This window comes from Grus americana, chromosome 12 (genome assembly GCF_028858705.1).
Source record: "Grus americana isolate bGruAme1 chromosome 12, bGruAme1.mat, whole genome shotgun sequence".
Lineage (NCBI taxonomy): Eukaryota > Metazoa > Chordata > Aves > Gruiformes > Gruidae > Grus > Grus americana.
Window position 1 is genome coordinate 17,825,530 of NC_072863.1, and position 1,153,433 is coordinate 18,978,962.

The window sequence follows — 1,153,433 nt, forward strand, 5'->3', positions numbered from 1 at the left end:
ATTTTTGTTTCTTATGTAATAGCTCATCTCCAAAAGGATTTAGAGCAGATTTCCCTAGAGTGACAAAGCCAGTTTCAAAAATCTGGGAAACAAAATCTGACTGGGAAAACTGCTTTTCCCCTCTGTACCAACTAAACAGATAAAAATATGGCTGTGGCTTATTTAATACAGGCCATCAAGGTCACCACCTCACCTTGCAACAAATCCAGCATTACAAACTCTGTTTTTCCAATTCTCAAAAGCAAATCCTTTTAAAAAATAAAAGGAATGGTAAAGAATTGCGGGATTGGTGTGTTGTTTTTTTTTTTTAAATAGAAAAGAGGAAATGTAATTGCAGAGGGGGTTCCTATTCCGCTGCCCTCAAAGAAAAGGAAGTGGCATGAGCATGAATCTCCTGCCTGGAAGAATGAATCAGCCATCTGGCAGCTTGAGTTTATTCTCATTTTCTCTACTGGTGAACCTCTGGCCATTAATTCAGACATAGAACTGGTACCTACCCTCCCCTTGCTGAGTTTCTTAATGGGGTGACTGATCAAGAGCTCTCTTCAGATCAAACATAGTAAAAGTCCCTGTTGTAAAGTCGTTGTTAAATCATCTCTGAATTGGGCTCAATACCAGAAATGGTGGACTTTGAAGCTCTTAAAGTGTAGCCTGTATGAGAAAGAAGTCCTGTAGAATACTTTCTCCTACGGTTTTCCTCAGAACTTCTTGTCTATCAGATATAAATCCTGTCTAGAAAGGTCAGAATTTAAAAGATCTCTATTTCCTTATCAGGCTTGGATAACACTTTTTTTCTTTTCCATTTTTTCATTGTATTGGAAAGGATGATAGAGAGCTAAAACTGTATAGAAACTTTAGGATGTTCTTTGATTTCTTCACAAAGTCTGAAGAGATGGTAGGAGCCCATTCTGGAATTGTTAGCTTAGAAAGAAGTGGTGTGCTAGCAGAGAAACTGCTTTTTGTCTCATCCTCCCTGTTGTACCAACTGGAAGGCTCAGTCCCAGAAGCATGATCAATTAATGGGGAAAATGCAGAAGTCAGGCTCTTCAGAGAGCCAGTTCTGTCCCCCAGGAAGCCAACAAATACAATGGTTAAAAACTTGTTCCACTTTTCTGCCCCCTAGATTCCTACCCACCATTTGAGAGATTATTGCATTTAGATGCATGCTATATAAACTGGTTTACGGTGGTTATTTGCATGATCCGAGCGTGGTGCTGTGATAGGAATCCTCCCAGGGCATAGTGGGCTTACGAAATTCCCATTTTCTTGTCACTGGAGCAGAGCAGAAACATTCCCGGCCTCTATAGGAGCTCTCTGCACCTTCAGTTGTGCTGAGGTAGTTGTACTCTAAACGGCCTCTGAGAAATGATCTGCTTTGGGGAAAAAAAAAATGAAACCAGTCCCTTAGAAAACAAATGCCCCCACCCCCCCCCTTCTCTGATGAGGCAACAGTTTTGCTTAGACAGCAACCAGGGGAACAGCTGAATGGAACAACTGGGAGGGAGGAAATGGACTGGGGAGTGCAAAATCCTCCTAGGCCAGCTCTGCGACCAAGGGTTTGTAATATGCCACTGCACCTGGAGTCTGGTCTCCAGAGTGTTTCCATGTTTCGTCCTTCCAAGTTTAACAGAGCAAATTCTGTCACGTAAGTCAGGACACCCAGAGGTGTTACGAATCTGCGCTTCCAAGGTCTGAGTCAGCACTGGGAACAGGCTGAACTCTGCCGTGGTATTGTCGGCACTTGCACACTCATTCCTTCAGAAACACACCCTAAAAGCTACGTCACGTTTTCTTCTGTTAAACACATTTACCTAAAAAATCTCAGCTATGAGGTCAAGTGTGGGCTACAGTGTTTTCGGAACAGACCAAATATCTGACGCACATGCTCATACATGGATTTTATGCACAGCTGACTCTGAAGCTGCCTTAGTGTTGAGCTTCTGCCAGCTCTCGCAGCAGACTGCTATAATCTTACAAAGTTTTGGGTTTGAGCTGTAATACGAGTAGCCCTATTGTATCTCAAGCAGACGATACGTTACTGGAATTCACGCACAGGCAAAATGTTAGTTTTGGAAACGTGTAATTTGTTTTCATGGAAAAGTTGTCTATCTGGCAGCTGTCAGAAATTGACTTTGTATGGGGAAGGCACAAATGGATCCAGCTCCTTTCCATCTATTTCTACGTGTAATTTAACAACCATATATATCACGGGCGAGTTTAAAACTTACTTGAGGTTTGGTGTGTTGTTTTGTGAATTTTTTAACGATTATCTTTTATTCACAACTCTTCTACAATTTCTAGACAGAAATTAAGAGTTTCATATTAAAGATCAGCATCTGTAGCTGTAACTGAAACCTTGAACATAGATTTATGACGAGGCATTCTTAGTGTTCCCTAAAAGGGAATCTTTCTTCTAATTTTCCTATTTTTTCCCCAACCTTGACAGGAGGTGCAAATACATTCTGAAACATGAATTGAAGCAATAGAATATAATTATTTTTGTAAGTCTGTCTCATGTACCAACTGACATATCTAGAATTGCTAGGTGACGTCAACTCATATTATTCTAGGGGGTTTTTTTTATTTTAAACACTCCTTATCTGATCACAATTTCCATCGTGTCATTTGCTCTGCAACGTCTCATCCTAGTTTTGAAAAGACTGGAACTGATGGATACTCTTAAGTGTCCTGCCTCTGTTAGGCAGGTAAGCAGAGTCAGCTTAGTGCCTGCTTCGTTATGCTAACCCTCTACCCAAAAGTAGATAAACACAAGATGATGATTACAGACTAATTACCAGGACAAAATTATTCTTGTGCTGACTAACTATAAGCTTATGTGCAACTATTCAGCATGAGTAATGTGCTTAGTGTTACACAATACAGAAAAAAAAAAGTAGAAGGAACTACCGAATTGTGTTTAGAAAAATAAGCAGCACAAATTTTGTATCTGATAACTTTAAGTATTCTATGCTGCTTATATGGGATCATTTCAGGTTTGTATCAATCTTCATGGAGGGAGAAAAAAGGAATTGCACTCAGAGCTGACGAGCAAACGCTCATATAAACTGGGAATGCACTTAATGATGGGCAGCAGCAGCAAACGTTTCAGAATGCTCCTCCTAACCACAAGAAATATTGTCAGCGGCAGCAAACATTGCTTCTGCTTGTATCGCCACACAAGCTTGCAGTTCTCAAGATAAGGCACCCTGCATCCATGTGGGCAACTGCAAATTTATCTTCAAAACCACAGGCTCCCTCGCACACGACTTTGCTTCCTGAATGCCAAATGAATGAAGATAGGACAGATCAGCTGGGGTTGGCTCTGAAAAGCCAGCGGTGGCTTGGCACTGGCGAGGACCCGGGCCAGGGCAGCCTCCCGGCGTAACCCTCCCGTCCCTGGCTCCTCGCCTTCAAGCACCTGCAGTCAATGGCAGCAGTTAGCGAGGAAAAACTGCAAGTTGGATTATTTCTACAAAGACTGAACTTGGCCTGTGCTGAACAATTATTTTCTAATTTCTTCTGCGTTGCAACGGGAAAGGCCATCAGGCCCCGCGTTCGCGAGTGCCTGTGCGAGGCCGGGCGCGTCCCTCCGGCTCCGCAGGCCGCAGCTCTCCTTTTTAGGCCGTCCTCGTGTTTCGGTTACCCGATCCTGCCCTGAGAATGAAGCCAGCAGCTGGGGGCCTCCTCCGCCGGCCGCGCACGGAAGAGGCCGAGGCCGGGCCCGCACCGCCCGGGAGACCGCCGGGCGCCGCCGCCTCGGCCCGTCGGGCCCCGTCCTGCCCCGCTCCCCCTCAGGCGTTCCCGCTCCCGCCGCCTCAGCCGGGCCCCGCGTGCAGCCTCCGCCGCCGAACCCCCCGCGCTCGCGAGCCGGCGGGGGCGGGGGGAAAGCGGCCGGGCGGCCCGCGCATGCGCGGCACCTTGTTTACCCCGCTCGGCGCGGCCCCGCCGCGGGCGGCCGGCAGGTGTCGCCCCACGCCCAGGAGAGCCGGCCTCGCTCGGTGGCCGCCAGGTGGCGCCTGCGCCCTCCATTCGCTCGCGAGCCGCCGAGCAGCGAACACCCCAAACAATCCCCAGCGCCGCCGCCAAATTAAATAACCTGCCCGCGCCCCGCGCCCTCCCCAAACTCCCCCTCCGCGGCCAAGTCTCCGGGCCGGGCCGGGCTGGTCGCGCAACCGGCAGCCGGGCCGGGGATATAGGAGCGGAGCTACGAGCCTGGGCCTCCTCGCTGCCTACGCCGACACTGGGCAAGGTAAGTTAGAAAATGGCGGCGAAGCTTCTGGAAGTTTGGAGGGGGGACTCGGGATCGCGGTGCGTGGCTGCGGAGAGAGGCCCGGACGGGGCCCGCGGTCTCCGGGCCTGCGGGGACGGCGCGGGGCGCTAGGCCGGCTGGCCACAGGGACTCCGCGCAGCCAAGATGGAGGACGGCGGGGCCGAGCCGCGAAAACACTCCAGCCCCCCGCTTCCCCACCCCCCCTTCCCAGCGCGCCTCGGCGGGGAGGGGGGACGCGAGCGGGAGCGCGAGTGAGAGAGCGAGAGGGCGCCGAAAGCGGCCCCCGCTGCCCGCCCAGAGCCCCGTTCCTCCTCCCCAGAGCCGGCCGCGGGCAGGCTGGGCCCAGCGCTCGGCGAGCTAAAATGGAGAACCACCTTCTCCTCCTCCTCCTCCCCCCTTCTCCCGAGCTGAGCAGGGGCTGCTGGCAAGATGGAGGACTCGGGCATTGTGTGTGTGTGGGGTGTGTGTGTGGGCAAGCCGGGCCGGGCCGCTCGGAGGGTGGGGAGGGAGGGGAAGGGGGGTCGGAGCCGCTGCGGACGGAGCGGGCCGCCCTCGGGGGGGGGGGGGGGAAGAGCGCTGGGCCGCGCGGCGCGCAGGAGAAAATGGTGGGGCGGCTGCCGGTGCCCCGGGGTGGAGTGTCGGAGGAGGCCGGGGAGAGGGGACTCCCACCCCTGACAGCGCTCCCCCTCCTTCCCGCCGCCCAGCACCTGAGCTCTTCCTGCTAGCCCGCTCCCGGCGGCTTCCTCGCGGAGGAAAGTGCCGAGGGATCGGGGTTTCTCTCCTCCGTCTACTCTTCCCCGCCTCGGCCGAGCTGGGGCAACTCCGGCCGCCTCATCCCGAGTGACGGGGCTGGAGGGCTGGCGAGAGCGAGTTCCGTCGGCCCAAGTGAGGACGTGGGGACTGACCTGCTCCTTTGCCCCTCGCCTCCCTTCGCTGCCTCCCCCGAAAGAGCTGGCGACCCCCGCCCGCGCCCCCCCTTCCCCCCGCGTCCAGGTCGGGGAAGGCCTTTGTGGGGCGAGTTTTCCCCTCCGAGTGACTTTGGGGGAGCTCTTCGGCGGCTGCCCGCTAAGAGGAAGAGTTGTGGCAGTTTCCGTTCGGCTTTCTTTTATTTTTTTTTTTTTTCTGTAAAGAAAGGGCGCTTGCCAACTTGTGCCGGGGACGCCCGATGCCGGGAGCCGCGTGTTGCAGGAACCCCGCTGGGCGCTCGCCGGCCCTTGTGGGGGAGGGGGGGAGGAGGAGGAGGAGGAAGAAGAATGCTTCTTACTGGGGGGTTTTGGCGCCACTTTTGTTTTAGATAGTGCTCCTCTGCCCCCTCCTCCTCGGCACGCACTGAACTGAGCTGAACCCTGCCCAGGTAGGAAGCGAGAGCTTTCCTGGTGTTTCTCTTTTCTGGGCGCTTATTTTCTCTACACGGATTAAAAAAAAAAATACAGTTGTTGCCGTGGTGAGGGACTTGGAGGGACAGGGGAGTGAGGAGTGAGCGGCGGCGGAGAGCGGCAGCGGATGGCTGGGCGGCCCTGTTTTTCGGATGTTCCTCTCTCCCTGCCCGATCGCATCCCCGGTGCCTGGGTGTGCTGGCACCGCTGGCCCCTCCGCCGAACTGCCTCCATGCCTCCCTCGATCGCGGGTAGCGTTGTATAATCCCTCCGTCCCGTGGAAATCGGGGGTCGGCCGACCTCAATGTATTTCTTTTTCCCTCATCCCCGAGAGCGCTCGGCTCCCTTTTTCGCTGCTTTTTTTTTATTGGACTGCCCTGGCTTGGCTATTGCTGTCGTCTTCCCACGGGATGCGGCGTTCGGAGTTAACACAAAGTTTCAATAACCGGCGAGTCCTGCGCTGTAGTTACTGTGGGTGGGTTTTTTGGGGGTGGTTTTTTTTGTTGTTTTTAATTAGTTTTCGGCAGCTTGGGTAACACTGCTGCCCCCCCTGGGTAAGCGCTCTCTTCCCGTGTGCTCCCCCGGAGCCACACCCTGGCGTGTCCGGTCTCATTAGGCGCCTTATCCGGCGGTGTGACCCCGCGTTTTCCCTCGCCTCCCCCGGGAGCAGCAGCAGTGCCCGGAGGTAACCCGGGGCGGCCGAGGTTGCGCTGCGCCCCGCTGCCGTCTCCCTCGGTGGGGCGAGGAGGGGCCATGTCAGCGCGGCGGTTCGTGCCGGGGGCGGGGAGTCGGGTTACCGAAGTGCGTCACACGCGGCCCCGCCGGGGCCTGCTCCGGGCCGCCGCCGCCTCGCCCGCCTGCCCTCCGCCCGCCTGCCCATTGGCCAGCGCCCGGGCGGGAGGCGGCGGCTTCCTCCCGCGCCCCGCGGCGGGCAGCCCCCGGCCGGACACCTCCGCCGGGCCCCGGCCGCCGCGCTCTCGGCGGATTGCGTTTACCTTCGGAGGAGCGGAGGGGCTTTCTTGGCCGGCGCTGCCCGAGGTGTGTTGGGAGCGCAGCTGTTGGAGAAAGCTGGCGCAGCGCAAAGGTCACCTCGTGGAAATAGCTTCCACGTCTTCTCAGTGCTGTTGGTTTTTGTCGAAATGGAAGGGGAGGAAAACGCCTTTTGGATCACTTCCCTCGAAGCCGTTGTACGAGTGTTGTTATGCTGTCTGGGAGTTTTGTTCAGTCCTGTTCTAAATGACCAGAAACTAGAGTTCCTAGCATTTCCTAGAGTAAGACGTTCTCCAAGCATAGGTCTCACTGTTGACTCTTAGCAATTCACTCTCGATTTGTGATTGATAACTTCTTGTTTATAATGCTTGGCCATTTGAAACAACTTTTTTCCTTTTTCATATTTTCCTTTCCCTAAATAGAGTATTTATTCACATATTTACTATTATTCCTTGAATGTTTATCTGGTATTGAACTGTCCAGGACTTACAGAATACCCATGTGCAGGCTGGTTGGTTATGCGCAGGTAAATAAATACCGCAAGTGATTGTGCAATTGACGGACGTTAATCTCTGGCTTCTTGGTATTGCTTGCTCATTATCCCCAACTCTTAATTTTGCGGGTAAATCTTGCTGGTGATCAGTCGCAGAATGCCACAGACCTTGTATGAGGCTCTTTGCTGGGTAACACTTTCTTTTGCCTTATAACCATGATAACAGTTTCATTACAAAATGAAACAAGGTGTGAGAAAGCCGCCATGCTGTTAGCATAAACCTTCGTCTTTTTGCTGCTTTCAGCACTGGAGGTCAATGGGGTGGAATTTCCATACCATTCTGATTAATTAAACAAAGACTAAGAAAGCTTCAAAGCTATACAAAGGAGAAAAATATGAATTATTTCCCATCTCTAACAGATAGATCTTGCTCCGTAACCAATGGGGCTCATGCGGGCCCTTCTCAGCAAAACCTGTTACGTTTTATGGTGTCATCTACAGGTGGGTTTTATGCAACCTGTGAGAGAAATCTGTGAATTTCTGTTGCTATTGTTTGTATTACGTTAACTGTGGTAAAAATAACGTTGGATGTTTTATAAGCGTAAATTCGGAACTGGAGGATGGGAGAGAGTCTAATTTTCCTGTGAAACTTCATAGTGCTCAGGTATTTCCCAAGTTACGTACTTGGGCCAGAGTTATATTTTTGGAGCTTTTTCATCCATTTATGGTTTGAGGTAAATAATACTGAGCAAAGTCAATAAGCAATGTAAGGGTTTGTTAAACTTGTAATTAAGAAGACTAGTTAAAATTTATGTACAGATCTCTTCTTAGACATACAGTCTTGATGCTTTGTAATTGAAAGCTGAAATTATTAGTTTGAGTAAGCTGGTTAAAATTAATAATCCTGTGATACTTTAATGTATTTAAAAAAAATAGGTTCTGTGAAATGACAAAAGATTGGTAGGTTCATAGCTTGTTAAAATATTTGGTTTAAAAATGTATTGTGCTACTTGATGAACGTTCCATTTTTAAAATAGGACTATTCAATTAGCTGGCTGGTAGTCTAACTCAAATTCCATAAGTATATCACATTCCAGCTTTACATGTTAAAGTCTTTAAAGGCATAAATGTGCAGAATGAAATAATTTCCACTTGGAAGATGTGGAAATAGAATTGTCAGTTAAATGGTCTCTTTACTTTTGTTTCAGTATAACTTATCAATAGCAACTGAATTATTTTTAAAAACAGTAATGTAGACAGCTTCTCTTGAATATTACATCCTACTACAGTCTCCTGTAGAAAATAGCTGCAGGGAACAAACCAGTTGAAAGTGCGTGCTCTTGTTGGTGGGAGCGACACATCAGAGCATTATGAACTTTTTTTAATTAGATTGCTCTTTGTCACTTATGGTTCAAATTTAGAACGATTTGAGAGTCCTCATTTGTCATTTTCATTTGTGGTGTTACTGTCTCGGTTGTTTTGCTGCAGGCAAATACTATAGGAGACATTTCTGGAACTTCTGTGCCAGCATAAGCAGGTTGTATGTTTTACGGAAACATTAAATGCTTTGGTTGCTTATTTTCACCAAATGAATCCCCAAAAGTAAGCAAATAGTTCTGCTGGTTACTTCTTGGTTTTGTTACTGGAATGATGTGTTTTGTCAAATGAGATGAGGTTTTGAACTGAGCGTGGTCTCTGCTTACAGTGTGACTATTTTTTCTCCCATTAGTTTGAAAACTTAGGAGAATGTTGTAGGTGTGAATTTCCAAAATGGTACTGTTGGGTTTTTTGTTTGTGTGATTTGGTTTTTTGTTGGGTTTTTTTTTTTTTGGGGGGGGGGTGAGGAATTAAGAAAACGTACTGGAAAAGCAGTGTGTTGTAGATTGTGTCTCTGTCAGCTAGATGCTAGAATTTCCAAGAGCTTCATCTGCTTGAGTAATTGTCTTTAATGGAAAGAAGTGATTGATAGCAGCCATCAACATATCAGTTTAATATTCTTAAATAAGCTCTGCTCACTTTCTCAGTATTACTTAAACCATTCACATTCTGAAAACTTCAGCTTCCCTATATGAAGATCATTGACAAAGAAGAGGAGAGAATGCAGTGATAACGCAGTCCTTGGGAAACTGGGGTGAGCAGGGAATTGCAGTTTTAGATTGGAAAATAGGAAGCTTATACACAACAAATCTATGAAGACATGGAAAGAACTGTTTTCCGTATGCATCACGAAAACTTAAATGGTGACATATAGGTGTTGGTTTAGATTCAATGCCATCCAATGTTTTCGATCACCTCCACTTTTAAAGTCAGAGGGTAAGTAAAAATGGGATTTCTTCATGTTCCCATAGCTCTTCTGACACTGGCCCTGGCGGTTTGATGTGCTCTGGTCCTCTTCCTGCCTCCTGACCTGTCCTGGTGGCTACAGGCAGATTAAACCTCCTGGTTAAGGTATCAGAGTCCTTCCTGCCAGGAAGAAGTTCACAGTGTGCCGAGTTACTCGCTACAGTCTGCTCAGGTTTGGGCTCCTCCTGGAGCAAGATCTGGATCTGCCGAGTCGGTCGCAGTTTCCGTGGCCTCGGGTCGCTGCTGTTGCACCGGCCGACCCTGCACCCCAGAGGGCGCTGCGGAGGTCTGGGAGGGGTCTTCGTGGGACAGCCATGCCTGGGGGCAGTCGGGGGGGGGGGGTAGCAAGGCTTGGAGTTTTGCTTTGTCTTTGCGGTATTATATCAACGTAACTGAAGCTCTTGCGCTAGCATTTGGTTTTTTCTAACACACTGCTTTCTGGAGTCAACCAGTTAAAGTCTTCCACCATTCTGTGAACAGATTTCATTCTATGAAGTTCAGTGACTTCAGTTGGCTTTTTATATTAGAAAAAAAAATCTGCTTTCAAAAGTTGTGTATCTTTGTAGTTTAAAGGTAAGCCTTGAAATCTGATGTGACTTTTAACAAGATCAGATATTTACTTATGAGGGATACAGTGAAAACTTATGTTTTGAGAGTTGGAGATGAAAAATGTACTTTTAATCATATGTTGGTTTTAATTAGAAATTATTTTAAGTTTTCTCATCTTGCAGTTCATAAGAATCTGGTGAAATTGGATTTTTTTTTGTTTTTTTTGAGTAAATACAAAGTAAGGGAGACTTCTGAAGGTGGCCCTCATTTAGATCACCAGAGACAAATGTAGGGCTAATGTTTACTTGTTCAAATTGGGAAGCTTGAGGGGCTGTTCTCTGACTGTCTTCTATCTTGAGGAAGATGTTTCACTGTTCAGGTATCAACACAAAAACTGTGCTCTCTTTTCTTGATCCTCTCTGTTTGATGGCAGGGATCACTAAGACTAGACCAGAGTCCTGTATTTGATGGGTTATGCCATTGTGATATTTCACAGTATACTCTATCCCTTTTCAGTATCTCTATCTCCAAGTGTTGCACTATTAAGAAAAGCTCAGATCTGTGAGATCTTGAGAAGAAGGGAAAGCGAGATGTTTCTTTTCTTTCATCTCACAAACACTTTCCCTCAACTGGTCAGATCTGAAGAGCAATCTGGCACCCAATTTTAGAGAAAAGGATGTTGGAAAATTTGATCCCCCAAGATACCCCCTCGGATTTCATGCGACAGCTCTTTCCTAGCCTTTACTGGCTACAGAATTGTGTGAAGGAGCACAGGCATAGTCTGGTTTTAAACTTCTTTATCCCACTTTGAATCAGAAATGAAGGGCGTATAGGACTGCATTTGTATGCAGTTATCTCCTGTCTTATTGTGACTTCAGAAGGAAATTAAGTTAGCTGCTATGTAACTGCTTTATCCAGGTACACATTTTATGTCCAGGTATGTACTTTATTGTTGTATCTTCATTTTTTTGATTGTGTAATTAGCTATATCCTCCCTCTCCGGAGGGCTTATTTTTTAAAAAGACTGTAATCAGAACAGTGAGTAAATGTTAGAAGATTGGCATATATTTGAGGGTAGATTGTGATCTGCGATTGAGACTTTAATCACAATACCCACCCAAACCCAAGTATCCAGAGATGAGAGTGTGCATTGGTGGTTTGGGGGCTGAATGGGTTTTTTTGGGTGGGGGGTTTTTTTTGGTAGATGAATGTTTTATTATGGCTCTGAATCTGATGGCTTATTAGTCCTGCCCTTTTACAACCTTTTATGCATTTTACTTTTCTATGCTTTTACTTCAGTAAAGGTTAATAATTGGATTAGGGCAAGGGAGTATGTGTGGCACTAGAAGTCAGTAGAATATTTTCTACAGCAGTTTTTTGTTAGTGCTTCTGTGTGGCTGCTAGAGAGGAAAGTTTATTTGCATGTGTTCCCATTGTTTTAGGGTTGATGGGGCAAGCCAGTGACTTTTGCTTATATTTTGGAAAAAAGTCTCAAATGATACATGTTGCCATTTAACACCTATGTCTGCAGTGGTCTAGATTAATAAGAAGTAGTGTAGCTGGAGTCCAAATTTCAGAGTTTTCTATTAGCAAAATCATGAAAATAAATCAAATATATTGACACTTCAGAAAGTACAAAACATTTCTGGAACTACTGACCACTTAAAAAAGAAACAATAAATCTCAGGAATTCGTGTCTTGTTGAGTTGGGATTGCATTCCAAGATTGACTTTGAGTTGCTGCCAAGGTTTGGTGAAACGCTGCTCAACTTCTGGCCAGTGAGTTAGCTTAGGGTGATCTGCAGGACAACTCACCTTACCTGCAGGATTCCCCTGAGTCTCTCCCTCCCCCAGTAGTACCCCACTGACAGGCATCATTTAGTGTACACACTTGTCAATTTGATGCTTTCTGGGAAGATGTGGTGATGTAGTACGTGTAGTCACATAGCAAAGATGACTTTAAGCAGTTATTTTTCTATTACTTAATACATGTGATTTGCCTAGAAGGAGATGAATATTTTTGATTTGGAGGTAATGTTGCAGTTCTTGGTTATGGCTGAATTGCATTTTTTTACTTAACATAGGATTTCAGCCTAAGTTTTTGAAATAATATCTTCCTCGCAGTATCTCATCTGGGAAAACAAGATTGACTTTTACTTTGCAAACAAAAATAAGCTGTTCAGGATAAGGGTTTTCTGTCTTTTGTGCAATTACCTGTTATTCCCTTAGGTAAAACTTCCAGTTCATCCCTTAAGAAGGATCAACTCTGGAAATTTGGACCATATCAAGTCTTATTAAACAGATAATATGCAAGTAATATAATTGGTTGATTTTATTTGTCAGAGTGTGATCTTCCATCAGGGAGTATTCAGTATGAGGAGAGTTTGTATGGAATAGGGATGTGAATACTGCAGATCTGTATTTTTTATATGTTACTTATATTCAATTGCCCATAGTAAGATAATAAATTGATAACCGAAGTTACAAAAAAACCCCCAATGTAAGTAGTAAATGCCAGGAACACAGTTTTGTAATTCATGTAGGGTGCATTTGAGGTGTCTAGTTTTTAATTTGAAGGTGATTTTATGACATGAGTCCTGGAATAAGATATTTTTTATAGTTATGGACATAGTGGCCAACTAATTTAATTTGAGTAATCAGGCGGTACATCCTGACCATAAGCAATATTTTTCATTTCACTTCTGATCTTCTTGGAAACAGAAAACTGATTAATTATGCTTTTTCCAAGGGAGAAAACAGGAAATTTGATAGAGACTTTTTTTTCAAAACAAAAGTGACCATTGGCTACTTATGGCCGTGCTATGCTTGTGGCAGACAAATAGGAAGTAGAATTGATACGGACTATTGTATCCTGATTTAGGGTAAAGAACACGCTTTACATATAGTTGAAAAGGAAAGACTGTGATAGTCATAATTTAAGATTAATAACATAAGTATTTTTAAAATTTTGTTATTTTGTACTATTTTGGGATGGGAACTATATTCTTACAGGCAAGTTCCAGTTTGGTGTGCTACCATATACTGTTTTATTTTTATCGTTGCTTTATGTACCTGTTTGAAAACTATATTCAAAATATTTTCTTTTAATTCCACATAAAAGAAAGCTTTGCATTGTGGATGGTCAGTTGTTTCCTGGAAGTGATAACCACAATGAAAAAATTGTGTTCTAGGTCATGGAATCATACAGGAGGGAAAGGCTCTCTGGAGGTGTAGTCCAACCTCCTGCTTAAAGTTTGTCCAGTTAAGTTTTTATTATCTCAGAGGATGGAGTTTCCACAATCTCTCCGGCAACCTACTATGCTAGTCTTATTGGAAGGTATTTTTTTATTTCAGATCTAAAGTCATCTTAAAATCCTATGAAGATTCATGCCCTTCCACCCCCCCAGTATATGTTTGGAAAGTATTCCTTGGTGATGGAGGCTTGGGAAGCTAATGACCTGGTTTAGAACTGATTGTGTTTTTTATTAGGAATTATTGAAAAAGAGAGAGGTGAATGGCTACAGAATGACTTTTTGGTGCCTAATTTCCTCTTCTCTCTAGTTGCATTTACTATCTTTATTTTTCTCCTGCTGTCCGCACTCAAGCTTCACTATCTATGACAAGGTCTTGCAAACAAAACTTCCTTTCCTAAGAATTACCTGTTCACTTAAGTGTCATTCATACACTGATCAAAACGATTCTTCTTGCAGTTTTTGTATTTAAGCAGTGATATTTTTATTCCTTCTCATAAGTATTATTTCTAGAAATCTACAGTTCATTTGAAACTATGGTAACCAGAAAGGAAAGCTGCACAAGTATGTCTTGCATCTGTACTATAGATCTGTCGTTAGTTGCCTAATAAACGATTGGTCAAAAAAAAAAAGGTGAAACTGGCCTTTGCCTATGGATTTACCAGAGAGATGGTTTATTAAAGCAAATATTTCAATGATGATAGAAAAATGGGTGTGGGATTTTTTTCCGCATCTGCTGCTGGATTACATTTGTCTTCAATGTTTCATGTTTAAGCTGGTCTTGTTTTATTAAGTGGGCTTCCATTCGACTTACTTTGATAAGCTGTATTTTCAAATCTGACACTTTTATATTGGTATTTATTTTTTAAAATGTTTATGAATTAAAAAGTATTGCTGATGTAGCAGTGTGTTTATGCTATATTACTACTCTACTGTGAAATAGAACAGATTTTGTAAACTGCAAGACCTGTTGCTTGACAGTTGAAAAATAATCAGAAAAATCAGCCTTAAGGCGTTTTATTTCTTTTGCTGCATTACGTTGTCTTTCTGGTTATACTGCTCAATTTCTATTCAGCAATGCAATGGTTTTATGAAAGTTAATAAAGTTGTGTACTTGGAGAGTATATTTGTGCCTCGAAGCAGTAGTTGCTGCTAAGCACAAATTTTCAAAGGTGGCAAGACACAGGTTGTATACATCAGTATGATATAAAAATGTCAAAAACATTTTTAGAAACTTTCAGTTCAACAACACTGTGGATAGAAGAAAATACAGTCAATCATCCTCTTCATATACAGTAGGTCACGCATTAAGTTTCTTCATATTCACCCCTAAAAGCAGAAACAATATGTGTAAAATTGAATTCTTGAATTTTTTCCTTTTTGTGCGGGGGGGTAGGGGGGGATAAACTATGTGAAGTGTACCTTGCATTCAGAACTGGTTAGGGAAGTTTTGTTTACCGAAAGGATTTATGTGTTCTTGCATAATCCTACAAATGGATTTAGTCTTCCTCTATCCCAATGAAGAGAAGCATGGAAAAATTCTAACAGTTCTTTTGGATGCAAGATTGAGTCTATGTTCTTGGTAGCTTGGGGATTTAACAAACTTACTGAAGTTTTTGAGTTCCTTTACAGTAAGGACTATTCGACAGTATATCAAATCCTAGAAGATGAAATAGGATTACCAGGATGAAGGAAAGTATACCAAAGAAGATGGGGAACATAGGAAAGTGTAAGAATATGTTGATGCTTACTAGAACAGTTTCAAAAGTATGTTCTGTGTCCAGTTGCATCACCTTCACTTTTTTGTTTCTGTTACAGAGTATGTTGGCATTGAGTTACTAGCTACATAAGGTATAAAATAATGGCTTTTATGTTAAATCTTAATCTTGGAATACATTGTCCTGTGAGATGTGGAAGGTGCAAATGTTTGTCTTAAATGTTTGATGAAGTTAGGAATTGAAAAATTAATCATTAAAGCCTTTTGCGGGGGGGATCTGGAGGACAGAAATCAAGCTGGCAATCCACTGAAAATGGAAAGCTGTTTTTTTTTTTTTTTTTTAACTACAGGCATAGTTGGTGGAGAGACTAGTTACTGAACTGATGTGAAAGAACAGAATTGGGCAGTTACGTAACTGGAAGCAATTTTTGAACATAAAATTCCACATGCAGAGTTTCCTCCCTCTTTCATAGTCTTCTTCCTTCCATACTTCTTCCCTTCAAGCTACGGCAGGTGTGCTTTCACCATGGAAGCAGGCCAGTTCAATGGCTAGCTGCTGCTAATAGAGCGGTCCTGTCTCTGTCCCGACCACGTCTTTCTGTTCTGTGTTTTCTGCCCATCTGAACCCCATAGATGAAATGGTTTAAGGAGCTAAACTGTGAAGAGGGGTAGTTTTCTGTGGATTAAATCTCTGTGGAGTCAAATGGGTGCTGCTTCTGCAGGGAAAAGGACACAGGAGCTTTTGGCCAGTGAGAATATAGAATCGAGGGGGACTATCCCTTTCAGTAGTTGAAGTGTTGTATCAGTTGCCAGATCCAACTGTAGCGTGAATGTTTTCCGTAGCTTAGGACCAGGAAAATAAAACTTGACTTCTGCTGTCATGTGCTACTTTTCTACCTGATCTTACTCTTAAAAACCATTTGGGCGATATGCCAGTTCCAAAAGTAATCCTCTAATCTTTGTAGCGATCTCCATTTTATCTTTTTTTTCTGAAATGTTACATAGTCTGTCATAGATCAATTAGAGCTCTGCAAGGAAATTCAGGAGTGCTGTTGATTTGCATTAATTTTTGCAGGTAGGAAGAAAGATCATGTACTTTTTTCTTTGGTTTCAGTCTGAGCACTGGTTAGAAGTTGTGCAGGTGTTACTTGGAATGTGATGGACAGGGTAAGAGGAGACTTAGGAATGGTTATAGAAGGGTTTCCTCCTCTCAAGATTTTCTTCCAGCCTTAGCATGGTTAATTAGATGCTGTTGTCAAAACCCTGCTAGACCTCCTCCTTCAGTTGGATGCTTACCAGCCTGTTGTGGTTAGATCTTATTATGAGCCTTTGCACTCTTGAGTTTTCCGTGGTTTATGGAAGCTGCAGTGCCAGTTCTATACGTGAGATCTCTGTACAGCCTCTTTATGGAATCTAGACCATCCTATGCAATGATCTTAAGTCCCATCCCTCCCAACTAATCTTCCTCTTAGCTTCTGAGGTTTTTGGGGCATGCTGAGGCTACAGGTCTCATCTCTGGGAGTACCTGATAATTAAACCAGACACACCCTTTTTTAATCTCATAAAATATTAATAGTGTCCTTCAGAGATACTGAAAATTAACCAAATGATGCCTGAATACATTGCCTGCCTCTCCTCTCTACCTCAATGTAGGCTCAGTTCAGAGCATTTTGTTTTCTTTCACTCTTGGAAGAAGACTTGCACAGTGTTTTTAGAATGTGGAATCCTCTGATTTTTTTCAACTCGCTAAGAAGATGCTGGCTTTTTTATTTAGGTGTTCGGGAAGAGCTTTACTGTTGTTATTGATGAGAAACTATTGCATAGCGATTCATTGCTTAATTCCTCACCATTTCAGAATTTAGATCTGGGGAAACTGGTCTGCTCTAGGCAGAAGCTATGATTTGTTGAAAATAAGCTTCTGTGTGAATAATCAAACTGACAGCTACACTGTAGGCTGTGATTCTGCTTTTTGACTTTGTAGTCTGGTCAGAAATACTAGACAACGGGAAAGCCACATGTACAAAATTTTTGGTGTTTTGTAGATCATTTTAGGCTTCAGCGAAGATTATAGAGATTCCGGCTGTTCAGTATCCATTTGTATAAGCCATGTTGGAACAGGAGTTACTTTGTTGGTGTTGAATTTGTAGAAGGCAGTGAGCATGGCTGGTGGGCATTGGTTCTCCCAGTTTTGCAGGTGCTCCTTAGAAGGACTGTTGTGAATATAGCTCCAATTGCCTGAGCGCTCTCAGTTTCTCCTTACTGCTGTTGAAATGTTTCTGTGGGACTTCCCTGCTTGGAGGCATGCCAAAATGACTGTGTGGGAAGACTTAATACTTGCTACTTACATAGCATTTTGTATGTTCAAAGTCTTCTGCAAATATTAACTAATCTCTGTTTAACATTTGAGCCCAATTTCTGTCAGTATAAATCAGTAACAGCCAGTTATGACCCCTACTTTTTTTGATGTTAAAAGAACCAAATGATGTAACTACACTAGTTAAGAATAATCTTTATCATCTTATTAACACACCATTTTTGTCACTCTACCCTTCTGGCTAGTGTGATGTAGAAAAAAGTTATGAATAGAGTATAGTACTACTCCTCAGGAGGTCTGTGCATTCGAGGATGCTGACTGTTGGAAAGAATGGCATTTCGTTCATTTTGTGTGTGGTATTTCAAGCTTTTCTGTGCTAGTTTTTGTTTCTGCTATATTAAGGTTTATTTCTTTCCAGTCTGGGGAGTCATAGCATATTCATAACAAGTAATGCTGTCAGAATAATGTTCATTCTGAGCTTGCTTCTTAAGAACTGTCATTCCTCTTAAAACCTAGTCTGAAGTTGAAAATTATTTTAATTACTTATTCTATACCTGTACTAAAAAGTTATTAAGGTTTTCCCTGTGTTCTGGCATTACAAATGGTAGTTTTCAGTTAACTGATATTTTTTAAATACAACTGGTTATGACAAATTCATTAAGCTGTTAATGTTTTGATTACAGTAAGGTTCTCACAACGCCAAACCAGCTATGTACATTTTTACTAGGATCCCATACTCTACTCTGAAAATTACTGTTATGTTGGGTTTTGTTTATGCTGTTGATCAGCTGTAAAGTGTGTTGTATGGAGGTATTTTGCTGCAGCAGTGTCTGAAAAATCAGCATATGTATTTAAAACAAACAGATTTATAATTCATAAAAATGCTCCTTTTGAGTGGCAGTTTTTACAGAAAGTTACGCATTTGTATGTTTTAGCTTGTATTACCCATATTTTTTACTGCTTGTTTGTCTTTTGTAGAGATTGTAAAATAATCTTTTCTTCAGGTAGTTTACAACTGTAATATGCATGAATTTATAAATGTGTGTCTTTGCAAATTGGATTGGATATGTTTTCATGTTAAGCATCCTTTTAAAGACAGACTTCAGCAGTTCTGACTTAATCTTCAACATTTTGTCATTCCAACTTTTCCTTAGGGAATTAAACAGGAAAAATTGCAAGAGGTCTATACAGTAAACTGCATGCTGGAAACAGTGTGGAGTAATAGGAAGAAATACTGAGATCAGGACCATCTTAGTATAGGTGGGGACTGTGCTAAAACAGCTCTCATTTTCCACACCAGGACTGGCCTGGATACTTTTCTGTGGCATTTTGTTGCATCTTGGAGACACAGAAGACTAAGGAAAATGAAGTGGTGGATAGGGCATATTGGTCTTAAACTTTTAGCAGAGAGATGAAAGAGAAATTTCCTAAATTAATGTAAAAAAAAAAATCGGTCTGACAGTAATGTATAGTCTCTGGGAATATATAGTTTGCAGTTTTGAGACCAAAATTCTATTAGTCTGTAAGCAAGTTTGAGTTGTAACTTGTAACACGTTAAAAGCTGACCATAAATTTTGTGGAGTAAAAGCCTATATTAGAAGGTTTAATCTTCTACTTTTTGTCTTTGACCAAAGAGCTTACCAATTTTAAATTGGTTGTTACGTATTAATTTGCTGTTGAGTTTTAGTTAATGAAGGGGTTTTTGTTTGTTGTAAAGTTCAGTAGCTTTAGAAATTAAATGACTCTGGGACTTTTGACCTTCACCAAGTGTCTAAAATGTAGCTAGCTTTTTAAGAAAAATAGTGTTGTACAAAAATTAATAGCCTGCATGAGTATCCCATATGCAGGCCTAGTACTATTGTAAGAATTCTTCTGATCTCAGTTAAAATGGAATAAAACTATTTCTATTTGATTATCATCTGACAAAGTATTAGTCAAAACAACTCTGGTATGAATGCAGTAAAAAAAAAAATTTCTTTTTGTTTGTTTTCTGGCCATAGCATGGTTTTTAGAAGCTACACAGATCAATGACAAAAATCATTAGAAATAGAACTAGTTCTCATTATGTACTCTTACAGTATTAAACTGTTCAGTGCTGAGTGCTGTCTGTGAATAAAGCTAGTCCTGGCGTTATATAGAGTAATGGCAGGTTTTAATAATGTCTGATATGTTGAAGAAACATTGTAATAGTAATGGATTATAGAACCTAAATGAGACCACTCTTGGCTGTACTTGGTAAAATGAACTAGTGATTCTTTGTTCAGCAGGGATGTAATGTCTTTCTATTTCTGTCACATCTCTGCTGCTTTCATTGCCATTTTAGATAGGATTTAGGCAAAGGTGATCAACTATTGGCTTGTCAGATTGTTTATTCACACAGCACAAAACATTGAGTTATGATTTTTTTTAATTGTTGGAAAAGCAGCACGTTGGGCCCACGCTTTTATGTTTCATAGCTGGCTAGATAACCCTTGGTACTGGCATTTGGGTGCTGTACTAAGTATGCATCACACTGCTGTAGCTGGAGAGGATAAGCTAGATTTGGAGTAGTGTATGGCAACTTTTACAGCAGTTGTAGCCTACGAAAACAACATGGACATCTCTAACCCCCCCCCCCCCCCCCCCGACATAATTTGACAGTCGATCATGTCTGCTGTAGTGTGGCACTGATTTTGAAAAGAGCTATTTCCTTGCACCAGCCACAGGACTTCTCCTGTAGAGCCAGCTCAACTTACTAAGCTGTTGGAAAGCTAATTCATTCAAAGAGAAATTAATAGATTGTTGTTCAACAAAGGGTCTGACAAGTGCCCTTGATGATGAGTTATGACCAGAAGTAAATGCAGGGAGAAGGGGTCAGTGGGACCGTTCCTTTCACCAGTAGCAACCCATCTATTTTATTGTATTATCAAACTACTATGGTTATTGTTTGTAGTTTCATTCATTCTTTAGCAAAGAGGAGGATAGATATAGTTAATGCAGTCTTTTCAAATTGGTATAAAATGTGCTCTCAGTTGATAATTGAAAGGAATACTGGAAAAAATTTTGAAATTACTGTTACTGGGCCAAGTTGTTGCCATTGAACAGCTTCCTTTTCTAAAGGTAAATGACAATTTGAGAAGGCATATAAAAGGCCAAGATTGTGAAATAGTGGAGTAAGTGGAACTAGTGGAAGCATTTAAGTTTTAAAAATGGATTTTGTATAATGTATGTGTAATGCATTTTATATTCTAAGTTTTTGATAATAACAGTGTAAAACCTTTAACTGCTGGAGAGCATGATGATTTTAAATATATACTTAATTTTTAGGATTTGGTAGTTTCTGCACAAAAGACTTAATGACATTTAGAGTTGAAGGGTATGTGTTGCAGGTTGTACGTTGGGACTTGTGTATCACAATACAGTAGAACATAGTCTAGAGTATTAGAAATCTGGGGTATCTGTGTTCTCAGACTGCTAAAATTTTACCATATTGTTACTTCTATTCAAGGGGTTTTCCAGAGCCACCACTCTGGGAATAGATGATACTCCAAATAAAATGGAGGAAGATTCTGCATTTTATTCAGGGAGCATGTCGATGATGGAATTAATCAGTTAGGCATGTCAAACAGTATAAGCTGCATATTGCTGTAAAAATACTGCTATTTTGGGCATCATACAAAAGCTTAACTATTGCAGTTGTCACATTCAGAAATGATATAGCAAATCAGAACAGTTAATATCCTGTTATGATAATAAGCAAAAAATGTTATTGGCATGCAAAAAAAGTTACTTGAAAAATATATTTCCCCAGTGTTGTTACTAGATCCTCAAATCTTGAGAAAGCAATGCTAGGGAATGTCTTTGTATGGATATACATGGAATGAGATCAAAGGGAGAGGGAAGTAAGTTTATTTTGAGATAAATATAAAATTCCAAGAAATGAAATTGTCAAAAATGGTAAGAAAATACTTGTTTAGAATATTTTAATGGCACAGTATAATGGTACATCAGCATTGAAAGAAATGCAAACTTCAGGCATTAAGGAGTGTCTTTAAGGAAAATGCAGTAGAAGGTATTTGGTAATGTGATTGAAAGCACTATTTTGCATTACTCTTGGGTATATACTACAGTATTTTGGTTTGTTATAGTCTGTATTGGTTTTACTGGACAAATAATGTGTTTATCTTTTACTCTTGGAGATACTTTGTCCTGCAATGTAAGTAAGGGTTGGTTTTCCTTTTTAAATACCATTGTATTTTAACTTTAATGCTTTAGAGTAACAATGACATTTGAAGCTACGTGCTCTGTGCTGCCTTCTGCATCTTTTCTCCCCCTTGTTCCTTTTTCTCCATTCCTGGCTCCCCCCACCCCCCTGTTTAGGTGTTCTTCTAAAGAAAGCACTGAATTCAACCAGTCCTTGATAAAGTAAGGGCTTTTGTTGTCTGTAATACTGGTTTTAGTATTGCTTTTAGTTGCGTTTTTATAATTTACAGAAAAATCGTATTTTGCTGCCTATCCTTTGTGAAAAAGGCCTGGCAGCACTTTTAAGTGTCAGTGAATCAAAAACGCCACAGCTACATGTTAGGAAGGTGCTAACTTATTCTGCCTGTTTGTAAAATCAGCATATAATTCTCAAACAGGTTTAATGATAAATCACCTATATTCTGTCCAGGACAGATCTGGCATTATGTGTTCATGCAAAATTATCAGAAATGTAGTTGTCAGTCTAATATATGTCAAGTTTTCATGACTAGGTGACATGGTACTACTTTGTCCAAGTATTAACAATTGTAGTACCGCTGTCGAAGGACTCTTGCAGTGTGCTTCCACGTGTCCTGTTGGCACAGAAGGCAGATGTTTATGCGGAAAACTGGAAGATGGTGTGATTTAAGTATCACGCTGCAGTTTTTGACTGTCCTGTAAATTGGATCTTTCTGTGCTTAGACTCTTCCTCTGGTGACTTAATTTTGGAATAAGATGGTTATTCTGAAAATGCCACACAGTTACTAAGAATAGACTGGGTTATTCTTCCTCTGAGCGTTGTTCCTTGTGAACTGTGTGCGATGACAGTATAGCTGAGTATACCTGTTGGTGTGCGTTATCTACCTGTATTACTTTATAGGGTGCAAAATGAAATTCATAAATTATATTATTGTTGAAGTTTCTAATAGCTGTGATTATTACTAGAATACTAAATTTCTCTTCATTGAGAGCCTAGTTAAAATAAAGGCACAAGATATTGCAGAAAAGTCAGTACTACTAGTTTTGCTTAATAAAGGCTAAATGATATGGTAGCTAAGTACTGTCCATTTCATCATGGCTGAATATCAATAATCTTACTCTAATGTGGTAGCAGTTACATTGCTGAAGTAATTCTTTATCCACGCCATTTTAATTTGTTTCCTCCTTCTTCATTCCTGCCCCCACATATTTAGATTTATGAATAGCATCTGTCTTTTAACACTATTAACTCTTCTGTCTTTTGGAATTCTCTGAAAGACATGGTAGTGCTGCCCTATTTAATTGCATTTAAAAAAATAATCTTTTTCTTGCATTGGTGTTTACTAATTCTTCTTGCGAGGCAAATGGTCTTCAGCATAGTGAGTAGAAACAGGGGAATTGTCAATAATGGAGATGTAGGCTAATGGGTCCTGACAAGGCAGAGGAAACTCCATCAGGACCTTTTACAAAAACCCTGCTAAACTGCAGAAAGCCGGGGGGGGACACTGGTTTTTAGGGATACATTTATACCTAGGGAAGTAGACTTGATCACTTAGTACCAGTTAGGGCAAAAGGCTGGAAAGGGAGAAGTAAAATGTTTTCCGTGTTTTTGTGTCACTCACTCTTGTTTGGTTAGATGTGCAGTTTCCGAAGTCGTGTGTGTTGGGAATTTTTGTTGGTGTTTGGTCTGTCCCTGTGTCTGTCCCCCGTCCGTCATTCTCTCCCCCCCGCCCCCGAAAATACATTGTTAGGCTTCTAGCTAAGTTGATTTTTGGGCCTTCACATTTCTACAGGTAGGGAAATCTATAGGTCATAAATTCAAGTTCATAAAGCAGTTCTTGGACTAAAATTTAATTTTTGTCTTGTATGTATTGATGGAGAGGATAAAAACCAAGCATTTTTTCACTATCTCAGGAAAGGTTTCCACATTAGACCAGTCAACTTTAATTGAAATGATTAATTACTTCAGAGCGAGAAGTTCAGTATTGCACTCTTGAATAACAGAAAATTTTCTTAGAAATATTTCACATAATCCTCCTTTTTTCTCTCTCTCTCTTTTTAAGGCATACCGCTTCACATCTAGCTTGGACATGCAATAATGTGTGCTACATAAACTGTACTGTGAAACCCCAAGCTTATAAAAGTGGTTGTTGAAGGCCACAGATAAATTGGAGAGCAGGTGTGTTGCTGAGTTCTTGAGGGAAGTAGGGTTTGTTAGGGTTAAGTTAGATGAGCACTGTAGCTCCTGCACTAGGGCAAAGCTAGCAGAGGAATTTTAAAAGAATGTGTGAGTGTCGATGATGTTGCTATTTGGTTTATGTAGTTTTAGTGAGGGAAGCTTAAAACTGGGATGTGCCATAATGTTTCAGTTGTTCTTTAAGACTAGCCAAAACCGCCGTGGTAGGTTGACTGTAGTGGATGGTCATCCAGTTCTTTATACTTTGGCCAACCATATTTAACTGTTTGCATTTCTGCGTACAATATACCTAGGTTAAAGGTCTATTTTAAAACTCTTATCCCTCTAAGAAATCTTCTAATTTCTTGTCTGTAGCATTTGTTCTGGCATTTTTCTGGAAACTACACTAGTGTCCAATAGTGGGGGGCAGGGGGGGAAGTATGTATTTGGGTTCTTAATGTTTTTTCACATGACTAAAGCATGTGAGATTCAAGTAGGTAGTCTCTTGAAAAATGTTTTGGATTCCACAGTATTCTTAGTAACTTAGCAGCTTAAATTGAAAAAAGTAATTTTTCTTATGTTAAACCACTGGTTGAGAACACTGTGGCTTTTTCAAGGAACAATAGAAAGCTTGCCTTGTTTGAAGGGTAACTGTTGGGTTAATAGCCTGTTTTAAGGAGTAAGTTTGGTATAGTTAAGTGGTTGTCTTTTTGTAGTAAATAGTGGTTACATATTTGCAAATATTTGTGGTGGGCAGCCTTTTTAATATATACACATTCCGCAAATGGATTTCACCGAACATCATCGTTTTGCTTATAGTGTTAGAACCCTGACAGAGCTTTTCTTACTAACCATTGATAAATCAGCTGATGAGTTACTGCCTAGATTTGTACTTTGGCTGCCTGTACTCTTTGTGCTTGTAGGATTTGAAGTTCATTAGAGAAGAATTGCAGAGGCCTTCCAGAAGTTCCAGGCAGTCGTCGCAGGTTAAAGTGAAGATTTTAAAAAAATTTGCAAAAATGCGTAGCTCGTGATTTTCCTTTTGATCAGTAAAGGATCATCAGGAATGTAGGGAGCCTGTGCTACAGGGGTGGATAGATTGTTAGAGATGCAAGTGTGAGTGCTGTCTGTATGTTAATACTCTAGTTTAAAGAACTAGATGTCATCTGTTAGCGTGCATTGTTCTTTTTCTTTCTCCCCACATACAAAAATATAGGCAGCACCGGAGCAGACACAGCAGAAATGTTGTCTGCTATAAAATGGCTGGGGGAAGACCAGGAAGATTAATACTTCTTTATTCCAGCTCTGCAGTTTTCTTTTGGGCTTTGGGTTGTGAGTGTTCACTATTCTTTGTGGTTTCAAGCTGTTCTATTGGAAAACAGGTAACCTGCATCCCATATAAAAAAATAATTCTCATGTATAGGAGTTTGTTAAAGGTTTGTTTTAAAGTACTGGAAATTAATATATTTTCATTCCTTCTTAAAATACTGCTCTTCATGAGTGATTTTATGTCTGTATTTAAAAATACTCAAATACCAATATTTCCTGTGAAAGAAGGGTGTTTTGCTAATTGTGGCTTAATGTGTTTTTAATAGTAAGTTCTCTTCACTCATGAAAAGCTGCACATGCATCCCTTCTTTCATGTGATTGAGGGGACTAGAATTAGTGGTACTGCTGGTTTGACTTTTGTTGGCTTTTAACTGCGAAGGTTAACGCAAGTCATATGGTCTTTCACTTGTTTTCCTCTCTCACTAGCAGTGTGGGGTGATTGTTACCTGCCTGTGCATGGCTAGATATGCGTTATTGATGCTGCTTTAATCAACCATAAGCAGTTTCTAGAGAACATTTTGAAGACATATTGTTTCCTTGGGGATTTATTGCATTTGCAACATCACACCTCTATTCCTGCTGCTTACAGAATATGATTATCAGCCATTAGTACTGAATATTTAAACATGGTCACTACGTAGTGTTTCCCTTCTCATTTGTGATTTCTATCCTGCTCATTATTAAGGGTCTCTCTAGTGTGTTTAGTTTTTGTTGACTTCTTTCATGTGCTGGTTTTTTTTCCTGTACTCATCATTCCAGTGTAAGTTCCGTCTAGCTGTTAGTCTTGCTGACAGAAACATTGATAGATTTTTACAAAATGAATTTTTCTACAAAATGTTTTTTTCTTCATTTTCCTAGGGAAGATAAAAGTTCCTACCTTTTTTCTAGTGATCAGTCAGTTTCTTTAAAAAAGATACTTAAGATAGGTGCTTTATATTGTTGTTCCCCCTGCTTTAATCTTGTATGTGTGCTCCAGAAAACTGAAAAATCACATCCAGAATTCTTGGGTTTTGCCTTCATGTTGCCAAGATGAGAACTGTTAACAAGTACATATTGCACATTAGAGGTTGTGTGATATATGAGAACATCAAATGGTATTTCAGCCCTGATGGTTTCAATCTTTTTTCTATTTGTTTGGTTTTTGTTTGTTATTTACAGCATACACCCATGTTGTCATACTTTGTTTACATTCTTCTACTGTGATAAATAATAATAAATAATATTTTAGTCTATTATTTTAATGTGAATTTTGGGAATGCTATCAAAGCTGAAGTTTGTTCTTTTTGTTTCAGGATAGGGAATCCTCATAGTGCGTGAACCTTGATGTGTTAATTGGTGAGATATTTGGTTTAAATAGGCAGCCAGGGCACTACTTTGTCTTCTCTCCAGTGAGAAATACTATCTTCCATTTTGGACAAGAATATTGTTTTGGTAAAGGGGAGCTATTTAATGGCATCATGTTATCCTAGTGCTTGAGGGATGTAAATATCACAATCCAGCAAATACTTGGAGATTTCATGAGCTGGAAATTGCTGCTTGTGTTGCTCCAAGGAGTCACCTCATATGTAAAGTGAATTGCTTGATGAGTATTTCATTTTCTTCAGGGTTTTTAGAGGAAGTGAAAGTATTTTGGTATCTGCTTCTAGAACTAGTGCTGGACAATTGTCTTTTTCTCTGCAAAATGATCTTTTCCCTTCTATTTAAACTTAAGGAAATTGATTCTTGGGGAAGTCAGATGAAGATATGTTTATTGTTAAAATTTTCAATTTATGCTATACAGTTTTTCACCTGTTGGAGTCAAAACGACTTTCATTTTCTCCCTAGTGTGTTTTGGGGGGTTTGAGGGGACCAACTGTGATTGCAATTCTAAAATGTGTATAGTCAGTTGGGCTGTAATACAGAATCAAATATAGAAATACTGTAATGTAAAGAATGATTAAACCTTCATTGCTGTAGAATGCTACTTGTAGTCTGTAATCATCATACAGTTAATAATGTCATTATATGGTCTGATAGAGAATAGCATACAATTATTTTGCTTGGGAAGAAGAGATTAGTATTTGTATATGCTACAGAGAAACCTGATGATATTCTGTTCGGCCTGGACTGGTAAGGTGCCCTTTGTGGATTGGCTTTTTTGTAGTCAGTGTAAAATCCCAGGACTGTTTGCTTAACTGGGTCCTAGGTGTTAGGAGTTTTATGCATTTATTTGTGAGAAAGCTATGTGAACATCAATTTTGATGGAGTACTTTCTGTTTCTCTGTATCACTACTACGAGGGTGAAGAGGCTTCTTTAGAGCTTGTCACTGGTAATATGCATTTACTGTGTGTAAATTCAGTGCTAAGACTTGATATCTAGTTTTTAACGCTTACTATGCTTCCTTATTTTTATTAATACACATGGATCTTAATTGGAGTTAATTCCCTGGGAGACCTGTGCAGAGTTCTGTAAATTGAGTGATATCTCAGGTTCTTGTTAAAGCTCTTTAATTTCCTAGATGGTGTTTGTGTTTTGTCATTTTATTTTGTTGTTAAACAGCTGTGACTGCCATTCTTGTGCTTCAGTCCTTCAAATGCTCTGGCTATGTTCTTAGACCTTCCCTTACCATGGGAGTTAAGTTCACAAGTAGCTAATTACTGCTTGTTCCGTGGTCCGTCATCACTCTTCTCTGACCTTTTTAAAGTTTCTATGTTGCTGTCTGGCTCCTTCTGTGCTGCTCTACTGTTCTTACCTTTATTCCTTCCCTGCAGCTAAGACTTGTAGAGGAGGAATTTTACTAGTTTGTGGCCTAGCAAGTATATCTTGCTATGATCATCTACAAGAGGTTCTTACATTCCCTTCTGTTTTTTTTTTTTTTTCCTTTTCTTTCTTCTGCCTTGTTTTCTTAGTGGGCTGTGTATTGTACCAGATTCTGTGGTTCTAGAGTAGTTTTTACGCTTAGCATATAAAGGCTTAAGTTAATTCACATAATAATAAAATTTATGTTCTGCAATTAATTTTTTGGCAGGCATCTGTTTCACAGTAATGAATTGGTGGTAGTTCCTAAAATGTCTGTTGACTGTCTAGAGAATTGTAGGAAAGCTGGCATTTTAAAATGTTTCTCATAACTGAAAGAAGTGGGCAGCTTTATATTAACCCATCTTTTCTCAGAAAAACTTCTCAAACTTCCGACTGAACTCTCTATACATTAAAAAATAAAGAATGGTGGATTGTTTTTCTTTTGACCTCTGAATTTAAAGGGTAATTGCTTTCCTTTAATCTCAAAAACACCCTGAAATTAAAAATAATATGCTAAAGATAGAGTAGTTGTGTTTCTTTAAAAACAAAACAAAAACAACAAAAACCCCAAACCAAAACAAAAACAACCAAACAAAAAGCTCGACTTGCGTGGTGTTATCTATTATCACTATTGTCTCTTCATTTCTTAACAGCAGTTGAAAACTGTGGCTCTGATTGCAGGTTCATTTTAGGTTGCTTGCAAGACTAAATTCATAGCACTTAATGATCTAGGATTTTCATACCCTAGGGCAAGATTATAGGAAGTGGAGGTCAAGCTGAACAACCGCCAGACCTAATTTACACTTGGATAAAAATGTTCTTGTCTAACAATTAGATTGAATGTTATTACCTCTTTCCCTAACTTTTGCTAATACTTGGTTTATATTGTTTCAAGACCAAGGCAGTCTGGTGCCAAGAAAGCATCCTCTGAATAGCATATTAGTCTCACTTTTTGAGTTTATGAAATTGCGTGGGATCAGGTATCCATATTAATGGTCCCTAGCATACTTGCTGTGGAGGGGACAGGACACATTCCAAATAGAATGTTTTCTTAATGTGTAAACTCTTCTTAATATGATGTCCACATGAAAGCAGCAGTCAATGATGCTGAAACAGGGAGGAGGGGAAAAAAAAATCTGGGAAAGATGTAACCCATTTGATTATTTACATTTGGGTCTTACAAGACAGATAAGTGCATGTCAATAGGATTATGGTAGTTACTTCTTCAGATCATGTTTTGCCACTTATGTAATAGATCGTGACCAAAATAGTGAGACGTTTTTCATATAGGTTAGGTGAGGAATTAAACCTTGCTCTGAAACACTAAAACTGATTACACTTAGTTGTATGTGGGCAAACAAAAGTAAAGGAAAGATGGTAAATATATTTCAGCCAAAACATTGTGTTATTGTAACTGAACATTACATGTAGCTATTTTGTCAGGTGATGTTAACTTCCAGTGGCATGCCTGTATAGGAATTTCAGTTAAATTCTTGAAAATTTTGACTGCAAACCTATTTGAAACAGGATATTGTACTTGTAATCCTGATTAGCGGTACAACAGCATGAGAATTCTATACTGCTGATTTATTCTAAGAGCAATTCTAAACATTAGGTGGCTTTTTGAGTAAGTAGAACACAAAGTTGGCAGTTTGCATTAGTAATGTAAAGAGATTAATATAGCATAGCTTATTGCTGATCCAGTGTTCTTATGAAATCAGTGCCTGGGGCATTAAAATCATGAGTTGAAAAAATTTGCTACTTGATGATACTTAAGTATGCTAGGGTTTGGTGTTGGTGGGTTGGGGTTGTTTTTTTGTATAAAGGTATTTTAAATGTGTGTGAATCCTAATCCAATTTTCAGTCTCTTCCCTTTTCCGATAATGAATAGCCAGCCTTGTGATAACAAACTGTATGTCATTGAAATTTTTTTAAATTTTTTTTTAAAGTAGACTGTAGTTTCAGGAGCTGTGAACTTGCTGTAAGTAGTAAATGATTTTGCAGAATCTCACCAGATGAGAAACTCCTTATTTGCCATTAGATGTTATGATTTGATGTTAGAATCCTGAGTGGTGATTACAAGCTCTTGGTAAAAATAATTTCTGAGAATAAAATCTGTTAGCCATAAGTAAGAGCAGAGTCTGCTGAGTTCAACACAGGAGTAATAAATAATTGTGTAATTGATGGCTAACTAATTAAGTCGAAGAACCACTGCTCTTTAATAAGTAGCTAAGAGAACTGAGTAACTTAATATGGGGAATTCAAGTAGATTTAATTTTGTATTTCAGAAATTTAAATATGTGGTTTAGAGAAACTTACTTCAGCATTGCATCATTGTACAATGTAAAATGGAGTAGAAAGATTAAAGCAATCTGAAAGAGGTATTGCCCATTTTAAATGCCTCTTCTATCCAACTGTTTAATATCGTTGGAATTATTATTTACTGAGAAAAATCAGAGAAACTAAAGTAGGATTGAAAAAGCCCTGCACATGTAACAGTGTGTTGTGTTCTCAACTGCTGAGTTACCCATTTCTGATTTGAGTGTGGGGAGATGGGGGATACGTATTTGGTACAAAACAGAGGAAGAGAAACCTGTGCTAAGAGTAGGAATGCAGTTAATTATGAAACCACAACTATTGTTGGGGAAGATGTGGTGACAGAGCACTTGCAATCTAGCAATTCTTGTTTTAATAATTAGAGGTAATATCAAACTGATAAGTCAAATATGATCATCAACTGAAAACCACAAGAAGATGGTACAGTTCAGATAATAAATTTAAAGCTGAAATTATAGTGAGTGACTGAAGCACTTTGGTATGCCATTGTTGGACAACTGTAGGTTTTGATAGTTGTCCTCTGGACATGACTTGTGCCATGGCAGAAGTCAAGTTTTCGATCCCTTTGGAGGTTACCACCCATGTAGCGAAAGTCAGCAAAATGGGATTTGTCTGCTCTTTAGTCCTCCCTATGTGCTGTTCAGAATATTAGCTTTACTTGTGAGTGAAGATGAACTGTCATTAATAGAGCTGACTGTAAACCAGAGCATGTGAAATGTGAAAATGTGTTTGTTGGGGGGGGGGGGGGGGCAGGGGGGGTGTGTGTGTTTGGGTTGTTGTTGTTTTTCAGTGGAATGAAAATATTTGATCTACTTAGGTTCCCCCCTGCCCCCGGGTAGCAGCCTGTTAAAAGTCCTAGGAAAGGGTTGTTCAGCAGTAAATCTATCTGAATTGGCCATGCAAAATCACAAATATTAAACTGCTGTACGAATTCAAATATACCTGCTGTAAGTAGTCAATATTGCAATGAAATGTTATTTTACATTTTATACGTACGTACCAACTAACCTTTAGCAGAGAAAAATGGTCTTTAGTAAGCCTTGTATTAAAGGAGGTTGTAAACTATGACGACTAAAAGGAGATTCTTTTTGCATTTTAAGATATGGTAAAAACAGTAGCTTGAATTCTTCACTTATGCCCGAGATGGCATTTTTGTCTCAGCTGTAAGGAAGAAAAAGAAAAAAACCCAGCCTTTAGCATGTGAGACTTGTTTCATCTGCAGGATGTGAGGGTATTGGTAAGGGACTGGTACTATGGAGTCCTAGAAATCTGCTGCGAGTTCCATGCGATTCCAAGAGTATGGGGCATTCTCTGAATGCGGTTGACTGATGCTATAGGGTACACACACCCCGTTCCAGAAAGCCTCTCTTGGAGTGGGGGAAGGGGGTGGAATCATTGCACATGTAGCTTGTTTAAGAGACATCTGGCACTACTGCTCTCTCTTTTTTTTTTCTTTTTTTTTTTTTCTTTTAAAAAGAAAATACCGGAAAAAGAGGATGAAAGTAACTACCTTATCTCAACAGCTTCTACTGTGTTGCTGAGCTAATAAGTGTGATAGTTGTAGTCTTAAAAATTTTCTATGTATTGAATGTTGCTCAAATGATGACACTTGAATAATGCAACCAGTAAATTTACAACAAAATATAAATTTAGCTGTGGGCTATAACTGCCTTCTGAAGGAGGAGGGAGCTACTAGCTTTATTTACATGATGAATTTACTCAAGAAGAAACATGTAAGCTTATAGCTTTTTGATATTTTTTTCTTTTTAGATTAAATGAAGAAACTTAAGGTTTAATTTTGGTTGATTTAACAGGCTGTGCATATCATATTTTTAGGTCTGTGCAGAATGGATGCTCCTGTGTCCCTACGGTGCCTAATGCACTGTATTTGAGAGACTTAGGAAGATAATTTCAAAAGGACCAGTCTCACTAAACTTTGCTTCAGAATACTTTATACACATGAAGAGTTTCTCAGTATTTGTCAGCTTACTTCAGTAAAATGAGTTCGCTCTCTAAAAAAAACCAACTCGTTTTGATACTTTTTCTTCATGTTAGCTTTCATAAAACAGGCATAGTATGTTATAGCTCTCCCAGTTGGCGTAATTTGTTACCTGCCACAAGTAAGCAATTACAGAGTTGAAAGAAGTTATTGATTGTAATAATGCCAATATTTTTGCAGTGTTCTTAGGACATATATACAAGTGGCCACACTGTTTTCCTCTGGATGTTTAATGAATGTCAGTAGCTAACTCTAGGTCTCCATACATGAGGCTTCAGCAGCACCAGTCGTCTCTCCCACAAAATTCTTTTAAGAGGGCTCTGTTTTAGGATGAATAAAGAAAAAGAAAGAGGACGATTTTTAGACTTGGTGATGACAATATGTATATTTTTCATCTGGTAACGACTTCATTAATAGGTTATTAGCATTCTGCATTGTGGATATATTCAGTTCTCTAAATTGTGTGGGGGAAAGCCATGCACATCACAACTGCTGTTTCATAAAAATTAGTATTCAGTGCTGCAAATCTCTGAACAAACCAATTGGGATTTTAGCCCAAATGTTATGAGGGGAAACAAGAACAAAATGTTGGGTATTAAAAATCTTTTAAGTTACGACTGAGGATGTATGGAGCACAGATGTTCTGAGGTTGGCAGAATTGCAGAGATAACTTTTTAATGAAAAATAACAAGGTTTTTATCTTTATTTCTTCTATTTTAGAGGTGAAGCCAACTTTTGCACACGAGTAGTTGCTTGAATTTTATTTTATAAGGATGATTATTTAGATTGATTGTTGAAAGAGCCATAATCCACTTACGAGAGGCTTAGGTTTTAGCTGTCATAGTGCTTGGTTTGGATGTGGCACAATATTTATTCCTTTTTTCTTAAATATTCCTTTTCCTTTCTGATGGCATAGATTTTCATTTGAGCCAGGGAGGGATGGATGACTGCTCTTGATTGTTTACACAAACACCAAGGTAATGGCAGTTTTTGGAGCTTCGCTATAGATAGAGTTTTATACTGCTGTTGAGACTGATAATGACAGTAGCCATCCGACTGCGAGGGTGATGGGAGCACATTGCATTGGGTGCAGAGCAGCTGCATTCCTGCAGGTGGCCCGTGGGGAATCTGAGACAGCGATGCCCTTTCTGTAGTCCAGACCTGTTAGAAAAAATGCTGGGCTGGGGTGGGGGAAGAAAGCAGGATGGAATGGGGCATGGGGCATCGTTCTTACACACCAACTACCCCTATCCACTGCCCCTTTTATTTTTTTTTTTCTTTTTAAATAAATTCTAAAGATCCAGTTAAGACTAATGCAGTTTGACTTGTGCTCATACTCTCTTCTGTTTGTATCTCTTCTGGACTTAGTCTCTTTAGTTATTGTCTGGAAGGAGTTCAACCATTTCTAGGTAGTGTGAAGCTTCAGCTAATAAACTCTGGTGGATCTCAGCTGACCAAACACAGAACCAAGTTGGTTCTCTTCCTCTTATCTTAGAAGGCTTGAGACACAGTGCAGAGGAATACAGTGGGCTCTTCAAAGTGCGCTATGACCTGGGCTGATAGGAGCTGACTCCTGGGAGATGTGCTTGAGAGATTTTACTTTCCACTCTTCAGTAGTTTTATTTTGATGGGGTTTTCCCTTATTTCAGTCACCTAATAATGACTGTATCTTATAGTAGCAGCTGATGCTATTGTATGTACTGTCTAGTCCCCCCTCCAGAATTTATAATAAATGCAGTTGTTCTTAGAAATGCCCAAGCAAAATTTTGGGCACAAAGCCCTAGTGACCTGGACTCTTCAAAGAGGGAAATCTATATGGTAGAAGAGGAAGCTGAGGCTCCTATAAAGCGAGGCAACTTGCAAGCTCACATTGATCAGTGGAAGAACAAAAAATAGAACTTGCCAGATGGGCTACCTTGTCGGTTGGAAAACTCTACCTCTGCTGTGCATACTGAAGTAATTCATAGCTGCTAGCTGCACATCAGAACAATGCTAATTCTGTTCTAGGCTTTTACCGTGTAGCTGGTTACCTGCTTGCTGCGGACAGTGTGTGTGCATCTTCATCTCTAGCTTTTACAAGAGCCAAAATTTTGAGGGGATGTGCAAAGGACTGTTTTTAAAAATTCAGTGTGCAAAGGGGCGCGTTGATCTATTCTGTAGTTTAGTTTGGAAATTTAGGGCATTTAGGTAGCTGGGAGGTGTGCTTGCCTGCTTGCCTTGTATCATAAATAAACTAGTACTCCTCTTTTGGCTTGTTTAAGTAGGCATATGTGGCGCTGCTTGCTTTTTTTTTTCTTTTTTTTTGGTTGTCATCCGACTTGGCTTTTATTCTTCCTGAGAGCCTCATTTTCCACGCAGTCAGACTGCAACATCTGGAAGCCATCTCTTCTTTGGCAGGGAAAGATGTGACAGACACAATGAGGTGTAACTTCTACTTCTGTTATCTTACCTTCTACCTTTTTTAAAAAGACATCTAAACCGAAACCATTTTAAAGACGTATGGGAATTTCAGGTGTGTTTTGCAAAGCTCAGGAATACTGTTGGACAGAATAATGAAAGCATAATATAGTCATTTTTTCTTTAATAAGGATAGTAGTTGCATTTATTGTACAGTTGATTAATTTTTCAGTATTTTGTAATGCTTATATCAGTTGGTTTAAACCCTCATTTTATTGGACAGTGTAAATTAGTAAATACCAATATAAAAACCTCGTATGATTAAAACCATAGCAGTATATTTATATTTCAAAATAGTATTTATCTTACTGCATTAAAGATATTGATGTTATTAATGGTACTTTAATGAGTAATCCTATGACTGTGAAGCACTGTAGCAAGCTCTTTTCCTTCCATAATAGTTCCGCATATTTATTTAATAAAAACAGCACAGGTCCAAAAAACCACTTTTAACGAGAGGGGGACTATTTGATGGTGAAATTGAGGTTGGCAGAGTTATGAGGATAGTACAGAGGTCCTTGTATGTTACTCACTTTTCAAGTCTCTAAACTTGCCGTAAAACTTCACTTTAGGTTTTAGCCTGATTTTTTTTATATGCCTTTTAAATCTTTTTTTTTCTCCCCTAAAAGCCAGTTTAAGCTTTTGCTTTCACAGCATTAAACTGTGAAAACAAATTTTACTTTCTGTTTACTGATGTGTGCATTACCTCTGGGGACCTGTGTTTTCCATGTGCTTGACTGTTTCCTGGCTGGTCTCCTCAGGCTCCAGCAGTCACCATCAGCTCTTAGCTGGGCTTTTCTGAAGGCTGGGAAGAAGCAAGTGGTTGTGTAGGTATATGCGCAGTCTGCTATATAATCAAAGTGTAGGAAAGGCATGTGAAAAAGGAATAAGGAGAATGCTTTGAGGAGGAGACAGCTAAGACTGGGCAGGTGCCTGATGAATTTACAGATGGAACATGCTGTCTCCCTGCGACATGTGGGTCACAGATTAGGGCCACCTCTCCCCATGGCAGGTAGCCAGGTGCCTGAGCAGGAGCCCAGCCGGGCATCTGGGCCTCCCTGCCTGCTTTGCCCTGCTGGAGCCACAGATCAGCAGACTGTTGCTGTGGCCGCTGCCAAGGGAAGGGTAGGAGTATTAGCAGTAGCTATGGAAGGACTCTAGTTTGGCACTTCTCTTTGCTCTATCTGGTCCTGCCTTGCAGCAGAGCTCTGTCCATGCTGGTGATGCACTGACATGGGCAAAACTCTTCCTTGGCTTTGTTGTAAAGGGGTGGAGTTCAGCTGCCTGGGATACTGCATCTGGTGACTTGTGTGGCTGCAGGAGCAGTTGATTTAGTTGGCTGGTCCACTGGAGAGCTCATCATAGGGGGAGGAAGTGCTTTGTTTTCATAATTTGCTTGCTGCTGGTTCATTTGAGTGCTAGAAGGGAGCAGAAACTTTTCTGTGTGTTTGGGGAGTGGGAAGGAAGACTACTTTCAGCAGGAGCCCACAGTGTCAGAAAAGCATGTTCTGAGATGGCTGTTTCCCACTTAATCAGCAGACTTGTTGCATGAACTAAAGAGCAAATATTATAAAAACTGGATAAAGAGCAGGCCAGGGAAGAAAAATGGTAGTGTGATGGCATAATATCAACAGCTACCATAACACTGCTTTTTAATTTATTTTTTTTTTTTTAAAGTTGAGAGAGAGAGAGACGGACAGAAGTGGTGTGAAGGGGGTGTAAGAGAGCTGGAAGTTTAGAAAAAAATAAATTGTGAAGAAAGAGACTGAAAAGATAAGACCTGTATAAATTAGGTCATTTAGGTTCTTTGTTGGAGTGTTAACTGTTCAGCAGCTTTGGCACTGTGGACTGTTATTGTGTGTACACACCATGTCTCTGTTGGTAAGCATGGAAGAATGTAGATTGATGATGTCTAGTTCAGGCCTTCTTGTAGAGGAATTACAAGACTCATTTGTTAAGCAAACAGCACAAAAATAACCACACATCTAAAGGTATTAATTGCATTATTGTTCAGTTTAGTCTTGATTATGCTATCATAATATGATCAAAACTGCTGATACAGTTATAACTAAATCATGTTAAAGTACAGTGCTTACAATACAGAATGCTACTTGAAGAATGTTTTCTGTATTTAAATTACAGAATTGCTTTAAAGCTTGTTGGCAGCTGAAATACTAGGTTGTATAATATTAGTAGAAATAACACACACTTTCAGGCCTGTAGGGAATGTCACACAGTTGCTCAAAATCTCGCTTAAAAATCCACTTAGAAACATGAATGCAAAAGTAATATGAAGCATACTTATTTTGGGGGAAAAAACCCCAAACCACCAAACATTATTTTATAAAACAAAAGTTTAGACACATTCTAGTTTCTCAGAAAAGGAGTGAGGGGCGTAATGTAGTTGATAACAGCTTTCTCTTCTACAGTAGTTAAGGGAAAATATTGGACATCCTTCTGATCCTTTATTTAAATTTTATCTGACTAGCATTTTAACTGTTGCTGCTGCATAATTGGTTCTGAAGCATCAGCATCTCTCATTCATGGATAGATAAATAATTCAGGGATGAACTTTAGCTGCACACTTCAGCATCACAATTTTACAGGTTGTAATTTTCTGAATTGAGAAAGTGAGGGCCTTGATTTTTACAGGTGATTAACTGAATTGCCGGGAAAAATCAATACATCTCTGAACAGCCATCTCACGTTTCCAAAATCTTTGTCTTGCCCACATAACCATTTTTAAACTTTGCATCTCTGCCTTCCCAGGAAAATAACTGCTTTACTGCTTTGCCTTATAAAACTTCCAGATAATAGACACCAAGCAACAACAAAAAAAGGTGCATATGTGGGGAACCCACCCCAAACCAAAACCTGCCTTGCTGTGAGCTTGTTAAGTAATGCCCGAGTTACTGCATTTACACAAGTGTATGAAACACAAGCTTCTGGGACAGATCTTGTGATTCTTCAGAGTTTGTGTGTGTGTGTGTGTGTGTGTATATACACACACGCATATTCTTTTAACAAAGGCTGCTCACTGAATTACATTAATGTTTGTTTAGCCTATTTGTGCATGTAATAGAAATTGTGAGGGGACAGGTAACACTTAGCAGCTGCTGATCGTGTATGTTATTGTGTGAGTTGTGCTGGTGAATTTTGTCAACTTTTGCCAGATCTCAACACTTGGCCAGTGTATTTAAGGTAATCACAGCCATACCTAATTAATTATTCATGTATTAGGGAAAAATAACCTTTTAAAACTTATTTCCAGTGAAGACACATTTGAGTTCTTTATAGTGTTTTCATGCTTAGCTCTTTTATCAGTCAAATTATTTTAAATAGAAACTCCTTTTACATTTAGAGTTGGCAATATTATGTATGATTAGTGTTCCTGGACTACTTCTGTTGTTCCAGTGTTCTTTTTAGTTCATTAATGTTTTGTTAGCAAAATTTGAGGTGACAAGGTGCAATAAAAGATACATTATTTCTGCCATTAAAATGTATTTTGAAATTCTTCTGCTTGCTTTTGAAAACTAAACACTGAGACTAGTCATGCTACAGCAGCTGTATGCATTTCTACCTTTGGAAGAGTTACTGAATCAAATGTGTATATGCATTTATTTCAGAAAAGATGCAGGAATCTTCTGGTGTTTTTACATAATGTAAATATAAATCTAAAGGAAATGTGCTACAATATTGTTGCAGTTTTAGCAATCTATTATAAACTTTATTGCACAGAAATAACTAGGTCAACCTCTGGATGACCTGTCTTTTGGAGTTTCTTCAGTTAGCTTTAGGCTAGAGCTCCACCTTGTGATCTTTCAGCAGGATACAGTTTCTTTTTATAGTTAATAATTTAATTATGATTTCACAAAGTTGAGTGACTTTGGAAAGTTTTCACAGACTTGAGAGATTTCTGTATCTGCTTGGGAAAATTAAAGTTGGAATTCTGTGAATGTGCCAAGAAACTGAAGAAGAGCTGGTTTTATGATTCAGTTTAGATTTAACTTATTAAAATAATCTGCTTATTAGAGCACATTTAGTAGGTAACGTAGACTTTCACTGTTGGGAATGGTGTCTGCAAGTATTTCACTTTCCTCTCTTCAGACTGCGCTCTGGTGGACTTGATATATTTTAAAAGTTCTGATAGGATGCTTGTATGGACCGTTTTCCTTTCTCATTGACTTCCCAAGCTGGGTGCTTTGAATGAGTCATCAAGTATATGCATGAAGAAGGCATGGCTGGCAGTAGTCCTGAATTTCCAGAAGGCGTTTACTGAGATCAAGGATAATGGGGGATGACCAATGCCAATCTCTTCCCATACCAAAACAAGGGAACATAAAACTGGGAAGTGATAAATTCAAAGGAAGGAAAATGCCTCTTGGCAGTATGGAGTTTGGCTGTGGGAGTTTTTGTGTGCAATACCATCGCTACTGAATTTGGTTTGGAAAGTAATTGGAAATATTAATGGGAAGATATTGATAAGTTGTTATAAAATATAGGGACAGTCTCTCTGGCTGAAAAAATGCCTGAGTTATTTCTGGATGCTGGGAAGGTATTCGGGGGAAACACCACGAATAAGAACAAAGCTGATGTGTTCTTCCTTGGGCAGCTTCTGTTGGCCACTGCCAGAGAGGGCGTGCTGGGCTGGGCTGACCCTGCTGCTTGAGAGTCAAAAGTCCATGTCATGTTCTGGATGTATGTAAATCTTTTAAACTTATCCTTAACTGGGACAAATGCAGGGGGTTTTTTGGTCATTGCTGGAGTTTGAGCTTGACGCCAGAGATCCCTTACAGTCTTACCTTGTATATTCTTGCAAGGCATTCATTTGTAGCTACTGTTTTCCGTAATACCAGTATATGGTTGCACTCATGAGGGCCAAGTTTCTTTTTCCTTCAAGAAAAACAATTCTTGAAACGTAAGTCTTAATAGCTTAACGCTTCAGCATCTAGCAAGAACTTGATATTTCTTTCCCAGTTTATGAGGCGATTCTGACCAAACGATGCCATGTTTTCTTTCATGTTTTGTTGTTTGTGCTAAGATGAACATTTCTTACAAGAAGTTCAAGTTGTTATAAACAGTAACCAGGTAGTTTTGTCAAGTGATTTGACTTGTTTGATATAGATAATATATACTTTAATAATTTACCCATCCTTTTTTGTAGTTTTGTTTCCATTTCTTTCTTTAAAATATTTCTGTGATTGTAAGAAACTTTATGGAGAACTTTTTGCAAAATTGGATAGGACAATAGATTTGCTTTTCCTAAAGGGAGCTAGAAATGTGTTATTTCTGTGACTAAGTGGTTAACTTGCTTTGTTTCTCAGTACTTTCAAATTTTATGGAATAGGTGATTTCAGTATTGTAAATAGGTAGTATTAATGAGCCATAGTACAAAATTTGCATGTCAGTATCCTGATTGTCACTTTCACAGATGTGTTGCTTCTCAACATTGAAAAATGTAAACTGGAAAAAGTCAAATAACACGTTGATAGACAGGTTGAACTTGAAACTGAGCAGTGTGGTTTTTGATGTTTGCATCTTTGTGTTGTACTGGGACTGAATCACAAACATGCCCCAGAAAGGACTTGTGTGGTTGGATCTCTTTATTTTTCTTTCTTTTTTTTTCTTTTCTCCCCCCCCTACCCTTTTTTTACCTCTGAGCAGGTGCTAGCCTGATGACCAAGGCACTGGAGTGTTCTGTGGTATTTTTCCAAGTTCAAGTGGCTCACAGGAATCAGAGCAAATCTTTGTATGATTGATATATAGATATATATATGAAAACGGAGTTTTTCTTCCCTTGCTCATGGCTACGCAATCTTGTGTTTCCCATGCATTGGCTCCTGATACCTGCTGTTGAACCAGTTTAACTTGATAATCCAGGGAAAAAAATTCCTGAGGTATATTTTGACCATTTTATTGGGGAATTGAATCAGGTGATGCTGAATGGCAGATCCTACAAAGATAAATGGCTGGGGGGGGGATGTTCCCCTACCTGTGAATGATTGTTTGCTAAAGAGTGTATAAATGGAGCCAGAGAGAATGAAATGCACTGGTCCTGTGCCCATGTGGTTTTAGGGAAGGGAGGAATGGGATGACAAAGGTTGTTGCCATTCTGCAGCAGCAGTCTTTTTTAAGCTTTTTATCTTCTCCTGTGTTCTGGATGGAACATGCTTTAGTAGTTGCAGCCTGTCTTGAGATTCACCAGCATATCTCGAACCTCCTCTCTTTTTACCTCTATTTCTTTCCATTCTGGTTCTCTGCTTTCATGTCATTGTGTGAAATGTGAAGAAAGAGAACATAATAAGTTCAGGGTTTATGGTTTCTCTCAGCTCTCTAAATTCTGGAAGCTACAGTGGCCCCTAGCATTCAGAATAGGCACTTGCAGGAAAAAAAAATTGCATGGCCTCTATCTACATGCTCAATTGAAATGCAGTCTCTGAGGCATAGCTACCAGACATTAAGCAACATGTGCTTAGCATGCCAAAATTAAATCTTTCCCTCAAATACCTAATCACTCCAGCAAGCTGTAGAGTCAGCAGACTTTGACTCTGAAGGTTTTTCTCCTTGCTATTGTATCTTTAAAATATCTGAACATCATGCTTTCTTGATTTAACCATATAAAAGTTAGCCTGGGGCAGACAATTGACATAGAAAACTTTAGCCTGCATGGTTACATCTCACATTTGAAGTATCTAGTGAGGTTTTTTTCCCCTTAAACATAGGACAATTAGATAAATAACAAAATTTGTGAATAGGTGGCAATATTATAATTAAGTTGAAAAGCAAGTATTTCACAATCTTACATTTTCTTGATAAAACAGTATACTGTTTCTGATGTTCTTCTGTATAACATGTAGATAGTATTATCTTCCTTTATATCCTTAGAGTCTTGTCAAATGCTTTCAATGTTAAAACTGTTGTAAGCCTGGTTTATCAACTCTTAAAGTCAGGGAGTTGTGAAACAGCTGGCTAGGTTATAAGAACTTCTTATAAGAGCTTATCTTTGTGGAAAATGTCATGAAAGTTTACAAATTAGAGATACAAAGTTGGTACACATAATGTCCTTAAACATATGCATACTGTGCTTTAAATTTAACATCAAATCTGGTTTTGGTTTGGTTAACCAGAAATATCCTAGTGCTGGTAAGTCTGGGCTCTACAGTACGTGGTGTCAGTTCAAACTTCAATCTAATATGGATTTGGAAATAAAAGCTATTACTTGCAAAGTGTTAATGAAAACCATTCCAGTTTGCTCATCCTATTCAGAAAATGTTTTTTGCCAAATGTTTTTGCTGGGCTTTTTTTTTTTTTTTTTTGGTGCGGGGTTTTTTTTTGGGGGGGGGGGTGTTTTTGTTCGTTTGGTTTCGTGGTTTTTTTTACGGTGATGCTTTTAAGATTTGTGGAGGTACTTTGTAGTAAGATCATGGGAGGAGTCAAAAATATAAAATTTTTAAACAGGAAAAAGCTTGGTTGGAAACAGAGGGTGGTGTGATCTAAATTTTCTCTGTGTCCAACTTTTTTACCCCTTCATATGTGGAAAAATTTTCACTGTATTTATTTATTTTATTATAGAAGTTGTCCACTACAAAGGAAGAAAGAAAAGTAAGCTTGTACTTCAGACTGGTTTTTGAATATCTTTCTAATACAGTGGTGTTCCAGAAGATGATAAAGAAATGATAGCAGCTCCAGAAATACCAACTGATTTTACTCTCCTTCAGTAAGTGTTTTAAGAATTTGCAGTTTCATTTTTAAATGTACTGGCTTTTTTTTCGTGTTAATACATATGGTTGGTTTTCTTTTGGAAACAAGGGAACAAAATGAGGGAATAAGGTTCTAGATTTTTTTCCTTTTGAGATGTTGATAATGCATTTTCTGTATTCTTTCTTGAGTATTCAGCAGTAATTGAAATAAGTATTTTAGAAGTGCTTAATTGTTTTAAATCAATTTTCAAATTTTGCTAGTAGGATGCCATTGTGACAGACACTTTTTTTCCTAATGTGATGTAATTCTCAGGATTTTCTTTCAAAACGAACTGTTTGAATAAGAAACTCTTTGATTAGGAATACGAAAAAAAGATTCCTTCATTAAAATCTCTCTATAGAGAGAGAGGAAGTACTTGTGGTATTTGCCCTTAAGCGGGGCAGGTCACCTAATATATAAAATACCTAATGCCAAATGCTTCCCTCAGGTATCAGTTCCTTGGTGTTTTTGACATCATTTTATTAGCTTGTCAGTCTTCCGATGATTTTTAAGAAATAGACATTTGAATTTCCAAGATTTAAAATCACATACAGATTACGTTTTGGACAGAGAAATAAAGTGATTATTTTAAGCAGACCAAAAGAATCCAGTTTGTCACCTTTTAATTGTCAAAAAATTGGCACAAATACACTTGAACAAACTGTTGAATCGGATTGAATTGGTACAAAATCTAAAAAGATAGTGATGCAGTTTTATATCAGTGAGTTTGGTTGTTTGGGGTTTTATCCTTTTCATGAGAAATAAAGATAAATTGGAAGATGGCTTAATATGAAATACTGTTTTTTACAGCTGTTCATAATTTTTTTTTTATTCTGTACAGTTCATTGCAGTGAAATGTTTGGAATTTGTGTTCTATTCTTTCATGTGAAATAAGAACACCTAGGAGGTTTTGGAGAAGAAATATTTCTCACCTTTTTCTCTCTTTCTTCCCCCCACTCAAGGTTGGAGACTTTTTCAGTCCATATCAGAGCACGTAGTTGACAAAACCAGAAATAGCAAAATATATGTTAAAAGGCAGAAAGGTCCTTCCAGACACTTGCAATAGTGAGACACCTTAAGGTTCTGGATTGTTTTAGAATGTTACAAATAAATACATAGGAATGGGTCTCCCATGTCCAGCAGTCATCTTTATGATTGCATTGTTAATTGAGTCAGGAGGCATGTATCAGAAATTCGTGATAGCAGCTGGAATTCATTGTACTGCCTGTATGTGTTAAAACCAGATCTAGTAGCATCATTTCAGTTGTATTCTACAGGAAATGTAGAAATAGAGAAGACAAAAGCTAAGCATTCTTTATTAATAATTCATGTGATTTCGTGCACCATCTAGTCCCCATCCATGTTGGCAATAAAGGATTTGTATGCCAATGCAGCATATTTTAATGATGTAGGAAATTAAACAAATGAGAAAGTTTGTATATTGTTTAACATCTTTTTTCTCCTATAAGCCTAAACAGAACTACAGGCTATCTTTTTGATGGAGAAACCTCATCTAAAGTTTTTTTCTCTACCTTTCAACATAAGTGTGTACCTCTTAACTACTTAAATTAGTTTCTAATAGCACGAAGAGATCTGCTGAGACACTTTGATTATGAGGGAAGGTGATGGTTTCTTTTTTTGTTCTGGGGGTTTTTTTCCCCCCTCTCTCTTTATTTTGTTTTGTTTAAGTATTTGTGGCACATATTTATAGTGCTCTTTGGTTTGTCAGGTGCTAAAAGCAAGGTTCCCAACCTGTTGCTGTTTTCTACCCATCTTCACATCTTTTAACCTTGCTGTATGGCTTTCTTTGCAGATAAATTGTTTGGAGGAGGCAGGGTAGGTATGAGTGTGAGGATATGTTCCGATCTGTTCCTTGACAGTAGACTTAAACAAAAGAAAAAAAGCTGTTTCACTGTTAGAGTTGACTTACTGGACTGAAAACATAATGTGACTTTATGTAGTATATTTAAGAATGTTTCTGATGAAATGTGTAAATGATTTATCTTTTTATCTTTGCAGGGAGTCTGAAACACACTTCTCTTCCGATACAGACTTTGAGGATATTGAAGGAAAAAACCAAAAACAAGGCAAAGGAAAGGTATGTTCAGCTTATAGGGATACTGAAATGCTTCTGCTGTTACGAAGTGAAGAGTTCAGCACTTGCTTTGAAGCTGAGTGAGCTATGAATATTTTCTGAAAATGCGAGTGTTCTGTGAAGGGAGTTTGTATCTGCATTGAGATGGTTCATCTTGAGTATTTGCATGGTATTTCCTTAGTGCTGTGAAGGCATAAGGGAGGTGGGGGAGAAAAAGATTAGCTTTGATTTGATTAGTCTCTCTGCATGTGTTCCATCCTGTACTTAAATTTGGTGCTAATACAGTCTTTTTTGGTTGGTGTTAGTAATTCTGACTCTCTCTTTTAATTTGAAAAGTGAACAGAAACCAATAATTCAATTAAAAGGTGGTTTGTGGGTTAGTTTGTGGGGTTTTTATTTTATTTTTATCCCCCCCCACACACACACACTACCTGAGTGGGGAGGTCTAAACCCAGGTAACAGCCCTTCTCTCCCCTCAGTGGTGTCTTCCCCACTGGGGTAGGTCCTGCCCTCTCCCTTTGCACCCACCACATGTGGCTCCTTCACTGCCATGGTGCAGGCAGGCTGCTGTCACCCCTTGCTGGGCACCCCATGTACCTGTGCTGGTACAGAGCGCCCAGCTATTAAGAGGTTGTGATAAATAGCTTTATACAACAGTCATTTAATTTCTGGGGTTTTTTTCCTCTTTCTTTTTCCTGGAAGTCATACTTGATTTGGGGAATCAAATACAAAGTCACTTGTCTGCTTTTCCTCACTCCCACTTGCCAACGTGTGCTCAAATTAAAACCCAAAAGGTTAATGAATTGCAGAAGAGACTTTATGTGATGTGTTAAGGGAATAGCCATAGCTGTCTTAAATAAAATCCATATAATATGTTTTAGTTTATACATGAGAAAAATCTTTGTGTCATACATTGTCACTAATTGTGTTTTTAGTTGCTAGAAGATTTTAAATGAGGAAAGCAGGAAATGGAACCTGTAGAATTCCCATTAGTCTTGTATCAGTCAGGATCAGCTATTATTCTTAACTTTGGATTTTAAATCTGGTTCCTGAAAATAAAAAGCCTTGTGTATAGTTGTCATGGTATGAATAGTAATTTTTTTTTTAAATTACTACATAATACCCAGTTGAAACTTATTGTGTGTGCATGTGTGTGATTGCAGACCTGTAAAAAAGGAAAAAAAGGAACAGCAGAAAAGGGGAAAAGTGGAAACGGAGGAGGGAAACCTGGTGGTCCAAATCGGATGAATGGACATCACCAACAGAATGGTGTGGAAAACATGATGCTGTTTGAGGTAGTTAAAATGGGCAAGAGTGCTATGCAGGTAAGACGTGAGATATACACCTGTGACTTGGATGAATATACAATTTAAATATAACAGTATTTTCCTGTGCATAGGATTTTATAAAATTATGTCTAAAGTATATTTTTTTCTTCAATTTGTAGTTTTTAGTTCCAGATTAAGATTAAAAAGTGGGTTTGCATTGTTAAGGTTTGAATTTTAACAAACTAATGTTTCAATTTCTAAATGTCAGGTATGGGTAATCGCACATACAATGAAGAAATTCAAACTGTGATTCAAAGTAAATTTCAGTATCCTGAATGTGGAAAGGCTATTTTAGATTACATGACTTTTAAGTCCTTTTTGTGTGGCTGTAACGAAATGCAAATGTGGTTTATGCCTATAATTGTCGTAAAATTTTTAACAAGAAATCTGTGGTTTGTAGGTGCTTAGATTATCTGAAAAGAAATAATTGCTTCTCTTCTTTCACCCTAAATAAAATCACTAGCTACAACTTCACTACTACTCTTTAAATTTCCCCTAAGTTAACTTGTCTAATGTATATTGCAACACTCAAATTGGTTGGAATTTAGGTCAGGAAATTTTAACTTGTTAGAAGTCTCTGCATTAGGGCACTGTTTTTACTGCATTTACTAATAGGACTGAAGTCAGTCTATTAAGAAATTTAGCACCTTTTTTTTTTTTTTTTTTTTTTTTACTGAATTAAATTCAGTTAAATTAGTAAAGTGTTTGCATGATTGTGAATCTTCCAGTGGAGAGAGGGTTAACTGTAAGCCTGTCAGCCATGAAGCCTTCCTGCTGACTCACTCATGTGACTTCTCAGCAGCCTCACAGAAAGACTATCTTTGGGATTGAAAATCTAGAGTTTACGGCTCTTGTGATACGCGTGCAGGAAGCTGGGTCTATATGCAGTCCTCTCAAGATTTGCAGGCTCCTCCATTAGAGCCGAGAATCTTAAAGCCTGAGTTTCTCGGCAGAAATTTAGTTCAGACTTCTAAAAAAGAACAGATTATTTTGATGTATTTGCACAGAGAAATTCTGATAATTCTGGCATTTGCTTTGTTCCTCTGTATTTCAAAGCGGGGGGAAAAACCGATACTTTTCTAACTGTTGCTCTGTGTGCTACCTTTTCAGCCAATTATCAGTGGTTGTATCTTCATGACATTTTAACTGTTTAATGTGATATACAGTTAAAATCTTTTGATTTCCAAGAGCAAAATGGACCTTTGCCAGGCCTGATTACTCTGTTGAATTGGGGAATTGATACCTGGGTGATAGAGTGACTTTTAGTCAATATTTTTTGTCTAAATTAACAAAAAAAATCTGAAATAGTAAAATCTACTTTAGCACTCAGTGTAAAAAGTTTTCTCTGTGGTCCTCAGCACTTGCTTACCTGAAAAGATTTTGATTTTAATTTAATTTTATTTTAAATTCTGTTCCATATCTTCTTCTGAGTTAGTGTCTATTCTCTGGTGAAAACAAGGTAGTTCATCCACTGAGATAACATGTTTTGAGAAGCTACTGTTTTGCTGGAGGGTCTTTAAAATAAATTCTGAAAACAAGGCTGCCTAACTGAAATATTTGTCCTATTCCTAGCATTTTCCTGTTCTTGCACAGTGACCTTCTTTATAAGCCTAACTTAAGATGTTTCCTGGATTATTTTCCCCCCCTTCCCCACAGATCAATCAAATCAGTACTAGTTTGTAGGTTCTGCTCCTACTGGGAAGAATATGACAGTTTCAGTGAGGTTTTGATTCTTTTTGTCTTGCTGACAAAAGTTGTGCATTGCACTATAAACAATCTTAAATTTAGGGAAGAGGGATTTAGCTGTGTGTCTGTTCAGAATTTTTTCTGCATGGCAGTGTTTTATTTGTCCTCGCACCATTATTGCCTGTGAGAGTAAACACCGAGAATAACACAGACAGGAAGCATTGGGGAGGGATGCTGCTGAGTGCAGTTGTCTTTTGGAAGTTTTGAACTATTCAATCATCTCTCTTTATTAAGAATCACTCTAGATTTTAGGGCAGGGTATCAACATATTTAAAAAAAAAAACAAAACTCAAAACTGTGAGCTTGGTACTAAAGTGAGTCTCTTGCACCTGTGTTAAATTAATTGTATGATGTATGTTTTTGTGACTTCTGCAGTAGACAGTTTGTAGTATACACATGGATGGTTTAAACAATTGCATGTGAATTGTTTTTTCAAAACCATTATCACAGATTTCCTATTAATTTGCTTCCTTTTAAGGTTTTTTAGTAAAATGCTCTTGTTCCTATTTGGTTTAGTTAATACAGAGTAATTAATACCCGTGCAGTGTAGGGTAGTGCTTCTGTAAAATATACCAATCATTTTCGCATTCTTCCTCAAAAAAAGTTACTGTAGGACTATATGATATTCCTGTGCTTTACGTTTAGGTGTCAGTTCCGTACTTGTATATGTTTATAGAATAAAATGAGTTATTTTCTTGAAAACTGGTATTAGGCAGTAAAGGATCATTCAAACATTTTGTTCCATACTGTTCGAAAAAACACAGAGTTCAGGTTGTTTATGGAAGAACCAAGAATCACTTACTGGAAAGCAGTTAAATAACACTGACTGTCTTGCAATTTATGAAAACTAAAATATGCCTTTATATTTGTTTCTTTTTAGTCTGTGGTGGATGACTGGATTGAGTCATACAAACATGACAGAGATATAGCACTTCTTGATCTCATTAACTTCTTTATACAGTGTTCAGGCTGCAAAGGTAAGATACCAAAATGTTTACTCATCCATTTAAGTAGTATTATAATATGAGTTTCATTCTTTGCATATGCTGTAGGACTGCTCCATCCCTGCGGCTAGTCTACATTATTAGGTTCTCGTAGTGAAGGTGGGAGCAGGAGGTTTAGAAATATACTGTATGTAAAAAATGTAGATTAATCTTCTTGCATTCACACCAGAGAGAATGCAGTACTGGTACTTAACACTTACTTCATCTTCCACTGCTCCTGCTATTACATCAGAGAACCATCTCTATCTTTTAAAATTGATAGTTTAGCTTGTTCAGTCTTGGAATTCTAGTTTGGATTTATCTACTTCTTATCATTGTGCGTTTTAACATTGATTCATAGCCTTTGTAGAGATGCTTGATTTAAAAGATACTATGGACAGCTTCATGGTACCCTGTCTACAGTAAGATTGTGTTTCTGTATTTTATTTTCTTCTTTATTTCCTGGTTTTTCTTTCCTCATTTCCACATCCTCCATTCTTTTTTACCCTCACCTCCATTTGAAGAGGAGAAGGTAACTCAGCCTGCAGCATCACTGTGCTTGATAGAGTAGGACTGGATGTAATTTGTTCTGCTCAAGCATTTCTCTGTCCTGATAAACTTTTAATGTGCATAAATCTCCAGAGAGCTAACAGCATTCCTCAGAGGTTATCCATGCTTTCAAGAGCAGTGACCTTTTGATTATTGTTACCAGATAAAACTACAGAATATTTTAATGCTTTCTGGGATGATACCTGTCATGAATTTTGCAGCATAGTTGCAGTAAACTTTAGGACATCTATTTGTTTTTTATATCACCCTTTACACTCTAACGGTTTGAGGCTAAGACAAATAGAAATTGTGTGAAACTACTGTGTTTATTACAGTGCAGAAGATAATAAGTAGCACTAGAAGTGTTCAAAATTGTCTTACACCATTTAGAATCTTGAGTCCTGAAAGGTCACTTCAGATTAGTGTAGTCTCTCGGCTGATGAAGAGGTCTGGCACAAGTATCTCTGACTTCTGAATACGAGTGAATGAGTAAATTCTAAATATGTGTGTACACGCACAAAAGCACACTTTTAAAAAAGAATAATACTAAAATATGTATACATATAAAAGTATTGGTTCCAAGCACTTGTTATGCATGAATGCTAAAATAAAAAATATGTAACTTCTTAAATAATATATGTATAATCTGTAGGTCAGCTGAAAATTGATCATTTTTACATTGTAGCGTGAGCCGTGTTATCTGCCATCTACCTCTCTCACATGAAAAGTACTAATAATCTAACCTCTAAATTGTAGGAGTTGTTACAGCAGAGATGTTCCGACATATGCAGAATTCTGAAATAATCCGAAAAATGACTGAAGAATTTGATGAGGTAATTTAATGAAGTGCTGATAATATATTGATATTGTTTATTTTACCTGCTCTAATCTTACTGGATCACGTTGCTACAGGTTTCTTTCAAGGGTAAGGTCAGCTGTAAAAATGACAGTACTTTTGTGAATGAAAATCTTGATTTCCCTTATTTCACTGAACTTGTAAGGGTAGGAAGTAAAGCTCTGCATGTATATGAGTTGTTTTATTAATGATTTAAGAAATCAATATCCACTTTCAGTTTTTGAATAGTGGGAACTCCTACTACTGTGGGGCTGTGTGGGATGCCTCCTCGTTCCTGCTCTGTGTGTAAGGCCTTTAAGTCTTCTTTAAGTAACATTTAGAAGGCTTGCTAAATTTATTTTTATGCATTTGTTAATCTACAAATTGTGGGGATTTAATTTTGATTATTCTCCAGTCGAAGACTTTAATGCTTTGCCTTTCATGGGAATTATAGCTTTTTCTCCTTTAAATTATCATTTACTTTCTGTTCCACTGAGTGTTGGGGTAAATGAGATGGGCTGGTTTTTTGGGTGAGGTTTTTTTTGGTTGGTTTATTTTTTTAGTGGTATTTCTTTCACTGTGTTCCAAAGAATGTAAAGGTAGCTTTAAAATCTCCTCCCAACATTGTGTCTAATATGGGAATAATCCCATCCCCCCCCCCCCCCCCCCCCCCATTAAAAATCCATTGGTAACTTTAACAGAGGGGAAAATGTAACATGGTTTTGTTTAAAAGGATCTTAGTATTCCTTAGAACTATCTCAATTCATAAATAGTTTTAATTACTATAAGGCAATGTTGTATGACATTTATAAAGCTTCAGCTGGGACTGTTCAGGTTATTTTATTATCACTATGTTATGCTCACTCTTTCTTGTAACAGAATTCTAATGATTGACTCTCAGATTTCTAATCCCTTTCACGGATGCTGTCTTCATTTTCAACCTGTAATGTTGTTTAGCCTCTTAAAGAAGCTGATGACAGAAGCACTGATACAAACGATTGTCGTTTTTTTTTGTAAAAGGTTCCCAAATCAGCAGAGGAACACACATTTGTTATATTCAAGGTGTTACAGTAGGTCATTGTATGGCTTCGGGAGTTTTCAGACTGATATGTAAGCATCTCCCGTAACCTTTATTACGGTCCTGAACTGAGCGTTCTTGTCAGCTAACTGTTCATGTGATGGTTCTTTTGTTCTAGTGCAACCTGAAGCAGATTTGTAAAGGGGTATGAATATTTTTTTGGGGGGGAGGGGATTAAGACAGAAAGAAGAAATTAGTAGTTATTTCAGCATATCTGGTTATGTGCAGGTTTTATGGTAGGATGTGTAGAATGTTGTCTCTGCATATACCAAGCCGGAGCTGCAAAGTAGATGTATATTTGTGGAATCACGTTCTTCTGATGTATCATTTTTTCTAGCGTCAGAGATTTTGGCTTTAAAGTTGTACCTATCTCTTTTTAATCTTCATTTAATAAAATAACTTTTAAGACGTTTCAAAGAGTTTCTTGTTTCTGTTTTTGTTTAATAGGATAGTGGAGATTATCCGCTAACTATGGCTGGTCCCCAGTGGAAGAAGTTCAAATCCAGTTTTTGTGAGTTCATTGGAGTACTCGTCCGACAATGTCAATATAGCATCATATATGATGAATATATGATGGATACTGTCATTTCACTGCTTACGGGGCTGTCAGACTCACAAGTCAGAGCATTTCGGCACACTAGCACACTGGCAGGTCAGTGAATTATATTTATCTATGTATTGCTTCCATTTTATGTTTTGTGTTGCACAGAAAGAATTGTTCCAGTCAAACTTTGTGAACTTCAACATGCAACTTGTTTCATTGTGGGTTTTTTTTTCATCTAATGCACCTGGTTGCATCTTGTCTTTATTGGTTTTTCATTACTGAAAAACACAGCATTATTTTAAGGCATTCTTTACCAGCTGTCTTAAGTACTTTAGTTTTTGTTAGCTTTAAGTCTAGTAGAAAAAGTAAGTAGAAGGAAACTTTTCAGTTGATTCTGCAAGTTTGTCTTTGGTTATAATAAGGGTGTAAGTGTCTTTTTAAACCTCAAATGCAGTTTGACTTAATGCTTATGCTCTGCATTAAGTCAAATAGGACTTGTATTTTAGATTGGTTGCAATTTTTATTACAAATTTAAATTGTGTGGGATATTGAGGCCATGGCACATTGTAATTGAAAGTTGTATTTCCATTCATTGCATTAGAAATAATTTTAAAGAATGTTTCAGCAGTGAAACAGTCATTAAATTTCTGTATGTATGTAATTGCTCTTTTTACATGTTTTTTTCAAATCTGTTAACTCATAAGGAATTTCTTGTAGTTTAAGTATGGTGTTTTAAATAAATATGTCATTATATGGATAAAGGATAAGCTTCTTGGATAAGGGAGTTCTAAACCTGCATTGATTAATGAAGAAGGGTCTCAGATGGCATTGTGCAGCAGTGCACTTATGTAAGGCTTATTACGGCAATTTTAGTCTAAACAAGGTGAATTTAGACTGTACGTTGAACTGAGTTTTTGCCACACTGGAAATAGTTCTTGTTAGCTTCACTGGAACTTCCTGATTTACAGCTAGCTTCAGTTCTGACTCTGATCAGGTGTTCTATTTCATCGATCATTTATCTTGAATATATACTAGCACACTGTGCATTGGCTGTCGCTGTGAGACTCCCACTAGCCAAGGCATTTATTATTGAGAGAGGACCAAACCCTTTTATTTCTAAAGAATACACTGATTATGCTGTAGCATCAGTTTGACTGTTGTACCATATGACCAATACAAATTTTAGTCTTTAAAAACAAGTTTTTACTACTTCTTTGAGTTGTGCCTGCATAAAAAGTTGCAGAAGTTGCCCTGTTGCATGTTAATTTGTCACGGAAAATAACTTCTATCAGTAGTCTGTTTGCATTTGTTCACATCAGTAGTTGATTCTGTTGATTTTGTGTAATTACTTGTGCATTTCATATGAGATTACAGTTTGTGTTCTTGAAGATTGTGTTTTATATGGGATGGAGACAGCCAACAAAATCCTTGTATCCATATTTACTGTTATTTGGAGTAATTTTGGCTTCTATGATTAGCTCAGACTTGTTCTTTTCATCTTGATATCCTTGGAGATCACAGTGTGTGATGATATTTTGATGTATCTGCGTGTCTTTATGCCTTACTCATCAACTTTATGAAGCGTGTATCACTAGCGTAATGTTCTGTGTATGCTCTGCCAACGCAAGCCCTTTCATGCCTTGTTAGAAGAGTTCGTAAGAAAAGCGAGCGTACTATTGACCACCTCCTGGTTTGTGGAACGGGTGTATCTTTCTGCACCCTTTTTAAAAGGGTCGATTCAGAAATAAAAGCACACAAAAATAACCCCACGCAAATGTATTTTACCTTTTGGTCAGTTCTCTGGCTTCTAATTGGCTAATGTCCTTTCTCTGCTTTGGCAAATAAAGGAATATTTAAAGAAAACTGCCCCTCATGAAAATTAAATTGAGGAGAAAAGAATGGTGCAATATGGTGGTGTTGATTGTCTAAGACATTTCCTTTGGAAGAAAGAAACTTCTTGTGTGTTTGAGGTTGAATGATGTGGTAATATCAGTCTACTAACTGATTCCAATAGTGGAATCCTTTTAATATTTCCTGGGCTGTGTTTGTAAATCTTACATTCCACCTTCATTTTTTGGAGGAAGCATATCGTATATCTCAATTCAACAACAATTCTTACAGTATTATAAAAATGACAGAAAGATAAGAACAAAATGTCAGTGTTTTATCTGTTGTGTTGATAAGTAATGATGAAGCACTTACTCAAACTTCAGGACTTTAGCAGTGTTTTACTATCAAGAAATTTACTGTGAATATGTTTTCATAAATACAGAAAGGAGTGACAGGAGGAGGTGTCAAGATCGTTGTTTATAATTTTTCTTAGATCAGGTAACCTTTTAAATAATAATTATTCTTCTCACTTTTGTGTAGCCATGAAGCTGATGACTGCTTTAGTAAATGTGGCATTAAATCTTAGTATTAACATGGACAATACACAACGGCAGTATGAAGCAGAACGAAATAAAATAATTGGGAAACGAGCTAATGATCGGCTGGAACTCTTACTACAGAAAAGAAAGGAGGTTAGTGCAACTGCCTGTAGCTGGTGTCCATCGGATGAATGTTGATAAATCATAGAATCGTAGACTGGTCTTCAAGTTGTTCATGTTTAATGTTTGAAAAAAGTAATTACTTTGAAAGGTGCTTCTTACCATGCGATTTTCTATAAAAAAGATAAATGTAGACTCGTAAAAAAAAAAAAAAATCAGATAGTGCTGTCTTAGTAAAGTTAGCAAGAAAGACTGCAATCAGTAATAGATAATTTTTTTGTTGTATTTCTCGACTAGTTTCCTAAACTGAGCTCAAGCATGTAACAAAAGTTACCATACGTTGACTGTTTTTGACTTCTAGAGAAGAATCTTGGGGCAAAATATTGCTCTGATGATGTCAGTACCCATCTCAGCAGAAAGTGTGTTTAAAGGCTTTGGATAAGGTTTTTTCTTCTACAGAAAACACTATCAAAATTGAAAACGCAATCTACTTGTATTTTCTTTCTTTTTGTGTAAAAGAGACTTGCTGATGCATTGCTGACAGTGCTGCATTATTGAAAGCCCTAATTCATTCAGGTTTAAGTTGGGGAACTGGTGTTTTGGGGTGGTTTTGTTTTGAACATTAGCAATAACCTTCTCATGATCAGAGGAAACATCTCAACTTTGCTCTTTGAATTTTCTGCTGTTATCTGTTAACGTTTTTACTTTATTGACAATTCAGATGAACAAACAACTTTTTGTCTTCTGTTCATCTCACAAAGATCTTGCAGTTGGAGACTGATCCCTTAAATGCCTATTAAATGTAGTTGTGCTAGATGTGTGTGCAGGACCAGTACTATTAGAAGAAAGACATAGAAAGACAGAAAAGGCAGCAATGTGAGAATCAAGACTATTCCCAATCTCAGTTGCTGTTATGTATATTGGCTTTTAGGATTTCTTACGAGCTTTTCTAGTTTTCGTTTTGATTTTCTGTTTTTCTTGTACTAAAGTAAGCTTCAAAGTAACATGCAGTTGTGGGTCTGATTTCAGGTTTTGTTTCATTTATAACTCAGCCTTATCCAGTACTAAAATTCACTTTGATTATTTTTGCATGTCTTTTATTATTTTGATTTTTTTTCCCTCTTCCTACTTCAGAGACTGCTGTGGGCAACTGTTGGATTTAGGCCCAGAACATGTTAAATATTTTGCTTTGTTAGTCCTTTTCTCCTGCTGCCTACCCTTTCTATTCTTATTGTATTTCCTTACAGTTTTTCCTTTCTTCCATAAATTCCTAAATCTTGCGATGCTATGGAAATTGTTCATTCTTGGTGTTTGCCTAATCTTCTGCAGGAGAGGTCCTTTATCTCTTGTATCCATTCCCCTGTGCACACCCCCTAGCTCCCCCCCCCCCCCCCCCCATCTGGGTAATATCTCTGGTGGTTTCTTTGTGGGGATTTTTGGGTGGTTTGGGGGAGTGGGGTTTTTTTATTTGACTTGTGGTTTGTTTCGTTTGTTTCTTTTAAATCTGGTCCACCAAAATAGCAACTTCCTCAGTCCTTGACTATTCTCAATAACATTGTCTCATTTTGTTCTACCTTTATAGTTCAAACTGCAAAAAGAATATGCTTGTCTGCTGATAATAGTTATTTTCAAATCTTTTAACCAACTTTCTTGCACTTTCAAAGGAAATAGAATTTTCTGTTTTAAAACATTACATGTATCACTTTTCAGCTCACATGTTTTGTGTTTCTGTTTTTACTCTGAGGCTAGATTTGTCTCCTACATTATTTTTCATCTCTGTATTCTTAGTTTTTTTTCTGCAATACCTTACTCAGTTTCTGCATTTTTTCTTTCTAATGGATGAGGAGCAAAGAGGTATTTAAAACAGACTATATGCTGCTCATGTAGCTGTTTGCAAAGTTCTTCATCGGTATCTTGTCTGTTTGGATTATAAATCCTTCAGCATACAGAAAAGACACTGTGTAATGCAGTTCACGTGATTTGGGTATATAATATGTGTCCATAAAACCATAGAAAGTGTGTTAAAAATTGGGCTGAACATTGGGCTTAAAAAGCTACTAGAAAATTAAATCAAGTTTTCTTATAAATAACCTAAGGAGCTTGCAGAAATCTAAGATGTCTTGTTACAGTTAAAGGTCAGTTTTCCAGTGGTCAGAATTACTAAAATTTGTATGCTGTGGTGGATGCAATTCCTTAAATAATAGCATATTGTACTGTGAAACAGATTTGTGAATATTTGAGGAAAGGATTTAATGGTCACACTAGCAAATGTTAATTTAGTTTGTCTAGCATCAGCACCATCTGATCTGACTGTAAAAGTGCTGCTCACTGTTTATGTACTCTGTTCGTTCTTTCAGCTTCAGGAGAATCAGGATGAAATAGAAAACATGATGAATGCAATATTTAAAGGTGTTTTTGTGCATAGATACCGGTAAGTTTCTCTTCATAAGTAATTTGTAGCGCCATTAATTTATTTTGGAAGCTGGCGACAAGTTATTTCTAATTACTCATCTGTTTGATCACATTGCCCCACTTCTCTCCACAGAGATGCAATTGCTGAAATAAGAGCTATCTGTATTGAAGAGATTGGAATATGGATGAAGATGTACAGTGATGCCTTTCTCAATGACAGCTACTTAAAATACGTAGGGTGGACTATGCATGATAAGGTAAGCTGCATTGAGGAAAAGGAACGCAGTCATGAAGTGTAACTCCGCACTTCTGGCTGTTGATCTTGCCAGACTAGGTTCTGATCTCTTAACTATTTTAATCAGTCACTGTTACTCTTTTCACTCAGAAACAGTGGTGTTTCAATGTACACGTATATATAAAAGACTTGAATCTTTTGAATGGTTTTAAAGAGTATATATAGATTTTTAAGGAACTGTTACTTGTAAGGAAATGCCTTTTTATATTTATTGCTGATACAGACTTCGACTTTATAATACTTAACTAAAATTAATGCATTTCACGTGGAATAATCCAGTCGTACAGCCTAACACTTTCTCTGTTTTGCCCAGTTAAGAAACTTCTTAGCATTCTCAGCTAGCTCTAAAAACCATGGCAAAAGTTCCCTTTTGTGCTGATGAGTGCCTTGAGCTGTTACTTACAGCTCGAGATTATTCTCTGCTTGGAGTGGTCAACAGAGTTTACAAATACTCCTTGATTCATTGAGTCAGCACGTTGTCTGAGCTCTGGCATTGGAGACCTCAAGCTACTGAACTTGAAGTGAAACAAATGAGGGATGCTCACTCATGCTGTGCTGTTCATCGGTTTGGTGTCAAAAACCAATAACCTCTGGCAGGGGGGTGACAAGCAACTGCATGAAGTTGGTTGTCCTAGACTTTTGTAAAGTATTTCTGTATCTGTACCTGACATGTTCTCTGCTAAAGTCAATCTTGTTCTTCAGGAGGAATATTTCTCTCTGTGTCTACTTGGTAATTCTGATCTAACAAGAGATGGTCCTTAATGATGTTGCCAGTTTTAATTTAAATTAAAAGAAACACATTGAATTCTACTTAAAAATATCTTCAGCATTTAGAGTACATCTTTAAAGAATGAAGCAAGTGTATTTTGACTTAGATACTAACTGCAGTGAGACACTGGTTTGTTTTTTTTTCCCCATCTCCTTCGTTGGTATGTTACAAACAAGGACATATTCTTATGTCATTAACATGATTATTGATAGTATACCTTGACAATATTTAATCTTTGTCTTTGAATTAATTCAGACTGCAAAAGAAACTTGCCTTGTATGATGATCACATCTGTATCCTATACTTGACTTTTAATCCAGTTCTTAATTTTATTTTAGCAAGGAGAAGTAAGACTCAAATGCCTAACTGCTTTGCAAGGGCTTTACTATAATAAAGAGCTTAATTCCAAATTGGAACTCTTCACCAGTCGGTTCAAGGTTAGTGTAACTTCGTATTTTTAAGTAGATAACGAATTTTTTTTAAAGTTGTATTACACTTCTTTCCTCTTTGAAAATACTTTCTTTTGTGTTCTTAGGATAGAATTGTGTCTATGACTCTGGACAAAGAATATGATGTTGCAGTCCAAGCAATAAAATTACTCACTCTTGTTTTACAGTAAGTACATGTATATCTCCTTATCTGACCTACAAGAAATATTAAAACTTAAAAGTAGTTCTCATAGCTATGGGCAAGGATAGCAGCTTGACAGAATTCAGATAATCCAAAGTCTAGAGAAATATCTATGCATTTTACACTCGAACAAATTGGAATTTCAAAAGTAACCCTGCTAGAATAGTGCTGTTACTTATCTACCCACAGTTAAGTGTGTGTAAAGGCTAAAAACTTAGAATTCAGCCTCCCTAATTTGAAGCTATCATGGAATATTTGAACTGAAAAAATATAGGATGTATTGAACATTACACAGTAGTTGAACTTTTGAGCATAACCTTCTACCAAACATGCATACTTTATCAGTAATTTTTGTTTAGGAAGACTTTGGAACAAGCCAACTTGTTTTGGGTTTTAGGATGACAGGAGAAGATTTAGATTCTCTTTCATTTCCATCTCCCTCATTAGGAGGGACTAATACTCTCTTAACTCAGTTGTTTTGTTTGTGTTTTTTCTTTCCTTCTTCCCATCCCCACCCCTAGGAGTAGTGAAGAAGTTCTGACAGCAGAAGACTGTGAAAATGTCTACCATCTGGTTTATTCAGCTCATCGGCCAGTAGCAGTTGCTGCAGGGGAATTTCTCTATAAAAAGTAAGATGGAGAAATTATAGTTAACTACTTGTTCCTGTAGATTTTAGTGTGTGCATTAATACTGTGATGCTCATTAGTTTTTGTCAGGAAAGGGAAAAACTGAATAATGAAGTGGCCTTAAGAAATAACTTACAGAAAAAGAAACACTACTGTAGTTTTTGAAATGTTGTAGTTTTTCTGAATGGGAAATAGTAATTTTGAAGGCAGCACTTTAACAGCTTGTACCTACAAGGGACTATTATGAAAACATTCCTGTGTCTTCTCCTTTCCCATCCTTCCTGTGTTCTGTGAAACATCTTAAAATGCTCATGCAGTTTGGTACCTAAAACTTGTGCTTGCATCATAACAAGTATCTTCCCATTTGTAGTTCCTTCCTCTCCCGTTGGCTCATATGATCATTTCATAAAATATTTTTTGTTTAGGAAAAAAAATAATATTCAATATGTATCAGGTCTGTAGGGAAACAAAATAGAGTTTCCATCTAATACTTTTCACACCACCTTCTAGTATTTATTTGCTGCTTAAAGTCTCACGTGGGGAGGTTCAGAAGATGTAGTTAGCTAAAGAGGAGCATGGGACCTCAAGCACCTGCAATTATCCCTGATGTTTATAAAGCATTTTGTTACAATTGTGCGTTCTACTGGAAACAGTCAGTGAAATGTCAACTCAGCGTATATGAAATTGTTCAAAAGATACTTGTCCCAAATTACTTCCTTTTAAAATGGGGAGCCAAGCAGCAGGTCTTAAGTGTGTGTCTGTAAAAAAACAATACCTTGATATGAATTGACTGTGGCAAGGGTAATAAGAAACTCATCCTGAGATAATTTTTATTTTAGGCTTTTCAGTCGCAGAGATCCTGAAGACGATGGAATACTTAAAAGGAGGGGAAGACAAAGTCCAAATGCTAATCTTGTGAAGACATTAGTGTTTTTCTTTTTGGAGAGTGAAGTAAGTTGAGTTTCAGGGATATCCTTGTTTATGTGGTGTGTGGTTTTTTAAGTATTTTTTTTATTTAATGTTGGTTTTATTTTCCCCACTCATTGGTTAATAACCATGAATCTGTCCTGGTTTTCCTATTATTTGAGCAACCTGGGAGACAAGACTGTTTTGTGTGGTTGTGTTTATTTGAAGCATCTGTGCAGTACACGGTGTTGAGACAGGCTGTGAGCTCTACTCTTCCATCATTCTTCATGCTAATATATAGATGGAAAGAAAATGTGATTTAGGAGATTTATAAGGGACACACCCTGCCCCCCCCCCCCCCCCAAAAAAAAAAAACCCCAAAAAACCCCAAAAACCCCCCCCCCATCCCTCAAGTTCTGACAGGTCTCGTAGCACTAGTCTTTGTAGCAGTTGGTCTGGATTCATCTTTTTCGGTTAATTGGGGAAGAGAGGCTTCTGAACCAGAGAGCTTGCAAAATTTTCTGGGTTTTTTGCCACAGACAGGAGCCAAGCAAGAAAAATACCCTATGTTATAGCAAGTTCTGTAATGAACTTTATTGCTGATAAAAAAAAAATACTTAATCTGTTCTCATTTTAGTTGCATGAACATGCTGCTTATCTTGTGGACAGTATGTGGGACTGTGCAACAGACCTCTTGAAGGACTGGGAATGTATGAACAGTCTTCTGTTGGAGGAGCCTCTCAATGGAGAAGAACGTAAGATTTTCATAGATCTGTCTTTATATTGGTTGCTATGCAGTTTCTGTTAGTCTTGATTTATAAGTAAATGTTTATGAGTCCCTATATATTCTCTATTTTTACATGACTATAATAAATCACTAATACTAATTATAAAACGTGAGGAAGAGTAGAAAGAGATCACTTCTGGTGAGGCAGAGAGCAGTGGTGGAAAGAAAAGAGGAAATAAGCATGCAATGTCTAGTTGCCCTGTTGTTCCACAGGTTCAGGCTGCACTTCTGGCATTAGAGAAACTGAGTTGCTTGTGAAACTGGTTCATTTATTGAGTGTTAAAACTACCCTATGGAAAAATACCACCATTTCTTTAATGACAGTGAAACGGAACAAACCCCCTGGCATGATTCTTTAATTCATAGGTGCTAATAAATGGATCTCTGAAAAATGAACTAAAATGATTATAAAACTTAGTATTTGTTTCATCCTGTCCTGTGACTCATCCAGTGGTATTCCCTCAATTTTAAATATTTTCTTGTCTTGTTTTATAAGGTGCCACCTCCACCCCTGGAAATGAGCTATTGGCTTAATTGTCTTTATTTTTTTCTTAAACAACAACAAAAAAACACCCACCCAATATATTTTGATCCTGAGATACTAATACTTGTGGAAAATGAAAAATCAAGCTGAGTATTAACATCTGTTTCTTAAATTTCAGCTTTAACGGATAGACAGGAAAGCGCACTGATTGAAATAATGCTTTGTACAATTCGGCAAGCAGCTGAATGTCATCCTCCTGTGGGAAGAGGAACAGGGAAAAGGGTAGGAAGCAAAAACCTACTTGTCTAGAGATGTGGGAATGGCTCTGTGGGTTCAGTGTGAGAAGAAGGAAAAGGTTGTAGGCTGTTGCTGCTGAAGGGACTGAATTCAGAAATTCAGCTTCGGTCTCCACAGCCTCCAGTATCTGACTGTCCTGGACTTTGTTCTGGACTTTGGCACATGCTTAATACTGTTTGGACTACCACATTTGTTTTTACTATTAAAGGTAATACAAAATTGATTTTGAAAGAAGTATTGCTTGGAAAGGAGAACAAAAATAAATGTTTGGGAAAGCTAAAACTACTTGCAATTTGAAAGAGCAAAATGAGGGAAGGGAATATACTTGATGGGCTCTTTGGAAGGAGACAGTCCACCAACTGGCTTGTCTCTGATAATATAAGTTTAGGCAGCACTTTCTTAGTGCAGCATTAAGCAGGGAAGGCAACTGCTTTCAAGACTGATGCAGCTTTTGGTAAGAAACCTGTTAGGTACAGATTGAAAACTTGTATGAAGATCAGATTGACATAGGAATGAGTAAATACTAAATATCATAACCAAGCTGAAAGGTTTACTGTTCTTTCATTGTCATGGTATTTTGTTGCAGGGAAGGTAAACCTTTTGTTGTAGGTTGTCACTTCTGTTTTCAAGATAATCTCAACTGTATTAGGTGTAACTTTGAATTGTGTTTTTTGAATGCTGATTTTTTTTTTAATTGGCCTCTCTTTTTTTAACATTGATATTTTATTGTGATAGTAGAAGGTCTCTGTACCTAATCGTCATTTCATTAATGATAGTGAAACTTTACACCAGAACTTTTAGTTGTAAAATCCTCACAATACCAATATTTTAGGTGCTGACAGCAAAGGAAAAGAAAACCCAGTTGGATGACAGAACAAAAATTACTGAACTTTTCGCAGTGGCACTTCCTCAGTTGCTAGCAAAGGTAGGTTTGATTCCCTTTCTTGCTGATGGGCTGTTGGTGAAATGTTAACAAGTATAGTTTCTGTAATTAACTATACAGCTTGCGCAAGTCTTCATTTTTCCTTGTTAGTCTTTATTAATAATTGATCTATAACAAATTGTGTTGTCCAAGACTTTTTCATTTAAACTTTTTTTTTTCTTGTCAATTCTACAGTATTCTGTAGATGCAGAAAAAGTCACCAACTTATTGCAGTTGCCACAGTACTTTGATTTGGAAATTTATACAACAGGGCGATTAGAAAAGGTAAGTAACATTTAGTAACACTTAACACAAAAGGAAAAACCTCAGAATTTCGACTTAGCCACTGGAATTTGTCACCATTGTAGGTGCAGTTTTTTGTGTAAGCGAGGCTTTATTTATTGTAACCCTTAATGAGAATGAGATTGGAACTTCAGAGCTGTGACTGGCTGCTGTTGTTAGAAATACCAAAAGTTTGAGTTTTCTAAGGCCTGTCTGGCAAATTTTAACAGATAATCTTGCCAGTTAGATTAACTTTATGCGAGAGCATTTATTGCTGGGTTATGGTCGTGTTTGAGGTGTGCTGCCTGAGAGAGAAAGCTTGTAGAAATAGCTGGGTATGTTTTCTTTTTCTGATCACTGAAACTAATAAATCACCATCATTGCATGAAAAAGGGGAAAACTATCAGATCACAAATGATGTAGTTACTGCTCTCATCTTATCTGCTATGACGATGAAGTTGGTCTAAGCTGTTCTCAACTTGCGTTATTTTGCTGTATTGTGAAGCAAGTAGCTGGAAATCTTTAGGGTCAAAAAAGTAATAAAATGTTCAGTTGACAGTGTAGCCGGGCAGTGATAGAGCAGCAGTGAGCAACTCAGGTTGAGAGGAGGCATATAGGAACAACTGAAGTTGGTTTCAGTGCTGACGCTTCAGTGTTACGAAATTATAATTGAAGATTTACAGCTTTTAAGACCATGTAGAAATGTTTGTGTAAGTGGGAGATAAATGCTTTTGTGTTGTTCAGTTGTCATTGCAAATTCTAGTGTTAGATAACACCGTACTGACAATTGCAAATTTTTAATGACTTTTTAAAATGCATTGAATCTTTAGCCTTTGATAAGTTCCTACTTAATTTTTGCTAAATAGATTTTTAATTTACTTGGAAGCATCACAGCTTTCTAGAAGTGTGTTGAGTTCTGTATCATAGTTACAAAAGTAATAAATCTAATTTATCTTTTAAAATTCCTTAAGGTTTATTAAAAATACATACACACGCGCATGTGTGGGGGTGTGTGTATGTATATGAATACATTTTTTTCCCATGTCTCTTCTTTCTTGTAGCATTTGGATGCCTTACTGCGACAAATCCGGGATATTGTGGAGAAGCACACAGATATAGATGTTTTGGAAGCCTGTTCAAAAACATACCACGCTCTCTGTAATGAAGAATTCACAATCTTTAACAGGGTTGACATTGCAAGAAGTCAGTTAATAGATGAATTGGCAGACAAGTTTAATCGACTTCTTGAAGACTTCCTGCAAGAGGTATTTTAATGTGCAAGATCAAGTTTTCCTGCCCCTGTAAATGCTCCCAGTATGTCTTTCTGCCTTCCTATACAAGTCAGTGAGTTAGGGATGGGAACTCACCTCTGACTTTCAAAACTGTTCAGTCAAGCACCGTAATACACCACTATCATTGCTGTGATTATGTGAACTCAGGCTGTTCTTTTATATTAGGACAGTGAGTCTTTAATTTTAATCTCCTTTTGACAAGTGTCTTTTGGGAATTTGAGATAAGTTTCAGATAAACTATGAAATTCTGTAAACTTTTCACCTTTAGGCTTTGAAGCTCATGTTTTTGAGAGATGTAGCATTGTAATTCCATTAGGATTCTCCTCAGATGTACTAGTGTTGCTAGTCTTGCCTGTGATTGCACGTTGCTGTTGATAAATATCAAAGTCTCTAGAAAACACTCCCCCTCCCTTCCTGAATGCAAGCAGATGCAGTTAATAGCTTAAACATCACTTTGTTCCCACACAGTGCTAATCTGAAGAGTGAGGATTTTCTGATACAGTATTTAACTTCACTATGTGGGATCTCTGACATTCAGACAAAATTTGTTTCTCCTCCTCCTCGCCTGTGTTAAGGAGCATGGGAAGTGTCTTTTTGATGACTTCATTCACCACACTTCTCAGATGCAGACTTATTTTATCAAGCTTTGCTCTCGTCCCTCTTTCTTATTGGCCTGAACTAGGACTCTGCTCTAGAAACCCTACACATATGTGGACTGTGTAAGAAATGTGCCTAATAGTCCATTTATTTCTCCCTTTATGAGAAAAAGAATGAGAGGTAAATCAAGGCAATGAAATAAATGTCAGACAGTTGAAGGAAAACAGCAAATAACTCCGGTAGAAGTGTTGAAATCCATAGTACTTTGATAAGGTTGTGCAACTCCAGAACAGTAAAACGCATTGGACTTAGAGGATCTCTGATACACTGAGGAGTTTCTGTGACCTTAAGTAGTTTATCCTGTGTACTTAACTAGATACTTTTTGGACCATTCCCTTTTTACTCCTTTTCTTTCTCCAAATGCAAGTTTGTCAGAACTTGTGGGAAAATTAGAACAAAACACTTCCCTTACCTCTCTAAGACTTTTTTTCTGTGATTAAAGTTAAGATTGAGATACTGACCTGTGGCCCATCTAGTCCAGTATCTATTGTCTGACAGTGGCCTCTGCTGGATTCTTCAGAGAAAATTGAAGCACCTACATAATACATTGTATTCCACTATCCTAGACTTCCTTTTTTCTTTTTTTTTTCCCCTTCTCCCTGCCCCTCTCCCCCATTTCTCCTCCTGCTGCTAATGATTTCTAAACATGAACTACTACCTTCTCTCAAACTCTAACTCTTCTAAAAACAAATGTCATTGATAAATAATTTAAATGCAGTTCTCTCTCTGGTTGTTGTTGGTTGGGTTGGGGAGGCGGTGTTTTGAGTCTCAGTGGTTGGGTTGGGTTGTTTTATCTTAAGTTCCCTGGTTTGCTTAGCATACGTTGCTTGGGATATCTGACTATATGATTATTAAATAGGGGGAGGAACCTGATGAAGATGATGCATATCAAGTCCTGTCAACACTGAAGAGAATCACTGCTTTTCACAAGTAAGTGCACTTCTGCAGACATCTGTCAGGGTTTGTGGTGGTGGAGGGTTGTATTTGTTTGTTTTTAATTTGATACCTCTTTAATGCAACTTGGAGGGGTTTTTTTTAGTGTGAATGATTGAGTCTCATGCAGAACATGACGCATTTTGAATATATGAAGAAATACATACAAAAAGTCTTCTGGGTTGTTTGGGGGTTTTTTGTTGGGGGTTTTTGTTTGGTTGGTTTTTTGTTTTGTTTTTTTCTTTGGGTTTTTTTTGGTGTTGTTGGGGGGTGTTTTTTGTTGGGGTTTGTGAGGGGTTTTGTTTGTTTGTTTATTTAGACCAGTTAAGCTTTTAGTGGTTGTTAGCATCAAATTGCAGAAATGGTGTTAGTTAAATTACATCTTCGCTTCATTTCTAATACTTCAGTGCTCATGACCTATCAAGATGGGACTTGTTTGGCTGCAACTACAAGTTATTGAAAACTGGCATTGAAAATGGAGACATGCCAGAACAGGTCTGTAGTTAAAATGTGTTCTTCAGGTACACCAATAAGTAGCTTTTGTTGCTGTCTTTTATTGGCCTTTGTCATCTAATGTGTTTTTCCCTTTTGATTTCAGATTGTTATTCATGCACTGCAGTGTACTCATTATGTAATCCTTTGGCAGCTAGCAAAAATTACTGAAAGCAGTTCCACAAAGGTATGCCTTGTTCCAGTTGTATTAGTAAATAAACATTTGTACATACCTGCAGTGTCATCAAGTGGGAACTGTGATGGAATTAATTAAGATTTTTTTTTTTATACTGGTACCTGCCTAAATCTGCATTTCTAATAAGTTCTTCAGCATTCATAGTTTTAGTAGTGGAATGCTTCACTTATAAACCTAGTATTTTTCTAAACTGTTATTTTTATTTCAATGTCAATATTGTGTTTAATTTGACAGAATTTTAAAGTAATTGTAGTAAATAAATGCAATACCTATTAGCCTAGCACGGTAACCGTGCTAAGGAGAGGTAGAATGCCAATTACAAAACACAGTATAGTCACAGTCAGTCTCACTACTCTCAAGTAGTTGGTTTGAATTTGTTTGCAATCCGTGAAGTATCAGTGACAAGTCAGTGAGATAGAAGAATTTGCACACTACCATAGTATTCTTACTTTGCTCTTTATCAGTCTTTTAAATGTGTTGTTAAATAAAGGCATGAAAAGATTAAGTTAAATTTCAAACTTTCTCAGGGAATAATAAGAGGGCCTGTTCTGGTTCTATGTATAGTAATCTTGAAGGGCAAAGCTCTGTCAAATGTCATCTTTCTAATTTCACTTCCAGAAAAATCTTGGAGGAAGGATTAAGGTTTCTTGTATCCACTGGACAGCATTACTTAAAGAGGGTGATTAGGTGGTTTGCTGTGCGAACTGCCTAATGAAAGATGGTTTTTGAAAGACTAGACAGTATAGACTGGGGTTCGTAAGTGCTGAAACATTTTGATCAGTTCTTTAACTTAAAAAAAAAAAAAGTTTTAATCTGACATACTTTTTCTGGAAGCCTTCTACAGTCCTGCAAGAAGGGTACTGTGCTCTTTCACCAGAAATTCATGCTGGAGTTGCACTTTGTTATTGGAGTTACTGATAATACATCTTTTATTTAGGTCAGAGGTGAAATAAGTAAATTCTTAGGTTTTTTTAAACACTTTGATTGCCGTACTTGTAATTAATTTAGGAAAAAGAAATTGTAGGTTTCTGTCATAATTTACTAGGGAGAAAACAAAGAGAACTCATGGCATCAATAATCAATAAATTTAATTTTTAATTAATAATCCATTATTACAATAAACTTAATGTTAGGATGTATACATTTTTTCTTTTTTCTTTATTTTAGGGTGTGGTAGTATGAGCTTCTGGTAGATACAGGAGTGAAGAAGCATGCTATGTAACTTGTACTAGTGGCTTTTAGAATACCTTTGTGAGATCATGGTGGTTTGTTTGGGGTTTTGTTTTGTTTTTCTTTTTTTCTATCACGTTGAGACTTCATTAGTCCAATTAATAGTTTTGGCCTTACTGATTCCGTAACTACAGTCGAAGATCTGTTAAATAATTGTGACCTTCTTCAACACTGGCTGTGTAGCTAGTTTACCATCTAGGTTTTAACGGTTTTTAGCATTTCCAAACCAAAAAACATCAGATATGAAGTAGACACATAGATTGTTGAGAACCACTTATGTGAGTGAAGGATTTGGAGGCTTTGTTAGCTTATTCTTTAAAGGGTAAACAGCAGTCTTGAGTTTTTTGTAGTAGCGATTAAAGCTTTATCACAAGCATCATGGCAGAAGCTGAGCTAAATACTGGTAAGTTAGGCTAGAAATGAAGATTAACTTCGCTATTTTGCAGTAAAATATAATTCGTAATACTTTCAAGAGGAATGAAAAAACCTTATTTGAAAAGTGGTTCTTTATTGAGACTTATTTTCTGCTCCTGTATAATAAAATTCAGTAAATTAAAGCTTTCATAGGTTTAACTTCTGAACCACAACTACTTTATTATATTTAACTGCTTGACTGCTGCCAAATATTCCAGTTATGTACAGCAGTTCCATTGTTTTCTGTTGAATGCCAATGGAACATAACAGCAAAGAAGTTAAAGCACAGAACCACAAGAGACAAATGTACTGTGCCTAAAGATTTTTTTGTTGTTGTTGTTCTGTGACAAAATTAATGCCTAACTGCGTGCTGTTTGTGAACAAGCTGACTAAGTATGGGAGTTAGCTTCATAATACAGGCTGCTAAAATAAAAGACTACATAAAAAGCTCAATTTTTATTAAAATTTAAACAAATAATTCTGTATAAAGGAAATATTCCCATGTGTAATTCTCTTAACATCAGTATAGTAATCTGAATAGTAAATGTTGAGAGAAAAGGTTTTATGCAGTGAAGGTGTTCTAAAATCATATTATACTTAAACTCATAGTCAAGACGTAGCTGTTGCTTTTCTGATTCCTGTTGAGATCAAATGATGTGTTGTACCAATGTCTTACCTGCTTTCTTGAAGGGAAAGACTTGTTTTGGCTTAGATTGCATGGATAGTTTTTCAACTTACCTCAGGGGTATTTCTTCTTTGTCTGCACTGATACTGGTTACACAGTTGGTCTTTTGTAATATGACTTCCCCAGTTCTACATGGGCTAGAATCCTCACATGATTGAGTAACACTAACTGTGCTGCACGTGCGGATGGTATTTGTACCAATTTGATACTTCTATTTGCTCAGTAATCTACTTTTCTGGAAGTTATTGCAACACTTTAAAAGCTATGCTTTCTTCAGTGGAAGAGAGGACGAAAACCCTAACTCTCATCTGACGCTTTTTTTTAACTCACTGCTTGGGGATAAATTAAATAAAATAATACCACGTAGCCGTGTCTGTTTTAATTACAAAACACTACCTAAAATCTTTCCTCTAGGTTGAAAATACAGTTATTTTAAAGGGAAAAAGCTTTATGCTCTTGTTTGGGGTTTTGGTTTGTTTGTTTGTTTGTTTGGGATTTTTTTTTGGGGGGGTGGTGTTGGTGGGGGTCTTTTTAGGTTTGGTTTTGGGGGGTTTTGTGTTACTTTAATAACAACTTCATTATTTTCATCCCAACTTGCTTTTTTTTTTTTTTTGCGGTACACAGGATGACAAAATTGAGGAAACTGCTACTTGCTATTTTTATTTGTTAATAGTGATTTTTAAATAACGCAGTGGACTTGAATGTTATAACCACATACGAGGTCTGTGGTGGATAGCTCTGCAAATATGTACACTAAATGTGACTAAAATTTAAAAAGCAAAACTTAAACGAAATCCTTCTCTTTAAAGGAGGATCTCCTACGTCTGAAGAAGCAGATGAGAGTGTTCTGTCAAATCTGCCAACACTACCTGACCAATGTAAACACTGCTGTTAAGGAACAGGTTAGTGACTGTTATTTATCCTTGTAGTCTTCTAATGTTGTACTTTCGAAATTGTTGAAAAGTTCCTCTTGCTAATATTTTTAGCGCTTATGTGGGAATGTGGTGTGTCTTGGCTGCTTAGGCTGTGACTGCCCTTTGAGTGTGAATACACACTGTACTTGTGTGCTTGCCCTCCTTTAGGTGATTCAGAATTACGAATTCAGAATCAGTTTAGACCTGATTTTTTCCTACTAATTTTAGGCAACATAAACTTTTACTCAAAGGAAGGTTTGTTTGTTTCTTTGAACAACAACTGGACAGGCACACTTTAGAAGCCTTCCGGTTTGTAAGTTAGATGGGAGAGTTCCATTATTCTAGCTTACCAAGCTCCAGCGGAGCCGATTGTGGTTTCATAGGCTCAGAGCTAGAAGAGCTAGCGGCAGCTTTTTAAAAGAAAAAAGTTATTTTTTTAGTTCTGTCTTTGAAAGCTTTTGCATTCCCACGTTTATAATATGATACATATGTGCCCATCCGCTCAAGACCTGTAAATACAACTTTCCTCCTCTTGCTGTAAACCTGTGAGGGCATACAGGGGCAACTTCTCTCTCTGTTCCCTGCACCATGATGCTGCATACTGAATATGTTCTTCAGAGACCCAGGATTCTGGGCATCTCTGAATCTGGAGAAAAAGAATGGGTACTTACCATGAGAGTGTGTGTGTTTATATATGCACACATATGCACTGTAACCTAGGGGATTTTACTGTTGGGAAGTGGTATTTCTTTTTAGTGGTCACCCTTAGGTACACTTGCACACTGGTGAATTGTTAACAATATTGTTTAGAGATATTTGGAGGCCATTCTAGCAAGTGGTTGAAAGCCTCTACAATGATGTACTGCTCAGGAAAGATGTGAGCAGTTTTCATTTTATCAGTTTTATAGTCAGTCCCTCATATAGTTGTCCTAAAATAGGTAGTTATTTAGTCCATGCGAGTAGTTCCTGACATTTCAGACAGGAGATAAAAGTCCTGGCTTTGTTGAAGAAAAATGCAGGCATGAAGGTCTTGGGGGTTGTTATTTTTTTTCTTCTGTTTCAAAAAGAATTGAGACATCATCTTAGGAAATATGTGTCTTGAGTTCTGAGGGTAACAGGGTCAAAGGAAAAGGTTAAACTGTAGAGGCTGAGTTTCTTCCAGTCTGTGGTCAAATAGTTCTTTAGCCAGAATACTCACAGGAGTTTCAGGTTCCAGCGAATAGCACAAGTTACTAATAGCAGGATTAATTCTAAGCAAATGCCTTCAACAACCTTTAGAATGCTAACATGAAAAAAATAAAGTATCTCACTATGGGAGAAGGACCAAACTATCTTCTGGGTATACTTTTTAATTAAACAAATAGAAAGCCAGCAGTCTTTTTGCTGCTAAAGGTAATAACCTGGTTGAACTTGAAGTTGAAAATCTGTCCCACTGAGTCGCACAACTGCAGCTTTTGAAACTCTCGCTATAACAAGAATATTCCTGGAACTGAATAGGCATTTTCTTTGTCAGAGAGCGATCTAGTGTCACAATCACAAGGTGTAGGGTGTGAAAATGCGAGTAACAAAAATTACTGAAGCTCTGACCAGGTCTCTCTAAAAGGCTCTATAACTCTCAGACTCAGGTGAATGCTCAAGCAACTAGAAGTGCCTCAGTTACCTAGAGTACAATAGCCCTGGTTCTGCTTTCCTTCTCTAATCTCGTGGAAGGTTACAAGGGACTTAGGTATTTTTGTGACCAGGAAATTAGTAATATTTGCTTTGAGGAGTTAAAGAAAGATCTGTTCATTAAAATCGAAGTACTTAAGAGATTAGAGTCAAAGAGAGGAGCAGTGCTAAGCAGTGCGTTGCCATGGTCTGTTAGTTTGAAGAATGTCAGTCTAGGTACCAATGCATTTGAACTTTCCAGGGAAGTGGAGTACCGACATTTAAATCTGATGTTAGATGTACACGTCAGCAAAATGAAGAGGTGGTTGCTTTTTTGGAAGCAAGACATACTTGAGGATTTAAAGGGATTGAATGACCTCAGCTGTTAGATATTTTACAATTGTGATCAAAACAATTAAAAAAAAAGAAAAAAAGAGACTGTATGACAGTTGGTGTCCACAAAGTTCTCTAGTCACCTAATGTGGTATCCATCAGGCAGAATTTGGGAGTTTCAGGCTCCTCATGTTGTAATCTCACAATGTTTGGCCTGTGTAGTTGTTTAGGACTGAAGTGGTCTGCGTACACCATTGGCCTCTAAGTGTATTGTTAAGTGGAAATACATTATTCTCAATAAAATCCAATTTCCAAGCAAGTATTTACTCGGGTTTCTCTTTCATAGGCTTTCACAATTCTCTGTGATGTGTTGATGATCTTCAGTCATCAGATTATGACAGGAGGGCGTGACATGTTGGAGCCACTTGTTTACACTCCCGATTCTTCATTGCAGTCTGAACTACTTAGTTTTATTTTAGATCATGTCTTCATTGATCAGGATGATGATAATAACAGTGCAGGTTTGTACAAAACTTGTTTCCTTTGTATTATTTGCCTTCTAATTAATGTATTTGCCTATGCGCTTTTTTTTTTCCCTGGCATTGAGAGGTGTGCATGGGCACAGAGGTAAGTTTGACTTTTAAATGTCAGTAGCCATTAAAGCTTTTTATGTTTTGGGGACATGTAGGGTAATAGTGGTAAAGGTTTGGATTAATAGGCATAAATACCTATGTTTCTGTATCAGGAAGAGAGACTTGGTGGTGGGCAATGAAGTGCACTGCCATCAGAATTGAGACTTGATATTCTGAATCCTGATCGTTAGCCCGCATCACTTATACATGCCTAAATGTGAAGTATTTAAACCCGACAGTTTTCATGATCTGAATTCTTTCTAGATGGACAGCAGGATGATGAAGCTAGCAAAATTGAAGCATTGCACAAAAGAAGAAATCTACTTGCAGCTTTCTGTAAACTCATTGTATATACTGTGGTGGAAATGAATACAGCTGCAGACATTTTCAAGCAATACATGAAGGTAAATTTGAAGCCTAGTAGTGATACTTCATAAAACTACGAGAATACAGTAGCTGTGGATTTTTTTAATTATTATTAATTTCTTACCTTACCTAACTGATTCAAAATATGAAGAATTCAAAACTCTGGAGTTGGTAGTTTGTAGGCCTTTAAAAGTTCTTTTTCCATAAGAAGGGAAAAATGACTGATATTAGTTCCATAGTTCTAGTGTGTGGGTAGCAGGGAGGGAGGAAGGAGACCTGATAATTATTTTAATGTTGTTTTTAGTAGCTTTATTTTCTTATCCTGATGGTATATTTTTAATTGAGTTATTAGTTTAGCAGGCCTTCTGAGAGTCATCTCATGAAGATCAACTCCATGATGTCTAGCTTCATCAAATAATTTCATCTTAAACTTTGTAGAAGGGATGGGTGGGGGGTGGGGAATAAATGTTTTTGTGAGTTTCACCCACCTCCTGCATGCAGGCCCCCCTGATAATGTCATCTTTATATCTGTTTCTATCTTATTTAAATATAAAAAACTCTTCTTGGCTCCTGGGATTCACAGCTGCACAGTAATACGAGTTCTCATTTTGTGAACATGATAAGCTTTACTCCTTGGTGATTACCTTAAAAAAATTTAAAATTTGGGCAGCCTGCTTTTGTCTGAGTGCCCTACATGTATTTTGAATTTCTACATAACTAATTGGGTCTTTATTGAACCTGAAATACTTGAAGAACTGAACAGGCAGCTGTCTTCATTGGAAAAGTTACAACTATGAAGCTATAAGTGCTTTCTTTTAGCAGAGAAAATAGAAAACTCCCCACCAGAGTTATAGGAGTTACTAAAAAGATTAGATTCTAATCTTGTATCTTGAAGGGGTGAACACGTGTCATTAACAAATGTGTCATGACCTTGAAGATAAATAGGTCGTTCTGCCTCTATACCGATGACAAGAATGAAAAGAAGTGGATATACTCTTCCTGATTTGACTTTTTTATCATTTTGCAGATGTCTTAGGATATCATTTTGATGATGTAATCATGAACATGTTAGGTTTTTTTCCTTTTGAATGTGTTCAAATTTTTTTTTTAAATAGCAATTCTTAGATGATGTTTTCTGAAGAATTCAGTAATTTCAATGTTTTAAACTAAAATTGAAAGTTAACCTTTTTTATTTTTTCCTAGTATTACAATGACTATGGTGATATTATTAAAGAAACGATGAGTAAAACAAGACAGATAGACAAAATCCAGTGTGCTAAAACGCTTATTCTTAGCTTGCAGCAGGTAAGAATTATTTACAATATTTCTGTGCATATAGAAATATTCTGTACTGTAGATCACCTCTGGTTGTTTAATAGCTAGTCTGAGGTATTAATGAAGAAATCCTTATGGAAGGTAGGGATAAATAGGTCTAAAATGAAACAAGTTTTCTGCAACTCCTTGAAAAACTGCCACAAGTCTTTCTGTACTTATCAAATATTGTGCAACAAAGTGTGAGAGGCCGATAAATAGAGAGTTGAATGTAACTCCGTGATACCTTCTTAACTTTAGTCAAACAATCGTTTGAGCCACATATTCAGAAACGTGTTGTGAAACTGTGAAACCCTGCCTGTGTGGTGGGGTTTTGTGGTTTTGATTGGGGAGGGGTTTTTTCATTTGCTTTGGGTTTTTTGTTGTTGTTTTTTAAAAAACTATTCTGAGAAGTAATGGGAAGTTTTAGTAATTCAGTATTTCTTAATGTTTGGTAGGGGCTTCACCCATCTTTGAAACTAAAACATGATTTAATGCTCTCTTCAGTAAATGAGCTTGTTTGTGTGGAGACCTGATGAATTCAGTCGAGGTCAGAGTCGGATTCATCTGCTCACATGAACCATCTGCATGAATCTTATTTACAGGATCAGAACAATAAAGCCATATCTCTGCAAACCACTGTAATCCAACATAGATCTCTGCTATTGTTGAAAGGAAAAATGCACCCCAATTTGTCCTCTTGCTCCCCACATCTCTTGGTTTTGCTGGGGTTTTTTTTGGTGGTGGGGGTGTTTTTGGTTTTGGTTTGGGGTTTTTGTTTTGTTTTGGGTTTTTTTTTTGTTTTTGTTTTGTTTTTTTTTGTTTTGTTTTGTTTTTGGTTTTTGACTAGAGGTCATAGAGCCACATAGTTGATATAGGTCCAGGTATTGATCCTGGTCAGAACTAACCAGAGAGAGTCCTTAATGAAGCCCCTAAGCTGGTTTATCTGTACGGATTTTGCCGATACAAGGGAGGATGAGGCCTTTCCTTTTGATAGCAGCTTGACTTTAAGGAGCTGATGGAACTGCAACATAAAATATACAACTAAATGCTCCTGTGGTTTTTGCTGACATTTCACTAGAGTTCACAAATTTTTGTGATATTGGGTAAATGCTATCCTCCTTAGTCTCTTCTATCTCATGAATAACCAGCCCCTTGTATTTTAAAGGGCGGACAGAGGAAGCGAATGTAGTAAGTACAATTACACATGTAATAGGGAGGCAGTTACATAATCGTAATATGGCAATAAGAATAGTAATGTGAGAGGACCCAGGTATTATAAAACAAATGAACAATAAAACCCCATGTGTAAAGTTAAACATGTAACCATCATTTTTTCCAGGAAAACTTCTTAAAATGAAACCAGTCAAGAAATACTAGAAGTGATAGTGGATAAAGGGAATAACTAGGTTGCAGTGAGCTACACCAGTATAAAAGTACACAGCTATGGGCCAAAATGTATCTATAAATGAAAAGCTAATGTTCATAGCCCTAATAAGCCTGGTTTTGGTTTATTCTGTGTTATATGAGAGTGTGAAGGGTGAGCATGTTAGACACAATTAGAAAAGAATAGAAAAATTGACTGTTTAAGAGAATTACAGTCAAATTCAGTAGGATGAAAAAAAGATAGATCAAAGAAAAAAATAATTCTAAAGTTCAGAGTGTTCAGTGTTGCCAACTATTGATGAATAGTTAAAAGGTTGATTCTCAGTGGCAAATTTCCTGGTGTCTTTAGCAACTTCCCTGAAGGCATTTTTCCATTTTAGAATTTCTTCATTATACTCGTATTTTGAAAAGATACAAAAAAATGAAGTAGAAAGTAGTAGTTTGACAAACTGTAATGGTAAAGACCAGGTGAGAACTTACCCCATTTATTTCTTCTCTGTTAGTGTACGTATCAGGGAATCCTACAACATTTTAATATTCTCCACTCTAGAACACCTCATTTAAGGAAGTGCTGAAACCTGTCATCCAACATACTTAGTTTGACATGTACTTGGACAGCGTACATGTCAAGGATTAACCCTGAAGTGCAGAATCTTCAAGAGTAGCCTTGACTTGACTTTCCTAAACCTCCATGTTTGTCTTTTGGGGTTGTCAAATTAAGAAAAAAAGTTGTAAAACATATTTTTACTGAAACTTAGCTCTGTGTCGATTGCTCCAAAGTTTGGCATAATCTTTTAATACATGAAAATCTCCCTTTTTTGTTTCATACAGCTTTTCAATGAAATGATTCAAGAAAATGGTTATAATTTTGACAGATCATCACCAACATTCAGTGGCATAAAGGAACTTGCTCGACGTTTTGCTTTAACGTTTGGACTGGATCAGTTGAAAACAAGAGAAGCTATTGCTATGTTACACAAGTAATTGTGTGCTTTGTATTACTTCCCTTTCTATAAACACTTCTTGAGTAACGTTAAAAATATCTTTTCAGTCTTCCAAAATCAGCTTGTTAATACAAAACATATCAGTGCTAGAGACGATATAGCCCATTTATAAATGAGATGACTGTAGTTTTGTCCCCGAATTAAACCCGAATGTTAAATAATGTTGATGTTCTTCAGCATCATTGTATAAGCCTGTAAATGATAGCAGTGTTGATGCTATCATGAAAAAGTATTTTTACTGTCTTACCCGTAACAGTAAGAAGTGATCCACTTCACTGTCAGTGGTGGTCATGTTGGCCTCCTGCAGAAAACTTGAAGTGCCAAGTAGAAACATCGTGACAGAAAGTGCGTCCAGATTCAAATTATGAATAGTGTTCACTTTTTTGCCAAAATTAGTACTTTCTTGACGTAGAGGAAAGGTGTTCAGTTTTGATAGCTCCCAGTGCTTGCAACTTTTTCTTTAGTTTGTGCTTTATGTGACTGAGTTTCTAACTTTTTCTTAGGGATGGCATAGAATTTGCTTTTAAGGAGCCTAATCCACAAGGTGAGAGCCACCCACCATTAAATTTGGCATTTCTTGATATTCTGAGTGAGTTCTCCTCCAAACTTCTCAGACAAGACAAAAGAACAGTGTAAGTATTTCCTTAATATTCTTAATGTTTATAATGATAACCATAGAAGACATGCACTTGAATAAATACGCATTTGTGTGTATTACATTCACCTAAAGTGGAATCTTTGGCACATCGAGATAATTTTACACTAATGCAGTCAAGTATAATCGCAAAGGATAAATTGTATTTATCCTTGTTCTCATTTTATGGTGGATGAACAGAAATCACATTCAGGCCTTCTTGTTAACTAGATGAGGAACATTGACTGTTAATATCAGTAGTTAGTTATCTTGACATGTTAACATCTTGTTACGGATATTTGCATCTTTGTAATTATTTTTTCCATTTAAAGGTATGTTTACTTGGAGAAGTTTATGACCTTTCAGATGTCCCTACGAAGAGAAGATGTGTGGCTTCCTCTCATGTCCTACAGAAACTCTTTATTAGCTGGTGGGGATGATGATACTATGTCAGTGATTAGTGGAATTAGTAGTCGAGGATCTACAGTAAGAAATAAGAAGACAAAACCAGCAACAGGGAAACGGAAAGTACCCGAAGGTAGATCTTTTCTCATCTTAAAATTTATTAGAGAAGATATTTGTATAAATTGCACGCGTTGATCCCTATTTGTTAACTCGAGTGAATTTGTATGCTTTATTGTATTTTTTTTTTTCAAAACAGGATAACTTCTGTGCATGTGTATGTCTTAGTGGGAGAACTATTCATTTGAAGAGTCTGAATAACATAACACTGATTCACAGAAGGAAATAAAGGCATTATGCTGCGTTTAAGTCACAGAATACAAAAGTATTTTAAATGCTGTAGCCAGTGGTTCTAAATCCAGGACTTGTAGGGGACATGTAAGACTTTGTGGCAAAAAGTAAAGAAATTGATTCTCAGTAAGCAGAAAGTACATGCATGTAAGTCATGTCTAAACATCTGATTTTAGACTAGTTTGAAAAAAATTACTGATGTCCTTTGATTCCTTCCAGCTGAAGAAAGCAGCAGTAGTGACAGCATGTGGCTGAACAGAGAGCAGACAATGCACACACCGGTCATGATGCAGACACCTCAGCTTACTTCCACAATAATGAGAGAGCCCAAGAGATTGCGACCTGAAGAAAGTTATATGGGTGTCTATCCTATGCAGCCTGAACACCACCAAGCTCCACTCGATTACAAGTACGTAGATGAGTAGGTCTGCTTTGTGTTAGTGTTCATACACAAAACCATGTTTAAAATAGAATAATGGTCTTTTTAAGCACGCAAGTAACGTGGATGTTGGCTCAAAGGCAACAGGAAGAAGCCGCGCGACAACAACAGGAGAGGGCAGCGATGAACTACGTCAAGCTGAGAACCAACTTGCAGCATGCTATGTGAGTGAGAGTGAAATGTTCCTTCGGTGGTTTGGGCTGGGGGAGGGTTTATTAAATGCAGTGTTACTCCTCTGTCTTTTAAGAGGGATACGTGTTCTGGTTCTTGAGTAGTGTTTTTCTGTGTCTTAAACTTTTAAGTTGCCTTAGAAGAGAAATGGTAAAAGTGCATGGTGATGCATTTAACACAATATATGTTTGATTTCTAGCTTATTTTTGAACTTAAATTCGTAGTGAGCTTTGTAAAAAGGGAACTGGTTGTTGAACTGAGTGCTATCTGTGGCAGATAAATACAATCAGTACAACATGTGAAACATCATCTTTATGTATTCCTAACTGCAGAATCATTTTTAGAAATAGAACATTAAAAATGGGTGTTAAAATAGGTGTTCAATGTGTGAAGCAGAAAGTTTGAGCTCAGTTTAATTCTACTATTTCTTTCTCCTTTGACTTCTGAGCTGTAAGTTTAGAGTTCAGCTGCTTTTTTATGTTAAAAAACTTATTCCTTTTAAAGAAACTGCTGTCTTCAGCATGTCTGTGATTGATACAGATTCTGTCTGACCTAAACTGACACCATAGTTGAGAGGAATCCTGTAGTGCCAGTTTTTGTAGAACTTCCCAACCCAAACACAGAAAAACTTTGTGAAGTCCTCCATATTGTGAACGAAGATGAAGACAGTCTAATGTTTCTTGAATGAATGTTGTCCTTCAGAGGTCATACATTCTTATTGTAGTGTCATTTACTTCATTGTGAGTCATTGTATGTGCATTTTGACATGCACGCTAACGAAATTATATTCCAGAGCTAGTTCAGCTGAGGAGGGCAAGACTAGTTTTAGAAGTTATCTGCTTTAATGAACACTGTGTGGTTCTACAGAAGAAAAGTACAAGTTGTAAACTAAAACCATGGACATGCGTATTGCAGAGCTCTACATCTTTCCCCGACTTGTTTTTAATTCTTTAATACTAGTACTTCATGTAACATAGTTTCAGTGTTGTTTTTTTTAGTATAGTGACACCAATTAGTATAATTAGAATGACTCCTTACTTTTCTCGTAAGATCTGATGTTGCATGTAGACATTGTGAGGAAAGAGGATGAAGAACTGTGTGGAAGTGTCTGAAAACGAATTTATGCATCCCACTGCATTGCAAAGACGTTCTTCCTTGCCATAAGGCAGGAACAATTTTTCTTTAGGTGGCAAAACTTAACGTTATTTCTCACTTGAGTATAAATACTTGCATTGAAACCTCTGAATTAGGTGGGGTTTTGATCTGCTTATCAATTCCCACAGCCTCTCAGAATACCCATTTAGAGATGTACCACAAAGTTCCCTAAGTTGATCTTTGTAAGTTGTTCTCCCTCACTCTCTTGCCTGGTATTTAGCCAGCCAGAAGACACTTTCTTTAAAAGTAGTTATGCATTTATTTAATGACTTAAAATCTTTTTTATCTAATGGAATTCTCATTTGTTGGCAGTTCCTTACTGAACATAAGCTTTTTAAATATGCAGATAAAACTTAACTTTATTTAGTGCTTAGCAGTATGCTTTTTCTTTTCATTTCAGTCGACGTGGCACAAGTCTAATGGAAGATGATGAAGAGCCAATTGTTGAAGATGTGATGATGTCATCAGAAGGGCGGATTGAAGATCTCAATGAAGGCATGGATTTTGACACCATGGACATAGACCTAGTAAGAAATTTGCTTGTCTTTTTAGTGGATTTTGGATTTGTATTTCTGCTTTTAAAGTAGAATATTTGAATCAAATTTTCCTTTTGGTGCAATAGAAAAATCATTCTGGTTGATTTCTGCATTCTTAAGTGGCTGTGCCACTGTCTGTGTGCAAGTGCCGTCTATTCAAACTGCCATGCAAAAAGCAAGAACACTTCCTGTAATAATAATGTGAGATGAACGTTCATCTCTTGTAAATTCTGACCCCTTGAGAGTTCAGCTTCATTTATTACAGTTTTCAAACTTTTTCTTTTCTGAAATTACTATTAACATGTTTGCTTGCTTGCTTTCCAAAGCCACCATCAAAGAACAGGAGAGAAAGAACAGAACTAAAACCAGATTTCTTTGACCCCGCTTCAATCATGGATGAATCGGTAGGTTAACTTACATAAGAGGAAAATAATGTAAAATCTGTCTTGAGGTTACAATACTCTCTTTAAATTTTAAATGGAAAGAATGCAATTTTTAGGTTGTTTTCATTAGCTTATTTTGGCAGACTGATAAAGTCAGTGGAATACTTTATGCTGTAATTCAGCTTCATCAATTCTAAGGTAGTCAATGTTCTTTGCAATTTTATAGGATTTTTGTTCTTAATACTTTATATGTAGCTATGTAAAAATCAAAAGCCTTTGAATCTGAGAAGAAAACACATCTGGTATGGAAATGACCCTTGCAGAGGTTGGTAACACTGAGCTTTAAAAAAAATTAAAAAATAAAATTGTGCATACGCAATATTAAAGGCAAGTTTCCTGCCGTGATGAGCTTAGTTGAATGACTCTGATGTCATTACCAGTTGTCAGCATTGGATGGTTTGCGGTTTTTGGGTTTTGTTTTGGTTTTTTTTTTAATGGCATATTTACTTTTGTGCGTAAGTAAGATAATGGCGAAAATAGAGATAATACAGATATTTATCTATAGAGATGAGAGGTATTTTTTCTTTCCATATAAAGTTTTAGGTCCAAAACATCCGAAGTCTGTAGTTTCTGCTTGCAGTTGCCCTTTTTTCCGACTTGATAAATCTGCAGTCTCTATTCTCTTTAAAAATCTGCATGAGGGATTCCTTCTATCTTGAACCACTTGTAATGTATGCAGCCATTTTTGACCTTGTGTAGCTGGTACAAAATTACACTGGAAATAACAAGCTGCAGCAAGCCAGCAGAGGACAGTGCAACAAGGCTTCCTGGGAATCTTGGACAGCTTGGTGGAATTTGGAAGACGGTTATGTATTTTTTTACAGGATTGTTGCAGCGTGAACCTGTTCTTGTTATGGGAGAAAGAAATCTTAAATGCTGTTTTAAATGCAAATCCATATCTTTTGTACCAGTAGGCCTTTGCTTTAGTAGTAATGAACCAGATTAGGTTGTGCATCTAGCTGTTGTGTTTTCTGTTCTTGAAATAACACCAAGAAAGTATATCACTTGTTTTCTGATGTTCTGTTTTAAAATAGTTCTTCCCCTCCTCATCTTGATTTTTGATTGATCTGTGAAATATCAGTCATTTCTTATTCTGACAATGCTGAAAATTTGGTCTTCTACAGGTGCATTTCATTGATTTCAGAAACCTTTCAGCTTTCCCATTTCTGAAACTAATTAAGAATAGTTTTAATAGGTTTACCGTTAGCTAGGGTTTTTTTTTCCTATTACTTTATTTCTCGTTCATCATCCCACGTGAGCCCAGGATTTGCTAGGCACTGCTTAGCTGCAGTGTGGGAGTATCACCGCATGATGGCAGGCGGTTACAGTGGCATTGCTCTGCAAGCTGTTGGAGCCAGCAGAACAAGCTGTAAGCTGTTCCTCTGCAAGAAGGGAGCAGTGGGGCACCGAAATGAGTTGGTACGGTCAAGGGGGCACCATCTAGCAAACCTTCCCCCAGGCAGGATGCAGCCAGGGTGGTGATCCTGGAGGCAGGACTGCAGAAAAACAGCTGCGTGGCAGAAGATGGCTGCTCTTTAGCATAAACCTTACCGAAATGGATTTCACTGCCTGAATGGGGAAAGCTCTGCTAATAGTTTAGGAGAAGACACGAATCTGTATTAAATCAGAGCTGAAATTATCGATCAGTATTTTAAATGGAACCCCCCCCCAATTTCATAAATGCAAAAACCCTCTGAATAAAGTTAATTTGCTTTATTCATATAATTTATTTGAGGCCCATTATTCTTGAAGTCATTGCACTTGTTTTTAATAGACCTAGACATAATAATGCTGTTTAATTTATTCAGATGCACATGGTTTAAGATCAAAATTTTAGTTGTCATCTCATTTTTTGATGTGTCCAGTTATTGCTGGCACCAGAAGCAGCTGTGTTTAGTGTGCGATATTGTATGATGCATCTATAGTGAATTTAATACCAAGAACAGTAAAAATTGGTTTGTAAACAGATAAATGTGAACAGCAGTGTTAAGGTTCAGGAAAATTAAGTCTGTCATGGCTCTCTCTGATTTTATAAAGTCCTGTAAAAGCTAGGACAGCCACAAGATCTGGATCTTCTGGGGTTTTTTTTTTTTTTTGGCATATCAGTGGTGATACTTCCATTGGCATAGAAAACTGTATGACTTGGTCCCACATGGGAAGTGGAAACTGATTCTTCGTTTCAGGAAAGCTTTTTCTTCACTTAATCACACAGTCTCCTGAAGGACAGTATTTTGATTTTACCTGATTATTGTTTGATTTTTTTTTTTCCCCCCACTGTGTTCCTGACAGAGTTGATACATTTAATAGGAGATATTAAGTTTGTGTCCTGGCTAACTGCTGCGAGATGAGCTGTTGTTTTTATGAACACAGACACACTAGCAGCCAGGTTATGGAGTGTTTTGTCCCAGGCTTAGTTGCTGGAAACTACACACTTGATTTCAAGTTAAGGCTTATAGAATGCCATTATCAAAGAAGTCTAAGTTAGGCAACTAACTAAAAGTTATTTTATAATTATTACCTAAAATAATTAAAGCACAGTCTTGATCACATTCCTACTGGATCTAGTTAACTTCAAGTGTGGGAAAAATACTTTCTAATGAATGAGGTATCCTTTTCATATTATTACATAAATCAGAAGTGTGGTAAAGCTGGTTTGGAAGAAAAATAAACTCATAATGCCTTAACATATCTTGAAGTGTCTTAATCTTAAATCATATACTAATTGCTTTGTTTTTGTTAAATGTGTAGTAGACTACAAATTGACACCATTTCTAACTTTTTTTTTAGGTTCTTGGGGTGTCAATGTTTTAATACCAGAGCAGCAAATAAATCAGTGGTGAAGTCATTTTCTAAGTGGAAGAGGAAGTTTTTCAATACAAAATTGTGGTAGATACAGTGAAATTCTGAACAGATTTTTCTCTAAGGAGAATGACATGCTTTCAAGATCAAGTGCATTGAAGGGGCAGTTTTGTTTGCCTGAAAAAAAAGAAATGTAAAGGACAAGTAAACAATTTGAGGATAAGCTACACTTTTTGTTGGGGAAAAAATCAATATTTTATTTATGTGCTATCAGTTTATTTCTGGATCATAAATAGTATTCCCTCCGAGTTTTGATCTAACAGTCTGAGAGGTGTTTGGTACAGATTTGAGCCCCTCTCTATACACTTGCTGGCTATACTAAATAATCATGAGCTCTGCTGGATTGCTGTTTACATCCATGAACTGAAATACTAGTTGGATTGGTTTTCTTACAGTGATAGAACCAGAAGAGTGTCAGTATTTTAAACTAAATGCAATCTTCAGCGACAGAAGGTTTGTATCAATCGTGGAAAAAAAAAAATACATAAAGCAGAATTTTAACAGCTTTTTTAATCTAAAACACACATTTTTATTCCAAAAGCTTCATGCTAGCCTTCTCAGAAAGGTCCATAAACTATGAACTACCAGAAAGTAACAGATCTCAGTCATGCTTGCCCATTACCAACCCTGAAAGTTTGCTTGTCCTTTAAGAAAAATGTAATGTTGTGAAATTCCTTCCAGTAGTGCCACTGTATTTTGTCTCCAAATAAAATAAGCTTATTGTAGTATGTTTGCAGAAAAATTCTAAACAAAAATTATACAGCTTATTAGAGTGTGGGAATAGGGATCTAAATTTTAAATAAAATTATATATATATATAAATTGGTGCTGATTTTATAATTGCGCAGTTTGTTTAGTTTTTTCTTACTTTTAAATTCCAACTTAAAATTATGAGGTTTCAGAAATATATTGAAAGTTTAACAATGTTTAAAAATAGAAGAGCATGAGAATTCATGCTTTAAAAATGATTTTTAAATTTGTATTTTATATTGTTTTATCTATCTGTCTTTGCAAGCAGTCTTCAGGTTAAAGATACTTCTAACAGGTTACAGTACATTTCCTCTGTATGTAAATTAGATTGGATAATAGAAATTCATAAACAACCCATAATATTCTTTGAAAGCTAAGCTTTAAACTTCATTTTGTGTCCATTCACAAATAAATTAAATTTGGTCTAAAACAGAAAGTGGATCTATGCCATTTTGACATTGACTCATTTTGCAAGGCTTAGGCAGCTAGACATCATTTTAAAGGAAATATTAACTTATATTACATATGTATATTTTTTGTCAGTTGTCTCTCAGTTCTCGAGGTATATTATTTTAATCATTCCATGCCTTAATATGCTTGCAATACAAGAATCTCCCCAGATGGGTGAATACAAAAAGGCTTCCTGTTTTTAGACTCAGAAATCAAACATTCGGCTGTGGTAGCCAAAAACCATAGATTATCTAAAGGATCATGATAAAATATAATTATTTTACTAAGTCATGGGGTAACAACAAACTCAAAACTAGATCTGCCTAACTCATTTTACATAAATAAATACTCTCATGTCTAAAAGTACTGCCTATATTGTTTTTCACACCACTGCATTTAATAGAACTGCTGAGAGGACTGTATATATGATTTTAAACTTAAGTTGATTTTTTCTTACTCTTGAAGGAGTGTTTCTTTGTGAAAGCAGTTCTTACAGCTTTGTTTTCAACCAGCTAAAAATGTTTTATATATTTACCTTAACCTGTTGTCCTCCACATTCTATTGTCCTAATTGTACTGTTTTCTGATTTGTATTTATGTCTTGAGACAGTAACTTTTTGAATAAAAATAAACCTACAGTATGTTGTATGTTTGATCTTTTTAAATCGGGGTTAGGGGAGGACAGTGAAGGAAGGGGTATGAGTAATGCAAATGTTATGTTTATAGAAATCGAAATCTTTTTCCATGTCTTTTAAGTGTTTGTCTCAGAGTTGGGATAATGTATGGAAAACTGCACTGTTTTATATTTGTAATAAATTGTACAAGTTTTTAAAATGTGAATAAAGCACTAATTGGGTAATAATTTAAAGTAGAAAAGTTAATGCAATCATGATTGTTTTAAATATGCTTTAATTTGAGATAAACTTGTTAAAAGAATTAGTGTAAATACAGAGTGAGCTTTTCAAGAGGTTAGTACCTGCAAATAAAATTTTTAAAATTTGTATAGAACTTTTACATGCCAAGAAATCAATGGTTAATTATTTTTGTGTTACGTTTTTAAAAGGTGTATCACTAGCCTTTCTGTTGGTTTCTTTTTCCTGTTAACTTTTATCTGGCGTTATTCAGAATGCTTTTGATTCAGAGGCTGGAGAGATTGTATACAGTCCGCTTGAAATACCACTAAAAGTATATGCTACTTTCCTTTTCTTATACTTATTATACACCTGACGATAAACATTCTGAGCATAATTTGCAAGACAGCAAGGAAACGAGGGGAAAACCCTAATGATCTCTTCCCTTCTCCTCAACTACTGAGCAGCTCCGGCTGGGTCTTGAAAACTCCTTTCTGTTGCAAGGCTTTTGAAAGGAGTCTTTAAAATCTTAGAGATAATATTTCTAATCCTTGTAATGTCACTTTGGATGTTGGGGTTTTTTGGGTTTTGTTTTGGATTTTTTAAATTATTATTAAAAATGTTCATTCCTGTCTCTTAAATCCTGCTGTAAGTTCAATAGTATCTTGTGGAAAATGGCTTTAGTAGGTTGGAAGTTTATAACACAAGGAAAATATCTTCACTATACAATGTCAAGTCTGTTCTAGTTATACCATTTTGGTACAGAAGCCTGTAAATGAAAGAAATCCGAGCTTTGAAGAGATATGCGATAGAAGTGTAGAAAACAAGAAACAGTTCAAGGAAAGTAAAGCCTGTCCTCTAGTTTACCAAAGAGGCCACAGAGAAAGATATTGATGTAGAATGAAATTCAAAGGAGTAGTCTTCACAGATTCTGTAAAGTATTTCTTGATATTAAACAACCAAAGACAATATGTAAGAAGTTAGTGATTGCTGTTTGTTTGTTCCTTTGGATGGTGTGGTGCCAATTCCTGTAGCCTGTTAGAGCCAGTAAATAAATCCCCAGCTTCTCTAATCTCAGTATAACTAAACAATTGCCTCTTTAAAATGTACTCCCCCTCTGTTTTCCTGATAGTTTACACATACACTTGTCCTAGCATGGGATTTCAGGATACTGATACTGTTAACTTTATCTTCCTACCCATAAAAAGTCTACTGAGTTTTTTGAGATGCTTTGATTCACAGTAGTGTTTTGCTGCTTTTCAACCTATAGCTACCTTACTTTTTTTTTTTAATAGCCTGATGAATGTCACGGGCTTGTTCATTCTTTGAAGCATTTGTCAAAATGGTCAATTTGTGCTTCAGAATTCATTTGATAAAACACAAATTGGTTCTTTAAAAATATACTCATTCCTGCTTTAATTTTCTTTCATCAATTTATGATACTGAAATGTAGCATACACCATTCCCTCTTTTTCATAATCTGACACAATCTCTAGTACTGAGATTGTTTAATTTCTGATATTTATTGGCATCCAGAAGGGATCATATCTTTGATGGAGGTGGGTGATGACACGTACTTGGAAAACAAGGTAATATAGGATGATACTGTTCTATAATAATTCTGTTAAAAAAGTAGCAACTCGATGTCAGTTGTGCCTATCATTTTCCTCAGCTGTCTCTCTCATTACATGAAATACATTTCATGTATTTCTTTCATTAAATCTTAATTTTCATATAAAAGTTTTTAACAGTTAAACTTCGAGTCATTATAGTTTCTTTGTAAATGAGTGCCTTCCAACTAGAGATTCAGTTTCTTTTTTTTGAGTGTGTGTGTGTGTTTTGTAGTTACTGCCGGATTTACAGATGTAAATCACAGTGGTAAGAAGCTATAACCGTGCCCGAAAGAAATGATCCAAAGCATGCTGAAGTGGTTGGATGGCTGTTTGGCAGAACCCTGTGTGAAAACTTCCCTGTTCTTCTCAAGAATACGTGCAGTTCTTTGTAATGTAATCATGCTTCTCAAAACTGATTGTGTAATTTCTACTAAGCTTTTTGAAGCTTTTTTTGATTACAAAAGAAGAGGAAAGCCCATCATATTTTGCCTCTATTAACTATTTTTGTTGAAGAGAAAAGCTGTGGTTACTGGTTTTAAAAGTGAAATTAGTGTTCAGCTGATAACAGCTTGAATTCGGCACTTTCAAATCAGGAAGGGGATGTGAAGTTGGTAGGTAGTTCATGAAGGCAGTCAAGTAATACAACAAGGTTTTGGAGAACTTGATTAATTAGTTTGAAGACAGTTTCTTGTGTGTCGAGGTGGGTAATGACAGGTCAGATCAATGCGAATGGCAGCAGTTGGTTTCAGATTTGGCAGGCTATGGACATACCTGGAATGATAAGTGACTGATGTCCCATTTATTTCCATTCTTTGAGTGCCTTTGAGAGAGCTTTTTTTTTCTGGATACTAACATTGTTATGATTAATTTGTCAGAATTTTAGGAGGGATGGTGTCCTTTGCTTATTCAGCCCTTCTCTAGACTGCTCACTCCCTACATTTGACCTTCACTTAAACTTTTCCCCATGTACCTTTCTCTCGAAATTGCCTGTAACACCCGTCAAGAGGTGGCGTAAGACAGCGGTTCCTCGGGAATCGGTAGGAACGCCATGCCATGGCTACTGCAGTTAATTGTTGGTTTGGGCTGGCTCGGGGCTACGGTATGTACAATGGGGCTTCGTCTCCACCTCCTGATCTTGCCCTGCTCAGCCCGAGTATTTATCTGATGGAGTGCTTCAGCCTTTGAGTACTATGTTGGCAGCTCCACGTGAAACCTCCTATTTACCACACCGTATGGCCGTTCCGGGAAGCCATGCAATTTGCTGTTCCTTTTTAAATAGCAGTTAAACCACAGTTCTTGAGTGACGTACGGGCTGATCTCTTACAATTTTAACGCACTCTTTTCACAGGTTTATATTCTGTTTTCTTCTTTTTAGACTGCTGAACTCCACCAAAAGCAAAAAAGCAAACCACATCCACTTGTTTTTCATATCATGCACAAAAGCACTTAAAGATGTGGCATATCTTATATTTAGCCCGTTCTTTGTATTTTTCTTCTTAAAATACTGAGCTGTCTTTTACACAACTGTTCTTACATATCAACTGACAAAACCTGTCTTTTCATTATTTCTGTTGCTGGCTCTATAATCTTTTGCATCTTGAAGAGCAGATTTTTTTAGGGCGGTTTTAAACTGAAGTCTTCCATTACAGCCAGGAATTGAAGCGCTCTGTGAAACCTCATGCGGATTAGGGAAGTGGCTTTGTCAGAAAACGCTATCTTGTCAGTTCTTTCCTTTTGAGGTACCAATGTTGTTATGGTTTAAGGGCATATTGTGTAAATGCTTGCAACTAGAGAAGCCTACAGATTTGGACTACCAGTAGTATTCCTTGTTTAGGAACTGTTTTGGTTTTTTTTCCTTATATCAATAGCTTGTACTTGGTGAAAGCAGCTTGTTTGAAGTGCCATGAAGCTAAAAGGAACAGATGTTCTATTTAAAGTTGCTTTCATTACAAATTCTCTTTTTAAAAAAAAATTAACCTTGCAACACTTCATCTTCCACTTCAGAACAACTTTTAACTTGCGCAGTTCTCTAGCTCACCTGGGTTGGATTTGTAGATCTGACAGAAGTGGTGCCCTGTAGAGCAGAGACTGCCAGGGATGTGATTTCAGCTCTTTGCCTTCCCTTCCTTTTTCTGGGATTTGTGTGGAGTAAACCAAAGGGAATAACTTGTTTACATTTGTTGTGGCACGCTACTGATTTGTCACAGATTGCGACAGATCCACAGATTTTGTGGATTTAGACAGTTGAGAAGCATCGTCTCTTCACATGCTGCTCCTTTAGTTAACAGTATTAGATTTAGGTCACTTGATCCACTATTAAAGTTCAAAAGAGATGTCTTTCAGGCTTTTCTTAAATCCCTACCCACAAGGGAAGTCAGATTTCTTTTAATTTGATTTGCTCTTCATGTCCTACTCACCAGAAATGAATGACGTGTGGAGTGGTCCATAGAACCAAACCATCCCGCTCAGTGATGTGTAATCAAAACCGGGGTAACTTGGCAGGATGGGTCTTTGGGCGGATAATGCCTCCGGTTCTACAAAACAAACGGATACACGGACAAATCGCAGCACCGAGATCTAGTTTACACCGGCGTAACCTGGATCTGAACAAGACGCTCTGACCAGACACGCTGGGGCCTGGCTGACAGCTTGGCCACAACGTGGTTTCCTCAGACCCTGCCATCTGCATGGTGTCAGACATCTGTGGTGCCCATCTCCTCTCTGAAGGGATAATTAATTATTATTTCTTCGATAGCTTGCCACCAAGCTGCAGCGGCCTTGCCAGTCTGTAAGCCCAGGTCAGCCACCTTTTGCCTCCACCAAAAAGAACACCGAAAACGCTACCTTTGCTGTCCATTTTACATGGATCAGTGATGGCAGCGTGAGCTGGGCAGATGCAGTCAGGTCTCACCTGCCTGGGGAGCGAGAGAACGTTTTTCTGATAAAAAATGAGCTACAGACAAATAAACCAGCTTGGTTTGGGGCCAGTGCTTTCAGAGCGTTGCCTTCTAGGAGGGAAGAGATTTGATGTGTCAGCACGAGGTATGCCTCTCAGCCCCGGAGGACTGGCTGGGGGAGAGGAGCGGGGACGCTTACACTCCTGCCGTTTTACCTGAGCCATCTTTTTCAAAAAAAACTCGGATTAGAAGTAGTCCTAACTCATTCCTAGTTAGGTTTTGAGGAAGTCCTGAAATGAGGACTGAAAGCGTCACTGCTTTTATTCTCCACTTTTGGCATGAATTTAGAAGGTCCTTCTCACTCCTCTCTGTAGTAACTGCTGAGGAGAGAACACGAGTCTGTTACTGTCTCCATCCTCGGGCGCTGCCGTAGGTAACGGGAAGTGGGCAGAAGTTTGTGTCCTGCGGCATCGAAATGGCAGGCAGGCAGATGCCAAGATGCCCTCTTGCACCTGCGTACCTTGAACAGGATGATTATTTTCTGAATTTAAGAACAGGGATTCTTTCTCGTAATGATAAGACTTTTTCAGTAGAATTCGAAGGTACGAAGGAGGGTGCGTGTTACAGGAACTTGGGCTGAATGATTTGGGGAGCTGAGCCTTGTCTTTCAAGGCAGATGAGTATCATTAAGTGAAGTGATGTTCATGGTAGAGCTGATTACAAGCAATTCTGCTGCCAAAGGACGGTGCTAGCAATTACGCAAAGTAAAGCTCAAGTTAGTAATACCATGCAGCCCAAATCAGTACAATGTTTTTGAAGTGATGCCTTGTAGCTTTTGCAAAAGTCAAAGTATTAACTCTGTTTTCATTCTAGTACTGTAGCATTTAGGGGTGAGACTTCCCTGATGATGTATGAGAATCGGATCTGGATACATCATTTGTGGTAACTTACTCATTGAATTTTGCCTCTTTTTGATTTGTTCAAGTCCTGAGTGGTTTTTTTCAGTTACTTCTATTTCTGGTGCTACTATCTCTGGCTGAGATTCAGGTAGGGTTTTTTCGACCACCTCTCTGAAATACAGGGAGCTTTTCTAGGTATCTTTGGTCCCTATTGTGTCTCTTCTATCTCCTGTTTGGAAAACCAAGGCTTTTTAACGCTGTTTCAGTATAGTTCTTGACACCCAATACATTACTGAGTGAAGTTAACCTTCACGTTAGCAGACAACTTGAGACTGTTCTTTAAGACAGCCCCTAGTCTCCGACCAGATTGAGGAAAAGTTGCAAGTATTTGTTTACGACATCCAAAATGTTGTTAAAGCAACAATAAGTTTGCTACAGCATCCAACCTGCTTATAATTTTAATTGGAGAATCATAGAAATATTAATTGGAAAAGATCTGTAGAGTCAACAAGCCAGTTGAAGTCGGTCGAAATGTAGCAGCTTTTTCATAGCTGAGCCTTCGTCGCTGAAGGATGGCAGTAACCCGGTGCGGTGCTGCGCTGCTCGCAGGTTTCGTGTACGTCCCAGCTGAGCACCCTAAGCCACAGCTCTTTGCCCGTCTGTACTGCTTGCCCCAACCTGGAGGAGCCCGGCCCCAGGGTGGGGGTAGCCGAGCTGCTGGGGGCTGCCCAGCCCGGGTCCCTTGTCCCCTCCGAGCAGTCGTGTGCCCTTTGCCGTGACCCGCTCGTAGCCTCCGCTGGGCTTTCCCAATTCCCAGTGCTCCTCGAGCTGGGGGCCAGCAGTCAGCGCGCTCCTCCAGGCACGACCTCGCCGGGGCAGAGGACCGTAACACCTCGATCTGCCGGCCAGGCAGGCTGCCGTGACGGAGTGGAATATCGTCTTTAATCTCCTTAAGCCAGGATCAAGCAATTCTCATATTCAGCTGTCTCAGCAGGCATTTCCAGAATTACGAGGCAAATATATTTTACTGTACATCATATTAATATATCACTACTTGAGGGAGTATTTAATATTCCGTGTGTGCCTGTTTGGTCACTCGATCTGTGAGCAGGGGTTTCCTCTATCGGGACGAGAGGTGCTGGTCTGGGGAGGTGCGGTGCCCCCCCGGCCCCGCAGCCTGTGCTCCATCTGCCCTGCTTTCTGTCCCGTCAGGCTAGCGAGTACGGGAAGGCTTTGTGTGAAAATGGTCATTTTTTTCTTCCAGATATTTCCAGTTCATTCTGATACTAGTGTGTAAACTCCAAGTATAAGCGCCTTAGGATAGCAGAGTGTAAAAGGTGCGTGGCACGTCCCCTTCGGCAGGGCCCGCGCGTCTGCACGTGCACAGCCTGGATGTCTCTGGGCTAGAATTGATCTGACCCCCGCCGACGTGAATGTCGCTGCCGTGCCTGCTTCACAGCTGTCTGCAGCCTGGGATAAGGTCCCTGTTCCTCCTCCTCCCTCCCACCCCCGGTCACTTTGTACCTGCAGATCTTCACAAACTGTAAATCTCTAAAAGAACATACAAATAAGCAGATCTGTTCTTGTTGCTTTACAGTAACAACAACAAAAAAAAATTAAAAATCCATTTTTCAGAGGAAAGAAGGTTATGCTAAGCCACCTCGGGGTGAAGACAAAATTGGTTAACGAGACTCTTCATAGAGAAGAAAAATAGTGATGGAGAAAATCACCTTCTTAAAGGATACTTCGGGGTTTATATTCTAAGAGCAGGGCTGAGGCTTCTCCACCGTGTTTTGCAGACTGTGTGCGTGGACTTCACCTTTCCCCTGCGTCGCTTGAGCCCTGGGAGTTGTGGGAGGGTGGCGTGAAGGGGGGTGTGGGGGTGTCTGACCGATCCCGGAGCGCTGCGCTCGGTGCGAAGTGCTCGGTGATGCTCTTCCCTCCCGGCACAGCTCTGCGGCGCGCTCCAGCAGCCTTCGCCTCTGCGAGAGGTTTTCAGGAGGTGTTAATGAATGCAATGGCAAGTACTTTTGGAGCTAAAAGGAATTAATTGCTAGATTAAAATGGGCCGATTTCTCTGTCTTAGGAAAATATTAATCTGCTAGGAAAATATTAAATTACAGAAATAAAGGAGCTGGCAGAGTAGAAAGGTAAAACGGGAGATGTTTACGTGGGTTTAGTGGCTGAGAAATTTGAGAACAGATTGTTCTTTTCAGTACTGTCAGGGTGTGATTTACAGATGTTCTGGTTTAGATGTGTAATGGAAAATAACGTTTGAAGTGCTGGAGCATTGCTGTGGTGAACACTGCTGTACTTCCCACTGGAGAAAAGGTCAGGTAAGTGATGTTCGGCTCCTGGGGAGAGGACTTCATCGTTCTCTTGTTTGGCCCAAAATTTGAGGAACAGAATACTTTCTGTTCAGGCTTAAGTGCACCATAAACATAGCTAAATTTATTCTAGGACCCAAAATAGCCCAGAAGTGTAAGTGGTGGTGCATTATGCTGTGCAGATACTCTTTATCTGCTCTTATAGATCTTCCAGTAGCCTGACAGGCGCCTGTGCTTCCCCAGCGTAAAGTGATCCACTCCAGCAGCGTGGTCATCTTGCTGGTTTTCAAGAGATACGTGGCCACCAGAAAGGCCCTCCACAAGGGACTCGGACCGCAGTATGAATTCCACGCTCTCACCATAATGCCTCCTGGGGAAGTATCTGGGCTTGTTTCAGGTCCTTACAACACACGTTACTAAGGGTCAGTGGGGTTTGAATGCTGTCTAAGCTGGTTATTCCATTTCCATCACAGGGACCACTCTCTCTTCCCCATTTCTTCTGTAGGACCCTCCTCAAGAAAATATTTGGGTAAAACAGGTCCTCACCACCATGAAGCGGTGTCTAGCTGGGGCTTGGGGAAGAGATTCTTTCTGAATTCGGGGGGGGGGGAAAATGTGCATCAACCGCTGTTGGACTGTGTTTTCTCTACCAATGTGTTTTACTGTGTCCTCTCAGTGGCACTCAAGCTAGAAAGAAAAATAAATTCAAAGGTCTGAGTGTGGTCAGCAGGAATTTGGGATGGAAGATCCACAGAAGCCAGATGTCCAACTTCCCATGTTTTCCCCAAATCTCGCTTAGGTCTCTCAACTGAATGGATGTGTCATGTCTGTGAAGTCTTTAAGCCTGGAAAATACTGATTTTTTTGGTTTTTTTTAATTTTTTTTCCCCTTTTGTGGTTGCCTGACAGCAGTAGGGTAGAAGCCTTGCAGTGTGGTGCCGGGGGGGGCACCTGCCCTCGCCCCCACAGCGGCATCTCGAAGCAGTAGGCACTGTGAAGCGGACACCAGTAAAGCATAAAAGCAGTAACGTGAGAAAACACATGGCTACTGCAGTCTTAGATGATGACATAAGATATACAGGTATATCATTTCATTAACAGCAGTTAACGTAATCAGTTCTTTTCAGCCTTGGGTATGAAATCAGCAGCCTGTCCCAGTGCTGTCCTTGACTTTTTTGCTGCTTTACTTCAGCCTTTCTTCTCCTAAAATTGTTATAGTTTCTTAATTCATTAGACATTGGCACAATGAATTGTCAAATACGTTCTTGGTGTAGTGAAAGATCAAAAAAAACCTCCACAATTTTTATTTAAAACTTGAACGGTTTTAGACTGGAATCTCGTTGACTTCGCATTCAGCTCCTGAGCTGGTGTCAGGACCTAGGTGGTGCTGGCTCCTGCACCAATTAGGATTAATCAGCGTCATTTAAAAAGGAATTTAGGATCTATCAAATTTGATACGCTTTCCACTAAATAACAAATGTTCTGTCTCCACCCTCTCTCAGTGGTAGTCGAAGTCTCCTTGGTGCTGTCGATGGATTTGTTTTAAGCCCAGCTAAAACTCGGCAGGCTCTTCCAATCAGTGAGGCGTCGTTACAGCGATAAAAAGAAATGTTAGAGGAAGTGAGAGCAAAACTCTCCTCTTTTTTGAGGAATGATCATAAAACCTTGGATGAATCTGTTTTCTTTGCCTCCATTTTACACTTCATGTAACTGGCTCCGTACGCCTGATGTTTCACAGCATCTCTTCAGCAGCGGTGTGGCCGTGGGAGCTGAGCTGGTGGCCCAGCATCCGTGTGCTCCCCGGGGCCGGTGCCGAGGAGGGAGGGTCTGGGCTGGGGAACCACAGAGGAGGGAGAGCAGCTTACTGGAGATGGGCCAGGAGCGGCTGGTGAGCCGTGGCAGCACGGGGATGGGTGTCCTCTTCATCAGCGGGGGACACCGAGGCCCGGGAGAGCCTTACTGTGCCCAAGAGAGGCCAGCTCTGCTGATGGGTCCTCGCTCTGAGGGTGGTTGGAGGGTTTCCAAACTGCTCTTACTGCCCTGCTCGACAGGGTGTGTGAGATGGTGGTAGTGCTCCAGGAAGGGCTTGTGATGGAAGCTTTCTGTAGAGATGAGTTCTCACCACCACATTACATCAAATTCAGAGATGGAGAGACTTCTGCTTATCTTGTTTTAAGAGATGGTGTGTGTTATGCAGGGCAGTTTCTCACAGCAGGACATTAAAGGTTCTGCAGCACTCTGGGTGCAGCAGAGACGGAGGTGCTGGAGGGTTCAAACTTCTGAGAATGGTTTTATGGGCTGTCTAGCTGGGACCACAGGTCTGGTGCTGCCCCATCTTACACCAGGCAGAGCATTTCTGCATGGGAACTGTGGATGTGGACATCTAGAGACACACAGGGAGAGGGTTGGGTACTTGCTCAGCAGATGATGTCAGCTGCTTGATGTGCTCCAAAGTGGAATTTTAGCAAAAAATGGGATCCTCTGTCACTGCAACTGCTTGACAGAAGGTTGAGCTGCGGGGACCGCTGAGCGGGTGTCTGACTTACAGACGTCTTCTCCGGTGCCAGAATGGTGTCTAAGCCGTTGGACAAATTTGCTGGAATCGTTATAGTATCTTGCAGTATTGGTGAAGTCTGTGATTCTCTGCAAGGCTGATGGAAGCCACATGCAGCCTCCCACCTAAATTGTCATTTCCTAATCATCTCTTTTGGTGTATCACAAAAGACCACCTTCTACAACTTTTAAAATTTACATGCAAATTCAACTCAACCTTCCTCTTTCTCAAGTGCTGCATGCGTACATCTGAATAACGCCGCGTCTCACAGCTGGGCAGAACACAGATGTTCTGAATTTGGGGTTTATTTCACAACCTCTGGGTGCATCCGTACAAAAGCAGTGGCACGCGATGGTGTACTGAGTGCCCTTCCTGGACAGGAGGGGATGGTACAGCCCCCTGCTAGTGGCTTCCAACTTCTGGGAGCCCACCTAGCCTGGAGGCAGTGATGTGCCAGAGCTGCACGACCTCGGGGCAGATGGACAAGAAATGGGGTGGGAAAAGAGGGACAGTAGCAGATGATCCACCTACCAATTGGCTTTGTTAATTTAGGAGCCTTTGCACTCCTTTTTGCTGTTTTTCTGCAACACGGTGGAGATCTGTGTTTGACTTGCATCCATCAGTGAAGGTGGGGAGCAGTAGAGGTTGTACAGGGCATCCCCCTAAAAGCCAACGTGATGCAAAGCATGAGATCGTGGGGGGAGCTGTGGGCTGGGCTGTGTGGTCACAGTATCGTGTTTGGGGGGACAGACCTGGAAGTGGAGGAGAGGAGGGATGGGAACCAGAGGGACAGAATGAGATACAGGTTAGAAAAAAACAAAAAACCAAAACCCAAGAGAGGGGGGAAAAACGGGAAATTTTTTAACACCAGTCAAGCTGGTTATCCGGCAATTAGGTGGACTTGCACATGTCCCAGGAAAAGAAACTGTGAAGGAAAATGAACCTGCCAGCAAGTGGAGAGAGATGTGATTGAGGAGGAAGCTGCTGGTGCTGCTCTATGAAATCTGGGCTTTGAAGGAAACTGCAGTGTCGGGTGGAAAATCTGAAGTCACTAAAATGGAAAGGAAGAGGAAGTCAGAGCTACGCAGAAGGCAAAAAGCTCTGCAGAAATCTGATCGTTGATGCTGTGGCAGCGAGAGCCCTGCTCAGGTAGGTGAAGGCAGGAAAGGCAGCTCCTGCCTGCACAAGAATGGGCCCTTTTGCCTGGGAAAGCTTCCCCTGGCAGCGGGGCTGTAATGCTCCTCACGGCTGGGCTCTCGCAGCTTTTTGAAGCTCTTCCATCACGAAACCTCACGTGTGTCAGGTGAATGAGAGGGGCCCTGTCTTGCTACTTGTAGGTCTTGGTCCAAACCCCAGCAGGCGAGAGAAAAGCTTGTCCGACGAACGTGCCAGGCTCTGCTCCAGGCTCATGGCTCCCAAACGCTGCGTGATTGCATAGATGAACCTTCGGCCCTTCCCTGAGCACGAAACATGTTTGCTGGCATTGCAGGGTGTGTGGGCATGGCCCCACGGCCCCTCCCACGGGCGAGTGTGGCTGGTCTGAGCCTCCCCGCCGCGTGGAGCCGTCCCTGGGCGCAGCCCGGCCAAGGGCAGTGATGGCGGGTGGCCCCGAGCCCACCACCAGACGACTGTGGGCGAGCAGCTGAGACCAGAGCTCACGGGTCTCCAGTGCGCAGGGCTGGCTTGCAGCAGGAGTGGCTTGTGGCCCTCTTGAAGTGTCTCTTGGCTCCTGCTCGTCCTCTTTGCTCTTCCATGCAGACACAGGCGGCCTCCACCTCTGCAAAACCCTGAAACCTGTAACGAGCTCTACAAACCGCCAAGAGCTGGGGAGGCCATATCTGTGCGGGATTGGCAGGTTTTATTGATCTGCTTAAAATGCAAGTGCATATGGGAATATAGGAACCCCGGGAGGGTGATGGTAGGAGCTGCGATGTTTCCTCGCAAGCAGCACAGGCCATAGATTAGCACAGATCAAATGCTAAATTTTGGCTGTCTGATTTCACGACATCAGATAAGGAATCCATCTTATGTCTAAATGAATGGTTTTATCCTTCTGGATTAGGTATAATACGTCACGTAATGTAATACCCGCTGTTTCACAGCGAGGTTAATCAGACCTTTCCTTGGTGCTGCAGGGCACGGAGCGGGAGCTCGGAGGTTTGTTCTGCAGGATACGGGCGCCTCAGCCCCCTCCTCATCTCTGTGCTGGCAGTGGGGAAAGGACTTGGCTCCACTGTGCTGATGGTGCTGCTGCTTCCTCCAGGTGCAAGGAAAAAAAGAAAAGAACCCCCCTTTTTTTTAAGAAGTGAGACAATTTAAAAATTGATCTAGTGAAACACCTCCTGCCCAGCAGTTAGGTCTCTGTTGGGGACAAGAATAGTATTTTCTCTCGCTGGCAGCATCCCACGGGCTGTGCTGTCCTCCTGTTTCCAGTAGCTCTCCGCTTCCAACCCACCCCGCGGGATGGGTCGGGATAAAGGATTTAGGTCTGGCCTGAGAAATGGGCTGCAGGGTGGTGGGAGAAAGGCTTCAAGTGGGAAAGGCTGCTGTCCCCAGGCACGATGTTTGGTGGGGACGGGCAGATCAGTCCCCACCATGTATCTCCTGACACTCATACTCTGCCAGGCTGGGCTCCGTCCTGTGGGTGTCTGTCTGTCCATCCCACGTGGGTCACTGCAGACATCTGCCCTGCTTTCGGTTCCCCAGAGCCGGGATGTGAATGCTCCCACCATCTCAGTGCAGGGTGCTGCCTACTGGCAAGGAAACCCCCAGTCCTTTGGGTCTGTGAGAAAAGTCTGTGGAAAGGTTTGATGGCCTTTCCTGACAGTTCCGGGAGGGGGAGGAAAAAAGAGTGTGAATTTTTTGGGGAAAAAAGTTTCCTTCTTGCTATGGGATTCTGCAGCCTTTCAGGCACCTTCGTAAACGTTTATTCTGGTGAACTGCTCATGGCGCGTCTCTGCGATCAAACTGAAGTGGTTTGGGCTGGGTCACTAATAAAAATTAGATATTTGCATTTCTGTTTCAAACTGTGTTCAAAGCACCAGGCATGAGAGATGGCACTTGATGAGTGATTACTGCATTTCATTGCTTGGCACGTGACTCACGTCCGTCTGGTGCTTTTATGCCAGATCTCCAGAACAACCCAGAACTCGCCTGGGGATGGGTTTTTAAAAGTGCATCATCTAATTCAAGTACAAAGCAGATGAACGGTCTTATAAATGTGATCAGTCATTCCTGTGCTTAAGTCAAAGCACTGTCTCTTTGAAAATCCAAATATCTGTTCATCTTCAATCAGAGCTGCTAGTTCCTGTTTTTTTCCCAATTTATTTATTTTTAATATCTAGCTGCTAGTATGGCTGTGCTCCACCCTTAAATGCCAGGGGAGAAAAGGCGTGCAACCTTGCTGGTGAGAACATCTTGGGAAAGCAATGTGATTTGTGTTTGTGTGCGAGCAGTGACAAAATTGAAGTGTAAATAAGAGTTCAGGCTGTATAAATCTGATGCTGCACTCAGTGCTGCTCGGTGGTAAATCCGTGTGTCCCGGAGGGAGGAGGCAGCAGGAGGATGTCTCAACTCTGGCTCACTGCAGAGTGGGAGCCGGCGGGCGATGGAGGAAGCAGCAAACGTGGGGACCTCTTGGGTGAGAGCTTCGCCTCTTTGCAGTTGTGGTGTCCACACTGCACCAAGGCTGAGCCTGTGGGGAGCCCGCTGCCAGTGCGCCTCAGGGTGTGCTGCCCTTGAGTGAGTTTGGACGGAGGAGGACGGAGCACAAACCCTGCTGCCTGCTCCCCTGCTGTGCCCTGCCTCGTGCTCTGGCACTTGGAGAGGGGTGTTTTGGCATGTTGGGGATCAGCACGCAGAGCCCATGTAGGGCCTGAGAGCAACAAGCCCAAAGCAAAGGCAGCAGCAGTGCTGGGATGGTCCTGTTGTCCCCCAAAATGGGCTTCGTTTCTTTGCTGGCACTGGGAAAGCTGCTAAAATTGCCCCAAGGAGGCCTGGAGAGGAAATAGGCCTAAAGCTCACTTCAGCTGACGGTGTGTGGCTGTGCCACAGGCCACATGCCGGGCGAATGGGCTCGCTGGGTGGAAGGGAGGGCTCCTGCCCTGGCTGCCCCAGCTCCCTCAGCGGCTGTACGTGGGGAGAAGCAGCTCCTAATCCGGGAGCGGACTTTCTAGGGAAGCTGAGGGGCCGGCTCTAAAAAGGAGAAGATGGTTGCTGGGAAGAGGTATGGCCTCAGCACTGCTGAGGGCTGTTTCCAGAGAAAAAGTGTCTTTATAGAACGGCCCAGAAATAGTGGTGTGATGTGTCTGCGGTGCTGCAAGCCCCTTGTTCCCTGCCAAGACATTTGGGGTGGCTGGGCCATTTAAAATATTTTGGGCCCAGTGCAGCATCAGCTGTGCCATCCTTCCCCGAACTGTTTGCTTTCTGAAGGTGTTTGCAAGCACTGAAGTTTATTATTAGCATCTTTAACTTATTTCTGTTTGGAGTGTAAGCATGATGGAGAGAAAAAACAAGTTCAACTCTTAATTTCTCCGTTTATTCCCCTCCCCAAGCCTGACCTTCTCCCTTCAAGGAGCTGCAGGAGGAAGGCAGGTCCCCGCACCCAGACCTTCCCTGGTCTGCAGCCGAGAAGCAAGCTGCTGCTTTCTGTTCAATCCTGCCTGCCCTTGTGCCCTGCACCCTTCCCTTGCCATGTTCTTGTGGCCCCAAGGCCCACAGCTTCTGCTGGGCTTGGTTTTTTCAAAAGAAACAAATAAAAATAGTGCTGGGGCTGCTGACGCTCAGCACCTCCGGCCAGGGAGACCCTGCGGACCCCACGGCTTCCCGTGCTGCTCCCCCGACCCAAAGCGCACAGGGAGTTTGAGGAGGCTGACAGAAAGCCTGGAAACCCTGCCTGGGGCTTTGAAATTGTTCAGCGATTTTATTTAATTTACGTTTTTTTCAGATTTCCATCCTGTTAGGAACTTAGCAGGGTGCCTGTTCCCCAGTCCATTGCTCATGGGGTGCTTGGCAACCCCTCTGCCCAACCTCCCAAAGGTGGAAACGTCCCTCCTCTGCGTGATCCTGAGGAGCCAGAGCTGCATCAGCTGGCTCCAGGAGGGGCAGGAATCACATTTTTCCATATGTCACAAAGCAGTTCTTACCCCGCCACAATCTGACCGAGGACACAGCCAGGGATATGGCCCTTGCACCTCTTGGGGAAGTCCCACGTGCGTTTGGGTGGGCTGCGAGCCTTTGGAAAGGTTGGGCTTGCCTGCGCTCCGTGTCAGGGCTCGAAGCTTTTGGCCCTGCTGAGAAATTAAAGGTGGTGGTGACAGGAACATCCTTTTGGGGGAAATGTTGAGGGTTTTATTATTTAAATAATGAGTTTTGTTTGCTGTAGCGTTGCATTGATTCGTCCTGCACTGGCATTGCTCCGCTTAGGAGCAGGACGCGTCCCCACGGGGCTACTTGCGAGATGGGATCTATACTGTGTGCAGTTGGGGACTAACTTACCTGTGAAATCGGCTGCCCAAAGGCCAGCTGGCTTTGCCACTATGTTTTCTGGCTCTGTGTTCTTTCCTGATATAAAAAAATCCAAACAAACCCTATCCACCCTTTCCAGCAGTGGCTAGTGCAAATTTAATTTGAAATATATAATTTGAGGACTGGGGGAGCAGCAGTAAGACCAGAGCTTAGGAGCTTTTGGAAGCTATTAAATAACTGCGCTTAATGATTAAAAATTAAGTCTGTCTCCTTCCCGCAGGGGAGGGTTGGACCTTTCCTTCCCCCCGGAGCACTGCTGGGGCTTCTGGGCAGGTGGAGGAGAGTGCCAGTCCCAGCAGCTGCGAAGAGCCGGTGACATGAAGTGGAAATTGGGGTTTCCTCAATAAAGGCAGGGGGGTCAGCTTCACCTTCCTGCAGGAAAGGGGGGATTGCACTGACAGTGGGGAAAGACCACCAAATCCCCACTGTCGGATCCAGGTGGAACCGAGCTGCGGTGTTTTCCCATGAGACAGGCAAGCAGGACCAGGGCCAGCTGTTGCCTGTGGCTGACTGCGCCTTTGCTCACCCCGTGGGAAACCCCAGTGACTTGCTCGTGTGAGCTTGGATTTTAGAGGTAGATACCGATATAAACTGTTAGCGTGAAGCAGCACCCAGAGGCACGGCTTAAGACAGGTTGTTTCCACTGTTTAAACCAAACTACTGAACTACTGCAAAGGTTATAAACCTTCTAACTGGGGGTTTGCATGAGAAGGTGGGGTAGTCATGTGCTGTTCTATTTATTTGTTGATGGTTCGTGTATGGAATGGGAGTCCTTACATTGTGCATGCTCCTCTGATGCTTCAAAAGCCTCCGGGTTGTTCCCAGTGTCTCCTCGACCGTTTGGCTTTGTGGTGCAGGGGTGATGTCCCAGGCAGGGGCGTGTGGTGCCAGCGCTGGCGGCCGTGACCCCCCTTGTCCCTCAAATGTCCCCACCACAGGGTTAGTCATGGCCAAGGCTTTATTTTATCCAGCTGCAGCAGGGCTGCTGTGCTTGTGCTGCTGTCTGGGAGGTAGAAATACAGACATGGGTGTTAGTGTGTCCCAGTTCCTTTCTCCCACTTTTAGGCCTGGGTCAATCAAGGCCACTGGGCCAGGGCTGAGTTTCCCGCTGGACTCGAGGCTGAGCCGGGGCTCCATTGTAAAGCCTGTGTTCCCTCATCTCCTCTTTAATATTTATGTCCAGACTGCAGAGGTTGGAAATACTTCCAATCAATAAAATAGTTCAACAAAACCAATCAATAAAACATTATAAAAAGCGGTGCAAGATAGAGGAGAGATCCATTGGCTGTAAAGCACCACTGCTGCGTACAGCCTCCAGACAAGGAGCGCGAATTGCTGGTGGTTTCCAAAATCTGCCTGCTCCCGCGCGGTGAGGACCAGGAGTGTTTAACATTTCTAGCTGCTGGGATGGGGTGTGTAGGCTGTAATGGCATCAGCGGGGCATCTGGGCTCTCCTCTAAGAACCAAAACCATTGGCGAAACCTCTTGGTTGTGAGCACAGGAGGATGGCAGAGCCTGCGCGGAGGCTCCTGGTCTCCAAAGCATCCCTGTGTGCCCTGGCACCCTCCTGCCTGTGTGGCAGCGCAGAGCTTGCTGGTGGTGGTCTGAGGGTCTGGTCAGAGGGTTGGTGCTGCTTGGACGTGAGGGATTGGTGCCGGGGTGGTAGCAGGGAGCATGGTCCCAAGGGGTGGGTGCGTGCGTCTCTGGTGCAGCTGGGCTGCTGTTCCTGGGGAGGGGGAGCAAGGCCAGCCTGATGCCCCATCGAGCACCGAGAGCTGCAGATAACCCAGGTCATGTCTCATGGCAAAAGCACAAAACCATTCCTTGGGGTCTGGCTATCCTTTCCGTCCATTTAATCTGGAGAAAGTGGCAAATGAAAACTTGAAGTCCCAAAGCAGGGAACAGCAGAGCGCTTCTGCAGAGCCCGTGTCATTACTGCAGCCACCCACATTAGTTTCCCTTGGCTTTAATTAAAGCCCAGGAAATGTAAACTGTGACGGTTCTGCAAAGAGGAAGTGATACCACAGATCACTTCCTCAGCAAAGGCAATTATTACTTGTTTGTATTTTTTGTTTTAGTCTGCAGCCATAGGTGCGTAACCCATGGGTGCTGCCCCTGCACCCTGCTCACCAGACACCCTCACCTCTGGGCGAAGGCGGGTGCGAGGTGCATTGTGCTAAGGAACAGGTGGTGTGCTCTCACCCAACGTTTAAACCTCGTGATGCTATCTGCTCTTGGAGGATGGAGAGAATTTAATTCAGCAACTCAAGGCCTGGCGCCACGCAAGCCAGGTCGAGAGCTGTGTGCGAGGTGGTGGAGGGAGGGAGCCGGGCTGCTGAGGATGTGGATTTGCAGACCCTGGACTGGCAAGTGAACAGGTAAAACAAAAAACCAAGCAACTACTGCACTGTATATGAGATGTGCTGGGTGCACCACGGTGAGCAACAGCTCGATTGTAGAGCTCAGTCAAGTTCCATGTGAGTTGTTCATCTCAGTAATTACTGACTTTGGAGCATAACTTCAACATGTCTCCTCATTGCTTCCACCCCTTTTGCTGCAACTGATTTACCCAAGGACCAAATTTTGTCTAGAAAACCAGCTGGACCTTGTGAAAGACTCGGGACAGCGAGAACTGTTCCCTTGGGGGGAAGGCAGGGCAGGGAGGTGCTGGCCCCATCCCTCGCTGCCCTGCTCCCACAGAGCTGGGTATATTTGTCTTCCTTTATTCCCTTCGATAGGACAAATAAAAGTCCACCCTGGTTCCTCCCCCTCCCGAGGGTCTGTGCAGCATTTTGCGCGACCCTGGGAAAGGCGGAGTGGTGCAGGGACTGGGGTTGCTTGGCCCTCTGGCTCGTGGTGCTGTGAACGGCTCCCTCGCTCCTGGTCGTAGGCCAGAGAAATCTTAGTTTCATTAAAGCTGGTGCACTACTTGCAGGGAGTTTCTTTTTTTGAGGAGTTTTTCTTTTCCAAAATAAAAATAAAGAAAGAAGAAGAGGCAGTGACCCTCACCATCATTACACACAAAACGGTATTTCAGAAAGACAGGGCAGGGGGTGGGACACACAAACACACACCAAAACTGGCACCATTTAATTTGTCGTGCTGCTCCGTTAGCTCCTGGCGCCTGTGGGGACCCCCCCCAAGCGCAGCATCTCCTGGGGGTCTTGTGGTGGGGTGCCCAGGGTGCATCGTGTCGGGTGCCCGGTGCCACTCAGACGCCAGCGAGGAGCCTGGAGAAGGCTGGGCTGGAGCCAGCCTTGCCCTGGGAATCGCTGAAGTCTCCAGGCAGTGGGAGTGTTGCCTCGCTCAGGGTTCCCACTGGATTAAAGCTCCCGGTGTTAGATATATGTATTTATATTACTGTCGCAGAGCTAACGGCGCTCGGCTCTACGGGAGCGTTGTAAATATGAGCCTTTCCCTGTCACCTCCACTCGTCTTGATTTTAGAGCACTCGGTGGTACCCCGGGTATTTAGCAGTACTCCGGCTCTGACTAATGGTTACAGATGCACATAAGATAGAAAGATTAGCAGCTCAGCTGTCTGATTAATATGTAAATGTACCCAGTTATGTGTGAGTGCTCTTAATGAAGTAACTCACACTTCTGCCTCCATATATCAAAGGTGATTGATGGAAAAAGCACTTTAGGTGCCTGTTGGAAAGTTGTTTTTGTCTATGTCTTTCCTTTAAAAAAAACGGTAGACCTAGGGCTGAGATTTCCTAAGGGAGAAAAAACAACCCAGTCTGAGTTTAATCTAAACTAATCCAAATTGTTGGCCACGCTCCTGCAGTATCTGTAAATTCTCAGATAGGAATAATCCATCAGGATCTTGTATAACAATCCACACGGTATCTTAAATAAACCTCCTCTTTGGCTGTAGCTTGCAGCTGACACCTACTGTAAATTATTTGATGATACTTTATATGAAGGGCTGAAATGAACGTTGTGGTGAAGGCAGGAGGCCCCAGCCCAGTGGAAGATGTTCCCTCGCTGTTGCTCCCACCCTGGCAGCATCGCGGCGCAGCCCTGCTCCCCAGCCTGCCAGTCGGGCGAGCGGTGCCTTGCGCTGGGCTGTGCGGGCAGCTGTGCAGCTCGAGAAAATCAAATAAAAATCCCGAGGCAGCGATGGATTTGTGCAATACAAAGGGCTTCCCAGCTGGGGAAGAAACGCTGCCCGAGAGCTCAGACCTGCAGCGTGGGGTGGCGACGTGTCAAGCCCTCGGCGTGTTCCCTGTCCCCTGTCCGACCGCCTGCGTGCCGCCGGCGGGCAAAGCCAGCAGCCCCATGACGTGCCTTTCCCTGGTGGGGAGGACAGCCCTGGAAACACCCCCGGAGAACACCACCGTGAGTCACATCAGGCTTTCATCCTGCCCCTAAAAACCGCTGCCTATGTTTCAAGATCACACTCTGCAAAATAAAGACCATTATACTGAAACTGGTTGCAGGGGGAAGTTTTGCAGTGGTAGTAAAATTTGGCACGATGCTGCAAGCTAAGCACTGCATAATGTCTGCTCCCCGGGACGGGAGCTGTAAAGCACTCAATTGCTGCAAGATCTCATGCAGATAAAATGCACTCCGGCGCGTGGCTGTCAAAGAGGTTTAAAATATTCAAATCCTGTTATAGCTCTCCTTTACTTCATCCTTCTTGCTCCCGCAGGAATTTCGGGGGCTCAGAGCACACATTGTTTTCACCTTCTCTCCAGGCTGCGGGGACTTGGACCCTGTTCCCTGCCTGGAAAAGCCGGGCTGGGTGGGAGCCCAGTTCAGTAACCCCGGCCCAACAGCTCTCCCAAGAACGTGTCTCACGTTGCTGTCTCCTTGTCGTGGTGTTTTGTAGCTTGCTGAGGCTAAAATTGCTGTGTCCAAAATTTTCCATGCCTCTAGCCAGGGTCTTTTGGTGTTGGTTTTAAACAGTCAGACCTTTTCTAGGAGTGAGGGTTGGAGCAGTGTGAAGTTCCCTTATTAAAATTATTTGCTGATGTTGTCTCTGTAAGCAGAAACGGTCGGTTCATGAGGGAAGGGGGAGTGACAAGGCAGAAGGGCGGCCGGTCTCCATGCTGCCAGCAATGCAAACCACTGCCACGTGCCCACCGTACTCAGGGCTGGTTTCAGCTCTGGGGAGGAGGATCTGGGACGCAGGTCCCCTTGGCTGGCTCGCAGGAGAGCCCCGCGGCGGGTCCGAGGGCAGCAGGGTGACCTGGGGCTGCAGCCTGGGGCAGCTCGGTGCTGGCGGGTGCTGGAGCCCAGCCACCATTGGGACATTTTTCCAGAAATAAGCACCATTGCTGGCGCTGAATTTTTTTTCTACCATCATCTTTACTGGCAATCATTCTCACAATTTTTTCCCCTAAATGCAGCAACCTGGATGCACGCTCTGGCATTTTAAATGTTTCTTTTTATTTTCTTCCAGTTGCTCTGATGCAGGAGAATCAGCTCCTTGTAAGCTCTGCAATAGATAACGGTTTATTGTATTCTGGATGACAAATTGGTTTAAGATAATTATTAGGCTGATGTTTAAAGCTTTCAATGCAAATCAATGCAATTAAACATGAAATAATACTTCATAATTCATACAGAGGAAGATCTTTGTCTGCAGCTAATGTTTCAGAAGAAAATGTTATATGGGGATCATTCAGTCCGTGTTACACCAGTGTCCAGCTAATGGGTGCTGAACTGGGACTGTAACCGCTGTTTCTCTCTCTTGATGTCTCATGGGTTTTCCTGGTCATTCTCTTTTGCTCACTGTTTCTGTAGTAAAACACAGCTATCCCTGCAGAGCCTCTCTCAGGAATCCCATCCTCCCTAGGACATGCTTGGCACATTAGGTGTGTGCTAATGCCCCCGCTGCGGAAGGAGAGGTGTCCCTGGCCAGCCCGGAGGAGGGAAAGCTGGTGGCACAGCCACCACATGAGAGGGTCCCCAGCACTGACCCAAAATGCTCATGGGCTGAGAGACCTTTCTCCTGTTTCTCCATGACAGCAGAAAATCGATGATCTCACCATCTTGTTCCAGACTTCCATCATCATCCTGCTGTAAGCTCCTGTGCTGCCTTCTCTTCCCACCTTTCCATGAAAGGCAGGTAGGAGAGCAAACCAATGGTTTTGTTCCCTGTGAGCTGGCCTTTCTTCAGCTGGAAGCTATTTAAGGGTTCACAAAGTGCAAAATAGTCAAAAAAAACTTGATCTCCCAGACAGATTGGGTAAAAACACCGTGAAGGATACAACTCTCCTTTGAAAGACTGAGGAGACGAGACCGGTCCATCACCCCCTTGTACAATGAGCCAGTGTTTGTAACAGATGTGAGACACCCAGAGTTGATTATATATTCCTGCCCAAGATGATTTGGTTTCACAACTCCCATCTTTGGAGATGTCCCTTGCAGTCAGGCTCTGGGCTCCCCTGGACACGAGCACTTCTCCTGCTCCTATCGAAGCCACCGCAGTCAGCAGCAGGAGGAGGTTCAGGGGGTTGGGAGGGGACAATGGTGGCTGGTGGGCTCAGGCTGTCCTGGAAGAGTGGCAGTCTGGGTTCTGACTTTTAAGTCAAAATTATTTCTAGATTTTTACTCAATGACTATTTGGTGGTTTTGAAACAGAAATATTCTCAGTGTAGATTGAACTTTAGCATGTTCAGAAAAGTTGGTCACTCCTTTATTAAATATTATTGTAGCTCACAGACCTTATATATATTTCTATACATACATATATATATATAAATATGGATGTAGTATATTCACTTTGTTGTCATGTAACAGGTTACTCATGTATTAATAATTACTAACAGCACAGATCTTAGATCCTTCTGTGTGGAGAGTGTCCAAAATTTCTGCAGTTTGATCCTGTCTTAAGGCTTCAAATACTTTGATCCTACGTTACAAAAACAGGCTTAAAGTTGTTCAAGACACATCTAATATTTCAAAGCCAGGTTTCTTAATTTGACACTGCTTTAAAACTTGGCTGCTCAGCAGAGCCAGCCTCTGTGTCCCTGGCTAAGGGCCGGCATTGTAGGTGCGCATCGCAAAGTCCTAAAGCAACTTCACGTTGAATTCATCTTCGCTCCGTCATTTGCATTCAGCCCTTTACAGCCATATCTGGATCTTTTATGGCAGATTTTTTTTTTCTTTTCCAATTCTAAACCAATTTAAAGCCTTTTAATGGCAGTAAGTGTACACCTGATCTGCCATTTTCAAGCTGCAATTTATGTTGTCTCGCAGCAGCATTAATTCCAGCACCCGAGGCGGGAGAAGGGCTTAGCGCCATCAGACTGATGAGCGGGAATGGATCTCTGCTATTTAATTAGGAGCAGCAGCTGCTTCCCACAGAGCCGCTCGCACATTGCCCGGAGGCAGCCCGAGCGCCAGCCGCCCTGCAAGGCTCGGGCCAGCCCCAGCCCCCGCCTCGCACCCACCCACAGTGGGTGAAAATCCCTCCGCGTGGGGAGGGTGGCCCTGGCCAAGGCTCCTCTGGTGCCTCGCTAGGCACGAATTTGTCAGAACCATCTCCGGGCACAAACCCCTTGATTTTTGAACTGAGGTTTAGCTTGAGCACGGTCTTGTTCTGGGGACCCTGAAGATGACATATAGCCGTGAGTTGGGAAAAACCCCACCCCATATTTTCCTTCCTGCATTGCTGGTTTTCATGCTACGAATTGCTCCGGGTTTGGGGGAGACTTTTTGGCAGTCCTGGTGAGTCCTGCTTGCTCCAAACCACCTGGGACAGCAAAGTTGTCACAGTAGGAGGGACGTTGGCTGACTGTAAACTCCATATTTTTCAAAACCAGTGAAAAATTGTCAGGGAAGAATGGATACTGGCAATGGTCTTTGATCTATTTTTCAAGGGCAGAAATGAAACCCTATGTCGCGTGATACGGACATAAACCATCAGGAAACTTGTACCCGTCAGAAGAGGTATGGCACAGGATATTTTCCTTTTCCACTCTCTTCGTCCCTGGCCTTGTACGTGGGACAAATGCTTCTCATCAGCTTCTGGGAGACGCCAGGGGAAGGGAAAAAAAAAAAGATGAGGAAAAAGGCAGATAAAACTGGAAGCAGCAGGACGTGATGGATATATTTGCATATCATTTTGCATTTGTGAGAACAATCATAGCCCACTTATAGAAGGATGACATCAAGGTCTACCCTGTCAGCAAATCACTTTTAAGACCCTTCTTTTTTTTTTTTTTTCCAAACTAAGTTCTCTGCAGTTATTTTCCTTTATAATCTAGACCCATCCAATATATTTACTGGTATTTATGGACTGAAATTTGGCATAGCTTTGTTTTATCTGTCATGCCAAAAGCCAGACAAATAAACATTGCTTTATTAAATGGGGTTGGAAACTGCAGGGTTAAGGGATAACAATGAGAAATGTGCCTGAACCAGGGATGCAGGCAGTGGTCAGACACCGGCAGCTTCGCGGGGTGGGTCCAGTCTTTAATCATCCGGCTTAACCACACAGATTGCCAGCGAGCCCCCGCCGCTGGGAGAAACCAGTCCCTGACCCCTTCTCTTGAAACATTTCCTTGTCTGACTGTGGCTCCAAAACTCTTCTATATTCAAGAAAATGAGTTTTCCTTTCATGTGGGAAGCAAAATGATACAAGCAGAGCTCAGTAATTTTCAGAATATATTGGGAAGAAAAGACGTTTATTTGGTCAGGTACCAGCTAAACTCTGCAGCAAACCCATTGATAATGCAGAAAAGGCACTCGATGCATGCAGAAACATTCAATAAATGCATCATGTTTGGGGAAAACAAGTTTCACCTGCGGTCATACCGCGGGATGGAGAGTCCCATGCTGCGGCACAGAACGGGCTACCGCTGCAGGCTCTGGCACTGGCCGGTCCAGGGGACTGGGGACCAGTACTGGCCCCGCAGCTCTCTGAACTGGTTGTACTGATTTTCAGTGGCGCTTGGGTCGTCACGGTTGGGTGGCAATGAAAGCAAGCTGCTGCTGCGGCAGGATTTGAAAACCAGCTGGGGACAGCCCAGCTTGACACCAGTCCTAGACAAACACGTAACAGTGCGTGCAAGGGTATGACTAATGAAGGATGGAGAGTTGTTCCATCACTGTAGGGTTACAGAAAAGAATTTGATATCTTTTTAATGAGATTGCAAATTAGACTGCTAAAGGTAATAATGTTGTTGTAATTTACAGAGATATTTGATTCTTCAAAGCTATTGATTAAGGAATTAGAATTATATAAAATTAATACAGTACGTACTGAGTGGATTTCAAGCCAGTGGATTTACAAGCCTCGCAACGTAGCTGCAAACAGGGGAGCAAGCGAGCTTTGTGTCCGCCCAGCTCTGGTGGGGCTCAGGTCTTGCTCTTTCATGATTTAACATGTTTGTCAGTGGTTTTGGGGAGGAAACGGCACATTCATAGATGACATTAAACCAGAAGAAAGGTGAGGAACGAGGTAGTAAGTCAATGAGGCTGAGCATTTGGGCTTTGTAGGTTGGCAGAAATAGTGTTTTTTAAGAAGGTCAAACATCAAGCCCTGCGTCCTGGACAACAGGAGCCAGGCTGTGTTTGCAGGGCAGGGATTTCTGCCCAGACATGCAGCGAGCCTGGGAACGACTGAGAGATTACGGTGAATTAAAGCTCCTCGTCCAGCACTGTAGCCTAAAGGTATAGGAATAATTTTGGTGGGATAAAGAGGGTAAGTGCAGCACTGGGAAGGAGATGCTGCTCTTTCTGTGTTGGATGACATGTGAATATTTCTGAAATATGTCCACTTCTGGTCTCTTAGGAAAAGCGCTGCTGCTGCGGGAGGCCCTGGGAGGAGGTGGGAGAGCATCGTGCGCTGCAGTTTCTGCCTGGCAGAGAGGGAAGGAGCCGTGCCGCTGCTGCCGTGCCGGGCTGGTCACCGGGCTGGCTGAGCAGCACGCGAGGTGCTCGGCACAGCCGACGTCACGGGCCTGACCGTGACGGGGCTCCTTGTGGTGAAACCCCGGTGCCTTCCAGAGGCGTACGGAAACGCAGCTTTGGTAAATGCTGTCAGAGGCAGGGGAAGATCCTGTCGCAGACAGCTGAAGGTGGGCAGAGGCAGGGCAAAGAGCGGTGCCTCGGTGAGCGCAGGCACTGCACAGCACCGGCGGGGCGATTCGGTGCCGGAGGGCTCAGTGGAGGAGTGACCCGGCTGGGGTGTGTTACAGGAGCTGATTACAGGGCTCCTTTCTGACTTTATAATCTATGAACTATTCTGCATGTTTCAAAAAATCCCCGGTGCTGGTGGATTAAGTGTGTGACAGCTCAGCCCAGATGAGCTTTCCCTCTCTAAGGCCCCGCGCTGGAGCGAGCTGCTCGCTCCCATGTCCTCGCTGTGGCTTTGTGTGCTCTGGACACAGCGGCAAGAGCAGAGGCAGGGGAAAGCGGAGGGATCGAGGCGATACATTTTGTATTTCCCGTTTGCCGCTGCCTTTTGCTCCTCTGTAGTTGCTTGGTGAGAGCCAGCTGCAGCTTTCAAGCATTAGAAATATTTAAAAATCATGGCTTTTGCTCAGGGGAAAGGTGACATAGGAAAAAACTGCCACGTTCCCTGAGAGATCAATAACACCCTGCAGGAAGCTAAATCGTCCTTTATTAATCTGATGAATTAGCCTGATACAGGGAGGAAGAGATCAACAGCATGGAAAATAAATGCATGCCCTGAAGCAAAGCTTGTCAGCTATGGAAATAGAAGTGTCTTTCCTTTTATCCATAACAAATAATCTTGAAAGTTAGGCTACGAGACCAAAGTGACTTCTGAGGTTTATCAGTGCTGTGTGGATAGAGAAACTCGCTTCTCTCTTTGAAAAGCAATTACACAATCACGCAGAGACAAGCAGTTTCCCCGCTGTGCTGCTGGATTAGAAAGCTTGAATATCTTCCTCCTTATACTTTAAGAGGGCCTGATTCAGCAAAGTACTTATGTACATGTTTCAGCATCGGAGTCATTCAAGGGAGCTCAGCTTTAGCCTTGCAGAATCAGGATCCTGGAAAAATGTGAAATGAAATGGCATCAGATTTCCATCTTGTATTGAAGAGGGCAAAAATGAGTTTTCATAATAAAGAACAAAAAGCACCTCTGAGCAGCTACACTGGAGAGGCAGCCCCAGCCCTGGGTTTTTCCCCTGCCTCCATGGGAACAAGCTGCACCCCACCAAGAATTGGTGTGGTTTTCTCTCTGAAGATGGCACGATTAAGCCATTCCTTATAAAATGTGGTCAGCTTTTTGAAAGTCTCTACACAACCTTCAGTTGTATTGATTTGACCAAATCAGGGCTGGCTATTTTGGGATTTTCAAAGGAAAACATTCTGTTTGCCAGTTTGGAGAGAGTCCTGCTGTGATTCGTGCCCCGGTTTTCTTTTTTCTTTCAGGAGCATGGTGCAGCATCGCCCAACCGTGCTCTGCCTGGGCTGGAGCAGCCCAAACCCAGCAGCTCTGCAGCAAAGAGCTGGGGCAGGTTCTTGTTGCTGATGGAGAGTTTTGCTTCCTGCAGCTGCACCGGCTCTGCAGCGCTTGCAGGAGCTTTTGCACACCTGCTAATTTCCTTGTAAAATAAGCATGAACTCTCATGCCATGAGCCAGGACAACTGAGATGTCAACTCTCACATCATTTAGTGTTTCCGTACAAATAAGAATTTCAGTTTTTATTTAAAAAGTTGAAGTTTCTGGCTTGAACTGTCAGAAAATGCTTGAAAGAACCTGTAAGTCAGATTGAGGATTTGAGGGCGTGTCAGAATTTGAAAATGGTTGGACATGTTAACCTGCGTTGATAGGTATGGCTTTAAAACTGCCATTGGGGGGGATTTTTGAAGGCATGCTAAAATCACTCTGGAAGATCTTCAGATGGAGAGAAGTGCATGGATCCACGTGTATTTTCCTAAGAGAGTTAAGGGTCACGTTTTCCCCACTGAACTCCAGAGCTTGGGTCAGACTGAAATATTGGGGTCTATAATTCAACCTTTCCAACTTACTTTTATTTTTTATTTGACAGAAGATACAAATGCACACCTAGTGCCTTACAGTCACTGGGGCTGTGCAAGCCACAAGGCATTACTGCATAGAAAGAGGGGAATTCTGCAGGTGCAAAACCCAATTCAAATGATGAACTACCTCCAGTGTCAACGCTTTGCTCGTTTCCCATCCCTATGGGCAAATATGATTTTTTTTGAACCTTTAATCTACAGCACTGAATAAAGTTATGTAAATCTGGCGCAATGAGGAAGGCTTTTAAACTGTGATAGGAATATCACGGTCCTCTCCCATTCTGTGAAATTGCTTTACAGCCAGGCCATAATCGCAATGACAGACATGCTTGATTGAGTTTTGTCTCTCTGTTAATCTATGGAGTCATTTGCAGGTGGAAATGAAGAGCTGTGTGTATCGGTGAAACTGGGGATGCACTGAAAAATTATCCCTTTAATACTGAGCGTGGAGATTCCCCTGTGTTATTATAGGAGCGCGTTTTAGGATTAGAGTCTTTGGAAGCTTCTCATTATAACTGTGATTTATTTTTTAGTGGCTTTTTCCCCATAAAGTAATATTAGAGATTAAGGAGCATATATTTCAGGTGATAGTGAAAAACTGAAGATTAAGGCGAAGTACTGAGAATGTGAGTGCATGAGAGATGGTAAAGATGACTCATTTCTCTAATGCACGGGGTGAAAGCTTAACTGAAAGGGTGAACAGATGAGAGGCAGAGCACAAGTGGTGCTTTATTGTCAGATCCTGAAAAATGTCATTTCAGACTCTAAGGGGAATTCTGCCTGGGCTCTCCCATTATGAGTGCAATTTGTTGTACGTGAAAGAAACCAATGACTAGGGGACGGGTGGCCTTTCACAGTGGGACGAGGAGGAGAGCAACACTTTCCAGGTAGGGTCTGACTCTCAATAGCATGTACCAAGGGAGCCAGGAAGGCTGACTGTGTCCTTTGCTGGTGAGGATGAGCCAAGGAGCGATATGACAAAGTGGGGAAAGGTTATCTTGAGTCTACAGTAGTGGAAGGGCTTGGTGGGACTCACCAGGTCCTGGAGCGGTGTGTGAGGTTAACTCCAGCCCTTGCAGCACTGGAAGGGTGTTTCTCCCCTCGGTTTTGCACTACGGGATGTCTGCACACTGCTGCAGGAGCCTTGTGCGGCCGCAGTCATCCTGTGCGGCCCTGGAGGGTTCTCGTTGCCTCTGTGAAATGGAGATAACAGCCCTTCTTATCTACAAGGCTCCTCTCAGATATCAAGATGATTAAGCACATGCATTTGTAAAATGTGCCCCAGCACCTATTATTGATGACAACGATGACTGGCAGCAATGAGTCAAAGTGAAAAATCAAAATACAAGGTGAGACGGTGGTGAGATAGTGACTCCACAGTCATCAAGCTGTCTGCAGTGTTCTTGCTGTCATGGCTGCTTCCCGCCCTCCCAGAAGGAGGGATCCTGCCAACAACCAGGCAGCCCCGGTTGCAGATGGGGCAAGGAGGTTGTGGGTGCTCCTTGTCTAACTGTGACCATATGAGTTGGTGTGTCCCCCCACCACGGTGAGTACGGAGCAGTGCCAGAAGCAGATGTTGGGAGGTCGAGGTGGGGAGGGATCACTGGAGGTGGCTCTGCCGTCCTCAGGAGGACCTGGTCTGATTTCCCCCCTCACTTTGAGAAAAAAGTGGAAGAGAAGACTAAGTGAAACAAAGAACACCTTGACATATTGACTCATTTTTATGCCCAAAGTCTGTGTCCTCAGGCTTCCCACTAGGTCCCCTCATCTGCACCCAATTACATGCCCAGTGAGATGGTGATGAATGGAAGATCTGATCCTATTTCCCTGAAAATCAATGGCAAGCTTTCCTTGGTGCAGGACCAAGCTTCTGTGAGGAAAATGCTTCTTGTGAACTAGCAAAGTTGGTGGGAGGGAAAAAAAAAAGTCATCAAAAATTTTTTGCGGTGATCAGCTTTTAAGTTTAGCCATCCAGAGACTTTTGATCCAATCTAACTGGAAAATTGTAACCTTTGCTGAAGAGCACGATCCTGTTCAGTGGGAGGTGGCAGGGTGCTCCGGATCTCGTGGGCTTCAACCCAGAAGGAGGTTTGTTTTTAGGTCTCATGTTGACTAAGTTCTCCTCTCTCATTTAGAGGAAGTAGGGTTACTATGAGGGAGGATATTCAGATGATCGTTGCCTTGGGCCCTTCAGAAAAATTGCCACATTTTACATTAAGGGCAACCTTCCTCACATAGTACATCGCTGCAATTAATTGTCTTGACACATGATTAGTACCTGGGGGCAAGGACGGATCGTTCTGTTGATTGGGCAGGGATGCGTTATTAATTGTATAAACTGGCTCATAGTCAAAGGACACAAACCAGTGGCCGCAGTTATTGTCACTGTGGAACTGATATTTGAAAGAGCGCAGGAGATTTGTGGCGGGGCGATGCTCCTTTGCCATCACAATATTATTAAGATTCTCTCGCTGCAAACTTGTAAGAAATTAGTCTTTGAACCTGATCCCCCCTGCAACACCAGGTCACTCGGTATTTCTGGTACTGTGCCGCACCCTCCCATTTGCTCCTGTTTATTTTCCCTCTTTGCACAGACATGGCATCTGGCAGACTGAAAAGCGCAGGTAGCTTCTTCCTGGCTAGCAGGGAGCAGTTAGGAGTTTTGTACTTAAAAAATGAACTGGCTGACCTTCACTCATCCTGAAGTGACGTGATGTCCCACTTAGAGATTTATTTCCATTTTCTGCCAAGAAGTCATTTTGAAAGGAAGTAAGTTCATGAAGGATGTTACAAGATTAGTGGAGCAGAAGTAAAAAAACCCCAAAAATAATAATAACGATCGTATCGTGTCATTTATTCTTTCCGCATCCCATGTAGTTGAAGCAATTTTATAGCTATTGTTACACTGTGCAGGATCTCTTCTTAGTATTAATTACCAGACAATATAATACATCCTTCACTGAAATGAATCCTAAAGTATTTCACTGCTGATTACAGGCTGTACATACCAATGCGGATGCTTTGGAGAGCACACCCGGGCATACAGGAGGCGGCCACAGGCGGGGAGGGACGATGGCACCTCGGAGGGGATCACAGCACCCATGGGGTCCTGGATTTGTACAGGGGAAGCTGCCACGTGGAGGCCAAAGAAAAGTCCAAAGTCCCAGGGTGGGAGGAATATGTCAGTTGAGATACATCATGAAGATGGGGCCAAATATTAAGGTTTTCTTCAGGCGGATGCTATTAGTTGTGCCGCGCAGCACCTGCAGCATCTCTGCCAAGCAGGAGGCATTTCCACGCACTGCGTTTTATTAATGTTCATTCTCTTTTTGTTGCCAGGCTGTGCAGGCTCTGATGGGAGCAGTTGACGCTTGCACGCTTTCAATTACCTCTTGTGTGAGCAGCTCTCACGCTCATTTCTAAACCCATCTGCCATCTCTTCAGTTGGTGGTGGTGGCAGTTCTCTGGCAGTGCCCATGGTGGGGAGGACACTCCTGCCCTCGCCGCCGGGCATGCGGCCTTGGGATGCCCATCCTGCCCGCAGCGCTGTGCCGGGATGGCTCGCCCAGCCGCCTAATGAACTGGCTGGCTGCGTGCAGCTTCACGCCGTGCTGCCAAAATTTCTCATCTTGACAGCATCACCCTCCACTCTCATTACATTAGAACCAGAACTTGTACATACCAACTTTTTAGAGTGACACCTAAAGGGAAATACACGTTAAGTTACACGCCGTTATTAAGTGCCTCAGGCTCCAGCAATCTTTTTTCCTGCCAGCATTGATTCATTAAGCAGCATATGGAAGTATAATAGTGGCTGGTATTAGGTTATATCCCCTTGCTAACCAGACTCTAATTTTTCTTCTTCATTTTTGTTTCCAGTGTTTTGCATTCTTGTAATGAAGAACAAACTGTACAGGAGAAAAAGCACCTGCTGAATTTTAGCTTTTGGGGTCATGCATTTCTACGAGGCCTGTGTGTTTCACTGATAGTGAAATTCAGAAAGAAAGTCTCCTCGATCTAAAAATTATCTTGATTTATTTGGGATGTCAAATTAAGAATAAACTTCTCAAGTTTAAGCACATTCGAGAGTAGTAGGCCATTGTATCTCATAATGTACAACTTACGTAGAAGACTAGGCAGGAAAAATAGGAAGATAAGCCATAAAACGGCCAAAAAAAGGCATCATAAGAAATATAGAACAATATACGCCCTCCCCACTGGAGAAAAAAAACTGTTTCAAATGACGAGAGCAACCCAGTTTTGGTTTAGCTGAAAGCAAGGCTCGGTGCATTCAGAGATGGTCCTGTGTCATCTTCTGCAGAACGCGCTAAAGGTTGCGGCATTCTGGTTTTCACAGGGCCTAAGTTCTGCCCCCCACATCGTGTGGACATGCAACGCTTTGTTTTTTCAGTTGATCATCTTTGCACTTGTGTCAAACCTCATATCAACAGAATTAAAAATAAACTAACGTAAACCACACCATGTACAAAGCAAGGTGTGGGAGCTGCTTCTGGGGTCCACTCAAAGCACACCATGGGGAATGGACAGGCAGTCACAGTGCACAGCCAAAACGCTGCCTGACCCTGTAGTCGGGTGGGTTTTTACGTCTTGCTGAATTGTGTTTTCAGTCAGTTGCACCGAATTCCCCTGGTTTCTGCTCTCTGTTACATCTGTAGTGATGTGCAGGGGGAGAAGAATCCAAAAAGCTCACCCTACCAGGAGCCCCACCGTGTCTCCCCCCCCCGTACAGCTCCCATGGCATGAACGCTATCACTAAAGCCTTTTTTTTCTTAAAGCCAGGGCTTGGGAAGCTCTGCACAGGTGGCATGTTGCTGGACTCCGTTTGCGGGTTATTGCTCCGGTTGCTGAAGGTGCTGCAGGCAGGTGGTGTTGCCCCGGGGTTCTTGGTGCCCCACGCAAAGGGCAGCTGGCTGGCAGCGATGGCCCCTCCGCTTGCGGGCTTGCAGGAGGGCTGCCTGCACACAACCATCCTTGTGCCCTGTGCAGGTGGGTGCCAAAGGGATCGGAGCTGCAGGACAGCCCTGGTGCCTCAGCCACCGGTGGTGGGGTAGGGGGCTCAAAGGCGCAGGACTCGGTGGGGAGGGAGGGCAGAAACGGTGGAGGGAAAGATGAGGAAGATGTTTCCCTGCACACATTGACTGTGATCTTTCTCTTGGCAGAAGACTTGTTTCTACAGCCATTGCAAACAACTACTTCCTTTAGCTGAAGCCCCACGTCAGGCCCTGCGGTGCCTCTCGATGCAACAGTGAGCAGCTGGGCTTGCACAGCTCGCAGCAGAGCCTCATGAGTGAAACCCAGCAGCCCCAGTGCTGCCACCGGTGTGGGGGAACCTGAGCTGGCTGCGGATTCACCCCATAACACTTCTTTCTCTGTCCTGTCAGAAATGAGCCCCTTGCTCTGCTTCTACTCACATCCTGAATTTTAAACCATCCCCAAGTACTAATGACTTCAGAGCCGCTCCTGAAAAAAACCCCCTGAGAAGATTAAAACTGCAATAACAGTGATATACTCATCTGTAATAAAAGTCAAGTGCCCTGTTAACCAAATACTTCATTTCTTAATTCAATTTAAACCCTGCTATGACAAATTTGCTCTTTTGAAGCGGACAAAAAATATTTTCAACTGATGATGCATATTTTAAATTCATTTTTAAATGATCATCTTAAGATACACTAATGACAAAGAAAAGACGTGTGTGGGTGCTTGGGGCAAGACTAGGGCAGACGCATTCTTCAATGCGAATTTATTACTGTTTTCACCTATTATGTTATCACCCGTCATGTATTTTATTATTGTTAATAGTTAATTTGCATATTAATATTTATGATTGCTCTGGCCCTCAGAAGGATTCCAGGGCTCTGGAGATCAAAGGGAGGGCTGACAAACTCCTTGCGCTTCAGCTGCAACTCGAAGGCACTCAGCCCGCGGCGGCAGAGCGCCTTGCTGCGTGATCGCGTCGCTCCGCGTAGGCAGAGGTGAGCTTTGTGTGTGAATTTAAAACACCACTGAAATTAAAAGGGAAAGACAGCCGTGAGGACTGGCGGGTTTCCCTGCGTCAGAATTTCCTGTAGTGTCGCTGGTGCTCTGGGTTCGGATGACCTCTTCTTTTATTAATTTTTGTGGTAGGCAGTAATTTGTAATAATTTTCTAGGTAAAACAAAGGTTGAACTTTTGAAGCAAATGTACACGACATGACCTTTATATCTCTTAGTCACTGTCAGGCTTCGCTGAGTGCTCTGCACCTTGACATTCAGTAAAGCAATAAAGAAATGAAATGTACTAATGTAACCTTTATAAAAATAGTTAAAATGATAGTTTAATTTTTAATCTCCCACTATGGTGTTCAAATAAGCTCAATAAACTTTGGCAGTAAATTACATTCAGAAGGAACTCAATTTAAATAACATTACAGTTATGATAGTCAGAAAATTATGTCCTGAACTACTGCTTCAAGAAAAAAACCCGAACCAAACAACACGTTTAGGGTGGGGGTCTTTACCTTTCCAATTTTTGGATAATAATTGGGCCACTATTCAATTTTTGGTAGTTGATCTGGAAGCTTAGGTCCTTTCTTCTCGCATAGCCTGCCCAGGCAATCAAGAGGATGTTGTAGATGAACATCTCTCAGCAGCCAGAGTAGATGAGTCTTATGTATTTGAGCCACAGCATTGTGTTTAATTTCATCTATATAAAAGACCTGCACAAAAAAAGGACTAAAAGACTATTTGAGAGGAAGATGAAGAAATGAAACAAAAGAATGGATTAAGCAAGATTATAAAGTTGTTGGATAGCTGAAATAATTTCTTGGTCTTTATATAAAATGACATGGTTTGCTGGGTGACCATTACAGATCAGGCTGTAAAATCAGGCTGAGCTTGTGACTCTGGAGTACCTGTTGCAAACTGAAAATGCCATGGGCTCACATCTACAAATGCATGCTGGAAATGAGTGCTGTGCGATGACTGAATCCTGTATATGAGATACAAGTTACCTAGAAGTGTACATACGAGACTATGCGTTGCATCTTACATGGAGGGATCTTAAACTATTTCACAAACACCTATTTCTCAGGATTGTTTTACCCAAAGTGCCTTCCTTCTGTAGTTCATGGTGATACAGAAGTCTTCATCCATTGACTTGGATGCCATTTTGATCTCTAACTGGACAAAACATACTCAGGAAGGTGAGGGACATGTGCCCAGCATCGCCTTGGTTGGTTGTTTTAATCCATGAGAGGTATCAATGTTCTACTTGTTCTTTTGCAAAATTAAATCCTTCTCCCACAGAGCCAGCCTTTAATTGCCTGTAGTTCTTAGACAGAGCTTGGCCAGGGACCATAAAAGTACTTTGATAAATAGGTAGGACTAGAGAGAACAACGGTGCCTCAGCTCTGCTCACCCTCTCCCGCATCTGTGCCTGCTCAGCCCGACTGTGGTATATCACGGTGGAAGGGGACACATTGTCTGTTGTGGGGGAAGTGCCGGGGAAGCTAAATACAGTGAGAAAATACAGTAATGCCACCGTCTCAGCTAGACCAGGAGCTATTACTGGAGGACTGACTTTGTTTCTTACAGCTGTCTGGAGGTTTCTGTTTCTTTGAAGCTGAGGACAGCACAGTGAAGGTGTGGGAGGTAATGTTCAGTGAGGGGAAGAGAGACAGAGGAAAAGCAGAGTTTGTACTAACAGGGAAAATGAGCTGAAGGGAAGGAAACAAATCTTACCTCTGGGCGGTAAAAAGGTGGATGCACATTATATACTAGTGGGTGCTATTTTCTGGAGAAATGGTGATATCTACTAGCAGGTGGTCTGGATTGCAGTGCTAAAGGCTCATTACGTTGTTCCCAATGCTGCTTAGGTAATTTCACATTTTCTCTATAAAAAAATAATCTTCTGAATGAATTTTACTGTATAATTTTCAGTGAATGTAATTTAAAAAGGCTTCAGTAAAACAACTCTTTGCCCCTTGAAGGAAACTGAAAAGAGGTCAAAAATTAGTGATCTTGTTTCATGTTATTAGATTTCCCCCAATCAAGGCAGCAGTGAAAATACCGCATTAATAGAGCACCAACGGTGTAGAACAAATGGATTATAATACTTTTTGTTTATGGTGGTACTATAAATACTTTGTCTCTACGTACCTTTGCCACTGGAAGTGAAGAATGACATTTAAAGACATGTAAAGAAAGCACATAATCTTATCTCCGTAAAAGTTACTTTCACCTTCTTGTGACGAATTAGGAACATATGGACTTTTTTAAAGCATCAGTCTTGAAGATTAAGGCAGATGAGTGTGTTACAGACTCAGAATTGGAAGGTGTTTCACGCCTACCATTATATTGTTATTACCTTAGTCAAAATGGGGACATCTATACACTCTTACAAAAGAAAGGCATCACTCGTTCAAGAGGGCACAACTGATAAGAAAGGAGTGGGCTAAAAATGTGATATTCCATGAAATTATCTGACCTCAGATGCCTGGAAGTTAAAAGGAACATTTCCACTGGCTTGTAATCTGGCCGTGGCTCAGGCAAGGGAGAAGCACAATTTTGTTGGTTTTCTTTTCTTTTTTTGGTGACTGTCCCCTTATTCTGTTACATGAAACAAGCTATCTAGAATTATCTCATTTCTTGTGCTTTTATTTGCTTTTCCTTTTTTTGCTCAGCAGTTTCTCAATTGTTTTTCAGTTAAAGTATATACATGCTATCATAAAGAAGTTAGGCTTACATATCTGAGATTTTTGTAAAAACTGAGGAAATTTTGGAAAAGTTACGAAAAAAAATGATGCCCTAAAATCTGCCAGAATTATTCTACTGGTGAAAATATTGCAGGAAGAACAGTAAGGAAGGAGTTTCAACAACACAAAAAGGCAAGTATTTTATGAAATATTTATGCAAAAACTAATGCAGTGAAAATAAAATCAGAACTGTATTTTGCTTTAAAATTTACACTGCAATATCTTGGTGGGGTAAAGCCCCTCATATTTGATGAAGAGCTCTCTAAGGTAGGAAAAAAATTTAGGCAGGAGATTTCTGCCTGTTTTAGCTGTCAAGCAAGAGCAGGAAATTGAAGTCAAACACCTACATTCAACAGTGAAGGAATAATGTGCCTGCTACGGTCCGATTGGCAAAGGGCTGGAACCGTTCCCTCACCGGGCCCCAGTGTGGTCCCTGCCTGCCCCGTCGCCACTGCATTGCTCCTGCCCGGCGGGCTGGGGTCTCTCCGGAGGGCTGGGGTCTTGCTGGTGGGCTGGGGTCTCTCCGGAGGGCTGGGGTCTCGCTGGAGGGCTGGGGTCTCGCCGGTGGGCTGGGGTCTTGCCGGTGAGCAGGTTGCTGCAACCTGGTGCCTGAAAATGTTTTTGAGTGCATTCCTCTGTAAGCAAAGCCCTAATGTGGTTTTTGGACAGCCCTGAGCGTGCTTATGAATAGTTCATAGTAAAAGCTTCCACAGAGAATATAAAAAGCAATTAAATCTTAATGGCCTGATGTTTACATTTTTTGAACTACAGGTTGGAAAGCCTGAGTGCAAATTGTTCAGACACAGCTAACATTTTTGCTGTGAGGGGATTTGTGATAAGCATTAGGCAAAAAATATATCTAACCAATCCAGTCTCATTTTTTCAAACACATTTTCCTTGTACCGATAGAAATGAGGGTGTTCAGTTATATTTTAGAGGACAGTTCCCTCAGAAAAAGGTACCTGTGGGTATGAGGTCCCAGGGAGAGGGGAGCCTAATCTCACACCATCAGAGTGCTTAGACACCATCCCCATGGGAGCCACAGTGACCACACACAAATAAAACAAGACTCAAGCGTGAAGTACTTTATAGCTGGTTTTCAGAAGCCAGTCCCACAGACACAGCAGCCTCATGGGGGGCTCTTTACCCTGGGTTGGGACTTGGGACCCACCTGGTGCAGATCGGCTAGCCACCTTTCGTGGGTATGTTATGCCAAGTCAAGCAGCAAGTTTCATCTCCGAATAAAACTTGCCCTTTGACACTGGGGAGGATAACTTCTTTGGCACCTTAAGCTTTTTCCTGCTCCCCACTGGCCATTGTCACCTCAACTTGGGTGTAATCCACAGGCCAGGAGACCCATCAAGGCAGGCAAAGGCAAAGGCTTTCCTTTCAGCCTTGCAGACTTTGTGTCTTGGTGCCTGAGGCATTTTTATTTATCTTAACACAGAGTAGCAAGCCAGCACATGCAGTCTTCCTCATCTTGTCCTTCTGGCTCACCTTGACCCTGACATGGAGGGTTCAGCCATGCTTGAGGCACGGCTTCCCAACCAATGGGGCTGCCAAAGCATGCCAGCCACGGGGACATGGTTCTCTGCAGGCACTTGCGTGAGAGTGCTGGCTCTCAGAGGGTACCCATCTGGTATGGATTGAAAGCAGTGACTTAGAGTTATGTGGATCCTCTGCATCGCCCGGCCTTCATCTGCTTAGCTTCTAACCTTTGAAAAACCCACATCTGCCTTAGGGAACGGCCTTAAATGCACAGAGCCGTGACAGTGATATGAGTAGTAAGAGCCTCTCTTGGCATGTAAATGTTGTTGTCTTGGCCAGCTCAATTTCATTTGCTCTTTTCTCTCACTGTATTTGATTTAGTCTGCAATCAATAGTGAAATGAAAAGGATTAGTCCACCCACAGACTTTCACTGTGCTGCTTGGAGATGCCAGATCTGCAGGGCTCTGCTAATCTGTGCTACGCGCCGTGCAGCGCAGGAAGGGTCTAACCAGAAGCCGAATGCTGGGTAGTCCTTGCCTAAAGATTGCTGTTCTCCAAAAACACACGCTTCCTGTTGTCTGCCGAGAGACGTTTCACCTGCTCTCACTCTCGCTACAAGCAGGAGAGCTCTGCTATTGTTTTCAGTCAGAACAGGATTAAAACTACTTATCATCTTACTATCTGTTCAGCGTATGATCTGATGGTACAGCCTGGCATCGAGACCAATACAAGTTTTCTTTCTTGGGCTGAACCAAAGTAACTCTATTGCAGTCTTTTGTCAGTGGGAAAAGATAAAGCTTAATGAGGGCATTTTTCAGATTCTGTCAGAAAAAAGAAAAAGAAATCTAATGCACACAAGTATTTTAAAATATATAGGCACCACATATATGTATACACACACCCCTTCAGTTCTATTTTTTTTTAAGGACAGAAATGTAATTTTTTTGTGTCTGAAATCTGTGATGTAGGCCAGAAAAGCAATCTGTGCCCAAAATACGAAGGCAAAACTTTCAAAGAACAGTTAGTATAACCGGCATACGTTCTTTTTTCCTTATCGAGATCGTGCCTGTTTTGCTGACAGCCTTGCTTGTGAAATGAGCGTGCAGTGAAGTCCACTCCCAGTGTGCTCCCTGTACAGAATGCTCAGAGTGGACGCGCGTGCGTGTATTTCTCTGTACTGAGACTAACGTAACATCACCAAAATAGAGTTTGAACAATTTATGAAATATAAAATCTCTCCTCAGTGCAATGAGAGAATACATGCAAGGCTGTACTGAACTATTTGCTCTAAAATTTAGTTTAAACCTGGTTAATAAACCACCTAAAACCTATTTTTTTTTTTTTTTTAATCTATCTGTATATTTTCCCTTTATGCTGTTATAGGTGAACTTCCGATTAGAATCTCAAAATACTAGAAACTTAAGCTGGAAACAGGAGTGTGCATACAGCACATTTTTATTTTGCCGTGAGCGATGTTTGGTTTCGGGTGAAGCAGTTCGCGCATTAGCAAAAACTGATAGTATAGGATGATGAGATGAGTGCAAGTCAAAAGAAACCTGGATTATAGAATAAACTGGTCCCATTGGGATCAAATGGTACATGCTGAATTCTGTATTTACGAAACTTGAGCACAGCGTAGTGTGCCTCACCCTACAGCGTTGTCCTGGGAAGGAGAGACTTTGTTATAGACCAGCGGTTTGTAACAGGGCAGCGGAGATCCCCGCGCTCCTTGTGCGCATCGTCGGCACCATGAGGAGTGGCTGGGCGCTACTGAAATAGATACCAGGTAAAATAAAACTATGCAGACAAGAAGGACTGGAGAAAACAGTTTACCCTGTGATTTTTCAGAGTTCAGTGAAGCCTATTAGAAAAAAACAAAACAAAATATTTGAGAGGTGACTTGGCTCCAGAGAATAAACACTTACACAGGGAAAAAATAATGGGTACCAAAGGGCTTTTTAACTTAACTCTGAAAAGTATAATGAGATCCAGCGGATGGGATCTGGAGCCAGACAATTTCAAATTGGAAACATGACCTACATTTTTAATAGTGAGTGTGATTAGCCATTGGAACAAAGTACCCACAAAGTAGTGGATTCTCTCCTCCTGATGGCTTCGAATCAAGACTAGATGCCTTTCTGGGAGATAAGCTTTAGTCAAAAATAGTTATGCTTTAGTCAAACACATGTTACAGGGCTCAATATAGAGGTAATTGGGGAAATGTAATGGCCTGTGATATCCAGGAGGTCAGGCCAGATGGTATAATGATCCCTTCTGGCCTCAAACTCAATGAATCTCAGAATGAATATAAATGCTATCATCTGGATGTGCATTTGAAATAATTGCAGGCAGAGATTAGACACGCAATTGCATATGGTTCAGAATTGATAAACTTTCCTCCCCTCCAGAACAAAGGCCCTTATTTATGCCTAATTACATGGTGCTGTTGTAATTCAGATAAATATCCATTAGGAACTCGGATGGGATGTCAGCAAATCAATTTTAACTACTGTGCATGTGTTGTGGCGAAATCTAGTTTCTAAAGCTTATATTCAACTCCAGAGTTGCTCGCACAGGACTATATCCAGGAAGAGCTCCAGCATGGACATTTACTCCATCCTGAGAGTTCCATCATAGATTTAGCCCTGTCGACCTGGAAGTTGATTCAGTTAAATCATAAAGACGTGGAGGTCCTGGTCCCCAAAGCAGCTGCGTGCCTAATGCTTATGTCTACCCGAGCATTGCCGAATTTTACAGGAAAGGGTTGTTGAAAGAGTAATAGCAGAAAATAAAAAGGTGCAAGTGTCTATGAGTAGTTTTGCTTATGCTGACATTATCGCAAATGACATCTCTGCTTGGTAATGCACGTGCACCTGCAAAATTGCCAGCTGTTGCAATGCTTCTGGAGAAAGAAGTACGAAATATTAACCGGTAAAAGAAACCGCATTAAAACACAGATAGCTTTTAATATGAATTTTAACATATTGTGTAGCTTTCAATTTTAGTGTTATCTCACTCGCAAAGCATTCAAAATAACTGCACAGGTAAGCAGAGAGACCACATAGAGGAAATAATATTGTTGAAGTTCAGTGAAATGTCGTCATTTATGGTATGTGTGTATTAACCTGTGCTCAGAAGAAAAATATTGATGAGTATAGAGTTTCATTCATAAAGGTCCGTAACCTTTTGTGTTCTCAGTCCTCCCCCTAGAATTGACTCCGATTGATGGCATCAAACACCCAATTTCCAGGTGATGAGAAAGTTTCTTTTTTCAGGTTCTGAGCGCTGTACGGAAATCCTGACAGTAGCTGAAGTGCCACTTGAGAACTTAATATTCGGAGGTAAGGAGATTTTCCTGGGCTATATGTTTAATTTGAAGGGGGCAAAAGCCTGGATCCACAACCGTCCTCACAACTTCCCAAACATTCGAGCAGTTCTGTGACGGCCCAGGCTTACAGGTTGGCCTTTCTCAAAGCGAATGAGGTCTGAATGATATACGTATCCTGGAGTATAAAGCTGGAATCCGCACCTGCACCCAAACTTTATTTATTACACCCATCTTCCAACATACATAGAATGTCATGACTAACACAGAGGCTGCAGAAATGCATGCTAGCCTGTGAACTTGAAGCCAAAATTTCACTGGATTCTCCTTCTGTATTGGTGCTCAGAACCTTATAGCTAACTACAAATTTGCTAATTGTAGCCTGCTTTTTCCCACCTCTCTCATTTCAGCTCAAACAGGAAACATGATGATGGTGACTCTGCAGACACTGTGTAGAATAACCAACGTTTTTCTGAATCTCAGCATTACTTTCTTATGTGAATAGCAAGTTTCCGTCTGCAGATACTATTCTATAGAGTTGCTCTGAATATTTTGTTAGATTACACTAAAAATGAAAGTGACACAAAATAATGAAAATCATATTTAAAGTTAGCTGTGTTTTAATGTGGCATTTTGCCAGTTAAATATGTTTTTAAAAACAATGCAATAGGTGCTGATTTTGAAGCTGCTTTTTCAGTACTTCCACAGAGATGGCATTTACAATAATACTGCTGTATCAGCAAAACTACCAATACAGGTATTTTATTTTTTATCTTGCTTTATAGCCCTTTATACAAGGCCTTCCTATAGCAGTTCTGCAGTAGCATTAATTTCAGAAAGGTCCTGAAGGTCATTCTTATTTTCAGTCAAATAACAATATCCAGGAATTTTAATGATGCTCTTGCATTAGCGTTATAATATTCAGAATTGTTATAAAATTCAACAATGTATGAAAATGTCATTGCTAGGGATGAATGAAGCAGCTCATCCGAAAATGAAAATCAGCCCAAATTGTTGCAGGTGTTCAAAAAACTTTAAGTAATTTCATTTTGTCTCCCCTACCTCCACTTCTCAGGTACTTCTACAAGTTCCGGTGCCTGAAATATCATCATAATTGATTTTTCTAGACAAAGGAAGTGCTTAGAGCTAATTATCTAAACTTAAGTACAGCATTTGGTACAGTGCCATGTGGGAAATTATGAGCTAAAATGGGAGATTAGTACAGAAATTTAAAAGTGAATAAGAAAGTAAGTAGTAGGAGGAGAAGATCAGTACTGAGGGAAGGTAGTAGAGCTTCCCAAGCATCAGTCTTGGGCCTGATATTATTTAACATCTTTTATTAATGATGATGGCATAAAAAATAAGTGTGTGCTAATGGAATTTACCAATGGCATAAGGGAGGGAGGTACTGTCACTGCAGAGACAAATAAAACTCTCATTTAGGAAGAATTGAGTGACCTTGAGGACCAGGATAGGATAAATTGGATGAAATCCAGAAGGATTTGAGTGCAAGTTCATGCATCTGAGTCTTGTTAACCAGGTTTCTATTATACCTGCGTGCTCATAGTTAAGAAAAGAATAAGGAGGGGAAAGACACAGAGCATGCAAAGTAAGGTATTTTCACCAGGGTAATGAAACGCCGGTAACCGTGTATGAGGCACGTGTTAGAAATCAGCCAGGGTAGTGCCCGCTGTTCAGAAATGATTCACTTCACTTTCGGGAAGCTACCGAAAAAGACGATTAGAGTGACCACGGGAAGGGAGAGCCTTAAGTGTGAGAGGAGTTTGGCAAAATGAAGGCTGAGGGAGGCCGCTATAAATACCACATGGGCATAAGCTCCGGGAAGAGAAAACATCTATTTAAACTAAAGGACAACATTGGCACAAGAACAAATGAGTATAAATTGGTCATGAATATATTTAGGATGGAAATTCGAAGCAGGTTTCCAAACAACAGAATAGCGATGTTCTGCAATTGCTTTCCAATGAGAACAGTGGAAACAACAACAACAACAAAAAGCCCCAAGTTACTTTTAAGATGGCGTATAATGAGTTTCTGAAAGGAATTATATGATGTGTTTGGCTAAGATAGCAGGGAGCTAGACTTGATGACCCAAGAGGTCTATGCAGGCCTATCTTTCTAAGCTTGTTTTTCAGGCCAAATATTTCAGAGCACTTTTAAGTGCTTCCTTTCCTTCATGTATTTTTTAGATAAATTTTTTATAGTGACCTGCAGGGAATGCTAGCTGGACTGATTCAGGGAAGGCACAAAACTGTGGTGTCCAGAATATGTTGAATACCCTGAAAGCAAGCGAAGTGTCCAGCATCCTACAGGGCAAGGCTTGGGGTGTTTAAAGAAATCACCATTTTCAGTGGAAGGCAATAGGGGCTGAATCCAGACGGGAGCAGTGTGGTTCTCTGTTGTTTCTCCTACTCTCCCTAGCCTGCTGCTCTATTTTGCAATTTGCCTTCTCAGCCCCACTGTGCATATGCAGCAGCATGAAATAGGATGGCAAACACCATCTTCGATGCATAAGATTCAACAGATAAAAAAACAGAGCAGTCGGTGTCAGTCTGACTGGGTGCCGACGGTGCAAAGGTGCAGTGAAGATGGCTTGTTTGGGACAAGGGAGGATTTCTCCAGCCTCGGTGGTGTGGTGCAGAGCTGTGCTGGTGGTGTCACGGTTTCTCTCTTCTTAGCCCAGGAAGCACCTATGTCCTTTGGTTTATCCTGCCGGTCCCTCAATGCTTGCGTAGTGTCCCTTGTTCCAAAATCCAGCATTTCCATTACTTCTTAAAAGCTGCGTGTCCCCAAGTCCATGTGGCCATTAAGGGATTTGTATGGAAACCCGGGCTTTGGGGTTCAGAACCTGGAGTTTTATGGGTTCCTTACCCACAAAAGCAAAAATGGGTGTTTACAGCTCTTTTACGTTAATTGATATTGCTTCATCAAAGTGCTGGGAGTATGCAGGCTGGCCTGTAATGTGGTAAGTCTCAGATTAAGAAAGCATCTCATAGTCAGAAGTTTTATGATTTGCTACCTATGCTGTAGTTGAAATCTGATGAATGGGGCAATGAGATCTGCAGAACTGGATGATTCTGGTTGTTTTTCCTCTCCAGCTAACTACACACATACTTTTTCTGAAATCAACTATTAATATTGCGAATAGGTTAAGAAATGGGAAAGTTAGATGAAATCCCCAACAGTACAGGTAGTTTGGAAAAGGAGAAGAAACAGGCAGCAGCTTTACGAGGGAACAGTGCTTTGCTTACGCCTTGTCGCCATCCACATTAATCACATTTGCAGTAGGCAGCAGCTCTACCTCTTTGTGCAAATACTTTGAACAACTGGTTTAAAAACCGGAGCAGGATAGCGGACTCCCCAGGTTTGCATGGTAACGAACACCCATGTAACAAGATAGAAAAGCCATAAACACGGCGGTGGAAGTTTTCAGTCCCTCTTCAGCTGAGGTTTTCTGCAGCTTTCTCAGCCCCCCAGGTCCCAGGCAGGGAGGCAGCTGCTCGCCGGGGTCTCCCTGCATGGCAGGAGGCTGATGGTGCATCCGAAAGATGCAGCTGTGCCTTCAGAGACTTTGGTGCAGTGCCCCACGTGTGAGCTACCCTGTGACTCCTTTGTCAGAAATGCCCATCCCTCAAAAGGAAAAGCCAAAGCTGGTTCGAAAAAAATAGTTTCAAGGAAAGACTGTGTTAAAGGTCAGAATGGAAAGGTACGCACTGTGAAACAATCAAGACAAAACATTTTGATTGATTAAAACTTAAAAAGAGCAGCCCTTATTTCCAGTGTTTTTTAATTTAATTTTTGTTCCTGAAATGTGTGTATCTAGAGAGCTATTTTTTCACCCAACCTTAACTTCAACTGGGACACTGTGTTCTGTGCACACCTGGGCGAGATGATTTCATTCTGCCCTGTCCTGCTGGCAAACTCAATTTAAAATGAATCGATCATCAGCAGGACCTGTAGTTATCGCTATATTTTATGAGTTATTACTCAGACACCCAGATGTGGGAACGTGGCTCATCAGGGGAGCGCAGCGGCCTCACGCCAGGGATGAATTCAGCCCTGAGCTCACTGCAGGCCAAAGGGGCTGGCCCGGTGGCCATGGCCACCTCGTTGCTTGCCGTGCGGTGTCGCTCAGCACCAGGAAACACGCTCGGTTTTTCCATGGGTGGAAATATCTGTGGAGATATAAAAGCACATTTTCAACTTGTTTGCAAACAGACCCGTTGCAAGCACGTGCTTATGGGAGCTTTCAACTGACAGGCGTGCTGAGGAAATGTCTGTGACCACAGCAGGTGAGAGAAATGGCTTTTTCAGACATGTCTCTGGATTTTGGCTGCCTGCTCGCACATCACATGGAGGCGGCAGCTGCACTGATGGTGTCAGGAAGGATGTGAGAGGCCTCCTTGCCTGTGCTGAGGCCGTTGCCTGCCTCCAAGGAGAAATAATGAGCATCTCTGACATTATCAGTCATTAAACACCACCAAAGCCTATGAAAACAGGCACATCATGAGGTACACCAGCCGGGGCCACCAGACCAGTCGCCATGGAGCAGGGGCCGTGTTCGGCACCCGTTGCCTGAAGCCAGTGGCCTGGTGGGGTGAGGCCAGCGAGGCCAGCTTGCTCCCCCCAGTTTCTCCTCCCTTTGGGGTTTTAAAAATAAGAGGTTAAAAAAAGAATCCCTGCTTTGCAGAGGGCCTTTGGGGCCCTTCTTTGTCCCCCCTTGGGTTAATGCCAGAGGACGCAAGTGCCTGGTGGCGGCCGCTGACAGTGGTGCCACAGTCCTGATGCTGTCATGCACTTCATCATGTCACGTCCCTGCTGAGCGAGGAGCCACCTGGGCAATGGTGGGCTGTGAAATGACACCTCTATGCACAAGCTGTGATGCCGTGAGGATGTTACAGCCTGTGAAAAAGGAAAACAAAAAGGGGCAAAGGAAAAAAAAAACACAAAAAAGCTTTGCTCGTTCCTCACTCTTCCCTCAGCGCTGTCTCACCCTTTGCAGAGGCTTCAGAGGTGTGAACACATCCTGTTTACATCTGCCACCGAGACGGAGATGCTGAGGGGATCACACGGCTGAGGAGCAGCCAGAGGCATTGCCGTGCACAGGGAGAGCTGCCCGCAGCGGGAGACGGCCCCAGCATGGACGCGCTGCCCATCTACCACGGGGGCATCACCCGTGAGGCTGGGGAGAAGCTGCTGCTGGCGACGGGCACCGATGGCAGCTACCTGCTGCGGGACAGCGAGAGCATCCCGGGAGTCTACTGCCTCTGTGTGCTGTGAGTGCGGCCGGCTCCGTGCAGCTGCCATCGCCTCTCCGGGGTGCGGGACAGCCGACGGCAGCAAGGCTGGGAACGGGGTGCCGGGAAGGGCTGGTCAGGTGGTAGCTGATTTCCAACCTTCACATCCACTGTGTGGGGTGTTCCCATGTAACAGTGACAAAACGTGTCCTAATGTTACCATTTGCAGAGGTGTGTGAGACTTTGGGCTCCTTCACCTTGACTTAAGGCAGAGGGATATGCAGAGGGTGTGGGGTCCTTTGCAGGGTGAAGAGAGGCAGGTTTTGCCTTGCTGAGCCCACACACTCTACGGACATAAAACAAAAAGAGAAAGCAGGCCTGGAGCATGTAGGAAGGACAAGCGAGGGGCCATGGGGAAGAGCCAGGTGACTTGGCTTGGGATGGCGTGTGCTGGCTCTTTGTGCTGGACAATCCTCTTGCTTTCTGCCTGCTGTCTTCTGCTTCTGTAATGTGCTCATGGGTGTGCTTAGCAACATCCCCAGCGTTCCCGGTCATCAGGAAGGGTAGCTTGGATCGCTGTCATCCAGAATGTGCCTTTGCTGCGGGATGCTCTCGGTCAGGCTGTGTGTCCCACAAGCCATTGTCCTTGGAGTAAATTACCTGTAAAGTACATGAAATACTGATGGCTAACGAACTAAAGTGGTAATGCTTCATCAAATAGGGTGAAAGGGGAAAGATTTGATGGGATGGTCTGTGAGAGAGAGGGTAGAGAGGTTTCCCTGAGGCAGCTGGGGGACTTTGTAGTCATAGGACCTTGTTTTAATGAGGCAATTTAATTACCCTACTTTTGGCAAAAGCAGAAGTCTCAGAAGTCCTGAGAGAAAACGCTGTACATGAAGTACCATTGCACCGAAAGAACAAAGATGTGTCTACCAAGGCTACACAGACACTTGCACCTTACTTCAGTAGGAGAAGGAATACAAGAGAAAACCTTTTTAGGGCCAGTAAGATATTAGCTAACAGAGGGCGGTTAGGTATCTGAGAAAAAAGCAGAAGAGGAAGAGGAGTCCTAAGTCAAGTTTTCCCCAAATGTCTTGAATACATTTCCAACAATATGTAATTAAGCCCTGGGTGAGCATTATTATACCCCTGTTGTAGACCAGTAAATGGAGGCATGCAAGAAGGTCATAGGCAATCCAGAAATACACGACCTTCTTTTCAGGGAAGATCTTTGTGGCAGAAGATGTGTTCTTTCTTCCCTCATGAAATCGGAAGGTGAACCAAGACAGGCGCTACTGCTGACAAATACTTAACAGCTAGCTGAAAAATGGGAAATTAGAAGCATCTTGAGTTAAAAGAAAATGGAATAGACATAGCAAGAGGTAAGGAGTGCTATGATTCCTGTGATGGGAATAGGCAATAAAAGCAGAATCTTTTTTAAATAACCATCAGAGGAAATGGTGATATATTTCCTTTACACTCAGAAGTCATTCAGTGCAGGCAAAACACTCAGGCATTAGAGAAAGGGTCGGGCAGAATGTTACAATGCTGTATGTAACAAGGTCTTTCATTTGCACGCAATCCGTTGGGATTGTTTGCTATATTAGAGGTAATTTACATCCTTTGGAAAAAAATTCATTAATAAAATAAAATATATAAAATGAATATAGGAAGAACTGCTAACTGTGAAGCTCTGCAATCTTTGGAGGAAAAGAAAAGAGACTTCAGTAAGAAACAGAACCCTACCTAATTTTTTCTGGAAATTATGGGCCACCCATGTCTTCATGTTATGTGGCGTTCAAACATATATATGATAAGCAAACTGATAAAAGTAAAAAATATGCAGGCTTCATGTAGAATATAGATCCTCAATAATTTTTTTATAAGGGAAATTTTCAATAGCATCTTAGATAAATCCCGATAAAAAATTAAATGAAAAATGTTATGATGAGTATGATCTGATATAGACAGAAAGATGGCTGAAAACCACTAGAGCTAAGCCTTGGTTCCAATACTTCTTAATATTTCAATTCAGAGCATTATGTAAGAAATAGCAGATACGGTAAACAACATATCACACAATAACTTTGGAGACAGTTATCATAAAGATATCAGGAAATAGTCTCACACTGAAGGTAGCAATGACAGTTAAAAGAAATGTGTGCCATAAACTAGAGAAGTGCTTTAACAGGCAAAAGTTTACCAAAGCAGAGCACTTTAGTGGAGAGATTGGAGGAGTAAGTAGGGAAGGCGAGAGAGATATAGGTATGTATTCCATGGAGGATGCTAAGCCTGGCTTTGACAAAATAAACCAATGGACCCAAACCCCCAAATTCCAGTCTGAACATCATGCACAGACACAAACCTGGTGACGAGCACATATGTGCATGAGAGCTTTGGTAAAAAAACTAAGAGGGAAACATGCAGTTGCTGTATTCACTGTTTAAGAAAAAAGAAAATAAAGGAAAGAGTAATTGCTTCTCTGCTTTTTTATACTTCCTTATAAATAAATAATGAAAATTATTAGGAACAAAAGTTATTCAGAAATTTACATTTCAGTTCAGAATCCATGCTGAAGGTCACTCTAGGGATACCTAGATATCTCAAGAATAGGCAAAACATGTATTTACTGGAATTACTGAAGTGATCTTTGAAACATGAGAAACAAAGCCGGCCAGCCATTAGATATATCGCAATAAGTATCAGAGCTAAACAAAAAAATTCACATCTTTCCAATGAAATAAAACTGTTTCATACTCCAGCGATGTTTCTATTGCTCTTAGAAAAGAAAAAGAGAAAAATAGCCCAGCTTTCCAAAATCAAAAGATATTCAGTCTGTCTTCTTTCCCCTCTCCCTGCACTTCCCTGGGGGAGTAAACCAAAACAAACCTAAAACCCCCCAGTTCCCCAGACCCAAACCGCCTTAGGGTTCTTTTTTGTTTTTACCATCTGGGAAGAAGGGAGTTGTCAAAATTAAAAGGCACAATCCTGATGAAGAGAAAAGAAATATTTATCAAAGAAGTCATTAAACAAATATCTGGATGACAATGCTGTGATCAGCTTGAACTCATGTAGGTGGCTGCTCTCCACCTCCAGCTCCAGGTACAGTAATTGGTGAAGTCCTGCAATTGCCACTGCAGTACTTAGGCTCCAGCAACGCCTCCTCTTCCCAAGAAACTGCATAAGTTTGTAATGTCACCCCTCACCCCACTCGGGCACCCCCAAAAAGCCCTGACATACTCGGTCAGTCTTTGAGCTTCCTAAGGCACGTACGAAGGGCAGCAGTGTTCACGGTCAGGCTCATTCGCCTTTTGCTTTTCCAATTAAAAAGTGGAGCCCTGACCTTTAAAAAGGAGAAGAGTCAAAGACTTCATGAATCCCTTGTGACTGACACTGATTTTACAGGGCAAGCATAAAAGAGACAGGTAGTAGCATAAAACTTGACCTACAGAGACGGGTAACTGCAGCAGGCAGGCCCCTGTTGTTGGAGCGTTTGGCTAGAAAACTCTGCTTTCTCTCCTCTTCGTTTCTCCTGAAGTATTGCTTTATCGTCTTCGAATGCTGCTTTCCGCTGTCCGAAATCATGATGTGCACATGGCATGCCTGCAAGCCTTCAAAGGAGAATGTTTTTTGGTGTGGCTGTGACAAAGCATGAAGGATCTACAGCGTGAATATTTTAAGACCACAATTAAACTATGCATGGAAGAGTAGCAAGGTTTTGATTTGCAGCAGTGTCCCCTGAGGCTCTTGCAAACAGAGGTGCTGCCTGCAGATTTTGGCAAAGTTTTTTAATACCAGATGCTCCCGAGATCTTCATTGTATGAATACCATTATTAAATTGACAATATATACTTCAAAGATGTCGTTCATCATGTTTTGAATGTGTCAACAGAGGAGCACAATCTTTTCCGGGAAATTTTTTCGGGTTGCATTGAAAAGCCAGAAGGTTTTTGCTGTTCCTGAAAACTGGGCTAGAAGAAACGCATATGCTTTATAAAATGTACACGTTTTACCTGTAAACATGTCAGACACTATGTGCAGCATGCCAGGTTTTAGTATCAAACCCTGATTGTTCCAGGGAGCTTTCTTTACTGGTTTGGTTTCCTCTTTGCTCAATACCCCATCTGACATTTTTAGCACCCTCAGAAATCCTCTGTGCACACCGCTCCTAATGAAGTCAATGGAGGACCCAGGACACAATAACGGTGGCTAGTCTGAGAAGCAGCCTCTTAAACCGTGCCTGAAAAATGCATAAATAAAGTGCCTGAGAGTGCCAAAAGCACCGCTTTCCTTTACAGATAAATGAGCACACATGCAGAAACAAGCAGCTCATGCCTGAATTGGCAAAGATAAAGCATTAGTAGTTTGGAACTTAAAATTCATATACTTGGAAATACTTGGAATGTTAGTAGTTGTTTCAGACCTTTAAGTAAGCTAAACATGACATACTTGTCAAACTGTATGTTCAGATTATTTGTTTGAAACCAGCCATTCATGTACCGTGCTGCATTCAATTTGTGGAGAATAATCAAAAGCTGGAATAGAAAGCTGTTTAGAGCTCTTGAAGCAACAGTAATGGCAACAGGGATAGGCTGCAGACCTATCAGATTTTACGTGTGCTGTTTTTTTCTGTCACCATAACCACAGTGCACAAGTTCAGACAACGTGCCGAAACTTTCTGATGCGGCAGATGTATCAGCTGTACAGCGTGAAGGTGTAATACAGAATCACGAGCCAGCTTAACTTAGCATTTCTTTTGTTTCCCATGTAATATTTTTGATAGAAATGGCAGAATAATTGCATTTATTATAACACCGCATAATAATCATCATCATTTAAAATGTGATTTGGAACAAAAGCTTCCCTCTGAGGAGGAGCCTCTCAATTCAAGGTTGCTGTTGTAAATATCAAACTGTTTTCAGCTTTGAAAAAAATCTTCTACAGCACAATGGTAAATTCTACTGAGGTGAGTATTTCAGCTCTGTGCTAATCAGAGTGAGCTTCATCTTTGCTGAGAATAACTTGGCTAATGGCCTTCAGATATCCCAATGGCTTTTCTTGGAAAGATATTAGAAAGGTAGACAGCCTGAACGGTGGGTAACCGCTACGCTAACCAATCTGTAAATGACAGAATGGGTACGACCGTTAGATTACAGAACCTAGATTAGCTCTACCCTGGTTTTGCAGGCTTGAGTTTTGAGGATTTAGTGGAAGCAGTGATTTCAGGTTCAGGGATTTTATGGTCAGACTGTGCCTACCTTGCTCTAAGAGAAACAGGAAATGTGACAATGAGCTACGCTGAATCACTCCCAAACAAACCGAGAAATGTTTCATAGAAATATGAAACACCAACATTTGCAGGGCTATTGACAGTGTATTATCTATTGCAGTTCTTGTGAGTTTGGCCTAAAGTGAAAGAAATTTCACTAGATGACCTTGTTTCATGAGATTTTGCCTTTGTGAGGTGCTGTTCTGGAGGACATGGTAACTCATGCAGCTTGGTTACTGGCCCACCATAAAGTAATTTTCTTCTATTTATCATCCGAGATTTGAATCAATTGCAATTTTATTTCCAAATTTGAAGAAATTCCTCTTTGAGGCATTGCTTTTGGCTGGCATCATCTTGTACTAGACCGACAAAAACCCTGCTCAAAAAGAATGCACGCTTGCTCCTTAGGTAAATCTGCAGCATTTCTACTGATGGTTAGGAGCGTTCAAGTGGTGAAGATGCTGACAATCTTACACAGAAATCTGTGCATAAATTGAGAGGCATATCACGAGATGTGACTTGCTCTTTCAGGCTTCTGTAAATTGCAGAAGAGAAAATCAAGATAAGGCATCTGCTTTATAATGCCATAGCATTATGGTAAGCTAATAGTAGTCACAGATTCAGTATCGCGGGTAAAGTTTTTGCCACAAAAAGTGTTGGTAGGGGAATCAGTGACAGAAGTGTAAACTCAAGTGGGTGTCTACAGAGTGCTACTGTGACTTAAGCTACAGCAACTCTGTTGGGCTTTTCAGATGTTGTAAACACTGATTTAAACTATTTTATTCCCTCTTGCTGATACAGAGCTCATATCTTGCCCATCATCTCAATGTGAATGCTATTTCTTCAGCTTGGGTTAGCTGATGGGTGGTAATTGCTAAGTTGCTGTACCTTGATTGTATGTCTGAGACCTAAATAAGGCAGGAACCAGGCTGCTTGTCAACCAGAAAATGCAAATTCCATGACAGAGTGAGGAGCTATAAGCTTAAATAGGATTTTCTCCTACATTAAATAACAAGACTTTTTGACCTTTCCGTGATTAATAAACCAAGCATAAATATAACAATTCAAAAGGAAAAAGAAAGAAAAAGGTAGAATTTTAAGTGGGCGGCTGGATTGACTGTTTGATCCTTTTGGCAGCTGTCGCCTCGGTTGCATGGGGGAGGCCATGCAGCTCGGGGGTATCCTGGGCAGTGGAGACCTTGATGAGGACACATGTGGGACGTGCAGGCTGACAGGCACTGCCGTGAATTCCCCTGATCTCATGAGTTTTGGCTCTGTGGTAACCATCTCCCACCTCTGCAGCCACTGTGGTGCCCATCAAACCGCCAATCCAAAAGTACTGAGGCCCCCATGAGCTCTCCCGTAGTACTCATCTCCATAGTATTAAGTGGTTTCTAAGCATTATCTCAGTTTGTGAGATGAAGAGTTTGTTAACTGCATTTCACACAAGAGAGAGCGTGACACAGGAGGCTTGGGTCTGCAGTACCCTTTAGCTCTGGGTTCTCAATGTGAAGGGCACAGGAATGGATTTTGAGACCATCCAGTGTTATTCTGTACAGCCTGCTGACTCTGCTTGCGTTGCTGAGGGCTGTTTCCTTGTTTCACACATCTTCTGGTTTCAAACCACCGATCTTCTATTCCTGGCCTTTTCACCCCTCCAGCATTTTGTGCTGCTCCAAGTTCAACCCCTCTCATGCTTCACCTCTGTATATTCCCTTCCTTATTCGTTTAGTCTTACTCTTTCCCAGGGGTTCAGTTTTCATTGACATTTCCTTGCCCATCGTACCTAGACATGGGTCCCCTTTTCTTTCCTTCCACATCCACCCCACCCAATCCTAATCTTCCTTTCCAAGATGCCCAATCTAAATTACCTTCTGTTTTTTTCCTCCCTCTAATCCAGGGCAGGGAACATAAATACATCGCTCATGGCTTGAGATCGTGGACACTGCTTAGCTGAGTGCCCATGCTACAGCCAGCCCAGGTGTGGTGCAGCTACAACTGCTAAGAACCTTTAGAGAGCACCTCTCTTGCAGCCCAGACAACCATCACTGCTTTCTCTCAGAGACTGCAAGAGATATACTGTTCTTCAATCGATTTTATGTCTTACTCTAAAAAATGGGCAAAACCCCAGCAATTGGAAGATTGTTTTTTTAACGCAGGAAAAGCATTGTTTTTCCTAACATGTCTCCTTTCCTGGCACTTCCGCATTCTCCATCCCTAAATAAGGTTGAGGCAAACAGCCAAGAAACAAAATTTCAGTCTGAAAGGCTGAAATGTGGCAAAGTTGTAAGAAACTGAGTATGGGCAGTATATAACGCTCAGGACCACTGTTTATAGGCCACACCACTGGCTGGTTCTTAAGTGATATCGTAAAGTAAAATTCCAAGGTAAGGTCAGGATGCAAATATACCGGGTAAGAAGAGCTGATTGGTAGAGTGCAAAGACATCAGAAGAGAAAGTTATGTAAAGAGGAAGAAATTGATGTCATTTATTGCTGACATGGCTTTCTGCCTCTCTGTCTTTCTATTTTTGTTCCATTTTGGACCCAGAAATAAATACAAATTAGTTTAATAAAATTTCCCAACTGAGATACAAACATTTGGAAATTATTTTAAAATATACCATGCAGTTGAAATGTCATGGTTAATTTTAATCTGCAGCATGCGGCTAATATCCTCTGGCTATTTCAACGGTGCAGAAGATTGTAATTATTCACCTGTTAAAGTAAATGCGGTTTTAACAAGTCTGATCACAGTTGAAAAGGAGGAGTGGAGAGGACAGGTAGACAGATGCTGTCTCAGTATGTCATCTGTGAATGATGCCTTTGTGGCTCTTTGGGAGGAATTATCTAGCTATAAAGAAAAAAGTCTATAATATAAAGTGGACTGGTTCCTGTAATAGCAACTTTTTCTAGATTTTCCTTTGACAAAGTTTTCCCAGTGATGGCATTGCAACAAAGACAGTGCTAGTGCAGTTCCCAGCTGGTATAACACATCCTTTGTTATGGAGATGAAAAATGAAGTGAGATGACATAAAAATATCATCAGTGATGACCAAACCACTCTTTCATAAATGCTACCCAATATTGTCCTTAAAGCAATGGCTGTTTTCTGCTGCTTCTCATCAGCATTTTGACATTTTTTGCCTTTGATCAAAAATTTATAGGGCCTCCTTGATCAAGCTGTTAATTCACGATTGCTCCCATCCCTTGAGCTTCACTGGCATGAAAGAGGAGCTTTGCAATTGTGAGTGAGGCTTGTGGCTGTCCTCGGGCCAGATGAAGGGATGGGGGAGCCCTTCGTTGGGTCTTTGCCTGGGTGTCAAGAGCTGGTTCTCCTCCAAGATATGCCAGTGTCACTGTAAGAGTGCTCTCCGAAATCCTTCTCTCAGCAACGTGTCAATCTGCTTGATTTTGTCCAGCAGAGAGAGGAGGTCAAGTCACCAAGAGGCAGACTTGACCTCCATCTCACCAGGTAGAGGCTTCTGTACAAGCTGTGTAAAAGAGCCCAAGTGACATGCCCAGGCCACATGGTGTTTGGTTTTTGGCTTTAGCTGTGTCGCCACACCACATATAGGAACATTGTGTCACACTAGGAGCTTTTTTCTGCCATGAATTGAGTAAAATGTAAAGAACTGAGCTGTCACCGCATGGTGGCTGGGGAATATCTCATCTCCTGGGACCTAAGCTCCAGTAAATGCACTTTTCCACCTGCTTTTGCCTGGTGTTATGTATTTTGGTCTTTGGAAGGTAATGTTCTATACAATCTCAATTTCAATTTTTGTATTTAAATTTTGTTTTAAGAAAAACATGTTGATCTTTCTTCAGTCTACACTGCTCTCAGTTAATGTTGAGTAGTTTAAATCATGAAAACCTTTCTCAAGGGAGGCTGTGCCCATGTAGCTGTAAAGAGAACTTGGCTCATCAAAATCATGTCACTTGCACATGGAAGGTAAAAAGCACTTTGAAGTGGTAATGAAGTAAGTTCCTGCTGCTTAACAGAAAGTTTTGATAAGATCATATTCGTTGGGAGAGTACTTATCAGAAGAGCTGTAATTCATTTTGTGGAAACAAAGATCCCAATGGAAAGTAGCTAGATGGAAAGATCTAGCTGTTCACCTTCTTAACAAAATGCGTCCTCCTTCCTTTGTGCATTTCCTTTAAAGAAGCAGATGTTGTGGTCCTGGGCCATTTCCCAACTATGTAGTGGCTTTCTGATGGCTTCAGAGCCAAGAACAGATGACAACGTTGTGTTTTTCAGCTTAAGCACAGTGAACCCCTTCAGGCTTTTCAGTCTTTCCTCCTCTGGGAAAGAAATGTACACTTGCCAGGTGAGTGGAGAGCTCTCACTTGTCCCTCACAAGGCTCTGATAGTAATGTCATGCTCCTCCCATTCTCCACACTGTGCTCAAAGCACCCATGTTCCCAAATTCTTGTTCCTTTTTCTGTATCTCATGGGTTTTTAATCTGAGCTATCCTTTGTGCTTTCTCTGGGCTCGATTGAAATATTATACAGTGGAATTTTTTGAAAAATGCAGGATAGGTGTCTATCTTATACCTCACCCTGCTTTGGCCCTGAATATTACTTCATCTGACCTCTATTTTTCAATTTGTCTGGCTTAGTAAACCCTTTTGGCAGAGTGCTGAAAGCCATCAGACATTTCAGAGTCAGGGTATCACCCCAGCCCCTCAACTACTTCAAGTCATGTGACCTCTTAGGTAGAGAAAATGATGAAAGAAAAACCAGATGGCTGCTTTCCAGACAACTGAGCCTTTTGTGGAAAAATCAGATTTTAAAGAGACTGAAGCAGTCGGAATGCTCTGGGACAACCAAGGACAAGCATGGGTAATATGCACAGTTTGTTATTAAAAACAGGAGGCAAGAGAGTGAGTTTTAGATTTTTATATACTCATTTAGTTGGCTTCGAGGCTTGAAAAAAAATCATGGTGGAGGTGGTCAGATACCCACTTCAAAGAGAGGGGACAAAATGCCAGGACGTCTCCGGTGTTTCTCAGTACATTATGGCCTGTAAAATCCTAGTTTTGGTATATTGGGTGATGTGCTACATATGTAGGTGCAGGAAAGCCCCTCATGATTTCTAAATAGAAAAGATTCATGTGAACATCAGCTGCTCATGAAAAGCTGACAGTACAGGCACAGCTCCCAGAGGTTTTAAGAAAGGACGTGATAGTCTGAGATGGTCTAAGGGCCCTAATGAGAGACATTGGATTCACTGAACATGAATGTATCTAGTGGCTTAGAGGCATGTGCTTTCAAACAACCAGGCTTGAGCTGTGGCCTCAAACACCAATGACCAGGGTGCCATGGCATGGACAGGAGAACAGTGTTGCCCTTCCACGTCCTTCCCTCCTCCTGCAGACACAGCAGGTTGCTCACACCTCTTCCCAAGGGGCCTTATGGGCCCGTCCAAATCCTTGATGGACTGCAGCAGCCGAGCTTGCTGGGGAAGAATTGGGGTAGCGGTGGCTGTTTTCCTCCTTAGGTTTCGATGAAGTGAGCACAGCCGGACACTTTTCATGTCTATCTGGTGACAGGTGGAAAGTCATGTCTCTGGGGAAGATGCTCCCTTGGTTAACACGAAGAGGTGGATGAAGCTGTGGTGGGACCGCGGGGCTGCGCCAGGCATATTCCCGTACACGGGGAGGAGGGCAGTGCCTCAGCTGCTGCACAGGGAATGTGTCCCTGCAGCTGCTCCGACGGGAGGGAACGGCTTTGTGTCTTCCGCCTCCGAATTTAATCACGGTGGGAGTCGAGTGGTGGGGGGATAGCTCACAAATCACGACAGGCATTTTTGCTCCCACTTCATGGGGTTATAGCAGTGTGACAACTGCTAACAACTTCCTGCTCAGGTAAATTATATCAGACACTGCTTTGCAGAGGTTGCTGTAATGACTTTTTAACAAGAATTTATCCAGGAGCCATGGCATGGAGCGTAAGTAATTGCAATCATACGGTATCTGTGTCATTGATGGTTTCTGCTATTTTGTAGTAACTACTATAATACCATGTATAATTGAAGGAAATACAGTATTTTTCTGCTTTCTTAAGTATAAGAATTGATGCTGAAATAGGGAATGGCCCCTAAAATCCTGCTGTGTATTCATGTAAGTCTATGTAATACGAAATACAATCTTTCTTATCTGATACCATCTAAATTAATGTTGCACCCATGAAATTACTATCAATTGTCTCTGCTTCTGAGTTACATTTTTGGATATTGGTATAATAATCCACCATGTAAATCATTCGCTGTTTTGGGTTTGTACGAGAAGCAAGACTGACTGGACACGAGTATGTCTTGTGTTATTAGTGTATGACTCTCTAGTCTCAAAAGACTCAGATTTAAAAAGAAGGAAGATTCCACGCTCTTATATAAAAGTCTGCTTTATCAGTATTTGAGAATTAGGAACATATGGGCAAGGCAAAGAGTAATTTACCTGGCTTTCGTGGGTCTAGCTTTCCAAATAAATTACACTCATGCTATTGCTTCTGGGAACATCTGCATTTAAATCAATCACAAAACAGTAATGTTATCTGCTAATAATACACCTTCTATTTTTCCAGGGAAAGTATGTCTGGTGTGTGTCAGTAAAAGGCGGTCACTGAAAAAAAAAAAAACAAAAACGCTGAGGCAGGAATGAAAGCAATGTCACTTAACCTAAAATAACGGAATATTGCTAAACTAGATCTGAGTCAGGGCAATCCCTCTCGTCCCGGAAGAACCCAGTAGGTTGAACACTGCTTCTGACCTGCATCTCACGTTTGTTATCTACCTAGAGCCTCTGTGGGAGAATTTATTATTAAGGAAAGGTTAGCAGATGAACTAACTCCCACATAACAGGTGTACCTCTTGTGAAACCCAACAGTAGAAACGAGTAATAAATACCTGTTGATTTTTATTTTATTTTTTTTCACAGGCATAAGGGATATGTTTATACCTACAGAGTGTCCAAGACAGAAACTGGGTCCTGGTCTGCTGAGGTGTGTACTTCTCTGTTCTCTTCTGAAAATTTCTACATCCTGTTTGATGCTCGCATTGATTTAATGAAATACATTCAAATTATTCATGTTTCTGCATAGTCTGATTTTCATCGAAGGTAATCGATCTTGAGTGTGCCCATCACTAAGATGTCTTGGTGCCACTTCTGACAGTCTTGAACTCATAAATTAATTCCCTGTTTCATTTCAGCTGTTGCATAATGCAATAGTGCATTATTTTGCATCATTTTAAATGGCAAAAATATTGTGTTTTTATAATTTGACAAGCACAATCAGTTCCCTTCTATCTCATGTATCGTTAATGTCAGAATATTTAAGGAAATTATTTTCAATCTACAGTGTTTTAAAGTTAATTCCTCTCCAGATTAATTGGTGCAAAACACATATATAGGTTAGCCAAAACTTGATACAAGATATGTTTTCACCCATCTGATAAGAAATGGATAATTCAAGTGTAGTATAGCATCATTTGCAATACACACAATTATTTAGGTTGATAGAATTGGGATGCTAACCTGTATTTCTTTTATGAAGGTCTTGTTCTTTAGCTGGATAATCAGCTTTTTGTTTGCACATTAGTGAACACTGATTACAAACATGAAATAATTTCTAGACAGGCATAATTCCTTGGTCATTATTATAATAGACGTGGCTGCAGTGCTCCGGAAGACAAGACTGATTCCTGGGGTTACTCAGAAGCAGATTGGGGAGTAAAAAATTATCCATGTCACCCTTGGGAATAGTACCCAGGAAGAATTTGCTCATTCGTTCCTGTAAGGCATCGGGAGCACCCTGGAGCTTGGCACTGCCCAAACAGGAGGGTTTTTGGGACGGGACGGGGTTTTGTAGTGCGCCCGGCGTGCCAGGGCAAGCCCTGTGTCTCAGGAAGGATGCTGGGACCCCCAGGGACCCCCACCTGCAGAGGATAATTCCCTGAGTGAGGCTGCAGCCTGCTTTGGCCCCGGGTAACGGCAGTGTCTGCAGTGAGGTTTTTTTTTTTTTTTTCTGGTGTTGTAGAGACCTCTTACAACTCCTCCCCTGTGACCTCCACTGGCTTCCTACACGTATGGATCTTGGGCTTTCCCTTGCTGTAGTTTAGGCAAACCTGATCTGTGTTTCACAGCGTAAGTGTCCTGAAGGCCCAGGACTCTCAAGACATCTTCTGCAGGGAAAGGTGCTAGCTAAAGACCCATGATGCCAACTCCTTCTTTAAGCAAATGGAAACCTTTAAGTAAATGTTGCTAAGACCACGCTGGTCTCAGCTGTTAGACACAGCAGCCTAAATCCAACTTGTCCCCACAAAATGTGCCTCCAAGGCCAAAACAGGCTCCAGCTGCAGTGGTGCTTTCCTGTCTCTGCTTCCTTCCCTGTGGCTGGTTAGTCTCTGGGTCGCACCCATCTTTCAGGGACTAAGCAGGGAAATTAAAACAGCATGGTAAAATCCCAGGCAGCGTGAAGCCTCCAGCTGGTGCCAGCGAGGCAGGATTTAGCCCATGTCTGCTGGGTGGGAGCAGCGTCCCTCAGGTGGGACTATGCCGGCAGGACCGAGGCTTGTCCTCCCATGACTTTGGTGGGGAGGAGTTATTACGAAAATGCCCTGAAGGATTTAACAGAAACATTGGATTTTTTTATTAAAAGCTGACACAGTTTCATTTCACAGTGTTTGAAAAGATGCTAACCTAAAAAGAAAGAAACACTCCCACTTTTAATAAATAGGTGAGATTTTGCCGCTGCCTTTGTGCAAGAGAGAGAGGAATACTTAATGATCACATAAGCCAGTATTGAATGCTCGGAAAAAGGCGTGCAAAGAGGCTGTGTCCACGCCTGAATTTAGTGGTGTAAGGACTTCCCCTCCCCACCAAGTGCCAGGTAGCTCTCTAGATTGTCTTACTGGTATTTCCAGGCTGGAAGTATATTACCGATAAACCCCAGGCTGGAGGTTAAATCACTGGCTGCAATAAATCAAGGTCAGAAATATCGAAAGATCACTTGGGAATTTGCCTAGTAAGCATGGCAGGCTCTGGGTTTCTCTTGTAGTGATTAAGAAATCCTTCCTCTTCTAGGCGAATATCACCATACTGCCGGAAGCCGCTCTTAGTGCAGGGAGCCTGCGATGCTCCAGGGGAAGGAGGAGAGCAGTACGATTCATTGAATTATTTTAAGTTTGCACATCAGGAGGTCCAAGTGAAGGGCTGGGTCCTTCCTCTGGGGGGAGTGTGTGTGTGCGTGCATTTCTGAGGACAAGGCTTCTGTGCCAGCGCCCAGCACCCAGCATCGCCTCTCACCTCTCACCCTTTGGCTTCACAGACAGCGCCCGGGGTCCACCGGAGGCTCTTTCGGAAAGTGCAGAACCTCATTTCCGCCTTCCAGAAACCTGACCAAGGCATCATAACGCCCCTGCAGCACCCGGTCATCAACCGTGCAAAACCCAAATACCCCCCAAGGTACCCATGGGGCAGAGGGAGCCTCTACTGCAGTGGAGCAGAGTCCTCCACAGTGGTAGGGATGGAGGTCTTAGACTTATTTGCATTGTTGACCTGAAATAGCCAGCAGGGTGGCATTGCCAAAACTATGCCCTAGCTTTGCTACCGTGTGATCAGAATGCCAGCATTGAGGTGCTCCTTAAGGATAGGGCCTGTCAATGCGATGAGAAAATGGATTTTGAATACTTATTCCTGAGTGCTACACTGGTGGTGGCTGCCTGCCCTCCCCAGCGCCCTCGCTCTTGTAGGTACGAGCATTCTGATCCATCCATTTTCTTGCAGTGGCCATCCTTTCATATCTTTGTGATTATTTTTCTTAGGGAGAAATGAAAGCCATGACTTCCACCTGCAGCCATCATGAAGACGTTTCCCCAAGTGTGACATAACCATATCTTCCAGTGTCTTCTCTAGTCCATGCTCGAGAACAGAATGATTTATATGATAGTTAATACAACTCCATGAGTTTTCTTGTAACATTTGCAGAAATGTGTATTTCATAAAATTTCTAGCTCAAAATTTAAAAGTGTTAAGTTTCAGAATGTTTTGAATTTTTTTCTTTTTATTTTCTAAAAGAGGATAAAAAAATCAACTACTAAATAGTGTAATGCCTTTTTTATCTTCTTGTACTTTCAAGTACAAAATATTTTTCACTTCAAGATTAGTTCCTAATTAATAATTAGTTACTAATTTTACATTACTTAACTTTGAACTCTGCTTTACTTTGTTCTGGTTGACATTTATGAAGAACTAGGCAAGTCCCCTTTTATAGCCTGAAGAAAATTGCTTACATTAAAGTGTCGTTGCCTTGGGTGGGCTGTATGTCTGTCATTCATACAGTTCCTAAAGATATTCCAGAAGTGGCACCATGAGGCTCCCCACTAAGTGATTTCCTATCACACCAGGCGCTTGGCTCTGTAACTCAGCAGAACTGGCCACCACTGCCTGGATGTACAAAATTTGCAGTTTGCACAAATGATCAAAAGCTTCAGCACTGCACTGAGTAACTGAGCACAACCAGTGAAGTGGAGAACATCGGTCTTTGCTTTCAGATTTTTCTCTGTTCTTGAAACAAACCACCCCTGTGTACAATTTTAAAAATTAAATTATTTTTTTTTTGCATGACAGTTTCTCTGCTTTTCTTTACCTATCCGTGTGTGTTCCCCTGCTGCCGTTGGGCTCCTGGAGGAGAGGTTTGAACCTACAGGACTCATCAGCTGTGCAGGGCTAGGATGCGGCTACCCGAGAACCCAGGGTACATGCCTTTTACCCACAGGGTTTAACAAGCATGATGACACTGGCCTGCCTGACCTGGCAGACAGTGGGAAACACTTCTGAGCAGACCAGATGTCCTACAGACCTCTCGTTTAAGAGATACTGTGTCTGCACTGCAGTCGAAGGATGGTAGACATGGTCCAGGCTCCCTCTGTGTGGGTTTCTGCCAGGCAGGCTTGGTGAGCCCCCCGTGAGCTTTGGGAGGGTCCCCAGCCAGGGCCCAGCCTTGCTTGTGGGTGCTCGGTCTGTGAGGGGGCGCATCTGGTCTGGCTGGTAGGCCTGGGCCACCGATAGTCACCCTTCAACCCGCTCAGATGGTCCTGACTATCCAAAAACGGTGATTCTCCCACGCTCCCTTCCAAAGCACAAGACTAACAGTGATTGCAAATGGACTACAAAAAATACATATATTTAAAACCCCAACTTTTAAACGTTGTATAGTCACCTCTGGGTTGCTCTGGTTAAATGTTTCATGCCTATACTTCCGACCTCTTCTGCACAGCTTGGAGGGCTGGAATGGTTTCCTACGAGCTTTTCCCAGAAAGCCCAGGCTACAGGGTCAGGAGAACAAACCTGACCAAATTTGGCCAGACATGGCCATCCACGGCTCGGTGGCACGGTGAGAGGCACTGCAGCCGCCTGGGGCTGCCGAGGCACCCGCTGCCTCCCTGCGAGAGCCCCCAGCACGTGTTTGTGTCTGCATATAGGATATGTACATGGGGAAGCCTCCTTCACCACTGTGTTAAAAATCCTTCCACCCATAATCTACTTCATTGTTGGTATCATGGATCCTGCCTTGTTTTCACCTCACTAAAAGCAAGCTGGATGCGAACAGTGACAGAGCAAAATGGGCTGCAGGTGCAGGACTCAGCAAGGCTAGGATGCTCCAAGCAGCACTTGATAAGGCTGATAAGGCTGGAAGTTTTAGTTTTTGGTTTTTGTCCTGTAAGTGGGTCTGTGTGTGTGAAGGTGACTGTGTGCGTCAGAAAGTGGAAGGAATAAAACTTTTTCTGTGATGGAATAAATAAACAATGACTAAATGCAATAAATAAACATTACATAAATGCAATAAATAAACAACCCCATCGTCACAGGGACCCACGGGAATACTGTTGCAAAGGTGTGACACGACAATTTCAGTTCATTACTCAGTTTCTATCCAAATGAAGGCCAAATTTCATTTGCAGTGAAATGTCCTGCCCCCCTGCCCCCCGTCACATCATATTTTACACTGTGTGTGTGTGTGTGTGTGTGTGTTGCTCTGCGCCTCCTTGTTACCTGTGCTCGTCGGTTGAAACAAGGGTCTTAACAGAGGAGTGCCATGCAGTGGCCGATCCACCATGATTTACTCTTTAATAAAATATTTAAAAGCTGTTTGCTTAATCGTTCCATAATTCAGCAAACGCCAGCCACGGAGGCACTGACCTGCCCACCGCCAGCATGGAGTGCAAGGTCCGCAGCCCCGGCTGCTTCGCTGTCGCTTGTGCCCGTTGAACCTTTCCCTCCTCCTCTGAGCCTTACAGGTTTCCCGGCTTGCTGCATGTCCGCAGCGGCTGGTCCCTGGCCGTTCCTCTCCGGCTTTGTGCTCCTGCAAACCATCCTTCCCCAAAGCCAACCCACCTGCCGGGTGCCGGCCGAGCGGGCGTGTGCCCCCCGGCTTCCCAGGACAGCCCTTTGGCTTCCTAAGGGCTGGGTCTAAACTCCTGGTTTACCTGGTCCCTCCTGGAAGCGGGAAAGGATCTGCCTGGAAACAGTCCCTGGCAGATGATTGCACCGTGGTGGGGATAAATGTAGCGGGAAGCACTTTGCCCAAGGGCTGTTTCCTTTGTTCTATTGACTTCAAGCAAAGGCTGAGGCTGTCGGTGCCGCATGTGCAAACCCTGTGGCACAAGAGCAGCAGCCGCACGGCCGCTCTGCGGTGCAGCGAGCTGAGGCTAACTGGTTTGACTATGGATGACTCCAGCAGTGCATTGTTCTTGTAAAAAATACATAAAATAGGCCTGAACAGGCCATTTTTGTTTCAAGCTGAGAATGTCATTTCAGTTTCTGATGCAAATTACTAGGACAGAGACTTGTTTGTGGTGTTTCTTTTGGGTACCCGAGGGTCTGGGATTGCCATGGGCTTAAACAAGGTGGAAGCAGAGAGAGAAGCTCATGGCACCTGTGGGACAAGGAGTTGATGTTTGGTTACGGGAACAGTAATATGGAAATTGTATAGATTTCATGCACTGACTCATGTCTGAAGAGCTACAGATCCTTTTAGATCCTGCTCCCCGGCAAAGGCAATCTCGCTCCTCTGCAGCAGCTAATCCTGCCGCAGCTCTGGGTCTGTCTCGGCTCAGCCCTCCCCTCCTCCCCGGCTACGGCCGTGACAGCCCTCCTGCAGCACGAAATCAATACTGGCTCCCAGGTGGGTTTTCTTCCCTTTCCTGCTAGAGCAGCCCTTTGGCCTCGCCTCCTTCTTCCCCATCCAACGCAGCTCTTCCAGCCTCCGCCCTGACGCCGGGTTATTGCCCGGCCCAGCTGCTCCGATCTGTTTTTCACCACGTACCCTCTCCTTTAGCCTTAAACACTACTTCTGCCCCTCTGGTTCACTGTCTCCTCCTACCCGCTGCATGTGCTGGGCTTTTTATTTTCCCTCACGCGCACTTTTGTTCACACACAGTTGTTCATCATCATTTATTTGATGCAGCCCCACAGAACCCACAGGTACTTATTTTGCTCCTCGTCCCCGACCACCACGGTCGCCTTCACCCACTCGGTTCTTGGGAGCGCAAAGGCATTTAGCAGAATTTTTTTTTTTTCTCTCTCCCATTTGTTCTGATGAAACGCAGTAACTTGTGCGCAGAAACCGCCTGTGATTTCACCTGCAGTGAACCCTGCAGTTATATGCATGAGCTTTGGTGAATCAGAAGTAAAATTAAATCTTGCTAGCAACCCGCTGCCCCCCAGCTTTGGAATCGACCAATATTGTCTGAAGCCCTTATTCAGCTGTATGGAATCACCTTTTACTGACATGCCCAGAATATCCCAAATGCAAATGGTGTAAACAAAGACAACGTCCCACGCCACCAGTTTGCACCTTTATTTTTTAAAAATGAAATAGTCAAAGTACTTTCTTTTTCAAATATCGACACATAATATATTAACTTTTAATATTTACAGCGCGTTGCTGGGATGTTCTTGTAGAAAATGCATGCTTCTGGTCTGAAACCCAGAGCAAAATGCATCAGACCATTTAACTGCAGCCATATAACATAAACCTGTACAGTATCCAGTCACTATTCAGCACAGGAGTTAGAGCAGGAATAAAAAAATTGGGATCTATTGTTTCCTAGCAACGAGGCTGAGGCCATTATAACACAATTTCTGTTAAGATCAGAACCTCTAACCGGTGTTAGACAGAAACTGAAGATCTTGGCATACATTGTAAACATTTTTACTGTTGATGAGAAAGCTAAAAAGGAACGTTACTTTGACATATATCGTATGCTATGCTTCTCTTTCTCGTTTATTGACACTTCTGCCTGAAGAGTATGAAGATTTTAATGTTTTATCATGGTTCATACAAGTAAAATACTGTCAAGGACACGATCTGATATACTAACATTTATTAAAAGGCTAAAGTCCACCACGAGATCTAAGGAAAAACTGGAAATTCTCAAACACATTTCCTTAGACAAATAATGGCAGGTGACAAATGCCCGGACAAATCCACAGCGAGTCCGACTCCACCGTCCCCAGTTTCTGCCGAGAAGCGATTCCTCTGACAGTCAGGGCGCTTTCCACCTGGTAATGGTTTGTATCAAGGATGGGTTTAATTAACAGTCAGCATCTGACAGGGAAAAAAAACCCCCTCATGGCTGTCGGTGGCAGCCTGATCCCAGCGAGCGTCACCGCGTTGGACCGGCCGCGCTACGGCGAACGCCCCCGAGCAAGCTAACGCCCTGCCGGGCATCTGTCGATCTCTTTTTGCTCCGGCTACACCAGGAGCTCCTCCACCTACGCCGCGCTCGCCTTCCGAGCTGCGCCTTGGCTTCCCGCAGCGCCCATCGCCGCTGCTCACCTTGCAAAAGCTGCTGCTCTGTCACCCCGGCCCCGGGGCGCCGGCGGAGCGGGGGGGGGCACGGCGGGCAGGGGAGCGGGGGGCTCGGCGGGCAGGGGTGCGGGGGGGCTGGGACGCCAGAGCTTCGGGAGCGCTCACGGCCAAAAAGAGAGGCCGTGTCTACCTAGCTAGTGTACAACCGAGGGCCTCAAAGAGCTCAGACCAAACAGCTAGGATGTGTATACCGAGATGCACGTTGACCAGCTCATATATATTTATTTGGCTATGTTCTACATAGATATCTATATATATATATTTATACCCTTGAAATGTTCTAGATTTGCTAAATAAATATGAACGCAAAGGAAACATTACTTGTACACACTATTTGTTTGGCTGTCATAAAAAATATAGCATGTATTTTTCATGGTAGGTACTTTGCTATAGGATAGTGTGCAATAGTGGTTTTTATTATTTTATTTTATTTTATTTTATTTTATTTTATTTTATTTTATTTTATTTTATTTTATTTTATTTTTTCCCACTTTCAGAACTTTGTATGCAGTGCAGAATGCTAGCATCAAATTATCTGATCTAAACAACAGTAAAAATTTCCAAGCCATTATTTTTCTTTTTCTCATTTGGGTCTCTAGGCTATAGTGCAAAATTAAAAAAAAAACCCAAAACCCAAAACAGAAAGGAAAACTACAAAAAAAACCCACTGAGAAATTGGTCTAACTACTAGGGAAAAAAAAAAAAATGGAGACTGAAATATTCCCTGCCTCCATCTGAGGTTCTTCATGAACGAGATGGTCCAAAGCTATTTGTTTGCTTAGTTCTCACGAATCACTGCTGGCTGGCCCATGTGTACCTACGACTTCAGTCTCCAGTGCTCCTTCGGTAATAACTCATTTCTTTAGCACTGTCATCTCAACATGACATTTTATATTTAGTTTCCTTAATTTCTGAAACTGTTACGATGAAGGCATTTTTTTTTTTTTTGTTTTGTAACCGGGACATGTAATGTCATGTGATTCTTTATACATCCATATCCTCCTAAGAACTATCGCTCAAAAATGTACCTAGGACTGCGCCCAGGAACTGGGAAAATGCCAAATCTACTTTCAGCGACAAACTTGTAACACATTTCACTCTCTGACCTTTTGGCATAATATGAGAACAACAGTAATCAAGGCAGTATTAAAAAACACAGCTGTAGGTAATACAAAGTGCATTTCCTGCATATAATACAAATATAACGTTAAGAAACTAAAGGCACAAGCTAACTAAATATGTATTACATACTAGAAATGCACAGTTCAAGGTAACTCTAATAGCTTCAAATATTTGTTTATAATGGATATTTAAAGCAGTTTGAAAATGATACCTCATTAGTGAATTGCAAAAAAGTATAATTGCTTAAAATATAAGTAAAATAGACTCTAATATTGACATCTTGGATCAGTGATAAAATACATCATCACGTTTATGAATGCACTCTCTATATACAATTCATAAATTATTCTTCCATTGACTAAAAGCATATTAGAGGCTCAAGGATTTGAAGGTCCGTTTTTAGGCTGGTGTGGAGGTATTCAAATTCTCCGTGATTGTATGGAAAATTCCAGAAATCGGAGCTGTCAAACCTGGATGTTGTCAGCTCCCAATTCCGTACGTTAGTTAACGATGAGCCCGATTCAAAATGTGTATTGTGCAGATTTTGGTCCACAGTTCCCCCTAACTGCGGGGCGGGGGGGGTAGAGGGTGGTTTTAGGGGCCAGGCTCTCACTCAGCCTGATCCTGCACCCCCAAAGCTGCGCTGGCTCCCGGGGGGAGCGGAAGGGGTCTGGAAAGAGACGCAAATGGTGCGAGGCTGAGACCCGAGTCCAAAGCCCTGGGGGGGTTCGGGTCTCAGGTGCCAGGTCAGGCTCATCTCTAACTTTGGTACAGTCTGCTCCACTTGCCCAAAAACAAGGGAAAAAAAGAAAACTGGAACGAAAGGAAGAAAGACAAAGAAAGCACTTTGTTGGCTTCAGTAAATATGAGCAGAAGTTGTTTCAATATATTTACTATGTCTGTTTTGAAAGAAATGTGCAATAACATCACCGTTACGGATACACAGGCTCTATAACAAGACTTCTAGCTCCCTCTGAAAGTCAGTAAAGGAAATCTGCTTACCCGTCCCCCCTCCCCGTGTGCCCTCCCCACCTCCCGATAATCAGGTCTTTTAAAAATGACAAGCTGAAAGAAGGATCACCTACTCTGCTATGAAATAACTGTGCCAGCAGCGCATGATACCTTGGGAAATAAAAATTTCTGCCCATGCAATATAATGCTTTTCTATGTGCTCTAGATATTGAGCTGAAAAGTGAAGAGTCATCCCCAAAATGTTCTACGTTTATCAACATATTTACTATCCACACTCAGGTTCATCAACTCCCAACTAACCGATCTTCTTCAGACTCGAAAAGAAATGAGTAATACAACGGGATTATTAATCTGAGATGAAAAGAACGCGATGCCTAAACCCAACAACACTGCAATTTCCGCATGATCTGTGAAAAGACGAGTCCTGACCCAATGGCTACAGACAGGACTGATCCTGCACGGCTCGTTGTTACCTCACGGTGTGGGCCCCCCCCTGCCCCGGCTGGGTGATGAGGGTTGTCCCAAAAGCACTGAGTTAAAGCCCAGTCCGGAGCACACGGATCTCAGAGGAGAGGCTCCTGCTGACTACGGCGCTCGCGAAGCCCGTCCCTGGCCACCCCTGGCGCCTGGGCACCCAGCAGTGCGGTGCCACCCTGCACCCCCCCTGCCAGGGAGATCTGTGGGTGCTGCCGGACTCCGGCATAACCCAGTGCCGAGGGAAACCTTGGGAGAGAGGCCCCCAGGTCAAAAGGAGACGCAACGTGGCGTTCATCACTGGCTGAGAGGTGGCTACGGCCGAGCAAAGCTAAAGGCCATACGGGACAGCCCGTTACGTGCCGCATCCAATACAAGTCGCGTTTCCCGGGTTAGAAAATCCCTTAGATCATAGCTGTGAGGAATGACGCGTGCGGGGTCGGTGAGCAACTACAAAGTTTCCATACACAGTCTGGTTTCTGAATGCAACCCCTTGAACTTATGGGATCTCACTGGGATTAGAACCGCCCAGTGAATACAGGTTGCAGAATCAGGCTCTGTAACCTTTTTAAATAACTGGTGAATTATTAAATAAACAACAACAAAAAAGTTGTGTTTCTTTAGAAGAAGGCAGAGCACGCTGCGCTCTCCCCTACCCCGCAGGGACGTGTGGCGTCACCCCGGGCACCTCGCGCACGGGTCGCGCTGCTCAGCTGTCAGGACTCTGCTTCTGAAATTTTTGAATACTGCCACACAAGAACTAAAAATCGTCATTGTTGTCTCTCGAAGAGTTAAACGAACAATATTAAAATACCATCTTCTGTCACATTTAAAGGCAGTTGGATATGTTTTCTCCTCTATATTTATATATACAGAGTTCTGATCTAGAAAAACCAATACAATAAACCATTTTATGTTTAAAAACAGGCAGTCTTTGGTGACGCAAAGGCAGAGATTTTCTTTGTTACCTTCTGCCTATTTCACTCTGTCTCATAAAGTGAATATTGTTGGCACTGTCAGAAAGTTCGAGATACTGCTCCACAGATAAAACAAAATATCCATCGTAGCCTTGTACCCTCCCAGTGCTTAGAAGCTGCTGTTTCTCTCCATCTGTCCATGCCCTAATACCTTCTTCCCCTTCCTGCAGCCGTCTCTGCTCCTTAGTCCAGGCTTGAGCCACGGCTCTCTGCCTGGCTATCTCTAAGACATGGTTCTTTTCTTCTTCCACCGTTGTTCCATACCGGACGTTAAAGCACAGCGCGCCGTGCTGGAGCTGGATGTCAGCAAAGCGTCTAGTCCTCCCGTTGATCACAGAAGTCATCTGTGACACTGTGACGTTGACGCCATTCTCCAAGATGCGCCGTCCTCCGGTGTTGCCGATTAGGGCCAAATCTTCTTCCAAAGACCCCAGCTTGATGAAGTAATGTGTGTCTCGGCCCTCTATGGTGAAATGCAGGTTCTCCAGATAATGAGCGTTGTTGAGGATGGCAGCAATGCGCCGGCTGTCCTCGTTAGCCACGCCTATAATGTCAGCTGTCACTATACCATCCTTTATAGCGAATTTGATGCCTTTTCCAAATACCGAAGGAATGGCTGCAAATCTCGGTTGCTTCACCCCCTCGTAGCACTTGCCATCACTGTACCTGGGTGTCATGGGAAGTTGATCCAAGGATATAAAGTTTCGGAGTTGCTTTTGTAGCTCACACTGAATACCAAGGATAGTCTGGAAAAGAAAATACCAATAGTTTGCAGGCGAGGCATCTTGCTGTTCATTATAGTGTCTCACAGACCCTACTAATCTCTTAATTGCTTTAGAATGGCTCTTCAATTTGGAAAAAATGGTGCACATCTACAGAGCCTGGGTATACGCACAGGCTTTCGAATCGCCTAAGGTACTGCTTCCTGTCTCTTGGACTCTTTAATTTCTAGAAAACAAATGGAAGATGTGTTTATCACAAATGCTATTTTTGTATTTATTCTTCCTTTTCTTTTCTTCCTCTCCCCTTGAATTGTTACTCTAATGGCTGGAAACCTGAACTCGAAGCTGTGCTCTTCCACACGACTCTATGCTTAGTCTCTGTGCATTTAACTATGTCTTCTGTAACATAGCAGTAACAGTTTTTATGGCCCATTCTTTAAGCAAAGCAGGCTGTGAAGGTCTCAAGACACTAGAACAACAGGAACCAGGCAAGTACATCAGATCTGTAGATCTTGCTCCCTCATTGAGGCTAAAAAAAAAAAATCTCACTCCAACCATCTATTTGTCTTTTAACACTATATCTATCACTACACCTTTTCTGTGCCTTTGTAATAGCTTCTTTAATAGCTCAGTGCCAATTTTACATGGACACACTCCTACATCTGGAATGAGCTCTGACCGTCCAGCCCTCTGCATTTTGTGCAGTCATTTGTGCACGGGAAAAGAAGTGTGTTGAACTCTGTGAACGTGAACTCACACCACTTTATACTTCCTTTTCCTGACTGCATTAGAGGAAAGGCATCTTTTCTCTCTCATCTTTGCAAAATCGTATTTCTTTGTTAACGGATGCTCATGTGGTCAAATGCAAAACATGAACGCCTGCTCAGAATATCGGTAGTTGGTCCTGTTGCAGTTACATTGATTGCTGGACCCTGATAGCTGCCGCATGGCTCTGCTGAAAACAAGCCCTGGAGCAAGGTTGAGTTTTACAGACTCCCCCCTACAAACCCATGGTACCATTTCTGTTTTCCTGCAATAATTATGCAGAGGTACAGACTTGTAAAGCTGTTTATACCCTCAGTGATTTTGCATCTCTTGTGGCTTCTTTGCTAGCAAGGATGAAAATCTGTTAATTTTTTAATTCCACAAATTTTTTTGCAGTTTTTTTTCCAATTTTCACACAAACGCTTTTACCCTTTTGCCTATCCTGCCCCTCAAATTTGGGCAGTTTCTCTGTAAACAGCTGTAATGTTCCTTCACTCTTGCTAAAAGCTTCTCCTTAAAACTCTCCTCCACTTAGACGATTTGCCTTGCCTATTATGCTGAAAGATACAGTCACACTGTTTCCTTGGTCTCCAATATTTTCTAATAAAATTCCTTAATTTAGTATTTGAAGCAGCTGAACGGAGGTTTTGCTAACCTTTCCAGGATCCCACTCTTGGGTTTTTGTTTGAAGCTGTAGAAGTTCGTATGTTGTCTCCAAAGCTTCTATCTCTGGTTTTGGGAATCCAGGTAGTACGTTGTGCAACTGGAAACCAAACAGCTCTAGCCAACTTCCAATGTCTACGAAACAAGAAAAGGATGCTGGCAATAAGGCACATCATAAATCCTAGAAAAAGTGAGGGTAAGTCTGCAGAAATCCCAGCTATGCAGAAATAACGATTTCACATCAATATCTGCTTTCAGTACTGGTTACAGCATTTGTTGTAGCAAACAAATTATTTGATTACAAAGCATAGCTATACTCAAATCAATAGTGCACCTTCTATCTATTTATAACGGCAAAAATTCAAATTAAGCTGCCTCCATTCTTCCTCTAATTTTAGCACTTAGAAAAGCAGCAGAAACAACTATTAATTATATTCTTGGTTACCATAAAGGCTATAGAAAACAGATCAAGCTCAGTAAGATGCTACCTGTTAAAGAAATTAATATATGTAAGATTAGAGCCAAATAGTATCTTTGGATGTATGCAAAAGATTTCTGGAGTCTTGAATCCATACCAGAATTTGATAAAAAGTTGTATTTTCATGAGAAATGTGTTACTTTTACCTGTTGTATACTTTGCAACATCTTGGATTCTGCCAACTGGGTAATTATTTTCAAATGAGTAGAGATTAAATGGTTGCGGGACAGCATTCAGGTGTTTCCATATATGATGATTTGGTGTCGTCCACCGACCAGCAATGACATCGTAGTCCCGCTGACCCAGATGAACTAATTTAGTAAGAGAATCATAGAGCCCTCCATGAAAACCAATGATAACCTGGAAATCTGGATTAGTGTCGTGGTAGATCTCTCCGTATGGGGTGTACAAAATCTCTTTTATGACTTGGCCCCGACTGCTAAACACAGCTAGAGGTGTTCCAGTGTTATCACAAGCAACATAATATTCTTCTCCACTGCTTAATTCCATTGCGATGAGATGACCTTGAAGATCGTAATACAGGGATGTTATTTCTGAGCTAGTATGATTGTACAAGTGAGTAACTCTTATTGGGTTGGAGAGATCAGCATAGAAGAACTGTAAGTGTTGTCCTAGGCTTGATTTGCTTGCAACTCGTCTTCCAAGACCATCATAACAGTATTGCACAGTCCAGCCAGACACTTTGTTGTATGCTTTGTTCAGCAGACCGTTAGAGTTGTACTCAAAGATCTCATTGCCTCTTTGCCTGAGAAAACCATCTTCATCCATTTTATATTGAATTTCTCCAAGTCTGGTAATGCGATCTCTCAGATCGTATCTCAGAGGAGTAAGGCGCGCGCTGTTTCCATGGCTCAGCAAGTTGATGTTGCCATTAAGGTCATAGCTGTAGCGCCACTGGGTTTTATCATTCACAGACACAGTTTGAAGTTGGCCATCAGCATCATATTCATAAAAATATCTTGTTATATTGGCATCTACACCTACGCGTATATCACAGATCACCATACGACCCATATTATCATATTGGATGGTCATCCAGTAAGCGATAGACTTGAGAATTTCATATTGTACTTCAATCACCTGACCATTGGCACTAAAAATTTTGGTATGTTTCATCACAGTGGTGGTTATAACTTGGTTTAAATCATAATTAATTACACTGAATTTTCCAAATTGTTCAGTTCTGCCAGAAACATCGACGTAACGGTACAGATCTATGGGAAGAGGCGTCTCGTTTATCATGGCTTGCATGCTCGTGACACGGAAGTTGTTATAGCTGTAGTCAAATCTGGCATTTACAAGCCCTTCTTCACTAAACCTGAAGATTTGGCGACCAATCAGCGGACCTGTCCAAAACAAATAGGGGCAAGAGGAAAAGCAAGAAGAATAATGAATTATGTCAGCAGTATCCTTACCCTACAGATCTAGTACAGGCAGGCGATGAACTCAAATATACCCTCAAGCCTTATTGCTACTTGACTGTCTCAGAAAATACCATTAACTAAGAATATGTTAGATTATTCTCTCACAAACTGTTATTAATGCGTGCTCTACAAAATATTTTTATTTTATTAGCATTTGCTTAAACAAATGCTATTTTATTCATAATTATGATTTCTATTTACTTACAAGATAATTCTAAACTAAATTTATTTTACATGGTGATTTCCTTCCTCATATAAACAGCCCCTTTGAATTTATGTTATATTATGGTATAAACAGGGAAACTTGAAAATGCAAACAATAAAACAACTTGATTTAGTATTTAGCAAATATCCACACAGTGGAATAAAAACAATCAAACATTAGAAGAGCTAGTCCATACCAAGCAATAAAAAGAAAACTGTATTTCAAATGGGACAGCTATATATGCCTATGGACACAGACATAGAGATATACACGCATATTTTTCTATTGAAACATAAAATATAAGAACTTGTAGACATAAAAATAATGGAATTTCATGCCAAGTAAGTGCAGGATCAAGGCCCAAAACTTCAGCACAAGTTTTTTACACAAACCTGTTTGTCTGTATCTGATGGTACAGATGAACCCATCGTGCATTAAATGTATTGTTTTAATAACCCCAGAAGATTCCTCGTAGGTGAACGTGACTTGAGTAGTATCATAAAGAATCTCGGAAAGTCGGGACTGTTTGGTGTATTTGTAAAGGACCCTGCGTCCCGTCCCAGGATATAACGTTTGCAGAAGGCGTCCGTCTCTGGCGACGTCCTGTATGAAAGCCGCGTTGCTGTCCGGAGGGGTATAGATGTTGCGGTAGTACCCAACGGACAGCATGGTCTGCAAGGCATGGCGCACCATGCTCGGCATGGTGACTGAGAGCAGGTAGTCGGACTGGTCATACTCAAAGATGTAGCGGCGCTGGCTGTGCAACAGGAGCATCACGGACTGCAATCAAACAGGAATGGTAGTGTAAGTGGCTGATCAAGCAAATAAATAATCATCTAGCAAGTGCCTGAAGGTTAAGGAAATGCTGAAATAACCATCCACGCTTGTAGTTTGCTCTTACTGTCTGTACGATTCCAAGTGAAGCTTTCAGCTCCAGGAGAGCTGGCCAGCAAGGTGGTACAAAACAAGAGGAGATTAATAATAAGTCTAGAGGTAAGGATCTCCAAACTGGAAGGCAGATGTGGCTCTCAGTAGCATTTCAGCCTCATGCTGACTTGCTATGTCGCTTTGAAATATTTAGGTCATCCTCCCAGGAAGCAAAACCAGAGGGAACCTCTTCCTCACACACAGGCAGAGCATCTGCACCAGCAGATGTTTCTAGGGAAGGTGGACAGGGGAAACTTTCAAAGGTGTGTACAAGGTGCTTAGCTTTTATTGGCGCTCTGCATATCTCCGGCACAGACCTACCCCTTTTTCTGTACGTCTTCTATTAAATGCACATTGCCCCAGAGGTCACAGTATCTCTGTGCTTACAGATGGATGAAAATAGCCTGCAGGTGCTTTGGTGTTCTTCTATCTCTGTTTCTTAATGTTTACAAAGAATGTAATTTCTGCACAGGTACTCGATATTTGCCCTGTGTTGGTTAATTGTGCCTGGTCAATGAAATCTGGTTGGTTTGCTTGGCAGATGAATGCGCAAGCATGGCAGACGTTTTTCTGTGCAAATTTAAAGTTTGGCTTCTATAAACCTTTTCACCAGTCATGTGCAAAGTCACAGTGTCACAGAGTAGAAGCCCAACAGTCACTGTTGAAACAAGCATAGTGAAAAAAGAGTGAAAATACACAGGAGAAGTTTGTAGCCTTCCACCAGCTCCAGTACGTGGCTTGCCTGGACCAGAGCACTGCACGTCCTGGCCACTCTGCCTGAGCTGAGACAGAGCGCTGCCCCTGCACGGTCCTGAGCTCGCAGCCCATACCCACCAGGCACGTAAGCAAATTTGTCAGGCTGCTGCGTGATTGAGACATCGCGCAAAACAAAGTCTTATGAATAATGGTCTGACTGCTTTTTCACAGAGCATTCAGGAATGAAATCTGAAAAAAAAAAAAGGCTCTTTTTCCCTCTAAGCTCAAAAATCTTCTCTGGGAAGAAAACACCGAGAGCTCAGCCCTGCAATGTGTTAAGTAACATTGGCCGTGAGCCACTTTGCTCTGAGAAATAACCCAAGCGCTTCTTCGAAGGACCAAAGATAGGCTAAGCCTCGGCCACCCCCTCTGCACCCCCTGCCCCCCCAAGATGTGTTTCTTCCTGCCCTCGGTGACAGACATCTGTCACCCGCACACAAGCCAGAGAGCACCAACATATGCTGCTCGCAAGTTATCCTCTGCCAACCGGTGACAACAGACCTTTACACCGAGCTTTTTCCGATCGCTTTATTGCCGGTCTGCCAAGCATTTTGAACACGCACAGTGTTTATTTTGTTTTCACCTTCAGTCAAGAGTCCCCAATCTGCAGTAAACCACTGGCTGAACTCTCCCAGCTCCCAGGCCTGTTTTTAAGCTGTCTGCCATTGACAGAGTATGAATAACAAGATCAGAAACATCTCTAATATAACTTTAGTGCCCCTGTGTGCCATTTTTACAGCACTTTGTGGCTTTTCCACTTTTGTCCAGGATAGTAAAAGGATAGACAGTACAAGGGTTGGAGACTCAGTATCCTCTCTAGCCTATTAGAAGATACCATAAAGAGAAAAAAAAAAATTAATTCCCAATTCATCCTAATAATATTACAATAGATTTTTCAACTCTTTCCACAAATTGGCTTCTAATTGTCTTAAAGGATTTCAGAGGGTAGCTCATAAAAACATCCAAAAAGCTGTCACTTTATAAAAGCAACCAGAGCCTGGTCAACCATGTAATGATTGATGCCGCGTGGTATATTGAGACAACCAGCCAGGGGCAATTACTTGGAGCTCCAGTGGGACTACACAGAAATGCCGAGCGTCACCACTAGATGTCATTTCTGTCCAACATACACGCGCAGCCGCTCATCTGTTTTGTCTGGTGGTAAACGGCAGGATTTTGGAAGCAAGCAAGCTCGGAGTATTCAGGAGATTTTGTAACATCGTTAACTAATCGAGCAAAGTGACCACAAGAGGAACCGAATCTCATAAGTAAAAAAAAATATTTACAGTGCTACTGTCATAGTGCTTTTTAAAACCTAAATTATTTGGGCTGATTTTGGCAGGGGGAGAGATTTTTGAAGATGAACAATTAACTCATCAAGTGATAAAAAAATGAAGAATTAAATAACTATGAATTGGAAGCGAATGATATAATTGATTTTTGATAAAAGGAATCATTGGGTCTTACGAGGTTTCAGACAACCTTTAGCAATCATTACACAGTTAACACAATGAGTTACTGCCTTTAATGGAGCCACAAAACGATATCTCAGTGTCTAATTTTGACAGTGAATTAGTCTTTCTTTGGCACAAGGAACAAACAGTGATGAAAGTACATTAAATAGCCGGAAGACTATGTCCATAGTGTGTATGACTTTCAATAATTTTAATGACAAGTTGCAGCGTAACCCAGCTGCTGCTACCCGAACCAGTAATCTTTTGCCATTTGCTTCTACAAGATCAGGATTTGGCCACTTGTGCAGAATTCTGGAATAACTTTTTTAAATATGACTTTATTTATAAGCTCATCATAAACTAAGAAGAGACAAAGTGGTTTGGAAAGATAAGCAGCATACATCTTTCCAAAAATACAGTCCATTAGGGCCAAAGAAAAAATAGAAGATTCCTCCAAAAGGCACGTTGCCCAAATATTTGAAAGCTGTACTAAACGTCTGTTTACTTGCAATTTGCAGAAGAGCACACAGACAAAAGAAGCCCTGACAAATTTATCTGAACCAAACTTCTGAAGCTGCTAGGGTTTGCCAATCTTGTTAACATGTGCAAGAACCACACTGCGTGCAGACAAGGGAGGAATCGCATTTTTATGCATTCTCCAGTCTAAATCGTTTTTCTCTCTGGGTTAGGTTTAAGTTTTTTGAGGATCAGGCTTAAATACATTCAAAATAAGTACAGCAAAGTTTATCTTAAAAGTACACATTTGGAACTTTTAAATATATAAATAACTTCAAAGTGATTGGATTTCCTGCGTGTAATACCCCCTATCAGTTTTACCTCACCTGCCCCCTCCCAGCCTTTCTCTGTGGTTCAGAGAAAATGTTCTGCAAACCCATGGTATATTGGATAGTCCAAGACGTTGCTATTTTTAAAAAAAAAAAAAAAAAAGTTTCAAAGGACACTGACTACAATTTCACACCGAGTTTTGAAAGCTTTAAAAATACAGATTGGCTTTTTGGTTTTGAGAGACAACATGATCCCAAATGAGATGCTTCTACAGATAAATGAGATGCTGCTCTTCCTTAGTCTGTACACCACCTATTCCCCCATCTTGTGACCATTATCTAGGGACATAAATGAAAATTACAATACTCTGGCGATTTAGACACCAAGTCACTATAAAAGCAGAGCAGTAACTCATTCCATATGACTATTTCCCCCCCCAAATAGCTCTCATAAATACTGAAGTCATCTTTCTCCTCACAGGATCAGTCTCTTTTTTACAGCACAGCACTGAGTAGGTGCAAGCTGGTACTCACTGCCTCACAGTTTTGCCTTAAAAAAGCTGCGTTTGTGGGGAGGAAACAGTTCCTTTTCAGTGACTGTTATATTTTTGACCATGTTATACAGGGTGGCAACATGTTTTTCAGCAGCGAGTGTCCTTTCTTCACTTGAACTTGGACTGAGACCAAGACGACATTTCTACTTAGCAGTTAAATGAATCTGAGGTGCTCATAACTTTCTTCAGAACTAAACCATGGCAGGTTTGAACTGGTGACATGTAGGCCTAAGCATGTCCAGAGACGTTTTTATGCATTTTCTGTTTAAAAAGTCTTAAATACTCTTGCAAGAGACAGCATTATAGCCCAGTTCACAACATAATATCTATATCGAAACAAATATTTTTGCCTTGGTACAACAATCCACTTTTTAAATGATTTACCTTTTCTAAATATGTGTAACTCCATATTTTACCATCTGCCCATGTTCTGGAAATTATGTTCCCACTTGGATCATACTCCATTTTCTCAGTCCAGGTTCCTCTTTGGATATAGGTGACTAATCCAGAATGCGAGTAAGTGATATTGACCTCATTGTACTTGCTGATGGGCGACCATAAAATTGGACGTCCTGTCTGGTCATACATAATCCGAAGAGTGAATTTTCGATGATCATCATAAATCTTTCCGGTTCTGGTTACATGATCGAAATCAATGGAAAGCAGGTTTCTGTTGTGGGCCTAAACACAAAGATACAGGAAGGTAAGAAAACGACGCATCTGAATCACACACAACACGGCCGTTTCTGTGGCAGCTCTAATCAAAATGTGCAATGGCTTAACATTATGATGGAGAATTTAGGCCTTATTAAAGACAAGAAAATAGAAAAATACTCGTATGAGAAACAGGAGGACCAAGAAACAAAATGCTGCTTCCATGCAGTGTTGTTATACTTTGCATTAGAGGATGCTTCCTATTTCCATGTGCTCAACCCTCACCTTTTCCTAAGTTTTTCTTCTTTCATCCCTCTGTGGATCGACTTTTCGATTCCAGCCAAAGGTGTGCAATTAAGCCCACAAATTAACAAAGACACCCTATCATCTCACATTCTCTCTCTGAAGCTCAGTGAACGCTGACAGTCAGCTGCTGCGCTGGGACAGCCCACGCCAGGTCGCACGCTGATGCCGCAAAGGCAAGAGCTGTGCTCGCAGCTCCCGGGTGCCCTGCTCACCACCGTCCTCGTACCTCTTCATAAAACCACCCCGCTCCCAGAGCTCGTGAAAGCCAGCGGGAGCGGTGCCTGGTGCCAGCCATACTCCTTGTTGCAGCTCCCTCACCACGTCTGGGACCTGCAGCATTTGTTAAACTCACCGTGTCCGACAGACTAAGGGAGTGACGTGCTGCGATCTGCCAACGTTTATGGGCCAACGGGAAAACGCTGAGGGACAGCCCAACTCTCAGTTTGAAATCAAGTTCAAAGCTGAGCCAGATGCATGAAGACAAAATGTATTTATCCAGCGCTTTCATCAGCTGCCTCCTTACATCATTCAGTCACTGGGCAATCACTATTAAACTCCGTTTAAACCCGAGAGATAATTTAGGGAACCATAAGACATTGTTCATTGACTTGTCTTTTTCAGATCAATGCTCAATGCGCTCGTATTAATCTGCTGCATTTTATCTAATCACTTGCAGTAGTCTGTCCCAATTAATAAATTCCTTACAGCAGAGACGATGTCGGTGCAGGTGTTAGCCCAGTGCACAGCACAGCGCTTGCTCCTCCCCGAGACCTGGAGGCACGGCCGCGAAGTAAATGGTTAAGAATACCTGTTTGATAATTCAAGCTGGGATCATATGGTGGTAGTGATTAGAAAGAACGTTTTTTTCTTTCCCTTTTCTTTTTTTAGATACAAATTAATTTGAAAATCTAGAAGAAGCAGGTGTTCTTTCTTCAACTACCATTCCTGGGGTTTTATATACACACATGTCTAACTTTAATAGTGTTCATTTACAATAGCTGTAAAATACCTATATACCCCTGTAGACTGCTGTAACTATTACAATTTATGCTCTAATGATAGTTAAGGAGCCCGAGTAAAATGTGATGCTTGGTTCAACTATATTTGCTTGTATACAGTCTGATGGATTAAGTTTATTGCAATATATTTCTTTGCAAACTTCTTGCAATTTCTGAAAACAAACCCTCTTGGTGGTAAAATAACTGAAAAGGAAGGAGGGGATGTACCCTGGCTCATATTCATTTACTATCTATGTACATATTTAATATTCTTATTGCTATTATTATTATATTGTAGAATGCAGTTAGGAGAACGGGAAGTCTCAAATACAAATTGCTTGCAATCTAAATTTCAGGAACGATACAACAAATAAGAATGAAAACCAAACAGAGGCAGAATTAGCGGCAAAGTGGATAGCGGCAGCATTTGAAAGCTCACAGAGCTAAAATAAGGTTGGGTGTATGCCATTATTTCCCTTATAGTCCCCACTTTATGTCTCATTTGTTTACTTTCTTAGATTAGATTAAAGTTAAATTTAACAGCCGTCTCAAGGCAAGACAGGATGATACATGAGTAGCAGGCCTCATTTCAACGGTGTCACTGAAAAGCTGATTTCACATCCCGGGGAAACTCGTTTCTGAAAGCAACGTCAGGTCAGAATTTCAGCTGATGAAAAGAGGGAGAAAAATTCAGCTAAGTTCAATAATAATGTTAGCAGTGCATAAAAAGATATATTTATTATATATTTTTAAAGTTGTTGACTCTACTTCCATTAGTTTTATAGCTAGAAATTTTGCAGTGTAAATAATTGCATAAATGTGCACTTCTCTTGACTTTCATTCTCAAACCTGAACTGTCTACCACATGTAAATCAGATGAGATGATTGTATTATTTCCTTGTCTACGTTTTGATTTGAGTCAACGTAAACTGATACACACTGGCAGAGGATTTGGTCCTATCAGTAGAACTTGCTGTAAGACTGGTAAATCAAGGGAGATCATTTGCTAAATGCAATAAGAAACATAGCTGTCAAAGCCTGCATCTGCAGGACTTTTGAATTGAGGCCAGTGAGATACTTCCTTTTTTGTTTTTAACAAAAAAAAAAAAAAGAAAAGGCAAAAAATAAGTAAGACTGTCCAAGCATTCAATTTTCAATTTCATAGATATTCAGTTATAAAACCTGGACTGCATCCAATGCCAAGTTCCTGTAAGTTATGCAAAAGACAGGAGGGAACAGAGCTGCATTCCAATCAGTATATTACTATGCATCATGCTCATTGGTTTTAACAACAGCCTTTGCTTCATTTTTAGAAGTCAATTAAAATAGCAGTTCAATTGATAAAAAAGAAGTCTTGCTAGATGAAGATTGATGCTAAAATGCCTGATTGTACATAGATTTATTATTAATATAAAATGCATACATGCCTACAGACTGTTTTATATACTTTCAGGAAGCACCAGGGCAGGCAGTCCTGCACTTAAGGGAAACCTGTGATTAATTCGTTTCCCACATTGATTTAGATACTGAGATAAAGCTAGATGTCTGTTCTAACATTTCAGTTAACTTCCTTGCTTCTGCTCTATTTCTAGAGCAGGGAACTTGCACCGTGCAAAATTTGCACTTTTTAAAACAGACCCTTTACAGCATTATTCAGAACGTGCTACCCATGGCCTCCTTCCAAAATCAGAAATAACACTAATAGAGTGACATGCTTTCAAGATGGTTGCAAATTGCAATTAAGTATTAAAAATGTTAGGACCAGGCAAAGAAGGAAAAGCTTTCTTCTTCTCAACTAGGTCATCCTTTACCTCATCCCCAGTTACCTGCCTTCTAATTTATACCTCTTAACACTCAAAGCCGTTTGTTTCAATGATGGTATCAGGCCTGATCGCTAAGTAATATCTTTAAATCTCATTTCTATGCTTTTTTTTTTTTTCTTCTCAGAAAACTCTCCCATTGTGCTGGTTTTTTCTCTTTAACTGAGGGCTCCTGCAAGTCTGTTCATTTCCATTGAGAACCGGTCCAATCCCCAGAGCTTTTCTTTACATATATTTTCAAAGTTCAGCATAGTTCTTTCTGCCCTACATTGCAAGCTTTCTAACACGCTTCCTATTATGCCAGTCATGGCATATTAAGTGTTTAAAAACTTTCTTTTTAAAATATGAAGAAGTTTGAAACTAGAAGTTTTCAGAAGGTCTCACCAGAACCTTATTCAGCGTAAGGGCTTCTAATGATGCTACTTTTTTTTTTCCCCAGCAGTACTCAAGGATCTGTCAACAGTAAGCCCTAAATCCCTTTAATTATTTGGTGTACTGCTTCCACCACACTATCTGATGGCATTTTTGCTCCTGCTGTCCTGCATATTTCCTTTAATCACCAAAGAAAGATAGCTGTCTCTGGGTAAATTCTGCTGCTCCTTTGCCGTCCTCGCCAGCTGTGCTGTTCCAGCTCCTTCCACCTCCACTGACTCCCCACTCCATCAGCATCCCACGCAAACTTCTCAGTGCTACAGCTGAACTCCAGGACCCATATATTTCACCCATCCTCCAAAGTCCTTCTTATTGGCAGTGACAGCCTCGAAAGCCCATTTGTCCCTTTCTCTTGTGTCTATTCACACGGTGTATCCTATGCGCAGAATATTTCTCCTCCTTTCCACTACCAAATCCCCGTGAAATGTGCTATCCCACCAGGTTTCCTCCAGCCTTGCCCCGACAGCCCTCAGACAGATGGTCCTAGAGCTCAGTACATTCAAGGGAGGGGAAAACATTGTAGAACAGGTAGCTGACTTGTCCTTCTAAGTAGGCAGGGACAATCCATAAGCCCCCTCGATCTTGGGTAGGTACAAAAACACACAATTTACAGAAATAGCAACGCAATGGTCAGCTGTTGTGATGCTAGTGGATACTTTGGGAAGGACAGAGAATATATGACAGCAGCACATCGAAATCATTCTTACACTTCACCTTCCATCCTCTCACTGGATGAAGGCGAAGGAGGGGAAGGAGGAGTACACGAGTGGTTCTATACACCAACAGACTGGTCCAGAGGCGGGTCAATCAGTCGAGCTCTGGATAGCTTCAGCGTTGCAGTATTTCAATGAACATTTTCTGCCTCCAGCCAGAATCCATTTAATCCTGACCAATTTGTGAATTTCCTCCCTTTCCTTTCCTCCCAGGCAATATTAAGGATCGTGCAGAAGCAAGTGAAAACGAGTTAAAAGAACCTGCAATCAATTTCAACAACAGAAAATATAAACTGCATAATAGGAAAACTGTGCAGGACGAAGTACTTCTATTAACTATAACTGTCATGAACAACTTGGCCCTGGCAATGTAAGCAGAATAGATGACTGACTACATCCTTTCCATTTCAGGTTTTATTACGAAAGATGCTTAAAGAAAAATGTGCCACACAGTTATTTAAGCACAAAATAACGTGAGCCATGGAGGCCATAGTTTGGATCCTGCCACCTTAACACAAGTTGGTGACTGTGCTAAGTTCAGCTGCCTCCCCAGACAGGGCTATGAGGACTCACACTATGCTGGAAAGGAGGCAGCCAGAAAATGGGCAAGAAAGACTAAACGAAGCTTTTCCCCACTTGCGAGAACCTAATCAAGTAACTGTGACTGTGAAATCTGAAAGATGTCCTTTCAAACAGGTGTTTCACGTGCAGTTGCCAGTCTCGCCAGATCATCCAAGTCTTGCATTTTTGATTGATCAAAGCAGTTGAAAATCAAACAGATGATACACTTTTAAAAAACATACAGTATCTCATAACCAAAAGACAATCCAGAGATTTTAATAACCATCGCTATATTTTCAGACCTAACAGATGTACCTTCAGAGATAATGCCTATCCAGAAGTTAACAACGCCATATTTTTAAGGCAAAAATTCCCAGTTGTACTACCGGTACAGGCATTTTAAGGGGTATTCATGTGAAAAACAGAACAGAATTTGTAAAAAACCTGTTCTGCAAGGTAGCAGTCTCTTTGAGCCTTAGTGGTACCTAATTAAATGCTGAATGTTGACCATCTGTCATTGTAATCTGTGAGTTCTCCTAACAGATAAAAATAAACCATGGATGCAATGTTAAAGTAATTCTTTATTAGAGCCACAGTGTAACCCAGCCAGAGGGAGCGAGGGGGTTTGAGAGCATAGAGGGCAGAATACAGAGCCGTTCTGGATACGCAGGGAGGCTCTGCATCACTCTGGATTGCAGGAGACGCGCTGGCCGGGACACCCAAGGTGTGCCCTGCGAGACCCTCTGCCCCAGGCAGAGGCTGGCACTGCTATTTCCCCCAGAAAAAAAGAGAATCGGTAGATCTGAGAGAGGCAGAATATGGCTCCAACTCTGCTGCTGTGCCAGAGTAACTACGCATTGTCCTTTGCTCACAGCTTCTTCCAAAGCCGTAATTAAGTTCTTAGTTGAAAAAGAAGAGGAAGGAAAAAAAAGTAATTATGACTTGAGGTCAAGTCTCACAACCAAAATCAAACAGAGATCAAACATCCCTGTGACTGTCGGAGGAGTCTGATTTTGAAATTCATAGCTGGGGCCCACCATTGATACAAACTTTCCATTGCTCTTCTTACAAAGTAGAACATTTCAACATCATTTTCGTTCAATGGCTTTCAAAGGGAACACTGCACTTTACACAAGAGGAAGCCTTACCCTTAGCCTTCTCTCAAACGTGGAGATATTGCCTTTGGTCTGCTCCCTCCTTTGCCTCCACTCAATGAGATTTGAGTTATGCTCTCCAGGAAGGGAGATATTGCACTTCCCCAAAGTGGGGCTGACAACCCCTGCTAGAATGTGTGGCTCCGTGTTAAGCGTGATTTCCATTCCACTGGCAAAGGTGACTCTCAGGGACCCATCTGGGCTGACCCGGTAGATATTCTGCGTGTTATCTGTCAGAAAACAACAACCAAAAACAGAACAGAGAAAAGTTCAGATCTCCAGCTTTACGAGGCAAATGTTAGGTGCAACGGGGCTTTCTTTGTCCCTGGGTTACGGACAGCTGAACGTACACCAACCGCAGTGTGATTTTGCAACCTGTAACCTCCAGGCCTTCCCATGTCTAAAAAGCTTTTCATTACATTTGGGCTGATGATTTCCATTGCGAAGATTTCCTGCAGCAGGAATAAAGAGTTTTTGCTTTTGTCTTGAAAGTAAGTAAACCCGTAGGGTGGGTTTTGACCACCTGATGATTTTAGCACATTGGGATCTGTTAACAGGATAGCGTGCTGCTTGAACGACTGCAATGAGTACCTGAGGTCAAACACGAAAGCTGTTTTCAAAATGTCTCGGATGATGGCCAGTCTCCCTTCGTCCCATTTCCCTGTACCATCACACAAACCTCCTCCTCTTCCCCATTAGCAGCAGGACCCTGCCCCTGGTAGAGGCACGGTCAGCCACGAGCCTGAAGCCTGGTGCAGGAGACCCACTGGGAAGGGGTTGTTGGCTGAAAAATGAATGGGTCAGCAACCGTGGCGCAGCGAGCAGCTCCAGAGGCTCAGGACTGTGCCGCAGCGGGCTGTTGAGGGCAGGTGGGATGACCACAGCTTCCTCCCCCTCCCCAAAACTGCCAGAAGCACACGGTGGGTGCAGAGCAGGTCTCCACTGAAAGGATGCGAAGGCATATGGCCACTGCCCGCTCTCTTCCTCTTGCCCGGGCACTGTAATTCCTCCACCGTGGCAGAGCTGTGCCGCATCGCCTTGCACTTGGCCAGGCTGGGGATACGGACATGGGAGGTGACTGTGGCTCAGCTGATGGGGGCAACTCCATCACGAGCCGGAGTGTTCAGAGCTAAGAGACAAAGCCAACGTCTCACCCTTAAAGTGCAATTGAATTCACACCAGCTAGGGACTATGAAAAACATCCTTTTTTTTAAGATGGTCAACACGGAAGTAACTAACTGGTGCAGCTCTTGAGATGTGAATATGTGGAAAATAGTTGGGCATGTCAGAAAGTGAAAGTAATAGGCCTTACATTAAAAGGACTTTGTGACTCTGATGTAAGGATACCATGTCTGATTGGTTGTTCACAGGGTGCTTTGTGATAGTTTCACAGAGATATGGAAATATGCAAATTATATGAAATCATAAATATGATAGGTATAACAATAACTATTGCCATTGGTTTCTGGCACTGCCCACAGTGCACTAGCACTTTCCTGAGACAGAATTTGATAACATACCAACTTTAAGGAGTTTCAGAGTTAAGCACAGACATACAATCAGGCAGTCAGATGATGATGATGCAGAGAGCAGATGGGGTCACTTGGACAAAGCCTAACAGGCAATACAACAATATAATTATTTCCACTTATTCAGTGCTGTGTCTGCAATGCAATAGTGAAGAGGAATGAGTAAGTATCTTGTGAGGTGAGTTGTTCCCATTTTTTTTTTATAGATCAAAAGATGAGAGGAAGAAAAGCTCTGTGATTTGCTCAGAGTTACAAAGCTTTTCTATAGCAGACCTGGAAGGAAATCAGAGAGCTATTTCCCAGCACCTGCTCTCTCAGCCTGAACAATCCACTGACAATGAAAAAATCAACAAGGAGAAAAAAAACCCAGATCAATTAAACCATATAAACCCAGAACTTTGGTGATGAATCTGCAAAATCTGGAGGAGGACACTGGGGCGCTTCCATTATGCAGAGAGTAAATTCTTCTTGAGAGATATGATATTGCCAGGGAAATACCGTGGAGTCTACAGGGGTTGAGTCAGAATCTCACCCCCAAGGCAGTCACCAGTGGAGGTGGGCCATGCCTTCCTCCTTCCTACAAGCGCTGTCACCAGGACACAGCACTACCAGCAACAATTCACAGCATTGGCCAAACAAAGTATTTCAGTGCTAAAACGTCAGGGGAGCGTATCATTCTCCTGGGCAGTACTTCTCAGAATAACAAAGCTCAGTGTATTATAGGTCAGTCTAAGTCCTCCAGATACTGAAGCAGAAAGTAGCACGTAAAGCCTGGACACATGAGAGATTTCAATAACTAGAATCTATGCATGAGACTCTTCCAGGAGGAAAAGAATTCACTTGTGGTTTGTTTCTAACTGGTACCCCAGGAGAATTGTAAGTAGCATCTAGCTATTTGTACTGAAGCAATGAAGAAACAAATGAACTAATTCTAATGTCTTTTTTTTGGCAAACAGTTAAGAATGCAATAATGCCTAGGGTTTGAAATGTAATAAGGGAAGAAATAACATAAATGCTTTAATTACCTTGTTTTAAAGTATATATTGTAGAGGTAGCTGAGAAGTTTGTGGCTGTGATCACATTCTCTCTGTTTGAAGTATCAAGTTCCACTCGTGTCAGTTTTTCAACATCGCTGTGGAAACTGCTGACTTCCCCGGTCGGGAAGGTCGCGTTGGTCAGATGGCCATCGGAGTCATACCTGCAAGACATGACGTTACAGAGCCATGAAAATACATCACTGTTGTCTTGTAGATACTCCTAAAAAAAAAAAAAAAAAGGGAAAAAAGCAGGAAGCATTGTCAACAGTGTGCAATAAGTAAAAAGGTAAGAATTGGTCCATTTATTCACTCCAAATGCATTCAATTCTCTAATCCGAATTCCTGCTTAGCCTCTTTTTCAGTGGTGCTGGATAAAATACAGCTGGGAATAGCATGAGATGCTACCTGTATCACTGAGCTTCTGGCAGAGGTTTCAGCGCTGTGCAGGGACGGTCGGGGTCTGACCCGCAGGGATGTGATAGAGAAGGGCGGCCGCTGGAGGTCACTCGGCGCTCAGGCAACCAACTCACCCCCAAAAAGGCGTTTTTCTTACCCGTAAGTTTAAATAAAACCCATTCTTCGATTCTGCGCCACTCAAAAACTGCCTTTTGTTGCTGATGTGTGAAGTGCACGATACGAATGGTGAATTTAAAAAGGGGACCTAAAGCGTAACAATAGCGATAAAATTAGATTGAAATCTGCAGCGATTAAGTTGCCTACATGGTTTTTACTCTTGTGTTACGTTTCCCATGGGCCTACTCAAATCAGCAGGAACTTCTCATCACAAGTAACGGCACCAGAATCTAGAGCACCACATTTTAGTTCACCCAAATTTCATCAGTGCTAAAGAAATTCTTTTTGCTTAAGGTACTTTATGTGAATTGGGCCATGTTATGAAAAAGTCAATAATTAATTCAAAAGCTCTGAAGCAGTGTTTCTAATGGGTCTTTTCAGTTCTACAGATGTATTTGTTCTTTCTGATGGTTCACATGGAAAACAACGCACAACATTGCTCGGTGCTTGATACTGTTTCATATTAATGCCTTCCATCTTATAAACCTTATTGATACTAACATGTTTTTATTCATCTAAGACACCTCACTGATACTGCAGATGTATTTGCATGAGTGAAAACAACTCATGTTCATAAAACAGAAGCCTATTTGTGCAGGTAGGAAAGTATAATTAAGTTTCTATGTTTTATTAACTGTCTCCCCTCATTCACAAAATGTATCCTCAGCTGGTATATCAACCGGTAAAGCTCCGCTGCCTTCAATGGAGCTCTTCCAATTCACATCAGCGGACAATCTGGCTATGTCCTTCACTTTAATCTGTTGGCATCATTTCCTTACGAACTTTATTTCCCCCTAATTAGTCAGACAAAATCTATATGTCATAAGAAGTGCTGGTGAAAAAAAAAAAATCAGGAATTTTTCTCTTCTCCCCAGTATAAAAAAGAAAAATAGAGCAGCTGTTCTTTTCAAATGAAACACTGGAGAATGAACTAGTGACCATCTTGTGTTTTTTGACAAATAAATGAATCAAATGTTAAATGCAATGTAATCTCTCTCTCTCTTTCACCTCCTGCTGCCCTCACATACATCACACAACTTATTTACATTCCACCCTCATGCTGGTTCTGTGCAAATTGACTGGGTGCCACACCCAGCGATTAAAACTGACTCAGATCACTACTTTTCATCATTAGAAAAATCCATGGACATTGGGCAGTTATATATTTCATTTACTGCTTGATCGAACAGATATGACAGCTTGCTAGGTTATTTGGATTTTCTACTGTACCACAGAAAAATCCCCAAATCATGCAATTTTATGGCGTAAATGCAGCCAGTTTATTGGAATGTACTTGTGTGCAAGACTCAGGATTCACCTCTGGTGAGGATCCAGTTTTGCTCCTGACAGTGCTGATGATCAGACACAAAACTCCCTGTGTAGCTGAAAATGGGTTAAACCGTTACCGGATGGCTGGCCAGATACAGTATTGAATTATAATGAGACTAGAGCACATGCCAATGGACTCTTACTCATGTAGATGGTCCTACTAACTTCAAGGAGAACATGCAGATTAGCGTCTTGGTAACGACTGCACAGCATGACCATCTAAAGGGTTGTTTTAATTCCAGATTGCTCCAAGAAACCCAACCCTCCGAGGAGGGCTTCTGCCACCTTCCACATGATGAACAGGAGCACACTGGGACTCAATTCCTGCAGAGCAATGTCCTACCCATACTAATAGGGGCAGAATCACGACATATTTCTTAATGTTAATTTGGGGCCCAGTTATGCTGCTGTTAATCATGTTGGTGACCATTTAATCATGCAAATAATTGCACTGATTTCAGTACTTACATGAGGAAGTGCTCACCAGTATTTGAAATGCACACTTGGGGATATAGCTTCGCAATCCGTTCGCATTTCTATGTCTAGCACAGTTAAGAGTCATATCATTTCGAAGGGAAAGCGGTCTAATTAATTTTTTCAGAGAGCGCTGTTTCTTGCAGGTGTTTTCTTGTCCTTGATTTAATAGAGGCCCAGTGCTTCCCCTCCCCTTTTACAGCTTTAATGATACAATATTAAAAAAAATCTAGATGACTGAAAATTGTACATTAGCTATAATTTTATGCAAGAGCTCTTTCAGTGCTTCCATTCCATCAGATCAGAGTAGATGGATGACAAGTACTTTTGTAGGTGGTTTTCTACCTCTTAATAATTTCCCTCTGTGAGTGAATCTGACATATAGGTAGATGTTCTGAACGGTTCATTATCTTTGCTCATATTCCCAAGTATTGTGTTGTTAAACAAACTCATCCCTATTTCAGCTTGACAGTGCCATGGGTTGAACTTGTGGATGCAAATGCAAATCTAGCTTAAACAGAGAAGATGATTCCAAGCAATTTGAAAGTTGCTCATAAAATAATTCTCTTAGCTCCAATACTATGTTCATATAGGACTCAGAGGCATTTCACATATAAGTAACCTCTCAAAAAAAAATCTAATTTTCAAACTGAAATCGGGTGTCAGTTCAGAATGCGACCTGCCTGGAAAATAATGTCTGGGTAAAGGATGACTAAGGACCATCACGCCCCATGGTCTATTCATGGCAGAAGGTGAGCAGCACCTCCTGAAAGCACATCTACTCAGCACTGCGCTGATTACAGCCAACTGCTCCTCTGACTGCTGCGGATTGGGTGACATCCTGTGCATCTGCCATTCAGGAATTTGAAAAATATTGGACAGAACATAAATATTAATGACGCGGCTTCACTGTTGAATTCTGCTGTTGTTTTTGTCATGCTAACAACTGTAATTCTGTTAGATTCTACTGACTGATCTAGACTGGCAGAAGTGCACGGCGGACAACTCGAAGCATCAGTGAGGATGGTGTTACCTAGCCTGCAGTTAAAGCTGTGAAAGCATGACGAACTGTTTAATTTAGCCAAATTTCTTTGTGTTAATCATATACATCATATGAATCGTTCCAAGGCACAAGTAGCTCTTTGTGAAGAAATCGGTATTACGTACAATGGGAGGCACTTGCAAGCAGGTGAAGTCCTTTAAAAGATCTTACTCTGCTTGAGCCATACTTTAACCAACAACTTGCCAGAAGACAACCGGCACAAGCAATAATTGTGTGAAATGGTTTACACTCAATGTCAATGGGACAGAGCAAGAATACTGAGATTGAGAAGTACATGACTAAAAATAATCATCTGCTCTAACATGCTCTAACAATCAAGGCCCTGCAACAATGCACGGTGTTGAGCATTTTAAGAGGTAATAGGCATGACTTGGAGCTACCGTAAAAGCTTTCTGAATGTATCATTGGTCCATGGTCTGGATTGATGCCACCCTCAAGTAGGGATTTAAGCGGATCACTCTCCGTGTTGAAATTATTACAAAGAAGCATATATTTTAAGTCAGTTCTGCTTGTAACAGGTAACACTCAGATCAGTGTTTAAACAGAACCAGGACAACAGTGTGCTTTGTCTTGTTGCAAGATAATTTAAATTTATATCAATACATGCCTGATAAGGACAACTGAACCAGGAAGGTCCTGTATGGTTTTGTTTTCCAATATATTGTAAAAAATGGCCCTCTCCAATGGTTTATACTTATGTCCACCCTATCAATTTAGTCTTTGGCAGAATAATAGAGGGCAGGATGAAAACACATCCCCTTGAATAAAAAAATCCCACGCACTAGGCAGCAGTTTTCTCTGCTTTTATCCTACTTCCATTTTAAGAAAATATAATTCTCAAAACCTGTAATGATGGTGACTCAACTACCTCTCCAGGTGACTTATGCAGTAACTTAATACTCCTCAATGTGTTTTCTGTTCATATCTCAGCCGAAAGGCTTTTCATTTTAGTTTTTGACCTGAACTCCTATGCTGCACAGAAAGCAGGCTTTATTATCCTCCTTGGAGACTCTGAACTAATACTGCAATGTTAACATGATTTCCATCCATCACTTGTCACATCCTCAAACAGGGATTATGACAATTAATTATAAATACTGAGAAATCCTGATAAATCACACCTCTTTATAAATCAAAAATGAACTTTCTCTTGGGTTGTCCTCTCTCTGGGACCAGACTGGGATGTTCTGACTGCATCTTTAACTGTCTTGTCTTGCTCTTTAGAAGTCCCGTCAAAAGTCTGCTGAACGTCTTGCTTACGAGGTCATTTCTACTCCCCTTATATATAGCCTTTTGCTATTACATAGCCTTTTGCTACTACATATCCTCTTCCTCTCCTGACAGAGACAAGTCCAATCTTGTCTTTGAATATTCCTTCCACCGAGATTCTCAATTTCCTTTGCAACACTCCCCTCCCTGATGAGTACGCTAATTTTCCCCTTTTTGCCTTCCTCAGGAATTTTGCAAATTCCTGATTCATATCACAACTTGCCTCTACTTCTTTAGTTACAAAAAATTCCACAGTCACATTTTCATTTAGAGAAACAGATTCACAATAATGAAGTGCAAAGGAAGTATAATTTCAGGCAGTTTCTGCTACCCTTAATGGGCACTGCATACAGAGCTTGTACATATGACAGGCCTTGGCGCTTACGAAATGGTAGTGTTTCATTGTAAAACCTTGTGCAACAGCACTGCTTGGCCTTTCTCATGCAGCGTTAGTAGCAGAGTGTCTTTTGACATTACTAGAAATGTCAATATTCATTCAAAATACAGTTCCTTACATCAGGCATTTAATGTCATGGACTTACTCATACACAGTTGTCCATCCATTCTCATCGCTTTTGGTTGCTAAAAGCCCCGTGTTTCCAGGATATGTCATCAGAGCCAGGTTGTAGCCTTGGGCATAAACTCTTTTCAGAACCCCATTGCTGCTTATGGTCAGCCAGTAGACCTGGCCCCCCGGCACCACGACCCACAGGGGCAGCCCACTCGTGTCTCTGCGGATGTGAACCGAATTCCCGTTGCTGCTGGTGATGGTGCCTATATCCCCTTCCCCGCTGTAGGTGAAATTGTAAATGTAGTCCCTCGTTATGAGGTTCAGCGTGTGGAGGTGGGTGCCGTTGATGGTGAACTGATACAGTTCTTGGTCCGCTGGCGACGCAATCTCATACATGTTCGTGTCACTGAGGTGAGCCTTGTTTCGGCTGACCGCACGGATACGAACGTTGCCAAGGTCTGCTACGTACAGCGTGTCATCAGGAGAGACTGCTAGAGAAGAAGGTGCTTTCAGCTTTGCATCTTTGGCATATCCACCATCACCTGGAGGAGAAATGGTAATTTTAGTAATTCGTAACATCCATATTTAAGCTGATCCCCATAGCCTGACACACTGCTGCTCCTCAGTATTACTTACAGGTCAATAAAACAGTTTCTTTTTCCAACTAATTAAATCCATATTATCTAAGGTTGGTGCAATTCTAAATCAGTCTCAGTGAAGACAAACAAGAATATAAATTATCTAATTTACACCATTTTTGCTCAGGCCAAACCCCTGCTTCTCAGGAAGGCATTAATGGCCAAATTGTGAAAGAAAAAATACCCATGACACCTGAAGTTTCACTCCCCACTATTTGTCTGTTGGCATGTAGTTAAAGTAGAATTCTGTTATAAAAGCCAGTAATTCAGCTAAAATGACACTGAAGCAAAGATTAGTTTATACTTATTAAAAACTCACCACTACAGGAAACAAAACAAGAGTAATAGCAAAAATGGGCCTTGAGAAACCACCCCTTCCGGCATCACTCGATAGTTCACTTGATTTGTGTATTTTAAGGTTCGAAGAGGCTATTTGCATTATCATGGGCTGTATATGCATATCAAAATGACTTTACATGATCAGGATTTTCTGTAACTAGCAGGAAAGCAGATTAAACCTCACTCTTAGAGAAAAACACATTACTGTTTGCATTGCTCCCCTTCTCCTGACTGAGACATAAAATCTGGTGGAGATTTTGAGCGTACCCAATGCTTCCTTGGAGATGGACAAATTAGCTGGTCTTCTGACCTTGCCTTTCACCAACCCAGCACTGGCACAATCGTTAGATTTCCCACAGTTTACACTTCCTCAGCACTGAGGGCAGTTTCCCTCGGTAGGAACCCTGAACAGGATCCTTTTCAGCACCGGTCTGCCATAGCTGTAACGGAAGCTGGCAGCACTCGGCAACGCGCACGGAGCTTTGATTATCATTACAACGCCGGGTCAGCAACCCACCTTCTCTGGTAGACCATCTGCATTTTTTTTTTCCTCCATTCTTGACATACTTAATGTTTTCTTGTCAGTAATTAACTTTTTACTTGAAATGGGAGGCTTAAGAATTATGATGACATTATGGAGCTGAACACAGTGGTTCTTAGAGATGACAACATACTGCACACCTCTGTATATGGGACTGCTGTCCTTTGCCCCCTTATGAAATATGTTTTTATAAAAAAAAAAAAAAGCACCACAATTTGTTTTGGTGCATGCAGGGCAGAGGAGCTGTGCTGCTGAGAACATCCAGTGGTGCAAGAAGACCACCAAGACACACCAAGAAGAAGAAATTCTGAACATTATGTGCTTGCATCATTTTGCTGATTGTGCAGCGTGACACGAGTGATGAGAAGGCATAAGCTAGTGTTTTTCACTGGATGTGAAACACCTTGGTACTCTACTTGGTAAGACGGGCTGCCTGATCCAGTAACATTTAGGTGCGATCTGCACTGGGGCTGGTACCATCTTCAACACGGGCAAAGACAGCTGACACGGAAAGGCAAACTTGGAGCTAATTTTCAACGGTGTGTAATCTCTATATCAAAAGAGGAAAAGCTAAGACCACCCTGAGGTACCACCCTGAGGTCCTCCAGTGCCAACTGGAAGACTCACATCTCTACATCCAATGGATTAAATCCACAAAGAGCTGCTGATAAGGTTCTCGGCTTTCCAAGGAATCATTGCTCATCTCTCCTTCCCCTTGTCACTTTGCTCATCTGCAGCTGTGCCGGGGGATCTCAACAGATAAGAGACAGGAAATAACTAGCAGCGCCTTACCTGAAAAACAGTCACAATTAGGATCAATCTTGCAGTCACAATCGGATGGGGCTCCAGCGATTATAGAGATCTCACCGTTGGTTGTGACCTGTTGTATACGGTTGATCTTTCTTTCGTCTGTCTCTGCAATGTAGAGTATCCCGCTGTGAGATACTGCGATCGCCCTGGCCGACTCCAGGGTCGAATGGATGGCCACCTTGCTGACGATGAAGTGGTCGATGCCTGGCACCTGGCAGTGAATGGGACGCCCTGCAATGATTCGCACACGCCTGTTCTCAGAGATCTGCAGGACAATGTTGTTGTCCAGGACATAGAGTGAATTGTCTAGAGGGTTCACTGTGAGGTCTGTTGGCCACTCTAACCGTACCTGGAAAAAAAATAAATAAAGGGGAAGGTAGAGACCAAGAAAGAAGAATGATTAAGACAGTAAGGCAATTTCATTCAACCATCTCTGATCACCATGCCATCAAGGCACCCAGCACTACTTCTCTAGTATGAACCTTTAATTGGGTTCAGCAGAAGAAGTTTCAACAAACATACTCTTTTCTGAGGTCCAGCTCCGGTGTGGAACAAAATTTAATTTGAAAAGTAATTTAGCACCCTCTGAGAGGGATTTGCACAAGTCCATTAAGGTGGGAACTTTATTACACCTATGCAGCCATGCAAATAAAAACACACACTTCATGTCATGCAACATCAGCCAGAAAATTTTCCAGGTCTGAATGTTATTGTTTCAAGGTTGCAGTCAACACTGGCAGAGTGGAAAACAGTTAGAGGTTGTCAATGTCCTAACACTTTAATTGACTGTTAGTACAAAAGGAAAATGACATACTAGAAGAGTATGACACATTTCCACAATTTATTTACTAAGCAAGAAATGTTAATAAGACTTATATGCCATAAGAAATATAAGCTCGTTAATTCTTTGTAACATAATAATACACCAATATATCACACTTCATGTGATACGACAGCCAAGCCATAATTACTTATAATGATTTTGCTTTGTGAATTCAGTATTTCAGTCATGGATTGAGTAAATTCTTCATATTTAAGGTTAGCTTTTTGCCCTTTTCCATGCAGGTGAGAGTCCCACCCAAGCAAAGTTTCCCAACCACGCTGGAGGAAATGCTAGAAGAATGACCTCACTCATCCGATACCTGGTGCATCAGGATCTGGAGGAATTAAACATGCTCCCAATTAAAGGTGGGGCAGCCTGTCAACCTGAAAGACAACCAGTATGTTGGCTGCTGATTGTAGCACGTACTGGCCAAGGCTTCAAATTCCTCCTGTTGAGAAAGCTCAACGGGCACTGCAGGATCACTGATCTGGGAAATACCACCACAGCGGACTGGTCCCTCTCCCCAGCTAATGGCCAGTGGAGGATTTGGACTGCAGCTTGTCTATGGAAAGGTCAGAGAACAACTGAGCCACCAAGATTGCAAGACAGCCTATTTTCGTCTGTCTCAGCACACTTTGCTTGTTATCCTTCATGAAGAGATGGCTGCTTTTATCTGAGTGGAATTTTTCTGGACTAAATATTTCAATCATCAGAAAAGAATAAATACCAGGCTAAAATGTAACGGTTTTATACGCTTTACACGTCACAGAAGCTTCTATTATTTAATTTACTGATTTTTGTTGCTGTTTTTTCTCATTTTTCTACTGTGCTAATTAAAAGATCTATGAATTTAGAGACTGCAGATGCTAATACAATGCTCGGCGCTGAGGAATAACATATGGTGGAGTGTGTGGCCATCGCGGGCCACCTGCTCGCCTGGGGTCAGCTCAGGAACCAGGCTGGAGGCCAAGTCTCTCCCTGTCTCAAGCATCAGTATTTCCTGAATAATCTCATTTCCAGAAGTACATTGCCTGTTTGATAATTGATGTTTTAATAAAGGGAGGGCATTGCGGCTACCGTGTCTCGTCCTGCGTGGTTACGTGGTGCACCACACAATTATGAAGGCTCACGGAGTAATCGAATTCCTCCTTGTGCCCAGTCCATTTTACTAGACAGCATAATAACTGGCATTATGACTAATGCTGTTGGGTTCAAGATCTCTTCTGAACCAGGTGGGAGAGCCCTTCCAAATGATGATAAATGCGGTGAAACAGTTGGGAACAGATTTCTCGTATAAAGGTGCTGATTTCTGCGCGTGTGTGAGACTGCCCGGGTTCTGCTCGCTGTGCTAGGGCTGGCGTACACACTGCTCTTAGCTCAGGCTTCAGCTGAGAGTTCACTGGGACACCAAATAAAACTCTTTAGTTAGCATAAAAATCTCTACAAGGCCATCTTCAGGAAATCTGGAAAAAACCCCGTATTTGCAATGTACCGTTAATGCAGAACATTTGATTGCTCGATCAAAGTAAGTGGATTATTTTTAATGGGAAACAGACCCCTTCAACTTTAACAGCCTCCTTCACATGTCGCTCTGCTGTAAAAATAATCTCTGATTATCCGTAACTAGATTATTAGTGATAAAAACTTTGGGCTGAAACTATCTATTTTTGCCATAATGACTCTGCATAGCATTTGCCATGTTTTAATAGCTGGTTCTCTTTTGTGGACCAGCCACGCTGCCTTTTCCCAGCGAATAATTTGAATTCTTCTCACTGTGCGCGTATGCCTGCTGTCTCGCAGATAAACAGGGACCGGTTTGGGCCAAAAGAACTTTTTCTCTGGTTGATTTGAGGCTGATTTGGTTTATTGAAATAGAATAAACTTTTATGCAACTGTCCATTTCACCTGCAGCAATGTGCCTAAAGCTTAGTCTTAACAGCTGTTAACTGCAAGCACGTTTGCTTTCATACTGATTACATCTGTAAATCTAGTTGCATTATGGTAAAAATAAGTAAAATTTTAGTTGGGAACATCTAAAGCAATTTTGGTCACTACACCAGAACCATTGCCTGGCTCTCTGCTCTGCGAAGCTCACAGAAGGCATGGCTACAGCTTCTCCTTCCTGGGTTTAAAGCGCTCATGGAAGTATTCCTGGTTTAATCCCAGGTGAAATATTAAAGCTAGCATGTACCTGTCTGGAGACTGCAGCATAAAAACCAGCTGCTGCTCGCTGCAAGCTTATGCTAGTGCAACTGGAGGGGAAAAGAAGGTGAAATAGGCCAATAAAAATCAAACATACACACAAACACAAACCCCTGAGCATTCCTAATCTGAAGAAGAATTTCACAGATTTAGAAAAAAAATCTGCACTGTTCGTGTCAGGATGAGGCTTCGAGGCATCTTAAACTGGTGTGAACTGGGGCCGCTGCAGCCCCATCCCAGCCCTTCCCGCCGTGCAGCCCCCAGCAGCAAGGCCAGTGTTTCTGTGCTGCTGCACGGAGCAGGTTCAGGACAGCTGGCTAAAAACTAATCACCTAAATCAGCTTAAAATGAAGTGTAACTGCACCCTCAGGTTCACTGTTACCTTGAAAAGTCATCAGTTGTTTCTTTTCTTTTAAAGCGAGCTGCCCTCTGGCAGGTTTCTGTGACCGAACCATCAGTTGTGCTTCATTCAGAGCCAACAAACATATTCCAGAGAAGCACGGCAATTCTCATCAGATATGACTGTGCCTATTAAAAAGTTTTTTTTTCCAGACAAAGCCTCAGTAAGGATTAGAATATTAAATCATTTAATTTACTTTTTAATTTGAAGCAGTACTTCGCAAGCCCCTGTAAAAAGTCCTCTCCCATTTATGTATATTTTTCTTAGAACTCAGAATTGGGCTAACTGCAAGCGGTTTTTCTCATATTTGATGGGTTCTTTTTTTGAGCAGTATACAGAAATGGCATTGCCTATTATCCCATTATAAACAAACAGACAAGGTTTGTTCAGTAGCAGTCAGGACCTCGCATTCTTCACAGATTGAAATTTTCAGGTGACAATTCTGGTTTAGTTCACTGAAGACTGAGTAGATGCAATGCAAATCACTGCCGAAACAAGTGAACCCTTGAGCAATGAGACCTTTTGCATATAAGTATTAACGTGTCAACTTTTCTGGGAATTCAGCATTTAACTGTCAAGATAAAGGCTCCAGCTATATCTAATAATCAATCTCTGCTTTGAGAAGTGCAAAATTAACACCTACTGGTCTGGCTTTCCAATACATTTTTTCATGTCAACTGTTCTGGAAAATACAAAGTGCACTCAGGTGGCTTCAGCTGAAATGAATTTTCACTGGGAGATCTACATGTAGATAGTTAAATAGCTCTCAGACCCTTTTTTGTTTGTTTCTTTCTTGCAAAATATGCATGTGCTTGTATAACTATCTACCTACCTACCTACCTGGTTTTGAAATATTTAAATATTTTTCCCACAGCAAAGCTTTGCAACTAAATAAATAACGTCTTTTGCAAAGCAGCACCGACAGGAGAGCCCACACTCCTATACTTCTTAAACATACACGCCCGCACACGTACACACGTTTAAGTGTTAGTTTGTGAAGAATACTGTTTCACTTTTGGTTTTGACCATATGGCCAAAACTTTCTGCACATTTTGCATGACATTTTACGGCTGTGGCATTTTTGGTACTATTTTAAACAAATCAGATCAACTCTACCGTTCATATCAAAGTGAGAAAAGTAAAGAGGGAAAAATTTATCCTTGTCTGCAGATGCAGGTTTCAAGAGCTTAACTGTTTGGTTGCGGGGGTGAATTTCACTGGGATAAGTTTCATTTATCATGGATTAAAAGAAGCTGCATAAATCCCTAAAAAGGCTTCACCATTGCTTTGATTCCTTGCCATGCATTCCTTGTATATTTTGATTCAATTTCACGTAGCAGCATGAAATTCATGCCAAAATTTTTCCGATAGTCCTGACTGATGGATTACTTCCTATCTGCACTGCTCAGCTTCAAGCACCTCTGTTTATGCTACCTTTGCCTTTATCCAGCTCTACCGTACGTGTTTGCAGACCTGATTATAACATCCTCCATATTTCTCTTTGGCTGCTAACTTCCTTTTTTTCATTTCCTCTTATTTACACTCACCGCAGCTGTCGTTTCCAGGCCAAACCCTTTTACTCAAGACAACGTCCTTCTAAATACCATTTTTCTCTCTTCCCACCCAAACCCTTCTTTCTCCTTCCCTCTGTGAGAGAAATCGCTCCGAGGAAGGACTCGCCCGGGCGGCCCATCAGGAGTGAGCGTGTAGGTCACCAGCCTGAAGGAGACCAGTTCTGCTTCCCCGAACTTTTTACAGGATGTCTCACTACATGTATCTCTATTTTCTCACCGTTGACACCCACGGATAGTTTTTCATCATTTGCTGTCAGTTTGCTCTCACTTCTGGGCTCTCTCTTTTGTTGACACTGACACTGTCAGCTCCTCGCAGCAGCTTAGCTTCTCTCTTAATGGCACACAGAGACACAATTCAGCTCCTGCGGTCTGACACCGGGGAACCCTTCCCCGCAGTGGGATTACAGCCGCCTCCCACGCTGGAGGAGCCTTTGTTTCTCATGCTCCTTATCCTGCATATTATAAAATTCAGAACGATACAGCTCAGCTGTAGCAGTCCACGCTCTAAACTTTACAAACGTTGCTCTCTCTGCACTCGTCGTTCCCCAGTGAAAAACCCAAATAAATGAGTTTTGCAGCCTAATGACCGCTGTTTTTCTGCCCTGGGGTGGGAAAGCAGCTGTGGCACATTTACAGATGCAGCTCAGAGGTCTGAGGCCACCAGTTCTCCAGCATCACGGCTCAGGTAGTCTGCTCGCCAACCTGCCTTTGCCGTCAATTATTTCCAGCGGATGAGGGACCCAGCGCAGGAACGTGAAGGCAAGGCACCACTCCAATGGTTTTCACTGCTTCGCTTCGCTTCACTTGCCACAAGATTTGCTATGTTCTCGCTTTCCAGCTCTCTTCTTGTTTCATAATTTCTTTTTTATGATTTTTTTTCTGCTTCGCAACTTCAAAGGCTGCATATGAGGAACATTGGGTCTACTAAATCGATAGGAAAAGTTGATTTCTATAGGGAGAGGTTTCACATCGTCTTTATTTAATAATAGAGGGAATAATATCCAGAATCACATAAGCCCGTTGACTATGAAAATCAATGGGACTTAGATTCCTAAGCCATTTAAGTCTGTTTAAACATGGTACCCACAGTTTATACAGGCTATGAAAGAAATACTTTGTTAAATGCCCAGAAGGAATTTACAAAGTATTTTGAGCAGGCTGGTACCTCTGAGAGGAGGAATCTTAGACTCTTCAATTAAAATATCTCAAAATAGACTACGAATTTGAATCTAAGCCAAACGCGTCTCCAGCGCTGGCATGGGAATAGATGTCCTCCAAACATACCACTGCAGTTAATTTGCACGGCCAGGAGGAGGGAGTGGGACCAGGTGGAGATCCAGCTAACAACAGGGCTGCTGCCATTTTGCCTCAATTCCTAACTTGTGCTTCTAGGTCCCGCGCTTGTCAGACGAGGTGGCACAAAAGTAAGGTTGCATAAATCTTAATAAATCTCTCATTAGTTTTGGCCTCATCTTTCCATTTTGGGCTCAGAAGTTCTGGATGCAGAAAGCCAGTGTGCTGCCAATGCAGAAAAGGTGGGAGGAAGATCTTGAAAAGCTTTAATTGAGACGGTAATTAAAAGCTACTTGAGAGCAGTGAGAGGTTGGAGCTAGTACGTTATGGTGTCTTTTGCTTCCAGTAACTACTGAGGTTCATAAAAGCATCTGGCCTGAAAACTGAGTGGAAGAGAGGATACATAGAAATGAAATTTCCAAAACTGAAGAAAGCCAAAGCCCTGCCTTGAGCAACACCAGCCACTGTGAATATATCACCCAAATACTCCGACTCTGCCCTCAATCCTGAGTCAATCTCAAAATTAAAATTTAAATTAAATTCTGGAAATTTAAAACTTCCTACGGATTTGTGCCCAGGAGACTGTCTCTCCAGGATCGTGACCTCTGACAACAGCACTGCTGCTCAGGGCAGCGCTCCTTCCTTGGGCCCCAGGGCTGGGCAGGAAGCGAGACCAGGAGAAGCGAAGGACGAGGAGCCGCTGCCAGAGGTTGCCAGTCGGGTGCGCGGGAGCCACAACTCCCTCCTCTGCCGGATCAGGGCTGCAAAACACATTCCTGCAAGGATCAGAACAAATGCTAACTCCACAGCTTTCACAGGAAAATGCAAATTCACTTCTGTGATTTAAGCTTTCCCTTAAGAGTTACACCGTTAAACTCAGAAACACAACTTCTGCAAGTGAGAGAAAGAAGGATGGGAAAATAGATACTCTGCAATTCGTGTTTATGGCAGGGCATCTTCTCTGGCAAATTCCTACGACTATACACAATTCAATAACCATAGCTTTTTTTAACCCATTGTAAGAGTGTAATTCTTTACTAAACTGTGGCAGAGAGTTAAAGCAAAACAACTATAGAAAAGTTTGATTTTTATCTTTCAATGATACATTTTTTTTCTCCTGGATATAAAAAAAAATTCTAGGCAGAAAAAGCAACAGAAGTAATTTGAGTCTTTTTACAGAAATGAGCACTAAGATTGTTATCACGACATGATTTTCTGCAACTAATTTTTCACAAGTATTTACACAATAGTTATTTCAACTGAGCAAAATGAATGTAATCTAACTAGCTGTCATGCTGCACTGAAAGCAAACACATACTGCTCTTAGACTTCCAACAGCTAATAAAAAAAAAAATTAGGCATCTTGCATTTTGCAGAACAAATGCGACAACTGCATTCCATGCAGCAATCCTTCTACTTGAACATTTGCATTGATCGGATACTTGCAAGAAAACTCTTTGGAGAGTGTTTGATTCTAGTCTGAGACTGTAAGCAGGCACTCTGCTTTAAATTTCTGTCAGCTAAGGGCATTGGTTACCGCTGCGATACATACTTGGATATGCATTATCAGACTGTGCCAGAAAAGCTTACAGGGATAAAGTTTAGGACTAATGTTTTTTCAAGCAAAATTCACTCAACTAAATAATGTATCTCAAGCCCGGGATGGATACAACCTGGATGTAAGAGGAGAGGCACTGGGTTTTCTTGCCTTCCAAAAAGGCTCTAAACAGAGATTTTAAAACATTTTCAATAGCTGAGCTTGCGATCTAGAAAGGCACAGAAAGGCTCCAGATGTAGAAGGGCTCAGGAAAGCTCTGCAAAGCCTCTTGCAAAACAACGACAACAAAAAAGGGGTGGGGGATGGGGATGTGTAGGAGGCCCTAGAAGGGGCCCCTGGAACGTTCTGTATTCAGAAAGGGCCCGTAATGGTGCTGGATCTAGAACAGCCTGCCGAGCTAGACAGGGCTGCAGAAGGGCTCTGGAGAAGTGCTAGGTAGGCTTTGAGAAAAAGCTCTAAAAGGCTTCCAAAGCACCCCAGGAAAAAGATCTAGTCAGTCTCTAGCCATGCTCCAGAAGCTATGCATGTCTTAGCATCCATAAAAGACCCCAAACCACACCACTCTCTACATCTAGAAAGGCCCCAGATCTACAAAGGCACCAGATGTCTTCAGAAAGGCTCTCAACATCTATAGCAAAGTCCCAAATCTCGGGACATTAGGCTCTCAGCAATTTCTAGATCTAGAAGGCAACAGGAATCTCTAGACTGTGCTAGATCTAGAAATGTCCTTTTAAAACACCTTCTTTCTTTATTCCTTCAAAGTAAATCCAAAAAGACTGAAGCAAATAGCATAAATTATAAATCCTTCTGGATGGGAACATACAAAAATCATTTCACAATGAAATTAGTTCCTTATGACTAGGATACTTATACCAAGTTTCAACTATTTGACCTCTCCCGATTCCCCAAATTTTTGGCATAACTTTCATAAGCCACCCAATGCATTTATTATGCTTCATGGTAGTAACAGCAAAAAACAGGTTGGGTATTTTTTTTTGGTCAGTATTGATATGGACACAGAAATATAACTCTGAACTGGCAAGAAAAATAGAAGAAAAAAGAAATACATATGGATGGAGGACCTAAAGGGTTTTACATCATATCATGACTTTCCCCAGTTCTCACCAGAGACAGCTACATGCTGTTCAGTTTCCCATTTTTGCTTTGAGCAGTTGATTGAATGGCTATTGAGTGATGTTCAGACATTTATGATTTTCCTTCAATGTGACCTACATTGCTAAACTTCATAAATTTATTCTCCAAGGCAGTGTATCATTTTGCATGCCATACCCATCCCAAAGGAATCTATCAGCAGGAGATGAGGCCCAGTTTGTAAAAGCTGAACGTCCTTCAGACATTTTTAGCTAATTTGTTTGTAAATGTGAGTGTTATTGTCGGAGTAACATACTGCATAAAATGGCACTCTCTATCATTCTGTTTGCGTCTCTCTGTGGCCTAAACTTCATAAAGCACAGCTATAACCGTAACCTCTGCATGGCACGCTACAAATGGAAACAACCAATTTCTGTCTTGACATTTGCATTTTTTTTCCCCCTCCACTGACACAGTGTCTTTTCATCATTTTTTTTTTCCTTAGCTGAAACAAGGGTAGAAAAGATGCTGAAGCAAACACAGCGTCAGGAAGAGGGGAAATCAGGCATTCTCAGCTGTCATTGCCCAGGCTGCAGCTCCTGCCACGTTACCATCTGTGGTTGTCACAGCCTACTTTCCTTTGACTTCAGCAGCTCGTAAGCGTAACTCAGGGCAAACTTAGTCCTAATAATAATACTGGAGATATCACTAATATCTCCAAAGCAACACCTCCTGGTACTAAAACCTCTTCAGTCTTTGTTTATAACCTACTTTGAGACTTGAGACATACCCATGCAGCAAGGGAACACCACCCTCTAGAGTTCCCTCACATTGACACGCTTCAAAGTCCTGCCCTTTCTAAGCTGTTATTATTACAGTGTTGTTTTGGCAGGATCTGCAGACTTTCAGGTTCCCCTTAGCACTTGGAGCAATTTGTAGGCCAGAAGTATCACTGTGCTGGCTTTTCTGACCGCCCTTCTGCAATTCTTTCATAAAACCATACCCACGCTTTCTTTTACAGCTTTGAAATGCAGCAGTTTGCAGCTATGTAAAATTTCAACGACCTGACAATAGAATTAAATGCCTACATCATTTCTTCCACTTACACTGGTTTTAGGCCTTTATTTCTGTAAGCTTTCTCCTGATCTGTGCTGTTGTGAAGACAGACCAGGAGTCCAAAGACCAGTCCTCACTCGTCTAAGACGCAGGACAATCTTCCTTTGACCTAGTCAATGCAACAATTCCTATCCCAGCAGTGTGCGACATGCCTGCGGGAAGGACACCACCATCTCTGGTGGCTGCTGGCCTCAAACTTGCCCTGTACTCGAACTCCAGACTTGTGCCCGCACATTTGGTCTCCCTCCTCCTTATGCTGTGCAACATGCCCAAATTAGACTACCCGGAGCAATATGAAAGGCTTGGAATAGAGGCAGTAATGACAGCTCCACCTAACGCTCAAGTATTATTGTTATTCACGTTATAACACACAAGACCTGTTGCATCTGTGGGAGGTTCATGTAGGAGTTGCCTCCATCAAAGCAGTTATTTCTTAAATCACAGGCAGGCCTTGTTATTAGCGGATATGGATGAACAACTGGATTAAAAGAAAAGGAGAGGCATTGTCTGCTTGGCCTGTCTCTGCCTGCTCCCACCAACGTCTACATTCCCTTCTTGGGGCTTGGACTCCAGGACGTCAAGAACCAGCTTTCACTATCCAATTACTTATGGTAGCTCTGCAGTATACGCAGAAACCACATACACATGTAGGTATATAGACATAGTATTATATGCATATATAAGTATATATTATGTGTGTATATATTCTTCACGCATACATTTTGTCCACTCTCTCTCCTCAACAGATGAAAGAAGTCAGATGTAGTCACTGATACATCTCAACCCGTTGGAGACTCCCACCACCCGGCAAAGCTGCACTAAGGATTTCCAGCAGCGTAATTCAGCACCGCAGACACAAGGCCTCTGCCACAAATAACTTATCGGCTCGGCTCCGTCGTACTGAAACCATATTTAAATGAGAGAGGTATCAAAGGCTACTTGTGCATAAAGAATAAAAAGTGAAGCAACCAGATAAGTTGGTTGCTTGGGAAAGACTGAGAGTCATGAGCAGAGGTCTGTCGGGTCTCCTTCACTCCACCAGCAAGTGTCTAACGCTCCCTGCCTCAACAATCAAAGACAAGGACGCAATCGCTGCAAGAGTTGATTAAAATGTACATAGTCTTTTACTCAGTAGTAATGCATTATTTATGGTGGATAACTGAAATAAATTGCTGTTTTGCAGGTGACCAATGCAAAAAGAGCACTTGGGCTTTAAGGAAGAAATTACAGTGTGACTTCATCACATGCTATCTTGCTTCTATGACTAATATTTCAAATTCAGTGATAGAATAATTTGATTAGAATATAAATTAGCTGTGATGAAACCATCCTGCTTTCTGTTTGATATTCTAAAAAAATCACATTATACACCTACAAGTTTGATTCATGAGCTCTCACAGACTTTTTTCCACCTGAGGTTCTAAATCTGATGAGCCTCTTTTCTGTCAGTTCCTGTGAAAGAAAGGCTGCTTAACCTCTCCTCTAACCCTGGGAAAAGATTACTGTATCTTCTACCCAAAGATCCTTTTTTAAAAAGGCCTTCAGCTTGCTTTTGCTTCAAAGCATGGATACTAGCAACTGCTTGTTCCTGCATATGCTATTATGGCCGGAATTATTTTGTGTAGGCTTATGGTTTCCAAAGACCACCGCTTAATTAATTGAGGGGAGGTTCATTTTTGAAAAGGTTTGACAAAGCTCTCGGTAAAGGCTCTGTCCGCCACCTGTTTTGGTCTGTTTTTCAGAAGCGCGCACATTCTTTTAGGCTGCAGTTGCTCCTCGCCACACGCTCGCCACTCGCTACCCTTTCAATTAAGCTGGGAACAGCACTCGGCGAGAAGCCCCCGTGCCGCTGAAGTCAGGGGCAAAGCAGTCGCTGGTTTTGCTGGGGCCACGACTTCCATTCTAGTTAGCTTCTCCGGTACTCCGGCAAAGCCAGAGAAGAAAGAACGTGAAATTAAGCGGCAGAGTAAAAAGAATCAAAGAATAAGACAACTTTATGCTGGAAAAAAAAAAAAACAAAACAGCTTTTCTGGGCTCCTTCGTGCAGCAAAAATTAGAAAAAAATAATAATAAAGGTCTTTTCTAAAAAGAAAAAAAGATCTGAAAGTCATCTGTAAGGGAAGACCACAAATAAAAATTAAAGGGCCTATAAATCGTCATTTCTGCTTTGTGTGCTTTTTGTTCAACAATTTCATGAATACACATAAAACACGTTTCTGCAAAGCACTGAAAAACGCAGTTTGGAGATTTGGAATATTTATGAAACATTAATTACACATAACTGGAACAGCGTATCAAAAGCCTCACACAGGCAGAGGACTAAAAGTAAATCAAGAGCAGGGGCAGTTTTGCAATACTTTGCTACAACGAAAACAAAGTTGGTGCTTTTCGATGGCATGCAGCTCTCCAACGCAACTGGAATATTATGCATCTAGCGGTAAAAAAAGCCAATGCGAAGTGTCTGCCTCTGACCTGCAATACTAATTAATTAATTGGCTCCATCTAATCTTGCAGTTGCTTTGTGATATCCTACTCTCAACCTGGCTTAAAAGCACTTCAGCCTAGAATCAATTTGGGTTTTGTGCTGGCAGCTCGCCCCCCCTTTATCTCACCCGTTCATCAGCTCATATGTTTGCCTTTCACATTTTCCTTTCCTGCCTCCAAACATACCCAGTGAAAGTTCTGCTCAGGCTGTGCTTGCTCCGACGAGCAGCCCCTCATCGCTGCTTTCAAGTGAGGTCACCACGTCCTGGGAGCTTTTTGTTCTGCTCAGAAGGTTTCCACAACGCCACTGAAGCATATTGTGCCGGTGCTGGTGGGGAGCGCCTGCAGCGCTTGCGACTGTGTTTTTTGAGATATATGCTACCTTTTCAACTAATTCTGCTCATCTTCGCTCCTGCTTCGCAGCACTCTGTCTCTCACTTCACTATTTCAAGTAGGTCATCAACAGCTTTACTTACGGCTCTCTCGCCTCTCCTCCATCGTTCAAAGCAGGCTGTCCGGGACACGGCACTCTTGCCACGCGTGGGTCTCCTTTAAAACCTGTTCTAGAAATCTGCCTTTTAATTTGCCCTATACAAGCAAATTGCCTACGTAAGTAACGCTGTCACATTTTTATAAGGGAGCAAAATGTTTTGCAGCGTCACTGAAGTTTATGTGAAGCAACACAATATAGATGGTTCCCTCACGTGGAGAACTGCTGAACAAAGGCTGATGAAGTGCAAATGTCAAGAAGAAGTCTTCAAACCAGACCTTTCATTTTGGAACACAGCAGTGACAGTTATTAACACCATCCATCAGGCCAGAGCTATTGCTTTGGCACAGACTCGTGCCCTGTGGGACTAACATCAGCGCGAGAACAAGGCCATGGTTACAGGTGACGAGAAAGCTCTTGGGATTCATTTTCTGTTGCCTTGCAAATGTTCGGTGCCTATATTCGCAGGGACTGTGCTTGAGATTGGTTTAAACAGTTCCCAAATACTGACTGCTACCACTCGCACAGATATAAATGACTTGAGGTTCAGAGTGGTGGAAATTCAGCCCACATATTTCTCATGGGAGGAAAGATACGGGATGAAATTGCAAGATGGTAGAAATATCTGCTAATTCTCTCCTCAGCTTTCACCACGGCAATGGAGGCAGAAGAGAAGCGAAGCTTATCACTCAAGCTGAGCTGAAGTGTTTTTGCTTTCACACAAAACCTCCCACAACGTCAATATAACTTCTATGAACACTGGATCTAATGAAGTCTGGTTTCCTAAGGACTTCCGTCTCATGGCTGACTGACTTGGAAGTTTAATAAGATCCAAGCACCAAATGAAGCTTTTCCTGTGAATGGAGTGTTTATTAGATCCCAAGTGGAATCTCTGGAGTTTAATAAAAGAAAGTTCATGCTGCAATATTTCCTTTTGAAAGGGCACTTTAGGTCTCTCTCCTCCAACTGGATAAATATTTTTATGGAGCGTGTAGGAATTTAATTGCTGCGAAGGCTGGTGTTCCTCTACAAATTTGTTTGAAATTGGCCCAAGATTTTGATTTACTGTGAGGAAAAGAATACTGACAGACAGACAGACATACCTACACAATGTGCTCTCATTTGCTACCAATTACCAGGCTAAAAAATTTCTGTATACCCTAGGGATGCTGCAAACACTACGAAAGTGTGCACATTTGAGAAAAAGAGCAACCTAGAGATGTCTCTGATCTAGACCAGGATCAAGCCCAAATTCTTCAGGCAGTGAAACAGAATGACAATCGCCTCTCTTTTTCTTCTTTCACCCTCCATCCCCGTCTCCTGCCTTAGCACTCCTGTTGCGGCTTGTGGCCAGGAGGCCCTGCCACAGGTCCTGCTGCGGGTTGGTCCCCCCAGCCAGCCCATCGCTGGTGCGAGTTTGGAGAGAAGTTAGCAGTGCAGTGATTTGAGAAGTCAGGAGGAGTATTTCAGACCAAAGCTCATGTCCCTGATTCAGAGTACCTACAACAGTCTTCCTAACCAAAGGTTATGGGGAAGGTAGGAGATGTAGCAGGTAATTCTGTTCTCTTCAGCTGGGCTTCAAGTTGACAGAAGAAGATATTCAGTAGACTGTACGGCTGGGAGATCAGTTAGCGCAATCCAAGGCGTCTCCAAGTATGAGGTTGTCGTGGTTTTACCCCAGCCGGCAGCTAAGCACCACGCAGCCGCTCACTCGTTCCCCCCCGCATCGGGATGGGGGACAGAATTGGAAAAGTTAAAGTGAGAAAACTCGTGGGTTGAGATAAAGACATTTTAATAGGTAAAGCAAAAGCTGCGCTCACAAGCAAAGCAAAGCAAGGAATTCATTCACCACTTCCCATGGGCAGGCAGGTGTTCAGCCATCTCCAGGAAAGCAGGGATCCATCACGCGTAACGGTTACTTGGGAAGACAAACGCCATCGCTCCGAATGCCGCCGCCCCCCCCTCCTCTCTTCCCCCAAGCTCCTTATAAACTGAGCATGACGTCATATGGTATGGAATATCCCTTTGGTCAGTTTGGGTCACCTGTCCTGTCTGTGTCTCCTCCCAACTTCTTGTGCACCCCCAGCCATCCCGCTGGCAGGGCAGTGCGAGAAGCAGAAAAGGCCTTGGCCCTGTGTAAACACTGCTCAACAATAAGTCCATAGAACAAAAACATCTCTATGTTATCAACACTGTCTCCAGCACAAATCCAAAACATATCCCCACACTAGCTACTATGAAGAAAATCAACCCTCTCAGCTAAAACCAGGACAGAGGTTCAACATGGGTTTATAATTCATTTAATTAACCTACAACAAAACAGCTTCCAAAGAAGAAATGAAGACTGGGAGCCAGCCCTGGAAGAAGCCAAGGACCAAGCAGCAAGGGCACTCATCTAAAATGTCCAGCACTGAGATTCTGGGTGCTGTAGATTAGTGAAGTCAATACAAATCACAGAACAAATGAAGACCAACACCACCTTTTGATATTCTTGAAAAATGTTTTGCCTTTAAAATTTAGCTCTTGTTCATGTTCTAGTGTTCAGGGTTTCAGAGGCAGCAGTTTCAAAAATTATGACCAGCTCTATCAGAATGAAAGATACTGGAATAACTGAATTTAATGTAGGTGTCTGCTAAAATCCTGGCACCAGTGGTGAGTGTTGAGTATATACACACATATGTTAATAAACCTACCTCTGAGGAGCCATTTTCTTTAGATTTGCTCCTCATTGACTAATTGAAAAACACTAAAATCATCTGTGCTGAGAAGAAAAGTCATCCAAGCTTTGTACATGCTGAAATAGTACCGAGAACACCGGCATGCCACATAAACACCTCAACCAAATGTCCTTTTCCTTCTCAATTCAGATTAACATCCTTACAGTGAAGTATGGGATCGAAGTAATTAGTCAGAGCTTGGTGGTTTATTTGCCACAACATATCATCTTTTCAACCCCAGCTGTCCTTCCCTCCCCCTGTTATGAATGCAGAATACTATGCTTAAGAATGAGAAGGTGGTGAATAACAAACACAGAATGATTAATAAGAAGTGTTTCCATCAAAACTGATATTGGAATAAATGATTAAACCCTTTCATAATCAACTCATTCATTAAAGTGAATGCCTTAAAGTGAAAGCTTGTAATTTATGGCAGTTTTCGCAATGGGCAGTTATCCTACGTGTTTACTTCAAGAGTACATTTTTGTACTCTGGTAAATCAAGAAATATTGATTTTTGAGCAAGCTGTTGATTTTATTGTCAGAACAAATTTAGCTTTGAGAATTGATTTTATTAACCTATTTCATAAGTCCCTCTAAACACACAATTTGTGAGCAACCCACATTCTCTTGATGTAAATGCCATTTGTAATTTAGCCAAAAAACAATTTAAGAGGAGATGGGCCAAATTCATTTTTCATTTACGTTTATGCCATTCTGGAATAAACTCGGCAGTCTTGCAAGGATATACAGTTGTTTCTGACTAAGTGAAAATATAATTCCCTTATTTTCGTTGATATAATTTCAGATTAACATGCTTGACTTCAAGGGGATGTGATTATGTCATACAGTTTTCTGGTTATCAGCAACAATTATGGAAGAAGACTATCAAACAAATTTGATACAGTTACTTTTCAGAACGTGCATTCTCGGCATTTATTTCGTGTCTGTTTTACTGCGTATGTGAAAAACCATAAAAGTAGGGATTTTGTGAAAAATTTCAGTAAGTAGATTCACTTAAACCCCCACAAACCAAATCCTCTAAACAAGAAATGCTTCTAAAAGCTGTATGTACATCTATCTGTACTGCAGGCTGTCAACAGTGTGACTTCACCTATCAGTGACAGAAAATGATACAGCAAGTATTATTAGACTTAGAAAATGAGACTGGTCACTGTTTAGGGACACTTTGATACGTTTAATTATTTAATAATAATAATTAAAAAATCATTTATTATGTTGTTTAGAATATTTACTGGCATGCATTCACAATTTATCTGAAGATTATCTCAATCTATGTGGTAAGAACATATCTTGATTTCCCAGAATGCTGAAATATTTGCAAAATTTTGAGAAATGTGCAGCAATAGTTTCCTGTAGGTGCTGCAGCATGGAAGCACCTGGATTGTTCATGGGGGAAAAAAAAAAAAAAAAGTTTATTTCTCCTTCTATGAAAAGAAGTCCCTACTCCAGCTGAATGCTGACGTCCAGAGAGCAATATCAAGAAGAATTTGCTCTGTGACATGCTTTTTCTTAGCTATGATTTTGCAGAAGCCCTTTCTCCATGGCATTGGAACTACATTGTAGAGTAAGGTAAACTAAACCTGTTTCTGGCAAGTAGCCAACCCACCAAACCCCAGGATTTTAGGGCTATTTAAATCTACTTACAAATTTGGTATATTTGATTTCAGCCCCAAAAGTTTACTTTTTAAATTTCATTTTAATATAAGAAATAATAATAATAATTATTAAAAATATTTCTGCATTTTCCAGACCTCCTGCGGCAACTTATTTTACTAAGGTGTATTTGCATTTTTTGAAAAGGAATTGAAAACCATCAAAACCTCGCCATTTCAGATCTAGTGAGACATTTTGTTACCGAGCAAAACGAGCAAAAATTTGAACACAAATACACGGCCGCACATTCTATGGCCAGTAAAGCAATTATTCGTACAGCCTGAGATGCCGAGCACAAGGCGAAGGCAGGGAGCAGACGCTGCACCTGGCACCGTTCCCCGCACCTCAGAGATCTCCAATCTGGTTATTGCTGCCCCAAGCAGTTCTTACATGTATCCAAGAAGCAAGCAAATGTGCTCCAGGCAGCTTTAAGTTCCATGAAGCATCGCTCCTGCCAGCTGGTATGTAGCAACGGAGCGGAGAGTCAGTGCCTCCAGCTGGGGAGCACCGCTTGCCGTGGTGGGTTCCTGCTCATCACCTGCAGCACGGGCTGCCCTGACAGAAGAGGTGCCAGAGCAGAAGCCAAGGTGCCCAGAAGCCGTACGATCTTAAGACAATTATTAGGCTAGTTTAAGCTTGGGTTTAGCGCGACTAAGCCAGCTGATCCTGTTCTGCTTTACACGGAATAATTACGTGTCTACTGGACCAGAGAGAAGCCAAAGGGCTGTCTATCCCAGAACTGGGCACAGGGAAGCTGAGGTTCCCCTCCCCACATTTGCCAATACTGAGGGTGCAGTGACACGTGAAGTGGAACACGGACACATTTTTCTGTTTTGACACTAGTAATAAAATCCCCAAGTGCTTCCGTGACAGCAGCATTAGATTCCATAGTTGTCCCTGTGAAATTTGGTAAGAGCTACCCAAAACACTGACTTCACATTCTTCATGTATGTGAATACAAGATCATAGCCACCTGCTATTACTCAAAGTCTACTTAGAAATGAGGGACAAGCTCTTACTGTTGTTACACAGTGTATTTTAACAGTGATTTTCCAGTTGTGAAGGACTCAGAAAAGGGCAGGGAGAAAATGAAATGCAAAATTAACTGGATCCTGCTTATTAGCTTACACAGTCCATAATGTAACTTTAGCATGTTACTTGAATGCCTCAAGAATTTTTCAAGTCAAGAATACCATTTATGTTTCTTCATGTTTAACTATATATCTTTTTTTAGCACAAACCGGAGATGTGATAAGTGTCTTTTAGTCCAATTTCTTTTACACTGCACTTCAAATAAGAACTGAAAAGCACTTTGAGAAATGCACTGAAATGCAGTAGCTTCACTACAGTACCGCTGTTGTGTAATTACTTACTGTAATGCTCCTCCATGATTTAGAACAGTCTTAGATGTAAACAGAATATATATTTTTTCCATTTAGTAGTTCAAGTAAATCAATCTGAATGCTGGACTAAAGGAAAACACTCTAAACTTCTGATAAATTCCTTAGAAGATATCTTTCTAAAGGATTATGTATTCTTTATATAAGACCCTCTACACATTCATACACTACGTTCTGGAAAAAAAAAAATCAAGTGTATAGTTTTGCATTTATATGGTACACCTTAAAATAATCATGTGAGTGGAAGATCCACTCCATCCTGTGCAGACCAGAATTATCTGAGCCATCCAGCATATTCTGATACATAATCCTTGTACAAGAAACTAAGTTATCTGTCTCCACAACGTGTAGAAAAGTGACAACACATGAAAACCAGGTGTCTACCTGAGTGATGTCCATTCCAGAGTCACAGCTCAATGGCTGGGTTGATGTGAGGCCGTTCGAACCTATTATTGTTGTGATCACACCGTTCTCATCAATTTTCCGAATCATGGTACCGTCAACGAAGTAAATAAATCCGTGCTTATCCACAGTGATACCTGGATGAAGGGAAAGGGTAAAAAAGAGTGTTAGTACTGACGTTATCTAGATTAAAAAGTATGAGCTTAAAATGTTTCATCTCCTCTTAGACTCTGCAAATCTGCTGATTAAAAGAAAGTATGACTTTTTTTTCCCCCTACCCATTACTTGAGGCTTATACAAACTGTATATGGAAAGATCATACCCATATATCAGACTTTCTTTGACTTACAGAGAAAGAGGGAAGATACCAGGAAGAAACAGAACAAACCAGCAGAGGCTTTGCTGGTAATGTAATTCTATACACATAGAATTCTATATACGTAGAACTAGGCTCTTGAGTAACTTTGCTTCATGTCCATCACAAAGTGGGACAAGACTAGCTTTTCTAAAAAACTTATCTTACAGTTGATTTTACTTCATTTTCACTTTCTTAACTCTCATGCAGAGGCAAGTTTTTTTTTATTACTGTACTGTCCGAATTATCAGAGTGTCTGAGCAAGGAAGAAGCACCCATAGAAAGTGAGAGAGACTTTTGTCGTGACATGGGCTATACGTATACTCAGCAGGCAGAAGGAACACCCGCGCTGCAGAACGTATTGCAGCACAGTGATGCCCAAGACGATGGTCAGGTACTGGAACCAGCCTCATGACAACGGTGGCCTTCAGGAGGAGCTAGAGGAGCTCTCGCACCACAGGAGAGATGGACCCTGAGACCAATGTGAGGGCTATGCAAAGGAGAGGTCACGGTCTTCTGTATTTCAGTGGGGAAACTGAGGAACGGAGGGCTTGCTGTCTCCCACCAGCAGTGTGTGGTACAGCCGTGTCACCACTCATGCCCAGCCCTGGTCTGTCCCAGTCGAACACTTTCTCCCCAGTTCTTCCTGCATTCAGTTTGTTAGACTTTTCTATATTGCACAAACAGTAAAAGTAAGATCTCTTTTTTCCCTGAAATGTTGAAAATATAGCTAGAAAAGCACTTCTATTCATGTTAGATTTGTGAAATCCTTTCTACCAAAACTGCTCGATTTCTTGCTTTAAACTACTTCATAATTTCCCATTTAAAGTTGCATAACTTTGCAATTATAGCAGCTGCTGCGCACAGCCAAGCTATTTTAATAACGAATTTATGTTCTACTAGACAGAAATGAAAGGCAGAGGACTTGAACAGATGGTTTGGACAGTGGCTTATATGGCTCTTGATTTTTGTCCCTTGCATTTAGCACAACCGAAGGCTGTAGGTACTCTGAGTTTACAAAACACTTGTCTGCACGCCAGTTTAGGATCTTGCACAGCAATTCCACACGCCACTAAAAAAGAAAAAAAAAAAAAAAGCCCAAACTGAATTGCCTCACCTCCCAGCCCCATTTCCTCGTACTTAATTTAATTTCTGTAAATATATAGGAGCAGTTGTAGCTGGGGGCAAGGGAGAGAAAGCAGGACCGGGCGGCCCTGATGGGGCACATGCATCTCCCACGGGGCTGTGAGAAGGGGGGACGCTCTCCCCCGGCCCCTAGGTAAATCTGTACCTGGCAGCTGGAAACGTCTGGGGACTGAGTTTGAGTTACGTACACATTTGAGCGTAACACGTTTTCTCGGAGTGTTAACCCCCAGCGGCAGGGTCCCGAGAAGAACTGCCCATGACCACTTCTTTTCTGACAGAAAGCAGGAATAATGCCCACACCAGGTTTCCGATCGTGGCCAGGAGGTTAGCGAGGGCTCGACTCTCCCCTCTGCTGGAGCAGGCTGACTGCTGCTGCTGGAGGGTCTCCACCCCTTGCTCCAGCCAAGAGGGAGGTGGCGAAGGCCTCGCGGGGGAGAGGCTTTTGGGTACACCCTGCCATCGTGTCCCCCACACCCAGTTCCCATCCAGAGGTGCCTCTTTGCTGCAGGTGACGTTTAGGCACCTTGCAAAGGTCTGAGGGACCCATCACAAAAAAAATCCGAAGGTCTCAGCAGTTAACTTTGGTGTCTAGCGCTCCTACCATGTCCAGCCAAATTCTAAAAGTGTCCAATGCTGGGGAATCCACCACTTCCCTGGGGAGATTATTCCAATCGCTGATTGCTCTCCTTGTGAAAAAATTTCCTCTTGTGTGCAGTCGGAATCTCCCCAGGAGTAACTTGTACCCATTAACCCTCATCTTTTCCACGTGACTCCTTGTAAAAAGGGAGTCTCCATCTTCTTTGTAGCCACCCCTTAAATACTGGAACACGGTGATGAGATCTCCCCTAAGCCTTCTTTTCTCAAGGCTGAACAAACCCAGTTCTTTCAGCCTTTCCTCATACAACAGGCTTCTCAGTCCTTTGGGTCATCCTGGTGGCCCTTCTCTGGACCCTCTCCAGCCTGGCCACATCTTTTTTTGTATGGTGGGGACCAAAACCGAACACCGTATTCCAGGTGTGGCATTGTGGAGCAATATTAGATGGGATTTAATTTGCTTTCCAGTGTGGCTCAAATGAGAAACGTGGTGTGGGTGGGAAGGACAGCACGCGAGCTGTGTCTTAGGCTGCCTTTGCAGAGGGGGGTGCTGCGCGGTGAGCAAGGAGCTATGCTCCTCACCTGGATCGGATCCACGCCACAGATAACACAAGGCCAGGATCTATCACTAGGGCAAGCGCATCTTCTGTTTTACGCAATTTCCCTGTGAACAGATGGCTGTGTTGGCCGCGAACCATCCATTATATAAAAATCAAAAATTATGCTGTAATGAACTAAAGCTCCTCAGCTGTGTTGCTGAATGGATTTCAAACACTGACTGTATAAGAAAACCAAGGATCCTTTAATGTTAACAGTGTCCATTTTTCCCTCCACCCATTGCAGAAAGGCAATCTATCTGCAAGGGAAGGACATGTGCCAGTGCGATGGCATAAACAAGCCCATGTCTTCAGTAGTTGTACTAAAGAGAATAAATTCCTGGTACTTCCTAACAAGCCATTTTCTTCAAGCACCAGTGTATCTACGTTCAACAATGAACTACTGCTTCCAGTGCTTACACCTGTATACTAAACCAACATGACTTTACCCATTTGAAAAAATTACTTATGCAGTTGAGTCTCATTGACAAATACCCTAAATAAGGCATCCATTGGAAAACAAAATATCGATTTGTGGCTAAACTGTCCCAATTTATTCATTATTAGTTGGATTCATTAATGCTCCTGTCACATCTTGCCTGATGCTTCACATAATCTGTACTCCAAGAGCTTATTTTTAATCCTTTTCTGACGTACAGCGTAATGCAGAATCAAATCACACGCAGCACTTCAATTGTGCTTTAATCACCGAGGAACTTGGAGAGGAAACATGCACACGCTGACTGTAAGCAATCACATGGAGTGCAAGTAGGAACACTGCTCGCTCCGTGAGTGAGTAAAAAAAGTCAGGTTTAAGTATCTTTTCTTTGCACAGAGAATGAGATGTAGTTTGTAGTAGGCTCTCTGTCTGATTCTGCTTTTTCAAGGAACCGCAGCACCAAACTGTACGTTCAGCTAACGCTGGTTTTGGGCACAAATGTGACCTATTGTGCAAGTGACAGACTTGCCTTGCTTGGATATGAGATTCCTCATTAAACACTGATGTCTGAGTAAGGACAAAATAAACTTGTGCAAGGATTTAGTCTTGTTCCTTGACTCAGGGCTGAGCACAGTCTGTTTTTCTGAGTAACACGCTCGTACTGAAGGACTGGTTTTAGTCATGTTTAGTCATTGGGACTGTCTTACGTAGGACTAGATTTTGTACCCAAATGTAAAGCAGTAGCTCTTACGAACATCCATCTCCAGCAGATTTACGTGCAGACATCTTGGAACAATATTTATAACACTTAGAAGTGTTTTAATCAGTACCATTTAAATTCTGTTAACTAACATTAAAGATGAACTGCTGCTAGTGCAATCACACAGGGCTCCTAAGTATCATCACTGGAAAGACTCTGCTGAAAAAGTTTTGCTCTTTATAACTGAATCTGCACAAAATAGTAGACGGGCTGAGTACAAGCACGATAAACACAGAAGGCTGACTCTAACCTCTCCTGTCGTACGTGCTCAGGAGTGATTCTGGTTAAAGGGTGATTTCCCGTGACCGATCTGCCTTAGTGCACATACGTACATGGTTACAAACACAAATAACACTTTGAAAGCCGACTGATCTCTTCTGCGTGTAGTTCTCATAGGCGTAAATTCAAAACACATTTGCTTATTACACATAGGATCTTTCAGTCTAGAAATTTTGGCATTTCAATGTTAATGGAGCTGAGCTTACAGTGCTAAAAATATGGCTTCAAAGTAATGCAGTAAATTCCCCATTAAGATATTTTCTTTTCCCACACATCATAGCTCGCGCTTGCTTTCTAAGAGACTCTTTTGGGAACAAATCCTTTCTGAACACATGCAGAAAGAGCAGCTAGAGCTAGATGTAGCCCACTTCTGGAAATTCTGCTTTACACTTTTTGCTCAGCTAAAAACTTTGCACTTGAGAACTTCTAATTAAACTTCTGAAGAATCTGTAAAAGAACATCTGAAACTACTGGTGCGAACTGATGAAAGAGAACGCCACCTTCTGCCGAAGAAAAACTGTATTTAGAAGGAACTTGTGATTCTCATAAAACTTTTAATAAGAAGAATTGAATCAAATTGGTTAATTACCATTTTATGGTTGGTAAAAGGGCAAATTACATGCCATCCATTTCTAAACTTCGAAATGTCTCCGGTGCTTTTAATTAAAGCTGCCATCTAGAAACTACTAAAGCAATTTTATGCAATTAGTTATTTATAGGTTACCATAATACACTACTCAAAATATGATTCAAGTGATTTCCAGTCTGTTGCTTTGTGATCTTTGTCATCTTTACTTCATTACTGTCTCAGCACTAGCAGCAAAATATTCAGCAGTTCTTTGTCAGCTGGATCACGACTTCAGCGCTTGCACTCGAGTGGTGTTCTCTTTAGGTGGATGACAGCGGAGTTGGAGCAAACGGCATTTTTAACGAGTGACTGTGAATGAAAATGTCCTGCTTCCAGTCTGAGACGTGATGACTGGGGTCATACTTACTGCTGACAACAGTTAGCACAAAAGGGAGTAACTTATGCATTCAGATGAAGGTTGCAGGAAATTTAGGAAAGCTTGATGTCCAAAAAGATTACTTTAAATGTTCTACAAGATTCCCAGACTTCTGAAATTATAGGTAGCTGAGACTACTGAAGAGAAAAATAAGGAATAAATTTTGCTGAATCACAAATGGCATGAGATGATTTTTTTGCTTGTTCTATGATGCATACATGACAATGAATTGAAGCTGCAAAGCAGCTTGGTTTGTTTACTTCTTACTTTATATATCGCTAATGAAACATTGCGCTCCATTCTGGTTTTCTTTGTGAATTGTATGGAAGGGTTGAAAAGGTCCTAGGAATTTACAGAATAGCAAAGATTCCTGAATAAACAGTACTGATCATTACCTATGACAAGGGGGTCTTGTTTTCACACAAGGCTACATGAGGAATTTGGTCTGCGTCCTGCTGAAGGTAACAGGAATCTTTCAGCCGAGCAGGAGCAGGCCCTCCGTGGGTTACTGTCATTTGACAAATGTACAGGTTTAACCTGAGCAGTTGTTCTTACAGCTTTATTTACTTTAGAAAGTATTGCTGCAGATGGTGAGCAACAAGACTGATTATTTCAGGATGTAAGCTACTGGGGCGAATGCATTTTCAAAACCGTGATTATTTGGGGGTAGTATTTCCTTAGTAAAGTAATTTCAAGCAAAATGAATAAAACTACACTGCAGAACTGATTTTTAATTTAAGCTTTCATTTGTGTCGCTAGCTCACGGCCATAGGTCTGAGTGAAAAAGGTGCTTTGCTCTAGCTGTGCATCAGGTATTCTTATGCACGGGATTTAGAACTTCAACCTTCTACATTTCCCTGGTGCTTACTTTGAGGTCACTGCATCTGCGGTGAGGTCACTGCACCGCGTTCAAGTACTCTGTACTTGGTGCGCAGTTTTTAATTTCTCGAGGCACTAACTGTACCCATAGCTTGCGCAGACAGCGTGCGCATCTGTCTTCTAGTTCTAGAGTCTGGTCTGGACCCAGGAGTCCAAAAAGCAGACACTGCAGGACCGCAGATGCTTCAGTCTTTGGATTTAGTGCTTGGGCTCCCAAATGCGGTAAATCACTTCCGACACTTAGGGTTCAGTCACTGGAGGGACTTTGTTTTCACAGAAGTTACTTAGTTTGCGTTTCCACCACAGCTGTCCTGTGCGACTGCTCTGAGGCTGTCACAAATACGAGGTAATTGAAATCAGATGTTCATCTAAGACACTTTTCGTAGTATATTGACCGGGAGACACTGTAGCTCAGCAAAAACCGTGGTAACTTGATTGTCTCAGCCTCTCGCTGCCTCTGTCAATTAAGCTTGGAAAGTCAAATCCATTTACATGTCCAAAGCCCACGGATTTCAGAAGGGCAGGGTAGGGAAGTGTTCAATGCCTTTGAGCCAGGCATTGGCTCTGCAGTGCTACGTAGAAAAATTCCCAGGTATTTCTATTAATTTTAGTACTTCTTACTGCTGCTCCAATACTCAGTGACTAATCTAGTTAAAATCAGGACGCGATCCCTTAATGCCTTATTATAAATAGTAATTCAGATTGTTTAAATGATAGTGTTGGGGACTAGTTGTGCCATCAATACTTTTAATCAAAAAAAAAATCCCCAAACCCACCAAATAGAATTTCCCACCCCAAAATTAAAATCTGTTACTTGGTAAAGTTCAAGCGATTGGAATTCAGTCAATGATTAATATCTTGTGTAGTTACTTCTTCATTTTCAATATCTTCCTGTGTAATAAATGTGTTCAGCTTGTCACAGATCTTATTTTATGTCCCCACCTTGTATCATTTCACATTCTGCTTAAGTACTTGGTCATCTATTACATGACTCATTAGTCTGAGATCTCTACAGAATTAGAGAAAGTTGCAGTAAAAATAATATATTGAAGTTCAAATTTCAACTACATCACCCATGCATGTTTAAAAGCATCTTTCAAAGTCAGCTCAATATACAATAGGGCAAGATTAATGTTCGCTAAGCCCCATCTCTAGTCCTTCACGGAGAAGTGGAAACGGACTGAACAAAGCTACACGCGGTTGTTACCTGCAGAATAAAAGTTGCGCAAAGCAAATCAAATCATAATTGATTAGTGGGACTTCATGATGTTTTCCTGTCTGGCATTTAGTTCCTGGTCACTAGGCAAAGGCAGACTTGCCACATAAAGATAATGAGAAATAAAAGTTGATGAAAGCCTTAAATCATTAAATAATAATCTAGGACGCTCCCAAAACCTACCCGCATGCCCACTGAGCCAGAAAAATTGTTGAGTTCAAAAAAGTTAAAACAGCATTTGAGGCAACTTTCATTCAGAAAAATAAATAAGAAGGAGTATTTGAATTTCCACTTATTTGCATGCTTCTGAGGATGCTACCAAACAGGATTAAGTTTCACAAGTGTTATGCAGTAGGTATTTCTTATCAATTTTGCAAATGGATAAACTGAGTCATATAGATAAGCCCTTATTCAGAGTCACAAGCAGCCGGTTGCAAAAATGAGAAGCCAACTTTTGAGCTGTCACTAACCAAGGTCGGGCGGCCACTAAATGGAGTTCTTTCTCGGCTATTACCTTTCTACCAAGTAAGAGGTAAATTTATTTTTCATTTATAACAGGGAAAAAAAGGAATACTCAGGACAAAAATAAGGTGGCAAATGGAAAAAAAAAAAAAGAGCTAAAAGTTTTTCTGTATCAGCTTAAAAAATAAATGTTAATCTTGTCTGGTTATTGAGTAATGCAAATGATTCTATTTAATAATCTCTTGGCAATTACTTTGTCTTTATCTGCATTATCAGGGACCTATTTTTGCACTGTAGAAATCTCAGAGGTGAGAAATTAGAAGCACTTAATTTCTGTTTGTGATCAAATATTATATAATATTGTGTTCCTTTGTGTTCAAGTATTTTGAAACGTGGATAAGATGTTGGTGAGTCTGTGGACTCACCAAAACTTTTGTCAGTGTTTCCTGCCTCCTAGAGAAAATATTTTTATGTGTAATGTTTGAACGTTATTTCAGTAGAAATGTGACATCTTCTGACTTGACCATTATTCCAATAACAAGCAAAATAAGTGATCCAAAAGAATCTCTAAAACTGTATTTAAGTATGTGAGACACTTAGGTTTCCGAAATAATGGGTCTACGGGCATCAGGCGAGGACTTCCGACTGCTTTCCCAGGTTATTCAACCTCTTGCAGTTTAGAGGAAAAGGAGGACAGGCACTTCTAAGGCCGTTATGATGATACACAGCTAATTGTTCAGACTGTGCTGGTGACTACAGCATGATGCTGCATTTTGCTCGGCCCTGTACAAAAGGGGCACGTGGCAGTCCAGAGTTCCTTGAGATTAAAATCCAAAACCATAACAAATCTGACAATTTCAAACTGATGTAATTTAGAGTAGGTGCATAAATCAAAAGCGGCTGAGAGCCATTACCTGAATTTGCCAATATAGGAGCCATTGTCTACTAACAATTAATTTTTCAGTATTTGCTGGCTTCCCCAGAACTCATGCATTGTACTTTTATTCCTCTTAATTTCTTCATGGCTAGAACCTTCTGTTAAGGAAGCCAGCTATGCATGGGGTTTTTTAAAGTAAACAGAATAATACAAATTTTCACCAACATACTTCCCCAACAAGAAAATAGGATGGAACAACTAATTGTATTGTAATTAGATATAATCAATTGTAATCAGCAATAAAACATCGATCATTTTCCTGCTAAAGGATCTGTAAACCTTTGTTTTCTACTATTTTTAGAATTGATTCATTACATTAATTAGCTGCCTGAAGATTAACATTTAGTTGTACTTACCTCACACTTACCTTCTATCATTAAAGACACGTTAAAGTCACTCTATAATTACAATGTGTCTCTTGCTAAGCCTTAGAACAGGATTATTTGCTTGTCTTAGAGACATTTCTGCCTGGATATACATTCTAATTTGCTATTGATATACAACCTTCCTTTATTAGCTCGCGAAAAATAACCAAACCCCTTCCTTAGAGGCAGTCATTAGGAGGGAGCGGTGTGCTATGGGGGGAGCGTGCTAAAAGCCCACTCAGGGCTCTGCCACGGGAGCTGCTGAGTGCCCTTTGTTCCAGGGATTGCGGTGGGAGTTGAGGGTGATCGGCTGCTTTAGAGCACCAAATCCAGAGACTTTATCCCAGTTCTAACGCACGCTGCAAGGGGATTAATTGTGGCGCTGGTGGGGATTCAAGGTTTTGCACGCATTTTGCCTTGTGACAATGCAGGATGTGTTCCGACGGGAAAGCTGCAGCAAAACGCTTATTTCCCGTGCAGCAGGTGAGATGCTCGCAGTTTGCAAAGTGCATTTAATGAGGACAGACAGACCAGAGGTCCAAATAGACTTGATTTTGCTGGCTGTCTGATCTGAACAGCCCTGACTTAATGTGTATGAGTAAGCTCCATTAACATTACAAGAATCACCTGAATGCGTAAAATATAAAACCCCCATGACTTTGCAACCATATTATTAGCTTAAAAGTTAAATATAATTAAATGCTGCCACCTTGCAATAGAAAGGTAATAAAAGAGGAGCGTTGCCACACAAGGAGACAGTATTTCCGAGGATGCTAGCTGGAGCCTGCTGCTCATGCTACTCCTTCGTAAAGGACTGGTTGCATTAAAAACAGGAGTGAGCTTTATGAAATGATTTGACTTCCTTATAGTTGGTTGAATCATCACCTCAGACCCATTTTTGTACATCCAGTTGCATCTGAGTTTCCAACTAATGGAAGGAAAAGAGAGATGACCAACACCACGTACTTCAGGTACACTCTTTTCTTACCTCTTGGACTGTTGAGAGATGCCTCGGATGCTTTTCCACCATCTCCACAGTGACTCTGGTCAAATGGAAGGCACTGATCACCTGTTCCTGCCACCACATCCGCATTTTTGGCCAGATCCTTTGTTTCAGTGAGAGATTTTGCTTTGTAGACTTTTCTGGTGTTGGTATCTGACAAGTAAAGGGATTCTGACACTGGATCGACGGCTAAGTAATATTTATGTGCGGGGCTTGTACTAAAACAGAAGAGAAGAGCATCAAAGTTAAATTGTTTTTCTTTTTAATCTCTGTTCATGGTAGCGTAGCACTTCTGAAGACATCTGTTCGATGACTGGGAGATGAGAGGCATAAGTGAGACCAGCTTTAACGTAGCTCACGCAAGCACCGCTGCTGAGAAGGAAGGAATTGGTACTAGCTGTGGAGCCCGACCAGGTAGCGAGTTTATGCAGAGAGTGGTACTGGTGGAGTTAGGCTGTCCATTAGTACCAAGCCACCCAGTATAAAGCTAACTGGAGTGACTTCAGCTTAGTTATAATTATTACTATCAAAAGCAAGGTCCTTTTTCTATACCGGCTAAGTCCTAGTACTCTTGGCATTGTCTATGACTTGCAGCAAAGTGAATCACAGACCGTTCTGCATGGGCAGAAATACCCACTCTTGGTTATTTTTATCTATTTCTAAACCTTAGGAAATATGAAGGTGTGAAATATGGTGCCTTAATTCATGCTGACTGCATTGTCAGGAGCAAGGCAGAAGGCCAAGTTCTGTCAGCGCAACTAGGCATGAATTAATGCACCATAATTCATGCACTGAAGTGCCTTATTGAGATTATAAAATGTTATTTAAAAAATATTTACATATGTTAATTAAATGGTGAGGATCATAAATTCTAATCGGAGAACTGGGCTGTATCTTATTAACCAGCAAGACTTTTTGTTTCTTTTTGACTGGAAAGTTAATTTCCAGTTTGAGGAACTTGTCTAAGCACGTGGCACACCATGCCAGTGTCCTGAGCCTGGTGAGACTGCAGTGTAGTCCTGATTATAAAATAAAATCAAGATCCAGACAGGTGTAGATCCTTGAAATCACACAGTCGGTAACTGAGATGGTGGGAGACAGGCACAGGCAGAGTGTTTTGGTGCTCAGGCAGTATTTTTATCACTGCCATGTTTCTCCTGGGGGAGGAGGAGATTTCTGACAAGTTGGCTGGGCAAGACATTGACCTGTCCACATCCCCTGTAACTCTACACGGGACTTCCTGGTCTGCTCTGCAGATTAAAGAGACTGTCAAATTTCTGGATTTTTTCTTTTTTTGAGAGATATTTTATCCTAGAATCATAGACTGGTTTGGGTTGGAAGGGACCTCAGAGATCATCTAGTTCCAACCCCCCTGCCATGGGCAGGGACACCTCCCACTAGACCGGTTGCCCAGGTTGTTTTATTAACATTGCTACAATTAACGAACACTTCAGATTGCTGCAACCAAGTTAGGAAACGAGTTACTCCTCTGTTCGTGGTGGGTTTGACAACGCTTGGCATACAGCTCCTTCTGCAGGGTTTTCACGCCACAGCAAACCAGGAAAGGAGGAATCTAGATAAAATAGAACTGAAGAACTGGCAGAAGCTCCAGGACAGATACGTAATGTCTGAGATGTTACTGACTTATTTTACTGATTCGATTTCAGATTGATGGAGCCTCTTTAAATTTGAAGTTTTCGCTTGGCTGAGGCAGATATTAAGCTTTATTAATAATTATAAGCTTTATTAGTTATCTGTTAGACAGTTCTACCTTACTGAGCTATGTTGCATAACAATGTAAAAATTACTTACCAATATCTTTTATTTTAGCAATCTACTGAGTACTCTATATATTACTAAGAAACTTCTAACAGATGATCAGCTGAAGTCTTATCTCCATAAGTGATAAGGTTAATGCTGTACCATAATAAATGTGGTAGAGCTTGGGCTTATTTCTCTCAGTTCTCGTTCTCCATCCAAAAAGGGACAGAAACTATTCAGTGTCTTTGAGGGCTGGGCCACAAGCTAGACTAGCTTAAAGCTGACCTTAGTCATAAGCATCTGTAAAACACAGAAGGGGGAAATATAAGGAAAGAGATTTTCCCACAGCTGGGGAACAGATGTGAAACCCAGTCCAAGGAAACACAGGGAATGAGAGGACAGTGATGCGATGGAACATGAGTAAGAGGATAAGCTAAAAGCAATTAATGCCGAATTATGCATCACCAGTGTTACAAAATTTTGTTTGTTGAAAACATTAAGAATCATTTGTGCTCTCTGGAGTGAGCACAGAACAGACTGGCCAGCCAAAAGATGACTTTTTAATAAAATACTTCTGTGGAAAAAGTTGCAAGGAGACTTCTGGATGTTAAATAAACATATTGTTCATCATGCAGAAACTGCAGAGAGCCAGGGGTCATTACATGCTCTCCTTGTAGACGCATTTTCTGTCATCCTTGTCATTACATTTAATAGACCGGCTGTTAGAAAACTCTTGATGTTTACGCTTAAAGCCTTGCATACTAAAATGTTTAAATTAAAAAAGTATAAGTAAAAAATGGAACCAAATCACACACTTGCTATCTTTGCAGAAGTTTGCAATCAGATCTAAACCTGAGTTTATTTAAATTAGCTTATTAAAAACTGTATCAAGTAGACTAGGATTTAGAATGAATCATCCACAACAAGTTATTACTAACCTGTAGTCAAATTTTTCCCTGTTTTCCAGTTATTAAACAGCTTTGTTATTTCTTATTAAAATCTTCATGACAAGAAAAACAAATGGGATAAGTTGCTTTAAAACAGTCAAAAATAAGATCAGTGGCCTCTGTTTACTGCTCACCAAACTCTGTCCCTTTTTACACCGTATTTTCTTTGTCCTGGTAAAAAGAACCCCTTTCCCTGCTCTTCTGGAGACTAAAAGTCCTTGAGGAACTGGATTTTGAAGCCTTTTCCTGCTTGGACTGTCATGAGTCTCTGACACCTTTTAGTTGTTGCTTCCACATGTTTCTTTGAGCATTCTGGAAATTTCCACCGTGACTGTGGCCTTTACGGCGTCGAGAGAACGGCATGCAGTGGGGCTGCTGAGTTCTCCCCCATAACCTCAAAGCCTACATTAACTTCAGGAGATTTCCTCCAATTTTCCACACATTTCACTTGGACAGAATACTGGCGGAGGCAATGATTACTGTAATTATTACGGCTGGGTACTTGAGTATTGTCACAACGTGATTTAATTAAGGTTTAAGTTCATCTCAAGAAACTAATACTAGTGAGCAGGTATTAAAACAAAATTCTACTTTACAAAAGAAACCCCTGAATTTAAAACCTGATTCATGTTCTGAATGCATTAGAGTAAATATGGTCCATTTGTTTCCTTTCTTGAGTTTACAAAGATACTGGTCAGTTTGGGACGCAGGCAAATGGAAATAATCTCCAGTTAAAAACCAGAACCTTGCACTTACCAACTAGGAATTATTCTTTCTTTTTGCGTTTTCATTGTAAAATATGTGAGATGTGACATCTCTGGAAGTAGGCTGGGAAATAATCTATAGTATTCACTAGCATTTTTGTGGCTAAAGCGAGTAATTTCGACCAGTACTCATCCTGCAAACACACGTTTGGTCCACACCCCGCTTCCTACCATGCCATGAAGTTACCAGCTTCGGTCGTACCAGCGCTGGCTTATTTACCTCACTGAAGTACTGAAATGCCAAGAAGTTGGTTTCTAAGGATACGGAGTGCCTTGCTATCTCTTGTTAGCCTGCGACGTCACTTCTGCAGCTGGATTGCATAACCAGCTCCCTCGCCGTCTGCCGCAGAAGCCTAACGCGCAACGTTCGCTCTTTGAAAGAAAGCCCTACATCGCAATGCCGAAACGCGAACCGGAAAGGGGGGCAGCCACTTGCTTTTGCTTTAGCTGGAGAAGCAAGGGCTGAGCTGTGACGGTGTCCTCAGTTGTGGGGTCTGCCGTGCGCCCTCGGTAACCGGCAGAATTTAAAGTTTGTGGTATCCTAGAACTGCTAAAGCACCATCCTCTTGTGTGACTCTGAAGCCTTTTTAACTATTTCTTTGTTGCTAGAGCTCCAGTTTTCTTGTCTGGCTGTATCTATGATCATTCAAAGACCATGTGAAATGCATACGACAGCTATGAAATGCATTCCCAGCGTTCGGGTTTAAATGTCTCCATCTCGGCTCGGTGATCAGCCAACTGATTTTTAGAGGGAGACTTCATTCCTTCTAAGGGAACAAATCAAACCTACTTTACTATAAACAAAGGTGAATTTGATTAACCTTTGTTCTTATTAAATTCAGAGTGTTTCTCTATATCCAGACTTCTAAAAGGACTTTTGTAAGACTCGAACACGGTTCACGTGCTACTGTTAGTTGTTTTACTTACCTGTGCCTTGTGTCTCTATTCCTAGTAAGACAGAGCCGTTCAGGTGTTAAAAAAAAAAAAAAGAAAAAAAAGAAAAAAAAGACAAGAAAAGTTAGTCCTCAACAGAACTGTATTCTTTGCTGTATTCCCAATAACAAAACCTTGTTTATCCTGTTACTCAGTATTATTTCTCTCTCTCAGACTGCTTCCTTTCCACCGCCTGCACGTTGTGAAGTCAATTCCGAACGATCAGCACACGGCATCACGAGCAATGCTAGCTCGTTGGAGATTCATGGCGGTTAAGTAAGAGAAATTTAATGTACCAGTGCCCAAAACCTTTCTTGCTTTCCCCTCTGGCCCTGAAAGGGATTGGGAGCTGGAGTTGTAATTACAGGGGAGTCGTTAATGGTGGCACAGGCCCAGCCTGCGACACGTCAGTCTGCAATGCCAGGTTTGCTCTCGTCTGCTTAAAGTCAGTCGTATCCTCCATTACAGATGAGGAACAATTTAATTATATTAATTTTAAACATGCTAAGTCCATCTTCAGCCATAATGCTGTGACCTGGTGTGATACTGCACATATTTGCTATTGAATTATGGGATTTTCTTCAAAAACACACTTCATGGAATATTTTAACTTTTTGAGAAAACGTATCAAAAAATCTCACAGGAAGAAAAATTAGCTCTATTAATTCTGCACTTTGCAGAAATTCATTATGCAAAACCTGTTCTAAAGGCCCCTTCAGATGCCCTTTTTAACTGATGACTTTAAAATAAGCGTAAGTTTTTCCGATGGGTTTGTTCGACAGTCGATGAGACGTATGCTCATAGCGTCTGCTTCTTCAAGTCACAAGCCAGGCTAATGAACACTAGCAGAGAAAGCTAATTATTTTTTTTTTACCTTAATTCTAATATACCAATTGAGTTTCCAGAGGGAAAGATCCGTCTGACAAAATTGAAGTCCCCAATATAGACGCTACCATCAGGCCCAGAAGCAAGAGCGACCGGGGCGAAGAGTTTGCTGTTGAGCGCGAGACCGTTGCAGTTGGAGCAGGAGACGCTTCGCTGGTGACCGTTGCCCATCACGGTTGAGATGACCGGTGGCTGCTGGGAAATGAACATGTTTTCACCGTTTCCTTTGTGTACAATTCCTAAGGGGAGGGGGAGAAGAAAACAGAGACAAAAAAGCGCAAATGTATAGCATTTAAACTATTCTGCAGCTCTGGATTATGCGATCGTCTAGAAAATCACATTACCAGAGCAGCAACAAACACCAGATCTTTAAAGGCTGTCACAGGGTTCCACTAATCTCTTCCAACGTTGTTCAGTCCCAAGCTTCACCATCACCATTTTGTCGATTAGTGGTTAGTGGCTATTTTAAAAGCCAACATCATGAGGAGAACTCATGGTTGGTTAATGCTCTAACAAATTGACTGTTAATTGCAGTGCTATCTGATTTCTTGGGGATTACTACTTTAATATTCATTTTATTCATAAATTTTTATTAGGTAGCAGAGGAATTTCTTAGGCAGTTTGAATATTTAATTAAAGGAGATTAGTAGCAGGACTACTATGCATTTTTCACAAAAGAGCACTGAGTGGCAGTACAAAATCAATATTCCAATTTAAATGTGAGTCCTTCATGGTATATAAAAATGGTGCCAAGCGCAGCAAAGCCAAGTTAAGAGTCAAGGAGTAATTCTGAGGCACAAGTGAATTTCTTACCAGCAAGAGTATATTAAGTTCTGCCATAAAGTATAAAACAACTTTCCAGTGTGTCGGTATTGTAGCACTGCTCTGCAGCATACGGTGTTGAAGGTCTTCCCAATTACTAGGCTGGTGATACCAGAACCAGTACAAACGTGTATTTTATCAAGCGGATAGCTGTAGTGTTTATTTTAAATAGCAATGTGGAAATATAATTAAGGAGTACCTTTAAAATGGCATGTTACTGTAAAATTTTGGTGATTTCTGAACGGAAGAGAGGCATTCTTCTAGATCACAGTGCAAAATCTCTTATTTCCCTTGGAAAGCCCAGTACTTCATCAGAAAAGTGACACAATTAAAGGAATAAACACAAGGGAATATACTTTCTGGAGGACTCTTACACTGGGAAATGAGCATTTTCTAGATATTGCAGGAAGTACATGTTGAGACACATCCGAGTTTTCCCAAAGTACGGCAAATGCATTTATGTACTGTCTCTACCAACTTCTGTTAAATTATTTTTTTGTGGCTTTCAGGTAAATCTGAAGCTAAAATTCTCCTTGGAAATTACTGAGTCTTGCCATAGCTATTTTAAAGGGAATTATATTTTTAAAAATTGATTTCTGAACAACAGAGGACAGAGTACATATATTTGTTTGAACGTTGGCTTAAAAAAAAAAAAAAGCATCCTGGAAATACGCCAGTAAAATTAATCACAATATCCTCCCTTATGCACCGGATAAAAATACTACTAAATGAAGATGCTGCCCTTTGTCTGAAATTAACAATGTAAAGGTAATCTTTCAACTGCCTCATACAAATGCCAGTAAATAATTAGGGCTCTGGAGAATACGTTTTGCTGTCAATAAATGTAAGCATGCGCTTAATTTCAGGCTTTTGAGCCGCTGCTTTAATTTTAGCCGGTGCTGTGTTGCACTGGGGCTGAAATTACCGTAAAGCATAAAGTCCCTGTAAAATTACTCCTCTTTCCCCCAGATAAATAAAAATGGAATCAATACACTTGCCCATCAGAAAAAAAAAATCTAATTCAAAGAATACTCTGAAAAATCGGTTAATAGCACATTCACTTGTACTCATGAGATATAGGTGTCTTTAAAAGGATTCTGCACAGGAACTAGTATTTATGGTATGGGTTCTCTTCTTGATTATGAAAAATGCCCCAAAGATCTTCGAAACTGACCAAAACCTTTGTGTTAGAAAACGTTAAAATCTAATCATGTCACGAATTAGAAGTAATCAAACCTCTACACTGGAGGGGGGGAAGGTGGGAAAGGAGCGGTTTAGTATAGCTGAGCACAGGAGGTGATCCTTTGGCAACCTAACGGTCGTACTGATGCAAAACCGTATACGTTTGAGTTTCCTGTGACAGCTGCTTTGGCGCAGTGTATGTTATTTCACATCTATGCTGCTGGAATCGGACATCTTTTTTTTCTTTTCTTTTTTTTTCTTTTTGAAGATACACCTGGCAATAGAATCCAGTTTTTCCTTGCAATGGTTTCTGCACGTCCACACTTGAACCTCCACAGCTTAGACTGTGCTACGAAGCGCAATTCTGTAAAATTGCATCTATTCATTTTCACAACTTTTCTAGTGCACTTAGTTTATTTTGTAACACCTCTAAACTGACCAGCCTTTACGTGGAGGGAGGTAAGCATATCCACCCCGTCTCTGAGTAGGAACGGTGTGCACGGCAGCAGACCTGCTGGAACACAAGGCTTAGCGGCTGAAGTTAGACATAAACTCTTCAGGACTAGTTCACTAACCAAGCAAAGCGCTTCTCGCTTTAGTTTGAAAACAAAATTATAATTTGCAATCGAGAATTTTTAGAAAGACATTTGTGTTACATTGCAATGCTATTTCTGTAGTTAATCCAGTGACAGTGTTTCAAAAACAGATGCAAGCTTCATGCCTCTAAAAAGAGTAGCTCTTCATACATACAGAGGGAATTCTTTAATTAAAAGTGAAAAATCTCAATACAGTCATACTCGAGAAGGGTACTCATGCTTTTCATTTCACTCACGGTGGTGCGGAGATAAGTCTGAAATGTACAATTCTAAGTTTGAATCACATTCTTGTCCTTATTTAAAGTACATTTTATATATTTGCAATGGACGAGCAGTTCACTAGTTTCTAGATAAAACCAGAGGCACGCTCGTTATTTTTATCCTTTTGGTTAACACAGCTCATTATTTGGTTTTGTTGCTTTAATACGAGCCTACAGGCAGCTCTATTAGGTGTGCATTAGCTATGGTAGAGTCATTGTTTTTCTGCTCCTAACCGCTTTTCTCGTTCCTACACATGAGCCAGGCGTGCATGCTCAGAGCCCAGTATAACCAGGAGGAACATCCGAGACGTCCCTGAGCTCTGGCTGGGCTTTGTCACCCTCGCTGGAGATGCTCCCACGTGCAAACCGTAAACAGAAGAGACGCACTGATTTCAAGTCAGACACGCTTACGCCCTGCCCTCCCCAGATTGCGTCTCTAAGCAATGGAGACGGATATTTAGCAGCTTCCCCCCGACTTCAGCCTTCACGATGCCCAGCACAGCGGGAGCGTGCGAGGAAGAGGAGCAGGTAGAAGCAGCTGCACGTTCCCCATCCCTGTTAGTGGGTTGGGGTAGTGGGGACAGCCTGGATGACTTCAGAGGAGGTGGCGTGTGGCTGACAGGTCGGTGCTCTCCGGTGGACTCAGCCACACAGCTGAGACGGGGCCAGGAACCAGTTTGTCACCATATACCCCGTGCTCAGGAAAGCAATGATTTAGTCCCGCTCAGATTATAATTGTATACTTTACAAAATCTCCGAACACGTTAGTGCCTATGGGGTGAATTACAGCGGTAACCACTGCAGTTAGCAGATAGTCATACAAATTGGAGTTACTGCCAGCAATTTAGTCTTGAAATTAAACTGTGCAAGTGGTAAATTGGCACTAAGGAGGAGACTGTGGGGCTCACAGTTGGGGGCTGAGCTGACTGAGGTCAGCTTTCTCTTTGTGTTAAATGTCAATAGCTGGCATTTAAAAGAGACAATCTATACAAACCAATAAGACAGGGTATGAAAGAACCGCTGTTTAAAATGTCAAACTATTTTAAATCAAAACAGAGATCCAGATAATTTACAAACTAAATCTGACCTTTTGTATTTGGAATATTTATACTGTAGCTGCGCATTCAGCAACAGAACTTGTAAAAACCTGACAGCCATACATCTGTGCATGAATCTTCATTACACGGAAGTTTGCAGATGGAAATAGATTTTAGTGGACAGACTCTCAGCTGGAGCAAATTGAGAGGACTTTACTGAATCCAATACTCTGCTGATTTATAAGTCCTGATATCTGACCCCAAGTTTCTCTTCCCCTGGACAGTGAGATATCTGTTTATTGGCAAAACCGTATTTTTCTAGTTACCATAATTTATCTACAAGTATTGTTTTAATAATTTAATCCCACTAAATCCTGATTATAGATGTTAAGGCAGGAAAAGAAAAACCTCCAGGAATAAAACAAAAGCAATGAGAAAACACATTCAAGTCTCAATGCTTGAAGAATCTCTGTGCCTGAATCGGGGGTCTAGAGACTTCGCTGAGAACGTAACACCCTCTCAACAGACATGAAAGGTGGCACTTCGATACCAACCGCCTGAGAACGAACCTAAATTAGCATGCCCTTTTTCCATCCAAATGACCAAAACGTGTTAGTGACGTTAGTGTTTAACACCTGGGAGCCACAACATTAAAAATATCCTTTCAGATGGCATTTACAGTTCAGTTCTCAATAAATGAGGGTGCACATTCAAGCAAAGAGGATTACACATTAGGAAGTGTAATGCTTAAAATCTGAACAATTAATTCCTTTAAAATTTGTATTCTTCTTCTGCATGGGCAGTTAATAAAAGAAGGACTTACCACTTTGTGGATTTAATACATGGTGTTTGTTTATAGACCAGCCTCCCAGATTTGAAGCATCCATTTCAAAGCCTTGAAGGATTACTGTTCTCTTCTCCCACAGAATGAAATCAGGACATGTTTCATATTCATATCCCACCGACACTGCAAACAAATAATTAAAGATCTATCAGTCTACCTTTTCCTCTGTGAACTACTAGGTAATTTTTCATTCCAGGTTTTGATATTCATCTGTCAAGTAATGATGCTACTAATTTTCCTCTGCCTGATTGCTATTGTGGAATGGTATTTTTTTAAAAAAGGGTTTTAAGAGATTAGTATGTTATTACAGCTATAGTTACTACTGTTTCAAAGCAGAAAGTTTTCTGTTGTATCGGTTATGGATTTCTTAAGAGTATAAATCTCCTCCACTGACTCCTGACTTGATTGTTTATTGCATTTCTGCTAATTACCTGAATAGCAGCTTATATAGAAAAAACCCCCATGTTAAAAGAAAATTGGTTTTAATTTGTTTGCTAATTGTAAAAACTGTAGTTAGGCAGAAATGAATTGCCAAGCTGAAAATTTCTAGAATTAAACATTTATCTTAACAGGCTTGCACTTTGCATGGCTCCCCTCTACGGCTGGCCACAAAATATCTGCTGAGAATCTTGAATTTCCCTAAGGATGGTGGGTTTTGGGGATGCTCAAACTGACCAAAAAACCCCTTTCCTTTAGTACTCCAGTAAAACAAAAACCTCTTCAAAATTTAATTTTGGTATCTCTAATATACTCACTTCTTTTTTTAAAAAAAGTTATTTATCTCCTCTAGTTAACCTTTTTAGATTTTATTGCAAGTCATTCATAAAAGAAGAATGTTATTTTGACACCAAATCCCAAAATTTGATCTAGGAAATATTGAGCTAGTTCAGCCTATCCAAAATAAAATTGTCTCTAAAAATTTTTTAATACACAAAATAAAAAAAAGTATTTTAAAACCCACAGTTTTCTGACATTTTCAGTATTTTCTTCGCACTGTTTCTATGTAGCAGCTTTAGGTACATTTTACTTGAACCATAAATAGTTTTAATACCATCTAAATTCCATTTCTGGATGCAATCAAAATATTTTGACCAGCTATAGCAAGGAGCATTTGTGTTTGTAAGATAAATGTTTTACGGCAAACTGAAAGCTGTTCCTTACAGCAACTTTGCTTAGAGCTGCTTCATCATTTTAGCAGAAAGAACCTGTTTTTGCAGCTCAACTCGGACTTTAAAAATCACAAAAATCACATCTCCTTAAGTACTGTAAATATTCTATGTTTCAAACATTATAGCTTCGGTCTGAGGGTCCAGCAGCCACTCTGTCCAATTTTTCTGTTGGAGGAGCTCTTATGTCTAACATCAGCAACGTTTCTGGGTAAGTCCCTGGGCTGAGTGCCCGACGGTGGGCATGGAGCTTCTTCCAGAACAGCCATGTCCCGTGCTGCGATGAGCCATCAAGGTTCAGTAACCGAACACGCTACTTTCTAGGTGTTAATGCAGAGAGAAGATAAAGGGCAGATTTTTCCTATGAAGCAACCTCAACACTTGCCACCTACACATTAGCATCGTTACTCCATTCGTGCACTTAACACGTTCAATCCTGGGTCAGACGCGCATACTCGAAAGGAGTAAAGACCTCTCAGTCACTCAGCCTTGCTCAGCGAACCGTTACAGACCCACAGGACAGGCCATCAGCCGCTGTAAGGTACCGTGCTGATATCTGGGTCAAGGGACCTATAACAATTTACGCCATCTCAGAACCTGTGCCGATGGATCCTCAGTGGCACATTTACCAGGACTGCAGCTAACACTGTAAAGCATCTGCTATTCCCCGCCTCTAGCTGATGTTTCTGAGCTGCCAAATACCCTCCAGAGGTTATCATCCCCTTTCTTGAAAGTTCACTGTTCCCTGCTCGCAGTTATTGCGCATAGCTGCCTTTTGGTCCCTTCTCATCAGAGCGAGACACATGGACATACGCTCACTTCGCCTGTGTCTGCAACCATTTTTCTATGTATACTCACACATATTCATGAAAGAAGTCTATGCTCCAAAAAGGGGTATCTGTGTAATCTTACAGCAGGGTCTCCTGAAACATCTAACTGGAGGTACTGATGCACCACCCATGAAAATTTCCTATCAGTTGTTTTGCATGCAAAGTAATCAAGGTGAAGCATAACAATTGTAATGTCAACCAAGCGACTGCAGCGTCACTTGAAAAAATAAGCATTTTGTTAGTGGCAGGTTCTGCAAAACGTCATTTTGGAAGTGAAACAATAATCTCAGTCGGCTTACCCTCATTTGGTCAAATGAATTTATAGCCCTCTTTTGAGGTGACTGAGATTTCACTGCATGAAGGAGAACTGTAGTGGCTGTTTTGTGGACACTAACAGCCAGCAAGTACAGCTCTCTGCAGTCTCAAAATGGATTTCAAAAGATTTACTGAAATCATCTGTACCAAAAATCTATTCTTTTCATACAACTATTTAGAAGAATGAACAGTAATCTGTTAGCAGTGCCAGCATAGCACAGTTTAAGGGCCGTTGCCAAAATACAGGTAAGAAATATAAGACACGATTAAACAGGACAGTAACCTCTACTTCAACCTCTCCTGACAAACCTGTACTTATCAGCATCTTGCTGCTTTGAACAACGAATATAATGAACTCCACCAAAGTGACGAGTAATAAATAGAGAAGACCTCAGACGATTCTGCTTGAGAGCGGGTTTATATTCCCAGCCAGAAGGGTTAGTCCTTGCACACCACTTCATGCTGCTCTGTGGGATGCGAGTGCTTGCAGGAATAAGATCGAGCATGTACGGAGAATACAGGAGCATCTATGGAGGTTTCTACTGAAATCCTTCCTCTTCCTCAGTTACATTACAAGGGGACATAGACTTTACCACCAAGGTTTTGGGTGTCAATGTCCACGTGATGGTTTTTTATTCTGAACAAAGAACGTTACTCTCTCATCTCAGCTGTTTCTCTGAGAAGAGAAAATGGCCTCTTGTTAGGGACTTGGGGACAAAACACCAGCAAACATTTCTGCAACAAATTTAAACAGAACCACTTGTGTGTGGAAATATGCTCAGAAAGTCTTCTTTTCTGTAACTGGTTATGTGATCGTTGCTGTCAATAACCCTGAAGAAAAATAAAGATGTTTATAGTATTTATAAAACCAAAGACAGATGGTTATATTCCTGAATTCCAGGACTTCGACCTGCTGCAATTTAATTTAATTAAAATGAAAACTGAACAGAATGCATTATTAAAGATTGGTAATGTACTGGCAGTGGAAATTATTTTGACAAAAATTCATATAATGGATGCATATAAAAGTCCCTGAGTACTACAGTGTGTCAGATTAAATAAAGCTTTATTGGAATCTAACAAAGCACGCTAACAATGCACTTAAAATATAAAGATTTTTGCTTCTATTTTGCAAGAAGCATAATTAAACTAAACTTTAAATAAAAGAAAAAAAATTAAGCACCAATTAAATAATTTAAAAGTTGTTATCCAGCACTATTGCATAAGCTTTATTCATATTTAAACATATTACGCTCATCTACTTTTAATTTAGGAATCTGTAACTACCGTATCATTTCGTAAGACGTTATGTATTTGATTTAAGTTGGTTTAAAGTCCAGACATGTACTGGACCTCATGATCATCAGAAGACTCTCAAATGATGCAGAGGGAGCAGGCATACGTGGCTGTTCCCTCTCAAACACGTCAGCGGCACCGTGCAGTGGCAGACTCTGAATACGGGGCACGTGTAGCCGTGCCGAGGAAAGCCCCGAGTGACACCCGTGACCCGTCTGGTCTTGCGTGATCACCCACGGCAGCGCTGAAAGGTGCACTGGAACGAAAAGTTGTCCACCCTTCTGCAGATGTGAGCCAGATGTGGTAGATCAGATGCAGATATGATGACGCAGCAATTCAGGACACCTCGTGCTAAGGGTGGAGTTTTGATTGCTTGAGGCCAATGTAATGTGTGAGCTACGGCTGGAACGAGAAGACCTGCGTTTCTGCACTAGCATTCAGAGCAGATCAGGAAACTAATGAAGCTGATAATTTATCACTTATTTTCTGGTTGCTTCAGTTTTCAGCTGAATTTGTTCCTGATCTGGCTCATTTCATGATCAAACGAATGTGAGTGGTGGCCCAGTGGTAAGGAGAGAACGTGGGAACGTCCCTTCTGGCAGCAGCCCGCAGTGGTACCTGTTGAAGTAGACTGTGGGACCACAGTCCCAGAGTAGGCTCCTTGTTTTCTGATATATTCCTATGTGCACTGTGCAATGTCAATCATACTCCATATTTTGGTCTCATGACCCTCTGTGGACACCAGTGGCTATGCCTGCATCATTCCCTAAGTAGAAATTACTAGGAAAGTGCTAGAATCCTCCTTTCTCCCATCACCTCTCCATGCAGCTGCCTCATGGACTGCCTGGCTGGGAGTGCATGATAACAGCGTCATGCACTACATGCTCTGGGAGCTGCAGGGCTTGCGTAGCCTGGATGGCACCTTTTGGCTTTGCACGGGCCAATTTGCCATCCAGAGGGACCTTGACAGGCTGGAGAGGTGGGCCTGTGCAAACTGCATGAAGTTCAACAAGGCCAAGTGCAAGGTCCTGCACGTGGGTTGGTGCAATCCCAAGCACGACTATAGGCTGGGCAGGGAATGGATTGAAAGCAGCCCCGAGGAGAAGGACTTGGGGGTATTGATTGATGAGAAGCTCAACATGAGCCGGCAGTGTGCGCTTGCAGCCCAGAAAGCCAACCGTGTCCTGGGCTGCATCAAAAGAGGTGTGACCAGCAGGTCGAGGGAGGTGATCCTGCCCCTCTACTCCGCTCTTGTGAGACCCCACCTGCAGTACTGCATCCAGCTCTGGGGGTCCCAGTACAGGAGAGACATTGAGCCGTTGGAGTGAGTCCAGAGGAGGGACATGAAGCTGATCAGAGGGATGGAGCACCTCTCCTATGAGGACAGGCTGAGAGAGTTGGGATTGTTCAGCCTGGAGAAAAGAAGACTCTGGGGAGACCTAATGTGGCCTTCCAGTACCTGAAGGGGCCTACAGGAAAGATGGAGAGGGGCTGTTTATCAGGGAGTGTAGTGACAGGACAAGGGGTAATGGGTTTAAGCTGAAGGAGGGTCGATTTAGATTAGATGTTAGAAAGAAATTCTTTACTGTTAGAGTGGTGAGGCACTGGCACAGGTTGCCCAGAGAGGTTGTGGAGGCCCCATCCCTGGAAGTGCTCAAGGCCAGGTTGGATGGGGCTTTGGGCAATGTGGTCTAGTGGAGGGTGTCCCTGCCCGCAGCAGGGGGGTTGGAACTAGATGATCTTTGAGTTTCCTTCCAACCCAAACCAGTCTATGATTCTATGAATTTGCCCCTCAGAACAGAACGAGGCACGTTCCTTGCGAGGGTGGATGGCTCCACGCAGCCCTTGCTATTCTTGTTTTATAGCCTGCTGCAATTGCCCTGGCTTAAAAAGCAAAGCAAAACTGCTAAGGAAGTGAATAGGGCTTACTCACAATCCTATGCTTTGCTGGTAAGGTAAATAATCTTAATGGAAAGTATCTATAAGATTAGTCCATCAAGGAACATAACCCCAAATTCAATTAATAAAATAGCAAGCCTTTTAAAAACCAAATCATGAAATTAATGAAAAAAAAGTCTGGCTAAATAAAATGTATATGCACAGACAGCACTTCTGTAGCAATTCTCAGAATAGCTGCTTGTTTCGCTTGGTAAAGAAAGCCTATAAAACATGATGATTTTTGTATAAACATCTTTAAACAACAAATCAAGAAGTTTTAACTGTTGAGGGCGTGAAATGCAGTAAGAAAGGATGTCTAAAAGTTAGAATTTTGTAAACCCTAAGTGGAAATGACATTTTAAATGTCACAGCCAAAAAATGACAGAAACAATGACACACCAAAGGTCATATTCAAAGTAACATTCAAAAACAAAGACAGCTGAATATAATGCCGTTAATACATAACCATTCTCCGAGGGAAAAGGGGATTTTCAAATTGGTTAAATTAGAAAGATGACATTGGAAGAACAAGAAAATAAATGTTCTTAGGAAATCATACGAGTCACTTTAGCTAAAGAGGCATTTGATTTAAAAGAATGTAAGTGCAGCAACAAAATTTATAAGCCGTATTTTCCTGGCTTGATGTGCGTGAGTGCTTCTGCTTACATCAAGGTGATTCTACATACCCATAGCCTCGGCCAGACCAGAAACCTTCTGTCCATATATATCTGTCTTGTTCCAGGCAAACGTGTATACCAAATTGGCTGCAGCAGGAAACCATTTCTGAAGCAGACGTCCTTCAACAGCAACTATCAGATGGACTTTTGTCATTCCAGAAGGAATGGCTGTGTGTGTCAAAATAATGCGCAGCAAAGTTTTATAGCCTGGCGTTCGACTGCTGAGATAACTCAGCTTCACAAAACTTGAAGGAATTGGGATTTCCTCTTGGACCACCTTGGAAAAAAACATATCATTATATCTATAGCCAAGAAAAACGCAAAACTATATTAACAACAGCAGGTGCTTATTTTACTTTTCACAATCATGATGTGAACACAATACCATTTAAAACACCGATGGTCCTCTGTTTCTCTCAGCAACGCGGTAGCCAGGCATATTACAACATGTCCAACACCAGAAACTGCTCGATCAACTTACTGGATGGCGGTCTGTCTGTTTTGATAAAGAGCCTCGTCTTCCAGTGCTTTACTCTTATCTATCGAGGAGCAGATACTATCTCTGTGGACATATTTGTACACATGAGCTCTATAGCTTTACCTTGGCTTTATTATTAGGTTTACTCAATGAGTGTTCTTAACCAGATTACAATTAAACCCTTTTTTTAAATACGCACACACGTTATGCATTACATTATGATTTGAAGATACGATCCTGCTTTGGAGGTGGTAACTCTAACTTGGGGAGAGCTAAGAAAGAAAACAAACCTGCCTGCTAAACCATCTTCTGTGCAGAAGCGCTTGTGGTAAGGCTAAGCTCCAGCGAGAAGGGGCACGGCACGCGAAGGCACAGCGTAAGAAACCTAACAAGCTAACCGAGGACGCGCGGCAGTGAAGATGAAACAGCCTGGGTGTCAGAGTCATCTCGCTACCAGGTACGTCCCTAGGGTGTGCAACAGAGCTCAAACCCCACGGCGCTGCTGTCAGTGCCGCTGTCTGGATCGCTTGGATTAAAGCTGGCTCGGACGTGCCCGCTGCGGGGTAGCATCAACTCCCGGCTGCAATGAAGAGAAGCCCTCGGCAACTAGCAAAGACTGCAAAACTGTGAAGACTGCGGGCTTGGGAGGGAAGAAAAGAAACTTGGCCTTGACCTTTTGAATGATGTGGGCCTTGGAGCTACAAAAAGCGATTTAGCTCTTGTGATCTCCCGAGAGAAAGGAGCTCTTCTGGGACAGGCTGTGAGGAAGAGCACGATGGGAAGAGAGCAGCTTGCTGGAGGACGCCACCGCCGCCACTCAAAAGCTGCTGAAAACTACACTGTGCTTAATAAGGTTAATGATTTTAGCGTATTTCTGTAACACGCCAAACTGTCACAACGTTAAATTCATCAAGCTTGGGAAAATACAAACTGTTTTGTTTATGTTCCCCAGTGTTTCAATTTTTCTTGTTTAACAAGAGATAACTCCACTTTCAAAACAATTTTATTTACACGTTGCAACAGCATCACTGTCACAGGATTGTTGCAGTACAGCTGGAGGCCTGCCAGCGCTTGTCGTTCCGACATATGAAATGTAGTGTTGCCAGGGAAATCCTGCTCCCTTTATTGCTCCTGATTTGCAGTGTTCCCCTTCTTTCCTGCTGACATCCCAGCTGCCCCCTCTGTCACACTCCTGACATCTCTTCTCATTTTTTAATAGAAAAGCAGGAAGAAATATTCATGCATTAATACATGCTAATGTATCTCCTTCTCCTATTATTCTGGGTTACTTTTTGTTCATTTCCCAGTACCGAACAATGAAACTTAACACAAAAAAAGGACTGGGGGCAGTTTCTCTCTGAGTCGACGGCATCTTTGGGTACCACGCTGTTTAAAGAAGACCCAGGAACACCTCACGTGGAGTAATGCGACCCAGTTTTTTCTTACTAGTGTACATCAGTTATTCTTAATTTATGTTCATTAGTTTCACTCAGTGCATTCTGTGAAGCAACACTATGGTCATCAACTGGCTGAAACATGGTAATTTTTTAATAGTTATGGAGACGTTTAGACATAATTGAGTTCAAACCGAGGTCGCTTACATGTAGAATAAAGGCTCTTAATCAGTAGCAACATTTTTATGAGAAAAAGAGAAAAGGCTGAAAATATTCATGTCTAAAGGTAGTCTCCAAAATCTCTTCCAGACTTGCTCAGTGAAATGTAAAGAGAACCCAAAGGATGCCTTATCGCTTGAACTCTAACTGCTCAAACAACATACTAAAAATGATGGAGGTTAACACGTTCTGAAACCTGTGTAGTTGTACTTTTTTGGGTGTTTGACTCATATAATCTCTTTTAAGTGCCAAATAAAAGAACAGTTAAATACAAGTTTAATTAGAAATTGCTTCTAAAGACTTAAGGGAGTGTCAAGATAAAAGACATTTAATAAAAACAATCCTTAAGTTCATATTAAAATTGCTCTACCTTGGAAAGAAAGTAATAAACCCCAAGAAGCTAAAATATAGCTGGAGATGCCATTGTAAAGAACTAGAAGATGCGAATGGATGAAAGATCCCTAGGAGTCTTCAAAGCATCTTGGGTCGTGTCTCACATTGATGTATGGGGAAGTTGTACTTTTTATCTGTAACCTAGGAATGGTTTTGTGCATCGCTATAAATAAATCAGGATTTACTAACAAATCATGTTAGGACTCCCCACTTTCTTCTACGTGGAGGTAAGAAATAAAGCACCTTAAAATATTAACAAAAAATAAAGAAAGAAAAAAAAAGAGAAAAGCATCTTGTGAAACAGTCCTACAGAGATATGCATTTGTGTCATTCTGACAAGTGAATAACATCACAGCGGTTAATTGCTCACTATTTGGTATCATCTTCCAAAATGGTCTAGAACTTGTTCTGCAACTGAACAAATTGTTAATTTGGAAGTGTTTTCATTACCTGTAGCTCTGGAATAACAGTTCCTCTTTCGGGACAGGACCCTCCGAATGCTGTCAAGGGTGAAGGGAGTACAATCGGATTTGGGCTGATAAAGCTACTGATGTCACAAGATGGTGCATCCGACTCTGTTCTTTGCATTACAACTTTGTCTACAATGATAAATCTATTCCATGGCAACCAAAGTGTCCTTTTTTCAGATATGAAAGGAGATCTGTCAAAAACTAGAGTGACAGAGATGCCTCCAACAGCCACAAGGTCAAAACTGGAAGAGAGAAAGCAAAATGCTTTGTTTCTTTTTGTTTTATCATTGTATTGCCACAACTTACAATGCATCACAAACAAAAAACTTTATGTTGCTCATTACAGTCCGTAATTTACTATGTGAAATCATTCAAGTATACCATCCTGGCATCACCTTGGTATTCACAAAGAAGCTTTACCTCTCTGTGCTTTCGCCCTGTACGCGTCAACAGCAAGGTACAGCACTTCAGTGTTACTTGGCCTGTCTCCGCTCTACTTATCAACTAGCAGTGAGACCAACGAGTCATCTCTAGCAAGAGCGTGGACCCAGTTACTTGGGTTTATATGAAGAGAAATTCCTAGCCCAGACAAAGGACGCTACTCATGATCTCTGCAGGTACAGCATGCAGAATAAGAAGTCTGAAAGCCTGTTAGGCCTTTTCCCTTTTTCTAAAAGTAGCAGGAGGAAAAGGTTGAGTACCCTGAACAGGAGACCCCTCTGTGCAGGATATGAAATTTTTGGGAAAGGTGCCGATTAATTGCAGTGAGAACTGCATCAGCTCTTGTACATAAGGCAGGTGATCCTCTGGGAGTGATTGTGAAGAACCTTTGGCATATCTGGGCTGCAAAACAGTGGGACATAGAAGGCACGATACACGGAGTCTCAATTTTCTGAGTTTCTGACATCCATAGTCAGGCAACATAAGGTAATATGTAAATAGATACTTCACCCTCTGTATTATTGAATGCATCTATTATGGAGGCTTTTGATGGTAACAAACTGTGATAAGAAGTCAGACTTAATTATGCATATCTCATCACATTTCCCAAATGACACCGATTACATTCACAGCGAAATACAGGTAGCATATTTTAATGCAACAACTTTATCCAGGCTAGTGTAAAGAGGAAATCATAATTACTAACTTTCAGCAGTGCGATTTGAAAGTCAATAAACTAAGGTAAAATAAATATGCATGCTCCTTACTTTTATAAATTGACAAAGCCAAACAAAAAAAAAATAAATTGTGGAAACAGTGACAAATTACACTCTTTGCCCGTTGGAAGATAGCTTCTGATTTCTTGTCATTCACAACACAGCCAAGGAAGATGAAGTTTTAAACTGCCCTTAGCAGTTTAATTCAAGTTCAGGAGCAAATCATGACACTATTGCAAATGGATGGCCAATCCTGGAGTGCAATATAGAATATATAGGATCTTCATCTCTCTTTGAGACCTGAACTCAGCCCTACAAGGAAGCCAGCATTGTTCAGGACTGGTTGCGGAACAGAAATTTAACCATTTTGGCTCTGGAAAGTCTGTCCTCACTTTTACTTGTGTGGCTCAGGTAATCAACTAAAGGAGTTAACTTCATTGACACCTCAATAAACTACTTCGAATATTCACAGTTAACAACAGGAGGAAAAAAAAAAAAGGGGAAGACAAGGAATTCTCTGCAAAACCTGACTAGTGAAAGCATTCAAATGTCAAGAAGGTGCTGTTACAGCAGTACTGTCACATTTTTACTCCAGGTGTTTGAATGCCACTGTAGTCTTGCTGCTGTCGAGATTTGTTTCTTCTTCTCTTTCTTCTTCGGTCCCTTCACCACAGAGAGCTCTAACTAAATGTGCTCCCAGAGCAGAGGGCCAGATGCCATCCTCAATCCACACTATGAACAGTGATGTCTGTGAAAACTTTGTACATGAATAGAAGGTGGTATGTGGCCCTAACTATGCAAATCTAAACGAGCGAAAGACCATACACGAACGTCTGACCTTCCATCTTGTCGACTGATGGTGTATCCATACTCATTGTGGTGCAGAAAACTGACGTTCACTCCAACCAAAGGCGTTCCATCTATTGCTACCACCTGGCCTCGAATGACACATGCCCGTCTGTAACAAAAGAGTAGAAGGCAACACGTTAGACACATCAGGAGAGTGAGAAGGGCATTGATTTCAGAAACTGTGCTATACTGTGTTCTGTCCCAGACAGACAGAACTACTCTGATATCATTGTGACTGTTGATTTTGAATGGAAATTCAAACAAGTCCAAAAGATCGATTTGAAAAAACATTATCTCATGAAGATGACACACAGACTCTCCCATGAATCGCCGGTGCATCAAGAATATATTTCCATTTCCGGCTATATTTCAGAATACCATTTGTTCTGCCATTGAATAGCACTGCAAAGGTTTCACTGATAGCGTGATTTAGCTTGCTGCAGCTCCGGGGGTGATGATTTGTGAAAGGGGAGAATGAGACCTCATTCTCTTCTGCTAAGAATAGGGCATTGCTGACTATTAGAAAAAAGCTGAACTAATGCGATAAGGCAGCAGTGAGACACATGGTCTTCACTGAACTTCAGAAAGTTATATAGGTAAATTCAGAGAGCGCCTAATCAAGTGTAACATACATTTTTCTCAATCCCCCATCACATGTTATGCCCTTTTAAATTCCCTCTGGGATGTGTTGGACATGCACCCACTTTCCAGTGTAAAAATCCTCCCATTCCCTTAAAGAGGAATATGGCAGCACAGCAGAACACATCAAAGTCAATGGACAGGAAAGTGAACTCATTACTAAGCGGGTCTAATCAGAGGCTAACAGGATCACCAAATCATAGAAAATGAGAGCTGAAAGGAAATACAAGACTTTATCTTGTCCATTCCTTTGCCTCAGGTAAGATCAACTATACCTACATTACTCCAGACAGATGCTTGTCTAACTCTATAACCTCACCAAGTAACCCGTTCCAATGCTTCTGTATGAGTGCTGTACTCATGGCAAGTCTTTCCTACTGTTTAATTTGAACCTCCACCGCTGCCCTTTCTGACCGTGGCATTCACCCTAGCCACAGAAAGGGTGAAGAAATTACTCTCTTTTTCTTAGCCTTTTACATATTTGAAAACTGAAATGTAAAGGAGACAAGTCTCATCAAGGATGAGGACTAAGATGTAAAATACCCTCGTTGTGCAGATTAGGACCTAGTGGGACTTTCTAAGGGCTTACACAGCTACATTCCACTGAAACACCTTTCAGTATTTTGCCCCGTGTAGCATACCTCCACTGGCTGAACGGATCCAAGTCTTGGGATCTAATGATTCAATTGCACATATTTCCTGGAACTGGGGTTTCACATAACAAAGTGAACAGTGTATGCAGAAGTCTTTTGATAGCATTAAAACATTTGGGGTCAAAACCAATAGAATACTTATAAAGGTAACTGGCATTAATTACTCAATATGAACAATAAGCATAAATTTAGACATTGTTACGCTTCTCTCTCAATTTGAAAAATTCATGTTAGACCTCAACAGACACATCCTATCTTTGCACGGTGAATATGTAATCTAGATGAAAAACTTAATAGCTCTTCAGATTAAAGTTACTTAGGAGTTTATATATGAATTTAAAAAATATCCCTTGAAAGATCAATTGATCATGATCCAATGAAATCATACACACAAATTGGAGACCATAAATTTCTGAAAATTCTGACTTGTTTCATAAGATCCCATTCTCCAAAGCCACTTGACATGACACTAATTTATCACTATGATATCATCAAACCCGGCTGACTATGACCTGAGAAAATGCAACTGGTAAAAATTAACCCCTTTGCGAGCATGCCATTCACCACGGTTGCTACTGTGAACTCCATGCTCCCAGGACATAGAAAGATGCTGATTTTCAGCAAAGATGCTGATCAATCCCAGAGGAGTGGGAAAGGCTGCGTTACTGCCAATATGCAAACCAGAGCTCTGATTTACCACCTTTTCATCTTCTACATTGACTAAATTGGTTGTGCCTCTATTTGTGGGCAAAACCTGCTGATCCACTGAAGGCAATCAAGCTCTTGTGTGTCTCAACAGACTCACAAGACTCACTCAACAGAAGAGCCAGGTTCAATTTCTCTTTGATTTGTGAGAGCAGAAAATACCGGTTTCTATTGTTTTCTCATATTTCTAACATCAACAGACCTGCCTTTCCTTTTCTAATCCCTTTATTAGTGCACTCCGTATATTTACAACACACACTGGGGTGAGACAGAGACCCCTAAGAGTCATCATTATTCAGTACATTATTCTCGTGCTCCTGTTTGTTCATTCCACACAGACCTGTCTTCTGACTCTACTCTGTCCTCATATTTTATCAAGAACACAGATTTGTGTGATAACAACTCATCAAAGTCTTCATTATTTCATATATAGTCTTTCTTTTCTCTACTCATTCACTTTACTTCTCATTATTCATAAATAATATTAAGAGACTTATCTTTCAACTTTCTTGCTCCTTTTTTATTCGTCATATTTTACAAGCCACGCTCATCTACAGTATGCGATAAAGACTCATAAACGTCATTATTCTACATTTATCTGTATTGAACTGTCTTTGCAATCTTTTTGATTTTAAATGTTCTAAGCCTGCCTGCGTGTCGCTACATTTGTCCTCATTATTTACTGTCTTTTTATTACCTACTCTAAGTTGAAGAGTCTTCTACTCTCTGGCCTCTTCTTGAATTACCAGCACCTACGTCTGACTAAGCGTTTGATCAGAATTAGTTTCAATTTTTGTGTTTACTGCAGGTATGAAAACATTTTTCAGTTACTTTATGACCAGCACTAATCTCAAAGGCTCTGGGAGGTACCAACCAACCACCCCCCCGTTTGCAGCAGGTTCTCCCTCCTTTCCCAATGCCCTGGCAGCTCACAGAGAGGAGCACCGTGCCCGGAGGCATGCTGGCATGCAGGTTCCCTGCAGCTTTGCTGCTTGCATAAGACCTCACTGAATTCCTTTCCTTACCAGAGCTTTTAGAGATGTTCCCTGGAGTGATGTCACTTCATACTCAACTGCCACTGCACGCTTCCCTGCTCCAACATTCACCCTCTTTCCAGATGAGCTGTGGACCTTGCTACCACTCACTGCTTTTCTTAATTTTAACAGAGAAACCTCTAAAGATCATTATGACTCCTCAATGTGCTGTACGTCTCTCTTCTATTCTCAGCCTCCAAGATTTATTCTACACGCTTGTGACCGGCCTGCTTTTCTTTCTCACGGGCGATAATAACTCATACTACCTGTCCAATAGTCACCTACTCGCAACGATTGCATAATCTTGGACTAAGGCTGTCCAAGTTGTTTTAACTTGAAAGTAAGTGCAAAAATGTCTTTTCTAATTTGGAGGAGCTGGGAGGGAACACGTCCCTGATAAGCCGTCTTAGTGTTTTCAAATGCATTAAAAATGTTTCTTGTCCCCTGGCAAGCTGTACTAAATCTGCAACTCCAGAGGGAGCAGTTGGCTTTTTGAGAGAAAGCAGAGATTCCCACGGGTTGCAGGTGGCCTAGAAGAAGTAGGATTTCTCTGTCAGTGCTTCATGGGTCATTCCACATGTAACCGAGGATCTTGGCTCTGTGGGGCTCAGCTCTCTGCCGTCAGGCACTTTGTTTGACACCTCTAATTTCAAATAGAAATAGAAGTTTAAAATTCTAGATGCATTCTTTCACTACTTGTAAAGCATTTTATTATTCCACCACCATTCTGCCTTGCTCCACTACTACTACTTAGCTGCTATTTTTTTGCTTTTGTTTTGTGTGCTAAGTAGCCAATATTCTCTGACCACCTCAGGCTGAGACATTAGGTTCAGATGTGGAACTCTGTCAAGCAACTCGTGAATTTCTAAGTGTCACATTACCAGAAGATGTCATTTACTGTATTATATTTCTGATTAAAATTTTCAATCAGAGAAATTAAGCTAAAGGCGAGTAAGGTACATTCATTTCTTCCTGCTGACAATGTTGCTGTAAGCAGCCTTTGAAGGGTAATTAATTCAGTACCATACACTGGACCCTTTTTGTAGGCAATTTGCAGTGAGTCAAATAGCTTGCCAGCAGCATGCATTAAAAATACTCGGCAAAGAAACAAGCTAAAAACCTTCCTGAGAAGAGAAGTTGATAAAAACATTATAATCTGCTACACCCTGCTACATGCAGTAGGTCAAAGCCATTCCTGATATAAGCAAGTACATTTCCATTTATTCAGAATGTGTCTGATCTGCCTTTCATCATGTCACAGTTTAAGATGGGAGTTTGGAAAAACCTGGTACAAATGACACAGCTTTGACATAATAAAAAGTAAAATGTGGTTTGAAAACTTTTAACTCCTCGATGTTAATCTTGGTGTAGTATTTAGCCATGGCTCAACACAACACCCTGACTAATATTTAAAAATTAGATCGAAGCTAAAGTCTAAGATGCAAATGCAAAAGGATAGGTGTCCTAGCAGTTGTCAGAACAACTAATTTTAGTATTTCAGATGATGTTGAAAATGCCAGGATGTGGCAGAGACCAAACACTTTCAGTCTGAAGGACAGAGATAATCTTCACCACTTTTTGATAGCTTTCCCAAATCTATTCAGCATCACTCTGGCTTTATCTACAGTGAGATTCATGCAAACATCACCCATATTGGAGTTCCACTGACCTATGGTATGGTACTAGACTGCATAATGTCATTTGAATCAGAAGACTGAAAACACTGGATAGATGTTTCTTCCTTAATCCTCCTAATGGTCTCAGAGACTTCTTGCAAAGGAGAAAAAAAACCAAACCAAAACAACACAACAGATAGGGCTTTGCAAAATTTGAACACCAGTGGGAATGGATGCCAGTGCTCTGAATTAAATGAATGACACTATTCAATACAGTTCTTCCAACATTTCTTGTTGAACCACCAATGCTATAAAATAAGTGGCACTGCAGGCAGCCATGAGTTAATGTCGTCTGCCTGGACACAACCTTTTCAGCAACAGCCAAAAGGAGATTAAAAACCCCCAAGCATTCTTTGGTCTGTACCAGATAGGCAGGATCACAGATTTCTGATTTTTTTTTTTTTTAACTGTAGTAACAGTTGTCTTTCTATATTTTTTTTCAGCAATCTTAATTCCCAGGAGAAGAACAGACAGTAGATGACAGTCAGATTGACAATGTCAGAGGAAGATTTCTGAGCAGAGGCAGCACAGCTAAGCCATTGCCTCCTTCTGAGACTCTGCTTATCTGTCATCCTTGAGGAAAATTCTGGCAGTTTTTAATAATATTTGACTTATGGATGAGCAATTTTTCAACAGCCTGGAAGACTTGAGGATCAAGCAAAGTGTGGACCGATGAACTCCTCGGGGTGCCCGGCACATCGCAGATTACTGTTGACAAAACCCAGAAGACACGGCACAGCGCAAGTCTCCGGGCACTGCCCTGATTCCAAAGATACCCACAGCCTCATCTGAATCCCAATGATCTTCTCACCAAACCAACTAGTAATTTCTTTACAGTGGGAGGAAACGATATCTGGGGGATGAACAACGCACCGGTGCAAGTACAAGTCGTGTTCCTTAGTGGTATAAAGTATGAAACCATGGTGAGGGTGGGCTGCTCGTCGTTCTTCAGAGGCATGGCAGATATCAGGGTAAAGAAACGAAATACTCAGAAAAAGCTTTAAAATCCAAGTTAAATCCCATCAATAATAGCTTTAAAAGATCAGTTCCTTATATCTATAAAAGCACGTTGAGGGGATTACGTGCAATCTGGCTGCTAACATTTGCAGTGTCACAGAACACTGTACAGGCGACTCGAGTGCTCACCTCCTCTCTGAAAACCACCTCACTGCGAGGCATTTTGATGAGGAAAATCTTTCACTGGTGACTTTTGGTTTAAACTGCGTACAACCCGCCAAGGACCTCGCACCAGGTGTGATGGCATTGCTCCTTCAGCGAGAGACCTGCCGTTGGCAGGCGGGTGCTTTTCATGGAGTTCATTTTCATGCCGTGTTGTTCTACATATTTATAACATCCTGCTCCATTATTAATAGTGATTAAATGTTTAGGTATTTCAGATCAATAAAGACTATGTTTACATATTTACTTTATTAAAAATTAATAAGCTACAAAGTGAAAGTGCACTGAATTTGTGCTCAGCTATAGAATGGGGTTGAGGCTGTAACCTAAGTGCTGTGTACTGTACTATGAAAATAAAAGAATTCTTATGCCCTTATTACTGGAACATGGTTTATCTAATGCATAGGCCTAGTTGACAGGGTAATAGTTAGGTGACGTGGATGATTTGTGGATCTCTTTGTCAGCATGTAAGTTATAGCTTCCCAGGTGAACTACAGCATAAAAACTTACGTGCCTCTATATTTCAAATGTTCAAGAAAATACGTGTTACCAGGTTTTCTGAGTGCCCCTCTCCTAATGCACAGTCTTTTCCTGTTAAAGGGCAAGCCAATCTCACAAACGCTCAGAGGTGACACTACTGTTTGCATGACAGCTTGAGAGTAACCCACAGCACAATATGGTAAACCCCACACTGGTCCATCAACATGCGGTAAATCAAAAAAGTTTCTTAATTGGGTAGCTGGATTATATGTGACACGTTAAATTTATTACACTGTAAATACGAATCAAATTGTATTGGGCGGAAGGGTGACTGAATACAACGCACATGAATCCAACTCGTCCTACTGCTTCCTGCCATTATATGTATCTACAGCATAAAGGGCTGAACTTCCCCCCGCTTATTTTGTACGTACGAGATAGCTGACCTTCCACAACAAAGTCTTGTTTAATAAGAGTAGTAGAGCTTGTTGCTGTGATGCTTCTATGAACTAGATAGGTAGTAACGATAATCTGATAAATGAGATCCTCAGCTGTTGGGACTTAAACGTTTGCTATCCTTTTAAGTACTTTTTTGATCACCAGCGAAGAATTCTCAGCTACCAAGGTATCACTGGTTTTTCCTGGTTAAATAATTTCATTGCAGTTCTCAATATTCAGTAGAGTCGTCTAAAAGAAAACTCACCTGCTCTCAAATGAGACATCTCCTGGGATGACATGAGTGCTTTCCTTCCCAATAAGGAATCTGATTCGATCATAAAAGAGCCTTGGAGGATGCTGAGAGAAAGGCGGTTGGCTGTGCTGAATGAGGTCAAGGGGATCAGGCGAACCCTGGCAGAGAGGACTTGCGTAACAATTGCTTTGCTGACAACAGTCAGGGTCTACGCAGTCTGTCAAGCCATCTGAAATGGAGAGAATGGAAAGTTCAGGAAACTGAGTGATTCTGAGAATAAAGCACTGTGGTATTTAATCAATCGGAAGGCATGCTGATTACGACACATTCAAATTCAATAAAGCATTAACGTACATGCTTAGTCCAGGAGGGGTATTTCTCTCTAGTCATTAACACTGTATCACCTCATAAAATCCCCATGTGACAATGAGGAAACAGAACCTGAAAACTAAGTGAATATGGAAGACTGGGACTGTCTTCACTGCAGAACAGGCAGAAGAAGAGAATCACTACACCACACTCATTAGTCCAACGGGTGCATGATCCACACTGTGCAACCGATACCTCTAACAGTCCTTTGTTGTCAGTCCTGTCTGTTCACACCTGTGAAGAATATACACTTGCTAACCAGTCTGCAGTAATAAAGTCTGAAATGTTATCTAACTCTCATAACCATCTGTCATGGTTTAACCCCAGTGGGTAACTAAGCACCACGCAGCTGCTCGCTCCCCTAACCCTGAAGGGGATGGGGAGGAGAATGAAAAAGAAAAACAGTTCATGAGTTGAGATAAAGACAGTTTAATAGGATAACAAAGGAAGATAACAACAACCACACAAACAATGCACAAATGCAATTGCTCACTGCATGCAGGAAAAAACCCAACTCAATGCCGAGTCTGTTTCCGAGCAGCGACCCCACCTCCTGACTAGCCTCCCCCGTTATATACGGAGCATGATGTATGGTAGGGAATATCCCTTTGGGCCAGCTGTCCTGGCTGTGCTCTTCCACCTTCTTGTGCCCCTGGCAGGGTGTGAGAAGCTGAAAAGTCCTTGACTTAGTGTAGACACTACAACTACCTAGCAACAACTAAGAACATCAGTGTTATCAACATTATCCTCATACCAAATCCAAAACACAGCACTATGCCGGCTACCAGACAGAAAACGAACTCTGTCTCAGCCAAAACCAGGACAGCATCCTCACTACAGTAGTAAAAAAAGCTACTTGTTACAGTTGTCTGACTTCTATTTTTAAGCCCTACAACAGTTTTCTTAGTGCTTTAGGATGTTTACGGTTCATTTATTGGTTGCAACACTAGAATGGTCCAAAAAGGGCAGAATCATGACTATGCTTGTTTCGTAGTTGGTGGTACAGAAAAACACACCTTGATGCAGGCTCTGTCCCAGTGACCTGACAGATACAGTCTTCTCCATGGATGTTTGCACCAGGAAAGCAAATTTGGAAAGTGAAAATAAACCTATTCCTCCTCCCTCCATTTTCAAGTATGAAAAAATAGGAGAAATGATTTTTCCGCCAAAATCTACATTTCTTCATGCACAAACTTGCAACAACATTTGTGGGTGCAATTCCTTTATTTACATGTCCAAAGCTTATGATGACAAGTGAAGCACTGAAATGCATCTAAATTAAGCACCTAAATAAAACTTAAAATTGGCCTATTGGCATTTAATTGTTTCTATCAGCAGCTTAGATGTCCAAATTGCCTAAATTACATACTCAACCAGAAACAGATTTAATAAGGTATGGTAAAATGTCCAACTCTCTTCTTAAACATCCATTTTATGACGTAGCAGTTGCCAGCTTGCTTGGATTGACAAGCAGACTAATGCATATAAAGCAAGAATAAGGCATTGTATCCTTCAACAAAGACATCTCTTTGTATTTTTAACAAGGTCGGTCTGAATAAATGTGGAGTGATCATATCACTGTATGGATTTCCCTTGTGTGAAAATCGGAATGCTATAGGATCAGCATACTGTCAGATATTTTCACTTCATACTTTGACTTTCCACGCTCTGTTCGGATCAAGGCTTTGGCGCCTATAAAACCCCGTACCTCCTCAGGGCAAACTGCGTTATCGGGGAAGCTGCTGTAGTTTTGTCATTGACTTTAACGGGTGCGAGAGACCAACCCTCAGCCAATTCTGCTCTCTTCTCAATAGAGCACATCGCACTGTGTGAATGCTCAGTAAATAACAGCATAAAATGTTCAACTTCGAAAAGAAAGCAAAAGTCCTTCTACAGAACAAACAAGTATAATGCAATGGGCTTTCCTGGAATCTGAAAATCCTTGCCTGACCTTGAGCAAGGTAATTGCTTGGCTAAGCAAAAAATACTGACGAATCTATCCTACTGCAGCTGGGAAATCAGATAGATCAGGCTAGTTTTTGTGATAATGAGCCAAGGGCAGCTGTAGATAGCCAGCAACAATAACCTAAGACCCTCGGATCCAGCAAAGCTGGCATAGCTGCAGGTCACTGCATGCGTTAAGTTCTTTCCACATTCTCCCAGTCCTGGAGACAACAGGCATTTGCCAGCGGTGGGAAACGCTGAGTTTATTGACTTTGAGTGTAGCAGTCACTTTATATTCAGGAAAACCTAGAAAGCTATTGAAATCCACTAGGAAATCAGTAAGCTGAAACAATAAGGGGCCTCCAGTCCAAACAAAACCGCATCGGAGATGGACGGAGGAGTTCACGATACGAACCACAGGGGTTTTCCTTGTGTTCTGATGAAAAAACAAAAGTGCTTTTTGGGTTGAAACCTGAAGAGCAGGCTTCGAACTGCAAGGAAAAAAATATCTCCTCTTATGGCTTCCTCCTTTTTGTCCAAAGAGTGAAACTCTCTATATTCTTAATAAGTGAACTGAGAAGCATCAAATCACTAGTAGATTCTCCAAGAGCGCAAATATTTAAAAATTCTACTAGACTTGAAAAGGTGATAAAGAAATTGAAATCCCTTGCTTTTTGCGGTGAAGATCCCTGCAGAGGGCTCTGATGTGGTTAGGTATAGCCATTCAGGGCTGGTCTCTGCCGGTGGACCGGTTATGGCAGGGACAAGTCTTGTTCAAGGAGTCAAGATACTTTCTGGAAGGTACTAATTTCTGCAAGCTGACTGCTGTCTACCTGGGAAACTTGACAAACATTGGTCTGGCAGAACAAGTACTAATCAGAAAAAAGGCACACTTATTTCAGAATAACAGTATCCATGGGGAAGCTATTTTGGAGTAATTTATTCCACAGTAGCTATTCTGATTAATTTTTTCCTTGTCAACAAGCCATTAGATGTGGGAACTGAGCTGACCTGATTCTCTCATTTATGTAAGAAATAAAAGTGAAAAGTCACAGAAATATGAGAATATGAAGATTTGCTTAGAAAAGAATTAGCTATAAAAATAACAATTAAATACTTTGCTCTCTCTATTAGAGTCCTCGTTCTTCTCTGCTTCAGTCAACAGCTTACATGCCTGGCAACAAACACTCTACATTCATGCTGTACACAAAAAGAAACCGAGCAAAGGGAAAGCAGTTTTCCACCTTCCAGTCAGATTCAATTTTCATCTTTTCTTTGCAGTTTACTTGTCAGCAAAGTGACTCTTATAAACTCTTCCAGGTACTGCTAATGGAGTTATTTTGGGCTGAATTACTTGCACCTGGTTTCATTTGCTTCACCAGGTTCTCGGGGCTACAAAAGGGTGCGTTTCCCATTAGTAGGGGCTGAAGTCCCAGGAGTATATCTGAATAACCCATGGTGAGAATGCTATTTGTCCCAACAGCACCATGAACGTATGAAGCACTGGATACGCCAGGAACAGCTTACGACCTTGTGAGCAAAGGCTACGAAGTCACCAGAGGAAGAAATTTCTAACCAAAATATAAACGTTAATCCAAAGTAGGAGCCTTCTAGGTTACGTATTATTATTCATGACTTCTCTCTCTCTCCTGCTGCATTTATTTTTTTGCATTTTTAAAAATATCTTTTTATTGACTAGGTTACAATTTATTTCAATCTCCCTTCTCAACCATGCAGAATGAAACAGAAAATGCGTGCTAGGCTTGGAGAAGATGCTCCAGGGCAGCGAGGCAGGAGGTGCAGCAGCACCAGCTCCTCTACGGACTCTTGATACAACATATTTGGCTCAGGCAACTGGGTGTATGTATTTAAGAATTATTAACAAGAATTGTCTGAATAATGCAACTTCTAGCTTTTTTCCAAACAATCAAACAAAATTTAGAAAAGGAATCAAATCGGATAAAACTAAAAAAAAAAAAAAAATTTTTTTTTCACACTTTGTGCGAAGTAAAAGAATAAAACACCTATTTCAGGGCAAATAGGGAGCTCTCAAGCCAAAATAAAATCTTTTTTCTACTTTAGGCTCATTTAAGACCTGGTTTTTAACTTAGATCATTTAAAAGAAAAAAAGAAAAAAAACCCCAAATCTAAAACCCCAAAAGAAACTACTGTAATTCAGCATGATGTCCATTAAAATGAACCAGGTAAAACAAACTGGTACAGAATCACAAGTTACATATGGAGGCAGTTTATGATAATGGAAATCATATTAGTAAGTGCATGTGAGGATAACATTTTCAACAAGCCAATCCTATTTGAAATGAGATTTTTAATCCAGGGGAATAACCCAGAAAGACAAACAAATCTTGTTTATGAACTACAGCATCGAACTCATTCACTTGAAAATGCTACGACTACATTAGTCAATTCTCAACCCATGGCCACTTTTTTAGTTAAGTTTTCGTATCAGGAACCAACTATTAAGAAACTCGCCACGTTAAGAAAACAGCAGGGTTTCTCTTAAATCTCAGGAGACAACAGTCAGGAGTATGAACAAACTACCACAAACAGCAAAATCTGTACTTCATACAGCAGGGGAGCCTGAATACCGAAATTTTTACTGTCAATTACCACCCAGTGCATCACAGCATAGCTACACACTAAAACGTATTACAGAGGTATGAATGATTTTGGTTTGCTATTAGCATTTTTTTTTAATTTATTTTATAGAAAAGCAGTCAGGCACCTTCAAGGTACACTACAGGTCACATAATAATAAAGTGATTCAGATTTTGATGAGTCTGAGATTATGGTTACGCATCTTCCAGCTACCTGGTTTTGTATGCAAGGGATAATGATGGACTGAGATTTTTGTTTTAGGAAGTAAATTAGAGAATTAAAAAATTTTTAATATTACTGCTAGAATCGAATTCACAAAAGACCAACTTGAGGATAAAAGGCACTTCACAGCACTCTTAAATAATTTAAACAACCTCAAAGAAAAGGCAGGGCATGCGAAAACAAGTTGCTCCGTTTTCAGTCTCTGCATTGCCGTAGCTCACAGAGTTAGGACAAGATTTTCCCATTTCCTTGCGAGGGAAGGGATACATTCAGGAAGCTTTCTATAAGGAATGATATTAATATTTATTGTGTCAAGAGCTTGTGTCAATGGAATCACATCATGTTTTCCATCAAATAAAACATATTTTCTTGCTATACATTTGTATATATATATATGTCTTATTTAATATAATGGAAAGAATGCCACAAATGTGATGAAATTAACTTCTCAGCTATGCTTCCACTGCAGTCCTGGAAGGCTCAGTTTGTGCTAGGTACAGCTCGTTCTCTAATGTACGCATTATGCAGCAATCTCTCTTCTACAGGGATGATCACCTTCAGCAGCCAGGCAAACTGGCAATGGAGCTACGGACCCACCTCTCCGTTGGTTACTTGCCAGCAATATACCTCTCTACCTACCACATTTAGGCAACAGTGATTGTATTTCATATGTTTTGTATTTGAGCTTTCCATACGCTGCATAATATCTAAATTAAATCCTCAATAAAATAAAATAACAGTTGGAAAAGGGCAGCTATAAGCTAACAGCAAGAACACGGAACAAGTCACGTGTTTTGGACCTGATACGGACAGCCCTATGCCATCTACTTTTGAAACCCTGGCTTTTCTAGTCTTCTCATCTACCCTTGAGTTACTTGCAATTCATGACTACAAATACGGGAATATCACAATAACTCATGTTGCTGAAAACGGAAGCACAGAACGAAGCGGTTCTAATTTGGGCAGCGGTGGCTTCCCCAGCTCACCAGTGCAGCATGCAATAACTTTCACAGCGGCTTCTTTTCTATTAAACCACTGAGACACTTTATTAACTGGCTATGAAAATGAATAATTCAATCAGATGCTACCTCCCATGTTCCTGGGTTAGTTACTTTAATAAACCATCCACTATCATTAGGTTCTGGCAAGCAAAACAGAAATAATTAGCAATAATACTTAAAATTGCTATTCTGCTTTAAAGTTCATTAAAAGAAGAGAAGTGTTCTCAGTCCTTTGAGCTTTTGTCACACATGGAGAAGACACTACTGATGTTAACTACAATAGGTTTGAAGTTTTATGGTTAACGCCAAACCCAGAATACTACGGGAAATGGTGCACAAGCTTATATGGCTCATACATAGAGGTGTATGCAGGCATACTCACTAACACACATACTAATAAATGCACTTGCTCAGTCACGTGAAAATCAAGCCCATCTCTAAGCAATATATTAAGTAACACCAATGACCTTCATTTTCACTGCTGCAGAGCAACCCAGAGGTGTGCGTAAGAGCTCTCTCGCTCCCTCGGCGCTGATCCCAGCGAGCGCGAGCCAGCGATGGAGCTACGGGGACTCTATGTCCAGAACGTTTTCACAGAAAGTAAAAAACGGGCTCTGCGTTTCACCTTGCAGGAAGCAGATTTTGTTCTCTGAACTCTTTATGCAGGACAACCTAAAAAACCTCAACATCATGACTCTCAACACTTGAAGGGTTTGAGCTTTTCAGTACACCCGCGTGATCAATTGTTCAATGCTATTGTCCTTCGTGGAAAAAAATATAATCCACAGGAGTCTTCAACTTACATTTGCTTGCTTTCTTTTACAGATTTCAAATAAGCATTAAACAATGCCTGTGCCAACTTGTTTCGCCACAGGCTCAGTTAAGTCCAATTAGGGTTCCCAGGAATCTGAGAAAACTGAATCAAAGAGCGACTTCAGAAGAGACTGAGCAGCAGTAACCTTCAGGAGACTCCAATGCTTATTTGTATGCATTAATCCAAACCGCTTCTCAAATTTTCGCCGTAACACATAGCGCGCAGCAGACAGCGAGGATGTTAACGTGGAACGTCGGCGTTTGTATAAGGACATTGGAAACCCCCCAGCGTGCCTGTGGAAAGGCTCCGGAGTGTTTTATCCAGTGCGTACCAGTGGTGTTTGGCCTTCCACACACAAGAGAATGCAAATATGTCAGGGTATGATTTTCAGAAACTGTAAGTATCCCTGGGGAGCCCTCGCTGCTCAGCAACAATGAAAACCATTCCCATCAGTATTATTTATATTGTGTAATAATAGCGTATTACTTATATATGGACTCAATATCTCTGTGATGGATAGGTTATTAAAATGCCAATGGATGGGTCAGAAATACATCAATATTTTAGCAGCACCGGTTATCAACCCAAGGCTATGCTGAGTCATATATTTTCTTGTGCATGGAAAAGCTTAGAAAAAGCTACAATAACTGTCTGAAGTGACTGAAGGGATATTTGGAAGAGAATTCAAAGCATGTAGTAAATAGTATTTTCCTTAAAAACAGTCAAGATTGAGTCACGAAAGGAAAAGCAAGCAATGAAAAGAGATCCAGGCAAATTTAAAAGAGAGATCCGTATCAAAGACATTAATGGGAATGACAGGCTGCAACTTTCAGCCTAAGACAAAGACCTGCGTGTGCAGCAGCAATGTAAATATACGCCAGAATAGCGGGTAAATTGTGGCTTGGCAGGGTGGAGGGGCAACCTGTGAGCTGGTGCTGAGCACCCCGTGTGCCCCAGCGCTGCGACAGCGTGCTCTGCCTCCTCACGCTTGGGCCGCGGGCGCTTGCCTGCGCAGAACTCAGCAGAGCTTTCAAGCAATCTCCTGGAGCTAGTGAAGCTTCCAAACGAGTCTAAAGTAATGGCAGGGCGAGAGAAAACGACTCGCTCGGACGAGCTGAATGGTCATCTTATACACTGCAAATGAAATCACGTCCATCATGACAATGAAAGAAGCAGAATAAGAAATGGGGAATAACGCGACGCTGGGGGAAGTGATGGCGAGGGAAAGGTCCCACTGCAAAGGACATCTGCTTGACTTCTTGGCATTATTTAATGGACATCACGCTGCTAACAGACTGCAGATGCGTTCCACGAGAGCGAGTGCAAACCATGCCGTTGTGCATCTGTTATAATGCTAAGACCTTTTCAATGATATTTGTAGTGATATTTGAACAGGTAAACATGCCCTTAAGTCTGCAAGTAGGAAAAAGCTAACAGAGAGTTATGAGATGGAATGGGAAGGCAGTTATGGTACAGTGAGGGTACAAGTACAGCGTACACTGATGGGGCTCTAAAAGAAATAGTATTCTCCCTGCTCAGGGAAATATTTCCGCACGTGTTTAACCTTACCGCCGCGGATAACTGCGCTGATGGGGAACTCAGTGCTTCAGCGTCTGCAGAACTGGGATGCCCGTGAACATGCTTGTGCCTTACCGATACGCTAATATGCCAGTCCTAAAAAAATGAATTCAAGACTTTCTCTCTCCCAAAGCTTTTGTGCTGTTACTACAGACCAAAAAATAACATTAACACTTCCTCATGCCAAATAAATGACATTATTTGATCCCTACAGTTGGAACTAATAAAATACTTCATTTTCTAACACTTTTTTCCTACCATGTATTTAAATGTATTTTTATATAGTACAGTTTTTCAGTCTCTGAAAGTATTGTATAATAAATCAACTGGAAACTATCCAAAATTATCACTCTGCCGAACTCCTGAAATTTGTTTGAAATACTAATTGTTCAGCTTTACTACAGCTTCGTCCTTTGACTGTGACTTCCTCCTAACGAACCTGAATCAGAAAACACCTCCTAGGGACTGAGCTACAAATACTTGATTTAAACGCACCTGGACTGAATAAGACCTTTGCTAGGTGAGAATACCATGATTTGGAATATACAACGGCACTAAATTAGGTCTAGAGCACGATCTCCCAGGCTGTGTGTGTCTCTGAAAGTGATCACATCCTAACGGCTTAGGAAGTTACTACCTGCCAGCTGAGTTTCTGTAACTCAACTGAGTGCATGCTCTTAACTCACCACAACTGCAGGCAAAAATGTTAATGGCTTCCACCTTTACGAACCTAATCCAGTTACGTAGCTTGATGGATGGTAACTCGTTACGCCACCGTAATATTCTCATAGTCTGAGGCACAACCTCCCAGCAAACGGGACTTAACGGGTAATGTCACGCCTCCTTCCTAATTTCTGTTTTTACTGTTGTGTACGTACACAAACCCTGAAACACTAGGAATCAGCTTCTGATTTCGTATTAATGTAACACTGGTATAACTCAAACGACTTTAAAGGGAATTTTCTTAATTTATGCTTCTGCCAAATCAGGTCCTATGAACTTCACATATAAAGAGAAGTGGTTTTAATATGTAGTTAAAATTTTCTTTTCTTATATAAAATTGATTGTGAAGGAAACTTAATTACATTTAGCCCATCTGTAGTAGCCAGATTAATTAAATATTTCTCTCTGCACTTATCTCTAATTGTAATGTCAACAGAGCTGTCCTAGCCCATGTTATGTTGCCATTAAAAAGGAAAAAGAAAATTACTTTTAAAACCTGCAGTGAAATGATGTTAAGTGTCTGCCTTAAACTGACAAATTCAAGGAGATTTAGAGTTAAAACTGCCAACTCTTTCAATAACTCACCGTTATTGCAGAATATAAAGCACCCAAAATCACAGTACAGGGCAGTTTCTACAGAGCCAGTTCACAGAGTGTATCAGAAAACGCTTTCCATACATTACAGGCTAAACAGGGCTTTTGTGGACAGATTTAAGCATGCAGGCGAGTGAGTCAGTGGCTCGGACAGCAGGGGAGAGCACCGGACAGATGGGAACGCGCGCGGGGGGCAGCGATGCCAGCTGTGGGACCTTGTGTGAAAGGGATACGCACCAGCGTGGAAGAGCAGAGGGAGTGGGCAGAGAGACGGTTGTCAGAGGGCTTGGAAATAAGGTGGAAAAGGAAGGATAAGAGAGGAATAAGGCGATTTTGAAAGGGGTTCAGAAACGGGGACGCCTTTGCCAAAAGACAGCGTGGTCTCAGAGCCCACAGGACACAAAATCAGAAGGTCTCAAAATATATCTGTAAATGAGGAATCATCACTGAGTCAGAATGTTTCTACTGAGGTCCCACAGTGACCTCAGCTCTTGGCCCTAAATCAAGCTTAATTTATCAATGACCTAGAAGCAAACAGACAATATTAATACGAAGGCTTGACACTACGGTGGGGTGGGAGATCTCACCCAAGGCACTGAGATGGTTTGCAAGTGTGACACAATAAGATAATATATGTTTCGATACGTCTCGGCGTACAATCTAAGGAAAATAATGTAACTGTGCTTGGGGCAGAGGTACTGACGGTCTGAACGAGAAAGCTGCGCAGCTCCGAGCATGGGGCCAAGCACGCCGTAAAGGATGGAGGTAAGTAAAGGAGAGGAAAGCAATGGTCCTTCTTGACTGTCCAGTAAATGAGTATTCCTAAAATAGATCGGAAAAATAATTAACTCTGAGAAGAACCAGTGAGGAATGTTGTGGCTTTTTCTGCCACTGGTAAGTCTGAAATAGAGTCTGGGTGGTTTGTCCTGAAAAAAATGCACTAGCTCATGTGTTAGAGTGAAGTACTGGAAAGGAGGCAGAGACTAACTTATGAAAAAACTGTGTTTTTCCCAGCAAACCTAAAACTTACACAGCCTTAGAATCAAGACTACAGAGGTCTGAGGTAGGGAGCATCTCATGCCAAATGCCCTGGTTCAACTGGTGGAAAAGAACGAATGATTATTTCAGCACAGGGCTCTGTTTCTGGCACTTTCAAAAATGACTTCTGCATACTTTCCACACTAGCTTACTCACCAGCCGCTCAAATGTAGGTCTGGATAATCGCAAGAACTGGGCTGTGTCTCAGTGGAAACATTAAGAAAGAGATTAATGCTAAAAAAGCATCTCTCAATGTATGCTCTATGCCTGCAAATATATTCATTTAATGTTAACGTAAGACTAAACTCTGGATGCATTTTGACAGGCACAGAGGGTTTTTCATTTGGGTATCCATTGGCTCTTTTTTCTGAAACAGATGACAGAGTTATCTTGAACATGAGGTAGAGTGGAAAGGAGATAGAAGAAACTACTTGTTACACCTTTTTTTTTTTTTTTTGGATGATAGGTATGGCACATACATAATTTGTGCCTTGAATAACATCTGGCACAATGATCTGTTCCCTCACAGATGAAGTCGGTGGAACAACTGTCTTGAGCAACCAGACAAACGTTGGCATTCTGTGATAAAAAGGAAAACATACACCCAAACTACAGATTCAAATGACAATCAAGGATCTGACAAATAAACACAGAGACATGAATTATGTATCATACCTCCATCATTGTCCAGGTTATCTCCACACACCATTTCCATGACAACGTTACAGCCCGAGCCACTCCAGCCCACTTGACAAACACAGTGCCATCCATTCTGATCAAGAGTGCACCTCCCATTTCCATAACAGAGACCTGGGCAGCCATCTAGAAAAGAAAATGTAAGAAAGAAGCCTTCATGGAGGAGTTTCCTTCTCTTCCTTTACAGTTGTAATTATTCTTTAACATTCTTCATACAGTTTTGTACTTGCCACCTTCGATGACCACAGCTCCCTTGCAAGCAATTTATATTTTTGGACAAATATGGAAAAAAAAAAATCACCATCCTGATTCCTCCCTTTGCTTGCTCAAAAGTCATTTCTCAGTGAGGAATGAGGATTTTTTAGTGTATAACATTTTGTGCACAGGAAAAAAGTGAGTAAACTTATAAGAATATATTTAACAGTCTGCCGTGTCCATCTCTCTCTCTCTCCTTATTGAAAAACAAGTTGTAGATCCCAAAGGAAGGTATATACATAATCAGCATTTATATCAAAGATATACATGGAAAACACTGTTTAAATGACAACTGGCATTTGTGGACATAATCCTACACATTGCAGGGAGTGGAGGTGACCTTTTTATTCTGTTCATGAATACTCAGCTGACTGAGAAAAAGCCAATTTGATTTATGCTACAATACAACTCTTTCCACAGAAGACAAACGAGGGAGCGTTTCCTTCCAATGTCCAGTTCCACTTCCTTCACATTATAGCCGACTCAAATATGACAAGCACTTGCCCTTTAGTAGCTCCGATTCTAGATCAAAATTGGAACGACGACTGTAGCATCCCCTGGATTATATACTTGTGAGCTCTGAATCAATAGTAATTTGGACATTCTCAGCTAGATCTCTTGCCTATAAGAGCAACAGAGGAATTGTCTCTTGGATGCGTACACTCACGTCCATCTGCTTGCATAGTTTAGTGCCAGCTTAGACATTTGTCAAATCCTCACCATATCACACATGGAGCCAAAGGACAATGGATAAAGCTCAGCAATAAGCTTAACGGCGCAAGTGGCATCCCTTCTAAGAGGGTTCCTTTCTTTTTGCCAGCACGGACACACAGCAGCTGAAAGCCCTTCTGTACTTGATCGTGAACATCAACACTTACGTGTTATCAGAAAGAAATTCTTTTTGAGGAAGAAAGAGGAGGCCTCAGTCTGCGTATGTGTTTGGCAGCCCCAAGAGACAGATGCTCCAAAAGGGCTTTGGAGGAGCCGACCAGAGAGTCAGAGACTCTGTCCGACTGGTCTGTCAGGCTGTGACTTACAGCCCAGCACGCAGCACATCTCCCGGCAACTCTGCACTGGCCACATCATCTCGCTCCTTCTCACCCTCAGCACGGTTTATCAATCACATCTGCAAGCAAGGAGACTGGGGAGTCTGACCCTCCTGCTCGGAAGGGCTGGTGATGGGCGGCACCGTTTCCTCATGCTGGAATTCTGGAAGTTGCTGCTCTAAAATAGCATGAGGTTGGCAACCACCAGATATACTATAAAAGCCAATTATTTTGGGGGAGTTGGGGGGAAAGGGCAGGATGTGAGAGCTGTTCTGGGTTAACGGGGATGTTTTTCCACTTCACTGTCCTGCTGAGTTAATTCATTTCTTGTGTATGATTATGTTTTGCTGCTGCGTGTGGTTATCCTCTAAGACTATAAATGTAATCAAATGAATGCCTGCATGTTTTTATTATGGTCTAATTCTGAAGAAATAAAATAATAATACAAAATAAACACCCATGCCTTTCTGGAACATTGGTTAGTTTGATATTTCAGCTAGCAGCATTTTTGGCAAGGGGCAACGTGCACCATTGCTCCTCACAGTGTGGCGAGGACCGAGGGACCGCTGCCGAACTCGGGGCAGGTACTTGTGCCGACATGACGGAGCAGGACCCGCGGCAAGGCATGGAACGCAAATGACAGCACCAGACACAAAACAACACAAAATTTAACTCTTGTATCAAATGATTCGAAGAGAACTACATCACATCTAGCCTAGACAGCTTTTAAAAAGCTATACGTCTCTGCCCAAAGAAACTTACTTCAAGCACAAATGACAAAAAATATGACAATTTGTGTTCTCATGGAAGGCAGGATCAACACAAAGTTTTGCGAGCAAGTCCTCAGCTCTGTCATTACTTTGGAACGGTAAGCGAGAGCAAAAATCTGATCTGCCTACCATAGCACATCAGATAGCCACATGAAATATGCTTACATTGCTCCAACTTCGCAAATGAGTTGAGCACATTATTTGTTAAAAATTCCATTTTTTTTCCCTGTAAGTTTCTCTCTCTGTGTATATATATCTCCATAAACAAATGTTTTATTTCTTCTGGCAACTTAGCAGTACAGAAGCTCAGACAAAACAGGTAACACAAAACATTCCCAATACTTTTCTATCTTTTCATTATTCTTTCACAATGCTGATACGGAAAACTTACCTTGAACAGCATCTAAGTAGTGAGCTTAAAAAAGAAAAGAACAAAACTGAGATGGATTGAACTTCTGTACCCAAATGAAAAAAAAAATACAGACACCATTTGCTGATGGCTATTCTAACCTGTTGGTTGGATATAAAGTGTCTCCCTCTCGCCGCAGTCAGATCAAAACGCATTGCGGATGTGATTGTTCTCCATTTGATGACAAGCATGCAGAGGCCAGCTCGGGCCATACCTGGCAGTACCGACAATGTGAAGAGCTCTATTTATCTTTTTCATTCTTTCTGGCCTTTTCTGGATTTGCTCTACACAGTCTTTAGAAAATTAGGCCGTTCCTCATTCGCAAACCTAATTCTTGATTTAGCAAATCTGATTTAGTACATTCTAGAGCCAGTGAATGAATTATCTTAAAATGAGCAAGATAAAGGTAAAACATTCCACTTTTTTCAAGAAGCAAGCATGATGCTGCTTACACCTCTGAAAATTAGATACCCTGCTATTATAAACAATTAAAATGTTTATGAATAATCTTGCTTTGGGATATTTTAGGGAGAAACACTATTAGACTTTGCAAAAGCCTGTTGTATTTCATTAAAAATATAACTATTACATTTGTATAGTAGAGCAATGACTTCTAAAAAGATCTGAAAGCATTACCTTATTAAGAATATTGTTAGAAGCCAGTTATAGAAAAAACACCTCTAGTAATAAGCAAAATATGTAAATCCTCAGACATGAAGGCAAGAGATTTAATGCAAGAATTACTTAAGCTGAATAATAGCTTTGTCCCCTCACATCTTCTATTTCTTAAACATTTTTTTCTTCCTGACTCAAAGTCCACATATGAACACCACCCAAAGATATGTTAGGACTGAGATATCTTTGTTTTGTGTGTTTTTAAAAAAACCCAATTCATCAATGTTATTTCCTCTGACCAGAAAGCTGCACTGAGTTGCTATTCTGTGGGACAAGCAGGGTGTGCCATCAGTGCAGAGGCACCTTTTTAAACCCGGCCGGATTCTGGGTCTCTGTTTTTCCAAAATGACTTGAATCAGACTGATGGCTATGGCAGATCTGTGTATAACTGGTTCAGACTTTATGTATTTTCTTTCTAGAGGTACAAAACGCCCTTACCAATGGTGCAGTGGTCCCCTTCCCATCCAGGGCTGCACTCACACTTCCCGTCCTTGCACTGGCCGTGTTCAGCGCAGTGAGAGTGGCAGGTACGTTCTTCACAGGTCGGTCCCACCCAGCCTTCTTCACACTGGCATATCCCTCTTGAACAGACACCGTGGCTGCCACAGTCCAGGGTACACAGCTCTGCACAGGATTACAAAAATACATAATGTGAAACAGCAGATTCATACTGCGAATAGACTTTGCACCGAGACGAAATTTAATCACTTCTGTACTAATATCACTCATCAATTGGATGGAATATGGGATTTCCTCACCCAGTACAGACCTCACACAATCTGGCTGCCTCCTTCTTTAGCAGTTACTTGCAAGATCATTTATTTGTTTGGGGTGGGGACTGCCACAATGACGGCTTTGCATATGGGAGGGCAACGGGTCTAAACCAGACAACAATGACACAACACGTCCGTATCTATTGACTGACTTCAGCTGAGACCTTTAATAACAGCGTGCCGTATCCCTTCCTAGGTCCCACTGGCTCAGTTCTGAAATCTATTATAAACTCAAATATTGCACGTGAGCTGAATTAAAGGATGAAGTGACACATTAAATACATACAAGCAAAAGTCTTTGAGATATTCAGAAATTGTAGTGATGGCAAAATGGCCTTCACTTACAGTAAGAAGAGCCACCAAAAAGATAACAGTGATAAAGAAGAGCAAGCACCCCACTCTGATGGCAGTATACAATATTACACGACTTGCCAGCCACGCAGATCTGCCTAGTTCTAAAATGGCTTTCAAGGATTAAAAGTTCTTTTTTTTCCTTCCTGACTCTCATGACTCAACTGCTAAGAAACCAGAAAAGCTGTTTCGGGAAGACAGGAGCACCTCCTTCACTGCACTCACAACAATTTCTCTACCTGGGCATTGTAGAATGCCACTTATCATGAAGCAGAATGAAAGTCCTGAATTGTTTCAATACATCACAATACGCCAATTGCAATTCCACTTCCACTTAGACTAAAGTTGTTCTGTGAAAAGAATGGCTTCATTATAAAAGGGTTCTATGTAGTTTGAATTTATTTAGAATAATTAGTGTCAAGAGACAGAATTTGCTTGTTATTCTGCAATTAACCCGCCACAGAAATGTTTCCTCCTTCTTCCTCTCGGAAAGCAGCTGATAGCGCTACAAGTGTAAGCCAAATAATCGTGTCTGCTCTGATTTCAAATGTCAGTGTTACATATTTAGTTGTGGCAAGATTTTTCCCTTGACAGATTTTAAACAATGATCATTTATATCTTGGAACCATTGTATATAAACATTCTTAAAAGCATTTGTAGTGACAAATGCTGTCACTGTATATACCAAGCAAAGTTTTTAAAGTTTAAATTGAAATCTCATCAACTCCAATCATTTTAACAGGCGGAAAAAAGCAGCGTAGAAACGGAACCGCGCAGTGACATCGCAGATCTGCTGGGCTCTGTCTCGAGTTAGTGTCTAGCCCTTATTTTCGTTAATAGCTGGGGTGATGGCACAGAGTGCAATCAAAAGAATCCCTGAGTGACAAACTGGAAAAGCATGGTCAAACTGCAAATCACCTTCAGAAGCAGAAGGCATGGTAAAGAACCTAAAATAAAATTCAGTAAAGGCAACTGTGAAGTACTGTCCTGAGGAAGTCAAAATCAGCTACGTAAAAAATAATTAATTTTACTATTCAGTCAGGGACTTGTGTTATACTGGAGTACAAAATAAACATATTTATCTGATGATATTCCTTGAAAAGAGTGTATAAGACAAGGAAAGAGACTGCTCTGCTATATTCCAATGAAAAACTGTGCTGAGCCTGGGGCATTATCCCTTAGAAAGACTTGATTGCTGCCTGCTGATCATTTATTAGTCTAATGCTTCATTCCTTGGACTGCCTGCCTACAGGTACTGGGAAGGATTTCTTCCTCCTTGCTGCAGAATTTGGCTTCTCTGTTTTGGTTTGTTCCTTGTTTGTTCCTTGGAAACCTGGGAGACTGCTCAGAGGACTACAGGGGGGACTGGCTCTCTTATTTCATGGGTACTGAAGTTGCCCAAATACTTGCTCCTATGATCAGGACGTGAACCGATCCCACCAGATCTGGGATCTCAAAGGAATCACCCCCAGGCCAGACCTGCAGAGGACCACCGGTATTATTTTAACCTACCTTTATAGCTTGGGGCACGGGCTAACTCCTGAGAACTAAACCTAACAAATCACCTGGTACTTCAAGGACTTAGGCTGCTAGAGGGATGCCTTTGATCTCTCCTGATCTCCCTCTAGTTCATTATAATTATTGCTTTTGGTATTTTACTGTAAGTGGCAAAGATTGTTAAGAGGATTTTTTAGAAATATTCTGTAGCATACACTATGCTGGGGTAAATGGAGTAGATGGGTTTTTTGACCCTTCTGGACTGAGTCTCTACTACACAGTTTTTTGCAGTTGTGGGACTGGCTTAGTTCAACTGATGCCAAAACTTCAGGGAATATTGTAGGCATCACTATACAGAAGTGGCAATGTAGGCTGGAACGGCTGAAGTGGGGAAACAAAGTGGTAGACAGAGCTTCCTATCGTGCCAGCAGCTCTTGTAGCTCCCACCACTTCTCTATCTGTAAATAAAGCAAAGAACCAGCTGTGGAAAACCTTGACCACATTGCATGCATGTCTGTCTCACCTCTGTCTGTCGACCCAGCAGAGTCTAATCACGACACACTCATCTTCCAAACAAACAAAAGAACTGGCACTGTGGAGCTGAAGGCAATGGAGGCATATCCCTGCCACAGGGACACAGATCCTGTTTTACACCCCAAAATTAAATGGATCTTGGGTTAGTTGTCCTGCATCCTGTTATTCAGTTTCCACACCTCATTTCTGCCAGCAAGTCAGGGCACAGTAACCACAGACCAGTAACTGGGTAAAAAGTGCTACCAAAAAATGGGGTGCCAAACCTGTTGCAGCAAAGGAATTCCTTCTTGTAATGCATTTTTTCCCCCAAATATTTAATCTAAATCTTCCACGCAAATAAAAACCACTTCTGTAAGCACCAGATGTAACAAAACCTGGTTTTTAGTTTGGACCAGACACTTTCCTCAGTATACCCTAGTTGTCCTGCTGCTCAGCCCACTCATACTTTATGGTCACTGAGGCCAATCTTGAGACATACATTTGTTTTGGTGATTTAATATAAGGCTTCAGAAATGCTGTTTACTGTGATAATGTACTCTACTGCCATGCAAATCCAAGATTCTCCCCAAACTTCTCCTGCAAAGCAAGGAAAATCAAGCCTAACGTCATCCTATTAATGCTGTGGTAGTACCTACAGCTTTAATCCACGGTTAATTCAAACAACTAATATTAAAAAAGGCATTATCAGTTCAGATTGTCCTGTTTTTAAATGCAAACCAATTCCTTAGCTCCTCCTGTAGATAAACAAGTACAGAAATACCAGCATAGCAAGGAGCCATATCAGCATTTGTGTTGGTGTCGAGAGATGGGGTTTGCACAGCAGACCAGAGAAAACGAGATACTTGTGTGAGTGGACGGTGACCGAATGCAATGGGAAACAATACAATAACTTGAAATAGGTAAATAGCTTCAAACAAAGCCGATGTGGTAAAAATTTAGACAGCGCTGAGTCGGACAGTGAGTCAGACATCATGCAACTGTTCCGCTCAATGGAGCATCTGCCTCCTGCCATAGCCGTGGGTCCTTCAGGACTCCAAGCACCCCAAAATGCAGTGGGTACAGCACAGCGGGGCAAGGGCTTTGAGCTGGGGGTAGGTGCAGCAGTTGAGACAACCAAAGATGTCTCCTCTGATTGAAACAGCTATTTCACTCCTTCTCCTCTCCATCCATCTCCTGGCTCTGTCTGGAGCTTATCTGAAACCTTGGTGAGCTGATTCAGATCATGAAACTGGCAGATAATGATGCACTTTATTTTCCTGGGTTGATACCTGACAGTTTGCTGAGCTAAATCAGCCCACTGAGGGATGAAAGAAGCAACATGGGCAGGGCAAGGGAGGAGATGCAGATCACAGTCTGGACGGGGACCATCCTGCCGAGGAGCCACAACCTGTGCCATCAGACAAGACTGCAAAGGACAAAAGCAAGGGGGAGGTGACTTATTTAGGGGAAGAAGGGAGGCAGGTGACAAGAGGTTATAGTTTGGGTTGGAAAAGTCTGCTCAGGGGTACTCTATCACAAGCCTTTAGTTATGCCGTTACATTAATTGCCAATCAGTCTCACAACGTACAGTGCAACACACACAACTTGTCAAGTCCCTCAGCTGTGTTGGTGTTCAGGCGTGTAGGCTTACGTAAAAGCCATCTCCTCTCTCCCACTCCTCTTTGTCACTGTTTAGTGGGATACACGCCTGCCCAGCTTGCCTGCCAGAGCTCCAGGCAGATCTTGTGGAGCGTGGTGGGTTGAGGGCTGGTCTACAGCTAACAGACCAGATCCTCAGTAGGCGTGAATTTTCATGGCTCCCACAAAACCAACCGAGTCACCCTAACTCACAGTCATTCGTGGCCCTGTTTCAGTTTTTTGTGCCTGTACGCTTTGCAATCCAAACAAGGTTCTTGAAGTGCAGGGCTGGAAAGTTAATTTCCTTATTTAAAAAAAAAACAAACCCAAACAACTCAGCTGTGCAGACTCGCTGCAAGCAACGTGCTGGCAAATTGCTGGGAGCTGGCCTCAACCAACCCCTGCAGTTCCTTACAGACTTTCATGAAATACAGTCTTTATCAAATCTAAAATGCAGAGCCCTTAGACTTAAAGCAATTAATGAATAAGAGACTTAAAAAATGTTCAACTCAGTCTAGAATTTTTACTGACATGTCCTTAATTCTGCATGCTCATTAATTTTCTTGGAAGAAGGCAAATGTGAGCTGCGAAGCATTATTTGTACATAGTCTTGAGAAGGAGACAAATATGTTGATCATTCCTGAGCTAATCAAAAAAGCATTAAAAATTCACTCCACACTCTTCATTTTAATTACCTAAGTCAACAATGAGTTCTTTCAAATGTGTTTTATAGTAAGTTTCTACTTATGTGATATGAAAAGGGAAAGTAAAGCTAAATATTTTATAATTTGTAGTGATAAGGGAAGATTTTAATGTTAATTCAACATGCTTCAGAAATAACTCTTAGAAAATCATGCTAAGAATACAAAACTATATGTAAACAGAAGCGGTCAAATACTTACTATGAAAACAATTTCATTTTACTTTCCTTCGCATTCAGTGGTGAGTCTTGTTCTACAGACAGTCTCAACCTTAAGTATCATATTCATAATATTGCTATCCATTTTTTAATAAGTGGTTTTCCATAAAGATTAGAAATTAATCTATCCTGACTTTCACCCAATAAGCTTAACTGCTGGAGGCAGCAAAAAAATCACCTATCTAGGCCTAATAAAGAAAGTTTTTTCAATTTAAATATACATTGCATTTAATAAGCTTGCATGATAATTTCAACAATGTTCCTGAGCTTTTTAAATTACCTTCCTGCTGTGTCCTGGAGACAACTCTGTTCTAGCTTTCATTTTCAGCAACTGACTTTATTAATATCATTTTTTAAACCACAAAACTTCAAAAATTTAAAGTTTTAGGAGTTTCAGAAGGACTTGAGCTATTTTTTTTTCCCCCAGTAAAACCTAATGGAAATTTGTCCCCACTGGAGAAGGCTACCTGAGAGAGTGCACTGTAGAGATTTAATGTAGATACCAAGTTTTACATACCTGTACTAGAAGAGATGTTATTTTTATGGTGCAGCTTATACTATTTCTCTGATTTAAATAAACTCCTTTGGCAATCTGGATGTTATAACTGCATCTAATCTAGGCTTCTCCCACAGTGTCACAGTATGTCAGTTAGGTGTGCAATTTTTTACATTCTTAGCCAACCACAGCTATACCAACAATCCCTGAAGCTAGGAATAGTTTTTCTGCAAAGGCAACACAGAAGTATTACATGGGCTATGCCGGTATTCGGTGGCGCCTGATCTTCAAGCCTGAGTTGGAAATCAAAGGGACTTGGACGTGTCTGCAAAACATTAATTTTGAAGTCTCTGGGTGTCAGCTGCGAGGTTTTGTGAGCATGTTTCTTCTGGCAAACAGAAATCAGGTTCCTGCGTGGAAAAGGCAGCAAAGGTGCACTCCCCAGCGATTACTGCTACACCTTCTCCCTATCCTTAACACCACCAAGGAACACTCGATGGGAAGATGCCATAGAACTTTATGTGAAATTTGGTACAGTCAAAAACAAATCAATATGATAGATCATTACCAAATGACTGACAACTGTTTGGCACCAAAAAAAAAAAAAGGCAAAAAAGTGCCTCTGCTGTCAGAATACTAAAATAACACACAGTTCTGACACCTATCTGTGGCATCGCCCAGTTTACCTATTTTAATGTAGATTTATAGAAAATAGAGCTGCAGAGGACTTCACATGATCATCTGTTCTTCCAAATTAAATCATCCCTGGCATCCCTTAAAAGCTCCCAGCAACAGAGAACCTACAACAGGACTAGGTAATCTGTACCACCACCAGACTATATTCACAAGCAAATACTCTCTCAATCTAAATTTCTCTTGCCGCAATACTTCTTGTCTTTCTCTCCATGCATTGCATGTTTACATCTGACACTGAAATACATTAAAGGTCATCTCACAATATCACAACAATTTGTGAGTTTTTATATCTGTGTGAATAAATTCAATGCTTTAATGTTAATTACATGAACACTGCAAAACTATTGCATTGAATTTGTTCTCAAACGTATCTCCAAAATCATTCCCACAGTCATTTCCAACGATCCTGCTCTTGCACAAAGTGGGACGTGGTGGCCCATCCCAACAAAAGGCACAAAGAGTGAGATTCATCTCCCCCAACTTGAGACATTTGTGTCTGAAACAGTTTTCTATTACAGTCTGTTATCAGACTAGAATGTTTAAGTTTATTCAGCTATTGATAGTTATACTTTCTGACACTGTCATGAAGCAAGAGACTGTGGCAAGCATACAAAGCTATGTTAAGCAGAAGAGGAATGATTTTGGAAAAAGTATCAAGGAGAAAACAGGTCCTGCTCCAAATCGTATTTGTCCTCATTTCTGGCTCTGAACGATGTTAGAGAGGCTCATAAGATATTACAACTACTTACAGTTTTCCATGTGTTACACAAACATGTGGACCTTCCTTAAACTCCTTAAATGTCATTCTTTTCTTGAATCTTCTTGATGTCTTCTATTACTCAGACTCGCGTTAAGTACCCCCTTTCCCTCACGATTACATGACTGATACCGTTTCCTATTTTCTCTTCAGTAGATCTATTGGGTTTGCTATGCAATAAATTAGTGATTCCAGTAAATAAGCTTTTGGGTGGTTTCATTGGCAACTGAAAAATAGCACAGCTGAAATCACTCTAATTGAGTAAAGGTTCGATCCTGGCACTCCTCTTCACGTTATGAACTGCATTATCCCAGGAGGTGTTCTACCAGGAGGTACTTTGGGAGGTCGGGTCTTCCTCAGAGAGACAAGAGTTGCAGAAAAGTACGATTGAATAGTCAATGTCTTCAGAACAAAATGGGGCAATCTAAACTTCACACAGCCCTGAGTATTATTTGGGATAATTCAGAGACTATTTGGGATAATTCACACACAACTACTGCACAATGATCAACTATTCTACCAAAGTCAAAGCTCCAGAACTTCTCCATTCTCCAAGCATTGTTTCATTTTAAACCTTTCTACGGTACGTTTTATGCAGAAAACCTTTCTGACTTGTTGCCTCACAGATTCCTAACTACCTTTCTTATCTTCTTACCACAGGCCACAACACATGGAATAAAACCACTGGAACTAAACTGCCATATCCTCACTGCTTGTTACTCAGAATGTTTCACCATCAATCTAGTGACGGTTTTAATTGCTTTCTGGAAATAATCCTACCATCATCTCATTGAACTTATTTCTGATGTATTAAGTAGTCTATAAATAGCTCTTTTGACTTCTAGTCGGAATGCTGCCATTAACACTATTGTGTATCTCAAAATGTATGAATGTAATTGCATTTTTAAAAAAGCCCTGTAAGATAGCTTCTGATAATGCTACACCTAATTGAAAGTAGCTTTTCCAAACTGGGAGCCTCAATTTGCTTGAAAATTTATTTGTGTAGAAAAGTAATCAGTGGACAGACAGAAAGGTCCAAAGGGCAAATACAGCAGAAGCGAGGGGAAACGACAGAGAAACTTTTTCCCCTTCTTGGATCTTTTATCACACTTTTCTTTCCAGCTTTATTTTTCATCTGATGAAGAATATTTTCTTCCTGATCCAAATCCAATTTGTATATATAAAAAAACCCTCACCCTTTATCGATTTTGCTGTGGTTCAAAATGGTATTTTTACAGTGCAAAAATTTAATCAATACAGCCTGATGAATCTGGACTAGTAATGGTAAACATACTAACAGATATTTCATTTCAGGCAGGCAAAGCTCTGAAAATTGATACCACTGAAAAGGATTACTCATTTGCCATTGGGTATATCTCTGTTTACCCAGCCATAGCAGTGGCGTAAAGCAGAATACAATTATGCCGTGCTTGCCACGAAAGAGACTTCAGCTGCAGAACCTGTCCCGTTCTTAGAGATGATACGGGTTGGCAGGTCGGACAAGGCCTTTGTGGGAAACGTTTAAAATAAATGAGCAGAAGCGTAACCTAATAGCAAGGAAGATCAGACTGACACAAGGGTGAGGAGAACCACGCAGTATTCTGACCAGCACGTTTTTTAAATACCGTGTTTCCCAAGTAAACGTTGAGTTTCCTTGTCAAATTTGGTCTTGTTGTATAATTTGTCTCCACTGTTTGATTTCCAGTTGTACATGTTGTAAAGCAGTTAGATTACAGTCGTCACTGGAGATTCATACTTGGACTAACGAGCTCTGAAATCCTTCTCAATACACTGAGAACCACAAAAGGAAATGCCGTGCAACGTCTACCTTGTTCGATATTTTATTTGATCAGGAGACTAGTAAGAAAGCAGTCCAGAACGATCTACCGTGAGCAGTAATGAGCGAGATGAAAGCTATGAAAGCCATGCCTTTGTGTTCACACACAGAGGGGAAAATGCAATCCACGGTTCCTCAGGCTGAAAAGCCAGTTGTGTAGGAAAAATGGGAAACCTGTTGAGTAAGTGACAGACCACGAGAATCGGGAAAGGCATGAGGCCTATGACTACGGTGAGGAACACGGAGAGCAAACAAATGACGTCGTAGGGAAAAAGGAAACAGACAAAGAGGTGGCTCGGTAGGTATGTTTAATAAAGTTGTCTCACAGGTACGGCCTGATATAATCACAGAATCAAAAGAAAACAAAAATTTTGAGATACCTATTTTCAGCAAATGTTCACCAGATTGCCTGAGTGGATCAGGATATGTCTTTATATAAGCGCTAAATCTTTCATGATACACAGAAGTGCTATTGTTAATACTGACTACGGCTCTGCTCAGAGCATAAAGTTTTCCGCAATTTTTTAATTAGCAAATTTGATTAGTAATATTCAGTAAAGAAGAAATGATTTATTTAAGCACTGTTTGCAAAGAGTAGGCACCCTCTGTAATTCGCTGGCTTACAGGATGACCTTTGAATATGGGTCCACTCACAAAAATTGCTCCAGTAAGTGCTTACCTCACCCAGGTCGTGTGCTCTGTACCTGCTGACTTCGGTAATGAAGATATATTTCACTTATCATATCTCTGAAGGGCTCAAAATGCTGGAAAGGTGAGCACTGGAACTACTTCTCAACATATTACGGGAGCATCTATTCCAATTCACCTGCGTAAAAGCAATGGCAGCCCCAAAACGGCAGAGGTGCCATTGCTGCCCAAATCAGACACAGAGTTGGCACTCAGAAGGAAAGGGGATAGTGACTTGCAGAATCTACCTCAAAATGCTAGGACCAGATGCTTTTAAAAGGACGTACTTTCATTTTTAGAAAATTTTTTTCAAGGAAGAGCCAGACTACCTGGACAGACAGACACAGTGGATCGACTAAAATAAGCCTTAGGAACTCTGTGTTCCCAACAAACAATTTGTATCACAGTAACGACTAATATGAGAAATTAAAGGTCATTGCCATCTTAAGTAACATCTCAGTTTTACAATCAAAAGGAAAATCAGCTGAAGAGGCTGGCCTTGCTTCCTCTCTTTTTAGCAGAAAAAAGCAGTTTCTTGGACAAACTCAACAGCCAGGCGTGAGAAGTTCTTTCGCAAAAGCAAGAAGTGCAGCCTCAATTAGCAAAGTCATACAGCGCTCAGTGACTGCCTATGAACACTGCCTACACGGACGAGGAGCAAACATCTCCATGTTCGTTGCTGCGTTTGTGAAGACAAGTACAGAGAGAGATGAAGCGGCTCCCGGTAAATAAACCATAACTTCCTCCGTGTCAGCAGCACATACAGAAATAGCAACACACATCTGGCAGCTGCTGTTCTGCCTTGTTGCTGCTAAAGCAAAGATGCAGCTCATGACTTGCATTTTTCCTGCACCAGGGAGAAGCAGCACCGTGGGTACACGACCCTGGCTTTTAAGCGAGCGCTGCTATCACACTCCTCCGTGTCCCCGGTACAACTGCAACAGTGCTTCGTTGATTTTAAGAAGTGAACGAGTGTCCTTTATTATTTTACTTGCTCTCTTCCTTCTAAGCTGCCTACATTTTTTCCACTAACTCATCACTTCTCCCCGGTCCCTCCTCGCCCATGCGAACGCTGCTTTGCTGAGGCAGTTCTGTTATCCCCAGGACATGCTGCCCAGTCGCGTACTGCTCAAAGATACCCTGCTACTTCTCGCTCCGCAGAGCCGACAGAGGCACCGCCAGGCTGGCCACCCTTCTTCCAGGCTTTTTTTGTAATGAGCCGCATGCGTGACCACAGTAGGAGCTGAAAATAAAAACGTGCCATGTGAACAATCAGCTTTCTGCGGTCCATCAGAAAACAATTTTGGATCACGAGGTGCTAGGTACTATTTTAATAGTCTGTTTATAAAATAGCCAAGGCTTCCTAAACTGAAGAGCGACATGCCCGAATGTACGCTGCAGCTACAATACGCAAGGAGTTTTTGCTCTATCACCATTGAAATGTTCTTGCATAATTACTATAAATTTAATTTTATTTAAAAGGTATTACTTGAGCCTAAACACTTAAGCAAAAGTACATAAAGAGGACAGAGACCAGGAATTCCTTAGATGTCTGCGCATATTACCCTTGCAACAATCTACACAATCAAAAAGCTTAAAAATGCAATATGTAGGAGAAAAGAAAGTTCCCATGATTTTGACTGTTATCAATAGCAATTTCCTATTTTCGGAGGTAAGTTAAACTTCATAGCCTCTGCTGCATAAGCATATTGAAACGATAGCTATTTTTGTGGAACTCTTACCATGACAATAAAAAAATATTATAAATATCTGCTTTTCAGGGACCGAGGCAACACATTTTGCATAACAGATGTTCTGAAATTCACTGAAGGACAAAACCCCTAGTTGTTCCAGTGCTTTTTTGTACTCTTGCTCTAACAAGTCCCATTTGTGCTTTTCTAGCTGTGAGGAAGGGAACCTCCAACCCCTCTTTAAATGCTGGTGGTACGGATACCTGGTCAACCCTTCATCACCAGACTTGGCTTAGCAAATTAAAAGTTGAAGGTTTTGTATGTCGCTGTTGTCCATCTAGGCTGTTTTTTTCCCTCCGTTGCAGCATCCACAACACCAGCAGAACATTCCTACAACTTCTCTACTTCAGAGACCTCTTTTATAAAGGGTTCTCATGGAGTATGAGCCTTTTGTATTCAGGATGTCTGTCTTGATATTTTTTTGGACAAAGAGTATTCACAAAAGTCCTGTAACTATATCCTGCCAGTTGTTCTACTATGGTTCTTAATCACTAATAGATTGACTACCATGTAGGTGATAAGGTTGAGATGCAAAAAGGGATTTTAAATGTCTAAATCCAAAATTTCGACTCTTAAACCCTTTGCTCAGCTTAACCAATTTCGAGGTGCTTGAACCACTTTGGCTACTAAAACCCCACTTCTTTGCCAGGTTTTGCTACTAGGTAATTACCCAACTGAGGTCATACAGCTTTACGTTAAGCTCTCTCGTTTCACAATCTGCATGATCTTATAAAAGCATTGCCTAAGGATCCTCATGAGCATTGCTCTCAAAACAGATCCACTGGAGCTGGCCCAGCACAAAACTCATTGAGGTGGAGAGTTCCTGGACACAACGGGCTCCCCACGGAGACGCGATGCCACGCATACAGAGAGGAAGGTCTCCGTTAGCACCTAGCAGGTAGGATAAACAGGACCATATCGCTGTCACCAGAGCAATTCGGGTATCTTGCTTCTGGATAGGGGAAGAGCTACTGGGATAGAAGCATCTAAAATTGGGTCTGTGGATTCCACCCAGTGGAATAAGTAATACTTTTTTGCGGAGTAGACCAGGATTTACAAAAACTGACTTAAGTAAATTATGCTTACATTTGAATGAGGGATATTTCCAATAATTGCTGAATGAGGTGCAGACAGCAATAGATTAAGAATATTAATTTTCAGGAAGAAAAAGGGAAGGAAAGAGCCATTATTTTTGGCACATCTGCAAAATAAGCAGCAATCAGTTGAAAAACATCCCAAGTTTCCTCATTGTATATCTCATACCCTTGACTTACCCTATTTCTTAAATCAATACATGACTACATCAGGTATTTCTGGTTCCCTCTGGACTGATTTCAACATGCAGGAGAATTAATTTTTATTGGAGTGCTTCTTCACTGCCTTAAATTTCTCATGTTTTAAATTCTCCAGCAACACATATTAAGCGTTCCAATCTTTAACTACTAAGTTTTTAATAGAAATCTTGCTCACCAGGTATCTTTTTGCAAACTCTTGCAACTCTACAGGAGATACAAATCAAACTAGTCACACATCGTTTTTTTCTTTTCAATGAAATATACAGTAGTAAGAAGAGTCTTTCTACAATGTCAGACAATGTACAGCAGGGGAAACTTCAATCATCCTTTTAATTAGCAGAACAGTAATAGTCAAAGCTCCTCACAAATTAAAGAAAGAGGACAGTTAGATGAAATTAAGTCAGTCCATCATTTCTTCAGAACAAAACAATGAAGGATGGTTATAGTGTAATTAAAAAGTTCTTGAGATTTGTCTAAAATGGGGAGCAGGGTAGAAGTACCGACATGGAACAGAACAGTCTATAGAAAATGCATGACAGATTACATCACGTATTGAGGAAATTTCAAGGCTATTTTCACTGCTGTGAGTTGTTTGTAGTGAATATCCTTGTCCTTGGCAAATCAGAATGACTGACACCCATAATTTGCAATTTCCTAAACCTGAAGAGTTTTCTGATTGCGATGAAATGGTTTTACCTAATTATTTTTTCAAGTTGCAGTTTTTGATGTTTAATTTTGAAACCAATTTGAGAAGTCTTGAACTATATTAATATACTGTATTACGCCTTCATTTCTTTTTGAAGCACTTTAAAAAATGCATACTTCTAATGATTTTTAAATTACTCTGCTCTGCACATATCAATTTACAACAATTACAACATTTTGCATTTTTCAAAGCACTTCAGTTTTAAAGAGGTTTTATGCTTCGCAAGATACTGAAGGAAGAGGCTGCTGATCCATTTTTACACTTTGTAAAATTACCACCAATCTTGCTAGAGAGAGCTTAACCAAAAATAGATATGCTAAATATATACCATCTCCATATAATCATTTTAGGATGAATGTTTTTGTGACTAAGAACTGCCAGTATTCTTTTCCCAATCATAATTAGGTTGCTTCAGTGGTATAAATGCATTCAGCGGAATTATGACAAATGTCCTGGAGTAAGGAGGACGGAAACTGGCCTACTTTGGCTGAACAGAGTCTAGAGAAACGAATACAGGACAGGATGTCAGAGGCATCAGCTCTGTCACAGATTTCATTACTTTTCAGTCTGTAATATTTCAGGCATAGTGCTGCAATTAATTAGCGACTTGGGGCTGGGTTCTCACCTGAAACACGCTGGGATTGCACTGGTGGCATCACTGCAGTTACGCTAATTTATGCTAGCTAAGGCTCTGCCCCACTGAACAACTCTGTCATCCATTTTCTCTTGATTTCACTCCCTTAATCTCACGGCTTCATGTTAAAGGTGTCAATCTGAGAACAGAAGACCATTTTTTTTGTTCAGTATGTTGATGCCGCACCTTCAATTAGCCAGAGCTTCCCTTCTACCTGACACGAGCAGTCAGGATTCACAAGTTTGATTTTGTCTTTCTGAAAAGTACTGCCTATATGCCTCAAAGGGAGATGACTCATTAACATCAAGGGATTTTGGATGACAGCCTATAAATAAAGCAACAAAGATTCACAGACAGTAAGTAGAAAGTTGACTACACTGAAGTCCTGGTGACATTAAAATAGTGTACTGTCAGTCTACCATCCTACTGTATCATTTTGTCATGTATGCAGTAAATCACCCCTATGCTGCACAGGTCAACTAAGGCGTATGTTGAAAGTCTGAATAACAATGGATTTTCACACACAATCATAACTGGATTCAGTATGGTGCAAAGATGCTGAGACTCTGAAATATTCCAGGATGGCCTCTTCCAGCACAGGCACTTTCCACGAGAAATATTTTATAATCAGTCTCAGTTGGAACAAAGTATGAAATTCCTATTCTCTATTCACATCTTTTAGGAGGGGAGGGGAGACTAAACGAGAAACGGAACCCAATCTGTTGTGCATCTCTCTTGGGCACATCCACCGTCAGATGGCTACATCAGTAATGGCCAAATGTCTTTGGGCATTTTTGTGTGACTTGCCAAAGAATGACCAAACTAGGGAAAAAACTAAACTAAATGAACAAAGTGATAAACAAGATACTGAGGAATTAATTAAAACACAGAATACTCACATTTATATCATGAGTATTATCATGCAGTTTTAATTTTCAGTTCTTTATATCAGAGAAGCATTTGTTTTTCCACAAAGTAATGATTAGAGAGATAAAATGACCTCCTTCTTTGACAGCATGAGCTAAAGCCATTACAATGTTTGAAGATGACCTCTTTGCTACATGGTAGGTGTGACTGTTGGAGTCAATGTCTTGGATAATGTGGAACTGTAACAGTGCTGTTGCTGTTTCTTTTTGTCTTGGAAACACTTTGGGAATCAAAATGGTGGAAAGACAGCTCTCCTCGGAGATGTCTGTGGACCTCTGCCTGAGATCAACTTAGCTTGGCCCTAACAGCTGTGCCTCCCTTACTTTTAGGCAAAAGAGAACACAACTCTCCTCATTCCTCATACAGTCCAAAGTAAAGACTGCAGAAAGTGGGATGGATGACTGTTCAAGGACAGCTGATGAAAACAATTTAAAGAAATAAAGTTACTGTAGAAGACGACATTGGGTCTCTGTGTATATTTCAATGTAGATGACACCACAGGTAAAGGCAGCAAGCAATGTCCGCTCAGGCCAGCAGGAATGAGAGATTCAATTACATTACTTGAATAATGACTGCAGCACTGATCCTTGCAACTGGAATTCTAACAGCTATGTCCAAGGTACAGCATTTGGAAGAACTCAGCTGGAATAACTCTACGCTGCTTCTCTACAAATTTCTGACGTTGGTGTAATTTTGAAGCAGTGAAAGCCATAGCTTGTTTTTGACCTTCAGTGTTCAAGCCAGTTGGCAAATTGGCAAACAGGCTAATCGATCTCCCTGACGGTAAATACACGTCAGTGCATAATCATATAGAACAATTAAAGCACTTTGATCTTGTCCATGTAATAAACCAAATCTTAGGTACAGATAGTAAGTGATTTTTTTTCCTCCTGATGTCACATATGGCTGTAGAAAGGATACCTATCAATGTTGTTACGATTGGTGTAGCTAAAGATCTGTCAGGATTTTCAGAGTGAAATGCGGTGGGTGTTGCCTAAAGAAGGCAAAAGAATCAGAAGCATATTATCTTTCTGTTTGAACGTTAGCTGATAGGAAGAGCTTTTTACAAATAGGCGCATAAGTAGCAAGGCAAAGCCTGAATGAAAACCATGTCATCTTTGGGATAGGCAAATTGAAATCTGAGCTAAGAAAAGACGACGGCTTTTCATGGATGTTCAATATTGTAGGGTAGAAAGAGGCCAAATATGTCTGTTACAGATATCCAGCTAAGAATATTGAAAGGACGGATCTTAACAGAGCTCAATAAAAAGCCAACATAGGCAGTGTCCTACAAGTAGTGCAGGATTAGCAATACTAAATATCTGAACACCTTTCAAGCCATACTGAGCTGGTCTTATTGAGAACCACTTCAAACACGATGAAGAGATATCCTGACAGCTGTTTTGGAGTGACATTTTGGAGGATTTTCTGGACCTCAAGGGATGGCAACTGGCCACCAAGAACTTTTGATCTAGAAGGAGTATCTGGAGGTAGTGCGGTGGGATTGGTTTTTGGCAGTCCACAGGTCAGAGCAGAGACTATGCTGCACATCTGTGTTAAGTTGACTAGCCAAAACTGACTTGGACAGCGTGGAACTGTAACAGTGTTGTGGCTCTGTTTCTTTTGGTCTTGGAAATACTTTGGGAATCAAAGCACCGCAAAGAAAGTGAGCAGGTCTATGCTACACTGGAGAAGGAACTGAACCTCAGGCCTCTGATGTTAACAATAAGATCTTGAGGTACTTCAGAATTACCACTCTTTTGGCTAGAAGCTAGTGTAATGGCCACATCAGGAGAGGAAGTCAATGATTTTGGCAGCAAGCATCTGCTCTCCCCAGCTCATAGCTGTTAACAGGATGCTTTGCAGCAATGCTACAAAGGTGCCTGATTGCCAATTAATCCTCATACATAAAAGATGCTCAAGCTGATAGGTCATGCAGGACAGTTTAACTAGAGCAGTAAGTCAGATGGACTCTGGACTGGTTATACAGTAGTTAATTCAGTGCCACACAACTTCTCTCCACAGCCATAGTGTAAGAAACATCTCTAACACTGGAGTTATTTTTTGGATAGAAGAGCAATCCTCAGCTCTGATCACGAACTAGGGCTGCCCTAGTTATACCAGCCTTTGTAGTAGAGATGTTGTCTGTTGAATTATTCTATTCTATTGAATAAATTAATGCCTTAAGAACATATATAAGGCCTAAAGAAAAAGGGAGAGCTCTTCAGAAAAAGCATTACAAAAGTTCAATGGACAATGTGAGACATTCAGCTGTTGACCCAAAAAAGGGGACAATGCCAGAATTCATATCCCTGCATGGAAGCCTCCAAGATGGACTCTGCAATATTTAGGTGGATCACAGCTATGGACTCTCCATTTTGACAGTCCCTTCAGAAACCATGCCCCATGCGCGGGAAGACTAGAAATAAATCCAATTCACTCCATTACTCTGTGCTTTTGTGCATGTGCTCCCTCAAGTATTTATATATAACTACATACACATTTCACCTTTTTTAAACTAGCCACTTCTTAGCAACCAATTAATTCAATCATGTCATAGTTCAGCGTTTGTTGTATCCAAACACTCTCAACATGCAATTTTATGTAGAATCTGAGCTGAACAGTCTGGTAGATTAGAAAAAGACATTGTCTTTAGTACAGCAACTGTGCAGAAGAGCAAGTATATCCAAGAGCAAGTAACTGCTTGAATGATCAGATCATACATCCTTAGCAAAATGTCATTTCTTTAAGTGTGAAAAACGAAACCTGTTTCATAAGAAACACAGGAAAGATGAGTTAGTTAACATGTACATTTCTTTTGTCTTTCTTTGACCTTTGGATATTTAAACTTGGAATTTCAGTGTTCCCTCAATGTAATTTTTTTATGAAGCAATAGGAAAAGAAAAACGCATACTTTATGTGGTGAGTCAGACTTCCCAAAAGGCCTACCCAAACCCCAAGAAATACATAACTTTTTTCCTTGCATTATTCTTCTTGTGGAGGTGAAGATAGAGATAGGGAGAGAGAGAGAGAAAGAAAGAGGGAGTGGTAGAGGGAGAGAGGTGTGTGTATGTAGCCTTACAAGAAGCAAATGAATTTAAAATATTGGCTCTTTTTATAAACATTAAGGACAAAGAATGTAATGGATTTGACAAAGAATCTGACAGTCTCTCACTTCACAGAAAGAAACACAATTGTAAGACTTTTCACCTACTCAAACTGGGAGTAGAAGGTGTACTTTTTAGCAGAGAGGGTCACGCATAATTGAAACAGTTTACCTAAGAACACGGTAGACTATCCTTCACTTTCAGTCTTTGTGAGAAGGTTGAATTTCTAAAAACTAAACAGAAATTATGAGTGTCAAGCAGAAACTGCAGGATGATTTTTTTTTTTTGGTACATGTCCTGCAGAAAATCAAACAGCATGAATACCACAGTCTTTTCTAGCCTCAAAAATCTGTGAATGATTCCGGATCTCAGGCTGGGGCTCCAAACATTGGCAATCCTTCAGGATACGCATGGGTCACACAGTCACCTTTCATCTCTGTTCCTCCACGTCCACACTGATTTCTGTCTTTCCCCAGTCTGCCAATTGTAAAATGGTATTTCTTATTGTTTGAAGAGTTAGAGATGGGCATGTAGGGGAGGTATCATAGAGATGGCTCATCCCTCTTCAGGTGGGCCACAGTGTATCTATCTGGGATAACGCACTCAAAAACATTCTGGCACCTTTGTTATTTCTCCTTTTTAAATTACAGCAAAATATATTAATTCCTATTTAGAAAAAACATAAAACTTAATAATTTATCCTTTTATTTTGAAAGTATTTGGAATTTGCTGGGGCATGCACAAATCATCAGGACAGGAGTCTATATTCTTCAAGGTGATACAGAAAGGCAAATTTTCAGAGTACCGACAATGACGTGGTACAGACATGGCGGGGAAAGCGCAAGGGTTTGAGGCAGGCTGCGAGACCGCTCGTCTACCAGTTACAAAGCTTTCCTTGTTGTCTGATTCCAGACGAGCAGCCTGTGGTTTACCCTTTTCATCCTCTTCATTGTACAGAACCTCATGATTTTTTCCATTTGCACATGACAGCTCGTTTATTCTGACCTTGTTGACTTACTCATCTGATGTTTTCCTTCCTCACTAAACCCAGCTTTACTTCCAGCGTGCACGGCAATCACTGATCCTACGAAGAAAGTCTCAAGCTCAAATGAACATCTATACTTCAGTCTAACACTCACTGCATTGCCACAACAATCCTGAATCTAGTTTGACACCTGTGAAGACACATTTGAAAGAAGAATTCTAAGTATCTAGCTATACGGAGGGATACCTGTTGGTGGTTGTAAAAGCATTCTTTGATAACTCAGAGGACAGTAGGGATGAAGAGAGGTATTTTCCCTACTGGTTGATGGAGGTAAGGAAAAAAGTTACTTTTCTTCTAAAAATTAATCAAACCAGCTTTGGAGGTGAGGCAAACATGAAAACGATGTTCCTAGCACACAAGATAAAAGCCTCTTCACTGCAGTTATTTATTAGCTCTTTGTTCCCTTACTTAGTATCTAATTGCCCCACGCAGCTGACACAACAGACCTATTGGAGATTAACATCTCTTTTTGAGCTACAATAGCATTGTATTAGGACAGAATTAGTTTGCATATTTTGTGAGTAAAAAAATTAGTACATAGCTAGCATCTTTCCTGATTATTTGCTTCATTAATGGAAGTATTACGATATTACTAACCTTCAGGGAATATTTTTAACACACAATAAAACACATGATAAAAGTGCAAGCAACCAGGCTTTTGCTGAAAGCCAATAAAAAGTCAATTCTTATCAAAGCAGGTACCATATCCGACAGTGTTGGACTGAAATTATATGCATTAGCTTTGGAGTATAGAATGAACGCAGGGTCTTCGTAACAAACACTGAAAATCATTAGCAGGTCAGTATTTTGTTGCTTAAAAAATTATCAGGGAATGGGATTTCATAAGCCCCAACTTGAAGATCATAATAACCGTACACTTTAAAGGTCCGAATGGAAATTTATACTGTTCCAAGTGTTCTTTTGAATGATGATTTCTAAGAAAAATTGGTGACTTGGATGACTGGTTGTATTCCACAGTATTCAGCAAATCTGTCACTTGGATCTATTCTGTACTGGGATGCACTACTTATCATCTGAGATTCTGGTTTTGTGAGCTTTATAGGGGAAAAAAATAGTAGCACGTACATTGGTAATGACATGCTCCATTACGGAGTAAAATGTCCAGAGTGCATTTATTTCAAGAAAATGAAACGTAAATGTACAAAGCACATAGGAAATCCATTTCAAGTCTTAATCAAATTCAGTGGGATCAAACCTTGATGGTCCTCTAAGAAAGAAAAGAGTTTTTATCCCAGCATGAGAGAATGGATGGTCATTTTTGTTTAAAGATTTTTTGACAGAGCCTTCTTCCTCATCAGTCACTGCATTTAGACCTTTTTTTTTTTTTTTATATCCTCCTGCTCTCTCTCAAAGTTGTGGATTCTCTCATTGCACGAGCCTGATAAGTGCTCAACATCTCATGAGAGAGTCATGCTTAACTCCAGTCCATGCCGGGAGGCACTTCCACCCTTGCAGGACGACTGTTCTCGCTGGCACGCCATCAGGCAGTCAACATTCTTGTCACAGAGAAAAAGCCTTTCTGTCCTTGTCACCAGAAAGCCAGGTGCTGACAGGCCCATTAAGTGCCATGCCACGGCACCCCAGGTTCATCCCTATCTTGTTTTTTTTGAAATTCATACTAGCACAGTAATAGCAACCACTTTCTCTCACGAGTCAAACAGAAAGCATGAGCATTATTGAAAAAATAAAATCTCCAGCGTACCTGTGGAACAGTCTGAACCCGTCCACTGCGGTTCACAGCTGCAGAGTCCCGTGTCCAGGAGGAAAGTCCCGTGCCCCGAGCACTGCTCCTGGCACACGGGAAGCGACGTCTCACAGTTCACGCCGCCCCAGCCCGTGGAGCAGTGACACTCCCCTTGAACGCACACACCGTGGCCAGAGCACATCGGATCCAAGCAGTCCTCTGGAAAGCAGGGAATATACAACTTAGAGCATAAAACTTGCACCTTTACGATGGTTTCCTTGTGCAATACGACATCAGGGATCCAGAGTAATCGGGTGATTTTTGTGCAAATACCCAAACTGAAACGATGTTAACAAACACAAGGAAAAAAACCCAGTCTATGCTAACATCTGTGCAAAAGTAGAAGCCAAAAACAAGAAAAAAAGCAAGCATGTAGAGTGTTAGAGATCATATGATTCTGCTTGTCAAGGACATTGTCTTGTTTTTAAAATGCAGATTCCCAACACAAATCTATCAGCCCGAGTGAGTGAAGTTTGTGCTTCGGTAGCAGTGCTGGGAAAGAACTGGAACAATTAATAATTACTTCTACAGTTGTGCACTGTGTTTCCATTTGGGTATTTGTGCACTGTGTTTTATTTACACCAGGGAAAAGAAAGACTTATTCTTTCATCTTCTTGTGGTAAGCTATCTCTACAGCTGAAAATTTGATATTAAAAAAATGGCCATCCACTAACCTCGAGTAGTGAATCTCTGACTGAATGCTTGCTGTAAAAAAATCTCATACTCTCATAAAAAGTATGTGCTGGGCAATTGCAGATAATGAACAGATTCACCAAAGTCATAACGTACTGATGAACAATTTGCAAACAGACAAAGAGCTAAATTTGTTCTCAATTTGGATTAAACTATTCCTAGTGAAAAATTCAGGAGCTCTGTAGAAGAATTTAAATCAGCTGGTTAGTCCTGTATAATCAGCATATTCCTCGATGAAGCCCCAGCATTTCTTTAACAAGCCAGCTCTGAAGCAGAACACAGCCCGCCTTCTCTGGAGGCTGCAGGAAGGCTGCACGTGTGGGCTCCGAGCACGCGAAACAATTAGCCGCAAGCCTGTTCATGTTGGATCACGCTTCAGGACTGATGTTATAGAGGCACTTTGAAAGTTCTTGTATGTATTTTTTCAATCGTCGGCACAAGTACTGTTTTTAATAATTAAATTGTAAACGTAAACGGTATTCCGTGCTACACAAATGAAGAGGTGCTCTGTGCTTCAGTAAAGGAAGACTAAATACTTCAGACGTAGAGATTAACGGCCTCCAGTTTATAGGCCCTTTTGACCTAAGAATAAAGAAGTGATGCTTTATCTATTGAGCTGCTGTGCCATCAATTCAACACATTATTTCAAGTTTTATTTTGTATCTTTTTCAGCCTTCCAGGCTTGTGCACAGCACAATGTAATTCTGGAAGAGAGGAAGCAGGACAACGCATATCTTGCTAAGCATAGGACAAAAATACTTGGCAATTTTCTCTCATCCTGAGACAGCTCTTTATTTTGCTGATCTTTTAAAATTAATTGACTCCATAAACAGTTTAAAAAGCATCACTTGCTTTAGTAATGATAACGTGATGGGACAAATCCAAAGGACTCCCATAGCAATGAATACATGTAGCTGCCGGTGTTCCCTGGATAGCACAGCTCCTAGTATGTCCACTACGTTAACAATGCTGCTATAATACTAAACTCATATTTACATACAATAATGTAATCTGAATTCCTGACAGAATTACTTCCACTGCTGTACAAATTATGTTGTACAGTACGGTGAACTGAACAGTCATGCCGTGCACGCACTGTTACAATAAAATCCCACTGTACTTGGTTGCACAGGTTTGTTTCATCAATCCTGTTTCTAGATAATTCCACCTTTTTTAAAAAATTGAAATATGTCTCTCACTTTAAAAATCCAATGTTTTCACACTCTTAGTTTCAACAGCTGGCCGAATACATTTATCTCAATTACTTTTTTCAACCATTTTGCAGGATCATGTTATGGCAAGAAACAAAGCACTGGGAAGAGCAGTCAGCCTCTCACCGGCTTGTTCGGCATCACGGCCTCAGTGAGTAAATCTGCGTATTACTTGCTTTTTCCCATTTGGGTTTTCTTGTTTTTGTCCGTTTCTGAAACTACCAACAACTGAGCATGTCAGAAGCATTCTCTTGATCCTCCCTTTAAGAACCGTACCAGGTATGTCAAATCCATCAAATCCATCCTGGACATTTTTCTGACTAGAGAATTCAAGCCACATAAAAAGCCTCCTCTGTGTGCTACTCAAAAGAATTACCTAAAATCTATATAGCAGGAAGCACAAAGTATGCTGTCACTAGCTTCGGGCTGAGGGGACTAGTGAAAAATCATCAAACCAGGGCAAGCATGAAGAAGAGTTCTGCTCTCCGAGGCTACGCACAGGGGAAGAAAGGCAGAGCTGATGAGCTAGCTCAGAAATGCTAACAGGCAAACAACAACTGCTTCTTTCCATAGATGAGGGCAGAGACACGGCCGTACAACAACCGGCAGAAGCACAATTACTTGGTCTCAGCATTTCCCGCTTTTTATTAGCCAAGCCTTAAAGGATGCCAGTTTAGTACCCTGAACACAGGCTTACAGTAAAAATGACATATGACAACAGAATTACACAATATGGTCTGGTAAACAGGGACTGTTTGCTGCTCTTTTGGCTTTATATAGTCGGTACGTTCTTCGCAGAAAAATCTAAGATGTAACAGAGTGAAGAAAGGGAAAAGCTGATTATGCTCTGCTGATTACTTTGGAGAACCACCACATCATATTTTGCTTAAATGATTTTCTGACTCTCTTACCCACAGCTTTTGGCCAAGTAAAAAAGTCTGCACGGGCTCTCTGACAGCTGAGGGTGTGCCGAGGGACCGAGGTTACTGGCAGCAGGGAGGACTGGGGACGCCAGCCACCCTTCCTGAAAAATCTGTCTGGACCCCGAGAGAAGAAAAGTGGAGACAAACAAAGATGGTCTCACAACTTTCAGACACACAAAAAAAGGAATCCTTGCTTGCTGGGATGTTTTACAGGAACCTTTTGGAGGATTGACGATACACTGCTTGCTGAAAGGCAAAACCTCCACCCGGTTCTGTTGTTGCTACTGAGATTCAATGGAGGGAGGGAAGTGAAATCATCCGAGAACTAGAGTCCTCCTGGACTGAAAGAGAAACTGAGTATTTCAGAGGACCACCCACGCTACAATTATTAGATAGTCTTATTAGACAACGTTAAACAATTTTAATCTTTTAGAACAAAAATGTGAATCTTGGAAATTATGTGATCAGCTTCCACTGACTGGCACTGAGACCTGAACGCCTTCACCTTTGGTAACCTTCTCAACATTACTTTCTACGAGACAGCAAAGGTGCTTCCGAGCAAAACAGTACTGCTTCACAGTAAGCTCCTCACATCCACGTGAGTTCTTCACTACCTTAAAACAGGTTTGCAGATTAAAGACAAAAATCAAATCCCCTAACTACAGAAAGGGAAACTTCACAAACCTTCCTCGCAAATCTCTCCTTTGTACCCAGGGACACAGATGCAGACGCCCATGATACAAGTGCCATGGCCAAAGCAGGTTGGATCAATACACTGTTCTTCTGGAACGTCACACTCTGGTCCTTTCCACCCATTTCGACACACACAGTGACCTTTCTCATATTCTCCATTTCCGCTGCACAGCACTGGACAGGAATCTGAAGAAGGCAGATTGACCTTTTTAATGTGTTTACATACTTACACAGATTAACATCTCTTGCATTTATCGTTCTGTAAAATTGCTTTTCCACTCCAGCCTCCCGATCCTCCAGTTGATTCAAGGGTTGTGACAGACTGAAATCTTTGAACTAGGTAGTGCAACAGTAATACAATGCCCTCTTCTCCTCAGTCTGCTTCACTAGTACACCTTAATTTTGACCTGAAATGGGATATCTTAGAAGATAAAAATAATTCCCTCCCCTTGATTGGCCTCTGCAGAAAATATGCACAGTGACGCCTGCTTATGATTTTCAGTAAGATTAATATTTCTTCCCTGTGAACTGAAGCAAGATCCTGCCCTCCTCTTCTTTGTTCTAAGCAGATTTAACATTACGGAAGTTTTAGCCATTGCTGATCTGCATGTAAACCAGCGATGTGGAAGCTTAATTTTACAATCCAGTATCAATTTGTGAGCCAATCAAGCTCTTAAAAAATAAAGCCAATCCTAAATTTGAGGAAACATTGGAAAAACATGAGAACTTCCAGACATCATATGCAGTAGACGATGGATAATACCGACAGAAATATCCGAAACAGAAATAAGCTCACGTACAATCTTTTTAGCATGTGTTTTGCCCTAAATGCTGGGAAACAGTCTCTAAGCTGCTTCAGGTTTCTTTTCTACACTCTGTTCAAGTTAAGACCACAGAAACGTTTGACCGACTCATGCAATGTTCTCCAAAGTGAAACCGTTTGCCACTAACAGAAAACATTCTGCTAAGCTAACACACTTGTTAAAAACTGTATTTTATAATCACGCAAAGAGGGATGGAGGAATCTGTAACTCTCAAAGAGGGAGAGAGAAGTGGTTGATGCATCTGAGCTCAAATACCGCGCAAAGAAACTTTCTACGCGTGTGCTCCTGTTGTATCTGCCATCTGGCTGGAAAAAGGAATTTAATCTCCTTTAATCACTTTGAATCTTTGCAAGCCCAGCAGACAGACACCGTAATCACGAGCCCTGCCATGCACTGTGGGTCAGTTAATATGAGATTACCTTTTGCACAATCAGGACCGAGGAATCCTGGGAAACAGTGGCAGTGCCCCGAGATACATTCTCCATTCCCATTGCAATTAGTAGAGCAGTCATCCAGGATTTCTGTTTATTCAGAGAGTTGTGCACAAAGAAAAAAACCAAACTGGTTGAATTTGAAATGAATGGCATCTTCACCACACTGCAGGACACATCTCAACATACAAATAGGTGCAGAAGCAGTAAAAGGCCCATTTTCATTCATAGGGAGCATAAAACAAAATTCCTGTTCAAGCAGCTTACAAATATTAGATTTTGTCTTGACAGCTTCGAGATAACAAGTGCATCATTTATATTACACCAAAAAGCTTTTAAAGTAAGTGTTCATGTAAAATTTACCACCATTAAAAGCACTGCAAGAACCAGAGTATTTGCTGAAAAATGTCCACCTTAAACTCTTTTGTTGCTAAAGTAATTTGTTTGAAACCTGTTTATAGAGTAAATTGCCTTCTATGGTGTTCATTTGAACCATGTGAATTGAACTCCTTGGAGGAGGGTAGGATTTCTACTTCTACACAATCAGATGGAGAAAAAAAAAAAAACGTTTTTTGTACGGTGATGAAACTCAATGCAATAAAAGACTATGAACTAGATTTCAAGGGAAAAAACCCCACCTTCAATTCTGATCTTAAACTTGCCCATGTTTCATCACACAGCTTTGGACAGTAAACCACTTAACCTCCCACATCTGGGGACAGGCTCACATCTGTACACGGATTAGCTGTTTTTAATTTACACATGTATTTCCTACAGGAATTCAGTGGATTCACAGATTTATATGGATTTTACGTAAAGAATACGAAGCAAATCCAAGGCTAAGATGCTCCCGTGCGGAGTAGGTGACTGCGAGGGCAGCACTAAGACTGAGGGTCGGCAGCCCGCGCAGGTCCTGTGCAGGATGGGAGAGGGGCTACAGAACAGTGGGAACCGCGACTGTTGTACGGGCACGCGTGCTGCCAGACGTGGGTAGGTACCTCTGGCTATAGGAAGATGGGAAACATGATTGCTTTCCCACAAAATAATAACTGTAGGGGAAAAAAGAAGAAACCCCAGATCTTTTTGAAGCTGTCCACGGCAAGTGAGCTGGGAGGAAAAACTTCTCCCATGAAAGAGCATACCATTGGAATATTTAATCTAAGCAAATCTGATATACTTTTTAGCTCAAATGTAACTTGTCAAAAGATGGATTATAAGCACATCCTACAACTAATATGAATAAATGAAATGAGTTTATTTTGATCTTATTTACGGACATTGGGACAGATAAGGGTTGGTTTCTCTTGAAAGTTCCTACTGTTATTTAAAAACATTCCTTTTTGGCTATCAGTTTATACCAAAGAATAGGTATTTGATACGTATCCATTGATCAGATATCCACAACCTGTACATGGATGTCTCTTTCAAAGTCAAAAAACCAGCTCACTTTCAGAAGTAAGGTTTTTCACAGATATGCTGATTGTGATTAATTTTTACGTATTACTGATCATTATGAACTCTTCTCCTGCTCTATGGGTACATTTGCCTGCCTTCTCAGTTTTCCAGAATCACACGGTAAATGATCCCTACATTGATCTGAAATGAAGAATTAACAGTTTGAAAAGTTACTCCCCATCAATGCAACGTCCAGTTTGGGCTGGCCTTTATTCAGCCCATGAAAGCACTTGAGGCATGCCAGATTTTGCATGCAAATTACCCCCCTCAAGGGAAACTCTGATCAGAGCTTTAGCTAAAGTGTCAGCGAAATCAATTTTGTACATAACTAACATTGAGCAACTTGAAACACTACCTAACGGACGCTCACGAGGAGGGCATGACTGTGTGGAAACCCCCAAAGAAACAACCAAGAACCATTATGCAAAGAAAAGTATAAGAAGATAGACAGGTTATGAAAAACGCAATAGCTAGCACTATTTTCTACTGCATCAGCAATAGGTTCTTGTAGCATGAACCCTCTTTTTCCCCTAAAATGTCTTCTCGAAGCCATTTCTGAGATGAAGTATAAGGATTCCTGCCTGCACTGTGGCTCTCACTGCTCCCCTCTGAAAGACCCAGTCTGTTCTGATCATTGGCCAGCGCAGGGATGGACAACTTCTTTGTCACCAAATGTAACAAGAACCAAAGAAGTGCAGCATTCCATTCCATTTCTTTTTTTTTTTTTTTTTTTTGAGACGGTATGCTACTTAACGATGAAATATTGGTTAAACCCTCCTGTATAAACACTGCTGTCTTACACTAGAAATAAACAAGGGGGCAGGTATTTGGATTCTGATCTGGACTGGAGTTTGGCCAGGTTTTATGCTCTTCACAGAGCATCTGAGAAGATGCTTCAGAAATTGCTTGAATATTGTTTTCTCATATGGCATTGAATAATGGCATTTTTTCTTGCTTGTAAAAGATTCACTTTTCCAAACAGAGCAAATATGAACTTTTAAACAAAACCTAGTCATTACAATTCTATCTCAATTTCTCATGGGTTTTCCTGCAAGTCCTTCAACATCTTGGTATGTGAATCATACTGTCCTGCTCTGCAAGGTGTTTACCATCAAATAAAAATAGCATCCAATTGTTCTAAAGAGCAGATGGCATGTCCATTACTAGTAAAGACATCTTGCTAAACATATGGTAGAACAGGTTAACTAAAGGGCATAGTGGATAAAGTCTTGCAGCAAACCAAGACTGTCATAAATACAACACTTTACCTAAATTTAAATTCCAAAGAAACCCTATGTGTGAGCACTGCTCACTAACAACACCTACAGTTGCAAACATTTGTCCACCTATATGTATTAAAAAAGCAGCAGGGATTTGATATACCACCAGGACAATGTCTCCTATATTTGCCTTCTGTGTTCCAAACAAAATGGTACATTTGAATAATTGTATAAAACAACAGCATCCATCCATCAAACAACAATCACAACCAAATCCACAAAAGCTGCCTTTTAGATTTTCTAACTGACCAAAATACTGGAAATAAAAACTTAAAGCCTGGATAATTTTTGTAGGATTTATGGTTCCCATGTAAATAGAGAGGGCAGACATAATCTCTTATACTTTGAGCAAGACAACACCAGAAATTACTCAAGCATTTAAACTATTGTATAAAAATCTTCACACACACACACGAAAACTTCACACTTAATTAATTTGATAACATCCATCTTTCATACACAACTGTTGCTAGTTGTCTAATATTGGCATAAACATGAAGTTTCTCCACTGCAGTTAATTAAATTAAGCTGAAATAAAACATATTTAAGAGAACACTTAAGCTGGAATCAAGGTCAATAATTTCTTTTCAAATACAGCTTTCCATTGTAATAATCAGAGTAACAATTTTATTGCCATTGTTCTTACCGATCGCTGTAGTTAGTACAAACACTTGCTCCACCTTCTTTCCATCATTGTAGAATGCCATATGCCACGCTCCTTGATCCATATACTCGATGAAACCTGTCTCTTGCAGTGAAGTTAAGATCAGGTTCCTGGGAGCTTGCTGAGGCTCCTCTGGGTTTTTTGGTTCCTGTTTAATTAACTGTTTTCCATCCATCAGTTTTACAAAATCAAACTGAAATAATAATGAGCAAAGATTAACCACCTAGCAAATTTTCATGAATCTACTCTGCACGTCTCATTCGAACAAGAATAAACAGTTGAAATCTTAGGAGGACTTGCCTGATTGACTAAGTATTCACCAACGTGGACAGCAGTTGCATAACCTAGTCCATTTAGCTTCAGGTTCCACATAAAAAGCGTTACGGTAGGTCAGAAACCTGGCATCAGAACCTGCTGTTTGCTATGGCAGGGTAAATTCAGACTTGCTGCACTAAACACAACAGATTTACTTCAAAAATTACTTCTCTTTAATGGGAATGATTCCAAAATTCCCAAGCTGTAGTGCCTGCATTATGCAGAGATTCATCTCAAATGCCAAGAACAGATTAAAGAAGCTATTGTTTTATAGCAGATTTTTAAATGTTTGTCCCTTAATATCAATATCATAAATCAAAACCTAAATACACTTTTTATTTATATTTAATGTTATTAAAGCAAATAAGTATCTATTTTTTACATGGAAGCTCTTAATACCTAACCAAGATGATGCTGACAACCTTAAAACCAGTTAACCTCAAAGCATCACAGATGTAAACCTTTCTATGTATCCCTGTTCAAAAAATGTATGTATTTCTCTAGGCTTTTCTAGGCATTCTGATTTTCAGTTCAACTTTAGCTCAATTGAAGACCCAGCTTCAATTACAGTCAGTGACAGCCAAAAGCCCTTATTTCTAAGACTAAAACTCTAGTAAATAATTTTTGATGTTAGACTAGATCATCTCCAGAGCTCCCTTCTAAACAATCTTTCCATGATTCCATATATAAGTTTATCGCACTCTATGGAGTGTGATCCTGCTACAAGAAAGCTGAAAAAATCTCTTATCCATAGAAATGACAGCTTCGTATGCCAAATAGATTAAGCCTAAAAAAAAAAAAAAAAAAGTTGAATGTGACCAGCAATGTTGCATATTCTTACTGCTTAGCTAGATTTTTCTCCTGCAAAATCCCTAGGAGTAAACACTCAAAAATAATCTTCATATTAGAAACCAGAAACAGCTTTTTTTTTCTTCTTCTTCTTTCTATTAACTCTTTATCCTATGTAACCTGTTTGTTTTCATGACGTCATAAAAAGATTAATGCATTTTTAAATGATCTGGTACTTCATCCCACTGACCCCGCAAAGAAGATGCTGGAGCTACCCAGCGGCCCAGCCGCCCGGACGGTCACGCCGGGGTGGTCACGACTGCTGACCTTTCTGCTACGACACTGTCCCTTCCTCTGAGGGACCGTGCGGTGAGGTCATAGCTAGACCTCGGCAAAAGAAAGGGAGAAACAGGCTGCTTTTTGTGGTGACAGCCAGTCCCTTCCTCCCTCCCTGCTTTGAAAGTGCATCGTGAGCGTTCGCATCCACTGCGGTTTGAAAACAGAAGCACGACAGAATCAGTATTATTGCTAATTACCTGAGTGTGAGTAGGTGGAATGTTTCTTCTGCCGTAAATTCCCAGCAGAGAATCCTTCGCCAGCGAAATGTTAAATTTCAGGTACATGGGGTGATGTATAGTAATCTGAAAGCGCCAGAATAAACCAGGGGGGATCGTCTGCATAACCTGTGCTCCGATCTCAACTTCTCCTGTGTCTATGGCCCGTCCCTTCTGAAGCACTAATTTTCCAGAAACAAACAAAACAATCAGTTGTGTACTCATGGTGGGTGAAGATAATAGGTCACGAGGTATAAACGTGCCTTAGATATATCGAAATACATTGAAAACAACCTCTAAATGGAGGGCATTTCACTGAAACCACTGCATTTTTATATTCAACTAGTTGAAAAATACAAATAAACTTGCATGCAATATTCACAACAGCAGGCGTCACAGAGCATTTTTGCCCTGGAAATCTTGGAACACTTCACTGAATATAAAAAGGTAGAAGTGGTGCTGCGTAAACCACGGTCTTCACCTATCAGCTATGCAAACAAAACTCATTCAACTGAGAATGCACAGAGAGAAGGCAGTGGGAGAGCTTCCTCGGGCGCGTATTTCAGACTACTGCCGAACGGGCAGCCACACAGACACCAGCAAGGACAGAAAATCCATCAAACCTGGTAGGTTGGAGCCCATGTCCAAAGCCTAGATTTCTATTAATCACAAACATAATGGTTTTATTATGGTAGTGATAATCTAGTCCTGGAGAAATAAAGAACATCTGGTTTGGCTTGGACTTTCTACGTGAAAGCGTAACAGGGGCATGAGGATAGGGACAGGGAATCTAAAGAGAAAACTGGCATAATTTTGTAATGCCTAACAATAAATTTGCAGACATCTACAGTATGTAACTTCACACGTGGGTATGAGAGAGCTGAAACAGAAAGGGAAATGGAATGCGTAAAGAAGTCATTGCCAAACTAAATTGGAGCTGGCGTGCTTTGCTGGCTTGTATCACCATCTTTGTGTATTTGAATGCCTGTCTGTGATCAGCACCCTGACATGCTGCAAATCACAGACCCAACCCTGCCAACATCTGAACTCATTCCGTTGGAAGTCTTGCAAAACTCTAACTCACTTTTCCATACTTTTTTCTCGACTAGGAAAAAAAAGCAGGATAGTATGCTGCATGGGAGCAAGAGCCAAGAGAAGAGGGATGAATTCAGCAGCCATATCCGTTTATGCTTCATTTCATTCCGGTATCACAGCGAAGGATAAAGAGGAGCACAGCGACCGGAGCCTCACCATTCACGATAATGCATATAAATATCTAATGCAACCTAACGCTCATGAAATTTTATAAATTGCCATTGGAAATGAAAACAGCAGTAGCAAAGCTAAGGCCAGCTTTTTCCTGAACGTATTAATAACAAAGATCCTCAGTGGGATCTTACATAGGTTTTAACTAGCGTAGGAAGTACTTAGCGTTCTTAATGAATACAGACCTAATTTACAGGGCAGGAGCAAGTCTCAGGGTACTGGATCTTCCAGCTTTACGGCTGCTTTGTGTCACCAAACCTACAGCAAGAACTAGGAGCTGACTTTTAACACCTTATCACATGAGAGCATCTATTTTTAGAGCACAGAACTTGTAGTCTAATACTCTAAAAATATACCTGTTACTTAGTTCATGAGTTAAAATATTTCCAAATTGCTGCTTTAACAATGTTCAAGGTGAAACGACTTCTGTCCAATTTGCTTCATGGAAAAAAATCTTGAATGTTGAGTTTTGAAAAGAGAATTAAACTTCCTGTGTCGGGCAATGAAAGTGGATCCCTTCCCACCCCATATGAGATCCTACTTGGCTGACGTAAATCTAAAAACGTTTTCCCCTATTTCCAGTACTCCAGAGATATTAAATCTTAATGATTCTTTGCAAGCAATTACCCTGGGTTAAGTAAAACACTAAGGAACTTTTTGGTGATATTGACACATGGTAATTAATGTGATTCAATTACAAGACGGTAGAGCGCTAAGTAAGAAGTCAAGGATACGGTATCATTTTTGAAGTTAATGGCATTATTGGTCGGTGTTCAAGGTCCTTTAAAATACAGTAACTGCTTCTTAGTTTGTCGAAGTGAGAAGGCCTGTTTCTTTGTTGAAAATAAAAAGCATTACGTCTTTAGTCAGGGAGTATTTTCACTAATTGATGTTATCAAATTATGCTGAATACCACGTTAGTGTCGCTAGGCTCAGGACAGCATAGCTCTGAGTTTTTCCACGTTTGGCTGAAAATGCCTTAGCTTTAGTAACTATTTTATGTAATTCTTAAAAAAAACCAGATGCACTTAGATTTACTTTTATCTCATTGCACAGGAAAGAAGTGCATGCTGCTGTTTGCAATGGTAACATGAAAATATGTATTTTATCTACCACCTAATGAAAGTGTGCAGTTGCAGCATCTCTACCTTTCAAAGTATTTTTTCAGCAACCACACAGCATGAAAAGGCCACCGTAAGAGCCATGTCTGAAGTGCACGTTTGCATAGTCACTCAGCCACTGTGCTTTCTTTATAGAAAAAGAATTTAGCTCTGTTTCTATGCTTAATTGAACTAAGCGGGTATTTGGCTGTACAAAAAAGGCATCTGAAAATACAGTATTCACAGACCATCCTCATATACTTCCTTGCTCTTACTTGAAAGTGCCCGAAATAAGCTTTTAAAATTACAGTGCTGCAATACAAGTTCTGCTCTTGTTCTAAACCCACCTTCCTCATAACATTTTTCTTACGACAAAGTATCATTTAATTATCTATATTCAATTCCTCGTACAGCTCCCAATTTTGCCAGCTGGTATTAATTCTTCCCTATTCTTTCTAAGCACACTTTCCTTGCAAGTCTAAACCAGAATATAGATTCCTCATCACAGGTTTCCTTTTGGCTTCAAGAAAGTAAAACTCTGAACAGCGTGGTGCCAATTATCTTCACAAGAAAGTACCCATACGCTGATTATTACTGATCCGGAAACAATCAATCTCCTTGCACTCCCCTGGTAAATACCAGCATCAATAGGATGTCTGAGTTTTTAATCACATTACTACATATTAAAATGTTAACTCATAGCCGTGGGTCAGTGTGTTATAAAATGACTTCTTAAAGAAATCTGACTTGCTGGTTTGTAAACTTGATTTTCATTAAAAGATTAGTTAAAATATATGCTTTCAAAGTCTGGAAAAGCATTCTGTGCTGCTGCCGCCGCATTGAGTTGGGAAAACGGGAGGTCACAATATCTGACAGTAGTTATTTATCCCTGTGAAATCACATCAGAGGCTTCAAGTTTACAGGCAACGTATCAACTTTCTCTGGTATCCCGCTGTAGTGAAGGAGTGTAGTTTCCAAATCCTCCTTCCCAGCACATCTACAGGGAGAATTTGGTATGAGTGCTGGGAATGAAATTGCTGATATGTATTAAAAGTGATGGAGAGAAATAAAACCAGCAGAAATTAGCCGCAGCCAGACTGTGCATGTACTAATGCCTAGTACGAAGCCAACATAATTTTTCTTGTGTTTTCCCAAGTGTATACTCCTTGTTATCATACACCTTGGATTAGAGGTTAGCCCCAAAAGGTGACAGTGGGACAACAGTCTAGCTATAGTCAAGACTGACCTCTGAAAGGTCAGCTTATCTGCTGGATAAGCCCTCAGTGACGTGGCTTTGCTACCGCAGCCCCCCATGCTTTAGTGCTGCGGGGGAATTGGGTAGCTACACAAGACGTTGGGATTGCCTGGGGCAAGGCAGGGGGTTTGGTTTTCTACCTACTACATTGAGTCTCTATTGACTCACATAGTCTTCTCTCAGTTCTCAAGCATCTGATTTTTAAGATTTTTGATGCGTTTGATGTTTTTCTTGTTTTTCTGCACATCCTCCTTTGGAAGCCAAATGCCTTGGAAGAGCTTTTATTAAATCTGTAATGTATTGACAAAATGATTTAATGCAGTTGAGAAGAACTATTTGAGCTATTTTCCATGATGCACCATGACAAAAATACAAAAGTGTATAAAACATTTACTGCAATTCACTACCAATCCATTCTAAGGGACAAAATAATGGATAACAACATCATCGCCTCCTTACATATATTTCTATCGCTCATTTATCTAATATGATCTTTATCCAGTTGTGCCACGTTGATTTGTAAGACTATTGATGTGAGATGTAATCTTGCTTCTGGAGGGACTGGTACAACAATGTCCCACCTTGTCTCATATTTACAGTCATAGATCTTAGCTAGCATGCACAAAATCAGATCGCTGCTCTGCTCTGAAATTTGAAAGCTCTGGAAATCTCCTATCATCGTAGAGGTCTCAGTACAATTTTACCTTCCTCCTAACAAATGGTAAGACCAGGGTTCGTCTTCTGCTCCCATTCACTTTTCTCTGATCTAATTGGATTTATCCACTTTTCCTGAGTATCATAAAAAGAAACGGGAGGGCCATCTGCTTCTTACAGTCAGAAAGCATCACCATGGTGGTCAGTGGGAAGCATGGGCCAGAGTTTCTAACTAATATCGGAGTTGCCGATCTAACAACATTAAATGACAGGACTTGAGAGAAAGGAATTGCGCATCTCGGAGACAGTCCTGCTCCCCGTTTCACAGCCTTGCTGCACAGTCTACTCCTTTCCTATGCCAGCTCCGGCACTTCTCCGCCCCTTCACAAGAGCTGGTTCAGCCACTCACGTGGCAAAAGACTATTCGTATTTTTTAAATGAAGGCATTTTCCGCTGCCATAGCGAACTGACGGGTCTTGGTCGTGCAGGAGGCAGTCGCTGTGGTGGGCACAGGGAGAGAGCGGGGGCAGAGCCGGGCTGTCCTCCGGCAGCAGGGAGCTGCCAGACTGGCTCAGGTGTTTTGGGAAACCTCAGCAGGTTCCTGTGAGCTGATTCACCGTGACTGGCTAAGCCAGGATGTGACAGGACGCTGTATTTTAGCGTATTCCTTCACGAACGGGATGCCTTTAAAAGCATTAAGATTTCCACCCCTCTGCGTATTCCGACCTGTCAGTACGAAGGGTCTCCCGTTGCCTAAGACCGACTTTGGTCTGCGAGACAGGCACAGCACCAAGCCCTTTGCACGCGCGGGAACAAGGAGAACACAGTCTCACCTCCCCTGGCGTAAGACAGAAGCCAAATGCTCTAATCTCTCTTCTCTCACAAAGGAAGGGCGATTATCTTGCTATTGAACATTACCTTCCTAATGGCTTGGGTCGGCTGCTAATTTCAGTGAGAGTTCTGCTAAAGCAAACGATCTGGTTACGGGCTTTTCATATCTCTCTCAAAATTATACTAGAGAAGATGGAACCTGAACTCAAAATACTGTCAAACTGTAGCAAATACAGAATCTGAACTGTAATAATTTTTAAATATTCATAACCCATCCCTCTTCTCATTCACACATACCTTTTTTTTCTGTTTTATCAGAAACTTTTCCTCCAATTGGCGGGTAAGTAGTATCCATGGATTCTGTTCCTTTATTTCCTTTGCTAACTCCATTTTCATAGAGCTGCCCTTCAACAGGCTGTAGTTGCCAGGTTAAACCAAACAAGTGTACTGCTGCAAAAAAATGAAGACCAATTAATCGATGTCTAAGCTACAGCACCTTCAGTCAGACTAAGAAAGAACGCTATGACCCAGTTTCTGCAAAGTCAAGTATTACTTCGTTCTGTTAGTAATAAATCGGAATTTCAAGGGGTCTAATGAGCAATTCACTACTTTACCTTAAAACTCAATGTTTAATTAGTTTCCACACTTTCTTTTGGAGCTCAGCCAGGTCAGGGTGATGAATTTCTACAGCAATTAATGGAAATACTAGCAATTAAAAGGATAACAGTTGAATGAATTTAATATTGTGTGGCAGATTCTAAAGCTCTATCAATGCTGTCCCTCAGCCTTCAACTGTCAAAGAGCTCGGAGTTTGCTGATTAAAGCACTGACACCGAGTAAAGTGGTGTTCTACCTGCAACTGTGCCCACTGCATTCCCAAATCTTTTCACTTAGGTTAAACACCAGCAAAAACACAGACTCCATAGACTTACTCTAAAATTACACTGCAGATAAAAAACTGGCTCTAGATCTAAAATATATGCAATTATTCTGTCATATATATATTAACAGAAATATAGTTGTTATTTATATATGCAGGGAATCTACTAAATTAATCCTTTTATGAAGTTATAAACTATCCTTTTAACCATACATGGGGGCTGCGTACTCTACTCTGCCTACACAGCCATTCACTTTTTCTGCTTTCCTTTCTGTTATTTCTGATCTCGGGCATCAAAGGATGGGAGGAGAAAGACAGCAACAGAGGATCTTATTTTAAGCAGAATATGATAGTACTGCAGTCATTCTGGACAATCACCCAGGTTCTACTGAGGAGGGCAAATTCCTCCAAGGAAGAAGTTGCCTTAGCATTGAAGTAACGCAGCGGGGAGGACTGATGACCCACTAAAATAAGGATTGAGGATACCTCCCACAGAGGAGCTGTAATTGTCACATAGAGAGCAAAACCCGAGTAGCAGGCTCTTTAGCCATATGCAGCAATTTGCAATGAGTAGGATCTGCCCACAGTGGGAGCCTAAAAGGCAATATATTTGCTCATCCTGAATTCTGTAGGAACCTCAGAGACTCTCAGAAGAAGGAAGTGTGATCTACAATGGGTCTTGCATTTAGAAAATACATTGTTTTCTTTTGTACTTGCACATACTTTAAGGAAAAAATCTCAATACAAACAAGAAACCTAGAGTCTATCATCCATTTTCTATGTGTTTACTCACAAGCCTCCCTTGCATGCTGAAAAGTTAAATTATAAAGCAAAACCCCATACCTTCAATGGGTTCCTGGCAAGGACATGCCAAAACTACCACAGGAATGCAAAGGTGCCAACCTACAATCATTAACTCCAGATCTGTGCGCTCCTGGATCACCCAGCCACAGATACATGATCCAAACCAAGCAAATGAAAGCATTTCCATCGAATTAGTGAGGTGACAGTATTTGTGACACATTTGTAATTTTTATATTGGCTTCAGGAGAAGAGCGCCAAATTTACTGAATTCTCAAACCACTGCTTTGCCAACAGCTCTGGGCTCTGGAGACACACCACTGGACAGGAAATTCCCACTCCCCAGAAGAGATACTAGAAGCTTACTCCAGTGTTAGTGGTGAGATCTCAAGCCACAGACTTGCCTGGCTTGCTTCATATTCTGTGGACTCGAAATCATCAAGGGACCATGCTAATACTTTGAAAAGGGTCTTGCAATCAGATCACACAGACCTAAGCTCTGATCTCCGAGCTTATTAACGCAAGACAGATTACTTCTGCATACAGAAGGTACAACAACAATCACCATGCTTTGACATCTCCAGAGCAGGTGCCTCTTGCTCCTGGCTTGAGCTTCTGGACATTATTATGATTTAAAGAGTTAACAGCAACAAAAAGGAACAAAGTTCAATGGGATTGATAACTAATGAATGTACATTTCATTTATATTAATGTAAATAATTATATCAGCACTCGAAACAGATCAACACTAGATGCGAAACAGAACTGCGCACATCAATAAGCTTTTAGCGGTTACAGAATCATGAATATACTCTAGTTGGTTTCTTACACTATTTCCATTGCTGCTATTATTCATTTCCTAAGACAGCATTTGCATGTGCTGCAGAGGGAATGTCACAAAGCAAAGACTCAATATGTAATGCAGCTTTTTCCTTACTATATGTCTTTTCCAGATTACACACACTACGCATGTTGTCATCCACTCGCACCAATTTGAATCGTTTGCTTGCTTTGTCTTCCTTCAGGCTAGGCAAGTGCTGCTGTTTTTCCAGTTTGTGCCAAAGCTTGGCAAGCTAGCAGAACTGTTTGGATGTGTGTTTGACAGTCAGTTTTCTCCCAGAGAAACACCAACTGCATTGTAGAGATGATGGTCTCTGCCAGCCTTAGACTTCTAGTCCGTGGGAGATGACATGGGATACTGGTAGACCAGCTTCGCGTTAAACAACGTGCAAGACCGAGTGTTTGAACAACTAATTGCTAAGAAAATAAGGTCTACTTGAATTAAACTGAATGACTTCTATCACTGCGGAAACCCGGTCATCTTGCAAATCTTAAAATCAATACAATTTTCATTACGTTAGCTATAGCTCTTGAGACATTACCTTCAGATCCAGGTATCACTCTAGTAATAACCAGACCACATACAGCAGTAAAGGCATTAATTCTTAGAGATACCTTTTTCAGAAGTTAACTACAGGGAATAATAAATGTTTGTTCAGCAGACACAGCCTTACCTCACCTCTTCGTTTTCTGCGATACTTTTCTTTTACCTAGGATATACATAATTCCTACAAAGCCTGTGCTTCCTACAACATCTGTACATCATGTTTTAAATATACAAATATTTCACCAAATAAGATTAAATAAAACTTTGAAATCTCTCGCTCTCAAATCTCTTTAGAAATAAGTAGGCACGTACTGAATATCAATAAAAATCTCAAAAGAACTTCTCTTTTGAGTCATTCTCTCTTTGATTTTACTAGTGGATTTCTGGCTTTTGCTTTTCCCCTTTTACACAAAGGGGCACAGAAAATGCTGTGGAATTCAACGGTGGGCCACAACGTCATTTCCCACAGCATAAATCCATTTGTAAGATTCTCAGCTGCATTTCCCATGTGTAGAGCCTGGGTGTAAGATCTCCACAGACCAAGTAGAAGATGACATTGTCGCTCTGTCCAACTTAGGACCGGGTTGGGTAAAAACCAATTCACTTTCTGATGATGGTCTCTGCCCTTTCCTCAAAGTTCAGCCTTCCGGACTGATGTTTACACAAAAAGACCTCGACTGCAGCACTTTTGAGGGCTGGCTGCTGACTAACAGCACCAAACCCCACCATTATGACTAAAGATGCATCATTGGATGCATCTCAAGTTCCCACAGAATGCAAAAAAACAGCCTTTGAGGTTTGATGACTACACTGGTATCAAAGAAAAAGCAAAAGCTACTTTGGCTCAGCCTACCTGGCGTTCCAGAAGAATCCTGCACTCAGCCAGTCTGTATTTTGCAGCACCTAAACCACCTCAGCTACTGGCAGGGTGCGTAAGGTCAGTGGTGAACTGTTACAGTTTCAAGCAAAAACCAAGGACTGCCAGGCAAGTGGAGATTAAACAGCTTGCTAGCAGCCTCGGTATGCTTCACAATTGCAAAATTCATACTTTAAGTTAGGAGGCACCCCCTCGCCTTGGCCTAACTGAACCTCTAGTCTAAAAAGGGAGTGCCAGTATTCTCCCGGCTGGTAGCAACCGTGCTCCTTTACCTGGCGTTCTTGGACATCCAACTTGATTTCTCGGTTTCTTCGGTTCTTCCATCCTACTGCAAAGCTTATCTGAAAAGCTATTCTTTCTTGGCTTGCTTGAACCTCCAGTCTATTCCCCCCTCTATCATTACATTATTACTTTGCTCTGTTATTTATAAGGTGCATTCTGCCAGGAGCAGAGTTGTACATTGCGTTCACTGAGGTGATCTGGAGACAGGAAAATATATCTGAAGGCAAAATTTGACCCTCTTTACATAATGTTTGTAGATGGAGCTTATAGGATGGATGCCACCATACCTATATTTCATTTATCTTTTATTAGATAGCCATGTTTAATTCAAAGTTTCAGATACATTTGTAATGCAAAAGTGGACATACACTTTTTTTTTTTTTTTTTTTACAAGATGCATTACGGCTGTTTTTGCAAATGCTAAATTTGGAGAAGTCTGTAGTCAGTGGAGCTACAGAGACTGGAGGATACCACAGGATTATGGTGGAACTAAGCTTCTTCCTCAGTCACCCTGCCCTGGCCAGGCTGCACAGTGGAGCTGCTCAGGGTAACTTCAAATGACCTCTCTCTTGAATACAGAACATCCTACTCATAGTAAAGAGCTTCTCTTGGCTAATTTATTATGCTTCTTAGGTAAAAAATAATTATTAGGTATAAACCAGATCTCCTGCAGACAAAGATAAATTAAATCTTCTACCCTTCCCATAAATTTCCGTCGCAGAACAAAGAGTTGAAAAGCCAGGGTGACTTTGTGCTGCCTAAGGGATTTACTCTACCCACAGGCAGGTTTTTTGGTTGCTTCACATTACTGGTGTAAGTGAAACCAGTTCGGAACCAAAATCTGGGTCTTTACCTCTGAAGTAAATGGCCAGATTGCTCACTTTGTTCAACATTTACATAAAACAAACCGATACTTCCCGATGAATTAACTCAGTCACCGCAATTTTGCGGCATACTCAAGTAAATAGCCACAAATATATATGCATTTTTTTCAGAACTCGCTTTGTAAACTGGATTAACCCGCCATCTGCTATGAAGCCAATGATCTAATTTAATTTATTCTTATCTACCTTCTGTGTAAGCACAGCTTGTCAACTCCTGTGCTACACGTTTGGCAGAATATGAATAAGAGGCTTGGCTCCAGCGCAAAACAGACTCTCAGTAGCGAGGAGATGTCAAAAAAGTCCTGTGCAATAAGTACTTATCAACCCGCAAGACAACTTCAGAGGACAAAAATCTTGCAAATGTAAAGTCTCTCCAAATTGCTGACCTCCACTGAAGGCTTTTGTTTAGCTTTCTCTGCTGTTTCCAGTTATTTTACAAAATCTCAGTAGATCATCCCCCTGAAGCCTAGGCTTTAGAAGAGCTGTAGTAGAACGTGTATCAGCAGCTGACTGTTCTTTCGGCACCTGCTCTGACCAAGTGCCAGAAAAGTATTTATTTTCTACAACTGCTAGCAGGTTCTGCTTATAAAACTGGATTTCACTGTGGCACGAAGCCATGGGTGCACCAGTGCCTCAGTTCCAGTTGGGCACTGTAAAGGTGAAGCAATGCGAAAATACCTGAATACAAACGAGAGTCGGAAGAGTCTGATCCTGACCTACAGAAGGGGTGCTGCTCTTCTGTAAGTTCATTTTGTAAATAATTCTGCTCTCATCAAATTTGAAAATTTGAGACTGTTAATATTTGATTCAGTCTTAAGAATATATTTTTTAAAATCCATGTTGAAGAGAGATGTTATTTTGGACCATATATGGCCTTTCATGAAATAAGGATTTTTCCATATATTTGTTATAGCCATCTTAACTCTCAAGCATTCTCCTCTTTCTCAAGCAGTCTTCTCTTTACACCTAACATATTTTCATACCTGAGAACACAAGTATCCCCTCCTCGCCTGCAATCCTCCTACTGGGACGTATAACAACTACTCTGGTTTCATTTTTCATTACTAAGTCATACATTAGACTTAGGAACAAACAAAACCTAATCTTAGACAACAGTACAATGGTGTCAGGCTTTCTCCTCAGTGTACTTAAAGATTTGTGACAATATCCACTCCATCAGGAGGACCCAGGCTCAGAGGGAACAGAGACCACAGTTTCCAGCTGTGAAATCCCGAGGTACCCGTCTCGGCGAGAGCTATCCCGCTACGGAGCTCAACCACATTTCAGAGGTGCACACCCGCATCACGGCTTTTACATACACCTGAAACATTTAGCATTGTTTACTATACCGTGATGTTCTTCAGTGTAAAATCAGCATATTTTCCCCTTGAGCCTTCTCTGCATAATTTCTAGTTCTCAGAGCTAAGGATTTCTATTTTCCCTACTGTTTTATATTGTATAAAGCTATGCAAGCAATATTATAAATCTATGCACTGAGATACGCACATCCTTAAAATTTGGCCTGGCCTTTCCCAATGTTGAAACCATCACTCCTCTACCTTGGACGCAGTGTGAGAAACGACAGGTCACAATGGCAGACAGCAGAGAGGTTTTAATTTCCTCACCCTCTGTACGAATATAATTTAAGACTCAACACCCATCCCCAGTGCATACTCATAAATAGTGATAATATCATGAAGGATAGGAACAACTTCATATTCATACTTGAGAATGCATTTGTATATAAAATAGTCATTTTGTAGTCAGGGATGGTTAAATCTAAGAACACGGGATGCAATTTTCAGAGGCACTGAACATTTGCATCTCCTGCTGAAATCAATAGGAACCGTAGGAGTTCAGCACCTTTGATCAATAGGACCAGTGATTTGCAAGTCCAAATCAGCTGCTGATAAAATGGTAAGGTATCATGGAAGAAAAATCTGACTCACCAATGGGCTAAAAATAACTGACTAGATGAGCAGCCACATCAAACACTGTATTGTACTTAAAGAAAATGGCGTGGTGCTGAAAAATTACAGAAAAATATTATATTTCTTATTCTATTTCTTGTATTTGCCTTGTTTTCTCTTAAATTTTTGGTCAAATTTCTTCTTTAATTGCTGATGGCTTCTCAGGTTTTTATTACAATGAGATTAAAAAAAGAGAATATTTACTATACCATCCCAGAATGGTAGCCTATTTTATACTCTTCTAGCAACACAGACAAATAGCTGAACAGAAAGACCCAACTGCCTGCATTGAATCAAACAGATACGTTCTTGTCTTTCATGTGATAATTTGGAATCTATGTTATAGCCTTTGGACATCAGTATGTACACAGTGTCTGCTAGTCCTCGTCTTGTTTACCAGATAAAATCAACTATTTACACAGTATTAGAGAATTTTCAGTTTTCTTTTCCAAACTGTCCTTTTGCAAGGTGCCACTTCTGTAAATATCTGAGCCTGGACTCGTGACATGGATCTAGCTCCGACCTTTCAAACACCTCATGCCACAGAAATATACATCAACACATAACCAAGGATTTATCTGCTTCTGTTTTACAACCAAAAATAGAAAAAACATTAAGGCAACTGGATTTCAAAAATTTTCCCCCAAGATTTTTTTTTTTTTTTTAAATTCGAGCATTCATTGGCATAAATCATTAAAACAGCTCATATGTCCTCCAGACACAGAGACTGCTAGCAGGCAGATTTTGCCCATGTCACGTTGCTGTCTGAAGAGCAAATAACTCGTTTTCCCTCGTCAGCCTTTCGCTCCACCAGCAATTTCGCTCTGCTGACTTCCCACAGCCGTGGCCAGGCGCTCAGGAACCGCCGGTGAAGCTGCTGCAGCCCCTACGCTCCGATGACGTGCACCAACATCACCTCCCTGGTGGGTGTCCCAATTGCTCACCCGCCTCACTGTCCTCTTTGTGGGCAAATCCAAGCAATTGTGCCCCAGATTGCCACGAATGCGTTACAGTTCTCAACTGTTCTGAAAGTGCAGAAGAAAAATAAAAGTATACGTGCCTTTATTCAAAAGAAAATAATTCAACACATTTACAGTGTGGAGACCAAATATCCACTTTACAAAATGAGGTTTTTTTGGAGTAACTACTATGACTTTAGAACCTATTCACAGAAATTACTCCTGTTGAAGTGAAAATGTGTGTTTTACTTGATAAACTAAATATTATGACTAAAGATTTTCAATAAATCAGCTGTTATACATGCATTTACAGGGTTCTATGATTTCCTTACTGTCCATACAATAGCCAAATTTATTTCAGAAAGGACCAAATAATAAACATGGTGATTACAGGCCAACAGTGGAAACATGGAGAAAAATTTTTTTTTTTTTAACTGACTAGTAGTTCAAAGGAGAGAAAATACAGAAAAAGTATGTGTCCTCAAGCAAAAGCTTCTCTATTGAGTTTCACTGATAGCAGGGAAAGACTGAAAAATAAAAGAACAAAACCATTTTGCTGTGTTACCTTTTTACTGAAAAGAAATCATGGCTTAGATGACTCTGGCACAGGTCTCGGTTCATTACAAATATAAGAGCCACTTGCACATTTTTGATCTGGAATCAGCTTTGGGTTTCCAAGACTTTGGGAATGTTTTGACTTGAGGCTGAGATTTGGGCCTATTTTGAAGAGTAACATATAGCTCACGCATCTAATGGCAGTACAGGATATTTGACAAAGCACATTTAAGTTATTAGATAAGTGGAAGAAAAAGCTTAATGTTAAATTTTGATCTACATTCATCTGGCCTGAAATTGCAGCTCGTTATAAGTTAACGCAGACTATACCATAAAATATATTGACGAAAATAATTTTGCCTTTACAAAGTCTCCCTCATTCTTCCAGTAACAACCACTGAGCTGATCCCAGGTTCAGTTTGATCCTGAAATTAAAACGAGTTTTGTTTTGCAATTTGGGCCCAAGTCTGTAGTCATTGCTCAGACAAAACTCCCTCTGACTTGAAGGAAACCTGCCTGGAGTGAGGACTGAGGGACCTGAATCATGGTGAGCAAAGAGAAAATACTTGGGGCAGCGTATTTTAACTTTGGAGTGTTACATACAGTCTGATTTTGTATATTCAACTACTCTTAAAACATGCTCATTTAAGTTTTTGACGTGAAGTTATGCAAATATGAAACCCTACAGAGCAAGTGAACTTTGAAAATAGTTTATATGCTATTATTCAAAGCTAACAAAGGGAAAGAACTAAGGTACCTGACTCATAAGAACAGACCGTGAACTTATTTAAATATTTAACCAATCAGAAATGGGCAGCATGAATATTAATTTGGAATAAGCTAACTAATAATACCTGAATCTGCAGGAAAGCTTATGCAACTGAAAAAAATGTGAGGCAACCAAGAGCAAACAATGGCATCTTGGAAAATTTTCTGAATTAGAATTCCTGGTTCAGAGATTTATATTTTGCTATAGAAAACATAACTAGAAACACTAATAATTTATAAAATAGAAAGACATCTTCATTTAACTAGTTCTGCCCAACTAAAGAAAACGTTGTATCTTTAGGATAAACAGAGACACGTCTACAGGAAATTCATATAGAGCTTTTTAATTCAGAGTGACATCGAGCGCTTACAGCCTTCTCAGGCTGATGACATGCAGCAGTATATCTCTAGAAAGTTAAAAAAACTTTCGGTGTCAGGCTGAAATCTAAGCAGAGATGAAACAGGCAGTGCTTCATCCAGATAAAATCTAAATGGCGTGGGTGGGATATATACGTACCAAACAGATGAAGCTGCAAAAATTATCCAGCCAGTCCTAACTGAGGGCATATGCTCACCAGCTGTTACATAAATCTGCAATTAATGTAGCTTCCTAGATCCTCAGGTGCTTTCAAATAATCATACACCAGAAATGATCAAATTTCCTTTCCCATGTGCATTAGATGAGGAAGTTAAAAAAAAAAATCCTTCCTGAGGAGCATCTCACTGACAGCAATCAGAACTTTTTCACTATGGGACAAAAAAACCCCCAAAAAACAAACCCAAAAACAAACCCAAAAACCAAAACCAGTGGAAAACAAAAATGACTGAAATTGCAATAATTTTCACTATAAAGACATTTACCCAGACAACACAGAAAATCAGTGAGCACTTAATGGTTTGGAGGTATCCGTACTTGTACCTCTGCACAAGTTTTTCCAAGCACAAGCCACCCTCTCAGGCAAACCCGGAGTTATTCCCACTCAAGCTACAAGATGTTGGGGATGCTCTGGCTCCTGCCCACCTGCGAACTGGCAACTAAACCAACAAACCAAGAACACGTGCAAGAAAGTGCATCACGCAACCAAAAATTAATTAGATTTCCCTGCGTTTACAGAAGCCACAGTCACATTCTATGGAAGTTTTGTAGTATTTTCAATTCAGATGGAAAAACCAACGCGATAATAAATGTTCAGCCAAAACGTCATATAGTAAGTCACAAAGACTTGCTCTCCCATGTACGACTGTAATCTCATTGACTCCAAGCACACCTCCAATATATCTGTCTTCCAAAAAGAGGAAGGTGTTTCTATCTGCTCTGATAAATCCGGCCAATCTATCGTGATATCAAAATTGCAAAGTTAGGTACTTAGAAAGATGAGTTTCAAATTAAGTAACTGCACTTCAATCTATGTAACGTTTTTCTGAAACATAAATTCAATACAGGGACAGCAAACTACATCTTAGAAAACATGGTGTAAAATATTTTTAGAGCTAGCTGTCATTCTAGCCAATGATAGAAGAATTAAGAGGAAAAAATGAAAGGCTTAAATTGTGATCAGACCAAAGAAATGAAATTAAGGTAGCAAGGCAAAATACAATTAAGCATTATCAGTCTTTTCTGTATAATTCTTTAAGAGCAACAATGTTGTAAGGCTTAATATGAAAATCAAATGTTTAATTTAAGAAAAATATCACAGCAATTAAAATCAGTAGGAGTCCTCTGCTAGTATAAACATGTCATCTTGAATAATATTTCTTTCTCTATCAGGCGGTATCAAGGTTAACAGAGTAGAAAGTTAATGAGAATTCCACGTTGTATTCAACCTCTGGCCAACCTCGCACTTTGTTTGCCAGAATTTACAAAGCACCCAGTGGCAAACATTATTAGTAAAACATGATTTGTATGAGCGTAAAAGCAAGCAAGACAACAGAACAGGAAAGGTAAAGAATAATTCAGCGTAGAAAAGCAAGAGAGGCTTACCGATGACATAGGCTAGCAACAACGCCAGGGTGACTGTGATAGCAGTAGCACTCAGAGCGGTGCACTTCCAGTTGCAACACCTGTAAGGTTTGTTAAAAGTGAAGGCAGGTCTGGAAAAGGTACTTCTAGGAAGAGGCCTAGGAGGTGGAGAGTAAACAGTATTGGATGTTAAAGGATAGTTCTGACTGGCTGCGCTGAAGATAGCTGAAGACCCAGATCCGTGTTTAAATAGGAAATGCCTACGAAGAGAAGACAAAGAACCACGTTGTAAAAACCACTCTGTGATTTAAGAAGTGAAAGGAACTATACAAGCACAGTATGGCAAATACTGCATATATCCACAGAAAATACCAACGACAGGAAAGCGTGCGTTTGAATGCCCTCTGTACCCGAAGTTTTGCAACCACGCCACAAGATTTCCAGCAATTTTTTAGTGAAACGATATAACGTCAATGAATTCTAAACTCCTGGTGGTTCGGAGTAGTGCTGAGGAAAGGTTATTTCTCAGTACGGTACCTGGGGGTCCTCCAAACGAGCGGCCCCTGCGTGCCTCGTTACACTGGCGTGCCTGAGACCTGGGAACTGCTGCCTGCAGTACCCACCCCGTCCACACCACACAACTAGCTTTAGCTCACCAAACGTACAAAAAACGTGCAGAAGCCATTACCACTCTGAATATTTATTTTTACCACGGATTCTCTCCAGAATATAGGAAATAACAAAAAAAGGAAAAAAAAAAAAAGTAAATGAAGAACAGAAAAAAGAGAAAGGTGACTACTTAGTGGAAAATCTACACGGATAATCCTTTTTGAAGGACTGCAGTTACTGTATAGGCGAGTACAATTTCTTTAGCATTCTTAATTGAGCTCTTTTGAGAGCAGTTTTTCTTCTTTTGCCTACTGTGGTGCTTCTCAAACATACTAAGAAAGCTTTCATTTGGAGACCTATTTCTGCCTATTTTGGAGGACTGATTGCCTTCAAGAAAAAATAGCAAAGACTTACATTAGCACAAAAAATAAGGTACACAAATGTGCCTTGCAGAACAGGCTCTGGTGCAGAAATATAGAGTGGGTGTCTGTAGGAAGATAGATGGTTTTCGGGACTGGTGTGTGCTCTCCAGGAGAATTTGGGAAAGGATATTTAATTTTAAACAATAACTTACTGTGCTACGTGCTCAGAAATTGTCACAAAAAAGGACACATTCATAGCTGACCATACCGACCACATATTCTTCTGAAAACACCAACTGTCTTTGGACCTTCTTTCCTTTGGTTTACGTAAGTGAGCAAGCTTCTTCAGCGTGCTCTTCTGACAGGCGCACATCTACGTCTCATCCCACAGCATGCACCCAAAGAAGTTCCTCTGTCTCCATCCTGCTCCTCTGTCTCAAGCCACGAGGTCTGAGCTGAGAAAGCAAGTGAAGGGGCTCTGACTCTACGCAGCCTGCAAGAGCAAGCACTGCCTTGGCCACGGGGCTGCCACTGGAGTAGTGCTTTAGCCTGAGTCTCTGCAGCCTTTCCGCTGAGCGCCCCAACTCAGGAGGGCGTTTCCTAGAGAACAGCATTCAGCTCCCCCAAACCTGCCAGCCCTCTGCTTTGGGAGCCAGACACCGATGCGAAGCAACGACCCGCTTGCAGTTCAGGTGCTTTGAACTGTGCCCCGTTCACGGGAGCTCCCAGCTGAGTAAGAGCATCTGTGACTGTTGCTGCTGTTGGTTCCTGTACAACCCATTTCTCCATTCTGCCATCAGCTGAGAGCTGCGCAAGGGCTCTGCGGACCCCAGGCAAGCACTACCACGCCGCTTCTGCTGGGGGTGCAAGTTGCCCTCAGTTGTTTCTGCCAAAATTGAAGGAGGATCTTGCATTTAGAATCACGTGGCACTACGGTGCCCGCAAGCCAAAAGCCACAGACGCATTCACAGCTGAAGTGAACTGGCCGAAGTTGGCATGGTCCAGAAGCTTCCCCATGACAAGTGTACCTTTACACCTCCAGCAAGGCACAAGACAAGTTTTTGAATACATGTATGTATCAATCAGTCCATGCTGGTGTAATTTCTTTGATGGATTCACAGCGGGATGTACACAGGATCAAACGCTCAAGAGTATGAAACATGATTATACTGTGACATTTGACTATAAGAATATTGTAAATACATGTTCCTGAAAAGGTAATTGCTAAAATGGTGTAATGAGTATGATATTATGTATTTCCATTATAAGATTTTAAAAGAAAGGTTACAGTTCTCAAAATGCCAGATTATAGAAAATAAAAAGGTATCACAGAGCAGTTTTATCTTTTAAAGGGCCTTTTATTCAGGCAGTTACATAAAAAAGAAGGTAAATGAGAACACCGGTTAGCTTGCATTACAGATTACAGTGCCTACATATCAGAAGTCTTTTGACAAACCACGAGAAAGAAATTTTTGTGTTGCTTACGTTGAGTACTAGTTATTCCTGCTTCATACTCATTACCCAAGTAAGCAGCGCTCAGACCAAAAAGGACAACTGAACCTGACTGCGTACGGCATCCTGGTGTCACATTAGACAACACATTGCAGCTTTTTTTCCCCTTGTTGTAGATATATAGATGGCAATGCTCTGAACGTGGTAATGTTACCGCTAAGTGTTTTAGTTCAAAAATTCTAAATTCAAATATAGCAAAAATAATAAATTCAAATGAAGTACCGTAACTGTCTACAGGACTATATAAATCTGCTTCCTTCATATCAGGCCGTGAGAACACAGCTGGTTACTGTGGCTGCAACGCTTCGCTGTCACACATGAAGGCTTTTGCAAGTACGCAGAGCCTTACTTCTCAGTCAGCAGTTAACAAGACACAGAGTCACTTAGACTTTCCGTAGGAAAGAACGTCACGGCAAAATTCCTACTGATATTCAAGGGAGCAGAATCAGAATCACCATATAAAATAAGAGATGTGTTATTATATAGAAGCATATACATATATAAAGTATGTATACATATATATACACACATATATACACAAAAATTATATATATATAAACAGTCGATAGTTCTTTACTTGCTTTAGATTTTCAAGACATAATGACAAAAACCTACTTATCTGATAATTTCTCATTTAAATTTTTTTTGGAAATTCGAGCAAAATGGTCTGATATTGGCAGTATTGATTGTCCTTTATGGTGCATAGCTCAAAGATATCAGCGGTAAAGGGAAGGAAATGCTGAACTGAAAGTTATTATTAAGGCTCTAACAGCCTCGCAATCAATAGCCAGGAATAATTTCATTCTCTTGCACAGGGATTTATAAATGTGGCTTCATAGCCTGATGGTAAAACGCTAGTGTGCAGAGGGATTTCTTTATTAGCAGAAGAGTGCAGGGATGCCAGATTCAGCTCACACCCTTTTAGATAGACGACTCCATTCACACAGTGGAGAATTTACATAGCTCTAACCTGCTGTAATAAAACTGAGGTTCTGAGGCAATGCTGCACTGAAACTGAGCTACCAGTGAAATAACGTTGAGAAAAATGTTAAAAAAATCACAATTGTTTATGCCTTCCATTTTTGGGAGAGTATATTGAGTACCCAAAGACATTTCTATAGAATTTGAAAAACACTGGTGGCACAAAGACAAATTTCCAAAGCTAGGCTGCGACTATGTTCTCATAAACTCAGACGACTCCTCATCTGTCTGAGCACACCACTGGTCCCAAAGGACGTTAGGACACGTTAAAATGTTGCTATCAATTCTATAAAATCAGGCGCTCTCTCTAAAGAGCAAAATAATAAAAATCGCAGTTCAAAAGTTTAGATGTGACTGCAGCCTGGTGTGTGCTTTAATATTTGATCTGAGAGAGAAGCTAAGACTTCTTTTCTTTTTGTAAACCAAGAACACAAAAGAAATCAGAGAATTTAAGAATGATTGATAAGAGAACTCGTTCCAAGTGGGGGAGTTCTAAATGTTCACAAAACCATCAAAAACATCCATAAAAACGATGATAATATTCTCTTAAAAAGAGAAATACGGGAGATAATCTGTAAGGCATTTGTTTGTGAAATAGAAGTCACTTAATTTTATTGCACTGATAATTCCAATACATAAATAAATATTAAAGGCTCAGTAATGATTTCACATCTAAAAGAGGCAGTTGGAAAACATTCCCTCTTTCTTGAGGTAACCACGATGTCTGTTTGCCTCTCTGTCCATTTGTTCATCTCTACAAATGTCAGACTTTTGAACTTTTGAACCCTCTCAAGCGAAGTTGACAGGAAGAAGATGATCCTACCAGACTCATACAAATCAGGGCTGGGGGTGTGTGTGGTGGGACTAAAACCCCCAATCCCCTCCCAAAACCCCCAACAAACCCAGCAAAACGCCCAGTGAGCTCCCGTTTCTAAACTCAGCTCTTCGTCCTCTCGAAGCCCCTCCATCCATCCATCCATCCATCCATCCATCCGGCACTGCGCACGGTGGCTAACGAAGCAGAATCCATACTGGCCAATCAGTAGCTAGGTCTAAACACCGACATGCCCAGTAAAGAGGTAAGGACTGAGCGAAGGGAGTTATTGGGAGGTGAGGTGACAGAAGGCATGAAATCAGACCTCTTGGTCCACTGATGACAGAATAGCTTGCTTTCTCTAACGAACCAGTTTCATGTGGCTCATCTAAGTGCTCTTGTTCAACCTTAAGAGGAATGGCATGTACCTCCAAGAGAGCAGTTCATACAAAAATGATGAATTCTCAGCTAGGAGAAGGTTAAAAAACAGGAGTTAATCTCTTTCCTCACACCCTTCTCTATCAGGAGATTTTGTTATGTACTTTTGGCTTCTTATCTGGAATGGTAGTTTAAGTCTTATAAAAGCTACACATGAAGCAACGTCCCAACTGAACTCATGTGGTGGTAACGTAATACTATTACAGAAACTAGATTAGCCCCACACAGAATTCCTTAATTAAATTCTGAGAAAATATTTTGATATCCCAGTACTGTAGTAACGTCCCTCAACTTTGTCAAGGGCTTGATATCATTTCTATAAGTCTATGCATTTACCCTGTGCCTAGCATCTGCAGGCCTAGAAGTCCACCTTCATTTGTACCTTTAACATGTTTTCCTTCTGTTTCCATTAAAAACCAGGTTTGTAGGAGGAAAAAAAACAAAAACAAAAACAAAAGCGGATTTGAAAGTGAACCACTGGGTGAGTTAGTAGAAACACAAATCTTGCAATACTTTGGCCAAAAAAATGAGTCTGCATTTCTCCTGAAGAAACCAAGCGGGAACACATTTGTACATATATATGTTTCACATATGTTTCAAGAAATAGTTACCTAAAGTGTTACAAATTGCTGCATAGCTATGTGATAGGAAAACTAAGAAGTCTTCAGCTCGATCATTTAAGCTTTTCAATTTCTTTTCAACTGAAGACCATAACTGCATATAATATGTGTAACTGTACATCTATACCAATGTTTAAGTAGGCAACTGAAGTAATTATTTTAAATGTCAACAGAAGTGCAAAGGAAATTTTTAAGAGGCGTAGTAGCTGAAACATAAGAAGGATTCTGATTTTTGGCATAACCAGAAAATATATAAAGACGATAGACAAAAGGGATTTGGAACTGATACAGTTGGCCATCTACTTTGGCAAACTTCGATCACAAGCCCATCGTTACCTGACCTTTTAAAGTCACTTAATATTTCCTGTGACAGTGGGAAGAAGCAGAAATTTGCTCTTTCCTGATTTTCTATCCATCCTATTTCTGTACCCAAAGTGGGAGAGGAAAAAACAGCAAACTTCTAAACTTAGGTAATAATCAGAATATGGACCCTCTGTTTATAAATCTCACATATGGTACTCAGCAAACTATACAGTATAAAAACAAGACAGCTATTCTAAGGTAAGAAAATGGTATAAAACCAAGACGCTTAACACCACAGATAAATGCACTATACCCTCATCTTGAAAATCAACCCAGGAAAACTGTATGTGGATATAAGACATGACTTACAATTATAGAGAGAATCTGACCTATAATTTTATCTGCCTTGTTTTATCTTTTTGTGTACAAGAACTGTAGGAAAAAGAATGCTCATGGGTGAAAGAAGAGGGAAATGGCCATGAAAACTATTTATCTAATTTATTTTATCATTCTATTTTTACATGTATAATTGAAATACATTTGGAGCCCCCTAGAGATTTGTCTTTGGGAACAGAACTGCTTTGTTAAAAATTCCTCTTTGAGCTGGACTTGCCTTTTGAATCATTCACACAGAATTGCTTCCCTTTATTCACTCATCTTTACTTTACATCGCGTTTGAAAACTTAGCCCTGCGACCCTGGGTGCGAGAGGATGGACAAAGAATCTGTATCCTTTACTTTTCGCTTCAGTGCAGACCAACAAGCGACACGATGCTGACTCGCTTGTCTGTTGTTGCTGTAGGGAAGCTGAGCCTGTTAACCAGGTGACTAAACTTTCACGTCCCCGGCAGAAATCTGGGACGATAATTATATAAATATAGGACAACGCCAAAATCAATCAAGAACAGCTTCTAAAAAGGAACAGCTGTCCAAAATACAATTGTCTTCTGGTTTCAGTGGCTATTTAGTGAGGAAAAAAAAAAAAGATAAAACAAAAACTACCACGCTGGGGACATAAATTACTCTTGTATAGATCAGTATGGGCTTTGTTATTATGATACATGGTGACATTGCTACATTAATACAGTAGTTTTCAAAAGTGCTTTTCTGTGGCTTAGGACTTTCCTGAGCTGAGTAAAACTGATCAATGCACGCGGAGATTTGTGGGGTAAGAAAGGAATAAGGGAGCTTGTGGTTTACTCCTCTTTTTTTTTTTTTAATAAATTTTAAATTTTTGATCTGGAAAATGAGAACAGTAGTACTTACAAAGGTTATATACAAAATAGTATGTAATATTCGCAGAGTACTTTGAAACCATGAATCGAGAAGGATAAAAATACCAATACTGTAATTTTGTTGCTTACATTCTGCTGTCAGTAGCATGGCTTAAAACAAAGAAAGGAATGAGATTACTAAAGTAGAAGTAGTTGCTGCACAGTTCTCTGCCACAAATTTCCTCCTGTGGGTATTCCTACATATTCTAACTGATTTTTGTTCCCAGCACTTGAGTTTACATTCCAATACCTGTACTCGCATGCATATGGTCTAAAGCCCAGCTGGACAGCTACTGCGACAAACAACGCAAATTTTACTTGGCAAGAGGTGTATCACAGTGCTTATGTAAATACTATCTGGTCTTCCCTCACAGATTTCCTACAAGAAGCTATCCAGGGGATGGATAAACACTTCCGGGCAAGAACATTACACATACATATGTGTTTTTCTTTAAAATGAAAAGATTGGATCTTTTTTTCATGTCTCTGACCCTTTCTGCTACACATAGTCTCTGTTTCCCAAATCAGATTAGACTCTTCGTATCAACCTGCAATTACCGTTCTCTTTCAAAATGTACATTCAGTTTGTTTCTGGTTTGGTAAATGAAAATGATCTGTTTCACAGAAAGCTAACATGCTGCTGGCTTATTGGTGGCCATAAAATAACAACGTACCTGGACTTTTATTTATAACTTTCTATACTATTCCGTTATTCAAAATAATGCCGAAGAGTATCTGTAGCACGATTGTTCAAGTTACTCTATCAAGCCTGCAAACCCCCCCCCCCGTATGCATACAGATACTATCCCACTGTTCCAGGGAAGGCCACACCAGAGCTTTTCCCAAAGAACAAAAATACAGTAGAGTATATGAACAATTTAAATCACCATATTGTCCTTACTGACCGGATCTCAAACTATTCAAAAGAAGGACCCTCAAGTGCCATTGCTGTTAACCTGAAAATTGTATTTCGTTCTGGCTGACAAATGTTTATATTTTTTATTTCCATAAGAGCTGCTTTCATTCTTGCATTATTACATTTAGGGTCATATTTACAGCTTTTAAGTTCACGGTCATATTTACAGTTTTCAATTTATCTTTTACAATTCAGAACTCTTAAATATTTTTAGGAGCTTTTCTTCTTTCTGTGCAGTGAAAACACACAGGACTTGGACTGAATTCAAACCCTTGCCACGCGTCTGGTTTTAATATGGTCAGCCTCTCTATAGGTTAGATTTATTGTTTAATTAGGTAGAAAATGACAAAACACAAGTGAAATGTCATAATAGCAAATACCGCCCAACATGATCTGAAGGAAGGATCACAGACAAAGCCCTCCCCTGCATTTATTCTTGGAATAACCGCAAGTCCCGTCATTTAAGCCAGGAGTAGGCTCCATTCGCAAACAAGTTCCTAATGAATTGCATTGCTCAAGCAGTAATTGTGTCCCTGCTCGGTGGTTTATGATCATCAACACCTGCGTGCCTTGGGAGCTGTAAAAGCCGTGCCGTTTGCTATGGAAACCTTGAACTGGGAAAAAGGAAGGCACAAAAGCGCCTTCTGTGTTGCTGCAGCGGGGGCAAGATTCACAAGATGCTCAAATGAAGAGACCAAGGAGAAAGGATAAACATGCCAAGAGCTCACGCTGAACCGTGTGAGTGTGTATTTATAGATGCATTTTTCTTTAAATATTTCCGCTTTTAGTGCCACTCCAGCTTAAACGGAAAGCCAGTACGTACAGGTTTCTGTGATCTGAAAGGCTATCAATGTACTTTTTGAAGAGCGCAAATAATTATGAGCTCGATTAAAAAAGAACAAGTGAAAACCATAGCACAGAATAAATCTCTTGATAAGTGACAGTTGTCAACATCTCCCCTGTACTAAAGAGAACTATAAACAAGATTATATTCTTAGGAAAACAGAAATCCAGATAGTCTTAAACATGGACCTTTAACAACTATATAATACAGAAAGGAATGGCTCCACCTATATGATGAGCTGAATAAACTTCATGAACTCCAAAACCCTCCAAGTTTTTAAGTATTTAGAGCCAGAATCAAACTTTAGGGCTCCGAAATATTGCTGAATAGTAACCAAAAATCATAACTGCCTTGAACCCCAAATACTTCTCCTATTATTCTAGTACTTCAAAGTTTTATATAAATTAATGATAATTGAATCTCAGGTTCATGGTCTGGTACCTCACCGTCCCCTTAGAGGAGCTATTACCATGGTGATAAGATTGCTTAAATTAAGCTGTCTTTTTTCCACAGTACTTGGCTCATTTCCAGTGCAGTGAAGGGAGATTTCAGTCCATTCAGCACAGCATTAACCTTACTGCCAACACTGCTAAATGGGTTAGAGGGATGAGAAAGAATTTGGATTTAAAAAAAAGAAGGAACAAGCAAATATGTAAAATAGTGAAGCACAAAACAGGACAAAAAACCCCAAACACCCACACCATTTTGGAACAAGATCAAAATTAGGTAAGTTTTGACAGGTAGACAGAAAACTTAAAATTTCTAATGCTTGGGTAATCTAAATGCAAAACTTTACTCAAAATAAGCATGTCCAATGGTTTATCCATGAGGGAACTGTAACAGAGCACAGGGAGGATCAGAAATAATGTCAGGCAAAAATCCCTATTTAACATCTAGTTTTTTCTTCTTATTTGGGAATTTGACTGGAGTGGGAAAATAAATAGTAAACACCAGAAAAAAAAACCAAAAACAAACCAACAAACACACACACACACAAAAAAGCAAGATATGGAAACAAATACTGAGTCAACTAACAGGGCATGTAGAAAATGAAAAACACTCGTTTGAATTGTCAGGGTTTAATACCTGCTCCATAAAAAGTAGTAAGCTCTGCTCAGATGGGGCTGTCAGAGATAATGACAATGTATTACACTGTAAATCATAAGATTTGAAACATTAGAGCCAAGTATCTATGAAACCTGAAAAAAACAATTATTGTAGTGGAAAGGAAGGGAATAGGCAATAGGTTGCAAGTACTTTATTCTGGGGGAGAAGAAAAAAAAAATCAATTTATGTAAAAGCCCAATAACATTCCCCTAAAAAAAGAGAATCAATGTCTCCTGTGTTTTTATGTGGTGTGAGAGATCCTTGCAGTCTTTTTCTGGCAATACTTAGAAATTATTTTTCTGTGTGACAATGAAATTACTGCATGTTCATAAGTCATTTTAATAATGAATACTTTTTTTTTCCCCCCCCAAACTGTGCGTGCATGCATACAGATAGAGCCTGCACCTGCATTTGCAGGCACGTCGCAGCGCTGACGGCTGCAGCGGTCAGTCGGCGGTTTGAGCTGTTACACCTCCTACACGTACAGCTCCTCCCCAATTTCTTCATCAACAGCTAGTCTGCGACATGCCCTCTGAAGTTTTAAAGGTGTTCCTAATGCTTATTTTCACTGAGGTTGCTTATAATCAGAGTAACTGCCAGAATTAGAGAGCTGGCCTTGGCAAGGAGACACGGCAAGGCTCTGTGCTTGGCTTTGCCAAAAGCTTGTGCGAACTTGAACAAGTAAGGTCGCCTTTCCAAGTCAGTCTCCTCATTAAACAGTGGGGCTCGTAAGCTGGGTCCTGACAAAACTGTTTTGCGGATTAGTCCACGCATATAACACCTCTAGATGAAGCACAAGCCAGAATTTCTGATTTGTCATGTTTTTATAGAAAAGAGAAAAGTTTTATACTACAAAAAAACCCTTTCAGAACACATAGTTCAGTATACGTCTTCACTGCAGCCCTTTGCAGTCTAATCTAAGGTTTCAAATTCTAATTAGGTAAGAATACGTTCAATCAGAGAATTGGAAACAGAATTTTCTTTTACATAAATATGTCACATTATCATTATGAGCAGACTCATAAACTTGCTTCATTTCTGACTGTCCAGAGCGAACAGGATTTACAGTCACATGATTAGTTTTAGGAAATCTTTTCCTGTCTGAAAATTCTCTACTATTACATGGCTGCAGATAAACCGTGCAAACACATGTGCTGTGTATGGATTAACAGGAGAGGAAGAAAAGCTGAACATGTGCATTCTGATTTTTTCCCAGTTATTACAGTAGGGAATACATTAGTGTCTAAGTCTTCTTTTTGATTGCAAATTTTCCAAATTAAAAAAAAAAAAAATCTGCTTAGACATATTAGGTAGATTTGGTACTATTAAAGATTTAGCACAGAAACACAGCTGCCATTGACATGTTCCCCTTTATTTTGTAGGATTATTTTTAATGGGCAGCTAAACACTAACGGAGAAGGAAAACAAGAGAATCCAGATATTAGACCAAAGTATCTGTTCAATTCTAGCTGAATCATTCCCTAGTAAAGGAAGAAAAAACAAGCTGCAAGCTCTTCTTTTTCTCTAAGGCTGTGTTGTGTACTATAGACTTCTGGGAAGTGGTGATCACAAATGTTTTTTATTACGATGTTCCCCTGCTATATCACTTGTCTGCACATAAACTGCAGATACATCTTGGCAAACAGTCTCACAGATTCTGCTTTCAGATTATATAGCCTTTCAGCCAGCTGCACGAGAGGCTGCAGCCAGCTACCAGAGGGTGCACGAAATCAGCTGAAACAACCACCCAAGGGTGGGAATGCGGAAAATTCCCAGACTTTGTGAATCTCTAATGTGTAGCCCACGGTACGTTTTCCAGTCTGAATTCCTAATCCACCGCACGGCCCTTCCGTCAGTATCCAATGACATAATTATAGTTATAACTACATTTGTCCTTTCTAAGAAGTTTCAAATTTGCAAAAATAGTAAGGAACCGGAAAAATTAAACTGAACTCAAAAGAGACTTAAAATCGCAAAGCATTTTCCCCAGTGAGGTCTGATGAGAATATAGCGAAGAGGGATGCAGAAAGGCTAAACAAGGTCTACCCGATTCTTAATTGAAGAGAACCAAAAGGTACTTAGTGGGTACAGAACGCCCTATATGCGGCAGAAAGTACAGATATCTAAGCTTGTTACACCAGAAATGACAGAGGTTTATCTTTATAAAGATTGTGTAAACAGAGGCTTCTAGCTCTAGAAGGACTAATGGAACAAAAATTTTGTTTATGTTCACTTTTGGAGAAAAGTTTCAATTCTCTTTGGTTCTTTCTGTGATTTGTTCTTAAGACAAACAAGGAAAGTTTTATTTCAGAACAAATCAGTTTACTCTTCAATCACAACTTAATAGCCTTTCAGAGAAGAAAAACTTAATTTGACACTTCTGATCAGCAGCAGTTAAATGTTTAAAGATGTATACTAAAATTAAGTTTTGTAATAAAATAAAAACTCATAAAACCCCCAAATTAATTGTGATAACTAGCCTTTGGACATAATGTTTATTAAAAAGAAAACATTCCCATGCATAACGCCTTATATTCTCTGGATCAGATTAGCTGGATGTCAGCCATTCACCTGTTTCACCAAACACAACTTTCACAGAGTTACACACTACGTGTTTTAAAATGCCAAAACCCAAAGGAAACCCTAGTCAAAATTTCGCAGTGCTCTGTTCACCATGAAGAGAAAGAAGGTTGTAGAAAAATCAAGGGCTTGTTTTAAACGTCAAGTCAGCAAACACAGCTGTAGTTGAAAGCCATCAAATTAGCTAACATTGATCAAGAACGCAAAAAGCTTATTATAGCCAAAAAGTCAGAGGAAACTGTGCGTTTACCTCTGTGGCAGAACTTTGGGTACTGAAACACAGGCCTGCAGAATACAGAATGTATTTGCTTTCAATTATTTTGCAGAGTAGATTATTTGTGTAAATTGTGAATGATCCTGAATTTGAACTCTCCCGTTCCTGTCCTGGTTTCGGCAGGGATAGAGTTAATTTTCTTCCTAGCAGCAGGTATAGTGCTGTGTTTTTGGTTTAGGATGAGAACGATGTTGGTAACACACTGATGTGTTAGCTGTTGCTAAGCAATGCTGACACTACACTAAGTCAAGGACTTTTCAGCTTCTCACACTGCCCTGCCAGAGAGGAGGCTGGGGGTGCACGAGAAGCTGGGAGGGGACACGGCCAGGACAGCTGACCCAAGCTGGCCCGAGGGATATTCCATACCATATGGTGTCATATTCAGTATATAAACCGGAAGAAAGCTGGCCGGGGGGGGCCGCTGCTTGGGGCACAGACTGGGCATCGGTTGGCTGGTGGTGAGCAATTGTTTTTCATTTTCCCCAGCTCCCAGGGGTGAGGCTCTCCGTGCTCAATACCTGTCTTGGACCCATATCATTTCTCCATTACCAAATGATTATCAATTTATATTCTTTGGGTATATATACAATAAAGTGTTTAAATGCGCATTGAGGGAAATATTATTTTAGTATTATTTCCTATCTTTTCTTATCCACAGGAAAGCTACAGCCTAAACACTGACTCCAGAAGTGCCAGAGTACACTGATTAAACAAAACTTCTATTTGCCGATTACAAAATGGCCCTGGGAGAATGTGGGACAGTGAGACGAGTTCACATGCACAAATCCTGACTGCGCACAACTCTGGAATACCAATGTAACCTACACACCTTAAGTGTTCCAGGCCAGGCTGGATGGGCCTTTGGGCAACCTGGGCTAGTGGAGGGTGTCCCTGCCCATGGCAGGGGAGTTGGAACTAGATGGGCTTTAAGGTCCTTTCCAACCCAAACCAGTCTATGATTCTATGATTCTATAAATCAATGTCTTCCAAAACTTTGCAAAATGTGCTTTTATGAGCATTAACGATCTAGATCAATCAAGTAAATAAGGTCTCACATAACATGGACTCAAATCAAAATGCATTGGCATGCCCTGAACGACAAACTTGTAATTCCCCATCCCCATCTCATGTCAACTCCAGCCCTCCTCCCCATTTTTTTTATTTTTTTTTTAAAACATTTAAGATATGTTGTGTACAACAGGTTGGTCTGTACCTGGTTTCCAGCGGTATGTTGCTGTTCAAGACCCAGCTGTTATGGAGATGCACCGAATCTTGCGTACTGGTGGGGGGAGTCGGGGCAGCAGGACTGGGCTGGCTGCGGGTGGTCATTGATCTTCTCTGGAGAGAATCGGCTGTTGGAGGTGGTTTTCTGGCGCAGGTGCACGCGTGCGGTGGTGGAGGCGGAGGCGGGAGGGGTCTGAAGGTGAACTGGTTGTGTGGGCTACCTGGCATATCTGAAACAACAAAGAAAAGGCGAAGAAACCCACAGAACGTTATTATTTCAAAAAGATCAAGAGAGCACAAGCACGATATAATATTTATTGGTATTAAAGCACTGTGCTTTATCATGTTGTTAACCTAGTTGCCTGTAAAATGTTGTTGCAATATATGAAATAATTTAAGATATAATACCCTACTGAAAGGGCTGTTAGACACAGACACACACCTTTTGGCACTGTAGTTCAGTAGTTCAACAAAAAAAAAAAAAAAGAAAAAAGAAGATATAACATTCACTTAATTTCTCATAGGATGTTTTGGGGAGGAGGGTAAAGAACAAATAAATCAGGTTGACATTGAATTGCAGCACAGATACCAACTGATTTCATGAGGTATAAATCTCATTTAAAAACATCTGTGAAAGAAACAGACACAGTATAAGCATGAGTCTTGAACTTCAAATCAAGGGAGAAAATAATTGAGTAATTCCTAAGACCTAGCAAACCTCTTACATAAAACAAGGTTTACACATTTCTGTGAGTCCGTTAGCGCATTTGTTGAATGAGACCTGGCAAAGGGCACTCTTACAGACCACCCGAAGCACTAACGACCCAGACACCCTGCGAGAAGGTTTTATGGCAGCTAAAGGCAGATGAGCTGGCAAGGAGCTCACAGCCACGGGACCAGGCAGCGAAGGTGACGGCGTGAAAGACGTGCGTGGCGGGTACCCGAGGTCCTGCTGCCTGTGCTGCTGCTGCCCTATGGGACCCTCAGCGCTGCCCTCGAGCACCCGAGAGGGACATGGCAAGCGCACGGGTCCTGCCCTGTGCTAACGCTGCTACGCGGCGCCAGTAAGCTTGAATCCTCCTGCAAAAGACAACGAAGATACAGATATGGTGTAACGGTACTCTGAAGGGACAATAAAATCTTGTTTTCTCCACTTCCCACAAAAGTCTCCAAAGCCCCCCAGCAGAGCAAGAAACATAGCTATGGACAACTGAGGCAAGAAATTCCTTTTTCAAGGAACCATAACAAACAGTTTGCAAAGAAGATGCTGTCGAAAATTGCTGCCAGATTGGGTGAACTGTGAAGCTATTAACCTGAAACTCTTCCAGCTAATTTACCTCAGTGTCTAACGCGGCTTCGTCCCATTTCTATACTCACCCTCACTCTCCCTTGGACCTCAGCAGACGTCCAGTTAAATTTGCACAGAACCAGCTGGAGCAGAGCTCTGATGAACCTGCAAAAATTCCCTGCGAGGAACTGTTGCTGCCATCCATTTACAACACGTGGTTTCTTTAAATTATGACACGATGTGTTTTCAAGGTGAAAGATGAAAGCGTGCCCCTTCCCTTCTTGGAACGGCTGGTGGAAAAAAAGCACTTTTTTTCTCTGTGACAGCCACAATTTACCCCAACTGGAGAAACAAGGTTGTTTAGTGCTCCACATAAGCTCTTCTATGCTGCGGTAAGCAAAGCTGTCACGGATTTGGCCCAGACTTAATCCTTTTAATTTCATTGATCTTTTATCAAGGCAGCATTCTTACAGTTGCATTAAGGTTTACGCTGTAATGTTAGTTTGCATATATCAGAAAAGCATTTCTAAGCATATTAGAAAACTGGAGACCTCAGTAAATTAAATCACTGGAGTCAACAGTCCAGAGCTCTGAAATAATCTGCTAAGGCACTTTCATATAATAATTAATCTTGGTAAATCCTGTATCCTGCTATTTTAGAATTGAAAGCTACCCAAATTTTGGACACAATATTTGATGTCCAGCATCCTCAAGTATTTGATCAATGACATCCCTTTACTTAGTGGTATCAATCTTAAATCCACTCTACAGAAAATCTGCAGGATTATTATACATCCTGTAATTTGCATGACGAGACATTTTAATGGTTGTACCACTGCCCTCTTAGAAAATTGCTGATCTTTGCCAGGACATGCAGTTAAGACTCTACAAGGTACATCAAAAGCTATGCACTAAATGCCAAGCAGCCAAGGTGACTGCTTCTCTAGGTAAATGGGGGGAAAAAAAAAAAAAGTATCATCTATATGGCAGCGCATCTTTTAGTTCCTTTCTTCCCCTTTTATCTGTACCGTCCCTATCCTGTCGATAGCACGCAATTATCTGACAAATAGTTTAGTTTGTTCCATGCAATAGACTGGTTCTGCTTTGTGAACCATGAAGTATTTCTGGTTGGTAGGGTACTTCATCTCTCCCAGTGCCATTTATCACAATACATTAACGCATCAGATTTCCTTGGGGATTCCTTTTTAATTATCACACTTGTCACCCCTTCGTCCAGCTACCGGCATCGCAGAAAACCTCACATCAGATTCTGAAGTATTTTGGTGATTTAAAGACAAGCCTTCTGCATCAGACCTTCACTTGAGTGAAACAATACAAATTCATTATGCTGAGAATCAGCCGGAGTTTCCAATTAGTTTTTAGAGACTTTCTAATGTAGCAAAGTTATTTTTATTTTGCTTGAAACTAAGTCTACATCTCATTAACTTTATTTTTATACCACAAAAAATGTTGCTTGGGATATAAAGCAGCATCATAACTAAATATGCATGCTTACATTCTTCAGGACTCTGAATAAACACTAGACTCTGTAAAATAACTTAATGCAAAAATCATTTAAATACCTAAAAAGTGTTATTACACAACATAATTTGTCCAAAGCCAACAAGTTTTCAAAATGTATGGGAGTGATATAGAAATTAGCTCAACTATGAATTTTTATCCTGTTGCTATTGTTCAGCATAATGCTATCCATAACAACTCCTGGTTTTATTTTTAATGTTTGCTAATAATGTTCAGATTTTCAAATTTTTTTTTTTACATCAGTAAGTCTATGTATGATATGCAAATACAGCGTTATTTGTTTTCAATGCATTCATTGACATGGTAGAAGTTTCCATTCATCTAAAAATGTAACTATAAAACATGATTTCAGCTCAAACTTTACATTTACAATAATTTGCTTCAAATCAGGTTTTCATCTGAGGAGCGTCCAAGCCAGAATTGATGCTCTTGGCCATCGCTATTGGCCTTCTCATCTGCACTTTGCATTTAGCCTATTTTTTTTTTTTTAACAGGCAGAAGAGGCTGTTTAGAAAATGTCTAAATTCTTTCCCCTGAGAACTCATTATTTTTAAATAGTTCTCTCATTTCAGCAAAGCATATCTAGAACTGGGATGTTTCCTGAAAAGATCTATACAACATCCTGCTGCTTTGTTGTGTATCGGAGCTGCTTTGTTTTACTCGCTCGCGCACTCCCCATCCACTCCACAAACTGCACTTCTTCCCCTTCCCCCCCTTTTTTTAATTTTTAGGGTTTTCGCTTTCATTCATCAATAACGACGCTAATTTCTTTAGCTTTTTTAATTCAAGACCCTTCCCAAAGTCCATGCATTCACTCCAAAAGAGAAACTGCTGTATTGATGCTGGCTATAAACAAGAAAAACTTCCCTCCTAATTCTGCTAGTTGGCAGGATTTCTGCTTGCTCTCCTTTCTTTGAAGTTTGAAGGGAGGAGTTCTGCTTCCGTCCTGAATGTTTCTTCTTCTTTGGTTCTAACTCATTCTTTTGGATGGCTCTTGCTCAATATTGAGCAGACACCGCTCCATGGCAGTTGTATAACGGAGCCTGATATCCTACAGCTATGGAGCACAGACCTCAACAAGTCCTCTTCAGCTGCTGAATCCTACTACTACTGCTTTTTCCTTCAGGAGACACGACAATTCGGATCTTGCTTTTTTTACTAGGCCTCTACTTAGCAGAAAGTGGAAGGTTAATTAACTTCGAGGCTCCCCTTACTCTGCCATGTTGGTCGAGCGCTGCCTTTCTGCTCAAAAGTTATTGGAGGCCCAGAACAACGGACAGGAGCAGCGTTAACATCAACTAATTTTCCTTAAGAGTCAGGCTAAAATGCCTTTGTAATCATAAACATGTACCTAAATTGCTTTATAGACTGACAAAAATGAAATAAGCAGCTTTAGCAACTAGTTAGCACCTGATTAAGAATTAGTTCTGAAGATAAGCCAGGCCTCTGCTGAAGTATTTTCCCAAAAGTTTTGAAAGTATGCTTCGCTATACTTTTTGGATCCACATGGAAAGAATAGGTAATTGAACTGTTTTATCATTTACTGACAAGACTACAATAGCCTGTATCGTTACTAAGTGAATTATATCAAAGAGAATATATTAAAAAGTAATGAACCTTAAAAAGGTTTGCATCTAACCTGTAGTGCTTTTGAGATATTTTAATTTTTTCAGTTCCTAAATTCATACTTTATTGGTATGTTTGGATTTTTATATTTTTTAACTAGACATGTCTCAGCTGAGAATGAATTAGCTTGCGATCCGTTATTTAATGAACGAAATAGCAACATATGTTCAGAGAGCTTAGTTTAGTTTATTTAAAAGTTCTATGGGTATGCTATTACTTAGTTACAAACCAACCTGGAACTTCTCCTCAAGCAGAGATGAAGGAGGATAATGCTATTTATCAAAAAAGAGCCTTGGAACAGGTAAATCTGCATCATGTCGGAAGATGTGTCTGACACCATCTAACAGCGTGGCAGGATTATGCCCAGAGCACCGTGCCCGGCTTATATAAACGGGCACTGAAGAACTGGAAAAGACTCAGTGCAGGGAAGACGGAGGGTCTGAATGCTTAAGACTAGAGCTAAAAAGCAGAGAACAGAAATTCTCAATTTTACAATGAGATTTATGCTCTGGATGTAAGACAAACTGAGAATTAGATGTAGGTGCTACCATCGCAGAGTGCTGGCTCTGCTACCTGTTAGTATACTTGCTGATGCTGTGTAACTCTTTACACCCTTTCCTTCCGTTCTAAATTTAAAACTATTCTTTTTCTATGTACGCACCAATGACCTTACTAAGCCCCTAATTATTTTTTGCCTATCTCTGAATTCCTTTTATTTTTGCTGTCACATATTGTGAGAAAAGATGAATATAGAAAAAAAAAATTGTGTATGAAATTGCTCTCTTGATGTATAAATTTACATTCTGTTTCAATAATCTTTTCTACGCTTGCTCCTTCTGATGTAGCTCAACATTTAGTTGGCCTACCTTACTTGCAAAATCCTTTGCTTCGCGAACTTTGTCAGACCACTAGGATATAAAAGTATCTAACGAGTACCTTTAATACCAATTTACTTTTAGATTATTGTTTTGCTGTACCTAATTTTTTTCCTCAGCCTTACTACACAGTAAATCTTCCAGAACATAAAATACCAAACATCTCTAAAGAATTCGACAAACCATATGGTTTTATGCAAAATAAAGTTTATAATGTAATGAAAGCTTATAAACTAAAGGTCATATGGACTCAAAGTTTACATACTAAGTAAAAGAGATTTAGAGACCTCCAGAGACCAGCACGACTTCCCACCACAGCCTACTGACTCACGCCCACGGTGCTTTGAGCTCGCCCCGGCGGCAGCAGATTGTCCTTGGCGAGCAGGTCGGGATGGCCCGGAACAGACCGAGGGAGGGACCAGTTCAGCACTGGGGATCATCGAGGGGCTCTGGGCACTTTATTTCTCAGTACAGGTGTCCCCTCAAATAGCCCAGTATATAATTTCGTACCGTAGAATGAATCTTCCATATCATTATTTAGGCTGTGCTGAAAACACAGCACTTCACTTCTGAAGAAAAATTAACAGACATCTTATGCCACATACTTTGAATGGCGTCAATGAGCATAAAATACAGCTGGATTTACATTATAATAATGTAATGATGTCAAACAAATGATGTAGAATACTTAAACACTCAATCCAATGTGTTCATATGGATCCCATTAAATGCTCTCAGTATCCCATATGTTCAATTCCCCCGAATCCCTTACCATTACACACACGCACACGGTAACAGCTAACTCACAATTTGTGGATCATTTTGACAAAAAGAGGTTTGGTAAAATACAAATTCTAATAATTTCCTAATGCTAACAGAAACTCATTTCTCCTTCAGCATTTCCAACTTTAGTCATATTTAAAAATGAAATACGATGGCAATTCAACTCTTTTTTAAAACCCGAGTAACGTTTACATTGAATGTTGTATGGTCTGACTGCGTAGGGAAAAAATCTACTCTGCATAGAAGCTACAAGGACAGTAAGGACTTGTTATGATGGCTGTGGCACACTTCCTTTTCTACTTTTACATTAACAGTCAAAACTTGTACTGTAAGACCCGAGTGACTATGTTTTGTAAACACTCGTAATGGACCTCATTCTAGGAAACTTTACAAAAACGTAATTACCCACTTTTGCCCATCAGACTGAAAAGGAACGATGGGAGCATCGCCAGCAGGTCTCCGTTTACAACACTGTTGCTTTTACAGAAGTAAATGTTTTATGTTTAATTCTGTTTAATACAATCTCTTGTGCAATAGTGCTAAACTCAGCTAAAATTCCTTCTGGAGTCATATTTATTTAGGGAGGCTAATATGAGCCTGGGATTTTAATTTTACATTTTTGGTCCATTTCTAACAAATAAATGCTGGATTACTTGAAGTCTACTAGAAAATCTCCATAAATCAAATAGTATAAATGGACTTTATTACCTGCGTATGTTGATATTAAGTATCAATGCCTTAGAACTTCTAGCACTAGAGAGCATAAGGAATTGGCATTAGCAGGACTTGTGTATTGGCCAGTAATTCACCATTACTGTTGCGCATCAGGATGGTAACACCGCTGGGCTCTCCTTCTGCTAAAACATCAACTACTGGCATGATCAAAGTGAAAAAAATACTGGAAATCTCAGAGTGTTTTGGAAAATAAATCAGAAGTGTCTCAGAAGTGTCTCTGCAATCAAACTGTTTCTTGACTCAGCTGCAGGAAGGTGTGGGGGAATTTGTCAGGCAAAAGAATGGAGGTTAGAACTGATTGGAGCAGGAAAGGCAGTGATTTATCACAGGGGAACCATCCCATGGCCACCCCTTCCAACTTTGCTGATAGGATGCGTTTAATAATATTCTGCCTTGCAAGATTCAAAAAATTCTGGCATCCGTTGTCTTTGTACCGTATACTTAACTTGTCAATTTTACTTTGCAGAATTCCTGAAATAAGACTGATATGCTCTTTTTTTTTTTAAGGGGGGTGGGGGGGACTGTTTTTGCTTTTTCTGCTGATCGAAATGTTAATATACTCAAACCGAAGGAAGGGCTTGTGGGCCCAAAGCTATCTCTTTTTTCCTCCAGCTGTATCAGCTGGTGCAATGAAAGACATTACCTTTCCTGACAAACTTTGCCTCACTTTGAGGCACTTATATCTGTAGACCATTAGAGCCACAACAGCACTACTCCTCCTTAATTAACTCCATCACTCAGTGTTTTAACTTGGGAGCCTGATTGCTGAAGTAGAATAATTTTGGACATAAACACTGCAGTACAAGATACCACTCTCTGTGCTGTAGTTTGTAACCAGAAATGAGTTTCAGGTTATAACGCTGTGTACTGGAGATAAGATGCAAGTTTTAAATGTTATCATGCAGAAGCACCTGACAATATAAACACACTGATGCGTGCTCATATAAAATAAACGTTGCCAAAGGGGAGCGAAGAGCTAGAGCTCCTGAGGTGCTTTTATTCTGCTGAACTGTCTGAATTATAGCTTTGTTCCACAGTACTTCTTCGTGTAGCTGTTAAATACCAATGCACTCCGTGTATAATATTTATGGGAAAACGTTATTCCATTTATATGAAATGCTCACATTTGCGTCAATTAATATTTCAAATTCGAAATGAAACTATCCTACTCACTCCCTCCCATCTCCTTCATTGCAGGTGGTGCATCCAGCAGATTCTCTCAAACTCCCATCTGGTCGAGACAGGACTCCTCTTAAATCACAACACTCCAAGACCGGCCCGTTGGTGGATGAGTCACAGAGGTCAAGGACAAAAGGTGAAGGGAGAAGAAAAGCAGCGCTCCAATTATGATGGAGACCAAGGGAACAACCTAACCATCCAGCTCAGGCTTCCAGCGGTTTGTTTAGCAGATCAAGCAGCTGCCGGCACAATTAACATCACGCGGCACTCAAAGAACAGAAGTGGAGACTGACAGCTCCCAGTCGGCTTAAAGGTGGTATTTCAGGAGAATGCGTAATTCCTGCCATTACTTAAAAGTGGTGGGTTCAGTCAATATCACGAGTTGTAACTTCTATCAGCGGCAACTCACGGGGGACAGTACAATCACTGTTCTAAAACTCCAAACAAAGCGGGAGAGATTATAGCTTACAGAGTAAGCCTATCATCCAGGTTTACAAAAGCCAGGCAGTTACAAGTAGCCTGGCAGCAAATTTCGATGACCTTAGAGGTGAACAGATTTTGATTAAAGAGCAGTTTATGATTGGTAAAATAGGTTGCGAGCAGCCACGGCTGTAAAAATTAATGTTTCCCCAGTTATTGATGGTTTTCGGCAGAGTGATATATATTCAAGTTTTGGCCTTTGTGTCATTAAATTCATTAGCTGTGAGGGCTTTCTAAAATGTATGGGTAATGGAATTAGCAACTATAAATCATACTGAAATACACAGTGTATTTAGCCCAGTAGTTCAGTGGAAACATCAGGAATATGGACATATTAAGCCACTTTGTCGCCAACCTCTCTACGGTGGATGATAACCTTCCCGGCCCGCCTCTTACCTGCTTCATCTGTGTTCCTGTTACTTTGCAACATTTTTAGGAAAAAAGACTGCTTGAGGCCATGCCCTGTTACAGACCCAAAGAACATAAAACCCTGCAGCGTTCGAGTTCGCTGCACAGCGATGGCTTCTCAAGGCTGGGGACGGCGACACGAGTCCTACCCCCTGGCTGAAGTACAGAATCCTGTTCAACTTAAAGCCCAGCCACGAGAGAGATCACTTGGCTGATTCATATTTTTGTAAATATAAAATATCCTGGGGCTCTACAGAAATAGGAAAAGATGACAAACCCTAAGTCATAGCTAAACCCGCCAGTTACATCAGGACCCAAACGCAAGCCCTAATGAGCACGTTCAATGCGCGTTCCTGAAATTACTGGGGGCAAGATCCCAAGCATATCCCCTATCTTTTTGGACTCAGAGCTCGTGCTTCGTTGGCAGGTAGCACTGCAAACTTTAAGTTTACTTCAAGGTGGAAGTGCCTGAACTTTCTGACTTCAAGGATGAATGACGCTCCAGCTTCTCCCACCTGGATAGATAAAGGCTTTGCTCAGGACACCCGACTCTCTGTACTCCAGATTATCATGTCAAATCCTGACATCCCAAATATCTCCTGACACTGTTTTGCAGAGCGTAATTGAAAACACTAGATCCATTTTACGATCAATACCATGTACACATGTAGAAGCTTGAAGCTCTTCTGGATCGTTCAGTCTCTACCCCCACGTATTTACCTCATTTTTAAGACAATCCTTTTAGAAAGGTGTTAATGAGGGAACATCAGGAGAAATATAGACTAGTTTCTATATTCATAATATTCTGAAGAACATGTTTATAGCTTATATAGGAAAATGAGGGTCTCTATTTTATTCAGTAAAACAGTATTCTATATGTTTGTGTTATGGATTTCACCTTGACATTAAACTGCTTGATATGAACATCTTTACATATATATCTAGTGACTGTTACATAAATATAGGCAGCATTAAAAAATTAATTATTTTTTCTATGGTTACACAGTAACTTGTGGAGTGGCAGAAAAAGCTGTCAAATGTATACATAATACATAAACATGTAGAGTTTCACTGTGCCTCTATTCGCATACCTCAAATTCATCAAAATAATACTAATGTAGTATTGTTTTATAAATAAATACTAAGAACTACTTTTCTTGACAGAAGACTTTGCATCTAGATTTCGTGTAACCGCTGTAGCCAGTTAGGTAGGCTACAGCGTCTGTAAGAGAACTGCAGAAAGCCTCAGACAGGGCTCAGCACCACATTCAGCTGGAGGATATAGAGGAGAACAACACATGGTCATCACACTGAAATAAGCTAAAAATGATTTTCAGTTACGGGTGGGGGTTTTTTCTGTTGTTGTTTGTTTGTTTTTAAAGTAGATTGGGGCATTCTGTAGAAAAGTTTTATGTCTAGACTGTTTCCCTGCCTTGTTGGGGAAGAGGTGTAGCGGTGCAGTGATGGTCCAGGAGAACCACAGCAGTGCTGGGGCCATCTGGTGGCTTTGCTCTACAGCAGTAGAGAAGTAGAAGACAGCTTGCTCAACGCCGGCAAATATCCCTTGACCGACAAAGTTCAACCAGAATTCACCATCAGTCACTGGGTTCCGTCTGATTATATATCTGTATCCCCTGTACTGGCTCTGTAGAAATGATTTCTGTTGTGTTCTCTGAGATTTCATCTGAAAGCGATTCTTCTTTCTCTGTAGACTGTATGGGGTAGCAGAGTTGTTTGTTGCCACAATTTTCTGCTAGCTATTTTGGATAATCAGCCTGACTTGTTCCCCGTTGGTCAGGGTAGAGAGCTCGCAGGAAACCAGACTGTTCACTTCAACTCCACTTATATTCCACTTCACTAACTTGAGTTGACAGATTTCTTAAAGAAGAGTTCTTTAAGACAAATGGCATTTTCAAAACATATATTGTCCTTTTGAAGTTTTGCTTTAGAAGAGAAACAAATTTTTAAATAGAGAATTATTTTAAATTATCTTTGTTTAAACAGAGAATTATTGTTTTAAATAAGAAACGTTATTAAAAAAACCCAAGAAGCATGGTAACCTTAGCTGTAGGATAGTTAGCATCAATTTATTGTGGGTAATGCTTAGAAGTACCTGGTATTATTTAAGAAGGAGGTTGCATACGATTGTCGGATACCATAACAGAAAGCTATTTGTCACTCACCAAAGGATTTTACATGGTATCTAAATTACACTAAATTAATTAAAGGATATACCTCAGTGTAGAATTAGCTGACTGACTACTTCTGCCTTTTATCCCTAGAGGTAGTTAACAAGTTCCTGCCCCTCTCAACTTAATACACAAATAAAAGAAATACTTCTACAAAAAGATCTATTCCTGCCATTGACGTTTGCTAACATTTTATTTAGGAACGTTGACACTTCTCCTATAGCACGGAGCTTGCTGGGAGCAAAGACAACGGTACACGTGTAACTGATGGTAAATAAATCGATTATTTTCTAAAGAAAAGAAAAACTCCTGTGGGGAAAGACAAAATAACAACACAGAAACATGTAATGCCTGAAAACGATCCTAACGGCGTAGGCACAAACCCACAGTTTTCAAGTCAGTCTCTCTAATGCGTATTTAGGCATTTACTAGCGAGCACGTAGATTTGCTGAAATACCAATATGCTTCTACCGCTCTACTAACCTGGGGGTTGTGGCCCGGTTCCTCAGAACTATTTAGGACTTTTAACTCCGCTCTGCATTTTATTATTAGCAGCCCTGCTCTCTCAGAGCAGATCTTTGGAGATCTGAGCAGAGCACCTACCGAGGACCGCCGGGGTGACTGCTGCAGAAGCTGACTCGGATGGCTAACCTCAGTCTGACAAGTGTCTCCTGCTACTCTTGCTCAACTTGCAAAAGAAATCTAGTGCAATTCAAAATTAACAAAGATTACATCGTTCTACAGCATTAATAGGTTATAAAAGTTCTTTGTGACCGTCTCCTCAGTTCACCTCACAACACCTTTCTAAGGTGCGTTTCACTCAAAGCTTATCTATACAGTTATTTAAGCTCTTTGTAAATAAGACACGCATTTTTGAATATTGCTAGAAATTACATCTATAAAATATCGAATAAAACCTTCAAAACAAATGCATAAAGAAGTATCAAGGGAAACATACTTTTTCATATGAATCTAACCAACAAAGTATTTTAATGAGTGCACATCTATTAAGAGAATTCTCAGGATACTGTAATTATTATTCATTTTCTAGAATTGTTTCACCATGAAGGTTTATGCTACTACGGGGACTTTAATGTTTATGTTTTGTGACGGCTGCGTTGACTATTAAAAAGCAATTTGGCTGACATTTTAAGTCTTTTGTTGCCAGTTTTAATTGGATTGTTCACCAAGCATCAACTCCCCCGTTAACTGCAAAAATTACAGGCCAACGTCAGTTTATAGTAATGACTGTTTAATGATTTTATACTGTCAGTATGCCAGCTTCATATGGATGCACGCATGATTAGTTTCATATCAAGACCTGTAATTAAATAATTGAAACCTAAACAAAAGAGAGTATCAAACAGGAACACATCCTTAATAAAGACTCAAAGATTTATCACGGTCCTCATTCCAAATTAAAAAATAATTAATGTTTTGAGGTCAAAGAGCGCAAGAGTTGGTGTTAAGGGAAAAAAGTTCTCTGCACCTTCTGCTATAGAAGAAATTTCCCTTTAAGTGATGCAAAGTTCGAGAGCTCACTGCAGTGAGTCTTTGCTTATCATTCTTAAAACTGACTCAAAATTATTCAGAATTCATTATTAGCTATTTCTGTTTGCTTTCCAGACTAGGTAAAGCTGCTTTTATAATAATAATTATAAGATATAAAAATAATTGTACCTCAACTGAAACTTACAGTACTTATAATCAAAGAACAACAAGCCCACTAACTTCTCAGAAATTCAGATTCTTGAAAGAAAACCGATTATTATTATGCTTTGTTCAGCTCTGAATCCTATGCCAAACTCCTACATATTTCAGAATTTCAAATAGAACGAAAAAAAAAAAAAAGGCTTTCAGAAGACAACTCTTTGAAAGTGCGAAATATCCATGAAAATAAAGCCAGAAACAAAGACTCGCAAAGCAGGGCCAGCACTGCGAAGGCAGCGAGTGCCTCCTCGTACTGCTCTAACAGAGCTCAAGAAGCTGGGGGTTTCTTGAAGAATTTCACGCCTTATGGTTGGTGGCGTTCTGTAGGCAGTTAAACTCTTGAATTTTGAAAAGAACTTGGTATTTCACACTTTTTGACACTTCGAAAGTCCAGGGAAAAAAAATTACTGACCAAGGGTTTTCACTGTCTTATTAATAAGCACATCTGCACTCTAAAATTTGGGAGAGGGTGTCTCTGTAAACCCAGCTGGTACATTTATGGATTCCCATTAAACTTAGACCTCAAAGGTCAAATACCAGACTTTATTGTCTTATCCATATAGTAAGTATTCAGGCAAATTTCAGCAATTTATAGCAACTTAGAAGAACTTACTTTCATCTGTTTTCAGGCTTGACTTTTATAGACTATAGTCGCCTACTAGAAAATATTAACCTACTGGAAAGTCAATAGATTTTTCAAGGTTGCTTCATTTTTATGTACAAAAAGCTGTATGCCTTGCAGAATCATTCATTTTCCTTTTATTGCCAGGATGATGGCTTAAAACCTGTTCTGACCAAACTTTTAAGCAGATGGCTTTATTTGAAAGATTTAGGGGTAAATTTAGGACCCATTTCTTTTCCCAGTTACAACAGCATGATATGGGATTAACTCCATTGATTTCAATTACGTTATTCTGCCTCGGTTTGCAAGGTGTAACCACAGAAGCTCGCAGCCCAACTTTGATAGGGCATATCCATTTTTTTAATATATTTAGAAAAAGAAGATTTGTCACTTCAAAATATCAGCTGTGGAACACCGCACGATTCTATTCCAGGAATGGGGTTACTGTATTTGTGATTTAGAAAGAGATGAACCACTGAACCAGTAAAATACAGGTTGGCACAAACCGATTTCGATTCACAAAATAAGAAGGTCCAGCAGAGGTATGTGAATGGACCATACATCAGCAGATGAAAATTCACATCGACAAATGCAAGGTATCTCAAATTGATTGCTGAGATATAAATTAACTCCAAGTACTCAGAAAATGGACCTGTGTATGTCTGTAAACAGCTCAATGAAAACCTCTTTTCTATGTATAGCGTTAGTAAAAGGATGTAACAGCATGGAAAATAAAGCAAATTGGACCGAAAGTAAACAGGCAAATAGTGTTAAATCATTACATACACATCATGTGGAATACTTTGTTCCATTCTTGACACTTTTTTTTTTTTTCTTCAGAGCAATTTGGTAAAAATAGAAAGGATTTTACAACCAGGTGACTAGATTAGTGATGTGAAAAACCACTATGTGAGGAGACACTAAACAGACTGTGTAGTTTAAAGAGAAGCAAGATGTAAATGATAGAGAAACAACATAATGAACTCAATAGGTAAGCAATTATTTCCACTCACAATAAAAGCAGAGTGAATCACTAAATGAAGCTGTTAGGAGAGAAATTTAAAACTGATAAAAGGGAATACTTGGAGGTGTTCATTTTTCTTTTTTCTTTTTAACAACACATTCAATGGAATTTGTTGCTACAAACTATCATTGAGATGAGGAGGTTGCAAATATTTTATCTATAAAATTTTATATAGGTAATTATTCATCCACACAGAGTAAGCAGGCAATATACACACAAACCTAAGAGTATCTAAGTATAAAACCTACTTACAAGGAAGCATTTTTATGCGTATAAGTGAGATATACACATGTATATTTTATACATACACAAAAATCTCCACTGAATTCAAATCCTGGTGGGGAAAAAAAAAGTTAGACTGATATTTGCCCAGTTTATCTGCAATCTAAATTTTTATTATCTTCAAGGATTTCATTTCACATAAGTTAATATAACAGCATGGAGCAAAACTGCACTCACTGCTTGCTTCCTGCTCCAGAGAACCTCAACCAATTCCAGCCGCTAGAGAATTTCTCCCTACGTGACCAGGTCAGCCTTGGTTTAGTCAGAAGACATTTGGGGAAAACAAGGTAAGTACGTCATTGACTCAGCCATCTGATGAAACAGGTTTAAGGCAATCCATTCTCATGGCTGAGAAAGATGACCGGTTCTGCCTTGAAATCATGTATCACCAATAACGCAAAAAACTAGAGATGAAATACTCGATTTGCAGATCTCGGAGTGAGCTAGGTATGGACACTTAAACAGCAATTTGAAACTCAACACACATGAGGAACCCATGAAACCACTTCTATAGGATTTATTGTCGAGAACAGAATAGTAATTCAAGCCTCCTTCTGATCCTTATCCTGACGTTTAAATTCTAATTTTGATGCTTACTTGCAGTCTTTTGAAATACGTGACTCTCAGCAAATACCGAAAATAACCTTGTGCAGATTTTGTGAACAATACAAACGGGACTACCGCACTTCAGCCCGAATGATGCAATAACCAGGTAACAAAGTACCCTCTGCCAAATACATCTCACAGTACTGAATAACAGCATAACCAAGGAAACTGGGATAGAACAAGTAGTTCCATTCATACACCTGCACTCGGCTTTATGTCCCTGCCTGCCTTCATTATGGAATATGCAGACTGAATGCAAACAAAGCAAATGTATCGAGGAGGGGGAGGAAAGAGTTGGCAATAATACGTGCTATAGTTACTTTTTACTAAAGAGGATGGACAGAATGGGTGAAGATCAGCAGGCAGTTTCAGCTTATGCAATTTCAAAATGACCTTTTAAAAGTAATTATTAGAGCTGAGTAGTAGCATTCAGCTGAAATTGAACTCTTCAGAATTCCACACACTTACAAAGTAGAAATTGTGAAAGAAAAATGCATCATACGCATCAAAAAGGAGGGGGCCACTCAGACACAGCTTTCTTCCTCCTCCTCCTCCGGTTTGTTTTTTACAATCTTACATTGAGGAAAAAGCAACACACCACATATCTATCAAAATAAAGTATATCCTATTGTAGAAAAAATACACAGCTGAAAAACGTATGAGTAAACACGTCAATGAGTTGGTTCCAACTGAAGAAAAAAAGAACTGAGTAAAAAGATATAATCTAAGACAGCCCTATGGCAGTCCATAGTCCAAATTCAGATGAAAATTTTGCCTGATGTAGGAGGGAATATCAGATGGCTGCAGAGACACTCCCAGGGTAGCGTACAGCCTGCAGTGACCTCCAAAGCTCCACTCATGTCCTGTTGGTTTGACAGGGAAGGGAAGGGAAGGGAAGGGAAGGGAAGGGAAGGGAAGGGAAGGGAAGGGAAGGGAAGGGAAGGGAAGGGAAGGGAAGGGAAGGGAAGGGAAGGGAAGGGATGGGATCTGTCACCAAGTCGGTGCTGCAGGGCATATGCCAGCACCCATACTCACTCTGCGTGCTGCAAAGCAACTGCATGGTCCCAAAGAGGCTGTGAAGAAAGAATCGGTACCATTGCCTGGGAAGTCTGCTGAGCTGAAATTAATCTCATGTGAATATCCTTGCAATCTGATAGCACAAATATTGATTATATTGTTACATCATTTACGTTAAAAACATTGCTGTACGCTACTCGTGACAGCATAGCTAACGCAAACCCAACTTTTACTTCATGAGACTGAACTAAATGACCAAAGCTGTAGTTGACATTTATGGTATTGATCAGGGTCCAACGTTAAAACAAAGTAAAATGGCTTGGGAAGTTTATCCATTTACTGATTAGCGATTCATCTCCTTCCAGATGATTTCCGAGTATGACAGCATTGTGTATGTTTGCATTCTTCTTCATTGTGAAGTCATTAGCTCCATTTCACTGCTGTAAAGGCAGCACTAAATTTACCATGCTTTACCTACACAAAACTAAACACTTCATGCTGCTTTCAAACGACTCCATTGCCCTAAGCCCCCCTCCCCAAACCCCAGAGCAACATCAGCAAACTCCATGCCTGCTAAATAAAAGCCCCCCCCAAGGCATTAGTCAAAGACAAAGCTGTTCTATCGGGTTGTATTAGCAGAGAATCCTTGAATGGCTGCTGTTAAAGTGAATAATATTGTCCAGGTCATCACTGAATATGTAAAATCACCTGGAAGATTTCCAGCACCAATTCCATGAATCATAAGAAAATCCTGCACTCAGTAATACCACAGATTCCAGGCAGAGCAGGACTGTAGGCAGCTGCTACGTGGAGTACAGCGAGAGCACAAGTGGTCCCTACATGTACCAAACCCAGGGGCAAACTCTTGTCACTGGAGCACAGACAACGCACTGAGATGCTCCATTCCCCAAAGCAGGAAGGCAGAGGCACAGACGAAGTGAGACGCTGTCTTATTTCCCTTTCACACGAGCCAGGTGAACGCAAGGGAACTGCCAAGTGCATGCTCTTGATGGGTACAGTAACACGTTCCTTCTCTCTCCGTCTCTCCTGGTGCTTCCACCGGTGCAATGAAGCTCTTCATTTTCTGTCCCAAGTTCTTACTGTCAAGCAAAACTGAGCAATAAATGGGGATACAGTTCGGCTGAGAGCAGAATTTGATTTAATATTCCTATAACGCTTAGAACATAAAAATGCACTATAGAAGTGCTAAGTCTTATTAAGCTTGGCAACAGTGGATGCAGGGTGACAGTTTCCCTAGACTTGACAGTACTGCTCACAAGAAGACTCCAACAGATATATATAAGCATAACCAGGCAATGCAGAGAACACTTATTAAGGGTAGCAAACAGAGGAAACACTCCTCCTCACACATCTAGAAAGCCAGTCTTTACGGCTTTCATCCGAGCACAGGAAGCTCAGCTTTATTTGTTCTGACGCAGACACAGGACTTGAACCTCAGGCACTCAAACCATACACCTACTGCCGGAGACGTGCCGCTCTTAACGCGTAGCTGGCACGGGGACTTGAACTTCTGTCAGTCACGTAACACAGGAGTGCCCGACCGCTGCGCTACCGAGCGCCTGGTGTCTGTCTCCATTCTCCAATAAATATCTGGTTATTTATATGCAGTGAAGTAGCTCCCAAGAGATGGGGAGAGAGAGTGAGGAGAGACGGCTAATTGCGTACCAGGCGCGAGGGTATCATTTTCAATCCGCTCCTTCACCATTATTTGACTTTCCAGGCGAGTATCTTGACAACTGCCTTTCCTCTGTGAACCTCTTGCTCTGATGAGGAATTTTGCCTCTAAACAGAGATCTCTTCTTTGGGGAAACGTCACTGGAATTGACACATCTCCTGAAATGTTTGGGTTTCAGCACACTTTCAAAGAAATGAGATTTTACATTTTAAAGCTCTGCCGCAGAGATACAGGCAACGCTTTAACATCAGGCATAAGTCACAGCGGCAGATTTCTCTTTCCCAGATGGTGGTAGAAACCGTAAGTTAGAGGAGCTTCTCGTCGAGGTGCAGGGGGCTCCTCCGCATCGCGCCTGGGGCAGCACGAAACGTCACCAGTACTCTGGCCATTTACTTCTTTACCTACCAAACCCACCGTAAACAAAATGTAGGCTAAATATACCCAACAGGGGCTTCTCGTTGATTGCAGTAGGAACTTCAAGTCCATTTAAAATAGTGAATAACTATTTACCGGTTTTTCTTCAAATATAAGAGAAAGACTCGGTGGATTCTGAGTGTATCCACACACCGCTGATGCTTTAAAGACAGACTAATTCCACTATATAGCCCAATAAAAGACAAGACACCTGGTAATCTGCCTCTTTGTGAAGCAGTACTTCTTCTCATCTCACACAGGGGAGATAAGAGACAGCATGGAAAGCTAAAAGGACACCACTTTATCCCTTTGTTTGAAAATTTTCAATAGACAGCGTTTTGTTTTTTTTTTTTTTTTTTAATATTAAATGGGTTCTATTCAAATGCAGCTCAAAAGAAAACGGTGTCTAGTTCAGCTGGGCACAGTGACCTGCCCTAGTTTGTAGCTGAACAAAGGCATAAAAGCAAATGATAAATTTCCATTTTGTTATACAATATTTCATTAAGGAGCTAATTAAACAGACTGTAGTCAAATGCAGCATATAAACAATATTACACATGAAGGGGAGCATTTCTGGGAAGATATTAGCTGATAGCACTAACATAAATGATTTAATTTTTTTTTTTCCCCTTTTCTCAACAGTTAGGAACAAAAAGCTTTTTTTCCCCATTACCTCATCCTAAGTAGTTTTTCAAATCAAGCCCGTGTTCACATTCACGCTGTCACTGATAATGGATCTTGTGTCAAATAAGAAGAGAGTAAAGGACCTGATAATAAGTGCAATTATAAAACATCAAAAATGGTAGATCAAAGTGGATTTCCTTTATTCCACTGTGTACAGTCACTTCACAGCTTTTCAGTGTTCCCGTCATGCGGTCCTGACAGGATGTATTAATTTTCTCTATTATCATAGCAACAAGAATGGCACACTTCAGAAAGCAGCTGACAAATGCAGCTCCTCATTATTACTCTGTCTTACTTTTATTCATTTTGTTTATAAAAACACTTTTTAAATCCCCTTCTCCTGAGATTCTCAGGCATGATGATAGCCATCAAATGGTTGATAACCTTGTGAGAAACAAAACTTGGGGACAAACTCTCAAGCCTTGGAAGTACTGTCACTCTTCAAAAAAGAACTGGAATTTACAGCCTCCAAAAATTTCGAAGCCAGTAATGAGCTCATGCTAGAAGAGCTTGAAAACTTTACCTAAATATTCCCGTTATAATTTATCTTGGAAGACTATCCATTTTCTGAGTATTTACTAAATTCTGTATGGGAATATAGAGTATAGTTTGGTTAAATATAGCATATTTAACATACAAATTGCGTTTGAAAAAAGATAATAAAGCTCAGGAGTTAAGCAAACCAGCTCAGCTTCATTCTTCCTGCCTTGGCCCCACGGGTACCATGACTCAACTCCTGCTGCGGCTGCTCAGGTTCATCACCGCAGCGATAGTTAGAAGCTTCTGAAATGAAATGTGCATGGCAGGAAAATAGTTTTACAGCATTTTCCCACAGGAAAAAAAATATGGATAGAGGCTTTGAGCTGGTGGTCTCCTCAATAAAATATGCTTACTCTTCCCGACATTAGAGCTTGCAGGAGGGTTTGCTTTTGAGCTGATCGCAAAATGTTGCGGCCAGTATTGCTATTATGCAAAGGAATACAGACTCGAACCCAAAGAAAGCAGAACAAGAATCAAGAAAATTGCATAACATAAACAAGGGCATGCACAATAAAGTTCTGAAGCAATACATTGTCACATAAAATTGCATACCCCTACTGAAGTGAGTAACCCATAACAATTTGCACTAAATGAAAATATAATATTCAATCTAAAACCTGAAAACTATTATATTCAACATGTAGAATTTCACGGGATAAATTCTACTCTCAGCATGCATGCTAATGTAGAGCATCACGCTCAAAAAGTCTACAATGTTATTTTGAACTTAGAGTATACTTCACCAGTATTGACTTTCATGACTAGATTGAAAAAGTAAATCTAAATTCACTAGTTCAATTGACTATGACATGGCTCTACACAGTTGGAAATAAACTGAGGTACCATACCATGCTGCCATCACAAAGAGTAACTATCTTAAATATTAGTATAAAAGCGGATGCAGCAGTTTCATATCCTATCATATGAATATTATGGCAATGATGCGTAGAAGTGATTTACATCTTCATTATTTCTAGACTGCAAGATTCGCTATTGCTAGCACTTTGTAGAGTCATTTGCTAACATTTAAGCAAGTTATGATTAATGCAATTTGAGTAGAACGCATATTGGACAGATAGATTATAGCCCTGCTGATACTGTATGTACAATAATTAGTACTGTGACAACAGCTAATTATTTTTAATTTTAAAGCTGAAGGATTTTATCCATAAATATTATGGCTGGAGTTAATAGATCAGTTCATTACGTAGCCAAAACAAGGTGACAGAAATTATGCATTAAATAAATGAATAATTTCTTATCAATATTTAAAATTAATGGAATGCCAATCAATAACACCACTAGACGTTTAAAGCACTGCTGCAAAGTATTACTGACAAAATTAGTACATAAAGCGCCCACATCATCATCCCACCCGCTGTGCTGTGCAACACAATGAAACTTATTAAAAGACAGCTGAAAACATAAAAACTACCTCCTTAAAATTCAAGAGATCTAAGATACCAGCATGAAACACTCTTCCAGCTGTACGGAAGATCATCAGTCTGTCTAAGAACCGGAGTGAAAAAACATATTCTCAGATGGACTCAAAAGGAATTACTTCATCGATTTTGATAGTGCTACCCTAGAAAAGCATGTCCCAATTGTACGGCCTGCAGTTAGCATCAGGACCTTACTTATCTGCTAATGGTCAAAGTAATGTTCTGTACAGCAGGAGCACATACATCGAAGAATTTAGATAGCAGAACACCAAGGAAACTGTGAAGAGTTCCCTTTACGAACAAGCACCCGCTTCATTTCAGACCAGAAGTTCCGAGTTTAAAATATTCCAGCAAGTTTGAAACTTCAGGAAAAATGATGTGAAAGCCTTTAAGAGAAAATTCCTAGAACCAGGGGGGGAGGGAGAGAAAAAAAAGAATAAAAAGTGTTTCACTGGCACCTGAAGATGATGCACAACTTGCAGTAATCCATAATGGGCAACGAAGGACTTATTCCAATATATGGCACTGTTGAGTTACCTCAGCCACAGGTATAACATGGGAGAGGACAATAACACTGAGGTGTTTGCTTCAAGCATTAATACCTACTTCGTCTACCCCTGGGAAGCCCATCAATCACTGAGCAACTGATTTGTGCACAAACAATAGCTACTGGCAACAGGAGTGCACGGCGAAGCCCGAGGCAGCCCACCGCTGTACCAGCACACTCAGGTGTGGGCCTGAGCTCCTGCCAAACTCTACGGTCAAATCCAAACATTTCAACAGCCTAAATCAATGAACACAATACAGGAATGCAAACAGTATTTATGACCCAATTGTTCAGAAATAATGAAAAAAGCCCCAGAAAACAAGGGATAATTCTAAATTATGAGATTTTCTTGAACCCTTTTATCCATTTCCCTGTGGGTTCCTTTAGTCACAACGGGAATCATTTCATGCTTTCTCATGACCGAGAGGAACACTATTTTGCTTGAAAAGAAAGCCGAAATCCTCCCATCATCCTGTCAGCACTGCCTCCCCACGTGCTCCTAGGGGAGCAGGCAAAGCTGGGGAAGGCTCTGCTTGCAGACTGGCCCAAGTTTTAGAAGAACCTTGGGTGTGCTCGTCATTCTCCGGGATTGGAGCAGCATAGTGATTTTCTTTTAGCTCTTCCAATTTTCTGGCAATACAGAACATCAATTATTAATGTTTCATTGATTTGATTATTTTCTTCAGAAAGTTGTAGAGTTCCTCCACAGCTAAGAGCTGCAGAATGCTCCCAAAAGCATTCACATATATCAGTACTTCTCTGACTCACTCCGTATCGGTTTATTAGCCTTAATTTGTACCCTTGTGTTTAACATCAAGGAAGTTACTTTTTGATTGACTCTGAAGAAACAACCCTTAAGACCAGAAACTGAAACAAAAGCTTTCCCCGCAGAACAATTTTTAAAACTTAGTGATACTAGAACAAACTTCTTGGTTTCATTTACTTGGGTAGTAATTGCTCAGCGCAACAAATAAGCCATTTCTAATAGAAGACTTGTATCCTTTGCTCCTTTAAGTGCTTTTGGTATCAGATTAAATATTAATACAAAACAAACTGTACTGTTCAACTACTTTTCGCATTACTGTTCTGTAAGGGATCACGCTACGAAGCAAATGGAAGACTGATGTCAATATTAAATGTACTTAGCTGTTCTTTAAAGTCAATGTGTCAATTTATACAAACAGAAAGGTACTCATCTTTTGGCACTTCAGATTTTCTTGAGCATCTACATCTCAGAATCATCATGAGGTGAAACAATCGGTCAGAAACGCAAATAATGTATTTTATTTGCCTGAAGTCCCATTGCATTAAGAACAGAAGAACCTAAGAAAGCAGTCAGACAACTGCGCCCGACCACGAGTCTACTCGGCGATCTGATAAGCCAGCAGAAGCAGCCTTAATTTCAAGGTACACTGTACAAGTGAGAAAACAGTTATGATAAAAGACGCACATCTTAATTGTTTTCCTGCCACAAACACATATAAATGCAAACATCGCTATAAATACCTTATTCTGTTTTATTTAGAATTCACCATCTTTTGCCTCATGGGGTACAGAAAATGAAGAACCACTAATTTTTTTCAGCTACTTAAACCAAATTCTGAACGGCATACACTTGAGGAAGTAGCAAAATTTCCTGTGACAAGTGGAAAGTGAGACGTGAGATCAACAGCATCCAGAGAGTCAAAGTGTCAAAGATTCTGAAGCTTTCTAAGCAGCCGGGATAACACTGGAATGCTGCTGAACAGAAGCGGCATCTAACCCTCCAAAACAGCGCGCCAGCGCTCGTACTGCCACGCGTAGTGGTTTTCTCACGTGAAGCGGTACCTGGTAAGAAGTATTCTTTCAGCAGTTTGCGCATAATTTTGCAAATGCAAATGTCTAAAGATGCAATGTTCGGCCAGCCTGCCACATAGCACGCTGATATCCCAATCCCAACTACCCCTGGGTAGAGAAGAGCTCTCTGGCAACGGAAGGAGCTTACCTGAGGACTGAGACCTGCGAGGGACACCAAGACCATTGCAGAAGCACAGGCTTCTGGGGAGATGTAGCCCAAGCTGAGTAACTCTCATAAATTTTAAGCACGCTAATCAGGGTATCATCAGTATTAGCTTGCCTCGAGCTCAAACGTAAGCATACTAAAATAGCGTACCCAATAGCAGCAACATCTGACGGCACAGCCGAGCACTATTTGTAAGCATTTTATTTAATTACGTGAGCAATACAACCCGCAAAGAGAGGAACTATGACTTGTACTCAGGTGTCAAGGACAGCATGTAACCAGTGACCCAGGTGACAGAATTTACGAGGTAAAGAGCGGGAAAAGCACAAGGTATTGCAAACTGACTGGACATCCTCAGCATCAAGTGGGTTGTCAATGAACAAATCCAGTACAGTTTTGTTTTGAAGTCTAAAACTGGCTTATCAGAAGACTTATCATTCTTCTTCTCTCCCCACAGCTATTTCTCATTCCCTAACTGATGCATACGTGTACACACATACTCAACTGCAACGGAGAGGACCCCAGCTTCCCTGTGCTCTACGAGGTTTGCAGTAGGCTTTATGCCCTTGAAATAGATAATAAAATACAGAGTTAAGATACACAAGGTGATTAAACGCAATCTGACCTGAGCTGTTCTTTCTGCATTATCATCCGGAGTCTCTTCTCTTCACACATCTAACCTGTCGGATGCAAACATCAGCTTGAAGCCCTACAGTAATCAAGACTGAAAGTGATAACAGATGCCTAAAAAAAGAAGCTAAAATAGTAAACCACAAAAAAAGTATGGGTGACAAACCGTGTTCCTGCAGATTTTACTGTTTCTTTTTAAATCATAATTGGCACTAATTGCACTATTTACATGTTAATGCACAACACCTGGCCTCAGCTGGATATAAAGAGGCTGACAATGTTTTCCCCTCACCTTGCTGACAAGGAATTGAACACGTACAGTCTTACAGGGATGGGCTTGCCAAATATAAGACATCAATAATTAGGACAATGTGAAAGCAATCTAACTTACGTACAAAGTTTAAACAAGTGCAAAGCTACTGAACATTTATTTTGAATTATTAAAGAACTAGACTGAAACTAAGTTCCAAACACACAGAGGGAAGCCCCAACCCTGGAGGTGTTCAAGGCCAGGTTGGATGGGGCTTTGGGCAACCTGGGCTAGTGGAGGGTGTCCCTGCCCATGGTGGGGGGTTGGAACTAGATGGGCTTTGAGGTCCGTTCCAACCCAAACCAGTCTATGATTCTATACGGGAGAAAAATAACAACAAGAGAAAAAGCTTGATTAAAGAACTTGTCTTTTGACCTGAAAACAGAGAAGGACACCCCCCCCCCCGCCCAAAACAAAACACCACTCCAACCCCCCACAACCAAACAAAAAGACTCAGTTACCAATAAGACACAAAGTATGCCAAAACAATTCTAGCTGTTCTAGCTGAATGGGTAATTTACTATATTATCCTTATAATAAAAGCCCGTATGCTGCAGCACCGACAAAGGTAAGTACCCTCAGGAAAGTTCAGCAGTGAGAATAAAACAGTGGTGATGAAGCTGAAAATTTTGACCTGCCTGGTTCCTAACTAAAGAGCCTTCTTCCTACAGAGTTGACCCGGACCAACTGAAAACCGCATTACTTCTTACTTCTGTTTAATCAGCGAGCCATCTCTTTCAAACGCTTGCTTTTTCAACAAAATTACAGACGCTATACAAGTACCGCTCCTGAAAACGCTCATTTATTGCTGCTAATGACCACATCTCTGGAATTCATTTCAGAACTCCCAGTCTTCAGCATCTCACAACTGGAAAACAAAGAAAAGCCAGACAACTAAACACTGGCGCGTGCCTTAACCAAGACCAACGTGCACCAACCTCTTCCGACTAACGTTCACGCTACAGCACAGCCTGAAGGATTCTGCCCAGATTCTGTAGATCACATAGAACATAAATCTCTAGATATAATGAACTCTCTCTCTCTCTCTCTCTTCTGGCTGATTTCATAACAATTCTAAATGGATTTCTGTAGTAAGTATGTTCAGGAAATATTTATTTGAGGTTTAATTCTTAGTTCTGCTTTGTTTCAAAAACTTAGTAATACCCTCTTGAACAGAAACACAATTAACATTATTAGCTATATGTTGCTAATTTTACATTGTTTAAAAAAAAATTGCTTCAATTGTTGATATGTTTTTTTCAATGTTCTAATTAGCAATCCCCTAAACATTATTATAGCTCTAATTACTATTGTCCTATACGGCATTTATCAGAAAAAATATGCGGAAAAGCTAAATCCAATTTGATACCAGTGTTTGGTAAGAATAAATCATGCCAAGCTGCTATTACTGACACACAGAGAGCATTTATATCTTACAAAATATATTTGAATACAATAAAACTCAGCTCACGCCAGTTAAAACATGTTCAGAATAACTAAATTTAATATTGTACAAAACAGAATAAAGGCAAATTCCGTGAGACATAGGTTTCACAATGAACACAACCTCAGGGGACTTACTCTGATCACACTTTGACAAAGGACAAGCGAGGAAGATGTGCAGGAAAGAAAGGGCCAACCATAGCTGGAGGAAGAATTGCCATGTTTCACTTAGAAAAGAGTTGTTGCAAATCAAAAGTCACATTTTAACAAAGGCATACTTTAATCAGCATTTACCAACACGCTGTAGGAATAAGTAGGGCCACAAATCGTGATAGGTATAAAACAAAGGTACGCAACGTAGACACAAACATGGCTCATTCGCTCCTTCGACTCAACTACTAGGAAGTGTTACTGCCTGCAAGCAAGGTTTATGATACAGAAATGGATAAATACACAAAACGACATAGATGCTAGAGGGAAAACAAAGACTGCAGGAGGAAAAGTAGAAGTTGCAGGAAGTACGGTTAGACTACCAGCATTACTTTAAAGAATAAAGATGGATAAAATAGGCAACCAGCCTGTATATAAACTACACACGCTAAACACGCAAGAAATTTGCTCAGGTCTTATCCAGGCAGAGGGATCAGCCTTCCTGTTAGTATCTCCACAGGGACATGCTTTCAACGCTGCTAAGAAGTTTTGCTTTAAGATGAGTGCAAAGGCATCATTGCAGATGCAAAAATATGAACACTGGCAAGTTAAAAGATTTATTGTTTAAAAAAACCAAACAACCAAACCAAACAAACCAAAAACCCAGAAGTAGTTCTGACAAAGTCTCTGAAGTCAAACTTATCTTATCCAAATTTAGCCTATTAACTAGGAAAAAGGCCACTGAACTCCCTACGCACATCCTTCCCAAGGACATTTAAGAGTTCAGTCAGTTATGGCGCTACCTCTCTCTCCAACGATGCGATAGAGAAATTACGCTCTCAGATGAGCACTGTCTCACTAAAAACACCTAGAGTACGGCAGGGTGAGCCGAGCCCTCTGCGTACACGTGTACCAACAGCACCACGGACCGTTACACACCGTCGCTGTGTAATTCCTCCTGTGGTGTAAATTGGCTTTGAAGTCAGCTCTGTTTCCTCTCACAAGTAACAAACACATCCCAGCTCATGTTGATCAAAGCTTTCCAGTCAACCATGATGTAATATCTATACCAGTAATTTTTCCAATAGGTTAATATGATAGGAAAGTTACTTTAACACCATTGCTGTTTAACGCAATAAAAGATGTATTATTGGCTGTGATTGTTCGTGTATATAAATACAGATACCTTTCTATCAGGAAAAAAAAGGTAAAAAGAAAAAACTCACTTTCCATACTTTTTTCTCCAGTTCTCTCTTATGCATTTTGTCCCATTTCTGGGTAATTTGCTAGAAAAGACTTAATTAATGAACCTGGTATGTCCACACAGACAGACACACGCAGTCAGTTCTAGAACATACGGACAGAAGAGAGGTATCGAAACACTAGATGACGACCATGAACAACATAAATCACCGTGCTGTGGGAACAGAAGACACAACCCTGAACCCATTTCTCGGCCCAAGTCTAACTTCAACCTTTGTACAAATATAGCATACAATACATACATTACATACACGCACACACACCACGCACTCCATCTAGAAAATAGGACTCTGCTATTGGCATGCATGGGAGAATTAAATTGTTGACAAAAATGTCCTTTCCTTCTTACTTTGATTTTTAGTAACAGGATTTAGAAACACCAGCAAAAGCTATGGAATGCATGAAAGTCAGAGCTCCATCAATCAACCAAGGGAAAAAACCCATAACTTTATGAGAGCTCAGGAAGAAAAATTTCAGTCTGCAGCAGAATGTAAGAGGCATGCCAAAAGGTGTGTGGTTTCCATTATATTTTAGGTTTGGGGGGAAAAGATTAAATGTGAGACGAGAGGTTATACTTTAGATAATGTCTAATTGGCACAAAAAAAATAATAGTTATGTTTGTGAAAAATCAATAGAGAAAGATAAATTTGAAAATAAATAGTGGTTTAAGCACTCAAGACTGAAACACAATGACAAAACATTAATTACAGTTAAGGCTGAGGTTCTAGAATGAATAACTGTGTAACTTACATCTGACAATACCACACTTTATAGGAGAGAAATCATTTATAGGGACAATTAGTACAGATTTAACTTTTGAACTTAATTTCTCACTTTTTGTCAATTTAAGTTATGGCTCTCTTATTTATTTGTATTTTAAAATCATGACTCATTTTGAAGAATTCTTTTCTTGAAAGCTAAAATTGTATTGTACTTATGGTTACTAAAATATTGATTTGTAACATAGATCAGCAAATACAAGTGCTGATGTAGCTTCTTTCCCAAAGGAAACCAGAGCTGGCAATGGTCTTCACACAGACTTAAAGCTGACAATGGAGAAAGTACAATTTTAATGTCGAACCAAGTTTCAAACTAACTGGGGATAGTTTGAGGCTATCAATTTTTCTTCACTGTGAAGAAAACACTCTTTGTTAGAAATTCCCTTCATCTCCCTCCTCCCCATAAACAACGGACCTTGCTGGCTGTTGTTTTATGCCCTGAAGCACCTCTACGTATTTTCCCAAGTGATACTTTACAGAGTGTATCAGTTCCTTTTCTTGGACTACTGAAGGTAATTTTTCTCATTCGTGTTATTTAAAGTAGAGTTACAACTGGAAGAGAAAACTATGTTCTTTGCCTTCTTTACATTAGAATCTTTTAATATAAAGAACACACAACTCAACTGGAAACATCAAATATTTGTGCTCAACTCTGCAAGAACTGATGCAATAAGGGAAAAGATCCTACACAGGAAGAGTTAATGGATAAATGTATATATTGTAATATTAAAAAAATACAACAAACATACAGGGTCTTGCCTTGGCTTTTTGGAGGATTATTATTCTAGAAGTTGAAATTTTGAAGCAATGCATATTCAATTAATAATACCATAGTGATTTAACTTTTCTGGTTGTCTTGCTGAAGTCTACCCACTTCCTATGAAGGCAAATCTTTAATAAATAAGGTTAGCATTTATAAATAAGGGCTCTCAGCAGCCTGACAACCAGTAAACCTATTACATTATCAACTCTAAGTCAGATTGGATGGCTAAGATTTTCCATTTTGAAGCCCCCCCGCTATGTTAGTCATTAATGTTTTTACAGTTGTACCTTTAATTACCCTTTCTATCGTTTCACAGAGTCATGAAATAAAGCTTGAATCAGTAAATATCACGAAAAATCCTTGTCTGACATTTTAAACTGACTTTTGAATTTAATACGCAATTTTTGCCATTATGTTTATTAATAAGGCTTGAGGTAACCTTCTTCTTATTAATAAGATTTGCTTTGCCATAGCGTAATACTTGTATCTGAGGTACCGACGTACGTATCAAGACACACATGGATCAGAGATGGTTTCATGCTTCCATGGGAGATCGATCTCCATTTGAGAGCCGTCATGTTCTGTGGAGGTAAGGGAAGAGCTGGCCGTGCTCCGAGCGCAGCCACATCTGTAAAACTCAGGTTAGCTCTCCTCGCTCCCACATGTGCTTTGGGGACCACAGAGGAAACGTTTCATACACGCCCCTCTCCATCCTCCTCCCAAACCCCTAAACAAAATAGGCGTGAGGAAATTACAGAAAGCAGGTCGAGATAATTGAATCGATTATAATAGGGAGATGACAGCTAACAGTAATTTTCAGGTGACGGTGTAGCTGGGGAGAGGAAAATGGATATAGTGTTGGAAAACTACACTAATCCTAGCAATTCTGCCTTAGGAAGCTGACTTCAAGGCTGTCTTTTATGAGAACCACATTTTTTGCTGAACATTACTGTTCAAAGTAGACTGCAGTGCTGAAGCTGCTCATCCCAAATGTACACGTCTACAGGGAAGAAAACAGACCAGAAGGAAAACACAGGTTTATGAACGCAGCTGGAGAGATAAGGAGATGACTTCTACACTCTGATTTTCTGTTGTTCTGAAGGGGTATGGAGAGCATCTCTCATGTGCCCTGACAGACTTGCTAGATATTTTTATTTAGCAGATCTGTTAAGAAAAATATTAATCTAAGAAGTTATTAGGAGTCAATTCCATCCCATTTTTGAATTGGTTGCTACAAAAATAAATGAAGTTTCACAATACAATAGCAGAACCGCAAAAATCTAACGCGATAGATTTTCCTGTATTGTCTATTGTTAAGCATTTAAAAGACCAATGTGCACAAACACACAGAAGAAAATTAGCCAGATATCAATTTGTAAACCTCCAGCTCTGCTGAGTCAGCCTAACTGCTAAGTGATATCCAGTGGTCTCGCCATCAGGAAGGGAGAGGCCTTTCTCAGGGGCACCGGCTGTGCTAGTCTGTGGATCTTGAAAAAAAAAAAAAAAAACCACGCAGAAAAATACAGGTATGAAAAACCAGTTGTAAGGTGGAATTCTCAGGAGTATGCAGGATAAGATGACCAAGACCTCTGTCTCCAGTGAGATCAGAAATACGTTTGCAACGGAATATGGTTATTTTACAATTATATTACTGAAACAACTGGACGTGGACCAACTCACTCAACTGAATCTGCCATTCTTTTATCATCTGTTTAACTGGGAACAAGCTCACAGGATATTTATATGTATTCTCAGAGAAAAGGGAGGATTTTTTTCCTAACTGACCTTTTAAAAATACCTCTGCAGAATACAGACCTTATGATGGCTAATCTTGAGGATCTCTCATGGCAGTGAAAAGTCACAGAGGCAGTTCCCATCTTCCTGAGACTTGTTTGCATTACCTATCGGCTCTTCCACAGAAGGAACTTCCTCACACGTAGCTTATTAATAAGGAGCATGGTCAAGCCTGAAAGTACTGCATGAACTTCAGACACCCCATCGGAATCAGTTATTACCACAAACAGAACCATCTGTATTGGCACAGTGCAGTCAAGACTAATGTAGCAAAATTAAGCTTTTAGCCTTTTATACTTTGAAAATCTATCGAGAGGGTCAAACCTTCCTGTGATGCAAGTGTTTATAATTTCATTAGCTGTGCTAGAATACAAATAAATTGAAATATTCATCAAAACAATTAAATATAAGTCAAAACTTGTTGAAAACAAAATCTAGTGGGCTTTCCAAATGTGATTTTATCAGTACATGTTGCTGCAATTTTTTTTTTTTTTTTTAATCCCTGCCAACTTTTCATCATCCATCAGCAGGTCTTCAACATGAGATGAGCTATCACGTCAATTAATAAACCTGCAAACAAGCTGGATGCTGTAAATTAATTGAATGTGAGAAAGAAAAGTTGGTGACTCTGCTTAAGCTGTTACACCATTTAATCACCTTAATATTGAAGGTGTAGCTGCCTGGCAATTTAAGTTAATGTAACTTGGAGAAGCCATAATTCTGCTCGCTCTCCTATCTCCGGTTACTTCTGGCCTTGCTCCACTGTGCAATTGCATAGTAAGTAGTTCAGGGTTCTGCACTGAGAATTAACCAAGCAAAAGAACCGACTATTATTTGTGTAGGTCAGCTCTGATGCCTGAGAGGAGACAGGGACACTAGGCTAGCATCAAGGAGATGGCAGGATTGTGGCAGTCGGCGTGATCTATGCTGTAAGAGCATTTTACGAGCGATGAAAGAACAGCTTCAGGGTAACGTAAGGAACAGCACCCTTCCCACCCCCAACCACTCCCCGTGCTTCCAGTCAGAAACCTGCGAACACATCCGAACCGACTTCTAATCACGTCCGCAGTACTCAAAAAGGAATTTAAAAAAGAAAATTGAAGAAAAAGCATAAAAGTCAGCTGGCAGATACCTATCTATTTGTTGCTCAATTTCAGGCTGAGTTTACCAAAGGAAAAAAAAAAAAAAAAAGAACATTAATGTCACTGCGCTATGGGCTACCTGCGGAATAAAGGCTGACAGAATTGGAACCATAAAGAACGACTAAGGGAAGTTGTACGTTCTTGACTCTTCTCTGCCTCTCCCGTCCCTATGAAAATCCGTAAGGAAATAGGAGGCCCCATCCTGTAAACGTTTTCTGCCAGCAGAACGCTCGCTGAAGTGAATCGCGGCTTTGTGTGTGAGCTGCTAAGACAGGGACCCTTGTGTAGAAATGGTTTCATAGAAAAGTATTTTAAAAGAGGAAGATTTCTCTTTATTTAATTGTCTCACTATGTATTCTTGTTATTCTGGGTAAACAGCCAGGAAGGGGGGGGAAAAAAAGTCCGTGATAGTAACAGAACACGTGAAATTGGTAACGTTATGATTCAGCCATTTTTCCTACCTCCCCCAAATACAAACCAACACATTGTATTTTTAGTTTGAAATAGGCTCTCTTTTCTGCCAAATGCAGGGAAAGCACTTAATCCGTATCTTTTAAAGAACGAACAAACGTTGCAGACATCATTCCCGTTAATATGGTATCTTTAAACTTCAGTCTTGTAGACTGATTTGAGGGAAAGGACGATGCTGGCAGCCCTGGCGCCTCCGCCCTCCCTCCTCTGGCTCAACAGCTCCGCGAGCGCCGCGTCGGCAGGCGCACGGTTAACGCTCTCGCCCTCCGCGCAGGCCCGCGGCTGACACGGACAACCAGGGCACCCATTAGTGCCAACTGCGGTTTTCTGATAGGAAAACCAGATGGCTAATTATGAGCACTTAAATGCCAAGATCCCTTATTAACCGTTTCACTTTAGAATTGCATAGCAGCAAAACCGAGGTAATGTACTTCCTAATGCAGCGAGATGTTCTCCTGTCCTGACCTTTCATTCATCTGGAAAGACGTCCTGTGAGAACCAAGTTAATAATCTATTTCTCTCTTTTTGGCAGCATTTGTAAGTACTCTTGTGAATATTCAGACAGGTGTCAGCTCTGGGAAACCGCCGCTTAAGTAAGTTGTTTGGCAGGACTGCGTTCAGTTGGTGACTGCTGCATAGAGTAAAAACATTTCCTACATGCTTCATCGATGGAAAAAAGAGTGGATTGCTTTCACAGCTCTTAGCCAGGATTCAAAGTGCACAGCCTAAGAGAGCATGTTGTTTCCGACAACATCTTCAGTGTCATAATCACTCTTTTTTAAGGCTGGCTTCCATAAGCGCCATGCTCTTCACACTAGTTTCTCATAGCAATCTCTTTCCACAATTACAGAGTTTGCACATACACCTTTTACTTTTTTTTTTTTTTTATAAGCTTCCCTCTATTTTTCCCCTCTTTCTTCTTTCCATCATAGTTTCTTTCTGGGTACTCCCCATATCTCTCCCTCTCACCTTTAACGTGCATCTCTATTTCATCGTACCTCGTCCCCATTTCCTCTGTCGCGTTCTCACGACACATCTCCACAGTCCGTCATGCCGCATGTGGCACTACGTCACAGTACTGAAGCGTGCATTTCCGATCCAGAGCTGGCACGCTCACACAACTGCGCTGCTCCTGAGCTGACCGCAGCCACCCAATGCTGAGCTGAGGCCAGTCCCACATTTCTGTGCCTGTGGTTTCAAGCCATTACATATAGAAACTGAGAAATTTGTGGATCATTTAAAAGATTTCAGTGGCACACTGTAAAAATTGCTACCAACTGTGCTTAGTTCTTATTTTAATGCTAGTAGTACAACAGTGAAGACGCATAGTCTCCAAGTAAGGAACTGCCAAGAAAAAATAATGAAAATAGATTTATTAAAAGTAATTTCAAGTATGAATTAATATTCTGAGTCAGTTCCTAACTATTTTCCATTTCACACACATCTAATAGCATACTCCAGTAATACAATACAATGATTGCTCAGCTCCTTTGCAAAAAAAAAAAAAAAATTTAAGGTGCTGTCACAAATTTTTAAAAATGGCTTTTATATAACAGAGACTTTTAAACTACAGCTTAACTAAAGAGTAGTTTGTGCATGACGAGCATAGAGGGGACAGGGAGACCAAGCTGTTCATAAAATGTGAATTCAACTTATTTTTCTTTTATCTATAGAGGATTGCATTTCAAAATGGGACTCACTCGTAATAGAAGCGGTGCTGTAAGTGAAAACAATTAATTATGTGTGTCTGATGACAATAATTTTTGAAATGACAATTTAATAACAGGAAAACATCTTATTTTCTAAAGCCAGCTTCTCCATGAGGGTAGATGCTTCTCCTATTTACAAATATAAGAGTAGTAGTATTTAAAGTTAGTATCCGAGTTAAAAAATAAAATATTTTCTACTCCTTAATTAACATAAGGCCAATATATGGATCGTCACATACCCGAGTCAAACAGTTTTGCTTCTAGTAAATTAGGCCTTTCAATGATTAATTTTTTTCTACTTTAAAAGACTTTAATCATCTGTATAATCAAAATGCACGGCTCTTAGTGAAGATCATCAGACTTTCTGAAGTCCACTATCTTCTCAGCTGCTAACCTGGAAGCCAGTCTGCCCTCCAAGACAAACAGTGATCATTTTCCCCTGCAGGTGTTAAAAAAAGCAACTAACTCTAACGCTAGTGGGTCATAACAGATTCCAAAACTGCCTCTATGCCAGGACCAGGATACTGTGTTTCTTGTACATAAATGGCATGGGAAAAATCCTCAGGTAGAGGAAGACTGCAGAAATTTTGCTTTTATTTATGAAGTTTTTTTCCCCCCTTAGTTGTTCTGGCACAAAACCACCTAAAACTAATAAGGGCGGTGCAGATAGGCTTGCTGGTAGCCTCACCTGCCCTTCCCTGGCATTATTAATACATCATGTGTGACCTCGAGGAAGACCTCAAAGTGGTGTTGAAGACCCTTGAGTTCCATAAGAACAGTATATTGAATACTGGTTACAAAACATCTGTTATAAAACATCTCAGCAGCCTGGAAAACAGAAGAAAAAGTATAAACTGAAAAGATTTAAGGGCCTCCACAAAACTGCTAACTCAGGGAGCCGCGAAGCAGGTTGGATGGAAGGAGATCGTTACAGCTGGTAAGTTTGAGTTCCATATTCCAGAAGAACACAAAGACGTCAGTCAGAGCCCACTTTGGTGTGTGCTCAGAAACTACATTCCTCTGGAGGAAAAGTGTCAGGAAACAAAGTTTAAAAACACAGACAAACAAAATACAGGTGTGAAATAGGAGAGCCTTTCTTTTCTCAAACAAAGTGTGCAGGAGAGGAAGGAAGTAGCTTTAGGGTGAATGGAAGGCCCAAGACAGACATACAAAGAGGAGCTACTTCCTTCCTCACCGCGTGGAGACTGAGAAAAAACACACAGGAGGAGAACAAATTCCTCCATACTCTTGCTTTTCAAAGGAGGAAGTGTGGCGACGGGTCTCTTATTACCCCGCTGGGACCACGGCTGTGTGCCAAGTAGCTGCGGAACAGTTGGGGTGAACCCTAGCTAAGGCTTTTAGAAGTCCGCTCAAACCTGCAGGAGCAAAATCATTCGTTCATTACAGTATCAGTTCGTAGCTTTTAGTAACCACACAACACAGAGAATGTGGGATTTTCACTAAGAGCATAACTCAACCAATAAAACTGAAGATCAAAGATGTTTTCTCCATTTGTCTGGTCACTAAGTGGTAGCACACGCTTAATCTCATAAATAATTCAAGCTAATGGGAAGTATTAACTTTAAAGAAATTATTAGCAAAAATAGTGCTTTCTATAGGAAGCGCAGCCAGCAGTATAAAAAAATACTTGTACTCTTGGGAATAATTACATTTATATTCATTAAATGCATCTTTTCCAAGGACATCAATGTAGATAAAAATAGGTTAGGACATAGCATTTCTTGCAACTTAAGTATGATGCCGCACGGAAAAATGTATTTGGCTGAATCACAATTTCAGAATGGAACCAGGGTGAGACAGGCTGCAACGGAACTACAGGTAAGTCCAGACGTCTTAGCAACACAAATTAAAGATCAGACTGTTGTATTCTTTGATATGGTATCTTCTCAGTGCTCCTAAATAAAGTTGATTCTACCAGGAATGGACTTTATTTTTTTTCTTTTTTCCCCCCAGATGTTAAGACAGGTTCTTTAGGATACCGTACTTCTCAAACCATCGAATATGTGTGAGAACGAATGAGGGCAATCCAAAGGAGAGATTCATATTCCCTGGTTAGATGATGTGTGCCATCCACACCCATTAATAAAATAGAACTCTTTAGTAAACTTTGGATAACGTCCGATTCAGAAACAAGGAGATACTGGGCAGGATTTGTCGTAAGTCTCTAGCAGAGCAAGTGAATTATTTGGTATACAATCAAAGTGACTGTTTGGTAAATGTGTTTAGGCTAGTGGAATATTGCAAATATCAGACACTAATGTAATACCCTGTAATACGACTGTGCACCGGCTATTTTTTAAAAATTGAGGCTATAGCACATGATAATCACTACATAGCTGAAAACAGAGGAACGACCATCACATTATCCGTAAATGAAAAACCCCTCAGGCTATACATCACATCTTTTACTGAGTCGAGATCTATATGTGTACACACATACATTTTTAACACTGTCACTCAATTATTATGTACTGTGTGCAGCAATTACATTAACCAGTGTATGGATTTACAAAGCAAGCCCAGAACAGCCTCAGAATGCAGCACTCTCTAACTGCTATGTCAAGGACTTAACCTCCAGAATTAACACACCCTGCAAACAAATCCCTTCAAATCCAAACCAGACAAGGAGGACAAAATGCCAACCAGCAAAACTTGCACCATTCCCAGAGGGAAAATCTACCTGTAAATCCTAGGAAGGACAACAGCTGTCCAGCTGCTCCTGGAGACACTCATCCCGGAGCCGAGCATCTGGGGTCCGTAATCACACGAGCAGTCGTAGCTCCTTTGCTGAAGCAAGCAAATGGGAAAAGAAAGCGAAGCTTGCTAGCTTCCCAGAGAAATGCCAAGGTAGTATGGTAACTGTGTACACAAACGTACGATGTGGAAATGACAATGCTATTTTAAGAAAGCCTAAAAAACTTACAAAAGAAGCAGAGCATAAAGAAGTTTAAATTTTATAACGGGAAACTCAAAGTATGCACTGAAATACTAATTAATATCCTTTAACTTACTAAGTTTACATCTGTTAACATAAAGTTTTAAATTTGATATACACTGAAGATTTATGTCTGTCCTTCTGTAGGAGGAAAAAAACCAACCCAACTTATGGAAAACACTCCTGGGTCTTCCTTCACAACTTTCATCACACTTTATTTAGAACATTAACTGACTATCTTTGAAGAAATGTTTTTAGCAGGGCAAGCTATAAAAGCTTTGTAAAACTGAATTCTCTATTATCAGGTAGAGACAGATACCTATCTTTTGACTAATGATGTGATATGCCTAAACCAATGGACTGAAATATTCATGCATGTGTACAGGTGTGTACAACCTATAGGACTTGAATCCATCATTTTGATTGAATCAGAAATACCATTCTGATTAGGTCTGTGTAACAGGGATTATGCTAGAAATTTTGGGGGAAAAGGGATGCAGAATAAATGAATTACCAGGGGAGGAGGGTAGGGCGCAGATCACAAATTTAATGTTACAGGACTTCAAAAACTGGATTATTTTTGAAAGCATTATTTGCAGTGAAAAGTTGTAGGAAGCTGGTATATCACTTTGCCTGTTAGTTTAATCTTAAAACACTCCTTACTGCAATATGACATTTGGTTGTTTTTTCTGAAATTTTAACCATTTGGAATGAACCTCTCACACCAGGTCGCTACCTCAGGGTGTTCAGGGAAGCGGGGAGGGTTATTCAGATTCACCCAGACGTCTCTGAGGATGATGTTAGGGACGTGTTTTACATATGTTGCTGGAAACTTTTCCTCTAAAATGCTCCAGGGCCCCTAGCTGTTGCCGGAACAAGAGATTTGCAATTTGTCATAGCATTAGCCTTTATGTCAGTCTTGCATCCAAACTGAACGCACACAAGTCCTCAGAGGCCTCTGGGCGACCAGAAAGTGCTGGCACCACATTGTAGGGAGGCTGAGAAGACTTCAGCCCAGGGCTACAGTGGTCAGGGCTCCGATCTCACTGCCACATGTCCTCATCCAGCAAGGACAGCGCTAGAGAATGAGTCTGTGAGCCAGAGGTTTCCTCCTCCTGCGCTCCTAAAGACCTCTGCTTAACGGCACTAAGCACGATGGAAAAGACAGATGGCTGATTTCAACTACTGCAAAAGAGAGAGGATCAGATGAAACCATCTGGACAGAAACCAGATGAAGGAAATAGTTAGAAGCAAGACGCAAGGGTGAATCGTTACAACAGAGTAAAATGCAAAAGCAGAGAAGGGGGGAGCGCACGAGAAGGATTTGAGCAGGAACAGTGAGATCAGATCTCTTCAAGTCTGCTGTGGTGAGATGACTAGAATTTGAATGGAAAGCCCAGAAAGAAGAAATTAAGTAGGAGAAAAGCTCTGGGGCAAAGCTCAGGCTTGGAAAGAAAGTGACTGGGACCAGACCAGGGAAAGAAGTCAACTTCAAGGAAGGGAGGAAATAAAATCAAACAAACAAACAAAAAAAATCTGTCAGTTAACATTTGTGAAACCCAACAGCAATACATGGATTTCTTTTCCTTTCAGTGTTGGTTTCAAAGAGAAGATGATAGGTTGCTACTGCTATCAAAAGTTCTTCAGCTCAAGTAGTGTAAATCTTTATATTGAAGCTAGATGTTGGAAACTGCTCAAAACCAACTGATGCCACATGATAATTTCATTTCTTTTTTTGCCTTTTTATAAATCTACAGAGCTATAACTTAAGTCAGCGAGAGCTATTCTTAGTATTATATTGCACTAATGTCTGAAATATTCTGAAAAAAATCAGGTGTTGAGTAGTTCGAATTAGATGGCCAAGTTTAGCAGGCATTTTTCACTTAATTTGTATGTATGTGAATCCACCACCCATAAAATGGAGGCAATGCCCCCATCATTTCCCAGGGTTATTGCAAAGAGAATTACATTAGCGTATGTGAAGTATCCGAATACTGTAGTGATGAGCACCAGAGAATTGCCAATAGAAAATTAATATTGTTGTAAGAACAAGGTTTGATTAGTGGTAATAAATAAGGCTTAAGGCTATACATTGAACAATTAAAATAAACTAAAATATTGAATAGCTTGTCATCATGCTGGCACAGCCCATGCTGTGCACTCAGTATGAGAGGGGTCCTGAGGGAGAGGGCACGAGCAGAAAATGCAAGCAGTGACTGCAACTCAATGCATGTGCACACTCACCTTTCATTCTGACACTCAAAATATTTTGACAACTAGATTTGATATCCTTAGAATAATGATCATTATCATAAGAGCATAAATACAGAAAAGCAGCCTTGCTCACAGGAAAAAGTAAACAACACTGAAACCGTACCTGTAGGCAGATAGGAATATTCACTACTGCTGTAAAGACTAAAGTTTAACAAAGGTGGTGACACACTGTAAAATTCTTTTTGCTTGAACCTTTTAATTTACCAGCGAGCAGTTATTATAACTGATGAATACAGGAACATGAGTTTCTCTCTTCCAGACGTTTTTCCCTTAATTATTCCCATTTCTTTGGGAATATATTTTGTTTAATTTGATGGCATAATAATTTACACAATAACACACACATACACGTGCTTTTACTTCATTCACCTGTTCATTTCTCTGTGATCTTTCCCTGTATGAAGAATAAAGGTAAAATAGAGATTTCAGTATTTGCTTTAACAACACGATGAAGCAAATTCTGCTCCCACATAAATGGGATCATACAGCAGGGCTGAAACCTTCTCATTCATAAAATGTATGGATTAGTTAGCATGCAAGTGATAACAATAACTAAATTCATTTAGTCACGTGTATTTACACATCATGAGTGCCTTCACCATGATCTATTATTAGCACTTATGAGCTAATTCATAATGAGGTAGCAGAACTAAGCATGATGATGCTAGCAAAGTGCTTCCATTTTAGAAGTAACTTCCAGAGGAGCACAAGATCACGCCTGCTCCTATTTAGCCAATTTGCTCAATGTCTGTCAAACCACGCGGCCCTTCCTCAGGTAAAAATCCCAGTCCAAACAAATATTTCCACCCAAGGAAAGAGTCAGAAGCCAATAAAAGTACTGCTAGTTTTATAAACAAAATACATTTCGACTGGGCTTCGCCATCAGTGCTGAGCTGGGTTGAGCTGCTCGGATGCCTGGCGCTCACCAATTCACAGAACACACTGCTGGTCAGAGCTCCGTGCGGTCATGTTCGCTCGTTGCGCTTTTAAAACAAAACCAGACCGACGTATAACTTCAGTTCTGGACCTCATTAAAAAAATTCTAGGCCAAGGGTCATTGTTTCATATGCCTTACCGTTGATAGGGCAGTCATGAAGTGTAACGCTCCGGTGCGAGATGATAAAGCGCCTTTAGTACATCCCTCTGCCTCACTAGGTGCAGCAGTCACAAAAGAAGTGACAAAGTGCAATGGATAATAGAAGAGAAGGTAGCCTGTTACACACTCCAAATGCTTTTGTAAACTTATTTAAAAACACTGATCTATTGCAGTAAAGTTAATATACTGTTTTATATTCACATTTAAGTCCAATTTCTCTGGCTTTCAATGAACAATGACAACACCTGATTAACAACATTTGCTTCAAGGCAATTTAATTTTTTCACTGACGTCAAACTAGTCACATGCCAGTCCACGGATAAGAAAGTCACTGTTAGTTCTCTTCTACAGAAATAGTCTGTAAGGTTTAGACAAGCAGAATTCTCTCTTCGCATTAAGTTCAGGATAAGCAAAGGATCGACTGCTAAAAGAGCGTCCGATGCCTGTAGCTACAAGACACATCCTATAGACAGTCCTTGCAGATACATGACTTAGAGGGGAAAGATGTTACCAATGCTTTCTTAAGAAGTAGGTAACAGCTGAGATGATGTGCTTCCCACCTATAACATACCTGAAATAAAGACAGGTGAGGACTCATCTCATGCACAGCAAGTATTCAGCAGTGGAGAACCCCAGATGAGTTCATCAGACTGTATTTAGATCATTACATTCATAAAAGCAAAACAAGCTCTACTAATTAGCAGCCACTCCCACTATGTCGTCTTTGTTAAAGAAAGGTGTTCTTGCCACAAGGTAGCTAATGAGATAAAAGTCTAGTGAAAGCACGGCAGGCTGTAAATTTCTGAGTCGGTAGGTCACATTACAGAATAGTATTCGACAAGTTCCCAATTTATAATAAAACTACAAAATGACTTACTTGGATTTTAGCTTTAAGCGAGTTAATTTAAATATGAAAGGATTTAATGTTTTTCTTTATGCGAGGTCAATGCTAAAATTCTGAAGCAAAGACAGAAACGATAAGAGAAGATTTTCATTATCTCTATCAAGTGTGTGACACGACATACAGACATGCTCAAGGGATTTACAAAATCCCCAATTCAAAATTTTCCAAAGCTAGTATTTGCCAAAGCCCTTTGCTGACAGATGAGACGAAAAGTAATCACAGGTGAGACACACCGTACTGACAGAGACTTTGGGGATCAGCCACTCAAAACGCAAAGTGGATTAATTAGCAGTGTCCACCCTCAATCAAGAGTTCTGGGAACCGAAAAATTAAATCTGCCTAGACCCATCGGAAGACTACAAACCCCAACTGAGGTAGAAAAGCCAACGCGCTTGAGTAGATGGAAAACTTTGCTAAGAAACAGACCCTGCCACACCTGGAGCCTGCAGTGCACACTACACGGGAGGAAAGGAAGCCGTGATGAACACCCCATCGGGCGAGGGCAGCCACGCAGCAGGATAACAAGGGAAGGTTCTAATTTCATCTTGGCACGGTTTGATTAGATGTGTTTTTCTTTAATTTCTTTGCTTAAACCTTTAATAAACATTTGCCTATTTGGGCTACCATACATAAATATCTCGACCTGCATTCTACCTGAAGCCCCCTTTCTTTAATGACTAACTGATTATTGCACAAGTACTTCTCTGATGTCTTGGTGTTATTATTTTACAAATGGATTCTAACCAGCTCATTCCCAGACGTATAGTGTTCAGATTCAATAAGCTTTCTGTATAAGCAACAGATTGAATGGCCTTTGTCCTTATTAGTTTATAGAAAATTAATTTCTGAGCGTTAATTTTTGGGCTTGGGCAAGTTGCCAAATGTTTAGGGTAGCTGCTAGAAGTACAGACAATATCACACAAGTCAGAGATGGAAAGATCTATTAGGTTATTTCCTTTGACTACAAACTGATGAAGAACTGCAATCAATGAATCACATGCCTGTCATGTCCTCTATAGTATATACTCAATTGTGTTGGCTGGTTTTAAACAACTGCAGCCACAAAGCCTCTACCACTTCATTTATTGCTTCATGCTACTCTAAAACAGACATGTTTGAAAAATTTAATAGTCGGTAAAAACACAATAGCTTTACGGAATACGAAGCAAAGAAAGAGCCAATGCACTCGACCAGCCCGATCACCTTCACAATCAGACCTACAGTTTCAACCAGTGACCCTCGCGTTAACCCTCACAATGCAAGGCTCAGCTCAAGCACGGTTTGAAAAACTTTCAGACCCTCAGGCCTCCGAGTACTAAGGGCTTACTGTCCCTCAGCAAATTATTCCCATTTGAATGACTACACTGTTTTAAAACTGCCTTTGATTTCACGTTTAAATTTCTCAGACTGCAGTTATAGCTACTGAACCAACACTGCTGGGTCAATGTCTGCTAGCAAATATATACTGCTGCATATTCTGCACCTTGTTCTCAGTGAAGCACCTGCGATGCTCTACACCTTCAAAGTTCTTCCCTCCCTGTCCCCCATACTTGTTTCAGGGCAGTCTGAGTGACAACTCAGACATCCTCTACAGAGTCAGACATTCAAAAAAAAAAACCAACCAAAAAAACTTTCCTTGAATAACAAGTGCCAAAGACATAATGGCATTTTACACTCTTCTGAGAGTCTCTTCAATTTTATACATCCCTGGTGTTGAAATGCCCAGAACTGACTCGGCAGAGAAGTCTTAGTGACATCTGCTATATTTCATAGATCCTTGACAAGATGCACATACACAGGCAGCCCAAAGTAGCATTTGACTTGTTGGCTCCATTTATCTCATTTACTGGCCCTTAAGGTCCCTTTCAGCATTACTGCTTTCCAAAGTAGCTCCTATTAAATATTTTATATTTGGTTACTATCCCCTGCACTGAATCTCATTCGGTTTCCTGTGCATCCTTGTGGATCTTTGAAGCGTTCTGTATTGACTTCTGTGTCAGCAATGATGTTTTTCATGTCTGCGGCTTAAATATCAGATAAGCAGCACATTTCTGACATCTTTCACTACAATTTCCCATAAAGATTCATGTCCCTAACACTGATACTGTGGCACGCTACGCTCCCCCCAGGCCCCACGTTTCAGATATTGAAGAGGCAACCAGCTACATTTTATTATTGTAATAAATAACTATATTATCTTTTAAAAATTAGAAATATTGTACTTAACTATATTTGCTATTTAATGTTTCTAAAAATAGACAACAGCAATAAAGGGAGCAAGTACCACTTTTAATGGTTTGCTCCACTTCCCTATTTCGACTGTTGTAACTTCTATGCTACGAAACACTACGCAGGAAACAAAGGTTTCAACAAATTAAAAATATAAACCAACAATTATCCTTGACACAAGGATATTTCTTATGCAGAAACTAAACATTTGTGCAAATTCTGACCTGATACCATCTTAATAACAGACAAGGACAATAATGACGTTCTTCACAGTTAATAACAAAATTCTGTATCGAAGAGCTTTATGCATACTGTATGAGGCTCAGAACGAACCTGTGAAAGATAACAGAGATAAAATAATCAATATATGTATACCATTTGTGCTCTTCAGAGGACTGGCTCATCTTTTAACCATATCTATATAATGGGAAGTAAAATAAGCCTTGACTTTGATGAGAATCTATTAGCATTCTTGTAATACAAATAATAAAAATCACTGCCTGGAGGTGCTGTTTAGGAGATTAGAAAACTCCCAAGTGATAAGGTTAACACAGTTAACTAAAACCTTCGCTTGTGACCTGTCTCTACGACAGTGTCTTACTCTGATTAGGATTATTTTTTGCATTTTTCCCTACTATTCCATTAACTGATAAACTTCATTGTGTATACTTGAACAGAGGGAAGCATTTCAAAGTAATAGTAAACAACCTATAGAGAAGAGGCAACCTGGTGTTGTGAGCACAACCAGAGTATTTCCAGATTTTTTAAATTCCTCCCAGCAGAATGGGAGTAACTACAGCTTTCTCATCACTACAATTTGTCACGTTTCAGCCTCTGAAATGACTGCTCAGTGAAACTGGGCTTTCTACCTCTCTACTTTCCTCTAGGATGACGACAAATTTCAGTCACAGTTATCAGCTTATCACACAACTGAGGTGACCCAGAAGCATGCCAGAAGTGTGTCTCTAACTAATCCCCTGGGTGCCCTCGTATTAGTAGAAACAAGCCACATTCAAGAGAAGAGTCAAGAAATTAATTCAAAGATGTGGAGTTATGAAATGCCATTGAATTTGGTAGGCATTTAAAATCAATCACGTTAGATTAGTAGAAGGTTGTTCCTTGTTCTGCTACTCTTAAGGAAATAAACTGACCGATTAGAAAAACAAATACATTAAAATATTTGTCATCTGTTTTCAGATCACTGTCTCTAAAACAAAAAACGAAGAAAATATTTTTAGAAGTAATTAAATCAGCCAAACACAATGAGCCTGTAAGAAAGACCTACTTGTAGTGGAGAATTTCTAGGCAACTGTCCCTACTTGTCTTCTTCCTGTTCTGGTGGCTCATTGGAAGCATCCAAAGAACGGTCCACATCTGAAATTACCAACACAAGCTCCTTGACATAAGCTGGTTGAAGAACTCCTCCAAATACAATTATTATTCATATGAACAGGAGGAAATGTTTGACTGCCCAGTCGGCTGCTGTTTGGGATGTTTGCTTTTCTTGTATTTGCACGTGGATCAATACGTGAAAACAAGAGGAGGAATTCTCTCATCTGAGGAATTTTGAAACACACTGCAAATTAATTGAAATTTTGACGTATCAGTTGTGCAAGTCAAGCTAAAAACCAACGGTAAATTTATCAGCTGAGATAAACAAATTCCATGCTATTCACCTGCTTACCTTCTTAATTTGAGTAGTGATCGATTTCAGTGCAACCACTCACATTTATGAGGTAGATAAATGCTGCCAGGACTCAAACTGTTTAAGCTGCTACAAATAGCAGCTGTATTGAGACAGAGCAGGTGTATATTTGCCACCTACCAGAATAAGTGATGCAGCCAACCCCAAACTTGCATCCTAGAAGGCTATGCATGAAGAGGTTGACGTACACTTCAGAAGATCTCTCTGCATCACAGGAGTATTAGCAGGTCCTCTAGTTCTCCAGGAATGATTGCTTCAGAAAATTATACAGATGCTTTAAAACTAATTTAACACCTCATGGTTCCACTTCTTGACTTGAGCTAGCTTGGTTTTTCAGCTTTATCGGCACACTGATACTTATTTAGGATTCAAGCTTCAGACTATTATCAATCAAAGACTTTATCAACATCATCACAGAAATGCGTTGATGTTCTCAGGGGACATAAGGAGACTTCAAGAGAGGCAAGCAACCAGAGAACATCACAGCAGGAAGGAGGAAACCAGCAGGATAGGAGGCTCCTGCCACGTATTTTTGGTAGCTATGTTGTACACCTGAACTAGACAACTATACTTCAAAGAGTAGTCGACTACTGGGTTTTTTCCCCATGGGCATACAAAGCTGCAAATTACAGCATTATGTACTGAAAGGGCAGCACCGACAGGGATTGCAGTGCAGGAGGCTATGGTTTTCTGATGATACAGGGAACCGCTGTCAAAGATGATCATCAAAACATGATCTGAGCTGGCAAAGCTAACAGCCAAACATCTCCACTTTGTGGACTATCCTTGCTGCTTCCAAGCTGACTGCAGGTTACTTGTGTTTCCGCATTCTGACTCCTAACGCAAATGTCCCCAGTGGGAACCTACAACGCGAGCTCTGCCAGCTGTCCAGAGCCCCGATCAATCTACCCGAGTTCACGGCCAGGAATTCTATTTGGTTTCATGACCGCACAAACCTAAAGCTTTGGAAGAAAAGAAGCTGTAACCATTTGAAAATGGCAATTCACTGCCATTTCTCTTAATGGAGGCTTCTTGCCATAAATTTGACCATGACTCAGTATCTTAAGAGTTTGTACTGAGCCTGACAGAGAAACCTAACTTTGGGGGCTTTGATGCAGCTTTCTGCAATGTGAAGGGATATGTGGGGTTTTGTTTTTTTTTTTTTCCTTTTTCCTAAGCAGAAGGTAGACAGTAATTCTTTCTAATCTATTATAGAAGCAACGAATGAACAAATAATTCTACAAAGACTTAGGCAAAACCCTGATTAATTTAGACTGTTTACTTATTATGGCTCTTTATTTAACATTAATAAGCATTGTTTAAATTCTAAAGTAATTGCATATAAACATGTTTATTTTATTGTATGTACAGCTGTAGTATTGTTTAAAAATACATTCAGTATAAAACAGTCTTTCTACTTTTTTTTTTTCCCCTTTTCTTTTCCAGATCTTTATGATTTAGGTTTTTTGCCATTATTAGCCACCAACCAATTTATGAGATACCTATAAGAAAGCTCAAAAAATTCAGCTGTAGTTAGCTGGTGAAGTACAGACAATGCTTTCTATTTGATTTTGTATTAAAAGGAAATTGGATATCACAAGACCAAAATGGTGATGCCAGCCAGAAAGACATTTTGAGACAAAACGCAGAAGACTGTCTTCAGAGAAAAGATGTAAACAAAAATGAGTGACTGAAATAATGTGGACCACTTCAGACATGGACAAGAGATACTAGGGATCAGAAATGAATTATTATGCTCTAAAATGATCCAATAAAAATCGAACTGTAGTGCAGTAATCACAAAAAGTATTGGAAAAGATAGGCTATAAAAAGAAAAAGGAGCTTTCAAGTACTGTAGGTTATTAGCTACTATGGAAAAATCAGTATTCAGGAGATTATATTTTGAACAAAATATGCACATAACCAAACAAAGCTGAATTTGTTGTTCCAAAGGAAGTAAACTATAAAAATTAAAAAGCTAGAATGGAGACAGAATCACAGGCTAGAATAAAAATAATCAATGCAACCATCAATAGGAATGTCGAGATGAACATTGTACTGACTGAACACACAGCCACGCAGGCTTGAGGAAGAATGACTCAATTATTTTTTCCCCTATGGGCAAAGACATAAAAGATGGTTGTAGACATACAGAGTACATCGCAAAAAGCATTTGGGCAGCGCCCCTTGTTAGAAAGGAAGAACTGCAATTCTGAACGGTGAATAATTACAGACGCTCCGGAAGAAAAACGTTTGGGCTCTATTGCCTTCGGCAGCGAAGCCCTGGCAGACAGCAGCCACTGCGCCCACCTTCGCAAATGCTCGCCAGCACTTGTTGGCCCACAAACTCGCACAAAATGGGAGGGAAGGCCTTCCTTTATCGAAGCAATGGAGAAGCGCTGGAACGAGCCATGTTCTTACCAATTTCTGAGCCGGGACAGGGAACAGCTAAGGACTTCTGAAAAAGGCACAAAACCCTTAAGCAGTTTGACGCTAAATCGGGGCAAGGGAGAGGTGGGATGCAAAGGCTTCCTCGTGCACCCGTACCACAGGCCATCTCTCATATTCTCTTGCTATCAAAGGCAGCAGATTTCTCAGGACTGCAGCATCCCTCACGCCACTGGCACCGAGAAGACACCAAAAGACAGCAGGGACTTGGCAGAACACCAACAGCTAACCCCAAACACACCAACTGCATGTGAGCAAACACAGACCGCTAACAACTGATGGTGGCATCTTCCTCAGAACAGCAGCTGCTAGCTCCTCTCTCGTTACACCACAAAACGGCAACTCTTTCAGCCACGTTCAGGCTACTGAGATAAAAATGTACCTTGAGAGTCAAGATAGCACGTTAAGACCTCAATAAGTTGACTATATTGTTGCACCATTCCCTGAAAGGGAAATCCAGGTTGCAAAGCCGTGCATAAACATGGCTTTTCATTTATGCTGAACTAATTTCAATGAGTTACTACAAAGAAAACGTACATCACCTTACTTACCAAGACATGACCTCTGGCCAGGCATAAACCAAGCCTTTTATAAGTATACCAGAGAGGCAACCACCACTGTAAGCTAGGCGCATATTCACTACCTCTATCCTGACCTTTCAAAAACAGTTTCTGTGACTACAAATGAGACTTCATCACTACCCTCTTCCTTATAGGAGGAAATTATGCAATATTCCGGGAAGTTTTTAAGTCTCTCGAGAAAAATCCTCAAATACATAAAATAAATTTGGAGATTTTCCATTATCTGGAACTTTATGCCTTTACAGCAAGAGTTCCACTCCTACCTGTGATCAGCAGCATAACCTAAAACAGCATCCCTTTGTGACAACGGATGAGAGAATGAAATCAATTGCCACCCCCAAAATGCAGCCGTATCTCAATCAGTAAGATCTCACTCGTGCAAATCACCAGCTACAAGAAATCACAAAATATACCGCTATCTTATGAAGGAGTTTGAGAACCTGCAACAGCAACTATTATTCAGGTACATTCTGCTTCTAAGATTTTTGTGGTAATCAAAAGATGCGAGCATCCATAAATTCTTTTGTCATCAAGAAAACAAATGAGAAGTCTCTAGCGCTGAGCTGTAAATACTGCACCACTCGTCAGATCCCACTGACAATGCATGGCTAGCAAGCAGCTCTATTATGTGATCCTAACATCAACAGTTCAAGGAGACTCAAATCAAGTAAGATTCAAGTAAACTACATCAGATACTTTCTGACTGTGCAACTAGAGGTATGTTTATACCAAACTATGCAGAAAAACATACATTCAAAGCATGCATTGTGAGTCCACCACTTCAACAAACAGTAAAATACTTGCTTGGGAAGAGCCTAGCATGACTAGACAATAACAGAAAGTTTGCTCTCTCAAAAGCCCTGTATGGGGAAAAGTTAATCAAATATGATGTCCTCAAACCAAAAGTGCCACTTGAAATTGCTGTTGGACAAAGCAATGAGGGCACTTAAGTCTAAAAAACACTTACCATGGCTTTGGTACATATAAAGTGCATGCATTAGTTTATATTTTACATTTACTCAAAAATAATTGTAGGCAGAGAGGGAAAAATCATATTGCATTTACAGTTTAAAAGCTACATTGAAAGACATGAATAATACCCCTCTGATTAAATGTGTTTTACTCCACTGACTAATTATGGAAAACCTGGGGTGTGTTTGTGGCACGAAGACTCCTTTTTGCTTGCTGTGTTTCCATAAGACAAAAGGCATTGCTGGAGAGTGTAGGAGAGAGCCGCTTAATACTGTTAGGAACGCTAAACAACCCACCAGTGAGTTACAGCTAAGTGGAGTGACAATATGGTGAAGATCCTACAGGCAAACACATCACACCACAAGGAAACTCTCTCTTAGACATTAGGTTCATTAAAGAAATGGCTTCAGCCATTCCTACAGGAAATACACCTTCAACTCCTCCTTGGCCATGGTACTTGATTGATAGGAAATGTAACAATATTTTGGAAAAGACAGGAATAAATCACCATGAAATATTCCAAGCTCGTTTACTAATGTGAATTCATTTCAGCTTCAAAGCAAGTGACATGCTTACTGCAGCGATGCAAACAAGCCCAAAGCAACATTTGGTAATGCTCATTACAATGGCTAGATTCAAAAGCCAAAAGAAAATTAACAGTTCATCAATAACGTTCAACTGTTCCACAAATACAGCCCTAAGATAAGACAACATCGGCTGCATCAAACTGGAGTCATACTCTTCGGTATTTGTGAGCATAACCAAGGCTAAAACTATATGGGATCTTTAGAGAAAGAAAAACAGGGAGACAGTCAGGTAGCTGGAGTCACAGAAATTCAGAATCGTTAATATTCATGAGTTCACACTTGTTTAACATGCATATCATTTGGGGACAGGAAGACATTTAAATAGATACAAACATTTCTTTCTCAACTTGCCTGTAGTTAAAATACTGATGCTTTTTCTTCCCTTAGTGCACCATGCTGTTTTGATTACATTTCTAACGATGCCAGAGAAGATGTAAAATCCCCTTAATGTACCCAACTGATGAGGTGGGGAGGGAAGAGTGCTATGAACCATAATAAATACTATATACAGTTTAGAAGCACCCTTAACTTTTGTCCCTTGGGTTTCCTACATTTTGCTGGTAGCTTTTAGCAAGGGTTCTAGCAACAGAGCCGAACAACCCTGACCTGATGTCCTAAGCCGTCCTCACTTCCAGGCACTTCCTCCCACATGTGTGTGATTTCATGGCATAAAGGAACCTCCAAGTGACTGGCTTTCCCCAGCTCCTTTTCTGGATAACGCCCGAGGCAAAGGAACGCAGTTACGTTACAACATGTGGTTTCTGTTGCCCGAAGGGCTGCTCCTCTGTACTGCCGATACATCTCACGGCCAATAACTGACGAGCAGATGCTGACACGTGCTGCTCAATTGAAAGTCAGCGCTGTGAAGCACCGTATAAAATCTACATTGCACATCATCTGGAGTAGAAACTTAAGATAAAGAAACAACACTGGCAATATAATTAGTCATCAGAATATGTGAATCTAATTAAACTATTACTCAAAAACATCTGTTAGGGAGAGGAAGCCGCCTGCAGGAATTATTCAGCGCTCCTAGACCCGTATTCTAGAAGAGCTAATTATACGCAATTCCCCTTGTGCTCATGTTACAAAATATAAAGTCAGGGTGTAGAGCTAGGTATGATTAACAAAAACAAAATTAATATCTAAAATATCGAATTTCATTTTGTAAGACCTGTATATGAAAGCAAGTTGCAACAGGCAGTATACAAATCTGCATTATGCTGTATAAGCTAATGGTAATTTCATAGACAACTTCCCATTCTTGTCCTATTTTCTACTGCAGAAATAAGAAATAGTCTAAAATGTTTGGTTTAGCTTTCACTTTTAGAAGACGATGAAGGCTGCAGCCATGGGAAGCAGCCACTTTCTCCATTTTCTATGTTTCTTCTAGATGGTCTGACCAAAGCTATTTGCTACTATCATTACTTCCTATTTGTAAGATGAGGATATGCTAATATTTGTAACAGAATAATACAGATTTATGCTGATCTTCATCTTACTCCTAAGCCCAAGAGGAAATGAAATACTAACAAATTTTAAAATGGAAGATAAGACTTTCTCATGTAATTTAATACACAATGAATTAAATGGGCAAAAATGAAAAAAGGCTGAAGAGGAAGAATGAGCAATCTTTTGTCATCCATGGTAGGACGACAATAAATTCTCTGATGATCTCATACTGTCAAGAAGAAATGATATTTAGATTAAACCTTGCTAGACCCTAAAAGGATAATTTGTCCACTTTTCTACTAACGCTGGACTGATTTGCTAGATTCCTTCTTTTTATCTCACTTACAGTATTACAGTGTGGAATAGCTGAAAAACATTTTTCTAGGGGCAAGAAGAAAGCTTTAGATATCTTTGTATTTAAAACCATACTGGCCGAGGAACCAAATAAGACTAATTTGATCTTACTTATCTAGTAGCCTTAACTAAAATATTCTATGATCAGAGTTCACAAGTTTTCCTGTTAGGCTTATTTTGCACTAATGACGTTGCACTGGCAGCTTTCAGCAGAACATCCCAAACTTTGATGAAAACCAGGTTCGAACTGTCAGGAACATTTACATTTTAAGACATATAAGTGAGAAGTGCTTATGTTTCAAAATAAATATTAAACCAAACCAGCATTAAACTAAAATAAATAATTTATTCCAAAGGATATACGTATAAAATACGACTGTAGTTTGTTTCTGTAAAGCAGATTCCTGATCTTCTAATACATTTTAAATTTTAACCAAAAGAGATAAGAAATAAAACATATTATAAACTTGATAATAAAACAACATAAATAAAACATCAGGAGAGACATGTTGATTGTTTAGAACGGAACCATTCCCAGCAATACACTAGTCCAGTCCTCATGCAGCATTCATGGTAAATATTTAACAACAGAAAAAGTATTTTGTTCAGCATCCCCCTAGTCTCGCAAAGATTGCTGAAATGAAGAGTCAGAGAATCCTCCCTCTCTAGCACTGCTGACAGAAGGCAGGCACTTTACTGCCTAGCCCACCTCATCTTTTGCCCCTACGGCAGCCTAGATAAACCGAGCTCCCAAGGATTGTAGCAGCACTGCAGCATCCTTTTGCACTGTAAAATATTTGTGGAAATACTTTTCTTGCATGCTCATTTCCATGTGAGAGAGTCAAAAGGATTTAAAAGAAAGAAGGGGCAATAATTTATATTGCTACAGGCTCCTTAAGCCACATCCACTATCCTTTCTGCATAACACAGGGGAGGAAAGCCAAGTGATTTTTTTTTTTTTTTGAGCTCTAATGCCAAGTTACTCATTTCTGGGATAAAAATTAGACCTGACTGTTCTCCTCGAGCTTCCCTCCCTCCCCTCTTTTAGCTACCCTGAAAGAAAACAAAACTGCAGGGCTAAAAATATTACACAGTCTTGTGCAAATGCACAGATTCTTTTTACTATGCTGTGGGCAAAGGTCATTTGGATTATAGAATAGAAGAAATATTTCTGCTATGTTCTACATACTGTTTAATTATCTTTAATGTAAAATATTAAATACTGTTGGATATTTGTCTTTAAATCAGTGTTTATTGTGCTTATAAACACAAGAAAGGGAAGGTTTTAACATTGTGTACTGATTTTAATATAGCATATGAAAACTGTAAAGATTAAAATAGCAGATATGCAGATGCAATGCCCCTGTCAGTCAGAAAACGTAACGAAGGCAGTCATTTTGAAAGGCAGAATTTTCCCCACAATACTGACAAACAACGACTCATCACTAGCTGAATTTCCATATATAAGCAATTTCATAAATGGCTGAAATACTAGGGGCACAAAGGCAAGACTTTCATCATGTTACAACTGAGGTGAGGTTACAGTGCTTCCAGAAGCATCTTGCACTTATGCAGAGCAATTCAGAGGACTCACATGCTTCCTTTGGGACAGTGACATTTCCAAAGGAACCACTCTGAGGTCAACGAAAGCATCTCACATTCTGAACAGTGTCAACGGGTACCTCAGTGCTCCCCAAAAAGCATCGCTATGTTACTGCAGAGATTCACGCGCATCCTTTCACCCTGAGGAGGCTTCCATGAAGCAACAGCAGAAGCAATCAACATAAATACCAGCTAAACACTAAAAGAGAAAAAACCAAACCTACAACTGAAGCAAAAGGAGTCTTTTATTAAGGGAAGATTAGTAACCTTTTTCTGTCAAATATCTGAGAGTATCATATCTCAAATATCTGACAAGCTATAGCAAACTCCAGAAGTTGAAGGAATTTCACCATGGGAGCTTTGCATTTTGGTTAAGTGATGAGGTTGCCTTAGGTGACTAAAACCACGCGGCAGGCAGGAGTGTGCAAACATGAACGCAATCCCTGCCACAATAAAAAGGCAAAGTAAAGCACACTAGGAATGAAGAGAAAGATATTAAATGGCACAGATGGGATGGGATTAAGACTGATGTTTACCTTTATATTTTCAAGGCTACTTACACGTATTTGACCTAACCGCTCTATTTGCAAATTAGTAACTCAATTTCTTAATTGCACCACTGTAAATAGAGAGTGCCAGGACAGGAGCTAATGGAAATACTTCAGATAAAACCACAACCCTGCATAGAGTCAGTCACGTGCATACCTCTTCTCAGAGCACATATTGTTATTAAAATGTAGCTGCTGATAATAATTTCCTGGAGAAATGAGAAAGCCAGAGATCAGCTTAATGACTGGCTTGTTTATAAATAACAGTAAATAACAACAACATTAATCCCAATGCTCTCACTTTCTTGCATTAAACACAAGACTTTTATGAAGAGCCAAACTCAAGTCTAATTTAAACAGGTGCAAATTCACAGCAGGTCTATTGACACACACCATAAATTAAATCAGAAACTTGTCCTTAGCTAAATCCTCCCCATGTCTGAATAACTAACTACAGCATTCACAAAGCTGCGTTTCTCATACAGCGGTTTCAGTATTTCTTTTACTAATGAAGCATCTTTATCCCTTTAACAGATGCTGTTAAGATGCTGAATCTGGAGAGCAAAGAGCTGAGGTGACTTGCCCAAACGTCACCCACCTGCCCAGCAATCAAAGGGAGAAATCCCAGAGATTTAGGGAGAGTCAAAAGCTCTGTTAAATGGGCCACTGCTCCCAAGGCATAAAACAAACACCTAGGTGAATTACACGAGATTAATCCTACATGTTTCTATGTCATTAAACTCAGCTTTGATCTGTAACCTACCAATTTCTCTACTACTTCTACTTACTAATTTATGGCTAATATTATTATTCTACATTTCTAGTCTGCTGTTTAAAATTATTGATATTATTAAAATTATCATTCCAAATAGAATCTGATCCTGTACACTGATGTTAAGAAAGAATTTTCCCAATAATTTCCATGGGAAAAAAGGAAACAACTGTATTTTTTCATGGCTCTGGCCCCCTCTTGCTTCATTTTTTAAGAGACAAATATGTTATTAAAAAAAAAAAATAAATCCCTGGCTAGCTCTCAAGCACTCTAAAGCTATATTCCATGACTAGTCTAGTGGTATTTCAGCCTGTACTAACACCCTAATTTCTTGCCTACAAATCTCAAGGAAGCTGTTGTAAACTATAGCCGATGCCTAGTTGTCATAAAATAATGCAGTCAAAGGAATTGAACATGAATCTGGCTCCAAGACTGAGTGTGCATTTCACAGCACGTTCATCCAGTACTGGGGATTTGGTATTCTGCTATTGGTTCTCACAACTTAGTAGAGAAAGAGTAACTAATTGCATAAAACCATCTAAGTACGTGTCAGGAATAAGCCAAACAAGTCAGCCTTTAAAGTACTTCAAAACAATCTGATAACCTAAAACAGTTTAAAATTTGTGTTATTGTAGAGACAGCTCAAGTTCTGTACTAGCTCTCAACAGAGATGTAGTAGCTAAAAGAGTAGATAGCTGTGCTAACAAGTCAAACGTGGCTCAAAAATGGATTATGGCATGGCATGAATGCATTTGAGGTAAAATTCACCGCTTCACAGCTGCACGGACATCCTGTAAAGCAAAACATGAGAACTGCATGAACAGTGTAACGGGGAAAGAGCACAGAGATACAAAATGGACTGTAGGCTCCTTTTTGGTACACTAGCTAGTGTGGGAGCCAGAGCCACGTCGCATGATGGAGTTTTAGACAGAGGTCTGAAGACTGTCCTTTCTGTAGATCAGGGTTGTAACCTCTCCTGGACCATATACTTACCCCAGAGAAATAAAGAAATAAATAAATTTGCCAGCTCAGTAATCTGGCAGACTAAACCACTGAACTCAATGTTCTGATATGCGGCAATGACAGATACCGTTGTTTCAGTGAATTGAGGGCAAATGCAGTCTTCTCCAATGGAATAAAGTAACTATTTTTGATACTGTCATTCTGTAGTGCTTCTGCCTGAAATTTTCATTCACATACTGTGGCATAACACTGTTCATGTTTAAATACAGCTATTTATACTATACCAGAGATGAATGACCAATTTCTTGGGGATCATTGCTTATTACCGGCAGTTAATATATATTTTCCTTAGCCTCAGGCATAGCTGAAGGCAGTTTGTGCACTAATAGGTTATTATTAGTTGCCATTAACATTGACAACACTAATTTAAATGGAAATGTTGGTGTTTCACGCAATCTGTTCAATGCTGCCAAAATAACCGGAGTATGTTTAAACAGTGATTATTACAGAGTTGGTGCGTCTATGAAGGAAAATAATCCTCAAATAAATTCTCAAATTGGGCTACTCAGAATACACAATGAACTATATATCCTGTGTCAGGGAACCTCCTGCTAGAACTTTGACTGAATATGAGAAATTCAAGGAATATCTGAACAGAATAAAATTTGCAAAAGTATATTTGCTTCAGATCAATGTAAAGCAAAAAAATGTCCTGAAAGCAGGTCTACCAGAGTCCACTTAGTTGTCCTAATGTCACCACAAAAAAAGCTATTCTGCATTTGTAGCAAAATTGTGCTTGTAGAGAAAAAAACCCAACAACAAAAACCAACTGACCTTTTCAAAATACAGACAATAATAGCAATTAGTTTTCTTAAACAATGCAACAACTGTATCTTCCTCATTAATTTTACTCCAGTTACAAAGAGCTGTGTTTACGTGCCATTTGGTCAACCCTTTGAAAGCCAGAATTTCTAAATAACTATTTTTGCAGCAATTAGACAGTATCACGGAAACCAGCATTTCATGAACTTGCAGCAACTGATCTCAATGCGCTCACCCGTTTTCACACCGTACTGGCTGGCACAAAGCAAGTCTACCTCCACGGCAGGGGCTGACAAGGATAAATGCAACACTTGTGGCTCTCTGATAAAGCCCTTGGCACAAACCACTGCATAGAAACAGAAAGATGTGCCTTGTATTACTTCATTTAAGTAGAGATTTATGAACTTCTGGATTCAGAGTGCTTTGTTACTGAGTGCCAACCCAGATGGAAAACACGCTGCTCTCTGGATCAGGTATCTCGACTATGAACTTACCTGTGAAGTACCAGATAATATAAATGAATATAGCTTGAACCATCATTGTCTTCAAATTTATCCACATTAACTTTCAAGACTGTAATTATTATAATGACTCAATGCCACAGGAAGCACCACTACCTGCTCTGTCGACCCTGCCTGGAGACAACTAAAGAGTTCAAAGGAGCTTGTGCTCTCAGTTTCTTTCTCTTCCAACTTACTCTTGCCCCCACTTTCCTCTCTGAACTATTTAGTTAAAATTTGTATTCAAGTACCTAAAATACAAATCCCTGATTAAAAATTTGTTATAAAGCTTACAAAGAATCAAATATTAAAGCCACATGCAAAAGGACTACTCTGTTCTACTCTAGATCATGTGGGAAATTAGTTTAAACTGATTAAAATCATTCTCTGAGACAAACATTGAGAAGAAACCACTCCATTCTTTGTTGGTGAAGCACAATGATCATGTGTCCTACCTTAATGACACTTAACCCATGGTTCCTGCAATGTAGGATGATGAAGGTAATAACAGCATTTCCTTTACTACCTACAATAATTTTCATCTATAGCAAGATGACTTATTTAGTGCAACTTGTACAGCTCGCAAAACACCATGAATACCCAGCTGCACCACTGCATTCCAGACTGAAATACATAACTTGGTTATATGCTTAATTTGCTTTAATGCATTGGCTTCCCAGCACCTTACAACCTAAATGACCACGTGTATTTCTTAGTCTGAATGGTACAAGCACGCACATTCCTTTCTCAGGTAGCATTCCCTGTAAACCATTGTCACAGCTAAGGGCCAACCAATTACAGCCAGACCAGATTCAACTCCTTCAGCCACCACGTAACCCCAAATATCTCAGAAAAAACACACAACAAACCCCCAACCCCAGCCCAAAAACCTCCTATGCAACAACACTTTAGAGGATGGATCCCACACGGAACGTGGCAGAAGCCAGAAGGCAGGCATCCATTCATCGTCGTGTAAATGGGGCGGCATCTGAAAATTAACTGGTTGTAGCAACACGATACAATGTGATAGTGCAGAACGTTTAATCCTCAAAAGAGTATTTAATAAAAACAAACCTTTTTTTTTTTTTCTCCTCTCTTAACTCATGCAGATAATTTAATGTCTTTGAACCTATATTGGACATTATCATTGGCATTGACAAACATGCAGATGAAATTATAATTAAATTACCAGCTTCGTGTTTGACAAACTCCAAACACGTAACTATAGAAATGGCATTCCTGACTGAACTCTCTTTCATCTTATGACTATAGATCTAATAAAGTGTGAAGCGTCAATCTCCCACTGTCACTGGTTCCCCTATCTCTTATCCAGTTAAAAATACATATTTAACTAAATGTAGATCTGCCATAACATCTAGCTATTAAACACAGAAATTAAAATATGAGCTAAGCTTGTTGATCTTAAGCATGATAAATTTGTTTACTGATTATAGTCTTTAAGGAAACATTTAGAGCAGATTTTCACCAATTTTGATGCAGAGATAAAAAAAATATTAATTCCCCCTGTGTTACTTCATTAAATACACATTTTCCCCTTCTGTGACACACTAAGCCATAAGAAAAGCAAACAAGTAAAAAGATCCTGAAAGAGAATGAATATTTTTAAAAAAATCCTAACCCCGAACCCCACCCTCCATATGCAGAGAAATACAGAACTGAGCTATGACGAAGACCTGTTCAATCCGTCCTACTGATAAAGGCACGTCTTCAGGTGTAGCCTGAAATTACAGGTAAATAGAGCATTTAGGATTCCAGGCTGTCTGAAGTCGCCTGGCTATAGAGTCAAGGCTACGTGCAGAAGCCAGCTTGTGCACACAAAATGTGATATAAATGTACATATATTTATTAAATGTACATATATAGATTTATCTTAGAACCTAATTCATAAGCCACTAAACTCAAATGATAAATGTCCTATGGCATAAAAATGAAGAATGTGGGAAAATAGTTGGTCTCTAGAAGAATGACTTTTTAACAAAATCATTGTTTCATTTCCTTGTCTTATTTTCCATCTACACTATAAATACAATACACATACCAAACAACCCTTTCACCTTTCATAAAGTAGAGACCTAAGAAGGCAGAGGGAAAAAGAAAGGAAAAAAAAACAGAGAAAAATAAAAGAGAAGTAGAGGACGAAAGTTTCAAGTAAATTCCTACTTCTATTGAGTACATTAGATGGATTTCTTTATTACCATTCTCCCCATCAGACTTCCTTTCATGGTCAGTGTCAGTGAGGGACAATGCTGAGTTTGCCCGGCTTGACAAACAGGAGCTGTGTTCCGATTTCATCCCCCTCATCCACATCCTCAGGGCGTGATCCGGGGAGGCACCACCTTCTGTTTCAGTATCCACATCTGAGCCCACCTCTAGCGGGTAACTGTGCTCAGCTACACCGTGTAAATCTGTTTGGTAGCCAGAGCACAGAATATGGGGAGTCTCACAGAATTCCATGTCTGGAAGAAACAAAAGTTCAGAAAAAAATTTAGAAGTGAAAAGCAACATACCTTTGATCTTCTTTTGGAGAATCTGTTTTGAGAATTACTATTAGAAGACTTTTTTTTGGTCAGTGACTCACTCTGCTATCCAATCTATTATAAGTATATATATATAATCTATTATAATCTATTATAAGTATAATACAACTAAAAGAGTGCAACTCTGTAAAATATATAACACTGCACTATGATTGTGCCTTTTTGTCTGATAGAAATATATATTATAGCTCAAATATGTGTACACACCCACACGCTGCTAGTAGTACGCCAATTTACAACTAAAGCAAGTACTTACAAATACAGATACTTTCTTGGGTTTCGCCAGAAAGGCAACAGCTCTAAAATTAATCTCAGTATGTTTTTATCATAGGGAAAGTGTAGCAAATTTGCAGATAGGGAATTTACAAAATAACATTTGAAATATTTGGTTAATCACAGAAGACAAAGAAAGGGTACTTACCATCGGCTTGCTCTTCGAGAGTGCTGTCCTTGCATATTCACACCAGTGGGTTCTGGTTCTCCCGTGCTGGTGACCTACAGGAACTTCCCAGAAGAGCAGTGACTACTAGGACTGTACAAGTGCCATCTCATGACACCAAGCGATCAGAGATTTTTAAAGAGTTGTACAGTGCTCAATACTTCAGTTGTTCTTATTAAACACCGCAACTGTAGGGCAGTAGAAATCCGAGGACAAACAGAAGGTGGACAGGACCCATAACGTGAATATGCAGAGGAAACATTCTCGAAGAACTACAGGTAAGTAACACACATCAGCAAATTACAACTTCCCTTTGAGGTAGCCTCTGCATATTCTCACTTGTGAGAATCCAATTACAAATGCAACTCTCAGGGAGTAAGACAAGGAGTTCTAATTAAATGAGGATTACAGAACTGCACTCCCTAATTGAACATCAGACCTGGGATGCCATCTTGAGAGACTAAATACAATATCAAACATGCATACAGTATTCTTTCAATTTCTGGAAAAGAAACATTAGAGACAAGAGTCATTGATAGTGACTGAGGACAAATGCTCTCTTCTACCATCATCCTAACTAAAGCTGTAATTTGCCAAATTAATCCACTTACCAGCCAGTGAGAGGAACGGTTCTTATTTTAAGCACACTCTTAGAAATAACAGAAAGTCCTGGTCTTTTCTTGAAGGTATCGACCAAAATCTACAAACCAAATGCTAAACTAGAATATGCTGAGGTGGCTCAATTTTTAAGTCATCTATCTCTGTATATCCATCTTTTGCCATCAAAACATTCCTGAAGGTCTCAGCTGTAGTGAGAGCCCACACAGGCTGGGTTTCAGCTCAGGGAATGGCAACTTCTTTTCTAGAAGGTGGACAGTGAGCAGAAAGAAGTGGCCACAGCCTCACTTTCCTATGCACGAGTCCTGGAAGGTCATCCTCTCTCCCTGGTATCGTCACTGTATCAGGTTGCCCATCCCAGCAGCACCAGCCGTCCCTGCTCCTGCTCCTTTCGGAGCAGCAAGTCAGATGTGGGGACCCTCCGGAGTGCTCCGTCACTGCTCTGACCTCTTCCCCTTGTTCAGAGGAGGAGGACTTGGTCTCAGCCCTCCACTTGAGAAGCTGCAACATACGCCACCTTCGCCAGCTCTGTCCCCCAAGCCTCTCAAATGCCTTGAGGCTGACTGTGAGGTTTGATGGAGACAGCTGGGAGAAAATAGCCAAGACGCTGGGAAGCAGCTGCGTAGTTTCTGCAGTAGAGGGAATATTTGGCATTTGAACTTTATCTACCATTACAACGCAGCGTTCTTCGCGCTCTCTGAGGCCTGTTTAAAACTGGCACTTGGCTGACTGGTAGAAGGAAGGTGCAAAGTGGTTCAAGGCTGTGTTTGTGGACACAAATGGAAGCTGAGACTGGATGCTACTGGTTCTCAGTCCTACAAAGATGTTTGCAAGAGAGACTTTGAAACCTGTAAGACCCTCTGCAAAAAACTCTCCTTCCCCTATGGCTAAGATGGTAAACAGAAAACATTCAGTCTTCAGAGGCACCCTGTTTTTCTGAGATTTTCAAAGCTCATGGGGCATGTGAGAACCAGAGAGAATCTCACAGGAAGTTACTGGATATTACTAAGTACAGTGTTGTTCATACAATGCCCTATTTTTAAGTCTCATTTTAATTATGTATTATATACACAACAAACAAGCTCCACTTGGTTTAATTAGACAGCATGGACCAAATCTTTATATGACACAAAGAGTACAGATATTGATGTTCGACGCTGAATCATCATAGCTGCATTACACTCCTCGCTTTCACCTGCTTTTTGACAACACTAAATGAATAAAATCGCCTTTACACAAAATACAGTTCCAAACGGTGCACGTCAATTCTTATCTTCACCAAATTCAAAAAGGACTTGTGCATAAACCAAGAATTAAAAAGCCAGCGACAGACCCAGAGCCTAGTATCAATGAAATACAGACTGAATCATATAAGCAGACTGATTCTACTCCACCCTGAAAGGACATTGCTCATTTAAATGGAGGTTGTAGATGCCACTATTCCACCAAACATTTTTCAGTAACAAAGGGGTGAGTCAATGCTTTCTTGTGAAACATCTGATTTAAAGCTCTGCCTCACTGAGCTGAGCTACTATAAAAAAAAAGTAGGCAGGAGCTTCACTCCACGTACCGCACCAGTGCTCTGAAAGAAAGGTGAATGCCAAGTCTTGCTCACAACTCGCAATGAGCTAGCTCGTCACATGCAGGGGTGCAGTCCAGATCGCCACCTCCATCAAAGATTTATGATGGTCAACACATGCTTTAGCAGATGCCATAAAAAAAAGATGAATAAATGTATACTGCCGTTTCAAGAAGCATATTATCAAAGCAAATTAAGATTTAGCTGCTAAAACCATATAAAATACAAGGAAATAAATTAGGCTCGTACATTTGGCGAGTTGTGTTTAAAGACACTAGCAGGTCTTTAGTGCTTCTCATAAGTGCTAATGAGAAGGTACTTCCAAAGAAGGATAGTTTATTGATGTACATCAAGAAAAATTTATACTGGAAAACACGCTTAATTCTTTCCTCATGAAATAAGAAAACAACAGGATTAATTATCAGCCTTAATATTGGTCTCAGTTTTGACTGAGGCCCACACTGCAGAAATAACCTCTAACGAAACTGCCCTATAACATTTTTTTAAAAAAAAAAAAATCTCTCAAAAAGCAGTACTATTTTTAAACTTAGATTCCTGCGAAGCACTACAGCAACGCAGGGTTCTTAGAGCATGTCTCTGTTAACTAAATTACACCTTGTGATCTCAAGAAGCATCTTCTGAACCTCCTTCCCTTTCAAAGCAGATTCCTACTTATTTTCACCAGCTGAGGAACTTCCCCATAATTACAAATCTTCTCATAACTTCATGAACCATATCAGCCGATGCCAGGTCCTCAGGGCACTTCTCCACACGGATGTCCGCTCCAGGCAGATGTCTGCCTCTAGCAGCCTGCAGCCCACGTTCTCCCTGTTTGCGACTGCATACGCCAAGGGGAAAATTCATCCCAGTAAATCTCACAAATGCTAATTAGATTACATATGTTTAAGAAGCACAGAATTTACTCTTCAGTCTATATGTTGATTCAAAAAGTAGCAGCTAACTTGTTCAATATTTTAGCTAAGGTTTTTTTTTGGTGAAGCAAAAGAAAGTGACTTTTTTATACTATAGCTCATATTCAACTAAAGTCTAACACAATATATTGCCTTAATAGTCGATTTCTTAAGTATACAAGCCTTTGTAGCATTTTAACTCCCACAGGATGCATTTTCTGAAAAGCACTTAGAATGCCAAAAGTGGCTGCTTTTAGTCTGCATATCTAACCTTGTTACCTAAAATACTATTTATTTCCACAAGGAGATAAAGTTCAAGTGGATTTATGATAGATTTAGTCTTACCAAAAAGATACAGTCACAAGAGAAATGAAGGAACATTAATATGAAATTCAAGTTTTTGCATGAACTGTGGACAGAGGAAAAAAGGTTGCAGTTATGAATGTCTATAGAAGATCACGATAGGATTTTCACCTCTGGAGCCTTGTGGAGCCTATTGTAACACAACTGTTAAAAATACAAGCATTATGATATTAATTGCTCTTTACAAAAAAGTAATACATAAAGAAATTTAAAGTATCTCATGATCAAGAAAAGGAAAGAAGGCTGGGTGCATTAAAAAAATAAATCAGCATTTCAATTAACAGATCCCTTTCTAGCTTTAAGCAACTTAACTTTCCTGAAAAAAATAAATCATAGAATCATTTAGCTTGGAAAAGACCTTTAAGATCATCAAGTCCAACGGTAAACCTAACACTGCCAAGTCCAGCACTAAACCATGTCCCTAAGCACCACATCTATGCATCTTTTAAATCCCTCCAGGGATGGGGACTCCACCGCTTCCCTGGGCAGCCTGTTCCAGGGCTTGACAACCCCGTGATATGAAAACTCCAGATACACTCACCAAGTGCTTATTGACTACGGCATCAATTTAGCCTCCAGTTAACATCTTACAGTTAGGATTTTCACGTGTATATAAAGCATTTATCCCATCTTCAGGACTATTTCATGGTCCTTTGCATGGCCAGGAATAACTGCGTGCCACCTACTTTTTCTGCAATTCTTTAGTTTTTCTGGCACAGGCAAAAAAAATTACCCAATTGAAAGACCATGTTGGTCCTGCTCTTCAGCTTAGTATTTCTGCAAACTTAGTGGACTTGCAGGACTTGTGGAATTTCCACTCTGTTGCCATTTGCCAAGAATTTTGCTAATTTCAAACAACTAACTGGGAGAGTAAATAAATATTTATTGCAATAAATAAATATTTAAAATAAAGAGAAGACTGTCCAAACAAAGTAGATAAAAGAGAATCACAAAACCAGTGTATAAACAGAGATGAGCATAAAGAACCTTCCTTTCAAATTTTCCTACTCCCTTATGGAAAAATGTTATTTTGTATTAATAACAGAATGACAAATAATACTTATTTAAAATACTTAATCGACCTATCTGTTGAACTGGAGAAAGAACTTACAGAAAAATGTAAATTATTTACAAACTGGAATAGTTTGACAAGTTGTTATTACTTGCCTTTCATGAACTCTATCATATAATTAAGCAATTCTGACTTACTTATTTTGAAAGTCTCTTTAAATCCCATAGATTCACAAATTTATTTTATCCTTGATTCTTGGTATGAGGTGGTTCTTACTCCGAGGATGCTCTCCGCCCAAACACACACAAAATCAATTCTCCGTATGAAAATGTACAAATTGCTCTATCTCTGCAGATGTAAAACTATAAAGGAGCCTAAGTAGCTCAAAGGCGAGGAGAAAATATCGATGTCTTGGAAATTTAAATCCATGGTTCTTATTTTGTGCCGTTCTCTTTCCTCTTTCACACTGGAGGTCGTTTGAGAATACTGGGAATATCAGAGTCTGGGGAGCAGATCCAATGGAAAGATCCTGAACAATAATGGAAGGAATTCCAGAAAAGCAAATAACAGACTTTCACCTGAGTAGCACCACGTTTCCGTCAGTCGCCGAGCTGGTGTCTGAAGGCGTGATAACGGGAATGCAGGGGAAAAACCACCCCAAACATGCGGTTTTGAGGTTGGTGCAGGGTTTGGGATTTTCTAGCGCTACACTGCAAATGTGTGTGTGCCGTTTCACACTCTGAACTTAGGCCAATGGCTTAATCAGCAAGCGTATTGTATGTGTTTCAAAATGAGCAACTACTCGTGGCATAAGAGACTTGGGGAGAGAGGGGGAGGGAGGGAAGAAGGGAGGAAGAAATGTAAATCTGTGAAGTTCACGCTCATTTTTGGAAGCGATACATAGGCACCCTCCTAAATGAGAAATTTTGAGGGCTATTGAGCACTCTGCTAAACTCAGTGTGTTCAACGGCCCTTGAAATTTCTCATTTCTCACCCGAGGACCACGGTTTACTGGCCGTACACCGGACTCGAGAATTAAATGGGCAGAGATCTTAAGCTACTTCATAAAGTCGTTCATGTAACACGACTGCTAGATACTTTGTGAATGTCTTTGTTCACATTTCATTTAGTCAAAGATCTTACTTGTTTCTGTGTTGAGAACATGCCACATCATTCCCAGGACAATATAATTCAATGACATTAAATTTCAGTAACCATTCATACGAAAATCATTGAGGAAGAAGCCAAAAATCAATTAATTTGCAAAAGCACATTACACTGACTATTAATTTGCTTTAGAAATCTCATGTTTATCACTAACTACATTATTATCCCAGCCCAAAACAGATTCTCAGTTGCATTTATTTTTAGAAAATGTGATATACCTATTACACATAAATAATCTGCATATAAAAGGTAGGATTTGAGTTTTTATACTTACGTATATCAGATGCATTGTATTGTACATGGTTTCTTTTACTCTATTTCAATTTTTCCTTGCACTCCCTTATCTATGTAGTTTATTTTCTTACAGTAATCTCCAGTTACCCTCAGAGATGCTAGAAAGTTAAAAATAACAGAAATAACAAATAAAGGAGGAATAAAAGAGGAACCAGAATCTGCTATAACACTAAGGAGTTTCATGAAATTTGCAGATGAGGCAGCTAAGGGATTAGGAAAGGAGGTTGCACTTTCAGGAAACTCTTTGGCTTGTGAAATTTATGAGAAAAAAAGAAACTCTATTCCTCGGGTCCTTCCCCAGAGGAACCAGAGGACGAGGTTCCAACCCAACGCCTCATGGCAAATATCCTTCTAGTCTCTTCTTCAGACTAGTTCTTCAAACTTAAAGAAAGAGGGCAGGAGCAGACTGAACCTATTTCTAAAAATGCTCCTGGAGTTCTCAGATACTAATTTTTATTTTTTATTACTATTAAAATCAACATGAATAAGGAATTGTACCTCTTAAATTCTGCATGGAAATCATCCTGATCCTATGAGGACATAGACAAACCTTCTCTCTCCCCAGAAGTGGAATATTCTTTTCGTAGATCACTGGAAATTTTTAATGTTAGAGATTTTGTTTTTCAAGAGTAACTAATAAGATGCCAGAGAGGTGGCTTTTGGAGCTACAGCGTGGATGCAGTGCGTCTCAGTTTAATTTAGGAAGAAACACTGTCATTATCAGATTGACTAGGAATTTTATCCTCCAAGTTCAAATACATCTTAAGTATTGCTAGCTATAGACCTTCCTGTTCCTAAAGTGTGGCTTTATGAGGTAAAGTACTTCCATTCACAGGATTCTGTTAAAGAGAAATTTCTTGTGCAGGTACTTATAAATCTCTCCCCTTTAATGAATTTTAAAGTTATAAAAGCATAGCAAATGCCAGGAGTTAGCATTTAACCTAAATTTCTCATAAAGGAAACTTACTTAATCTCAAATAATGACCACCCTAACTCTACCCTATTTAAGACAAGAGGGAAAAAAAAAATAATATCTAATTATCACAGATGAGAAAGAACCTCAATATCATTTTTGAGGATAAATGAAGTTCTTCCAACGCTACAGCTGAAACAGAGTTTGGAAAAGCTTGTCTTACAATACGTTCCATTACAACTTCATTCTCCATATACAAATATCTGTTAGGAAATGAAGAATTTTCAAGAAAAAAGATTTTCTGCTTCCGAAAACTCTATTCTAAGAGAAAAGCTTTACAATTTTCTTTCAAGAATTTTAAAGGTTCATTGGTTCTGAAATATTTTTTCAGTTACAAGCTTTGGCATTTGGGTATGTGTTTCAGGGAGGAAACAGATAATGAATCCTTTCTTCTTGTCATTACATTTTCAAAATTAAAGCTAGCCACCATCTTACCCTGTAGATTTTCTTAAGGTTTTTTTAAATTTAAAAAAAAAAAAGTAAGACTTTCACAAAGGACAGAAGAACTATGAATCAAATCATCCAGAGCAGATTAACTAACTTTGCTCTTGGAAAGAGTTTCATATGAACAAATATTCTTCGTCAAGATTAACGACAGAGTGTGAAACAGGGGAGTACCGCTAGCTTTGGTCCAGTATGGTTACAATTACTAACAGACAAAGTTACGGTTGTGGTTCTAACTTGTTTCAAAGTCTGCACGGCACTTAAGATTAACAGAAATATTAAACAGAGTGTAAGCTGTATACTAACATTCTTCAAAGTGAAATCACCCTCAGATTGTTGTTATATCCCTACAAACTTGAATTCAACTCCGAGATGTAGTAATTTCTGAACGCAGGTACATTTAAAGCAGAATGACTTTCATTCGAACATCAATCTTAGAGGTCGCATGACAGATACCACTTTCTAATAGAACTGAAGATGGAAATATGAAATTAATTTCTACCAACAGTTTTGATTCTGGTTTATAAAATATTTTAAAAATGCGCCTTTTGTTTCTAAAAATATTGAAATTGTTTCTCTCTCAAAATTCCAGTCGAACCATTGACTTAAAATACACGAGCATCAAAGCCTTTTTTAAAGAAAAGATGTGCAAAGCAGGTATCTTTATAAATTTCACTGTCTGAGTGTTAGAAGACAACACAGTTAAAGATCCAGAAGTCTAAAATCTGATTTAATTTACAGTGCTGTAAATGTAGAAGTGAATTCTATGAAGCCAGTGGGCCAGGTAAAGAAGGAAGCGCTCAGGCTTCAGGTCAACGTGACTGTCTCAGAGTAAGCATCTGGCAAGTGCACATCTTTGTGATGATGGAAATACTTTCAGAAATATTTACCAGTAACGTTCTCCTTCACTGATGGAATATTCAACAGACCTCAGGCACTCCGACCACAGACACTGCTCAAAAAGAATGACCATAGAGTAACTCAGCTCCTCACCTTCACTTTTACCAAAAACTACAAAGCTCTAATATAATTTTAAAGATGCTCAAGAGAGTATCAAGGCTACTACTACCCATTTGCCGTTGAAGTGACATGAATGAATGTTGGACAGCAAACGGAGGCAGGTTGGAGTAGAGGAAGGCAGTTTTTCTATCGCCCCGTGCCAGTGTCAGTGAACGCTCAGGGAATGAGATATTTCAGAACGAAAGAGAGGAAGGCTTCTGCAAAACTGCACTGATGAAGTTGCACTTGTTCACGTTCCAACTGACAAATTGTAATAAATACTGAAAATTAGGAAAAAGTACGTGCAGTGAAGCAGGTATTCCAGAGAGGTCTAAGCATCTAGAGGCAAAATCCCGTAAAGGAAGGGCTGATGCATAAGGCAGTCACCAGCATCGCCTTGGCACTTACAGAACGAACAGAACAGCGCCTTGCACGCGAGAGCACAAGGACCAGTCGCTGCTGTCACCGAGCTGCCATCGCAGAAGCAAGGACATCGGGAGCCACAGCCTCTCCCGGCGTGTGAGGTCCCACGGTTGCTCTCAGCGAGAGGCTCTCACCCTCCGCAGCCTGCAACTCCCCCGCGGCAGCCTGTCAGAGCCAGGGTATGGCCACCCCCGTTCTGTTGGACTACTCTGGTTTTGATCTCAGGAGTTTTCTAAGAAAGTTGTACGTGAATGGCAGATCTACATTGTATTTTGCCTTTTGCAATTACTCTTAGTAGTAAGTTGCAGAAATGAATAAGTAAGGTTTTTCCTTCCTCTCAAACCTCTGCAAGCAAGGAGGGTTAGGAAAGCTAACAAGGAACCAGGACACGGGCAAACAGCGTGCAGAGAAGGAGGGTGCTGCTTGTTCCATGTTCCACCACCCCCAGGCACGTGGCTGGGACTGGACGGAAAAAGGTGAAGCATGAAGAACAGATTCAGTGCAAGCAATCACCCCCTCCAAACCAAGAAATCTCAGACAGGATTAGCGTATGTATTCTTTCCTTTTTGTTGTGAATCTGTGAGAAATCCAGAGCAGAAAATGGCTACCAGAAATCAAAAGGGAAAAAGCTGCTAGCGAGAGACAAAAGACAGCAGCAGCAAGAGTGAATATCTTTGTAAATCTTGACAGGCACTCGTGGCTTTGAAGACTAAACTATTTGCTGTGATTTTTGAGAAGCCAGGAAGCATAATGAACCAGAGCAAGCATTACATATTAATTTGGAAACATAAATGCTTGACCCTTTCTGATTACTCAGGTAAAAGCTTGACAAACCCCAGTCTGCAAGCTTCCAGTGTCACCAAGTCTGCTGGTGGCAGCGAGCAGACACACACACGCTGCCAACAACCTCTTCAGACCCTGGGGATCAACACCACAAATGCTGTCAATCCTGAAACTACAGCTGATACTTCTCCCGAGCATCCGCAGCTAAAAAGGCTGTCTAACGGAGCCAAACTTTGAAATCTTTATCCATTGCTTTCTTGGTGGGATATCTAACATCTGCAGAATACTATAACTAATTTTATACTTTTTCTTGCTTTTTTATATATACCTATATATACACACATACGTGCATGAAATATTAGATATACATAAACATAGATACAGAAGTGTATAAATACAGAATTTGTAGGATCTTAAAATAACTGAAATCAGAAGAAGTTCTGGCAGTCAATAGCACATCCCTCTGCTCAAAGGAGGGCCAAATTAGATCAGGTTGCCCCGGGCTCTTAATGAAGAGTATCAGAGTCCTTCCACAAAGCAAAGACTGCTGCTGGGACCACTATCACGGAACACAGGGAGCTATGAGGCATTTTAAAACCATCTCTTCGGTGAGGTTTTCACAAGACACTGGGTTATGCTCCAATAATAAAACTGGAAATCCACCTTTGTTTCCATAATTTTGAAAATCCAACCCACAAATTGATATTTCCCTATTAAAATACTCCCCTTCCGCCACAAATTCACTAACCACTTTTTAGTGTGTAATGACCTTCTCCACTAAAACAAAAATAATCAACTCAGACTGCAAGATACTCCCTATTAGAGCTCAGGACAGCTCAACAGTTTGACTTTGCCCTATTTTCAAATAGGGGTGCACATGTTTGCACTTTTTTTTTCCCCAGATTTTTCAAAAATTTACATGTGGTGGACACGATCTTACATGATCTTAATAAATTAACATCTACTACGGCTGCAGCATACTCTTTAACTTAGGTTGAACCGCTAAGTAACATTGAGACCAACAAATACATCCTGCAGATTCATCTTGGAACAAGGAAGACAGAGAGGATGCGCGTGTGCACGAGCTCTCCAGTATTTCCATTCACATCCAATTACATCCAGCTGCCAATCTGACATCAATGAGAACACATGAAAGACAACTTGGCACATCCGTTCCATTTGATTAGCCGACTGGGGATACAGCTTGTCAGTCAAATAAACCCTCTTCCCCCAAAAAACTCTTGAGGGGTTTGTCATCAAATGTTCCATCTGATCGAGAAATGGGAGATTAAAAATTCTGACCACTTCTGCTCCCTTCTTTCTTCAAGCGTTCAGTTTACCAAAGGGATTTCAATAACAGCAGTTCAAACTTAAAGGTCAGCTCTACTGCAGTTTAAGTAGTAATAAAACAATTTAATGGAAATAATTGGTTTTGCATATCTTATTTTTGATACATAGAATCACAGTAACTATTTTTCAACTATTTAACTAATTTCCTTCCAAGGCCTTTATTAGATTTTCTGATATTTCCAGACATTATTTCTTCTACACTATATTTCTATAAGTAACTATATAAATTATAGAGACTATTACATTCTGTTTCAGCAACTACAAAACAGGGCACTTTTTGGTTCTATACCATCAAGATGCCTCAAAGTAACTCAGCGGAAAGTGGTGGAGTCATTCCAAGCGCGCATCCCCAGAAAAGACACTGTGGTAATCTTATATCGATATCACACAGCATCATTATTAAGTTAAATAAACAGTTCTTGAAACATATTTTACCCTAAAACGCACACCATGGTTACCAAGGAAAGATGAAAACCCGAGACATTTGTGTCAGCATAATACAGTTCCTAAGAATGTAATACGGCATCTACAAAATTTTCCATCTCAAGTTTCGATGTGGAGCTCCCAAAGAGGGAAGTACCACCATCGCTCCTGTGCTGTACCAAAGGGAACTAAGTATGAGAAGAATTCCAAAGCACGTCAAATCAAAAGACCTCTGTACATTTTCATTAAGTTTAAACAAGTGCTGTGAGTCCCCATGATCTGTCAGCAAAATTTATCCAAACTTTGGGAACACAGCCACTACACGAAGAAAAATACTGCAGTATTTTTATGTGGGTTGGAGCACTTGGCTACATTTTTTTGCAGCTCTAGACCTCTTTGATTTCCTTGCCCTTTCTTAATGTGAGTTTTAATTGTTTTAAAATACTAAGTGGCTTATTTAGGTATATAATATTCATTTTAGCAGTTATTCTAGTCACTGACTTTGAAAACTCCAGCCTGTGATTTAACCACATAGCATTTTTATCTTTCATACAGATACAGCCATATAATTGACACCTGGGAAATAACAAGGCACTGACTTGTAAGCATTAAAATGTGACTGCTCGCCTTTGAAAATTAGCAGGTAGGTACCTGCTCTTTCTAATGCAAATCACAGGTAATGTTTACTATCCACAACTAAAACCAAATCCCCTTCATCATCAAATAAATGGATATATTTGTATTGCTAATGTGCATAAAGATGGTTGGGAGGCTGAATACCTAACATGAGATAGCTAGAAATTGTTAACAACTTTTTAGACAAATCCTGAAAAAAGGAAATTAGAAAAATGAAATAATTTGTTTGGATCTTAATAGACTGAAAAATACAGGAGAAATTACCCACTGTCTTAGCATGCCCCATAAAAATTGCTTCCGAAGTTTTCCAGCATCGTCCGTTGAGACATTTTATTTGCAGAATTGAAGATACACCCTGGCAGCCTTCTTCCTAGCTAACATACCTTGCAGCAGTGGGCAACTGAAAGCCTGTGAGCTCACCGTAATTCTTGGTTCTATGAAGCTGCTTGATCAATGATGCTTGGGAAAAGTCAAAGTTATGAACCTCCACTGCAGCTGAGAGTACTCTAACCCAAAGAAAACAAATCAAACCAAAAGGGCCCGAACAGATCAGCCTACGGCGGCCCTGGAAACTCTTCCATGCCCTGAAGGAAAGCTTGCCATAGGCAGATAAGCAAAGCTTATTGTATTGTATTCCAGCTGCATTGCTGGAAATACTTTGTGCCTCCTTATTAAAAAATTCACACAGTTGGAGGTGAACTAATTGAGGTGGTGGAGACAGGAACACAGAAGGCACTTAAAATGTAATTAAGCCATGATCAGAAAAGGGACACATAAGGGAGAAAGCACTCAAAACAGAGACCAGATTCAAGCAGAAATGAGAGCAACTGTGTATTAAACCATCTTCAAAGACATTTATGTATACTGCTAAAAGAATCTGTGCAGACATAAATCCAAACACTAAGGCCACAGCTAACCAGGGAAAGAAGAAATATACGTTTGTTTTAGATAACCTTGATGTGCTTTAATGCACAGCACAGAGACAGGCGGTTTGACAGGAAGCAGAGGGCCCTATCCTGAACCCGAGCGGTTCCGAATCATGCTGGGTAGCTAAGGAGCATTAAGCGACTCAATTCTTTTGGTTTTACTCTATAAAAACACACTTTAGCTCTACCGTTAGCTGTTCTGGAAAGACCATAGCAGCAACTGCTTCATATACCGAAAAGCACAGTTTACACCTACACTCACTATATTAAGGAAGGGTAAAACAAAACAAAAAGAGTAAAAACATGTAACCATAAGCTTCACAGTCTTAACTCATATAACAAATTCCCTTTGTGACAAGCTGCAGTCTAGAGAGACTTAGTGACAGTCTACAGAATTTGGTATCCTTCCCCTCAGCATTAACCATTTTACAGGGGGAAAAAAGTGTATCAGAAAAAAATACAAGCTAATATCCAGTGATGTAAGGAATTGTTTTCAGTTAAAAAATAAAAATGTGTAAATATCCTTTTGTACAAAGGTTTCTTGTAGCAGACAGCTTTATGTTTTAAACAGACTTGAAAGCTCTTTTCCATTGCTTTTTCTCATTAAATTTGTTTCATGCAAACCTGCTGAGTTCAAAGTCTTCACCAGAAACAGTTTCCCCATAGGGTACAAGTCACATGTGGGTTTTGCATTTTTTCGTATGATCCACCATTTGGTGTTGTCTCATTTCCCTACCAGCTGCTTCACCATTTCCTGAGCTGCACCATCTCGTACTGTGTCCGATATTAGACACAGCAGTGACAGAGCAAATGGGAAATAAACAGCACAGCTGATCAAGAGAACTGGCAAAGGATGCGAGCAGCACATCCAGAAGTGGTTACGAGTGGGAAAAAAACCCACAACATTTGTTTGTAGGAGCTGAAATCACTTCTCTCTAAAAACATAGCAAGATCCTCTCTGACTTGACTCTAATGAGACAGCGTTCTTATGAACCAGTCTGATTCCTATTTCGGTAAACACATGAAGAACTGAGCACTGAATTAGGAGCAGACGGTTTTTAATGAGAGAGCTCCCAGTGGAGGGGGATGGAGGGAGGGAAGGGCTTGGACTCAGTGGGTTTGAGCATGAGGATGACTCAAAACCAAGAAGGATGAACAGTGAGCTGCCATGTAGCAATGAAGAAAGTGAACATAGGAGAAAGAACCATTTTCACCAGGCTAATAGAAAGTATTTATTTGAACCGTCTTGTCAACACCACACACATTCAGAAGGGTATGTACAGCCCTCCTCGCTGTCCCCTTCCCACCGCTCCCTGGTTCATTTCAATTCCAAAAGAGGAATGTCTGAAGAGCAAGGAACGAGCGGATGGACGCCAGGACTGAAAACACGGAATGAGACGCAGCCTGTTGATGCACTGCTACTGAAAAAATTAAGAGATGCTGGCCAGAAAATGTCACAAGTCAATATTTTCCTGTTCAATACAGCTGTCTTCTCGCTTACACTAGTTTGCTGAAATTATACTAGGTAGATTTGTTAAGCATGTTTTGAGGCTAATTTTTACAGAATAATGATACGAACACTGTAAAATTGTGTTGAATCTTGCCAAAAATATCAAGTCATAAATACCTCACTTGCAAAGAATCTGCTAGTGAACTCTAACCACTTCAGACACTGACTGATCTCTTACCACTGTTCTTGCAGCTACTTTTTATTTAGCACTTTTATTCATTTTAATAATAATATTTACACAAAAGAAAGATAACAGCCTTTATGTTCCTTTTTTTCTCCTTTAGTAGGACTTATTAGCCGTTAAAATATATTTTATGCACATAATTCTTCTAAAAAGATCATAAAATTAAACTGAAATGTAGGTACTTGCTAGCTACATTATTCCACTCAAATGACAGTCCAGATAAATACATTCCCATAGTCAGTTTAAGGACTGACATTTTAGTAACTGCAGTCCTTGAGAACGACTTGAAAATACTGAAATATAATGTCTGAACACTCAATTGACCCCAACAGATATTTCAATTGGAGCGCCACATTAGAGGAAAGCATCACCTTGTTTGTGTCCACTGTGCTGTTACCTCACATTCAGGTGGGGGATTTAAGGCAGCACAGGGTAAGAAAAATGGCAGGTGCCTCTTTTCTTCTCCCTAAAACTTCAAACATTGTGTAAAGGAAGAGTTTTCTAACCCTCATCGTGGCCGTTTGACCCAAATCGGATACCACAGATGATGGAGCATTATTAAAGCATGAAGAACCGTAAGCTTCATGCTGCCAAAACAGTGACAGAAATGATAGGTGGTACGAGAAGTTTGGGTTATTTGAGTGGAGCTGTTCAGGGATGACGATAATTATCTGTGAAATGAATATTCATCACATGGGTGAATTCAAGGCTGAATAATACTTCACTGGAGAGTGGGAATAATGTTAGGGAGAAGTTGGCCAAAGCAGACACGGTTCACTTTGTGCTGAGGTCTAGTGCAGCTGTGTGACACACAGATGAGCGCCAGGAATTCATGAACTGGAGAAACAGCCTGCAGTAGGCAGACCTATATCCCCTATGCTAGTTTCTAAATACAAAGCTGAAAATTAGCTAAATAAGCTTTTATATCCCTGAAGGTATGCTCAGCCCTACTCCAATAAATACATTACTGCTATCATTTCTGCAAGAAGTAAATAACACTGAGGTATCCAGTGCCTCCCCTTCCTTTTCTCCACAACTCCAAAATCTTTTCCTGTCAGAGAACATCTTGCTTACTCAGAGTAGTAAAAATTTTCAGAGGCAGCCATTTCAAAAGGTACAGTCTGTCTCTTCCAATTTCTTTGCTAGTGGCACAAACCTCCGGCTAGCTGAAGTGAACATCTGGCAACCGACCCATAAGCACAACGGCCACCACAGGGACTAAAGTAGGAGAGTAACTTTATTTATGAGTTCCTTTTTTTTTTTTTTTTAAAATAGATGTCATCAACTGGGAAAATAAAAACCTAAAAGACAATGCTTGCGTGCCAGAAGTCCTCAAATGTTTTTCAAAAGAGCAATGGAGAAAGCAGACTGGACTATTTTGAAGGATCTTTCCTTTCAGGACCAAAAATGAGTTGAATAGCTATAGGGGGTAACAGAGAGAGGAGGAAAAAGGAAACACTACCTGCATCTTCTGGCTCCAACACAGCACGGAGTGAAGCTGTGGCAACCCTAAACTGCAAACCAGCAGTATGTAAGTGAGCAGCAGTAACCAAAGGCAGTGGTAAAGGTACACGCAGTGTAGCACCATCTGTATGACGGCTCTAGAGTCAGAGGGACAGCAGGTGTGGTCCAGCCAGGTGACCAGAGCTGTCACTGATCTCCGGTCCCTGCACCATCCCTGGGAAGCAACCCAAACTTCACTACTGGATAGTACCATTAAAGTAGTAAAAGTGTGGGGAGGAACCAAGAGATACTTGAAAAACATGCATTAATGAGATCTTCAAAAGTTTGATCCAGCAGCTAGGACAAAGATGGACAAATAATTCTGTACGTTGTGGCTTTCTGGTTTGGGGTTTTTTGGTTTGGTTTTTTTATTAAAAATTTTCTGACAGTAGATTAATTTTCTAAGCATAGAATAAAAGCAAACTATCAGCATCCTTCTCCCCGAACACCTAAACTCTACAGATCAATGGCCTACAATTAATTGCAAACATTAAGTAATCACTACCAGAATATCAGCTTAAACTCGTGTCACACCTATAAGCATAATTCTCACTGATACCAGGAAGAACTGTATCCCTAGAATCAACAGCTCGATTAATCCTTTGAGAACCTGTATGCAAACCAAACCAACCAAATAAATCCTACAAATATTTCCTTTCCAAAACCACTAATTATACACTTCTGACAAAACACTACTCAAGGTTATGTACTGACACATGCTACAACACGTAATTTGTAATGTACTACTTTGTTGTTAAAGACAAAAAAGATTATTATCTGATTTCCAGTAGTATGACTAGTGAAGTCAGAGGACTGATTGCATACAGAATTAGTATTAAAAACAGACCTGTGTTTTTCATATTTTTAGCCATAAGCAGAAATATAAAATTAATTTTCTCCCCTATCTTCACAGAAATATTCTACAGAAGAGAAACAGTCTTAATCCAAAGACCAAAGCAAAATACAAAACTGCCTGTCAGATAGTTAAGTCTTAAGACTAAAAAAACCCAAACCCATAAAAATTAATGCACTAATTTAATAAAGAATTTAATCACTGGGAAATGCATTTTTGAGAAGATCAACAAAACCCCCAAAGTATCTTAGAAAATTCCTCAAACTAAATTTCAATGTCGAGGAAGCAACGAAAACCATCAAGCAGCATATCAAAATACCGTCTTGGCACGACGCGTTCCTGAATAACGATGCCTAGGTTAGTACATTAGGAGTTAGCTTTACCCGCAGTAGTAGTATAACGCTGAAAGTTTTGCCTGTGCTAACTGGCTAGGAGAGGGGTATGCTCCGTCATTCCTCACAGACACAAGTGGAATGCGTTCTGACATTAAACTGCGTTGTGCTCCATAAGATCATGCAAACAGGTACTCCAGTAAATTTATTACTCTTTTGCTCATTTTACTTTATTTAGAACTCACTAAATCTTACTGGGTATAGAACTGATTCAGCAGAGTTGCAGACACAGGAGAAAAGAAATATAGCTAAAGGAACATGGATACACCTTATGTGATGGCAGTCCCGATGGGCGGAGGAGCGCTGTCAATGCAGATAGGTACTGCGTGTTCATCATCGTTTTTACAATAGCTAACAGACAAGATGGTCATCCCAGATATGCTCACATGAATGAAGATTTATCCAGTAAGAACAGGCAAATAATTTCCTTTTTTCTGTTCTCAATTGAAATACAAGGATTTTCTCATACCATGACTTTCCTTTCATGAATTCTGTATTTCCTTCCAGAGAGCCAAAGATAAATGAATTTTGTAATCTGTCCCCAAGTACACAATGAGAAAAGCAACCATGTCAAGAGGAAATTACTAACACATTTTACAAGCAGCACGGGGAATATCTCTGGGGACAACTTTTAGACAACATTTCTAATATTTACCTATTTAAACTCTTAGTAACTGACTCCAATTGCAAAGAAAAACCCCAAACTGGTCCAAAGTTAGCGTGCGTGTGCACATACTTCTGATTTCTGCATTTCCTGTAGTATTCTGCATCTCCATACGTACAATGAAATCTCAAAAAAAAAAAAAAATCTGGCTATTTTTCTGGACTAAACAGGGTAGGGTACAAGATTGCACCTTGAAGTAATGCAGGTAGAACTTCTACTGTACTATGTCAATACTACACGCATATCCTTCTCTATTTATACACACATCTATAGTAATGAATATGAAAACTCCCACAGAAATAACAAAATGAAAACATTATTGAGAAGTTTTAAAATTAATTCCTGCCTCCAGCTGAACAGAATAAGTGATTTTATGTAGGGCGATATACAATCCTTTCATTTCTACTAAAAATTAGCAATCAATTTCTTTAATTACATTACTAGGAAGGATTAAAAAGTATGTCCCAAAATTACATTACAGGCAACCACATAATCAGTGTCCTGATATGATTTTTATAAAAATATTAGAAAGTTCTCATTTCTTGATTACAGCAGCATAAAGAAGTTACAGACTAGTTTTTCTTCAATAGATGGTGAAATAAAGAGATCAAGCTTGCAGAAATCATTAATTTCATGCAAGTGTTTAAAAAGAAGGAAAAAGTTTGATATGTTCAAATTGAATTGGGTGCAAATGTTTTAACAATATTTGAAGGTGCTACTTTATTGGAATTTAAAAACTTTCATCCCTAAAAAAAGTGCAGGCAAGTTTCACAGGCCACAAAAAAAAAAAATCTGAAAAAAGAAAAATAGGTATTTTCTGCACTAGGGTTGTTAATTGTGTTTCTAGTTATCATGAATGCTTACTTTTATTGTTTACCTCTCTCGTGAACAATATCGAAGTAAATCATGCAAGCCTCTTGCATGATGCCAGAAGGACAAAATTCTACAGTTAATCAGTGAAAGCACAAGTGAGCTTCCATTTTTAAGACCTAGGAAAAAAATTATGACTAAGAAATTAATTAATGAATCAATTAAGAAATTAACATACCCATAAATGATCACTTACTATGTTGTCTACATTTCCATAACTTTTATACACAACAAAATCTACTTCTAGGATACACTGTATTACATTATGCTCTTAATAAAATCATACGTGAATAATCTCTGCTCTGTAATTTAAAATGAAGAGGAACTCAAGTTTTTATGTACTTCTAAACACCAACCACTTTCATCCTATTAAAATATTTAGAAGCAAGGGAGCCTTAAGAATTTCTGGCAAATATTTTGCCGCTCCCATTGTTGTCCATAGGAATCATACAACTGTACCCAGAAGCCAAAACCATCAACATCGGAGAACTGTTGGAAAGCTTAAATAAAACCCTCCGATAAATCAGGTAGTTTAAGCATACTGGGCCATTTATTCCCTTATTCAGGTCTCTTTTAGACCAATGCATCTTCATTTGTTTGAATGGAAGTAATCTTAAATGATATATGAATTAGTGAGAAAGAGTGTGGCAAATCCAGTGAATAAAGAATTTCCATTCAGTGGGAGAACTAAAATTCAAATAAATGTAAAAACCAGATAAAAATAGATTAACCTCAGTTAGCTTAACGAAAATCAATTTTATTAACAGAAGTTTTGCAGAACAGTTCATGAATCTGCAATTAATTTTTCTCAATGTTTAAGATTACATTCTTTTCCCTTCTATTGTAGCCTCCTAACAGCAAACTACATATTTTTGTAAGCGTGAGGATTGATTATATTCCACCCCTCACTAGCAGGCCACTTCTATTGCCTCACTGCTTGTCCAAAAAGCAGCGGGAGCACGTTCACGTGGTCCCATTATGTATGCCTTGCGATGTTTAGAAATGCCATCTACAGGAAAGGGGAATAATCTTGAGCATCTCTGGGTTTTTAAAGTTGATTCACTCTTCTTCATTACGCATTGTCTATTATTTTAATTCCAGGAAAAGCGCCTTAGTCGTAAAGTGATGTAAACAATGGCTGAATCATGAAATACAGCACCTCCCATTTAGTGTCTTTGCAAGGAAAGCTCTACGCAGTTCACGCTACACTTCTGCGCTAAGAAAGTGCTAACGGCAGGGACGTCCAGGTTCTTCTCCACAGCCAGGTCTGCAGGAAGGACGGCTTCGTCCCGCTTCCAGGGGCCATGGGCAGCACAACCTGATGCTGCTTCTCTTCAGCTGCTAACAGTGTCCTCCACAGCTCTCTGCTGTCCATAAAGCACGGTAACAGTCCCACGATTGGGTTTGTCTTGGCAGTTCAAAAATTACGCGCGAAGCTCAGCACCTTACGTCAATTAAGTCGATGGCAACGCTGAAGCTAGCTTTTCAGATACCACCATTTCCAGTTATCGGACAAAAAGACTAGGACTTCTGTAACAGCCCATTGCTGAGCACAATATTTAAGACATTCTACTTGCTCATGTTCTTTCTTACAGATGCAACTTCTGTAGCAGTTATGAATTCCAGAACATTAATACTGAATAAAGCACAGTTAATCCTTCCAAAATTTTACAAAACTCAACATTTCTGTCTCATTAGTCACCGTGCTAATGGTATCATTTGAATTCGCTGGCCTCATAATCTCTTGGTGATTTTCACAGCAACTGTTTATATTTTGATGTGTGACTTTTCTAGGTCCTCAGACTATTTTACCTGAGGTTACAGCTGGCAGTGACTATATCAGCCTTACGCAGTATTCGCTGTTTTGTTATAAAACTGGTGCTCGGGCGGGGGGAGGTGGGGGTGGTGAAAGAATCGGTCTGCTGGTGTTAAACATCACCTTATTCCTTCCATGCTGTTTTTTTCCATCTGAGCTAAAGATACTTCATCCACTTGCAAAGCATTCCTAATGAGTGACAGCGGGAAACTGATTTTTGAGTGGCTTCCAATAAAACTGAAACTTTGAAAAGAGAACCTTAGATTTTAAATCACATTCACAATTTATTTCACATAAATACCTATAGAACTAAGCTGAGAAGTATTTGAGTCTCTCTCCCAAAAGAAAAACTAATTCAAGCTCTAAATGAGTTCGGATACACCCACCCTGCTGCTTATCCAGATACGCAGCAATGTCATCAACTCACTGCGCTACTTCTTGACAGTTCTTTCTTTCGAGAGGTACAAAATCTTCTGACTGATACATAATTGAGAAACCCTGGGAAGAAATGTTATTTTGTTTCAGCATCTGCTCTGTAAATGAAGACAAGCAAACCAGATTTCCAGGACCAGAAAATAAGACAGCTCTTCTTTGTTTCAAGAAGAGTGACATAAAAGACACAGCAAGAGCGCGTATGGTGAAATGGTTTGTAGGACAAGCGCAGAGCCGTTCGCTGGTTCCCACGTCCTGTAATACTCGCTCCATCCCTCGGTCTTGATGTTTGTTCATATCTGGGTTTTAACTTACGACAGATCATGGGCACTTTTAAGTGTTATATGAAGAAGCTCTATTAATATAGCAAGAACATTTTACAGATACAATTTCAGGCTTTGACAAACAGAATTCCAAAACATATCAATTCAAAAGTTCAAGCCTCTGCTGGAGATACTCCTTTAGTATTGGGCACAGGTTACTGTTAAGGATTGCTGTATCTCAGTTCCTATTACACTGGCTGGGTTACTCTCCCCTTCTGATTTTTATTTCTATGATTTCTGGCATTTCATACCATGTAAAACTGGTGATTCGGAGAAGAGAATGGAAATTAGGATAGTCATTTGTAGCTGTACGCTGACAAATGGATTGTTAAGCTTGTGTAACGTTTGGAGAATGTTTTTTTTGTCATTCCTTAGTTGAGATTTGTTAGCAGGGGATTGGAAAGGCACTGTGATCCTTCTCTAATTTATTTCCTTTCTCAGTATTTTTTTTCCTCATTTTTCCTTTCTCTCGATATTCACTTTTTAAATCAAAAGAATTACTTACGAGAATGAAACTATTTTTGATCATACAAGGCATTTTTTTGACTGAGATGATGGCAGATATTGTAAGATTGGAAGCAGCATTACAAGAATGGTGACGGCAGGTTACAAGCTTTTCCAACACAGTTGTGATCTAGGAAGGGAGAACCCACTTTAGCCCCGTGGGAAAAGAGTCTCTTTGCACATTCAGTTCGCTCGTGTATTTTGGTTTGATGAGGGGAAAGAAAAGCATTCCCTCCGTGAGGTTTGAAATGAAGCCACAAACCTACAGTTTCCTCACCCCAGTTATTCCAAGGAGAGAAATTTCCAATTACTTGGCAAATCAAAAAAGAATATCCAGAGGGGGTCTGAATCTAAGTGCAGCTTTTCCTCTCCTTGGAGTCTGCAGATACTCCCCACATAGAGGAGAAGGCTGGAGTCCAGGAAGCCACAGGGAACTTCTCATCGCGCTGTTTTTCTCTGGGAGACAGTAACATCACCGTGATTAGAACACAACTAGCCAGACAAAGCACAGCACACCAGGAACCCCTACTTCTGCAAGGGAATACAGGAGGAGACAACGCACTAAAGCTTTAGGAGCGAGACATCTTTTACTCTGCCTCATATGTAATATCTTTTTGGACAACACGAAGCTCAAACACTCAGACCAGATGGTGTAACATACAGCAGCAGGGGATGAAGCTTATTAGCTACTGCTTCCTTCCGCTAGTATACAGCCCTGAAATCTGAAGGATCTTTAAAGCAACCCTGTACTGAAAGCTGAGCCCCTTTCACGGGACAGTGGGAGGGATATATTGCGTGTCCCCACACATCGCTTCTTCACTATGCTTCGAGTCCCTGCTCTAACGTATGCAGGTACAAAACATGCTTAAATGAAGTTCTCAGAAGATTTTCTAAAATTAGCAAAATAATGTTGTACACAACATGAAAAATCTAAAATTTAAATGTCTGGCATTTGCAAACAAGTGAAAAAAGATTCTAATAATACAAAAAGAGTGGCGTTCCTCAGGGGTCGGTATTGGGACTGGCGCTGTTTAACATCTCTGTTGGTCCTTGTAGCAGCCTTCCAGTACCTAAAGGGGCCTACAGGAAAGCTGGAGAGGGACTGTTTACAAGGGCACGGAGCGATAGGATGAGGGGGAATGGCTTTAAACAGAAGGAGAAGAGATTGAGATTAGCTATTAGGAAGAAATTCTTCACTATGAGGGTGGTGAGGCCCTGGCACAGGTTGCCCAGAGAAGCTGTGGATGCCCCATCCCTGGCAGTGCTCAAGGCCAGGTTGGATGGGGCTTTGGGCAACGTGGGCTAGTGGAGGGTGTCCCTGCCCATGGCAGGGGGTTGGAACTAGATGGTCTTTAAGGTTCCTTCCCAACCCAAACCAGTCTATGATTCTATGAAAATACGTTAACAGTTTTGATACAAGCCCTATCTAGTAATAGCATGTTACCAGAAGTCTTCTATGTTGGTTTTGTATTTTCTTCCTTAAATTACAGAATTTCAAGAAAGTGCTTGCAAAAATAATTGGTGTCCTTTGTAATCAGCCTGTTCCTAATCTCCTCTTCCAGAACTCAGGAATGCGAACACTGCGCTACAATCACCTTCCACAACAACTTGACACACAGCTCTAAACAAATTACACCGCTTAAAGGTTAAAAAAAAATAAAATAATCCCATTCTTCATTAATCCACAAATCTCACCATAAAAAACCCACTGGGAACAAGAAAAGCAAATAACTACCCAGCTGAAGAGTTCTAAAGTACCATGTTTCTAAAAGCTCGCATAGCAGTAGCTCTTTTAAGAAAGACTTTTCATTTTACATTTTTCCTTGTCCTTTTTAAAACTAATAATCTTCCCTCCAGCTGCAAACATAAAAAATGCATTTTACCATGTCCTGTTTACAGTTCAACAAACAGCCATTATAATATTCTTCATTTTGAGAGTCTTTATCACATGAAGACTACTGGTAAGGGCTCCAAAATATGAATGAGCAGGTAAGAGCTATATTGAACTGTTCTATGCTATTGCATCGACCACCAGGTTAGCACTGACGGTACTTGAGTTCTACCTTCTTAATATCAACAAGAGTTTGGGGATGCTCCCAGATAAAAATTTTTCCGTTCATTAACTACTCTTTGTGGAAGTTTAAAAGCACAGGGTCCTCAATTACCCCATATAAATGCTCCAAATCTCTATTAAAACAACAAAAATCACAGCCACTCTTGTTGGCATAATTTTCTCCAGGAGGGCTCACAAGACCTCAAACTTGTGGTACGTTAAGAGTATTATTCTAGTGTTATATATAACAGATTAAGGGGAGACGCTAATAAAAATTGGCTTATTTACCTTTACATGTCATTTAAAGTAATTGAAACAAAGAGCACATGCTACATACAGCCCAAATTCAACTCTCCATGGTACAGACACAGAGCAGATCTGCTGCCCTGAATGGGTTTACATAATTCTGAAATCAGAGGAGAATATGATTATTATGTAAAAAGCTTTTGCTACTTCACAGATGACAAAAACCCACCATGACATTTTCCTGACAGGACATTTTCCTACCAGTGCTTGTCAGCACGCCTTATATTTATGTCTCTGATGATAAGTAAAACTGCTTTTGACCGGTCGTATGATGTTAACAGTTGCATGTGTTTAAATCTTCCTTCCTGGTAAGTTTAAATTTGCTAAACTTTAAAGCATAGCAAAACAGACAGGCAATTTCTGCACCCCACATGTAGTTTCTCCTTTCTAAGGAAAGTGCTTTCCATCACTGGAACATTTCTATTGCCTACGTACCCTGACCAGATCTAGAACGTAACAGAGGGAAAAATGAGAACTGGATGGCTACAGTAACCTAAAAAAATCAAGGATGGAACAGAAGCGGCCTTAGGCTGAAGAGCACGGCTTTCTTACGTTGTGACCAAGGCTTCTTCATGAAGCCAACGGAGTTCGTTCAAGGAAGATTTTGAACGTTTAGCTGGATCTGTTTACCTATTGCTCCTGAAGACAATTTTATATACCTTCTCAAAAAAACATTGAATATGTTACCAATCCGCAGCTTTTGTCCTACAAAAAAGTTTTTCTTGCTTCTTGCGCTGAAAGCGGAAAAGGTCAATTCTTTGCGGAGCACTCTGAAATATCATTTCCTAGAATACTAGAAATGCTGATTTTTTCAGACAGATCTACCAGAAAATATTTGCTGTTGGATCCTCCTGCTAGCAATAACTCCAGTTTGCCTTCCCCATAATGAAGTTCAATATATTTATTTTGCCAGGAAATACATGTTTGTCTAACCAGAAATTTACTGCCATACACTGATATTGTGAACAATCGATAAACTTTATCATGCCAATGACTCAATCCCAGATGCTTATCCTATCAGGAATTCATTCCTCTAAACTACTGTTTTCTACAAATCTATAATTAACCTAAAAGCCATAAAGCTTTTTTGTACTGCCAGTATTTGTAGAGTACAGCTCCTTTCGTATTTACTTTGGTGGAAACAGAGAAAACTGGAAGAAAACAGGTCTAATGATGTAAACGTGTCACAGATAAGCTAGAAGTGCAATCTAAGTATGGTACAACTACAAGAACCTTTTTCCTCGTAGCCAGGTCCATCAATGCCTTTCCTAGCAAGAACAATATTTCTGGTGATTTCTGCCAAAAATTTTTGTAATTTGCAAATTCATATGGCCTTTCAAACAAAACTGACACAAAAAATGTTTTGTAAAATACTAACAGTGTTATTCAATTCTGTAGGGTGTATTTGAAAATTCTGAAAATGTTTCCTTTGAGTTCATGCCATGTACAGTTCTGGTTTATATAGATTGTCTACATATGCAAACACATAAATACCCACGTGTAATGATTTTACATAATCTCAGACTTCAGTTGAAACTTTTCATAGAAATAAATCCTCAATATTGACAGTAACAATAGTCAAACTGCTCATAACAAAAAAGTCACATAAATTGCTGAGATATAGCAGTATTTTAAGTGAGAAATCATATTTTACTCTGAAGCTATTTACTGAATTCAGATGACTGCCCAGTCTAATTTATATAACCTACCATGCTTAAGTAGCCAATATACATTCTTCCAGTTTCCCTAAACATCTAAATGAGTGATTCTTTTCACCAAACTAGAACAGTACAGATATCCCTACACTTGTTCCTGTTATAAGCTTCTATTAATTTTTTTTTTATTCTGAAACAATTTTCTTCTCACATTCCATCATTAGAGCTCATTTGAGTGCTATCTCACCCTTCATCATTATCACTTCATTCGTGACTGTACCATGTGTCTGTTTTCTCATCTATTCTCACACCTTTCGTGGATGAAGTTCATGGATTTATCCTCGCTGTGCAATCCATTAACTCATCACATTAAGTACGGGGTACTACTGCAGTTGTGGCTAGAGAAGAATATTATGTCACTACCTGGGGAAACAACTGTGGATGCCTCTTTAGCTTTAATATGTAGAATCTTTTTATGCAATAGTCTTAAGCAACGACATTGTACAGCACTCTCCTTGCAGAGCAATCCTCTTTGAAAAGGGCGCTGTGGGATTTTTGGGTTTGGTGGGGTTTCTTTTTGGTTTGGTTTTTGGTGTTGGGTTGGGTTTTGGGTGTTTTTTTTCCACATTCCAAAGATGTGCCAACCATGAGAAAAACTTTTTATAATCATTCTGCTGAGGAATTTTAGAAAAGTATGGATTTAAAACAAATTCCATCTAAAGTTTTATGAATTCAAGCCAGATTCAGAGTCTAAAACTGAACCTGATTTATTTCTTATACTGACTGAGCAACTACCCAGAATCACCAAGAACCCTCCAGCTCCCAGGCCCCGTACCATGAAACCTGGTGTCCTTTTGGCAATAACACACTAGAACTGCAATCAAATCAAACTCTGGCTGAAGCCTGAAATTTTACATTCGGCTTGAAAAAGTATTTTTGCTCTTGTTTGAATTTTGAGCTCAATCAGTTTTATATTTCAAATCTGTGTTTCTTGCCAGGCCAAACATTTAGGTTCAATTTGCGGCAGAGGAAAACTGTGTGATTTAAATCACTAGAAAGATGTAGGGATGAACTCCCGGGAAGCCAAACGGATATCCTTAGCAGTGCAATTACTAACTCGGTTATACCAAATTGAATTTGTCACAGGAGAAAACTATGATTTCTAGTACAACGAGCAAAGTTCAGCTCCATCCTCACAAACCAGTACACAAATATATGTTTTTAAAAACACTTTTATGCTCAATAACACAATAAAGCAAGCAGTATATATTAAATAATAATATACTGACCTGGACAATTCAGGAAAGAAGGTGCCTAGAGGTGAGCAAGCATTTAAGTGCTGCCTTGCATATTGACAAACTACTGTACAGGCTTAAGTGATTTTCTAAGATCATGGAAATCAAGCCTCAAATTGCAGTTTGAAGCAGTACAAGATTGTATTGCTTCTAAGAAGAAAAATACTGATGCTTGTAAAATAGAAGATCTGCAAATTCATATAGTATCTCCTAAAATTTCATTTCAATGGAACAAATCTTGGCATATGTATTTCCAATAAAGTCGTCCTACAACATGAGTGTAAAATATCTGTTGGTCTGCACAAGCATAAATCTGATTCCTAACAGGCCAGTCCTGAATAAGTGAGGTAAGTCCATGCCTGACAACTTCTTGCAGAAACGCACACTAATTTGACCATTTCTCCAAAATTATTAATGCAATTGCTTTCAGAAGCGCTGTTCTGGAAGAGTAAATTCAACATACGACACACAGGCTGGTTTCTTACGCCTACAACAGAGGGATTGCAATCCTTTTATACGTGTGCAAGCTAGTGATGCTACCGCTAACATGAATACCAGTAGCGGCAAAGCTTTGCAAACAAGGAGCTCTTGAGAGGCCTAGGTCAACGCAGAGGTTAGACTTTCATAGCCACAGTTGCCAGTAACGGGATAGTTGCTTTAAGTAAATATACAAATACATTTACACCATCTCCAGTTACAACAATACAGCCATATCTTAGTTAACCAAACTCTCATAACTTGTTGAGGATCAAGTCATTTATAAAGAATCAAACATGTAAGTCAAGTTTTCCATACAATACTTTGTTGAAATCTGTATTCATAATGTTCTTTCCCAATATTGCAGTTTTGTAACTCTTTGGAGGGAATACCTGTACTTGGATGGAGGCTATCTTTGGCAGCTAGGTATTATTTCTCCCATGAATTATCGGTACTTTCAGACAACACCAGTATTATGCAAGTAACTCGATTCAGAGTATCTGCAGTAAAAACAAAAATGCTGTAACAGCTATGTAGCACAGCTATTCTAATTTTTGCATTAATTTACATATCACAGAGGAGACAAATTTTTCAGCTTCAAAAAGCCTATTTTTTATTTTCTTGTAAAAAAAATAAATTTCAATATTCAGAAAACTGGGGAAGGCTTTTCTAAGTGAGTGGTGAGGAATCGGGTTACTTTGTGTGCGTATTTTTGCTTGGGTTTTTATGGTTTTTTTGGTTTTTTTAATAAGTACCAAAATTTTTAGCTGAGAAGTACTGGATCGATTTAACCACTTCTTGAAGAGCAGGAAGTGCCCCCGGAACCCTGTTGCTGTTACCTTTAAGGGGCAGGACTCTCGCTGCTTCTGTCGTGCTCTCTGATTCCTAAAAATATTCTCCCTGCCCCACACCCTGCCCAAATCTGTGACAGAGGTAAAGGCAACAGATAAGCCACTTGTCTGTACAAAGTGTGTTAAACATAGCACGTGGGTTTCCACGAGCAGCAGTCTGTCAGGGAACGATGCAGTAAATTCTGCTCATTTCCTCAGTCTTAGTCTTCAGCTTTTATCTCTAACCAAACATTTTTTCCTAACCTTAGCTCAACCATCATAAGCTCTCAAATATTTGTCCTAGACTTCTGTCCGTATCATGCAAAAGGCTAAAATAAGAAACTTAACTGTTGGCTTCTTTCTTACAATACACTAATTATCTTCAGTTTTTAAATGACTTGGTTCTTTACATGATTAAAAATTTTCTTCAGAAGATTGTTGCATTTGAATTCATTCATAGGCTTTGTAAGGACACGCAGAGATAGCCTACAACCTCAGCGCTGATTTTATACCAAGATGCACACAACATATGCAATGGCAGTAAATAATTAATCAGTCAACATTAGCAAGAAGAGTAGCTACTACTAAAGAAATATTTATCTATAGCTATGCGATGGTCTCCAGAATACCAGTCAGTCCAGCCCACGAGAAAAGCCATTTTACTTCAAAAAAAACCCTCCTAAATTTCTGATATTACAGTATGGTTAAAAATAGGTAAAAAGTGGGTTGTCACTACAAGCCTTTGAAAACAAAACATTTGCTTGTCTGCTGACATCATGATATTGTTTTATACTAAGTAACCAGAAAGTAATAACCAAAATTAGAAGAAAAACAATTTACCTTGCGTGGACTGTTCCATGGTTTTTCTTTTTCTGCTATGACTGTTATAATTAAGTCTTAGCTCTTGGCTATATTCATTCAGAGTTTCTCTTGAGTCATAAGATTGTCTTTGCTTTCCCCCATCTTCACTTTCATCTGAAGAACTTGTGTAAGTTAGATCTACTTCATGTTTAACTTTTGACAGTGGCTGATAGGGTTTGCAGTCCATCTGCTCCATCTCTGATTAAATAGGCTCAAAGTCATGAAAACAAGCAACTGGAACTCCTGAAGGAAATAGTCCTGGAAAAAAAACAAACCACACAATAATCCATTTCAGATATCATATATACATTTAGCTCGCAAAGGCTCAATTTTATTTTTAGTCAATATAAACCTATTAAATTGCATTAATTTCACTATTATCCAGGAAAGAAGCTGCATGTCTTATTTTATTATTTTTAAAAATAGAATTAAAATAACAGCAACTGGAAGGAAAAAAAAAAGGCAAATCTTAAGCACTATCCCATTAGACCAAGCAGTAACTGTACCTTATGCACAAATTATGTTACAAAAGCTTATATTTGGTATTAAAGCTAAGATGGAACATTTACCATGCATATTCATCTTAAGTGAAAATAACATTTTGTGTCTTTCAATATATGAAGCCAGAAACCAGAAAAGTTCACTCTTTTGAAGTATTGTGCGGTAAATTAAATTAAATTTAATCAAGAATAAGAGACTTAACACTTTAGAAAACCACCAGACTTAGTAAAACCAAAAATACCCCACACTTACTCTACAAGACCATACGACGGTTCAGGAATGGACAGTTTCCTTTTAGATTGTGCGGACATCTCAACAGGAAGAAGCGGTAGAACGCCCTTTGTCCCCTGTACCTCCTGTCTCAACTCATGCCAACATGGGAGCTCTACTGATCCTCAATGAAACCTTCCAAACTGCAGCTTGCAGTTCTGTGTATCATTAAAATGATGTTCAAATCCAACATCATTAAAATCAAGTGGGTTGCAGCTGCACGTGCAACTGGTGCACTTGTTGTGTAACCTTGCCTTCATGAAGCTGTTTCCAGCACTAATTTTAAGGCAAACTCTGCAATGAAATAACAGGGGTTATGGCACACCTTCTACAGCAGCACAGTTCATGAACAGAGAACTCTGTTAAAGTGAGTTTGGGTTTGTTTGTTGGGTTTGGTTTTTTTTAGATTAACAGATGCTATTAAGCTAGGAAAATGTAACAAAAAGGTGGCTGTAAATATTACTGCTAGAAGACCAAAAACATAGACCTTAAAAGAGATTTTGCTTAATTAAAAAGCAATTGCTCACAGCTTCTTAATGATTTCAAGGTCAGCAGAGAGAAGTAAGTTTAATATCCAGTTTGATAGCAGTCCATTCCCCATCTGCAACAAGGATTTTTAACCCTGCACATTGCCAGCTGTGAGCGTACAATACAAATCTCCAAAAGCAACCACAGAAAAAATGAAAACACGCAAAAGGTAAACATAAAAAAACCCCACAGAAAGCACTTCTTGTTAGAGGGCGATAGAGATGCATTTCAGTTCTGAAATTGTCTGGATTTTTGAGAAACAACTGATGGTAGCTGTCACTGCCTTCCAGCATAGCAAAACGGCATCTCCTGCTTGTGTGTCCTCCCAATGCTTTTGAAAGGACCACCTTCCTGAGCAAGAGTGGAAAACGCTGCGCACGGCGTGAAGAAGGAATAAGGCTTCTAATACAGTAATGGAAGAAGAAAATCCAGGCCCACAGAACCCTTGGAGGGATGGCAGGAAGGGAGACGACCACCACAGCAGAAGTAACACTGTGGAGCGCATGCCGTCCCTTCCCCACGTTTCAGAACGCTATCTGGAGAAAGAGGTTTTGAAACACAGAATCTCAGGAGTTTCATCCAATCATTTAACCTGAGATGGAATAGCTCTTCAGAAACAAATAGCACCTGGATAAAAAGCTCTAGCATCAAATAAATAATAAATTAATAATTAAAAAAAATATGCAGGTCACATCTCCCACTCAAAGTGGGCTTGAAAGCATCCAAGTCAATAAAAAAAACCTCGTCAAGAGAGAGAACTAAAAAGGCAAGGTAAGAGCTGCCAGCCTGCCAGAGACAAGGGCTGACACGTGTGTCGTGGGGCTTCAGCAATGAACACAAGTTTTTGTGCTCTGGACTGATCGCACGGTATCAAGTTGGTGCTAGGATGCTTCTGTAAGCAAGTTACTAACGAGCACTGTTTGCTTCTCAAAAGCTTATTTGCCTAAATAACTTACTGTTACTTGCCAACATTGCATGTTCTTGCCTAAGAAGTTCAGTACTTATTTTATGAGTTGCTTTAATAGTCTGATCTGCAACAGAACGCCACAAAGGTGCTGTGACTTACAAGCACAAGGCTGGTTTAAAAGATTACCTGATGACTCTGTAGAAATGGTTATTGACGGGAAGAAGCCTTCCTATATATCCTGTCTGACAGAACAAATGGAGACAATGCTACAGAAGCCAGAGGAAAAAGAGGAGAAATTAAGGGCCTCTACTAAGAAGATGCAGTAGACAAGAAATAAATTTTGCCATCAAGACAACAAGTGCAAGTAGCTTCAGACACATGCGGTGCATCCTGCTTTCAAAAGCGCAAAACAATGAACCTGACAAATTTAGCTCATTACTGGAAAAATTAGTAGTACCTTTATGCACCTTGACTCACAGGAGAAAAAAAAAAAATACACAAAAGTTCCTCCAAAAAGATAACCTTGCTGCATATCTATTATGCCAGAGGTTTCAATACTGACTTTTTTTTTTAAACAAGTGACAAAAATGTATTAAGATGCACAGAGATCTGTAAAACTTAGGCTGCAGAAAACCAACTACTTAACAAAGATTTATTTTTATCCTTTTAAAACAAAGTTTAATAACCAAAGTCTTCACTTTTTGTGAGAACAGGTTGTAGCAGAACTATATTTAATGATGTTAACCGAGGCAGCAGACAGACCAAATCATTTAACATAAACGATATTAGCTTCATTACATAGTCCAGGTCTTCTCCTTCACTGTGTTACTTTCATACGTGCTATCTTTTCATGTGTAAGGATGGGCATTTTCTCAAATCTAGATTCATTTTATCAAAGCCATCTAAAACACAACGGCGCTAATGGCTCACATAAGGGCTGGAGATACAGCCCCAGAGCCTCAAATGTCATGGTAAACTTTGACTTCCTTTCACACACGGACTGAACTTGTGCTTCCTTTATTTTTGCTTAGGGCATTAACGTCTCATAAACCCAGAGCTACCTGGCCTGATATGAAAGCAGGTGATAAATCATTTGCAAGAACTGGAAAAATACTTCATAAAATTTTCATGAAAAAATGCTTTTATGAATCAGGAAAACGTGATAGAAACCAGATCAAATCTTCAAGCTTTTATACAGTACGAGATTCAGTTCAATTTAACGAATGATGGTATGTTATGACTTGAATTTAAACACTGGCAATCAAATACTTTGTTTGGAAAAAGACAACACAATAAGCAACTCAAAATGCTGGAATAGGGCAGGAGTATAAAGAATATTGCCTGGATGTTTACACAGGTTTCTTCAAATAACTGGCCTTCAAGTAACTAAACAAAATACCCAGCAGATCAATATCAAGTTGACCTTGTCAGCAAAATGATAAAGTCTCATAAAAGCTTACAGTTCCTGTAAGTGACCTTTGTGTAAGTGTCTTAATGCTCTCCTACTCACAAAGAACAGCGCTATTCTGACCTTTCCGTCGCCGTTCTGTCATTGAAAGGTTTCACAAAATATTTAACCAAAAAAAATTATAAAATACATAAATATTATATGTTTATTATATATATAAACATATAAATATATGAAATATATATCCAGGTACTGAATAGCAAGTAATTCTCAACCATACTTTAAACTAGATATCATATACAATTTACAGTTAGATTTGGAGAAGAACACAATTAATCATTTAAATTCACAATGAAAGACTTGCAAATTCAAAAAAAAAAGTCAAAAAACTCAGATGGGAAAACACAATGGAGCTAATATAGATACGTATAGGGGTTTATATGCTTATAGTATGATTTATGCAACTTTCTAAATGCATGTTGTACGTGGTATTAGAAACTATTTTCACATTTCACTTGCACCAAAACCCTCTCACATCAACCACCTAACTTTCACGTTCTGCTTAGATCAGAATCCTGCTTGCTCTGAAGCCCAATAACGTCAGCGTAACCGGGGCTGATGAGAACGCCTCTGACGAGGCTGGTTGCAGTGCACATACGAATCAATAGGTATCTTCTAAGAAAACCCACTGTGTGTATTCACACCGCATAGAGGCTCTGTACTCAAATACAGCGATGTCACAGAGATCACATTCCTTAATAGTGCTTTGTATAAATTCTTATCAGGCTGCTCTGATAGGGTGCCCATTTAACGAGCAGATTTCCCTAGTGACTACCCACCACCGACCCCATCAAAGCACCAGTAGTATACCCAGCTGGTTACCAGTAAGTCCAGACTTATTTAAAGAGGTTGGGATACGGATGATAATGAGCATCACGTAGCATATATTCAAACCCTAAATTCAGAAGGTAGCCTCCTGTAATGCCATTTTTCATTCTCAGAGGGTCATTCAATCAGCTACAAACCCCAGCTCCACATTTGCTCAATTCTCTCCTGTATTTCTTTTCTTTCAACATATACCCTTTATCTAAAAGCTACCATTTGCTTATTACCTTTTCAGACCACTGGTTTCTGAAAATTAACTACTAAGCAGGTATTTCAGCTCTGGATTGCTGAAGGCAAAAAGAATAGTACCTTTATTCTGCAAGTCTTTTCTGAAAAACAAACCTGCAAAATATGAAAGGCAAAACAAAGCAAACACTCTTGATTTAAACCTTTGAGAAATGCAATATCATAGAAAGAAAAAAAAAATATTCTAACCTTGCACATACCTTCAAAACTGTTATCCCTCAAATATTTGTTAGATATTATAAACAAAGGAAGTCTTATGTCATCTTTGAAGTTCTCTGTTTTACAGAACAGCTATATGCAGCGAGAAAGACTTAAGCTAAAACACTTGAGCAGGAGCAGAGCAGGAACAAATTATGTTTCTAGATGATGCATGGAATTAGATAGCACTATGAAGAAATATGGAAAGTATGCTTAAGTCTGCAGGGTGGGAGCAGATAATACTTTCCACTGGAAGGAAAAAAGTCATACTAAAATCAAGAAAGAGTAATTGAAAGCAATCCCTAGAAGACTGACTAAAGAAACTGAGAATTTTTTAAAAAAACAAACCACCATGAAGCAACCAAAATTCACATGAACATTTTCTGTGGATGACAAAATATCAACACATCAAAAGCTGAAGATGACATAAAGAAGCATGGACCACTAGGTACAACACGCCCAGTATTTCTTGGTGTATGAGTGAGATCGTGAAATACTGAGACATTGCGTTATTCCTGCGAGTGGACTCCACAGTACCTCTTAAGAAGAGCAGATGTACCGATAGAAGAAAATAATGTGAGAATATGGGGTTTTACATATCTTTCGAAATCAGATATGTACATGCAAAACGCAGTTTTCAGTGACATACCATGGGTTTAACACACTCCCTAAAGGATGTGCTGTTGAAACCTATGGATGGATTACACTTGCCCATACATTTATATCTGTCATTGTGATAGATGCAAGTGGAATAAGGTTCATTTTCACATTTAATGATCTTCATTTAGAATTAGTCAAAGTCTAATTTAATTCTAGTTAACAAACTAATTCAAACTGTTGCCCATTTTATCCAAAGTTTCAGAGAGAAAACACTGCAGAATAAAATTGTAAAGAAAGTCAGGTTGTCACAGTATTTAGTGGCATATGGCAAGACTGAAAGTGAGCTGAAAAAACATACGTTATGTCAGCTACTCAACTGGGATGCAGAATTCTTGGCCAACACATGCCCTTCACTTTACTTGGAGAATTGCCACTAACTGTAAAAATCACACAATTCCCCAATGTTTTGTTTTGGAAACCCATCATTTGATGTTAGTGAGCATGTTATGGAGGTAGATGACAGTAAGAAGAGAATAGAATTGAAGAAAGGGATGTTACCCCTCACCTTCAAGCATGCCCAGGATAACTAAGCTTCCTCCCATTGTACAGAATATTTCCAGTACATACTAGGCACCTCTTTGTGCTGAATATATCCAACTGAAGTGTTAACATGCTTGTCAATGGAAGCTCAGGTTGCTCTCCACCGATGTGATTACCGTTTCGGTGTCAAGAGCATAATTTTGCATTGTAAAAAACCTAAAATTAGGAGACTCCACTTAATAACTGAGTTCTATGAAAACACAGTTTAATCTTGGAGCTCTTCTCAACTAAAGAAGTAGACAATATCACAATGTTTTTCTATATATACACACTAAGTGCTATCATTTATCTAACAATATGAGGTGTACACGTACTTATGTATATGCCAGTAGGAAAAATGGAATCTTCATTTCATCTAGGAGTAAGCAGGTACTGTCCTTTAGAAGGTATGCTGGTTTGAAATACATCGACACGTAGCAAGTATTGTATTCATTTATATGTGACAAGAAAATTGAACCATGCTTTGGCTATTTGTTGATAATGCAAATTGTACAGCCATCAAATTGAGATAATTATTGCTATGTCTCTTTTCCAACTGTGTGCTTAATTAAGAAGACCCAGTAATACCTAATTAGCAACAATGCAATTTTTAAAATCCAATTTAGTGGCTCAGAGATTACAAAAATTGAAAATAACATGTTCCATTTAGTCATTATTAATTTTTTGAGATACCAATTTAAATTTTGTAGCACAATAAGGCTAGCGCATGAGAATAATTTACAACGCATCAATACCACGGAACATCTGAAAAACCGTTCAGGTATTAGATCGTCACTGATACTAGGATGCCTTGGCAATGGCGTTTAAAAACATTCAGCTGACAATTTTGTCTACATTTTCACTTTTCCCGTTTCTAATTAGAATAAAGGAAGAACAAACTAGAGTTGTTCACCAGAGTATTTACGGACTATCAAAGCATAAGAACAAGTCGAAATACCATCACACTTGATGAGACAAAAGATTTGATCAGTTGACATCACAGTGAACAAAGTCACAAAAAGGGAATTTTCCTGGTAGGGCTGTTTTTTGGGTTTTGTTTGTTTGTTTTTCTGACATTTTTCTTATGTTTTCATTCTCCTCTCTACGAAAGATCCCACAGGATGTTGTGGTAGATTCTCAGGGGGCCTTAGCAACTTTCTTTTCCACTTGCAAAACCAAAAAACCCCACCTAACAAAAATCTCTGAAACAAAACGCTGACACCACTCACCACCTCCAGATGAATATTGCTAACGTGACATGTTATCTTAAATATTATCAGAATCTCTCTAGCATTTTCTACTCCTCAGCTTTGCTGTGGCTGGTTAGCCACAATTTAGATTTATGACCTTTTTGGGGTCATTTATTTTTGCTACTCCTAGGTTTTCTAGAAGCAGCATTGATTTCAGCAACATGTTTATTTCCAGTACAGGCTCCAAATGCTGGTGCGCTCATAGTAGGCATATCTACAGTTTAATGTCTTGCAAGTATACGGATATTCAAACGAGTTATCACGGCAGCATGTAAGTGTAACTTTTATGAAGCCACCATTATTCACTACAAATAAAAAGTGAACTTTTCAGTCTTTTCCTAAATACTTAGTTTTCTTAACTTTTGCTCTTCTAACTCTAGGAAGAAATACCATCAATTATTATGCAGTTTTGACATCACCTACTAAGTTAAAACTTAAAAAGCTTTTCAGGCGTTTGAAGTACTTTTTGCAAGAAGACCTGACTACTGCCTGACCGCAAGACCAACATCTGCATCACCTTCATTTGAAGTATCACTCAGGTTGCTATTTCCGTGCCTGACACCATCATGCCCGAGAACTGATCTTACTGTTCCTTTTCTTCTTGCTTTGATGTCTGTCAAAGTATTCAGTGTCTTCAGGTGCCATTGTTCTGACAAGCAGACCCTCCCAATGGACTTGTACTATATATACTGTGACTCCCAGAACTGCTATTATTTGAGCTGGTGTCAGATTGATTTTCTTTCTGTTCATGATAGTGCTATGATCTTGCAGGGTTGAAATTACTGCTGATTTATGCCTTGATGCAACCTCTCGAGAACTGGCTTGTATCAGCATGTCACCTATGAAAAGGTACATCTGAATCCTCAGAGATCTTTCTAGTGGAACCTTTGTTCTCATTTCAATAGAGAATCCTTTGTAATGGATGTTTGCTAGAAATTTCTCCGGCAAGTACCAAGAGCCTTCTGTAGTGCAAACTGGAAGTATATTATGCACCTATCCATCTTTACCAGCCTGTGAGAGTCTTCTTGGCAGAGATAAATTTAAGTTCTCCATCCACAACCTCACAGTTTTTGCAAATTGATTATACCACTTTCTTTGGCACTCCACAAAAACAGTGCAGGTTATGCTGACACTGAAGAGTGGGAATATTCGCTAGCTTTATGTCTAAAGGCTCACCTGCATAAGGAAATGTAGCAGACTAAAACCATACAATTATGCCTCTAGTGTGTTTGTGGAATAATAGTCTTTTATGCCAGGATCTTCTTTTATTTGGACTTTTGAACAGGAAATAATTTCCTCCATTGTTTAAGCATTATTCATATTTTTTACATATTCTGCCTATTAGCATGAGGGACAGTTTTTGCATCACAAGTAGCCTCTTGCCTACATCTTTGTGAACAATTTTCCCACAAAATGTAGCATCACTTCTGCAAAAATACACTAACAGCTAGGCACTGATTTTACATTTAAACCATTCTAACATAGTAAATTACAACTGAAATCTTCTTGCATGTTTTTAAAATCAGCCTCTGAAATCTTAATTATTTTTTTTTCCCCCTGTTGATAGAGCTAATTTAGATAAGCTAATTATTTTCTTTTCAAGTTTTTTTTTCCCCCCTCATGGTAGGAGAAAAAAGACAGACATGAGGACTCAGCCATATTTGTTATGGCTTTATAAAGGACCTGGTCATTTAGTTCCATACTAATGTACAATTCCATACTAGGGAAAACTTTTTAGGTAGACACAAAAATACCATATGAATTCATACAGAGGTTCAGTGTTGAACATGAATTTGTTCAATGACGTATGAAAAAAACCAAGAACTCCAGCAACTACACTGAAGCACATGCAAGTTTTGATATATTTTAAAAAATCCTTTACTCGCCAGAAAATAATAATTTCTACTCAAAAATATTTCTTAGAAACAAGCGGTTGCTGTATTTAGTAAACCATTACTACGTAAAGCACCTTCTCGGTAGGATCTCTTAATGCTCCTAAACCCTTTCAATGAGGAGTCACTGCCCAGTTCTGTTTGCCCGTGTCTTATTTCATTGTAAGCGCTTCTGGCACAGATACTGTCCTTTCTCCTAAGTCACACTATCAACAGTAGTCTTTGCAAGAATACTACAATGCGGACTGAAGCAGACACATTTTTTTGGAAAGTGGTATTCTGCAATAACCAATTTCAGTTCAACAGTAGATGTGAGTTTGCTGCAACTGATTCTTCCTACTAAACAAGGAACTAAACAGAGGTGCCTAAGAAATCAAGCGGTCCTACTCTCCTGTTTAGGTGCTGGAAGGAAGATGAACCTTCCAAAAGACATCACTAGCCTCTGTATCCCCAACGACTACCAAGGGAGACCCTACCTTGGGTACATAAGTTAGGAGAAATGAAACGTGCCACACTTCATTTTTATGGAATAAGTTCTCAAAACTCTCAGCTGCTCAAGCCCTTATATCATATACCTAATACATTACTATTACTATGACCACCTTGCTAAAGCACTTGGCAATAATACATTCTCCCGAGCATTTGTGCAATGACTCCATTTAATGCAGTTCCCTTTCTTCAGCTGAAGAATCATGACAAGGAGAAAGAGGATGAAAATGAATTATGTGACTCTTGTCTGTTGCTTTTATATACACATACACATGCACAAACGTCTACACGAGCTGCATTTTAAAAAATCAGAATCATTATCCCTGCCTTAATATTAGGATGTGCTGTTGTCTTGGTGAATCGTTTTTCCTCAGGCACACTGTGTGGATAACAATTCCGCTCATGTTAATTCTATTTACATTGGGAACACTGTAGTACACGTTTAATGTGAAGCTCTGTTTCTTTCATGAGCAAGAAAAATGTCACTTTCCTTTCCCAAAGCACCAAAAGGCTCCTTTTACTGTCACAGAACACAATTATATGTTAGGGCTCTGCTGTCTCTTTCCAGCCAACAAGGCAAGAATATGACCTTTCTTTAACCTATGGCTGAATTGCATTATATTCGGTTCAGTGGATATCCTTTTTTATATTCTCACATATCAAGTGCCTTCTTACTGAAGTTATGAGATGGGCACCTGCCTTTCACATCTGCTAGTGATTTCATTTTTTCCAAAAAATTTGCTTTCATTTAAGGAACGACGGTAACTCATCCTGCATTTCATGCCGGGGTTTGTAACATTTGCAAATACCTGAAAACACTCAAAGCTGCAAGGAGAAGCTGCCAGCAGAGTCTGGTCACTGCCTGCTGCATTTCGCCCCACCGCACAATCACGTAAAAGGTCAGGAAGAAATATGCCACGCACACTCATTTACCCCGTGCCACGCTGTGGTCTTGTGCGGAAGAACAACGCTCTGAAACAGTCCCCGTATTCCTCCTCCATTCTGTGAAGCGATCTGCGTGTCTGGTCTGTCTTGTTTTACGGGTAGCTTGGTAATGAAAGGCAAGAGACATTCCCCACAGCACAGGTATCTCAACCGCGCTTCAGTTTACATGAACAAAACGCTTGGGGAAGCAGAAAAAGTAGCTGTGACGTTAATGAAGTAAGCCACTGCTGATCTACATGAGAGAACGAGTCAGCAGTGGAGGATTTGTGAACATGATGCTGAATGACAAATATCATTGCTGATGAAAATTCCACCATACAGCTGCAACAGAGAATTATGTTTTAAAATCAGGAAAGTTCAGAGACAAAAGAACACCATGCAAATCATTCCATACACACATAGCTCATCTCGCAAGTAGCCACGTAAATAAGCTCCCCCAGAAAACATTTGGCATCACCGTTGATCTGGAGACAATTCTAAATAGTCATTTCAGTGCTCTTAGTACCAGAGTTCTAAGGTTCGGCAATTCGCTATGTGACAAGAAGGTTTCTGTCAACTGTTATTAAAGATGACTCATGTTAATATCTCCTCCGCCTAAGAAGGAAAGTTGTGTTCTTAAGGATACCTTCCTAAACACAACCGTTTCACCAGGACGCTGGTCGTTACATTAACACTGAAGGCGTTATTAACACGGCGGTAAAACGTGACTGTAGGCAAAGGAGACAGGCTACTCACACACATTACATCAATCCTGTGGAGAACACTGTTCTCCTAAAAGCTTAACTCTGAGTTACTGCTATTAAATTACACTGAAAATAAACGGAAAGTACCAAACATTCAAAATAAAATGAACAGTCATTTCTTGTTCTGTAGTAAAAGAAATCTTTGTATATGGTTGAAGACCAGTTGAAGACTTTTGTATAATCGAGAATAATAATAGTAGCAATAATAATAATAACAACAACAATAATAATAATAATAGCAGCAGCTTGTGAAATGTCTGGGGCTACACACAGTTCTGGCATTTTCAAAATCCACTGAGTTTGAACATCATCCTCCATAAGAGAATTGCAAAATGAGGTCTACTTGCATATTACAGGCTGTACTTGCATATGAGATAAAGGCCTTACTTTTGAAAGGAAAAAAATATTTTTTAGTGAAAATACCATGGAAAATTGTCTAAACGATTGTTTACATATATTGATTGCCCCTACATAAATGTGGTAATCTGTCAAGGTGATTTTTTTTTTTGGAAAGTTGATACTGGCTTTGGAATTCACTGTGAAGTAAGCATAGGATCTTTATTACCAATAATGAAAAAAAGACCTAAGAAATATCTACATTAATTCCTCTGAAGACCAAAAAAATATAGGCTTCACATCCACCTACAGTAGCCTGTATAATTATGGAACAAAAGCACATTGTTCAGGATAAAACAAAAGAACCCAAACAAAAAAACAAAAAACCCCACAACACAGAAAAAAACCCCATCCCAAAACAACCTCCCCCCCCCCCCAAAACCACCATAGATTCGGAGTGCGATCCTTTTCCTAAAAGCACAATTCTACATATACTACTAGAGTGCAAGTTCTGACACACGTTCATCTAGCTCTCAAATGGTGGTATTTGTTTATGGTTTTTACAAACATATATATATCTATCTCTTTTGGCTTCAAAAATAATGCAAGTAGAAGAGTTTTAATCTATGCAAATTTTTACTTCCTAGAAAAATCACAGAAATTCCTCCCACACATAGAATCTATTCATATTTTTATATCTTACCCTTATAAAATTACAAGGAACACAAATCTGCAGACTAAACTATAAACATTAACATGAAATTTGCTACTAAAATGGTCATTAGAGCACCTATTCCTCATTTCAGCCCCAACAATTCCCAAACCTGTTAGTAATAAACTTCCAGCAAAGTTTTAATCAGGATTAGAGAACTAATCCCAGTTAAAATAGATATAAACCAAACTCTTATTCCTACTCCTACATACAATTCTTACAACAATGGACTTTGAATTACATGTGGTAAAGATGCTGCCAGAAAAAGAAGAGATGGAAATGAAATGGCTCCGGTCCTGCAAGCTCTGTTCTACGGGAGCTCTTCTGAGAACAGTGGAATCTGGTCCCGGAGTGACATCCCAGCTGGAGCACTTGGATGGGGAAAGATTATTTTTCCAGTGGCTTCAGCTGATCTACGTATTTAGGAAAGGGAGCATTGAACGAGTGTGACAGGGAGCATCATTTTAACAAAAAGAAGGAAACCATCAACTTGTAACTGAAAATAACTGAATAGCTGGAGCAAGGAAAAGATTACCACCAGCAGACTAAGAGAAACGAGATTTAGTATCAATTTTCCTTCTGCAGTTAATGGAATATTAAAAACAATAAAAAAGGTTAAACTATAGCAACACCAAGCCTTATGTAACTGTGGTGGGTTGACCCTGGCTGAAGGCCAGGTGCCCACCAGAGCCGCTCTCTCACTCCCCTCATTCACTAAACAGGGGAGAAAAGGCATAACGAAATGCTTGTAGGTCGAGATAAGGACAGGGAGAGATCACTCACTAATTATCGTCACGAGCAAAACAGACCGAACTTAGAGAGGGAATTCATCTAATTTATTACTAGGCAAAACAGAGTAGAGGAATGAGAAAATAAAATCAACTCTTAAAACACTTCCCCCCACCCCTCCCATCTTCCCGGGCTCAACTTCACTCCCAGCTTCAACCTTCCCCCCCTCAGCGGCACAGGGGGACGGGGAGTGGGGGTTACGGTCAGTTCATCTCACGGTGTTTCTGCCGCTTCTTCATCCTCAGGGGGAGGACTCCTCTCATCGTTCCCCTGCTCCAGCATGGAGTCCCTCTCACGGGGTGCAGACCTTCAGGAGCAAACTGCTCCAGCGTGGGTCCCCCACGGGGTCACAAGTCCTGCCAGCAAACCTGCCCTGGCGTGGGCTCCCCTCTTCACGAGTCCACAGGTCCGGCCTGGAACTTGCTCCAGCGTGGGCTTCCCACGGGCCGCAGCCTCCTTCAGGTGCCTCCACCTGCTCCGGCGTGGGGTCCTCCACGGGCTGCAGGTGGAATCTCTACACCCCCTCATCCTTCCTCCATGGGCTGCAGGGGGACAGCCTGCTTCACCATGGCCTTCACCACGGGCTGCAGGGGGATCTCTGCTCCAGTGCCTGGAACACCTCCTCCCCCTCCATCTGCACTGACCTTGGTGTCTGCAGAGTTTCTTACATCTTCTCACTCCTCTCTCCGGCTGCAAAAGCTCTCTCTCTCCCTAAGTGTTTTTCTTCTTCTTAAATATGTTATCACAGAGGCGCTGATTGGCTTGGCCTTGGCCAGCGGCGGGCCCGTCTTAGAGCCGGCTGGCATTGGCTCTATCAGACACAGGGGGAGCTTCTAGCAGCTTCTCACAGAAGCCACCCCTGTAGCCCCCCCACCACCAAAACCCTGCCACGCAAACCCAACACAGTAACAGATACAGTAATACAACCACACCCCTCAACTGATTTAAATAAATTTAAGGATGAGCACACATACAGCACTGGACCAAGGATTCCAGGGCACACCAGACCCGTTTCCAGGTATTATTATCTCCAATACCATGACGGCCAGTGTGCTACCTGTATCAGAAGAACACAGAGATATTTCTATTTAGATTTTTTTCCCTCTTAATTAAGACATTTAGTAAGTTGGTTTGCCTTTAATTCCTAAAACATTTATTCATCTTAAACACTTTCATTTCAATTGATCCTCAAGGAGTTTTCTTCTTACTGAAATGAGCAGCTATTTCTACATTGGAGAAGTTATGCCTCAACAACACGTTGATCTGCATGACTTTCTGTGAAACCTTGTTGTTTAAAACCTAAAACTGCTGAGAACGAAGCACGATTTCCCTCTAGCTCTTGTCAAACTTTTTTTGTTAAGTCAAGTGCCAGGAGTCTTGTAAAATCTTGTGAAGTACAAAGGTCTTTTGTTCTTTGAAGTGACAATCCTCCCGAAGTTTCTTGCTTAAGTACAGTGTCTAGGAACTTAGTAGGTGTCCAAAACATTGTAACACCAGTACCTCAGCAAAGCAAACAAATGAATAAACGATCCTCCACTTCAGTGGGGGATGAGAGGAATTTTTGTATGCTAAAGAAAAAACACATTGAAAATGTGGCTGCACTAACCAGACACCAAGAAACGCAACTGTCGGAACGTGAATGCTTTCTTACTTCATGGTTTTATAAATTATGATTGGAAAAATGAGCTCATTAAGATTACAAACTTACAAGTTACACAATTAAGGTCATCCTCAATATTATCCTCTTAATATTATTTCAAAGTGAAGTCTGAACAAATACAGTGAAACTGCTGGAGCTGCAATACTCACCACTTCATTGACTTTGAAAGAGAGAAATACTTTTTTTCGGGGGGTGGGAACATGCATTCTTCTAAAATCTACATACATTCTGCTAAAACTTGATGGGAACTGCACTGACGCACAGTGGCATAAATAAGTTCAGACTCAAACTTCATGCATTTAGCAATGTAATCCTGTGATTTCTTCTTTGAAGTTTAAATAAGAGAACTAAGATAAATGTTACAAAATCACTGGGAGAAACACTGAAAAAAAGTGTCTTAGCAGCAGCCTGATAGGGTCCACTTTACAACCACGGATGTTTGGAGGCTGAACTACTTCAATAACTTGGCTTTAAATTATCTTAAGCCATATTACAGTCCAAAAGTAATTCAGATAACAAACTGTATTAGGTGAGTTTGGAATTAAAAATCCTCCTTTATCTATTCAGTAGAAGGAAAGTAAAAGACAAGTTAATATTTCAGTGAAAGTCTGCGGCACACAAAATGTTAACGAGTGAGTTAAGAAATCATTACTTTTTTTTTGGATAACATCCAAATGTTGGTGCACACAGAGCCCAAATTAATCAGTTGACCAAAACACCGAGTAAATTTATCTCCCTGATGAGTTTAAACATAAAAGAAAACATGAGAAATTGCATTCTTATAGCATATCTATCTTGGCTGAAATCTGGATTGTCATCAACATTATCATATTTACTGAAAGTTAAATACTTAAATTAATGAGTACCATGTGTTTATCTATCAAGCTTCAACTTGCTAATCTAGTCTGATCATCATTTTCCAAGTCAAATGGTTATGAGAAATGCTCAATAAATGATTAATAATGATCAAATGCCTTTTTACATCAAACCAAACAACCCAAACTTAATATACATTTTCATTAACACATAAAAATGGAAAATGGATCTGGGAGCGATACTGGTGTTCATAATAAAACGTAACCTTTAGCATAAATGTTACCATCCCTGGAGGTATTTAAAAGATGTGTAGATCTGGTGCTTCGGGACATGGTTTAGTGGTAGACTTGGCAGTGCTATGCTAATGGTTGGACTGGATGATCTTAAAGGTCTTTTCCAATCAAAACGATTCCGTGATTCTATGTATTGTCTGCATTGACAAGCTAAGAAAGCAACACATTTGGTGATCTGCGTGACTTAGAATCATATCACCAGTCCATACTGACCCCTGAGGAACACCACTCCTCACTGGTCTCCACTTGGACATCGAGCCATTGACCGCAACTCCTTGAGCACGGCCATCCAGCCAACTCCCTATCCACTGAATGGTCCATCCGTCAAGTCCACGCCTCTCCAATTTGGAGACAAGGATGTCATGCACGACAGTGTCAAGTGCTTTGCACGAGTCCCAGGTACATGACATCAGTTGCTCTTCCCTTATCCACTTTAAAAGTCAGTTCATATTTTAGCTACTGGATATTAATTCTCATATCACAAATTTAATCTTTAAACTGCAATAATAAATACATCTGTGGAAAGTTACCTGGAACATTTAAGAATCATGTAAAAAGTGAAGCATTCTGCCCACAAGAAGTATCTTGCTCAGCAAACGTGGATCAATTGAGAAAAAGCGTAAGTAATGATGACAAAATGTGTAGAAATCTATTGCTGCTGACTCCCACTGACAGGGACATTAATATTGGGATATTGGTACTGCACAGCCTGTATCAGGTGGTCCTTTTTATCAGGTCCGTATTATTCCAAAAACATAACTAAAGAAATAAAGAACAATACTCTTGGACTGTCAGGTTTTTCAGTTCAGTATTTAGTGCTCTCTATTCCTAACCAATGAAAGATTATTTCTTATTGAGTCACATTAAGCAGTGAACTCCACAGTCTGTTTAGATTTTGTAATTCAGAGTTCTTTTAGCAGGATTAGGTTGATCTCAGCAGAGATGCACAGATTCCTAAGAAGTTAAGGTCTCCCAGATTTAAAAATAAAGAAAGAAAGAAAGAAAGAAAGAAAGAAAGAAGTCCAAGTTAATCATCAGAAACAGCCTAATCAGATTAAGGTTGTGAACTCTGGACTACCACAGTGTTTTCCAGCAGCTCAGCAAGCTTAATCCACGAATAGATAATACGATACACGATCAAACATTCCCTTGCAAGACACTAAACCTATCATTTTGGTAAAGGAAACAAATATCTTTGCTAAATCTAATAAGAGATTTAACCAAGATCTTTAAGCAAGCTATCAAGGGCTACAATTGTTGCCATGTTAATCCTTTTTCTCACAACAAGCATTTAGTTGGGTATTCAAGTTCACGGTCATTTGAAATAAGATAAACAAGTATTTCAACAAGAATATATTAAAGTCCTTTCTTCTTACAGCAGCTTCTTGTACTAGCAATTAATTTAGACCCAAAAATTTCAGAACCACTTCTCTTCTACAGGCAGTCTGTTGCTCCAAATTTTATGCTCCCTTCTGCATCTCTCCTTTCATCCTGAAGATATCACAACCCCTCTCCTCCCACTTCATAGAAAGGTTCCCTGGCCGTGAGACTGCTGATACGACACTGAGGTCTGAACGTAGTTCTGCTGAAGGTCTGAGGATTAACAATGATACAATTTTCTTTTTAAAAAAAGTATGTACATAAAATGTCACCTCTCATATGTTACCACATACACTAATTTTTTCCACTGCATTAGAGTACTTAAAAGGAGAAATTTTAAACCCATTATTATTTTAGAGGGTGGTTTTTACAGACAATGGTATATTATAATGCTGGACATTCCTAATAAACAACAACAAACCCCCAAACAAGGTGCTTTAGAAGCCTTAACAACTTCTAGGGCATACAAGTGTCAAGGTTTCCCCTCTCCTCCTCCTCCAAACCAGAAGACAAGACCATATTTGAAAATAACATTAGTGCCCAACAAAAAAATTCTTCCCGTATTACCTATTCACTGAATTACACCCTGTAAAATGTAAGATTGCTTTCAAGAAAATATGCCGCTTCACCTTTATCTACAGTGATAGTAATGGGACTAAACAGTACAGAGCCATTTCAAAATACCATTTCATTAGAAGTGGCTTAGTGTACACCACGTGTGATGTAACTTAGATTGCCTTATTAGCAAAGGTCATTCCCGTAGTCTAATATTATTGGGTACATTTTACTTGTCAGTTAAGCTTGGATGAACACATACAGTTAACAGATTGAACAAGCCATGCAGATGTTTCCTATCAACTTTTGACAAATGAGAGATAAGGCCATACAGTTCTCATGACTTGCTGATTTTGACATGCTGATACAGATATAACCAACTGCCCAGAACTACAATCAGAAATTAAAAGTCTGCCGTGGAATTCAACTTAGCTTGCAGCTAAGAAGCTGCACTTGCCTATCAAAAATATTGTGCCATTCGCCATAAAGGTTTGGGACCACCTAAGTAGTCCAAATTGATGTGTCTATTTATTTTACAATGAATACATAAAATTGCACTTCTCTGAATTTATGAGTAAGAATCTTTTTTACTCATAAGTTTCTTTTTTTGCAGCTCTTTTTATCCAAAAACCTAGAAATGCTTTTCTACCCAATGTTGCCCTCATGTTCCCTGTTTGGCTTTCTACACATCTCAATCATCTTTTCTGATCTTTCTGTTGCTTCACTTCCATTATTTTAGGTTCATTCTTGTTTACACTCAATCAAACTGAAGGTATACCGCCCGTATATAGCTCAGATGGCTACATATTGCTACGCAAGGTGTTTGGAACACGTGATAATGTTCCACATTTCAGCTCTCGGAGTCTGCAACAGAGGTTAATTTTTGCTTATGCTTCACCTGAAAGAGCGACAGGAACTCTCGTCTACCAACCCTGAGATTTACCTCAGCCCCCCTGCAGAAAAGCATTAAAATTTCATGGTACTGAAAAAAGCCAATCAGACCATTCATGCATAATCCTGCTCAATTTACAATGAAATAAAGTATGTCTTAAGAACATGCAATTTTGGAATACAAACAGACAATCTTTGAAGGCTTCAGAATATGCATTTTGGCATTTGGATATTGGAAAATACATGACTGTCACTGTTTCTGAAGTGCTCTTATAAACTAGAGGATCCTCGAACTGCTCAGGGTAAGGAAAGACTCAACTTGGCTGGCACTTTCCCTGCGCATTTGGGGACAGGATCCATCCTTAAACACAGAGCCCAAGGGGACAGAAAAAAAACCCCAGGGCTACTACTAACACGTGGGTATCGTGGTCATTATTTGTCTAGGACTGTCAGAGAGGAATTGCCGTGGAAAAGCAGCATTTTACTGAAAGGAGAAAAAGTATACGATGCTAGTATCCAACAACTGTTTCAGGCCAAAATTTTTGCAAAGAAATGGGAATGTCCTCAGGAAAACATCCCTGGCTGTACCTTGTCTAATGGAGTGGTAAAATCTGCTCTGTGGTTTTCAGGCTGACCCATGCAAGGAACTGAAGGAAGACGCTCACTCTCACCCGAGATCACAGGCTGGATTAATTTGCAGCAAAGCAATATTCAGGAAAATGAACTGTGTTTGGCAGGGAAGACAAAATATGATCATACAATTTACTGCACACCTCCAAAATCTGGGGGCTTATCCAAGAGGTAATACCGATAAATATTGAAAACAGCCCTAATTTAGAATAAATGTTGATTGCTTAAGAGAATGACACGCAATTGCACATGTGTATATGTATCTTAATGGCTATGCAAACAATATTTCATTGGTCAATTTTTTTTCCCCCAACTATAAATCACCACTCACGTTTTCCCATTAATTTTTTACAGAAATGCTCTGAGTATGTCTTGGATAACTTCTGATTAATTTTCATTTGTTTTCTAAAAATGAAAACATTTTTCTTCAGAACAAAGCAGTCTTCTCAAACAGGAATGTAGATTAACCAGCTTTTTATTCTCCAAATACTACTCATTTTTCACCATAAGTATCAGATTTAATGCCAACGGATATTTGTTTATTTTCTAAAAAACCTGTATCACCTCTTCAGTACAATTAATACAGAACAACTTGACTCTAAACACATTTTTGAAGTACAGCTTAAGCAGTCATACATTTATAAATATTGCCTCAATTTACTTAGCTAGTTATTCCGCTGTTCGTTTTATCCCTGTGAAAATTAGAGATAAGCTTGAAATGTGCAGACCAGACACACTCACTACGTTCATCAAAGAGCTGCCACGGACAATGGGATCATACATCTAAGTTATGTAAAAGCATCAGCAGCTTTAGATTTCTTTGATAACTCTTATCCATTCTTGGTTTCTGAACAGCACCCATTACTTTATAACGCCATGGTATTATCAGAGCCTATAAGAGCTATTCTTCCACAAATAATACACGTTTTCTTTGCCACTCTCACCAGGAGGAGGAGACCTTAGCTATGTTGGAAAAAAATATGTTCTAAACATCGACGTGAAGTTTAAATTTCTATCAATAGGTGGCAACACTGTTATGTGTAACATACGAAGCATATGTGTTTACATACACGCACATGCCCAGACAATTTCTATACCACTATGGCTGCTTTTCCACATGTTGCTTCATTTTGTTTTAAATGTTACCTGACACCATTTTCCAACTACGTACAAGTAAAAACTCTCTGGTTCATATGCGTTTAGTAAAACATATGTATGGATCATCATGATATTTTAAATTATTTTAGCAATTCTCCCTGACAGACCGCAAACCATACCAGTTGGATTTGGACACAAACACGTGCATTTGGTGTATGGTCAACTGGACAACATGTACCATGGCTGCTCCTTGGGGACCAAAAGATTTTTCAGGAAGACTGAAGAGTTGTTCTTGTCCCTTGTGAAGCCCAGATGGCTGCTGGGGCACTTACGGAATTCTAGGGGTGTTGAACCTTTTACTCATTTGTCATCACAAACAAATTTTATATTGCAGCACGATGCAGAAAAAGTCCAATTTCTGAACAGAAAACTTTAAACACAGTTACCTGTTTAGCGTGTCTTATGTTGAGTCTCACATCCAAAACTGGTGTGTGTAGGGGGGGGGGAAAGTATCGGTTGAGGATGTAAAATTGGTACTTTACAGGAAAAGCTCCTGAGGTACAGCCAGGATATGTGATTCCCTCGAGGTCAGAGAAGAAGCCACTGGTTATCGGAAACAGAATCTCAGCTGGGAGCTTTAGCCAAGAAGCAGATGCCACCTTGCAGATTACATGGTGTTCGCCACAGTCAGTAAACCCAGAGCCCTGTTAAAGCTGAGATACCTCCGTAACAGCTCGCTATCACAAAGCAGGACAGACTAATTAATTCACTTTCCAAATAGTTTTTTTTTAAACTTCTATTGCACCAAACAAGAATAGCACTAGAAAGCCTAGTGCTACTAAACCTACATTTCTATACATGCTGTTGGTCTATAGAGAAAAGCTAAACCTTCAAAGAGACAGGCTTATACAATGAGATAGCATTCAAGACACACAGATAGTCTTTTGTTATTCTCTGAACTACATTCATCTCCCTTTTCAGCAGGGGCATGGTTTTTTTTTTTTTAAATGAAGAAAAATCCTACTGTGTATTCTCAACTGATAAGAAATGAATTTGGGTGTCAGTGCAACAGGAAAGCTGCAAAAATTTTGATAAAAGCTCTTGCGGGGGGGGGGGGGCGGGAAGGCACCAAAGAGGTTATGTTGGACAATGTTTCAGATACCATGGTTACAGCTGACCAGAGAAGGAGGCTTCCTGTATTACTTCTCTTTGGATACTCCATTAATTTTCAGTTTAAAAGCAATGTCACATATTGGCTAGGGTTCAAATATGATAAAAGAGGCATACAAATGAAAGAGATTTACAGATTACTTGGATAACATCAAAAGTGATATCGTAATTCAAACTACTTCAAGTGTTATGAGGATAGTTAAAATCCATCAGGACTAACATCTAAAAAGTGTACAAACTCTTTCATAAATTTGCATACATAAATACTGACAGATCTCAATACACACACATATGTAGACCCACAGCCCAGTTTTTCTTATCTGAAGCGCTATCTTTGCACTGCCACAAAACTGCTAAGGGAACAGCACTGTTATTCTAAGAGAGCTCAACAGACAAACTGAATACATGTTTTAATCGAGAGCATAGCGCAACCATCTTCAGGTTGAACGACTAAAACTCAAAATACGCATATGTACATGTAACAGCAGTATTGTTGGTCAGATTTAAAACAGCAGGGCAGTAACCAGCAATGATCTTCTCAACTACATTTCCACCTGGTGGGAAATACTTGGTTTATTTTAAAAAATACTTCCAAATTAAAGTCCTTCCTCCTTCCCTCTCCTTTCTCCTTATTCACTTGTTTTTCAAACATGGATATACATGATGCACATCCCGAGATGGCAGCATTTCAATAACAGTAAATCAGGCTGCCGTGCTTACTGAAGTTATTTTCATATTTGCAGATGATGAAAAACGATGTCTCTAGGATTGCAATCCACACTACTTTGTGAAGGTAAACACATAGCCTTGGTACTGCAGTAAGCTTCGGTAAAATACATTTGTCACGGGGAAACCACAGGATTTTTTGCAGTCAGAAAGACTGCAAAATTCCTCCTATTCCTTGTGGAATCCATTCAGATTTATATAGTTTTCGGCTGGCCATTTGTTTGTTTATTTACTGCCTCCCAGGCAAAATATTGTGCCAGAAATCAGTATGTAGAATAAAAGACTCATCTACATTTTCCTCTCATTGACATATTTGTGTTCTACTCGTGTATCTCACCCTCACAGTATAGGCAGATCCACCTATCTACTTACACCCTACCAGAAAGCTATTAGGGGTAATTTATGGAAAATATGTAGTAACTACTTATTAAGGTAACCCTAACAGGTTTATCATTCATGAAGGCCTAGTAAATTCACCAGATGCTTAGAAATATTTGCCCCATCCTCTCTATCTTATTTCTTGCCTGCAGAGTGAGAATTATGCATTATTCAGTTATAAAAAAAAAGATTGCTAGTACCCATGCAGAAATTCACAAAGAACTACGTGTAATTCAGCAGTGAGTGTCACAGACGGAATAAAAATAGTCCTATACAAAAAACCTTCGCAGAGGAAGAACCACATACATGTGGTGACTATATTCCAGTCATTAGTTTACAGAAGAACTCCAAGTTTTCTAAGTGTGATATAAATCTACATAATGTCTCAAATGCTAGCTGTTGTTTGTTATCTTTCGCTTACCTGAAAATGTATAAAGTATCGTATCACTAGACAGCTCTTCATTTGCTATCCACCTGAAGATGCTCAGGAGAGCTATTCTAGCAAAAAAGATGGCAGTAATTTACACTCAAAAAAAGGATCAATAAATCAATCTACTTTTTTTCATAGTGATCCAGGAACTAATCAGATCTGCTAAGTCTCCATTTCCGCAGGTTGCTAACACACATTTTGGGGTGGGGAGAAGATGGGCAGAACACACCTCTACAGAAAATCTGCTGTTACCTTTACAGACAGAAAACTTGTTACAGAAATACACAAGTCCCCAACAGAATTTGGCTTAGAAAATACTCTTGGATGGGAGAATCTTCATTTGCACAGCCATTTTTAACCTAACTTTATTTTTATAAAAAGAACAACTGAAAACATTCTTTAAATATACCATGTTATGAAGCATAGAAGAGAGAGAAACTCCCCCAGAAGGAAGCACTGGCAAGACAACTCCGGTAAATATATTGTGGCTATACTGCTACACCAAAAAATGTAAAATCTTTTTTTCCTTCAAAAGCACTACCTGACACTTTAGAAACACCGCATGGTATGCTGATTTACTTCATCCTTCACTGATGCACAGCCACCTCTAACCAGAAAGGCAGTGCTACGTAACAGCGTGTAAAAAACACCTCCCTCCAGTTTAAAGTTAAGGAGGAACAATAACTTAGTAGTTAACTTAGTTTATGCTAAATGTATTAATCTTGTACAAAGCATAAAGTGTGTTTTCTGAGTACTAAGAAAGACTACAATGTAGACAAGGCTCGTGTAAAATCTACAGAAGCCCTAAAAATACACATGTAACACTCACATGCATATGTGTGAAGGCAGGCATAGAGAACAGCTCTGGAAATAAAACATTAATTATAATATCTTGAACCTAAATAGAAGTGTGAAATATAATCATCCTAAAAATAACACATCCTTGGGAGGGAGAGGAATATTACTCTAACAAAATGAAGTCTCAAGTTCTTGCAACAGCACACAGTTGCATTTCCAGTGCTAACTCCGGTATAATTTCTTACAAAAATGCCATCAACAATCCTGCTATAGTAACTCCCTGGAGATAAAGGATGTGCTGGCTCAGATTTTGCAAACAGAGACAAATCTCTTGGAAACAAAAAAAACCCCAGAAAAACCTCACAAACCAAAACCCAACAAAATGACAATATCTCTGTGCAGATTCTAATACACTGAAGTGATTTTTATCCTGACGTAACTGAGTTGCCCTCTTATTCCTTTTCAATTTGATTAGTATAGCAAGATCTGCTTTTATATAGTGTTTAGAAATAATCACAGCCAGAGTTCATTTGATGCACCTTGCATGCCAGATTGTCAGAGCACTAAAAGTTTAATTGATAATAAAGATAATATCATTGCCTTACATTTATATGGCACCTTTCACAGTGAAAGATCCCAGAGGCACTGTTGACTTACAGGTACCACCGGAGTGGAAATGTGATTGCTATTTGCTACCATATAGCAAAAGAGCGACAAGATGGCATACGAAATGAAATCACCCCCCAGAAGTTCAGGGTTCTCCTCCATTCACTCCCCCCACCCTGAGAGCTTTGGTCCTATATCACAACTGGGCTTGATTAGACAAGCAAAAATAAAATGTAACATTCATCCCTTTTTTCTATCCAGTTATTTCTATTGATAGCTGAAAGAAAACGCAGACGTGAAAGATCCTCCGGTTTTTCTTCACAGTAATTTAACCTCAAAGATCCTCTGACGCACAGATACTGAGATGAAGAAGTTTTCATGCGCCAGAGTGACAACCTGCCTGGGTTCCACAGGGCCTGGGTGAGTGGCTGCCCGAGTCTTCGCATTCAGGGTTTCTGGAGAGGACGGCAGAGCCACAGCACCTCAATTCCCTCCCAACTCACGCCCGTCCCTGTACAGTGGGGAACTGCAACTGAGCTCCACTGATTACAGAAACTTTGAAAAAGCTTCTCAAAAGCACAGATCCTCTCCTCATTCAAAAAACCCCCACCCCCACAAAATCATCTGAACATAATCAATGCGTTTTATAGCTGATGGAAGAGGAATGATCAGCTTGTTTCTCGTGCCTGTAATGATCGCTGCCTCAAACGGGATGGGAGAAGAGGCAAACCTTCTCTCCCTTGTTTTTCAGGCACACCTTAGTCCAACCAATACTGAAGACAGTACCAATGTATTCTGGATGTTTCTAACTGGTATCTGACAGCAATCTGCAATTCAGAAAGCAGAAGTGCTAGCTGAAGCCTGATGGCCAGCTACTCTCCTAGACCCCAGCAAGGTCAAGATTCTGCTCAAGGCATGAAGAAAGAAATCAGCCTCAACAACACTGATGCACAAATCTCTCTGCAGTGATGAATGGTAAGCAGACATCTGTTCCCGTACTCCTAGACTCCCCTACAGCATTTAGCATCGTGGATCAGAGAGATGGCAAGGATCCAAAGAACTGTACCGAAGTCATTTAAGTCCTTTTTGAAGACACAGACAGAAAGTAAGGATGCAAAAAGCAATCTCAGCAGTGCAAACCTCTCCTCAGAGGACCGACAAAGATACAGCCTCTCCATTTGTATTCACAACAATATAGACTCAAGGAACAGAAACAGACAAATGGCATTGAAGCCAAAGTTGTATTTTTCTCATGTAAAAGCATAAAGACATCCCAAACCCCACAATTTTGCAATGTTTGGCTGAAATCAGAACTGGAGACTGAATCTGAACTCAGTCTTAGGCAAAGATGAAACACTGAAGAATATGCAAACATCAATCCTACAAGTGATGGCAAATTTCAACCACGGGCATTGATGCTTGGCCAACGCACTTCACAGTTTCTGCGTTCCTCATGATTTCTCGTTCCCAGAGGGAACTACCTAGAAGTGATGTGTCTAGTTCTCTTAGTCTCATCACTTAGCAATACACTGCATTTGGTATAAATCACTTAAAGCCAGTCTAATTTAAGACAAGGTGGGAAACCTTCTGGGAAGAACACCACTACCAGGAAAGTCAGCACCTACTGATTTAGGCAGCCGATAATTTATTTTTACCTCTCAACCTCCTGAGTATGAAGAAGTAGTTACTTTTCTAAGCTCATGATCTTGGCCTTTGTTCTTTGGATTACAAGGAGGGCAAAAGGCAGCCACTCTTCCTTCCCCCCCCCCAGTTTGGAGTATAATGTAACAGAATACTTGAGAATATTCTTATATTTTTTAAAAATGTTAATTAAGCAACCATGAATGCATTTCATATCATATCTCTAGCTACCAAGTCAGCTTATTTTGCCAAGAATAAGAAAAAACTACCACCTTTCACCTGTACTTAAAATACTAAATTGTGTATTTCAGAGAAAGCAAAAATGCTGAATTTGTTGATGTTACTTTAAGCCCTTTCAGGTCTTTAATATTTAAAGGCTACAGCAGAAACTTGTTACTTTTCTTTTCTTTTTAAAGAAAAAGTATCATACAAACTGGATCCACTTCATTCATAGAATTAGCTTCCACTCATATCAAAAGTTTTCTACGGGCATGATAATGCCCTCATCTTCACTTTCTATGTGTATAGAATCTGTTTCAGTTGAGTTACTCTGGATGCTAAACATAAACCCAGAAATGGATCCACTCTGTTTTCAGCAGACACACAAAATCATTTTAGATTTACATCTTTGTTGCTGACATTAGAATACATCTTCAGCTTACATTCTCTGGGTATTTCTCAGATTATTTGTTACTGAAAAAAAATCCACAACCCAAAACTTCATTATTAAGACAAAACCAACATACGGAAATATTTTCTGGTTTATGCTTACAAGAGCAGATGTTTCTGGCAACAGAAATACTTGTATGGGTGAGTCACATATTAAATTTGGAGGAGATGGAAGCTATTAGTAGATTCAGATTAATTTCATTGTTGATGAATGCCAAGCAATGCATTCATACACACAATCGGGCTCCAAATAAAATGAATTTACTCAAGACCTTACTATTACCATAGACAATTTAATGAATGTTGATGCTCTCATATTCTGACTACGGAAGATAACACAAAATAAAAATATTAAGGTCTATTAAAAATTAAAGTACAAAGCAAATTGTTAAATATTCTGAGTGACGTTGCACACAGTCAATGCTACGCCTTCTGCTGTCATACTATACTTACACGGTTTATAGTAAAAGTAATACAGATTCAGAAATGGGCAATGAAAGTTATTATTAAAATAAACATCCTTCAGGTTTTGAAGCCTATGTGGATGTCTTATCTGCTGCTATCACGTGAGGATTCTGGATTTGGATTACTGATCTGTGGGACTGTTCACTATTAATCATAACAAACTGGTTCAATTTTCCATTGAGCCATAAACTAGACAGGAGACCCAAAAAAGCTAATAAAAAGTGAAACAGACGTCTAGAACATACCTCTAACAGACGATGGCAAACTTCCATCCAGATCAGAGTCTCATAGTTCAGAACAGTCTCTTTTGCAAACCAAGTTCTAGAATGCGTATCACATACTTATTCTGATTTAGAAGATCTACAAAGAACAAAGCAAATGAAATATCTCTCAGGATTGTAGGAAAAAAATGTTGAAAGGCTCAGCTTCAGCTTAGAAGTCTGTTATTGCATGTGCTACGTTACATATAAACAAATTCATTTTTCTACAATGAATTATGTATGAACTGCTTTAACCGCCCTTCTCCCTGTCTCTGTTAAGGGCAGCCAACACTCTGCTCGCAGACTGGTGAGGCATTCAGATCATCGGTGGGTTTCAGCTGGTTACACCCAGCTGTATTAGTCACATCACTCTTTACCATCACCTCCACAGGTTGTTGTTATTTCCAATGAGCAAAATGCCTGATAGTAAACTTCTCAGCGACAACGACAAATATTGTACCTTCTGCTGTTAATCCTTTTCATGAAGCTTCTGTAGTCTATTACAAATGTAAACCCTCATTAAGATTCATATCTCTTTTTTTATTATTTTTTTTCCTGTGTATATTACCACAAGGGAAGCTCTAAGTCATTTCTCTCTCGCTGATCCTTTAAGAGCCCGTGGCTACTGCTGATCTGTATTAATTGCTACTGAGAATTCAAAATCTGCATCTTCAAAACAGGCCAGAACAGCTCCCTTCATCATTATGTCAACTGCAGTAACATTTTACCATAGAAACCCTGAGCACGATGAGGCTGGAGTCTTCTGTGATTTCAGAGTAAGAAATCATTTCTGGTGAATTACATTTACAAAACAATTTAGGGCTTTTTCCTTACAACAGTAATTTCAATAAGCACTTCACTCTTTCCAAGTTCTTTTAAGTATATCTGAACTCACCACAGTTTGCCAATCTAGACTATGAAAAGTTCTCTTTGTATATTTAAGTCATTAGGCTTACAATTTCCTCTTCTCTGAAACAGCCTTTCCAGTAAACAGCAACTAAATTTGGCCCAAACCTGCACATTCAAAACTAGATATGCAACGTGCATACACTCAAGTATTGAGGGCAAGTTCACTGGGATTACACAGAAAGAGCACAAACATCCAACAATAACTGAAACAAAAGGGTCTCTAAACTCTCTTTTGACTGCAAACTCACTACTTCAGAAAAGTAAAGGCACACCAAAAAACAGTAAAAAAAAAAAAAAAAAGAAAAGCCTGTTGGAAAACATTATTTCTTTCTGTGTGAATATATACAGACAAAAATGTGTACAAACTTTTTCATTTTAGACCAGATATAGCTGAAATGTAGTTTCAAATTGTCACTAGATTTACTATCCATCTCGGATCATTTCAGTACATGTGCATTTACTGACAGACTAATCAGAAAGAAATGATTTTGCCTTAAAATTCTTCCTTGGGTGACTCACTGCTGTATCAAATCCAGTGGTGCTGCCTTTTCTGCAAAGTCTGCTGTATTACCTCCAGAGGACTATCAACAGTCTTCACACAGAAATACCTTAACTCCTTAAATAATACCTGGAGGTATCATATGTACAAATATGAAAGACAGGCTTCCCTAACTGTTGGTCTTTCCAGTGAGAGGAACCATTGCTTCCCCACAACCGGTGCCAAGAAACGACAGAGATTAATGCAACGTTCAAATATAAAGTAAAGATCCAGAAGCCATGGAGATATCTGGCCAAATAGTTTAAGTTTGAAAGGAAGCAAAAAGTTTTCAAAAAAATTTAAAAAGCTACAGAAACAAAACCCGCTGATATGACCTGTAAAATCTCACAGAAACATTCACTTAAAAACTTGAAGATGGTATTTTCACAGATTCTGATAAAATGCTGATCCCATTTTAGCTCCAGAAGACTAGTATCTACATTCACTAAAGAAAACAGTTTACTATGAATAGTACTTATTTGACTTCAGACATTGATTGAAATATCCCTAAAACAGTAATGTAGCATTATTTTTATTCTTCTATGAATTATTTACAGATCAAAAATGCTTAAAAATAAAACCTTGAAGAACTGTAAACTAATAAAGTTGGGTTTTTTTCCCCCCTAAACTGGAAGGCATTTTAATATCCCATAGCACGTGAGTTCTTTTGTGAAACATGGATTTACCAAACACTTGGACAAGCAGAAAAAGCTAGGTTCTAGGGTTCAAATAAGAATATACTTAAGTGCATGTTGCAGAGTCTGGTTTAAACTGGATTGGCAAAGCAGCTTATCAAACATAATAGCCTGAAACAGAAAATACTTTATTATGTTGTTTTATGTTTACTACTGATTTTCAAGCCATGAGATATATTGTAGAGAACAGAATCTACAATAACAAGCAGTGAAAAAAAGTTTCTCCTCTAAAGCTGCATAATTAGAAAGTTTGACCAACAATCTATACATTTAAAAATCCAGCAAAAAAAGACTTTTCTGTTAAATTTAAAAAAGGAAGAAGAGAAATTACCATACTCAACTCTCAAAAGCTCAGAAGTAAGATGAACGGCAAAGTTTAAAAGCTGTATTTAGCTCATCATCAAGCCCAGAAGTATTTTCCAAAGAGTAACAAAAACCTGAAATCTTCCCCTTCTTATACTACACCAATAAGCAAAGACATATGCCAGGTACAGGCGCACAGCACAAGCATCTGCAGCATTTATAAAACTAAAGTGCACACAAATAATGCATTTAAGACACAAGGCGGACAGAAATCAATGGCCTAGATGCAATTCTGGGAGCAGAATGCAACACCTATTCTCCATATTTGAGTTACAGAGGGGGTCTTGCGTAAAACATACGTAAAAGGTAGCATCTCGATCTTGCAGGCCTTTGACCCATGCTAAAACACCACAAAAACTTCTAGCTCATAAGCGGTACAGAGATTCTGAGAAGACAGCTTGGTAAGTGGTATCTAGGTCTGCTTCTCAACATTTTATGGACAGATAACAGAACAGCCAGTATTTTAGAAGGGGGAAACCTAAACCAGCAAAGTCTAAACAATTTTAGTGTATTTTGCAGTCACTGTCAAGTTTGCAGAAAAAAAATTGTTTCAGTCTAAACCCATTTATCATTATTTTAAAATAATGTCAAGGAGTTCTCTAAAACTCTTCAGTCATACATCATCTTTGTCCTACAGAGGATTCAGGTTGCAAAAAGCAAAGAAAACAAAACACCAAAGCCACTTTTTGTGATCTGAAAGACTCTGGAAATAACACTATATATCAACAAATGAAAACTTCAGAGATGTTAGTGTGTTTAAAAAAAAAACAACCCAAAAAACCAACCAACAACAACCCTTTATTCACTGAAAAAAAAAAAAAAAATCTCTTTAAAGCAGCATGTATTTCACATTGCTTGGTCTAGAAGTGCATTTTGTTCTGGAATTTTCAGGTTTTTCTCTCACCTCTTCACTCCCGGGACTGAAATCCTAATTAGCACGGGATGGTTTCAATGTAGGTATTTTGCTCTCTTTCGGAGGCAGGGCCTCTGCTCAGCCCTTCGCTCCAGCCTCACCCCTGGCCTTTCGGTACTGCTCACCGCTCACTCACGAGCATCAGCTCAGACCTCTCCTACCCAGCAGACTCCAATTTCTTAACCACAAAGTACAAATCAGCCATGATGGCTAAGTAAGCTCTTAGCCCTTTATTTACTCTCTTTTAGTCTCCCTGTGCAGCATTAGCCACTCACATCTGGATATAAGGCAAAATTGCAAGATGTACACGGCTACACCAGCTCATACGTACGTACTACACCACGGCCCCATCACTAGCCTTCAGGGTATTTCCATCAAGTGACTTCGCGCTGGGTGTACTGCTTTTCTAAGCTCATGCAGAGGTGCGCATATCCTGAAAATACTTCTGATACGCTCCTTATATGCTTAACCTTCACCTTTGGCTGTACCAAATGCACATATACGTATGGAGCGGTTCTACGGTAGTGAAGTATATGCATGTATCAGGATGAAAAGCTCCTTTTGTCCACTCCTTACACTTCCAGCTCTATTCTACACGGATTTCTATTTGAAAAAGAACATGACGGTCTGGAAGACAATGTGAATTTCCACACTTCTTTAGCCACCATATTCACCTGGTTTGTAACTGCAATCTGAAATTACTATGATGGTACATGGCTAGCATGCACTTCAGGCTTCTCCCTAAAATGTCACCAGTCCCTGCCCAAAAAATAACCTAATGAGAAAACTGATTTTAAAATCAATGTGGTATTGAGCTATTAAATGGCCTTTAACCATAATTTTTCAGGCAGAAAGAGGCAGACCATGGAAATCAGTACGTTACTGAAAATCACATGCCATTTGCTCTCTCGCAGATCTTCCCTTCTTCCTTTCTCAAAAAAACATATTCTCAAAAGATTGCAGCCCTTTTGTTATACATAACATGTAATTCTGAAGCCTGTATATGACAAAACCAATAACGCATTCAGGCTAACACATGCATTGAAATCTGCGGCAGAAATCCCAAATGCTTTCCACGAGGAGAACCACAGAGGTGTCCCAGCTCCCGGAGCCACACGGCTATCGTTTCCTGCAGCAGGCTTACCAGCCTCCTGTCTGCTTTTTCTGACGATTTCCCTTCTGCCCAGGTTAGCCATTAGGTCTGCTAAATCAGAGCACTAGCTCAGCTGATTTCTTACAGCTTTAGTATTGTTTGTAAGGCTATAGGATTGGAAATTAGGTCCATACTTTTATCTTTGCAATGTCCTTTTGGTAAGGCCGTAATACTGTATGTATTCAGGAATAACCACCTGCCTAATGCAGTGTTAAACTGAAAACCAAAAAAGTACCCTTCCACTCAAAATCCACAGCTTGATCTCTTCCAGAAATAATATCAGATTTCTGTTATTGCACAAGACTATGGGAAGAAGTTTTTCACAATCAGGCAAAGAGCAGGGGATTCAGGTCTGTTCTTAGCACCAGGACAATCCTCCCACGTGAGCTTTGAGAAGCTCTTCTATAGTTCCATCAATAAAACAGGAAAAGATTTTTCCTGTTTCTACAGCACGGCTGCATCACTTCATCCACTACTTACAGCTTCTGGATGCTGGACCTGTAGGAGTCATACAGGTGCCTATTAAAGAAACAGCAGACCTGGGGTTTGGAAAAGACAGGTGCAATGCAACACAAAGCTCATCCAGTCACTCGCTCTCGACAAAGTTCACACCTAAGATTTTTGGTAGATGTTCAAACTGCGCTAAGAACTCTGCAAATATTCTAAGCTAGCTCTGAATCTTAAAAGTAAATGCTGCCCCTATATAAATTGTAAATACTGTCTACTTATTTACTGACATCTTGATTTTAATTCAACAATCACCTTGATATCCAGTTGCCAAATACATTTCTTGGTTTGTAAATTGTAATCATTTAGTTTATTAATATTTCTCGGACCCCTTTCTGAGAAAATAAAATTATTTGAGCTAAATCTCTAGAACAGGCAACAATTTTTTGACAGAGTTTCAACAGAGAATGTCCACAAACAATTCTCCTTGTCTCTCTGGTAATTCACTTGTGTTACACAAGAGGACAGTTAGCATCAGCTTCCCAGTTTTCTCTTTAGCTAGCCGTACCAAACCTTACAAAGGCAAACAGAAAACTCCAACCCCGTTGTCTCTGGCAGAAATAAAGCCTTGGTTCTCTTAGCACCGTCCTCCCTTTGGTGTTTGGATTCCCCTACAGCTCCCAAAAGCAGATCTCCTCCCCGCACATTAGAAGGTTGATACCAACAGACAACTGCATTGTGAGAAAGATGGAGGGAAGTGTTTTAGATGGGCAGAAAAGAAAGACTTCATTGAATAACAGATACATAAAAGCATCCCTCATACAATGAAGTAATTTTTCTTAATGTTTTAAATAAATGCTGCTTTTCATTCCTCCCAAACTGCATTTATAGTATAATTATATGATTGCTGGGGGCTTCATATAGCTGAATTATAGGGTGTCTCTTCCACATTAAGGTTTGTGAAAGAGTCTCTCCACTTCCCTTCATATTTCTCTAACCACCACCAAGGATACTCTCGAGGCATTCTATAATTCAATTACAACTATCCTCTGAGAAACATATAATTTTATAGAAAGACGATTTAAGCCATCATGTATCCATTTTTTTCCTGTTATGAAAGCATTTGTCTAAAGTCTGGTATTAAATTTAAATAGGTCTGAAACAATCTTAACCCAATAGTTTTCAACTGTGTCATTTGACAGTTGTCAGACTGGCCTGACCCCCCAAGCTCACTTTTAACTTAAGTGCTATATGGGCTACAGACGTGTTGAAGACTATTCTGTGGAAAGCACCACCCAGGGAGCGTATGTGTAAGTATATACAATACATGCACTCACCTCAATTTCCATGAAACTAAATTTTACATAAACATACACACTAAAGAGATTCAATGCAATTCAACTGTAACATCGCATTCTTAGCTGCTGTGCTAAATGTGATATGCTAATTAGAACGTAAAAAAACAAATGTCTGAGCTAATTAGGAAATGGCATTATAGTATCAAAATTCTTCCCCATCATACAGATTTTTCCAGGCACAGAAATACCGGTTCATAACAAATCAGCAAATGTTTTATACGTTTTTTCCTACGGAATGATAGAATGTCAACTACATCCAAAAATTAAAAAGAGTACTCAATGGACAATTCCCACCCAGTTACTTTTCTTAAGTGCTTCAGAGGAAGGAAAAGCCTAACTAGTGCAAGTAATTACCCCAAATAAGCTACAGACGGCCTGAATTTGTATTCTAACAGCCAAAACCTTGCAAATTGCAGGATGCTACAATCACTGCATAGCTCACAGGTATAACAAGTCCTACAATTCAAGATGTAGATGGAAAATGGGCTTAGATTTGCAAATCTTAACCAAAGCTAATTTCCATTATTTTTACTCAGTTAATTTCAGTTGAATGATAGAACTAAGTTTCTTGTGTCTTCTATTTTAAATCCATTGCATGGATTTAAGAAAATAAGTAATTTAAAGAAAGTTTATTTTACTGTGTAAAGATTTTAATCTAGTATTATTTTTCTAAAAATCAATATTTATTAAATAACTTATATTTCATATCATCAATATCCTGTGCATCACAAATTATTATTATTACGAGAATACAACAACTGAAACGTGATCTTCAGCTTCATCAAATAAAATAGGATGGAAAAGTGAATAAATTGTAAAGAAAAATAATGCAAGTGTCTCATAAATGCACACAAACAAAAGAAAGGAACAAAAGAAAGCAAGGAATCTGCTCACAGTTCTGGAATGCTTTGACACCGATGAGTTTAATGTCCTGAGAGAGACACCCGAGTTTGCTTACCCTGGCGTAACTAGGGCTCTCCAATGTCAGAGACTACTTGTGGCAGGCATCTGAATTGTTTTTACCAGGCTACCAGCAACAGCTTTTCCAAATGCCCCAGTTCGAAGAGAAACTAGCTTTGTTCTCAATATATTCATCAGGAACTTTATTATCTTGAGGCATGTAGACCTATCTATAAAAACAATAGATCTGGAAGGAACGATGCTTATTGTAGCTCAACTTGTGGAACATACCAATGAACCTAGTGCCAAATTCCAAAACCAGGTAACGAACATTCAGTCTTCTTGACAATGTACTCTTGGTCAAGTCTTCCCTGATCTACTATTTTGCAGTTATTTTAACTGTGAGGCCGGAAAGCAAGAATTTTTACTGTTAATACATACTGCTTTGTTTATACACAACAAAAAATACCTTTGTGTATTTAAGTCATCACTTGTGGTTTTTCAGATGCCACCTGAAATGGATGCTGAAAGCATCCCTGGGGCACAGAACTCCAGCTGTGCCGTGCAAGGAAAACAGACCCTGCGCATTTTCAAGTCATCTTTACTTGAGTTTATTTTAGTGTTTTTGAAATATGCAGCCTCAAAGCAATCTCTGACTCATCTCTTTCTTCAGCAAATTCAAAACAAGCCATCAGAATAATTCAACTGCACCGTGGCAGTTATTTTCTATTTCCTACTATTTCAAGCATGACTGGATGGCAGCCAATGCCAAATGCTGATTTTTGTAAGGGTACCCACTAGCTACCTAGGGAAGGGAAGAAAGTTGCCGGTTGACATATCATATTTCATCTATCATAATTTGTCAGCTAAACCCAAGAAGGGTTTCTAAAAAGACAATCTAGACAGCACTTCAAGAGTTTTATTTTTCAGATAATGCTCATGGTTGACAAAAAAATGGGTGTCTCAAACTCCTTCAGACTCCTGATGAAATTAAGCAGATATCCTGAGACATTTCACAACTATTTTTACATGAGGATGTTTTCTAGATCAAGCAGCTCTAGAATGTGGTTACAAATGACACTGCAGCAACACTAAACTGACACTTAAAAATAGAGGTGAATTTAATTACCTTCATTTTGCGTTACCCTAACTTTCACCACACAATCTGATTGTTCTGTAGCAACAATCTAAACATGAAACATACTTCAAAAAGAAGTTATTTCTGCAAATTCAACAATTACAGCATTCAAAATAACTAAAAAAGTGTGACCTAAATCAAAATAATTCCAACATAAATGCATCTGAAATCTATGATACAAAAAATTAAAGAGAACTAAAACCTATGCCAAAGAAGAAAATAAATACCTGCGTATTCCAGATACCACATGAGCTTCACATAGGATAAGTAAACCAAGTATAAACCATTGCACAGGCTCTTTCTGCAATGCCTAGCTACTGATGCACTAATGATTCTCAAACAGAGATCAAAAAGCTTTATGGAGAAATAAGATAAAGTCAATATTATAGTCAGGATATTAAGTATGTACCTACAGACCAAGACGGCTGTCAATATTTCACTTGCTACTCAATTTGGATGATTGCTGTTCACTAGAAAATTTTGGTGGTATGCACGAATATTGAATTCTGGTATCGCTTTCCACCAATTTTAAACCAATATGAAATAGCCCATTATATAATAATCTGAGCTGTAGTTTAAACTGTGCATAGAAATAATGTTTACTTCTGTAACGAATGCAATCTTACTCAGTTTAACTGGAAATAGGTTTTCATGTGAATTCTTTCACTCAAGAAAAGCTGTCCAATACTTACCCCTCTAGCTTGGGGCTCGAACGGCTTGTTCGGCTCTGCTCACCCATAAACTGCCCACGTGACCTCGCACAAATCACTTTTCAATGTGTAAGACTGAGATAACAGCACTTCTCTACTTCATGAGAGTATTTGGTGGATAAATACGTTAAGGGATGCAAATCGCAGGGAAGCTATAATCATAAAAACTTTGCAGAGACATTAGTCTCCATTTATTCAACAATCCATTGTCAAATTCAGGTGTGGCAGGAAAAGGCAGAAGACTGGCAACAATTACTTCTTTTCTTGGATTTTCAGGTGCCTTACAGCAACAGTGACTAGTTTAATTTTGTTAAGACCGATATTGTTTTGATACTTTTGTATGAATCAATTTGTTGATGCCTTGAAACTTGATAAGACCAAGCAGTCGAAAGGGAGGCAGACTATCCCAGGTGGACCTCTGCTTCCCACTTCCTCTGTGATCAAGGACTGACCAGTTTACCCACTTTAGCAAGTGCCTTTACTGGCCTCCGTTTTTCTGGGACTCATCTTTTTACTCCAGATCCAACCTCCTTGACCTTGTAACTGAGACTGCATACAGAAAAAACAAGCACACACACAAAACACAATAAAACCCACATCTTGTCTAGAACCAAAAGGCAGTATCATTAACACAGGAACGATGACCCTAGAGCTATCTTTGCAACTGGTCAGAGCTTGGCAGCCAGAGAACATGTCAGGCTTAGTGACTAGGTCCAATGCAATCTAACAGAATTAAAAAAAAAAAAAAAAAATCTGAAAAAGCTACCTAGAGCTCGTGGTCTACCAACCAGTAATAGAAAATGAGCAGTAGCATCCCAGATTTTTCTGGGAAAGGGAAGTATCTCTAGATTCATTGGAGACTGGGTCCATTTCCAGTTTTTGATGGCAATGGACACAAATGGATTCTGTCATCATCCTGCCTCCAGCTGCGGTACTTAGAGCACTTGACACGTATGACAGAAGTTAGGATTTCATTTCCTTTCACCTACATCTCAGGGTCAGAGAAATGCTGGGCATTTTTCCTCTGTTTCAGCACTACAGCATATGTGCCTCAGTGCAGCTAATCAGTAATTCTAATGGGTGACTACTTACTCAAGAGACCTTACAGTGCCATCAGGCTCATCCGTTTGAATACCAACGCAGTGAGCCTCAATGACGGCAACGTTCCTTAAAGATAAAAATGTATTTGAGAACGATGTGGAAGATGTCAAAATTATGCTGCAGATTTGCTACCAAATGCCCACCTGTGGTTCTACATTTTCTCTATACCAGGCCCCACGACATGGAGAAACATTAGTTTGGATATTGTTGGCAAGCTGCCTGGAACTCCACTGTTAAGCGTAAGGACTCAATCGCTTGATGTTGCCAGAAAGAACCCTAGGCTAAGACAGGGAGCCAACTTGGATGGAGGGAAGAGATTAGTACAATGGGGGGGGGGGGGGGGGGGGGGGGGGGGGATGGGGGGAAGTAATGGGATAAATAACAACGCTGCAGGCCTTTAAAGACAAAGCTTGCTGGAAAGAAAATATCACATCAGATTTGTTTCTAATAAGAAAGTGAGATTACGCTGGGGAGCCCTGAAGAGGAAAACTGTTAAATCTTTGTGACATTGATCCTTGGAACACAGTGGAATAATGCATTTTAATACGGTGTTGAATTTTAACAAACTGCAAAGGCCTTATTAAATGGTAAGTGAAGAAACAAAAAAAATTATCAAGATTTTCCAGTCTGTGAATTCCTCATAACTGTGATTACTAAAGGAAAATAAAACACACCAATAAAAATGTAGTGGGCAAATGTATCAGAAAGTATCCTGACAGTTAATGAATAACCAACAAACAAGCACGGGCATGCTTAGATTACTGTTGCGACAATTCATAGGCGTAACAAACCAGAAATCCTCTACTTTCTCTATATAAAATGTCTTCAAAAGATCAAAATGATAGCTTTGGTTTTGTACAAATTAAAACCTTTTTCAAGGCAAAATCTCTTACACGTTATAGTACTTCTATGAATATCATCATTTGGCTATCTTTGCAGCAGGACAAAAAAACCTGATAAGGAATATACAATATTCCTTTTAAAATTCCTCATTTATAAGTCTTCCTACAGCTTCCAAGAGCAGTGAAAACCTAAATAAAAATTCCTACTTTTCTATAAGTGGCGTATTGTTAACACAGTATTCTGAACTCCGGGGACCGTACTGGCTGACGGGCTGAACCCTATTTACAAACCTTCGGCTCCCAGTGACCCAAAAGAACAGAGCAGCTCCTTCTGACTAGGTCTGTAACATGGGCAAGAATGAGTAAATATTTAAGGGGGTTAAAGCAGATTATTGACATAACGGTTTTTACAGGGGCTTGACACAGTAGGCCTTAAAGGGTAATTACCTTACCAGGAACCAGTTAGAGCGAGAGAGATTGATGTTAGAAGGAAATCAGTAGAAACCGGGTCACTAAAGGTAAGTGAAAAAGCTGTGCTGGCTGCTGCAGACGTCCCAGGCACCTTGGTGGAGAAGACACCTTTCCCTGCTCCTTCAGCCACCACCTGCTTGGCCATTGGAGAGGAAGAGGACAGCCAAAATAAGCACTCCGGGTGCTGGGACCATATGATTCCCATCTGATATTATCAGTCTTATTTTGCCACTAGTCGATAAAGTTCCTATACATGATCAACCAGGTAAGAAACAAAGCAACATTGCCCCATGCGCTGCCAGAAGACTGTATTTCTCTGCAGGTGCGGTCTCTCACGCGTGGATGAAACACGCTACTTGCACGCTCTCATCAAATGCATTTTCACTGGAGGCCTAAGGACTAGCCGGTACTCTCCAGATGTAAACTCATCCTCAACAGAAACCATTTACTGAAAAGATTATTTTGGGATTCAAATTAGATGATCCACAGGGAACTATTTCATCCACCATCCAAAGGCCACATCCTACCACTGTTCCAGGCGCCGAGCAGACTTCTATTCTGTAAATAGAGCAGTTTCCCATAAAATTAATTACAGCTCACCTAATTAGGCTGGAAGACCTGGCATATACTATTTATTAATCAATTGACTCAAACCCGCTTATCAAATAAAAATTATCCAGTCATGATATTGGAACTGAGCCTTTACGCAACGGTAACTAGACATCTCAGTACTGTTGAATACGGCTCATAACAGCTACATACATTTTTACTATGGTGCAAATAGAAAAATGAGAAAAAGTTTGCAATTTACCTCATGATAAGAAGTAGGTGGTCTTTGAACAAGACTACAAAGTAATCTTCAAATAAAACAAACAACAAGGAAGCATGCCTGAAAATGGTAGATCAATTGCTTTCATTAAACACATACCAGAATTCTTTCAAAGATTCATTTGTTTTTGACAATTAGCTGATGATAAAAGAACCTTCCAAATCTTTCAAGGAGTAAATATAATAAAAAACTCAAAATAAATTCAGTAAACTTCCCTGTTGTCTCCCCCCAACAACCCACACATGGTTGAAAACTGCGGCAAGCCCCACTACGCCTGGTCTGTGGCAAGGCTGGCACGCTCTGCTTTAATAAACCAAAACCCTCCGAACCAGACAAGCCTCCCGACCGCTTCTCTCTTTTCCACAATCCCAGAGCTTGAGCACATTGGCCTGTGATAAACAGGCGAATCTAGGTGGGAGGGAACTGTGGCCTGTTTTCATCCAACAATTAGACCAAATAAACACAACCCTGTCCGGCTAAGAATCTAGAGGCAAAATCTACAATGAAACCAGAAATCAGTCGAGCAAGGACTTTGATCAAGATGTTATGACCTTGCTATTAGCATTCAAGAAAATATTTGTGAAAGTCCAAGGCAAAACTGCATTCACAATGAATTAAAAATTATGTTTGTGTAACAAAGGAAGAAAATATTGTCTTCTGCCTCTGGTCCCATTTTTTCCAGCTGTCTCCAGCAATTAGGCATGTACTAGTAATAAAATACAAGCTATTTAATGTATATCTATCATCAGGTATAAAAGCGCACAAAGTTAACTCAGAATTTCAGTTCGTACTCAAAGGCAATTTTCTTAGCAAATTCTAATAACTTTATCATCCTAAGCATCATGATTATGATGCCCACTAATTCTCTTGGGAAATATTCTGGAAAGTATTGTTATCACTGCAAACATATTTACAAAAATGTATTACATTCTGGGATGAGGGGATTGCTTGTTTGTTTTTTTACATTAAGCAACAACTTTGTAGTCTGTCCAGAACAACCACACTATAAAGATGAGGGCAAATAACTTCTGCGTGCTTCTCTGTTTCCCACCTTGTGCCATCTTTTTTGATAATTTAAACTCCCTGAAGTACATGGCCAGACTGAAGAAAATTATTTCTTCGTATTTTTCTGAAGATTTAAAATAAAACCAAGAAAGCTGGAGAAAATGTGTGTGTCTGTGAAGTCAAAACAACTACTGACTACTATTGCTAACACCAGCCATTTTAATGATTTCTTCCCAGCAGCAGTTAGATAAGCAACAATTTCAGGAGTTTGATGAAAAGAAAAACTCAGAAGAGGTAACAGGGAACAGGAATATTTTGGGATTTAGATGCATCTAGCATACTTGAAGATTCTACATGCCTTCAATATAAAACCTGACCGGTAATGTAAGCAGGAAGGAAGGTTTATCTTCTGATGACAGTTTTCAGCCACTGATGTCCATCACTTTCCTCCCAGAAGCTTGGTCTGGAGTACCAATCCTAAGCCTAAAATGCTGGGAGGGAGGATAGATAAGCAGAGGGAGGGGAAAGATTTCATCCAACTCATAATGAAGCCAAATGGCGTCTTCAGTGCTGATGACGGTAAGTAATTTCATACATACTTAGGCATATAAGCATCGTACGTTAACATTACAAGGAACTTCTGGGCGCCATGAATTCCATAGAGTCCATCCCTCTAAGCACTCAATTTATCTCTAAGCACATAAGGGAAAATTCCAGGACCCATGCTCTTCTAAATTATAGAAAACGTACCTAAAAGCTGGGAGAAAAACTGTAAGCTTATTGCACAAACACTAAGCAAGGCACAGACATATTAAAGACTGTCCAAAGCACCAGATAAAATAAAACACGGTGTCATTGTTAAGGAAGCTCATCTTCCCAGAAATACCATAATGACGAGAAATTTCAGTATCCTGTTTCATACAAATTTCCACTGTAATCTACTGTAATAAAAAAATTATAAATTAAGCTCAAACATAAAGGAGGCAAGGGAAGAACTTGGTAGAATTTTGGTTGCAAAATTATTCCTCTTGGCTTTTCAGTTACTCTGGAAATACTCAGCTCTTTAATAAGCAAACTACTGATATACTATCCCTTAACAGCAGAAACAGAATTGGTAAGCCAGGCTGCAGCCTCGCTGGGTGGATCAAATTCTTATTAACACATTCCACTTAGTAACATGTGAACACTGTTGGCCTTGTAAACTTTCCTTCAACCCTGTTCTGGCACTTCAGACACATCCAACGCAGATTCATGCACCTCTCAAAGGATTCCTTGAAATTATAATCATAGCCTTCACCAACGGGGTTGTCTTTGAGCCTGTTTCTTTCCTTTGTCTGCATTTACTTCCCCTTCTTCTTAAGTTAGCGAACAAATTTTGACATTCTCAGACTGCACCGCATCACTATATTAGTTAGAAGATGAATAATTCCTAATTCCTGTATTCTTCTTAGTCCTCTGCCTCATTGAAGGGGAAGAGACCAAGGCTGAGGCACATCCTTATCAACAAAACGCTGCTTCCCATTTTCATTCTCACTCCAATCTTACTACGCATACGTTCCTAAGGCACGAAAAATACCTACGCTCCTTTTCCCCAAATAACAAAGAACAACTATGTTACATTAACACAGTTAACATGTTAACACAGTGATAGCTTACTTTACAAAAGCATAACTAATTCAGTGCACTCAATAAGCGTAACATTTTCTAACTGTTAAGCCCAACTGGAAAAAGACAACAGGGCCTTTCAATTCCAGCCCAACAGCTCAAATTTAACACAACTATCTGCTGTGAGCTAAAGGATAAAAAAAAGCAATGATACCGGGATTTAGATGACCCTTCTTTCATTCACAGCACTGCTCTTTAATCAGCATACGACAAGGATCACGACACTGCATGGTTTTATCCAAAAGTCTTATCCATCAGTGAACAAACGGACACCTGCATTAAAAGGTATCTCTAATTACCTAATGAACTGTAGGCGTCGGTGGGTCATAGACAGGTGTAAGCGCTGCTAATCTGATTCTTCTAGATCAAGTGAATCTCTAAAGGTGGGGTAAGGTTAACTCCCAGTGCAGAGCCCCGTACGCAGCACTAAGTGACACGCGAACGGAGCAAACAGGACCGCAGCCCTGTGGTTAAGGGACAGCCCCGTGGCAGAGTGTGCCGGTCAGCCAAAGCCACGGTCTGTCTACGGCATCAATCTCCTTACAGCAATTCAAGCAGAGCGCTGGTACGAAGCGGCAGCTGTCAGGCTCCTTACATCTGCACTGTGATTAGGACAGAGGATTTAGATATTTGGATTTAGATATTTATGGATTTAGATATTCGAAAGAAATGCTCCAACTTAAAAGGCTACTGGAGACATATTTAGTATTTATTATTTTTTAAAGAAAATTACTTACTGCATTTAGGTTTTATGGAATAAGAAAGAATCCTACAGATAAACAATCAGGTAAGCACAGAATGTTATAGTGTAAAGAAAACACCTACCTTGGACATTAAGCTAGCTGGTCACTAATTAAAAAAACCCAACAACTTCCTACAGAATAAATGTCAAAACCTGACCAAACTATTCCCAGAACAATTTTTAATACATAAATCAAGCATTACGGGAAAAAAAATGAAGGAATTAAAACCCAATTAAAACTAAATAATACAAAAGTAAAAAAATTTATGTGGAAGGGGCATCTGGAGGCCAACATCCTGCTCAAAGCAGTCCTAACTTCAACATTAGGCAAGGTTCCCCACAGCCTTATTCAGCCAAATTTTGACACTACCCCAGGATGCCACAACTTCTCCAAGCAACATGTTCCCAGGTCCCTACCAACTCTCTCCAAGAAGAATTCACTGTCCTGCCTTCCCAGCCAGCATTTCCTCGTGCTCCCTCCAGACCGTTGACTCTTGTCCCGTCACTGTGCACCCCGAGAGCAGCCTGGCTCCTGCAAGCTACCACGCATGGACACACGGGTGGCCCGAGAGCAGCTGCTGCCGGTGAAGGCTGAACTCAACCCCCCTGTCTGTCCTTCCTCGCAAGGTCGCCTCTTCCCCCCTCCTCCATTCAGTGGCATGTCAACTGAAGCACTCAAGAGTGAGAAAGACCTTGTGTGGGAGAGTTTCAAACCATTTGGTATTGACTTCACACCGCTCCCACTACTAACACCAAATGCTTATGAAAATTCCAGCCTGCTAGCTGAAAACACTATTAATAATTAAACAGATCAAAAAATATCCTTTTTTTTTTTTTTTTTCCCTACTTCCTACATTGCAGGCCCCATCTGTTTTCTGTTAACCCTTAGTTTGTAAGGAAAAAGTCTGAAGCTCTTCCTGTTCTGGTAGGGTGACTATTTATAGTCCATCTGAAAGATTTTCTTTCATTTTTTAATGGCAGTGAAAGAAGGTCTATAAAGTATTTTTATTTGTACATAACACTATGTTAAAATGTCTTTTCTGAGAAAAAGGTCAAAATCAGGTGCATATCACAGAATTCTTGCACCTGACAGATTTTCCCTAATAATAATTACACACAAGTGTGTATTCGTAGGTGTATATATAAGTAAAAACACAACTCATTTCACATGCATTTCATGGGTGAGATATCTGTTCTCTCCTCTCAGATGATACTTTCAGACTATTAATCTTCTTCTACAAAAACACAAAAGACGACCAAAGTAAAATGAATAATGTAAATCAAACTATGTAAAATGGAAACTTATTCTTTAAAAGGGCTGACTAATCTTGCAGTCAAATCCCGTTAAAATACCTCAGCTTGTCTCCTCCAGAAGCAATTAGATCATACCCAAAGTGAATCCTACAGACCCATCCAATCTGAATTATTTTCTGACTTCACCAGTGAAGCCTAGAGTATGCACTAAAAGCAGCTTTTCCTCAGTGACTGAGAGTTACTGTAACATTTTAGTTACATTTCAACACACACAAAAAAGTGTACTGGTCAAAATGTGTTTATTTTTAATAAAATTATTAACTACCATTTTTAAGTTTAAGAATATACCAAAATAATAGTTGAAAACAGTACAAGAATATATAAGGTAAATGCTACAAACAGTATTTAGTAATATAATAGTAACTGGGACAATCAGTAGGAAGTCCTGAACAACTCATTTCAGCATGTCTATGACCAACCAGTGTACCATAAAAGCGTCCATTGCATACTAAGAGCTGTTGTATATTCACTGTATAACAAATAGATTTTATTTTTTTTTTATTTGCAGTAAAATAAATATACACCCAGTAGTAAGACCCAGCTACCACTCAGAGTTACAAAACTAGAGCTTGTTACTTGTTGCCACAACGAAAGGTGTGCAGTGCTATCAGACCCCAGGCAGGTCCCTGCTCTGCTGCTCACCTCCGCTCCCCGCGGAGACCAGGCGCCCACGGAAGGGACCTGTCCCAGCCAGAGAGCCACCGCACCCGGCTTCTTCCTTTAGGCTGCAGGAGTTCCACCTGCAGGACTTGGTGACAACACTGCCACATCATCTCTGAATTTTTCAAAGGCTAATGAATTCCAGCATAAAGGAATATTAATATAATAAACAATCCTTAAATTCTGATTCCAGCAGATTTGGAAATATACTCAGATTCTGCTAGAAATTATCAGCAACCTCAATGAGAAAAATCACTATTGACTTGTAATATTTTTCAAAAACTCACTAGAGCAGAGTACGACAGAATGTTTTGCAGAATAAATGATAGGGAATAAGAACACTAAATTCAAAGCCTTCTACCTCATCTCCTCAAAGCATCTTCTTGTATTTTTTCTAAATAAAAAACCAGATATTTGAAGACAGAAATTGTTTTCAAGATTATAATTATCATCAACTTTTTGTTGTAAAGGCAACACCTTTTTTGTGTTTTATATGTCATATACTTTGGATGGGTGGAAGCAGCCCTGTACACGGGGACATGGGGATAACAGGGGGCCAGGAAGACTTTACAGGCACAAATACAGCGTGTGAAACACGAATTTAGCCAGCACTAACAGGGATGTCTTGTTCACAAGACTGCTGACTTTCACAAGGTCCACCAACCTCAAATCCCTAAAGTGACTGACCAGTCTCAGTAAGAGCCAATTAATAGCTGCATGTATACAATTCACAAATAGAATAAATAATATGTGCTCTAGAGAAAATGCAGTTTTATGGGAAATGTAGTGCACTGTGCAGGCTTTTCACACACCAAATGTACACTGCCTTACCAGCCAAAGAGCTTTTTTTAATTTATCAGCTGGGCAACATCAGGAGAAAGAATCCTCTTCTTGGAGGACGCACAGTTCTCTGTATTTCTGTTCACCCTTCCACAGTGTCTGCAACTTATTTGCATTTGGACTTGGAAAATACTATCTTTACTTTGTATTTCTGTTAGTATTTTTTGTGTTCTTAGCAGATTTCAACATAATTGATCCAACAAACAGTAATCCATTGCCACAAATGCAGCAGTCCTTAAAAGCCGTATACTTAATAACTGACATTGACTAGAAGCTCTAAACGATCCTGCTGGGATTTAGGCATGTAACAGAATTCTCCTCTATGAAGTCACTTTGGCTGATGAAGGAGTCGGAACAAGATGGCGAGTGCAAAGGGGATGTTTCTTTGACTTTCAGCAGGAGTTCCCTTTCACATCTTATAACCCTTCTCTTCCAAACTGAAATATATTCAAACAATTTCTTTGCTCCATTTCTCATCATCAATCTGGCAAGTTGAGTAGTAAACCCCACAGTAACATATGGTAGAAGACAGCTGAGATATAAACGTGTTGTGTAATGTCAATCCTAATGAGTGATAGAAATAAAACTCAAAGAGCTAAATATCTGGCTTAAGCACCCAAAAAAATCACAGTTAAGGATAAAAGCCTATTGTGTAGCCAGTGCCAAATATTTTCAAACTGTAATACTGTACCTTACAGATGTGCGGTACCACTTTTGCTCCCTGAAGTAGCCTGACTAAAAATACGCCTTCTCCAAAACTCTCGATGAAGAGCTCGGCAATGCTATCAGCTGTGCCTAATTGCTCAATGCTGCTGGAAGAAAAAAGGAATGTAAACACATGCATTTATCTTTCTCCATTTGAGAGATGAATGGAAGAGAGAAGAACTAGAAGTTATTTTCAGACTCTCTTCAGTACAGTTTATTGTGTATGTAAAAATTCAGCTTGAAAAAGCAGATAACAAGAAACAGAAACACTTAGTATTTGAGGAAGCGTAGGTTTTAAGACCTGTCTCAAATGTTTTAGTTGTAGTTTTGTTCAACATCGAATACACTACTGACAAACCAAGAGAGAGTTTCAGTACTAGAAGCACAGCAAGTAAATTCCTGCTCCCTTCTACTCCCCCCACCTTTTAAAAATATTCCTACAGCTCAATCTTTCCCACTAACATCATAAGACAATCAGATATGGTAATGCCTGCAAAGCTCTGTTGTTTTGTTTTTTTTTTAACCTCCTCCTTCCTTTAGAATACACTTTAAAATTGGAGAAAATTAAGTCTCCACTCTCCACCAAGAGCTGCGGCTATCAAAACCCATCTGCATGGGCCTAGAACCATATAAGTATCACAAACCAACACATTATTGGGGTTGGGTGGGGTGGGGAAGGTATAGAACATTCTACAGAAAAGAATTTCTCTTACAATGTACCAGGCAGAGGAACAAGTATCGAGGGAGGAACCTAAGCCTCCTAAACAGTCCTCATGCTAGGCTGGTACGTTACACGCATTGCTCAAAGAAATCAGTCTTGGTCATTGTGTGCATCTCCATTTAGCTGGCAACAGCAACAAAGGCTTTCAAAATCAGTTTCCTGGCATTCCCTCCTCCTGTACTCTGCCCTGCAAACAGGCCTTACAGTGCACAAACGGAACTGCTTTTACATGAAGGTAACCCAGAAGATCAACTCCACAACCACTAACGGGCACTCAGTCCACAGCACTAAATCAGACCCAGCTGCAGCCCTGCACGGCCAAAAGGCACACACTGCACGTTCTACATCTCATGCTACTGACTTGCTGCTCCCCTGGACCCACTCTCCACGCTAACGTAGTCATGGCCACCTAGACCCCCATACCAACACCATCCACTTCTCTGTAAACTGAGTATTTGGATCTGACTTCTTAAGAAACATTACTATTTAAGACTGGAACAAATTAGACTTTATTCTCTGGACTATAGACTAATGTTTTATACAAGTTTTCACAACTAATAATACTTTTAAACTGAAATGTGTGCACTTACTGTTTCTTCTCAGAACAAAGTCATAAATTTTGCATTCAGCAAGTCTGTCTGCCCTGTATATTTGTCCTCTTGACATACATGTTACCTATTACTACATTCTGTTAATTTTGTTTCATTACCGTGTATGCAAAATGAAGACTAAGCATCCTTATGTGCTTCGGACTGGAAGGATTCCAATATTGCCTCCAATATTTGATTCCCCACCTGCAAGCATGTGAATTTCAGGAAGACTCTATAGCGTGACTTTTCCCCTTTTTTACGTTCCCAACTTTACTGTAAGTCTGCTGGTCTGTTTAGACTTGTATCACCCAGCAAAGAAAGCAGCCAACAGCAGTAAGCTCACAAACGCTGAAGAGATTACTGATCTAAGCTGTTTGGTAGGCAGAACGCTTCATTTTTGGTCCGTCAAGTATCAAAAAAGTTTCCTACACTGTTTATTCTACAAAATTATTAAAGGCAACTCTTCTATTACTTCTTAATGGCAATTGAAACATGGCAAATTTCAGTTACCATTTAACCTAATAAGAGCCATTAATTGAAAGGATTTCCTGTAAAACATGACTCAGACTGTAAAAGGCACGCTTTCGAAGACACTAGAGAGTGACGATGTTGGAAACAGTACCATGGACAGCAACCCGACCCCACGTTCCCTTACTCGGCGGTTGGCCACCAATTACGTAATTCCAAACGTTACCCCAACACAGTTATGCATGCTTTTACACCGAGTAAGTTTGTGTGTAACATCTGAACAGCTAGAGCTTAATACAAAATCACTAAATAAATATTGCTGAGAAGACAAATGTTTCACTTCAGTTTTGCTACCGGGTAAAAAGCAGAAGCAAGTTTTGACGCTCCTCTGCCACTCAGAGACAACTTTTGTGCTCTGACTTGTCCCTAAGCTCTAAAGAATTTATCAAGCATAAATGATGAGTGAAGGGGCAAAAAGGAGAAGGTAAAGGAGTAGAAGGAACAACTTTTCCACACTTCCACTTGAAACACCCCTTATACATAGCTTAACAGTACTCCAACCAGTATTAGCTTTTCCTTCAGCCATCAATTACTTCAAAAGATTTTGCAGACTCCTATTCTAGCAGGCGCTGCACAGCTACAAAACAGAAGTGAGCGGAGTCAAACAGTTTACAAATCAAGAATGAGACAGGAGAGAACAGATGAATACAGCAAACAGATGGGAAAAGGAAAAGGGAACAAATAATGAGACAATGCTGGTTAAAAGGCAGACTCGGAGCACAATCTAAAGCGACTGGTGTTAAACATTCCATAGATATCATGAATGCAGAGTTCTACACAGGCATTTGAGGATGACAAACTAACTTGGCAGACATTTACGGGTAACCTTTTTGTTGAATAAAAGGGACGGAGGCGATTTTCTCAACACTTTACCAGACAGAGACGAAGCTTGACTGATTTGGGCATGAGTTGTCTCCTCTTCTAGGCTACAAGTAGAGAACTAGGCCGCACAGATCCGAGAAGAGTGAAGTTAACCAGATTATATTTGATGAGGCAGAGAAAGTGAATTGGAAGAGATGTTGAAATGACAAGCCAGAAATCTAGTTTTAATGGTACAGTTTTTAGTGGTTATAAAGGGAATGTATTTAGGGAAGACTAGAGGCAATGGCCACAGTAGTCAAGAATGACAGAACAAGATTAAGAGATTTAACTCTTCTGTCAGAGGAGTGATTTTATCTTGGAATGTAACTACAAAATGCACACTCACTTTGCCAGTTTGGGTCAACCAGAAGTCATAGAAATGGGCCTGCTGCAGTGCTGAGCCCGAGTAGAATTCAGACAGAATGCAACAGCAGATAGAAAAAAAAAACCCAAAACATACAACTGCTGAACTCTTACTGTCAAGACTACCCACAGAAAAATTGTACAAAGAGAAGTGGGCAAGACAGCAACAATAGAAATTTAGGGAAGACAGTGAAAACTCAGCTGTAAAGGTAAGAGGAAGGAGGATAACAAGGAAAGGATTAGACACAAGCAGATGATCCAGGAGAGCGCTGAGTCATGAAAGCCAAAGGAGGAAGGATTTCAGGAACAGAACATGGTACAAAATGTTAAAAGCACGCAATGGCTTTCAGAGGATAAATGGCTTTTGTTCTGACCTTTTCTTTGGTATTATTTCCTAAGCAAAATAGAAGTTATTCAGCACCCCCTCCAACTACCGTCATAGGACTCCTAACAAACTACCAGAGTGCTTGGTCACCAAGAGTTATCTTTAACAACCCCATAAGTCGCAAGAAAATCACTGAAGTCTTCACAATGAGGCTTCCACCACTAATTCCCTGCTTCTAAGAAAATGTTATTAATGATCAGACTTCAGAAAAAGAAGCTCAAGAATATTTGTATTGATATTTACTCTAACCAACAAACATTCTTCTGCTCATACGAGCACTAACACGAAAAATCAGCAACTGACAGGATATAAAGGCTCCCACCCCATTCAGCTTTCAGTGACCCCAAACACTACGGAATATAGACTCCACTGGCCCTCTGCAATGGAAGAAGCCAGCAGGAATTTCACACAGCAAAGACAACTATATATTTTAACCTTTATAGGTTATTTATGCCTAAGGAGGAATAAAATAAGTGAAGGCCAACAATATTACTACATAAAATCTGAGGAGCAGTATCTGCCTGCATTTTAAGAGATCTGTTGCTTTTTCCTGTTTGTTTTTGGGGTTTTTGGGGTTGGTTTTTTGTGTGTGTGTGTGTCTCCTGAATACTGGAGACAGACTTTTGTTAAGACAGTGGAACGTAAGTCACAAACTATGAGATGACTTCGTTGCTTGAGCTGAATTTTCTCAGATAACTACATGCAAGTAGATGAAGTTAAGTTTCTTTTCACTTTTTTTCTTAAAAGAAAAAAAATAATTATTATTTAAAAAACAGGTGTATTTTTCATCCAGTTACTCTTTACTAGGGTAGCAGTGCAGTGAAAATAAAGAACGCCTAATGCAATACTGACTTAAAAATCTAATCGTCCAAGCAATTTGTCAGAAGTGACTTGATTTTTAAAGGCAAGAAGATGCTGAACCTTATCCAAGTTTGTTAATTAATAGCCTCCCTAGATAAATTCCTTCTTACTGTTGCACTTGATTACTAAATCTCTCTGCTTCGAGGCAACAGATGGCTTAAGTTCTTCCAAAATTAAAAAGTCCAGAACTCTCCATACTACAACAATCTAAATTTAGTCAGATGCTTAAGTATTAATATTATTTTTTAATTGAGTAATGAAACAGCCATGGATAGATGGAAAATTCACTCTTGCAATTTTCTGGACAGTTACAAGTTCAGAAAATTATTGATGCATTCCCCTTGTTTAGTAAATTGATGATCAGCGCTAGGAACATAAACAAAAGCACCAAATCCCTGACACCAAATCTGAAACCGTTATGACAAGAATGGGTCAATCACACCCTTCTATCAAAACTGTGAGTTGAACATTCTCCATCATAAGAAAACAAAAGCCCACTACACAGTCTTAAGTTTTCAGTCTGGTATCTTCAATTGTTCATTCCACTTTTAACTCCTTCCCAACAGAAGGGGATAGCCTCTCCGAAGTGACCTAGATTATTTGTATAGTTTAAATGAAGGCGACAGTAACCATTTTCTTTTGGTCACTATACACACGAACAGCACTTATTTTCTCCTGTTTCTACGGCATCATGACCTAAGGGCCACCAAAGTCAGCAGAAACCTTTTAATTGATTTGAAAATGCGTCCTCTGACCCTGATGTTGCAAAGATCCACACAGACAGATCCTTGCTTCAACAACTGCACATTTCTTTGTAGAATCAGGGCTACTAAAATACAGCGGTTGATTCTTTGTAGGAATTTTGGATTTTACTGCATTCCAAGTTGTCGAAAATGCTGTGAGGATTCTTTATCAAATTACGCTAACCTCATAAAAGGAAAAAAAAAAATCTAACTTTTGGCATCATATGAAAGTGTGTATCAGAATCCAAGTGCAAAACAAACAGGTCAGTTGTCACAACTCCTGGCACAAAATGAACATCAAGCCTGCTCACATTAGCACTTCTGAATAGATCATCTCTATTCATTTATTAATGCTTTTATAATAATGTTTTCAAGCTATATTCTTAAAATAGCTATTTTGACTTTCACTCCACCTATGTTCCTTTTCCTCCTCTAGAGTTTTTTGTATTTCATGTTTAGTATCTCACTCCGAAATGTTTTCAAAACATTGAGCTTGAGAATTTTAAGATAATTTCATCTTTCAGTACACTATTGCTTCTGAGTGCATTCTGCTTTCTCCCAAATGAAGTAACAGAGAAGAATTCATCAATGTTTCTATTACACTAACTTCTTTGTTTTAAACTTAAAATTTCAATCCATTCATAAGTGGCTGTTCTATTAGAATTTAAAAGAATGTTACACCTCCGGGAGCTGAAATTCAATTATATGTATGTGTCCACTGGTGCTGGGGGAAAAGCTGATCTATACGTGGAAACCACAACACAGAATTCTCCATTGGTTTATGTAAGAAAAACAGCTTTTGCGTGCTAAAATGGCCAGTATAATAATATAAAACTTCTAATCTGAATTTTAATTAAAAATAGGGCAAGAGAATGCACTTTCCCCTCTCTCAAATTTTCCTTGCATGCATCTCATTATCCTGAAAAGCATGGTATAAAACATATCTTAAAATAAAAGTACTCATATCCTTTTAGCACTGTTACGAAGAAGAATGACAGTTTTCTGTCAGTTTTACAAAACACACGCACAAAAGAAACTTGGGAAACCTTGATTAAACCAAAGAGTTACTCAGAATTACTTGTTTGACTATGACAAAAATATATATTTGCATAAAACATTATCAAACTCTTCAAATGTAGTTATTTCCTTCCCAGAAGCTCTTAGAAGGTATAACTGTAGAGATGTCCTAGATACAAAGGCTAGCCCATCAGATGTGCATAAATGCAAGACACACGTACTGCAGTCTCGCAGGCACCTTGGATCTCACTGCATTGCTACACGTAGAGCCAGCAATGAGGTACCTGATTTTCAAGAAGAGCCCAAGTATTGCAATAAGCGATCCCAGTGGAATAATATGCCTCTGCCTGCCTTAAACCGAGCTGTCTGCTGAAAGCGAGACTAGTATTAAAGGTACTCTGGTACACTGTAGGAGAGTTGAGACGTTACATTTCTGGTAGGAAAAAATCATCCCAACAGGAGGAAGGAAAAGTGCCCAGTCCTGCAGTTCTTAACTACATGAGCAGCTCCCCTGAAATCTGTAAAATCACAGGAGATAAGAATACAGGCTCCATCTCGCAGTTATGATCTGACAGATCAGAGACTAATCTGTCAATTCACGTACATACAGTTACTTACACAAGTGCATTTAAGTTTTGACCTCATTTGGAGGAGTATCAGAACCCTTTGGTACACAAGGTTTACTACCTACAACTGTATTTTCATTCAGAAGCCAGTAAATTACTTGAAGCCAACAAAATTACCTAATTATTGCATAACAATTCAGCTGTATATTAGACTAGTAGCAGCTCTAGATAGGTTGCTATAAAACAGATGATCAAAAGCACTGACATGATTTATTTAAATATAAATTCTTAAGTACCTACATATAATAAAGTTTGTAATTCAAAGGAAAACTAGATATATTCAGTGACATTATTTCTCACTTCAATGCACTTTCTTCTGTCCACATATTTAAAATATACTAAAACGTAATTATTTAATTTTATACCTGTATGGTTAGTTACTGCATACAAAACTAGTTTAAGTATAATAACAATAGAATATCATCGTTATCTTGCCATTTATTTGTAAATACATTATTCCAGGAAGACTCCTCCTGTGTCACATTTAATTGCCTTTGAAGATCCTGCCATTTGAATCTGTCTTCTGGAACATGCATTTCATCATTATTTTTTAGCCTTGTTACATCAATCACCACAAATGCTACAGAAGATTTCTGGGCTGTGAAGTGATAATTTGTTCCAGCGATATTAATGAGGCAAGCAGTGGTCTTGAGGGAGGTGACAGCCCATTGCTTTACAGACAGCAGCAGATTAAGGTGTTGTACTCTGCATAGTTTGAAACATATCATTGGAGCCTTCAAAATACTATCCACTACATCTTCAGGTATTTTTGCCACCCATAGTACCTATTACCCATGGAGTAATGTTACATCCCTTGCCACGGTGCACCACCATTTGAAGAAGCAATGCCAATGGTAGATGGTTTGGAGCTTCTGGGAATGACACTACAGAATCAGGAGAAGCAAAAAAAAAAAAAAAAAAAAAAAAAAAAAAAAGGTTTGTTGATGCTGTAAAGGCATTCCCAGTATACTGCTGCAGGAAGCGGTACATCTGGAAACAACAGATGGTCTGCGTTTAAATGGGAGTGAATAGAGTATTTTAATACCCACACATCTCTAATTCAGTTCTACAAGTTTGATTTCTATGTTTCCTCAGATTATGGAGTGTTACAGGATCTGTATGACAGGCTTTATCCATATTACTGTTACTATCAACATTGCCAGCTAAAACCCTAATGTTGTACTATCTTTATCTGTGAACTCTGACTTAGCCATATGTGCACTTTCAGAAAAGCAGACTTGGTCTTTAAAACAAAGCTTAAACCAGAAATTTATATGAAATAAAATACTATTCATTACAGGCCAGATGCTCTACCACCCTGAATCATTCATGATCACCTATTTAGCCTTTTGCACTTACTTTATGATATCCTTTGTACAGGTTCACATGGTTCTACAGAATAATTTTAATTAAAAAGGAAAAATAAAAAGAGAGAAAAAAAAAAGACAGCAGAGAGAACACTCTCAGGAATCTCTTACATGTATCCTTTCCACACAAATGCCTCAAGCTCTTAACTGATTTGTACATAAGAGCTACTAACAGGCATTCTAAAGAATAATCCTAACCGTGCATGATTTAAATTTACACATTTTAACTCAAAGAAGGAGAGGAAAGAGGATATGGCCATCTGCGTAGTTTCAAAGCCTTCTGTGGCGAACAGCTAGTGCTACCAGCTCTCCCAGTTACTAATGCCAGATTGAACCATTTGTAACTGGTGCATAGGGAATGGCTGGCTAAGAGCTGGAAGGTAAGCTACTAGAAAAAAGACCACATACACTTTCTAAGCAGAAAGCATAATTATCTTCCTGGTGATTGACCTCCAGCAGAAATATAACATGGTAAAGACGAATGAGGTGCAAATCTTCTGAGAACATTTGGCTTTATCTTCTTTTCAATAGCATGCATTCAAGGTATTGGAATTTTGAGCCTGACATATCCTAAAACAAATTTAACAGGTATGTTATACTGATCTAACAAAATATATATATACCCTTGGAAATGTAAAAACCAGTTCCGTATAGATGGCTGAAATTGGAAATTTGTTCAAGCATAATTAGCCCTTATGCCTTGGTAATATAGAGGTCAGCAGCTGTTTAAAGTAGGATTTGACATCAGTTGAAGCATATGGATAGGAATCCAAACTCTTTTTCTCATTAAAAATACACCATTTAATTTGGCTCAGTTCAGGATGATTAGCAATATGTGCTCGAAGAGAAGCTTACAATTGGAACAGGGAGAGTTGGCTTGGGCAGAAGACAATCCAGAAGCTTGTAAAGATGGCCTGTATCCGCTATGCCAGACTCTTCCTAATGCTATTAGCTCCTCATTTTCATAAGCACTCAGATACATTAAGCAAAAATATTCAGCCAACAAGAAACATATAATAACAATTAGATATAAATAAATCAAACATACTGCCTCCCTAAAATACCCAGAGACCTATCTTCCGGGCTTTCTAGAAACAACAGATTTCTAAAACCAAAACCCACCCTGAGGTTATTTACACCTAAACATTAGTAAAAGCAATTAAACAAAATATACATTTGAAGAAGAACGACATAATGCTCTGATTCATGGTTTAGAAGAATATGCAAACACATTGCCAAATCTAAGACTTAGAGTTATTGAGCTGTAAGGTTCAAAGAATGTTGCAATGCAAAAAGTATGTCACAGAAGAGATTTTAAAGTGAGTCCTAGCACTTGCCAGTATATGTCCTAACAGAAGTTAAAAAACCCCCAAAACCAGAAAAAAAAACCCCAACTGAAAAACCACACCCTGTCATCTTAACATTCTCCTCCCTAGAACTGCTGTGCGTGCACAGAAGGTGCTGCACAGAATGATAAGCCATCATTTCGTACCAGCATACAGAAGGTACTAGATCCAACATTTTAAAAATAATTAGCTGTTTAATACAGTTGAAGCGTTTTCAAAGTTATTCTGAAACGTACTACTGAAACCTCATCTGGTAGCAAACTACCACCATCAACACTAAAGCTGATTCAGCATACATTTATCTAAATACATTTAGATACAATTTGGGGGGGGGGAGAAGATAGGAAAGGAACCAAACAATGTTTTTTTCCCCCACAGTAATACACATTTTAAAAATTGCAGGAAACTCACTGCTGTAACTTAACATTTCACTTCCTATAATTTTAAGTTATTTGGAACAACCGAATTCAGTAGCTTGAAGCTTTCACGACTGGATTTAGCACAAACCTATAAAAAGAAAGCAAAAACCTAATGTCATCTAACTTCCTTGCATTTCCTCATTTTATATGCTAAATATTTAATATATAATCTTGCTATGAAAACCACAAACAAACCAACAAAGAGAGTACATCCATGTCTCCTTCTACCACACAAGTATCTTCTGCCTATTCACTGTTTATGAATTGCATGATCTGATACCATGAGACAGCCAAACATTTTCGGAAGCGCTGTTACTCTGCCATGATATAATGATGGCATATTTGCTCACAGCTTTCCCTCTTTTACAGAAAGCAACTGAGAAATTACTTGTCCGTGCCCCGGTATTTCTAGCAATGATGCTGGTACAACAGAGCATACAGAATCTCTCCCTATGCTCACAGGAGTACAAGTTCCCTTGGGCTTCACTTTAAGGTTTGATTTAGCAGGACCTCTACCAAAAACCTTGCCTTGGGGCTCTGGATAAAAACCCTTTCATGTTTCCAGGGCACAGTGTTACGACATAAAAATGCAAACATCATCAATTCTACACGGCCTTCCTCTTATTCTTACTAAGAAACGGGTAGAAACAAGGTGGACTTTAGCGCCTCTTCTCATTTACTATTAACACATTCATATAACACTTTCACATAAAATTTACCTTTACTATAAAATTAGCTGTTATTATAAAATATGCCTTTTGTTAAGAGGCTCATTAGATCATGTTTAATTACAGGCTCTTCTTTGCCTACTGGAATAACGAATCGAATTTTGGAAAAAATGCTTTGCACTCTAGCTTGTTTCTGGGTAATTTTAAACCCCATGATACTATATTCTTTGACTGTCAATCTGAAAAGCAGAATAAGCTAACCAGATCTCTATTCCTTCTTAATAGGGCTGACTGTTCTCATCAAATATGTGGAAGAAGAAAGGAAACAGGCACTTATTTTTCCCCCTTTGGATTTCTCAGCTGGGGAGAATACACTTACCAAACAGTTTCAAGAATATCAAAGTAAACCCTAAATATTCAGCTGCATAATATGGTCATTTCCAAAGGGTATTCTTTCTTGGTGTGCTGAATATAACAGTATTAAAATGCACTTAGAGTGGCACTGCAATTTACCACTGATTTGAAGGCACAGTAAAGCAACAGGCATGGCCATACACTTGGGACTTTAATCTGCCTAATTCTAAGAATTTGCCAGCTTCTAAGCAACTGTTGATTAAAAAAACCCCACAAAAACAACAACAACAACAAAAACCCAAAACAACAACCAGAAGCACAAAAAGACCCAAAACAAGCCACACACCCACAATATTAGGCCTATTATTCTGCAAGACACCTTCCTATCATAACGATTGCTTCCAAAATTCAACATATGCAAAAGTTTGATGAATGGAAATTCATAAGGATTCAAGTGACTTCATAGGATGTAAAAAGAAATACACATAATTTGTAGAGAACTGCTGCTATTACAGAGGCACAAACAACAACCATGATCTACTGCATCAGGAGACATCCCACACGTATTCACTACATAGTGCCCCTGTAAAACATGTAAGGGAAATTTAAAGATTCCAATAATGATATCTGCAACTCTCCCATTGTTTTTCAAAATGGCATATTTGTAAAACTGTCTACAAGTAGTAGCATACTAGGTGGAATAAGTGTTACAGTATCTAACGTTTCAATCTCTCCTAAAGCCCAGGTAGAATACTGATTTAACCAATACATGGTCACTGAAACTAGGATTGTTTCAACTGCTGTACCTGTACAAAACAATAATAATGGGAAAAAAGAAATCAACATTTGAAAATAATCAGTATGGTCACAACAAAAACAAAAAAAGAAAAATCAGAAACAGAGACATTCCCAGAAGAAGAAAATGATTACTAGTATTCAAACTGGAGTTTTCCAGTGTTTTCTTTGTCCAACCTGGAAAACAATTCTAATCACAAGTGAAGATGGTTAGTAGTAATACTTGAATAGGCTAATTCTCAAAGCAGTGATTCTCTATGAATTATTTCATGTTAGAATTAAATATTGTGAGGAAAAAAAAGAGGTTTTTTTACTGCTGTGCGGTAATATCTCACTGTAACTTAGCACTAGGTGTGGTGTTACATATATGAGGACTTTCACACAGAGGAACACCAAAATGGTGGTAAGCAAATGTCTTCATGAAACTTTTTTTGAGATGTCTTACAATTTGCAAAACACTCCTCAACATATGTGTGCAATTATGATCAGTGTTCATGCTCAACAAAGACCAAATGCTAACGTACAACTAGGAAATCACAGCTCCATTCCTTAATTAAGTCTAAAGAAGCTTACTTACTGCTTTCTGCACCTAAGCAGACACTCAAGCGTTTGTTTCCTGTTTGTGGTATTTAAGATTTCTTTAGTCTAAGAGAAAACTGGTATGTTTTCACAATACACAATTTCCTAATGGATATGCATGTTTTGACTCCCCTAAGTACTCTATAACATTAAGTTATAATGCATTGCACAAGCTCATACTCACCCAATACTTTTTAATTATATACAATATTGATACACAAGTCATCCTATTTATCTTTATTAACAAAGCTGATAAACTGAAATAATGACTGATATCTTTTTATATCTGAAAGCAGAAAGGAAAGGAAGTAAAATTTTTCCATCCACTTTATTGCAAGAGAAAAAATCATGCAGAAGCCATACTAGGTACACATGATTTCACAAGACAGACAATATAGGCCCAGTTTAGGTTACACATGGCTCAGTACAAAGATTTCTGCCTATGTTTCAACCAATCCTTGAAGATCTAGTTTAACATCTCTTCTCATAAGAGACAGGAATTCAGCAAGTATGGGAAGCTGAGAAACTGGAAATCAAAACAATTTTAACTACCTTCAAATCCTAAACCAAGCCTTGCCTCTTTTTAATAATCAAAACAGTGTAAATAACTGATATACAACAATAGAAAACGTTGATTTTTTTAAAAAATGGAAAAAGGCTTTTAAGAATACAGAAAAATAATTTTACTTTGAACAATTCCCTTTCCTTCTGTATAATCATAACAATACAAAGACAATAGAGAAGATTTCACATGTCCTCTTACTATCACTACAAAAAGATTAACATGAATGTTCTTTTCCTAAAGACAAATAATTCACCTACAGAAGCTTGTTTAGAATATGGTTTCAGGAAATATTCTTCATGAGAAACCACAGTTTGAAATACAGGAACAAAAAACACAGTCCTAATTATCTTATACTGGAGTAAATACATATGAAAACTTTACATACCATATTCCTGCCAATCCAACAGGGATTTAGATCATACTCTCTCATTACAGAGTAGGAGATTTTGGTAAAATACGACACCTACAAGAAAATTTACTGCTGTACATTGCCATCAGCAGCTGCTGGTTTTACCAAAACCTACACTGATAACACTTTTTGAAGACAAAAACTTACACTAATGCACGGCATACACAAGTAAAGGAGTCAAACCCAACTCCTATCTCCATTTGCAGCCATCTCCTGTATCACTCATAGAACTGGTCAGGTTCCTCTGGGAAGTTAAGATGAACAAATACAACATGTAACAAACAATGACGACTTATTCTTCTGCATTCCATACTAATAGTGACATGCTTGGCTATATAGTAAAGCTACATATAGAAAATAAATCATCAGCTGTAAGACAACTGCAACATTTTTCAGTCCTTGAAGATGAAACTAATAGAGATGCATTTCCACTTTCCATTTGCCATTTTAGACCAGACTTAAACTAGACAAATCCAGTAATGAATGACACAAAGAGGTAAGTCAGAAGGCATTACGGATTCTTTCATCAGGCCTCTGCTAACTGGCATATTAATTGAAAGTTCACAACTATGAGTCAATCAAAAAAGTAGCCTGGAAGAAATAAACACGATTTTTACTAGAAAATATGTCGGGTCTTATTTTTACTGTATTAACCAAAAAATATTAAAATACATAAATAATTTGACTTGCAGATATGACAGACTTACTTAAAAGAACGGAAGATTATTATGATGTCAGTCTTAGCTTTTTCTTAGCTAATGTATGTGCAACAAGTATAAATAAGCTTACAGGCAGATTCCTTCTCAAATCTCAATGAGATCACTATTTCTGAAAAACTACTTTAATTAACTTCCTTCTCTATATGAAATCTACAAGGTACTAGTCTTTATTAATAAACATCTTAATCGCTGTACTAGTCCACGATAAGAAACAAGAAGAACATTGCCACCTAGCTGTTTCAACAGTGCCCATAGAAGATGGCACGTTCAGCTTCAGTCTCTCAAATACTCCAAAGAAAAACATGTAGGAAGGGCTACCTAAAAAGAATGGGGCAAGAGTAAGTTTCTGTCACTTTTAACTTACCAACTCTGGAAGCAGCTGGTCACAAAATATGTGCAATGAAAGCTTTTTAAAAAAAAAAATGTTCAGTACCATCATGAATCAGTGTCTGACACCATCTCTCTTTCATCAGTTCTCAGCAGAAAGTCAGACAGACTAACATACAGGTATATACACGGACGTTTGTAAATTAAACAGCACTGGGAAATTCCTGCAAAATCTAGAGTATCCTTAGATAAGATATCCATGTATAAGTAAGTGAATACCTCTGATGGACAGATGTATTTCTTCAAAATATATTTCCTGGGTTTTGTTTTAAATATACTTAATAAAGATTACATTTGAAAAGCAGTCCCTGTACACTTTACAAAATGCAACTGGCTATACACATGCAGTATAAGGACTTCCCAGAAAATGCAGGATAAAGCAAACCAGCTGAAGCCTGACATTGCAGATGCCCAGCCTGGTATTTTCTGAGTAAGTAATTGTAAGAAATGCCACAGCAGAAGGGCATCCTGCCCCGTCCCACAGCCCAGCGAGAACAAAGGCAAGCGTAACAGAACTGGCACATCATCTGCTCAGCAGCTGGGTATTCCCGCCCTGCAGCTCCGCAGCCGGGAGCTCATGCATTCCAAAAGCATTTGGTAGTTTCTCTGAAGCTCTTCAAACTAATACACTAAATTTAGGGAGCTGTAGCACTGAGTAAACAATTAGAAAAGGGGATAAAGCTTCTGTATAGCTGCAAAGGCTTCACACAGTGATTTGATCCCCCTTCCGACGAAAACTTGTATCCTCTTTAATCTAGAATAATGCCATTCTCTGAGGAACGGAACTAAGCTGTGTCTTGTTAGGAAATGAAGTGTAACAACACAAAATGTCAAATTTTATAAAGTTTTCCATTAAAACCTGAACCTTTACCAGTTAGCTGCTGCTTACTCCCCAGCACTGCAGCTCTCTGGTCATGCCAATCTGTGAATCTCATCTTGACGACTGATTCTCCACCCAAACGAGCCTTGAGAAAAACAAACTACGGGGTTCATGGTGCAGTCCTCCTCTCCAGGCTGAGCCTCCCTTCCTCAGCACACGGCAGACAAGAGGACAGCAGGGTCCCAAATGCCTCCAGCCTCCAAAGGAAACCATCAACTTTGCGACACTGCTGGAGCACACGCTCATTTACCAGCTCTTCCCTCCCCAACACCACCACGGCACAGCCAAGCAGGACTGCAATGGGCTCATGTTTTTATATCAGTATTTTCGTTATAATCTAGGAGTAAGTAACAATTTGGCGGGGGTGTATTTATTTTAGTACCTTACACAATTTGAAACACAACAAAATAGAAGATTGACTGGGACTACATTAATTTGTTACAGGCCCAGCTAATTACCAACTCTTCTTAAGTTAGAACACTAAAGACCTCTCACTTCTTCAACTACTTCGTTAACATTGAACTGCAGTATGACTTGGAGTCAGTAAGAGAATCCACGTCTCCATACTACATTCAAACTTATACAGAAACTTGGCAAAACCTGACTATTACATACAAGTGGAAGTAATAATTATTCAAGATAAAGATCACATTTCTACAATGAGGATGAAAACAGTCAATTCACCTGGAATTAGTAAAAATTAACTCATCTGTTAGACATATGCCAAATATTTAATTACATACATTAACTGATAATTATCCAGATACACTCACAGACATTAAAAAAACGGAAGTTATGTAGAAACTAATTTAAGATTCTCTCTACATATATTTTTACAGTGACTTCAACAAATGGATAGCAATAGTACACCAAATAAAGTGAATTAAAAATAATAATACAAAAAAAAAATAACTACAGTGAACTGATTTTTTTTTCCTAACCAGAAAGAAGAGGTATCCACAAAAAAGTCTAGGCAAAGCCAAAAGCTTTGCTCTAAGATGCCCAAAGGACAGCACTAGTTAGGAAAAAAGCACGCGTCACTGGTGTCACACCGGTGTCTTTTGAAGATGGAACACGTACACAGAACTTGAAAACCCAAACCAGTAAAAATTAAGACAGTCAGTAAACTATTAGCTTATCACACACGCAAACTTCTTAAAAGGAACATCGTGCTTTTTTTCTCCTAAACATTACTTGACTGAGAAGATTTTATACCTTCATCAATGGAAAGTATACGTACTGTTATTAGCACTTAGTAGAATTAACTGCAATTCTTATTTTTTTTAATGATGGCTCAATCTCTGCAGAGCTTAGCCTGCAATAAAGAAAGAAAATGCACATATCACCCCACACCCAAATTTTAATTAATCTTTTCCCATGAGCATTCACATTTTGTATTTAGAGGGTTGTCATTCATGTTAGCCATCAGATACTCCTCCTGTGCTTATCAGACATTAAATCAGGTTAATAATTTACCCAAATAAAACTTGCACAAGTGCATTAATCCATCATTCCTAGTCCTCTCTTATCTCCGTCCCATGATTATCAAGATTATTGAGTTAAATTTGGTTAAAATTATTCAAAGGTTTGAATCTGAAATTATTCAATCAGATGCCCAGAACTCGATTTAAGACAAATCTAATCAGTGTTCTCACTGGGAGAAAGCAGTAGAACATTTCACACCTACCTCTTCTCTGGCCAGCTTGTCAAGCACATACATTCAGACTGGCCGCAAAAACTACTGCCACATCTGGCAAGTCAGGGCCAAGGCAGGTAAAAGAAAAAAGAGCAAGGGTACCCTGGAAACTACAGGAAGAAACGCAGACTGCTCCAAGGTATTTTCATGATGAAAAAAAAGATCATAGAGACAAGATCTGGCATATCAGCCATAGCAGTGGATAAGACACAATCTTCAGGAAATCATCTTTATTTCTTTTGTCTTTAGAGAAAATAAATTAAAAAAGATTAGTAACCTGTATTTAGGTCTTCTGCTTCTAGACCTGAACCTACAAAAAGCTAAGAGTCATGCTTAGCACAGCACACAGTCTTTACCCTCAAAAAGTACCTACCTATTTCAAAAGGATACTGGAAAAATATATACTCAGCAAAGTTCACATGTGCGATATGCTTTCAAACAAACATACGTATGTATACGTGTGTGTATATATCCGCACATATGTAAAAAACCAGATTATCATCAACTAAAACACTGCAAAGAGCTCATGGTTTAAACCTCTTTCTCATGATTCCCTTCAACATGAAGGAAAAAGATGGTCACTAAATGAAATTTGACACTCTACCACATAACTGCCAATGAATCACCAATTACGTTTACTACATCTTTAAGACCATCCATACAGTATGCTACCCTGATTCTTAGTTTCTCTAGGCCACATGCCCTTGTTTCTTACTCTTACAAGAATGTCGAGTTGGATGAGTCTAAAGGAAAGGAAAAAAAATTCAGAGCCTTTAATAAAAGCAGCAAACCGTAGTTTTGTTCTTCAGTCAATTGCCATCAGTATCTATGTGGTATCTACTTTTCCTGATCTGAACACTGAAAATATTCTGTGGTCATAGGACCATCATGTATCACAATACAGAAAAAAATACATAAATCAGTGGCATTGTTTAAGCCTTTTTACAATAATGTCCAAGAGAAATAAAATTGAAATTTTCCTGTCATAGTATTGTTTTGCTGGAAACACTGAATCTATAATAAATCCTTTACTCCAGCAGATGTGATAGTTACGTACTCACAAATTAGCTTACTTGGACAGTAGTTCTATTAAGGTTCCTCACAATCATCTAGTGTATAGTTACTTACACCTCAGTGTATTTTATACTTGCTGTGATGGTCTTGCCCAAACATCTATTCTTCCAGGTTCTCATATTTTCAAATATTCTGAAAAGTTTGTCTAGTTTGCCTAGTCCAGCTGTAGCTGACAGGTAGAAGAGTAATTCACCACTGGATAAGAAAACAGGAATGTCTTACATTCAAGAACGGGTTTCACAGATGCATTTCAGCAATTTCATGTTAAAACTAGTAAAGCTTCATTACAATTATAGTCCTGCATCAAAAGCAACCATTGCTTCTTCACAAGACTTTGGCCACCTGCAGATCTAAGAGGTACCAGAGCTTCAGGCCAGAAATCACAGCTTACTTTATCCTACAAGCCACATTACAACCCACTACATGAAATGATGGAGAAAGAAACTCTATTTTCATTACAATATGCTCTGTTTTTCATAGACACGGTGTGGAATCCTAGCTTTCCACAAGGAGTGGAAAGCAAGAAGTCACGCAGCTGCTGAAGAAACCATTTACCAACTGAGAAACAGCCTGGCTTGGCAATGTCCCCATCTATGATACAAATGTAATAATGGTCTTACAGAAGAACACAGGCCAAAAAAAAAAAAGGGGGGGGGAACATCCCAAGACATACACAGGAAGAATCAGAACAGAGACAAATTATATGGTGCATATGACAAATTCCCTGAAGGCACGCGGGTTTCGAACATGTCCTCTATTGTCCCCACAGCACTCCTGATAACGACCAGTGAAGAAAAGACATCTTCTTCACTCCTGATCCCTGGGTCTTACACTCAAACCAGATCATCCATTAATTGGTTGGATAATATATGATTATACAGACTTAATTTTAATGACTGAATTACAAAAGAGAAGGCTAGAACATTAGGATTTTATGGTAAAGTGAACACAGTGTGATTGTGTTTTTCAGTCAAAGGGTGAAGAAAATTGTTTCTTCAAAATTTAAGACTTCTGGAATTCATTTTCCTTTCATTCCAGCTTTCTGGATAATGCTCAAGACTTACCACTGGTCTTTCCATACAAAGTCAAATTACAAACTTCAATGCAAAAAACCTCAATGAACAAAGCAGATTCTCAGGTTCAATGGAAGAAAGAATTCAAACTCTCTGTGTGGGAAGGTATCTACAAAATAGAGCAATTACCAGGTCTTCATACCAATTACCAAGGGGTAATACAGGTTTCATGAGTCTCTTCTCTGCATAAACATGGGCTGGGATATTGCTTTTCAAGACAAAGTTAGAAAAAGAAACCAAGAGAGATTAAAACAAAAGCCAGAAACTACTGCAGAGGAAGCAGAGACAGAGCTTTTAGCACACAGTCCTGAAATACTGAGCATTTTATGGCAAGTAAAACACATTTTCCTTGTTTCTATTAATAGAGACATTCCCTCCCCCTGCAAAGAGGGAAGAGGAATTCATCAGTGACAAATTATCATCAATTACTCTCAGTTTGTCAATTAAGGACAGCTGCAAATATTGACAAAGGACAAGGTATTTACATGGAGCATGTTTTGTCAAAGGGAAGTAGGGGGAAAGTGAATTGGAGTTCTCTTAAAATTGTAATTTTAATACAACTAATTTGATACACAAACACTTGAAAGGCTTGAAGGCACCACACGTGTGCAAGTCCGCATACACAGAGCCTGTCTACTCTTAGACAAATAAAACTATTACATCTGGAATTCCCAAATAATCACAGGAAAACCTGAAGAATCCTGAGCTTGGGCAATATTTGATTTACATCTTTACAGCTTCAAAGAGCCGTCTCAGCTTTCTCTGAACTAATTTCTATCTGCTGTTTTAGGGCATCTCGGTGGTTTTTTTCCCCTCTAACTCTGCCTTAAAAAGTTTTAAGCACATAAAACATGTTTAAGCACAGCTGTCACAATATTTTCCTCTCAAAAAGCAAACAATTCTAAATCTCTCTCTAAAACTGCTCGAGTATTAGTGTCTTATGCAGCACCATATTTACAACTCTTCAATGAGCTCAATTTTAAAGATCAAATTTAAATACAATATAACTCAAGTCAGCCATTCAAGACTAAATTTGCATATTAAGGTGTTTCACTTAATCGGAGCTCTGAGACAGAGCTGACAGCGTACCTAAGGATCGGTCACAATACTACTGCCAGATTTCCAGACCTTCTCAAGAGTTCTACTCAAGTGGTAAGAAACAGCACAGAGATTTCATTTAGTCATTTATAGATATTTTATTCATACTGTGGGATTGTGATAGTTGTGGAATAGGGTTTGCGGGTTTTGGATTTAAAAAAAAAAAAAAAATCGTTCCACCATGTTTTTTCATCAGCTTTAACATAAAATAGTTAAATGCAGATAGCTGTTAAAAAAAATCATAGAATGGTTTGGGTTGGAAGGGACCTTTAAAGGTCACCTAGTCCAACCCCCCTGCAAGGAGCAGGGACATCTTCAGCTACATCAGGTTGCTCAGAGCCCCGTCCAACCTGACCTGTGCATACCTGCACACTGCTTGTGCGTGTGTGTGCAGGTATGTTTGTGAATGAGCACGCATGTGTATTTATTCATGCATAAGAACTCTTTCCAGAGGGGTAATCCAGTGCCATGAAAGCAAAAACTCCTGAGAATAGGGACAGAACAGAAGCAGCTGCTTGCCCTATCTAAGGAAGATACATTTTGGAGAATTTGCTTTTCATCAGACCAAAGCACCCAAATATTTACCCTGACTCCAAGACTAAAATTCAAACTGTCGTTGTCACTGAGGTCTACTACAGCTAGTAGTAGCAAGTAGCAAGTCAAAATCTTAGCAGCCATACATCTAACATACGTGCACAAAGGAAACAGGAATGAACCCCTTCCATCCACAGAAAGCTGCATAAAACTCCTCTTAATTTGTAAAGTGTATGTCAAAAAACAAAAGTTATGAGAAAAAGCGAGGCTCGCTACAAAGTTAATCTTGCCTTTAACGGAATTTATGAAACAAAAACCGGAACAAACACCGTGTGAAAAAAAGTACTAGTAATCTCCTTGTAGAAAAAGGGTATTATTGCTCAACAACATGGAAAGGAATATGAGCTGAGAGATGCTTAGAAGCAAACAAGCAAAAGGCTAATGAGAACGTGGGCCATTGTCACTTGCATAATGTAAAATTAAGAGCTGATAAAGACGGAGAATCCCTTTCCAGTTCTGCAGGAGGGCTTTTGCTCATTAGAAGTCAGCCAGTGCCTCCCCCCGAAGTCTGCCAGAAACCAGAACCCAATATTTACTTCCTCGGTAACACTGTAACAGCTTTAGGAATGTCAGCAGAGACAGTAACATCTGCATTTGTGTTCCCAGACATTTCAGTTCTAACATGCGAGTGGTAACAAAAGTTTAATAAGTAAATTCCCTCTCCTCTTATAAACCACATTTAGCCTCGTGTAAATGAATCCTTTCTCCACTTTAGGAAAAAGTAATGCTTGTATTTAAGATGTACATAAAACTTTATTTTCTTTTCAGCTTAAAAGAAGTCTGTTATATTCCTTTTCCACTAAAATCAGGAAATGGGAATGAAAGCCCACATGAAGAACACTTTTTTGCTGAAGTTTAAGCCTTTAGAGTTGTAAAGAGAGGCTCAGAATGGATTATGGAGTAGATTACCTCAACAGAAAGAATCAGAAAAAATGAGGTTTGGGTGAGGGAGCAGAAAAAGTAAAAACTCTTTCCTTCCATGTCACCCAAATATCCACTACTTAATTGCTGTAATTTATACAGCAAAGGCACTAGGGGAAGAGAAAGTCACAGGAAACAGATATACCTTGTGGGAAAATGAGAATTCCCTAAATGCTCAATTATGTGGTATGGAGAAGTGCACGCCCTCCCTCATCCGTGGTGGCTGCCTTCCGTCCCGCCGGGCTGGCCAGGACAACCGCAGCACGCTCCTCCTCTGCCTCCTCGCTTCAACGGCCTCCACTTTTGTCCCCCAAATATGAAGTTACTCTCTGCTCACAAGCTCAGGTCCAAGAGGTGACTTTCAAAGCAGCAATTATACCAGCTCCTCTGGAGCCTGCAGAATGCACTAACGAAGGTGTCACTAAAAAACTGTCACAGTAGATTGAATGAAGAAACTGATGTCAGATTTCTGACGATCTGTGTCAGTCCCAAGTATGCTGTGGGGCGGTTTGCCTATGCCGCAGTTTAGAAGGATACCAGGCAAATACCTTGGGTAACGTTTCTGAGAGTTACATAGCTCAAAACAAAAGTCTCCAGATTTCTTTCAACATTTGCTGATTTACAGCTGACGGTTCTTAGTGATACTACATATCAACAAGACACAAAATACGCTACTAGAAATCAGGCACCCAATATAACTTGGCATCAGCTATTTTTACACACTATACCTAGTAACCAAACTGTGCTGTTCAACACCCAACACAAAAGTTTGCCAAAATTACAAGGCCAAATATAAAGCATGTAAAAATTCAGTTTTATGATGCAGCTTAGAGCACAAGCAATACATAACAATAATATCGAGATGATTCAAAAAGAGAGTACAAGTTACATTTATCATTGTTGGGTGGTACATTTATTTTAACATGGAATATTATGACAACCGAAAATAAAGTCTCTATCCATTTCCAAATGATGCTGAAAAATCACTTCAGCTGTTATGTTGTTATAAAAACAACATATCAATCATTTCACAGTAATACTGCACTAGATTCAGTCCCAATGCCAGCTCATGTTAAGTATACCAAAGTACACACAGTTTCACTTTATGATCACTAATTTTCACTACTTAATAGCAGTATATTCAGCGCCTATGAATATGCTGTTTGAATACTGAAATACAAACTTCTTTACATACCAGAAAGCACACGGAAGAAGTTTTTACAGACCTCCTTGGTCTTCCACTGGGAAACCTTTCTGTTAATAGGAAGGTTAATGCGTGACTAAAAAGATGTGAGTTATATTTGAAGCCTTTCCTAGACTGCTCTGAAATTCTTAAACAAGGCATTTAAAACCAGTTTATTTTTAAGGCCCATAGGTGCCTAATTCCCATTAACCTCTTGGTGCCTCAGTGCCTCCGTAAGTAACTTGCACATAACAATATGACTGGCATCCAATTCAAATTCTGAACATCTCCGACAACTCATTAGCATTTATAAAGAACGTTGAGCTTATCAAAGAAAAGTTGCCACAGATGGAAACACAAAATATTACTGTTAATAAAACAACAGAGCTCTCTAATAAGTAGCAGCGGAAAAGGAACCCCATCTACAAGATTTGCAAATACTGACAGTAGTGCCAGAAGAGACATGTCACAAATAATGGAGTATTTCTTGCAAACGGTAGGTAGAGGTAGCTGGGCAAATCTCAGAACTGCAAATCCCAGCAATGCACAAAACAAAGGAATGAGCAATTCATCCATTTAAAATTACCTACAAGAATAATTTCATAAACAGTCAAAATAGTATGTCAGGAAACATCAGCAAATTCTGTTCATGCTGGCACAGGTAAGCAACGAGCACTTCCTGCTGGACACTTCCTCAGCCAAACAAGTAGATGTTCAGTAACCTAAGTTTAAGTTTTGGCACAGAAAGTATTTTCTGCATAGTGTGCAAAATATTGGGTGCTGAAGAAAAATAATGGGAGTTGTGTCAGTGTCTCTCAGAAGCTAAAATGGAAGTTCTCTTGCATATTTCTAAAGATAGTTAATTCAATGCTTTTTTTTTTTTTTTTAATTTGCACAGATATGAGAACTGTGAGTTGCAATATGTTGCACATCACGTAACAAACAAATGTGGTACTAAGGCCTGCAGAAATTAATGGCTATTTCCTTAGTATACGTCCCAAGACAAGTTGCTGCTCTGTGGCTGAAGGCTACAAATACTTATTTTCTCCTCTTACTCAAACCTGAAAGATATTTCAACATTCTTATATGTAAGAATAAAAGGCTGAAAGTTCGTTGCCTTGAGAACTATGCAGATAAGACTTACCCTCAAAATTTGTTCAGGAAAGGGGCTTTAAATCTCAGTCAGTCACCTTATCATTACAAATTATGGCTTCAGTTCCCTTAGGCAACTTGAAGAAAAGGTGAAATTGTTGTGTAGCAACCAAACTTTTTTTTTTTTTTTTTAAATATTCAGAACCACTCGTTGCTAAGTTCCTTTCATTCATTCTACAGACAGCTTAGAACCTTTTACTATGGAAACAATTTTTATCTGACATCCTTTGAAATTCTTCTGTCTATATGACTGCAAAGGAGCAATTAACTGATTTTAATTAATTTTTCAGTAAGATAAAATTCCAGACAAGTCTACAATATCCAGAATTCAAACTGACAATTGTCATATTGAATACCATTCATTAAAAAGCACTCATCTCGAGAAGAATTACATTCTTCAGCTAATGATATCCATCCTTAGATTTACCATTTAAAGAAACGCTCATTTATTTAGAGATAGATTCTCCAAAATATATGTATTTGTACTCTATATACATACGTTTGTTCAGATCAGAGGTATGTTACAACAGGACTTGTATACTGAACTGAGCGCTCCTGGATCTGCCACCATCTCTACCGTCTACTGAAAAGAACCTAAGTCAAAACAACATTTCTCGTTAACGTGTTTCTAGCGCTGCTGTTAGATAACTGCGGTCCAGAAGCATTACACTGAACTAGATTGCCTATTTTTTGATCTTGTATGGAAAATCCTACATCTGACCCTGATATTATGCCCTTAGTCATGTAAAACTGAAACTGTTTGCCTGTAGCAAAGAACTTAATCTAATAGTTCAAAGCTGTTCAGGAAATGTCAGGAGAAAGAATTAAAAGGGACATCTTTAGTCTTTTAGTTGTTAACTAAAAAAATGCAGAACTGGGTGCCCACTTGGCAATGCAGATATCTGGTTCTAAAAATAATTCCTCCTCCACCCCCAATCTCCTTGGAAAAGTTGACAGGTTGCCCCAAGAGCTTAAAACTTCTACAGGGCATTTATTTGTCTTTTGCTCTGTTTATAAACAAAGATTCCATGTAATAGAAAAGTCAGGGACTGAGTATAGCTTTAAGTAAGCTTTACTGCTTTGAAAACCTAGAAGGATAAAAACCTAAGCAGCGCACAGTTGCCTATATACGAACGTGCAACAGGCACTTGATGATGCTTTACAATCCAGCAACCTCAGAATCTGTTCCTGTTCTGCTAGAAAAATCTGTCCGATGGCTCTTTATTTAGACCCGTATTACTCTGCCAACGCTAGCTATCCACTTAAGAGGACTTAAGGGATCTTCCCAAACAGCACTGTTGGGCATGTGAGGGGAGCAGAGAACTGGAGAGGAGAAACAGGCACCCAAGAGGAAGAACAGTCCTGCACGCTGGAGGGAAAGCAACGCGCCTTCAGAGGCGAGTGGAACATCTCTCACGGACTTCTAAGACCAAGCAGCAGAGGCAGATAAAACGGTGCTGTTTTATTTCCCCCATTAACTATGTTTACCAGAAGGGTGAAAGTGAATTTGGATATAATCTGGGAATGCTCAGAAATTGGACGCAATAAACTGCACTTCGGGGAGTATCATCTACATATTCCCCAAAACAGATGAGTTATTTCAGAAGGCAGGAAACAACAAATCTTTATTTCTACTAATTCTGTTATCATTGTCCCTTAGGCCTCTACAGCTCATCTACTGTCCAATTTTAGCTGTATGCTTCCCCAGAAACATCATCTTTCTGAAACAGTGTCCTTTCCTGCCCTTCCTTTTTAATACACAAATCTCATCCAGTGTAAGGAAAACCATCAAAACACTTAAGAGGGCTAAAATAGTAATTCCTTTAAATGGTCATAGTTTTTAATAAGTACTATTTAACAGAGAGCTCTATTTGAATCACTATGGTAGAGACAGTTCTGTTTTCCCGTCAGTAATGAACCATGCATTTTTACTCAAACCTAACAGGATGTTCAGCTCCCAGGATAATGATTAGAAGAAGAGCTCCTGTTTTATTCTGCAGACAAAGCAGATATCATACTTAAGTTCTTGTCCCTAGGAGCTGAAACCATAACAGAAGACAAGTTTTGTTAACAGTTTAAGGAAATAACCTTTTAAAAGTTTCCTTACTATACAATTATAGCCTGAAGCAATTTTGATACAAGTTTCCTGTGGTCATAATCATCTCCATGGTACATATAGTCATCTTCTCATCTATTAACAGTCTGGTAATCCCACAGCCCTTTTGTGCTGGAACACTAAATCAGCTTTGGAGGGGAATTTTGCACAAATGCAAACAAACAACTTCTGTTAATAGGTGCAATGCTCTTTAAGTCTTCTAGTGCCTGTAGACAGCAGGCATCAAGAGCATATTTCTGACCCCCAGGCAAGGCATCAGAGAACAATCAAGAGAACAACTTTGAGGTTTATTTCTTAATTACAATGAGCTTTCTGCAAATTCAGGGCACAATAGCCTTGAATTGATCTCACTCATTCTCAGTGTAGGAAATGAGTATTTAAGTTGTTTCTGGGTATCAGTTTATAGTAGATAAACAGATTTACTGGAGTGTGGCTCTATTTGAAAAATTCTTCATTTCCACTTCTAATTTATTTCAAACTTTGTCACTCATAAGATTCCCATTAATACTTTTTTTTTTTTCCTGAGGACTACCATCACTTTTTCTGAGGACTACCATCATTTAGTCATGAACTCATGTTCCAAATAATAATACAGAAAGGTGGTAGCAGATTTGCTGTCCTCCTTCAGTCCTCTAATGCTTTTCACATGGAATCTGTGGAGCAGGTCACAGTTCATTTAAAACAAACAAAAACCCCTGCACACACCAAAACATAGTTTCCCCTTAAAAATCACAGCAATCTCAGTGGACGCTGTTAGGATGGATAAGGTGCCCAACATACCTTTATAGTTTTCACTCTAACAGGACACAACAAAAAGACTCAGGAAATCTCAAGCCTTGCTCTACAGAAGACAAGGTGAATCACAGAGCACACAGGTGAGCCACCAGTGCCCTTTCTTTTCAGCCCAAAGAGATTGCTTTCCTTTCTGCTGGAAAACTGGAAATACTTTCCTAACTATCTCCCAGATCAGCAGTTATTAGGAGGGTTTTTTATGCACACACGTGTACATATACACTAATGATGTTCCAGTGAACAAAAGAAGAAAAAAGCAAAACCCTCCAGTTTCCCTTTTGTCCTCAAGTTTCCTAGCATTTCTCAGAACAAAAAAGTTGTTTAAAAACTACAAGAATTAGTGACACCTAAATGCAAGTGGAAAATCCAGAACAAAGCAAAACCATCTACAGACAACAAAGACAAGCACACTGTCAAGCTGGAGAAATTCACAGCTGATTATCAATGGATATCACAATTCAGTGTTAGTTCCAGAAAAGCTGTCAAGTTTAGGGTTTTGTTGACCCTGTTGCCATGAGTCTTCCCGTGAGATTTCACATAAACAGAAAATATACAAAAAGTTAATTATAGAGGACCATGCTGTAATCTAATGCAAGCTCAGAGCTAGTGGAAGAGCATGTACATGTCACTACAAATATTTAAACAAGAAGTTCAGTGTTTGATTACATCAGTCAAGGCAAATTTGGAATTGTTCAGATCTGCCAAAAGCACTTTTCTATCAAGTGACGTGAGGAAAGAGGCAGCATGTATCTGAAACACCGCAGCAAACCCCCCTGCCTTTTCTATTGCTCCACTCACGCAGCTACGTTCTCCTGCTTCACCTCACCTCTCCTCTTCCTCCTGCACCGTTTTCAGATCACCTTGAGCATATTCAGTTTTGCACACACCTACAAGTACATCTGGTTTCCTTCCCTTCCAATTTATTTCTCACCTTACCTTCCTCCCTAGATCTTCCCTAAATGATGCACAACTTGAGGTCTTGAATGCTCAGCTTTTCCCTGGTATCATACCATCACATTAACAGAAATAGGTAGTGGTCTCTATGGACACACACCAAACAGTAACACTCTTTAAGAGCATTTTCCCTTTGATTGCATTCCATGATTTTCACTCCTTCAATCTCATCTGTTATTTCCCTTGTTTTTTTAAATTAGCTTACAAACTCTGAGGAGAAAGGGCCGCAGTAGATTTTTCATACTGCATTATAACATGCAATAGAGGAGTGATACTTGGTTGAGGTTTTTCCTTTTGAGGATGTAGCCAAGTTTTGGTTAATTTTTAGAGGTAGATACTGTGTCCTAAGCATTCAGCCTTGATTTTATACTCCTCCAGAAAGGTATCATCTTCATTTTCACAAGTAGAAACGTAGAATAAAATACAGTTTAAAAAAATCTAGATAATTTAATATTCAGTTTTATTTGGAAAGAAAGACAACTACTAAGGGTACCCTGGTATCACAACCATGCCCTTTCATACAGAAGATTGGGCTCGCAATAGCTTTATTTAGGAGTACAAGCCAGATCCTTAATATTCTTTTAATGCAATATTTTTAACTGATATGGTGCTTATGCTTGCAGAATGTTTTGATGCATTTACATTGCATTTGTGATTTAATCTACAGCTCTACGCTTATCCCTTAGGTGTGCGGTAATCCCCACTGTTAAAAAGGCAAAGCAAAACAAAAAAGCTGAACACACACTATTTAAGCAATCTATTTCAAACAGATGTCAGAGCCATATTTTATTATTTCTAAATCAGGCCATTGATCAGCAAGATGATGAGCAAAGAAAAAGATCTGCTAACCTAAAACGTGTGACTCTTATTTACACTGCATTTTCAATCAATAAGGTAAAAACATTACTAAAATACGAAGAATCGTGGTTTTGATTTACTGCTGCTTCTCACGTTCGGGTGTGAAGTCCACCATCACGTCATACTAGAATTGTTTATACTCCATAACACTATCACTTTGTCACTGTAACATATTAATGCCACATTAATAACGCAGAAATGGTTCAAAATTTTTAAGCTCTAATAAAGGTGCTAGACATCTCTGGCTGACTGACACAGCTGCGTTCTTGGTCATCATCCTCAGATATTAGCTCACCCTGTAAATATCTTGCACATTGACAGCAATTGTTATGACGAAATAAAAGCTGGCAAACACTTGCTCACAGCTTTTGTTTGTTTGTTTTTTTAAGAATAGGTCCACACTAGAAAGATTTAATATCCTTTACTTATCTACAAACAAAAGCACATGTGGAGGAGGAGCAGGCAACACACATTTCTCTTGTATCGTTCCTGTATTTGACCTTGAGTAATTTCTTTTAAACATGAGAAGTTAACTTGTCTCCATCTGATAACAACAGAGACAGTACATTTAGCATCCAACATGATGATGTTTACTGAAATGCCAACGGTTACTCATTAAGAACGGGACTGGAATGACTAACACTTCAAGGGCCCTATTTGTATTGGCTTGATGATTTATGGCACGGTAGTAACAAGTAATGATAAACCACAACACAATCATATGTCTGTGCAAAGTTCTGGACGCTGAAAACTTAGGACAATTTTTAAAATAGGGAACATAGACATCTATGTTCTAGTATTCATCTTCTGAGAATGAGAATATACATCACTTTTTATTTTTATCAATTTGAGCATATGGTTTAAGTTTAGTGTACCATCGTGTGCATATATACACAGGATGACTACCAATATCACTCAATTTCCATACATCTGGCATTTCTAGATACAGTTATAAGTCTGAAAGCACAAAGGGTTACATGGCTAATACGTAGTGGGACTCCAGAAGCTGCTTCATTCAAGACCCAGTCAATTGAACTCAAGAAATCCAATGTACAAATAAGTTCCATATTCAGAACAGAAAATACGTAAATCTTCTACATCTCAGTTCTCCAAAATATAACCCATCCTCATTCCCATCTGATGAATCTAACCATGACATTTATTTCTGACTTCCCTTCGGTTCAAGAGAAAATGGAAACCAGTTCAGTTCAATATAGAAGCTTCAAGATCAAGCCACAGACCAGACAAAATTTAGTGCTATCGATAAGTGAACTGTTTCTGGCAGCATGGAAGGAAAATTGTTTCCTCTTTTTCAGTCTAACTGGAGCTTTAACAGAGAAACTTTGAAAATACGAGTTACATACTGACTCACAATCAGAATCCAGCTAGACTAGAAACAACAGCACTCAATTAACGTGCCCATCCTCTGGAAAAGGGCAGGCATATTCAAACATCCTTGGCTCAAAATAAGGAAAAGAATATCGAAACTTACTCCACGTAAGTAAATAAAGACTACTCAGCAACAGGAAGATGAGAAATGTCTCGTCTCCTTGCACACCAGAATGCTCTTCACAAAGTCATCTGTCTTTTTTTCCCTTAGGGACTTTTTATGGAGATTAATTTCTATGCCTCATTTCATTATTATTCAAGAAAGTGCTTTAGATTTTCTGTTCAAATGTAACACCAACAGTTAAGTTACAAACTGCAATTTTAGGATGCATTTTCCTCAACATTTTAGGACTCGTTTCAGCTTTTAAAACACTTTGAAATTACTCTCAACATAGAAATTACAAATAAAGGAGTTAGCATTTTCATCCTCTGGATGGTATTTTTTTCCTGACATTTAATTAACCCTGTATCACTGATATTAATATTTCAATTTCCACTAAAGTTACATTTCTGGTGCTTTTTTGGTGGCTCAAACAGGTTTTTAAATTTATTAAAGGTACATTAAGGTAAAACCAATGGCATTTAATATAGGGAATTAACTGAACAGGTAACACCTACAAGCTATTCAAAAAAGCAGAGAAGCATCTAAATTACATCTCCTGTCAAGTATAAATTCTAGTGACATTACTGCGTTACATTATGCTAACTGCAGCTATAATTTATACACAAAGATTCCTACATTATATTATATCAAATTTTAAGATGGATGAGGGCTTTCAAGCAAATACTTTTAAACAAACAGAAACCACTTAAACATCAACAAATAAAAAAGATACAGCTTTTCTAAAGTTAGATGGCGATGGCAGACATTAGATTCATCCACATGAAATGATTTTGAAGACTACTCGTAAAGATTATTTTTTTTAAGGAATTAATATTTACATAGTTCAACCACAGGCAAAGATGAATGAGGATTGAAATCTGTCTGTTTAAGCATACTATGAAATGCAATATGAGATTCTCAAGAACAGATTTATCCAAAGTGAAGAATAAAACCAGCACCTCCTTTTTACTTAAGCAGCATCAAAATCTTACTTTCCTTCCAGTGAAACTACCATTTCACATAATTTCCCTCTTATTTCATTCACGAAGACCAACTCACACTTTGCACATTTATGTCTCTTTCTTAGCTAATTGTTTGACTCATGGAAAGCAGAACAACAGTAAGATGCAACAAGGTGGATATTCATTTTGAAGAAGGCAGACACCACTGACAATTCCATCATCATTACTAAAACTTGCTACAACTCTACTAGGGAATAATTCCATGCATATGTAAAAGCTCAGCCAGATATTACTAGGCTGTACCCTTGGCCAAGAAACAATAAAAAATAAGTTGGTAGGTTGAGGGAGAGGGAAGAACAAGTCTACCTCTGACTGAGTTTATTAAACTTTGAATACGCCACTCATCGGTGCTTCAGCAAGACACTCACCCTTTCAAACTATCTACCTACCTAGTAAAACAGAGACGGAGCTCTTGGTGAGCATCACTGAAAAACTGGGAAGATGTAAAAGCACTCAACAACATAGTGCTGGTCTGGCAGAATTATCAGAAAGGTTGATATGCTGGTAGCTGGTTGATCAGCCTGTCACTACAGATTCACAGATTTCCTTACTACCTAGACTGAAGCTAGAATCAGAGCTTTTTGCAGGCTAGAGGGATCTCCATTTAGTCATGTCAATTAGAAACTAGCATCATAGCCACATAAACGTAGCGCTGGTAATGAATGACAGATTGGATAACCTACTAGAAGGTTTCCATATCAGTATACCCTAAGACTAAATCAACCCCTATAAGGGAACAATAGCATCACTTTAATAGGTGTCCACCTAGGATTCCACATAACCTTACATAATAAAAATCAATTTTTTTTTTTTAATAAACATGGTATTTTATTTCTAAACCAAAGCCCTCAAGTCTTAGCTTCAACAAGATGTCCCCAAGCACAGTAAACATTCTAATTTGTCAGATGACTTTTTTTTTTTATTTTTACTTATTAGAGAGGACTGTAGTCAAACAGCGAAATAAGCAACAATGGATTAAATTCCCCTTGCTATTTTTACATTGTAGTATTTATTGGTAACTCCTGCACGGATTTTACATACGCAAGTTGTAATAAAAAGAGAAGCTCCTTATGACAAGAGCACAAAAATCTTGGAAAATTTGAAGTTGGTACAGTGGGATTATAATTGAACTTTAAAGGTGAACAAAGCAAAGGTGGCAAAGCAAACACTGCATCTCAAAAAGGAAATAACCCACATAAAAGCTGCAAAAGTATTACAGTACTTCATGCATTTACCACTTTAAAACAGTAAAGAAGCTAAATGGAACAGTGACTACTGCATGCAAAATTGTTTACACCAATCTTTGCTAAAATACAGTCTGGCTTCATCCTATTTTCACTAATTTCAAAGGCAGAAAATCCTCTAACTCAAATCAGTGGAAGCAGGACTGGGCCTTTAGAGAGAAAGCAAAACTATATTAAAGTTTGTTTGGTCTCATCAAAACAAACTGTTTTCACCTATTCATTATTTCAAGGGTAGTATTTCAAAATAAAAAAGTAGACTTAAAAAACCAAAACTCACTCTCAACAATTCTGTTGCACAGCAAAAATGGTACCACATACAGAAGCACTGGCTTTTGGTTGTTTTGGGTTTTTTATACTATAATGATCAACAGTCTCACAATAAATAATTTTAAAATATTTCTAGCATCATAATATATGCGCTTCCTAAATCTTCTATGATTGGCTCAGTTAGTTAGGTCCCGAGAAGCTTAGAAACGTTTACTTGAAGATAATTGTGATGCTGATTTACAAGCTATGGCTTGCTACAGTTCCATTAGATTACCACACATGGGTTACCACACATTAGATGTGGTAAAAGCTTGTGTACATACATATAAAGGCAGTAAATACATTTTGTACTAAGAATAAAACACATATATTAATACTTAGGAGATTCATTTTTAAGCTGTATTGTGGGCTATCGCAAAATAGGGCTGGGAGTCTGAGCAGGGCAATCTTTTAGCTGAATCGTTTCATCACTAAATAATGCTGTCTGGCACTGATAAAAAAATCTGTGTATTTTGACAGAATTTGGCAATTTGTTTCATTCTTTGTTCATGTCTAAACAAAGTTTCTTCTTTAGAAATGGGCTAAGAGAAATTTTTAAAAAAATGCTTTACAATTTTTCATTTTACATGACCCAAAGTAGTGTTTCTCAGTCCCAATTTCTTCTTAATTTGCTCATGAAATAAACTTCAAATCATTCCTGGTTTTGGTTCTAGTCCCAATTCTATGGTAAAGAGACAGCATTGGACATAGCGTGTCAAATCTACCAGTCCCTCTCCGTAACGTCTTTAAAGATGGACCATATTGGCGTTCTACAGAGAAGACATCAGTAACAAAGCACACAAAAACAAACAAAAAACTGGGGCATCTTTCCCTAGTTTCACCATATGAACAGTTATTTCTCTTAACTGGAGTTAAGTGCATAAGGTAAGTCTTACTTTGTTGGTGTCATTTATTTTTATTAAAAAAAACCCCATAAAACCAAAAAATCCTGAAGTTTACACACTTACCATTAAAAAAAATAAAAAAAGCAAATTGCCAAGCAAAAAACCCAGCACAACTCAATTGCTAATAGCACTGACCTTCTTGATATATTATCTAAATGAAGTCTCAAAATAGCAGTACAGTAATTTATGGTAATCTCTCACGTACACTACAGGTTTGCATTCGGGAATGGTAACATCAACATATAAAACAATTTCTCATGGTCTATAGCTGCTGCTCTAGAAAGCTTAGTATGAATTGCTCAGAGCAGTTCAATACAGCTCATACATGCTTTGTGATTCCAAAATTCAATTTTGCAACTCGTAATCAACTACAAAAATATCATGAACCGAATATGAGCAACATTAAAACGCAATTTCTTCTTACTATTGACTACTTATCAACTGACAACTTAGTCTGTTGAAATTAAAACAATTGGTATATTTTATGGTGATTGGTAAAGCTGCTGACCATAAGTAAAATTATTGTGCTTTATAGACTTAAAGGTCTCTTAATCTAAGCAGCCAATTAAACCTAACATTTCTAAAGACAACTTAACTTTAAATAAAGTGTGTTAATGAAACATTAAAAGGTTGCACAATTAAATTATAGTTGAATGTGTTCATGTTAACTCTTCCCTCTGGTATGTCTGCAGAGATAAGAATCTGCGTTAGTTACGCACTAAAATTGCACAGCACGTCACAAAAATGATTGCTATCCATCTCCATTTACAAAAATTCAGATGAAAGACATCTTATCCCTTCCCTCTCATTCCCTGCTCAAACCGTTACCTAGGCAAGCAAATCAGGATCAAACCCTCTGCTGAACCACTTGGTACGACTTCACTGATGAAATCAGTGGCATATTTCCATGTAGGTGGAAACATGGCATATAGTGGCATGTGCCACATCAGTGGAAACATAACTATTTACACCTATGACAAATTGGCCCATTTCCTCTCAATTAATGCTTTATTTAATAAGCATCATCAAAATATTAGTTCTCAAAACAGTACTGCAAGGTTCAAACAACAGACAGTGCTAAAAGTAAAGTTCCCACACTCATCTGCACATGCTGCATCTGCTGATTTTTCAGTAACCAAAATAGTTGCTTACTACTAAGATTTACTCTTGTACTCTTTAAAGACATTTAGTCCATGGTGACTCTGAAATGTATGGAATTTATGGAAATGCACAGTTCAGCTAACGGGTTGATAGAACTCCATACGTTATAATGGTATAATTACATTGTAATAGAGGTTTACTCTCATGTTCTAGCAAACATGCATGAAAATGTATGGCACAGATCAGCAACACCACCGTTTGTGGACACCAAATCATTTGGAAAAATGCTAGAAGCATCTTTTACACCACCACAGAATAAATTTTGCAGATATGCTGCATCCAAGACAGTTCCCATGTATTAACCAAAAAACTTCAATGACCAAAATTCAGTTTTGTACAAAAAAAACAGGACATCTTTGCTGATAAAAGTAGCTAGCCTACATGCTGTAAAATCCGTCCTGTCCTAGGCTAGGAAAGATCCAGGTGCAACCTCTGACTCTAGGGTTTTTCTTTTGTAACTAACTGCCTACCTATATTACAAGAAGGAGGAAGAAAAAGAAGAAACAATACCAGTCACTACACCTACAACCAGATCTTTGTCACTTACAAGCAAACTTAAACAACAAAAAATATATTCAGATATGCATCTAAATGTTATTTTACTAGTTGAGGGCACAGCGCGGGCTCTACATCAAAGAGAATGATTTGTATTTTATAGGGGTGAGACAGAAGTTGCTTGTAGCAGCCAAAGTACTAATAAAAAGAAGAGGAAAAGGGACATAGAGTTCTCCCTTTAACACTGACCTAATGTTAGAGAACCTGGTATGTGGCACCTCCTCGGTGAAAAATGCAATAGGGTGGTATTTCCTTTCCATATTCAGATCCGGGCAAAAACATGGAGGAAAGAGACAGTGGAGAAAGGCTTAGCTCTGAGAGAGACTATAAGGGGAAGCTGGTGATGGGTAAGATCAAAGTTGTCAAAAAGCAGCTGAAAGCAGAACTGTGTGGATTTCAATTTGCTGGACTTTATGAAACAGGAGGGCTTGACATGATGACACAGAGTTCTGCAAAAAGCAGACAAAATTTTGGATGAATTGGGAGCCCTGAGGGAAGAAACGGAGGAAAATGAAAAGAAATTAAAGCCAGCTCATAGGTGCATCTATAACCTGGATGTATAGAAGGTGAGGGACATTTAATTGTTATGGTTAATAAAGCACATCAGGTGGTCATGAAAGAATGAGACCTGTAAACATGGTTCTCAAATGTTGTGAACAGGAAGGGCTAAGAGCTGTGCAAAAGTGGGAGTAAGAGGAATCTGAAAAGGAACAGGAAAACCCGGTGAATGGGGCAGAGAATGAAGTCAGAAAAACATAGCAGTAGTTCGGAGCAAGAAATAATTTGGTGATAAAGGCACACCAGAAGCACCTGTCTATAGGAAAGCACTATGGTCTTCAGAGGTGAAAAAGGCTCTGCGGTTAGCCTCTACATGTGGAAGACAGAATTTGAAAGAGGAAACTTGTATATGAGAAGTAATAGATATTCCTGCTCAGGATGGCTTATAGGAAGAAGCAGGAAGGCTTGTATCCAGACCATGAAGAAGCCCACAACAAGCAATGCTTCTTCTGCATTAATTTCTTTCCCAGCGATACCTCCCTGGTCCAGCAGTTGGCTAATGCCTTGTGTAAGAAATGAACTCAGTAACAACATAGGCCACACAGCTAAATCAGAAAAATCTTATCACACATCAGAGCAGATGAAAAAGAAAGTGTCTTCTGGAACAAAAACATGTGTTATGAGAAAAGTAGTTTACTTGCTTGCTTTAAAAAAAAAAAAAAGTATCCATGCTGTTTCAGATAAGCAGCACAACCTCCATGAATCTTTCTTATTCCACAAAAATGGAGTAAGTCTTATTCCTCCAACCAGTACATGAAAGCCTCATCATACTCCCCACTCCACTGCTGGATGCTACCACCTTTTGGAACCAGTTTCCATAGGATCAGAGCACTGGTAAGAGGAAACGCAGTGGAGAACAGTCAACCATCTCCCAGGTTTGGATTCTCTATCAAGCACAACAATCCACCACCCATTTACCATGGAAAGGAGTAGAACCTGCCGTGTTCCACTTTTTGAAGTTCTTCTATTAGACAAACAAAAACTTCAGTTTACAATAATTAACACCTTGATTCATCAGAAGAAAAACTAAAGTAATGGTATTATTTAATTGCAGTACCCTTAAAAGGAGTGGTCAAGTTATTGATATGCTACTCAATGCAGTCACGTTCATATATGCCATCTAAGAATCTTTACCCCTAAATTACTCTGCTCTCACTAAGTTTCAGTAGTTATTATGACCAAATACAAAACTCTTTGGTAGATCAGGCAAATACACTACACTCACACACTGCAGCCAGTATTTCATTAATGACCACTTAAGTCCCAAGAGACCTCTCTTTTAGTAGAGGTTTCTTTACAAGTTGCACTGCTACAAAACACACTTTTCTGCAACCCCAACATCATGTAGCAGTCTATGAACATTTATATGAAGAAACTTACGCATAAATCATCTAACCCTTAGAGTAGAAAATGATGCAAGAACAACTGCATGAAAATGTCATCGAAAACAGCATTCCAATTCTACCTACAGTCCTGAAACAGAGTCACAGAAGGGACTATTTGCTTACAACCCTTTTCAGATCTAAACCTCAACATTTCAACAATGGAAATATGAATTCTTTAAAATATGTCAAAATGTTGCCAGTTATTTAAGATTTAAGTCCATATAGACAGAAAGAAATGTGCAGGTAAGACACACACACACACTATATAAAAGCAGAACTTTAGATATAAAACTCTAGAGTGCCTTGTCTTAAAAAAAAAAAAAAAGAAAAAAGAAAAAAAAAAGAAAGAGTTTATGGACTCTTCATAACCCTTAGCAAACATCTGTCTGCATTCAGGAAAACAAACAAACCAAAACACCAAAAATGCCAACAGCCTACAGGCAAACCAGCAAAACACATCTATAATTTGGAACAAGCAGCGCTGTCTACTTAAAAGAGGCTCTGAACTGGAAGAGTGCAGTAATTGCTCATTAAGGCTACAGAAAATAAGCACTGCTGAGTGAAGGCTTCCAAAGCAACAAGCCAGGGCTAAAATACAGTCATTTTAATTTCAATATGCTTACAGATAACGCATTTAACTAGAAGCGATCTTTTCCCTCCAATCTTACACTACTTGTTTTCTAAAACTCAGAAATGAAAATTCTGTACTAGAAAGTACAAAACAACACAACAATAGCCTCACACAGTTGCTTCAGCCAAGGAGATTAATATCAAATATATATGATTATTATTTTTTCTTTTAAATAGAGAAATTCAAACAAAACAGTTCACTGCAACAGAGTGAAAACAAAGGAATACTTATTTTCAATAATATACTCGATACACCGAAGTTCAAATTTGTTGTATAGAAACAGTATTAAAAAAAACCAAAATAGCAGCTTAAGTATCTTTTAATCAGCTTTCGGAGCATAAATATTCTGTTAAAACAGTAAATACAGTAGGAAAGAAACTGACTTGTTTTCTCAGTATAGATTAGTCCTCTGGATGTTTAGTAAATTTTCACAGAGTTGACTTTTTCAGCATCCTCAATATTTTACTGAAAGAAGTCCTAGAAAAGACAGGTTCTCATTAGAAAAACCTACTTCTATTCATGTCCTTAATGTACATGTATGTATTTCTATAAGCCATAACATATCCTCTTCCTAAGACCTCTGAGACTCTGTTTGAGAGAGATAACACCACCAAGACCACTGCATATTTTCAGCTTTATTTGGCCCTAAATATATTGTCAGAGGACTGACTGCACAGTAACGCCTAGGTAGAATGTTAAATACTAGCAAGACATAGCCAGTGCTACTGAACTCTCTTTGACTTGACACTTTTCACGGTTATACGGTGTCAAACATTAACTCAGTTGTGCTGAAACTGTGAAACGCAATCAACAGACAAATCTAGATGAGCAAGTAGCAGACAAGAAATCAGAAACTCCTCAATTTCAGACATAGCGCCATCACCAATTTAATATTTGATCTCTAAACCATTTTAAACTCCAGTCCCACTGGAGTCATTGTGAGACACTGCCAGTCACTGTGAGTGAAGCAAAGATAGGGCACACCGTTCTTCTGGTCTGTAAAATGGGAACAAAAAATATTCTAACCAAACGGAAAGGACTATTTTTCCATAACCAAAGCCCTGAGATAATGATAAATTAAGCAACATTATTCTTCTTACATTTTTCAGATTAAGATAATTTAAAAATTAAATTCATACCGTTTAGACCTCATGAATCACATTGAGATAACGTCCTGCCTGCTCCAATCAACATCCATGCCAATCCTCAGAATTTCCTACCTCAATAAAAAGAAGTATACGCTTACCTATTCCTAAGCCATTACTGCAGAGCAAAAATGTTGCGTAACTCCATACACACGTGACTACGAGCACATGTGTGAGCAACCATGGTGTTTCTTCAGTTTTAAAAACTATCATTTTAAATTGCGATGCCACATAAAATGAGTAATAATAGATTTCCTTTGCTACATCTTTTCTCACATAACACTGCTTTTCTAGAACTTTGAATACATTTCAATGGCTTTTTTTATACATAAGCCATCAATACAATATGTTCATTTACTTCCACATCTGACTACTTGAGATGTTAAGAGTAGTAATTTGCATTCCCACATTCTTAAGAGTTGCTTTTAATAAGAATTTTCTATTTTTTGATTTATACGTGTCATTTAAATATTTAAAATTTGGCAAATGGAAGACACTTTTCTCTTTAAAGGGAAAGATTTTTACTTAACTATTTGAAATGTAGCTTTCTTGATTCTTTTTAAAGATCAGACATTCATAGAACAAAACCTATTGAGATCATGTTATTCAGAAAACTTCTAATCATTCCTTGAAACAAAATTGTGATATAACAAAAAAAAGGCAACACCCATAAAGGTTCCTAAATCCCTAAGCTGTTAAAAAAATTGAGTTCTTGAAACAAGCCAAAACCCCCAAAACATCCAGTTGCATTAAAAATACATTAACAACTTCTGATGATCTTATATTATCAATATATGCTATCTATAGGGAAAACAGCAATTAGTTTATTAACAACCCCATATTTTATCTGAGGAGAAGTATTTTGAAATTAGCCCGCAGCATCACAAGTCATGCATAAAATAAGCTTTGAAAAGAAACTATGGACAGGAAAGAAGGAAAATTATTGGGCTAGGTCTCACCTTCTGATGGATAGTTCCTTCCCTACTACAGCTTATCTTGTTATTCGTGGTTCACAAAGTGTTCTCTACAACCCCAGAAATTCCATACTGCAAATATCAAATTGTTCTATGTTAAGCTTCACGATTAACAGCCAAAATACAGGCACTAGGAGCGCTGGGGTTTTGTTACTGCAAAAACATTTGGAGATACAGTAGATGTTTGAGATGCTTGCCCCACCACACGGACAGCTGGTATTTATTTCCATAGTACAGTGTATCTGACTCGTTAATTATCAGAGAAGCATCAGCACAATCAAGATGGGTATCTACAACCTTTGGATACTACGAACGCAATCAATGAAAGACTATCGCTAAGATAGCTATTATACAGTCAGAAAAGGTAGCATATATTTAAGCCACAAAATGGAAGGGGGTGGGAGAAGTTCTTGCCTTTGATTTGAAAATTAGAACATGTAAACCCCACATCTGCTAAGGTAAACGTGCGGACATTTAACACAGCAAGATCATACCGTTAATAGTCCAGAAGCAGGGACCTCTCTGCGCACCACAATCCTATCAATGGCCAGTCTAAGCATTCATCAAGCAAGCCTAAAGCGTCAGTCACGAGCTATAGCCCTAAGGTATTTAGGGAAAAAACAGTTGAAAGCAGCAGAGCAGTACAGCGACTACGTATGCGCCTTGCCTAAAACTACAGATTATCAGATCCCACAGACAGTAGGAGGAAAATATATACTAAATATACGCTTAACAGATGATGTCTGATTCTCGGTCAGAAACAAGGCAGCCCCCATCCGCCAGCGGGGAGAGAGCGGGGCAGCGGAGCCGCTGCCCCGCCAGAGCCACCTCACCCCTGCGCGCACCGGGGATGCGGCTTTTCACGTGAGCGGCCCGGGCGCTCCCGCAACGCCGGCGCGGAGCCGGAGCCAAGCGCCGCGCCGGGGCGCCCCGCGGGGGCGGGCGGCGGCCCCCCCCCCCCGGGCAGCGCGCCCCGCCTTTCCCCGCCGCCGCACCCCGCGGAGAGCCGCGCACACGAGCCACCGCCCCGCTTCGCCTCAGCGGCAGCAGCCGGGGACGGAGAGCGGCTGCCGCCCGGGGGGGGGGGGGGGGAGCGCAGCCCGGCCGGGCGGGCAGAGCCCCGCGCCAACCCACCCCGTCCGCTCGCTCGAGCGCGCTGCAACCGCGGGCGAAGGAGACCCCCTATAGGCGCGAGGCGAGCGGATGCCTGAGCCCCATGCACCGCTACCTACCTACACGGCATCTCTGCGGGGCGACGGCGCCGGGTCCCCTCGCACACGCAGCGGCAGCGGGCTCCTGCGGCGGCACGGCCAGCCCGCGCGGAGCGAAGCGCCCGCACACCGGCACACACCGCCTCGGAGCCACGCGTCTGCCCGCAAGGCTCCACCGCCTCACAGCACACATGTAGACGCACGTACGCGCCCAGTGGCATCCACAAAAAAACCCTGTCAGAGCGCCCGGTGGCTCCCGCTCCTGCGGGGCAGGGCACCCCTCTCACAGCCCCGGCACGGCCACCGCCCCCCGCGAAAGGAGAAGTTCGGGCGCCCGCGGCGCCGCTCCCGCCTTCCCGGTAAAAACTTACCGAGCGCGGCCACCGGCTGAACTTTCAGCAGCGCCCCGGCTCAGCCCCGCCGACGGCTTCTCCCATCGCCTCTAGGTGCGGTGCCCGCGCCCCGCTCCCCGGCGGCTGCGGCGCGGGCGAATATAAATCCACATTGCCGCTGCCTCGCCGCTCCCCCGCAGCCCGCCCCGGCCCCTCCGCCCCGCTGAGTGGACGGCGCCGGCTCCTGCTGCCGCGGCTCGACCCGCAGCTAAACGGCGGCGGCGCGTCAGGCTGTGAGAAGCCAAGGTGCGAGGGGAAGCGGGGCCGGGCTCAGCGTAGCGCCGCCGCTGCCGCTCCTCTCCGGCGGGTGTAGTGTCAGCGGCGCCACTCGCTCTCAGGGTGGGTTTTTTTTTCTTTTTTTTCTCTCCTTTTTTTTTTTCCTCCCTTTTTCGGCTCCTGCCCTGTTAATGAGCATGCCCGGGAGATCTGCGCAGGCGCGTTACCGACCGCCGCGCCTCAAGTCGCCTCGCGCCGACCGCGGGCTGGGAGGCGAGAGCTGAGGGGGCGCGAGCCGGCGTAAGGCAGGCAGGGCTATCCCTCAGCCCCCCGGGCGGGAGGACTGAACCGTCAGTCGGGGTCGGGAAGCTTTCGGCAGAGTTAGGGAAGTAGCCGGGGAGGTGAGGCGGCTGCGCCCGGCTGAAGGAGAGGAGCTGTCCCGGCCCTGCGGGGACAGGCTGCCCGCTCTGGCCCACGGCTCCTCTCTGTGCAGGAAAAGGAGGAAAGAAAAGCCCCCCGGCCATATTCTGCGTTGGAAATAACGCAGAATACCTGCCTCTAAATAATTTACCTTGCCGAGGAAGTAAGACTGATAGTGGAATTAAGGTTTGGGGGAGAGCTGTTGATTTATAGATGGTGTTTCAGCTGCTTTCCTTTCAAGACTTGAGCTTATTAACGTGGGGATTCCTGTGGCCAGGTCCATTAACAGTCCCGGGTCTCTGTGCAGGAGAACTTCGTCTTCTGAGGTGATTACAACTTGCTTTTTCATAACAGCTAAATCTGCATCTGCAGGTATTTGTACAGATTTTATTGTCCTGAAGAGTCCAAGGAACTGGGAAAGGTGTGCCTCTCGGGCTGGACCCAGCTCATCAGTCTTTTTCCATTGCAGTTTCAGTTTACATGCATACTACATATGCATAACTATCAATTCCTTAAAATCACTGTGGCTGTTTACATTATTTAGCCTGTGCATGCAGCAACAGGAACACACTGGAGAAAAAAAAGAAAGTGTAATTCACAATTCCTGTCACTTCTTTGCAAGTTTCTGCACAGACCACCTAAGGTCAAGTTTCTCTTTTTACTCTGTACCATGCCCAAGGACATATTTTACTTAGACAGTTAGTTTACGCTGTTTCAATAAGTATTTGGGGAAAAGCACATCTTGGAGAAACAAAAACATCTTAAGAACTGGCTTTAACTAAAGAGAAATTATAGCTTTGCCTATATAGTGTCTTGCAGTGCATAAATAAAAAAAGAATAAATTTGGTAAGGCCACCTGTGGTTCTAATATACTGCTGCTAATATACAACTTCTCTGTCATTTTTCACATTTGCTCTTAGAGACAACCCTGACCTAAGTTTGCTCTATCAGAAATAAAATTCAGATGTCCACGAGAAATGTTATTGAGTCATTTTTTTCTTGGTTCTTCAGGTAAAAGAATGTCATCAGTTTGTAGGGAGCACAGGAAAAAAAATTCCTCACTGAACAGCACTGCAAAGGTGATGAAGGAACTGGCCCAAATACAAATTCTTTTCCAAAACATGTATGTATATTAGTGTCGGTATAAATATGAAGCAATGGAAATGTGTCTCCCCAGTTTATGTAGGCCGCAACTCAATTCTGAAAAAAGTTGTGAGGTTTTAGTAATTCCAAAGCCAGCCTCTTTGAAAAACAAAGGATGGGAAGATAAAAAGAAGGATGAGGAACCAGAAAGATGATAAAGTTTTCAAATCGACCATCAAAATTACTGCTTCCCTGAATGACAAAGTACTGACCTTGTATCTTCCTTTCCAGACCTTAGGTGTTTATTTCCTTCTGTTCTACAAATTTCTAAAGATGCAAATTTAAGATGAAGAAGTTGGTCTAGTTTTTCAGAATGAAATTCCCTTTCAGCAATACTCTGGAAATCTGCCCCTCCCTAAAGCACAGGTGTAAAGATCCTGAGGTAAATACAGAGTCCTTTAGGAAGACCATTCTGTCTTCCTTAGATTAAATGCATCCTATGCAGCAGAAAGTCTTGAACTACTGGCTATACATTACTGTCTTAGGAAGGCCAGAAGTAACAAACCAAACCCGTTTCTCAAGAATCTTGAAGCCATTAAACAAAGTTCACAGTGAACTGAATCTAAACATCAATTATTTTAAGTCAGAACAGTCCTCTCTCAAAACTTTGTCTCAAATGTCGATGACTTAGTTCTGGTAGGTGGAATAATTCTTCAGCAGTATAGAGCAGTCATGAACTATTCTGAGCCCAGAGTAAAGAGTAAATTTTCCTTCCCAGGAGACACAGTTGTTTAGGTTTCTTCTGTCTCTAGACAGACTTTAACATTTGTTTTTCATTAACACAAAGATTAGATAGCACAGGTTGAACACGGAAATAGTTCAAAACCAGAAAGAGAAAAAGGTCTAGAATGAAGTTGATATGTTAGTCACAGAAACATAAACCAAGATAGCCAACCAGTCTATCTAACACTATTCCATGTGTTAAGATACTACCATAGTCAGGTAAATACTGCCCTGCTGTTGGCAAAGATTACACATTATTGTTAGCGCTTCTGCTTGGAATGCTATCGAATTGCCTATTGTAGTCATTAACTTATAGTAGTCATAAAAGGATGGTAGCCTCTTCAAGGGAAGACATAAAAAGATAACCAGTGGAGGTGGACATTCAATCCTACCTTTGTCTCTTCGGCCACTGCTGAGATAAATGAGCCAAAGTTGATAACCTCAGTAGTGGAAAATTGTTGCCAGATGTCAAGCGGAGTATCTGGTGTATGTGGTCATTTCATACACTCATGGGATGCTCCCTAGTGAGTTGGGGTTAGGGAAACCAAAAAGGTCTGCTTGGAGTACCATGCAGATACTACATATTAGTCTACGAGAAAGATATGTATGATGGTAGGAAACTGCAGGTATATTACATGCATACTCCGGCAGAACTAGGAGCAGATTCCAATGCGAGATGAGACCCATTGGATGATGAGAGCATTTCTTTTATAGGAACTACCCCAGCAGAAGATACAGATACAGATTTTTGCAAGAATCAGGACAAAGATTTTTGTAACTGGTGACAAGAGCCCTTAGGCACATCAATCCTAAATGTACCAAATACCAGAAGTGCATTGAGCAAAAAATACCCTGACCCTCAGGTTTCTCAACCAAGTATGCTGAACTGGCTTAGAAGAAAGCGATAGGTAAAATATTGCTAGATACACTGGTGCTAAATGGAATTTTGAATGAAAACACATGCAGGTTTATATAGTACTGCAGCTCTGCACTAAAGATTTTCTCTGTAAGTAGCAAAGGATAGTATCTCTAGCGCGCAGTCGCGACACTAGTCAATGCAGTACTGATGCTAAGGCCTTGCTTGACCCCTTTTGGCTAGCTCAAGTTCAGAAGAGCCTCCTGAGTGATTCATTGTCTTTAACTGGTAACTGAGTTATGCTGAAGCGCTGGTTTTAAATTGTTCTCGTGCTTTCTGTGGGAATAGAAATCGTTGCCTGCATTGCAACAATCTCTGTTGAGACCTGAGACGCAGCTGCTGGTCTCGCTGCTGAATAGGGTCTTTTCAACCCACCTGGGGCAGGATATCACCACACTTAGCAGAGTTCTGTCAGCCTGTGCTTCTGAGAATGATGCTGAAACTTTCTCTTTTGCCTCTTATTCTTTCAATCAGATAAAGTCCTCAAAAACTTCTCTTAAATTTTGGGGAATTTTCTTAGTTTACAAGACTGCTTCCTGGACAACTGTAAGATAGGATAAGATACTTCCCTAAATAATTGAAGTGGTTGGTGTGCCATTTATGGAAATTACTCCATACAGTTAACAGGCTTCAAAAAACGGGGGTGAAACTAGCCAGATCCCACTGCTGACTATGCTTTAGAACATAGTTTGTTTGACATACAAGCGTTGGGTTGTTTGTTTTGGTCTTTTCAACAGACTAAGAGACAGCTATTTCAAAAAGGAGATGAAATATTTACAGTAAGTCCCTTCATAGTGGTAGGAAACTACCCAAATATGAAGGGCATTGAGATCCCAGCTGTCTGCCAGAAAGTGACTGAGTAGCATGAATAGCATTGCCCTGCCCCTTATGTTACAGGAAAAAAAAATATAAAATAAGGACATTTGAGACATTGTCAAACTCCTAAAGGACACTGTTGAGGAAGTTCTTATTGTGTACATCAACATGGGATCCCAACCGTACTCCAAAAGGTTAAATTATTTTAAAAATCCAGTTATTTATACTTGACAAAACTAATGAGACCGATCCATCGTTCAGAGCTGTGCACCCTGGAATGTTGCCATTTTTTAAAGTTATATCTTACATCAGTCTGATGTAGGTGCATATGAGGTGTGGATGTAAAACATGATCAAAACAGAAGTCTAGCTGAGCCCAATGTGTATTCAGTTAGACAAGGCACAGATCATTACACAAACTGAAATGTAAAGGAGAATCAGGATCATTTTTTTTTATAGTTATGAGTATATTATGCCATTATATATTTTTCTACTTATGTTCCTACTGGACAGAAAATTGATACATTCCACTAAAGTGACACACAGGCACAGTCTTGCCCTTAGTCTGGGAGTATTCAAATTTGTAAAAGATTAGGAAGGAGAAAGTGAGATATGAAACACCAGTCAGAAGTTTTTTTACTTTCTGGACCAAAAGAAGGGTCTAGAAAGTAAGGAAAATTGCTCTTCTATTTCCCTCTCACTGAGAAGAGCTGAATTTCATGAAGCTAGGCTAAATACACATAGATATAGAAAACAGTATACAAAATTGCACTCCCGTATTATTACCACCTCCAGGCAAGAACAGGTTTTGCCCCAGACTTTCTAACAGAACCTGTGCATCATGTAGTAGAGATAAGAGAGAAGTAATTGCAATTTCTGATGGGATATCACTATTCTGAAGTTGTACCCCCAGAACCAAGAAAATGACTAAAGAGAAGTTGGTATTTTTGAAAAAGAAATGAAACCCGATGTATTTTGATACTCATCTTGGTGAAAAATGTACCAGAAATAGATTTGTTTACAAAACAGTTTCTTCCATGCAAAAGACTGAAGAAAGCAATGCCTTGTGCCATGTTTACAGGCTATGAAAAAATAATACAAACATTTGATACTGACTCTCTCTCAAGGCTTTCCATCATTGCATGATCCCTGTCTCCTTTGCTGACTTTTTAAATTTTCAAGGAAAAGACTTTCTTAGTTTTTACAGTGTCATCTCTCACTTTCAGAAAGAATTCCTGTAAATAACTGCAAATCTTTTTTAAAATTCACTTCTAAACTATGTTGTTCCAAGATGCCTACCAAAAACCGGACAATAGGTTGTTCGTCTGCTACGACCACTGCCTAGCGTGTTGACCAAAACTGCAAACTTGTTTCCTGATAATTTCCCATCTGTCTGGATCAATCCATTATTTTAAACTTATGGCACAAAAAAAATTTGCACCTTTTCCACAGATATGGCTCCCTCGTTAATATGCAATAGAGAGAACAACAGAAAAGCGTTGCGATTTTAATGGCTGGAGAGGGGTGTTACTTATTTTCCTATCACATGAACACAAGGTGGTGCTAATGCTCCTGTCACCAGTACTGATTCTCCACTTGCCCAGTAAGCCTTACTTGGGTGATGGCAGCCGATGTGTAGCTGGTGTACCAGATCTTTCATTTCCCTTAAATTAATTATAAGAAATAATTTCCATTAAGATAAAATATTTTGTTTAAAATTAAACTCTTTTTTTTGTTTTGCTAAACCAAAAAAAAAAATCCATTTCCAATTGACATAGAGAAATAGTTTCTTCATTGTTTTGCTTTGAACCCCAGAACCCTCCAAACAGACCCCTTGTATTCCCAGCTTCCCTTCAAGACAAGAGTAAAAATGAATTCTAGGTCAAGAAAGAAAAGTAAAAAAGCCTTAAGAGCATCCATATTTTTTCAGTTCTTAAGAAAGTAAAAAAAAAAAAAAAAACACAAACCCACACCACATGAAATGAACATGTGAAATATATAAATAACTATACTTTCAGATAACTGAAAAGAGCTGGAGATAGGAAAAGATCAGTTTAAATTATTTCCTACTCTTAGGGGGAAGTCCTTTGGTACTGCAAAAAGGTGCATCTAAACTAGAAGATTTAAACCCCCTTTTACTAAGAAAGATGACTATTAAAAATCATTGCTGAAAAATATTCAATGAAAATGTTTATTCCTGAATATGAATACATGCTAAAAGAGGTTTGAGTCTATCAGCTTGCCCATTAGAGTGGAACTAAGGTAAAGCACTTTTGAAGAGAGATTAAACTTTCCAATAGCAGAGATCGTTTCTTTCCTACATACAATAATAATAAAACTTCTCATTGCATTGAAAGCGGACACTGAAGAAGATAAGGAAGATAAAAAATAAAGGCATGTTTCATAGAGTATTTTGGATCCATTGTTTCATCAATCTTATGGTTAGCCTACAGTGTAATTTATTGCATAGGAAGGAAATCATAATAACAATCTTTTGTCAAATATAGTGTGTAAAGACATAAAGTCCCTTCTTCCGTATTTCTCTTCAGGTTCATCTGATGATTACATAATTATTGTGTTAGAGTGAAATTCTGACTCACAGTGCAGAGCAGTATTTTTTGAGGCATTTGGAAGCGAACATACTTTATGAAGGAGCATTTACCCAACCTGCTTCTCCTTTTTCCTGTTCCCTTTTATTACATAATACTCCCCTACGTTCCTGCTGCTTTTCTTCTTTCTTGTATTTTTGCTGATCTCTGTTGCTCATGTATTTACTTTTCCCTTAGGAAAATATACAAAAACAAGACCTAAATATCTTAATCTCTTCAGCTTAATTAGACATGAAAGTAACTCTGGCCTCATTAAGAAATGTCCTAAAGCAACAGGTAAAGTGGAATCAGACGAGTTTGAAATTTCATCCAGAGATCAGCTTGTCAGAGATCCTGGTTGTTAAAGAAGCCTGGGATATAGCTACTGTAGAGAAGAGAAAAACTAAATGCTTAGTATAAATCTCAGTGGAAGAGATGACTAATTAGAGATAATTATACACAGATTTCTTGCATTAAAAGTGCTTTAAAACATAAACATTCAAATTTTACTAAGGCTCCCAAGTGCTTCCTAGGAGGCAAGCTTGCAAAAAATGTCTTTTAAATGATGTCAAATGCTTTTAAACCAAATGATTTTTAAGAGGCATTTCACTAAAAGTTGTGATGCCTTGAATTTTCTTGTTCACTTTGCAGTTTAGTAAGGAACTGCAATAAAATTTATGGCCTAAGTTAGTACCCTAATTGCCCTATAACAAAGGTAATCAAGAGTCATGCAGTACTGATTTGTTGCCATTCACTAGCAACTTCAAAACCAGTACCCCAAAATTCACTTGATAGGAAGACACTGAACTGTCTTCAGAACTGAGGTCTAAACTGTCAGAACATCTATAAGGGACATAAAAAAGGATGCTGTGCTAAAAATATATCATCTGTGAGATAAACAAAAAAACCCCAAAACCAAACAACAAAACAAAACTTAGGACACAATCTATAATAGGGCAAATTTCTGGAATATTTATGGAAAATTCCAAAAGTCACCATAGAAAATTGTCTTAGATATTGTCATCCCTTAGTACTACTTACACTTGAGCAAATAGAGAATTTCAAATTTTACAATGGAACTCCATTGTTCTTTCAGTTTTATATTTGTAATCAAAATCTATCACATGACTCCCACAAAATCTTCAGGTCAATAGCATACTGTGAAACTCATAAATGTACCTTTTTTGAGATAGTAACTTTAGACACCACAATTCAAAGCACAAACGTTTTTGAGGTTTTGCATAGTTATCACACAGGTGTTCAGGAAAATCTGTATATACTTATTCATTCAAGATTTATTGAGAAGAAGTGCCAGTCTTTCATCTTTTGAAATATTGTCAATTCACACCGTTCTTTTGGAAAAACGGGAACACACAGCATTTGTCCATTCATCCATGTAGTTACCTGTCAGATTATTTCTCTTCTTATTGCACATTCATGTCAGAAGAACATTTAATGTCTCGATTAACAACCTGACCAATGGACGAGAGTGCACACTCAGCACATTTGTGGATAATACCACGTTGTGGTGAGCGGTCCATGCGCAGACCAGGGCTCGCAGGAAGTTCAGTAATGGATAACACAAAGTCCTGTATGCGAATGCCATAGTGTCGTGCACCGGTACAGCACAGGGCTGAGGCAGAGAAAGCAGCAAGTGCCTGGGGATCCTAATGAACAAACCGAACAGGAGTTAGCAAAGGACAACAGCAGCCCAGATGAATCCAGCAGGTAGATGGAAGTCATCCTGTGCCTCTCTGCAGTACTTAGACTCACAGAATGGTTCGGGTTGGAAGGGACCTCAAAGATCATCTAGTTCCAACCCCGCTGCTGCGGGCAGGGACACCCTCCACTTCCGAGACCATATCTGACATAGGGTTTTGAGCTCGCCAGTACAAGACAGACATTGACTTTCCGGAGTGAGTTCAGCAAGATGGGACAGGACAAAAGGCAACAGGCACACGTTAGACCATGAGAAATTCCAACTAGGTATTAGGAGAAATGTTTTCACCACAGGGTCATCAAATATTAGAACAGGTTGCCTGGAGAGATGATGGGTTCTCCACCTTTGAGAACATTCAAACTTGAAAGGACCAGGCACCAAGTGGGGGTTAGACCAAAAATTTCTTGAGATCTCTTCCAACTTAAGTTATTTTATGATTCTATGATCAATCACTTTTCATTACACCAAAAGGAAACAAGGTAAAAATACTTGCATGTAAAACCTTCACAATCACTATGTTTATAACAAACTATTCTGGGCAACTTTAAAACAAAACAAAACCTTTCAATTGATTCAACCCCTTCTTCCTATGAGATAATAGTCCTGAAAATCCACAGAAAATAAAAAATTTTTTCAGCACTTCACTTGAACTTCAAAAAGTGGAGTTTATATCATCATTACTCTTCCAGTGAATTATGGTCTTCTAGTTGGGGTTGTTGCTATCAGCACATATTGAAAGAGATCAGCCATTCTGAGTAGGTAAAGAATTAAAATATGTAACTGCTCATAACGCTAAGAAATGTCTAATCACCGTGAAAAGTTCTAAAAGCAGCAGTTCCTTAAGTATACAAATCTCAGTTTTTATGACTAGGATTGGTACTTTGGTACTAGCCATGTCAATAGTTAGAAGCTAATAATAGCACACGTACAAGGTTAATATTCTCACTATTTATCTTATTTTCACTTGCTTACCATCAGAACACACTGGCAGTGATGATGGGGATAAAGAGTCAACTAAAGCAAAGAGTGTGAACACCCACAATCATAGAAAACAGCAATAAAAATAAATACTGCAGGAGGCTATGTGAATGTCAAGGAAAAGCAATGAATGTGCAAGATTTGTCATGCCAGTAAAAAGCGAAATAGGAATAATATTGTGGCCACATTTGTTCTGTAACTGTTTTTAAGCAGAAAATAATTTTTTTTAGAAGCCGTCAAGACAGAATGGAATTGGACAGCTATTATTTATCAGACAGATAATATTAATCCGTAATTGGAAGGCATCTGAGTCTCACACTGTTATAGCATATGGACAATTACAGAAATATTGTGATAATAATTAATGCAGTTTGGGGGTGCCAGGTGCAGAAGACTGGCTCCCCCATTCCTTATTACACTTTTAACTAAAAGTAATGTGATGAAAGTATTAGTATTCAAGGCTGCTAGTTCTTCTTTGCTAATTTACATTTATATTCTTAATGTCTAGATTGAGCCTAGGGAAATTTAAAACTCTATTTCATTAATGCTAACTTCTACAGAAATCCCAATATGCACAGAAGTTCCTAGATTGCAGGGCTAGTTAGATGAGAATGCAGAAGCTAAACATAATTGCTGGGTGGTTATGATAGTTAAACATGTACTGTCAGTTTTGACTTTTGAAATCCCTATAGGCGTAAACTCACTGTTCTAAAAGTTAAAAATGTGAAATAACAGAGTAATGGAATAAAATATCTTTAAAACAAGTGTTTTGAGTTTAAACTCTTGTTTGCAGATATGTTTTAAACTGTTACAGCATAACAACATTGTGTTTGGCTTTTTCAGGAGAAGTTTCTGTGAAGAGTTAGATAATTTAATCTCTCTTTTTTTTGGCTTTTGAATGGATGGCAAATTAGAGATACATGTGCAGCCATTTTAGCAGTCCAGCTTGGGTCGTGTTCTGGCAGGCTTTTGTGGAGTGCTGCAGTTTTACAATGCTAATGCAGCATTAATGTGCACCCGTTTACTGGCTGTCATCAGCTCTGTCCAGAAGGTTCTGATGCAACTTCTTTAAAAATAACCCATTTAGAGATCTGGATGCAGAAATCTTGGTTACCTGCAGAAATCCCTGCATATTTTTATATATATACACACATACACATTCGTCTCAGTGCCTGAGGTTTGTCTAAACTGGATATGTAACTTCTTTCCCGCTAAAACTTTCTAAACCTAAAGCTCCTCCTCAACACCACCAATCAAAATGAGGAGTAGAAAACAGAGTAAAGGCATACCGATTCTACACATCTGATCGGGCAATAATTGGCTCAGGATGAATAAGACTTGCTAATTTTGGTATACAGTGATTTAGTGCCTTAGGTCCACCTGCAATTTCTACCAGGCACGTTACCCCAAAATGTAAGTTCTGACCTGCCTCACCCCTATGGAACTTATGTAATGCATATCCCTGCAAAAATAAATAAAGCACGTTTGCTTTGAGTGATCAGAAAGTTCTGCCTTGGTCTAGTTCGTATTCATCTTGCACAGGTAAGACTGCACCAGCATAAGACTGTAGAGAATCAGACCCAGAATAAATAAATTAAAAGTGATTATAAAATATGCATGGGGCATTTATGTAAAACCATATTTTCTGCAAGGTAATCTCTTATGGAATTTATAGTACAGTATATCACCAAAGAGAGAAACTGGAGAAAAGGTTAATAGCTGGACTAATTATAAATCCAGATATATATAATTCAGCCTCCTAAACAGCATCGTGCCCTTGCGGTTTAAGTAAGAAGTTATAAGGGAAGTACTCTTTTGGAACCTATTGGTCTTTTCTGTAATATTTATGAGTATACTAGCATTTAATTCATTATTTATAGGTTTCTGACATGAATCTCATTTGTTTGATATATAATTTTTATCAGTAGTGCTTTGTAGACAAGCAAGTACTTCAAGAAAGCAGAACATAATGTAAATCTGCAATAGCCTTTGGGAAAACGTATCAAGTGTGTAAACCTGACTAAATAATGTGTGGAGATATGGGACAGTATGTTAAACTTATTATTTTGCTATAGCTGAGGTAAATTTTAATGTTTGTGTTATTCGTCTTAACTGCGAAATCTTTAATTTTAATTTTCACTATACAGCAGTGGATAAGAAACACAATCATTCTCATGTGAATGAGAACTAAAATACCATAGAGTTCCCTCATACTCCTTTAACCTCAGGCTTCTTTACGTTGTTTATATATTGGATGGGAAGAGGGGAATCGGTTTGAAACAATCCGGTGTCGTAGTTGGTATAAAAACTAAAGACTGACTGAAGGGTCTGTTTACAAATAAGTGAATTATGTGCAATCTAGCCATTCGCAAACTGATAAGCACACACACACACATATATATATATAAAATAGACAGCTGTAATGTAGTGTAGAATTATTACTACACATCTCGTGGTCTCCAACTGGAATGCACATACAGTAAAGCAGCTCCAGTAGCTTTGAATTGTAGAATTTGGAATGATGGGACCTTAAGCCTATATACTATTTAAAAGAGACTAATATCGGTCTGTGGAAATGCATAGGAAAGGTTTCTGGTGTGACAATAAATCAGATATGTCAATCTAAGTAGGAAAAATATAGAAATACTATGAGTCATGAGTAGAAATGATAATGAGACGTAGGCCCAGTTGAAAGATAAATGGAAAAGTGCAGTAACACCCCTTGAAACTGTGCTTTGCAATACACCATAGCTAAACAGTACGTATCTGACCAAATCTTTACAGCTGAAGATTACATTTTTGTGGTTTAAATGCATTATTTTCGCCCCCCTCTTTCACAGATCGTGCATTACTATAACTGCCATGATTCTCAATTATTTGATAATTTTACATAAGTTGTCACCAAAAGGTAATAAATTTTTTTTAGGACCTCATCAGAGATAACTATCCTTTTGCTGGATAACCATCAAACGCAAAAAGAGCTTCTGTTCCATAAACCTCTCAGTGATCACAGAGAAAACAGAATTGCAGGCATTTATTTAGTCGCAAAACTAGTCAAAGTGACAACTAGTCAAGCCTCTCAGTAACTGCAACTAAATGCCATGGCTTTCAACCTTTTTGGAACAAGATTCACTGCCGACATTCTTCCTGAATCCTATTCCCTCGGTCCTTGGTGGAGATAAAAGGCAGGAGGACCACAACTGTTTGGGATGCAAGCTGCAAGGGTCGAAGGAGTTACTGCAGTGAGTCGTACTGGAATCAATCTTGGCAAAGGGGGAATAGAAAAAAAAAGTCTGACCTGCCCCGCAGCTACTGCTTTCTTCCTGACTGACCATGTGGGAATAATGCAAGAATAAGTAAAGCCACATATGTCACTGTTTGGAAATCACTAACCTGGGAAACAAGCACCAAGTTAGGTCTCTGCAAATTGGGTTCTACTCCCAGTTTGGCAACCAGACCATATTCCAGACCTCGTTTCTTCATTTGTTAGAACAACACCGACCTTTACAAAGAACATCAGTCTCTATTAATGTACATCGTGGGAGGGAGAAAAGGCCCTATTGTTATTGTGTGGAAGAACAGAAGAGAAAAAAGGTAATAATTAATCATTTTACAAATTTAGAAAATAACATTTTTGATATTTAGCTGTATGAAGATATGTATATAATGTTTACTGAGTAGACAGATTCTTTTGAGCCAATCTACTATTCTTTTAAAAGGACTTGAGAGCAATTTAATTTTTTGCTTTCAAACATGACTGCAAAAAAACTTCAAAAAATAATGAGACAAAACCAAACTTTGCCCCAGCTGATCATCTCACACAGGCCTCCTATAAACACAAGCACTAAATCTTTAACTCATTACCTCTTTCCTTGTTAGAGGCTAAATGATACTTCTTTCCATTGTAAGAGGAATGAAGAGTATGCATTTTCTGAGCTGCTGAAGCTTGTTATTGAAATTAAGCTTTATGACACTGCTGTTTTCCATACTTGGACCCAGTCTATTGGATTTGTGTGGCTGCCTCCAGAAATAAGAAGGGCAAATGTCAATGCGTTTTCAAAAGCAAAGTCAAGGAACCGGTTGTTAAATGGGCTGAGTTAAGCAATCTCCTAGAAAGGACACCTACTAAAAGTAGTATGCGGAAGAGCTTGTCCTCATGTGCTCCTCCGTTTCTGTGACAGTATGGTCCAAACTCAACATTGTCCTTCCCTTTTACATTAAATACCTTTGCATCTCTGTGGTTTTCAGTGAGATTGATTCCTTTAAAAAGGCTGGATGGCAAGGAACATATCAACCCCTTCGCTCGTCTTTAAATAAAAGAATGTGTATTTCAGTGTTTATGAAGTGGTGAGGAAGTACTGCCTCTATTTTCCAAAGAATTCTTGTCAGTTTTCCTTTCCGCATGCTATAAACCGTATTGATGTGAATGCCTTCTGAAGTTACTCAGTCAAAAAAGTAATTCATTTCAGTAGAACGATTTCTGAGGCACATCACTGCCCCGTAGACTTTCATCAGATTCCTTGCTTCACATGAAAAATGAGTACATTTCTAAACTGCAATTTTAAATATTGAATAAGGCTACTGATATCAATAAGTTTGATTACTCAAGACATGAGCTTACAAAGTCCTGAGCACTATTATTATCAAGGAACAAAGAAGGAGTGTGCAGCCTTTTCTACATATGTGCAGCACTTTGGAGGATTGGACCCTAAAGAAAGAGGATTAACAGTTTACAGGAATTACCGTAGAGTGACGGAAGCCAAGATATTACATAAGCCAAATATCTGGCCTTTTAGATTATTTAGATGCCTTAATTTAGAAAGATATATTTAATTTATATTAAAAATACATTCAAGCATAGATAATTTTTTTCACTTTCATCTTGTCTCACATCTATTTCATAGTGCTGGTATTCCCTTGGATCAAGGAGTTGGCAACTCTGCGTATTTAGCACTTTATTAACTTTATTAATAAACAACAGGGTATACTGACAACAATATGCACTTTGAAATTTGACAACATTCATTTAGAATTAGCAACAGAGGGTGAGCTAGGAAGTAATTATCTTAAAAATGGCATGGCAGTGAAAACCAGATTTTTTTGGTACTTCATTAATAACTTAATGTATATACTTTAAGGTCCTGAAGAGCTTATAGTTTAGCTTCATATTTTCACATGACTGCAGTGGAGGTAGAAGACAACTGAAATGAGGTATATGGTTACAACCCTAGGTGTCTCTGCGGTTTGTCAGTGTTTTGCTGTGCGCTAATTCTACAGAAAAATAGTTTAGTTCTGCATCCAGTCAAGTTTTTCTCTTTGGAAGTCAAGTGAAATTCTGGTGGGGAATGGGCACATATTTATCTTTCTGCCATATATGTATCATCTTGGAGCATTAATGTTTCCGCTAAAATATATGCCGTATTTGTTGAGCACTTTGATAAATGACAAATGCACTTGTTTGTGAATTAGGATCTCTGTTCTGTAAGTTGATTTTAACATACTTAATATGTGCTTTGATTCTTACAGCTCTTACTTCTTGATTTCGGTTCAGTTTTCTTCTTCAAGGACTACATACTTTCAGATGGATGATTTGCTGTTTTGCCTAGGGTATTCTGATTCATCTTATTCTAGTGTGTTTTCCTATTCAGCTAGTTGTCATGAATCGAAAATTTATTTTCTTTTCATCAAGAGCTTTCTCTTTCCATGAGGTACAATTTTACTTACTTTTTCCCTTTCTTTCTGGTTCTTTTTGATAATTCATTTAAAGGAAGCAAAATTTTATTTAATGCTGTTGTAAACCATCACTGAATACATTACTACAGTCTAAATTATTCCTCTTTCATGAAACACTAGAAGAATTGTAGTGATACAACTTCTGTAAAGTCAATGGAATAACTTGGCTGAATGAGAGAAAACAATATCCTCTCACTGATCTAGATCCTACAAATTAGATAACACATCAGTAAGCACTGACGAGCTTAGTCTGCAGGTGAGTAATTAAGGGCCAATAGAGAGTAGGTAAATCTCTGATAACCTCATTCTAAATTGTTTGCCTGGGCTGTTCATGCTGGACAAAATTTGCAACCAGATGTTCCCTGGATTACAGTAACACTGGTTTTAGTAAACCTCCCTTCCTCTCTGCTGTCCTTCAGAATCTTTTGCATTACAATTTCCACATACTTAACAGAAATCAGTAATTGCTTTGCTCAGCTTCAAAGCCTGACATTTGAAGTATAAGATCAAAATACATTTTAGGACACAGTGGAAGACTCAAAACTATTTTTCCTCTGAGGTACTACTGGTATTGCAGCCTTTAATCAGCAGCATCTCAACCCGTTATTCTGTCTTCTGTAATTTGTAATATAAAAATGTATTACACACACATACGCTTCATCTATAAAGAATTATTTTCCACACTGAAAGGATAACAAAAGAGGAAATGTTCCACAAATATGATAAAATTCCCAATTTACGATGCAAAATACACCAGTTCAAGATCTAGTGTGTCAGGCAGAGGTAAAAGATTAGAGTTATCTTTCTCCAGTCCCAGGCAGAAAATATGTTCTTTTCCCAAGCTGCACCGGCGAGCGTAAGGGAGTCATTCACACCTGCTTTATACAGAAAAAACCTAATTGATGAAGTTGGGAAAAGGAGAAAAACCTATATGGTTAAAGAAAGGATTAACGTATTTGCATGATAACTATACTTTAAGATTTTAAAATGCAGACATAAAACCTTGATTTGCATTTCAGATCAGTAACACGGCAAGCACAGCTTTAAAATCAGCTGGTGATATATATGTATTTTTAATGAAAGAATGTTACAAAAAGATGCAGAAAAGCTTAATGAGCAAAATAATAGAAAAGGTGAAGTTCGAGCAAAGTTTTCTTTGGCCCCTTTTACCTGTACGCTACCACACACACAAACTGAGAGATGAAAATTCCAAGAAATTAAATATAAAAATGGGAGGACCATATCTTCCAAAATGAGGATATTGTAAAAAGATAACAGGAAATAAGGCCACTCACAGTGAATACTAGAACACACAAAGAGTAAAATATAACGAATGGAAAATACAGTTTTAATAAGTATTTTTAAAATAGGATCCGTAAAGGGATAGCAAGATAACTATTCATGTAAGAATAGCTGTCTGTGTGACAGGTCTGTGATGGAAGAGTAGTTACAGGCACGCTTTTCAATGAGCATCTGGCTTTCACCAGCCTTTGAGACAGGACCCTTACAAACGTGACAGCTACTACACTTTGTATCGCACTAAGAAGGAAAAATTTAGACCACTGTTTCCTTATATGTTGTTGGACGAACAGCGGTCTCAAGTCAAAAGGGTGTTAATATGCATGACAGGGACCCTAAATAAGAATTTCATTTCTTATATAATATTATTCTGTCCCAAAGTATTGTCTGTTTCATTCTTACTTTAGAAATACTGATTTTTAAACTTTCACCAAATTCCAAATCTTCATATAAGGGAATAGTAGGAATTCTTTGGTACTATTATGCTATGTCGAGTTGCTTTAATTTATGTATCTGAGAAAGCAAGCCACTCTCAGAAATGCTTCCTTAAATAACACCGTGGCATTTTATATCTTGCCACAGTGATTCCAGATTACACTCATTTACTGTAAAAAAAAAAAAAAAAAGTGCTTGTTTATCAGGGCCAAAATTAATTTGGAGGACCAAAGATCAAGCTCTCAAAACATTATAATCTAGTTAAAGATTGTTGAGTAAGAAAATGACATCATTTATTCCTTTGTAATCCCACTGTTTTAAAATTCTGTCACCAATTTAATCTACCCTTCAGGAACTCTATTAAGAAGGAAATGTGTTATAATGAACATGTTATGGTCTGGATTTCTCTGTTACTAATGTGAGAGGTACTAAGGCTTTTACTTCAGGAGGAGACTGCAGAACTGCAAATGAAGGCCTAAGGTTTGAGAAGAGATTACAGAAACATCTTTGTATCTTGGATTTTCATTGCCGAGAATTCTGGCCTTTGTGTAACTATCCGGCTATGAATTAACTCTCATTGGAAAGAATTCATCAAGAATTGGCAATTACATTTCTGATCCAGAACAAAATTCAGTCCAATCTCTTCAGTGTCTGTTGGCCTAACTGGAGGAAGATGGCAAGAGAATTATTTCTGTCACTGAACTATGCACAGAAAGCAGTATCGCTGAGTAAGTGAACATCACATTTGGAATGACCTGGGTATGCTCCTGGGTTGATAAACCGTGCATAATAAACCATACAGCTCACCAAAACAACGGCTACTTTTTAAGTGACAGTCCTCCGTGTATCGCAGTTTCCCTTTGGCTTTTGAACAAAGGTTTGTCTCGCAGCTCTCATTCCTCTTGGAAAATAATGCTGATTTGCAGTCTCTCTAGAGGTGCTACATTTAACCTATGTATTGTTCATGCCGTTTGCAATTCAACTGCCACTGAAGATCTACGATAGCTCTGTCAAGTTCTCTGCTAGTCTGAGTAGTATTTACTCCATATTTTCAAAGAGTTTCTCTTACCTGATATGATATACAAAAGAAAAGGCATAACAGACAAGGAAAGGTTTATACTGGCAGCTATCCATCTGAAAATATACACTGGTTTGTTCTTTAACTTTCTCCAGAAGTTGATCTGCTTATTACAAGCTTTCCTACTATCATTCTCTGATAGCTGTCTAAAGAAGATATCTGCAAGCTATTGTAATTCATTTCCATGTAGAACGATACCCTCAATAGTGTGGCTTTAGGTATTTAGACTACATCAGAATAGGAAATCAGTATAAAAAAGGAACCCCATTCTTCCGAAGAACTGGTGAACATTGATTCTCATCTCTGATCGTGAGAACGTCTTTCAGTTTATGGTGGGGAGACAGGCTCATTTTCTTCTAGTACCGATAGAAGCTATCCATCTCTGCTCTGGGAGCCGCACATCTGCACCCTCAGACAGAATGTTCTGTCAATTGGTTAAGGCAGCTGTGATGGAAATTTTTATCCAGAGGACATTTCAAATACAGAGAAGCAGCACCACGCTGACATCAGACATAAGTGCGACTGAAGCCATGCAGCTGGCATAAACAACGTGCCTTCCTGCTACCTCTAGCTGTGGCATGCCACCAGCTCAGATAACAACAGTCCTGTCCGTAAAGGCTGCTTCTCAGGGCTGAAATGGACTCTATTTATATTCTTTATATACTGCGTGGACAAAGAAGAACTGAGCAATAAATAAAATCGTTTATATTGTACTGTGCAAAGAAGTTTAGGAATTCTTGTCAACGGTCTTCAACAATAGTCAAAAGACACGTAATTCTCACTGCAACTGCCCCAGCTGACCACGGTCTATTGTTTCACGGCAATGCTTGGTGGTGTAGGTATCCACATCATTAACAGCATAGTAACTACTATTAAGTGACGGCTTCATTAGCAGCTCTGAGAAAGAGGCAAGGATATGAAAGGGAACAGTGTGAAACTTAATCCTGTTTTTAAATAGTGACACTTGAAGGTCATGGTGCGGTAGCGTTGAGAAAACTCCCGTGCTGCAACCTATGCTATGTCTGCTCTTCAAGAAAACATGCCTTCCGGTGCTGTGAATATGGACTTCTCACAGTACGAAAATTTACTTTTAGAAGATTACTGTATCATCTGAAATATGCTTCAATCTATAAATATAAATAAGTCTTTTAGCTTGATACGGCACCAATGAATATTGAGAAGTGAATATCTTTCCATTACTATACTCAGTTTATTCCTTTTTGTTATCTAAGAATTCGAATCTGTATTCCTTTGCCCTTACTGAATGCATGTTCCAGTATTCACGGCACTTATGATGATGCCTGTTTTAAAATTTGTTATATCTATCGGTCCCCTCACCTAAATTTGTCATCCGCATGGAAGATATAACACTGCAACCCTGGGTTTAAAAGGGTGAACATACTGAATAGTTGTTTCGCAGCAATATATTTGCATAGCTTTATCCCTGGTTGGCCTACGAGTCACCCCAAATTAAGGCCCCATTTTGCTGTGCACCAAGCACAGTAGAAGCGTTTCTTGGGGCGTAAGACAATCTTGAGCAAACCCTGCATGAGATGTACAGCTAGCATACCATTTGCTGTCTTGTTTTTTATTTAGTTAGAGAAATGGATCTCTATGGATAGACCTGAAAAAAAAAAAATCACATGACTGACAAGATTCAGCATAGGACTCATACAGTGGAATCTCCTCCTCCTCCTCCACTTCCAGCGCTCCACCTACACCTCCGGGCTCTCTCTCGTGGCGCTTTCTCACCTTTCGCCTATCCCAGCACCCCACCTGCAGCACAACACATCACTAATATAGCAGCAAGCTGAAAATGTCCTCACACAGAAAGAAACCTCATCTGCAACGCGTGTTTAACGGTGTCTGCGGCACATGTTTCTGTCTCTCTCCCAGTCCCACTGAGCCACGTCTCTCCATCCATCGGAACATAAGCTATTTCAGAGACTCTACCTCAATGTGCATTTCGATGGATGATACGCTTCCATTTGATTCAACCATTTCGGAAAGGGCAGGATTCGGTCACAACTGTTTCCAACATTACAATACTAAAAATGTTAGCTGTGTAGAAAAGGTTATAGAAAAACAGTAAGTGACTTCACTGCTCTTCAAAGTATTTGAAAAATTCTGATTCAACTAACACCTCTCAATCTGCATATTTATCTAGAAGCCTTCGGATTTTGATGATATCAGGAGGTGATATCAGGATCATAAGATGAAGAGCATCCGATATCAGGAAAACTGCTGCAAAACAGACTGGTCTAAAAGGTTATTTCACAAAGGAAAAAAAACCAGGTTTTTTTTTATGCGCTGTTCCAACACAGCATGTCTTTTTTAAGAAACTTATTTCAAGTCCAACGCACTAACAGTATCTCAGATAGGCTATAGTGACTTAACTTTTAGTTGTTTTTTTTTTTTTTTTTAAATTCAACTACATCTCAACATTATTTTATTTTATCCTTAGCTGACTGCAGGCCTTGTGTATTCCTTTTAACTCCATCTGTATACTAATGGTGTCACGTCTGTTTTCAAGTTTTCAAGCTTGGTGTTAATGGAGCATTTTTCTGACAGTTTTGTACGGCATTTTCCATTTTCGTGGTAAGGCTACTGACCTAAGAGTTTCCATTACGCACTAAAAAGTATTACTCGTATAGATCTCTGTTTCTTTATAAAGATCCATAATACTCCATGCCAAAAAATTCTCACAGCCATGGAAAAATTACAGGTCCACGTTCCTATCACAAAAGAGAAAGTCATTCTAGAAGTGCTAAAGTAATGTGAGTTATTTGAACTCTTATTAAAACGTTACCGAAGTATTAGTACAAGCATTTAAATAGACTGTGAGTAGCTATTTTAGGGAATAACGAAGGGATATTTTTAGATACCCAGCTTTCCGAGCTGCAGTTTTAAAAACTCATACCACATAAAGTTAATATTCTTGTACTATAAAATCTCTTAATAATAGCAAGAAACAGGAAATGGGGAAGGAATGTGTGCTCTTTCCATTTAATCCAAATATTCCAAAAGGGACTTTTACATTAACTTTGACTAAACTTATCTGGCATTTAAACTAGATGCAAAATTACCAATGCACAGTTTTATGCCACTGCAGAATGAATACAAGATGTACATACGCTTTGTTTGAATCCAGGTGTAGCAGTAACACCTATCACAGTTTGGATTACATGAATAGCAAAGATGTTTTAATGGGGACAAAACTAAAACGTGAATTCTCCTTAGAGTTCTGCTGTAGAGATATATAGGGTCAAGACCACCGGTTGGAATCAGGTCAGTGGTGTTGTGCCTATTCGTAACCCCTGAGGATCCCACTAAGGTTTGGCCACTGCCTAGGAAACACAGCAGTGTACCGCACAGGAATCGGCAGATGCCAGAGGCTCTTTTTTCCGTAGGAATAAACCTACCACCCTTTCCACAAATCCTCTTTCAAAAAGAAAAGGAAAGCGGGGGGAAAAAAAAAAAACAAAACACCTCGATGAGCGGAAACACAGATTTTCCAACTTTTTATGCTGGAAAACCACACAGAGATCTAATTCAGCTCTCGAGTGTCAGGCTTAACTTTGAATGACCTGATTTTGGCCAAATGTGTCACAGCTTTAATGTTATTTAAATGTAGGGGTTTTGTCTGTGAATATTAGCAAAGTCCTTGCTGCTTTAGATAAGCAGATGACATTCCATTCCTCTTCGTTTCCCTCATTAAAGCAAAGAAGTTGAATATTAATGAGTGTGGAGAATTATGTTGTCATGCATGTTAGTCTAGAAAATATAAATTCATCTCATAAAAAAGTCAAAGGATCAAAGAAGGTTTTTACTGTTAATTGGAAACAAAGTGTCAACGGTGTCCTGATTTAAAGGGCGCTCAAGGATGATAAGGGAGGGTATTTTTTTTTTCCCAAAAAGAAAATATAATTAAGGTAGAAGTGGAGTTATTATTAGTACTTCTTTACTAAAATTCTTTTCATTGCCTGTGGCATTCAATGTGGCATTCCCAATGTTCAAAGTAATTTTAAAAATAAAAAATATATTCTTGCAAACATACTTCAAAATTACTAAGGGTAATATTTTTATAGCCAAAAGCACTTTAAACATTATGGTTGAAAGTATTTTAAATATGGTAGTTTTACATGCTTCTTTTAAATCGACACATTTAATGCAACTAGTACCTTTTCATTTTTCTTTTGGTAAGGAAACAGAAATAGCGCATTTAGCTCATGGGTAAGTAACAGACAGAAAATAACAGAGGATCACCTCCCCATTTCGAACGCCTGTGCTCAGCCCCCATCGCAGCACTAAAAATTACACCGGTGCTTGCTGAGCAAGCCTAGAAACACTAGATTTCTTGCACACGCACACACCAGAACAGACTGAGCTTATGCTGCCATGGAGTATACTGTTGGTGTTTCCTTCAGTTATGGCTAATATTATACTCAACGTATACTCAAACCAGCACTATTACAAGCATATCTTGGCTGTTTAGACTTCACTAAGTAACTCGCAAGAAAGAGCAAATGTCTTTTTCAGGTCAGAATATGGAGTATCACAGGAGTAGAGACAGGGAACAATTTTATGGTAATGTTCTTTCTAACTAAATACAGAAACCGTAAACTCGAAGGGACAGATCTCTCTCTCCTCTGACGAGATAACCTCTGTGCCTTTATAAAATGCAAAGTCATTTCTGTGGTTTCTTTAACATTGTTTAATTGCAGTTGTCTTCAGATACATCTTGCAAAAGGCTCTTATTGTTTACTGTAGCGACTGTACATGTTAATTCTTATTTCCATCTGAACAGAAATTTGCTGAAAAAAATGAAAACCTGTTATTTACATTAACCCTAAGAGACAATGCTAAAGTCAATTCGCTATTGACAATACGGTCTGCCACTTTCCTGGTCTTTTTGTATTATCTCTAAGGTAAAGCTTGAAAGGTTACAAAATTACAGTTTGGACAATCAATTAAAATGCTCTAAAATGTATTTGTTAACAAGGGACAATACAAACAAAAATATTCTGTATGCTCCTCCACATGCATCAGCTGAAATGCTATGAGAATTAATACCATTTTATCACTATTACATTTTACTAGAATGCTTGTTAATAATGCCAACAAATAATTAAAATATAAAAGAGAGATGATATTACAAATCATCGCTGCTTCGAACAGAGCTGTGTGAACTTTTTTTCAGTAGTAATAGAATTTACATGATTACAAGCGCAGTGGGTGCCATTAAAATTTTAACATTTGCCACCTTTTGTCATTGTAATTCTGCATATATTCAGGGGCAGTGAATTTGGAAGTCTTAAAGCACCTGCTGCATCTCTATAATTTGCAAATTCTATTTCATTCTGAAATAATTTGAAAGTTCTGCTGATAGGATTATTCAGCTGCCTGAACTTGCTGCATCATTTTTCTTTGAACATAGACCCACTGGGGCAACGTCAACTCAAGCGACTATTGCATTACTATTGTTCAAAACACAGCAACTTGTTTTTCATTTTAAAGTTTCAAGTCCACTTCTTCAAGCTTGCAAAATGGCAAGACGGTGAAGAAAGTCCCTTCTTAAAAACATGCATGCATGGGAGATATTTGAGGATACATATGAGCAATCGCCCCTTCATCTAATAGGTAAGCTGTAGCCGCGAATTAATTGTGTGCGTGCTTGGGTGGGGAATTCCCCTCTGCCCACGAAGCCATTCAGCAATGGTCATTAATTCCAGCATGACATGAAGCAAAGTCTCACGTGCTTTCAGACTGGTAAGAAATTAATCATTTTCTTTCTCCTCACCACTTGAGACACAGAATCACAGAATCATTTAGGTTGGAAAAGACCCTTAAGATCATTGAGTCCAACCGTAAAACATGAAGGGCAAATCCAAATTGGAGAGCTTGGGGAATCTGTGCTGAGGAGCAGCAGCTTTTAGGCTTCCCTTTGAGAGCAAGGAGAACTGCTGGACTCACAGTGGGGACCACGGAGGAAGCAGGGTGGCTCACTGGGCTCGGGCTGAGCGAGGCGAATGCCAGCGAGATGTAGGTGCTCCAACACAATCATTCTGGCTGAGCAACCTGCGTTGCCATGTAAGAACGGAGATGGAAACACCAGCTTTCTGCATGAATTGCATATATCCTGCGGTTATGTCTACATATGTTAGAATCCCTATAGGTTTACCTATCTAGGTGGTAACAAAGGCTTCAGCACTAATGTCTAATCCTGCTAGGACATCCAAATGCTCCAACTTCTCCAGGAGGACACTGTTCCCTCCTTCCAAAAGGACCAGCCTAGCTACAGTCCTCTGCTGAAAAGACTTAGACTTCAAAATGGCATAAGTATGCTTTTCTATTGAGCTCCAGTGAAAATATTAAACAAAATAAGGTTGTCGTTAACTGAACAGGAATGTTACATGAACTTCTTCAATTACTGCTTCCATATGTTTGCTTAGATTTAAATATATAATTCATAGGATCAGTGTCATTAGAAAATGTTAAAGACCTGTTTGGGTCACCTAGCCCATCTTTGCCAGCACAGCATTATTTTCATCACTGTATTGTCCGCTTTCTCTTTAAACCTTAATAATGTGTAAGTCACGTAGGGTTTATAAACTGGGTGCTTAGCAGAAACTTTATTTGCAGATGATAATCACAAGCCAAGGAAAACCAACATTGCCATACACGCTAAATGTATGGATTTGGGTTCGTCCACTGCAAAATGGCTATAGCTATCGGTACCAAGCTATCAGTGAAGTCAAGTACCACGCAAGTATACCAGTCGTGGTTTTATGCATTTTAACTACAATATGGTACATAGAATTGTGTTTACTATTTGAATTTGGCCTAGGAAAACTAATTCATGCTGGCGCACTGACAGCAGAATCATGCTGTTAGGAAATTTGTTTAGGGGGAAAAAAAAAAAAAAAAAAAGAGAGAGATCCTAGAACTCCCCAGCACAGTTACTTTGCTTTAGAAACACGATTCAGGATATACGTGCACACATGTGCACAAGCACACAAAGGAAGGCTACTTTTGGAGGTACCTATTAACAACAGGGGGAGCCTCTGCAAGCCAGTATGGCTCCCTGTCTGTTACATGTTAACATCAGTTAAGGTGAATTCAGCATTCGCTTTTTTTTTTTTTTAAAATAATCATAAATATAGGAACCCCCAAATCTGCTACTGAACCACAAAGAGGCAACATTTGTGGTACAGGTGAGGAAAAAAATAGCCCTGGAAATATGCTGAGAGCTGCTACTTAGACTGAAGTGAAACAGAACAAATACCTATGACTTGCAAAAAAAAAAAAAACAAAAAACAAAAAACCTGCTTCCAAACACCTCTTAACAGATACCACAGGCTTCTTAAAGGGGTGAAACAGGACTCAGGAAACTCTAAATTTTTTTTTTTAATATTATTTGTGTGTGTTTATATATATATAAAAGTATATATATATTTAAATGACACTTCTTATTGCGAAGGAATCATTCAGTTTGGAACCCAGTATTAATAGACTGGTTTTTGTTAAGTCTGAAAAGTCTGAAACAAATGCCTTGGAGCTTTTCACACTTTCTTAATGCAGCAAAGAATTTGGAACTTAATGAGAACAATTAAGACATCAATATCGTCAATAAATGTACTTCAGAGCATTTTCAGAGACCTCTAACTACTGAGGTTTCTGCAGTCTGAAAGAGTGACAAGTTCTAGAGCGAGGAAGAGCAGAAAACGTGCTATCCCAAAAGGCCTGCTGGGACAACGTAGGCTGTGTATGTAGAATATAGATTTAAAATTCAGACAATATGGTCACGAAAGCCTCTGCCTTAAGGAAAAACGAAGGTCGAGAGACCTTTCCCAACATCATCTGAATGCTCCAAAACTTCCCTTGCCAGAGCCATTCCTCTCTAGGCAGCTGTCAAAGGCTCTAGCCACAAATTTCCAGGTTGTATCCGTCTTTTTGGAAACAAACAACTCCCCAGTTCTCTGTGGGGTACTTTAATCACTGAAAGCTCATGCATTTATTCTGCACAGTATATAAACCTACTTACAGAACAAAGCAGAACAAGGTTCATCACATCACTCTCAGTCTGAATTTTCCATCACTGGAAAGCAGAAAGGGTAAAATCAGTCGACAGATTCAGGGCATGGGATTGACAGCCAAGGAGCGGAACAAGGGCCCAAAGAGCTTGTGCAGTTTCTGTCCTTTGAGGTTTTCAAGGCCCCACGACAAAGCCCTGAGCCACCTGGCTGGACCTCAAAACTGACCCGTCTTCAGCAGGAAGTTGGACAGGATGACCTCCTGAGCTCTCCTCAAACCGGATCTTTCCTACAATCCTTTGACTTATTGTCCCCATGTTCAAACTGGTTTTAAAACAAGAAGCACCCATACAACACAGAGCAATTAAGATGAGTGATAAGTAGACTCAGTTATCAAGCTTTAGTAGAACTCGGATATTACCTGAATACCCTCTTGAGCAGCTTTGATCACCCTCCTATTTCTAGAAGTCTCTTCACTTTATAGTCATAAAGTCCTTCAAGATGAAAAGCACTCCATGAATGGCATGTATATTCATTTTTTCCTGTATTTTTAACCTACTTGAGGGATCAACAAAGACACAGCTCACTTTCATGACAGTTACCTGTTAATTTTGTTCTGCCTTGTGGAAACATGCAGCTAATCTGAATGCACTTGGGGTGATTTATTTTCTTGTTTCATCATGTCAGCCCACTCTCTCCTATTAATTCAGGACATTAAAAAATCTATGCCAGCATGCAAGGGATTCAGAAATACTCCACTATGTATTTCATGTGTAAATCTGCAATCTGAGATTAAACTAAACAACCAGAGCACAAAGAGTCCATGATACAGTATTAGCGTGCAGCAGTAATCAGGTTTGTAACCAGGATTATGACCACAGAAGATGAGGATTTTAAAAAAATATACAAAAATGTAGAATTTCCTCCTATTAATCTTACATAAGTACTAGTAGAATCTCATTTAAGTTTATGCTATCATTGTCCTTTTAGTTTATGAGGAAGAAAATGTTTGGGAAGATGCATTTTCTTCTCCACCAGTCTTTATTTGATTTATTAGTGCATTACATTTATCAGCATCGATTGTCCCAGTATTTAGGGAACAATTGGAGGCATTACACAATGAATACAACAATGAGGTTGCTTCGTGAACAGTGCAAAATTTCCCTTTTGAAAATATGCCTCATTCCCATTGACAAACTGTATCTACACTTGGGTATCCCATCAAAAAGGCTGAATTTGTAAACGCAGTGAAATTCTTCCCCCCCCCCTTCCTTCAGTACTGCTATATACAAGACGACATGCATCCAACAGTGTAGGGGTCCATGAGAGCACAATACTATATTTGATGGAAACAGCAAGTTGTGCATATTGGAATTTGATGGACATATCTAGCTTAACGTAGCTTTAGTAGTGAAAAGTTTCAGCGGATCTGAAACTTGCTGACTGCATTTGTTGAGAATCTCAGCTCTTATGCTGCCCAAGCCCTCTGCCCTGGAGGCAAGACACGCGTCTTACAGAAACTTTCTTTTCTCCTTAGTCTGTTTGTGTAAAATTACATTTTGCAGCCGGTCTCTCTGAAGTGGGAAAAGGGGAACTGTAACAGAGTGAAGGAAAGGAGAAGATTGCCTGCATGTAAACCAATTTTTCTCCCAAGATTCTTGCGGTAACAGAAATAATTGCTTAGTTTTATGAAATCCAGGAAATCCTCCAAGTAACAGTTTATCCCTGGCCTCACAGCAATACTTGAGAAGCATAGGTGGAGGCTGAGCCAACTCCCTTGTAAGTTCATCTCCTGATGCTACAGCCCCAAATCTTGTACATGACTTCAAATGAGTTTCTCTTCAATCAAATACTAAACTGACTCACGCTTACACTGTGAAATCACATGAGACTTTCAGGTCAGGATGGCAAGTCTGCAAGACTTACTCAGACACGCTTTTCTACGTTTCTTGTTTCAGGAGACCTTCTGACATCCAATCCCATAACTGAAAGCTGTTTTATGGGGAGTGAAGTTCTAGTAAAAACATGCAAATAGTTCATTTCTATTTAAAATGGCCTCTCCCGTTCGGTTTTAGATGAGATGCAAGAAGCAGTTACAGGTTTTTGCTAATTAAATTCGTTAACAAGCTTTCAGTTTGTGTGGTACAGTCAGACTATGACTTATTACCTCTGGGTAGCTAAGGAGGCTGGAACTAGACAACACATTTGAAAAAAGCTTTAGCAAAGATATTTGTTCGATAATTTTGTACTTCATGAAAATACATACGTGCAGATTGTTTTAAGTAGAAACAATGCAACATTCAGTGTATCCTATATAGCATAGGGGTGACATATTTCACTTCCATCTCACAAGCACTAGAAAGACTTAGTTCCTTAAAATCACATTGCCCTTGTATAGAGAGTGATCCAACTTAAATTGGGATACTGATGTGACCTGTTCCTGTGCAACATCAAAATACCTCTCTTGGAAAGACTTCCTCCGGACCTTCCATTCTGACCACTCATATCCCATGGACTCAAGGGCAGAAGAGATACCCAGCCAGGTACAAGACTATCAGCCTGTAAGGATGGACTTGAGTATTTTCTGAAACTGAGGTTGTACCCAAGTTTTCTGCAGGAGTGTACTGGGAGAGTTGCCCTGTAGACTAGGGGACATCAACGACAGGTGAAGAATGTGAACGGTGGGATGAATGTGGATGAATGTGGCCTTGAGCACAGGTCAAACTAGGTCCCGTATTGCTCTGAAAAATGTAGCTCCTGAACTCGTTCCTGTAGAAATATTTTGCACGCCATCCGTGTGCAGACTTATTACTGATGTGCTTGGGACTCATAAGCTGAGCAAACACAGACTGTCTCCCTTAGATTTGACAATCTGTGTAAGAAAAATAAGGTTTAACTAGGAACGTATCTGTTTCTGACAAGAGAATGATGGATAGAGCCACTTTATTTACCCTGACAGAAATATCTTTGTTGATGAGCTTTGTGTTTCACAAAAGAAAAGGAACAGTATCTAGATTTATATATGTGAGGTGAAATATTGCATTTTAGACTGGAATGTATAATTTCATAGATTATGAGTTTTGTTTAATGACTGACTGCAAAACTGATATTTCAGTGTTTAGCATCTCAGTGATTTATGGTCTTGTCAGCGAATTTTTAATATGCTTTATGTGCACAGATGTTTCTGCAGTTGTGACATGCTATAAAAATTCACAGTGGTCAATCGCCCTCCAGTGCTTTTCATGTCAGGTCTGTGGCAGAAAAGTCAGAGGATTGTGTAGTGGAGCTGCAGTGAACAGCAGGTAGGGGTAGTTTAGCCATTAACAACAAGAAACTTCCCAAGTTAACCATTGCTTTCAATCACCTGTGCTCCCAAAGGTGTCGAGATTGGAAAGATTATTTGAAATAAAAGAAGAAAGAAAATCCAGGCGAAAGCATTGCAACAATAACGCCTTTTCAAATAAATAGGTAAAGAAATAAATACATTTTATGTACAGACGTGACTTCCTCATACCTAACTTTGGGCTAAATTGCTCCAGCTAAATAGAAACAGCCTTAGTTAGAAACCAATTCCCTCAATGTTGCTTCAAAATTATTTTGTCAGTAGAAAAAAATCTGACTCCTCAAAAACAACAAGCAGGATTGGTTGGAATAAGTGGATTTTTATGAGATTCAGGGATATTTCAGAGAAGGGTACTGACAATAAGGTTGTTGCTCTCCAACTGGTTTGAGGTCCATCAGGATGTGGAAGAACCAGCATCCACGGCAGTGCTGCTTACTACAGAAATATCTGTACAATCTCTTGACACACATTTCTATAAGACCTGAATAAATTTAAACTTCAAAGCGCCCTCTGTTCTCAAAAGCAGCATTCACTAGATCCCAAGACTCCTATTCTGAAAGCAAAAGATCTTGTCCTTAGTTTTTTTGTTTGTTTTACGGTTTATTTTTATCCTTCTATTCCATTCATATCATTTTCAAAGTTGTGTTCACTACCTATAATTCTGGTTTTGTTGGAATATTTTTGTCTCATCCTAGGCCTATGAAAGCAGCAGAGAACTGTGATATTACATTGTTAGATGGCAGGCCAGGGATAATTTAGTCAGTTTAGCAGCTTATTGGGAATTTATATCTTTTTTTCTGTCTTCCTTCAAACTGTTTCTCAGTCAGTCATCGGTTTCATGATTTGTTTGGCAGACCTATTTTCAGTCTAACTGAGCTCATTGAATTGCAAAGGAAACTAATGAGTACGAGCACTACAACACTCCCACGTAGGCAGGCTCTTCCAACTGGCTGCCACACTAAACCCTTGCACAACTCTACCAGATTTGTTGAGCAACAGCGATGTATCGGAACAACAATAAATTGCTTAAAAAAAGCTCTTCTTTCGTAAATATAGGTGAGAATGCAACATTGTAGAAGTTGAGAATTATTCTTACAGAATGTTTGGGAAACGAAGTCAACCTACGTCTAAAATTGCTACATCTGCTATAATCTGTTGTTAGCGTAACTGCTAGGAAGCAAATAAAACAAGAATTGCGCCACTTTTTCCCCCTACTGAACTGACTGGTTTACCCAACACAGCAATATTAAAAGGACATTCACACACGCACAAAAGAGAAAAAAGGACAAGGGAGAAAAACAAAGTTTAGCTTCATTATGACCCCAGTATAGACCTCTTGTTCCACAGCATGGAACCACCCGCAGGTCTGACTGTTGCATTGCTGCACATTCCCTGTACCTTCAAGAATTCCACATTTCCCCGTGGATCCCTGCACGTCGCTCTATAAAGCTCGGCCAGGTCGAAGGACGTGTGAGAAATCCCCTGTTTATCTCAAGAGTTCGAAAGTCAACGGCTCTGGGATATTTCAAGTTTGGCCGCGTTGGCCATACCTGCTGTATGATTAGGTGCATGCATTAACAACGGATTTCACTAAGAATAATCATTCCTGCCTCCGAAATAGTTTTTGTAACTTGTTATTTAAAAATAACAAAAATTGAAGCATTTAAGAATTATTAGAGAGAAGCGATACTGCAAAGTAACTAACTGCTCTGTTCCTTACTGTCCTATCATTACATCCGACTTCATAATTTATCTTTTATAAAAAGAAAACCAATAATTTAGCTTAAATTTAGCTGTGAAAAAACAGACAAGCCTTAAAAAAAAAATACTATGAGTAGTCAAACACATGGCAACAGATTTTAGCTCAACTAGAATATGAACAAACTCCCATATGGTAGCATGAGCAATCATGACCAAAACAAGACTATATATCTTGTACAAGGAATAACAAACAACTATGTTTTAATGAAGAAAAAAAAAAACCTTCACTGTTTTGTTTGCCTTGAAAAAATAACTATGTTTTTCTGAAAGTTTAACTACAGGAATTGCTGGATAACTAAACAAAATGTCCTTTACCAAGCTGATTCCAGAAGTAACAGACGATCATAAACAGCTTATATTCTTATTTTCTGTAGAAAATTGTTCATTAAAACTGCATAACAGAAAATATATTAATGTATTTCACTCAGTGCAGATACAAAAATATTCCTAAGTCAGGATTCAGAGAAAATAAGCTGGACTGTAGGTGAAGAAGAGTATAAGTCAACACATATCTGGACATTGCCCCTGAAGGAGTACATTAAATATCCCTGTAGAAGTCCAGACGGTGAACGATCTACGCTACTTCTCCTTGCAGTTTAACTCTCCGGTTCCTCTGCAACAGCAATCCAGCCACTGCAGGGCGGCGGAGTCCAGAGCTACAGCGCAATAAACTCGGAGCAGAATACCTGCTTTCTTGCCAAAGGTTTAATTTGCCAGACAGCCCGAGATAAGATATCTTTGCTTCTCGTACGCAGAAGAGGGATAGGATGGCTATCTGACCATTACAGAAAAGCTCTTTTACCTAGGAGGTCTTTACAGATTTCAGTACAAATGCATTTATGCTCTAACATTAAGCTTATTGCAGTGAAAATGAGATGACGACGATTCTTTTTTTCCTTTTTTAATGAATGTTAACTATTCTGATTTAAATATTATAGCAAATAAACACTACTGTAATGTAAAATAAAGGTAAACAAAGCAAGAGCACTTATGTGATATCATGTTGCCATTAGAAGAATTCTCTGCTATTTTGGTATATTTTACCACCAAACTTCTACATCACTTGCCAGGTGGCATGTCTGACCTCAAAATCTCTTTCCAAACAGTCTGCTGTTGCTAATGCAGTAGAAATTCAAATAATTTGTTCAAGAGAAACAGGTTGAATCAACATTCAGACAAGGCGCAACACCTATATTTGTTCAATATTAAAGACACTTCTGCCTAGTTCAGTACCGCGCATCTGGCTCAAAGCCATCTAGAAGGAAGCAAATTGTAGGGAGTATCACCGTGCTAACTAAAGATGTATGCAGACCAACAGTCTGAGACACCGTGTCAATCTCTTACCTCTCACAAGCATCACGCATAATCCATCTCCCTTTCTAGCATAAGGTGAGTTCATAGAATTATCTAGCCAAAAATGTTAAGTCGCTTAAAAATTATCTCACAATATGTTCATACATTCATCAAGATGTTAAAAATAGCTAACTCCATACTTTTTCTATGTTCTTCATTATTCTTATACTGCATGAGACATCGTAGAGAATTTCTAAAGTGCAGACAGTAAATAGAAAACCATATCCTTTATTTGCACTGGAATTTTCTACATACTTGTGAATTCAATATCAGGAACTGCATCCTCTCACTGAATAATGGTAACACCATCTGCTAGCTAATATTTGGCTGTTTCCACTTCCATATCCCGAAGAACTTTGTAGGAGATGAGTTACCAGTATCCCCACTTCCCAGCCACAGCACAGAGACATCCCTTGAGTCCTGGTACGGTGTCTGTCCATCACCTTCCATGGACACCACTGAAAAATACCTGGATACCAGACAACAGAACTTGCCTTCCAAGGAAATGGGTACTGTGCATTGCGTGTACTAGAAATGACAACGCAGAGATCTCATAGCGTGCGTGAGGTAGAGCTTTGGTAAGAGGTGCATGAGGTCGAATAGCCTCTGTACAGGCAGTTAATGTTTGTAGCCTCATAAGGTATAAGTGCTTTCCCAACGGAGCTCTTATTCTGATACGATACAGTCAGAAGATGGTTATTGTAATGGTAATTATGTCAGGAAAGAAATCAAAACACTCTCAGACCATTGGCCAAACTCACTCTTCATCCTACAAACTCCATGTAAACTGTTGGCAATGATTAGTAAGATCAAGAAATGACCGATGCTGAGAATGCCTGCCAACCGTAAAGGGTATGTTGAAAGAGTGGATTCATACTAACCATATTATCTCCTCCTCTGATTTGTGTAACCAGTATCTTTTGGAGTTAAAAACAGGAAGCTTGCATGCAGTTGTTTTTGAACTTGTAAATAATTGCCCACTATCAAGTTATTTTTTCCTCTCCCATCCTTTTTTAATACTATAAAGGTCATTTAAAATAACAATTGGAATTATATAGAGAGTTGTAAAAAATATGTATGTTTTTCTTTACACCTGCCACAAACTGCTGTATGTTAAATGTGATTTAGACAAATTGGGCTGTTTGCCAGTAACGAACTGAAAAGAACATCTGGACATGTGCAACACATGCAAATTCACCTCTAGCAAATCAATCTGCTGGTGGTGAATCTTAGTTTGCTTCTAGCTATTTTTTGATTTGTGGCCAATCACTCTTGACCTCTAAAAAGGACTAAAACATTCCTGTATTTGTCAATTTTTAGACACACTTCTTGTTTACTCTGTAATAGCAGATTTTAATACAGTCTTTCATTATAGATAAGATACATAAATAGTTCCACTAGCTTCATATAGTTCTCTATAGATACAGATATTCACGACTCACGATATATTAACATCTACCGGATGTTCACAAATCAGTAGAGACAGTTAATTGTAGAAAATTTGTTAATAAAAGACTTAAGTCTCTGGACCTCATTGTTCCTTTTGGAAATCACACCATGTATCTGACAAAGTGGCCAGGTTCATCCCCACTGCCACTGTCCTGAGGTTAGAGGTGTCAAAACTGCACTGAAGTATGAAGCTGCACCAGGGAGGCGCTGGACTCCTTTAGGATTTCACATTAGTGACTTAATCTCAAAGGGGTTTTGAGGAATCCCGTGTGATGAGTCCTAATGAAAGTGCTCAGCATCCAGCAGAACTATTCAGCCTATTACAGGACTGAACCCCATGGGCAGAAAAATGCCTGGTTTTATGAGAAGTGGACACCTTAGCCGTACGATACTTTTGTCTGATATTACTTTTATGTATGTTTAGATCTTTTCCTAAATCTTGAAACTAAATCACAAAAGAACAAAGTCAACACGTACGAGTCTGGGGTTTTGTCTGTGTAGCTTCCATACGATTTAGTGCTCATAGGTCAACGAGGAAAGAAGTGTCATGCTATCCTGTGAAGCTTAAAATATACTCTAATAAGTATTAATATTTCTCAGGTAGAAGTATAAAATACAAGGATATAATATAGCTAAAAGAATAACTCCATGGATATGGGCTCATTCAGCATTATTTTTCTTATGGGATGTGTTTTTTGAGTAACACCAATAAAATTACAGACCAAGAAAATACAATATCCTAATCTATAAAATTAGCACCACTAAGATGATGGATTTTTTTTTTAAAGTCTGCATTATACAAACCTGAGAATTCTGTAAAATATATTAGGAAAATGCTTTGATCAAGTTTAAGACTTCCTTTTTTTTTTTTTTCCTTTAAGAGACAGTGTTGGTAGTATTCCCCATACAGAACATTATGCTTAAAAGTATTGGGTAACTGTTCCCCAGACTGTTTCCATTTCTAAAAAAAAAAAAAAAAAAAAAAAAAAAAAAAAAAAATTAGGTCCTAGTTGTCAGAGGCCTGACAGACCTGAAATCTGTTCTAACCAATAGATACAGTGATGCCCTCCTGGATTAGCCTTCACTTCGACAACTCTTAAAGCAGATGCTAAAGATAATTTAAATATCAACATGAGTATGCATTTTGCCACACTTGCACAATCCCTCAGGCTAAAGAGTGAATGTGAGATTTTATTGCTTGAAATGGGCTTTGTATTTACAAATTTGGGAAATTCTACAGCTTAGTAGGGTACAAACACAAAGCAATGTGAAATATCTTAAATGAGTCCATGGTTCTCCACTATAGATTCAATTCTGCAGGAAGCACACAAGATTTTTATACTGTCCCAGATGAGCTGTTGGAATTTTGGGGTAATATTAGGCACATCAGAGACGGCGGCATCTATCAGTGTTCACTAACCCCATTTCTTTCAAAACACTGTCCGGTTAGGAAGTAATGCGGACACGTGCCTTTGATGCGCCAATACAGCAAACACTGAGATCAGGAAGAGCCGAGATGATTTTCTAGGCGATCATTTCCTTGTATGATTTTCAGCACGACTGCAAATTTTCCACATCAGACTGGAAAAGCTGCTTCTCTGTTGCACCAGAGCAAAAAATAAGCTTGCCCTTCTGGTTCTTGTTCTACATAAGCAGCAGGGCAAATCACCAAATTTGTAACGTGTTAAAAATCAAGAGCAATTGTTATACCAGTAATATTTTCCTCATGAGAGAGAGGGGTAATGCTGTTAGAGGAAAATTTACACTGGAAGCCACGGTAACAATTACTGTTTCATGCTGGAGAAGTTCAGATCTGTTCTTATGTTCTTTATGTTAGGTCTAAACACTCAGCTAAACCTGCTATTTTTTAAAAGCATGACAATTGAGGAAATGCAAAAACAGTTTGGTCTGTCTATATAAGCAACTTTGAAAATGTAAATTTTTCTGCCTTACACAGTATAAGTAACTAGATGGATTTAAGTAAGAGATTAGGGGAAAAAAATCAAGCTCTGAAGAACTTCTCACAGTATGCAATAGGCTGCAAAATTGTATTCTTGATATCAGTAAACTGTATCAGTTTGAGCTCGGGTTTTTTCCTGTTCATTATCTGTCTACTTCCCAAGAGAATATTTCAGAGATTAGTGTATAATTATAATCACCAGTTATTTTATGAGGCCTACAAGACCTCCCTGAACCAAATGACTTTTCCCTTTTAGTCACAAGCCTTTCTATAGCACTAGTAATTTCTTTAAGTGGTCAATCATACAAATTCAAATAATGAATAGCAACCTTAGTAATACTGGGTTCAGCTGCTTTATCAATTGATGAACGTATCTTACGTAATGCATTTTTTCCACGTGCAGTTACTTCTATTTTTATTATTTTTTTTTTAGCTGAAGTGGTTAGAAGTTTGTCTGTGGTAGCAACAGAGATTTTCACTGGTACTGTAGCTGTATCTAAAATACATATATATATATATATATATAAAAAGATTGATGTCTTTTGTTACTTCTATGATCATTATATCTTCCTTTTCATTATTTTCCTTATAATTTGAAGGCCGCCATACAATTCACTGCTATGTAATGGCCAAGTAGAAGGAATATTTTCAAAGGAATTTTCAAAGTCATTTATACGTACTGCAAATCAGAGTACTGTTAAAAGAAGTACTAACAAGGGAGGACTCCACTCACAGCCTGAATTTCCTTTTACAATAGCTCACATTTTTCTGCCTTAAACCTCTGATAGAATATAATAAAGAATACTAACATAAAATGATACTTCAAGTGTTGCAAGGAAAGATGTAATTTATAATGGTAATCACAAGTGTACGTTATACCCTGTTGTACATACCTGCTTTTCATTGTGAAAATGTGATTTACAAGTTCCACTGATAGTGATTACACTTCATAAACCAGATAAGAAGTTAGTCATTCCCAACGGGAAACATGTAACAACTATTATTTTTTTTTATTTCCACTTGGATGAAGACTCTACGAGCCAGTGTTCTGAATATTACACAAAATACAGCAGATAGTCAGAGGAAAAACGAGGCCAGAATAGTAGGCAATGGGTTTAGAATCCCAGGGGCTGAAGCACTGACAAGTTTTTTGGGACTGCACGAAAGAGAGCACCGTGGCTCTGACGCAGGATAGCAGCGTGGCCAGGCAGAGGTTTACAGAGGAACTTCCTCCCCGCGTTCAATAGGGGGGATGAAGGAAAGCGCGTGGCTGAGCAGCCCTCACCAGTCGGAGGCTGAAGCTGACACCCTAGTAGCTGATGAAAGATTATAAACAGAGGAGATAAGTAGTACAGGATCAGAAAAATTAAGATAAAAGTTTATATCTGATGAGGAAGAGCAGAAGAAAAAAAAAAAATGACATACAGGGTGGCATGACACAGGCAGAACCAGGGGCTGGGAGGATTCGCTTTGCAGCGGAGTCTTCTGGATAAACCACAACTCTGTCACGGTTAAACAAAAGGATGGCGCAGCTGCAAGAAGGGAAAGGAGACGCCGCTCCTGAAGGCGTTATTTGCAACAGAGGAGCTGTTAAGTAGAAGGCGGGTGGAGAAACAAAAAGTTCTCTGAGCATTTCTGAAGCTGAATTTCATCAGAGCGAGCGATGACGGGTAAAGCGGTACCCCAGTGCCTCACCGCAACCTGGGAGTAGACCCAGCTCTTCCACAGTGCAGCCCTTGTCTCCGCAGTAACCCTGCGGCAATGCTAACTTCTTCCGAGCAGCATAGCACTTGCTGTCTTCCCCCCCCCCCACCTTTCTTTGGATAAATATGTACAGGTATGCTGTACAATTGCAGTCCCCTCAGGAGAGGACAGTTTCTTTAATTTAGTAAATCTAAACTTAACATACTTAATTACCAACATATCCCAAATACTAATGCAATTGTGTGAGCACAGACATTAAAAAAATATTAGATTGTTTGGAAAAGACAGATAGAAGAAGTCGCTAGAAAAAGGCGATGAGCTAAGTAAGAGCAGTGCGTTATATACAGTACCTTCCCTATATAAGCATGATGCAGCTCATACGGTGAGGATTCCTGCCAAGCTGCTACAATTAGCTCTAATTAAGAAACATTTCTTTCTAAATTAAAAGATTCCCATAGTCACATTATTCACCTTCTTTACTTTGCTCTGTACACAAAAAAGCTGTTGGACTGGAAACATCCATCATTTACTTAAAGAAAAAAACCCCACAAGGTGTGTGTTAAAATGAGATAACACATGCCCCGCTGGCCTCAAATGATCCAATAAAAGGACTATCTTACAATACCACGCTCTTGGAAATGCCTTATTGGGATAATGAAATGGCACCAAAGTTCATTCTGTTATGAAAAGCTGTGTTCATCCACATACTATATTTTTATGCAAATTCCAGCAAAAATATCCAACCTTCCTGTTATTCTGAGGCACAGAGAAACACCCACTGAATTATTTAATATATTAACTGTATAATGTAATAATATGTGATAGTTACAAAATGCCTTTTTTTTTTTTTATTTATACGTTAATCAACATCACAACATTGTAGCAGCCTAAAAAGAGGTTCAGTGCTCTGAGTTTCCAGTAAGATTCTGGAGAGGAGACTGCCACTCTTTCTGTATTAATAACACTGGTAATACTGTGCAAGGGAGAAAATAAATCAGTATTTATTTATAGGTCCATATTGCCCCCCCTCCCCCCATCTTATCTTTCTACTGTTATTACGGAATTCTTTCTACTGGACAATTATCAACATTAGTGATACTAAATTTTCTTATCGTGTGTAGTGCTATGTAATTAATACTTACAGACAACCAAAATATATTTGCTGTCTGGACAATCATAACTAAGAAACTTGGAAAGCAATGAATCGCTGCCAGACAGGAAGAAGCGATGACATTTATGATCCTGCGCCTTTCCAGCCATACATCAGCGTACATAGCAAGGGCACTTGTCTGTACAGCGATGGTGGAACCAGCCGTTAAAGGCTCAGCTCCTTCTTCCATTTCTCCTAGCAGAAGGGGACTATTTAAAAGCAGCAGCAGAATTTTTCAGTTGTATAAAATGTTTTTCTCCCAATGAAATCCTAGAAACGAAAGTGCATAAATTGCCTACGCTTCTACCTAGGGACTAAAATTTTTTAAAGTACTTTGGAGACTCAGCAAGGGCCATCTTCAGCTTCTGCCCTTCCCAAATGGAAAAGGCTGAGAACACCACCGCAAAAATAGGTCAGAAGAAAAAGAAAACAATCTGAACCCATTCCAGTGTTATATCTGAAACCAAAGTAAGAAAAAGTGAATGATGGCCAGGAATTTTCATCAAGTGGTTCCCCCCCCCACTGTCTTCATATCTGACATAGATAGTCATTAGGGATAATGTTAGTTCTTTATTTTAACTGTGAATATTAAGATAATGGAAGAAATTGGTTAGTCAGTTGTGAAATATTACAGCAATAAAAGTCTTTGGTGGAAGATGAATCTTCTTCAAAATAGTACGAGGGTGTCAATAAATGAAGAGTAATGTGAAGATCACTTATATTTATTGAGACTGCAACATTTATCAAAGTCATCAACATTTAATTGGAGTTAATATACTTGCTAGCTTTTTATTTCCACTGTACAAGTTTGTTCATATATTTAGAGATAAAGTCCTACACTCGCTAGCTTTTATTTTAACTCTTTTTGGCTTTTATCCTCCACCTTTAAATAAATGTGTATTTGGCTTACACCTGTAGCATTCGTTTTGTGGGACAGCTGGGCTACTTTGTGAACACATTAGCACTTCCCATAGCAGACCTGCATGTTAACAAAACCTCTCTTATAAGTGATACAAGTAAAAACCTAGGGAATTTGGAACTTGAAGTCAATAAAAATACTTTATCTACCTATGTTTGTGGACCATTGCTTTATGTTTATGAAAGAATTACATGATTACTAGATTAGCTTGAGACGTGGCTCCATTCATGGAGTCTTTCATCCAGGCATGAATCCAAGGGCTGTTTGAATTTGGGAATACGTCTAAATATCTCAGCTATCGCACCGATGTCTCAGGACCTGAGACAGACGGGAGAGGAGAGCAGAGATGTCAGGATCCAAAACCATCTCACAGATCAGGCCCCCTTCTCTTCCAGGGGATGAAGGACTGTAGGGAGGAAGGGTGTCACCTCCATAGGGTGACGGAGTCAGGGCTGTTGGGAGGAGCAAGACTTCAGAGCAGCATGGCAGGGCTGCCCTCTGCACGCAGAAGCAAGCCAAGGGCTTTCTGGAGCGGCTCTGCAGGAGGTCCAGCTGTGCCAAGCCTAGCGTGGCAAATCTGCGTGGCCCACAGCTGGCCGGGCACAGTTGCCAGTGTACACCAAATATATGAACAAATTATTTGTGAAAAGAAATGACAGAACGACGACTCGGTGATTGTATTTTACTGGAATCCACAGCCCTATTGGGACATTTACATTATTGATTTTTTCCATTGATAGATTCCTTTTTGGAATGTAAAGAGAGCAATCAGGCATTAATGTATGCATGCAGATTTCACGAGGCTCCCTAACCAGCTGCTCATGAAATAGTAATGTCATTTTTGAATAAGGGAAATGGTGAATCTAGTGGTCATTTTCACTGCTGTCAAATTGCTTGACAAAAGGTACCTACAAGATACAACGTAAGATGACTTTTTACTGCAGTTTGTATTTCAAGCCTGAATCCGTCGCAGTCAGAGCATGATTCCTAAAAAATCCTCAGATGCACTGTAAGCTGTAAATTCCTACTACACTGTAAACAGGATGTGTTGTTTACAGCTGTTGAGATCCACTAAATATTTGTGGATTTGCTTCCTCAGCTGTAGCAGGAACTTACTGGTCATAACTCCCTGCCTTGTTCAATAACTTCCAGTAATTATCATGAAGAAAATGCAATAAATTTATGAAATAGACTGCCCCTTTGCTATAATATACAATGAGAGGCAATCGCTGCTCCTTACAATAAGGAGAAGAAATACAACTGCGTTTTGTTTTATAGCTTTGGAAATGCAGCTTTGGAAACCACCAGAGGGAGTAGAGTGAAACTCCAGTGGTCAAATTCTGGCCCCGTGAAGCAGAGCCCAGGGCTGAGATTTTACCGAGCAGCAACACAACACCGGGTCGCGTACTTCTCGGTAGGCTATTTTAGTTGTTCACCCATCCAGCAAATACGACGTCCCCATGAATTGCTGCTCTTATTTCATATGCTTAGAAACAGGGAAGCTATATGAATCTCATAAATAACTCTCAAACTTAACCTTTGGCAAAATAATTACAAAAAGGATGATGTAGGAAGATGATAGCAAAATATCTACTTTTGCACTTACCAACAATAATCCTGGACAAGAAGATAGCTATATTTAATCATGGTTTTAATATATAGTTTTACTGTAACTTAAATCAAAGGGCATTTCCGAGGCCGTTCTAGTTATGCTTAAAGTATAATTACACGCTACATATCTTGGAAAGTAAATGAAAGCCTTTTCTTGGTGATTTGTTATACATTTCTTTTTTGCCTCTGGCTAAGTGAAGGCCAGGCCTCTGAAGAGTTTCAAGTATAATGCACAGTGAATATAAAACAGTCCATTAATTGGGATAATAGGTCCTGGCATGTAATTGCATTGCTAAGGTACTATGGATAGCTGCTGAGTGAAATGGTATTTATTCAAGGTTGTTAGTCACCCGTGGATAACTTTATTTGTCCACTGATGCTTAAATAAATGCATCATCCATCAGTAAGAATACTTACGAAAGAATTTATAGCAAAAATCATTATCATGTCTCAAATTATAAAAGGAAACAGTATATAAAAATTGCTGAACAGTGGTACAATAAAGCCATGCCATGCTGCGGTTTGCTTGTTTTTCTGCCAGTGGACAGTAAAATATGGTCAAAAAACATCAAGGCTGAATTGGCAAGTTTACATGCTTACATTATTTGCCCTAACCACTGACTATACTAGCTATCTTTAAAAAAATGTTTTTTCCCAATAATTCATTCTGAAAGTGTTGTAGAAATTAACATTGTCTAAATAGGAGAAATACATTCAATAATACCTGCAGCACCAACTGTAAAAAAACCCCAAATTAACAGCGTGTTTAAGCCACGTATATGAGTAAGGGAGCGTGTTTTGTTCATGTCATCATTTTGTTATTTTGTGATGATCACTAATCCCTGAGAAAATAACAAAAAACAAATAATACATACACAAAGGCACAAGTGTTGCTTGATTATGGACAATCTTAAATAAAGCTTAAATAAAACAGAAAAGACCTACAAAGAATTCCCATCAATACTGCCATCAGCTCAGCTCAACCCACCTTTGCATCTCATATAGATATAGAAATTATTATTAAGGATCTGATTTTCAGATAGAGTGCAGCCACATCCTCTTTTATCTCCAGCTACATATGCAAACACTCATTATTTTGACAATCCTACCCTCAAGATCTTATCTCATCATACATTCCTTCTGAATAGAACTGAATAATATCTAATATACAAGGGATACAGGTTTCCAAACAAGGTTTAAAAGGAAATACATACATTAATTGAAATAACGGTGCCTATAGCTGCAGCAAATGTCATTATTCATATTTACATTTCTAAGTAATTGTCAGCATAGTTTGACTGGGATCATGGTGCTTTGTCTGGTGGGTCCACAAGTACATCCCTTTTGAAAGGTCACGGCCAGCTTTTTAGCTAGATACAAAGCAAAAAGAACCTCTTTTGAGTTCAAAAGAGTAGCATAAGCTTTCTTTGCCATTCACAGCGCTAAATCACGGGTCAGCTTTGGCCACGTTTGATCTCCACACCTCTCACCGACTGCGGGTCCACCAGCCGCCTCCCCACCTGCACCAGAGGCTGGAGCAGCACCTCAGTCAAAGCCAGCCTGTTTGTCAAGTGGCTGAGCCTGCCAGAGCCATCTGTCTCTCACAGGCCAGCAAAGGGAATAGTTTCATGAGAAAAAAAGCCTATTTTAAAAAGAGTTTACATTTTTAACGGTGCAAAAATGGAGCGGTTGCAGAACAGTCACTCCTGCCTCCCTAATAGACACATCAAATTTCACAGGAGGAAGGGAAGAGTCCACCCAGCTCACAGGAGGGGTTATTAGTTATATCTAAATATAAAGCAGATCAGCGAAGCCTGATCCTGCAAACACGTATGCACGCTATTAACTTTAGATATACAAGGTGTTGCAGCAATCTTAGTGAGGTAACTCAAGCGTTAAATTAACCACATACATATTATGAGGATTAGAACACAGCAGCAATGTCTTTTCCTTGAGATTCACTTTTGAGGACTTCTGGAAGGTGTCAAGTTTTGACATGTCAGATAACATAATAAGATTGAAGACTAAGTAGAAAAAACCCCCTCCGGTCCTCTCTGAAAGACCCTCTGTCCTCAAAGCAGGATTTACAGTTTTCCCTCTGAGTTCCACGCTCCAAACAGGGGCTCTCAACCTTTCTGCCTGTTACTTTATTTCCACCTCTCACCATATATCCCCAGATTTATCAGCTTCACTGAACGTGCTTCTTTATTCTATTTTATTCCCTGATATTTCTATGTTTACAAATTATACAACCAAAATAGGGAAATTTGGCCTAATGATTATTCTCTATGAGCTTGTTTATAAAATAAGTTGAATTTCATATTAAAAGTCCATTTGGACACATTAGCCTTTATTGCTGCTACACAATGAAGTAAGAATTGAATATTGAATCTGTCAATAATCACGCATTCTTCGTATTACCTAATTCAATATCTAGTTCAACTACACTTAACTTGTGTACTACTCCAACCCAGGAGCATCACTTAACACTTAGATCTATTGCATTTAATTTTCCACCCCCTGGTCCATTCATTCAATTTATCAAAAATTATACTGTAAAGCAACTATGACTATCTGCCGTTCAAACAATCTCTTTCCTTCAGTACCACCTGAAATATTTATTGCCTTACATGTTTTAAAATAAATCAATAATTAAAATATTAAAGAGAACAATCCCAACAAAAAAAGTGGACGGAGTCTACTCTTCAACAATCCCCCAAGATACCCTTTCCATGCCCTGCTATTCTGGTTACTTATCAGTGTTAAAAATCTTAAGCATCCACTCCATATTCAGACAGATTATACAAAAATCTGTTGCATGAAACTTTGGTGAAAAGGCAAGGTTTATTGAAATGGAGAAATAACTAAATCTTGCATTTTCTCTTCTTCCATTCACTTTTAAAGAAGTAATCTTATTTGCTTAACATGATTCACCTTTCAGATATTCTTGCTTACTCGTGCCCTTTAAGCTGTAATTTTCTACATGTGTCCCTTTGGCAACTGTGAAAGAGTATTTTCTGCTCACATACTGGAAATATTACGCTTACCACGACTCGGATTTTCAACCTTTCATGTATGCTCTCATTTTAAGAACAGTAACTAAATTCACAGTTTTCAATCTCCTGGAGCCTTTTTAATCAAATATGCATTAAAAATAATAGCAGCATCAACAGTTTATTTCCACTGTCACGTATGAAGCATATGCATAGGCTCTTTCCATACTTCGCCTGACTTGAGTTTGCCTTAATATTGGCTTACTAGCACTTCTTCAAACATTTGACTGCTACATGAGCAATGTTTCACAAAACACTAAAAAAACCTAAACCACCTCCCAGCAACTCCCCCCATGACGCGAGAGAACACGATGAAGAGAACATCTATTAAAACAACTATCATCATGAAAATTTGTGACAGTCCCTTCAGTGTGACACATTCCTCTGGCTTACAGAGGCTGTACCGGGCCAGATGGAGCCCCAGCCTGGGTTCCTGCCTGGAAATGAGGGGAAGAACTGAGAACGCCTCGGCAGCAATTTTTTCCAGGCTATCAGGGTACTCTTCAGCATCCAGAAAATGCTGCTGAAGGACTTCTGACACTCGCAGTTTGCATTCTTTCATGCCAGTTCTTAAGCACCTACCCAAGTGTCAGCAATATCCTCCTCTCCTTCCTTGTGTTTAACCCTTGGTTTTATTTATACAGGTGGATTGTCTGCTTCTGTCTTCATTTTACCAGGCTAAACAAGTAGGTCCTATTATTATAATACACTTTAATTTCTTCTCGTACGATAGATTCGCTGTTCGCTTAATCATCATAATTGCACTTCTTTCCATCTGTTCTCATTTAAATTCATTTTTCTTGAAAAGGATGACCAGATTGTACCTACCATTCTAAATAAGATTAATGCCTTCAGTGGCTCTCATTCTTCACTATTTCTTTTGGAAATACTTTGCATGATCTTAATGGACTACCTTTGCCTTTTTTTTTTTTTGTTTTAGCATGTCACGCAGCTACAGAGGAACTGAATTACCAGAGTAATTCAGTACCATTTACAACTGGAAAATCTCGCAACATTTTAATATCAAGTTCTACTCATAAAAATTGTTGCTTATTGCTTTTGAACTTAACGTGAGCTGTCCTTTGATATAATCCCGTATCTCTGTTACACTAGGCACCACCTTACACCTGAATTTTGAATCTTAAGTGATATGCACTTTACAATGTTTGGCAAAACTTACCTCCTTTCAGAATTTATTTTACTTTTAAACCCATGAAGTTTGAACCATGAAAAGCAAGGGAAAAAAATGGCCTTCATAACAGAATTTAGGATCATTCTCCCACCACCCCCCGCCAATTTCTATTAATTTTCTTCACTTTTGCCCCAATATCCTGCAGCAACACTGTCAGAAAACTAAAGGCAAAGCAATAAGGCTGTGTTACTGCTACAGGCACTCAGAGACATTTCATTAAGTCAGACACCAGCTCCAAGGTAGTCAAATATGCTACTTTTTTCTCTCCTTTATTACTATATTTTAAACTATTTAGTAACACAACCAGTACCATCAACTTTGTAGTGAGAAGAACAAATGAAGAGCTGTCATCAGAAAACCGTGGATATTTAATACACAATATATACATAGGAGAAAAGAAAGCTACAGGTTAAAAGCTGTATTATATTTATTTGCTTCATTCAATGAGCAACTTATTTATTAGAAATTTTGGGCAAAAAATATTTATTGAAAACCCAGCCCCAGATGTAAGGCCTTAAAATAATGAAATCCTAAAAGAAAAAGATACAAACATTCATTATGAAAGCCAACTTATTTTAGCCTTGAAGTAAAACATTTGTTCTAATAAACAGAATAAATTAGAATAGTTAGTTCTGAATAAATTAGGTTTTTAAAGGAGTCTTCAGAAGTTATTTTGCATCATAAAAAAGAATTATTCTCTCTATAGGACATTATACCCGTATCTCAGAACTTTTAATTATTTGCCATTTACATTTATACTAAGAAAATATTGGAAGACCACAAATACATTTCAGGTCCTATTGTACGAAGTTGTAGTGCATTATGGTCCACTCCCTTGGAAACATTTCCTATTTAGCCTAAGATATAGCAAGAAAAAAAGAAAATGAAAGTGGTAGGGTTGTAAAAGAGCACAAGTGTACTGTTGTATAGTACCATAAATTTACTCAACTTGGCTATTTCTGGAATCAAATAACATAAAGCAATTAATATTTTTTTCTATATATTTTTACTGCCATAAAGAACATACTGAACACACATTACTAAAACCTGCTAGATTGTTTCACATTATAAGAAAGCTTTATCACAAAATAATTAAGAGCTTCTAATCAAAAAATAGCCCTCAGAAATCACGCATAGCTTCCATCCTAGCAAAGCCTGGCTCGCGACTCTAGGACTGCGCTATCCCCTGGCTCTTCTCTAAGTTACATAAACACACACCACGTAAAACTGTTCCAACTACTTTTCCGACTACACGTCTGAACAACTGACATGAGTAATCACAAAAGGAGAAAAGGCTAAAGTAAAAGCCAGTGATCTGTTCAATCAGGAAGAGAGTTTTCATTCATTTGTGTATAATTGTCATGTAATGTTCTACAACAGAGTTCACCGTTTGATAGCGTAAAATCACTTCACATTTTTTGGAAACCTAACAAGGAAATAACTCAAAGGAAACCTTTTTCTATAGCATTTCAATAAGAAATGCAGGTCTAGAATTCAAATACACAACATTGCCCCCAGCCCGATTTTCACATTTGCTAATTAAGACAGAGTTTTCCATATCCATGTGGGAAAACCAAGTAACCCAGAATTTCTAGGATCCCTATGAGACATTAAAATTCAGCTAAAGACTGCAATAAAAACTCAGCTTACACCTTAGACTAACATCTTAAAGATATTGCCTTTCCTACCTCTATCCTGCTCCAACTTTCATATTACAGTTCCTTAAGTATAAAGAGAATAATTCAACTTAGAATTCCCTAGCATCAGGTTTAAGGCCAGTTATCAGCAAAGGAAAGCACTTGCATAACACGCTTAGCCAGATTAAAAAGTACCTATTTCTGAACGTAGAAACCACAACTTCACGAGGCTTCTCAAGCTAAAAGTTGTTTCACTCACAGGGAATCGGGACCAGCTTCTGCTTCCTCTGCTGCTAACTGGAGGCAGCAAGACAGTTCTGGTATGCAAAACATGGAGTTTCTTCTCCTAGAACACATACAGATAAATGTAAAGAAGCCTCAATTAACTTTGCTCAGGCACTTCTCATCGCCTAACGATGATTTGCAGTCATTCAGCACAGCTGATCTCTTTGGGAAGTCAGCAGTGTCTCCTCCACAGAACGCTGCTCCAAATACAAAACAACATTTGCGAGCTTGGGATTTACTTGTATCGTGTGGCAACGTTTCTTCTACGAGAGTTTGTTGGATGCACAAGCAATAATGGACTCACATTGTTTGGGTAGATGTGAAATACTAAAAGGCAGCATCTCTCCTTCCAAAGAAAATTTCCTCTATTTGACAAGACAGCAAAATAATTTCATTGAAAAAAAGCCCCGAGTATATGGAACCATTTTAGCTTAATAAATCCATCACACATCACTAGAATTAGCATACACACATCACCCTGTATAAAAATCACTATCAGGTGACACATTACAGACTTCTGCACGCATTTTTTGAGTTTAACATCAGCGCAGCCGAATGCCAGTTCACAGACTGCTGCGTGCGTATGTCCACGAGGTACAAACCCAGAACCCTGCACCCCCCCGCTGTAACGGGCGTGCAGTGGGTATAAACTGCCTCTGGGGATCAATGTTACCTCTGACCTTTTCTTGGCTGGTGAGTAGGATACGAGAGGGCAGCACTGAAATGCCTGTGGCCAAGCTATGCCCGCTGGTAGCCAACAGCTCCAAAGGAGTGTTTCAGTCAGAAAGTAAAACCTACCCCCCAAGGTTGTCCAAAAACCCAAGGAATAAAAACTTGCCTTATATTTCCCTCTATATTCCCCCTATATACAATAACATGACAGAGTAGAGAGACTTGATCCAACAACACGACCTAAGCAGAAATCTCTCAAAAGGCAGGAAAAGAACTGAAATAAAGAACTAATATATGAGGTAATGGAGATAACCTGTCCCTTAGATTTATTATTTGATTTTGTGGGTTTTAATTATTACTGATTTCTAGTCTTTGATGGTGCAAGGATATCTGTTTTCTCAGGATACATAATTATAATAGCATCAAAAAAATAGTAAAGAGTGTACTATATTCCCCTATCCTGCCTCGAGCAGAATGAGAAAGCCTATTATAAACAGCGCAGGAGCCAATAAAGAAATTAGTAGTAAACTTATTTTTAGTAGCAATATTAGCAGTCGCTGGAATGGATAATCCGTTTTCCTCTGGTTTTAACAGTTAACTAAAATTCATAAACATTCTAAAAATCAAAACAACAGTTTATTCAATTAAAGTCTACACATAAAAAATATCCATCAGCTGTTGACAGCATGAACTTAGATTGGAAGCAGAATAAATGCAGTATTTCAAATGCTGGCAGGCAGTTCTTTGTACACATGAGGGCAAGCAGCACACTAAAGACTTTTCAATCTTAGCTGCTAGATTTGAGTGAAACCCAAGTAGCGGAGGGAATCTGTTACGCATGAAGAGGCCCGCTGCAGTTCAGGAGAAGGCAGTGACACATGTACTCCCAAGTCACTAGGAGAGTAACTTTGATGAGGACAGATAACAGGAAGGTTGGTTTCTGTATAGGAAACTGAAATAACGTATTGCCCTGTGCTTTGATACAAGGAGACAGAAGCACACGACAGGATTTTGGTTTAAAAGAAAAAAAACAGAGAAGAAAAATCTTGTTTTGTTTCTGTGAATTTTTGGCATCATATTAAAAGAAGGACGCGAGAGCATGGCAAGCAAGAGGCTTAAAGGCAAACTCGGGAATGCAAGCTGGGAACTCTCACAAACCCAGAGTATACGGGTATGTTTTTATAAGGTCTCAGAATTAGGTCTACGAACCACACACGTGAGGTCCTTCCAGCAGGGTACTGCCTCCCTGTCCCCAAGCGCCGGTATTGCGCGTGGCAATCTGCACCAGCGCTCGACGAATTCTCTGTGCTTGACAGGGGCAACAGCAGAGCTGAGCAAATTTAAGATACACACTAGTAAGATCTACTGCCAGAGAACTATTAGAAAATTATGTATTTCTGCTCTGTTACATATAATGAGTGATCACTAAAAGCGAATGCAAGGTTTGTTATGTTTTATTCTTTTAATGACAGAGCAGCAGAGACACGAACCTGATGCAAAAGAGCATTGTATATTTTCCACTCGTCACAGCAAACAGTCTGGGAATTAAGTCTCCGTTCATTTGCAGTGCTCCAGCTTTCCTGATGGCAACACAGTGGCACCTACCAAACCTTTTCTGGTTTACGCCAGTGTAAGGAGACTGGGCATACCTGAACTTTTCCCGACGGGCTAATGTCTGGTTGCACTGAATCCTTGATAATGCACACTCCAACTTTCTGAAGTGTTTGTTCGTTAGCTACTGGTTAGCTAATACATTTGTCTGCTGATTAAATTTGGATTGAGATAAATTTGTTAAATAGGGTTTAGATGATTAAAGAGCTGCCTGGATGACATGAATGGATTTTGATTAGCACAGAACTAGTAGCTGGCCACATTTTAGAAGTCAGAGGGGAAGTTTGTGGCATATCACAAACACTTTTGGTGCAAGTATTTGACGATTTATTTTCACAGAAAGCTGATGATAGATGAGAAATGTAAGTAAGTTTCTATTTCTAAATTTATTTTTTTCATTTGTGGGTAATTAAACAAGGTATTTATTTTTTTAAAAAAGATTTTTTAATGAAAGGTAATTTATTTCTCTGTGGCTAGCCCTTTCCTGTGCTGTAGTGGGAGGAGCTGTATCTACTTCCCTAAAACACTTGGTATTTTTACACCAACAGCGGTGATAATTTACCAGCAACTTTGTTCTTCCCTTCCACGTCTTCAGAAACTTCTTGAAAAGTCTGAGTAGCAATCTTAGCCCAGTAGTACAATTACAGTATTGTTCCTTGCCATGATATATTCCATGTTCTTTTAACAGTAGAACTAGAATATGCACTTAAACAACTTGATTGTAAAAACAATGTCAGTTTTATTACAGAACATCTTTCACATGATTATGAAAGGGTTGATTATTTCTGTTTTTTATCCAAAGACCTGACTGGTGCCCTTTATGTGAGAATATAAATTTATTTAATGTATTTAAGCTCATAGTAGTCCTCAAGGTAACAAAGAATTAACTCTGTTTCATGGATGGCAAGCCAAAGGACAGAAGGGATAACACCAGTTTGGTCCAGGTTCCTACAGAAAACCAATGGCACGGTAAGGACCTGAACTCAGTCTCGCAAAGTCCTAGCCTAATGCACTGACCGCATTTTTGCCTTTCGGACACCAGAATAACAAAAAGGCATTAGAAAGAAAGCAACATAAAACATTTCATAAAAATCTTTCAGGAAAATCAGATTATATTTTGAAGGAGGATGTGTTTTGCTACTTTTCTAATAAAGGTGACACTTAAATTTTCTTCAGTTGTGGATAACACTTTTAAAAATGTAGTATTATCAGTTGAAGGGCATGTCACTTTTGGCCACACTGACTTCACCACAGAAAAATCACTAGAAAGCTCTAAGAAAGCTCCAAGATTATCTTTAATTTTCCTAGCTAAAAGGACTTCATCCCCTCTGTCAACACAGCCTACTGAAGTACGCGTGCTATGAGTCACACAAAGAACCATCTTCCCTCCCTGCCCCTGCCTTGCAAGCGCATACTCTTGGTGCATCAGTCTCCACGGATTCGTGGGACTGAGAAGAAGAGAATCACCAAACCAACGTTATGAAACACAAGTAAGAACTGTCTTTATTTTACTTGCTGAGCGGCTCTTAGGAAAGCACGACCAGTTCAACAGCATGTTGCAGTTGGGAGCAACAGCTCTGAGGCGAGGTACGGCCAACCGCTCGATGGCAACAGGAGCTGGGCAGCGTAAGGCAGCAGAAGTTGCCCACGCCAGTGAAGAGGGAAGCTGCTGAGCCCTGTATTTCCTTTTCACATCTAGCAAATCTCTTCTGAGCACGTGCAGAAACTTTTCAAAGGTTTAGTGTTTCACCAAGAATGGTCGGATTTTCATAGAAATGGCAAAACACATATTTCTGACACAAAGATTTCCCTCCTCCTGCCAAATTTCAAGCCTCTGCTTTGTAAAACGTAAATCAAAGTGGAGTCAGACCTTCCATTTTGAGAATCTCTTTGAATTTGCCTTGACAGTTTCCTACTTTTTCATGAAATAAAAATGAATCATCTGAGAACTCCTGACCTATACTGCAAGTTTGTTTTGGTTATTAGCTGTTTTTAAGATAACTCTTTTTTGTTTTGTTCATGCAGCCCGTCTGTCAAAATTAAGACACCATTTTTCCAGTTTACTAATGCAAATATTTCTTGGAGAAGAACATTTAGGAACAGGAGAAAAGAAACCTTCCTACAGCTTCTGTGACAGGCTGCTTTCACAATACGGTTTTGAGCAAATTAAAAGTCAAATCTTTAAGAAAAAAACTTTCATTCACAAAAAGGCATATTTAGGAAAGCACAGACGATCTAAAAAGATGAAATCAAGTGTACATTCATTATGGATAAAGAAAATCTGCCCATGCATATTGAGAAATTAATTCAGAAGGCAAGAGAAAGGGATAGGATGCAAAGTCTCTTTGCCTTTGAAATCAAACACTTGGGATAAATGGGATTGCAACGGAAGGGGGATGTAGAGGAAAAAAAAATCAAGAAATATTAATAAGTAGCAGTATACAAATAGATATAAGATAACTGAATGGATTTAGAAACTGAAACGTGCTGAGATGTTCACTTAAGGGATAAGTTTTTTTAATTGGGGTAGAATATATAAAGTAATTTTCTCTGTTTTTGTTTTGTATCAGTATTAACTCACATGAATTAAAAAACACTACTAATTAAATAAAAAATTGCTGTTTATTTCCACTTCACATTATGGCAGCATGCTCTCTTTGGCTGTAGGAAAAATATTGAAGAGTCTAGCTTTCTTCTAGGTTTGGGAATATGATCAAACAATAAACAAGTATTCTTCTAGCACTCTACGCTTTTCAAACTGCTGAACAACATTAATATTTAATGTATGAAGTGGATAAATATTGTTAGGGATCCAAGACAGGTAGAGGTTATGTTATTTGCTAGAGACCGCATAGTAATTTGGAAGCAAATCTAAGCTGCAAATTTGTATATTCTTGTGTCCTTGGTTTGTTTTGGGTTGGGGGTTTTTTTTGGGGGTGTGTGTGTTTTATTATTATTATTTGTATATTTTATATTAAGTTTTATATTTTAGCTCTTGAGGTGGGTCCACTAATTTTCCCTTAGCCTTTAATGTAAATCTAATATAGGAGTATTTGTAAAGAAATTTTCTACTAGACATCAACCTGAGACTGTTGAATCTTACTCCTTCTGTCATGTATTGTCCTTCAGCATAAACTTCTGCCTCCGCGCTCTTCTTTCTTTTCTTCCCTTCTCCTCTCTTCCTTTCCAAAAAAAGGAATAACTGAAAATACTTTATATTCTTCCCCCCTTCTTTTCATACCAACCTATGTACACTGTCAATATCCTTTTACACTGTATTTTCTTCCGTAATATCATAATTTCATTCTTTTATCCTGTTATAGTTAAGCACTTTTGACGCTAATCTAGCTCCTGTTAAAGTTAATGGATGCCTTGCCGTTAAGTTCGATGGAGGGAAGATTAGCCTCTAACCTCTCTACCCTGTTTAGTTCTTTCAGGAGAGAATTCAACTCTTAACTCTTTATTCCTTATTTATATAGCTACTACGTACATATGGTATATTCCCTCTGTTTCCTTTCCAAGTGCTCTCCTAGTTCATTTCTCCATATTATAAATCTTTCTATTTTTTAATATTTTTGTTTTATATTTCAAAATGCATATGTGAAAACATGTTCGTGCCACGGTTGTTGATTTCTCAGTGGTCAGATGTGGACAAGGAGAAACTTCTCAGCTAATGCAAGACAGCTCTATTTACTTCTGGGGAATTGCACAGGTACAACCAAGGGCAAAATTTCAGGCTTTAACAGAGCTGGAAGCCACAGTAGAGTAGTTTATGGCAAATACAGCGTAGATAACATTACAGTACAGCTTCCCTATCTCTTATTGCATGTATCCATAGCAATTAATATCACAGCTGTCAGATAAAATTGGCCTGGATAAATCATTTTGCCCAATCAATAATCACAGGGGCACGTTCATGCTGCTTCACTCTCTCAGTATATCTTACATACATCAACTTCTTTACCAGGTGCTTTAGGGACAGCATCAGGAATGTGCCAAAGGCATCAGGGCTAATCTTGCTGATGTGTAGCACTGACTGCAGTGGGCTGAATGCACGTAAGTAAAGTCACTTGGATGTGTGTTTGGAAGATCTGGCACTAAAGGTGCTTTCGACATACTAGCAGAATAAAACAAAACTAAAAACATTTAAAAAATTAATAGATTACAGTAGAATCAGTCATGTATTTAAGTACATTTTTGCAGCTGTAGGGTTTATTATTTCCAGGCGTAGAGGAGCAATGCTGACCACTGAACAGAACTGGACACGATTAAATAATATTAAGAATATTTTTTAAATGCACCAAAGTAAGATGGGATGTTTAAGTGTAGGAGTTGCTTTCTTAATGCACTACTGGGATTTCAGAGAATTTACCCAATAGTTCAACAAATTACAATTAACTTTCTTCACTTTAAAAAAACCCCAGTAACAATCAGGAAAATTTTCCCCATATAACAACAAGTATTATATTTTGCTTATGTGAGCAGGAGTGAAGTTAAAGTATTTAAAATTTGCTTTTGCTTCTATTCCCTTTTCTCTTTTATCTGTTGGCATGTCTACATCACAGAACCCATCACAAAGATGTGTGAGTTAGCTTGGCCTAAACGTGTCCATGTTTCCACATCAATGTGCAGCAGTGCAATACCCTATAGATACATTTTGGGGGTCTCGAAAGGCATAGCCACTTAGTTCAGGAGCCCCACCACACTAATCCCAACTCCAGAGCTGCCTGAGATGTTGACAGTTCAGGCATTTTTGCATGATGATGGTGATATGTATGATGTGCTTGTGTCATTCATAATACAGGCAAATTCTGAAAGTTAACATGTTCATGTCACTTTTCATCTGGACTCCTGTATTCTTGAATAAAAAACTCCACATGGAGATTAGCATTAAATAGTTAAAAAAGAGTGAGCTACTGGGTGAGCCGGCTGGCGAATGAAATAAGGGTTGAGGAGGGAGGAAGGCAGGCCTGCCATCACCTCCTTGATGAGCCAGTACTTTTGCAATTACACAACTGAAGAAACCAAGACACCAAAACTTGAGGACCATAACCAACCCCAAGTAATCCACTCTGAAAAGTAGCTCGACCTCTCTAATACTGTTTAAAGTGATCTGCAGATGTCCCTCTACAGTTGGAAGTCTTTGCCTTCTGTCTTCAACTAGGTATCATTTCCTCGGAAAATTAGTAGCTGTAGAATCATCCATCTCTTTCTGTTGAACAAGTCTATTTATAATTACAAACTCATGGCCTTTTCTGGATGAAATATTAATGTAAACTCAACTGCCAAGCTGCACTTATAGCATAGTAAACTGCAAAACATTATCATATTAAAAGCGATTCAGCAACATGCTTCATGCCAACTTAATAAAAATGTCATTTTAAATATTGTTTAGGAGCACTAGTCTATTTTACAATGCAGGATCCCAAAATGTATTCAGGAGACAGTATATCTTGAGAAAATGGTATCAAAGTAAGAGGCAAAGAGTTGAACCCAGGTAAATAATTTCCAGGTACTGGTAAAGTGTTTTACTTAGTGAAAAGTGTCCAATTTTTCCAGTGGTTTCCTAAGACCTGCTATAGATATTCTACACTTTTGTATGTTGGGCAAACTTGTAATTAGTTATTAGACATGTGAAGTAAATAAAGATAACTGAAGATTATTTAGATGGCACTTGAAATGCTTATAATAATATTTGTAAATTTATATGTATGTATACTGATTTCAAAGATTTGTAAAGACTGTAGAAATGTTTTAGATCTAGTGATTACTAAAACTGAAAAGCATTGAGTATTTTTAATTAAAGAAGTAATATGTAAAATTAAAGAAGCAGGTATGTAACAATAAAGATCATTTGCACGGTGCAAAGGGATTTGAAGATTTATATGGTCACATATCAAGCTTCATTAATGCAATGTTCAGAAGTAGCATCTTATATTTATTCCTATTCTGAGCAGGACTACTGATTGTTAATGGTAGTAACCTGAAAAAAGATGTTCTGAAAAAGAGGATTAAACTGTCGGACTGGATAGTGGAAAAAAAAGGCTCTAACTCAGAAATTACTTTTCAAGTAATAAAGGGTTATCCCGTTGTTATGACAAATAGGGCAAATTTGAACCAAATCAGAGTGATTTTTCCTCCCACCAAAAAGAAAAAAAAAAATCCAGACTAAATAAAATATTTCTGACCATGTGCTGTGGTTTAACCCAGCCAGCAGCTAAAACAACCACAAAGCCACCCTCCCCCCGGGAAGAGAATCAGGAGAAAAAAAAAAAAAAAAGGTAAAACTTGTGGGTTGAAATAAAGACAGTTTAATATGACAGAAAAGGAAGAGAATAATAATAATAATGATAATGAATAATAAAAGAATATACAAACCAAGTGATGCCTAGCACAATTGCTCACCACCCGCAGACCACTGATGCCCAGCTAGCTCCCGAACTGTGGTCTGAACCCCCAGCCAGCTTCCCCCCAGTTATATACAGAGCATGACATCATATGGTATGGAATATCCCTCTGGCCAGTTTGGGTCAGCTGTCCTGGCCGTGTCCCCTCCCAGCTTCTTGTGCCCCTCCAGCCTCCTCGCTGGCAGGGCAGTGTGAGAAGCTGAAAAGTCCTTGACTTAGTGTAGTGTCAGCATTGCTTAGCAACAGCTAACACATCAGTGTGTTACCAACATCGTTCTCATCCTAAACCCAAAACACAGCACTATACCTGCTGCTAGGAAGAAAATTAACTCTATCCCAGCTGAAAGCAGGACACACTTAACAAAAACAAAAGCAGTTCAAATGAACGTAAATCACAATTTACAACATGAAAGTAAAAATGGTGGCCCTGGGACTTGACTTAGTAGCTAGTGGATATGCTCCAGTCTCTGCTTTATTAAATATTTATGTATTTTGTACAACGTAGAACAGTACAAACAGTAGAGACTGAAAGCAACTTGATGTGAATCGCTCTGCATATTCTCAAGGAATAGTCTATATTCAGTTTCTCCTATGAGGTTGCTGCTGAAAACTTTAATACTCTTTGGCAGAAAACGGAACTGAATTTGCCTTTCACCTCCAGGCTAAGTAAACCCTGAGTTGTTCTGCAACCTACCTGGGGTTCTGCAAAAACCAATATTCGATATTCACCCTGATCACACCACGCAGTTCACCTAAATAATCTTTTCAACCACAGATACTGTGCTATTTATTTTGCCTTTCTTTGTCATCCTCACTCAATGTGTGGTCCCAAGATCAAATTGTGCTCTCCTTTTGTTACTGTAACACAAGTGACATCCTTAGAGCTGGCACGGATTTATGCAGATATTAACAAAACTGAAGATAATCAGATAATCTTTGTCTTGATAAATTGTTCTCTCCCACAAAAAGAAAAATCTACAGGATAGTTGACGAAGGAGGAAAAGAAGAAAAATATCCTCTTTCCTCAATTATCCCGTATTTTTTTCCAATGGCAATGTGAATAAAGTGGTGTCTAGGGGGAAATAAAGTCAAGAAAGTAAAGGAAACAAAGAAAATACTGGCTAGGTCCGAGAAGCTTACTATAGGAAGGTGTTCTGCTCATAGACTCCAGCAGTTCTGTGCTTATTTTTGACATAATTTTCTTTCAAAGCCAGCGAGAGCTCTGCTCCCTGCTTATTTGTTAGCAGGGCAATTATTTGTCCACAGGCAAGCCCTTCCTGCTCAGGGTGGTGCGGACGGCATGCAACGTGTGCTGACATGCATTTGCCAATACTCTAATATTATTTTTATAATTGCTGTGTTCCAACAGCACTACAGGTTTTAGCTGTAGGAATTGTATTTGAAAATGTTTAAGTTGTTCAGCTCTAGTGGATAATTTCTGGATGGGAAGAACTTTGGATGGATGATAGAAACTCTTAATTTTTAATAGTTAGAACACCTAATTTATGACAAACAAACTAATAACCCCATCTTTTCTTTCTTCCTAAGAAAAAGACACTAATTGCTGAAGTGAGGCTTTACTACTGAAATTTTACTGTATAGCAAAATAATATTTTCTACACTAATATTTTGTAAATAAAGCATTTTCTAATCTAATTACTTTAAATTATTTACTGCCATTGCAGCATTTGGTAACGTACAACAGCTTTCTCTGCAGCAATCCCTGCAATTGCTGTACAAAGGTTCCTTGACAGCAGAAAGGGTTTACTACAATTATAAAGTAACTCCAAGGATTTCAGCACGTTGCAGAGTGCTGTAGAATTTCTTTGATAGCAATGCAATGCGAAACGTCTACAGTTCTGTGGTACTGACTGAATGCCTTTGCAGATACTCCAACAACATTACAGTACTTAATCAATAGGGAGAGATTATATTGGCCATAAATCCAAAGAGCATGGTCTTCTAACTAGAGCCACATGATATGTTTACTACCAAAAAGGAAAAATATATTTCTTCTTGGTACTCCACATTATGGAGAGGAAGAATGATTCACAATTACCATTAGATGTTTGAACCATTTCATTTTAACTCTGGAATATGATCAGTAACAGTATCAATGTATGTAGGAAGGACAGAGGCATAAACAGGCTAGGTTAATGCATACTGTAAAGTATTTATATACATATACCTGTCTGTGCAGGTGTGTGTTTGTCAGTATTAATCTACAAAATTTGTTTACAATTATGATTCCACATAGATTCAAATTTTTCAAAATAGTTTTCACACTAAACTCACAACAGCATTCTGTTAAATGCCTATAAAAAACTCAGTCCAGGTAACAGTGATTAAACTATGAATTACATTACAAGCAAAGTAACAGAAGATTGAGATATCTAATTGAAATTTACCAATAATTGGTTTTTTTACAGGTTGTCCAATGTATGCAGTGCATACATTTGAACACAGAAATGCAATAGCAATAGCATTTTTTTAGGCCAAGATCACAGTGTCCAATATTGAACCAGAAATAGATTACTGTCCATCCTCATTATAATATATGTAATGCATACCACTCTCATGGTATACCATTATCCTCTTTGCATCCTCTACTCTGGCTGCTGAGCAGAGGAGCTGGTTCTGCTGTGAACGACTGCTTACAATACTAATAGCATCAGCAGGTGTTGCATCAAGCTGCTCTGATTAAATCCAGAGTTGTATAAAAAAATTATGTGATTTTCACAGTCATCAGAAAATCAGCTTAAATCCTCATTACCTTGTAAAGGAGACAAATATGCATCAGCTTTACTTGGGCCATAATGATTGAAGCTGTTGACGCTTTGAGCTCTGGAAAGATAACTTTAGAGTTGATGCACTTTCACTTGGAATGGTTCAAAAAAGATTTAAGAGGAAATTACGGCTGGATGCTTTTTTGAGTTTCATATAGTTTTCAAGAATACACAAGGACCAAAGCCTAATGAAGTCAACATAAAAATTGATGTTCACTTCATTAGGTTTTGAACCAGGCCTCAATAACTTATTTTTGTAAAATGTCATATCAAACACAGAATGCACAAGTCAGTAACCAGACAATAGGGAAAACTCCATTATTAAAAGTACAATCTTTCAAATAAAGTGATGAAATTATTTCCTTTTTGTTAATCTTTACTGTTCATTTTAGAAGGACTGGTAATAGCTTTTTTGAGTTTATCAACGTTAGTAGCTGAGTATGCTTTTGAACACAAATTGTGCTGTGTGTACTCACTTCAGGCTGCTGATTATTGTGTTAGTAAAAAATGTTATCTAACATGGTTTGAAAATAAATTTATGTGCTTGCTGTGGACATGACCCAAATGAAACATCTACAACTTGGTAGAAACTTCTAGCTGGTGGATACATATTTTCTATACTGTTTTCTGAACACATCTGTGTTATTGTGGAAAAAAACCCCAAACCCACCCACATCTCACTGAATTTGGCTTCAAAATGGTAGAAAAACATACAAACCCCAGGTGTCCAGCCCAGCAGGGTTCCACACTGCAGTGCAAACAGAGGTAAAGCCGGTGACTAGCACCTTCTGGGGACTTTAACAGAGATTTTATTTCTTTTCTTGTTTTCTTGAGTCTTTGGTTGTGGGGTTTTTTTGACATTACAACAATAAATACGGTAGCCCTAGATGCCTGTTCACCAGAGTAGAGTATTTGGGCAAATAAGCTCCTGAAACTCATGAGCCTCCTGACTTTCCCACGCAAAGCTCACATTTTACCTGGGGCCTGACTGATGCACACTAAGTCTAACATAATGATAAGAATAAATCTAAATAGCACCTTCCAAATCACTAGGCCTTTGGGAAATTCACACTTCTCCTTCTGTGAAAAAGCCAACAGACCCACTCAATAAAATGCTGCTTTACTGACAATATCGGTAAGTTGTTAAATTCTCTTTCCAGGCATGACTCACAACAGAAAGTCACTTGTCTACACAGAGATAGAATATCATAGTCTCCTCTGTTGTTACTGCTTGACTGTAATAGAGCCATAACAGAGAATAATTTGTATCTTCCTGCTCAAAATTGATCTGTTTCTAATTTTAGTTGGGTTTTTTTTTCCATAACTGAGAAGAAAATCTGGTGCTGGTGATGATGTTGAAGTTGCTATACTGCCTAGCAAGCTCTTATAGGACTTGCATGTCCATATCATCATCCAATAACATTGCTGTCTAAAGCCTTAGAAGATGTGCTTCTATACACGATAAAAGTTACAGCTCAAATAATAAGCAATAGACATTTTTCAAAGCAATACGCAACAGAGATATTTCAAAGCATATAAAATGATTACATGCTCCACAAGGTCAGATGAACCAAAGGTATTTCTCTTCTAGAAATAAACTGCACAAATTTCTAAAGTTTCAGAATTAGGCACCTAAAATTAGCAAACATCATGATTCAGATGGGTTGCTTTCATATACCAAATTCAGTTCATAGTCTCCTTGTGATAAAACCCCAAATTAATATTTCTGCAGGAAAAAAGCCCTCAATCAGGGCACGAGATGGGAATAAATCACTTGGTGACACTTATTCAATATCATGTTTTTATCCCCACTGTTTACTGTACGTTGTCACGCCTTGTTTATTGTACCCCTCTCAGACCCCCCAGACTAAATGATTAATTTCTTCAGAGCCTTTCTGTGACGCTCATCAATGCAGTATTTAGGTCCTCCACAACACATTCATAACAACTATCTGAGATAAGTGCATATTGTTATTCCTATTCTAAAGATAGCAGATGCAATGCCAGAAATCTGAAATCTGATTTAGTGTTATATCGTACTTTATATATCCAAGGCAGAGCAATTTACTTCAGTTGCAGCCGTGAGGTCTCAGCACTGGTATATATTACAATCCCAAGTCAGATGTCCAGAATATACACAGCTAACGTAAAGCCCTTATCAAGTGTGGGTTTAGTAACCAGCACAGCATTGCTGTGTGTCAGGAGCATGAAGAAAACCAATTCTCCAGGTCACTAACCATGAGGACATCTTTTTTTCTTCCTGCAACACCCTGCCTCATTCACTGAATTCTATTCAGCTGCTGAAATAAATGAGACAGGGGATCTAAACAGTTTTCTTTCTACAGAAGTTGCCAGGCCACAAACTGCTGGACAATTGGGAGAGTTTTCTAGATGAGCATCACTACATTCTCCTGTTCTGCTCTTGCCTAAGCATCCCCTTGTAGGTGGTTACCTGCCACAGGATACTGGGATAGATCAGCCTTCTGCTTTGACCCTGAACATATTTTTTTTAACCCCCCCTTAAATTCTCTCATTACATACCATCTTCGTTAAACCACATACTTCCTTACAAGTGTTGGGACCCATCTAATGGGTCCAAGTGCTGGAAACTTCTTTGTGTACCAGTTGTGGAAAAGGATCCAAAACTTCCACACTGTGTTTCAGATATTTACTGACAGGTGAAGAATAGGAAAATTCAGCTATTTCATGCACTCTGCTTAAGGGCTACGGAGGACCCAAGAGGGAGAGTTTTCCTGCTCGTGTGCTCTAACTCTCTCCCGGCAAAACCTACACAATCAAAAGTTGCAGTTGCAGGAAAAATCTTGTTTGGCTCCAGGGCTGGATCATACCCACTGTGAATAAAACTTCTACAAAGTTTGCTGCATACATGAAATCTGAGAAAACTGGATTTTCCAGAAGGTTTTAAAGTGGATTTAATTTTCAGAGTTTCATATTAAATATTCAAGAATAATACCTTGGATATAACAGCTATTCTTCCTACCTACCTACTTCTAGGACTATTTGAGGATGGCATTATGAGATGTCAGATCACCTTTTAGTTGAGCAAACCAATATATTTTCTCCTTGTCTTATTCTGGACATATATAGTATTTTTGCTGACATTTTTTAAAGTACACTCAGACTGAGGCAGACAGTTTTCACGTACAAATTCAGTGCGAGTAGTTGAAGAGTGATATGGACATCTGAAAGCTAGGTCTTATGATGAAGCTATTTAACATTGATTTTGGGTGGTGCTTCCTGCCCCACTTTTAGAATAAGGATGCCCATGTATTTGTCCACACATTTGGCATCTCAAATTGTCACTAAATTGTATTAAAGTGGATATTTACATTCATGTTTATTGATATCTAAATGGCTTCATGGAGATTTGAAGAAAAAAAAAATGCATAGCAAGTACCAGTTGAAAATTCAGCTTAAGAAAAAACCTGGAATACCAAGAAATCTGAAAAGTAATAAAATTTTACTTTATACAAAATGCTGAATATTTCAGAATAATTGTTGTCATGAATCAAAACTGGATGGAGGATATCAGAACATCACAAGAGAATAGATATATATACGAAAGCACAATACGTGAAATTTGACTCCCGAAACTGCAGGAGAAAGGAGAGGGAGAAAAGAGGAAAGGACAATTTTCAGGTTAGTTATTAGAAAGAGAGTCAGCTAATTTTTCTTGTCCCTTCATTATATATGCAATGGTTTATATTTCTTTTAATAATTAAGTTAATAGAATCTAGGTTTTTTTAAAATTTTTTGTGGTTTTTTTTTTTTTTTCCTAAACAAAGCTTAAAGTTAGGCAGATAGAATTCAGAAACAATTTTGGTTTAATTGATCTTGGGATATAAGAATGAACTAGAGGACCTCTTGAGACCACTCCCAGGTCTAATCGTCTGTGATGAGTACCCTGAGACATCTGTAACTTGATGCATCTTATCAATCATAAAATAAAAAAAAGTCTAGACCTCACAGCGACCATTACAGCCCTATTTCTCGGCACACAGTCATTCTAGTACTGGTATGTTATTTAATTGTAATGCGATCCTGACTATAAAAGAGAAATGATGCTCAGATGCAGGAACTTTTTAAAGTGCAGGGACACAGTCTAGGAATCCCTTACTCTTCAAGCCTATTGCTTAATATTGCCAGTATTCCCACTGCAGACATCATTATCATGATACAAAGCACTAAATGTTTGAAGGACGGAGATTTCAGTAAGTCACCATATGCCCAAATAAAGCATATTAGAAAAGCGTACGAAAGACAATATATTACAACAAGCAGTAAACAACAGAATTTATGCAGAGACTAGTGCGCTGGCGAGAAAACTCATTCATTCTTTTTTATAATTCCATGCCTTTCCTCATACATTTCACGTTTCTTGTTGACGCAAAGCATAGTATTGTTTTATCTCCTTGTCTACCCATTCTTTTATGATATAAAGCTTTCCCTACCTCAGTAATATCAGCTCAATCTATCACTTCACCCTAATGCTCTCATGAAAACCAGGCCGTCTCCATTTCTCGTTTACAGTAAGTCACTGATTCATGCATCTTAACCTTCCTTCAGAGCTCAGGGAGTGCTGCCGTATCCGAGCAGGATTTTAGTCCCTTCAGTCGTTACACAGAAGAGCAATGCATGCTGTGCAGATGCCACACAAGAAATGCCAAACAGTTTGCCGCTGATCTCACAGTGACCTCGCTTACTTTCCACTTACGTTTCTTTACTGACTTTCTGTAATTGTCCCTGTCTGTAACATATGCCATACTCTGCTTTCATAACCCTATTAATTAATATTAATAGTATATATCCATATAGATATATCCACTATATATCCATAACCACCAAAAGGTATGTGTGTAGTCTGAAAAGAAAATATCCAGGAATATGTTTCAATAAACCCCAGAAATTCACTTTGATAGCAAACGCTTACTCACCTATCCCCACTTCTGGGAAACTGAAATGAATTTTCCTGCACGCATAGTTTACAGAGCAAGAAAAAACATAGCAGTGAAGAAACCTGTGTCTAATTAACATGAATGAACAACTAATTACAAACAATAAACATTAGATAAAGAGAATCAAACGGCAAAAAGAAGTGGAGGATGCCAATTTGATCACATAAATCCTTGATCAAATATTTCGGGGCAGCTGACACTAGCAGGAGCAAATTAACCATTTGCTGCAAAGTTTTCTCAGGTCTATACAGGCTTCCCTCCTACAGCAGCGTCTCACCCTAGCCCTACATCTCCCAAAGTAAGCAGACACAGGAAAGAACAGGGTGGTCATTTAGGAGGAAAGGTTCTGTTTGTATCAAAATATCTGTATGACAAACAAAAAGATAAAATAACTGGAAAAATTGAACTTGCTCGGAACTTAAAAAACTAATATTGTTATAGATCTTACTGTAGTGTGCCGAAATCTCTCCAACTATTGTCTTATATCGCATCTCAAACCCTCTGAAAATATTTGATTTTTTTTTTTTCGTTTCAATGTTTCTTAGCATTTCCCAGAATACTCGAGAGATATACTCCAGACTACCGTTCTTTCAGGGTATCTGAAAATGGCTTCTTTTCCCTTAAGGCAGCTGTGAAATAGTACACTTTAAACCTTATCCAAAAGTTTTGGAAGACTGAGCAGATCACAAAGCAATGTTTCATTTTTGTTTTGTCTTAGTCCATGAAGGGATTGCTAAGGCAGTAAGCTACATGTAGCCAAATTGCTGGGAGTGTTTCCAATTAAATTCAAATTTTTACCTCTTTTTATTACTCATTGTAAATGTCCTGTCTAACATTTAACAGTTAATAAGAATCTCAGAGAAAGCAAATGAAGAAATAAAGAAATAGTCAACACATTGCTTGACTCAAGAATAGCAAAATCCTTGAGCCAAAATGCTCTTTAATACAACATTTGCAATTCACGACTATGTGCTATTCTATTATTCCTACATTTTTACCAGATACTTCATATCTGTAGGCATGTTAGCTAATGTGCATACTTGAAACATTAAAATATCGGGATTACTTGAAAGAGAGAGAAAGCTACTTTTTAATGTGTTAACATGCAATAAAAACCTGATAACGAAATTGTTTATAATACAATCAAAGCATAGACATTTATGGTGTGTAAATGCTGGAGCTGGACACAGCGTATACTAAATACGGAACAATAGGGGTGATGCCCGCAGCACTTCAGGTATTTATAGAAAAAATGCAAGCCAGTTTGGCACATACAAATGGACATGCTTTCAGCAGCTGAAAAGCATAAACATTGCTGGAAGTAGCATCCCACGAGATTTTAAATAGCTGCTAAGCTATTACTACAGGTCAAACACGAAGGCAATCAATTTAGAAGCTTTTCTGGTAGGACCGTTCTGCTCGAGGGCTGGGATCTCAGACGAGGATGTGCACAGTCCCCTCTGCTGCTAGGACAGCTTTGCGGTTGCCTGGTGGTGCGTCTCTCTGCGAGGCACTTCGTGCTGGTGTGTTTGCAGCCCTCCCAAGTCCAGGCTCACTTCTGGCTTACGGGGAAAACGTACACATTTGTGCGTAGGTACGTACCCACACCACGCACTCGCTAGGGGCGACTGAGTGGGACGCAGTTACTTTGCAGCTGAGCTGTTCATGCTCTGTGGGCCACAACTTCATCTGGCCTCTCCGTAGATAGTATGTCACACATTCTACAGAGAGCTCGTATTAAAAATGTTTTAAAATGTGTTTATGAATTATTCATACAAGTCTCATTTCCTTTACCTGTCTTGTGCCCAGGTATGCACACCTCCACAGAAGAAAAAAATGAACAACAATTGTAAATTAAAAGCACCTATGTTTTATCTCAAATAGTTTTGCGATCTTGTTCAGGGTTTTGGTTTTTTAACATCATGCTTTTTCTCAAATCAATATATATAGTTTACCAGGGTCAAAAACTGTTGTGATGCTGACATTTATTGCTAAAATAAATATATTCATTGTTCTCTACTGAAAAGCAGTATTTGAAACACCCAAAACCATCCAGACAACAGGAAATATCAATGGTAATACAGACTATAACATGAGGTAAATGTGAACTTTTAATTAGTTTCAACAATGTAAAAAAAAAAAAAAAAAAAGGCAAAATTCCAGCTACAAAGTATAAGAAATACTCATCTCTATCCCTGGGCATTTCCAGGTTATTCTAACATGAATCTTTTTCATCTTGCTTTACAGCAGTAGGGTGTATGCACACTTTTCACATTTTTATGTGAATATTTCAGAATTTTGTGTCAGATATTTTTTAGTTGTACATCACAACTTTTTAACCATGCAGCATCTATTTAAAGGTGAGTGTAATTATTTAGAGTTGCTCAGGAGGAGATTAATTATTTGGCAGATTGAAATTGAGACTGTCAAAACCGCACAATAAGTGTAATTTATTAGACGGATAACAATACTGGATGCACTGTGAAAACAGGAAAATTTTGGAAGCGTAAATTCCTATTTTATGTACACCATTAACTTTTGAAGGCACAACTATCCCACCGCGCTCCTGTCCCCAGGATCTCCTTACAGCCCGCTCCACTTCAGCAACAAACTGAAAGTTAACTGCAAACAGAAATCAGATCGAAGTTACATGCTAAATGTAACTATACAGCATTTGGCTAAAATACTAAAAGATAATTCAGAAGATAATCAAACCGTACAAAGAATAATTTTTAAGAATAATTTTTTCCTCTAGCTTTTTTTTGGTCTTTTTATGTGGACGCTTAAGTATGTGTGCAAATATGCAAAGGGTGCACAGAAAGCTCATCTATGAATATCAGACTGCTCGTGCATTAATTATAAATATATGCTCTATCCCTTCTTATGAAATAAGAAACTTGACCAGAAGCATCAGAAAAATTCAGTGTCCTAGGTGTGCTAGACTGCTCTTTAGTTGCGGTGTATTGCAGAAAGGCACCGTGTAGGCACCACAGAAATTACAGATGATATGTCCAGCGCCGTAAGGCAACCACCAATCAATTTCAGGGACTTGCAAAAATCTTGCCCTTCTTATGCTATTGATAGATCCTGACCTTATTGCTGGTTCTTAAGGTGTTTTAAAGAGCTTGCAGTAAAGAACTGGCACGCAGTCTAGAGGGTGGGTAGATGACAAGCTACTCAAGCAAACTGATAGCACAGGAGCCAAAATACGGAGGTCAAAATCATAAACTATTTCTTGAAAACTACTCATTTGGTCATGTTAAATACAACCTTAAAGGTCTGTTTAACAAAGTGCAACAAAGACTATTTTAGCTCAGAATGCAAAAATGTTTACGTTCTCCCGTGTTTGTGTTTTTACTTAACCTAAGGTTAGGCTTATACTGCTGTTACTGGTAGCATTACTGCTTTTCAAATGCTGTATTTAGTGAAAAAATAAGAAATTTCCACAACAACCAGAAGCCACTAACAATATATGTTAAGTATTACTGAACTACACAGCTCTCTGACTAGGTTTGAAATGGAGACTGACTTAAATGAACTTGCTGCTGGTCCTACAAAGTATTGCACAGTAATTCTTGAGCAAGCACACTGAAGTCAAGCTACAGCAATACAATACATCGAGCAGAGCTTTTCCTCCCTGAGCAGCAAATGGGAACGCAGCCTGCGTGGCACACAGCACTGTGTCTCTCCGAGGAATTCTCATCTGCAATTTAACACGCGAAATGCCATGGGAACCTGTACGTTATTAGACAGTAGTTACTATAATGTTTAAATTAATTCATAAAACAGTACGAGTTCCTGTGGCTGTAATTGCATGCGTGTGGACAGTGTTCAGATGAATGAGTCCCGTATCCATCCACACCACCACTGCGAATATCGAAGAGATTACCCAGAGCCCCACGTTAAAGGCGAACGGCTTGCCCACTCCCACCACTGCACCACTACAGCCTTTTACCTTCCCGCTCCTCCGCGCCAGCTAACGCTCTCAAAGAGGGTTCCTGGCAGGTAGCAGCCACAAACAAGCTCTGAAGGCTACGCCGTGGTCTTAACAACAAGCCCAAATCCTGCCTGGCAACCTCTGATGAATAAGGTGTTAGAAGCCATTGGAAGTTGGATCAATGCAAAGAAACATCACCCCAAAGAACCGCGCACAGAGATTTTGCAAAGCAGGAAACTGCTGAGAGAGAAATGGCATTGTCAGTGCGTTACAGCATCCAAGCAGCTGCGCCTGGGCCTTGGCAATACCAGCGAAACGTCAATCGAGTTACTCCAAATGGTTCAAAGACTCTTAGTATTGCAAAAATAACTATGAATACTATCATCTAAAAATACAGAAGTAATTCATGCTTGTTTCCCCTTCCTGTCCCCGCTTTGGACTCCTCGAGTTGCATTTACGCTTTCAGTTTGTATTTTACCATCTAGGGCGCCAGCTGAACCTTTGCTATGAAACATTAACATCCATGTGTTGTTCACAGGATACATATCTGCACTTGTACGATTATTCGTATAGCTCAATTACTTGAAAAAAAATGAAAATAAGCAGACTGCTATTGGGACTATATGGCATACATTATGTACAAATCCTACAGATTTGTCTTCCACTGTGCAATCCCTGGATTGTATCACAAATCTTGAATTTTCTGGTTTTGTACTAGGTGGTGGAATAAAAAATATAAAGATTAAGGTAAATAGTCACTTAGAAAAACTGTGAACTGAAGTGCAGAGCTCTGAGCCTGTTTAAAATAAGAAAACGTCATGGTCAAGTGATCATGTAAATGAACTAAAGAGTGAACCATGTGAAAATCACTAAGATCTTATTTCACTCCGGGCTTCCAAGTTTTGCTTAGACATAAAATAGTGGAAGGGAAAAAAAAAAAAGGTAAAAAGTCAGATCAAAGTTTTTGTATCAAACCATGAATATTTATTTTTTAAAATGTCATGCATTCCTTTATTAAGATAGATTTCAAAATCCATCTACTTTCAGGTCTTTTCTTGATAACTGGAACATTTTAAAGAATTCTGAATTACACTGAAAATATTCTGCACGGCTCTAGCCAGAATACTCATGAGTTCTGACTCTGTCTCTTCCCTGACAGTTACTCCCTCTACAGCTTTTGGCAAGTGACTAAGGATGAAACTTTGTCTCGTAAAGTCAAAGGGTATTTCAGTGCTGCTTTAAATGAGGCCAACGTTTCTAATCTGATCATTCCCATCTACAGTAAGGCAATTAGAAATGTCTGAAGTATAAGATCAAAATAATGTAACATCATTTATAATTGATATATAAAATCATATTCTAAAATGCAACATTTTCAGTCCTAAATTCCAGTTGCTCTAGTAAGTAGGTACTTCATGATCATCAGAGATCACCAGTATTGTTTTTCTTAATTACATTTGCAAGTAATTAATGCCATTGCTTCATTCCTGGATTTGTAGCATTCCCTAGATGTTCCTATACTGAGTAAAAGGGGAATACTGTGATAACATAATCTAATTGCAAAGTCAAATTGTAAAGATTTTTAATAGCAACCACTCTATAACACTTTTAATTTTCTGTCTGCTTCATGAGCATTAAATAATTATTTCTCATATTACCCATGTGAGTAGATTACACCACTTCTGTCTCTAAGCTTGATAGCATATATTCTCACTCTACCGTAATGCTGAACATGTTACGCTTGAGAGGCATGTATTTCAGACGCAGAGGCTGACTAGTGGTGTTTCAAATGAGTCCTGTTATTGAGTTGTATAGCATCTTTCTAGCATCATCCATGGAAATTTGTTACATGATCTAGCTGCAGTACTGAGTCTGATTTCTGTATGCAGAGAAGGTTTGAATGAAGACCTTTTCAAATTAGCAGATGAAAACTTAGGAAATAATCTGACGCCATCTGCTTTACTCTCTTTAAATTTTAGCAATTCGTATTCTAAATACCTGCTGTCAAATGCATATTTTATAATGTTATCGCTAGGAGCCAAAGTAAGGTCAAATTTGATGCCACAAGAAGAAAGAAATGTTGTAAGGATATACATGAAATAACTGTCACTATATGAAGAAGGACAAACCTTCTTACATTCCACTTAAAACATATTCCTTATAGGAAAACACAATGTTCTTTTGCAGACCGAGTGAGGGAGGACAGATCTTTAATCTTTCAGAAGCCAATGACAATTTTATTAGCAAAGGGAGCTATGCAAGAGTACCCACTTTCTCTTGGAGCAAAACCTTTTTGAACCATATACTACCATGTGAACTTCATAATAATTTGCTATGACAAGGGCAGATTAACAGACTACCACTAGCTGCCCTGAATCCTAACAGAACTATGGGCTGTAGCAGTTCAATTTATGTGCGGGAAGGTGGGGGACTCACAGAATGGATTATCTCTAGGAAGTCTGAAAGTTTTTCTTCAGCACAGCTCAAATTTTCCTGAGAAATGTCTCACAAACAAGTAAACAAGTAAACTTTGCCTTTGGATGTCTACCTATTTTGGTTCCTATATAACTATCATTTACCTAATTCTTTTGATTTCAAAATCTTTGGTACATTTTCTAAAATGACAGATTTTAAAGAAAGGGAGTCACTGTAATCACTGACTTCTTGAACAACACAAAAGACTGGATTCCTTGAATCTTTCATTTGTTTGGGGGGTTTGGGGTTGTGGTTGATTTTTTTTGTTTGTTAGTTTGTTGGGTTTTTTTCTGAATACAGAATACTTTACAAAAATTTTCTGGTCTTGATTTAAAACTACCATCAGAAAAATTATTCCAGTGCTTATACAGTTTAATTCTTTTACTGATTCCATCTGGAGCTTTTTTTTTTTTTTTAACTTTTCATTTCCAGCCAAATTCAGTTCCCAAAAGTTCTTATTCTTGCTCTCCTTCTGTGCATGATGACAGGGACAGAACCGGACCCATTTGGGAACAGGCACACATATAGATGAAGTAATAGATTTGATAAACATTTTAGAATTAATTTATTCAGCATTCACATAGCTTAACACAAAAAGGATGGAAGATGTGCCCCACACATGGAAGTTAGGGTTACAAATGATTTCATAAATTGCTCATAACTTACATTGGTAAACTCCAAATCAAGAAGGGGGAGATGGTTAATGGAACAATTGGATTGAGGTTAGAAAGTTTTCTTTTGAGATCTCACAATATGTAAGTCACGTATATTTTATGGCATCGATAACTTGCCTTTTTAAATTCTACATGCATTCAGTCTTTAAAATTGGCTTGTGGGAGCCCTTTGTTTCTATTCATCAAAGGAAATTTTCTTTCTGACTGTCACCTGGATGGAAGCCTAGTGAGCCTAGTCGGGTGAAACTCGAAATTTTTTCTGTCTATTTAGATAACCACCCCAGTCATCTTTCAACAGTATCTGCCCTATTAGGTTCAGACAAAAAGAAATGAATCAAGTTTAGAGGGTGAGTTAAGAAAAATCAAAATGAAACAAGATTTACTATGTGTTCTAGTCCTATCAAAGAGAGAGGCCTGAAAAAGGAATTTGAGGAAATTGTTATTAAGAGGTTAATGTGTTTGTCAGACTCTTAAATCATATTGCCAGTAGACTCAATAAAATGACAAATTGAACTATAAAAAAACATACGAGAAATCATTCTTTAAGCTAAGTATTGAATAACCAGTTCTCATCGGTTTCTGCTGTATTTTTGTAGACTCAAAAGGTTCCAATACATACTCTGGATCACCGGTATCCCATGGGAGTTTCATAAAAGTGGTTTTCCTTCTCAACTTTTTCATGCTTGTCTGAGACAACTGTCTGAGCTCTGGCACTCCTCAGCCATTTTAATTTTATTTATCCATCACATTTATTTTTGCAACAATGATCAATATTAGAGATGTAGGAAACCTTTTCTAGGAAATGAAATCAGAGCAGGAGGAATGGGGGAGGAAGGAGGGAATAAAATTCCAGCTAAATTATCCCTGGTTTAAACAAGTGTAGAGACAATTCTCATATACGTGAGATATGTAGGGCCTACCTGCATGAAACATGACACAATGGGAAACTTTAAAGTATATTGTACTTTTAGCTGTGCTTCCTATTCCGTTTTTCTGCAATTATTTTAGAACAAGCAGAATACTTAAACATGTCAATACAGTGAAATTAGGCATAGTAACCTTATTGTAGAAAACTGTTTGACAAAGAATAATAATAAACTCTTCAAACCTTAATGACTTGAAATCTTCTGAGCTCATTCAGGCCACCTGAATAACCCCTTCTCTTCCCTCATTTCTGCCCAATGAGATAAGTCTTTAGTTGAAAAACAAATGTCTTCTGGTCTTGTGTTCAACTTCTATCAGAATTACACTGCCCTCTGCACTCCACTTGTCCTTTCACCTTGGGCCCTCTCATATATTTGATTTCTGTCCCTCCTCTTCTGTGCTCTTTTCTTCTGCTCCTTTTTCTGTATGTTTTTCTCCTCACTGTTGTTGAGTCCCTTCTGATTCCACAATGTTTTGCTAATTAACAGTCACAAAATTCCTGTGAGACTCAGGCTGAATGACAATGCCTGATAGATAGGTATAATTTAAGATAGAAAGTCTAATTAGTTTGATCAGGCCCCTGCAGGATTCAAAATCAGAGGTGCTATTAGGGCATAGATATCCTTTAGTGATGTATCTCATTCCATAAGTAGAACGGGCAGGTAAGTTTGTATCACTTGCAGCTCTGGGACTGTTAGTATTGGTAGCAGCTCGACGAGCATCTTCTCCAAAGCTACCACCACTCCGTGCTTTTCTTAAGTCTGTACAAAGCTGTAGTGCGGGTAATTTATGTTTTCTAAAATCGATATGAAAACCTTTTTATGTTACATGATCGCATTCCATATTTATGGTTTTTCAATACATTACTTTTAAAAATGGAGTTTCAATGTCAGGCTCAAAGTACTAAAAATCACAGTAGCAGCAGGGACATTGAGTTGAAAGACAGAGACTTACAGCGTGACGGCCAGCTTCACTTATACATCTGCTACCAGAATAAACTTGTAAAGAACCTCTACTTTTGCATGGGAATGTCCTGAGCTTGATATAGACGAGCAACAGAGAAGCCAAGCAAGAATAATTTCATGGAGGGAAGGGAAGACCCAAAGCATATCAAGTGTTATTCACAAACCCACCAAATGCGTTGACCCCTGTGAACGCTTCTGTTGCTTTGCCACTGTTCCCCGACTGCAGGGAAGTCCGGTGGTACACCGAACAGGACTGACTTCAGTCAGCAAATCCAGAAGATTCTGGGATGGAGTGAAACACTCCTTATAGCATGCATCGTCTTGTCTGGAAGGGTTAATTTTTAATGACTGTATAGCATATATAGAAGAAAAACCCTGTTACTAATTTTTACCTGTAGTGCAATGTTGCTCAAGTTATGAACCTTATTACTTATTTTCCTCATATTTTGGGGACATAGGGAAATGACACACACTGAACCTATCATTCTCTCAACAGTATGAGAAACAGATAGCCATTGCTCACACCTTCATTTCAAATACCCCATCAAACGGCTGGTTAGGGAGCAAAACTCATAATTTCATAAGGGTAATTGGATACATTTTCTTCTATTGCAAGCAAATTGCCCCCTGGCACAAGAATTTTAAATTTTTTGGCAGCGGACCTCCTGAAACCCATCTGTGATGGAAATTAATTTTTTGCTTTTGGGTATACTATATTTACATATTTTGTTTTATTTCTCAATATTTAATCTAGTGAGAAAAGAGACTCTTAGGGCAAGCATTGAAACCTCTCAACAGATTTTTTAAAAATGTAGGTCTCCACAAGAAACTGGCCATACTAATACAGCCAACATGCCAAACTGGAACTCACTTGACTTTTATTAGGCAGTCAAATGTTAATTTTAACCACACCTATTTTTAAACATCTATTATTTATGATAGTATACTGAGAGAGTATCTGATAGCATTTGCTACAAATGCAAACTGATGACTATTCTCTCACATGCTTATAATTTCCCCAAACTTTCCTTTGGTGAAATCTGCCACGCAGGGTCTCCTAGCAACATTGAATTCCTGTTGTTTTCACACATTTTGTTTATTTCTTATAAAGAAATTATAAAATAATTTTGATTACCAAAGCACTGGACGTTTCAGCACAGACTTATCCCTCCTAATTTAGGACTAAGGTCCCCCTGACTCCCTCCCTAGCAATGGCAAGAGATGGACACTCCAGATGGTAAACCCTAAGGTAAACCTGTAGTTAAACTCAACTGGGTTGATTCAACTTTCTTGGTTTGCTTCTGGTCAACATTCATGTTGCAATTGTGGGGTTGCAATGAAATACAAAGAGCAAGTTATGATTTCACCAGTGCGTAAGTAACTTTAAAAACTGCATTTAGTGTAAAATATTCACGTAGATTTTTGGAAAAAGCAAGAAGTGTGAATTCTTTGAAAGTAAAAGCATAGTTGTCTAAATAAACAGCATAAATGCGTAAAGGATTTGCTGCCGTGAAATGTCTTAGACCCTCCGTACCTCTTAACACAAAAACACGTCAGCATACAGAAAAGCTTCTTCATATTAAGTGCTATGTGTGCAAAAGAGAAACATTCACTGTAAAAGCTTGACCTCTGTTGTAGGAAACTATCACTGCTAAGACAACAACTAACAAAAAGTATTCAAGGTTATCAAGGGTGCAAACTACAAAAAACACAGGCTAGTAAAAAACCCCTGAAACTCAGATGAGCAAAGATGATTTACAGAGCTGACACAACTCTAAAACCATAAGTGGAAAAAGCAAATGCGACATTTCAAAGGATGCATGTTGTGAAAACGTTGAACTTCAGGGCATAAGCTTGTTCCCAGATGAGGTTTGAAACAAATTATTTTCTTGTGCAGCATCTGGCATGGTCTACTGCCAAAGAAAAGTACACCCAAGTAGCTGAGCTACTGCTCTACTTGGCAATTTCTGTGTTCTGAATTATTTGAGGAGGTGATACCTACGTACCCTGCATGAAGTATCCATGACCAAAGACAAAAGGAAATTGCTCTGAAGGACAGATATCAGAAATTACTCATTATTACAGACATAAAAGGACAGAATATTCCAAACCTTTATAAATAAAAAATGCCTGAAAAAGAAATTCCAGCTGTGAAATACATGAGCGCTGTGAAGTTGTCTATTCACATGTGCGTTGGGTGGCTACGGTACTGCTGTCTGAACGGTATTTATCAGCCAGATCCCGCATTAGCCTCCCCAAGCAGACACGGACGTATGTAACAGCTAGGGCTCGCGCAGACAGAAGAGCACATTAGTACTTTTGAAGTACATTTTCTCCAGTATGACATGACTGAAGTATGATAAGATTCCACTCTGAAACTTTGATCAAAGAATGTGAAAGGCACTAAAACAATCGACCCTCAGGGACGGCAGAGGACAGTGTCCACAGATGACAAAACAGTCCTGACAAGCTCGACAGCAGGGACAGGAGGGTAAGTACCAACACCTCCCTGTGATGGCCAGACTTAGTACAATGATACGTATGCTCTTTTTGTTATCTTTAAACCTCTCTTGATCTCATTATTTCCCAGCGGGTAACTAAAGAACTTGGTTTTAGCTCAGGCATTTTCTCCCACAGTACACAGGGTGGGAGGTAAAGGGGTGCTGTCGCTTTGGAGGTGTCAGAGCTGAGAGGAACGGTGGGTGCTGCCTGCAGGGACAGGCAGATCTGGGCTCGGCACCACCAACCTGCACCCGCAGCAAAGTGTCACAAGTGCAGATTACCGCGGAGGCATAGCTCCAGGGTGTGAAAAGCATCAGATGGTAAAATGAGTATTCTCCACCAATTTCTCTTGCTATTTTCATTTGTATTGGGTATATTTTAATTTCTCTCATTTTCCAAATTCTGGATAGGGTGCCAATATTTTAGTCTTCATATGTCAAGTTTCTGGCAGTCCTCCTCCAAACTTTAACCCCTGTTAGGCCAGCAATGAGCCTTTAAAACTGGATCAACTCAATTTGCATGAGACAGTGATACTAAACATTCTTTTTGCAGTCTTTCCCCACAAGGTAGAGCAGGTAGGGGGACAAGACAAATTACCATGACACGTCACCTGTGTGAAACCTAAGGGTGTATCAGTAACTCGTTGTCAGAGTCATGCAGCAAGTAGCTATTTTAGCTATTTGAGGTGGAGCAACCTTCAGAACCATGGAATAAGGAAATGGAAGTAAACTCCAGGGCTATTTGGACTGGACACCTCACTAGCACCTATGGACGCAAGATAAGCAAACACAGAGAGAGAATCCTTCCTCCCTGTCAAAACATAGCACTGAAGGAATAGAAAATGAAAACCAGTTTCAGTGTCTGCATCTGGAAAGAAGCTGGAACCTGACTCTGTTAAACTCCACGATGAAATTAAATTATCTGCTACAAAATAGGGCATCCACTTCACTGAGAGCAGATGTGCTCATTTTTGGACGGAGAAGAGAAGAACAATTCCTCATTCAGGATGGCCAGAGCAAAGCATTCCAAAGGTTTTCTGGCCAGAGGGATCATCATGATTATCTACTGGTTTTGCATAAAACAGGCCATAGGATTTTGCTGAGTGTTTTCCACATCAGTGCCTGAAAAGTGAAAGCTAAACATAACAGAAATAATGCTGATCTAAAAAGAACTTTCTAGTTATAAAACTGACCCCCCCCCCCAAAAAAAAAAAGTACATTTGGAACATATTAATACATTTAGAAAAGAATTGATTAAATAACTAAAAGCCCTAATTTACATAGAGTTGACAAATATAAGCAGTAAAATATATCAGGGAAAATTGAACCACATTTGATGACATATAAAGTAGCATTGCTGCACCATATTAATATCTTTTAACAAAGTGAGCAGGTTGGAATTCCTGCTTCTCATGATAAGGGAAGCAGGAAGAAATACAAAAGTAAATATACCTCCATTTGGAGCCAAATCAATGAAATATTCTTTGCAATGTGTTGCCATGCTGGTGTTATGCTATGAATATTAAAAGAGCCTAGGAAAATTCCTATTTTCCAAAAGATGAACTTCAACAAACTGAGAACTGTAGACACTTTTGGTTTATGAATGTGATGTTCAAAATCTAAAGGGTGTTTTATATAAATCTTAAACAAAAGTATGCACAACAAAACAAACCAGATGTGTGATGAGAAAGGAAAGCAAATTTCCCTCTGAAGGAATAGTTGCATGTTATGCATATCTTAAGTAATCTAGTAATTCATTTGCATTTTCATAGCATTTCTACTCACAGCATAAGCCCCAAAAATAATATAGAAGAAAATCACTGTACCTGCAGCTTTTTGCAACATTTGCTCATGAAAAAGACTAGGCTTTTACTAATTCTTCAGTAATTTAACAGTCCCAGCATCCTGCTTCTTTCAAGTAGGAGAAATCCGTTTGTGTGGTTTTGCTGCACTGAATATTTTTAAAGAGGGGCAGTATACAGTCTGTCTATAATATAATTATTAGATAATATTCCTGAATTTTAAAGTTATAAAAAAGGAACATTGATTTTGTTTGGCCAATCTTCAGTTAAAAAGAGATAGAACAGCTTTTGTGAAATAAGCCACATAATCAGATTAGCTTTAGAGCACTGATTACTGCACTTCACATTCAAATAAAAGCCAAAGAATAATTTATTTGATGTACTAGTTAAGCTAAAAATGCAGAATTGACAGAATATGGAAGTTCTTTGATCTTTTGTAGGTGTTCAATATAGTCTCAATGCTCCTTGATGAGTGACAACAATTCATAATGTTTTAAAAATAAACCTCTATGCGTAGAGGGTTTTTTTAGCTTTAAGCTTATGCTTTCATTATATAACTGCTGCTTTGACTTTGAAGATTTTTTTTTTTCTTATTTAAACAACATATTTTATTCTCATCTTGGAATGCAGAACTAGGAGCTGAAATATGTTTGTAAAATGGGAACAAAGTTGACTCGGATCCTTTTTAAAGAAGATATTAAAAATATGGTTAGCAAGGTAACGTTCTCATTTACTTTCCTCTTCAAAGCTGATAAAAAGTGACAAGAGTCAATTTAGGTTCATTCTTGGAGTATCTAGGTACATTTTTCCGAAAGACAGGTTCAGTCAGGCCTGCCTTCAAATTTGTCTCCCATTTCCTAATCTCTCTTTCACCATAGAAAAAATGTGTGAAATATGAAGGGAAATTACAAATTGGGAATATGCCCCCCCTCATTTCCCAACAAGTACTCCGCTAGCTCTTGACATCTTCTAAAAACAAGTCAAAATTTTCTAAAAAGTACAGGTAGTCCAGTATTAAGATTGACAGGAGGATTTACTCTCAGAAAATTTTAACAATGCAGCAAATTATTTTTTTTCGAACTGGAAGAATTTTTAACTTTAGACAAGCTTCTCCTATCACTTTCTGTAGAAGGCTAGAATTGAATCAAGCTGCTGAAGTTTGCAGTGTTTCTTGAAATTGCAAACCCATGATTCATTCCGTTGGTGGCTTCTGGTCTGAAGTGGACAAAAGGATTGTTTATGCCAGGTTTCCCATACCAAAATTTCAGAGATAGGAATCAGGAATCTCCAGTCAGTATGCAAGCTGTACTCTTCTCACCACAGTCTGCATCAGGACAATTTGTGTAGAGCAACGATGCTAGCAAGACAATGGGGGCAAGACATTCAGCCCAGCTGAAAATCCATTTGCAGGCAGCTATTGAGGTTGGTAAGATGATGGAGAGAGATTGTATTTCACAAACTGTTCTTTCTTTATTTATTTATGCTGTGAATTTGCCCCCATAGGAATCTTTGATATGGAACAATTCTGTTGGTGCTGCACTGTTAAAATATGATCATCGATTCAAATAGAGCAGAATGGCCTGGGACATTCACATTCAACAAGGCTAAAGTGAAATAGATTTTAATGAAAAGACCTGAACGTATTTCAGGGAAAGGGAGAGAAGTTTACATTTTCAGAAAACATTATTTTCTTGCCTTTATTCATATAATTTGCATTGTTGTTTCCCAGAATAAAAGAAAGCAACCAACAACGATTATAAATTTTGAGCTTTTAGTTATATTCTAGAGAGAAAACAGTAAAACCAAACCAACCACCTACATTAAATATGTGATCCCAAGTGTATTTTACATGCATGTAATCATAATTCTCTCAACATCTAAGATCACAATATGATATTGGTACTTAAAAATAACCCAGTGTATCTTTATTTTTACTAATTTCTTGGATGTCAGAACTTAGACCTTAAATATATTTTCATTACAGTTTGCTGGTGTTTGGGGTTTTTTTACCAACACTGAAAGTGGCTGCTAACAAGTCAAATTTCTGCTTGGTAATGTAATCTCTTAAGCATCAAGAGATCAGGATTGCAGCAAATCAGCTAGCTAATTTGAGGGGGTGGGAGGAAGTGATTCCAAGATTTTTACTACTTCTGAGTTTGCATGATTTTATTCTACAATTCCACATCCCATGAAAGAAGTAGAGAGATAACTAGAATGGGATTTACTCAGAAGAAGATGCCTCAAGAAGCAAGTAATTCTGTAAGCAGTTGTACTAATTAAACCATGTTCCCTCTGCCTAGCACATACCTAGCAGCTGAGCAACAGTTCTCTCAGCTCCTCTTTTTTTACTTGCCCCATTGCATTATCCTCCGGGCATTTCTGCTCCTTCCCTGCTTTCCTCCAACAGGTCACCACCCTCCAGAACCACGGTCCCTGCAAGCCAGAGGTTTCACTCCAAAACCTCATCACAGTGTCTTCAGTCAACGCCCTCAAATCTGTACCTCCCAACAGTAATATGCCCTAGAGATAATTTCTAACATAGACCTGAGCATGTCCCAGGAGAACTCTTGTTCTGGGCAACAGGAGAACTGTCCTAGTAAGTGAGACCGATCAACACTTTGGTCATCTCTTTAGGATGGGGAAGATCTCAGGACTGTTTCTCTCAGAAATCACAATCCTAATGATCAGCTCTTGGTAGAAGAATGCAGTGTCTGGCCCCTGGTGCCTGCACGTTCTGAAACTAATTTCATCCTGACTTGTGTTGAAACAGTTTTCCGAGGCTCCGTCAACTGCACTATGAAGGGACGTATTAGTTAAGATTCCTAATGTAGTGTTATGCCACTTTATGTCAGCTTGACTGTGTCTTCTATTCATATAATTTTTGTATTTGCTATGGTTTTTCACCCTTTGGCCTCCTTGGCATTTGTGCTAGAGCACCAAAATAAACTTTGGTTTCAAGTTCATGCTAGAACAAAACCTCAGTCTAAGTAAACTGTAAAAGGGGCATTGGTGGCTATAAAGACTCAGCTGCACATTTCTGCTCAAATGTTAGTATCAGAAACAATCTCTTTCCATGATTAACTGCTCTCACATGACCTTGTAAGTTGAGCTCATGAGGGATTTTGTGAAAAATTGTGGTCTTGAGCACGCAACAGTGACTAAATTCCTCACAAATCACATATGATTTACATAAATGAGCGTCTCGACTCTCACACAGTCAGCACTAGACCTAGTTACTAACACATGAAAAATGCACTCTCAGACTTGGCACACAGCTTTTGCAGCTGCCAAATATACCCCCTGTGAGATGAGAGCAGGTTGATGAGGAGGGCAACAAAAACATTTTCTACACTGCTAGCGACAGGAAGAAGAATGAGAATTCTGTTTATCTTGTTAGAGATTTTCTGATCATATTAGTGATTTCATTATGCTGTTCCTAGAGACCAAACCTTTTAAAATGGCACGGAGCTCAAAAGCGCCCTATGAAAATTGCTGCTATAAATCAGACTCTCACCATATTAACAGCACAGGAATTACGCAATGTCATGAAAATACAGGCACTCCTTGTAGCTGGTGTTTGAACACCCTTTTGCACTGATGTTCACATAGGTGAACCTGTCTCCATCCCATAAATTTATTCCAGTATCTGGTTTGTGGCATGGTCTGACTTTACCAAAGCGTATGGGTGCATCTGCTCTCGTGTTTTCAGGCAAGCTCTGAAAAATGAGGCGACTGAGCAGTTATTGAAGAGAAGGACTTCAGAACAATATGTGCAGTTCAGTCATGATTAGAAAAGGCCCAAATTCCTTTAAATGCTCAGACAGTTTCCAGCTGGATAAAAGAATTTAAAAAAGGGAATCTCAAAAATCCTGGTGGAATAAGAAAAATCTACCCTGGATGTTATTTCACTGTTAAGACACAGAGAGAGACACACAGTCCATCTTTCATAATCAGGTTGATAGGTGCCTGTAACAAGGGTAGAGGAATGCTACCAATTAATCTGCATATGTTGCTAAGAATTGCTTTTGTTTTGTTCTTGTGTCCATAATCAGTTTCATTTCTTTATTCAGATTGCTTGACCTTCTCCTCTTTTCCTCTCTTTAAAATAATAAAAATATGCTGCTATACCTGTACATAATCTCTCTGCCTAGCTTCATGTGCCAGATGATCTCATCTCCTGTTTATCAAAGACTTCAGAAATAAAAATAATAATAAAAAAACCCATTTTTTGGAGCCATCCCAAACCACCTCTTATTAAAAGACTTTCTCTCACAACATAGAGCTATTGTGACTTACCTAAACTTTTGGGCAATGATAAATCCAATCTATGCAATATAAATGACTGCATAAAACTGTGTACCATTAGTAAACTTAAATATATTTTATGAGATGCCTATACATTCAGAAAAGGATATGCTTAAATTCTTTCAAAAGGACTTCTCTTGTGAAGATGTGAGCTGAGAGCAGCACGGTCATTAATGAAAAAAATCCTTACCACCATCCAATAACTGGGGTAACACTATGGTAATAAAAAGTTTGATGACATAAATATATTCATATCATTACATGTGCCATTATTTTTGGTATTACATAAGAATCTTTGATTTTACATGAAAGGCAAAACAAAAAAAAGTAGTAAGGTTTGCAATCCAGGCAGAAGACTTTGGGAGGGGTCAGTCTGAGTATTTTCCTTTTGCTTTTAAAGGAAATTTTAAATGAACTCTCAAGACAAAACTCCAGGGACTCAGTCTGTGTCCCAAAGGCAATTGCTAGATCAAGGGACTGTGTCCAGTGTCTTTAACAGAAATTGGAGCAGAGCCTCTGTGAAGTGAAATACAAACTGTTGATCTGTCTTCAGTGCAAAAACACTTCAGTGTTTTTACCCAGTCATAGCTTTAAAAGGGAAGAAAAAGTGAGCTTGTACTATATGTAGCTAAGCTATGCCATCTCCTCTAAAATTTGAGAAGAGATGCTAGAATGTCCTGGACTCTGTATGACAAAAGGCAATCTTATTCACCAATACTAACTTACAAACATTAGGAACATCCTACTCTTGACTTTATATTAGCCATCCAAAGAAAAAGCATCTAATCTTCATAAAGGGAGAATAGACTGATTTCTTTTTTGAGATAGCCAGAATTCTTTTGTAGCACAAGAGGGGTAAAGATAGAAACAGACATTTGGTTTAATTTTTCCTGTATTTTGACAATCTACAGAAAAAGTGGCAGACAGGATTTATCCAGAACACAAACTCCTCTCATCATGGACAGATCAGAAGGACCACTCTACTGGGGTTTTCTAACAAATGCTTGGTTTCTGGATGCTATTAAAAGGGAATATCTACAGCAGGAGGGTAGGGAATAACAGCAGCACTGAACACAGGAAGGGAAAATCAAGACTATCTGATATTACTGAAAAATAGTGCACATCAATTAGATGTGCTATGATACGCAGGACCTGCTCAGTAGTCTTCTCCTTTGAAACGATGACAGCATTAGTGGGACAGGATTACTCAACTGCAAAACAGTTCCCAGCCCCTTTGATAAAAATTACTATAGCACATCCCACAAACTGAATATTTTGGCATTGCACATAAATAAAATGCATTTGAATGTGTCTCAGTTGGCATGCCCAGATGAATCTGGGTAAATTTCCCACAAAATACACAGGAGTATTACAGTAAAAAGCTTACAGTAATTTCACAGATGAAGCAAACAAAGAATATACAGTCTCAGTAGTCCTACATACAGCCTTCCTATTAAAACTTTATAGTTATTCATTTTGTGTATACTATTTCCTAATTATTAAGTGTCTGAAAAGTCACTTGGCCAAGGACCATAAAGTGTACTTCAAATCTCTTTAGAAGTACCTGAGCAAACATCTCCCCTGTCCTACTTTGTTTCCCCCACAGTAAATACAATAAGGATGCATCCAATGCTCATTTTCCACTATCTTATTTTACTGTATCAATGTCACAGTTTCTGCTGCTTCTCTGATATCTGTCTCTGTGATAAACATTGATGTAATTCTTCATGTTGTTGCCTCATTTTATTTTTCTGTTTTTCTTTAAAATTATGAATATTAAAGATCTTACCAGGATATTGGTACCTTGATCTTATTGTCAGGCACTCTCTCACGAGCATGGCATACTGTGTCTTCACTGTGCTGTGCCTTAACCTTACCTGCTGACAGCAACAGATCTCTCACTACAACGTTGTATCACAACCAGCAAATCCTTGATTCTGGCATGAGGCACATCACTCTTTTCTGCACTTGCAGCACAAAAGGTGCCCTTACAGCTTTCCTTGTCTGAGCAATTAATGTCCCATGACACCGCCAAATTATCTAGGAACTCAACTTTGCATATAAAGCTGCAAACAGAACAACAAACAGATTTTCTGATTTGCGCTTGGTTCAATTCCTTATAATAACCTCCCTCTTTCAAGAAAAAATTCTAAGATAAATTAAACACCAGAGCAATAGAAATGAAAGAAAAATAAAGAAGTGATATCACAGATATCATCCATCCAGTCATGGATGATTGTGGCATTTTGAAACTATCATTCATCCTAATATGTAAAAAAAAAATGTGGTGGCTAAAATGACCGAATGGTGGTGATGATACTTACCTGTTGCATGGTTTATCCTTGCCCCTAAATGATTCTACAACTCTGCAAATATCCTAGCTATATATAGATATATAAATATATATATATATATAACTATTTAACCCAACTTCAACTGAAGTGTAACTTTATGAAAACAACAGAAGACCTCCTGATCCGGATTTTCAACTCAATAGGCTAAGCTATTGAAAATAAACCACACAATAGTCATCTCAAAAACTCAGCCCTAGGATTGCCGACTTGTGTGAATAATATGCATCCCATGAGCACTGTAACACTGGTGATGTAATCCATTAAAAGAAACATTTTTAGTGGTACAGATCAGGTAAATAACTATTCTTCAACTAATGAATGTAAGACCAGATCTTGGCAATTTATATTGTATAATTTACGGAACAGATTTTTTTCCTTGTTGCATTTCAGTCCTCAATTGCTCAATGTAAAAGTTGTCTCCTTCCAGCCCATAGAAATTCAATAGGACTTCTCAGAGAAATCCATCCTTGGCACTCTACAAAAAAAGAGGAGCTGCTTTTCAGGTAGAATTTCATATTCCCTTTTTTCAGTTACTACAGGAGAGATCACTATGACTCGTTCCTTATGATACAGGTGACGTTAGTTGTCAGATGGTCATACTCCTCTTATGTTCATAATCTAATTGTGTATATACCCTGTTTTACAGAGATGCTACACAGTAGCCAAGTAGCTATTTAGGACTATGCAAATATATTCTTTATCATAATCTTATAAAAATTTCAAAGATACATATGATCATGGAAGCAACAACAGTTACTTGACATGCAAGATGAAGTTAAAATAGGACACCATATGTCAATGTGATATTGGAAAAGTATTCAAATACATCAGAAAGTACTGAACTACCTAAATATCAGAATACAATAATATCCAAGAGTGCAAAATGGGAAACATAAACGGCAACTGCTAAGCTAGAGAATTTTAAAATCTGGATTTGTAAATTTTTTTGGCCATCAAATACCCTTCACAGAAAGTTCACAGGATCTGTCAGCATCACAAATTCTCCACTTCTACGCACTGTAAAACTGATCACCATTCTTTTGACCATTTAGGGTTCAAAAACATGTGGAAAGCTTCATTACCGCATTGCAATGGTACTTTTGCACTAGTAAGCAGTGGAGAGACAGCAGAATGCTTCTGCTTGGAGAGAAAAGATAAACAGATTTATGTCACGCTTTGTTTTTGCAACTTGGCAAAAACACAAATGGAGTTATATAGCCAATCATTAAAAACCCCTTAATTTTATTACAGAGATCTTGATCAAGATAATTCCTTTCTAACACAACGATGATGTTGCAGGGTCCTGTAGTGCTTCCTTTTTCTCCATTAGATTTTAAAAAAACCAAACCCAAAACTTCTTTCTTTCATCATGACTATTTTTCCTTTATTTCATGTATAGTAAGCAAATATAATAAGCTTCTTTCAAAAAATCAGGCTAGTATAAAATTCTGCATTCTTTATATGATTTTAGGAGGAAAATGGTTAACATTTTAGCCTCATGACTTGCAAATGAAAGAAAATAATAACGCTTAGCAAAAGACATTAGAAGAACACATTCACCATGAATCATACTGCCCTTGAAGGTGCAGCTTAAAAAAGCAGAGAAATAGATTTGACACCACTTGGACTTGCAGCTCGGACATGCTGCATTAAACTGTTCAAAATTAATTTAATCTGAGCATGGAGAATAATAGCCTCTCAGTTCAAGGCTTCTGATAGCAGTAATTTGCACTCGAAAGTACTTCCAAAGGGAAAGAATAAATGAAGGGCGACTCTCCAAAACTGAGTGAGCAAATGTATTCACTAAATGAAAGCCTCTTGATCACCCTGTAAAAGAGCATTCAGGAAAACGACACATTCTATATCATTTTTGGGTTAGGAATTTTTTCTTCAAACTGCTCGCTTCTACAAGGAGAGATACTGTTCTTCCTGGACTGATGATGGCATAAGAAGCTATTTACTTAGAGCTCTTGCATTTTAACTCAAAAGCCGTGAGATCCATTTGCCTTACAAACAAGCAAGTAAGACTGGCGGAGTAAAAAATCCTCATCACATTTGTAATAAGGCACTTTGTAGACTAATTGCATATAGAGTATAGGCAGTTCCCCTTGCTTTTTCACAGGACTAAGAGCTAACTGTAACAATGTGTTAACACTCCAGCCCTTAAAAAGTACCTTATCAACCCAAAACATTTTTATATTTCATAAAAGTCATATTCTCATCACTTACACATTCATAACTTCCAATTGCATGCACCATGTCTGCAACTAAAATCTTGTGGTAGGTGTTTCATTTCTCACTCAGCTCCTAGGAGGCAGTGTGATCTCATTCGAAGGGCACTGGAATAGGAGGCAGGAAACACTGTTTCTCTGCATTAGCATAAAAGACATAATTGATGTTTTAGAGCAACGTCAACCCAACAAAAACTGCTCAGGTCACACGTGGCACCACTCTGGACCACTGAATGCGGAGACCTCATTACCTTCAAAAATCATATGCGGGCAGAGATACCCAACGCAAGAGACTGCAAGGCTGTACTCCACTGTTAGTTTCTGGCCTTCATTATGACTTCTCCAGCCCAAAATAACTGTCCCAGAGTATTCTTTAAGTATAAGAGCAAAGTCTGACCTCTATCAACTCCAAGATTGTTGGGGGAGACTGTGGGGAGAATCACAGGGGTCAGAAGTTAATCAACAACTTTGCAAAGGTTAGTGCTGTAGCGAGAACAGGGGTGAGAGAAGGGGAAAGGGACTGATGTTGCTGAAAAATGTGGATTTGGTCCAAGCAAAAGATTTTACAACTTCTAAAAGACTTGGTTTAGTTTTAACTGGGGGAAGGGGTGGGGGTGGGGAGGAGAGGCAAGGAAGAACTGGACAATAGAGTAACCTTCAATTTTTTCATTCAATCTTCTCATTCTTTCTGAATTATTTTCCTACCCCATTTAATAATAATAATAAAAAAAGAAGAATATATTCAACAGCACATTTTCTCCATTTATTAGCAAAGCAGAGAAGCCAACTATCCCAGCTGCAGTAGTTAATTAAGCAGTTCTAGCAAGGAAGCAGTGAAATACATGTGGGAACCTAGGCAGGCCTGGGAACAGGTAGCAATAAGGAGAGGACTGAAAGCCCTAAGTCATGTATAAGGGTCTTGGGCTGTCTCTTTCAGGGTCTCAGGCAGTCTCTTGGGCTGTATCTTTTTAGCTATATCTCTGAATATACAGCCAAAAATATGCTTGAGGGAGGTGTACGTGCACCAACGCGTATGCACATGCCCATACATAGACACATGGCATCTTTGACTAAATCTAGCACTGTGTATGTACAGCCCAGGGCAAACTGTGTGCTTAAGTAACAGTAAATAATAAATAATAATATCCTTTCTAGGCAGAGAAGTAAGGACATTGACTTGCACTACAGTGCACTGACAGAATGAATTCAAAAATAAAATTACCAAACAAAATGAGTTCTTGACTTTACTTGTTTCCATTCATTTAAGTATTTTATCTCCTTTTTCTCTTTCTTGGTTTGGGGCTTTGTTTGTTTGTTTGTTTTGGGGGGTTTCTTGTTACAAAAAAAGAAAAAGTGTGAGAAAGTCTTAGCAAGAGATACAAAGAAAAATTTTCATCAAACAGCGGGAAAGTAAATAATGTATTAGCAGTAGAGTTTCACTTCCAATCCCACAGTTGCATTACTTTTGCAAATTTACAACAAAGAAAGCCAAAAGGTCTTTTTAAATTCTCTGGTACCGCTTAATTTCTTCTGAATAATTTACCTGCCACTAGCTGTTTGTTCTATAATAATTCAAAGAAAACTGGTTATTTCGAAAGTTGGAAAAAAAATGAAAAGTGCTTCTAGAATGCATTAAAAAGTTAAAATAAATTGAAAGCCTTCAGGATATTGTAACTCATACACAGCTAGTATGAACAGCATTGCCAATTACTGGCACTTAGAAGACTAAAACTAGTCTAAACATGATGCTTCTGGTACCTCTTGCCAGATCGAAATTGGAAGCTGTACTGTGAACTTCCGTTATCGTTATGAAAGTTACTGTTTGAAGAGAATGCAGGATGCAAGTACAAGTAATTCAGGTCTTTGAGAGCTCATCCTTCCATATCCAACAGCTTTCTTAAAACACCTAGTTTTCTAATGCTCTATGATTAAAAAGGGAAGGATATCTCAGTTTTTAAAGTTTGCTCTTTCCAGCACACAGTCCATTTATTTGGCCAAGTTAATTTATCAAATTCCATTTGAAGTACACTAGTACTTAACCCTTGACTTTGCAGATGAATTAGCATACCAATATTGACTTATGGGAAAACCACCCTGCAAGCTAACAAGTAACTGATGTCAGAAAACATAATAAGTTATATTATCCCACAGTTTAGCTCCTTAAGAATATTAGCAACAGAGAATAACGTTGAGAGAATAATGACTAGTCAACATTTCAACTCATTTCTGTCCTTCAAAACTCAAATTCAGTTCTACATCCACTGCTTTTTACAAAGGAGGAACACTTAATCACTTTTGCTTCAAATCACTTTTCAAATATAAAAAGGGATACCTACTATAAGACTTAGCTTGTAACTGCTGGATTTAGGTCAGGAATATACCTTTCAAGAAAAGAAGAATGGAATAACAGCAACTTACAATCTTAAATCAAATTTGACTATATATCAGGAATAACAAATGGAATGGCAATTGATACCAACCCCATTTTTCTTTTGACACAATGAATGAGTTTTTAGAGTTTGGAATAGCTCTAGGAGGAAAAAAAAAATAAAAGCATTTGGTCTTATAATATTTTATAATTTACATAGATTTTGCATATTTACAGTTGTCAGAGGTAAAATAGACAATTACTAGACATGACACTTTAATTTTGTTAGGCCATAGAGTTTCATGCCCCTGGTACATTTGGAAACTAAAAGCTCTAGCACCTTTGTGAAGAGTTAAATGGTATAAAAGGGTTTTGTCTAAACATTATATCTTTGCTTTAAAAGATAAGTGCAGGCAATTAACCCGTTCAATGACCTGTGTCTGTACATCCAGCTAAGGAGCTCCCTCATGGCCCTATACCATTATATCACATTTTTTAAAGATGAACAAAGCAACTTGTACCCAGGGGTTCATGCAAGGTTTATGCAATCAGATTAACAATGCTTGTTACTTTAAGAAATGAAAGTCTTTCCCTCAGAAAGTGAGGTTACATATAAAACTTTTGTATATGTAGTCTGGAGTCATCAGTTTTCTGCAAAACCATGGTGCAAGAGGCTGTGTAGCTTATCCTAGCCACGGTGGAAGGAGGTGAGCTGCGGCCCTTTCTCTGCCCCACATCCCCTCCCATTGCACAGGCACAGTCAAGGGGACTGGAGTATGAATTCACACCCCCATGCTCCTGAAAAGCTTTTTGTTGCATCACAGGGAAGGGCCAAAAATCTGGTGCCTGTTAAGAAGTACTTTTCGTAAAATAAAATCAGGAGACGCTGTTTTGCAAATCCTTAACAAAATCATTTTCCTAAAATGGAGAAATATTGATTGATTTTCACCATCAGATGGGGAACTATCAACCACACAGAAAATTTAAGGAAGCCTAGTTATCATCCCTAAAAATGCTGGGGTTCTTTTTGTTTGTACAGGGAAAAATATTCTCATGGCTGAAAACCTGTATAGACATTTACCTTTTAAGAATGAGAGAAAATGAATATGCCCACAATGATGATAATTCAGAATGGGATAAGCATCTTTGTGAACTATCTCTGGTATTGCATACCAAGCTTTCTGTGTCCATGAGCTCACTAACAAGTGAGTTCATAGAAATTTAGAAAGTTTATGATCCGTTACAAGGAAGCATCTGTGCAGAATGAATCTTGAGTGTGGGAACTTGCACAGGGAACTTGAAGAGTTATATCCCTCTGTTGGGAGAAAGTATTAAATCATAAAGTAATTACTCAACCAAGACCAGGCAGAACTACTCTAATTTCTGGTGATTCCACCCAATCTACAGACTACTAAGTATTTCCACGTGTAAGCAGTGATAACCAGTTACGTTGACGTGGTAACCAGCCATAGAGATGAATGTGTGCAGGAGAGAACAGAGAAGCTGAGGTGAGAATGAAAAATTACTTCTGGTGCAACATTATACAGAGAACTAAACAATCCACATACCACTAAAGCCCAGTCAGGCTTGTAGGCTTGTACACGTATATCTTACTATGCCACAATTTTCATAGCTGACAGAGGATAGATTCTTTTTTTACAGCACCTGCAAGTATTTATCTTATCTGAACTACTAGTGAGCACAGATTACAAAGATAGAAATAACTGAAAATAATATCAAGTTCTGCTATCAAGCAACAAGCTATTATTCTTCAACTTGGTAAAATTAGGATCTCTATTTCCTGAAGGCCAATCGACAACTTCCCACCACCACTCCAATACCACTGGAGGCCCTGTTGTTTAAAATAACACATGGGGGTTGCAGGAGCTTTGTGGCACCTCCAGGCTCATTTCTGACCACGTCTGGATGCATTCTGTAGCAAAAATGCCATCAGTACAGGTGCTACGGGTCACCCTGGGATCCTCCTCACAGAATTTCTGTGGGTACTGAGAGAATGTGGAGAAGGTATGATGTAGGTGGATACGTTACACAGATGAAATGACTTTAAAGGGATAGAGAAACCAGGAGGTCATTTTTCCATCTCAGGAATACTACTAACAATACAAGAAATAGAGTAAGGTAAATAAATCTACTGATATCTTCACATCACCTACAGATAGGGTAACGGGTTAAAATCTGCAGATTAGATAAACAACAGAGAAAAGCAGATAGTACCTTTATAAGCCTGAAAATAGCGTTTGGCCCTTCTATGAAAAACAAGTGAATTTTGTCTTCTGAAATGATACTGCAGATACAGTCTGCTTTGCCAGACTAAGAATTACAGAGTGTCAGTGCTGTGGACTACTTAAGAAACCAAACTAACAGGTAGTGAAAAAAAATCAACTCTCTGATAATATCACAGCAAAAGAGTAATGTTACTTTTGCAGAATGTCTCAGTTTAAAGAAGAACTGAACAAAACCAAAAACATGAACTATGAAAAATATTCAACAAGCAGATGGTGTGAGAATAATTTGGGAAGCTGATATCCAGTTAAAAACACTGCCTAATGACTGGCAATGCAAGGGATTGGTGGCATTTGTTATGTAAGTGGATACACTGTGTGTTATGCTAGCTGACGACCAGCTGCAATGTAAAATTACAGAAAGGAAGCAAAAGGAAAAGAAGCAGAAGCAATTATTGCAAAGACGAAATAGAGCAGAAAAGTGGAAACATGGAATTGAAATGAAAGCATGGCAATCAAGCAAAAGTAGTAGGAAAGTAAAATGAAAATATTTTGTTTCCAAACAATTAATTAGAAAACTAATCTAGGATCTTTATCAACCATATCTGAAGTCTACTGGATATGGATCACAAACTCATATCGCTATTATTATTGTGTTAGTCACCACCCTTTTATTAACTCTATTGCTTTATATCACATTTTGTTCATGCACTTACCTATAATTAAGCACCTCTCTCATGCTGCATCTTTTTAACAGTCCAAATCACCTTGAAAATGCTGCAGGGTGAAATACTGACATGCCTCTCAGCACAGATATCACAAACAAGTTTAAGAACATCAAATTAACTGTGACTGATTTTAAGAAGGATCCTTCAAGAGCACGTCTGTACTTGACATCATTCCGAGCCTGGTTAAGTTCTGACAATGTATTTTTACCTTGCAGGATATCTGGCAAACCTTGTTAATCTTTCTAGGGGCATGTATGTCACCAGATTGGTGATAACGCATGAACTGCATTTTAAGAAGCCAAATGTCATCTCTCTAGAGACCTCTTAGCACTTCTGAAAATGCTGATGGACAATCTAGTCCTTTCACTATGCCCTGTCTTGCCCTCTCAAAGTGATTAGCTCCTAGAAAGCTCAGAGAACTGCAACTCACAAAATATCTGTTCAGTAACTCTCCCAACTGACCCAATATTCATGGATCCTTTGTCAGAATGGTCAACAGGGCTTCTGCAGAAAACCAAGCTTTCAAAATCTTTTGCCTTCACATTTTCTCCAAGGAAATACACTATAAAATAAATGCCACAGTGATGACCAGTAATCACTTGTATAAAACATCTGCTTTCAGTAGACCTACCCTCCACTCTTTTGGGTTTATTGCATCTTTATTTAGTAAACATTTACATAGTAAATATTCCTCATGGACATTTAGATTTATTGTTGTCACATCATTTTTCCTTGCAACTATAACGAAGATTAATCTCAACAGCATTAGCAACTTGCCAACTGAATACAGTGTTGTTCTCATAAGTCAGTAACAAAATTCTTTAGGATGGTGCTGTTTACCATTCCACTTTCTAAAATACTGACTTTCATAAAACACAGTTTATTCATTTATAGTTAAAAGATCTCTTACATTGAAGAACCAAAGATGATAGGGGAAAAAAACCAAGAAATATTTTTGCCGCCTCTTTGAAGGACCATCTAGGGAGTTATGAGCATCTCTGCTAAGAACTCCAAGGGGTTAAATAATTTCTCTTTTCAAGTGCACCTGAATTAAATGTCACTTTTCTCATTCAGGTCATGCAGTATCAATTTCATCAAAACTAGATCATGCACTCAACACTGTGTTGCTAATGACTGCAATCATTAGGATCTTCTCGCAGAGCATCGTGTATCAGAGAAGTAGCTATACGCCACAGCTTTCAGAATGAACAGGAGGTCCCTTTTCTGTCTTTCTCCTTTAAATTTCTGTCCATCTAAGAGGCACATATCCATCTGCTAAGGTATTTAAGGAGAGAGTCGATTTTTTTGTTTCAAACATGTTTCCCCCTGCAGGGATCATTAAATGCTTGGATTCATTGCTAAAATGGAAGGATTTATCAAGTTTCCCTCCTGGATTTAGATCATCATTAAAACTCTTTTCAACTGTTTTAATTACACTTTCCTAGCTGAACCTTAACCACACGACCAAGCACCACACACTTCAGTCTATTCTGCTTTCTCAGGACTTGGAGAGTAAAGGCTAGACTGTGTATTCATATTTGACAGAACAAGGTGAATACAAGCACATCCTAAGATAAAACATTTAGACACAATAGTGCAGACGTTTGGCTTTACTAATGAAGTGTTCCCAAACTACCTTTAGAACTTCACTGAAATTCACTGATAACAAGAATTAAATAATTCTGACAAAGCTGGCGTATGATTTATGGCATACGCAGAAATCTGCATATGGCAGTATTTTGAGATCACTAACTGAAAAAAGATTGGACAAGAACAGTAAAAGAACAAGAAAGAAGCAGTGTGGTTGATATTACTGTAGCATATTAATTAGACTATGATGACTTTTCAAACCACTAAATGAAGAGCTGATTATGTTGTCATACTGTGTCTTTAATGAAAGACCTAACTGTAAAATTGCCCAGTATTTATTTTTATTTATATAACTGACATTTTTAAAACATAGCATATAATTACGTGTTGGGCAGAGGTTTATATCTTAGTGAAGATATAAACTGAGTGTCCTTGTACTGCTGTCAGGTGATTCATGGCAGATATATTCAGTTCCTCAAAAAACTATTGAACAGTTGTATGGAGGAATGCATCTGTCAAGGAATATGTCAAAAAGGCTTTGTTCCAGTCTGGAATTCTCTGTAGGGATCCCTGTTTAGCTCAGCTGCCTTCCTCTGCACAAGTTGTTTCTATGTTCTTCAAAGTACAACAAACAATATATTGCATTAAATACTGTCATAAAGTACATTGGAATCTATTAATACAACTGTCCTGAGAGGACAGAAAACATTCCTCTTTCTCAATGAGCAGAGAGGACAAATTACACATGGGAAATAGTTTCTGTGCCTTTTAGAAAAGATTGGGCCTAGAATTGGATGGACAAAATCTTTAAATAATTGACTGAAAATAAAAAGCAATCTGGGTTCAGGTTTAAATTTTTTAGTGTTTCTGATATCCTAATTACCTTCAATTTCAAGTTAAAAGACCTTTTTGTATCCCCATATAATTTTGAAAGGTGAAAATGAAAATATCTCTCAGCTTGATTCCTTGTATTTTTTAAGCATTTCTAAATCTATCCTTTCATAGGTCAACAGAAACACCTGTCAAAATATTCCAGCTTCATATATACCTTGCCTATGACATATGGTCGCTACCTGGGGAAGATCAAAAGCTACACAGTGAAAGTGAATTATGAAAGCTTAACTTTAAAGAATAATTTTTCATTTGCTAGCTTGAGATTATTTTAAGTTCTTGGTATGATTCCAATACTTTCGGGAGACTTGTCAACAGCATGGGTAGACATATGCAACTTAGATTAGATAACGAGAGCTGTGAAGATGTAGCAAGAGCAACCTTGAACATACCAAGAACCTAAAGTACTTACTGAAACAGTTAGCCTGGGCTGATGTTCGTGCTGTCATGTCTTCACTATTACCAAAATAAATTAGATTATGGCTCTGTTATGCAAATTTACTCATGCAGCGAGCTGGACTTGGGATGGGAGCTTAACAAAACACAGGGAGGTTTTCAGAATTTTTAGAGTATTTTTTTCTATTTGATATATTTGGTTAATCCACTATTAATTCATAACTGGTTTAGTTGGCTAAATCTGATTCACGTGCGTGGAGAGAGTTTCACATGATAATGGAGTATTACAGCTTTTGCTGCAACATAACAGTAGTCTTGAATAGGGTGAGGCGAGGTACAAATCACATCTGGATTCAGCAGCTGGGCCGAGAGGACCCCATGCACCAGCTCTGTGTGGCGCAAAGCCTACTGCTTGCCCCATGACAAGGCAGCGACTGCACTTTTGCACACACCTGGCCATCGCTGCACTGGTTACACACAGCTGGATTATAACCCACACCAGAAGTAGTAGTATTTTGCGATTACAATCATTGTGTTTAGCAGGATGGTTGCAAGGGCTGTTATACTGGTAGATATACAATGGATATCTTTATTGGTAAATACAAAACGTCAGGTGGAAGAAATATGTCTATAATGCTCCTGTTGCAACTGTGACCTAGCATATACATGTCAATCTAGCTTTAAAGAGCTGGATACAAAACTGCTGTTGGGATGCCAACGTACTTACCGACTTCTGTGGGTTTTGCTGCCAGATGACTTAATTGCAAGGGTAATCAATACCTGTTGTTATTAATGTTGCATGTGGATACAGAATCGTAACTCAGATGAAGACTTAGCTTCTATTTACTGCACTCAGCACACTCTACCAGTATAGTTTCTGATATTTATGATGAAATGCTGATGCTCAGTATGCATACTGAGTAATACATCTGTTGACAAGCCTAAAGCCTGGAACAAAACGCTCAGATATTTATCATCTCATATCAAAACTATACCAGTGTGGTGGGTTGACCTGGGCTGGGTACCAGGTGCCCACCAAGCTGCTCTATCACTCCCCTCCTCAGCTGGAATACAACAAAAGGCTTGCGGGTCAAGATAAGGACAGGGAGATCACTCATGGGCAAAATAGACTTGACTTGGGGAAATTAATTTAATTTCTTCCCAATCAAATCAGAGTAGGGTAGTAAGAAATAAAACCAAATCTAAAACCACCTTCCCCCCATGCCTCCTTTCTTCCTGGGCTCAACTTTATTCCCAATTTCTCTACCTCCTCCTCCTGACTAGCGCAGGGAATGGGGAAATGGGGGTTGCAGGCAGTTCATCACACATTGTCTCTGCTGCTGCTTTTTCCTCCTCATACTCTTGCCCTGCTCCAGTGTGGGGTCCCTCCCATGGGGTCACAAGTCCTGCCAGCAAACCTGTTGCATCGTGGGCTCCTCTCTCCATGGGTCCAGAGGTCCCACCAGGAGCCTGCTCCAGTGCAGGCTTCCCACAGGGTCACAGCCTCTTTGGGTGTTTAGATTTTAAACATCTCTTTACTCGTCTTCTCAAAGAAAACATTTCTCTGATCTTTGTGATGTTTCTAAATTACTTGGTCTGCTCAGAAGTAGGTGGCATTCAATATCTTTAGTCATTTTTGCAGGCTATCTCCAACTTAATATGAATCATAATTTTCTTCCAAATCTTTTTCTGACTTAGTAGTATAAAGAAGATCATTACTAGTTAGATCGAAACTTTGAAAATAGAGCAGTTTAAAAAAATCAAAACACCCTAATGTTATTATCAGCTATTGCCTCATCTTAAAGGCCAAGTGGGTCCAGACTGAAGTCCATGACACGTCATGGCATTCAAGAAAAGCATGGAAAGAAGTGTTTTCAAAAAGGTGAAGGTATACCCCTGGAAATACTATTTTAATGCTATTAAAATATTGCCAGTCAGTCTTTTTCATTTGTCTTCAGTTAATCAACGATTTTCACTCATTCAAACTAGAATTACTGTTAAATTTAACTGTCCCTTTCTCTGCAATTTTTTTAACCTTTATATATTTCATATATATATATATTTTCCAAACTCTAAACAGGTATTTTACATAATATAATTTTTATCAGAGTGTACTTATGGTTGTGTTAAATCTGTGATAATGTACAGTGCCTGATCTGAAAAGTGACACTTGAACACAAGAGCTTGCACTGTTTCAATCAATAAGCAGAATACAAACAGAGCAAATACCAGATTACTGTCTGTCTAATCACACTCAGAAATCCACAAATTTAAAACAACAGTCCATTGATTTTCTCCTGTCTCTTCATTCTTTAAAAACTATTGGTTGAATTCATACAATACAAACAAATACAAAATAAATAAATTTCAATATACTGGCCTACTAACACATACTTAAAATAAAGAATTAAATAAATAGATAATAAAATAAGGGAACGTAGTACTATTATTTTCTTTCTAGATGCAGCTAGTAGTTTGAGGGGCCATATTTCCTTCAGATGGTACTCCCATACCTCAGACTCTCGCCGTGCCTATTACTGTGCTCAAGTTATTTCCACTTATCACTGACCTAATGCTATTGATGTATCTGATGTCATTGACGTTCTTACTAGAAGAACATTCTGAACATAGCCTGCTGCCATACAGGCTGTTAACAAAGACCTGCCTGAGGAAAGCAGTTTCAGGGACAAAAAAAACCAACTTATGCTTCCCTCATCTGCTCTGTCAAGGGAAGCAAACTAAAAGTTAGACCAGGACTGAGTAGTCCAGTTTTGTGGCTGATCTTCTGTTTTCTGGTGTAGCTATTTTCTGTGTGGTTTAGAAATCCAAAAGAATATGAAAACTATCAACTATACAGTTGAGAGGAAGATAAAGCAGGAGGAATATAGCTAGTACAGCCCTCAGCTTTACCGAAGGAAGTTACTAATGTATTTCCAATAATTAATCTCCAGACAAACCTGCTAAATAAATTCATAACAAAATAGTGGAGCAGAAGGCCACTGGTGGTGGAACTAATAAAATTATTTACTGCATTCTATTCTGATGGAAGCTAAGTGCTTTTCAAGACTTTACAAAAGAGCCTTACTTTGCACAGTAATTTGAACTGCCTAGAGACCAGTTTCCAAAAAAGTGGTGGGTTGGTTGGGTTTTTGTTTTTTTTTTTGAAACTATATTCCCTGACACAATGGAACAACCAGCTGTCAATCCATGCTGTAAAAAGTTCCTTGGGAAAACAAAACATGCCCAGATATCATCTTTAAATTCCATCTACTGCTATGTAAAAATATTTTTAGAAGCAAAATGAAGCATATTTTTATTCCCGGAAGCACTGGCACCTTCTTGACCTTTCTCATGTTAATTGGGTCCAAATTCTGCAAAGCAGTTACAGGTACGCACTTTGACTTTTGAACAGGTACATTCTGGTTGCAGCTGAATCCATATAATTATCCCCCAAATTAGTCAATCATTTAGCATTCATCCAGCCAATACTCTATGTGTTCCTGACTATTTAATAAAAAATTAAATGTGCGTGCGAATATGAAGTGTACTAAAAAACAATATGTAAATGTCAATCTGGGAAGAACAGCTCCAGAAAAACATAAATCATGAAGACTGATACAAAACAAAGCAACAGACCACGTCCGCAGCAAATGTCACCTGCCTTTATTCCAGTTTGCCTTCAACTTGGGGGATTTTGCTGAAGCAGTTAAGGAACGGCTCTTTATTTTGTTGACCAGGTAATATGTAGAATTCTAATATTTACTATATCTTAATGAAGCACTGTTAGTCATAGACTTAACAATTAATACATATTTTACAATTAACACATTATTAATTTAGAAACAATTTATAAGTATTGGAGTACTGCAATTTTTAAGGAGAAAGCTCTGTTTGACTGTTGAAGTACTTTGTTACACACTGCATTTAAAATAGGATGTTTAATGAAAAAGCTATGGATTAGCTAAGAACTCAATGTGGGGAAAAAAATATTTTCATGGAAGAAAATCTAAAAGATTCTTACTCATTCATTCATTTTCTGGACAAGATGTATGTCCACACTGAAAAAGGGGGAAAATATGTCTAGAGGAGGGAGGGGGAATTTCAGGACTTCACCCTGAAATTGAACAGAAACTGAAATTTGGGGTCAAGTAGGGGACATCGCCTAGATGTAGCTCATGGAGAACAGCACCTATAAAGAGGTCAAGTGAAGAGTATCTTCACTGTAATTTTGGTCTCCTGTGGCTCTGACTCATGACCTCAGGTTGTGTTTCAATGGCTTGTTGATCCTAGGAATTTAAAGCAATTTCTGGCATCTTATATTTCAGGAGGGCTCTGTTAATATCTGCTTGGGTGGGTGGACATTTTCCTCTGCAGTCCTGTTGTCTATCATTCTGAAGTAGAAATAAACAGAAATATAGGACCTGTAGGAAAACTGTGAAGCAATGAAAGAATTTATAATAACAGGTAAAATATAAGTTGTACATGCAGCCTCACCTTATTTATTGCTGAACTTCTGCCCGTATAATTGCTGCAAGTTAAGTAGCTATTTTATTGCAGTTCTCTCTCAACATCCCTAATTTCTACTTCCATGTTTTAACCAGTAGTCTAAAATATATCAACTTGGTGAGTGATGCGATATGCAGTTCAAGAGCCACTTGACGCTTAATCAGACTGGGGGTACGTTCTTTTCTTTTTAAGTGCCTAGCCAATTTGATGTTGAATTTGGTATCCTTGATATTCATGGTATTTATAAATATTTGTTGAAATGAGATAAACTTATCCCTTCCCTCATCCTCATAAAACATTCCAAGAAAATCCTAGGGTTTAATGATTTCTTGAGCAGAGTAACAAATAGTCTGTGACTAGACTTCTGTATACGGAAGTTCTTTTTGAAACTGTGCTGACATGAAGTGAATGTAAACTAGAAATAACCAATTTTAAGACCTCCGCTGAGATTTGTTCTTTGACAATTGACAGAAAGACTGAGAAATTAGCATTTTGGTAAAACCTTTATTTGTTTAAGATGCCTCTTAGCCAAAGAGACTGTCTGTACAAAAAGATTAACCTATTGACAATGACTTTCTAAATCCAAACTCATTGAATAACAAGTACTGAATGTGTTTACCTTCCTAATGCACCCACAATTCACAATGAAGCAGGCTTTCTTGAAAAGGTCAAAATGCATGAAGAGCTGAATTTCAATAGGAAATTTCAATAGGAAAACGTAGCAAAATTCAGAGCTGAATAGAATGGAATTTATTTTATACAAAAATCAGTGGGATTAACTGCATTTTGGTTATCTAAATGAATAAAAAACTAAAAAAAAAAATAAAAGATTTAAAAGACTCCCTTTGCAGGCCTTTTAGGTTTACCTGATCCACATTCAATTGCTTGCTACAACATCCAATCATTTCTCAATTAATCTACTCTATATGAACTTGCTTATGAGGTGAAATAAAGAGCACAGTATCCAAAATTACTTACACAAGTGCATACATGCATTTATATTTTCATGTTCACCACAGCTGTATGTCCCCTCTGGGCAGAATGGTTTAAAAATGTGAAATGAACCATTAGAACTTATTTAAGTTTTCTTCTGAGGAACAGTTTCACCGTGTGAGGCAGGTACACTTGAACCGTCATTTTTGTGAGCTGATTCTGAGCTGAGTTTTATATATAACTGTTTTACATAGTTTAGAGGGTAAATTGAAACAAGTTGATTATTCACCATAAAGCATACTGAAGAGATAATTCTTAAGACAGATCGCTTGTCATACGCTGAAACATTTTTTTTTTTTCAGGTAAGACTGCAAATGCAAATGAAGTAGTTTAGATTAGGCAACTGTCAGTAGGTTGTAGATATCACAATCTGAGTACTATATATATGAAAGAGAACATTTTTATAGAACAAGTTGAAAAACGCGATAGAATCAAAACAGAACGTTGTTCCTGTACGAATAAAATCTTCACCACATTATAGAAATGTTAGCTTCCCTTGAGTACTTTTGGCTAAATTTTCTAAGGCACTTAAATTATGCATGGAGCTTAAAAGTAATGTTTAAAATGTTACTCAGGCACCACATTCAGGTGTGGTTTTAATGGCACATACTGACAGATAGGTAAATCATGTTTGAAAGCAATATTTGAGCACTTAAGTCAATTTGAGGCTTTTGAAAACTTTTCCTCAACTCTGTATTATTATAGTTTTTAGGAAGCCTCTTTTCTCAAAATTGCAAACCTTTCACTACATCCAGAATACATCTGTCACGACATTTAGGTCTTATCCTGCACTTTCACAGCTGGATCACGAATTCTGAACTGCTCTGAATTAAGCCAACCTGTTCAGTATTTTATGGCACTAACAGTGATGTGACTTAAGGACACCTGGCAAAACTGGCAAGGATATGAGGCCCTAAATGGAACTGTTTTGAGGTGAGTCAACCCTGGAAGGATTTAATAACTGGTACTGTTGAGAAACAGTCCCCTAGTTGCAGACTGTTTCCTTAACTTGGATACCCTGATCACAGAATAATGCCAGCATTTCACGTTGCGTTATGAATATGAATGATAATTTTGCTATCTCATCTTGGCCAGAAGATTATTTTTCTGCCGGATGAAGACATGACCTCAGTCATTCAATCTTTCTCACTTCTGTGTCAAACAGCAGCAATAAAATCTGTCCAGAGTTTTCTGCTATTGGGAAACTCTAAATAGTACAGCTTGCAGCATGACATGGCCTTCTCTTGATTAACACAGACTGTTGCAAACACACCGAGTTTGTCCTGTACCTTGGTGGTTTTTTGTTTGTTTGTTGGTTGTTGTTGTTTTGTTTTGTTTTTTTTTTAAAGAATTTTAGACTCTACTTCTTCCCTCAAGCTCTTAAATTAAAGGAATAAAAAAAGCAACCTGCAAACTTCAGCCTGCTGGCAGTTATTTTTCTGTTGCAAAGCAGGACTGCAGTTGTGTTTTAGACAGAGTTTTCTCAAAGGTATCCTAAAAAGACAATGCACTTGAGAACTGGTGGTCACCGCATTGGTGAAGCCTCATCAACACCTACTGCAAGTGGAAGGAAAAATTCAGCCATGCTTTGTCTCATGTTCTTATGCATGAGCTACCAAAAGGCTACATTCCACTGCAACTACCTATGCTCCTGGTGTGAAGATGATGGAGTAAACATGACAGAAACACTTATTAATGTGTTATTGAAGGTTTTTTAAATTTGACAAAGATAAGCATGATAAAAGAACATGGACAGAAAGGCATCATTATTCTTTTACTAAATATATGCCATAGTGCCCAAAAAGATAAGAATGCTAGTGATAAAAAATAATAAAAAAAAAAAGATGAAGGAGTACCTTATTCCACTTGTAGGAATACAGTAATGAAATATGATATAGCAGATGACATCATTAAAATTGAAGCAGTGTTCTGTTGAAATAATAATTCAATATTTTTAGAGAGAAGCTTGAAGTGAAGCTTCTGTGTTTGTATATATAACTATCCTTAGAATATACTTCTATATGTACATAGTTAATCAAAAGTTTGCCCTTCAGGATATGGAACATCAAGTAAGTTGGGAAGAAGAGGAGCTCAAATGATAGCATTATGTAGAACTCATATATTTTCTTGTTTTGTAGCATAGAAAGCTGAATCTTTATATGCAAAGTGGGTATTGTGCAGAACAAGCTCTGAAATGTAAACTGCTCAAATAATCAGACTGAAGCAGTCTGATTTTCAGGAATGTGATTTGGAAGACAAAAGCTAAAGATTTAGAAGATGACTATTGCAGTGTTAATATATGTAAGTGGCAGTAGATCATTCAGAATATTTCAACCAAAGCATGACTTTCCATTAATACCAGCTGAGACAAAGAGAGAAATTTAATATATGGTAATGACAATAGAAGGAACAGATGTAAAACCCATTCTTAGCCATGAAGCACAAGGAAATGACAATGTAATAAACCTATGCAATACATTTGAGAACTCTGCATCAATTTCTTCTATTATTTGAATGGAGATCCACATCCAATGTAGAAACTCTTAAGACCCTTCCAAAATTCTGAGTATCAGAAAGGATGACTATTGTCAGGGGGAAATGCCTATGATGATTTCTGATGTGTTGCCACGCACAGTATCACTTTTTTTTTTTTTATTCTTCAAAATTGTGCACAATTGCTAGGTGCAATTTTGATTAAGTCAGTTGCTAATATTAACTAGAGTTATTAGACAAAATGGAAATATCTATAGTTGTTTTAACCACATACTAATTGACTTCTGCCTAATAGCATATAGCAGGAAAAAGTCCATAAAGTAATTTATTTAGAGACAAGTCTGCATTCACACATAGTCTTAGTAACATCAACAAAGGCCTGTATATGTTTGAAGGTCTAATTCACGAGGACCTGTGCCCAAAATTCACAACTAAAATGTTACAAATTAAATCAATTTAGGCTATTATGCTCCTTTTATATGACAACTTACTTTAAAAACACAGTCTATGAACAACAGATTTTAAAAATAAAGGGTTCAGTAATGGAGCTTTGGAAAAAAATCTTTTTTTAAACTGATGTCTAAAAAGTACTTAATCGAGTCTTCCCTTTGCAAAAATTCACCTTAATGCTGTAAGTCTGTGACACAGAGTAAAAGTCAGTAAACAAATTATGGAAATTAAGCATCTGGATTATAATTTAAATGGTAGAAGTAAGCTAAATACAGTTAGAATAAAACCTTTTTAACTCAACGAATGACTTCATGTGCATGTTTAATTGCCCTCTCCTTATTACAGTGATTGTATATTCAAGGTAGATTAGCATGACTTTTGATCCTCCAATTGTTTCCAGGTTGTGATGCCACATCAAAACAAAAAATGTTTTCCTTTGATTTAAAACCAGTGTAATCAATTAGAAAATATCTTCTGTGCTTGACAGATGAGAAGTGTTTTTCAGTAGTTGAGGAATAGTCAATAGGATTAGAATAATCTAACAAAATAATGAAGAAAGGGTTCTGGTGCTGCTGGGTAGGTATTTTATGTATTTATATATTTACGTGTGCTTTTAAAACACTGAATGTATGACTCTTGTCATATGACCTTCTGGTTTACTATTTCTATTTTAACAAAATCTTCCTCTGTCAGACTTTTGTTTATTTATGATAAATCAGACAGAAATATGAAGTGAACATGCAGTGTGTTTCTGACCCATTAAGAGCTGGAACTGCACGTGCAAGAGAGCTGTTGCAACACTGCATTTAGAGCAGGTCAAAACTGTGACACAGTTGAATGTGTTTACTTTTTCCCTGCTTTCCTGATATGGTTCAATGTAATTTTCACTTTATTTTGCTTTTCTATTGCGGTAGATCAGTTAAAACAATGTTGAAGTGGAGTGTCAGTGCTGAAGGTCATACTAGATATTAACAGTCAGATTGCATCCAGCTGTTCACCAGATGAGGACACATTATCCTCTTCTGTGCACATGTAACCCCCGTACTCCTGTCTTCATGAAATCTTAACTGTGATGAGACAAAGAGCAACCCCAAAAAATTACAAAATACTTGAGACTTTTGTTAACTTCTGAAGACACACAGATTTAACCTCTATGCTAAAAACCCCCTCTTGCAATAAATTGTTCTTATTTATTTTATACAGGTAGGGCTTAGGTAAGTTAATGTTGTTTGAGTGTGTGTTTCCACCAATGCAAGAAATCTAAGAGAGAGAGATGTGATTTGGAATATCTGGTTTTAAAGGAGGGTATTAACATAATAGGCATGTCAGAAGCTTGGTAGAAGGAAAATAATGAGTTGAAACCCCTAATATCAACAAACATTATATAGAAATAACACAGTAAATCACTCTGCTGGAGAAGTGCTCTATGTTAAATAAAGCTTAGGACCAAGTAAAGGGAATAAGTTACCTGTATCAAGGATTCAAATTCTCAGCTTAAATGGAAAGAAGATTAGTATTAGACCTATAATAGTGACAACTTGACCAGGTGCAAAAGAGACTGTGAAATGCTAAGGCAGATTAAACTGCAAGGGCAGAAAACAGAGCAGGATTGAGAGACTTCAATTATTTCTAGGCAGACAAGGTAAATGTCACAAATAGGTTTTGGTTTTCACATCAAATTCACTTTTATAAAGGACACAATTTTTGCAGAGAGAAGTATCAAGATTTTCTTATGCAAAACAATGCTCTTTGCTGTCCTGTGCCTCTCAGTGTCCCTTTTCCTCCCATCTTTGGAGCTCAGCAACTAAGACTTACAGACTCATGCAACTGAATACTGCTACCGAGGCAAGGCGCTACAGAGACAATAAATAAAATTACAAATGAAAGCCAGCTGTAATTGCACTCTGACACAGGAAAAGCAAAATGACATCTAAGGAAAGTTTGTGCGTAAAAACATGGAAACAATAACAGTTCTCTGGGTGGGGTTTAGGATTAGCGAGTCACTGAAATTTGGTTTCAGGCTGACGTTGTAGCCGTACACTGGCTATATTGAGTATTGTTATCACTTCCAGTTCTGAGTTAACATACGGAAGGGAGCTCAACAGCATACAAATTGGGTAGTAAGAGAATAAAATCCATAACAAGATGATCTTACTTCCCAAGGATGCTAGGGGAATATTTTGCTATAGATGAGGTACACCTTTATGCACTCCACTGAAAATTAGCTATACTGTTTTACATTCATGATATTGCTTCAAAAACAAAGAATTGGTTAGAAGTAAGGTGTAAATCAGAGGCTGGTTTAGACTGTTTTATCTAATCCTTTATACATATATTACTCACATTGTAAAATAGAGATGTAATTTTCCTTTCCGAACCCTAACTAAATCTTAACATTATGTAAATAGACATCTGCTCTTTAAAACATAGCTAGAAAACAACCCACATTTACTACAGGATAACGTAGGATTAAAGGGTATTGTAACATAATTTTGCTTTTACTTTATTTGCTTTGGCAACATCAAAGTCTAAAAGCACTGAAATTCACTATGACTAATGTTATTATGTTTCTTCAGAGCGTAGGTACCATAGCAAGAACCAACGTATAGGAAATCACCTCCATTTTATACATAGCGTGTTTAAGGTAGCTACTCCCTTTAAAAGAACAGCCTCCAATGTGATCTGATTACATCGATTTAAAATATCAGAAACATAAGGACACAAGAAAACTCTGGTTGGACAAGAACACTCGACTGCAATCCAGCTATCGAAATCAGGTACCTCTCTCAGTGCACTTTTGCAGGTGTGTGTGCTTTGTGCTCACACCTGTTTATCTTAGTATAGCTGTTTTCCCGTGGAATGAAATTTTTCCATTTCTTTTGTTTTTTTATTTTTCGCTAGGAGTTTGCTAAGATGTGGAGCTGGCATTCATCTACTTCAGTAATGTCAAGAAAAGAAAGGGGAAAACAGAGACTAGAATGAACATGGGCAAGTATTTCAGACAGTGTTTCTGATGGATTAATGAAACTCCACTCAATAAATGTTATAGAAATAGCCCAAATTAAGTAGGAATACAGTAGCTAAAAAGTTTGAAATACTTGACTGGCCAATAAATATTTCTTAAATTATATGACGATGGTAAAACAAATGTTGGTCATCATCTATTGTAAATCAAAATCCAAGATTATACTTTCAAATATATAATCATTATAGCATGAGATCTTGTGTTTCACACACTGTAATTGAGGACAGCAATACCTTAAGCTGCTCATGTGGGTGGTATTTACATCCCATGTATGGCGCAGAAATTTGTACAAGGTTACATTATGGGAAATGCTACTCACAAGCCCTGAACCTCTGAACAAAATCCACAGATATACTGGTGGTGCTGCATGAAGACCTGATAACAGAAGCAGTCTTTTAGAGATGATGACAGACAGGAATATAAACTTCCCAAGAGAGAACAAAACACAAATTCAGACAGATTCTGAAGTTGTTAATCACGGGCAAAGTGCAAACTATTTTAAGTGATACTCCTGCCTGAATGAAGATGATTGTAAATCACTGTAAAAATCTAAAGATATGTCTAGTAGTTCTATTTCAAAATGCTGCAGAAATGGTATCAAGGCTTCTAAACTCAAGATCAAGAAAAATATTGTTACAGTTTGAAGGTTCCATGCAACAACAGAAAACAATGCTGCTTGTTTAGTTACAAGACAGTTTTCTGATACATTTGGGATAGTAGGGAACATAAAAGAAAAAATAGAAACTGCTCATAATTCTTGACATTATCATGCACATGCAGCAAAACAGCTCTCTGGTCTATTCTTTATTTCACTTTTCCCTGGGCAGAATGCAGACCAAGCAGCTTTCCAAACACAGCAATATTGCATGCCAGACAAAAAAAAAAAAAAAAAAAAAAAATTATCTTCTGCTTTGAAGAGATGGGACTTTAACCTAATATGCAAGGGGTTGATTCAACTGAATATCAGATTTTCTTTATTGCATCCAGAAAAGCTACGTGCTTATTTTGAGGATAGGTCAAAATTGTTTTAATTCCCTCAAGGGGCTTTGGATTTTTGAATGCTATGTCCAGGAATACAAATGAAGACAGATCTTGAAATAACTACTTTTTTTCTTTGCATTTCAGATGGCAAGAGTAAGCAGTGTATGGCCAAGGATAGAAGTCTTTTATAAAGAGTTTGTCAATACTAGAGCTTTTTACAGAGTGGTTTTTACTTTTACAGAGTGGTTATTTCTGATGAGAAACCTAATGAGAAGTCACATAGTTAGCCAAAAAAATCCCCATCTTAAGTACAAAGCAAGAAAGGCAGATAAGTAACCTTATTTTAAAACAACATGCAATAGTTGTACATCTCTCTCAAACAGTTTTCTATGACTTGCCTTGGGCTTCAGTGCATTTAGCACATTTCTTCAAGTACTAGAGCAGTATCTTTCAAGCTTGCTTTGATTTATAACCTCCAAACATTTAATGAGAAAGGTAGGGTCCTTGCTTATCTAGTAGCTGGATTTATACATTCTGAAAAAAGCTCTATTTTTCTTTCTTACTTTTTATATTATTGACAGTAAGAAACAGAAAGCACTTTGAACATTTTTTTCTTACAGCAGTTAAGGATTTAATTTGTACTTAGGGCTTCAAGTCTTGCTATGAGCATCTTGTGCTTCTTGTACGCTAAAATATCTGAAATTAAGTGTCCTCATTAAAAACACAGCATTCCCTAACAGAAATGCATGGCGCCTTTTGATGTTATTTCCCAGGTATTGTCCTTTCATACAGCCTTTACTTCTAAGATACATAACAAACCCCCAGACCACAACATGGTAAATCTACACCATCTACAGGTTGTCTCTAACGGAACAAACATGGGGATACGTTTCTTTTTCTGTAAACATGGTAGCATCAGTGTATTTCGTGAATGGCTATTTAATTCCCGGTCTGAGTGAAATAAATGTTATGTTTCACAATTACTAAAAGCATTTCTTTGGTGAGTAGCAGAAGTACAGTGTAGTTGTCATGCTCCAGGATCTTGCTCTTTTCTTATATTTCATTTACAACAGGATTTTAGAGAGCAAAGGGCAATTGCTGCATGAAAACAGTTTTGGACTTAGCAGTATTTTAAAAAGTAAAATCTACAAAATGAACCCCTCCTCCACCTCACCTTAAAAAAAATTAAAAAATCACATTAGAAGCCCAAAAATGGAGCTTAGTGCTGCTCTGTGCAGCTGGCACCACTGAGGGAATTGCAAGTGCAATCTCAAAGGCAAGGGTGAAAAATTCTCATTCCACAGAGTGTAATTATTAACACCAGCCAGTTATTCTAATGGTAATCACCACGCTAAAAGTGACACATAAAAAGACATTATGTTTTGATATAAAACACAAAATACAAATTAATTTAAAGTGGATGCTGATAGGAGTTTCCTTTCTTTACAGTTGCACAGCAGTCAGAAAATCATGGCTACTAGATGAAACAAAACAGCAAACTGCTATAAACCGTCATTCAATTGCCACGGAGAACACAACGCCTTGCAGTATGTCCAGTGATTGAGGCAGATTATGGTGAAGGTTATGGTGTAGTACATAATTGGCAATCGTATCTGGGATATCCTGAACGCATGGAACCTACGGAATTAAATATTCTTAGTTCTACTGTATGGACCTGTCTTTCTTGACAAGCTACTTGAATAACTTTTGGGGAAATGTGCCTAAATTCAGTTCACTTTTTCCAAATTGATCTTCCATATAGCAGAACACAGCACAACATACCTACTGTGCTTAGTTAATACGTATTAGACATTCAAGCGTAACCCGAAGTAACTTGTAGCTGCTTCACACGCTTTATCTCCATCTGCAAACCACCAAGACAATTGTCCCATCTAAGAGATAACAGACCACATGATATGAGAGCAGAATGTACGTCTCAAGAGATTAGAGAATAAAAGATTATCAAATGTTATCCATCATAATAATAAGGGTCCCTTCCCTTCACTTCCTGTATTCCTTGCCAAACCCCCCCCCAAAAATTCCAAACCCAAGAAAGCTGTTTTTACTTGAGAAGTCATGAAATAATTTTGCTAGCAGTGATCCACTCAACGCCTCAAAATTCAGGGGAACAGCATTTCTCTGCCTAATTCTGAACAGTGTATCCAGACCAGCTTGAAATAGTAATTAATGGACAGAACCTTATTAATTTTACGAAAACGGCAAATTCTTAAGGGAACTACATAGATATCCCAAACACGTTACTGGAGCCAATATTTCAAAGGTCAAAAACCAGCTTGACAGCAGCCACAAAGGCATTCCAGCTTAACAATGCTGTCTCCCAGCCGTGTTTAAAACGCTGGTACCCTGAATGATTTCCCAGGCAGGAATAAAAGAAAGAGATTTTGGTAGGAAGTACAGGAGATATATGAGAGACAGAGGAACGGACAGACATTGGAGCTGCACCAGGATACAAGAAAGGCTCCATGAGAAATCTTTTTTGAGGTAGTTCTAATCATGAGAAACCTGTATCAGATGATATTATTAGACTATTAAGTTAGAAGCAATCAAAATAATTTGAAAGTGCTGTAAATAGAAACAAAGTATCAAGTCCAGATTTCCAAAGAGTAGGATTATGCACGCTTCAGTAAAAGGACTTTTAATATAGGGATATTATTTTGATGGGTGTAAAGTTATTTCATATTTTGCAATAGACACTGCTGCACTAGGTAATATAGATATTAAATTGTTTTCTGTACATCATTCTCTACATGTCTTGTGTTTTCCTTATTTATTACATTTTAACAGTTTATAGAAAGGTAGAGCAGTGGAAAATACAACCTGAGATTTTTCAATGGTTTCCACAAACACCATTTAAGCAAAGGATTTCAATCCCTAAGGTGTTAAACATTTTGTACTCCTTGGACCTTGGTGACCACCTGTTCCCTCATGTTTACGGAACTACTGTCATATAAGGACCCCTATGCTTAAAGCTGAGATTGCCTAAAGCAGTGGGTTTTCAGGAACGGGTTTTTAACTGTGGAATTTACTTTTCTTTCTCCAAAGGTTTGCCAGAATTTGTGTCTGCTTCCCCCCCCTCGCCCAAACTGCAGATCTGGAGGTAAGCATGAACATCAGCAATACATAGCATTATATTGATAGAGACACTACAAATGTTTGTTTCTATATGGACCCAATTTATCTACAATGCAGGTTTTTATTGTATGCTGAACTTTGTAAATAGGATGCATATTACAGTAATCGAGCACCTGAATTTTCTAAGAATATTTTAGTTGCAAAAATTGAAGTCCAAAATACATTTTTAATATTTCAAAATTGATATATAGGATTAGGAAGCGAGACACATATTAGGAAGTGAGAGAGATATTTCAACCTTCACTCATTTGCAATACCATGGCAAGGATTCCAGCTGCTGAGCTATTTAGGTATCAAGAAACTGAGGTCCTGGCCTCCAGGCAGGAAACCGTATGAGCCTCTGGACACTTCACAATTCACTAAAACACAGTTTCTCTAAGGAATTATTCTTACGAAGCCAAGGCCCTGCTGATCATTCCCTTTCGCCAATTAAATCAATAGAACCACTTAGAAATACACAAAAGCGATTTCTGCAAGAGGTAAATGGAATTTATATTTCACAGCATGAGCAGCAAATCTAGGGAAACAATAAAGATAGTAGAAGTAATAGGAATAGGTTATTCTTTCCCAGACATGGTGAACACAGTTCAGGAAACTGCAGGAGAATATATTATTTTCTAGAGTTTAACGGAAACTCAAAAGAAATGAAACAGGCACTTAGAGCCTTTGCTTTCCGGTATCGGCCTTTTGTGGAGACAACAGTTACTGCCCTGTGCAATGCAGTTTGCGTCCCTCTCACCATTACATTCCAGGTTTCAAATGCTTTTGTTTCAGCTGTTGAAATAAATATTACCTTAAAGGGCAGGACATCAACAAAATACCTTAATTTATAAGACCGAGGGAGGAAGGAAGATTTGATTTAGCTTTTGCAACAAGATTACAACTAAGTGAGATCCTCCTTATACCAATGAGAGTACCAAACACTGAAATACGTAGAACTATTTCATTTAAAAGAAAGTTCAGATTTCAAACTTGCCAAAGTGTTAGCAGGGCCAGAAAAATGAGTTCTATATTCATTTTGAGTACAATCTCTTACTTATGATGAAGTTTCTAGAAAGATTAAACACAATAACTTTGGGGAAAATATAAACCTGTTTTGACATTTATCCCAACATAAAAAGGCATTATTATGGTGGCAGAAAAAAAAATATCTTTCATTTGACAAAAAATTCCATTAAATAGATTTTTTTATACATGGTCTAATTTCTTTAGTTTGGCAATATGATGCCCTATATGCTTTGGCAAGCTGTTATTTATTATTAAATTTGCAAAGGGTATTATTAAAAAAGGAGTTTAAATTCACAGCTTCTGGTAAACAGAAAATAAACTGAAGATGGAAATTCAGTGCGTCTGTGAATTATGCACAGAGGTATTCAAAGCATCGCTTAGTAATTGTAAAAGCTGTAGAAGTGACCATAAATAAGTAAAGCCCATAGTTCTCCTGATCCCTTTTCTATAGTGCACAAATAACTACCTCCCTCTTATCTGTTCAAAGAAAGTAAGAGCAATATTGACCAAATCATAGATTTAAAGGCTTCCTTATGTCAGATATTTATTAATATCTGTTATGGGACTAATTTGTCTGCTGTATACTAATACAAGCTAGCTTTAATAAAAATTTTAGTTGAAGGAAAAAAAGCAACATTATTTCACAGTTTCTTCATCATCATCATAATTTTACTACAGATTGGTTAAAACTTTTAATTAAAAATCTTGATCAGCCTAGGCCTGTGTGACAGATTGAATATATTGACATTTTCTGCTGCTTTCTTCCAAAATTTTGCACATGACTGAAACAATCATGTCAGATGTGCTCTCTAAAACTGCAAAGTTCACTACAGAGGTTGTTCTTGTACAAATGCTACAAATTTGCCAACATGTCTGACCTCATGAGATTTCAGCCAGACAGTGATTGAAAAACTGCTCTGTTCCGTTCACAATCTAATCAAACTCTTCAAAATGTTTGAGACACGATGGCATAGGAGACTAAGAATAGGTTCGTTACTCTATCTTCTTGCACATTATAGCCTGGCTAATCTTTATTTCTTACAATATTTACCCTAGGAACGATGCTCATCTGTGAAAGTTTTTGCATGGAGTTTAATGTAAGAATTGCATTAAAAGAGACCGTGGCAGAGCTTCCCAGCTATTTCATGCTTTGCTTTATTTTTGCTGATAAATAGGAGAAATAGTGATTAGGTAGCGAGTGAGCACAAACAACTGCTGACTTAAGGGAAGTAACAGTTAATGTTTGCCGCTTTAAAGAATTTGCAGGCTGCACTATACATAGCACGCTAACAGAACACTTGGTTTTGAAAACAAGTGGTAGAAGCACTTCCTGCACAGAAAAGATGTATGGAATTTACAGAGCACCTGGAAAGTGGCAAAAAAGTGACAGAAAATCACAGATATTATATAAGTCTACAGATTTTAAGTAGCATTGTTTCACATTTAAAAAGAGTATACTGAGTACGGGAACTGTAGTAGAAATTGCCCATTAATGTATCCATGTTGGAAACAGGAAAGCCAGATTTTTACTCAGCTAAAGCTCTCCATTTTCATAGTGGCTGCTCCCTTTACAACACATATGGTTATGAAGTACTACTTGGATATTTTCCCTTGTTCTTTAAGGAGATTTGATGAACATAATCCATTTTGCCTGGGACAAAGCAGGTAGCTTGTAAAGCTACCACATTTATTCAGAGCAAACAAGAAGTGAGATTTGCAAACACTCTCAGTTCTGTGAAGGCACGGTTTAAAGTTTTAAGTGCCCTGTGCACATCCAGGAATGCAGTTTGTCCTCCAAGGAATCTGGAGTCTTCAGATTTAAGAAAGGTAGAAATATTTCCTGATTTATTTGAGAGCTGGAAGTCACTTTTGGCAAAAATCCCAGAACTATTCTTATTATTGCTTTGTTAGGAAAAAAAATATGTAAGATAGGAGCAGGAGAGCATGAAGCTCTAACTCATCAAGCCAAACGCATAGCAAGCTGGAAGGCAGAGCTCAGGTCAAAAGCCTAAGAGGAATGGAAGCAGTGGTTGAAATGAAGAGTCCATCAGAAGACTCAGCAGTACTTTTAGGTCCCATGATAGAAAAAAAAACCAAACCACCAACTTTTATGTGAGGTCACATGGGGGACACTCTGCGAAAAGACTGCATTAAGTTTGGATGTGAACAAATCTGTTTCTCTTTAGTGCATCACCTACGGTAACGGTAGAAATGTTTGCGACCTAAAGTACTCTTAGTTCCTTTCAGAATCTCCAAAGGGTAATATAGTGGAAACTCAGTATGTCTTAGAGTCATCTTCTGTGCCACACTTTCAGTGAGAGATTTTAAATGGAGTATATGAGACTTTTTGTAAATGCATGTGCAAAATTGGAAGGAAACCCTAGATCAACGTAACTGAATATATATTGCACCTTACTTTAGAAATCTGGAAAGGTTTGCAGCATGGTTTCTTCATAGGATGTTTATGAGACTAGCAAAGTCTCAAAATCCACCCAAATGTTACGCATTTTACCTGCATCATTCCACGTTCCTGAACAGACTCAAGTTTAGTGTCTTTTTTTAGCACCTTAATAACTTTATGGATGACACAGAAAATATTCTGCTGTTTTTCTATCTTCCTCTGGAAAGGCATAATTAAAATCTTTATTAAACCTTTATTAAAGATACCTCAGTATCTTTAATATCGGACAAGTAATTAAATTGATATGCAAAGAGTTCTTCAAATTTAGCCTAAATTTTAAGCACATAACGATTCTACAACAATTTACCCCTAACCTCAAACAGGAAGATTTCCAAGTGATTTAGCCATGAATACAAAATAATATGGATATAAACATATGCTTAATCTATACATGACACAGATGTGAAGAAGAGAAGAAACATATCTTGATTTATATACGTTTCCTAGGTCAGGGCAAAGTATGGAATCCATTATTCTTGACTTTAAGTTAATTTCAGTAACGATTAAGAATAAAATATGAACTCAATATTTTATATGTCAATAAGCTCAATATTGTTAAACCAGTGAAGGGACAAAACTATGATAAGGAGAGAAGACATTCTGACTAACAAAACCAAGCATTTTTAAACTGAGATGTCTAGATTTAATTTATGGTACTGAAAGACATGGCACAACAGATCAAATTAGTCTAGCATGCCTTTCTACCTTAACTTTCAAATGCAAGAGAGTATGGCAAAATGAGTTGAAGTTGCAGCTTCCACCACAAAATTGGATTAAAATACTGCATTACAACACAAAAAAATAAAATTCTTCTTTTCCTAGTTACTATTTTTTTCTGTACTTTTTACAAATGACGGCAAAGATAATCTTTGGTTTATGCTCATGAGAAGCATACGGATAGATTCATATTATAGATATCCTATCTATTAATGTTGACTTGTATTGTGAAAACTGAATAGAAAAAAACTGTACAGCGCTCTTACACATTATCAAACCAATGTTGCTATCCCTCCTAAACAGCAGATTCCGAAACTCCTTTAAGAAAATATTGAGTCTTTAAAAACACATTGCAAAGCTTTTGCCACCGAAACACATGAATTATATTCTATTACTGCCAGCATTAGGACAAGCATGTTATTTGCTGACCTCGATAGAATGTTTTTGCACAGCTAGAAAATTCCACGTTCCAAGCAACATTGTGCTTTTTTAATTAAATAATTTTACTGTGGGCACAACTCCTTTGTTGTTTATGTTCTACCCACGTTCCAGCCACTAAGAACTGCTCTTGATGGGGCAAAGAATACTGTTTGTGGGGGCGGAAACCTCTCAATTGAAAGAAAAAATTCACATTCTATTCTAAGATTTCATCATGAAGTTGTGAGAATAGAAGGCTAATATATGCAAAATTCATTTCTCAAAACTGACATGAAAACTGTCAACCTTAGTTGATAGTTCTCAACAAAGGTTACAGCTTCAGTAATTGGCAAAGAAATTCATAAATGTGATTTAGCATACACTTAAAAATAAGGAATTCACTTCAAGAAAATTCTACATTGATCACAGATCATTCACAAAAAAGTCACTTGATAAATTCTTTATTGTTTTGCTGCAGAACATTCGATATGACTGTATCTATATGTATTGAGTAATAAGCTACATTGCACTTCTGCCATTATTTAATTGATAATATGAGCACTCAGGAAACGATCGCTCTTTTTATGTCAAAGTGCTCGGAGTAAGTGATTGCAATGATGACAAAGGAGACAGATATTTTTCTCCCTTTGTAATTTTAGTTTGATAATACCAGCACCCGCATTCCCTAGATTTATGAAATCTGACATCATTAAAATCTCAACATTTCACTATAAATCCTTCAATTTAGAATAGATTCAAAAATTGTTTATGTCTCTCTACTGAGGGGCTTAGATATAAACGACACTGAAATTAATATATGAACTTCACCGAATGCTTCCTAGCAGAGGCAGGCACTCTGAAGTCAATGGAGCAATGTCTGAAGCATTAACCTCAGGAGTTCTTTCAAAAAATCTCCCTTACTCAACTGCTCATGGTCCCTGGTATCCTGTACCCGTGTTGTTGACCCCTTTAGCCTGGGCTAAGATCATCTCTGCTTAGGAGGAGCTGAGTTCACAGTCAACAGACTGTATTTTGGAGTGGTTCATCATTATACACACTCTGTCTAGAGCACACGATCACCCTTTAGTTAACAAGTTATGAGAGCCCTACCTTCAATACTTCCCAGCTTGCAGGGGCTTTCTAGGAGAATGCTCAAAGATGTAGGGCTTCTCTTGGTGTGGGTATTCTCACCCGCAGCTCTGGAACTTTACCCACTGTGTAAAAAAAAAAAAAATAAAAAAATAAATCACATCTTCACTGAGGCAGAAAAATGTGACTCAGTCCTTTAGATAGGCATGCAAGAGAGATGAAAGCCAGGCTGTAGTATCCATGCTACAAGAAATTATTCTTTTATTTTTACATTGGCCAATGTGGGCAGAAGCACTAAGCTAGTCACCATGAAGCTTTGCAGGTCTTCTCTGTGACTCAGTTAAAATTGCCCATCTCACATGGGAGATGGATTACAGCTTGCTATGATATCTGCTGGAGCACCCCTTTTCCCTAAGCTGCGAGCTGACGAGTTACTCGGCCTGATGTGGACATAGACTGGGACAAATAATACTTGTTCCTAAGTCAATTATTTGAAAATAGAACCGGTAATGTGAGATTTACTGTGATACTGTTAACTTTGTAGTGAATTGAAGTGTTTGTAGCATCTGTAAAATTGATGGATTGTTTCTCATAGAGCTAGCAGTTCAATAGCAAATATGGCTTTTATGTGCAGGAAAACAGCAAGGTCAAACAGCTGTGAAGGGTATACTGGAAACTCAACTGACTTCTAGGGGAATAATGCATGTCCTAGAACTTACTATTTGTTTCTTTGAAACGAGAGCAGATGTGGAAATACCCACAAATATCATCCATTCTTTTTTGCCAGCTTCACATACCTAAGATGAACAGAATGGCTAGGAAAAAAATTTGCTAGGTTTTGGTTTTATTTTTAAAGAGGATTTGACAGAGAGAAATCCTTTTTCAATAGGATTTTACAACCTAAAATATATGCTCAGATCCTCCCAAATGTAGAAGGAATACCTAGTGTGTCTGTGTTACCACTGCCAGATCTCAGCAATGACAAAAAGGGAAGAGGGAACTGTTCTTTTGTTTTTCTACTCAAGCATAAAATAATTGTAATGTGAAAGCAACAGTCATTTGAGTTTTACTTTTTATTCCTTTCCCTCTATGTCTTCACACTTTTGTCTTGAATTGGGAAGGGAGAAGGCAAATATAAGTCTTCAGAAAACGTACTTCTCCATTGTATGGAAAAGTATCTTAAGTTATTAAAAATAAAAGTCCACTGAAAAATTCACTGGGAAAAAAATGCATGACAAAAATATAACTTTTGATTTTTAAACTACAACAAATAACATTTGATCAGATCTTGTAAAGAACCAAGACACTGTGAAAAGCATGTGAGTTTACGGTACAGTCTAGTATAAGATCATCTTCAGCTCTGACTGCAGCTTGTCATCGCTGAAGAAACATTAACTGTTAAAAGTAACAATAAAACATGGGTGTCTCGTCACGCGGGGAAAGCTGGCATGACTTTGGCTATTGCCCAGCCAAACAGCCCTAACTGGAGTGCTAGGAAATTGTGTTAAATAAATATGAAACTAGATGATTATTGCAGATCTCTCTTTAATTCCTGGCTTTGTTAGTCTTCCTGTGTGACCTTCAATGAGGCATTTAATCTCTTTCTGTATCAAACTGTAAATAGTTGTCTTAGAATGACAATGGGATACTAGAAGGCATATGAACAGCTAGTAGAAAGAGAGTAACATACATTATTCATCTGTTTTATGAAAAGCTTGCCTCCATTTGAGCAAATAGAGCTTTTAAATCTGAAGTACAGTGTGTAATATTTTCTTTACAATGAATTCATTATATTCACAAACTACATTTTGTTCCTCAAACACCAGGAAAATTGTGTCAATCATACCTTTCATCATTTATGATGAAATTACAGTCCCACTTATTAGACTTAGAGCCTTAATACTATTCCTAACACCACCTTAATGTAGACTGGACTCTTCAAGGTAGAGAGTTACCAGACACCTTGCCCTGACAAAAAAGTGTTCTAAAAAGTAGAGAGCAATAAGTCACTTATTTAAAACCATTTGGCAGTCTACTTGAAACCAAGATTCACAGTTTTATCCTTTCACTTAAATCACATTGCTCCAGTTAGTTCATAGTGGCGGGTCAGTCTAGCCTTCTATCAGTAAAAATGAAGGTATGAATTCCTACAGCACTGTGTGCTCTGGAAGCACTCGTGATTGCTTGGGGTGGAAAGCAGAAATTAAAAATCTGGTTATACACGCATCCAATAACAGTACAGCAGTGCAGTGACAGTAAAGTATTTCCCCTTCATTAAAATGCATATAATTAATTTCAAAATCGTGCATGTCTAATAGGATGCCTTGCTATTTAAAGAATCTTAATTCTGCCATGATGTCATGAAAATAAATTCATAGAACTTCTTTCCTATCTCATTTAACGACAAGATGCAAATGTAACTAATGTTTCCCTGAAAATTGAGAAAAATATCAGCACAGTGCCTAATCAACTTCAGTAATGTTTTGCCGTTTATCACCAACCACAAGTGTAAAATTGCTTCAGCAAAATAAATAAGCACCTCTTCCAGTTTGCATTGCACTTTAAGATAACTTTCAAACTGAGAAAAAATTTTAGCTAAGAGATGATGAACAACGGATTCAGATTTTACTTTAATCTTTCATCACGTATTCCTGGGTCTGATTCTTATACAAGCACAGTAGAAGAAATTGATGAACGTAGCTTCAGTATGTTAAGTGCATATATCAAATATTTATGATTAAAGAACATATATAATCATATATAATATATATATGATTCCATATTTCTGAATACAAAGCAGCTGCAGAAAGTTGAAGTAGGAGTGGTACTACTAACAGGAAAAGTTCTACCTTGCTGCTTGGTTTTGGTGGAATAAGATATCAATTCCTTCAACAAATATCTTACATGTACCAAAAGCCTAATAGATCAGAGACAAAAATTCCCACTGCTTACATTTCTGTTACAGATAACCTTAGTGAAATAATTCCATATCTGAAAAGAAAGTCCCCTGGTCCAAGTCAAAAGTAATCCTGCATAGCAATAATTATTAGCATGTAATAAATGAAGAACAAAAAAAAAGAGGCAAATTTATAAAATATAATTTATCTCACTGTGAATCTGATACCAAACATCAGCAGAATATCCTAATTATCACTTCAGTTTCTATGAAGCTCTTTTAAATAGAAAAAATTATTCATACTGATAATTCTTGATGATGTTTGGCAACCCCCTCTACACCCCCCAAAAATCCCAAAACAGCAAAACAACACATGGAAGATGTGGGAGGTTTTTTTGGATGTTCTAATAGGAAATGAAGCCAATTATTTATCAAAAAGGAGTGACAAGTTAAAATAACTATGATATTGAAGTTTTTATGATGACAATATGTTTGAAGACAGTGTTGAATGTAAATATTAACTCTTTGTAATTCAAGTCAGTGGCAATATCTTACATGTAGGATCAAACAATGTGATTCTGTACTTTGCTAGCTTAATTTTACAGTTACTTAGCACTTGTGTCAGGTGTCCCCCTCGCACCATTCTCCAATACCATTCCTACTGATGGGTCCACTCTCTCTGAAAGCAGCCTGAGCATTATAATGATTCTTATGTTGTATTTCTTGATATGTCATGCATTTAACAACCAGTTTCGCTCAAAACCTAGTGTAGCACAGAAAGGCTGGGTATCCATACTGCTGTGTTCCCAGACAACCATTGTACGGGTGGGCAGAAGATGCTCAAGAGTGCAATTTCTGGCTAACTGGTCGGGAATTGCTGTTAAGGGTTTCGACAGGTTAAGCAATATGGTTCTTCCTAAATGAAGTAACATTATATTTCTGGACCAGAATCCTGAAAGGCCCCTCCAGCCAGAACAATTCATTTTCATCCAAGTAGTTTCACTGTAATAAACATCACCACATACATCAGCTATCATACATTAACATAAATCATCAACAGTTTTAAATGAATTCAGGAGTATGGCTCCCTATTTCTACCAGATACAAGTCTGTCTATAATTTAATTTTTTGTACAAAGCACAAAATAACTTGAAAAAATAAGCTATGGCACTCAAAGCAACCTCAAAGAATTTTGAAGTAACCCACAAGACCTTTTATATATGACATCCTGAAATGAGGTGAGAATTCAGATCTTCCTGCCACTACCAGAGTCATTACTGGAAAGCTGGGATCATTAAGTTACTTGGTTGAAAAAGAACTTTCTGATGGATATAAAACTCAAAGGCATAAAGATTTAAGAAGTATTTTTCAATCAAAAATAAAAGCCGTGGTGTACAACAGATTTATTTCAAATAAACAGAATAATTTAGCAGTTTACTACTTTTTTTTTTTTTCTATAGACATGCTATGGAAAATACGTCAACTTGCACTGAAACCTTAACTATTGAAAAACAATTGCTTGAAAGATATGGACAGATAGATCAATGTTTCAAAAAACTGTTGTTACTGTTGTAGTCCCAACAACACTTGAACAGAAGCCGTTCAACACTTCACAGCTGCAGTTCTTAGCTGCACACAAGTGTTCCTTCCCTTGTTTTTCTACACCTTGTATGACTCTGATTTCACCCAACTTCATCATTCCCTGTATTAAGTCTTGTCAACTGCTGCGCACCAGCTTCGAGTCTCAACCAAAGCAGGAATAATCCCAATGTTTGGTAAAGATTTTTAACTTTACTGTGCCATAGGAGCTATATAACTCCAGAAGAATGGTCTGCAAATTGATTTATTTTCTAAAACAAGTTTCACTGGACTTACAACTTTCCTGACTTTTCAGCTCAACCCTATTCAATAAACTACCTTGTCAGATTCTTATTACTCTGATTAATTGATCAAAGGCGATGACAGCCATAAATGTGCAAATGGAACGAACTCCAGTACCCTCATATTTCTTTGCAACCTATATTTGCTTGGGCTACTGAACATATGTGAAGTAATAAATCTCAAAAAATTGTTTATCAGGAGGTGTTGCAGAGATCAACCTGGAAGTTAAGCAAGCATAATTTATCTTGAGACAGAAAATTACCACTAAGCTCTTAATAAAGGATAGTTTGCACCTTTTGCTGTAGTATCTTAGTGAGCTTACCAATGGTAATGAAATCCAGTTCCTACTCTAAATTTACCCCCTTCTCACCCTAAATCTAAAGTGAAAAAGATTTTTATTCATTTAACAGACAATAGAGATGAAGGCTTTAATGATGTATTTTAGTATCAACAAACAGTATGTCAGTTCTTTAACTTGGTTTTCTTGGTATAAGTTAAGAATAAAGTCAGTTTATGCTGAATCTAACTAAAGGTCATTATCCAGTCAAATATCTTTTATCTGTTGCTCTGCCCATGCACTGCAGGAATGCAGAGCTGATGCTCCCACAATGGAACAGAGTAGGAACCTAGCTTGGTTCAGCACTATTATGAATCCAGCTGGTTTTTTTGAAGACAGACAGGAGAGTGAAAAGAGGGGAGAACAAGGGGGCGGGGTGGGGGGAAGAGAGAGATAAAAGATAGCTAAGGAGGTATGCCTTTCATCCAGTACTTGCAGGAATATGTCGATACCGGATGGCTCTCAAGACCTCATGCAAACTCCGAAGCTGAAAAAGCTATTTAAGTTCCCTAATACCCATCTCAATGCAGTCACACTGTTATTTTAGGTAGACTAAATTACGCCAGTTCAGGCTGCCTAGAAATCACTATGCGTTTACAACAGGCAACATAATGGTCCTTTCAGGAAGAAATTTAGAGTGTCTCATCTGCCCAGTGTTGCTAATATGAACGCCATTAAGACAGCATTTAGAAGAGAGTCTTAGCAGAAACGTAAGTTCCAAGTAGACATGCAAATGTTTTCACAAGTAATACAGCACTACAGTAACGCACCAAAATTCAAAGTCATCACACTGCTGTTTTCTTACTGTCTTCAGAGAATTGCTGTATTAAGTCTCCGGCTCAGCTGTGGCCTTTGTCAGCTGAAGGCTAAATCTTATCACACTATTGACAATGTCATGTCCAAGAACTTGATTGTTCCCTGTCTTTAACTCTCTGGTCTCTAGGTTTATCCAGAGAAGTATATTCTCCAAAGACTGTGAGGTTTTAGCGTCTAGAATCAGTGCTAAGGCTTCTATCAAATTCCAAGGACTTCAGATCAATCTTTGGTAAATTTGCAAATCATCAATACAAAGTTGTCAAATTTTATGAAGACAGGATTTAAGTTACCCAGTTTTGAAAGGCTCTCTATTATTTGGCAATCAGATATAATGGCAATATTTATACCAATCACAGAGAATTTCAGTTTGAATCAGATAGTTTAAGCTCTGTATTATCATTTAACCTGAACTCCATTTATCTATTAAATGTCCGCTAGTCTGCAGACTAAAGATTCAGTTTTCACTTGAAAAGGTTCAAAGTTTTCATTCTATGGCACTACTATTTTCTAGTCAGGCAAATAAATAAATAAATAAGAGATCATATTTATGCACAGTTTGAGCCTTCACAGAGTTCAACTGAAGAGAATGGTGAGAACCATCTGAGTTACACTGGCGTATTGGGTTTGCGTGGCCAGGTTTCGGTAGCGGGGGGGCTGCAGGGGTGGCTGCTGTGAGAAGCTGCCGGAAGCTTCCCCCATGTCCAACAGAGCCAGTGCCAGCCAGCTCTGTCAGATAAATTTTATCTTCCTTTAGAACAAGATAAAGATAGGTAGGAAGTTTCTAAACAGGACACTTTACCCATGGGTTTCTGCCATTTATGTAGTGCGGTTAAGTATCAGAGCAGTGAGAAATCATAAGATGACTAGTGCTTAAGGATTTGTCTCTGCTTGCAAAGCTTTTTGAGTAGAGCTATTCAAACAGCTTTAAACAGATATCACATTTTAAAAAATCAAGAGCATAAATTCTGGTGGAAGCTTTTGCTCCAGTAATCAATTTAAGAATCTTGAAAATAGTCTGAAGAGCTTTCACCACTGGCAGAGAACAGCGTAGAGACTGACAAATCCTACACCGCAAAAATACACTTAAAAATACAGAATAGACTCAGTACCAGCATATAGAGGGTTGTAAAGTCCTTCTGTCTCCTTTATTGTGTCTCTGTTGGCTTAAAAGTAAAGAACCACCCCCAAACAATTAAGTATTCACAATACAAAGTTAACTTAATTATGGAGGCACCTTAACAGACTACCCATACTTTGGCTAAAAAGTGAAGCTTTAATGCTCTGGGGGAGAGAGAGAGACAGAAAAATCTAAATCGAGTACTTTTATTTATCAGTTTAATAGAACTATAACTTAAGAAATAAAAAACATTTGTCACAAAAGTAGCTGCCGAGTTATCTTTGTGACAGACCGTTTGAGACATACAATGGTAATATCTGTGCCCTTATTCCCTGAATTAGGATCATCAATTCCTTAGCAATTGCCTAGAGTTCTTTTGGAAATAGAGGACTTTATTTTCCCATTACAATTTTATAGCAATTTTTATGGACTTATAGAAAGCACATGTTTTAAATCTGAGATGTTTATCTCAGATTCAATTTCAGAATTTTTTTAAAATGCTGACCAAGTGTCCCATCACAAAGTCTACATGTTAAGGTAAATTGGAAATTGCTGGTCAGTGGACTCTGAGGACAACATTTTGAGGTAGGTATAAGCACATCTTCTAATATTAAAAAAAATTAAAATAAAATAGATTAAGTGATGATCCTCCTGAAGATTCATACTTCTATGGAAGAAATCAAAGCTAGAATCCAGTAGAGGATACTATGATACTACAAGAGCATACAAGTGTTCAGTCAACTTCATTCGACCTGAATTCTAATAGGGCCTTATTTCGTTCAAAATAACTTCCTCCTTCTAAAAAGTAAACACCACAGTGATAAAGAATTTACTTACTATATTCAGGTTTTGAATCACGGAACAAATTATACTGAACACAGAAATACTCAGTTCCTGCAAACAATACCCAAATCCTCACACACAAACCTGAATCTGAAATAGATTTATTTTAAAGCTGCTTCTTAGAGCAATTAGAGTCTTATGTCTTTTGATTTTATTGAGCACTGTACATCCAAAGTTCTGGTACAAAACAATGGAGACATTAACACTGTCAACTTCTCTATAATAAGTTATCATCCTTGAAGAAGGCTTAGAAACAGGGTCCATTCACATTTGATGGTGGACGCTGACTACACCATCGCAAAGTAACTCTTCATAGCTCGATCCAACTCAGTTAACAAAAAATGTACAATCTTGCCTTGTTTTCCCTGCTATTTCTTTGTCAAGCCCTTTTTGTTCTCAGCTTTGCACTGTGAAGAAGAGGATTCTGAAAGTGAAATCCAAATGAACCATCCACATTATTTTCCATGTCAGTTTAGTTCTGTAACTGGTATCTTAAGCTTGCTTGAATTTCAGACATAGCCCAAATTATTTTGAATCAGAGAACCACACAATAGTTTGGGTTGGAAGGGACCTTTAAAGCTCATCTAGTCCAACCCCCCTGCCATGAGCAGGGACATCTTCAACTAGATCAGGTTCCTCAGAGCTCCGTCCAACCTGACCTTGAACGTTTCCAGGATGGGGCATCTACCACCTCTCCGGGCAAGCTGTTCCAGTGTTTCACCACCCTTATTGTAAAAAATTTCTTCCTGATATCTAGACTGAATCTACCCTCTTTTAGTTTAAAACCATTCTGGCAGGGAATACACTAATAAATCTGCTATTTTCCTAGACACCTATTTTGCTGGAACACTGTCTGTGATCTGTGAAGCAAGTAATTCTGCCTATCAGCTTACTGTAAACATCCAGCAGAAATGTAAATGGCAGAAGCTGAGATCAACCACTGATCCCAACATATTTGTTAATTTTCATGCCATATTTGGCTACATCCTAGTGCTTTTCTCCTCAGGCTCAGCTTCCTTTTGTAGCTATTTTCACTTTAAGGGTTTTCAGGGCATCAGTGCAGGATGCAGCTGTACCAACCAGAGCTGAGCCACAAGCATTCTCAATCTCTTTTTCATTTAAAACAGGGTGTTGGGTTTTTGGTTGGGTTTTTTTTGCTATGAAAGTATTCTCATATGGAAGGACTTCAGTACACACTTTTTTCTAAAGGTACTTTGCATTTTCTAGGAATTAATTCACTAGAATATTTATGACCCATCAGATTCTAATGAAGGCAGAATTATTATCTCCCATACATTTAAGATACGGCTGTATCATGTAAACAACCTAAGCCCAATGGTCATGACAAAGTAAAGAGTTTTTAAAATAATGTGGAAAAGTCATAGCGTTTTCAAGATTAGGTACCAAATTTTCCCCATTTATCTAATCAATAGCTGCAGTAGAGATGATATCAGAACAAGTGAAGTCAGAAAAAAAAAAAAAGCAAAGATTTCCAAGAAATCACTGAGAACATCACAATATATTCAAACAGAAGAGTGCATGGGGAAAATCCCTAATTTCTAGAACTAAAAATGCTGTGCTTTCTTTGCAGAAAGAAATAGAAAGAACTTGAGGTAACTGCAAATTAGTGTATGTGCTGTAGTTAGAGCAATAAAAAGGAAGTGTACGTATTTTTAGTTTGCATAATCATTATAGCTGGCCATTCAAGCATAAAAGTGGATTTTCTGCTGTAGCAACAGTTTTAGTTTCTGTTTTTCATCATAAAACTAATTAAAAGTAGAGATGGGTTGAACTACTAAGAAATATATTGGGTATGTTTGAATACTGGGTGGTATATTGGGTATATTTGAATACTGGGTTATCCATTAAGGCATATATCACTTACCAAATATAGTTCACTTGTATCGAGTTCAACCTGTGCCACAGGAAATGCTCCAGAGCAGTTTAGCTGAAGCATACTTCCACATACTTAATATCCCTAAAATTACCCCCAAATATGTTTTTCCCCCTATGACTTTCTAAAAAATATTTCCCTTTTCCCTGGTAGTTGATGAAAGGCAACATTCTAACGTCAATTTGCTAGGAGGAGGCAATTATTACAAAAGCTGTATAAAGTGTTTGAGACATTTTCATTAAATGCATACAAAATCCCTTTGTTTCTCTTAAAGGCCTGCTCTTAAATTCAGCTGTGTGTCAGTCTTATTTAAGCACACGTAAAAACTAATGAAAAAATTGCCTGATATAGAAATAGAAGCCTGAACTCTGGGTGGCCAAAATGTTTTAAGATCTAATTCACCAAGCTTTCTACTTGTTTACTGAGGCATATGGCTGTAACTTGAAGAATTTTCAGGAAGAAGAGTAAACAGAAGAGACAGTTGATGCAGTAGATAAGCCATATCAAAACTCAAGAGAGATTTTAACATGAAGATAATGGATGTGTGTTAAGAACAGTTACCAAAGACTTGACAGAATGTGAACCTGGAGGCCAGAAGATGGGCTAATGAACCATAAATTTCCATTTCAAATTTCTAGAACTTCATATTTGAAAAGTAAAATACACAATGCACGTGAAAATGCACACTTTTAGAATCCTTCAGTAACTAGTTGAAGGCACTGTCTTCCCCAGCATTCACAGACACACACATAATATATATAATTAGTTATTATATTTCAAAAGTATGTGGTGTGCTGGTCATCTTACCCCTGGCACCTGCCTTGAGTTGCTGCTGGGGACAGGGGACCCCAAAGGTGGCCAGACCTGGGACGTGCTCCACAGATCAGCCCAAGCCACTTCTGTCTTATGACCGTCCTATTACTTACAAGTCACAAGTACTTGAAAAGTTCTTTTCAAGAGTATTGAAGCAATATTCTCCTCAAAACATATGCAGTTATTTTCAGCAAATGGGAAGCAAATGATTTCAGTAAAAGCTAGGAATTCAAACTGCTGTCCAATTTCTAATTAAAAGATGTGAAGGAAAAGCTGACATTTCGTTGTGCCGGAGAAGATTGGGGTTTTTTTATTTCAGATCTGCAACTGATAGACAATTATTTAGTCAGAGTAAAACTATTCTGTGCAAGTGTTCTAGAAGTTGGATGTTAATTTAGACATTTGTAATATAATATTTCTGGTGCTTAAGACGCACAGTCAGTTTACGATATTCAGACAAATATTGTGTTACCTGTCATAGCAGTGAAAGTTCAAGTACATTTATCCTAAATGCTTGGAGCCTAGTAAAATAATTTAAATTCTAAAGAAATATGTATCATAATCTAAATATAAATATTATTGATAACTAGTTTCATAACTAAAATCGCTTACAAAGCAGGATTTAATTTTTAATAAACCTGCACTACTCTATAGGTATGTTTGGTTATATATTCAAAACTTACTGGTATTTTAATTGCTTTATTTGTCATTGTTACAAATTGTTACTATATACATTACTACAAAGATAAATGCTTTTTGTCATAGTTCATCAAAAGAAAGTTATTCAGATTAAGACAACATATCAACTGAAATTGTAGAATAAAGCAATAATTTCTTCCACAAAGTGTATTGTTTTAGTTATACCTAGGATCATCTACAAACTTATAAATTCTCTTTTTAATGAACAGTTATCATATGCCAAAGAGATTAAGAGAAGGATCAAGTGCTCATTTTAACTGAGGAAGAGAAACACATGTAGAAATACAAAGCTGGAATTTTGCATCCCTGAGAAAGAAAAAAACAATTTCAAGAGAAACAGTGAATTGCACATGACTGATGAGAATCAAATTGATTGCCCTAATTTCTTTCACATAAAATTCTCTTTTCAGTACACAGTATAGCCATTAGTATCTACTAATGAAATGTAATTTTCTCAATTATCTATATTTACACAACTGTTGTACGTGCTGTTGATCAATAATGGTCATACAGCAGTCAACAGTATTAAGGTCCTAGGGTAACTGTCCAGGGCTTATCTATAAATCTACAATACAATCCAAGCAGAAAAGGACAGTCAATGGAAATATAAACTGAAAGTGAAGAAAAGGAAATATTCTTTTTTTGTAACATAGCACTAACTTGGATTAGTTACACGACATTATCTGAAATGCTTTTAGAAGGCTAAACAGACAAAACACATTTATTGCTATGCAGTATCAAATAACTAAACAGATCAGTCTTTAAACGTCCAGAAGGAATGCTTCCTTATTGGAGATAGGATCATGCAGTACGATTAAGCCTGAGTCTTTCACCTTACTAACACTATGACTTATGTTTGAGAAGAAAATGACAGAGTAGATACATCCATGGTCTGATTCAGTGCAACAAAATCCTCTGCTCTTTCTTAAAGCCAGAACACGAACATTTTTACGGGAAGTGAAATTCGGAGCTTACTCTGAAATTTTGCAGTTCAACTATGCAGCCCAAAATAACTTTAGAGAAACATGTCTATGGGTTTATTTGTTTACTATCCATATTTTTCATACTCATGTCAATCATCTCTTTAGGTGCATGCACAAGAAAGGCCTGTCCTACATCTCATTAAATAAGTGGACATTTGTATCCAGCAATATTTTACATGGCAGAGACAAATTGGGGGCCAGTTTAGAACCTACATGCATATAATCTGCCAGATTAATACAAAAGCAAGTTTGTTAATTCAAGCTAGAAAATAACTAACATATTAATGTATTCCTTCTAGCAAAAGTTAGACTTATAGTCCTGGGAGGGTGAGAGCTGTGGCCTTGTGCAGACCAGTAAATGTGAGTGCCCATAGGCACTACTAGAAGCTACCAGGTCTCATCACTAAAGTAGTGTCGCATGTCAGCTTATAAGAGAAATATCTCTACTGCATCTAATAATTAAATTCAAGGGACTTTCAAGCATATGCTTTATTAGTTAAAAATTTGTATTTTTAATTCCTCTAGCAGAGGCTGAATGAAAATGAAAATGCACATTTTAATTTAACCTCTGATCCAATTCTACAAAGTGATCACTTGATAAATTTTTCTGGTTGTTTAAGGCTACCACTTGGTACAGAAATAGCATTAACAAAAAGCCTTGTGCATTTTTTTCTCCTTTTTATTCGCTTTTTCAGCTTTTTGGTGTATAAATTAAGCTAAAAGCTTATAGACACAGGGTAGTTTACCCTAATTGCACATAACACATACACTCTATGAAACAACTGCCTGAAACAATTTCAAGAGTCAAATAACTAAAGGTCTGCTTACACTGTAAAATACTTCAATGTATTACCCATGGACACTTACTCCATAGAGTGCTGCTTGTAATTCTTCTCGCTGAACCTCCCTTCACCTTCCCCCCCTGCTTCCACTCAGGTAACAGCAGCCAAACTAAAGGCTGACTTGAACACAAGGATTCAGATGAATGTGTTCTGTCACTATATGGACAGGTTTGAATGTCTTTTCAGGATCTTTTAGATTGTTTCTGTTAGGAGGTGAAACTCAAATCCTGATTTGGGCATCTATTGGACATGATTAGCACGATATTAGAAACCTAATTATGACACTTTCTATTTGATCCCAGTTCCCCACCTCATTCCAGCTGGTGCATCAACCAAAGGAACTCTCTTGTCATGTAGTTTTCAAGGTCATATTACAACTTCTTGGCTTGGCTGCCAAGCTTCCTTGCTACTTATTCCTAGCTTTTCCTTAAAGTCGTTTGTATAGGCTTCTTGATTCCACTTTTTGCATTTAGGTTCCAAACTTTCTTGGACTATATGGCTCAACTTCTACTCTAGTCTAAATACCACACCTGCTGGTTCCCACTGCTCTGCTGTCAGTAAAGGAGTTTATTTTGCTTATCAGCCTGAATGAATAATGGCCATTGTGTCCAGCAGCTTCACTGATCTTTCATGTCTCATCTTAACTCATACTAATATAGGCATGTGTATGAATATACATACACACACACAGATGTAATCTCCTTACAGGAAACATAAAAAAATTTCTATTGGTGCCCAAATCTTCACACTCTCAGTTTTTTGAACACCTAACAATTAACTGCTGTGAAATTGTTTCTGAGAAAATATAGAATCTGTGTGGTTCCTCTGTGATTTCCCAGCCTCAGTAGTGTCAGCCAGCCAATGCAGAAGAGACAGAATGTCTCTATACAACCTATAAATGCCACCTCTAGAATAACAACTTTGTGAAGTGAACAAGAAATGAGAGAATCCCATTAGGTCACTCATGACGATTTCTTTCCCTTAGTGAAATGAGGGAAAAGCAGGAGTTTCCTCTCAACCTCCATGCCCAGCACACAGCTCAGACTGAAGTGCTGAAGTTTCCCCAGCTGCCTTCAGCTCACAGGTGCTGAAGAGATTACTGCAGTCCTAACGATCAAGTACATTTTACATCTTTTAAGTATCAAGTGGTAGTCGAGGATGAGAGATTAAAAGTTACACAGGCTAATTCAAGTAAGATTCTTTCCTATCTATTCTTGCCCTAGGGAAAGGTGGAGAGCAATTTTCACAACCTTTAGACTTTCTTCTGAATATTCCTGAACAGATATTTTACTAGCTATTAAAAGTAGGATCTGCTACGTGTTCCAGATCATTATTACTTGTCTTTTTTTTTAACAATTTCTTTTCAGGTGTGTATTTCAGCTACTAGGTACCATTTGTTGGTGAGCTTTTAGGCTCTTCGTTAAAACAATTTTTGTTCAAACATGTAGGTTATCACAGCAATTAATAATCAAACCAACGATGGATTTTTTCAATTTGAGGTTGTTCAGATGCTTGTGTATATCTGGACTGGACTTTCATGATCACTTCAAGCAGAACCTTGTCATTAGATATGGCACTCAGTGCTAAGCTTTGTAGTTTATTTCTAATGAAATACTGCAGAATAGAGCCACAATTTCCAAAGCATTTATCAATAGTGACATGAAACATAAAGGGGTCTCCTTCTGATGACCTTTAATGAGTGTCACACTTGCTGTGTGACAATTGCTAAGTCCTCCCCCCTTCCTGTCTCAGTTCTGTAAAGGAGAAATGTTTAAACAGCCTCATAAAGGATTTCAAAAATGTATGGATGACCAGTACTATGAGAAAAAGTACTAAGTGATGAGAGATAAATAAATTATTATTTCATGGTAAAAAATATGCATTACACTGGATACCATCTCCTCCTTCCTTCTGCACTTCCTCTCTTGCACGTATGTGTGAACTGTGCTCCATCCCTTCTGAAGGTCCAGTCCAAGCTAGGTTTTAATCAACAGAATATTCCCATAGCCCTCAGATCACCTTGGATGACCCTGCAAAACTCCAGCTGTATATCATGTCAAAAAGAGCAAAACCCAAAATCATCTCTACAAAACTTCTGGTGAGCTCAAGAAGATCCAATACAGTAACAGAGGCTTTGGAATTCCAACATCAGAACTCCTTTTACTGAAAATATTTTGGAAATTAATTTCAAGCTGGCAAGCTTTGTGAAACACAAACAGCTAAAATTGGCCAATCTACTATTTAGATGAAAGTGAAATATGTGCACTTTTGTTGTTACTGTTCCTGCAGAGATTAAGCAATTTTCTACTGAATTGTTTATTGTTCAGTATTATAATTTACAATATGAGCTGTGCCAACATTCTGAAAGAAGGATCCAAAGACCATTCCTTTCTGTGCCTATTTTATGAAACAGAACTTCCCTAGAAACACTAAAAAATGTAGGAACTGAGAAAGTTCCACTGAACTCAGCATCTGCAATGCCTACTGGACAAGAGAAAAATAACAATCTATACAGTCCTCAATGAAATTTGAGTTTATACTTAACACCATCCCGTGCGCCCCCTCCCACTTTTAAAATATTTGCATACCGTTTTGTCATTGTAATCTTTGCTGGGTTACAGGACCATTATCTGTCACTAGCTGTGAAATAAATGACTACTGAGTTGTATAGTCCGATTATTTTTACATATAAAAGAGAAATACAACTGAAAAAAACAGGACTGCATTTAAAGGTATGTAGCAGGTACACCATCCCAGCTGGAAACTGGATTTGATGGTGAGTACCAGTGATGGACTATTTCCTGTGGAGAATATCACAACGTAATAGAGTAGCAGTTGAAACAACACTTTCAGTAACACATTATACTAGCTTCATTTATCTGTTCAATGAATAGGAAATCTACTTAAGCCACAGTGCCAAGATATGCTATTTCTTTTGCCTCAAATGCATTTTTCACATTGCCATACTACTAATGGAAAATGTGTTATAAAGAAGAAAAAATGTATTTTATCTCACACAACACTTAATTCATGCAGTGAAGATTTTAACTGAAGTTTCTATCATTTTAGATAAGGAGGATGGTGTGGATTTTTTTTTCTTTTTCAAACTTCATGACAACTTTACAAATTATGTATTCAATATCAGTTAAAGATACCTATACATATCATAGTTATCTGTTAGCAGTACATAAGACACATAAAATATAACTGCCTCCTATATAGGTGATCTGTCATCAGCTTTTAAAGTGGCAGCTGGTAGCAGAGGGCTACTCCATGCATCTCTTCATTTGCACACTCAAATTTCAGTAGAGGCCAAGAATGCTTTTTTTTTCCAAATTCAATTGGAAAGAAGATTGTTCCCAATTTACTGTGCTGTGACTATAATCATGGTGAAGCACGTCTGCCTTATTTCTGTGCTTGACCAAAGCAGCATGATCCATGTAGTAGCTGACTGCTGAGTAACAGGATACCTGGACAGATCCAAACCATAGCATCCACCACTGAACCAAGCTAGAAGGAAAAGCACACCAGATGTCTTTACTTTATGGCGGCTTCCAAGTTTTTGCTAAATACACATAATAGTATTTCTCAAGATAACAGGAAACAGGATGGTATTCAAAATTCTAGCCTGAAGGCTATCAACTTTTGATGTCAGTACCGTCCCATACATGAATGAGAGAGCTGGCCTGCACTCAGGACCACCTACAACTGCAGGCATGTCCTCTCAAGTGACAAATCGCAGAATTCAAAAAACTGTCTTATGTCATCCTATATAAATAAATATTAAATTGCATTAGTGTAACAAGAACATTGAGCAGAATGAGCAGATTTCCTAATTTGTAATCACTGAATCAGGTCAGAGGCACGTTATGTGATGCTATATATCATCGACAGTTTTACTGTTTTATTTTTATGGAAACAACAAAGGCAGATGAACAATATTTGCACTTTCTGAATTTAGCAGTCTGTTTTCTATACATTCAAAATCAAAGTGCAAAAGCTCATGCAAGGAATGACAACTTGTGTGATGGAGGAGAACCAATGACAAATTCAGAGCTGATGGATATTTATAGGGGATAAAACATTTTGAAATTTCCTGTAAGGGAAAGGTGTTGAAGGCAAGAGTAGTACTATATTTATTTCTCAAATTTACTATCTATTCAACAGACACTCTTAAAAGACACGCAGCTATAAAAGGCCACTCTTTTTCTATGACAGCACTCTCTACATTACACTCACTGATGATTTTGCCAGAACAAGACAACATTCCTGGTACTTACTATAGTAAGAAAATGATGGAAAATAGCATCATATTTTGTTGTTTAGGTTCATTGTTGATATCAAACAATATTCAGAAACCTTTGTGGCCTTCAAAGTTTACTTGTTCAAATTTCCCTTCTAATCAACAGGTTCAGGTGATCCAAGTAGCAGCAGTCAAGCTTCTTAATGTCAACATTTTAGGCATGCTGCCCCAATTCCCATTAAATTGTTTTATTTTCAGTGCTGCATGGCTGCATTTTTTGATAGCATGGAGTGCTATGAAATAAGTTTTTGTGATTTGTGAAGGGCGCAGGCAATGAAACACAACTTTTATGTCATTACCACTGCATAAAAGCGTATGTTCACTATAACGTTCCAGAGCAATAGGAAATGCCAAGTAAAAGAAAAACAATGTTTGATTGTTTACTCACTCCATTTATCCCACATTTATGTGAAATAAATAAAGGAGCTATAAAGGGGCTCCAGTGGCACACCACATTTAACTCTTGCTGTTGAAAAGCTAAACCATAGTAGATAAGGACCAGAACATTTTTGAGAAATAGATGCTATTCCTTTTCCAGTACAACCTATATCCTAAAACATTGCAAAAACACAGAGAGGAAAACATTTAAGAATATGCATTAAGTTTATGTATTTTTTTGTGTGTTTTGTTGCAGTCAAAAATCTGGCTTCACTTAGGCAAATAACCATTGCTATGTGAATGTTTTGACAAATAACTCCATTTTTTTCCTTAGAGCTTTGGTCTATTGCAGTGAGAGGTGGGATTGTTTATCATCTGTGTTGACAACTGTCACAAACTGCCTGGAATCCTGCAGACTCCTTAGTTAAACGTATACTTAATTGCATTAAAGTAATGTATAAATTGCACTTCGTTTTAAACAGCAAAGAAAAATGCATATATTTTCAAGTTTGTCATACAGATGATCTTTTACTCCATAAAACTCAATGTTATGGTTAACACGAGCAATGGCTACGATTTTTGACATGTGCATCTTGACATGAGATACACAAATTTTTTGAGGAGGATTAGCAGGCTAAGAAATGACAGTACACCAGGTGATGCACTGCAACTGCCTATGTTTAAGCTCTTACCTGTAGCAAATGTGAGGTATGTTCCCCTCAGAGAAAAAGGGGAGCTACCTACACTGCATTTATCCTGCTCACTGTTGAACAGAGGAGACTTCATAACTTAAGAGCTTAGCTTATTGCAATGTCATTTTTTAGATGCCTTTACACTTTTATTCATCAATGGAAAAGAGATGTCAGCAACAAGAATTTTCTCTTTGGTTCATAAAATGACTTCTTCTAAAATCAAGTTAAAGATAGTTTTAATGAAAGACTGTTAAGTAAACTCAGCCCTGAAGACCACTGTGTTCCACTGTCCCACTCATTGTGTGACATATTGGCATTTCCATATTAAACCAGTGATTTTTTCCCTCACTGGAGCAGCAATCCATCAAATCTACGTATCACCTATTAGAGTGTCCAGTAACTGAAGCTGCAGTTTAACTTGAAAGAAAATCTGCCTAGACAGAATAACCTGCAGAGAGGAAATTATTTGTCATCTCAGGCAGCTGATGATTTGGGTTAAACTTAAAACTTACAGACTTTTATCTCCTTTAAAGAAATGTTTACCTACTGTAATTGCTTTCTTATTGTTCACATATAGTGCCAATTCTCTCTGGAACCTTGAGTGTCAAGATTTCTCATTGAATCCAGTTTTTGGAGTTTAGTGTTTACCTTCTTTCATTAAATGTTTAGTTTTCTACTTTTTAATTTCATTTAAATTTCTCTTGAAATTTAGGGGAAAACAGAAATGCATTATATACTTCACTCTATTCAATAATTTCCACATAACTCTAACTGTGTTCCAAGGTAATTATCTAATCTTAAAACATTTCCATCTTTCCCCCACCTTTTGAAGGTTTCCCCTACCTCTAATGATTTTCTTTCTATGTAACATCTAATTATATTTTTTTAAAGAAACTGCGACCAGGAAAGAATATAATAGTACAAGAAAAGGGTTACTGTATTGCATTTTTTCAGTGGATCTGATTACTTATATACTCATATATATTAGGTTTACTTAAAAAAGCACCATGGCACATGGCCCAGTTCCTCACTAATGATACCTAAGCCTCTCTTCCAAGGCATTACGGTCAAAGCCCAGTCACAGGTATGACTAGCTGAATGTTCCCCACCGCCCCCCCCCCCCCCCCCCCCGAAATATATGTTTAATTCATCAAAATTGGAATTCTTTGTCCACATACAGCTTATTCACCAAGTTTGTAAAAAAAATTTCAGTGAGACTTATGAGCCTTCAGTAGCACTGCAAAGAAAGCTGTTTTCTGCAAACTCTGATATTTCACTGTGTTCAGATGAGCAGTGAACCCATTATGCACTGCTCTTTCTAGTATATACTTTAGGTCTCGACAACAGCATTAACCTTTTGCCATGATGAAAATTGGCCATTTATTTCTACTTTTTTGGTTTCTGTTTTAGCCATTTTCTAATTCAATACAGTACTTTACCTGTCAGCCATAACTATTTATTAGCTTTGGCAAGAGAATTCTTTAAATTATGTCTTCAGTCTATTACTCACTATTTGATAGACAAGATAGCATGTCTTTTTCTTAAACAAAGGCATACTAGTTTCTTTGTATCAAATATAGATGTTTGGAAAATACGTTTTTTAATTAAAGCTTGCCATCTGTAATTTAATAAAAATTCCTCCATTTATGAGCATAATTGACGAGAATTAAATCTTGAAAAGACAACCACAAAGCTGAGATAACTGAGATGGATGCAACTTAAAAATGTAGATAAAAAAGTCACCATAAGATATGCTGACACTGTAAATCAAGTGCCTACAGTGACAGAGGTTCACCTGAACAACAGTGTATGTGTCATGAGAATTTGGTTCAGATGTCTGGAGATAACATAACCATGTTGCTAAGGTAACAAATGGGGTTTTTTATATTTTGCTTGGAAGAAAAAACAGGCATGTAAAACCAGTATAAAATCGACAAGTGATATCTTGGATGCCCTAGGGCTTTTCTAGTTCATATGTGGCACTTTGTATAGATGCTTGATATTCATCTTTCACAGCTGATTACCCCTTCCCTCATTTAGAGATTCCTTCAGAAACCAGTTGTGTAAAATGGAGAAATAACTAAGGATTCAGAAGAAAGCACAAGCTGGACTGTGAAGGCAGTGCTACATCCTATTCAGCTGCTTCATTCATGACTGAAATGCTGAGCATTTTTGTCTAAAGCATAGCAGAGAGAACATCAATGCAAAGCAACTCATACGTAAGGGACCTCTAAATCATTGCATAAATAAAATAAGGTAGCATTAGAACCATGAATATTACAAAACCCCCAAAATGATCTGATTTCATTTTTAAAGTGAATTACACTGGAATCTTTCCCCTTTTAATGTTTATGAACTGTGGTGTTTTATTTGCATGAATCCTCCTGAAAATTATATTACAAATTGCATTATAATGAGAAATCTCAGGGCCCAGATAAGAGTTAGTTACCCTCAGTACCCTAATCACTATCCTAATATTTTGTCAATTGAATGAACTAGACAAGAGTTTCAGCTATAAACATCACACTTCACCTGCTTAGACAATACAGGTCTGGAATCAGATGACATTATAGTGCAGCAGTGCTTTTCATTGAAGTCTCATTGTCAGGTTTTATTCAGAGAAGGCAGAGACTGAAGTACTAGAGGTTTCCATTTTCCTTAAGTGCAGCTGCCCTTTGCCACTACAATCTTTTCTCCTTCGCTTCCTTCCTCCTACCCAGTGCCTTCCTCCTCCCGGAGAAAAAAAGCATTAAATAAGGATTCATAGAAACTTGAACAACTTACAGATTTGAATCAGACATTTATAGTAACAAATTTAGCTTTAGCTTTGAGAGTTTTATTCCCTATAAATCCACTACTTGCACTTCTGGGAAATTACCATCTTTCCATCTACTTTCAGGCAATTCAAAGCTATACTTTCTTTGGGAAGTGAGGTCAAAGGCAGAAATACAATTCTCAGTACTTCCAACCTGTCCACATGCATCATCACTGTAAAAGGGAGTTGCTTATAGTTTAATGAATAGTGTTCAGTGCTTTCCCAAGCTAATGAGCACCACTAGGTCATATTTTAATACATCATTTGCTGTCTGAGAAGAGAAGTCTCTTTTGGCCGTGGCAGGCATTAGTAATATGGTAACAGGAGGTGACAGTGTGAAAGGGGGGTGAAGGAGTGAGAGATGGTGGAAGAGGCAGTATCCCATTGAGCTGGAGCAGAGCAGGTGTTGTGTGAAGGGCTGGCATGGACATGAACAGATGACCGAATTGATGAGAAGAGCTGCGGTATTAGATTGGGAGTTACAAAGGGGAATGGGGACCTCTGAGATAGGAGAAGTGTTAAGTTTACGAAGAAAGAACAGGAGCTGTCATACAGGTGGAAAAGGATGGATGGAACACGACGTGGAAGATCGGTAAACTGGGCGTTTTATGTCAGAACGAACAGGGAGTGGATAGCAAGGGGACGTGGAAGTCCTATGTCCACAAAAGTGAGAGGCTGCCCTTTTGGGGTGCAAGAAGGGCTGGGATAGGAGACCTCAGGACTTTACTATGGTAACCCTAGAGCAATTCTAGCTGTGATCCAGTTCAGCAGCAGACATCATGTACAAACCTACCAGGCCTCTCTCACCATCCTCTCTCATTCAAGCCAAATGCACACCCTTTTGCTGAAATTCTTTCTAACTGTAATGCTTTGGGGCAAACCAGAATGACAGTGAATCACTGGGAAGGAAATTGAAATCGCAATCTGAACCAAACAACTTGCACAATTGCAGCACACTAGTTCAGACGTTTTCCATACTCAGGAAATAAAAAGTCACCCAGAATCAAACCCAACCCTTTAAAACATTAAAATAATGCAATACAAATATACTTTCTTCTGAATACCTAAGACGTTTAAAAAGACAGAGTAGTTTGAAACTGATGTCTTCATACAGCACATATTGTTAGTCTACAAATTATACTTCCACTACAGGAACATGTTAGCATACTCCTTCAATGTGACAAACAAGCCTTAAATCATACATAATTAACCGAAAACAATGTTTGTATGTAATAAAAATTAGTTTCCATACTGAAGATTTAATTTTTTGCATTCTGAATACATTTAATTTCACTAAAACTCCACCTGTTTCTTCATCATCAGCTACTTGAGATCTGTCACACATACATACATGCTACATGAAGCTTTACAATACAGCATTTGGAGCTATTGCAGCCATCTTGGTAGCTGAACAAATGCTGTACAAAACTGAAGTAGAACAGAAGACAACACAAATTATATGTCAAGCAACTGGCCACCATACACTATTCACGTAGAGCGCTACAGGTATTCTGTCATAATCCTGACAATTACTATTATCATTTGTCATGTTCAATTATCCCATATTCAATGGTTGTTCTCAAGAAAACAGGGAACAAAACATATCTACAATAGTTTAAATTAAATGGCAGGTGTTTTGTATGTCACAGCTTCCTCAACAAGCTCTCAGAAACAGGGCCCAATATTGAAATTACAGTGCTGCACAGCCCAAGCTCTTATCCTCAGATATTAACAAGATGTTTCTTAAAAGTCTTTCAAACGCATTTTCCCTTAAAAATCAACCTTTTTTTCCTTCATGTCTCAGAAATAATCCTTCCACAAAACAGTTCATCTATTTCATTAATATCTTTGATACCATCTGGATAATTCTTTTGTATTATTTTAGAAAGAGAAAAGTATTTTAAGGAGAATTATTAATAATATTGATAATGACAAGTATTTTGTTTCACATTCAGAAGTTGGAACAACTTGAGATTTCCTGTTTGATTGGTGAGAGGATTTTGTTGTTTATTTTAAAACCTCTAATTAACTCCAAACCTTCACGACCAAACAGAAGCACCAATGGGAAGAACTTGTCCCTGTACAGACATACACCAGGGTATTCATAAGCTGAGAATTAACTGCAATCTTTGGGAGCTAATGGAAGTGGTAATTAGCAAACCCAGAACATAGTTCTGTGCATCTGCTCTCCTGTTTCTTCTCTTTTTTTGCTGTTACCTGAAGCATTTACATTGCAACTGCCCTTGCTACTAACTTCCCATCTGAAACCTTAGTTATCATTAGCAACCATTTATGATATCAAAATATTATAATTTAAGGCTAGTAAAGTGTTGCAGAAATAAATGTATGCTTATGAAACAAAATAACTTCTATTAAAACCATTTCAACAGCTTTTCAACAGCTGCTGAAAATAACAAACACCCTAATTAGAAATTGTGGATTCTTTTTACCAAGCTTTGGAAGAACGAAAAGAAAATCTTTCTCTTAGGCTGATACGGTACTATGTTGTATACCATGCTTAAGGTGCTGTGCAGCAGAGAAATATTTTTCCATACATTATTTCTACTCTCCATTTGAATAATATTAGAAGTTGACTTGGAGCATGATAATTCTGAATAGAACAAAGAGAGAGCTGTTTCTAAGTAATTACCACATAATTTTTTTTTTCTCTAAGGATAGACTGTCAAATGTAAATTACATAGATACTTACACATTAAAAACCGTACCCAAGTTTCTATAGGTCTTACTCATTGAGCCAATTCAGAAGGGAGAGCCACCTTGCAGGAAGACGTGGATAGGCTGGACGAGTGGGCTAACAAGAACCTTATGAAGTTCAACAAGGACAAGGGTAAGGTCTTGCACCTTGGAAGACACAACCAGGAGTGCAGCACAGGCTGGGATCTACCCAGCTGGGGAGCAGCTCTGTGGAAAGGGACGTGGGGGTCCTGGTGGACAACCACCTCCATATGAGTGAACAGTGTGCAGCTGCAGCAAAGAAAGCCAACGGGATGCTGGGTTGGGCATCACAAGGGCATCAGCAGCAGAGACAGAAGTCATTATCCCACTCAGTGCTTGTCAGGCCACACCTGGAATACGGTATTCAGTTTTGGTCCCCGCTATACAAAAAAGATGTGGCCAGGCTGGAGAGGGGCCACCAGGATGACCCAAAGGTCAGGGCAGCCTGCCATATGAGGAAAGGCTGAGAGAACTGGATTTGTTCAGCCTTGAGAAAAGGTGGCTTAAGGGAGATCTCATCACTGTGTTCCAGTATTTAAAGGGTGGCTACAAAGAAGATGGAGACTCCCTTTTTACAAGGAGTCACGTGGAAAAGATGAGGGGGGATGGGTACAAGTTACTCCTGGGGAGATTCCGACTGCACACAAGAGGAAATTTTTTCACAATCAGAACAATCAGTGATTGGAATAATCTCCCCAGGGAAGTGGTGGATTCCTCAACATTGGACACTTTTACGATTTGGCTGGATGAGGTGCTGGGCCACCTTGTCTAGACCGTGCTTTTGCCAGAAAAGGTTGGACCAGATGGTCCTTGAGGTCCCTTCCAATCTGGTATTCTATGATCCTTGCATTATGCTGACCTGCTCCTTCAAGTACTAGGAGGCCTCAGAGTAGCCACATCTGTAAACCAGGATGGGTTAAACTTGCTGATTTACATCCATTTCATTTTTAAAAATCTTGTGACTCAAAAATATACGTGTAAGCTGAAGACTTCTCTGTGGGATTTAAAAACAGGTCTCCTGAATAGGTGAGCAGCTCAGTGGTATGGTGAGCTATCAGCAGAGTGAATGATTGGCCATGCTCAAATCAGTCTTAGCCCTTGTATCTGGACTTTGGCTAAAGATACCACTGAAAATAGATGAGTTCTCCTACAAAATGAAGCAGGCTGGCTTGGAACAGTCCCAATTTTCGAGAACAGCTTGGCTTCAGTTATATGCATCTGATCACAGAAATTTAAAAACAGTGAAATGCCATTTCCTTCAGTCTTAAGGTTTAGGGAAAAAAAAAAGTTCTAAATGTCCCATCTATCAAAATAGTAGGAGGATTCTAAATTTTGAATAGCCTTGATGCAGATGGAAAGCAACAAAACAGCTATATCTCAGGTTTGAGAAGAAGCATCACATTACCATCACAGAGCTGACAAGAAGTGACAAACGCTTGCTTCATCCTATAAGCTTGTTTAACAACCAGAAGGGGACAAAATGTAATGTCTCCATCACAGGCATGCTGTTCAGGATTCAAGTGGTAACTCAATCTCAAATACAGAATTTTAAAATGAAAAAAAAACCTGTGTGTCCATTTCTATTAAGCTAGGGCAAGATGCAAACTCATTGTGATAGCCCTGTCATCGTCTTATTCCCCAGCTCCCAAAACCTGCACAAAGAATCTTGCAATCAGCTTCAGGACAACACAAAATCTTCCAGGCCCTGACAGGCATAATCCTTTGGTAAAATAGGCTTCTTTATCTGTAATGCTATCACCTGTCGACAGAAGTGATGTGATGCCACATCAAGGACAGCATATAATGTGATTCAGATATAGATTTTTTTTTTATTTCTTTTGCATGAAATAATCTGATTTAGAGATATCTGACAAGTGCTGTAATTATTTGAAATACTTATGACAAAATGGCATAATTTGTCAATATTACAAAGATAATTGCAAGGTGACTAGTCAAAATAATTGTGATTAAACCACTTTCTAGATACTGTTTAGATGATGATATAATGAGAATGACAACACAATCCAGTTGTTGACATTTAGAACTCTTGGAGATATTTCAAATGTCTCAGGAATCATGTAGATGGAGAAATGTTTTCTGGTTTGATTTTGATGATACAAAGGTGTTTGGTGTTTTTTTTTTTCCTATGGGCCTGTCACTGAAAGTCTCAAGTTTCACACAGTATGTCCTATTAGTCTAACATTACTGTTCTATCCTGTGTATTCTTCTGGAAGAGACGCACCACTCCTGACATTATTTTATATCAACCTGAGTCCTTCACAGTGTCTCAGATGATTAAAATAGTATTGTCTAATGTGTTTTACAACAATTTTATTTAGGATTTCTGACAGCTCATTACATTTAACCATTTATTCCGTACATGCATAGATTTTGAGGACAGAGGGGACTCCTTTATGATCATCCAGTTCAGCCTCCTGCATAACACAGAACCAATAATTCAGGCTGCCAGTTTTAAAGTCATGTTAGAAGTACAGTTTATCTTCTTTAAAAAAAAAAAAAATCTGGGTTTTATTTAATGACTTCAAGTGTCAGCAACTCCATCACATTCCCACATAAAGATCTGTTTTCCTCTTTACCAAGGGGGAATGGTTGACTTCCTAGGATCACCTGGATATTTTACCAAACTCCCTGCTGTTATGTAGCACAGCAGCAATGCCCTTGATCTCTCCTATTCTCTTTCTGTTGCAAACAGAAAGGTTAGGTTTTGGTCTTATAAATAAGTCTTAAGTTTATAATATTCAGTATGTAAATGTTTTCAGCCTGCACAGTACAGGAGCATTCAAGAAAAATGTTCCTTTGCACACTTCCAAGCTTAATACACAAAGAGACTGACTGGATGATATCCTTATCTCTAACTGTGAGGAAGAGGACTTGCTGAATCGAATAGTGTCTTTCATTCTACCTTTACATATGGTTAGAATGTTTATTTGCCCTATTAAAAATTAATGGTTTAGTTCTTGTGTTACTGTTTCCTCACTGATCTTGCTATGCCTTCACTAGTTTAGAACTGACTTGAAGATCTTCTCTCATACATGCACCTCTAGATATTTTTTCAGAAGTCATCTTTCCTCTTGGAAAAACTAAAGAGACAGACTTAGGTTTTTTATTGTAAGAGAGATCATTCTTGTATTACTTTTATGAACGCTTTCTAATTTCAACTTTATTTTGAAAATATGGTCTCTCTTAATGACTTATTTAATGTCATACACATGTAATAAAGCACCTGCGTTGACCTAATCTCTTCCCATTTAAAGGCAAGCTTTAAAACTACCTCTTTTCACACAGGGATAAATTATATTTGGCTTCACTATGTTGACACTTTAGTTATTTTCAGAATGATATTTTTCAAGACTACATTGTCACCTCTTCCTCCCTCCAATTTCTCTCATTTAAGTATGGCAAAGCTTTTCATTCCTTGAGTCATGATTTTTTATTTTAATAAAGAAAAAAGCTGAGTGTTCTACGTGACCAACTTGCAAAGTGATATAAACTTCTCTGTTGAATTAAGACCTTCTTTATGACACACTCTTTTCTCATTTGGTCTTTTAGAAGGCTTCATCCTCTGACCAAGCAGTCACAACATGTACAAAATTACAGTATTTCTTCCACTTTCTCCAACCTCAACCACAAAACAAAAATGACATTTCCACAAAGCTATAATTAGTTCTCTATTTTGAACTCAATCTCTGGTCCATAGTCTTTTTACTGCTTTTAAACAGATATTAATAAAGTTCTAATACATATGGCTATGCTTGCCTTTGCTTGTAGGAAACACAAAAGATTATGGCTGGAACTCTTATGTTAGGTCTGTATGCAACCAGTATATCAATTAAAAAAATAAGAATGTACGTGTGGACTCACATATTCATGTTCTACATGAACAGTTTATATCACACTGATCCAAACATAGCATTGTTTAACAGACCTTTAATGTATTCAGATCATCTATTGAGTGTACTTATTGAACCCTCACAGTCCTGACAGACTCATGAGCCTGCAAAAGAAATATGACCACCAGAATGCACCCTTGAACTTGGGAGGACAGTATGTAGTAGATCATTTTAATAGCTATTTGAGAGTCAATGTCTTCTGGTATTTTAATAATGCCAGCTAGTATTATAGCAAAAATAATGTGCTTGAACTTTGGAAAATACAGTTAAACTTGTGCGGCACCTTCAGAATTTTGTCCCCTCTACCTAAAGCCTATTATATGAGAAGACTGATTTATCTCTTGATTGGGTTTTATAAAGCTATGACAATGCTTTACAGAGAAGGATGAGAAAATATTCATCCCCAGAGCTTTCATAATCCAGTTTAGAAAAAAAAAGTATTCCTGTTTCTCTTTAACTGCAATATACTCAGAGTCTTATAGATCTGACATTTTTTAATCAGAGCAGAACTAGTCTTTAAAGTCTTCCACCTAACTCCTATTCTTGCTTTCCAAATTAAGTCTGTCTTGTAGGAAGAAAAAAACCCCAACAGATAAACATTTTCACAGCAGTATGTAAACAGAACAGACAGTACATAGACAGAACAGACATCAGGGAACAAGTTCTGAGATCTTGTTTCCTACACTTGTATTCTTAGTTCTCTGAGGACAGATCCCACCATCTGTCTTGTGAGACCACTGCTTGGAAGCTCATTCTGTAGCTACTCTTTAGCTATTCAAGCATGACTGGGTGACCAGCAGGAACATTGCTAAAAGCGGCTGAATACTGATGGACTGAGCTGAGATTCTGTCTTCCAAACAGCTGTTGGTTGCCAGAAGACTTGTAAAAATTTGTACATCTTTAATTCAGTTGAAATCGGACAATTCTTGAGGAAAATAGCATGCCTGCACTCTGAAAATGTCACCCCGAGTACTCTCAGAGAGTGAACAACTTCTGTAGCTGAGAATCTTCCCCCTAATATTTACTATTTAAAAAAGAATCTAAGAGGTAGCAATAGATCCGACCAGCATAGCTAAGTCAGGGAGGGTGAGTACAAAAGGTTACTCTAGGACTTTAGATTTTTAGATCAGTACACAAAAATAATCAAAAAACTGAAACACATGTTCATGAAGTGAGCAATCACTTGCATTCTACAATGCAAGCTTCCAAATGGCATCACAATTTGGATGCTTTAACCCAGCTGGAGCTGAAGGTGAATACACAGGTGACTGCAGCAGTTTGCATTAGCAAGGAAAAGATACCCCTTTTACCCACATTACTTTTGCTCTTGAAACCAACAGTGCTCCAAAAATAACCAAAAGCTGCAGATTATTTTTTAAAAGCACCAAATAACTCCAACAACACAAAAAACAGTGGCAGTTTATGTGATCCTCTTTAGTTGATTCGCATTATCAATCAGTGCTGCTTCTATGCCATCTGAGCAAATGCCTACACAGTGGGTCAAAGTAACAGCAAACCAAAATCATATTAAACACTGAGACAGCATTGACACGGTGCCACATGACATCCGTGTCTCTAAATTGAAGAGACATGGACTTGACAGATGGACCATTCAGTGGATAAGGAATTGGCTGGATGGTCACACTCAAAGAGTTGCGGTCAGTGGCTCAATGTCCAAATGAAGACCAGTGACAAGTGGCATTTCCCAGGGGTCGGTACTGGGACCAGCACTGTTTAACATCTTTGTCAGCAACATGGACAGTGGGATCGAGTGCACCCTCAGCAAGTTTGCTGATGACACCAAGCTGTGTGGTATGGTCAACATGCTGGAGGGAAGGGATGCCATCCAGAGGGACCTTGACAGGCTGGAGAGGTGGGCCCGCGCGAACCTCATGAAGCGTACAGGAAAGCCAAGTGCAAGGTCCTGCACATGGGTCGGGGCAATCTCAAGCACAACTACAGGCTGGGCAGAGAATGGATTGAAAGCAGCCCTGAGGAGAAGGACTTGGGGGTGTTGATTGACAAAAAGCTCAACATGAGCCGGCAGTGTGCGCATGCAGCCCAGAAAGCCAACCGTGTTCTGGGCTGCATCAAAAACAGCGTGACCAGCAGGTCGAGGGAGGGGATTCTCCCCCTTTACTCCACTCTGGTGAAACCCCACCTGGACTACTGCATCCAGCTCTGGGGTCCCCAGTACGAGACAGACATGGAGCTGTTGGAGCAAGTCGAGAGGAGGCCATGAAGATGATCAGAGGGATGGAGCACCTCTCCTATGAGGACAGGCTGAGAGAGTTGGGGCTGTTCAGCCTGGAGAAGAGAAGGCTCTGGGGAGACCTTATAGCAGCCCTCCAGTACCTAAAGGGACCTACAGGAAAGCTGGAGAGGGACTGTTAACAAGAGCATGGAGTGATAGGACAAGGGGTATTGGTTTTAAACTGAAAGAGGGGAGATTTAGATTAGGTATTAGGAAGAAATTCTTCGCTGTGGGGATGGTAAGACACTGGAACAAGTTGCCCAGAGAAGCTGTGGATGCCCCATCCCTGGAAGTGTTCAAGGCCAGGTTGGATGGGGCTTTGGGCAACCTGGTCTAGTGGAGGGTGTCCCTGCCCATGGCAGTGGGGTTGGAACTAGATGATCTTTAAGGTCCCTTCCTACCCAAATCATTCTATGATAACTATGAGATAAATTATAGCTAGAAACACTGATAAACATTCTTCACGAAGGACAGAGAGGGCAAAGCAGAAAATATTAAATCATTGGGAAATGTGTATGATTACCTTAAAGTTCAAGAATGAGAATCATGTATATCAAACATCTTTGGATAAAGATACAAGGGAATAAACCATTAGCAATATCACACTAGGAACTTATTTCTGACAATCTGCTCAGAAGAAGAAAGTAAATAAGGCTTTCTTCTGGGAAAAACAAACAAACAACAAAAAACCAAGACCAAACACACCAAAAGAACCAACCTAACAAAAAAACCCCAACAAATAAACCAAAACAGAAGCTGCGTGCAAAGACTGCTCTTCTAAAAGTAGATCTCTTTGCCATGGTGTCTCTTGGAAAAGCACATCAGCAACGCACAGAAGCATTCACTTTGTTGTCAAAACCAACTTTTAGAGATATATGGAGGAAATTGTTCCGGGAAGGACTACTGTACATTTGATCAGTGAGGAGGAACTAATTCCAGGATCTCAACAGCCAGTGTGTCTGCTTCAGGACCTCCTTTGTGATCTAAAAATCAGAATAGCATCCTTAAACTGGAATTGAAAACAACTATTATGATCAGATAACTTGCTTAGTTGGGTTTTATGCCAATATAAAGAAAAGATACAGAAATAATGGAATAATTCAGAATTACCTAAAGTTGGCAGATCAACCTTTTTAGAATACCCTACTTTAAAACAACAGTCTTGGAACCTCTAGTGTCTGAAAATCTACTGAAGGAGGAAAGAGGGGAAAAAACCAAAAAAAAAAGAAGGTAAAGGGCTACAGGAATAGAAAAGGGAATATCCAAAGAATTGCTGGCCTGCTTTCCTAACTTTGGAATCTGTAAAGAGCAAACAATTGAACAATCACTTTACCAAATAATCAACCAGTCTTTCTGAAGGTGTGTATAAACAGGCAATATTCATTTGACAAGAAAAAATTGTGTTAAACAGCTACACTTTTTTTCTTGATACTAATGATAAATTTCCATTTAAAAAGAACATTTCTTATAGGAAAAATTATAAACCAGATTAAAAGTAACAAATACCTGTTGGTAAGTTTTTCCCATAGCTAATTCATTATCACTGTGATAATTTATCTCATCTCTGCCCTAAATTTATCCATCTTCAGCTTCCATAAGACATTCTTAATATATATTTTTAAACCTTTCTCTGCTAGATTGAAGGCACATCTGTTAGGCACTTTCTAGTACACTGACACTTCGGGAAAAATCTCATCAACGTCTTGTATTTGATAAACACTTCAAAACTTAGATTCTTGAATGTTTTCTCTATGAATTGCATTTTCTCTTTAATCTTTCTCTTTAAGCATTCTTCAACTCACTGAGCCTCTCTATATTTTTAACATTCATCCTGAATTGTGGACACTGGAAATGAACACACTGCAGAGAGCAGTATTGACATAGAGAGTTTGAACAAGAATAAAAACTTATTAGGAGTCTGGAAGAGCAGGTGTCTGTGTTTAAAGCCCACCATCATTAGAAACTCAAAGACACAAAGGAATATGAAAAGTTCTGTTCAGCTCTTTATTCCATATGTAGATAGGTTATATCTTACGTTAGCAGCATCTTACACTATTTAACAATATTTCCTTATATAATAACCTCTACCCAGTGACACTAATTCATGGTGTGACCCTATGATAGCAAAGGCTAAAATCCTAGACTAGGTGAATACAGATATTGAAGTCTTCCTACTACTTGCTGTTAATTCATCACTATCATTTCAAGGACATCATTTAGGATTACAGCTAATTAATGCCTTATTAGTTCAGTTTAAATCACATGGCATTCAATAATTTTAAGTTCAGGTACCTTATTAGCTGTGCTTTTTATGTTTTGATCTCTAATCTTCCTGTTACAGTTTTATAGAGGAAGAAGTTCAGATGAGTATAGATGAGCATCTGAAGATGCTATTAGGAATATGTCCAACAGGTGGGCAACGGAAAACAACATGAAACGTAGTAATTTGCAAACTTCTTTCATAGCAGTTTTTAATTTTTTAATTTTTTTTTTTTAATAATTTTTGGGATGAGAAGATGAGCTTGTGAACTTTCACCTTCAAGTCTCCGATCCTTTTTAGCATCTTTCCAAGCACTTAGGTTTCTTACTGAAAGATATTTTTGCTTCCTTTTTTCTTTTTGTATAAGTACTTCTCTCATTTCTTCCTCCTGTGCACATTTTAAAGCAATGTGCAAATCTATTGAAGTTTCAGATGATGTTTGCTTCATGTGGGGTTGCATAATGGGATTACTACAGTGGATCAGCTGAAATAAATTTGTTTAGTCTCAAATGGAATAAATTGGCAGGCCATGGCTTTTGGTTCACCATCCTGGTCAAATAAGTAACCTTCTTAAGCAGTGACCTTTATTTATATACAGAACCAATGAAGTGCTTTGAAGTCGGTTACTCACAGTACCTGAAAAGGAATGCACTTAAAGTCTATTTATTTATTTAGTAAGCAGGTAGGGGACGATGTGCAAGCGAAAGTAAATGAGGAATCAGTGAATAAAGCAACTAGATCTAGAAGGTCAAATGCCCACTTTTTGTCTACAGAAAGCATATGCACAAACATGGGAGGAATGCAAGTACTTCACTGCCTTAAACTGAATCGTCACCATTTTATTGTCATCTTTCAATCTTCCTTAAACTCTTTGGGAATCTGTAAATAACAGCAAACCATATTCTGTTCATGCCATTTTAGAGGAAGATTGATGTATACTCTCCTACTCTAAATACAATGCTGAGATGTCACAAACCTTTGTGGGGCCACGATTTTTAAAAGTAGTATAGAAACAGTGCTGTAATCATTCAAAATTGCACTGAACTCTATAGTCCTCTATTACAGTAATTTTTCAATACAACATCCCATCCCTACTTTTAAAGCACAGTTGCACTCAGAAGATCATAACAGGCCTTGGATAATAGAAATAATACTGGTTATTGTAATCCCTCTGACATGAGCTTGCCTAGCAGTAGCCAGAGTATCCTCCCATTAACTTTCCATTATACTTAGCATCATTTTGCTGCTGCTGTGCTATTACTCGCAATATGTCTCACTGCAAAAAAATAGCATCTGTATTTTGCTGTAAGGTATCAGCTAAATATCAAGGAAAAAAGAATGCAACAGTCAAATTCTCCTTGTAAACAGAAAAGGGAGTGTACAGGGGACAGAAGGAATGTATGGTCCCACATTAAATTACTTGAGCACTCTAGTTACGAAGACAACGGTCAAGAGGTAAAACAATGAATCTTCTGCATAAAAGTCAATCACATGACTGACCTCTTGGATCTCTATCAGCCAGTGGAGTGATGAAGTAAGTATCTATCCAAATAAAAATATTTCCTCAAATGCAGACACTGAATCAATTTTTTTTTTGTTTTATTTTCACCTCCTGGTAACTGATTAAGTAAATTTTATGGTTTTTTGCATTATAATCTCTATTATTGACTCAGATGAAAGCACTCATCAGTAGAGTGAATTAGTTCATCACTCCATGTGTCACTTCTACCTCCTATGACACAATAAGGCCTTTTTTTCTGGTGATGATTTAATGAGTTGAGCTCAGAAGTGCAGCATATATTTTTCATATTCAAATTCACTTGTTATAGCCCCAAATATTTTTTAAATAAGTGTTGGATGAATGGTGAGTATGTTTCTTAAACAACGTTTATATGCTGTGTGTAACAATACAATGACAAATAGAAAAGAAAGGAAGGCTAAATCTAATTCTGAGAAAAATGCTTCTTTTACCAGTCTGCCAGGGACTTTAAGTTGCCTGTGAGATTATGCTGGTTTTAAAAATAAAAAAGAACACTGAATGGGAATGAAAGAATTTAGCTTCTTATGTATTTTCATCATCATAAACCAGCAGTTTTCATTAAAATCCAGATGGATTGGAAGGTGATAGATACAGCTTCTTGCTTCCTTTTCTCACATTGCATATTCCTTCCATATATCTTATTGATATGAAATGGTTGCATTTTTGCTGGTAATAGTAAGAAATAGTAGACTAGGAATGGAAATTTATTTTGTAGCCCAAGAAGTCCGTTCAAAAACATTTGGCTAGGACTCATCAAACTTCATTTTTACACAATTTCCCTACATGGTCACTCCAAGCTACTAGCACATTATTCAAGCACATGCCAACCTGATTCACAGGTTCACTGGCTTAGGGAACAATCACAATTTACACTAGCGGACAAGCAGTTGACAGAAATAGGCATATATTCATATAAAACCAAACTATGTATAACTCATTTTTACAATTAAAGAGAATACAATTTGAAAATGTACACTTGCTGAATGAATAAGCTGTATTTATTCAGTCCATCTCACACCCTGATGAAAGACTAAGTTATCTATTTTAAATGGTGTACTCAGATTTAAGACGGACACAGTATTATGGATACAACATACTTTGTTCTCATTCGTAAGATGCAAGTTCTTTGGGTCAAACCTATGTCCTCCTTTTTATACCAGACCTCAAATATCATAGGCACTACTAGAAATATATAACAACGAATAATGAATTTTCCTTGGAAGAGATTTTAGGTAGAATTAATTCAGAAATTCTATATATAAAAATGAGTGTCATAGTAAATGCACAGATGTAAAGGTACTTCAGTTTCTTCCCTTACAGCTTGATTCAGGAAACAGGTATGAGAGAAATAAATACATATACTATGTATGTTCAAGTTTTAATTTTCCCTTTCTACAACTACATAGATAAATGCCAGATCTAAATTGGAAGGTTCCTTTGAGAATGTACAAGCAGCTATGATGATAAATAACGGTTCTCTGAATCTTAAGAAAAAAAATGTTAGTTTAAAACAATTCTGCAGACTTGTAAGGTTAGACTTTGAAAAAATTATTTTGGCCAGCTGCAATCTTCATGAATGCAAGTTTATACATTTGTATGCAAATCACACAAGTACACAGTAACTGACTGTTTGCACTAGTACTACCCTATTTGTACCTACAGGTTGCCCAGAGAGGCTGTAGAATCTCCCTCCTTGGAGATATTTCAAAATCCATCCGGACACGGTCCTGGGTAATCTGTTCTAGGTGGACCTGCCTGAGCATGGGGGTTAGACAAGATGACCTCTAGAGGTGCCTTCAGCTTCAACCATTCTGTGATTAGGTATACGTACAAATATTAGTGTCATTATAAAGATATCGACTCATATAGTCACATGACTCAGATAAATGCAGAGAAGTAACCATAACTTCAGTTGTTTGGTGTTCTTTTGACAAAAATTCAAGATATACCAAAACTCTAGAATACATTCAAAACACTGAATCCTATTTGAAGATAGGTTATAGGTAAGGATCAGTTAAATATTTCCTTAAAGAAAGATCTCACAGGTAGGCTGAAAGAGAACTTCCTTACGTTACCCACTTACATTATGGCAATTCATTTCACATTTGCATGTTCTATTTGTCAAATAAACATTTAGATATATAATCTTCCCCCCTCCACCCTCCCAAGTTTATATTAATCATTACACAATAGCATATAGTCAATTCAGTATGCAGATATGGAAACTAGGAACTTAAATTAGAAATAAAATGTTAAAAACTTGATTCATATCTCAAGTCTATCATTCAATATGATAATTTTCTCCAGTCCATTCACCTTGCATGTGCCTCCCATTCCTCTCCCACTGTAATTACCTTCACTGTTTATTACACACAAGCCATTTCTATTACTAATCCACACTATTTCCATATGAGACAAAGGAAACACAGTAGCTGCTATTGATCTATATTTCAGTAACAAATTTAATATGATGCCCCCAAAGGGACAATATTAGCAAAATATTATAAAGGTAGATCAAGAAATGATAACAACAAGCAAGGAAAAAAAGGAGTGACAACAAGAAAAAAACCCCTGGGCTTAGAAAAGGTTAAGAACATTTTATTCCTCAAGGATTAGTTTTGGACCCATCTTGTAAAACATCCTCACTGTTAAAGAGAATTCTTTTTAATAAAAGTAAAGCATGTTCTTGCCAAATCTGCTGATGAAACAATGTTGGAAGATTTCATCAATGCAGAAAAAGCTCAGGATACCATACAAAAGAACTATATATCCTTGAGGACTCATGTGACACAGACAGAATGAAGTTCAGTAGTGCAAGAAAGACAAGGCTAGAAAATTGGAAACTATTAACAAAAGCATCTGCTAGACTTGAAGATCATGAAAAAGAAAATATAAAAGAATAAAATGTTTGGCGCTACATGCTTCAGAATGAGACGACCAAATGCAATGCTGGGACACATCAGTCAGTGATACTTGACTTAAGCCTAGTAGACATGTAGAAGTATTAGTGGTATTCAAGCTGTACTCCTCTGTATAATTCATCATATGTATTCAAGGAATAGTACTGCAAGCACTAGATTCAGAGATGAGTTCCCTGAACGATCAAGAAAATGGATTCTTACCATGAGCAAAGATGACCAGACTCTCATTTTTACCCTGGCAAAACCACAGTTATGTGCAAAAGGCAAAAACTCACTTTGAAGGCAATCTGAAATCCCATAGTAGAAACTCAAAGCACAACTGGGTTTCAGAGAAGAAGAGTTCAGGAGACATCTTTTTACACAGCCTGGTTTGTGTAACAGAAGTTTTCTGTCTCCACTTATGGGAGCGAAAAGTAATTGCCTTTGAGGTACATGCTTGCAAATATGGAACATATAACCGCAGAGAGCTTCATTAGTTGTTTACATCAACTGGCAAATGAAACAATTGCTATAGCATATCTGTAAACCAGGAACTTAGGGGACCTTCTTCTTCTTTACACTTCTTACTGTGTTGTTTTTATAACACAAAGATCTCTCATTACTATTACACCAAGAAAGAAGCCCATCACCATATCCGCTTATTACACCCAATTATAGAACCTGAGCTGCTTTGTTAAGGTATTCATTAACCTTTTCAGAACTTATAATAAGAAATCTAATCAAATAGAGGTGGTAGGGTGCATTCTGAAATGAGAACAGTTGTCATGTACAGTAAATTTTAATACACTAATTTTTCTTAAATTAGCTAGTTTTATTAAATTGAATGAGGTGAATTTCTTTTAATCAGCACTAGCTGTAAAAAAACCCAGGAATTATTCTGCTCTGTAAAAATAATATATATTGTCTGGAATGAGCATTACAGACTATTTTGACTTTTATTCAAATTAAAGGTGTAGCATTTATTAAATTTATTCTTTTTAATTTTGTGCCAAATGAATTTGCATTCTTAAAGGAACTGTATAAGCAATTATAAATATACCTAATTCATTTATTTAGTATTTATCATTTTAGAAGTATATAATATGCTTAAAAATAAGAAGAGACTGAAATGGCAGACAGCTAATAGAGTAATTTTACCAGAATAATCAGTAGCTACCTTAGGTACTATTTTAGTAAAGAGCCCCTGTGAGAGTAGATTGGATGTGAGCTGAAGCCAACTGGTAGAGGAATATGTTGCACTGTCTGAAGTCTATAAATCTAGAAAAATCCTCCCATGAAAGTTATTCTGGTTAAGAAACTTGAAGAAAAAGCTCTTGGAGAAGGATAGTTGAATACAACAGCCAATTAGATCAGTATCCTTAAAAGATGTGACATCTGGGATCTAGTCCCTTTTCTCATGAAAATTTAAATATTTTGTATGAAATTAAACAGTTTCAGAAGGAAATACTGAGAGAGACGTCAGAACACTTTATAGACTGACACTTTCGAAATATACTTGGGATAAGAAAGGAATTATTTTGAACCTTTGTTCTGAAAGATGTTGGGGTAATTTGGGCCTATGTCTGTTATTTCCAAGAGGTGTATCATAATGGCCAGAAAGTATTTTGTAAATGTAAATCCTGATTGTGAATCTAGCCTTCTGCTTTTATTTGGAAAGCCAGAAAATCAACACAGTTCCCTTGGATCGTTTTTTTCCTGTTATTTGTCCAAATATTCTGTTGCACATATGAAATTTTCTTTCCTAAAAAACACTTACCTTCGACTTGAAATATTTTAGATTTTTTTTTTTTAGACATCATTACAATTTCAATTATCTTTTCAAAGGCACTTTTAGCTCCTCCTCCCAAATCTCTTATCTATCTCCAGTACGTCATTTCTAGGTGTGGGAGGACTTAGAACATGTATTTTGGGATTAATCAGAAATGACAAGACACATATTTCAGCCACAATATAGTTGTTCTTTTCACAAAGATTTTCTGTTCTGTCTGGCTTCTTTCTGTTCCTTTTACAGTTAGGTGGTGGGGTTTTTTTTGTTGTTGGGTTTTTTTTTTTGGTTTGGTTTGGTTTTGGTTTTTTTTTTGGGGGGGGGTGGTAGTGTGTGTTATTAATTTCAACAGTAAGGAATTTGGTTGATGTTCACCCATTGTTCTCAATGCTATTTGGAAGTTGCAAGGTGATAGAAACCTTATTCAACTGTATTCTGTTGTACAGTATCAAACTGGTTTGAAAATAATTACAACTGTGCATAAAATACTTAATCAGATTACAATTTTTAAGCACTGTTAAACACTCGTCATTTAATCTTGTGCACTGACAACAGGCGCTCTACTTTTTGAAGCTCACTAGAGTACTGTCAGCAAGACTCACTGTAAATATGCAATTTTTAGATTCCAATACCAATTGTAAAAATCACAATTAGTGCTCTACTTGCCCTATTGTCTAGATAAAAGACAATAAATGGAGAGCTTTATGAAATATATAACATTTATTTGCCATAAGTTTAGCAAGTTGATTTCTACCTCCTCTTATATCAAATCCTTACAACCTGTCTCAATGATAACAGCCAGTTAATCATCACTAATTATTCAAGGGATTATTTCACATGCATAATTACGGTTTTTGATTCACCAATTCCCTGTAAAATATTGGCCTATAAAAGCTCCTGTTAACCTGACCTTGCTGTAAAATACGTTATTAAATGACCAAAGCTATTAGTGAAGAGAACTAAAGGTCAATGTGTGAAGGACAGAGGCAACTACCTCCACATTTAAATATCTGTTACTAGATTAAAGTGTACATGAAGCCAAGGTCAATTAATTGATTACATTCTGATTCTCATCTGCAATTTTCTTGGGTAACTGAGTAGTGGCAATTCTGGAGTAGAATTAACATAAAGTTGAATAAAATGGTGGAATTTCATTCAAAATAAAAGATTTGTGGAAACAAGCAATAAATCATGAATTGTATTTATACAGCGTCATTCCAAGTGCTGAAGTTTTTAAAAGATGGTCTGAACTAAGAGACTACTGAAAAATTCAGAGATAAAGGAAGCTGTTTAAAAGCTAGGAAGTGAAAGTGAGCAATAGAAAGTAAAGGAAAACATCATTGTCCTAATTGTAAATATAATATATATCCATTAAACACTGATTCAGTAAAACTATCTCTTTCATAAAAGTTTCTCTTCTATTTTGGGTACTTCTGGAGGCTGACTCTGAGAAGAATATGCACTAGTCAAGACCTGAAAATGGGATCACAGGAGTGATCACATTGCGATCTCAGAAGTTCGTGCATTTAAAATCTATTTTCTGGTCTTCATACAAGTAAGCTGTGGAGAGATTTCAAAGATCTTTTTAAAGAAAACTGTTTTCTGGGCTTTTCAGAGGAAAAATGTTTTCGAAACACTACCACAAAATAATCACATGATGCCTTAAAATCCTGCCTCCAGTTAAGATTATCCCATATATATCCCATACAAAAACTTATTTCTTGATTTCTCACAGTATTATGTTTGGTTACCTGTTTAAATACATTGACAATCAACATCTGATAATATTAACATAAAAAATTATAAATATTAATTAAAAGCCAACAAATATATTTTTCATCATCCTGCTCCTTTCTATTTTTGAGTATTACACTTAAGGTTTCCTATGTATTTAGAGACTTGAAGGTGCAAAATACCCTGGACGATGGGACAGAGGGGACTCAGTAACTTTGCAGGCAATACCAGTTTGGGGCAAAATGGTCAATATGCAGGACTGCTATTCAAAAGTTAGAACCAGAGATAACAAGGCATCTCTCCAAAGAGATTCAGTATTTCTAAGTGTCTGGAAGTCTTTTGGGGACTGGTACAAATCCTTGCACTATTTTAATAATCTACTGTAAATGGTTAGATCTTTATGCCCTAAAGCTTTTTCTTCTGGTAAGTCACTAGCATGAAATTTTTGCTCACAGTAAGTTCCAGGAGTGCTACTAAGCTGCTAACAAGTATGTATTAATGGTTTTCTAAACTTGGCTCTAAAATATAGCAACATGTGTTAATAATAGTCTCCAAAATTTACAGCAGATGCTCACTTCATTTGTTTTCAACAATGCAGTTGTTATTCCTCTGCAATCAAGAACACTTAAAAAGAGCTATCCTGGATCAGTGCAAGGATAAAATATAAGAATCTAAGAAAGCCTACCATGACATTTCTGCCAGCAAACCCTCCCAATGCATTTCACAACCTGCACTTCTGGTTTTGGCGGTATGTTATTGTTTATTAGGATTCAGATTTTTATACAGGTTTAAGCATTGTTGGATATTGGAAAAATGAATTGAAAGAAAATAAAATAGGAAAAGTAAAAAAAAAAATCTGAAATGTAAGCCTAATGCATACTCCCCAAATGAATCAAAACAGTGTAAAAGACAGGATAATCTCAGGAAGCAATGAGGAAAAAAAATTGTTTACATTGGTATGGTTTGTAATAATTTTGATTTTACATGTAGTTCTGTTACTTCAAATATAGAGCCTCTGGGCAAAGACAAAGCATTCCTCAAAGCATCCTTTTCTTCCCTTGTTCTCCCAATGAAGACACAACAATCTCTTTTGACTACATCCTCCACTGAACAAATGTTCAACACCATCAAAAAAGAAAATGAAAGACAAAGGTGAAATCCTTTCCTCTCAATGCATTCGAGCTGCAGCTTTGCTTGTGGAAGTTGTTACTTTTCCTCCATCTCACAGTGCTGCCTGCCTGTCGCCGACCTCTCGTTCCCTCACATCCAAAAGCTGCGTTTCCAGTCCCTGGTGTTTTATAGCACTCCTCTCCATCTTCCTCTCTTCTATGAAATAAGGAAAGACTAAAAATTCACAGTGATCTCATGTGTGGAAGGGAAATAGTTCAGTGCTGTCTTGATTCTTCTTACATGAAATATTGCAACTTTTTGACTAAAACAGTTGAAAAATTGAAAGGAGAAGTATTTCTACATAAATCAAATTGTTTCTTAAAGAAATGTTTCATATTGAATTAAAAAATGTTAAATAATGCAAAACCTGTCAGGTGACAGCTCAAAGGATAAGAAATGGTTGGAAAACAGCAAGGTTTTAGTTTTGTGGTTTGGGTTTGGTTTTTTTTTTTAATTTAAAGTAGAAAATCAGTATACACTTGGAGACACTTAGGGATGATCTTTTACAACAGAAAAGTCATAAGAAAATTACAATCTACAGAGCTGCTATTAATCATGATGTTTAGTGGACAAAAACTGTGCTGAGCGGTAGGGCGTGGACAGTTCAAAGGCCTGCATTTGAATACAGTTTTTTAAATTAATATCCGCAACAATGTGCTGACTGTACACCCCATAAGAATTCTTACACCGCTGTATAATCCAAGCTGAATTTGGAGACTGTCATGAAAATTAGTCCTGCATTCATGAGGTAATTCAGAGTTAGAAACACCTTATCAAAGACCTATATGATGAGTTAGTTCCATATGTCCTGTCAATATTCATCTGTTCTCATTTCAACTGTACAACACAAATGTTCTCAGTGTCACACATGATCTCCCACCAGCAATGCTGTGTTTTGGACAGTAAATACAGTCCAGGAAAACAAGTAGCTTATAAAAAAATCTCCTCCTCCTCCTCTCCCACAAAATAAAACTCTAAATTCTTTGCAGTAAATTATTTGGTTTTGCTTTCTTAGGCATACGTCTCTGAATACATCACACAAAATTTAGTTCAGCCAATAACCTACGTAAAATGCAGGATACTAACGCAGTACTGCGAGAGGTGAGCTCTGCTGGCAGAGCTATGGGAAAAGGTTTTTGTCTCCACAGATCAGATATTTGCAAGTCAGCAAATACAGTAGGGGAACTGTCAATAAAATTACTTGGTAGATGGGCTCAAGTCAGAGCTGGCAGCGCACAGTGGTGGTTTTTACCTTTGTGATAACTGACAAAAGTTAAGGAGAAGCTGAAGAGGTACATAGGGAGCATGGTGTGAACATAAACGAGTACAGTACTAGCTTTTAATTTTTTATTATATTAACTTAAAGCATCTTAAGCTTCAATGGAAAGCTGGAATTGATGTATGTTGTCACGGACGACAGCATGCATCAAATGTGCTATTTTAAGAGGCTAAGGAAGCCAAGAATAGCTGAAGAGAGAATGACTCCAGCACTTAGAAGTAAAGCGGAAAGGCCAAGGGTGCAGAGCAATTGTATCATTTTCCTGGCATCTTCAGGAGAGGATGGCTTATCACCAGCAGCAACTGTCTGGTTGGAGAGAGGCTGGGACTTTCTCCTGGCAAGTGCCAGGGCGCTATGCCGCACTGCATATGGATGTACGACTGGATGAATAACTTGGCTTTCTGGCAGTAGACAGCAAACACCTGTTCAAGGCAATATGCTCAAGGAGCGGATTTAAACCCTCCACTTCCTGATTTTCTGGTAAAGATTCCAAATACCTATCTGGCCTTGCTGGGACTGAAGAATTCACCCCACATAACAGAGTATTGCTGGGTTGGAGGTGGAGAATAAACCCAAAAGGAACCCTTGAGTATATAGCTTCTCACTTAGTTTCACCAGTGAATTACTACTTTACAAAGAGCAGAATACAAACTTATTAGAACAGGTTTGGGTTTTGTTTGTTTTGGGTTTTTTTTTTTTTTTTGGGGGGGTGGTATTTGTTGGGATTTTTTTTTTTATTTTCAATTTAAACATTGTTATTTTTACTTGAAAGTAAACTTTTAAGCAGACTTGCATTTAAGTGAACGTACATGAAGAAAAAAACACTAACTAGTTTGCCCTAGCTGCTTTTCTGGAAATTGGAAGACTAAGAACTGAAACAGATTCAAATAAAATGGAAGTATTTACACAGCTCTGTCTACATGATATGTGATCAGCAGTCGTTCTGCATCCACCCTTTAAGGTTCACATATACATATTTTAAGTATGCTCTCAAGCAGAATTTCACGCAATTGTAGACACTTTGGTAGATGTAGGAAAGAAAAGTCTTCCTTCTGTTCTGTTCCTACTCTTCCTTTTGGAGAAGATAAGAAATCCATCATCATTATCTAGGGGAATCGTTTGTCCACAGGAATGGACATGGCAGTTACTTTATGTAGCAATATAAAGATAAGAAGCTTCTTTAATTCCACCCATGAATGAAAGAAGCATGCCTGAGTGCTGTCACATTAAATATTGCTCTTCGGAAATTAAACAAAACAATTTCATCACCATTTGAATTTGTTTTTCATAGTCATGTTCTAGAGAAGATGAGAATTTAGTCCTCTATTTTTAATGAGCTGAATGTATTTTGAAAAAAGGCATACTACAATAATACTGGATAATCTTAATGCTGATATACAGATATATAGCAGATGGGGTAGAGTGTTCATAAGTAAATTAAGCTTTATTACTTTTTCTTTGTATTTGCTTAAAGCGTAATTGTGAATTCATAAAAATAATTCCTCTGGCTAAATGCACTTTTTAATTAGCTGATGTTCAGTGATACAGAGAAATGTAATATCTGTGATAAGACTGGTATCCAATTGCTCATGTAACTCAATATCTGCATTGTTGCTAGGGAATATGTTCACATCTCATCTGTTTTTCACCATGCTAAGACTATTCCTAACGTTAATATTAAGGTTACCATGTACTTCAGATGACAACAGGTTTATTTGCAGTTTAACTGTTTGTAGATAAACCATAGAGAAATCTGTGATAACTAACCTTGAAACTACAGTAAGTTATAAAAGCAGGCTGGTCTGAATTTTAGAGTACTCCATAGAAATTACTCTTTCTTATTAAATAGCTACTTTTCTAACATTAGCATCACCTAATAAGCGGTCAGATTGTACAGTGAAAGCGTTCAAGAACTGCTTAACCTACTGCTATAAGATTTTTACTTAGAACTTGGAGATTTGTTTGTTTGATCGTTTCATTCTGCAAAATGGCTGTTTGCTTTGTACTATTAACCTGTCTCAGCAGCTTCAGAGCAGAGACTTTTGACACATGCTCATAACCAAACCTTACTAGACTGAGAATAACCTGCAGCTGTGCAGTGCTTAATTGTTTTCGAAAATCTGACCGTGTATTTATCCAGAGGAATATATGTGAGCTGAGCTCCTCAGAACGCTGAGCACTCTGATGGAGCTCCTCTGAAAATGCACATATGCAATGCTAGATTTTTTAGTCTGGGAAGAAAAATACCATTCAGGCATTTTCCTTTAAAGACAAAGGTCCAAAAGAGAGAATTTATAAAATAAGTTATTTTTTCCCTTACTGAGTTTCTTCAAATTCTTACTGTTTCACCTTTTTTCAGAAGCCATGCAGATTGCTGGTAACATTTTGTATATGAGTAATAGAAACCCGAAACTGCAGAATAATTTAAAACTGAAGAAGCCTCTGTGGAAGTAAGTAGGTATCTCAAAAGAATTATTTCATGCAAAGGTAATAAATCTATTCAGTAAGCAAATAGAAGAAAAATAAAACAATAAATGAGCCATGAGCACATGAAGCAATAAAAATTGAGCAGAACTGCCATCTAAGGCAGCAAAACAACTAATCACAGTACATGAGAAAAAAAACCACTGACTATTAGGAGAGTTTCAGCTGCTAATGGGTGTAAAGAATGTTAACGCTAGCTACGCAGAGAGCCATTTTGCTGGCGATGCACAACAAATACAGACTTCTCAATTCTGTATGAAGTTTTCAAATGCTGTTTGAGAGTTGGTGCTCTATACTTTGACTTTCACAGACTGTCCTGTGTGTAACAAACGTATAAACAATTGAATGTACAACTTCTACATGTAATTGGCATGAGTGACATGATAATACCACGCACTGTAACAAGTTATGGAAAGTGTGTTAGGAGAGGGAAGTAAATGATCAACAATATGTTCTGTTAACAACAACAGGAAGGAAAAAGCAAATAGTAGTACTAGTGCCATCAGTGGTAAGGTAGCAGTAAATATTAAATTTCTGCCTTGGACAATGAAACAGCAGCAATTTCACTTTTGCTCTAAAGCAGGTTTAGGTATTACAGTGCAGGCAGTATGCAAAGTACCTGCTGAAATATTTAAATGTAATATGATCGCATAGGGCTAAAGATAAGCATTAGTTTTGACTGAATTACATTATATTGATCATTAATGTAAATCAAGCTCCAATTTTTATTCTTTAAAATGCAATAATATATAAAGGTGATTGAGTCTAATGCACTGAGATGATCTAGATTTCTCACCTGCTTTCTGAGAGTTACTAGAAACCTACTAGATACTCACAATCTGAATGATGCACTGAAAATCAAGTTCATAATGGCTGTAATAGCAATATTTCTTAGAAATATATTCCATTATAGTCTGAGAATAAGAGCTTTTCCTTCTTCCACTTTTATAGAAGACTTACTATATGGACTGAGAGATTTCCCAGTGAAAGTAAGAGGTATTATGTATTTTTGGCAATAGACCGAGGTCACTGAAAGCAAAACAATAATGTGGTAACTACGTGACACAGGTAGTTTTCCTGCTAAAACCTGAACAGCAAGATTTCCTATTTTCTGCCAAAAAATTTCACAACAAATTTCCTTATTGTACTAGATGAAATAGGGCAAGACAGATACCAAAGAACTGAATCTGCTCCTGGCATTCACATTTAACAAAACAAACAAATAATTTGTTAACTAATGGCAGACCATTAGGAAGAAAAGGACTAACAGTTGACTAGAGCATTTAAGTCTCCATCTAAGAAAAAACAATAAAATTGGAAGGAGTGTAAATCGGGCAGCAAAGCATAATCTAGCAAGAAACTCAGGATGGACAAATGTGATCTGGAAATAAGGCACATATTTTAAGGATAATTAATCTTCGAAATAAAACACCAAAGGATACCACCATCATTCTCTCAACACCACCACCTTTTTTTCTTTCCTCTGATACCTTCAACTCAGAATCAGATGGAGGATGATCTCAGTAATATCACTGTTAACAAAAAAAATACAATGGTACATGCATAAAATACAATGGCCTTGATATACAGGAGGCTAAATTAGATTATCTCATGATACTATTGTGCCTCAAACTGTGAAAGCTCACTCTTAAATGAACAGGAAAAAAATCTTTTTCTGATCTCACACATTATTAACATGTTACACTATTTCACTTAGCAAAATTCAGTTATTTGAATTTTGAGTGACACTGTCCTATGACATACACGCAGCTTTATAGTAAATGTCTAACATAATAAAAGGACAAATATCACATTCAAGGCAGAGCTGTTCCGATCCCAGAGCTCCCGGTGTCATGTGAGCCAGAACCAGAAAGCAAATACACAGTATTGATACATTTGTGCTCTGAAATAAGTATTATGCCACCTAAAAATCAGGTAAATGCTTCATATTAACTGTCTGTATTTTGCTGTATGTTATATAAGAACATCTCATAGCTAAATTAAGTAACTGTCAAATCTTTAAATGCTTCAGAAATCCATTTGATTTTAAATCCCTTTTGTGTCTCAAGGCAGCTCCTTTGCTTTATTTGTTTTGGGCTGTGGGTTGGGGATTTTTAGTGTTGGTGGTTTAAGATTTTGTTCTGTTTTCACAAAGATGTGTGCTGAAAATGCTCTATTGTTGCCATTGATGAAGTATTCTCTCTATTTCATTAAAAATTAAATAAAGACCCAAGGGGTTGAAGGAAAATGGATTTTTCATTTTTCTCCCTTTTGCTCTTGAGAATGATTTATGAAGTACAACTGCATTCATAAACTAGATACTATACCCTGGAGAAAATAAACTAGATATTATTCAATTGTTAGTGGTTCATATTATAAATGGCCACCACCAATTTTACATTGTTTGTTGAAATCATTTTTAACCACATAACTCTCACTCAAACCATGAAAAATTGGATTGAAAAATGCCCCATTTATTATCCAGATCAAAACTTAAACTCACATGTCTCTCTTCCATAGTTAAACCCAAAATGATATTGTCATGTTTTATTCCATTCATTAAAAGTTATGAACACATTGAGATAATATGTTGTTACAAAAGCTGGTCGTTTGCTTGGCTGTCGGATTTAAGAAGCACACATAAATGCATACCGTTAGGTAAGACTCACTACAGGATTTCAGCCTTCGCGCAATCTGGACCTTAGCGTCAGTACTATCCCACAGCCTTCAGATTCCGCCTGCCTTTAACAACCTTTCTTTCCCCTGCAGGTAAATTTTGTCTGAGTAGGACACTGAGGGACCAAAGAATGGCATGAGAAATCCCTAACGGGCATCTCATACTGGTTAGGGATCTCTCCCTAAGCAGGCAGGATGAGTGCATCTCTTTATTCAAGCAGGATTTCGGACGCTCAAATATCAGGAGTGAGCCTTGTAAGACTGGTTGTGCTGCTTTCTCAGTTACATGCACTTTTCCAGTTGTCCTCCAGAAATCTGTAATACCCATGTTCTTTCAAATGACCCATGAAGCATCTATGAAGTAAACATGAAGGAAAGGATAAAGACGGATCCTTAGACTTGCCTAAATTGCATTTGTCAGCAAAATTGATGCTGGTGGAATGACCCTTGGGCTACATCCAAGGGAAGGGAGCAGGACTACCCCACGTGACGCAAACACACAGATGAGCTAGCGTAGTGTAAAATGAACTTGCACCCGTGAAATATTCTCCAAGTCTTTGAAGTACTTGAAAAAAAGACCAGCTCTCCCTTAAACCCCTTCTCACTGTATAATTTCAGAGATGATCTGCACCTTAGTTAATATTTATAAGACATCCCAAAAAGAAGCTAATAGATACTGCCACTTCATAACCGTGGCAATTTAAACAGACATTGAATGGGACTTTTGTTGTTGCTGCTGTCAAACGTGCAGTCAAGTCAACAGAAATCTGTTTTTTTAAAATGGATCTCAATTTAATAAACACAGGTGAAAATATAGTTTTAATGATTTTAGAAAAATGGTTTAAAACTTAATGAGAGCCTGTATTATCTTACAGTGCTTGACTTGTTCTGTCTTGCCATTTCAGACAATACTACCAACAGAGAGCAGCTACACGTGTATTTAAAGTTCAATAAATAGCCACTGGCAGTAGTATTGCAAGGAACTGCATGTAAACACAACCTCTGCAGCACTTCTTTTTCACTCATTCCTAGCTGCAGAGCTACAGCTACCGCAGCAAAGCTTTCAAACAGTTCACATTTATTGCAGCTATGTTGGAGAACATAATTACCCTGCACTAGCCCTATGTAAGAGCATCTCTGAAAGTTTAATTAATGATGAGACAAAGAGTGCATTAAGCACTCCATTTTTAGGAGAGAAAGTGATCCAAGCCCCATCAAGTAAATATTTGGTAGCTCCAGGAGCACGCGCAAGGAGCATAGAAGGGAGAAGTGACAAGATTCAACAAAGCTGCCTAACCTCGCCAAGGTTAGAGGTATTCCCAGCTTCACAACATCAGGGTTTCACTGAGCTAAAGGAAGATGACACCTCCTAGTAACTATTGTTCGGTCTTGTTGTTTCGTAAACTCTGGCACATATGAGGAGCAGGCATATATTTAACGTAAAGGTCTGAGGATACCTACTTTGTCACACCAGGGAGGCAGTTCAAATGGAATACAATTAGCTGTCTAGAGAAGTCATGTTCCAGACGGGAGCAGAAATACCAGCAAGAGCCTCTTTTCTCCTATTAAAAAGACAAGTCCACTGAGAACCAATCAACCCTGCCACTGCAGAGCCTGTGTGAGGATTGTTCTGCACTAATAGACTGGAAGAAAGTAAATAATGACTTTTTAGTATTCTGAAAGTTCTCTCTAAATCACAGAAGGCTCTAATAGCATAGTTACACATTTAAAAATAATATTCACGTTTCAGTAACACGAAATGCTGGGAATGATTCATAGAGTAGGTTTCAAAGCCTTCCCATCCCCCACCACATCACAAAATTGCAAGAAGCTGTTATAGAAAATGCTTTTTGCTTTACAAACATGATAGCTTTTGTTTAGTGCCTCACCAGTTGGCCTTTAAACAATTACTGAAATAGCATTTTTAAACTGAGCACTAAATTCAGCTCAGTATTTTAAGAAAGGTAATGAATTTGGGAAGGATGCAAATCACACATTCAGTGTGCTTATATTTCTTCCTCAGTAGAAGCCTAGAACAACCCTAGGCAAAAGTGAAGTGTCTGTTTGCACATGGATGGGGCAAGGATGCACCTCTGCAATGTCTGTCTTATTCAGATCTCTTGAGAGCATCAAACTTGAGCATCGATTTGCCATTGCTCATTCTGCTGAACTTCTGCAGCACGCCAGCCATAGAAAAAAGGCACACATGTTTTACAAGAAAGAGAGAAAGAAAACACATTTAAGTAACAGGAATGTGTGTAAAGTGTTGTGAGTATGACGATATGGAATAATCTCGGTTTATTCGTAACCACAAATTTGGTAGCATCCCAGGAATTAAAACCGGGCCCAAGAATACATCTCCAGTGGGACAGGAGATTATTTTGAACATGGCATAAAAGACTAAGGCTGCTGAACGACAAGAAAAGGACAAAGCAATACTTGGGAACTGGCTAAAAACTTCCAAATCAAGTGGATTCTTAAAGCACTGGACAAGTGAGTCCAGGTAGAATGGCTGCACATGCACACTAAGGTATGACACAGGCTGGTTTCAACAGTAGATTCATAGTATTTGTAATGGACATTATTTCTAAATATTTTAGAGCAACTGCTGTATGTATACCACTGTCCATGTATACTATAATTGTATCTCATTTAATAATGATACCATGTGTAAGTGCTATTTCACCTGTTTTTTCACTGTGATCACATTGTTTTCATATCAGAAATCTTGACTATAGTTGATTTTCTTAAATAAGGAGACTGACATTCATCATACCACACGAAACAATGAAGTTTATCAAGACTAGTATATTTGGACTAACTATTCAACAATGCATTCCTGTGCACAACTGTGCAACCATGCATTCCTTTGGAAAAGACTGGGTTGTTCTAAACAGAATATGTCCTTTTCTTTCAACTGACACTTGACTTCTCCCTCCAGTTTAATTTTTCCAACAGCTCTCCACTGAGATAATTTGTTCTTTTTGGGGACAGCCTCTTCAACAAATATTTCTGACATGGCACAGTGATCTTCAGGTATGATATTGTAGTGTAAGAGTCTTTTCAGTTGACTACTAAAATAGGACACACCACAATAAAACTTCTGCTCTGCAATTCCAGAAAGGCTTCATCATAGATGAAGAAACAAACTTCTCAGGAAAGAACTACTTGCCTCAGTGAACCACCACTGCACTGCAGCAGAAAAATGAGAAGAGGGTTTGCACCTTAAATCATCTAATTGATTATAGTACCTATGGCTGTGGGCTACAGCTGCTTTCTTAAAAAGCCCATCCAACCCTATGCTTACTTTTCTCACTTTTATTTAAAGCATGTTATTGACAGATTCTTTCGCCCACCTGTTAGAATAACATTGAGTGCAAAAAAGTAACAATAAAAATGCAATAATCTAGAACAGACAGCTTTCCTCAGATTTTCACAGTTAAAGCATGATGTTCCAATAGGCAGATAACAGAACACAGTAATTTACAGCCACAGCCCATACACTCCTTCCTGCATCCTCCTCTCCTCCCAGTAGATTCATACACTACATTACTTTGGCATTAGACTAGTACTCCTTAAAAGCTGGCTTTCAGCCTGGATTCTGTTGGCAATTAAATCGCTACATTGTTCAGATTTATATAAGCCAAACTAGACATAAATGAAAACAAAACAAATACAAGAAAACCAATAAATCCCATTAGTTGTGTAACTCAAAATATAATTGCACAATGGCTATTAAAATATTCCACACCTCTTCTGTAAGAGATAGCATCTAATATATCACTGCCTGTTTCAGATATGCAGGAAGCCAACAAAGCTGCGAGGGATGTGGTGTGATTACTCAATAACTTCATTAACTTATTTAGAAACCACACAGAGATAAATTATACAATGCAGAATATCACGTACCTCAAAATAGGTTCTGTTTTTCTCACAATGTTATTAAAAGCTTTAAACACATTAAAAAAAATTAAAGATAACTATCTCAGAATAAGTAGCCTAGGCATTTTGCATCACACAGCTGAATGTGTAGCATAGATAACAAACAGGGCCAACAGAAGAGGGCTTGCCGCGTCTGCTGACATCCATCGCTCTTCTCCTCCCCACATAAAGGAAATCCCTACAGGAGGAAAACTTCATTCTTCATTAACAGTGTCTTCATTAAAAACTAGGTGAGTCAGGAGCTACCGCAGCATTTGTAGCCATTTGTACCCAGACAGTGTAGTATCATCCCAACCCACATTAGCATCCTTCTAATTAGTCCAGCTTTGTAACTGATCTGCAAAGTTTTGTTCCTCAGGTCCCCTCATTATCTAATGAGGGCTGTCATCACTCTGCTAACCAACACTAATCACCCACTAACAAGCTGGCTACTTGGGGCAGGTGCCGGGATCTCCCTTACGGATGATACAGGTTTCACTTGGTTTTCCAAGCTCAGATCAGAGGTGAGCCGCCCCACAGCTAGCGAGCGTGCCTCCGGAGGGACAAAATGCTTTCACAAGCCTTCCAAGGCAAAATCCCATCAGGTTCTTTATAATAGCCATTTCCTAAATGGTAGTTACACAGCATAATGATCCATGCTGCACCAAAATGAAATGTGTACTCAAATACTTCATTTGATTTTCTTTCTTTTCTAGGAGGAATATAAAAAAAGTAGATACAGGATCCAACGAGCCAGTATACACTGACAGAGCAGCCTCAGAGTATTAAGAAATTATATCCTAACAGTATCAAGAATTATCATAGCATTGAATCATCACATTCAAAATATTACGAAGAGCACCAGTTATCTTCTAAGCAATATCTTAAAATTATTTGTGTGTGGATGAAGCGACAACTGCTCAGTCTTGTTTGAGGAGGAAGAGAAGCCCTCGGCAGCAATATAATGTGTCCTTCTGCATAGGGCAGTGCCAGCTGCTCTCTTCACACCTCGATCACAACATGCAAGCAATGAGGTAGGAGAAGCGTAGTGGTAGCAGGGCATGCAGTGCCTGCCATCCTCAGCAAGCGGGCTGGTGCCTTGGAACTCCCTGTTCATTTGAAAATTAGCTGTCACACCCATAGAAAACTAAGCAAAGATATCATTGTTAAGGCGACGTTCACCAAAATGCTGCACAATAGGTTGCTAATGCATATCAAGTGCGAGGGGACAAATTCCCATTCTTAATTATGCTGGGTCTGAGGGCTGGATCAGACCCTAAATCTCTGTATTGGGGGATACATATTAGAAGATATTAGAACATATTTATTAGAACTGTTTTCAAGACAGATGTGCATATCCAGGATAAAGAAAGGCATCTGAATGATTTGAGAATTATAATATCATTTTATTAATACTGTTTTGTTTGCAATAATAATTCTGAAATATTTGTAAGCTCTAGTTTTAAGACACAGGATTCAAAATTCAGTGACCAAGGAGGCCCACAACTTTTTTTTTTTTTTTCAAGTACTACAGTAAATGGACATGAGATTGAAAACCATACAGCTGATCTTTCACAAATAGCTTATTATCCAACAGGTTAGGATAAAGATTCAATAATGGAATAGATGAATGTGTAAGGAGGATTAGAGGTGGCTCTGAGGAATGATCCAAAGGGTAGGAGCAGAAAATGGTAAAAAGACAGCCAATACAGAAGTATGGCATAGTGTGGGAAAAGAGGCAAAGCTAAAAGGTGAAAACCTAATTGGGGAAAATATGCAAAGGGTAAGTAGGGTAGATTAAATGAGCTAAGAGATAAAGACAAATTATATCAGGGCTTTGGAAGATGCTTTGACTGCAGTAAAAGTCAGTGATGGTGCAGAATCACTTCAAGAAGAAAAACTAATAATGTTTGGAGTTGTGGGAATGGAAGATTTCTCATCAGATCTCTACAAAACAATTACCAAGGAAGGTGAAGGACAGGAGAAGAATAAAGAAAAGACAGAATTTAACTGTATTATAGAATAAAAAAACATAAGGCTCGGGTAAAAATGGATGGGAAAAAAAAGCAAGTAGTATGTGAAGTCTGGAAAGGCAAAGTGCAGCCATCAGTAGAAATCAGGAAAAAGGTAATTGAAAAATTCAGAGAAAACATGATGAGAAGCCCGATTTTGAACACAGAGCTGTGTGGCCATGCATTTACTTTGGGTTTGTTTTTTTTTTTTTGTTCTTTCTTTTGTCTTAGTTTTAAAGTAGCCTGTCAGAATGGTCTCCAAGTGTTAGAGAACGAGCATCACTTGCATGAAAGGACTGATCCATTTTTGCAGTATTTATCAGAATTTTTTTTCCTGTTATCTAAACAATTACCTTTTTCCATTAAAACAGATCATCAATACCTAATTGATGACATTTTACATCTCTTTCTATTTGTTCCAGGCAGAAACTACCATTTTTGCACAGAGAAAACCCCATGTCAATAAAGGCTTTATCTACACACACCCTCCCTCCCCTCCATTTCATTTGTAAGAGTGAGAACTTTTGTGCTGTACTCTGCAAATACACATACTATTGTACAAAATTGATACTTTAGCCTTTTCAGCATTCTCTTTAGAATACACAAGTCTAGTGTCTCTGCAGATACATTATGAAGTGATTGATTCTGCAAGAGTATTCCTTTGTACTTTTGAACGTTTTAATGATACAAAAATAAATTGAGTTTGGAACTTTCCATCCTTTTTCTCTCTTTTCTCTCCGAGAGGAACATGGAAATTTTTTTTTTTTTCGAGAGAGAGGAAAAAGAAAGCAATCGCACTTCAACCATTAGTGTTCTCACTGAAATTGCAAAGCATCACACTAAATGTACCAGCATCCCTTTGACAGACATATAAGAGCACCTACTCACTAGTGTAATGGAAAAAGTTAGTGATTATATATACTGAAGTGATTGAGCCAACAACGACTCTAATGGAGGAAAAAAACCTTGATTAGTAACAAGTGCCACTAAAAGAACAAATTGTTTTATGAGGAATGAATCACAAAGAAAGTAGCAATACAGTACGTCCTTGTCCATTGGCTGAGAATTGGTAAGGGAAAGAATAAAAAGACAAATGCCTGAAGATCAGTAACAGTTTTGCTAGAAAGATTTTAAAATAAATTTCTCCCTCATCTCCTCCAATTCACACTGTGCAGAAGTATCAGAACAGGTATTACATGGTTATATGTTTCTGGAAATCTCTTCTGCATTAACTATGCTGCGGGTTTCGTGGCTTGTACTTAAGTCATGTGAAACTAAGGAGGATGCAGGATGATGTGCCACAAAGCACTGCTTTTGTACGTTGTTAGCATACCATTTCTACAAATAAAATTCTGTGTCTTTACATACTGCTAAACACTGAAATGTACGCACACACACACACAACCACCTTTGAACAATGTTTGTCCAGTTAACACTTTTGATCATTAAAGAAGACAAAGCTTCAAGACAGGGGTACAACACATGTTTTTAGACTAATATCAGACACTTGCAGGCACCCAATATCCAGTACTGGAGAAAAATCAGTGTCTAAATGAATCATTTACTATGATTCCATAAAAACCGTTCTGCTTTTATTTAGACAGACATCTTGATTTTTCTAAAAGAGAAAGAGTATTGATCTAAAGAATAATCATAAACCACTGACATATCTCAGCAGTATTGGTAATCCCACGATACTGTTAGAAGCATTGTACCAGGTAAAGTTTGAGAATTGCTCAACACAGAAAATCCCATACAATTGGTTAAACTCTATATAGCCATCAACAAAAGACTGTTAGGGATCCTACTGTAAATCACCTTGTTTGTTATTTATAGCAAATACTAGCAAACAGAACTTGAGAAAGATTTTTCAGTCAAAAAAAAGTCCTAAAAGAAAACCCTTAGAGTTTTTCCCCCTCTCTGCTTCTCCTTCTTACCTCAAAAATTATTTTGAGACAAGATCTGAATCAGAAATTGTAGTTTCAGAGAAAATATTGTTTTATGAAGTACATAGATTAGCTTTTTAAAATACATTTTAGAAGTCACTAGATCTGTTTCCAAAATAATTTTGCTATTTTATGATAAAATGGTTGATCATGGCTGATGGACACTCTGTAGCCAGATTTTACAATTACCCATGTGAGACTGAGCACAAAAACATATGCCACCACTCTCCTGTGAAAGCAAGGGACAAATATGCGTCCTCTCTGACCTAACTCCAAGGAGAACCAGGAACTGCAGCCACCACCACCAGCGATAGCAATGGCTTCCGTTGGTTTTGTCCTTTAAATAGAGTGTCTGAAGAGCGATGGCTTTAGAGATGCAACAGGAACCCGTGAGTTGCCAACAGTTTCAAACTGACAGCGCTAAACATCAGAACACAAATCTCATCTATACGTTCTTGTGCCAATTCCTCTGCACTTATCTGTTGTGGCACCAACATAAACCAAAGCAAATACTGCTGAAATTTAGTTCTTGGTCCATCTCCCATTTGTGTTTGAACACTGTCTTGTGCATTCAGTGCACTGCATCCCTCTCTTCAAAATTTATTCACAACAGAAGTTTCCCAACTACTTTCTCCAAAAAGTTGCGGAGCAGATGGGCTGTACACATGTGCACGCACATAGTAGAAACTGTGAAAGCCACCAGTAACTCTGACATCACCAGCAGCAGACTATAATGGAAAATCACCTGTGCTGCTACAGTGTGCAGTTCTAGATATGGACTTAATCAACCCATTTCCACTGCTTCTATTTTTATCAATTTTTTACTTGTTAGAGTGCTTAAATGAAATCATCATAGCCAGAATGACTTGCTTGGTGCATATTTGTTTCTAATCTTCTCAAGGGAATGAACAGATCTGCTTTCTTAAGAACTACAATCCTAGCCTCTTTAGCAATAACACTAACCAGATATTGGCTTTTTTCCTGAAAACATCAAGATCTGTTGCTCCACAACAAATTGTTTCAGACGCTATGTCAGAGTATCGCAGCTTGAGAAACCTATTTGGTGAAAACAAGAAAAAAATCTGAATGCAGATAAATAAACAATTAACCCCATCCTACTAGTTGTTACTGTTTTAAAGCACCATTTGCAAAACAATACCTACACACTTCTTGTAGGGACAATGCTAGTTTATATATTAAGAATGCAAGAAAGAGTGGAAATTAATGATGGAATATTAAAGAATTTGGTAAACAGACTGCAAATGGTAAATTTCTGATGCAATAGGCTTTGCCTCTGCAGAGTGCTTGAATATTCCGGCTCTGAATCAGCAGAAAAATTAAGTGTCTTAATAGGATAATTATACCAATAAGTCTAAAAGTCATTCCATTGATTTTAGTGGTGTAACTCAGATTTGAGTGCATGGATACTTAAAGTATTTTTCTGCATAGTGACCGTTAGTGTCCATCTAAATAGGAGTGTATGCTTAATTCTATATTTGTAGTTATTCCTGACCTCAAACTGAAGCTTTATATTCCATAGATATCTCTACATTTTATTTTGAAAACAAGGTAATAGGCTTCCTTTCACTGTTGTTTAAAACTGAGCTTCTGGCTGCTGCAATAAAACAGACCAGTAGGTTCAACAAAATAGAAATAGGAATTGGGAAAAATCCATATTGATGACACTGTATTATTAATAAATTACCTACTGTGAACGTTCCATGAATTATTAAAGCAAATAAATCCTATTTTAAAGTGTTATAGATACTAGATAATTTATAAATATGGGATCATTGAATTATAATTCAATCTTTTCCCCTGATCTCTGTCTGCATTTCCATTTCCAGATGGCTTTTAAGATGTCCATGCAATATTATTGGGTATAACTGTTTATATATGAATTTGGACGCTCCTACTTCAACGCACTGTTGTCAAGCTTGCTATGTACCTGATGCACTGCAGGTACCATAAAAGATAGCTGCTTATCCAGAAGCTGCTCTTTGCTATGAAGTGGTTCTCTGCACCACACTTTCTAACAGAACACAAACGTATGCCCTTCTACACCAACACTTAAAGTTATTCCTGTCCCTCACTCCCGGATAGTGAATGTGTAATTGTATTTTAAACAGACTGAAAGGGGAAAGGCAGGCAAAATGTGGAGGTGTATGTCAAGTACTCAAACTACTTTTACCGGCAAGTAACCTTTCTTTTAGAAGTTCACTTCTGTGCTCTAACAGTTGATGGCTCCCAGCAGTTTTGCCATCAGATTTCTGGAAGAGAATCTCAAAGTGCTCCGAGTAAGCAATGACTGCAGACATGCCCTGCCTAAGGCTAATTTGGGGACGGCGCAGCACTGAACAAAGGTATGGTTTAAGTGTCCAGCATGCTGATGTCTGGGTGCTGCAGCCTGAACTCTGGTAAAAGGCACCGATACAGGTTTGAAATTCTCCGTTGCTACTTGTACAGCCAGCCTGAATATATGCAGAGATGCACTGGACAAATGTTGTGCAGAAACTGCAAGTTTTATTCATCCCACTGATGGAAACTAAGAGGTAGGTGACTGTAGTGGGTCTGTACGTATGCAGTTGAAAGAAAGAGTCTTCCTGACACTGGGGATGTGAGATAAATTTCTCCAGGGGAGTTTCTGAAGAAGTCAGGGAGAATAATCTCCTGATAAATCTAGATTTCCCCAAGTTGCTGTCCCTAAACTTCTTGACACTGTAAGGAATAAGCCACCCTGTTAAAAGTTTTGATATATCCAATATTACTATCTTGATGTGGTTTTTATGTTGAAAATAAAATTTTAAATCTCCTTAAATGAAGGACTGGAAAATACAGGGACAAACTCTCCACACTTGCAAACCTACAGAGAGCTTAATGGAAAATACTGTGTATTGGAATGATCTATTTTTATTCCAGCAAATGCAATTTCTCTCTCTTCTGCCTGCTGTGTTTCAGATATCAGACACAAATCAAAATAAATCTGCAGTAATTAAATTAAGAGCTTACACATGCTGTTTTAGTTTGTTTTCATACAGGTTTTTTCCATACTTGACACCTTTTTATATTTTTATTGTCCAGCTGAATTTAGCATGTACCACAAAGGATGGTACCACCAGGACAGCGTTGTGTTACCACTGTTCATATTTATGTAAGTCCTGACCTGCAGCACCTATTCTTTCCTTTCAAGTACTGAGCTACTTGGGTTTAAAAAAGAAAAAAAAATATTTTGACATGACTGCAATTGTAGTTTTAATATTTTAAGAATGCCTACCAGGCATTAGGATGAGATCAGTCTACTTAGAGTTTTATCTAAATCTCTGGAGGCAGAACTTTAGTATACTAAGCTACCTGAAAGCTACATAACAATTAGTATCCAACAAAATCTCCAAATAATTTTTCTGGGAATAAAGGGAAGAAGAGTTGTAGTCGAGGTTGCTGCAACCAAAGAAAGATGCTCAGAACATTAATTCTGATGTTGTTATTTTCTTTCTTAGCTGTTAAAATCAAATTATCACTAAAAAGCAGTTATGTGTATTCTTAAGTGAAGTTAAACTTGGACAGCAGTCCTCTAGAATGCAGGGAGGCTCAGACAAGTGCACAAACATGCTTGGCAGTTTGAGCAAAAGATCTTGCACCTACCATCTTGTTGCAAGCCTGTGCTAGGATTTAACCAGGATAAGAGGCACCTTTGAGCCCTTGGTGCCTAAGATGATTCGAGTTCCCCTAGTGTCTTGATATTTCTAGCCTTGCTGTTCACTGACAGCCTAAGACAGACAAATTCAGTGCTGATTTCCTTCTAACCGAGGCAGCAAAGAATTCAAGCCCAGCAGCGTTTGGGGAACTGCTGTTTGGTGCCACAAGCCTCGCTTGTGCTGGAAAGCATTAACAGTCAAGAGAGAAAAAGAACAGGATATGATTACTTTTGTGGAAGTATAAGCGAAATGTGTCAGGCAGAAAATATATATTTAATCATTTATTGCCTTTTTGATGCTAACAAAATATATCACAATGTACTCACATAATCCTCCTAAGGTTAGTAAACAAACATACTACTATATTTATAGATATAGTGATCAGCTTTATTTACTCCAAAATATGTTTTATCTACAAAATTATGGCCTACAGGCATGAAACCAAAAATACATTAATACTGTAAGTATCTCTGGTCTTTGGTCAGCATTGATCTTTTGAATTGTTCATTTTATCTTTCCTGTTACTGATTCACTGGTTTATAGAACATGTTGGAAGAAGTAAGAAACACCTCTACCACATATGTGCTTTTGCTAGACTAAACTCAGATGATTAAGCTAAGCTAATACATCAGTGATTTGTAAAATGAGACTTTAAAGATTGTAAAATAATTTGAATTGCATACTAATACATTTATCTTAAAGGACAGAACTCTGGAATGTTGCAAAAAACTGTCTCCATGGTGAATTACTGAGAAATTGCTTTGCTGGAATTCTATAGCAACTTCTATTTTTTTATTTTACATACATAATTAAAAGAGTAATGACATTTCAGTACTTGATAGTTTAAGTTATCTATAAGAAATGCTTTAATTCTATCTTTAAAAACAGTGTTTTGATATTACAAGTAGAAACAAGGAGAGTATATGAGATCACAATTCAAATGGAATGTGCATGTGATTTATAATACCAGACAATGTGACAAATGTCACCTTTGCATCATGGATTTCCATTGATATCAAAAGGAGGTTTTGTTGCACAAAAGAATAAGGAATAAAGTGTACTATTGTCTACTTTGCCATCTCTGTAACTTTGACTCTGTAAACTCACCTTGAAATCCCTACAAAATATATTGCTAATGGATTTTTAGCCTATGAAAGCTGGAACGAGGTTCCAGTGAGACAGGTTAATGAGACACAAGCATATTAATTTGCCAGGCAGTTTCTGGCAATAGATAATTCAGTAGTTCCTACCCTACCTGAAGCTATCTTGACTAGGAGTGGTAAATACAGAAGTTTTATATTAATATACAGAACACATTGTAAAATTTAAACAAACACTTTATGGAATTACAAGGTAGGGAGGAGGAAGGGGAAAAGAAAAAGAAAAAAGAGAAAGCCTGTCAAACACAGCTAAGGCTTTGCTATTTGAAGTTTGAATAGCTGGTGATTCCTCCTTATCCATAATTCACAGTTGTTGGGTCTAGCCTTTCAACAGTGTAAAACGGATTGAACATTGAACACAATCATTCTAAGAATGTTTTTATAACTTAGGCAAGGTGAATTCTGCTATTAAAAAGCTGATTTTATTCTCAGGAGATTCAATAAACCTATATTTCCTTGCCAATTACTGTCTTTGTTTCCTTTTGATTCTTCACATTCTTTTAAAATTTAGATCAAGTTCATAAAAAGCTCAAGACTGACCAGAGCCCTGACTGAAGCAGCAAAGCTTAGCCTCAAAAAAGTAGACTCCAGAGCTAGCAAGCCACAACCTGTAAGCATTTTTTGAAACAAAACTTTACAGATGTCCAAGAGCGTCCACAAAAAAATGGAGCCCAGCAAAGGAACAGCTAGTTTCCACTGTAATAGCATAGTTGTTGCCCATTTTTATCTCAGTTTAAAAGTTTCTAGGAATGAATGCTCACAGAGATCTAGCTTCAGGAGCTTACTGTAATGCGTTATTAATGTTTCTAAATTGCTTTCACAACCTTTAACGAAAGTGAAAAGGACAGTATTGTTGCAAAGTATTTTTCATTGATTGCCTAGAGATTCCCAGCAGTCGGTCTCCTATTTCACTATGGCAATATTAATAGAGAATCTCTGATATGAGAACCAGTAGAAATGAATGGTTAAGATCCTCAGAGCAAACCATCCGCTGTATGGAGGAGAAGCCTCAAGCATTTTAAATGGGACTATATCTAAAATAGAAACTGAAAAGCATGCTTTATCTTTTATAGCTTGTAAATCCAAATGCATGCTGAAAATATGAATACCTTAAAGATGCATTATACAAATTATCCAGGAAACCACATTTCATCTTGAAGGCCTGTAATACTATCAAGACTTGACAATGGCTGGGAGCCATGTGTTGACATATATTGCATCAGTTTAAGGACTTCACTGCAGAACCCTTCCCTGGATTGTACAAGCTAGCAGGAATTTATAAAACAACATAAGACATGGTTTATGAGAGTGATGTCTAATCACATACCTAGTATACTTAATAACACAGATAAATCAAATTCTTTCATCCATAGCATAAGGTTTGTTACTGTTCAATAAGAACAATAAGCTGTCCCATAAGCAAAACGGATGTTTTTCTGTGTTTACAGTTGAAACTGCAAATATATAAACCATAAAGCACAATGCCTACCAACCACACGTACAATAATTTTTTTTTTTGTTTTAAACACAAAAGCTATAACCTGAAAGTAAACGTTCCTACTGCTGCAAGACTGAGCCCCTGGTTTTGATATCAAATGTCAGCATCTTATAAAGAAACAGGATATATGTACCACGAGGAAGATTGAGATGTTCGGAGCACACCAGGAGGAAGGCAGTCTGATTTCCTGAGAAGAACCCTGGGACAATTCCCTACATTCACAAATTATCCTTGTGGATCCTCCCATGTTTAGGAGTTGCAAGTTCTGACTGAAACACCTCTCCCAACCTGGCACATTGATTAGGTCTCTTTCTGTTGTAGCATCTTTTAGAGAGGCTCATGAGGTGGCCTTCCCTTAGGGCATTTTAAACATCCCTTTTTTCTGCAAAGAATGTTGGGAGCATAATTTTCTTTCAAAATTCTATCTTCGTGTTAATATCAGTCTTTGGGTGCAAAAACCCCCTGATGTCAGTGAACAGGTTAAAAATTATTGGAGGATACACACAGACATCCCACTCATACATTACTGTAGTCACACAAACGTTGTTTTCATTAGAAACCACAACAAAACTTTGACCAGTTTCTGTATCAATATGGGTCTCAAACTGCATACATAGCTAGCACACTACTCATTTTAGGAACCAATTCAATATAAGTTGTTGCTTTTGGTTTTTTTTAATGTCATCCACACTCATTATAAGGTAATTATGCATATAAGAAGCTAATAATTTCTACGATTATCTGTTTTAAGTTGTTAATGTACCTCACACTAACAGGGTTTTGAAGAAGCAGGAAGGTTTTGAAGGTGGAAAAGTTAATTATTTAAACAAGAAAATATCAGAGAATCTTTAAGGCATTAAATGTGAGATATCTATCTATTGAAAGAAGAGCTTTGAAATTCAATTATAAGGCACTGAAAGAAGGTCGAAGAGCTACAGACAAATCAAGTGTGCTTCTTTTCAAAACCTATTAAGAGTAGTTAATTTGAAGTTTAATTAAATTTTTTTGAAGATGGACCCTGTTGGTAACTAATTCTACATAAGCACCTCATCTTGCTTCCATAAACAATGCTAGGAAGCAATTTTTATTAAATTATACAAATGGGTTTGTTTCATCATCTTTTCCAGTCTCAGAGACCAGTACAATGAGATCTGTACCATAGCTTCTCAACGAATGGATTATTCAGCCAAATTCTGTGAGATCAAATGTGAATCAAAATGTTTTCCCACGCATGTCCCCAGCTTTTACCAGAAATTATGCCCTAGATGGGCAACGCAGAAGACAACTGTGCTGTAAAACAGTTACAGTAAAATGGGATTCAGAAACCATGAAGATACTTGACAAGCCTCAAGGATTTACATAGCATATCCAACAATCTACATACGTAAGTGTAGTTTCCGATAGCAATTGTAGAAAATATTTTAAGAATGCTTGAAATAGTTATGTGTACTATCAACTCTGGATCTGGAGGTCCAACTCTCCCTCAGCAACACCTGTGCTTTAAAAAAACCAGAGCTACTAAACCCAGTTTTACTTATTGCTGACAACTACCACCAGTTATTTTCTGCATGGCTTATGGCTACCCATGGTCTGATGATGACACATTCAACGTTTTTTCCCAGCTATTTAATGATACCCTTTATACAGCTAGAAAAACAAAAATATAAATAACATTCTTGAGAGAGACTCTAGATAAGATGCATTCTTAACAGTCCCAAACCAAATTCATGATATTGTATGTTGAAAAGGTGAGAAGCCAACAAACTTTCTAGCCTGCTGGTTTTCATATAAGGGGGTTAAGATGAAAGGATATTCAGGAGCCACTGAGCCTGGTCTGCACCAGTTAATATTAGTTTGAATCTGACCCTTAGCAGAAATCTGGGAATGCAGAAAAAAATGAGTGAACAGAAAAAAATGAGTGAACAGGAAAAATGAGAACTAATATCCCAGTATTCTCTCTTGGTCAATGTCAGCAGTGACTACAGAGGTAGGCACTGCAGGCTGTATTTTTCAGATTCAAAAAAGGCTCATATTTTTCAAACATGTCTCCCTTACATCCTTACCCCATCAAGCCTAAATCACTTTACTACTCTTCTCAGTCACCTCTAGTTATGCCTGCTTTGTTGTGTATTATTGCAATTCTAAGTGACACAGAAAAAGTCAATTCCAGGTATTTTAGAAAGATCTATTATCAACAACAAAGGATAGCATAGCTCTAAGGGCTGAAATGGGTATGTCTTCTAATACAGTCCCCAATATTGCATTATGAATATTTGGAGAACGTAAATCTAGACTGACCCAAAACTGAATTTTAAATAACTTCAGAAATGTTAATTATATTCATAACTTCAGCATCAAGATGTCAAACAATCTTCCGAAGGATTCCATAGTACAGAGAGGTGCATTTAGCAATTCCAGAGCTCCTACTCCTATCAGTCATTTGTATCCTGTGGCTACATCAACAGTAAATCTCTTAAACACCAACAACCAAACCCTCAGTGTATGCAAGAACACAATGATAGTTACAGATCCCTCAGAATTAAGATGCCCAACATGAACACATTTAGTGCTCAACAAATAATTTTTTAATGTCATTGGTCCTGGATATTTTTTTAAAAACTACTTTCTGTTCCTTTGACAGATGTGCTATGCTGCATTTCATTACTTTCTCTCCTTACCTCGTTCTTCTTTTGGTTTAGATAAGTGATGAGGCTTTTGGAAAAGATTAAGTACTGGCAGGCAAAGCAATGGCCCAAACACAGCTTTAATTGGAACCTCAAATCCTGTGGAAAGAATAAGAAATTAAACCATTAATAATTTAATTTTACTAACAGACAAAGTGAGTTAATGTTTCCTGTTTTACGCAGCTTTTACCATATTTCTTCATATTTGATTTCAACAGGTATACAATCTGTTAGTCAAATGATGTTAAAAATAAAATTATTACCACACGATTTCAGTGAGGTGCGCATAGCTGCTAACAAGTACTGATGCAAATAGTTCTTATCTAGAGATATAATCCACTGATTACTAGCAATAAGTCAGAATTTACTTGATTAAGTCTCAAGTCCAAAAAATGCTTTTTTCTGTAAAATCTAAAAATCTTCCCATTGCTGTATAACATTCATAGTATTGTTTTCTTACGCTGCTACAATACATTCTTTGCACCATGAATGCCTGACAGAGTACAACCATTATATAGCAATATGACTCAAATGCAACTAAGACAGAAAGCTAAACAATTCAAGCTTCAAGACAAAAGATAGTGAAAGAAATTTTGTTTCCCTTGAGATTGGCAGAGGCTCTAAACATAAATACCTCCATAAAAGAAAACCATAAAACCAATTTTTTTTTAGAGTCAGAAGTTATATGTTGTAGTATTGGGCAAGCGGTAACCAAATAACCAGCAAAATAAAACAACTCAGTGATAATATTTCTGAAAATAAGACATTCTTGCATTAATAATTTTTATTCAGACATACAGTACAAAAAAATCCCACATACCTCACAGAACATCTCTAAATTTTTTTCTGAGAATTTCACTTTGTATTTTAAAAGACCATAGGCCCAGATTCTTATGGATACTAAGTGGTATTAATACAATTATTTCAACAGACCAGCAGTAACTTCTACAAATGACTAATCTGACCAACAGAGCTGAAATTTTCTAGGTTCTCAAAGCTATATCAGGGAGGAGGTTGTGTTTAATTTTCTTACTTCACTATTATTGTACGACAAGTATATGTAAATTTAATTTGGGGTTACAATCAAATTTATGTACCATGACCTCAGTCACACTAGGCCACTGGAATTCAGTAGACATTTTATAGTAGGCAACTAGTACTCAATACGTGTGTTCAATTACATGTATCGCTGTTATTTAATGCAGCAAATATATCCAAAGCCCATGTAGAAGGTGGCATTTGGAACTGCTGTAAGACCATATATTTACAAAAGCTCCTTCCATAATGATAGTTTGGATGGGTACTGAATTTATTTTTTTATTGTTTGTTAATTGAGGGCTGCAGGATGCTACGGGGGTTTTAAAGACTAAACATGTTTATGACTACAATGGGAGGCAAATTTTTTTATTAAACTTTCTTTTCTGGAGAATAAATTTGCTGAAATGTTTCTCTGACCATTCCAGCAGAAGAACTTCTTAGGACAAAGATAGAATTTCTGGTCAAAATGAGGGTAAGATAGAAATGGAAAACCTAAGTTCAAGTCTCTAGCCTGGTCAGTGTTGGAGAAACCTTAAAATCTTTCCCTAAATAATGTTTTTGTTTCTGAATTCTACTCATGACCTAATCCACATAACTGCAAGCAATACCAAAGCTTTTGTCCACAGTCAGATTATCTAGTGTATAGTTTCAAGAATTGATTAGCTAAAGGCACAACAACACGTACGTGACAGTCTGCTTGCAAAGCTGCTTGGGATGGAAAGCAGAGGCAGTTTCTTTGCATGGCATAGAGATTGTGCGAACAAGACCTGCAAGGACAAGATTAGATCTCTCTGCATCATACTGATCTGCTCTGTTACGCCCTCCCAGAAATCAGAAGCCAGGAGATCACAGCATAGATGCAAAAAACATGCTGTGCAAGAGTCAATGCAGACCAAGCACACCTGATGAGGCATGGTTAATAACCTTTGCATTCAAGCAAATCTAAGCATAGTCATTCATTTGTATGTGTGTCTGCATCATGCTCCCCAGTTTTTCTAGTTGTTCCTGTGTTGTCAAGATCTTTTCCACTGCCCAGGTATGCCCACCTTCCCACAGCCTGCTAGATAACAGAGAAGAAACAGATGTTATCACTTTATTAGGTGCAAAGGCAAATGGTATAGGTACTAGATGAAGGCTGGCATGAATACTGGGAGCGAATTTTAACTTATATAGACCTGAAACCAAAGCAGAGGCATCCTACGCTGTTTGCTTCAAAGCAAGAAGTCCTAACATACAGATAACGACACATTTGTGGCTTTCCAATGTACCACAGACAGGAAGCAACTGATGCTCAACACGCAATTCAGCCTCAGAAATTTTTAGAGGTTTATAAGACCGTTTTTTCTCCTGAAATTCAGACATGAGCTTGAGGGGAAAACAGGCAATTTCTTCCTGAAAACTATTCTTGGACCAAATATCACTCATTCACTTCTCCATCAATAAATAATTTTAAATACAACTACTGGGCTTCTCTGTGTACATTTCGAAAATGTCTTGCAAACCGCAAGCTCTCCAAGCAGCACTGCTCCTTTTAGCACAAAGAAATATTTAAGTCAGTCATTCAATACACTGCCATTCAAAGACATTACTAAAGTTTCACAGGAGGCAATTTTAGAGCCTAGTGTTCTAAATGAGACCCAGATACTAAGTCCCTGCCTAATTTTTTAAAATGTATTTATTTGCCTATGGAGCTATAAAAATAATAAATACCAAAATAAGAACAACGACACAAGCCATCATTATAGGTTTGTACCAAAGCCTGCCAGAAACAAAAAAAGGACAATATCTTATCCTGAGCAGTAAAAGCAGGACAGAGTAGCTGTTAGGCCCTCTCTGGAAATATGTGAACCCGTGGGGCATTCAGATTTCATGCTCTGTGTGAGACACAAGAACACGCTGGTTCGGTCCATGAGAACAATAATGGAAAGAAATCAAAATTGTTGAATAGCTTGACTATAAATATAGTAATTGATGCTTCAGGCGTAGAAAATTCAATAAAGTGGCGAAGTATACAGTACAACAAATCTCACAATGGTCTTCAAATTAATTCACATTCACAGAAATGTCATAAAGATAACTTTAAAGAGAGGGGAACGAACTCCATCTGACTAACAAACTCAATATTTATTTAGATAATAACTGCATTACTTGATTTACTGCCAGCATGTTCTTTACTGCTTTAGCTGTTGTTTTACAACCATTAAATTTTTCAGCGTTTGAAAGAGGGCCACACCTCACCAAATTGCAATTTACTGTGATATTAAATTTCTTATAAGTTTACCCTACCATGATGAATATGTGCTTGGAATGGAACAAGAGAAGAAATGACAGCATTTCCTCCACAGCACATATTTGTGTAAGAATATACTTGAAAGAAAGAGTGTATCAGAGCTTGACATGTCCTTGGGGTATGATTAAAAGCTCGTGAAATAAAATAATTCAGAAAAGACAGCTCTGACTTTAACCACCACTGGGGACAAGAGATCTTTCACTTAAGACATGTCAGTCATTCACAGGTATGACTGAAATCATACAGAAGACATATTGTAAAACTTGGTGATTTAGATACAAACCCCAAACCAGAGAGACCCTCTGGGTGACATAAAAATGCCAGAAAGTTTAACTGGAGTTTAACTTTTCATAATAATAGTAAGCCAAAGCCTGAAAACGTACCCACTTCATATTGATAATATTGAATGATAGAGAAAACTACAACTTAGGGGAAAAAAGAAAATCCAGGAGGAGAGAGGTAAAACCCTATGTAGAATACGATTCTCAAGTAAAGAAGAAATCTGTTCTATCTGATGCCACATCTTGGGCACGCTTACTTAGTTCTGTAGCAAAGGTCTGAGTTTATTCAAAGCCAATGAGATTTGTAACCTAGAGTATTCTATGTTTTATGTAATGCTGCCTTTTAAGTGGGTGCATTTCATTAAAGATATTCTTTCTTAAGCTTCAGAGTCTGTTCCACTTTTGTGAATTCCCTTTATTTCCTTTCTGACAGTGCTACAGTTAGCCATCTATAGAGATACAAAACCAGCTGTAACTCACAGTATAATATAAGCACACAATCTACATGAGCTCTCATCTAATCCAAAGTTATCTTCAACAATTTCTTTATAAAAAAGTAATGACATTGACCCAAACGTGAGACCACAGTATCTGGCATGTGAAACATCTCAAGTGAAGAACAGAACAGATGAAGTCTGGCTCATAGGCTAATTTTTTCTTCTTAGTGGATGCTTTGGCAACCAAGAAGTTCAGGACTGAAGTTAAAATTTTCCAAGTGCAAACACTGATCATGTTTCTCTCCTGCGTGCAATAGAAGGTGTCTAATAAAGAGCACGCTCACACTACAGCCTCAATGGGAGCAGACATAAAAGCTGTTGATAGGGGCTCAGCCGCTGAACCCTTGACTGTTGAGAACTGTCAGTTTGCAGGAACTCATTGCCTTGGAGACCTCTATCTCTCTGTGAAATGCATTTCAAAATAGTTTCAAAAGTTACTAGGGTAAAACCAGATAGATGTAAGGCATAAACCTTGTTTCCTTAGCAAAAGAGACCAAAAATATATCACATCTGAGACATTTTCTGACTGGAATGAATAAACTAAAAGACCAGTAAGAAAACTGCATTAAACTGTGTACTATGATAGAGCACGCTTAGTTGTGAGAGTGAAGTACTTATCCACCTGAAGTTACAAGAAGTTCAGATGTTGACTTTATCACAGTTAGAGTTTTACCCCGGTTCTATATGCCCAAATATTCAGATGACAGAATTGCACTAGCTTTTAAACACAGAATATCAGCTGGACCCACTATTCTAAATCATTCAGTCTCTTTGGAAAAAAATCCCTGTTCTCAATGAAATTGCCAAGAGCAAGAAGGAGACTCCCTTTTGGGGGAGAGGTGCGATGTCCAGATTATTTAAGTGCTCACTCTTAAAGCAAACACATTTTAGGCTATCAATATTGAGATATTATGAATGGATCACTCCTCCTGCTTCTCATTAGTAATTATGCATTAAGGCTTAAATTTGAATCAGAGGTCCCAGATGCTTTACCTTAATATTTTACAAAAATAATCTCCTTGTATAACAAATTCTACAATGATATTATTTAATCTCAGGGTGATATTTACTGTTCCTATAAGCCAACTTCTAGCTTCCATTTAGCAGCTGCTAGATTTTTTTGTTGTTGAATTGTTTAAATAAATACAAAAGAAAACAGATTTGTTGCATGCTTCCTTTTGTATGTTTGTATCTTTTGAAATTAGCTGTAACAGTGCTTTTGTATTAATATGAAGCCCATTAGTAACAGACTAAAGTGATTAGCAGATAGTCTTTTTGTCTTTATCAAGCACGGATGTCAGCTGAGACTGTACATAGTAATTCAAATTGCATTCTCTAGCGTGGAGAGTGTCATAATTTTGACAAGCCCAAATATGCATGGCTTCCTGGTAGAAATGAAAACTCCTAATACTGTCTTTCTCCAGCTGAGGAAAGGTGTTTACAGACAAGAAATTTAACACTAATAAAGCAGTTAAAGCTCTGAAGGCATTTTTCTAACCCACAGATTCTTGATTTGCTACACTCTCTTCTTCTCTCACATCCTCTCTCTTGAAGGACCTTCCTTAATTTGTTCTGAAATCTTCTACACCCTATTTTGGCCCATAATAGGTCTTCAGACTCAGTTTGAGGCACAGTGTCATTGTGCTTAAGGATCTTTCCTCTCTCAGTGCCACACTATTAAGATTTTTCTATTGATTTTCCAGCCTAGATCAAAACTGGCCTCCATAGCAGACTCCAAATTCAGGATACTTATTCCTGAACAAACATGGTTTTGGTTTTTGAACATCAAACCCTTTTCTAACATATTAAAGGCTGGCTGAAAGCCTGCTTCATGGTGCACTCATTACTGCAGAAAAAGTGCTACTCTCTTCTCTTTCTATTTGTGTTCTCTTCCCTTCAAAGTGCTTACATCCTTCTACCTTAGAAATGTTTTCAATCTTATTACTATCACTAAATAAATTGCTTTCAATAATAACCTTTTAATTCAAATTTTACTTAGGCTGCTTCTGAAAAATAAATTTCCAACAAATAAATAGATTTTATTAGTTACCCCACTCTCTCTGTTATTTGCTGTTATGACAATCTAAACAGTTATGCTAGTCCCTACCCAAAAGGTCTCCGCAATACCATGTAATTACTTAGTTAAGCTTCCAATTCATTCATTTGTTGTCAGTTTTGTTCCTTTGAAATTTCCTCATTAAGTTATTGCAGGGAGCTATGTTTGCACAGCAAAAGAGAAAAATACAAGCTCTTTATTGCATTCTTTTAACACCCCTTTTATCTTTAAACTAGCTAATTAGCATATTAATTAACTAGCTATAGTACTCACGATCCTACAATTAAGTGTGGGTACCACATTCTACTGATTTAGTGTAACGCCATGTGTAGTTACATCATAATAATATCTTCACTTTGTCAAGTATATCGAAATTAAACTAACTAGTATTGTAACATATCTTATTAACAGTAAATATCCAAATGAACTTTTTTGGACTTTGTCAAAACTTTCTAGTCATAACAAGTAAATACACGAGGCTTATTAGTTATCTAACAAATTAAACCCCATTGGCCCCACATATTAAAAGCTTATTCCTTCTCTATTTTTACCATCAAATCTTCTATTTGGCTTTTTCAGACCGAACTGCTTTTCTTGCCAAGTTCCAAAATTTCAGAAGAACTAAAATCTTTATACACCAGTAACAACTTTTAATGAGGAAAAAAAGGAACCTGTGAACTAAATGAACAAAAACATGCCCTGCTCCGACTCAAACTGCTGCTGAGGGACATATTTTGGGCATTACCAGAAGCTCAGTTAGAGCACCCACCACCACTGCCCATGTCTGGTGGCTTCTCTCCTGCTCACGTTCTTAGTGTTATACCTGGTATGGCTGTAATTACACCAAGAAACCTACCCACACTGAAGTTCTTACCCTTCTAAACCACCTCACTGGAACATGAAAGCAAGGTAGCACTTTCCATAAGTACAAGAACCATGCACATCTCCTGACTCAACAGCTGAAAACAAAGAAAATGCGTTCGAGCTTCCAGCGATTGAGGTTTGTGAATATTCTGTGGGTCATGCTTGAGATACTGAAAATCACGTACAGATGTGGGTACAGGAGAGAACACACAAAGCCTCATACCATCTCCTTGCATTACCCTGCCAAAGAATTGTCTCCAAGTTGCACAGTAGCAACTCCAAGGCCTGACTGGTAAAAACCCCACCAAAACAGATATACAACATTTCTAATCTGTTAATCATGCCAGGCTTCCCTTGACCTCCAGTGGTTTTTGGAAAGTGCCTGCATAGCTGCTGCATCATGATAATCTTGCTGATCTGGAGAAAGGACAACCTCTGTATCTCATGAAGCACAGTGGCTGTAATTCTGATTAGCCTTTTCAGGAGCTGTGCAAAACAGAAGGTGAGAACAGCTATATCCTCATCCAAAACTGTGCCTTCCAAAACGGACACAGTTGGGAATGGACACTACTCCAGCTGGAAATATTTCAGAACAAACTGTCTCAGTAATAAATTCATAGTGGAACAAGTTCTGGTTCACAGTGAAATAAAAATAGTTTACACTTGCAAGGTTAGTACACTACAGTTTGGTTCACAATGGTTGAAATATGTCAGCCAATAAAAATCTGATGACAATTTCAGTATGAGTGCCTACATTCGCCAAGTAAGATTCATCTACTGGAGTTATAACGTTACACTTTCTGTAGCTGAGATTTTTACAATACAAAGAATTCATTTAAATGCAACATTCCGGTAATGCTCTCATAAAACTATGGTAGCCAAGATCTATGTTTTCACAGGAATTGAAAGGGACACAAATATTTATAGCACGAGTCTGATAGCCTGAATACAAAATGTGTATCTAAACAGTTACGCACTGATTTCAAAAAGGATATTACAAGACCGAGGACTATATGGGTGACCACGCTGGAGAGAGAGTGCTTCTATGCTGCAATTGCTCCTGACAGTTTCTAAAACATTAAAAGCTCTGTTCCTGTATGCTGTGACAAGCATCAGCCCACTCTACAGCACTCCTTTCCTTCCCCTATCCTATAACTCTCCTCAAGTCCTCTGGACTTGGGCAAAATCCAAAGCAATTTAAAAAATGAAAAGATAAATTACAGGCTGCCCACTTATCAAATTTCTATCTTTGCAATAGCCTATTGATATTAACAGGTGTTTATGAAGTCACATATACAAGACGACAGTATTTCAAGCTGGCTTTGGCCTTACGGAAATGCACATAATGTACATTATATTTTTTATTTGAGAAACCTAGCAGACCTGGACATTTTATATTCAGTTTCATATAGACATTGATGTATTGAGTGATTTACAGTGTGTATGCTTTGCATTTGTTTGAAATATCTGTGACAAGTAGATATTTTTGAATTAGTGATCTAAAGATTTTTTTGATGATATAATTATGAGCTGGAGGCTGAATTTTTAGAAGTGAATTTGGTGGTAGATTTGCAATTCAAAGAAGTTACTTAAATTAACAAAAATGCCCTAAAAGAACAGCTGTCTACCTGACTGATCCAAGAAAATGAACACTGAAAATAAACAGCTGCCCTGTAGAAGACTATGTGATAAAACTAATCACCCTTTGCATAATGTATTTATTTTCCCCTGTGCTTATTACAGACTTGGTGAACCTTCAAAGCTATAAATATTTAAACGTAGCAGACATCCCAGACATGTGAGTTCAAATGAAAGTAGGATTTCAGTAGCCTGACTACAGCAAATCCAGATCCCTTAAAGAAATCAGTTCTGATCATTATATAACACTCCAAAACTTTTTTTTTGTTTGTTTTTTGTTATACTAACAAATCCTTTTTAAAATGACCTTTCGGGTGAAATCTGAACGTACTCCAAACAGTACAAGGCTCAGTGTCTGAACAAAGGCTACAGTTCTACTACAACATATTCTAGAGAGCGAAAGAACAGTACGTATTTAAAGTTACTAGGATAAATATCCCCAGGTGCTATACTTTCTCATAGATCTTCCAAAATCAAGTCACTGAAGTTAACCAAGTAATGACAATATCCAGTAGTTGAAATGTCCTGGCTATGTCTTTTTCACTTTCAAAAAGCTAAATAAAAGTGTAGCTAGAAGTAGAGATGCCTCACAATAATTTCAGGGTTCAATCCGAATAGCTGCTTTAGATGCATATATTTTCATAGACATGAGGACTCTGCAGTTGTGACCCAGATTAAGAGAGCACACGGAGTCCTGGTTGTGCAAAACTGCTCTGTGACAAATGACATAAAGTGTTTGAAAACAAATCGATTTCCCTCTTATTGTGTCCATGCATGGAAGGAAGGTGGAATGTCCTTTCCTTTAGGCCTTTTTTCCACTCCAGCAATTGTCAGTGGCTTCTACCATTGAACAACTCCCCAACCATGCTGTTCTCCCCTCCATTCCCTGAGCAGCAGATCCTACCGGGATAGTTCAAAACCAATGCCAACAATTTCAGTTAAGGCAAGGGGCACAACTGTTAACATCCGAAGCAAGCTAAGCCAAATACCCATCACTTGCCTTGCTTCGTGGGCATTAAGTATAGCTTGGTCTGATTTATGAGGAGGTCCATGGTGTCCTGAAAGCCTCTTCTGGAGAGCATGATTTAGGATGCTTCCACCCGCACTCAAGCAACCAGAAAGCTGTGATGGCTGTAGATATGGTCTCTGCACTGAAGTGCCATGGATGTACCCTTTATAGTTTCAACCATACCAACAGTCCCTGCTGTATGCAGGTCTTTCTTCTACATGTCTTCCAGCTTCCAGGCCCTGTCAGCCCTGCTGCCATGCTGCACAATCTGCAAAATGTGCACTTTTTTTGTTCTCAAGAATGGAACAAGCTCTTCTCTCTCCAGGCACTCAGTCTCACTTGGGAGCAAAGACGAGGGAAACAGGCCTGATATTCAGCCACACTCTCCTAAGTGTAAGGCACAGTCCCTATGGAGTCAACTGAACAATTGTGTCATTTATCAGACTTAGCATTTTACTTGTATCCGTATATAGGTCTTTATCAGAACTGCTCACAAACAGCCACAAGATTCACCGGGCAGAAAGGCCATGATAAGCAAACATATAATATTTACCGTACTTGAACTGCTAAACTGGACAGCTTCAGCATATGCTAATCTATTAAGGTGAAGATCTGCCTATTATCAAATCAGTCCATTGCCTCTTTCAAATCCATCCATTAAAAAGCAATTGTGTTTGTCACTTGCCCAGATGCACACAAGGAGGAAGATGCAAGGAGCAGTCCTCCTTTGATTCTGCCACGAGGGGTGTACTTCCAGACTAAGCCCTATAAAAAGCAAGGAAAGTAAGTAGAGATGTTTCAATCAGCAGAGGCGGCAGCCTGGAAAGGAGAGCACAAAATGTACCTTACAAAAGCTTTACCCTTGATGGCTCTAACAGACATTTGTCTTTTTGAGGCATATGTTCTTCCCTTTTCCCCTTCAAAAGCATGATGAGAAGATCCAGTTCCCACCCAAGTCAAGTGAAGTCTTTCCACTGATTTTAATGAGAACTGGAGATTGCAGTGTGGGCCCCTCAATGAGGCCAGTATTTCTCCCCCCACCCCCCCTTTTTTTTTTTAATTCAAAAATTGCCTTACACAGACTGTCTGGAAGGATGTAAAGAAGATTAGCAACAATATTCTGAACTAGCTTAACCTAAAAAGAATAAATTTATTCTAAAAGGTCTCAGCACACTCAGATGTACTATGTTATGAATATTCAGTACAGCCCCCCCAGTAGCCATTCTTTGCAAGACTATTTTTACTATAAGCCATTTTGATGTGACATATAGAAAAGATAAGACTTTTTACAGAAAATAGGATTCACTAGAAATACTTTCTAATGAAATTTTTATACTATGTAAGCTAGCTTGCCTGCACTCCTTTGGCTCATCCTCCATTTGCTGCTACAATACATTCTACTGTACAGCATGTTAAAGGAAGGACCAATACGTTCATCCTTGAGCCTATGTATACGAATATGCTATTACAAACAGGAGATGACCCAGGAATTTCTCAAGAGTAAAACACTTAAATTACATACCCTTGCTGTGCCATCAAATTTGTTAAACATTCTTTAAAATTACTAACAAAAATAGGTCTTAAAAGACCATTAATAAACAAGCACAAGAGAAAGGAATTTTAAATAGCTCATGTTGATTGTGTTTATCTCAGCGTGAAGCCATGTCAAAAAGCCTGCAGCAAATGTATTTTCTTAAAAGCACCACTTGCGCAGCAGGCGTTAAACATTAGAAAGCAAGCTTGTCATTAGTGGGCTACAACTGAAAAGGCTACTAAAACTCAACTAAATTATTAATATGGTATCTTAAAAACGTGAGATGGAGAATTAAACTCCTTTTACACAGTACATGATTTTAATGCTACATATTTTTATCATGTTATTCCATTAGTAGTGTCCCAGCTTATATAATCTTAGACAGAACCAGAGGGCAGCTACGCGTCAACCTTGGTTTGCATTCTTCAGCATGGGAAATCTCCGCTGCTCTCCCCTTCTACTTCTAGGGCTCCCGTATTTTACTTGTGTGCTCATCCAAATCAAGTTGATAATTTTGCTTATTTTCTCAGGTTATTTATACAGTTAATGAAGTATAAGAAATGAGATTTTTTTTTTTTTAAATTTAAATCCATTATGGTGTTTGAGATCCCTAGTACTTCTGCAGATGTGGTTTCAGACTGCATCTAAGCCAGTTTAAGACCGAGCTGACGCTGAAAGGGGCAACTCTGCTCTTCCTGCCAATTCATGTCTGACTGACAGTTCAGTCAGTTGGCTTATGAAATGAAATGTCATGCTCTTTCAGGGTTATTTTGCCATTGGATCAGCCACGCTACCAATATGGAAAAACAGGGAAGCATGAGGAGCACCAAGGTGCAAGGCAGGGCAGGTGGTGAATTTAGGCAGTAATATGCCATTGAATTAGTTTCCTTTAACATGGTGTGAAATCACCAAATCTGCTCATTTAAAGAGAAAGGTTGAAATCTGGGAACTACCAGTGTCTACTAATAAGTACATGTACAGAGTATCTCATCAGAGAAAATGAGCTACACATTGTATAGTCTAAAGTTTTGTTTGCTTTTGTAATTTATTTATAACTCTCCACCATGAACAGGCAATACACAGATACAATGCAACATTTTTTCCTGTTGGTCTTGGAAATCTGACAGAGAATAAGAGGAAAAATATAGGAGATCCCTTAGCAACACAGCTATGATCAGAAATTGTGTTGCTTTAAAACGTGAGCAGGCTCTCACCTCAGCAGGCTATACTCTCAACCACCAGCTGCACGGGTCAGTGAACACATTCATCTCCCATGCTGAGAAAAGAACTTCTGGGGGTTTGAAGCTGATTTTGTTTGTTTTATTTTTAACTTACAGAAGTTTACTCTCATTCTAAAGATTACTTTAGTCACAAAACCATTCTGAAAAAACAATGGAAGCCCAAACATACAATCTTACCTATAGTTGAAAAGAAGGTACCAAATGTTATGTGCTCTGATACCATCAAGGTTTACACAAAGCAAAAGCTTTACAAAATAAATATTTTAATCCGAAATGTTATACCCATAATACATTCAGTATTACCTTTTTGAAAAGTAGTTTGTTTCTAACTTCAGGGAGGATGAGATGAAATAAAATAACATGAGGAAACTCATATTTATGAAAGCAGAGTAGAAAATGCCTTGGTATGAAACATGAATAGTTCATTTATTTTGAGATTACTTGGGAAACAATGAGTGGGGGAGACAGCAACTAATATTGATGTGTGCCTTCACTGTTGCCAGAGATGAAATGTGCTGTTCAGCATGTCTTGGACAAAGGTGCTGTGACAGATCAGCATTATTTTCTGCTGGTGGTCCAGAAGACTAAATCTGACACCAATGAGATGCTCTGTGAGTCCAGCAATCCTTCCTCAAGCTAAAGGTCATCTACTTAGTACAGATATCTTGGGGAGCCAAGGAACACGCTCCTTCCCAAACTTCAGCATTCTACAGACTGAAATGTTGCTCAGGCTGTTGTTTAAACATCAACAGAAGGCACTCTATGTGTCAGTCAGTCACGGTTTGATGAAATATACCAGACTTCTAAACGTAAGACAAAATTATATGTAAACTTGATTTTTTTCTAAATAAGCCTAAAGAAAAAAAAATGTTTGAAAATAGCATACTCTTCCACTTCCTATTTCAGGCAGCCTGTCACCTTGGCCCACGATGGACACTCGGACAAGGACGATATACATGCACTATCACTAGCCAGGTAATAGCCCCCTTGCAGCCATCTCTCTGCTAAATGAAGCCTAAGGTCTTTCTTTTTACTTATAAAATCCTAATGTCCAGGTTCCTGCCTATTTGAGGAATTGTGTTCTCCATAAAATATGGTATTAAGAAAACTATTCAAGCCTGAAAGCCCTTTCAGTTTAAGAGACTAATGTCAAGATATTATCCATCGTACAACTCCAGATCACAGTGCATTCCCTCTCTCTACTTCAGTGAAAAAACCCCAAGTTTCTGGTGACATAAGACAACATTGATTTCCTCAGAAAACAGGGAATGACAACCAGCTACGTGGAGCTAAAAAGATAGACAGGAGCTAGAAGAGTCAATTGAAAGAATAGAATTGAACTGCAGGAAGTTGTGACATTTGATATTTTAGTGCAAAGTTGAACTTAAATAAACAACTGAATAGTTCCTCAGCTAAGGCAGCTTCCAGAAAGTTATCTGGACAAGTTGCAGTGGAAGATTTGACAGAGCCCAAATTTGCACTAGATTGACTGCTACTGCAGCAGTGAGATGGGGCTGGCTCTGGAGAATACCTACCAGGCAGGTTGCTCCATAGCCAAGGAACCACGTGTCCAGGCTCCTGTGGAAATCTGCACAGTCAAACCAAAATATTTGGAATGAAACAAACAGAATCACCTATCTGTCTCTAGCCAGCAAATCATTTTGCTTAGGTTGCTTAGATTGAATTTCATATTTTTAATCATTGAACAAGATTTCTTTTTTTTCTTAATAACTTCAATTCTTTAGGAATATGTGCTTGGATTATTATTTTTTTTTTAACTTATTTTTAAAAATACTAATCCAAACAAATGTATTAAATTAAAATGAGGGAGAGGCAGCAGACTGCACAGAATTGTCTGACAGAATTGGAGAATAAAGGAGACAGAGACAAGTTTTCTTTGCTTAGCCCTTTCTCATAGCTTAACTAACTCCTAACGTTAGTTACCAATCAAATGCTTCTCCTACTTTCAAAATCTACTCAGCCATAGAGAAAGCTATTAAGAAACACTAATTCTGGCTATTCTATCCCTATTTTATTAAAAAGTAAAAATTAAGAGGTTTGTCATATCCATCACTCTATCCCCCCGCCCTCTGTTTTATATACGAATATAAATATTTTAGACTACAATAAACTCTCAGTACTTTAGGTTTTCAGCCTTCCTGAGCAGCTTTATCAATCACCAACTTTTATAGGGAGGATCCCAAATGTTGATATAAATGTTTTAAGGTTGACAGATTAAGCAAGAATAAATAAAACTAGTACATTATTGCAGCAAGGATGCAGTCAATGTTGTGTGAAATGAGGTGGTCTCCCTATTCTGAATTGGTTTAGAAGACTGAGAAACATGCAGCCATCGCTCAGAGCAGAGTCAAGGCCCACTTAACGTCAATATTTAGAAATACATAAATAAGTTCCAATAAGACCAAGACTTTGCTGAAGAGACAGGTTAATCGCCCATTTACTGGGTATTTAGGGTCTATGCTTTTATCTTTAGAAGGATTTGCAGAACTACTCGGGTGAATGTGGAACAATTTTTTCATAGAACCATAGACTGGTTTGGGTTGGAAAGGACCTTAAAGCCCATCTAGTTCCAAACCCCCTGCCAGGGGCAGCGACACCCTCCACTAGCCCACGTTGCCCAAAGCCTCATCCAACCTGGCCTTGAACACTTTCAAGGATGGGGCATCCACAGCTTCTCTGGGCAACCTGTTGCAGTGTCTCACCACCCTCATAGTGAAGAATTTCAAAAAAAGTACATATCCTACTAAAGCTGAAGACATTTAAGACATTTCTGTCCCACTTTCCAGTTCTCTCAAGCTTAAATTTGACAAAAGTGTGACTACAGACTATACAACATCGACAGCAACCTCATCTATGTTTACCTCTTTCGTATAACTAAGGTAGCCCATATCACAACAGCACCGGTAGAGAACGGCAGGTTCTTTGGTAGTTGACAAACGATCACATCTCATGAACAACACATAAGAGATGAAATTTCATGACAGAGGTTCAGCAGTCCGACTATTTATTCCCACTTCATGGAGTCCAATCTTCTCTCTTATTGCACTAAATCAATGGCTTGTGTTACAATGCTTTATGCCATCTTGCAGTGTCAGGTGGACTCCCTGTGCTTGTGTGGGAATCAGTTGCAATGGGATAAAGTTTAAGTCTCTCCTTCAATTAACGGTTAAGCAAAAAGAAGAAAATCACTACAGGTATTAGCTCTTTAAATACAGACATTCTTTTGCACTAATCAGCTTCTTTTTCTTTTTATTCATGATTAATATGGAGGTAGGGACTTTGTGTGTCACATCTGTCAAACAGCAAGGTTCTGACCTACTTTGCTGCTATAATAAGGACAATCTTCCATCTACAGAGCACTGCAATAACATTACTTTTACCACAAACTTTTGGAGGCAATAGTGTCAGTCTTAAGTGAAAGGAAATATTTTTTTGGCATTGAAAGGGATAGATATTAAAAAAAAAAATCTCAACTTTAAGAAAATATCCCAAAGAGACATTATGAAAGCTAGAATAAATCACAATCTACCATAACTTTCCCAAATACTTATTTGCCTAAAACAGGTAGAAAAATCTAAAACTAGACAGATGCATTGACATTTTTCTTGACAGATTCATAACCTTATGGTTCCCAAAACTTTAATGTTCAATAACATTTCATTAGTATACTCCAGTGTATTTATTACTATGCATTATTAATACAGATATGTGCCTAGGAGATGTACAGTTTGTAATTATTTTTCCTTTCAAAACATAATAGCTTCACAGTGGGCTTGTTGCAGCTACAATATTTCATCTCTGAATGCTCCTTCAAACATTCTGGGGCTGTGACAGAAATTTGTATTTGAACAGAAAAGCTGTCAAGAAGGTGCTGTGGTGCTATCCATCACATTTTTAATCCTGACCATACTTAGATGTTAGTGAAGCTATCTGTCCAGGACACTAAACAAAGACTGAAATTATGCCTTCTGTTCTTACACATCAAAGCTACAAAGTTATACTGAATTCAATAGGCCTGTATTACACTCTATTAATTTCCTATTAGTTCTCAGCTATGCAAAATCCAGCCACAGTGTCACTGTGGTTTAGACATGCAACCTTGATTTCAGCATCAAAAAATGGAGCCTGTCACTTCTCATAATTTTACAGAAGATTCTACAAATGTAAATCCTTTTTCACACTGTCATCCTTTTATGTCTTTAATGAGTTTGCTCACTAACAGTGCAGAATCTTAATTTCACATTCAGAAATATTAAGTTACTATAACTTTAAGCATCTGAAGTAGCTGCTCAATTAAAGCGTAATTTATACATTTATACTTAGTTTTACAAAAAGCAATGACATTTAGAGTTTCGTTTTTCTTTCTTTTTCCTTCCCTCCCATTTACATTTTACATTCCCAAGGAAACAAAGTTGCAGTTAAAAACTGAACTAAAGATTCTAAAACAAAACCTTTAATCAGAAGCACATTATGTAGTATAATATGATTCCTTAGCAGTTAAAATCTAACATTTGTAAAAACAAATGGCACGCACTTGACAGGCAAATTACACATGGATTACCATTTGTTAAAATTTCATCACAGAAAATAGTTTAACTGTTGTGGATATGAGCCAAGATCAGCCTGACAAGTACTTTACATGAAAGATTAGCATATTCTCTTCCAGAGGTTTATGCTTAATTTAGATGCATTGACTTTTTGCCACCATTGCTGACCTTTCTGTCTAATCAAAGTCCCTTTGAATCCAAATCCCCAACCTTTTATCTCTCTTGACAGCTTTTAATTTGAAGGCTTGTAATAAAGTCTATTAAAATTCAAAATGTATCAGTGTTTAAAGCTTGGTTCACTTTGCTGGATTTTCAGATATGAAACTTCAAATGGGCTGATTACAGAGACTCCAAACTTTTCACTTTAAGCTTTATGCCAGGCTAAAAAAAAGCCCTTTGGAGGGGGAAATCAATCTAGATTTTTAGTTATAATGCATAAAGATTACGTATGTGGCATAACTATACGAAATGAATATCTATAAGTAGCATTGTACGTAGATGCTAGGTAAGTTAGGACTGCAGTTGCTTCTGTGATAGTCCTGTATCTCTGGTTAATTTTATATTGCCATTTTATCTAAGGCAACCATTGTTTCCATATGAGACAGTATAAATTCAGTGCAACGGTCTCCAAATAAACAGCCAGTGCTGCTGCATCCAGCCCTGTTACGCAGGGTGGTTCACCATGGTGCCACATCCCACCATGTGGCCTGCAGCCTACCAGCCTAGATGGGGCCAATGCCAAGCAGCACCTTGATAGCCAAATCTCCCCTGAAGGAAAACAAGGCCTCTTCCTCTAGGTCACCTGTGACTATCAGTTCACAGAAGAATAAAGCAATCCTCTCTTCCATCTTAATTAAGATAATTTCTTTAAAAATAGTAAGGTGATTGGGAGCAAAATGTTACAAACTTGCTGAAACTTGTGATTCAAAGGCCTTTTTCTTTGTTAAAGCCTCCTCCTGTTCAAGTATGCTGTTTCTTCAATTGGAATTTTTCTATTCTCTCACAGTAGCATGTACAAATCCAAACATTATCTATCTGATCATCACACATAATCCTACTGTTTCATCAGGCAGGTACTACCACCAAAGAAGGAACTGTAGATATGAAAAGGGGATTAAAAAGTAGCCTAAAATAAGTTGATGTTACAAATTTTTTTAAAGAAGAAATAACTATCGGTAGTCTACAATGAAATGCAAACACAGGTGAGATTTTTTTATTTTTGCACGGGTATCAGTTATAGAATTATGTAACAAAAACCTGTATACTGCTGTCCCTATAAAGAGGACAGGTGAGTCCACAAGCTCTCAGAGATCCCTCCATAGAGACGTCATGACAAGGTAAGGACTTGATCTCCTTGTAGTTCAGAGAAAAGAAAACATCTTGCTTTGGGGGCGTTTTATTCTTTTTAATATACACATAATTTAAAACTCTTCCATTTGTTACAGCCCTTTAGTTCTAAATACAATATTCCTTAACTGCCACAGAGCACAATTGGATTTAAACCATGGCTTTTTCAATGATACTGCAGTTTAATCCTTTACAGCTGCTTTTGGTCTATTACAAAAAGGCAAAACTTCTCACATCTAATTAATTTATTCTCTAATTCCAGCCCAACAAATTATGCATCACCCTCATCTCATGCAGGTGAAATGCCAGATGACACAAGTAACTTCGGAAACACAGAATCTAGGACAGCAGTTTCAAGGATGCATTGGAGAACCCAGAAAGGTTATTTGCAAAATTAGCTTAGATGAATATACAAGAGAGGAATGTCTGCACTCATCTCTTAGTGCTGAAATCACTAGGAGGTTGCAGGTGCAAGTGTAGCTAGGCTGCAGCAATGGGCATTTGTCTTTCTTTTATTTCCTCCTGTTGTTCATTTCACACATTCCTCTTTATGACTTCCTCCTTTCCAGAGGCTGATAACTAAACCAAGTTGACAATCTTCCATTGCTTCAGCTGCTTTCAAAATACTAACAGAAGCTTTCCAAACAGTGCCTCCAGTCAGATGTTCCCCATGTCCCAGTGCCATTTTCTGGCACTCTAGTGGAACTTGTTGCAAATGTACTCAATGTCACCCCAAGTTCAGAACCTGCTGAGCTGGATCTTCCTGAAACAGCTGTTGTATCATCTATAGAATTTAACAAGTACAAATTGGTTTATATAACTTAGATACTTATTTCTTGAAAGTAGCTTTGTTTTCACCTCATTAAAGACTCATTTATACCCACAGTGAATGTGTCATTAACCAAGAACCTATGCACTTTATCCTTGACCAACAACACGAAAGTGAGAATTTCTCTGATCTTGAAACAAGCTTTAGAGTTTCTCTTGCTCTAGAGTTTTGTTAAATAAAGTTTGTATTTTAAAGAATTTTTCCTTAAAATCCTCTCTCTTTTTTCATACAACTACTAAAACATTTTCTTTTCCCTGTTAACAATAGTTGTGCCTGGTCTTGATAGATAGGAGGCTTCTTATATTTCAGTCTTTGACCAAGTATTTTATTTTAAAGTAGATAAAGATTTAAACAATATTTTAAACAGTAGTTTATTTATCTACAGAGATGTAGAATTCCTCAGATGGTAAAAAAAACCCCAACCAAACCAAACTAAAAAGACCCAAAAAAACCCAAACAAAAAAACAATTCTGCAGCACTGGAGTAAAACTTTGCAAGAGTTTAAGGAGATGTTCAAAACACCACCAACATAAGGTAAATATCTACGGCTGCCAAACACTGTTTGGGTTTTACAAATTACTAGTCAGCCTATTTGACCTGTATTTGCTGGGTTATTTGCAAGCATTTATGCAAACTCTCACTTCATTCTGTAGGCAGAAAGAAGAAAAATGGGACAAAAAGATGAGACAAGTTGGACGTCAACATCATTTTAGAAATCCATCATTCCTCTACTACATTTCTCCGCTGTTTTATCACTGTTTTTTTGTCAATATTTTTGTGTTAATATTACTAAGAAAGCCCTACTGCTGATTCTTACTGCAATTTTAAATTAGCTTGTATAATATTTGTTTACATAGATATACATGCAAAACATTGCTGCCTGATTTGTCAAATAGTCTTCTAATAGCAAGCTCTTTCTGTGTGAAGGAAAAGGAGCACCTCCAACCTGTGCCACATCAGACAGGAGGTGAGGTGAAGTGCTAAAGTAGTTTTTCTTTCTGGGTTTTGTTGTTGTTGTTTTTTGAAGTTTTGGTTTTTTCCTTTGCATGTATTTTGTATGAATTTGTCACTTGATTTAGGACAGTTTATTTTCCAAAGTTAGAAGGCACATAATTGCTCATTAAATCTAATTACATTGATTCAAGTTTTAAAGTTCATCCCTATAAAGAAAATGAAAACTGACCACTATTGTATGCTGATTTCCTTCATTATGAAAAGAAACAAAATAGAAGAAATTTTCATTAAGTGTGCTAAATGATTTCAAGAAGAAACTTTAGACCTTTTAGGCCAGAAGGGTGATGTTTCAGAAAACAATGAATTCTAAGAGCGATCTTTAAAATACAAAGTCTTTGGAGACCTCAGCTCCAGTTATCACAGACTGAATTTGCTTCCAGGGAGCCACGTTAAAATTTCTCCTTTTCGCTGTTCTCTGCAAAGGAAGGAAAAAAAAAAAAAAAAAAAAGAGGCTGATTTGCAGATACTGATCAGCCCTTCCTTTGAAGAGAATTGGAAGAATTCCTTTCCAGTTTTATTTGATGTTCTTTATATGGTTGTATGCATTTACTAATCAAAGGATAAGTTAATTTTCATAACAGCCCCAAGTAGAAGAAACAGCTATATTATTCCCATTTTATGGATGAGGCACAATAAGCATCAGGTAAACAAAAAGTCTGTTCATTTTAGATGCAGAATTTGAGAAAGTAAGACCTCATTGTTTACATAATAGTATTTTCTGTTACAGCACTTTATATTTTCAAAGCACAGCTCCCGATGCTCCACAAGGTGCCAGTACTCGGTATTTCTGTAAATCAGACCCTGATTATTAAGTTAGACAGCAACAAAATGAAAAACAGACAGCTGGTGACTATCTGTGAAATCCTTCTTTCCTGTGTGACATGAAAGAGCTTTGTGGCAGAGGCCGGGACATAACCAGTTCTCCAGCACAGCATTCAGTTGCCTTACATCAGACTTTCTTTTCCTCACATCCTCTGCATCATTTCCTTAACTTTCTTCATCTTCTGTAACCAACAATTTGGGGGTAATACAGAGAAGATAGACCTGTATGATACAACCTATTCCAAAGTAACCTTATCGCATCTATTTAGGCAGCTTTGCAAATATGGGTTTTAGCCAGCCTGCCTAGGATCCTGTGATTCCCGTCAGAGTACCCACACCCTATCTCTAATGGAAAAAAGAAAAGACATCTCATACCAGCTTATTGTCATCATTTTGATATGGAAGGTAGTTCTGTTCTCTCAAGGATGCCACAAATAACAAATTCATAAATGTAGCTGAAGTGAATCTTATGATTCTGAAAGTACCACCACAAATTTCAAACACATTTCAGAATAAAACTTAAAGATCTGCAATATGCCACCAGTCTAAGCAAAAATGACATCAATATAATTATCCACACTTTAGGGAGGTATTATAATTTTAGCTAATTAAGTCAAAATGTCAATGAAGACAAAAGAAATTGAACTTTTTTATGCAAGATTTCCAGAATCTCAGGGGATAATTTCAAAAACTCAAGTGCAATATTCAGTGGAACATTCAGCATGGTTAAGGACAGAGCGTTTAATATTCAAAGTAGACAATTTTCCGTGAAAAGCTGGTTTATGTAAAAGACTAATCAAAATATTCATTTCCTGTTTGTAACTTAAATTGAGCCCACATCAATTAAACTACAAAGCCATAAAATACATCTAATGGTTAAGCAGCAATAAACTACTTAATGAGCCAAATGATACTTTCTAATGCCACTGGCTCCTGATTTGCATTATGGGGAAAAAAACCCAAAACCAAAAAATCCCACCACAACTTGGATGCAATTCTCAGTTGAAATATTGCTTCTCTGCCAGGAGAAAGAAGCTGTAGAGTTGTCTTATATAGTCTACTGGGTATTCAGGAAAAAGACAGAGACATACAACACTGCTCCCTTGTCTTTCTGGGTGGGAGCTAGAGACAGCACAAGCTATAGCAAAAATCAGCTGAGGTAAATACTAGAAAATTATTTGTTGAATCTCATATCTGTAAAGCTGAGATGTGAGGCTGGGCTGAGTAATTCTAGACCAGAATACAGAAATGCAAACTACTTGATTCCCAAAAGCCATGCCTCGCTAACAGCAGTAGATCTACCTGTGGAGAATACCTATATATTGGGGAAGTTTTTCCAGGAGCACTGCACTTGAAACGTTTCCTAGTTGTGGGCATTCAGATAACATCGAAGTAGTACCAGAACAAGAAGTGATTTTTTTTTCTAGGCTCTGCTTAGCTCTCCACAATAAAAGGTTTAGAAGGCACCTAGAACCACTCTCTGTCAGGCTTTAATTAACAGCAAACACCATACAAAAAAGCCCTTGGAACATGCATTTAAGAGGCACAATGTACTATATCTGAGACACTATTAAAATAATGAAAACCTGATGAAATTTTTCTATGTATTGTAAGAGATATCTTTTGTCAGTATTGGAGACTATCGTAAAGAAAAGAGCTTTTCAGCTTTTCCTTACTCGTTTGAGGCTTTACCAACTCAAGAGTCTGCACCATCTCATTTTTGAAATGGGACATGGAATGACCTCCAGGAGCAAGGTCTGCAAAAAGAGCTAGTTGTCTAATTTATCTATAGAACCCTTTCAGAAGGCCAAAAAATAAAGATAGTACTACATATTAAAACATCTCATTTGATTATCTCCGGTCCACAGCTTTTTAAGGGGGGAATGCTGTCACAAGTAACACAAGGATCTGGAGCAATGACCTAAAATTCTAAAAACCCTTGAAGTTTGAATTTCCAGAATAATCAAATCCCACTGGAAACTGAAATCAAGTTATTGGTTTGGCCTTCTTAAGCAAACCCTTTGTATAGGTCTTGAAAAGCAGCTTTTACTTTCACCACATTAAAAAAGTCCAACACCTGATGTTCTACCTAAGAAATTCCCTTATGTTCCTGATTATGGCAACTCTGTGCCACAGGGCAGGGATGGATTAGTTCAGCATGAGGTAATTCCACAGTCATAATGGCTAAAGAGCAGACAACAGACACCCATGGGAATTTACTGGTTCAGGTTTGTCTAAGCTAAGAGGTTATTGGCTTGTATTTCATTACAACAGACAATTATGCCAGAGGATATCTTTATGGAGAATTTGTGTTGATGGTTTTCCCAAGCTGATCGTGAGGAAGAGGTCAAATTATTCTCCTTCAACATTTATACTACATTTGTCACCATCCAATCTTGGCTCACATACAAATATGAGGCTATGCTTTAGCGCAACCTCCAGGAGCAAGAAAAGCTCTCTGGTCCTTTTGCATGACTCTGGAAATGAGAAAGGAAGTTTTCTCAGAGGATGTAGGTCATAACTATGTCCCCTACCATCTGGTCCTTGAAACTCAGTAAAGGAGGCTGAATATATTGCATTCCAGCAATCTCCATTGACAGACAGTCCCTCAAGGATTGTAACTAACTGGTGAAGTTTAGAACAACCTCCAAACTTCTCTAAGCACCACTAGAGCTACCGAAGTCTTACATTGGCTGGCTCAGCAGGAAACTACAACCATCTCCTTCACCTGCTTCCCCTTTTACTACAGCTAATCTGTATGTATTTGCATTCAGAAACCATTCATACCTGAAACTTGACTATTTTTTCATGTAATCCTCTTAATCAGCGACAGAGTATTTATATATTTAATTCCAGACTACATTTGATGGTGGTTAATACTTTAATTAGCTATTTACACATGGTAAAAATTACAGAAGTAATTAAGGATATTCAGATTAATTAAAAGCATTAGGCAGTATTAAATGTGAGAGAACAGATTTTAATTAAATCTTTCAAGTATTTTTTTATAATCTTTTCTGTTGAGAAATAAACTATAGTAACACAATTATATCTGAATCAGCTAGCTTCGCACTAGCATCACCATAATGTTTAAAAAAAAAGCCAAAAGCAGCACATGAACTTATTCTTTACTGTTTATTAAAATTCTATCCATACAGATTAACTTTCTTTTCTCTCCATCTATTTGTTTTACCAGTACTGATATAGAATGACTGATAGTAAACCAAATTGATTGAAATGCTGTCTTAGTCTCACTATAGCTTATTTATACTCTTCTAAAACATTTGAGAGAAATACCTTTTAATCTGTCTGAAAAATACTATTCAAAGATCCCTCCCTTATTTACTTAAAACTAAGCATAATCCAGAGAACTGTGATACCCTGCGGATTCCAGAATCACTGTCCAGACACTCTTTAGGCAAATCATGCCATCAGGTTGTGTTACTGTGTGTATAGGTCCCAAGCTTATATTTGCGGATGGGGCGGTACCGAGATGCACCGTGCAGCAATTGCACTTTGCCAGCGGCTGTCTGGGGAATCTGTAGCATGGTGCTCTGCTGCCCAGCACAGACCTGCCAAGGCTGCCAGCCTTCCCCTACGCTGAATCATCATTTATGGGCTGATAAAAAAAAAAATTAAAAAAATCATGTGAAGCACATGAAAACACTGAGGGGAAATGTCAGTTTTGTGATTATCTACACATAGAGCGTCCCAAAGCATGAAACCTGCTTTGTAACAGTGGACTGAAATATCTGGATAACCAAGAGGAAAAACCAACAGGTTAAGACGTGGATCCCAGAAAGAAAAGCAAAAGACTTGCAGATATCAGAAAAACTGGCATCACGGTTGGCGAACGCCACCTCCATCAACATAATTCCCCTGCAGTTTCCTTGGTTAAATTACCAGGAATAATATAGTCTATAATATTATACAGCAAGTGTCACAAGGTCAGTTAGGTCAAGCAGTTCAGGATGTTGGAGCATACAGAGAAGTTAATGGTGCAACTATTTACATTCAGACTATCAATAAGATGTGTGCTACTAAATCATATAGCTCTTTCAATATATCACCATGAAAGCTAAAAGACTTTTATATTCAGTATTCCTGCTATACATATGCAAGCCAGAGTAAGATATTTAAGTTTTTTTACTCACAAATGAATCATCCACATGAATGCCGGTGCTGTTTGTTCCATTCCCATATGTTCCAGAATACTATTTCGTCCTACTTTTGTGTATATACCAAATTAGAATTGTAAGTTGCATCAATTTTAATCTTTAAATTGGTTTTATTTACAACCCCTAAAGTTCCTTGATTATTTCTAGTAACATTTGCATCAATGTTTGCTTAAATTATTCATGACATTTCAGTTATATCATTGGGTTCTTCAAAGTAAAACTCAAAGTAACTTTTCTTTACTGAGAACAAAGATATACTTTCCTTGCTCTCAAGCAGAAATTCATAGGAAGATGAAAGAAATGCCAAGAATTGTTAATAAACAAATTTGTGGAGTAAATTACAAACAGAAATATGAAAATATTCCCAGTAGAAATAGAAAACTCTCTCTAAAAATGCCTCCAAACACCAATTAAACCTATCCAATTAGGATAATATTTGGTTTATCTGGGTCAGGACTCAATAAATTTTTTGCTGCCTAAGTAGCATCTGAATTACATGTCCTCCCTGTGTGGGACACACAACTGGAGAAAGTTGTACTGCTATGAGCCAGACCCAGAGGAGGAAAGACCCACTGTACACTGCAGAGTAGCTGCGGGTGCCAGATGGAGCCTGTCCCCACCACATGAAGGGATGGATGCTGCTTTGGACTGTGGCATTGTCCTCGTCCACCCCAGCCTTGGGGCTCAGGTCTGAGGGACCGGGGCGGGGGGGTGGTGGTCAACAAAGCAGTAGACGAGGCAGGTGCAGGGACTGGAACCTGTTTCATGTCCCTGCTGTCTTCCTCCCCCTTCCCCAGATAGATACATTCTTTTCCTTCAATGTGTATAAAGCAAATGAAACTATATCAAAGCACATAACAGAAGCATTTGCATGCATTTCTGCTTTTTTAAAGATGAGAAATTGGAATTGTAATTCTTCACCCTTAAACTGCTAGAAAATGTAAAGCAGGTTTCAGAGCCCTGTAGATTTCATTCACCACAGTCTTATTTTCATGTTCTGACGTTGAGACAAACATTGTATTTGTACATCACAATGGAAGAGCAGGACATTATGAAACTTCTGATTCAAAGCCTGCCTACAGGAAAGCTGGAGAGGGACTGTTTACAAGGGCATCGAGTGACAGGACAAGGGGTAACGGCCTTAAGCTCAAAGAGGGTAGATTGGGATTAGATATAAAGAAAAAAATCTTTACTGTGAGGGTGGTGAGACACTGGCACAGGTTGCCCAGAGAAGCTGTGGCTGCCCCATCCCTGGAAGTGTTCCAGGCCAGGTTGGATGGGGCTTTGGGCAACGTGGTCTAGTGGAGGGTGTCCCTGCCCATGGCAGGCAGGTTGGAACTAGATGGTCTTTAAGGTCCCTCCCAACCCAAACCAGTCTATGATTCAATTAATATTCTAAATGAAAAGCTTTTCTTCTTTCAGTAAATACATATAATGACAATTTTTGGTGAATGTAAGCAATGACATTTATGAATGAAATTCAACTTCACATTAAATAAATCACCTATTCATTTTAACATTATGAAATTGGTGGTAACATGTATTTCATAAGACTGAGGTGAATTATTCCTCAAAAAAATGCAATACAAGAAAAGCACAGATTTTTTACAGTAATTTTGCTTCCTCAGAAGGTTTCGTCAAGTGCATGATTAAACATATTTAAGTTTTCACAATACATTTATGATTTCACACCAAATCATGTGAAATGTGAAGTTTCATATGGCTTTGAATCACAACCAAGGGGAAGTGTGTAAAAGGCTGCCCATATTTGCCTGAAACACCACATTGTGACAATAGCAGTAGATCCCGATATGCAAGTGATAAACAGGTCACAACCACTTACTGAAATAGGTGGTTTCTTATTTCACCAGAAGAAAATAGAAAAACGTGGTGAAAAAAAGCTTGGACTGAGCAGCCTTCCTTGAAGAATGATTTTATTGAGGGGTAGAAAAAGAGGCAGTGCTAACTATATTTCCCTTAGCATCAGCTTTTGCACTAGAAAGCTAAGCAGCAGCAGTTTAAAATTAAAATTGTGATAAAAAATAAAATTGATTGCTTTCAGGATGCCTTATACCCCTTCTTTCTCCTGTACTGAGTCACCCTAAGAGGTAGTGTTTCAAACACAGAAGATCAGAAGAGAAGGATAAGCCAAGGGACTGGTGGCATGACCCGAGCACCAGCCGTACAGGACACTGCAGACACGAGGCACGCTAACTACAGCTCTGCTAGAAGACCCCTGTATCATGTCCAAACCTGTTTTAGTTCAGCCAAAGACTTCAGCAGTTCTGCAAGAGGAGAGTTTAAGGGAAGAGAAGGCAAGTCAGACAAAGGATTACAGTAAGTCATTTTTGCTTTTCCACTTCTTGTTTGCCATCTTTAAACTCACCAAGGGAAGAGAAGAATCATCATGGAGTGATCATTATTTTTAGTGATATTTCCATTAGCCAAAGTGTGAATGATGTTGTCATCATTTGCCACATTGACAAGAGTGGGTGAAGCTTCAGAAATAAAATTCACATTTTAAAATCTACAAATATTTACTTTCTTTATGGCAATGGAAACAAGGAAGGGATGCAATGAAAACGTATGTTCAGTTGTTAAAACTGTAAACATACTGAATCTTGGCAGGTGCACATAGACATCTTAACAAATAACTATTATTCCATGCAAAGATCTTGAAGAAATGGTCTGAAAAAAAGAGAGACATCTGCTAGGCATTATCTGAATAGAAATAAATGACTAATGATGTAAAGCTAAGGCAACAGATGGTCCACACTTCACAAGCTAGTCTGAGACGCAGAATAAGCTCAAGCAGTTCTTCAGGCCTAGATTGGTAGAATGGCACAGTAGGAAGATATTTGCATTTGCTTGAAATGTTTTGGTAATATTTTCTTTATAGATCTCTTGCATTTTCTTATAGTAGTGTCTGTCATCCTAACACTTTTATTTGATCCTAATATAATTAGAAGATGCCAAAGAAATATCAAAAGACTACAATATGCCCAAAGGAAAAAGGTAAGACGGGGAATAAATTTAGTTCTTAAACTATGCATCATGGGAGTGAAAATGCCTGATATAGGCAAACTAGCAAATTAGAAATGTGTAAGTGGGAAAAATAAAGTTTGGACTTGAAAAATGTAGAGAGTAGGAGAATTTTAAACCCCAGTATATTAACATTTCTTTCTTAAGATGCTGTTGAAGGATACGGTTCCAATCTAAAAGATCAGTAAATTAAAATTTACTTGAATAAGCAGGCTCTTGTAGCTACATTAGAGACTTACTCACAAGGTGACACAACTTCAGAGATGAAAACTGCCAACCTAGTTAAATTTTATTAAGGCAGTCACATTCTTTAGATACGATCACACTGCAAGCATTGCCAATTAAAATTAGATCATTTGACCTTCATCGGGGAAAAAACCCCTTCATCTAGCAAAAAAAAAAAAAATAAATTAAGATATCTACACACAGAAAGAAGACAAAGGTTTATTTCTATTTCATAGTTCAAATAGCCATTAATCTTTGTGGTCTTCAAGATCTTGAACGAAAATTTAAAAACTCAGGAAGGTCTGCTAAAGCAATTAACGGAAAGGGAAACACTACCTTGTCTAAAAATGAAGATTTTCTCATGGCCTGCAAATAAGTCAGAGTTGAGGTTCAATTTTCACCTACAAAAAGTTAAAATTTATCCACATTAGTATTTGGGATATCACATTTATTTTCCAGTTTTAGCTTTTGCAGTAAATTGCATTTGCAAACAGTACTGTATGGAAAGCACTAGAGCAGGCCACAAGAAATAAGCATTTGATTTCAGATCTCTTGTTGCTGAACTCTGGCTTGTGTGAAAAGGATGAAAGACTTGCAAGAGAAAATTCAGCAAACTTAGTTGTCTTAATTTCAGAGGTAAAACTAAACATCTTATAACAACTTCTTATGACAAATAGCTATATTAAGTGGAATATTATTCTAGAAACATGCAGTGCTGTTAGCACTGTTTCTTGGGTAGACTAGAGACCTCACAGTCACTCATACTGAATAAGCTTTAGTGACATATATCGATTGACCAGTTCATCTCTTTTTCTCTGTAATGTTTTAGTATCTATCTTCTTTCTGCTGCACTAAAAGGACTTTATTATAAAGCTGAGAAACCATTTCTTTTGTTGTCAAGATAAATATTGGCCAAATCAGCAAAATAAAAGCCTTGGGTTTTCAGACATATCAATTTGACTCTAGTTGCACTGTATTAGGCACTGTGTGAACATACATATTAGGATGCATCTTCTTTTCATATATTCACAAAATAACTCAGTAGGCATTTGACACAAACTGTGCTAATAACATCAATATTTCAGCTATTTTTAAGGATGCTTCCTAGAGAAAAAGTACAGTACTGAACAGCAGCAGCAAATGACCTTTGATATTCACATCTATGCATGTATATACTGCTAGCTGTCAAGAAATCTGATCTCACATCAAAAGCATTCCCAGACAGTTCTGAGGAAAACAAACCAACCAACCTCTTACTCCTTCACTGCACCCTTTTTCCAGTTACAAATAAGTAAATAAATAGAACACAGCAGTGAGTGAGTTAACGGCCATTTATCTGAAACAAGAAAGAAGGAAGAAAAAGTTAAAAAAAAGAGACTTTTTTCTCTCCCTCTCATGAATTACGTTCTTGGCTTTACAGCCTTGGCAGTCTGCTTCTGATGACATATGATGCAGCCGTAAATAGCAGTCCTTGTTATCAGGACAGGTCCATATCAGCTTTATTTAATAAAACAAGAGTTGTAGTTACTTTCTGTCTCTCTGATTTGCACATTCTCTTCCTCCCCAGAGAGCTCTTCAGCGTGATGCTGTCTTTACCTGGAATCATTCCAGAGCAGTCACCTACCATTTGTTCAGCGTCTGGTTTTGAGCTGGCCCCAAGGTGGTTAGGTAGTAGGACTAAGAAGTACCACCAAGCTCCAGTAACTCCACTCTAATTAATTAGGGACTTTGGGGCACAAAAGGGATGCTTTGCTTTTACCATTTTTATTGAAACATCTGCCCTCTTACATAGTTGTCTTATAGGAAATCCTGGGCTACCTGTACCCTTTCAGCTGCCAGAACTGACATTTCAGCTTCTCTTCTACTCTGCAAAGTGAGTATCTCGTTAGGGACTGTTAAGGGTCTGTTCATGTGCTGTGTTTTTGAGGCAATTTTTACTGCACTTTCTGTGATAAGACATTTGACAGTGTTAAGGCACACTGAAGTTATGATTCATATAAGGCTGTTCATCATAATTGCCAGAATCCTTAAAAAGCAGCTTGTAAAATGCTTGTGAAAGCAACTTGTGAATATGGTGAAAGAGTGAGATATATGAAAAACCAAACGAAGCAAGGTTGAGTGAATCATAAATGATGAAAGCTCAGAGGGATGCAGCTCTCCAGGTCATGGTAGTCTATGCTATGCACCTTTATTCTTCAGGTAATTAACTACGGCCTCGTTGATTTACTGTCAAAGGCATTATCTTTGACCACATGATAAAATACAGAGGAGAAAAATCTACTTTTTCCAGGAGGAAAAAGAAAAGCTAATCCTAAAGTTTCTGAAAGACGTAAAGACTGAAAGTCCTCTGGAAACCCTTAAGTGCTGTTCTTATGCCCTTACCTGCCTCGCACACAGTAAAGAAAGAGAAGTATATTGTGCTAAAGTTAATTGATTATATTTTTAAAATCCTTAGTGTAGACTAAAATTAGAAATAGAAGCAAAACCCGCACAGTTGTTGCTGCCTTGGTAGTGGAAATGTAACCACAAAATGCTCTCAAGCCCCTCCTTCGTACCCCAAAGCCTGATGTGACACAGCCATTGCCCCTGTCAAAAGCCTTTTACTGAAAGACTCTCTCCAAATAACGAACTCCTCTATCGGTCTGGACAAAGGTCCCTTTCAGTCCCTGGTAGGATACATTTTAGATGCTGACAGGCTTTTTCCTGCACCTGGAAGGTTTTATCCCTGCTGCCTCTTTTGCTTTCATCTCTTTCACGACAGCAGCTTCACCAAACAGAAGTGACAGGGCACTGATATGATTTTGCTCTCTTCACAATACAAGGACAATACTCGGGTACAGCTAACTTCTCAAAATTCATGTCTAAACTGCTTCCATTCCCACAAGGAACAGACTTGCCATGGCTACAAGGCCAGAAAGCCCCTTACAGGTTCTGACTCACTGTCTAGAGAGGACTACTCAGTTTCTAAAGACTACATTTCCAGAAGTATAGATGCTTCTTAACCAACACCTGTGCCATTTATCTTTAAGTGATTACGTCAAAAGAGTTTGGGCTGTACTGACGGTCTTACTGCATTTCTATATCTTCAGAAGTAATTGGGTAACTTGCGCTAGATCCTCTGTCACATAACAAACTTTCCTGGTCCAAGCATGTTTTCCACAACCCACCTTATCGTGGCAAAGTATTAGTGCGGAAATTTTCTGTTTACAAAATAAAGATGTGAGGTTATTAAAAAACCTGTAAAACATTGCCTAACAAGTAATGAAAAGCAAACAGCATTAATAACTTGGTCGATGATTTGTCACTGTCTGTTCTTACCATAATACAATCCAGTAAATCAAAATCTGGTGGAAAAAACCAAGTACCATGCCTTACAAAACACTCATTCTTACAAACAGCTATAGCTTAGAAATGACAGTGTCTCCATTAACAACCTATCTGTTTAATCCCGTGACTCTTTCTACACTCACAATTTGATAAAGTTTGACAACGCAGAATTCAGCTACAAAACTGCATATAATGAGAGCAGGCTGTAACATTGCACTATCTTCCTTGAGGCTAATCACTTTATAATGAGTTTAGTGAAAAGTACCTATGCAATAAGTTGTAGCTGACAGCAGCCCAAGGGAACCTCTAAGTGCTAAAAATTAGCTGCTGAGGGATGTTGCATCTCATCTTTTTGAAGATAGAAAAGAGGTTTCTTTCTAAAATACACACAGTTTAAAGTAGACATAAATCAAACAGAGGGTAAAAAATTTGTTTTGCTATGGGCTTTATCCTGTTTTTATTCGTTCACTCTTATGAGGTAACAAATACTTTAAAAAGAGAGTAAGATTAGTCATCCTGCTAGAGATCCAATTATAACTAATTTGTGACATTAAACACTTGGGATTCAAAAAAGACTCGGTTTTGAATCAGCTTGCCTTGGTGAGCTACACAGCCCAAGTAAAGGCCTCTACTCCCTTCTCTGAGGACAGAAACTCAGAGGATAAAGTGTCTCCCAACCAGGTCCAAAGGGTAGAATTTTTTTATTTTTTTTTTTAAACTGCAGTAAAAGCTCTCTCTGTCGTTTGTACTGCGAATACATTGGTTTGACAACCAGAACAACTAGTTGTTATCATTACATAGCATATTACACAAATTTAGCTTATCTGGGAAAACTGTGGTTCCAGAAATAAACACTTTAATAATACAGAACAAAGCTAGGGAGAAGTTAAGCCCTTTGGTATATCCAGGACTATGAACCATGAGGAAAAATAATTCTGAACTGGTAATACATACAGATATAGAATCTCTGAATTACAAACCCACTAATTCTTACATTGATATTGCAATCACTATAATGATGAACGCTGCACCTATCTTTGCCAATATCTTTTCAGAGTGATATGACAGCTGTTTATAATAGCTACCAGGGAAGTGTACAGACCTTAGAATACCTGTTCTAGAAATTTGACTAATATATGTTAAGGATATTAAATAAATCACTTTACAGACTAACCCCACATTCTTTAATGGAAAAAGCCATAGCAAATTCATTCCTTGCCTGTTAGAATGCTTGGTGTGTACGTAATTCCATCGCAGCCTTCATGGAACGAATGCATTCATGAGCTACATGAGATTAGCATTCCCTAATATATTATCTGCATGCAGAACATGTGTTAATTACATCTACTTAAGAAATAACAGTTATATTTCAATTTACCCCAAAAAGCACAAATATATATAACAGATGCAGAAAGTCAGCTAGTTGGGTATTGACAAATACAGACAATATAAATCTACAAAACAGTGTAACTGCATCTAAAATAGTAATTCCAAGCTCTCTACAAACTGGTAAAAAACAATTATGTTTTGACATACTGTAATTATACCTGACAACTATGTATAAGTTAACTGTGATCCTAATTTGCATATTTACCTATATTTATAAAATATATACCTGCTTATTTTACTCCAGGTTGCCCATTTACCTAAACATTTATGAAATATAAACCCACAATTATTAGAACAATTTCTTCTTCTATAGTGTAGTAGAATATTCAAATGGGAAGGAAAAAATACTTCCATTTTGCACAATGGAAATTATCTTCTAAAATGTTTGAGACCACAACAAATAACCCAACCTGAATTTTAACACTTATGAATGAATGACATTGAATTATTTCATGCTAAAACCCTGCTGAGATATGAAAAAAAATTGATTTAGGAGTTTACTCCATTAATTTTTCTCTTTTTCTTCATTTATGGTTTTCAATGAGATCTGAAGATGTATTTTCAGAGGCACAAGAAATCTTGAAAGAAGTCTGACAACAGCTTAGTTTTCCAGACCCAGAGAATTCAAGATAAGCTTCAAATATGAAATACTGGATGCTTATCTGAATTGGAATCCACATCCAAACCATTTCAAGTGAGTCATTATATCTAGTGGCCCTTAGGTTGCTTTAGTAATCAGCAACACAGACTTCATTTAGAGGTGGGATGAAGTTCATAATTCAATTACAAGGATGACTGCCTCATCCACTGAATAAAATGGACATAAAAGGTAAAATAAACAAAATTCCTACCTTAGTTTAATGAGATTCTTTGGCATAAAAGAGGTAAATTTAGTCAGCTCACCACAAATAGGTGCTGAAAATGTAGATATTTATCACTTAAGTCCAAATGTAATTGTCGCATAAATTCAATTTAAACAGAGTGCACCCAGTTACAACTATGTTGTAGTAACTGAAAACATGATTCAGCCGTGCTTAATAGTTAACACTTCTATGGGAAGAAGAATCGTATTTGAATAATGACCACTATCTGAACTCATGGACATGCTAGGTAGAATTCTGCCATCAAAGGTTAGTACAGAAATTGCAAAAACACTTCCTACATTGTTACAAATTAAAGCAATAATTGTTGGTCTATTTTCCAGGAAATATTGATTGCTAGAATTAATGCTGCAATTAATATCTACCAAGATGCGCCAATGTTAATTAAATTCGTGTAAATTAAATCTCAGAAAGATAATAGCTATTAATTTACCAACAGAACATCAAAGGGTAAAAAGTAGGAAAAAAACAATAGTGAAAAAAGTTTAATTTAATGATGCAGGAAGAAATTCTAAGGATTATATGAAAACTGCTGTGATCTCATGGCAGATATAACTAAACCAGTTTAATTTCCATTAAGTAATTTTAGATTCAATTCACTGTGCTTGGTAATTGTTTTACAAGATGACCAAACTTCAGTCTGAGGAAGGCAAGTATATATACGCACAACAGACAGGCTCCTTTGCAATTCTCATTTAGAGTTTTGATACACGCATTTGTCTAAATTGCTGCTGTTAAGCAAATTTGTATTTTAAATTACTGATGAGAAGAAAACATTCCTACCAGCAGCATGAGACTTTTTGCTACGTGGGGCAGGCATCCCCCTCCTAAAGCTTCTCCAGGTGCTCCGTGCTATCCCCTTCACTCTCTTTCCCAGATCTACTTTTTTTGGTCCTACACATCTTCTAGACTCAGCACCTTAGAGGTGGGACTCCTTTTCCTAGGTTGCATCTGCAGCAGGCTGAAAGACCCAAGTTTGCTCTATTTCTTTTATCCTTCTCGCAGCTCTATCAGAAAATTACTTCTGTAAAACAGAGACTATTCACAGCATATATGTGGTCCTTGACCTGACAGGTATAAATGTCTCCGACACAGGGCAATACCAATCCCTGCCTTGCTGCTTTGGAGGAAAAAATTGTTCTCCTTTGGTATTAGGTCTCAGTCTTAACTACATCATTAAATGAGATGAGAGAATGTATCAGTTAAACAAAATTACTTTTGCTTATTAAAAGCATTACCATAAACCCATGTAATTTGCTCTCACACAGAACTAAGATGACCAAAGAACTGCATCACAGTCTATATTTCAGTTTCTTACACAGCCATCAATACCATCATTTGTTTTACCTTCTGTATGTACTTAGACTAAAATGGGTCCAAACAAAAGCAATTGCTTTGTCGCAGTCTTGGAAGTAAGCCACATACCTAAAGATTCAAAAATATTTTAGAAAAGTAGTTCCTTCAGGAGATACAGAGGAATTTCCTGGAAATGCATACACTTTTTAAAGGGAAAATATTTTTATAATCTGTACTAAGATCGAAACTAACCATGGAATGGGAAAAGAAAAATAACCAACAAAACCACAAACAGTTTGACTTTCTGCTATGATGAAATGCCTTCCAACAATTAACAGTCTTTTTCTGCACACGCTAAAAAATTTGGAGAAATATCCAAACTTCTAGGTCTATGTTTTAACTGAACCAAATGCATGCATTTAGAGGAATATGCACCATTAACCAGTCAGGGGAACTAGAAACCCAACATGATATTAGAATACCAGCAATCATTACTCACTTTGACATGAAATACAGTTTCAGAGAGCATATTTGGTTTTTGCTATACAGGGATGCAAAGTATCCTTTCAGCCTGTTGCAAAAACATTACAAATGTCTGCTTATACTACCACCATAGTAAATGAAGCTTTACTGCAGTTGTTTCTGCTTCATTGTTATATAAACAAACGTAGGCTCTTCAATAAATTGTAGCTTTGCTCCAGTCATGAAAAATGCCATTTGAGGACCGTAGATATAGCAAAGTTGTCAAAAAAAAAAAAAAAAAATCAAAGACGACCATGGTTAGTAGAAAAAAAAATTTTGCATTCTCTCCATTGAAAGACTGAAAGACTGTTTGAACACGACTGCTTTATGTGACACAGGATAGGTTGATTTATTAACTAGTAAATACAAAGCCCCATAAAAGGCTAAATCTTCAAAGAAGATTTTCCTGGTGTCTGTCACTAAGTAAATATAATCTATAAACTCCTCCAAGCTTAAATGGCAGAAACAAAACCCACTGTTATAATTAGAAGCCAAAGATATTAAAACACACTATCCACTTCATGAATAAATACATATGGAAAATCTCACACTTGTAGTTGCTACCGGTACAGCTGCTCCCAGGGGTGAGATAATAACTAGGAAGAAACAGAGACTTGCAGCCTCAGCAAAAATGGAAAAGTTTATGTACCAAAAATCAGCTACATAGTCATATATCTTTTTACTGGCAAGCAATGAACAAACAGGTCAACATGTTTTGGCATCTAACCACCTCCCTCAGGACCCCGTAAGCAAGGCATCAGTGGCAATGCAACTTTTTTTTTTTTTTTTTTTTTTTTTGCAATGGTGCACTAACTTTGGCATACAGTTAAAATACTGCAAGCATTCGTATGTTAAAAGGTCAAGAGAAGATCTGGTTTTATATGAGGCCATTTCTGCACTGCACCAAGTTCCCTTTAAAAGGAGCTATAAAAGACAGTGATTTCCTAATTTGAGGATACTCATAGAGTACAGGGTCTTCGGAAGATAAAGTGCCAATATGTTTAGCTCTCTGCTGCAATGCCTGACAAGTCCGCAAAATAAAAAGTATACTCAAGCAGATATTGGCATAACAGAAGTTCTTGAGGTTTCTATTTGCAATAAGAAGTCAGATGCTATCATTCAATTTCGATTTTTGCGATGCTGGTTTATTAGATATCTACATACAAATATTTGATTCCTTTTTGACGTCCTAGTATCAGAATGCCCTCTGTTGGTGTGAGTGAGAGTTGGTCTGTAAATCCTTTCATCTATTACTTATAGGTTATAATGACTTTTAATACAGAAAATTTCCATCTTTAAAGCAGTGTAGTTCACAGGCACTGCCGGACATGTGAGTTCTGATGTGTTCATCTCAAATAAGTACAAAAATGACATTATGAATTGTTACATATAATTTCTCAGAGGATAGACAAATCAATTGGAATTCACTTTCATAGCAAAACTAAAGGAGAAAAATTACATGAGCTCAGGTCCTGTTATTGTACCATTGAAACTGAAATTTAATTCCTTTTCCAATACCTTGCCAAATGAGACCTCAACCTCCTGATGTAAAATCCTTATTGAGATTATGTTCCCAATGCCTGAACTGACAGGATTTGCCCAAGTTAACCATCTTGTTATGCTAAACAGCTGTTCTGTTATCAAAACACTTATTTTAATCCAAGCAAGGACACACTGTGTTAAAGAGTAAAGACTATTTTTTTAACACCTAAAATGCTTATATCACACTGCTTTGTTGATTTATTACAATAAAATCTCTACAATCCTCTTCCTTAATGCCTACTTATCCAACTCTAAAACACACTTATTTGTTCATCACATTCACAAAAATTAATAAGTTAGCTTTCATGCCTTTTCTTCATTGCTCTAAGCTCTGTGTTAAAAACCAAGGTGTTCAAAACAAATAGAACAATTACCCTTTTCTCTGTCTGTCTTCCCAGCCACAAAAAAACACTTATTAACAAAACTGAAGCATTTAAACATGAAATAGTGGTCCTCCTTTGCCCTCCAGCTCCAGGAGATGCAGAGACTTCACCTTGCCTTCCTCAGTCACAAAAATACTTCCCTACAACAGGTTTACAGCCAACCTCTCCTAGAGCTGCTTTTTCCACGAGGCCCAACTGCTCCTTTCCAGCACCTTCTCTAGAGTTGGGAGTAAGCAGAAACTCTGCTTTATTCCATTACAGAACAAAGTGAGAACATGGGTTACATTTTTCAAATGGGGAATCACTTATTTAACAATATTTAATGTTAGTGAAGTCACTTCAGCTGAGCTTACGTATTCAAACTCCTCTGGACCACTCCTAACAGTCCCACACTTGATTATTTACTTGTTACCATCTATTCTATGCTCCTTGCAACTGCAGAATCAAAACACAAAAGTTAGTTATTTCAACATAATTAACCAGACTGGCTTCATGCGCCTTCCAAAATAAACAAACAAATGTACCCAAAAACTGTTTCAAAGATGTTTGAAAACAGTAGCAACACTTGAACCTTCTAGTTCAAAAAAGGATAAAATATATGACTTCAGTTTGGGTCAACCCATAAAGTATTTAATATAAGAAAAAATGTATTTGTTTAGCACTATTTGAATAGAAATGTTTACATCTGAGATTTAGAAAATAAGAAGAAAGATATCTCAAAATCCAAATGGTCAAAAACCCACCAATCCACAAACATATTTGTGCTGACATATCTTTTTGCTTCATATGTCCTTACAAAAAGGAGGACCGAAATCAAATTTATAAAACTTACTTATGAATGCTAAAAAATGCAAATAAGTTTTTAGAATTTGGAGCTGAATTTATGTGGACAAATAAAATCTTATTACTTTATGAAAACAAATGAAGCAGAATTATGGGGCTCCATTTCACACTTGTTTTAATGTAACATTTCATAGACAATATTAACATCATTGGTAAATATTATTATTGTTTTACTATTATTACAATTCTTTTACAATGTTTCAAAATCAAAATTGAAGATTAGCCTAGCTGCTTTGTTATCAGTTAAAATTGGTTTATGATGATTCAGTAATTCTTACAGCTATCTGCTTACATGCCAAACAATTGTTTATGCTAGATACTTGTATTCCATAAAATGCTTCAACTCGGGAGCTGAATAAAAAATAGCGTAATTCCTCCAGCATGCCACTCCACCCTTACATTACTCGTTTCAGCACCCTGATTACACCCCAGCTTGGCTCTTTCTTCTTACCCACCAGAAACTAAACCTGCTCTCCATCTAGCCCATCCGACAAGGCTGCTCCTTTTTTGCCATGAGTCAGAGTGTCAGTAAAGCCAACAATTAAGATGCATTAGTTCCTAGAAATCATCTTGCAGGCTTGAAAGTTCAAGCATTCACCAACATATAGACATGGAGTAATACCAAAATAACTGAACCCCGCCTTAGTGCGGCTCAAACATAAGAGCATACAGAAATATGATGGATTATTCCAACTTCTAAAGGATAAAGAGGCAGGCAAATGCATTCTGAACACACAGGAACAGTATTCACAGCTTTTTTGCCATTTATTGATTGTATTTCTTATTTTTTTATCAGTTTATCAACCACTTCTGAATCACCCTGTATCTAAGCTATACTGGTAGGAAAAAATGCTTGAAAGATCACTAGTTGACAAGAAACTATAACCTCTTCCACTTTACCCAGTGACAGAGTTAATTGGCCACTGAAGTTTATCACCAAAGCCACAGATCTGTGGGAAAGGCTGCTTGCATCTCTGTTATTTTGTTGTTATTTCTTCCTCGATTATAAGCATGCATGTTTTCCTAGACTTTTCACACAAGAAAGAAATTCTACTGGACAACTTAAGGTACCTTGAGATTTATTATGAATTTGTTTTAAAAAAACCATCCCCATAGCCACAAAAAAAAAGCTGTTAAGGCCTTAAATATAACTGCGCTGAGCGATGATGTGCTTTTACTAGTGTTTAGTTCCACTATTCCTAATGACTTAACAGCTATAAGAAAGAGCTACAATCAGCTTTAACTTAGAGCTATAGCAACAATGGAAGTTAAAAGAGAAGAAAAAAAAATTTAAAAAAACCCAACCACCACCATGGAAGGAAGTTGCTGTTTTCACAAACACACAGTTTCTATTAACCTTAAATAGATTTTAAAAAGACTGTTCCTTCATCCTTTAAATTGATTAGCATTCATTTGTAAAACAGGTCAATATAACATTCATTTTAAGTTATGCTCCTAATGTAGACCTTGCTTGTAAATAAATATTAGTGATTTTTTTATGCCATTATCTATTTAATTTATGAAAATAATGGCCTCTGAAATGACACAGTAGATAATGTCTGTTTATTTATGGCAATGACAGGTGGAAACAATTAAACTTCAAGGAATTTACTTAAATTCTAGATAGGTACTGCACATTTATTGACAAGCATTTAATTTGAGCACAAGAACCAGTAGTATTTCATAGTGCTGATCTCAAATTTTTAAATTCATATTAGTTAATGGGTTTGTGAATTATACATCTTGTAGATAAATGCCTAAAGATCCTATAGAAAAATCTTATTGGTAGGTCATTCCTGCAAAAAAGAGGGTAACAGAGACCTGAATGCAACTTCACATATGATCAAACTGTCCATATTACCATGCAATCCTTTCAGTTTGTTCAGCGGGAAAAAATCTTGTAGCAGATTGCTGAAGTAAGAGATTTTTCTTGATTATGTGTTTTGTAGAAAGCGTACACGGGTTAGTTAAGGTTTGTGTCAGATTTTTGTCCCTCTGGCACTCAAATCAAAGCTTTGATTTTGTATAGCACTGTGGAAGAAGTTGAATCATTTTTCAATTACATAGTCTAAAATTCACTTCTGTCCAGAGGATGAGCCCAGGGTCTAAGAAATGTTCACATCCTTATTTTGCAAATGATACCATTTAGGTAGTCTCCTCTATCCATATCCACTGAAACCCAAAATCAATTTCTCGTGTACTACATGTACAGGACAGCTGAAGAATCTGGTTGCATAACCTCAAAATATAATTTGAGACGCTTTTATGTATTATTCATTTTGAGCCAGATTTCTGCACTAATTTTGATTCTCCCCATTAGAAAGGGCTTAATACCGAGAATTAAGAAACCGATTATACCTAGAATACACTGGTATTTCATCTTAAAATCACTTTAATTAATGTATGATGCCTTTATTTGTGTTACGGAAGACAGTACTACTCTGCATTTATGCTCTTCCAAATAATATTACTTAAGAAAATACTACCCCATGTCAGGCTGTTACAACACACAAATCACTCTTACAGTATCAATAGCGACGCAGTTTTCAAACAGAAGTGTATATTTTATCTAAAACCAACATTCTGCAAGTCCTTTTCTTCATCAATGTGAATAACAGAAGTTTCATTTTCAATATAACTGGAAATTAGAAGCACAGTATTTCCAAGCATGCCCTGTATATGTCTATTTGACTACAATGACCTATACAAATCTAAGGCAATCAACTTATAAAACTGCTGTCAGATTCTGGTTTTTACAGTTATTTCAGCAAGTTAAGACTCTAGAGACATTATGTTTACTCCTGTCAGACACATTTAAAATTAAAAGATTTTCTCAAAAATTTTTTTTCATGAGAATATTTTCACTCATCTAGATGATAAAAAAAATGTGTTTAAGGATAGTATTGCATAAAAGCTTTTTAGAGAAGTTAGCAAAGAAGGGTCCTATTTCCATCCCTTTATTGATGCCCACTTGAAAAAGACAGTGTAAACAAAACAATAACAAAGAGGTTCATTTTATGTTTAGCAGGATTCAAAATGCAATAAAATATTAACTGTGGTTTTGTTTTAAAAATTCAAAGGGATGCAATGGATAGATATCCTCTGGGCTGTGACAGTGTCACAGGAGTTGAAAAATCTGAGGAAATTACCAGAATTTCCTGTATAAGTTTGGACAGTTTCCATGTTAACACAGAACAATTAAGTAACAATCTCAGTTTTCACTACTCAGAGGAAAGCATTTTACTATTACTGAAACATATCCCTTTGCTGTTAGGAAAACTGGTGCAATAACAATGTAACCTCAAAGTAGATAACACATCTTATTTAGGTCAAAAACTCGAACTATTTCCCAAAACTTGGTTGAAAATCCAAAACCAAAGATTTGTCTTCTAAGGCATTCAGCAGAAAGAACTTGTCTTTCCATGATGAAGTTCTATCACCTCAAAACATTGGCTTGTTAAAAACATTAAGATGAATAGGTACACAGATCTAAATCTAAATTTAAGTGTTTACCTCAGGTTTTGCAACAACCTCAAAACGTGGGTGTTCAGGTCCCAGCTTCTACTACTATAAGGCTTCCCCCTCCACCCCCACATTCCTTAATAAGTCTCTTTTAAATGAAAAGCCAAACAAATCTTAATTAACAATATATCCTACATTTATGACTTAAATGGAACCACGTAAATGAAATACAGAGATAGTCAGAATCTGTATCTGGAAAGATGCAACTTATTATCTTTACATGTATCCTCTCTGGAAATATTTGAAGAGACAAACGACTCAGCACAGAAAATCATCTATGGTCTTTCACCTGGACTGTGGTAGCAGCAACCTAGCCGGTCTTTATGTACCAACATCATCTATGATGCCCCATATTTTCTGCAGTTTAAGACATGCCTTCATTTCCCATCACTAATTTCCCAACAGTGCTTAATTTAACACATTAAACCCCTGCTTCGGGCATTCTTGGTACTTTTGTTTTGCACAATAGAAATTTGCTCAAGAATGACACTGCTGAATGCTGAATTGAAATTACAGAAATCCAATTGTAATTCTTGACGTTTTATTGCTGTTAGTCAACATAGCAAAATGTGGCAGACAACCAGAAAGTATTGAAAGAAGCAATTTGTGGAGCTCAGGCTTGCACCAATCACCACCACTGCCGTACAGATGAGCTGCCAGACAATTCCTCGTTTCCCAGAGACCGTCACTGGCACTTCCTTTGCTCAGAGCTTGTCAATCTGTATCTTCATAAAGTGTAGCGTTTATGAGGAAATGCAACTCTCGTCCCCCACCAGCCCCTGCTGCCAGCCATTGTGACAACAGAGGTTATTTCAACACACCTCTGGAGCTAATACAACTCTTCTCAAAAGCAGATAAGCACTAAGTATGCTATAGACTGTATGTGTTATAGAAACATGCTCTAGCAGAAATTAAACAAATTACAGTACTGCCACTGTAGTCCTCACTCTGTCAGTTTTGCCTTTACAATCCTATCTTTTAAGGATTTTTTAAAAAGATACATTTATTGGGCTCTTCAACATCTTGGGAAGATTAGGCTTTCGGTAAAAATTGGCTTAAAATCAGTTCAAAATGTGACTTGCAAATACACCTCCCCAACAGCTATTACTAATTACATGCTTTCTCCTTCTATAGCTTTTCCTTTTTCACCTTTTTCACACCACCACCAGGTGTGATGAAGGCTGAGAGGCCTTTCACCAGCTCAGATAAGCTTCTGATTTGGTAGAGACAGAAAAAGCCAAATATCCATGAAGTTCTCTCTTTTGTTTCATGTACATATCAAATAGCTGCAGAGTAACCAATTTGGCCAAGACTCTCATAGGCCCCTTTGCTTTCTGAAGGGTTTTCTTCCATATTTACTTTTAACTGAGACTGGAAATTTCACAAGGTCTTTCTATATCTTTGCTACATTATGATTTGTTTTAACATACCTAGACAAAATTGCAGAAATTTTTTCCTTTCTCAAAAGTTCTTTAGAACTAAAGAATCATGCATGAGAAGCATAAACTAAGTACTTAAAAATAAAACATACCTGATACAGATAAAAAAAATGCCATGCCTATAAACTCATGAAGGGCGGGGTGAGCAATAACCCACCACTTACTGTCCTCACCCATCTGCGTTCCTTTATGCAGCCAACCTACCCCACACTCTGCACCTGCTCACAAGGTGGAAGCATAATGATAATGTTCTTGTCAACACATACCTGATGAGTAGGGATCTTAGAACCTCTCTGGTTTTAGAGTTATGTTAAATGGATTTTGACCACTATTATATTTTCTTCTTGGGATGAAGAGTGGAAGAGAACAATATAGCAAATATATTATACACCTTCTTTTCTGTTCTTAAAAATATCCTCACCTGTTTTAAACCACACTTAGGTTCCAGGGAGCGTGCATAATTAGAGCTAATATTTTCTGGGAAAAGGCAATATTTTAGATCTCTCAAAACCACGTTAAGAGCTCCTTGCACCGAATTGCATCACAGAAGCGTTAATATACAAATCTCTAAAGGACTTTGAAATAAAGTTTTATTAAAACAAAATATATTCAGATATAATTGAAAACTATAATTGTCTTACTTGGTTCCCCAGATAATTATTGTTGTATATTCCAGCCTTAATATGGCAAACATTCATATGTTAAAAATAGCAAGTCAGGTCTAAAGATCTCTCTGAAAAGGAGTGCTTGTTGCAGGAGAATCCTGCAAATGCACAAAACATCGTATATGCAAAAGCAGTTTCACTGGATTCTAGGAGATTATCTATGCCAATACAAATAACTTAGACATTAAATATTTATAGGAAATGAACTTGTAACTGCAATTAAACTCTGATTTTTTTTTTTTTTTTTTTAAAAATAAGCACACTTTCTCCACATATTAGCATAGGTACCCAAGATTTGTCTCTACAGGGACTAAAATCCTTTAATAATCTGGTTGTAATTTCCTGAAATTAAAGGATAAAATTGGTGTTTAATGCACCTTGTGGTGTCCAAATACAGTAAAACTAGTTCCTGATGAAGAGGAAACCTTAATGAAGGCCTAGACTGCAGGTAGGCGCCTGAAAGGATGCTGCAGCCCACGGTCGGAATCTCCTGGGTGTTTTGCATGTGCATAAATGGCTTGCGTAATCATTCTGCTATTTGAATAATCCCTCCTTTAAAAAAAAATAAATCCCATCTCTAATCTGTTTACTGTGATCACAAAGCACGGAAGAAAATGTGATAATAAGCTGAGACTATTATTACTTATCTATTGTAATTCACAAAACAAGAAATTAGGTAATTATGTTAATGAGATAATATTCACAGCCCAGAATTTAAAGAATTATTATGCAAATCACATCATGAATAGAGAAAAGAAGGAAAAGAAAGGTTTACACACCATAGTCATACAATTATGCCAGAATGCACACACCCTACTGAACTTTAATTTGAATGAATGGCATTAAATCATGTATTTTCATACTTTTCTAAACATGAAATACAGCATGCTCAATTCAACTCAGTATGGGTAGTCACAGAGAACATGCAGGCCGCACTGAAATTAATTTCAAGGGTTGTTTGTTTGTTTTAAATGACTGGAGTGGCTAAGCCATATTGCTTTATGTAAAATCTACCTAAAGCCTCCATTTTCTTCACTTTAAATTTATAGAACAGTGTCGATACTTTGGCAGATGCTCCCTTCTGGTATCACAATATTCCTTCCCATCAGATTCTGCAAATCAGAATAAAGTAAAAGAGTCTCCTAGGAAACGAACGTGAGCAGCAATGTCCAACTAATAAAAGGTCAGAAACAAGAGTAGGGGCACATATATTCAAATGATCCTGTGATAGGGGGTTACTTGCTAACCAAATCGAGAAAGAAGAATGCATGCCCATCAGCTTAACCCAGGGCTGAGAGACAAGAATGCCAGGTTTTGTTTCAAGTTACTCTGCTGTCTCTTTCTTGGTGAGTTCAAGTATGTTTTGGTTTTGGTTTTTTTTCTCCTTACCTTACAATCCTTCCCACCACAGCCAGGGAAGCTCCTTGTACAATAGAGCTTGAGTGCTTTGTCAGAAAATGAGAGGTGAGGAGTTGTGAAATTGAGGATTTAGGTAATATTCAAATACAAATATTTAAATAATCTTTCACTCTGGGATTCTAACACACTGACTTTTACACAGCTTAAAGTTCAATGACCTGATAAAAAGTCTCCAGTAAATTACACCACTCAGCTAACCTACGCCAAAATGTTTGAGCTCTAAAAGGAGAATACTTCAGCTAATTGAGAGATATCCTTAGACTCTGGGAGTGGAACTGTGGAAAAATACATTTACTTGAAGGTGTTATTCCACAATGAGACCAATGAGGCCATGAACAAAACCATACTGTGGTCCCCTTTAAAACTGTAAGGTCAACATATTCATTTCTCAGTTCGTTAAACCATGATCTCAGTGGCATTTTTTAAAAGCTATGTTGATGAGCTAAGGCTAATTCAAATCACAATGGGAGAAGAGCCAAAGAAAAGTTTGAAACCAAGGAACTGCCTGACCTTGAATAGCTGCTTGGGTCTGCCAGTAGTGGGCTGGACTAGTGAAGGAGCAAAGACTAAGGAAAACACATAATGTGCCCATATGTACGTAAGATGAACAATACAAAAACAATGCTTATTGATTATCTCATTACTTTAGCGCTTGTCCTCCTCATCCAGCAAAAAGAAAGGTTACACCTGGGACAGCTCAGTCTTTCATGAAAAGGAAATCAAACAAGATTTACCATTTCTTTAATGTAGGACTGACTCTCGTAATGAGGAGGAGGGGACTGTGATCCTGGGAAAGCTTTTCTCATTAAACTGTCAATTCTGTGTTTCTAAAAAATTGATTAAGCGAGGTACATGTTGACGATCCTGTGAATTTTAACAACTTTAAGTCAATTACGCCAGCATCCAAGCACAGAGTTTCAATATTGATGCTGGGATGTTATCTTTTACATCTGGATAAAGTCTTGAAAAGCCAAAGCCAGGAGGGACAGCTTAAAACTTGAGAATGTAAAGGGCAGCCCTCTCCATGTAGCTGTCATAAAACACACTGTTCAAAGCATTTTGTGATAAAATTCACTTAGAAATCATGACAAAGCATCACTTCTCAAAGCCTAAAATAATCGTGATGGGGACAACGTTGCCTCCTGCTTTACCTGTGAAACAGATTACGTAGCAGGAAGTTAAAAGGGAAGTCAGTAGCAGAGAAACTCTAAAGCTATTTTCATCCTTTTAAGCCGGAAATGATGCAGACTACTACCAGGATAAGGAGTCACATATGTTCCCTTAAACCCGTGCTTGGGGAGGACTACAATATCCATATGCCCTAGCAAAACCTAGCTGTGGGAAATAGGGAAACAAAACTAACAAATCAAGGAGAAAAAAAACCCCAAACAACAAACCCCCCAAAAGTCTAGGACATCAGAAATAGCTCATGAAGTTAGACTGAAATGTTTTATCAGTGAGTCCTTGACTTGTGGTCAGGCATTGTTAAATTTTGTGAAAAAAATAATGTATCTTGTCTCTTTTCCCCCTACTTGCAGCTTCTACCCTTTGAATTTGAAAAGCTGCAATAACAAAAAGCCAGTGTTTTGTTTGTGGATTTGATGCTTCCAGGACTGTAGGTAGAGTGAGAAATATTTTATAGTTTCATTAGTTTAGGAACCATATTGCAGTTACGATGACTGAGAAAGACATTTATTTTAATGGAGCATCACCTTTTATGCAACAATTGTATCAAATCATAATGTCAGAAAAGTTTTTGTTGGTTGGGTTTAGTCATTTCTGGCCAGGTTAATGCTTAGGAAATTATTCTTAGGGAGTGAGCGTATAAATTTCCATCTCATTTCAACACTTTACATAAATATGAAAGATTAATGCTGCGCCTAACTTTTAGGGGAGAAAAGCAATGTGCTGGATAACATATAGAGTTTTTAAAAAGAGACTGACAATTCTCTGCATTAATTTACTAAGTTTTGGTGAACATTATCCATCAAAGCATATTTTCTAAACCTGATAAGGACAGAGTGCACTGATTTATGTTTTAGACTGGCTACTGCCCCAGCATTATTTCTTACTATAGACATCTATACAATTGATATTTTGCAGAGAGAATAATATACTTTATGTCAGAGACAAGCCAAGATTGTGTTGATATATATGATTTTGCTACATGTACTTTTTGAATAATGGCTATATTGTAACTTTTAGTGCAAAGGCATTCAATACATTCTACCTGTAATTCATAGGCCAAAACAAAAGACGACCAACACTTAATATTGTATTCCCCACAGAAGTATTAGTCCTGTGTTAGAATTTCATGAGGATTGAGAAAAAATGCCATTCTGTGAGCATGGCATGAATGAAATTATTTTATCATCTTCAGATTTAAGTCACAAATCCTAGTTTTGGAGAAAAATAGAAGATTTTTTTTTTTCTTAATGTAAAGTTATTTGATTACAAAACACCAGATTTACTTTCCACTTCAATCTATATTTAAGATACACTTCAATATTACTCTGGTTCAACAACAACTATCGGTCCAGGACCAGATTTCTACCCATATACTGATCCATGTGTCCCATCCAAGAACAACTTCATCAGGACAAGAGAAACATTAATAACACTACCACCACCACCACCACACACGAGTACACAACATTAGTTCTGTGCGGGCTCTGCCTCTCCGCTATAAGCAAGCCCAGGAAGCACCAGCATTTTTTGATGGGTTTTCTTAAGCATGTGTTTAATCTTAAGCAATGCATGTCTCTGTAGAGTCACTGTTCATCAACTGACAATGCACCAGTTTTCAAGTGCTTGCTAAATTAAGATCCAAGTATTATTTTTATCTATTCTCAAAATTGTGCAGTGATTCTACATTGTTATTAGTATTTCTTAAACAAGCAGTTTTTCCTACCGATACTGCAAGGGAAGGAAAAAAAAGTTTTTCTTGGTATTGCATTCCACTTTATATATACATAATTATTATTTAAAACCTGAAGCTTTTTATTAGCCTTCAATTAAAAGACCAATAAATGATCTATCATACAAACAGATGTCAAATTAGGCAGCATCTGCCTTGAAAGTATTGTTAGACTATTGTAAAGAAGTTTATGGACTTGAAACAGTGTGTCCTTAAGCAGTTTACTGCCTCAAGTTAGTAATACATAGACATAAGCTGAATGAATTATAAAATATCAACATGAAAAGAGTATAAGTACTTATTTAAAAATTAAAAAGTTTTTTTTACATAAGTCAGAACTTAGACATTTTCATGGATGTATGACATTTTATTAAAACAATGTTAAGCATTTAACACGAAAGCTCTTTTGTGAGTGGCTACTGTGCTGTTTCGTTATCAACAACCTTCCATGTCTCAGTGGGAGGAATATTTTTAAATTTACCATAACATGAAAGATAAACTAGCAAATACTATATATTAATCATGGCTAACCTAATGACAAGTAAATTGATATTCTGAAATTATTGCTTATTATGCCCACATTTCTTCCTTTTCCCCTAGTGAAGTACTAAGTTTTCATTATTTTATTTTAGATTTAGAATCATAGAGTCATAGAATCATTTAGGTTGGAAAAGACCTTTAAGATCATCCAGCCAAACCATTAACCTAGCACTGCCAAGTCCACCACTAAACTGTGTCCCTAAGCATCACATCTACACAACTTTTAAATCCCTCCAGGGATGGCGACTCTACCACTTCCCTGGGCAGCCTGTTCCAATGCTTGACAACCCTTTTGGTGAAGAAATTTTTCCTGATATCCAATCTAAACCTCCGCTGGAGCAACTTGAGGCCATTTCCTCTTGTCCTTTTTCTTGTTACTTGGGAGAAGAGACCAACACCCACCTGGCTACAACCTCCTTCCAGGTAGTTGTAGAGAGGGATAAGGTGTGTTTCTGTTCCCACCCCACCCCCCCCCAACCTCCTTTTCTCCAGGCTAAACCACCCCAGTGCCCTCAGCTGCTCCTCACAGGACTTGTGCTCTAGACCCTTTACCAGCTTCATTGCCCTTCTTTGGACACATTCCAGCAGCTCAATGTTCTTCCTGTAGTGAGGGGCCCAAAACTGAACACAGTACTCTCTGTGCTGCGTCACCAGTGCCGAGTACAGGGGGACAATCACTGCCCTGGTCCTGCTGGCCACACCATTTCTGATACAAACCAGGATGCTGTTGGCCTTAGCCACCTGGGCACACTGCTGGCTCATACTCAGCCAACTGTTGGCCAACACCCCCAGGTCCTTTTCCGCCAGGGCAGCTTTCCAGCCACTCTTCCCCAAGCCTGTAGCATTGCATGGGGTTGTTGTGACCCAAGTGCAGGATCTGGCACTTGGCCTCGTTGAACCCCATACAGCTGGCCTCAGCCCATCGATCCAGCCTGGCCAGATCTCTCTGCAGAGCCTTCCTGCCCTCAAGCAGATCAACACTCCTGCCTAGCTTGGTGTCATCTGCTATTAGTTTTTACTATCACTATTTCTTAGTCCAAATAAATTTAAATCTTTGACAATAAAACTGCACAAAACCCCACTCACCAAATCAATTAACTCATTCAATTTTTAATAGGTTAGGCCAGTGGTATAGTGTGGTTTTAAAACAGTTCTAGAGGCAAATTCTATAAAGATCTACATTTTTAAGCCCCTTTTATTGGATTGTTTCGCTGCTGACCTTAGGGACTTTAAAACATCAGATTAGAGCTTGTGAATTCCAGACTTCTGTTGATAAAATTGGATTCCTCAAAGTTTGACCTGTGGCAATGGTTTTGTTTTGCTTTGCTTTCTTCCCCAGCAGCAGCAGTTTTCAGAACAAATGAAATTCGCAACAGTGAATGACTGAATGCACCAAATATTGTCACAGCACACTCACATGGTAGGAAAAGGATAAGATGACAGTTAAAATAGACACAAAATGATTTAATGGCATTCATTTTCTCCCTTGCCCAATGGATTGTCCATTGGTTCAACAGCTGATGTGAGGCACATTTTGCTGATAAATCAAACTCACTTACATTAATCTTTAAGATTAGAGTTGTTCAAGCCTTTGTATACACAATAAGGTTTCTTTTTCCTACAGTGAAGTCTTGAGGACATTTGAAATACATTTCTGAGTGTAAGCTGCACAACAGAGAACAATTCAGCAAGGGTTATGTTTAGTTCAGCTGTGAAGACTAGCAAATCTATTGGGGACATAAAAACTTGGACAACATCGCATCTGCATTCCCTCTCTGTTCAGGAAACATGGCTTCTCGCTGCCATGCTAAGGCTGCCCCTTTCAGTGACAGCATTGGGAAGTTATGCATTTCATGCTAGGGAAAATCCGTCTTCTCGTTATTCAGTATCACTAGCAAATAACATTTTAGCCTTAAATCATAGGCTTAGACTAGTAGAGAGAGAAAAAGGTGATTTTACCTCTCTGTGTTCCCCCACTGTGTGGTTTTAGGCAGCTGCAATGCATTTCACACTTATAATTGCTCACCACAGATTCTTTTCAATCTTTTATAATTCCTCCTCCAAAAAGATGCATCTTTGCTCAAATAAATCTTTCTCCTCACTCTGTATAAATTCAGGATAATTTTTCCTGAATAGCTTTGTTAAATCACTGCTGAATTTCCAACATCTGATACCCAGTAGCTGGAAGCTGAAAATGAACTGATTTAGATTACAAATAAAGCACACAATTTTACCATGTGGAGAATCAAACCTTAGAACAATTCACCTACAGGTGTGCTGAATTCTTCATCATTTGAAGTCTCCAAATCGTCATTCAACATCTCTTAAAAATATAAGCTCTAAATCAACCAGAGACCTCACTGTACCTGATGCAAGAGTTACTGCAGGAAATTCTAGATTTGTGTTATGCAGCTGAACAGACAAAATGGCCATTATAGGGCTATTTAACTGTAAAATCTTTTAATAAGCCCATATATTTATTGCGTGGAAAGACAAGGAAGCAAACATAAAACAGTAAAATTATAAGTGATAGCAGAGTAGGGAGGTAGAATTTGGATTAAACTAGTTTCAAGTTAAGACCGACAACTCAGAATTACCAAAAATTCCTTGAAAATATACCAGTGAAAGCAGTAAAAGTCTCAAGCAGAAAAAAAATCCGCACTGGTCTTGAGAGACTGCGGTTGGCCTGGGGGGGTTCTGCACACCCATTGAGCTTGGTCCATGTAGATCTTACAACATTAATAAAAGTAAAATTATTAAAAAATGTTATTTTCATTGATTAATTAGTAATGACAAAAATAATTAAAAAACCCCACCCAAATGAATAGCTATGTATTAAACAGGTTACCAAAAAAAGAGCTTTTATGAAGAAACAAATCACCAAGGTAAACCGCAACTTCACAATGCAGTCCATGGATATTCATTTTCATTAACATTTCATGGGAATTCACCTTAACCAGGCAATAGCACTGCTGAAAATTCTGGATTTTTTTTTTTCCTACTTCAAGTAATATTCCCTTCTGAAGTGTCCTTACAGAATAAGGAAAACTAGTGACTGAGAAAATGCTTGTGGTTCTTCAGTTCTCAGACTCAATATGTGCATTTACCTGTTCTTTAATCCACTAACAAACCAACCCTGAAGCATTCCAGTACCCCCTTTTTTTTTTCAAGTGATGCTTGTCTGATAAACAAGAAAGTGATTAAGAGAGAAAAAAAGCTGAACTGCCAAGTGCAGTGTTCAGAAGCAATGTGACAAAAAAAAAAAAGGTTGGTAAAACATGTCAGGATAAATACAACTCTGAAAAAAAAATAATGGACACAGGCAGAAGTCTGGAATCTGGGTACATTCCTCCAATCTCTACCCTTTCCTTTATTTTCCTTTCACATAGCCACTATGAGACACTGATTATGCTACAGAAGCATCAGCAGACAGACCTCTCAGCAGTGCCAACAGATTAAATCAATTACTGATTTCCCTAGAAAACCACAGATCTGCTTTCCTATAGTTGAAATGACAACCAAACAAAATGAAACCCACTGCATGACCAAAACGAAGTTGAAAATGAAATTTATACTCAGAATGGATGTCAGATTTGTGAAGTTTTAAGGTTATAACCACCACCCTAGTAATACAGCTTAAGTGACAAGGCAACTTAGAGGAATACTTCATGGCTACCACACATGAGAGGAAGAGGAGGTTAAATTAGGTTGGATGCCTCCAAAGGTATTTTCACAATAAGCAAAGATAATGAAAAGCTATCAGATCATTGCCTGCATGTGTTTATGCTTCAGCACGAGGAGGAAGATGACACTTAATAGTGACTGCATTTATTGGCATCATAGACTGTTCAGCATTTTCCTTTTAAAAATCATGGCCAGCACTGATAACACTGGGCATTGCATTTAATGCCATGTTGTGGCTGAGGCCATTCACCATTCTTCAACTCTGAGTTAGGAAGCCTGAAGGAGATATTGTAGGGGTTTATCTGATATCCCATACTTCAAAATTTCTCATAGTATTTGAATTAGAAGACGAGTTTAGTACAAGAGCACCAAAATAGTTCACAACAGAGCAAGAAAGTTCTTTAATTATGTGACACCCATCCCCTGAAGCTCTCCTGTGTCTTGTATTTTACACAGAAAGTGCTGAAGAAATTGGTTTAATCTTATTTTTATTAATAAAAATTACATATAACTCTCTAGTCAAGTTCTCAAAGCAGAAAATGTGTCCTGCATTGTTATCTGAAGACTTGTAGCCTTGAGAATATACAGTAAGATAGTGCCAATTTGGAGGCTGCCATCTGTTTATCAAAATATAAGTCCATAATCCTAACTAAGAAAAAATTGTGATTGTGAGTGAGTGCCAGAGTACAGACCATTTCTACCAACACTAATAATATTGCTTACATCAGTCGGTCTTTCTAAATGATTCTCTTCTTGGCTGGCTCTTGCCTGAGTTCAGGCAAGACTGACTTCTTGTCAATAGAAGTTTTGGCAGGTCTATTCCTTCCTTTCAGATAACAGAAAACAAAAACATCACGTGTTACTAATGTTAACTTTCACGCTTTTTGGAATACGTAAAAGTTTGAAAAATAGACACGTAAATGACAATTCTTTTCGCGTATAAGCTAGGTAAGAGATAGAAGTTACTATCTGCTAAAACTAATGTATTTTTTTCCCTCTATTGAAATAAAGCAACTTTCATTTTCTATTTTTCAGAACCACTGTATTCTGCAAGTAGTGTTCAATTCAACAAATCACTTGAATATATGCTTACAGGTAAATTGACTTTCATAGGGCTGTATTCGATATTAGACATGTACTTACTTTACTGAATACTGATAATGTCACTATATTACTTTGTTGGCCCATCTGGACCTCCCAGGCATGTCACAATCACAGTTATATTTATTTGAATGTATATTAGTAATGCAGCACTTGATACATAAGGTATCTTCAATAAAGACAGTGTTATAAAATATCATCCTAGAACATTTGTTCTATTGGAATAAAATCTGCAGATACACATATTAAGACCAGCCCAACATCCAGTCCTTCATTTTTAAGAAATCAAGGACACACATTTACTCTAGGCTACAGGAAAATTCAAATGACTAAGGAAGTTTCCTATGTTGGAAACTTCATGCTCTGAAGTCTTCAAAGGGCTTAAAGGAAAAGCAGTTTCAATTAATAGAGATGCGAACAACTCCCCCCCCCAAAAAAAAAAAAACCAACCACCAAACCCAAAACAAACAAACCCAACAAAAAACCACCCCCAAAAAGCTTCAGATACCCAAAATTCACTTTCAGTAAAGTTTTCAATGTTGTAAATCAGATGACAATTCCAAGAAGACATTCTGAACACAAATCAACCACAGTGCCAAACTATCGTTAAGTATTTGGTTTTAAACCTGAATATTGGAGAAAATAGGGTGGGATGTTTTGGGGTTTGGTTTTGTTGCTGTGGGTTTTTTAAAGAAATCCAGTATTCTGCTCATTATACCTCCTATTTCCCTTTCATTCTCTTAAAGCACACTTCTTTGTTACACCGAGCTGCATTATGAAATTTTCATACTCGGTGCTCTTGTAAAAATGTAACATGCACATAGGAAGACAGTCTGTCTTTGAGTGCCTCTTCTGAATTAACCAGTTGATGACTTTCTGCTCAAGTTTCAGCCTACAATTCCAGTAATATGATTACGGCAGTTTTCTGTTTGCCTCACTTTGCTCCTGCCAGCTGATAGTAACAATTACCCTAAAATAAGCCCTGAAAATTAATAAAAGTTGAAACAGAAAAACAGAATTTCTAACAAAAACCCATCACACTGATCCTTCTTCTCATCATCTTTGGTTGTAGCACCTACCCTTACAGTTTCCCCAGGGTTCATATTATTGAGATTTCTGTGTGCAGAGCTCCAACTCCTTTCTTTTTCTTCTATGTCAAAAAGGGACAATTAAGACTTAAAGTATGTATGTCAAGCGTCCCACCTGAAATGCCCATTTCATCTTGTGAGAAGGAAGAATATAGCTTCAGATGGAGTGTCTTTAGGGAAATGGGATGATACAGGTGGAAGAAAGGCTGTCTATTCTCCAGTGGATGAGGAAATGCAAAAATAAATCAGGCTGGATTGAAACCTTTGCCTGAATAAATAATAGCGGGCTGTGGTTATCTTATCTTTTACATGCAACTTCCAGGGTTGTAAAACTTTTTTCTCCCTGTGGAGGAACAATCCCCTGGGAAGCTCCTGAGCCCCATGCAGTGAAAGCTGGTCTCAGTGAAAACAGAGCGACAGAAGTAGAGACAAGATGATACCTAGGTAGTTGTTCCTGTAGGATACTACACAACAGACAGCACTTGCATCTAGTTGTTCTTATTCTTATGGAAGTGTAATCCCACCACCAAAGTAGAAATATTTGGAGAAAAATTTTATCTCTTTAAGATCTTTTCCACAGATTTTTCTTCTTTGAACAATTTACCTGACACTAACATGAGATGCAAAAATACTGTAATATTGTGATTCTCCAGATCATTTGACATTAGTTTTGTATTTTCTAGAATACCTAGGGTTCCCTTTTTTCAGGGAAGAATCTTACAATTTTTGAAGACTTGATAGGAAAGACTATCACTCTTGTTGGTTTGTCTCTTAACTATCAAAAACTCTCTTTTGAAGCAGAAGAAACAGCAGATGATATTGGGTACAGAGGCAAGAACATCCCTACTACTCAAGCAGTGAAGAAATCTTGAATTTCTTCAAATGCCCTTTATAGAAAGGGATAATGGTTTTAAACTAAAAAAGGGTAGGTTCAGACCAGATATAAAGGAAGAAATTCTTTATGATGAGGATGGTGAAACACCGGAACAGGTTGCCCAGAGAAGTGGTAGGTGCTTCATCCCCGGAAACATTCAAGGTTAGGTTGGACGAGAGTCTGAGGAGCCTGATCTAGTTAACATGTCCTTGCTCCATTGCAGGGGGGTTGGACTAGATGAGCTTTAAAGGTCCCTTCCAACCCAAATCAGTCTACGATTCTGTGATACCAGCTGCTCAGACTCATCACATCAAGGAACTTTGATATTCCTGCTTTAATAGCAGGCTGTCACTGTTGCATATATTCATGTATGATAAAATAAAGAATAATTAACAGGTTAATTACAGTTAAATCTATTTTACTTTGGCTTCAGCAATTTCTGTTAATTCATCTGTGGTCTTGACCTTAACAAAAGACATCTGAAAAGGCAGCGACAAACACCTTCCTGACAATTACTGCGCAATATCACAATACCCAGCAGTTCGACTATTCAGTTGTCAATTCTTTTTTGTTTTCTTAGCATATTTATCTTCTTAAGAAGTAACTATAAAACCCTAAAGCAATCTTTCAAATTTCTCATTGATAACTCCATAAACATATTTACTCCTCACAGTAAGGAGGAATAGGTTGGTCAATATTGCAAGATCAGGCAAAAAGATATTTGACCTGACCAAGAAGGCAGCATTGAATCTGATTTTTATACAGTGACAAAGTCAAAACTGGTAAAACTAGGGTTAAAGAAAGAATGCAAACAAAAATGATTTATTTTGCACATAAAAGATAGTTTCAAAGAGAAAATAAAATGAGGTATAATTTAATTGAAGTCACTGGACTATTCCCCACATTATACTAAGTGTTCATACGATCACTCGTGCAAATAGGTAAAATTCAATAAAAATGAATAAAGTTTCCCAACAAATTTTAATGCATTTATCTCTTTTACTATGAATCATATACAGAAGTTGCACAGGTCTCCAAAGTACCACATTTCCAAAAAACTAATTACATCCATACCAGATAAAGGAATGTATTAAAGACCGGTTTGTTCATCCATTCGTTTACAGAGTTCATTATGAAGAAAGGTACAGCAACTGGATTATGAGCCAAATCCCATTTCCATTCTTTTCTGCAGCAACCCTCCCCATTCACTGGAACTGGTTTGTCTGTACAATTTCATTTGCAATAAAATCAGAGACAAATTCTAAGGCGGGGGGGGGGAGTATGCCCTAACTTGAGGCAGAGAACTTTCACATCTTTATTAATAACCTTATTCTCGTATGAAAAGATAGTATTTTCTTCTTCCACAAATATTATTAATCCTATATCACAGGAACAAGTAATCAAAGCACTTTTATATAAGAAATATTTATCTGATGTTTAAGATAAAGATATCAAGACCAATTTTCTACTGGCATTCCTTCTCCCCAACCTCAGCCAACTGAGTTCTGTAAGACCTTCAACTCCATATGACTACAGAGAGCTACAGGTAAAGGAGAATAAATGTTTGCAAGCTGGCATCAAGAAAAGAATAAATATGAGAATATATGCCAATGTAATTATCCCAAGTGAGCTGGCCACGAGTTGTACCTACCTCATTACACAGTGAACATATCAACTGGTGGCTACTGTATACTATAAAAAACAAACAAACAACCCAAAACAAACCCCAACAACATTGAAAATGTATAATTTTGCAATTGTCAGCCTAGACCTCCAGTTCTGCCTTATCATCAAAAGATAAATGCCAGTGACACAGGGACCGACTAGCGTGCAAATTATTTTTTTACGGTTTTATTTATAAGATTAAAACATTTCCTTTGAGACACTGCAGCAGGGAAATAGCAATACATGGTGCATGAATCATGCAGTACTTTTAAAGGAAATATCTATGTGCCCCTATAGCATAATGTTGTTAGATTTGTTTTAGAATTTAGTGCTGGAGTGGACAAAGAAAAACATTATTGGACAATATTGCTAGCAGATTACAAGTGTGAATTGTAAATTATATCAGCTCAATTATAAAGGAAGCCATTGGAAATGTTCTGTTATTGATATGGCATAGATACAATAAAGTATTTTCTGGCACTAAAAGAAATATCATATTTAATGCAGTTCTCTGCTGTGCATATAGCACATCAGGGTTGCATTTAATAGGGTCCTGTATAAAAGCCCTCATAACTATTTTATACAGAAACCATTTCTTACTTTTCTATGAAACAAACATCCCTTTTCGCCTCCCAGTTTACAGTACTGATACCCCCCATTTCCCAAGCTACAGCATCTACTGTAGTTCAAGGAGACAGCGCATCAAAGATAACATGGGGCTTCTGATTCAGGAATTGTTGTTTTTCAGTGGAGACTAACCTCATCTACATGAATTAAAGTACTAATGAGCTAAACAGCACTGAGACAGACTAGAAAAAAGTGAAGCAGGATGATTTTATAATACCATGTATATGCACTGTAGAGTAAATCAAAGGATCTCATTTATTAATATTTTATTGATTGTTACTTATAAATAGTAAAGAAAAACAGCAAATTCAGTGGACAGAGTGGGTGCAATAAAGCAAACTACATAAGCCACATACTGCCTTAGCAAAAAATGAGCTAAAGTGAATCTTTAAGTAGTAAAAGACCTACTTTAAGAAGTCAGCTCTTTTTGAAGATGCCTAAAGTGTCAAATCAGCTAGTTGCATGTCAGGATTAAAAAAACAAAAAGAAAAAAGAAAAAAATGTTTACATGTTTATGAGCAGTGGGATGCATCAGCTGAGTCCCCTTCCAACAGCAGGACCCTTCCAACCCAAGCTAAGCAGGTTACCTGATAACTGAGAATGACATCATGACACTTCTGCGTAAGTGTAGCTTGCACAAGAGTTTCAGATTCATTTTTAGCTCCTTTTTTTTCCCCAGAAAGAACCACCAGTTTAACTTTTTTTCATCAATATGCAAAACAACTAAAAATCCTTATACACAAAAACTTAACATAAAAGCATCAGGCTTATCTTCTAGCCACTGTGCAGACAAGGCCCAATTCCCCCACCTTTGGTTTTTGAGAAGCCGTTGACAAATCTTGATATATCCAACTCTCCTTGAAGTTAGAGCAAGCCAAGCATCTAAGCAAGTGGCCTCATTTTTCAAAACCTCAAATTACTTTTTTCCCCTTTAAGAATCCCCCTGCTATTACCACAGAGCAGATCCTGACAGACTCTTTGCTGATATACAGGAGGCAGCATTTTAGAAAACCTTTCATGCTCCATGTATGGGTATGTAAGAATTGCCATTCCAGGAGAGAAAGAATATGTCACAGCAGGAGAGGGGGAGGCATTTTGAACCACCACAAAAGTCTGCATCAAAACATGTCCTTTTCCCAGGCACCAAATTAATGCCATGGAAGGAAAAGGGAAGAAAGAGGCCTTGCTTCTCTGAGAGAATGAAGAACTAATGGAGGACTATGCCAACAAATCATAATTTGGTTGCATGCAAACCTTTGGGGAGAAAACATTGATCATGAATCTAATAGGCTGCTGCAGAAACATTAATAAAGCATAGTGCCAGATTGCAAAGGTGCATGAATTGTAGACTGGTTTGGGTGGGAAGGAACCCTCAAGATCATTTAGTCCAAATCCCTCTGCGATAGCCAGGGACACTCTCCACTAGACCAAGTTGCCCAAAGCCCCATCCAACCTGGCCTTGAACACTTCCAGGGATGGGGCATCCACAGCTTCTCCGGGCAACCTGTTCCAGTGCTTCACAGCAAAGAATTTCTTCTTGATATCTAATCTAAATCTACTCTCTTTCAGCTTACCCCTTGTCCTGTCACTCAATGCCCTTGTAAACAGTCCTTCTCCAGCTTTCTTGTAGGAGCCTTTAGGTACTGGAAGGCTGCTACAAGGTCTCCCCAGAATCCAAACCATTAGTTATGTGTTTCTCATCTTGTAAGTTACTCTTCAACAGCTTGCAACAGCTTTCTACTCATGAAAACATCTCATTCCTCACTAGTGGAAAAGGCTGGAGAACTGCTATGTTACAATAATCACTAATAAAAAACGGATGACATCAAGTACAGAAACAAGTTACTGTTCCTCTCCATTACCAATATGAAAAGAAAGTTTTCATTATCCTGAGAGATTATCTGAACTGGAAGGGACAGAAGATCCTTTCGCCACTCCCTGCACCAGAAGAGCACTGGCAAGGAAATAATATGAGGGAGATGGTGAGAAAAATTAATATATAATACTGAAGGTTTTTGTGAGAAGGACGAGGAGAATTCTCAGTTGTAAGACAAGGACATTTTCAAAACTCTTAACATTGGTGAGTGGTGCTGAATCAAACCAGGAAATTATAGAAACAGGCACTCCAATTTGCTCTGAAATTTTCATACTGCAAAGCCAGATCTCTAGTTCCATTCACAAAGCTTACACAAGGTAACTTTTAGCTAAACTAGAGGGTAGGGTTTATAATATAGAATAAAACCTCACTGATTTACAGAATTTAAACATAACTTTTTTTTTTAAATGTACTAGACTTTTCCCAGGTTCAGCCTATATAGCCAGACAGCTTATGCTCCTGAGAGGTTTAATGCCAGACCTTGCAGATGCAGAGTAGACACAAGGCTTAAGCACATGCCCATGTAGGCATGTACTCTGACAGCAATCCTCTACGATGAGGTACTAACATATTCCTTTCTCTCTCTTTCTTGTAGTCATGTAATGCCACTTGTGCTCTAGTGGACACCAGAAATAAATATTGAGCAAAGCAGTAACACATACATACTTTTTCCTGAAAATATCTATTTCAGGTCCCAAGTTACCTACTATTTTCTTCCACTTGTTGTTTAAAAAAAAAAAAAGAAAAAAAAAAAGAAATGCAGAGGCAATAGAAATAATTTAAAAATTAGTGAGATATTCTTTTACAGAAACAGACTATTCTTAAATTTAGTTATAGCTACTAGAAGAATACAACAGGCAGTCAGCTGCAGGAAAATTCTATAGTGGAGAGTGGATCATAGGATTTAAGCCCTTACTACTGCAGCTTTTCTGAAAAATACAACTGCAATGAGAGAAATACCAAAGGCCTCTGACAGGATTTTTTCAGAATTTTTGATGAGGTGTCAGAAAAATTCTCCTTAATTAGTTTTTACATCCATGAAAGTCCCCAACATCTGCTCCAGTAACACCTTTGACAGCTAGATAGAGGCTTGTATGGTCCTCCACTCTAGTATGGCTCTGAATTTCACAGTTTAAAACTGTGAGGACTGTCAGGTCTGACCTGGCCTTCAAGGGTCAAAACAGAGGATATAAATCATGACAAGATCTGCTTACTGCATCTTTGGTAAACTGGAGGAAAGCCAGGGAGGAAAGTAGAGAAAAATCCACTATTTAACATTGACTGGGTTCTTAGCTCTACTACTGTGACCTGTATGGGATAGCTCTTTCCTCAAAAAAATACAGCAACTAGATAAATCAAAAAAGGGGTTCATGTGCTCAATATATCAAGCTTCATACATCATGTAACTGAAGGCATAATAGATTAAAAAAATAATTGTAATTTACTCTTGGCAGAAAACTAAGAGTCAAGGAGAAGGAGAAAAACCCCAACACCTGAGTGACTGTATCTGCTGAGCTCTAGGAGTCCAGTGTCTCATCGAATCACAAGATTGCCATTCATGCTTCTATCCACAAAGCCACTCATTTTGTTTTATTAGAAACAAAATCTAAAGAAAGGAGGAGGAGAACAGGTTATATCTGGGTTGACAACAGATAAATTTCCAAGAAACGTGAATAGAGAAAAAATGAGACAAAATAAAATTTGGATTTCACAATCTTGACAGCATGACTTTCAAGTTTCCTGTTACAAAGGCATTCAAGATCACACACACGCTGTTAGAACAAAATAAATTCAAGATTTGCTATATGCAGACATTTATGCGGAACATAACCTTCTGATCTATTGTGTAACTTTGAAATCTGTCCCTACAAGTAAAGATACAGCCCCAATTACAGGATAATGAAATTTTTTGCATGAACCAGTTTAATATATGGGTTGTGAAATACACTCTTATTATGCCAAAACTAATTTTTGTAACTTAATAATAATAATAATAATAAGTCTCCTACAAAGTCTACAATTAAAGAAGCCAGTGCCTTAAAATTAGAATGGTAAAAAGCATTTCTTAAGTAATGGACTGGCCTAATCCACTAGAATTTTAGAAGATTACTCTTCTATATTCTTTTTGCAACACTAATATACAAACTAAATAAGAAGTACAGTATTATCAGTCCCAGTATGCATGTCTACGTTATATGCCAATTATTTTACAGATTTCCTAAAAGTACACATATCGTTCATGCAAACCAAAAAGACTCCTCAAATAAAGCGAGATACAGCTGTAGATCAGGTTTCCAGGACATGCAATGTGTTAAACTGATAACTGCTAATTTCTGAAGATACTTCAGAATACTCCAGGAAGAATACTTTTGGAAAATTAATGTCTTCATAAAAATGTGTAGAAGCAATAAACCCCCGAGATTAGCAATAGAGCATCTGTTAAGTAGTTTATTTTTTATGTTAGTATAAAGTCTGACAAAGAGGTCATGCAGAGTTAGTATGTATGTCACAAGTTACAATATATTTATTTCTCTGTGAAGCATAAAATATTTACTTTACTGTAATATGTTGCTGATATTAAATAATTCTATCAAAGCCAACACACATAAAAGGTATTGCTGATTTCCTGAGAAAATACCAACATAAATCTTAGGTTTCTGTATAATTAGCTAAAACAGCCACTAGACCTCATGTGGTTTCTTCAAGCCTCTGTTTCCTAGGGCAAAAAGAGAAATGGTGCTTCTTTAGGGAGAAATAGCTCAAATATATAGACATTAACACTCCGGTTTTCAGCTCCACATAACCTCATTAACTCTACTGCTATCCTGAACAAGGACCAAATGTTTTCTCAATTACATCAACCCAAACTGATTTTCAGCTAATAATGGCAATGTAAATAGAAGAAAATAGCCCCTTTGCACTAAGTGAGCATGTGCATACGACTTTCTAACTTCACCAGTCATGGTTTAAATAAACTATTTCACATAGCAAGAGCTATGGAAAAAACACTGCTAAAGTCACCTCCCAGAGTTATCTAACTATACTACAGGAAGAAAGTATTCATGCTTGAACCCCCAGGAATTTGTAAACTATGGCATTTCCACCTACTTTTCAATGACCTTATTGTACTTTGAACACTGTTCTTTGCTAACCATAACCAAAATATTATTTTTTTTAGATCTAAGTGTTCTTGTTTGTCTTCAAACACCAACAAACTGACAAACTGTAGTATAAATCTCTGATACTGTCAATGCAGCAGCTGTTTACTGCTACTTACTATTCATAAGCAAGTAAATAATACAGTTCACACTAAACAAATTTGAAATTGTTTCAGTCACGGTGTTCTACAAATGGTCACTTTCTCCTTTATTGTCATTTCAAGACTGAAAGTAATTTTTACTTAATAAAATAATCAGGCTAATATTCTTTGTGAAAGCACAGCAGTAGGGAACATTGACATTTCTTATAATTATAGTGGTTATATTATTCATTTGATTCATTTCAAATTTTGGTACTCCCATGAATGTTTCAGAAGCAAATGGAATTTTTCATTTCTGTGTACTTGTGGCCAATTGTGCTGATCTAAAGGCTACTATATAATCAATACCATTTAACACTTAAATTTACCACTTTACTGCTGCTATTTTAAGCTGCCTTAATAGCTAGGATAGACAGTTTTACAACCAGCATTTTCAGTTAAAGATCAGATAAACCCAGTCCAATTTAAAATTTAAAAAAAAAAAAAAAATTAAAAAAGGTGATACAGCCATACCCATTTTATCTGCTAAGAGTATTTGTGAGTGTTACCTAACAAAGTTCCCAGGTCTCAAATTTTATCAGTCGAGTTTTTCTCTTGTATTCACCATTAAAAGGAGATGTATCCTCTCCTAACACATTAGTCATCTACCTTATGGTAAATGCATCTGGTCTGTCATGGGAGTTAAATGATGGTGAGCCTCAGTCAAGCTCGGAAGTTCTTTTCAGAACCATGAAAATGATCATCTCCCAAGTACAAAATGGAAACAAAATCCCAAAGTGATCAATATTATCATCAAATTTCAGAGTAACAAATTAATCATTCTCCAGAGTTTTGGAAAGAGTATTTGCTCCTTCCAAACTGGTCTTCCCCTTTGACTTCTCTTGCTTGCTCTCAGGTAATATTTGAGACAAGCAGTCTTTGCTCTCTGGGACACAATCAACCCCTCTGATCTTTCGCAAAGGAAATTAAAACAACTTTGACAAGAAAGATGGGACAAAGTACTTCATTCTTCATGCATTCAAGCTACGGACCAGGGGGAGTCAAGGCCAATCTCGTCTCAAGTGGGTCTACTTCTCTTAAAAAAGAACATTCAGTAAGTTGGCTAACCTTTTCAGAAATCTCTTCAGGATTCATTGTACTTGTAATTTATATTGGAAGAATGTAAGAGGAAAAGAAATTTTGCTTATAGCTCCAAACACGTGTCCCTGCATACAATCATGTTCTGTCATAGAAATATTTTCCTAATTATATAACTCATTCAATATTAGCATCACTTTTTCCTTCCTACTTTCACATGCTCAAAAACTTTTAAAAGCCAAAAAAAGAACCACCACTACTACTGTTTTATTTTTTTTAAGTGAGTTTGAAATGCCTTAGATGCATTTTGACTGACATGGTTAAATGTGTACTGCTTCAGCACACAGTCTAGTTATTTTGATAATGGGACCACAGAAAATACTACATTCATTTTTGTCAGATATAGAAGATCCTTACCAAGTTGATCAGCCTTAAGTGGTTAGCAGGAAGACAAGAAATGCAATAAACAAGCACAGATTGAGGGATTGTTCACAAGGACTAGGATCAATCCCTTCAGCTGCTTGAATGATCAAACCATATCCTCAGGCAGCTTGAGACAACTTCCCAAAATGATCGTTTCAGCATGAACTACTCTGTTCAACAATAGCAGGAGAAAACACAGGAATTTATTTAAAGGATACTTACAATATTCGGTTATAATTCAGACTATAAATGAAAACAGAGTTCCCAGAGAGCCTGGCACCATTGCATTCAACGTAACCTATACATATTAAGTTTCTAATATCTAACAAAAGTTGCAATTAATTACAGTCTAAGGTAGAATAATCAGGAGATGAAAGGGGTGAAGAGACCAAGCATCAAAGAATAAAGTTGGTGGAATTGTGTGACCTGTACTTTTGTTATTGCTTACTCAAAGTAGATCTCTCTCACCCCAGACATTTCAGGACCTTTTGCTCTCCAGCAAGACAGGCACATTATGTATATATGTCCTAGATTGAGAAGCCACTACAGAAGTAAAATCTTTTGAGAACTTCACCCTCAACTCTAGCTACTTTGGCTAATATAAAGGGGCACAAAACCTCTGATTCTGGTTCATTTGAAGTCTTCAGTCCACTCACTATTACAGACTGTCAGCAACCTACCTTTTGAGCATCTCATTACAAGCTCTGACAAAGGGATGAAGCCCAGAACCCAGCAGTATACAGTTTCTGAATAACACTGTGACTACACGACCACATAGATAATCTTCCTACCTTGGAGAACTCCCTTCTTCACCTCTTCCCAACACTCCCATAGGCTTTGCTAGGAGTGAATTTACATGGGCAGGTGCAAACAGTAAGTAGGTCTACAGAAACAGAGGCACCCCAGAATCATCTTTGCTCCCACAACAAAGACTGCAAGTTCTGTGCTGCTTCTCTAAACATCCAGAGATGTTCTCTATACCATCACAGAGATTTTGAGACCTTTCATTACAAAAGAAACACAAATATCTATGTAGCCCAATTTAAGGAGAAAGTATTGAATTTGTTTAGCCATACACTGGCTAAGTTTGCAGAGTGGATTGACTCATGCAAAGTCTATCTTTAGGAAAATGATCTGGAAGTGCTATGCAAGGATGCATAAGCGTACTCCAATCCCTAAAGCACGCATAAGGGTCCAAAGCAATGTGTTGTCTTTTGGACAGCTTCCAACACCTGGTGGAAATGATTAATCCCAGGAACCAGATTAAACCTCATCCAAATTAATACTGGCAAAACAAATATAGCACAATTATAGGAGTCTCAAGATCAACTGTTTTGATCTAGTGAACTTTACAGATTGCAGTGAATTACTTGCTAATGTAGGCTGTTATCCTATCTCCTTCTAAAGAATTCAGAGCTTAGACAATAATAAAATAAGCTATAAGGTAAGAAATATATATATATTTTTATATATAAAATAATAATTAAAAAAATCAAGGTGTATTTTGAAATCTAGTCCATCACCTACCCTGGGAACACAATAATTCACAACTAGTCTAAATTTTATTGAAGGATGAAGTTTGCTGAAGATAAATATTATACCCTCTATGGTGGCTCCAGTTTTGTATCTACTGACAATTCACTAGTGGTCTCAACATTTACAGCTTATCAGATTTAAAGGCACAGCAAGGCACTTTATTGTACAATTTCATAACTTCAAGTGCCGAGACCAAATGTGAATGCAGTTTGTAGGGAGTAAAAATAGAAACAGTTAGGCCCTAATTATCAATGGCCTACAGAAAGAGACCTGTCAAAAATGTCTATCAGCTGTTAAAAGAGAAATCACTTTTACAGGTCAAAACCAAAGGTCTATTGTATGAGAAGCCCTCTATGTCATGGGGCTGTGCTGATTTGTAGATTTACAATGAATTGTTATTCCCTGCACGACTCAAAGAAGGGGCTGCGCCTCACAGCTCATGAGGTGATACTCTTTTCTCTAGTGGACAGAGTCCTGGCGCAGGGGAAGGATGGCAAAATGGCAAAATGCCTGTTACACACACAACACACTTGGGAGCACTTCAAGGTTTGAACATGGCTGAATTACCCCTGGATTTTAAGCTTCTGTTATTAATATTTTGGTCTCATTCTTGGGTAGTAAGCACAGGTAGAAAAAACAAAAAGCAAGGCCTGATCCCAGCCAGTCATAAAGACAAAAGAATTGAAACTGGTGACAATTAAGAAGCTTTTTCTAAACTGTGTGAGGGGAATGGGAAAACCAAAGACCACACCCATGCAGAAGAAAAGGGTCGCTCCCTGGATGCACCAAGGTCTTCTGTATGCAATGATGTTTCCAAGCATTATCTCCTAATTAATGAAAAGCCTGCAACTGCACTCTAATACCCAATATTTTTTAAAAAAACAAACACACACAAAAAACACTTCAAAGTTCCAGAGGAAGCAAAAGTTATTTCACTTTAGTAACTACACATATATCTATGTTAAGCACTTGTGATCAGAATTACTACCTACTTTAGCGTCATATTTTGGGTGCTCATGGCCAGGCACTGGCTGTGGGGCTGCAGGGTCCCCTCTGAGGAGAGCTGAGGGGCTGCCCCATGGCGGGCACATCCAGTTCCAGCCGGTTCCAGCAGCCCCACAGCAGGGCAGAGCTGAGCCCCTCAGCCAGGCTGGCAGCGCCTCAGGGAAAAAGTATTTCAGGACAGGCCAAATGCTGCCGGGCAGCAAGGGGTGAGGGGAAAAGTGTGTGGGAGCTGGTTTTCCTCACAGGAACGGCAGCCATGGAGGGCCCACGCTGGAGCAGGGGAGTGCTGAGGAGAAAGAGGCAGCAAGGAGGAGCCATTATGGACTGACCACAGCCTCCCGCCCTGCGCCGGTCAGCAAAGGACTGAAATCGAGCCTGGGAGGAAGCCGCTCTAGTTTTCATCTGCTTTTCTCACCATCCAAATCTGTTTTTAATTGGCTGTAAATTAATTTGCCCTAAGTCAAGTCTGTTTTGCCCATGACAGTAATTAGTAAGTGATCTCCCTCTCTTTACCTCAACCCATGAGCTTTTTCATCTTATTTCCTCCCCCTGTCCTGCTGTGGAGGGGGAGTGAGCGACTGGCTAGGTGGGCAGCTGGCCAAGGTCAACCCACCACACACGGACATGCAAGATACGGGCTGACGACATTATTAGATTCTTGACTTTGCATGTCTATTCATGATTTGTGTACCTATTGCCAAATACTAATCCCTGGTTTTGTTTGTTTAATTCTTTCCAAGGTCAATATATACATCAAACTATTTGTGCCATATGAAGTCATTCAAATAGGAATGCCTCCAACAGAAACTTTGTAGATACATCTATGGTACAGTGCTTCGTCAGCATCCTTACCACTTGTTCAATCCTAGCTGATAAAACAATAAAATGAATTTAAACAATCATAACAGTTAATGCACTTCACTGGGTATTAACAAGCATACAAGAGTTTGTACACTGGAAATTAAAATAGGTTTGCTGCCTAGGACAGAGGGACTGAAACATAATATTTTAAAATCTCATACTCCTCAGCTAATGAGCTTTTAAAATTTAATTTATAGCAATTCTATTTTTCCAAATGTGTCCATATTTAATTTTTTTTTTTAATTTTTAATAATACGCTTATTAACCTAGGAATGATTTACTTTTATCTACCTTCTTATTGCCAGTAGAAGTGACTGTGATTGGGACATGGAACCACAATAATGCCATAATGAAAAATGTGAACCTGTTTTCAAAGTCTCTTCACACCTGTTTCCTGGCATTTTAATTTATTTTCATACTTTGCACATCATGCTTTTATTGTCACCCTCACAGAATCATGTATTTATTACAGTTAAGTAATCAGTGTCTGTATTTTCTCATCTACTGGGTTGTAGTGTTTTAGTCTGTATATAAAGTGAAAAGACTATTGAGTTAAGATCAGATTATTAGAGTACATTAGACATTCTGCATAATTATGGGCCCAGTGGAAAGCTAAGAAGGATAACGCATTACAAACCTCATTTACTAGGGGTTATTTTTTATTACATAAACGAAGCTTTCCTTATCTTAAATTGTATCTCACTAGAATTCTTGCTGAGCTTGAGAACTGTTGGCCCCTTTTTTTTAAAATGAATGCTGTTGCACTTTGCTGTGTGTCAGCAAAAGGGTTCTGAAATGTAAGGACTCCAGAAAAAAATAGCAACGAGACCTTCGCAACTAAGGACCTGATGCTTTATTACTTGTCAAGAAACATCAAAGCAAAATAAATAAATTAAAATGATGCACCACTTTAGTGAGAATGGCAGCCTGTCATATAAATTTAATCCCAAGGATCTAAATTGGTGTTCCACAGTAGCATTAGAAAAAGATAGAATCCAATTAAAACCATGCTGGATTCCAAGGACATTGCGATATTCACTCTGCTTCTGTCATGTAAAATAAATTTAGACCTGATTCAGTGCTGAGTGCAAGGAATTAGATTCTGTAATGATCTATTTCCTCAGGTATTTGCAATGCTACCTTAAAAAAATACTGCAAAACAGTCAACAAGTTAGCTGAGCCAGGAGGTGTAGACATAGAGTAAATCCAACCATTAAGCAAATAATTTTCAGACCCAGATTTCAGTCCCCAAATCCTTATGCAAAAGTGAGTCTCAACCGGTTTTGAGGAGGTGGGACACAGAATAAAACCCCAGAAAACTACAGGATATAAAGTATCGCACATTGTTTAAAAAAAAAAATATAGCTGGACAGCAGGAGGAAAAGCTGCCCATTTATTTTGTCCTGGCTTCTACACTTCATGTCAGAGCAAACTGGAACATGGAAGGGAGAAGGCTTCTCTTTCACTGAGCCCAGCTGGGCATACACAGCAGGAGTCCATCCCGGGGCACTGGGCCAGGAAGGGAGGGCAGAAATGGGGCAAAAACAGTTGGCTGCAGCATGAGCGTGCCCAGGGAGACGGCCAAAACCAGCGGGTCTCTCTCTAGCAAGGTGTAAACCCAAAGCCAGCCTTGGGAAGATATGAAAAGGAGAAAAGTGAAGGAAATCCCCTAGAGCTGCTAGGCTGAAGGAAAGGCCATCTACATCTATAAACCATGATATGGTGGATAGGGCAGATGTGTTAACACGCTTTGTTATTTCATTTTACTTTGTAGTTTGGAGTTTCTGCTATTTACAGAATTATCTTAGTTTCTAATTTTGTGTTTCAGTAAAGAACAGCTCTAAATATTGAAAACTTTTGGTAGCATCTAGCATGTTCTTGCCAAGAAATTTGTCATTCTGAAGTTTTGCAGTTCAGTTTATTCCCATCGGTCAACTCGTTTCACCACCAGCCCAACAACCAAACTCTAGCTATGATGCCACGGCATTGATGATTCAACAAGGAAGCAGTACTCGGTATGGCAATAAGAACCAGATACCTGTATGGATGGTAAGTGTGCAAGAGGCTATATAGTAGTGTGTCCTGTGATGTGACGTGGGAGAAAGCAGATTTACTGCACCATAAGCCATAGGTGATGCCACATGCCCAGGCATAACCTCATTTGTGTAGGATTTGAGCAAACCTAGACTCAGTTTTCATGAGTGGTTTGTAAATGAGTTGGTTCATTGGTTCAGTGACAGGCTGGCTCTGAACAGGCTGTTACAAGCTTGGTAGCTATTTAGTTGCATTTCAATAGAACTACATGCTGCTTTTAGAGTCTGGGCTGGTATATGTCTCGTGCCTGGATTTACACGAGGTGGACTTATTGACCTTAGTGTTGGGAATTGCTTGCTCTAGAGGTGTCATTGTCAGTTTTCCTTTTTGCCCTCTAAGATGTAGTTCCAAGCTCTTTCATATAAACAAGCTCCATTTGTGTTTTTGTTTCATTCTCCTCGAACACCAATAGTTTCCAGTGTAGTTATCATGCGGCTAAAGGCACTAACCTTTACTAACTTACAACTTGACATGATAATTATGGCTTTTTTTCATAGAATTATTTCTTACCAAAGTGTCTCTTATGAAAAACATAATTAAAATATAAGCACAAACTCAATTACAAGAAATATTATTCTAACAATTTGTAGAAACCTCATTTAAAACAAGGTGTGAAGATTACTTTGTGTGTATTTTGTTCAAAAATCATGAAATACTTAGAGCATCAGCTACAGGTAAGGTTCTTCAGTGACTATATACCTTGCTTGACAATTAAGAATTTGCACATAAAACCATACCAATTATGGTATTATTGCACCATAAAGCAGTCTTCAGCAGCCACAGTGTTTTGCTTCTTTGTATAAAAATAATTCAGTATTCTTGTACGATAATAAATAAATCTGTACCTCGTGAGTATCCCTATGTATGTCTTAGAAGCACTGAAATAAATACACTATAATTATTTCCTATACATAAATCCTATTACAAATCTGTCTTCACAAACTGTAGTATCTCTGGATCTGTGGTATTTTGGTTAGGTCACAAAATCAAAAAAAGAAATCTACAGAGACTGTTTTAATCTCAAGTAATGCAAGAAACATGCTTTCAATATAAATTCTATTTTCAGATATGATTGCTTATTTATTAAGTCTCAGACAACATAGCATACTTACATTCCATACACATATTCACTTAAATTGGATTATGTATAATAATGAATGGTGCTGAAAATGTTTTAGCACAACCACCACTGGAACTTCTCACTCAAACAGTAAGTCGGGATCCAGAATGTATGAAAAACAATGTATTTTAATAGCACTTTCATTACCGAAGATGAATATTTTTACTAGTATGTGATTAATTTTGTCGTTGCTGAAAAATTAAGTTCTAATAATTGCTTTTCAATACAAATGTTTTACAATCAGTTCTGAAGACAAGTCCTTACATAGCACACCACTGAATTCAAATACAGCATCATTTCTTAGATTTATTAACACTACGATGATGACTAAAATCCATTATAAAAACGCTACTTATGCAGCAACTTTGAGGGGAAAAAAAATATGTTCTATATCTTCATTTCGGCATAAGGAAGATTCCAGTTTTTATCATTCCAATTTATTACTGCTGAAGTGAAAAACTTCTCTTGAAGTAAGTCTTTTCCTTTTATCCCTCAATGACCTTTTTGGAAGTCCCAGGTCACAAACTACATAGCCCAGTGACCTGAGATTAGCCATCAGTGAAAAATAGGCCATATGTCTATTCTGCCTCCATTGAGTAGAGATTTGTCAAAATGCTTTGCTCATTTTTAATGACACCATGAAGAAATTACACATCCTAATATTTTTCTTTTAACACACTTTCTTAAAGCAAGATTAAATGTATAGACAGTGAACAAAACATGACAAACCATTCAGAGGAAGTGTTAATTTTGTGCATCATCATGCTAAAATGTATTGTCAGACATACACCAGTTCATACAATCTGAAGAAATGGTATTGGCAAAGACTTAAAAACACAAACCCAAGGACTGAAAATCTACAGCGATTTCCAAATTTGAAGTGTGATAAATTTGTTTCTGACATTATTTTTAAGAAATTAAAATTTTTATTGAAGATAGTAAACTACATGAATAATTGTGAAAGGCCTATTGCATCTCAAGCCATTGATCTGGATATATTTTCTGAACATGTGGTCCATTGCTTGGTCACTGTATCTTACACCAGAACCAAAACAAAACCGAAAGAATACTACAGTCTTATGATCTACTCATAAACGTTCGAGAATCTGTTCAGACTCAAATTTGAAGGTTAAGTAGCTCCAGAAATTTGAGCACCCCCAGCAAAATACATCTCCTGACTTCTGAAGTGTTTTCACCAGCTTTCTAATTATATCTTCTATTCATTTGTATGTTGTGGAAAAAAAGACAGGAATTGCAAAGTGACATAAGCTCATATTCCCATTGTCTAGTCTGAAAACAATCTTAGCTAAGCATGACAGACAGCATGTTGGTGTTGATTTTCTGTTTACCGTTGTGAAATATTTACCACATTCTACAGTGATTTGAGGGTTGGGAAAACATTAGTTAGGGAACACATTTAATAAGGATAATTTCTAATTCAATGTGAAGAAATCAGACTAGATACTTTTTATACCAGTCCTAAGCTTTTGCAAAACTTTCTTTGGCATAGTTTGTGCTATGATCATGTTTTACACAAATACAGCGTTCCAAACATTATCCTCTTCCCCTGGAAGAGACAAAGACATTTTAACTAAAAGTTTTTATATTCTATGAAACTCTCCAATATCTCTCTCAACCTTAGTATTAGGTCACCACATCAGATCAAAACTGCCAACAGGAAACACATGGCAGTGTAGAATGTTTTTAAGCATCAGGAGGTCAGGTCTATTGACTGTAACAAGAATCCATATAGAGTTTGGCAATTTTGGAGCTACATAAAGCTGTATTTTGGAACTGCATAAAGATAGCTGAAATATAGAATTATACATATTCACGTCATCGAAAGACCATTATGATGATTATAACACTGTTCTCACATGGTCAGGATACACAAGAGATATCAGAGGGCCATTCAGATATACATACACCAACATTTTCCCCATACTTGTCCACGTAAATTACAAAGGATGAATAAAAAAAAAATAGAACTGATGAATCGAGCATAACCCCACAAGACCAACAACAGAATAAGAACAAGATGCAGCTTTTGCATCTGTTGAGCTGTTCCTTAAAAACCATGCGTTATTTCTGCTTATGAGGAAAATCTGAGGAGTGCTCAGGCATCTCAACATTTGACACCTCACATTGTTAATTGTGTGCATTATTTGTGGATGTAAATTTGGTTCTAGAATGATTATAATACTACACTACATTTCCTTTTAAGAAGTGCTATTGCTTGCTCTCCTGCTGAAAATTACCCAGTTATACAAAATAAATCATATCAATGCCCTTGTATGCAAATCAAAATAGTATAAGCATTTTACTTGTGGGCTGGCAAATACCACAAAGTTCATTGCTACATCAGTTTCTGTTGAACCATAAAACACATCAACATTTACTACATGGATTCCAATTTTTAAACCTTTAATAATACATTAGCCATGTCCATTTTGAGGAAACGAAATGAATATAAATGTGAAGACCTGAAAGAGAATTTCAAATACTGATTGCATGGCTAAGTACTGTAACATGCAAGATTCATATTTTATACTTAGTCACTTTTTCCCATCAGAAAATATGATTTATAATTTAGGAGTACAGCCCTATTCTCAAAATATTGGGGTCGTGCATTATAAATCTGACATAATAACTTTCTTTTTGAAACACAAGTTCTTGTACGCATTGGAGTCAGATAAAGTCTGACTTCAGTGTGCCCAATGGATAATTATAAACCTATTTAATTATGAGAGTATGCTGTAGTAGTAAAAAACCAAAATTAAGGACACTTGGAAGTGTAGATGCTTAAGTCAATTACAGCATTGCGCTGCAATGATTTCTTTGTGACAATATTTAGCTAGAGAATGGTTCTGGCATTGCATGCACAACTGTAAAAGGAGTCTGCCAGATTGGCATGTTTCTGAAAAGCGAGGTGCTCTGCTCTTTCCTAATTGAGTGGTTTAGTCTGTAATGCTACAACAGAGCTACCTTTCAACCAAAATTACTGCAGTCCTTTCATGGTGTATCTCTCACTTGAAAAGATTGCCAGATGGTAATTCTGATGAGTAACCTTGGTATTGCTGCTTCTTTTATAATGACTTCTAACATCATAGTCTGGTTTTCCAAAGCTGCCTACCACCTCATTAAGATACCTGCAGAGTCCAGTGCTAGAAAACTACCCCTTGAACTCAGCCCATCTCTCTAGACTCAGCACAATTTCATTAGCCAGCATCTCACTGTTTCCCGCTCCTTTTCCTCAGCCCAGCACCAAAGCTGGAGAGAGACAGCAACACTGCAGAGCAGCCATGGGACGTGCATCTATCTGCCAGAGGTCCCATGCTCAAGTAAGCCACACGAGCAAGCTCAGTGTGCCCAGCTGCAGCCTAATCCCACGGCCCGATATGCAACAAGCTACAGGAATTGCAGCAACCTTCATATGTCCAGCCAGGAAAAAGCCAAAAGATTGCTTCTGTTAACAGTAATGTAAGCTTATCGGTAAGGTACCACAAAACATAGGAGGGGAAAAAAGAGATGAAGAGATACTATAGACAACCTATGAAAGAGGTTCTACAGAGAGCCAATTCATTCTTCCTCCAATTATTTGGACCACATGGACCCAAATCCGCTCTTGCAAGATACAAATAACTGCCCACATATTTGAGAATCACTTGGTTCCTACAGAGAACAAAAAGTGCCTCTCAGGAAGAAAAAGGGAGTCAGGCTCTCACTAGCCATTGTCTTCCCCCAATAAGAGCTTTCATTGCAGAAGATGATGCTTCAAGGACAAAGCAAGCAGTCACTGAGCCCTGCAGAAACCATCTTTTTCTTGCTTTCTCCTCTTTTGGGGGCTCATTGTTCAGCGACTGGACAAATAATTAAATCCAGGCCTTAAAGCAAGTAAAGTAGGGCCTTCGAGAACTAATCCTTTGGTTTGCTCTGCTGGGAGAAGTTAGTAAAGAGGTCAAAAAGTAGCATCCTATTGATCCATTATGTCTATTAGTTTAATTTCCTGAACATAAGTGAAATAGGCTTCTCGGTTTCCACAGTGATCAAGAGGAGAGTCACGTTCATAAGGCTTCTATCTGTAACACTTTGTTTTCTCATCTGTGACGACAATAGCCTGATAAACTCTTAACTTGCTCTATGCAAACTGAAGCCTTATGACAGGAAACAGGTTTTCAGAAAAGCGCATCTTTGAGCAACATTAATAGATTTGAAGACAACTTATTTTTCAAGGCACCAAAGACAGCTCAGCAATTATCTTGTTTAAAACCAAAGTCTGATGACAATTAAACAGAACACCAGATGTACAAAATGACATTCTACTCTGAAAGTCATTCAGCAGCACAGTCAGCTTAAGATACTTTCCATAAGGAAACCGTACAAGAACTATGAAGAACATACAGAACTTTGACATTTAGCAGTACAAAATTCTTGAATGACTTGTACCGTGTGGAGGGTCAAATTTTAAAATGCGGAGTTACTGAACACCAGGGCAGAATCTATTAACACCACAAACATCAAGAGGCTTTCCAAGCGTGTTTCGGCAACTGTTCAAAGCTATAAATTCCACATCACAGTGAAGTGTTCATCAAAGGGAGAACGGAACAGCCTTTAAGATGTGATCATTTCTGGTTCTTTAGTGTTCACAGTATAAGCTCATACCATTGCTTTATTTAAATAGCTGCACATTTTGTCTCTGCAAACCTCAGTAGCATTTATGTGGCACTACCAGTAAACAAAAACTAAATTGCAAGCCAGAAACCAATCTCCCTCTTCCTCCCCTCCCCAAACCTAAGGGCAGACTATAGTGAGAAAAGAGCTGTCTCTAGCTGCATGATGAGTGGTGCTTCTCAAGAGCTCCTGCTAAAATGAGGTTACATGTTTGTATCGGACTTAGGGAGGGACCAAGTCACTCAACCATATTGGATTATTATTGAAACAGAGATACTTTCTGTCTGTTTTGCTGCTTCTGCCGCAAAGAGAAAGTTATTTCTGTGTTAGCAGAAGGAGCACGATACTGTATTCTAGACTGCAGATCTGCCAAGATTGCCAAGTTATGAGGTCAGGTCACAACAAAGGCAGTAAGATAGCTTTACTAAAATTGAGAATAAGAAGTCAAGACTTTAGAAGAAACCAAAGTTCTTTTGCACCATTTGCATATCGCATTTTCAAGAAGATTTTTAGCATAAACAGGGGAATTAGTTTGTCATAACTGTTATTTGCTAGGTTTTAGGTCTAAAAAGATACAGTTATGTTCACAGTAATTCAGATGACGATTTAAGGAAAAAGAGAGAAAAAAACAAAGCCATGAATTCCCAATACAACTATGAGCTTGGATCCTGGGACAAAACAGCTGGGTACGTTGGTGACTACAGCTATCTTCAAAATACCGTTCCTCTTGAACCCACTTCAGTTACAATACACCACTTTATGTTAGGTACCGCTCCAGTTTCCTCTAATTTTCTTTGAGCTACTTTCCTTCATTCAGGGAACATTCAAAGCTGGTTTTCTTCTGGTATGGTTGTGTACGTAAAAATCTGCCTATCCTTCTTAGTCTCATTCAAATAATCAAGAACAATTTCTTCAGTCCTAGTTTTCACCTCTAGAATTACTTCATAAAAATTCGGCAAGAAAATATTTTAATAGAAATAACAAGTCCCACTGAACAGTACGAGAGGACTCAGAAGACTTCTGGGAGCCCAAGTCTATTTGTCCATTGCAATGGCTCATTTGGTAATGAGTTGGTAAACACCGATAATTCTTCCTAAAGGTAGAATTGTAATAAATTGTAATAAAGACAACCTCATTCTCCAAGATGACCTCATTCTGTACTATGAAAAAATGGTATTAATAATAAAAAAATATGTAAGACATCACTTTTTTTTTTTTGTACATTATTTATAAGCAAACAACATTGCAGTGATGCCTCCCTTTCATGAGTGCAAGAACAGATTAATACAGGGTTGGGAAGTTTGGTTTTATTCATAACCCTCTTTTACACAGAAACAAATCCAAAATTCTCTCTAGAATTTTCTTGGAAATAATTTTTTTTCAAAGTTCTTTCAGACTTGGTCTGGCTTACTGTGATGTGTCTGCGATAAGCTCTCATGTTCACCATCTCTTCCACTTGCATATCTAGTCAATCGCCTTTCTGAGCTTACTCATTAAAAAGCATGTCTTCATTTCAGACAGTGAAGTACACCCGAGCTTGGGAGTAGAACCAACACCAATTCGTAAAAGAAGCATAGCTGTCTTTTGCATGTGTTTTTTAGAAAAAAAGCCATGGTTACATTAACTTCAATGGCATTCCATCAAAGCCACACCACCACAAAAGAAATGATATTCTTGAGTTTTAAGTCCACAGAAGATTCGTGTGAAGCTTAGAGAACAGTATATTAGCATAGTTATGAAGCAGATGCCAATTCAACACTTGTGTTTAATTTAACACACTACAACTTCCAGCAAATATTATATGGCCTTAAATGCATAAACCAATCTAAATTATGGCAAAATTTCATATATTTCTTAATTATTTTTGAAACACGTATGCATTATGTTACATATTGAGGATGTGATCCTTTCTAACTTTGCTCAGCCCATGTACTGCTACTGTCCCTGTAACTGCTTTTTTTTTTTTTCCAGCTGAGCTTATACGGGAATAAATTATTAGATGATTAAATGAATGACCTCACTGAGAAAGACTAAAGTCCATCTAGCCTAGCATCTCAAATCCAACAGCAGCCAACAACTTATGTTTGGGAAAGAAGTTCAGAATAAGGTGACTCTTAACATAATGACTCTTTTCAGGTTTAATCTCACAGGCTCCAGTGCAGCTCAGGAACCGCCTAAGCCAGAGGTGATATCACTGTGTTGCAGTGAAACTACAAGTGCCAGAATCCAGCCCAAAGCTATGTCCTGCCGTTGATAGTCTAAAGTTCAGAGAAACCCAATACTGATAAAGAAAAAGTGACGTGTGTTAGCAGAATAAAAAGTAGCAGTCGCATTTTTTTTAAAAAAAATAATCTTCTTCCATGAAAGTATTTTAATAAGAATCTTTGGAAAGTTTCAAGGTAAGTACTTTTATTTGTCTTATAGTGTAAAACCACAATTTGGTCCCACTCCCATGTGTCTGTATACATTCCCTCAACTACACTGGTATACATGCAAGTCCTGTACGTATACACACATATTTACACCCCTCCCTTTATTAAAAAAAAAAAAAACAAACCCCAACAAACAAAACCCCCACAAAAACCCAACATGTATAGATGCTGTTTAGCTTTGCACATTTGTTGTGGAGAGCTGTCTTTGTAAGAACAGGGTTTTGTTTTTTTTTTTTTTTTTTACTTAACTGCTTATGAGAAAAAAAATCATCCTTTAACTGTTAAACATTATGTTTTCTAAAGATACATTATAGAATCGACATATTATCCAAGTTGGTTCAATGCTTTATTCCTTATCAATGCTTAGAGCCACAGAAGTGCTGTCAGGACCCCATATTTTATTTCTTTTTAGCTGATACCATACTACTTCAGGATTTGTGCACTTCAAGCCATCAACTGCTCCTAGATTGCCATCTTCTCAACCATTATTGCTCAATTCTACCTTTCGACGTTGCAAATTCTCCCTCACTGCTGCTTTTTCTCAAGCATTTGTAGATAACGTCCCATCTTGAATTACATGGGTGAAAGCCAGGGTTGGTAACAGATTATTTTAATGCTGTTATATTAACACCACTTTGTTGAGATTAGGGGGCTGTCAGGAAGTCATCTGGTAAGGGTTCAGTCAGGGGTTGCATTCAGAGATTACGCCGATTTAACAACTACTGGAAAACTTTCTTTGACAACTCTTACAATGCTCAGTTTAGTGATTAAAAAAAAAAAACCAAAAACTAAAGCGAGCTCAGTTTTTACTTATCATTAGAACTTCAACAGTTGATGCCTCACTATCAGTATTGTCAGCTCAATTTATTGCTTTGTTTTGAGCAGCAGTTCTGATTAACAAAGCGATGTCAGGAATCACTCCAGGGCAAACTGAAATCAGTGAAACCTGTAGAATGCTTCCCAGCAGATTATGAAACGGACCATACAAACACTGAAAAAGCTCAAGTGGAGTTGTGGTTGTCAGTAGAATCATGGTTACTTAAGGACATCGCATCGGAGAGACAGGACAAATGCACAACACTCATCTAGGAAGGCTTGGAAAAGGGCAAAAGTTGGTGTGAAAGGTAGGAAATCAGCTTTCTGAAAGCTGAAGCCGTGAACAAACCCAGACAGAATCAAAATCTGGCCATTTCAATATAAAAGTATAGACAGGCCAAAAAATGTTTAAAGCTGGTCAGTCTTTAGGTCCAGTATCAGGTATAAAAGCAGCACTTAAAGAGGATGAAGCGATAGCATGAAAAGCTGGAATACACCTAGGAAGCGTTTCTGTAAGCTCAGTTCAGAGCAGTCAGGCATGAGCTCAAGCTGTCAGGTACTTTGACACCAAGAATTGCATGTTTGAACCTCATCGGTAATTACAGTGTCTATATGCGTATTAAAGACCTGTAACCTGCCAATATAACTGCTAAAAATAGAGTTTTTAACATTTCATCTTTAATAAAATTCCATCTATTTTCTCCCCGTTTTTCTTTTTTTCTTTCTTCCAATGGAAAAACAAAGAGGATCAAATATTTCACCTAAGGTTTTTTCCCTTCCAAAATAATAGAATGAAAGACTTTAGCAGCCAGGAGAATCTGACAATACTGGAACTTTCTGAAACGAGGTTTTGCATATCTCGCTTGGCAGCTGGCAGCAGAATGTGACAAATGAGAATTCTCACTCCAAGCTGCTGGCTGCCAGTCATGAGTTATCTTATTCCTTGCAGTGAGAGCAGGCCACAGAAAAACAGGCAAGCAAATAGGCCAGAGATACAGGGAAAAGACTAGAGAAAAAAAAAAAAGCGCCAAAAACCCCAATCAGATGATGAATGCAGTGGTACTTGTACTCTCAATGGTTTTTTTTAGCATTGAGAATTCCTGTGTCACATTATCACAGGCTCTAATGAAGGTTATACAAAATTAAAAACACGGTCCTTGCTATGGGCACGTTTTAATTTGTTCTTCAGTTCATTTGAAGTGCGTCAACTTTTCATTGTTCTTTTAGAGGAATTCATGACTAACCGAAATCACTTATTATAATGCAGGGCCTATAGCTAAGCCCGAGTGGCACCTATCAGACCATCTTCTAGTTGTGATATTACTGACTTCGGAACGTATCCTGGCCAAATAAACACTTTTCAAACTGAGCCATGAACTAAGCTCCCTTTCTCCCTCAAAGGAAGAATTCAAGTGAGGAGCAACATCTCTCTCTCTCGTTTCTCCTGTGCTCAACACATCATGCATGCTTGTACTCTGATATGGTTTCTGCATTGTAACTTACCTACTGCCAAGTTGAGGGTTTGGGTTTTTTCCTCGCTCTGAAAAGTCCCTCTTCCCCAGTCTTGTAACTATTCACAGACCATTGATTTGTTCTTAGAATTTAACCATTCACTGCACACAGACACCCAAATCCTTCTGTCCCCGCCTCACAAACTGGTAACCAAGGGCGAAGCCAGATGACATGGCAGCGTTTTCAGAAGATCATTTCCTTGATGGAAAACACTGCAGCGACAGCTAAACCCAAAGGGAGCTGCTTTCTAAGCAGTCCGGAGAGCTAGAACGACTATTATTTTCTGTCCCTTCCTCCAGCACGTAACACCGTTCATCCTTTCACAGGGGCTGCATTACCTCTTCCATGGGACCCGCAGAAAGCAGGGGCCAAGCTTTCCTTGCCACAGCTCTGAAGCAATTGGGGTTAACGTGCAAAAGAAGGGGTGCCAAAACGGACCAGACCCTTTGTGGCTTTTTTTTTAGGTGTCTACATTCCTCCTCACCTCCCTCTTAGCTGAGGCAGAGTCAGTCTGGCTCCACGTATTTGAATCACCTCTGCTTAATATTCTTGTGCTAGAAATATGTAGATATTTTTATGGTGAGCTCCGCTGAAGTTTGAAGAAGCAACAGATAAAGAAACAGCTAGCACCACCACCTATTGGTGAAAACAGGTAATTTTTAAGTTATTCATTTATATTATATAAATTTACATAATATTTGTTAATAGTTCAGGTTTTAAGGCAGATACTGTTTATTTAGAAAGCTGGGTGAGTATTCTTAAGACTAAATAAAGTCCTGAAAATGATAGCTGGCTTGTTTAAAAAAAAAATAAATAAGGGAAATAAGTACTAAAGCTTTCTATAATCTTTTTGTGCAACAGTAATGAAAACTGGGAGCAGGAAACCATACACGTGTAGTTTCTTAGGGGTTTTTTTATTTTATTATTTGGATTTACTTAAAGTTTAGAAAGACTTAAAAAAGGTTACTTATTACTATAGACTACTGCAATTACCCCCCCGAAAGGGATTTACAATTTTGCAAGCATTTCATGACAATACACAGGAACTTCTCAGAATAATACGAGATTTTAGAAAGCAGAAAAAAAATAAAATAGATGACATCCAATATCTTCTTAATATCTTGCAGTTGTGAGGATTCTACTAAGATTTACTCCAATATAATTAAAAAAAAAAAAAAAAAGAATCTTATGGCTGATTACTTTTGCCTTCTTAGATTATGGAGCCAGGATAGTCTTACTGAGTATTAGCCCCTGACATACATTAACATTTTTTTCAGGATTAAAAGACTATGAGATTTTTTTCAGTGACACCATTATCTCCTGCCTATCTGTCTCTCTCCTTACCTATCAATGTGTTTTAAAAGCAGAAATTCTGCAGATTGAGACACCCCAGCACTGTGTTGATCACTTCAGACAGTACATGCCACAGGATACGTTATTTAGTTAAACGCTAAATTTTGCTAAATGCTATTTAAAACAGGGATTCCTCTGGCATTTCCTAACAGCATGAGATATAAGAACCTGAACATTTTCAAATAGCAATGTTAAAAGCTGATTCTGCTCTGGACTGACATCTGAGGTACAATATTTGAAGATATTCCTTAATAAAATGGAATAAGAAGTCTTGGAAATGGATCCTTCCAGTAAGGGGAATAATAAAACCTGAGATAGCATGCTTACCTAGACACGCACTAGTTCAGCGGTGTAGTAAGTGAAGAGATGCTTATAAGTATTGCTTTGAAAGATTAGTTCATTTTCTCCCTCATTAATAAACAACAACTTCTTTTGAAGCACTTGAAGAAAGAAGTTTTGACTGGTGACACTTGCCTGAGATCCAACTGCTTAGAACAAAAAATGCTGTTGCTGATTAAAGCCTTGCTGATGTCTAGCGAAGCCTCTGTATGTTTTCCCACAGATAATGTCTGAAAAAAGTCTTGGATAAAGAATCAGAACAAATACTGGAGCTACTTATGTTCATTGGCAATAAAACAGAGGAAGCTTTAAGGCATATTCCTTGGATACCTTTTTCCACAGTAGATCAGTTTCCTTCAGAAGAAAGCTATTTCAAAGGGATGGAGCAAGACATCAGATAGGAAAAGTTTCCAGAAGTTACCAAAATGAGTCAACGTACGAAAAGCAAGCAAGTGCAAAATCATGATTTACACGGAAAGAGATCTTGCTTGGTCCTTGTAAGAGCAAGGGATTTAACACCCTACCACCTAGCAGAGGATGGAAAGCCAGGTGACCATTCCCACTCACATTTTTTCCCCATCATGTGCCTGAATACAGACAGTTGTATCCCATTGAAAAAGGTTAAGATCCCAGGGTTATGTGAGCCTATGGTTGCATCTATTAAATGTGGCATTGGCACAGTTTAAAACAGTCGTTACAGAAGTGTTCAAATTTTCTTGGACGTCATCCACTTAAAAACACCCAGAAGACACAAGCACAGTTCAATGGTCATTGAGCATGCAGAACCTGATTTCTGATGACAACTCAGCCAGCTATGTCGGGAGCTTACGTCCACTGGGAGAGAGAGGCTCTTGGAGAAGGCAGTACAGCATGCTCAGTTTTAGACCCCTCCTCCCTCACCATTTTCATGAAATGTTCCTTGGTCCCAAGTGATCATGTTTGAAGCACGCCATTCTACAGGCAAAGTTAAGGGGGTTTCCACACACACGTAATTTTACATATATCTGCAGCAAAATTCATTTGCTGTTTTGACGGGACAGGAGACTGAACAACAATCCCAACAGGAGCATGAAGAAAACTCAATTCCACTGATGTGGAGACATCACTATCAAAACCAACTGTCCCCTCAAAGCAACCTGCTCTTATATCTGCATGGAGGGAGGGAGTATTTTCGGAAACACAAACCTCAGCATCTGCTGCCTCCCCTTCACAGGCTACACAACCACACAACTACGTCTCGCATGCAGGTTTATATATCCTAATCAATCAGGCTGATTTTAATTAATCCTAATTGTCCTATTAAGCTTCCTGGCTAACAACAACACAGCAAAAAGGATTCCCTAAGCAGCCTAATTGACTTAATCAGCTCCTTAATAATCCTTCTTCAGGCCTTTAAAAGGAACTAACCTCTAGTTCATTTTAATAAGCATATTGAAAAGGAAGAAAAAGCTAACTTCTTGATTCTAGGAGTCGGATTTCATCACTGCAATGAAGAGCACAGCAGGCAATAGATACATCAGGATCCACAGACAGAGAAGAACTGCATTGGAAAGATGTGACCAGCTTTCCTCCAGGCATATTATAAGCACCGGAGGAAGTTTAAAGAGCTCCAGCTCCATTTTCCCCACAGGGAAACATGGGATTGTAACCTTAGATTATAATTACAGCTGTTGACGAGTCTTCAAAGGCTAATTGAAGGTACCGTAGGTATTAATATAGTCATGAATTAAAACCCCTATAAATTAAAAATACCCAAGTTAAACTAACGTGAAAAACTAGCAAGCAACTTTGACAGTATTTTTAGTGCTGAACTTCTGGTAGTATATACATTTAAGATGTGCATAGAGATTTATAAGGTGTGGAGGGAAGCAAGCTAAGTGCACGTGATTTGGCTCTGACACCGATGTGTCCCCTACTTGGCACAAACAAAAAAAAAAGCTTACTTTTTCAATATTTTTGTGCATGCTAAAGTCATGTCAGCTTTCAAGAATTCTATCTGTGCTGCTTATTCATCACACATTTCCCCTCATTACTCTTATTTGTCTAGCAGTAGGAGTATTCACAAGCAAATGACAAAATTTTTAGGTCAGGAATGTATCATTCAGCTGAGGCTTTAGGTCAATATTTTTCACCACCATTGAGTGTTTAAAAATGCATACGAACCTCAACAGGATTTGCAGAATCACCAGTAGGGTTTGGGTTTTTGTGGTACATCACTCAGAGATGATGATACTCACACGTAAGTATTAAAGATATTAAAAAAATGGAAGTAATTCAGCTGTTAACAAGTATGTACTATGTTACTGGAGTTATCACAAATAAAAAGTGGTTCCACAGAAGATCTCAGAACAGTACATCAAATAAACAGCTGAGAAAAGCATGGGAATTCTTCCATGACTGGTTGAGTTCTCTAGGGATGACAGACATCTTATGTAAAGTGGAACTGATGGAAAGAATTGGATCTTGGGTATTTCCATCTGGAATCGGAATAGTTTGTTTTAAAGCCAGGGAATGGGCAGATATCTGGATTCGATTCCTCAGCAAGGGAAAAACAAAACCAAAAAGACCCCAACAAAACCCATATTTCAATGATTTGCCCAAATCACAAATTTCATTTGGGTCTTAAACAGAAGAAATATTTTTTTTCTTTGTGCCTAAAATGAGTTAGATATTGAAAAAGCAGCTTTTTTCAATTAAAACTACATTATAGAAGGAAAAAAAGAAAAAAACACACCGACAGAAAAACCTAGGTCGCAGCCCCTGTGTAGTCCATTCTAGCAGACTGTGCTAGGCAGCACCAGTCAGATTTCAGAATTCCAACTAGTGTCCACAAACAGTGCAACATTCAGATGAAAATATTACAGTGTTCCTGTTGTGCAATGCTGTTTCTTCAGAGGGGGACCTCGCTTTTTGTTATGCCTTAAAATAAAGGGTAGTCTATTAGCTCCTAAGTCAAAACCAAAATTCCTATAGATTTTGGGGAAAACAGAGTTGTCAAAGCCGTTGAAACCCCTACAGCCACGTATTACAGGGGTTTTGGAACAAAGTAAGTTTTCTAGAACCAACCAAACAAAAACCTCCAACCAAACCATACAAATGGTTTCTGTGTCTCCTCACACCTCACAACCACCTTCTTGACATTTTGATCAAGTAAACGACAGAGATCTTTATATTTGCCTATAAACCAGCATCCTGAACCAGCAATAACCACCTAAAACTAGACTCATCCTGGGAACAATCAATTTACTGTGTCTCAAACCTACACTGTGAAAGACCAGCTGAAGTTCAAATATTATTTGTCCTTCTGCTGTATATTTGAGAAGAACTTCTCAGTTTAAGCATTTCGAAAGTATTTAATCTTAATCTTTCAAACTCACTGATAATTAATTCAGACTGATACGATGGCAGAAAAAAATGACACAGTGTGTTTAGACTTTGCATACACATACAAATTATTGAACTGCTGATTAACATTTTGGATGTGGTAACAGCCAATTTGCATATGTACCACTTCAGATAGTTTTTTAAAAGTTAAGACGCTTCACATTTAATTAGGAGCAAGATCATCAAAATAGAATTCAGAAACCTGAAGTTGATAGCTTTTTAAACCCTCTATATTCTAGTTTTGCAGGACTTATTTAATGGAAATAATACATTTCCAGGCTCGGGATGAATTTCAGTGTTCTTACTGTACATTAATAGCCCAAAGAAATTCAACGTTAGGTTGCTGTTGAAATGAAACTCCTGTAAACGTGCTACCATTCTTCCATTCAATAAAGGTCAAGCTGTTAGTTGACTGTCATTAGGCACAAGTCTCTTGACTACTTAAAGGTTATATAAATATTAAAGTTTATGAAGTCAGCTAGGAAACTTTCTTTTTAAATATCTTGCCACATTATTTCCATCTTTTCCCAGAAACAATTATACATCATTCAAGAGGGTGATGTGCTTTTCTTTTGAGACAAATACTTGCTTTTCCATAAATAATGGCTTTTTCCAAAATCACATTGAGCAAATAAAAGGATAAAAATCTTTGCTAAAAATGATGATTTGTATGCTTATTAAAAAAACCAAAGCCACCCTATGACTTTATTTAATTTATCTAGAGTCTGAGCAGTGTGGCTTTCATTATTAGGTTACAATAGATCAAGATTTACGTTCACACTAACGTTGCCCTCATTTCCATTTATATTAAACCGGTATTTGTTTTTTAAAGGAGGCACATGAATGAACAGAAACTTGCCCAATCTCTGTTTGTTCAGCTTGTAACTTGCACAATAGCAAATTCAATCTTGTTAAGAGGCTTATTCTTCCATTGTAGAAGTTACTTGGATTGCAAGAAAGTTCGAATCTGCATAGGCTACATGTTTATGTCAAAGGAAAAAACAAATTAGGGAAGGGGAGTTTTGACTTGCACTAACAAATTGCATATAACTGGCTCATTTCAAATATCCCTTGCCCATTTGATTAGCGACCTAGGAGAAATGCCTTCGTTTGACAATAGCAAATGGAAGTTCTGCTGACAACACTGGAGGAATAATAATGAAATCACATTTCCCCCCCCCCCCCCCTCCACCAATTGCTAGGGCACTTTGTCACCCGAACATCTGTCCTTGCCCGCTGATGAGGGAAGTAAGAGGAAGCCAGCACTCCCGGTGCGGTACTCTGGCCATAAGCAATTAATGAAACGGCTATCACTGATCTTAATTGTTCACCCGCATGATATTCCTAGCCTGGCTACTCACTGGTTCTACATTGGCCTCAGCAAGCTGTTTATACTCTGTTTTCAACTTCCCAGTTTGCAAAATGAGAGAAATAAAGTAGATCTCTCTTATAAGGATATAGGGAATCTCATTTCTGCAAGCTTTCCAAGCCTGAACTTTCAGTAACATTACCTGAACAAAGTTATGGGTGTAAAATACCTGCTGAAACAAGTTTACTATCTTGTAAACCACACTGATTTTCTTGAACTAAGATTCCAGGGGAAAAAAATGCAAGACACTGTTTATTTGTTCTATTTTCCCCAGTTAAAAAGAAAAAAAAAAAAAATGTTCTTCAGTGCTGCTCACTTATTTCAGAGCAAAACAAAAAGGAGCATTCAGATATGTGACTAAGGAGAACATGTGCTATTATCAGATGTGTCACGCCATTTTTTTCCTTTAGCGACTCAAAAATATTGAGGAAAAGCATTGTTTAAGCTTCTGGTCATGTCCCATTTTCTACATTTTGGGGTTTTTTCTGAAAACATATATATAATTAGCTCTCTTTATAATTTTTGTTATTGAATCTGTGTCTTACTCATGCAAATAAGAAATCTTTTCAGTTACTTCACATTTTGAAGTGTTTTCTAATTGCTTAATCATGGCCACATTTGCTTCTCTACCTCCTACATAAACTCCCTAATAACTCCCCATCCCCCCCCAAAAAAAAACCCTAGAAAAAACAAAAATGTGGCTTTTTTCTTTTAGAATAAAAATTATATTTTTCAGAAGATAAGGAGAGACTAAATTGCCAAACAGAATATAATAGTGAACAGCTAGAGAAAGCAGAAAAGTAGTATTTTCTGACATTATTTTGATTTTTTTATAATTTTTTTTTAATTATGGTTGCTATTCTCTCACTGAAGGGAATATATGCTATCTATAACTGTCAGTTACATATTCCTCACAAGTTGAGAACAGTCATTTTCTAATGAAATAAAGAGTATTTAGACTGTCCCAGTGAGGATAAAAATGAGTTATCATACGTTAAAGTGAAAGTAAATACATAAATGCTTTCCTGGGCCTAAGAGCACCACTGAGAATTGGAGTGCTAGATCATTAATTTCTGTGAATAAAGGATATTCTAAATGTTTCTCTAAAGGAGTTTTATACAGATTCAGGGGTCATTAAGATAGAAAGTTATCTGTTCCTCCTAGAAAGCTTACACTTTGGAACTTCTATGGAAATGACTATCTGAAGAAAGATGTGAACGGATATAAAAATAAAGTGTTTGCTTAACCATTAACTGTGTCTTGCAGGGAACTCGACAGAATGATGAAACTTTCTCTTGCTCTCTTATGCAAATATTCCAATAGAAATATACAGGAATTACAATTCACTGCGATACCAAACTCACATTACGTATCCGCTAAGGTCTCTGCAGTTGAACCTTCTAAGCTAACGTTGAAGAATGGGTGAAGCAAAACACGTCCAGCTGAAGCCCTGATCTACGAGATGTTGCAGAGATCGTCTGCCCTCCTAGTATGGTATTCACTTCTGAGATGAATATTAATCTGTGATTACTTCTGCCAAAAATCAGTTCATATTACAAAATTCATGAGGAACAACACAGCTTAAGCAGATTCTGTATCTTCTGCCTCATAGCCATCGACAATGGTCTTTTCTGAAGACTTGTGTTTACAGGCACAGACAGAAAATCAGATGATAAAGATGAGTGGTGGATCAATTGTCAAGACGCTTAACAATATATTGGAAGGGCTCTTTCCAGTAAGGCCTATTAATGCTCTTCCATGCTGAGATACTACCAATAGTTATTTTATATAATTACTTTTAAGGTCTATGAATAAAAAATAAATTGTGGCGCCTCTGAACTACAATTTTTCTTAAGCTTTTGAAATAAGAAGAGGATAAAGCACGCTTGAGATTAAGGGGAGGAGGGAAAGCACCATCCTAGAGTAATTGAGAAGGTACCAACTTGGTACAGCTTGTTTCCATTAACAGAAATAGTCTGGCCACAATAATTCAGTACAGTTACTGTTGAGGGGCATTCACATTATACCTCTCAGACATTTTAGCAAATGCCAGACTATCGGTTTTACCAAGATCTTACTATTTTACATCCAAAGGAAATATTTCTCCCTATGTAGATGACAAAGCCTCTAGATTTTGCCCAATTTCAGAAGTGGAATATAGCGTCTCACGAGGAAATATGTCACGCCCATAACAAAATACAAGAAAATTTAATAAAATTCAGTTAACAACTTAACCCCGGCTCCCCAAACATATTTTTGCATCTGATATAGATTTCAAACACAGCAGCTACTTCTAATATTTCCCTTCCTTCGCAGCCCAAATAGTTTTAGGCAATACATCCCTCATCGCAATATTTCATCATCTTTTCTCCTATATCTAGCAAGTAAATGCACAGAGACAGACCAAGCTTAGTATTTAGCGCTATGTTCAGTGCTAAATATTTATTTCTTCTTATTACTGTGCTTTCTAGCATTTACACCGTGCACATTTGTTTTGTGAGCAAAACTAGGAATATACCATAATCCTTTTGTCCAGTTATGGAAAACTAGTCTTGAATATAAGACCCCTCAGGACCTCTAGCAAAAAAGAAAAAAAAAAAAAAGGTAGTCAGCTGTAAGATTGCAAACATGGACTGCAATAAAAAGCAATTGAATTGTAATCCTTAAACATCACTTTTAATATACTGCCAAACACTAGGTTAATTATCAAAGTTATTATGCGCCACACACCTTTCAGAGCTACAAAAAATAATTGAATTTTCCTGTGGAACTATCGGCTCCAAAGAATATCATCCCTAGATCTTGAAAAAGAAAATTAATTAAGTATTTAAATGCACAAGACCAACAGACATGCTCGGACAGACAACAAGAGAGTTTAGTGAAAAAACCCATTATAACATTTTGATGTTTCATTTTTAAGGCGACTAGAGCTCATAAGAAAAATCCCTTGCAAGATCCAGGCTGCGCAGCGACGTAACAAATCCGCGGCTCTATAACTGGCCCGAAGGGGTAAGGACGTGTCGAGCAGCAGCAAGTCTCCGTGCCGCCTTTCCCAAACGCACGAGCTCACCGCAAGAAACTCTCCTACAGTACACTTAACTTGCAATCCGAAGTGATCATGATGACTAAACCCAATTGAAATAAAATTTAGTTTTCAAGTATTTATTCATGCTTAATCTTTTCAACGTAATTTTTCTAACTGCAGTAACGGAAGGGGTTTTTTTGCTTCCCAATTTTGCTTTTTTTTAATGCTCTAGTTAAGGTAAAAATTAATTCTAACAATGGGTAATCCCTTTCAGGTAAAAGATATTAATCTTTGGACGAACCAAATATTCAGATTAATAATTTACTGCATCAATGTTATAGACTATAGTAGGTTGAAGGAGCAGAAGAATGGATTCCACAAACTTTCATTTCTCTTAAGTTATCATTGTTTTGGGCGCGATACAAACACAAACCATTTTCCAAGCTCAGGAGCTGTTTGTCTATATAAATCTGCCGGATTAACCCGGTGGTATATTTCCTAACACTGGGTTTTGTTTGCTGGCTTTAGGGGGTTTTTTTTGTTTGTTTGTTTTCCTGTTAATGGTGTTTGCAATGATTGATGTTAGGTATTTGAAATAATGAATTACAGTACAAGAGAAGTTAAATCGTACATAATATAACTAGGGCTAATCCTGGATCTATAACCTGCATCTTCAAAAGGCACACAGATACTTCAGATTTATTATGGAAAAATCAGAACTAAGCATGTCTAGAGTTTACCTGATTTCTGAGTCTGGAAGGTTTCATTGACTCCTGATGACATTTAACAATGTATTTATTAAACCATTTTAAAATGATTTAATAAATGTTGCAGACTGACAAGGTTAAGATCTCTTATCTCCTCCAAAATGAATCACCTATGTATCAGAGCAATACTTAAGGGGAAAAATCCCAGACCTTTCAATATTGAACTTTCTAGAACTACACCATCACCTTAAAGACTAAAACATTTACACAGATATTCTGGTCAACATAGACTTTGGACATTTCCATCTCTCAGAGGAGACAGAAGAGCTCAGTAGAGATATTTTGATGGCCGAAAACTCACAGGGAGATTTTTTTTCCCTAAGGACTATTTGGTAGACTAAGTGTGTATCTACCGTGTATTTTGGTACTCCTGCCAAGTTCCCATGTAGACACTCCTAGTACCTAAAAAGAAAGCCTTTATAGGAGATAACTAGTCAGCTTCAGATGTTTTCACATAGCAAATTAACGTGGGTAGTTAACACACTGTAAATTCAACATTGCTTATTAACCCCATTTATAGATAAACCCTAATTAAATGCTGCCACTGTAGTTATTTTATACTATGAAGTAGCTGGCACGTTGAAGTGAGTGCAAAAATTACTGTTAATTCACATTTGTCACGTCTAAGATATTCGGACCATATTCGCTCCGCTTGTAGTAAAAGGACTTTTATCCTCAGAGTTGTCATAGCTACAAATTCAAGTAAAAACATGAAAGTTAATCTCATCGCTTTATTGCTTGTTTTCACTTCTCTAACACAAAAGTAGAACTGAGTCTTCAACTGGAGCCTTCATTAGCAAGAGCGCCCAAAGAGAACCCAGCTCAAAGGCACACAGCGCTGTCGGCCCTGCTGCAGGACCGTCACAATTAAGAACTAGCAGCTACTTGTTTCTTACCAAAATGAACACTTTGACCTTAACTACATGCAGGCAGCAGTCAAGTGCAATTTTTCTCCTAAAAGCGAAGAACTTTTCCTACCATATTTTCAAAAGCATAACTCTACTGGGAGAATATAGCACTTGTTATAGTAACATTTCTGATTAAGAGAGGACTGTTGCGGTCAGTGATTTGCAGGGATTTATTTGGTGATACAGAGAATTAAAAACTTTTACAACTCATTTAGTGTACTGCAGGTGACATGTGATTGAATATTACTGTGGAACCACAGCTCCCAGAAGGTTTAATCAATACATTTTTATGTTTTCCTATCATATCTGCCTTGCTTTATTTTCTCTGAGCATGCTCTGAACATAAGGGGTGGATGTTTTATATTCAAGCAAATACAGAGAACTGGTGAACCCAATCACTCTGATTCTCATCATTTAATTTGTCATCTGTGATGCAAAGCACATTGTAACAAATTATATTACAGAAACTATTAACAATAGCCACCTGTATTCCCTTCCTAAAGGGTTTTGTGGGGTTTTTTAATAGCTGGGGAGTTTGGAGTATTACACTATGGCACAGAATTACAAAAATCTATCTGAAAAGCTTACGGGGGGGGGTGGGTGGGTTAGCAGGACTGTGTTGCAGACAATCGGTTCCAAGAAGTTACACAAACACACCAATAAGACCAACATTTTCCAGTGACCCGTTCAGCGTTACAAATACATTTTTAAGGAGCAAGTTAATTTGGGGCGTAGTTGTGGTGAATAAGCATGTTCGCCGTTTATGCAAATTCCAAGTACAAACCACCCATATTTTCCCCAAATCTTTTCCCCCAGAAATAATAGTGTTTCTGCAGAATCAGTAATTTGACATAAGGGTCAAAGGCAAAAGAAAAGCTCATTGTCACACCTGCAATTTCTCTAAAATTGAAGTCAACACCTTACAAGAGTACATACTAAGTATCGTAGGTCTGAGCGATCCCTAAACGTGACTATGGATTTGAAGAATGTAACTACATAAATTAAAAGTTAGCCTAGCAAAATAAATGTTTCTAAGGATGAGTTTCTTCCTGTTTAAACCACTAGCTGTAGGACCTGACCCCTTGCATTGTTTTAGTATGAAGACTGGCCAGTTTATCTACAGGTGTATTCAGGAGGATTTTAAACACTTCATAATTACCTTTTGGTGAACTGCAAGAGAATAATCTTTTTAACCTCTTGTATAAAAAGACTAAAATGTGTGTACATTAGTAGCAGGAATCAAGGATACGTAAGGAAAATGGAGAGGTAATAAGTTAAATGACAAGGGATTTTTGTTCTTGCTAAGTCACTTTGATAACAGTTTCTGGATGTAGTAAAAGCAGTGTATTAACTCTGTTTGCAACAGAAAATGAATAGAAACCTTTTATTTCCCTCCACACACAACAAAAGCAGAAAAAAAATAAAGAAGGTTTTCTCCTACTTACATATTTTGACACCAAGTTTTACTGTATTATAATCCAAGCAGTGATTCTACTACCCTTGTCTTAAATTATTTTGCAGTCATCAAGTCGAACAAACACAAGATGCCACAATATTTTACCTTATTGATATTGAAGCAAAAAGGACCAAACCATTTTTGCAGCATACGCAGTGAGGAAGCCAGCAACATAACCGTAAAGCGTTCTTCCTATAGAGCTAGCACTGCAAATTTCTATATTACTAGCAAGTTGAAAACAGGTGTAGTCCTTAGTCATGAGGTTCACATGTTATAGCTTTTCAGTTTTTTTCCACCAGATGGCAGGTGAAAGTTTTGATTTCCATACACAAATCTGTTACAGCAAATTATACCAGCACTACACTTCTTTTCAGTAGCATCTTGAGTCATTTAGACTAAACTGTTTGATTCACTCAGAGGCAGGTCATTGTGAAGTTTTGGCTTCTGGATTAGTGGTAACTTAAATACAAAAATTAAAAAGGCGCCAGTTAAAGTTAAATATGCTGAACCATTCAGATTACATTGTCTCGGAAAAATAAGATTGAAGAGGAAAACTAATATATACCAGGAAGTGATGTACTTCTGTACTGAACAACTTCAAATATAGCCAGGATGATAAGACCACACTGAAATCCTTTTCCTCTATTTACTCACTTCTGGAATTGAATCAACTCTCTCAAACTCATTTTTTTCCCAATTGTTCTACATCTCTAATATGATTATTAATTTTAGGAACAAAGCCATGACAGGGAAATGGTCTGGAAATAACTATCCCTCCTGGTTCAAGCAGAATTAGAAACTCAATAAAACAAACTAGAAAACTTGTTTCTGCAAAACCTTAAGTCCAGGGCCTCAACCCTGTAAAAATTCTTTTTCTCCATCCACATGAAACACCACTGAAGACACAAAGGGTTCAAATTCTCTCTCTTCAGAACAGAAAGACCTCCTAGCTGGTGCAGGATCAAACAGCTCACACAACGTTCTCACGGCACATCGACGCCAGCGGTTTAGTTTTGGATCTCCCAATTGCCCCCGCTTACCACGCTGGCGTTCATCCCAAGGAGCAGACTCGGGGCGCAAGAGCTGTACGCTTCTGAGATGAAACTACACCAGGAGCACATCTAACGTGCTCCTCCACAACCAGCCTGGGGGAAGGGAGATCCCCCAACCACCTGTAGGGTGGCCATGGGCTGGGCAGCACCAGCTGCACGCTCAGGAGCTCTGCCTCTCTTCTGCACAGCCCAAAGCAATTAACTCCAAGGTACTGGAGCAAGCCACAGGTTTTGTGGTTTAGCAATCATTGCTAATTGTGCTGCCCACATTCGAGTAGCCTAAAAAAGAACAAAATATGATATACTCAGCTTTTCCAAAGAGAAAATAAATGCTCGTACCAAACATGTCAGGATTCTGCTGAAATGAAGAGCGTTTCTTGTTGCAGCGAGGCATCTAAATTATGGGAGCTTGATCACTTTTACTGAATTTTATCTCGACTCTCTACAGCTTTTCAATATTTGGTGTTTATCTCCTCTATTCTACTACTTAAATATTTCAAAAAGAAAATTTACCAAAAACGGGACATACAATAGAAAATTACCAGGCTGCTGAACCAAGTTCAGCAAGCTGGATTTATTAGATTCTAGACACAAAACATTATCTGGAAACTGAATGGTGATATTTATTAGAATTAAACATATTTTTAAAATAGATCTAAGCTGTAGCTAATATGGCCTAATTATAGTAATCCATACAGTGTATTTTTATCTCAATGAGAATGGATGGAATTACATTCAGAAATCCCTGTGCAACAGAATTTAAAAATACCTTTTAGGTTTTTTGTGTGCTGTTTTATAATGTAAGCTATGTATTTGATAGTTTTATGCACGTTATTCTGTTCCTAACTACATCTCTCCTCCTAGAGCTCTGCCTTGAACTTCACCAAAAGAGTAACGTTACCTTGAAGGCGGCCGTCGTCTGGCTAGGCTTAACTAAACTATTAACATTTAAGACAAGTTTATCTTTGAAATCATATCTTATCCTGACATAGCATTTACACGAGCTATATAAAGTACCTTTACAAATATGCTATAGGGTAAATACATACCAGGATACTTCATAATTTCAAGACAGATAGCAATGTTTAGATTTATAAGTTTTTGAATTTTAACTAATATTGCTAACCCTCGTTTCTTTCCTCTCTCAAACAAAAAATCAGCAGAACCTGACGTGTTATTTAAAGCTCTTCCTTTCAGCTGGAGCTTGGACTGAATTAGTCTGACTAAGCTGCTACACAATAGACATCTTTTTCTATAAAACAAGGCAACCATAATTTTTTCACTGCTCCTGTTTCAAAAAAATCATGTTTTCATAGGTCAGATTCTGTGAAAAAAAACACGCTAAAAGCATAATTAAAAAAAACTACCCTTACATAAGGGTATGCATGTCTACATATACAGCTGGTATTATGGTGGTGAATGTGCATATAACGGAGAGCTGCATTTCTGATGTCCGCAGACAGCTCTAGTGACGTCAAACAGCACATTCCAGCATAGAGCAAATTAGAAAAGACCTAACTGAACACCTTCATGTCACCCACTGGTGACCTGGTCAAAACAAAACTTCCGTTACCGCAGTTTTTAAACTCCAGCTGGTCCAAAATATCTCACTGAGACAAATACACAAATTTTATATATCTAAAGTAGTTTCTCACAGAATATTCAGCTACCGTGTGAGTCCCGGCCCTTGCTATCAGTACCTGTGGCTTGCGCTCAGGGCATTTGATGGACAAAGCCCAGTGACAGGTTTGCTCCTGTTACACGATGGGATTTTCTTTAGGGTTAAACATGTCTCGTCTGTGCGGGAGGCAAAGTGCTCTCAGGATGCTCCAGGACTGCGGAACTCGATCTCAGCCTGGGGAGACAGATCTTATCACCTGCTGGTCCACGAACAGAGCGCATCCGTTCCTATTGACTTCCATAACAAACATACAGACACAACATTGTCTAGAAACAAATAAACTCTGCTGTAGACATTGTAGCTCCCTGAGAAAGAATGACAAAACAAAGTTCTGATTGTCCCTTTGCTTAACACACGCAATTAACTGGTGAGGAGAAAACATTTTTTAAACGCTACCAAGTACACCGAAACAAATTGACCTTTGATAATGTCTGCACTCCCCCTTCTGCCCGCATACACAAGCCAGCCCACACAATCACGTTGCCATTTAAGCCAGCTGTTTTGCAGAGGTCTAAAGAGGCCCATTGCATTATGCACTTTGCCAAACATCCCAAACACCTGCCTATCTCACCTTCGGGTGACTAGTTGAAAAAAAAAGTCTGAAAGCCTAACAATAGGATGCAAATCTTATTTCCACTGCGAGTAATTCCCTAGTACCGTTTGATCCATCACCGATCGAACGATTTGAGTAATAAGAAGAGAATGAGCAGTTCAGGCTAAGAAAAAGCATCTTGCTTACCTCCTGAAGGCAGAATGTAGGTAGGCAGCGAGAAGAAAGGGGAGGTGAACAGTAGGCAACAGAGCAGTGCAACTTTTCATTGCATCTTACAGAAAACTTCTATATATTTAGCACTCTGTTGATGCCTATCGTAGTGATCTTTCCCAGATGCCTTGTTTACCCCTTAAATCTAATCTAAATTGCTATGACTCTATAATCAAAAGAATAAGCACAAAATTACTGGGGAAAAAAAAATTACAATTGCATACCTCAGTGGCCAAATGGGCAATTCTGTGCCTGTCAAATACACGGACTGAACTGCTGCTTTGATAGCTCTCATTCCCAAATTAGAATGATTAAGGGATCCATATCACTGAGCGTTAATGCTCTGGTAACAGTGTTAGTCACAATCTCTCCTGTCTCCATGTAGGAAGAAAAAGTCATGCTACCTCAATATTAAATAAACAGAGGAGTGACCCCGCTTGCTACTTTATTTATGAAGGAAAAAAATGACAACATAATCCACTAATTCTTTTAATGTTTCATTTTGCACTCATAAAGCAACCCCAACCTAGGCTGACCTGGAATAGCTTAAAAAAAAATAAAAGTTGTAGCATGTCCTGTTGAAGTCTTAAAATTCCCCGGCTAAATAAAGAAACACCTTGAAATGAGAACACAGTTTGAATTTTATTCATTTATTTGGTACATAATTGGCACCTTCAAACTCAAAAAGTTTACCATCTGAGCTAGGCAACACGCTTCAAAAGCTGCCAAATGAGATGGTCCAATCTCAAAATGAAGAAAATATATCAATAAGTGCCCTGACTATAATCACGCTAACATCTGACGCTGGTGAAATAAAGCTGGAGAAGGACCTGGCAGAAAGGCACGGCTGGTCTTTTGCCAAGCCACGTTCCCAGCAAAGTCCAAAGTGAGAGAAAGCGGCGAGGAAGACGGGCTACTGCAGTGAAATCCAGGCAGCAAGAAGAAATGGGAGCGGAGGGGCGAGGAAGGCAGAATGTTACAATTTTAAGATAAGGACAAGCAGATTGACTTCAAACCAAAAGGGAACGAGCATCCAGGTCTGAAAATTTTGTTTGGAACAGAGCAGCTTCCCTGAATTGCTGTTTTCCTGCTTTACATCTGCAGCCTCGTGGCTGCCATCTCGGTGCAGCTGTGCAGCGCAAAGGGGGAAGGCAACAAGCTTGTCCGTAACGCAGAGGGGATCGGGGTCCTTCTGCTACCCTCAGCTCCAGAACAGACTGACAGCTCAGGCGGACAGGGAGGCACGGATGCGGCCCCTAAGGGAACTCACACACGTGGCCGCGTGTGGTCCTGGCACCTGAACTCCTGCTCAGGGGCTATGCCATGCGGCTGGCTTTTTAACAAGCGGGCAACAAATTTAAAAATTATGGTTCAGCTTTTTTGTTTCAAAGACAGCCACGTTCCTGATAAAGGAATCAGTCACGTAGGAAGCTCTGGTAGGATTCGAGTTCGGGTGATAATGGCAATAGAATTAAAACCAGTAGTATTGCAACGATACTTTGTTAAGTGCGGAAAGCAGGCCTCTTAGAATCAAAGAGAATATGTTTTATTTAAAGAAATGTTCTTACAGAGTTTTCAAAGGAGCTGAAAGAAAACAGCTTTCTCTTTCAGTTTTAAATAATGCGGTTTAGGAGATAGGCATTTGTTATCAAAAAGAATAAAAATTTCTTTTTGATAAGAGAAGCATTTAGAAATTGTTTCTGTAAACATGTCTCGCTACAGATTGAAGCCAAAGCTGACGAAAATGTTTGCCAGGTCCAGTAACAGCCAGACTACGTTTTATATTGATCAGACCTGGAATTTAACGCCTTTAATCATTGTTCCAGAAAAAGCTGTCAGCACAGAAGCTAACTGCACAGTTTCCACTTTTTATTAGCCAGCTTCGTACGCTTTAGTCTTAAAGAACTAATTACAGCCAGTATAACGCTGCCATTTGCTCCGGCTAAAGACAAGATTTTGTTTGGTTGCAATGAGCAAGTCTTAAGGAAGGTAAGAACATTTACTACCAGTTGTGCGGTCTACGTGTCAAGCCACACAGATTAAGTCCAGGCATCTTGAGATGATAGCACCACTCCGTCTGCCAAAACCAAACCGAGCTCGTTCTGTGGAAGTGAGCACAAAGCAGCACAGCGCAACCGCAGAATGACCCAGCACGGAAGGTTCCCCGGCATGCTGAAGAGATTCTGAGAACTGCATCCTGAAAATTCAGCTTTAAGTCAGCAATACGTACCAGCTGTATCAGCTGTGGTAAGAAAAACAAATGTATACTTCGTGGTGAAACCTCTGACTTTTTCAAAGTAGAAATTTCACGCCTCTGAGAAGTACCCGATGTGACAAAGAGAGGCTGGAAAGTACAAGTCGAGGCAGGCGGGCATCTCCCTCAGCTGGATCTACAGGAGACAAACAACCCTTTAGTAATGAAAAAGTTGTATCGTTGGCTGGTTGGAAATGGAAATCTGCTAGTGCAGCAGAGAGAATGCAAGAGTTAACTTCATTTTTGAAGTCTGCAAAAAACTGAAAATGAAGAACTGAGTGGGAAAGTATACATTCTTGAACAAGTTAAAGACAGAAAAACCTACTTTTCCAAGTCTTTTTTTCTAAACCATCTGAAGTAGAAGACTCCGCTTCTTGATTTCTGTATCTGAAAAGTTACGGTGCCTGTCTGCTGTCAGTATAGTACAGAACAACTACTCTGGTAATAATCCATACAAATAAAACCGCCATAGCTAGTTGATCACTACTAAAGTTAACTTAGGTCTAATAATAGTATTGTAAATCGTAAGGAACAGAATGGATGTACACGACTGTCTCTCTTAAATGGTACAAGCACAGTTCAGAAGAGGAAGAAAACCAAAACACATGAAGCTTATCCTGTTGCAGGCTTTTGGTACAAATTTTTGATCCAAAATCAGCATTTGGGCATCTCTTTTCTGAATCATAACCAAATCATAATGATCATAAATCAGAGGGAGGTGCTACTTTGAAAGAATCTGCCTCACATTCAGAATTTATATTTAAAAAATAATAATCTGTACTCTATACAACCACAGACAATCTTCATTGAGTTTTGCTAGGCTGAAACTTAACCTTGTATGGATTGAAAAAAAATACATAACATTAAATTTTATTTTGGAATACAGAAAAGTACTAAGGAAAATTCATGAGTAATCAGAAAGCCAAAGGGATGACATTAATAAGAATAAATGTGAAAAATCCCATAATTTATCTCATAACAATTGACTGCATTGTTAATCAGTGACTTTTGTTACAAGGACAAAGGAAAATGAGAGCATCCTCCCAAACTAAGATCTCTATTCAGCCTGCAGGCAACCCAGTTCTTAAAAGCTGCCTGAATCTGTGAATTTGGTTTCAGTACTCTCTAGAAAAGCCCACTGTACAATCTGTTATGCCTCACAATCCTGGCAAATGTAGCACGTGTATCTCTATGTTATGGAAAATTATTGCCGTAAAGATATCAGAGAAGATCATTAACTACATACATATACTCTAAGACATTGGTATGGCTAGCCTAAACTAAAAATTATTCTTCGGGTGACTCAGAATTCCCTGTGTCCTCAGAGGGCACATTTATTTTAACAAAGGAGCTCGTTTGTGCCACCAATTCTAGATGTTTTATTTGGTTGTTTTAAACAATGGATCTGGAATTCTTCCCATATTTCATTTCTGTTCCTCCAATATACAGCTTAGTAGAATTTATAAATGATTGGAGGGACGTGAAGATTGTTCATGGTAAATATAGAAGTCACTGGAATTTCAGCTGCTTGTACCAACTCTTAATTTGCTCTGTGGTTTCGTGCATTGAAGATTGTGGGGTGAGGGCACCCAAAAGAAGCTAGCTAGAAGATCAGGTCCTTGTGACCCACTTTTCATTTACGCATCCACTACCATACTGTACGTTACACGATGGCATCACTGCATTTGTTTCAGAAAGGATAAAATGTATATAAAAATGCATTTTCTTACTGCTTTCCCATTTTCTCAGAACCTTCATTAGCATTCCTCCTTCAAGCTACCAGGGTATTATTTAACACAAATGGAGCCGTCCTTGGTCCAACGCTCAGATGTTGTTGTGAAGTAATCAGACCACAAATGCACCCAAATAGTTTCCAGGCTACCAGCTGGATAAAACGTCCATTGCTTCTCTTGTAGATATTTGGACTCTGATTTAACTCTTTTCTCTCTTAAAAATCAAAAGAGAGAACATATCAGCAGAGGAGAAGAGAGGAAGAGACCAAGTAATTCAGTCTGCTGTAGACCTCATGGTAACTCAAACCTGTAATTATATATGAAATGGAAGAGTTAGTACAGCATATCTGTCAGGCTCTGTAACACAGGTGGGTTTGCATCCTCAAGATTTCTCTTTCTCTTTTTTTCCTTCTTCATCAGCATATTAATGCTCTTCATCGTCATTCTTTGGAAGTGTGACACATATCACGTTTCCCATCCTTCTGAGCATATGGTCTGGAACTATTCAATAGCTGCAGTATGATGATTCCGGGCTGCTGAGCGCAACTGATTGGCACATTAAACTGCTGGGAGACTCTTATCTGGGGCAGACAGGATTCTTTCCAGTGCAGTCCTAAGGGGCCCTCGGTAATGAAAAATAGTCATTCTAAGTCTTTTCCACCTGTCTGTTGCCAGGAATTTTAAAATGGAGTTTCAATAGTTTTTCTTTCCCCATAACCCTTATTAAAGCAAATCAAGTGTAAGCCAGAAGAACTTGGAGAGTTTCACTAGAGACCCTGCAGTTATCAATTTAAGAATAGGTTTTTCAAGGCTTATTTAGCCTTGCTTTTAACACTGTAAAGCAACCTAGTGTGCAAAAAATGTTAATATAAATAGGTATCGAATTAACTAAATAAATACAGCAGTGTGATGTTTGGTTTATAATAAAAAATCCCGTATGTTAAAAGAGATTTTTCCCTTTATTATTGAATCAATAAAGAGGAAAGGAAAAAAATAATTTCTTTTGCATATAAGCGAGAGTAGGGAAGTCAAAATCTAACTGAAGATATAAAATTTACCAGGTACAAAGAGATTCCTTCTGCTATTGCAGCCTCCTCTTAACTGTGATTATAGCGATGCACACATTCTCTTGCCGGGAACGGCAATGAATCAAGCCTTTGCTTCCCATCCCCACTTCTTCCGCTAAAGGGAAAAAAATCGGCTTCCAGGCTCGTGACTCTTTACAAAATAAGGGAGGGATTTTCTGAGAACAGGGATTGCCTGAAGAATTACTGTAGGAATTGGATACTGCTATCATGATCTAAGGACAGAGCTTTTGTGGTTGACATAACGGCGATTTAAATGGTTTACATGTATTGCCTTTTAACGCAATAAGCTAATGCTTCGCTTTCATCTATACAGCTAGAAAAACTGATTCTTTTCACCTCAGTGTAAGTTTTATTATGTTTAGATCCTTAGACAGTGGCTGTATTGTTCCCTTCCAGGAGATAATATTAAATCCTGAACAGATATAAAGATGTACAAGACTTTGTAGCAGATATACCTTCTGCAGCAGTGCCCAAAACCAGATACATGGAGCATCGCAAAGAAGTTTTGGAAATTTGCTTTAATTTCTTTATGCACACAGTTTTCTTACTTATGTTTTAAACTTTGGTAACCTTTCCTGCACTGGATGCTTCACATCTCTAAACTCTAAATAATAACTTCTGGAAGTTTCTGAATTTGCCACTCTCTGCCATGGTCTTGCAGCTTAGAAAATATGGATAGGGAAAGGACTTTGTTCCACAGGAGTCAGCCATTCGTACGACACAAAGTGTTGGAAATGAGAGTTCTTACTTCTGAGATCGCGAAAAGGTTCCAGAGAGAATTCCATACACAGGTCCTCTTCACAAGTATTGCTAAAATTTGCACTTGCTGCTCATTTGCAGGGATTAGCTGTTGTTATTTTTGTTTGAAAAACTTCTCAGAGGAGAAGCAATCACTTTATTTTAAGGCTGCCAGAAAGAAATCACATGCAACACTGCCAATTGTCACAGAAAGAGTAATATTTAAATGATATGCTTGTCTTTATGCCTCACCTAAAAACTGTGTTAACATTTGCATTCTTCATGGACTAACAATTTTTTTTTTTACTTCATTTCCGACGTTTATGTATAAAAAATCTTATTTTCCTCCAGCATCGCTGTACAGTGAGGTTCTGGCACTGTTGTTTGCGTTCAGATTGGTAAACTGAATTCTTTTCAATGGTGATATATTAAAGCAGTTGGATGCACTAATGTTTGTACAACTCTCCTGCTGGATATTTGCAAGACCCCTGATTTTCCTATTTACCTACAGAAGATAAAATCACTTATTTGGAGAACTTTATGAGTGGATTCGTGCAGAATAATCTGCTGTGAGAGACAGAGGTACGGATCTCAGAAGGACAACAGCCTGACAAGGAATATCTTAGATACCCAGTTGTACGTAAAAAATTTTTTACTCATTTTACATTTGTTCATGTTTCTTCTATACATGCTTCTCTGCAATACAGGACAAAGTCAAGGAGGAGTTGTGCAGTGCAGTGGCCAGCAGTAAGTACAATAATAATTTGAACTGAAGGGAAGCTTTCACAAAGTTGGCACAAACTGTACTTTTGGGGGCTCTTGGGGAAGAAACAGCAGTTATGTAACGCTATTAGACGTGTTCTACTGCTAGTAGACATGTAGTACTGCTGTAACTCGGTAGGCAAGATTTATTCAGCTATGTATAAATTAAATTAACAGTTTACCAAATTCATAGCATGCCTCTCATGTTTAGCCAGCTATTGTGTCCTGCTCTAAATTTGGGGAAAACAGTAATACAAGTCAGAATTTTAGAGAGTTTTGCTTCTTCTGCACAAGGGCAGATGTCACACCACCAGCATGATGTATTTTTTTCAAACATAATACAACATTAGGAGCGGCTATGGTAAACCCGAGTGTTCAGGACTTGGAATATCTGCAGTATGGACTACATTTTTCAAGCAGCCTAAGCTCAGTACCTCTTCTCCCGACTGACTCCTGAGGGTTGCTGAATTGTATTTAAAGGAAAGTAAAAGACCTGTTTTATTGAAAAGTTTTGCTGACAGAGTTGTAAAATTAGCATTATTGATTTTAATACATTTCATAAAACGATGTTATTAAAAATCAGCAGCAAGACACAAAACACTGTCTCTTTTCTTCCTATGTGTTGAGGAATACGCTTTCATGAAGCTGTACATTATTAACATCTTTCTTTAATAAATCAAATGTTTAATTAATTATAAGATATATTGTAATTTGGGGAGATACGTAAAGAAAAGGAGAGCGTGAGGAAGGAAAAAGTCCTCATCTTTTTTGGCTTCTTCCCACTCACATCTCAGAGATGTGCTCCTTTTCCCACCTTGACTAGGTAGCATGCTCCCTGAACGACTTTAGAAGGTGTTCTTCCTCGAGTCAAACAGTCTGTCATTAGCACAAAATAATCCTTACTATAATGGTCTTTAATTGCCTTTAATTATTTTATATCTGAATTACCGTACACTGCAGGACATTTAAAGCCATAATAATAAAATATCTTATTACAGTGGCTTATTGAAGTACTACTGGGCTTTGACTTCTGGGAATCATTCTCAAGTCCAACAGTGATTGTAAATCATTCTGATCTCTACTGCGTAAGTCAATGGGGATATTGCATAAGAAACTGAACCTGTAAACTTTAAAACATTAATTCCTACTAGAACCAAAGGCACTAAACTCCTTCACTCATCCTACTTGGGTTAGGCTAAAGCTCCAAAAGCAAGGCAAACATCAACTACGGCACAAAATCAATGCTTTCTTTTCTCCTAAATATACAGTATTGGTGACCCATAAAATCCCTGAAGCTAGCCCAGTAAGACAAACGCTGCTGTACACTTATTAATGCTGCTTATACACATGCCATATCTTGAAATCACCACTTAAAACCCGTGTTTTCAATCTGGGAAAGTTTTAGAGCAAGGTTATTTCTTGAAAGGCAAAGATAAAAGGCAGCCTATCCTCAGCAAGATATGAGATAGCAAAATGGTCATATAGAAAAGATGTTTAACATGTTTGCTAAAAGCAAGCAAGTTTTTTTAAAAAGTCAACTATATTAGCAGCAGAGGGGGATTTTAAAAGTATTCAATACTAACGCCAGTAAAGCAGTTAAGCAAACTCTGAACAATGACAAGATTTTCTAAGGGGCTGCGAGCGAGGTCACGGGAGACCCGGGGCTGCCATCGTGCAGACGTGGTTTTGCTATACAGGCGGCACCTCATCGATATATTCCTAATGTTCCTATCAGGCTGCTGTACACCCCACACGTGCCTCCTCTCTCTGCCAAGATGCCAACCCCTGAAAAACGCAGGCAGCAGCGCTTCGGCTGTGGATGGCGTGAGGGGTCTACGGCTATCTGGTATCCCGACTCAGAAGCAAGGATTGTCTGCAAGGGACGCAGCGTAATCAAACCACCAGATGCTGTTATTACTTGGTTATTATGCAGTATATACAGCACCTCGTGCTCCCAAGGTCCGGGTGTGCTGAACACCACGTAACTACGTACAGGAGAGAGCTACAGCCCAAGGCTTCGACAGCCTCGATCTACCTGCAACGCAGCAACAGCCGAGATGGGGAAAACAGTTCTGATTCGTGTCGCAGATAGCTGCCAAGTTACATCGGCTGCCCATGTGCTCTGCTTTGTTAAGCCATCATTAAGGCTTTGAAACTGTGCAGACTTAAGCAACCCACTCTTACGGGGGCAGCAGGGCTAGGAAACAGGCAGCACTACCACATCGCAAAGCTAAAGACAGCCCCGCCGCTACCCTCGCCGCCCTCCCCTTTTTTTTCCCCATTTTTTGTTAACAAGCTTACACGTTGCAAGACATGTTGCGCTTCCAAATGACACATCACAACTACTTCTAACCTGAAGAAAGTCAAAGCGGTCTCCCATAAGGTAACAAATGGAATTAAAGTGTTTTACAGGAACTTCCCTGGAGAACCAGACAGACATGGGAATCTCAAGACAGAAAACTAGACATATTATCAAATAACTGACCAGCAGTTTCAGGTCTTCAGACAGTATTTTCTACAGAAAATAAATCAATGAAACATTCTGATTTCAAAGCATTTTTATGCATCTTGAAGGAATTTACTGAACTTTTGTCTTACTCATCCATGTGATCATTCTTTTCCTGTCATCAGGTACCTAAGGCAGATATCAAACAACTGCAACCCTCTCCATCACAGACTGGTTTTACCATCAAATCTTTCCTGTTCAGATGTAACGCAGGCATTCTGTCAATAATATTGTGTCACAAAATGTGCCCTCAGCAAGCCCAATCTTTTCATTTTATTGTATTTTATTTTGTCTTTCATTAATAGCACGTATTAAAAACCACTTATGGAGAAGACAAGCAAACATAGACTTTGCTCTTTGGAAGAAGAAATGTTTGTTAAATTGGTTGGCATATGCCTACCAAACCAGCACAGCTGAGACTGATAAATAAGAATTTGATTAGCATTCAAATTATAACTTGTCCATTCCTCTTCATAATGACAGCTTGACTGAGATTGTGTTTGTCCATTTTCAGAGATGAATAACTGTGGCATTTAGGAAAGAAGTGAGAAAACCATGTTTGGTTTTTAATTTGCTTTAATGACTTTTTTGGCCATGGTTATTTGAAGAAGAGTGTAGCCAGCTGCCTTTATTTCCCCTTCTGTTAGATTATGATCTCTCTCAAAACAATACTTGAAAATGGCTCATCTGAACAAAATTCAGAGCGCGCTACAGAGCAGCTGACTAGAAAGACAGAAGAAATTGTGCCAGTATCACTGAGCTAAAGTCAAGGTATGTGAGCAAAGTAGTTTCAGCAGAATGATTTATGGTAAAAACCTGGAGAAAATAATTTGTCTTCAATCTTCCTTATAAATAATTTGATTTATTTTCCAACACATTATAGCACTAGGCTCTTCTTTTTCTCTGTCCTGAGGCATGAGGCACGTGCTGTTGTTAGACACATTTTCAAGACCACGTTGCATTATGCATACACAATCCCCAAGTAAAGATAAGGGAACTGCTTTATGCTGTAACTCAGAGTTGTACCCCGCATGCCTGTACGAGCGTACATCTGAGTCGCATGAGAACTTGACCACTACGTGACTATCAGTCCTGAAACGCAGGTCAGAAAGCATGTTTCTTAAAAGCGTGCTCCGTATTAACCACTGTGTAATGAACATGCTTTCATCGGAGTGCTGCAGTAAGGTGACATGCCATCCATGCCGGTTTGCTCAAACTGTTCAGTCTGTGTCGCTCTTCATCACAATGACGCAACATTTCCACAAGTACCATTCCCTCCCTGTCCACAGGACATACAGCACTCTAACAGTTGTTCCTGTATTCTTATTCCATACAGTTGTTCCCATATTTTTATTCCATCTGGTGAATAAGTAGGAATATTTCATGAATAGAGAACACTGTCAAGTGGTAAGACACAAAAAGATGAATTGGCCAAAAAATAAGAGAATGTGCAACAGATCTTAGACTATGTATGCTAAGCAGAATAAAAATCGCCTGTCCCTGATTTTGTTAGTCTTTCTTTTTAATGTTTCAGACAATTTGTTAGTTATCACCAAAATCACTAATCAGAGGATATTTCAACACTCTTCCTCAGTGTCCTTCTGCCTTCCACAAACATCCATGCTTTATTGATTTAATTATACAGTATGGATTTTTTATTTATCTATGTTACATATTCAAATAGTACATGCTAACATAATTCAAGTTAAGTTTCTCAAATGCACTTAAAAACTAGCCCATTTAAAGATATTTAACTTGTTTGTCAGGTAAAAAAAAAAACAAACCAAACAGGCAGAGATTACTCAGTTTATTACTCAGAAGCTGAGCTGATCTATTCAATTCACTCCTTCCTTTTGCATTACAATTATTCCCAGTTTCAGGGATGTCAAGTTTATACGGAAATGGACTTTTAGCTAAATGGGAAACTGCCCAAACTAGATGCTACCAACAAGCTTTTTGAATATGCTGAAGTTCAGTTTGATGTTTGACAAGAAGTCAATCTAACTTTTAGGAACGTGGAGGAACGTGTGTAGAGGAATATACGTTGCATGGTAAAAGTCACAAAGCTAAGAATCTAAGAAGAATGTCTGCGAAAATTAAAGCAGCATGGACTAAGGAAAGTCATAACCTCAAACGGAACTGTTGAGTTTACAGTATTTCACTATGGGATGAAAAGTAAATAACACCCCAAATCATTCTTTGGGAAGCTAGTTAGGTATTCACACGTTTTAACTGTCTAAATGTGCAGTCGTACCTGCGTTACACGTAGTCTGATATCTGTGACCGATAAACAGAAAAGCCTTAGGTGGGTGTACTGCCAAAATTCTTGCAGCTTCAAACCCTCGCCACGCTGCACAAATGCCTGACTTGAAGCGCTGCATTCTACAGTATGATATTTAAAAGAGGACTGAAATGGTGCAAAATAAGGGAAGGTCAAAGAGGTGAGGCCAAAAATCTCATCAAGTATCTCAAGATGTCATCTCTGTTCATCACACGGAGTAGTAAGTCAGCGCATCATGCAAATTAAAGTTTACATAAGCGTTACACTATCCAAAGACCACGCTTAAAGGCATAAGGTATCGGCCATCTAATTAATTGTAATCTCCTCTTGTGCAGTTATATCGAATCTCATCTCAGTAAAAATTCCAAGATTTAGCAAAATATTTGTGAGCTCCTGGGCACCTGACAATTTCTTCTTACTGAGATCTGGGAATGCAGAGCGTGCTGAGTTACAGAAGGTTCTCAAGTATGATAATTAATTGAAATGAAGAACTCCCACGTGGCACCAGATTCACATTGGATTAGAATGAGCAAACAGGTTTCCTAGTCAATGGAGTATTTGTTTTACATTCATGTAAAACGTATTCATAACAAAGTAGTTCAGATGGTTCAAAAAGCACCTACTTTAGAGAATTTTAACCTTTGTAATGTAAATCAAAATATCCTGCCTACTAAAAATACAAAGCCAAGAACTTCTGCTATTCAAAAAAAAAAAAAAATCTTTTAAAGTAGCAGAGGTTTCTGCTTGCATTGAATACTGCCTGGTTTTACACAAATTCCTGGCTTAGTAAGAGGCTCCTAATGTTAGAGTGCGTCTGGTGTGATTGCTGTTAACCTGCCAAAATTCGGTACAAGTTCCGAGGCCCATTCATTGGGTGACTTCGCAACGTGTGGGCAGTATTATACCCGCAGGTAAGCATCCTCTATGCACACAGTGCAACCTCACAGAAAGACTTCTGGACTGATTTTTTTTTTAATGGCCTTTATTTAATAGAAGTGAAAGCTTTACAATAAATAGGTTCTGGAGATTTTGAGGGGGTGGGTGATTTCCAAAGAACTTGCTTCCAGATTTCATCTGTCCACTCATGCACCCAGAAACAAAACTGGTTTACAGCTGTGTGACATTTGAATATATCAGACTAGAATATTTATTATTTGCATATGCACTGTGTTCAAGCGAGTTGTCCATTTCTTCTTTTTACATCTTTTTGACATTTTCACACTTCATTAGTATTTTCTCTCTTTCCACATTCGTGACAGGATTGGCTACAAATTAATACCCTGACTAGTTTCCTGAATTCTGTTTCCTTCTGTGAGCTACAACTAATTTTGTATGCATTTTGTTAATGCCTTCGTAATTATCTTATCTCACCAACTGCCATAACACAGCAATAACGGCTTACTGCTCCTGGTAAGGATGAGGAGGCATTTTTTCCCCTGTGAAAGCAGAAGGTACGGAATACTCGCTGCTCCCAGCAGGCTTCTTGGGTACAGCTCGGGATCCCGTGCACATCTGCACATGCTCACGTACGGCAAAGACTTTTCTACGAACTGTTACAAATCTGTAAGTGATGAATGCATGATGAGAATGTCATGGTGGCAGATAAGAGTCATAGTGAAGACATTAAAATAGCAGCTGTCAACTGTTCTCTGAACTTATCCTTGCTCTCCCGACTTTCACGGTAGGAGGGAAGGGCAGGCTTTGGCAGCGCACCTCAAAGCAGAAGCGGCGATAGCGCCTTGCACGAAGTAACAACGCGAGGCGGAGTCAGCGTTCAGACACGCAACGTAACTCCTATCACCCTCCTCAGGCGGCCGTGCCGGACGCGTTGCGTTGCAAGCGGGCGCTGTGCGAGCGACCAGCCAGGCTGTTCTGCAGCACCCACGTTTGGGGAACCCCACAGCACCTGCTTGGGCGGAGCTGAAGTTCTACAAGCCCGGCTCAGCTGTTAAACCCAGCTCGACAGTTCTGTTAGTACAGCATTCAGCAGAGGCTGTTGCTGAATTTTAAATATGGCTTTTCCTTGGAAAACGTGGTAGAGACAAAAAGCGCTTTTCCTGATATACAAGATGCAATGCATTGACTGCGGGCGCTCTGCTTGTAATCATGCTTTGCTCTGCTTTCCATCACGCTTTGCTGATGGAAAATCATTATGCCTGATGATTTTTTTGGCATTTTTGTCCAAGCTTCAAAGAAGTGGTGCAGCAGGACTTAACGAAAGACACTGAAACAGTGTGCCCTGGACAGACTCAGAAAGCAGCAGTCTTTCTTAATAAAAAAAAAAATCTGCAAAATGTACATGCAATATTAAAAACTATAAGGTTGACTACTTTTAGTGCACTTATGTGTACTAATGCATATATTTGTATAATCCAACGCATTCACAGCTGCCCTATAATCCTGAGTTTACTATCACTTGGTTTAGAAAACAGATTCTCAGCTGATAAAAATACTGATAGCTGTATTGATTTCCCAGAGCTATGTTTATTTAAACCAGTCCAGCAATACACTTGCACAGATATCACTGTAAAGTCATCTGTGTGGACCTAAATGTGCAGCAGTGCGAAAATCACAAGTACCTACCCTCTATTTTTACATATTTCCTCTTGCCTTGTAGAACTTTAGAAACAGAAGCTGCAGTTTCACATGTCATATTTTGAAAGAGAACATCAGAATGAGTCAAGAAAAAGCGTTTTTCTGATCCAGATCCCGACACTTCACAATTGCAGAACGTAAAGATGTCCCAGTGTTACTGCTGAGCTGTCTGCACTCATCAGACACATTGAATTGACTTGTCCCCTCTTCTGCAGATTCAGTTTATCGAGGGGATTCAAAATGAGAGTGAGAGAAAAGAGAGAGGAGGAGGAACTGAAGCACAGCTTTATACCATCTCTGTCATTAAAATGGCCCAGTCACTCCAGTGTTATTAAAACAGGAACGTGGAGCACCAAGCAACGATGGAGCATTCCAATGCCATCTGATCCAAGATCCAACACTGCCATAGCAGTATATCCATGCAGCTCACATGGCACATCACAAATTGAATGTCATGTACATAGTATAAAAAAAGTAAAATAAATCACTCGCTGGAAACTGTTACCAAGAGATAACTTTCTATCTACTTTCTTCAAGATTCACCCTTTTTTGCTCTAAGAAACTCTTGTTAAAATTTTCGTCTGCTTTTGAGAAAGATGAAATGTATCTGAAGCCACTAATAAATATAAATATACATATAAATTGCATCAGATACTCAGAGACACGAGTGCACCTTGACATGAATTTATTAGCAATACAGAACTCTCATCACACCAGTTACAATTCCATTTTCACCTGCCTAAGGGGGTATTGGCATTAATGTTACTTACTGCTTATGAGCACCTCAGGCTGTAGGTAATCCTTGTTATTTTTATCATTTCAACTCTTTGGATCTGATCCTAGTTAATACCAAGAGTTTCTGAAAGGTGCGATGTCTTCAATTCACATAGACTTTGATAGAAACTGGGGATAGCTGAACTAGGACCATTTTCTACCCATTTATTTTTAATGCATATCAACTTTTTAACCCATAATTTTATGCACTTGCTGGTGTAGTTGACTAAACATAAGCAAACATAATCTCTAAAATGGCTGTATCTGTTAAAAAAAAACCCAACACAATATTTTTCATCCAAGTATTGTAAAGTTCTTTTACAAAAGCCTTATCATCCATATTTCATAAACGAAGAAGCAGCGATAAAGTTAGGTTAATTTCCTCTTAAGTACATAGAATAGTTGAGACTAAACACTTTGACTTTGTTTTGTTCTGCAAGATCAGAATGACCTTCCCTGTTCTAGAAGTAGTCCTCCGTGTACTATTTTTTGACAGAAAAGATTTCAAAGACAACATCCCATAGAAGCAGTATCCTTCTGGCACCACTAAAATCTTTATTGTCTTCCTTTATCTTAGGTTAGACATCATTCAACATTCTTTTTATTTTACTTTCACTTCTAATGTATTTATTAATTTCTTGCCCTGGTTCTGTCTTGGTTACACTTAAATCCTTACGACTCCCAGTGGTAGGGATGGAATTGTCTAATTACACCACTGTTTATTGGGTTTTACGTTTAAATATAATCCAGCTACCTCTATGTTTGTTTCCACTGCAGTGAGATAATGAATTTCAACACCTGGAAAGTAATTTTCATTTAGAAATGAGCTCACTGCAGTTGATGATCCAGTTCAAAAAAGTGTTTGTTGAGGGGTGGGAGAGCCACAACAGAATGCATCATTATCTTATTAATGAGAAAGAAACTAAGCAGGTGTTGAATACTCACTGGCCTTAAAAAGGGAAAGGTAATGAGCAGCCGCCAGGTGTAGTAATCGACTTTGCAGCACCAACTTTATCTACCCCAAAAGGCAAAAGACAAACTCCAGAAAGGTATCATTAGAAATCAATATTTTAAAGGTATGTGACTGATAAGGTGGGAAGGTGGATGGATATTAAAGCCTAATTCAAATGGGTTAGAAAGTGATACTGGGTAATGTCTAAAGGATACAATCATCTACGTAGCTATTTTAAGTACAATTCTCAGTATGAAATTTTAGAGATAGAAAAATAAAGACATATAACCATCTCCTCTAGTTCTTCTGAGAGGAAAACAACTCTTGGAAACCTTATACTAATTATATTCAAGAGTTCAGACACTGCTATCTTTGAAACAGTCATTAAGGAGCAGTTAAGTGAAGTAACCACATTTCTAAACGCCTTCCTCTTTAACTTGATTTGCAAAAGATCCAGCAGGTGACAAGGAGACTGCTGACAAGAGTTTCTATTCACGTGCATTTTGCATTTCAGTACAGAACCAAAGGGCAGGGAAGCACAGGACACCTTAGCAGTGACACATCTGTCCCAACAAGCCCGTCAGGTAGCATCACAGACCCATGTGGCCAGCGGAGCCCTTCAGCGTCAGCCAGGCTTCAGCATCAGAAGCAGCCTCGTTAGTCGGGCCAAAGCCTAGGAGGTGACCCTTAGGTTTACTCCACATGCCAGGGATCGGGGGGTTTAAGCTTGTTCATTCTTTGTGAAAGAGATTGTGAAGTCCATCAAGAGAATTAAAACCATTTCTTCTTTACCTTGTCAGGTCACCTCTTCTCTTGATCATAGAAAAGGTAATCCAGGAACACCAATCTGCTGCATTCCGATTCGAATAAAGGTTTACTTAGTTTCACTGCCGTAGAGGAAGAGCTAGACAAGGTTCCCTCATATAGCATGTCTCTTGCTGGCACCTCTGGCCTGTGAGCACTTCACATCTGGTACTTCCTTTTGCTCTCTTTCCAGCTGTGGCTGTTGGGAATTTACGCTTGGAAGCAGCAGTGAGTTTAGGACAATAAGCACCCTTGTGTATACAAGTAGTGCTTCAACACGATAAGCTAGGTAACTTTACTGGAGTAAGGCAAGGCAACGGGAAGTCCGTCAGGTCCCTGCTGAGGGGACATGCAGGGATACCGTCAGGGAGGGAGACTGTCTTCTGTTCAGAAGAGAAATGCAGGATTTTCTTCATTACATATGAGGCCTCACCTGTCATTCCTTATGCCTTCTAAGGGCTGGAGTTTAATTTCAAAGTGAAAGAAAGCCTCAAAACCTTTCCAGTGATGGTAAGATATTAAGACAGTTTGTATGCAAACAGTGTCTTTGCCTTAGTGCACTGAGAGAGCCAGAGCCCTCGGTTTCCATCTGCCAGGAATGAGGGGTGCGTGTAGGTGCCAATTTCAGGGGAATTCAGGATTCAGCAGAATTCATCTTAAAACCAGGTGGCATTGTTAGGCTGTGGGGCTGTTTGCTAGTTTAAGAGACCCATAACCTAGCTAGAGCTCATGAGATTCCAACGGCCATGATCAGGGTCCTCTGGGCTCGTGTTTGGGCTTAGCCTTCCAAGTAGAGTAAAGGAAAAAAAACCTAAGCTCAGAGCTTGCGCTGGGGCAGAGTTATCTAATACCATCAGCAGCATTTTACAGGGAAAGGGGAGCAGCAGTGCTAATGTGCGGTCATAAAATATGGTTTCATTTTGAATGTTTGCCATGTTTGAGTGAAATTTTCGCTCTCGCTTTGGCATGTAAAAAACGATTCATTTTGTCGTGATGAAACTAACAACATTGCTCCGAGTAAAAAAGGATTTAACAAAAAAACGAATTAGCAAGTAGTTTTTGTTCTTGAGTTTTCTCCCTGTATTTAATAAAATATGTGCTTAGCACCAAAAATGTCGTTTGTCTGTTGTCAATAAAATACAGTAACAAGGCAAATATTAAAATGGATTAATGATCCAAAAGCATCATAGTTTCATAAGCTAATCATTTGTGACAAGTATAATGTATTGACCAGTAAAATGCCCCAAGGTTTCAGATTCAATCCAATGTTTGATATATTTATTAATGGCAGTGGGGATGAACAATGAGGCAGCAGTATTTGCAAATAACAGATCCAATTCAGGGAAAGCTGTGAAGAATTCTGGGGTTATTTTACCTACGCTGGGTGAATAGGCGATGGACGAAGAAGTGCAGAGGGAAGGAAAGAATTTAAACTATTTGCACTCCTTGTAGGTGTGGACCTGGCTGCTGTACCATAGGACGCTCGGTGAGAGCCTCTGTTCACGCTGTTATCACATTAAGATGCATTAGGTATGAGTGGAAAAGGATGCGCAATACTTTCTAATTCAGCCTCCTCTGGAATGCTATATGCCGTGCTAAAGAAGGACAATAAAAATAATACAAGCATAGAGAAACTCTCAGACAAAGAGAGACTGTAAGACTTCGACAGTTTATCTTGGAAAAGAGACAAATAACAAAGGACATGAAAAGGGCATATTCAAAAAATGACAGAGAAGATAGATCTGCCATTACCATTCCACACACATCATAAAGCAAGAGTAAAAGGAAAGCTAATGAAAATGAAAGTTGGTGGAATTGAAATCACTGAATAAATGCTTTCACCGTGCACAATTAGACTATGAAACTCGCTGCCACTAGGCACTATAGGTGCAAAGATGTGCGTATAGGAGTCTGTCCTATTTCAGTTGGGACTGGACCTTTGTACGTGTATCGTAAGGATATCCTGAGTTACAATTATAGAAAAGAATTCTGAAAAGAAAATTTAACCTCATTCCCTAGGGTTAAGTTGGTATCTACGTAGGGCAGTTTAAAATCTGACCTCAGGGGAGGAGGAAGATATGAAAACATTCTTTCACATGTACCTGCCTTGCCTTGTACTTTCCAAAGTATCTGTTCCCAGCCACCGTCAGAAGACAAATCCTGAGCAAGATGGGCCACATTTAGTACAGCAATTCATGTCTGTTAATGATTAGCTTTCCCAAACAAATTATGATTTTATACATTTTTAAACACCGTGTTGTTCAGTCTCTCCTCCAGCAGACACTTTCTGTATCAGAAATGACTCCAGAGAGGAGCCAGAATGTCTGACTCCTCAGCCACGCAGACCTGCCAGCCTCAGAAGGCAAAACGGGGAGGCTTCGCTGCCTCTGATTTTGCACACTTGTTTAGGCCTGCACATGTATGTTTAGCCTAGTGTCTATCTGGGCTGTCTAAAAACTGTCTTAACGTACACACCGATCCTTCTGCAAATAGGTACATAGCGTAACGCTTGCAGGCAGAGGTCTGAAACTAGAAAACTGAAAGATGCCAAACTGTGAAGAGTTGCACTATAATTATAAATTACACATGCCAAAATCCATAATCATGTGTATCAAGCAACCTTAAAGTTACTCATCAAAAACAAACAAAAGAACAAGTTCTACTTACTGATTCTGATTGTCTCCCTTGGCTACCAAATTTAAATCAATAGTACTGAAGGGAATTTGCTGGTTTGATCCATTAAAAAAATAATACACAAAATGCCATTCCCCTTAAGCAGTCTCAAAAACAAGAAGATACAAACTTCCAGTATCTTTTATGTTTCCACAGTTTGCTTGCTATGGTGCAAGAATACTTTCTTTTTTTCTTTTTTTTTTTTTAAAAAAAACCCCACTTTGTTTCCACTGTAGTATAATGCAGAGAAAAATGTGCTTGCAGAAAAAAGTCTAATAACCCCACTGCCTGATGCCTGAAATTACTCTCTAAGAGAAAAGGCTTTCACTGGAAACACATCATTTCAAATTCCTTCTTCTTCAATGACTTTGAGAACACCTCTTTCTCAAAGGAACTGTGGCTCAGATGTACACAACGATAATGCTATCATCTTTACCCACAAGATTCTGGATATTCATGTGTTGCCAACTACTTTCCATTGCAGCAAAAGGCAACAGACTAAGAAAAAAGGAAAAGAAAAAGCAACCCCACAAAACCCCAAACCCCCCAATCTTCTTTTGCCAGGTTGAAAGATGACCCAGTCTAACAATGACTTCTGCAAAGGTGTTTCACAGTGTTTAGGGAGCAGTGAGATTTTGCTCTTCCCCTTCCACAGAGGCCACAGAGCCATCAAAAATGAGTGGGACCACCTTCTTCATAAAAAGAAAAATAGCTCTCCATTAAAAGCCATAATGGTCCACAAATTCATACTGAATTAGGGTTTTCATGCTGGAAAAGCTGAATTCATGATTTTCAATTAATGTCGCTTTCATAAAAAAGTGACTACAGAGGTGAATTATCACACAGCATAATCAAGAAATAGCTTGGCATCTTCATTGACACAGATTCAGTTTACTAGCGTAGCAACTAAACTTTAAACACCAGCACATTTGGGATGGATAGTCGTCGTTATCTATTCAACTGGACACAAAATAATTTGTTACAGCCACTTGGTTTTATCATTACTTGATATTGAAAACTGACAAGCATCATCACTCAATTGCATTTTGAATTCTCTGAATATTTTGATCCTTCAGAAAATTTGTTTTCACTAGGTAATCTAGGTCTGGCCTGCTAGGCTTGCAGTAATTAGTTTCATAAGGGTATATACTACCTCAATGTGTCTTATGGCAAGAAGGAAAATGATGAAAAGGCCTGTCATGGTTCGAACTAATAGTTTCTCCAACCTCTTTGTGAATTCTCCAAGCATATCCTCCTCAGCTGCTACACTTCAAGGCTTTTATCTCAGGTAAATCACATGAAGCTTTCAGACCAGAAAATGTCCTACTGATTAACTGTTCTTATCAAGAGGGCAGTTCTCTAACCTTATTTACTTTTTCTACTGTGTATTGCCTCCTCTGCATGCTATATTCTGCTCTCCCTCATCACTGGTACAGTATTTCTCAAACTGTGAGTCCCTGGTTCGCTCTGTGCCGCCAAAGCCCTCTCTGTCCCTCAGCCCTCTCCCTGCCTCTCCTTGGTCCCGTATCCCGGAGGACCAAATTGTTAAGCAAAGTCCTCTGTCCTCAGTATCCACTTAACTGGGCTTTCAAATTGCCAGACTTGCACGCAAAAACACAGAAGACTAAGGAAAGTGCTGTTTTGTGAGTGCTGACAGAGGGACAGCTACCTTCCCTTCCCCTTCTAGAGGCCCTGGAATGACTCTAGAGTCACCTTACATTCAGTAAACATCTTCTGAGCGTTCAGATAAGTGGATAAAGTATATAGCATTCATAACTCCACTTAAAATTCATTACATATAGATTAACACCTAAAGAAAATATGGAATATATGGTCACATGAGAACTTACACTTTCCTTCCATTTTGAATTCAAGCAGCTGTGAAAATCCAAAGTTCACTTGCCATACTGCCAGGAAGATCCCCAAAAGTTTGTGATATGTTCTGTATTGGATGCTACTTCCCTCTAGTGTGCAGTTCTTGTAAAACCCCACTGATGCCAAACTTCATCATCCTTAAAATTTACTCCAAAACAAACCAGCTGCAAAGCTGTTAGGTCTTTAAAGCGTACCACCTTGCAAAATCATCTTATTTCTTTTCAGACTGCAAACAGAATTTGCTTTTAGCATCTTTTCCATCTTGCGAGTACAGCCAGCATACCTAGAGACGATAGAGCAGCCATGAAGCTCGGGCAGAAACTTAACAGCCCAAGTTATTCTCGTGACGCTACGGAAAACTCAGACTAATCTATCATCTAGGACTTGTATGAGAAGGTGATCAGTAATAGGTAACTGATTACTCCTTAGATCCAGTAATCAGGCGTTTGTAATAGAGTACTTGGTCAAAGGAAATTTAAGAAGCGTGTCAGGATTTGTTATACTCTCACTCAAACGGGGTGATTGTTTTGAGTGAATTTTCCACCAACCTGTACTGAATTTACAAGTCTGCAGTAAACTAGCACAACCATTCTGAGCATTATTTGAAGCAATGTAACACATTTATCTTGCTGACAATCTGACTTTTGCCGAAACTGTAGATAACTGAGAATAAGCATTCGAGGAGAGATCTATTTCTGTCATTTTAATGAATAACTGGGCTTCTGCCTTCCTCTGAATATTATGGGTATTACAGGGTACACTTTCAGAACTAGCTACTTAAACTGAGCATTCAAGACCTACATTCACATAAAAAAAAAAAAGAAAAAGAAAATTAAACTTTCCTCTTAGACAATCTTTCAAAATTGTCTTAGAATAAAGATTTTTTTTTTTTCTCTCAAGTTTCAAAATGAACTGTTAATACACTATATCTACCTGCCATTGGGCCATGAGAGAGGGGAGAGACATGGAATCCTTGACTGCATAGCTAAAATTAATGGTCCCCACTTTTCCCCATCCTCAAGTACCTCCCTAAATAGGGAGGTCATTCTCCCAAAGTATGTTATCCATTACCCATAAAGACTGACTGGTGGCTAAATAGAGACAGAGTCATTCCTTCTTTTTCTAAGTCTGCTTTCACGGGCAGCTCACGCGTTCCCTGAAGAGAAGTCCCATGACTTCTCTTTAGCTGCTCTTCCACTACCACGCCTGTCAACCAGCTGCATCTGCCACCGCAACCCTTGGGGCAGGAGAGGAGCTGTGCAGCTGTGCAGTTTTGTAGCCTGGAGAGAATCAAACATATTTAAGTAAACAAGTTTGATAACAACCATCAACATCGTAGTAACTAGACAGATGCTAAAATGTTAATAGCAAGTAGGTAGAAAGGAATTGTACGTATACATACGTGTATTCTTTCACTATTGTTATGTCACCTGTTGTTATGTCACAATTTCCAGGGGCCCTGAGAAATCTGGGAACCCAACAGGACGACAAGAATAGCATTGACAAGAATGTATTAAGGTGAACTTGAACCATTTGGGGAAAATATCAGTAAGATACTGTGTTCTAAATGAATGTTAATCTGTATCTGAAGAAAAATATACCCTGGTGGTATCCTGAGAACTGTTGATTCACACGATGAATAGGTTATCTAAGAAATAATACATTGATGGATAGGCTGCCTTCACTGAGAAAACCACTTAAACTCTTATAAAAATCATATAATTTAACCATGTGGGGAATCATCAAAGCTGAACAAACCTAACAGCATAAGCAGAGTCATCTCTGTGTCGACTATAAGAGTGCATCAAACTCCAATGAGTTCCACAGGCACTTCCATCTTTATCAATAGGGTATGCAGAATTGTACTTCTGCAAACTGCAATTGTACTTCTTCTGCATTGCTACTTGTGTAAGCGTTGCTTCATTATTATTATTATTATTATTATTATAGACCAGGCTGTAATTCAGATGTAAAACCAGCAGCAGCAGAACGCGCACACCCTCACGTCTCCCAGGTGCAGGCTCACAGGACCTGACTACAGCAGTACCTACGCATATTATGCTATTCAAACATTTAGCATCATAGTATCTTGTTAATTTTGATGAGGAAAGGTTCACTCTGTGTTCTACAGTTTATATGTTGGCATCAAGGAACTGAATTCACATTCACCCAGAAACTTTTGGGAGTTTTTGAACACTCTTCTATTAGAGAAGCCATTATCCTCTTTCTTCTGCTCCCTTGAAACATTTTTTCTGTTTCCTCAGCTGCTGGATCAGGAGCAGAGGCAAGTATAACAGAGTACCTTTCAAATAATTTAGGGCACACACCACACAATCAAATACAAAAATCTTCATACCTTACCAAAACGTTCATAAGCTGGGGGAGGACAAAGGCTGTTTGGTCCCCTTGTCTAGCTCTCTGTGTCCACCAGCCCAGCGTGCGGGGGTTAACAACCCTATTTCTAGATTCTTTACTAGTTCGACCTTCCGTACAACAGAGACTGCTCTAATCACTTTATCTTCTCAGACCACTTTTCCCTACTCACTTTTTGGGCGTAGTTAAGCCAGCTCTGCCAGCTTATCACATCGACTCTGCTCCCACTCGTTTCCATTTTGGCCGCTGACTCTCACTTCTGAGCTGAAGTTCACTGCCCCCTGACTCTACTGAAATGCTCCGAGTTAAAAATAAACCTTTAAAAACAAGAGCAGAAAGGGAAAAAAAAAATAAAAAGGGGGAAAAAAATGCATGGTTACATGGTGAGTGTTCAGGGAAAGGGGTGAGAAATTTTTCAGGCAATTTTGTTGCTGAAGTCAAATACACCTGATAGGTATAACAGATCTGTCGGGTAGTGACGATACTTGTTTCAAAATGCCTGGTATAACACGGCCTCGGTCACCCACGGGAGTCCTAGGTATCGTAATACAAATAATTACAAACTAAAAGCAAATACACCATTTAAATCTTCAGGGTTTCTTTCCTGTGAGGTACTTTTTACTTCAGTTGTATTATTTCACCGACAAGAACCTAGGCTTATTGAATCCCTACATTATTTTTAACAAACTACCAGAAATGTTAAATGCTTATTACACATTAAATACTGAAAATACTGATTTGTAGAAAATACACCATAACACAATAGACCAATTTGAACAGGTGTATCAAATTCAGCCTTGATTTTGACACCAAAAAAAAAAAAAAAATCTGTTTTTGTTTCCCCCCGCCCTTAAAGCCCAGAGGTCTGTTAGGGTCACCCCTGCAGATATGTGGTTTGTAAAACTACTAACTGTAGAATGACGGGAACTCTTCAGAAATCGTTACACCTTACTCGACATGCCTATATTTAAAATCCTATGGTATCATCACAATTGTATTTTCATGTATTTTTTTACATCAGTTCCTAATAAAGAACCAGGTCTAAACTTGTGATGGTAATGAATTTATAGATGCCCATCTGTCTCGGGTTTTATCCATTCAAAGTGTTTTCAGCCTGTGGCTGTGCCTGGGGCAAAGTTATATCATCTTGACACAAAGAAATACGGAGTCTTGCCTTGGAGATTTCCCTTGCTTGAAAGCAGCAGTTCTGTAGAAGCTCTAAGGTGTTATAATTAAAAATGTATCAATTAGTTATACAGTCAACTAAAAGAAAATGACCGTTAAGAGTTATTTTCATCCATATAGCAGGCCTTTCAGTGTTCATCTGTGTTTGTACTTGGAAATTACTGATTAAAATGCTGTGGTCCTTGCAGGAAAAGCATACCAAGTGTGTCTTAAATCCCCCCAAGGATTACTAATCTATGGACCCTACGTACTATTTGTTATGTATATATTTAACAGACATTTGAAAAGACATCAATTAAGGTGCAGATTTTCTGACCGCTGCTTGGGGCAGCTGAATACAATGTCTCTCTCTCTAGAAATGCTAATATCATTTTAATAACAGACATGAAATTGAAATTTTAATTAAAGAACGCGTCTTTTTTATTATTTGATCCTTTTTGGTATGTACACAAACGTGGAATATAATTAGAAACATTGTAATTAAAGAAATAATTAGGCACCGCAGGCTGGTATCGCAAACATTTAGGGCAATTTCAAGCTTTTACCACCATGTCACATTAGCAAATTCCCTCCCTCATGCAAAGTTTACTAAACAAAATCACCAGCTCTTTAGCCATGTGAAATGAATAAGACACATTAACAAGAAAATGAACATTTTATCTTGTTGGGAAGGGGAATAAAATGGTTCCTGCATAAATTAAAACCCAGAAATCTGTTCTACTTGGACGAATATGTGCAAACAAGTTCCTTTTCATGGGCAGCTTTATTTTATTTTAATTAAATGACAGACTCAACCCACTGCAAATAATTGTGGTGTTAATCTCACTACATTACTTTGAACAGAAACTGAGGAAAAACTGGTCAATGTTAATCAATTGCCTTGGAGGAAGAGAGTATTTTTTGACAGACTTGCATAATGGATGAAGCAGAAAATGAGATAATTGGGAGATGTTTGTCCTAGAGGGCCCAAAGTTTGCAATTACACGTAAAAAGTTTCATTAGACCCTTACGTTAACTCAACTCCTTTGCATGCCTGAACAATGTATGCTCATAGAGAAACTCAACAAAGGAGGGGTTTGGTGGTTGTGTCAGCTATTTAAACCTGTGCTTACTTTATTATGCTAATGAAGGTCTTAGTCAACAGACTTTCACCTTAGGCAATCTTCTGTAAACTAAATTAATAAAACATTAGAAGAATGCTTCAAAATCGCCATGCACTTACTTTGCTTATAATAGATATACAAAGTACGTAAATTGAAGTAGTGATTGTGTAAACGTAACTTAGAAAAACTCTGAATCTCAATATTTACTTTTTCCTTTACTACGGTCCCTATCGTTACCGCCAAAAGAATATAATAAAAACTGAGAGCACAACGTAGAAAACACCAACATAGAAACAGTATTATCACAGGAAAGTCAATTACTGGGATTACCTGGTGGATGATACAGTCTGACATTATCAGAAGCTAGAAGGTAGAAAATCTAGAGACGGTCTAAAGATCCAGCCTTAGAAGAAAGCAGAAGAGTAGGAGAACCTTTCTCTTGTCATTAGGAGGTTTTGATCAGACTCTTCACACACAGATTCTGGGAAACACTGGGGTGTTTGCCCTATTTTCCCCTTCTCTACTCTTAGGACTAGATAAGCGTTAAAAAACCCCCCCACACTTAGAATATGATCTTATTTCATGTATAATTATAACATTGATTTGGAATAATTTTTCTAATACAACATCAGAATGCACTTTTCCTTTCAAGTGTCATATTTTTTTCCCCAATACTTTATATTATAAGGTTAAGATGTTTTAGAAGAGTGATACCTAAATGATAACAGCAAACGTGCCAGGGGAACCTTGCATTTCCTACCAAGCACTGGAATGTGAACCCCAACTATATAAAACTGGAATTACAGTGGTGAAAAGCAACATGTCAAAGTGCGGCTCTTGTTCCAACTACAGATTTGATTCAGTAAATCGAACTATTTTGCAGAAGCCGTACAGCACCTGGTTAAATTTTGGGAGTCGTCTTTAAAAACAAAATAAATAAAAAGCAAAACACAAGAAGCTGAAGAAATATATCTCTATGTCCAGTTCTGAATTAATTTTCAAGGATTTAGCAAAGAAATTTTGGATAACAGTTTAAACTTTTAGCTGATGTAAATTTACCCCTTGCTCATCTAATAGCAAGTAGTTCATATCATAAGACAGGACTATAACATCTGAGGGATTCAGCAAGCCTTGCATGGGGAAAATGTAACAAATTTTGCAAAAATTTTGCAAAAATGAAATCTGTGGCATGCTATGAGGAACATAATCAACATAATAAACTAATGACTTTCTATTAATGACACTTTCATCTGTGAGGAGGAACGGAGTTTACTAATTTGTATCTGGCTTTTAACAGCACAGCAAAGTAGACCAGGTACTTCATCCCGGTGCTACACTTTTCTCACTTTTGGATTATTTTTTCACCCTTTTTCATGGTTTTCTGCCCATCTATGCAGGTACGCATCTGTTGCCATCAACACCTAAATTGCACATCAGTGTTTCTGATGAAAATAAAAAATGTCAAAGCAATAAGAGAATGTTTTGAAAGCAAGCCAGTTTGTCAGTAAATGATAAGCTTCATTATCATAAAACTCTAACAAATTGAACCCACATCTCATTAACTGAAAGCACAATATGACTGCAGCAATATTCATCTCCCAGAAGAGTGCTTATCTATAGGGGGAAAAAGATAAAACTTTTGCTGAGAGGTGCCACTAATGATATCATTAACTTTATTTATTAAAGAATGCCTGAACATTTCTGAAAATACACATTTCCACCTTCGACTATGCTGTTCTGATTAAGTAAAATACTGTACTAATAAATTTTACGAATTTTAACTTTTCTCTATCGCAGAACTGCACTTTAATTTAAAGACAGAAAAACATTTTATCTTGGGTTTTATTTTCCTTGCCTTGCAACTTTTCCATCCCTTCCAAAAGAATAATCTGGAAATTGAAGTCTCACGTGGCCTGCTCTACACTTTGGGCATATTCATAAGGAATATTAAAGAAAAACTACCCAGCTGTTATTGAGCTTCCCAGGCTTAGCTTTTATTTCTAAAGAAATTTCTTGCATTTCTATAGACTGTTGGAAACTTAATTATAGAAACCACTGAGAAAAGTCTGCTCTGCAATACGTGAAATAAAGCATTATAACGATAGCATTAATTAATGAAGGCAAACATTACATTAGGATTTCCAATCACTTCACACTTATGAAAGCAATCATTTGGTGCTCTCAGCCAACAGCCTCGACTCATGCTACTATCAAGTGGGTTCCCTTAGTTGTTCAATAAAAAGCACACTGTCTACCGGGAAAGGACACAACCGCAGCTCTCACCAGATTCTGAAAAACAATGTCTCGCCACAGCACAGCTGTACGCACGCTGCTTTAAGGCAGCGGTAGAAAAGATGATCTTAACTGTCTGAGCACCTTCCTCCTGGTGGTCCTCTATATCTGGTGAGGTTTTTAGGGAAGGCATGTTGCCGAAAGTCTGAGTAATTTGCTTTGATCTGGGGTATCACTCTCAGACTCCAATTTTGGTACATATGAAATTCTTGAGAGAAACTGTAAGTCTTCAACCATCCTTCAACCATCAATAAATTCAAATCATGCAAACATGTATCCCTGGAATGTTTAAAATCATACTTTTCCCAGCTGAAACGCATCTTTTTTTTTTTTTTTTTTTTTTTTTTGTACAGGACCTGCATGCATTGGAATGAAACTCATCTTGTAGCATACAGAATAGGTAGAAGGTGGAATTCTAAGATGATAGTATGATATAATTTGTTTTTGAAAGCATGCCCATTATACCATTATAGAAAAGTTTACAGACAAAATGTTAATACGAATATACCTTGCAAAAAATTACTAGTTGTGAAACTCAAATAGCTCTTCCGCCTTTATTCAGTGATGAGGCCAGCCTGACTTTCTCCTGTGATAATAGTATATGTTTTAAAATAATAATTTTGCAATTCTCTTTAAATATCATATAAGTCAATGAAATCTCATTTTAATATTGTTTACTTTCCAAAAGTATTTTAGACCTTAATATCGGACTCTAGCTTACAAAAACAACCATAAAAAGACAATTGTGAAACTCAGAGATCAAAGTAAATGTTATACAAGGAATTCCTTATTCTGAAGAGAAAATATCAACTCCATGTAGTGAAATCAACCGTGGCTTGTTTCTAAATTGGCAAATATATATGCATTCTATGAAATCTAAGACCTTTACTAAATGCATGAAACTAGGGAGATAGCAAAAATACTTTATGTAAGTGCTGATGGTCAAAGAGGGTAATAAGAAATACAACTGAAGGAAAATACCCTGTCTAGAAAAGGTTAATGAACCCTCGACTGATGTACGTCAGAGCAAAATTAAATCCCTACACTAACGGATGCTTTCGTTTCTGGTGGTTCTCTTCAGACCCCTGGAGCTGTGTCCACACCTGACGTCGTGGCTGTTATTTGTGCCAAGTCACGCTGCACCTGCTTGCCATGTAAGCCTGGTTTGATGAATAGCTAAAATAACAGGCTACTTGCTTATTTTGGAAAGTCTTTCTGAAAATGTCAAACTAAGAGAAAACAGTCTTAATTTCTAGGACATTCTAAGCACTGTGAGAACCGTGGATTCTTCCAGGACTGATGCATTTAGCCTCTTGTGAAGCTCTCAGCAAATGAGGTCATCTTGCATATCTGTTTCTGTTCCTACAGCTTGTCTCTTGCATTTATTACTCTGTATGTACTGCTGCAAAGACACCCGCCTTTGCCTCTGCTATTATTGCTACCTGTAGATGTATGAGTGGAGAAGGTAGAAATATTATCTTCAAATTTATTTTCTTGATCTAAATTTTACTAAAATTTAACCCTCAAATTCCAGAAGGCCCTATATCCTAGCAGTGTCTAGGAGGTCTTTTTTTCTTTCCCTTTTTTTTTTTTTCTGATCTTAGAATTCTCCTTCATTCTAAATATTCTTAGTACATTTATACTAATTTTAACACATCCTAAATATGGTTCACAATTTCCCCAATATAATGACAATACGAGGAAAAGGCTTGTTTGTGATGAGATTCAGAGAATTTTTATCAGGGTTTTTTTCTTCTAGGTACTTAAAACTGCAACTATAAATGAATTTACTTTTTTTAAAGATCTTCCCTTTCTTTATTTCCAAATTATCTAAATGTTTGAACAGCAAATTGGGAATTGTCAAGAAACAGAAGGTGATGGAATCAGCTTCATGACATGCAACAACACTTATGTCCATTTTGTAGCTCTTCTTGCACAGATACATCAATCATGAGGAAGGGTAGAAGCCGTAATTGAGGCTGTGAGTTTGGCTTGCACACAGTGAATGGGCTGGGGTCAGCATGTATACCTAAACAAAATCTCTCCCAGACCAGTGCTTTACTCTACCGCAATCAACACAAAATTAGTTTGAAGTCGTATTACTGCACGGGGAAGCCATTACCTGTACCATCTCTGCCTTATCCGAATTATAATGTTCAGACAATACTGATAATGAAAGGTAATTCAGAGTTCTTTGATGCTCTGATTTTATAATACTGCAAACGATTTCAGATAACGCGCTCGGTAAAAAGACTTGAGCTGGAAGGTGAGCTGAGGCAAATATATTTAAAAACTTAATAAAAGCTTATTAAACATGAAGGCCAATCCTCAGTATTTATATTTAGTAAACACTCATTCAAATAAGTTTTTATTCTCGCTTCTATAGCTGTGTTGACACCATTATTGCCGCAACTCAAACAGATTTTTCCAGTGGTAAGGTTTCAGCTTGACTACTTACCTTCTTTGCTACCTTTTCACATCACCTCTCACAACTTGTCCTTGCAGACAAGGACATACAAAGTGAGAAATACGGCAGCAAACTGCTCCTGTTCTTATGCAAGGATACTCTCCTGGCAACAAAGCTTTGTTTATGGCCCAGATATCCACAAACAGAAAGACTCTGGTCAAATAGGATCATGTTCCACTTGGTCTTTCATTTTGGTCCCTGCCCCTGAGATATTCCCCCATCTACGTGTCCAAAACGAGAGGGTCGATTTGTGGCATACTATGGCACAGAAAGGATAGGCTGGTTGGGACGTGGTGTGAACGCATGGCAGGATGTGGGAGGGCAAGAAGGGGTTTGGGATGGCCTTGGAAGACAGTTTTGAGCAAAGGAGCCAAAACTTTTGTAGATTATGTGTATTCAAACTGGCCACAGAAACTGTTTCCCAGTCTGAACTATCCTGTGGTCGGTGTCCAAGTTTCTTTGTCTTGAGTCTTTTCGGGGGGAGGAGGAGGGGGGGGAATCATACTTGGAGTAGAAAATTAAAACACCAAGAGCCCAGAAGAGTGTGCCCAAAGGTGTCACAGAGCTAAACCAGGCCACCTTTCCAGAGATCCATCAAAGACCTCTGTCCTCGCCAACTGTACTTTCTTGGGAAGTCTGACACAAGCACTGGCTTAATATGTGTGATCTGAAATCAGAGCCTGACATGCGGTGTCTAAATATTAATAGACTTTTCATGTCACTGAATTACTATTATAAAAACCTAGACACACACACAGCCCCCCCCCAAATAACTAAGCCCTTATTTTAGTAGAAAAGTTGCCATACTTCTAATACTCCGTAACCTGTGTTACATGGGCAATTGCTTTCAGTATGGCATGTCAAAGTCAGGTTCCATTAAATTATTGTATTAAATCTGAACAACATTTATGAACAACCCTTCATGGTTTTATGCTCAAAAAGGATTAGTTTTTAACCAAAAAATTTCCCCAAGCATTCCAGAATATTTTTATTTGACTTTGGAAGACTTTTCAAGTTAAAATCTAGCCCACAGCCCAGACAAGCTGTGTGTATATTACAAACAAGAATAAATACCTTACATTGGCACTTCTAAACTTTCCTGCAAATAAGCCAAAACGCATATCTGCATTTCACCTAGGCTAAACAAATATAATTAGGTTTTGCTGCATAAAGTTATTGTTTGTTTAAATGTTGTAATCATTATGCTAAATATAAGACGAAACTTAATTTGATGGCACCAATAAATATTTCAAAGCAGTTTCATCAAAGCCACCTAACATAGTTTTTCTTTTTCTCTCCTGATGACTATTTTACATTTACATAATTAGAACTCTACAAGTTCTCCTGCTGTTTCCTACAGATTGGTTAATAGATCTTTCATGAAGAAAAAAGAAAAGAGAAAAAAATAAAAAGGAGCAGGACTTCTACTAATCTGTAAAAGATATGCTGATTTATTGGTGTGTATACATTAGATTTATATGCAGATGTGATACAGTGAAGAGGAAAACCAAATCACGCACCTGAGATTTTTGGCATTTGGTTCAGATGTTTCAAAACGCCCATGTCATCCCTGGGAGATGGTTTCAGAACAATCGCATTGACTGAGGTCTACTCCGTGCTTAAATCCTTGGCATTTTTAAGTTCCACTCGTGATCTACTATGGTAATAGCTGTAGTACTTAACTGACGCAGAAACAGGCTTTGATTCAACTCACACGTAGGAAATGAATCCCGCAGCCCCGAGGATTATTTTACAGCTGTCATGCCACTAAATGTCAGGTACCCTTACCTCCTCGGTACGTTTAAATACATCTGTTACATGAAGTGAATGCACCAGGTACCTTCGTACTTCTGAGCTGCAGTGCCTCAACTTTAAGCATCTCCACTGCAGTCAAATCACACCATTGGATAGGAGAAAGAATAAAAAGACAAAGATGTGTCTGAAAGGGCAAAAGCAATGCCCTTTCACAACTTTTGAACGCTTCTGGCACATAACGTAGAGATCCCAGCCGTGAATCACGACCCATCCGGTTTCAGCAGGAGGCAAACAAGAAATCTGAGCCATGCTGAATCTTCTGCTCTCTTTGGATACTGTTCATTAACATCTGGGGGTTTTGACAGCCAATTCTTTTTAGCATTTACAAACTGCACAGGGGAAAACCCCACCCTTAACTGGGGGTAACGAACATTTGCATATCATCACTGAGGATATGAGAACCACCTGATTTAAATGCCAATCAACATGTACCCAGGCTAGATGATCTGACTAGCATATGCCGCAGTTATACAAACATGCACACGCACGTTTGTGTATATATATACACACACACATGTCCTGAAAGATTTATGGAATGAGTGAAAAGCAGAAGGTAAAAATGCATTTGGACTTGGGCCTGTAATTCTGTGAGGCTCTTTCCAAACACCCAAGGCTAGATTTGCTTGTATTTGGATCTCACTAGCCGAAAGGAATCTCAGTGCTGAGCTCTAACAATGCAAACAGTCCCTGTCCCAAACATGGAGAAAGCAGACCAAAATGGAAATGGGAAAGGTAAGACTAAACCAAAGAGGAATTCGCCTTTTCTGCATCTCAGCCTACCAGCGCATCCGCTGGGCCATGCTGCCTTTTTCGCCCTTTCCAAGATCTACTGCATTGAGCAATAGGTTTGAATAAGCACTTCGAAACTTTTCTGTTTCCCAGGGATGAAGACTGTCATATTTGAGCCTGCTCCTGACAATTTTGCCCGTATTTTCCGTGGAACAGCGATCTCATCTCAAGAGAGCGGAAAGCAGACCTCTTTGCTGATTTGTTTATTAAGGTATGGTTTTCAGCTCATTGGAATCCATCTTACACTTCATTTATTTGCTTTAATCGGTTTCAGTGTTAAGAGCTAGATCGTATTTATGTTTCTATTACACTGTAATTTATTTATTAACTTTGAATAATGTACTGAAGCGCAGAGCACTGACTGGGAAGAGGCATTTATGAAATATAAGGGAAAATTATTGTTCCTTCGGAAGAACACAATGTCCCTCATCAAAGGCCTTGAAGTCAGAGCCTAAGCACTAATTCTTAACTAATTTCTTTAAATAAGATCTGATGAATCTCAATCCCTCCAAATTAGAAAACACTTAAAGAATGGGCTGGAGCTGACTGTAGCAAGGTGAAAAACAATTAAATCTGTCACTACATTTTTAACTCATTAATATGAAATTACACAGTGCTGCTAATACAGGGAGGCAATGGTCTCCCTATTTCAAACAGACCTGGCGATTTGCAAATTGCAAGTATCTGCAACCTTTAGTTCCAGCTACACATAGAAAAAGTTCTGCAGTTAAAGAGGGTTTTCGTGCTTTTCAGTTGGCAGTCAGGCATGTAATTAATCAATTTCTAAATGCTGATGCAAATGCTGGGGTTTGCATGTGCATATTTGCCATCTTCAAACACTATTTCAAAATTTGGACCACTCGAGTAAATAGTCTATAAACCGCTTCTTGTCTGTTGGTTTACGTCTCTCTCACAGTAGTTTAAATTTTACATGCTGGTTTGTACTGAGCGTTTTGTTTCTTTGCATAAATAAATAAAACGCACAAAAATAACAACAATCTATTTCCATATAATAGCAAACAATTTCAAGGCAAAACAGCTGCCTTCAACTGACATTGGACCTCCATTGGCACTTCAGAACTGAGGAAACATTTCTGTGCTGTGCAGCTAAAAGCACATCTAATAAATGCATTTCCTTCAAAACCGATATAAAGAAATCAATTTGGTATCAAAAGACAAGATAAACATACATTGAGGGGCAGCGCGACATGTCCTATAGCCCTTCACAAATAAGGAAATGGACCTTTTGTCAGCAGTGATTAAAGGGCAGTTTTACCAAACACAAGTGACAGCCACACAACGACACTGTGTCATTTAACAGAGAATTAGGACTGCTGCTTCTGGGTGGACTTCTATCGTTATTTTAATTTTGGGCCTCATCAGCATATTTTCCTGCATCTTGAATTGTAGGTAGTATATTATGCTTCATCTGACAAGCTGTTTATTTGACTATGTAATAAAAAAATTATTACTGAAATTCTTTAATGTATTAAAATCACTTAGTCGATCAAATAAGGAAGAGGAAGCAGCCATCATGTTTCCTGACCCATTTAACCAATCATCTGAACATTTTCGGTTGTTTTCTTCTGCTAAACTCTAAATCTAAGCCAATTCTTGAACGGTGAAATGCTGATTCCAATTTGCAGTCACAAAAAGGGGAATGCCACATGACAGGAAAGAAAGAGGCAAATGCTTCCAGCCTCCTGTCTGTGTGGCGGGACGTTCCACGCGTTGCTGTGTGCTGCAGTCACTAAACGCAGGGAAGTGAAAGAGTTCTTATGTCTGATGGCTTTTACTATTTTCTTAAGTTCTCTGACATGAAAAATGGCAGCAGCCACTTACGCAGGGCTTGAGACTTAAAAAGAAAAAAGAAAAAAGCTATTTAGGTACTGAGGTTTGAGAGTATTAAGCATCATAATGTGGTCACAACTCTTCAGAAGGAAAATGTGTCTTGGCAAGACTACTTTATACTTAATGCAGTGAACAATGGTCAGATGAACCTCAAGTCAATATTTCATCTTTAACTAATTTTCATTTTAATATAGCTCTGTCTGCCTTTTTTTGGAACTGAAATTCTATCCAGGCTTTTCATCCTAGTCAGACTGGCAATACTCTATTTTGTACCATGACCTGTATTCATTTAAGATACTAGAAAAAACTGCCTACTTAAATGACTGAAAACCAAATCCTTCTTACTGTGGGCCCCAACATTCTTAGTGGTGGGGCAGGAAATCATTCCAACCCTACCGATTGGTGCTCTTCTGTAAATCACTTCACTTTTCTCTTTCTTTCCGAAGTTTCTCCACCTGCTACGTGTGATCTTTTACATCTACCTTTACACAATGGATATGCCAAATATAATACGTTATGTACAAAACGTTCTCCCTAAATCTTTACACGCTACCCTTCTCCAGTCTGTTTTCCTCCGGTTCCAAACAAACCTTACATATCATAGTGAGAGCAAGAAAGAAGCAGCTAACAAATACAATTAGCAATTTAAAGGGATGCCTGGGGCTATTTGGCCACTGAAGTAGTTGCTATTGATTTAGCAAGAAACTTCTTACCCTTGACTCAGTCAGCTCAGCATAACAGAGTTCAATCTTTTTCTTCTTTGACCTTCTTGGCCTAATTACAGGAGGGATTCATGTGAACGCAGGAGAGCTGCTGACTGACAGCGGTCTTCTACCCAATCACAATCCCAATGCACCTCTAACATGGACATTTCAACTTTCCTAAAGCATTTATTATTTACTGATTAGAAAATTGCAATCTTTCCAATCTCATCGTTTCTTAGCAACACTTACAAAGTGAAGCATGTGCACTGGTGCAAAGTAGCACACTTACAGCACTAAGCCGCATCTGTTAGAAAATCGGTTTTCAGACTTCATTCTACAGGAAACACAATATTTTAGAGGTTGGGGGTTTTTTAAAAAAGCATTTTGGGACCTGCGTTATATACAAAGTAAACCTGAAAAATTTTAAATGGCACTTTCTCTGTTCTACATAAAAATCATTGCAAGAAAAATGTATTGTTTTGGCAATAATGCAAATTTTTAACTGCTTCACTATTACTAAGAAAAAGTAAGTACACACCTGTAAGATTCCCAGCTGGAATTTCAACATAAACCTCAAAATAGTTCAGCAACGCAGGAATAATCTTTGCAGTCTTTTCAGTGGAGAGGCCATGGATAAACATTATAGGCTAAATACTCATCTGCTTTTCTGGCAAGTTCTCGATTTCTGCTACCCATCCAGTGCTCGCAAAGATAGGTATTTCATTCTCTAATTGTCTGTAATTCCTCCCCCTTCGGCAGGGTTTAGAAATTACATCAAAGTACTCGCATTCTCCTTCCTTCCTTTCCCCCACCAAAGCGCCCCAAGTCCCACACCACCCACGTGGCTAGATTCAGGTCGCTTAGGGACTGAGATGGAGAAATGAGTCCGACTTGCTCCCAGGCGACGTGAGGAGGTAGATGTAAACGACATACCGTGGTGGAGCTCATAATGACAGTGAAAACCTGAAATAATAAATAATTATTTCAAAGCTCTAGGAAGAGAACACCAAGTGATCTCAGCAATCCTTTCTAATGTCAAATGGAGGTTTTAGGAAGAATCTGACATACAAAACCAATCTGCAAGAGCATCAAAGAGAGAATAGAATTAGATTAGTATAGTTTTGTTTATCGGATTCTATGACAAGTCTGTGAGAAAAGTAAGTACAGCTATAATCCCTTCACAGAAAGGTAATCACGGTCTCGGATATGTCTAAAATGCAATTGCAGATGTGAAGACAGAACTGGTGGTATAAAGGTGGTTTGCATCTCTTGATTGTCCACCTGTAGATTGCTCAGAATTTTACAAGAAAAGAGGCTTCTGATTTTTGGTTTTCAAATACAATGGCATCACTACCATGATTCCACCACTGAGACAGTTTTTAAATATGTAAACTTATTCTTTATCTCTTTGGCAGTTAACCAAATAAAAAGTATTTTGCTAGTGCCTCCTGGATTCACTTCCACCTGAAGGAATTCCTTTTGGTCTGACATCATTATGTCTTGGTTTCATGTATATAATTTGCCAAAATATCCAAAATTCAACATTTTATACCAACTGTAAAATTTAAATGTTAATCTCAATTCAGTCTTGGTAAGGGTTTGATGTAAACAGGCAGGCTTTCTTGGGAGATCTAGTAGAAAAATGAGTGGTTAAAGGATGGTGAGTGGAAGTTTTGACAATTTATCTTGAGTTCCTGATAGTTTTCAATAACTCAATCAGAAGATTCCTCAAGATGAATGATTTTTTATTTAACAAGCTATTCTTTTTCAGTTACACCGATCTCATAAATGGCAGAAAGAGCTTTTGAAAGGGTATCTGGATATTGCAGATGAACTTCCTATTGTACTGTGCACACTGTGACCTTGGAAGTTATTCCAAAAAATGACAGTGTCTTCAACTAATACATCCAGCAAATCAGGTCACAGCTCCCAGCTGTAAGGAGACTTGGCCCCAGTGTGACAAACACCTCCTGTACTTTCAGACCTCCGAATAAAGAGTTGAGAATCACTGTGAACATCAAAAATATTTTTTCCTGTGCTACCTGCAGTTAACCTGTAAAACCTAAGCCAGATACAGACAATATGTCAATAACATCTTTCTAACTAACCGGGTCTGCAGATAGTTTTATAAAGAGGTGGTAATGACTTTATTTCAGGTCTACAGACCTTCTCATGATCTTCTTTTTATTCATGTTATTTGTAATTATCTATTCACATTTACCCACAAATGCTTTTCATGCAAAAAAATGTTACATTCTAGAAGAGAGTGTCCACAAAATCTAGCACATTTGAATATCCGTCTTCCTTGCTGGATTTGATTATACTTTAAAATTCTTTTTTTCATTCTCATAATTACAGACACTTACAACACACACATCCAAAGAGAGGTCGTCTTAGTACAGTGAGAATGGGTTAAGGATTTTCTCCCTCTTATGCTTGTTACAATCATTATCGCACGAAAAGATTCATGTTGTGCTGTTTATTATTTATAGTTCTCATTATAGTCTTTGTCACAAGACTGCAGCATCAGAATTTTAATGCCTCATATATTCTGTGGAAGATAATAGTAAAGTGTACTACTTTGACCTTTTCAGTGTCCCATAGTTTGATTCATTAGCCATTCCTATTCTCTCCTATTAACAGCATCAGTAACCTGGGAAGAAGAGGTAGATCGGGCAGCCAATCAAAAAGCAGAATATTGAAAAGGTTAAAATCCAGATTTATAAATCTATTCAAAGTTTATAATCCTTTCCAAACTATGCTTAGTATAAAAATTATATTTCAGTCTTCTGGCAAAGATTAGCACTGGAATGCAACTAATGTAAATAAACTATTTACATTAATAATAAGCTATTTACATTAACTTTTGAGACTGAAAGCCTTTGCTCTTTGGAAAAAGTCAGAGGTGAATGAGCTCATTATACAATCTGTCACATACCATGGCTATCAATTTACGTCCAGGTTATAGGTACAGTTTGAGGAAATACTGGAAGCATTGCATTGTCATGTAATAATGATATTAGAAGTGCCAGTGAGAAGTCTTCCTTGTACAAAATAATATATTGAATAGCATACTTCTATTTCACTTCACAACAAAGAAGATTTCAAGTAGGAAAGCCGAAATGGCTTAGACACAATTATTTCATGATCAGCAAGTATTCTCAAATGATTTCTTAGACAGTGTTTACTGCACAATATGACGAGACTCTTGAGTACAATATAAAGACATTCCTATTATAACAAAGATAATGATGCTAATAGCAAATGAAAAAAATATGGGAGTCTGGAGGAGAAATAAGAAATTAATTCATATCACCATTCCATTTTACTACTGCGCAGCCACAATTTAAAAGCAGGACTATTTTAAATTTCTTTAAAAGTTAAACAAATGATAAAATGGTAATAAAGCCATAACCTTTATGTGCCTTTGCTTAGCTTAAAATATAATCACACTATATATGATTGTGCTATTGACTGTAGCATATAGAAGATTGTACAGCTCAATAATTCCCTAAACTAATAACAATTTTATAAAAATTTGGTTATGCTAAAACTCCTAGAAATGCTGTCTTTCTCAGCACAATATCACATTCTAAATGGAAAATATAAATAAACAAATGCAGTAAATGAATTCTGTAAACTCAGAATTTCTTTACCTTATTCCTATTAAAATTGGATTTTACTATGTATGCATAGATAAATGAAAAGAAGCATTGGACATTATCATTGAAATTAGCTTCATTAGAGCAATAGGCCCATGGAGGATTTACTTTCTGCTTCAAGCACTTTGCCATAACAGACATTGATGACTTCAGAAAAAAAGAAAAGATTTTTTTTTTTTTCCCTTTTTGGTTATTGTTTCCCTTTTTCACATTCTCAGCCATTGTATAGGTTAACAATTTGAAGAGGTAAAGCTAGGAGGAATATACCTCATTTTATTCAATGCGGTCTTCTTCAAGGAGCCAAGAAATGTGTTTTATTGCTCTTCCCATAGTAGGCATTATTGCCTCCCCTATGTAAAAAAGGCCATATATTTTGAGTTCTTATAGTCACTCAATAGCTAATCAGGAACTCATACCATTACAAATGTGCTGAAGACAATGCATAATGTCACAGCCTGAGTGTTGATTATTCCTTAAAAAAGAAACTTCTATTAGTAATAGGTCACTTGTGCAGTATAATGGCTAAGTCCAGGCATAAATTATTTTTTAAAGCCAAATATATTTATATAGTAGGTATTCTTTAAAGATCATCAATAGAACATAATCTATTTACACAAATTACAGGATAAAAGTACTTTCCCGGTACATGTTTCACTCCTTCCCTTTTCATCACTCGGACCAGTGCATAAACTGTATATTACTATCTCTACAATGTCAACACAAACTCATCTTGTGTTTGCAAAGGTTTCTGTACTAAATTTGTTTTCTTCATTAATAAGTGATGCCATTTCCACATAATGCATTAAACATCTGTATTCTGATGCCGAGTACTGTGAAGTCTTTTAGTAGTTTCATAATGGCACTAGCATTTTATTTCATCTGAGCTGTCTTCATTATGCTTGCACTGCACTGGGCTTTGCCAGACACAAAAGAATTTACCATTTATCTCAAGGCGCTGGTGTCCCTTTTTTCTGCGCCTGGCACCGTGCTCACAGAGCCGGTGCACCCCGCAGTCAGTACTGGCCCAAGAAGTTGGGCAGAATTTTCCACGCTCCAATCCAGCTCACTACAATAATTCCTGGATAGCTCGGCAACGAGGTAGAAATAAAGCCATCTAAACTGCAATCTTACCTGACAAACTAGCCTAATAACGGAGTATTTAACCTGAAAACAACAAATTGTAACACCACCGCGTCTGTCTAGAGATATTACACTCCTCCTGCCCACCCATAAAGTTTGAATTAGGGGAGGTTTCAAGGGCCTTTACGCTCCAGTTCTTCCATGATACCCAGGCTCCACAGGGATGTTTCCACTCTCCAAAGAGCAACCCACTTTCAGAAAGACATGAGTGAGATGTGTGATGAAGTTTTCCTGGGGCTTCTTTAATTTAGAAAGTCAGAATCACAAAGGCATGCGTCCAAACTCTCGCATATTTATGTACGCTCCTGTATTTTCTTACTTTCCCTCCTCAGTACTACAGAGGTCTTCCTCCTATGTTTGGTCAAGAGGATATTTTAAAACAAAATCACATAGAAGATGAACCATTCTATGATATCCCTAACCATAAATTTTATTCAGTTTTCCTCCTCTCCATAACAATCATTTAATTGGATAAAAAAAACCACCTCCACAAATAATATTTAGCTTATGTCACATCTTGGAGAAAAGATAATATTAACTTGCTCTTAAATTATTATTGATGTAAGGTCTAGCTATTAGTATTAATTTTTCAACTGCATACATTTGGTATATACATTTAGAATACAGACCAAGCGCAACAGCATTTTTAAATTTCGTATTTTATCCTAGAAAGGAGAAAGAGGGTAGATTTATAGTAGAAGAACAGATAAATGTGAATTAATTTCCCCCCCAAGGCTTCAATTATCATCATGATATTTCTGCAGACTCTTTCATGTTGCACCTGTCCCTAAGACACAAGATACAGATGTCAGTAGAGACGCAAAGTAAAACACTTCAGAAATACTCACAGCCAGTGCGACATAGGGGGGTATATTTCAAGTATACTTTCTGGAGGAAAAAAATACCATCATTATGGTGTTAAAAAATTAAAGCACTAATATAACGATTAACATATCATTGCCGTATCATACTATGCTGTACACTGAAATTGCAGGGAAAGTGCAATTAAGAATGAAGCCCATTCCTCTTCATGAGGTGGTAGGAATCACAAATACGTTAATAATATACTTTCTGTGAATTAAACAAGTTTCTTCGTAGTACTGCTTTGTTTGCCACACTTTCAAAGGCATTATGTGGCACACAACTCCTTAAATGTAAATCCATCACGCACTGCAGATCTATTCACATTTCAAGTGAAGCAACTTATTTAACAATTTCTTAGGCAATGTCTCTTGGGTTTAGCTGTAGGCAGGAAATGAAGTATAATTAGCACTTTTATGTGGCATTAACAAACAATCTTGTTAGTTCATTACTTTTTAATATTTGCACCAGTCTTCTGAAAGCAGATTAAGACCAACTGTAATTTCCATATGTGAGATTTGGTGACTATAAAGCTCAAAGAATGTTCACTTTAATCAAAACCACTATGATGTCTTCAATTAATTTTTTTCCCAAGATCTTTTTGCAAACTTAGTTTTATGTGAATGAAGTGCTAATCTGAAATGTTTATTCACTCAATTCTGATTTTTCAGCTCACAGACATGGCCAGGGTCATAAGGAAAGGCTGCATATACCAGCACAGAGCCAAATCCATTTTTTATGGAAAAAATACAATAATGTTAACTAAAGTGCTGAAATGGGAAAAAACCATTGATATTCTGAGTTAAAGATAGGTCTGACCAGGGAAGGTGAATGATTAATCAGGGCTTCTCAGCCCTCTACTTACAGGAATACTCGAATCCTTGAGTTTTATTTATTATTACGGTAATTGATACTGTTGGAAAGTTTAGATCCTGGTACGTGGGTTCCAAGGAACACATCCCCCAAACACTTGGCATATGTGCCTTTGGGGTTTTAGGTAAAAGCCAACTCTAAGTAGGTGAACTACACATGCTGTAAATGAAAATGTAGTGAATCAAGTGGTTTACCACTCGGATTGCATAAATACGCCTATTTCCCTGAAACATGCAACAGAGAAGGAATTTCAAAAAGTTCTTCAAAAGTTTAGGTCCACATTGATGCTAAATAAAAGCTGACCTTTTTAATTGCTTATGCTACAGAACAAGATTGGCAGCTCAGAGCTTGCATTTAAACTGAAAGTGGCAAAAGGGGATTCAAATCTTTGTCATCCATGGTTTCTTCAGACAGGACATTCGGCAGCGTTTCTTTACCGAGAGGGTGGCCGAACACTGGAACGGGTTTCCTAGAGAGGTGGTCCATGCCCCAAGCCTGTCAGTGTTTAAGATGCATTTGGACAACGCCTTTAGTAACACGCTTTAACTTTTGGTCAGGCAGTTGGACTAGATGATTGTTGTCGGTACCTTCCAACTGAAATAGTCCTATTCATTAGCTTTGATCATAACTACAAATTACACAAGGTGTTCTTTTAAGACACACTGTGTCTTTAGCCACAGAGAACCCAAAAGAAGTCAATTTTTTGATTTTCAGGACTGCCCTTTAGGCTCAGGTTTTACACTGAATCAAGGATTTTATGTTTATGACATGTTATTAATTAAGGACAATGTGTCATTATAGGAAACTTCCTTTTTATGGCCAAAATCTACATCTTCGATTAGTTCCTTTTTCCTTTGAGTCACTTTGCCCCCTGCTGTACAGAGAGTTAAATACTACATCTAGCATACAGATGTGTCATGCAGATGTTATAACAGGCATCTCTGTATTTCTTTTAAAATACTATTTTCAGAAGCTAGCAGTTCCGGTTTCACAGTCACTAGAATTAATGTTGTAATTGTGCATTCCAGTCTCGGTCACAGCCTAGGACTTCACTGTGCTACGTGTTGCTGGAGAAAACAGAAACACGGACTAACAGAAGAGGAATAGGAAACAGCAGACTGGAAATAAAAAATAAAATTAAATTTAAAAAGAAAAAAAAAGTCAGCAGGACTGGAATTAAGCTTAGTGAATAAGGAATTTAGCCACTATCCTAAGCTTATAAGTCTCCAGGCAAAAATGCTGAGGTAGAATGGGAAGGTGCATAAAGAATTATCTTAACGGATACTTAGGGGTTTTTTTTTTTCCGAGATGTGAGCAGCACTGGGGGAGAAAAGTACTTGGTTTTAAGTTTAGCAGGTGAGAAAAGCAGCCTTAACAGTATCTAATCAGTGTTGCGAGTCAATTTACCATTCCCGAGTGAGAAACATTAAGCAGAGCCTGGTAAGATTTGGAAACAAAGACATTCATCCTTTGTCATGTGAGCTAGAACCCGATCCCCAATGCATGGCGTGGCCTCATCATTGGAAATTTTCTAATCAAAGTTGGGTTGGCTTTGTCTGAACAGTGCACTTCTGGCGACCCAGACATTGCTTTGTCCAAAATACACTGGGTTTTACTTTCAGCTCATCCAGAGCAGGACTTCCTACATCCTTTTATACATTCTTAGCAGGTTTTGCCTGTGACCAGAGGCAACTTTTATCAAGTTATCTAGGAGGTCTGCTCCTGAAAACGACTTGGGGAAAAATGTGGCACCTGCAAAACCAACCAAGCAGCATGGTTCAGACATATCTACACACATACACACACATACACACATATACTTACACGCTTTACTTTAAAAAGAAAGAAAATTGGAACAAAATAAAATTAAAAGAAAAAGAACTCTTAGATCCAGAAGCCTAGCTTCCCCAACGCTTCTAGTCGCTTAGCTAAAACAATGAGCAAGAAAAATCTGATACAGATACTCTGAAGAGATAGGAGAGGGGAAGAATTGTATTTATCAACCAGAGAAAATGAAGGCGCAATAATCAAGATGTGGTGAAAAAAGCCTAAATAATAGATTCAGTTATTCAATAATTCAAACACTAATAGATTTGCTGTTTGTTAGACATCCAAGGCTCTATCTCAGCAATCACAACTGCATGCAAAATGCAGTTTCGGACTGTAAGTAGTACCCACCGTGTTGTGTTTAAAGTGAGCGGTTTATGAAGAGCGGCACAAACAAAAGTAAATTGTACTGAGTCACAGTTACAGTATTGGCTTGAAACAGTTAGTGTCGGTCAGGGTAGCCTGAAAGCTCCCTGTACTATGGATTTTAGCCAGATCCTTAATGGCACCTGAACATTTTTATTGTGGTAGCATTATGTACAAGCATATTAAACATTTACTTCAGGAGTTTTCTGGATGTGAGGTGAAAGACTTGAAATATTCCTCAACGTCTCTGGAGTACTGTGAAAAGAAATCTGTAGAGACAGGGTATATCATGACATTTCTAAATCCAGCCTACATGACAAATGAATGTAAATTATATGACAAAAATATTTGCATTTCTTACTTTCATTTAAACCGCACCACCCCCTTTGAATATCACTTTTCATTTTATGTTTCACACATATTGAGGTTGGCAAAAAACCCCGATGACTTTCACAATGTCCATAATCAATACAGTAGCAATTTAATTGATTAGTCAGGCTATGTTCTCCAGATTTTCAAAATATTTTGGGCGGCATACATTGGACTCTTGACAATTTGGCAACTGGTGTCGTAATGGAAGGTAGTTTAGTCACTGCTCAGGCACTCAGATGTAAAGCTGAGCTCTCAGTCCTAACCGCAGATGGTGAACTTTTGAAAATGTGGCATTGCATTAACTTTTTGAGCAGTCATTTGGTTTTTGTACTAAGTTACGGAAAAGGATTTACATGTTTCAGTGCCTACTGTGGATTGTAAGAACAAACAATAATACGGCACAGTTTTCAAAACAAATGAAAACACAAAATAAACTAAAGCCACACACTGTGTATCCTTTCTTCTTAAAATATTTGAAATGTGCATATTTGAGAGTGTGGTATGATCCCTTTAAAACCTATTTCATACATCATCTTACTCTTTCCTAATATCAGCAGATGAGCTGATTTTATAATCAGAGGCACTGTCAGCTTGTCACATTCTGCAGTTCAAAATGTCAGATGCACTGTAAACAGGCTCAGAGTAAGCCAGACACTTCAGAACAGAGAGACTGCATGCTGAGTGCCGATGGAGAGGAGAGATGAGCCTCTTTATAGTACGCAGAATAATACATGAGCCAATAGTTGTTATAAGGGCAAATTTCCTTTGAGGGATTATGAGGAACAGGGTAACTGTGGGCACTGGAGCACCTATCAATACAGCCCCGGCAATCTCATTCCTTTTCTCCCTGAATTCTCCTTTTAGAACCATGCACGCTGTATTAGGATAAACACTCTAAAATGTCTGCTTATTGCAATTTCTTTCCTATCAGTTTTGTGGGTGTTCTCTCTTTCTCTCTCCCTCACCCCCAAAATGGTTTAATACATGAATGGTAGAGTTGGCTGTGAGTAAACATTTGAAGGAGATTAACGTCTATATGGCCACGAGTGCGAAGAACAACCATGAAGTCTTGTATGTTTTTGGAGGAATCAGGAAGAATCTAAGTCCAGATAGAATGTCAGTTGTTGAAACATAGTAATTTCTTCTCTTTTTTTATTAATTTTTGTTTAGTTGGAAAGGATAGCTTACCTCTTTTTCATGATCTATCTGCCTAAAAATGTGGATTTCACTAGAAAAACTTGCATTTAATTGACAGGTCAATGTGAATACATCAAAGGAAAACCTTTTTCTAAAGCAAAGAATTTTGAATTAACCAGAGCTTGTTAGAATGAGGATCATATTAGCAGCAGTGCACTTTTCTATGAGTACAGTGCTGGCAGATAAATATTTGTTTTAAAGAACTTTTTTTTCTTTTTAGAAACAGACTATACTATTATCATAACTGCAATAAGCCCAAAAGATTTTAATCATACTTTCCTCTGGGACCAAACCATGAAATCATGAAAGCCCCACAACTTTGCTTTTGGTATGTAAAAGCGAACATGTCTAAATTAATCCTCGCATCTTTCCGCTGATGGATTGATGAATAATTATGTCCTAGAGGATAAAAGCAGGACTCCCAAAGACTGGAAAGCAGAGAAGCTGAACTACTGCTCCTTCAAGCACCTTTTAATCTACACCAGCAATCATGAACAAAGTAGGATGGAGCCCAAGAAGGACTGAGGATACCAAAGTCGCTCCCTCTGAACTGTGTCATTCCTTAGCTGAAATGGTGGGGAAGGCTATAAAGACACAGACACACATAAGCAGGTCATAACGACAAGACACTTCTCATCTGCATCACAGAAAGGCCAATCTACATTTCAGGCGTTGGCCAGCATACTTTACAGCATACAGTGCTCAAGTCTTCGCTCAGAAGACTTGCTGTGAGCCATCTCAGCAGTCAATCTGTATTGAGACCGCTTTTAACAGGGAAAGACAAAATTTAAGTAGGAAAATGTTATTGATCACTTCTGGCAGTGTGTTCTTTTTGCTGTGTTCTTTTTGCTTGTTCTCAACCCCTGTAACCCTGCTCTAAAATCATTAGCATCGATACCAAATATTTTTATTCTACTGGTCAAAAATCTATTTCTGCTAATACCAGCAGGTGCCACTGACTAAGGCTGCATTAACCGAGCATCGCTCCTCACTCTTGGCCAAGCCCAGAAGGATTGCGGTCAAATGTTTTCTCCCCATAAAGAATTTGCAGGAAAGATCATTCTCACTGTTTTTGTCAGTTCCTGATTTAAAACCAAAGACTTATCAAGATTCTGGTCAATATTTGGTCATGGGAAGGTGGTTGGGGGAGGAGGAGTGATCAACCTGTTACATAATCTGACTGGCTATTTCTTTTCATTATATACATACGTACATATATACATTACTATTTGTAATCCATATCATTGCTATTTTTGCCAAATTTCAAAAGGACTTGTATTCCTTTAACTTATGTTTTACAAAACATTTGATGTCATTGTGATACCTTGATGATTTCCATTCTGAAAACACTAAACTGCAATTCACATCATCGTAACTTCTTCCTGAAGACAGTATACTTATACGTGCTTACAAAAGGATAATCTCAAATTAACATAGACTTTTTTGTGATCAACCTATGCTCAGTAGGTGCATGCACCTAAACTAATCTCTAAATGACTGTTATCTACAAATCTCTCTCAACTTGATACCACCATGTGTTATGTTGTGAAGGGTAAAACATCGGATTGCCATTGCTTGCGTTATTTTAGTGAATACAATCTCCTGTTACACAGTTTTAGAGGAATTCAAGATGGAGGATAACTGACAGCGCTAGATCGTACAAAAAAAGCAGCGGAGAGGTTGCGGGGGGGGGGGATTCTCTCACAGGCACACAAGGACCTACTATTAAGAAAAGACAGAGTATAAGATGAAGGTAGTGTTAGTCAATGAGGTTTAATGCACATAATAAATACCAGAAGATGAAGGCTGATCCATTCAGTCAAGCAGCTACCTACGCAGAATGGTTCAGGACCATTAATGATGATGACATACAGTAACAGTTCTGAAAGACGTGCTACATATTGAAAGACTGTAGTGGAAGGTACGGGCAGAGTGGAACTATGATGCTGGATTCAGGCTTGTACCTGAACAGCATCCAGCTGTAAAAAGAGGCATTTAATATATGGCTACAAACATAGTCATATTTTAGTCTGCAAAGAAAATGAAAAAGGAATATAGAAGGAAAGATTTCTAAATATAATAATGAGATTTTGTGTGTTCATAAAGGTACTACGGTACTTGATAAACACTCTGTAAGTGCACTAATGTCTGCAGACTGGGAAGAGTAGTCGCCCTTAAATCGCGGCTTCCGCACTGGTGCAAATCTGGTGGAAGTGGATAACAATGAAACCTCTTTTAATTGTTGCCTAACAGCATAATACCAATCTCCTTTAGCGTTAATACTCAAATTTTTACTGATACCTACACTGGATTTTTTTGTTCTGTTTGAAAATGTTGCAAAATCCAGTTAGGTTGCCGTGATTAACTAATCCATCAGCTGGCTAATGAAGAACGGTAGCCGTACGTCACAGAATTTCAAGGATAACTTCTGCTTCTCAAGGATCTCAAGCTGAAATTTTTCTGCTGACAAGTGGTATAATTGAATTTCAATGAGCTGAAAATCAAGTCTTTTTAGGCTTCTTAATTTTTATAAGTAGCTTTGTGACAATCTTGTTATAATTACATATAGTTCAAATTGTTCTACATCACATATGACCCAAATACAAGTAGTCTTCCCAAATCTATTACCTTAACTTTGAAAACATATTACTTTATTTTTGATTGACTCCTTGATGCTTTTTTTAAGCTTAATCTACAGTGGGAAATATGGAAGCACTTGCAAACATCTATGGCTTTGCTTCTGAGCTATTTTTAACCGCACATGTGGAGAGAATATCGACCGCCTTCTAATCCCTCTTGTCTCCCACCCAGTGTCCAGAAGAAAGAAACCTGAGCGCCCAGGAGGCAGCTGCACCACAATCCCCAGCTTGAAATGAACAAACGACAGGATTCCTGTGTGCACCTACTCATTTTAGATGAAGTCTCTGGCTACTGGAATATTTCATGATAGGTAATTACACCACTATATCCTAAACTGAACTCAAAAGGCATCTAAATAACTTGATTGCCATGACAATGGCAATACATATAGCTAATAGTAGCTGTTAACACTACAGTTTATTTATAAGCGTGCTTTCTTTGATATAAACAGCTGACTTTTCTTGTATCTCACAAGTTAGTAATAGCGATACTTATTCTCAAAGTCCTCATATCTGAAGTACACTGCAGTACATCCAGCGCTGTGAGGTACAGTCCGCACTCCAGTCAAATACCAGCTTTGTGGTACTACAGCAGATCAAACGTTCCCTAGGGCTACGGGCTGCTGACTGTACATGGAGAGGAGAAAAAAATATTTCTCCTACATTTCTGTGTTCCTTGGACATCTCTCCAATTGTAGGTAATACAGCATTGCCACTCAGTATGAGCTGAGTAGGAGCAACTTTCTTGATGGAATGATGCATTATTCACAAGGAGAGAAACAGAGCAAGCTGGCTCTGAGTTGCTGAGTTGTTTTGTTCCCTTTCTGAGAACAGTGCTTCAGCTTAACAGCTCCCTTGCTTCAAGATTTATCTCCTTGGCCCTTCTAACTGGCCCTCTCCAGTCTCTTAAAAACAAAACAAAACAAAACAAAACCAAAAAACCAAACAAACAAGCTAACCGAGGCAGTATATGGCAAGAAGAGTCTCGGCTAAGTGTGTCCATCTTAGGAAGGACGGTATCAGTTGGAGAGGAAGCAGTGGTCACTGCTCACAGCAGATCAATTCAAATTGAGGACATCAAATTGAGGACAGCTAGGGAAGAACCTGCGTTCAAAAACGGTATGTTGAAACTAGCTGACTGTATGTGCAAGCAGCACTGGAAATGCAGTTCTCTGAACAAAGGATAGGAGTGAGTTCAAAGCAAGGCTGTGCTGTTAATTAGCTATGAGATACTGAAAAGCTCAGTCAGCACAAACTTTCAGAATAAGCATCCCACTGATTTGGGGAATATTCAGAGCAACTAATTTTAGAAACATGCGGACACTAAAAAACATTTTACTTTTCTTAATGTTTTAACTTCAAATCCTCTACGATCTGGCTTATTAATTTGCAAAACAAGGACAGTAATTTTACGAACATTGAACCATCTAACAACTCAAGCAGCGTCAAATTAGTCCTCTCAGTTAAGTGTACATAACTCCCCCTGAAGTCAACTGAAATTATTTTTTGAAAACCTCATGTTTAACTCTTTAGAGTATCTTAGACATCTTTTCAACATAATGTCTTTAGTTTTTCAACTACTTTAAAGATAACAGTTGTCTTATTTGGTATGGGCAGCTGGACAAACACAAAGACATTCAAAGCTGAGAGATACACTAAGATTCTGCTCATGTATGAATTCTTCACTGGATTTTACTTACAACCACTAAAAATAATTCATTCTTTAGTCTCCTAATAAAACTTCTGAAATACATCAATTGCCTAGTCAATGGACACAGCCTGCTTCCTCATAAAAAATATCACTCCTGAATACAGTTATGGAATAATTAACTTTATCATTGGATTAACCACAGTGAAAAGAATATGTGAAGACGTATTCCAAACTTGGGGGTTTGGAACCATTTTGCTTCTTCCTCTCTACGAAAACAGTTGTGATATACCTATTGTAAAGAAATGGGATTCAAACCTAAATCCACATTTTGTAAACTGCATTCTCTGCAGTGTCCAAGTCAGAATTCATGATCCTAAACACCTCAGGAGGGATCATCTTTGTGGCCCTCCTCTGGACCCACTCTACCAGGTTATGCAGCCCAGGATACAGTTGGCTTTCTGGACTGTGAGTGCACTTTGCCAGTTCATGTCTAGCTTTTCATCCACCAGTACCCCCCATGTCCTTCTTGCACTGAGCCATTGACCACTACTCTCTGAACATAACCATCCAATCAATTCCTCATCCACCCAACAGTCCATCCATCCAATCCACATGTCTCCAATTTAGAAAGAAGGAGGCTGTGGGGAACCATGTCCAAGGCCTTACAGAAGGCCAGCTAGACAATGTCCATAGCTCTTCCCTTGTCTACTGATGCAGTCATTCCATCACAGAAGGCCACTGGGTTGGTGAGGCAGGACTTGCCCTTGGTGAAGCCATGCTGGCTGTCTTGAATCACCTCCCTGTCCTCCATGTGCCTCAGCACAGCTTCTAGGAGGATCTGTTCCATGGTCTTCCCAGGCACAGAGGTGAGGCCGACAGGGCAGTAGTTCCCAGGGTCTTCCTTGCTATCTTTCTTAAAAATGCATGCAATGTTTCTCTTTTTCCAGTCACTAGGGACTTCACCTGACTGCCACGACTTTTCAAATGTCCTTAAATATGCACACACAATCAAAGTCTAAGGTTTTGATGAGCCATTCAAAATGAAAGTAGGATTAAGCAAAGCAGCAAATAAAACTCTCTGAAATTCAAATACTTAAATAACCATCCAGCTCTTCTCTGTATTTCTAAAGCTCTGTGTCTTCTGATTCTGTATGATAAGAAGATGACAGCTGTGCCTAGTGACTGCAGGTGCCAGCTCATGGAACCCCCCCACTGCCTGCCAGTTCTGGTAGTAATTTAGTTTATTATTTTGGCAAGTTCTTTAACCTACTGTGCTTCAGTGACCCAATCTGTTAATGAAGAAAATGATGGTTTGTGATTATATTGAAAGCTGTGGTTGGAAAATGTTACACAAGAGTAAGGTGTCATCTAAAAAAGGAGGACAAGGAAAAAAAGAATAATCATTCTTCTGATATATCTTGTACAAGCATAAAGAAAAAAATAATATAAGAAAAGGAAAATGTGTCTCTGAACCCAGTCCTTCATACAGAAATGAACTATTGTAAATGATCTGCCTGATAAGTTTTTGCAAGACTGGGGTCCAATTCAACAAACCAAGACAACTTAGGTGAAAATGATAAAAGTTCATTATATCACAGCTGCTACAAGGTCCTACTAAATGATCCATACAGCTGTTGTCTTAAACGATACACAAGTTTTCAAAATCTTGGAGACAAAGCATGTGGTAACACCATTCTACCTAATATCCTGACAAGGGCAAAATATATTTAAAAGTAGGTACCTGGTTACAATCTGGTACATCAAGATAAAAACAGTAAGTAAAATCTGCAAGCTCCAGGTGGCATCATGAATACAGCAGATGTGAACACTTGCCTCTATCTTGCAGCACGTGATTTGTGGAGAAGGGAGAAAAAGGGAAGGACGGGGCAGGACTGAGAATGGATATGCAAGTTCCCCATCCTGCTTCAGGGCAGATAAATTTGTCCAGCATCCTGTGGTTTGCAGGCAGTATTCTAGACAAATGTCTTTTGTTATAATACACAGCACTCTTGCAAGGTTTCCCAGGTTTGGGGAGAGGTGCTGTGTCATTTCGGTTAGGAACAGATTGATATGCTCCAGTGAAAAATTAATATAGAGAATCCTGAAAGAGACCTTTGCAGTTTCTCTACACTTAATCTCTCAGATTTTATTTTTTTTTTTACACTTTCACTTAATACAAAGTGTGTGGCAAACAACCACTAGTACTTAATCTAACTTAAAAGCTGAAAAGCAGTGTCTTATAAAATTGATACACTTATTTAATAATAGATATCTTTTTCTAGAGAAAAGTATTTGGCAATTTAAAGGGAGATCTATACCTAAAGTTATGATTCTAACCTTGAGGTTTTGCATCAAAAAATTTATTTCTTTATGAAAGAAAATAAATAGAGTTACCTCCCAGAGGATCCTTTTCCTCTTGGGAACAGATATTGGTAATTAACTTAATGGACCACTGGATGCAATCTTTCCTTCATATACGTGAAGCTGATATAGCACTTATCAGAAAGAAAAGACTTCTAAAGGAACATAACCCAAAAATGACATTTGCAAGTAGTTTTTTGCAGCCTGCATTGCTGGTAAAATTAAATATATTTTAATCCTCATAAATTGACAGTTTCCCATAATCAAAAATCAAGTAACCATTGAAAATACCATTAAAAATTAGAGCAGATTTCAGAAAAGCCAAATGGATACACCCCAGCGTATCCCACTTCATTTACTGCAAACTAGTTCTCAAGACAAGAAATAAAAGGCAGGTTTAATAGTCTGACAGAGTTTCAGAAAGAGAAAAAGGTTTATAACAGGAATTGAGTATGCCACATTTCCTATACTCTTATTCTCTTCATGCACTACTTTTTTTTTTAGCTTCCAATATTTCTGAAATGAAAAATTAGATGAAAGCAATGCAATGTCCATCTATGTCTAATATTACTACTGATGTTCACATTAAGTAACAGGAATTTTACATCTCACAGGGGCAATTTGGGGGCTTGAAAGGTGCCTCTTCATGACCTTTGAATCTATTTAGATTTTGTGAAGTTATCAATATTTTATCATGCGATAAAAAATAATTAAACATTTTCTAGCCAAGTTCACTGAGTATGGATACAAACACACATACCAACACACCATCAAATGGCTAAGTACAAATTTCCATTTCATGCTGCAGCATATGTTAAAAAAAAATAAATCTAACTTCATGGTTTTCACTTAAGTAATTCTGAAAATAAATAGAAAAACACATTTAAAAAAAAAAAATACATGGTCTTCCTTACATTTGCTGATAACTAGAAATATGGTAAGAGCCTGCTAATCCCCAATACAGAAAAAAGTGAGGGCAAACATTTGCTATTGATGTGGTGATATGGTCTAAAGCAATATAGAGAAATCCTTCTTGAATTAAATGAAAACAAAATTAAATGAAAATGAAAACGGTGAAACTGATCCCTGTCCAGAGGAGCCAGGATGTGGCCAAGGAGATCTTATTCTAGGGACAGATTTCTCTAGAAACAAACAAGATCAATGGAATACCCCATTTAAGCCTTTGCAGGCAAGTCCACCTGTTGCTTCCTCTATAAGAAGGTTGGTTTTGGAAAGAAAGGGAGCGATACACAGTGCTTGCCCCCAAGCCTGAAGAACTGAAGTCGTGCCAGGTGTTAGTAATGGAGAGGATCCAAAAAGCTGATTCCTTCCCCGAGTCCTTTCTTACAGAAATACCCTTTTTTCCTTTTTACGACCAGTAGTTCCAGGGATTTCTTGCACAGACCTGGCTTCCATTACATTATTTTAGACTTCGGAGGGTTCTCTCGTAAGGGGTGAATATCCACCTACAACTTTTGCAACTCCAAAAGCTGAAGGTACAAAATTGACAAAATACAGGAGTCACACATCTGATGCAGTCCTAATGCTTCACTGGTAATAGGGACACCATAGCTCACAGTCATTAGAAACATAATTTCTTTGGGAATTAGAAGAATTTATTTTATCTCAGCAAAACGCATTAATTTTGTTGAGTTGGCACAATTGATTTATGTTGCCACTGTAGATAGCTATTTGAAACATATTCAAGTAGTTGAACACATCCTTTTGTTGCAGAGTGGAAAACACCCGATTACCTGGAAGCGTAGAAAACACATGTTGAATCCATTTGCCTCCTTTTTATCATCATCAATTACGAATTATTTTAAAACTTTAGCTAAGTTTTACTCATCTACATTGTCCTCTGGAAGTACCATATTTCTTTGTTTTTGAGATAGGACTGCTCAGTCCCCTGGGTGTTTTTCTGGAGTACAGACAAGTTTGGCTGGTTGGTTGGTTTTCTTTGATGATCAGCAGCTACCACATTTGTAATCATTGCAAAGCAGATGGAAATCATTCTTTTACTAAAAGATCATGCAACTTTAAAGAGAAACTAAACCCCATAAGTAATTTTTAAGGAGTAACAGCAGATTGGGACAAGACCACAGATGACAAAAAATGTCTCTCAGGTTACATTTAACCTGATTAAATAAGAACTGTTTGTCTTTACCCACTCCCCAAAGCCTTTTTGGAGCTAAGACAACAGATGTTTGTCACTACAGCCAGTCACATGCTGCAATTCCACTCTGGTGAACATATTTTGGAAACAAGCTAATGATGTGATCTGCAAGAAACATGTTTGGTCCCCTTTGGCTAATATTTCATTACAGATGTCATTTGCCCTTCATCGCTAGGCAGAAACAACCTGTAATGACTTTATCCTCTAAAAAGAAATTTTAAAAATTATAATAGAATGTCTTCTAGAAATGTGTCTTAAAAGTCAAATTTGCACAAGTATCTGTAGTTCTCCAGAAAGACAAAACTGAGAAATCAGATGTGCAGAAACTGAATGTTCCCATAAAAATGTGAAGTGCTTTTCTTTGTATATTTTGCTACGTTGTAATGTGATTTCTTCCCACCTTGATTGTCTCCTCTGCACTGTGCTTTCTAGAGTGTACCTTTTACCAAGTTTACCTATCAAGCTCTGTCAAAGTTACAGCAATATTTCCAAAGTTTTGTGCCAGAGGGGTTTTTGACAGATTTGGACTTTCCATTGAGAAGTAGAAATTTTCCAAGGATGAAGACTCCTTTTCCAATTATTTCTAGTCATTACATAAAAAAAAAAAAAAGTAAATCCTTTTATTGTGTTGTTTGCTGTCTTCAGGATCCAAAATAAACATTAAATGCATCATTGAAGACACGTGCCATTTTGCATTTACTGGCCCAGACTAGACTCTTTCCCTTCTCCATAAGCCACAGGAATGAAAAATGTTCTGCAGTTTCTAAGCACCCCTGGCACAGTGGAAGCCCTAAAGCTTTAGGAAGTACAGCATTACGTACAGTCTTTAACACATATTAGTCACGTAAGATCCTGTTAAAAAAATAAAACCAAAATGGCCTTTATCTGAGGTAAATATTATTACATTAGAGAATGCTAACAACGTTACAGATTGTGGGGAAACGCATTCCTGGAAACTTCCCGCAGTTTCAGCTTTAATTAGGCCGTTCACTTCTGTACTCGTCATGACAAGAAAGACAAAGAATAACAAGAACATAAGAAACAACGGGAAGAGTAAGTGAATCTGGATTCTGCTGCTTTTTTGCTAACGACTTACTGTGCTTTTCTTTAATGAGACATTTTCACATTTACATCTAGTCAGTTAAAAAGAGAATTAAAAGTAGTTTCAAACACTACATCTGCCCTTGAGTCATTCTGCCAGTTTTGTGATTTTACAAACACATTTCTTTCCAAACATTTCCCTCTCCTTGCTGTGTGAAGCAATCAGACATAAAACAGACAAACTGAAAAAAAAGTCTTTCATTTATGATATTGCTGTCATTTGTAACAACGGTAGGGTAAAGACTTATTGGACAGAAATACAATGCTTATGTAGAAGCATTAACTTTAAGTTGGATATCAAATTGTTTTCCATTTATCTGCAATGGGGTTGGAGAACACTCTTGAAAGCAGAATAAAAAATTAATCTTACTGGGACAGTAACTGTGACACCATGGAGTGCGATGAACTGAGCTACAGTTTTAAAAGAGATCAAACAAAAGCGGATTAGCATTCCGTTAGCTTCACTTGTATTCGGTACAACTTGTGTCTAGTGAGATCAGACAAAGCGAATTTGCAAAGTCTGGGGGACAAGACACGGGAGACAGGTGACGGCGATACCACTGCACCCAGAGAGCGTATGAGTTACGTGGCAAATCAAACACTTCCCAGGCAAATCTGCAGGGCATCAGCCTTTAGGAGACGACAGAATGGCTGAACAAAAAGGCAAAGCACAAAATCACCACTGGGAAGATTCGGACCGTTCAGCATTTTCCATTATTCGTGGTTTTCCTCAACATTTTTAATTTTTTATTTGAGTTTTGAGTTTAATGTGCTATGAAACTAATACTTTTAAGAATGGCACAGTCAAAAGGTTTCTCTGGAACCAGCTGCTCTACCGGTAAGTGAAGATTTACAAAACATCACAGAATCAGTTTTTATATTTAGAAATTAAGTATGCAAAAATCTCTCTCAGTCACTCTCACACGGCAACATCCAAAGATGTGACTCAGAAATTTCACAGTCACGACTCGGCAAACCCCGGGTTGCGACGCAGCCATTTGGTATAGTCACAACTCTGGAAATCACCAGATTGCAGGTTACACTCAGAGCCTTAAAATCTGTCCCGGACTAAGCAGTCATGAAAGGAAATAGTCACTAATGCACAACCGCTTTTTCAGAGATCCTCGGTCTGGTGGCAACTGCGTTACGGAGTTGTAAAATGTTTAGATTCTTTCTTACTTCCTCTGCACTGTAGAGTTTGATGTGTTTATCTGTCCTGTGCATTGGCTTCATTTTGTACTGTGCAACAGTAGGGAACATGAACGAATGCCTTCCCGCTAATGGAATTAGTTGTTTAAACTAAAGCAAATGGCTACGTAATACAAAATAAGTGGGAGAGATGGTTTGATTGATTTATTGAGGAAACTGAGAAGTATTAACTGCTTATACGATGAAGACAGTTTAACACGGTCAATAAGGCTGCAAATTAAAAATACATTTGCAAAGAAAAAGAAAGGGAACAAGAATAGAGTACCTACTGAAAAATGAAATTAATCAAGCAAAATTGAAATCGATTAACAATTAGTAATACTCTCAGGACTTAAACTTCTGCTTCGGATGATGGAAACAGTCAACATGATTTCCATGAATTTAAGTTCAGGCTTTGGGCAGACACCTTAAAGTGAATGAGATTTTAGAAGTCATTTTATCTTATCATATCTAAAACTACATCTGTACCCTCCCATCAAATACTCAATAGACTGTGTGGAACAGCAAAGAAACTAACATGTGAATTCATAATAAATGGTTCAAGTTAGGTTAGATTTAGATATTGCTAATATGCAAGAATGAAAATAATCTCAATTAAACTTCATTAACCTATGAAATCCTAAAATATATCTTTAGAGCGTTCTAAGTTTTCAAATTTAAATAAAAGGGCTAAAGTTCTTTTTAATCATAAAGTTTTAATTCACCTTCTAATATCATTATTAAAAAGTGGATGTTTTAAAATATTTCAAGTTTAACAAAGTCATCCACTTTTATATTAAATGAAATACGGTCTTCAAATTTATTAATGTCAGTAATGGTTGGAAAATTAATTTTTAGTCTGTTTTTCACTTTTTTCCTAGTTCATTCCAAACCTTTTCACATGATAATATTTCTATCACTCATCTTAATTCACTTCTATATGCATATGAAATTCATATCTTTGGTAATTCATTTCCTCTGAACATTACTATCATTAAATACATAATAAAGTAAATGTATTCTCATATTTAATGACATAGTGTGGATGTAACTTTTGAAATGATGATGCATTATGTTTTAAATTACTATCCTTGTTTATTTCTACTACATATGTACTTGATAGAATTAGGTAAAGTGATATTATTTCATATATTTTCAGAAACAATATTTTTTCAAAAAAAATTCAAGCTGAAATAAATACTCCTACATAAATTATTCCAAAAGTCGCCTTACATATTTTTTTTATCTGCAAATGATATAATAGTCAAACCATCACAAGAAGGAAAATTATATTTATTTTGTCCTATTTTGAAATGTTTGGGATTGTAATTGCAACATTTCAGAGGACATAAACAAAATATATATTCCAGAAGTGTATCAATTTTCAATATAAATAAAAATATAAATTAAGCTGTGAAGGAGTTGATAGCTTTCATTTGCAGTAAGTAATTCAGAAATTGAGTCTGTCAAGTGCTGTTATTAGGCTCAGTTGAAGTTGAAAGAACCTTTATGATGGGTACTGGATGATACAGGATATTTTCAGTATTTTAAAGAACTGATTCTCCTATTACAAAATTAGTTCTTATTATATGTTACTTTACATATTTTCAATCTTATCCTAGTTTTCTCCAGAACTTTAGGTTTGTTGAGTTAGGCAGGGTCTACTTGTGTGAAGAAAGGGCTTTTCTCTCAGGTACTTCGTCCAACGCACAAGCCTTGGAAAACTGGCTACTTAACCTGACGTTTCCTGGTGGTGACCAGTGCTACAGGTGGGAACCTGAGCATTTATATGAAAAAATCTGCAATGAACTTCATAGTGTGATGGCTCATTGCGAAATTCATTGCAGGAAAAGACTGAAAAATAATCAATCAACTGGAAAAATAAACTAAGCTGATTCTTTTCAAATGCACAATTGAAACTTTGCCAGTCTTGCATTCTGTAAGATCAGAAATGCTTGATACAATTTTGTGTTAAAATTATTTACATAGAACCACAGACTGGTTTGGGTTGGAAGGGACCTTAAAGCCCATCCAGTTCCAACCCCCCTGCCATGGGCAGGGACACCCTCCACTAGCCCAGGTTGCCCAAAGCCCCATCCAGCCTGGCCTTGAACACTGCCAGGGATGGGGCATCCACAGCTTCTCTGGGCAACCTGTGCCAGGGCCCAGAACAGGTTCTTCACCCACTATCCATGTCACCAACAAAAACACCGACTGAATTCGTATCATGTTTTCTAAGTAAAATGTAAACACTAATTAAGCAAAAGACTACAACTGAGGATTCCATTCGCATTCTTTCACAATTATTTGCCAGAAGTTCACTTGAAAATGTGAAGATTTTGCAATATAAGTTTACTTTGCTACAGTTAGTAAGTTTGCAGTGTTGTTGTATTTTGAAATCCATGTATGGAAGTCTGTGCTTCAGCCTTATTTCTAGCAAAAAGTAGAATTTAAAAAGGCCTTTCTAAAAATTTAGAAAAAGTATGCAGATTTTATGGCAACGCTAGCAAAAAAAAGGTCCTACTGGAAATAAATTTTGATTTTCAAGGACTTTGGAGACTATAAATAAATTTTTTAATAAATTTTCATTCTTACAAATGCCTCAGAAATAGAAGAATGATCATAACAAGCTGTAAAACAACTTATAATTTAATTTTCTCAAAAATATATTTGAATTTTTTAACTTCTTTGATCAAGTAAAGATTGCTTATGCTTCTCTCTATCTGTTTTTAGGGAAGACTGTTGTAGAAATGAAACATTTAAGCTGCTCTGCATCAAGTAAAACATAAAAGGAGTCGTCTATTCAGCAGAAAAACAAAATAGCAGATAGTCCAGAGAGACGTATTTTAGTGAGTGAGTGTCAGTCACCATTTTGGACTCCCAATTGGTGTCTGCATCAACTGTTCTATGTAACTACTTCCCCATCCTATGTTCACAAAGCTGAGGTGACAGAGACGGGTAACTCTCCGTGAATACCCAGTGTGGGAGATGTGTTGCAGCTCTCAAACTTTTTGCATACTGGCATTTACTCATAAAACGTTACTAATCCAAGGGGGTTGTGTGAACAGAAAGCTACCACTTTTATTAGCAGGAAAAAAAGCATCCTTCTTTTCTAATGATCGCTACAGAAGTCATCTGAAAGTTGTAACTGTTTTGATGAGAAATTGGGTTCGAGAATCCCAGGGATTTTAACCTCTGAGTACATAAAACATGGTGCAACTAGCTAGAGCTGGGTAAATAGTCCTGAGGCCAGGCAGGAAGAAGATAAATGCAAAATAGAGTTTGAGTTAAATCCATATAGTACATGCTACTCTGGTTGGGTGTTTAAGAAAGAGAACTGATTAGATTGACCAAAATCAATATATTTATCTCTAGCACAAGGTTTTGTTGCATATTTCTGTAATCTAATGCTATTTAAAATGTTTTTAATTTAAACAGTTTTTAGAAAATGCTTCTTTCAAACAAAAAGTAAAAATATCCATTTAAAAACTGTTCAAGCAAAACACTGCAGATTTTCTGAAATAAAATTTTTCATTTTTAAGGGAAAAACAAAATACTTTGATATTTTGCATTCTTTGCCCTTCCTTTTTGATTGAAACAGATAACAAATTTAACATGGATTTGTGAGTATTTTCAGCTCCTCTACAGGATTTTGGTGGTTGGGGTTTTTTTGTTTGGTTTGTGGCTTGTTTTTTTTTTTTTCCTAAGTTCCACACTATTGGAAACTACCTTTTGCAGCTCTACATAAGTCATCTTTGATGCAGGCCAAGCAACCAAAGGTGTAAGACTAGGTCTTCCTGCAAGGGCTGCCCAAATCCATGACTGCTTTACTTAGGCAGTCAGCTTGGATGACATCAGGGCTGACCCTAACATTTTGATACAAAGATAATAAAAAAGAATTTCATCAAACAGCTATTAATTGATATTTTCAGTTACTACATAGCTGCCCGATGCAGATTTCAGTTTTTACTTAGGCACGTGCCTCTTTTTTCTTTTTTTAAACATTCATTATTGGCATTTAGAAAAGGATATAGGAAAAAATTTAATAACAGGGAAAAAATCTTTTAATTATTGAACTAAACTAGCATAAACTAAATAATCCAGAAATGCTAATTTAAACCTACTTTCACTTCTATGCAGACTGCATTGTAATGAATAAGTAACAGACTATCCTCCACAGAGCAATATACTCTATCACAAATCTTGAGCTGTATTTCCTCCCTTATTTTTAGTCCAAAATGTGATTCCAAAAAGATATTATTAAGTTATAACATCTTAGTCATTTTCAAGCTCCAGGCACTTAAGGTGCTGAATTTTAGATTGCTTTTTTATATTCTGCCTGTGCCTAGCTTCCTTACTGTATGTTAAGTTATTAAAACTGTCTGCTCCAATTTCCCCTCTGCTTAGGAAGATATGACAGAAAGATGAAAAAGACTACCTTTAATCTGGAAAAGCTAAACATACCATAAAAAATGAAACAGTGGAAACTATAAGGAAACAGTGGAAACTAATAGTGCCTCACCAAGGTAGTTTACATCGTGTGGTCACTGAAAATACACTAACCTCAGAGCGCGTGACAGAACACAAGTCTGGCTCTGTTTCTTCTAGAAACACAACTGCTATTCCTCGTATTTTGAGCTTCCGCTAGAAGGCCCTAATATAAAAGAAATTCCCCAAAATTAGTCTCATTATAACAATTTTTTTAAAAGCAAATTGAAAGGTTATTCAGTAGAGTGAGAGCACCGATTTTTAAATTTCACTTTTACTTAAATGGAAAAGGTTAAATGTGGGGGAGAAGGTTTCAAACTACTGATTAATGACTAAACAGTCTCAATCAATGTCCGTTCTTATAGCTTTCAATACTTGAATTGAATTTTATCATGGCAAAACATTTATGTGCAACTCTTGCTGTCCTGGAAAAATAAGGAAGAGTCAGGTATGGATGTCTATGAGTAACGTACTAGAGGGTATATTTCTATTTGTAAGTGGAATTTGAGGTTGCAGTATGTAATCTTAGCAACTGTTCCACAAGAGATGGCATAATTTAAAAGAAAAAAAAAAAAAAGAAATCCATTTTTGCATACATCTATTTAACTGAGGTGCAATTACGTTTTGCTTGTTCCACATTAACATATATCTACCATATAATAAATTTCTTCAGATAAATTTCAGCAGGGGGAAGGATTTGGTCACAAACTCATCTGAGGAGAACACAAACTTTTATGTTTATTTATGTACCGAGGATAGTTTCCAGCCAGTTTGACACATGGGTTTTGCCCCACCACAGGCTAATAACAGTACTACATGTCTTAAGTGCTTTTGCTTAACCCGAAAACTGCAAATAGGAAACCATGAAAGTGAACTTCCAAGCCATCAGCTTGTACATCCCTACTAGGCTGATTTTGTTCACTCCCATAATACTTCAGAAGAAATATTCTGAGCCGTTAATAACACCACAGGTAAATAAACCGGATGATTTCAGAACAGAAAAAGACGCGCTGAAAGGGCTCGTTAAAGCACACACTAAATGAGTCGGTGTACCAGCCTGTATCGGCCTGAGCAGGTTCCGCACAGAGGTCGTGCAAAGCCCAGGTGACGGAGAGCCGTTCACCTGGAGCGGCGTCGCGGAGTCAGGCGTCGCGTCGGTAAACGCAGCAGTAGCCTAACAGCGCACGCTGCCATGTACCGAGCCGCATTACCAAACAATTGTACCACGGCGAAGGTAAGCACTGAGTTCCTCTTAAAGCTTAAAAAAGTAGTTTTATGGGTTTTTTTCCCCTCGGAGCATTTGTCATTAATGGTTAACTGAGCCTGTCCCCCTTTGGCTGCTCCGCGAAGCCTATGAAAGGCATGATGGCAGCAGGTTGCTTGGGGCCCAGGGGAATCTCTTGCCGTTTCTGGAGTGCCGGTGACAGGAGCACAGCTGAGTTTATGTGAGATATTTGCATTCCTTTTATGCTAAGAGCTCACTTTTTAATGTTAGGGAAATCACATATTGCAAGACAGAATAATAAAGCCACATTTTCCCAAGTAAGGGACTACGGTTAATTGCCCTTCTCCACAGAGGTGAATACAGTGGTATCTCAGATACCTCCGTAAAACAAGAGAAGGTAAGCAATAATTTGAAACAAGTTGCTATTTCAAATATAGTTATTTTACATGTCCATTGGTGGTAAATTTTCTATATTATTGGTGGGGTGTTTTTTCAGACTAAGATGATTATTACTTAACGACTCAGTGAAACAGTTCTCATATATTGATAATGGCGGCGGGGGGGGAAGTTTTGCTTAGTAAACTTGTAACATTTTCCTACAAGCTGTCTTTGACCCCATATCAGTGCTGACAGCAATATGTTCCAGAATTTTCTCTCAAATAACATGGAACAATCAAGACAAATCATTTTTCTGCACTGCAAAAGCAAAACTGAAGATGTCAGCTCCTGTTTGTATCCCACAAGCAGCTCATCTGGAAGATCTGATAGGAAGAATTTCCTTTTAATTGCTAAAAGAGAAATGCTAATATGAATGTGCTGTAATTACATAGGATAAAAATCTACCCATCCCATGCTGTACAGTGATACATCTACATATATTCAGTTTACTCTGAGAGTCAGCTTAAAAGGCAAATGACTCTAATAAAGACTAATATGATTTCTGTGTCATATAAAGGACAACATATAGCAGAAGGAGGAGCAAAAATGAGTAGTAATCAATGTGATTACACATACATCTGCTTTGCATTCAACTTTCTTCTGCCTTATAACGCATCCACTTGCTCATGCTGTCTTCCTATGCTACACCCCATTTCAGAAAAATAATAAAAACAGTAAGAAGAATAATCAAGGAATTTAACTTGCAGCCATGCAAAAAGAGAGACGAACTGATTAAATCTATATATTGATAAAGTAGGACTTCATTAAGTATTTCAGGCAGCAGGTTTTTGATGCAGCAGAGAAACCAGATGTCTGTATGTTTCTCTAGTTGAGGTATGCTACAAACCACACACTTATTTCATAAACTGGACATGTAGTATTGTTTCTAGATAATCTGTTAGGTAAAGAGTAAAGTCATTTCAGTAGGAAAAGAGAGAAACATGCTACAAAAGGGAAGCGTATCTAGTCTCAATGTTTCCATTTCCATTTGACTGGTTTATTGATGGCTAGTTGCATGCTAGTTCTGTTGACTTGAAGGAGTTATTCGGAATGGAAACCTTTAAATTTGGGCTATTAAAAACATGCTTCAGCAACAAACTCGTCTGCATACAATCCATCTAGCTTCTGCAAGGAGACAGAGTCGTCGTGCTACGATTACATTCTTGCAGAGAACTCTAATAACAGACCATCTCCTTAACTACTGGGATCAAAACTACCAACGTTGGTTTGAATTTCTAGTGTGAACGTACCTACCTCTCTAGATTGTCTGCTGAATGAACGCCCAATGGAATAAGATCCACGTCATAGCTAAAAACCAACAGAAGTCAAACAGCAAGCTTAGCTGTGGCTTATTCACTGGTTTCTGTTAAAACAGCCCAAAGCAAGGCTGAATATTTCCCAGTCAGCTATAATAACCAGAATTGCATTACTTTGTCATTTTAGTGTTTTGAAAATGTAAATAGAACAATAGGGGATGAACACAACCTCTACTTTCATAATGTTCTTCAAATCCCACTTATGAAAGAGTAAATTTTCACATACTAAAATCCATCAAATAGTCAGATTGTGTAAACATCAACAATTCATTAGTTCCTGTATACTGCTTTTGTAAGGATTTTACGTCCATCCTTTGCTGAGTACTCAACAAACATAACAGAATATACATGGTAAAATAAATATGTAGTAAAATTCAAATATCTCCGTGTTAGGTAACACAAAGTTGGTGGAGCTTGCAAGGAATGGCACATGGAAACAACTGAACTGTCGTCATTATGAGCATATGATAAAAATGTACAATGTGTGGATAGACGAAAAGAGAAAACAAAAGCGAATACTGACCTTACCCCAAATAATTCTGAGGTGGAGTGACGTATTACCACTAGCAAAGCAGTCATGGATTTGCAATAACAACAAACAAATCTCTCATATCAATGGGAAAATAATAGACCAAAGAAAACCAGCATTTTTATTCTTACTTTTCTATAGCTTGACTATACATTTTCAACGTCACCTGATGACTTCCTGACCTCTAGGACATGGCATTCAGTGTTTTCTAGTGCATGCCTGAATTTAGGTGAGCATGTTGTGCATAAAATGTTCTGACATGACTATTGAAGTACATTCGTGTTCCCTGTATTTAACTTCTTTCGGAAATGGAAGCTCTCCACGGTGTTCTCCATTAGAGAAAGTCCAATGGAAGAGTTTCAGAAAACCTTGAGAAACACCTCTACGTTATAGCAACATCCTTCTTGCAATTTCTTAAAAATTTTGGAAGATGTCAGCCTGAACTCTCCAACTTATAATATGAGTTTTACCACTTTATCAGAAAAAGCAGATACAGAAATTATGGCCAACAGCTATTTTCATCATTACATCTTTCAAGACATTTCCATTTTGCACTAATACACTGCAACTACTACACAGAAATAAAGGCAAGAATCCAACCATGACAAGCAACAGAATTTCTGTGCAAATCATAAAACAAAGTTTGAAATCTGTGGAGTGATTAAGAAAAAATGTTGTTTCCTATGTGACAGAGGCGCAGGTATTATATGAACACTGTTTTAAATATGCAGAAGGAAGAACAGTAGCACTGGAAAAGAAGAGAACGTGGTGACGAGAATACGATTTCTATCTACGTAGTACATTTTCACTGTCTCTCTCAACTAGTCTTTTGTCATCCAGGAGAAGCAAGGCATAAGCTACAGATGGATCATGCAGCTGTGCACATTTGGCTCAAAGGTGTGTCAGCTCAGATTTGTTAGCAAGTCAGCCAGCGGGCACATGTCGCAGAAGCGTGGGATGGGATCAATACAGACGTATGTTAAAAAGAGCAAGTCAATCTGGGGGGGGCAATTTGCGTCTACGCATGCAGTGTGTCTACGGTAACTCTGCTATGTGCACTGCTGTTTCTCTGGTTTACTGCCTTAACAGGGGTGCTCTACGAGTTGATGTGCCTATATCCCAATTTTTAGAAATAATTCAGACCCCATTTTCACATTAAGACTGGGTTCACCGAAACTCTAGGACACTAGGACAAGGTAAGAGAAAACAGTTACTTTAGATGATTTCTCTTCAGCAAAGATAGCACATTTTTCTTTTTAAAAATTATTTACAACTAAATAGATTTTATCCATCACCTAGGTAAAACATTAAATCGTGTCTCAACTTTTAGTTGTTCTGGTTATGCACACATAATTAAAGATATCAGAATAAAAAGCAAAAAAGAATAACCAATTGGAGAGTTTACTGTTTTAGGATGCGAGAAAGGTTTATGTGATAGTTTCTGTAGCACCAAAGACTAATAAAGAAATATATTTAAATCTTTCTAGATATTTCCGTTACGTATTTAAGCTCCAAATATTTGAAAATTGTGCTGATTTACTTTATTAATCTTTCATTCTCTGATATTTCAAAATTACATCAGTTTTCAATTTAAATGATTTTTGTACTTTTGAACACTTCGTCAGTACATACCACAGTGAATATAAACATTTTTTTCTTTGTAAGCTTGTGGAGCCAGGGGGCAACGATCCTCACTTCCTCCCTGCCTCCCTTTCCAGTAGCTTGCTCATACAATTATGAAATTTAAGATTGTTTCAGGGTTATTTTTCAGTATGTATGGTAGCTAGTAACATAGTTTTGAAATTGCGTTGTTCCACAGAAATTCTTGTCCTCACGTACATAAAGACGACAGCTCTTGTCATCTTCCTTGCAAGTCTCAATTATCTTAAATTTCACTCCTGGGGTTACCAAATGAGAATCTCATATTTGATTTTCATTTAAAACAGTAATTTCATGATTGCAAAACTTTGGAGGAAATTTGAAAATGCAAACCTACATTTAGCCAAAACTTCAAGGAATATTCAAGTATTCCGACTATTTTTCATAAGAGTTCTGATTCAAAGGCCATCCCATAGCTTTTAAGATCAAATTCATTATTTTTGAATTCTTACAGTACAAAATATTTTATCTACACATAAATGAATATGAACCCCATCTCAGAAAAATATGGTCTGGATTTAGTTGTTTGGCCTAAAACTAATTTTGTAGCTAAAATTACAAGGCAATATGTATTTTACAAAAGAGATGTATAGATATAAGAGCCCGCACTTTACCAGATTCCTTATGAGGTTATCATATATACATATTTCCTGTGTGCCACATCCCCCACACCACTTCTCATCTACCCTTCTTCAATATATTTCTTGATACACATGTTCCATCTAGACTTCTCATTTGTTCTTCAAAACATAATTGCAAAGCTGAGGAAAAGAAATAAAAAATAATAGCAAAGCTCCATATGCAGCAATTCAATGCCTAGCAACCTGTGATAGACTGAAGGAAAAAAAAAAATCACAAATTACCTGCAAGAGGCAGTTGGAACAAGGGCTTGGGGTAAACAGACACACAAACAACATGTCAGCCATGATAAAGAGTGTAAATTTGAACAGATGTCACTTCCAGAGCAGCAGCAGGCAGATTAAACAGAATTGGCTTTGGATGAAATCCAAGGAAGAGCAAGAAAATATGATGCTTTTGCCCTTAGCTCTTATGGAAATCTAGTCTCCAGAACCTCTTTACTTTAGTAATCATAATTGAGCAGGGCTAAAAATAGGAAGAGACTTCAAGAAAACCAGTTTAAAAGAAATACATTTATTACACATATCGTTCTGTAAATACTTCATTTTCAGGCAAAAAGAAGAAAAAATCCTATCTGCTAAGAAAAACAATTGCTAAATAACTAGTCTGTGAAACAAAAAATAATGTTGCAACTCTCCAAATTAAATAACAGTCATTACAAAATTTTGCTGTACCTGTCATTTCTTGAGTAATTCTGGTTACTAGTGATTTGTGCATCTATATTTTAAATCACTGTTTCTTCTTACTTACGTATATCAGTTTATCATATATGAAGTACACCAATAGAAAAAGAGAGAATACAGAACAACTGAAAACCTGAGTCCAGGAGTAACAGACATATCTACTGGATTTCCCCTAAAAACTTTCTAGATAAACTTTACTCTCTAATTCTGTTCAGCTATGTGATTATTATACTTTGCAAATCCCTAAAGACTGACCAACTATATCTCTGTCTGCAGCACATAGATTTGTGTGTTGGGTTTTGGTTTGGTCTGTGGTTTTCTTCCGGGACTGCAATGTCTCCTTGGCTTTGAACGCCAATGAAACAAAACTTTATTCCAGTGGCCGTAAGTTTAATGAAGACATCACCAGAAGAGTTCTCATGTATTCCCTTCATAAGCATACAATTATTCTATTAATTTCAAATCATAACACTAGCAGAAATAAATGCCAACAAATTGTCATCTGCCCATGTTTCCCACACCATAGCATTAAGAAAATTATCTCTAAACCCCATTAATAAGCCTGGATTAATCCATCATCATCATTACCATTATTACCTTTAACTGTTAGGCGCAAATAAAGGAGGAAAACAAAATTTTGAGAAGTTGTAAAATAAAGAAATAAATCACAGAGGTAGAATATCGAATCAACTGAATTTTCAATTATTACTACTGAAATTAACTCCATCATATGACTCAGGATTACGCCTTTGGTTCCTTAGAGACCTGCTTTCAGCATGGCCGACAGGACAGCATAACAATCTTCACGAAAGCCAAATGAATGACAAGTTATTATTTCTCAAATTAATTAATATCAACTGTCCTAGTTAATGCTAAGCTCCACGTGGAAGAGATAAAAATCACACACTTTGTTTAATATGCACAACAGATGCCATTTCCACACGTCTGAATAGCGTTTTCATATTCGTAAGTCAGTATTTCAAGCTGAAACGTCGCATGGTTTTTCTAAGTCAATAATACAAGCCTACAAAATTAAAATGCACTACTTGTGTCAAACACAACAAAATCATTGTTTGTTTATTTTTAAGGTGATAATAAAAAAGATTAATGATACTGCTGGATAATGAAACAATCTGCCACAAGGCAAGCTGCAGAATATAGAGTGAAGCTCTAGCAACAATCCTAAGAAAAACTTCAGCTTTCTTCCAAACACATTAAGAAGTCCCTTTTATTACCAGGTGACATTTTTGCATTTAAAAGAGAGTTGATTTTCATGCGGTGCTTAAAGGTCAAACAGTTAATCTACCTCTGTAAGGAGAGTGTTTTCCTCTGAAGAGATTTCTAGAGGACATCAAATCAATAAGAGTCATCAGACTCAACAAGAATAAAACCCTTCAGTGTTCTCAAGGCAAAAGCTTATACCAGTCCCAAAGAAATTGGATCCAGCTCATGAAAAAAATTCAGACATCATGCAGCATTGAAAAGTAGCAACCTTTATAGTTGAACATGGGTATAAAAGAGTTTTTTATCATTAATTCAGAAGAAAAGTCTTATTCAGTGTGCAACCTGGAAAAGTATCAGTTTCATCATATGTATTCACTACGCCTTTTCATTTCTAAGTGGTAAAAACAATGAAAGAGTAAAAAGTGGAACTTACCACAGGATGATATACTGGAATTTTCACTAGTGTGTTCTTCAGCTCTCAGATGATGTGGTACAAACCCCTACACATTTCTGCTGGACGTGAGAGAAAGAAAAAAGGATCCTCAATGAGAAAAGCTGTACTCTTCATCTTCGTCAGTGTATTCAACATCATAAACCCATTTCTTATCTTCCTAAGGAAATTGTCACTTGCCCTGCATACAGTAGTTTAAGAAGTTCATTGGGGCCACCTCAAATGAAAGTAAAATACCAAATTCTGGAAACTAGCAACCAGTAAAATTTCAAAAAGATGTTTGGGTTGAAAGTCATTGGCCCGAATGAAGGCTACCTGTGCGAGTCCTGCTTTAGAAGGGGATTCCAAAGAATTGGTCCTGTGTTCCTAGCTCTGTCACAACCTTGTACGAGAGCTTTTGTATCACTGTCCCATTTATAACACAAGGCTAATAATACCCTTTTTTAGTCTTTTCCATAGACTGGGAACACTTCAAGATAGTGACTGTGTCAAGATAGGAACTGCATCTATATATATATATGCATGTGTGTGTATATATATTACACACACACACATATATAAAAGAAAACTCATATTAATATCCTAATTTCACTTAAAGCTACCAGGCATCTCTCTGGCACAAATGGAAGGACTGCAAAAAATAAAAATAAAAGGATAATCAGAACTCAGGCTTTGACCTTCATTACATGTGCAAAACACTTATGTGCTTGAAAGGAAGGGAGGGTTGAGAATTACGCAGGAGTACGGAATCTTCTATGAGCACTGCTCTTTAGTATCTTTCTGCATGTACAGAATAGCACTGTTTACGACGGGTTTGCTTCTGAGGAAATAAAAAAAGAGAAAATACAAGGAAAACGGACTGGAAGAATGAAAAAGTTCAGGAAAGGTAAGAGAGAAAGTGAGAACAAAATAAAAATCCAGTGACATAGAGAACTAAAATACTGCATTATACAGAGAGTACTAGAGTATAGTTGTTGGAAAATAATTATTCAAGCCATAGCAGAACAATACAGCTGCTTGGTCTGTATCGTGCCTTGAGGAATTCACCTTGACAGTGACATTGCGATTTCTATCTGAGTTTTATATTGAAGTTATGGTACATACATTTTTAATTTTCAGTCTCATTTCAGCTAATCTAGGATAAATCTCAATGATTACTCTGCCTAGCTTGCTTTCAACTCCAGGAATAAAAAATCCATAGTGTATAGGCTTAAATGCTTTTTGTTTATATGATAACTGCTTTTAAGTACAGTCTTGTTTGCCAGGTCTCTTCAATGAAATTTAAAACGCAATTATTTTCCACTCAAATACGCACTAATTTGAATGACTTATATTTTGATGCAATTAAGGTAAAACTAATCATTACATATAAAACATTTTTTAACATTTCCTGACAAAATATTATTTATTTTTGAATTCTCATTTCATTCATCATTCATTTTGAAACCATTCCCAGAGCTTTTATTGCATCTAATGATTGATTTTACAGTTATTAGATGTAAAATTGTTAGGAGAATGTTTCCTAAACGAACCTATCTTTCCAATTATTTTAAACTACCTGGAGCAGATTTTTTTTTTCCTCTTCTAATTAATGTCTTTTGCTTCTATACACAGTCCTCTTTGTCTTAAATATTCACTTAAATAAATTAGACTCCTTTGGAGAAGAAACAAAAATCCAGATGCAGGTCAGAGGGAGAACACAGATTGCAGGAAATTTTTTTTTTCCTTTCTACGTCCTCCCCATACATCCACCCGTCAACATACATACCACTACATTCAAGTAACTGCACTACACCTTAATCCTCCTGCAGACTAACCCCCAAGAAAGTTGCTGGGTTTACAGATACCTGAATCCTGAGCTGACAAAGGACTGTGAAAAAGGTGTGGAAGAAAGATATCCCAACTTCCAGACATTGGGAGAGACACAAGTTTTGGATATGACCTTGTTCACAACGAAGAGTGAAGATATGGTCGTAATAGAGAATTCAGCACAGTAAAAAATGACATTGTGTACACAATGCAGTCCTTTAATTCCTTTAATGCAGTCCTTTAATTCTAAAATCTTCCAGAAAATGATTTTTCACTATTGTCAACTTACTTGCATTCTAACTTGTCTTCTCCACGAGCGCATTTTGCACTGCAAAAGACTAAGAGTTCATACCACAAACCCCATGTTCTCTTCTCCTAAGTTTAGTCAAGAGAGGTACTCCAACCCTACCCTTTGATAATTTTAAGATCTGCGCTTTGGAAAACTTACAGAGCTAAAATTTGTGACTGAAAGCACTCATGGATTTAGACTAAATCAAGCTGACACAGCTTTTTCCCTTTTCTCATATTTTGAGCAGTCCAGTCCCAGAGTGAGATTAAGGGTGCAGTTCCACAAGAATGTAAATAAATCTAAATTTTGGGCGCTCTCAGTCCTCCCTTCCTTTCCACTCTTTGTCCTCTCTCAGTTATGTGCTTTTTGCTCAGTAAGCTTCCCAAACTGGTTGGCCACTGGATCGCAAAGATGAGTTGAGGCTGTTTTTCCTCCTGCCTACCTGCACAGTAGGTTCCTCCTCCCTCCCTTTCAGCCAGCGCTAGCAATCAAGAGACCAGCAGATGAGCCAGACAGAGGAGCGGATTCAACTGAAAATCCCATAAATATATACCAAACTCCAGATTAGTTTTCAGTTACTCCATCTTGGGAAGAATTGTGTATGGATAATGAAACAAGATCGTCTAAAAGCATAAGACTAAAGCAGAAAAAAAAACCCAAAACCAAAACCAAACCTCAACCCAAACATCCCTTTTAAACAACAGAAATTATAAAATATTAAATTGTAACAGGATCCTCATTATATAAATATATCGCTTTGCAGGCTTACAAAGAAAGTCAAAACAAATTCCTCAGTTAATGGACTCTTTGGTGAATATCTAGATGTAAATATTAGGCTTTGTAAGTAATGCAATATAACCAATATCAAGTCATCCTTTCTTGTCAGGAATTTCATAGGTATTAATAGTCTGCTGTTCAGAGAAATTTTACTGATGGAAAATAAAGAGTACAAGGGCTAATACGCCTCTGATTACAGTATTTTTCCTGATGAAAGTAATAGAGAAAATCCACAACATAGAAGTCTATGTCCTCTGTAGGAGGAAACTTGGGTAGAATAATCTAGGGATAATGAAGACATTTCCTTTTGAATATAGAACAAATAGGGACAGGGACTATTGGATGAAAGGACACAGAAGCAGAATGAGACTATACCATGGTTTCTACGGTGGTTTATTCCCATAATGAAAAAAAAAAAAACCAAAACCTAAATTAGCATATCATCTGAAATGGAAAGTGCTGTACAAATGTTTTGATCAGACTTCTCAGAGGACACAGTGGTCTCCTTAAAATCCTTAGTGCCCTAGAAACGTACGCTAAAATGTCAAAGCCATATACTGGAGTGACTATATTCTCCTGCTTCCTTATGGTCAAACATTCATGGAGCAGTTGTGTCTAAAAAGCTAGTCTTATTTACTTAAATTTTTACTAAATCAACTGCTCAGTTTTAGCTAACTACTAAGGACGACTTCTAAGAGTGCATACCCTCAGCTAAATGCATCAATAAGGCTCTCCTCTGCAGCACAGTTTCTTTGCATCTGTTAGCACAATTCTGTTGCGCTGAAGTTCCCTGGAGTTTTGGAGGCCCTTTCTACACTCCCACATAACCTAGCCCAGTCCAGAGCTGCAGGCAGACCCCGTGCAGCCCATAAAGCAGAGGTACACTGGTAACGCTCCCTGGCGATGCCAGCTGGTGCGATGGTAAGAACAGTCCCTGCGAGAGCTGCCTCCCTTCCAACCTGCCAAAAGCCGCAACAGCAGCTGTAAAGCTCCTAGGGTTACTCTCCTAAGGGTCATCTGGCTGCTGGGGGTGCATCAGAGCAGCACATCCTGGCTTACACCCCTCTGCCCCCCGCTTCTCCAGGTCAGTCCCAGTACGAAGAGGGTTGGCCCATTCTGAGTCTAGCGAAATAGAGAACAAACTGGGATACAGCGATGCCAAAAGGGTAAGTAATCCGGAACAAGTGCCTTCCCCTTCATCTGCTTTTGTTGTGATGTTTGGGGCTCAAATACTCTCTCTCCTTTTATATTTACATAGGACTTACACCATAAAAGGAAAGAAGCAACAACAGATGTTTGAGATTTTTAATACAAGCAATAACTTACAAAATTATTAGAGATGAAACGTGACATCAGTTGCACACTACGAAGAAAAGAATGAGATCTCAGCCAACAAAACCTGAAGGTCAGAACTCTTCCAACGGGCGTTTAAGTTCTGCTCATTACAGAGGAGCGGTGACCAACATGCTACGGGAATTCCATATACAGTGTTGGATTATAAAGACTTAGTACAAAGTATAGATCTTTTTGTAATGGTTCAGAAGGGTAAATGTGACTTGTTAAGAGAAAAAGGGAGGCAGCTGAATCATATCATACATTTTTATAGGGTAAATTTAATAACTATTTGAACCTATTGGCTGACCAAACACTGAACTGGATGCAGCCAAGGTATACTGAGACTTTCCCATCTTGCTGACTAGTCAGCCAGCGGACAACTGAAAGCAAGTTTTTAAAGGTCAAACTCTCAGAGATAATCCACCATAGATCATAAAGTTGCTTCCCAGACTCAAAAAGCAATGAGTGTGACATGCGCTGTAACTGCATAAATCTGACCACACTTTAATTTCAAGAGGAAATTCAGGAAACCTTTTTCCTGGTGCAGGAGAATCATACAAGTCCTTCCAGTGGATGAAGAAAAGCCAATACACATAAACATTCATATTTAAAGTAGTAAATTATAACAGAAGAATAAGGCTTACAGTAGGATTTCATTCTAATTTAGGAATTAGGCTACTCACATGGCATCAGTGGAATAGCCCAAAAGACTTAAAAGTTAAAAGTATGTGCATGCAACACAAAGAAAAATGAAAATTCTGTTCCTATATTCCAAAAGGAGTCCTGCAGCAGATGAGATTCAAACATTTCCTGAGTAATCCATTGTATTAAAAAAACACAAAACACACAAAAAACCCCAAAACTTAAAGGTCTCATGGAAGGAACTTTAAAAACATTTTGACAATGTTAATTTTCTTCCAAATTTGCATGCATAAATTAATACCAAATACATTTTAACTACCACTCCCTCTACTAATACTTCACAGCAATAATTTTAGTGTGCTCACTTAAGAGGTTTCTTCAAGTTTTAAAGGTCATCAGGGTTTAAGAGGTATGTTCTAGACTTAAAAAGTTCCCTTGAGTTTTAGAGTTATTACTAGATCTCATTATATCTTCCATATATGAGTACATCTCTTAAAGTTTACATTAAATTTTAAATAACTAGAATTTTGAAAGGTCAAATAAATAATGAGGTATCTCACTGCAACAGGAAATATATTCACTATTTTGCCACAAGATTTTCTAATTCAGTTACTGTGGGAAGAAAATCCTTTGCTGTATTGACTTGTTGCATTAAATTCTCACCATGCTCATCATTACAGAATATACAGTATAAAACCATGTTAGACAGTAGCATAATAAAATCTGTAGCGATGCTTCAGCCTTGATAACCTCTTCTCAGAAATAAAAATATGCTTAAATATTTAAGACTAGTACGTCACCAACACCAGAATGAGTCCTACAGTATCATATAGTCCCTTTATTGTTGCTTGCTAATTGGTGACAACAGTGGAGACGAAAGTCTAAGTTCCCTGCCTAAGATTCTAGAGGATACTAAATTTTTTCTGTGTGGGACCATGCTGCCCAGAAATTGATACTATCCTTATTTAAAAGGTATTGGTTTCTCTTCCTAGCATCCTCCTCTTCCCCACACCAGGTACACTAACTCACAACTGGTGCTCCGCTCCAATACTGACAGGTAGGAAGCCAACTGAACCAGAAAAGCCACTTAAATTTTTGATCCAGACAAGTAGCACAGCATCATGGTGTTTCACATTCATTGGTTTGATTCGTTCTTCACTGTATTATTATATTCTCCTATCAGCCAATAGCTTTTATATATTTGTTATACACTTTATAATTGGTTGGTAACTTTACTAACTGAAAAATACACTCGAGAGGAATTTATTATCAGCAGCATCTGGTTAGTTCTGTGCATTAAGCCATATAACTTAAGAAGCTACCTGAACTACTCCTAGGTTGCACGATGTCATCATTGTACAATACCTTTTTGTACCAGGTATCTGTCAGACCAGAAATAAATGGTCAGGTCTAGACATTTGTTAGTCTTTTGTTAACTTGCCTCTCTTGAGAAAATCAACCTTTCCCAGGTACAGCTGCCTTGTGATTAACAAAATCTCCATTAGATAGCTACTCTTGCTTAGGAAGCGCCCCGATCAAAATATTAAGGTAGTTCTTAACTGAACATCCAGAGAGAGACTTGAGCAGTAGAAACTAGAGTCAAATTCAAACCTAAACCTTTTTCAAGTTTGTGGTTGTTTAGAATGAAAGGCAAAGCCCTTCAGTTAGAATATTCAACTCTAACTTTTAAAAGTGTTTAGATATCCTGAACTTGGCAGTCTCACAAGCCAAATATATGTTAGCTTTTACTATCTATTACTTTTAGTACACAGTTTTACATTTTTATACTTTCAGTTTAGCTGTCTAAACAGTTTAACTTATATAAAACTTTTTACTTGCTCGAGACCTCTGTTAAATTTACAGCTGGATAACATAAATTTAACTCAGCTTTATGTTCTATTTTCCTTTTTTGAATAATTCTCCACAGGAAAATTCTTTTATGTTTTGTTTCTTTGCCATAATTGTGTAGAAGAGTCTTGAGGCAAATTAGAAATGCAATAATCAATAACTGAGTTTTATTAAGAGATTGAATTTAGATAGACATGCAAAGTGAACATTAATGTACCGATTTATTCTGCTACTCAACTTTCTATATAAGATTTATTCAGAAAGTTGCTGAGTGAGACAAAAAAGTTCACATTGGTGAACAACAGTTTTTGTACTTCGGCACTATTTGTAACTGTTTTCATTTTTTTTGATTCAGCTACAATATTCCAGAGATGACACTTTCAACCAATTCGGTAAGATTTTCTATGATCCAAGACTGGCTATCCCAAAGTCTCATCACTTAGCAACTTCTGAGAAGCAACAACACTCATGTGAATGACCAATATACTGCCACTTACTAAATTATTTTGGAGATAATGTAGAAGGCAGAGCAGGAGAGAGATCCAGTTAAAAAAACACCTTTGTTTTTCTACATAGCAAACTTTATTGAATTTGGAAGGAGAAAAACATAATCTGACTATTGAAGTGACTGAGCAGAAATAAGAGATAGTAAAACATTTTTGGCATTGTCATAAGTACAATAAATATCAGTATACTTAAATATTTTGGTCTATCTTAAGAAAGAAGAATAACACAACTGAAGGCTCAATCTCTGCTCCTGTGAAGTTACTACAGTACGGTCTGGACGCATGAGGAGGGCCTCGACAAGGTCGTATGAAGCTAAAAATCCCATATTTGTAACAGAGCATGGCAACTTGCACTGTGAGGGACCGGTTAAGGCTCAGTCTTAAACCAGCACCACGTTTTACCTCCAACATAGCATGAAGAGTCCCCAAAAGAGGTACCAGACCCCTGATGAGATCAGATTAGGTGAGGACATTAGGAAGAGGAGGAGAAAGGCTCTTTCACAGCCAGGGGATCACTCAGCCATACCCATCCTGGCGTCCAGAAGTCTTGCTGATTCTTTTTCATCCCTCCAGCCCCTCCGGAACCTGCTCTGTCACCACTATAAACCTTTGCCTATGAGTCATTCTGCTTTGTTGAGGCCACTCTCCTGCATATAGACAGAGCTATAGTTATTTCACAACAGCAAAGAGCTGAGCCTTCAATCAGGCTATCACTCAACTGACATAACACATTTAATCACAGGAAAGTTAAAAGAAAATATGCAAAGAGGTATTGCCTTTCCTCTTCTTTCAAGTCTCAAATAAACATGAACAGACTGTCTCACACTATGCCAGACCTGTCTAAATAGATCTGTATCTCTGGAAGAAAATGGCTGATGCAAAATAGGAAAGACATAAATGGAAAAAGATAAATAATGCCTCAGAGAAAGCTGATTTTATTTTATAACCAAAGTGATCAAGTATTTCCAAGAAATTAAATCAAAAGAAAAGTGTGGTTTGAGCTAACATTTCTTTGACCTTTAAGAGTCTGTGATTAACAAATACTTCATTAAAAAGTAGAATCAATACCCGAGTGCTTAAGAGGAGTTCCTAGGCAATCATAGTTTAAAGTTTTAAACTAATGTAATACAAACCAATGGTGAATGCATGCTACAGATCTTTCTCTCCAAACACACTCAAACCACAGAAATTTTTTTTTCATTCTGGGAATCTCTTGGTCAGTCTTTTCATATCATCACTATGCCAGATAAGATGGTAGCCGTGAAAATAACAGATCGTACTATCTAGATAGGGGTGAAATAGGAAAGTCTTAAGAAAGAATATGTGATTATTTTCTCCGTAGGGTCTAAGAGTGACATTTCTTTCTGCTGTTGTTCCAACTGAGTTATTTTACCTACTTAACATCATTGTATCAGGTAAACACATCCATTCAAGTGCAACGGTTGTTTCAACCATGACACTCAATCTTAGCACAGATCTAGAAGTAGAGCCATTGGATGGAGGGGTAGAGCTATCTGAACTTATCTGGTTTGGTATATATGAAAGTTAACAGTTTAACTGAATTTTCAGAACAAATTCTACAATATATTGAATAGTTCCATTAGGTAACCATAAGGAAGTGCTAAATTTTGTGAAGTCTTGAATGTATTACCTTAATATAAGAATTATTCATTGCTTTTCTCTATTTCCTTTATATGTTTCTCATAAATAATGTTTCTGTTCCATCTTCAGTATTCCATCTTTAAGGCACTGTTATGGTATACAATCTGCTGTGTTCAATTCATTTTGTCCAATTTTTCACTTCCAGCCTAGAAAATTAAAAGCCAGAGCTCTGACACATCAGTCACACAATCAGCTAAATTAGGCTACTCCAGTTGGTTTAACTGGCAACTTTCAAGCATGCAAAACAAAGCAGCAAGGTTTTAATGGTTTAAAGCCTCCAAAGTGGATCATAATACAAAATGTATTGCTCATCAGCTGGCATAGAAGGCAAGGAATGCCATATGCTTTCAGTTTCATTTGTGTTGTTTATCTTTAATACTAAACCCTAATGCAATACACTTTCTATTACTCTGCCATGTCAATCTTTTTTATGTGTAAGGGGGTCAGGAAAACAAGACAATATTGGTTTCAACAGTCACAAGCCAACACAGGCTCTACTAATTCCAGGGCAGCTGAGAGCTATGGAGTAGTAAATTACATTTTTTCATGCATGAATTAGAAAGCACATAGTTAACAATACAGTCAAAATACTTGTTTGGATGGCTAGCTATACGCTTGAAGTTGATGTTTAGGCAAATTTGAAAACAAAACAGCAATAGCTCAAAAACATGGATGAGCAACTCAAGTTTTTAAGCATCGATGCAATAGTTAAGTCCTATGTAGGTAACTACAGGTTAACTAGCAGGTGGAGAAGGGAGTTTCCTGCTAGAGAGCACTGCATTGATGGATTTAGGAGAATACTTTTTCACTTACAATATGAGAGGAATGACAGTGCCTTGGTGACAATGACTCCCCACATTGCAAAGCCAAAAGTCAGTACCTATGAAAAGCCAGACTCCGTCTGATCCTACTCAAAGATTCCTATATCCCTACCAAGTTGCTGGTGCTTTCTTTAATCACGCTCAACAGACACATAGACAAAGATCAGTGTGGAGAAAGGCAGCAACGAGCATCTCCGAGATGAAATTTTAAAAGGCAAAATATTTCATTCCAACCACATTATGGATTAATAACACTAGTCTCATCTTTAAAGTCATCAAAGGTGAAGACACAAACACATTCAGGCAACTGTCTGAGGACCTCTTTGCCCTTAAATTATCCTTTCGGTCACCAACTTTTTCCTCTTTGTAAGTAGGATGGTGGAGGTTACTCCCTGATGTTTTCCTAAGTATGTATGCTAGGGTCACCTTACAGAAGGTGTCATACTGCTACTTTGCTCCCCTTACTATTTGTGTAGTACTATTTGAAGCACTACTCTTGATTCCACTGCAATCTCTTTTAGTCCTCTAGCCTTTTCTGGACCTGAACTACCAATTGTGAACAAGAAAGATGCTGCAGTATGACATGATAAGAGCTTAGAGTAGGCAGTTTGCCAGCTGGCCGCTGTCCTGAAAACTCTCTGGGAGAATGACAGAAGGCAGCAAGCAGAATTGCTAAAAACAATCATGGGGGAAGACAGAAAAGGCAGCTTAATAGAGATGCCGTAGAAAGTAAAGCAGGAAATAGAATGAATTGGATAAATTCGACAATCCCTGGGGAAATGGTCACCTAAAACTGCACTCAAACTCCAGACGTAAGAAATTCATCTTGAATCAGGAAAACAGCAATTGTCTGGTAAGGAAGTTGGAAGAGAGTGTCGGCCACGTCAAGTTCTGTGTGTTTAGATGATGGAAGACTGGCAGATATGCAGCTTAATTAGGAGAGAAAGAGTTAAAACGTAAAGTAGGTTTTGCTGAAGAGGAGCATGTTAATTATCTTCTAGAGAGAATTAAGTCCCTGCAGTCTTAAAACACTTTGAATACAGTTTCACTGGGATAAGGTCAGAGGAGCAACTGCTTTGTTCTCAGTTAAAACATAAAATAAAACTAAACAAACAAAACAACCCACAAAACAAACGAAAAAAAATCAAACAGAACCTCCCCCCCAGGGAGCCATGTATTTTCTAAATTGTCTGGTTTATTTTAGAAAAAGCAATTAGAAATAAAAATTAAAATGCAATTAAAATACAAATCCCAACCTTCCTTCATGTATCCGTGAAATATTCACCAACACAACAGTTACATTTGTCAAGTATTGCTTTATATTTACTAAATAAAAAGAAGACCACAATCTAAAAGTTTCCTCTTGGAAAGGGGACACATCTGCAGACAGAGGTGACTTTCAAAGAACTTGCTAGAGGTGTCCCAGAGAGTTAGATCCTCCTAAAAAATATCTTTGCTTTGATGATTTTAAATAAAACACTGGTCTTATTCTAGGAGCTCATGACACAGCAGTTTCTGCAGGTTTTACAATCTTCTCTACTGCTAGCTTTAAGACCATTACCTAAGAAAGATTTCACTACATGTAAATGTGCTAAAACATAGATTAAAATTTAATTAACCAGATTAATGTTTTTCAGTGTCATCCTTGCAGGGACAGCCTATATAATTGTAGATGAAAATATTTATATAATTTTAAAATTAAATTTCAAATAGCACAGCAGGAATATAATTCTTCCTAAAAAGTTATTTTATTCTTAACCTTAAGGTGACAACATTCAATCCTATGCAGCTGAGAAGCCTTCAGAGGTTTTGACTTGCATTAAAAAAAAGTCCAATATCTATGTTTGAACTAAAGTTCACTTTTTGGGAAAACATTTAATTTTTGGTGTAAAATCTTCACAGCTGTAGAATTTATCAAGGTCCTTGGCAAATATTTAACAATTAATCGCCTTCACTTAAAAATGTACTTATGGTCTGAATTTATATAAATTCAACTTCTGTCCAAGGGTCCGTATTATCCAAGAATCACAGAACAATTGCAGGGACCTCTGGAGATCTCCTGCTCCATCTAGTCAGCTAAAGCATGTTGCCCAGGGCTGTAACCTGTCAGATTTTGAATATCGCCAAGGATGGTGACTCAACAACCTCTTTGGGCAACCTGTGCCAGCGTCCAACCCCCAGTACAGTTAAAAAAAAAAAAAAAAAAAAAGTTGTTTTCTTTGGTTTAAGTGGAATTTCCTGTATTTCAATTTGTGCCAGTAGACTCTTGGCCTGTCACTGAGCCCCACTGTGAATAGCCTACCTCCACACCTTACTATCTCCCATTAGGTATGTAAACATATTGATAGTCCCCCTGAGCTTTTCCTATGCCAGGTTAACCAACCCCAGCTCTCAGCCTCCTCCAGTGTGTCGGATGCTCCGCTCCCTCAGGCATCTTCCTGGCCACTCGCTGGACCACTCCGGTATGTCCATGTCTCTCTCGACCTAGGGAGCCCAGAACTGGACGCAGCGTTCCAGTCGTAGTCTCAGCAGTGTATTCACATACTGCCTATATATGTGTTAACATGCCAGAACGACGAGCTTAAGAATGTTCTATCCAGTGGTATTCGTAGAGGCTCACGCCAAGCTCTCCTCTGCATTTACCTAATGCAGTTACAAAAGAGCTTTTGTCTCTGCTACTCTCAAGTGCTCAGCTGAGCTGAAAAATTTTGTCTATTGCTTTTACATGGCACATTTAGATCTCCATTTCTTCTCTAGACCCCTTTTTATATCTTTGAGAGCTGAGTTTCCATTATGCATGAATTCTGCTTTGCGCACTGGCTGTAAGAGCTGTATTCTCTGAAGTGAGATTTTTACCCTGGGATGGGCAGAGATGTTTACTGTTCTGGCAAAAAGCACAAGCACTAGCAGGTGCTCCGTTTGTTTGGCCTTTAAAGCAAGAGCTGAGAGGGATCAGCATCTCTAGGATTTTAAAATTCCCAGATCTTCTAGCTCTTTGGTAATCTGCAGCTCTAGTACACCCAAAGTTTCAATCCTGCCACCCTTCTGAAAAAGAGACTGGATCAAGAATTCACATGCTTCCAAGGCCATCCTCTGCTCGGCAAACCTATCCTCGTTACGTTACCTCACTTATATAAAAGACTGAGCATTCAGGAGCCATCTGTTCTTCAGTCTGCTCCCTGCATTTTGGTGCCATGGACCTGCCAGAGCAGCCATCACTCAGCTCCGTCCTGAATACAGGGGGTTTGTACTTACTACTCGGATCTCTGCAACCAGCTACTGCCTCACCTGAACTGCTCCAGCAGTTTGAAACGCAATTAGTTTCTAGGAGTAGAAACCAAGGCAGTTTCAGAATTCCCTTCTCCAGGGAAGTGAAAGAAAACAGCCTGACATTAAAGATCTTCTGTAATGCAAGTTTTGATTACATATTGCCATGCATCTGTGTCTGAGTGACCTGGATATCACTGTGAGCAAATTCTCAAGAGGCAGCTAAAGCAAGCTTTGGAAATCTCTGTCTTTATATTACCAAAGTACTAGGAGTAAAAGGAAAATTATAGCTACTTATTCATTGAAGCAGTTTCCAATTTCTGTAAACCCACAGAAGGTGTTGGAGGTTACTATTACTCTCATGAAAGTCCATTCCTCCTGCTAGTTTTTATTTTTCTGACTCACAGGATGTCTACCTATGTCCACCCAAATTAAATATCAGACCAAATCCTCCCTAGTTTTGCCATCATTTTCTGATATTTTGGAATAATTTCTCAGGATAGTTTAATTATCCCAGCCACCACTATTCTTGGATATGTTCATGTATGAATATAGAAATCTCTTGCAAATTTTAGAACTATTTTCTTCCCAGAAGAACTCTCCATTTTTGGTTTGGGGTTTTTTGTTTGTTTGGTTTTTGTTTTGTTTTCAGTAAGAGACATTATTTTGTTTATGCAACCTAATCCTTCTTTCCTAAAAGCAATGACAGCCGCAGAACAGTCAACCTGAATCTCTCATGATAAATGAACATAAACATGTAAAATCCTTTAATAAAAGATTTATTTTTCCATCTTGGTAGAATTGGGAATTTCTAGCACCCCTTGATGCTTCTGGTAGAGGGGCCGGTTCACTTACAGTAGGATCTCTGGGCTTTTTACACGCTAGCCACCAAGAGAAGGTCCTCTGACCGTTTGTACTTTTGTCCATGTTAGATCCCATTAGTCAGACAAAAACACCTAAAATTAGAAGCCTAGAAACCGTGAGACCACTCGAGCTTTCAGTGCACCTTTGGTCCTGTGCTTTAGCACTGCAGCTCTCAGCACCAAGCCAGCTTTCGAACGATATGCTAGAGAGCACCAAGAGGATCCTTCTTTTCCACTAAAGTCACTAACTACTCCTGTTCAACAGTTTTCTGGGGACAGAAGCCGTGAAACTCTTTCCAGGCTTTGCAGTTTATAATGTCTAATCCATGGATGTCGGTTGACGTTTCGTGATGTTAATACCTCCCATCCCTCTCTCTCTTTTCAGGGACTTCAATTTGCTTTACTAGGAGAAAAAAATTGCATTGAAGAAACAAAAAATTATTATTATGCCACCATATAAATATGTGATGAGCTTGCATCTTGAATGCTGCATGCAGCTCTGGTCCCTCCAACTCAGCAAAATTAAAAAAAATTAAAAAAAAAAAAATAGTAAATAATGCTGATGACTGATGCAGAACTGCTTCCAAACAAGAAACCAATTAAAGAGCCTAGAATTCCTCAGCTTAGACAAAAGATGTACGGGACGTATTTGCTATATGTACACTCACAATATTGTATTCCCTTTCGAAATCATGTTTTATAGTACAGCACAGTATGTCTTTTAAAACTTATATTTAACAAATTCTACACGATATTTCCTTGAGGGGCTTGAGCACCACACAAAGTTCTGAAGAACATTTCTAATTAAAAGCAAAAACTGGGTGCTTTGTATTTAAAATTCTCACAGTAATAACATGCCATTTAATGAGCGCTTATTCACATCAACTATTATTTTGTCATAGAATCAATTCATTTAATATTAATTTCAGTTCACTACAGGTCTTATAGAATATCTTAGTTTTCTAACAGCTTTCTATTCTCAGCAGTTCATCTTTCTAATGAAGTCAGTTAGCATTTCTTTGTACAAGGTTTAAATTAAGAAAATAAACTTTTGTCCTGACTCAGTACACAAACTGTTAGAGTGAGATCTAAGAACTCGCTGAATATTAATGAAACTTTTAATAAACTACTGTGTTGTCTTTTAACTAGAAAAAAAAAATATGACCTTTAGATGAATACAATCCTTAGATTGTTTTATTTTACGTTCCCATGAATGTGTATATTACTTTGCACACAAAGTAGTTCTGAAAATTAAAAGGTATTTTCTGAGAAAGATATGAGTAGCCTTGAGGTAAAAACATACAATGAATCAGTAAGAGTAGTAGTATGTGAACAGATCTAGTTTAATGGATTTACCAGCTCATCATTTATCTTTTTTTTTGTCTAAGCTCATTAAGAAAGAATCCACCAAAGTGCAAATGTCTGAAATAATATTAATGCACATTGACTAAACTTAATAGAGATTGTTTTAATTGCTTTGAGATAAGGCTAAGTTATAACATTTCATGTTTCCCTATTTTGGGGGAATAAATTTGTAGCTTCATAGAATAACTAAATAAAGCAATCTACATAAATCATCATTACTGTTTTCAGAAGGAAGGGATTTTCAGCCCAAATACCTTGAAATCAGTGCAGAAAGCTGGCCATTGACTAAATACTGTATTACCAGCTTACAAATACAGCTGCTGACTCAGATGGAACAGGTGGTAACAAACAAACCCATCTGCCATCACACACTGCAGGTAAAATTCACTTATATTTGAGTCTGGGAATTATTACAATCAATAAAAATATTTTTAAAGATTTTTTTTTTTCCCTTAACACAATATTTAATTCATAAAATGTAACTTTGCATGAGACCAAAAGAGAGGTCAAGTGAATAAGACGACTACTTGATGCTGGAAGATGCTGAGCGGACCACATAAATCATCTAACCACAACCTTTCCGGGGGCTAGCTAAGCAAAGACAGGGGCCTGCCAGGAGCATCTTGGTGGCAGACTCACATCATTCTTGAAGATTTTATTCTTGTCACAGACACCTGAAATAAGATGAATGTTTTCCAATTCAGAATCGTCACAAGCTGTCTGTCTTTCATGCCTACAAACTCACTACTATGATCCCACTTTGTTTTTTGGGTTTGTTTCCGCCCCCCCATAAAAAAAGAAGTAGCAGTGTAGAACACAAGACAGTTGTAATGCTCTCTTAAGTCACTGTTTGTTATTTGAACTATATGGAGGTTTGTGGTTTTGCCAGTGAAGTAATGTATTGGCCATATTATAAACACAAAATATAAATTTTACTATTAAGGGACCCTTCTTCACCTTTGTGGTTACATACACAGACATGGGCATTTTGTCTAATTTTTCAAACAAAAGTATATATTCCTTTCCTCTGCTTCAGTACCTTTGATCTATGCAGTGTCTGAAGACTTACTACAGCAAGCTGCTAATGTTGTATGAAATTAAAAATTCCTATTCAATGCATAGAAACACTATTTTGTGCAGTCGCTATGGCAATATTTGTTCTAAAACTCAACTTCAATACAGAAAAAAAAGTGTAACAAGTTTCTCTATGCCGGTGTTCAAAGAATCAGAAAGACTAGGGGAAGAGGTCATAAACTGAAGGAAAACATATGGAAAACCAGACTACCATCTGTTTCCTGTATTCCTTATTTCCAAGCACAGCCACTGACCAGGCAACACAACTGCCTCAAAACAACATTAACTGATGTGGAAATGTAAACATGTAAAAATGTAGCATTTTAAAATATCTGAAAAATCATATTTTATTGTTGCCTCATTGGCTGCTGTAAATATTATGGCTGAGAATGTCTCAGAGGAATATTAAAGAAACCGCAAGATCTGACTGTGGTAGCTCAACGAGTACTATTATGGCAGATTATTAGTAAAAGAACTGCACGTGGCACAGGACATAGAGCGTTAGACATACTATAGAACAGACCAGGCATATTACTGATGTCACCTAGACACCAATTTTATGAAAAATTTATAGTTTGAAAATTTGAAGAATAGTATGTTATTTATACTGTCTGCTAATTTAAGAAAAAGGCAAACTGAGCCCTTTCCGAAATAATGTATGGTACTAGCAAATAGTTATTAATTAAGAGTTCTATGGTCTTGCTTGTTATTATTATGTCACTTGCAAGCCAGAACACAGGAGCCAGAGCTTTCCAAGCGATTCTTAGAGGGTGCGTCGCCTCTCATCCTAACTACACGTCCCACTCTTGGACGATGGTGGAATTTCACTGCACGTAGTGCGTTTACATCTTCCCACAATCCTCTATCAGATATTCCTTCCTCACGTCATGCTCTCCCCACTGCCTTTCCATTGCCCCAGTACTTTATTTTCAAAAGTATTTTTTAAAATTTCTTCCTTCTTAGCAACAGTCCATGCCTAAAATTATGTTTCTAGATATCTAGAGAATAGTCGTCATTCGTAACTGTTCACATCTAGATATCACCTCTAGAAGTCAAGTATTCTTTTTAATTTCCTCCTTGTAATTCTGAGAGAAATATTTTAGTTATTTAAACTCAACAAACTGCTGACTGTTTGACAGACCAAGTCGAGATCATCCCATTGTTTTTGCATCTGTTTTGTCTCGGCTGATACCAAGATCCATTTTTCTTCTGGTTTCCTCTCCAATGATCTTTTGTGCAATATCTCAGCCTCTTCCATGAAAGCCAACTCACCGAGAAAGTTTACTGAAAGGAATACTGATATCAACCAAAGAAACACAACATAGAAATGTAAAAACTTTCTGTACTGTCTAAGGGGGTTTAGGGACGTTTCCACTTAGTTGAAATTGGGTTGATCCACAAAGCAAGCTGAATGAATCTCTAAATATGGGAAGACAAGAAAATAACTCACAAACAGAAGGTGAGGAATTATTACTGTGTTCTCAAAAAAGCAATAGCATTCATCAGACTCATTTTAGTCCTCTGGAGAAGCTTTGGTATGGATAGTAGATAAAAATGAAGTCGATAAAGGAAATGAATAGAATCTTTTGGAAATAACCACAGCCTTTCAGGGTTATGCATTTTGAACACAGGTAGATGAAAATGACATGTCCGACCTTAAATATAACACTTTTCTTTATAGATTGGGTTATTTGTGTTAGACGTGTCAATCAACTACGGCATGAATATATTTCAGCAGCTGTGAAATTTGATTAAAACTTAATACGGTCTTTCTTTTTCTTAAAGTCTGAATGCATTTAGATGGTCCACTACCTGTGAAATTGTGATGTTGCTTGTTAATTCTTCATTATTTTTATTGTTAGGGAAACCTATTCTTTGCTTTTAATGGAAGGGCAGTGAAAATCAGCCCTTTGATATTAACACTTTTATATCATGAGGTAATTTTTAAGGTTCCTTTTACAGTAAGGATCCTGACTGCATGCACCAATAAACTTTATGCTTAATACTCTGGAAAAAAAAAATCATAATATTCCTGCATTATACGTTAGGAGAAACTAGCACTTTGGAACTTTGGAAATCCAATTCTGCTTAACCAGACTTCTTCCTCACAGAGCTTAAAAACCTAAGTTGTCTTTCAAAAAATGGGAGATAGACTGAATTATTTTGTCAGTACAAATAATAAAGGTCTATGAAACACAGTCATCTATCAGGACAGTTACTAATTATTATTGCTTTTATATAGAAAATGATGCACTGCTCTGAAAATACTTATTTAGCAACTTCTCTTTAAATATTAGTCTAAATATCAGAAAGACATGATTTTTAGTCATTTGCCACAGCTTAGAAAAATAAAGTTATAACTAAGATAATTCTATCTCTTCACAGCAATAAAAAAGCTCTAGGGGTTTGAGTCCTGACTGTCAGCTTTCCTCCAGCCCCTAAAAGGAACAGTTTCAAAGGTGCAAATAGAAGTGAAGGCATTTTATGACGAATTGCATTTTACGATTCTGATCTCAGCTAGATAGGTCTATCTAATTGTGTCCATATTTCGGGTGCAGCATTTTTATGATTAAGTGACATCAATTGCACTCTCATTATCTGCAGCTCCAAACTAGGAAGACTGGATTTAAAATTTTTTTGCTACTTACACCTCTTTAAAGTAATTTCAATAATTATGATAGTCTTTTTAGCATAGCCTTCAGGGTGCAAAGAAAAAAGATATCCAATTGTTCTTTCATAAGCGAATTTTAATAGAAGCATGCAATTATTTTACTGTATTTATAAAGAGAAATGTTACGGTTGGCTGAAAGAAATACAATATATAGTGTGCATATTAGGTGATGTGCTTGCATCATCTCCACCTATGTAACCAAATCCATTCGAAGCTGCATAACCAGTTTTCTCTCCCTCCTGAAGTCAGCAGTTTAAAAGGCTGCATTTCTTCATTCCTCACAATTAAACAAAATTGTTGAAATTATAATTTTAATTCCAATATCCTCACCTAAATTAGAGATAATTTAGTGCTTTTTGTCAGTGCAACATACAGCCTGCCCCTCAAATTACAGATAAACTTTATGTTTTCAATACTCTACCATTTGGGTCTCAAAAATCTAATCTAATTTTTCTGTCTATCATTTTTAAGATGTTAGCGCATTTTTAGACATATTACACAATAGGCTATTCAACCTCCCAGAACTAGTGTTGAAAATTATCTTTACTTCCCAGGAAGCAATCTTCCCTGTGCTTGCAAAAAAAAAAAAAAAAAGGAAATATTCCCAGAACTCCATTTTACAGTTAATTGTATTGTTTTTTTTAACCACAGACACTCAAAAAGCTTCCACGTACTGGAATGGTAAATGACCTCACGCAGAACTCCACGGCACTGCGTGTGTCGAGGCCAGCTCAGATGTCACTCGTACGACGCTGGAGCGTGCCGTGCAAAGCCTTAACCGAAGCGGACGATACGGGTCTCAAAGCCTGAACCCAAGACGCGTGGCTGTTCGCAATTCCCGCTGAAGTAATAAATGCCGTCGCTCGCTTAAGCTCTGAAGCTCAAACTGGCAAAACAGGAACCTTGTAACAAACAAGCAAAACTCCACCTTTACAACATTTAAAGTCAGGGATTTACGCACTAATACAGAGGTGCACCCACAGGCAGATAACTGCAGTTTCAAGGCCTTAGTCAAGGAACTCACAAGCATAAAGTATAACGTATAGGTCAAAATGGAGACCTTCAGTAGGCTTACTCTTCACACACACTCCTGTAGCATTTCTTAGCCATGGATCAGGTGGTGCTCTCTAAGCAGTCACCGCTCTCACGGTCCAAGTTATTTTTATAAAGCGGAGCCAGACGTACCTGTTATGAACACAGCACTGTTACGAGGATAAAACCACCAAATATTAGTACCACTTTTAATAGAAATATCATCCATTCAGTCAACAATTTATAAGAATGCTAGCTAGGCTATTATACAGATCATAAACATCTTATTAGTTTAGCAGCTGACAGTGCATTTTAGTGCATTCCGTGGGCTCTCCACTTTCTTTTAATTGTTTAATGAAGGAATATCACACATTCCACCACTAAAAACTGTATTTTCTATTTCCCTTAGATTATCAGAGGCTAGATAATAACATATAAAAGATGTTAATATTCCTATCCATTCGTTATGACTTGATAGAGGAGGATGAATATGTTATCACACTTAAAATGGAAAGATGGCTTAGGCTGTCAGTGGGAACTTGATTAGTTTGCGAAAGAAACTTGCTCAATTTGTATGCTTATGAGACACACTGTCAAAGTTCTGTAAGATTAAAGACAAACGCCCCATTGGAGTACACAGGCGAAGATAACGTACGCATAAACGTACCATCAATCCAGATAGATTCATATTTTTCAAAGAGCACAATCTAATTCAGAAAGGTCTGAATGCTCTTCGGCAAAGTGTAGTAACAGTTTGAGTGTTGAGTATTTCCACCAGAGAGATTTCTCATGTGAGTTTTAGATTCACTGACATCCTGAAATATTCTTTTTACTCTTTGAGCTGAAGCAAGGTAAACTTTTTGTATTCTGACTGTGATAAAAGGTACACAAAAGTTATTTTGGATGAGGAAATCTTTGTTCCAAAGGGTGGGAAACAAAATGAAACTGCAATGAAGTATGCTATTTCACATCCGCATACGCACTCTCATTTATTACAGCACTCTGAGATAGCTATAATAATAACTCAAGCAAGGCTTATTACGGACAAACCTCCACTCTTCACTGTGACCTCTACAGAATCTGCTAAAGTCACGGTTGTGGTGACTTATGCATCAGAAAAAATACTTCTGATTGATTCATCCTGATTAAGCACAGGGACAAATGCAGAGGTAATGTGTACGGTGCTGGAAAGTTACACATCAGTGAATGTAATGTCAGATGTCAGGCAGTCTTAATCGAAGGCAAGCGTGCTAGTATAATTTATGTGCCAAGATGCTGGAAGAAAGTGCTTTATTTGAAGTAGAAATATGCAATATTAATATACACTTTCAGTTGTTGTTCTTCCTAAACCAGGATTCCCTGGCATGGAAATAAACACCAGCCCAGGCTTCTGTGTTTCGGTTAATTCAGAAGTGATCTGTACAAATCAATAAGCCCTGCATCAGCAAGTGAGAATAAGCCTAAGCAAGTCTAAGCTTGTCAAGTAGAAAGTGTTGAAGGGAAAGTGTAAGTTACAAACAATTTCTCTTGAATCATCTTCGAAACTCATCTTTAAGATCCTGAACTGAATAAGGGCAGACAAGGTTCATAAAACATGGTAGTATTAAGTACTCAATAGGGAAAGTAAACACCTAGAAATTTCTTGGCATATGTCAGTCAAACTTCTTTTCTTCTAATCAACTAGATGGACTGTATGAACTTGCAGCCAATTTACACACATTCCCAATTTCGTGAAACCTTTGAAAAATACACTAGCAACACAACTAAAATACAGCAGAGGTGTTTAAGAACAAATGAAGTAAATCACAATCAATTACCTTCTTACCCCTGGAATGCATGTCAATTCCTAGAAACAGCTGCTCTAGTTTAATTACTAATAGTTTAGGTTTTATGAATTCTTAATACTATGCTTACGACAAACTCTGCCAATGTTTTACAGTAATAAAACCCAATTATTTTAAACAATTTTGGGGAAGCGTCAAACTATTCAAGACTGGAACAACTGTTTTGGCTGATTCTTATATGAATGAAGATAGAGATATTTGGTGGACTACTTATCATTGCCCATAAAAAGAGAATTGCTCCATTGACTTCTCTTAAGTGTACATAGAAAAGGAATCATCTCATTATGTGTGAGATATGTTAAAATCCTGCACAGCAATGCAACAGATTTTGAGTTGCTGCGCATGTGAAACACGTACGCTGTGATCACAGGACAAGTGCTCTGCCACCATAGTGCATAAGTTACACATTATAGTGTATAGGTACTGCTCATTAATAAAACTACCACTGACATTCAGACAACACTAGGATAGTCAAGAACTTTCATCATGGAGGATAATGAGCTTAGAAGGAAGCTTTGCTACTCATTTTGGCACCCAGAAGCAGATGGAACTGTCTTGCCATCTCATGAGATATTAGAATATCCACACACCAAAGCCTGTTAATAACATCTGTTAATCTAATCGCAAAGAATGTGCATCTGTAATAAATTTCTAACTCAACTAGCTTCCAGCACATCTCTTATGACTGTTGATTTGAAAGGCTGACAAACTATTTTTTTCAGAGAAGAAAAAAACCAAACACGACAACACCCCCACCTGCCAGACATTTAAAAGTCTTAATGGATCAAATGGCTATCGTTTTGTTAGGATACAAATTTTCAGCTTGTCCATATATGACACAAAATAGAAGGATATCTACAAAATCTTCTTAAAACTAGTATTCAGACTTAAAGTATTTGGACTCAGTTTAAGAGCTTTCTGATTTCTCTATTTTCTTTTCTAAACTGGCTCTCAGCTGAGCTTCGCAGTTGTTACTAATGATTTGCATGTGTGAGAGAAGATAAATGGGCATGGTTAATTATGCAGTATCTGGTGAGAATAATGTTGTATCTGTATTATCCACATGTATCATTGAGAAAGACAATTTTATACATGAGACTAGGCAATTGATTAAGATGAATCATCAGATCACTGAAGCTCATTTTACCACAGTCATTTCAACGGGCTCTGCCTGACGATTTCAGCACTTTGGGTTAACATGAACCTCTTTCCTAAGCTGTTTTGAGGGGATAATTAAGAGCAGAAAGGCTTGATCTTTACTGTCAAATGGATTATTTTAGGGGGGGAAATTATCATCATATACTATCTGTAGGGTATAAGGGTTATCTTTCATTTTACAACATTTCTTTTGGGGGAAAGCAATTAAATGTCTCCATGCTAAAGCAGGTAAGACTATCACCTCCTGGCTAAATACAGTCATACTATTAAATTAATCTAGGTTTATAGAAAATTCATCAATACTGTGAAAAAGACCTGGCAAACTTGCACTATTAGATTTAGTACATCCGAGCTATTGCCGTGACTTTCGTTCTAAACGAATGGTTTAATTGTACTGTCTCCAACACTGCCAACAAGCCTTACAATGCTCTCCTTTTGAAACAAAGACTTAAAGGCATTCAGTGATGTTCGCTTTGGAAGCTACAAATCCAGGACAAGTGAATTTTTGCCACTGCCTTAATACTTCAGTGTTGACCCCTATGTTTGCCAACAGGGATGAAGAAACAGCCATTTTTAATTTATTTTTTGAATAGACCACTACAATGTGAAAGTAGCAGTGACTGCACTTATCACATGTGACATATGTTTAAAAATGGACCCAACTGGGGGTCTTATACATATTCCACAATTATAGCAAGCAAACTTAATAGCATCTTTATTGCCTACAAGACAAAATGTTTGGACTAGATTTTTATTTCTAGATTGAAATTAATTTGCACGCATTGGACATTGAGTTTGCATTAAGAAAAAGCAAGACTGAAGAAGCACGTCTTGCATCTGGAGTGGAAGCTTTGTAATGACACTCAGCTCTTGCGGGAATTTGTTCCACGGTCTAGCACTATTCCCAGGGAAGATCTGTTTGCTGAATAAATGGGTTTAACTCTTTCTGGAGAACATTCCATGTGCTTCACCCTAGAAATTACTATCACCTAAGTGGTATTGGAGTATGCTGAATGCCTTGAAAAAGAGCCTGAGAGTTTAAACTTGGTTATATATCACGGGCACAGTAAGAATTCAGCACAGAGCGGAAGGTTAAGGGATTTTCTGATGGAACTTGCCTGACCTAGATATAATGGTGAAATCAACCCAGAGTGACATTCTTAATGTCTATAACGTGTTTCTATTTGAAGAAATTTTCCAAATTTAAAACACGCACACACAAAAGAACAAGGAAAAAAAAAAAAGAGATGCCTAGAAGACCAATATATTACAAATTAAGCTACATTAAAAACATTTTTGAAAGTGTTAATGCTTTTTACGTAGCAAATTGCATACAATATTATAAAATCTTATGGTACATGAAGCATGATTTACAATATCCTTTAAAGAGTAATATAACCAGATGGATGATGTTTTAGTGGCAATCTCTTCCATGTGCATTTCCAATTAAATAAAGAAATGAAACCTTTCCTGTCCTGTGATGTTATGATGATATAGATAACTGAACTACGCTGTGGCACAACTATTTAATAAAGCTTTCTAAGAATTGTACTTTTAAAATTTAGAGTAACACCTCCATCTGCTACTTAGGGAGATGTCATTCAAATTTCAGATAACGAAAGCATAAGAGTGAATCATTACTTGGAACATTTTCTCTGAGGTACTTTTGTATAGATGCAAGAGGGAACATAAAGAAATAACAATGTTCCAGAGCAAGCATAATTAAATCCTATTTTTCCATGGAATATATGGCTAGCGTGGAATTAGCCTAAGATCAAGCCATGATATCTCTCTCAAACCCTGAAGGGTTTTTCAGCACCTGAAGGTCTTCAGACCATCACATTGCCAAGATCCCAACATGTTCCAGCCAACTAAAGTCTCTCAGAAGACATCTCCACTTCTCCACTACTCTCCTGACTGCAATGTCCGCTCTGCTGGTGCTCTGTTACTCCTTGACAAGGAACACCAAAGACCCCAAACCCCAGGCGTCAGCAGATGCAACAAGCGGCCAATCACTCTTGCACCAATTCATCAACACGCGCATTTAAGCCTAGCATCGATATCTCTTAGGACCACATTTGCAGCATGAGTGGGGGACTCAACAGCATCAGCCCAGAAGGTAAGGTCTAGTGCAGAAGCAGGACTTCCGAAAATGAGGCACAGAAACCCAATTAGTATAGATGGCTTCTGTTAGTCCAGGCTTTTTCCTTAGAGATAAATGTCGGTTTGGAAGGGAATATGACAGCTCTTTTCTAAGATTTACACAGTAAGAACACTCCACTTCAACCTTGAAGTTCAAAATTTCTTCATATAAAACTGTTCTATTCACTTTTTAAAATTATATGGGTAGTTTATGTTTATGGTCATAAAAATTTCATTGTCACATTCCCACTACAAGCTCTCTCAGGAAATATATATTTATAGAGATATTATAAATACTGTATAAACATTTCTATATTTATCTACAATATTCTGTATTTCTTTCCTATATTTCTATTGATTATACAGAATATATAACTAAAGATTTATATATATACACACACACACACGAAAGTTAGTGAAACTGCGAAGCTGATACACTTCATAAACCCAACAGTAGGCAGATTAAACTGACACTTATCTTGCCTTTTCTGAAAAAAAAATAAAAGAAAACAAACAAAAAAACCCCAAACTTTAAAATTCAAGCAGAATAATTTAGTATTAAGTAAGGTCTGCTGCATGGTGGGGACATTAATTCACAGTTGCGGGTAATCTGCTTTGGTAGATAAACTGTCCTTTTGTCATTTCAAATTGATAATGAAATGCTTTTCTTGCTCACTGGTCATGCAGGATGCTGCAACTCTTCTGACACCTTGGATACCGAATTTTTAGTGCAGAATACAGCAAAGACAGCTCTCATAGTATGAATGAAAAAAAAGTTGTGATTTTGGTTCTGCTGCTGACTTGCTCAGTGAGGTCCCCAACTAGCTTCTTTTCTTAGTTTCTACACTCAGATTTGGGGATTATTTTCCCATTTTCTCTCATGAAAACGTCGTAAAGTTTAATTAAATAAGAACTGTAAACTGTTTTAAGGTTGTTGGATGTAAAACACGACACAATCATAAACACCACATGCATAGAAAAGCTGAGTATTAGCACGCGAGACTCCCGTCCCTAGCGTCTGCTGTGTTGAAGAAAGGCCGGCAGTACTCCTACTATTGCAACGCTCCTCCCTCGCTGCAAGGATCGTGCTTTCTTTCTATACCAGTTAAGAACTTCATGGGTATTTTGGAGTTCCTCTTTCTTTTCATGTACAATGCAACAATAATAATACTATGAAATACGGATAGTCTAAAGTAGGTACACATCTTAAAAAGTTTAGGACTGGCTTATAGTCATCTGTTCTGAGATAACATAATTCAGAATTATGTAAATCTAGTGACTGTGGAGAGATAGATAGCCCTCTAATCTTGCACTGGGAAAAACCAACCAACTCCAAACCAACCAAACACAAAAAACCCCTAACCAACATGATTGACATTAATGAGATCAGAAGCAAATTCAGATGTTGCTCATGCTTTGAGCATCTGAAGACCAGACTGGTGACAGTTCAAAGAAACCAATGACTTGCGCTTTCATTTCTCTCTGATGACATTTCCTATTGAATTACGTAATTTCCTGTGTTGCTTCATATTACAAGAAATAGCGGTCACCTAGCCCGATAACGCTTCCTCATCTCTGCAGATTATACTGGTTTACATAGGATATAAACAGCCTAAAAAGGAAGACATGAGAAGACAAAATACTTTTTAAATGACATTTTTCCCTTTTCTGTAAATATAGTTCTTTGACTATGTATATCCTACAGCATTAAATACATTTATCAAATCCAAAGTAGCATTCAGTGTAATATTTTTTAACAGAAAAATAAAGGAGAAAAGCAGAACACTACTTCTCAAATATTTTGAATTGTCAGATATCACCAGAGATGGAAACATTTTTTCACTCACTTTTAAAGACTCAGAGTATGCTTTTATTTTTTCTTATATGGCTGATAAAATGCTAAGTGCTGCATCTCAGATATTTCTCTGCATTTAGTTCCAGAACAGCTGTCAAAGGCTCTATGCAGCACTGAAAAGGTGATGAAATTCCACTTTTTGAAATGACCGTTTGTTGCAAAAGACACTTCAACATTTTCTATCTTTCCCTCTATATGAAAGTCATTGTTGAGATACCAGATATAAATAGACTTTGCTTTGTACACTAGGTGCTTTTCTCTCATCCTTTCTTCTTCCCTGTGATTCTGCCCACTGAATAAGCACTTTGCTGAAGCAATTCAAGACGTGCAGTGAAATCAGTCTCCTGTCCCTCTCCTTCTTTTAAAAAATGATGAAGGCTAGCAACAATTTTTTAATATGTTTCCATTTACTGTGGTAAGGCAGCAATTTTTTTCTAATATTTTCCCGTGTTACAGCTGATTGCCTTGATTTTGGAGGTTTCAAGTGGGAGTTTGGGAAGTGGGGTTGCTTTTATTCTTCTAAAAGTCACTTAATGCTAAAATCAAATTTTTATATATTTTTTAAAAAAATATCTCAGTAGACATTCAGGTAGTGAAAAATGTCATCCTAACAGGCCAGGCCCCATTTGAATGGTTCTTCAGTCCAATAAAAAGACTCATAATCTCCTGAGATCACATTTGACCCTAGTGTTTTTTCATTCCTTCACAGAAAGAAAAAAATACAATCGTCATTCTGCAGACAAGACAGTGTCAAAACATGGAGAAAAGAGGTAAGTCATGTCAAAATGGTACAGGTAGACAAAAGGTAAAGTCTTCCACTCACCCTGACAACAGGAGAAATCAAACCAAGTTAAGGATATGTGCTGCTACGCTAACCTTCCATCAAAGAGGACTGAAGACAGCAAATCACCACTCACACACAGTTATGTCTTCTAAAATTTAAAAGCTTAAGCTAAATATCTGCATGGAGAGAACACCAGTATTTAGAATATTCATGGTTCTGATAGTGTTATTTAAAGAACTTCCCCAGTAGCAAGACATAAAAACATATGACAGCTCCTGATACATTGCTGGCTGTAAACCAACTTCAATTACAACCCCTAGTATGTTTCCTACGTAATGTGATTGGAAAACTGATAAGCAAACTTAATCTAGTACACATTTACATCATTGAATATTTAATGCTAACAACTAGGAGAAGTAAATCTTAGGTAACAAAATTCACATGACATTAAACACTGTTAGACAAAAAGTGAATTTTATACCTGAAAGATAGTTGGTTTTTCTAGTTCTGTTGTTAGAGACATGAAAGGCACACCACTACAACATGAATACATAAAAATTCAGTGTAAGTGAAGTTTAAGATCAGAAGATTTTTCTCCCCAAAGTAATTTTTTTTTAGAAATAACTTTTCTTATTTTCACATCTGCTAGAAGATTAGAGTGTTCCTGCCTTCAGTGGTTGAGACTCCCCTACCTCCCCAAGCAGAAATCAGCAATTGATATCCATTCTCTTGCTCATTTCTACCTAACCATAGTATGATGTGGAGGAGTAAACCTCCCAGAATACATCTTTTGTTTTGGCAGCACAAGCTATGTTTTATGCATATAAACCCACATAAGATCTCCTGGTCATACACTCCTGTGCTCTCAATTAGGCTGCATCCTGTTCCCAAGAGTTAGCCTACTTACTCATTACATTCTTACACAATTTTTACCCCCATTTAATTTAAAATATATTTTACACCTGCATCCTTTTCATATTCCTCATTTTATGTCACACACACACAGTTTTGTTTCCACTAAGTTGAACAGAAAGTTTATTGTCGTTTCTATAAGTTCAGCCAGATATTAGGCAAATCTTTTGGAAGAGAGATTCTACTAGTGGACTTTGCAGAAATGTACGTATTTTATAAATACATGTAGGTAAGAAGACTTTAGATTTTTCTATGCCTTCTGCAGAATTGTACCTGTTACATTCTGATTCATTTTCAGACTATAAAAAATGTTGCATTTACCCCAGTAAATAAACTGTGTTGTTTTATATTAGCTGATAAACCAGTTTATATAATCTCCTCAGTGGAGGCTTCATCTCTTTTGCAAAGATGTTGTTACTAATAGATTTTTCCCATAAGAGAGGTTTTAGTTTGTTCTGTAAAAAATGTAATTATTAATAATGCCGCTATGTTCAGTAAGAGAATATAAAACAATCTAATCTTCTGCATTTCTTAGCTTCTATATGGAGCTAGATCCTAAGATTAACAAAGAAAATATTTCCCAAAAATATATAAAATGCATTCTACATGTCAGATTTTAGCCAAGACTTAGAAAAGGGAGAACAACTTCATTATTTAGACTTCTTTTCCTCTTGATTTTTTTTGGATGCTGGCCAAAACACTGAAAGAGCAACTCTTGAGCCTCTCAACCATGTTAAAAGTTGTTCAGAGTAAATTTCTAGGACTAGGACGTTTGAAACAGCCAACAGTGCTAGCAGCATTGTGAATAATTTGAAAACATGACATTTTGGGTTTTGAAAATACCTTTTTTACACTAGAGGCATGTATGTTGTGGTATATTTATGTACTACTCCTTCCTTATGTCATTTTGGGATCTCAAAGCAAGACCTACTATGTCTGCATTTTCTAGAGATGAAAAAATGAAATAAAAATCGAAGCATGATGTGCGTGGGTGCAGCCATATTACAAGAAACTTAAAGTTGCATTTCAGTTGTTGAGATCAGAAGCTAAAGTACTCATGGTCAGATGATCAGCTCCACACTGAAGAATAAGCTTCAAGGTTTTGTAAAAAAACCCCAAACAACTAAACAAAAAAAACCTGCAACCACCAGGAACCCACCCCCCCCACCCTGCAAAAAAAAAAAAAAAAAAAAAAAAAAAAGCAGTCAGATAAGTATCTAGGATAACTCTCTGTAAAAGAACGTATTTTAAACAGTGAATTTGATGGTATTCTTCATTATACTTACACCGTTTAAACTAAAAAGCCAAAAAAGCAGATAATTCACTCCAGGGTAACCACACTTCACAAGTGAACCCATTATTTTTTGTGCTTGCTCTCTTCTGCCCCCTTCACCCCATTCAGCTATGTCTCCTATGACCACTCCATTTGAAAATGTTACATTCTGGTATATTATCTGAGGAACAAAAATACTTTATCTGGGCTTACTGCTTTTATTCAACACCCAGAACAATCTATGTCAATTCCTTTAAGCTCCTTTGGATGGGAAAAAATATGGTTACATAAATCTTTGTAATCCTGAGGGGAGGATAGCGTATAAAGAGTTTACTGGCATTAGGATTAAGTCTAGTGTATTACAGTGCAATCTTTAATCTCCTAAAATCTACCTCACCGTTCCAAGCTGTTCCGTGCTAGTAGATGACGCTTTGGAAATAGGACACAGCTGGCAACACTGATAGAAAGAAACACTTAAAAAAAGAAAAGAAAAGGAAGAAGAAAGAAAAGAAACAATTGGTGAAACTGCTAATGAGCTGATTTAACACAGTGACTTGCACACTGGTTTTTTTATTAATTTAGAAATTACAGAAGTTGAAAGAAGGTCTTGTAACAGAAATTAGGAGGAAACAAAAGCACTGAAGTTTGAAACCAAGGAAGCTAGAAATGTGGACCAAAACCAGCCTCAATATATTGTACAAGATGCAAGAGTCTTGCTTGGTTTTGAGATTCATTGATCCTACTGAATATAACAAATGTGTCTCAGGTAACCAAGAAAAAATGAAAACCACCTCATGCCAAAATAGACTTTCTGTTCTCTTTTGATAAAAGCGTATGGAATGACAACACTGCTGAAGCCATGTATTACTTGAGAGAAAAATGTAGAAAAAGGTTGTAATTAGGCATATTTCTAAAGAATGCCACAGTTCTGCTATTTGGACTTGTGATTTCCCAGTCAAATAGTTTTCCGTTGAGCTACGTGTGGCCTCTGCCGAGTTTAAAGATTCAAACGGCCAAAAGCGTAAGGTGCAGGCTCAGCACCTTATGCATGGGCCTGACTGGGAGAGATACTGGAGCACCGATTCCCAGCTCTGCAACCCTGGCTGAACCATCTCACCTGCCTAAGTCCCAGTTTTCTTTGGCACGGTGTTCAGGAAAGCGTGTACACTTACAATAAAATGTAAATATTTGTTTAAGGGCTATTGTGACCCATGGTATTTAAATATGTGATTAAATGATAACCTAATTAGGGCCTTACACAGTAAATACAGATTACATGCTCATGCTATATCTGGAAAAGAGAGTTCCCCTGCTCCTGTGGCCAAAATCCCTAAGAACAGGAGCATCACACATTGAAATAAAAAATAATGAAGTAAATTCTTCCCCTTCTGCTCTGAAGTAATACTTATATTTCAAATCTGAAACCTCTGTTTTGAAAAGTTATAAGTCTGAGTGCAATAAATTGTTAGATACCAGCACAGACTCCTGTATCTACCTGGGACAATGTCAGTGTAATTTATTTTTTCATTTTCCTTAAAAAAAAAAAAAAAAAAAAAAAAGGAGGAGATGCATACTTTTCTATATTTGGGATTGTTCCATCTGCCTTTGCTTTGTCAAGCTTTAAATATACTAGACTTGTTAAGAGCTAAATATGAGCCATTATACATAGAATTATGTTTATCTGATAAAGTTATGCAAGTAATTCCATACATATCTGATACTCATCAGTATTTCAACTGTTAGGTAAGTTAAGTTTTAAGCATTTCCAGCATTGAAGAGAAGTATTAGCAGAAAGTAATCATGGTACTGCCAAATCTAGAAGATAGTAAAATAATACCATTTCTTTCTTATTTAGTAGTTTGTATTTCCAAAGCACTACACAATCATGAACAAATTAATCTAAGGCTTACACAGAATTTTACTGATAAGGACATTAAAAGCCTTTAGCAAACGTTTAATTGAAATAACTGCCGCACATTAATTCCAAGAAACTTGTTTTAGTGTCATAGAGATTTAGCAAACACCTAATGAGAATGAACTCAATATGCCCCAGTGCACAGAATCCTGTGTGTGCTCCTCTTGAGTCTCAGCTAGCACGAAACTGCTTTGAAATGACGTCTTAGGAGCAAATGAGGGGCACGTTAAGGATAGAAAGAACCTAATGATACACTGTCCCATAGAGCATGGGCAGAAACCATAGTCTTTAAAGCTGACAGCACCGTGTTACATGAAGAAAAAAATTTCACTTTGTCTTTTCAGTAGTTCTGAATTTCACTCCTAAATCTAAAGCTTTGCCCTCTCTAAAGCAAGAGTAACTGCCACCTATTTTCCCCCTCCAGGACAGTAAGTTCCAATAATTCTGTAGAACCACGCACTGTGATGAACCCAAAGGTTTTCTCAGAAAACAATGTTTCAAGGAAAAGCATTGCTGCTTCCTCTTCTGCATTGTGCTGTCTCCTGGTGGGCATGTGAATCCTTCGGGTTCCCCACTAAACACCACTGTGATAAAGGAAATTTTTATTTTGATCTTCTTGTGCATTCATTTTTGAACAAAGTGTCTGGCATTTCACCAGATGGTCTTTTTGCCCAGTAAAGGTCGGACGTAAAGAAAGAGGATGTGATTGCCCCCATCACAAGTCATTTTTACATCGGAAGATTTTTGGCACATCTCAACCATTAGGACAACCCTTTTCCCAGCACACTACAAAACTGATGTGTTTCTGAAATCAATACCGCTATGGATATTTCACTAGAAAAGAGTGGAAGGAAAAAAATAATCTAAATATACCAAGAAAAATGGCCATTAAAATCTCCCTACAACATGCATATTGCATTTGGATCTTGTAGAGCCATAGGGTTTGCAGCCCAACTTATGGCTACCCAGCCTGAAGCATGGCACCCTGTGGCATTATAATGGATGACGTTCCAAGAAACGTCTCTTAGCTGTGATGGTCTACCACCTTTGGCTTCCTCTGCGAGACAAGGTTAGTCCTCAGAAGTTTTGCTGAATTCCTCCACAATCTCCAAACTATGTTTTTTGCCTATCTCTCTTCAGGGTAACAGTTTCACTTTCATATTAAAAAAAAATACTAATAATATTTAAACAAGGGATTTTTATATATGTAGATAACATGCTGAATTGCAATCTAACATCAATTCTCCTTGAATAAACATACAGAAACAATAAAATGAGCCTGCTAAGAGGAGAAACAAAAAGTGAAACTGCTTAGACACTAAGTAGGTGGCAGTCCATTAAGAAATAAATGGACTAGCTTATCCCAATATACCTGCCTTCAATATTTGATAATTTTTGTTATAATTTAATGACTGTCATCTTATTCATTTGTTAAATAAAGGTATGCTATGCATATTAGTCTGTGCTCAGACAATCTGTCAATGAAAATATAGACATACAGCCAAACTTACTCACTTTAAGGGCCTACAGGAAAAAGAAAAAATTATACAGTGTTCAGTTAGAACCTGACTGGATAGGGTTTCTGCAGGCCTTCCTAAATCCTTTCAAACTTCCACAAAATCAGGACATAAGTACTTGCTCTCGCAAAATAAAAATGATACCTAACCTAAGAGCAGAACTTACTAGGCAGATGTGAAGTGGATTAATTCCTCTCAGTAGATATACAAATGCAAATGTTTGCCTTAGTTCTACAGACATGAACATTTAAGTTACACTGCCTTGTATTATGTTAATAATTTCTATCCTAAATAAAGTCAGAGAAAGCCCCAATGGGGCTCAAATTTCTTTAATATATTTAGCATATATAAAACTGACTGATTTCACTAAACAGAGTTCTTAAATCCATAATGAGTAATTTTATTTTCAACATTCTTATAAAAGTCGGGAAAAAAACCCCTCATAATATGTATGCATATTCATAAAACACTACCACAGGAGAATTAAAACTGCATAAATTGTGAGCAAATGTTGAATTATAGGGTGGGGTTAAAGCAACTTCATATTAGTGAAATATCCTACGGTGGCTTTCATTATTGATTCGCTGTCAACATCATGTTAGTTCTTTTCTAAATTAGTTCTGTGGCTTGAACTTGAAAAGATCATGACGCGGAGTCCACAGGTTCATTCTAATTGCTGTTTTTCCTGGTGGACTGCACCACGCCAACCTGTCACTCATCAAGACCATTTGTCTGTGAACAGACTTAATTAAACACCTCAAATCCAATTTCTTTGATCCTTTCCACTGTTAAAAAAACCACACGCACTCCATCAGCTATGAAGTTTTCTTTAAGAAAAAACTCCTTAACATACTCATTGGCATTATTCTCTACTGTTGAAGAGACGGATAATTCCAAAACAAGAAGATTAATTAGGAAGGGAAAATAAAATAGTTCTAGAGACAACAAAGAATTTGTTAACTCCTAAATATTCAGTAGAAGATTAAAGAATGATTCAGAGCACATACATATCTCTTCCTTTTTTTTTCCCCCTCCTTCAAATAAGATCTTCAATATGCAGCACAGGCTTGACTTGAATATAAATTTTAAGTCATCTTCCTTCAGATTTAAACAGGTGATTGCATTATATTTTGTGAAAGAGGTAAGCATTTTCAGCATCCTTCTTCATGACTTAAATATCCAGCACATTGGTAGAAATAGTTGAAGTGAAAACATCTCAAGATAAATGCGCAGTTTCATGAGAATGATTCACAAGGTGCTTTTTCTTTCTATTGTTAACATTCTTGCAATTTAAACTTTATTTATTAAATTGTTTTCAAGTGACATTCACTCATGTCTAGTCTTATAATTGCATTTGCAAAGTCTTTTGCATTTTGAAAAAGAACAAATCTCACAGCTTTGCGACACAGATTATTCTGCATTTGATGGGTATTCACTGCACCTTCAACAAGTACACAAAGTATTCAACATAGATTGCTGAGAGTTATAATTTCAACGCATTTCTTGATAATTAATTTATTAGAAATGAATATCTCCTAAATTGGGAAATAAGTTATTTGTATTTTAGAAAATGCTGTTTCTATAAGTGCTTTTATGAAAGAAAATTACTGGTTGTTGCTGGTTTTATTATTGCAAGGTCTTTAATGCCTGGTGGGCTAATTCTCTCTTCTTGCTCTCAGTTACATATTTTCCAGAGTTTTATGGCTGCACGAAGGGGACCTGGTCTCTGCAGCCATGTCTGAAGAGAGGTTCCTACATGACAGATTCTTAACTCGCCAAGTCGCAGCACGCTTTCATAGACCTGTTGTTCCTGAATTTGTCCAAACTCTTTCTGGACCTGCTGACACTGTCTGCATTCACAGTCTTCATTGGCAGCAAATTCTAGAAGTCCCTACCCACTACACCTTGTGCTGAGGAACCTGGTGAACAGCTCTTCCACCATATTCAGCTTCTCTACTGCCTTCACAATTTTGTAAACTTTAGCTCATTGCCTCCCCACCCAGGCAGCAACGGAGTCTTTCAAGCGTCTGACCCGACACGCTCCTGCCTTCAAACACATGCTTAACTACTCCGAGTTGAAACGTGGGGGTCAGAGCATGGAAAAACAGTGTTTATAAATATAAAGGCCAACAACTAGATTAAGCCTCATGATGAATTATATTCAGGGATGAAAAAAGAACATAAAAAACCCAGCAAAACAGCTAGACACTGCGTTGGTCTATTATTTGTTCTCATTATAACTCTTGTTAGGCCAGTGTTAGTGCTTTACAGACATTCAGAGACATCCTGTCTCGCAAACAGAGGACGCTTCCCCATCACAGTCCAAATGGTGCTATTACAACTTGATTACATATGCCCAAACTCTGAAGTAGGCAATTCGTAACAAGGCGGATGGGGGTGACAACCCACCTTGTGAACATTGTGAAAAGGCTCAGGTAATTAGCATGCACTGAACTCCAGCGATGCCTGGCAGTACGAATGGCAGCTAGTTTAGAGATAGCCAAACAAAAACTGTGCTTTCAAGAGATGTACTAATGTGATATTTTTTGTCCTCACACATTGCTGCCACAGTTGGTGCTCAGCAATTACCGCCTTTACCTTATAATTTCATACCTTTTAAACCCATCCTGACTCAAAAGATTTATCACTCCTGTTTCAGACTTAGCATTAATAACAAAAAAGCAGTATAATTTCTGAACATATCAAAACAGCAAAGACAGGAGGGAAAAATCAATCTATAGATAAATTAAGATCAATTCAGTAAGTTGGTGGTCTCAAGCCTGCCAATCCAGTAATAAAGTCCAGTTCAGAGTCTTTTGTTCTGTAACTGCACTTGGAAACTTTTTCTGATTACCCAAGCAGACATCAATGTGTACGACAAGCACAAGTTAAATGCCATAGTTTATGGTTTTAACAGGAGCAATAATTCCCACATTTAAGCTCTTTTGTCCACCAGAATAAGGACTGAGAGGTCAAGTTTCCTACATTGGTATTTTTTTTCTATGCTATCCCTTGGGAAGACTTCAGAGTTGGCTTTTTCTGTAATGGTGAGGATGATTAGAAATAGATAAAAGCCATTCATTAAAACTTCATGATAAACTCTGCATATATATTTGTATATAAAATATTTAGTTCTCTCTTGAATTTGAGTCTGTTTCTCCTATTAACAATCCATTACAGAAACTATGTACAAATGTAATTGAAGTAGAAATCTCTTTAGAGTACATTATACTTTATTGTTCACTAAGCTTTTAAGTATCTTTAGACAATGAAATTTTTATGTGGAGAATGTAATAATTCCATACAGTCTTTTTAGAAGCCTTTTTGTTTCTTCACACAATTAAAAAAAAAAATCAAATTTATTTTAAGTTTACTTTTCCTAAAATCTTAATGCCTATGACAGAGATTTTTAGATTAGAAAATAGCAGAGTCGATTTCGTTACTATTCCAGTCTCTATACAGAACACAAAGTACATCTGAAAGTTTGAGGAATTGTAATATAAAACTTATCATAATCAAAGTGGAAAGGTAGCATTAGATTTGATTCAATAAATGTGTGTTGAAAGAAGGTAGAAAGAGCCCTAAGCAATGCTGTAAATTCCATGCTGTCTCACAACATTCCCATTTCAGATTGCAATAATACTCATCTGTGATATCTCTTAGCATGAGAGCTACACAAACATAGCACAGACAGGCATTGTTGTATTTTCTTCTAATTGAGTATTACCAAATTACCAGCACAGATTATTCCCTGTAAGCATGCAGCAGGAAACTGCATATATTTTTTTCAAAATATCAGGCTTTTAGTCTTTTATCCTTAAAATGAATATAAGGAGAAGGTTCTTTATATTTGTTAGGTGGCTTATCAGTAAGTCTCCATGTTATTGCAAGGCATAATCACACAGAGAGAGTTTCAGAAGCTAGGACTTTCTTGTGACAAATATTTCCAACGCTAGAAAGCAGAGTGCAGCAACTTCTACCACTTCACAAGTTATCAGAAAAATTAGCTACAAATTGCGTTGCTCTACAGACCACAACTTTGTCTTAAAAATATTTTTAAATTATTGTAAATACATTTTTCTTTGTACACTGAAGTGGTGCTTTTATGTGGTTAAACTATTTATAAAATGTCACACCACTCCTAATCCCCCTATCTTCAAAGTATTAGGATTTAATCTGTACTGCAAGTAGTACGGGTCAAATTTTTCTTTGGGATATGGCTACAAACAGTTTGAGGTTATGTGCCAAGACCCAGAATGAACGTTTTGGTGTTACCAAACAGTGTGAATTGACATCGTTATACTGGATACTGAGGTAGCATCATCAGAGTCAAATGTGGTTAAATTCAGAAAAGATTCTCATCTGCCATTTCTCATTATCCGAAGCAAGTCCTATCTATGGTCTATCATTAGAAGGTACTTACTGAAAAAATATCAAACACACATAGCACGTCTCTTGAATCAAATGATCATAATTAACTTTTTTCAAGACTCACTCAGCAAAGTTGCAGTTAAATAGACTGTTGGTCTGACCTCTTTAGCAAGCAGTGACTGTACTTCAAAACAGAACCAACACGACTTCTTTTTCTTTAAACAGTCTTACCCCACAATCCCCTAGAATCTTCTGGCAAAAATCACTGAAAATAAACTGAGTGAGAACAGCGGAGAGGTGGTTAACTCAGCCAGCTCTGATTTCCATGAAGGATTCTACTAGGTCCAGTCACCAAAGGGTCTTAAATTAAGCTGACAAAAGATAAGAGGGAAGGTCCTCACAGGGATAACTAACTAAAAGAATGGAAACAAAGAGCTGCAATAAATGGTCAATTTTCTCAGTGAAGGGAAGGCACCAGTGGAATCCCACAGGGATCTTTGCTGGGGCCTCAGCGGCTCAACACATTCAGGAATCATCAGGAAAAGAGAACATTGAGAGGAGATTAAGTTTGCTACTGATGATAAGTTTTTCAGGGGAAGAAAAACAAAAGTTGACTGCAAAAAAAGAGTTGCAGAAAGACTCTGCGGCACTGAGTGATTGAAGATAAAATGGCAGATGACGTTCGAACTATACAAATGTAAAGTAATGAACTTGGCAGAAAAACATCTCTCACTTTGTGCACCCAGTGATTGATTCTGAATCAGCTACTACCAAAACCGAAAGAGATCTTGGGTTAAAATGAACATATCAGTTCAGTAGCTTAGGAATTATTAAACAGCAAAAAATCTCGGAAAATGTTACTGGGTAAAGCCAGTGTCGTGCCCACACCGTGATTGTTATGCGGAAGTCTGGTCCTTTCATCTGAGAAAAAGCATGGTGTAGAATTTGAAAAACAGTTGACAAAAATTATCAAAGGCAAGCAAATAACTTACACAGAAGGAAGATATACACAGGCTAGGACTCCCAGTCTAGAAAAACATCCACCAAGAGCCAGCTAAAAATCACAATGGGTATGGAGGAGGTGAAAGAAAAATCAGGTAGCTGCTTCTTTCACTGCAATAAAAAGAAAGCCTCAAACACAAATTAGCAGGTGGAGGTTCAAAATTAAAAACCAGGCAGGCACTTCTTCACTTACTGCAAAGATGAACTGCGGAACTCCCTGACAGATATTTGCAAGATATTGCTAAAAACATGCACGGATTCCCAAACTTTGGGAAATATTCCTAAAAGAAAATTTGACAGGCCATTAAAAACAAAAAGCCTATCCCTGATTTGAGCAGCCCCTTGCTCCTCAGTGGTGGCTTTTTTCTTTCCCCGCTTGCTGTACTGCTTATCGTCTTACCGTGCTGCACCTGGGAACATTTTGATAACAGCAGTGGGGATGTGCCTGGGCTGGCAGATGGCTTGGCCATCGCTGCTGCCTCTGGGCTGCTGTACTGGGCGGGCTGGAACTCCAGTATGAACTTGAGTCGACGGGACCGTGACCTGTGGATGAGTCCACGGGGGAGCAGGACACCCTGAAGTGCCTGTGACTGTGGATAAGTCCACACAAGAGCAGGTACATCTCAAAGCATCTGTGGCCATGGTTGTGTCTGTGCTGCAGCATGTATACCTCTGCAGGGATTGTGGCCCAAGGATAAGTCCACGCTAGAGAAGGTACACCTCGAAGCACCTGTGGCTGTGCACGAGGTCATGCTGGAACATCTCAGAGCATGTGGCCATGGATAAGCCCACAACAGAGCAGGTACGCCCCTGGATTGCAAAACTCAGAAATTAGAGGTAGCGCTTAAATGTTATGGTTTGCGAGAAAGGGCTGATAATGTTCTTCCTCTTTGGCTTAATGGTATTAGTTAAAGGGGTCAAAAAAGTCCAGCATAGTTCAAAATAGGAAAAAATCTCCCCATCAGTCCATGAATTATAACTCAGTTTGTTCAGCATATCATTGAACATTCAGACTCTTGATTTTAGGCTCCAGGCAATAACTATTCTATTGATTGTAGTAACATTCCTAACTTCAGCTCCGCTGATTTTACATTATAATCAACAACTAGTACACTAAAAGTCCTGAACAAAAACATCACAGATTTTCCACCAAAGTCATTTTAGGGACAAAATAAAAGTAGTGGAATATATAATGAGAAATGAGTTGAATTTCAAATATTTAACACAAAAATGCCTTTGGCTACCCAATGCACACCCCAATACAACAAGCTTGTAGGAATAGTAGGATAATAGGCAATTAGATTCTGATGCTGTAAGACCAGTATCTCCAAAGCAATAGCAAAAAGCTAACTTTGGGAGGCAAGCACAAACAAGAATAAACTAAGATGCCATAGCACTTCCTTAACTTTGTAAACAGCCCAAAAGGAAACTATCAGGCAGTCCTAACATGTAGGCTCGTTAAGATGCAGACTGTGCATAGATCAGTCAAACCTCTCTAAACCTTGGCCACTGATCATCTCTGAGTTGTGATGATTCATTTTAAAGATCACAGTGAACAGCTGCTTGAAGGAGCTCCAGCCAAGTCCATTAACTTTCCTCCTCCTGAGAACCTCTTTCTGTACAAAGCTCAGACTGCAGCCAAAACCATCATGCGTTCAGGTGATCAACAGGTTAGGAATAGATATGGCACTGAGATAACTGCTTAGGGGTTAACAAAGATAGGTAGAGAAATGTTTACTGCTCTCATATTAACACATTGAATATTAGAGAAGGATTCCAAACGGTTTGAAAACAGACGGTTATGCCAGAATTTTGCAGAGTAAGAAGAAGTTATGTCATTGCTAGCAGGAGTTTAAATTTTACGTGCAAATCCTCATGACACTTGATCCATAAGTATACTCTACCTTTCTGTTGCTGCGTTGCCCTCATTGGCACTAATTTGTGTTTTCCCCTGATATACGAGACTAAAAACTGACTGCAGGGAAAACATTAGAAGGGACAGAATTAGAGTTCCTTTACTGGCATTAACCTGGCCTCATTTATTTACAGATGAAGCTTTGTGGTTTAACAAACACAGGCATTACCAGGTTAATGAGCAGATGCTCAAAATTTTCTTGTGCATTCTGATATTTACTGTACAAAATTCAAATTGTGAGCTGAAGATGTAATAATTTTGTCGTAGGTTTTTCTAGAGCACTCATGACTGTGGTATTTAGGCTATTCACAAAAAAAAATAACTAATCTTCATGACACTCCTTAAGGACAAGTAGGGTCAAAATTCTCAGAGCAGTATTATTTTATGATACAACCATAATGATATGTGAAATACAAGTTTCTGACGTATCCCCCCCCTCCACCTCTGGATTTTAGACTGGGTGGGAGGATGTCTTTACTTTTAAGGAAATTGAAACTTTAGATTCATTCATGATCATCTGCCTCTTGATTACAGAGTTAACTGACAGAAGTATTATCTTTTAAAATTTTCCTAGTCATGTTAGCAATAAAGACTCACTCATTTCGACTGTGAACTATTTTACTTTTCAAAGTAAGGAACATGGCACTTATTGAAAAAGAATATGATCTTAATGAGAGTACTTTCACTTACGAAAGTAAAAATCTGTGGGATTTAAGTAATATAGCCAGCTGATTTGAGAGACCATCCAACATCTGAATTAATATTGGTGATAAACTATTTCACAGTAAAATTATTCATACTCAGTAGGAAATTAAATTGTCATAATATGACAAAGCATTAAAGAAACAGTATCTCTTATCTACGCCTACATATGTTGTATGAAATCACTGAGTAGTTGCTTTTCATAGTGTAATCTATAACATATTCCACTCTATACATGAAATAAAGTCATGTTGCTTATTTAGTACAAGTTACTGACTTCATTACCTTTATATTAAAATCCTACCTCCTCAATAAGTGAACAGTGAAGGAATGCTAGAACAGCTCTCAGTGACAGAGTTATTACAGAACACAGTTAGAGTAACTCTCTCTGCCAAGATTCAATTTTAGAAATAATTAATAATATTAATAACTTTTTTTAGAAAAAAATTAATTTAGATTAATTCATTTAAGATTTTAGTGATTATATAGTACAAACTAAGTATTGTTTGCAAACTAATTATCAGTTCTCCATTTTCTGGCTTAATCAGAGGTTTGGGGAGCATATTACATAGAAATGTATGTTGGTCAGGAAGGTCATTACACATTGCATTACACCTTGACACAACAGCGAACAGCAACATCAAATATAAATACAACCGAAAGTCAGGGATGGGGATGGGGGTGTTATCACGGCTTGATATTATGTTGTATAAATAATGCAGAAGGTCCGGATCCCAATCCAGGTTTATCTAAAGTGAATTGCCTAAGGCATTGTGTATTACCATCATACAGAAACAAACCGCAGTGGAGGTATCCAAGATGTTTAGATGTGTCAGCCCAGATTTCATATACGATGGCTGCCGATTGTTGTTTACCACTTACCACCTGAAGTATTTTCTTGTTGTTAGGAAGATGGAGGTATTTCAAATACTTGCAGAATAAAAATGGTCGAGAAATATATCTTCTAGTGATTATTACTGTACCTGCCGAATAACTTATTTGTTCTGCCAAATTCATGAAGAACTTTGCCTAAGTTGGAGACTCAGTAAACTAACTAAAAGTACACTTAACTAAGTAACTACAGTCCTCAAGTCTTAGCATGAAGCATGAGCATAAATGGAGACAAAAATCTCTTGGTGTTTCACAAACAGGTCCATCACCACTAACAGACAAATAATCCTCCTTTTCCAGGAAGGTACTAAAACCAAGCAGGTCTTAGAGACTTTTCACCAGCATTAAGATATTGAGATAGATATTCAAGGATACCAAATAAGAGACATTCACGTGGCCAAAATTAATTGCCTGTCCCCCAAATTATCAGAACTTTAACCTGTATAGACAATTCATTGTTTTTGTTTAGAGACCTGTAAACAAATTAAAGAAAATATGAACAATGTCAGAACATTTTCTGCTCAACTTCAGGGAGATCCTATTCCAAAGAACTGGTAATTAATTTAAAAGATAAAGTCTGGCACTCGCAAATTGCCAGGAAAAAATTACCATATTCTGTCCTGTGCAAGTCTGTATATTCTAATTTTAAAAAAATCTTATCCGTGTACCTGAAATTAAGGAACTTGTTCTGTACAAAATAGTCATTAAATGTGTTAGAATATAACTTTTTCTTAAGTACAATTTTGCTAAAGAGACAAACCCACTGAAAGGCGAAACTCAAAGTACTGGAGAGAACGATGCGGGAGGTTTTCTTGTGTTTCATACTTCAGGCGTTTGGTTAAAGGCATTTTCCTACTAAAGAAATAGGCAGAATTGGGATTTGGAAGAGCTGTGGAATAAGATTTTGTTTTAAAGGCCTGTTTTCCAGTCCTTGTTATAACAATTTAACATGGTCCTAATCTTGTTATTTTCTTCCTAATAACTAAAGCACTCGCTGAAAATGTGAAAGAGCATGAAGGACACTTGGCTTAAGGCATCTGTTAGTCAATCAGTTTTGCTTTACTAGGTAAACAGCAGTCTTCATTTAAAAAAAAACCCAAAACAACACAACAAAAGAAAAAGGGTTATTTCTCTGTTATAAACACTTCTTGAGAGAGCAAAGTCATCACCACAATTACATTTGACCTTTACTGCTTGAACTCCAGGGAAAATAATCACAATTCATAGAGTTAATTAAAAATACACAATGCTGCAGAAAATTGAAAACTATTTGAAAATAAAGAGAAAACATTTTATTTGGTAAGTAAAGCTCCAGGTGCAACTGCTTCTCAAACAAATAGGTTTTTTTTTAAATCCCTGCTATTATAATTATAGTAATAGTTATTATTCTGCAATTTCCCAACTTTTCCAGTCTCTTGAATACTGTAGTATAATGCTACTGTTAAAATTACATCTATTGATAAACTAGATGTTCCATAGATTGGCCTGAAGCATAAATTGACATTTTGCAAATCTAAGTTTTTCCTGATACTAAAATACGTGTATGTATACACACACACAAAGATATATAGTTTGTATATGTCCATCTTGAAATGTAACCATTTCATCTAATGTAGACCCCAACAGAACACTAAAATAGCTGATTTGATTTCTCCTAAGAGATTTAAAATATATTAATAGAATTATCTATTTGACCATTTGGGGAGGCTTCTGATTCTGTTATAACATCATCACTTCAGCGTTCACTGCTTATAATAAGCAGACAGAAGGGCTACAGCCAAAGGGCTTAGTCAGAATTGGGATCTCAATAATGCTGTTCACTAAATAAACCAGACACGGTGCCTGTCAAGGAAATTTATAACTGCATATCGTGTGCATTATATCAAAGCGCAGCGTACTCATAGGACTCTAATGAGGAAGTAAACAACGCTGAGGGTCAGATCAGAAGGCTGCAACATTCTGCTCTCTACAGGGAAAATAAGGCTTGAATTAAATCCTCCGTTAGTTGCACTGCTACCGGTAGGGATGTATTTCACTCTCTAGACATATAAGCTGTTCTGGAAAACCATTTCCCAGCTTATTGTCACAGAGGTCTTCTATTGATCACAGCAAAACAACACTGTGATTGATCCTTCTTGTCTGCAGTATTTTCAATATGATCATAAACTAAAAGTCTAGGTACCATTTATGTGGAAGTTAATGGGATGGTATGCTTGAGCCTAGGTTACTCAATACATGTACTGCTTTAGAGAACAGAGTCCAATCTCTTTATGTCTACTGGTTTTACTGCAAAGAATCAGCAGACTACTTAAATAGCATTGCATATAAAAATATCGCTTGATAAACCTATCACAATACATGCACCTCTCCATTGAATCATACTGATTTTATACGTTTTTCCATCCTGGCCCTAGGTGTATAGTAGCTGTTACATTTATCACCTCCGTGTTCAACGCTGTCTTCTGTTATTTCAAGTCTTACCCCCTTTTCTATCAGGCTGGGTTCCAGGTCCTGTATTTATGCTTGCCCTTGAGCTTCACAGTGACAACTGAGAGGCCTTTATTCCTCTCAAGAATTTAGCTCTCCTGTTGACACACATTCTATGCAAACATGCAATCTTTTGTCTAAAGAAAAATCAGTCTTTGCCTGACAGAGCTTACCACATTAGCATGTAACTCAACAAGAAGTGGAAATTTAGCAAGGAAAAGACAGAAAAAACAAGAGTAAAACTGGTGCTTGCCAAGACAACAGAATAGTTTGTACACAACGTAGTCAGCATCAAAGCAACTGCTTTAATCTTGCACATTGTGTGAAATCTGTACTTGGTTCTCTGACGTACATACACACTTCTTGGTCTTTCTGCTATCATGAACCATTTTATTGAGAGACTCATGAACTTCCCGATAGGTCTGTCACATCAAATGTTGCTAGAAGATGGCACAAACCATCTCTACCAGCAGTGTAAGCCTGATCTCCTTCTCAGAACCTCTAGTTTTTGTGATACCTTGGGCAACAAGGGTAAGAAAATACATTTCACGTTGAAAAGCCATCTTCTTGTTAAATGAAAGGAAGGAATGTGGGAAAAAAGGAATAAAAATTAGCTAATATTTGCCATCATTAACAATGAAGAAGACACAGAAAATTAAGTGAAGTAGTTATGCAAGTAGCATTATCTAGAATTGGTCCTGAAGGAACAACAACATATTTTTCATGTTGCTGATGCCCCACTCGTTGAATGTGTGTGGTGTGCTCATGCATCTACCTGCATTAATGCATACATGAAAAAACAACATCTAATACGAACTATAGGTACAACACAGCTTTGATTTGAACAGGAAGGGGCAAGCCAGCCATAACTTCATATAAGTTACACAATATTACATGGCTTCAGGCACTACCAATTACCCAGTGAATGAGAGGCCCTTTAATTTCTTTCACTCTATTCCTCAGAAATCCACCCTTGTAAACACACTTGAAGCAAAGAGTGTAGAAAATGAAGCTAGAGGGAAAGATGAACTGTGCAGAGAAAAAGAATAACGCTGAAGTCAATACGGAGCAGAACTGTCTGCAATTTTACCATAAGTTAATGGGTTTTTTTTTTGAATGAAGCACTCCCTGTAATTTGAGGTCTGTTATTCCAACCATATACCAACTCTTGAAGAAGTTACAGAAATGACAGGAATTATGGACATACTCCTTTACTTTTAAAAATTAAATCTAGAGGCAAAAAAAACCCCACTTCCACAGCACTAGTTTCATTTGTGGGTCTTTTTTTTTTTTCCCCCCCAGTAAAATCATACCTAGCCTAAAATAAAATTAAGTAAAACGCAAACACTGTCACAATCTGTTTTTCACAAACTGGATATGATGAGGACCCCAAATATTCCTGTTACCCAAGAATAAATTCTGGGAACTGGAAAACAGTCTAAGATTTTCTCTGCAGCATGAAGTCAATTTGCAGAGATTCATCAAAATATGTATATTTTATCAGCAACGAATCTTGAGCAGAATTCCAAAGTGTGTAAGCAAAGAAATGTATCTATGAATGTTCAGTTAAAGTCCTGACTCTGAATTTCAGTTTGACTGTCTTCACACTGCTCATCTTAATTTTTAACAGACTTCTAGTTAAGAAGTCAGTTAACAGGAATTTTATATAGCATTGGTGGATGTAAAAAAATATATATTTGTATATCTGGAAAGTGAATCTTCAGTTAATAATTTTGCCTCTATCACAAACTTGGTTCTGAAAGAACAGTCATTCCTTTGATGTAGAGAAATTTACTTGTTCACCTACAAGACCAATCCAGCTTACTCACAACAAATTTTGAGCAGATAGTCTTTGCTCATGATGAGCTGTATGCATACACATAATCTGCATATTAAGTATTACTCAGAACAAATTTTTTAAAATGCAAGTTCTATACAAATCAGCTTACAAGGAATAAAATATTAAATACTTATCTCTAATAATTCACTGGGGGGTTATTAGTCATTACCTGCATACTTCCCAGACTTTAATCTGGTACCATACTTGTGACAAAGGGATTCATAGCAAAATGTTGCTGCAGTTGCTTCTTTTAAACTCACCTAATTATTAGTTCCAAAATTCTTTCCTTTCTGAAGGCTCAAGGAAGCATCTCTTCATCTCCTGCAAGCTCAGCCGAAGAGTGTGACAGAGCTATGCTGCTGGAAAGAAGATGACAGATGAAGACAATTTTATTCAGATCTGAAAAGCTAAGTTGGACTTGCAACAGAGCTCCAACATACAACAGATGTGTTCAAAGCAGTCATTCTAAAAGTAAATGCAAGTCACTGCTCTAATACAATCATTTCAACATTAAACAGCATTGTTTAATCAGAGCACTAATCATATTTGTGACCCTCCAGATTCTGCAGCAACTTCCATTTCTGGATTGGCTTTCATGCTAAAAATACTTGCTTTTAATAACAGTGAAATATAACAAATGTTTAGTAAGAGCAGAGAAGCAATGTATAAAAGCGAAGCATACTATAAATAAAGATTCTACAGTAGAAATCTTTTTTTTTCCACTGAGAAAATATCAAGGAAAAAAATATCTGTTCTATGTTCTACCAGGCTAAATCTACTACAACTCCATGTGATTTACACCAGTGCAGCTGCAACATCAACGTCCCCTTCTCTACTACTTTATAACATGAACTGTGTCCATTAATCAATAGATTTGGACTTCAGCTTAAGAAATATCAATTTATACAAATTTTGAAGGCCAAGATATTGTCTGGAAAGAGATCCTCTTGCATTAATATATTTATACAACACAGATTAACTAGGCTGCAAGATATTGAAAAATGAATAAAGGTAGTTATTAACATATACTGCTTGTCTAGGAACTGTGGATCAGGCTACTTTGCAATTCCCTTCTACACAGAAAAAAATCAAGCTCTGTTTAAATTTGCACCATTGTATAATTCTTTTTATTTTTTTCATATGCATTAGAATACTCTATTTTTCATGCTGTGAAAAATAAATATATTCAGAACAGCTGCAAAACATTGCAAAGATTATTGTCTTATAGCTGGCACTGATTTCAAGCAGATAGCACATTCATTATTTCATCTAACAACCAGCATAGCTAAGGATCAGGAAAAAAACACCAGATAAACATTCCAAATGCATTAATTTAGTTCAGCACCCCATTTTGGTGGAAAAAAAAAAAAAAGCATATATATGTTCATCTGCATCAGAAAGCAAGCATAGTAGGGAAAAATGAATCCAATAAACAGAATGTGGGAACTATTTTGGTCATCTTAACTTAGATAAGCTTATTTGGCAAGCAAAAAAATTATGAAGCTTTCACTAAGATGTTGAGTTGTAGCATGTACTCTGCTGGTAACAACTGGAATACATCAGATGTATGGACTGTCTTTTCCTCTCCTTAATTTCAGTCAGTCCCACAAAGACAAAAATATTGTCTGCTTGTTTTGCCAAATGATACTTGTCTTCTTGCCATTGAACAATAATAAAATTTCATTGACAAAAATAACATTTGGGTAGCTGCCCAATACAGATTGCTTCTTCCTGGACACACTGTCATAAAACCATACAAAAAAAGCTATGGGTCTTGTATAAAGGCTGTTCCTTATTGAGACTGCAGGACAGACCTTTAGACAATCTTGGAGATGCTAAAAAGACAATGAAGACTGAACGACGTGTGCACCACAATTGCCTTTAGTGATCTACTCAAGCAGGAGTCAGTTTTACATTTGGTGGTCTTGTTTCCATTACAGGTGTTAAGAGGTCCAGAAAATACAGAATTAAAATTGCCTTTGCCCCAGCAAATATGTCAACATCACTTCTTACAAAAAGCTGGGACAGAGGTGGCAAAAGAATCATAGAATGGTTTGGGTTGGAAGGGACCTTTAAAGGTCATCTAGTCCAACCGTCCTGCAATGAGCAGGGACATCTTCAACTAGATCACATTGCTCAGAGCCCCATCCATCCTGACCTTGAGTGTTTCCAGGGATGGAGCATCTACCACCTCCCTGGGCAACCTGTTCCAGTGTTTTGCCACCCTCATTGTAAAAATTTTCTTCCTTATATCTAGTCTAAATCTAACCTCTTTTAGTTCAAAACCATTACCCCTTGTCTTATTGCTACAGGCCCTGCTAAAAAGTCTGTCCCCATCTTCCTTAAAAGCCCCCTGTAAGTACTGAAAGGTCATAACAAGGTCTCCCTGGAGCCTTCTCTGCTCCAGGCTGAACAACTCCATTTCTCTCAGCAGAGGTGCTCCAGCCCTCTGATCATATTTGTGGCCTCCTCTGGACCCTCTCCAACAAGTCCATGTCTTTCCTGTGCTGGGGACTCCAGCAGTACTCCAGGAGGGGTCTCACAACAGTGGAGTAGAGGCAGAGAATCACCGCCCTCAACCTGCTGGTCATGCTTCTCGTGATGCAGCCCAGGATATGGTTGGCTTTCTGGGCTGTGAGCACACTTCGCCAGCTCATGTCCAGCTTTTCATCCACCAGTACCCCCAGGTCCTTCTCTGCAGGGCTCTTCTCAGTCCCTTCATCCCCCAGCCTGCATGGATACTGGGGGTTGTCCCAACCCAGGTGTAGGATCTTGCACTTGGCCTTGTTGAACCTCATGAGGGTCACATGGGCCCACTTCTTGCAATTGTCCAGGTCCCTCTGAATCGCATCCCATCCCTCAGGCACGTCAGCCACACCACTCAGCTTGGTGTTGTCTGCAAACTTGCTAAGAGTGCACGCAATGCCACTGTGTGTCACTGATGAAGATATTAAACATGTCCCAGTATGGACCCCTGATGGACACCACTTGTCACTGATCACTGTCCGGACACTGAGCCATTGACCGCTACTCTCTGAACATAGCCATCCAATCAATTCCTCATGCACCCAACAGTCCATCCATCCAATCCACATCTCTCCAATTTAGAAAGAAGGAGGCTGTGGGGAACCATGTCCAAGGCCTTACAGAAGGCCAGCTAGACAATGTCCATAGCTCTTCCCTTGTCTACTGATGCAGTCATTCCATCACAGAAGGCCACTGGGTTGGTGAGGCAGGACTTGCCCTTGGTGAAGCCATGCTGGCTGTCTTGAATCACCTCCCTGTTCCCCATGTGCCTCAGCACAGCTTCTAGGAGAATCTGTTCCATGGTCTTCCCAGGCACAGAGGTGAGGCTGACAGGGCAGTGGTTCCCAGGGTCTGTCTTTCTACCCTTTTTAAGAACAACTTGATGACTTTATAAGTGGAAGACTTCTCTTACGAACTTTCAGAATATCTATCTTAAACTATTTCCAAAAAGCATTTCTTAATTTTAGCTTGAAATTTAATATCATTTAAAAATAACAGAAAAGGTCAAATTAACAAATTTGAAAAATATTTTTTAGACCAAATTCCGTAAGTTTTATAGTGATACATTAGAGATTATTTGTTGGGTTTTTTTGTTTGTTTCAAACCTCCAAACACCTCCATTTGACCACCACCCCCCAATCAATTTTGCCACTCGGGTCTATTTCCAATGCAATTTCCTAGAGGTCAGCTTAGGCATATATAGAATATATATCATTTTAACCTAAGCAACAAACTATAAGACATGAAACTGCTAGTGGAGCTAGTAATTTCTCTCTACAATTGACCTTTCAGTCCTCTATCTATTTCATATTTCTGTTTAATCACATAGCCAGGGTTATTCTCACTCAGCTACTCCCTATGTATTTTACAGTTTTTATGAAATTTTTTACCATAGTTCTTTTCAAATGAAGTCTAAGAAAGTTCACCATGTTCGGAAGTGGTATATTCTTTGCTATACTATAGTCAGTTTTAAGCTAATTGGACTAGTTATAGTTTCAAAAACAACACAGAAATGGAAGGAATTAAACTGATCGCTGCTGAATTGGCCATAAAAAACAATAAGAGAATGATAGCTTTAATATGAACATTTAAGACGTCATTCAAAATAAAATTTTAAGTATTTTTGCTCATGGTGAGAGAAAAGCATTTGGGACCTATTAGGAAACATTATCACAGGTCACTTGGGAGGAAATAAACCCAAACATAGCTTAACTCCACCACAAAGAAGTTGACCAACACTGACTTTTTATCCTATGTTTTTTTTAGGCTATGTTGAAAAAGCTGTGCTCAAAAATAGAAGATTGGAACTTCAATTACACAACCTATAATAATATACTTTATAAATTTTCCAAGTATGGACACTAAGTATGGATTGCCACTGATTAAAGAGGTAGCTTACACTAAACATGACATTGTATAATCACAGGCGCAGTTATATAATCCTTCTTAGGTATAATTACACACCTCAATTTCATCACTTGCCCTCAGTCGGGAAGGAAAATACCTTTTACAAAAGGAGAAGATCAAATTCAGCTTCACTGATGGTGCGAAGATGAAAGTAATTTTTAGAGAAGCAATCAAGAAAGACAATAGCTGTTTGCTTCCAGATTTTCCTTAGCCTTCTATCAGCATGACCATTTCTCCTGTAAAATTTGTACCCTGGTATCAGAAGGTATCAATGTTTGTTTCCCACTTGTCAAGAATACGTCCATTGTGACAATATCCTCATTTTAAAAATAGGTATATTTATTAATAACTTATTTCTATTATTCTAAGGCTGTCTTATAGCTAATAGACTCATATATACAAATTGGAAACAATCTGATATCATGCAGCACCCTCGGTGCACTGGCAGCAGTTCAGGGATCCACAGTAGAAAAGTAATATTCAAACACGACTCTGTCTCAAGGGCTCCTGCCCTGGACTGTAATTAGGAAACCCAGTTCCTGGTACCAGTTTTACTTACATTCCTGTCAGTCTGTGCTTATATGTAAAAGCAATCATCTATATGCATTTAAAAGCCAATCACAATATTTTCTGAGAGTTTAATAATTTAAAATAAATAAAATAAAATCTGTAAGGTATTAGAAAACAACTCTGTTTGGTACTACCAGACCTTCTTCCAGAAAAAGCCACATTTTCATTGAAACAAAACAATCAACCTGAAATCCCAATGGCTGAAAACTTCTTGCAAATGATGAAAAGCAGTTATTTTCTATAGAAAATACTTATTTTTACATTAAGGAGTTTTTATCCCAAGTTCAAGCATCTTTTAAAACATGACAGAAGGATAATTTGGCCAGCACTTCTGAGGATGCTTTTTTATAGACACAAATGTAGGTTCACAGCAGCGAGAGAAGAAACGAGCCCTGTGTCCACAGGTAACTCAAAGGAGGACTTCTCAGTAACTTCCGATTCGGGAACTGTCAAGTGTATTCCCACATGCTTTGTTAGTCCATAGTATAGAAAACTATCCAAACTGAAGCCCATGGTGTAAACAATTCCCCTTTTAACATTCTAGCTTTGAAATAGTAATTCTTTGTTATAACTTTGGTAGTTTACTAGATAAGATGCCTTATTTTTACATTAACTTTCATGATTTTCCAATATATACTATAAAGCGGTTTGATTAACATTTTTGAGGGGGGAAATCTGAATTTGAAGAGTTATTGTTCTGGAAATCTTGAAGTTTCTTGGAGCAGCACAATATTTCTACCGTATGTTTTGCTTCCTTTGCTGCAAGCAGGGACCAGGTTGCTGTGGCAACTGAGCTACAGGATGACTGCGGTGCTGTGTTTGCCGACACTATGCAGCGGGATTACTGTTCTCCTCGAAGGAAGACTGCCGTATATCCTATTTCAGTTGTTTTAAAAGAGGCTTCATTTTGACTCTGCAGTCGAGTCTTCATCCTGCTTGTATTTACATCTTCTTAAAGGCCTGAAAAAGCCTCGGGAGCCAGCCGTCGTGATAACACCCTGGTGGTGGGTTCAATTAGATATTTGTTCCTGCCTGTAAGTAGGACTGTAAAATTAAGGTAAATGGGCAACTGTCCTAGGAAAAAGGTTTGCTCTGTAGTACATATCTGATAAAAACTGGCTTTGTATTTTTATTTTATTGCATTTCTGCAGGTCTCAGTTTAAAGGACAAAGCGGGGTCATAGGCTGGACACTCAGTAGCCTTACAAACGCTACGGCATAAAGGAAATCATGTAGAAATTTCAGCAGTCTTACAAATCTGCTACCTGGTGCGTCACTTGACGACTCAAAAATTAGACAGAGGTACACACCAACAAAAATCCCATTTAGCATTACCCAGGGATATTTCCACTTTATTCTTAAGGAAGGACTAGCAATTAAAACTGTTCCTGCAGATGAAACAGACCAAGAGAATCAAAGTGAAAATGATATCTAGATTAGCGTCTGCTCTTCTGAAAATTTCCATTCACAGGCCATGAACATGAAAAAGCGCATCACTTATCTCAGATGGGAGAGACCTCCTGAGCTGGCTCTAGGAATGACCCGGGCTGGGCACTACTAGCCTTCAGACACTGATCATGAGCCAAAGAGATCTTGGCTCTTGGTACACCTTCAATACCCTATTACATCAGCAGCTTCTCAGCTACAGTGCATAAGGAGGACAAATAGGAAGAGTTTCACATAAGATTTTTGAAGAAAACATGGCTTTCCACTGGACCGATGACCTGCACCTCCTTGTGAAGTCAACATTTAGGAGCTGCAAGTTGGTATTCAGGCAGTTTGGTAATTACCATCAACTAGCAAATTCCCCAAAAAGAGCAAGTTTCAGGCTAACCTGACTGTTCAATCATATATGTGCTTGATAAAGCACACAAAAATACAAGAACGAAACCTAAGAAGAAAGATGGCAATTGCCCTCCAATTTAGGATGATTCTTCAACTTTCTTGTGCTATCAGGAAAGGAACTTCACTTTTCTTTCTGTTTCCAGGTTTCTCTTTAACAGCTCTCAAAGTCTTTCCTTCATCATATTACCTGCATTATATATACACTGCCCAACAACATATCACATATTAATATGAAGCTTCAGGCCAAAATCCTAACCTCTCTAAAGTTAATAAGTGTTTTATCACGCAGCTTCCTAGGGCCATAATTTAATTGCTGGAAAAGGTAAAAGCAGTCTAGAGAGTATGTAGGTGCCATCACTGTAACTAATGTACTCTCCAAGGTAAACAAAATCCTGAAAATAACTTATTATTAACACTATTAACCTAACATCCCTTTAGCTCAAAAAAGGGCTTGTCTTCATTAAAATGGCATCCAAATATCACTTATCAAATTGGCAGATCTCATTAGTTAGTTTTCACCTTTAAAATCTAATCAGTATCTCAGTCCCAAATCATTTTTATGCTCCTTCCTCATTAAAAAAACTGCTATTTTCAACTTAATCAGTTTTACTACTTAGTTATATTTCATTAGACACAAAAAAAAAAACCAAAACAAAACCCTGTGAGAGTGGGGTAGTCTGTTAAAGAAAATATTAAACCTAGAGCTTGGTTTCTGAGAAATAAAGTGCTCTACAGGATTCCTAAGAGAAGAGACTGAAGGAAAAATCATCCTGACAGAATTTTAGGAGCTATACCTTGCAATATATTATTAGGCTTAACATGGACTATGTTTAAAAGAACTCTCAAATTCATTCAAGTGGAATTATTGCCAGTACATAATTAGAGCAACACCTATTTTTCCTGTGTGCAAACCTCCTAAATCAACAAGAGTAGCATTCAAACCTCAGGTATCCATTCACACCGAAGGCTGAGCATTTATCAGCTCTGCTGGGCTGGGGGACAGGGGAGGGGGGGGGCAGGAGCAAACCACAAACCCAGAAAACTTTCATCATTTTTTGGTGGTGACAGGCATGACAGACCGCAGTGAGCAAAATCCCACTGTTCTCATGTTTGTTTGAAGGTTATGAGGTTGCTGAGCGAAGTTGAAATTCCCCTGAAAACCCAATGAAACCATTTTTGTAGGACCTAATAGAAGAGATATGTAACTGCATTACAAAGCAAATCTCTATTACTATGTTTTGGTGTTCCTCTGATTGTATGATGCATGCTAAAAGCTGACCACAATATTTTTGTTTCACTGCAAAAAGAAATTGATTTATCTTTTGTTCAGGTTTAAGTCATGGTTCAGTTCAGTTCACCTTGTATAAGAGAAATGAGAGCAAACCACAGAGATGATCAATGCAAAAACTGAAACCTCACGATAATACAGTGGAGAAGACATTATTGCAATTCAAGTTGGTCTGATCTAAGAGTCCATCAAGCTCAAGGCTAAGATTTTAGATAATAATAATGAGAGATGACAAATGCTAAAGTTACAACTTCTTAAAAAGACTGATTTCAAAAAGCACCAAGGTTTAGGTGAAAAAAATCAGGGTTCTGCAAGTTGCTTTCAGTTCATCACCCCCAGATTGAAGCACTCTACATCAGTTCTTTTATTTAAACCATGGCTCGTGTGTCCAGCTGTCCGAGCTGGACTGTCCGTAGCAGTGTTAGGAACACTGCATTTGAACTGAACATCCAAACTCAGGTCCTGGCTTCTAATATGTTAAGGAGAAAGTCGTACACCATTAAACCCAAACTAGGAGCAAGGCTGAGCCCTAATGCACATCCACAATGCAACTCCCTCAGTCCCCTTGGTCTCTGACCATTTCTCAAAGCTCTTTCTGAGCACTGGTGCAGCAGAAGCTAGACAGTCAGAATCTGCACTCAGAGCTTGTCCTAAGTGAGGACTAAAGTGATGGGTGTCTTCAGTCCATCTGATTGCTTAAATGATCAGTGAGTGCTAGCTTGGGTCAACTTGTTTGATTTTCCTCTGAAACAGATGAAAAACATTCAAAATTGTCCCCATGCCACAGCTGAAAGTGGTGACCAAAGGCCATGAGTATGGGAAACTACCCAAGGCTACTCTCTATAGCTACTGTCTCCAAAGCATATGTTGTAGGACAAGAACTTTAGGAACCAAATTACCAGAAGTCTTGATAGGCGATACCAAAGTCTTCTCTCTGTTTAGCTACCACAGCTACTTAACATCAGGCTCCATTTACTGCCCATACCGTGTCAGCGTGCATTTGGTGAACACAACAACAGTGGTTCAGGACATTTGCCCAGCCCTGGCCCTATCTAAACCATAAACCAGAAATAGATCTGCAAGTTCATATCAACAAGACTGCTAATGTCTCATCTTCGGTGACTGCCTTCTCCAACCAAGTCTTTTATTTTCTAGGAAGAAATTTTCCTGAATATCACTGTACAGACACCAGGAAAACACTAGCATTAAAATATCATTTCCAAAGGGTAAAACAAACTAGGCCGCTGTACTGCTTGAACAGAGATGAAAATGCACACAATACAATATTTAGCTATGTAAGAGATACTGCTGATGTGTCTGCTGCTCAGAGAAAATTTACAGCGCAAATGTTGTATGAATCAGTGTGATGGCTGCTGTCACCTACAAATATCATCTGCATATTACGCACCTACCACATGCAAAATACTCCCACAATGATCTTATTAAGGAGGCTGTGCCATACATCAAAATAATGTTATACCTACAGCGGCCCGTAGGTGCTAAAATACGCCCTTCCTGCTTATTTTGTACACAGTGAAAAATGACACACTTGTGGGTAAACTTGTTCATTAATTCTGACAGATAATTCAGAATACATGCTTGATATTGCAACTTAAGTATCTGAAAGCTGTAGAAACAGAAACGTACTAAATGTTAGTGAAAGAGAGAAAGGGAGAGAAACAAAGATGACAATTATTTGAGCTACACAGAATTTTAGATGGGTAATAATTAATTTGGTGGTGAGTAGCTGAGATGAGTGATAGAAAAATCTCACAAGCTTTCTTGAGTAGTATCTAAAAATATCTGGGTCCGAAACAGAACAGAAACTTTTTCAGCAATTACTTCTGAGTTTCCTTCTTCCATCCTTTGTGGGAGAACCAACTTCTCTTATTTACTTCAATACATAAAAAGCAAAAGAAACTCTGCACGTAAACATGCAATAATTGAGGACTAACTTGTACTTATTCATAGCCTTGAGTAGATCAGCATTCATTAAGATAGGATAAAACTGAAGAGAAGAATTCCAAAAAGTTTTGTCTCAAAAAGACAGCCTTATATGGCCGAGATCATTCCTACCTCAGTACTTTCAAGCAACATGGATATTCCTCTCCACTTGTAGCAAAGGTCCTATGCATAGCACAGGACAAAGCTTAATTTCCTAGACAGCGTATAGCATACCCTTTGAATGCCAACATATTAGCACAGCCTTTTGAATATCAACCAGCTGCAAGAGTAGCTTTGGCAGGACTGCCTCTTCATTCCTTACCCAGGATTAAAGACAACCAAGCCAGAGGCTGAAAGGAGAAGGAAGAAGCCCCCATCCCAGCATGCATGGGCAATACGGGTCCCAGAAGAGATGACAGCAGCAACGGGAAGGAAAAAAACCCACCAGGAGATGAGTTTTAACTTGCATGTTAGAAACCAGCTGTGATTCTACCAAGCGCCGTGATCAGACAGAATCAAAGCTTTTCTTAGAACAGCCTTGTGTCAAGAGCTGAACCTGCTCATCGAGAACCAAGTGGATTCCCCTCCACCACTTTTCCTTTGCCGTATGAAAGCTATGCATAATCCACCCTGTTACATATTTTTTAAGCAGAACCAATTACATTGTTCATTCAAAGGTTAGGCCAACACATATGGCATGCAATTCAGAACAGTAAACATGAAAACATTTGTCATTAATTATTATAACCCCCAAGGAAAAAGTAAACGTAGTTACCTACAAAGATTATGTCATTTTCTATAAAAGGAGGTGGCAGTGGATGCTCACTAGCAATGAGTTGTAGCCAGTACAATAATTTGAAAATTTATATACACAGTTGGCGCTCCTGCCAGCAAATAACGTACGCAATTACTGCTACTGTTAATGTGCCTGCATGCCTAATTTCTGGAGCAGCATGCCGAGTGCTCTCCCCTTAAGGTGGCTTGAGCAACTGGTCTGTATTTTAACAGAGAGAACCGTACATAAAAGCAGATCTTTCAGGAGACAAGCCGCGCTTTCAACTTGTTCTTGCTGCCAGAGTAGTAATTGCAGTGAAATGGAAAAAAACAAGTACACACCTACTATAAACAGATGGCTAATAAAAATTTGGGGAGTTCTTTCAATACAGAAATTGAGTACTCTAAAAAGACACCTACATAACAAATGCTTGGACATGTTGTCTCCTTTTATAGACTACTTAAAGATGTGGTCTTTAGCTCAGCAGCTGAACTGTTTGTTCCTTTATTGCCAATTATACGCAGAAGTTGCAGAATACATGTATACCAAATATTCAGCCTTTATAATAGAATGCATCAAATGTACTCATGCAATACGGGCAGTAGGTATTACCCACTAATATGACATACCCAAACATGGTAATGAACTTTTATGTTATAGATCACAGCTTTCTGGTCTACCATCTTTAGATAAAGAGTAGTCTTGATGAAATTAGGAGGTTACAATATACAGTAAAAATGCATCTTGGTCCACAGAGGTTTACTCATGCCTGCAAACATCTGCTCTTGTTTTGTACTTCCATTTCAAGACAAGAACAAATATTTCCATTTGCTCAAAAATGTTGACAGGTGAATCAGTGTTTCAACATTAAAGTAGGTCAGCCCATGTTGCATTATTCAGTGTAGCAACATGACACTTCTAAATGATAAAATATCGTCTAATACAAATTTGAAGTGATACAAACATATATCTGCTTTCTGCACAGGAAAAGCTGCTTTAATTTGAAATTGTCCCTCCTCCATCTGTAAGAAAAAGGTGAAGTATTACAAATCAATTCTTTTTGCCTGTCTATCCTCTTCATCCCAGACAATAGCTGGGCAAACACATGAAATAAGGACAAGCGCATGTCTGTTCCCAGGCAGCACAAGTGACATTTAAAGGGACATCATCAGCTTCAAACATAGTCAAGTAGAAGCAAAAGGAAGAATAAAAGCTACGTCAGGTACTACAAGCTTCCTGGAGTCTCCCCTACCAATTCAGGGAGGCATAACCAAGCCATTTTCTGTTTCTTAGAACGCATTCTCCCCATTTGCGTTTCAAAACTCATGCCCCTAAGGAAAACGCAGTCTGAATGTTCTACATTATCTGTACACAGAAATACTTGTCAGTGGGAAAAGTAAACAAAGCAAAGTTGGTACCTCTCACCTGCCTCATTTGCAATAATTCTATGTAGCACTGTAAGTAACGGGAAGCTGGATATTTTCAGGAAGTGTTTATCAGACAAATGTCTGCCCCTGAAAACAATAAGCAGAAATCAAAAATGTATTTCTATCAAGAAATCAATAAAGTGATTTACACAAAAAAACCCCCCGTTATATTCTCCTTTTTAGAATATGTTATTCTGTCACAGGTTGGTGACACCATATATCTACTATAGAGTTTCCTCCATGGAAAGAAAATAAATGTTTAAGACTGCAGACAAAGACCTTGAGCACTTACTTAGGTCAGGTAGTAAGCTGTGCCTTTTTGGAACGAGAAGAGCTAAATTCTTTTTCAAGGAAAAAAAAAACCAAACCAAACCAAAACCCTAAGCTAATTCAATACTTAATTAAAATACAATGATGCGATTTAAAAAAAAAAAAAAAAAAAAAAGGAAAAAGAAACCTCCAGTGTCCTATGTGTAACCCAAGTAATTATTAATTAGATCATTGAACAAGGTATTTGTACGCAGTCTGAAGCATCAATTTATGGAGTAACCAGCCAGAAATGCCATTTTTTAGCATTGTAGAGAATACGTTTCACAACTTTAAGTATGTTCATTTGTCTTTATGGGCAAGCAATCTGGTTATTCAGCAAAGACTATATATATGCTTAAAGCTAAATATACCTGAAAATAGCCTTGCAGGTGGAACTGCCCATAATCATAGTTGCAGCAGATATGATGGAACAAAAACCCTACAACCTTTTAAAGCATTATTAGCAGAGGAAACTGGTGTGGATTTATCGAAGAATAGAGAAAGAAAAGCAGTCTATTATATTATGTTGTATTACCTCCCTATTAACAGCATGTTCCTGTGTGGTGGTTTTATTTGCCTCTGACCCTTAACAGATGTGATACAATAGATTCAGCCCTTCTCTGCCACACTTCATAAAGCCTCCAAAACGACAAATGGATCAGAACTAACTGGAGAGAAGAGGGAGGGCTGAGCCTCTAAAGGTAAAACAATGGTCATAGAAGCCCACACTTAGGTAAATTGATTTCTCTATTTAAAAAAAAAAAAAAAAAAAAGAAAGAAAAAAAGACTACAATACGGTCATCTTTTATTTTTGGAACGTTTCAGATTAACAAAGAAACCCCCTCATGAACTCTTGAAACACATGCTTAAAATAAAACTCCAACAACTCTGATCTAGCTATGTGTAAACATAAGAGCTCCGCTTAGATACTTTCTGTAGAAAAGGAAAAAAAGAAAAAAGGCGGTGACTATTCTTGGCAGCATTAAAATTTTGGCCAAATGTGTGGGTGGGAGGCTTGGTTCTGGCTACCGACACTACTTTTCCAACTCTCAGAAATTAAAGGGAAGAAGGAGTCTAGCTGAAGCAATAGTGAACAAAATCACTGATATTCTTTCTCTCAGTCTTTCCCCCAATTTACAGATCCCATCTCTTCCAAATGCTCATTTACAGCACATGCCAAATAACCCAAAGCGCATTACAGCGTTTGTGCTCCCACACGCTGTTGATAACACACTGGTAAACACAACAGCCAGCTATTTTGATGGCATGAATTTCTATGGGTCTGTCTTCTTGAACACGAACTCTTGCATGAAGCTCAACAGTAAACCTGGAGAATAAAGGTCTCCTAAAATTTCAGCTATAAGAACCAAGTCTGTGCATCCTGTCTTTAATACATTTTCTTCCAACCAACACTCCTATCAAATACTTATCCACATGAAATCGCCAAGACTTTTTAACTCCAAGCTGTGGCTAAGGTTAGCCACGCTGAGATCATTCTTTTAAACTTTTTAACCACATCTTAATAGATTTAACATATGAACAGGCTTCATTGCTCTATCTGTTCCAGCCACTGTATTTATCAAAGAGTTGCTCTTATTAATTTTTTTTAGCAGTCTCCTGTTTCTCTCTTTCCTTTAGGTCACTTATCACAGTAATTTAGAAACTCGGAATGTCGTATATGACCATCACGTTGTCACACAGCACCAGAGTGTGAGCATTTAAAACACCCCTAACAGCTCTCATTTCCATCCAGGTGATTCTAATTACGTTGCAGAGACAGATTTCTTCAATATTTACAAATTGATATGTACCTTCATCAAAAAGCATGGACAGGTTCAGAAGCAGTTTTTCCGAGCAGGACTTGGCAGTGCCTGCACTGGAAAATAACGATAGCATTTGTTTGAGTGTTTTTGCTTAGGTTTTGCTAGTCCTTCCCCCCACCCCTTTTCCTTCACTAATAGCAGTGGAATGTATGGCATAGAACATTCACCTCCTTGCTGAAAGAAAGCTTATGATAGGGTGACACATCAGTTACTAATTTTAATTCATTTGTTTTTATTGTGTCTTGAGAACACCAAAAAAAGATTAGTTTTCCTATTAAAGTGTGATTCACCATAGAAAACTGACTAAACAGTGACACCATGGGGTGCCTTGCCTGTTCATGCTAATTAATTTTCACCTAAAATTAAATAGCATGTTAAGCATTTCAACTGCTACCCCTGTGTATCAATCAGGAAAAAAAAAAAAAAAGTGCATTTTTCACCTGCCACATGACTAAACACTAAAGATTATTAAATAAAGGAGGATATAGTTGTGATGCCAGTCAAACAACACAGCCCATTTGCTCTTCCAGAGGCGCACTGGACTGTCATGGGCAAGACCACAAACAACAACTCGTAGTGGATCTGGATCCCAGGGTTTATCTAACAACCAGAGAGATTAGAGCTGTTGCCCTGGGTTGGTTAGAGGAGAATCAAGAATACTCGGGGTGGTGCTGAGTAAGCAGCTACTCTGCTACAACATCACATGCTCAAAGTGTAGCTTGTTTTAAGTGGAAGCGCTTTACCTTCTGTCAGCAATTATTCAAATGATTGTGGCCCTTAGCGCAGCCCCTCGGTGTTATCTGGCTGGCACAAAGCAGAATACTAAACTGGCTGCCAGGGCTGTTTTCTGTGGGTGATGGGTAGCCAGACTAGCAGCCCCTGTGCTACCCCGATTTAGGGGATAGAGCTACGAGATCAGGAAACCATGTCTGGCCAGTTGCTAGTCACTGTGACAGCCCAATACCTCTTGGGTTAGTGTGGCTCGACAGGAATGACAGCTCTGATCTCCTCTATTTGCAAACTGTTCCTCACCTGAGCTCTGTAATCGCCCTATTTTTCACTGTTATTGTTAGGAGATACCAACCCCTAAATAGAAACTTTTCCTTCAAGAGTTCATCTTACTTCTCAGAGTTATAACCTCTGATCATGCCATCACTGTCCAGGTGCAAGGTGAAAGAGTTTGAGCACAGCTGAAATGAAGATGGGGAATCCTGTTGTAGAAAGTCCCGCTCTCCAGGCACCAGACTGAAAGGGCTGCCCCTGCTTTAGGACCACGTGCAGCAAACTGGCATCCCTGAGAGCAGCTTTGACACGCTCGATTTCAAATTACCACTGTTACAAATGGGATAGTCTCCCTCCGGAAGGATAAAACACTAGCGTATATTCTATACACCAGGCAATGACACCTCTATAATGACTTAATATTTTTGCTGAGGTATCAGCGGGTCCCTGTGCTGAGCAACCCCATGAGAAAGCAATAGAACAGTTTTTATAGAACGTCTATGGAAAAGGTAATTCCATAGACATTCTATAAAAACTGTTCTATTGCTTTCTCAGCCAATACTCCCCAAAACAGAAGAATAAAGCTGAATGCAAATTAAGCTGAAATGGATCTAACTTCAGAGATAGCAAAGTTGTAAAGTGATCATTAAAATGCTGCTGACAGATATGCAAACAGATACACATTTGTTTTCCTGTATATTTTCTTTTTTTTTTTTTAAACCACAAATTATTTGCATTCATTTTCACTTTTAGGGAAAAAAACAATCAAGTTAGAAATGCAGTTTTATGAACAGACATGAAAGATACTGCTGGAGATGGAGACAGAAGTACAGACTAAGTTCTATATTTTTAAAACAGTTTTGATAGTCACATTTATATCCAACTCATTAAAGGTCTGTTATAATTACAGCTTTGCCTGTAAGCTTTATGATATCTCCGATAGAATTTATGAGTCCAGAATGAAATTAATATTTATTATTTTAATTTTAGTCATATGGATGAATCCCAAATCAAGACTTAGGGCCACATTGTACTTGGCATTGTACAGACTAACACGACCTAAACTCTCTTTACTAACACACATCTAGGCATGCTTAAAACAAGAAAATGAGTAAGAGATAAAGTCAAATATAAAGCAAGAGCAGACTGCACAGCAAACATTTGTTTTAGTATAGCCAACTGTTTCTCTCGTTGTTCCTGATCAGTATTTTTTCCATTTCAATGGAATTTTCAGTTCTCACTTACTTAGGTGATAAAAATGAGGCAGTTTTTCACGGGCTTAACATCCTTCAGAGACGCTTCAAGTGGTACGTCTTATCCAATTCTCACTTTAACAAGCCGGACAACTTTCTTCCAACAAGTTCAAGATCAGTCAGTACCAACAGCGCAGTCTGCACGTCTGGCCTTGCCCTGCTGAAGTAAATGGGAAGCTCGGTACTGACTTCAGTAGACCTCAGGTTTCATATGCTGTCCCAGAGGTCAGGAAAGCTAAAAGCTTAGCCTTGGATCACTACGTTCAAATAAACTTGGGAAATAATCAGATCCAGTTGAGCACTTTGAATCTGGATTCTGCCTCTAATAGTAAGAAAAATTATCCCTGCTTTGACTACACATCAAGAAGTATGAATCCAAGCTTTGTTTGCCAGCGAACCATTTCAACTGCAGCAGCTAAGCTGTGAGAACAGTAAAATACATTCATAAATGCCATCAATGAACACACCCAACATGGAAAGAAACCACAACATCGATGCTACGCAGTACCTTCCAGACTTCCATGCATTTAAAATATACTCCTTTGTGGCTAATTACTTTGACAATCTCAACTTTTGAGAGCCAAATATGAGATATCTCAAATCAGCTCCTTGAAACCAGACGCATTCAGGAGGTCACCAGCTTGGTAGCTCAAAAGAGGAGGCACTCAACATTTTGAAATGTACATCATTGTGCTGCATTCTGAGGAACAGAAAGAGAAATTACTATTGTAGAAAGTCGTATTAACTCCTTTATAAATGAGGTTCATTCAAGTGGGCTGAAAAAAAACATTATCTGCCCTAAGGAAATGAATTTAGCACACTGGTCTTGTTCTGTCCAGAAGAACCCACTTGTTCTGGGTGCACATCTCTAGACACAATGCCGTGGGTTATTATTTGTTTTCTAAAACAAGCCTTAACTCTGTTTTTCTGAAACCTGTGTGTCTCTAGATTTCTCAGGGTGACACAGTACTGTGAGAGACATCATGTCTGATCACATCAGTCAGATCGCATTAAGCTGTGTCAGTAACGACTGCCAATGAGACTGATGTAACTGGGTGTGACACACCATCACACTGCTTCCTCGTCTGTGAAATACGAGATGGATGTGGGGGCAAGGAGAAGAGGAAAAAGAAAAATCACAAAAACTTCATACCAATAGAAAATGAATTTAAAGAAACCTGTTCCTGTGCTCCCTTTCAAAACCAAAATTGACTGAAAATCTTTTATTATGTTAGGGACTAAAATAACAGTAGTGAGGTATGATATCTCTGCAGTCAGCTGTGCAGATGTCTGCGTTGTACTGAGCACAACTTTTTAAAGAAAAAATATGAAAACTGCAGGATGGAGCCTAAAGAGTTTTGCACGTAAGGAAGAACTGCTTATTCAAAAACCTGCATGCCCACTCCTTTGACGCTTCTAGAAGAATGCTCTCTTTAATAATTCTGTCTATGTGAACACATCGGGTAAAACAAAGCAATCTAACACTTGATCACTACTGGAAAACCATAAAAATTTGGTGGACCCAAAAGCTGCTGGTTATTGGTTTATGATTGAGTATTTTAACATTATTAACATGTCAGTCGCTAACAAATTTCTGAGAACTCTTCCTGTGGCCATCTGATTCTTTTGGCACTGGCTGAGGACGGTCAGAGGCGTTTACTTCCCTCAGTGACCGACGGGGGATTACGATCGGAGTGTGCCCAGGCTGCAGAGCAGGGCCAGGAAAGCCTGCAGCAACAGACCTGCAAACGCCTCGGTCTTTCAGTACTCATGTAGACTCACAGGCGAGATTTAAGCTATCTTCAGCAATGCCAGTGTTACAGAAGCCAGCGTATTACTTGCCATGGATGCATCCTCCCTAACCCTCAAAAAACTAGGCAGTCATGAGAATCCAAAACAAATCAAAGCTTGGAAAGCAGCTAGAACAGTAAGACTTTCATATGGTACACAGCAGAAAAAATCAGCCTCTTTCAAAGCAGATCACTTTCTAAAATCCCACACAAAACTAAGGCACAAAAATTATGAGTAGTAACAAGCACATAAGGGCCATTTATCCTTTTAACTTCCTACTATATTCATTTATTTTTCCTGGCCAGTTGGAGAATTCTCACAGCCAAATCCTCAGAAATCTAGCTGTACACGAGCTGCCACACTGCTATTTCCAATATAAAACACTCAACTTGAACTGGCAGAGTCAAATCTTGAGCAAGATGAATCACTGGCTCTTCTTCTTCCATCTTTGCCTCCCTGCTGAAACTACACGAGGCATGTTAAAGTCCTTTGTACCACCACCACTAGAAACTGGAGGTACCAAACATTTTTTATTGGCTGACGCCCACCTGATCATAAGAATTAACTAATATCATACATTTGTAGCAAAAGAAATCACACATAATCAACTGGCTATACTAAATGCAACTTAGGAAGGAAGGGAGTAGCCTTTTTGCACATCTAGGTTTGCCTTCCCCCCCCCCCCCAATTAATAAGACCCAGCAAAGCACCTCTGGGTTTGATGGCAAACAGAGCGCACCATTGCCAGGTAAATTAATTAAATCCATTACAAGCAGCAGGAATTTCATCCCATGTAATTCTGGAGAAATATAGCGCTTTTTTCCTTTTTTTTTTTTTTTTTTTTTTTTTTTCCTTTTCAGTTGCCCCATCGTGACCTACCGAAACAATATAGCGGCCATGCAGCGGGGCAGAGGAAATATGCTTTGCAGGGGCTGGAGGAAAACCAAGTCACACATGCAGCGAACACACAGACAGGGAAATGCATGACATGTTCAAAGCCAACATATTGATCCTCGGTAACCAATCCTACAGCGTGCTCTCTGCCAAGTGCTCAATCCTGTATTAGTTTCAGCTAATGGCCCAGCTGCAGGGGTAGCTATGCCTGCCAGTAAGCCCACGAGCTCATATGGCAGTGTGATTTGCGGGGAGGGGGGAGATGATTGTTTGCGTTAAACAGATCTTTGCTCTGTTTACAACAAAACAGCTGACAAGACTTTTGCCCTGTACACAAATGACTGTGTGCAGGTCTTTAAGCCAGTTTTGTGGTTCAGTAGGAATTTGACCATATATAAGCAACAGATAAAAAAACCCCTTTGAATTTGCTTGCTGCAGAAATAAAATAGCCTAAATATGTTTTCATATATGCACAAAAATGAATCCTTTTAAAAAAAGATTAATTTATATTAAAGCATGCACTTTTAAAATAAAGTTTTTACATTTGCACACACACGGAAACTTCTATTCCAAACTACACACACAAAGGTATTTAAGTACCTTGATCACTCTGAGCTTTCACCTCAAAGACTAGTACATGACAAGCAGAAGAAAAATAATTGGCCAGGTAATGTTTAGTGTCACGCGGGTACATTTGAAGGTCCATCCCTGTCCTTAGACTCGATTTCTAAATGCATCCAAGTGTTCTGATAAAAATCAGCCCTCAATGTGAAATAGGAAGTGAATACATTTTTGCTTCATTTCAGCCTTATCTCCAAAGGTCATCTCTCTTCCCAACACATTTTGCTTACAACAGAACAGAGACTATACTTGCCGTGATGTTGCCTCAGTAAATTGTGTGAGTCAAATTAGTTGGTGTATCCATTTTCCACAAAAAGTTTTCTGAAGCCTAGAGCTCTTGTCCAAGAGAGTATGTATAAATTAATTGTCTTCAGAAGGAAATTATCCAAATATTGGAACCAGGAACTCTGTATGCAAACATTAGCATTACAGAGCTGAATAGAATGCAGAGTATAAGCCTACAGGTGGAAATATAATTTACTACAAATGGCTTCATATCTCATGCAGAAAAGTTGCATTTGCCACTTCTCCAACTTACGTTCTGTTCAATAGAAATGGAATTACAGGATATTGCTTGCTGGACTTGTGGTAGGGAAGAAATTAGTGATATTTCTAACTTGAATTGATCAAACTTTAATTCTAATTTCTAATTCAAATTCTACTTTCCAATTTTACAACCAACCTTGGAGAAACAGAGGTTTTAAGTCTGTTTAAATATCTAGTTCCAGTGACACTCAAACACCATTTCTAGGACATAGCAACCCTTCCTGCTTTCTAGAGCTTTTTCCTGTCCAGAACAGGCACAAGGCCATACAAAATAGTGCCACATACCAACACATTAGACAGTGATAAGGTCATGAAGTAATTTATTGGCTACATCTTCTTATCCAGTGTCATTCAGGAATCAGCCTGTTAGCCACGTTTTCAAAATACTTCTCCAGAATTTAAAAAAAACAAACAAACAAACAAACAAAAAAAACACACAACCCCCCCCCCACCCCAAAAAACCCCACCAAAACAAAAACAGCAAAGCTACAAAGGAATGAAGAAAAATCATCTCCTTTAGACCAATGCAACAGAGCCTTGTTCTCTTCCAGGTCCCTGAGCAAACGCATAGTTTACTTTGGTGCCCTTGGTTCAACCATTAATGGAAGTTTGAAACAAGTTCTTGAGTAAGGAAACATCTTTCTCTTGGGAAACTAATCTGCAATCAAGACCGGGTGTATCTTCAAGGTAAGGCAGGCTGAAATTGAGTAAAAGAACAGAGTTCTTTGGTCTAGTTCACCCTATGGCACCCTACTTCACCCAAGGCATCTCACCCGGTTTCACACGGAGGCTGCTATATCAAAGAAAACATACAGACACTACTAAACGTAAACCTACAGAAGGAAGACACAAGACTGTGACTCATTCCCCTTTCTGGTGATGTGTTAGCTGAGCCAGCCATGTTTTGTTCCAGGTTCTCTCTGTTTCCGAACACTGAATTAGATTTTAAACGCTTCCAACAGCAATCAAGTCAGATATACTGATGAGACATTTCTATGAGCATCCCTAATTTGCTATGGACCTGGAGTGTTCTTGACCACGTGCAGAGCACAAAAGAAGCTATCAAACCTGTCCGGAACACATGATGATCTAAAGAGTGCTTTAAACGTGTTAAACAGCAGACCAGAACTTACTCCCTAGAAAGGCACATACTGGAAAGCAAATTCCTCGCCACTAACGTGCATACCATAAATGAAACTGTAAAAAGCTAACCAGCCCAATGACACCTTGATGCCCAACTACAAGCAATGAACACAGACGTAGCTGAGATGTCTGCCTGGAAGCTATCTTCTAACCCAGATGACAGCAACAGAAAAAATACATTCAAGAGCTTGGCATCTGAGTCTTGCAGCTGTCAGAGCACAGAGTGGCCACAGGTGTTACTTCCAACCATGAAATCCACCAGGGAGGGAGAAGGCAAATGTGAGTACAAATGCTACCAGCAAAACAGGGAGTACAGGGCAGACATAAAAACCCTTCAACTGCCAACACAGCGGCATAGATGTGCCGCTGTGTATTTACGTTGTGACATAGAAATGGCAAATTCGTAATCTTACCCTGTTGAGTTGTGTGCCTTTAATGCAGGCAAGTCAGCACCTGCCAAAGACTCAAAAGTAAGAACCAGAGTGAGGTGTAATAAAAAAATATATATAATCAGAGCATTAAATAACTGAGGGGAGAACACACAGCCCTTTGCTTCTTTCCTCAGTGATTGCTCAGTGATCGCTCAGTGATCTGGAGATGTACCCGTTTCTATGCATTTTTCCTCTTGCTCCGTTCAGGCCTTCTCCTTTCATCCCTGTGGTCAACTGTCATTTCTCATTACATGAGCCATCCATGCAGGATGCTACTTCTCCGAGTGTCACCCTTACAACTATACTCATGTCCTCTACAGAGCTATGTAAATAGCTGCATGAAAACTAGTAATATTAGAGGTGACTCTGTGAAATGGCCGAGGAACTCACGTCAACAGAATTAGGGTAATGGATCATTTGCAGCATTCATGAGAGACGAAAGGTCACTCCCAGCGAACCCAAGTACAGTCATTCCCTCCCTTTTCCTTTCCTCTCTCCCAAATACACTGATACATAAGGTGGGAAGTTTCAGCAGCAGAATGTTAGGAAAGTGTTTAAGGCCAGGTTGGATGGGGCTTTGGGCAACCTGGTCTAGTGGAGGGTGTCCCTGCCCATGGCAGGGGGGTTGGAACTGGATGGGCTTTGAGGTCCCTTCCAACCCAGTCTATGATTCTACGATTCCATGAAAGTCATTACAATGGTGCAGTTCTGCAACACATAGAAATAAACCAGACAGAGTTGCTATTGCAGCCAAAGGAAGATGCAGGTCTCGGCTACCCTCCTATAAGACGCTTACGCACTCCAGGATTGGAATCCACCATTATCTCTATGCATACTTTTCCCCTTTGAAAAATAGAAATTAACATAAGAGAGCAGTAAAAGTCAATATTCCTCATGAAATATACCTTAATAGCCATAGAAAGCATTACTTCCATCTCATGGAATTTCAATTTAAAAAAAAATTCTTGCTTTTCCTACAATATACTAAATATGGATTTTTTAAAAACTTTATCAAATTCAAATGTTTTGATAGCCGCATTCTCCCCCCCTTTCCATTTGTTCCCTTTATTCATAAATACACCTAATAATAATAGTAATAATCAAGCCTATACACAATACTAACAGACTTGACTCCTTAATCCACACAAATTCTGAAAAATTAGCTAAATCCCTTCCTGTTATATCCTACCCAGCTTAAAAAAAAAAAAAAAAGAAAAAAAGAAAAAAAGAAAAAAAAGGAAAACACAAAACCAAAAAAACCCAACCAAAAAAACCCACCATACCACAAAACATATTTGCCCCAAACAACAGCTGGACCTAAATTCGGCCATGTAGTCTTTTGAAAATGCAAGAAATCGGTTGTGGTGTAACCACAATGGTTAGATCGTAGATAGTCCTTCAGATATACGAAGCAGGCCATGGTTTAAGTGCCTTAGTTTTTAACTGTGGCATGTTCAAACTATTGATATGGACAATAAGAGCTGAATCCAATGATAAAAATAAAGCCTGTTTGGAAACCTTATATTCTTGATCAGATAGGATTAATGCTCTTCTTCTTCAGTGCCTTGATTAAATAAATGCAAAACTCAAACAGATCTCAGTCAAGATTTGACGTGCCACTAAAATAGCACTTAAGCAGCTGCCTGTCCTACCTGAAACATATCAAAGGGCTTCACATAAGCAAAATTCTCTACTCTAACAAGAAAAAATAGTACAACATAAATGTTGTGATTTATAGGATACCCAACTGGTGCTATATGGCAACATGTGATGATTTCAAAAACACTGTTAAAAATATTATGCAGTCTAGACACCAATGTTTAATTCTTTTCCCTCCATTTGTTTTCATGATGGGACATATATCATAAAATATGGGGTGAAATTCACAACTGAGGTTAATGCAGCTGTTCAGCTTTACACTTGCCTGACAGAAAGGAACATGCTTCAGACAAAGAATTATGAAAGGTGTAAGTTGAAGTGAGTTGTAAAAACCCCTAGATACCATATTTTAAATACTCTATTTTTTAAAAAGGCAGAAGCATTGTTGTAAGTAGTTGTACGGGTGAGTAGTTCATGCAACTTAAAGATTACGATAACTGAGAAACAGTCTCACCTCTTAAAGAAAAGTGGAAGGCTGAACTATTAGCTTTTCTAAAATGTGCTCTGTGTGTTTTGAAACAGAAGTAATAAAAACACCACACAAACTATGAATGTACAATAGAGATAATTGTTTTCATTTGGGTAACCTTTGGTAAGATCTAATCTAGTTAAGTGACACAGATGGGGGTTTTGTTCACTCATGTGTAGGTAATTAGTCTTCCATGTAGCCATTTATTTTAATGGAAGCTGCACAAACCCACCACTCCTGAGGTTTATCCCTGCCCAAAAAAATTTCAGTTGTATTTCCTGACAGAAAATAACCTCAAGTAACAAAGTCTAATTGAGTGCAAGTCATCAAGGAAATTAAGATCTATGTTATTAGATAGGATGAGTATCTCAATATAATACCAAAAAAAAAGTTATTAAGCCACATTACAGTGAAACTAACAGCAACAGCATAATTTTGCCATATCACAGAATTTGATTAAATATCAATTATGGTCAGATACTGAATTTACTCGAGTTGGATGGGAGCTTTGTTACTTGAATTCAGAAGATCAGGAAAACACCTTGAATGCTGTTTGAATGTTAAAGATATAATTCTGTGTTCATTTAAAAGGCCATTTACTGCTGTGCTCAAGATTTTTAGGAATCTGAAAATGTGTCCAATGTTTTGAAGCTGGAGAGGAGCCTCTTCTCACTTCAAGCTTGGGTAGCTGGTTCAGATTTTGTGTATGCCTGCTGTATTTGCTGAAGATAAACAACTCTCCAGTCAGACTTTGTCTTTATGAGCCATGACTAAACACTACACTCAGTTTCAATTTACCAGATGAAGGCCCTAAAAATGCATTTTTCAAATTAGATTTTTCCTTGTTAGCGTTTCCATTTGTATTCTGGTGTGAGTGAAATTCATCAATTAAAAGACTTCTAAACTAGGTAAGCCCAGGTAACGAGGCACATAGTATGGGGGGGGAAGAGATGTTCGGTAGGGAAAAGCACGTGTTTGCTACCATATAGCGTCCAGGAGAGTGCTCAGGTGCTCTCTGTGTTCAAGGACCTACTGGGATGTAGCGAGACTTCAGCGTGACACAGCACAGACAGATTGCAAAAGCTATTTCATTCTATTGTCAGAAGCTGAGACCACTGAAATTCTAAAAATGAAGACCAGAGGCTGCCATAAGGTTTGTTAGATTACAGATTAGCCACCAGTTTCCAGCCTGGAAATCAAGAACATTTCACTAGGTGAAATCCAGTTGTATCGGGGCTGGTCTGATTTGCTAACTCTCGATGCCCGTGGGTTTCATTGCAAAACTTGCAGTTAACTAAAGCTGCATCCACAATTGCTCTTGTTTGTTTGTTTGTTTGTAATCCACTATAAATGACACAATATTTAGTTTGGAACAACCCAAATCTGTGATGTTTCAGTTTTTCCTCATACAAGACAGGGGAAAAAATATTTACATTTGATATGAAACATTCCACTTGATCACATGTAGAACATAATGACAGTTTTGAATGTAATCATCTGGATGAAGGAAACTGTCATACACAATATCATAGAAGTATATTATTTCTGATCATTTCTCCTCTCTAAACGTCTGCTAAACATTTAACAACGTGACAAGCATCTTGTTTGCTATATACAGAAAATGTTTCCAAGCAACCTCGTGGCTTCTCTGAAGAGAAGCCTTGAAAGAGCTCATAAGCCCCAGACAACCTGCTGTCACCTCAGGCACAGGAGGTCGTCAGGAAACCTGTAGCTATTCACTGCCCCCACAGACATCGTGGGCATCACAGTCATGACTTGGGCTACGGAATGATTTTGAAGTTACTGAAGGCAAAATAAAAAGTTCTATTTTGTATCTGATTTTTCCCAAACTATAGAACCTTCTCCAATAATCAATATCTCAAATCCATCATGTTTTAATGAACCCATAATACGCTGCAAGTATACTGACATGCAAAGTTCAAGCTCTTTTAGATAATTAGTAACTTCATGGATGTCAAAATCACTTCACGTGCAATGCAAAAGGCAGATACTTGTGAGGTGAGACTCCGTAACAGAGGTGCATAGGAAAACTAGTGAAAAAAAAAAAAAAACCCCAAACAAAAAAAAAACCCAAAAAAACTTTCCAGTCATGGGAAAGTTCTTATAAGGTGTTTTTTTGGCCAAACCCAAAAGCATTGCACCTGTATCTTTCCCTCACAATCTCTCCCAAACCCCACACTCCTTCCCCTCTCAAGTACTCTGCTGCCTTTACTTTACTCTCCCATCCTCTGTCTTTGCTCCCAAGTGTCTGTCCTTTATTACCTCTAGATCCTTACTCAATTTCTTATTTCTCACCAGCTATCATCTCTACAGAAGTCTTTCCTTCACCAGGTGAGCTTTCCAATACGTAGTTCTATAAGCTGTGTTTCTCCAGCACGTCCTTGGGGAAAACCTGCCTACATCTTAAACTAAACAGAGAAACCAAAATTTTTATGTAACCTGCAACGGGGATTATTACAATACTATGCCTGCTTTTTACTTCTTGTAATCTAGTTCCACTAAAGCAAAACAAGAGAAGAGAAATTAAGTAAGATTTTCCTATAAACTAGAGCTTGAAAATGAAAAAAATGTCCTTGTCCAAATCAACCAGGTCAGTGCTTTTGCTCAGCTCAGATTCCCATGCCCCCACATGTTTCCACTTAGCATTCACCGCAGGCACAAAGGGCAGCGTGTACGGGACTCTTTGCAGGACCAGAGCCAAACTCCATTACAAGTGACTACAGTTTTGCAGCACAGAAAACACCTGTACGTAGACCTGAAATCCCAAGACCTAGACAATTAACACATACGATTAATATTAACATAGGCATTTATACATCTTCTGAGACAGTATTTGTTTCTTTTTAGACTGAATTTCAAGGAGAGACTTAATATTTGATCGTTTACCCATAGAGGATTCTTTAAGTATAGTATCTCCTACGTGCAAATTTGTTTACCAGGAGGAACTCATTTATTTCGAGGCAGAATTGTTGATAGCTTCCAAAAACAAATAGAATTTCTGACTTAATAAAGAGATTATGTATCTATTGGATTTATGAGGCTATAGAAAATATTAAACCCATGAGAACTTAACTTCCAGTGGTTCATAAGTGTTATTTCCAACTGCTAAGTTAATGTTTTATGGTATCATTATGCAACTTTTTCAATCCCATTGGAGAATTTCATCTATTCTCACTTCTTGAATAAATAGCCTGAAACGATGTACTCCCAAACTGTTCTGGCTGAAAATCTTATGACACCCTGTTGAGAATCATAGTTAGATTATTATTTCTTGCAAATACAAATATTTGCTTCTCAAAATATCCAAGGATGCTACATTACTGAACAGTTATTTCTTATTCATCTTTCAGCTATCTTATTAAGCCTTTAAGAAGTTATTTTCAAAAGACAGACAACTGAAAATGAAGTATTACCAGCCATCTTATTGTTAAGCTTAAACTTTATGAAGAGCACAGCGATGACGTATGTATTGTACGTATTAGTTGGTCTTTATTTAGCACAACTTGTTAGTCCAAATCTAATAAAAAGCTAATTTGGTGCATTAACCTGTGGAGTAATAAGATGTTCTTTGCGTATGTGGCAAATGAATCTGTAGCACAATTAAGTCAATGGGATTTTGAAGCTGACTTCTGATGAAGTAAAATTTTCACCTAGCACCTTATCCATAACCACTTACTGAGAAAGCTGTCTGCAGTTCAATGTCATCTCTCTGCTAGAAAACTGTATGCTCAGTTCTGGTTGGGACTAAGATTACAAACTGCCAAGAAAATTTTAATTGAAACTAACTTTTTTTCTTGTAACTGCTGAAGTAAATGCCTGTTGAAGATCAAATACATTGAAAGAATCATCTTCCTGATAAAAGCATCATGTTTACATCTAGAATATTCATGTTATAATGCAAGAGCAGTTTAATCTCTGTAAAATATGCCCTTGTCAATCTGTTGTCCTTGAAGATTTTTGTGCATCTTATCCAAGAAAAATTTCCACTGAGAAAACAGAATGCATTAGCATCTCACTAGAAAAAAAACTTTCCTCCTATTTCAGCTTTCTATAGGTTCATTTGAAGGCAAACACTTGTACTTTCTTCTGGTAAGCTTCCCGTACCATGTAGCATTTTACAAAAGATGTACAGGGCACCACTCCAGTTCAAATTAGACAGAGAATTAATACAGCAGATCCTTCCTTTAACCTCCTTTTTTAAATTGCATTATATTAGAACTTTAAATGGAGTCTATAATATTGAAGAAAGAAGTGTTTCCAAATGACAGTTTATTTGGATAAAGATGCAGACACAGATTAAACAGGTAACAGGCAAATAACAGATATGACAGTAGAAAATTGGGTTCTAACTACTTTATCGTTATCTGAATCAATGTTTAGCACAAGACCCTATGAAGCTCACAGAAGTAAACTGCCAGTGAAAAATATTTGTTCTCTCTTATGTACAAGTGAAAGCCAGCAATATCCATTAATAAGTTCAAAGAATATGACAAGTACAAGAAACATGCCTACATAATTTGGATCACCTTGTAACATTTAGTATAGTATTTTTAAAAGTGATACAGACTTTTTTTTTTTTTTTAAGGTCTTATGACATAATAAGCATTAACTGAAGTTCCTTATTTTTGTTAAGCACTTCTCTTCCCCTCTATAATCCCATTTTCCTTTTTCCGCCCAGGAAAATCATATTAAAGGAAGAGGAATGTTCACCACGTAACTAGCGTGCACTCTGGCACGCAAGCACTCAAGCACACATTGATGCAACCTATTCCACTGTATGATCATCCTGCTTAAGATGGGTTGCGAAGCTTAGCGATAAAAACGATCATCCTAAATTTCTGGTGAAAAATAGAGTTCTGAAAGAAGTCACGTTTTTAAGACAGAAATAAGAAAATTGAAAACCAGCTTTCACCCAGAGAATTTATGCTTAATTTGAATTAAAAGTTTAACTTAGAAAGGTGCGTCCATTTATGTACCTGCAGGCGTATTCTCTTGTAAGCTTCAAGTAGCTTATAAGGGAAAACCCTTAAAAGGGTTTCACTAAGAAAGGACAACAAATAATAGGATAAAGGTGTAGCAACACATTCACTATGGTAAAAGAGAACCTAAAAGATTTTTAAATTCTCCCAGAAGACATGGAGGGGGAGGTGGGAAGTCCCCCTGAAAAAATGTGGTTTTGAAAAAAGAACTGTGCAAAGTAAAGCTTCTCAGCTGGATACATTAAAATCCTTCACACTAAATCAATCATACTATGTTAGTCAGTAGTTGCAGGTTCCTGGTTCCCAAAATAATGACTTAGAATATTTAAATCAAAGAACACATGTAATTCCGGAATAAGTGCAAGAAATCATATATTTCACTTCATGTTGCAAAATCAAACTCAAATCTCAACTTCGGTTTTCATCACAATTAATGTTGAGGGCAGAAACTCAGAAAAATATAGGGGTTTAACTCATTTCTACTGTTAAAAAAAAAATCCTGCAAACTGTTCTAAACTACATGTTGAAAATCCCATCATTGAACAACCACAGTTGGGAAGGAAAAGTATAGAATTTTTTTTTTTTTTTCATAAAATCATTTTTCACCTCAGTAATAAACCTTAGTTTAACTAATTAAACAAACACAAGCAGATATATAAAGTCAAATATCTAAGCTTTGATGGATCTTTAAAAAAAAATTGTGCTACAGAGTTCCTCCAACCTGGTTATATCTGAAGCATGGCAATCGCTTGAGAGGAGGAGAGGCCTGAACAAAGATTACTTGAAACGAGCACAATAAGCATTGAAGGGTTTTGAAATGAAGATGTAGAAGATTTCTGCTTATCCTTCTCCCTTCCACCCCATGCACACGCACAAACTGCCGGGCAGAAAATACTTCAGAAATTTCTGTTTTCTACTGTGTGATGTTTAATCCAAACAGATTTTTAACAATGTTCTTAAATTTAACAACTGTAAACTTTTTAGGATCTGTTTGGATAAAAGACTTAGTCTAAAACATCACTGACATTGGAATTATCACATAATTCCTATTGGTATAAATGGCAAACAATCAAACAGGAGCAATGCAAAATTAGTTTTAAGCATCTATACAGGCAAGAGAGTTCTAAAACCTTACAGCTATTTAGCCTAGCATAAAAATAAAACCTGACTATGACAATCTGCGCCAGTACGATACTCTACAGACGTCGGACTGAACCAGAAGCCTCAGCAGCTCAGCTCCAAGCCTTCTGAAGCCAAGAGGATCCAGGCGGAGGTTAGACATCTTCCTAGCTGTAAACATGGGCTCTCAGGTGCCTACTCCCAAGCTTTTATCTGAGCCCTTCTGTTGTTTTACAGTTCAGCTATCACTGACTATGAAAACCAGTGTGAGACTTTGAGACGTGCATGTGCGTTCGAACAGCTCAGGCAAGTTTCCATATGGAGATACAGCAATTCGGAAAGTCCTCTACTCCATGGGGAGCCTTAGAAAACTCAGCAAAGTAAATGGTTCCACCTTGTTCTGCAATGTTTTAAGGTTTTTATTTGGCTTTCTGGGTTTAGACTGTATTTACTGATTTATTGTTGTGATAATGCTCTGCTGCAAGTAACATTTTCCTGAGCTGAGGAACTGAGGACCATCTCTTAAATTAGGAGATGCACTTAATTCAGGGTGGAGTGAGAAAGGCATTATCTCAATCAGTCAGAATGAGATTTCGTGTTTGGGAGTGAAAGACGAACATTAGAAAAATTATTTTTATGTGAACTAATACAGAAAAACTTAAAAAGACAGCCAGAAGTTCCTCATTAGAGCTAATTAAGAAAGATACTTTAAGATTGAGACAGAAATAACTTGATAAAGCTCACTACTCCATAGTTTATAAAGAATCACTCTAGAGGATTTTAGCAATCTCTGTTTATTTAAAAATAAATAAATACAAAATCAGATACATGCCGCCTTTGTGTTTGGGTTGTTTTTTTGTGGGGTTTTTTTTGGTTTTTTGGTTTTTTGTGGTTTTTTTTTCAAAAAAAAAAATTTTTTTTTTCAAGAGAGGTTTTGTGTTTTGTTTTGGGGTTTTTTTACATTCCCTGGGACAAAGTGTCATTATTTATAATCTGCAAACTTCATTCCTGCTAAGCTTGATCTAGTAATTACTTTTTAGTTACACCATGAAAAGCCTCGATTGCAGATGACTTTCAGGAATACAGTAATTTCCTTCGCTGAAGCTAACAAGGTTACATGCCACTGTTACTTCAAGATGATATAAATCATAATACCTCTAATTTTTTTTCAAATTATTTAATATTTAAAAGTTTCCTAATAATTTCTCCCAGCCACAGAAAAATTACTGCTAGGAAGCAGATTTTTCTATGCCAGGTTTTTTTCACCTACGTCCATATGCCCGATTCCATTTTGAAGATACCTAATTATATTTCTCAATTAACTTTCCAGTTTAGCTAATTGATTGTATTCTGCATGCAAGCAACGCCGTTTATGAACTGTTTACATTTTCAGTTTCCTGCCCCTCTATGTTTTAAAAGAAGTTATAAAATTTCTTTTCTGTTATAGTCCTGAAGGGATCTTGACATTTGCTTTGTAATCTATCTATACGCTAAGTAAACACATGCATCATCTTTAAGCCTTTTACATTGTTTCAGCTTTGCACAAGGATGGTGTATTTTAAGTAGTGGCCACATATTCCACCAACTTCTGTTTTGATTTATACTGTATTTTTCGACTTTAAAAGGTTTTGAGCTTGTAAATGTAGTGCCAAACTCTGAGATACTATGCTGGTACAAACAAATGATCAAGAAATGAATGACAGAATCAAGTTTAAAATGCTCTCTGATTTAATGGAGAATTGACAGAGATTGAGATAAACTGGGGAAAAAGGAGTTTGCACTAGGCTGCAAAAAAGAGATTATAACAGGGGGGAGGGGGGGAGTGGTAGAACAGGTAAATGTGAGAAGTTTAAGAAAAAAACAAAACAAATTCACAGGACTTGGTCTACTGAAGGTCAAATCAATGAGAAACAGTGACTCCAGGTTCATACTTAATACATAACTTTTACTGAAAACTCAAAAAACAACTTTCTTTAGAATAAATATGTCATCCTAAATTTAATTCATTCACTTCTGATCATAAAACTGAAAAATATAAAAATATCTGAAAAATATGCCAGGAAACAGAGGACTGAGCACAAACTCAATAAAAACTTTCAGCAAGGCGCACCACTGCGGTCACCAGTAAGCTGTTCAGTTACAGCCACGCAGCTGACTGCTGCCCCACTGGTTTTGATATAAAGCATGTTGTTAATCAGAAAACCTTAGGACTGGTTTTGTCAGTAGTGCAGAAATACGCGGCTAACACAAAGCACCGGACTACACGTACAGAGGAACAGTTACAAATACATAGATCTACTGGAGAGAAAGAAAAGAGAATACTGCATTCATTGATCCCCACCTGGCAGCACGAGGTCAGAGACTCAAATATTTTGTTTTATGAACTGATTACAGCACTTGTGCTTTTAATTTTTTGGCATTAAAATTTCATAAGAACATTAATGTTGACTTACTGCACATTTACAATAGCCACACTGATCCAATCGACCACGATGACTCTAAAAGCCTTTTAACAAACTATATGGACTATAAACTAGCCTTGACAAAGGAGCCTGTAGAGACTTTCCAATGTAGTAATATGTATGCTTTAATAAGGTTTGGTGTTAATTCTTTATGACAATCTGAAATTCCATCAGGTGGGGTTTTTTGCTAAACCTTGCTAAACTTCAGAGTTAGGAAAAAGCTGTGTGAACAGGCTACGGTGTGGCTTTTTGCAGCCACTTTGAAACTTTTCGTACTTGCTTTAGCCCATCTCACCTCAGTTTCAGTTGAATTTCAAGCTGTACATCTTTCAGGGTATACAATAACAAGCCAGAAAACAACAAAATGTCTATTCACACTTCTCAATAACTAGGCTTTTCTTTTTTTTTTTTTCAATTTTTGCCTCTATCCGTAAGCAATCAATTCATGAGCTGCTTCTGATTTTCTTGAGCATATTCATATCTCATCTTTTTTCACAGCTAATAACTTAATTGCAAGAAATTTTTTTGTTAAACTACTCAAAATTCATAAGAAGATAGTTTATTCTAATTGAAGACTCAGCTCACATGGCATTATTTTTCCTCCCAAGCTGGATTAATGTAATTCTTCAATTCAATGTGCAAATATCTACATTTAACACAGGTGATTTGAACTTTTTTTTTTTAATATTTCCCTAAAATTTGCTGCAGTTTATTTTTTCAACTTTTATACTTGCTTTCCACATACATGGTCTTATGCAAAAGAAAAAGTCTTTTTTTTTTTCTTGTTTTACAATGTAAACAATATACACAGATTAAAACAATGGCAATAACAGCAATCCTAATTCATTTATGTAATTTGCACTTTGACAAAAAGATTTCTTAAAAGGATATACAAACCAAGCATGATATGTTTCAGATTTTATTATTAATATATACGGCAATCCTCAGGGAAACTGAAAGGGAGGACTGAAAAAAGAGACAAATGGATTCTAAAACACCCTTAATACTTAAAACCCAATCACCTAACAAGGAGGTTGACACATTAATCAAAACAGCTCAAAACTGCTCCGTGTAAACTCATGATCTAATAAAAAATGGACAGTCCTACCACTTCATTCAGGGCATGCAGGCTTCATCATAATTCATGACATGAGCCTCACATTCCCCTGTCCACATCATCCTCATCAGCCTGAAGGTTAAGATTGTTTATACAAACCCTGCCCATGGTAAGCTACTGTCAGAGAACTGGTTTCGCCCAGATAATTCATACCACTTTAATGAACGCAAAACGCTATCTCAGCAAAACCTTTCTTTGGCAAAATAAATAATGGACCAGAAACAGAAAGCACCCCTCTTCATGTTTCCTACCACCCTACAGACCATCACAATTCACACAGAATTCCCTCATGTAGATATTATAAATATAATAATATTATAAGAATTTAGTATAAAAAATAAGCCAGTGAAAAAATATAGTAACCTAGTTTTCTGTAACGTTGACAAAGAGAATACGTCTCCCTCCCAATCATAATCATTGTCTTCATCCATATATTTTTCTTTAAAAAAAATATTTTTCATTAACTATCACACAGCATAAGAAATGTACTAACACAACATCACAAGAAGAAAATTTGTTTGTAAATGGGATTGGGAAAGGCAACTCAAAGACAAGTGGAAAGGTGAAGAGTTGAAATATCTGCTGGAGTCTTGTTTGTTTAGATTAGCAACTGATTACCACTTGCCCACATCAATTGCAATCAACAGTATTTATATTTATCCTTGGCATTTCCTTCTGAGCCATCAATCAAAACATTTCTTTCTGGTTTTCATGTTAATGCCCGCTTCTAATCTCTAATATACGTGCACTTTATCCCATATGTGTGGGGACTTAGTGTTCAACAACACTGAAAACATGTATTACTAAAAGCAAGAAATAGTGAAATAATTTAGTAAGTATGGGTGAATTTATGTTCCTAAAAAAAGCTGATCCTTTCCATTAGGGTTTAACGGAATTGAAACTTTGTTAAGGTCAAAATTGCTCCAAACATTTGACAATTTACTTTTCCAATAAGGACTAATATTAAAAGACTATTATTCTGTATATAGCAGTATATTACCAAACAAACCCCCAGTACTTCCATTTCCTTAAAATAATTTAATTCATAAAGCTTGAGCAGTAGATCCATCAGCTCTTCATGCCAAGTTAAAAATAGTTCCTCTTTATGACCGTCCTTTAAATGTGGAAAAAAAAGCTAATAGAGATTATTAGTTTCTATTTACTATAAAGTTATAAAATACACACTCAACACTCAATTAATTTCTACTTTCTGGAAGATTTCTGGGGGTTTGGTTGACTCGTTTGTGTTCGTTTTGTTTTTTTTAAATTCCACTAGTCTACTTCTGTAAGTACTCACAACTGTTGTCCAAATACGAGCATACCGGCACCTACCATTCTCAAAGATAACCCAAACTGCTAGTGTGTTTCCCAAATACAAGATATTCCACTTTTCGGGAGAGCTGCAGTAGTAGCTGTAACAACAACAACAAAAAAATGGATGCGGTGTGGGGTAGGTAGAAAAATCTTTTGGAACGTTTACAACTTTGGGGCCTGTTCTTGCAGTTCTTGCACCATCAAGGCTCCATGAGGTATGGAACGTCAAGAATGCTCTAGATGAGGAAGATAACTAAGTGAACATTCTCTCTCTAATTAAGAAAGCTAGATTTCAGTTACTCATATTTGGCTATTAAGAACGCCTGAACATAAACTATCTTGGTCTTTGGCTCACTCACAGATGTTCATTGAGAATATTATATTCAAAACTCAAGCTGTTCATTGTACAGAAGGCACATGGCATGCTTCTGCACCATACGTACTATGGAAAACTCACTATGGCAAGGTTTCCATGTGAAAACTCATTATAAATTCACTCTTTCTACCTTTAAATCGGTATATTTACAGAAATTATGGAGCTTTAGTGGATATTGAGTCTAAGTGATATAAAGGCATTCACACAATGTGGATTCTTTTGCATATTTAATTCATGTCTCTGGGCACACAGGTACACCACCTTTGACCAGTTCTTCCACGTGAGTTGGAACATGCAAAGAAATTTCCTTTTGGTACTGTCAGAATTGTCTTAAAGCTCCTAATTTGTATGATATTCAGCTCCTGATAATGCACTGAATTATTATTTTAAGTACAAGTATACAAAACTTTCAAACTGATAGAACCTTACAAATTACTTTTGAAAACTTAAAAGACAAAGACTTTGCATTTAAATTGATTTTTTTTTTTTTTGAAGGGTTTCCCGAAAAGGCCTATTTCCATGACCATACTTAGTGATATCTAGCAGGATACCATAAAGCATGGGTAGCCTAGAATAGAATGACATTCATTTACATACAAATGAGCTCATTACTATTGAATTTTTCACCAGCTGTTGATTCAAAATTTGAAAGATGTTTTATGAATCTACATAAAATATTAAGCAATGGCCATTCAATTATCAGTGTTCCTTATTAATTCTTTGTACTAGTTTTTATCTGCATTTTAGTAACTGTCATTCCATATGTTGATTTTAATCAAAACCATCACAAGCCCAAATTTTAATCTATGTTAGGAAGTATTTCCAAGTGTAAAGCAGACTGCATTGCCTAGTCATGAGAAGTTTAAGCTATGACATGACAAGATAACAAAATATACATTCACATTTTAATGGAACCAATATGCTACACTTCCTTTCAAGGAAATATGTATTCTACCCATCGCTTAAAGCAACATCAAATTTATGAGCAATCTCTGCAGAAACTTCCTTGAATAAACATTCACTTTGAAAGGATTAACATACATCTTTTCCGAAGCCAGCTCTTAATCAATATTCTGGTTGTCTTGCTTTGAAGCAGCAGGAACACTCATTCTTCATCTACGGTATAGCTAGCAAAATGCTAGACCCCCTTCCAAAACCCTCACCTGGGTAACTCCAGGGAGGATTTAATTTACACACACATATAGAGAAATCTTTATCTACTCATTAAAAATTACTTATGTACAGAATGACTTCGACTAAACTCATGTTATATTTTGTGCATTCCCTTACAGGGTAATAGCATGAGCAGACCCAAGGGACGTGCCCCAACTTAGGGGATCTACTAAGCAATATCTGCCAGAAGGATATTGCACGCCTTCAGTGACGCTGTTAATACTTCTCTGTGCAGATGGGCAATAGTAATTAAAGCAGTTTATTGATCATTTACTATGAAAAACTTAAAAAATTATCCAGAAAGAAAAAGAGATGCTATCCTAATGCAGCAGCACAAGTTCTGGATCATATGCAATAAGCAACCATAGTGTTGAAAATTATCCCTAAAGAAGTAAGGTCCTCCTGAGCAGAGGTGATCTAACTGAACTAGGACTACAATGCCTCAAACAGCCAAAAAGATAGTTCCATGAATATAACAGGAGATAAAGGGAGACAAATGCCTATCCCTTCTTCCAAATTAGTGCCCTTAATCAGAAGCACCCAGTGATGACTGGTAGCTCTTTCTGTCACAGATTTTCTTACATGCCAGAGGTACTAGATGTTGTTGCTGTACCATCTCAGAAAGCCCAGCTCCTCCTCTTGCCATACTTAGGTCCATCCCCTCATCTCACTCATTGGCGGGGATCTTCACATGGAAACTTTCAACCTCGACAAAAGACAGAGCGCAGCCTTTCACCACTATGAGGCACAATCTGTTTAAGCAGCAATTGGGCACGCTCAGAATCAAAACAACAATGCAGGACAAAAGAAAACAAAAAAGGCTTGGAGCTTGCCAAATGATGACTAAAAATAGCCCAGTTTGAGGACTTAACCACAGAATTTCAGAGGAATTTCGGAAGGTGGTGTAGGCACTGACACCATTCTCCCATACCAGATTTTGATTCTCATAAAGCTGCAGCAGTGTATCCTCCTATTCGGATAGCCTTTGGACTATAAACTTCCCCATGACTGAGCATGAATTAATAATTTCTGAAGTGGTGGATTTTAGTTTAAATGTTGCAGCACATTCCTGTTAACATTATAGCCTCTGAAACTGCAGATTGTGTACTATTGTTCATGAGTTTCCTTCCTGCAGAGTTTTTGGAGGAAACAAGCATTCATGAACAAAGCTTTGCTAATTAGCTCGGAGCCTGCCTGTCTGAAGGGGCCATCAGTAATGAAAAATGAGAAGCAATCAGTGAGAGACTTCAAAACACAAGAAATTGGCAAGAACAGCACAGCAAACCAAAACATAATTGTATTCTAAATATTGCATCAGCTCCGAAATTAAAAATATATAAATATAGGAAAAATCTTTAACAGAGATTATAAGCATAATTGGAAGGTATATAGAGCTGATAAACACATTCAGAAAAAACCTTTATATTTTGAATACATTATTCTTCTCGTGTACTGGTGGGTATGTATCTAGCTTTAATTTCAAGACTTTTCATGAAATGGCCAAGCTAGAAAACCATTGAGGACATCAGCAAAAACTCACCTGAAATTCCATCTTATGCACTTAAAACATTGCTTATGCAAACTCTGTTTGTCATTGAGAAGATCTTCTCATATGCATCAAAATGTAACATTACACCAACAAGAGAGGCTGGTGCACTGTTAAATGGAGCGTTTCAGAGGAGATGCAAAAAAGTTGTACCCCTGAAAAGCCACCACACACAAACACAATAAAAGATGTCACCCTGATATCTCACTGAAATACTGATGCATCTTCACACCAACATAAGTCCAAGCTGATAAATTAAGAAAGGTATATCAAAAGTCCAGCTGTATAATCTGATTAATAATGACATAGAATAGAAGAACCCACCCTCTTTCAGGAATTAATCAATGGACTGGTTACAAACTTAGAGTACTGCGGAAGCAAAACATGTAACATTGATCCAGCACATCATACGGCCCTAATATACATGCAATCATTCAGCTATATCCTGAATTGTTTCTAAGAAACTGTTTATATTTACATAAAGTGCTAGGGTTATCCAGACACTTTCTAGACACTCAGATTCTTCTGTGTTGTCTGCTTTTTTTTTTTTTCTCCCTGTGCTAAGTCTCTCAGTTAGGAGAGATAAAATAGATGTTAATTAAAAATCTCAGATTTGGATTCTTCAGAGAAGAGTCACATGCAGGTATTATTTTTCAAGTATTTATTCAAAGCTTAACTGAGTCTTTAAACCTGTTGAAGTTTGACTGCGACTAATTGTTTGTCCGTGAGATTGCTGATAATTTTCTAGAAGTTATCAAGGTCTATTGCATAAACCTCTTCATGGAGTTGGAAAAATCCATATTATTAGCATGACAGAACATAAAATCTTTGAAATATAAATGATTTGGGAATAGATGGAAGAGGGAAGTATTTAATACAATCCATAGACCTACTTAACACAGAAAATGGCTAATCATGTAGAAATTACTATGAGATTGGAGGGATTCCCACCACCACGAAATTATGTGGAAGTAAGGAAATTCAGAGCAAATTGTGTACTATAAAGTTTATGCACCACATGCATTTTTATATTTATAACTATCTGGCTTCTGTCGTCTTTTATTTCAGAATCATTGTGTCAGTTCTCCTGAAGGGCACAAGTATTGGCTTGCCCTTCCTATATCGCTAGCACAAAACAACAGTGCCCAGGTTCCAGGAACTATTTTCAGAAATGTCACAAAATAATATTCATGTACACACATATACAGAAATACAGATGCGTATCATGCATAAGCACCTCAGATAATAGGTCATTAAGTTGGATGGAAATAGCAGAAACCAAAGAGAAGTATAATACAGGATTGCAGAATCTACTGTATTTGCTTCATGTAATTGTAAAATGCCACAGATCATTTCTGTAACAGTGAAAAATCAGAAAAACCAGAATGTTGAAACCTGTACTGAGTTCAATGCATTACTCATGTGAATAACCAGTTACAATATCAGTAATTTTTAAGATAAGAAACCAGTAAGAAACAGTGCATATTCATCTGTAAAAACTATTTTTTCCTTTTTTAACAGGCATTCCCAACATCAGACATCCATGTAAGCTAAAATGCAGCATTCTATTCCAGTTCTTAAAATTTGAATTCCAACAGAAATACAGCTTTCCTGTTCAAAAATAAATATGTATAACAATAAACTCCCCATATTGACAATTATATATTCAATTGAAAGGCATAAAATGCTTTTAAAATATTTTTTCTAGATTGTGAGAAATTGTAGTTTTACAGAAACCTGTCCACGTAGGAGTCTAGGAACAGCTATTATTAAATAACTATGCACAGTCTAATCTATGCTTTGTTTGCCTTTATAAAATACTTAACAAGCCAAAATACATATTTTCCACACACAAAACAACTACTCTAATTGCAGGTGAACGAAAGCACAACATAAACTAACACAGTTCTCTAAAAGAAAGTTGAGCTTCACTGAAGTCGACAAAAATTCTTATGCATTAACAAAAAAAAAAAGAAAATCACCTCAAAGAGTTTATTTACAGAGCAAGAAAGTACATCACAATGGCCTGTTAAAGAAACTATGTGCAAGTTTTAAGGAAAAATCTAACCACAAGTTGACCGATTTGAACCAGAATGCACCATGGGATAAAATGGTTGACTTTTTTTAAGACTATACTTTAAATTGCAGGGAATGCATGTTGTTGTGTATACAGTTTGTAGGGCAACAGAAACTGCCTTTAACTGAGCTGAATTTCTGGACACTAAGAGTGCATATTAATTAACAGCTTGGTTTAAAATACAGCAACCGTTTTATCATGTGATGATCTCAGTAATAAAAAAATAAATAATTAAAATGCTAGGAACATAAATTCACATTTTTCAGGGTACGAATAGGCATTTTGCTGATGAATTTATGCTGTTTTTTATATAGCCAGATTATTTGACAGAGTATTTTAGAGTGATCCACATCAGAGACATCATACCAGATTCGACAGACCTCTGCTCTATTTCATTACAGAAACTCAAGGATTTCTAAAGGATCTTTAATGCAATTGTTAAATTAGAAGCCATTATTGTTGTCCCACAGGGCCCAAAATAACCTTGAATATTTTATCAAGATATTAGGATATAAACAACTGGTAGCTTTTATGAAAAAATATATTGCTCATACTGGTATCAGTAGGACACTTCCATTTTATTTTTTTTTTTTAATCCAAATGAGAAAGAAGATTTATTTTTATGTATCATTGAAAGAACTTGTACAATTGCAAAGGATACACATGGGAAATAATGATGGAAACCGTTTACCGATAGTAACATTTCTACTAATTGCTTCGGTCCACAGGAATTGGAAAAATATCCAAAAATTATTGGCTTTAATCCCATTATTACATCAACTTTTTGATAATTAGCTATGAAGTAACCCCTTATACATTACGCTTGCATGATCCTCTGATATTCTGGCTGTAATACATAGTTCCTTTTCCTTCCTATTGCTTCCCTTTAGAGAGAGAGACTTCCCTCAATGGGTAGGTGCAAAAAACGGACAAATTTTTGAGTACTTGTGCACTGAACTCTACCAGGTGGAAGGGCCCATTTGTCCAACACAAGAGGGGAGGCATCACTTCAACTTGTGCGTGAAGTTCTAACATATCTTCCCCTTTGGCTGCTTTCAGAATAAAGATCAAACAGTTTCTTTCCAAATGTCTGACCAAAACAATTTTTTTTCCCCACAGAACTGAGGTACTTTTTCATTTATTCTATTCACATATAGGTCATGTGCTTTATCACAGAATCACAAAATGGTTGAGGTTGGTAGGGAACTTTGGAGGTCATCTGGTCCAAATCCCTTGCTCAAGCAAGGCCAATTAGAGCTGGTTGCCCAGCTTAAACTAAAATTTGTGCTTAAATTCTAGAGAGGGCTAAGATTTTCTTTAATAAGGATACTTACAGAAAAACGTACAGTATTCTTACTCATTTTCTGAGCACTTGGATATAGAGTTCTAAAGTTCACTCGTAGGTTAAGAGAGGTCGGTTTGCTTGATTGGCGATAAACCTAAAAGATCATTTCATAGAATATATTTTGAATGTAGTGAAAGGTCATCAGGAAGGCAAAACCTTAAAAGTTAAATTGTTAGCAGGGATTATGCTCTTTCTTCCCTTCTTAACTGAGATTTATCATCTTGAACTAGTACAGGTCCTTGGAACTGAAGATGGAGAATAATCTTGTTCATATTTTTGTACTCCCAGGGCCTTCACTTTGTGGAAAGAACCTAGCTATATTTTTTGGCCAGTGGTACATTCCTGTTCTGGTCTTCTTCATGCATTACCTCCACAACCTGACTGGAAACAAAAGGAGTTCTCAAATATAGGACATAGTGACCCTTCACACTGATTTCCTGACTCCTCTTCAGGTGTTATGACACTAGTTTATCCTAAACATGTTTTTAAGATATCCACCTGCATTATTACAAGTTCCAAATTACGTAATACAGTAACAAAGTACTTCCATCGGCAACAGTCTCACTTAGATTTAAATGCACCGTAAAACAACTATTAAGCAACTATAGAGGACAGATTGTACTTCATAAAAATGATAGATATCACTGTAAGGAAGAAATAGCCTAAAAAAAACATTAAAGATGAATGAACTAATTAAAACATTGCTTTCAAGAATTAAATAGTGAAAAAGCTTTTCTTTTAAACCGGATAAGTATCTTATTTCAATAAATTACATTTTTAAAATGCAGCTTTCAAGATTGATTAAAGATGATGCATGTTTAACATGTTAGCTATAGCTTCATATATTTAAAAAATAAACTACAGATGGTTGCTATTGTTCAGAGCTTGAAATCTTGAATTAGGATTTTTGAAAGTTGTGTTAATTTTTTCCTTGAGTTTGCCAACTTTGCCAAAATTTTAATGACTCTCTCAAGTCCAGAGAGAAGAGATTCAGAGTTAGTATTTGCAGCACTTTGTTTCCCAGCAATAATCAGTCTCATAGTCTTTTTTTTTTTTCCCAACAATCCAACTACATGCTTCGCATTTGATTTATGAAAATACAAATAACAAATGAGGAAAAGGTCACATCAGATAAGGACTGGAAACACACTGGAGTTTTCTTCTGAGAAGTGACAAATCAGAAAACATCTACCTCCTGCTCCTCAATGCAAATCTTCATTTTTTCCTAAGTGGACTCTGGAGAATCATGACATAGAAGACAGCTGTAGAATCAAGCAAGTTTTCTTACTTTCTCTCTGATGATTTTCCCCCCTACTTGTATCCCTTACACATCTACAACATGCAACTCCTTGCTGATTCAATCAACTTGCATTAGGAGAAAAAAATATTGTTCACAGAACATAAACTGATTGCATCTGTATAAAAGGAGACTGTTTCTTTCTGGTTTCTTTCTGTTTTAAATATTAGGTTCATGTTCAAGTTTCTTGCCTTTTTCATCATTTCATTCATTTAATGAAAAGGATTTCTTTCTCTGAGCAAATTACATCCCAGAGAAAGTAAAATAACACATAAAATTAGAGTTGCTATTACATTCACACATAAGAGCCCTAACATTCCCTCTAAGGAATTTCAATTTTGATTTTAAGAAATTGCAATAGGCATTCAACATCGTAAGATAAAGTCCCATGGAGAATCCTTCACCCTTATTTGTTCTTCTGAGGCTAAAGTTATAATCATATAAGTCATCTATGATTTGACAACTTTTGTTTCATTTGGGATGGGAAGAATATGCACATCCAGCATTTTACTCTAGTTTTCTCTATATTGATCATGTATAGCAAAAATACTTGACCAGAATGATTGAAATGGAAAGGCTCTATTAAGTAGGTTTTATTTTTAGGAATTGGAAGAAAAATAACGTGTTCAAACTATGAAAAACAAATTGGACTTAGACTGCTTTCCAGGAGATGATGATTTAGAAGAGCCAAAGGAAGACTGAGGAAGCATTACTACCTAACAGCAAGACTGGGGTGTCAAATATTCTTATACTCTGCCTGGACCTGGGGCATTTGGAGAATACACACACAGCTGAATGGAACAGTTCATTTCATGTCATTTAAAATGTCTTGTGTCACTTAAACTGGTTTGTTTCCTTCAGCTAAGACCTTACCATTGAGATGAAGAGGCTGTTCCTCCTAAAATGTCTTCCAAATAATTTGAAATTCACAGCATTACTCAGATTTCCTTGATATTTGACCTACTGTATGAGGGTTGGATTTTAACATCAGAGTTATGCAAGCCATTAATTCCTGAGATAGTATATCTACCTTTTAGAAAACAAAATATATTTTAGGACAGGATTCTACTGTGGGCATGAGATATTAAGTTTAACAAACACCAACATAGCTCTTACTAGGCTCAAAAGGGGTTTAGGCAGAAAACCTTTGCCTCATCAAGCTCAAGCAATAAAAATTCCATTTATAGATTAACATTCAACTAGTTATTGAATAAGGAACTAAAATCTGTAAATAGGAGCAAACGCCAGTGCACAGATCTAGGTATGTTCTCTGCAGCAGTACAGATGAGTTTGTTATCACCAGAAAGCACTAATCTAGAGAGTTTTCTATCTCCTCTGTGTGAGAAAATAGCTCTCAGATCCACACGTGCAAATCCATGAGAAGATATGTTTTTAGGAAAGTTTTCCTGAAAGAAATGTGCCTTTCATTCAGATAAACACAATACTATTTGCAGCCACAAGTGCAAGACTTGTTAGGCACTAACGGTTTCTAAAATGTTAATAGCTCAATTAAATGAGAAGGAGGAAGAACTGGATATGAGGAAAGGGGCCCATATTTTCCAGCTGCATGATTGAGACATCTAATACAGTGTACATCAGTCTTTTCTCATGTGCTTAAAGGTTACTATAACCACTGTGTAATAAAACTGCTAAGTTACGGGGACACCAAGTCCCAATATGGTGATTTCTCGCACTAGCCCTGTTAGCAGCTCTGAACACTTCAAACTATAACAATGCACGTGTCGATATGAGAATAAAAAAAGACTCTCATGATATCTTTCACCTTCAAAGAACATCTTCACAGTAAACCTGGAAATTTCTGTGTAAAAATATCTTTTCCTTTAAAAAAAAAATCCTGGAGAATTCAATAACATCGTCATCAATGTGGAGTTACAGTTGCCAGGGAAGATCTTTATCCCTTCCAAAATATCAAGTTGACACAAATTCAAGTCCAGTTTAGTGAGTATATTTCTTAATTCTGTCTTAGGTTTCTGCTACCAGGTGACCCTAACACTGGGAGTCACACATCTGCTTTTGAAAGGTACTGATTAAAATATCATATCATCCTACTCCACAAATATAATTTGGCATTTGCCAAATTTTACGAGTCTATTATCCTTTTCTAAAACTATTCACTTTTAAGCAGATCGTACTATCTCACTGTTTACTTTTAGCCGCCCAAAATCAAATCTCAGAGCTATGTAACTGCTGACAATGACCACAAAACCATCCTTGCTGCTGACACAGTCTCCCAGCACAGATCTGAAATAAGGCCCGATGGGGCCATACCTGCTACCTCCTTCTGAGCAGACAGAAGCGAGAAAATAGGACTCGGTCCACCCATTTATACATACACGATAACCACAACTCTGCCAACTTATTTCAGGCAATCCTTTGGTATTGGTACTATACGGTTACCTCCAAATACTCGTTAGTTATTACTTGTGCTGGCCGGTTGTGACACAGGAGAATTAACATTCTGTTTCTTGATATTTAAATTTTCACTTGTATCAGTTTTATTATCAGATGAGATATGCCCATACAAACTTAATTCTCTTAAGAAGTTTGCCATTGAATTTTAAATAAGTCAAAACTGCTGATGGTTCGGCATATTAAAACAGTAATATTATCTAGGTGACACTGACTGTTTATATACACAACAGTACTGCCAAATTCTTTATTTAAAGCACCACCTCTCTTGAATAATATAGATCTTATGCTTAGGCTAACCTGAATTGAAGTCTAAGCCAAAACCACAGTAAGATTTTCATACAAAGTAAGAATATAAAATTCATATAAATAAGAATGAGCAATACTTCCTCTTCTTATGCTTCTCTGAAAGTTAAAACAACCAAGTTTACTTCCAAAGCCAAGTTTAATACAGCTGGGATTTCTAAATTACCATTTCTTAGGTTTGACACATCTCCCAGAGGGAAGGAAGGAAAGTCATCTAATGCATTTCAGCAATGAGTTTGCTTCCCTGTCCAAAAGAGAGCGTTAATTTTAAAGCTCTGAAGCTTTCTAAGTTTCTTTTCCTCAGTAAAAGTATTCATACATACTGAGGTCATCTAATACAGGTGCTTATGTCTGCTTTCTGAAACAAAAGTCAACTGAAGTACATGTAAATCCATATCATATACTTTAGGATTTTTTACTCTTTAATAAGCATTACAAGCTGCCTGATAATCTAGTTGAGAAAGCTGACAAAATACACACTTCTATGTATCCATTTCTGTTTCAATAATGTGTATATAAAAAATATAAAGTTCACAGAAAAAGCAGAAGCCCTCCCAAGCAGGCAGCACCTGATCTCACATTCAAAATACACCATCATTACAGATAAAATAGTTAAGTGTTTACTCACTAGAGAAAGAAAGATGAAATTATAGAAAACAAAGCAGAAGCAAAAAACCCCCTCAACAACTTAATTAAAGCACACGTACATTCTAAGTCCTCATATAGCTATTGCAGCCAGCAAGGTCACCCACGGCTGAGATTTGGCTCAGTGAAAACATTAGGTCATAGCAAGAGACAATCCTGAGCGAAGCAGCACCCAAACCATTGCAAAAAGATATCACTGTTGGGGGGGGACGGGATCACACACACACAAAAACTAAGAAACAAACCCCAGCAGCTGGAGGAAGATTTAACTAGGTCTACAAAAGGCTTAAAAAATAATAATAAAATAAAATAAAATCACCAAACACCAATTGCCAAGTACTTGAACACAGTATAAAAACACCCCAGAACTGGAATTTTATTTTTTTTAAAATCACAGCCCTGAAGAGATTAACTGCAGAACTAAGGTGAAAAAATATCATCATGAAGCAATTAAAGTATATTCTGTGCAATCTAGCTATGTTGTCCCATCGCATGAGTAAAAGAAATAGAAGTGAGACAGTGAATTACATATAATTCAGCACACATAATGTAGTTTTACCTGTAAACCTCCAGTTTCTGTAAATAGTGTGTAATTTTTTTTAATTTTTATTTATTTATTTATTTATTTTAAGAAAGGAAATTCTCAACATTTCTGGTTTAGGGAAATGTAGAAAACGCTTATGCAGTTTTAGAGTATGTCTCAAAGCAGACATTTTGGATTATTTATTCACACTCTTTTCTAGTGAAATCATACTTTCCAAAAGAAAAAAAAAAGGAAAAAAAAAATCTTAGTTCTTTGGGTTTAGCTTTCTGCCCTCTTTGTTGTTCTCAAGATTGCCTTTCCTGAAGCTGTAGCTGAGCTGCTGTGATTTCTGATGATTTCTCTAGTTAAACTTAGTCCAGACAAGATCAATCAGCAGACTGAGCTAATAAAATCTGCTAGACCTCACTGACTGCACTCACTAGTGCAAGGTACCTACACTTTGCTTCCCAGTAACCCTAATTCTGGAAATGTGGTGCAACATCCCAAACCAACCCTGCATATACCCAGAACCAACCTGGTAGTGTAGTTTTGGCTTTAGCTTTGTCTTGCACATGATTGGTAATCATCTTCTGCCTTCTTAGGAGGTATATTGACCTAAACACACATGTGCAAGAACTACAGTGTGACTGCAACATCTGTAACGTCACTAACAATAGCTTTATTGTAACTGTCTTGGCCACCTATTGTGGTATGTAGCTATTGCCACACAAACTCACATCAGCCCTGGCCCACAACAGCATCCTCTGCCAGACATTCAGATTGAAGATAGATAAAGTTAAATCAACCAGTAATCACGCCTCCACTGAAGACACACTATAATTCTACAAATATTTGCATGAATACCACAGGCAAAAAAAAAAAAAAAAAGTCTGTATTTTTGTATGGATTTGTATCTAATCATGGACTGATTTGTACAATGAATTGCAATAGGCATGCAACATGAGCATTTCTTTCATGAGAAGTCAGAGAAATAATGCCTAAAAGAGGGAACTCTTCAAAGTTTGTGCCTTGCTGAACACTATGGGATCGACGCCTCAGTTTGGGTTTCGTGGATTAGCTGTTGGCTGTTATGCTGCCAGCTCTCATCAAAGCCTTGATGTAGCTAGGACATTGACAATGCTTGATGTGATTTTTTTAAATGACACGTGATTTTTTTAAAACATATTTTTAATAAGAGAAATTTCCCTGGCTGCCCAAAATTAGATTTAAAACAACAACAAAAAAACCCATCCCAAGCTGCCAAAGAAATCAAAGGCAACACTGAAGATGACAGGTTTTGGTTTGGGGTTTTTTTTTTCCATTTTTTTCATTGGGGAGTAAATCAGATCAGATTATCTTTTGAAACCTCTTATTTTGCCTTTTCTCTGGATTTATATGCATATCTACAGTCAAAAACATGAATTTATACTCCCCAAAACCTTTGTCAAACTATTCAGATGCTTAATTTCAAAGGAAAACAAACTGTAGATAGTTAAATGTATATGCTAGTCATCATATTTTAATTATTTTTCTATTGATCATTTTTATTGCTGCTTTTCACACTTTACCTGATTATTTATTGGACACTGTAATGAAATTCCACTGCTTTATTGCATTATTTTGTAAACAAAGTAGCAAACTACAAAAGTACAGCAATAAAATTAAGGTGATTAACAATAAGGCTGAAGTTTAGTTAAGTTATAGGAACATGATTTTAAAGATGCTCAAGAAAGACAGTTTACTCAAAGGCAGAAAAAGAAGTTCCTTCCTGCACGACAGAAATTAGGAAAGCATTCTAGTAATTTCTTCATCTGAAGTAAAAAGAGGAGAGAAAAAGGGATAGAAAAAGCAGACAGTATTTTTCCTCAGCAGAATGAATATGGATTACTGCATATTATAAGGCAGTTCTGTGAAGAAAATGAAAATTAACATTCCAGCAGATTCCTTTGCCATCAGCATTTCTTCAAGTCTTTATTCCCCAAGAGAGACATTCACAAAACCCACAAGTGATGATGATGATGAAAACCCCCTGAAACCCCAAATACGTAACCCCCATATGGTCTAAAAATATTAATGCATGCATAACATTTATACAGCTTTCCATTTCTGTACAGGTGAGTAGATTTTTCAGCTTCCCATTCCCTTTTATAATATGCTTCATGTCTGTAATATTAACACTACATTTTGCAAGACAGCTTTCCTGGATTTCCCATTATTTGGGAAAACTACATTACCACAGTGCTCTGAGTCGTGATGGTTGGGTTTTTTTGAGCTCATGCACTTCACACTGGCTCTGCCTCAATTTCAGTGGCCTGTTGTTTCTTCACTAGACGTGTTTTTCACGCTTTTGTGTTAGAACCGAATGCTTCCAGCTAGAGAATGGGGTCATCCTCTGGACACAAATTTGCTTTCTGAAACTCCTGAAGAAGTCGGCAGGTGTTCCCCAGAAAGCTCTTTCTGTAGTCTACCTACTTAATAAACTAATTTCTTCTCTTTAATTAAGACCTCAGCAATTTGATTGCCCTGCAACATATGTTGATGGTTTTGGTTCTCTTCGGAACATCTGAGCAAGCTGGAGAACAGACCAAGCAGACAGACTAGGCTCCTTCACTGTAAGTACAAGTACGGTGATGTCCCAGAGGAGCAGCCCACGACAACATAAGGCATGTGTGTGCGCTGCACGGCGCCAGGTGTCACTGTGCAAGCAGCTTATAAGTCCCTATAACATATTGCTGTTACTCCCCGCTAAATATATACCTAGTATTCATCTGGCATACACTCAAAACAATTGAAGTTTTGACAGGTATGAACTAAGTTGTGATTAAAAATTTCAACTATTTCAACTAATGTCAGGGTGTCTCCATTCTAAAAAACAAGGCCCGCTGGTATGGAAAATTCTATGAAGACCCAACAATGTTAGATAGCTTTTTTTTTTTTTTTAATACTTCTTTTCTCAGTGATGTTTTATTCCTTCACCAGCTCTCTCTATTATTCAAACAGATATTCCAGTTTATTTCAGCTGGGGCATAAAATCCCTGGTTTCTGTGAACCTAATATACCTTCATTCTAGATAATGGGAGCATGAGATTATTTTGGTTATTAGTACTGCCCTTTAGCTTTCTGAAGATAGGAGTAAAAATTTAAATATGATGTTTCAGAAAGCCATATTCTCCTGCCTACACAAAAATAACCCAATTAAATAGGAAGACCAAAGGCTTTTTCTTGCTCATGCAATGACATTGTGTAGCTTTTATTCTCTTATGGAACATAAACGGAAATAGAAATACAGGATAGTCTATGGTCTAAGATAAAATAGATATTCTTCTTCCCTAAAAAGCATGCACCACTTGCAATAGGGCAACATTGAGTGAATGTAATCTGTAGACGTGGATCTTTTTCCCTTGGGACTAGTCCTCAGGTATGTTAACTTATACAATTCATGAATCTACACGTGGGATGAAGGACAGAAAGGTAGCAACACTGTGAGCCAATATAACACAAACTGAAATGACAAAGTGACAGCGATGACTGGGATGACAAATGACAACATTCATATTAATAAGTGCTAGATGACATTCAATCACTGTCCAGTCCTGGCTACAATGAAAGACAACACAACGTTTAGGCACAGCAGCAGAAGAGAGATGACAGTTTAACTTCTTCCACAACTTAGAAGGACAGCAGGGAAGGGACAAGGTTATATACATCTGTAAAGAGCTCTTGTTGGAGTTCAGCAATACAGAAATTATTCAGAAAATCTATACGCAGTATTTTTAATGGACCTAGTTAGCTGGTTTTGGGGGGGTTTTTTTGTTTGCTTGGTTTTGGTTTTGTTGGGGTTTTTTTTAATCCCTAAATGGGAATTTCTCTCTTCACATACAGGAGGGATGAAAAAGAAGTTGGTTCCTATCCTGAAATGGGGGCATGAGAAATCTCTAGGCTTTCTACATCACTCCAGCACAGAGAGAGACTGGTTGTCCCAAGCTCGGGAGGTCTTCCCGCGCTCTGTAGGAACATATTACAACTGTGGCAGCAATACAAGTCTGTATGTCCACATGAAATGCATTTATGTCACACTGACATATTGATCTGCTAGGCACATGCTGGGGTTTTATTTTCAGGGAGAAAACCACAACATTTCCAATGAAAAGCATCATATAAATGTAAAACTATATGAAAACTCAATTAACAAGATATACATAGTTAAATAACATTAAGGATCTGAAATTCGCCACAAACATCAATGAAATCAAACACCATACTGCTGCTCTGGTCGAAGTTTCTACTGACATTACATACACACACTTTTTTTTCAGTTAGCCTTAATTTTTCAGTCATTATAAACCTTTGCTAGATTCCAGTATTGTATAGAGTATCATCAAGCAATTTTTACATATGGCCTCAGAAGCCAAATATTTACTGTTATTGCCTTCGCAAAAGGTGTTTTACATATAGCACCTTTTATGCATGGATAAATATTATATATAAATTAGCTGGGAAATATCAAGGGGTGCGTGCCATGTTTTTGCAAAGTAGAAAGGAAACATACGAAAGCAGCTTGTATTAAGAAATCAATAAGAGCTGTACATTTTTTCCAGTAAAAGCCAGAAAAAGCTTGTTGGCAGCAACAGATTTACTGTTGTAGAAGATAGAAAATCAAAAGAAAATGTTGACTAAAAGAATAAACTACAATGTTCTGTTTGTTACTGTTGATGATGTTTACTGCAGTTATTTACCCAAGTAAATTATAATTTAGGAATTCTGAGGCACATGCACCCAAAAATATAAAAGCAACATATATTTCTGATACATGTAGCACTGCATTTTATTACGTTCCCCTGCAGAATTGCTCATAGGACATCAATAGAATAGCCAGACACTTTCAGAAAGATGCTGGGGGGGGAAGGCAATAAACCTGTAGGGAGTTACAATTCTTTTAAAAGCTTGCTAATAATGAGGTATCTGAAGTAAAGATTTTAGCCTGAGATTGTTACATATGTTTTTGTCTCTTTCCTCCCCACCACCAACCCTCCTTCCCCCCCCCCCCCCTTTTTTTTTTTTCGAGGGCCAAACTGACATCATGATTGAAAGCATGACAGGACTTTGACTAAACAAGGCATTTACCTCATAGCTTCAATGAGGTACAGAAAGCATTTCATATGCAGTCTGTGTGGCTACTACACAAGATGGCAGTTTTGAGTCTTGGGAAACGGTTTAGTCCTGCCTTTGAATTTGCTACGGTCACTCTGCAATCAGAGCTTTGCAAACAGGGATAAATCCCACTAACAACTGAGTGAAACACAGGACGTTTAGCACTACAGCTACAAGATTCTCGTACGATGCAGCAAAATGGCTCATAAAGACTGCAGAAAAGAGCATCCAATTGTCTATCTTTGGCCAAGCAGCCAATATGCCTAGGTGCTGCACCGCACGCAAGGGCTTTGCAGGTACCACTTGTGGCAGCCGCTGCAACGCTGGGTAAATGCAACTCTCGCTGTACTGCAGGAGGTTTCTCTGCTGAACTGTACTTGGACCCTTTATTACAATGCATAGGCTTTACAGAACAAGGCAAATCAATGAGACATGCTGTCTTTAAACGAAGCTTTCCCCAACAAAATCTACATGAAAGGAACCAGTCTAACGCCATCTAATTCCTTGATGGCAGAAGAGAGTCCTCTGGGTACTTCCAGAACTCTTTTAAAACAACAAAAATGTACATCTATCTATGAAACATTGATGAATCAAGTCCTGCTGTGTCTGAGTAAACATGTAATTTAGATTTAGTGTAATGTTTTCTGAATATTCAACAATCAGTTGATTGTGGAAAGCATTTAGAGCTTAATAGTCATATTAAAGTAAAATATACTTGCCAGAAAATGACTAAAAAAAGTCTCATGATGTATTAACAAGTACAAGGATGTGATTTCTTTCTGACTATATTTGAGTTCTCTTCCTTAAGAAATGAGTCATCTATCCTTCAGTGGAGATCTTCCCTCCCTTTTCTTTTGTCCTATACCAAAGCATGGTCTATTGGATTAAAGACAAGAACAGCAGACTCATGAAATTATCAAAGCAGCATTTGATTTTAACATAAACATTGGGGCCTAAATTTGACATTAATTTATCCTTTTCCTATCATATAGTTTCAAATTTCTCATCTCAACCAAAAAAAAAAGCTTTGCTACAGGAATATATATCAGCATTGATTGTGTTCTTTGCCAGACCACAGCTCTTCCAGCAGCCATGAACCTTGCTGGCTACACAGATGAGGGGTCTCCTTCAAGATCACTGCTTTTCCCATGACAGAAATTGTTGCTTTCTACTGCCACTTTCCAATGCAGCTGCTGTTTCTCTATTGCTTACTCCAACCTGTATCCCCCATCCCTCTCCACCTACTGCTCCTATTTTGCTTAGGCTGCCATCTCCCAGAGCAGCCGGTCTAGTTGGCTGCTTGCTAAGAGCTGAAGAAGGTAATGAGGTCCTTCAATGTCACCTTCCAGACTGTTATTTGGAGTCGTTATATCCCATAGTATATTTCTTTCCCTCACACAGTATTTTTCATGGATTTTCCACTTTGGTGCTGCTAAGAACACTTTCCCCAAGCCAGAGTAAAAGACTCAGAATCAACCAGATTCAGAGGGGTTGTACACTGGGGGTTCAATAAAATAAATGAAGCACTTCTAATAGAATAAAAATATCCTCACAGCTTAGAGAATTTTTAAGCCTTAAGAAAAACACATTAAAATAGAGACATGGAAAGATATGGGCTTCTGCTCTACGGGCTGTAGGACAGTGCAGCAAAACCTCAAAGTCAGCTTCAGATGAGCGCATAATCAATGTTAGTCCACCAAGCTACAGAAGTCTTCCTTGAGGCTACCAGCTCAGCTGCTGTTCAGCCAAGCTCCGACTACCTCCCAAGCTTATCTACAGGCACTCTCCACCTCTTCAGGAAGAGAAATCAAAACAAATGGCTGTTCCTTACAAAAGGATAACAAAATAAAGATATTTATCCTAAATGGCTAGAGCACAGTTTAGCTTTCAGACACCATATATTCCATTCATTCCTGAAACTATTTATTATCTCAGTAAGCTATGTTCCTGGGAAAACGGTCTTGCAAAACAATGTTAACAATACATGTTGTCTATGTATTGGGGATGAGGGAAGTTATCCATCATCTACCAAACTTTTCAATCTTTTTATAGCATGAAAGCTATGAGAATTTGGACCTAGGCAACTGGGGGGGGGGGGGGGGGGGGGTATGTGGGTGTATATATACACACACAGAGATAAAACAAACAATCCTCCAACCGTGTATCATAAATGTGCTAACACTGATTTTATGAAATATATAGAAAATCCACCGGAAGTTAGGCACAGAGACACTCTATAGTCAGAGTACTAACACAACTTTAATACTCTTATAAAGAAAGAAGCCTGCCATAGGAAGAAACAAGGTGAATACTAATATACTATTTATATAGTCATGTATTATTTATATAATACATGTTTTCATGTTTTGTGATTAGAGAATACACAGACGATACTCATTTCAACACATAGGGCAGAAATAATTAATGACCCCATATGCTCTGAATCTCCTTTTTTTCAAATGCTGTTCATCATTTGTGTGTTTGTATTTCTCACCAAGAGAAACAAAGCATGTTTACAAATGGAGTGTTTCAGCAATTAGTAACCATCATTAAAAATATTATATAGAAATTATTGAAGCCTTTTACATTCCCAATGACTCCAGGGTCTTAATACTGTGGAAAACATTCCAAGTCCTGGCTGTAATCAGATTACATCAATATGCTGAAATAGAGAGTATAATATGTATTCTAACAGGATCAAAATAGGGATTCTAACAAGATCAAAACAGGGAGAAAACACTGAGCCACAAACCAGAGAAAAGATAATTTAGTGTCTATATAGAGAAATTATGACTCAAGTGGACCACAGTCAATTATTCTAACTAAATCAATGAAATGGGAACAAAAGCAACAGTTGATACTATGTAATGGTTTAATATTATATAGAGAGTTTCTATTCAAAAGTCAAAAACATAGAACTAACAAAGGAAATACTGAAGATACTTTGAGTACATCTACATGAACAGCTTAACCATCCAACTTGAAAAAATTCCTTCATCTATTTTTGATCAAAAAGTGTAAGACCATGTTTCATTTAAAGAATTGATACTGAAAGATGACCACCGGTTGCTGGGAATCTTAAAAGTCCTAACACACTACACGATGACTCATAAATGTACAAGGCAGCCAAAATTTGAACCCCGAGCAAAGCCAGCTCATCACATGCTCAGCCACCTGAAAACTACATGCATATCAGCAAACTATTTCATCCACTCTGCCTTAAGAGCAGAGCAACTCAATGATCTTTCCCACCTGCTTTGTCTTTCTCAAGACTGCAATGCAGAGGTATTTGTGATCCAAAAGCTCAGCTTTGTTCCAGAAGATTTTAGAGATCTGTCAATTTGTCAGCCTCTTACTGGGTTTACATCACTCAACAATTCTTTGATTTTCTTCTGCCTACCAGGGAAGAATGCTAATGACCAGCACCTGTGTGTTAATTTGTATTACAGTGGCATATAAAAACCACAGAGAATATAGAAGGCTGTTGTCTTCAAAAATTTCAGGAGTACTACTCAAGCTGGTTAGGCACTGTGATATTAGAACACTACCAGGAGGCTGCCAGAATACAGTAAAAAAAAAAACCAACAACCAAAAAACCAAAAAACCACCAACAACAAAACAACCCACAAAAACCACCTGATACGTGCAATGAAGAATGCGTGAAAAAAAATCATTTTACACAAATATAGTCAAAACATTGCCATGTCTAAATGCTTGCAATGGTTAGGAAAGCTGATGAGGCAGAACAGCCATGGAAACATTTTCTCCTGGTTTTTGGCAAAAGCAACGCAGATAGGAATTTTATACCTAACTGATGAGTCCAGTGTGATACTAAATCCAGCCTGTTAGCACTAGAAAATAGCTTTTCATGTTGACGGGATGAATGTATGATAAGCTGCACGGGATGGCTGCAAATTCAGTATGGCTTGAAAATTGAAAACTAGTTTGAGATATACAGCACATCTGTCTAGACCCAGCCACAATACTCCTGTGAGATACTCAGCGATGGTTAAGGATGAATACAAACCACATAAGGAAGACCAACTTCCTACAGGAAAGGATGCAATATGGCTTTTCATACTCCACTGAACTGTGCAGGAAAAGTATGCAAAGATTGTGTTGACTTTTTATATTAAAAGTTTTCCTTTTAAATACCACTAGTTTTCACTAAAACCATAGTGTATATTATCCATTACCACTGAAAACCTGCAGAAAATAGAAATATAAACTTGCTTACTCTCCTTCATAGTATTCAGGCCACTTATTTACTCTTACTGCTCTCTTCGATTGAAGTCTGGGGTTCTATTATTAGGCTGATACCACACTGTAACTTTTATAAACAGTTTCCGCTCAATGCTGACTATGATCAATCAAGAAGGCAATTAATTGTAAGCACAATTACTTCATTTAGGTCCTAATCACTTGATTGCAACAGTGCATCATGTATTTGTATGGCTAAGCGCTGTCACTTTTATCTATAACTGGCTTCACAGATAAAACTGCAGGTGCCAGATTACAATCTAGGAGTTAAACCTTAAAAGCGAAAAAAACTCAAACCCAAACAACCAAACAAAAAGAACAACTGTGAGGGACTGTCACTGTGAATGCACTACTCGTCTTTGCTGGAGTTATTCAAACACAGGCTAACATTACTGATTCTCAGAAAAGGACTTGCAGTAGGTGGAACTAACTCTGTTTCCAGCCACTGGAGAGCTGGTTCTGGTCTGTTATGAGCCCTCAGTAGTGGGGATTTAGGCAGATGAATGGATACTGTGGACATTATAGGTGGAGCAGTACGGAGTTCATTGCTATGAGAGACAGACCCTTAAAGATCCCTAAATTTTATCCAGTTTGCAAAAGGACCCAGGAAAACTCCCAAAATCTAAAAATCTGTCAGTTTTAAATTCATTATACGTTTAAGTAGATTAAACAATAACCAGTTACTTTCAGTCAAATCAATTTAGACGAGAAACGGGGGGATGAGATAACTGACATTCACCGGTTGCTTCGCACACACCATTTCTCAGCACTGGCTTGCACTTTAGCAGATTCCTCAGCTGTGTTGCAATGCAAATTTCTCAGCATTAATACGAGTTCTGAGAACACTGAGAACACTAATCAGGTTCTGAACCTTATGATGAAAAGCAAGGCAGTCCTGAGCATACATTGCAAAAGAATGTTCCTAAAGGCCATTTTATTCTGTTCTAGTCTCTCTCCCTATCCCCACAATGGCCATCAATTAAGTGAATGACATTTGATCCAAAGGGGAAACTACTACGTTTCCTTCTCTACATTAAAAATCCATACCTCACATGTCAAATTTATGACTTAGGAAGGTCATTTTCATAACTGTTGCCATATCAGTATGCTCTATATCCTTTTTACTCAAGTAACCTAATTCATTTTTTTATCCATTTATTTTTTGAAGTTGACAATCTATTTTCTGCTAAGCAGTGAGCAACATTTGTTAACTTTATTCTACTGAAAAGTGAATCTGAACGCTTCTCAAACATGCACGTACCACTACAGATATACGCATAGACAAATCAGCTGAAGAAACAGATGTCATTCCACAGTTTGCTCCTCTTTCCTCCTTTCAACGCTGTGACCCCAAATCTGCATTGTCAGTAATTTATTTTCTAGATAACAAGCTACTTATCCAGGTTCTAATTTCTCCAAACATTATATTTAAGACTAATTATTCAGCCAAGAATCACCATTTAGCAAAATCTTAAAGAAAGAAAAGAACTTAGGTATGGGTAAACCAGAGGTTAGAAATTCTAGTTAATTGCAATACGCTGGATTTTAGTCATATAACTTCATTTTACAGTAAATTACCTTAACCATTTTGTGGAAAAGGAGATGTTGCTTATGAACCTCCTCTTCATGAGGTAGAAGAGATTCCAGTCTTGAGTGCAGCCTTATTTCTCATGCCTGTATTGATCTGCTGGCTCGGTTGTTCTTAGAGACATTCCTTCTGAAGGACCTGAGTTTGCATAGGCATGTGAAGAGTGGCTGATTGGTAATCACTGAGTGAAAGGGGCTGTGGGGCTGCACATGAGCCTCTTCTGAATCCCTGGCAGGGGGTTAATGATAAGCAGCAGAACAAGATGACACAACTGCAGAGAAATCAGTTTTCTACCTAGTCTTGCTTATAAGACAACAAGAGGTCATTCTTATCTTGTTCAAGTGCCCTTTACAAACTATGTCCTCCTCTTAGGAAAGATATTATGAATGTTCCCTGCTGGTCAACTGTTTCATTCCTTCTCTCCTATTATTTGTTTTTCACTAGCATTTGTCTGGAAAAAACCCCAAACTTTAAACAGTAGATGGAAACAGTGAGTGCATTACATTAGTGCTGGACAATATACTGAATGTAGCTGTTGAGTGATATTTTAACAGCAGTGTTACTTTGAACATAAGTTGTTGTATCTTTGTACTGTTCTACCTTTTCCAGATAATATTTCTGCTGTCCAAAATATAATAAGGTCCAGTAATTAAAGCCATGGGTCATCTAAGATTTACAGATAAGGACAAAAAAGTCTGGCAAGATGAACAATGTGCAATTAAAAAAAATCTAGGATGATAGGTGGCAAAGTTCTTTATGGCTTAGTCATTATCTGATCGATTAAGGTATACTGGTTAAATAAGTCACTTCAGAAACAGAAAGACAAAGGAAATAGATAAAGTATTACTATATTTGTGCCTACCTAGACATAAAAAGGTGAGAAACAATGAAAATCCAAATCAAGTGAATGAATAGCTATCAAAAGCAAATGGTTCACTGCCATTGATCCCATCAGCATGACAAGTGTTTCTGAGGTTTGGTTTATCCTGAAAGCATGAAATCCTACACTTTCTTTTATTAAGTTGTAGAATTATTTGTACAATTACAAATCCCTGCTTCTTCAGTGGACAGTGAGAGAGCAAGAGCAAACAAGAAACAAAGAACGAAAAAAAGCTGTGTGTTTGGTTTTTTTTTTTTTGAAAAAAAGAAAAAAAGAGATCAATCTGAAAACATGAAACCTAAAGTGGAGAAGACGCTTGCCAAAGGCTAATCTGCAGACCTTTAGGTGAGCGAGAAAGAGAGCTCAGCCTCCTGAACTCCAGTTTAGTACTTCTTCCTCTCAGACACACCATATCAAAAGTTAGAAATTTAATGTCTTCAGCTATTAAAGGTGAGATGTTAAAGAATGGGACCTTTCCTTTTATTTATTAAAAAGCTACTTGTAAAGGGTATATATCCACGATCAAACAACTGGAGCTGAGAAACAGGAATACCAACATTTTAAGACAGCACGTGCCATTGCATGAGACACATTATCACTATTTGCAACAAGCAAACTACCAGGCTCTATCTGTAACTCTTGTACTTGGTTCTGCTTGACCCCCACATCGATTTCCTCATCTATAAATTGCATAGTAAATGCAAAAGAACGTTGCTATAAAAATCAAGAAAATGCTCAGTTGAAAATAAGCATTTTTAACTTCTAAAGCCAAATATGTCCCGAGATTCTCCTTTTGCCATTTCCATAAACAAGCAAAAGAAGCTGCTTTTGTTTTATATGGAAAATCTCTGGATGTTGCTTTCAGTAGAAGAGTCTAGGCAGTGCAATCACATAACAGCTGCATCTGCTGACAACAACGGCTGTATCAAGGGCTGAATAAAAAATCTTTTCTCATTTCAACACGCTATAGTTTTCAAAAACTTTTTTCCTCAACTGATTGGAAAATCATTCCCACTCCCTTGCACAAATCATTACAAGTTAAATGTATTTAGTAATAGCTTGTTGGACACAGCTGAAAGAAAAATCACATATGAGGCTGAACAAACTATCATTTTATGAGAAGATATGGCTTTCACTTGATGAGCTATATGCAAAGTAGTCATATGGGAATCCTCACTATACTATTTTGGGATTAATGCTACTTCTCTGGAATTTTAAAAATGACATTACATCTGTTTGATATTTTTTACAGTCAGTCTCCCTCAGCTGAGTATGATTCACAGCTGAATATGCCAGCAGTTATTAGCCAATTACATATAGTTCATGCTTTCCTGTATATTCTTCCTTGTGTTATTTGTTCTTGCTGCACTTCTAATGTGACCTGCAGACCACGCTAATACTTAGCTCCTAAATCAGAGCCTAATTTTTCAGAAATGCTGAGCTTTACAACTCCAGGGAAAAGCTTCAACTACTTAATATTTGATTGTCAGCCTCTTATATTACCATGCAGTTACTGCAGACGTACTTTCAACAGAGCAATACGTAAAGGCTCTGATTTAAAATATCCTTTAAATACACACCGCTAAGCAGGTAGAGGATTCTCCCCAGTCTTCAGCTGAGATATAAGCTTACGATTAAAAACTCTGCTAAAGAATACAACCAGGCATATATTATCGTTATTACTGTTATTGTTATACACCTCTGTAAATAAGACCTGCATAGTTACTCCAGAGAGCTTTGTATTAGGAGAACAGAAACACCAACATTTTCTTTATTATGCTATATTCCTTCAGTTATCACAAAGTATTTGTTTATCAATACAAAGCATGATAAATATTTTATCATTATGGTTTATTTTACAGTAGTCACATTTTTCAAAGTATTTCTATAAAGTAGTAAAATCTATTTCCCAGGCAATATAAAAGGGTGTTACAGCAGTACGCTGGTTGGGTGGTAGATGAAATCTTAATTTAGTAATATATATGTAAACACAAAATGAATAAACCTGAACTAGAGTACAAAATCTAATTGAAAGCATTTATAAGAAAAAGTGTGTTTACACAATCCTTTAAATATTAATTAAAATTTCTAATGTTCATTTTGGTAACATACATTCTGAAATTACCTACTTTAGAGCAAAACTAGAAGGCTTCTTCACAAGGGTTCTTCTATGAAATGTTTTGGCTAACTCTAAAATTTCTCTTTAGCATTATGACTGAGTGGTAGCATTTCCTGGAGCAATACCTGCCAGAAAACTGTGAAATTGGGTATTAATATGCAAAGTTTAGAACACCAAACACAGCCTCTAAACAATTAACAGTGATAGGAAGATTTTTAAGTCCCAAAGCTGAAGGGTGACAAATTATCATGCAGAGTAGTTATGTTGGGATATGAACTTTTAAAGTAAAAATATTTTTTTTGCCTCTCTTATTAGTGTTGCTAAAAAAAGGGGGGGGGTGTTGTAAATATGTTCTTAAAAACATCTTCGTTTGACTAGTTAGCAGTATTGAAGAATGGTTGGCAGGTCACTAAAAAGTGATTTCTGTTTTCACGTTTGGAATTATACAATAAAACTTGATTCAACCACTGCAACATTTTTTTTTTGTTTGGTTAGTTTTTTTGTCTTCCCCCTCTTTTGGCATGAATAGTTCAGCCAGCAATATTATTGCAGCTGGTCAAGTAGTACACATCTTATTTGTGAGAGATGTGTAACGGATACATCAAGAATATTGTTAGTTAAAAAAGGACAAAAAAACAGAGATGAAAAATCAGTTTATCGTAACTCTCCATTTGAAGCTGTAAGGACCTGAGTCTGTCAGTTTACCAGTTTCCAGTTTAAACTGGAAACTTTCTTCCTTCTATTCTCCATTTCTAGTTTCCTATCAACGCTACTAGTTTTCTAGTTAATGTTACTACAGTGGAATCACCTGTTACGGCAATAATTTATAAATCACTGATGATTTTTAATAGATGGTAATTTATTGGATCAGCTATTTCTGTGCCTGGTTGACAAAAAATATGACTATTGCAGATCCTAACGGAAGCTTGCAGGTATGTAACACTATACTTAGTTTTCCTGTCCCTGGAGTCCCACATTCTAACCCAAGAGCTGGTCACATCCTAAATGAAACCAGGAACTTCTAACTGATCTAAAACCAAGGCACTTACCCTTTTTTCTTAACTGCATAAGACTTGTATGACTTAGGAATAAGCTTTCAACTTTGGCCCTAACAATATAAAATCCTTCACCCCCAGGCAAGCCCAGAAAACCATAGTCACCCGGAATTTACCATAACCCTTCACTGCTAACAATATTCTCCCTCACTGAAAAACAATAAGCCTTTCTGAGCTGAGATTACCTGAGATTTACTCTAAATCTAATCCTAGCCTGCTCTGAAACTACTGATAAACTCTTCTTCCCTGTTGGCATTTCAGCCCATCAAGAATTCGAGATTCTCAAGCAAAAATTTGGGATTCTCATAATCAAAATACATTCAGCATCTGCAATATCTTACGGCCCTGACACTAGCCCAACACCTAAATCATCTCAAGGCACCCTACAAAAGAAGAAGCTAACAGCATCAGCTCCTCCCTCCAACTCTAAAACCTCCTGGTCAGGCCCTGCAATCCTGGACAATAACATTAGATACGTACCTGAGGCTTACACCGGACTTGAACTAAGCTCCAAACCCTAACCCTAGGTTCGCACCGAGGCAACGCATTCCAGCCACAATGCGTTATTCCAGGCTTGTGGACTTTGCAGGATGGAGTGACAAATCTTTTATCCTGTAATTTGAAGCCCTAACCCCAGAGACTCCTTCTGGTCACCAGAACTCTTCAAGAACCACGAATGACATCAGCACCAGTTTTGATCTTAGCCCCAATAGGTCTGTCACCATTATCGTAGTCCTTCATCTTTCCCACCCCAAACCCTAATGTCACTGCAAATATAAAACAAACCTTTCCCCCACATCACTGGGTGACAAAGGTCTATTCGTCTCTAACATAACCAACTGTAAGCCCAGCTGGCACACACTACAAGCATTAACCCCAAAATGAATCTGAAGAATCCTAAGTTTTATTTAACTTTAGGGATCTTTACCCAACCACGAACCATAAGCTTTCCATCAGTATCATCACTGGTCTTCATGGTATTTCTGTCCTAAGATGTAGGCCAGAACAAGGACTACCTGATCTTCCCTTTCAAAGGGTTCCACAAGATGTTCTTAGGACTAGGCTTTGATCTAGGGCTCAGGAAAGAAACAGCAGAAGATCGTGATTTATTACTTGATCTTGCAATGCTGCAGGACTAACACGGACTGTGTGGCAGCAGTAAAAAAATACGTTATTGTTATTTCTCAGAAGGCTGAGCAATGCTTATGGCTAGAGTTTGAAATAGGTTTGAATTCACTATGGAGGACAAACATTTATTGCTGTATCTCAAAAGGCAGTCAGAAGTAAAATGAATGCTGGTGCGAGGTGGGCCATCCAATTTACGCTTAGCATCAAGCAGACATATATCCACTAGACTCTGGTTACATCTAGAATTAAAGGTGATTTGGGAAACAGAGGTTGAGGATCTCAATTTACTGCATGCTTCTATACTTGTAACTCTTCTGAAATCCAGGAATAAACTTAGCTGCTTGAACACTGTTTTCTCAAATACCAGTCCCTATTTTATCGTTAACTCTAAATGTACCTTAAAAATAAATTTTCTGTTTCTTACCCTCTCCATAAGCCTTTCATTCCCACCTAAAGCGTCTTCTTCACATTAAATCCTACAAGATCCAGAAACAAATGTATCTAATGTCGCTCTATAGTCTCCAACCCTAACCTTTAACACATCCCTAACCTTAATCTTAACGTCATAGCAAAGAGATTTTGCACATCCTGGAGCTAAGCACAATCCAATTATCCTACCATATATCAATTCTCATAACCTTGAGGACTTTGTGTGATTTAGAAAAAAAAAAAAAAAAATCAAGCTCTTCTGCCAGTTCCCCATATTGCTATTTTTATAGGTTTTAGAATTAATTTTTCTTTAGTAGTGTTTGCGCATGTGTGCATAAATCTTGATAGGTCTAGCTAAAAAAACCCTATCATTTCTGTAATAGACATAAGTGTATATAAAGCTAGAATGGTTCAACTTTTAACAAAATTATAGCATGTGTTTTCTAATGGCATATTTAAAGTAATTAATAGTGTAGAGCATTAATTTGCTAGCTTGAAGTGTTTGTATCTGAGGTAATGAGGATATTTGAACTTCAAATGTTCTGATAAGACATTTGTGGAGTCACTCAGTGTTAAAGTTAGGGTTTTTAAGATGCTTCCAAAATGAAATTCTTATAGTGATGCATATGGCTTTATGCTGCTATTAATACCCACGTAATGTGAATGTAGTGCTAACCAACAGAATAAGGTTTCCTAAGTATGTATTATCAGATAAGTGAGCATGTAATTGGAAGATATTAAGGGAGTAAAATATACATTCAAGAGAGCTAGTTTGAAAAGTCTTTTCCGAAAATGAAATCCCTTTTATTCTTATTTGTCAAAAGCCAAAGGACTGGTGAGCATATGAAACTGGTTTGTTTGAATATTTGTTTGATTCAGCTCACAGAGCATGAAGTTATATCTAGGTTGTTTTACTGTGAAAACATTCAACATTATAACATATTTAATTTTTTCATGTGCCTCTTCCAGGTTTCAACCTGGTAATGAAATATTTAACTAATTTTTTGGCATTGCAGTCAACAGATAGCAGATATTTAGTCAAGAGGCATTTATGTTTTCCTTTGCTTTATTTTTAACACAATGATACAAAAGACATTTCAAATGCCCACATGCTCTCTGTAACTCTGTTCTCTTTAAATTCATTACACAGAACAAGGATCCACTAGTAGTTCAGTTCTGCAAAACAGTATACTCAAAACAACCGCTAGCTGACTTACACTTTATCCTGTGCTCTTACCATTTGGCTAGCGAGTCAAGAATATTGCTGCTACCTGGTCTTCAAACAGCTACTCCTATTTAAGTAGGAATGAGAATAATTCAGGCAGGAATAAGGATATTCATCATTAATTATTTTTTTCTGTCTTAAATTCCAGTTTTCCCATGCAGAAAATACACAGGACAGCAATTTATAGACTCAGGAGAGACATGAAGAAGGCAAGCTGACAATGAAGGCGGCAGAAAGGGCTGCTCCAGCTTTCAGCAAAGGAATCAAATTCTCCACCAGCAGTATGTAGCATAGCAGAAGGAATTCAGATGGTTGGAGTCAGCCTTATGGTTTTTTTGCATATGGTTTGATTTGCTTATTCCCTTGTCTTTGTGTAGTGTATTTGGTGGGGCAGGGGGAAGACCGACATGAAGAAGGGAATATAAACTTGTTGATTTTCTTTTTTCCTTCCAGGCTTCAACTTGATCAGCTAGCATATACTTCATTACAGCCTACCTCATCAATACCACATACTTCCTTCACCCTTTATTCATTTGAAGATGCTAACATTTTTAAAAAAAATAAAAAATATTATTTGTTAGTCAAGGCAAACCCAAATATCTAAAATTGTAGACACTGAAGAAAGTGTAAATTACTTAAACTTACATATTAGCATGTCTTCTTATGAAATGGGGTGGGTGTGTGTGGGGGGGGGGGGGCGTGTAAGAACTTACAATTATTCTTTATTGCTACTGTCAGTCTGTTGGAGAAGTAATGAATCCACACAATAGAACTAGCACAACAAATCATGTACTGTAGGACATCGGTCAGCTGTGTTAGTTCAAATCAGTCAGCAAGGCTGTTTAAACTAAACTACCAGCTTTCCTCTAAAACTGATGAAGACAGTTCATAAAATGCTCCAAAATCCCAGTAGTAATTAGGTGGGGAAAGTCTCAGACTGTAGTAGCCAGTTTCTCAGTGGACTTCTGACCACAGCCTCAGTGTTCCTCATCCTTGACTTGCAGTACTTATCCATTGTGTCCTGTCTCACATTCATACAAGGTCATCGTACTCCTCACTGCAGATGCTACTCAATGAATACAATAACGGATTCCAGCACGACAGCACAAATACGCAATTATTATTAACTGCTACTCATAGACAGAGTTATCACAAATTCATGCAATAGTACATAACTTGCATTCAGATTCATCCAAGTACCTTCACAGACAGTAATTATATTGAATGCATTTCTGAAACCAATTACATGAAAAAAAATGAAATATGGAATTAAAATATTACAAAAATCACCAGCTGAAGATCTAGCATATACCAGACTATGGTCACTGAACAGTCAAGTCAATGAAAGCTTTGGCCCAATAGTTTCTAATAGCATTCTGATTTTAAAAATAAGATCTTGGTTAGAGTTGTTTGAAGTGACACAGAAAAATATCTTATTCCTTTAACGTCAAGTGTGCAAGGCCAGGTTGGATGGGGCTTTAAGCAACCTGGTCTAGTGGAGGGTGTCCCTGCCCATGGCAGGGGGTTGGAACTAGATGGGCTTTAAAGTCCCTTCCAACCCAAACCAGTTTGTGATTCCGTAGTACGATTCTATGATTTTGCTCAGCTCTTTTAAAGGTGAGCTACTCAAAAATACCTTTGGATTTCAGATCAAATTCCACTTTGATTTACTTTAACATATGTTTTAACAACACAGTGCAAGGCTGGGTAGGTAGCCAAGCTAACCCTACATACAGGGCTATAGTAAATGGACACCACAACTGCGACAGCACAGCATTTCTCAGCAGAGTGAATTAGGTTAAGCAGAGCACTGCTCCTGTACTCCTAATCTGTCCAGGATACCTCTGAATCACACTACACCGTGGTGTGCAGAAAATCCTCTAGGTACTTACATGACTTTCAGAAAGATTTAGATATCGATGATTAGGGGCCTAGATGATTTTTGAAAATATAACTCAAAATTTGTTAAAGCACTGAAGTATGTCAAGTGTTTTAAAACCAACAATTGCTTGGAGGGAAAAAAAAAAAAAAAAGCAGACTCCCAGCAAGTCATTAGATGCACACAAAGAAAAAGCTGTTCCCTATCCTGCAAACCCCTTTCAGACTTCTTCTGCCATTCTTGGAGTACCTGTTTATTATTTTCACACAGTATATTACTTCTCATTAACCAATGGTAGTATTTTGAAACCTCACAAACCTAGTTAAAAAGCGATTCACGGTTCTTTTGCATCTCACCTTTGGTAAACTTTGCATTCATTACTCCCTCAAACTTGGAATAATCAGCAGATTTGCTGCTTCACATTTAAATTCCACTGCCTGAGCCATTTATATAGGTTAAGAAATGGGGCTAACAAGTAACCCCTAAGAGAACACAGTTAATTCTCTCTGCACTTAAACACACCAAATGAGTCCATTCTCAAGTACACTGTTCCTACTACTTTAAAATCCGGTTCTTTAGTCTTCGCGCTCTGGCTTTAAAAAGTATATACTGTGTGTGGAAACCTGCCGCGTGGAACACAGCTTCGTATAAACCCTAATGGTGTATGTGTCACACTGGCTATTCTAATCAAAGGTCAAACTCTACTTCCCTTACTTGCACATAGTTGTACAAGACAACAAGGAGTAGTGTGAAGTAAACCTGTTTTTCTCTGCAGTTTTGAAAAACAATGAAACGGCTTCCATTATACAATGAAAGCCAAAAGAGGACTGCAGCAAGTGCATGTATAACACATTTTGTGAAGAAAACCCTCTACAAATGAGATACAGGACACAGAGCAACTCAACAGCATATCAGAATTAAAAGGAACATTCCAGGATGATATAATTAGCACTATAAAATATCACTGTGCAGGAGAGAAGGAAGCAAGTGCTGAGACTTTTCAATGAGCAACTGTTTCAGAACGAGGCACCAAAACCTGTTCAAACAAGAGGTTTTCATTGTATCATAAAATTTTTCATTTTTTGAAATTCTCTTACATCTTAAAGAGACATTTTAGAATGAGTTGTAGGAAGGACAGTAAGAAAGCGACGTCTGTGTAGATATATGCTTTAAATGTCACAAGGGTTAGACTCAATAGTATAAAGCAGTCACAGGGGGCAATAGCAAGAGATCGAATAAACCACTTCTCCACTGCATTATATGTCCATATTCACTGTGGAATGTTTCTGATTCACCTTTATTCAAGCTCTCAACTTGGTAATTCAGGGACTTGCCCCTCCGTTGCTTCTAAAAAAAGTGCAGAGCACCATGAACTCAGTCCTTAATACGGCAAGCTTTGGAGAGAGGACTGCAAGTTGCTTCTTGCCTGAATAAGGTACTGTGAGATGTCAAGCTTAAAGTGATTCGCAAAGCTTCCACAGGGGTAGCACGGAGACATGTGCACAGCATCATCCTCATACTGGAGGATTAACTAAGACTGAACGAGTAGGAAAGAGAAAAAGGTGATGATGGCACCCTAGTGCAACCGCACATAGAGTTACTCCATCCAGCACTAACTGCTCTTGGTTTATGAAGGACTGGACTGATTTAAGCCCCTATCACATTCAAGGTAATGAGGGTCAGGTAGCCTTTGCTGATTCTCTGTTCTCCAAGGTCTAGTGGCATTAATAATACACTTCTACCTCAGAACTTGGATGTGATGAACCTGCAGTGTTTCTCTGAAGCTAGTCTTAAAAAAAAAAAAAAAAAAAAAAAGCTTTCTATGATAACAACTTAGCGTATCCTGCAAAGTTGCCTCCAGGCAAGTCCTGAGGACCACTAGGAAGTTTGTAGCAGAATACAATAATCATATTCTTAAGTGATTTTGAATGTTGACACTTAATACATGATTTAAATATGATAACCACAGAATGCGTTATTTCAAATGATAACCATTATTAGTGTATTTTAAATGAGATGTTTAAAATGGAAGTAATAACAGTATTCACAGATATTCTTCTGAACCAATAAAGTTTCAGTTCCAGCAAACACAGAACTGCGATGTTTGCAGGCACATTGGTAGACTGTGAAATTTAGCTAAAGGAACAGCTAAATGCCATATGATACTACTTTTCAATGCCATCCATACGTTTCTCAGTCTGTGTAAACTTGTTTGGTTTCTTTTAATATTCTCACAACTCTTCAACTAGCTGTTAACTACTAATGCTTCCCATTGTTTTTTCAAGTCCGGGGTTCACAAGAGAACAGCTGTATTTACCTTCTTTTGTTCTTTTTAATCTGCATTGATTAGAGAGTAAGTGCCCAACATTTCACTCCTGTTTCTTTCTTCCCAATTAATAACAATCTCCCAGCGTTAAAAACATAACTGCATAATTGCTTCAGTATCCTAATAATGTCAGTACGTAGCTGCCATTTTAAATCGTGTTCTTAGACCTCCTTCTGCTGTAAAAAAAACTTGCATGGTACAGTTATTCCTCTAATGTAAAAATTGCTTTATAGGGGATGATACTATGAAGTCAGTTCCAGCACTACAATGTACAAAAACATCCTCAGGGCACAAGTGACTGACAAAGAGGATCAGGTGGCATGAAAGGACAACATGCCTTTTATAGTGTAGTTTTCTGTGTGGGCATCGAGGCTTAGATCTCCTGAGGAACACGAGTGCCATGCTGTAGTGATTCTCAGACACAGCAGATGCACACAGATGTACAAATTTCTCATAACAAAATATATGTCAAAGACAAAGCATTCAAATAATCAGGCAGTTTCAGTTCACTGCAGATTTTACCAAGCAAAGGACCAAAAGTCAGCTACGCTATCATCAGTACAACTCCCACTAGGATCTGCAAAGAAAAAAGGACGCCAACATCTGTGTTGTACCATGGAACAGCCATGCTCTGTGTGTATTCATGGTTATTGACCTTCCTGTTGATGTATACGGGGGAAAAAACTAGAAAGATTAATTGAATCCTTTTCTGAAATGTAATCATATTCATAATCAGGTATTTACATGAAAATTATTGTAAATATCAATTGGGCTTGAGAGGAAATAGAAATGGGTACGGTTTAGGCTCAAATTTTATAAATAGGTGAAGTAAAACTGATGTAGTACCAGTGAGAAGTTTGAGACAGATAACATAAGAACCTGAGAGTACTCTTTGATATCTAACAAACTCAATTAATGCTTTTGTTGTGACTGACAAGGCACACCCACACACAAATTTCCAGGCAGAGCTGGGACAATGACATGGGAACATGGTAACAGCTATAGCCAAACATCCTCTCCTCCTTCTCCTGTGTTCCTGTAGAAGGGCTGGCCAGTCTTAATCCTTGGGCCCTGCAAGGACATAGTCACATTCAAAGGCTCTAGACAAGATATGGACTCAACCTTTGTTCTTATCCAACACTATAGACAAAGAATTGGTGATAAAGCCCGCGTTATGTCCACAGTGTAAAAACAAAAACTACCTTCTCTCTAAATGCATCTGACATATGGGAAAATTGGAATTGAGTCCTACTTTCAAAAGTAAAACAGGCAAGCATAATTGTACAAATGCTTTAGTAAGGTATTGTGAAATAAGCACGCATCCATGTAACACCTTTTTTTTAGCATCTCAGGTAATTTTGCTAGTGTGGAACTCCTCAGCCCTATTTCTAATTTTAAGGAGTTCTCAAAGTTCAAGACAGCTCCGAAAAATTCTAATTTCAAAAGTAAAATGTGTCTTAAAAGCAAAAATACCAGATGAAGCTATAATTACTGTATATGCTGACTGTAGCAGCACTGAAGTCTGCATTTTATTGCTTTGACTCTGATCAAGTACATGCAATCAATGCGAATTATTACAAAAAAGTTAGGAGATAATTTTGAAAATATGTCAAAAATGCAAAATTATGAAAGTTAGATGAAGTTGAGATGGCTGTATTGATTTTGAAAAGGTCTGTAAATTACGCAGAAATATCACCCTGTTTCAAAGTAGATCTCAAATCTTTTAAAGCAAGTTCTAATATTATACACAGTTCCCAGTGCTGCATTTCTAGCTGTGAGCAGATTTATTCTTAACTCCTAACCTGCCTGTATGGTTGCTTGTTTTTGAAAGTGGGCCCTGTGCTGCTAATGCCAGCCAACTTGCTTTATGGCCACACTCTTCTGGAAGCCTTCTAGACTAGTTTATTAAGAAATATAAACACAGCCTCAGAAGCTAGTTATCACCCAATATTGTTATTTTATTTCTAATGCATACTGGCGTTGGAAAGAAGGTATTCCCCTAAATCTAGATTATGACTACCACAGCAATAGCCACCCGGTCTGTGACCTAACCAGTGTGTTATTGCATTTTGTTTTGCAAAGGTTCATGCCAACGTTTTATCTTAGTTTGTCTACATGAACAAATTCTCTGTATCAGGCTTAAGTCTTATGCAAATCTAATCAAAACCTTCCGTTTCATTGAGATTCACACACAACTAAGCTTCAGTAAGTCTTGCAACGGATCAAATCTACATTTTGAATTTTCAGTGAAATCCAAAGAGAACCAAATACTGTGTTTAGCTTTCAAAGGAAGTGTTTAATAAACTTTAGTTGCTATGCTTCTGCCTATGTTAAAGATGTACGATAGCCACAGGAATTTTGAATCAATAGTCAAAAATAGAATAAAACAGAGAATCTCTAAGTGAAACACAAGTATATCCATGCATAGATGTAATCTTACTTTGTTTCTTTTGTTTATTATTGTAAAATACTCCATGGGTATTGACCTAGGATGAAGAAGGTAATTTTCTGTGCTCTGATGTTCCTACCCTGAGCCTTCGACCTTTCACAGGAATCAGGGAGGTTCACTCAAAAGTACTCTAAATCTTCCACAATTTACCTAAAGAGTGCAGAACTGTAGCAAGTCAAAAGTCATAAACATATTAAACAAATAAATATGTTTTCTCACAAGAAAAATGGCAATTTAGACTTAATTGTAAGAAAAAAAAGTTATCTTTGTTCCCAATTGTCCATGTCAGATCATTCAGAAATCAATCATACTTTTTTTTTTAAATACATTGACAATAGACAATTTTAGGAAACATTTTCTCAATCTTCTCTCAGATAAACCTATTTAAGTAGCGATAACATCAAACAGAACATTGGGACTCTAGTACATTCATATAAAAAGCTGCTGTTTTGCAGGATTGTGACTGTGTGCTAATAAAGTATATGGGAAAACTCAAAAGGCATGCAATAGGACAAGCAGTAGGTATTTACAGATTAAGTCATCAGACTCTCAACTCTATGGGGGTAGGGCATTTTCTTTCATTTGACAATAGATATTTTCTATATTTATGGCGATCTAAACACAGTAACACATTACAATTAATGGAGTGAAATAGGATGAATGTCACTGAGGCTGTTTGGTTTTTGCAGGGAGTAAAATATTTTAGTTACCGTATGCTGTAGTTGGCAATTTAGACAACGCTGAGCCTCCTGGCTTCTGCAAGCAAATTTTCTCAGAGCAAGAGAGTTCCAGCTTTCTTCCCCCTCACACCTTTATGTTATACTAGAAGAGGAACAACATTGTAAAGAATAGTTGTAATTTTCCATTTCACCTTCAACAACTATCTGTGTCTTCCAAGAATTTTCCTAACCTGTAGGAGTTGTCAGATCATCAATTTCAGCCTATTTTCAGCACCTGTAAATTGCATGACTGAGAATCAAGAATCAAGGTCCAGAAGATCAGCAGTATAATACTTAACTATTTGACGATTACACTGGCTCAGAAAATAAATTTGATCTGGTAGAAACATTTAAAATACACTGAAGCTATATAGATAAAACGAACATAATTTTGCAAAAAGGTAAATATATCGCTAACATATTATTTGAAATTTGAATGTTTGAATATTAAATGCCTTCCTTTTTCCAGTAAACAATCAGATTAGAGTGCAATTATTATTAAAGGAAATTTAATAATGATTATTAAAATTATTACAGGTAATTAGAAAAGACATTAAATGTAAAGATGAAGTCATCTTCAAAAGAATAATATTTTTCCAATGTGTTTAAACGATGCCTTTATTTCTATTAACGAGGTGCATAATAATGACTCTGGCCATTTGAAAAGCTAAAAGTCTGTAATTGAACAATTATTAGTGTCACACTGCCTAAGGGCACTATTTGTCAAGAGATTTATATGATGGGCAATTATATCCACTCAGCCTTGAAGGATAGATAATATTATCTTCTGATGGAAACAAATTATCTTTTATGTTTAATTAAAAAAAAAAAAAATTAGAAGTTTAGCTTCTCTATTTTATTATTTAGACCTTCCATACTAGAGTTTTTGAGAATACCTTTTTTCCCCACTATAAAGCATTATGAATTTCACTAGGGTACAGTATGGAAAAATTGCCAGTGTCAATTCCTGACATTAATTATCCCACCAAAGGAAAAAAAATAATAATAGGGAATATCTTTAATTCATGTCTTTGTCCTATTATGTTTTGTTTAACTTTCATAATGTATACAATTGCATACATAATCCCTACTGAAAGACAGAAGCAGCCTAATGAACACATAAATGTTCTTCAAATCTTTGCACATATTTAATTACAAACTCATTTATTCTTTATTACTTAAATGAGTCTTTAACAGAATGACATGCTAAAAAAACCACGTCCAAATGTTAAAGGAGGCTAAAAAGCGCTTTAAAAATATAAATGTAATGACTTCTAAATGCAGAAGATTTTTCTTTTGGTTTTTTTGTTGTTGATTTTTCAGCTGAGACTAACCAAACTCAAGGAACCTGATTAGACTGAGTAGACCATGACTTGAAGGAGAAACACTTAAGTAAAGGAGCTTCAAACCCTCTGGCAGGACACTGATCCAGAGCCTGAAGGATACTATAAAGTAACAAAGACAGATAGGTATATTTTTTTCCTCTATCTACCTAAAGTGAAGAGTGATTCGTTCTGGAACCATTCATTAAGCCTTCACATTGTGTGCTTTAACTACTGCCTGTCCCTGGACAGGTGAACTCCAAACTGGCAAGCTTGCAATAGATTTTTAGATCAGAAAGGTCTGTATGTCTCCTTAAAACATTTCCAACACAGATAATCAACTTAGAATTTACATGGAAGACCAAAACCCACCAATACAGTCTGTCACAATGAGAGCAGAGAGATCTACAGCACTACAAACATCATGTGTTTTACAGGGGAGGAAACAAAAATCGCAATATAAACAGCCCAGCCATCCTTTTGTGGTAGATAGGGTAGTATGCTAGCAGTGCGTTGCCTAGTACTAACATTCTTTACTGTAATCATGAGCTAGATATAATTAGGGAATTAAATTAGCTGTTACATCAAGACTACTATGACTGTTCACATTCACCAGAAGACAGGAAAATTGCTAGCCACATATTAAGAAGCGGAACTGAAGTCCCACTTCATGCCTAAAAAGTAATCTTTTCAAGGGAGGATCTGTGATCTGCCACTCATTATCTTTGGCCACCGAAAAGAATTAAGAACCAAGGCTGTAAGTTCTGGTTTTAGAAGTCTTACTCCACATGCTTCACTGACACATCGCTATTATCAAAGTCTGAAATGCTCTTCACTGTTATTATTTGTGTTAAATAAAACACAGTGGTATACACTTCATTCTTTTCACAAATTCTCTTTCTGTCAGCCCAACCATTATTGTTTTCTTCTTGTCAGTTTCAGCAAATAGCCTCCTAAAAAGCTATCTGCAACTTAATTAAAATACACATTATTAATGTCATGTTTATATGGAAAATCTTTGGCAAAATAAGTAGCCTCTAGCTTTTGAAGCAATTGCAATTAAGTCTGTCAATATGTACTAGTCGCTGAAATACATGAAGAAAACAAGACTAAGTGAAGCAATTTGACCTGCTTCAACCACCCCCGCAAAAAAGGCATTTCACAGAACATTTGATCTAGAAAACTACCCATGGATCAATTATAAGAAACTGTCAGTTGTGCAACGTAATGTATAACTGAAGGTGCTAGATAATTTAAAGCTAATTTTCTTTTAAGAAAATGGGTAAAATCCTGTCTCAATGTGAATACATGGAAACTTTACCACCAAGTTCAATAAAACCATAATTACTTGGTGGTACAGAAGAAGTAATCCTAATTTAACTACAGCATAAGCAGTGGCTGCTCCACAAATATCTAGCCAGATGAAAGCATCCCAAATTCCAAGGGTAATCCTTTGAAAGGTCTGTTGGTGTTGTAGGTTCCCCTGCTGCCACCCCTCAGCCTTTTTCCCTGGATGCCAAGCATCATCACAGTTCTCATATGATCTTCTGCCTCTGAATCACTGTAAGGGGCTGTGAAAACTTCTATTGAATAAATTTTCAAATTTTATGCAAAAGAGTGAATTTTCCACTTACCATTTAATCACTTTTCATGTTCAGCCATGAAAAAACCCCACAACCGATCATTCTTTCTGTTCAAATATTCTAAAAGAACATGTAGGTTTAAAGAAACAGGTATGAAATTGCCCCAAAAGCCCACATTAATTTGCAACTCTTTTGTAGTTACCAGTAACAAATGTGAAACTTGATTGAAAATCTTTGGTTGTTGTTTCCTTACTGGTACACTTGACAGCACACCGTGCCTCACATACATTTGTACTTCCCTTCCCATGGAACAGGAACCTTGGGGAGGTGAGATGGAGCAAAGCCTCAGGAGGTTTTCTTTCAATTTGGAAGTGGCAGGTGGAGAATTCAGAAGCTGAGAGATTATGTCACAGCACTGGGGAAGGTACAGGCAATTGTGTGTGCTCAGACAGCTGGTGTGGAACCAATTCAAGAAGTAGATTCAAGTGGTGGACTTCTAAACATGTTTGATTTAGACAGGTGTTAGAGCCCTGAAAATCAGGGATCTTTTAGCTCAAAAATACCTCTGAAATATTACTCAATAGGAAAGTTGTCTAATATAAATATACATTATACACACATACATACAAATATATATAAAAGCATCAACCTATCAGTATAAACATTACCAACATGAACAGGCCAATCCGTGCCACTCTTCTGGTAAACTGTGCATCTCACACCAGTTCTGCCATTTGCAAGCTTGGCTTTTTCTCCTTTCCTCTAGCAAGACTAGATAAGAAGATATTTCAAGGTTTGATTCTCTCATTGTTATAATGAACGAGGTTAGGAATGAAAAAAATACTTTCCATCCCCCTACAAATTGGGATCATGTAAGAGAGGCAGGTGCACCTAGGCACACATGATGGAAAACAACCAGAGAGACAGGAAGAGGAGATGAGGCAGTAGTTAATAGACTATTCTTTTCAAGGTCCTAATAGATAGCACTGCCTGTAGCACAGATGAGGTTTACCAGCCACATCTGAAGGAGAGGTTACAGTGAAGGTGGGGTGGGAGTGGTGCATAACTGCCCTGTAAGCTCATGAAATGTAAGTACCATGGCAAGGTGACACGAGCACACTCAGAAGTGCAGCAGTCCTGCTGAAAGCATATGTCTGACAGGTCTATGAAAAAGAACAGGTTTTCTTCATCCTCTGTCTTGTGAATTCCAACAACTAGCTTTATGGTTTTGAACTTCGTAAAATAGTAAACAGTATTAAAAGTGTAATTATTACGCAATTTAGACTGAATAAAGTGTTAAACCACTGGCAGAAAGTCATTTAAATAGAACATTTTAGAAGCAGATCCAGTGTTTCAATTTTTTATAAAAGGTGTTTGAAACCTGGCTCTTACTATTAAGCTTTTATTATATTGAATTCCCATACTGATCTGGGTGAAAACAAACACCAAAACATCCACTATTCTCTGGGAAGGAAATTCCAACAGTTAATTGGCTCATTTGTTAATACATATATATCATAACAACTGTACTGGGAAGAAACCTAGACTGCCTACTAAAATTTTACATGATTTTATATTGTATCTGTCACTCCACATATCTACGAACAAAGGATGGAGAAAAGACTTATCACTCATAGTGACCAATTACACCTTTACTCACCACAATCCCTTTATTGAGACATTAAAAAATATTATATTTAAGGCGATTCTCAATTATTGAACAAAATAATAATTGTAGAATTTTTTTTGTACCCTCAAATAGAAAGCTTATTACTATGCAACATGTTTGAAGTTAATGCAAGATCAGAAGCAGACAAATGCATCCAGCCTCACTAAATAGCCACATTAGCAGGATGTTTCCAATAAAGATAATCAAAACTGTGAGCATTTAAACAGTGTTAAAAATAAGATGCAGAATTTTATATCCAGTGAAATGCCTCGTGATTCCATTAGCACTCGTTTCAAATATTTTCAGACTGAAGCCTTGCCTACACTATAATTTTCATCAATGCTATCCACGATGCACACCTGCGGCAACTGCAGGTCCCAGTTTTTCTGACACAGATATAGCCAGATGCAAAATTATAATGACACTCCAGGTGCCTTCTATAACAACAGACATACACAAGTTTTGAGAAAGTGTGAATGCAATGAAAAGTGAGAAAACTTAGGAAAGTCATAATCTCTTCACAGTTGCAAAAAACAGGAGTATGGATTTCCTGACTTATGAATATTTAGGAATGAACAAAACATCCATGAAACCCTGCCTTAAGAAACAAACCCAAAGAAATTCAAAATATATGTTTTGACTCAATGTTTTCTTCAAGAACAAACTTCTGCAGCACATTAGATGAAATTCTAGACCCAGTGAATACAATGACATAACTTCTACTGATTTCAACCGAGTCACAATTTCATCTCGGGGCCACACACCCAACCATGGTCCTTGTCTTGCATTCCATGAGCTACTAATAGTGCATGTCACTCTTCAGATGCATGAGGGCTGTAAGATGAACCTTCCTCAGAACAAAAATGTGCAATAAGACATTATTTACATCACAAAATGTAATGTAATTCAATTATGTTTTAAATACACTAATAAATGTTCAAGTACTATTTGATGATATGATATAATGCCCTATATTTGCAAATATGGGATAGGATTATGGGATTAGAAAAAGCAAATACCCCAGATGATTCTAAAAGGATAGAATCAGTGCTATATTAGTTCACAGTTGTATTACTGTTCTATGCTTTTTGATAATAAGAACAAGAACAGCAGACCATTTTATAATGAAAAATGAGGTGACCTCTGTGAAAGAACGGATGATTACAAAAACAACTTCTAAAATTTGCTAGTTTATATCCTTTATGCTTCATCCTGCTGGTTTATGTCCTTTCATCTTTATATTCAGACATGGGAACAAGAATCACTTTGTAATGTGTTTGCCAGGTAAGGGGAGAAAACCCCCATGAATGTGGATAGTACAAAAAAATAGAGATTAAGGTAAATAAGAAAAGTAATCCTATATTAACTGGAGATGATTAAGTTTATCAGTGTAAGTCCTAAGATGTTACCAGAGAACAATTTCAAGTGGGAAGTAGAAAAAGAATGAATGTCACATGTTTTTCAACTTCTACTGGCTGAGCATAGGCCAATATTATTAAAATAACAGTAAATTAATTATGACAATTTCTATAAATTTGAATACTGTAAAATGTAAGAGTTCAATCCACAAAATACATCTTGCTAGAGCCTATTTTTCACTAACAAAATGTTGGATCAACATTTCATTGCAAATAACTAATGGATATTTATTTGTGACGAAGCACAAACACAGGTTTCCCTCTATTCTCTGTTAGGAATTCCATCTAACTATAAGAATCATTAAAAACACAAACCCCCAAATTATTGAAATTGCCTAGGTAAATAAAGTCGTCATAAATCAGAACAAAATGAAATATTCAAGCACACACTAAAATTATTATCCAAGACCAATTCCAACAAGCTGCCTCTGATTACTGTAGTACCCACTTAGGAAAAGTCTAGCTGAAATCAGAACTGCTGAGAATGAAAAGCTCCTTTGCCTGCAACATGCAGAAGCTGGTATCGACCCAAGTGCTTCATTCCCAGACAACTTCAGTAGGAACTTAGAAAGAATCGTTAAAAACTGACTTCAGATCTCTCTCTTTTTTTTTTTTTCCCGCTCCTGTCAGAATGCTTGGTTTCAGATGTCCAATAGTAAAATACAAGTTCCAACTTTAAAGTTTCATTTTCACTGGTAAGAAAAAGTAGAAAAGCTTTCAGGAGAAATCAAGTATTTCGCTGTTTTATCAAATGCTCTCTTCAAAGACACCTTCACAAGAACGCAAATTCCAAACTGTTTTCATACCTTGAAAAACCTATATTAAACATTTGTTCACTCTGCCAGCGGAGCAATACAGATAATATATATCTTAAAGAATATATGAATGGCCAGACATTCACATTTGCTATGTACTATTGTCTATGGGAGCAAGATATACTTTTTTTCACATTCCAGAAATGTTTACAACTCCTCCCAATAATAAATTAGTACAACAAATGCCTCTTACAGAATACAATACAATCTTAATATTTCCTAGAAGGAAGACAGGAAAATTATAGGCATTACAATATTTCAGACCAAGGAATGATTTGACTGAAGTGACATTTGAGACACAAAGACTGCTTCATGTCTCTGAGCTATAGGTCTACTATTTTGGGGCTAAAGTTCTATGCTATCAATAGTCATAAAGCCCATCCTAACATAAAGCTATGAAATTACGCTAAGAAACTTTTCAAAAGTGCTAGTCTCACAATCCAATGAAAAAAGGAAGTAGAAACACCTTGGAATGCTACGTACATAGAGCCCAAATGTAGGCAGGTAAATTAGTCTACTCACATACACACACACATCAAGTAGTATCTACCTCAGCGTCACTGTAAGAATGAAAGCAAGAAACGTCAAGTACACAAGAACCTCATTGCAGTAATAAGCACGCTGAAAAGAAAGGAAAAACAGGACTAATTGTGGAAAAAACCCAAACCAAAACACAACAACAAACCAAAACAAATTAAAAAAACCCCAGACCACTAAAACCAATACCCTCAGACCACACACAGAGAAAGGTCAGGCTTAACGAGACAATATCCCTGTTCACTGAATTATCCTCATCACTCAGGAGGCAGAAGGGGATCAAACATGTTGTGTGCTGACAAGCACATAATTGTAATCTTTTGAAAAATTTGGTATTTATTGAATAAATAACCTGAATCCTTCCTTACAAGTAGAAAAGATTGAGCAAGGTTTGTTCTGGATATACAGAATGTAAATACATCTAGGATGTATTTACAAGCCTCCAAAAGCATCTAAAATATGGACAACCTGAAAACCTCGAGGCTCAAAAAAGGTTACCAGCATTATGGTGACTGACAAGAAAAACTGGGGCTATGAAGGGAGGTTTCAGGCTAGAGGAGACAGGCTGCAAGAGAAGAACACTAAACTCAGATCAAGCTGATACACAGGACATCATTAACTAGTGAGATATTTTTCAAACTTCTTCATAAACTTCAAACTTCTTCATAAATAGGTGGTTATTCAGAAAAGGACAGAGTTGTCAGTGGAATTCCAAACATTCTAGATCACGTACTATATAAATGACACCTTTTATAATTCAGCATAGGCAGGGCTAAGTCTGGATTGTTTTTCTATTTAACTCTCTGATGTGACTGACCTTTAGATTAAATTTGCTGGAATATATTTCCCATTAATATTAAATGACACCCAAAAATTTACCTCTGAACTCCAGACTTGGATTTCCTTGGGCTCTTGATTATTTCTGTGCTCCAATTATTTACTTAGCCTACTAATATAAAGATACCCAAACCAATATCATGACCAGCCTACCAATTTCAAAACTGACTGAATTTGAATTAAAAACATAAAACGTAACAGTACTCTGATAGAGAGAATAAAAACCTCATTCATTTCTCATCATTAGTTCAAATAATTTCCTGCCTTTTTATCTGCAAATTATTGAGTGTGTTTTCTAATCCTGAAGAAGGTTCCTTTCCTTGTTACCAGAGGTAAACACGTACATGTGTGAGCAGCAGAACTAATGAAGCCCAGTTTCCAAATCTCCGTGTGAAGTTTCTGACGTTTAATAAAAGGAAAACTAATTAGCTTTGGGGTTAATAAGTTAGGATATTAATAGGCTCTTTCTCCTCCACCCAGAAACTTGTATTCAGAAATTAACACTTTGATACTTCCAAGCCTCTGTTATATATAAAAAAATCAGCCGAGTCAAAGAACCAAATACATACGTGTGATTGAAAAGCCCTATATTTTGGGAAGCAGGCATAAAAATAAAAAAATCTTATTTTTTTTCATAGCAGGGGGAAAAAAAAGCATCTCATCAACTGCATAAATAATATTGAAGACAAACATGTTATTAAATGTTCTCCAGCAAAACATTCACAGCCCTTGTCACATATTTCCTCTTAACGAATAAATATGCATGTGATCAGTGTGACAGAGGACAGCATGATACAGCTTCTGAAGGAAGTCCTAACACTGCCACCAGTATTCCCTTAGACATTTCATCCCACAGAAGTCAGCAGAGTGAGCGTATGGAAAGAAAGGATGCCAACAAAATGCTCATGAGTACGTGTAGAGAAATCACTACAGCTGAAACGAGTGCTCACAGGCGTGCTGGGGAAGCATTCATGTGGGCTGTCATTAAGAGGAGGACAGCGCCGGTGGAAGGACCAGCTGTAGAAATTTGAAAGCTGTATCACTGGCCCAATCTGAGCACCCTGCCAGTAGAGCCTGAATGCCAGTTTCTCTAGTACCTGAGAAACTTCCAGCCTCTGTGGCATTTTGACGCTTATTTAGATAATACATGCAAACTGAAATCTAAGACTTTACAGAAGTCGGGAGTCTGAATTTCGCAAACATGGCACACGGTATATGCAAAAATGCACACAAATAAAGGATTTCATACTGAATTTCCCTAAGAATATCCATTGGTTCATTCTGTTTTACAGAAATTAAAAGTTAAGCCTCCTAAACATGTAAGATATTTATCCTGGTCATTTTATTGAAAAGAAATAACAGCTCAGCTCAGTTGTTCATCTTGACAGAAACTTTGGGTCAGAAGAAACTTTGGGCAGAGAAAAGAAGAATATAGCTCATCCAGCATCTAATCAGTACCCCCAAACTGACAATCTAATTCCTTAAAAAAAAGACAAGTACAGAATGCTGCATACTTATTTCAACAATACCCTTGTCTCAATACCAATATATTAGCTTTAAAGTGGTATTTTAGAAATTATTTATAGTCTTTTAAAAGAATAGGCTACACCTTATTACTTGCATACAAAAAGCTCTCTGCTTTGTATTTTCTGTACCTAGCAATAATCTGAGGACACAGAATTGTTCAAAAAAAATCCCTGGAAGCTAAATAGCTATGTTTGAATTATCACTGTGTTTAGGTTTTGGTTAAAAAAATGAATTTCATAAAAACCTTAAACCAATTTATTTTCCCCCTATAGAAATCGGTCTTAGAATGCATTTTTATGGTGGACCTTAGGCACTGAATCACGATTAGAGAATCGAGCAAGCATCAAAACGTTCACAGCACCACAAGCTATGTTCTTCTCTGTTTCTGATCCCTAGACAGTTATTACTTTTGTCAAAAGAATTACAGAGAAATATTCCCCTAGGTTTTTGAAAGTAAGGAGACATTCATTATTAAAATAATTTTTTACCTTGGTAAGAATGTTGTGTCAGAAATGTCCATTCAGGGAGCCTGGGAGGAGATGAGACACACACACTCTGCTGGACTTTATGTATGTTATAGCAGAGGTTCTAAAGATCAGCCAGTTTTATTTTTTTAACTCATTATTTATTTCAACTTTTTTAACCTTTGTAGTGACTGCTGATGAACTTCACATAGTTTCATTGTACAAATAATCTACAGAAATTGTTGGCTGAAAAGCTTGCTCTGTTGTAGCCACGTAAACTTATACCTTCGCAGTGGAATACATACGTATGTGCACACAATTATACTTTTTTCTATTTGGTAGCATGCTGCAGATCAAAAACAATTTAATTGAATTTTGTAGCTTATGTTGCCAATTTTGTTTTTTTCCTAATCTTATTTTAATCTCTGATCTGAAAACAGTAAGAACTTAAGGATATACATATATATTTCAAGTATTTGGTAATATACTTTTTTCCCTTACTATTCTTACCAAAGGTTAATGGTAAAGAAAAAACAATGAGAGACTTATTATTTCAGCCGACTGCTAGATGGACTAATCCAAACACTTGTTTCCCAAAATGGCATTAAATTTAGTTGATTCACTTAGAGTATGCAACAATGATTTTGACAGAGGAGGCATGAGCCAGAACTAAGTAATCTAAGAAAACATCAGGTTCTTTTACAAGAATAAGTTATAGCCTGATACATAATACCTCAAGATGCGATGGTAAATTTTATTCACAATAAGTGTAGTTATTGGATCATTTACATGACTGATACTGAAAAATGGAACCAACTGCACTTGGGATGAATGTATTAAAGTCTCATTCTAAATAGGTTAATGGACCTGTTTTTTGAAAGTTAGTTAATAACACTCTCAACAATCACACTCTAACTTCACAGTATTGTTTTTGAGATGTTGCTGGTAAACAGTTTAGGAAAACTGTTCTACTTTAAGTGAGTGTTTTCAGATATACGAAAACCCCACATTAAAATACATTCCTTACATTCCTTACAGCCCTTACAAAGGTTTGGCTTCTTGGTTTTTTTAATCTGGAGAAATTTCATGTTCATAACATAATAGGCACCTTCATATCACAATCCTATTAGAAATAAGGCTTTGATTTGATTCATGTGATTTTATATCAGTGTGCTCTTCCATGTAAGATAATGTTGGGATGGGTTTTCCTCTACTGTATCCATTTCTGCAGTATGGGCTTTTACTATGCTCAGTTAAACAAATCAGGAGTTCTGTACCCCATATGAAAACAGTTTATGCAAAGAAATGAGAAATGATTTCTCAGGATTTTGAAAGCTACTTGTAGATACACAAGGCTGTCAGATGTCTCATCATAATGAATGTGATTATGACTCTGCCTCTCTTTTTTCATCACTTCATGACAGAAAGAAACTGAATATCACAAACAAGGAGAAGACCTCACTATACTGAATCTGTCATTTACAGGTATATAGATTTATGCAGTAATACCGTAAAACTGAAACCCTTATTTCACCCTTGAAATGTGCTTTGATTCATTATACTACATTTCAGAAAGAAGTGCTACAACTGTTTAATTCAGTAGTTGTTCATATTACACTAAAGTGCAGGAATATTTAATGTGTACTAAGTAAAGAAGGAGCACAAAATAATGTAAAGAATATTAAAAAAAAATTAACCTTGTATTTTCTTAATCTCTTTTTGCAGGGAGGTGGGAGTAAGGGTAGAAGGTCATTACAGATATATGGTCCAAAAATACAGTCAAAACTAGATTTTAGACTGAGCTGATACCCTTTTTTAGACCAGCAGCTTCAGAAAAAGCAAACAGAATTTCTGGCACACAAGTCCTTTTTCAGAGCTGAAACAAAATGAGAAAATAGTAAAGTGAACTGTAATTACAACATTAAGAACAATTGCTTGGGATTTCATTAGATATGTATTAGACTATCCAGGAGAAGAGGAAGGTGTACCTGGGGAGTCAAAAGAAACTCAGTAAGTAGGAGAGGTGGTTGCCTCCAAGGGGAAAGAGCTACATGTAATTTGCAACTTGTGGAACACTGTGACATTAATGGGGGGGCTGGGGGTGGAATAGGACTTGCAGGTTATAATGGACCAGAAAAACAGTATCTCCAGTGAGTTCGTAGTTTTTGGTATTTACTAAGTTATGAATTTGAGTTTCCAGACTTATCTTTCACGAGTATTTTGTAGGTCATTCTTTAATTAAGTCAGAGCAGTTGCTTCCAACTTGAATTTTGCTTTGAAGTTTTCTGCTTCTGTTTCAGACCTAAAGAACTACTTTTGTGCCTGAGAGCTTATGTGGTTTTTTTTCCAACTATACTTAGTCTAATTAAAGTTGTTACCCCTACCTGTAAATCTTCTCTTAATTAGCAACTTCATGGATTTGCTGATGGCAAATGCAAGAGTGGATCACTCCACTGCTATCAAACCAATAGGGAATTAAAATAAGCATGCTGAAATGTCATTTCCTCTTTAAAAAAAAAAAAATGCAGTAACACCTTTTCCTCTCTAACAAAACTATGGCTGCAAAATGCAGCCCTCCAAGAATGGAATGTTCTTGTTGAGGTCTACGAGAATAGCTATCTCATGCTGTAGTGGTTGCTGAACAACAGAATTTCTGTGTCTATGGCATGCAGGTGTCAAATGAAAAGACAAGACAGAAGAACTGACACCTGGAAAGAGTTAAATTAAAGCTAAATTAATTGAAGAATAGTATGTTGTTAGTGGAACAGGGTATAAAATAGTAATGTTGTTGGAAGAGATGGAGGGAGAGTAAACATTGAATTGATTGGCATACTGTTAAAGAGGGTAGGTCTCCATGGCCAGTACATATTCCCTACAGAAGTTATATATTCCCTACAGAAGTTATATAGGAATGCCAATCAAATAAAACATTTTTCAGTCTCCTGGGATTTAAAAATTTCAACTGAAGCATTTATCTGCTCTGCCTTTTAAAGTCAAAGTCAGAAGACTCAAAGGGCAAACTAAGCAGATAGGACACTGTGAGTGAAGCAAGAAATAACTTAATTGTTTGTTGAAGCATTGTACATACAATGACGTTTAACGATTTATGCTGGATGTAAAGGGATAGAGAGGCGATCGAGCTCACCTGAGAAATTCTACCATGAAAGAGAACCTTCTCCACCTACCTTCCAAGGAAAAAGGAAGAGTGAATAAATCTGAGAACAGCAATTTCATAATTTAATTTTCAATTTCCTACAGAAGCTCTCAAACTTTCCGTGCTAACATACCACTGTGGGTTTTACTACAAAGCAGGGGGAGAAACATACAGATGGCTCCAAATCAATTATGAAATTGCAAAATAACATGGTATGAAACTTCATGAATATTTTGAAGTAGTTGTACAGAAGATGCAATGTATCAAGGCTTTAGCTACTACTTTTTGTGAGAAAAAACCCCAAACTGTTAAACAGTCAAAGAATAGAAAGATAAATAAGTATATGTTCAAGGGCACAGCGTGCAGTCAGACAGATAAAACACACTAAACTAAAACCCTTCTCCAAAATGAGCAAAATAGGTTTACACAAAGACAGACATTGCAGAGACCAATAAAGCAGCTCACATTTCAATGATGACTGTCTCTTACACTGTGGTCTATTAAATCCATTTGAATCCTTGCACACTACAACATACACACAGATCTCTCTCTCCCTGTTTCTAGCGCATGACTGCCATATACTCTGGAGTTCAACAAGTCAAGTATTCATTGTCGTAACTTGGAAAAGTTATTACAAACACAATCTCAGGATTGCATCACGGGCTCTGAGGACTTATAAAAAACAGGCAATGTCCCTTTTTGGCTTCCCTTGGCCACAGAGCGCGTGCCGCAGGATGGCTTCTGAACTCATCTATCAGTATTGCTTCATCTTCTTCTACCCAATATGGTGGGTTTTTTTAATTATCCAAAACATGATGATTAGACATTCTGCGCACCAGTTCTTCATATTTTCAAATATTTTTAATCTCTTGCTGCCATATTTTATGGATCTAGTCTTAAAAAAACTTTGTCCTTGCTGCCATTTCTTCTACTAGTCTTTCTTCAATGAAACTTTTAAAAAGCACTTCATTAACATGCAATTTGTGTACTATAAGGTCTACAATAGCTCGTTCCCAAACAAAAACTCTGGATCCCAATCTGCTATAATTTCTCCAACATTCAGATTCAGACAGTACAGTCTGGATGCAAAATTTCTTTCCAAATTTATGGGGGTTCTGTAGGTTAATTTTCACTTAACAATAAACACATTGTAGCAAGCTTCTGAAATGGTTGGAGAGATTTGTGTTGTAGACACCACTGATTCCAGAATAAGAGCTGGTAGTGTTGACCTAGAATAGTGTATGACATTATTGTGTAAAAAAAGCAGGAAAAATAATATAATATAATATCATATGTAGTTCTTACTTTTCATATATTTATCATATAAAACAAATTAAACATCTTTGCCAGGTGAAACAAACAAAAAAAAGTATAGCTACCTTCTCCACTCTGGCTTTTTACTAAAAATAACAACAAAACAAAAACAATGAAACTAAACACACAAGATATAAAATACTAAGAAGGTGATTGGATGAAGGCAGTGCAAATGATAAAAATGTGACAATTTAGTCTAATCTCTGGAGCTTCTCTGCCATTTTTCTTTCCTCCTTTGAGAATAACTGTTTAATATTTTATATTACAGGTCAAGTACAGTTTCAAAAGGAGGCAAATACAATTCAGCAAAAGGATTCCTTAGATAAAATTATCAAAACTGAAATATAAATATAGTGTTATGGAAACCACCTTAAGACGGTACACAGCAGAAACGTGATTTCCCAGTCTGTTTGCTGCAGACACTGACAGGAGCAAGAAAAAGGATGCTGAATCTATCAATAGATGAGCACTGACAAAAACATGAGAGAAATTCTAGCTGCTGCTTGGCCACACACAGAGATAAGAGGAGCCAGATGCAAAGTTCCCAACCTGCATACACTAAAAGAAGCCAAAGCCAGACTAACTAGTGATCTGCGCCCTCCTGGAGAAGGAGCCGGCGGCCAGCTGAGTCTACTAAAGACTTAAGAATAGGCAAATGGATCCCACCCTCTGTCTTCTTTGCACAGTGACTCATGTCCTTTGTATCTGGTACCAATACGCATTTGTGGTCTAGATTTGGAATGATTTTTCCACCTTCCTTGCTTGCATACCCGTATTTCAACAAACCACTTTGATCCAACCTGCATCTTAGACAACTTTACCCTAGTCTATATGCAATTATTTCTTTCTAGAGCAGTGAGAGTTAAACTCAAGCTGCCTATGAAGTGACCTTACTTGCCTGCTTTACATAGTTAACTTTTAGCAGAATTTCTAGAACATATCAAATAAGAATTGACAGATAAAAAAATAATTTCTCACAGGGTTCTCTCAGGCACATCTGTCCTGCTATTTATTTTAGTCAGTGTTGCTCCTTACCTTCCTAGCACAGAAACTTCTGTTCCTTGCTCACAAGGGTCTCTGGTGCATGCTTTTAACAGATGTCTTACCATAATTGTCATCTTCATGAAGCCCCAGTGAGATGATAATCATCCTCACAGTTCTCAGTTTGCTCTAAGAATCTTCCCTTGCTTAAAACTTATTTGCCTCACAAAAAATCAAACCCTTTCTAATAACAGAGCCCTTGTGTCAAGCATGTTCTCTTGATTTCAAATGTCATTCCTCTAATGAGTTTATAAATACATTTGCCAATATTTCTTTTGAAAAGACCAGTGGCTTTGATCCACACCTCTCTACTACAAGGGCCTTTTACTAACTATTGAAAAAGGCTAGCGACACAAAAATAAGACAGAAGAAAAAAGCCATAGCCTCCAGTACAAGAGATGTTGTAATTTCTGGATGTTAGTTTATTGATCCCAGGATTAGACTCCAAAGATGAAAATTATATCCTCCTAGGTTATATGCCCAGGGTGAGACATAGAAAACCCTGTATGCTGAGAAGAGTACCCTTGAGCCACACTTAGGCTCCTACCTAGAGACTGCAAGAAATTATAGTGATGGCACTTTTTCTATCATAGCCTAATAATGGGAGTATTCACAAAAGAAATTAGAGACCTTAATTCAAATCCTTCCTCATAGCCCAAGGGGATTCAAATCCTTATCTCTTACCTTCCCAAGAACATCCCAACCATTAGGCTGTGAGATTTGCTGGGGCTGCAGGTAACCACACACTATTTACTTACAACTCCTATTAAGATTGTAACACTGAATCCAAAGGAATATGAGACTCTCAGTGCCAAAAGAGAACAAACAGAAAGACTCTCCCAGGACTAGGCAGGAAGAGGCCATCCCATGCTGTGGTCTGTTGTCTTCCAATTCATGGTTGTACGACTCTAACAACCCTGGGAACAGGAACTGGAACACCAGACTCCATCACGTGTTTCTTCCAGATGACAGGAGATTCAAAGACCAAATTGCTCAGAATGGGTCTGGTGTGGGTGCACGCACAATACAACACCTCAGGAGCTTCCAGGCCAAACGAAAGGTGCCTAGTAAATTTAAGCAATACACTGTGCATTGGGCATGGCTGAATGTGGACCGTTAAACTGCCATGGTGAATAAAAGTACTGAGTACTTCTTCACATACAGACTGAACTTTCTACTTCAATGTTTCCACTGCTTCCTATTTCCAAGCTGTTTCTCAAGCATCAGGTCCTAATTATGCTCTTCTCTCTCCATGTGCCCAAGCTGTGTGACTGGTTACCTCTAGAGAACTAAATTAGACAGACACACTCTACCACTAGTTGCTTCTTTTAATTATCTTACTATGAAAGGGGATTCATTTTGCTGCTGGTCTTTCCTAAGTGTTTGCCCATCTGATCATTGCCTTGAAACCACCTGAAAAAACTCATACATGGAAAGATCTTCAAGGAGCAGGAAACCGTTGAAGCACTCTATCTTTTTTTATCACTAGCAATATAAATGCTTAAGCACATCCTTCTCCCTTCCCATTCTCTTTATTTTCCAATATAAATGGCAAAGATGCTCATTTTCACATCTAGCCCAAGATATCAGCTGTGCTTGACTAATGACACTGAAGCTAAACAACAACATTCAGGAAAAAACAACATATACTACATTAGCATACCTATATGCCTATATTTTAATTTCATGGAGTGCTAGTGATGTGTGTTTCTCACGGAAGATTCACTAGGTAAAATTCAAGGTGCCTGGAAACAGTTTAAACACGCACACACATACACAGAGTATGAAATCACTGAGGACTCTGCACAACAGAAATAGCTTGCATTAATTCAGCCTGCGAAGATATGCTTACAGAGCTATAAAATAAAAGCAGCCCCACTAACGCCAGCTGGAAAATCCACAAATGCATTTAATCACATATTTAGGTGTTTACTAGATTGGGGACTACTTCCCTATTGGAAATGAAAACGACACCAGTGTGAAGACTGGTATTAACCCACCTTCAGTATACTAAATACATACAGCATTTTGGATTATTAATCCTTACTGTAGTAAAGAGAATAGTCAGCATAAGATGTGATGTACCATGTGATATAGACAGTAGAATACTTATTGGAAAGAAGTTTCAGACATATCCAGGCTAATCTTTTTGTATGTAAGGTCACGTACAGTGAAAGAGGAAAGCAGCACATCCGTTTCACTGTTGGCTGATATCTTAAACCAGCATAGAACTTCAAACAGGACTTGGCCAATTACTAACATCAGCTTTATCACCTTAATAAATGACATGACACATTAAGTATCAAAGCTTCCTTCAAGCTGGACACTTCAAAGAAAGTCATTACCTTCTGACTGCTCTTACCAAATACAGTCTAATAGTACGTGATTGTCTCACCCAGATTTCTTACAGACGTCCAACCATCAGAAAATCCACAAAGGGACTAATTGCCTCAATTCCGGTCTAAATTCTCATCCCTTGGATTAATTCCTTTAGGCCATGAAGGTAGATTATTATGAAGATAATTTCTATAAATCCCTGGTAGTGCATGGGGGGAGGAGTGAAGCTTAGCATAAAAACATGTCTGCAAACTTGCTTTTATTACTTCTGCTAAAATATACATCACTATTGCCAAATTTACAGACACTAGGACTAAACACTTCAAGTGACTTAGGAGTGCAAGTCTAATCAGCAAAGGTGACATTTATACTCAGGGAAACGAGCCTTATTTAAAGTTAAGGGATTTAGAAGACTAAATCCATTTTGAAAACAGGATTTTGACTGTATCTACATGAAGACATACACATAGAGCTGAGTTAGCCCTGCTTCTGTTTGGGCTGTGAAGTGATGAATGACAAAAAAGCGCTTATTTTCTAGTCAGGCTCTACCTAGGCCAGCCCACCATCCGGGTGCTGCAGTAGCGCAGGGAACCAGATGAAAGGCCAGGAAGAACCTTTATATTGCTTTGTGACAAATACTACTCAAAAGTCTGATCTGTGCACAGTACAAAAAATTAATCCCTACTATTTTTGTTGCTCTTTGGGTTTATTCATCTCTTTGATGAGGTCACAAAAAAGTTTTCAAAGAATCTGACGTTCTCATGTGTCTGTCTTTATCATGGGAATGACCAATGTAATATTTTAGTACCCCTAAACCCCTGTAGTCCTTTTTACTAGTCCTGTCTGAGAGTCTCCCCCTCTAAACAGACTGCACTATAGCCACCTTTATCAAGAAGGAAATGAAGAGCCTCCACATCTGAAAAGGAGCGCAATGTCTACAGCTGAAGAATCAAGACTCAGTTATTAGAGATTATCCCTCCTTCACTGACAGATGATTGCCACACACTGCCATTAATGGGTTAAATTAGCAAACATACTGTGTAATGTATACCTATCTTTAATTGGGTTAGCTCTTTACTTCTTAGAGGGCAAACCACTGGTGATGGAGAGCTTTCTTTTACCTATCCTGCAGGGACTATTTTATTTTTAAAAGTGATGAAGTGTTCAGGATGCTATTTCAGACAAGCTGACATTTGGAGATTTCACTCTTAAGCTTCCCCATTATTTATCAAGGGACTTGTTAAAAATAAAGAGAAGAGATGTTAGATTTTTGTTTCAGGTATTTAGCTTGTCCTATCAAAGGAACCCCTTGTTTCAGGATGCCTTTGTTACTGCCTTTGCCTCTTCCTGTTCCTGACATTATTGCCTGTTCTCTACCTAGGGACGTCGGTATCTGAAGTCATACCTGGCAAGAAACCTGGCACACAGACAAAATCAATATCATTTTGAAAATTTAAATTGAGAGGTGGCTATCAAAGGAGCTCTGTATTTGGAGGTGGAAGGAAAGATCTCCTTCCCTCCCTCCCAAAAAATAAAAAGTTTGTGAAAAACCTTAAGAAATATTTTTTTTTTTGAAATAAATAGTGTTTTTCTTTTAAATACAGGATAAGCTAAAGAGCTAATTTCTCAAGTGAGTCAAAAAGGAAGCAAACTGACTAAACAAATGCCAGCCATCTAGAGTACAATAAACCCAGCTCAGCCTGTGCCCTGGATTAGCTGTATCATAACACTAGCTCATCTAGTCGGGTAGCATGGCCTAGCTACAATTCTACATCTTAGAATCATTCTTTACTCCTAGAGTCCTTTAGCTCATGTTTATTCTATTGCTGATAAATAATATTTCATAAAGGGTCTTGTATAAAAATCAAACTTCATTTTTAATATTCATTCAGTCCGAAATAAGTTACATCAAACACTTCCTAATTTTTCTGGTGAAGGATAAACACTATTTTTATTTGCTTTGATATAGCAGTAGAAATTCCTAGCCCTGATCAAGAGATTCATTGCAAAAGTCTGTGCTAAACCAGCCATGAGCTCCAACAAAGTTCCCCACCCTCTGCGCATGCCCTTACACAATTCTGATGCAAACGTAAGCTCTAAACTAGACTTGTACCGTGCCTTTGAAAGCAGAATCACTTCACAGCAGACAGATGATATCTGTGCTGACTATGGGTCATTGAGTTCTCTGCATGTTTTGGGATACCTAAAGCGACACGTTTATTTACTAGGTTTCACAGGCACAATATATAAGCTGTGTCTTCCTGAACTGAGTGGTTGCGAACTCACTCTCCATGGTAATTTGTTCTTCAAAATCATGACTTCACAAGCTAATTAATCTTCTGTCTTCTAACCAAGAACTAATTATTTTTTCTTCACAGTCTTATGAACGAGGTTTAGCAGTTTACTTTGTTGCTTCAACTCTTCTGTTTATAGAAACTATCTGTAAATAACAAAACGCCATATTTTTAAAGGCTGTTAGAAAGGTTATATACCAACATAAACCAACAGTTTTAAAATAAAAGGTTCATTTAAATAAAAAACAACATAGAAAATACACAGAGATCCTTAAATTCTTCTAATCAGTCCCAAATGGCACTGCAAGGGAACATCACATTCATATCTATTTATGCTTTAACTTCCCCTTCATCACCATGAATAAATTAGCACCAGTTCCACCCCTGGCCTCTTTTTTTTTTTTGAGGTGCAAAAGACTTATAGAATCGAAGACATCACTTGTACTTTAGCTCAACAGATTTCACTCATGCTGCAGTAAAGAGTCACGTCCTTACAGATGACTCTGACATTGTTTTCTGAATCATAAAAATTCATCATCAGAACCCACGTTTCTGTTCAATATTCACCTGGAGGCTGAATACCATACACGAATATGGAACGTAACAATTCTGAGTGTAACCACTGCTAACTGAATCATGTGATTTGATAATAATTGCTTGTGTATTTTACAAGGTAGAAAACCTGTCATTTGATACACGGCAAAAAAACACTTATAATTGTGGTTTTGGTAGTAAAAAAATAGACTAAAATGTTTCTCATATTTCAGTAAAACTGTTTGGAAGATGCATTAAAAAAAGTCATTAACTTTTACAAAAGATACTTGTGAAAGCTATTTTAAGCAGAATTTTATTATAAAATGCACTCTGTATCGCACTTTACTGAACAGCCTTGCAACTCTTTCCACTGAAATCTTTATCTTCCACACAGAATAATGCCACCTACTTTACAACCCCCTAATTATAACTGAACAAAGTGAACTTGTGAGATGACAGTGTCACTTCCAGTTCTAATTCAGGGAAACCATATAACTTGTTCTGAGTGGGGAAAAAAGTATTACTCTGGTTGAAATGGTGCAATCACACCACATAAAGAAAATGTGTTAAAAACCAGACTCCAATGTGGCTCAGGACCAAGACTTATGCATACCATAGTGACTTCAGCTAGCAGTGGTGTCATTTCAGCAATCTCAAAATCAGAATTGAAGACCAGCATTGTTTTAATGCAATGGAAATTTCTGTAAGAATGGAATTATTTTTATTAATTGCAACAGAAGTTTGCCTCCCGTCTTGAAAGTTCACTTAGCAGTTCAAGAACTCAGATATATTCAGTTCTGCAACAGTCTACCAGCAGCGATGCTTAGCAGTCTTGTGGTCTAGCAAGCTCAGAGAGATTTAGGGCTATCTGAAGTCGCTTAAAATTAAACACAGTTTCAGTTTTCTCAAAATAAAGTCTCAAAATCCCTAATCTGCTGGGCTTAAAATAAACAATTGTTTAACTACAGTCGTTTTTATTATTATTTCATTGCCTCTTGCAATATGTATATTTCTGCTCCAGCCACTTTCAGGAGTCTTTTAGAATTCATATTTTGCACTGAACTGATAGGCAAGTCTAACCTTGCCTAATAGATATCTTTAGAAGAACCGCAGAAGATTTCTAAGTAGTACTTAATCACAACTGCACGCTCTTATAGAAAATTGTCCCATTTAAAGATATCTTGCAACCACCTGAACACAGGCAATTTCACTCATGGGAATAAACCTACAGGACAAAGGATGGTGTATATGAAAGCAATGCTATTGTGTATTCAAGAGCTCAATGAAACTTCACCTGTTCAGTACTTGACTATCTCTGGCTGTGCCCTGGCATCCCAGTTTGAAATGAAGCAGTCCACAGCCTGTACCTACTGAGCTGTTCCATGGACACTCAGCAGATCTGAAGAATTGGACTCACGTTTCCGAATAAACCAAGCTATAACAAGTTTGAGTACCTCTGTATAATAATCTCATGTTCATATGCAGAGCGTCAGTCGCTGCATCCATAGTGAGTATGAATACAATGTATGGTTGCCCTGCACTTCCATGCAATGTGCCCAGGGACGTACAAGTATTGTACAAATTCGGCCACAGAAAGGTAACAGGAAATCAAATGTGCATTCAGAAGCTTGTGTTTGGGGACAGTTAAAGTTCACTATATGCTCTGCTGAGTTTTTGTAGGGAAGGAACAAAGAGTGAAAATTCAACTGACTGACTCGAAGCTTTGTCTATGTTTGTTCATTTTCAAGTAGCAGAAAAAAAAGTGGACCAATGTACCATGTCTCTGACACCCCTCTCAATACAAGTATTTGTCAATGAGAGGAGAAAGTATGTGGATGAAAATTAATCACAGTTTAGTAGGGTGAGGGTCCATATGGCTCAATAACCCAACCAGACTCAACATGTAACGTCACAATTGCTCAAGAGCACACAGCCAGAGAAAAATACCCAGCACAAGCCTAGATTGACATAAACTCATCACGAAACAACAAAATAACTTCTTATGCCTATTCTGATAGCACAGTTTGCTCCAGCTCTCTTGTAATCTATTATTCTCACCAAAGTCTCCGGGCTCATACAAGAAGTCTGTTCCTTATGCTATCAAACTCCCATGCAAATTAGTAGGAGAAAAAGCTAAAGAGGACCTAGCCTAGTTCTCAGAATGACTGCAGCAGCTCTCAGAATGTGTCTCTGAGAAGGTTATATAAATCTAACTATGCAAAACTCAGGGTTCAGGAAGATGCTCTGGGTCCCCTTGCTCAAAGGCAACAGGAATTGCTAAGAACTGAACATATTTAAAAGTCTGCATCCACTTTTTTTCCCCTATTAGTATTCATTATCAGACTGTTATGAAATGGAGACATAAGTATATAAATAAAACTCCTCTGGTAATGATTTAGGAATTTCATCCTTCAACCTTTCATCTTTTGAGCTATCCTTATTCATGTAAGGATCTCCCAGCATGTGAGTTACAGCAGCTCAGGTCCAGGAGGAGTTTTGTCCCTTTAAAACGCAGCACGTCACACTGAGAAATGACTTACTGGTTTTGGCTCTATTTTTTAATAATGGATATCACAAGTTGCTATACTTTCCAATCCCATTGATGTTAATGGGTAAAATTCTAAGGTTACAATTTAGTCCTGCTTCAGCTCCCACTGAGACCAATGACAAAAACTTTGTACTGCTTTGAGGGAAACAGGATCAGGAATTCAGTTTTACCTCAGGCCTGGCTCACGCAGGTTTTGCACTGAAGTCTGTGGGACCTGGCTTGAACAAAGATGAAGGACCTTGAGATCCAGCCTTGTGTGATCTGAATCTCTCAGTAACTAACAGGATTAGGCCCATACACATTACTTTAAGTGGAAAAGGATGTTGAGAGAAAATGAAACATATTTCTATTTGACTGATTTGTTTGAGATTTGAAGAGGAGACCTACTATTTCAGAATAATATAAGAAAGTACATTACAATCCAGTAAAATATGAAGACATATCGAAGAACTCTGTTCATCTGTATATTCATCAAAATAAAACTTATTTGCAACTCGTACGTCTATCAGCTGTAGCAGGCAAATAACTTTCAAGCTACAGCTATGGCATTATGAGCTCAAAGGCAGCAATATATTTCATCTATTTAATGCAGCAGAGAAGGGCTTGTATACCTCATTTATAAACTGAAATGCATTGTGAGGCTACATGAATAATGAATATTAAGAAAAGAAGACACCTGCTGCCAACAGGTCTAAGAAATCCAAACTTTAACACAAACAGGTTTAAAATGCATTTCTGAGCTTTTCCATTTTTCCCAACATGACAGCTTTGAGAAGGCTTTACTGAGCAAAATGGGTGCTGCTTCCTTTAAAGTTCACTATTTAATTTCCTCTGACATTTGGGAAATTTTCACTCTATTCTGCTCTTTCTCCTCTTTGTGTTATTTGTTAGACTCTCCTTTTCTTTCTTGTCTTTTATGTCAGAAAATAGATGAAATGATTTGTCTCGTCACAATAAAAGAATAGCTCATACTGTTTTTCTTTCACTTCTGGTTCTCTATTACTTAACTGCAGCCCTGGCTGGTTCTTTCTATTACAGTTTCTATCTCGGGAATTAATAAATTAAACAGAACAAAAATTAAATTAGACTTGGCAGGCTTGCAATAGCTAGTGATTTAGGTGCTTCCTCACATCAAATTGAGAGGGAATGTTTCAGTATCCTAGGGGAGACCAAATGAGATGAATACCTTGAAAGAGATTAAAATTTGTTAGGAAGACAGAAAGAATAAGGAGCAACTTTGGAAAAAGATCTGAAGGCACCAATCTTATTTTTTCAAAATCTCTTTGCAAAAGAAGGAATCATTTGATCTATCCAAAGACCCCTTCTGAAACTTGGCATGCTGGGAAGTATCAAAATATCACATACTTTGTGACAAGCTGATATCACCTCTATCTGAAATTTTCATTTTTAACTCCACATAGGATAAAGAAAGCATCAATTTTGTTGGTGATATACTAAAAGCGAAATGATCACAGAATTAAAAGCACGGACTCAAATGGATTTTGCGTGCTCTCAGTGTGTATGTCACATTCCTTTAAACACAACCAGGTCAGGGCAGTTCCCTGGAAAGACTTGGAGACTGTCCTGAGCGAGATCAATCCATAGTCTTCCACACAGGATTGGTAGAGAAATGAAAGGAGACAGTCACAGCAGGGTCAGGAAGCCTGCAAGTGGCATTCAAGCCTTAAAAGTGATGGAAATACCTTACTAAAGGCCAGAGGGGAGGAAGCAGAATTTGCCACAACTCAGAAAGTCACCAAGTTCACAGAACTCAAACCTGGAACGAAGGACTCGCCTGGAAACACACAGCAGTTATGGGGAGAACAGTTCACGTTCCCTGTGCATTCTGAGCTGATCATCTTTTATCATCTCTATTAAAACACTCTTAAGTTTAACAGCCTTTCAGTCTTCTGGGGGAGCGCAGTATAAGGAAAACATCCAGGTGTAACAACCTCAAATTCCTGATTGATTCCGCATTACCTTGTGACACGTCAAGACACAGTTAGAACAGAACTCTGGATCACCAAGTCTGATTTTTCTTCCAAGAAAATGGTGGAGCATACAATGAATTATTTTACTGAAGCAAGCTTTGGGTCCACAAATTATAATGAGGAAACTGCACTGAATAATTTAAAACAAATATTTATAATAAATAATTTCCTTTATTTTGCATCGCATTAACAAACAGCCACTTTCTCAAAACAATCTGTAATTTGAATCTGATAATTTTCTACTTCATTTTCATTTACTTCCTACTTTTAACCATACTAAAAATTTCAATACTGTTTCTTTCTATCAGCTGGTCATATCAAGTGGTGTTATTTACTTTGCTGATAGTTCACATAACTGCTGTTTCTGGGGGTTTAAACAGCAGTCTGCCATGGAATCTATGCAGGACGACTGAATAGAATGTCTGTCCACAACTCAGCAGTCCCAAGTCACAGCCTGGCATGTTAGCTCAAAGTACTGATATAGGTGATTTTGCACTAGAATATCATGCCTATGAGTGACAAGTGAGGCACACAATTTGTTTTGCAGTCTTTATTAGGGAGGTAGTTACCACCAAGAAGTGGCAGTTGCCGAGAGTTAATAACATCCTAGGTGAACTGGGGCAGTTACCCCAGCAAGATTTAGCAGAGGGGTCCTGTCACAGCTCTGATACACGAGCAGAAAGCATATCTTTAATTAGTTTACGTGTTCATGCAACAGTACTGACGTGCTCAAGGAAAAAGCATATCCAGGCATGAGACTAAGGGAAAGGAAGAGCACAAAGGGCACTTAACAGGAACTGTTTACTTTGCCAAACCTGTTTTCACCTTGTCATTAATTATAAGTTGTCATGTTAATCAAGTAAATTGGAGCCAACTCAACATAAAACCAAAAAGATTAAAAAAATATGTATCATCGATCCAACAGAAAAGCATGTCTACGTTTTGACTGAAAAAGAAGTCTAGTTAAATTGATAGTGCCAGACAATACTTGCAGTAAAACTGAGTAGTGTGTTACTGCTTTGCTCCCTGGAATACAGCACAAATGCCTCAAGAACAAAATCCTAATTGGTTTAAGAAATATTAAAGTCTTTCTGTGCAATACATTGAGGGATTTTGCACCTGATGGCAGTATCGGAGGTATAAGAACATATAAAATGATACACAGTATTCAATGGAAAGGTCCGGGGAAAGGAAAGAAAAAAAAAAACACCACACAGCCAACTCAAAAATTACATCTTGTTGCTATATAGCTTTTACCTAGAAATTAAAATTAAGGAACTACTCCATCACCTTCTCTTCATGAATTATTTCAGTTTTGAAAGCCTTTCCTGAATATTCCTAAAAGCAGGCCTGTGTTCATTCCATACGAAACAGTTCCTCCTGAACTGACTTGCATTGTCTTATTTTTATAACTAACCGGAGGAAATACATCTGTTGTGATGGTCACACAAAACTAGCCCACTATTAGACATGATGGCACAGCAATCAAACAGGATTTATTACTACAATTGACTGTAAGTGGGGATATAATCATAGCCCTTCTGTCTCCACCAGAGCTAAGAAAACCATTAGGTGACTGGCTATTATTTTTTCACTGTTCGCTTTGGGTTCTAAACAAATACACAGAACCATGCTGCTTTTCAGACCAGACATTTGCGTTCAAGTATATTCAATTCTAAGGGAATGCAGCTACAAGCCAAATTGAACCATGCTATTTATTTGGCTTTGGGACTGGCCTGCTAGATAACGATCAAGATTTTTCATGGTAAATGTGACTAGTCAATGAGAAAAGTTAAATAAAGATATCTCTGTTAACAAGCAAAATTGGAATAATACATTACAAAGCAGACTCAGCTTCTCAGACCCTTCATTATGGAACCTAAGAGGTCATTTGATTAAAGCTGAACAGAAATATCTATACATCTTTGTTTAAAAAGCTCACCACGTTTAATGCATTTAATAATGTTAGTTACGGTTGGCTTCTAGAGCCAGACCTAACAAAACAGTTTTAGCACCAAGACACCAAAGCTTCAGATTTCCTGCCCTCTAAGATGAGTCTGTACCTCTGTTAGGTGCACAGGCATCCTACACAACACAAGAAAGCAGAGACCCTTCAAAATGGAGACAAAGCTTCAGAGATGAGAGCTCCCTCTTACCAGAAGTCACTTACTGAAGACAGGAATAAATCTTAAATTTGACCTCTTAGATATTTTACTCAGAGCTGCATTAGGACACTTCTGTCTGCTTGGCAATAGCTGCAACAGTTGAAAAGTGGTATCCATACCCTCTCTTTGGAAGAGTTGAACAGACTAGCACTTTTCTTTTAAAAGATTGCTATTAGTATTAAGGGTAGCCATATAATAGTATTTATATAAGTCATATCATTAGATCATTTGCCCAGAGACAACTCTACATGGAAAGATCTTAAGCAAAAAGGATAGGTAGCATATTCAGTGGCTACTAAGTGGTGCTGTTAAGGTTTATCATTCTGGCCTCTACTTTTCACATAAATCCTATTTTATATTTAGCCCTTAAGGATATCAACTAGATGAGAAAAAGCATCAGAAAATCTTTTAAAAACCCTTTTTTTTTTTCCCCAGCCCAGTCACAGACCTTAGTAGCTGAAATCCCTTCACAATAACTGTCTAAACATTGAACTTCATTTTATTTCTTTGTTAATCAAAATGGTCATTTGAGAAATAGCGATCATCCTGAACACTCTCCAAAGACTACAGAGGAATTATCCTAAATTTAATGAGTGCTGGATAAGTCTACAGAGCATCTTCATTTTAATTTATGGAATTGGTATTTCATTTGTTGACCATTTGTACATGTTTTTTAAAAAGAAATCATTGTAGATATCCAGAGTTAATTGCTGTATTCATTAAAACTGTATGCCCATAGGTAAAACCATATGCCCATAAACTTCAATGAAAAAGCCGTACTTAAAACTCCCTACTCATTAAAAACATTACATGTAAAGTTATTTATTGCAGTTCTGCAAGACTGAAAATCAGTTGCCAAATGAACTTTGCAGTTTCTGTAACATTATTTAGCTCAAATACTTAGACACTAACACCCTTATGATTTTGCCAATTATTAACTACTAAACAATTTTCTAGAAAAAAAAAAAAAGAAGAGTAATTTTTTCCACTTGATTCAACACGCTATTCTTTTCAATCTCAAGGGGAAAACAACATAAACAACATTTACATTTTAAAGAATAAATTTATATGCTTTTTATTCATAAATAATTGATCTATGCTTTTCTATCAATTTTCCTGCGAAATTTACTGGGGTGATCAGGCTACAGTTAAAGTACCTGTAAATCAACATATGATACAAAGCGCGATCTTTCTCATTTGGAAAATAGAGGATTATTTTACATAAAGGTATAGTGCCTTATGTCTCATCATACTCTCTATGTTTCTTCCAAAACTATTTTCTTTTTAATTAAGTGTGAGCAAAATCATGGCCACACTGGAAAAAAAAAGCCAAACAATTGCCTTTTTGACATTTCAGGTGCCTGAATTTCACCTAACATTTTCATATATACTAATATATTTTGTGGTCACAGAATTTTACTACCACTAGCAAGTCATAGCCTCCTTAAAAACCCCTCTGAAACAGGAAGGCATAACTATCTGCATGTTAACAAACAGAGGCAAGTGTACAAACACTGATGGGACACATTTCTAACATTCGTTTCCTCCTTTGACAGTCAAATGCCCCAAGGCCATTGGTATAACCTACTCATCTCCTGGGGTTTTCTCCAAATTTACAGTTCTCCCCATAAAGATTGAGATTCTGTCAAGCACCTTCTTATTTTCACATACTGAAATAACGTTCCGTCCACTCCCACAGCAAGGACTGCGAAATGATGCTTGGAAATCAACCTCTGAAGTTATGTATACAGTGCCTTCTTTTACCTTTAGCATCAATAAGAGGAAAATCATACTGATGTCTGGTCCTCCAGCACCTAACGTACTATATAGCATCAGTTCTGATCAGTACTTGCTGTCTGCAATGAATACATTCATCCACTTGGAAAGCAATGTGTCATATCGCGTGTCTAGATGGTGAAATAAACTACCGACATTCCAAATTCAGCAAGATTTTGAGATTGAACAAAAAGATGATAATTTGGGTTTCAAACCAGCAACTGCAGATGGCTTAGGGACAATGTATGGCCAACATACATTCAAGGATGACTAGCTAGCTAGATAAGATGCCTGGAGGTATTCTATGATAAATCAAAGGTATTAGCAAATATTCTTGTGGTGATGATTTAAAGAGATGTAAATACCGGTCGTATACTTTGCACAAAAAGGTAAGTCTAGTCCAAAACTCCCAGTGCTCACTCCTGCACTGCATATTGCAGCCATACCTGCACTTCTTTCTTGTTAGAAGTGTGCTTGCTCTCTCTCTCTCTCGGGTAAAGTCTAAATCAAAAGGGGGAATTTCCCATTGACAAGTGGGAACATGTTGCTTTTGACAGGGAAAAAAAGGTGTAATATGATTTATGAAGATCTAATACCATTTGAAACAACTCACATCTATCTTCACTTAAAGGACAGCCCAAAGGAAATTTAGTAAATAACAATCCTTAAGTTAATCTGACATTTGCTGTCCTGTGTATGAAAAAGCATTCTTTGTAAATATTAGACTTTATAGCCACATGAGAACTCGTAATCAAAATTAATATGAAGAAAAACCTTTTTTTTTTTAAAAAAAAACCAACACAACCACCGCACCACACTGAACAGGTTGATTATGGTGGTTCATAAAAACAGACAACACTTATCATTAACTCTAGAAAAGACATGGGACAGAAAGTAGTTGTTATTTAGCTTTAAATCCCAGGGCATAAACAGGGTGCGACTCCTATCCATAGTGTCAGGACTTGCCTCTACATTAATTACACTTACCAAAAGATCTCACAGAACCTTGTTTTCTAAGTCTATGAGATCTAAGACCCTTGTGTTCATGTCAGCTTTCAGACAAGCAGACCTAAGCCACAGAAATAGGTGTCAAATAACAAAACTATTCGCAAGTCTTCAGTATCTTCACGGTTTTTTGGTACTTAGAGAAGGGGGCCAAATATCCCACAGGAATTCAGAGATTTAGATCCTGAGTTCCTAACAAGTGCTTATCGTTACGAATGTTGAAAGCTTTTCAGAGACAAGCAAGGGCAACAGTGTCGTATCTTTTGCAAAGGATAAGATCTTCTCTTTGAATCTGCGCCACTTGATTGATTGTTAACTTCTGTTCAAAATCTAGTTTAGATGAGCATTATTCTCAGATGACTTTCTCAAAAATGCAAGGTTAGGCATATCTGATAAATTAATTCATTTTGGATGTTACAAACTCCCTTTTCTTGCAGGTCTCAGCTTTATTAATTACCAGTGTTTTGCTTTATGTTCTGACATTTAAAGCTAGAACTCTGTTAGCTTTATTCACATGAATTGAGATCCATGAACTGGTGTAGAGCTCACTGACTGCACAGGGTACATACAGCAATGGGAAAAAGGAGGAAAAACACAGCAGACATTCCAAATATGGTCCTCAGAGAAAAAGAGGACTGGGACAGAAAAGGAGCAATAGAGACCAAGTACTAGAAAAGCTGTTTAAACTATTCATAAACAATAAAATTAAGATGTTGATGAAAGACTGAAATAAGGCACTGTAATTCACAGCTAGTGTGTTGCTTAAATACAGTCTGTTGTTTGGACATTATCGTGTGCAAGCCACTTTTATATCAGAAAGCAGTTTATTATTTATAGAAAAGTGAAGGAGAGAAGATAAGCATGGAGAAGACACTTTTTAAGCAAACCAAGAGATGTCATTAGTAACTTAGGAGAGGCCAATTCCTGTTTGGCCGAGGAGTGAGAATGCAGCATTAGAAGGTCCAGAGAGACCTGCTAGCTGGTCCAAATCATAATGCTGTCTGCAGATCCCACAAGGAAAGTTCAGTTTTGTTCCTTGGATATTTATTTTCTGTGATTCCCTTTTTGCTAACAAGCAGACTTCTCTGGGGATTGAGGGAATATGAGCATTTCTTTTAAATAAATACTCAATGCAGGGGATGTAAAACCATACTGTGCTGTAACTCTCCTAATTTCTGATGAATATTAATGCGTTTCAAAATTGTGATTAATTTGGTTATATGCAAGATTCTGAAAACATAATGTTTTTATTTACAGGGATTATATTCTTACTGGGGTGAAACTATGTTATTAAAACAGACATTTTGGGACACCTATTAAAACCCAGTAATTTTCATAATCTAAAGCAGAAAAAAATTATGTGCTTTTCATATGACAAGATTTTCTGAAAAATCAAGTGTGTTTGCCCTCTCATCACACTAAAACTTTATCAACTCCTTTGGGAATGGCATTGAACACTAGCATCTGTTTTGTTGTGCCAGATAACCCGCCTCTGCCTCCCATCGGATACCTTTTCTAAGGGCCAGCAAAGTATCACATGAATACTTCTGCAATGATTTCAAGGCTGCTGCCTTGTACAAAGTAGATGATTTATACAGGTCAGATTAACCAAGGGCTCTTGCATCACTCCAAAAAGTGTCAAGCTGTGTAACTATGTCAAACAGTAAAGGAGTCAAATATTATTATTTTCCTCCTGCCAGGATAATAAGCTTGATTGTATTCTTTCTTATTACCAATTTTATGGAAGTTATCTATAGTACAATCTCTTCACATCTTTACTACTCCGAGAGAAAAGAGAATCAAGTGCAAAGGTTTCAGGAGTGATAGTCCTGTAAACTAAACTGATTTCTTTATATTTTTTCCTGACAAAACTGAAATTATAATGATGACATATTATTAAAATCCTGGCAAAATCCGTCCATATGGCATTTCTTATACAAGTGTGATTGTATGCAAAGAATTATTCTCCTGTTACAACACAGAAGATTGTGATTATTGTGTCAATATTTTCAAATAATCATCAAAAAGCCACTAGTGTGAATAACGGAGAGGTTCAGTAAGCACTCCTTTCCTCTCCTCCCTCCATCACCTCAGACACACTGCCGATGGAAGGACAGAACAGAAAATATCCATCTAAACAAATGGAAATAAGGCCAATTCACAGGACACAAGATTCATCCCATTTGTTCTCAACTATTTTGTACATGTATCAGTTCAGACTGTAAATTCACAACAGGGAAGAAACCTGCAATACACCTGTCACAGTGAAGAGTTACCAAGGTTTCAAATGAGATACTTTGGTACCTAAAATAGTTGCAGCAGCACGGAGCTCCTCTTAGGCCAATTTACTTTGCTTCCGAGAGTGGTGTCCATGGTAAACTACCTTGGGGAGTTCAGCCCCTGAGGAAAACCTGTGGAGTAGCTGGACTTCTCATGTAACTTTGGATGAACTTTTCAAAGTTTTCCATATTTGATACGGAAAATAGCCTATTCCTGACATTAAATTTTCTTAAAATTCATCCCTGTTGACTAGGCTATACAAGACCTGGGACTGCTTGCCACATCAGGACAGACGGACAGACTGCGCTGGCTGCTGGGAATGGGGATGGATGGAGAAATAAGCTCATTTTTAAACTGTGCTTTACAGACAATTTACATTAGAATTTTTAATAAGTTATGAAAAGATTTCTTTCTCCTTGAAGAAAAAAGAAAGCTTTTTAAAATTATTCTGAGGTTTCCTTTCCAGACACAGATAGGTTTTATGCTCAATTTTCATTTCTTTAATATTAGCTACTGCTGGCCATCAGCATGAGATAAATCTTGCCTTCAATCCTGTGGCACATTTCGGCATTCTGACTTACCAAAATTCTTTCCTTATTCACCTATTTAGCGTGAAACCACCTTTTTTTCTCACAGCTTTTGTTTTATTGTCCCTCCTGCACTCCAACAGCTCCCACCCCTCCTCATCTGCTGCCGCTTCCCGCCGCCGGAGCCCTGACCACCGCCCTGCCTGTCAGCGACGGCGTCGCGCCCCGCCGAGCCGCACGGCCCGACCCGCGTTCCGCCTCGTCCCCGCCGGCGCCGCGGAGACGCCGTTTCTGCCCCGTTTTTTAAACCACTCCGGCAGCGACCGTCGGTCCCCAACTCCCCTAAGGGTGTTTGTGCTCTTCATTGTAGGCTCGGGAGCGCTCAGGGCCGCCTTCTACCCCACATCTTCCCTTCCCTTCCCTTCCCTTCCCTTCCCTTCCCTTCCCCCCCCCCCCCCCCCCCCCCCCGCAAAGGAAGCTCCGCACACGCCTTTACGTAGTGGTGGTTCTGAGGAAGGGGGGATTTTAGTGGGGTGTGGCCGTAATTATAAAAACCTTAATGGCAGATGCTTTAGAAGGGAAAGGAAGGAAGGAAAAAAAAAGATCAGGAAAATGGCAGGGAGAGGCCCGCTGCCAGGTACAGCTGTGGTGGTGCCTGGGCAGGGACGGCCATCTTGTCATGTTCCCCACTCATGAGCAGCAGTGCACCTTCATTCCTCAGCTGTTCTGCGTTAGACTCTGATTTACACCTTAATTAGAGCTGTTCGGGAGGTTTGGAAACTGAATTTTAAAAAAAAAAAAAAGAGCAAAACAACCCAGGTATTGGTGGAAGAAATTATTTGGGGAAATTAATTGTTCCCCATAGTTTTGAGGCAGTGGCAGAAAGCGTGAGCTGGATTCTCCGGGCCTGTTGGCCCTTCTAAGGCCTCTTGCTTCCAGCAGATGCACAAAACTCCTGTAAGGAAATACGCCACCTGCTTCAGTGAAAAAGTATTGTAGGAGTTCATATTGACTCTACATTAAATTAAAATGTAATCTCTTCATAAAGCAAAGAGCACACAGAATTTTAAGTAAATTGGGGAGATGGGATAAGGTCTGTGCTGAGTTAAGACACCTCTACTCAATTTTTCTTTCTAATAGTGGTGGAAATGTATATGTACATACCTCATTTTTACTGCGGAACAAGCTGCCTATAACTCCTGTAGCTAGAGGTTTTCTATCTGATATGGGGAAATGCAAATGGAGATACATACAGTGATGACTTTTAACAAGTGATATCACACCAGACAATTTACTTTTGACTCCAAGACTGTGGACAGTCTGCACCAGCAAAGCCTCGCTACAGTCCTGAACCTGCAGAACTCGCCATGCTTTCTCCTTCCATTCAGATCAATGAAAGCCAAGGATGCTCACTGTCTCCAAGGAGCCACTTAATACTTCACAGAACTGTGTCTAAATCCACTCGTTGCTGGTACTGAGGAATTATTGTCTACAATGCAACGTGAAAGAGCGAGCCTTATTGATGAGCTGTGGTTATAGAGATGTTACTAACCCTCTCAAAGCGAGTCAGTCTCTAAGCCTCTAAGGACAAGAGAGGAAGTCAGAACAAAGAACATAAAAATAATTTTGACCATTAATATTTAATATTTTACCTTTTCCTCCCTCTTTTACTCTGCTTTCCTGCTAAAACAGCTGGGATGAAAATGACTTTCATTGTTCTTTAGGGAGACAGCGTTTTGTTATATTACATCTGTTCTTTAAACCCACGAACCCTGGAAGCCGCAGAAGCAGATAAATCTCTTTGTCAAGAAGACATACTCAGGGTTCCGGGGACAAAACTGATCTTTGCCTCATGGGTTAATGGCATTAATAATTGCCATTTGGATAAGTCTAAATGTAAAAAGCCTGCTTAAACAAAAGAGTCAACCCTTCAAAAATGACTATCCATGATAAATTTTCAAGAGCAATGGAAATTGTCACTCTGCCAGCTTGATAAATTGTAGCCCCAACTGGCAGAGCCATTTGCCTTGCAGTAAGCACAAAATGACAGATCTTTGCTGAATACAAACTATATGCTTGCACCTTTCACAGCTGGTTTAGCTTGTAAACGCAGCAAAAAAAGAGGCTTTAATAAAAACTGAGGGTTATGCAGAAAAAATGGTTTCACATCTAACTGCTTCGTTCAGTTTAAAGACATTTCTTTCATATTGGAAAGTAGTCTTGAAAGAAACCCTTCAGCTGTCTATGGGATCGTGCTCTAAAAATACACGTACAACCACACTGCAGCGGTTTCTTCACTGAAATGATCCAACAGTGCAAGTGCAGTTATTTCAGGGAGAGAAAAAATCATGTTTGGTATTGGCTCCCTATTTACCAGAACTCACACACCCCTCACGTGTGAAGAAGATACAAATCCATGTACTGAACTGCCTATTGTGATATAAATAAATTCAGCACCTACTCTAATTCCATTGTCTAACTGCTGATCTATCTCCCTGATGAATCGTTCTAATCTTCCAAGTCGCAGAGCATCTTTAACATACTTTTAAAAAAGAAATTGCTTTGTCAGAGATATGTTTAATTCTTGTCAATAGATGGAATTCCTTCTAAAAAAATTACACTTGCCTGAAGCCACTTTTGCATAATATATACATTGTGCAAACACTGTGAAGTTGATATCTAATGGTTCTGTGTTGCTACAAATGGATGCTTTATACCTTCAAAAAGAGATTTCCACCTACGTGACACAAGCAGTCACTTCTAGTCGTAGCAAAACTTGATATTAAATATGTACGAATGTAAAGATGTGATACACGCAAGCTATTTTAGGGTGTGTTTAAAGATTCTTAGCTCTCCTGAGCCATAGAGGACTCACCGATGCCTGGCTAGCATACAGTTTGATGAGCAAGAATTGTACAAAGTCTTTCGAACTTCCTTGAAATAATCTGTCTGTAATAGATATTGCAATGGGCAATAAAGGTTTATTTAAAAGTCTTCTTGCTTGGTCTGTCCTGTCCAGAAGATCAGAGGATTTTTACTCTTTAAAAAGCTACATCTAACCAGCTTATTTTATGTTCTAGTAAAATACAGCTTCAAAGACCAGGAGCCTTCTGGTGTATTTTGATGTGTTCACTTCAAAGAAAGCTCTTGAAGCTCCACCTTGGGGCTCTGGATGTCTGGGTAGCTCCATCATACCGCTATGGGCAAATGTGCAGACCATTTTGAAAGCCAAGGGTACAACTGAGTGCACATATTAAACTGCAAATTCCAGATGTACCAATGACTGGTATTCTTTAATTCCATAATTTCTGACTCCTTAAACCTGCATCTTTGATGAAGTTCTTTTAATATAGTTCAGACTGTTTGGATCTCTCTGCTCATTTACCCCTCTCCATACTCTTCCCCATTCCATTAAAAAAACCCAACAAATACAACAAGAAAAAAACCCAACACTGTAGAAAACAGAAAATCTCCTCATTAAACAAAAGCAGAGTTGAAGTATGGGGAAAAAACCTCAGAACAAACAGTCAATATCTTCAAAAATGATAAGCAGCTAAAAATCAGTCATATAACTTGGCAAGTTATATGGCTGAGGTTCCACTGTTTGCTATGCCTGTTAATGTATACCTGCAGACATCCAGGTTCTCTCATTAGAGTGATTAATATGGGACAAATTTTATCAATAATACCTTATTATCTTAGTTTTCTCATGTCATAAAATGTCTTTTTGCCTCATCTTACAGATGCCAGAGAACTTAACTGGCTTGTATGAGACAGCAGAGAAAGTCTGCATAGAGCTATCAACAGAATTGCTGGGCTCTTGGATCTTGCAATCCTGTATTTGGATAACTAGATGGTAACGCTTAATATAACTATTTCAGGAATGTGTCATATGCATCACGTGCAAATATAAACACACAGTACAAAAGGAAAGACAGAAAAGGGAACAAGTAGTAGCAGAAGGTGGAAAAAAATAAAAATAAACACTAATGATGGTCCATAATTTCTTGAGAACGTTTCACAACTCTTAAAAATTTTTGCTCTAGAAATACTTGAACTTTGCCTAAAAAGAAAAGAGTAGTAGTTTTGAAGAACAAAAATGCATGCATCGATTGCTAAAGTACTTCACCCTTTGATAATATTTCAAAAAGTGGAAGAATAGCGTTTCAGTCTTTATACTAAGGCTTCTGAGAAACCAGGTGGCATTAGGGGGATGTAGCGACAAAGTGCCAAAAAACAAAAGCAACAAAAAACTTTCAGCAATTTACCAGCAAGGATTGGATGAAGATACCAAGCATAATCAAATACATTCCCTTCTACCAAAGGCATATTTATGCAATGTGCTAAAGTTACCATGGGAAGAAGACCCAGGAGACTGTACTGTCTCATGGGTAACCCCAGGAGAACTGTCTACGTGTGTATTGACCCACAGCATCAGCTGTCTTTCCTGGAACTTCTCTTTGACAACACATTAATGAGGTTAATTAGTTAACCATTAGATTTAATTTTTTTATACATTAAGACTGTCAAATGCTGCACAAGTATCCACTGCAGAATCCTGCAGCAGAATCCAAGTGTAAATGCCATTTTATTTATCCCATGATCAGCCATCTCCTGAAAAGCATAGCAATTTTGCAATTTGGGCTGACTGTTGCCATACATGTTAACTGAGTTAAACTCAAGAAACTGGTTGCCTTCTATTGCAAAATCTGCATACGGGGAGCTATTTTGCCTTCATCATAAGCGTGATTTTATTTCCTGTGCATTGGTGACTATTGGGTCCAGTATTACATTCTCCCTGGCAGGGCTGTCTATTACTGGCTTAAGAAGCGATCCTCCATGTCTTCCAGGAGTCTCCTGGATTGCCTACAGCTCATCGTGCTCCTTTTCCAGCAGCTGTCAGGGTTGTTGAGGTCCCCCCAGCAGGATGAGAGCCCTTGAGAACAATGCCTCCTGTAGCCAGAGTAAGAGGGCTTCGTCAATAGCCTCCCCTTGATTGGACGGTCTGTAGTAGACACCAACCACAAGGTTTCCTTTGTTGCCTCGGTCTTCCAGTCTATTATCTTACTCTTAAATTTCAACACGTCATAAGGGAAACTACCGTAGTTCATGAGGCCATTACTAATTATCCCCTAACAGAGAATGTATAATAATCAATGCTTTTGATCCACCTACACTAAAGATCAATTGAAGATTAAGCTCAAGAATGAGATATTGTGGGGGCAAAAAACACCATCTGAAAAAGAACATGTATTTTAACATGCATACAGACCATGCCCTGTAGAAAATAAGACAAAGCTGGCACTGTGATCGAAGTGAAAATCTGACAGAGCTGTTAGAAGATGGGCATTTGCAGAGTGGAGGAAGCATACTTAGGTTAGGAAGAATGTCAGGAGATCTGTAACAATGTTCTCTAAATAAGAGCTTACCCTCAGGTCTTTAGAAGTACAACAGAACTGTCATAGCTATCCAAAGGGATGGTTGATGGTTATAATGGAGTGGTTAATTGAAATGCTGTGGACAATTTTGGTTGTTTGTCTAGGCAAAAATGGGCACAAATTACTATGGTTAGAGGAGGCCTAGAAAGATGAATCAAGGCTGGAAGTGCCTGTCCCAGAATACTTAAATAACCTTTTTTTAGCTTGTAAAATTGAGTAGAGATAGGATAGACTGCTCTCCTATCTGAAGTAAAGACCAGAACAAAAGAAGAGGTATTTAAGCTAAAGGACAATTTTGGCACAAAAACCAAGTGGGTACCAAAAAAATTATCTAAGAAAAGAGAAGGCGTTTCCTAAGTCCCATGTTCAAGAGTTTGAAGTAGCCCTCCAAAGGAGAGGTGAGCAAGGGAAAGACACCTAACTAATTTTAGAAGGAAAGATATATGATGCTGCTGACTGAAATAATAGGAGGCTGTGACTTGACCCAGAAAATCCTTTCACTTCATACATTTATAGTGCTGCCAATAAAAGCAAAAAGAACATGCAGTCAACAGAGGAAGAGAAAAATGGGGAAGGTGTCTAAATCCTTGACTCAACTGAAAGTATATATTGTATATGCTGTTGGGAAGAAAAAGAAGGAAAAAAAAAAAAGAACCCCCGAAGATTCCTCCTTGCTGTTCCACCAGGGTAAAGATAAGGAGCTTTCTTCTTCCATTCTATGAAATGGATTTTATTCTATCTGGCCTAAGGCTTTTCTCTCCCCACCCCCTCAATATTATAACAGGAATTTTTAATCTGAAAAAGTCAGATAACTGCAAGGTTACCACAAAGAAAATGTGTTCATAAGTGGAGGTCATTTTCCCGAGCAGAGAAAAGCAAGAGCGAGCACAGGCAATGATCTACCTTGGTGATGCTTATTTTTTTAACTAATTGGAATATTTGTTGGCTCAGCACCAGCCATGACTGGAGTGCTGGATGCTGTTTAGCAGCAATAACAGACTGATTGAGGAAGGTATCCAAATGACACACTCCAGATTCTGTGCATGCAAGTCAGTCCATGGGCAACGTGACTTCCTAAGCAGGATACGTGAATTGGGGAGATGCTTCTGAAGGTTTAATATAACAAAGTGGTTAGTCGGTTTGTCCCAAAGCTGATGACAGGAACCCAACTAATAGAATATTTTTGAAATCTCCATCTTGCAGAAATCACACGTGCAAAGAACACAAAGCTAATGAAGGTAGTTCTTCCAGTCATGCACTGATTAAATACCCTGCACGAAGTACACAAGTACTTCACTGTGGTAGACTCATCCAGGCCAAATTCTTACATTTACCAAAAAGAGTTTTTCTTCCCACATTGCCAGAGCTTATTGTTCTTGTATTACTTGATCCAGCAGATGAGTTCCTTTAAATTACAGCTTTCTCAAATGAAGAATAAAACGTTGGAAAGAGAATACAATTGTTCTACAGGGAGTGTAACAATATTTCTGCATAACGTCTCCGCAGAAGTCAGGGAAAATATTATTTTTATGGTATCAGATAAAAAGTATATGAAGGAATCTAGGAAAGTTAAATGCCAGGAAAACACACAACAAAAACGCCATTTGAACTTTTACAACATCCTACAGTAGGGGTTGGTATTTTCCTTAATGTGTCTGATACAGGCAAGCTTTGCCAAGGGCTTTCTGTGTATAATTTAAGGCAGAATGTTCTAGACAGCAGTATGTATGTACTGAAAGAAAATAATTACAAGAAATTATGAAACCAAAGAGTCCATTATCATCATTTAAATGGTATTAATGTCCTCTCTTCTCATTTACCGTTTCTCTGATTTCTCCATAATACATAAACAGAAGCGGAGATGGTTTCATGTTTTATTCCAGGCCACAAACACGAAAATGTCAAATCCTAAAGGGCCGAAAATACTTACTTGTGAGACCTCATTAATCATACACCTCTTCTGGTACCAAGATTTTCTGATCAGTTCAACATTTACTATCATTAGTTTGTATAATTCTAATGTCTCAGACAAAATGCCTTTACAGTATCAAGTCAAACATCTTGTATGGTTCTACGTATACTACACTGGTGCTATTAATTTAGACAGTAAAATTAGTGTCATAAAACCAGCAGGCTTCTATAAGCTCAAAATTATAAGCTTGCTTATGTTGCCACTGTTGAGTTATTTATTTAATCAAATCTGAGTTGTTCCATTATTTTGTTTAATGCCAGCGCCAGTCTAGCATTCCTGCTATTATCAGGGCTGTCTACCTTTAATCTTTATAAAATATTGTTGCAACATTTCTTCCATATTTCTGGCCTTCAGAATCTGCTACCTTACTGAAAGCTGATACTTTCTAAGCCAAATATTTCATATCAAGGAGAAAACTAATTTCGGCTCTTGGTAGAGCACTCACTCTGGTCCTGACGTTCTTTCCCATTTGGATTGTCTCCAAAGAAGAATAAACTGCAGAACATGATGTTCTTATGGCAAATAACTGTGTAACAGGAAAAGAAAAAGTACTTCCAAAAGCTATATTAAAGATTATTTTTTTCAGAGCTCTGCAGCAGATTGAATCATTAAAGTTTATTTTTGTTAGTTTTGACTCCTTTGTGAAATATTTTTATGGACATTTAAACCTTCTGTAAATGACAATGTCCTGTATCTATTAGAAGTGCCTCTGTGTCAATAACTTAGATAGACCTTGCAAAGAACGGAGAATTGCAGCACTGGAGAAGCCAGGAGGCTTTGTATTTGAAATTTTAAAACACCACTGGCTTTGTTATGTAATATTTAATCAATGGTAGGGGGAAGTAAAACTATGAGGATCATTATCTTCAGTGGACAACAGAGAAGCATAAAAATAATACATTGCTGCAGATAGTAATCTTTCATTAATGATCATAGCTCACTGCAGATGATCAGGATATATCATTTAGAGATCACAGCTGGAGACGGGGCTTTAAAAATAGTCTAGATTTTAAGTAAGGTTGAGAAAGGCGACACTGACACGATTGCTATCAAATTACTCTTCCTCTCATTATATGTAGTCAATCTATTAAGACTGTGTCAGATCAGAAAGTTTAATCAAAGAAGATATATGGTATTATAAAACCGGAACAGGAGTTAGTTATACTAATTTCAAAAGTAAAACTGAGAACTGCAAAACTGGACTATGATGATTCAGATAAAACAAACGTTTCAGATTATTCAGAAATGCCGTTTTATGAAGTACTTTATGCATATTAAATAATTTAGAAAAAAAAGTAGGTTTGTCTAGACTGTTATTGGCAGGTGAACAAGCTGTACAACGCGGTTCCTTCCCCAGCGGAGAGAGTCGAGGGGTCTGGTGGAACTGGCAGTAACAGCAGAGGGGAGCGGTGAGCCCTCGCACAGGCATGCCCCATGGTAGCTTGCACCCATCGCAACTTGAGAGGCATATCCTTTGCTAAGGGAATTTCCTCAATCTAATTATGACTTCTTTGGCCTAGCAATATTATATAGATCATTGTATAGATATATACAGCAAATTGTACAGCTAGGTCATAAGGAGTCAAAATAGTTTCCAATGGAAAAATGCAAGGGTGCATATTTTGCGTAATTTTATTGACATTCTGAAAAAAATTATTATAACTTGATGAAGTATGAACGATGCCTTTGCAACAGGCTCTCTGACCTTTCTCTGCTTTCTCTCACTGCAACACAGAGGGCTCGAGCAACTGATGAGTTCAGTTCAACCCCATGCTTATGGTGCAGGGTTTCATCTTGTGCCCTTAACACAACTCCTGTTCTTCAGTCATGAGGATTACAGGTATCAACTGCTACATATAAAACTTTTAGTTTCTCTTCAACTCAGCAGTCTATGTATTTTTAAAGCCCATAAATAAGGAGGTGGTGCAGTGGACCAGCCGCCACTGTCACGATGAATGAGGTTTGCATTTATACCGCAACACTGACGCGTGAACTAAAGGAGCAATAATTGCTGTAAAATTTACCACCCCTCATTCTTAGCACCTGGTGCTCAAGGGAGACAAGCTAGCGCAGGGTCCGCAGTTTCATAGTGGAGAGTGAGAAGGCTCTCAGGTCAGGGGAAACAACAGTTTATTAGTACAAAAATTATGCAAATATATAAAAACCAGGTAATAACGTTTCAGGTAAAAAACTGTTTTGATCTATTTGCCACTGTCTTCTTGGTTTAAATATAAGTCTCAGATTTGTATTCCTCCTAAAAGCAATACCTTCTGCACAAAACAGGCATTTCTGAATCTTAATATTAGATCAGTCCATTTCAGTAATAAGACAATTCAGTGACGAGCATGCTGCTGTCTCTCCCAGAGAAATAAGCGTAGGCATTAATGCTGGATGCAGCTTGTGTAGGATCTCATTTCTTTATGAATAAAAAAAATACAAAAGGAACAGGAAGGTGTAGAGGGGAAAAAAAGAAGAAGAAAAAAAAACCCCACAGGTAGAAAGGAAATATTATTTCAGTGGATCCTGTGGTCTTGGGTAGCCTGGTAAGCTGTTCGTGGCTTGCTGGGGATGCATTCAGTTCTCCCCTCTGAAGGCCCCTTGCACGCTGTCACCAATTAGTGTTGTGGTCTGGAGCTCAGCAAGCTGCCAAGTGTCTTTTGAGCTACCGTTCTGTAACCTTTCCAAAACTGACCTTTTCATTATCATCTCACATCACTCTGTGTGTGTGTGTGAGAGAAAAATAGAGTTTTTAATGTCATGCTTATTTCCACTAGCTTTTAAGCTTCTTGTCAAAACATACTGACTTACTGTACATTAAGTGAGAAAGAACCAACTAATCTTTCAAATATATTCAAAACAAAAACCATTTCATTCTCAGGATGAGCGTAACACCGCATCATGTTCATCACCACACAGTGCATGAACATTATTGCTAATAGCTGTGTACGAGGACCTCGTATTCAGGTCTAGAAGCAAATGTGGGTTCCTCTCAGAGAATTAGCAACGAGCCACCTTCTCAGGCAGAGTTGGCTGGAAATCCTGGGTGCCTTCATGGGGAATTGTTTCTCATAATAGTTGTTGGCATTCAAAGGCATAGCTACTGGGTGGGCTATATAATTCCTTTACAGAGTGCATTGGGTTTCCTAAAATGCATCAGAAATAATGTAAAACTTCCTGTGGAATCATGAGACAAGTGTTGGTAAAACAGCATACTAAACCAAAAGTTTAATATCAATTTCTGTTTCTCAATTCTCAAGAACAAATACCTTTGACAAAGTTCTTAAGATTGAAGCAAAAACAGTGGCTCCCTCTGCATGGTTCTGTAAAAAAGTTGTGTCCAGTGGATTCAGATAAATTGAGACTACGTGTTGGTTTCTGGTAGTTTTAGATCGCCAGATGATTTGAATTTGGCCATTCTTACTGATGTAGAAGACTTGAAAAGTGAAATACAGCTATTTGTGGAAATTTGAAAGTTGCAGTGTTAATCCTAAACTGTCAAAAATGCTGCATTAGTACCTCTAGGATCTCGATAAATTTCTCTAAAACATGGCATAGCACCCCACAGACACATACACAAATATAACCTCCATTTTCCCTTTTACAAAGTGTGGGAAAAAAACCAACTCTCATGCATTAAACTTTGAATTCCAGGCTTTGAAAGAGGGGATACGCTAGCAAATCACGTACAGAGAAGCACACAAAAACCTCACAGCAAGTGCTAGTTTTCACACATACAACAGTTGTAGACAAGTGACCTTTTTAACCCATATTTTAGATATGATTTGGATGACCTTTTGTTTTGTGTGTTGAATATTTATGTATATAGCGTCATATCTGTCCTACACACAAAACTCTTGGGCGTAATCACAAATACTGAAATAAATGCCCAAATAAAACAGAAGCTTTACATTAATAATTACCCAATAGTGCTGTAAATTGAAAAAAAAAAGATAAAAATGACAGTTCCACCTAAAAATCTTGATATCAGCACACACAAATCACTACCCAGACCAAAACCTGGATACATAGATCAGTTTGACACTTTACATTTCAGTGACAAACATAACTCTGTACAAGTGAAGGACATGGGAGAGTGAGCAGATAAAGGATATTAAATAAAAAGATTCTGTGGTTATTTAGATAGTCCTAATGAAATTAATTTCTTTGTAGGTATAAAACTTTTAAATACAAAATATTTCTCATAACACAAGATCCTTTTACTACCAATAATTTGTAGTGCCTTTTGCCTTCTTAAAAGAGGTTCAGAAGACTTAATTAAAAATTACTCGAGCTTCCACCTTTCCCATCTTGGTGAAGTCACCATCCTTTCGTAGCAGTGAGTTTCTAGACGTCACTTACTTCAAAGGAGAGAGTGAGCCATCAGTGGCTATTTCCTGTCTTACCTTAGGGTCTTTCCATTTTTTAGGTTCATATTCTGCATATTTGCTCTTGGGATAGAGTCTACCCTCATGATTCTAAATACGCTCTATGACAAACCCATCAAGTCTTCAAAACTGGCTCCCTCTCATAAAGTTGACCTGTTGCTGATCTGATTTTCCCCTCCCTCTCTTCTGGCCTCCACTTTCTCAGATACCTTATTTCTCACAGACTTCTGCAGACCATCTTCATTACCTCCTGGGCATTGGGCTCTGGTGTTCTCTGTCATTTCTTTGATTTCTGGAACTACCTGACTTCCATGTCAGCTGACCCAATTGCTTTTTATTTTCCCACATTTTCTACTGAAATGACTTTTTTTTTTTTAAACTATTTCCTTTACTTGCCTTTGCCATATACCAAAGGCCACGTGCCTAGATAGCTCACGTTGCTTGTCTAAAGGTCTGCCTTTAGGTCCTGTTCCTAGGCGTATATCAAGAAATTGCTAGTTACCCATAAAACGTGGGGGGTTTTCTCTGCTGTCCTCCCTCATATTCTCAAACTCTTGTCTAGTGTCTGCTTCCAACCATGTCTCTGGTCCTTGAATCTTGTTTTTACAGATTCCACAAGTTTTCAGGCAACACTTAACATGTAAACAAATACTGTCAAGCACCTACTTGAGGGTAATACTAGTTCCTCACCTTCTCCACGCAGGTGTTGGGGTTTTTTCATTATCTCCTCTACTATTAAGAGCACCTGAAATCCTGCATCAATAGCCATCTTTTTAGAGAAAAAGATAACTTGCTTTCCATCACCTCCTCACTGCAACCAAAGAATAAAGTCACACATCCACTTAACTCCAAGAACAAGTTGACTCTGCCACTAAATCTAAACAATAGGTTAAAAAAATTTCTTTGTCCAGATGAAGTTAAATCTCAGTGGATGAGCCTAAGTAAGATCCAAGTCCTGATTCATTCTGTGGCTTTGTGTCTGGTTTAGATCAGAAAAAGATTCAGCATTTCTTTATAATCTTGAAACAATGACTATTCTCTGTGTATATCCACCAGGTAGTGTCTACAGCCACATGCAAAACAGAGCAGCTATATTTTACACAGCAGGACAAACAAAGCCTGATATTACCATCTCCTATTAGCTCTGCCCCCAGACCGGTCAGTCAAAAAAGGATTTGTTTCCAAGCCATCATCTTCTCCCTGACTCAATGGTCTCCCTCAATGAGAAAGACTCTTCAAAAGCTTAAAGACAACACCTTAATGCAGTGACACACTGTAGCATCCCTATTTGGAAATAGTAATTTCCTTTATGAGTTTTGAAGCTGGGGAAGAGGGTGACTTTAGAAAATTCTAATAGAAGCTTATGAGTCAGAAGTGACAGTCAAAGGTTTTGATGGCATTTATGATTTTATTTATTTACTGGGGAATCGTCATGGGATTAACAACCGTTGGGGAAAAAACCATCAAAAAAAGTATGGTTGTAAAAGCAAGAATCAGCTTTTCAATCTGATGTTCCATTATAAACAACTATCTCAGTAGATTCCCCTTGTTCAGGTTCATCTCAGTCTTCCTGTTCAGACCTTTGCATCCCTCAGGTTCCTCACACTTTTTTTTCCTTGTCCCTGCACCCCCAGTCAGCAGCACATGCTCCCACTTTTTATGCTCAGCAGCCCATGCCATTGCCCTTTTGACTGCCAGGTACCAGCTATATAAGTCAAGTATTTCACAGATATTCTTTAATTCAGAGTTTGATTGCTTTGGTGGCTTTTTTGGGTGGGAGAAAAAGTAAAACAGCAGGGCGAACCATTAGGATTTTAGCAGAGCCACCGTTCTATTGTAATAAGTTTTACTTTATGCATCTCCGATTCACGCCTACGGCTGTGCAATTTTAATTTACACGTGCATTAGTGCCCTTGAAGCATAAAAGATACCTGGAAATGTTAAGCAGCAGGCTAAGGAAGACATCGAGTTGTTTGATATGCACCTCAAGTAAGGAGTAGCAAACCATCTGGGGGACAAGCTACAGATAGACGGTCTTCTGCTCTTTATCATTACCTATGAGTCCAGATGCTAAAGTTGTTTAGTCTAATTCTACTTTGGCACCAGCAATTTCATTTTATACTGTGCTTCAGGCTATTAAATCTTAAGAACATACAGATCCTATGCACCTGGAATATCTAAATGGGAGTAGCAGGTTGTTTTCCTTGAATATAGGAATTACATTGTTTGTAAGGCACTATATCTGCTTCTGAGCAAACACACCACCACTTCACCTTTGGTCACCAGCAGAAGCAAATCCCACAGTTAAATCCTTAGACATAGGGAATTACTGAAGTTTCTGTGGAATTCATCATTAGAGAGAATTTCATTCTCCCAGAAGTCAGTATAAATAGATACCATGAAAAACTTCACAATGTCTAGGGGTAAGAATGACTTTGAGGGATTATTGGAAAGCAAGCAATACTGGGTATTTGGTAAAAGTAAGCTAGCATAGGTTAGATGCATTTCCACATAGCTGAAAATCTGCTAAGGATATTTTGGTGGAAGGTTTCCTTATAACAGTAATCAGGGTAAACTTCATTTTACGGATTAGGAAAACTTCACATTTAACCCTGAACTTTCAAATACAAACGCTTTTGTTGTGGGTGGGAAGACAATTTGTAGATTTCTCCACTGCAAAACTAAGTACCTACAGCAATACACACGCATACAAAGGATTTCTACTCCAGTAGAACTCTGGTTGTGTATTCAGGTAGCTTCAGATGTTGAGCTGCTGACAGATCCAGAACGTGCACACAGCCGATACTTTTTTCTATATGGCTCATCAGATTTCTGCAGAAAGGAGCCCAAAACAGAGAACTGGAGTGAAGATGCAACACAGACTTCACCCAAGGAGCAGTTTGCAGTGGGCTGGGTTTTAAAGGCTGTAAGCTAGTAAGCGCTACGCTCCCAAAATGAAGGGACCTGCTCCCAAAATGAAGCAGTCGGCAAACGTGGTGACTATGGACACTGTACGGAACAGAGGAATAGATCACGTACGTTCACAAGAACCACTTATGACTTACTTTCGAGGGAATGTAAAGCTGGCTCTTGCTACATGTCATTGAATTTAGAGATTAAAAAGAAGAAGAAAAGTAATGCAAAGGATTCAGATTTCTTGACCTTAAGCAAATTCATTGCTATCTTCATGGTGCAGTTTAGTCAGACATTCTATCATGACCACACATACTATTATTCATACAGAATTTGAAACTGTCTTAAAGTCCCTGATATTCCCATATCTGTTTTGCACATCCTGTCCCTTTTATCAATACACGAGGAAAGCGTTTACATTACGAAAAAATTCACAAGCCGCAAATGAAACGTGCATGCATACATGTGCAAGACTTCTAAGAACTATAAATGCATTGCATTAATAACAAGTCAGTATTAAATTCTGCACTCTTTTTTTTTTTTTTTGGGGGGGGGGGGGGCGCCAGGGAAGCAGATGGCATTTATTTGCAAGCTTGGAGTAAAAGATTCCCCCCCTTAGTTTCTTGTCTTGCTCATCTGTGGGGCTCTTTATCCGATGTGTGACAAAGATCCCAGAAAAGGGGTAGGAATACTTTCTGCTAAGGCTTCTGGAGAGTGCAACACAACCAAGTATATTCCTCTGCTCTACAGGCTCCTGAAAATCCCCAGTATTCTTACTAGCCGTATATGTTTTATGCTGACTTTTCAGTGTCTGGATGTACTGTGGAAGAATGGATTTCCAAGTTCATGGGAGGTAAAATGTGGATACTATAGTCAGGATCAACCCGAGTACAGGGTCTGGGTTAAGACTGTGAGCTATTTACCGACATCCAAGTGATAAATGTAGTTTCTCTGAAGGAGAAAATTACTATTCCTGCAGTTTTTCCCTTTTGCAGGGCATTATGTGAAATTCCAGTTTCTATACTTGCAAGTCGGACAGACTCAGCTGTTTTCAATAAGCGTCTAAGGAAACCTTCCGATTTCAGTGATTTGGCCATTAATAAATTCAATATGATGGACTCCAAGAGAAATTCAGAAGAAATGCAACTATGAAAATACAGGCGCAATTTACAGTATTAGTAAACTAGATCTTGGCAATGAAATTTTGACTCCAGAGAGACTCAGTGCAAGAGATGGACCTCGGTTTGTTCTGCCGATATCATTAAAATCACTTATTGTCAACACCAAGTATATAAATTTTGTGTAATCCCAAATACGATGAACTTTTTTACTACAAAGAAGTTTTTCTTTAGAAAGTGCTCAGTTTTGTCCTGGCTCCAGTTAAGAGCTTATAGCCCCCTTGGAAGAAAAGAAGAAGAAGAAAAAAAAAAAGCACTAGTTTTGCTTGCCAGAGAGTCATAAAATAGAACTAAGATGGAAGAATTATTAGTTCCCACCCTGCTCTGCTTGCTGCCTGTGTAGAATTGTTCCCTATGGCACATTATGTAGTGTTTCATATTTTAAGTGTGCAGCTCAATTTCAGCCATGAAACTGCAGCTAACGAATAATGTCCTTTGGTTTATTTTTACCGCATTCTCAAGTATGCATTAAAATTAGCATAATTGATGGTGTAATTAAAGACGTCAGCACAGCTCTGAATACAGGGTTTGCTAGTTTACATGTGCTCCATGCTGGTTGGCTCTTAGAATAGGAATTTTTTCCCCCAAAAAGCTTTTTGCCAGCATGACATTGGATTATTTTAAAGACACTTGTAATTCCTGAATTATTGTCCAGCAGTTTACAAGAGGTTTTAATAGCTTTTAGAGTTGCCTTCATAGTCTCCTGCATAATACAACTCAAAATGAAAACCAGGTAAGGACACAATTCAGCCTGCTCCCATTCCATCTGTCCATTTGTGTATAGAAAATTGATTCCAATCATGAAGGTAGAGCCTCCCGATGCTTCTTTTCTAAAAATCCATCTGCACTAGCAAAATAGGAGCACAACCACCTCCACAAGCAGAGTGAGTTCCAATTGCCTACACAGGTGTCAGAGCTTAAGCACCTGCCACTGAGAAAACATTTCTCTTTAAGCTGTGGCATTAGCAGAGAAGGAGGAAAGGCACAGGCTCAACACCTCCCTAAACAGAGGGACAGTCTTCCTTTCCACATATGCCCCGTGGCATTAAGGTTCTAGAGACCAGCGCTGAAATTCAGTTTGAGCGGTTAAAGTGACCAGGGGAAATGAAGTTAACGAGGAACACTCCTACATGCCGCACCAGTGAGTCGCCAGTCTTTCATTTATGTCCTGATGGACCTGAAGTGACACTTACACTTACCCTGCTTCAAAGACGACACTAGTTACAATAGTCTTCCTCACAGCTTAATGTTTATTATATTAACAACATAATTAAGGTTAATGCTCACTTTACAGTCAACTTTTAGACCATGCAAAGTCCATGGTTGAACCTAATTTCATGTATGGGATGTTCTTACACTCTCATCCATTCAGTAAGAGATATTCTTGTACTGTCTCCCTGTACTATCCAACAACAAACTGTTGCTGTCCTCAAACTAAGGTACCACATTCATGAAGCCAGGTACTCCTATGTGAATGTTAAAGTGGTCACATGCTGTTAACCCTATTGTAATTAGCACCTTTTTTGCTGGTAAAGCAATAGTTCCCGTTATACTCTTCCCTTTGTACCAGAAGCTACACACAGCTGACAGTCCTAACTTTACCCATCTGCTTGATTTCACAAGGCTCAAGGACTAAGTGGATTCTGAAAAAAATAATATTTTAGTGGAATACTGCCTCAAATGGATTTTCTTTCAGATACTCTGCTGAATATTATATAGCTATACAATGAATGATCTGTTCCAAATTTATGAACAAGCCAGCCTGCCTTCTCATAGTTGGTAGTGAATTCAGTTAGAGAAGTTTCCCTCTATCCTCAGATTAAGTAGAAAGCGGTGAAAATGTCAGAATAAAGTATAAAACAATCTCTCTTTTTCCTAACGAGCGAGCTAGAGCAAAGGTGGAGCTAGGAATAACTGACAGGGCAAAGTCTCTGTCCCCCCGGTCTGAAGGGTCATCGGTTACAAAGTAAGCTCAGAACTACCCCTCATTTGGTACGCAGCAGAGCCCGAAGTTCTCCGTGTGTTTGAAGATAACTGCACTAACAGATGATGTTAATCAGGGGTGATGTACAAGAATAGTGCCATGGCAAAGAAGAGATCTCATTTGTCCAGACATTTTAGACAGTTATAATAGCTCTTAATGAGAATTAATGGAAGACTTCCATCTCTTTAAACTGTTTATTCAATGAAAGATGCTCCGTAAGTCCAAAACTCTTGACTTGTATGAAGCAGAAAGACTGTACAGGTTGATGTTGATTTCTGATATGTAAACCAAGCAAAAGAATTTATTTGTGCCTGTAATTTGGCACAATTCCATTATCGTTTTCCACTTAATTCTTTCAAATGCTCCTCTGCTGCATTTCATCTGCCTTATAGATCTCCTTTCTCTCAGCTTCCTTTTCATGAATCCGTTCCAAAAGATACTTTACCTGTTTTATACTTCAAAATACCTTTGTTTCAAAGAGAGAAGATAAAAGAGGATAAAAAACATCACAAGCAAGCCTTGATAACGAGGTAGACTTTGAAACTTTGATATAAATACAGCACAATGCTTTCTAACAGATTTTTAATTTAAACTCTCACATTAAAACAGAATAATTACTAGACCCAGTGGCAATGCAGGAAGACACATGGCTTAAGCGCAGATTAAGCCACCTACAAGATTCTACAGAATCATGTAATATCCTGAGTTGGAATATGCCTCCGTGGTATTGCTTACTGCCCTGCTTCTTTTACTTTAATAACATTTCAGCTATATAATGGTTCGGGCAACTGCTGCCTGTAAAGAAAAACTTTATGAAAATGTAATCCATCTGTACAAAATTGAATTGGTCAAGCAGTACGAGTTATTTCGAGAAGTCCACTGTGGAAAAATATGTTGGAGCTTCACTGGAAGATAGTTTACTCTAACAGGTATTTCTCAAATGTGTGACAGCTTCACCCTGAAGTTCTTGAAGATCAAGAAATTTAGTGCAAAAATACTCCTACTAGCATACCTTTTTAAAAGAGCAAAGCCCCTTCTGGCATCCATGTCCTCACCTGACGATTAGCGATACAGAGTCTAAATGTGATTTGCGGTCAGTAGTTTTTAGGAAAACATCGCATCTCTCTTGGTAACAAGAATAAAAGCATAGGTCATGGAGGTCATGAGTTTTTAATACAACTCAAAAGTGAGTATAAATTTGCTTAAGTTACCTTGGATTACTTTAGAATTAAAGCATTAATTAATTCACATGTAAGGTAGTATTTTCAGATGTATCGCAATCATTTGGGTGGTAAAGTCGTGTGGCCAACAAAAAGAAATGGAAAACATCACATGAGAAGAACGGGAATGTAATCCACGAGGAGCTTACGACATGTTGAATTGGGACCTCCAGTATGGTCCATTAACCTCAGAAAGCCAAATGCCTGCATGTTTAAACTTACTTTGAATCAGCGAGACTTGAAATGCAGTCTAATGGATTAGGAATTAATAAATTATAACAGCTGGTTAACCTGTGAGGAGGGTCTTAGCTCTTTGGGAGACTGAGTCCTAAGAAGCTAGATCTGATTTCAGCAAGCATGGGTACCTGTCAGGTTAGTTCATCTTAACTCACTGTATTTCTGACTCAGGAAGATAAGTAGGTAAAAGTCCTAGTTCATTTAAAAATATCAGTTCTACTTATTTCTTACTACTTTTTAAAACCACGAATGTATTTTGAAATAGACATTCTCAAAAATCTGTATCACTAACATAATCAAAGGAGATTTAGCCTTACAAGTGTAGCAATGCCAATAAGTTGGAGTAGACAAATGTGTAGGCGAATAAATAAACTAAGCTTCTTCTGTGTTAAATGAAAATAGGAAGTGTGAAGTGAGCTGTATTAAGAGTCAGTGAAGTATAGCCGCTTCATCTACAATTTCTTTACAGTTACACGTATAGTCAAAACTCTTAATTCATGTGTGCAATTATAGTTGGCAAATACTACTACAAGCCAATATTCTGTATAACTATCTTTCCATCTGCAACTGTGGATGTAAACTAGGAAAAATGTCTGAGAATAACGTGTACAAGTTGGAGGTTACAGCGCCAAATAACGAGAATGACAAAGTGAAAGCACTGAAGATCTGATTGAGTGACAACCACTGACACAACTTTGGAAGAAGAAAGGGATGCGGAAGCAAGGAGACAAGAAAAAGCAAAGGTATTCCTAATCACTTCCACTATGTATAAACCAAAATAATGCTTAAAAATAACCAACATGCTGTCATATCACACTTCCAAATACGACTTCTCAAAGCAGTTTCTAATGTGCGTTTCTGACAGCCATGAATCAGAGAGATCTGCTGTTTGGCATGAAAATCTAGAAACCAAATCGTACACTGCCAGCATAAATGTACCAAAAGTAGTGAGAGTTTGAAGGCAATATGTCAAGTTGTCCACACAGTCCTCTAGACTGAGTATTTTGTCAAGATGCGTGTCGCGTAGACAACAGGAAAATAGTTTAAAGGAGCATAGCCCTTCTAGTGAAATACTTCAGTGTAATTACAAATCTGTTGTCCGTTGCTGTGGGTTACCTAGTGGTCTAGCACACCTTCAAAGGACAGATTTTTCAACTTATTTTTTAATCTCCATAATAGGTCAATGCCCTACCCATCAATTTTACTCTCTCCTCCAGATAAATGAGGCAATGACCCTATTAACCGTTTCCTTGAGCAGCTATGCGATGGCACGGCGCTCACTTTGCAGAGCACGTTACAAATACAGTAACAATACAGCCTGACAAGCCGCTTGACTGCGTGTTATTAAATGCTCAGAGGGCCACTAAGTGTGCAGTGAAATTTGTGCTCCTAAGATAAACTAGGCAGCGTCGACGATTGTTTCATTCGGTGGGTCACATTCTCAGAGGAGGTTACCTGAATCATCTCAAAGCCGATGGCCCAGCAGTGTGGGCAAAGGAGAAAAGGACAGGAGCAGGGAGAGCACCTGGGATAACGCAGGGACTCAGAACAGCCTTGAGTCAGACACGTTGGATAAATTCTGAAGTCTGACGTATTTGAGGGAAGTATTCTGGGGTGCTTCTATAATTCTCGAGACATAGGCAGGAAGTCTCAAAAACCCATTTTCACCACCGTTCTATCAACCTATTCTAAGCTGAGCCTAATGAGGATCACAGACCCAGCTCATCACAGACAACGCTGCAGGAATCAAAATTGGCAATATTTCGTACTCAAAATGCCATTACTGTGCTTCAGTCAGCTTTCAGGCCAATTTGGAAGAGCTGAGGCACGTTCAGCAAATCTCCCTTGCAAAAAATTTCGAGATTATTGCTTTACAATGGTCATTTTTCCACCGCATCCCTACAGTCACGGTTACACATACCTACCTACCTACCTACCCTAGGCGCAGATCAGCTAAACAGCTTGAGGCTGTTGGGACAGAAGGCTGAAAGGAATGAGGCTGGCCTTTAATAGCATCTGCGAGAGCTCTGCAATGTTGTCAGGAATAAAAGACCTTAAACACCTGGCTGAAAGATACAGAGCCGGTGCATCATTTCATCGTTTTACCTTTTCTTTTGCCAATCTAAGATTTTATTATTTTTTTTTTAAGAACAATTATGATGATCCTGAAACAACAACAAGAAGAATATGGCTAGCATGTCTGGGACATTTGCCATAAATGAAGCAACATCTCTGGAACACCCCAGGATTGGTTCCACTTGTTCTTTGATAACTGCTGTTTAGAGAAGTCAGAAAGAGCAGAAAATACGGATACAGAAGAGTGAAGAACCATTGCTCCCTAGTGCCTAAAAAAGTAATCCCTTGACAAAGAGCAGAGCATTACTGTAAAGGAAAAACAATTAGGTGATCCATGTATCTCTAGTATTTAGCTTTAAGCAACACGATGTGTTTCATGGTATTATTAACATTTCGCTCCAAGATAAAGTATTTTAAGGAACATTGACCTATACAAAATAAAAACAGCTTCCTGCATTCAATCATGTTTCAACCATCTTGCGAATCATTCACAGATAATAAAAAGTAAGAAAGACGACTGTCAGAAGCTAGATTGCAGTATCTGTGTTGTGTGCTTGCATTACAATGTTTACCAAGAAGAATGGATTAATTTTAGGTCATGTTGCATTTGAATTTAGTATTTACATTATGAATAAATTATCATGGAAATTTAGTGCTTGGACTGCTTTAAGTATATTTTCATTCATGTATCAAAGAGTACAAGTGCAGAAAATAGTACATTTATCCATTCTTAGGGCATTAAGAACATAATCTCCTTGCAATTGTAAGCTGTTTTGTTCTATTTTATTTATTATTTGCCATAGTACTTTGGGTTTGTGCATTAGGTTACACCCTTTGCTGGCAGAAGTTGAACCTGACATAATTTGAGCTATTCTAGGCTTTTACTGCTCTTGTAGTCAATGCGCTGTTTATTGTCCAAACTATGAAAATTACAATGCATCTTCAAGTAAAACGATGCTTGCTTTCTCAAAGCTGCTTAAGTGTTACTCTAAAATTACCCTCTTTTAAGCGTAGTGCCTCGGTCGCGTACTCCCAGAGTCCTTTTAAGACATTAACTAATGAATCACTTGACATTGCATCAGGCTATGCGTTTTGTGCATTGTTGTACGTTTTGAACGAGGCCTGCCTTCCTTGGCCACCGGAAGCAGGACGGCGTCAGTCCTATTGCTATGCAGAACCGTGTACCAAGACCCGACTGAAATGGACTCCTGCATTTATTTAATACTCTGAGGATTTCACACCAGTATTCTCCCTTTCTGGCACAGAGACCTCGCTCTTCAGCTGTTAACCCTGGCAGGCCCTGCTTTGGCCGCAGGAGTCGGGTCACCTCTGATGTCTCTGCCCTTCTCTCAAGGAGGGAGGCAGGCAGGGGTCCAAGGAGGACCCTCAAGTCACGCAAATTTGAGATTACCTACTTAGAGGAGATTGCTGAACCATGAAAAGGTCAACGTGCCCAGCCTCTGAAAGAAGGGGAGGAAAGGGAAGAAGTGTCTCAGCCTTGCTAGCACAACCTCCCCCCTCCACAGAGATCATCCGGACCCCCGGTCAGGGCAACACCGGGAGCAGACTGGCTCTGGAAAGCGCTCCCCCCGGAGCTTTACGCGCCTGCAAGTGTTCACTCATGTGAGAATTTGCAATGATGTGCCATCCCTGCGTGTGATTGCACTGCGTTGGGTTTTCTCACCCATACAAGGAAGCTGAAATACTAGGTAGTGTATTGTTTTTGACCTTGGCAGCATTTGAAATAGTCTCCTGATACTAACAGTGAGTTCTGGTCTGTTGTGTCCAGCAATAATGAGCACTACCTTAAAAGAGCACATATCGATTTCCCTGCCAGTTGTCAGCCCTTACTTATTCATTTCACAGCACTACAATAAGATCAACAGTGCTATAACCGTGCCACCCTGATCATTGAAATATTCACTGCGATATAATACAGTGACACACTTTGCATTGAAGCAATAGCCTAGCAAAAAATAATAATAAAAAAATCCTGATAGTGCAGAAACAATTTATTCCCATAAGATTGATGGTAATATCAAGTAGGAAAAGAATAATTGGTTTTGCTCTGGTTTTATGTCAAAAGCATTATAAGCTTAAAATATTACTCATGCTGTTAATTCAAATGAATTCAGAAATTAAAAAGTATAATAATTTACCTATGTAAAAAATGAAAATACCAGCAAGATCATTAGAAACTTTAATTTTTACTGTATTATTTTCTCTATAGAGCTTGTATTGATTATATCTATGCACTATGGGTGGGTTTGACTCACTCTAATAATAGACCAATTATTATGAAAATCAAGGAACATAAGCAATTACAAACACATTAAAAAATATTTAAAAACACAACCAACCATGAAAGAGTGGTTTTCCAACTTCAATACTTATATTCTCCCTAATGCCATTAACCACTGCTCAATTTATATATAGGAATATGCAAAACTATTGATTTTTATAAAGACAGAAAAATCAGGATTATTTTCATGTATTTAATTTCAAAATAGTAAAATTGCTGTTGATGTCTGATATCAAAAAGGACATTTCCTAAGCAATGCAAAATTCCTGTCTACAGGAAGTCTTGCCAAAATGAAAAAAGCTTGAAAGAACTGAAAGTGTTTGGTGATAACTCCATTGTATCGTTCTGGGTTTTAGCTTCATGATTAACTCAACTCAGAGATTACACCTTTGGGTTTGATAGTCTTCAGCAGTTTTAGGGTTTCATGAAGTCGTTTGATCGCCTTCTGAATCCATATAAACTTTTGCATCTCGCACATTAAAAAGCACAGAGAACCAGAATTTTAAAACGTTGGTGAAAAAGAGACTTCGTTTTGCTTGTTTGAATTTGGTTGCACATGTGTAAATGCCACCATCCCACCAGGAGTTCTTACAGTCTACGCAAGAGTGGGCAGTTATCCTCGACTCGCTCTGTTACTCATCGTTTTCCAGACAAGTCCCACGTCTCCCGTTGCTGTCTCATTCCCAAGCTGCTCCGTATCTTTGATCTTTGCCCTTTCTACACTCATTCCAGCATTTTTGGGTTTTGATGTATGTGAGGATGATGGTGAGGAAATGCACAAACAACATGTACATGAGAAAATAGTTCACTACTGCTGTCAGCATCCGGCCTTCTCCCCCCACAACTATCACAAATCACATTGTCACTGAAGATTGACTCGGTTAAGTATCAGTAGGTTTTTGGACAAAACTCTTGCAAGGAACTGTTAGCCAATTCACAGGTAGAGACCAGAAGACAACCCTCACGTCTTGGAGACGGTCATTTAAAAAGAAATTCCCTTAACACTGTGATCTAAGGATCACTTTATACCATCTGCAAATACAAAACCTGTGTCTGTAGTCACGCCCTGGGTGACAGCGCGCTAGAAAAAGGCATTTCCACGTGGATGTAGTGCCACAAATGGGCAAGACAGAAGCTCTCGCACCAAATTAGACTACTCTTTGAATCTTAACATACGAGCCAAGGAGTGTTTTGTATCAAATCAATGCCATCTTAAAATGAACATCCGAAACCGGAAACGAAACAAAGGCAAAATGAGAAATTAGAAGCCAGGGTGTTTCTGTTGCCCGAGCTCAGGGGTTTAACATCAGTGACTCGCCTTCCCGCGCCTCACACAGACAACAGCGAAAGCCCAACCACCCAAAAGACCAAGTCAGAGAAGCTGGCTCTGAACTGTGACTGGCACAGAGGATGCATGAAGAGCAGCTCGGCAGAGATGGGATGGTGGAGCCCTTATCGCACCCAAAGCGACATCCGAGTGGTAGATTCAGAGAGGCAAGGGGGACGGCTCCCCTGGACAGGCAAGTGGACTCGTTGGAATTAATCGGACACAGATCGGATCAAAGGTGGTGCCTTTTGACACACTGGTCTTTTGTAGGTAGAGCATGTAAAGACCTTTCTGAAATGCAGCCTTCTCCTGTGCAAATGTTGGGAGATTAACATCTCTAGAACTGCCAAAAGCACAGACAGAGGAGGAGAAAATGAAGAGTCATGAAGTTATCACACGGATTCATTAACCAACTGATTGGCGCTTTCCTATTGCTGCTGTCATGAAAAAGGACAGGAAGACAGATTCACATTTATCTTAAACACTTCATAGCCGCAGTTCTCAGGGAAAGTACATCTCATCTCTGAAAGGTGTCCAGCGCTAACGTATTTTGAAGATAGCTAACTGTGGAACGAGCCACTTTTATTAAGTACAGACTTACTAAGAAAGCTTGGTATTTGCCATGGGATTTTTGTTATTTCCATTCTTGGTGTAATTACAAATGCTAGAAGCGCAACCGCTGAAGATCTAGTTATAAAGAAACAGGACCTAAACCCACAAATAAGTCCTAAAAAAGGCACATCTGTTTTATATTTTAAAAAAAAGTAAATGGTGGCAAAGTAGTGAAAGACTAGGAGATTAAGTCATGCTTTATATCATCTACTTGCTGACAAAAATCATAATCATTAACAAAAACTCACTGTACCAGCATTTTACACCAAAACTGAGATTACAAATCACTACGATAAAGATCAATCTAATGAACAGTTCCTGAGGCTAAACTCAGTATTCTAAAAATATTAGAGTATTGCTACAAATTTGCATGGCGTTTACCAGTAAATCACTCATACAGTGTTCTGGACAACAGCCTTCACGAACGACGTGCCTTTGCAGAGTATGCTTCAGGAAGGAAGCATTCCTATTTTTGTCTTTTTACCTTCATAAAGTTTGACTTCTCTATACAGAATAGCCTAAAAATCTTCCCAGTAGCACGAACAATGAGATTTTACAACTAGCACAAAAATTGGGGCATTGTTAAAATGTCGGCTACAGAGATACTACAGTTACACCGCTATCTACTGGTAGATTTCTTCTCTGTGGGTTGTAGGAATCCACATAGGAACATTAAGAAAAGTAGTTGTTGATAAGAACTAGGTTCCTTGCTGTGATTTTCCCTGAATAGAAAGTGACATTTAAAAAAAAAAACAACCCACAACTGAGTACTATCAGTAATTATACTTTTTATATGGCAAGATTATTCAGAGCCTCCAATTAACTGCAGGGTTGCATCTTACTGGATGCTGCGTGGAAGCACACACAAAGAAGTGGCTCGTTTTGAGCAGCTTAAAATCTAAACAGACAGTTGACACAAGAAGCAGGAAGAAGAGATGGAGTGAGTCTACTGTAGACAATTAAACATATGCAGAAACATAGGTGAAAATACTAAAAGCATATGGAGAATGCTTACTAGAATCATCAAACGAGGAAAAGGACTCCATGAGAAACAAAGAGCAATAAAGCTGAGAATCACTGCTCTCCTCCTGCCACTACCAACATGCAATTCTGCTTCATTTTATCTCCAAGGTAAACGAGTCCGTGTGACAGGAGCAGATGCCACAAATGCTAGCGTAGCAGGAACACTTGCTGCGACAAAGGAGAGGAGTAAACAAAGGGACCCAGCAGCAAACGGTGTGGTAGCAGTTTCTGCAGCAGGCGTGACCCTTGTTTCCCCCTTTGGGGCAGCCCCAGAGCCTTTGGCTTTCCTGAGAGCCCGAGAGGAACGGCCATAGGTAACCTTAAACTTTGGGGTACAGCTCGCCCTTCTTGCAACCCTGAGAGCACCCAAGTTTGATACAGCAATAAGAGCAGCGCTCCAGGTTACAAATAAGTAGCCTGATGTACAGTGTTGCTGAACAGAGTTCACTTTTCATCTCTTAGATACTGTCAGTAATAAATTATGTGCTTCAAGAGGGTCAAGCAAAGTTCTCTTGGAAAAGCCCGAGAAACACCTTGATTGTTGCCCTGACATTTGTTAGCTCTTTTTCTGCATTCATCTCCATTCTGCATTGCGTCCCCACTAACAAGTTCACATACCTTAACCAAAAATGCAAGAAACGAGCTCCACCGAATGTCTTTTTAATGTCTCTGCAAAGATTAAAAGTAGTTATAAGGTACATCAGCATTTGGCTGCAGTTCTGGTAAGCTCTTGCTTTATCTCTTTGCCTGCGGTTCCGTAGGATGACTGCTTGGCACCAGCAGCTTGGAGTCTGGTGTGAACCCAACGCAGATGTTTTCCAGTAGTTAATCTGCGACTGTGGCCAACGTCTCCCAACAGGAGTCCATTCTAGCACCAGTAAGGCTATCCTTGAAGATAATGTAAAGTCAGTCTGGCCCAGCTTGACACCTCAGGATGCCCTCAACAATACTGCTGAGCCTCGTGTTTGGACTTCATTTTTCCCCCCACGTTCGCCATCATTGTGGCTCATAAAACTGTCACATTTTAACACAACTATGTATTCTTCACACCTACAGCAAAAATAATTACTTCAAAAAGCACAGGTTAAGACCCGTGTCCCTCAGAAGTAAGAGACTTTATCCTAAATCAATTCAAGCAATACTCAGTGAGATAAATTTATATGAAAGTTTGTCAGCTGTGTGATTCGAGCTATAGATTCGTAATAGAGAACTGAAACTCTTTATGAGGCACGGGCAGAGATTTTGAATGGTGTGAGAAGAGGTGACAGATACAAAGAGTCATTTCTGTTCCTTTAGTCTTCTATAATCATGCGTTTTTCTCATAGTGAACGTGCTCGAAGTATCTGTCTCCTAATCAATCCATTACAGTGCTTTGTTTTTCTACACGATACAGTCATTCTCTACATTATGCTATAAAAAAAAGTAGAATTTTTAAGCTTCAAGGAAGAATACTGGAATTCGAAGTTTTAAATTATTATCTTCGAATATTTTTCCCAAAACCCAAGGCTCCCCTTGCTTGCTACCTCTTGTTAAGTGTCCAAGCTGCCAACAAAATCAGGTCTATCCTGGCAATAATAATGTTTTGAGAACACACTCGGGGGATTTGGGGGTTCTTTTTGGTTTTGTATCAGACTTTTGATTCCACTGCAGAGATACATTATATTTATTTTCTGAGGACAATGAAGAAGGTTACTTTCCACTAAAGCAGGAATTCTCATCTTATCACTGGAGTTGACTGGCTTTGAAAGCATGCATGGAAAATCATTCCTGCTCTGGTTTCCATTTTCAGAAGAACACGTGTGCAGCCAACATAAGAACAGATTTGTAAAAAGCAAAATGGAACATCATTCTGGAATAAGACTATTTCTTGTAAAAAGTTACTTCACGATCACCTTCAATCGCACACACTAAAAGGGTGGTCCTCACCACTGCCTAAGTGCTCTGCATCGACTAGATACAACCAATAATCCAGCAACAAAATCAAAGATTAAGAGGTCTTGATACTGAAGGTGAAGAAAATATAATCCAGAGAAAACTCAAGTTGGGGGGAGGAAAAGGAAAAAAAATAATTTCTGTACATGGGCATGGTGGTTCTAAGAATTCCCTCCCAGCAATACTACTCTGACAATAAAACCACAATTTAAGCCCACAATTACCATTTGACAGTATTTGAGCAACTTCAGTTATTATCTATTCTCAGAGCTACTCCAGTACCCTCAGGCATTGTAGAATAAAAGGATAAATTTCTGCTGCTATCTCCTGGATGTATGCAGGCAGGGGGATCAGAGAGAGAGGCTCTCTGCCACTAGTATTCTACAAGTGAAAGAATAAAAGAGGTTCTCCCAAGGTTACTGAGCTTACATTGATGTGGATCCCAAAGTGAAGCCTTGGGAAGGAATGAGATAATATTACAGCATGGCACAAGAGCTAAGGGATCTTCTGATTTGGGTTTTTGGGCTGAGTAATCTGTCAGCACTCCCATGCATCTCTTCTCACTCAGCAGCACAACGCTCCTGCGAGAAACAGTATCTCAGCTGTGGAAGGGTTCTCCTAACCCGAGAGAGTCTCCTGGCTACTTCCAACCCAAACACCCTTCGATGGGGGGCAATCGTGGAAAAACAGAAATGGCTGCAATAAGATCAAACATCTGCGATAGCAAAACAGCCTCTGGAGACCAGGCTTCAGGCTGAAAGATCTTCAGGCTAGGTTGAAAGATAGCCTTAAACATACGAGTGTGTGATTTCAAGCTTTCTTCAATGTAGTGACAGCACTGGATGCTTCTCAGGAGCAGGCTAGCATACAGCTCTAGCTATATAATATTTAGCTCTACTACAAACTTTGCAGTAAAAATTGAAATTTATATGGCTTTACTCTGTAGCAGTTCTTTTCAGCCTAAATTAATATTTAAAAGGGGTGATTTGCCATGTTTGTGTTGGTCTTGCTTTTACTAATATTTGTCCTCTTTCCCTGTGTTTCCTTTTTGTCTTCCTGCTTTTTCTCTCTCCGTCCTACTCTCTCCTTTGCGTTTGTCACTCACAGTTTTCACTCTTTCACTTTTCTTCCCAACCGGCTCTCCCCTGCTGTACTGAATGGACCGTTCAGACAAAGCAACTCCTCCTGTTTCGTGCCCGCTGATTTCACACACCAGAGGAGAGATGCTGTTTTCCAAAGTACCGGTTCAGCTCAGCAAGGGGGCAGTGGCTAACACCAAGAGCAGCAAGAAATTAGTGTCAGGTCATTATGAGCAAAAAAACCCAACAAAAAACAAGCAACCCAACACCTACACAGCTAAAAATTCAGATCAGCAGGATGGGAGAGGGCTGGCAATTTTATTGGGGTCTACTAATACATTAAGGCCAATTCTCACGTGAAGAACTGTTTACGTGACAGGAGTTCAAGTCTGTCTTTGCTCTGTTTGTGATTAGCACGTGGCCCGCTTGGATCTCAGCCATGGCATTTGGGAAAATCAGATTTAAAAGTTGATTGGTACCCAGGATTTTAGCTGAACAAATATCCAGGAGGATATTTGCAGGATATGTCCTTGCAGACAGAATAAAAAGAGACTACGTCAGTGAGCGTAAGCTGCGTTATCAGTGCCATTACAACGCTGCAACTCTTCCCAGTCTGACAACGCTGTTCTAGCAGTCATGCTTTATGCTGATTTCTCCCCTCTTCATTGCAATCCAAGTAAATAGACTGAACCATGCATGAACCTCGTGGTATCTGAATTATTGAGCTGGTTTCAATATTGGCCTTTGCATTTCAATGCTTAGAACGGGGAGTGATTGCTCTTGAGGCTAGCTCCCTTCGGTCACCGGCAGGCAGGTCAGATTTTCTCCGGTTAGAAAAGGGGATTTCTCCAGCTCAAAGGCTGGGTAGTGGTTGGGGTTTTTTTGACCGCCATTAAAATCAGCTCCATAATACCACCCTTCTGAGAGCCAGACACGTTTACTTCCATTGTAAATATATTTATATCATCCTGTAACTAACTGCTTATCTTTTGATAAATTTATCTGTTGGAGTAAACCCAACAAAGTCTTTTAGCTTCTCCTCTTATGAAAGACTCCTCATTCTCCTGAACATCCTAGTTACCTTTCTTTCCACATGTTCCAGTTTGAATTCACCTTACTTTAAAGCAGGCAAAGAGAACTATTAAAAAGAGCCTAGGTTATGGTTTTAGCCTAGATTATGGTTCCTGCAGGACCTGGTGCAGTTATTTGTTATTTCCTTTGCTAATGCAAATATCCAGCACAGCCTAAGATTGTATTTGCCCTTTTCATTGATGCGTTGCATTGGTGCCTTGCAGTCATCCTGTGACTTTCTCCTCCTCTGTCATTTCCAATTAACAATCTCCTAGCTTATAACAGAAATGTATTGTTTTTGTGCATGATCTTGCACTTTGTCCTATTGAATTTCATTCAGCTACTATTACTGTAGTCCTCAAGGTCATTTTATTCTTCCCGTATGGTATTCTAAACTCCCCGTGTGACAGGGCCCACAAACTTGGTGGGCATCAAAAAAATTGCTTTTACTAATTTCTTTTTTTCCCCAAGGGAATTACTGAAAATTTTAAACTAGATATACCAGGAGCAATTCTTGAGGGACCTACACGTAGCCCCACTGCAGTCCTCTTGGCATAACCTTAGTTTGTCTCCGGCAGATTGCAGTAATGGACATCATTACTGTGATGACTTTGAAGTACTTGAAACAATATTCAAGAACATTTCTGATGATCTCCATACACAGTACTGTCTAAACCAAACTAATCGTACTTAAAACTTCACAGCAGCGCAGTTGTAAGCTGCTGAGCTGACGTGACATAGCCAGACACAACGCGTAGCGTCAACTCTTGCTTGGAGATGTAGCCAGGTGTGGTTTGACTGCAACGCGTTTACCAGATACAGAGCAGCTCCTTCATTTGTCACGAGGGAGTTACCCCAATGAAAACTGTATACCTGTAAAGACAAGTCTAGGCTTTATCAATTTATAGTGCTTGAAACCTCCCCTTAACTAAGTTTAGAGAAAAATGCATGGTTATCCTAGCTCCAGGACACTGGAAAACTGAAAAATAAGTTTGAGTTATGAACAAACCAGTGCTAACCCCATGAAAATGAAGTGAAGTCTTGGCCTGTCCCTGGTGATGAATCTTTCTGTGTTACAAAGAAATCTATTTTTTAGGGGTTTTTTCCTCTTGCTCTTGAGTTTTCCGGCTCAAAGGCTTGAATGATGACCTATCTTGAGAATAACTGTTTTTACAGTATTTTACAGGACAGCTTCAAAATATTAAGAAAATGATGCAATTGATAAACACCAGGACTTCGGAAACATTAGCCACACAACCAGCAATAATGACAGCAAGAATGAAGTGGAGGAGGGTCCTTTTACTCCTTAACTGGGAGATCAAAAGCACAGAAACTGCTTGTCACTTTTGCCCTTGGGTCTATTTAAACAGCTGTAAAACCGCATTTTGAAATTCAGCAGTCCATTTCTATCCTGCAGGAAAATGCTAGTGAAACAGTCATTCTGCTGTTACAAGTATTAAAATAATGAATGTGGAAGCAGGTATTGCTAATGTGCTGCACAGCAGAAAAACAGCACCCCGCGAGATTCATTTCTTCTTGTCCCTTCTGCCTCTCAGCATCTTTCTTCCTCTAGCAGGACGACACACAGTCTTTTACCATGGACTTAGGTGTCCCCTTCGATACTCGTTCTGACCACATGTCACTTTGGGAATATAGAGGATGCACCTACACTGATCTTCCCCTGTAAACTGCAGTGTAAACTCACCCAGGGAACACACTTGCCGACACACAAGGTATACACCGTGCAAACCTATACACCAATTCTTAACACCTTTTTTTCCTAAAATGTTACAGAACATTTAAGAATCTCAGTTCCTCAACACGTGACATTCGCTGGACTCTAGTCTTGTATACTGTGTTGCTGCTCAAAATGTAAATGTAGCTTCAAAACATTTCAAAATAATTATGCAAACTTCATGAACTTCAATTAAGAGTGTAATTAATTGATAGCAAAGTGGGAGAATTGGAGCTCTTCCAAGAGCCTCCCAGAGGATCCACCTGAGTCTAATAGCAAAACTCTTCCAGTGTCACAACAAACTCCAAACATGCTAGTTCCAAAGATTGTAATGTGAACATATATTCTGAAAATCTAAATCGACTTAAAGATAAGCACAGACTTTTTATAATTTTTAAATTTTTCCTCTGGTTTTGTTACATTCTTCATACACATGATTGGAAGAATTGCCTTCAAACAATTTTATGAGATATTAAAAAACCCATTTTCATTTCTCTGCATAGTACTATATATTTTTTTTTTAATAATTAACTATTACAGCTCCCTGTCAAATTATCTCATACAATTGCAGAGAGGAAAGACATACATGAAGATAATTCAGACTTACTGCAAAAAGAGAAACAAACTCTTGGTGTGCGTGTCCTATTGTAAATCTGTGAAAAATTGCCAAGAGTCATGGCAGTAAAAAATATTTAATGTCTTGGACTACTCAAGCTAGTTCCTGTCCGCTCATTCTATAGGTCACTTGTTTTTAAGCATGTGCTTAATGAAGAAAAAAAGAAGGAAGAAAATTCGACACAGGCATAAGTGACTGGGACTTGGTTATTCTTTACTCAGTAACCACCAAAAAGAGTAATTGGCAACTGACACATCTATCATTGCCTGTGCCCTAAAAGATACTGGGTTTTCTTTTACTTCTGAGGGCATCCTGACACCTGCTTTTTTCTTATTTTTTTAGTTTTAAGTGTATAGTTCATCAATTGTCAATACAAACTGAGTCATCTTTACAAAACCCACATTCACGAGAGAAGCATTGACTGATAATCACTTGCGTTAGACATGAAAGAGAACTTTGTGGGATGTGCCACTGTCCACCAAGGCTAGAAGTACACAAACTATAGGCAAAAAATAAAATATTCCATGCATTTGTTATTTCAGACATCTATTGACTTTGCTTTGACCCTTTTAATGATATATTATATACAAAGTGAAATTCTGAAGGCAACTACTGTTAATTTATTTGATGTATTTTTTTTAAGGACTCTCAAGGAATGAAGTGTACTAAAAAGAACTCAAAACAAAAAAATACTCAGAGTTTCAGAGATGCTTCTATCGATGTCTCTCAAATTCATTCATTCAAACATGGCTTCTCTCCCTCTCTCCTAAGCTCAGCTGAGCCCCACTCACTGTTCTTTAGCCTTTCATACCTAAAGGAGCACCCTGAGAAAGCCAGGTGTCATCACTAGCCCCATGACTAGCCCAAGCACCAGACCTCCATACGTACCAACGCTGCCTGGAAGCAAATTGCCGCGTGGAGCAGCACTGTGGATAAACAGCTAGACAGGACAGGGCACTGGCTCATTTGCAAAGCCACGAGGGAAGGTCTCCTGTGGTGGTGTTATCATTGGTGCAGATACCCAAATCCCTTTTGCATGAATTGGGAAATTTCAGCATGGTGTCAAATTGACGCGGTAGTGATGGAGCCACTAATGAGAAGTAGAAACTGAGGGAACAGTCTCAGAGACGTCCGTGGTGTTGGTTTAAAAGCAGGTAAAGGATTCCGTCCTTCCCATAATATGCATATTCATTTCATAAGCAACTAACTACTGCCCAAGCTGCCAGTACTGCAAACCCAACTGGACTCCAAGTCACCGCACTCTCCCAAACCAGCAGTTTGCCACCAAGAGCAGCTTCTGCAAGAAAGCCGATAACTGCATTTGATCTACGTTGCCCACTGTACATTCCCGCGTATTAAGAGAGAGGATGTTACTCAAGGACGTAGCATGCACAGATGATGTCATTCTCACGTTGCTATGATTTATCACTTACCTCCCACCTCGCACTGGTCTCTGTACAGTACCTGGAAAAAACGGCAGTCCCTTCTTTTAGTCTACAAATTCTAAACACAATGTGTATTTCAAGGGCCATTTGCGGGGAAGAGTACAAATAAGTATCTTTTAAAATAGAGTTCAGTGTCTTATGTATCTAGACAAGTAGTACAGCTGCCGGGATGCCCTGGGAGGCTGGCATTACACCCCGTGCCAGGAAAGAAGCAACACTAGCACGCTGTGTCTGGGGATACGATGGGAAGATGGACCAGCGTTAGGAATCTCTCCTGCTGAGGCTACCTTGTAAGTAGCTTTTTAGGAAACCTGACTAAATATTTGGGCAAATTTCCTGGTTAACAGGGAGAGAGATTCAAGTGTAGCTGTTCTTCTGTACGGCCGCAGAGGCACGCAATGGTGAACAGTGGGTCAGAACTCCAGCACAGCCCATATTTCAGCTCCGAGCAGCTGACCCTTGGTTTCTGTTGCAATAAAATCACACCGAACCGCTTGGGTTTCATGGCAGTGCAACATGTAATTCCTCTGCCGTTCTGCCTGAATTATGCTCGCTTACGAAAAATGTTGATCCTAGATGATCATTTGATACTAATATACCAAATAACAGTTCATTTCAAATATTTGAGTACTTCAAGTTCACAATTCATTTGAAAGTTGGGTTCTGATATCCTTACCTATATATGCTGGGTAGTGTCTATTCTCTCTAATTTCTAGAAAGTCTACAGATAAAGTATTAATAAAGCCAAATTTGGTTTGTCCTAAGCAAATTGTTTTTCTGTTCTAGTATCTCACACTGGTATTCTTTTTTCCTGGCAAGAGAAAACAGAAGCCTGTCATTCATTTCTGCAGATTTAAAGCTCTCATTATGTTATGCCATGGTTTGATGTTAAAGCTGGCAGGTGTTTTGTAGGCAAATGTAAATAAAGGTACCAGAACACTGGGGTATGCCTTGTGTTCCACAAAACACTAATGTCAGTAGCTTGATGGATATATTTTATACTAGGAAAATTTATTTCATTTAAATAGCTGTCATTTTAAGAAAAAAAAAAATCACAAAATAAAGAATTTTACTAGAAGAACAACTTTTTTACCTTTACTGCTTCTCTTTAATGATGTTTATCTCCTCCAAGAGATTTGCATCCTTCTGATTGACACCGAAGTAAGGAGGAAGCACAGAAGGAAAATACACCCAACAGCACGGCCACTTCACAAAAATCATTTCTTTCTCAGAATTTCAGTTGCTTACTTTTGCTTCTTTAGAGGTGACTTCAAACTGCTGTACATCTCGCTAGGTAGGGTGCTGAATAGAACGATCCGCCTTCTCTCCACCCCCCCCCCCCCACTTTCAACAATAAGTTGGTTTATCCAGAGAGGTACTTCAGAGCGACATTTATTGTACCAAACTAACGCGCTATAATAGAATAAAAATCGCTCTCCCATCTCTCCGCCTCCCTTGCAGCTCTCCAATAAGAAAGCTTAATCCTGACAAATTTTACCAGCTCTGGAAAAAGCCATCAACCTTGACACTGCCCAGTTGCTTAGAAGAAATATAAAAATCAGAGCTTGCGAACTGTACAAAGGGTGATTAACTTTTTCATAAAACACATACTAAAAGCTAACAAGTTCTGTGTTTTCAGGGCACAAATACTTGTGTGATATTTCCTTTTTATTTGGAAAAATAGTATCATTTTCTGTACTAGGTAAGATTCAGACTAAAGGGTCATGTAAGCCAGTGTCTGTTGGTTTTTTTTTTTTATTCTAAATTACTCAGATTACATATTTAACTTTTGAGGGTTTTTTTTTTTTTTCCTGCCAACATTGAATGCAGGGCTCATTAGTTACTGACCTAAATCCATCTCCCTTCATTTCATCGTAGCACGGCAGATTTGGTCATGGTTCTAATCAGCCTCAGTATTGTTGCCCACCTCAGTTCCATTAATGCAAAGTCAACGCACGCACACTTGCGCCCTGAGCTGGTGACGATTTCTAGATCAAGCAAGCAAAGCCCACAGAGATAAAACAGTTGTGGTACTTTGAAAGAAATGATATTATCTAACTTGTTTCTTTCTTTTTTTTTTTCCTGGCCACTGAAAAGTAAAATAATGAAATAGAAATACAACATTAAATAAACGTGGAACTTTAAATAAACGTATTAAAATAGCTGCTGCTCCACTTCCAGTTTTATTTTCTAGGTCTCTCACCATTCAGTTTTGCTTTCGATTTTGAACTCTGAATGAGGCTGAGGATAATGAGACGGCCAAAACATCCCAACTATTTTTTTCCAATTCTGCTTTTCCTAAGAATAGCCTACATCAGAAGAACTACCACCTTGTGCTAAACACTGCTACTGGGACTGATTGAGTCAGACTGGGGATGAGTTTCTATCCAAAGTTATAATATAATTTAGAAAAAAAAATACAGTCAGACAAGTTTTGGTTTTCAGGTATTATTCAAAGAATAGTCTTGCATAGCAGCAATAAAGTTTCAGGGGAAAAAACAACAACAAATTCCCCACATTTTGTCTAAAGTATAGCCTTATAGGTACTACAAATCCAGTTCCATCACAACCTTTTCACATAACATCAAAAGGCACTAACAGGGAAGAAATTATGAGTCCCTAGCTGCTAAAAAAAAAAGTGTAGGACAGGTAAAGAAGTTAGATCACATGAAACACAGAGAGCAAATACCCACCTCAGAATTTCCTGTTACTTCAGTTACCAGTTTGTTAGAGCATCAATGGTCCGGGAACCAACAAACCAGCAGCTAATTGCTAGTAATGATTGGTTTCTTGGGGATTATTGCCTAAATAAATCTCAATAGTTGTGTGCTGTTAAGTAACTTACTATTCAAGTTGGCAGTGAAGCCCAACACTAGTCACGTTAGTTATTGTTAGGCAGCCTCACCGTTAATGCGGATCCCCTGAATTTCAGCATTAATTCTAATCCCTTGCATAGGTGGAAAGCAAAGTACAAAAGTCCCTGATTGTCTTCAGGTGTTCACCTGGAAAAAACGTTACCAAATATCTTGACAGTGGAAAAAGGAAAAACTAGTCTTATACTCTCGTTCATGCTCACGGGAGAAAGACGACAGCCTGAGTGCGGACGTGTCTGTTCAGGGTAATCGTGCAGCCCTTGCCCCTCGAAAGCGTACTGTGAGGGTGGTGGGAAATCCTCAGCTATGGATTTTCAGAGTCATCATACATTACTGGGACTGTGTGTTTAGGGTTTTGCTTCCAAAAACCAAGGAGCTTATTAAAATTAACTGAAGCTAGATCAAAAGATGATGGCCACTCTGGGGACCCATAATAATACAGAATTATATCAACACCTAGAATTTCATACGTTGCATTTTGATAGTCCCTATACTAACAACATACTCTGCAGTCAGACTAATTTCTTGATGACGAAGAACAGTACTGCAGTAAAGCGTCAAAACGCACCAAGAAACATCAATTACTTGTACTTTTACAGAGGGACCTTTTCTTTCATATGTCAAGAGATAAGACCCTTGCGAGAAATCCGAGGTTTCCTCATCTTACTTCCAGTGGCAGTAGGAGACCCAGTTCTCCACCGCGTGGGTGCTGAAAGGAGTATCACCGAGCAGGTCTGGGAACTAATAGAGAAGTAGGGAGCCTCGGTCAAAGCCACCAAGATGAGGGGGCACCCGCACATGGCAACGTGACAAACGGGGATGTCAGCTCATAATTCCTCTGGTTGTCAGATTAGTCCATTTTTCTATTTAAAAAAAAAAAACAAACCTTTGGCATAACCAATTGTACCATTTCTGCTGAGAAATCATAAGATTTACGGGACAGTAAGTCCAATCTATCCTTTTAGATTTGCTGGCAGTGGCTCTGGAGCTCCTGCGGGGTCTCGCTAAAGGTAACAGGATTCCCCGGTGGGACGGGGCCATCCCACGAACCCCACTGAGCTGTCTGCAGGAAAGACCGGCTCTGCCAGGGTAGGGCTGAAGCATAAATGGATTTCTGCTGCCTGATATATGAAAAACAATTGTTAGGCATGAAGAAAACAGGTTTCGTTCAGCAGGATTTTAGTAGGGTGAGCAACAGGTAACGCCGAGAAAAATGATTAAAAGTCAAATTCATAAGCCACGAGGTGAACTAGAGTCACAAAAAAGCAAATCTACATAAAGCGTGGCTAGTGTGAATGAGGATAACCTGGAAAAATTCAGATTTGCAATATGGTTCCAAATAGGCAGCTGCCAACACCTGTATTTATATATGAGTAAACCGAGGCATAGAAAGGTAGCGACCTGCAAGCAGTACCAAGCTAAGACACCTGTATGTCCCAACGCACGGCGCTCTGGGGATTCCTTTCTCTCGGGGAGAAAGGATGACAATGAATTGATAAACAATAAACCTTGAAGTGAAAGCCAAAATTGAAGGCCTGAGTCAATTCATCTTTTTTTCTTGAGAATGTTTGAGTATTTTACATATTCCTAGGGTGAGCATTTGGACTCGAGTTTAAAAAAAAAACCAAACAAACCACCACAAAAAACAACCAACCAAAAACCAAAATACAAAATACAGACAAAATCCCACCAAGCAGCTGTACTTTGCCTTAAACTTATCTGAAACCTGAATTTTATAAGAGTTTCTAGTGAAATCCATTGAAGCGTTCAACTTACTACCCTTACTATCCCCTTTTTCTCTTTAAGGTAATAATTCACTTCAGTTTTACATCAGATGTATACCTGTTTAAAAAAAAAAACAAACAAAAAAACAGAAGGGCATGGGTATCATTTTCTTCATCACATTTCATATATCAAAAGAAATAAAAGGAATCAAGGCATCACTTTCCCATTCTGTTTTTTTTTTTTCCCCTTATCTTAGTTGCTAATTGAATTGGTACTTTTTTCTCTGAAGCATTGGATTTCTCAGAGCTGATGAAACAGAGGGCAAAACTCTTCTCACCTGCTGCCAGGTTCTCTGACCAACCCTGGTCACTAACTAGATCTCACCTCTATTTCGCAGCTATAATTTTCAAAGCTATTTCTTTTTTTTTAGCTCCTTAGGTTTTATTACTATCAGATATAATTCTCATTTTCTAAGAACTGTTTTTTTTCATTACGCTCATCAGAAAAAAGACTACGGATTTAGACATCCTCAATAGTTTTTCCTACAGATAAGAGTCACAAGATACCTTTAAACAATATATATGGAGCTATTTCTACATAGAGCAATTACATACAGGAAGAGGTTGTGCAGGTACAGTCATCCGAGAGCGCTCTACTAGTGTCAGTATTTATTTTTATATTGCAGCAGTGGCGCCTGAGCTCTTGCTGGTTTGAACACTATTTTCAGGTTTTCTTGCAAGCAACTGAATCTTTAGGCATGGTATACTGGCTCACACCACTGCTTACACTTTATAAATACGTATATATTTTTATCCTTAAAAATTCCTTGTCACTGGTCTGATTTACAGAAGGGAATGCTAAAGCTTGCAAAAGTTTGCCTCAGACCCTTCCTGCTCAGGAGACAGGAACTTCAACTGATCAAATAATGGAACTTTGATAGTCTCTCCGACATCGTGGTGACCCTTGCGGGATTGATTCCTAAGCTCTGGACTTATTTCTTCATTGCACGCAAACGCTACTCTTGCTTTTAATAAACTTAAGTCCCGTTGCTGTCACAACACAAGAAGATTGAAGAGATGGCACCTCACAGCTCATTCACGTGAGCGAGCACTAAGTACTAGGAAGAAAACACTGCACAACAGGATCACAAAGCCCAATTATAGATTTCTCCTCCTCCTCGCTTTGCCCTCTGTCCTTCCGTAGCACTAGGGCAGATAAAATGAGCGTACGTGACCCAGGGCTCCATCCCACCCCAGCCCTCAAACACTGCGAGAGACGCCTGCGTTCTCTCTCCCTAGGCAAGACCGTAAAGCTAATATTGCAACCAGCTCACTACAATTATTACACTGAGTATTTGTTAGCAGGAATATTAATCTGCCGCGTAAGACATGGCCGCCTCAGGAAAGTTTAGGAAAGTCTTGATAAAATATGCATAAGCGACTATGAAAATACAGTAGATACCTGTCAAAATAACTTTGCACACACTAAAGCATATCTCCTTCCTTCCCAGCACACACAGCATTTATGGTAATAAGTTTTTGAAAGTAATACAGCCCTGTTGCTAAAAATGCACAGCAGCTGCTTCAGATATTATAAAATGGCTAATTTTGACTCATTTGTGACATGGTTTCGTAGACGGGTAACAGCTGCGGCTTCACCCAGCTGCACGCTGCTGCTAAACGCACACCTCTGAGCAGCCAGACCAAAGTATAGATTGCTTTACTTTACAGCACCGAGTAGCAGCGTCTTTCCAAGAAAGACGCTGAAGGTCACTGGCAATTAAAGCTCCCCGAGGTCTCTTTCCCTCGGGGAGCGGTGGCTAGCAGACACAAGGTCTCCGGGAGTCAGCCACCGTACAGTAACATAGCAAGTAGTAACTGAGCTGCATGAATTAAAGAGGATGTTGAAAGGGCTTCCTACCTGGTACAAGTTGCTACTCCCCCTCACAGCCTGGAACCCTAGATGCTGGCTCTTCTCCTTAATTGCTGAGGTAACACGAATTTCTCTAGTAAGAAGTGGGAAGGAAAGAAAAAAAAAAAGAAAAAAAAAGAAAGGAAGGTTCTATTGGCTGCTGCCTCCTTCTTAGAAAGGTTACTTCAAATGCCTCTCTCGCTCCCTATTTATTTTCTCTCCCTCCCAGAAGAGCAGTTTAGAGGGAGAGTAACGGAGTGTTTATCCTGGCTCTGAGGATGCACGCTTGTGCGATAACTGCCTGCTCCCTGCAGTATAGCCGGCATGATGTGATGTGCATACTAAAGCAGTTTGCATTAGGCAAGGCTTAGCAGAGCCAGCTTCCCAGTCTCCACCTTCTATATCGCGGAACAAGCTTGCTTCTTCGAAAACAGTGGGGCTGCAATGACCAGACGATAGGGCTCTGCTTATGGTATAAATGCATTTTCTTTGAAGATAGTATTTAAGGATAAGGTTATATTTCTAGATCACCTCACCTGTGAAAACACAGAAGCAGCTCTAAATGAAAACACAATACAGGCATACAAACGTGCAAAAATTCCCTATTATTTGCTGTCGGATGACAGATGATACTAAAAGCAAAAACTAATGAGACATCCCCAGTTAGGAAACATTTATCTGCTGCCATCTATCAAACAAGCAACGGCGTAAATAAATAAATAAAGTCCTGAAGAACACAGAGGCTTAAATGTCTACAGGCTCAAAGATAAATGTGCGATATTTATACACTATAGTCACGACTGAACAACGGCTACCTTATGAACAAGAATTAGCTCTAAAGTACTACATTTATCATAAATCTGAATAAATATTAGAGCAGGGCTCAAGCCATAAAGCCCCGATTTGGATTTTGAACACTCCACAGCTCACAAGTGCCTGAATCTGGGGATTTTGCTCCGGCCTATCTGTCTGTGTTAGCTACTCGTGCACACGCTCATGAAGAACACAAGAGAAATAAGACTATACGTGATTATGAGAAAAATCCCATGGCTCGCCCAGGTGTAAGAGTGCAGTAATGAGCGCTAGTATGGGAGCTGCTTATACTTTTTTGGTGTTTTTAAAATCAGTGATTCAGTTCTTAGTTACAAAGCATTAAAAAAAGAAATTGCTTGTGTCTTGACTACAGGGGAGGAGCTCAAGACAGATCAAAGCTTTTGGGCCCAATTTTTTCCCTTGTGAATAGCGTGGTAACTGAATGCTTAGATGGGTTTGCAGTGCTGATTATTTATGCAAATTAACTTTTGTTAAGCATGTTCAGAACATGCTTCTTTCCTGCATTTTGTTTTTATTTTCTCAGGTTTGCTTCTCTCCCGCAGGCTAAAGGCGAGGTTCAGTCAATGCCACTCTGTTTCCATAGGCGGGCGATGCTGCTGCCACCTCTCAATAGCTTGCCAGCAAGCATAAACCCCGTTAATAATGAGAATAGACGTAAAAACATTGAACACCTTGCATGAATCACTATCAAAAACACCATACAAAATTATGTCTAAAGGTCCTTTAAAGGATATATACATATATATTTCTATACATTTTGCCCCCCCCCCCCTTTTTTTTTTTTTTTAATGCAAGCAATGACCACATGGTCTAGCTTTCTGCTCTGGTAGACCAGGGGGGACATTAGCTGATATGTCCACCTTCTCTTGTGGGAAAAGTTCAGATTCAACTCCTGTTTATAACACTTTTACTGGCCATCAGTTGCTGATTTTCCCCCCCATAGTAAGCACTCAGCTGTTAAAACAGGAAAGAATGGCCTGCAGGGTAGGATATCAAGTAAGGATTCTGCAATCTGATTTAAATTCCTGACTTCTCTTAGGAAAACTATAGGTAAACTATTAAATTTATCCTCCACTGTCATCAGTGATCCTAAGATGTTTAGGTACAGCAATGGTGAAAACATATGGAAAACCAGCAAGATAGAAGGGATTTCTGTGCATTCATAGGACACTAGAAAAAATCAGAATCTTTCACAACGAGAACAAGCTTATACTAGGATAGAAAGAAAAAAAATTTGCACAGCACATGGCTCAGCACAAAGATACAACCTTCTCCATGCTTTAACACAGTGTGTGTAACTCAGATTTCAGAACACTAACTTGAAACTTTGCTAGTACACACCAGATTTGTTTACTAGCTGCTACGATATGGGGTAAGCACGTTTCCCTCTTAGACATACCGATTTGGCATTATTTCCAAAGTCCATGTAAAGTTGGACTATGGTACGTCTTGCTAATCTGGGCTCTTTCCCCGTTTTGGATGATGCTGGCCACTCTTAAGAGCACACAGCTGGAAGGAGCATCAAGAGTCACCAGGACAGGTTACTACCTTCCAGCTACCCCAGGTCTGACGGCCCCAGCGGTTAGGAACCTTCCCTGAACTCTCAGGATATTCAGAGTAATTTTATAGCCGCGTATTCTTTGGCTCATGTTCAACTTTTCTTCAACTATTTTTTTCCTCCCTCCACGCTGATTACCTCCCTGGCATATTTGTGAAAGGATCTCAGCTTTGGATGACTGATTTAAGGGAGCCTACCTTAATTATTTTTCTTATGAGGAAGGCTCTGAAATCCTGACATGCCTGGTGGCCCTTCTCTTCTCCAAGTTCAGTATCGGGTGGGGTTTTTTGGTTGGTTGGGTTTGGTTTTATATTGAGCCTGAGTGACCAGGACTGTGCATGGCGTTCCAGCTGAAAAACACTTAGTGCAATTACAATCTTCACATACTTTCTTCTCTATTGGAAATAATTTGCAGTGCTTTAAAGCATTACGTTTGCCTCTATGTTTCTGTCACTCAGGCAGCCATAGTCATCTTATTATCAACTTGTATACCTAAAGCCTTCCCACTGGATGAGTTCTCACCTTGCAGAAGTTCGTGTTTGGATGTCTCACGTACATGGATCTGCTTTTCACATCAGTAAATTTTATTTACTTTTATTCTCACCATTCTTATGGGTCTATTTTGTGTATGATATTCTAATATTCCTTTGTACTGACAATGCCTCTTATCTTTATGTGCCGCAGACTTCATCAGCACAACATCTATACAAGGATCATTCTTGAAAATATATTTTTAATTGGTCCCAAGACTGATTCTTGATGAATTCCACTAGTAAATTTCTTCCAGTCTATTACTTCCATATATTATGCAAATGTTCTTCAAACCTGGAAAAACCATTTGGATATAGTTTTGATTCAGAAAAGCCTATTGCAAAATATCTCTGTTCAATTGTCTGGTCCACAGCGTCATACAGAATGATGACTAACTTTATACCTGGGCATCCACATAATGAGCTCCCCATTCATTTGAACATCTCGACTGAAAATTCTCATTAAAATTCTCGAAACTTCTTATTAAAGCAAAAAACCCTACCAACCAAACCACAAAACAACTCACACATGAATTAGTGCCACTACTTGAAGATAGACTACAGGTCTGGTTTATAATTCTGTATTAAAAATCTGAAGGATTTAGTTAGATAAAGTATTCGTACCATCCATACTTCAGAAATTATGCACAAATGTGTGCCCACATAGGTAGGCACACAGTAATCCATCTGTATTACTCAGAATGGCAAGTACTGAAGCCTTACAACCTTACAAGAAAAAAAAAAAAAAAAGAGTATTACTGGCTTGTTTCTTCTCTTTTGCTACGTGTAGCTTTGATACCTATTAAAAGAAGATGTTTTTAGCTTGAGATCTCTATTCCAAGTATAGTCCAAATTGATTCAAACATTGTCACTGTGGATATTAATAACACAATAAGGCAGAAAATAGTGAAATTAATTGCAACACTGGACCATTATTTTACGTAATTTTGTTAAAAAGACCTAGCATATCACTTTGAAGCTATCCATTTAGATATCTATGTCAACATATATATATATGTGTGTGTGTGTGTGTCTAAATATTTTTTTTTAATTGCCATAAGATTTTCAGTAGAGCACTCTACTATCCACAGTCAGCTAAAGAAGGCTTGAAAATAACGTGTTTGCTATATAAGTGCTGCCAGGAGTTACTCAAAAGGCTAGCAACAGGAAAAAACTGAAACCGCCTGTAGCCAATTTTAATACAACCTGTTATTCTTCCTGTCCCATGACAGACATGAGTTCTGAGTGAAATAGAAGTAACATTTGGCTGGCTAAAAAATCTTTACAGACAACTCTGCCAACAGACATTACACATTAACATTGACAATGTCTGATGTTCATTGTGCAAACATTCTCCTTGTGTTTCAAGTCGGAGCCAAAAGATATTTTATGGCTTACATAAAGTTTAGTGGCAACAGCAGAGGCATATTTTTATGGACAGCAGAGTAAAAGTCCTCCTGTTCCCGAAAAGGCTATTGGGAAACAGCTGGCAGTCACAACCTATTGCGACGTACAGATATTGAAATAGAGTATAAGATATACCTGTCACACTCACGCTTTCCAGCATGGACACAAAGCACCGTGCGCTATACAATTTTCTAACCATTAATTATGTCTTCCAACAAAACTTTAGCTTGCACTTACAAAGTTGACTAATAGGTTTACGATGCAATCAGTTCCCACTGAAATAATATGGAGTTGGTTTTGGTTGGGGTTTTGGGGTGGTTTGGTTTGGTTTTTGTTGGGTTTTTTTTTCAGTTGGGTTTTTTTTTGGGGGGGGGGAAGCAGGAGCAGGGAAGGAAAAGGAGCCATTCTAAAAATCCTGATTCCTTTGAAACACAAAGGTCAAGTGCTCACTCAGACTGCCTAAAGCTGAAAGCTACACGACTGTATAGGTCAACAGAAATGCAGAGATTTTTCAAAAGGCATTTTCTGCTTTACTAGAAAAAAAGGAAGAAAAAGCACATTCAAAATGAAAATAAAGTCATCCAAAAACCATTTCATAAAAGCTTAAATCAAAAAGTCAGTTCTAAAATAAAAGGATGATACATTATTCATAGCAATATTAGAGTTACCGTCTTACATGGCTTGACTTTGATCATTGCCTACCAAAATGTGATAGGCGTGTTTCAAATATCCTGGTACTTCTTATTGCTGTTGGCAGGTGTCACAGGCAAAGAAAGCTCTGTGCCTCGTGGTGTATAACTTTCCAAAGTCTTATTACAGAATGGTCATGTCACCATTCCATGGTGACAAACTTTATTGACAATAGATTCAACGCATGATAACCAGAAAAGCTTGACACGTCATTATAAACCAAAAGCTGGAAGTGGGGCAAGGACATGAAGCTGATTTCACTCCTCACTTGCTCAGAAGTATGAGATGTTTTCAGCAAGGACACAACATTCTGGCCCACCAAGATAAGTTTGAGACTATTTCTATTTGAAGCCAATAAACTTCTCTTGACATACAGTTCTCTCTCTCTCAAAAAGCAGCAGCCAGCCTTCAAAGGTACACTAGAGAAGTCTCCTTAGCAATTGGCACATGACCAGCCTGAAGATTAAAGTGATTGCTATTCATGAATTGGGAAAAAAAAAAAAAAAAAAAGAGATGGGAAAAACGCCACTTTTAGTCTCTCATATTGAGTTTGCTTTTGCAATAGGCAAATTATTATGCATCTTCATTAAATACTGGCTATATTTGAAAAGAATGTTCCTGTTCATTACCTGACAGAGCTTAAGTGTAAAAAGGCTGAAGGCCAAAAAAAAGTGCTCCATATGATTAGCTCTGATTTTCTGTTCTACATAAAGAACATCATTAAAATGAAATTATTATTCACTGTAACCAATATAATTCAGTCCAACTGTTAGAATTAGTGTTTTCTCCAACTCTGTTCCAGGAGAACGATCCAGTCTCCTCCTTTGGATATGTACTTTCCCAAGGACATAGAAGAGTCCAACTCCCATAACCTTTGGACACAAGCCACTGGGAGATGGGTAGAAAATTTCGCACAGAGCCCTAGCTTCTTTGATCAAAAAGTTATTAAAAAAAGTGTTGTTTAGCATTTAAATATTCAAATTAGAAATGATCATGCTGTGGATTACAGTAGGAGAGGAAGTTCCGCAAACTATTTAGGAGAACAGCGAGAAAGATCTAAAACATCAGAACCAGATAGCACTTTTTTTTCTTCCCAGGAAAGCTAATCTATATTTAATAACAGAGCACCAGAAGAGGGGCACTTGTAACAGGATGAGAAATATTATGGTGTTTCTCTTGTTAAGCAGTGAAATACAGCTATTAAATCGTTAAAACCTCTGTAGTGCTTAAATATGACAGAAGAAAATTGGTCCCAATGAGATGATATGATCTTATTTCAGTCTTTTAGAATGGTGAATGTGGACAGCAAGATTGGGAACTACAGTATTTTTCAGTGAAATTTCAGGGCATAACCACAATTGTAGTGAATCAATTTTGACTTCCCAGAGAGATTTATGCAGAGATGTATAATACAGCACATTAATCCCCTCATGTGTCCCCAGAGGGGAAACACACTGCTTATTAAACAACTTAAAAAAAAAAAAGTGTCTTTTCAGACATGTATTTGTTCTCCAAACCCAAAATGAACAATTTGGATAGTAGCAGTATTCTTACTGAAATAAAAATAACAACATCCCCTTATAGGTAACGGTAGCACTACATATATTATAATGTAAAGCCATTGCAGAGGCCAATCAGTTTGTCCTTCTGTGTCCGCCTCTGTGGGGCTCTGGGCACGACGGCACAGATGTGGCCAGAACACCAGAAATGTTGCGTTAGAGACTCGCTCTTTGAGCCAGGAACAGCTGGGCAAAATCTGAAGCAGATCTAAAACTGTTCAATGCTGCTCTGGGACCACCGAGGCACAATCAGTCCCTCGATTCCCAAGGCAAAAGGGGTGGAGAAGAATAATGTTTTCAAATATTTCAGAAGCACGGAGTTTTCTGGGTTGGTTGTTTTAAATTATTTATTTTTATGCCACTTTGCATCCTGCAAATTGAAGTATCTTCCCAATATAAAAAAAAAAAACCCCAAACACCACACCAAAAAACACCCTACAAAAAACCTGAATCCTGCAAGTGTTTTATTGCCCTCAGTATAAATCAGTGATGAGAAGACATGACAGAATATCCGTAACCTGTGAAGCACGCAGACAGCGTGCCAACTTTCCTCTTGTGCATCTGCTCAGCCTAAGTACAGCCAAGAGAGATTAGCAGACTTTTTTTGAAGACAGGAACAGCAGCAGTGAAGTACCAGAATCATTGCAAAACGGTCAAAGCACTAACTTTTGTCAGGCGATTAATAGGCAGTGTTTCTAAAATTTCCATTTTAATTATCTGCGGACTGTTTACACATATCAGAAACACTCTTCAGGCAGTCTTAGCCTCACTTCTGCATTTTTCTCAAAAATATGTCTTTATGGAAGCACTCACACTTTCTTACAAGTTACCAGAATCCTACAACTTTACACTCTATTTGGATTTCCCGTCCTCAGCCATTGAAAATAAAACAATTGTCAACAAATACCATTTCCACTCGAATTTTATAGACCCTGACAGCCTTCAGCAGCTTACTGTCTGCTAATTCCTTTAATAACCTTATTTCTCAGTATCATATGTTATAGTTTATGACTTCCTTTTTAAATCAAGTTGTATCACCCCAGAGGAAACAAAGCATCTCCTCTTAGCAGTGTAGTGAAAACAGCACAGCTGGAGAAAACTAGTATCTAATCATGAGGCATTATTACTTTTCCAGCAACTGTACCACCAGTGGCTCTCTAGTGCTTTGCTAAAGCATCAGACTCCTTTTTTATTTTAATTAACTCGACTTTTATTTCATTTTTAATAAGTGCATCAAAAATAATATTTATGAATTTGATTACATTTTGGATCTAAAACTCTAGGACTAGCTCTGAAATCTTCATTTTATTTTTTTTCTTTTTAGAAGGCAGAGGGCATATTTCTGCACGTTTAGCATACACCATTTCCCTAGCCATCATTTTGTCCAAGGTATTTTTTTCTTCATGGGCTGAAAACTCCAGGTTATAAGACAGTGACTTAGGAAAACTGAAACATTCAGCATAAAGAAAAGTTCATTTTTGGTGCCTCGTGCCAAAATTGCATCCTGAAAACCCGTAGTGGAACTGGTTCAAGACTGAAGTACAGTGCATCACAGACTCCGTTTGCGGAGCAAGCCCAGGCACCAGACAAAAGCCACGAACAACAGTTCAGCTGGCTGGTGTGACAGTACAGTTCAAATTCACGTGGAATTGAAAGTCTGGGTAAAGCCAGAGGTTGAAACTGTGATACAGCCCAGAAAGCTCCTCAGGTCCCAGCTGGCAGACATTAAATGAATGCTCTTGCAAAATCTTCCATTTCAATGCCTTGGGGAGCGGGGGAAAAGAAATACGAATTAAAGAATTGAAGGCTTGTAAAACAATAGACAGAAAGGAGGACCACCTGATGTGTGGACTTGTGCTGTGTAAGCAACTGCAAGCAATTTCTAACCACTTTTCTGCATATTCCACTACACACGGTGGTGGAAGGACCCGTATTTTTATTTAGTGTTTGAGACAACAGAGCTTATTTTTATTCTGAATGCTTATTTCAGGTTCGTCCCCGTGCAACATTAGGGTGCCCTTGTGAGAAAGTCCTGACTCAGTGACCTTTGCAAAGATAAGAATTTATAACTCAGATATTGTAGAACTCACTCAAAAATATCCACGTACCTTCTCTACTTTCAGTAACGTCAAAGTAGGTCATAAAACATTAATAGAAGAAAGTGAAATTAAATTATGCTTAAGACTTAACTCAATATCCCTGGTATCCCAAGTATTTTATTCTTCTACTACTGGTCAATTGAAATTTTCCCTCTATCTCCTGTCTTTTCACCTTGGTTGCTAATTTGAACATAGAAATGCAGAGATAAGATCCAAGTAATGCAAAACTTTTCAGAGAAACTTTGCAAATTTTAGAATTTTTTGGACTAAATTTTGTAACCTAAATATTTGCTCCTCACTCTAAATGAGGGATGCTTATAGCTTCCCCACTTGTAAAAAGATGCAAAAATATATTTAGGGATTTAGCCAGTTCTTTTTTTCTGTAGAAATATAGTAACTCAGATACTCAGAAGATATTGTCTCCATATATTTAGGAATTAGTGGAACAGAGAAGTTTGCTTAAGCATATTGGATTTAACGTTGTATTTTTTTGTACCGTGTTTCCTCTTGTGGCACTCCTACGTGAAGCCCTCAGTATCATCATAGAATTAATATTGTGAGAAAACTCTATTTGATTTTATTGAAGAAAAATAAATTTTAATCAATATAATCCAAATCAGCTCCTCTGCTCCTTGTTTTCATTTCGGAACAAAATGAAAACAAATTCTCATGGGTAAAGAATTATTATCTGTAGAGAAGAATCATATGAGATGGTTCAAGAGGAGAGGGACTGACAGTAGCAGACACCTCAAGTACCCTTTCAGAAATTTGGCATAACTAAAGTAATTTAATTTTTTTTTTAAAAAAAGAGCACAACTTTTTTTTGTTTTTAAACAGAATTAAGATTGTACATGGCCCAACAGATGGAGAACAAGTCAACAAAGAGATCACATGAGCTACTAATACTGGGGACGTAACAGCAAAATAGCCAGTCTGACTAGCAAGATGATTCAACTCCTTTTCTTCACCACGGATATCAGTATTATTTGCAGAAGAGCCTGGAGAAGAGGACCTCAGGAGGGCCTGGTCTCTCTCACCACAGGCTAGTGTCATCCATTAGAGGTATTCAAGTCTGCACTGCCAATACGAACGCTGCGCAGGTTGGATTGGCAACTTGCAATAATTCACAAATAAGAGACATCGCGTGCCTTAAATATACTCTCAGAAGCAGATCAAAATTAGTTACAGCTAAACCCCGCTTTTCCATTCTGTTACACAACGGCCAGCCTCTTGGGGAAAAGAGCAAAGACCCGAATCTGTACCCCTTTGTGCACAAAAAGAAATAGTTTATCACACGCTTCTGCATCATAACTGAAAAAGCGCACGTCACAACATGGGGAACAAAGAATCCTTTTTAATGGTCCTCCTGCCCCCTGTGCAGACAGAGGGGCAACGACGTTCAGAGCACAACACTACACGCGTAGCCCTGAAGCTCAGACCTACGAGGAAAGGTCCCCAGCAGCATCGGGCTCAGTCTGCGCACCTTCGCAACGGCAGGACCTCTAGGTACAAGACTTCTCCCCCCACCTTTCGTTTTTGAGTCTAAGCACGACCTGACCCATTGCACTCAAGTCCACACAGTTCTTGGGCCTTTCTTAACCAATGACACCGTTAACGAGCCTGTTTGTTATTCGGAGGGCAAGGCGGCAGGCCAGCGCTGGAATAACTACCTCGGCTCTCACCTCTTTCCAGAGGACCTGTGCAACCCGGTTTCTTGTTGCAGTCAGTACATTTGTGCTCCATACCAAAACGTTCCGTTAATTTTGAATGCGTACATATAGTTTCAACAGAGTCACCAACCCCAGAGAATGAGAGGATAGTAAATACCTGTTTAAAAAAAGTCTGTAAGCTTTCATTCAAACAGAATGCTGAATCTACTTAGTCCGGTATGGTGGGCTTTTATGTTTGGTTTCTATAACCCTTCAGCAAATGAAGATGTTTGCAGAAGGGACTGAAACAGTAAATATAGGTACTTTCATGTGAAAAAAACCCCACCCCAAACACAACTGCATAGAAAGGAAGATAAAGGAAATGTGTATTCAGTCATAATGTAAAGCTATATGACCTGGTTAACCCCTCCCCCAAATTAAAGAGAGATGATATTTTCTCTTCATCAAAACAAAACCCAAACAGATAAAAAAGAAAAGTAACTAGACAGATCAGCCAGCCCGACAGAAGACGCGGGCCCAGAACACTCCAGTCCTTTTGCTCTATATCATGAATGACAGCATCAGGCGTTCTTTCAGACGCCTTTCATCCTCTCCTCTGCCTCTGGCTACCACGCTATATTTTGTGATTTCCCCACATCGCAAGCAATAGCTCATCCCTCAGAATCCCAACCAAGTTTTATAAAATGCCCAGAAGGCACCTCTCAGGAGGTGGGAGGAAACATAACAAGCTACACGGGAGAAGCGTATTCGTATTTCTCCCTGCTGCATAAAAGCGGGCTAGCAGTGCCTGCCAATGAAAAGAAATCCTAAATGGCTTGGAAGTAATGATTCTAATCATTTAATTTACACTTGCTGTTTCTGTTCCTAATTCCGCCTTTCAGTGAAATGGTGTTTATCCCTTCTTTATTGTTAGCATGCAAATGCTGTCTCCATTTCCTCAAATGGCCACGTCATTGTTATACTGTAAGATACTGTCCATTAATGCTAAATGAAGGTTTATGAACTAATGCAAAAGAAACCGATCCGAGTCCTCAAACCGGCGTGTCACGCTACAGGCTTGGTGCACAACAAATAGACTACGCTACCGCTGTGACATTTTTCTGTCGTACCATAGCGGGGGCTTTTCTCACCTGACTCATTGGGAGATGTGAAATTCATGCGTAGGGAGGGAATTTGCAGAAGGCAAACATTGATTTTTTTGAAATCTGCCTCATTTTTATGCAAGTTGCATAGAAAAACGCTGCATAACTCTAAGCCGAGAAGCAGCCCCAAAGTAAACCTTTTGTCTGAAGCCTGAAATTGTGTGCATAAAAGACGAAGCAATAGCATATCGTGCAAACGAGTATCTACCATTAAAGGAAATTAGTGTGGAAGCCAGATGTGCTTAGCAAATAGACCAGAATCTCTTTGTCCTTTCTTGCTACATGTGTGGCAATTACTGAGATACCAGCAAATCTCCCTTTTTCCCATATCCACACACAAAAGACACAAAACCTCTGTTATTATGCAGCAAACACATTACAAAGTATATTTCATTTGGATTCACTTTGATGAACTAAATGGACTTCAGACCTGACTAAAACATTCCCATCAGGCTTTCAAAACTATATCAATACCACAAAATTGGAAGAAAAAAATTAGGCCATTTAAATAATGGAATTTCATTAGATTTGTTCATTTAAGTGCTTATATCCTTCCACATCTGACAAGAGCTGTGCAGAAAAAGTCTCTGAGTTTGTCTAAGAGAGACTGGCAATGCTTTACGAGAGCTGCATCCTTCCTTCCGGAATATACACTGTATGAACTTTTTTTTTTTTCCACTTGAATAATGTGTAGAGCTACAGCCGTGGGATCAGAAGTTGGCTGTCCCTGCTGTTGAATAAACCAGGAACAGCAACAAAACAAAAAAAGATAGCTTCTTTCCTCAAGAGAGGTTGTACAACAGACAACACGTGGAGACAGCAAAAACAAAGGGAGTACCAAAACCTCGGAGAAGATACTTCTCAGCAGGGGAGGCAATACTGGTACTAAATCACCCACCGCCTCCCTGTCAAGTTTTCGCAGCCTTTCTAGCACAGGAGATCTCGGAGGGGGCTCTGAAGCAGGATGCCTGCAGATGTTTACAAAGAGCTCTTCTTACATGAGCGAAGCAACAGGGGGAAAAAGTGCGACAGGCCTATTTGGAAGCACACGCAGGCAAATCTAGGACTGTAGAATAAACCTCTTTTTCTATACCGGAGTTGGAGTTCACTGTTAATCAAGAGTAATAACTGTTCCTGGAATTCTTATGTGTCAGAGTGAAACTCAACAGATTTTACGTACACTGACAATTATCAGAATTGCAGTGGTTTTTATCATAAATACCCTGTTTCTCCAGAGGGGCAGAGAGACATGCAGCAAAACAGAAAAGGATTTACCAAGCGACTGTGTGATGAGCAACTCTACTAATTCAGGTAGAACAAGTAGTATGTTCCTGCCAGTTTCCCCTGACCCAGATGTAGATGGCAAAATGCATTAGCAAAAACCAGAAAGTTATCCATCGTGTATTACAAACCAACAATCATAAGAGCTGGATTTGTGCGTATGTGCCAGGAGCAGGGGGAGAACGTGCCCGGTGAGAATAATCAATATTATTAAGAGTTGTGCTCATCCTGAAATTCATCCCCTTTATACCACCACAGCGGCCTTAATCCAGCCCCAAACTGCCAGCAGGTAATGCCCTGTGAATGAAAACCACTGCAGTGTTTGCACGGGGCCTTGATCCTGCAAACACCACGAGGTGTGACGCGCACCGGTACGAGAGCTCTCTCCAGCCTCATCTCCTGTCCATCTGAGCCATCGAGAGCTACCCTTGAACTTTTACAGAAGGTGTAGCAAGATGACCTTAATGCCCTCAAGTCCTTGCACCTCCTGGAAAGCCAGGTACTGCCTGCCCAACGTAGGCAAGGCTAAATCATGGCTGTGACACCAACACAGGAGCCTGAAACTAATTTTCAGTTGTTTCCAACTGTATGGAACCACATACTCACATGGAACCACATACCCACATGATTTCATGATCTCTCCTTCTCTGCCTTTTTTTTTTTCCCCCTAGGAGTTTAAGACCATCTCAAGAGCATTTTTTTGCATGAAGAAAGAGACCCTGCTACAAATCTTTGTAATCTGAGGAGGAAAACAGGAAAATGGGAAATGCCTTGCCAGATCTGAACAGTGGTCCGTTCTCAGCATCTTACCTCAGGCTGTGGCCACCGTGGCCAAAGGCATCGCTCTTCCTAACTGCAAGGAGCAAGTGCCCAGAAACGCGATGACTTCTCTTGGTCGTTAACTGATGCAAACACGGATGCTGCACGTATTATACACGTCCACGGTATTCACACTGTGGGCCCAGTGCTAGTTTGTGCATTCACACCACATTTCTGCAGTAATGCAGCAACAATTTATGGCCAACTGTGAAAAATGTGGCTAGTGGATTTCGGTGTAATTACGTGGGTTTCCAACTTCAACGTTATGTGCCTGAGAGGTAGTTAAATGGTAATAGCACGTTTTTCCTTTCAATTCCAGACTTGTACCTTAACAGAAGATCAGTCCTCCTTTGATCGAAGGTGAGGGAGAAGTATTAAAAAAATATATATATTAAAAAAAGCAGATAACAGAGGCCTCAGTGAAGTAAGAAACCAAGAACAGCACTACATTTATAGCTAGAGGACTCTATAATAAGCTCAAAATCTGGAGTAATAAAAAAACCTAGTCAATGTTTCATTCTTTAATTTCTTTAAAAGTCATTTAGAGCTGCTTTATGCAAAATCCTAATTTTAACCCCGTGTGAAGATAATACTGTTGACCTATAGCCAGGATTTATCCTGGCAGCTCTTGCTATACTATGTGTGTATCACTTCCCTGAGCTGCAAATACCTCTTTGCACTTAAGAAATGGCTCCTGGCAGTTGTCCAGCTTATTTCTATGTCTGTGCTCCATCAAAGCTCAATTACCCTGAAAACTTCAATAAATGTTACCAGGATCTCTGCCACAGTTCTTAGAGGACATGCAAGAAGATCGTTTTTGAAGTAATATTGTTGCAATGAGAAAGAGTAGCCACAGAGTTATGTATTTTCCAGGGAGGGGGTAAGCAAAAAAAAAAAAAATCCAGGGGAGGAAAATGTATTAAAAGTGGAATTTTAAGTGCATCTTATAATAACAGTCATTGTTTTTCTACATGTATTCTCTGTACTGATTTCTGAAAGTACTTACTTTTTTGGGGTTGTTCACCAGCCACATTATAGGTGCTTTATAGTTCTACAAATCATTTTCTGCCCTATGAAAGTTAAAGCAGAAAAAGGCTGAATGTGATACTAGCACAGTTTATTAAAAAAAATAAAAAAATAACAAGAGTAAAGGAATATAAGTACAAAATAGTAAAACAGAATAATATAGACCCAGTGAAAAGCACTGTAGAAAGGTAATTTTGCAGGGGAACATTAAATATTTGGTGAAGGTTAGTTTGCACCGCTAACGCTGAAGGCATGGAAATTGATGGCTTTTTGCAAACACATCCGACCAAACTACAGCAATTTTGGAGACATCCCAGCGAGCCTTCTAACACTCACATTCGGAACGCAGCGAGGCAACGAAGGGTCGCTCTGGAGCACGCAACATGGCAGGCTACCACAAATGAACAGCCAGTCTGCGAGAGATGTACAGCAAACGAGAGAAAATTAAATTGCAAGGGACACGCCTGCTAGAAATCCCTAATGCATTCTTCCCACAGCACAGCCACGCAACCAATTATATACTTTGGTTGTAAAATTTAGAAATGAACGTGGTTTTTTCCTCTAGTTCTATTACAGATGAACTGCAAGGGAGCGGCGGCGGTGAGGGAGCGGAGCCTCTCTGCAGGAATGGCTGGGGCTCCACAGGAAGCACTTAGTGCTGCTGAGGCTTCATAAATGATAACAAATGCGTTCCTCTCCGATTTTAGATTCTGACAGAACGAGTTTTTTAATGACCAGACCGATATGAACAGTATCCCATGTGAATATGCATTAAAACATTTTGTATTTTCAATTTTTAGCTGCTCGGTTATCACTGAGCTAATTATGGAAAAGCTTGTAAAGCTTCACGCTAACTCTACCAAGCCCGTAGTTCTGCACCATCCAAAGTCTAGCAAAAATCTGTTGCCAAACAAAAATTCATGCGTAAAGAGAGCTATCGTTGTAAAGGTTACCAATGCACCATAAAACCCAACTTATTTTCTATATAAAGTTAAGTGTACACATATAAGATCCTGAATCAAACCGCCTGCTCTGATAATCTCATTTTAAACTGTGAGAAAATTGACATCCAAACTCAGACATTGATCCGCGAACCAACAGGATTGCTCAGTGGTGTAAAAAGCCTTAGAAAATTGCCATATCCAGAACAAGATAACGTGCCTCGGGCTAACTGTTAATTTGAACTATTAAGTACCACGACTGCAGCAGCTACAGGGGAGCCTCTCATCTTGGATGAGGAATCTGCCCCTGAGGGTGTATTGGATGCCGAAATCTGTGCACACGCATACCTGTCCCCTCATCCTGTTCGTATTTTGCATTTGTACATTTTTATGGTTCAAAGAGGCCAAAATTAAGTCCTAGTTTGGATAACTCCCCTTTTGGAAATATATAAATAAATAATGGCTTAATATATGGGGTTTAAATTTTCTAGTCTGAAACATTTTTTCCTCTTTGAGAACAAATGTGGCCGTAAATCCTACAGAGGCTAACACTGCATATTCTACAGCTGAAGATTTCCACAAATCCCAAAGGCCACGACATCTGCCAGATTATAGATAAAGAACAGGACATTTTGCAATAATGTGTGTTTTTAACAGTGCAGGACTGAAATTCACTATGCACATGTGCCGAATATGGTGGGGGTTTTTTTGGTTTTGTTTTTTTAATCAGAAAGAAGCTGACTCTCCTGGCCTTTAAAATACAGATTTTAAGCTGTTCTTAATATTTGGTCTCCTAAAATTCAAGCCTTTGAAAAGCCTAAAATTCTGTCCAATGAGCCATCACGGCCCTGAGGGCACTAATAAGTCTTAATGACCCTGACCAACCTCAAGTGACATCCCCACCCAGTCCTGCCCAGGGTCCCCAGCCCTTGCCACGTCAACCTGAAGCATGACTTCATGAGTCACCCAGGACAGAAGGACCTGCTTCACACCCCTTGAACTTGCTTGAGCATCAGGCAGATGACCCAGCACCCAGTCAGTTCAGGACATCTTTGCAAGCTCTGCTAGAAGCTTAAATAGAACTTGAGTTTTGTGCTAAGCTCGAGTTTTTGTACAGCGTACTGCTCCTCTGGTGCCCATCAAGTAGCAGAGACTTATTGCAGGAAAAGACATTAAAAAAACGTTGGCAAGAAAGAACAGAAGACAGCAGGAAAACAAGTAAAAGTAGCTATGGAAAATATGAAAGATCAATACCATTAGCTCGAAATGCACAAAATTGACCTATAAAGCCAACATAACTTTTACACACTCTTCACCACACCTGGGTTTCTGCTCATAAGTTTGCTGTAGACCAAACCGTGCTTCAGAAGATGTATCTTATTTTGAGAGCTACCTTGAACATTTTGCACTATGCTAGAGAAGCCCACAGCCACTAATCATTAGAAGTGCTGCAAAAAAATGTTGTATTCTCAAGGTCCAGGTAACAACGTGATCAACAAACCAGAAAAGCCAACTGCAGCTCTGGCCAGGCAGAGGGCTAGCAGCAGAAATTTGGCACTCTTGACCTCCCGAGGCCAGAGGAGGAGCAGAGGGGGCAAGTCAGTGGTGCACGTACTGCTGTGCTGGAGAAAGGCAAGTCACAGGTGACTGAGTGGGAATGTCCCTTCTGCTTCTCTTCTCACCCATGGCAAACCCAGAAGCAGAAAAGAGACTACTAGAAAAAATTCTGCTTCATGTGTAGCCAGCGCAACAGGGATGCACGCGGTCCCTGCTATAGGTGATGACGCAGGTAGTGTTATGAGGGGTGACAACACGGGGGTATCACCACACGTGGGTACCATCTACCCAACACGCGGGACGGCATCTGCATCCTGATGGTAAACACACACGTCCTGGGCCCCAGAGTGGTATATTACTCTGCTTTTCTCAGGTGTCAGAGACCAACTCCACCAAACACGTCTTTGCTCTACCCACTATCCCATAGCTTTAAAGGTCAGATGACTCAACTTGCTCTAATTTGGTTGTATTTGTACTGAGTTTTGTTTCTAAGAATTCTGTTAAGAGACCTTGGGTACAGTTTCTCTTACAAATAAATGTCCAAGAAATTAGAGGAGCACAGTTGTTTGCATTTTTCTAAATACTTAAACCTTGTTTTAGCCTTGTTTTAGCCCAAACTGTCACCTGCGTTCCTCCTAGAGGAAGTACCCTGCTTAAAAGGACTTTGTGTAACTTTTCCCTATCGATATGCAAATATTACTATTTCCATAGTAAGGCTGGCCAACACCAAAAGTATTTGAAAATATGAATTGTACGTTTGGCTTTGAGAACACGAAACCAAACGGGGAAATACTGAGCGTAACATTACTCTTTATTACTTTTCTCTGAAGTCATTAAAAGAAGCCAAAGGCTGCCGTAATTTATGGCAGGTGCCGTTACCCTCTGGGCAGCGATAGGGCAGCCCCAGCGCATCGGGGCAGCCTGGTCGCGCTTCTCAGGTTAGCGAAACACACCGCGCTCAGCTCATCGCGTCCCTCTCACGCCATCCAACTGCCGTCTATGGGGAGCTTACAGACACGAAGCGATAAGAATGAAAGCGCTTCCATCGCATCACGCGCAAACGCCAATTTAAAATTAGATGTATTAGCAGATATGAAAAATATAGGAAGTCCAAGAGCTTCAGATTTCTGAACGCCTCGCTAAAACCATCAATCGATCTAAAAACTTAGTAAAATTCATGAAGGAATCTAATTATCTGTAGAGCCCATTCAATTATTATAAAATAAGATGAAGAAAAAAGACAAAATAAGACCGCTGTCTTGTATTTACTGATCCATTTAAGGTTGCTGGTTGTACACACTAAATGAATATTTTCCTCTTGAAGATAGCTGGAATATTTATTCAGGATACCAAGGAATGCAATCATTATTTAAAAACAGTAATGAAAGCCTTGCCAGTATAGGAAGGTTTTCTTTATTATCCACAGATTCTAACTATATCTGCATATATATATACACACATTTAGTGTGTATGTGGATAAGCATATATGTTTATACACGTATGGAATTACATATCTGTTTATATATCTATATGCTGACACAAACATGTGTGTATATAAACAACAAGAACATACCAAACCTGCATTTTTATCAAATATATAAGTTAATTTGCGATTAGGAGAAGCCAGATAATGTCAAACTTTTCATACTGAGGTCATTATTAATATTTATTTTCTGCAGTCCCAGAGGGGGGAAATACTAGGTTTCATCAGGGATTTCCAATAAATTGTTAATTAAAATTTACAGCTTTGAAAAGTTCTTTTTTTTTTTTTTTGGACTGAAAAAACAGTATTGGCCAGCTCTATTCTCAGAGGCTTTTGGGCTGTATCATTGCAGGATCCTGCCTCTTCCTTAAAAAACAATTTTCAATAGTGCTGAGCTACCACAGCTTCCAGTAACTGCAACTGGAGCTATGATTTCTCAGCACCATTAAAAAAAAAAAAATCAGAATGTGTTTCATTAGCTATTGATGAAGATTTAGGTCCTTCCAGTTCGTTACATTTATATGAAGGAGAGTTTTAAAGGAAAATTGATGCAAAGGCAAATGTAACCCCCAGCAGTTTCAATTATCTTCTTTAACTGGTCTTTTTTATTATTTGGACCTTGTCAATTCTTTAACCACACAGGAGAACCACATTAACTAACTTAAAATATCAAATGATCATGTCTAGGAGTACAAAAATTATATTAAAAATACCAAACTGTCTGAAGTATACGTTACACCTTAGGCCATTCAGGAGTAAGTTTTCATATTCAGAAAGCACTGACAAGAATTCCCATTTTTCATAAATATGAGGGGGTTTCTCCGGAAAAAGTCTTTACCTAGAAACACACATACTAGAACTCTCTACCTAGAAACTCACATTTTAGCTCAGTATGAGGCATTTTGATGTCACTCATAGAAGCCAGCCAAATTTCTGAAGAAGATATTTTGCTAAAGATAAAATCCTTTACAGAGGGGGAGGTTAGCTGAACAAAAATAAATATGCAGTAATCGTTAGCGAACTACCACACAGATAACACCAGGGCAACTTGAAGATGGAAGGAGATAGACTTATCACCCGCAAAGGCTGCATGTGTCCTCGAAACCTGAGACTCAGGAGCTGCAATCGGCATCTCACAGAACTTTCAGAAGTATAGTCAGAAAAAAAAAATTCATCTGGCATATGTAGTGACTTTTAATAGTATCCAAGTTGCCAATACCTGAAAAATTGGGCAGGAAATCTCCTGGAAAAAGGTTTTCTCAGGAAAAAAAAAAATCTCAGTGAGGAAAACATGAAGACAGGATTTCCAGCAGTGTTTCAACTACCGTCGGCTGAACTCTTCAAGTAAAGAGGCAAGAACGTGTAAACAAGGGAACAGTTCAAACTTCTGGAAATCTCATTAAAATGAAACTGGGTTTTCTTCAGACAGTAGTGCTATTTGAATTACCTTCTCAATTACCTGAGCCTTCTTGTCATGTTTTGCTGCTTCTCCGTGTTTAGGAACTCAAGGATAGTCTAAATCTAACAATGCAGACAAAAAAAGGCACCAGCACTTAGGTACCGCATTCCCATATATTTTAAGTGGTAAATTAGAGTCAGTTATTTAATCCCTTTCCCTTTCTGTTTTTTTGCTGCCTCATCTTCTACAAGACAAATATCAGTACTTCTCTACTTGGCTTGGGTATTGACAGATTTAAATTCGAAGACAGGTTTCTCGTGAAATGGGAAGAGACATCATTTGATCTCTAGGTATAGAGATCTAATCTAATCTAATCACCCTAGAAAATAAAAATACAGTACTATGCAGCTACCATAAAGAAACATCTAGTGTGGGTATTTTTTTTTATGTTTTCTTTTTAACAGTACACTTTTTTTTCCATTTGCCTAAGTGTTAAAGACACTTAAATTGCTTCAAACAAAGAAAAAATAAAATTAACTTAGAAATCAGCATTTTTTAGACTCTGAAGGATCCATCTAAAAGTCAACCAGAGGAAAACGTTACAAAAAAGGAAGTGATCCAAAATAAACAAAACGGTTCAGTGTATGTGTGCAGAGGGGTAGCCATGGCTGGAGGGCAGATGCCCGCCAAGCTGCTCTGTCACTCCCCTCCTCAACTGGGCAGAGGAAGGAAAAAATACAGCGAAAGGCTCGTGGTTCGAGATAAGGACAAGGAGATCACTCAGCAGTTACTGTCACGGGCAAGACAGACTTGGCTTCGGAAAATTAATTTATTGACAATTAACAATAGAGTAGGATAACGAGAAATAAGAACAAATCTAAAAACAAGTTTGCCCTCACCTCTCCCTTCTTCCCAGGCTCAACTTCACTCCCAAATTCTCTGCCTCCTCCTCCCGAGTGGCACAAGGAATGGGGGATGGAGGCTGTGCTCAGTTCACCACGCGTTGTCTTTGCTGCTCATCCCTCCTTCCCCTACTCCATGCTCTTCCCCTACTCCAGCATGGGGTCCCACCCACAAACTTCTCCAGGGTGGGCCCTTTCCACAGGCTGCAGTTCTTCACGAATGGAATACTCCAAAGTGGGTCCCCCATGGGGCCACAGTCCTGCCAGAAAACCTGCTCCAGCGTCTTAGAGCCGGCTGGCATTGGCTCTGCAGGACATGGGGGAAGCTTCTGGCAGCTTCTCACAGACGCCACCTCTGCAGCCCCCCCACTACCAAAACCTGGCCACGTAAACCCAATACAGTGCGATTGTTTAATTCCCAGATAAACCAGGTTAAGAACAGATGCAAAACCTGAGCTCCATGTTTTGCTTTGCATCTCTATCACAGACAGAACCCAAGTATCTTTGGTGTTCCCAGGCACGTTTTCATTTCCAGGTCGTTTAAGAGCTTTAGCTCTGAAATTGGCTCTTGCCAGTGGTTTTCACGAACACCAAATTTATTTGATTTCATTTTTCATTTTAATGAAGAGGTAATATTTGACATGGTTTGACAATATAAAGCTTACTAACTACAATACAGTGATTTATCTTGGGCCATAACGCTTGTCACCAAAACCTATTAACATCACTATCTGGAAGCCGGTTCCTCAGGTTGCTAAGAAGGACAATAACCTGGATATTAAATCACAATCAGATATTCTAAGCAAATGATTCAAGACTAGAATACATTAATCAAAAAATGTATAATTAACTGTAAATGAAATAGAACCAATTACTGAAAATCCTAAGGATACAATTATTTTTAAAAGGTGGTAAAAAGTGAAAGGAAAAGCACACTGAGTTTTTACTAGAGGTTATTCTTTATGAAATTATGAAAATCAGTATTTTTCAAGTGTGCTATATACTGCTTACTGTTGAGTAAGGCCTATTGCTTTTGTTCAGGAGTTGTGCCAAACGCTGCTTGCGGCTGAGCCGGTTGGGGACACACACCTCTCCACCCTGTTCAAAGACTGTTATGATCTGCCATTCCCACGAGTGCCATGGGCTTTGTGTTCTTGCCCCTTGTATTAAAATGCAAAAACAAAACAGGAGATTAGCTACCTACCATGCCAAGAGCATAGCAGATTTCTGGTGGAAGGTCTGTGGTACTATTCAAAAAACTCAAGCTGCCTTATTTAAATCCCTGATTAGGCGCTATGTCTAGTTCTGGACCGTTTCCCCGTTGCATTGAGAGGCTGCTGCATTTCTCCTCCTTTAATTTTTTGGTTTGTTTTTTGTTTGGTTGGGGTTTTTTTATTTCTTACATACCATAGTCTGCAATCACTGAGGGGAAATAAAAGGTACTATTCATAAAACTATTGTTCATTATCATTCTTGTAAGTGATAATCACTTCATTAAAAGCAGAGTACCAGAATCTGTACTGAAATCTGTGATTTAGGAATGTATGGGTAGATATTGAACAGTTGGAGCCTTGCTGAAACGTCTCTCCTCAATCAAGTCTGCCTGTATGTACACAGCAATCACATAGAAACCAGAAACCAAAGGAATCAATATAGAGTTGAAACCTTAGTTCATTCCTGGAGTTGGCATTATAAAATGAATCCTTTTTATTCTTTCCACTTCCAACATGTTTTAATAGTAATGAATACTAATGCAATATCACTCCTTCATGGGATTTTTTTTTTAAAATGATACAGAGCACTTTAAAGGATTTTTTTCCCCTCCACCAAGTGTAATGGTATTTTAATTATGTAGTTCTAAATGCTCAAGAACTTTAATGAGGAATTTGATAGACTAATTGAATCAGACGCAGCCAAATATAAAAATTTAAATAGATGCTCCACACACTTTACAATTCCTGGCAAAGGTGCCTGAAAAATTTGTTGACCCGTTTACACATCACCCTGGGTATTTCACTTCGCTGCTTCACATTCTACATCAACAATCCATCTGATGGCAAAGAAAAAGAGGATATTAATTTGCAGAAGCAATGTCACCGTCTTCATCTGAGTGTTAATAGTACAGAAGCAACTATTCCGCATATTGGGGTGAGAGGTTCCATTAAAGAACAAGATCAGGATAAAGAGAATAGAAACAGTTAACTCACTTGAACAGCCAAGATTGAATCTTGGCGGGGGGGGGGGTGGAACTACAAATTTAGAAGAGACAAAGAGCTTTTTTTTTTTGCTTTCTTCCTCTCCATCAGGACTCTTCATGTGTATTTGATAGAGTACAAGTTTTGTTTAAAGTTACCCATCTCATTTATGGCAGCTCCATAACATAACAACTTTGGAGAAACTACTGTAATTACAAGAGAATAAAGCTTCTGTGAAAGAAAAATTCAGGGTCAGAATCCCCGAATGCCTTGGGTTGCAAATTTACACCATAAAACCCCCCAGCTTTTAAAAGCCAGCATGGTGATAGGTACCCAAAGACTGGAAGTCCTGTTTTTAACCATTTAACTCAGACTGCAGACAGCAAAAGGAGAAGGTCCTTTAAAGCGTTCTTCACATCAGTAGCTTAACACAGTCACTGCAACAGGAATGATGTATCGGTGTCCCTGGCAATTCAACACACTCCTGCACTGTCAGGTTAAGACACAACTTTGTCGGTTCCTTCTTACTGAGAGCGCTGCTCTGATCACAAAAGAATGTTTGTTAAATGACAGTAAAGCCATCCTTACCATTTAATATTCCTTATTATGCATTATTACAACAATGCACCTTATTGAAGTGCATTACTTAAATATTCATATTTAACTATCCATATATTTGCGAAGTTACCCTTTTATTCTAAATCTTCAGAAGCTACATGGCACAAACTGAAGGTCTTCTGTTTATTTATATTCATTTATCCTTGTGCAAACATGAGTTCGCCTTCCAAGGAGAGGTATTTCACATTGCTTTTAAGTTCATTTTCATTTCAGACTTCTTCAAATACAGCCCCATTAGCTTAAAAAAAAAAAAAAAAACAAACCACACAACAACAAAACCCCACACTGTAAAAAGCTAGAATGATTTTTGCCTTCCTGAAAGTAACTCTGCAAGACAGGCACAGGATATCACGTGAGCCAGCCTCAACTGATAAGAGACGCCAAAATTTCTGATGTTGATGGAGAAGGTGAAGATTGAGGATACGCGCTTTCTGGAGTAGCAGTCAACCCACCACAATGGGCATTAGCACTCAGGAAGCCCAGCAGTGCTGTGTCCAGGGAAGCTCCAGCCCCAGCCTTCATCCCGTGTGGGTATCCCTCCAAGTTTCTCACTACTCCCTATCTTTCTGTTGCCAGACAACAGTGACCTGTAGACTTCTGCACCTCCATCATATTTGTCTGATATTAGCCACGACATTCAGCCGTTCTGGGGAGGAATGGCAGAATGACATGGAGCTAGCGGGGAGCAGGATGGGGAAAGACTCCTGCTTTGTTTCTGTTTTACTACGAGGTGTAGTTCTACATATGGCACCAAGACGTTCCATAAAATGTTGCCCACCACCTCTCAAGCTGCTTCCAGATACAAGCCCACCCAGCAGGACAGCGGTCATAAGCACTCGGCCAGACTCCAGTGCTGTACTAAGACAAACAACTGACTGAACACTGATGAATAGCTAGGTTGTCATTAAATCGCTAATAAAACCGATTTTAACTTCCCAACACCTGTGTTGTGTCAGACAGGACACTGCATCTCCCAGAGCAACCAGAGGCAGCTGCTGGAGGTTCAGGAGAGCCTATAACGGATGATTATGGAATAACTCACTTTCTGGGGAAGGTTTCTTTCTAATTTGCAGGCCCCAAGAGAATTGGCAATAGTGATAACTATGAGCGTACACTGTCTATCACACCTCTGGACATTCAGTAGCCATGTATCTGGTCAATCAACTCCATTAAGAGCTTACTATTTTGCAGCAATGAGTTCTATAGATTAATTCTGTGTTTGGTAGAAAACAGATACAATTAATTTGTAACCTAGCAGTGTGAATCAAGTTGCTTTTGCCGGCGCTAAATTTAACCTGCCTTGCTAATTTGTTTGCATCTTCTTCTGTGTTTACATTTGTTTATAAACTGTCCAGAAAACCACTAGCAGTACCTAAATAATTGTACTGCTAATGATAATTAGTCCTGCACTGGGTCGTAGTGCTAAGTTAACTGAGCACTAAGTATGGTATCAACAGCTGAAGGAAAAAGATACAGAGAAATTACACTTTTGGGCCTTCGATATTCTTATTAGATGGCCTGAAGTAGCACTTTGCATTTTTCAAGGTCATTGTAAGCGTTCTGCAGCTGGTTGGTAGACATATCTGTCTGATGATTCATGTAAAAACATGATGACTGAGTGAAATACTGCAGGATGGCAGCTTCTTCTTTATAATAAAACTCCTGAGGATCACTGGCTTGAAGAGTCATCAGCATAATTTTAGGAAGAAATATGTTGTGTACATTTGTCTTCATACACTTAACTATGCATCTCTCAGCTAACACAAAACAAAATGTCAGAAATCTAACTTCTTAGGCACTTCTCACCTTGGTACATGTGTAAACCTGGGAATCCTCTACTGAGGCGAGACACAAGTCATCTTGTAGAACCTCTTCTCCACAGGTGTGACCTTTCTTACATGAACAGTCGTTTGTCTTCATGACAAGTTATGACACATCTACAGTTTGACTAACGTGCTCCAAAACACAGTGCATGCTCCTGTGACTAACCGCAATAATGCGGAAGGTTGTGCAAAGAAGCTGACATGACATCCTGAATAACAGCGTCTAGTCAATTTGCACACACACACTGGCTATAAGAACTGGAGGTGTTCAAATCTATGGCATTTGGTCAACCCATGAGAATTAAGAGCCCAAAATGATGCTCGGGTCCAGATACAAATCCTATAACAAAAATCATCTGAGTATCTCATACTGATGTCCACTAGGTATGTCTCCACTGAATTTGGATTCATGCCAGTGAAATTTGGTGTAATGTTCTCTAGGAATCTGTGCTTTTCATTGGAGAGAAATCACATTCCAAGTTCTTGTAGACTTTTGCTCTAAGAAAAATATTTCCTATACAACACTAAGAAGAGTCCCAGTGCCTTGGTGCTATATTCTAAAGATCTACAGGGCTGAAAACACACCTGGTTCCTGCTCCATCTGATGAAAGCAGTCTTGCACATTTGCACTGACCTCACACTTTTAAGGGAGCAGATGTGAAGAACGTGGAGATTAAATATGTCCAACCATCCTACACCTCCTGAAATTCATGTTAAACTGAGAAAGCAGTGCTGAAGGAAACAAAAGGCGTGTGCCTGACTCAGCCTGACAAAAACCACAGAAATTGAAAAGCAGAGCTGCTGGTTCAGTTTAGCGTGTGTCGTACACAGGCAAATCAACCTCTTCAATATGCAGTGCCATCTACTCTGCTGAGACTGACGTAAGTACAGCGTGTATTGAGAAAAAAAGATCAGATCATGCCATCAGCATGCTATGTGGAAAGTCCCAATGATGTTCAGATGTTTATTTCTAACCAGTAGATGTACATTGCTGAGAAATTCCCCAACTTGAGTTAGACTTACTCTAATCCCTTGCCTCTGGCATGTTCAGAAACCCCTCAGAATCAGTGCTGATAAATTTTACTTCAGTGCAAGATGTCCCTGCACCTGCATCAGAAATGCAATAGCAATTCTTCTTGTTACTGATACTACAAGCAAGATTAAAATCCTCATTCTTCAGCATGACAGTGCTTTGCATTTTTCCAGTTCTAATTTCTTGATGTTTTTCTTCCAGTTAAAAAAAAAGTAAATTTTTTGTGCCTGTGAGTTTCTGTGTGTATGCAAATGTATAAATCTATGTAAGCATGTATGTACTTACTAATTAGGCTGAAAAAGGGATCTCAAACTGGATGATGCTGGATGTTACTAAATATGATTATTTCTGGAATTCAAACACTGGCAGTTACGCTTTGTATCTTTAAAATACTCCAGGGTTTGATTATTTTATGATTATCACAATCCCCACTCAATACTCTGAAACCGGAGGAACATGACCTATAAAGTTTATCTAGTGCAGCAGTTTTCTTCCTTGGTGATTCTGCTGTCAACATTGCATTAATCTATGTCTATTTTTGAGCAAGGCACAAATAGCACATTGTCATGGAAAAGAAGAAACAAATGTTAATGAAGCAGACAAATCAGCTCCTGTTTCTGAATATAAGATTTCAGGACAGAGAGATCAATAGCTACAGCGCTGGTCTCTTGGCTCACCCATGACCCAAGACTTGGCAAGGCGAAACGGCCATCTTGTGGACCTACTTCATATTAAAGTTACATTAAATAAATAAGCGTAAGTATACCACAATATTATTATTCAAGAAGTAAAGAGGAAGTAATGTGTCAGCTAGTAAGTAAATCATGGTAAATTTATAATAAAGGCATTCTTACGTGATTTAATGAAGAGCAGTATTTTGGCAACCTTTCTGGAGAGCATTAGAACAGGGTTAACCTGATGAAGATGCAAACACTGCACGGGCACCAGGATGAGGTGGTGGTGTTACAGTCCCGCTTCAGTATATTTTCAGATTGAGTAGAATGTTTGCTTGACATTCTTGCCTTATCGTTCACTCCAAAACATCAACAGCCACTTATGAAATTAAGATTTAAGAAAAGGGGGCCAAAAAAAAAGTTTACCTCAAACATGTCAGGTTATAAACCCTTCTGTTGACACTAACAGAGGAAACAAAGGGTCTTCACGGCTTCATCACAATCTAAGATTGTTGTCTGACTCTGATCTTAAAGGAAAAGCTTTAACAATGTGAAGATCAAAGTTGCACATTTTGCACAGCATTTATACCTCAATCAGTAACTGCGGAGCAGATTTCACTGCAAAGGTAATAACAGGATTTGCTAGACAAACTGATTTAAGAAATACTTTTTTCCCCATAAACAGTTCAGAATTTCCAAGCATCTGGATTATCTGGTGATCGCTTCTCAAATTACATCCACTTCATGGGTGCGGTGCCAGTTGCGCTGCTCTGCGTATCGCCAGCGTGTCCTTATGCTCTACACAACATTGGGGCTTCCACATATCTATACTTGCCGTGTTGTAATATAGAAAGCCTAATTATGCATTTTACATACATACAGAGATGATTTATAATAATCTATAATCATTTGCCGTGCCAGGATCGTGGCACAATTATCCTACACCAGCATTTCTCCAAAAACGTGAAGTGTGGGGAAATAACCAGCACTCTGGATGGAAAGAGGCACGTCCTACTGCAAAGGGCTGGAAAGCTGGCCCCGTATCGCTGCTGTGCTCTTCTATGTGTTGCCAGAGCTACCCCCGGCCACTCTGTAGGTGTCCAAGCAGCTGCTCTGTGCTCATTAAAGGGATCTCCTGCTATGCAAGGTGAACGCCCTGAGAAACTGTGTGCTAAATACTACTCCAACCTTAACTATCAAAATCAGAATTCACATGTAATGCAATACACAAGCAGTCTGGTAGGTGATGATGTATAACGTGTCTTTGGGCATGGCTAGCAGACATTAAACAAATACTCTGGAACTTTCAAGGGTATTTATTCTAGCTATACTTTCTTACTTTGCACAAAGTCTCAAAGAGAGCTCCTCCAAGTCAAAACAGAAAGACGAAGCTCACTGGTACTAGCACGCATCACCGTCTGGCTGTGTTATACACTCTGTCTTTTCAGTAAGTGTTCCTCCCACAGAACACACAAGTAAACATCCTACTTTTGTATGTCACATTCAATACCACTTCTGCTTAACAAGACAAAGGATAAAGCTGTGACATTATCACCCCAAGTTTCCGTCAATTATCTCTGCTGTATCTTGCTACTTCATTTTCCTCCTATGTAAAAGCAATACTCATGGAGCCACCCGATTACTCCGTTTCTTTCCAATATCCCTCTACATATTGGGCTTTTTAAACAACCTCGAGAGAGTTCAAAATGCAGCTCTTCAGTGCTATAGCCAAGATCTGATTTGTAATAGTCTGTTCCGTATTCCAGCTGCCCCACAGAAACCTGCTATTTTGTTGTAAGTTCTCTTTGCCCATGGTTACAGCGTGAATCGCTCCTTTCTTGAAAGCATGAATACATCTTTGCAGTAAAGCACTGTGTCAGGGTGGTAAGGAGCTGCTGTAGCATTTTGTATCCTACTTATTTCAAAAAAAAAAAAACAAAACACACCAATTAGGGCCCTCAAGATGAGTATTACATTCTGCTCTAACTTTCTGCAATTTATACAGGAACTCCTTGCTTCGGAAATGAGAATTTTACTCTTTCCCATCCCAGCACTACTATATCCTGGGCATTATATTAGATACCATAAATATAGATATGTACATACCTGATAAATGGCCCAGCATAGTCTAAACAAAATGCTGCTAGCAAAACTCAGGTGAAAATGAAAATATTTAGGCTTGAGATGCATTTTGTAAAACCCTTGAGACAATTATGCTGTATCTTCTACTTCTGCAGAAGTCCCTAGGCACTGAGGTAGGGGAGGGAGGGAGACTTAACCTGAGCTTCTAGTGTTTTATTTCTGACATCAATACCTAGGACCTTTCTGGACCTGGAATTTGGAAAAAACAAACACTTTAAAAATCATGCCTTAATGATTGTAAGAAAGACCCAACAGGTCTTTTTAATAAAATAAAATTAAAACTGGAGCTATCTGAAGCCTGATTTCTAGGTGATGACTATCGTGAAAGAATATGAGGAGCCATCAAATTTTGCCAGGCTTATCCTGAACTTTTCAGGTATTTAGCATAATACCATGTTTTAACTATTTCAGTCCTCCAACAACTTCTGGATCCACCAACCAAATCCAACCAAACCTGTCATATGACTAAAGAGCTCAAAAATTTTCATTTCTGTAAAAAATCACCACACAATATAAAAAACCCACACACCACCAAAAAACCCCACAACAAACCAACCACACACTCCACACCATCATCAAGATGGGGTACAGGAGCCACTTGCAAGTGAGTGACCCCACAGAGCAGGCTGCATCATGTTATCTTTTGTTCTTGGCCCGTGAGGTGGGACAGCTGCACAGCAGCTGCACGTTTGCATGCACTTGGTTTGGAGCTGAAGCACCAGCTGCTACTTGCCTTCACCACGATGCAGGAGAGAACAGAAGGTAATCTGGTGGAAATTAGGGAGCGCAGAACAGGAACGGAAATATTATGGGAGAGATGAAGTCGGAAAAGCCACAGAGGAGCAAAAAATTTTTCCAAAGATGAGAGGAAGGAAGAGATACAAGACAAATTTGTAGGAAGAAGGACATTAGTTGTGCTGTTCATGCAACAGCTTGTACCTATATGCCTGCCCGCTTTATATTGTACAAATTTTAGTCTTCAGATAATTTTTTAATTTTAATGCATTCTTTGAGAGCTTTAATTTGTGCCATGCAGAGTGTATAGACTGCTTCTGACTCCATTTCAGTACCCTTAAAGGTGGTTTTTCCATGGAAAGTTTGCCAAACAATCTGCATTCATGAAGCTGTTGATAGTTTTGAAATCAATACTACTACAGTGAGCTATCTTCCCATCTTGAAAGCTTTGTAGCAGTTATGGTTGGAACTCCTTTTTGCGGGATTAAAGCTGAAACTAGAAGTTGATGATCTTCAACCAGCATAAATCATCACCTGTACAACACTGGTGAAAAGTTTTAACTGCCAAGAATAGCTCAAAGATCCTTTCTCAATTTCCACGCAGCTCCGTTTTGCCAAGGTGAGGAATTTAGAGGCAAAGGCAATGGACCTTTCACTCTGATCTTCCATCAGATGTGAAATTACTGCTCCTGTTCCACTTAGGGAAGCATCATAAGGTAGCTTTATAGGCAAAGGTGTGTAAGGACTCTCCCGCACAATATGAACACCATTACTCATGAAAAGTCCCCAAATGCCATGTGAATCAATGTCTTTATTCATTCTGTAACCGCTCATTCTGCGGATCGAACACTGTTACTGCTGTAGGCAAAAACCTTCGGAAATAACTGACTGTCTGCAGAAAGGGGTACACATGGGGAACATTTGAAGGTTAAGGCTCCTAAAGATAAATCACAAGGCTTAGGTGAAACTCTGCCAACCATAATGCAGAATCTTCAAAAAAAATTCAGATTTTCCTTATTCCCTTCAAATTCTTGACAATTTCTCAGCGGTGCTATTTAAGGTGCTCTATAGCGCTAACTTCCACATAACACTGAGCACTAGGAATGTCATAAAACATCTGTTTTATTGTTCAGTGCTAAAAAAATGAGTAATGATGGCATTGCTAGGATTGGCTGATATTAGAACTGCCTTTGAAAGAGGTATTTCTTACTATCAACTTCAATCTCCAGTTTTATAGACATATTTCTCTAGGTAGACTTGGGAGCTTACCATCAACTAACAGAACAAGTTCACCCACTGTTTCAGTTAAAAGTTAATAAATTGCAGGTATGCGTTAATACTGAATTCAGTTTGGATGTATAGAACCTCAACTGTTTTTATCATAGCTAGCGGAAATCTGTTGTAGTGCTCCACCTTCATCATATCATGATTTCTGCTAGGGGCTTATGTACCACCTTTTTTCTTCTGCTTTCTTAAGTACTGAAGAAGCCTAGCAACCTGTATGACTGGTCTCTCCTAAACAACAAATCTAAAAACCTAATATTGTCCTAAAAACTGTGGGAAACTACGTGGAAGAGTCCAGCTAATTTCCACTGTGTTTCACATAGACGTCCTCCCAACACCGCTGAAAGCTTGAGGAAGTGCTAAGCTCTACCAGTCCATCTAAACCGCATTCCCAGCCCCTGTCAATCATGTAATAAATGACACTCTCCTTTCATAGCACACTACAGAGTACAGTATTTATAGTTACACATTACCTCCCTTACAAAAACACTTAGAACACGCGGATTTTTTTTTCCGCTCGTTTAAAGCATTAAGTCTTACTGCTGCTTCACCTCTGCTGTTTGGGAACACTCTCAAAAATACATTTCAGATTCCACTCCCTCCACTTCTAACAAAATCCAATAACGTTTTGGCTATTGTATCCTAACTTAAATTGCTGTAACGATACTAGTGCTTTTACAATGGACTACAATAGACATTGTCCTCTGCAGCATCACAGCTCTGAACGCTTTTTATACTGCTTTCATGAGGGGTAATGGGTTTGGAAGCAACCTGCACATTTTCGCTGTATATCCCAATTTCTTTTAGTTACTTCAGATTGGCGCTCGTTTGTGTGATAAGACAGAGACAAGACGTGCTGCTTCGTTTGTCTGGGTTGAGCTTTCTGCTTAGAACGCCGTTTAGCGGTTACACAAGTTGCCTACAGCGTTCCAGTGTCCCCCACTACCCTGCCGCGCTCCCGTGTGCTGCTTTGGATCAATTACTCCAGTCAATAACCACTTTTTGGACTGTTTCATTTTTGCACGTAATACACTATCTAGTCTCTTAACACATCATTTAAACTTTTTCTGAACTGACAAATTCAAGAATTGTCTCATTTTCTCTTTTGATCCTCTTTTATAAAAGCAGATACATTCAGCAGATATCAAAAAGGTAATTTTGTAGACTTTTCACAATCTCAGCAAATGTTTTGTCTGCTGATTTAATACCAGCTGTTAAGCTATACAGCACATTATAGGCTTTAGCCCTCATTACACTCTGTAAAAGTGTCACCTTTTTCTCATCACTGATATAATTTGTTATAATACATTGTTCCAATTTCCTCACATAGACCAGTTGTCTATTGAGCTATCAACCAACCATGCTTTCTCTGGTCTCCATGAGCCCTTTTCTGTCCTTGGACAGCATTTACCATTCTCATGATGCAAACCCCAAGCTCCCTGTAACCCCTCTCTACTGCTGTATTCTTGAATCAGGCTCTCACGCATATTTGCAGTTTTTCTCTCTCCACGTTAAAAGGAAACCACACAGACAATCGGATTCCAACACCTGGTTTTAGTAATTCCAGATAAATAGAGAATGACCAGACACACAGAGATGCTCCATAATAATCTAGTGTCTTCTACCAAGGAAATAAAACTGTTAGAAATGTAAGTTCTTTAAAGAGCTACTAAAAAGAATAGCTTAACTGGGCTTGAGAGAATAGATCATCACTTATAAATCAAACTCAGTTTCATTCAGTGTCTGAAATTACTCTTGAATATAATTCTACAATTTCCAGAGTACTCTGACACACCAAACGCCTATCCTCAGAAAACTTACAGATTACATTTGGCAAAAGTCATCTTGAGAAGTGGGTACTACAAGTTCAGATTGGTGCAACCTTTCAGCCACGGGAAATGCCATCTGAGAAGAATCAGGCCTCTCCCAACTGCATTGGGAATACGGCAGATGATCTTGGAAGAAGGCTAGAAAAAGTACTTACCACTTTATCAATAACAAAATTACCAAGAAACAAAATTATATTTATGAAAGTTTTCCCTCCAGCCATACAAGTCACCCATAACGACTTCTTTCAGACTGTCTAAAAGTATTAATAGAAAATTTGCTGAAACATGTACTGCTGATTCAGCTTGTCTAGAAATGGCACTTTTATCCCATCCCCTTAAATACACAAATTTTTTTAAAAAGTTTTATCATCAAAACAGGCATAATAAGAGCTTCAAATTTAGATTTAGATATTTTAATTAAAAAAAACCCCAAAGACTGCTGCCTTCAGAAAATCTTAATGCTCAGCTTGTTTTGAAAACCAAGACATAGGAATACTTAGAAATCTAAACCAGTGATGCAGCCCTTCAAAAGCATCCTTTTAAGGGAATCAGATAAGTTGCAGTTTTAAGAAACTGTTTTTATGTGGGGTTTAAAGGTTCTTTGATTACAGAACAGAGCCATTCCTTGTAAATAAATCAGGTTTTTAGAAGAGTGGTAAACCTGGGTTTAAAGCTTGGCATTGAGTGGGTGAACAAACAAGTACTGTAAATAATAGACTGTATAGTTTAGTCTACTTAAGAGGATAGGTCATTGAAGGCAAAAATGAGTTTAAGAGCCATATGTGACTTCATACCAGGCAATTTTTAGGCTGTAAAATTTATCTGAGAAAAATTAGGGTGAAAGGCTAAATGGATCAAGTTGTCAGAAGGATTATCATTGCCTTTCTGAGACCAAGAGATAAAGTCTAGAAAACACAGAGAGTGTTAGCAGGGAAATTGCGTGTATGATGCAACAAACTAGTAAAAGGAAATACAAGTTAGAAGAAGAAGGAAATTTTGAGATTAGGCGACAGCTTGTCTCAGAGAGGAGAAATAAATTGTCTTATTGAAGGTCTGGGAAAGGAGCATTAGAGGACAGGGGAATGCAGCAACCAGGAAGGACCATGACGAGATCAGTTAGAAATACAGAGAAAACATTTATTTATATTAAGGTTCCCAACAATAGCTCCACCACCTCAACTTCTACGCTAGAATAGTAGGAAGAAACTTAAACAACACACCACCGTTCTTCTTTAACAAAGGGCATCTACCCAGTCCCCATGCCAGGTGTTGGGGCTGCATAGACCTGGGAGGGCAGTGCCAGTATTCAGTGCCACAAAGTCACAAGCTGGGAAGAAACTTAGATTTGCGCTCACAGTTGCTGTACAATACAACCTTCTCTCTCTGACTTGGGAAGCTAAAAATCAAAAATTTCCTTTGGTTCTACCCTGATAAATCCCTGCTTGCAGATTGTTAACAGAAAGATGGAGTTGATAATACCCTTAGACCATTTGCACAGTTGGCAACTGTGGAATTGGTTTTTTGTTTGGGTTTTTTTTTCAGCAAGGAATAGGTGATACCCAGAAAAATAAGAAAAGTTCTCCTAACAGTAGTCCCAAGTTGTAGAACACCTAGGCATAAACCTACTGTCTTTGCCCAATGTGCCCCAGGAAAAGATAAAATATTGGATTTCCCGTGACCTGTTAAAAAGGGGAGAGACTCCACTGAACAACTCTCCAAAGACAGCTTCCTCCAAAGCTGAAATTCCTGAAGTTATCCACTGTGTTTCCAGACTTGTGCCTGCATTTAAGAGGAAATCTCTATTCCTAACAACCACGGGGGGGCAGGGAGAAGAGAACATGCAAAATGGGATTTTGTCATTACAGACATAGATCTTCACAGAACCAAAATAGTAATTAGTTGTAGTCTGTTCAAAAATAAAGCAGAGGGGGGAAAAAGGGAATGTATTCAAAGAAGGATCAGAGGAAACACAAAGAAGTGCAGTGCAAGGCATCGTTCAGGAAGAACTGGACTGAGGCCCATATGAGCATTAACTGGCACCCCTTTTATTCTTTGCAATTAAAAAAGCGTCCATGTCACGCTGACATTGCTTCTCAGTGTATCAGCTAAGCCACTTGCTAGCTAATTCAACATCTTCATGGAGACGAAAACGCTAAGACTTGGACCAATAGCAGAAAAATTTTTAACGATCATTTTATCCTGGTACTGTCTTTAATTAAGATGTTCAGACCTTCTGTTCAATCCATACACCTGCAAATATTTATATGAATGGAATTTCCCCCCCCCCCCCCCAAATCATGCTGCAACCTGACTTGCACATGTTTACCCAGAATTAAGTGGAGCATCTATGTTCACTAGGAAACGTTGTAGTTAACTCACGGTTATCCAGTTGGAAACCAGAAAGACCATCACACCAAGGGACACGGTCCCAGCCAGGTAGCCACACACAAACAAAGCAGGAAGCCTATGATGGAGTGTTTACAGTTTAAAGGTAACTGCAAATACTCCCTGAAATTAAAAAACTGTTTGTGGGTAATTGGAAAGCAGAAAGGACAGAATATTTCTGTTGACGAACATAAAGGCAGAACACTTCACCTATCCTTCAGTTTCATTTCAGCACTGAGAAAACAACATTATCCTGCTTTCAATGGTTAGAAATCCCTCATGTCCTGCAGATTGCAGCAAAATTTGCGTTTGTCTGCGGGAAGCAGTGGAGATCTTCGTTTTCTCTATCTCCACCACTTCCTACCACTTTCCTTTCTCCAGTCTGTAATATTATCAGAAAACACTTTGGCTGAACAAGCACATCTTAGTATTACTCTATTTTCTGTCATTTGCTGATCTTGGTTCTGGGCCACCATGGTTAACCTGTAGCAGCAAACAATAACTGACATTTTAAAGCATCGAGGTGAACCTTAAGATGGAAAATTACAAGAGATTATTTTAAAGATAATCCTCCAAATACTAGAACTTTATACTTAGGACAGATTGTCTGTAATATTGAAATATAGCAAGTAGAAACTTCCATGTAGCAGAAACTAACTTACTGTGTTCTTAATGTAAAAATTAGTATTTTGCTTCCAGAGGTTAAAATAAAATGGAATCTCACTTCCTGACATTCCAGGCCATTTTGTCTACTTTTTCCCCCCCCTAATATAAAAAGAAATAGTTAAGTTAGCAGTCGCTGAATGAGACAAGAGCAAATATACCCAAAAAGGGAGCAATAGAGAGAAACTATGAGATTTATAAAGTAATTGGCTTGGGCAGGAGGGAAGTAAGGAAGGGATATAGACAGTGAGATCCATTTCACTTAAGCCTCACACAAAGGGCCCATAAAGGAAGGAAGGAATTACAAAGACATGGTTTATTGACCGCTCACCACTGAGCCAGAGTTTTCCTGTATAAATTCTTTCTTAGAAGGTTAATTAAAAAAAGGTTAGGGCCCTGATCTGAAAACCCTTTATTCACCAGCGTAATCCTTATTCACACACGGGATTCCATTAATTTCAGCGGACAAGGGATGGCTCGTGTGGCTTAAGGTTTGCAGAACTGGACCCTGTGGTTTGGAGGCATTGAAAAATGGGAATGCTTTCAGACAACCGCGCACACAGCCTAGGCACAGCAGCACAGCTTAGCTTGAGCACAGAAGCAACATCGAGCTCCCTGTGCCATAGGCTAACTTTAATCCCAGGAGACAATAAATAGATGGCAGCTACATTAAAAACCTGCACGTACAGATATGAGACAGAGAAAGATCATTAGGTAATTTAGGCTTTGGTTTAGTACCCAGAAGGTGCATTAGCGTGCCAAAGTAACACCCCATCGCCAAGAACACCTCTCGCGTTTCCGTGTTGGCACTGGCCACAGCCCTGCCAAGCCCCGGGCGGAAAACGCAAGCGTGGGGCACTGCCGGGCACCCCTGTGTGCCTCACAGCTGCAGAGGATGGAGACTGAAGGCATCAGCTCCCCATGAACTCGCCATGAATTGCCATAGCTCCAGGATCAGCAGCAAATATAGCTGGAGTCCTCTGCAAATAAACCCAGCCTTACATTCAGGTGTCTAATATCCTATTCATAGCCCACTCTTTTCCCTCCCCCCCAGCTTTTCCTTGCCTTACTCTGCCTCTCTGTCCCTTTACAGATGCCACCTGTAAAACGTCCCAAAAAAAAGTATACCTTAGGCAAATCTTTGATACACGCAAAAGCAGCATGCAAGGCTGAAATTAGGTCTGTAGCATAACGCACACGTACGAAAGTCTTGTTTGTTTGAATTCACAACCTCATTGTAAGAGTTTTGAGTGTCATTCTAATTCCTAGTGCATATTTACTTCAAAGTAGCTTTGCTTTTGAATGTATAGCAGGGTCTACTTCATAACTGATGACTCTAAAGACAGACAGCAGTAGTTGCAGTGAGACCACTGGCCAGTATGCAGGACCAGCAGGAACCACAAGTCAGTCCCTGATTACTTCCCAAAGGGCAAGGATAGAGGGAACGGATGAAAAAACAGAGCAAGCAGGAATTAGATGACACCTCTGTTCATCGTGTACATGCTCAATAAAGCTATTTCATACATCGTTACTGGGAAGGACAGTGACAGAAGAAAATACTTTATGTACGCGTGAAATGCGGGACTACTGTTCTTAGCAAACTTAAGGAGATTACCGAAGGAGGAATGCTGTATTTTACACATTGGCACTTCTAGCAACATTAGAAAAGTGGAATTTTGGAGAAACTCAAGTGATCAATTAAGTGAAAACTATTTTCATAAGATTAAGACCTCACATAAAACAAGTACCTTACAAACATCAGCTTAATCTATGCCACAACCAGAAAAAAATATTATGATGCTTGTTTTTAGAAATTCTATAAAGTTATAGGGATAGGAAGTCACCTGCAGTGTTTACAAGCCAAGAAGAGTCCACAGATAACTACATACAGAAAAAGCTGTAAAACTCCCAAGTGTAAGCCACCTATTTCACACACACAAGGAACAGAGACCCCATTCCCACCTAGGATAATACAAGAACATCAGGGACACAGGCTGCTTACGCCAATTCAGGCATCATCAAAAATAACCACATTGCAACAGAGTTTTCCTTTAAACTTCCTCAAACTTAAGTACAACAACAACAACAAGGGGAAGAAAAGAATCACTCTGTGGTCCAGGAAAGGTGCTGCAGGGCATGGCATAGGTAGAAAATCTTATCATACCTTTGTGCAGCCTGTTCTGAGGAACAACACTTCAAACATAGAAGGGTGATCAATAAATCCTGATGAAAGTTAAGCCAAAAGCACTCAAAGCTTTCACATCCCTGTAGCTGACATTACACCCATCTCTTAGCAGCAGGACACCCACCAAGGGCAGCAACCAGCCCCACACAGCTTCTTGCAGAACCTGCCCAAAGCAGCTCCTCCAGGGCACCTCCCTGCTCCTGATGAGAGACACTTGCAGGCACTTAACAGCATTCATTTAAGGAGAAAGACACAGATATTGACCCTTTCCTAATGAGTGACCTCAGCTTTAGGTAATCTGTGGGTGAGTGACCTTCTGAATCAGAGGTTCCAGGTGTTTGATAGCCCTGGTTGAACTCACTCACCCAATAGTTTTGTCTATTCACTTGAACTCATCAAGCTTTCAGCATCCACAATATCTGTTAGCAATGAGTTCCACAGTTTAATTAAACTTTGTGAAAACAATGAGTTTCTCCTGGGTTGTTTGCTTTTTGTTGTTTTTTGTTGGGGTTTTTTGTTTGTTTTTTGTTTGTTTGTTTTGATCTGCCTACCTGAAAGGTTCCCCCTATCATGAAAACCAGGAGCAAAGTAGTAAAGCTACAGCAAGCCCAGAGAAAGGCAGGAAAGCTGCTGCGTAGGGAGCCCCATGGTACCTTCTGGGGGGAAGGAGCTTCCTCCTGGGAAAGGAGCTACTGACAGGCATAGAATAAGAGATTATAAAACCATAGTGCAATGCAAAGATGATGACTAGGGAATAATCACTTGTTTTTTCTCTTGAGATTAAAGTCAGACTAGGGAGGCTGTATTATTTTGCATTCACAACTGTTGGCACACCATAGCAAGTATACTGTCTTCCCTCTAGCCGCATTTTAGGAAAAAGGGTAATTAACTACCTAGGTTTTATAGCTCTAAGAATAATCAAGGGCTAAGAATATGCTTTAAGATTAAAAAAAAAAAAAAAGAGGATGTAAATCTATTTATCCAATGAGAAGGTTTAGATGTGACAAGCTCAGGTTTCAAGAACCTATGCAAAAGCCAGCAGGTGGATGGGAAAGCTTTTCAATCTAAACAAAATAAAATGTTTGTAGTCAAAATTCCACATTTTCAGAGTGAGGTATAAGGTGCAAATTTTTATCAGTGAGAGTAGCTAATATCCAGGATAATTATGTGGATTTATTACCAGTTAAATGTTAAGTAGAAACTAATTTTTTTTTTTTTTTTAAACAGACAGACTTTGGTTCAAGTATTATTATTATTAAACTAGTATCAGGCACTAGAGCAGGGAAATTTTATGGTCTGTGTTACAGAAGAGGCCAGAGCAGGCAATAATCCCTTCTGGCCTTAAAATATACGATCGCTTGCTTTTTCTGTGAATGTATTAAAGTAACCTCAGTTCCCAACGTGTACATTCACCAATGACAAATCTCCACCTGAAAAATGTTGATAGCTCCACAGGTGTTAGAATAAAAAATGGCAAAACCTGTTTTCTAGGTGGGAACAGAAGGTGGATTATGTTGGAGACATGTTTGATAGTTACAAACACCAGATACAAGATGGTGTCAGTTAAAGACAAGTTGAGCAGATGGATGGCAGAGTGTGTGCACTGTGAAGTGATGTTAATTGAACGGCCTGGGATTATGTTTAGAAATCTTAAAATGAATAATTGGAAAACAATTAAAGAAGCAACTACAATCTGCAAATTCCAGGGTTGCCAGCTGGCCCAGAACATGGGATTGAAGTGACATGAAACACAACACTGGGGTTTTTTTCCTTGATTTTCACACAAGAAAGCTCAAGATAGAATGTTTTGTGTATTTCTCCAGGACAATAAGCAACTGGTTTTGATGCAAAATAGCTTTTTGTTTTATAATAGTTTTCACATTGGCGGGATCTCAAACTATTTTTATTTTGAACATCACCATTTCTGTAAGCAAAACATCAGACTGCCAGAGCAGAGTTTCTTTAACGTTTCCTCAGTATAATTTGAATGAATGGGCTGCAGGGATGGGGGCTGCTGTCACCTGTCTGGAAAGAGCTCTGACACCGAGCTGCGAGGATGACAGACGCGGTACTGTGTCTGTTATCCCTGCTGTAAACACCACTGATTTATACGCGTGGTGGGAGCAGCCTGGATTCACTGCACACGTGGTGTAGAGTTGAGTTTCGCTGTACAGGTGGCCAGAAGTGGCACACACGTAGTAACGCTGACCCCAGGTTTTCAGCCAAAATAGCCCAAACGGGAGCATGGTTCCCCCCTTTGTGTTCTTCCCAGTGAAACCAAGGTAAAGTCAAACAGTCTACCTTTTGCATGTGCTTATCTTCTTCAGCCTCTCTTTTCCTCCCTCAGTCAGTGCTGGAAAGAAATAGTGTCTTTTCTAATAAAATGAGACACAAAATCTAGAAGAAGGGATGGATGCTCAGCAGGATAGTAAGTTCAGCTTCGCAGAGTACTCCCTGCATGGTGCTGCAGTCAGGACCTGCCCTCTCTGATAATTTCTGCAGTGCTCTCAATCCGTTTAGCACTAGAACCCCAGAGAATCTTGAAATTATTGGAAAGCTCAGCTGATCTGTCTGCCTTTCTGGGGCTGGGACAGGGTCCTAGTTCATACCAAGTAAAAACACGAGGGAAACAGCACTGTGCTGTTGTGGTCCTTTTGATCGCAGAACATCCTGCGGTTTGGAAAAGACCCTGGGGTAGCCAGGGGCCACTGCAGAGGATGGAGATGCTCTGTCCCAAAAGAAGATTTATATGACAGCCTTGGCAGCCATGGAAACCTTCCTTCTGTAAAACGTTGAGAGGCACCAGGTACTTCAGCTCTGGCACTACAGTGAATACTGTTCTGTATTGAAATGCTAAACCCAGAGAGACTGACTGTAAAATGGGTAGCTCATAGTGTGGTTATTGTACTCCTTCTGCATTTATCATGAGGTAGCAGCATTCAGAAACCATTGTGTGGGCCATAGCCCCATTTTGAAAGTTAATTCTGAAGATTGCTGTTCTTAAAAGACAAATTAAGCTTATTAACCTTCCTCTCTTCCTCGCAAGGTCAGTGACTTGCCATACAGACGAAGAACGGCATTCGGTTTCCGTGTGTCTGATTTTCAAGTTAGCACTTGCCAAGCGTCATCACCCCTCATTTACTCCAGGGGTGGGGTTGCATGTAAGATGTCAGGATTTCCTGCCTGCGCAATAGGAATAGGAAATGCTGGTGGTATCTCCGGTACCAGTATGTGGCAGGTGCTGAGAAATGGTGACTTTTCCAGTGGCCACTGCCGTACCATCTCTGACAGCTACGCACCACTCGCAATTCATCAAATGCAACTTCAGCATCAACTTACTCTGAAACGGCTCACATTAACCACTTCTACCAGCTCCCACCCTCAGTGTATTCCCCGAGCAGCTGTGTCTGCTGCTTCACGGCATTCCCATCTGAGCACCTCTGCTTCACGAGATGCACTTTGGGGACTGCTAAAGCCCTGATGCCTCTAATAGCTCCAGTAAAGAGCAGAAATAAAAATAAGAAAGGGAGAGAGAAGTATTCAGGTGCACTGAGCATTCAGGCAGGTACCCAGAAACAGCGTGGGGAGGGAAGCTCACTCCTCATCATGGTATCTCCCACCCAGAAGCAGGCGCTCGCCTTCCTCTGCCACGGCAGCGACCTGCCACGACGCCAGTGGGGGACCCAAAACAAGTGGGGTGTAGGGGTCCCGCCTCCTCCAGCAGCACGACACCTGTAGACCCCAGCAGGAGCAAGTGCAAGATTTGGGTTAACGTTCAGAAATGTTTCTATTTCTCGTGTTGGTTTTTAATTGATTTATTGTAACGACAGTCCTGGGTCCTTTATGCTGAGGTTCATTCACCAGCAGCAGTGGGATTTGCTGTTCTCACACCTCCCCGGCCAGTCTCGCTCCTCCTGGACGCTGGCCTGCGTGAATATGGCAGAAAGAATTTCTTCACAGACAGATCCCAATCCTTTTTTGTCTGTTTCCCAAATATATTCTTGAAAATATGCTTACTAAAGGGAGTGTTTACAGAGGATCTAATAAAAATGCCTGATATAAGAAAGATCAACGTTGCTGGTAACTTGGTGAGCTTTCAAACATGCCCCAAGCCAGCAGAATAAAAGCTTGTATTTAGAGAACATTCCGCAAAAAGATGATTGCAAACTTACAGCAGAAGCTGGGGTTAAAACCATCCTCTCTCTCCAAAAGGCCTGCAAAATGGCTGCACTGGGGACGGAGGTGCTATTATCATGCTTTTAAGCTTCTCAGATGCTTAAATGATATGAATTAGAAGTGTGCTGCGTTTCCTGGAATATCTTGAAGGTTCGCCAGCTTCTTAGCTCTCCTTTCTAGTAACTCCAGTGAAAGCAAAGCAAGCTCACGCTGCTGAAAAGCTTCGCTTTTCCAGAAACTGAACGGCTTCCCAGCCAGTGCAAGAGAGGATGCCCCGTGGTGCCGTGGCTCCGGGGGTGCTCCCCAGGTCCTTCCTCCAGCCTTCACCCGAGTCCCACCAGGTACCTCGCTGCTCCTGACCTCGTCTTGCAAACTCGGCTTCTCGGCTCTAGCTGGGACCCTGTGGGCCAGCCTGCCGCAGGGGCCCGTTCCCAGAGCCTGGGGGCAGGCGGGGGCGGTGGAGGGACAGGGAGGGGTTGGATGCCGAGAAGCCACACGGCCTGCAGAGAGGCACCCAGGAACTCTGTTGAGCACACACTCCAGAAATCAAATGTTTCTGCAAAGATGAAGACACGCTGAATGACCTCGGGGGAAGGACCAGGTGTCTAGTGGTGGCACCGGGCAGGGGCCCCTCTGAGGAGGGCTGAGGGTCGGCCCCACCGCCAGGCACAGCGGAGCCCCTCAGCGAGGCCGGAGGCAGCCACGGATCGGAGGGAGGTGATTTCAGTCAGCAGACCCTGGTAAATCGTGTCATGTTTTTTCCCTGACAATTTAAAGCTCTTACATTCTTCACTTCTTATCTGTACTGAAATGACATCTAGTCCCAATAGGAGTTACACGCATTCACATCTATAGACTATGTCCTTAAATGTTCTTAATGCCAAAAAGGCCCATCTTTTTCTGATAACAATATTGTATCTTTGAGGTGTTTTTCTTGTCATGTCATATTGTGATGAATCGCAGAGTGCCGTGCCAGTCACCTTAGGGAAGCAGATATAAAACAAATGCTGCTTAAAAAAGGAATGAAATATTTATAAAACTAAGTATTAGATGTACTCTGTTTCAGCATTGCCATTATTGAGGTGCTGCTTTCCATCCGGTACAGAGTGGTCTGTAGGCACGTCTCAGCACCTTACACAAATCACCTCCGTGGAGTAACTTACAAGTTTCAGACAGTTGGTTTTTTTTTTGTTTTTTTTTTTTTTTATGTTGAGCTTTTGAGACCTGCACTTCAAAGCCATAAGGGAAAATATATTGTATTACATTATCAATATGTGAATCAGGCTGGAAAAGCTTCTCCTTAGGGATCTGAAAGCCATTATAGTAAACTTGTGCTTCATAATAAAAAATATGTATTTCTGGAATAAATCAAAACCAGAAGCATTTTTCTCTTTAGTGCCGGTGAGATGAGTGAGGGTTTCAGGTGGCTGAATCCAATGGTTTGAGAGTTCAATAATAAATCACAAAGATAAGACAAAAAGCACCCTCCTATCCTCTCATTCCTAATGTGTAATCAGCTGCTTGGGAAAGTTAAATGGCACCTTAAAAGAGAAAAAAAATAAAACACCACTTATCTTCTTATTCTTAAAGGTAATAAGAAAAGGCAGATATGGAATCTGCCTGTTGCTTTCAAAGGAATATTTATCTTTCCTTGGGCAAATGTGAGCGGGCAGAAACTGACTGCAGGTCGTGTGTGACATAGCTTATACATCTGGTTCTGCATTATGTCTGCAAGGCGTAGAGTAGCTTCAGGATGCAAGTGCAGACCTAGCAAAGGACAATGTAGTCTTTTTTTCCCCAAAGCAGACAAGACACCTGCCATCGGATAGGGCAAAGTCTCACTGTCAACCTTGGCGCTTCACATTAAAATAACGGATAAGATGGTTGCTTTGCTGCTATGTAGATGCTAAAACTAAGTTTGGACATACTGTTCTACACACAGCTAAAGAAAATGTACCAACATTCTTCAAGTTTTTTAGAGCCTCTGAGCTCTTTGGTGCTGCTGCGGTATTTCCCTCATTCCCTCCGCCACAGTTCTGCTCTGGCTTTTCATCTCCCCTCCCTTTTGATCCTCTCTCTTCTTCTGCCTTTATCCTTTCTCTTCATGCTCCTCCTCCTCTTTCCCCCACTATCTCAAATTATTTCTCCCGCTAGATCTTCTTTCTATTGTCAGGGGGTTTCTTTCTTTCTCCAGAAATGCTTGATTCCAGTAGTGCTGACAGGGCTCCCCGTTGTCTCGGGACAAGAGGAGCTGAAAGATGGTGCGTTAGATTGCAGAGGAAGGCTACCAAGAGTGAAACTCTGCTCCAGAAGAAGCAGAATGAACAACAACAAGTCTGAGGAGGGGATAACATATAGACATGCCACACTGGGTACTTGTCTACTCCTGGAGCGGCCTTAAAAGCGTTCTTGCTGTTAGCAATGCTTAGCCTGGGGCTTTCTGCTATCACAGCAGCAGTAACCAGACAAAAAGGAAAGCAGGCAACTCAGTGATGCTCGCACCAGGAAATACAGAATACCGGGAAGAAAGAGGGTGAGAGTGATAATGCTGCTGAGTTTTTCAAGTGATTCTTTTCTGCAGGCAAATTTTGTAGCTTGTAAAGTGGATGGGAGACAACAGCTACAGGGAATGACCCCTCTCATCGCGGGGCTTATGGTGGGACTGCTATTCCTCTCCTTGTGAGCGACGCAAAATCCCAACTTCCCAGTTTCCAACAAAAATGCCAATATTTCGATATTTCCTTCTTAGATTAGGAATAAAAAACGGAAGCAATCAACATTTTTCTGCAGGGTTTCTGCACAAATTTAAGTTTGGAAATTCTGAAATTGTTCCTTTCCTTTCAAAGCACCATTCAGCCACTGACACTCTCCAGTGCCAGAGGGCAGTGGCTTTGGGGGAACCCCTGCCTTCCGTCTCCTGCAGCCCCCTAGCACTCTCTGCATATTCTGGACATAGTTTTGAAAGTTTTTGTTAAGATTTTAGTCCACTGAAGAAGAAAAAGGAATAAAGTATTCCTTTCAATTTTAATTCCCATGTTATATCCCCCCGGCATCCAGGTGGATGCAAATAAATGCATAATCAACCAAACCCAAAATGCTTTACCTGAATGAAGCAGGTGAAATATTTCAGTTCTAGTCAAATTTCCTCATGGGAAAAAAAAATACCTGGGAATGTACATTTCCCATTACATAATCATTGTGGAAGGAAATTCTTCACCACCTCTAATTCTGAATTACTTTTTAAATTGAAACGCTATGGGGCCAAAGTCTACAACCTTGAAATAAGTTCTCACATGTGGAAAGGCAAATGAAAACTCTTCCTTTCTACTCTGATTAAAATACATACTCTTTTAAGCCTAGTTTTTCTAGAAGCTGAGAAACAAGAACATCTAAAAAGAAAGCAAAACATTTCACCCACCATTCTGACCATAAGAAAAAAATCACACAATTTTCATTGTAATGTTGCTCAATGAACTACCAAAGGGTATTTGAGAACTATCATATAAAACCCATACAGTATGATGTAAAAAATAAAAAGCGCAGAAGTTTCTCTTTTTTCGTTATTTCTGTTTAACCAAAATCCTATGATAACGTAATAGCTCAGCATTACAGCACCTTACTTCATCACAACCATACAGGGCTTGTCTTTCTCAAGTGTTTTATTCCAAGTTAATTGTTAGCTAAGTGACCGAAGCTATGTAACAGAGTTACCAATAGCATTGTGAATAGATGCTACGCCTTGGTCCACCTAACGACATTTTGTGTAGGCTGTCTTAATTAGGACGAATGAAGAGGTTTCTGCAGCAGTGGTACTCACTTGAATTAGTCAGAACAATGTGCAAGGCAAGCAGAGATGAGGATTATCACATTTGCCTTTGTGTAAAAAAGAAAAAAAAAGACAACAGAAATTTTGACCTCATCTGTCTTTTCTAGAATTTTCTTTAAATCCAAGTCACCCATCTTGAATTAGCCAACTTAAAGAAACCACTTTTTTTTTTTTTTGCAATAAGCAAATGAGCAGTAGCATATTTTTCTCAGCTAAGCAACATACTCAATTTCCAGCTGCTTGACCACAATAATATTTTACCTTATGCTAATTAGCCACTATTAGCAAACTTACTGGGGGGTGAGGGGAGGGAGAGGAGGATTAAGACAAAGATGTCTTTTCTCCCACCAGGGATAAAAAAGCCAAAGATTTTTCCTCTTGTTTTTCTTACCATCACTTCCAGAAATCTCAGGTCCAGTGTCTGCAGAACAGAGAAATCTGCAGCGGATCAAGGAAGTGTCATATGATGACACTGGGACTGATTCTCACGTACACAAAAATCCCTTTATGTTGACTTTAAAGATATGTTTTCTGCACTGCAAAAACACTTTCAAGTAACCTTTGTATGAATCAGTGCCAGGACTGTGGTGCTTAATTGATTAAGATGCTGAAGGGTCTGAAAAGAAAATGGTTGTACTGTAAAAAGTGCAGTTCCTTCAAGGTGTTAAAACCTAATGAGATTTTCCACTTGTTTGTGCACAGTTGGCTCAGGGCACCTTTTGTAAAGTCCTCATCAGCTCTGCTGAGGAGCTGGAGAAGAAAAACACTTAAAGCTGCTTATTGTTTCTTGCTTTGAATGACAAGCCCAATTATTAGGTTTTTCTGAAGTTCCGTATGGCCATCGGATGTGCTTTTTCTCATTTAAAGGTTGTGAACCAGCCAGCAGGATTCTGACCAAATTTATTGTAAACCGCTATATTACTGGTGGCAATTCCTTACTCAGCACATGCCTGCGTTGTGTCTAGCAGTCACATCAGGTTCCTATGTTCCTCCAAATTTATAAAAGACTGAGTTAATCTTTTTGAAAGCAAAAACCCCTCAGTAAATCCTTCCTCTTACCCCCTCTCAAGCAAGACCTTGTTTACTAAGTAAAACAGTAGCTTCATTCTTGGGTTTTCATGCCCCTTGGAAAGAGGTAAAAAAACTGTACAAATGAGAAAAGAAATGGACTTAAAATGGAGATAAAATAATTGGGGGGGGGGGGGCGCGCGGGGGAAATGAACTGGCAGACTGTAGAAGAAAAAATTGTGGCAATGACTAGAAGGTAAAAATCTGTTCCCTCCAGTATACTTCATTTAAAATTTCGCTCTCCTGATTAAAACTTTGTAAATAGTAATTTTTATCACAAAGATATTCATAAACAGATGTTTTAAAAGAATGCAAATTTATTCACAGTTCCAAAAATATACAGTTTGTGTGCCATAGGGAATTTAATCTTTGAAAACAGAAAAATGCATCAGACCCCATGTCCAACATAACACAGCGAGTCAGTACTGGAAGCAGCGCTTATTTTTTTCTCTACTTGTTAAATATGATAATAGAGAAAAAAAACTATTATTTACTGAAGACTGTTGCTTTGGTATTGCATTTGGGTTCGTAAAAAACTATCGAGTAGATCTAATTCCAAGTTACTTTATTAGTGTAGCATAAAACTGAAGTATACTTATAGGAACAAAAGTAAAAAGAGTTTCCGTTAATACATATAACTATCTACAAATAATTCAAAAGGTACATCTTATTTTGCTCCCCCCAGCCCGGAAAGGAAAGATTTGTTCAAATCAGATGCACTGCTGGTAAGTAAGAAGAGCTTTCCTGATGGTCATTTGTTGGTGAAATACAAGGCGAACTATTGTTTCTGTGAGGGTAATTGGGTGTGGAGTCTCTTCTATTTCGTATCATGAGATACTACTAGAAATGATGAAATACTATAGATTCTCAAATGAGCATGGTCACTTAATTTTAAAGCAAAGCAATTACTGTTCTATTACCAGGTATTCGGAATCAATATCTTGTCTTGCAACTTCCACTCGCATCCAGAATAAATCTATAATATTACAAGTAGTCAGAGGTAACTACCAACAGAGCAGAACAGATATTCAACAGGAGTCCTTGGGTATAGTTTGTATGGGTTATAGGCTCAGATTGGCCAGCAGTGAAAACACAGGTTGCTTATTGGTTTTCCAGATGTCTCGAAATATCAAACTTGCCCAAGGATATACAGAATTGATGGAGTTTCTGGAAACAATAAATTATAATTCTTACCTTATTTTCAACAGCTAGAGTTAGTCCCTTTGACATCAAAGGAACTAATAAAGTGCAAAGAGTGTATTGGATTTGACCCAAGAGGCACACGTGCCCTTCTATATAGGAGGTAAAATTTTATTGCTAATGGTAAGCCTCATAGCTGACTTTGTTACTGGTTATTATGGTCTTGATTTTTCTTCCTGTCTCTTTATTCTCTATAATTCTTTGAATAAACACCACAAAAATTCTCATTTCTTGCTGACTGGAAAAAAAAATTTCCTTCTCAAAAGGAAGAATAAGAGAATCACAGTGTTTTAGTAATAAGTAAAATATTTAACATGAATAATTAGTAAGCAAAAAAGCAAAGTGATCACTGCTACAAGTATTGAAGACAGAAGATTAGAGCACTATTTTTTCCCCAGCTGAAGAAATTTTTAATGCTATAGTTGTTGTTTTAATTGATGCTTTATACATTAGCATTTATAAAGTTCAAGCATCTGAGGTTTTTTAAATGCTTTATATTAATAAATGATTACACAACTCAAGGCCCCAAATTATAATAATTACTAAATTAAACCTCCTCACGCCCTCTGAACAGCAGGTAAATGCCATCTCCTCCATGGGAGCTGAAGCAGGGGTTACCAGGAGGTGTAGGGGTGCTTCGCCCTGGTGCCAGCCCAGGAATAGTGTAGCAAGGGGTGTCTTACTACTAGTTATAATCACTAGATGACGTGATTCCGTAACGGCCCCGAGCAAACAGGCTCCTTTACACCACCGAAGCCTGTGCAGGAGCCAGCCTGGTATCGAGCCGCAGCACACGCGGTTCTCCAGGGGTTTGTCCTATGTCTTGTTTTAAGTTATATTTAATTATTAATGCAACATAGATATACTGAACTGGGGGCAAAGTGCTAGATTTCCGATCATGCAGCACAGTGCTCCACTTCTCAGCTTACACTGGGGTTTGTCCCCATTCTCTGTCATAGCACCAAGGGTTAAAGAGATGATCTTGAGAGCGAATTTGTGACAGCTGGAGACACAGAGAGCGGTCCCAGTGAGCGCAGGACTAAATCACCCTGCCAAGGCACAAAATTATAGCATCTAAGATGAATTAGTTATTACTACAGTGAACCAGGTCTGAACTAGGTTCCCCCACTCCTCCTGCAAGCACACAGTGAGTCCCAGCAAGGCAGAAGTCTGGGTCTTACAGAGAACAACATCCCAGCCTAGTTTTAGCAGGGAAAGTCTGTGCTGTGCACATTCAGAGCAACACCTACTGAGCAAATGTGTCCCATTCTTGCTTATTTTCTTACTTGACACAGCCAAGATTGCAGAAACAGAGGGCTGTGAGTTTTATTTATTCCTGCACAGCAAAACCTTTCTTATTCTGGTCAGTAATGCCTATGACAGCATACAGAAAACAAAAAAGAACGTGTACGTATCACCAAGGATCCAACCTCCATTTACAAGGTGCATGCTGGTATTTCCACATCTCTTTGCATAGCCTGCCTCTATATTAATTCAAGTAAAAGAGAGAGGTCATGGCTGGACGGCTTGTGTTGATGCACCCAAAATAGATGGGCAGAAGAGGGGAGAAGCTTGCTAAGACTGTGGAAGACTTGCTCATATATGTGTAACAATCAAGCAAGGATGCGTGTAGGGGGGCTCAGTTTGGCACCGGCCTATTTGGGCACTATACAAATTCTGATCAGTATTGCTTGGTTCAGGTGTTTGCTCCTCTTCTCCATCTCTAATTCAGCAGAGGAAAAGATGAAGACAAACGGCCAGATGGCCAAAATGCGGGAAGTTCGGTGGGGAATGTGGAGTTCATGACAATAAATTTAAAAAGAAAAGGAAAAAAAAATTGGCATTCTACTATGCTGGAACTTAAAGCTATGTAAATAACGCTGGCACACTGAAAGATATTATGGCTTAAAACCAAAGCGAACTGGTCTGTCATACTCGAGAGATGAGCTGATTATGAGCACTTTGCAATCTAGAAATGGTCATTATCAAGGCTGCAGTAGAGAAAAATAGATGGGACAAAAGTTCCTCATGTTTGTCAAAGAGAGGAATCATCTCATCAGGTACCAATATAAATGATGATAATCTAGAAGTGGTAAAAGTATCTCTCAATATAAAGGGGAATTAAAGGCATTTGTTTGAGATAGATGCTCTTTCTTCTCTCCACCACTACCTAAATCCATACCATGGGTTGGCCCGAGCCTACCTCCACAATTTCCCTTCAGCTAGAAAGATCCCCTCTCGCTTTGAGGAAGTAATTCATCCAGAAAGCAAAGCACAACCTGTATTTATTGATAATCACCTTAACAGTAGTCACAGACATGAACACACACACAGTCCAAGTGCTCCTCGAGCATCTCTCTCCATCCCTGATTGGGATTCGCCTTCCTTCTAGGCTGATTCTATCTGTCCCCAGACAACCCACTTCTGCACGTATGTAACACGTGGAGAGTGTTTGCCTCCAGCAGGAAGAAAGTTGTCTTTCCTCCTTTAAACCAGGCTCCTGGAACAGGCAACAGCCTCTGCCACGTGTGTTGGGGATGCTTCTACCTTACATTCAGCATTCGTTATTGCATGTTATTTACCAATGCTACGTAAAACCACATAACCATTACCTGCAAAATGAAAAATGACGTAGACACAACTTATGGTGATACCTCCCACATTCAGTTCTTTTAAAAAAAACAAAACCCACAACTTATCATGTTAGTTTAATCCTGAAGTTTGTCACTGCAACTGCTGGAAGAGTGACTTTCTGAACACTATTTTGACAGCACTGTTCTAGACAGCATCTTGAAACAAGATTATAGTGTGTACCCAAGTTGTCAGGAAGTACTAAATCAGTCTGTCAGCATTTTTAATGTGTGACATTGTGCTTGGGTCCATCTCTCTTTCTAGAATACCTGATCAAGGGGGAAAAAAGCAATTCTCTCTCATCTGAATTCTTAGAGGACATTGGAAAGCTGTGGGCCACTAAGAAAAAATGACACTCTCATGATGGTAGCCTCACATTGATGCAGTCACAGATTAACTCACCTCTTGAATGTAGTAGGAAGCAAAAAATGGAGCTAAAAACTGCATTTCTAGGAAGATTCAAATGCTAGCGCATGAATATTAGCAGTGCTTGTGCCCATAGGGATTTTATAGAGTGGTTTTGAAACAATCTGTGCATCAGTAAATACCACATTTTTCAATGAGCACAGGAAGTCTGCAAAGCTTTTTGTGCAAAAAGCAAGGTTAAAACTCATTAGAGCTCACATCAGGCATTTGATGGGCTTTACAAGCTGCCTTGCTGTCTTAAAATGAAAAATAACCAGTAGAAATTGGTTTATATTTTTAAATGTCCTGGATTCTCCTTCTGGCTAGGAAGTAAAATTGCCCCATGCCAGACACATATTCCCCTGATAATTCTCCTCCTATTGTTTTAAAATTATGAGTTTTGACAAGGGTTATAAAGATTGCCATTAAACTCTGCTCTTGCGAGCTGCAATGGTGTGCAGGGAAGAAAGCCAAAAATAGTGAGGATCTGGGCCTTATTTGCCTCCACCTTAGAGGGCAGAAGGAGGAATCACGGTGGCAGGAATATTCAGGCCTTTTCCATCTCAAGATCAGGTTCCACGTTGTGAAGGGGTAGACTTACATTGTAACCGGCAGCAAATCTCGCAAGGAAACTCTCCGTTTCTGCCTTTCCTTGGCAGCAAGGAGCAGTAAGGGGCTCCTCCGGACAGCATTTGCCTTCAGCGGAGGAGGGAGAGGAATTTTCCCCACTGTGGTTCTCGCACACGGTGCTGAAGAGAGCCCAGACTTGCTGGTGTTCAAGGAATATGTATCTTTCCAAAATTTTTGTAAAGGGACGGGTTGCTAGAGGGGGGCAAATTTACTTGAAGCAAGTTAAAATGTTTGTTGATAGGTGCTGACTTAGTGCATTTTTAATGTTTCTTTTAAAAATAAACCAGGAGAGTAAATAAGAAAGTATGTAATAAATAAGTAAACCTCAAGCTTCAGTTTATGAATACTGAACTAATCTAGTGCAAAAACTTCTCTTTAAAATACTAAAAAATTCAAGTGCAATGTATTTTTAAGGTCTTGGATTACTCTTTCCTATAAAGTTGAATTTACCAATTAATTTGCAAACTGTATCACAGAGGAGGAAAGCATCACTCTGGCTGGTCATGCGGAGAGATGGTGCAGAAGGCACTGCTGAAACCTTCCAACACCAAGAGTGATTTGGAGATCAAAGGAGCCGAACGGGGACATTTTGGACTTCTGCTTTTTGCAGGTATATCAGTCTGACTGGCATCCAAAATAAAGCAGAATGACTGGGATTATAAGGAAAGAGGATCTAAGCAAAAAGAAGAGAAATTTAGATAGGGTTTTGTTGCTTGCTATTTTAAAATCTGACTCAACACTCTTGTGATCTCTTTGGTGAGAAGAGCTTTCTGTACTATGACTCCAAGCAAAATTACAATTGAAAATTTAAAATAGGATAAAAACTGAACTCCTCAATGTTCTTTCCGTATTGAAAAAAGGAGGAATGTAAGCGTGCTTCTATATAAAGTATGCTACTTCTATAAATGAGTATACTATAACTTGAGGAGAAAGACTCCAAAATCAAAAGCCAGGGACCTGCAAGGGACATTTCGTTGCAGCAAAATCCCAAAGTGGGGAGTACAGGGAGGGGTTTCTGCTTATTTTTATTCTGGAAATCAAGGAACTCATATAGATGATGAATCATATAACACCACAGGGTCTCATTACCACATGATAACCCTATCCCTCATTGCTTATTATCGAATAAATAAGGGCAGTCAATCAATCCAGTGTTTATTTCTGTAATTAATGCAAAACTCACAGGATTAGCAACAGATTTTGGTAGATTTTATTACCTTGGGGAAGGATAAAAGTAACAACCTTTGAACTGTCAGTGATTAGTGTCATTTTTAGAGAAAACTGAGGCTTACAGAATTCTTTGGGTATTACAACCTGCTGGTTAACACACCAGGTAAAACCAGCAAAAAGGAGCACGGACCCAGACTCATCACCGAGATGGCCCTCAACAGAGCTCCCCTCCGCAGCAGCTGCAGAGCGGCGAAGGAGCACAGAGCTGGCCAAACTGAACACAGTGTCCAAGGAAGGCTCAGAGCTGGTGGAAACATCAGATTTGGGGGATGCTCACGGCCAGCGTGCAATGGGCACGGAGGCAGGAAGCAATGCCAGCGCTCCTCCGGACATGTTGGGGGTCAGCAGGAAAAAAAAGCTACGTTTCTCATACCCCTCATGCTGCCTAAACTCTTCTTACCTTAGGTTTAGAAGACCTAAACATCTGCTTGTTTTCTCCTTCCAGTCTTATTTTACTGCTCGTTCTGTTATAGAGAAGTCATAGGTTTGCTCCCTCATAAAGAAAAGATTTTGCAAAGGGTAAAATTTTCTGGGATTAAAGTCTGTGACCTAACATTCCCAGTATACACAGGCCCAGATTAAATTTTCCTTTTTAATTTTAAGAGCTGCCAACAAAACTACAAAAGAAAAGGAATATATACAGAATAATGTTTGATAGGAGAAAAAACAAAACAAGTAAAACATTATTGGTAAAGAAAAGCCAAAACATTAATAAAACATTTCCAGATTCTCTTTGTAATTTCTAGTACTTTTATCTGATTTAGCACATGAAAAATTCCTTGCATTTTAATTTGGAAGTTCGACTGAAATTTTTTTCTAGATTCAGCGGTGTCAGTACACAAACATGTTTGCACAGTTCACTTTAAAATGTATTTTGTTTAAATCCATGTAAAACTTTACATTTGTTTCAAGGGAACTCTGGATGTGATCTAAATAATTGAGCAAGAGAATCTTGTTAAATATTTAAAAAATATATATTGGCATCTTGATACTTTACAGTACCACCCTATTAAAATTTATGGTAAGGAAGATTCTATTAGGCTTCTGAGAAACTAAGCACTAAATAATTCCTGGGGAGAAGAGGGGAGGGAATTTAAGTATCTCCTTTTAGTAAAAGTTTTCAAGTAAACAACACTACAATCCAATACACATTCAAAACAGTTGACACTGTGGGTGGATGCAATGGAAATCATTTTACCTAAAAAATTACCCATCCACCCAGACTTCTTCAGTCTGCAAATACAAAGAATTCCACATATATACAGCAGCAACTGTTATTCTATCTAAATATTTCCATCTCTTCTCCTTCTAGACTTGGGTGGAAATGAAGAGGTGGAAGACTTGGATTCATCCTGTACAACTTCAGGCATTGCTTCACCTGAAGTAAGTCCTGTACCACATGGGTATGAGGGGAAAAAAACTGGGCAGGACAGGTGAAAAACAAGGGACTGATCCATGAAACAGAAGGCTTAGTCCCATGCCATGGGAGTAGTGGTAAAGAGGAAATCTCTGAAGATACTCGTGGTGGGGACAGAGCTCATATTTACCCAACAAAGAGCAGCCACTGATGATTTAAATGGCTTTTGCATCACATCATTATTCAGAGTCAGAATGGAGAAGCCAAACAAGACTTTTTCCGCAAGTCAAGCTAAGCTCTTCCGAGTTTGACTCCAAAACATGGGCAAATAATCGGCAGAGACTGATTCAGAATGATTTGCACCAAGGAACCCATCATGGTAACACCACAAAACACTGCACAAACACTGGTGCATGCAAACATCACACACACACATATATATGTACACACATTCATACACACACCGAGCAAAGCGATGTGTTCTGCTACAGCCACTCTAAGTCCTTTTAATGGCTTGAAACTTATGAGACTGAGAACAGAATTTCAGTCCCTTTTACTGATTATTCATAATAAAATAACATGAGCTTAGGAAAAGAGTAGCATGTTGTACCACATTCCAGGAAAGTAACTGTTCCGTGAGCCATGATTACTGCTGCTGGCCACAAGATAAGGAAAAAAAATAAACAAACAAACTTGGGGCACTTCTGGTCTCTGCAGGTTAATGGTGCAAACGCAGTAGACACTCGTCCTGAGTTTTCTGGATTGATTTTAGATACATGGAATCTGTCAGACATCTAATACAAAGCTACCCAACATGAGAGCAACGTGAATGATCGCTACAAGTATAACTCTACCATCAAAAGCGGTCAAGTGGATAAGGCTTTTAATACAGCCTTGGAATTCTGAAATTATTTTTTAAAAGTTTACCTTCATACAGTTTCCTTGCCAATCTTCTGTTTGACTAGCAATAACACTGACTCATATTCTTAATTACTTCTGTGATTCATTTGCTAAGAAATGTTGCAGCAGAGATGCTGCTTCAAGACGACAAGAATCTCAAGATGCCTGAAAATGTGTTTTGCAACACTGACAAGTGAGATCAAACAATAGGTGGTGTCAAACGGTATTAAGGAGGTTTGGGAGGGTCACTCCTTGACTTCCAGTTTCTGACATATTGTCTCAAATTGCTCAGTTTTTTCCTTGTTTACACTCTGCTGTCATTAGAACACCATGAAAAGTGCTGCCTTGGTGACGACAGCTATTTTATTTCATAATTTCTCTTTCTGCAGCTATTCCAGGCAAGCTGCTGGGAATTCCTATACAGCATCCAGCTAAATTCCAGACATCATGGTGTTATTTATAATTTCATATAATGGGGTCAATTCAATGGCAGTGAGAAGACACGATTCAGATTCACTGACTTTTACCAATCTGTATTTGGTGAATCTTGACTCCTAGCTCACCCTTGAACTTGCCCGAATTACGCTGTTTTAAATTAACTACAAAATTAGTAAACAAAATCTAGTAAGAATTTAAAACACGGTAAGTGTCGTTATCCATAAGTCGCACGACGGTGTTTACGTTCCCAAATTAGCGGCTGCGCAAGCTCTTTCAACACAGCCGGGATGCTCATTTCAGTGTGACACATCTGTGCCCCCAGCAGCAGAGGTCTGTGGCTTTAGGAGCTGCAAAATCAGGGGAGCTGCCAGTTCCTTTCATGAAGGGCTTAAAACTAAATTTAAGACAAAACTCAAATAGAAAGTGTGTGCAATGAGCGTGGGTTGCTTGGATAGTTTTTGTGTAAACGTATTGGGACATTAGGTTGCTTAAATATACTCATGTACATGCTTCACCAGGAAGAATAATGCTCTTGCGGAGGTCGCCACGAGACTGTTGTTCACTCACATAACCTTGAAATTAATTTTCTGGAAACATTAATCAATTAAAACCTAACCGCAAAAGTATTACAGGAATACAGAAACAAAAATGTGACTTTTTTTTTTTAAACTTCTAGCACATATTCTAAAGGTTCTAAAAGGGTTGGGGTTTTTCTCCCCTGTAAGAGCAAATATCTAAAAGATTTGGGGATCTGTTTGGTTGCACAGGAACGACACGGAATCCCTTACAGTAATTTGTGAGTAATTTGGCAGGGGTTACTGAGCCACATGATTTAGAAGCCACCATTAAGCAGTCAGCACAGCAGGGTTTATATACCCTGGGCTTTCATTTCTAGTTCTGAATCCAGCAGGTCTGTGTGTTCCCTTCACATGCTATTGTTATATATATGTGTGTGTGTATAAATACTCACACACAAAAAAATACTTTTACATTTATCCCAATATATTTATTTTTTCCTGTATCTTTAGTAAAAAATTAAACATGAACTCTTGTAGGATGTTTAATGCCTTTTGTCAAATGCATAAAAATATTGTCACTCTTCTGATAGTATTTTTGCTAGGTTTTTCTCAGCGCATGCAAAATAATGGAAAGAAAAACTTACATAGAACTTTTCAGTTGTCATCAAGTTTGGCTAGATTTAAATATAATCCTCAGAACTCTCCATGTTTTCTGAACTGCTATGTTCCTTATAAACCAGCCATAACATTTTTAAGGAAATACGTGCTTTAGAATATTTTTTTTTCTTCTAACTCAAAATACAGAAGTGTATTACAGCTGCATGTTAGGAAGCAATCATAATTCCCCCCAAAATTACCTTTTTATTGAATTGTGTTCTTGCTGTTTTTCTTGAGAGCTTTTTATGTTAAGATTTTACCAGCTGAAAACATAGATTGTGATAATATTTGCAGCTGGTCATCACTTCAGCTCAGACCCTGGCTGAGCTGAATTCAAATGTTAGCAACGAGCCACTTTAATGTAATTTTGGCACCCCTAACTTGATGTTGCCTACAAAGTATTATAATTCTCCACAAGTGCCTAGTGGGTGGCAGAAAATTTACGTTCATTAATGTTCTGTCTGATGCACTCATAATGCTCTTCTTCGAAGCATACAAGAGATGAAAATAACTAAATATCACGAATAATATGACATGCAAAACGGGGGGGAAAAAAGTCATACTACCTGACCAGAGAAACGTATATAATTTTTTTTAATTATTTCAAGATAGCAGTTCTCTTAAAAGTTACAGAATACATTCATTTGTCCATTAATGTAATCATTAGATGCCTTCTACCAGAATGTTTAAAAATGTTTTTAAAGGAGCTTTGGGGGGGGGGGGGGGGGGAACCCAAATAAAATCAGGTTGTATCCTATCTTGCTACAGAGCAAGGAAAAAACTCTCTTTAATCACATCTTTACTTAAATGTCCTCACGCCTGCAGCCCAGGCTTAAGAAGGTTGTGTTTGTTCTTTAAACCTGATGTTTCCCTGAGAGCAAGAGCAAGCTGTGCCACCCAGCCGCGCTGTCAAAGCCACCCATTGTGCTTGTTTCATATTTCTTCAAAGCCCGTATGAAGAGATGTGAGGTCTAGGACCCAGCCCAGTTTCAATATCTGCAAAAGAGTTTCAGAGATATTGGAGGGAAGAAACTGAGCAAACTGACACAGGCACAGCTAGATACCACCCAGAAATGGGTTTTATTAGCAAATGAGCCTTTATCCACCTCCAGAACTCTCCGCTTTGTCTCCATGAAGCTCTCTACACCCCTCACAATGAGATTTTAGCTTCAACTGCCTGTATGATATCTCTTCCTCCAGCCTCTACAACAAAATCTGTTTCCCCTGGGCAGCTGCCTTGCCAGGGAACTGCTCCTGGAGAGTCCTGGTGCGGGGCCACCTCACACTGCTACGAAACGCAACTGAGGTCAAGGTCTATTACCTGAGCCAAGAAAATACAGGTTGGTTGGGGTTTTTTTTTCCTCAGTATAGCTTGGTAGACCAAAAAGGCAGATATTTTAAGCAATAACCTCATCTGTCCCCTTAGTTATACCAGTTCTACAGGTGAAGTATATGCCTGGGTATTTATTGCACAGAGAAAGAAACCTCAAAACTTTGTGCCCAGTGTAGAAGCCCTGGACATTTACCATTATACATATAACATTAGAACATGCCTCTGGATATATTGACATTCCTTTAAAATTATGATTCACATCGAGCAAAAAAACCGCCTTTGTACAGCCCTGTATTTGGGGAAGCCTCCTTGACTGTCCCATCATCCCCCTGCACAACAGCTCCCCTTCCCGACTGGCTCCCAGGCAGTCCTGAGCTACATTTGATAGCCCAGATATCAAAATGGATAATAGCCGGGGGGAGGAAAAAACAAACACACAGCCACACAAACAAAAACCCCAACAACAGACATTTTAGGGAACTGCAAAAAAAGTAAGATGCTGCATCGTCTTTAATCATAACTGAGTCCCTGTGCACGTACTAATCTGAGTGATGTTCCCAAACTATTGCTCCATTAATCCATGCTATCACACCTACCTGATTTACCATTAAACGCCGCAGTGCCTAGTGTTAGACTACATTGTCTCATTAAGAAAAATGGGTTTCTCTTACATTCATGACAATTCCTGTGATAACTGGAGAGCAGCTGAGTGCTGCTGCTTGGCTCTTTGAAGTACAATGGCTGTGGCTATTTACACTGTTAATGAGACTGGGATCCTACCGCAGCTTTGCCTCTGATAAAACTTTCAAAAAGCAAGTCATTCCTGCAGGTTTATTCAATGCCTGCTAATTAGCTAACCCAGTGCAATTAATCTTAGAATTAGAAACTAGTTGAGTGTTCATTTCTGTTTAATCAGATTATTAATAATACAAGCAGGTCTTTTAATTATTCTTCCAGTGTACTCCTCCCTCTATACAAACATGTTTTGACTTTCAAAACACACTAATTAGGACCAAGTTATTTTTCCCCAAAATAAATTTTAAGTAATCCTGTAAGTTGCCTGCTCTGGCTAGTAAAATTTCTCAAATCAGGCTGTATGCTCTTAAAGTATCCTAGATCTCTTTCAGATCCTCAGTAGATTTTCTTTGTGAAAAGTAAGTTCTGGTGTGCAATGCAGTTACTTAATAGTACGTTTGAAAACGCTCAGGCTTTCTGTCTGAATTCAAGTGCCTTGATGCTCTAAGGAAGAACATAGAACGTGGTAAATACATCCGTCGGCTGAATAAACCGCACTGAATTAAGAACTGGAATAATCACACGCCCTTCTGTGGAAATTATCCACCTCAGAAATACACAGCAATAGAAGCAGTCTTTGGCCTGATTAAGGGCTTCACCCTGAGGACCTGACTCCAGGCTGGATTAAACCTCCTTTCCCTTTTGCTCGAGTCAGAGCGAGGACTCCGGGTCTGCGGCAACCTGGGGGTGACACGGAGCCCGGGCAGGACCTGCTCCCAGCCAAACCCACGCTCTGGCTCACGTCACTGCACCGACTCGGTGCGATAGTGCCCTGCACCCCGTCACACGCTGCGGAGCGTTATGGTCACTTGTGCCGAGGCCTGACAAATAGTCACGAGAGAGTGAACGTAAACCTGAATACAACTCAATTAATTACTTCTCCATAAAACATGGAGATTATATACACCCTGTTGCTCTTTAACCGAATGCAGCAAGTCATTAATGGCCGTCAGAAACAGCATTTACTGTTTGCAACTTTCCTCCAAAGCTCTCAGCACAAAGATTTTCTCCTCCATACTATTTAAATATAGATGAGTGGTTTTTCAAAAATGGTAGAATTATTCAGTTCTTTGTTATTGATAAAATACTCACAAAGGTCGCAGATGCAGCACTTTATAGATGATAAATATTCCCAACAGGAAAATCCACTGACAAAAAGCTACTCTGACCTTTTATCCATTGCAAAATGACTTCCCAGGCAGTAACGGCCCCATTTTGTTTGGCTGTTTTTTTGTTTGTTCTCACATGAACTTCAAGGATGTCTTTTATTAGTCATTCCAGGGAAAAAAAAAAAAAACACCTCAGCAACATTGCTAGTAAAATTCAGCAAGAGACTTCACATAATTCTTGTAGCAGAAAAGAAAGCGAAGCACTATTCATGGAAAGAATCAGTGAAATCAAGATGTCCTTCACAAGATTATTGCTTCATTAATTGTACCACCGATGTTCTTATATTCTTTCCTGCGTAGTCAAGATGTGTACCTATTCACACTATTTCTCTGTGTTCACATTTGTACATTTAACGTTTACACTTTCACCTGCATGCATCCCAACCACACCTATGCAGCTACATAGTATTTGCACAGAAAGAAAGGGAAGAATGTAATATTGAAACTAAATCTTATTTTTAAGCCAAACTCAGAGCTTTTAAGGCTCTCAAGGCAGATTCTCAATGGCTGGAATGTGACAGTGGGTGAAGGCATTGCAGACGAGCGCTGCCAGTGCTGGTTTGTTATACCATACTGTCAAGTGTGCTATATGCACAGTATAATTTATAATAAAAACTTGGAAGTGCTTTAAAATGTTAATGATGCCATCTTTTGTATCAGATAAGCACCACTAGTAACCTTAAATCCAACCACACATCCTCTAAGGCAAGGAAAATACTGTTAGTGCTAGTCAAGAAAATTACATTAATTAGTTTTCCCATAGATAACAAGACCGCGGTGTTACGGTCCAGCATTTCAGGACACTGTTTCCCATTATGAAATGTGGAAATATGTCATTAATAAAGACCTAATCCAAAGCCCAGGAGGGTTTATTGCCATAGAAGAACAAAAGCCCAGACCCGATGACTTCACTCTGTGACCTTACAGCATCCAAAGCTGGGAACCGTGCTTCCCAGCACACGTTCCTGGGCAAGGATAGCCGATTTGAAAGAAATAGCTCTCAATCAGCTCGCAGTTTCATTGTCCTTTTTGCTATCAACACAACAATCAACCATCAGGTGCTTGCTAATTAGTATCAGAAAGATACTTAGGTGGTTTTCCCACGAAAGGGTAACCCTGATACTTTGCCTGAGCATTAGGCAAAGCCCAAAGACTTCCTAGCGCGTGGGCGTAATCCAGCTTCCAGCTCTCTGGCACTGAATGAGAGTTCAGCTCTGGTTTCCCTCTCTGCCTCCTGTGCAACACGGGGGGCGGTGTGTTCTTCATACTGATTTGGGCCCTAAGAGACTGTAAGCATCACAGCTTATAAACACCAAGGTGAAAAGGAGCCGGCGTTTTCCCCAGAGGCATTAGAGCCTGAGACAGGGCTGCTTTGAATGCAGTGATTTTTGCTTACTACATTACAGTGGAAACATCTTTTAATATATATCCTTTGGGTCCTATATTCCTGTAACAGCTTTATCTCTTTAACAGAATTAAGTGCTCAGTCTTACTAAGCAATCACACAGAAATTAAAAAGACCTAATAATCATTATTTTTGACTGACTGGCAAGGGTTATACAGTTGATTTATTCATTATTAGTTACAGCTTACATAGGCCTTCACTATAAATACTGGTTCCACGCAATCATTTGTGATATAAATACATTATTTAAAGGGACTCAATCTCATACCACACCCGTTACTCACAGATGTCAATCATTTGCATTTCTTTGCTAGCTGTAACTGGCCCATATACTTGAGCGAAGGCTACATATATGAATAAGAGAATAGAGATCCAAATTGTCTTTCTTTTTCATGTTTTATTTTTGCAGACTTGTGGCTATTTGATGTTAAAAGTATTGTTGACACATTTCTTTATAGCTATTCTATTTATAATTTATTTTTATAAAGCATGTTGTTATAGCATCCTCTTATTCCAGGAAGAGCTTCTGGAGTATTGGGATTGCTGTCACTGAAAGCGATGGATTTTTTTGGGTTCTCCATGTGTGAATTCCCTCCCATCAGTGTGCAGATTCACTTGGAAGATATTTGTAGATTCTTCAAGCTTCACTTTTTATTCTCCACTTGAAAAGCAGCAATGCAAAACATCCACAAAAAAAACCCTGGGAAGATACTGATAAAATTGAACCTTAGAGAAATGTGAGCCTGCAGAGAGCACTCCAGACCCACTGGATTGAGGAACAGAAATAAGCAAAGCAGCTGGCTATGGCAGAAAGGTTCCTTTAATCTCTCATCCGAGTTCATCCCAGGCGGCTATAATGAGATTTTTCTAGTGAGGCTGACATAACCCTATAAAAGTTGAGAATCCTGTCAGAAGCCCCTAAATATCAGGATACAGATACAATGGCTTCGTTAAGGAGAAAAGGGTTTGGACGCAGTTTGGGAAACAGCTGCTGAAGAGTTTCCCCCATCCCAAAATGCCTGCCCAGGGCAGGAGGAAGAGCATTGCACGACTCGCACCACTAACAAAAGCTCACGGGGGATCAGCACAGATGGATTCTGCCGTCTACCCCTGCCATGCCCCGTGCTGCGGTTGGAAATACAGCAGCCCTGGGCAGATTTCTACCAGGCACTTGCACGCCACTGTAAACGTGACGTGCTCCAGGTCCCTTGCTCCACTACCACGTCTGGTCTCTTGAGATTATCCGAGGCTGGAAATGCCCTCTTATTATTTGCAAAATCATCTAGAGAGAAAATGGCCAAACAGCACACGCAGGATCTTAGAAATCCAAACCTATTGTGGAGTAGTTTACTTGATAAACATATGACAGCATCCTGCCTCACTCAATGGTCCGAGAGGAAAAGTACTGAGACAACAGAAATGATACGACTTTATACATTGTAAGTGTATTCCTTATGATGGAGGAGAATACATTTTCACAGGAGCCTGAAACCTCAGTGAGATTATTCAGCCCAGAGCTACACTTCCAGTTTCGGCACGTAAAACGAGGGGAGGATCACGGCAGTGGTGGGGACACAGCATCGGGGTCTGCGTGCACACCACTGCTTAGAGGGAGTGAAGGCAGCAAAACACGAGAACGATTCCAGGACAGCCGAGAGCGATGCTGATACAGCTCCTTTTCAAGGGGATTTTCTTGTCAGCTCTGTTGAGCAATAGATCAGTACTTAACGTTCTCCTCACCTGCAGAGTCCCTGCGGCAGCTGGTACCCAACCAGCTCCCTCCAGGCGCTGGCAGAAAGGCGGAGGGGAGCAAGGCTGTGAGGAACAGCCAAATCAAAGTTGCTCCAAGTCTGTTGATAGTTTCAATAATAGATTATAGCCACAAGTAAAGCATGGCAGACACTCGATAAAACTGAAAGAGTTTGCACAGCTCCAGTTTTACCTGATTCATTCTTCTGCATAACAGGTTTCTGGATGCAACGTTCACGATGGTATCTCCATACCCCTCGGAACATCTGTCTGCACCCATCACTGAAGTCATGAAAAGCAAAGCTACCACTTTTTTCAAAGCATCAAGATTAGGAAACTTGCAGACAGACTTTTGTAAGCTGAAGGCACTTGAGCTGAAAAGATGAAGAGGGAGGAGGATGTGCTCGTTCCGCTCTGCAAATTATTCAGAGGCTCGTCATTAGCGCTACCTGCAAAAGACGATCCTACTGCCAACAGCAACCGGTCTGCATGCAAATACTCTCTCGTCCTCCCATCACAACTAGGGAGCCAAACTTTTGGAGCCCTTAGCCAGGGAAGCAGTCATAATAGGCACAATCAGAACAAGTTATCTTATAATTGGAAGCTGCAGTACAATAGCCTTAGATGAGGGATCAGTGCTTTCGAAAATGGCCAAGGAAAGGAAATATGTCTATCTCCGTGTACTTTACTGAAGTCTGATTCAAAGTGCAATGTTGGTGATTTAACATAAACGTAATGCATTTTTATAATCCTTATCAAATGTTCAGTCACTAGATCAGCATAAAGCACAGCTTATTGAAATGGATAAGAGGGGATTATGTGATTCACATTGTCAAGAAAAAAAAGTATTTAAAATACAGAGATTCTTTAATCTGTTGCTCAGAAGGCGCTGCACACGTTGCCAGTGGAACAATGTGTGCACATCCAACTTTTAATCACACGGGTTCTGACAAAGAGAATAGTAAAACGATTCTTCCTAGCACACAGGATAAGCTTTTAACAATATAATCCTGATTGCATGTCAAACTTTGATGATTTTGGTTTGGTGACTGACATAAGTATTTAACTACACTTTGCAAGTTATAATAACGAGGCTGAGGTGTCGGAGAGTCTAAACACTTATTCTAAAGTTTTGCACATCTACTTTGTGCATATCTAGTGTTTTCTTACAAAGAGTTTTATGTGCCGATCAGAGATTTAGCATGCAAATCAAACATAAAGCTTGAGCACTCACAAGTAAAGACCATTTTAAATTTTTCAGCAAAAACAGATTCCAAATAAAGACATCTGTGATGAAAGCAGCAGAATACTAACCAAGACCTAAACTTCACTTTCAACAAAATATTATTTTCTGATCACAGTTAATAATATCAACTTGATTTAGTGAAAGACAGCATTATAACCTTAAAAATGGTAGTCAGAGGTTAGATTTCTTCAGCTGTAAAAATATAGGCAAAATTAGTTGCTTCATTAGGGAGCATTCTTCTTATCAGCATGAAAATTACAGTGCTGTGGCAGACACGTGTGTGCTTGAACCAACACCGCTGCCATGTGTTCAGTGGGGGAGGTGAGCGTGCTGTCATCATCACAAAGATCTTAAGGGGAATTGTGCACAGTAAATGCTTTTCCACTTCATTTTTTTTTTTAATTATATTTAGAAAAAAAGCTACAGGAAGGGGGGTTCTCATCTTGGAAGATGTTGAAGAACCTGCATCTCCAGGCTTCGCACCTGACAAGCTCGAAGTGAAGTCCTGAGACGGTCACACGTGCGCACAGGGTTAAAACCTGCAGCTCATAAAAAGTTGTCCAGATTCTCACATTAGACTTTCACAGGATTTGTTCAATAAAAGTTTTCTTTTTAAATTTGTCACAGATTGACTCAACCTATGAATTGCCAGTCACTTGTTAAACGTCAAGAATGAGGAGGTACCAAAAGACTCAAAGTTTCTTTCTTTCTGCAAAAGAAATCACAGCTTAAACAAAGCTCCTTACCATTTGTAACTTAGGTGACTATTACATCTTAATTGTGTATCAGTGATAGAAACACTTTTCACAAATCTCATCTAATGAGTAAGGTAACATTACTGTGCTGTCGTGGTGAGTTAAAGTGTTCTGTACGAATGCACTGATCTATAGTTAAAATGCTTACTAATACAAGTATATAGGTGAACCATCTTTACAATATATCTATACACTTAAGTTCAGAGAAGATGAAGTTGGAGGACATTACAACTCTCAAGTTTCTCCCAAAACCTAACCTCTCAGAGAATGATGAGCCACTACATGAAATAACAACAAGCCTGAAGAAGTCAACAAAAACATGGATACCTGAATATTTCCAAAGGTTTGTGCCCACAATACACATATGTTTCCACAGGAAACATGGCTAGATACAGGGTAAGCTGGTGTCTTGCTCAACCATTGTATGTTTTAAGACAAGTTTTCTCCCCACAAAAAAGGTCTTGCACCCAGGAACCTTCCTGGTGACTCACTGCAACCAGTAATTATTGCATGGCACAACAGAACTGCAGGGCAGAGCTGAAATCCAAGGTTTTGATGCAATTACTGACAGTACCAGAGGACCCCGTAATGCAAGTCAGGCAGAATTAAGAAAACTGTGTTTACAGACTCAGACAGGAGACAGAGGTGTGATGACTATATAGGTACAACATATGCCAGTACAACATATGTGAGATACGAAGATTTGATGATGCATCCATCAGATATTGGGCAGCTTCTCTGGAACTTGAATAATTTTTCCACAGGAAAACATGGACTTGGTTTCTTATTTATCTCCATATACTCATTTATTTCTGTATACATAAACCCACATGCACGTACACACTCTGAGTGGCATTAGGAGAATCTGATTTGTTTTGGCTGTATTTTGACTGCTAACAGTTTCTACGGTCTAAAAATAATGAATATTGGCTTATGTGAAAAAATTAAATGGGTAAGACAACCTACCAACCAAAACCAGAATTCAGACCTTGATCAGAGGAGTGGTTCTGCTTCTTTCAGCACAGCGATGAGTTCTGGTCTGACTTTGAAGCATCCTTGAACAGAAGATTGTATTTTCCAAATGATACTGGGGGGGGGGGGTGTGTGTGTGTGTGTGTGTTACCAAAATTACAAGTGAGGAAAGAAAGAAGCTGAGCACACCACGGTGAAGAAAATATAAGAACCTGAGGACATTTATGCCTAAGGGGACTATTGATTCTTCTACACATCAGTGCTTTCACATTGGTTCTGAAACTGAGCTGGTGTCTTCAGCACTTATATTTGTGCTTTAATACCCTTTAATCACTCGGGATCTGTCTTGTGACTGGGAGCAAATTAGAAGAGAGTGCTTTCAGTTTACATCATTCAGAGAGGAATTAAAAAATAAATACTGTAATAATGAGTCCTAACAAAATTATACCTGTCTTAAAATGAAGGCAACATGTTATCATTAAATGGATTCAATTTTGTATTAAATCCAGAAAAACATAGCATAAGGAATGCATCTTTCTCAAGAGCCATTTATGTTGATGGAAGCGCATACGCTGTTATCACAACCCTCACAATGGTGCTCTGCACAAGTCCAAGGGCAGATCGAACATGAGCAAGTCACTAGTGAAACCAACTGCTCCAACGAAACGTCACCTGCCACCGTAAGTTTATGTAAACCTATAAGGAATCTGTATTTTCAGCTAGAAAGTTCCACCAGAAATATGAATACCTGGATTGAAGGTGATGGGCAGGGCTGACTTTTTTGACCAGACAAGAGATCTGTAGTAGTCCTGATGTACTTTCGACCTTTCAGCATCGGAGGACTGACATAACGTGTCCAAATATAAATTCAAATCTTACTCATAGTCTTTTTAGGCACACTGCAATTTGAACTCTGATTGCTGTTTCATCCTTTAGCATTAAAGCTAATTAAGTACATTTTAGCTCTTCCCTCAAAGAAGAAGAAAATACACTTCCATGACTCAAATCACTGCAGGTTGGAGAACCAAGTGAAACAACTACTTTTCATGTTCTCTACAGTAATTCACCACCCATCTTTTTAGAATGTACGACTTTTTTGTATGCTGCTCAGCACAAGTTAATAGTTGCACTTTTTCCCTGTTTCTTGCATGAAGTCAGCCAATACGAGGAATGCTGAGCCAGCCAAGCCAGTCATCAGTTACATCACTTTTACCTTTTAGTTAATCTTCAAAGAGTTAATTCTTCAGGTGAAACATTAAACGATATTTTTACTTACATTGATAAAATAAATTATCGTAGGGCTATTTTATTCTTAAATATTGATTTTTAAAAGGGAATGCATGAGTTCCTTGATAAACAGACTAGAACATCAATCATGCAATTTACTCTGACATTGAGTGAGATACAATGAAAAAAATGGGAATTTCTGAAGGTGGTAACTTGTTGATTAAGGCCAACAATACAGTATATGCACAGAGCAGTGGGCAAACCCACCTGAAATCACTGTTTTCACTTTGAGCCAAAAGTGGTGGTCAGTGACCAAAGCAGTGCATGAGGTCATGAGCTGGCTTACATTAATGAACCAATGTTGTTATTTCATGATAACAAAAGCTACGGTGGGAATTTTAAACTTGCTATTTTAAGTGGAAAATACATATCATGGTAAAGCTAAAAAAAATCAAATATTTCAAAAGAGATCTTAATAATGATTTTGAGCAAAAATGAAGATCCGAAATAGAAAACACCACAAATCTAGAGTTTCCAACAACTAATATTCTTTTGAAGAAACATCACTGCCTTCTTAGACTAGGTCCTCTGTAACCTTGCCATAATTTTGGTTTTGTACGTTTTATTCATTTTGAGAGCCAGTATTAACCGCATAATTATTGTTGTAATTCATTCCTTATGTTGTTATGGATTAAACAGTAACTTATCTGTAGTAATTATGCAATAGGCTGTAACTAACTGAAATATGAATACTGCCAGTTTGTCCCACTGTGTTTCAGATCTGCTACATAATTGTTAATGTTCACAACAGTGCAGTAATTGAATTACAGAACATTAGCCACATGATTATTATGATCATAAACCGCTATCAAATGGAAGACTCTGAAATAAGACTCCAAACTCTGATGTTATGAAGTTCATACCAAACTGTATCTATCCTGCTCTTTAGACTGACTTATTTAATCACTGTCACAGTCCTAACATCTTTCACCTGTAAAACTTCAACACACACAACCAGTCTTATCTTCTACTGGAATTGTGCATTGGTTCCAAGCTTTGTTTGATTTTGATGCAGCCCACATAGATCCTCCGGGTTGCTAAACTGGCCAAGTTTCCAACCCTGTGAAACCTTAAGATACTTAATTTGAACAAGGCTACCTTCTCAAGAAACACTGAGCAGATTCCTATAGGGTTTTCAGAATAGTCTTCCTCACAAAGCTGGTGGGATTCACGTCAGCTGTCTGTAAGATGGATGCCCAATCTAAGCCAGACATCCAGTTTCCATCACCAAGAGTACAAGGCATTTTCAGGGAAAGATTCATCACAAAGGAAGGTGGTTGAGATCCTGCATGTGGATCCTCTTTGGAAATGTTTCTGTTGAGGAGCTTTGATTAAGTGTCCATCTTTCTGACCACTTGGGGCATGCAAAAGTCTCAGACAGCATCATTTTTGTCCCATAGTATCAATGAACAAAGGTAATTATTTTCTATAGTTTCTTACATTTGCTGTAATTCAAAGTCACCAAAGAGACTATCAACTTTGACTCTGAGGGCATCATAGTTTCATACCAAATGCTCATTTTATGTTGCTGTTTCTAATTGGGGAGATTCTATCACTGAGTTTTACATCTTAAATGTGATAATATTCTCATTAGTTGCATTTTTTTTTTTTTTGAAAGATGGCCTAAATGCCATGCATCAGAAGACCATGACTGAAAACATAATTTAGATTGAGATAATTACTGTCTCAAAGACTTTTACAGTGATTTATCCAGAATCCTTAGGCTATCAGAAAGAGATGAAATCTAGACCCGCACATGCAAAGGCCAAGGTGTATCAATCTGGAAACAGCAAATGTGAACTCTTGACCCACTGGGGCTTTCTACATCTGGCACCTCTGAGTTGTTCTTCCACCACTACACAGCTTTCATGAGCTCTTTTAATGTGCGAAGCTGCAGATCATTTGTGGTGAATAAAGCCCTAACAGATTACTCATTGTTAATTAAATAACCTGATTCTGTCCACTGAATCTAATGCATTAAAGTATTTAATGTTTGTTTGGTAAACTGCTTTGCTAAATGCTCCTTTGACTTTTATTGGTAATAAACATTAAGCATTTATGGCCTGTGAAAGCAGTTTCACATCTAGCTTATGCTGTTACTATTTACAGTTTGTTAATGAAATACCATTAACTTGCTCCAAACTGCAAGTTGGTTTTGTTCTACTCCTTAACTTTTATTATATAGTATATAGAATAAGTCAATGAAAATCACGTGAGCTATAAGCAACAATGGTACTTGTTACAAAGAAAACTTACATTGTCAAATCAAAACGTGTTTTCAACTATCTAAAGCTCCAACTGGTATTTTTTCTTTTACTCCTGCTTTTGCTATGTGCGCACATACATTTGTTTGCACCTGCCCATTCCCAGGTGATGTTCCCTGCGTAGGAGGGACGCCACTTCCACGAGTTCCCGCAAAAAGGGCATTTGAGACGTGTACGTGGAAAGCCTGGCTCAGTCTGAATTGAAGCTTTTTCTATGCGTGATAGCGGCTTCACACAACTCAGCTATCTGGCATTAGTAGCTAAAATGTGCATGCTTAAAAATAAGAAGCATAATTTTTTTCCCCACAGAAAAATATGCGTGTGCTCCTCTTTCTGTATACTAACACAATATAACTCTTGAGTGCTCTTGAAATTTAAGAGCTGTCTGTGCACGCAAGTGATTTGTGTTGCTACACAGAACAAGCAATGCATTTTATCTGCCAGCGTGTAAAATACGGGGTTCTGCCAGTTTAGCAGTCTCCTGTCTATCCCGTGCAGGGGCAAACAGCTTAAGCGAGCCTGACTCCCTGCGAGGAGGCGGCACGTGCTGTATTCACGGCGGGGAGAAAACCAAAACAAACGTTGCTCCTTTGCTGTTGCATTTGTTTGCAAGTGGTTTTCTTTGAATGTTAGACATGCATCACAAACCTGCTTATTGAATATAATGTATAGACATCCCTTCCACTTATCTGCTTGGTGAGTGCTCACGAGGAGGAACATACTGCTTGACATCAGTACGTTCACTTTGCAATGAAGACTTGAAGAGTAAAGAGAGATACGATGACTTGGTCATTCTGATATATTTGATTCCTGTAATGAAACCATTATTGCGACAGTGCTGTTTTGTCAAGTGGAAATAGTGATAGCGATTCATTATTCTTCTTAGGAGATGTCTAATTTTGATAAAAAATATTTCATTAAATAAATGAGACAACAACAATTCCAGCTGTTGTATACTTAAGAATGACAACACATCTATCAAGCAATGACTAATATACAGTTTTGGAAGAGGTGACATCTAAGATAGGCCCCGGTTACAGATTTGGCTATACAGGGCAATACCTGGCTAACGAGGTACCTGCGGGGTGCCAGGCAGGGTCCAGAAGGATTTCGGTCTCAGACCAGCTGATGTCATCAGAACCACAGATGCTTGGGTCACTGTTCAGCCGGGCCCACCACACTTACAGGACAAACAGCAACCTGCAAATGTTTGGCCTATCTTTACTCTGTCCTCTCCCATGGGGATAAAAACAACTCTCTGCAGTGGAAAGCATGAGTAAGCTAAGAGAAAGCTAGAAGCAGCTGATAATCCATAGACCAAGGGCACGACTGAGCAACCACAGGGTTATACCGGTGTCCAAAACGTGCTGCAAGAGGCAGCATTAGCCCTGCTTGGGCCAGTTCTCAGGATTTTGGAAATGGGTTGGTGCAAATAAAAACCCTGCGCTGAAGAGATGATGGGACAGAGTCACCGGGGAGGCACAGACCAGGTTTTCAGAGGGAGGGGTGTCCTTTTGGGTGGCTTCACCAGCATTTTAAAAAAGTCTCCACATTTGCATCATTGCCTTTGGGTACTGCTCAAGGGTGAGCTGTACAATCTTCCCCTTGGCTGATTTACTGAGCTGTGATTTTTTTTTTGCTTGAAGTCCTTTTTATTTAATATTGATTATTGTAGAGTGCTGTAAGGTAACAGCATGAAAGTGTTATTAACTTACTAGTAGGGTACATTTTGTCTTTAGAAAAAGAATAAAAAGAAAGTTTGTGTGTGAAGATTTTATTCATCATGGAGCTATAGATGATGATTAAGCGTTAAGTGCAACATTGAGACATTTTGATTTTTAGACTCAAGTTGTACAACCATGGAGAAAAAAAACCCACAACAGTCCTACGCTCTCCTGTCCACCTACATCCCCAAAATCCAGGCAGGAGTAAGCTAAGAGGTGGCTAACAGGAGCTAATCTATTCTTAACCTTGCTTCATAAGTGACAGCAAAATTAAATGGAAGCAATCATGAATCATAGGAGGATCAGAGCTGGGTAACTAATTGGCCTATTTTCTGTACTGTCAGAATCCTCTCGAGCAATTTTCCTCAATTATAACTGCAAATCAGCATGTTATTTCCTCCTCACAAACTACCCATTGCTGAGGGACTAACTAGGTGTCCCAGGATATTTCCTGATCTATTACTGGAGATGGATTCCCACTGTTAAATAATTACAGGAAGTTCAGAGTCCCATGTTGGAGTAAAAAAAAAAAATCTATTTTACCTATTAAGACAAGGAAAATGAAAACCTTAATTATAGAAAATAAACCTTATTTTTAATAGTAGGCTTTCCTAATAATTGGGGATCATCTGTGATCAAAGCTAGGGACAGCCTTAACAGAATATGCTCAGCACTTTCTCTTCAGATATTGATTTCCCTTCAGTATGAAGGCTATAATACTAAAACTCTGTCAACTACAGAGTCCGTTGGAAAAAAGGACAGCAGTTATTCACTGCTATTATTCAGGGATATCAAAGATATGATTAAACTTGCATGCAATTAGAGCCACCACGTAAGCTTGTCTGCTACATGCTACACAGACTGTACACTGCACCTCTTACTTGTATTCTTCAAGATGCATTACGAAGCCTATTGTTTAGTTAACATCAAATTTCCCTTGTAATATTGAATGTGATGAAGACAGAGCCTTATTTTTTCTAAAGGATAAGTAACAACTCGGAGAGATCCCTTTGGAAAAAGGAAGGTGACAGAACAATTGACACTTCTAAACTAAATTATCTAAGTTTCCTCATTTTGTGCAGACAAAAATATATAGGTAAACAAAACTGATTTGGAATCAAATGAAGAAAAGAAAGCCAAGAAATCACTTTGTGTTTATTCCTTTCAGAGCAGTGGTACTTCACTGGATGACAAAGTGTTTGGGCCTCCCAGGTGACAGGTACGTCAGATTCACCATGACCTGGCAGGACTGTGAGGAACACCTACGCGTAACAGCCTGAGGGGTTTTGTCTGCTTGCTTGTTTTTTAAAGTCTTTCCCACTGCTAGCAGCCTGCCTGCCCAGGGACTGAGCTGGATTTGCTTTCAGAGCAATTCCTTCTAGTTCGTTAGTAACGACAGGCTCATTTTCCCCGGCGACATCTGTGCTAGTGCTATGTGGGTCTTTACCCATCTTTCACACATACTTGACATTACAGAAGAATTATTACAGGTAGTATGCAGACATCTATGCTTGCTGCTTGCGCTGAGAAAGAGTTTGTGGATTCAGCATCAACGGTACAGGCTCAAAACCCATCCTGTATCACAAAAAATAAGGGTTTGATATCGGAAATACTTTCACCTCAGGTAGTCAAGAACTAAATAACCACAAAACCACAGAAGAGGGTTGGGGTTTTTTTTCCTCCTGAACATCTTGATCTTTCCTACTTCATGAAGAATTTAACTTTTTCAAACACTGCTCTCAGTGGTGGCTTTTTTTATTTTTTAAAGGTAGGCAGCTAGCTATAAACTAACAGGAAATACATTTATTGGAACACCATAAAGAGACTCCAGAGTATTTTTAAGGTTTCTTAGTCTCAGTGACTCCAGTTAGCCTGTCACACTTACAGCAGCAACTAGCACAGCCGACCCAATAAGCTCCACCATTGCTGTCTAGGAATTGCTAAACAACCAGCAGCATCTCCAAGAAGTTCTTAGGAACTTTGCTGAAAAAGTGATTCATTAGTACCTTTTCTAAAGGCTGCGCTACTACCTGATATCCTGTCTAAATGTAGAACTCAGTCTTGTGAGATTTGAGGAGGTTCTATAGTAGTATAGTACTACCGTACACTGGTGTAAAGTAGTACAGAGATTCCCCTCTGCAGATCAGCTGGAGTTGTGCCCCAAAGTTTTCCAGTGGTTTCTAAAAGTCATAGAAACATTGACCAAGTTTCTCAGTGCTGCATTGCAGCTCTCTAGTACAGTACATCTATAAGGTCTGGAGGAGGGTAGGTTCATTAAAGATGTTGAAATGATCATGTTTAAATAACTTACTTTAGGTGGCCTTGATTCAGCAATTTCTTTAAAGTAAAAAATTTGTGGGATGTTCATAAACTGTGTTCAAGATTAAAAAACCAAACAGGTTTTACCCTGTCCAGTTAAACAGAAATACATTCACGTGAGGTCAAAAGGGAAAGCAACATTTGAAGACAAGGTAGAAATTACGTGCGAGATGCTTAAAACATGTATTATCTGCCTATTCTTTTCTGTCCTTCCATTTTATTGTGTTTTGGAGATGAGCCATGGCAGCTCCAAAGCAGCAGCTTGTATTCAGCTGTGAACCACAGGGCACAGCATCTCCTCTTCTTTCGCCTGTAGGGAATTTCAGATATGCATAAAAAAGGAAGGAAGCATAATGCTATTGACTTCAGCGATGTTTCGGTGTTTCACTGGTAGAACAGAGCACCATTTGGCTTAAAGCAAGAGAATGTGAAATGTATCAAGAGAACCCCAAGGAGAGCCCAGGATTTACAGCACTAACAAAGACGAACTAACAGACAATTAAATGATGTCATTTCTAAAGCACTATTTGATGGGGGGGGAAACGGTAGCACTGGAAAGGAGACACCTTGAACCCACACACAATAGATGTACAGAATGGCAGTAGGTATGATGGGGATTTCAGACCCGTAACTGTTTAAAATTCCCAAAAAAAGACGAGCAGGCAGAGCACCAGCACTGCGCCAGGACACCACCCCTAGGCTCCACAGACTTTGCCAAGAACCAAGACTTTCAGTGGATGCACCTTCCTTATTATCCCTATCAGTACCTACTGGTCTGGTTGATCTGCATTTTGCCTACCTTCACACTAGGTTACTGGGAAAAGTTGGGAAACACCTACAGAGGGGCCAGTATTTACGGAGAACGTGATAGTCACTCCATTTTGGGGAAAATACAATGGAAAGTAGCATTTGCTGTATGAGGCAGATGTACACTGAATTGATAATCCACAGTTTAAGATGATAAAATCAGGACACGGGCTGCTGGGATGTTGATGTCTACTGCAAAAGTCAGAAATCAGAGCTTGCTTTGAATGGTATTCAGGATGTCTCAAACTGGGCTACAGTATCATACATATTCGTTTTAATTATTATCCTTTTGTTACTAAATGTACTTATCAATCAATTGCTACAAGTATTTCTAATAAGCACCGATACTGCAGTACCACACATTAGCTCGTTGATGCCACCCAAAGCAAAACAGATTCCAGCTCCCTACCCCACAGCGTGGAGACAGTCCTCGCAGCCCCTCTGTTACTGCCACACATGCATTGCACAATAGGGAGCAGATGACAAGCGCATTAAGCAAGATGGTGATGGACCCCCATCCCACATTCCTCACATCCTTTTCTGACAGCTGGTTCTAACCAGAGGGTCTGCCAACAATTTTCTCCTGCAACTTTACCAGTTCAGCTCCAGCTTCACATGCTGAAGCTTCCTGGTTTAATTCTGCGCCACAAAATCAGATGTAGTATGTGAAACATTTTTCCCTGGCAACCGTTACAGAAACTCTGGAGTAGAATTTGCATGAGGCAACACGCCTGGTAATTCTTCCTCCTCATCACCGTGTGTCACATATTCCTATCTCCCACCAAGACACCAGTGCTATGCTGAGCAAAGCAAACTATCAAACTGCAGCTCACGCCTTTTATACTGCAAACCATTGCAGTCGTGTTAAAACTCCATCACACAAGCAGTCATACTGAATTCATTAGAAACTGTTACTGCACCCAAGGTAAAACACAGACACAAGGACCACTTCCTCTGGGGATAAAAGCATCCTTCCCCACCAGAACATATAAACCTTCAAAAAGTCTTTTAAAAAGAAAACAAAACCAGCCTCTTCCTTCCCTCCTGCATAAAGCACAGATAGTGCCTGTGTTCCCACCACACCAATACCACACTGGAAGAACAACAAATTGCAGAGGAACTCCCACATGGGCATCAATGGCTACCCCCAAGCTCAGAGATTAGTGTGGGGCAACCAAGAAAGTTGAAAGGCAAAGGCCTCCTCCCCACCCACCCCCCGGTTTTCCAGTGCATAGGTACAGATTTTCTCATCTTAGTATTACCTTGATAATAACCTATCCTGCTCTTTTTTGTATGATGTTGTTCTCTCTGGTTTCCACAGTGTTCTATGTATGCGAATGCACCAGCTCAACATGCACCACAAAATTCTCTGTTGAGTCCACCACCAGGTAAGAAGCACTACAGCCTTCCGTGGCATACATTAGCCTAATAAAACCTCACAGTTCACTATGCAGACTTCTTGTGTCAGTGACACCTACTGGATTTTACCTCAACTAGAATATTTACATTTTACCTCCATTAAAGGATAATATAATTGAACAAGTGCTTGGTGACCAGCCACTTCTCCTTTCTTGCATGCAGTTGCCATCAGACTAAGTGTGTGGAAAAAGCCAAAACGCTAGCACATTTTTCTCAGAGGAGCTAGAACTTCTACCAATGCATTCAATAAACATGAGAAATTCCTTAGTATTTTTCCTGCTTGAAACTAAGAAAAGCTTCACGGCCCGAGTGTGAAGATAGTCACTGACCATTTTGAGCAGCCTTATGCGAGGCCTCCACATCAGCCCTCACCCAAGCTGTGCAGAAGGCAGATCTCTATCTCTACCTAGCTCTGTCCTTTGCTGTTCCTGACTTGTTCACTGGACTTCCCAGACCGACCTTAGACCTGACTTGTCACCTCTCATTTCTCTAATGATCACCATCCCCAACCCTGTTCTGCTCGCCTGGCTTGGTGCTGTGGGATTGAACCCTTGTTGGCGAGGTCACTGCCCCTATCCGTGCGTGGTCACCCTTGGCTTTGGATTACCTGCCTTGGTGCAGCACCCTCACTCTCGCTGCTCCTTCTCAAAGGACTCCCAATATTCCTCCCTAAAAATGTTCTTTTATATACGGTGTCATGTCAAGGATATACTACCCACGTGCATAATGACAGCTATACACAATGGTGATTCAATTAAAAAATAAATCTATAAATGGCATCACCTTGCATTAAACTTCTGACTTGAGGTGAACATGGAGTAGACTTGACATTCACATCTATTCAGGTCAAACATTTAACACTGCGTGTTCCAGGTCCATCTCTCCCCAAGGAAAGGCTGTTCGTTCTTAATGAATGCGTACACTCGCTTTACATTTCCCAAAGCCAAAAGAGGTTCAGTTTGACTTTGGCTAGTATCCAAGCTCAAGCTGCACAGAAACACGAAATGACTATGAATACGCTAATCAAATATGTAGAGTAAGGAAAGGGACGGAGCATTATCCCTTACACGAAGGGTCTGATTCTGTTTTTTCTCCTACCCTGATTTTATACCAATGTGGTGTCATAGTCATTAGCAATATTGACTTCTAATAACCCCTAATATAAGGTAAAAATTAATTAGATTAAGCATAGGCAAAGCCTTTGACTTCTTTTGTGCACCTGAATCACAACTCCAAAATGCAGAATGCTTACAAAGTAAGATTATGTACTTACACTCCTTTGAGTTCAGGAATGAGTAAATTTCAAAATTAAGACCTGAATTTAAGAATAGGCAAGCCAGATTAAAGAAGATGAGACAAAAATACAACTCCACACAGCAAACCAAGTAAAAACAATGAAAATTTTTCCTCTAAGGTTCAGTGAAGTATGATCTTTTTTATTGCTATTTTTGTGTGAGGGTATAAGGATACGTTCAGAGGGTTACAGATGACTTCTGAATAAGAAACAAGATGCCTAAAAATGACTTGAGGCAAGTCTATTAAAAAAAATAAATCAACAGCACTCAGTTTCACACCGGTACCTGGACTATGTAAATCAATTTGATCTGAGGATACTTCAGATTAAACATGTCTTTTTCCAGCCAGACCACTGTCTCATTCGAGACATTTATTATCCGCATGACTGGAAACCCCAAAAAGATACAAACTGAACAGAACTTCAATACTGCAAAAGACCTGGACAGCAGATGGGCTCCTTAAACTACTTTATAAGGTCAACTTTTGCATCTCTCAGAGTTCAAGAGGATGGTCTGTGCACTTCTCCTGGAGATTTCTGCTGGACTGAAGCTCTGCTGCACCTAAACGAGTTGTAATGACACAATGTACGCAGCTGCGTTTAAAAGGGAACAAAGAATATTTGACATTGGAGACTCATCAGAAGAAAAACCCACATCCTCCAGGTGCCTTCTAGTCAAAGGACTGACGACGACTGTAAATTTTCTGTTTGGATCCCACTCCCTGTTAATCTCCCTGCAAGACTGCATGGAGCCTCACTTCATCTTCAATACTCTAATGAGTTCTTTGATTTTATTAGATGTTCTTATTGATTTCATTAAATGATTTATATATTACCTATACTCTTAATGATTAGGCATTTTTCTACTGAAGGTAAGACAAATTACAAAGGCAACCCACAACGGGTCACATAAAACAACCACAGCAGTCTCCAAGGAGATATTAATTGCCCAGTTGTGGGAACAGAGTAACCAAAGAAAAATAATACAACAAAACTGAAACCAATTAGAGTCCTTGAAACCCAAGGACCTATGAGATTGAGATGGGTGAAACGTCAAAACAAGCTAAGTTGGTGAATTATTTTAATAACAGACTGGGAACTTGTGTGCAACTAGTGGCTGCAACAGTAAATTTCTACAGTTCTCAGGCTGTACAATTCCAGATGGGAAAAAGGGCAGATGCTGTCAACCTACAGCAGCCTCTGCAGCTCTCCATACCACTCTGAAGACCTGAGTCTATAAGCTGCCCTCTGAAGCAAGATGGAATTAGCAAAATCATTTCTTTCCCCAAGTGCTCTAAGAGATAGGGTAAAATGACATTTTCACATCAGAAGAGGTGCTGTGCTCCACTATACAAACCAAGTGAAGGGGTGGGGGGGAAAGATTTATCTTGGATAATTGGTAGTTCAGCATGAGCAATCCAGAAGCAGGGAAAAAAAGGGATTCGTCTCATAATTTGTAGTTCAGCATGAGCATTGTAATACATGACATTAGAGGAATTAGCATTCCACTAACAAGCTGAGAAATAATTCTTTGGGAACCACCAACTGTTTCACTATTGCTGGCTAAACAGGCCTTCTTTAGCTCCCATCTGGACACTGTCCATACTCTAACTTGCTTCCAGAGAAGTCATCACTGTTTCTCAAGCAGCAATTTTTAAGTATAATTATTATCACATCAAAAGAAAAAGTGTAAAATACAAAGTATTTTATGAATCGTAGCAGGTAAGCTGGAGAAATCACCTAACAGTTACATTAAAGCGGAGTAAAGGTTATGAACGGGACAATAAAATTCAAATATAGAACCTCTCAACATGCTGAGAATTAATGAGCTGGAGGCAACATACTCACTAGAGTCCAGGAGGAAAAATATTCCCATGTTTCCCCTAGAACAGGTAGAGCCCGTGATCTGCTCTCTTCCAGCAGAAAGAGCTGTATTTTTCAGCTGGAGATGGTTTGAAAGCTACGGCCCCGCTTTGACAAGAGGACGGCGTGGTCCAGCGCTGAACTCGCCCCAGCACAAGCTGAGCAGCAGAGTCACTGCACCGCCGCAGCCACGGGATCCCAGGCTGATGCCCACCTCTGCCACCCGCTCTGTGCAAACTACAACTGATTTAAGTGAGTGCATTAAATGCAATGGGCTTTCATTACAACCTGTCACCCTTTTTATATCTTTGCTACATGAGAACGTATTGAAAAAACATCACTATAACCACAAATAAAGCTACAAATATGAAAACAAATAAAAGGTAAAGCAATGCATGCCAGAGACGCCGTTATTCTGGTGCTCCGGTACAAATTCAAACAATAAAGAACAAGAGGAGGGAACGAGCCTGCAACAGTCCTGCTCTGTGTACTGCTGTCCCCATTAATATCAGCAGCTATTCCTCTAAATTGTGACTCCAGGGGATAATTAAACTATTGCTGCTCCCATTTCCCCCCCGGAGCAGCACTGTGACAACACTGCCGGCTTCTCCTCTCGTAGCACAGCCGCAGCCCCTTGGGAGAGCTGCACAAAGCTGCAGCCCCAGCCGCCCAAGAGGGACCTCTCAAATATTTTCTGAAGTCAGTAGCATCGCCTGCCACCTCCTATTACAGTTTTCAAACATCAAAGCTGCCCTTATTTCAGCATTTACTCAGGAACCATTGAGGTTTCAGTGAAACTGGGAAGATTAATTAAGTGATAGCAAGTTTGAATGGGGGAGATGAATGATTCAAAGTTCTCAAGGTAAGAGTAGGTACTATCTTTTCAGAGAACGGTACCTACTTATACTGATGAATTTCTTGCTCAGTGGTCTATAATGTCACTTCAGGATGAGAGGCTGGAGTACTGTAAAGAGAAATTCTCTAAGAACTACTCTGCTGACATTGTAACACCACTTAAGTAAAAAGTCAGATAATGCAGCATCACTCAAAATACTGCCAGACCGATAATATTTTAAACTCACTGAAATGAGAGAAAGACCGCTGATTTGTCTCACTATAAGTATTACCAGACCTGTTTAGAAGAAAGCATAGAGCTTTAAATTATTAAGTTCAAGTCAATTTTCTCTGCTTATTTTAATTTACATCCACACTTCTAAAAATTGCATGGCTGTTAGAGATGTGGCACGCTCTGCCCAGTAACCTCTAAATGAGCAGGTAGCAAGGGAGGGGGGCACAGGCACGAGCACCACAAGCTTTGCCATCCATAGTCCGGTTTTGCATCAGGAGGCCGTACCGAGAAGAGGCAGCGTACCGTGCATCCACGCGACCGGGCTTGTTTTGTCCCGAACCAAGGGAGTCGATCCTGGGGAACACACAGCTGCGGCAAGGGCCGCCCAGTACAGACTGCGCGCAAGAACCCACAAGTGATAACATTTTGTACCGGGCTAGCAGCCAGGCAAGCTGAATGGAGGCAACAGGCTCCCTGCCCCATTAGTAATGGTTTCTGATGCTATCTACTTCTTTAGAATTCCCTAATTTATCACGTGATTAAAAAATTCTTTCCAGTTTATCCAGTCTTTAATCAAATGCAGGTTAACGAGGCCATACCAGAGCAGCATATACATACTCACTAGACTTCTGAAGAGCAGCAAAAGTAAACTATTATTTTTAATTTCAGGAGTTCCTGATTTTAAAAAAAAGTCACTTTCTCCACTATTTATCATAGGGCAATCACAGGTCAAACATACCCAGCAAAACACAAACAACCCTCTGCTGTGCAGTGTAATGAAACTCAGCCAGGAACCAGTCATCGATGAAACAATCAATAGCACACATGTCTGAAGAAAGCAAGTAGGTTGTACTATCATCTGTATGCCTGACATTTAGCAGCAATAACATTAAACCCTAGAAGAAATCTGCTATACCTCTCAATGTTATTTTTTTACCCAGAAGTATCCGAAGAATTAATTATAAAGCTGATTTTAAATAGTGCGTTAAACTAGAAATCTGTCTAGTGTTTACATTAAGTAGTAGATTGAAATGGCTAATTGTTATTAACCCATGATTAAGTAAAAGAGTCACAACTACTGACTATAAAAAAGTTTGTGCTGCTTGCTTATCACGCTGTCCTGAGACAGGTGACTGAATTTGGGATGGTGAGTGCATGCTAATTCCTGTGGTATCCTTAGCAGTCAGGGGAGTGAGGTTCACAGTCTCTCAAAATAACATCTCTGGTTAGTTAAATTAGTAGTTTTCAGCTGTTTCCAGAGACAGGACACTCTGCAAGACCATCCAAGCACTCATTTGCTCAGACATCTGCCACTCTGCTGCCTGCACAGCCCAGCCCTCAAAGCGGCCTCTTGTTTATTCCCATCATACTGCGCAGCAGCAAAAAAGGGAGAGAAAAAGTGAGCAGAAAAGGAGGAAAAAAAAAACAGGCTAAGGCAGTGAGAATTAAGTTCTTCGGTGAGCTGTCTCGGACCAAACCCTTCATTTGCCTTTCATGTGAAAAACTCATGATTCACATCCTGTCCATTTGGAGATGTCGTGGAGGAAAAATCTGCCTACACGAGGAAAGGACAACTAGAGCAATATCTTTATACCACATACTTTCCTGTGCAATGCAACCTCAGGCACATAACTCAAGAAAAAGTGCTTGAAATTCATGCCTCCCAGAATACTATCTATTGAGCGTCTCTTGCCTTGCAGGAAGCTGGAACAATAGGTGAATCAAAGGCAGCAGGAAAATCAGAAAAATCACCCTGTCAGGGGGCAGAGAATGGGAGCTGAGAGGCAAGTACCAGAAATAGCCAGAAAATTGATATTATTTCTGTGAAAAGAAAAATCTGAAGGTTTTGCTGGGGGGATGAAGAGAAAGGGTGGAGAAAAATCCCAGACCAGGGCACCTTGCCGCTCTGAAACATCACTAAGGTATTTCAAGTCCAAAGATGTGCTCCATCAGCCAAGCTGAACTTTACTACTTATACAAACATGTTGGATGTTATAGTCAAAATAAACAAACTACTGATTTATCACAGAAATATAAAGCACAACCTATTTACCCAAGAAATTTTCAAACAACTTGATTTTCTTTTTTTTTAGCAAATAACATACATGCATTCAAAAAGCCCTACCGTCGTATGACGCCCTCAGCAAAAGCATTCTCCAACTGATTCTAGATACAGAGTGAATTTGATTTACAACAGGATGCTCAGGTCCCCCAGAGCTGCAAGGTTGCCTCCCCTCCCCAAGGCCTGTACAGCTGCAACCTGTTATCAGAATGCAGAAGAGGAGGAAAAAAGAGCCATTTCTGGCTACCTTTTTCCTACTCGAATTCTACACAGAAAGCTTAACAAACAAACTGGCTCCATCACTCAGGTACAATCTATGACACTAATCTCTACTGCATTAAAAGGGAGGCTAATAGCATTAGAAGTGGTCAAGTCAAGAACTGAAATACTAAGAAATATCAGAGGTTGGCAGTTTTAGCTTAGCTCAACCCTCTTGGGACATATAACTAAGCATGCTTAAATCACGCTATTTCCCTAGTCAGATCCCGAAATAATGTGGGATCAGCAAAAGTTACCCACCAAACTAACAAGTATGTGGACTGGGGTTTGGGTTTTTTTCCAGAAACCAAATCCAGACATGTTTACGAGAGCCACAAAAGCACGCTTTTGATAGAGGTGACATTTAGCTGCCGGATTCCAATGTCTCCTCCAAAGTATGCAGGAGAGCATTTCAGAGACATACTTATTTAACACAGAGCAAGTTGTACTACCTCCCAAATTCCTTCCCAGTAATGGGATTAAATACTCCTAAAATACGCAAGTGCAGCAAATATCCAGCCAAGGGAACGTCAACCAGAATGATTTCTATCCATCAAAGCTATCAGGGACTGAAAACAGGATCTTTAAGTGAAAAGCATTAGACCCTCTCAACTGCAAACATGCTACCTAAATTGCCTGTTTTCCTCACATTTAGCAACTGTAAACGCTTCCTTTACAAACTAGAAAGGCTGATCAGTAAATGAGTCTTGATTTTCCCCTAGGAGTCAGCCGGATGCACGAATACAGTCCCCATTTCATTCAGAGAACGCAACGCGGACACGTTTGAGGCCAATCTGTGCACAAAAGCACTGGTTGCTCTGGCCCAAGCAGGCAGGGGACCCCAGCGAGGTGGGGGGGGGACCCTACAGAGGGCTCCCTGCATGCAGCACCCAAGGGCTCTGCGCCTTTACAGCGGGCACATCCACAATAAGGGTGTTCGATATGCCAGACACCACTCAATCAAAGCATTTATATTGAGAAGCCTAACTAGGGATTTATATTACGTAGCGATAACAACATTTTTATGGCATTGAACATAACTAGTTGGAATGCTAGTAGGAACCGCTACACAAAGTGGTATGCCTCCTGTGAGCAAAAATTACAACATCTAAATGAACGAATACCAAAAATGGAGATGGATACTGCTGCCTGATCAGCCCGATACTCGCGTATCTAATAACGACATAGCTGGGAGAAACACGCAGTTAAGAGGCAACATAAAACAGGAGAGCTGTACTTGCTATTACAGGGTGACAAGGCTGTAACACTACAACATTTACACTTCATATAAATCAGCTCCTCAGATAGCCCTTAGTTGTAAAAGTGCCAGTCAGTCAAACCACTGTTCTCAAACTACGACTGTTTTTCAGAGTAATTTCAACATGCAATCTGGACGCTCTTGTTACCACCTAAAGAGCCACTCAGTCAGCCAGAAAGCAAAAGGCTGGAGAAGTCCTTGGAAAGTTTGCTGGTTTCCAAAAGGAAAACCCACAGAAGCAAACCACACGTTAGTATTTTGCTGTCATCGTTAACTGTTTCATACTCACTGAACAGTAAACATTTGGAAAAAGAATTACACAAATTTACAGGCCAAACTATTTTGTTGCATTTACAACTAGGAATATATTTGTAAAAGTGCACATCTGTTCCAGGTTAACAGGGAGCCTCCACCGAACTTTTTTCACATTTGGTTTAAACGTTATTCTGCAAAGATCCTTAAAACAGATTCGTAAAGCAAAAAGCATTCACCAATGAATGCTTGGTTGGTGCTGTGTGCAGTTGGTTACTTTCTTCTGAGTTTCAGACAAACACCACTTCTCTACTCAGTTTTACCAGTTTCCTGATAATTTAACTTAAATTCTTAATACCCATTCAATTATCCAGTCTCCAGAGTACTTTACATTAATAACGAATCCTCTCCCGAGGAGAGCGAGGTGTCAGGGCTATCTCCCGGGCTGATGAAAACAAAGGACACCATCGATTCTGGGGCAACTGTGCAAAGTTACGCCGTCTCCTTTAGCCCAGAGAGCTGAATTAATTAGTCCACGTTGACGAAGGGAGTTCATTAGATCAGCTCTGCTGACTTGTGATGGGGAACTCCAAAAGGTTACTGCCCTTGTCTGTTCGCCTGACTCCACCTTATAATTGATGGCAGTTTGAATTAAGAGACCCTTGTATGAGCTGGTCCACGTTCACTCCTGCCGAGGCTGCAAGGCGGCTGGTATCCGCAGGACTAGGCAGGGAACAGAGGACCGTGCCGTCCTGCCTTACCCGCAGGTTAACGGGCAGAGCTCGGCTGCCCCAACCTCCTGCAGTCCCAGAAGTTATCCTGGCTCCTAACACCCTGCTCCGCTCACGCCATCTCTTGAACCTCTCATGGGGTAAATCCTAACCCAAGTGAAACTTTTCTTTTAAATGATATCATAGTCTCATTTTTGTAATATTAATAGATAACTCAGAGTAGAATGTTTTCTATTATTGTAACAAGTCATTTGATGCATTATTATTTGAGGAATCTAGGATGAAGCATAATGAAGCCAAAGTAATTCAGACCAAATCTTTGCACCCCTTTAGACAGTCAATGTACTTCCATGGCAGTAAGAGTAGTAACGTGACAGGCTGCAGACAGGGGCCTGGCCCTGCGCAGGGTACCCATCCATTCATAAAGGCAGATTAAAAAAAAACCAAAAACAAAGTTCAGCAAAAGTATATAAATATGTGACAGCTATGCTAAGATAAAGCAGAAACTTCATAATACTCCCCATGTCTCTAGTTCTATTTAACCACAAAATAAGTAAATGCAATATTAAACAGAGAGACTTTGGAACAGAAGAGGCAAAGATGTCACAGTCTGGTAACAAGCCGTTTCACCCAGGGTAAAAAGCAGTGTCTCCACTTCCCATTACCATAACCTCATTAACTCGGTTATTTATGATTTATAATCACAAACATAACCAACATTTATATCATTCATAAATCAAAGGGCTCTTCCCCACGCACAGACAGATATTTCAAGAGCAAAAGATCTAATATATCTACATCGCAAAAGAAAGTCAAATCAGCTCCCAGGGACAAGCCCATCCCTGAGCAATGCTCAGTACTAGGGCAGCCTACAGAGCCATTCTGGCCACCCTACTTGTTCCCACCCCAACTTCAAAATTCACATTTTATGGGAGAAGAAAAACCCCTTCACAACCCACCCACCAGATTAGCTCCCTGACCAGCTGTGGAGAAACTCACTCCACACAACTGACCAGTCCAGTACAGCTCCCTGCACCCACAGCACACGCAGAGTAATATGCCTGGCACTTACAGAACCACAGACTGGTTTGGGTTGGAAGGGACCTTAAAGCCCATCCAGTCGCACCCCCTGCCATGGGCAGGGACACCCTCCACTAGCCCAGGTTGCCCAAAGCCCCATCCAACCCGGCCTTGAACACTGCCAGGGATGGGGCAGCCACAGCTTCTCTGGGCAACCTGTGCCAGGGCCTCACCACCCTCACAATAAAGAATTTTTTCCTTATATCTAATCTCAATCTCCCCCCCTTCAACTTAGGCCATTACCCTTACCCATTACTACCTGCCCCTGTAACCAGTCCCTCTCCAGCTTTCCTGGAGGCCCCTCTAGGTACTGGAAGGCTGCTATAAGGTGTCCCCAGAGCCTTCTCTTCTCCAGGCTGAACAACCCCAACTCTCTCAGTGCATCATCCCCTGCAGCTAGGGCAGTTTCTTGCATTGATTATTCAAAGACACAACGGGAGAAACCACCACCTCCTCTACCGAGGTTACTCCATTTTAAAGCATAGCAATGAGTTGCCAATTGCTTTGGGGTCAGCAACATCTACCACTGCCTGTCTCAGAAGAGATACTGGCAGGTACTGATCTAAAACATAAAAGCAGGAAAAGATGGACTAAAACACATACACAGAATCAGCATCTTTCAGCTTTACCCTGGCTATCACCTTTTCCTCACTCATTCTTCATACCTGTAGTCAATGCTCCCCAAAGTAGCTCACCTTGAGACACACAGCCAAGAACTCGTCTCCACAAGCTCATCATTAACAAGGCCTGCACCTTCAGCAATGCATCCACCTTGCTTCAACCAGCCCACTGCACTAAAGGAACCACCTTTGTAACCCACTCCCCTCCCATCACCGCTCCTCAGGCAAGTAATTAGTATTTATGCCTTGCACATGATCCTCATCTCACTATTTGCCTGCACCTGTGCACAGACACCCACCCTCTTTTGGGCTGGTCACCGCAACCCAAGTTCAATAAACTCACATTTGGGGAAATAGGAGACTAATTATTCTTACTGTTTCTTATTTTCTTTATTTATAAAGGAAAGAAAGCCTGAAATTGTGCTTTACCCCCCCAAAAACCCCTGAATTTTTTATAGAGGGAGACAGTGAGAAAGTAGGGCTTTAAGGTAATGGCAGTAAAAGGAAAAGCAACAACCAAGTATGCTAGCCTTCAGGAATGGAGATCTGAAAACTCATTAAAGGCATAGAAGGATGGAAAGCCCACGAAAATCAACAGACATCTTTCAATTTACTAGAGCGGTCTTGAATTAGGCTTTTGGAAATTTGGCTCACACACACAACTGCACAGACCATCATGTGCACGGTCTTCTACCAAGTACTCTTAGTAATCTCTATTAATTCTACTTTAATAACAAACTGGCAGTAAAGGTGCTGGTACTAATTGCTGAGCATTTCTTTGCTAAAATCAATCCTTAACACTGACCACAATAAATGAGTTAGGCTTTTATGTAAAATTCATACTTAAAATAGCTATGAATCTTCCTAATGTGTCATTTGACATTTGTTATTACTTGGCTGTGGACTGGCTTTGAATATTTTATGAAATATTTATGGCAGGAGGGGATATGGGATTCATAAGAGCAAGACACATACAATATGCTGAAGATTAGTGACAATTACCACAAGGGTAAAATTAGTATAATCAACCATCACTTTCTTATGAAAAAATACAGACTTAATTGGTGGCAGGTGGATATTTCTTCCATTTTAAAACCGCACTTTGTTGGGACTGATTTGCATATTTTTCTTCACTTTTGTAGGATTAAATAAAATTCTGCTTAAATGTAAACTTTGGCTAATTAACTCCTGGTAAACAGAAATGCTATATTCTCTTTAAAGAAACATTTTGTAAACTCCCTTTTCATCCCCAATAATTTGTCAAAAGAAGAGAATAATAATTATGTGCATCGTGCATCCAGCTAATGCGCAACAGATTGTGAGCAGATAAAAGTGGAATTTTGGAAAAAAACCCAAACCACACTAATTTTGTTTCGTTGTCCTCACTGGAATGGGGATTGAATTCAAAATATTAAATTAAAAATCATTGCGAAAGTTCCATGATTAACAAAGCGGTGTTTATAACTTGGTCCCTTGTCATTGTCTCCAGTGACAATGACAGATCCCATTTTAGAGAGAGAAACGCTGAGTTAGGGGCCATCGGCTCGCGCTGCATGCAGCGTCTCCAAAGCAAGCTGTGTGGGGGACTTCTCTAAGGGTATTCTGTACTGGCTGTTGACAGGTAAATCACATCCCTTCCCAAGCGAGCACCATAAAAGACCCTGTGCAATGGCTGTACAGTGCCCCGGTCCGGCACCTTGAACTCTGTGAGCCAAACTCCAGCGACTTTCATTTAGTACGGAAGAAATGATTAAGCAGTCATTTGGTGAAAAGATTTTGCGGACTGAATGGAAATTCACCTGCTTTTATTTGCGCAAGGCTTGAGACAACGTGCGCACTTTGAAGAGATTTTTCCTTCTAGATTTATATACGCTGCTAGTGCGGAGGCAGTGAAAATAAGTCAAAATCTGCTCTCACGTACACTGCTGCACCATCCGCTGAAGTCATATATTTAACGAAGAGCTGGAGTTTGCCTTGCATAGCAAATCTGTAGTTACAATCACGCAACAAGACTCTTCAAGGGCTAGCTGTGGCTGAAGGACCACTAAATACGTGATTCCAGTCAGGGCTAAAAACCTTTACTTTCAGAGAAATCTGGATGGGGCTCCCTGAAATGGCTTATATTGTTAGCTTGTGCCCCTTCTGACTGGACTAAAGCAAGCAACACACTGACAACAAAACTAGCATATAATTGCATGACCATAATTCGCGTATCACCTAATTAATAAATGAAAACGCAAGGCATGCTGCTAGTTTGACCTGGGATTAGTGCTCCCACGGAGGTTTACCCTGTTGCTTTCCTTGCTGTACACCTTTCCCCGCCAGAAGATTAGCATCTCTAGGACCATATTTATTTATACGTAACAAATATTTATTTACTTTCTTAACAATAAGATTCAAAGCTATTTAATACCAAGTTTCCCTTGCCCACTAAAACACTGTTTCTCATGCAGATGCTTGTACCTCCGGGATTTTGTTCCCTTGAAATCCCTGGGGGTTAGGTGCTTCGAAACCTAATGGGATTATGGCAGAAACACAGCAACGTACTCTGCATAACAACACCCTATCTTACGGCATTTTGTTGTTTTTATCTAGGAGCAGACCTAGAGAGCTCTCTCTTGAGGAAAAAAAAAAAAAAAGTGTATATATTTAAGCAGATAATACGATTCCTTTGGAGACTCCGAACTCTTCTCCAAGTGCATACTTATAATTTCCATCAGCATTTAAAGGAATGCGAAGCAAGGAGAGATCTCTGAGCCTGTTTCTTTGGCTGTTGTGAATATCCTGGCTGCAGAAATGTTAATGTTTTTATGTATTACCTCCATCTGCTTCAATCCTGTTAAATTTAGGTGTGCTGTGTATAAATATGAATATATTTGAGTTAGTATATGTTTTGCCTGTTGTTTAGGCACTATTCATTTTCTTCCAGAAAGCACAGCTGTCGTTACTTTCATTAGCAAAGGGCACTTTTTACTTACTTTTTGAATTATAATATTGATTTTTTTTTTTCCCCCAGCACTGCTGTTTGGTATGGTGTATTGTTAAATGACTCAACAAGTTTAAAGCCTTGAAAATGGGGTTTGTAATGGAAGTGCTGGCATGCCCGTACCTACATCATCACAAGCCGTGATGCTGCACTAAATGGATTGAGCCACACTGACCCCCCGCAGAATTGAAGGCCCAAACACCTTGAAATATAATTTCGGCAACACGGTTATGTGGTGATACACTGCTTGGATTCAAAATAAATGCTATGAAATTCAAATGAGCCGTTAGAATGGATAACTACAGCTGAGGTGCTGGAAATGTCTCAAAAATCAATCATCCCAGGTGTGAACAGAAATTCCAGGTTGGTTTCCTACATATTTTATTTTTGTGGGTTTCTTTGAAGTCGAAATCTCTTTTTTATTTCTAACATCCTTGCCCTTGAGTCTTTCTTCTTGTCTAAATATTCACTCATTCCCCGTAATCCCTTTATTCCGTTCTATTTTCCAGCCATACCTCCCTTGATACGCTTTTCAAAAGCGTATTGTACTGAGGCCCATCTGGATGCACATTACGCTTTCAGTTTTTTCTCCACGTACCTCCTACGGGCAGTTAAGTAGCCAGAGTCTCTCTAGATCTTGCTTTTAGGACAGAAAAACCCTCATGGAAGTAGAGGTGACAGTGGGCTTTGGGTTATTCCCAGGCCATGCCCACACCCGTCCCGCATTACCCCAATATCTCATATCTCACATAAAAGCCTTCACCTGAGCAGGTACAGCAAATTAGCCGATTGCTGCATTGTCACACATAAAATCACCCTAAAATAACATCTTTATGTGCCTATTCCTTTGGAAGAACCCATTTCTGCAAACGTCGTGGTCAGTGTAATAGTTTAGTATTCGTAGTGTAATTATATTCCCTTTAATAAGCACTGTACCAGAATGCCTGTCTATGGAAGATACACAGACAACATCAGACACACTTGCTGAGGCCTTAAGTACAAAAAAATGCCATCCCTGAAGCCTCAGAGGCATTCTGGCTTCACTAATACTCATACATTAGAACAAATAAATGTGGATTTTTGGATTATATCCAATCGAAATATCACATCAGCCTGTGGTTTCCTTTTGAATGATTAAATATTGTACCAAAATAATTTTAGCGCAGCTATTTAAGGGGAAAATATGATCAGAGAACCAGAGAAAATACACATATCGGCAGGCTATGCAGCAGACGGCGATGGAGGCATTCCTGTTCTCCATTGCATTTCCTTCCCTGCTGCAGGGCGCTCCTACAGTCTTGGTGGGAGGACGTGCAGAGGAACAGTGCCTGCCCGGCACGGTCACAGGATGGAGACGGTGTTTTGCAGCCCATGGGTGGATGGGGGTGGCCCAGGGGCTTCTGTGCGGCGCCGGGCACGCGGTCGATCCTCCCTTCTGGCATCTCCGATTCCTCTTCCAACAGCCCTACGCCCACACGTGGGTCAAGACAGGCTGGTGTATCCTGGCCCCAAAATACCAGGTGGAATGGTAGTGTGGTTTTCACAAAGGCTGGCCAGAAAAGCCCTATCCTCGACTGCTCGCGTATCAAACCTTGTGCTGGAAGTGAGAGAGTTAAACGTACAGCTATTTGCAGTTATATTTCGCTTTTGAAAAGCTAGATTTCTGAGATACTCATTAAAAGATGAATTCAGCCAGTGTCCTTGAGACAGTTAATGAGATATGCTAATTTAAAATAAATAGGTCTGGTATGAATTCTTGATAAGAAAACATCTGCTTGGATCTGTTGCTCACTTTCAAGGGAGGTAACTGGGTCTGAAGACAGCAAGATATGATAAGGAGCATGCAGCCATCTTGAAGGCAACAGTTTAAAAGAACTGATTGATTGTTTTTCAAGTTAGCCCTGGAAGACATTTCTTCCATCTGACTTCTTTTGGGTGTAGAGACTCAGAGAGGCAGGCCTGGGGCCAGAAAGCCACTAAGTGAATTAAAAAAGGAGCTTAATTGGCCATCAGAGCCATCAGGGAGAAAAGCAGTATGAAGGCACTACATTTTTCCCAAACACCTTTAGGATATCTGGCAAAGAGAAAGGATTTTTGCCTGAAACTCACCACTGGAAGGAACTGAAAGTAAGCATCACCGCAATAACTGCAGAGCATTTAACTGTGTTTTCCACCTGCAGCCTCCTCTGGTGAGCTGGCACAGAAGGGCATTTTGCCCCCCTGACCTTGGCAGATGAAGCAGAATGACTTTACAATACAGATGGACACACAGGTTTGGGACGTGGAGGTGCTGCAGGTTTTATTATTGCACTTTTGGGGGGTTTCTTTGACTTAGTCACAGTAATGTGCTATCACATTTTTATATAGACATCCTTGCCCCATCCCTTATAAGCAGTGGTTTAGGTAACTCCTTGTAGAAGTCACAGAGCAGCAAAAGGAGGCAGGAGAAGCCATACTGCTCCTCTGTAGCCGGTTAGCTCTCCTCTGAAAAGTAAGGATTGCCGTCTCCAAGATGATCATATTTTGTCCAACAGCACGGAAGCAAAGCGCCTTGGTATAAGCAGTTCACCTCTCTGCCTATCAGTTACAATAATGCTTATGTACCATTGCTGAGGTTTTTGAGCTTTACAGTCATATAGTGATGTAGTTTACACACTATAAAATTTTCTAGATGTTTAGAGATGTTCAAAGATGATGGATACTGGCCTTTCAAACATTTCAGATCCAGACTTTTGAATTTTTTATGTAAGTCTATGCACCATACTCTATTACAGGTTTTTAATTGTACAGAACACTCTCAGGCAGGGTCATACTGGGTATTTAAGTCCTTGTACTTAACAATATGAAGTCAGGACTTTAATTGCCTCCCACCGCACCACTGCTTTCCAGTTGCACCATTGCAGCCAGGAGTGGCTGAGCTCAGCCCTGTCCCTATGCCTGAGGTCATACGAGAAGAGGAGATACTATCTGAGAAGTATTATTTGCATTCACCAGCCTGACTTAGGCTGAGGTTGTCCTCCGAGGTACGCTGGGATCAAGATATGGTTAGAAGATCCTATTGCATTTTGCCATTTCCTCACCTCTGGCTGCACTGGCTTTAGGGCCACGGCAAAAAGTAAACGCCCTGCACTGGCAGGTCTGCTCTCCTCCTTTAGATATTCCATCTCTAAACCACTGATACCTCCAAAAAGAACCTGAGAGGGTATTTGGAAACGTGACAGTACCTGCCTGTGCGCTAGTGTCTGAATGCCGCCTTTCTCCTGTAATCAGAATGTACTTGCACCGGTTCATATTCCTCAATTTCATGTTGAATAATAGTAGTCAATTCTTAATTTCAGTTTCTCTCTGGTAAAATCTAACTAATCAAGAAGCTAAAACAGATCATTTGACATGAAATATCTGTTCTTCCCCCTCCATTATCGTAACAATTACATTTATATATATATTTTCTCTAAAACATCTTGTTAAGGCGCAGTGATTTTTTTGCAGAAAGATTTTTATTATATAATCATAATAACATAATTCACTACTATTAGTCAGACATATCATCTTTGCTTATCATATTTTTCTCTCATTTTCCTGACTTGCTTTGTTCAGTACTGTGTACGTGCGCAGTCAGCATCATGCTGAGTCACTTAGCAAGTGAATCAGATATTTTTATAGTCCAGAATTTTATGCTTCTGTGGAAATCTTGCAGCTCCTAGCAAACTAAGCTTCAAATCCACTTTACTCATGTCTTTAACATAGTTTGACTCCTGAGTTTATTTGTGACAATAAAATGAGAATTTGATAACAAATAGTGTGCACTGATGTACACTTGCTTAGTTGTAATTATGAAAGATGATTTCCTCCCTCTCAGTTATTGCTCGCTGCTGCAGATGGCTACTGGACTTCATGAATAAATGATCTATACCAATATCGCAAGTTCTGTTACTCTGAATATTTTGTTCAAATGGTGTAAAACCAATACTCAGTATATGGAATTTAAGTAAAAATGGTCCACAATATTCTATCCAATTAATGATTACCAAAACTGTAATGCCAATTCCAAACTCTTATCTATGCATCCGGTAAAATAGGAATATCTGAAGCTATTGCATTTGTATTTGTCTAGAAGGTCTGGAATTAGGGCCAGATTTCAGGTCAACAGATATTAACAAAGCTGTCATTAAGCCACTTGCCTTATATCTCTAGCTGGTATAAATCAGTAACACTTCAAAAGCTTCATTATATATAGCACTTATAGATGTACAGACTCCATTCCTAAGTCATCTAAGTTTGAACTTTACTGCATAAAGGACAACAGAAGTCAACTTACATTATGATTGCCAAGTAATTCAGCAGAGCAGGAAAATCTAGACCACATTACTCTTTACATTGCATAAATTGCTTTCTAAGTCTTTAATAAGGTGGGCTAATGGTCAGTCGTTAACATGTTTATACATTTAGCAGCTAGTCTATTTTATAATCTCAAGATTCACTTTGAGGAATATCCTTGTCATAATTCCCTTTACTACAGCCTAATTCAAAGGTTCCACTTGCACTTTCAGCTGTGTTGCATGAGTGCTAATGAAGCACACCACAAAATCCTTGCTTTTCTGATACTTGTACCTTGCTTAATCGCCTTTATGAACATGCCACTCACTCTTGTAAAACAGCTTAATAGACTGCGTGCACCATGCTGGGAGCCAGCTGGGAGGCTCTTCACGAAATGTGATGGGGATAAAGGTGAAGACTGGCAGCGTTCAGAAGAGCTGCGGCTTTCACCGCCCCGCTCTTGTGACTTAAGCTTTGGTTATTATGATTAGTAAATATTAATAGTATTACTTGTATTGCCTGGGAAGCTCAGCAGAGATTGGAGCTCCATCGCTCGTTATGCTAGACAGACACAAGAAGAGACAAAATTGCTCGAGAAGGGTTTGCATCCAGGCAGGCCCCCTGCAGACAGGGGAGGGGGAAAGGTGCGGGACATGAGCAGGCGGACGAGGAACCAGGGGAGCATGCAGAAATCTGTGGCCAAGTGAAGAACTGGACCCTAATATCCTGAATTGTAAGCGGAACATCCTTTTAATTCCTTTCTGAACAGCCAGGGATTTACAAATCAGTCCGGGCTCCTCTGCACAGTGAACGTGCTGAACTCAGAAGCCAAGTCAGATCCTTCCGCATTATTTCTAAGTGACTGGTCTAGAATCACTGCGGTTTGCAGATACCTGCCACACACGGACATCTGGCAAATCCTGCTAGTGCCTGTGATGTCATAATAAACCGACATATTTATGTACATTTTATGTCTTCTTGCGATGAATCTTGGGGATATGATTTTTCCTTTTTGCCATAATCAGTCAATCAGAGAACTGGTACCTTTTCACAAGCAGAAATAATGCATTGACACTGCCTGACTGCAATATATTAAAATTTAAATTACCCTCTGGTCTGCTCTACGAATCATATTAACTGATCCTAAATACACAAAAATGGCAGTACAATAAAATTCAGAGAATGATAAATCACTGAGGTTCTTCCATATTTCATAAAGAAAAGATTGGATAAAGGTCTGAAGTTTACTTACCAAATGTTTATAAATGCTAAGACAATTTTTTAAGAAAATCAGTATAATATTCTAAGTTAAGAAGACGTTCCTCTCTGACATTTCATTTGGCAGCTCTAACCACAGCCTGGGTAGAAATCAATTTGCAGTAACTGTGAATTGCTATTTAATTTGGGGGCATGCACAGCTTAATTGAGAAAGTGTGTTAAAAGTCAACAAGCTGGAGTCACATCTCGTAACTTAAGTTCCCCATGGCAAGCCCACGATAATCCAAGGATCAAACTGTAGCACCTTTGTTTCAGTAATTAAGTGTACAGTGCCAGCAAAGACTAATTTTGTTCGCATCGTGAGCTCCTGCAATAGAAAGCTGCATGAGACTTTATGCTGAGATACATGTGTGAATTAATTTCTGTAATGGTCCAAGAGAGATTCTGCAAATTTCTGTTACTTTCTTAGATGCTTTTATATCTGAAAGAAGGTGCATATTTCAGTACATAAATATTATTCTTGTCCAATTGCCCGAGTCCTTTCCATGCTGATCATTTCAATAACTGTGTATGGAACATGAAATTAGTCCCTAGTTGTTTTGGCTAAACATATCTATTTAAGCAGAGAAAATGGGGAACTGTGTATTTGTGGAACTTTTATTACAGTTTATCTGCATGTACCTATGTTGGGGATCATTCTGGGTTTTTTCCTACAGAGATTCATATTAAAATGCATTTGCAGCTCACATAAAAGAGCAGCCGTTACTTCATTGCAGAGCCTCTCAACTCTGCTTTTTCACACATGTATCTCTGCCTTTCCCTCTCCCCACCGTGGTCAAATACTCAATCCAGAATCCTGGTTCTTTCAGACAGACCATTTTATGTAAGGCTTAGGAATCAACCATTATGGCTGTTTTCCTTTTTTTTTTTTTTTTTTCTTTTTTTTCTGCCTTTTGCCAATCAGAAATTTCCAGGTCAAGCTCACCTGAAAATTCACATATAATGTTCCTGGCCTTTTCCTTGAAGGCTCTCCAACTCAACCAACATTCCTCCTCAGTCATACTCATGCTCTTTCACATGCTTAATATATTTTCAAAGTATTTGCTGCAAAAACATCTTAGACGTTTGCTTGCTATACTGAGCTGCTTTATTAGAACCACAGACAGCTATAGCAAATCACTTTATGAAGGAGCAAAATAATTAACAGACTTCCTAGTGTTTCATGGGAGTGTCTTGATGTATATCCACCTCTCGCACATGGTGTGCATCTCAGGGTTAAAGGAAAATTGCATAAAGCTGGCAGGACATTGGCCGTGTTGGCATCATTACTACAGGGTTTCTTTTCAAATTTTGAGTTAACAAACCACAATACGTCAGCACCAAAAAAAAAAAAAAAAAAAAAAAAAGGATCATGGCTTGAACCCTGCCAGATGGAATATGGAGACAGCTCAGAAGAACTTCCCCCAAAAAAAAAGTGTGTGTGCGTGCATGTGTGTGCACAAACCCTTTATAAAATTAAGCAATCTCTTGAAATTCCTCCACTTTGAGAATCTTCAAATCAAATGTACTTTCATTTGCCAATGCCAAGAAAAAGTTATCACCATATATATTCATACACACATTAGTTTCATCCAGCTACCTTTACACCCTGTTTCCTGTAAATCCAATGCACTTTTCTGCTTCTGAATGACAGAGAGATGATCCCAGTTATGACATAGATTCACACTTGTAACTGCCTGATAAGGGCACAGGTAAATGCTTTTATATCAATACACTAGCTTCAAACCTTCCACTTTTACTCATTACTTGTTCTTTGTAGTTGCTCAGCTAGTCACATGACATTATTTCCATTTTAATTGCGTGAATAAAACTTTTTAGAATAGCAGAATGTGGAAGAAAAAGTATCTGATTCTCACAGAAATAAATATTAATTTGTGAAAGACTAAGAAACTCATTACACAAGCATTAATGAAGAGGGAATCAAGCACTCTAGGTCCTTCTATAACAGACAGAAAGTTAAGCCTCAGTTGGCAGTAATCTGCATAACTCCCGTAACTCGTAGGAAGCTACAACAGTTTACACAAGCTAAGAGGATCTGAACTTTTGCTTCTTGTGTCTCCATTGTATTCTCCCTTTGTCATGGCCTTTTTACCTTGCATAAATATGTGTTAATTAACTTTAATTAAGATAATCGCGTCATAGCTATTCTATTCACCCAATGGTATTGAAAAGATTCAGCCCCTTTAGATTTCTGCCATTGATGCTAGTTCACATAAAGAGCAAAGTAATACTGCCAGGTCTGGTATCAAAAATCTTCTTTTGGAAAGATTTAGAAATTTGGTCATGTCCTGAAGCTGAATGAAGGTCAAAATCTCAAAAATTTTCAAAAACTGAGATATAGCTAAGTATATACCTAATACAACGGTGAAACAAGACAGGTAAGAAATGTACATTAGAACAGGTAACAGAAGCCAATGACAAAAATGACAATAATGGTGAAAGACCTTTTCCAATGGATTACATTGTAACTAGCACCAGTAACAATCTTCTCTAATCTCCTTTGATCATAGATGTGTAAATACTCTATTTTTAACAGGTGTAAACACTGTACAGGAATAGACTAGAGTAGTTCAGTCGGAAGGGACCTACGACAACCATCTGGCCCAACTGCCAACTTACAGACCTGGCTGCCAAAATATTTGCTTTAAACAGGCTGGGTGGGCAGGAGGCAGTGCTAAGCCATCTCTGGACTCTGCTCTCTGGGGCTGCTGGAAATCAGTTTGGGCTTTATTGCAGAGAGCTGTCTCTGATACAATGCACTTTTTGCTCCAGAAAATCATCCCATAGCTATGTGCTTTCGCTGTAGTTGGTGCCCCATCAGCTAAAGTAAACAGGAGAGCGTTTAGAGCTGGCGGTGTTGGCTCAGGATTACTTGTTAGCAAGAAAATCGCTGGTTGCTGGGTTAGAGCAGTTTTGGAGCTGTAGAAATGAGCCTTAGCAAGAACCATTCACCTTCAGTCTGTAATTAATAATACGCAAACCTCCTAATGACTTCCATTCCTATTTATATTATTAAGTAGTGCAGTGATCCCGTGTTACAAAAGGGGTCTTGCACTGTACTGCAATTCTGCTCAGTGCTTACTCAGTTTATATCTCCTCTCACGCTCTCAGATATGGATTAACTAGACCTACGGATGTTTCCGCAGAACACAGCTTCAGCAAAACCGGCAGTGAATTAATCACTGCAGCAACATAATGTAGCTTGGCACAACTGTATTATAGCATTGCATTCTTGTGCTATAGTTAAGGCCTGTCAGCAATTTCATTATCAAGTCCTATTTTTAGCTGTTTGTAACTTTTACAAAAATAATAAAAGCATTTACAGTGCAGGCTTAATCTGTACAATATTTTTTTCTGGCTGGGAAATGTAATGATATACATTCTATGTGTGTATGACAGTACAAATAGTTTCTTCATTTGCGTAAAAAAATCTGCTGACTTGTGGTTCCTTCTATTTTTCTGTTATTTACTGTTATTCTCAAATGCATTCTAATAAAGTTGCAATTTATTGCAAAACTTTCATAGTGACCCGGTAGTATTAATGTAGAATAATGTTATACATGGACTCCGTAAAGCTGAAAACTCACAGGGTGCATTATTGTTAGTGAGATAGGTGATATTAAGCTGATGATTACTGATGAAGACTTTCCCCTTGACTTCACAGGTGAGTTATATAACATGGCAACCTTAAGCATCATTAAGAAAAGTTTTGTTGTCAATAAATAAGAAGGATCTGATTCCTCTCCACAAAAATGCAATGTAAATCCAGACTAATCCTTGGAAGAGCTTTGAAGATTTTAGTATCTTAATTAAGAGCCACACTTTCTATCTGCTTTCTGTACAAAATAATTGTTACCATCTATTATGTGTTATATGACAAATTCTGTCAAATTCTGTCATGAATTGCATCTATGGAAATCCAAAATAACTTAATGGATCTTGGAGGACTGCTGTTGATTCACCCCGGTGTAACAGAGAGCACAGTTCTGCCTATCTGCCTTGAAGATGTAAAAGTATTTTTCATGCGATGGTTGAGATTGCAAAACTAAAGCCAATTCACAACTTGTGCACCTAGACACAATTCATCTATATATTGTTTTCTAAACAAAGGCTTGCTTTTAAAGGTGGCAATTACAGGTAATTGCATCTCTAATAGTGATATGTAGCTCAATTGTAAAGCCCTTCCCTGCGAACTGAGAACAGAAATACATGAAATAGCTTACTTTTTATTTATTTGCTAACTTATCTGTTTATTTATGTATTCTGAGCTTTCTACACCTGCTTAAACTGACTCCATAATGGCTTCTTCTAATGCAACACTGATGGAAATGTTTATGAATGGTTACTTAATTACGGAATGTCCCAAAGATCATTATAAATGTAAGAAACTAGGATAATTAGATTAAATGTTAAATACTGAATTTATGCTTGATATTATCCAAATATGCAAAATCTGCTCAAAACCAGAAGTTCTTCATAGAGCAGGTTCAGCACATTTTTAGGTGAGTATTTGTTATCGAAGCAACTTCCAAGCCTAGGTCACCTCCTCAAACGAGTTTCATTAGCTGGCACAGGTTTAGCTGCAGTCTGCTCTCAGATCTCTCTGTAAAAGTCATTGCAAAGAGGAGACTTTTCAGCAACAAACAGAGCAGCAGGTTAGCAGCAGAAAACGTGCAGCAGCATCAGTTTGCACTGAAGCATCTATTCTGATTAGTTACTGACCAGGAGCTCCAAGGTATTTTTTCCATTTCAGCAAAGCTTTTTCTGTTTAATACTCTTTCTGCTATTACTGTACAAACAAGGACAAGTTTGTCTCACCAGTTTATTCCTCAGATTTTTGTAACCATGTTTATCAGGGAAAGTTTTGCTTCAGTGTTTGGCTTGCTTAGAGCTGCTCCTCTCCATTGCAGCGTGTAACTGGATGGACTCTAGAAGGTGACGAGAGAGAGACAAGACCTGCTTAGTGTCAGCAAAGTTGATGCTTGAAACAAAATTATAATTCAGATTTCTCCATTGCCCTTACACTCCCATTAAACACTTGATGCTTTGTGGTCTTGTTAGAGCACGCTCGTTTCCCATAGGCCCAGTGAGGTTGTATGGAAAATTTGGGGAATCTGCTCACAAAACAAGTTTTGTGTCCTGTGATGAGTTCCCTCTGTGCCTCCTTACCAAGCTGCTTTTTCAGCATCTTCCTTGTGATATTTTTTACCCCCATGGTACCTTGAAGCACCCAAAGCTGGAAGTACACAGTGAACCATACCAGTTAAGAGGCTGCACTGTTGAAACACAAATTGAGCAGGCAAGAGTCAACCAATTGCACCATCAAACAATATTGCAAGAGAGATTCATAGAATCATAGACTCGTTTGGGTTGGAAGGGAAGACCATCTACTTCCAACCTCCCTGCCATGGGCAGAGACACCCTCCACTAGACAGGTTGCCCAAAGCCCCATCCAACCTGGCCTTGAACACTGCCAGAGATGGGGCATCCACAGCTTCTCTGGGCAACTTGTTCCAGTGCCTCACCACCCTCATAGAGAAGAATTTCTTCCTAATATCTAACCTAAAAGTATCCTCTTTCAGTTTAAAACCATTCCCCCTTGTCCTATCACTCCGTGCCCTTGTAAACAGTCCCTCTCCAGCTTTCCTGTAGGCCTCTTCAGGTACTGGAAGGCTGCTATAAGGTCTCCCCGGGACCCTTCTCTTCTCCAGGCTGAACAACCCCAACTCTCTCAGCCTGTCTTCATAGGAGAGGTGCTCCAATCCTCTGATCATCTTCATGACCTCCTCTGGACTCGCTTGAACTGGTCCATGTCCTTCTTATGTTGAGGGCCCCAGAGCTGAACTCCCAGGTGAGGGTCTCAAAGGAGCAGAGTAGAGGGGGAGAATCACCTCCATTGACCTGTTGGTCACACTTCTTGTGATGCAGCCCAAGATATGGTTGGCTTTCTTGGCTGCAGGCGCACGTTACTGGGTCATGTTGAGCTTCTTGACATGTCAAGGGCCACAAGGGCAGGAGCAAACTGTTTATATCTACTGTTGACTATTTTCAGCAGGTTATACTGAGGACCTTGGAGGAAGCCATCTTCCTCAACAACACCAGGCACCATCAAAGCAGGTATCTAAATATTACTGTAGTGATCTGGGGATGGACAGTCAAACTGTGTGCACCAGCCCCAAGGGAAGTTCTGGATTGAGACTCCTGGTCCCACCACCTCCAGTGCAGGAGCTCCTCCAGCCATGACACCTGCAGTGGCCTGGCAGAGCCCAGAAGCAGCTAACAGGGAGCAGTTGCGCCAGTGTCACCAGACTTGAGTTTTGTCCCAGCCTGGGACCTGGAGGGTCCAAAGGAACAGCAGCCTCAGTCGGTTTTGTCGGGGTTCAGCAGTCTCATTCCAGCAGGCACTCAGGGTCTGGTTTTTCTTCTGCGGCAAAAACCCGCCTAAAATAGTTATATAATTTTGAAAGCGTGTTTAAGGAAACTGCTAAATCTGTTTGCCTAGATAGGAAAAATGTCACTTTGAGGACAGTTGCATATGGGGACAACTTCCATATTACTGTCGTTGAAGGAGCCTACGTGAATGCCACAGTACCGTCGCAGGAAACGATTACAGTCTAATGCTGGCAAGCGGGGCTATCCTGTCATTTTGTGGAGGATGAAGATCTATATGAGTATATTTTATCTAGGGAAAGGATGAGCAGGCACCCACTGTGTTAGCAACCCTGTACACTTTCAGGACTTTTTTTTTAACCGACATAACTAATGCAGACTCTAATTCACAGTGTTCTCAGATTTTCATCAAAGCAGCAAGTGCCTTACACTACAGAGCAGCATGGAGCAGTCAGGCAAATATCCTAACAGGAAAAGTACACTTTCTTTGCCTGTGTTGGAGAAACTTCATTTCCCATACCTTATAAATGATTCTTTTATTCTTGCCCACAGATGGAATCAGTTGTAATACACCGCAACTAAAAATCTATCCTCACTCTGAAAACAGCTTTTCTATATACATATTTAAAATATATATAAGCTATATATAAAAGCTATATCTCATATATATGCTTATATCCACATCACCTTGTTTACTGGCATGAATTAATTCCTTTTTGAAACCTTTTTTTTTTTTTTTTTTTTTGTCAGCACGGTAACCCTGTGGCAATCAGTTCTGTAATTTAATTATCTGTTGGGAAGAACAGCCCCTCCTTGTAAAAACTGTTGCCTGACGTTTTCATTGGGAAATTTATTTTTCCAAGTAGCGATCTCCTAAAATCTCTACTTTATAGAAAACAAACAATTCGTTACTCACAATTCACTTCCTCATCCTGCTGATAATTTTGTAGGCTCCTGTTAGATCCTTGCTGCAGCCATCAGTTGTCCAACTCAGAAAACTCTAGTCCAGTTAGTCTTTTCTCAAACAGATGCCATTTCATTTTTATGGTCTTTCCCATGCCCTTCTTGCTATCTTTTCTAGGTCTCCTCAGCCTTGTGGAGATAGGGTAAGCAGAATTATATATAGCATACATATTTACTACTGATTGATACAGCAGTATAACAAGACGTGCTGGTTTGTTCTCTTTGTCTCAGAAATAGCAATCAAATTATTCCACATTAGGAAAGAATTACTGTGATATCATAGAGTTTCTTTGTTTTATTCATTTTTTTCCTCAGTGACTATAGGTTTGGCTGTCAGATTCACCAGCTGAGCAAGAGGACCTGAGGCCCTGATGTGAATGTCAGAAAATCATTTACGTCACCGCTGTGCAGTGGAACAAAACCCATGTGGTTTCCACAGCTTTGAGCCCATGTAATCTACTACTGGCCCAGTGTGGAAAAAAATCCCCACAAAAAAATCCCTTCAGAGACCATAAGGAAATCCTTGGCTTTACCAAAAAATGCCTGCAGGGTTGCAGTCTGTGCTGCTTGTGCCTAGCTTGAGGGAAGACGATACGCATCACTTTTCAGTACTGTCAATATGGCATTTTTCATCACCACATAGTCTATTTATAAATCCAAACCAAATAATCCATAATTTTTGTCCATGGCTTGAACAAAAAAATAACTCTAAGCATTGGAGCAGCCCTGTTAACAAGAAGAGATGCTGCACATCTGGCATGACCATGGGGTCATTGTAACCAGCCACCTGGGTTCAGCTACTGAACTGGCCTGATTCTGTTCTTGATGGAGCTGTCTGCTGGTGGAAAAAAAATTAAACACACAGGTATAGATATACACCCTCACACATGCATATATAGATACAGATATATTAACAATAATTTAAAAAAAAACTTCTAGAGGATGAGGATTAGCACCTTACAGGTGATGAACAACTCATTGTCAGGATCTCAGCTCTTAGAGCACGCCATCGCCTGTCTGGTATACGCCAAAAATAAGTATGCTGCCTGGGTAAGGTTTTTCGGAATATTAATGGTTTTCATAGTCCACACTCTCCTGGATTCATAACTTCTCAGGAAGCAGGCAGACACAGGTATTTCTCATTTAGCCATTCCTTTCACAGCATCCAACAACATTCCCCCCAGGCGCAGAGGTGTCGCATTCAGCAGGGCAAGCCAAGGGCAGTGCTGCTACAGCCCTGGCAGTTCAACAGAAAAACTGCCTGCTCCTGGTCTCAGGAGGCACTGTCAGGAATAGGGGCGCTTAATTATTTCAGATAGATGCTGATGGGGTTGAAGAAGCAACTTTGGGCCACCCAGTGAAACGAGATGGATGTGGCAGCGGTGTCCCTACATCCCCCAGCCCAACTCTGCCTGCTGGCACAGGTACTGCCACAGGGCAACTGGCTGAACCAACGGGGAGGAGCAGCCTCCTGATAAATGGTTTGCTTCTTGTTCCACTTTCTGAAGGAAATGCAGGATAAATACAGCTTCCCTTTTGTTTGCAGTAGACAAGTTTTCTCTTCACAGAACACACCAAGATAGGAGCGGTGGTCTCCCAGGAGGAGCCACCACAAGCAACCCGCATCCCTGGAGAGCCCAGGGAAGGCTCCTGGGTGGTGTCTGGGGATGCTTGTACCTACCTGGTTGAGCAGTCAGAGCACAAGCCCCAATTTCCTTGGCAGTAATAAATCAAGGTAAAAATACATACGTACAAATTAATATATTAATATATAATTCATTAATTCATGTATAACAACAACATAGTATGTTAATTCAGATTGACAGTGTCAAAGCAGTACCCCCTACTTCCTTACTTCCCTTTCTGAAGAGAAAACATCAGAAATGGTACATTTGATTTCTAATTTTAACTACAGAGCTGTACAGATTTCAGATGGCTGTGTTTTAAAACCTCAAGAAAATACTCCTTGCACTTGTTTGTCATGCTTCAGCCTAATGTGATTTGAATGAGAAGAGATATTAAACCTGCCAACTAATATATTTATTGTAATAGAGAGGAGATATTAAAGATAGATATTATAAGGACATAACATATGATAGATGTTATAAAGAGAGAATTATAGAGAAGAGATATTAAACCTGGTATAAAATGGGAGGGGGGAATGGTATATACAAGTCAGGGATCTTCTGTTAACCCCACAGCAAACGTAGCTACGTTCTGCTCCGCCAAGGAGCAGTAATAGCAACACATGGACCCAAGCTCTTTAGTAGAGTTTCACAGTTCATTAATAATATCACAAGACTTGAAAAGGATTCTTTTTTCCCAGTGTGAGAGGAAATTAGTTCCCTTGCAGCACTCTATCACAGTGCCTCTCAGATGCATCATTTTACATTTACTTCTCCTTCCCTCTCGCACCTCCGGGGTAACCAAGCAAAGGTGGGCTTGGCAGATTTTCACACCGCCTCACAAGAGGGAGATAATCATGATTAAATTCCTCACTCTCCCAGCTCTACTTTTTTTTTACATAGTTTTTCTACTAATAATTGGATCATCTGAGAACTGGATCTTTCCCCCCCCCCTAATTTCTAGTAACCAGAATCACACTCTCTTTTTTCCCCCAGAGTTAATCCCCTGGAGATGGGAAAGTTTTTCAGTTGTGGTTTTCGATTCCATGTAAGAATTGAACAATGACTGGTGAGTTAGCTTTGACAGGTGTTAAAATATCTTGGACCAGGCTGAACATTCGTATTGATTAACTAATACATGGACAGGGGTTTTTAGAACTGATTGCTTTTCACTAAGTGTTTTAGAAGGAAGTGGAGAAAATGTGCTACATTATCAATTTCTTTCTAATCCATTTTCATGTACTATACTCCATGTTCATCTAGTTTAACTACTGAGCTGTCAAAGACCAGAAAATAGTGAAGAATGTAGTTATGTGCTTATTCAGAAGATTGAATCTCACTGTTTATTGCGGCTGTTTATTCATAATATAATTAGGCAGAAATAACAGCTAATGTAAAACTTAATAAATTCCTGGGACAGTCCTAATTGATTGATGAATATTTTTCTACCAGCTGATCTGGTAGAAATGCCTTTTCAAAATAGAGAACCTTCAAATTTGCAATTATCAATATCCCTTTGCCTCATCACTACAGTTAAATAATATTAATAAATACAAGCCAAAAAGATTTATCTTATAATCCAAATACATTAATTGCTGTGTTTTATACCTCACTTGTAACACGGTTTTCAGTGAAACTGTTCAGTGTACAAAGGATGCAATATGAGACCCCGTTAGCAGACAAAGCTGAAATTAATTTATCACAAATGCTTCACATTGCGTTAAATTCACAGTTGTCAACAAGCCAGTAGGGCCTGATTCTCCTACTGAAGGATGCACAATGGTTTAAAAAGATGAAACTTAACAGTGCTGAAGTAAATGCTTGCTTTGAGCATTCAAATGTGAATATTAAATGTTTCAGTGTGGAGATAGTCTATAGCTAGCTTCTCAGTGTGGATTCAGATGTACAGATAAAAACCTAAGATATTGAGATCTATTTTGCCCATAACCATAACAAATTTCTCTCAAGACTAAAATTCTAGAATTTCAGGCCATTCACATGTGGATGTAACAGTACCAAAGCCACCTCCTTCAAAAAATGCCGCATACTCATTTCTGAGAAAATACATATCCTCTTCTCTTCTATGCCAGCACTTGCCTCTAATCTAACAGCCAAATCCTGTTTGAATTGCTAATACAAAATGTACGTGTATTGTGTGGTATAGCAAAGATGGAGAGTTATCATCAGACAAAACATCTGTTGAGGTTTTTTTTTAATTCTGCATGCCTGTGTCGAAGGCACCCAGCAGCCAGCACAGGGTCTTCTCCTAAATACACTGAGGCCAATCAAGAGACTTGTTTTATCTGCACTGCGTCTCCAATGTGGCCCTCACTAGACGGTGGAAAATATCTTCCTTTTCTGAGGGAGAATTGACCTTTTCCCTGCTGCATGCAACCCCATTCTGATAAGCAGAGATGAAGGTTTTCCCTTCCATGCAAAGGTAGAACATACACAGTGAATTTTAACTTACTTCAGTACTGTGCATTACCAGCTCCTATTTTTACTAGCTCTCAGTACATTTTGTGGAACAACTCTTTTCTTAGCTTCATGACTAATAAATCCAAAACTTTTACCTATCTTTCATTTATTTTCCTTTAATGCTACTAATGAGTTCCTATTATACCTTAAGCACCTCTTCTAACTCACATGAGAAGTTTACACTGTCAAGTCATGTGTGTAATGAACTGAACTGTTCTTAGATTTAAACAGAACTAAATAATTTTTAACTTGGGAACAATAAAAAGTAATAATAGGCTTCTTTGAGCCCTGTGGTGTAGTTTCAGACCCCCTTAAACTTCATTTTGATTATTTGGATTTTCCTCTTTTCAGAGTTGATTGAAAGAAAATACTTGTATGCGCTTACACAAACCATGCAGGCTATTGTCTTCGTTAATGAATGCATGGATATATAAGCGTTACCATAAATTCACTGCAACAAAATGCTACCTTTTTTCCTTCTTTTTAATTTTATGCATTAAATCAATAAATAATTAAATAATGAGCTAGCCGCTCTTTATGACTGCACACAAATCATAGGGGACATAAGGGAGACATCAGTAAGGACTCCTGGCTGGACTTGTATTCCACTCGCATGTGAAAGTGAGGAGGCAAATTGTGGTCCTATTTATGGTAATTTAAGCCTTGAGAAATATCAATTATTTCAGTCCTATGCCTCTAGATTTACGTTGCCATAGCAGACTCATTTTCCCTTTTTACTAATAAACAGGCTAACGCTGGACCTAGCATGAACTTACCACCTGAGCTTCAGAATTCTGTTCAACAGAAACCTATACCAAAGCCTTAAAAAAAAAAAGTTAGGATAAAAAGATAATTCAGTGGGTGTTTGCACTACACTAACATTTAGTTTATTCACTTTTATTTTTAAAAACAGAATTCACTTTGGAATACAAAGACTTTTCCTATTTGTAATGCACAATAAAGTCGTGTCAAGGAAAAAGGATGAGAGAATGCCAGTTGTTGTTCTTTGTTTTTATTTCCTTATATATTCAGTACATTTAGTTTTCCAGATAAGCATTAAATGGATGTACTGCTTTTCAGAAATCCTTCACTTATTTTTACATTAGTTGAAGTTATGATGCTCTTAGCACAATTTGTGGTAATTTTGTTAATACTAAGCTTTACTGCATTACCCTGTAGGTCTTTTGTCAAGTCTGAGGAGCCATTTGCACAATTTCATCTAGAATTTTCAAAAATAGACTATAAATATATTTTCCACTTTAAAATAAAAAGAAACAACACAAGTAAAAAAAAAAAGCTAATCCTACACAGAGTGTAGCAAGATCCTTGTTTAACGTCCATCTGCAAATAATCAATCATACAGTGTCCTGGGCTCTGCACAGGGCGCCCAGGGCAGCAAGAATCCTCCATTCCAGAGCATCGCCAGTAGCAGGAAGGAGGGGGATGGCTAACCCAAAATTTAAGACAGCCAAATCTTCTAGAACCTTCAAGCAAAGAAGCTGGTGAAGGGTCTAAAGTACAAGTTTGATGAGGAGCGGCTGAGGGAACTGGGGTTGTTTAGCCTGGAGAAAAGGAGGCTGAGGGGAGACCTGGTCGCTCTCTACAACTACTGAAAGGAGGTTGTAGCCAGGTGGGTGTTGGTCTCTTCTGCCAAGTAACAAGCGATAGGACGAGAGGAAATGGCCTCAGTTTGTGCCAGGAGGAGGTTTAGGGAGGTTTAGATTGGATATTAGGAAAAAATTCTTCACCAAATGGGTTATCAAGCATTGGAACAGGCTGCCCAGGGAAGTGGTGGAGTCACCATCCCTGGAGGGATTTAAAAGATGTGTAGATGTGGTGCTTAGGGACATGGTTTAGTGGTGGACTTGGCAGTGCTGGGTTAACGGTTGGACTTGATAATCTTAAAGGTCTTTTCCAACGTAAATGATTCTATCACTCCATGATTTCCTCACTCACCTTTTAAGAAGTGTTTTGGCCGTCTGCTTCTGTCTGGACATCAGGACCACACGGTTTGGACTACTTTACAAATCAGGCTCCAAGGATCCCTTGGACAGGCTGGGCCGTTTGCTCACAGCACACTTCACGGTTTCCTCGCCCAGGGCTTGAAAATGTAAACCAGAGCCCACGAGAACATTTTCACTGAAGTCCTGTTAAGAGAATAAGAGATGCTAAAGTAGACCAATAATTCATACCTTACTGAGCTGATGACTATCCAGATATTTTACTGTAGAAATACCTTTATCTTAATAGTGAACAATTAGATCAATGAAGTTTGTTTCTAACTTTTAAAAAAATGTTCTTTCTTCAAAATGGTCATCTGAGATGGTCTACATTTGTGCGTTGTAATATTAGCAAAATTACTGCAATCATTTTAATTTAATGAATTGAAATGCACAAATGCCTCCCTTTGTGCTAACGATCTTGGCATTTGGAACTCATGGTGAAGGGCTGCAGGTTATTAACAGTGTCTGTAGCTTACATTTGCAGGTTTGTAATTCACCAAAGGTATCTCATTTTCCCAACTGGTCTAATTATGACAGTCATGATAAATAACCTTCCATTGTTGGTACATTTACTTCTCTGGAAAAAGAGTTGGGAAATAGGTCTGGGGTACTTACACGAATAGGAAAGAGTGTGTGGTGCACCCGGGGGGTATACAAGAGAGAGAGAAACAGTTTTATAAATTTACTAAAAAACTTCCATCTGGCAATTGAAAGGTGAGATTACAAATAGTATAAGATTCTGGAAGTCCCTACAGCATTCTCTGTATTTTAAAAAAGCAGTTTTTCTTAACAGGAAAGTCTGAAAATGTTTCTCTCTGCTTTATTTTCTTGTGCATCTCTGCTTGTCCCCAGATTTGTCTTCAGTCAGATCATCGTAAACCTTTGCCTTGTGGATGACAACTCCTTGCTTTACAACACTGCAAGTCAAGATTGCCTGATCTTAAGGAGAAGAAAAACCTTGATATTTTTTTTTCTTTTTCTATCAACAGTTTCTTTAATTCAGGCTCATGATACCACCTTTTTTTTTTTTTTTGTAAAAAAAAAATTCAATTCCATTCTTTCATACTTTATCCTAGGATAATCAGCCTGTTTATCTCAGACTACACTGATACCTCAGACAAATCACTTGCACTGGAGAGAAGCTGTCCTAGGCCCTTGGCTACTGTTCACTAATAGGTGTTATCATCTCGTAACTGGGCATTATCAGAAAGCCAGTTTTCACTAGACTGTCCTGATATTTCACTATTTTAAAAAAAAAGACAGGTTATTACCCATAGCCAGGGCTTTCCGCTCCCTGCACTATTTTGTTGATGTTCATTCTGTATTTCCACACATTCCCCCTGAGCATTGAACTGGAAAATAAAACTGAAGCTATTATTCCTCTCTATAAAAATAAAAATCTCACATGCTGAGCACTCATCCGGCCTTCATAACTCTCCTTTGGTTTTTCCACATTGCGTGATTGGATGCAAGAAAACAGCTCAATTATCTATTGGACATAGGCACTAATGAGGCCCAGTGCACTCTGAGCTAATTGGAAGGAGAAGCTCAATGTTTTAATGAATGCAGTCTTAATATAGCTAATAACCAGGATGGCAGCGGAATTAGTTGGTGCCACTCTTTCTATGCTTCCCATTTTGGCCATTCTGGCATGTAAATTCTTCCTTATTGTTACTTGGGGCTGACTGCCCTGCTAATGAATGTGATTTCTCTAGGTTAGATGTTTATGAAAATGTCATGCCATTATACGCAAGATGCGGTCACTGAAATGACCCTCCTTCTGAGCAAAATTGTTCAGTCTAAGGGTTTCAGAAACAGAAAGACTAGTAGGCAAGTGAAACAGTTGTGATACTCCAAATTGTCCTGGTCACGCCGAGCTCCTAGAATAATTGTTGCTGTGTCCTGTTTGATTTTTCTTGTAACTCTTGGAGCAATGCAATTAGTGGTGATATGAACATTAATTGACCTAACCACTGACTCAGAAAGGCATCCCCTGGAGAAGGACTGTGAGAGTGACAACCCTGGAGGAAAAACTCTGACATTTCCAGTTTGTGTTTCCACAATCAGGTAAGCAAATGAATGAAAATTGGACTGTGTCACCAAGCGTAGATGTCCCATTAACAAGCCCTGGGGAAATATTTTCTAGGACCATCAGCAAGTGTGTTTTATGTGGCAAGCAAGCTGCCATTCTGGTGAATTGATGGTTTTCATGCATAGTCAGGAAGATGCCTTGCTTACGCACTGCCAGGCTGTGTCCCATTCCCAGCTGTGCTTTAATACCTTCAGAAACACAATCAGCAACTATTCTGTTCCAGTTAAAAATGCCTCTTCCTTCACTGAGGTACAGTGGCTGTTGATTATGAGAAAAAAAGAGTGCTAATAACCTATGCAGTTTCTAAAGGCTAGGAATTCTGACAAACTTTTATAGCTTAACCCAGAAATAAGAAAGGAGAAACCTAAAAAAAACCCAAACAAACGAACCTGTCATTCTCTTCAAACTCTTTGTATTCTATGTAACCTATGAAATATGAGCAATTGAAAAATAACTATATATTAATGCAAACAGCTGAGCAACACTAAGTTAAAGGTGTGACAGTGCCACACCACCCCACGCCTGGGGAAGGAGACAGAGCCAGGGAAATTCTTCATGCTCAGGAGTGAACACGACTCGCTGGCATGGGGGCAAAGACCGTAAATACGCTCAGTCACTCCATCTTCCTCTCCTGTAGCAGAGGACAGGTTCAAGCTCTGAAACTCAAGACTTCTGCTTCTCAAGACTTGCTCTTGGGGAACAAGGCAGAGAAAAAGCCTGGAAGAGAGGCTGGTGTTGGCAGGCAGCAGTGAAGAATTGAATTCCCACACTTGCACAGACTGAGAAGTTCCTGCTCCAGAATAGGGGTGGCCGCAGCAGCAGCTGCCGTGGTTTAAGTACAGTGACCATGGTTTAATTGAGCTGGAAAATCTTGGTAGGTGGGTAAACCCAAAGGAAAGAGATCTGAGGCCTGGTTGGCTGCCAAGTTATATTTGCAATGATTTGTCAGCCCGAAGTACTGCTCTGGGCCAAAAGTAGGAAAAAGCACTCCCCATCCTGCAGTTCCTATGTATGTCGGCCCCCACTTACTCCCGTTCATTTACACCTAAACCAGAGCATTTAAAAGGAAGAACCATGGGATGTCTTTCTAGAGGTATGCAGGGAAAAGGAGAAGCCATGCCCTTTTCCAATGGCATTTCAGAGCTCAGTCCATCACCTTGATAGACATTTATCTGCTCAGCTTCAGCCAACTGGACAGGGGAAAAAAGCCCCTACTTTCACATAAATTAAAATATCACAGGATTACACCACCATGACTTCAGTGCAGTATTCTAATTTCACCATAATATTGTTTCTGATCCATCCATAAGGAAGAAGTGATCAAGCTCAAAAGCACTCTTCTTACCCTTCACAGTTACTTAAAAAGGACTTTGCCTTAGGCACAAAGTATACATTCATTTAGCTGTTTTCTTGGCAATGAAATGTAATTATTAAATAAAATTATTGCAATGGTGGGAATTCTTGCATAGAGTTTGTGGAATCAGAAGTGCAGCAATGCAGAGCAAGCAAACCCCAACCTTTAAGGGTAGTTTCTCAGCCTCTGTTTTTCCTTTAGCTGTTATCATCCCTAGGTTTCAATTCTAACTTTTTTTTGTGTGTCACACTCTTTTATTAGCACTCTGGGGTATTTTCAATACCTGATTTGCAAAGGCAATGATATTAGAACAGCAATTTATGGTAAAATACCAGGCTATTGGTCTGTAGATGACCATCCGTGGACAGCAAACACTGCTGGCACGCTTTTCTCCCTTTACCCTTTTTTCTCCCTCAAGCAACACCTGGGAGGGGAATTTGTTCCTTACATCTCCACTGTCTGATGTACTCAGCTAAATATGAGTTTTCACACTACTCAGGAGAGAGAGAGAGACTAAACTGCAATGTATCAAAAGCACCTGGTTTTAGTAATATAACATAGTAATAAATAAACTCAACTCCACTATTAAATTCTATTTGGACCACAAGACTGCGTACCAAATTCCACTGTTGACTTCTTTTTATAGTCACAAAGTTCTCATCACCAACTCTTAACCAAACAGATTATAAGGACCACCTTAAACATATTTATACACGCACACACAAAATTGTGAGGGTCTGGGGGGGTGTATAAAATCACACACACACAAAAAAAATCTGCTCTTTTGAAATATATATTACTGCAACATGTTTAACAAACTTCTTGCAGCTGTCAAAGACTGTGTACTTTGAGATCTCTGCTAGCGGGATCCTATGTCACTATTACTGTATTTTAAGTAGTAGAGCTGAAATAGTTTAAAATCAGGAAAGGAAGGTGGCAGTCTGCTGGACAAGCTCTCTTCAAAGAGAGCTCTCTTCAAGCTCACCAGGCTTGCAAACACAAACCTATTTTACTAAAGTCATGAAACAAAAATAAACAATTTAAGAAAGATTCAAAATTTTACCAGTGTGTGCTTTCTCCTCAGCTGTCTTTGTTTCTTTTCTCTGGCAGTTCTCAAGATGTGGGCGTAGGAAAGTCACAGTGACCAAGACAAAGGTCAGTTCCCTGCTAATCCCAATGTAATCCAGGTGGGAGCAGCCCTGGGAGCAATGCTGTGCACCGTGGCTGCTCATCGCCCTCCAGAAGCTGCACGTTAGTCAGGAATGGCCAATTCTTATTATAATCCAACCTGCCCTTGGTGGCAAGGAGGAAAATGGGCATGTGCAGGGCTGAAAGGAGCTCTAGTTTGGAAATCCTAGCCTCACACGAAGCTGGGTTTGTGTTATTGTCCAATACGCCTCTTCTGGGAAAAAAGAAGAAAAACAGAATCTCTTGATTCCTAAAGATAGGTCTCTAATAGTAACCTGCAAATCCTTAAGAACCTCAGGATCAGGCTTCATGACTAATTAGCTGCTCAAACAGGTTCACTTGTAAACTTACCCGCCAGGCCAGACACTTATCAGCCATGCGCAGGCTCAGCAGAAGCCTTGCAAAAATCTGAGCTCACTTCATCCACGTGACATAAAAGCTATTTGCAGATTCCACTGGCAAAATTGTTTTAGTGTTCACAACAAATGAGTGCTCCTAACCTACCTCTGAAAAAAGCTTCAGTCCACGTAGCTGTGGCTTCCTAGCTGGCAACATGGGTCCTTCCAAGCCTTCACTCTCCATAAAGTACAGGTAATTATTACGTTGCAAATTTTCTAGGAAGTTCAGTCCTTTTAGGTCTCATCTGTGGTTTTGTTCAGACCCATCCACACAATTTCTGTTTCCAAGGCAGCCTGTCCCAGGGCAGCGGCTCCTGTGACAGTCCCTGTTTGTCTTCCTGCCGGTTCTCAGATCGAACCCCATCACCAAGCTCCTTCCTCAGGTCAACAGCCATTTGGCTTCTGCTTCCCTTTCTATCCTCCCCTCCCAGACTGCGCATTTTCCTTTCAGAGTTCAACTCAGCAGTGCTTTTCCAGTATGTGGTCAGGAATGGAGCCAGAAAAGCCTCTTCTCCCTTTTTTAGCCCCATTTCCAAAGTGACCCAATGGCAGGAGTTGTCCCTGTGCCACCCGCCGGCCAGAGCAGACACGGCCTGCCAGGGTGGATGCCTGTGCTCTCCTGCCCACCAGGTCTCCGCAGCTCCTACACATCTGCATTACATGAAGCTTGGTCAGCTTTATCTGTCGCTCTTTACCAGTCATTTTAACCATTTGAACACACTTTCGCTGTCACACTGATAATGCAGGGAATTTTTCAGGTCTAATATCTCTCCTGTCTTGTAATTAGGCAGTTTGGAGGACTGGACATTCCTGTCACCGCCATCCAGATGGATTAACGGGGGTTTAGCAGTGAGAGCTTCAAACGAAACTGTCTGTGCCTTGCTCTGCATCTATGGCAGGCAGCTGAGGTCTGGGGCAACCTGCTACGGCCCCAGCGCAGTGGGGAGGCTCCTGCTTGGTCAGGAGGGTTCAGTGGGGCTTCTGCCAGCCCCTGCTTGCTGCCAGCCCCTGCCCACGGCGCCGGAGGGGGCTGGCAGCCTCCCCACTGTCGTGCACGCTGCAGGGCACTTTTCACGATGCTGCTGACAGGGCCCAGAGGAAGGGGGTGGCCCAAGACAGGCAGCGAGTGCTTTTCCCCCCCTCCGCAGTACAAGAGGAGGTAATGGGGCTTGGGCACTTCTCCCAGTCACCCTCTGACTGTGGAGGAACACTCGGAGCAGATGCTTTTCTCTCACCAGCTTTGCCATTGCCCTGCTCTTTCCATATATAAAGTGCGTCTACCGCCTGTAACTGCCCTTTCCATTGGATATTCACACCATCACTTTAGGCACCTACTTTAGCTGGCTAATTTAAGAGCCTAGGTCCGTCTCATTGGGTACTAACAAGTTGTAATTAAATGACATTTTCTATGCTATATTAAACTCTTTCAGTCAAAAAATATCTCATTGAAAAATCAGGAAATAAGTCCCCAGGGCTATCATTATCCATCTGCTTTCCTAGCAACTTTAGGCATCTGCAAAGAATTTTTAAATAAATTTATATAGAATGCCTCCTTCTCTCATGTCATTCATGACATGCACCAGACTACCTTTCTTGTCGCCTTCTGGAGAATACGAGTATCACAGGTATTAGCAACCAAGTGTCTCTAGCCAGCAAGCTCCCGCTTTCCCAGGTGGCCATTTACATGCTAATAGTGAGCTGCTCTTTAGTGTCTTACAGATCCATCATGGAGAGAAGATGGTTACCACTTTGAACAGGCAGAGGAGAAAATAGTTGCCAGCTGATGTACAATTAAAAGTAAACAAACAAACCAACCAGTTCTGGAAAGCCTAGGAGATCAAAGCAGGGAGGCTCAGGTTTTGGGGAGGTCAGCAGGAAGATAAGGGTTTTTCTAGTATCGAGATAGATTTTCACATGACCACAACATCCTTTTTTTAATTGAAAGCTGTACAGAACTGGAGTTGGAGCAACTTGTTCCATTCACACAGGAATGCATGAAGTACTTCCCCAGTACTGCTCGGGAAGAAGCGGGGAGGCTGGGGAGGGAGCAAGTTAACAGGTTTTAGCGAGTTTGAAAACAGGTTAAGTTATCCAAATTGCCATAGTGTCTCTCTGCATTGACTACGCAGGCAACCCCCTATGGCAGCTACCTAAATCTGGGCAGCGGCAATATTCCCTCTGAGGAGCAGCCCAAAGCTCATCAAGAGCAAAGAAACCACCACCCTGGGAAGGGAGCAGGAGGTTTGCAGGAGCAAACTCAAAGGACTGAAGCAACCAGAACTGGGTCACCGACATCTGAGCACAAAACTGCTAAACCTGAAAATGCTTCCATTTGTTCAGTGCCAAGCACAGCAGAGTCCAGATGTTTAAATTCAATTCTTTAGACAATGAAGATGACAGCAGCTACAATCCCCCAAAGTTTCTTTCAACTTTCAACACTATACACATACATGTTTCAAAAAAACTTCAAAAAGAGAAACTGCGCCTCATTTCCTATTATGCTTTATGGTTATACATACTCACTCACCTCTCAGCAGCAGCCGCTTCTTAGAGCCGCATTATAGCAGGCTTTCCATGATACTGCTTAGGGCAGCGGATGATCATTAATCTCTGCTTTTTGGTTACCAAACTTAAGTCAATACAGATCACTTGTTTCACGAATATGCAAGTATTATCAAAATTAAGATTTGAACGGCACTCACTCAACATTATTATACTAGAAGTTTTACCATTTAGCTCCAAACGCAACTGGGAACATAAGTTATAAATAGACACTTAGATGTTCCTATCAACTGAGGTTAATCAAAAATCATGAAAGATAAGCCATTACCTTTTGGCTCAGGATGTAAAAGCCTTTCAGTTATTTGAAAGATAATTCCGTTTTCACATATCTTTCCTACCTCTTTGCTGTATACCTCTCCAAGGGGTGTGCAGTGACATCAGAGCATGCAGCAACTGCTCAACTCGCCTTGCTCAACTTTCTGGGCTTAACCACAGCCTATAAAAGCATTGGAGTTGCTGCCACCTATAGACAAGTGTTAAACACAAACATGCATTTGTTACTGGGAAAATGGAAGTGCAAACTGACATGAAGTGTCTTTAATGTTCCCCTGTAAACGTATTGTTTACCCCACCATTCCTAATGCTAGGCTTTGAGCTCATGAGCTGCATTAAACGTTTATGGCACAAGCCAGAATCTGCTGAAAACATCCAACACCTCACGTACTGGTCCTTGGGTTGTCAGAGCTAATGGAAAATGAAACCCAAATTTCAGTAACATATTGGTTACTATGCTCAGCATGTTTAATCTGTAAAGAAAATGAATTACTGTGTTTTAGCTCTCTCAAATAACCAAGTATGGATTAACCTTTGATTTAAACATGCCCGAATCTTGTTATCTAAAGACTTAGTAGGACAATGTAACAGTTTTGATTGACTCAGAGTGGCTGTGCATAGATTATTTAAAAGTACATTACAACCTCTCAAAAAAAAAATAAAAATCAACTAGCGGCATACAATAATGCAACGATTCTGTCCTTTCTTCCTCGTATATTATACCTGTGTCATCTAAACAAGTGCAGAATGCAGCCATTTACAAGATGAAATAAGTGCAATTCTCAATATTGTTGCAAGACAGAAGTAGAATAAATTTCATTGTAATTTCCACTTGTGGTATTTCTGTAGTGTGAAAAGTGATGAATGAGTATCCAATTCGTATAAATCATTGTAGGATTATCTGGAATCTCTAAATCTAACTTTTTTTAAGAACAACTTTTCAACCTTTTCTTTTCCATTTCAGTACATAGTAGTGAGTCAGAAGGTCAAAATTCTCAACGATTGCTGTTCTTGATTCCTGACTTTTCACAGATGCTGAGTATCTAATACTCCATCCAGGTTCTTGGGATCTGTAACAGCTGTAAAAATAAAACATCTGTAAAAATAAAATCTGAAATATCTCAAGTAGGGCACCCAAAATCCAAAAACTTCACAAAACAGAGGCCATGTTTAAAAAAAGGTCCTCCTTCTTTTGCCTGAGAACAGAGAATTGGCAGAGAGTGTGACACGTTTGCTGAGACAAGAATATACCTCTCACAGCTAAGAGTTAGTTTCTCAGATCTGAAGAAAAGAATAGATCTTAAAAAATAATAATAATAATGATTGTGAGAGATGAAAAGATGACTTTAAACATGCTGTAGACATGATTTCTTTGTCTCAAATTTAAAGGTTCAAGAAATCACAGTCTTCCAAGCTCTTTGAAGAATACTGAAAAGGAAAGGAAATCATGAATTGTTTCATCTTCCAGTCCGTCTGAAATGGAGATGTGCTTGGCTATGAATAGCTTCACTTTCCCCCCATTGCTGGAAACATGCCTAGCCTGTGACTTAACTCTGGAAGAGCAAGGCAAGAGCATCCTGACAACGTTCTCCTAAAGAGCTTATTTTGTCGGTGCTTATACCAATAAAACCAAAAACATGGTTGGTCAGTCTAAGTGAGAAACTAAAGGAGCTGGAAAATAAACAGGGGAAAACAGTTGCTCAGAGAGTACATGGCAAGGGGTAAAATACTTACAAACCCATAATGCAAAGGGTAAAAGGAGTACTCTGATCTCGGAAGCTAGAAGTGCTCTATTCTCTCTCCAGGCAGAATGTGTTTTACCTGGATGGCTTGTTGCCTGCCATAAGCTGCTTCCATGAGGGTCTGCACCTTCCGGGGGGCATCTCTGTCCCAGTAAAACACCGGCACTCCAAGGCCCACACGCTGCACCGGATCCCATGTGCCTGACAACTGGCTTGCCAAAGCAAACCTCCCACACCATGGCCACGCTCATCCAGACCTCATGACTTTGCAGTGCATTTCCATGCAAGTTTCTTTATTCTGGGAAGTACCAGAGGTATATTAAAAATTACACTGAGCATCAGCAAATGTACAATGTGGCTCATCAGAGAGCTCCAAATTTTTTCAGCAGCTAGAAATTTACTTTTTTGTAAACATGCATCTAGTTTCTTCTGGATTAAATCATGCGTTTTCCTATTGGCAATCGTCTTCTACCATGCGGTTATGACAGAGTTAATTCCTTTATCAATCTACTAAGCACACATACAAGTCTGAGTCATTAACAGCACCACATGCTCAGTTTGTGCAAACTCAATTTGTGTTAAATGTCATATTCAGACATTCCCAGCACCTCCATATCAATGCAATACCAGGGACATCATCTTTAGAAAATTTTTAGGCGTTTTAGGGACATAGGCACCCACCTTGTTCATCTACTACTTTATTAAGTGTCAGGCACATTCTCAAGCTCCTCCTTACTTCAGCTGCGCAGTTACAACAGTTGGAATTCTTTTTTGGGGGACTTCACAATATTAATAAAATGTATTATTTGTTACCAGAACATGCCTGACATGTTCTAGTGTATTTCTAAGACTCCTCTTGTTGCAAACCAATAAAAATTGGCTTGAAAAACCTCTTTAATACCTGTTACTTTGTGTGCAGATTTTCTGCTGTGACATATCTAGCAAGTTTGGGTAGGCTTTGAACTACTGAAGTTTTGAACATCCATCAGCTCAAAACTGTTGATGATCTGCTTGATATAAACATTGATGTGTTCACCATGGGAACCAAAAGAAGAATATGTAGCTGAGCTTCCTATTTATGAAGGCAAGATAGCAGAAAATTTTCCAGATGTGGGGTTCAATCCGTTATTCTTTGTTCAGTCTAGTCTCCTGTTGATTTAAAAAGCAGTTTTGGTTCTTTAGAAAACAGAAAATGACGATATAATTGTGGAATACATTAATTAACTACAAAGCAGCTAGCACTGGACAAACATAGTCGAAGCAAATCTAGAAAATAATTAAATGAACACATAATTTTTTTTTACAGAATAATTTTTTATACTACTTATTTCATAATAATAACCAGATAACTGTACTGATAACAGTGGGATTATGCATAGTTTGTGAATTCTAGCTAAAACAATAAGTGGTTTTAACATGGTGTGTTGGTTAGAATTAATTAGAATTAGTTTTCTGTTCCAGGGACTGGCATCCTGCCTGTTGCAGGCCTATTGTCTGGACACAGAAACAAGCCCAGAAAAATCAGTTCTTGCCCAAGAGAAAAGAGGTATAAGCCTAGGGAGAAAATGGACAAAGCGATGTATTGACACAGCTCCCTCCTAAAGTCATAGTGGAGCACAGGGAGGGGAAAAGATCATGACAGAGAGGTGATAACGAAGGGGGAATAGTTTCCCCAGGAAAAGGGAGATCTGTTTAGACTAGGCAAAGTGAAAGAACAATACGTGCAGATAGAAAGCCTATCAACTTGAAAGAAAAAGCCACAAACCGCGGGCTTAGTTATATATATAATTCTCAAATAAAGCAAAGTTGCAGCT

General features: G+C 38.9%; 3 protein-coding genes across 14 annotated transcripts; 2 read left to right on the forward strand and 1 right to left on the reverse strand.

Moving 5' to 3' along the window:
• Positions 1-4,032: 4,032 nt before the first annotated feature.
• Positions 4,033-86,592, forward strand: STAG2 (stromal antigen 2). 5 transcript variants are annotated; one of them, XM_054839957.1, is made up of 34 exons: positions 4,033-4,249; positions 42,152-42,296; positions 44,339-44,417; positions 45,578-45,739; positions 48,369-48,465; positions 49,777-49,853; positions 51,381-51,585; positions 53,848-53,999; positions 56,324-56,397; positions 56,512-56,635; positions 57,781-57,879; positions 57,978-58,057; positions 58,594-58,701; positions 59,538-59,649; positions 60,242-60,359; positions 61,054-61,157; positions 62,005-62,097; positions 62,290-62,379; positions 63,438-63,641; positions 65,185-65,255; positions 65,666-65,753; positions 65,857-65,937; positions 69,085-69,177; positions 71,516-71,690; positions 72,066-72,205; positions 73,371-73,472; positions 75,696-75,844; positions 76,372-76,500; positions 76,835-77,040; positions 77,475-77,664; positions 77,745-77,858; positions 79,421-79,547; positions 79,883-79,960; positions 82,787-86,592. In XM_054839957.1, exons 2-34 carry the CDS (start codon positions 42,253-42,255, stop codon positions 82,808-82,810), a joined length of 3,789 nt encoding a protein of 1,262 aa, XP_054695932.1. In that variant the 5' UTR covers positions 4,033-4,249; positions 42,152-42,252; the 3' UTR covers positions 82,811-86,592. The 5 variants fall into 5 exon arrangements, with proteins under 5 accessions (XP_054695932.1, XP_054695936.1, XP_054695935.1 ...); XM_054839961.1 differs by having other exon boundaries at positions 77,775-77,858; XM_054839960.1 differs by lacking the exon at positions 82,787-86,592 and adding an exon at positions 80,537-82,683 and having other exon boundaries at positions 4,037-4,249.
• A 39,664-nt stretch (positions 86,593-126,256) lies between these two features.
• SH2D1A (SH2 domain containing 1A) lies at positions 126,257-147,364 on the forward strand. 2 transcript variants are annotated; one of them, XM_054840035.1, is made up of 4 exons: positions 126,257-126,280; positions 131,288-131,561; positions 143,729-143,792; positions 146,118-147,364. In XM_054840035.1, exons 2-4 carry the CDS (start codon positions 131,425-131,427, stop codon positions 146,349-146,351), a joined length of 435 nt encoding a protein of 144 aa, XP_054696010.1. In that variant the 5' UTR covers positions 126,257-126,280; positions 131,288-131,424; the 3' UTR covers positions 146,352-147,364. The 2 variants fall into 2 exon arrangements, with proteins under 2 accessions (XP_054696010.1, XP_054696011.1); XM_054840036.1 differs by lacking the exon at positions 126,257-126,280 and having other exon boundaries at positions 146,118-146,254; positions 146,614-147,364.
• A 3,338-nt stretch (positions 147,365-150,702) lies between these two features.
• Positions 150,703-886,760, reverse strand: TENM1 (teneurin transmembrane protein 1). 7 transcript variants are annotated; one of them, XM_054839650.1, is made up of 36 exons: positions 886,648-886,760; positions 839,801-839,877; positions 673,157-673,261; positions 608,229-608,332; positions 431,577-431,691; positions 403,827-404,105; positions 373,638-373,898; positions 314,501-314,741; positions 300,676-300,812; positions 289,629-289,781; positions 284,208-284,407; positions 282,550-282,760; positions 279,157-279,258; positions 277,905-278,099; positions 274,352-274,552; positions 253,438-253,623; positions 252,307-252,330; positions 249,824-249,970; positions 238,259-238,475; positions 231,179-231,298; positions 229,164-229,425; positions 226,239-226,506; positions 219,987-220,130; positions 215,256-215,505; positions 214,376-214,396; positions 209,962-210,194; positions 199,924-200,078; positions 180,697-181,063; positions 178,418-178,928; positions 173,156-173,328; positions 170,596-170,831; positions 164,348-164,644; positions 159,880-160,267; positions 157,984-159,204; positions 157,352-157,494; positions 150,703-155,955 (listed from the first exon to the last, which is right to left on the reverse strand). In XM_054839650.1, the coding sequence occupies exons 6-36, from the start codon at positions 404,041-404,043 to the stop codon at positions 155,197-155,199; spliced, it is 8,040 nt and encodes a 2,679-aa protein (XP_054695625.1). In that variant the 5' UTR covers positions 404,044-404,105; positions 431,577-431,691; positions 608,229-608,332; positions 673,157-673,261; positions 839,801-839,877; positions 886,648-886,760; the 3' UTR covers positions 150,703-155,196. The 7 variants fall into 7 exon arrangements, with proteins under 7 accessions (XP_054695625.1, XP_054695623.1, XP_054695618.1 ...); XM_054839648.1 differs by having other exon boundaries at positions 289,629-289,778; positions 300,676-300,914; XM_054839643.1 differs by having other exon boundaries at positions 300,676-300,914.
• Positions 886,761-1,153,433: the final 266,673 nt, after the last annotated feature.

Coding starts and splice junctions, on each gene's coding strand:
- TENM1 (XM_054839643.1), bottom strand. CDS start 404,043: ATGGAGCAGATGGACTGCAAACCCTATCAGCCACTGTCAAAAGTTAAA. Junction 314,742..373,637: donor GAAGTCTGATGGGGAGAATG/GTAATAAAGAAA, acceptor TTGTTGTTTCAG/ATATGCCAGGTAGCCCACAC. Junction 282,761..284,207: donor TTCCACCTACTCACACTCAG/GTAATTAGCAAT, acceptor TTATTATTTCAG/TTTGATTTTGTAAAACTGAT.
- STAG2 (XM_054839957.1), top strand. CDS start 42,253: ATGATAGCAGCTCCAGAAATACCAACTGATTTTACTCTCCTTCA. Junction 65,256..65,665: donor AGAATCACTGCTTTTCACAA/GTAAGTGCACTT, acceptor CTAATACTTCAG/TGCTCATGACCTATCAAGAT. Junction 75,845..76,371: donor GCTATTGCTATGTTACACAA/GTAATTGTGTGC, acceptor ACTTTTTCTTAG/GGATGGCATAGAATTTGCTT.
- SH2D1A (XM_054840035.1), top strand. CDS start 131,425: ATGGACGCGCTGCCCATCTACCACGGGGGCATCACCCGTGAGGCTGGG. Junction 131,562..143,728: donor GTCTACTGCCTCTGTGTGCT/GTGAGTGCGGCC, acceptor TTTTTTTCACAG/GCATAAGGGATATGTTTATA. Junction 143,793..146,117: donor CTGGGTCCTGGTCTGCTGAG/GTGTGTACTTCT, acceptor TTGGCTTCACAG/ACAGCGCCCGGGGTCCACCG.